Below are 1,073,372 nucleotides of genomic sequence, written 5' to 3'. Positions count from 1 at the left end.
CTCAGTGATTGCAGTATTCTAGTCTGCAACTCCCCAAGGTAATACTTAAAATCTGGCCTGTTGGTGGGTCCCGAGGACTGGAGTTGAGAACCACTGATATAGAGAGAGAGAACAATAAAACGACAACTATTTTTTTTTTTTTTTATAACTGTAACTTTTGTAACTGTAACCGGTTCCAGGTTTGGGTCTCTCAAAATGCGATGGCATCTTGGGAGACCCTGTGAAAGTGTGCCTAGTTTGTGCAATGCTGTACCCTACTCTAAAACTCAACTAGTGTATGGTAGTGCTCAAAACATTCACCAATGCAAAGACCAGGATTGTCAGGACAGGAGGGACAATATTAGCGGATGTCACGCCTATATCCACGCTTTCTGCAGACACGACATTTTCTTTGGGGGGCTCGTTGGGTAGGGGTACACGGGAGGACATAAGGAAAATGCCTCTCATGCAGCCGGCTTACTGCATTTGGATTGGGAAGGTGAGGTGGAGCACCGTCTGGAAACAGAAGGGCTCTGATGATCTCTTCCTGGAATTTAAGGAAGGATCCAGTCCGTCCTGAAGCTCTATATAGCACGTGAGCGTTCAGCAAAGCCAATTGAAATAAGTATACAGACACTTTTTTTATAACAGCATCTGGCCTTACGGGCAACTAGGTAAGGCGCCAACAACTGGTCGTTGAGGTCCACCCCTCCTATATTTTGGTTATATTTGTGGACACAGAGGGGTTTCTCCACAACACCAGTCACCGTAGTCAGAGGCGGCTCTCTAATTAGGCAAAAAAGTGGTCGCCTAAGGCCTTGTGCTTCCAGGGGCCTCGCAGCTGCCTAATTTGCCTGATTTGTGCGTGGGAGAATGGGAGGGAATGTCCCTGGTCAGTGTCATCAAGCTGGCAGGGTGAGCGGGCCGGACTGGTAAAGGATCGCTGAGGAGGAGGCGGAGCTGCCGGCCGCTGCTGAACACGCCAGGAGGTAGGGGTGGTCTTGGCTGGGGGGCAGGGGAGGCCTTGTAAAAATGCACGTACTCCGTGACACCCGCCGGCTGCCGCTACACTGTCTGGGTTATATTTGCAGCACAGATCGGTGCGACCGTGCGAGTAAGCAGCTTAGTGATATGACATGAGTCCAAACGAACCGATGCATTTACTGTCTTCCCTGTCAGGCGGAGTGATCTCTGCCCGACAGGAGTTTACTAGTCCCGCACGGCGTGATGTCATTCACAGACCGGGAGGCGGGAGAGTGCTGCTGCAAAGACCTGCAAGGAGCCAGTGAAGCGACTGCAAAAGCAAGTAAGTTTTCAGAGGCTAAAAACCTAACCTAAGGCAGTGTTGTCACAGTGGCCTTGCTGTGTTAACTGCCTAAAGCAGTGTTTCTCAACTCCAGTCCTCAAGGCGCCCCAACAGGTCATGTTTTCAAGATTTCCCTCAGATGAAACAGCTGTGGTAATTACTAAGGCAGTGAAATTGATCAAATCACCTGTGCAAAATAACGGAAAGCCTAAAAAACATGACCTGTGGGGGCGCCTTGAGGACTGGAGTTGAGAAACACTGGCCTAAAGTGAGTAACTCTTTGGGGGGGGTTAATTTACATTGGTATTTTTAATATGCAGCATGGAGGGAGTTAATGTACTGCCACTGGTCACTGATGCATTAGTGATCAGTGGCAGTTAATTAACCCCTTTGTGCTGCATTAGTGACACCAGCGTCAATGTTAATTGACCCCTATTTGGTACAGCATGAAAGGGTTTATAAATACTGATACTGGTGTCACTAATGCAGCACAAAGGGGTTAATTAACTGCCACTGGTCACTAATGCATCAGTGACCAGTGGTGTATTTTATACTGCTCACCTCCATACACTCCGCACCCCTCTCATGTACATACCACCCACCTCCATACATTCCACACCCCTCTCATGTACATAGCACCCACCTCCATACAGTCCGCACCCCTCTCATGTACATACCACCCACCTCCATACACTCCGCACCCCTCTCATGTACATACCACCCACCTCCATACACTCCGCACCCCTCTCATGTACATAGCACCCACCTCCATACACTCCGCACCCCTCTCATGTACATAGCACCCACCTCCATACACTCCGCACCCCTCTCATGTACATAGCACCCACCTCCATACACTCCGCACCCCTCTCATGTACATACCACCCACCTCCATACACTCCGCACCCCTCTCATGTACATACCACCCACCTCCATACACTCCGCACCCCTCTCATGTGCATACTACCCCCACCTCCATACACTCCGCACCCCTCTCATGTACATAGCACCCACCTCCATACACTCCGCACCCCTCTCATGTACATACCACCCACCTTTATACACTCCGCACCCCTCTCATGTACATACCACCCACCTTTATACACTCCGCATCCCTCTCATGTACATACCACCCACCTTTATACACTCTGCACCCCTCTCATGTACATAGCACCCACCGCCATACACTCTGCACCCCTCTCATGTACATAGCACCCACCGCCATACACTCTGCACCCCTCTCATGTACATAGCACCCACCGCCATACACTCTGCACCCTTCTCATGTACATAGCACCCACCGCCATACACTCTGCACCCCTCTCATGTACATACCACCGCCATACACTCCGCACCCCTCATGTACATACTACCCACCGCCATACACTCCGCACCCCTCTCATGTATATAGCACCCACCTCCATACACTCTGCACCCCTTTTGGTTTCTTTAGTGAGATATCAGGGGTCTAAACGGACCCCTGAAGTCTCACTATAGAGAAAGGGACTGAGGAAACACATTCCCCAGTTCCTTTCTCTGTAACCTCAGCTGCACTACAGATGAATGAACAGGAGACAGAGGCCTTTTTCCCGCCTCCATCCTGAATTATTTTTCCCATTATGGGCGTGAGTGGGGCCTCATAGCCCCCCCTTTTCTGTGCCCTGTGGAATGCACGTTCTGTCTGCAACAAACTCACTGCCCTTCACGACCTCTTTATCACAAATTCCTTTAACCTACTTGCCATTACTGAAACCTGGCTTTGTGAATCGGATACTATTTTTCTCCTGCTTCCCTCTCCCATGGGGGCCTTCTCTGGACTCACTCCCCCAGACCAAGTGGACGGAAGGGAGGTGGAGTGGGAATCCTTCTAGCCCCATGCAGCACCTATCAGGTTCTTCACCCACCTCCCTCTCTGACACTCCTCTTTTGAGGCACATTGCATTCGTCTTTTTTCTCCCATTTCTCTAAGAATTGCTGTCATCTACCGGCCCCCTGAACCAGTATCAGCCTTTCTTGATGACTTCTCTGCCTGGCTACCCTACTTTCTCTCTTCTGAAATCCCCACAATTATTCTAGGGGACTTCAACATCCCTGTCAACACTAATGCCGCGTACACACGGTCGGACTTTTCGTCTACAAAAGTCCAACGGACGCCGACGGACTAAAGCTGGCTGGTAATCCGATCGTGTGTGGGCTTCTCCGGACTTTCAGCAGACTTTTTCAGCCTCAAATCCGACGGACTTTAGATTTGAAACATGCTTCAAATCTTTACGTCGTAACTACGACGGACCCCGAAATCCGCTCGTCTGTGTGCTAGTCCGACGGACAAAAACCCATGCTAGGGCAGCTATTGGCTACTGGCTATGAACTTCCTTATTTTAGTCCGGTGTACGTCATCACGTACGAATCCGTCGGACTTTTGTGTGGTCGTGTGTAGGCAAGTCCGTTCGTTAGAAAGTCTGCTGCAAGTCCGCCGAAAGTCCGCAGGAAGTCTGTCGGACAGGCTGTCGGACTTTTGTAGACGAAAAGTCCGACCGTGTGTACGCGGCATTACACTACTATTACTTCTAAACTTCTCAGTCTAACCTCATCGCTTGACCTGAAGCAATGGATACAGGCTCCTACCCACTCCAACGGCAACACCCTTGACCTTGCCTTCTCCTATCTGTGCACTCCGTGCAACCTTTCCAACAATCCACTCCCACTCTCTGATCACCACCTTATTAGTTTTGCTCTCTCCTTGTCTTCCACCTCTTCTCCCTCCAACCGCCTAACAATTACACGTAGAAACCTTCGCCACCTCAACCCTTCTCTTCTCTACTCTGCTACTGATCACCTCTATGACAAAATCTCACCTCTGTCCTGCCCCAACCTAGCTACTTTCATCTTCAACAGCTCACTGTCTTCCTCCCTAGACAAGCTTGCCCCCCTCACTACACGCAGAATTAGGCCCTGAGTGCTACAACCCTGGCAAACAGATGACACCAGAAGTCTCAGAAAATGTAGCCGCGCTCTTGAGCGCCTGTGGCATAAGACTAAAGACCCAGGAAGACTTCACACAATATAAATCTGCCCTCCTAAAATACTACTCCTGCCTTCACACTGCCAAACAGACCTACTTTATCACACTCATTAACACCTTCTCATCCAGTCCACATCAACTCTTCTCTACCTTCAACACTCTACTCTGTCCTCCACTGCCTCCACCCACCAACTCACTCACTGCCCAGGAGATTGCCAATCACTTCAAAACTAGGATTGATACAATTCATGAGGAGATCACCAATGCGCAAAAACCTCCCCCATGCAACACCCCATGTCCACAGATACAATCATTACTTCCCTCATTCAACCCTGCTACTATTACTGAGGTTGCTAAACTTTTATCTAGCACTCATCTAACCACTTGCCCCCTTGCAAATGCTACGCTCACCCTCTGACTCGATTCTACGCTCTCTAACTCACATTTTCAACCTCTCCCTCTCTTGTGGCATCTTCCCAAACTCTCTAAAACATGCGCTAGTCACCCCCATACTAAAAAAGCCCTCACTGGATCCCACCAATCTCAACAACTTACGTCCCATCTCCTTACTCTCCTTCTCCTCCAAACTTCTTGAAAGACTGGTCTACAACCGACTAAGCGACCATCTGACCATGAATAAACTTCTTCATCCCCTTCAGTCCGGTTTTCGCCCTCAACATTCCACAGAAACTGCTCTCCTTAAACTCTCAAATGATCTACTAATGGCTAAAGCCAATGGACACTATTCTGTACTACTTCTCCTGGATCTCTCTGCTGCCTTTGACACAGTGGACCACCCCCTCCTCCTCAAAAAAACTCCACTCCTTTGGTCTCCGTGACTGTACTCTTCGCTGGTTCTCATCCTACCCATCCCACCACTCCTTCAGTGTCACTTACAACTCTACTTCCTCCTCTCCTCTTCCTTTGGGGTCCCCCAAGGTTCTGTTCTTGGACCTCTCCTTTTCTCAATCTACACCACCTCCTTGGGTCAGTTGATTACCTCCCACGGCTTTAAATATCATCTCTACGCTGATGACACCCAAATCTATCTCTCCACCCCCCAGCTCTCTCCATCTGTCTCCTCACGCATTACCAACTTACTAGCAGACATATCACCCTGGATGTCACATCACTTTCTCAAATTCAACCTATCCAAAACTGAGCTCATGATATTTCCTCCCTCAGGTGCCACTTCCCCTGATTTCCCTGTCAAGATCAATGGCTCAACTATCAACCCATCTCCCCACGCCAAGGTCCTAGGTGTAATCCTGGACTCTGAACTAACCTTTCAACCCCACATTCTATCACTATCCAAAGCTTGCCGCCTCAGTCTTCGCAACATCTCCAAGATACGCCCCTTCCTAACCAATGACACCACAAAGCTTCTAATCCACTCCCTGGTCATCTCCTGCCTCGATTACTGCAACTCCCTCCTCATTGGTTTACCTCTAAATAGGCTATCCCCACTTTAGTCCATCATGAACGCTGCTGCCAGGCTCATCCACCACACAAACCGCTCAGCGTCTGCCACACCCCTCTGCCAATCTCTCCATTGGCTGCCACTCAGTCACCGAATTAAATTCAAGATACTAACTATAACTTACAAAGCCATCCACAACCTGGCCCCCAGCTACATCTCTAACCTAGTCACAGAATACCAACCTAATCGTTCTCTTCGCTCCTCCCAAGACCTCCTGCTCTCAAACTCCCTTGTCACCTCATCCCATGCTCGCCTTCAGGACTTCTCCAGAGCCTCCCCCATCCTCTGGAATGCTCTACCCCAATCCGTCCGATTTTCTCCTACTTTATCCACTTTCAGACGATCCCTGAAAACTCATCTCTTCAGAGAAGCCTATCTGGTCCCCACCTAACAACTGTACATTTATCTTCTCAATCAGCACATCACCCATAATTATTACCTCTTGTATCTCTTGACCTTCCCTCTTCGATTGTAAGCACTAAGGAGCAGGGCCCTGTGATTCCTACTGTATCAAATTGTATTGTATTTGTACTGTTTACCCTCAAGTTGTAAAGCGCTATGTAAACTGTTGGCGCTATATAAATACTGTATAATAATAATAATAATGTCCAAGTTTTGCCTAAGGCCTCACAAAGCCTAGAGCCACCTCTGACCATAGTAATTTGGACCGTCGTGTCTGCATGAAGGGAGGTAAGACCGAAAACATTCTTATTATCCCTCCACTAAATAGCGAACAAATTAGTACACTGCAAGCAGGCTCTCTCCCCCAGCCTAAGACGGGAATCTACAAGCTGCTGGGGAAAGCCCGGCGATTTAGGTCGCACAGTGCCACATGCTCCAATCTGATGATCAAAAAGGTGACTAAAAAGTGGCACGCTCATGTAATAATTGTCCACATAGAAGTGGTACCCCTTTCCGAATAAGGGTGACACCAAGTCCCACACAATCTTGCCAGCGCTTCCTATGTAGTCAGGGCAGTTTGTCAGCTCTACGTGGCTATCTTTTCCCTCGTAAACCATAAAACTACATGTATAGCCTGGTCTCCAATCTCTGGCAAGGGAGGACCGGGGAATAGTGGCGATGTGTTGACCAGCGTACAAATTGCTTTGGTCCACAATAGATCTATAGAGATCTTTGGTGAAAAACAGCGAATAAAAATCAAGTGGCGTAAAATCAAATGTTTCCACCTGAATGCCGGGTTGGCCAGTGAATGGTGGAAGTACGGGTGCTGCAGAAGTGGTGGGTTCCCAATAAGGATTGGTGAATGCAGCAGGAAGAGCACTATAGGCACGACGGGCCTGTGTTCGTCTTCTTGGTGCCGCGGGACACTACTTCTACTTGCTACCTCACAAGCTTGAACTGCACTCCCCACGTCACCAAATGTTACTGCAGTGCTGTATGTACGACCAGGGTGTACTAGGCCGCTGGTGCTTGCCAGTTCACCAGAAGGAATAGCGGCGCTAGTACTGCTCTGCTCCATACGAGAGCCCTGCGGTTCTTGCACCTCAACAGCAGAAGAAGATTGGGGTTTGGTACGCCTGACCTTGGCAGGGACCATAACTCCGTCATCAGAGCTATCTGTCATGGAGCCGCTGCTGTCTACAGGTTTGTATTCTGAGCCTGAATCTGACAGATGAGTGACTTCCTCTTCACTATCTGTCATGCTCACAAATGTGTAGGCCTCTTCACTTGTGTACCTTCGATTTGCCATTTTGGGCTCTAAATTTAGTGGTACACTAGTGAGACTCACAGGCAAAAAAGCTCCTGACTGTTAGCGACTGTATCATAACGCTACCAAAAAACTGTTAGCGATTGCAGGGATCAGGCCTGACTCTGCGAATGCTGCAGTTATGTGTTTAGTGTTTTGTAAGTGACAGTGATCGATCGATACTGCACTTGGGTGGGCTGGGCGGAGGGGCAAAATGCAGGTGCTAGCAGGTATCTGGGCTGATCCCGCTAACACTGCGTTTTTGGGAACTGCTGGGGACGCTAGTACAGATCTGATCGGATCAGATATTGATTCGTTCAGATACTATACCACAAAGGGAGGTGTATGCTGTGTTAGCAGTACTGGCACTAACCTGACGCTGCCAGGGGCGACGCAGACCCTATCTGACCCTAAAACTTAACATATATCACCGCCGGGCGATTAGGGGGTTAAACCTTTATTAGGCGGATGCCCTGAAACTATAATAAACTAACTAGCGTCACCCGTAACAGTTATACGGTGATCACTGGTGAAAGGGTTAACTAGGGGGCAATGAGGGGGTTAAAACCTTTACTAGGTAGTATATGGGAGTCCCTGACGCTATAAAAAGCTGGCGGCGAACCTAAATACTTATCTCCCTAACTAGCGTCACCTGTGACACTAATACAGCGATCAGAAAAATGATCGCTTAGTGACACTGGCGACTGGAGGTGATCACGGGGTTAAAACTTTGTTAGGGGGGTACCCTAGACCTAAAGGGGCCTACCACTAACTGCCCTACCACTTATAACTGTCACAAACTGACACCAATGTTTTAATCACCAAAAAAAAAAAAAACTGCTATTGGTCTCACTGTGACAGGGGGTACAGGGGGGTGATGGGGGGGTGAAAAGTGTGCCTAGAGTGTTCTACTGTAAGTGTAGTGTTGGTGCAGACTTACTTGATGTCTTCTCTCCTCGGCATCGGAACGAAAAGACCGACTCGAGGAGAAATGACATCACTGTTTACATTACAGAAGCTGAGGAAGCCTGTAATTCGCCAGGAGCAATCGTGGCCTCAGATCGCTCCTGACAAGAATCCGATCGGACCCCCCGCCCGCGGGCAGGCAGGGACGTACAGGTAAGCCCTTATGCCTGCCTGTGCCATTGTGCCGACGTACATCGGCGGTCGGCAACTGGTTAAGTTCATTTTTTTCCTCATTAATGAACACAGTCATGTCATGTCCTCGGCTAACCATGTGCTGGCTGCCCCACATATCATGTACTGTCCGAATGGGTGAGTGTGGTTGGTCAACCATCTTTATACATCCAAAAATATGATAAATTAATTCTCTTTAGAGTATGGTTTACGCCATCTTCATACTTATACTCCATAGGTATATCTATCGCATCCGCTCCTGACGAGTGGCTATAAATGATGCCACAACTACATCCCATATGGACCGATACTCATTTATTTACAATCATTTTACTTTATGACCGTATTTATATACTCATTGATGAATGCATATATACCATGTGGACACATATACCAGCATTGATATCTATATGTCCATTACTTTGATCATACGTTGTTTGCATGTACTACTTTTATACATCATGTCCAGGCCATGTGCATACTCTTGTTACATATACAGGATGAACTATGTATTTTAAATGTCATTTAATAAATTTTGATATTAGGCATATACCTCCACTATCCAATTGCTTCATTTAAAGTCCCAACTTCCTTTTTAGTTTCTACTCATTATTGGGAAGGAGGCACCTTTGGGTGCTTCATATAAAGTCCCAACTCCCCTCTCCATTTGCATTAATGAACACACAGCACCCCATATTGACAGAAAAACACAGAATTGTTGACATTTTTGCAGATTTATTAAAGAAAAACTGAAATATCACATGGTCCGAAGTATTCAGACCCTTTGCTATTTAACTCAGGTGCTGTCCATTTCTTCTGATCATCCTTGAGATGGTTCTACACCTTCATTTGAGTTTAGCTGTGTTTGATTATACTGATTGGACTTGATTAGGAAAGCCACACACCTGTCTATATAAGACCTTACAGCTCACAGTGCATGTCAGAGCAAATGAGAATCATGAGGTCAAAGGAACTGCCTGAAGAGCTCAGACAAGATTGTGGCATAGCACAGATCTGGCCAAGGTTACAAAAAAATTCTGCTGCACTTAAGGTTCCTAAGAGCACAGTGGCCGCCATAATCCTTAAATGCAAGATGTTTGGGACGACCAGAACCCCTCCTAGAACTGGCCATCTGGCCAAACTGAGCAATCCGGGGAGAAGAGCCTTGGTGAGAGAGGTAAAGAAGAACCCAAAGATCACTGTGGCTGGGCTCCAGAGATGTAGTCGGGAGATGGGAGAAAGTTGTAGAAAGTCCACCATCACTGCAGCCCTCCACCAGTCGGGGCTTTATGGCAGAGTGGCCCGACGGAAGCCTCTCCTCAGTGCAAGACACATGAAAGCCCGCATGTTTGCTAAAAAGCACCCGAAGGACTCCAAGATGGTGAGAAATAAGATTCTTTGGTCTGATGAGACCAAGATAGAACTTTTTGCCTTAATTCTAAGCGGTATGTGTGGAGAAAACCAGGCACTGCTCATCACCTGTCCAATACAGTCCCAACAGTAAAGCATGATGTTGGCAGCATCATGCTGTGGGGGTGTTTTTCAGCTGCAGGGACAGGACGACTGGTTGCAATCGAGGGAAAGATGAATGCAGCCAAGTACAGGGATATCCTGGACGAAAACCATCTCCAGAGTGCTCAGGACCTCAGACTGTGTCAAGTTCTCACGTACCTGACTGATGAGCCCGATAGTGCAGAGGAAGGGCCTCCCTTACGTATCTGACTCGTGGCCCCTGGTAGAGCAGACAGGTGGCATGGGAGTGCAGAATGGTATGAGTGCCTGGCAGGATCAACAGCAGATGGGTCAGATGGCCGGCACAGCAGACAGGACCAGCAGGCTGGATGGATCAGCAGACAGGTGAGCAGACTGGATGGATCAGCAGACACGTGAGCAAACTGGATGGATCAGCAGACAGGTGAGCAAACTGGATGGATCAGCAGACAGGTGAGCAGACTGGATGGATCAGCAGGCAGGTGAGCAGACTGGATGGATCAGCAGGCAGGTGAGCAGACTGGATGGATCAGCAGGCAGGTGAGCAGACTGGATGGATCAGCAGGCAGGTGAGCAGACTGGATGGATCAGCAGGCAGGTGAGCAGACTGGATGGATCAGCAGGCAGGTGAGCAGACTGGATGGATCAGCAGGCAGGTGAGCAGACTGGATGGATCAGCAGGCAGGTGAGCAGACTGGATGGATCAGCAGGCAGGTGAGCAGACTGGATGGATCAGCAGGCAGGTGAGCAGACTGGATGGATCAGCAGGCAGGTGAGCAGACTGGATGGATCAGCAGACAGGTAAGCAGACTGGGACTGAAGCTGGATGGCTGCAGTAGGTAAGTATAGCAGACTGGAGGAGAGTCTTGGAACGTCAGGCAGGCCGGGTCGATAATCAGGCTGGCAACAAAGGTACAAGAGGAGCAGGCAGAAGGAATCCTCAAACAAGCCAAGGGTCAGGTGCAGGTGGATAACAGGAACAGTCTCAAAACAAGCCTGGTCAAACAGGAGCAGATATCAGATCTTCAGGAAACACATACACAGAGCTGCAGATCAAACAGCAAGGACACAGAGCTGCTGAGGTGTTTAAATAAGGCAGCCTGTTGCCAATCACTGAAATCAGCCTGGACTAAGTTAACCCTTAGGTGGCAGATCCATGACAGACTGGGCCAAAGGTTTACCTTCCAACAAGACAATGACCCTAAGCACACAGCTAAAATAACGAAGGAGTGGCTTCACAACAACTCTGTGACCGTTCAATGACCCAGCCAGAGCCCTGACTTAAACCCAATTGAGCATCTCTGGAGAGACCTAAAAATATCTGTCCACCAACGTTTACCATCCAACCCGACAGACCTGGAGAGGATCTGCAAGGAGGAATGGCAGAGGATCCTCAAATCCAGGTGTGAAAAACTTGTATCTTTCCCCAAAAGACTCATGGTTGTATTAGATCAAAAGGGTGCTTCTACTAAATACTGAGCAAAGGGTCTGAATTCTTAGGACCGTGTGATATTTCAGTTTTTCTTTTTTAATAAATCTGCAAAAATGTCAACAATTCTGTTTCTGTCAATATGGGGTGCTGTGTGTACATTAATGAGGAAAAAAAATGAACTTAAATATATTTATATTATATTTATATTATGTTTATTTATAATATTATTCAAAATTGGAGAACAGTTTATGAACACTTGATTTTTTATGACATTTTTGTTGTGGCTATACCATGCTAATAGAACAGTGTTTTTCAAAATAACCAAGGCACTCCAACAAAAAATGCTTTTATGTAGAGCACAGCAATTACTGTAGCATGGAGAAAGATTACAACTAAAATTTCTGAAAGTTACAACAATTAGTAGGAAGTGTACAGGCCCTTGATTTGAATGACTTCAGCACATCTGTGGCCACAGGACATCCCTAATCTCTCACACTGCTCTGGTGTGATTTTGTTCCACTCTTCCAGAGGTTTTCTATTGGGTTTAGATCAGGACTCTAGGCTGGCCATTTCATTATTTCAATGTTTTCAGATTCAAGGAACTGCTTTACCCATTTTGCTGTGTGAGGCGGCATTGTCGTGCATGGAAATTGCTGGCTGATTGGGTGATGAACACAGGGAAGGAACCGCATGTTGTCGAAGGTTCTAAAAAAAAAATTACATTCACTATGCCATGTAGCTGTATAAGAGGCCCAACTCCTGCTGCAGAAAACATCCTCCAAACCATGAAGCCTCCCCCTCCACCTTTCACTGACTTCTTTACTCACTTTGGGTTCAGTCTTTCTCCGGTTTGACAATGAACATATTGTTTCCCATTGGACCCAAATAAATTAAACTTGCTTTCATCACTAAAGTGAACTTTGGATCAATTCTCCTCTGTCCGCACAAAATGCTCCGCAGGTTACCGTATTTTTCGCTCCATAAGATGCACCTGATTATAAGACGCACCTAGGTTTTAGAGGAGGAAAACAAGAAAAAAAATCTGAACCAAATGGTGTACTAAAATATTTGCCAGTGCCAATGAAATGCAGCCTTACCAGTCCCATAAATGTAGCTTTACCAGTGCCAAAGAAATGCAGCCTGACCAATGCCAAAGAAATGCAACCTTGCCAGTCCCATAAATGCAGCCTGACCGTGCCAAAGAAGTCCAAATTCCCTTAAACGGCAAGACACTGTATGACGAGACAGATCCTTACTCTGTTCATCGCTGAACTGGGGAGCAATCGCAGCTGCAGTGTTGAACCTATTGCCCATTGAGATTCTCCTCATTATCCTGTCATCTTGCATTTCTATCGTGGATGACCAGCCTTCTTGGGGACTTGAATGAGTTTGTGACATTGTAAAGATGCAATATTCTAGAAATCACAGATTTGGAATGACAAATTTCTCTTGCTGTGGCAGAAAGGGTCATAGTTTTGGCCTTCATCTGGACTACCTGCTACCGGAGGGTTTCAGTCAGTTTAGAACAGCTCACCATCTTGCAAAGTCAGTGAAAACTGTAAAGTTAGATTGCCAGTTAAACAGAGTTTAGAAATTAGCACAAGGTGCCAGTTTTACACCAATAACTGGGAGGTATCTGAAAGTGTTCTCTAATTTTAATCAATGTTTTTTTTCAAATCTCATTAAAGTTTTTTATTCTGTGCTTCAAAATATATGTAACTTTAGGAAATTGTAGGTTGTTCTCTAATTTCCCTCTTGTGTGTGTGTGTGTGAGAGAGATACAGTATTTGTGTGTATATGTGTGTGTGTGTGTGTATATATATATATATATATATATATATATATATAATACAATATTAGGGCTGTCCCGATACTAGTATCGGTATCGGCACCGATACCAAGCATTTGCCCGGGAGGAGTGGGGGAGTTACAAGCTTCTCCCCCCCCCCTTTCAGCTTGTAACTCCCCCACACACAATCCTCCTCCAGTCCCCCTCCATGCCCCCTCTGTTCTGCTGTCCCACTCCTTTCTTCCTCCATGTCCCCCTCCATTCTGCTGTCCCACTCCTTTCTTCCTCTGTGTCCCCCTCCGTTCTACTGCTGTCCCCCTCCAGTTTTCCTCCGTGTCCTCCTCCGTTCTGCTGTTCCTCTCCATGTCACCATGTCATCCTCCTTCCTTTGTGATCACTGACTCTGTCCATTCACATAACTGAAACATTGTAATCTCCTGTGATTACGATGTCTGTTTATGAATGGAGAGGAGCCGCTGTCTTCTCTCCATTCATTTTCAGTGCAGTTGAGGCTGCAGAGAAAGGAACTGGGGAATCTCTATCCTCGGTCTCTTTCTCTGTCTCAAGGGGGAGGTTTCAGGGGTCTATTAAGACCCCTGATATCTCACAAAGCCCCCCAACAGGGCTGATTTAAAAAAAAAAAAGTATTACAATAAATAATTTAAAAAAATTATTGTAAAAAATAATAAAAATTAAAATAAAAAACACACAGACACCATCCACCCCCCCCCCCCCCCAAAAAAAAGAAAGCATTGTAAGAAAATAAAACAAAAAATTATAAAAAAAAAAAAAAAAACCCCAAAAAACCAGTCACGTGACATTAAAAAAAAGTATCGGTAATTGGTATCTGTGAGTACTTGAAAAAAAGTATCACTACTTGTACTCGGTCTTAAAAAAGTAGTAACGGGACAACCCTTCCACTTCCGCTTCCTGTGTCTCCTGTACCTGCTATCTGCATCCAATTCCTGTTAACTACTCGGTTTGCTTGACCTCTCCTGCTCTCCGCCTCCATCGACCCCTGGCTTGGACTTGGCCATTCTCCAGTCTCCACACCTGTACCTTGTCTGACCGCACAGTGTTTGACCCCTGGCCTGGCTATTGACTCTGTTCCTGGTTTATCCTGCTGTACTTCATCTCGGACTGATCCTGCTGTGTAAGACCCCTGGCCTGGCTACTTATTCTGTTCCTGGTTTGCTCTAATGCTGCATAACCTGGGATCTCTCCTTGCACGGTTGCCTAATCAGCTTACCCTGCGCACCCCAGCTGCCCTCTGCTAACCAGCAGCAGCACTTGGCAATCTGTGCTCCTTGGGGCACGGTACTCCATCTCACTTCCAGGGCTATGTTGCACTTAGCCACAAGGGGCGCCCTTTTAGCAATCCGGCCTCGCACCTGGAACTTGATAGTATAATTCAGCCATGTCTGAGACCGGCAGAGGTGCGTTCCCAATAGATGCTTTGTGCCAACAGGCCACTACCCTTACCCAAGTAGTCCAAAGACTACAGGAAGAATACCTCCAGTTAGAGGGTAGGCTGCAACATTTAATGGTTCCATCTGCTTCTACGGGCTCAGGTCCATCTTCCACCAGCTTCACAGCCATGACCCCTATGGTGGTGACCCCGCCTCCAGAACTACGAGTACCAACCCCTGAATGATTCTCCGGAGATCGACAAAAGTTCAGATCCTTTAAGAATGCCTGCTTACTATATCTGGCCCTGCAGCCCCGGACTTTTCCACTGAGACTGTCAAAGTTGGATTCCTCATTTCTCTGTTGTCCAATGAACCCCAGACATGGGTGCACAGTTTATGGGAATGGAAAGACACAGTTATTAGCACAGTGGATACATTCTTTGCAGCTATGACGCAGCTCTATGAAGATCCTCAGCGTACGGTCACTGCTGAAGCCGCTCTGCATTCTCTTCGGCAGGGATGGTGGCCGGTGGAGGACTATACCGTGGACTTCCGTCGGTGGTCTGCAGATACAGGCTGGAATTAGCCTGCTTTAAAACATCAGTTCCACCTAGGACTTTCTGAATCCCTCAAGGATGAGTTGGCCAGGAGTGGTATCCCTACTACTCTTGATGGTCTCATTCAATTGGCCATCCAGTTGGATAGACGCCTACGGAAGTGACAGGCCGAACGATCAGAGACCTCCAATACATCTACCCCGGGAATAGGCGCTATGTCCGTGGGTCTGGTGCGATCTGCACTGACCCCTAAAGAAAAATGTCGGTGTCAAGCCAATCTATGCCTCTATTTTGGAAGAAACAGACACTTCCTGTGCAAGGCCCAGCAAGCCACTCAATTACACCCCAGTGTACTTCCAGGTTTACGGAACTTCCCCTACTCACCTTATCCTTCCCATCACACTGCAGTTGGCCGAAGAGGGGGTCCGGCTTTAGGCCATAGTTGACTCCAGGGCATGCAGCTGTTTCCTGGACTTGAACTTGGCAAGAAAACTTGGTCTACCCCTGTTCCACAAGAAACGTAGGTTGAAAGTTCTCCTGGCTGATGGGGCCACGCCTAGTTCTGGTCCCGTTATGCAAGAGACTGCTCCTCTCTTTACTACTCCCGATGGCCATCAGGAATTCATATGCTTTGACGTCCTAAGTTCGTCTATGTTCCCAGTCATCCTGGGTACTCCTTGGCCCTAAGCGCATAATCCACAGATCAACTGGATTGAGATAAATTTTGTTTACCTCTCCCTACTGCCTACAGCACTGACTTGTTCCTGAATCCAGAGATGCTACCAGTTTCCTCACAGTTCAGCCTGTACCTGCCAATACCCAGAGTGTACCACCAGCCTACTAGGAGTTCTTGGATGTCTTTGACAAGAAAAAAAGCTGATGTTCTACCACCACATCGGCCATATGACTGTCCGACTGAATTACTCCCAGGGGCCGAAATTCCATTTTGGATGCATATTTCCTCATCTCTGAGATGGAATTAGGAACATTGCGACAATACATCGATGAAAACTTCATCCATCCCTCTTCCCCTCTTGCTGGTACAGGAGTCTTTTTTGTCGAGAAAAAAGCCAAGCCCTTAAGGCCATGTGTGGATTACAGGGAGCTTAATAAAATCACCATAAAAAAGCTATCCTTTCCCTCCATTCCCTGAACTCTTCCTGAGATTCCGTACTGCTCGGATATTTACCAGGTTTGACCTACGGGGGGCCTACAATCTGGTTCGCATCCGAAAGGGTGATGAATGGAAGACAGCGTTCAGAACACACTTCAGACATTTCGAGTATTTAGTAATGCCATCTGGACTGTGTAACGCCCCGGCCATGTTCCAACATTTTGTAAATTATATTTCTTTATCGTACATCATGGGACACAGAGCACCATAGTAATTACTGTGTGGGTATATAGGCACCTTCAGGTGATGGACACTGGTATACCCAATACAGGAAGTTCACTCCCTACATTACCCCTCCTCCTACCAGGAGTACCTCAGTTTTTTCGCCAGTGTCTAAGGTGTTGGTCACAAGTGAAGATGTGCTCTGAGGAGCTCCAGGAGGGATCCATGCTGGATTTAAATAGCCTCCACAGACCGGATCCATCCAAACTTCCACTGAGGCCAAGGTGGATGGTACCCGGGCCACGTATATGAAGCACAAGGTTTTGCCTATAATGCCTCTCTCTGCAGGGCTGGACCCCGGGACCCAGGACTTTGGTCATGCTACACTACCTAAAGTTTTTCCTGGCGGGGTCCTAATACAGGTCCAAGGGAGTGGAACCCCTATCAAAGGGACCCGGTCCTTGAAGGTTGCAGCCCGCCGTGATGGGTGAAGTTTGGATCTGTCTGTTACAGCAGTATCCTGCAGCGAGGTTAAGGTAAAGTTCACCTATGGTTGTTTCTTTCATGAGTAAAATGTTGTTATGCCTTAAAATCTCCACTAGAGGGAGTAAATGCACATACCTTGATATGTCGCTTCTCAGCAGCTCAGTGTCCAGCTAAAACAGCATGTGTGTGGTCTCAGTAGCAGAGCGGATTTTTTTAATCAGGAACAAAGTTTGCAGCACCTTTTTTCAGGTCAAAGCACATGTTCTTCTCCCCCCTGAGGGAACTAATGGGGTTGGGAGGTACAAACAGCGGTTGGACTCAAGCCCCCCGAGCTCAGGGGGTGCGGTGGCGGCTTCCCTGTTTTTTTATATATATCCCCCACATGGCCATAAAATTTATCCCCAGCCCTGTCCATATGAAGACAGCCACCTCTTCTATGGGTCTGCACAGATCCGAATGCCGTCCGTGCGAACGCGCGGGCCGTTGTCAATTTAAAACAAGGAGAGGGGCGGGTTGGTGGCGAGGGCGTGGCTTAGGCGTGGCACCGTGTGCGGGACGTAACGTCCATGTGGAGCACACCTGAGGCTTTTAACCACTTCCCTACCGTGCATAGTCATGTGACAGCGGCAGGAACCCTTTGTCCCTTCGGGCCACCGTCATATGACATCTTTTCTTCCTGAGCCTCTAGGGGGCGCGCGCACCCGGCGTGTCACTAGGCACCTAATGCGCGTGCCCTGCGGCCGCGATGTCCACCGGGCACCCGCGATTGCCCATGAACACAGCAGGACCGTGGATCTGTCTTGTCAGAAGAGAGGAGACCGATGGTGTGTTCCCAGTACAGAGGAACACCGATCGGTCTCCTCCACTTGTGAGTCCCCACCCCCCACAGTTAGAATCACTCCCTAGGAAACATAATTAACACCTCGATCACCCCCTAGTGTTAACTCCTTCTCTGCCAGTCACATTTACACAGTAATCAGTGCATTTTTTATAGCACTGATCGCTGTATAAATGTGAATGGTCCCAAAATAGTGTCAGAAGTGTCCGAAGTGTCTGCCACAATATTGCAGTCACGATAAAAATCACCGCTATTACTAGTAAAAAAAATAATAATAAAAATGTCATAAATTTATCCCCTATTTTGTAGACGCTATAACTTTTGCGCAAACCAGTCAATATACCCTTATTGCGATTATTTTTTTTTTTTACCAAAAATATGTAGACAAATACATATCGACCTAAACTGAGGAAATTTTTTTTTTTTAATGGGATATTTATTATAACAAAAAGTAAAAAATATTGTGTTTTTTTTCAAAATTGTTGCTCTTTTTTTGTTTATAGCGCAAAAAATAAAAACCGCAGAGGTGATTCAATACCTCCAAAAGAAAGCTCTATATGTGGGGAAAAAAAATTATCAAAATTTCATATGGGTACAGTGTTGCATGACCACGCAATTGTCATTCAAAGTGTAACAGCGCTGAAAGCTGAAAATTGGTCTGGGCAGGAAGGGGGTGAAAATGCCCTGTATTGAAGTGGTTAAAAAGACGCTGTTCATTAACAGAATATCTCTATCAGATAAACAACTGAAGAGATGGAAGTCTGACACAGGACACAGGAGCAATGGGGCATGTAAGGGATGTATGCAGGCATTTCCAGTACAGGAGATACATACTTTATATAGCAGCATGATATTGCTAGACTACTGCTCAGCAAATAGTGCATTTACTTAGTGCCTCTGCTTTTGTGCTTAGCACTATGACTTCCAAAAGAGACACCACACAAAAGGTACCAAAAATTCCACCCCCAGGCTCTGGGAACTCCAGTCGTGCCTCCACACTGTCATCCTCTCCTGAATTACCAATTGTGGCAAGCCAGGGTGAGTCATTAGAACCAGTTGGTGGTGCAGCTGCTTCTCACATCTCAGCCCCTGTATTCGTGACTGAAGATGCATCCTCCATCCAAAGGGATAGGAAGCGTGTTAGATCCCCCTCCCCACCTCAGACCCCCTTCCAAGGGAACAGTGGGTACAGGATGAGGTGTTACCCTCAGATGATCAGGAGAAAAGGCAAACTGATGACTCCTCTTCAGAGGAGACAACAGTGGATGAGCCTTTTTCAGCCTCACAATCTGAAAAATTGCTGGTACAATCTCTTACGGAGATGGTTTGTTTCTCTTTCAAGCTACCCCTAATGGAATCAGCTGAAAGTTCTGTTTCTTCTTTAGGTTCCTTAAAACCTTTACAGCCTTTTCATGCGTTTCCTGTAAATGCATTACTAGAAAAACTTATTTATGCTGAGTGGGATCACCTGGATAAGCACTTTCTCCCTCCAAAGAGATTCTCAGCTCTCTATCCTATGGAGGAAAAATTCACCAAAAAATGGAATGTACCAGCAGTTGACGCTGGGATTTCCAGTGTAAATAAAAGTCTAATTTGCCCAGTAGACAATACACAAATGCTTAAAGATCCAACAGAAAAAAGGTTGGGACTTCTGTTAAAATCCTTTTTTTCCTTGGCAGGGGTCGTTACTCAGCCTGCAGTCGCTGTAATAGGCATCTGTCAGACCCTAAAGGACCAGTTTAGACAGGCCCTTAAGGAGGTCCCTGCACAGCAGGCCAGCAATTTGGCCAAACTACCAAAGGCATTATGTTTTGTCATAGACGCCATGAAAGACTCTATTCACCAGGCGCCCCGCCTTGCGCTTGTACTAATACACATGCTTAATTACATAGTAAGGAGGGGCTATAGGTAGTGAACTTCCTGTATTGAGTATACCAGTGTCCATCACCTGAAGGTGCCTATACACCCACATAGTAATTAATATGGTGCTCTGTGTCCCATGATGTACTCCAAGAAAAGGATTTTACAGGTAAGCTGTTATAAAAATCCTATTTTTCCGAGAATATCTAGAGCACTTTGTCATCATTTACCTGGATGACATCCTCATATTCTCAACTCCCCTTGGAGCTTTATCGAACACACATGAAGACAGTGCTGCACATGTTGAGGAAACGCAGACTTTACATGAAAGTGGAAAAGTGTGATTTTGAAAAGGAATCAATACAGTTTCTGGGGCTAATCATTTCCACTGGTGGTGTAGCTATGGATTTACAAAAGGTGCTGGCAATCCTAGATTGGCCAACTCCATCAGACAAGAAGGGGGTGCAAAGATTTGTGGGCTTTGCAAATTTCTATCGGAGGTTCATAAAGAACTTCCATCATTTCACCTATCACCCAAGTAACTCGTCTGCATGCTCGGTTCCTATGGTCTCCAGAAGCTCAATCTGCCTTTCATAGGCTGAAATCTTTGTTCACCTCTACACCAATCCTACAACACCCTGATCCTGCTTTGCCTTACATCTTGAAGGTTGACGCCTCTGAAGTAGCCACGGGGCAGTTTTATCTCAACGCCAGTGCCCTAAGTCATTACTTTATCCCGTGGTCTTCTCCTCACGGAAGATGAGCCAGTCAGAAAAGAATTATGGGTGATCGAGAACTCTTGGCCATTAAAAATGCTCTGGAGGATTGGCGATATCTCCTTGAAGGTGCCTCTTACACTATTATGTTATTCACGGATCACAGGAACCTAGAGTATCTTCTCACTGCTAAGCAGCTAAGACCTCGACAGGCTTGGTGGACTCTGTTCTTTGCTAGGTTTAATTTCCAGGTAACCTACCGCCCTGGGTCCAAGAATGGGAAGGCTGATGCTCTGTCTCGGATGTTTCCTGATACTCTTGAAGAAATAGCTCCCAGCAAAATTCTGTCACCACAAAATTTCCTCATGATTCAATCCGACCTGAGCTCCTCACTTAAACAGGCTTCCTCCCAATGCTCGGAACCAGAGGCATCTTCCCTAAGAAACCAGGAAGGGTTCCTTTGATATCAGGGTAAAATCTTTGTCCCGCAGCAAACCAGAATCCAGTTCCTAAGGACTTTGCATGATCACCAACTTGCTGGCCACTTCAGGGTGTGAAAAAAATGGAGCTGGTCCAACGAACTTTTTGGTGGCCTACTCTGAAATCCGACTGCAGGGAGTATGTTAGCTCCTGCACTATCTGTCAGTGGAATAAGGGGTCCAAAGTCAAGTCTTGGGGTTTGTTACGTCCATTGCCAGTGCAAGAGTAACCATGGAAAGAAATATCTATGGACTTCATAGTAGAGCTACCTCCCTCGGAAGAGTTTACAACCATCCTGGTAGTCGTGGATCGTCTGTCCAAGATGGCACACTTCTTGCCCACGTCTTTCCTAACAGCATTGTGTCTGATAGATGGGTACAATTTACCTCCAGGTTCTGGAGGGAGCTCTGCAAAATGCTTTCAATTGAAGTTCACCTATCTTCAGCCCATCATCTCCAAAGCAACGGTCAAACCGAAAGAACTAACCAAACTTTAGAACAATACTTGCGCTACTTCTGCTCTTTTTCCCAAGACGATTGGATCTCCTTACTCCAGTGTGCAGAGTTTGCATACAATAATTCAATTCATACAACCACTAATCAGTCACCTTTCTGGGCCTGTTACGGGTTCCATTCCTCCTTCCTGCCTAATGTCATACCGGAAGCTTCAGTCCCAGCAGTTCAGGACAGGATAAATGCTATCCAGGCTAATTATCAACCCCTCCAGGTAACCATGCAAAGGGCCCAAAAGAATTACAAGAAACAGTACAACAATAGGAGGAAAAACCCTGTCCTTAAGGTTGGAGACAAAGTATGGCTCCCCAACAAATCTTAGGCTTCCTTGCCCCTCCTGGAAGCTGGGACCAAGGTTTATCTGCCCATTCATAATTAAAAGGGAAATTAACCCAGTGGCATTTGAACTGGCACTACCAAGTTCCTATAAGATTCACTCTGTGTTCCATGTTTCTTTGCTTAAACCTGTTGTTTTTAGTCTTTTTCCAGGAAGAGAAGAAGCGCCACCGCCTCTAGTCTCAGTGGGAGATGAAACTGAGTACGAGGTAGAAGCCATTCTGGACTGTCATCTGAGAGGTAGGACAATTCAATTCCTTATCAAATGGAAAGGGTACTCGGTAGAAGAAAATTCTTGGCCAGCAGACAATATTCACGCCCCTAGACTGTTGCAGAGGTTTCGAGCTCGATACCCCGAAAGATGGGCCCGATTAGGCATCCGGAGGCTGCCCCTTGGGGGGGACACTGTCAGGGAAATGGCCGTAGGACTGGCAATCCTGCCAGTACCCATCATGGTTGCGCCGGACGAATCCCTGTGCGCATGCGCGCACACAGGTGCGCGACGACGGGTGCACACAGGTGCGCAACGGCGGGTGTGGGTGCACCGTGACAATTGTTGGCGCCCTCTGGCCTATTTAAACCTGCTGCAGATGCATGCGGGTTGCTAGATTATCGTCAGCTTCCTGTGTCTCCTGTACCTGCTATCTGCATCTGATTCCTGTTAACTACCCGGCTTGCTTGACCTCTCCTGCTCTCCGCCTGTATTGACCCCTGGCTTGGACTTGGCTATTCTCCAGTTTCTGCACCTGTACCTTGTCTGACCGCACAGTGTTTGACCCCTGGCCTAGCTACCGACTCTGTTCCTGGTTTATCTTGCTGTACTTCATCTCTGACTGATCCTGCTGTGTTTGACCCCTGGCCTGGCTACTAATTCTGTTCCTGGTTTGCTCTACTGCTCCATAACCTGGGATCTCTCCTTGCATGGTTGCCCAATCAGCTTACCCAGTGCACCCCAGCTGCCCTCTGCTAACCAGCTACACAGCAGCAGCACTTGGTAATCCATGCTCCTTTGGGCACCGTACTCCCTGTCTCACTACCAGGGGTACGTTGCACTTAGCCACAAGGGGCACCCTCTCAGCCTTGCACCCAGGACTTGAAAAGGGCATTAAAATCTATGGACAAGGATTTCCTTAACCACTTGACCACTGGGCACTTAAACCCCCTTCCTAACCAGACCAATTTTCAGCTTTCGGTGCTCTCACACTTTGAATGACAATTACTCAGTCATACAACACTTTACCCATATGAAATTTTTGTCCTTTTTTTCACACAAATAGAGCTTTCTTTTGGTGGTATTTAATCACCGTTGGGTTTTTTATTTTTTGCGCTATAAAAGAAAAAAGACTGAAAATTTGGTAAAAAAATGAATTTTTCTTTGTTTCTGTTATAAAATTTAGCAAATTAGTAATTTTTCTTTGTAAATTTTGGCCAAAATTTATACTGTTACATATCTTTGGTAAAAATAAGTACAACTTGGTGTATATTATTTGGTCTTTGTGAATGTTAGAGAGTCCAAATGCTATGGTGCCAATATCTGAAAATTGATCACACCTGAAGTACTGACGGCCTATCTAATTTCTTGAGAACCTAACATGCCAGAAAAGTACAAATACCCCCCAAATGACCCCTATTTGGAAAGAAGACATTCCGAGGTATTTAGAAAGATGCATGGTGAGTATTTTTGAAATTGTCATCTTTTCCCACAATTCTTTGCAAAATCAAGATTTTTTTTTTCTTTTTTTTTTTCACAAAATTGTCAAATTAGAAGGTTATTTCTCACACACAGCATATGCATACAACAAATTACACCCCAAAACACATTCTGCTATTACTCCCGAGTATGGTGATACCACATGTGTGAGACTTTTACACAGCGTGGCCACATACAGAGGCCCAACATGCACGGAGCACCTCCAGACGTTCTGGAGCACCCAGGCCAATTCTTATATTTCTCTCCTACATGTAAAAATAATAATTTATTTGCTAGAAAATTACATAGAACCCCAAAACATTATATATATATATTTTTTTAGCAAAGACCCTAGAGAATACAATGGCGGTTGTTGCAACTTTTTATCTCGCACGGTATTTGCGCAGCAATTTTTCGAACGCGTTTTTTTGGGGAAAAAACAGTTTTGTGCTTTAAAAAAAAACAAAACAGTAAAGTTAGCCCAATGTTTTTGCATAATGTGAAAGATGAAGTTACGCCAAGTAAATAGATACCCAACATGTCACCCTTCAAAATTGCACACTCTCGTGGAATGGTGCCAAACGTCGCTACTTAAAAATCTCCATAGGTGACGCTTTAAAATTTTTTACTGGTTACATGTTTTGAGTTACAGAGGAGGTCTATGGCCAAAATTATTGCTCTCGCTCCAACGTTCGCAGTGATACCTCACATGTGTGGTTTGAACACCGTTTTCATATGTGGGCGGGACTTACGTATGTGTTCGCTTCTGCATGCGAGCACACGGAAATGGGCACTTTAAAATTTTTTTTTTTTTTTTTTATTGTTTATTTTACTTTATTTATTTTAGTTTGACACTTTTTCCCCCCCAAAAAAAATTTTTGATCACTTTTATTTCTATTACAAGGAATGTAAACATCCTTGTAATAGGAATATGGCATGACAGGTCCTCTTTACAGTGAGATATGGGGTCAGTAAGACACCACATCTCACCTCTAGGCTGGGAAGCCTGAAATAATAAAAAAAAAAAACGATCTTGGCTTCGATCGTAACGGTGAGTCGGTATAAGCACCGGAGGGTGGCGGGAAGGGGGCGTCCCCTCTCGCCTCCCATAAGAACGATCAAGCAGTGGAACAGCCACTATGATCATTCTTATGGTGTAGGAAATCGCCGGCTGAAAAAGCTGATATCTGAATGATGCCTGTAGCTGCAGGCATCATTCAGATATCCCTGCACAAAGTCAAGAACATCGTATGACTGTAGGCGGGAACTGGTTAAAAATTGCGGAATATTGCGGGGTATTGCAGAGTATTGCGGAGTAGGGTCACAACGTGAGCACGGGTCGCGCATGCGTGATTGGATTTTAAACGGCGGTGGAGCTTGTCTTTTATTTCTCCCCGTCAGAACTTTGCTTTTTAAATCTAGTTGTTTGTATAAACTTTTAATAAACTGGCCAGATCGTTCTGCACTATTGGAGTATCTTTTTCTTTTTCTGGGGTTATTTGTGGCCAATTCTTTGCTGCATCTTGTGGTCAAGTCCTAGCTGCACCCCGTTTGGAAGCCCCTCTTGGCTTGCCATAAAAGATACCTGGAGAACACCTGGAGATTATTGGTGAGGATATCATCTGGACCCACATATTTCTACTGAGCCTGTTTTGACCCCCCTGAATAAGGGTGGTCGCAGGCTGTCCGGTAAGCCTCCAACCTTTTTTCCCTTGGTGGTGGGCAACAGCTGCGGTGGAACACTGAACCAGATTTTGTGTTGGAGTGTCACTACGCTTTGGGACCTGTTCTTTTGATTTTTTTTGGGACTGTTTATATATTCATTTTAATTTCCTTTTCATGTGCGATCACTAAGCATTAGGATTTATTAGCACTATTAGTGATTAGATGTCTTGTGTTGATATAATATATTTTTCATTCATTTTGCTGTCACATTGGTTCATTTTATTCACCTGAAGTTTGCCACTTTTATATTTACTCTCATATCACTTCTTGTTTTTTAAATATATGCAGGTGCACTTGATTAATCTTTAGTGTCACTATACATGCACTTGATCATTTTAGACTGAATGTTATATGGTCTTTATTCACTAGTCACTTTATTTACTCATTTATGGGCCCCGTCCACTTGTATATATCATTATATGCGTATTTTTAGTCCAGCGCTACACTATTTTATCTATTGTTCATATTGCGGAGTAGTGCAGGGTATATTGCTGGGTATATTGCAGAGTATTGCTGGGCATATTGCAGAGTAGTGCCGGGTATATTGCAGAGTAGTGCCGGGTATATTGCAGAGTAGTGCCGGGTATAATGCAGAGTATTGCGGGGTATAATGCAGAGTATTGCGGGGTATAATGCAGAGTATTGCGGGGTATAATGCAGAGTATTGCGGGGTATAATGCAGAGTATTGCGGGGTATTATGCAGAGTATTGCGGGGTTTAATGCAGAGTATTGCGGGGTATTATGCAGAGTATTGCGGGGTATTATGCAGAGTATTGCAGGGTATTATACAGAGTATTGCGGGGTATTATGCAGAGTATTGCGGGAAATTATGCAGAGTATTGCGGGGTATAATGCAGAGTATTGCGGGGTATAATGCAGAGTATTGCAGGGTATAATGCAGAGTATTGCTGGGTATAATGCAGAGTATTGCAGGGTATAATGCAGAGTATTGCAGGGTATTATGCAGAGTATTGCGGGGTATTATGCAGAGTATTGCGGGGTATTATGCAGAGTATTGCGGGGTATTATGCAGAGTATTGCGGGGTATTATGCAGAGTATTGCGGGGTATAATGCAGAGTATTGCAGGGTATTATGCAGAGTATTGCTGGGTATTATGCAGAGTATTGCAGGGATGGCTGAGCATGGAGGGATGGATGGATGTGACTGCAATTGTCACTGAGCACCGCTGTGGGCACTACACATGCAGCCCACAGCGGTGCTGCCATCCGATCCCTCCCCCTCTCCCCCCGCACTGTACCGACTACCGATCGGTACAGAGAAGGGAGGGAGGAACCGGCGTTATGATATGACGCCGGTCTGTTGACATGTGATCGCTCCGTCATTTGACGGAGCGATCACATGGTAAAGGGCCGCGATCAGCGGCCATTTACCGTGATCCGTGATGCGCCGGGTCCTCTGGACCCGGCAGTCACGGAAGTTCTCGGGTGCGCGCCCCAGGGGGCGCGCAAGAGCAGTATTCTGGGAGGACGTCCATGGACGTCCACCCAGAACTAGCCGACCGCGCTGCAGCCGTCTTTCGGCTATGGCCCGGTCGGCAAGTGGTTAAGAGAATTTTATCATAGACCTTATTTTTACCATCTTCTCAAAATTCATAAGGATCCCATCCACCCCCTAGGACGTCCTATAGCGGCCGCTATGGAAAGTGTGTCTAGTTATTTTTCCATCTACATAGACAACTTTCTACAACCCTTGGCACATAATCTTCCATCTTATGTTCGAGATAGTATGCACTTGTTGGATATGTTAGAACACTACACCTGGGAAACCACATACACCTGACTATCTGGACATCAGCTCACTATATACCTCTATACCCCACGGCATTGGGTTAAGAGTAGTGACACATTTTCTTGCTGATGACCCCTCCATCAATCCTAGTCAGGCTGTATTTATTTTGGAAGCAACCTGCTTAACACTACTATTTTGAATCTGAAGGTAGTTATTACCTACAGACCCATGGGACAGCTATGGGCGCAAGTTTTGCGCCCACATATGCTAATCTGACCATGGGCCTGTGGGAACTTGACTATATCTGGCACAATAATCCCTTCATGAAGACTCAAATTTTTTATGGCAGATATATTGATGATATTGTCATTATATGGAATGGACCAGCCACTCAGGTGGAGAATTTTGTCCAACATTGTAACAACAACTATATGGGACTCTCCTTTACCTCTGTGTGCGACCCGGACAAACTAGCCTTCCTAGACCTAGAATTATGCCACGAAGGTAGTGATATTTATGCCCATAACTATAAAAAACCTACAGCAGGAAACTTATTTGTATTACCAGAGCTGCCACCACCCTCGCTGGGTGAATAACATACCTAAGAGTCAGTTCTGTCGCCTTAAGTACAATTGTACCCACCAAGAGGATATCTCACATAGCAATAGGCTTAAACTAAAATTCTTGGAGAAGGGGTATCCTGAGGCATTGGTTGAAGACTTCTTTCTACACTATTTGGACAAACCCACGAGTACATACGCCAGCCGCAACAATCACACAGATCCCCCAACCCCTCAGGTTCACCACGAGGTCCCACAACCAATTCAGACAGATGGAACGCATTCTACAGAGACACTGGCCCATCCTCTTGGAGGACCCACATCTCAAGTCTTCCCTGACTAATAGGCCCAAAGTCTCCTATAGGTGAGCTAAAAACGTTAAGAGCCAAATTGCCCCTAGCAAACAAAGTTACTCATCCCCAAAAGTCTCTCACCTTTCTCAATATCAAGGGGATGTATCGATGTCGCAAACCCCTGTGCTTTACATGCAAACATATCCGGCATGGACAGAAAAGCTTCACCCACAAAGGTAAAACCTACACCTTTCCAGAATTGAATTGCTCTACGGAGTTAGTGGTGTACTGCCTCTCCTGTCCCTTTCCAGAATTTAATTGCTCTATGGAGTTTGTGGTGTACTGCCTCTCCTGCCCCTGTGCATTGGTGTACGTGGGACGTGCCATACGGGCTCGATTCATTGAACGCCGTATCTTTGTGGTTGTGGGATTGATAAGCACGGTGTCCCCCGACAGTTTGCAAATCACCATGATCAATCAACTGATGGTCTGTTCATTTGGATTCTGGAAGCCATACCCAGATCCCTCCCCATAACTGAGCGCTTTAAACGCTTATGTGAGAGGGAGATTTATTCCCTGAGGTTTAACCCATCCTATAATAAGCCCTTTCTGCTATAATGAGCCATATAAAATTTACTTCATTAGTACACTGATCACTTTACCTTTTATGGTTTCAAATCATCACTATATTACTAGTTTATACTTAATTACCATAGTCAATAATTTTCTTCATGTATGTATGTTTTTCAAACATGCATACTTTTATAAAATTCCTCCCCTTCTGTATATGTGTATGTGTGGGGAAGGACTAGAACCTTGTCAGGTTTTCACTGCTATCAAGGTCTTAGCAGGATAGCAAGTAAACCTCTTTGACAGCTGTCAGCAGATAGGAAAGTCAAAGGGACACAGACTCTTTTTTTTTGTCCCAAGTGATTGAATAATGACAAAAAAAAAAATTTACAAAAAGTTGTCACTAAATGATATATTGCTCACACAGGCCATGGGCATATGTGGAATTGCACCCCAAAATACATTTAGCTGCTTCTCCTGAGTATAGGAATACCACATGTGTGGGACTTTTTGGGAGCCTAGCTGCGTACGGGGCCACGAAAACCAAGCACCGCCTTCAGGATTCCTAAGGGCGTACATTTTTGATTTCACTCCTCACTACCTATCACAGTTTTAAAGGCCATAAAATGCCCAGATGGCACAAAACCCCCCCAAATGACCCCATTTTGGAAAGTAGACACCCCAAGCTATTTGCTGAGAGGCATGTTGAGTCCATGGAATATTTTATATTTTGACACAAGTTGCGGGAAAATTACAAACTTTTTTTTTTTGCACAAAGTTGTCACTAAATGATATATTGCTCAAACATGCCATGGGCATATGTGGAATTACACCCCAAAATACATTCTGCTGCTTCTCCTGAGTATGGGGATACCACATGTGTGGGACTTTTTGGGAGTCTAGCCGCGTACGGGGTCCCGAAAACCAAGCACCGCCTTCAGGATTTCTAAGGGCATAACCTTTTGATTTCACTCCTCACTACTTATCACAGTTTTGAAGGTCATAAAATGCCCAGATGGTACAACACCCCCCCCCCCCCAAATGACCCCATTTTGGAAAATAGACACCCCAAGCTATTTGCTGAGACACATGTTGAGTCCATGGAATATTTTATATTTTGACACAAGTTGCGGGAAAGTGACCATTTTTTTTTTTTTCACAAAGTTGTCACTAAATGATATATTGCTCAAACATGCCATGGGCATATGTGGGATTACACCCCAAAATACATTCTGCTGCTTCTCCTGAGTACGGGAATACCACATGTGTGGGACTTTTTGGGAGCCTAGCTTCATACGGGTCCCCGAAAACAAATAACCGCCTTCAGGATTTCTAAGGGCGTAAATTTTTTATTTCACTCCTCACTACCTATCACAGTTTCGAAGGCCATAAAATGCCAAGATAGCACAAACCCCCCCAAAAGACCCCATTTTGGAAAGTGGACACCCCAAGCTATTTGCTGAGAGGCATGGTGAGTATTATGCAGCTCTCATTTGTTTTTGAAAATGAAGAAAGACAAGAAAACATTTTTTTTTTCTTTTTTCAATTTTCAAAACTTTGTGGAAAAAAAAGTGAGGTCTGCAAAATACTCACTATACCTCTCAGCAAATAGCTTGGGGTGTCTACTTTCCAAAATAGGGTCATTTGTGGGGGTTTTGTGCCACCTGGGCATTCCATGGCCTCCAAAACTGTAATAGGCAGTGAAGAGTGAAATCAAAAATTTACGCCCTTAGAAAGCCTGAAGGTGGTGCTTGGATTTCGGGGTCCCGTACGCGGCTAGGCTCCCAAAAAGTCTCACACATGTGGTATCCCCGTACTCAGGAGAAGCAACAGAATGTGTTTTGGGGTGTAATTTCACATATTCCCATGGCATGTTTGAGCAATATATCATTTAGTGACAACTTTTTTTAAAAAATGTGTCTTTTTCCCGCAACTTGTGTCACAATATAAAATATACCATGGACTTGACATGCCTCTCAGCAAATAGCTTAGGGTGTCTCCTTTCCAAAATGGGGTCATTTGGGGGGGGGGGGGGTTTGAACTGTCCTGGCATTTTATGCACAACATTTAGAAGCTTATGTCACACATCACCCACTCTTCTAACCACTTGAAGACAAAGCCCTTTCTGACACTTTTTGTTTACATGAAAAAATGTTTTTTTTTTGCAGGAAAATTACTTTGAACCCCCAAACATTATATATTTTTTTAAAGCAAATGCCCTACAGATTAAAATGGTGGGTGTTTCATTTTTTTTTTTCACACAGTATTTGCGCAGCGATTTTTCAAACGCATTTTTTTGGGAAAAAACACACTTTTTAAAATTTTAATGCACTAAAACACACTATATTGCCCAAATGTTTGATGAAATAAAAAAGATGATCTTAGGCCGAGTACATGGATACCAAACATGACACGCTTTAAAATTGCGCACAAACGTGCAGTGGCGACAAACTAAATACATTTTTAAAAGCCATTCCCTCCCACTGCTTGTAAAAGCGTCTAGAGGCTAATTAGCCACTAGGATTGCTTTTACATGAAAGCCGACCGCTGGCTGAAAAGAATGATACCAAGATGATACCTAAACCTGCAGGCATCATTCTGGTATAACCACTTAAAATCCAGCAACATACCGGTACGTTGCTGGTCCTTGTTGGGCATATATTGTAAACTTTTTTTTCATGCAGCCTGTGGGCTGAACGAAAAAAAGATATTGATCGGTGGGTGTGCCCACCATTAGAATACCTCCCTTCAGCCACCCACTTCTAATGATGGGCATACATGCACTGTTTATATATGCCGAAGCATGGGGGCATCCTCCCACAAAAGGCAGGAGCAAATCGCTCCTCCACCCACTGCTGCCCCCACGCTTCGGCATATATGCTGAAGTATGTAACTGTGGTGGTGAAATCACCTCCGACAGCACTGGAGTTACGGCTTTATGTATCATGGGCACAAACGCTGTTGCTGTCAAGATAAATAAATCCGCTCTGCAGCTGAATGGCGTACCTGCTAAGCAAATGATGGTTAACAATACAACAAAGTAACATTACAGTATAACAGTAAGACTTACCATACCTGCAAAGCAAATACAAAAAAAATAGTAAAAAATAAAACATTTAAACGCAACCTGTGCCTAAAATATATATATGCCAAAGCATGGGGGCATCCTCCCGCAAAAGGCAGAAGCAAATCGCTCCTCCACCCACTGCTGCCCCCACGCTTCGGCATATATGTTGAAGTATGTAACTGTGGTGGTGAGATCACCTCCGACATCGCTGGAGTCACGGCTTTATGCATCGTGGGAGCAAACGCTTTTGCTGTCAAGATAAATAAATCCACTCTGCAGCTGAATGGCGTACCTGAAAACAAAAAAATGGTTACCAAACATGATAAAAACATAACAACAGTAAAACATTGCAGAATAGAATACAGTAAAAAAGAGAAGAACAATAGAGAGAATAGAGAGAGAGAACAATAAAACTACAACTATTTTTGGTTTTTATTATTTTATATTTTTTTTGTGTTTTTTTTTTTGCTTTTTTTTGTAACTTTAACTTTTGTAACTGGTACCAGGTTTGGGTCTCTCAAAATGCGATGGCATCTTGGGAGACCCTGTGAAAGTGTGTCCTAGTCTGTGCAGTGCTGTACCCTACGCTAATACTCAACTAGTGTATGGTAGCATTCAAAACATTCACCAATGCAAAGACCAGGATTGTCAGGACAGAAGGGACAATAATTCCGGGTGTCACGCCTAAATCCGCGCTTGCTGCAGACACGACATCTTTTTTGGGGGGCTCGTTGGGTAGGGGTAATCGGGAGGACATAAAGAAAATGCCTCTCATGCAGCCGGCTTCTGCATTTGGTTGGGAAAGGTGAGGTGGAGCACTGTCTGGAAACAGAAGGGCTCTGACGATCTCTTCCTGGAATTTAAGGAAGGATCCAGTCCGTCCTGAAGCTCTGTATAGCACATAAGCGTTCAGCAAAGCCAATTGAAATAAATAAACAGACACTTTTTTGTACCAGCATCTGGCCTTATGGGCAACTAGGTACGGCGCCAACAACTGGTCGTTGAGGTCCACCCCTCCCATATTTTGGTTATATTCGTGGACACAGAGGGGTTTCTCCACAACACCAGTCGCCGTAGTAATTTGGACCGTCGTGTCTGCATAAAAGGGAGGTAAGAACGAAAACATTCTTATTTATCCCTCCACTTCATAGTGAGCAAATTATTACACTGCAAGCAGGCTCTCTCCCCCAGCCTAAGACGGGAATCTACAAGCCGCTGGGGAAAGCCCCAGCGATTAGGTCGCACTGTGCCACATGCTCCAATCTGATGATCAAAAAGGTGACTAAAAAGTGGCACGCTCGTGTAATAATTGTCCATGTACAAGTGGTACCCCTTTCCGAATAAGGGTGACACCAAGTCCCACACTATCTTGCCAGCACTTTCTATGTAGTCAGGGCAGTTTGTCGGCTCTACGTGACTATCTTTGCCCTCGTAAACCATAAAACTACATGTATAGCCTGTGGCCCTGTCACAGAGCTTATACATCTTGACCCCATATCTGACACGCTTGCTGGGAAGGTACTGTTTGAATGACAAGTGGCCAGAAAATTTAATCAGGGACTCATCAACGCAGACAACTTGATGGGGAGTAAACAAGTCTGCAAAATGTTGGTTGAAGTGGTTTACTAGGGGCCGAATTTTGTAGGGCCGATCGTATTCAGGGTCTCCATGAGGACGACAGAGTTCATTGTTGTTGAAGTGCATGAACCACAAAATCTGCTCGTATCGTGCCCTGGTCATGGAGGCAGAGAACAAGGGCATATGGTGAATTGGGTCAGTGGACCAATATGACCGCAACTCACTCTTTTTAGTTATGCCCATGTTGAGGGAAAGGCCCAGAAAGAGCTTAAATTCGGAGACCGTAATTGGTCTCCAATCTCTGGCAAGGGAGGACTGGGGAATAGTGGTGATGTGTTGACCAGCGTATAAATTGCTTTGGTCCACAATAGATCTATAGAGATCTTCGGTGAAAAACAGTGAATAAAAATCAAGTGGCGTACAATCAACTTTTTCCACCTGAATTCCGGGTTGGCCAGTGAATGGGGGAAGTACGGGTGCTGCAGAAGTGGTGGGTACCCAATTCGGATTGGCGAATGCAGCAGGAAGGGCACTATGGGCACGACGGGCCTGTGTTCGTCTTCTTGGTGGCAGCGGGACACTACTTGTGCTTGCCACCTCGCACTGCACTTATGGGACTCGCCACGTCACCACGTGATACTGCAGTGCTGGATGTACGACCAGGGTGTACTAGGCCGCTGGTGCTTGCCAGTTCACCAGAAGGAATATCAGCGCCAGTACTGCTCTGCTCCATATGAGAGCCCTGCGGTTCTTGCAGTTCAAGGACAGAAGAAGAAGATTGGGGTCTGGTACGCCTGACCTTGGCAGGGACCACAACTCCGTCGTCAGAGCTACCTGTCATGGAGCCGCTGTCGTCTACAGGATCGTATTCTGAGCCTGAATCTGACAGATGAGTGACTTCCTCTTCACTATCTGTAATGCCTCTTCACTAGTGTACCTTCGATTTGCCATTTTGGGCTCTAAATTTAGGGGTACACTAGTGAGACTCACAGGCAAAAAAGCTCCTGACTTTTAGCGACTGATTCAAAACGCTACCAAAAAACTGTTAGCGATCGCAGGGATCAGGCCTGACTCTGCGAACGCTGCAGTTATGTGTGCTTAGTGTTTTGTAAGTGTCAGTGATCGATACTGCACTTGGGTGGGCTGGGCAGGGCTGGGCCGAGGGACAAAACGCAGGTGCTAGCAGGTATCTGGGCTGATCCCGCTAACACTGCGTTTTTGGGGACCCTAAACTGCTGGGGACAGTATAGCTAGTATAGATCTGATCGGATCAGATATCGATCCGTTCAGATACTATAGCAGTAAGGGAGGTGTATGCTGCGTGCCTGGGTGTTAGCGGTACTGATGCTGCCTGGGGCGACGCAGACCTTATCTGACCCTAAAAAAGTAACTTGTATCACCGCCGGGCAATTAGGGGGTTAAACCTTTATAAGGTAATAAACGGCGGGTGCCCTAAAACTATAATAAACTATAATAAACAATCTAACTAACCAGCATCACCCGTAACAGTTATACGGTGATCACTGGTGAAAGGGTTAACTAGGGGGCAATCAGGGGGTTAAAACCTTTAGTAGGTAGTATATGGGGGTTAAAATTAAAAACAAAAATTGTAGCGCTAATAAACTCATATAGAAATAGTCTCTGTGCACATGAACATAATGTCCCAATGGTGACATGTTGTTAAAACAACAAAAACAGTCCACAGAGAATATGTCTGATCCGTGTGGCAGTTCCTTCAGCTTCTCAACGATCAGCTCAGGTATCAACAAGATAAACGAATAGATGGAATACGCTTACCGAATAAGTTGGACTCAGTGTGACTCAGGTAGTTTTATTGTTAAAAAACCACAATACATAAAACAAAGCGTGATCACGGAATAAATACCCCATACACTGCTTTTTATTCCGTGATCACGCTTTGTTTTATGTATTGTGTTTTTTTAACAATAAAACTACCTGAGTCACACTATGTGGAAGCATCCCTCTTTTATCCACATGCCCTGGTGAATCACTCTCCTTTGGGAACTGTTTGGATCCTGTTCCGGTGGACTGAGAGGGACGTCCAGGTCTGGCAGAGGCTCTACCCTTGCCTCCATCACTTCACACCTTTGCTCTTGGTGGCACAAAGCCTCATTGATTCTATGCTCATGGCAGTAGAATCCAACTTATTCGGTAAGCGTATTCCATCTATTCGTTTATCTTGTTGATACCTGAGCTGATCGTTGAGAAGCTGAAGGAACTGCCACACGGATCAGACATATTCTCTGTGGACTGTTTTATTAGCGCTACAATTTTTGTTTTTAATTTTAGCTCACATTTTTGTCACATGTTTGTAGCAGCTCACTTATATTTTATTTTTTTTTGGGTAGCGCATTAACCATCCCCCTTTTTCTGCACTAGTATATGGGGGTCCCTGTCGCTATAAAACACTGATGGCAAACCTATATACTTGCCTCCCTAACTAGCGTCACCTGTGTCACTAATACAGCGATCAGAAAAACGATCGCTTAGTGACACTGGTGACGGGGGGTGATCACGGGGTTAACTTTTATTAGGGGGGTTAGGGGGTACCCTAGACCTAAAGGGGGTACCCCAGATCTAAAGGGGGCTAACCCTAACTGCCCTAACACTTATAACTGTCACAAACTGACACCAATGCAAAAAAAAAAAACTGCTATTGGTGTCAGTGTGACAGGGGGTACAGGGGGGTGATCGGGGGGTGACTGGGGGGTAAAAAGTGTGCCTGCGTGTTCTACTGTAAGTGTAGTGTTGGTGCAACTCACATTGATGTCTTCTCTCCTCGGCGCCGGAACGAAAAAGACCGGCTCGAGGAGAGATGACATCACTTCCTCTGCCGCTGTTTACATTACAGCAGCAAAGGAAGAATTTCATTTGTGGGGAGCAATCGCGAGGGGGTGGCCATGAATGAGTGGCCTCCCCCTCAGCCTGTAATGCTTCCCCACTGATGCCGACCGCCTCGGGCACCGGGGGGGAGGCAATGCGCCCCCACCCCGCGGGAGGCAGATCACGTACCAGGTACGTGATTTTGCCTGCTTGTGCCATTCTGCCACAGTATATCTGCGTTAGCCGGTCGGCAAGTGGTTAAGGTGCTCCCGCCACCGAGTGCAATGCACGCTCACCTCCTTGTTATCCCCTACAGGGGATAAAACACGCCTTACACAGAGTGCAATTCTCCTTTTAAGGATGGCTCCACACTTATCCTCAATGGTTCTTAGCAAGCCTGGTAAAGGTAATACGCTCTGCACCGGGTGCAGTATCCTCCCAATGTGGCTACTTCAGGATTGGCTCCACATTAATTTCCAGCAGTTCCAAAGTAAAATGAAAAAACAAAATTGTCTCAAATAGAAAAGATAAAAGCATTGGTCTACTAGTTATGCCACCTACCTTGTGGCTTCATCTGGAGGAATGAGCCGTGTGGCTAAGGTGGGTTAGTATTTATAGATTAAATGGTAAGCATGTGTAATCATGCGTAATCAATTAGCGCCTGCACCATGAGCTCTGGAGGTCCGAGCATGCGCACTGTGTATATCTTTTAGTAGAGTAAACACTTCCTGTGGACGCTTGTATGAGGAACTTCCGACTAACCCGGAAGTCCGCACATGCGCCATTACCACACTAGGCAATGGCGATGGTAAACAATGCTCCAACAAAATGGCCGAAAATGAGGACATATCTTGTAAGATGCAGAGGTAGAGATGAGAGGGGATACATGTAACCCGGAAACCAAAGATATTACAATCCAGCATAAAACATAATTGATACTAATGTAGACTAAGATAAAGAAAAAAAATTTCGGGTGATGCCAAGAGTAGATTAAAAGTTAAAAAAAAGTAAGGTAATCAATGACAAGTCGAGTGATGCAAAAGACAAACGATACAATCAGTTAAAAACAAACTAATGCAGTAAAAGCAATCATTAAAAACCTGTCAGTAATGAGCGGTAAGATAATTAACTAATTACATAATAATGAACTATGAATAAATAAAACTATTATGACTGACTATATGCTGTGTAATTGGTAATGGCACTAATAATCACTGATAAAACAATTAATATCAAACTAAATGTTGTGACCTGTTTCAATGTATAACATTTCAATTTCTGATTAGAGCAGTTCAGTTATATTTTTTGTTTTCTGTGTTTGTGTATGCCTCACAAATAGGGACTGCAGCTTTTTATTTACCATTTGGGTCTGTGAAGCACGGTAATTTTTTGTATTTTTACACTCAGATAAATGTAAGAAATAAGTATCTCAGATAATACACACCAATTGAAAGTTTATCAAAGATAAAGTAGATGGCGGTCAGGCCTGAGAGGGCGGGAATCTCCACAGATCTAACACAGGAGTTTAAAGCAGGTGAGGGATAGCTGTAGGATATCTATTTACAAAGGGATTAACTAAACACTGTGTATTAACAACACATGTATATCACTAATACTGCCATCCAGATCATAAAGTCAGAAATGGAAAATATAGATACTCACCCTACTAAGATGGTTAGAATGAAAAACAGCATTTCATCATTTGGACCGAAGGTCCATTCAAACATAGGTGAGGTCAAATGAAATATGTTAGGTTTAGACAGGTATGGTCAGATAACCCTAGGGATTATAACAGATGACACAGAGATAAGTACAATAACACCAAGGTAGGGCATTGCTGCAAATTGCAAATAGCCCAGACCTCCGCAACATCCTTTACCTCAATCCATGCTTAGGATAAAATACACCACCGCTCGCAGCACCAATGTCTAGCTATATAATGGGAGAAAGCTCCCATTATATAGACCTAGCTTCTATCAGGTGATGTCACAGCACAGCGCACTGGTGTCGGCCGATGACATCACTGGACACGATCCCAGACTTTGCATGCACAGTACCGCTAAAACGGCAAATAGACCCAGAGGGACAATTTTCTCTGGGAGACCGCTCGCCTGTCCATAACAAGCACCCAACAGCACCATCTAGTGGATGGAACAAGGGCATAATTGGACAGAGGATCATACACTCGCCCAAAGTACAGAGAACGCCCTCTGGCATGAGACCGCACCGCAGGCAGCCCAATACTCCAAGCCACGTAAGGAAAAATGGAAAAATAGGATAAGCATAGCCAATAGACAACTATTTAAAGCCGTAAAAATGGTATAAATTTAGGAACAAATTAAGTACACTAGTAGCGATAAATCTCATCTATTATTATTATTATAATAGTGGAAAGGCATATTGTAATAATCCGGTCCCTAAGGAGGTTACAGGCAGCCGACCAACAGTCTGGATAGTATTCCATAGCACCGACAAACAAACAAATAAGGTCTTCAAGGAACAAGAGGGGAGTAGAAACAATGGTATAACAAAGTACCAATTCGAGGACATAGGGCAACCAAGTCCAAAAGGTACTCCAAAGAATACCGCAATGATATCGGATCTACAGAAATGGTTTATATGAATTCATTTAATTAATTCCAGGGTATTTAGTACCCAATAATTTCCCTATCCATAATGTTTCTGCTCTCAAAATCATATTATCCCAATCACCTCTTCTAGGGTTGGGAGAAATCACCTTTAGTACGAAAAATGAGACCACACTATTATTGAACCTATGATGTAGGCCAGTGATGGTGAACCTATGGCACGCGTACCACAGCTGGCTAGCCGAGCCGTCTCTGTGGGCATGTAGCGCACCGCCAGAATAGGGGAGGGAATCCCCAGCAATGCAGTCACTCACACTGGCGGGCAGACGTGGAAAAGCCGGCTCCCTTCCTATCATCAGTGCGATCGGGCAGTGGATCTGCAGATGTGAGTAAAGCACCGCCCCCTGCATGCACTGAGGGCAGCCCAGTGGAAAGGACACGGAGTGTCTGCTGTAAGCAGCATGTAATGCCTCTGAATACCAAGAAAGAGAAGAATGATCCTCTTTTCCTGGACTTGGAGAGCCAAGAGGAGAGCGGTTTCCTGTACAGGGCCTAGGGCGCTGAAGCATGGCAATGTGGAGGACTTTAGCTGTACATACACAGGTAGGACAGTGCTATGGGGGAGGGAGCGCAGAGGACACTGCTGTGTATGTGGGGGGGATGTGAAGAGGGCAGAGGACACTGCTTTGGGAAGGGCCCTGTATTCTGAGCACAATGCATCCATATTATCCCTGTATTCTGAGCACAATGCATCCATCTGATCTCTGTATTCTGAGCACAATGCATCCATATTATCCCAGAGGACACTGCTGTGTATGTGGGGGGGGGGTGTGAAAGGGGCAGAGGATACTGCTTTTGGGAAGGGCCTGTATTCTGAGCACAATGCATCCATATTATCCCTGTATCCTGAGCACAATGCATCCATCTGATCCCTGTATTCTGAGCACAATGCATCCACATGATCCCTGTATTCTGAGCACAATGCACCCATCTGATCCCTGTATTCTGAGCAAAATGCATCCATATTATCCCTCTATTCTGAGCACAATGCACCCATCTGATCCCTGTATTCTGAGCACAATGCATCCATCTGATCCCAGTATTCTGAGCACAATGTATCCATCTCTGATCCCGGTATTCTGAGCACAATGCATCCATCTCTGATCCCAGTATTCTGAGCACAATGCATCCATCTGATCCCTGTATTGTGAGCACAATGCATCCATATGATCCCTGTATTGTGAGCATAATGCATCCATATGATCCCTGTATTCTGAGCACAATGCATCCATCTGATCCCTGTATTCTGAGCACAATGCATCCATCTGATCTCTGTATTCTGAGCACAATGCATCCATCTGATCCCTGTATGCTAAGCATAACGCACGCCTTTGAAAAAGCACTAAAGCTTTTTCCTGGGCAGAATCGTACATTTTTGGTCCCATAGGGCTCATTCAGAGGGATGATCAGTCCCATCCTCTGTACAGAGCCGCTGGTAGGTTTAATTCCATGTTGTCACTTTGAAATAAATAAGTTGGTTTTGTGTCGCTGTTTGGGCACTCGGGCTCAAAAAGGTTCGCCATCATTGATATAGGCCATTATGTCCGGCAACTGAAGTAGTCAGTCATTCTACCCGATCCAGAGGAGTAGACATGATCTATAATCCTCTGGCCAAATTTGCGAATGGTCTTACCAATGTAAAACGCATGGCATTTGCATGTCATTAAATAAATGACACCTCGGGTAGAACAATTAGCATGGCATCGGGATTGATGCCATTGTCCATTAGGTAACAGGATGCCCCTACCCTCAGTGACCCAAGGGCAATGACTACATCTCCCACACCGGTAGGTGCCCCAGGTGGATCTAGGGGAACGATTCGATGTAATTGAGTAGTGGCTAGATGTTAAGGTATCTCGTAGAAAGGTTGCTCGTCTAAAAACTGATTCAGGGGTTGGACGTACATACTTCAAAAGTGTACAGTCTTCTGCCAAGAGATGCCAATGACGGGAAATAGATGCCCGTAGGCATGGTTTGACAGAAGATTTGTATGGGAGATCAAGCCTAGATCTTAATCTTGCTTTATTGAAAGCTTTCTTTAACCACTTCCGGAACGCTGCATGCCGAAACACGTCCTAACTTTGAAGAAGGATATCTTTGTTATGGCAGCATCTAGCTGCCATAACCCCGGTACCCTCTTCAGCGGACGGTCCGGTTTCCGATTAATAGTGGTCTCTGCGGTGGATTCACCACAAGATCACTTTTATCGCGGCGGGAGTGGGGCCCTCCCGCCACTCTCCGGTGTCCTCTGCCACTTATCGGAGCCGTCGGTAGTGCAGAGGCGATCGGATCCTTCTCCTTCCTGGGTATGGAGACGAGTGAGGGGAAGATGGCCCCCACCCGTCACAATACCACTGCAGGGTGGAAGTGACGTCAAAACGTCACTTCCGCTCATAGCTCTTAAAGGGCCATTTTTTTTTTTTTTTGAAATGACAATTTTTTTTTATTGCATTTTAGTGTAAATATAAGATCTGGGGTTTTTGACCCCATATCTAATATTTAAGAGGTCCTGGCTTGCTTTTTTTTCTATTACAAGGGATGTTTACATTCCTTGTAATAGGAATAAAAGTTACACAATTTTTTTTTTTTAAAGAACGTGTAAAAAATTTTTTAGACGTGCCCCATCCCACGTGCAGAAGTGAACGCATACGTGAGCAGTGCTCGCATATGAAAACTGTGTTCAAACCACACACGGGAGGTATCGCTGCGATTGGTAGAATAAGAGCAATAATTCTAGCCCCAGACCTGCTCTGTAACTCAAAACATGCAACCTGTAGAATTTTTTTAAACGTCGCCTATGGAGTTTTTTTAATGGGTAAAAGTTTGTCGCCATTCCACGAGCGGGCACAATTTTGAAGCGTGACATGTTGGATATCAATTTACTCAGTGAAACATTATCTTTCACAATATAAAAAAATGGGCTAACTTTACTGTTGTGTTATGTTTTAATTAAAAAAAGTGTATTCTTTAAAAAAAAAAAAAGTGCGATTGTAAGACTGCTGCGCAAATATGGTGTGACAAAGTATTGCAACGACCACCATTTTTTTCTCTAGGGTGTTAGAAAAAAAAATGTATAATGTTTGGGGGTTCTAAGTAATTTTCTAGCAAAAAAAACCCTGTTTTTAACTTGTAAACAACAAATCTCAGAAAGAGGCTCGGTCCTTAAGTGGTTAAGAGTGATCTGGAATAGCCCCTGGCCAATGGTCCATTTTGGAGAAGATCAGGCTGTTTGAAAAAATCATCAGTCAAGCAATTTCTACGCAACCGTAGATATTGCGCATAAGGTATGCTACCGATGAGGAGGGCCGAATGTAAACTGGAGGCATGTAAAATTGTGTTACCCGAGCTGGGTTTCCGGTAAAGATCGGTAACTAGATCGTCCTGGTCATTGATCCTAATAGTGAGGTTAAGAAAAGAGATTTGGGTTGGGCTAAAGCTGTGAGTGAATTTCAAATTGAATTCATTAGTTTTCAAGGCATCCAGAAAGGATAATAATTTATCACTAGATCCTATCCAAATAATGAACTGGTCATCAATGTAACGAAATCAATGAAATACCTTAGTTAGCCACCGATCAAAACTCTCATCTGCAAAAATCCATCTCTCCCAGCCTCCCAAATAGAGATTTGCATAAGAGGGGGCACAACAAGTGCCCATCGCAACTCCCTGTCATTGTAAGTACACCTCATCAATAAAGGTGAAATGATTGTGAGTCAAAATAAACCTAAGCAAATCCAAAACAAAATGATTATGTGGCCAAGTGGTCCTATCCTGCTTCACAAGGAAGGACCCGATCACCCAGATGCCCCGCTCAATCACAACCCCTCTATATCCACTGCCACGAGCAGAGCACCCGGGGGAGCATGGGTCCCCTCCACATGTCGCAGGAGATCAGAGGTATCGAATATAGGAAGGAAGACAAGTGACATGAGGCATTAACACAGAGTCGACATTAAAAAATAAAGAGAGACAAAGCTCTCAAGAAATTGTGGGATTTTTATGTGAAGGTAGTGTGTATGTTATGAAGGTGAGCACCAGAAACAACAATTAGAAAAATATAAATTTATTAGAAATATCAGATTAAAAACAACATAACCATAATAAATATTTTAGACCATAAGTTGATACTTGATGTATAGAATCAGATGAGTAGATATGCAGGGGTAGCCAACATGTTTCACAAAATGCTTCATCAGGGCACCACATACATTTATGATTTAATCTAGTTTACATAGGACATAAGACATAAAACATGTCATTTAGTATACTATCAAACATACAGTTATTCATTAACAAAGGTAGAAAAAGATTTTTTTTTATTTCATTACATTATATATAATAACAACATGAACTCACCTGGTCTATAGAAAATGAACAATATGAACATAGCATTGTACAGTCATCCACCCATCATAGAGTACACTGACTGGGGCTAATTCCCAATGGAAGCCAGATCTATACGGGATAGCCGGTGGGAAGATTGAATCGTGATAATTGCCAAGATAGAAACAATCTAAAAATGAAATTAAATTTCAAAAATAATAATATTGAATTGTATTATCACTCATAAAGGGTGAACACCAACTTCATGACTATACCATATTACTAATATGAATCTAAACACAAAGGTACTATAGCAGGGGTTAAATATAATAATAAAGGTTTTATTAGTTAACATACACATTACTTTGATATCTTATTCTTTTCTTTTTTTTTTTTATGATTTTAATTGGTAAGGCTTTAAGATTGGAGGTGGGAGAAAAAGATAGGGTAGAGTAATATACAAAAAACGTGTGCTGAGACAGTAGAATCTCATACAACGCTAACCCAAAGTTCGGTATAGCAGTGATGGGATGCATACTCAAATGCCATATCCCCACTGTATACTGCCAACCATGGAGAAAAAAATATAATAGTGATGACCTAAAACAGCCTCCCTTCTTTCCAGCAGATAACCAATGAAGCCTGGATACTTCTAATATATAAGCCCTTACCTGGTGGAGTGGGTAACATAAAATGTAGAAAGTTCCTGGATAGCAGAGGTGCAGCAATAGTGTAGCGCGCTACACAGCAAGATGCGTATGTCGGCTTAATGCCAGCACCACCATCTTAAATGTCAACGATCATACTGGAAGTGAAGGATCTGAAATGACCCCGACATCACTTCCGGCCCAGGCGTCCCTGTAAGCGCACATGCGCACCAGCCCCAACAAGCGGTCATGGTGCGCTAGCGCCATCAGTCACATGCTGGTGCCATGGAGAGGAAATAAGGGGGAAATAGAAGAGACTCCCACCTCATTAACAGCGACACACGAATCTACCCACCAATAGCAAACCGCCCCAGTTGTGTAAGATGGGTGAGCGCTGGAATGGAACGCAAACATCATCCACAGATAGAAACCAAATGTATTGGAATACACAAATAAAGAAAATGATCTGATATACAAAAAATCAAAAATTCATTTCCTATAAAATATAGGTAATAAGAAATTATACATAATAATGAATATTTTCAAAGTGCACATCGACTTGTAATGGTCATCTCAGTAAGAGGTGTAATACCCTACATACGGACATGAGTGACAACGGCAATGTGCACATGATAATAATGCTAAATACAAACTAAAACAAAACTAAGCAATAAGGCTAAAAAAACTTGCAAAAAAAAACCCTGCTTTAGAGGAAAGGTTTAAATGACAGTGCCATATTTAACCCTGGTGGGTAGGTGGCTCTCTGATTATAAATCCACCTTGCCTCTTTCTGGAGGATTTTCTTGTCAAAGTCCCCTCCCCTTTCTGGCTCTGGAATGACTTCTAATGCAAAGAATGAAATGTATGATGGATTGTAGCTATGGTTCAGCCCCACATGTTTACATATTGGGGTATTTAATAGTCCTGCATCTAGATAGTACAAGTTATCTTGTATACGCTTGGCAAAGGGGCGCTTAGTTTTGCCAATATAAAATGCACTGCACCAGCACATGGCTAAGTAAACAATACCAGCAGTGCGACAGTCAGCATACCCCTTTAGTTTGTGAAATCCACCTTGTGGTAGAGGACATCCCACACCCTCCCTAATCCACGGGCACTGATCGCATTGGCCACATTTAAATGTCCCCCTTTCTCCCGTCGCTCCAAGAATGGGAGCGGCAGGGGGAAGGTGACTATGTACCAGACTGTCCCTGATTGATCGGGATCTCCTATAAACAAGTTGTGGAGTGCTGGCCACATATTTAGAGATGATGGGGTCCTCAGAGAGAAAATGCCAATTGTTACTAATCAATTTACGAAAAACATCCTGATGGGAAGTAAAAGTAGTGATGAATTTTGTGGTGGTACTGGTTTAATGGGCCTTAGATTTATGAGAGTTTAGATGAGTGATTCCCGTGTGTTTTGTTTAGCCCTCTGATAGGCTTTTTTAAGGACTTTTTTGCTATACCCCCTAGTTTGTAGTCTCAGATACAAAGCTTTCGCTTCAAGCTCAAAATCCTCGTCTCTGGCACAGTTGCAGCGCAACCTCAAATATTGGCTAAATGGTATACTTCGTACCAGAGAACGAGGATGTGAGCTTGAGTACTGCAATATCGTATTACCAGTTGTCTCTTTCCTATAGAGACTGCTATGGATTGTACCATCATGGTTTAGGAAGACGCATAGGTCCAGGAAGTGAATACTACTGGTGTCCGATTGAATAGTAAACTTTAAGTTAAACTCGTTCTGAGACAAGAATACCATAAATTCAGAGAGTTGCCCTGTCGTACCAGTCCAGATGAGCAAAACATCATCGCTATACCTCCGCCAGAGCAAGATGTGGCGGAGGTATATATCGAGGCGTCGTCATCGGAGAATAAGGCTCTCTCCCACCGCCCAGGTACAGGTTGGCATACGATGGGGCACACAAAGTCCCTATCGCAACCCCCTGCACCTGGAGGTAGGTGGAGCCATTGAACAGGAAGATGTTAGTGGTCAGGATGTGTTCAAGCAGAGTAGTAACAAACTGACAGTGTTTCCAGTTATTAGTATCTTGTTCCCTCGGGAACGCAGAAACAACCTCTATGCCCTTTGTATGGGGGATGCTTGAATATAGCGCCTCGATGTCTATGGCTGCCAAAATTGCCCCGATGGTACAGTAAGTCCCTTGATTACTTTTAATAGTTCTAGAGTATCCTTTAAGTAAGAAGGTAAACACGTGACATAGGGGAGTAGCTGACTGTCTACATATTGGCTGGCGGTCTCAGTATGGCAACCTATTCCCGACACAATCGGGCGTCCGGGAGGCTTGACCATACGTTTATGGACTTTAGGTATAGAGTAGAGCGTCGGTGTGACCGGCCATTATATTTCAAGATATTCACGCAGATCCTTGTCAATGAGGCACTGCTGGTATGCCTGGTTAATAATAGAAAGATATTGGGATCTAGCTTCAATTAATTTCTCATATGGGACACACTAATACCATTCTTGATTATTTAAGATTTTATTACACATAGCAATGTACTGAGTTTTGTCCATCACCACCACATTGCCATTGACACTTTGTTGGATGGTTTGACTATAATATCATCATTCTGCATAATATTTAAAAGTGCTGCCTGCTGTGCTTGTGACAAATTGTCTTCGGCGTAACTTGGAAACTTGAGATCCTCTATTTGTTTCTTGGTTTGTTTAAGAAAAGCCCAAACGGCTGGACATGTCTGCAGATTGGGAAATTTCTGAGACTTAGCTTTAAACTTGGATGGTTCTGGGAATGCCTCTATATCCGGTTCTTCCTCATCTGAGATAGTCATTTTGATCTACAGAGTTTTCATTTTCATCCAATAACTGGATAAGTATTTTAAGAGCCCTAAAGTCCTGGACTTTAAATCCTTTATAGAGATCTTCCTCTCTACCTACCACTTTGCCCCTGTCACTATCAAAAATATTTATATGTAAGATTTCTTGCAAAGAGATGGAGATCCTTTGCTAGGGTGAATTTGTCAATTTTTTGTAATGGACCAAAACTGAGACCAAGTTTTAACACCTCAATTTCTGTGGATGACAATTCATAAGAGGAGAGGTTGACTACATCTAATCCCGGCAAAGTAGTGTCTGTTTGACCACGAACGGGTCTATCTTGCCCGTTCGTGATTGTATCATGGGTTTAGCTGGGGGGGTTGGGAGTAGGGTCTAAAGGGGCTAGACCTTGGTTTGTATTTTTGGGTTGACTGATTTTAGGTGTCACAGGAGGTATTTGTTCACTTTCTTTTTCTGGTACAATGTTTTTTATTGAAATATAAAAAAAAGGGGGAAAACCCCAGATAATGAGTTCCCACGCAGGGGATATGTACAGAAACATAAGAAAAAGGTTTACTTGAAAGCACATAATGAACATTTTTAAGTGCATTATATCAATCTGACATTGACCCGTCAGCTAGGGCCGGCGGTCAGTGCGCTATGCCCGAGCCGTAAGGCCTAGGGGCTAAGGCGGACAAAAGTGAGCGGAGTTGTCCGCAAAACAGGGTAGGGGGAGACAAACAAGCATGGGAAGGGAGGAAAGAAAAGAGAAGAAAAGAAAGAAAAAAAAAAAAGGGGAAAGCAGGGAGAAAAAGAACACATGTACAACAACAGAGGGGGAAGGAGGAAGAGATACATGAATAGAACAGAAAGCGGCGGATGAGAGGCCCAGAAAAAGACGGGATGGGAGGGGGAAAAAGAGGTCCCTCAGGCTGGAGTCTAGGTCAAGTTGGATCTACAGACCTAGACTAGTCGGATTTAGATTGGGGAGTGTGTAGGACCACCACGGGGCCCATACCTTAAGGAATTTAGCATGGGAGTCATGGAGGATGCTGGACATTTTTTCGTGAATCATTAGGGTCATCAAGGAATTCTTTACCTCTGCAAATGAGACAGAGGGTTTTTTCCAGGCCCTCGCTATTGTTCGTTTGGCGACAATAAACAGGTATGTAGCTAGTTTTTGTTGATGAGAAAAGAGGCCCGGGAGCGGGCAATGGAGTAATGCAAATTTGGGGTCTTTGCGGAAGGGAGCATGAAATAGGGAGGAAAGTAGACCAAAGACCCTTGACCAGAAGCCTATAAGACGGGGGCAGGACCACCACGTGTGCAGTTCATCTCCTCGTTGACCGCAACCCCTAAAGCATCTGTCGTTGTATAATGGGTTTGATTTGGCGATACGGGCTGGAACCCAATACCAGCGCAGGAGGACCTTATAGGCCGCCTCCAACGTGGCAGTGTTAAAGGAGCATTTTGCTATGCTGGACCAGGCCTTACTCCAATCTGCGAGATCTATGGGGGATAGGTCGCGTTCCCATTTTAGCGTATAGGAAAGGGTAGTGGAATTGTTGCCGGCAGTTAGTAAGGAGTATATCATGGAAATGGTGCCACGAGCACCTGGGCAATGTTGGCAGGAGTGCTCAAAGGCAGTCATTTGGTACGGAAAGGAGCCCAGGCGTCGAAGGGAAGTTATCCAATGTCGTAGTTGGATATAACGGAAGAGTTCGGCAGGTGGAGCTTCATGGGTCTCTCGAAACGAGGACCACGTGGGGAAGGCACGGGTATGAAGAAAGTGGCGAACCAGGGAAAACCCATGGGTGGGCCACCATGAGAAGATGTGGGGTTGTTCTAGGCCAGGTGGAAACATAGGGTTATTCAAGAGGGGAAGCAGCGGTAAAAATGGGGACATAAGCTTGCCCGAGTATCGTATCGAGTCCCATAATTTCAGACTGTGTATCATAAGGGGGCTGGCAGAAGGTGGTCGCATTTTAGGGGGTAGCCACAATAGTGCGGAGATGGGGACAGGCGCGCAATTGGGTACCTCCAGGAGAACCCATAAGGGGATATCAGAAGTGGCGTGGAGCATGGAGAGTTGGGAAATTTGGGCTGCTTGGTAATACTTTGCAACGTCCGGAACGCCCAGCCCACCCCGTAACCTATGAGCATAGAGCGTAGAGCGGGAAACCCTGGGGCATTTATGTGCCCAGATAAAGGCGAGAAGTCTGTTCTGAAGCAGCCTCAGGTAGAAGGCAGGGACCTGGACAGGAAGGGTTCGGAAAAAATAAAGAATCTTCGGAAGGATGGTCATCTTGACCGCATGGATACGTCCGATCCAGGATAAGGAGGGGAACCGCCAAGATGACATGAGAGTAGTAATTGTACGTAAGAGTGGGTAGTAGTTGGCGGAGAAAAGGGAAGCGTAAGATGGGGTCAGCTTGACGCCCAGATAGTCTAGGGAAGAGCTTGCCCAGCGGTAAGGAAAGGAAGATTGGAGGTGTAAGATTAGGGGGTCTGGGAGACTTACATTCAGGGCGGTAGTTTTGTGTGGGTTAATACGGAGGCCGGAGATGGTTGAAAAGCGTGTTAGAAGGGCCTGGAGATTTGGTAGGGTGGTGATGGGATTGGTGAGGGTCAAGAGGGCATCATCAGCGAACATATTCAATTTATAGTTGTCACCTGCATAAGGGATGCCCGTGATATTAGGGTCTGCCCTAAGGGCAATTGCTAGCGGCTCGAGGGCAAGCACAAAGAGGACTGGGGATAGCGGGCAGCCCTGCCTCGTTCCCCTGGAGATAGGAAAAGAGGGCGAGAGGCAACCAGCATAACGAACGGAGGCAGAGGGGGTTGAATAAAGGGCCGACAACCATGACAGAATCGAGTCGCCAAAGCCCCAACGTTGTAGCACGTAGCGTAGATAGTCCCATGAGAGGGTATCGAAAGCTTTATATATGTCAAGAGAGAGAAGAAAGCCTGGGATTTTGCGTTGTTGTAGTAGGGTGATTAAGTGGACAACCTTCCGGACATTGTCCCCCGCCTGACGGCCAGGTACGAAGCCCACCTGGTCTCTGTGAACCAAGGAGCGCAGATATTTGTTAATGCGAAAGCACAGGATTTTCCCCAAAAGTTTCACATCCTCATTTAATAGGGAAATTGGGCGAAACGCCTGGGGTTCGTGAGCCTCCTCCGTGGTCTTAGGAATCATAGAGATATGAGCTCGTAAAGAGTCCGAGGAGGGCAGCGCACCTTGTTTCATGCTGTTGAAGTAGGCCGTCAGGTGGGGGAGCAAGAGGGGAGAGAGTTTGCGATAGTATAGTCCGGTGAAGCCATCTGGGCCCGGGGCTTTTGAAACACGAATACCCTTGATGGCCTGAGCCACCTCCAGTTCAGTAATGTCAGCGTTAAGAGTCGCACAGGCTGCTGAGGAGAGAGGCGGTAGATGAAGATCACGGAAGAAGTCGTCCGCGAGATTGAGAGGGAAGGGGGAAGGTTTGCTATAAAGCGAGGCTAGGAAGTCTGCCAGGGCCGCAGTGACTTTGCTCGGATCCGAAGTGAGGTCTCCGTTGGCAGCCCGAAGGCTTATGGCTGTGAGATGTAGCGTTGAGTTTTTTAGCCAGCATTGCGCCCGGTTTATTTGCGCAATGCTGGCTAAGGTTTGCTATAAAGCGAGGCTAGGAAGTCTGCCAGGGCCGCAGTGACTTTGCTCGGATCCGAAGTGAGGTCTCCGTTGGCAGCCCGAAGGCTTATGGCTGTGAGATGTAGCGTTGAGTTTTTTAGCCAGCATTGCGCCTGGTTTATTTGCGCAGGAATAAAATTTATGTTTAGTCCACCGCAGGGCCTTTTCGGCTTGGTCGGAGGCCAACAAGTCTAATTCGGCTGCTAGGGTGTCCCTAGCTTTCCTGTTTGCTAGTGAGGGGTGGGATTTCCACTCCGCATCCGCGGAGGCCAAAAGAACTGTAAGCTCCCGGGTCCGCTTTTCTTTGTGGCGTTTGCGGGAGGATGCCAGTTGTATGCAGTGGCCTCTCATGGTAGCCTTATGGGCCTCCCAAAGAGAGATGGGCGAGGACACGGAGCCTACATTTTCCTTAAAGAAGGTTTGGAGTCGTGTCTGGATCTCAAGAAGGGCATCTTGCGTTGTAAGGAGTGAGTCATTCAATCGCCATTGAAAAGTAGGGCGCGTCAGACCTGAGAGGGTAAATGAGAAAACAATGGGATCATGATCTGACCACACGGAAGGGGGGATCGTAATTTTGTGGATATTAGAGATGTGGCGTAAAGGAACGAAAACGTGGTCGATCCTACAAAAGCTATCGTGCGGGCTAGAGTAGTAGGTGAAGTCGCGGTCGCGTGGATGGAGCTCCCGCCAGGCATCCACCAGGCCATGGGATTGTAGAAGAGATCTCATCTGTTCCTCCACGACCGAATCATGGGAGGGGGAGGATCCAGACGAGTATTTCCTGGCCATTTAATGTGCCCTGGAGTAGCAAGTATCTACCGGTTGGATCCGCTATTTCTTTGGAGCATGAAAATAGGAGATTGCGTCTAAAGGCTATGAGAACCCCCCTCTGCTTTTCGGGGGCGGAAGCCTGAAAAAATGTAGGGAAGTGAGAGGAAACATATTTTGCGGCAGAAGAGGAGGAAAACCTGGTCTCTTGCAAGCACACTACGTCTACGCAACTAGATTTTAGGTGATGAAATACCTTGGAACGTTTTACTGGTGAATTAAATCCGTGGATATTATGGGAATAAAACTTCAGCGGGGGTTGGGTCATAATGAGGAGATGAGGGTTAGCCCATGTGATGCTGTCCAGCAGCTGCAGTTAAGGTCGGTAGGGATCCGGGTCAACAACTTTTGTAGGTTTCCAGCCTGAGGGAAGAAAAAAAGAGAAAGACAAGGAAACATGCAAGACAAGAGGCAAGAGACAGGACAAGGGAAAGAAAAAAAAAACACAAAAAGAACACGAAAACAGTATGAACGTACTAAGTACGCCACGGTGGGCGTGGACCACGTCTTCGGCAAGGCGTGAAAGGAGGGGGGGCTCGACCGCCGGACACATGACCATTTTAGGTCTGGAAGGCTCAAAGTTTAGCAAGAAGAGGGGGGTACCGGGAAGAGAGGGGGGAATCACCGGTTGAGTAAACCAAAAGAAAATTTCTGTCAATCCGAAAATAAGCTACAATAAAGGATTACCAGTCGAACTTTAAACATAAACTTATTACATTTCAATAAAGAGCAAAAATGAAATAGGCAACTTCTGTGGTTCGGGTCATATAATGGGACCAAACCTCAATCATCCAGCCCGGGATAACGGGCCTAAAGTCTATCAGGGAGTCCCCCGAAGCCCGCCCCCAGGCCCAACTGTCACCAGGAGGCGGGCTCCCAGAGAGCCCAACTAAACTAGTATTAGAGGCTAGACATTAATTATCCACCTGGAAATGAGTCACAGGGATTATGCACTTAATAAACAAGTAATTCAGAACTGTCTGGAAACCGTATTAACCATAACTTGTAAATAACATTTGTGAAGTACTTCATGCAGTCAGGCTAATCCCCAGCCATCCGGCCAGGGGGCTCTGTTATGGGGTCCATCTAGAAGTCCCCGGGGCCGACCCCCAGCCGCCATCGCTGGCGGGGAACGGGCCCCCGGAGACCCCCGATGAGCTAAAGGGCAGAAACATTGCCAGTTATAGCTCAGGCAAGAGCATACAGGAGGCAGGGGGGGGGTCAGGACTCCAAGTGACAGGGGGAGGGAAAGAGAGGGGGAGAGGAGAGGGAGGGGGGGGAGGGGAAGGGGGGAGGGAGGGAAAGGGGGGGAGGGGGGAAAAGGAGGGGAGGGGGGAAAAGGAGGGAAGGGAGGAAAAGAAAAAAAAAAAAAAAAGGGGGGGGGAGGAGGGAGGGAAAAGGAAGGGGGAGGGAAAGAGGGAAGGGAAAGGGGGGGTGAGGGGAGAAATGAGGGGGAAGGAGGGGAGTGAAGGGAGAGAGGGGGAAAAGGGGAGCGGGGATGGTGGAAGGGAAGTAGGGGAGGAAGGAGCACGGTGGGCTCCCAGGTATCAAGCATCTACAAGACAATCTGCTTAAGGGGACAGGGAAGAACCCAGTAATTCAAATAAAACAAAACCGTGGGGTTTCAGGTGCGATGGAGCGTTTGATGGTAAGACGACATGGAGGTCCAGAGTGGAGGTCTTGAGGAGGTAATTCGGGTGGTGAGCGGCAATAAGAGTCAGGTGCTGCATAACTTGGAGTATGCCAATGCGTTCGGAAAGTCCCGGAGCAACACAATTAAGTCTGGCAGGGTGCAAAAGCAAACGGGAGAGCTCAGGGAGTTCCAATAAGTGTGTAAAAGAAGGAGAGGGTAGTCATTAACAAGGGTGAAGAGAGGGAGGCGTCAGGGTCCTCCCCACCAGATTGAATCGAGGCAGGCAGGTGATGGGGAGGAGGGCACATAACCCAACCCAAGCTTGACCATCATTGGGTGTATGTGAACGGGGTAAATCAAAAGCCAATATCAAGGGGGGGTACGGTCCAACCATCACTTATGGGAGATGGTTGGTAAAATACAAAAAGGTCCGGGGGACCAAAGGGGGAGACAAGATGCACGGTTTCAGAGGTCATCCTGGGTCAGAACGCTGGGAGCCAGCCACGGTCGGAGCGGGGGGGGGAGAGCGTCTTGGCCCCTTGACCTTTTCCCATGTGCGACCCGGGAGGTTGGTAGAGGGCCGAGGGGAAGTTGATCCAGTTGGGCTTCGGGTGCTTTTACCAGATGGTAGCAGTTGGAGGGAGTCCAGGACGGACTGTGCTTCGTCTGGCGAGGTCAGCGCGTGGTTGCGACCATTATACGAGAAGGAGAGCTTGAAGGGGAAGCCCCAGCGGTACCGGATTTGATGAGACTAGAGAGCTGAGGTATAGGGCTTCATCTGTCTCCTTTTCACGATCGTGGATTGGGAGAGGTCCGCAAAAATTTGGTAGTGGTATCCCTGGAACATGAGATTGGACTTGTCCCGGGCCGCATGGAGGAGGGTTTCCTTGGTGCGGTAGTAGGTGAACTTTATAATGATGTCACGGGGTGGTCCCTCTGATTTCTTGGGGCCAAGTGACCGGTGGATGCGGTCGAATTCCAGCCTGTCAATGGGGATGGCTGGGACAAGCTCCTGGAACAGGGCTGTGGCAGTGGAAGTGAGATCCATGACCGTTTCGGGGATGCCCCTCATGCGCAGATTACCCCTGCGGGCCCTGTTCTCAAAGTCCTCTAGGCGTAGTAGGGCTACATCCAGTTCTTTCCTAATGTCAGAGATGTCCTGCTCGTGGTTTTCCAGAACAGTGGCAGCGGCATCCATCTTGTCTTCCAGATCATTAGTGCGGGAGCCAAGCTCCCTGATCTCTTTAGTGAGGTGGGTAGCCAGCTTGGTGGTGGCTGTAGAAAGCTCTGCCTGCAGCATAATCTTAAAACGGGAGAGGAGATCAGCATCCCGCAATGATGGATGCTGGAGCGGGTCCCCGCTGACAGCGGGAGACCGTTCAGGGTCCTCAGATGAGAGCTGCGAGAAGGGGTCCGGACTTGAGGCCGGGGCTTCAAACATGGCGTCCGGGTGGGAGGCCCCAGGCAGTGTGCGGTCAGCAGATCTGGAGCTGGATGCTCGGGTGAGCATTGCCGTTTGCTCCACTGGATGCTCGGCAGCAGCGGGACTCAGCGGGTGATAGCGGGGGACGGGGATACCCTCTTACTTGGTATGTTTCAGGGCCGATGTGTCCGGGCGGAGAGGAGCGAGGCTAGGATGCGGCCATCTTCGTTCGCTGCTCACGAGCGCCCCCTGTTCACTTTCTTTTTCATCTGAGAACATAAGCAGAGAGGCAGTGGCACCCATTGCTGAGTTACCAGATGCTCCTTCTGCTAGTTCTGTATATGAATTATTGAGTGTATGCCTGTGAGGGGAAACAATCCGTTTTTTGTGTGTACCTCCCTGGGATTGGTGATCACTGTTACCACGTTTACCTCCTTTACCCGACGTGGGGCCTTACTTGATGGTTTCTGGGAGGAGACAGAGGATGGTGAGATAGAGGCATCAGAGTCATATTTATATAGTGTATTGTCATGATAAAGGTTTTGTTTGAAGGGTTTACCTCTTTTGTTAGAGGGCCTTCTTTGCCATTTGTATGCATACCCACCTGAGAAGGCCAGTTTGTCCTTATAAAACTTCTAGTCCTTTTTTAATACAACATTTTTTTATACTTCTCCAGGTGCTGTAATAAGTCACGTTTCTTCTTTTTAAACTCCATGCTCATGTTTTATGTCTTATGTCCTATGTAAACTAGATGAAATCATAGATGTATGTGGTGCCTTGATGAAGCATTTTGCGAAACATGTCGGCTACCCCTGCATATATACACATCTGATTTCATACATCGAGTATCAACTTATGGTCTAAAATATTTATTATGGTTGTGTTGTTTTTAATCTGATATTTTCTAATAAATTTATATTTTTCTAGTTGTTGTTTCTGGTGCTCACCTTCATAACAGACACACTACCTTCACATAAAAATCCCACAATTTCTTGAAAGAGCTTTGTCTCTTTATTTTTTAATAATTACCAGGGATTGTGAAAATTGTCTGTTTCTGGAAACTGTCCAACCAACATATTCATATATTCTACTATCTGTGGGTGTAAAACCCTCTCTCTGTCTGTTGGACCTTTCCAGCATAAGGTTTGTTGTTGTATAAATTGATCTCCGTGTTGTTATTAATATTGGTTAAGCATATTAGGGTTATCCTTTAGATACTGGTTCCAAGTAATACACACTAAGTAATTATTGGACATATATTTTCACCCCTTTTAATTCTGGTGTGATGTCGCAGTTTTCAGGACCTGGGTGGGAACAATTCTTATGCCCCGTACACACGGTCGGATTTTTCGATGGACAATGTCCGATCGGAGCGTGTTGTCGGAAATTCTGACCGTGTGTGGGCGCCATCGGACATTTTCCATCGGATTTTCCGACACACAAAGTTGGACAGCAGGAGATAAAATTTTCCGACAACAAAATCCGATCGCGTCAATTCCGACCGTGTGTGACCTGTTCCGACGCACAAAGTGCCACGCATGCTCAGAAGAAATTCCGACACGGGACAGCTCGTCTGGTAAATGTAGCGTTCGGAATGGATACAGCACTTTCGTCACGCTGCAATGTTCAAAATGGTTTAATACAGCGCACTCTCTTCTTCTTTATAATGTGACAAGAATTAAGTAGTTTTGCTGCTCATATTCACACACACTTCTCACAAACTTATTTCGTTACTATTTATCGGGATTCCCTCAATATATTTTGATTTCTCACATCTGACAACAAATTTTTTTTTTTTTTTTTTGGACTTTAATGTAGATTCTTTTTTTATGTTTCTCTTTTTTATTTTTTTTTTTTTTGGTGATTTTGATTTGTATTCCCGAAAATGTTTGTGTGTGTTTTTGGTGACAAGTTCCCACAACACCATTGATATGTTGTTCTATTTAATCTGTAGGAGATTGTTTGGTGTTGTTGTCCCTTGTTAATTTCACATTGTACTTTAGAAATGTACCTGAATCGTCACCAACAAATTGTCCTTTTTGGATGAAAACACACACAGGAGAGTAGAATTTACCCAAAAAAATTTTAGTAAGGGCTCACAACTAAACAAAGAGGGAGGCAACGCTGGAGAAACTGCAGAAGTGGGCGAAGCCTGGGACCCCCAGGGCAGACATCAATTATTTAAAAGCAAAATTGGTGGCCTGAGGAGTCCATATCATAAGGGAGGGCAGTCTGGTCCAGAAGTCCCAGAGATCCGGAAAGCAGCAGATGACATCTGTGTCCCCAGGCTGTGGTCATACGAGAGACTGCATCTTCTGTCAGACCAGATTGAACCCAGGGCAATCACTCTTTGGTCTTCCTTCCACGCTTCCTTACAGGCTTTGGCTGTGGTGGTGGAGTTGTGGCAGCAGGAGGAGGAGGAGGAGGAGGATCGTCCCTCTCAATGACATCCGTCTTGTGTGTCAGTTCCCCACTCTCCCCCTTACGAAGGACTTTATAAATCAGGTCCTCAGAGATCTTGCGTTGACCCTCCTGCATGCCCTGCAATTTTGTGGCAGCCATGCAGGCAAAGGCCTCTTCAGGACTGGGGAAGGCTCTGAGGGACTCAGAAGCCTCCTGGATCAGCCTGTACGCTGAATCCTGCACGGGACTCGGAGTGGCCTTCCTGGCTCGTTTATATGGCAGGCGGAGGGGAGGGACCTGAGACTCAGTCAGGCTGCGACTTGTCCCAGGCTTCTCTTGGCTGCCACTTAGCCCCGCCTCCTCCTGGCTGCCACTAATCCCCGCCTCCTCCTGGCTGACACTAATAATCCTCGCCTCCTCCTGACTGCCACATTCCACAGCCTCCTCCTGGCTGAGGTCTTCCTGTGTATGAAAAAGGGACATAGTTTTAGTTTTTTATTCATCAATCACACACAATTTTCACCTCCTGACTGCTGCAAATTGAATGTTAACAAATATAACAGACTATCCTTCTGAGCCCAGCAGTTTTCATTCTTTTCCCAATTTTGGGTGCCCACTACTGTCTATTGATATGTAAAACACTTTTTTTAATCAGCAATTAGTGATCAATAATAACATCTAATAAACATCATTTATTTATTGACCAGAAATCTGTAGAAGAATGCTATACCTGACTCCAGCTGGGCTCCTCCATTTCTTCCTGGCTGGAAGGCCCAGGTTGGACATCAGAAGCCTCAGCTGGGGTGGAAGGAAGAGTGGAAGGAAGAGTGGAGAGGGATTCCCTGACTTCAGTGTGGTCTGACAGAAATCGCAGTCTCTCATAGTACCACAGCCTGGGGACATAAACGTCATCTGCTGCAGCTCCGGACCTCTGGGAATCTGTGACCTTCTTGCGCTCCCTAAGATAAGTGCTCCTCAGGCCACCAATTTTAGCTTTCAAATAAGGGATGGTTGCTGTGGGGACCACCGGCTTCACCAACTCCAGCAGTTTCTCCAGCGCTGCCTGCCTCTTCTGTTTGTGATTATAGTGGGGGTGTCTCACTTGCCACAGACAGGGCAGCTCCCTGTACTTGTCAATGAACAGGGGCAGGAAATTGTGGTCGTTGAACCCATCCATTTTCTCTGTAAGACACAACACAAGACAAAGCCTAATGTCAATCCAAACTCCCCTAATCTTGTTACGATATAGGCTTCCATTTCGAAGCAGTATAGGCCCAAGTTTAGATCCTACCTTCGTTAGCACGATCGGCGTCTCCGATGCTCCTTCCTCCGCTCACAGATCGTACGTAAGACGCGCGCGTTACGATTTATACACACTGCGCATGCGTATAACTCCGCCCGCCCCTGACGTTCTTTCTAGTCTATTCCCCGCCCCTTTTCGTTCGGCGCAGTGGGGGAAGAGCACATGGCGGATAGACAGCAGGATCTTGCTAATTGTAGCAACGAGGAGGAGGAGGAGGAAAGGCTGGAGCCTGAAAAGTCCTGATCCAGAAGGAGATTAAAGGACTCAAATATGTCCTTTGGGGAGATGTTGGAGATGGTGGACATCCTGAAGAAGTCCGACTATGATGGAAAGTATGGGCCTTACCCCAACCCCAATGTCAGAAAGGCCAAGATCATGGCGAAAGTGGTCAGGAGTCTGCACCGGAAATTCGGGGTACGACGATCGAAAGATCAGCTCAGGAAGCGGTGGTCGGACCTGAAATTACGAGAACACGAGCAGTACAGAAAGATCCGGAGATTGCTGCAAAAAAGTAAGTAGTTGTGCTGTGTTCCTATTCTTTATGTTTATTACGTTCGTGCTGCTCCATGTGCTTTTAGGAACTGTTGTACAGTTTAAAATGGCAACTTTCATGTTCATGGGCACATTATTCGTTCGGATCACACATTGTTATTTCGGACGATAAAATACCATTGTTTAGGCCATATGCATTTGGCCACCATTTTGACGCCCTATACTTGTCTTCAAAGAATTGGGTTGTGTAGATGGCTTTGTTACTAGAAAGAAATGCAAACTAGATTCTGTGTAAGGAGAGGACACTCAGCAGCTGTTTTCACATCTGGACACTGGAGCACTAGTGTGGGACACAAGAACACCATTTTTATTAGGGGGGCCACACAGGTGCCCCAGTGTATACTATAGGGGGGGCTACATCTGTGAAGCTTTTACCAAACAGGTAAAGTATTGCAGCTTGACAAAGGGCACTAAAAAAGCTACATCTTGGAACTCTGCTAAAATAGACAATTGTACCCCACTTCCAAGCAATGTTTCATCTTTATAGTTCTGACATTAAATATCTGTGTGCTAATTATACCATTTTTGTTTTACATAGGGGAGAAAAGACTCGGAGGACACCCCTCATCCGAGGAGACCAGAGCCCCCCCCCCTCTGGAAGAAGGGGAAATCCACCCAACACAAGATGAGCAGGAGGATGAAGACGTGGTGGAAGTAGTCACCACAACAGGTGAGTGTCTGCAACCACAGGCTCAGATAAGAGATGGATGGCGGCATATTTTTTAGACCTAATTTATTTTGGGGTTCGTCTCTTTTTAGGTGATCGTGAGGTTGTGGATCCAGATTAGGGATGAGCTTCGAGTTCGAGTCGAACTCATGTTCGACTCGAACATTGGCTGTTCGCAAGTTCGCCGAACAGCGAACAATTTGGGGTGTTCGCGGCAAATTGCCGCGGAACACCCTTTAAAAGTCTATGAGAGAAATCAAAAGTGCTAATTTTAAAGGCTAATATGCAAGTTATTGTCATAAAAAGTGTTTGGGGACCCAGGTCCTGCCCCAGGGGACATGGATCAATGCAAAAAAAAGTTTTAAAAACGGCCGTTTTTTCAGGAGCAGTGATTTTAATAATGCTTAAAGTCAAACAATAAAAGTGTAATATCCCTTTAAATTTCGTACCTGGGGGGTGTCTATAGTATGCCTGTAAAGGGGCGCCCTTCAGGTCTGGTATGGATATTAAGGGGAACCCCGGCCAAAATTAAAAAAAAAAAACGGCGTGGGGTCCCCCCAAAAATCCATACCAGACCCTTATCCGAGCACGCAACCTGGCAGGCCGCAGGAAAAGAGGGGGGGACGAGAGTGCGCCCCCCCCTCCTGAACCGTACCAGGCCACATGCCCTCAACATTGGGAGGGTGCTTTGGGGTAGCCCCCCAAAACACCTTGTCCCCATGTTGATGAGGACAAGGGCCTCATCCCCACAACCCTGGCCGGTGGTTGTGGGGGTCTGCGGGCGGGGGGCTTATCGGAATCTGGAAGCCCCCTTTAACAAGGGGACCCCCAGATCCCGCCCCCCCCCCCGTGTGAAATGGTAAGGGGGTACAAATATACCCCTACCATTTCACTAAAAAACTGTCAAAAATGTTAAAAATGACAAGAGACAGTTTTTGACAATCCCTTTATTTAAATACTTCTTCTTTCTTCTATCTTCCTTCATCTTCTGGTTCTTCTGGCTCTTCTGGCTCTTCTGGTTCTTCCTCCGGCATTCTCGTCCAGCATCTCCTCCGCGGCATCTTCTATCTTCTTCTCCTCGGGCCGCTCCGCACCCATGGCATGGGGGGAGGCTCCCGCTCTTCTCTTCTTCTTCATCTTCTTCTCTTCTTCTTTTCTTCTCTTCTTCATTTTCTTCTCCGGGCCGCTCCGCACCCATGCTGGCATGGAGGGAGGCTCCCGCTGTGTGACGGCGCTCCTCGTCTGACAGTTCTTAAATAACGAGGGGCGGGGCCACCCGGTGACCCCGCCCCCCTCTGACGCACGGTGACTTGACGGGACTTCCCTGTGATGTCACGGGGAATGCCACAAGGAAGTCCCGTCATGTCCCGTGCATCAGAGGGGGGCGGGGTCACCGGGTGGCCCTGCCCCCCGTTATTTAAGAACTGTCAGACGAGGTGCGCTATCACACAGCGGGAGCCTCCCTCCATGCCAGCATGGATTGCGGAGCGGCCCGGAGAAGAAAATGAAGAAGAGAAGAAGAGAAGAAGAGAAGAAGAGAAGAAGAGAAGAAGAGAAGAAAAGAAGAAGAGAAGAAGATGAAGAAGATGAAGAGAAGAGCGGGAGCCTCCCCCCCATGCCATGGGTGCGGAGCGGCCTGAGGAGAAGAAGATAGAAGACGCCGCGGAGGAGATGCTGGACGAGAACGCCGGAGGAAGAACCAGAAGAGCCAGAAGATGAAGGAAGATAGAAGAAGTATTTAAATAAAGGAATTGTCAAAAACTGTCTCTTGTAATTTTTAACATTTTTGACAGTTTTTTAGTGAAATGGTAGGGGTACTTTTGTACCCCCTTACCATTTCACACAGGGGGGGTCAGAATCTGGGGGTCCCCTTGTTAAAGGGGGCTTCCAGATTCCGATAAGCCCCCCGCCCGCAGACCCCCACAACCACCGGCCAGGGTTGTGGGGATGAGGCCCTTGTCCTCATCAACATGGGGACAAGGTGTTTTGGGGGGCTACCCCAAAGCACCCTCCCAATGTTGAGGGCATGTGGCCTGGTACGGTTCAGGAGGGGGGGCCGCACTCTCGTCCCCCCTCTTTTCCTGCGGCCTGCCAGGTTGCGTGCTCGGATAAGGGTCTGGTATGGATTTTTGGGGGGACCCCACGCCGTTTTTTTTTTTCTTTTTTGGCGCGGGGTTCCCCTTAAAATCCATACCAGACCTGAAGGGTCTGGTGTGGAATTTAGGGGGAACCCCACGTCATTTTTTTTTTTTTATTTTGGCCGGGGTTCCCCTTAATATCCATACCAGACCTGAAGGGCCTGGTATGGAATTTAGGGGGACTCCCACGTCATTTTTTTTTTTAAATTTTGGTTCGGGGTTCCCCTTTGGGGAATTCCCATGCCGTTTTTATCAATGAACTTCTATGTGTATTGTCGGCAATGCAATAGCCGCGGGTAGTTTTAAATGAGTTTTTTCCTTCAAAATGTCATTTTGCTGTCAGACTGTTCTAAACACAGGAAACATGCGCCCCTTTACAGGCATACTATAGACACCCCCCAGGTACGAAATTTAAAGGGATATTACACTTTTATTGTTTGACTTTAAGCATTATTAAAATCACTGCTCCTGAAAAAACGGCCGTTTTTAAAACTTTTTTTTGCATTGATCCATGTCCCCTGGGGCAGGACCCGGGTCCCCAAACACTTTTTATGACAATAACTTGCATATTAGCCTTTAAAATTAGCACTTTTGATTATTCATGTTCGTGCCCCATAGACTTTAACGGTGTTCGCGTGTTCGAACGAACTTTTTTCCTGTTCGCATGTTCTGGTGCGAACCGAACAGGGGGGTGTTCGGCTCATCCCTAATCCAGATCCTTTCACATCCGAAAGTGCCCAGATCGTGATCGGGGAGATCATGGGGTGTAATTTACAATTGGAAAACATCAAGCAAAACATCAATGATGTTATTCCAAAATATAAAAACATCATTGATGTTTTGGGGCGAGTTTAAAACCCCTCCAAATCACTTTCTTCTTTTGTGTGCTACAATGTGCTAAATGTTTTTGTGATTTTTCCCAAAGCCAAATTTGGAGGATGCACACAGTGTGCCAACATGTGCTATCTGCCATCACGGGAGATCAATGGACGCGTTTTGGGGGTGCAACACCTTCCTCAATAATAAAGTAGCGGTGAGGAAGGGCTTTCTCCCCCAAAACACATCCCTTGATCCCCCGTGATGGCAGCTAGCACATGTTGACATTGTGAAATTTGTGTGCATCTTCCAAATTTGGCTTTTCCAGGGGTGATTTCCCCCCATCTGAACGCAATATCAAACACAGTTCCTAAATACTCATGTCTGATATTGCCTTCCAGTTCTACCAAATGTGAACTTTGTAAGATCAAGATTTGTGTCTTTCTTGTGGGTTTTACACAGGCCTGTTTTCTATCAAATACATTTTTATTTTGGATAATGACACCACAAAAATTGTTATACAACAAACATGTTGGTTTGTCAGAAAAACCTTGGGTAAATGCACATGTGATTGTGCAGGTATTAAAAAGATTGTTCATCAAGAATGTGTGGATTATTGTCTCAACGCTACAACACTTTTGGGGTGATGTAATTGTTGTTTTATGAGAAAATGGGGGTTATTTCCTAAGGGGAAATCCACTTTGCACTACAAGTGCAGTTTCAGTGCAGTTGCAAGTGCACTTGTAGTGAAAAGTGTCTTTGCATTTAGTAAATAACAGCCAACAGTGCTTTGTATAAGGTTACACAATCACGACATTTTCTGCACTCCACACATTTCTGTCAGGGTCAGCTCAAACAAACACAAGCAGTAAATGTCCACAAAGAAGAGCCTGGGGGGAGATGCCTGTCGAGAACTTGAGGTCCTGCAGGCTTCTCCCTGTGGCCAAATACCGCAAGGTAGCGACCAACCTCTGCTCCGGAGTGATGTCTTGCCTCATGCAGGTATCCTGCCTGCTAATATAGGGGGTCAGCAAAGCCAACAAACGGTGAAACACGGGGTCCGTCATCCTGAGAAAGTTCCTGAAATCATCAGGATTATTCTCACGGATCTCACGGAGCAAAGGCATATGAGAGAACTGGTCACGCTGAAGCAACCAATTCTTGGTCCATGAACTCCTCCCCACCCTGTTCATGGACTGGACTTGTGTCAAGGTCAGGACCCCAACACCAAGCCCCCGCACAGCACGAACTCTACGAGGAGTACGCATACGAAACATGGCTAGAAAACGGTCGGCTGCTCAGAACGAAGTAACAGAACGCACTGAAGAACAGCAAGGCCTGTGAAGAGCGACCTGAAAAACAGCAACGAGCGGGCAAGATCGCACAGAAAACTCCGATACGAACTGACTGCACGCACTGAAGAGCAGATACAAACCCACAAGCACAAACTGAACGGCAGAAAACGATCTGAAAGCCACGAGTCTGAAAAAGCGCGAATCGTCTCTCACCAAACTTTTACTAACACAAGATTAGCAAAAGGAGCCCAAAGAGTGCCACGCTTGGTTCTGAACCGGCCTTTTCTAGTCTCGTCGTACGTGGTGTACGTCACTGCGTTCTTGGCGATCGGAAATTCCGACAACTTTGTGCGACCGTGTGTACGCAAAACAAGTTTGAGCCAACATCCGTCGGAAAAAATCCTAGGATTTTGTTGTCGGAATGTCCGAACAAAGTCCGACCGTGTGCACGGGGCATTAGACACTATCCAAAATATTTGTACTCCTCAGGTACAAACTGAAGTTTACCTTGTTTTTTCTTTTTGAAATTCAAAAGACTTGTGGAAAAGAAGTCCAACCTGCGCTGGCATGTCCACTTCTTTGATCGGTATTTGAAAGAGAAAGTAAGCCCTCAGGGACTAAGAATACAAATTTTTCCATCCTTTGAGGTGACGGACGTCCCATTCAAAGAAGAATGGGAACAAAATCTTAAATGCTCAGCACACATGATGTCAATGTTAAGAGAAATATAGCAGTGATTTGATAGAATTAGACAGGGAGATCGAGACATTAAGGGCCAGCAGTAGTCAGTACTCCACAAGCATGGAGTTTAAAAAGAAGGAACATGACTTATTACAGCACCTGGAGAAGTATAATAAAAATGTTGTTTCAAAAAAGGACCAGAAATGTTATAAGGACAAACTGGCCTTCTCTGGTGGGTATGCATACAAATGGCAAAGAGGGCCCTCTAACAAAAGAGGTAAACCCTTCAGGCAAAACCGTTATGACAATACACTATATAAATATGACTCTGATGCCTCTATCTCATCATCCTCTGTCTCTTCCCAGAAACCATCAAGTAAGGCCCCACGCCGGGTAAAGGACATGCACCTAAACGCGGTAACAACAGTGATTACCAATCCCAGGGAGGCCTTCTCTGGTGGGTATGCATACAAATGGCAAAGAGGGCCCTTTAACAAAAGAGGTAAACCCTTCAGAAAAAACCGTTATGACAATACACTATATAAATATGACTCTGATGCCTCTATCTCATCATCCTCTGTCTCTTCCCAGAAACCATCAAGTAAGGCCCCGCGCCGGGTAAAGGACATGCACCTAAACACAGTAACAACAGTGATTACCAATCCCAGGGAGGTACACACAAAAAACAGATTGTTTCCCCTCGCAGGCATACACCCAATAATTCATATACAAAACTAGCAGAAGGAGCATCTGGTAACTCAGCAATGGGTGCCACTGCCTCTCTGCTTATATTCTCAGATGAAAAAGAAAGTGAACAAATACCTCCATGTGATCTGGGTGCGACACCTAAAATCAGTCAACCCAAAAATACCAACCAAGGTCTAGCCCCTTTAGGCCCTACTCCCAACCCCCCAGCTACACCAATGATACAATCACGAACGGGCAAGGTAGACCCGTTCATGTTCAAACAGACACTACTTTACCGGGATTAAATGTAGTCAACCTCTCCTCCTATGAATTGTCATCCACAGAAATTGAGGTGTTAAAACTTGGTCTCAGTTTTTGTCCATTACAAAAAAATTGACAAATTCACCCTAGCAAAGGATCTGCATCTCTTTGCAAGAAATCTTACATATAAATATTTTTGATAGTGACAGGGGCAAAGTGGTAGGTAGAGAGGAAGATCTCTGTAAAGGATTTACAGTCCAGGACTTTAGGGCTCTTAAAATACTTATCCAGTTATTGGATGAAAATGAAAGCTATGTAGATCAAAATGACTATATCTCAGATGAGGAAGAACCTGATATAGAGGCATTCCCAGAGCCATCCAAGTTTAAAGCTAAGTATCAGAAATTTCCCAATCTGCAGACATGTCCAGCCGTTTGGGCTTTTCTTAAACAACCGACGTTCTACTCTATACCTAAAGTCCATAAAAGTATGGTCAACCCTCTTGGATGCCCGAACGTGTCGGGAATAGGTTGCCATACTGAGACCGCCAGCCAATATGTAGACAGTCAACTACGCCCCTATGTCACGTGTTTACCCTCTTACTTAAAGGATACTCTAGAACTATTAAAAGTAATCGAGGGACTTACTGTGCCATCAGGGGCAATTTTGGCAGCCATAGACATCGAGGCACTATATTCGAGCATTCCCCATACAAAGGGCATAGAGGTTGTTTCTGCGTTCCTGAGGGAACAAAATACTAATAACTGGAAACTTTGTCAGTTTGTTACTACTCTGCTTGAACACATCCTGACCACTAACATCTTCCTGTTCAATGGCTCCACCTACCTCCAGGTGCAGGGGGTTGCGATGGGGACTTTGTGTGCCCCATCATATGCCAACCTGTACCTGGGCAGTGAAAGAGAGCCTTATTCTCCGATGACGACGCCTCAATATACCTCCGCCACATCTTGCTCTGGCGGAGGTATATCGATGATGTTTTGCTCATCTGGACTGGTACGGCAGGGCAACTCTCTGAATTTATGGTATTCTTGTCTCAGAATGAGTTTTAACTTAAAGTTTACTATTCAATCGGACACCAGTAGTATTCCCTTCCTAGACCTACACCTCTTCCTAAACCATGAAGGTACAATCCATAGCAGTCTCTATAGGAAAGAGACAACTGGTAATACGATATTGCATTACTCAAGCTCACATCCTCGTTCTCTGGTACGAAGTATACCATTTAGCCAATATTTGAGGTTGTGCCACAACTGTGCCAGAGACGAGGATTTTGAGCTTGAAGCGAAAGCTTTGTATCTGAGACTACAACCTAGGGGGTATAGCAAAAAAGTCCTTAAAAAAGCCTATCAGAGGGCTAAACAAAACACATGGGAATCACTCATCTTTAAATCTAAGGCCCTTGAAACCAATCCCACCACAAAATTCATCACTACTTTTACTGCCCATCAGGATGTTTTTCGTAATATGATTAGTAACAATTGGCATTTTCTCTCTGAGGATCCCATCATCTCTAAATATGTGGCTAGCACTCCACAAATTGTTTATAGGAGATCCCGATCAATCAGGGACAGTCAGGTACATAGTCACTTTCCCCCTGCCGCTCCCATTCTTGGAGCGACGGGAGAAAGGGGGACATTTAAAAGTGGCCAATGCGATCAGTGCCCGTGGATTAGGGAGGGTGTGGGATGTCCTCTACCACGAGGTGGATTTCACAAACTAAAGGGGTATGCTGACTGTTACACTGCTGGTATTGTTTACTTAGCCATGTGCTGGTGCGGTGCGTTTTATATTGGCAAAACTAAGCGCCCCTTTGCCAAGCGTATACAAGATCACTTGTACTATCTAGATGCAGGACTATTAAATACCCCAATATGTAAACATGTGGGGCTGAACCATAGCTACAATCCATCATACATTTCATTCTTTGCATTAGAAGTCATTCCAGAGCCAGAAAGGGGAGGGGACTTTGGCAAGAAAATCCTCCAGAAAGAGGCAAGGTGGATTTATAATCAGAGAGCCACCTACCCACCAGGGTTAAATACGGCACTGTCATTTAAACCTTTCCTCTAAACCAGGGTTTTGTTTTGGGTTTTTTTTGCAAGTTTTTTAGCCTTATTGCTTAGTTTTGTTTTACTTTGTATTTAGCATTATTATCATGTGCACATCGCCGTTGTCACTCATGTCCGTATGTAGGGTATTACACCTCTTACTGAGATGACCATTACAAGTCGATGTGGACTTTGAAAATATTCATTATTTTGTATAATTTCCATACATGGAAACGTCTTGATACATGGATGAGCACAAGAAAACTACAGAGAGCGTGACTGACACCTGGTGGACGTTTAGGAGCGGTGGAGAATTACTACTATTATTATCCAAGGCTTTTGATTGCTGAATTTCTGGTGAGTGCATCCCCATTGGGGAGGTTTCCCACACGTGGTAAAGTGTTTGGTGGAAGATCCCTTTACAAGACACAGCTGAAGCCATTGTAGATCTCCCCTGCTACCGTGTGTTTTCTCATATATATGGACGGTATATGAAAGCGTGCCCTTTAATTTTGGACATGAAGCGCCGCTGCAATATTTAGAGGGATTATTCCCTTAAGACTTTATTATTGCCTTTATTTTCAGTTAACATTAACAACCTATGATGGGTGGATGACTGTTCAATGCTGCGTTCATATCGTTCATTTTCTATAGACCAGGTGAGCATACATAGTTCATGTTATTATATAAAATGTAATGAAATAAAAAAATCTTTTTCTATCTTTGTTAATGAATTAATAACTGTATGTTTGATAGTATACTAATGACATGTTTTATGTCTTATGTCCTATGTAAACTAGATGAAATCATAGATGTATGTGGTGACCTGATAAAGCATTTTGCGAAACATGTTGGCTATCCGTGCATATCTACGCATCTGATTTCATACATCAAGTATCAACTTATGGTCTAAAATATTTATTATGGTTGTGTTGTTTTTAATCTGATATTTTCTAATAAATTTATATTCTTCGAATTAAATGTTGTTTCTGGTGCTCAGCGTCATAACAGACACACTACCTTCACATAAAAAATTCCACAATTTTTTGAGAAAGCTTTGTCTCTATTTTTTAATAATTACCAAGGATTGTGAAAATTGTCTGTTTCTGGAAACTGTCCAACCAACATATTCATATATAACAGAGTCGACATATCTGCTGGCCTTTTCTGTGAGGGATTCATTCCCCGAGACGATAGTTCTACCTGGGGGTTTGGAAAGATCCTTATGCACCTTTTGGGAATGCGTAGAATGTTGCCAAACGTGTACACTTTGGATTAAGGTAATCAAAAGTTTTGAGATCAATTAAATCCCTCCGGTAGGCATCCGTACAAAGTGTTCGTAATTCATTTACATAAAGTGGGATTTGATCATTCCCAATACAACAATACCAGTCACTGTTCCTGAGGATATTCAGGCACGAACTCTGATATTGAGCGTGGGACATGACTATGTTGCCACCCTTATCAGAGGGCTTAATTACAATGTCACTGCGGGATTGGAGTGACTTTAAGGCTTCTGATTGTACCAACGTCAGGTTTGTCTCAGGTCTGGACCATTGTCGGGATTTCAAATGCCTAATGGGGAGTTGAAGGAATGCCCACACATTGGGGCAAGTCAAAAGATCGGGAAAATGATGAGACTTGGGTTTAAAACAGATCTTAGTGTTCTTATGTATCAAATCCCGAGTGGCTGTCTCAAGAGAGGGAGCAGGAGGAGCATCGGAGCTTTCCTACTATAAAAGCATAAGGTCCCTGAGTGCTCTGAACTCATCCATGGTGAAATGTTTCATTTGTTCCGTGAGATCTTTTTCCAATTTTTTCTGATTGTGTTCAGAATCAAAAATAAATTTTGTACGTTTGCCTGCAAATATAAATCTTTGATCGTTTTGGATATATTAATAGGCTGTGCAGGACAGAATCCTAATCCGAGCTGTAATACGAAAATTTGTACAGGACTAAATTTGGTATTGGTTAGATTAATAATATTTAGCTCAGATTGACCACTAGGGTCTGTGAGTTGCCTGGGCGAAGGACAAAGCACTCAGATTTCCCTGCTTTTTGGCCTCCAAAAGGGTCAAGGCTGGATCTAAAAAATCTCCTACAGGTACAGAAGATCTATTAGGGCCCCCAGTGTTGGAGTTACCCTTAGATAGAATGTTCTGTAGTACAGGAGTTAAGTTACCACTCATGGTTTGCTCCCTCACTTGGGAGGACACCTCAGGACGTTTGTTTTTCGAGTCAGAAGGTGAGTACTCACCACCATGCCATGTGCACTTGACCTGACGCGATGCCTGTGCTCTCGAGGGACAATTGTGCACCTGTGAAAGAGAAAACATAGATAATGATGAATCTGACTCAGTAGTTTTTTTTCTTCTTCTCCCTTTTCTTTCTTCTCCATTTGAGATTGTACATATGCAGTCTGTTTCCTCCCTTGACCTCTTCCACCCACCCTGTTGGTCCACTTGTATGCATAGCCCTGTGAGAGGGCTAATTTGTCCAGATTGAATTTCTTTTGCTTTTTGGTCACAATATCTTTATTCATAGTCTCCAAACGTTCCTTGATCTCCTTCCATTTATCACTAAAGCTAGCTATTTCAAAAACATTCAAAGACTCAAACACTCATTCAAAGATTCGATTTCTTTATCAAGGAGGTTCATATCAAGGGTATGTTGTTGAACAAGCAGTGTCATAAGTCTTTTACAACTGGTTGTCAAAACCTCCTCCCAAGATTTTTTTAAAATCTTCAGTAGGGTTTTTGATTGTCAGAAAGGTATGCAGACAAAGCCCTTGGAGATTAATATTCTCATCAATATATTTCTGGAAATGATCTATGTGCCAATATAGATGAGACTTACATTTCAAGAGACCTTGGATCCTGCCTAAATACAAAACAAGATCACCATCATCTTTCTCACATGTTTCAACACTTGATTGAATATTGGACATAAAGCCTATCCATGCCGTACCATGCAGGTCCATCCTAACCCATGTGTGGCAAACCTGCAACCCAAATTAGAGCCCGGAAAACCACAGCCAATCCTCAAGGAAAGATAAAAAAGGCACTTGAAAAAACGCATGCAAAAAGGAAATACCTCTAAACATGTGAAGAGTATAATTTATTTGAAAAGGAAACCCCCTGTGACGGTAGCTTTGAATATGGGTGTGCCTCTGACTGTATTATCCACCCTAACAACAAGATTGATTATCACTACTGAAAAAATAGAAATATAATAAAATACCGTCGTCGCCGTCGAAATTCGGGGTCTGAGGGACCCTACTAGCTTGTGTCAGTCCTGTGTTGATAAGCTACATATACCCATTTTTTTGGGGTACACATTTTCTGGGTGGAATTTTGATATTTCATTTACTATCGATTGGGGTTGCGGAATTGTGGAGTGGTTCCTTTTTTTTTGTTTTTTTTTCAGAGATTCTAGTTTACATGTATTGTATCTTTCCCTATAAGGGTTATTTTAACTATGTCTTGTTCTAAATAAATGTATATATTTTTATAATTCATGTATGTGAGTCCTTACTGTACCATGAAAGTCCATAGTTGCCTCAGATCTGCTGTTTTTTTCAAAGTTTATAAGATGGTACTATTCCAAACTTTCCAACAGATAAGCCCGCTGTTTTCTAGGTGTTTTACTGCTCATTGCGTTGCCTTCACTGATTCTTGTTCTTGATGTCCAGTAATTGTTTATAATGAGTTGACATCAGCCATAGCTAATAGACAGGGTCCCTCTTTCATTTGAATTTCATCTAACAATTGGATAAGGTGCTTCGTGTCCCTCAGATATGCTTTGTTTTTTTGTGCTAAGGGTTGCAAATGGTGGTCTAGATATTGGCCCATCCGGGCTCCAACAGATTGAATTCCATTGACTATAGGATATCCCGGGGGATTTTTACTGTCCTTGTGTATTTTGGGAACCGTATAAATAATGGGAATCCTGCATGTATTAGGAACAAGGTATCTACTTTCTTTCTTATTCAAAAGGCCTCTCTTTATACCCCCATCCACTAGTTTTTCCAACTCTTTTTTTATAACTCCTCGTGGGGTTATGTATCTTTGTCTTCTGTCTCCTTAGTTCCCCCCTTATAGGCCTCTTTCATCTGTATAACTAGTCATCCTCCTTTATCCGCTGGTCTAATCGCAAAATTTTTCCCATTTTTCTAGACGTTTAATTCCAATTTTTAATATTTTTGGCTTTATTAACTTTCCTGAGTTCCATTTGGTGTAAATCCTGCACTACCATCCTTTTGAACACTTCAATGTGTCCATTATCACTAACCGGTGGATTATATAAAGACTTATTTCTGAGAGATGTATGTTGAACGTTATATTTTTCTTTTGGTGCAGTCTTTCTCTCCATAGGCTGAGACAACATATATTTTTTAACATTAAGTTTCCTTACATATTTTTGGACATCCACATATACATCAAACTTAAGTCATATTCCACACAGGTGCGTATTTCAATCCCTTATCCAAAATTATTATTTCTTCCCCTGTGAGTGGTATGTCCCTTAGGTTGAAGATTCCCTCTCCTACTATTCTCTTTTAGGCTTGTTTCTTGTATCCTGCATTTAATCTATAAATACACCCTGCCTTAGCCGCACAACTCATTCCTCCAGATGAAGCCACGAGGCAGGTGGCGTAACTAGTAGAGGTGGAACCCAGTTCGTTACAAGTGAGACCTTCATGGAAATTTGTAGCAATGCTTTTATCTTTTAAATAAATGTGAGTGTATTTTAAGCTGGGGTGGTGAAGTTCTGTCATTTTAATACCTTTGATACTACACTATTGGAGGCAATTTAGTTTTTTCATGTTACTTTGGAACTGCTGGAAATTAATGTGGAGCCAATCCTGAAGTAGTCACATTGGGAGGATACTGCACCTGGTGCAGAGCGTATTACCTTTACCAGGCTTGTTTGACCCCCTGTAGGGTCTAACAAGGAGGTGAGTGTGCATTGCACTCGGTGACAGGAGCACTTTAATGAGTGGTGTGAAGACTCAGTGAAGCACGTTGAAAATTGATTCACGTTTTCTGCACATAGGAAGATTTATCACTTTGATGTCACTCGGGGACTTTTTATACAAATTTATGCACTTTATGAACTAATATTGTTGTATTTTCACATATTGATTCATCAGCAGCGCACTTACAGGGAAATGAGTACTATCAAGGTTGAAGGTTTTGTTCAGTGTGCCACATGCATACAATAATGGATCATCAGCTTCAGGAATAATACCGCTGTAATGAATGTAAGCAGTTTTCCCTTCTGGAAGCTCACATTCGAGAACTGGAGGAGGGAATTGTACCACTAAGGGGAACTGAAAACTTCAAAAGAGGCTTCTACTCACTTAGCAGTTGGTTAATGGGATTGATGTGGAGGGGTAAGTCAGAATATTCAAGTAGAAGCATGATTACTGTATTTAGGGGGAGTGGTAGGTCCTTATTGAAAAATAAGGCCATCCCTGTGTTGGAGCACCTTAACAAATTTTGTTGGGTTGAAGATGTACGGGCGGCAAACTCAGAGGTGGCAGGCCTAGATGTCACTGCTACCCATAACAGCTGGGAAAGCAGCCCATCTAGTAGGGGTAGTGTGGGTAATGCAGGGAGACCTAGACTGTTGGTGGTTATTGGGAATCCTATAAGCAGAAAGAATGATACAATCATTTTTTCACCAGGATGTGAAAGGCCAGGTAGGCAAATTACTGGGATGGGCTAGATATTACTTGGCTATCTTGGTTCATGTTGGTACCAATGACAAAATATGGAGGCCAGAGAATCCTTTAAGATTCAATTTTAAAGAACTAGGTAGCAAATGGAAGGAAAGGACCTTCCAAAATTTTAAGTGTCTGAAAATATTGAAATATAATCTGAAATATAATGTCATGTGCAACAGAGGGAAAAGGGCAGCAGAAGCTTGGGGAACTGAATGCATGGCTGAAGACCTGGCTCTAAGAGGGAAAGATTTGAGTTTCTAGAGCACTGGGGTAATTTTTCATTGTGGTACAACTTATATACCTATATACCTATATACAACCAAGGATGGTTTGCAAGGAAATAGAAGGGGTCTGCTGTTCTAGGAAAGAGGTTTATGGGAGAGCTGAAGAGTATTTAAACTAGGAGTGCAAGTAGAGGGAGAATTGGAATATAATGGAGCAGACAATCGGATGGGGGTCTGACACCAATGAAGGGTGGCATGAGGAAATATGGAGGGCTATGGCAGGTGCTCAGGAGATCCCCAAATGACAAATATCTGCTAACAATTCCAGTACTATTTGTACTATAAAAATGAAAAACACAAATGTGAAATGCAACAAAGAATTAAAGTGTTTTTTCGCCAATTGTCCAAAATCTGTGAAGCAGAATAGAGTTTGAGGCTGTAGTGCAGGTAGAGCACTACAATTTAATTGGTATTGCTGAATATTCTCATGCTTGGGCTATTTATGTTCCTGGCTGTGCTCCCTTTCCGAGAGACGGGGTAAAACTAAAAGGTGGTGGCATATGTGAAAAGTGACCACAAAGTGATTGTAAAAGAGGACCTTATTAATGGAGAGTGTGATAGTTGAGGCATTATGGGTGGAGCTGCATATGGGTGTGCCTAATTCAAAGTCAATAATTGGAGCTTGTAACCTTTCCCTTAGAGCCCATTCACACAGAGGCAACACGACTTGCAGGTCGCCTCAGCGAGGCGACCTGCAAACGACTGCCCGGGCGACTTGCAAAACGACTTCTGTATAGAAGTCTATGCAAGTCGCCTCAAGTCGCCCCCGAAGTCATACAGGAACCTTTTTCTAAGTCGGAGCGTCGCTCTCCTTAGAACGGTTCCATAGCACAGAACGGGAGGCGACTTGTCAGGCGACTAGGTCGCCTGACAAGTCGTCCCTGTGTGAATGGGCTCTTAGTGTGAATGAGGTGGTGGTGGTAATGGGAGATTTTCACTAACCTGATGTTGACTAGAGTATTGGCACTGCTGGAACAATAAGAGGCAGACATTTATAAACCTATTAACAGGACAATTTTATGGTTTATTGAAACCCAAACTAGAAATGATGCAATGTTGAAGCTGGTAATCTCAAACAACTTGGAGCTTATCACTAATGTTTATATGAAAGAACATGTGCGTAGCAGTGACCATAACATGAATTAATTTAATGTGAGCTGTAAACATGCACATACTGGAAAAAAGAACAATTCATTTTAAGAGCACATTTTTAACAGCTTACCAACCAGTGCACGCCGATGTACGTCGGCAGAATGGCACTGGCAGGCAAAAGGGCGTACAGGTACATCCCCTTGTCCCCTTTGAGAAGCAGTGTCACAAGCGCGTGCGCGCCGCGGTCTTCGTGACCGCGGGTCCCGCGGACTCTATGTCCGCCGGGTGCCAGCGATCGTGTCACGGAGAGGAAGAATGGGGAGATGCTTATGTAAGCAAAGCATTCCCCGTTCTGCCTAGTGACAGGACAGTGATCTACTGCTCTCTGTGATCGAGAGCAGTGATCACTGTCCTGTGTGTTCAAGCCCAGCCTCCTCACAGTTAGAATCACTCCCTAGGAAACACTTAACCCCTTCACTGCCCCCTAGTGGTTAGCCCCTTAACTGCCAGTGTCATTTACACAGTAATCGATGCATTTTTAATCACACCAATCGCTGTATAAATGACAATGGTCCCAAAAATGTGCCAAAAATGTCTGATGTGTTGTCGCAGTCCCGATAAGAATCGCAGATCGCAGCCATTACTAATAACAAACAAAATTAAAAATAAAAATGCCATAAAACTATCCCCTATTTTGTAGACGATATAAATTTTGCGCAAACCAATCAGCATACGCTTATTGAGATTTTTTTACCAAAAATATGTAGAAGAATACATATCGGCCTAAACTGAGGAAAAAAAATAGTTTTTTTATATATGTTTGGGGGATATTTATTATAGCAAAAAGTAAAAAATACTGCGTTTTTTTTTTCAAAATTGTCACTCTTTTTTTGTTTATAGCGCAAAAAATAAAAAACGTAGAGGTGATCAAATACCACCAAAAGAAAGCTCTATTTGTGGGGAAAAAAAACGTCAATTTTGCCTGGGTACAACATTGCACAACCGCGCAATTGTCAGTTAAAGCAACACAGTGCCGAATCGCAAAAAGTGCTCTGGTCAGGAAGGGGGTAAAATCTTCCGGGGCTGAAGTGGTTAAAAGGCTAAAAATAAAAACCTATGTGGCGCTTGTCCAAAGTTAAAGTGATTAAAAAAGGGTATTTAACCACTTCAGTCTGAACCAGTTCTGACATTTTTCATACACGTTAATTTCATCATTTTTTTTTTTTTGCTAGAAAATAACTTGGAACCCCCAAACATCATATTTTCTGAAAGCAGAGGCCCTGGAGAATAACAAGGTAGTTGTTGCAATTTTTAGATCACGTGAAATTTTGCAGCTGTTTTCTCAAATGCTAATTTTCAGGAAAAAGTACTGAAGTGTTTTGATGCACACAAACGCAATACAGCAGTGTTCAAAAGTTTTGCGAATGACACAAATATTAATTTTCACAAAGTCTGCTGCTTCAGTGTTTTTAGATCTTTTTGTCAGATGTTACTATGGTATACTGAAGTATAATTACAAGCATTTCATAAGTGTCAAAGGCTTTTATTAACAATTACATTAAGTTTATGCAGAGTCAATATTTGCAGTGTCGATCCTTATTTTTCAAAACCTCTGCAATTGGCCCCGGCATGCTGTCTGTCAACGTCTGGGCCACGTCCTGATTGATGGTAGCCCATTCATGCATAATCAATGCTTGGCGTTTGTCAGAATTTTGAGGTTTTTTTTGTTCACCCGCCTCTTGAGGATTGACCACAAATTCTCAATGGGATTAAGGTCTGGGGAGTTTCCTGGCCATGGACCCAACATTTCAATGTTTTGTTCCCCAAGACACTTAGTTATCACTTTTGCCTTATGGCAAGTTGCTCCATCATGCTGGAAAAGGCATTGTTCATCACCAAACTGTGCTTGGATGGTTGGTCTCGGAGGATGTTTTTGTACTATTCTGTATTCATGGCTGTGTTGTTAGGCAAAATTTGTGAGTGATCCCAATCCCTTGGCTGAGAAGCAACCCCACACATGAATGGTCTCAAGATGCTCTACTGTTTCAGCAGTCCGATCCCTGTACCTTTTGCAGAATATCAGTCTGCCTGTTTTTCCTGGAGGGAAGTGGCTTCTTTGCTGCACTTCTTGACACCAGACCATCCTCCAAAAGTCTTCGCCTCACTGTGTGTGCAGATCCACTCACACCTGCCTGCTGCCATTCCTGAGCAAGCTCTGCACTGGTGGTGCCCCAATCCCACAGCTGAATCAACTGCAGGAGATGGTCCTGGTGCTTGCTAGACTTTCTTGGGCGCTCTGAAACCACCTTCACAAATGCAGTGGAAATGTTTTTTATGGGATTAAGTTCGTTCTCATGGCAAAGAGGGACTTTGCAATCAATTGCAATTCAGCTGATCATTCTTCATACCATTCTAGAGTATATGAAAATTGCCATAATAAAAACTGAGGCAGCAGACTTTGTGAAGATTAATATTTGTGGCATTCTCAAAACTTTTGGTCACGGCTGTTTAACCACTTAAGCCCCGGACCAATTGGCTGCCTAAAGACCTGAGGACTTTACAATTTGGCACTGCATTGCTTTAACTGGTAATTGCGCGGTCATGCAATGCTGTACCCAAACGAAATTTGCGTCCTTTTGTTCACACAAATAGAGCTTTCTTTTGATGGTATTTTATTGCCTCTACGATTTTTTTTTTTGCGATATAAATGGAAAAAGACCAAACATTTTGAAAAAAAATGATTTTCTACTTTGTTATAAGAAAAATCCAATAAACTCAATTTTAGTCATACATTTAGGCCAAAATGTATTCAGGCACGTCTTTGGTAAAAAAAAAGTCAATAAGCGTATATTTATTGGTTTGCGCAAAAGTTATACCCAAACTAGTTTACATTTTTTGGAATTTACATAGCTTTTAGTTTATGACTACCTATCTCATTTATTGAGGTGCTAAAATGGCAGGGCAGTACAACCCCCCCCCCATGACCCCATTTTGGAAAGTAGACACCCCAAGGAAATTGCTGAGAGGCATGTTGAGCCCATTGAATATTTCATTTTTTTGTGATTGAATAATGACAAAAAAAAATTTTTACAAAAAGTTGTCACTAAATGATATATTGCTCACACATGCCATGGTTATATATGGAATTGCACCCCAAAATACATTTGCTGCTTCTCCTGAGTACAGGGATGTGTGGAACTTTTTGGGAGCCTAGCCGCGTACGGGGCCCCGAAAACCAAGCACCGCCTTTAGGATTTCTAATGCCGTGTACACACGGTCAGACTTTTCAGCAACAAAAGTCCGACAGCCTGTCCGACAGACTTTCGACGGACTTTTGGTGGACTTCCGACGGACTTTCTAATGGACAGACTTGCCTACAAACGTACAAACATGATGATGTACACCGGACTAAAATAAGAAAGTTGATAGCCAGTAGCCAATAGCTGCCCTATATAGCAATAGCTGCGCCGTTTTTTGTCCGTCAGACTAGCATACAGACGAGCGGATTTCTGGGTCCAGCGGAGTTACGACGTAAAGATTTGAAGCACGTTCCAAATCTAAAGTCCGTCAGATTTGTGACTGGAAAAGTCCGCTGAAGGTCCAGGGAAGCCCACACATGATCGGATTGTCCGCCGGATTTAGTCCGTCGGCGTCCGTCGGACCAGTCCGGTCGAAAAGTCCGACCATGTGTACGCTGCATAAGGGCGTAAATTTTTTATTTCACTCCTCACTACCTATCACAGTTTTGAAGGCCATAAAATGCCAAGATGGCACAACCCCCCCCCCAAATTACCCTATTTTGGAAAGTAGACACCCCAAGCTATTTGCTGAGAGGCATGGTGAGTATTTTTCAGCTCTCATTTGTTTTTGAAAATGAAGAAAGAAAAAAAGAATGTTTTTTTTTTCTTTTTTCAATTTTTAAAACTTTGTGACAAAAAGCGAGGTCTGCAAAATACTCACCATACCTCTCAGTAAATAGCTTGGGGTGTCTACTTTCCAAAATGGGGTCATTTGGGGGGGGGCGGGTTGTGCCATCTGGACATTCCATGGCCTCCAAAGCTGTGATTGGCAGTGAGGAGTGAAATCAAAAATGTACACCCTTAGAAAGCCTGAAGGCGGAGCTTGGTTTTCGGGGTCCCGTACGCGGCTAGGTTCCCAAAAAGTCTCACATGTGGTATCCCCGTACTCAGGAGAAGCAACAGAATGTATTTTGGGGTGTAATTTCACATATGCCCATGGCATGTTTGAGCAATATATCATTTAGTGACAACTTTGTTCAAAAAAAAAAAAATAAATTTTCCCGCAACTTGTGTCAAAATATAAAATATTCCATGGACTCGACATGCCTTTCAGCAAATAGCTTGGGGTGTCTACTTTCCAAAATGGGGTCATTACCCACTCTTCTAACCACTTGAAGACCAAGCCCTTTCTGACACTTTTTGTTTACATGAAAACATTTTTTTTTTGCAAGAAAATTACTTTGAACCCCCAAACAGTATATATATATATGTTTTATTTTAAAGCAAAGGCCCTACCAATTAACATTTTTTCTTCACACAGTATTTGCTCAGCAATTTTTCAAACGCATTTTTTTGGGGAAAAAACACACTTTTTTAAAAATTTGAATGCACTAAAACACACTAGATTGACCAAATCTTTGAATTAAAAAAAAGAGCAGTGCAGCGGAGACAAACTACATACATTTTTAAAAGCCTTTACAGGTTACCACTTTACATTTACAGAGGAGGTCTACTGCTAAAATTACTACTCTTGACCTGACCTTCGTGGTGATACCTCACATGCATGGTGCAATTACTGTTTACATATGATGCCAGACTGATGCTTGGGATCGCCTTTGCGCGAGAGCAAGGGGGAACAGGGGTGCTTTTTTTTTTTTTTTTACTGTTCCTTTCATTTTTATTTTTTTTTATCATTTTTATTGTTACCTCAGGGAATGTAAATATTCCCTATGATAGCAATAGGTAGTGACAGGTAATCTTTAAAAAAAAAAAAAATTGGGGTCTATTAGACCCTAGATCTCTCCTCTGCCCTCAATGCATCTGACCACACCAAGATCGGTGTGAAAAAATGCTTTCCCAATTTCCCAATGGTGCTGTTTACATCCGGGAGAGATCTAAGTCATGAAATGCTCGTAGCTTCCGGTTTCTTAGGCCATAGAGATGATTGGAGCCATTCTGGTCTCTGATCGGCTCTATGGTCAACTGGCGGAACCACCGGCTGCATTCTCAGGTTCCCTGTTAGGACAGGAGAGCCAGAGAAAACCATGGAAGATGGTGGGGGGTGAACATTCCCTCCCACTGCTTGTAAAAGCACTCTAGAGGCTAATTAGCCACTAGGATTGCTTTTACATGAAAGCCGACCGCTGGCTGAAAAGAATGATACCAAGATGATACATAAACCCGCAGGCATCATTCTGGTATAACCACTCAAAGTCCAGCAACATACCAGTATGTTGCTGGTCCTTGTTGGGCATAGATTGTAAACTTTTTTTTTTGCAGCCTGTGGGCTGAATGAAAAAAAGAGATTGATTGGTGGGTATGCCCACCATTAGAATACCTCCCTTCATCCACCCACTTCTAATGATGGGCATACATGCACCATTTTGTTTTTAACTGTGGTGGTGAAATCACCTCCTACAGCGCTGGAGTCACGGCATTATGTATCGTGGGAGCAAACACTGTTCCTGTCAAGATAAATAAATCAGTGCTGCAGCTGAATGGCCACAAAAAATATAGGCCGAAGCATGGGGGCATCCACCCCAAAAGTTGGGAGCAAATCGCTCCTCCACCCCTGCTGCCTCCATGCTTCGGCATAAATGCTCGTTTTTTTAACTGTGGTGGTGAAATCGCTTCCTACAGCGCTGGAGTCACGGCTTTATGTATCGTGGGAGCAAACGCTGTTGCTGTCAAGATAAGTAAATCTGCGCTGCAACTGAATGGCGTACCTGCTAAGCAAATGATGGTTAACAATAAAACAAAGTAACATTACAGTATAACAGTAAGACATACCATACCTGCAAAGCAAATACAAAAAAAAGTAAAAAATAAAACATTTTTTAATGCAATCTGTGCCTAAAATATATATATGCCGAAGCATGGGGGCCTCCGCCCCAAAAGTTAGGAGCAGATCGCTCCTCCACCCCTGCTGCCCCCATGCTTTGGCATATATGCTCTTTTTTTTTTTAACTGTGGTGATGAAATCACCTCCTACAGCGCTGGAGTCATGGCTTTATGTATAGTGGGAGCAAACGATGTTGCTGTCAAGATAAACCCACGCTGCAGCTGAATGGCATACCTGAAAACAAAAAAAGGTTAACAATAAAACACAGTAAACAGTAAAGTATTAAAAAATTACATAAAGTATAAAGAAAAAAGAATTGCGCTAGGTGCTCAAAAAAGTGTATATATGAAAAATAATTGATAATGAAGTAACCGTGAAAGAGGTCCTGCTGCTGGACACTATAACCCCAATACGAGGGCACAAGAAATGGATATAAAGAGAACCGTGCAGCGCTGGACAAATATCATGAGTGAAAAGTATTGTGAAAATAGTGTTGAAAAAAAAAAATAAAATAAAAAATTAAGCAACAGTAGTAAATAACAGCTAATAATAATGACTAGTGAAAAAACATTCAATAAAAAGTCCATAAGTGATGAAAAAGCAAGTACAGTGAATGCAAATAAAAGTTCTGAATTATGATGTGAGTGAAGTCCAAAAGTTATCCCATGCAGAGTTCTGGATCAGTAATCCACCACCAGTGCTGCCCACCACCTGGTGATAAAGTAATGAAGGCTTACCAGAGAGCCAGCGACCGCCCTTACTCAAAACAGGCTTAGTAGAGGGAGATGTAGGATGAACTTCGAGGGAAGTCCCTTGAAAGGCTCTGTAGGGAATCTTGCCAACCTGCTTCCTGGGCGACTACTCAGCAACAGCAGGGCGCCAATTCGGAAGATGTGGTCCCAGAGATGCTTCCTCGGTGATGTTAGATGTAAGATTGAAAAGGATATTGAGGACTAACTAGAGAAATTCTTCATAAAATTGAGAGAAACACAAAGTCATTCTGGATCTTTTGTTATTCTGAAGAAATTTCTGTGTGTTTCTCTGTGCCCATGGGCACTGTTCTCTTTATATTAAAAAATTACATACCTGAAAAGCAAACATAATAAAACATAACAATAAAACATTGCAGAATAGAATACAGTAAAAAAGAGCAGAACAATAGAGAGAGAATAGAGGGAGAGAAAGAACAATAAAATGACAACTATTTTTAATTTTTTTTTATTTTATATATATATATTTTTTTACACTTTTTTTTGTTGTAACTGTAACGGTTCCAGGTTTGGGTCTCACAAAATGCGATGGCATCTTGGGAGACCCTGTGAAAGTGTGTCCTAGTCTGTGTAGTGCTGTACCCTATTCTAATACTCAACTAGTGTATGGTAGCGTTCAAAACATTCACCAATGCAAAGACCAGGATTGTCAGGACAGGAGGGACAATAATAGCGGGTGTCATGCCTATATCCGCACTTGCTGCAGACAAGACATCTTCTTTGGGGGCTCGTTGGGTAGGGATACTCGGGAGGACATACAGAAAATGCCTCTCATGCAGCCAGCTTACTGCATTTGGATTGGGAAGGTGAGGGAGAGCACCATCTGGAAACAGAAGGGCTCTGACTATCTCTTCCTGGAATTTAAGGAAGGATCCAGTCTGTCCTGAAGCTCTGTATAGCACATGAGCGTTCAGCAAAGCCAACTGAATTAAATAGACACTTTTTTGTACCAGCGTTATGGCCTTATGGGCAACTGGTAACGGAGCCAACAACTGGCCGTTGAGGTCCACCCCTCCCATATTTTGGTTATATTCGTGGACACAGCGGGGTTTCTCCACTACACCAGCCGCTGTAGGATTTTGGACCGTCGTGTCTGCATGAAGGGAGGACAGAAAGAAAACATTCTTATTATCCCTCCACTTCACAGCGAGCAAGTTATTACACTTCAAGCAGACTCTCTCCCCCAGCCTAATACAGGAATCTACAAGCCGCTGGGGAAAGCCCCGGCGATTAGATCACACTGTGCCACATGCGCCAATCTGATGATCAAACAAGTGACTAAAAAGTGGCACGCTCATATAATAATTGTCCACATACAAATGGTACCCCTTTCCGAATAAGGGTGACACCAAGTCCCACACAATCTTGCCAGCGCTCCCTATGTAATCTGGGCAGTTCGGCGGCTCTACGTGACTATCTCCTTCCCCTGTAAACCATAAAACTACATGTATAGCCTGTGGCCCTGTCACAGAGCTTATACATCTTGACTCCGTATCTGGCATGCTTGCTGGGAAGATACTGTTTGAAAGACAAGCGGCCAGGAAACTTAATCAGGGACTCATCAACGCAGACAACTTGTTGGGGAGCAAACAAGTCTGCAAAACATTGGTTGAAGTGGTTTACGAGGGGCCGAATTTTGTAGAGCCGATCGTATCCAGGGTCTCCACGAGGACGACAGAGTTCATTGTTGTTGAAATGCATGAACCGCAAGATCTGCTCCTATCATGCCCTGGCCATGGAAGCAGAGAACACAGGCACATGGTAAATTGGGTCAATGGACCAATATGACCACAACATACTCATTTTAACTATGCCCATGTCGAGGGATAGGCCCAGAAAGGTCTTAAATTCGGAAACCATAATTGGTTTCCAATCTCTGTCAAGGGAGGACTGGGGATCAACAGCAATGAATTGACCAGCATACAAATGACTTTGGTCCACAATAGATCTATAGAGATCTTTGGTAAAAAACAGTGAATAAAAATCACGTGACGTAAAATCAACTGTTTCCACCTGAATTCCGGGTTGGCCAGTGACTGGGGGAAGTATGGGTGCTGCAGAAGTGGTAGGTTCACAATTAGGATTGGCGAATGCAGCAGGAAGGGCACTATGGGCCTGTCTTTGTCTTGGTGGCAGCGGGACACTACTTGTGCTTGCCACCTTGCCAGCTTGAACTGCACTTATGGGACTTGCCACGTCACCACGTGTTACTGCAGTGCTGGTTTGACTACGAGAAAACAGAAAAAAGGAAGGCGCACCGACCTAGTGCATTACTGATAAAAAGTTTAATTGAAAGTATAAAAACAATGGTTCTACTCACAAACATGCGTGAATACGGGCTTATCATGGCAATCAAAACTGCACCCCTTGGCACCTGCAGACAAGACCTGATGACGGGAGGTACGAGATGGCACCCCAAACGTGCCCCCTTCTTCAGAGCCTAGGCGGTCTGTGGCTCCTCTGTCTTGTGTGCCTCAAAATATGCATCCACATGTCCACACCCCAGGTGACCACTGCCCTCATAGGCTACGCCCATCAACATGAGCTGGCTCCAACCAAAGGTACAGAACTTTTCCCTTTTTGCAACAAGCTACACTAATGTCACCAGGTGCAGGGTGACTCAAAAACCAATCGATTAGCCATACAGAAATTACATCATTCTGACAAATGTATTAGACAAGGTATAACCACGTTAGTTGCCTGGTATATATTGCACTGGATACAATCTGGCAAATGCAGGTGATCTACGTCATATATATGTGGCAGTGCATAGCCCAATCCCCCCAGAAAGGAGATATCAGACCAAAACCTACCCTCACCAGAGTCTCTTCATGGATCCATGCGGGAGGAGGAGGGGGGGCGCCACCATCCATTCCTTCATCCCCGGGGTCCCTCATCACCCCACAGCGCCTGTTGGAATGCACGCCGTCATAGATCCAGGAAGTGTGGGTGCGCTCCAACCCACACTTCCAGACCATGCGGCATCATATCCGGTCCCGCGCGCGCATCCAGAGTGAATCAATCATACAGGGAAGCTGTTTGCCGTCCACCCAGTACTTCCGGCCGCTGTAGAGACACGCTAACGCCCATCCCCTTCTGTATTGGGCACATGGCCATCACTGTATACAGTGCCGCTCCCTCTACTATCCCTAATGGGGAGAAGGAAAAAAACAATAGATTTTAGATTATCTATTTATGTAATAAATAGATAAGCACATATGACCTACAGTTTGGCTGTAGGATGATATTGGTGGTCATAATTGATTATGACCACCAATATCATCCTACAGCCAAACTGTAGGTCATATGTGCTTATCTATTTATTACATAAATAGATAATCTATCTAAAATCTATTGATTTTTTCCTTCTCCCCATTAGGGATAGTAGAGGGAGCGGCACCGTATACAGTGATGCCCATGTGCGCATAAGCCCAATACAGAAAGGGATTGGCGTTAGCGTTGCTCTACAGTGGCCGGAAGTACTGGGTGGAACGCAAACACACCCATACTTCCGAAACGCGCTTCCCTGTATGACTGATTCACTCTGGATGTGCGTGCGGGACCGGATATGACGCTGCATGATCCGGAAGTGTGGGTTGGAACGCAGGACACCCACACTTCCTGGATCTATGACGGCGTGTGTTCCAACGGGCGCTGTGGGGTGATTAGGGACCCCGGGGATGATGGAATGGAAGGTGGCGGCCCCCCCCTCCCACATGGAGCCATCAAGAGACTCTGGTGAGGGTAGGTTTTGGTCTGATATCTCCTTTCTGGGGGGATTGGGCTATGCACTGCCACATATATATGATGTAGATCACCTGCATTTGCCAGATTGTATCCAGTGCAATATATACCAGGCAACTAACGTGGTTATACCTTGTCTGATGTAATTTCTGTATGGCTAATCGATTGGTTTGTGAGTCACCCTGCACTTGGTGACATTAGTGTAGCTTGTTGCAAAAAGGGAAAAGTTCTGTAGCTTTGGTTGGAGCCAGCTCATGTTGATGGGCATGGCCTATTAGGGCAGTGGTCACCTGGGACGTGGACATGTGGATGCATATTTTGGGGCACACAAAACAGAGGAGCCACAGACTGCCTAGGCTCTGAAGAAGGGAACACGCCCCAGAAACCCATCAGCCGTTCAGCCGTTTGGGGTGCCATCTTGTACCTCCCGTCATCAGGTCCTGTCTGCAGGTGCCAAGGGATGCAGTTTTGATTGCTATGAAAAGCCCGTATTCACAAATGTTTGAGAGTAGAACCATTGTTTTTATACTTTCAATAAAACTTTTTATCAGTAATGCACTAGGTCGGTGCGCCTTCCTTTTTTTCTGTTTTCTCTTTAGTTATGAACACCCATTGTTCTGAGGAGGGCTGCAAGATTCTAGTCTTTGCTTTACACTAAAGAGTGGACTACACCACCCATATCTAGCAAAACACTGGAGCGCAGGAGACTATTGTTTTGCTGGTTTGACTATGACCAGGGTGTACTAGGCCGCTGGTGCTTGCCAGTTTACCAGAAGCATGAGTGGCACTAGTACTTCTCTGCTCCATACGAGAGCCCTGCGGTTCTTGCACCTCAACAGCAGAAAAAGATTGGGGTCTGGTACGCCTGACCTTGGCAGGGACCACAACTCCGTCGTCAGAGCTATCTGTCATGGAGCTGCTGTCTACAGGATCGTATTCTGAGCCTGAATCTGACAGATGAGTGACTTTCTCTTCACTATCTGTCATGCTCAGAAACGTGTAGGCCTCTTCACTACCTTCGATTTGCCATTTTGGGCTCTAAATTTACTGGTACAGTAGTAAGACTCACAGGTAAAAAAGCTCCTAGACTGTCAGCAACTATCAAACGCTACCAAAAAAACTATTAGCGATCGCAGGGATCAGGCCTGACTCTGTGAATGCTGCAGTTATGTGTTTAGTGTTTTGTAAGTGACAGTGATTGATAGATACTGCACTTGGGTGGGCTGGGCGGAGGGGCAAAACGCAGGTGCTAGCAGGTATCTGGGCTGATCCCATTAACACTGCGTTTTTGGGAACCCTAAACTGCTGGAGACGCTAGTATAGATCTGATCAGATATGGATCCGTTCAGACACTATACCACTAAGGGAGGTGTATGCTGTGCGCGTGTTAGGGGTACTGGCACTAATCTGACGCTGCCTGGGGCGACGCAGACCCTATCTGACTCTAAAACCTAACTGATATCACCCGCCGGGCGATCAGGGGGTTAAACCTTTATTGGGTAATAAACGGCGGGTATAAAAAAAACAAACTTGTGTATGTCTTTCCTTTCTTTTGTAAGTGTTCACAATTAAGTTTTCTTGCCTGGGTGATCTGCTGCTGCAGCACCCGGCGAGGCATACAGTGTGAAGCTGTTTTCATCCAATATAGGTGCATTTTAATGATTTTTTGTAGCATGTTCCAACATGGAAAAATAAATTTTGCATTTTTATATATACTTACCCAGGTGTAGATTATTTGTTGCCGAAGCAGCCACTTTGTGATCCCAGTAGAGATACTGAGATTTGTCCCCCCTTTTGTATGCTTGGTTCTTTGGCTATAGCAACATTGCCATATTTTAGTAAACCTTATTAGGGTATATTTGGATGACCCGCCACCGGGGTTATGTTTTATTATGGGTTATGTTTTCAGTAGGACCTGGTTTTCCCTTTTTTTTTCTTTTCCCTTAGTTGCATAAAAAACAAACTAACCAGCGTCACCCGTAACACTTATACGGTGATCACTGGTGAAAGGGTTAACTAGGGGGCAATCAGGGGGTTAAAACCTTTATTGGGTAGTATATGGGGGTACTTGACGCTATAAAAAAGCTGACGGTGAACCTAAATACCTACCTGGCTAACTAGCGTCACCTGTGACACTAATATGGCGATCAGAAAAAAGATCGCTTGGTGACACTAGTGACAGGGGATGACTGGGGGGTGATCAAGGGGTTAAAACTTTATTATGGGGGTTGGGGGGGGTACCCTACACCTAAAGTAGCCTACGACTAACTGCCCTAACACTTATAACAGTCACAAATGACACCAATGCAATGATCAGTAAAAAAATAAAAACTGCTATTGGTGTCACTGTGACAGGGGGTGCAGGGGGGGTGATTGGGGGGAGGTTTATGTGCCTATGTGTACTAGTGTTAGTGTAGTTGTTAGAAAAGTTTTAAATGTTTATTGTGTGACTTTTAGAAAAACAATAACCCTGAGACTGATTTTTAAGATGACTTCTGAGCACATTGTATCAACTTGCTATATCGTTTGCTTTTTTTTTGCTCCATAGTAAGTTGTAGGATGATTATGCTTAACCATATATTGTAGAACAAGACTGTACAGGAGATGCTAGTTAGCCAAATAAAGTACCATTTTGTACCAGGCACGCTATCTGTGTTTCCTCAGCCAATAGAAGCATTATAGCTATATTATTGTAGATATTAGGAGGGGGGGATGTACATCTTTGTGTGATTCTTACTGCATCTTTTGGCTTGTAAGCATCATCCTTTTGTGTGACACATCTGAAATAAATTGTCTGCTTTTCAATACATGTGGAGTTTGACTGATCACAGGAGAAGAATAATCCTAACAGTAGTGTTGGTGCAAACTCACATTGATGTCTTCTCTCCTCGGGCGCCAGAACGAAAAGGCTGCACGAGGCGGGATGTCATCACTTCCTCTGCTTCTGTTTACATTTCAGAAGCAGAGGAAGCTTGTCATTTGTCAGGAGCGATAGCTCCTGACAAATGACAAGCTTCTTCTGCTTCTGAAATGTAAACAGAAGCAGAGGAAGTGATGACATCCCGCCTCATGCACCTGGGGGGGGGGCGCAATTGCGCCCCCCGCCCACGGGAGGGCAGTAACATACTCATACGTTACTCTGCCTGCCTGTGCCATTCTGCCGCAGTATATCTGCGCGAGGTGGTCGGCAAGTGGTTAATACCCACCTGTTTGGTAAATATACAGTATCTCACAAAAGTGAGTACACCTCACATTTTTCATATTTTTGTAAATATTTTATATCTTTTCATGTGACAACACTGAAGATATTACACTTTGCTACAATGTAAAGTAGTGAGTGTACAACTTGTATAACAGTGTAAATTTGCTGTCCCCTCAAAATAACTCAACAGACAGCCATTAATGTCTAAACCGCTGGCAACAAAAGCGAGTACACCCTGTATCAGAGCATCCCAGAGAGAGCCAGGAAAAGTCCTGTTTGGGGTTTATACGTCTCCCAGGCTCCTCTCGTACACTTTCAGGAATCTCTGATCCATGATCCAGTTTGGGTCTTGGTCCTCTTCCCCAGGCTAATTTAAGCTCACCTGAGCAGACAGCCTTTGCTCTCTGCCTGGGAAACACAGACAACGCTGGTCTGTGAGAGCAAAAAGCTGTTAAGCAGTTTATGTGGAAACTGACAAGCGGTAGGCTTGCTCAGCCTGGTAGTTAGGACCTGCATAGTGTATAGTTAGAGCCGAGACACGGCTAGGGCTTTGTTTGGCTATTTTGTTCTGTTTGTTTTTTTCTGAACACTGTACTCTATAGACTTGTAAATATCACCATTAAACACTTCACTGTTTGTCACTAATTCACTTGTTCTGGTATCTGTGCCTGAAATCCTGCTTATCCCAGCTTCTGTACCTGCTACCTGTCCCCCAGGTTACATATGGTGGAGGCTGCGACCAGCTGTAGTAAGTTACTACTTAAAAGGCCAGTACCTAGAATGACTAAACATGGAGGAAATCCTAAAACAATTGGTGTTATCCAACGCTGCTCTAACAGATTGGTGCTGTACAGAAGTAGTCACAGAAGCTGTTTGAACAGCTAGCCACTGATGCAAAAGCGGATAGGAAAACCTTGACTGAGGTTATGGAGACGCTAGCACAGTGGTCACCTGCTAAAGTTGATGATGTTGGAGACAAGCCCTCAACCATCCATGTGGGTCGCTTTCTTTCTAAGATGACTGCAGATGATGATCCAGAGGCCTTTCTGCTAACATTTGAATGGACCGCTGAGAGGGAAGGTTGGCCTAAAACCCAGTGGGCAGGACTGGTTGCCCCCTTGCTTTCTGGAGAATCACAGAAGGCCTACTATGATTTTGAGTCAGCAGAAGCAGGAAACTATGAAAAGGTCAAGCTGGAAATCTTGGCGCGACTTGGTGTCACCTTGGCAGTTCGAGCACAGCGGGTCCACAGCTGGTTCTTCCAAGACTAGGGGCCCCAAGATCTCAGATGTTTGACCTAATTTACCTGGTGAGGAAATGGCTACAGCCGGAGTCCCTGTCTGGGCCACAAATAGTGGAGCATGTGGTCATGGACCGGTTCCTGCGGTCACTACCAATTCCCCTGCAGAAGTGGGTCAAGGAGACCCCAACTCGGCGGACAACCTGGTGGAACTCGTTGAAAGGTACTTTGCTGCAGAGAGCGTGGTCACCACACCTACAGCCACACAGACTTTCCACCCAAAGCCACGGTCTCCCCAGGCAACCGGTAAGACTGTACCAGGGGAAGTGGGTGGTAAGCATGGCAAGGAAATGGGGGGGGGATGTTTTTGGTGCCAGGACTGAAGTTTGGCATTCCAAACAAGGGAAGCAACTGCCTGTCAGCAAACAAAACTGGGGAAACATCAGGTGTTTTCATTGCCAAGAACTGGGACATGTTGCAGCAAACTGTCCATTGACAGATGAACCAATGCAGTGTGATCTATTAGAAGGCAGTCTGTTAGCTGCTGTTTCATGCACTGCAGTGCCAAATATGGGAAAACACATGTGCCAAATGACTGTTAATAATAAGCCTATTACGGTCTTGCTGGACTCTGGAAGTCTAGTGACTTTGGTTACAGCTGAGATGTTTGAAACTGTGAATTTTCATGCTAAAAAAGTTGCTGTGATCTGTGTACATGGGGATACCCGGAAATATCCTATAGCCACTGTTCGCTTTAAAACTGGCTTGGGTACGGTGACCCATCCGGTCGGACTTGTGCCCCACTTGGTGCATGAGGCCATCGTTGGTATGGATTTCCCTAAGTTTTGGGAACTGTGGGATCGTCCCAACCTGGTCACAGTAGCTGACTCAGTGGCAGAGCCAGAACTCCAGGCCACTACTGACAATGTGGGTTCAGGGGACTCCTCTCAGGGCTCCCCGGGTGTTCCTTTCTCAGTTATGACAGGAGAGCTGGAGGAGCCTGAGGAAGTCCCCATAACCAGTGAAGCTGGACAGCCATCTGCTGAATCTGAGCCTACGTTGGAGTTTGCTGACCTTAATGTGCACAAGGAAAATTTTGGTACCGAGCAGAGAAAAGACCCTACCCTTGCCAGGGTCTGGGAAAGTGTAATAGTGATTAATGATGTACCTGTCGAACCAGGGGACAGGCCCTGTTTTCCTTATTTCAGCAGCAGTGAGGATTTACTGTATCATGTATGTAAAAAGAATGATGAAGTGGTTGAACAGTTGGTGGTCCCTAAGCCATACAGATGGGTAGTGTTGGAACTTGCCCATGGGCACTTGCTAGGAGGCCATTTAGGGGTTGAGAAAACTACTGAAAGGGTGTTGCGCAGGTTTTACTGGCCCGGGATACAGAAAGATTTTGAGAATTATTGTCAATCCTGTCCTGTTGTCAGATGTCAGCCCCACTACCCCAGTTCCGAAGTCCTTTAGTGCCCTTGCCCATTATTGAAGTGCCCTTTGAGAGGATTGCCATGGACCTTATGGGTCCACTCCCCAAGTCTGCCCGGGGTCATCAGCATATCCTTGTAATTGTGGATTATGCTACCCGTTACCCCGAGGCAGTTCCCTTACGCACCGCGTCTGCTAAAAACATTGCCAAAGAGCCGTTTATGGGGTTCAGTCGTGTTGGCATCCCTAAAGAAGTCCTTACAGACCAGGGCACCCCATTTATGTCACAAATAACTAGGGAGCTGTGCAAGTTATTTAAGGTGACGCAGTTGCGAACCTCGGTGTACCATCCTCAAATGGATGGCTTGGTGGAACGCTTTAATAAGACATTAAAGAGCATGTTAAAATAACATGGATGGGAAAAACTGGGACTTCCTGATACCATACTTGATGTTTACCATCAGGGAGGTTCCCCAGTCGTCTATGGGGTACTCTCCATTTGAGTTGCTTTATGGGAGATACCCTCAGGGACTCTTAGACATAGCCAAAGAAACTTGGGAGAGGGAGCAGACACCCCATAAAAGTGTCATTGAGCATATCGCTCAAATGCAGGAGAGGATTGCAGCAATCATGCCAATGGTAAAAGAACACTTACTGCAGGCCCAAGCAGCCCAACAGAGGATATACAACAAGGGGGCCAAACTCCGTGTTTTCTTACCTGGTGACAAGGTCCTGGTGTTCCCACTGTTGAGAGCAAGTTCTTGGCTAAGTGGCAGGGTCCCATTGAAGTAATTGAAAGAGTTGGGGAGGTCAATTACAAGGTATATCAACCAGGAAAAAGGAAGCCCGAACAGATTTACCACATAAACCTGTTAAAGCCCTGGAAGGATAGACTGGCGTTAACTGCGAGGTCCCTCCTGGTAACGCCTAAGGGTACTGAGTCCCCTCTGATCCCTGAGGTCATGATTCCAGACACCCTGTCATATTCCTTTCTCTCATATTCCTCATACCACACTTTTAGGCGATCCCTGAAAACTTTCCTCTTCAGAGAAGCCTATCCTGCCTCCATCTAACAACTGCACTATTTTCTCCATTAGCTCATCCCCCACAGCTATTACCCTTTTGTATAACTTGACCCTCCCTCCTAGATTGTAAGCTCTAATGAGCAGGGCTCTCTGATTCCTCCTGTATAGAATTGTATTGTAATTGTACTGTCTGCCCTAATGTTGTAAAACGCTGCGCAAACTGTCGGCGCTATATAAATCCTGTATAATAATAATATTCCCAAAAAAAGGAAGCTAGAGAGTTCCTGATAAGGAATAGAGAGACATTTTCAGAGTTACCTGGCACGACTTCAGCAGTTCAGCATGATATTGTTACTGAACCTGGGGTCCGTGTCAAGCTCAAACCGTACCGAATTCCTGAAGCGAGGAGAAAGGACATCAGCGATGAAGTTAAAAGAATGTTGGAGCTAGAGGTCATTGAGGAATCCAATAGTCTAGCCCCATCGTGTTGGTCCCAAAACCGGATGGCAGTTGGAGGTTCTGTAACTACTTCAGGAAGCTTAATGCAGTGACAAAGTTTGACACGTACCCAATGCCCAGAGTGGACGAACTTAGACCGACTTGGCAAGGGTTGCTATCTGACCACTTTGGACTTGACAAAAGGTTATTGGCAAATACCCCTGACTGGTAGTGCCAAAGAGAAGACTGCATTTGTGACCCCGGAGGGTTCCTTTCAATATAAAAAAAAATCCTTTTTGGGTTGCAAAATGCCCCGCAACATTTCAGAGGGCCATGGACAGGACCCTAAGACCCCTCTGACGATATGCAGCAGCCTATCTAGATGACATAATAGTACATAGCACTGACTGGGAGTCTTACTTGCCCTGTGTCCAGGCTGTCCTTGATTCCCTCTTCAAAGAAGGTTTTACAGCAAATCCAAAAAAATGTGCCATTGGTCTAGAGGAAGCAAAGTATTTGGGCGACACTATTGGCCGTGGTGTCATAAAACCTCAAGTGAGTAAAATAGAAGCCATCCAAGAGTGGCCACGTCCTGCAGACAAGAAGCAGGTCAGGGCCTTTCTTGGCATTGTGGGGTATTATAGAAGATTTATCCCAAATTTTGCAACTATAGCTGCCCTGCTGACAGACCTTATGAACCTTATGAAAGGGAAAGACTCTGTAATGGTGCAATGGTCCTCAGTAGTAGAGGAATCTTTCCAAGTCCTGAAGAAGGCTCTTTGTGCACAGCCAGTACTGTACTCCCCCGATTTCTCCAAAGACTTTTTGGTTCAGACGGATGCGATGTAGGTATCGGGGCAGTATTGTCACAGGTACACAGTGGGGAAGAACACCCTGTGGTGTACCTAAGCAGAAAGCTCAATGACCATAAGAAAAAGTATGCAGTCATTGAAAAGGAATGTTTAGCCATAAAGTGGGCCGTGGATGTGCTCAGGTACTATTTGTTAGGACACCAGTTTGAGTTAATAACTGACCATGCTCCCCTGAAATAGATGGCCCAAAAGAAGGAGACTAATAGATGGGTGAACCGGTGGTTTTTGGCTACAGGATTACTCCTTCACTGTAAAACACAGGCCAGGTGTTGAGATGGGGAATGTACATACCCTGTCCTGTGTTCACTCCTGTTGGGCCACAGGTGTTCCAACCCTGGGACAAGCAAAGAAAAGGCACCTCTAAGTGCAGAAGTAGACACATTTTAATATCCCCAGTGGGATTAAAAACACTTACAGGATTAGAAGGCAAAAATTACAAATCATAACAATAAGTTGGATGGTACGTTCTGCAGAATTTGAAGGGGTCACAGCGGAAGAAAATCCCCAGGCGGTTCGTGTGTAGTCACGGTGAGTCCAATCACAGTCAGCAGCAGAGTGTCCAGGACGCTGAAAGTGCCAGTGGAAGTGACGTAATCCCAGGAAAGGAGGAGAGGACCCGGAAATGAACTCTACCTAGAGTTCCGAAACGCGTCCCTTTCTTATGACCACATCCACTTTGCGGTCCAGGCTGGTTTGTTGTCCCTCAGCGCTGACATCATTTCCGGGTCCTCTCCTCCTTTCCTGGGTTTACATCACTTCCACCGGCGGTTTCAGCGTCCTGGACACTCTGCTGCTGACTGTGATTGGACTCGCTGTGACTACACACGTACAGCCTGGGGATTTTCTTCCGCTGTGATCCCTTCCAATGCTGCCAAACGTACCATCCAACTTATTGTTATGATGTGCCGTTTTTGCCTTCTAATCCTGTAAGTGTTTTTAATCCCGCTGGGGATATTAAAATGTGTCTACTTCTGCACTTAGAGGCACCTTTTCTTTGCTTGTGTTTTTATAGAAACTGCTTCATTCTGTAAGCTGCAGCCATAAGTACTGAAGAAACTTCCACATCACTACCGCTATCATCATTATTGGACTTTTGTATAGAGACATTATTTGTTCCAACTTGAAGTTTTGAGCGCCCTAACATCCCTTTTTAAATTGCATCTGTTCCAACCCAGGAGTTGAAACAAGGGGGGAGGGTACATGTAGCAGAGCATCCCAAAGAGAGCCAGGAAAAGTCCTGTTTGGGGTTTATACGTCTCCCAGGCTCCTCTCGTACACATTCAGTAATCTCTGATCCATGATCCAGTTCGGGTCTTGGTCGTCTTCCCCAGGCTAATTTAAGCTCACCTGAGAAGACAGCCTTTGCTCTCTGCCTGGGAAACACAGACAACGCTGGTCTGTGAGAGCATAAAGGTTGGTAAAAAGCTGTTAAGCAGTTTATGTGGAAACTGACAAGCAGTAGGCTTGCTCAGCCTGGTAGTTAGGACCTGCATGGTGTATAGTTAAAGCCGAGACATGGCTAGGGTTTTGTTTGGCTATTTTTTTCTGTTTGTTTTTTTTCTGAACACTGTACAGCACCTCTATAGACTTGTAAATATCACCATTAAACACATCACTGTTTGTCACTACTTCACTTGTATCTGTGCCTGAAAGCCTGCTTATCCCAGGAAGTTTTTGTACCTGCTACCTGTCCCCCAGGTTACAACCCCTAAGTGAAAATGTCCAAATTGGGCCCATTTTCCCTCTGCGATGTCATGTGACTTGTTAGTGTTACAAAGTCTCAGGTGTAAATGGGGAGCAGGTGTGTTAAATTTGAAATCGCTCTCTCTCTCATACTGGTCACTGGAAGTTCAACATGGCACCTCATGGCGAAGAACTCTCTGAGGATCTAAAAAAAAAAGGGAATTGTTGCTCTACATAAAGATGGCCTAGACTATACGATTGCCAAGATCCTGAAACTGAGGTGTGTGTTGAGTTATTTTGAGCACTTTACATTGTAACAAAGTCACAGCAAAATATAAAATAAAAAATATTTACAAAAATGTGAGGGGTGCACTCACTTTTGTGAGATACTGTAAAAGATGATTTGCCGAGTGAATAGATGCCAAACATGTGGCACACTATGGTACCTGCAAAATCTCCATAGGCAACACTTTAAAAGCTTTTACAGGTTACCAAGTTTGCGTTAAATGTAAGCTCTGATGCTAGAATTATTGCTCTCACTCTCTCAATGTGTCAGTACCTCAAATTTCATATACCGTGTGATATTACCATTTACCTATGTGCACATTCCCATTTGCGGGTGAGCATGGGGGGGCTTACATTTAAAAAAAAAAAAAATTTGTTGTACTTTGTTCACATTGTGTTTTTATGTATATTATATATATATATATGCATATTATGCATAATATATATGTATGTGTGTGATATATATATATATATATATATATATATATATATATACCAGGATCGTGGCTGCAGCCATAAAAAAAAGGTGAAATTTACAAAGAATATAACAAAAATGTTAAAAAGAAATCAAGGCTCCAAAAATGTAAAAAGGAATAACAGGTTCTGTAAGTATAGAACAAACCCAAAAATGTAAACTATAATTATTGGTAAGAGGTCATGTCTGTGCATGTAGGCCCTTTAGAAGAAAAAAAAAAAGTTGGCACCTGGGGCCAACTTTGCTAAATAAACAAAAGACTGAAAATGTATGGAAAAAAACGCATTTTCTCTGTTTATAAAATTTTGCAAATAAATCTTTCTTCATAAATTTAGGTCAAAATGTATTCTGCTACATGTAATCTGCTCTGGTGAAAATAACCCAAATTAGTGTTTGTTTTTTTAGTCTGTAGGAAAGTTAGAGTTCACAAACTATGGTATATACCAGGCATGTCTAAAGTCCGGCCCTGGTTTTGAACGGCCCGCCTGGTTATCTAAAACAGCCTTTCTCAGCCAGTGTGCCGCGGGATCAGGGCTGTCAGATGAGCCCGATCCCCTGCCGAACTGTACATCGGCACTGTGAGAAGATCCGTCAGCCTCAAAAGTGAAAGTAAAGTGCAGGGGAGTGTGCTGTGCTCTCTGCTTCCACCTACAGTGCAGTACCCGGCTGAATGAGGAAATTGGAAAGGTACAGTACTGTGATTGAAGCTAGATTCATTTTAAAAGGGCTTTATTCATGTGTCTGTGCATGTGTGTCTGTCTGTATGTGTGTGTGTGTGTGTGTGCATGTGTCTGTGTGTGTGTGTGTGTGTGCATGTGTCTGTATGTGTGTGTGTGTGCATGTGTGTGTGCATGTGTCTGTGTATGTATGTGTCTGTATGTGTGTGCATGTGTCTGTATGTGTGTGTGCGCATGTGTCTGTATGTATGTGTGTGCATGTGTCTGTATGTATGTGTGTGCATGTGTCTGTATGTATGTGTGTGCATGTGTCTATGTGTATGCATGTGTCTGTATGTATGTCTGTATGTATGTGCGTGTGCATGTGTCTGTATGTATGTGTGTGCATTTTTCTGTATGTGTCTGCATGTGTGTGCATGTGTCTGTGTGTATGTATGCGTGTATGTTACTTTGCCCCCCCATTTCCTGTACCATCAGAACTGCTTTTGTAGGGCTTGTTTGTGATACCAGCCAGGACTGCTGCTCCTCTGAAAAGCAATCCATGCACAGATCACTTTTCAGAGGCATTTGACAGGCGGTAAAGAGGCATTATGTTGCCTCCTCACCACCTGTTTTAAGCCCGTAAATGCAGCATCACTATACCGTAACCATGCAATGCACACAGTTGCGGGATAGTTGCAGTGCAGCCCCATTCAGCCTGGGTATACCTCCAGCTGCAGCCACAGCATGTGTACACCCCCAGCTGCTCCCTCTGCAGCTAAAGGGGGAGAAGTTGGGGGTGGTAAAAACAGCTTAATCATGTGGTTTTACTGCCCCTCCAACCTGACATGTGAACAAGCCCTTGGTTCACATCTGTGTGGCTGCGTGCTACGTGTAGGGCAGCCCATTCATTTCAATGGGCTTCCCTACCCACAAAAATGCAGGGAAAGAAGTCCCCGACCTTTTTTTTTTTAAATTGCACTGAGAATTAACGGTACCCCTAAAGAGCAGAGCATTCGTCTGTGTGTCGGGAACAAGCGCGACAAAGGCAAGAGAATTCTTGTGCTCGAACGAACACACTTAGACCGAATTTTAATGGTTCAAAGAATGTCAGGCAAAATGGTCGGCCCTCACACATGTTCACTTCATCAAATCTGGCCCTCTTTGAAAAAAGTTTGGACACCCCTGGTATAGAAAATAATCACCCCCCCCCCCCCTATAAAATGATCATTGTGTTGCTTTGCAGCCTGAAATGAAGACTGTGTTTTTGTTTTATCCAGCTATTGTATTTACTCAGTGCAACTTATAACATTCAAGCAAAAGATATAAAACCAACATGTCAGAATTTTTTTTTTTAAATTCAAAAACCGAATCACTGAGTTGGCACTGAGATCACCTTCTTGTGTCAGTATTTTGTTGAACAGACTTTTGCTTTAATTACAGCCTTTTACTCTGTTGGCATATGTCTCTACTAACTTTGCACAGTTAGACTTTGCAATGTTTGCCCACTCCTTGCAGAACTGCAGTTCAGTTAAATTTGATGGTGACTGTTTGTGGACTGCTGTCTTCAAGTCATTTTCAGTGGGGTTTAAGTCTGGGCTCTGACTGGCCCTTGCAAGGACATTCACCTTTTTCTCCTTTATGTTGTGTCCCTTGGGTCATTGTCATGTTGGAGGGTAAACCACCTTCCCATTGGCAACTTTCTGGCAGAGGGCAGTATATTTTCCTCAAGAATTTAATTTTTTTTACCCCATCCATTTCTCCCTCTATCCTGACAAGTGCTCCAGTCCCTGCTGCAGAGAAACACCCTCATAACAGGATATTACCACCTCCATGTTCTACTGTAAGAATGCTATTTGGATGGTGAGCTATATTGGATTTCCTCCTGACATATTGTTTGGTGTTGAGGCCAGATGATTACATTTTAGTCTCCTCTGACCAGAACGCCTTTTTCCATGTGGCCTCAGAATCTTCGAGGTGTGTTTTTGGCAAAGCTCAGCAGTGACTGTATAGTGCCTTGAAAAAGTATTCTTGCAGAGCAGACATGCATGAGAAGAGCTCCAGATTTCCTGAGGCCTTTAAAAAAAAATTGCAATCTCCAGCAGCCCTACCTGGATCTCTGTGCACGGGCCCCTGTGTCCCCCAGCCTGTCGGGGTGCCGCCTGGAGCCATTGGTGCTGCGCAGCCATCCGAGGGACAGTCCGTGGCTCCGGCCCATTCATGGGGAGTGGCGGCCATCTTGCTCCACTTGGCAGCAACACCATCGCCGCCTCCAGGCATTTCGGACTCTCCTACGCCTGTCTCCCTCCTCACAAGCTGATCAGGGCTGTTCAGCCGAACGCTGGTGGACTCCGCAAAAACCGCTCCTGAGCCTTCCGGATAAAACACCAAGGATACAGGTGAGACGCAGCCAATCTTCTACACCCCAGCACACGCCAGCAGCCTTTTTTCCTGAGCCCGATCCGCACCGCACACCAGGAACATCCCGACCATACAGAGCGAAACCCTGGTCGGGGATTACAGAGGTGCCCTTCACCATTAGTAGCACAGGTGGAGGCCGAGGTCCTGTCCCCATAGCCACATGCAGCGGCCATCTTGCCACACAGCAGCAGGGTTACTAGGGCTTTTTTAACCCCCTTGAGCCTGAATCGCCCCCTGCAAGGATGCTAGAACTGCACAACTTATCTGCTTGCCATCTAGAGTCCTCATCAAAGAATCCCCTCTTCTTCCACTGCCTCAGGAAGTGCAGTTCTCAGCAACATTCCTAGGAGTAGCGGCCATATTGCTACACCTCAAAAAGGTTTCTTTGCTCTCCCTGACTCTTTTGTATCTGTTCCTTACCCCAACAGGGCTCCGCAGCTCCCTCATCAGACAGTTTGTAGCCCCACAACAGTGTTGAAGTACATCATCACCTCAACCTAAGATGTAGGAGATGAGATGAGCTAAGGCCACAATCCCAACTAAGAGGCACCATCACCATTCACAACAGCACTCTTTGACCACATATCTGCTGCACAATAAGGAGCAGAAGAAAATGGTTTAAAAAGGTGCTGGTTCTCCACAGCCTGTACAGTCTCCAATAACAGCATATGACCCTCTGCAGGAGTTTGCTTCCACACAAAACAGTGAGTACTCCTGTCAGCTCACAAAAGCTGATCTGGATTCCAGCTTAACCAAGATTTATGAAAAGCTTGCTGATAAAATACCATATGAGCTCCAAAAAACAAGCAGCACACGAAATAGCAACCCTGGGGGGACGCACAGACATTCTAGAATCCAAACATGATGAGCTATCACTTGCACATAATGATCTTAGAAAAGACTTTGAACTTTTGGCTGAAAACTAGTCATATTTACAATCACAGGTGGAAGATTTGGATAATCGAAACCGCAGGAAAAACCTAAGGATTCGTGGCATCCCAGAATCCGTCTCTGACCTGATGCCTGCAGTGTCCAAATTGTTCCACAATCTCCTTCCGGAGTTACCCCATCCTCATTTACGTGTGACAGAATCCATAGGGCCTTGCGTCCTAAACCACCTCCAGACTACGTGACATCATTCTGTGTATGAAAGATTTCATCACAAAAGAAAGCATATTAAGAGCATCCAGAAATATGCACAACATGAACTTGGATGGCACAAAAATTCAAATGTTTCCTGACATCTCCCAAGCTACCCTGGAAAGGAGACGCAAATTGAAGGAGATAACTTCTGTTTTACAAGCTGCTCATATTAGATACCGGTGGGGATTTCCATTTAAATAACAGTTCTGCACAATGGCACTATCTACACAGTCTTCAATGTCTCAGAAGGCAAGGATCTCCTGGTGAAGTTGGGTCTTTTAGATCCGGTTGCAGATGCAAGACCTCCTACTACTCCCCATACTTCACCTACTGTATCTGGGCTACCCCAGCCACACGGGATCAAAGATGGCGACAATGCTTCATAAATATGGATACCTGAAGATTAGGATGCCTCATTCCATTGGCTAACATAGTTTTCTAATTAAAAATAAAACCAAAAAGATAGGAATTAAATGGAAATGATGATCAAAGATTTCCACTTTTCCTTTCACGTTTAAGGAAAAGTTATTCAAGTTTTGAAAGTTTAATTGACAACTCAAAGTAAACAGCTGATCTACACCTTTAAAATGACTTTAGTTGGTATATCGTAGCTTCTTTTATGCAAACTTATACATTTTAATTTTTTCCATTTTCAATATATGATATACAGCATTCACTTACATTTCATAGTATGCTCGCTGAGGCTGATCTGCTCCGCCTCAGTTAGTTTGTCCAGTTAGTTTGTCCCCCTACTCACAAAGGGTTCCCAAAACATGGTTCAGCTTAATTCTTATGCGACTGATCATGCTATCTATTGTTTCAATGGATGGGACTCCTTTTGTGAGTATTGGACATTATTGTCCACATCAAAATTATTCTTGGTGTCAGAAACCATGAAATCAGGCCGAGACAAAAGTACAGTTAAATCACACTTGTTTAATAATAAAAGTAAAAAGAACAAACGTAGTTAAAACATAGCCAAAGTTCAGTAACCGTAAAGGATAGTCAGCCAAGACAGAAGTCAGGGATCAATGTAGTGGAACAGCAAGCATGATCTGGAGCCAGAAGGGATGTCAGCAAAGCAAGTCTTGGACAGGATCGCAGGAGATCGTTTCTGTGATGTTGACCAAGGCGAAGGCAGAGCTCCTCTGGACTGGACGGCCTAAGTAGGCAGGACTGACGAGCAGGATATCATCAAAAGCTGAGTAACTGTGGAGACATGGGAGCTGGCAATTAGCTGACAGCTGAGCGGCCAACTCAGAGGAGGAAGGGCTGAGCCCAGCCCTGACAGTACTCCCTCCAATGACCCCTCCAACTCGGAGGACCACCAGGCTTGAGTGGAAAACGTCTATAGAAATCACAGAGGAGGACAGGAGCACGTACGTCCGAGGATGAGACCCAAGAATGTTCCTCCGTACCATACCCTTTTCAATGCACCAGGTACTGTATGCGCCCATGGAACTTACGGGAGTCAACAATGGACTGTACTTCATACTACTCATGTATTCAACCTGTACAGGGTGAGAACGTGGCACCGAGGTGGTAAAGCGGTTGCAAACCAAAGGTTTTAATAAGGAAACGTGAAATACATTCGAAATATGCATATTAGAAGGAAGGTCTAATGCGTAAGCCACTGTGTTAATCCTGCGAAGAATACAGAAAGGCCCAATAAACCAAGGTGCGAATTTCAGTGAGGGAACACTAAGTCGGAGGTTGCGAGATGAAAGCCAGACCCTGTCCCCAACCTGGTAGGAAGGCGCAGGCAGGTGTCTGCGGTCAGCATGGAGTCTGTACCTATCATTAGTATGTCAGAAAGCCGCCTCCAACTTGTGCCCAAGTGGAACGAAGACCACAGAAATGCTCCTCTAATGCAGGAATATTCTGCGGAACAAACGAGTCAGGCAACATGGAAGGTTGGAAACCATAATTCACCATAAACGGGGACAATCAGGAAGTAGAATTCAAGGCACTATTGTGAGCAAACTCTGCCCACAGTAATAAGTCTAACCAGTTGTTATGATGGTTAGAAATATACTAAGTGAGAAAGTGCAGTGCTAGAAAGTATTTAAATAGTCTGTAAGGCTATTTGATAAATTACAACCAGTGATATTTTTGTCAGTGAACTAGATCCATAAATCTGTGATACCATATAAAAATATTGTGTAAAAGATAACTATAATTAAGTAATGGTCTTGGTTTACACAAACTTAGTCCATATAAAGGTGACACATAAACTTAGTCCATATAAAGGTGACGCAACAAAATGTGACACAAAAAAAAGTAAGTGTGTTGATAGAAGATCCACCACCGCTCTTAGTAAAGGCTTACCAGAAAGATTGGACCCAGATGGGCTTATACCCACTGGGTCAATCAGGCTTGTAAAGTGGGGATCCTTGATGGTAGCTACCGCAGAGGACACAGTTCCAGCTGGCCCGGGTGCTTGCAAAGATGTGTTTTTTAAAGATAGGTCCAATCAGGCATCAAAGTTATATGTGAAAGAAATATGAGAGCGTAATACTGTATAAAAAAAGGCTCATAGCATATTTATTGAGGGTAAAACACTCACATTTCTTGAAGATAAAAAAGCGCTTTGTAAGTAGAATGTGTGGCAGTACCAGTGGTGTCAGTAGTCTGTCCCGATGCGTTTCGTCCTCTAGGACATCATCTGGGGAAATATAGCATTGTAGGAATTGCTCCAAGGACTGATTGGCTCGTTCTGCGGCCCCATTAAACTGCGGGTGATATGCAGAGGAGAAAACAAGCTGAATTCCCAACTGTGCACAAAAGGCTCGCCAGAACCGGGACACAAACTGACTACCCCTGTCCAAGACAATCACCTTGGGTAGCCCATGTAAGCGAAAGATCTCCTGAGCAAAAATGGATACCAGTTCCTTAGAAGTGGACAACTTCTTAAGTGGAATACAATGACACATCTTTTGAGAAGCGGTCAACCACCATAAGGATAACTGTGTTGCCCTGAAAGATGGGTAACTCCACAATGAAATCCATAGACAGGTGCATCCAGGGCCTCTCTCCATTGGGTATGGGTTGTAGGAGGCCCACTGGAGGGTGTTGTGGAGTCTTACTCTGAGCACATGCATAACAGACAGCTATGAAGGCAGTTACATTAGTGTAGCAATAACTCTCGGTGGAGCTGCTGGTTTAAGGCGGGCTGTTACCTTCACTCTCGCCACCTCTGTTTCACCGGCATCGGGTCTAGGGTCCTGTTGAGTATACCTCCGGACAATGTAGACACCAAACACTTGAGTATCTTTTCCAATGCCTTAATGAACGGGTAATAAAAGAAGTAGCAGGAAATAGGTAGAAGGAAAGTTGCAGGGAAGCTCAAATACCTTTTCGTAGTATTCTTTAGTACGTTATTAGGAACTGAACACTTGTAGTTGAATGCACTCCCCTTGTGGGATTTAATCTTTGCCCGCCTGGATAGGCCTCTCTCACTTGCCTAGCAGCCAGTACGTAGCACGAACAAAAGTCTCTGCCACAGACTTGTTTGGAACAAAACCCGTACAATCCTCTGCCACAGGATGTAATGGTTTACGATGAGTATTAGACACAGCACTCGATCCTTTAAGCCAACCCGGCAGTACTATGCAGCAAGATTACTTCAGGATACGTCCTCCAACTGAGTCACCAGGCCCCTCTCCAGACCAGCACTCTGCATGATCCTTCCATGACGGGTCCTCCCCTGGGATCTCCTCAGTTGTCCAGCTTCTTCACTCAGGATAGACAGCCCAGGGCCATTCCACTGTGGTAGGCCCCAGACAGGCCTCTGGGCCCACCCACATGCCGCAGCGACGTGGGCCTCCAGAACGGAGGACCACAAGGTGGTATTCCTAATGCATACCTGTTGGCCAGGAGGGCCAGCAGGTGGCTGAAAATGAACCCCTAAACATGGCGTCTGTCCCATAAATACCCTCTCCCAGAATGCAATTCGGAGGACCACCTCCACCGAGTTGTCTCCGGGACAAAGGAGCACTCATACACTTCAACACAGTTAGGCAAACCTAACTTCACCTAACAAGTAACCCACTAGATTTACCTATCAGCAGTAGATTAAAAATCTACCAGCGCTACATTAGCATGTAGACTAGGCCACCAGAATTGTTGGGAAATGGCCCAAACAAGTTGATTCTTCCCAGGGTGGCCAGCTGCCTTGGGAGAATGGTAAGTCTGGAGCACAGCAGTACGGAGACTCTCTGGTACAAAGCAGCGGTCACAAGGTTTCTCAGGAGGAGCATGGACCTGAGCAGCAAGAATTTTGTCACCCAAAGGAGAAGTGAGACTGGTGCGAACTGTAGCCAGAATACGATCAGGAGGAATTGCAGGAACCGACTCCAGCTTGGAAGTGGAGGAAAATTGTTGTGACAAGGCGTCAGCCCTTACATTCTTAGTACCGGGTAAGAATGAGACAATGTAATTGAAACTTGACAAGAAAAGAGCCCATCGCACCCTTTTGGGAGAGAGGCATTTAGCCTCAGACAAAAATGTGAGATTCTTATGGTCAGTAAAAATGAGAACCGGCACAGTGGTACCCTCAAGGAGATGTCTCCTTTCTTTCAGGGCTAAAATGATCGCCAACTGCTCTCTGTCACCAAACTCCTAATTGCACTCTGCAGGTGACAATTTCTTGGAAAAGTAGCCACAAGGATGCATAGTGCTCTGAGGTAGGACGTTGAGAAAGAAGGGTGCCAACACCAGTCTCAGAAGCTTCAACCTAGAGGATAAAAGGTAATGTAGAACCAGGATGTGCCAACACAGGAGCAGAAACAAAGGCAGCCTTGAGACTCTCAAAGGCCTTAATGGACTCCGGAGACCAACTCTCTGGGTTACTGTCCTTTCTGCTCATATCAGTCAGGGGCTTGACCAGAGATGAGAAGTTAATATATAATAAACTTCCGATAATAGTTGGCAAGGCCCAGGAAATGCTGCAGAGGACGTAAACCCACGGGTTGATGCCACTGTAGGACTGCCGAAAGTTTCCCTGGGTCCATCGAAAAACCAGCAGTGGAAATAACATATCCCAGGAATTTAACCTGTTCACGATGGAACTTGCAATTTACAATAGAGACTGTTCTCTCTTCACGGCAGACATCTGTGTGGTGGCTCTCCAGGGACTTGGAAAATATGAGGATATCATCGAGATAAACCACCACACATAACTGCAACAAATCTCAGAGGACATAATTAATAAATTCCTGGAAAACTTCTAGGGCGTTACAAAGGCCAAAAGGCATTAGGAAGTACTCATAAAGGCCTATTCTGGTATTAAACGCAGTTTTCCACTCGTCGCCCTTATTTATCCTCACAAGATTGTATGCCCCTCTCAAATCAAGCTTCGTGAAAACCATTGCTCCCTTGAGGCGGTCAAATAACTCCATAATCAGCGGAATCAGATAGGTTAGATTCTTAATCGTGAAACAATACTGGTATTTTTTGTACTCATCTATTATGATGTATTGTACTTTTTTTAAATAAAAACCTCTCAGTTTTTGACCTGCACCATATGGAGCCTCTCTATTTTTTCTTATCCTCACCTCGGTTCCATTGAGCCTATCTGCATACACCATCAACCTCAAGACGGCTCCCCTATTGGGTGGAGGTTCCATGCTTCGTTGAGAGCCATTTGAATCCAGAAACTTTGGTTGGATCATCATCACCCTTATTCTATTGAGGATTCACAAGTTACGTACTAGATGGACACGTCTTTCTATTATCTTTTCTTCTATGTTTATTTGAACTTTCACCAAAAAATAAATAAAATAACATTGGACAGTGAAAATATTAAATTTTAATATATTATATAATTCGTTAATTTTGCAAAGAATAATTAGTTCTAATTGTCCCATTAATCCCATTGATGTATGCTTTGGGTGGTGCAAGCATGCCAGTGCTATCTCTCTTGCACATTGGTGCTTTAATTATTGTTATAGACTATATTTGGTTATCTAAATCGGAATATGGTATGTGGACGGTAAGGCTCGATTTCCACTGGTGCGACTTGTCATGCGACTTGGGACTGAGAAGTCGCATGGCGGGTCGTGCCCCATGGTTTCCAGTGAGTGCCGTTCATGTCTGTGCGACTTTGGGTCGTGGCGGCTTTGGAGTGGTTCCTGCACTGTTTTGGTCCTACTTTGGTGCGATTTGGGGTCCATGGACCTCGGGGGTACGCAAGCACCGCTTCAAGTCGCATAAAAAATTGCGGCAAAAATCGTGGTAAAGTATGTTATAAATGAACCACACATTGGGGAGGGTAGTTTACATCTGGGTTTGCATTATCACCTTGGCTGTTAAGCCGTTCTATACCAATTAAGGTAGTTTCTTCTGCCACACACTCAAGCAAGATCACATTCTGCGGACCGATGTATTAGATCGTGACAAATGTGATATAGATAGTGTTCAATATGTAATGTTTAAATATATCCTTGGTTGAATATAAGAGGTATGCTTGGATTTTTTAATTTTTTTAAATGCTCATATTAATTATAGATAACCCTTATGAAAATATAGGATAGCTTGAGAGTGTAGCTGGATGGGTGGTGAGAGCCACTCAACAGCAAAATTAACATACGACAGGGGGTTCATTTCCATCTTTCCGTATGTGTATAAAAGGTTGGGAGCTGCGCTGTGTGGCCACGCCCTCTGACGAAAGCAATGAGGAAACTAGTCAGGGCCTGATCACGCAGCAATCCACACTACTGAATCACGCTGTCGGCTCTCCAGTTTGCCTCACCTGGGAACACCGCTGTAGCGGTGTAGAGGTATATCAGGAGGGAACAACTTCATCATTATAATTCTATTTATGCTTTTAACATATGTTTTTATTGTAAGTGTACATCTATGAGGGGTTACTGAATAAACACATCTTTTTGAAAAATTGGATTACGCTATGTGCACTCCTTTTTTTCTGCTTGTAACGAGCAATATATAGATGGAAAGATGCAGTGATTGCTGATTATAGCCACCTGACATCCATACACCTACCCACCAATATTGGATGAAGATTCACAGAGCCTTGCTGACAACAACACACCCAAAGGTATGCAGTATATCCAGTAATATCTGGTAAGTGAACTTCCTTAGGGGGATTGTCATACAAGTGTCGTGGAGATGGTTAATCGCCTGGATCAATGAATTATAACTTGCCTCTATTTCTTTTCTTCTGGAGTGGATCACCTTTTTTTTGCATTTTTGCTTCCTATTTTATCAAAAGTGGACTGTGCATCATGTCTAAAGACTCTTGGATTTTGTAAATGCTATTAGTGTTTTAAATATTTATATTTGGACACATTTTTTGATATATTGTTTTCCTATTATAGTAGCAGCTTTGTAGATATTGTATCTTTACCGTGAGCTCTGAGGGAGAGATCTACCATTGTTTGATCATTTCTCATTTGTTTGACAATAATAAACTTATGAAAAAATAGACAATTTTATTTACTATAAAAACAGCTGAAAAAAGTATATTACAGTTTGTACGATTAGGTTTAAATTCAGGGTGTGCAGATCCCCAACAATTAATAGAAATATGGCCTACGCATTTCGCGGACAGTGCCGCTTTGTCAGGACCTTGAAGATAGCACAGTAGGACATTTTGTGAATTTTACAGATGAAACATCAATTAGTACTATATAGATTATATAATTACATAGATAAGAATTGAATACACACTGTATACAGACATTAATGCATGAATCCTTACATAGATATATATTAATAGCAGGTCATCATAAATATTTATCAATAAAATGAAAATATTTGTAAAGCATTGAACAAATACAGTTACATTTTCAACTCATTGGGGGTATATAGCGATGCTTTTCACACAGGGAGCTAGAACAAAGGGAGTCAATTGCATGCTGTTAATTATCCAGACATGTGACGCTAAACTATGGAATTATGTAAAAATATATATATGCATACATATACACATATATATACACACACATATACATATAGAGACCATAGTGTTTCATGAAGGCGTATCTTTCACTCACCCAGAAACCGTAATCAGAGGACACCGGCTCGGCGGGACAATGTGAGGTCTGGGAGCCCGTGGGAAAACGCCACCCCACCTTAACCGGGAAGAGTGGGTCCCTATACATGCAGATGAAAAAGTATGATAAGCCAAATGGTCAAATGATGGCCACAAAAAAAAAGATAGCTAAAATGACTAAGACACAAGAGAAAGGAGGGAACAGAATAAAAGTGAAGGGGAATAGCGAGAAAGGAAAAGAAAAGGGAAGAAAAATGAAGGAAAAGAAAAAGGGGAGAGAAAAAGAAAGGAGTAGGAAAAAAGAAAGAAGGGAACAGGAAAAAGGAAGAAAATGCCAAGAAGATTGCACAAAAAAGAAGGAATAAAAAGTAGAAAGGAAAGCAAAATAAAATGGGGGAGGGGAAAGGGCAAGGGAAAAGAAAAAGAGTGAGAGTAGAGGAAGAGATGTGAAGGAAGATGGGTGAAAGGAAATAAAAGTGGGAAGGGGGGAGGAGAGGGAAAAGGAAACGGGGGGGGGGGGGGGGGGGTTGTGAAGGAAAAAAGGGGGAAGAGAGGGCTGCAAAAAAAAGAAGGGAGAAAAGGGGTGGAGGGAGAAAGTTGTGGAAAACTGGAAGGAACAAGGAATGAGAGTGATAAGAACTTTCTTATCACTCTCATTCCTTGTTCCTTTCAATTTTCCACAACCTTCCCTCCCCCCCCACCTCTTTCCCCCCTTTTTTTTTGTTTTTGTTTTTTGCAGCCCTCTCTTCCCCTTTTTCCTTCACTCCCCTGATCCCTTCTCTTTTCCCTCTCCTCCCCCCTTCCCCTTCCCACTTTTATTTCCTTTCACCCATCTTCCTTCACATCTCTTCCTCTACTTTCATTCTTTTTCTTTTCCCTTGCCCTTTCCCCTCCCCCATTTTATTTTCTACTCTTTATTCCTTGTTTTCTGTGCAATTTTCTTGGCATTTTCTTCCTTTTTCCTGTTCCCTTCTTTCTTTTTTCATACTCCACTTTCTTTTTCTCTCCCCTTTTTCTTTTCATTCCTTTTTCTTCCCTTTTCTTTTCCTTTCTCGCTATTTCCCTTCACATTTATTCTGTCCCCTCTTTCTCTTGTGTCTTAGTCATTTTAGCTATTTTTTTTTTTGTGGCCATCATTTGGCTTATCATACTTTTTCATCTGCATGTATAGGGACCCACTCTTCCCAATTAAGGATGGTGTGGAGTTTTCCCACGGGCTCCCAGGCCTCACATTGTCCAAGCCGGTGTCCTCTGATTATAGTTTCTGGGTGAGTGAGAGATACACCTTCATGAAACACTATGGTCCCTATATGTGTATGTATGTGTGTATGTATATATGTATGTGTGTGTGTGTATATCTATATATGTATATGTATTTTTGCATATATCCATAGTTTAGCGTCACATATCTGGATAATTAACAGCATGCAATTGACTCCTTGTTCAAGCCCCCTGTGTGAAAAGCATCGCTATATACCTCCAATGAGTTGAAAATGTAACTGTATTTGTTCAATGCTTTACAAATATTTTCATTTTATTGATAAATATTTATGATGACATGCTATTAATATATACCTATGTAAGCATTCATGCATTAACGTCTGTTTCATCTGTAGAATTCACACAATGTCATTCTGTGCTATCTTCAAGGCCCTGACGAAGCGGCACTGTCTGCGAAACGCGTAGGCCATATTTCTATTAATTGTTGGGGATCTGCACACCCTGAATTCAAACCTAATCGTATAAACTGTAATGTACTTTTTTCAACTGGTTTTTATAATAAATAAAATTGTCTATTTTTTTTATAAGTTTGTTATTGTATTTCATGTGTTTACACTTCTCAGAGGCACAATTAATGTCACATCCAGTTCCATATATTTTTTGAAACATAGTTGGGTGGACAAAATTCAATACTTGGTAACTAATTTCACAAGAGACCCAAAGCAGTATATCATAAATAATGTTTTCCCACTACTGGTAAAATTCAAAGGAAAAACTAAAATATAGAAACGTCTCCCATTATTATTAGCAGGACGATGTAACTTGATCAAAATGCTATGAATGCCACAGCTTTTGTATGCATTGCATAACTCTCGAGTGTGGGTATACAAAAAGTGATTCCAAAAGTTAGATGTTAATTTCAGAGAATTAATCTGGAAAGGTGGTCTGGCAAGAACCCGTCTGTGTACCTTACATTTAGCGACAGGAAGGAGGGGTTGCACTTCCACACCCTTCCTTGCGGCACAATTACAGCATATAGGAGGGTTTAGCAGATTGGAAGGAGGATATGTGGGGAAGCAAATGTTGCTACAAAACACCCCACATGGATCATTGGTAGAAGCTATGGAGGCGGGCTCTTTCCCCTCTAGGCTCCCCACACTAAGTCTAATGATTAAAATATGGAATACAGTGAAGACATTGCTTAGGGTATAAGGGCCTTACAGAGTATACTCCCTTATGGGAGATTAAAAATCTGGGTGAAATCCAGAAGATAGAGACAATCAAGGAATGGGAAAGGTGCGGAATAAAGTTTATTAGCCAGGTATATGATGAAGATGCTCTGAAATCTTTTCAGGAATTGAAGGAACATTATACAATACCGAATAAATCTTTCTTTAGGTACCTACAGGTCAGGCATGCTTTGGAGGCGCAGTTTAGAGAGAGGGCGCTTGAATGAAGCAAGATTCCTTTGCTCCAGAAGGTTATGAACACAACCACCCCAAAAGGCCTTATTTCGAGCTTATAGCCTGGAAGGGATAGGGGCCCCTCAAAGTAGAAGGAGATGGGAACAAGATGTAGGAACTATATCAGAAGAGCAATGGAGTAGAATCCTTTAACTGAGCCCCCTATTTTCACTTTCCCCCTCCCAAGCAATGTCACATTTGTTCCTGTTATATAGAGCTTATTATACTCTTCAAGACTTTTTATTTGTCCGTAGATTAGACGCTAGTTATCCAAGATGCGGGGAAGGGGAAGGTGATTTATTACACATGTTTTGGAGGTGTCCGAAGTTATTCTGGTACTGGAAAGAGGTGTCCGGAGTTATAAGTAGGGTATTCGGAGGACCTCTAAACCCAGATGTAAGGCTTTGTGTATTGGGGCTTGTAGAGGGAGAGGGAAACCCCGGATGCACCCGGAATGCAATCCTTAGATGTCTATTTCAGGCGAGGAAATTGATAGCACAAAGGTGGCAGTCGGTCTCGCCCCCATCCTATATAGAATGGGAGCGAGGTATGAATGAGACAATCTGGAAGGAAAAATCTGAGTATAAGAAGGTTTTAAGAGGACAGAGATAAAAGATAACTATATCAAAGGAAAAAGAAAAGGGGCAGAGAACGAGCACAAAAAAAAAACAAGAGGTGACGAATAGGAATGGATGAGTAGTGTGAATGTGGGCAAAAGTTGGGGAGTATGGATTGGAGGGAGGTTGAGAGTGGGTATTGGGATGGTGAGCAAAGAGATGGAATAGAAGGGGAGTGAATGGTGTGATGGGGGTGTTATGGAAGGTAGGAGTGGAGGTTCAAATGGGAAATTTATGGGAGGAAGATGGACTTGGTATAGAACAAATAACTGAAAAATGTATTGAGAATATGTTCTCTCTCTCTCTCTCTCTCTCTCTCTCTCTCCTTTTTTTTTTTTTTTTGTATCTTTGTATATTAAATGGGATGGGGAGGGCGAGGGGTAGAGGATAAGGGTTGTTCTGTATGTGAAGATGTCTAATGGGGAAAAAAAAAAAAAATCAATAAAGATTATAAAGTTAATAAAGTTTATCAACATAAATGACAGGCATCTTGAAGATCTTTGGAAAGAAGCTAATCTGCACATTCCAGTCTTCCCACCTCATCAGAAGGTCCTGCAGGCTTCCCTTTGAGAACAGCACTTCCAGTTTTGTTTCCTGGTTGGTTGGTACCACTACTGCTCCACACACTTTCACAAAGGTTCTATTAGCCTTGGTAGCTGGACCTCAGGCCCCCCAATGTATCATTACCTGGATCACCTCCTCATAGCCAGGGAAATAAAGGGTGAGCTAATGACTGGTCGGGATTGAATGCTGCATTACCTGGGAACGTTTGGATGGCTGATACATACTAAGAAAGGTCACCTGGAGCCAACCCAGAACTTGGTGTACCTGTGGGCTGCACTCAAACTCCATTACGGGGGGGAGAGTTTATTTCCTTCAGGAGAAAGTTATTGCGATTCATTAAAAGATAGAGAGGCTCAAGAATCAAGCATTTTTTGGGGTTTTTTTTTCATTTTATTTGTTTCGTTGTTTATTTATGTAGCCCAATAGGTATTTTGATTATCTTTCACCTTAACTTAACTGACATTCATTTATTTTTTAATATTATGTTTTGCTGTTATTAATTTTAAATCTTCATTTCTCGGCATCCGAAGGTAGGGTGCTGCAGCCCCGCACAAAGGAATTCCATTCTTCCGGTGGATTGTCTATAGCGGCCTCTGCTGGTCAGAAGCCGCAGCCCTGCACGCAGTGTCCTCCATCTCCTGAAGGATGTATCCAGCGGTCCCACTCACTGCGGTGACCACAATAGCCAATTTATTTATTTTTTTACAATCTCCTACAGCCGGCAAGTAGCTGCAGTGTACATACATATATATTTTTTGACAGCACCACTGACTTGTGTATGAGTGTACGCGCAATCTCTACAAGACTCTGGTCTGGCCGCACCTAGAGTATGCTGTCCAGTTCTGGGCACCAGTCCTCAGGAAGGATGTACTGGAAATGGAGTGAGTACAAAGAAGGGCAACAAACTAAAAAAAGAGTCTGGAGGATATTAGTTATGAGGAAAGGTTGCGAGCACTGAACTTATTCTCTCTGGAGAAGAGACACTTGAGAGGGGATATGATTTCAATTTACAAATACCAAACTGGTGACCCCACGATAGGGATAAAACTTTTTCGCGGAAGGAAATTTTACAAGACACGTGGCCACTCATTAAAATTAGAAGAAAAGAGGTTTAACTTTGAACTACTTACAGGGTTCTTTACTGTAAGAGCGGCAAGGATGTGGAATTCCCTTCCACAGGTGGTAGTCTCAGCGGGGAGCATCAATAGTTTAAAAAAACTGTTAGATAAGCACCTGAACGACCGGAACATATAGGGATACACAATGTGATACTGACATATAAGCACACACATAGGTTGGACTTTTTTCAACCTAACCTACTATCTAACTATATGTAACTATGTAACAATCTGATGTCTTATATGGAGACCAGTTGTAGCCCTATTGCTTCATGTGCCCAATTATGGTTTTTATGGCTCAATAAACTTTTGCTGCTTATAACATACTAACTCCAGTGGATTATAAATTGTCATACAATCAGTACTGTAATACAGAATCAGTGCGTAGACATACATCAGAGTTCAAGTGCTTTCATAGAGGTTTTTTGATTCTATTTTCTCTAAGACCAAGTTTTGTTCTATGTTGAGCCCTAATGAATGGGGAGTGTTGTTGCCCCGAAACACATTGGCTGTTTTTATGACTTTTTCTTTTTACAAACAATTAAAATGATCTTGGATTCTTTAATCCAGTTTTGGTCTGGTGCTCCTTTCTGTATTTTTGCAAAAGGAAATTGCACAGATTGAAGTATTTGACAATATGGGGGAAGTAAAATACATAAAAAAAAATTATATATCTATATATATATAGCTCTCTCTCTATCTATCTATCTATCTATCTATCTATCTATCTATCTATCTATCTATCTATATATATATATATATATATATATATATTGCTCTCTCTCTCTCTCTCTCTCTCTCTCTCTATATATATATATCTATATATATATAGATATATAGATATATCTATATATATATAGATATATATATAGATATATCTATATATATATTTATGTGTGTGTGTGTATATATATAAATTGTGTGTGTTCTTTCACTGTTTGTCTTTCTAAGTTGCCTAAATGTATTACATAGCTAAAAATGTATAGCACTGATATAGGGGCAAAAAAATACAAATGAACAAATAAAAAAAATGTAAAAATTTAAAGTGAACTAAGCATTGACCAATAAAGCTATGAATGTGCTTTCATCAGACTAATAGCCTGATGAAGGAGCATGCTCGCTCCTCCCCGCCTTCTCTCCAACCGGAAATGACGTACACTGCTGTCTGTGAGCCGTCCTGAGTGTCTGGAAGCGCTGGGAACCACCGGCGTCCCTGGACCCATCAGCTGCCTCTTCACCAGTGAGAAGATTGTCTTTCCCATGAGCGGTTGAACCACATTATTAATCCCACATGCGCTGACATCTCATACATCTTGTGAGTTACCAATTGTCTTTTATGGAATAAAATGTCTTAATAATGCTGCACTTAGATGGCGCTGCTCTCCTTCTGTCTTTGCTTTCCACAGAGTTACTTCTAGCCTATCACAAGCTGGCAGCCATCCCCAGTCAGCTCATCTAAGAACACTTCAACTGTCTTTGTGCCACAAATGTACCCCATCTATATGAACTCGATGTGAAAGAGAGTTCTAACTACCCACTCTTTTTATTCAGCTGATTGAGCGCACATGATCTAATGTACTTTCTCTATACAGACATGAGCCCTGTGCTAAAATATAATAAACCTGCTTGCTTAAACAATTTGAAATTTTCCTGCACTGTGACATACTTGCAGTAGGTGTTCTTTTTTCGTGAATGCTCTGAAACAGGTTAAAAAATTGGATATTACTGAGCTGGATAACGCTGGTGAATTTGTGCAACAGTTCCATAAAGGTTAGGCAGCAAGAATTTGCACAAATGCACCTTGGCACAATTCCAGCACATAAATCAGTCCCCCTGTGTCCTGTACTGTATTCCACAAAATAGATTTTTACGGTTTAGCCCAAATTACTTATCTTTTCTGCTTTCTTTTCCCCTCTCTATTTTTCAACTACTCCCCAAACCTCTTTCTTCCCCCTCTCTACAACTTCTTGCTACTAGAGTCACTCTCCTTTCTTTTTGGGTTCCTGGAATCTCTGGTCTGCCAAATTCTGTACAACTATTACTGTACTATCTGTGCTACCAGACACCCTACCATTTTGCGGCTATGATGGCTATCTCTGTCACACAGAGTGCACAGATGCTTATGCAACACTCCTCATCCCATGTATCAATATAGAATTTCTTCTTAACACACACACACAGTACAAACATGACCGCACTTTCCTGTGGAAGACCAGGAGCATATATTCCCTTGCATTATGTACCCTGTACATGATGGTTAACACCAATTTTGCTAAAGTACAATAGTCTCACCAAACATAAGAATTCAATACATGTAATTATGGCTCATGTATTATGACTATTGCATTAAATGCTGCAAAATATTTTGATTGGTGACACTTTTGACCAGATGTATCACCGTCTGAACAATATTGCTGGCTTCTTGTCTGAATACAAAAGAAAAGCATTAACAAAAAATACAAAGTAATCCTGCAAGCAGATTATTTTGTAGTAATAAAGGTTTATTGGCAACGTAAAGTTTTCATACCGTATGAAAGAATAGAAAATTTAATTTGAGTAAGCATACATTTTTGGGAAAAAAGATGAGCTTTAATTATATATTTCAATGTACAAGTAAGTTACAAAAAACATGGAAATAAATACATTTGTTATATACAAAGTTTCTTTGCAGGAATATCTATCTGATTTTTATTTTTGTATAACCCAAAGTGCTCTCTAAGTGAATTCTATTTTGCGTATTTTAAATGGACATTCAGAAAGTACTGGTACCCGTCTGTGCTGAAGGATTGGCAAGGCATGTTAAATGTATTAACTCTCACCTTCCCGGGTTGGAAAGAGTTATGAATCCACTATATTCATTGCTTGCTCTATAGGTGCAGGCAAGATGCCATTTTGGTGCATATTGCTGCCATTCTATAAAAATGTAAAAAAGAATTATGTACAGAAATGTATGTACCTTTTCAATGTAATAAGCATATACAGTATATTTATACACACATACAGTATATATTCATATATATTTGTTAAATTCCCAGAGATATTCAGTTCTGGTATCACCCATGCATGTTTGCAGAATTCCTATTGCGTTATATAAATAAACAAGATGGGCAAAAGGCTTTTTGGCTACTATTTTGCACAGTGCTGCATTAAACATACATTGAACACATTTTCTAGACATACTGTACTCTAGTAATAGACTATGACCCCTATGCCCAAAGCTGAACTCCTAATGCAGGTGTCCTGATATATCTTGTGAAGACTCAGTAGTTGACATACATTCAATCCTTCTTTGAAACTTTTTAGTGTGGGTGGGGGCTTGGAACCAAATCCAGCCTACATTTTTGGGGGTTTAGATAGAGAACCATTGGAGGCTTTGTTGGGTTTAAAATGTATGTTTCCCCATAGAGACGATTTCTCTTCCTATTCTTCACTTGGACAGGATGTGAGGGCCAATGTTTCCCTCAGGGACACAGCCAAAAATCTAAACAGAAGCTCCTTCCCACAGTACTAGAAATGTGTTCTATCTCTTCCTGTGTCCTTGTTAAAGGGAACTCCACTCCCTTCCAGTCCAACACAAATCAAATAGAAAATCTCTCTCACACAGGCGACAAAGAAATGTTGTTCTAACCAGTGGCAGCTGCTCCATACGAGGCACCCCTAGGCCATACGCACAGCCCCTAATGTACATGCAGGGTGCCTGACGCATGGATTCCAAAGGGTGTTTTTTTTTTTTTTCTGAAGCACATGATTAGAGCCCGAGACTCTAATTTGGCTTCAAAAAGGGTGGGCTCAGGGCGCAGAGCACTGCGCCCTGAGCCCACCGAGTTGTGTGACAATAGCGAATTAAAATTCACTATTGTCTTCCTGCTTGTCCTGGCCAATCAGGAAGTAGGAGGAGCGCAATTGGGCGAGAGGAGAAGCGCATTGGCTGGGCAGGGGGGAGGATGTACAGGAAGATTCGGGAGCTGGCCGCCCAGAGCGATTTCTCAGTGCTCTGCATCGGCACCAATTGAGAGCCCAACCACGTGAGTACCACCCGGGGGGGTTCGGGTGGTTTGTTTGCCGCCCCCCCTCGGAACACTAGCCGCCACTGGTTATAACTATATTCCACTATATCTAAAACTGAAAAGAAGGTTTGGCTGGAGTTGGCATTTATTCTATTTTATTTTTTTCTACTTTGGCAATCTTTAAGAACAACAAATTTTACACCTAGTCTACCTACAGCTTTGCTACAAAATAGTCAGTGGTCAGCTAAGCTACTTTAAGGTTACTTTATATCCTTCTACAAAACCTTGTTTAATCTATTTTAGTACAGAGCAGCAAAATATCTACTACACACACACACACACACATTTGAGGGGAATCCCCACGCCAAATTGTAAAAAAAAAAATTCCCTCAAAACCTATACCAGACCCTTATATAAGCATGCGTCCCAGCAGGTCAGGAATGGGGGGAAGGACCGAGCCCCCCTCCTAAACCATACCAGGCCAGTATGCCCTTAACATGGGTGGGTGCTTTGGGGCAGGGGGGCTCTGCCCTCCCCCCCAAAGCACCTTGTCCCCATGTTGATGGGGCCAAGGGCCTCTTCTTCAATAAATAAAGCTAAAGGTGCAATGCATATGTCTAATAAAATTAACAGATTAAGTTTATGCGTTTTTTTTTTTGTTTTTTGTTTTTTTCTTTTTTAGTGTCTATTGGCTCAGTTACCACAGCATATTTGAAAATGAAGCATAATAATCTTAATGTTCTTGACAATAACATGTACAGTATATTAAATAAAGCATGTAGAATTATCAAACTTGTTTGTTTACCTAGAGCATAGGGAGTATCATCCCAGGTTAGTTTGCAGTGGAAAAAAAGCAGATGTCTTCTCCGTAATCTGATTACACTAATTTGGTAAAGAGCCAAGTAATGAATGATTTTGTTTTCTGAACTGTAGCTTTTTGTACTGTAGCTGCAAGTGACTCAAAAATTTACTGTGTTGGACTGTTAGTTTAGGCCACTGGTTTTTTTTCATGCTTAAGCTGGCCATACTCTTTATAAAATTCATTTAGCCCGGGTTCACACCTATGCGAATTAGATGCGGCTTACACCGCATCTAATTCGCAGGACATTTTAAAATACATTCATATGAATGCATCTGGTTCACATATGTGCGTTGCATTCGCACTGCGCATTGCACAAAAAACGTGTGTGTTTTTTGGGCATTGCGGTGCGAACTACAAGCCTATTATCTCCTATGGGAACGCATCTGATTCGTAGATGCATTGCGTTCTGAACAAGGATTTTCTCTTTCTCCTCACTACACCTCCCCCCCTCCCTCCCCCTCTCCCTGCTCTCTAATCCTGAGCAAAAACGCAATGAATCCGTTGAACAGGAGATTGTTATCTCCCCAGTGAAACCTGAGCTTCAATTCGCACCGCACAAGTGTGAAACAGGGCTTAGTGGTTGGCCAATCCTTCCTGGCATCAGGTTGATGGAGCCGGTCGGAAAATTATTGGCTGAACAGTAGCTGCATCATTTTTTTTTGTTTCTTTGTGTAGGGAAGTATTGGAACCACTGTCAATTTTTATGGTCTGTGTCACCATTGCTGGAAAGACAAAAAGTTATGGGGATTGCAGCATTGTACAGTTGTCCTCAGAACATTGGGGAGGTAAATGTTTTGATGCAGATATTTGTTCAGTAGCAACTTAGGGAAGGATTCCCATAACGTTGAGATTTTCTCTCACTTCCTCTTAGGATTCTAGGACAGGAAGTGGAGAAAAATCTCCCCAGCATGAAACAGCAAAACACCTTAGCTTTGCTTCCCCTAGTCATCCTTCCTAATGCCTAGAATTTTATTAAATAAACCTATCCAGAAAAAAGGAAAAGGAGGCTGTCATCTTTTGGAAGTTGCTAGATGCCAAGCTGCCATCATCTACTTTACATAATGAGTTACTGACCTATAAGCATACAGGAAGGAAAGTCAGGAATTTTTATTTTCTTTTGTTGGTCAGCGAGTTAAAGAGGAAGTTCACCCTCCCGATGAAAATTTGAAATGAAAGTTTCAGTCTTCTTCCCACTTACCTTTTTGGTTCTTTTCGATTCTATAATAATATGCAAGCCCAGCATCAGCATCACAACATTACTTTTCTTTCTTAATTTTTCATTTCCGGCATTTACATTTTTTTTACATTTAGCTGCATTCAGCTTCAGGAATCTGTCTGCGGAGACAGCTGATGACTCATCAGTTGTTAAGGGCATGGTGGCCGCCCACTCCTTAACCTCCCTGGCGGTATGATTATTTCGGATTTTAGGTGCTGAAAGCGGTACAATTATTTTGCATGGAAATTTGGCGTTTTATATTGTAGGTCTGTAATTCTTAACAATAACACACTTAAATCTGTCCAAACCAGAGTCTAGTAGATATCCCGGGTATGATAAAGTTTGAAACACAAAAACATAAATTATAATATAATAGGGGCGTGGCTTGGCGAGCGACCAGGATGGACGTGTGCTAGAGGAGCTCCGGGAACGACACAGCCTAAAGCCGGACAACCCAAGAGCACAGAACGGGAGATGGGCAAGCTGACTCAGCAGACACCGCTCTCCAGATCACGCCGCAACTCAGCAGCGGCTGCCGCTGCTAGAAGCATAGCAGATCTCCTAAAAGCACAGCCGTCTCCTCGAGGCAGCGGTACAGGCCCCAAAATGGCGCGGGCGCCGAACGATGAGGAGGACTTCAGTGAGGACTCCCAATCCACACAGGAGGACTCAGGTAGGGGACGTAATCGTTCCAACAAGCCCCTCACGTATGCTGACATGACCGGATTCGCAGCGGACATTAAGTCCACATTTTCGGCCGCTATCACAGACCTGAAATCCAATCTCCTCTCACTGTCTGATAAAATGGAGCACGTGGAGGCTGCAGGCAAGCGCAGGGACAAGGCCATACATAAACTGGAAAGGGTGGTAGATTCTCATGCTGAACAATTTATTGAAATGAATAGGCATTTGGAGGACCTCGATAACCGTGGGAGGAGGAATAACATAAGGGTGAGAGGGATCCCTGAGACGGTGGACCCAGACCAGATAATACCGGCGCTGCAGCGTGTATTCAACTCTCTTTTAGAGAGACAAGAAGACATGGCTATAGAGTTTGTGAGGGCGCACAGAGCTCTTAGAGCAAGGGGACTGGATACAGCCCCTCCAAGGGACATTGTTTGCTGCCTCCAGAGCTTCCCACTAAAAGAGGAAATCATGAGAAAGGCCCGCAGAAACGACCAAATTGTATTCAATGGTGAACACATCATGTTGTTTCATGACCTCTCCCAAATTACTCTAAGAAACCGCAGGGCCCTGCGACCTCTGCTGGATAAACTCCGGGAGCTAGATCTACGCTACACATGGCGCTTCCCCTTTGCATTGGTGGTGACTCTGGCCGGAAAACAACATATCCTTCGCTCACCAGCTGATTTGCCGGACTTCTGTGCAGGCCTTGGTATGGACAGAGTGGAATTACCGGACTGGTACCAGGAGTTTGCTCTCCCACCACTCTCTAGAAGCCCTCATTCATCACCTTCCTCCACCCCAGAGAAGCAGTTCCCTAAGCGTATGAAACATGGACGAGGAGGCGGCCACCATTCAGGGACACCTAACAGGAGACAAATGCCTCACGGTCCGCAAGCTTTGGAGTGATGCAACTAACATTCAACCCTGGAGGATGGCATCTCACCTTCCACTATTCCACACCACTGGATACAGAGTCGTTGCTGGGTTTTTTTTTTTTTTTTTTTTTTCTTTTTTTCTCCTTTGGATTGTGTTGATTTTTAAGGGTTGTTTCTACAAGACATTAATTTCATATGTCTTTATAGGTTTTTTTATTGCCTATTTTTTTACAGGCTGTGTCGTTCTCTTTCACTTAGTTCCGAATTTGAGTGGATTACATTTTACAAGTCATACTTTTTTTTCTTTTGCAAAAATTGTTATTTTTTGCTATATTGCTCTGAGTTAATCCACTGTCCGCATAGATTGCTAGAGTCTGGTGGTCAGGACTTGCTCCTGCTCACGATACTACTAGATGTGACTTCCCCACCTTGGTGGTGAACCACCCACGAACCCACAAAGTACACGTGTGCTGGAAATTTCTAGACCCAGGTGTACTACCTAATTACTTTAGAAAAGTTGATTTATATCTAAAGTACATTCATTTGAAAAATTTTCTCCATTGAAAAAGGATTCACTATCTTCTCTTTATTGAATCCACCTCTTTCAATTTTCTCTACTATACTCTACCTTTCAGCTCCTCTCTGACCTTCGTACTCCCCATTTCCTCGGTCCTCTGACTAGGTGCGCATACTGTAAATAACCATTTTTTTTTTTTTTCTTTTCCTGTCCCCACAGAATAAGCCTGATAACCCGCTATCACACTTACCTTATAATAATGGCGTACTCATCTCTGGGAGAAGGGCCTATGGTGATTTCCCATAATGTTAAGGGTCTGAATATCCCGGAGAAACGGGTCTCGCTTCTCAGGGAGCTGAAGAAAGGTAGGCCTCAGTTTGTTTTTTTACAGGAAACCCACTTTCGCACCAATCAAATCCCCAGACTTACCAATACTTACTTCAATAGGGCATACCACGCAACTAATGACCTAGCAAAAACTAAAGGGGTGACCATCCTTCTTGGGAAAGACAATCCCTTTATACTTACCGACCGACTGACAGACCCAGAGGGCCGCTATGTTTTTATTAAGGGCACATATGGAAACAAAACTGTGACGCTAGCCAATGTGTACTTCCCGAGTGTGTCCCAGGTCACCTTTTGCCAGAAGATCTCACATGAATTAAAGGGCTTTGCAGAGGGCACACTGATTCTGGGGGGAGACTTTAATGTCCCACTAAACCCAACTATAGACTCTTCCACTGGAAAGTCTTGCATAAAGTACAGAGCTCTCAAAAATATCAAAAAACACCTAACCTCTCTTCAATTGGTGGATACATGGAGATTTCTCCACCCAAACACACGAGATTTTACGTTCCACTCGATTCCTCATGATAGATACTCCCGCATTGACCACATATTCATATCCCAGAGGGACTTGCAGATGGTGAAGGGGGCACACATTGGCATCCAGACGATTTCTGACCATGCACCCACCTCCCTGGTAGTTGACCTAAGGCACAATACACCCAAGACAAATACCTGGAGATTAAACTCCTCATTACTAACAGACCCTGAATTTCTCCCCCGCATTCGTGAAGCTTTATCGGACTTTTTTACTCATAATAACACACCGGATATGGATCCGATGATGATTTGGGAGGCGCATAAATGCACGATTAGAGGGGAACTAATTAGGTTGGGAGCCCAACGCAAGAAACAGCAGGAAAAAGAATTAAGAGATTTAATTAATAGGATACATACCCTAGAAGCTTTACACAAACAATCTCTAGCCATACAGACAGCCACTGAATTACTCGAAGCCAGGAAAAAGTTGCAAGAATTACTACTCACCAAAACGCGGAGATCCCTATTTTTTAAAAAGAGGGTATACTATGAGTCAGGAGACAAAACCGGCCGATTTTTAGCTAGAGCCCTGAGAGAAGCTCATGCAACTAATACAATAGCGGGGATTAGGTCACCGGAGGGGACCACGGAAGTTACCTCTGAAGCTATAGCATCTCAGTTCCATAACTATTATTCAAAACTCTATAACTTACCGAGACAAAACAGACCCCCCGCAATTCTAACCGACAGAATACAGGCCATACAAGAATATTTAGTTGAGAGTGGTCTGCCACGATTAGAGACCGCAGAGACGACCCCCCTGGAAGAACAGATTACACTGACTGAAATACAGGGTGCCATTAAGGGACTTAAATCAGGCAAGAGCCCTGGACCGGATGGTTACACATCTGTTTACTATAAAACCTTTGGCGACATCTTGACCAACCCTTTAGCAAGAGCCCTAAATTCCCTCTCCTCACCCAGACAAGTACCCCCTGACTTCTTGACAGCCCACATAACAGTGATACATAAAGTTGGGAAAGACCCTACAGAGTGCCCGAGTTATCGACCTATCTCGCTACTAAATTTAGACCTCAAAATACTAACCAAGATACTTGCCAATAGACTAATACCGCTCCTCACGTCTATAATTGGACAAGATCAAGTAGGATTTATGCCAGGAAGAGAGGCAAAGGACAACATTATAAAGGCTCTACTTTTAACACATGCGGCGGGGACGCAGGGCATCGAGGGCCTTCTCCTGTCCACGGACGCGGAGAGGGCCTTCGATCGGGTCTCCTGGGATTACATGCTGGAGGTATGTCGCCATGTGGGATTGGGAACGCACATGATGACCTGGATTGCAGCACTATACCAGAACCCTAGTGCGAGGATAAGAGTCAATGGCATATTGTCCGATAAGGTTAACATCTCAAACGGGACTAGACAAGGCTGCCCCCTGTCACCGTTGTTATTTATCCTCTCTTTGGAACCGTTTATTAGAAAAATTAATAAGAACAATTCCATCTCAGGTTTCGAAGTAGCCAACAAAACCTACAAAACAGCCGCATATGCGGACGACCTTTTGTTTTTTTTAACTAAACCACATATCACAATACCGAATTTGATGGCGGAATTCACGCACTATGGTTACATATCGAACCTCAAAATCAACTATTCTAAGTCCGAGGCAATGAATGTTTCGCTATCAGAGGACACACTAGCTAAAACACAGGGGAACTGTTCGTTCCGCTGGGTAACAAGTGAACTCAAATATCTGGGAGTATGGATACCCTCGAGACTCTCGAAAACTTTTGAAAAGAATTTTCCACCGTTGCTGGCAGACATTGCCTCGGACTTGCAGAGTTGGAACTCTAAATTCTTCTCTTGGTTCGGAAGGGCGGCTATACTTAAAATGGTCATCCTTCCGAGACTATTATACTTGCTGAGATCATTGCCAGTCGCTATCCCACTACACTTTTTTAAGAAGTTACAATCCACCCTCACACGCTTTCTTTGGGGACATAGACGGCCGAGAATCAAATTTCCTTTACTAACCAGAACCAAAGAACGAGGGGGCATGGGCCTACCCCACTTTCACAACTACTATTTAGCATCACACCTCACCAGAGTGATTGATTGGCACTGCCATGGAAACTCAAAAGACTGGGTCTTTTTGGAGGGGTCGTTGACTTCAGGCGGACTCAGGTTTTCCCCTTGGATTCCCTGGGGAAAACTCCATGAGTCCACACGGAAACACCCACTGACGGGGGCTACCATGAAGGCCTTCCAGATGGTGATTAAAAAATATGATCTAACGACACAATTAAGCCCATTGACCCCAATCCAGAACAATCCGGACTTTGCACCAGGCCTGACAGGCAAGAGCTTCCAAGCCCCAGACTCACCAAATCTACTGACTGCAGGAGACTGCTTCAAGAAAGGTAAATTCAAAAACTACTCAGAGCTGAAGGAAGAGACTGGTGTTCTTCACTTGTCCAGGTGGTCATATTTCCAGATACATAGCTACGTCATGAACAAGACCAAATTACCTCACTTTCAGAGACCTATGACTCAATTAGAAACAGTATGCCACAGAGGCGACGACTTTTCCAAAACTACCTCGGCGGTCTACTCATGGCTACAAAATCCTAAATCACCTACAGACGATAGATTTAGAGTAGAATGGTCTAGTGCCTTGCAGAGAGATATAACAGATAATCAATGGCTGACGGCTTGTACGTTAGCACACAAATGCTCCATTAGCACAAAAACACAGGAGACAGCATATAAACTTCTGACTCATTGGTATACCACTCCACATAAGATCAAAAAATGGTTCCCTGAGGCCTCAGACAGTTGCTGGCGATGCAATAGAGAGTCAGGCACTCTCTTACATATCTGGTGGCAATGCCCAATCCTGGAGACCTATTGGACGAAAGTGAGGGATACCGTACGACGGATAACGGAGACCAAGATTAATCTAGAAACAGCATGCTGCCTACTACACATCTCGAACGTTCCCTACAAGAGATATAAAAAATCCTTAACGAAACACCTCTTAAACGCTGCTAAAGCACTGATTCCACTTCGGTGGAAAAGCACACAGGCTCCTTTGCTCAAGGAGTGGCTTCAGAAAGTCTCCGAGATCTGTCATATGGAAGATTTACTCGCCCAATCCACAGATAGCATAGAAAGATATCACAAAACATGGACACCTTGGTTAATCTTTAAGTATTCCGCAGCTTATGAACAACTGCTGAGTATTTAAATGGTCTCTGGATGTAGGAACTCTTCACAGTTCCACATACGTTAAATAGGCGCAAGGGGGACCGAGGAGGTGGGGACGCCACTTCCTTACTGGAAGGCCCTATTCTATTTACTTCTCTTCCTTTTATTCTTCTCTTTACGCTTTACTCTTTTCTTCTTTTTTTTTTTTTTTTTTCTTCTCTAGTTTTCTTTGTCAATTATTCTTATTTTCTGTCTTGATAAACACTGAAATGATGCTAATTCCACTAAATTTAAAAGTTAACAGTCAGCTAGATTTACCGCCTGTAATGTTGTAACTGATCCACAAAGTCCATTATAATAGCTGTCGTTGAAAGTTTTGATTTTCAGGATCATCACTCACCTTTCTAGCACACGAATGGGCGGATCTAACTTTAAATTTATGCTCAATACCTTCATATAGATGTTAACCACTATATATACTGTTCATTAGATGTACTGAAACTGTATGGTTGATCTCTTTTGATAAATGGCATTGTTTGATAAGCTTTATTAACCTTCTAATAAAATTCTTTAATGAAAATTATAATATAATAAATAAAAATAAATAATAAAAAAAAATAAAAAAAAATAGTAATAAAATAAATTTCCCCACAATTCACTATCGCTCAATTCTGCAAGTGTTCTAATTTACTATCGCTGTTTTCTAGCTGGTCTAAAGCCACTTTTGACGTAAAGGGACACTTTTTGGTTGCTATGGACAATCTCCAGTTTCCAGGCAGAAAGAACAATGTATATCATGTAAAACTGCATGCAGGGCATGGGCCAGAGCACTGGGGACAAAAGGGATGTGAAATCATTTCATACAGTACTGTAATCTGTAAGATTACAGTACTGTATGTGTTATGATTTTGACTTTTTTTGAATTTGCCGCCAGGCTCCGCCCCCGTGTGTCGCGCCGCTCGCAGGGAACGGAGCCTGGCACGGAGAGGCTTCGGAGGAGGACGGAGCCCTTGGACACTGCGGGGGACATCGCAGGATCCCGGGGACAAGGTAAGTAACGCTGCCCCAGGATCCTGCAATGCGATCCCGAGTGTGGCTCGGGGTTACCGCTAATGGGACTGAAATTTAACCCCGAGCCACACTCGGGAAAACCGCCAGGGAGGTTAACAAGCATGACAGTTACTGGTTGTTAAGGACACCAGCAGCTGCCCATTCCTTAAAGGGAAACCCTGATTGGTTTACTTCCTCTTTGTTCCCCTGCAAAGTAAAAGCATAATGGGCTAGTATGCATCGCATACTAGCCCATTACATGCCACTTACCTGCAAAAAAAGCCTGCTGTGTTCCTGCTGGTGGCCGCATCCATCTTCTGCCCTTTTCTTTCCAGGGCCACGGACTCTGGCCAGAGCCTCGTGACGTGACTCCTGCACATGCGCGTGGGAGCCATTAATCACGCCACATACGGGTGAAGAAATGGCACGGAGGTCCGTTTCTTCACAGCAGCACAGTGTACAGGAAATATATCCTAAACGCCGCACGATTAGGAGATATTTCCACTACCTATAGGTAAGCCTTATTATAGGCTTGCCTATAGGTAAAACTTACAAATGTTGGTTTACAACCACTTTAACAACCAGCTGTTTACAGCCTGTGTTAAGGACGCCAGCGGTAAATTACTGCAGGCTTTCACTACTAAAATACCACATTATATCATAAAATAACTCCTGCAGTATTTTAGTAGCATTTTTTTTAGTGAATGAGAAAAAACATTTTGAAAAACTCTGCAATATTTTACCACATACCCAGATGAGGTAAGATACTGCTTGGAAAATGGAGCCCAATATAATGTTTGTTTTTGGGTGTAATGCCACTTTAAAATGGAACTAAACTCTCCTATCCTTTTCAGCCAAGGATGTTGCCATATTACCCTCTGATCTGAAACTGCCATGATGCTGCCATTATCAGTTATGAAACAAGCCATTTGATAGTTTGACAGTTTGGTTGAAAGCACAAGCAAATGTGAGAGATAGCATTCCTGGCATGCCAGAAATATAACTGTTTTTTGAAACCATAAAATCAATGAGTTTAGCTTCACTTTAACTCAAACTACAGTTCAGCGCATTTATATTTGCACATTTTTCTATTGCTGCTCAGTGCTTCTAAGCTGCTATTTTCTCTTGAGAATCCTTGAGTACAGCTTTAGGCGGAGTTCACACATATGCGAATTGCAAGCGAGTTTCGCCGAATCCAATTTACTTGACAGGAGAGTGTGACCGGCTCTCAATGGAGCCGGTTCACGCAGCTCCAGGGTGTCCATGGTTCGCATTTAAAAAGGGTCCTGTGCGTCTTTGATTCCGATTCAGATGCAAAATCAGGTAACAATTTGGACCTGATTCACACCTGAATCGGTGAACAGCGACGCACTGGACCCGATGCTGTGAACTCAGGCTTAAGTGCGGTTTGTTATTACATACTGCACCTCAGAAACTGGAATGTGTTTAACATTTTTGTATTATCCTTTAGTTTAAAAAAAATAAAGTAATATTTTATCATATGCTATAAAACTGCTAAATTCAAATTACATCAACCATGTAATTGCTTTTCATCTTCTAATTTTAATTTGAACGTCAGCAACTGCATTCCATTATAATTTATATGCACAGGAATTGCACATCTGAAGACTGTGGCACACTCCTGCTCTCAGGTATTGTAATGTGTATAACTCACTAGTAATGCTGTGAACAGGATAAAGTGAATGTTTTCTTACACCTCTCAGAAGTGAGATCTCAGTTTGTGTATATGATAGCATGATAAAGCTGAAATTACTTTTGCTACACAGAGCTGTACTGTAAAAGCTGAAACAGTGCTAATTTAGGCTGTGTTGGTGTGTTAGCCCCAAGCAGAAAATGTTATGTTGTGGGACGTTTTAGTCTTAAATACACTTGGATGAATCAAGTAATACAGCTCTGCAGATGCACTGCTAGTTTAGGGTAGACTAACTATGTAGCACAAAACAGTAGGAAAAACATACAGCTACAGTAGACTTAACATCAGATATTTTTTGTCTTTCTAGTGATGTATACAAATCATGCTACATGTAATTAGCATTCCATTCCTACAACAGGGGAATGTTAATTAATTCACAAACAACTAAAAAAACCCAAAAAGAAATGGACTGTTTTATAACATTTTTACCATGTTCAACTTTGCTTTTCCCTACTCACAACATCTGAGAAACTTATTGGAAAACCTAAACCGGAATTCTACTGGTCTGATTGCAGAGAGATGTGTGAATGTAGAGGCCATATACAGCTTACCTACCTTTTGGATCCCTTACTCATTTATGATATATGCAGTAATTGGGACAATGTTGCTGTGACTTTAGGTAAAACAAAGCTTACTTCAGGCCTTTTGTCAATGATTCAATTGAATTTGAGAAAGTAGCCTAACCAATTAAGAATAAGTTTAATATGGTTTTCTAACTGCTACTGCTGCTGTAGTAAACAGATCAATAATCCAATGGACTTTTTTAGCAAACAAGGAGCAGGAATATTCTTGCACAGCTCTATCCCTTCCCGTTCATATACATATTGTCTTGCTTTACTTGCACATCTGGCTGACCCACTAGATACAGAAGAGCCCAGTGTCTATCAATACCAAACTGATGTTTTGGGAGTATAGCCCATTTTTCTGGAAGCCTGATATTTTTAACATTAGCCTGAAAGGCATATGGACTATTATGAACATGGCAAGGAATCCACATGTGGCCCTTTTGCTATAGAGATAGCAGCCCATGTGGCTGATGCACTTTCATGTTTAAGAAGGTGGGAGGGAAAATTTGCTTTAGTTTTAGTAAAAAACCAAAAAGATGGACTGGCATAAGTGGATGTTTTTCATTAATCTCCCCTTAACACTCCAGTCTCTTAGGTAATAGTCACAATCATTATTTTCCAAAAAGTGTTACAGCTGCTGTATCATGCCATTTTCCAGTAAAAAGAAATATGGGAGTTGTCATTTCTGGGCTTCTTTGGAAAATGCTAGTTACCTAACTTGCCTGGTTCTGGCTTCAAAATTTATGAGTCGCAGACCAAGGCCAAGCATTTAGCAAATAAAGTAGTCATTTCTTATCTGTACAATGACTTGGTTCATGGGTTCAGCCTATATGATCTCCCATGAAAGGTTTCCTTTAAAGTTCAGAATTCAGCGTGAACAAAGTTAATGCCTGCTTGTTGGTCAGTTAGTAAAGTGCAAGTTCTAGAAGCCTGCATGCATTTACATGACAATACAATAATGATTTAAGTCAGTGGTCTCCAAACCGTGGCCAGGGGGCTGGATGCAGCCCTTTGCTTTCCTTTATCTGGCCCTTGAGACATTATTCCTGCCATGGACACCAATAATAAGGCGGGATTCCTGCCACTGACACCAACAATAGGGCACTATTCCTCCCAGTGACACCAACAATCGGGAACTAGTCCTCCCCCTATTACCAAAGTTGGGGCTTTGGTTACTCTCACTGGGCACAGTCCAACCTCCCCCCCTAAAATCTGAAAAACAAAAAAACTGGCCCTTTTGTTTAGAAAGTTTGGAGACCCCTGATTTAAGTGATGTAGTTTCATGATTTGTATGATCCAATATTGTATATGCCCTGTATTTTTACTCTTTGGCATTACTGCTGGTGTACATGTCCAAAATGAAAACGAAGAACATTATCTTAAAAATAATGGTGCATTTATTGAATTAGTTAAATCTGCATCTTATTTTGGCAAAGGCTCAGTCACCCTGAGAAATGTCCCATCTGGGTCAGTAAATTTGTTTAACAGATAATTAACATTGTTAAGAGAAAAACAATTTCTTCTGCATAAGATATGGGTTGTAACAGATTGGCATTTCATGCAAATAATGTTTTGAAACCTTATATTTTTACAAGTGTTGTACAAAATGTTACTATTATATGCATACTTTGTTTACAGGATGCAATCTGCTGTCTGAAAGCCAACATATTCACACTCAGAAGCTATGCTTCCCAGGATTGGAAGGATAGGAGGAAGAGCAAACTAAAATTGAAAATCGCTTTACACAAAAAGTATGCATTATCTGGTTTAGGTTGAACTGTTAGAATTTTTTTCCTGGCATGTAAAGCTCAAGAATGTGGATATATGGATTTTCAGATGTTGAATGGAACAAGGTAAGCCTTCCAGCCACAATTGGAGATGATTTACTAAAGGCAAATATGATTACTTTGCAAGGGGATTTTTACTTTCCTTAGTCAATGAGGTTATGTCCAAGCATATTTTATGTGTGTATGCGTGTTATATATATATATATATATATATATATATATATATATATATATATATATATATATATATATATATATATAAAATATAAAATATATATTTTTTTTTTTCTTGAAGAGTATTCTTTGCAAAGTGAATTTCTACCACATTCACTAAGGAAACTGCCCTTGCAAATTGAACATTTAATTGCAAAGTGAACAGCCTATTTGCCTTTAATAAATCAACTCCACTGACTGCTATGACGACCACTAATGTATCTGACTCAAGTTTTTTTTTTTCTGCTTATAGATGTACTTTTTTTTCTTAAACTGTACCAAATTCTGTTCTTAACATTTGACCTGTGACCTAGTCTATTTTATTATTCCTGGCTGCCACAGACAAGGAAACATGTTTTCTAGCTCTGCTTTACAATGTATCTCCTGCTATGCAGCAGTTTCTTAATGTAAATCTTCAGTAGATGGTAGTAGTTTCCTAATCTAATGTAAATGCTCCGCTAGATAGCGGAAACTGCCCAATCATGCTAGTATTGTTAGGACTGGAGTGACACTTTATATCTCAATAGCCATCCTTGGCCATCAAATCTCAGGAAAGCGTCAACTGGCCTCTTATGAAGAGAAGCCTAAAAACCATGTTTTAGGCAATCAGATATTTTTTCCACTGATCGAAATGCAGCCTATTGTTTTTAATCGGCCTATACACACAGGCACGTAAACGTGTACTGCGTACAAATTAGTAAAAATAAACTTATGATGACATTTTTTACCCAAAGAACTGTTTTTCTGGGATAATAGTGGAGTATCTGCAGTTCACATTTAACATACGAAACAGGTGTGTTTACTTGTGCATACCGATCAGCTTGTTTATAACTGTCTAACTACAACACTACATCAAGCTTAAACTAGTGTTTCTGGCTGCTATTTTTTAACTCTGAAATCTATGTTAAGTGTTGATTACCTAGGATTATAGCTTAACTGAATGCGATAAATTGACACTGTAGTAGGACTCATAAGCCAGACTGAAATCTGCATTTAAAGAAACTCATTGTATTGTTTTATTTATTGAGTATTAATGTAATTGTACTATAAAATGTAGGGGAAATAACCAGTCATTATGACTGTGTAGGCGATCCAATTCTAACACCTATGCAAAACTTTCCTCTGCTCTGCTTTTTTTCTATAATGCCCCTTGTTTAAGATGACCTATAAAATCCCATGCAATTTAATTTTTTTTTTTAGTCCAACCTTTTCTAAATTGAACTATATAACTGGGCAGGTTCCATTATGATGAGTAACAATGTGCTGTTAACTCTGTTTGATATGGTTAGTCTGACACCAGTTAGATCTAAATTATTTCCCTGGGGAAGCCAATAAACAAACTTTAAATACTGAAAACCACTTTTACATACTGAAAAATGTTACATCCTGCTGCCACGACTACAAACAGCTTCTATGTAATACTTCTAAATTAAATTTTATATTAAGCTTAATTTTTTTGAATGGTGCTTACCTTTCCTTGTCTTCTGATACATTCCTGAGATAATTAAATAGATATAAATAAAACTAATGTTTTTTATAGTCAATACTGTTTTCATGAAAGTTTTCAAACATTTGATTTCTTTAGCATTAATTAATTCTGAAGCTTCATAGGACATAAAATCTGAGGTGCACAAAACCACCCCCTTCACGTTTTAAGGTGTTATTTGTTGGTTCTTGGTTCACATACTTATAGTAGTAGGATTTTGACTGAAGAAACACATATCCATATATAATATAAAGAATAAATAATATATTTTAGAATGCATTTAAGTGATTCTATATATGTAGATAATTTGGACAAAAAAAAATCACGATTCACTATTCTTAATATTCTGTGCCTGCCCCTGAGCTTCACATAATTTAGATCAAGAATACAAATACCTTTCTTAGGCTTATGTGATATTACAAGATAATTGATTTACAAAAGAAGTTGAGAAACTTCACTCAACAAGTTGAGTGAAGAGTCCCTTCAATTATTCAATCATGTGTAAAACTAATTACTGTTTATTTCATCTGCACATGATTGGGTATTCACATTGAACACAGCTACACATTGTTAAATTAAGCTTCCTAATATCTTTTGTAAATTAGCAGAAATGTTACAAATTATACCAGAGTTTTTGAGATCTTTAAATTGCAAAAATAAACATTTAACTGTCTGTTTTTAAAAGCAAGTTGCCTTATATAAAATAAGTTATCAATAACATTCACAAACATATAGGTAAATATTTCCTGGAGTATGACTGGAGAATGCAATATTTCACCTAATTCTACATTTGTTTTATGTTTGTGCAAATGATTTGTTTCATACTTTGTAGACACTAGCTGTTGCCAGCTATATGCGTCTTAAATATCTTCACAAAAATCTCAAATTCTTCAAAACCTTAAAATGTATATGCATATTTGTTATTTATAGCATCTTAATAAATGGTTGGACACATATTAACTTCAATGAACTGTGTAAACTAAAGACTTATCTTGTAGAAAACCTTTGCATCATATCTACACGGGCAATCTTGGAGAGAGAGCTGGGCCACATCACTCCATTTATGTCCTTCCAGTCCTGAGATTTACACAGTCCTGCAAAGACAGCCTAGTGACGAGACTTTTTATTACTGCAGTTAAGCAATACAGCTAGCTTACCTTCCTACCTTTAGCCTGTAACTAAACAGTGAAGGAGCAAGAACAGACCGATGAGGGCTCTCTGTCATCAGGACTCTGGCTCCTAGTGCTACTCCTTTCTCTCCCAGCGTGAGTGCTGCTATGAAGATGATCTGTCTCCCCATATATTTCTGAATTATTGTGAATATTTCTGAATATATTTCTAGAAATGTGAGCCATCTGAGTTGTTCGCTTCAGATGAACTTGCACTTTAACTGGAAAAAATGTTTTCTCTTTTGTGTTTGAATGCTGTTAGGAATCTTCTCACTTAACTGCATAATCAGTTGAAGATTTTTTTTATTGTATAAAGACTATTACAGAATGCATGAAAATACCATATGGCCATAGTGTAGAGTTAATGCTTACTTTATAGCGGTTGTCCAGTTAAAATAAAAAGTGCAGGAAGGGGATGAAATGCTAAAAGATATGCACAGATTATCTATATCTATCCCGATATACAGTTTTTGTGCAAAAATGTCAAAATCCCAAATGCTGCTGGTGGAAATTGCAATACAAAAATCCATAACAATATTTTAGAAGAATTTTTTTTTCTGGGAAACAGCAGGGGGAGTGCATCAGTGAACAAACTTTTAGGATGCAAGTGCAGCAAGTGTTACCTGCACATGCTTGGCATTCCCCTTAATGTTCTTCTATAGTCTGAAAGCCTTGCTGATGCTGAAAAGATTAGCATGAAAGCTTAGACATTTTAGTAAGCCTTGATATAAAAAGCAAACAAACATGGTAAAAAAATATTGCAAAATAGATCGCTGTTAATGAACGTCCACACTCATCCATGTGAACGGGAAGGGATTCCTACCTTATTTAATGCTCTGTAAAAGGAAATTGTTACAAATCTATATTTTGCTAAATAATACAGCAGTTCTAAATAATTATTTTATAGTCTTGTTGTGACCTGTTGCTCCTCCTGTCCCTCTTTCCACTTGTTCATGAGCAGGTCACATGCTTCGCCCCATGAGTCAAACACATCCTCCGTCGAGTCTATTAGCTTGGTATTAGAAGAGCAGAGGTTGGAAGCACAGTGTAGGGATAGGGAGTTGGAACAAATTGGAGAATGATCATGACTCTGACCCCCAATACTCCCATCTTGACTCACCTCATTGAGGTTAATTTCACTTTTAGAGCACTCTGGCTCTTGATCGCTACATTTTGTGTCCTGCCACATGCAGTGAGGTTGAATAAGTCCATCAGAAATAGAATATACTGGTTCAGTTGGTGGTGTTGGCATATGTCCATTCATTTTAGAGAAAAGTAAGCCCAGTCTTTTAAAAGATTCCTTTTTGGAACTTGAAAGCCTTTGGAGCTTGTTTCCATTACGAATGAAGGAACGCTTGCTAATGCCATTGCTTTTGGGTGTATTATCCATGATTTCAACCCCAGACATAGTTTTAATAAGGGCTGAGACATTGAAATCCTTTTTCTTGTTGGCTTCATTAAAAGAAACACTCTTTGATTTGGGTCTCTCTTCTGTCCCTTCTTCCTTCTGTGATACCTCTGTACTGCTGGTGGAATAGCTTCTCCTTGGAGGTTTTCTGTTTCCCAAAAGATCAAGCACCTCGTAACGGAAGCTGGAGATATCCTGTTTTAATTCCTGCAACAAAATAATAGGTAATGATAAAGCTGCCTATTTTGACTGAGCAATTGGCAATAGATTGCTTACTGGCTATATATGACACAGGCTTAACTTTGTATGCGTACCACTACAAGAAAAATGGACTGTCAATTCCTTTATAAACATCCTTTTATTTGTTTAGGGGTTAAACTAATTATATTAAAGTCTAGCATTTCTGACCTTTTTAGAGTTGACAACATTCTTTAACAATGATACATATAGCTAGTACTAGTTCATTTTAGTGTCCTGTAATGTTAGATTTTTGATTCGGGCACTGATCCAGGTGACTCCCTCCATTTCAACATTCCCCAGCATTTATACCCATGTGGGCAACCTTAATCTAGTGTTTGTGGAATGTCAAGAAAGAAGTTGATTGATTATGTTTATGAAAACACCCTGTTCTAATCTACATCCAACCCACTCGCTATGAAGTCTGGACAGCTCATTTAATTGGTTTGATTATCATTCAAAATTATTGGCCTGTAGGGGGGTGCCTATCAATTGCTATCTAGCACTTCTTTCACCCTACGCTGGGTTGGCTCAGTGGTTGTACCCTTTTCTACACTTGGCCTGTTTGCAGACAAAGTTGGATGGCAATCGGTAGTGAATCCCAAGGGTACTTCGTTTGAGTGAAGATTTGCAAATCTCTCTCAGTTTACCATTCACAGAGATAAATCTAAAACCATTTGAGACACAGACATGGATTTTTCTTGTTACCCACTTCCATCAGTTTTAATAGGCTAGCTGGCTTTAAGGTTACAAACATACACACACAATAGAAGCATGATATTAAGACAGTTTGCTGTCTTCTAATTTATCCTGGTATGTCTTTGAATTTTCATTTAGTAAGCATTCTCCTGAGAGCTACATGTACAGAACTACATGCACATTTTATCTCTCCATCACTATGAAGAGCAACTGAACAACAGAAGCTCTAGAGCTTATATCAGTGACTGGGCAGAGCATAAAGTTCAGCTTTATAAATACTACTGCATAACAGGCTACATGATAACATAATATATTTGTTAATAACTTTAATTTACTATGCATAAATGTTAAATTAGCCTGGAACTGCAACACAACTGACTGGCTCCCTGTGCCATTTCTCACATACTGATCTAAGCTCTGCTGCATAGGGTAATGGGGTATTGGAAAAGGTGAATACAAATGTCAGGTACTTATACTCTTTTCATTTAAGAGAATACATTTAATGGTGTAATAAAATGTCTGTAGTTCAGCTTAAGGAGAACTAAATGTGCTGTGTATAGATTTAAGTTGTTTTATGAAATAGCATTGTAAAATGTTGGTTCAGAGAGCATCCAATTGCTTTTAGGTAACAAGAAAGAACTATATCCCCTTTGGTGCAATTTGAAACATGCTTTGTAAGGTTTTACAGCTACTATATGAATCAATTAAGCGTTTAGGAATTTTTGGACTCTTTTTGAACTGACCATATAATTTATAAAATCATTAATACATTTTGGTGTTAATTTTCATTGGCTGTGGAAGAGCTGATAAGGTTCAAATTATTAACTTTATGACTTAAACACACTGACAGAGTAATTGTCTAATTGTCTAATGCCATTTTAATACCACTTAAGAGTGCTGAGAAGACCGTGGCCACAATTTGAATTTCCCCTGCACAATTTTGTGTGCACAGTTTTATTGATGATAATGTGCCAGTAATATATTTATCTCTTTCCATAGTTAACAAAAGTATAACATGATATAATTAAAAATATCCTTTGTAGCCTCTAGTAGGAATGAGCTGAAAACCCCCCGGTTCAGTTCGCGGCAGAACATGCGAACAGGCAAAAAATTTGTGCGAACACCATTAAAGTCTATGGGACTCGAACGTGAAAAATCAAAAGTGCTAATTTTAAAGGCTAATGTGCAAGTTATTGTTATAAAAAGTGTTTGGGGACCCGGGTCCTGCTCCAGGGAACATGTATCAATGTAAAAAAAAGTTTTAAAAACATCAGTTTTTTCGGGAGCAGTGATTTTAATAATGCTTAAAGTGAAACAATAAAAGTGAAATATTCCTTTAAATATCGTGCCTGGGGGTGACTATAGTATGCCTGTAAATTGGCGCATTTTTCCCGTGTTTAGAACAGTCCCTGCACAAAATGACATTTCTAAAGGAATAAAACTGCTTGCGGCTGTAATGTAATGTTGGGTCCCAGCAATATAGATGAAAATCATTGAGAAAAACGGAATGGGTACCTCCCCCCAGCCCATTACCAGGCCCTTTGGGTCTGGTATGGATATTAAGGGGAACCCCGCACCCAAATTTAAAAAAAAGTCGTGGGGCCCCCAGGGCCTATATACTCTGAAAAGCAGTATACAGGTGGTCCCCGGGTTACAAACAAGATAGGGACTGTAGGTTTGTTCTTAAGTTGAATCTGTTTGTAATTTGGAACAGGTACATTTTTTTAAGTGTAGCTCCAGCAAAAAAATATATTTTTAAGCTTTTTGAATAACATAGGGAAGGGTTATCACCCGTGTAACATTTGTTTTGCTGTCTGTGCCCCTGTTCAGAAGATTTCACCTCACTTTCTGTCCCAATGACAATTGGATTTTGAAAATTTTGAGTTATTAGGGAAACGAGAATTGGTGATAAAGCATCAGTGGAGATACCTTTTTCCCATATTAACTCTTACAGGAGAGAATTTCCCTTCAATGGGGTAGATTTCTTCTCACTTCCTGTTGTAACCCTCTGTTTATAAGTAGGAGTCGTTTGTAAGTTGGATGTTTGAAAATAGGGAACCGCCTGTATATACTATACAGCCTGCCCTATACACTCTGCAGAAAATTAGGCCTTAGGTGTTGGTGGTACCAAAACACTGTAAGCCCTCACATTTACTCTTGGTGGGTGCTGGAACGGGCCCTGCTGTGAAATATTAGAGCAAAAATTGTAATTACATGCCCCTGTTAAACTGGAGCAGAAAACTTGGGCCTTAGGCAGTGGTGGTGGTGCCACAACACTGTAACCCCTCACAGATACTCTTGTTGTGCGCAGGAATGGGCCCTCTTGTGAAATATTAGATAAAAAACTGTAATTACAATACAGTGCTGCCGTAGTGCAGTTGCTACTACTTTTCTGGTGGTGTACACAGTACACAATACAGTGTAGTGCGGTGTTGCAAAACAAAATATACATCATGTCCCTAAGGCCACCAAGGAGAGGCAGACACTCACAGGCCACTAAAAGAGGACAAGCAGGCTCTGTGTCTACAGTCGACAGTGCTGGTCGTGTACATGGTGCATCCTCTGCAGTGGGCCGTGGGGCACACTTGTCCTTTTTTTCTGCTGCTGGCCATGTTGTTGAGCCAGAATATGCAGAAGAGTTGGTGGAGTGGATAACAAAGCCAATCCTCATCCTCTGTCACCCAGGCTCAGAGTAGTTTTCCTTCCTATGCAGCTGCCAAAGCAGTCTATTCCACCGGCTCCTTGTCCACAGTACTCCTTCCGTAGGCCCACCATCACGCACAGAGGAGTCCCCCGAACTATTTGACCACAGTGTCGGGTACATGCTGCTGGAGAATGCGCAGCCATTTGAAGGCTCCGATGTTGGTTCCCAGGTTGAGGAAGGGAGTAACGTGAGCCTAGAGAGAGGGGGTGCTCAAGAAGGACAAGAAACTGGCAGTCATGTTCCCCTGGTTGCAGCATAGTGCCACGTTTGCTCCAGTGACGAGGAGGGAGAGGATGATGAGGTCAGGTCACTGACTTTACTTGGGTGCCTGATAGAATAGAGGAGGAGGAGGAGACACAACTCCAATGAGGTAGGATGTCCTCTAGGGGACAGCTTAAGGGCAGTCACCTTACTGCATCACACCGCAGAGCTCCGCAGGTGCAGGGCGTTGCTGAATCCCCGCTGATTTTGAAAAGTTCCTTGGTGTGTGGGCCTTTTTGGACATGTGTGCAGCAGATCGCACCTTTGCTGTTTGTAACCTATGTCTGAAGTGGATCAAGCGAGGCCAGAACAGCAGCCGCTTGGGCACCACATGCTTGACCAGACATATGACGACCTCCCATGCAGTCTGTTTCCTGTATGCTATAATTGAGATTTAATATCTCTCAGATATGATTTGGGTTAAATGAGAGTTCTTTGACCATGAGTGAAAGCTTTAACGCAATAACATTTATTGGTGAGTAGTTGAAAGTCTATCTAATACACAACCGCCCACCTATAGTCTACACCAAGGAAGAAAATATTAGGTTAAAATAAGAGCATTACATGAAGGAATACAGAGTATATTCCTTAAAACATTAATCTACAAACATATTTAGTTACAAGTAAAATGCAGACCTTTCCCATAATTACCCTTTGCACCAAGGTTCCATTCTGATGGTTGCTCTCCCATGAAAGTGTGTGTTTCTGTCCCATCTAGTCTGTGTATATCATTACATGCTGATGCTGCATTGATTGGCATAGCGTGGCTCTGATTGGTGAGCTTCCCCTTTCCTGGTTAAGGACTGGCTACATCTCCAATCCCTATACTTTGCATAAGTCAGCCCCCTTTAATGCAAATCCTTGTGACTATTCTGAGCAGGAGCTTAACTTGAATTTTCCCAGGAAGTTAAGTATTGATTACGGGTTGGCCTCCCGTCATTGCATATCCCAGCATGGGATCCTTTGAAGTGAGTATGTGTAAAACAATGAGATTTGGATCCCATTGTTTGTATACACAAGCCTAGGCACCGACTTGTCTGGTCTACCAGAGATTTCTGTGAAGATAATATGTTCCGCCCTACATAGATACAACCTAAATTAAATATATTCATAATTACAATATTTTACAGCTATTAATGGAGATTTCACATAAACTCATAATGCAACAAGTCGTTGGCAATAGCACTTGAAAGACCCACATCAAAGAAAAAGGTGGACTTCTCCTTGCTCCTCATCCGCGATCTCCAACCCTACTATACCTCCAGTCCTCTCGAAAAACCTGCACTGAGAGGAATGAAGGTATAGCAATAGGTGTCCCAAGTACTTGCAGCCAATCTGCTAGCAGTACACCACCATCTGATTTTAGCAGGCAAATTTCCCTACCCCAATTGCTAAACCGTAAAAAGAAATTTAGTACCAGCCATCCACATGCTCAGAGTCTGAATGCTAGCTTGGCCAAATTGCTAGCACTGCAACTACTGCCTTTTCAGCTGGTAGACTCTGCCCCCTTTCGTGAATTTGTGGAATGTGCTGTACCTCAGTTGCAGGTTCCAAAATGCCATTTCTTTTCACGTAAGGCCATTCCAGCTCTCTACTGGCATGTGGAAGGCAAAGTTTTTGTCTTGTTGGACAGGGCGGTCAGCAGTAAGGTGTATACTACCGCTGACTCGTGGCCTAGCAGGCATGGGCAGGGATGTTAACTTTCCTTCACTGCGCACTGGGTAACTCTGCTGGCAGCTGGGAAGTATGCAGGACAGGGTTCAGTATTGTTGGAGCTTGTTCCACCACCACGCCTCCAAAATGCTAGAGGTGATTCTGCCACAGCTCTCTCCTCCACCCCCTCCTCCTCTTCTTCCTCTATGGCCTCTTCTGCAGATTTGTTCTCTGAACCAGCGGTGCTCCGTAAACGTTCAAGGGGCTACACAAGCACTCAGGCAAAAAGATGCCATGCAGTGCATGAGTTGGTCTGCTTAGGGGACAGGAGCCACACTGGGGCAGAGATTCTGTCAGCTCTGCAGGGGCAGTCTCAGAGGTGGATGACGCCACGCCAGCTTCAGCCAGGAATGGTTGTATGCGACAATGGCACCAATTTTCTCTCCGCTCTCCGACAGGGACACTTCCCCCATGTTCCATGTTTGGCACACATCCTGAATTTGGTGGTGCAGCGATTCTTGAGCAGGTACCCAGGCTTACAAGATCTCCTGAGGCAGGCCAGAAAAGTCTGTGGTCATTTCCACCGGTCATACAATGCCAGTGCTCGGCTGGCTGACATTCAAAGGGAATGCAACCTGCCCACCAACCGCATCATTTGTGACATGTCCACCAGGTGGAACTCAATGTTGGCAATGCTGCAGCGGCTGCACACGTAGCAGAGGGCCATCAATGAGTACCTGTGTGAGTATGGAACCAGGACAGGGTCAGGGAAGCTTGGCTTCTTTTGGCCACGCCAGTGGCTACTGATCAAGGATGCATGCACTGTCCTGTCACCATTTGAGGGTGCCACGAGGATGGTGAGCAGTGACAATGTATGCATCAGTGATACTGTCCCTCTTGTCTTCCTGTTGGAGCACATGCTTCATGGAATAAAAGACAGGGCACTTGAGGCAGAACAGCGGGAGGAAGAGGACTTTCTTACCTCTCAAGGTCCCCTTTATCCAGTTATTATTCCTGCAGGCTCGCCAAACGCACAGGAAGAAGAGGAGGAGGATTGTGTCAGCATGGATGTGGAGGATAACACTCAGCAGCCATCTTCAAGGGATGTTTTTCAGTCCCCAGAAACCCAAGGAGTTGTACATGGCTGGGAGGAGGTTGTTATAGATCATGTGATCCTTAGTGACCCAGAGGACTCAGAATCGAATGCCTCTGCAAACTTTTGCAGGCTTTGCAGAATCGGGGAGGCCATGCAGCATAAGGACCCTAGGATTTGTGGTATCAAAAAGAGGGATCATTACTGGCTGGCAACCCTTCTTGATCCACGTTACAAGGGTAAGTTTGCAGAACTCATCCTGCCTTCACAGAGGGAGCAGAGGATGAAACATCTTCAGGAGGCCTTGAAGAAAGGTTTGTGCAATGCATTTCCTGACCCTGTGAGGTTACAATTTCCTGGTGCTGGACAACATGTTGCTGAGGCCTTCGTTCAGTCAGAGGAAGAGCAGTGAAGAAGGTGGCCAGCTGACCGATGCCTTTAGACAATTTTTCAGTCCTCAGCACCAAGGTCTGATTGGTTCAAGCAACCATCGCCAGCGTCTGCATTACATGGTGCAGGAATATCTAGGGGCAAGAGCAGACTTGGAGACCTTTCCAACAGAGCATCCACTGGGTTACTGGGTCTTGAGGATGGACCACTGGCCAGAACTAGCTCAATATGCAATTGAGATACTGGCCTGTCCTGCATCCAGCGTTCTTTCTGAATGCACATTCAGTGCTGCTGGAGGGTTTGTAATGGATCATAGAGTGCGCCTGTCCACAGACTCACATTCATAAAAATAAATCAGTCTTGGATCAGCAGCAGCAATCAAGCACCTGATGCTCATGTAACTGATTGATTTTTCTATGGATGTTGGATCCCTTGAAGACTGCCTATGCTGAGTGACTATCCTAGTCCTCCTCAATCTTGATGATGCTAGGTTCCAACAATATTTTTGGTTTAGGGCACCACTGCCTAAGGCCCAATTTTTCTGTCCCTGTTTAACAGGGGCATGCAATTACAATTTTTGACCTAATATTTCCTGTGCCCAACAAGAGTATCTGTGAGGGGTTACAGTGTTGTGGCACCACCACCACCAAGGCCCAATTTTTCTGCCCCTGTCCTAGCAGCAGAAAAAAAGGACACGCGTGCCCCACGGCCACCTGCAGAAGATGCACCACGTGCATGACCAGCACTGTTGACTGTAGACACAGAGCCTGCTTGCCCTCTTTTAGTGGCCTGTGAGCATCTGCCTCTCCTTGGTGGCCTTCCAGACATGATGGGTATTTTGTTTTGCAACACCACACTACACTGTATTGTGTACACCACCAGAAAGGTAGTAGCAACTGCACTATGGGTGCACCGTACTGTGTACACCAGCACTGTTGACTGTAGACACAGAGCCTGCTCGCCCTCTTTTAGTGGCCTGTGAGCATCTGCCTCTCCTTGGTGGTCTTCCGGACATGATGGGGATTTTGTTTTGCAACACCACACTACACTGTATTGTGTACTGTGTACACCACCAGAAAAGTAGTAGCACCTGCACTATGGGTGCACCGTACTGTGTACACCAACAAAAGTGTAATAACAACTATAGGTGCACTGTATGTATTGTGTACACCACCAGAAAAGTAGTAGCAACTGCACTAGGGGTGAACGGTACTGTGTACACCAACAGAAGTGTAATAACAACTATGGGTGTACTGTATTGTGCACACCAGAAAAGTAGTAGCAACTGCACTATGGGTACACGGTACTGTGTACACCGCCTGAAGTTTATTAGAAAAAGTACACCAGGAATGGCCTGCAGTCAGATATAGCTTAACTGGATGCAGTGGATCTCCAGTTTAGCTATATCTGACTGCAAGCCATTCCTGGTGTACTTTCTATTATACTTCAGGCAGGCAGGTTATTCAGTTAGCTGCAGAGTATTTTAATACTCTGCAGCTAACTGAATAACCTGCCTGCCTGAAGTATAATAGAAAGTACACCAGGAATGGCTTGCAGTCAGATATAGCTAAACTGGAGATATATATATTTGTCAGGTCACCTGAGACCAGGTGACAGATGCACTCCATAGGAGTCAGGAGTGAACCGCTAAGGTAGTGGACCCTAGGACTGACTGCTGCGGATTGAACCCTGGGAGGTTCATGGGAGGTTCAGGAAGCAGGTCTACTAGATCACTAACACAGATCCCAGTGGGAGCTAGAGCATAGATTCCCCAGGGCGTGGAGTCGAAGAGCCAGCAGGTGTTCACCAGAGCCTCTAGTGGTAAGGATGGACTGCCCTGCAGTCTGGCTCCAGGTCGCGGCCCCCAGGGTCTCACAGCTCATGCTCACAGTAGACTACAGGAGATAGAGGAAGGAAGCAGCAGGCTGGAACAACAAGGATAGTAAGGGGATAAGGTCGGGGCAGACAAGGACAACAGAGTACACGCCAAAGGTTCAGGGTCACAGGCAAATGGGGATAGTCGGAGACACGCCAAAAGGTCAGGGTCACGAGCAAACCGGAATAGTCGAGAACACGCCAAGGTCGGTAACAGAGACAAACGTAGAGCGGGGAACAGGAAGCCAAACACACAATGGTTGATTGGCAAGGTTGGCTTGCAATGCACAGGTTAATATAGTGTTCCTAATTAGAGGCTGAGGTGGAGCTATGCTAACGGAAGATTATACATGCAGTCAGGTGAGAGTGGCTGGCCTCTAAAGGAACACATGGAGAGAGGTAAGCTGACACACACACATTACTGCATAACCATGACAGTACCCCCCTCTTACGAGGCCTCCTCCTCCCCTGCCTGGGCCCAGGCTTAAAGGGAAACTCCAGATGAAACCTCAACAGACGAGGCGCAAAGATCTCAGATGCAGTGATCCAAGACCTCTCCTCAGGACCAAACCCTTTCCAATGTACGAGGTACTGAAGAATGCCACTACGAAGCCGGGAATCCAGAACTTGACTAACCTCATACTTTAGATTATCCTCCGAGACCGAAACCGAGGTAGGGAGAGGACGAGAGGACTTATTGAGGACTAAAAGCTTGTATGAGAAGACCATCAGGAGTCTGAGCAGGGTCCCCCAGACCCTTAAACATGAGCTGGACATCCAGCACAGGACCATCAGACTGGGCAGAGGTCAGTGGATCCCTGAGGCCAAGTTGATTAGAAGGTGATGTGGTAGTAGTAGGGTGAGAGTGGCTGGCCTCTAAAGGAACACATGGAGAGAGGTAAGCTGACAGACACACATTACTGCATAACCATGACAATATTAAATACACTGCAGCTAACTGAATAACCTGCCTGCCTGCTCAATCTAAATGACACTCTCTCTCCATCCACACCAACAACACACTACATGGGGCCGACATGCAGGCAGCCTTATATAGTGTGGGGCGTGGATTTAGTCCCCCTGAGCCATGATTAGCCAAAGGCACCCTGCCTTTGACCAATCATGGCTCTCTTAGCTGAGGGTGCTGGGATTGGCCAAAGCATGTGGGTCATGGTGCATGCTTTGGCCAATCATCATACAGCAATGCACTGCGCTCCCGCATTATGGGGCGTTACGAGGTGCTCAGATTTGGCGCGAACACCCCATAATGTTCAGTTTTCCATGAATTGGGCGAACAGCCAATATTTGAGTCGAACCCATGTTCAACCCGAATATAAAGCTCATCCCTAGCCTCTAGTTACACTTCTATTGTACCAAATGACAAATGCAGATAACCAGTGTTCACTCCTACAAACATAACAGGGGTGTGTGTGTGTGTATATATATATATGTGTATGTATATACATACAGTTGTGCTCATAAATTAACATACCCTGGCAGAATTTATGATTTCTTGGCCATTTTTCAGACACTATAAATAACACAAAAACTTTTCTTATCAATCAACTGTGTTTACTCTTTTTAAGTCATAATCACAACAGAAACCACCCAAATGACCCTGAACGAAAGTTTACCTATCCCAGTTCTTAATACCGTGTATTGCCCCCTTTAACATCAATGACAGCTTGAAGTCTCTTGTGGTATTTGTGGATGAGGCTCTCTATCTTCTCAGATGGTAAAGCTGCCCATCCCTCCAGTCCCTGTAAATTCTTAGGCTGTCTGGCATGAACTGCACGTTTGAGACCTCCCCAGAGTGGCTCAGTGATATTGAGATCAGGGGACTGAGATGGCCACTCCAGAACCTTCACTTTATTTTGCTGTAGCCAATGACAGGTCGACTTGGCCTTGTGTTTTGGATCATTGTCATATTGGAATGTCCAAGTACGTCCCATGTGCAGCTTCCTGGCTGATAAATGCAAATGTTCCTCCAGTATTTTTTGATAACTTACTGTATTCATCTTGCTATCAATTTTGACCAAATTTCCTGTAACTCACACATCCCCAAAACATCAGCGATCCACCTTTTACAGTAGGAATGATGTACCTTTCATCATAGGCCTTGTTGACTCCTCTCCAAATGAAGCATTTATGGTTGTGGCCATAAAGCTCAATTTTGGTCTCATCACTTCAAATGACTTTGTGCCAGAAGGTTTGAGGCTTGTCTCTGTGCTGTTTGGCATATTGTAAGCAGGATACTTTGTGGCATTTGTGTAGTAATGGCTTTCTTCTGGCGACTCGACCATGCAGCCCATCTTTCTTCAAGTGCCTCCTTATTATGCATCTTGCAACAGCCACACCACATGTTTTCAGAGAGTCCTGTATTGCACCTGAAGTTATTTGTGGGTTTTTCTTTGCATCCCGAACAATTTTCCTGGCAGTTGTGGCTGAAATTTTAGTTGGTCTACCTGACCGTGGTTTGGTTTCAACAGAACCCCTCACTTTCCACTTCTTGATTAGAGTTTGAACACTGCTGATTGGCATCCTCAATTCCTTTGGATATCTTTTTATATCCCTTTCCTGTTTTATACAGTTCAACTACCTTTTCCCGCAGTTTCAGCCAAACACTAACCATGAGTGAAAGAAAAGTTTTTGTGTTATCAGTCATATTCTCTGAAAAATGGCTAAGAAATAATAAATAATGCCAGGGTATGTAGACTTATGAGCACAACTGTATATATATATATACACTACACATGTATGCTAATTAACCAAACTCGAGATAATTATTTTTCAAAATTAGGATAAACAGAGGAAATAACAGATTTCAAAGCGGCATGATACTTTCATCAGTAAGGCTAAGGTGAGACGGCCAGCAGTGAAGAGGATGAATTGCTTCCTGAGGGATTTATGTGTCTGTGTTTGGCTGTCTTAGAGATGATTAACCTTTATTGGGCTTGACACAACATACGGGTATATACCAGCTGAAATGCTTCACTTCAGACTGCTGATTAATAATTGGCACACTATTATACTCACATTGTCAAAATGCCATAAGTTTCTTGCATATGCTGACTTTCACTTTTTTCTCCTACTTCCAGAATTTAAAAAGTGTCCGTGTGAATTATTCTGAATAAACGGCACTTACAGTATCTTCTAATAAATTCCCAACATGAACTTCAAAAATTACACGTCTAATTTAGCAAAAAATTTTTCTTTAGATAAGAATAACTTAGCTTTCTAATGAATAGGTTGTGTGCACTCTATCCATGCCCACTTGCGTGTAACTGGTATGAAGAGAAAAAGTATTTGAAATTGAACCTGCATGGAACTGACATACTGTTGTACTGTTGCTGTCTACATACTGTTTGAAAAGATAAAACATAATTTGTTTTTTTTTTGTCTTCAAAAAAATTATTATTGAAAGTTATTCAAGGTTTACAAAACACAGATTTGAAACACAGGCTGTACCAGTTCTTCCACTGAAGCACAAGAAAAAGTAAGTAAATGGTCAATACAGTAGGGAACGGATAGTGCAAAGAAAGGCACTTAGGTGAAGACTTCAATGTGTGCAGTTAGACATCTGATCATATCAAATGAGCCAAACACACCAGTTATTCATAGACGGGCGTAGGCGGCCCTTGGTGGGGGCTAACATACATTCATACATACTGTAGGTGCTTACCAAGGTGATCATCTCTGATGAGGATTAGCAGTTTTTCAGTGGCGTTCAATGACTTCTCTAGTGGCCAATAAAACGTGCTTAAAAAGGCATTGAAGATGAGAGAATATTGTCAATACCAACACTTAGTAAGCGGGAGGGAGTTATAGGAATTTTGATAATCTCGGAAGCTAAGTGAATGAAATAATTCCAAAAATAGGACACCTTAGTACATTCCCAGAGAATATGATACAGATTACCTATGGAGAAACAAACCCTCCAACAAAGGGGGGAAATTGAGAAATTCATTGTATGCAAGGTGCTGGGGGTAGTATACCATCTGAGATTATTTTGTGTTTTCCCAGAGATTGCTAGAGCATGAGGCCTTGAAAGGAGCTTTAAGCGCTGCCAACAACAGAGAGTCTGTAAAGGAGGAACCAATGTCCCTTCCCACCTTACAAAGGGGGCCAACTTGGAGAAAGTAGCTGTAGGATCTTGATGGGGAGCGGAAGCTTAAATGGAGTGGTTCCTTGTGGAGCTTTCTAGAGAAAGTACTTAAAGGCCGCTACAGAGGCAGATAATGTTGGAGAAAGAAGTTTGTTTTTGAAATGGGCCTGTGTGTTAGTAAGTAACCAGTTGTAAAGAATTTTCCCTGGGATTTGTTGTGATTTTCTTCCATAAGCATAATTGAACTAGAACAAACCAGGCTTTGATTGTGGATAATATGGTGGCCTTATAGCAGGGGTGTCCAAATTTTTTTCAAAGAGGGCCAGATTTGATGAAGTGAACATGCGTGAGGGCTGACCATTTTGCCTGTCATTCTTTGAACCATTAAAATTCGGTCTAAGTGTTTTCTAATACACTGCCCAACAAGAATTATCTTGCCTTTGTGGCTGTGTGTGGTGAAGAGATGAGCTTGGGCGTGTTATTTGGGTGTATATATATATATGTATATATATCTGTATATATATATATATATATATATATATATATATATATATATATATATATATACAGATAGATATATATATATATATATATATATATATATATATATATATATATACCGCATTTATCGGCGTATTCAGGGGAAAATCGAGTGTACTCGGCTAGGTTTGGCTAGCTCCACTCACAGTCACGCCCATCCCGGGCGGGACTATGAGTGGAGCCGAAAGTGGCCGAAAGTGAACGAGAGCCGCCAAGAAGAGCCGAGGACCAGCTCTGTGTATTTCGGCACCGGCGGCGCCATTTTCAAACTGCAGTGACACTGACATGTCACTGCAGTTTAACTGCAGCCTGGGTAAGGCTGCAAAAGGACACAGACAAAGCTGCAGATCGGCACTGGCAAAGCTGCAAGGCTGCAAATGACACCAAGGCTGCTGACTGCAAGGCTGCAAATGACTGCAAGGCGGCAAATGACACCAAGGCTGCTGACTGCCAGGCTGCAAATGACTGCAAGGCTGCAAATGACACTGGACAAGCATGCAGATGGACGCTGTGCAAGGCTGCATTGATGGGCATTTAAATGTAAGTTTTTTTCCTTAAAACATTTTTTTCCTTAAAATTCCCTCCTAAACTTGGGGTGCATGTTATACGCCGGCGCGTGTTATACGCCGATAAATACGGTGTGTGTATATATATAATATATATATATATATATATATATATATATATATACATATACACAGTTGTGCTCATAAGTTTACATACCCTGGCAGAATTTGATTTCTTGGCCATTTTCCAGAGAATATGAATGATAACAAAAAACTTTCTTTCACTCTGTTTAGTGTTTGGCTGAAGCCAATTATTATCAATCAACTGTGTTTACTCTTTTTTAAAATCATAATCACGCCAGAAACTACCCAAATGACCCTGATCAAAAGTTTACATACCCCAGTTCTTAATACCGTGTATTGCCCCCTTTAAGATCAATGACAGCTTGAAGTCTTTTGTGGTATTTGTGGATGAGACTCTTTATCTTCTCAGATGGTAAAGCTACCCATTCCTCTTGGCAAAAAGCCTCCTGTTCCTGTAAATTCTTGGGCCGTCTTGCATGAACTGCACGTTTGAGATCCCCCCCAGAGTGGCTCAATGATATTGAGGTCAGGAGACTGAAATGGCCACTCCAGAACCTTCACTTTATTCTGCTGTAGCCAATGACAGCTGTTTGGCGTATTATAAGCGGGATACTTTGTGGCATTTGCGTAGTAATGGCTTTCTTCTGGCGACTCGACCATGCAGCCTATCTTTCTACAAGTGCCTCCTTATTGTGCATCTTGAAACAGCCACACCACATTTTCAGGGAGTCCTGTATTTCATCTGAAGCTATTAGTGTTTTTCTTAATTTGCATCCCAAACAATTTTCCTGGCAGTTGTGGCTGAAATTTTAGTTGGTCTACCTGACCGTGGTTTGGTTTCAACAGAACCCCTCATTTTCCACTTTTTGATTAGAGTTTGAACACTGCTGATTGGCATTCTCAATTCCTTTGATATCTTGTTATATCCCTTTCCTGTTTTATACAGTTGAACTACCTTTTCCCGTAGATCCTTTGACAATTCTTTTGCTTTTCCCATGACTCAGAATCCAGAAACGTAAGTGCAGCACTGGATGAAAGATGCAGGGGTCTGTCAGGAGTCCAGAAACTCATTGACCTTTTATACACACACACTAATTACAAAGCAAACAGATCACAGGTGAGGATGGTTACCTTTAATAGCCATTCAAACCCCTTTGTGTCAACTTGTGTGCATGTTATCAGTCCAAAATCACCAGGGTATGTCAACCTTTGATCAGGGTCATTTGGGTAGTTTCTGTTGTGATTGTAATTTAAAGAGTAAAAACAGTTGATTGATAATAAATGGCTTCAGCCAAAAAATAACCATGAGTGAAAAATGTTTGTGTTATCATTCATATTCTCTGAAAAATTGCCAAGAAATCATAAATTCTGCCAGGGTATGTAAACTTATGAGCACAAGTGTATATCTTTTGTGGCCCCCAATGAATTCCTGAGCATGGCTCAGGACTAAGGATGAGCACAGGCGTGTTATTTGAATATACCGTATTTATCGGCGTATAACACGCACAGGCATATAACACACACCTTCACTTTAAGAGGGAAGTTTCAAGAAAAAAAAATACAATTTTAAATAAAGAACTGTGAAGCAAAAAAAGGGTCAGTGCCCATCAATGCAACCTAGTCAGTGCCCATCTGCAGCCTTACCATTGCAATCAATGCAGCCTCACCATTGCAATCAATGCAGCCTCACCATTGCCATGAATACAGCCTTACAAGTCTACTGACTGGAATGGTACCAGCTGATTGGAGAAAAGCCAATGTAGCACCAATATTTAAAAAGGGCCCAAAATACATCCCTGGGAATTGGAGACCAGTTAGACTAACATCAATAGTGTACAAGCTCTTGGAGGGGATGGTAAGGAACTATATACGAGATTTTAGTAATGAGAACGGTATCATTAGCAGTAATCGGCATGGATTCATAAAGAATCGTTCTTGCCAAACCAATTGGCATAGATTCATGAAGAATCGTTCTTGTCAAACCAATCTATTAACCTCCTATGAGGAGGTGAGTTGCCATCTAGATAAAGGAAGGCCTGTAGACGTGGTGTATCTGGATTTTGCAAAAGCATTTGACACAGTTCTCCATAAACGTTTACTGTACTATGGCATGGACCATAGGGTGAGTACATGGATTGAAAACAGGCTACAATGGCGAGTTCAGAGGGTGGTGATAAATGGGGAGTACTCGGAATGGTCAGGGGTGGGTAGTGGGGTCCCCCAGGGTTCTGTGCTGGGACCAATCCTATTTAATTTGTTCATAAACGACCTGGAGGATGGGGTAAACAGTTCAATCTCTGTATTTGAGGACGATACTAAGCTAAGCAGGGCAATAACTTCTCTGCAGGATGTGGAAACCTTACAAGAAGATCTGAACAAATTAATGGGCTGGGCAAATACATGGCAAATGAGGTTTAATGTAAAAGTAAAATAATGCATTTAGGTGGCAAAAATATGAATGCAATCTATACACTGGGGGGGAGAACCTCTGGGGGAATCTAGGATGGAAAAGGACCTGGGGGTCCTAGTAGATGATGGGCTCAGCAATGGCATGCAATGCCAAGCTGCTGCTAACAAAGCAAACAGAATATCGGCATGCATTAAAAAGAGGATCAACTCCACAGATAAAACGATAATTCTCCTGCTCTACAAGACTCTGGTCCAGCCGCACCTAGAGTATGCTGTCCGGTTCTGGGCACCAGTCCTCAGGAAGGATGAACTGGAAATGGAGCAAGTAAAAAGAAGGGCAACAAAGCTAATAAAGGGTCTGGAGGATATTACTTATGAGGAAAGGTTGCGAGCACTGAACTTATTCTCTCTGGAGAAGAGACGCTTGAGAGATTTCAATTTACAAATACCATACTGGTGACCCCACAATAGGGATAAAACTTTTTTGCAGAAGGGAGTTTAACGACGCATGGCCACTCATTAAAATTAGAAGAAAAGAGGTTTAACCTTAAACTATGTAGAGGGTTCCTTACTGTAAGAGCGGCAAGGATGTGGAATTTCCTTCCACAGGTGGTGGTACCAGCGGGGCGCATCGATAGTTTCAAAAAACTATTAGATAAGCACCTGAATGATCACAACATACAGGGATATGCAATGTAATACTGACATATAATCACACACATAGGTTGGACTTGATAGACTTGTGTCTTTTCAACCTCACCTATTATGTAACTATGTAACCATTGCCATGAATGTAGCCTTACCTTTGCCATGAATGCAGCCTCACTATTGCCATCAGTGCAGCCTGATCGATGCCCATCTGCAGCCTCGGAGGGGGCAGGACGAGCGCCAACAGATTATATACAGGAGAATCTCCTGTTTACTCAGCGGCCTCTTTAATACAAATTCCCGCCTCCTATGATAGACAGAACAGTCGTCCAATGGCAGCCCAGAAGAAGGGACTTCCTATTACAGACGCCGCCGGGTAAACAGGAGATTCTCCTGTATGTACTCTGACGGCACTCATCCAGCCACCTCCGAGGCAGCGCAGATAAATACAGGATACAGATCTAGTTAGTTTTATTCTCAAATATACTATATCGTTCTCAGCTAAGGCATAAGGATAACCCTCTCTCAATATATTCTTTAAAGAGGGTTGCAACCCTAAATAAAGAACAAAGTTTGTATCTTTTTCTTTATAATACTAGACAGAACTAAAAGCTGATAACGTACGTTGTACCAAAGTCAAGGTAGATTCAGGTTTGGCTATCACGAGGAATACATCATCTGCAAACAGATTTATTTTATGCTCTCTCTCACCTATAAGAAAGCCCAAAATGTTTGTTGGAGCTCTAATGCTCTCCGCTAACGGTTCCATTAGGAGATTGAAAAATAATGGGAAAAAGGGGGCTACCTTGTTTGGTGCCATTGGTGATTGGAAATGTCCTAGACAACATGGTCAAGCAATAAACATGGGCTGAAGGTCAGGAGTATAGAGCCATGATCTGTGGATTGGTTGATTTTTCATTGGTAAGTGGGTGGTACAAGTAGGGGACATGCGTTTTAAGGTGATGGCCTTTTATCTTTGGTTTGTTACCTAAGGCAAAAAATGATTTTTTTTTTACTTTTTGCGATTTTTTTCAAAATTTGAGATAACCAAACTTAGTCTTGAGCTAGGGAAGGGTCTGTTGCTTATTTAAGGTGTCTGTTGCTTGAACTTCAGTAAGTAAGCTCTCAATGTGCTGCATTCTCTGCCTCTTAGCTCTAGAACTCAATTGAATAAATATGCCACACATACTGTATAAGCTTTGTGCGCAGCCCATAGTGTATTTGGGTCCGTGACCAAGTCCAAAATCAGGCGAAAGTCATCCAGATCTACTCATAACTCTTTCGCATAAGGAGTGGATTGTGAATGGTGAGTATTCATTCTCCATAAATGGATAGGAGAGGAGCTGGAACTATCTTCAATGGTTATACTTATGGGTGAGTGGTCAGACCAGGTGATTGAGTGGATATCCAAGCATGAGAATCCATTGGTCCATTAAGAATAGATCGATCCATGAGTAAGAGTTGTGAAATGCCGAGAAAAAGGTATAGTTCCGTTTACTAGCATGCTGACACCTCCATACAGAGTGGAGATTAAATTATTGCAGAAGAGGGTCCAAGATGGGCTTACCTCGCCTGGGTGGAGCAGGAGAGTCTATATGAGAGTCCAGAATTATATTAAAGTTGCTGCACAAGTGGAGAGCCCTGTTGGACAGTCTTAATTTTCTTGTGGCGTTTCCTAAGGAACCGCACTTGGTGGACATTGGGGGCTTATACATTAATTATATTATAGCGAGAATTATTAAAGGTAAAAAGAATAATGAAGCAACCTTCCCAATCTGTGATGCAATCATGCAACTGAAATGAAACAATATGTTTATTTGCCAGTAGTACACCTTTTCTCTTAGCAGTGAATTTGAGGAACGTGCTTGTTGGAGCATTGGAGCAAGAAGGTGGTGAAGAAGCGAGGAAGTAGGTCTCCTGTACACAAAGAGTGTCTTATTGAGATTCCAGACCCAATTTCCACAGCAAGGCACTTTTAGCCAGATCGTTTAATTCTTTGACATTAATAGAGAGGAGTTTCATAGGCATGGTGAACAACCGTGGAGTTTCGTCAGTAAAAGAAGGGAGGTATTCAGCAGTAATAGTACTAGGTGAGTAAAAAACGTAGGCACCTGAAAGGGGTCACAGGAATAAGATCAGCTTGTGGGAAAGTCTATGGATGTTAAAGTGGTGGAAGTATACAGCGTAAAGTCCACGGATAGAACAAACAGGGCAAAAAGGAGCCAAAAGAAAATAAAGCCAAAGATGGGCCTTAGGCACCACAATAATACATCATGAGAATGAGGTGCCTCTTCGCCTAGGAAGTATAACAAGGGGTAAAAGTTCAAAAAGACCGGAGGGCTAACAGACACCAGTCCAGGTAACTAATAAAACAGTAGTATCCAAGGTATTGATATTAGCGTGGCTGATGCTTGTGTGAGGGTTGAGGTAATTGCCAGTCAGATGACATCCTGCCCGGGCCTCGGCCTTCATGTGAGAGAGCAGGGGACTCAGTTAAAATGCCCCATGAGTCAAGGAGTTTCAGACCTTCTTCCAATGATGAGACGGGATGTTTGACACCATTATGAGAAATGGGAAGCTTTGCAGGATTAGCCCATTGGTATGGTACGTTATAACTTGCAAGGTCTTTGTGATGGTATTGAGCTGCCGATGGAGTTGGAGTATATGCTGGGAAAAATCAGTAAAGAGTTGTAAATGAGCATATGGATTGGGGAGAGTTCCCAAGCTTCTGGCCTTTTGCATGAGTTGCTCCTTAACATGGTAGAAATTGATTCACCAAATTACATCCCTAGGGTCCTAGGGGCCATGTCAAGGATTTAGGGAAGCCTAGGGAGTTGGTGAATGCCATCTATTACTAGCTCTATATTTTCCAGCTTAAGAAGTAGTACCTTGAACATACCCCATACATATGCAGATCATTCCAGAGCTTGCATCGACTCGGAGAGCCCCCTAATTTTCACTTTATTGTAAAGAGACCTGTCCTCCAGATCTGCCAGTTTATTTTTGATCCACATGCGCTCTTCTATATTTTCATCTTGTGCTTCAACAAGATCATTAACAGTGGAGGTAAGGTCTCCTAATTTTGTTTCAATGTGCATCACACTATCCGCAAGGGGTGCAATATCTGTTTGGAATTTCTGCATGAGCAAAAGCAAGTCAGACTGCAGGGAACTCCTGAGGGACATCAATAGGACTGAGCACAAGCTGCAGTGTCAGTGACTTCCATAGAGCCATCCTGTGAAGCCAAGTCTGAGACAGACTGCAAGGCAAGAGACAGGCGGGAAGAGCTGCCACTGCCGCAGCTGCAGCCCCGGCACCATCTTGCTTGTTCCTCTCCATCAGCTGGAAGATAAAGGTGGTCAATTTCTGCAGGTGTCTCTTCTTTCCGCTTCGGAGACATAGTGTATTGTCGGTGTTGTGCAGGAGAGCGGGCACACATTGGAGGAGAAAGGGTGCCTCAGAATGCTGAAGATCGCTGGTAAACCCAGCCGGTGTGCAGAGCCCCTGAGCTAAGCGTCCATGCAGCTTGCTCGCCGGCCACGCCTCCTCCCAATTTGTTTTTCCTGAATCTGTTATTTTAATTCACAATGTTGTCCACAGCCTGAGTTCAGTAAGACAGCTGACATAAAAGTTACAATATTGGCACAATTTTACTGAATATATAACCAATTATAGAATGGACATATTGTATGTAGCCATAGTCTTTGCCTACATTTGTAGGCTCTGTCAAAAGCCTATATGGCTTTTATTTTCTACACAGGCAAGTATGTCCAAAGAGTCAACAATGGATATTGCATATATCCTCTGAGGTGCAGGAAGAAACACTCAGGCCTCAACAAAGGTCACACAAAAGACCCATGATTTGGGCACTATCATAATTAAATTGATATTAAACACTCAGTTTATAAACTGAGGACCAGTTAGCTCACTTGTATCTGCTGACCCACTCTAGCACTATAGATTCAGGAAAACAATTATAAGATCCTGATACATTGGTACTGTGTTCCTGTTGCTCTAGCACGTGTCTATTCCTTTTAAGGAATAATTCCTTCTATTCATTTTAAGGAATTACCTTTAAGAGAGTGCTCCTAATCTCAGCTTGTTACCTGTATAGAAGACACACTAGAGACAGAAATCTTGCTGATTAATAGAAGATCAAATACTTATTTCAATAAATTTACAACTTTTTTTAAATGTGTTTTTCTGGATATTTTTGTTGTTTTTCTGTCTCTCACTGTTAACCAGTTCTGGATTGCCCATCGTACATTTACTGCGACTGAGCGAAACAATGTACCTGTATGTTGCTCGTGCACACAGGTAGGGTGGCACGCACCTGCCGACCTGGTGGTGATCAGATTTGTTTCACAACTGAACAGATCCTACAGTTCCAAGTCAATGATTTATGGTCTGGACCTGCTGATCGGTTCTGACGAATCGCAGAACGTCCTGTGCCTGTGCAATGTACACACAGGCACAGGAAATTTTGAACCTTTCTCCTGTACAGGGACGACCCATAGTGGCAGGTATTGGATCCCTCTTTGAAAGGCTTGGTCAATGGGTTGATCAATACCTACAACCCTTAGTAACTAGACTCCTGGGATATATCAAGGACACTTCTAGTATCCTATCACATACACAAGATATAGCGTGGCAGAATAGTTACATTTGGGTCACCATGGATGTAAAATCGTTGTACTCTTGCATTCCTCATGATCTGGCAATAACTGCATTGGAATTTCATTTGCAACATTACAGTTCATATGATGCAATTTTTAATGAATTTATCACTATGTCAGTATGTTTTCTTTTAGAGAACAACTATTTTATTTTGACCAATCCTATTTCTTAAAATGCAAGGGAGCCTCCATGAGCGCCAAATTTTCTGCATCTCTGGCAAATCTCTACATGGGCTAGTGGGAGGAAGAGTTTTTGTTCTCACACCAACCCATGTGGCACTGCTATAAATGGTATGGTCGTTATATTGATGATCTGATTCTCATTTGGGACAGTGTTGTTCTGGATCTTGCCTCTCTTGCACCCCACATGAACAATTCCCTCAATTTGGAGTTTAATATTGAGAGTAATGCCAATACTATAATACTACTAATTTTTTGGATATTGATCTTGTGGGTGATGGCAGTAGTGACAAGATGCATACACACACATTCTGCAAGGAATGCACTGGGAACGCATTGCTTCTTGCGAGCAGTTGTCACTGCCGCACACCATTTGGTCGATACCCGTTGGCGAATGCATTAGAGCCAGACAAATTTGCTCTGACAAATCCAGTTTTGAGAGGGAATGCAGCAACGTCACACATAGGCTCAGAGAGCGTGGATACAAAAGATATCAGATAGACAGAGTGATTCATATCATATAACATAGATTGATGCGCTCCGATACAAAGTTCAATCAATGTGAGAAAATAATTTTTTGTGCTAGGACACAGTCTGCTGAATACATTGTATCAAGCAGCAGCAGCTTGCGTAGCAAGCCTTGTCCTTACAAGCCAGCTGAGATCTGCCTATCTGCATGCTTAAAACAAGTCAGGCACACGTGAGTGTATCACTGTGCTGTTTTGCCTGTGAACTTTTATTGTAACAATATTGCGCAATATTTTCTCTCTTTGTTTATTTTACATAAAACCACTTGATACTGAGAAAATTACCATTCATTGTGGCTGTGGAAGAAATAGCTCAGAGGGTGAACAAATAAGTACTGCAGGAATCCAGATATCCCATATTACTGAGGATTGAACTGTCGCCTGTTACTTATCCTATCTCATGAATTTAATCATCTATATTTAATCAGATTCTATTGGCACTATTTATCTATTTATACTCATCAATTGTATATATTGCACCTTTATAAGCATATCATTTACTTATTTTTTTATTATGGAGGATTCAACACTTATCACAAGGAATATATCTAATTTATTTATTTATTGGCACTAATTTGGATTGATTAATATTTGCAAACGCATTTTTAGTATATCTATTCACAATTGTTGCTTAGTTTACTTTGGAGATATCGCACCACTTCCAGTGGATTTGTATAACTGGAGGAACACAGTTTTTAAATATTTGCGATTTTTTCATATATTTGCGATTTTATATATATGCGATTTTTTTAGCGATTTGGTAGCAATTTTTTTCACATTGGTTTTTTAGCACAAAAAATTCTTTTCTCACATTGATTGAACTTTGTATCAGAGCGCATCAATCTATGTTATATGTTTTAATCTTTAGGGGATTCTGGCCACTATATAATTGATAGCAGCTTGATATCATTGTCAATCTAACAATTTTTATTTAATTAATTGCACGTGCATTCATATACATTTGATTTACACTTATTTGATTGTATATGTCACGCTAGAACATTATTGCGCTTGGTGTTTTTGTTTATTTAGAGTGATTCATATCGCTGCTGCCAAGGACAGATCTAAGCTTTTAGATGGTGCATTACATCGGGGACGAGGCTCTGTCCATGGTGCTGGTGCATATAATCCTGTTACTTTTGTGACCACATATTCCCTAGATTTTGGATCTGTAAAATTGTATTGTTCATCTCAGCATACAGGGACCTGGCTGTGTGCTACGGGATCATACCCCTGCAACACTAACACCTGCCGCTTTTGTGATAACATGCCAGAAACCACAAAGCTGTTGTCTTTTGTGTGACTGGCAGAGTTTGTCATGAAGGATTTTGTTAACTGCAACAGCAATAATGTAATTTACCTAATAGAATGTACATCTTATAAATTACAGTATGTTGGCTGTCTGTCTAGACCAGGGATCCTCAAACTACGGCCCTCCAGCTGTTGCGGAACTACACATCCCATGAGGCATTGTAAAACTTACATTCACAGACATGACTAGGCATGATGGAAATTGTAGTTCCTGAACAACTGAAGCGCCGTAGTTTGAAGACCCCTGGTCTAGAACTATGAGAATTGGAATCGGTGTGCATTTCCATGGGGCCTCCTATGTTAAGGATAAGGGTCTATCCCATTTCTCCAGACATTTAAAATATGAACATACTTGCAACATGGGATCTTTTTCATTTTGTGGTTTGGAAAAAGTTAGAAAACCACCAAGGAGTGGAGATTTCCGCCACAAACTGCTGGAAAGAGAGGTTTGGTGGGTTTTTAGTCTCCAATCTAGAATACCATCTGGTTTAAACTCAAGATATGATGTAGATCTGCTTCTCAAATAGTCCCTGTGTGGGACTGCATCTCCCAGCATGGGACTACACATTCCAGCATGACTACACATATGGTTTGAACTCAAGATATGATGCAGACTTGTTTCTCATTTATTTTATTTGGAGAAACTGTTTTGTCTTGTCTTATACACATTCTGTTATTTCCTATTGTGTAGATAATATGTATAAACATATACAGTCAGGTCCATAAATATTGGGACATCGACACAATCCTAATCTTTTTGGCTCTATACACCACCACAATGGTTTTGAAATGAAACAAACAAGATGTGCTTTAACTGCAGACTTTCAGCTTTAATTTGAGGGTATTTACATGCAAATCAGGTGAACGGTGTAGGTATTACAACAGTTTGTATATTTACCTCCCACTTTTTAAGGGACCAAAAGTAATGGGACAATTGGCTGCTCAGCTGTTCCATGGCCAGGTGTGTGTTATTCCCTCATTATACCATTTACAAGGAGCAGGTAAAAGGTCCAGAGTTCATTTCAAGTGTGCTATTTGCATTTGGAATCTGTTGCTGTCAACTCTCAATATGAGATCCAAAGAGCTGTCACTATCAGTGAAGCAAGCCATCATTAGGTTGAAAAAACAACACAAACCCAACAGAGAGATAGCAAAAACAATACGTGTGGCCAAATCAACTGTTTGGAACCTCCTTAAAAAGAAAGAACGCCCCGGTGAGCTCAGCAACACCAAAAGACCCGGAAGACCACGGAAAACAACTGTGGTGGATGACCAAAGAATTCTTTCCCTGGTGAAGAAAACACCCTTCACAACAGTTGGCCAGATCAAGAACACTCTCCAGGAGGTAGGTGTATGTGTGTCAAAGTCAACAATCAAGAGAAAACTTCACCAGAGTGAATACAGAGGGTTCACCACAAGATGTAAACCATTGGTGAGCCTCAAAGACAGGAAGGCCAGATTAGAGTTTGCTCTAAAAAAGCCTTCACAGTTCTGGAACAACATCCTATGGACAGATGAGACCAAGATCAACGTGTATCAGGGTGATGGGAAGAGAAGAGTATGGAGAAGGAAAGGAACTGCTCATGATCCAAAGCATACCACCTCATCAGTGAAGCATGGTGGTGGTAGTGCCATGGCGTGGACATGTATGGCTGCCAATGGAACTGATTCTCTTGTATTTATTGATGATGTGACTGCTGACAAAAGCAGCATAATGAATTCTGAAGTGTTTCGGGCAATATTATCTGCTCATATTTAGCAAAATGCTTCAGAACTCATTGGACGGAGCTTCACAGTGCACATGGACAATGACCTGAAGCATACTGCGAAAGCAACCAAAGAGTTTTTTAAGGGAAAGAAGTGGAATGTTATGCAATGGCCAAGTCAATCACCTGACCTGAATCCGATTGAGCATGCATTTCACTTTCTGAAGACAAAACTGAAGGGAAAATGCCCCAAGAACAAGCAGGAACTGAAGACAGTTGCAGTAGAGGCCTGGCAGAGCATCACCAGAGATGAAACCCAGCGTCTGGTGATGTCTATGTGTTCCAGACTTCAGGCTGTAATTGACTGCAAAGGAATTGCAAACAAGTATTAAAAAGTGAAAGTTTGATGGATGATTGTTAATCTGTCCCATTACTTTTGGTCCCTTAAAACGTGAGAGGCACATATACAAACCGTTGTAATTCTTACACCGTTCACCTGATTTGGATGTAAATACCCTCAAATTAAAGCTGAAAGTCTAGTTAAAGCACATCTTGTTTGTTTCATTTCAAATCCATTGTGGTGGCGTATAGAGCCAAAAAGATTAGAATTGTGTCGATGTCCCAATATTTATGTACCTGACTGCATCCATTGCTGGAAAGTATCTTCCATGTCTGTATTGAACTTTTTTGTCTTGTGTTATGCACTTTTTGTCATTTTCTATTGTGTAGATAATGTGCATAAACATACATCCATTGCTAGAAAGTATTTTTCATGTTTGTATTGCCAAGTGCTACACCTCACCTTCTGTTGGATATCTCGTAATTGCTGTTTCAATGAGACAATTAATGGGCAAACAGTATATATGTTCTGTTTTTTAACTTCAAAATTGTTTTGTGATCAAGGCTTGTAAGCCAGAACGCTTGAGCCCCTGTATGTTTTTACTCACTTTTTTTATACACCAATAAAGAACAACAAGGACGTTTCAAGTTGCCGGCTCTATTCTTTGTATTTATGTCTGTACCAGTGTGAAAGAGATCATCAGAGCCAGAGCACCCGCCATGGATTTTATTACAAGCCTGCAAAGGACCTTCACTGATTTTGAGTGCTGCATTATCTGCTTTTACATATTCACTAATACATTTTAAACCTTTGATTGCCAGTAACACACACACACACCATACACCCCCATTACTACTATAGTGTCTAAACGGATCCATATCTTTGATCAAAACTATATTGGCGTCCCCAATAGCATAGTGTTCCCAAAATACAGCATTAGCAGGATCAGCCCCGACACCTGCCATCACCTGCATTTAGCCCCTACCCCCCCCAAGAAGTGCAGTATCAGTAGATCACTGTCACTTCCAATACACAGCACACAAAAAACGCAGCGTTATCAGAGTCAGGCCTAATCTCTGCTGGCCCTAGCGGTTAATTAATTTATAGCCGTTCAAACAGTCCTTGACAACCAGGTTTTTACCTGTGAGTCACACTAGGTACCTATAAATTTAGTGGCCAAAATGTCCAAACAAAGGTACATTAGTGAAGAGGCCTACAGGATACTGAGCATGACAGATGAGAGCGAAGGGGAAGCCTCACTATCAGAATCAAATTCACGCTCAGTATTCAAACCTGTAGAGAGCAGCGGCACCCTGACAGATAGCGCTGATGACGGAGTAGAGGCCCCTGTTAAGGTTAGGCATGCCCGATTCCGTTCCCTGGTTGCTGAGGTGCAACAATCGCATGGTTCTCATATGCAGCAGAGTGCCAGTACTAGTGCCGCTCTACCTTCTGGTGAGCTGGCGAGCACCAGCGGCCTAGTACATCCTGATCATAGACAAACCAGCGCTGCAGTAACACTTGGTGACGTGGCTAGTACCATTAGCGCAGTTAAAGCTGGTGCGTTGGCTTGCACAAGTAGTGTCCCACAGCCACCAATAATTCCAACACAGGCCTGTAGAGCCCATAGTGCCCTTCCCGCTGTGCTTGCAATTCCTGATTGGGAGCCCACCACTTCTGCAGCGCCCGTACTTCTCCCATTCGCTGGCCAACCAGGAATTCAGGTGGAAACAGCAGATTTAATTCCCCTTGGTTTTTATGAGCTATTTTTCACAGAAGATCTGTACAGATCTATTGTGGACCAAAGCAATTCAATTCCAATCAATTTATCGCTGCAAACCCAAATTTTAACCTTTTCCAGACCACTTGCATGGAAACGTATCACAGTTTCCGAATTTAAGAGCTTTCTGGGCCTATCCCTCGTCATGGGCATTACTAAAAAGTGTGAGTTGCGGTCATATTGGTCCACTGACCCAATTCATCATATGCCGGAGTTCTCTGCTGCCATGGTCAGGACTAGATACAAACAAATCTTGCAGTTTATGCCAAAAATGTTAAGCCTTGTATACGCCCCAACCAGCTATCTGCATAGAGTGCCTTGCAAAAGTATTCACCCCCTTGACTTTTGACCTATTTTGTTACATTACAGCCTTTAGTTCAACGTTTTTTTTAATCTGAATTATATGTGATGGATCAGAACACAATAGTCTAAGTTGGTGAAGTAAAATTAGAAAAATGTATACGTAAAACTATTTTTCAGAAATAAAAAACTGATAATTGGCATGTGCGTATGTATTCACCCCTTTGTTATGAAGCCCATAAAAAGCTCTGGTGCATCCTTCAGAAGTCACATAATTAGTGAAATGATGTCCACCTGTGTGCAATCTTAGTGTCGCATGATATGTCATTACATGTACATGCCTTTTTGGAAGGCCCCAAAGGCTGCAACACCTAAGCAAGAGGCACCACTAACCAAAGACTGCCATGAAGACCAAGGAACTTTCCAAACAAGTAAGGGACAATGTTGTTAAGTACAAGGCTACAGGGTTAGGTTATAAAAAATATCCAAATCTATGATGATCCCTAAGAGCAACATCAAATCTATCATAACCAAATTGAAAGAACGTGGCACAACAGCAAACCTGCCAAGAGATGGCCGCACACCAAAACTCACGGACCGGGCAAGGAGGGCATTAATCAGAGAGGCAGCACAGAGACCTAGGGTAACCCTGGAGGAGCTGCAGAGTTCCACAGCAGAGACTGGAGTATCTGTAAATCTGACGACAATAAGCCTTACGCTCCATAGAAACCAAACAAACAGTCAGCGCAAAACTTAATGACTACTCACAGCAGCTGAACACTAAAGGCAAATATATAAACCCTTCAGAACTATGTAGATAAATCAGTGCAGCGCTAAATTAATAACTAAAAACAATTATTGAATCAGAATACAATAAATGAACAGTTCATAGGTTCGTGTGTTGAAACTCTTATGTAGATAGAGAGGCACACAGACGTCAATGGTGATAAAGGGTGCTTCATGCAAAAGTTTGGGGTGCTCCTTGATCCGTGCTCACACCATATGTTTAGCCAAACTGCTCACCTTGTTTATTAGACCCCTGAGCTAACAGGAAGGTCATAAGAGCTTTCACCACCCCTGGTGGTAATGGTAAACTTGTGGATGGAAGCTGGGCACCTCTCGAACTCCTGCAGATAAGCCTTTTGATTCTCCCGTAGCAACATATAATATAAAGAAACAATCTAGTGCTCTCTGTATGATTTGTATAAAGGTATCATTTAATATAAGATGGGTACTCACATAAAAAGCACTTAGACCAAGTGCTAGGGTATAAAGCATAAAAGGACTGATGACAGCAAAGCTGATAAGGTGGCCGTAGTGACATTAAGATGAACTCTCGCACGCGTATCGTCCATAGGAAGGTCGCTGAGGAAGTCCTATGGACGATACGCGTGCGAGAGTTCATCTTAATGTCACTACGGCCACCTTATCAGCTTTGCTGTCATCAGTCCTTTTATGCTTTATACCCTAGCACTTGGTCTAAGTGCTTTTTATGTGAGTACCCATCTTATATTAAATGATACCTTTATACAAATCATACAGAGAGCACTAGATTGTTTCTTTATATTATATGTTGCTACGGGAGAATCAAAAGGCTTATCTGCAGGAGTTCGAGAGGTGCCCAGCTTCCATCCACAAGTTTACCATTACCACCAGGAGTGGTGAAAGCTCTTATGACCTTCCTGTTAGCTCAGGGGTCTAATAAACAAGGTGAGCAGTTTGGCTAAACATATGGTGTGAGCACGGATCAAGGAGCACCCCAAACTTTTGCATGAAGCACCCTTTATCACCATTGACGTCTGTGTGCCTCTCTATCTACATAAGAGTTTCAACACACGAACCTATGAACTGTTCATTTATTGTATTCTGATTCAATAATTGTTTTTAGTTATTAATTTAGCGCTGCACTGATTTATCTACTTACGCTCCATAGAGTTGGGCTTTATGGGAGAGTGGCCAGAAGAAAGCCATTACTTTCAGCAAAAAACAAAATGGCACGTTTTGAGTTTGCAAAAAGGCATATGGCAGACTCCCAAAATGTATGGAGGAAGGTGCTCTGGTCTGATGAGACTAAAATTTAACTTTTTGGCCATCACAGAAAATGCTATGTTTGGCGCAAACCCAACACATCACATCACCCAAAGAACACCATCCCCACAGTGAAACATGGTGGTGGAAGCATCATGCTGTGGGGATGTTTTTCAGCAGTCGGGACTGGGAAACTGGTCAGGGTTGAGGGAAAGATGGATGGTGCTAAATACAGGGATACTCTTGAGCAAAACCTGTACCACTCTGTGTGTAATTTGAGGGTAGGACAGAGGTTCACCTTTCAGCAGGACAATGACCCCAAACACACTGCTAAAGAAACACTTGAGTGGTTTATGGGGAAACAAAGCCCAGACCTCAATCCAATAGAAAATCTGTGGTCAGACTTAACGATTGCTGTTCACAAGCTCAAACCATCCAACTTGAAGGAGCTGGAGCAGTTTTTCAAGGAGGAATGGGCAAAAATACCAGTGGTAAGATATGGCAAGTTCATAGAGACTGATCCAAAGCGACTTGGAGCTGTAATAGCTGCAAAAGGTGACTCTACAAAGTATTGACTTTAGGGGGGGTGAATAGCTATGCACATTGACTTTTTCTGTTATTTTGTCCTATTTGTTGTTTGCTTCACAATAAAAAAAAACATCTTCAAAGTTGTGCTCATGTTCTATAAATTAAATTATGCAAATCCTCAAACAATTCATGTTAATTCCAGGTTGTGAGGCAACAAAACACGAAAAATGCCAAGGGGGTTGAATATTTTTGCAAGGCACTGTAGATGAGTTCCTGATTAAAGGAGAAGTATAGCCAAAGCTCGTTTGGCTGTACTTCTCTTATGGATCACAGGAGTGCAATTCGTTTTGCACTCCTGTGACCCATTTTCAGCAGAGAGCGGGCTGAAGTCCGCTCTCTGCTGATGTCACCAATGTCAGTCCAGGCACCGCGTCCTCTCGACCACAGAATCTGGATCTGCCAGGTGTCTCGACTGACACCTGGCCCAGCCTCTCATCGGGCCCCTGAGAGCCTGAAACAGCTGCTCCACCCCCTCCACAGCTCAGTGCTCCAGTGAGCAAGAAGAGAGAAGAGCAAAAATCTATGACTGACAATCTGCAGCTCTCTGCTCACGGAGCTCTGAAAACCGAGCGATCGGCGGTGTTCGTTCGCTCAGTTCTCAGTGTAGAGGCGCCAGAGACAGATGCAGCATTGAACCCATGCTGCACCCACCTAGGTAAGTATTAATAAGAAAAAAAAACTCCTTTACTTCTCTAAGTTTTCTGGCCGCCTTGTTTTCAAACAGTTTCTCCCCAGCAAGTGTGCCAGATATGGGGTCAAAATGCATAAGCTCTGTAACAGGGCAACAGGCTATACATATAGATTTACAAGGGTAAAGATAGTCTGACTGCCCAGACTACATACAGTAGGGAGCAGCGGCAATATTGTTTAGGACTTGGTGTCACCATCATTTGGAAAGGGGTACCATTTATATGTGGACATTTTTTAAACTTTTTAGACACCTTTTTGATTTTGGAATTGGCGCATTTCGCACCGTGCGATCTATTCATCGGGGCTTCTCCCAATGGCTTGTAAATACCCAACTTAGACGGGGGAGAGAGCCTGCTTGAAGTGTAATTAATTTATTGCAGTGAGGTGGAAGGACAAACGGAACATTTTCGTTCTGTCTTCCATTCACACAGATACGACTGTCCAAACTGCAACGACGACTGGTGTTGTTGAGAAGCCCCTCTGTGTCCACAACTTTAACATGGGGGGGTGGACTTCAACGACCAGATGATGGGGCTGTACTTAATTGCCCGTAAGGCCAGACGCTGGTACAAAAAAGTGTTTGTATATTTATTCCAATTGGCTCTGTTCACCGCTTATGTACTATACAAAGCGTCAGGAAGAAGTGGATCCTTCCTAAAATTCCAGGAAGAGATCATCACAGCCCTTTTGTTTTCAGAAGGTGCTGTGGCCCAGTTCACAATACAGATGCAGTGAGCCCGCTGCATGAGAGGCATCGTCCGGATGTCCTCCCTGGTGCTCCTACCCAAAGAGCACCCAAAGAAGATGTCCCGTCTGTGGAAAACACGGATATAGGCGTGACACCCACTATTTTTGTCCCTCCTGTCCTGGCCAACCTGGTCTCTGCATCGGGGACTGTTTCTTTTTTTTTTTATATTGTTTATTTATAACAGGAACAGGGTCCACATGGGACAACAAAATACATCTTTGTACTAAAAACAAAACAATTTACATTGACAATGCAAAGTACACAGTAACCCGTTCCATTCCATAATAACACTGACAGCAAGACAAATCATGTTAAGAACAGTGTCTTATCTATGAGGCGTTTCAAGGATCTCCGGTGGTTATCTAGTTGCCTCTACTTTAATTATACCTTGCTGTTGTCAGAAAGAACCACTTTCCTAATTGTAAGTATTTATACGTCAGTGTATATAATGGCTTCTAGATGTCAAGATTCATGTGGTCCATCCCTTATTAACTTTTTTTCTTTTATCAGAGAAAGGAAAATAATAATCCCATATGCTGGGATGAAGAGAGCTGGAAAAAATAGTATATTGAAAACAAGAGGGGTAGGTAAGGGAAAATGGTCAGGAGTGAAGAGGAGGGGGGGAGGGTGGGGGTTGTTTTGGTCCCCTGAGCATGGAATTTCGGGTAGGATGTGCAGAGGGCGTGTGTATGATGTCCTGTATTAGTGTTGACTGGGGGTGAGTGTGGGCGTAGTAGAGGTAGCACCTTCTCTCAGGGATTGACCCTCAGTCGAGAATATAAAACTGTTCCATAATTGCCAAGTTTTAGTGAAAGTTTCTTGTCTATTCTGCGCTGTGAGGATAAGACCCTCCATGTGTTTTATTTCCTCTATTTTTGCAATCCATGAGCTAATGGTCGGTGGGTGTGTGGTTTTCCAGTGGATTGGGATATAGGCCTTAGCCGCATCTAATAGGTGTCTGATCACAGATTTTTTGTATATTTTCACCGGTATATTAGATGCATGTAGCAAAAAGAATGCCGGATCCTCTGGTATTTTGTGTTCTGTGAATTTCTGAGTAATTTCACGAACTATTCGCCAAAAGTGGTTCAATTTAGGACAAGACCAGAAAATATGTACTAATGTTCCCTTGTCTGTCTGACATCGCCAACATAGCTCAGACGTCGCCGGGTAGAATTTGTGGAGTAGTACTGGGGTCTTGTACCATCACGATAGGAGCTTATAATTTGTTTCCTGGGATTTGGCGCATATAGAGTATTTATGAGTAAATCTAAGAATGCGCTGACGTTTCTTCGTATTGAAGTGGCAATTTAGTTCCCTTTCCCATTTAACTATTCCCAGAGGCGAGAAATCTGCCCTCTGTGTATTCAGGAGATTGTAGGTTAAGGACAACGTATGTGTTATGGTCCCTGAGGTATCGCAAAGTTCCTCTAGGGTTGTGAGGGGTTGATCTCTGGTAGCAGGTGGTTTTAGAGAGTGTAGAAAATTACTATTAATTAGTTGACGGGATCTTAAGAAGTCCAACCGAAACGGGCCCGTAGGATCAGCAAGTTCCATAGTTGTATACCATCGCCCTCCAGTGCTAAAGTGGGAGGCCTGGTGTAAGCCCGCGTCGACTAGACCCCGAAAGACCACATCCTGCAACCCCGGTGTGAAGCCGGGGTCGGGGACTGTTTCTATCGCTACCACACACTAGTGGATTATTAGTAAAGGGTACAGCATGGCACAGTCTGGGCACACTTTCACACAGGGCCTCGAAAGCTGTTAGATGGCCATTGCATTTTGAGAGACCCTAGCCTGGAATGTTCAACATTTTTTTACAGTTACAAAAAAGTTTTTAAAAAACCCATTAAAAACCCATTAAAAATGAATAAAAAAGCCAAAAATAGTTCTCGTTTTAGAGAGGGAACGTAGGGGTGTGGATAAAATGTGCTTATATCATAAATTGTATTGCTTAAATCAACAACATTTGTGTGCAAATTATACAGTAAAAGTGCTCATGTGCCAAAAGATTTGCTTTAAAATCCTCTTATCAAACATTTGATTTCCAGTCCAGTCTATTTTACAGTGCAATTTCCAGTGCAGTCTATATTAATTTTATTTCTTTGGTGATAATTCCCTTGCTTTCATTGGTGAAGGTGCTGTTAGAATCTTGTGCTCTTAATGTGCAAACACTCACCAGCTGTGTTCACCCCTGCTGGGGTATCAGGCAGTCACAGTCTATGCCACTGTGCGGCAGCACCCTGGCATGCTCAGGATCGTAATGGTATTATACATAAAAAGAGAAGGGATGTCCATAGCGTAAAATGTATTTACTAGTAAACAGAGCGGTACTCACATTGTAATAGTGTATAATGTGCAAGAAAAAAAGGTTTCCAGGTTAACTGTCAGCAATCCTATGTTGTTTGGGAGACACAGATTAGGCCACGCCCTATGCGTTTCGTCATTGGACGTCTACGGGAGCGTGACCTCTGCTGTACCTCCCACCCTTATATAGTGTGCGGTCCCCATTCAGACACCTGTGTGGCTAGTATCCATTTTCCCGGTGTTCCTCGCGGACAGAAGCCCGCTGGCGGCCATTTTGTCTGTGTTTTTGCAGACCGAAGCCCATATGTAAAATGGTCCGCGGTATTGTAGGTAGACCGTAGCCCTCTAGCGGCCATTTTGCCTGCGTCTTTGCGGACAGAAGTCCGTAGTGGAGCCATAAATACTGTGGATTGGTAGTTTAATATAGAGACACCTAACCTTAAATTATCGATTCTTACATTGGTGTCACCACAGCCGCATAGCTACATGTAATTTCGCCACTCATTTGTTAGGGGCAGGGTGATCAGGGATTCCACGCAATATGGTCAGGTAATGTAACGATCGTCCATTATTATAAGAAAGTTCCACCTTGGAAATAAAACATTAAACTTTATAAAAAATACATAAAAAATATTAACAAGATTAAAAATAAAGAAATATATATCTTTAAGGCCTGTACCTCCAGTGAATCATAATTACTACTGGATAAATGAATCTTTACATTTACATGATAAACGGACGCAATTGTAATGGATTTTATACGGGGAGGAGGAGGGAGAGAAAAGGTATAAGGAAGAGTACCAAAATGCACTTGTTCTCCATACCATAAGTAATAAAAATGCTAAACATGGTAACATAATGAATATCGTATAAAAAATATATAAGATATGTAAAAGGGGAGGAAGTACGAGGTATCTCCATGGTGAAATCAGTGCAATAGGGTAGAAAATATATAAAATATATATAAAAGGGAAAGAGGTGCGAAGTATATCCATGGTGAAATCAATGCAATAGGGCAATGATTTTACATATCGTGAGAAGATTATTAGTGGCCTATATTTTTGTTTTTAAATATACCAAGGTCAATATATGTTGATCTCTTATCCTATTTATAGTGAGTAGAGACCCAGGCATATTTTGTGAGTTAAGTCACATGTTAAAATAGCAAAGTGGTGAAGGTGTGACTTTACATATCTGAATCAGGTCATAGTGTGTATATAAAAAACAGAACCCTACATATTTCCTCTTTACAGGTGGGGTATCTTGAAAGGGGGTATAGTGTTCATAGTACAGACCATAAATATTTCATTAGGTCGAGTGTGTAGGTGGACTGTAATGATCTGAACCGTAAGCCTTTAATAGGATCAATTATGGCAACGGGAAGTGGAATGGAGCATCAAATAGATATGCCGAAGGTCATTTGCTATGTATACATAGGCCCCCCTGTGCATGTTGGTTCAGTGCTTTAACCAGGTGTGCTACATTAAATTAAATATTATAACAGTATAAGCCCTCCTAAATATTTGTTTGTTGGCCTAAAAGTGTTACTGTATATTATTAAAAAATTAAAAAATTTAATTAAAAAATGTAATTAAAAATTGGTAAGAAAGCAGTTTAGGTCAAGGTCTATGTTCATTCCCATAGGCTGGAGGGTATCCAGTTGGAATATCCACTTGGTTTCATTTTGCAAAACCTTAGTTCTTTTATTTTCGCCCCTCCAATGGCCCTTAATTTTGTCAATTGCGTAGAAGGTCATGCATTTTGGGTCTCTATTGTGATAATCTTTAAAATGTCTAGAAACGCTATGTTTATTAAAACCATTTTTAATGTTTGAAATATGCTCTCTGATTCTCACGTATAACTGTCTAGTTGCTCTTCCCACGCACTGTTTGGGACATGGGCACTCTAATACGTAGGTAACATGGGTGTTATTGCAAGTTATTAGTTCTCTGATGTTGAATTCCTTTCCATTAGACATCGACCTAAAACTAGTTATTTTTCTATTTGTTTTTTGCTGGTACTACATGGCAGGCACTTTCCACATTTGTAGAAGCCCTTTAAGTTGTTCCCTATCTTTATCTGTTTTGGGGGGTCAAGTGCGTTATGTACTAGTTTGTTCCTGAGGGTTGGGGCCTTCCTGTAGATGAACATAGGCTTTTTCGGTAGTAAGGAATTTAGGACTTTGTCCGATTGTAGAATGGGCCAGTGTTTTTTTATTATAGTTTCTACATTCTTGTATTGTCTTGTAAAGATAGGGAACAACTTAAAAGGCTTCTACAAATGTGGAAAGTGCCTGCCATGTAGGACCAGCAAATAAACAAATAGAAAAATAACTAGTTTTAGGTCGATGTCTAATGGAAAGGAATTCAACATCAGAGAACTAATAACTTGCAATAATACCCATGTTACCTACGTATTAGAGTGCCCATGTCCCAAACAGTGCGTGGGAAGAACAACTAGACAGTTATACATGAGAATCAGAGAGCATATTTCAAACATTAAAAATGGTTTTAATAAACATAGGGTTTCTAGACATTTTAAAGATTATCACAATAGAGGCCCAAAATGCATGACCTTCTACGCAATTGACAAAATGAAGGGCCATTGGAGGGGCAAAAATAAAAGAACTAAGGTTTCGCAAAATGAAACCAAGTGGATATTTCAACTGGATACCCTCCAGCCTATGGGAATGAACATAGACCTCGACCTAAACTGCTTTCTTACCAATTTTTAATTAAATGTTTTGTATTTTTTAATAAAATACAGTAACACTTTTAGGCCAAAAAACAAATATTTAGGAGGGCTTATACTGTTATAAAATTTAATTTAATGTAGCACACCTGGTTAAAGCACTGAACCAACATGCACAGGGGGGCCTATGTATACATAGCAAATGACCTTCGGCATATCTATTTGATGCTCCATTCCACTTCCCGTTGCCATAATTGATCCTATTAAAGGCTTACGGTTCAGATCATTACAGTCCACCTACACACCCGACCCAATGAAATATTTATGGTCTGTACTATGAACACTATACTCCCTTTCAAGATACACCACATCTAAAGAGGAAATATGTAGGGTTCTGTTTTTTATATACACACTATGACCTGATTCAGATTTGTAAAGTCACACCTTCACCACTTTGCTATTTTAACATGTGACTTAACTCACAAAATATGCCTGGGTCTCTACTCACTATAAATAGCATAAGAGATCAACATATATTGACCTTGGTATATTTAAAAACAAAAATATAGGCCACTAATAATCTTCTCACGATATGTAAAATCATTGCCCTAGTGCATTGATTTCACCATGGATATACTTCGCACCTCTTTCCCTTTTATATATATTTTATATATTTTCTACCCTATTGCACTGATTTCACCATGGAGATACCTCGCACTTCCTCCCCTTTTACATATCTTATATATTTTTTATACGATATTCATTATGTTACCATGTTTAGCATTTTTATTACTTATGGTATGGAGAACGAGTACATTTTGGTACTCTTCCTTATACCTTTTCTCTCCCTCCTCCTCCCCGTATAAAATCCATTACAATTGTGTCCGTTTATCATGTAAATGTAAAGATTCATTTATCCAGTAGTAATTATGATTCGCTGGAGGTACAGGCCTTAAAGATATATATTTCTTTATTTTTAATCTTTTTAATATTTTTTATGTATTTTTTATGTATTTTTTATAAAGTTTAATGTTTTATTTCCAAGATGGAACTTTCTTATAATAATGGACGATCGTTACATTACCTGACCATATTGTGCGGAATCCCTTATCACCCTGCCCCTAACAAATGAGTGGCGAAATTACATGTAGCTATGCGGCTGTGGTGACACCAATGTAAGAATCGATAATTTAAGGTTAGGTGTCTCTATATTAAACTACCAATCCACAGTATTTATGGCTCCACTACGGACTTCTGTCCGCAAAGATGCAGGCAAAATAGCCGCTAGAGGGCTACGGTCTACCTACAATACCGCGGACCATTTTACATATGGGCTTCGGTCTGCAAAAACACAGACAAAATGGCCGCCATCGGGCTTCTGTCCACGAGGAACACAGGGAAAATGGATACTAGCCACACAGGTGTCTGAATGGGGACCGCACACTATATAAGGGTGGGAGGTACAGCAGAGGTCACGCTCCCGTAGACGTCCAATGACGAAATGCGTAGGGCGTGGCCTAATCTGTGTCTCCCAAACAACATAGGATTGCTGATGGTTAACCTGGAAAACTTTTTTTCTTGCACATTATACACTTATAAAATGTGAGTACTGCTCTGTTTACTAGTAAATACATTTTTTAAAACGGTTTTACGCTATGGACATCCCTTCTCTTTTTATATATAATACCATTATGATCCTGAGACTGCCAGGGGGCTGCCGCACAGTGGCATAGACTGTGACTGCCTGATACCCCAGCAGGGGTGAAAACAGCTGGTGAGTGTTTGCACATTAAGAGCACAAGATTCTAACAGCACCTTCACCAATGAAAGCAAGGGAATTATCACCAAAGAAATAAAATTAATATAGACTGCACTGGAAATTGCACTGTAAAATAGACTGGACTGGAAATCAAACGTTTGATAAGAGGATTTTAATGCAAATCTTTTGGCACATGAGCACTTTTACTGTATAATTTGCACACAAATGTTGTTGATTTAAGCAATACAATTTATGATATAAGCACAATTCACTCACACCCCTACATTCCCTCTCCCTTCCGCCCCCCCCTCCTCCCCCCCACTCCCTTCAACACATTTGAGAATCTCAAACACTATAAACACATGAAAAATCTAGCCACATAAATGTGATGCTGCTTGTTTTATATATTTTCCACTAAGTAGAAAAAAACTTTTGTTTCCCTTCAAATACCATTTATCTCACCTGATTAGAGGTGAACAAAGTAAGACACTCTAAGCCTAATAAGAACAGCGCCACACCCATACCTGAATTTTCAATTTGGCTGTTCTCCACTTTGTGTGGGGGCTGCATTTTGGGGGGCAGCAGTTCCAACTCATTTGAGGTGTGCTTTGGTTGCCATTTCTCTATTTCCACTGGGGGGGTCCATTTCCATATTCTTATCTAGGGTTTGCTTTCAGCATACATAAATCTGTGACTCCAGCACTGTAGGAGGTGATTTCACCATTGCAGTTAAAAAAAGAGCATATATGGCGAAGCATAAGGGATGGGGTGGACAGAGGGCGGATCTCCCCTATGCCTCGCCATATATATTTTTTTTCACTTTTCTTGGCAGAGATTTCTTCATCCACATCAATCGATGTGAATAGAGGTGTCTGTTAGGTTCTTTTTTTTTCATTCAGCCAACAAGGACCAGCAACGTACTGGTACATCGCTGGACTTTGAGTGGTTATACCGGGATGATGTCTGCAGGTTTAGACAATCCTAGCAGCTAATTAGCCACTAGACTGCTTTTACAAGCAGTAGGAGGGGACACTGCCCCCCTCCTGCCACCTTCTGTGGTTTTCTCGAGCTCTCCTGTTCCACCGGGTAACCCCAGAATGCAGCTGGTGGTTCCACCAGGTGACCATAGAGCTGATCGAGGACCAGAATGGCTCCAATCATCTCTATGGCCTAAGGCTCGATTCACACCTATGCATGTTGCTTTTGAGCGTTTTTGGAGGTTTTTTTTTCATGCTTGCCGCGTTTTTGAGCCGCGTTTTTGCCGCGTTTTTGCCGCGATTTTGCCGCGATTTGCGTTTTGCGTTTTTTTTTTTTTTTTTTTTTTTTCATTTTTTTTTACAGTCTTACAAAAAAATTACAAAAAAAAAAAAAAACGGCAAAAACGCACCAAAAACGCATCAAAAACGCATCAAAAACGCTGCAAAAAAGGTGCACTTGCGTTTTTGATGCTTGTCCATTGAAAACCATTACATGCAAAACGCTGCATTTTGCATGAGAAAAAGTCCCCGACCCTTTCCAAAAACGCGGAGATACAAAAAAGCATTGATGTGAACATGTTCCATAGGAACCCATGTTAAAAAATTCCCGTGCATTTCTGCAAAATGCAAAATGCATCAAAAAACGCGCTAGTGTGAATGGGGCCTAAGAAACCGGAAGCTATGAGCATTTCATCACTTCCGATTCGCCGTATATAAACAGCGCCATTTTTAAATTGGAAAAGCATCTTATCATACCGATCTTGGTGTGGCCAGGGGCTTTAAGGACAGAGGAGAGATCTAGAGTCTAATCGACCCCAAATTTTTCAAAAAAGAGTACCTGTCCCTACCTATTGCTATCATAGGGGATATTTACATTCCATGTGATAACCATAAAAGTGATACAAAAAAATATGAAAGGGACAGTGTAAAAACTAAATAAAAAAGCGAAAAAAATAAATTAAAAAAATAGCATTTGGAAAATCGCTGCGCAAATACTGTGTAACAAAAAAATTGCAACACACACCATTTTATTCTGTAGCTTCTCTGCTTTAAAAAAATATATAATGTTTAGGGGTTCAAAGTCATTTTCAAGAAAAAAAAAATAGTTTTATGTAAACATAAAGACAGAAAAGGCTTATGCCCCGTACACACAGTCGGATTTTCCGATGGAAAATGTCCGATCGGAGCGTGTTGTCGGAAATTCCGACTGTGTGTGGGCTCCATCAGACATTTTCCATCGGATTTTCCGACACACAAAGTTGGAGAGCAGGAGATAAAATTTTCCGACAACAAAATCCGATCGTGTGTACACAAATCCGACGGACAAAGTGCCACGCATGTTCAGAATAAATAAAGAGATGAAAGCTATTGGCCACTGCCCCGTTTATAGTCCCAACGTACGTGTTTTACGTCACCGCATTTAGAACGATCGGATTTTCCGACAGCTTTGTGCGACCGTGTGTAGACAAAACAAGTTTGAGCCAACATCCGTCGGAAAAAATCCTAGGATTTTGTTGTCGGAATGTCCGAACAAAGTCCGACCGTGTGTACGCCCTATTAGTCTTCAAGTAGTTAGAAGAGTGGGTGATATGTGGCATAAGCTTCAAATGTTTGGCATAAAATGCCAGGACAGTTCAAACACCCCCCAAATGACACCTGAGAGGGATGTTGTGTCCATGAAATATTTTGTTTTGCCACAAGACAGACATATATATATATATATATATATATATATATATATATATATAATTTTTTTTTTTTTTTTTTTACACAAAGTTGTCACTTAAATTATATATTGCTCACACATACCATGGGTATATGTGGAATTACACCTCAAAATACATTCTGATGCTTCTCCTGATACCACATGTGTGAGACTTTTTGACAGTCTATCTGCATACAGGACCCTGAAAACTAATCACCACCTTCAGGCTTTCTAAGGGCGTAAATTTCTCATTTAACTTTCTTACTACCTATCATAGTTTTGAAGGCCCTGAAATGTCAAAATAGCACAACCCCCCCCCCCCCCAAAAATGACCCCTTTTTCGGAAAGTAGACACCCCAAGCTATTTGCTGAGAGGCATGTTGCATATTTTGCAGGTCTCGCTTTTTGTCACAAACCTTTGAAAATTGAAAAAGAAAAGATAAAATACATTTTCCTCTTCGTTCTTCATTTTCCAAAAAATTGTGGCAACAAATGAGATTTGCAAAATACTTACTATGTTTCTATGCCTCTTAGCAAATACCTGTAATAGGTAGTGAGAAAGTAAAAAATGAGAAATGTACGCCCTTAGAAAGCCTGAAGGCAGTAATTGTTTTTTAGGATCCTGTATGCAGCTAGACTGCAAAAAAGTCTCACACATGTGGTATCCTCATACTCAGAAGAAGCAGCAGGATGTAATTTGGGGTGTAATTCCACTTATACCCATGTCATGTTTGAGCAATATATAATTTTAGTGACAACTTTGTGTAATTTTTTTCTTTTTTGTCAAACACTTGTGACAAAAAAATGTATTATTCAATGGGCTCAACATGCCTCTCAGCAAATTCCTTGGGGTGTCTACTTTCCAAAAAGAGGTAATTTTGGGGGATTCATCACTGCCCTGCTATTATAGCACCTCAAGAAAGGAGATAGGCAGTCAGAAAGTAAAAGTTGTTTAAATTCCATTATATATCCCATAGTTTGTAGACGCTATAACTTTTGTGCAAACCAATAAATATACACTTATTGAGATTTTTTTTTTTTTTTACCAAAGACATGTAGCTAAATATATTTTGGCCTAAATGTGTGACAAAAATTGAGTTTATTAGATAGATTTTTTTTTATTAAAAAAGGTAGAAAATATAATTGGTTTTAAATATTTTAGGGCTTTTTCCATTTATATAAAAAATAAAAATCCCAGTGATTATCAAATACCACCAAAAGAAGGCACTACTTGTGGGAAAAAAAGGACATAAATTTCACTTGGGTACAGCATTGCATGTCCACTCAATTACCAGTTAAAGAAGCGCAGTGCCAAATTGCATAAAATGCTCCGATCATTAGGCTGTAAAACCTTACGGGTCTGAAGGGGTTCAAATAAAGCTACCATTTAAATTATAGACTGATCATTTCTTTGTCAGTGGTCAAACTTACAAAATCAGCAGGGAGTCAAATACTTTTTTCCCTCACTGTATCTAAAAGTATTATGCTTGAAATAAAAGTACAGCTTATTCAGTAAATAAACTAAACTTGCTTTTTAAAATTGTATTTTTTATTACAAATGGAATTACAAGGACTGTGTTTGTTAAGAATATTTAAACTATACAGTACATGAGAACAAGTAACCACCAGGGCCATCTTAATGGCATCATGGGCCCTTGAGCAAAGTAACGCACTGGGGCCCCCACAAGCCTGCACTACCGATCACCAAATGCAACCCATATAAGTAAAAGGGTCTGCACTGCAAGTTCCCCACAACTGGTGATGCAACATTTAGAGCAGGGGTAGGCAACCTTTGAGAGGTGAAGATCTACTTGAAAATTATAATAAAACTAATGTCATTGTAAAAATTTAAACTTGGCCTACCTTAAAAGTTGACTTCAGTGAGCAACTAGTTTCAGGTCTAATTTCAGGGCAATGTATAGAGATCAGTAAAAGGAAGGATGGTGTACAGAGGTCACAAATAGGTAAGCCAGTGTATAGAGGTCAGTAATAGATAGGGTGGTGTATATAGGTCAGTAATAGGTAGGGCGGTGTGTAGAGGTCAGCAATGGGTAGGGCGCTGTGTATAGGTCAGTAATAGGTGGGGCGGTGTGTAGAGGTCAGTAATAGGTAGGGCGGTGTATAGAGGTCATTAAAAGGTAGGGCGGTGTGTAGAGGTCAGTAATAGGTAGGTAGGGCGGTGTGTAGAGATCAGTAATAGGTAGGGTGGTGTATAGAGGTCAGTAATAGGTAGAGTGGTGTGTGGAGGTCAGAGTACAGGTGTCAGCAGTTTGTAGGACAGATCAAAGGGGTCAAAAGAGCAGTGGACAGTGTCAGTTAGTAGGACAGAGTATGGTGGCAGTTAGTAGAACTGTAGATGGTGTTAGTAAGGCTGTGGATAGTGACAGCTAGTAAGGCTGTGGATGGTGACAGCTAGTAAGGCTGTGGATGGTGACAGCTAGTAAGGCTGTGGATGGTGACAGCTAGTAAGGCTGTGAATGGTGACAGTAGGGCTGTGGATGGTGACAGTAGGGCTGTGGATGGTGTTAGTAAGTAGGGCTGTGGATGGTGTCAGTAAGTAGGGCTGTGAATGGTGACAGTAGTGCTGTGGATGGTGTCAGCTAGTAAGGCTGTGGATGGTGACAGTAAGGCTGTGGATGGTGACAGTAAGGCTGTGGGTTGTGTCGGTTATTAAGGCTGTGGATGGTGTCGGTCAGTAAGGCTGTGGATGGTGTCGGTCAGTAAGGCTGTGGATGGTGTCGGTTAGTAAGGCTGTGGATGGTGTCGGTTAGTAAGGCTGTGGGTGGTGTTGGTTAGTAAGGCTGTGGATGGTGTCAGTAAGGCTGTGGATGGTGTCAGTAAGTAGGGCTGTGGGTGGTGTTGGTTAGGCTGTGGCTGGTGTTGGCCAGTAAGGCTGTGGATGGTGTCAGTAAGGCTGTGGATGGTGCCAGTAAGGCTGTGGATGGTGTCAGTAAGGCTGTGGATGGTGTCAGTTAGGCTGTGGATGGTGTCAGTTAGACTGTGGATGGTGTCAGTAGGGCTGTGGATGGTAACAGTAGGGCTGTGGATGGTGTCAGTAAGTAGGGCTGTGGATGGTGTCAGTAAGACTGTGGATGGTGTCAGTAAGGCTGTGGATGGTGACAGTAGGGTTGTGGATGGTGACAGTAGGGTTGTGGATGGTGACAGTAGGGCTGTGGATGGTGACAGTAGGGCTGTGGATGGTGTCAGTAAGTAGGGCTGTGGATGGTGTCAGTTAGTAAGGCTGTGGATGGTGTCAGCTAGTAAGGCTGTGGATGGTGTCAGCTAGTAAGGCTGTGGATGGTGTCAGTAAGGCTGTGGATGGTGACAGTAAGGCTGTGGATGGTGACAGTTAGTAAGGCTGTGGGTGGTGTCGGTTATTAAGGCTGTGGATGGTGTTGGTTAGTAAGGCTGTGGATGGTGTCGGTTAGTAAGGCTGTGGATGGTGTCGGTTAGTAAGGCTGTGGGTGGTGTCGGTTAGTAAGGCTGTGGATGGTGTCAGTTAGGCTGTGGATGGTGACAGTGGGGCTGTGGATGGTGTCAGTGAGTAGGGCTGTGGGTGGTGTCAGTCAGTAAGGCTGTGGATGGTGTCAGTATGGCTGTGGATGGTGTCAGTAGGGCTGTGGATGGTATCAGTAGGGCTGTGGATGGTGTCAGTTAGGCTGTGGATGGTAACAGTTAGTAGGGTTGTGGATGGTGTCAGTAAGTAGGGCTGTGGATGGTGACAGTAGGGCTGTGGATGGTGTCAGTTAGTAGGGCTGTGGATGGTGTCAGTTAGTAAGGCTGTGGATGGTGTCAGCTAGTAAGGCTGTGGATGATGACAGTAAGGCTGTGGGTGGTGTTGGTTATTAAGGATGTGGATGGTGTCGGTTAGTAAGGCTGTGGGTGGTGTCGTTTAGTAAGGCTGTGGATGGTGTCAGTGGGGCTGTGGATGGTGTCAGTGAGTAGGGCTGTGGGTGGTGTCAGTCAGTAAGGCTGTGGATGGTGTCAGTATGGCTGTGGATGGTGTCAGTAGGGCTGTGGATGGTGTCAGTAGGGCTGTGGATGATGTCAGTTAGGCTGTGGATGGTAACAGTTAGTAGGGCTGTGGATGGTGTCAGTAAGTAGGGCTGTGGATGGTGACAGTAGGGCTGTGGATGGTGTCAGTTAGTAGGGCTGTGGATGGTGTCAGTTAGTAAGGCTGTGGATGGTGTCAGCTAGTAAGGCTGTGGATGATGACAGTAAGGCTGTGGGTGGTGTTGGTTATTAAGGATGTGGATGGTGTCGGTTAGTAAGGCTGTGGGTGGTGTCGTTTAGTAAGGCTGTGGATGGTGTCAGTTAGTAAGGCTGTGGATGGTGACAGTAGGACTGTGGATGGTGTCAGTAAGACTGTGGATGGTGACAGTGTGGCTGTGGATGGTGTCAGTAAGGCTGTGGATGGTGACAGTAGGGCTGCAGATGGTGTCAGTAAAGCTGTGGATGGTGACAGTAGGGCTGTGGATGGTGACAGTAGGGCTTTGGATGGTGATAGTAGGGCTTTGGATGGTGACAGTAGGGCTGTGGATGGTGTCAGTAAGTAGGGCTGTGGATGGTGTCAGTTAGTAAGGCTGTGGATGGTGCCACTTAGTAAGGCTGTGGATGGCGTCAGTAGGGCTGTGGATGGTGACAGTAGGGCTGTGGATGGTGTCAGTTAGTAAGGCTGTGGGTGGAGTTGGTTAGTAAGGCTGTGGATGGTGTCAGTAAGGCTGTGGATGGTGCCAGTTAGTAAGGTTGTGGGTTGTGTCGGTTAGTAAGGCTGTGGATGGTGTCAGTTAGTAAGGCTGTGGGTGGTGTCAGCAAGGCTGTGGATGGTGTCAGTAGGGCTGTGGATGGTGTCGGTAAGGCTTTGGATGGTGTCAGTAAGGCTGTGGATGGTGACAGTTGGGCTGTGGATGGTGTCAGTAAGTAGGGTTGTGTCGGTTAGTAAGGCTGTGGATGGTGTCAGTGAGACTGTGGATGGTGACAGTGGGGCTGTGGATGGTGTCAGTGAGTAGGGCTGTGGGTGGTGTTGGTTAGGCTGTGGGTGGTGTTGGTCAGTAAGGCTGTGGATGGTGTCAGTAGGGCTGTGGATGGTGTCGGTAAGGCTGTGGATGGTGACAGTAGGGCTGCAGATGGTGACAGTAGGGCTGTGGATGTGTCAGTAAGGCTGTGGGTGGTGTCAGTAAGGCTGTGGATGGTGTCGGTAAGGCTTTGGATGGTGTCAGTAAGGCTGTGGATGGTGACAGTAGGGCTGTGGAAGGTGTCAGTGAGTAGGGTTGTGTCAGCTAGTAAGGCTGTGGATGGTGTCAGTGAGGCTGTGGATGGTGACAGTGGGGCTGTGGATGGTGTCAGTGAGTAGGGCTGTGGGTGGTGTTGGTTAGGCTGTGGGTGGTGTCGGTCAGTAAGGCTGTGGATGGTGTCAGTATGGCTGTGGATGGTGTCGGTAAGGCTGTGGATGGTGTCAGTAAGGCTTTGGATGGTGTCAGTAGGGCTGTGGATGGTAACAGTTAGTAGGGCTGTGGATGGTGTCAGTAAGTAGGGCTGTGGATGGTGTCAGTAAGGCCGTGGGTGGTGTCAGTAAGGCTGTGGATGGTGTCAGTAAGGCTTTGGATGGTGACAGTAGGGCTGTGGATGGTGACAGTAGGGCTGTGGATGATGTCAGTAAGTAGGGCTGTGGATGGTGTCAGCTAGTAAGGCTGTGGATGGTGACAGCTAGTAAGGCTGTGGGTGGTGACAGTTAGCAAAGCTGTGGGTGGTGTCGGTTATTAAGGCTGTTAATGGTGTCGGTTAGTAAGGCTGTGGATGGTGTCAGTAGGGCTGTGGATGGTGTCGGTAAGGCTTTGGATGGTGTCAGTAAGGCTGTGGATGGTGACAGTAGGGCTGTGGATGGTGTCAGTGAGTAGGGCTGTGGATGGTGTCAGTAAAGCTGTGGATGGTGTCAGTAAGGCTGTGGATGGTGTCAGTAGGGCTGTGGATGGTGTCAGTAAGGCTGTGGATGGTGTCAGTAGGGCTATGGATGGTGTCAGTAGGGCTATGGATGGTGTCAGTAAGGCTGTGGATGGTGACAGTAGGGCTGTGGATGGTGACAGTAGGGCTGTGGATGGTGTCAGTAAGTAGGGCTGTGGATGGTGCCAGTTAGTAAGGCTGTGGATGGTGCCAGTTAGTAAGGCTGTGGATGGTGTCAGTAAATAGGGCTGTGGATGGTGCCAGTTAGTAAGGCTGTGGATGGTGCCAGTTAGTAAGGCTGTGGATGGTGTCAGTAAGGCTGTGGATGGTGTCAGTTAGTAAGGCTGTGGGTGGAGTTGGTTAGTAAGGCTGTGGATGGTGTCAGTAAGGCTGTGGATGGTGACAGTAGGGTTGTGGATGGTGTCAGTAAGTAGGGCTGTGGATGGTGCCAGTTAGTAAGGCTGTGGATGGTGCCAGTTAGTAAGGCTGTGGATGGTGTCAGTAAGGCTGTGGATGGTGTCAGTAAGGCTGTGGATGGTGTCAGTTAGTAAGGCTGTGGGTGGAGTTGGTTAGTAAGGCTGTGTATGGTGTCAGTTAGGCTGTGTATGGTGTCAGTTAGGCTGTGTATGTTGTCAGTAAGGCTGTGGATGGTGTCAATTAGGCTGTGAATGGTGACAGTAGAGCTGTGGATGGTGTCAGTAAGTAGGGCTGTGGATGGTGTCTGTAAGCAAGGCTGTGGATGGTGTCAGTAAGGCTGTGGATGGTGTCAGTAAGACTGTGGATGGTGACAGTAGGGCTGTGGATGGTGTCAGTTAGTAAGGCTGTGGGTGGAGTCGGTTAGTAAGGCTGTGGATGGTGTCAGTAGGGCTGTGGATGGTGTCAGTAAGGCTGTGGATGGTGTCAGTAAGGCTGTGGATGGTGTCAGTAAGGCTGTGGATGGTGTCAGTTAGGCTCTGAATGGTGACGGCTAGTAAGGCTGTGGCTGGCGTCGGTTAGTAAGGCTGTGGGTGGCGTCGGTTAGTAAGGCTGTGGGTGGTGTCTGTTAGCAAGACTGTGGATGGTGTCGGTTAGCAGGGATGTGGATGGTGTCGGTTAGCAAGGATGTGGATGGTGTCGGTTAGCAAGGCTGTGGATGGTGTCGGTTAGCAAGGCTGTGGATGGTGTTGGTTTGCAAGGCTGTGGATGGTGTCGGTTAGCAAGGCTGTGGATGGTGTCAGTTAGCAAGACTGTGGATGGTGTCGGTTAGCAAGGCTGTGGATAGTGAGGGTTAGCAAGGCTGTGGATAGTGAGGGTTAGCAAGGCTGTGGATGATGACAGTAGGGCTGTGGATGATGACAGTAGGGCTGTGGATGGTGTCAGTCAGTAGGGCTGTGGATGGTGTCAGTCAGTAGGGCTGTGGATGGTGTCAGTAGGGCTGTGGATGGTGTCAGTTAGTAAGGCTGTGGATGGTCTCAGTAGGGCTGTGGATGGTGACGGTTAGTAAGGCTGTGGATGGTGACGGTTAGTAAGGCTGTGGAAGGTGTCAGTAAGTAGGGCTGTGGACGGTGTCAGTAAGTAGGGCTGTGGACGGTGACAGTAAGTAGGGCTGTAGATGGTGACAGTTAGTAAGGCAGTGGATGGTGTCAGTAAGTAGGGCAAAAGATGGGGTTAGTTAGAGCAGTGATATGTGTGTACAGTGGCTCACAGGAAATCAGAATTTTTCCTCACGTGCAGAGAAGGGAACTGTCAACGACAGATGACTCTTCTTTCTCCTTGTGCTCTGATCCTGGTCAGCCCTCCTCTCTCATTGATCCCATGTAATGTCACACACAAGTGCCTAGGATGGACGTGTTAGAAGGGCCAGCCTGGATCAGTGCAACATACAAGGTAGGTCCTTCCATGCTCTGCAATGTGGGAGGAGCAGTCTGGGGGTTGCAAAGCAGAATCACCGATCTACCCGCCACCTGGCCGTAACTAATGGGTAGATTGCAGTCAATGGGTCTCCGACCCTCGATTTAGACGGATAAAATGTGGTGAGGAGGCAACATGTCACTTCTTCACTACCTGTCAAATGCCTCTGAAAAGCAATCCATCTATGAATTGCTTTTCAGAGCTAGTCTTTTTCATTTAGAGGCTCAGAGGGGCAAATGGAGGTGGAGCTGCCGAGACAGGCATTTGGCAATAATCAGAGGTGACAGCTTGGAGATGGCAAGCAGAAAATGCTGCCGGTACCCATTCAGTCAGCCCTGCTGCTAAGACTAAAGCGTCACTCCCCCCTATTTTTGGGCCAGAGGTCAATAAGTCCTAGAGGATAGCATGTTAGACCCCTTTCACACTGGGGCGGTTTGCAAGCGGTATTGCGCTAAAAATACCGCCTACAAACCGCCCCTAAACAGCCTCCGCTGTTTGTTCAGTGTGAAAGCCCGAGGGCTTTCACACTGAAGTGGTGCGCAGGCAGGGCGGTGAAAAAAGTCCTGCAAACCGCTTTTTTGGAGCGGTGAAGGAGCGGTGTATTCACCGCTCCTAAACCGCTCCTGCCCATTGAAATCAATGGGACAGCGCGGCTATACCGCGGCAATACCGCGGCTATAGCCGCGCTGTACGAGGGATTTTAACCCTTTTTCGGCCGCCAGCGGGGGTTAAAACCGCACCGCTAGCGGCCGAATACAGCTACAAGAACGACGGTACAGCAGCGCTAAAAATAGCACTGTTGTACCGCCGACGCCCCCACCGCCCCAGTGTGAAAGGGGCCTTAGGCACTTCCTAATAGCTCAGTCCCTAAGAACAGTAATGGATAATGGCCAACAGGCCCTCTTACCAGACCCAGCAAAACCGCAGCAGTGATCCCTTTGGCTGGACGTTCACTCACTCTGGGTTGCTCAGGCAGACTCTGGTCAGTAGTGTAACATGTCTGTACCCTGACAGTGGTTCTGTCTTTCTCCCCCTTTGGTGGTGCAAGTACAGCATGGCTCCTTCTCTGGTGGTGTGAGTACAGTGTGGAACCTTCTCTGGTGGTGAGAGTACAGCGTGGCTCCTTCTCTGGTGGTGCGAATACAGCGTGGCACCTCTGCTGATGTGAGTACAACGTGGCTCCTTCTCTGGTGGTGGGGGTACAGCGTGCCTCCCTCTCTGGTGGTGCGGGTACAGCATGGCTCCCTCTCTGGTCCGGGTACAGTGTGGCTCCCTCTCTGGTGGTGCTGGTACAGCATGGCTCCCTCTCTGATTGTGCGGGTATAGCATGGCTCCCTCTCTGGTGGTGCGGGTACAGCGTGGCTCCCTCTCTGGTGGTGCAGGTACAGCGTGGCTCCCTCTCTGGTGGTGTGGGTACAGCGTGGCTCCCTCTCTGGTGGTGCAGGTACAGCGTGGCTTCCTCTCTGGTGGTGCGGGTACAGCGTGGCTCCCTCTCTGGTGGTTCGGGTACATCCGAGGCTCCCTCTCTGGTGGTGCGAGTAAATCACAGCTCCCTCTCTGGTGGTGCGAGTACATCGCGGCTCCCTCTCTGGCAGTGCGAGTACAGCGTGGCTCCCTCTCTGGTGGTGCAAGTAAAGAGTGGCTCCTTCTCTGGTTTCCCCCAGCACAGTCCTCTCCTGTTCTCTTTTCATTTGTAGCACTCAATTCCTCTTCTTTTTCCGACTTTCGGGCTCTCTTCCCCCAGCCGAGTGCATGCATGCTGAGGGCTGTAGCTTGCTGTCTGTGGACACATCTGGGGCCACCAATTTTCTGGGACTAAATTTCCCATGCTTCCCCAGTGTCTTCTGATTGGCCCTCTGCTAAGGCCAATGGGGAGAGCGGGCAGGAAGGTGGGCGGTATAGTGGCGAACCTACCACATTCAAGCCGCTCTCTCTTCTCCCGTTCGGCTGCAGGAAAAAGGGGGGGGCGGGGGAGTAAGGTATACCCACAGCTCTCCTCTTCCCTGTCAAATCGCCACTGCCAAGTGGCAAATAGAGCAGGGGAAAATCGACCCGCTTTCAACGGCACCCACTACAGCTTCTTCTTGGTGTCAACCACCCATTGCACCCCCATATCGACGCTACTGGACTTAAATAAGTTACGTGCAGTGCAGTTACCATACCACTCGACCTCCGTACTGCATCCCCCTAGATCGGAGCAGGCCCTGATGGGGCCCCATGAGCACTTGGGGCCCAGGGGTGCCCACTCGATAAGACGGCTCTAGAAACCACCTACCTTTCCCTCTTAATTTATGAGCTTCCTGCCAATATGCATTTTCAGTTATTGACAATGCTGATCCAGAAGCATATATTGCAAGAGCTTTATCATTTTATCTATAAAGTAAGGTATTGTGTATTTTTGGGAGACACAGGTTCACAATACTTCCTTACTTAAAGATGCTGCTGGAGAAGAAACACTTAACACTGTAATAATCCAGAAGCAGCAGAAAGAGTGTTTCTGTAATAGGAACTCTGGAGGGAAATGCTACTCACACTTTAATTATGGCCCTGATCATTTTGTTCCATAAAGTATTTTTTTCTGCCTTTAGGGAACCTCCGGCATGCAAGGATGTGTTTTGTCATCTTTGTAGCATTTGGAAAAGAATATTTCTTCTCACAATATTTGCAAATTGCAGCTTTGCTCTTAGCAGAAATTGCACTTTGGAAATGTTTCTAAACTCTGTATGTTGGTTTCACCATTTTACTGAGAGGAGGAAAATAAAAACCAATTTATGGAGCAGACTAAAGGTAAACATTATGCTGTGATGGTGAAGAACATTAATAAGAATCATTTAAAGGTTATAAAAAAATAATAATTTGGCAGACTCATTTACCCTTTTACCTGTCAATTAAGACCATCTACTGTATCCCAGCAACCACTCAACTGTAGGAGGTACAAGATGGAGCCCACAAGCACACTAAACTGGAGCTTTTCCCTGTAGTGTTTCCTAGTGGCAGAAATGCAAATTTCAGTTGTTTGAGATCTGCATTGAGATGTACGCTGTTAATTGAACTGCATTCCAGGCTTTGCTTGTCTTTAGCTGAGAGAACTTACAATAATTTAAGACTTTACATAAAGTCTCAGAAATCTTTCATGAAGGTCTTCGTGTTCTTGTCATATGCCACACTTTTTTTTCTGTCTTCAATTTCCTCGGAAAAAAACAAAAACTACTTGGAAAAAAACATGGGAAAAAGTGTTTTTCTCCCAATTTTTCAGTTTTTTTTTCTGGGGCTTCCCATCTCTACTCTCAGGTATAATTTTAGCTAATCTATCTGGGGGGAAAAGTGTTTTTTTCCCAATTTTTCAGTTTTTTTTTTTTTGGGGCTTCCTATCTCTACTCTCAGGTATAATTTTAGTTAATCTATCCAGGATATCTTGTATCATGGATTCCCTTTCAGAGCTGAGGGTCACACATGTGCCTGTCAGACTCTCGTTATTGTCCCGAATCAGAGTAAATTGTTGTCCTGTCTAAACCCCACTCCCTCACCAGTTCATTACTTACATTTGCCTATCACTTCCTTCATTTGCTGATCTTCTATTGCTCACCTCTTTTACCCTTTCTTTTCCTTCACTCTTGTTCTCCCCCCCCCCCTTTTTTTTTTATTCTTTCCTTTCACTGGTTGTGCAGGGTCCTCATCTGTCATATAGGGCCTTGAGAATCTTTAAAACTCACCTGGCCAACCTAAGGCTTTATGACTTTTGGCATACACTTCACCCTTTCGGTCAAAGACTATACTTTTTTTTCTTTCCATCTCATCGAAAATATTCTCGCATTGACTATTCCTTTCTCAAGCCGACCTTAAATACTTATCCTCAGCCACTATAGAGTAAATGTTGATCTCTGGCCACCGTTCTAGATTTTCATCTTTTAACGTTTACTGAACAGGAAGTTAGAACACAAATTTGGAAACTGAATTCAGTGTTACTCAGTGATCCTATAAGACTACAAGCCCTGCAAACCAGTTTTCAAAACATACTTTAAAGGAAATGATTCCTCTGACACCTCCCCACTCAAACAATGGGAGGCACATTAACGTGTTATGCGGGGTGAATTTATCACTTTAGTGACAGCTCCCAAAAGGAAACATAAAAAGAAAGTATGGGATATTGCTGACACCATTACCTCTGTGGAGAAGTCCCATAAACAATTGTTAGCGCAGGAGGCTTTGTCTGAACTCACCCAAGCGAGAATGGAATTTAGGAAATAACTAGGCAACGAAAATACTTATCCTTTCATGAAAGCTATTTTATGAACAGAGCAGAAAAGTTGGAAATTATTAGCCAAGTACCTACATGCTAAACTAACCACTATGCAGATACATACAATTCAAGACAAACAAGGTATGATACATGATGACATGCTAGCAATTGCCAGGCAATTTTGGAGATATACGACATTCTGTACAACTTAAAGAGGAGCCCCCCACCCCCACCAAATATTAAAAGTCAGCAGCTACAAATACTGTACTGCTGACTTTTAATATTAGGACACTTACCTGTCTATCGATCCCGCAATGTTGGCACCCCCAGCTGATTTTAGAAATCGGCTCTTGGTAAGGGAAACCGTGGTGAGGAAAACCGGTAGTGAAGCCTTTTGGCTACACAGTCGGTTCACTACAGCTCATGCATGAAGCGTGCTGCCCTTTCTAACTGGGCCTGGCGGAGGAAGGGGGGCTGAGGTCGCCGTGGCGCAGTCTGCCGGAAGTGGGTGACGGGTACCTGTCAAAAACAAAGTACCTGCTCCCCCCCATAGATAAAAGTGAAAAAATGTGGCGCTAAAAACGTGATGTCCGTTATTGGGCAAAACCAACCAGAATGAACGTCTAGAATGTCTATTAGGTTTTGCCCAATAACGGACATCACGTTTTTAGCGCCACATTTTTTCACTTTTATTATATTTCACAATTGGTCTATTTGTTATGTTGGCTGCTTTTCACATTTAGTTGGCGCAGTATTATTTACAATATTTCCCCCCCCGCCACAGATGCCAAATATGGCATCTGAGGGGGGAAGAGACAGATAAGCGGAACTTCCACTTTCGGGTGGATCTCCGTGTTAAACGCTCCTGGTCCCTCCGCACACAAGGAGTGCAATGTTGATTGCTTTCTTAGCTAAATTCAGCCCTCCTGCATTAACTATGAAAGATGCTTGGTGAGCAGAGGCCTGTATTACTACTGAAGAATTCCAACAAGCCCTAAACAGTATGAAATCTGGGGAAAACCTAGACACAGACAGGTTTTCAGTCCAGTACTACAAATGCTTTTAACAGATAGCGGCCCTGCACTTCATCTCAGCCTTTAATTCCATAATCAACTCTCCTCCCTCCTCTCCTTCATTGTTGGAGGCCGATATCAGCTTCATTCCTAAAGAGGATAAATATTTAACATTGTAGAAAACTACAGACCAATCCCATTGATTAATGTAGATGTCAAACTACAGTATATGCAAAAAATCTTGCTAATAGGTTTCTTCCTTTTCTGCCTAAATGGATCTCCCTCGACCAAATGGGGTTTGTCCCTGGCAGTGAAGCCCATGGCAATACCCTGAAAGCATTTAACTTAATTCATTGGTTTACAGCTAAGGGACAGAGCGGTTTCTTAAATTGGATGCTGTGACGGCATCGAAAGGGGGACCTCCGACTACATGGAAATGGCTCTACGCTTTTTGAGCATCCGCAGCAAGTTCTGCTCCTGAATACTATCTTTTTACACCTCTCCGTATGCCAAAGTACGCATAAGCTGCACTTGTCGGATATCTTCTATAGAGGCCTATAAGAGAGGTTAGTTGCCTTTGCTAATGACATTTTACTTTTCTTGACCACACCACTATCCTCTTTGCCTGCCTTACTGGGAGATCTTGACCATTTTCAGTCCATCTCTAATTAAAAAATTAACTAATCTAAATCAAATTCTCTAAACATTTCTTTACTTGCTGAGGAGGTGTCTCATTGTAAGCGGCAGTTTCCTTTCACTTGGAAAGAAGATGCTAACAATTTTTAGGGGAACTAGCTCCCATCTGTCCTGTCAGATGTTTACAGTCACAATTACCAGCCCCTGCTAGCTCAAATCAATCAAGATCTTAAAGCTTGGGACAAAACATGCTATGCATGGTTTGGAAGAGCAGCTTTTGTAAAAAGGAATATATTACATACTCCAAATAGTTCTTTATTCTCTGCCTTGAGCTTTTTCTCTAAAGCATACAATGTTTACATTCTTATGGCAGGGGAAAACCCATAGACTCAGCTTTGCTTTCCTGACCTCCTCAAACATAAAGGGGGTATTGACCTCCCAGACTTAAAAAAGTAGTATTACTGGGACTGTCTTCTGTCCAGAATTGTCGACTGGTCTGTACACAATTCAGTGAAAGATTGGATTTTGGTGGAGCAAATTTTTTTAACTACTCCCTTGGATATTGTTCCTTGGCTTCCGTTGACCCCATCCTTTTGCACATTGACAACCCAGCCACTTATGGGTCCCACTGTTCAAGTTTTGCAACTTGCATGTAAGGTTTTTTCCATTTCCTCTGTAAAAGAGCCCCTTATATCTCTCTGGTTCAATCTGAACTTTTCCCCTGGGCTTAATGGAAAACAGTTGAAGACTGCTCATCCAAATCTACAGTGTGGGCAGATAATTTTTTTTGACAGGGGATGCTTTTTAGACCAAATGGCATTGCCCTCTCCATCACCTACCATAAAACACCTCTATAGGCTCACTTTCAAATTAGGCGTTTTCTTAATGCCTCCTCGACCAATTCTTTCTATGCTAGAACTTGCATCCACTTGGAATCCATATGTATGTCAGACTCCCCCCAAAATCACATGATTTCCTTTAGCTATCTAAATCTATTTAGAAACCAGTCATCCTATGGGTCTGAAATATGCCTAAAGTGGGAAAAGATCTGGGTGGCCAATTATCCGAGGAGGACTGGGAATCAACCCACACAATGGTTGATAAAGGATCCCTGAGTGTGAATGTTCAAGAAAATGGTTTTAAATTGTAAACCAGATGGTATTCTATGCCATCTGTGGTGTACAAATTTCCTAAGTTTCTGATAAAAATGATACGTTGCCACGTGGAGGTGGGAAACCTGATCATTGTGTGGCGGTAGTGCCCAGTCCTAAGCACCTAATGAAGTGAGGTCCATTGTAAAACCTCAGTTGTGTGGAGCTTCCCCCTAGACTTTAATTCCGCTCAATATTTGCTACATCATACAAGCCTGCCTAAGCACCAATATTTCATATCACTGTCAATGCAGCCAGACTATGTGTCCCTGTTCTCTAGCAGACATGGAGGAACTGATTCATATTACACAAGATATAGAAGCTTGCATTAGCACAAGATCTGGGCCTGCTGGATCCACTACAGATCTACAGCTGAATATGGCAATTTACTTAAGGGTAGTATTTATGGGAAGAGTTGGGTGACCTTGGCAGTAAGCCATTTTTGATGCAATCCTGCTTAGAGTCTGATGTTTTTCTCCCCACTCTAAGTTTTACCTCTGTCCCCCCCCCCCCCCTTTTTAACTCTCTCTAAGCCCTTGCAATACTATACTTCACATCTTTTTCTTCTATCCCTTCTCCCCTCCAACCTTGAACCCCCCCCAATTCTTTTTAGTTCCTCTCCCCTTCTCTTCTCCCTCTCCCTTTCTGGTTTATTCTTTTATATTCTTTAATATCTAACCTTCTTTAAAGGGTGATATGCCTCACTAGATTTTCTGAGATGTCCAATACTCACATGTTTTCTTTTCTACTTCTCCGGGATTCACTTTGGTTAAATGCATGGCTGAAAGTGCCTTCTTTGGGGAAGAGGTGTTTAGATTTGTGTTTAGATTTGTGTTTAGTAATTTTGATGACAGTTGGAAAGGGACTGCATTATTTGGATATGCTTGCAACACCACATTTAATATTTTGGTTACTGTACCTCTCTTTACCATATATGCTGATCTTTCTTACACGCTTTTATAGAAAAAAACAAAAATGCAGCCATTATGGAGCACTGCAAATCAGGAAGCAGGGCCTTACTATGCAATAAGCCATCATGATTGCTCTTGTGTACATATAGAATTACAAGTAATGCATACAAACAAGGTTTTCAAAACATCAACACGCATGTAAATTATTTACATGTTTTTACACCTACCATATGCATATTAAAAAAATGAAAATAAATATCTCATAAGTGCTGGTTGGCACTTTAAAACAGCCTTTAGCAGACTTTAGCTGCAAGATTAAAAGTGCCTGCATGTACTGAGCCCCACTATAAAAACGCATTTTCCATGTATGTAACTGTTCTGTAGTTACTTACACTGAACTTCAAGCAAAAGAGTAAAAGGAAAGTTTCTGTGTTGCTAGTTTCTAGCAACAGTGCAATTACTTTTCGAGGACATTATTACAAGACCACTTTAGTTCATGAATCACAGTGCTTATGACCACTTGCTGTTTCCATTCTTGGGGTTTAACAAATAACCAAAAATAAAAACTGATACCTCAGACTTGTAACCTTTGATACATGTCATACCTTAAAATTTTCCTCTGTTAGTCCTTCATTGGTCTTTGAATTTCTGATCATTGCTGCAACATATCGTTTCACCAAATTTCTAATAACTTCCTGCAATGAAAGAGATATTGTGCAATGTTAATAGGCTGAATGTTCAATGAAAAGGTAATTTTCCTTCAAATGTGCCTGTATAGTCCAAATTTATCTGCAAATTAGAAACAACTGTTGATTATTTTTTTTAGCTTTACATGATACAAAACAGTTTGATAAAGTTGATTAATTCTGTAACAAGTGCAGTCTGTGGAAGAATGGCACCAAGTCTGTGTTGTTTGTCTTGAGGATCATATTGCTTGAGCCTAACCCAAACATACAACTCTAAAAACTAAAATATGTTGGTCGCATCCATAATTTACTAAAGGAATTGTCTCTCCAACAAATTTTCAGACTTACAGGGTACCAATAATTATTAAAGATGCTTTCTTGAGCATGCTGTTTGTACAGAAGGGCACTGCTAAACAATGTGCTTTATGTACAGTAACATTATAAAACTCCTTTTCATTACTTTACAGCATGCTCCCTTGTTTTTCTGCATCATGTAACTGGCAAAAGAAAATGGCATACAAAACCCACAGGGAGCAAATATGAACATTCTAAAACTGTTTTGTAAGTGAAATCCAAGCACTAAAAGTCCCAACTGTGCTTAGCTAGTATAAGCAATACTTGCACTATATTTATCCTGCCTGCATCATAAACAAAATTTTGTAGCTATGAAAAATTATTCTATTTTCTCTGTAAATGTGTTTATCAATTATACAGTAAGTCAGACAGTCTTAGTTTTATATGTTTCACAAAATTTGTGGTTTGTTGTAGTGGGTTGCTACAAGCATGTAAGATTCAGTAATTTTGTATTTAGTGGGTTACAGTGAGGTGGGTTTAAGCAGTCCATTAACTTGGAATCGGTTGCCAGTGCACGGTAATGAAAAAAACCCCCAAAAAACTAACCTGCACCTTTTTTTTTAAAGTTACACACCTCTTTTATTTAAAGGTATTTGCTCATTGCCCCCAGTAACACACACATTTTACTGCAGGTTAAAAAAGCCCTAGTTAAATATCTCTTATATCCATGGTGATGTCAAACGACTGCCTTTTAAGTTCAAAGGTAGCATTATCCAGTAGTGCAATCTCCAGGAAGTTTAAATCTTTTTAAATATGAAAGCTGTTTCCTCAAGCTAGTTGACTCATTCAAATGATTGGAAGTTCAGATTACTCCTGACCCTTCTAAGTACTTAGAATTAAATCTACTTCTTTTACTTAAGCAATGCCAAATGCACTACCTGGTGCAAACCCCCATTGTCAGTAATTGGCAAAGTAAACCTAATCAAAATGGTATGGTCTCCACAATTGTTATACATTTTTCACAATTCCCTACAATGGATATCCCTTAGGATGTTTGTGCGCATTGACACCCTATTTAGAGACCTCATATGACAGAAAAAAAAAACTAGGACATGATCATCTACATTGCAGTATAATAAGGGTCAAGGGGGCCTCACAGTACCCAATCCCAGATTGTATTTCCTTGCCTCCCAGCTCTAGCATCATGGGAGGTGGGGGCTCTTCGATTATTCTGACCCAGTTAGTAGGCTCTTGCTTTCCAGGGTTTTGAGTTATGTGGCTGTCTCAGTTGGAAACTTGGTTTCCAATCTATCTCTTTTTTAGGTCCCACAGTGTCTCTTTTGAGGAAGCTCTAGTCCACAGTTAAAAGTAGTTTGGAACTGTCAGGCTTCCTGCAGGAAATGCTGCTATGTAGTAATCTCATGTATGCCAAAATACATAAATTAGAGGGGTTTCAGTTCTGGGAGGATGCAGTACCCATTATGTACAGTATCTCAATTATATAACCAAAACATGTTGAAATCGTTTAATGATTTACAAGAGGAATTTGCCTTGCCTAGACAAAACTTTTACTTGTATCTCCAACTGAGGCATACCTTGTATGCCCATGGTATGCCTTGTAGGCTTAGATAGGAGCAGGAGTTGGGAGATTTTAGGGGAGAGACCTAGGGGATGTGTTTCCAGTCCATCCCTTCTATCTCAGTTTTACCCTCATACAAATGATTACAATTGTTCCTGCTACACAGGGCCTGATGGGACAGAAGAGAGTCTCGTACATGCCCTAAATGCTGTAGAGATGAAGGTGACCGAATTCATCTGCTGTGGCTGAAATTATTCTGGTACTGGAAGGTTTTGACTGATACTATCTCTGCAGTATATATGATTAAGGTCCTACTGGACCCTATGGTTTACTGGGCACGGTGTATGAGGACATTTTCGTTGCACAGGCCAACATAGCAGAACTCAGGCTTTTATATATTGCCCACAAACAAATTGCCCGTTTTTGGTCATCTCCACATAATGAACTATAAAACACTATAAAAAAACTGGATTGATCAGGTTAACTTTATTCTCATATGGGAAAAGTTACCTACCCACACAGAAATGCCAACCATACATTTTCTTCTATCTAGCAGGCATGGCTTGACACTCCTGAGCTTGCTCCCCCTCAATAGATTATGCATAGGCTATTACAGGTGTGAAGGATCATTTGGTTCTTGGTCTGTTCTATTTCATTAGTTCCTAGTCACGCTCGGGGGTTCTTACACAAATATGTGAATATGAAAACAGATGACTCCAGTTATTAATTCTTATTACCCCATATGCAGGTTGTTTGCATTTTCCTATCACTGGCTAGCAGATTTGTATGCTGCGCATGGCCTCTCGGTTGTTGTCCTCTTATTGTCGATTTTCAACTGTATGTTGTTTTACATAGTTACATAGTAGGTGAGGTTAAAAAAGACAAAGTCCATCCAGTCCAACCTATGTGTTGTTGATGTTCTTCTTTTGTACTTATGTGCCATCATGCCTTTTTTTATGTTCATTTAGGGAAACGTATTCAGTTTGCTTTTAGACATGGTATTGTAACCCGATTATATTGTCTGATTATCCTATATTGAGCTTGCAGTCTCTTTTGCAATATCTATTTTGTACTTAATCCCTCATATATGCAGAATTGTATTTCTTATTTTTTTCCTGGCACAATAAAAACATTTTTTGATTAACCAAAAATTATGAAAGCTACAATTGCTGACTTCCTCGTTGTGACTTCATTTTTTTCTAAGTCACTGAACTGATATAAGTATTGACAGATAAAGAGTGGGGACACCCGATAAGCACATACTTGTTCTAAGTCAGAGATTCACATATCGTGAATAGAAAGTCAGCTATGGTAGCTTCCTTTTTTAGTCTGGACATAAGGAGGAAAAATTGAAAAATTACTCACCATTTGCAGAGAAGTTATACATATTTTACAGTGTCATTGCTGAAGCTTTATCACAGAATACATTCTGCTCTTCAAGCTTGTCGTTAACTGTTTTGAGTCACACCTTATCAAGACTGTTATTACAAGAAGTAATCTTACCTGGTAGTGCTGATTCTGAATCAGGTTGTCAGCGTGCCGCTCCTGCAATTAAAAGTGAATATATTAATTATGCATGTATCAGCATAATGTCTCCGCAAAGATCATTTCCATGATCCCCAGCTGAATCTCTGGAGGGCAGAACTTTAAGATACTAAAATTTAGGAGGCCTAGAAGATTAAAAAAATTGTAAGAGAAAAAATGCCAGTTATCAGGCTTTACCGTGAAGGTTTTTAGGTTCTCATGCTGCTTCTGAAGTTCCTCTTCACGTTTTTTATGTGGGCACAACTTATAGTGGATCCATTTGCAAAGGTACCAGATAGACTTTGGGCTTGCGATAATGTTAAACGGGGGTGGCAGAGTGCCGCCTTCATCAAAATAACTCATCCACAGTTTAGTCCTGGCAAACTTCCATTCAATATCCGCATGATCCTACAGGAGAATAAAAGGAAATCAGTCAGGACATCTTTACAGTCCACAACAGAATCAAAATTTTACCATTCACCATTTCTTGTTTGAGTTAACAAATATAAAATATTTTGCCATGAAATGTACATTCTAGTCAAAATAAAAAAAGTGTATCTGCAGCCAAAACTTATTATTTTTTTTTTAGTTTTTGAAAGAGTGGGGAAGGGTAAGATCCCACAATGGGTCTTTACTGTTATCCTTAATCTGTTAGAGATTTCCCCCCAGTTACTGTCACAGCAACACTTTCATCAAACAGGATATGAAGGAAAATCAGGGACACAAATAGCAGGAAAACAGTGGTACTATCATTTTTTTTCTGAATTATTATTATTTTCATAATACAGGCACGGACATAACTAGAAATCACAGGGCCCCATAGCAAAATGTTTTATGCCCCCCCCAACCTGCAAACAGCCGCCCCCCCCCCCCCCCACAAAAAAATGAACTAATGCCATAGAACAACAGGTTACCACACCCACGTGGCACAGTACGCAGGCAACAGCTTATATTAATTTCGAACAACAAAGTATACTGTATGCAGCCCCTGAAGGACACACATTGCTGACCTCCATGCCTTCTAACCAATTTCTGCTCTGATTAAACTTATGTGTAAATACAAGACAAATAGGGGAGAAAGAAGATAGCAATGATGAACAGTGGTCCTAATGGTAGTTTGATCAAGTTTATTCTTAAGGTCTTGGGAACATCTGCACCCTTGAACCTGGCATTTCTCCCTCACTCTTTGTGCTGAAATGATCCTAATGAAAAAATATAGCAAACATTTTCTTCACAAAAATAGCAAAACAGTGCAAAACAGATGACAGTCCCCCACTCCCTTCCTACCTCCTGTCCAGACTCCAGAGCCTCCTCATGTACCGAAAACGATGTCCCTTCACAGGCGCACTCGAGCGTTCTGCCCCACCCACTCTGCTCTCTTCTCCTGCTGTATGCGGCTGCGTGTGTCAGGACAGGGCCGGACTCGCTGGGCCCGGAAGGCTTAACAGTAAACCTACATTCCTCATCCTCACCCAGGGGCAGATCTAGAGTCTAGTCTCGGGAGGGCACTGGCAGAAAATACTTTTTTTGGGGGCAATTTATCGGGGCAATGGCTGATGTTGGCGCTTCAATCATCACGGCACCATGGTTGTTATGGTGTCTGGATGGTTGAAACACATTATTTCTATTATTACATTGTTTTATAAAATGAAATAGTTCAACTCACCATAATGCAGAATCAGTGGGAGCCCCGAGTGTGTCACTTGCCACCGTCGCCTGCCACCAGATTCAGATTGTCACTTGTCACACGTTGCAGATTGTCACTTGCCACGTCACCTGCCACAAGTTGCGGATTGTCCACTTGCCATGTCACCTGCCACAAGTTGCGGATTGTCACTTGCCACATCACCTGCCACATGTTGCGGATTGTCTACTTGACACGTCACCTGCCACCCATTGCGGATTGTCCACTTGCCACGTCACCTGCCACAAGTTGCGGATTGTCACTTGCCACGTCACCTGCCACACATTGCGGATTGTCCACTTGCCACATCACCTGCCACACATTGCGGATTGTCCACTTGCCACATCACCTGCCACAAGTTGCAGATTGTCACTTGCCACAAGTTGCGGATTGTCACTTGCGACATCACCTGCCACACGTTGCGGATTGTCTACTTGCCACATCACCTGCCAACCATTGCGGATTGTCCACTTGCCACGTCACCTGCCACAAGTTGCGGATTGTCACTTGACACAAGTTGCGGATTGTCACTTGCCATGTTACCTGCCACACATTGCGAATCGTCCACTTGCCACGTCACCTGCCACAAGTTGCGCATTGTCCACTTGCCATGTCACCTGCCATACATTGCGGATTGTCACTTGCCACATCACCTGCCACATGTTGCGGATTGTCCACTTGACACATCACCTGCCACCCATTGCGGATTGTCCACTTGCCACGCCACCTGCCACAAGTTGCTGGTTGTCACTTGCCACAGCACCTGCCACACATTGCGGATTGTCCACTTGCCATATCACCTGCCACACATTGCGGATTGTCCACTTACCACGTCACCTGCCACAAGTTGCGGATTGTCACTTGCCACAAGTTGTGGATTGTCACTTGCCACATCACCTGCCACACGTTGCGGATTGTCCACTTGCCACGTCACCTGCCACACGTTGCGGATTGTCCACTTGCCACGTCACCTGCCACCCATTGCGGATTGTCCACTTGCCATATCACCTGCCACAAGTTGCGGATTGTCACTTGCCACAAGTTGCGGATTGTCACTTGCCACAAGTTGCGGATTGTACACTTGCCACGTCACCTGCCACAAGTTGCGGATTGTCACTTGCCACCCATTGCGGATTGTCCACTTGCCACGCCACCTGCCACAAGTTGCTGATTGTCACTTGCCACAGCACCTGCCACACATTGCGGATTGTCCACTTGCCACATCACCTGCCACACATTGCAGATTGTCCACTTGCCACGTCACCTGCCACAAGTTGCGGATTGTCACTTGCCACAAGTTGCGGATTGTCACTTGCCACATCACCTGCCACACGTTGCGGATTGTCCACTTGCCACGTCGCCTGCCACCCATTGCGGATTGTCCACTTGCCACATCACCTGCCACAAGTTGCGGATTGTCACTTGCCACAAGTTGCGGATTGTCACTTGCCACAAGTTGCGGATTGTCCACTTGCCATGTCACCTGCCACACATTGCGGATTGTCCACTTGCCACATCACCTGCCACAAGTTGCAGATTGTCACTTTCCTGCTAAGGTGGGGAATGGGGATTGTCACTTCCTGTGTCCCAGTCTGAGTCAGGCAGCAGAAAGATAATGTAATCTCTCTGCTGCCTGCACAGTGATTGAGGGCGGAACTGCCAGGATGCAGGGCGGGCGCGGGGCGGTGAGAGATGTCATCTCTCTGCTCCGCCACCTGCTGATTGGCCAGTCCACCCACCGAGCCTCCCAGCTGGCAGCTTCCCATCCTTTCTCTCACCCGCCCACTGAGCTGCCCAGCTGTGTCCGCTCGCACAGTCAGTGTGACTGTACGAGCGGATGGGCAGCTCGGCGGCTCACTCGCCGCCCGCTCACTTACACGCCGACTCACCGGGCCCTACTCGGCTACAGGCCCCATAGTGTCCACGTGGGTCGCTATGGCGGTAGTTCCGACACTGAATACAAGATTCATATAGTGCCAACGATTTGCACAGTGCTTTACAATATAAAGGGAGACAGTACAGTAGTTAGAGTTAGGAAGGCCCTTCTCCTGAGAGCTTACAATCTCGTAGGGAAGGGCAAGTGGGACAAAAGGCAATATCTGTGAGAAATGAGCTCATGGGAGAAATAAAAGATTCCGTTTTAGCTGAAGGCAGGATAGGTTTCCCTGAAGAGATGAGTTTTCAGAGATCGCCTAAAAGTGGACAGAGTAGGAGAAAGCCAGAACATTTGGGGTAAAGCATTCCAGAGCATGAGAGACTCTGGAGACATCCCGAAGGCAAGCATGGGTGAAGGAGACAAGGGAGATAGAAAGCAGAAGTTCTTTAAAGGAGTAGAGAGGACGATTTGGGTGATATGTGTGATAAGATTAGTGATGTAGCTTCAGGCTGAGTTGTAAATGGCGTTGTTAGTCGTTGGTAATATTTTGCATCTTACAACGTATTCGTTGGGCAGTCGGAAACCATTGGAGCACACTGAGCGGTTAGTAAGGTGAACGAGTCTGGCAGCAGCATTCATGATAAACTGAAAAGGGGGAAAGCCTGTGTAAAGTTAGGTCTATGAGAAGGGAGTTACAATAGTCGAGAGAGAGATAATAAGGGTGTTTATGAGTTGCTTAGTGTCAGATTATTGGACGAATTTTCGTCAGTTTTTTGTTTGCTAGTCTCAAATCGAAAGTGAAGAGGGTGCTCACCATTAGGGATGGGCCGAACACCCCCCCGGTCGGTTCACACCAGAACATGCGAACAGGCAAAAAATGTTTTTGAACACTGTCTATGGGACACGAACAAGAAAAATCAAAAGTGCAAATTTTAAAGGCTTATATGCATAGTATTGTCTTAAAAAGTGTTTGGGGACCTGGGTCCTGCCCCAGGGGACATGTATCAATGCAAAAAAAAAGTTTTAAAAACCGCCGTTTTTTCGGGAGCAGTGATTTTAATAATGCTTAAAGTGAAACAATAAAAGTGTAAAATTTCATTGATAAAAACGGCATGGGATTCCCTCACAGGGGAAGCCCGAACCAAAATGTAAAAAAAATGCGTGGGGGTCCTCCTTAATTCCATACCAGGCCCTTCAGGTCTTGTATGGATATTAAGGGGAACCCTGCGCCAAAATAAAAAAAAATGGCGTGGGGTCCCCCCAAAAATCCATACCAGACCCTTATCCGAGCACGCAACCTGGCAGGCCACAGCAAAAGAGGGGGGACAAGAGAGTGCCCCCCCTCCTGAACCGTACCAGGCCACATGCCTTCAACATTGGGAGGGTGCTTTGGGGAAAGCACCTTGTCCCCATGTTGATGGGGAGAAGGGCCTCATCCCCACAACCCTTGCTCGGTGGTTGTGGGGGTCTGCGGGCGGGGGGCTTTTCGGAATCTGGAAGCCCCCTTTAACAGGGGAACCCCCAGATCCCGGCCCCCCCATGTGAATTGGTAATGGGGTACAAATGTACCCTTACCATTTCACAAAAAAAGTGTCAAAAATGTTAAACAAAAGACAATAGAATGTTTTTGACAATTCCTTAATGTCTTCTTCTTCCATCTTCTTCTGGTCTTACATAGTTACATAGTAGGTAAGGTTGAAAAAAGACACAAGTCCATCAAGTCCAACCTATATAGTCCAACCAAGTCTTCCTTCGGTGTTTTTCTTCTTCCTCCATCTTGTTCTTCCCCCGCTTCTTCCTCTATCTTCCTCGGCTTCTTCCTCCAGTCTTCTCATCCTGCATCTTCCTCCGGCTTCTTCTTCTCTGCTTCGTCCTCCCATCCGCCTCAATGGGAGTCTCCCGCTGTGTGACGCTTCTGTTCGGGTGACAGCTCTTATAAAATGGGGGGTGGGGCCACCCGGTGACCCCGCCCCCTCTGACAACATGGGGAAAGCCATAGGGAAGTCCCCATGCGTCCGCGTGGGGTGGGGTCACCTGGTGGCCCCGCCCTCCGTTATATAAGAGCTGTCACCTGAACAGAAGTATCACACAGCGGGAGACTCCCATTGAGGCGGATTGGAGGATGAAGCACAGAAAAAGGATCCGGAGGAAGATGCCAGATGACCGGAGGAAGAAGCGGGGGAAGAACAAGATGGAGGAAGGAGAACAACACCGAAGGAAGACCAGAAGAAGATGGAAGAAGAAGCAGGGAAAGAAGAAGACATTAATAAACGAATTGTCAAAAACCGTCTATTGTCTTTTTTTTAACATTTTTGACACTTTTTTTGTGAAATGATAGGGGTACATTTGTACCCCATAACCAATTCACACAGGAGGGGCTGGAATCTGGGGGTCCCCTTGTTAAAGGGGGCTTCCAGATTCCGATAAGCTTCCTACCTGCAGACCCCCACAACCACCGGGCAAGGGTTGTGGGGATGAGGCCCTTCTCCCCATCAACATGGAGACAAGGTGCTTTGGGGGGCTACCCCAAAGCACCCTCCCAATGTTGAGGGCATGTGGCCTGGTACAGTTCAGGAGGTGGGCCGCTCTCTCGTCCCCCCTTCTTTTCCTGCGGCCTGCCAGGTTGCGTGCTCAGATAAGGGTCTGGTATGAATTTTTGGGGGGACCCCACGCCATTTTTTTTTTTAAATTTTGGCGTGGGGTTCCCCTTAATATCCATACCATACCTGAAGGGCCTGGTATGGAATTTGGGGGGACCCACGCATTTTTTTTAATTAATTTTGGTTCGGGGTTCCCCTGTGGGGGAATCCCATGCCGTTTTTATCAATTAACTTTTATGTGTATTGCTGGACAGACAATTCATTATAGCCGCGAGTAGTTTTAAATGACTTTTTTCCTTTAGAAATGTCATTTTGCTGTCAGACTGTTCTAAACATGAGAAACATGCGCCACTTTACAGACATACTATAGACACCTTCCAGGTATGGCATTTAAAGGAATATTACACTTTTATTGTTTCACTTTAAGCATTATTAAAATCACTGCTCCCGAAAAAACGTCCGTTTTTAAAACTTTTTTTTGCATTGATGCATGTCCCCTGGGGCAGGACCCAGGTCCCCAAACACTTTTTATGACAATAACTTGCATATTAACCTTTAACATTAGCACTTTTGATTTCTCCCATAGACTTTTAAAGGGTGTTCCGCAGCTTTCGAATTTGCGCAAACACCCCAAATTGTTAGCTATTCGGCGAATGGGCGAACAGCCAATGTTCAAGTCAAACTCATGTTCGACCTGAACATAAAGCCCATCCCTACTCACCATCAGAAAATTTTCTGACGACAGTGTTCAAGGTCAGAAGTGACAAATGTGTTGAATTGTTTTGTATGTGTTCTTTCATTTCTGAGCATGCCTAGTCTTGCTCTTCAGATTTTTTTTGTCAGAAAGCCGTACTAATGAAAAGAAAATCGGACGTTGTGGTCACAGACAAAAATTTTCAAGCCTGCACTTCCAGTATTTGTCTGCCGAAAATTTGTTTTTGGCTGTCAAAAACAGCATACTAACGATCAGAAAATCGGCAGATCGTTCATCGGACGAAATTTATCTTCAGATTTTCTGACCGTGTGTACGGACCTTAGAAAGCTTGAGTTACCTTTACTTGCTGTCCTGTGAAACCATTGTCACTGGGACAGTAAGGGAAGGGAAATCATTCTAATAAAGCACTGGAAAGCAGTAAAAACCAAAACAGGGGTTCAAATACTGTCCTCCATCCTAAACTAAAAAAAAAAAAAAAAAAAGTTTGGTCTGCATATGTAAGCCTTTGACTATGTTGTTCAGGTAAGGAAACGGCTGAGTTCTGTTACTGTGCATGACCGCTTCTCAAGCCTACCTATTAAATCCACCTATATTGCTATCTGTTAAACCTAAAAAAGAATTGAGAATTAACAGATGATTTAAATCCACCTGAGCCACATAGCTAAAAATGCCATTGACTGAAATTGTAAGATTGCTTTGATCAATTACACCCATTTAATTATTTACTGATTTACATGACTGTCATGACTAAGGATGAGCTCAGGCGTGTTCGCACCCTCCACGTGCTGAGCCCGCCAGGAAGTCGGCACGGCGCTGCGCTAATCACAGGCAGTGAGACATTTCCCGATCTCTGCAGCCGCACATCGGGAAATGTCTCACTGCCTGTGATTAGCGCAGTGCCGTGCCGACTTCCTGGCGGGCTGTGCACGTGGAGTGTGCGAAAACACCCAAGCTCATCCTTAGTCATGACTTTAGTGAATTGATGGCAGTCGTGGCTAATGATTGGATTTCCTTGTATTCCTCCATACCTCCTATTGCAGCAAATGTCCTGAATACTTCAGCTGAATTCTCCTAAATTTACAGTAAAAAGAGAGACTCATTTTCAGTGTCAATGAAAGATGGGTGAGCCTAGGAACTATGGTGTAGAGATCTGTTGATTGTACCCATCAGCATTTACCCTAATCCTTATTATTAGCATATGGGGAGGGGCAAAATGGAAGAAAAAAAAAACTTAACAAACTTTTCTACATCCACACAAACGAGGAATCCTGCTGTTGGAAAATTGAATTCTGACAACTGAATACGCTGCGGCCGCTGATCAAGACAGACATATCCTTTGACAGAAGTCGATCAAACAATAGACTTATGTTGAACAGGGATGAACACACATTGATCAAAATTCATCCAGTCTCTGCTATACTGGCTAAACTTAAATCAGTGTATGGCCAGCTTTAAATATTTTTTTAGACTGATGTTAATTTATAGTAGGGCTTTTTTTCTTTCAAGCTATCTTACTTTTTTCTGTGCCATTTCTCTTTTTGTGTTTTTTTCCTCTAATCATTTGTGATCATCTTGCTGAGAGAAAATTCAGATGTATCACAAGTAATTTTTAGGGGGCTGTAAGGAGCACAAATGCTAAAGCATTGATCTGTAAAGGGGGTTGTAATAGCAATGATCTCTAGGAATCTCATGCAATGTATCACCAGTTTATGACTCTCTCCCCTAAAGCCTGGTTTGTTATTTTAATCAGAAAAAAAAAGTGTTATACTTACCTGCTTTGTTGTAGTGGATTTGCACAGAGCAGCCTGTATTCTCCGCTTCTTGAGTCCCTCTTCGGCTCTCCTGGCCCCTCCCTCCTGTTCAGTGACCCCACAACAAACAGCTTGATATGGGGGCCCCCAAGCTGAGGCACAGCTCCATTGAGACACGGATCCCCGGCTCGGCATCCCTCCCTCCCCTGATTGGCTAGCTGACTTTGACAGCAGCAGGTGCCAATAGCACCACTGCTGTGTCTCAGCCAAGGAGGAAGGAGACTCTTGGATGGCTGAGACAATCGTGGACATTGCTGGAGAGAGGGGGACCTCAGGTAAGTATTAGGAGGGCTGAGGGGGGCTTCTGCATACAGAAAGCTTTTTAACTTAAAGTGGGGGTTCCACCCAAAAAAAAAAAAACTACATGAAAAATCCTAAAAAAAAATACAAAAAAAATTTGGATTTTTTTTTTAACTTACCTCTAAATGCCTGTTGCTAGGGGGTCCCTCGTAGTCTGCCTCTTCCAGTGCCTGGGCTGGTGACATCACTTCCCCCTCGGCACAGGAAGGGCTCAGCTCTGCTCCCTCCCTCCTGTCAATCATCTGGGACCCATTACAGGTCCCAGGTGACTGAGCGGCCAATCACGGCACGCGGCACCGCTCGCGCATGCACAGTGGGTGCCAGGCTGTGAAGCCACAGCCCGGCACCCACAGTTGCAATGCCGGCGCCGCTGAAAGGAGGGGGAGAGGAGCGGGGCTTCGATCCCCCGCATAGCTGGACCATGGGACAGGTAAGTGTCCAATTAAAAGTCAGCAGCTGCAGTATTTGTAGCTGCTGACTTTTATTTATTTATTTATTTTTTTAATGGACCTCGGGTGGAACTCCTCTTTAATGTATAGAATGCATTAAGATAAAAAAAACCTTGTGCCTTTACAACCCCTTTAAATTGACACTAAACAATATCCTACTTCTTCACAAATCCATACACATCCACTCTTTAACCACTTGCCGACCGCCTAACGTATATATACGTCGGCAGAATGGCACGGGCAGGCAGAATCACGTACCTGTACGTGATCTGCCTCCCGCGGGTGGGGGGTCCGATCGGACCCCCCCCCGGTGCCATAGGCGGTCGGCTCTCGTTCGCGGGCGATGAGAGGTGAGGGGGAGGCCATCCATTGTTGGCCACCCCCTCCCGATCGCTCCCAGCGAATGGAAACGCTTCCTTTCCCTCTGTAATGTAAACAGAGGGAAAGGAAGTGATGTCATCTCTCCTCGAGTCGGTCTTTTTGATCCGACGCAGAGGAGAGAAGACATCCAAGTAAGTGCACCAACACTACACTTACAGTAGAACACGCAGGCACACATTTCACCCCCCTGTCACCCCCCGATCACCCCCCGATCACCCCCCTGTACCCCCTGTCACTCTGTCACCAATAGCAGTTTTTTTTTTTTTTGCATTGGTGTCAGTTTGTGTCAGTTACAAGTGTTAGGGCAGTTAGGTTAGCCCCCTTTAGGTCTAGGGTACCCCCCTTTAGGTCCAGGGTACCCCCCTAACCCCCCCCTAATAAAAGTTAACCCCTTGATTACCCCCCGTCGCCAGTGTCGCTAAGCGATCGTTTTTCTGATCGCTGTATTAGTGACACAGGTGACGCTAGTTAGGGAGGTAAGTATATAGGTTCGCTGTCAGTGTTTTATAGCGACAGGGACCCCCATATACTACCTGCTAAAGGTTTTAACCCCTTGATTGCCCCCTAGTTAACCCTTTCACCAGCGATCACCGTATAAGTGTTACGGGTGACGCTGGTTAGCTAGTTTGTTTTTTGTAGTTTATTACAGTTTATTATAGTTTATTATAGTTTTAGGGCACCCGCCGTTTATTACCTTATAAAGGTTTAACCCCCTAATTGCCCGGCGGTGATATAAGTTAAGTTTTTAGGATCTGATAAGGTCTGCGTCGCCCCAGGCAGCGTCAGGTTAGCGCCAGTACCGCTAAAACCCACGCACGCAGCATACACCTCCCTTAGTGCTATAGTATCTGAACGGATCGATATCTGATCCGATCAGATCTATACTCCCCAGCAGTTTAGGGTTCCCTGAAACGCAGTGTTAGCGGGATCAGCCCAGATACCTGCTAGCACCTGCGTTTTGCTCCTCGGCCCAGCCCAGCCCAGCCCACCCAAGTGCAGTATCGATCGATAACTGTCACTTACAAAACACTAAGCACACATAACTGCAGCGTTCGCAGAGTCAGGCCTGATCCCTGCGATCGCTAACAGTTTTTTGGTAGCGTTTTGAATCAGTCGCTAACAGTCAGGAGCTTTTTTGCCTGTGAGTCTCACTAGTGTACCCCTAAATTTAGAGGCCAAAATGGCAAATCGAAGGTACACTAGTGAAGAGGCCTACAGGATTCTGAGTATGACAGATAGTGAAGAGGAAGTCACTCATCTGTCAAGTTCAGGCTCAGAATACGAACCTGTAGAGGACAGCGGCTCCATGACAGATAGCTCTGACGACGGAGTTGTGGTCCCTGCTAGGGTCAGGCGTACCAGACCCCGAACTTCTTCTGTCCTTGAAGTGCAAGAACCGCAGGGCTCTCGTATGGAGCAGAGAGGTACTAGTGCCGCTACTCCTTCTGGTGAACTGGCAAGCACCAGCGGCCTAGTACACCCTGGTCGTACATCCAGCACTGCAGTATCACGTGGTGACGTGGCGAGTCCCATAAGTGCAGTTCAAGCTGGCGAGGTGGCAAGCACAAGTAGCGTCCCGCTGCCACCAAGAAGACGAACACAGGCCCGTCGTGCCCATAGTGCCCTTCCTGCTGCATTCGCCAATCCGAATTGGGAACCCACCACTTCTGCAGCACCCGTACTTCCCCCTTTCACTGGCCAACCCGGAATTCAGGTGGAAACAGTTGACTTTACGCCACTGGATTTTTATTCGCTGTTTTTCACCGAAGATCTCTATAGATCTATTGTGGACCAAAGCAATTTGTACGCTGGTCAACACATCGCCACTATTCCCCAGTCCTCCCTTGCCAGAGATTGGAGACCAATTACGGTCTCCGAATTTAAGATCTTTCTGGGCCTTTCCCTCCTCATGGGCATAACCAAAAAGAGTGAGTTGCGGTCATATTGGTCCACTGACCCAATTCACCATATGCCCGTGTTCTCTGCCTCCATGGCCAGGGCACGATACGAGCAGATTTTGCGGTTCATGCACTTCAACGACAATGAACTCTGTCGTCCTCGTGGAGACCCTGCATACGATCGGCTCTACAAAATTCGGCCCCTCGTAAACCACTTCAACCAACGTTTTGCAGACTTGTTTACCCCCCATCAAGTTGTCTGCGTTGATGAGTCCCTGATTAAGTTTTCTGGCCGCTTGTCCTTCAAACAGTACCTTCCCAGCAAGCGTGCCAGATACGGGGTCAAGATGTATAAGCTCTGTGACAGGGCCACAGGCTATACATGTAGATTTATGGTTTACGAGGGCAAAGATAGTCACGTAGAGCCGATCAACTGCCCTGACTACATAGGAAGCGCTGGCAAGATAGTGTGGGACTTGGTGTCACCCTTATTCGGAAAGGGGTACCACTTGTACGTGGACAATTATTATACGAGCGTGCCACTTTTTAGTCACTTGTTTGATCATCAGATTGGAGCATGTGGCACCGTGCGACCTAATCGCCGGGGCTTTCCCCAGCGGCTTGTAGAGTCCCGTCTTAGGCTGGGGGAGAGAGCCTGCTTGAAGTATAATAATTTGCTCGCTATGAAGTGGAGGGACAATAAGAATGTTTTCGTTCTTACCTCCCTTCATGCAGACACGACGACCCAAATTACTACGGCGACTGGTGTTGTGGAGAAACCCCTCTGTGTCCACGAATACAACCTTAATATGGGAGGGGTGGACCTCAACGACCAGTTGTTGGCGCCGTACCTAATTGCCCGTAAGGCCAGACGCTGGTACAAAAAAGTGTCTGTTTATTTATTTCAATTGGCTTTGCTGAATGCTCATGTGCTATACAGAGCTTCAGGACGGACTGGATCCTTCCTTAAATTCCAGGAAGAGATCGTCAGAGCCCTTCTGTATCCAGACGGTGCTCCACCTCACCTTCCCCAACCAGATGCAGTAAGCCGGCTGCATGGGAGGCATTTTCCTTATGTCCTCCAGAGTACCCCTACCCAACGAGCCCCCCAAAAAAGATGTCGTGTCTGCAGCAAGCGCGGATTTAGGCGTGACACCCGGTATTATTGTCCCTCCTGTCCTGACAATCCTGGTCTATGCATTGGTGAATGTTTTGAACGCTACCATACACTAGTGGAGTATTAGCGTAGGGTTCAGCACGGCACAGACTAGGCACACTAACACAGGGTCTCCCAAGATGCCATCGCATTTTGAGAGACCCAAACCTGGTACAGTTACAGTTAAAAGTTAAAGTTACTAAAAAAAGTGTTAAAAAAAAAAAAAATAAAAAAAAAAATAAAAAAATAAAAATACAAAAAAAAATATAAAATAAAAAAAACCAAAAATAGTTGTCGTTTTATTGTTCTCTCTCTCTATTCTCTCTCTATTGTTCTGCATTCTATACTGCAATGTTTTTTATACTTTGTTTTTTTATTGTTAACCACTTTTTTGTTTTCAGGTACGCCATTCAGCTGCAGAGCGGATTTATTTATCTTGACAGCAACAGCGTTTGCTCCCACGATATATAAAGCCGTGACTCCAGCGCTGTCGGAGGTGATTTCACCACCACAGTTACATACTTCAGCATATATGCCGAAGCGTGGGGGCAGCAGTGGGTGGAGGAGCAATTTGCTCCTGCCTTTTGCGGGAGGATGCCCCCATGCTTCGGCATATATATATTTTAGGTAGGCACAGGTTGCGTTAAATGTTTTATTTTTTACTATGGTTTTTTTTGTATTTGCTTTGCAGGTATGGTAAGTATTACTGTTATACTGTAATGTTACTTTGTTTTTTTGTTAACCATCATTTGCTTAGCAGGTACGCCATTCAGTTGCAGCGCGGATTTATTTATCTTGACAGCAACAGCGTTTGCTCCCACGATATATAAAGCCGTGACTCCAGCGCTGTCGGAGGTGATTTCACCACCACAGTTACATACTTCAGCATATATGCCGAAGCGTGGGGGCAGCAGTGGGTGGAGGAGCAATTTGCTCCTGCCTTTTGTGGGAGGATGCCCCCATGCTTCGGCATATATATATTTTAGGTAGGCACAGGTTGCGTTAAATGTTTTATTTTTTACTATGGTTTTTTTTGTATTTGCTTTGCAGGTATGGTAAGTATTACTGTTATACTGTAATGTTACTTTGTTTTTTTGTTAACCATCATTTGCTTAGCAGGTACGCCATTCAGTTGCAGCGCGGATTTATTTATCTTGACAGCAACAGCGTTTGCTCCCACGATATATAAAGCCGTGACTCCAGCGCTGTCGGAGGTGATTTCACCACCACAGTTACATACTTCAGCATATATGCCGAAGCGTGGGGGCAGCAGTGGGTGGAGGAGCAATTTGCTCCTGGCTTTTGCGGGAGGATGCCCCCATGCTTCGGCATATATAAATGGTGCATGTATGCCCATCATTAGAAGTGGGCGGATGAAGGGAGGTATTCTAATGGTGGGCATACCCACTGATCAATATCTTTTTTTCGTTCAGCCCACAGGCTGCATGAAAAAAAAGTTTACAATACAAGGACCAGCAACGTACTGGTATGTTGCTGGACTTTGAGTGGTTATACCAGAATGATGCCTGCAGGTTTAGGTATCATCTTGGTATCATTCTTTTCAGCCAGCGGTCGGCTTTCATGTAAAAGCAATCCTAGCGGCTAATTAGCCTCTAGACTGCTTTTACAAGCAGTGGGAGGGATCCCCCCCCCCCCACGTCTTCCATGTTTTTCTCTGGCTCTCCTGGCCCAACAGGGAACCTGAGAATGCAGCCGGTGATTCGGCCAGCTGACCATAGAGCTGATCAGAGACCAGAATGGCTCCAATCATCTCTATGGCCTAAGAAACCGGAAGCTACGAGCATTTCATGACTTAGATTTCGCCGGATGTAAACAGCGCCATTGGGAAATTGGGAAAGCATTTTATCACACCGATCTTGGTGTGGTCAGATGCTTTGAGGGCAGAGGAGAGATCTAGGGTCTAATAGACCCCAATTTTTTCAAAAAAGAGTACCTGTCACTACCTATTGCTATCATAGGGGATATTTACATTCCCTGAGATAACAATAAAAATGATTAAAAAAAAAATAAAAATGAAAGGAACAGTTTAAAAATAAGAAAAAAAATTAAAAAATTAATAAAGAAAAAAAAAAAAAAAAAAAAGCACCCCTGTCCCCCCCTGCTCCCACGCAAAGGCGAACGCAAGCGTCGGTCTGGCGTCAAATTTAAACAGCAATTGCCCCATGCATGTGAGGTATCACCGCGAAGGTCAGATCGAGGGCAGTAATTTTAGCAGTAGACCTCCTCTGTAAATCTAAAGTGGTAACCTGTAAAGGCTTTTAAAGGCTTTTAAAAATGTATTTAGTTTGTCGCCACTGCACGTTTGTGCGCAATTTTAAAGCATGTCATGTTTGGTATCCATGTACTCGGCCTAAGATCATCTTTTTTATTTCATCAAACATTTGGGCAATATAGTGTGTTTTAGTGCATTAAAATTTTAAAAAGTGTGTTTTTTCCCCAAAAAATGCGTTTGAAAAATCGCTGCGCAAATACTGTGTGAAAAAAAAAAATGAAACACCCACCATTTTAATCTGTAGGGCATTTGCTTTAAAAAAATATATAATGTTTGGGGGTTCAAAGTAATTTTCTTGCAAAAAAAAATAATTTTTTCATGTAAACAAAAAGTGTCAGAAAGGGCTTTGTCTTCAAGTGGTTAGAAGAGTGGGTGATGTGTGACATAAGCTTCTAAATGTTGTGCATAAAATGCCAGGACAGTTCAAACCCCCCCCCAAATGACCCCATTTTGGAAAGTAGACACCCCAAGCTATTTGCTGAGAGGCATGTCGAGTCCATGGAATATTTTATATTGTGACACAAGTTGCGGGAAAAAGACAATTTTTTTTTTTTTTTTTTTGTACAAAGTTGTCACTAAATGATATATTGCTCAAACATGCCATGGGAATATGTGAAATTACACCCCAAAATGCATTCTGTTGCTTCTCCTGAGTATGGGGATACCACATGTGTGAGACTTTTTGGGAGCCTAGCGGCGTACGGGACCCCGAAAACCAATCACCGCCTTCAGGCTTTCTAAGGGCGTAAATTTTTGATTTCACTCTTCACTGCCTATCACAGTTTCGGAGGCCATGGAATGCCCAGATGGCACAAACCCCCCCCAAATGACCCCATTTTGGAAAATAGACACCCAAAGCTATTTGCTGAGAGGTATAGTGAGTATTTTGCAGACCTCACTTTTTGTCACAAACTTTTGAAATTTGAAAAAAGAAAAAAAAAAATATGTTTTTCTTGTCTTTCTTCATTTTCAAAAACAAATGAGAGCTGCAAAATACTCACCATGCCTCTCAGCAAATAGCTTGGGGTGTCTACTTTCCAAAATGGGGTCATTTGGGGGGGTTTTGTGCCATCTTGGCATTTTATGGCCTTCAAAACTGTGATAGGTAGTGAGGAGTGAAATCAAAAATTTATGCCCTTAGAAATCCTGAAGGCGGTGCTTGGTTTTCGGGGCTCCGTACGCGGCTAGGCTCCCAAAAAGTCCCACACATGTGGTATCCCCGTACTCAGGAGAAGCAGCAGAATGTATTTTGGGGTGTAATTCCACATATGCCCATGGCATGTTTGAGCAATATATCATTTTGTGACAACTTTGTGCAAAAAAAAAAAAAAAAAAAAAAAAAATTGTCACTTTCCCGCAACTTGTGTCAAAATATAAAATATTCCATGGACTCAACATGCCTCTCAGCAAATAGCTTGGGGTGTCTACTTTCCAAAATGGGGTCATTTGGGGGGGTTTTGTGCCATCTGGGCATTTTATGGCCTTCAAAAATGTGATAGGTAGTGAGGAGTGAAATCACAACTTTACGCCCTTAGAAATCCTGAAGGCGGTGCTGGGTTTTCGGGGCCCCGTACGCGGCTAGGCTCCCAAAAAGTCCCACACATGTGGTATCCCCGTACTCAGGAGAATCAGCAGAATGTATTTTGGGGTGCAATTCCACATATGCCCATGGCCTGTGTGAGCAATATATCATTTAGTGACAACTTTGTGCAAAAAAAAAAAAAATTGTCGCTTTCCTGCAACTTGTGTCAAAAAATAAAATATTCCATGGACTCAACATGCCTCTCAGCAAATAGCTTGGGGTGTCTACTTTCCAAAATGGGGTCATTTGGGGGGGTTTTGTGCCATCTTGGCATTTTATGGCCTTCAAAACTGTGATAGGTAGTGAGGAGTGAAATCAAAAATTTATGCCCTTAGAAATCCTGAAGGCGGTGCTTGGTTTTCGGGGCTCCGTACGCGGATAGGCTCCCAAAAAGTCCCACACATGTGGTATCCCCGTACTCAGGAGAAGCAGCAGAATGTATTTTGGGGTGTAATTCCACATATGCCCATGGCATGTTTGAGCAATATATCATTTTGTGACAACTTTGTGCAAAAAAAAAAAAAAAAAAAAAAAAATTGTCACTTTCCCGCAACTTGTGTCAAAATATAAAATATTCCATGGACTCATCATGCCTCTCAGCAAATAGCTTGGGGTGTCTACTTTCCAAAATGGGGTCATTTGGGGGGGGTTTGTGCCATCTGGGCATTTTATGGCCTTCAAAAATGTGATAGGTAGTGAGGAGTGAAATCACAACTTTACGCCCTTAGAAATCCTGAAGGCGGTGCTGGGTTTTCGGGGCCCTGTACGCGGCTAGGCTCCCAAAAAGTCCCACACATGTGGTATCCCCATACTCAGGAGAATCAGCAGAATGTATTTTGGGGTGCAATTCCACATATGCCCATGGCCTGTGTGAGCAATATATCATTTAGTGACAACTTTGTGCAAAAAAAAAAAAAATTGTCACATTCCCGCAACTTGTGTCAAAAAATAAAATATTCCATGGACTCAACATGCCTCTCAGCAAATAGCTTGGGGTGTCTACTTTCCAAAATGGGGTCATTTGGGGGGGGTTTGTGCCATCTTGGCATTTTATGGCCTTCAAAACTGTGATAGGTAGTGAGGAGTGAAATCAAAAATTTATGCCCTTTGAAATCCTGAAGGCGGTGCTTGGTTTTTGGGGCCCCGTACGCGGCTAGGCTCCCAAAAAGTCCCACACATGTGGTATCCCCGTACTCAGGAGAAGCAGCTAAATGTATTTTGGGGTGCAATTCCACATATGCGCATGGCCTGTGTGAGCAATATATCATTTAGTGACAACTTTTTGTAATTTTTTTTTTTTTTTTTTTTTTTTGTCATTATTCAATCACTTGGGACAAAAAAAATAAATATTCAATGGGTTCAACATGCCTCTCAGCAATTTCCTTGGGGTGTCTACTTTCCAAAATGGGGTCATTTGGGGGGGTTTTGTACTGCCCTGCCATTTTAGCACCTCATGAAATGACATAGGCAGTCATAAAATAAAAGCTGTGTAAATTCCAGAAAATGTACCCTAGTTTGTAGACGCTATAACTTTTGCGCAAACCAATAAATATACGCTTATTGACATTTTTTTTTACCAAAGACATGTGGCCGAATACATTTTGGCCTAAATGTATGACTAAAATTGAGTTTATTGGATTTTTTTTATAACAAAAAGTAGAAAATATCATTTTTTTTCAAAATTTTCGGTCTTTTTCCGTTTATAGCGCAAAAAATAAAAACGGCAGAGGTGATCAAATACCATCAAAAGAAAGCTCTATTTGTGGGAAGAAAAGGACGCAAATTTCGTTTGGGTACAGCATTGCATGACCGCGCAATTAGCAGTTAAAGCGACGCAATGCCGAATTGTAAAAAGTGCTCTGGTCAGGAAGGGGGTAAAACCTTCCGGGGCTGAAGTGGTTAATAGCCCTAAAAACTAGTTGTAATTAAATTATTTTGTTTAATGTTTCTGCTTCCTTGTAATATCCTCTGTGAGCTCCCAAATCCCTCCTTTGTCCCCTCACTTCCATTTGTTTGTAACAAGTAGTGCATGTTATCTCTGGTTATTTGCTCTGCTCTATGCACTCTATAAATTCTATAGTTCATAGTCCGTAGTTCATCTTAGGAGCAAGCAAGAGAGGATGGCTATATTCCTACACAGAGTGGGACCGTGGAGAACGTATATAGTCACCCTCTATTAAGAAGTCACAGCAGCAAGAAAAAGGAATTTTGAGATTTGAATGAGGCTCCGGGCAACAGAAGCATATATCCTTAGTCTTCAGCAACTCCCATAGCACGTCCATGGTCTCTGGCCATCTCTTGTAGCACTCCATAGTCTCTGATCATCTTCTGTTGCATGTCTGCAGTGTCTGACAGCTTTTGGTAGCATTAGATCAATAAATATTATGTGTGGCTATTTGGTAATGCTTGAGGATATATTTGATGTCCTCTTCATCAAGTATGTTAACCAATGATTTACAGTATATGCTTATTCACTATAATAGAGAATCATACCAGTCTTTCTGGTAAATTCCAATGGTGATAGATTTTCAGTTTAAGTCGAGCAACTGTGTGAACAGCTGAGGTTGTGAGAGAATGGCAATGTGAACTGCACTATAATTCTTCAATGTAATGTAATCCTTATTACAAAAAAAAAAAAAAAAATGTGAAAATGTTGGCTGATTACCCCCTGCTCATGAAAATTACAACTGTACGCTTCCACAGACTGTCACTGACTACATAATTTTGAATGGTACGAGTACAACATGCATTAGCACAAGTTTAAAAACATTTATTAAGTACGACAGACTAATTAATTATTGCTAGCTATAACAGGGAAATTCAATACACTCAAACACTCAAGAACTGTATATAATTTCATATTTAGCTGAATAAAGAATGGCTTAACTCACATTGTGGATCATTTCCTTTTAGTACAAGAAATGAATTAGTAATTAACACCATTGCCTGAAGTTTTGGAGTCTGGCATTCAATCCCTACTGGTGATACACTCAACATGGAGTTTGCATGCTCTTGTGTGTATTAGGAACTCATTCAGCACCACTGCCAGTCACAGAACGCCTCGGTTTTTCTTTATCAATCAATGCTAGGCATTCTCTAATTGGATGAAGGGGAGATTGTTACATCACTGCACCCTCTCTCCACCCGGAAGAATGTGGCTATCACTGTAATAGTTCCAACTGCTACAGTGATTTTCAGCTTCTCCAGAGTTCCATCAGGCATAAAAAAATAAATACTTGCATTTTGCCAAGCTAGACAAATGTAAGTATTTAATATAAACAATTCCTGGATATCAGCTTTAATCCATTTAGCACATTTTGATTGTGGAATTTGTTGCAACAATATTAATTTTTGGATGATTTTTCTACAGGTATTTATGTAGATGAATCCCTTCCTACCTCCAAACCCATCCTTCATTTTATTATTAGCTGGTGGAGCATGGTATACTCACCTCCACTCAAGTCCACACACTGATTCCCTCACTGCTGCCATTTATGGGTGCGAGGGACCTCTTATCCAGTGCTACAGATATTTCTGCAGTGGCCGGTCCTCGATAATCCCTTGCGCTGAGGTCACTCCTTTTCTGGATCCTGACAGGACCCCGACACTGGACAGCCAATAAGAATCCATCAGTGATCAGTTGGGGAGGAACCAGGCGCCCTCCTTTATATTATGACAAAATACATCATTGTCTTACTTAAACAGAAAGTTATTTCTATAGGCTCAATTCACAAAGCTTTAACACAAGAATAAGTATCTTTACTTTGGCCACATGACTATCATTTTCAAATCCATTTGAACTGTAATAATAATAAATTACATTTATCTTGGTTTGATAACTTTGAGAACTGAGCCTTATGTCATCAATACTATAAGAAACCCAAAGGCTTCATTCCTTTTTAAAGGAACCATTTACATCTTTATAATTTGTCAATGTGCACTGTGATGCATTTTAATTTAAGGCAGCTCATTTAAAATGAATAGGCTGTCAACACACCAGAATGCACCATTTTTGGCATCTCACCACTGTGCGCATTAGGGAGTTGCTGTACTTTGTGTGTCAGCAGGGTGTGTTGGGGTCCATTCATAATAATTGACACTGCATCACACAAGCATATTATACCTATGCATTACCACAACACAAAGATGTAAATATAGTATATAAGTACCTGTAATGATAAAATGAACCTTTTTTTATAATCTGCCATTACTGACCTCATGATAGAAATGATAGGGAGTGTGGATTTCATTTTAATTCTCTGGCTTCAATGTCTTCTGAGTCAATGACCCATAACAAATGCAGATCAGGAGCTTTTTTGTCTGGTGTAATTGTTCCAGGCATAGGTGTGCGCAGCCTAATGAATTAGGGTGTGCACCCTTAAGCTCAAACACACATGCATGTGTATGTATCTACATATATATGACCCCGGCACATTGATCTCCCTGCTGGAACAGTGAAAGAGAGAAGGATAAACACTTCTCTTATGGCAGAGCCGGTAAGAGAGAGATCTTTCCCATCTTCCTGTTGCTACACAGAACGATAACACTAATGCGCATCGGGGGATTAGGGTGTGCCTGGGCACACCCGGCACACCCTGTGCGCACGCCTATGGTTCCAGGTCAGTGACATTGATAGTATTGAAGCCAAAGGATCAGGTAAGAATTACTGGACCTGATGGACCAGTGTGGTGCCATGCCAATAATTGATTCAAATTGGGGTGCTCCTTGGAAACAGCACTAAATATTTCTGGTGTGGGAAGTGCTAGTTTTTCCTAACAAGATGTAATGGCCTGTGTGGAAAATCCCATGCAATGGGACAAATCCTGCTTACTGAGAAGAAAGAAGGGAAACGTGAGCTAATAACTGTGTGCACACTCCGTCTGTTTTATCGGTAGTTAGTCTCATTGACTGTGGTGGGTATTGGTGCTACAAACAATGGTCAGATGTTTTCTATGCCTATTGTTTTTATGGAAACAGCTAGGATATGCATAATCTGTAATGTGTAACAAGAATTAATGTTACTCAACTATGCAGGACACAAAATTTGCCCTGTCGTTCACTCTGGTGCTAGCCTAAACTATCAATTATTGATCCAGATTGCTGCCTTCCAGGCATCATACTGCTATAGCCTACACCATCTTTCCCGCCAGTCAGCTTGGCTCATTGCTGAGGAGATCCCTCGGGCTCCGGTGTCATATCATCCAGCGGCTTCCGCCGTGCATCTACTCTTCTCCTAGGCGCTAGGCGTCCAATAGGATTGCCTGATGTTTTGGCCAATCGTTAAAAGGGCCTCACGACCCACTTCCTGATTTCCAGGGAATAGATTTCGCTATCGTCACACAACTCGGTGGGATTGTGGCACAGTGCTCTGCACCCCGAGCCCACCTTTTTTGAAGCCTGCTAGAGCCTCTAGCTCTAATCACATGCTTCAAAAAAACACTCCACCCATTGGAATCCATAGTCTGGTGCCCTGTATGTGGATCAGGTGGTCAGCGCCCGTGCGCCCCTTATGGACGGGCCACCACTGCAAACAACACTCCCATTAGGATCTGCGTTCAGCATTTACAAACTGGAGATGAATGGTACTTTAAAAACTTCAACAGTGTCTGCTGAAAGCAATGCAAATGCTTTGTCAAAGCTTGCTATTCACATTGCTCTTATACAAGCTGAAGCCTGCGTTAAACCTGTAAATCTTGACACATATAGTTACAGAATGACTCCTTGAAAGGAAATCTGTAAACAGGGAAATGCATAGGATATTATTGTTGACCTACTCTGGAAATGTACCTGTCAGCCTCTGACATCAGCACTTTCTAAGCAACAGATAGTAAAATACAAACTACTCATCTGCATACTTGCTCCAGCTCAGTGACTTAAAAAATGCTGATGCCATTAATTCAGCATATCCACTATCCAAGCAGCATTTTAGGTGAGATCAGCTGTGGCAGTCTCCATATTTCCTCAGTACTGGTTTACCAAAAGAAGGATATTCTGTACATTATTTCCATTCTAAATTTCAAAGAAATATTTTATTCTGCCACTTGGTGACAGTGTAGTCAACATACTCATGTATAGAAATCATGCACTAAGATGATAATACCGTGACAACATTGAAACACAGAAATAAAAAACTGTGTCTCAAATACCTGGTGTATCAGCACCATTTTTGCATCGGTTGTTGTATATGTATCAGGATTGAAGAGATATGCTTGCTTTTGGTAATGAAGTGTTTCCTAAACATGTAATTGTAGTAATGCTGTTTGTATAGACCAGGGGTCTCCAAACTTTTAAAGAAATGCCCTGTTTACTGACCTTTAGGGGGCCGGGCTGTGGCCCGTGGGAGTATAAAATGGAATGTAGAATAATGCCCCATCAATGGTGTCAGTGAGAAGAATAATGTCCCATCTTTGGTGTCAGTGGAGAGATAGTGCCTCATCATTAGTGTCAGTGGAGAAATAGTTCCTCATCATTGCTGTCAGTGGGAGGAATAGTGCCCCAAGGGTCAGATAAAGGCAAGCAAAGGGCTGCGTCCGGCCCCCTGGTCCGCAGTTTGGAGACCACTGGTATAGACCAATGATATAGCACAGAATTGGTGGTTTATCTGGCAAGCATGACTTAGCCAAATGTAATTATCTGAGCTGTGTGTTATTTATTTATACAGATCCAAGTTTCACAAAAATGGTATGTGTGCAGAACAGGCCTTGAGGGTCTCTGTTACATGTGCATACTTACCAATTTTGCTGGATTAGCCAGGATAGTCCAGCATTTTATTCAGGTGTTCCTTAAAGGCTGTATGCTGAGATCATAGCGTGAAGCTTACTGAGTCTGTCTGTCCGTAGCTTGGCTCCCTAATCCTGCCCCTGTTACACTGTGCCCAGAGTTCATCCATATGCAACTCCGACTCCCAATCCCCTTCCAAGGCACTTTAGCACATTGCTCAGGCTCTACTTGTGTGTGGCGGGGGGATTGGAGAGTGTCTCCTTTAGGGGTGAAGGCAGGTCCTAATCCTGGCTCTGGAGCCACACTGAGAAGAAGCAGTGAAAAAGCTGGTAGGAGGGAGAAAGCTGAAATGCTCCTCACTAGGGATGGCTGCCAACTTGGTCCAAACCTATGTTCAGACCGAATTTTGCTTGTTTTGGGTTTTGGCGAACTGCTGAACTAAATGGGAGTTCAGCCAAGCCAAATCTCTGGCTGCAGCAGAAAGTGAAACTTTTAGCAGCAGTATTACAACCTTGCTAAATGCAGTGTTGCCAACCTACCAGATTGAAATTTACTGATACAACACCCAAAATTTACTGGCACAGCCAAGTTTTTACTTGCATTACCAAAAGTTACAAAATTACAGTTTTAAGTGCAAATTTGAGTATGTAGACTACAAACAAATACAATATGCAATTAGTAATATGATTTAAGGTAGATAATAAAGCAAAAAACATATTTCTTATTTTATTTTCGATTATAGTAAGTAGGTAGCTCAGGCACAGGCCTCAGGAGCGCAAGAAATTAGAATGGTCGACACACACACATAAAATTGACTCTCACGGTAACGCTGACAGCAGTGTGCAGTAGCACAGATGACGATGACACCTCACTGACACGTCCCCTCCTGAGTCACAGTGACAGTCTCTCTCCAAGCCAAGTGATCCCCCCAGTCCACTCCATTCTAAACAGCACTGACGGTCCCAGCCTGCCTTGCTGCCATACGGCAGAGACCCACGCAAGGCTCTGGCCGCTCTGCTTGGCTCCATTGAACAATGACATCACATGACATGCTCAGGCACCGCCTCCACCAGAGCCGCCCCATCACACTGTAGTAGGCACTCAGATAGTCTCAGCCGGCTCTGGACCAAGCAAAGCGTCACAGCCATATTTTTTACTGGTAACCTTTTACTTTTACTGGCAGGAGAAAATTGCCTGTTTTTTTACTGGCTGCCAGTAAAAATACTGACGGTTGGCAACACTGGCTAAATGTGACAGCTTTCTTTCTGAGGGGTATTACGTCCTAACAACCAGAGATGCATACTGTAACTGCCCGGACCATTCTGCTGTTGGACAGGTGAATGTAGACAAAGGGATGGGAGAGTGTGAAAAAAACCTTATGGAGTATGGATTTGGTATAGATTTCAAGATGGACCCCACAGGAAAAAAACAAACAAAAAAAGGTGTGAGGTCCCTCACAACCTAATTAAAAATATAGTCATGTCCACCTTTTGTCAATGACGTTGCCTGGGAGACCCTGTCCCTTTATTTACATTTAGCGGTAGAGCCCAGGAACTGTCATTTTCGGGGAATGAGCAATGAGATCCGACATGCCAACTGGCATGCGTTTTTTTTTTTTTCTTTCGTCCAGGATCTGCATCACAGGTTGACATGATTGACATTTTTTTTTTAAATTACTCATCAAAAAGTGTCCCTAAATTTAATTATATATTATTTGTACCCTTTCCCATTCACATCCCCCACCTGCAGACATCCTCCCCCTCAACCACTGGAACAGGGTTGTGGGGGGGGGGGCTTGTCCTTATCAACATGGGGAGTTCAGCTACCATTCTCTCTCAGAATGCCTGTTCACCAAATCTAAAATTCCCACGAGTAAACAGAACAACCAATTAAAGAGGTTGTAAACTTTTACCTATACCCAGTGAAGTGACTGGCCTCAGGTGATACACAGAGATGAAACAAATCCTCATACATAAGTTGTACCTGTTTATCTATGGCAATTTGTCCTGCACATCCCTGTAAAACTCAGAGATGAAAATCATTTTTCATAGACTCACAAAGCAAGAGGTAGGGAGCTGTAGTTACACACTTTACAAGAGCTCTGAGAGCTGATTGGAGGGAAGGGACCCACCCCCTTTCATACTGCACAAAAGAGCAGAGCTGTGGCTGTGGCCATGAATCAGCTGTAGCTTCCTCCCCTGTCACCCTTTTAGCTCTTTGAGGAAAATTTGTCAGAAGTGACTCATGCTGATAACAGAGGAACTGGAGAGCAGAGAGAAATTACACTTAGGCCCCATTCACACTTGTGTGACCTGAAAGTCGCTTGACTTTGACTGAACTTCAAGCAATGCCTGTGTAATCTTAAAGTCTATGGACCTCAAGTCGCATCAAAGTCGGACCAAAATAGTGCAGGGACTACTTTTAAGTCCCTGTGACTTGAAGTCACATAGATATGAATGGTACTCATTAGAAATAATGGGGTACGACTTGTCATGCGACCTTGCAGTCCCAAGTCGCAGGAAAAGTTGCACTAGTGTGAATGGGGCCTTAGTGCTTTGGAGAGAGGCAAGTAAACACCATAGAAATATGTACTTTGCTTAGAATTCATGCCTGATGTTTAAAATCATTAGGAATTTATTGAAACTTTAACATGACATAACATACAGTATGGACGTTATATATTAAACCTGTGCTTTTCCAGGGGGACCTTCCCCATGTTGAGTCACGTGGCCTTGTATGGTTCAGGAAGGAGGGGTGCCAGTCTGCATGTTTGAATACGGGTGTGTTCTAAATTTTGGGGGGACCCCATACTTTTTTCTTGCTTTTTGCATAGGTTTCCTCCCCTAAAACCCACACTAGGCCAGAAGGGTCTATTAAGAAATAGCTCATTTGACATCCGTACCAGAAGCTCAAGGGTATGGGTCTGGTGTGTATTTATGGGGTTGAACTGCATTTGATTTTTGGTGGGGTCCCCATTATCATTTATGAAAGACTTTCATCTAGTATAGATGAAAGGAAGCCTGGCTGCTTTGTGTACAAACAGTAGGAAGCAGCCAGGAGCTGTGATTTACAGGCAAATCAAATAGCATTTTTCTTCATAAATGTCAGTCAGCTGTAATAGGTTATATATGTCATACAGATGTGCTTTTTCACAGGCAGGTTAAGGCCATCCCCCAGGCATGTTATTTAAAGGAATTGTGCATTGTTCTTGTTCAAAATGATTATTAAGATTTTGTAACACAAGAGGCCTTTGAGATACAAGATATACATGGATCTTGGAACAATAAAGTTAGACATCAATGGATTACAGAGACTTGTACATTTTTAATGTTTCACTTTAATCATTATAGAACTTGCTGCTCTCTGCCAAATGAATTTTTTTAAAATGTATTTCGCTTTTGTACATATCCCTCTGGGCAGTGCCCAGCCCCCTATGCCATTTTTTGACAAGCTTTCACTTATTCGCCTAGAAAAAATTACTGATTTCTAAGATTCGGCTCCCTTTGACTTCAGCTAGATTTGGATTTGGCACCCGAACTTCAGCAATATTCGGGCAAACCCATCCTAAGCTGAACCCAGGTATGGTCAGCTCATTTCTACTCATCACGTCTTCCCAGTACGTAAAGCTCATCAATACTGCTTATTTACCCCATCCACACTGTGCACCTACACAGACACTCAGGCATGGGGGGTCGTCTGTGGGGGGAGGCAAAGAGCCATTTTAAGATGGAGGTGGGGGGGGCGCTATTATTCCACTTGCTTACACCAGCTTCAGGGGATATTTTCTCTCACTTATCAGCAGTAAGGGGCTCAGTATTACTAACCACTGCAGGGTGCACAGTGCTGTATCTCAGACAGTTCTGACCCCTGCACTGCATTAACAATGTTGTACATTATACCCCTTACCCCTTCACTGTGTTCATTATGTTGTATTTTATACTCCTGACCCTTACACTGCATTGACTATGTTGTGCATTAAACTCCTAACCCCTGCACTGCATATTCTATGTTGTACATTATACCCCTGATCCCTGCACTTCATTCATTATGTTGTACATTATACCCCTGCACTGCATATGCTATGGTGTATAATATACTGTCCCCTGCACTGTAAATGCTTTATTGTATGTTATATCCCTGTCCCCTATTCTGTATATGCTATATTGTACATTACACGCCTGACTCCTGCACTGTATTTGCTACTTTATACATTATAATCTTTACCCCTGCACTGTATATGCTGTGTTGTATGCTATACTCATGACCCCTGCACTGTATGTGCTATGTTGTACATTGTAGTCCTTACCCTTGCACTGCATTCACTTTGTTGTACATTATACTTCTGTTCCCTTGGAGTGTCTACTTTTCGAAAATGGGAAATGTTGGTGGTGTTTGTAATGTCCTGACATTTTGGGGCTCCAAGATATAAGATGGGCAGTCAGAACATCAGGATTGGTAAATTTCAAATATACAGAGGGGCCAAAAAAAATGTATACACACTTGAACAGTTATCTATACTCTTTTTTAAAAAATCTAATAGAATTATGGCAGCAATGTGTAGTATTATGTTTGCCCTAAAGATGTCAGTAGTTGGGCCATTGTTGATGTCATCATGTTACCGGCCATTCATGCAGTTTATGCAGATGAGCACTTTTACTTCCTGCAAGATGGCACACCACCTCACTACCACCAAGACATGAGAGCCTATGTTTGACATTCTGCCAGGATATTGGATAGGATGTAGAGGTGCTGTTCAATTCCCTGGATTTAACACCCCTTTATTTCTATCTGTGGGGAACACTAAAGAGGAACTACATTTATTCTCTCTTGAGAAGAGGAAGTTGAAAGGGGATATGATCAACTAGGGATGAGGTTCGAGTGGAACTCATGTTCGACTGGAACATTGGCTGTTCGCCCGTTCGCCTAACAGCGAACAATTTGGGGTGTTTGCGGCAAATTCAAAAGCCGCAGAACACCCTTTAAAAGTCTATGGAAGAAATCAAAAGTGCTAATTTTAAAGGCTTATATGCAAGTTATTGTCATAAAAAGTGTTTGGGGACCTGGGTCCTGCCCCAGGGGACAAGGATCAATGCAAAAAAAGTTTTAAAAACGGCCGTTTTTTCAGGAGCAGTGATTTTAATAATGCTTAAAGTGAAACAATAAAAGTGTAATATTCCTTTAAATTTCATACCTGGGGGGTGCCTATAGTATGCCTGTAAAGGGGCGCATGTTTCCTGTGTTTAGAACAGTCTGACAGCAAAATGACATTTCAAAGGAAAAAAAGTCATTTAAAACTACTCGCGGATATTAATGAATTGCCGGTCCGACAATACACTTAAACGTTCATTGATAAAAACGGCATGGGAATTCCCCACAGGGGAACCCCCCGAACCACAATTTTATAAAAAAATGACGTGGGGGGGTCCCCCTAAATTTTATAACAGGCCCTTCAGGTCTGGTATGGATATTAAGGGGAACCCCAGCCAAAATTTTTTAAAAAATGACGTGGGGTCCCCCTCAAAATCTATACCAGACCTGAAGTCTGGTATGGATTTTAAGGGGAACCCTGTGCCAAATTTTTTTTTAAAATGGCGTGGGGTCCCCCTAAGGATCCATACCAGACCCTTATCCGAGCACGCAACCTGGCAGGCCGCAGGAAAAGAGGGGGGATGAGAGAGCGCCCCCCCTCCTGAACTGTACCAGGCCACATGCCCTCAACATTTGGAAGGTGCTTTGGGGTAGCCCCCAAAACACCTTGTCCCCATGTTGATGGGGACAAGGGCCTCATCCCCACAACCCTTGCCAGGTGGTTGTGGGGGTATGCAGGCGGGGGGCTTATCGGAATCTGGAAGCCCCCTTTAACAAGAGGACCCCCAGATCCCAGCCCTCCCCCCCTGTGTGAAATGGTAAGGGGGTACAAAAGTACCCCTACTATTTCACAAAAAAACTGTAATTGTTAGTCAAAGTATCACAGTGCTGGAAACTGAAAAATTACTTGGACAGCATGGGGGTTTAAAGCAGTAGTAAAGTTCCTAAATTAAAAAAAAGGCTAATATCATGATGTGCTAGTATGCTTTGCATACTAGCACATTATGAGAGACTTACCTTAAAATGAAGCCCTCCAGCAGAGTGCTGTCACAACTGCAGAGGCTTCCATCTTTACCCAGTCTTCCTTCTGTGCTCAGAGGCTGCACCTGCTTGAATGACCAAGCCCCGATGACGTCACCCCCACGCATGGGCATGGGAGCCATGGCACAGAGCTTTGAACGAATGGCACGGGTATGCTGTTACTTCAGAGTGCATGCCCCGGTGGCGACACTGGCTGCTGCTAACTAGAATATCTCCTAAACAGTGAATGTTTAGGAGATATTAATTTTAACATATAAACGTGATACCACTTTATCATAAGCTTACCTGTAGGTAAAAATAGGCTGGTCTTCAATTGGATAATATCATTTAAAATGATATTTCTTGTTCAAAACATGTTGAAGTTATTTACAAATAAAGTTTGTTTTTTTTTTTTTTTTTTGTTTTTTTAAGGCTCTTATATTAAATTCTCTCTCACACACACAAAATCAGCAAAAAAACTGGGGTTATAAAAGGGGTAACAAGGGGTTAAGTAGGAAACCATTTTTATTAAAAATAGAAAGCTTTTTTTAATTGTGAGGTTGTTTTAACCAATGTTATGTGCAGCTCAAAGGACAATCCTTTCATCTAAACCAGTGGTTCTCAACCTGGGGGTCGGGACCCCCTCGGGGGTCGAATGATGATTTGCCTGGGGTCACCGAATCCTGGGCTGTTCCTGAAGCCCGCACCGCTCTCCCAGCCTTTTTGCTGCCTGGAGCCCGCAGGCACCCACTCAGCCTCTTCGCAGGCACCCATTCAGTTCACGGCATGGCTGGGGGGCAGAGACTAGAGGTCAGCTGACTGGTGAGGAATGCGAAGTGGGAGGGGATGGAGGAGATCCTATCTCCTGATTTCGGCATAGGTGTCACTGCTACGAGACACCACAAAGTCAGTGACACAGTGAGTAACACTACCTGTGATTATAGTTACCATTAAAGGGACTCAGGTAGCGCTAAATGTCCGCGGGTGAGGGGTGCAAATTACTTGTCTTGCCTTGGGTGCTGACAACCCACGCTACGAAGATAATTTTACTGTTAGGGGTCCCCCCAACTTGGGAAATTTTACCAAGGGGTCACGGCACCAGAAGGTTGAGAACCACTGATCTAAACGTAAAAGAACTTGTCTAAATACCATGTAACAATTATATTGGCAAACTGCTGCTGGCTTCTTTAACATGGCAGCTGCTGTTTGTACTCCTGTATCTGAGACTAGTCCTATTGATTTCATAAGGTATATCGGCCACATTGAGGGAGAATATCTAGTCATTAATGTACGGATATATAATATATATATACAGTGTGTGTGTGTATATAATTATAATTTTTGGACAGCTCTAAGTGCCGGTTCACACTTGTGCCCTGCAAATCCACTGCGGCTTCCCGCATCGCACCCGACTCACAAGGCAGTTCCCACTGCCATATGCGAACTGAGGGGAGTGTCAATACAATATTAGCAACACCCTCATTTCAGCTCGCATATTGCACTGTGAGCTGACATTTCGGACATGAATCGGATCGCATGGGTGTGAACACCCATGCAATCCGATTCTGGTGCGGACCAAAAAAAGGGTCCTGTGCAAGTTTGATCCGAATGCAATGCCAATTCAGCCATACTATCTGTAAGGCTGAAATCTCATCGCACGTGATTTGCACTGCAGGGCTCGCACCACGCACTTGTGTGAAGCAGCACTTAAACCACAGATAAATGCAGATTGAGATGAAAATGTAATTTTGAATAAATTATGTTAAAATAACCTAGGTAGCATATATATATATATATATATATATATATATATATATATATACACACACACACACAGTATCTCACAAAAGTGAGTGCACCCCTCAAATTTTTGTAAATATTTTAATATATCTTTTCATGTGAGAACACTGAAGAAATTACACTTTGCTACACGGTAAAGTAGCGAGTGTACAGCTTGTATAACAGTGTAAATTTGCTGTCCCCTCAAAATAACTCAACACACAGCCATTAATGTCTAAACTGCTGGCAACAAAAGTGAGTACACCCCTAAGTAAAAATGTCCAAACTGGGCCCAAAGTGTCAATATTTTGAGTGGCCACCTTTATTTTCCAGCACTGCCTTAACCCTCTTGGGCATGGAGTTCACCAGAACTTCACAGGTTGCCACTGGGGTCCTCTTCCACTCCTCCATGATGACATCACGGAGCTGGTGGATGTTAGCCGGTTCCCGACTGGCGCACGCCGATGTATGTCGGCAGAATGGCACGGCTGGGCAAATGGGCGTACCCGTATGTGCCTTTAAATTTGCCACCGTGCCATTGCGTGCGCACTGCCAACGAGTCGGGTCATGGGTCCCGCAGACTCGATGGCCATGGGGATACCCGCGATCGCCTCACGGAGAGGAAGAACGGGGAGATGCTAATGTAAACAAGCATCTCCCCGTTCTGCCTAGTGACAGTGTCAATGATCTCTGCTCCCTGTGAAGTAGCCACACCCCCCCACAGTTAGAAACACTCCCCAGGACATACTTAACCCCTCCCCGCCCCCTAGTGGTTAACCCCTTCACTGCCAGTGTCATTTACACAGGAATCAGTGCATTTGTATAGCACTGATTGCTGTATAAATGACAATGGTCCCAAAAATGTGTCAAAAATGTCCGATGTGTCTGCCATAATGTCGCAGTCATGATAAAAATCGATGATCGCCGCCATTACTAGTAAAAAAAAAATTATCAATAAAAATGCCATAAAACTATCCCCTATTTTGTAGACGCTATAACTTTTGCACAAACCAATCAATAAACGCTTATTGCGATTTTTTTTTTACCAAAAATATGTAGGAGAATACGTAATGGCCTAAACTGAGGAAAAAAAATGTTTTTTTTAAATATTTTTTGGGGATATTTATTATAGCAAAAAGTAAAAAATAATGCGTGTTTTTCAAAATTGTCGTTTTTTTTTGTTTATAGCGCAAAAAATAAAAACTGCAGAGGTGATCAAATACCACCAAAAGAAAGCTCTATTTGAGGGAAAAAAAGGATGGCAATCATGTTTGGGAGTCACATTGCATGACCGCGCAATTGTCAGTTAAAGCGACGCAGTGCCGAATCGCAAAAAACGCACTGGTCAGGAAGGGGGTAAATTCTTCCAGGGATGAAGTGGTTAGAGACCTTGCGCTCCTCCACCCTCCTTTTGAGGATGCCCCACAGATGCTCAATAGGGTTGAGTTCTGGAGACATGCTTAGCCAGTCCTTCACCTTTACCCTCGGCTTCTTTGAAATGTAGTGGTCATCTTGGAGGTGTGTTTGGGGTCGTTATGTTGGAATACTGCCCTACAGCCCAGTCTCTGAAGGGAGGGGATCATGCTCTCCTTCAGTATGTCACAGTACATGTTGGCATTCATGGTTCCCTCAATGAACTGTAGCTTCCCAGTGCTGGCAGCACTCATGCAGCCCCAGACCATGACACTCCCACCACTATGCTTGACTGTAGGCAAGACACACTTGTCTTTGTACTCCTAACCCGGTTGCCACCACACACGCTTGACACCATTAAAATAAATGTATCTTGGTTTTATCAGATCACAGGACATGGTTCCAGTAATCCATGTCCTTAGTCTGCTTGTCTTCAGCAAACTGTTTGCTGGCTTTCTTGTGCATCATCTTTAGAAGAGGCTTCCTTCTGGGATGACAGCCATGCACACCAATTTGATGCAGTGTGCAGCATATAGTCTGAGCACTGACAGGCTGACCCCCCACCCCTTCAACTTCTGCAGCAATGCTGGCAGCACTCATACGTCTATTTCCCAAAGACAACCTCTGGATATGACGCTGAGCACATGCACTCAACCTCTTTGGTCGACCATGGCGAGGCCTGTTCTGAGTGGAACCTGTCCTGTTAAACCGCTGTATGGTCTTGTCCACCGTGCTGCAGCTCAGTTTCAGGGTCTTGGCAATCTTCTTATAGCCTAGGCCATCTTTATGTAGAGCAACAATTCTTTTTTTCAGATCCTCAGAGAGTTTTTTGCCATGAGGTGCCATGTTGAACTTCCAGTGACCAGTATGAGAAAGTGAGAGCAATAAAACCAAATTTAACACACCTGCTCCCCATTCACACCTGAGACCTTGTAACACATGGCATTGGGGAGGGAAAATGGCTAATTGGGCCCAATTTGAACATTTTCACTTAGGGGTGTACTCACTTTTGTTGCCAGCGGTTTGGACATTAATGGCTGTGTGTTGAGTTATTTTGAGGGGACAGCAAATTTACATTGTTATACAAGCTGTACACTCGCTACTTTACATTGTAGCAAAGTGTCATTTTTTCAGTGTTGTCACATGAAAAGATATAATAAAATATTTACAAAAATGTGAGGGGTGCACTCACTTTTGTGAGATGATATATATATATATATAATACTACCTAGGTTATTTTAACATTTTTTTATTATTATTATTTTTTCTTCAACCAAGACAAGTACTCGGCTCATGTAGTAGACTCACTACATCTAGTGGTCAGATTGCAGACATCACCAGTGATTCCATTGCTTTTGCTGCTTTTAAGGCATGCAATGTGTCTTGTTAAAACATTGGGACTGAAACAAACAAATGATACACTGTCAGGTACCACAGATACCAGGGTGCCGTGGGAAGGCTCTGTGGCTTACGCATGCATTTGCAAATGCGTGCAGACTAAACCCCTGCTTTTAACGCATACTGTTAGACAGGTTTAATTGGTTGTCTGCGAGCTGGTCAGTAAGTAAGCTTGTTTTTTTCCTATGGATTTATCCTTGGCCCTGTTTATACCTTATGTAGCCTTCCAATGCTGCTTACTGCGATGTCCAGCTATAGATGGGGGCAGTGGCGTCTTTTTTGTAGCACTGTCACAGATCCTGGGGAACCTGTAGATAGCTACCATCTATATTATTATCTCACCAAACCCTCTTGACTTTTTTTTAAAGATTATTGGGTCTTAGGACCACTATTCACCAAGGATGCCCTCCCATCCAACACAGTTCCCTATCCCCCTCCCTTTTTTCCACCCATTTCACTTCCCTGCTGCCTTTTTTTCTATTTCCTATATTTGTCACTTTTGCATGGTCTTTATCCTCAATGTGCAGCGCAAAACTAGAAGGAAGTCTGTAGTGCGAGTTCCGTAGCAACTGCTCCTATTGATTCCCCAGAGCCATACAGCCATTGTTCCTTACCCATTTCCTCACGCACCCCTGGGGGAAAGTCATCCCAGAGCCAGAAGAAGAAGACCACACAGAGGTCTCTTACTAACTATCTTTTTCAAGTGTGGAAACAAACAAAGATGCCTCAAGATGGAGCCCAGCCGAACCCTCCCAGCACGAGTGCTCAGGGCACAGCGGCCTCTCCAGTACATTCAGCTGACAGTGAGTATGGATTACAACTTACAAAAGCTGACCTTGATGACAGTCTCACTGCCATATACGAGAAGATGGCAAATACATTTCAGAACCTAATAAATCCACCATGGTTCTCTCACAGGAACTGGCAGCCCTTTAAATCCACCATGGTTCTCTCACAGGAACTGGCAGCCCTTGGCAACTGAATGGACATGCTTGAACCTAAGCATGAAGAATTGCACCTAGCTTATTCTGACCTCAGGAAGGAACATGAGACTCTGTCTGAAACTGTTGTGCATCTTCAGGCTCACTTAGAGGACCTGGACAACAGGAACAGACGGAATAATCTCTGAATTCGTGGGGTCCCTGAATCAGTCACACACTTACTGGCAGCTGCCCAAAAGCTCTTCCTGTCATTGCTTCCAGAGGCCCTTTCTTCCTCCTTTGCATGTGACAGGATCCTTAGAGCATTGCGCCCGAAGCCTCCTCCTGATAAGCCACCCAGGGATATTGCATTATTTTATCCCTCTCTACTGGTCTGAGTCTAAACTATACTTCAGGTTGTGGTATTATATGGGTGCCCCACTTGAAGTGAACTTGGGGTTTGTTCAATGTTTACATTACATACTAAGATGGATCTGCAAATAATAACCCACAATGTTAAGGCATTCAATTTCCCCCCCAAAAGCGCAAAAAAAAACATTTTGTGCCTATAAACAGTTAGGCGCAGACATACTCTTATTACAAGAGACTTGGTTTTCAGAGAGTTCTCACCCCACATATTTTGACAGATCCTTAAGAGCCGGTTCACACGGGGGTGACTTGTCAGGCGACCTAGCCGCTTGACAAGTCGCCTCCCGTTCTGTACAATGGAACCGTTCTAATCGGAGCGACGCAAGTCGCTCCGACTTAGAAGAAAGGTTCCTGTACTACTTTGGGGGCGACTTGCATAGACTTCTATACAGAAGTCGTCTTGCAAGTCGCCGCGGCAGTCGTGTGCAGGTCGCCTCGGTGAGGCGACCTGCAAGCCGTGCCGCTTCTAATGTGAACCGGCGTTTAAACAGTGCTTTTTCACAACAGAGTAAGTGAGAACTCTGCAGACCCTGATGTAAAGGGGAACTCTGATGTAAAGGGGAATGCTGCAGACCATGATGTAAGGGGTCATGCTGCAAACTCAAGTGTAAAGGGAAACTCTGATGTAAGGTGGCCCCTACCGTTACATCAGAGTCCGCAGCATTCCCCTTTACATCACCGTTTACCTTTACATCAGGGTCCGCAGAGTTCTCCCTGGCACTGGGGGGAATCCTTCAGACTGATGTAAAGGGTATGATGTGAAGGGGGATGCTGGTGACCACAGTGACCTCCCTATAGTCTCTGTGTGGCCTGGCTGGAGCTGTCAAACTGACCTCACCTCCTCCATTGCTCGGGTGGAGGACAAGCTCAGGCAGACCTTGGCTTTGATCCTCTTCTCTTCTCCTCCTGGCTCTCCCACTCCCCCTCTTCACATCACCCGCCCGTTCAGTGTAGTTTATCTCATTCACAAATGATTTTGGGTGACATTTTGTTGAAGACCAACTCCACTCTGTGTATATGGGCAAACTTCAACAAAATGGCACCGGCAATGGAGACATTGGCTTGGCATGGGGATGGGCTCCAGCTGATGGAGAGCTGAGGGGGAGATGTCTAGGCCAGACGAAGTGCAACTCTGCAAATGTTCTGAAGGATTGGTGTGTGGTGACCTATCCTCCTCCTCCTAAAAACATCACGCGGCCATCCCGCCCCCCCGAGTCTGTCCAAAATCGAGCACTATTTGGCCATTCTGAGGCCCCTCCACAGTGGCGGAACAGCAGGCCCCAGTCGCAGTGGCGACTGCTGCAACCCTGGTATTTCTGCCACTGCACTGCACTAGATACTATACTCTCTAAGGAAACAGAAAAATCAATTAGGTGGTCAAAAGCTTGCTTTTTGCTTGACAGTAATATGGCATCCTCTATGTTTACAAAGAAATTACACCAATCCCTCCAACTGACTCATGTATATAAACTTAGAGACCCGGCCGGACGAGCAATAACTCACCCTCAAGATGTCCTTCAGATTTTCTCTGATTTTTATAAAACCCTACTTTTTCCTCCTTTAGCCCTGCTGGGTTCTGCCTCCCTTAGCTTGGTTAGAGAATCTTTCGGTCCCACATCTTTCAGATGCACAAATTTGTTCCCTGAATGCTCCATGCGCATCAGATGAGATAGCTCACACAATAACTTTGATGAAAACCTCCAAAGCCCCTGGCCCAGATGGGTTTTCCGTTCTTTACTATAAGAAATTCTCTGGCCAACTCACCCCCCCCCCCCCCGCCTATCCCAACTGTTTACTTATATTTTGGAAGATTTTGCTTATGGCTAATATGTCCCTTTTACCCAAACCACATAAGGATCATATACTCCCCCAGAACCAGGGCTTTTTTTCAGGGGGAACTTGGTGGAACTCAGTTCCACCACCTCTGGCTCAGACCCTTTGGTGCCTTCTCACCACAATCACTTGTAAACACAGAAGCCTGGTTTCTGTGTTTACAAGTGACAGCTCTGCACTCTGTATGTAATGCAATCCTGATATTTAATGCCCCTTTAAGACCCTCCTACTGTTTTCGTGAAATTTGACTGAACACACCCACTATTTGATGTGATTTGGAGGGTGTGTGTAGGGGGAGGGGTTTTGTGGGGCCGTGGTTAAGTTCCAGCACCTATTGTTTGAGAAAAAAAGCCCTGCCCACAACTATCGCCCGATCTCAGTTATTAACCTCCCTGGCAGTATGATTATTTCGGATTTTAGGTGCTGAAAGTGGTACAATTATTTTGCATGGAAATTTGGCGTTTTATATTGTAGGCCTGTAATTCCTAACAATAACACACTTAAATCTGTCCAAACAAGAGTCTAGTAGATATCCTGGGTATGATGAAGTTTGAAACACAAAAACATAAATTATAATATAATAAATAAATATAAATAATAAAAAAAATAATAATATAATAATAATAAAATAAATTTCCCCATGATTCACTATCGCTCAATTCTGCAAGTGTTCTAATTTACTATCGCTGTTTTCTAGCTGGTCTAAAGCCACTTTTGACGTAAAGGGACACTTTTTGGTTGCCATGGACAATCTCCAGTTTCCAGGCAGAAAGAACAGTATATATAACATAAAACTGCATGCAGGGCATGGGCCAAAGCACTGGGGACAAAAGGGATGTGAAATAATTTCATACAGTACTGTAATCTGTAAGATTACAGTACTGTATTGCCCCGTACACACGGTTGGACTTTGTTCGGACATTCCGACAACAAAATCCTAGGATTTTTTCCGACGGATGTTGGCTCAAACTTGTCTTGCATACACACGGTCACACAAAGTTGTCGGAAAATCCAATCATTCTGAACGCGGTGACGTAAAACACGTACGTCGGGACTATAAACGGGGCAGTAGCCAATAGCTTTCATCTCTTTATTTATTCTGAGCATGCGTGGCACTTTGTCCGTCGGATTTGTGTACAAATGATCGGAATTTCCGAAACAGATTTTGTTGTCGGAAAATTTTATATCCTGCTCTCAAACTTTGTGTGTCGGAAAATCCGATGGAAAATGTGTGATGGAGCCCACACACGGTCGGAATTTCCGACAACAAGGTCCTATCACACATTTTCCGTCGGAAAATCCGACCGTGTGTACGGGGCATAAGTGTTATGGTTTTTACATTTTTTGAATTTGCCGCCAGGCTCCGCCCCCGTGCGTCGCAACGCTCGCAGGGAACGGAGCCTGGCACAGAGAGGCTTCCGAGGAGACAGAGCCCGCAGACACAGCGAGGGACATCGCAGGATCCTGGGGACAAGGTAAGTAACGCCGCACCAGGATCCTGCAATGTAATCCCGAGTGTGGCTCCGGGTTACCGCTAATGGGACTGAAATTTAACCCCGAGCTACACTCGGGAAAACCTTCAGGGAGGTTAATAACGATCTGAAGCTGTTTTTTCCCATGTACTAGCAAACCGCCTAGCTAAAGTTATCACCACTTTGATCTCTCCAGATCAAACTGGATCAAACTGTGCGAGATCGCAGTGCATTGATGTCTGATGATTGGCCAAAGTATGCACCTGACCTGCATGCTTTGGCCAATCACAGCGTGCTTTGCTGTGAGAGCCATGATTGGCCAAAGGCAGGGTGCCTTTAGCCAATCATGGCTCAGGGGGCTAAGTCCACGCCCCACATTATATAAGGCTGTTTACACAGCGGCTGTATATAGTGTTATGAATGAGAGAACGTTAGCTAGAGGCAGCTTAGTTAGTGGCGTGCAGGCAGTTTAGTATATAGATATATATATCTATATACATACAGTGTAGTGTGAACTATATATACAGTGCAGGCAGTGTATATATATATATATATATATATATATATATATATATATATATATATATATATATATATATATATATATATATATATATATATACCGTGTAGTGTGTGTGTATATATATATATATATATATATATATATATATATATATATATAAAAATATATACACACACACTCTGCATTCAGTGTAGACTATATATACAGTGCAGGCAGTCTGGTGTATATTTTATATATATATAGTGTGCAGTGATGGCGAACCTTGGCACTCCAGATGTTTTGGAACTACATTTCCCATGATGCTCATGCACTCTACAGTGTAGTTGAGCATCATGGGAAATGTAGTTCCAAAACATCTGGGGTGCCAAGGTTCGCCATCATTGGTGTAGTGTGTGTGTGTGTGTGTGTGTGTATATATATATATATATATATATATATATGTATATATATATATATATATATATATATATAAATTAGTGCAGTCAGTGTACAGTATATAATAGGCCCTTTGGGTCTGGTATAGATTTTAAGGGGAACTCCACGCCAACATTTTTTTAAAAAACAGCGTCCCCCCCCCCCCAAAATCCATACCAGGCCCTTAGGGTCTGGGATAGATTTTAAAGGGAACTCCACACCAAAATTTTAAAAGAAAATTGGCGTGGGGACCACCCCAAAATCCATACCAGACCCTTATCCGAGCAAGCAGCCTGGCAGGCCAGGAAAGGGGGGGACGGGCGAGCGCCCCCCTCCTGAACCATACCAGACCACTTGCCCTCAACATGGGGAGGGTGCTTTGGGGTTTCACTTTGCGTGGTCTGAAGACTCAATGCCATATTTGGGGATTCGCTTGGCCCTTTCACTGCAACGGATCTACCAGACCAATTATCCTGCTGTATTCTCACGCATTAAACAATGGCTAAGGCTTTGGTCTTCATATAATATCACATTCCTTCGTAGGTTCCAGGCGGTGAAGATGTCAATCCTCCCTAAATAGCTGTTTTACTTCATAACCTTGCCACTTTATGTCTCCGGGTCGCCATTGAGGCAATACAGACAGAGGTTAATAGATTTATATGGCAAGATAAGAGGCCTAGAATGGGAAGACTACTTATGTATAAACCGCTGTCTCAGGGAGGCTTTGGCCTTCCAAGTCTTTGGTACTATGATATGGCTGCCAGACTGGTACAGCTAGCTCAATGGCATGCCCCTTTGGCTCAGATACCTTGGCTCCGCTTTGAAAGCATTTGAATTAAATGCTTTTTCCTTCTTGGCCTCCTGTGGTCAAAGGATGTGACCACACTGAACCAGGTGGTTAGTCAATCATTTCACTTATGATCCCTGTATAAAGATAAATTTAGCCTGATTTCTTTCCCCCTTAGCCACCTACTTAGGGGATCTGAAGTTTCCCCCCAGCGTTTAACTCATCTAGTGCCTTAATCAGATGGATTGGTTACCTTGGAATCATTCCAACATGATGCTATTTTTATTTCATTCTCCACCCTCCAAAAGCAATTGGACCTTCCTCATACGGAATCTTTTAGGTACCTCCAACTTAGACACTTTTTCTCTGAATGCTATAATTTGGCTCGCAGGAGGTCAGCCTCGGTGTTTGAGCAGATATGTAATGTTTCTTCCAGAGATAGAGGCCCCATCTCATTGATCTATAAACAGCTTAATGAACATTATCTTTCAGGCAAATCTTCAGCTATGATACAGTGGGAGGCTGAGACAGGCCAAGACTTTTCAGCCGAGGACTGGCAGGATATGATATCCAATATGCATAGGTGCACCAAATCCATTGCAATTAAAGAAACTGTGGTTAAACTGCACACCAGATGGCACTACATACCTGTCAAGCTACATAGAATGTACCCGCTTGAACCTGACACATGCTTTAAGGGATGCCCTGACAGGGGGACTCACCTTTATATTTCTTGATGTTGCAAAGCAATTAAACCCTTATGGCAGCAAGCATCTTCAATGGTGGCCCATATTATGGGTTTGATTATCACTCTTACATTTTCCATGTGCCTATTTTTTGCGGATACACCGGAGGTGTTGCCCCCTTTCCAGCAATTGGTTCACACACTGTTTAGCGCAGTTCATCAGGCTATAGCCCTAAACTGCGGATCCCCCTCAGTTCCCTGGTCACAGGTTGTGCAGAGAATAGAGGCGATAAAATTTATGGAGAGAATACACCATCCGGTTATGAACACAATGCATGTATTCCACAATAGGTGGTTGACCTGGTCATCGTATTGAGGTTCTCTCGACCTGTGGGTTTGGCCTGGTTGCAAGCGGATAGATTCTACTACCCAATATTCCTCTGAGGTATAGTAACTTTGTCTTTCTTTTTGTTTAGCACAAAGAAACTATTGTACACCAATTTTGAAGTACTTTTTCATGTTACAGTTAATACTGCTTACCGAAAAAAAATGTGTATTACTTTGTCATTCTCTTTTTTGGTTATTTACTTTCGCATTATGCTCTTTTCATTTGTTATGATTTTATATTTTTTCTTGTTCTATTATAAAAAATGTATGAGGCTTTTGTAAACTGTTTACCTTACTGACTTGAGACTATGGATGCATAGTCTTTTAGTGTCTTTGTATTCGAAGCCTCAACTGTTGTATGTGGTTTTCTTTTTGTATAACCCTAATAAAAAGTATTTGTAATAAAAAAATCATAATTTTAGTTCCAGGTCAAATGCTTGATCATACACACTTAATCTTGATCCAAATATGTGTCCCGTCTTGGTTGTTCACACACTACAGGTTGACCTGGAATATAGAACGATATTCCCAATTTGGTTTCTTCCATTGTAGGTTTCATGAATGTACAGTGATGATTTCATACCACTCCTGCTTATTGTATGGAAACCCATTCTTTACAATTCCTAGTTTATGCATGGTGCTTTCTCTGTATTTGCCTGACCATGATGTACTCATTATTTTTTTCTGTACACTTCTTTTACCTGCCTCATTTTATGCAAAACTGATCTTATAAATAAAGAAGGTATTATAAAAAACAAAACAAAAAAAACAAACACTGGGACTGACTATATGGTTATAGAAGAATGACTGCCCCACTTAGTATTCACTTTCTGCTAAAGCCCTAGCAGGGTCTATTTTAATATCTTCAGAGCTAAACTAGGTAAGACTCTGTACAGTTTGCTAATTTACTTGCAATTCATATAGCTGACCAAAAAAGTATTTTTTTTTTTTTTTTTTACATTAAAAAGTTGCACTTTAAATCTTGACTCACTAGTCTAACAAAAATGACAAAGTATACTAACAATGGCCGTAGACATTAGGGTGCCCTTACATTTGCGTCTGCTAATGTGTGGACCTGCACTGACACATTCTGTGTCCAGCAGAAACCTCCATCCATCACAGAGATAAATGGAGGTCCATAGACAGTCTGCATTCACTGCCAAATTTGGCGCATGATTGCATGTGTTAAGATGATGGATATTCTTGCCTTTGTAAGTACAGAGTAGGGAAAGAGATTGTTTGGTGTTAATATTGAGCAGGCATGTTAGACTACCAGTCTTTTCATGATGTGTGTTGGCATATCTGTTTATTTTAGTGTATCGGCAGCTCTAACATGTTGCATAACGTATAAAAATACATCCACATCAACCACTGAAAGGATCTTCTAATCAACTGTCAATAACACACTCTTATGCATACTGGGGCGTGATGAATTGTTTCAATGCATTACACTATTTACTTTTTTCTTTTTTGTAGCAAAGTAGTTCTAAAGGCTATTTTTAAATTAAAATACTAAACAGGTTATACTTACCTGCTCTGTGCAATGTTGTTGTACAGAGCAGTCACTTACCTGCTCTTCTGGAGTCCCCACCAGTGCTCTCTGCTCGCTTCTCTTCTCCTGCGTGTGCCCCCATGGCAGGCCATGTACTATGGGGGCACACATAACATTGCACATCCATAGAAACACACAGCATGGGTCGGCCCTGCCCCCCTCTCCATCCTCACAGGAATTGACTGCCAATGGCTCCCACTGCTGCCTGGGGCTTCTGTGAGAAGAGGAAGACAGGAGAGAGAAGAGCTGTAGCCAGGCACAGCACTGGATCTGGACAGGACAGTGAAGTGTTTAGGGAGGTGGGGGGTGCATAACCAGTCGTAAAATGTTTCTTGCCTTAATGAAAGGAATGCATTAAGGCACTAGATCCCTTCTCCCATTCCCCACCAGCAGTCACTCCAGCATAGCTACACCCGACCCCTCCTTCCCTTCCAGTAGCTCCTTTCAACCATCCCCAGCTCTCTAGATACACCATTCGGTCCACACCCTAACTCCCCCCCCCTTAACTCTATAGTAAGGCATGCAGCAGCTCCCTTCCAGTTGCTTGTATTCAGAGCCCAACTCTTAGCTGCTTGCATCCACAGCCCAGCGCTGCGTGCCAACACTACTATGTCTCCATCTATTTTTCTCCATCCTACTAACACTGTTTTTACACTCCCTTTGCCCCAGCTGTTTGCACCCCCAGCCTAAGGATTCATATCAGCACAATCAAGTCCCCATCCATTTACTTTTTATCTATATACCATCCCCTTCCTATCCCCCCCCCTCACCCTGCTCCCCTTCTCCTCCCCCCTTCTTTAAGTTTTCCATTCTTTCTACCATTAATTTTACCTTCTCCATTGTATTTATGCATGTATGGTTGCTAATCATTATCCATCACTCATAGCACCTAAAGGGCCCTACTCAATTGATTCTCTGTTCCCGATAAGTCCCGACCACATCCAACATCACAGGTCAGTCCCGCCTTCTTGCCCATTGGTGTAGATTTAAATATATGACTCTGCAATTCTAGTTGTATTTTAACTTGTGTTTTTGTATTTTTTTTTTCTGTATATTTCTTTTTATTTTATCTTAATTTTTTAATTTAATTATCTATTTGATACATGTATTTTACTATATTCAATACAGAACTAGAAATCCAGTATAATACTATCTGACGTTTTACCACATTTCTTGTGCCTAAGATCTTATGCTTCTGTTTCCTTTTGTACATTGATGATTGTTTTACTGTATCTACTGTATTCATCTTACCTCAATTATTTGTCATTTAAATGATCTATATCAATGCATAAGTTACTAACATTTTATCACTGGATACCTTAATCAGAATCAGAATACTTTATTAATCCCAAAGGGAAATCTTCAGATAATTATTGGTTGCTTTTAATGTTTCCCTGTATACTAGCCCTGATGAAGGGACAGGTACATCCCAAATGCGTTGGCTTTACTCATTACCTGTGAACTTCCAATTTCAATAAACTTTTTAAAATTGTAAATTCAAGTGTGATGAACCTCCATACTGAGTGCACACATCCAAGTTTCTCGGAACTGCAGGACCACAGCTATTTCACTCACAGTAGCTGCCATAGCATATATACAAACTGGATACCCCAATACCTGTGTCCAGAGGGGGAAGAGGAGGAATGCCCTGAACTGCACCTGTGCCGTCACTACCTGAGGAGCCAGTGCCCCCCTAACTGGAGATAGGTGCACAGCCAAAAGGAGGTTTATTAGGAGCTTTAGGGTAAGAGGATGGTAATGGTGTAAGAGGAAAGTGGCAGGAGATACTGGAGGAAGAATTTGTGGTCAATCAGGCAAAAGCAGAGTAAGTCATGGTTCTACTGGGGTAAGAAAGAACGGGGCTAACCTATAGCCTATATGATAATAGTGTTTTTTTATATATTGCTTGGTATTTTACAGTAGACTCCAGACCCTATCCTTTAAGCCCTACAAACTTTTAGTGCATTTTTTGTACATTCATTATTCAGATTAGCTCAATCCCATGCTCTGCCCCCAACCTTTAGGAATCCTGATTTTCAAACATTGGTGATGACTATGCATTTGGGCTTGGGTTTGTTCCAGAAGTTAGTTGTCATTAATGGGCCAATATTTTTAGATAATGGGAGAAATCAGAGTATCTGAATGTAACTCCATGCTCACTATTTGACCTGGGGCAAGCATGAAACCAGAGAGATTGTTATCAAAAAAGCATTTGCTTTTTCTTGGAGTTTATATATTATTATTTTTATACTGTTTTTATATACAATATGTGTTTTGTTATTGCAAATAGAAAGTGCTTTGTTAATTTTAAGATTAAACAATTAGAAGTGTAATCTGTATGTGTTATTAGTAAAAAGTCCCGATAAAGAGGATGCAAAAACCCTCAAAATACATGGGTTTAAATGTTGTGTCCAGTAATGTCTTTTTCCATGTACAACCATCCCAAATACTTTCACAACTCAGCAGTCTATAGAAGTATCCTACAACAATGCATACCAAGACTCTTTGTTAAACAAATGAGCTGCCTATAAGGAAACCTGACTAGTGCATTGCCCTGAACCTTGACACAAGTATGAAGTCAGGACAAAGTGAAATCAAAATTTCTGATTCGTGAGCAAGACTTGGATCAGCAACAGAGAACACTCAAGCTACTGAATTTGACAGACAACAAGGCAGTTAGCATTTTCAGGAGAGGTCACACCTACATAGTGACAACCTATGCATTTCTCTGAGCACAGGAAGTCTGGCTTTAGAGCAACTCTGATGTTTCCCAAAATAATTTAACAACTCAAGAGCGCAATTCATTTTTATCTGTCTGTTCAATCTTCAGCTTCTACCAATGTCAATGAGTCTTCTGCATCTAATATACTTATGTGTTGGATACCTGCCACTCTGCTGAGCTCTACGGTTCCTCCCAACAGCCTCTGCAGCAAAATGGCATCCTATGGTGTGGGAGAAACTACAGTTCTCAGTAAAGGGGGAGCAGGTATCCAGCACTCATACTGTCAAATAGTGAAGATTATTCAGGCAGGCCTCCGCAAACAAAGCAATGAAATGTGTTCTATTACAAGGGCTGCCTTATTTTTTTTTCTTTTTAGGTGTGACAGGGCACTGCAAGCTGTTTTCTGCATATTTCAATTATAGGCGTTGATTTACTGAAAGAGTATAGAGGCTTTTAATTTATAAAAGTGATTTTTAACCTTATAAAGTGAAAATTAACTTGTCTAAGTGAAATCAACCCCACAGTGTATATTTCTAGAACTAATATTTATTTTCAAAAGCTGCACAATTGATATCACATTCACGTTGAATTGTGTTTATAGAGATTCAGCTTTGTCCTTTGCATATATACTTTCTTCATAAAGATACAATTTGTTCTGATAAATTGTATTTTTAGCCATTACCCTGATTCTGCACAAATAATGAGCATGTGAACCATGCCAATAAGAATCCATCCATATGTTAAGAGATGGCTACTGGAGAATAGGGGAAAATAGGTATTATTTGGTTGTTCATGCAAACGAGGTCAGGCAATTAAAACAAACCATGCAGAAATAAAGATTTGTTTGATGTTGTGTGTATAGACAAGCTGAACAGACATGGATAACACGATACATACAGTAAAGTGAGATGAATTGGCTAGCTTTCTGTTTGCAGAAGAGAACTTTCACAATAATTACCCTGACTTCCTCTCAGTGTGAAATGTCAATACTAAGCTGATCACTGAATCACACCTTCTCTCTTTACATGCTGTGGACAGGCCTTGTTTGTGTAAGAAACAAGATACCTGCTAGGCAAGAGCACCCTGGTCATAAAAGACAGATGGTGCTGAAGATATATTCATTTTTCTCATTACTCTTTTTCTTAAAGCACAACTTCATTTTAGAGAATTAGTGTTCACAATAAACCAGAACTAAAAAAAAAGCAGGGCATTTTAATCCAGGGGCTGTTACAATTACTAAATATAACCAAACAATGCTTTATTATATATGTTGAATATACATTCCATGCTTTCCAGTGTTAGATACCCTCACAAACTTGAGTATATGTGCTCCTCTGCTGCATCGTGCACACTGATTGATCAGCTTAAAAGGAACAGCAGGGAAGAAGGTTTCCATCTGTATTACTTTTCCCATATCTCCCAACTTTACCTGATTTTGAGGGACTGTCCCTGATTTGGAACAAAGTCCCCCTGTCCCTCTTTCCTCTTCATTTGTCCCTCAGATAATACACGCTATAGTTTATTTCAAAATAAAACCTGCTTTGTGTCTCCCTCTTATGTTACCGCCTAACCAAGCTGCTTACATACTTCCCAGCCACTGAAAAATATTAATAGTTTCTGTCTATCCCATAATACACTTCATTGCACAATAAAACTTGCCTTGTGTCTTTCTATATGCGCCGATGCTAGTTTTTTCTACCAAACACTTACCTGAAGCCTAGTTTTTGAATATTTTGGTAATAAATGAGGATGAAAGGGTGCTTGGGGAATATGGGATTGTGATTACGAATTTTTTTTTTCTTTTACATTTTACTAAACTTTTAAGACAATGCATATTAAAAAACCTTTGTGTCAATGACAACTTTGTGAGAAGTTGAGGCCTTTAGCTATTTTTTTAAAAAATACTTTCCAATAGTTTTTAGATTTTTTTGTTGCTGCTTCTCCAATCCATCCAGGTCAATTATCACTTGATAAAAAAAAGTCAGTTGTCGCAGCCAAAACTACCTAAAGAGCCTTTTTTTCAAGTTGAAATAAAGCAGATTGGGGTGCTACTGTATTTAAACCAAGCTAGAAGCTATAAACACATCCAAAATATGTAATGCTATGTAATGCTAAAGCATTGATGTGAACATTGCTGATCGCTTCTTGGCCTTTTGGCTAAGATCAAGTGTAGTTTCTGCCTTGTTCTGGTCATTAGGTAACGACTGGTGCCAGTCCCTCTTGGCCTTGGGGTGTTTCCTTCGGGTGCATCCCATGCTGCTATGGGGGGGGGCGCCACTGGAAGTGTGCGAGAGTGATCGCCTTTCCCTACCATCCATGAGTTGGCTGTGGGATTGGTGGGCGTAGGTATGGTGGGGCCGCCTAGCGCACCAAACACTTTGAGGCTGGTCGTGGCAGAGCCTAGACGGAGCGAGATTGGATTGCACTTCATTCAGAAGCAGTTGATTGACTTTTTTGGAATGCCGAGAGAAGCCATTTTTTGCATGCAGTGTTTTCCTACCACTGGAATGTATGACGTTACTTTCTGGAAAAAGGAAGATCTGCAGACATGTATGCTACGGAAGGGCGAGAAAGAGGGTGACGAGATGCTGGAAGGGATCACATTCCTGTCGAGTGAGACAAAAGTGCGGGTCTCCATCACTGTGCATATGTACAATCCTTTTGTACAGAATGGGGAAATCGCTGCCTTTTTATTCAGATACTGCGAGTCAGTTTCAGCAGGCGTGAAGCTGACGAATGTGCTAGGTACCTTTAACGGGCAGCGTAAATTTTGGGTGACCTTTAGGGTGGATCAGGAGGGCATATTTGGCATCAGGCACCCCCCTCAGTCCTTCTCCATTGGGAGGAACCGTGGCTATCTGTGGTACCCCGGCCAGCCCCTCTTCTTCAGGCAGTGCTTTGCGTTCGGACACACCAAAGACCAGTGCGAGGCCGGGTTAACATGCCGCAATTGCTTTAAGCAGGGTCACGGAGCCGGTCAGTGTCCGGAGAAGAAGAGCTGCCACATCTGCGGTAGTAGGATGCACCTTGCAAGACAATGTCCGAAGGTTAACATTGCGACTGAGCCCACTCCAGTAGCTTTGGCGGGAAAAGCTGTGGAGGCTGAGGCGGTTGGGGGCAAGCAGGTGTTGTCCTACACGGATGTGGCCAGACTGGGTTCCGTTCCAGGTACCGCGGTGAACTCCGTAGAGCAGGCCGTAGTGCTGCCCGAGGAAGTGGTGGTGCGGGCTGATGTCTGCCCACCTATGGAGGGTGAGCCAGGTCCCTCCCCTGTTGACACCGTGAGGGAGGGGGCCTCTACTGTACCAGAGGAGAGTGTCCCTGGGCACCTCCTGGCCTAGGGGGAGTCGGAGGGGAGCCGTGAGGAATCGGAGGGCTCAGAGGAGGAGGAGGAGATGGAGGTGGGGCAGCTCTCCCTAAAAAGAAAGATGGCTGAGTCCTCCCAGGTCATAGGCTCCTTCCCGGACTCTCCAGACCCCGAAGCATCGGATGTGGTGATTGACTCAGACTCCTCGCAGGCACTATCTTATGTGAGCACTGGTCAGGTGTCCGAGCTGCAGGAGGTGATAGGGTACTGCAGGGTACCAAGGGGGAAGGCAAAGAAAAAAACAGAGGGGGTGAGCCTTGGGTCAGGGGTAGGACCGAGGACTAGGGCCAGGGATAAAAGTGGAAAAAAGAAAAATCATGACAGGAATGTGATCCCTTCTTAATTTTTTATGCTCTTATGGGTATCTTCCCTCAATTGCAGAGGTATTGGGACGGCATGTAGGTGGGCAGCTGTTTTTAAAATCTTGGCTGGATATGCTGACGATACCTTTTGTTTGCAGGACTGCAACATGAGGGAGGAACCACATACTGCAAGATGGACCCAGGGGGATGCGGTGTGCTCTTTGGGTCAGAGCAGGAATAGTGGCATGGGAGTGCTTATTAAAAATAATAAAATAAAGATTTTAAGGAAGGTAGAGGTGGAGGTGGGACGATGTTTATTTGTTACTTTGGAGTATGGGGGTATTTGTTTTAAGTTATTTTGTGTGTATGCACCTGTGGATAAAAAGGGGAGATTGGATCTGTTTGAGAAGATGAAGTTTTTTTTTGGGGGGGGGGGGACCTATTATTGCGTTGGGGGATTTTAATTGTATTTTGCGTAGTGGGGATAGGTGTGGGGGTTGAGGTGGTGGTGGGGAGGTTGATAAGTCTGGGAAGGAGTTGGGTGAGATTTTGCGGTTGTTTGGGTTAAGGGATGTGGGTGAAGGTGGTGGTTTTTCTTATTTTAGTGATAGGGGTACTGTGCAATCTAGGATTGATTTTTGTTTTCTTTCAAAAAATTTACAGTCAGAATCTTTTACCGTCCAACGGGAGCCTTTCTCAGACCATGGTCGGATCGAGTGTATTGTGAGTATGGAATCGGAGGTAATGTATGGTAAAGGTGTGTGGAAGTTGAATGTGGAATTGTTGGAAGATGAGGGTGTGAAAAGAGAGTATGTTGAGTTTTTTGGGAAACTTAAAAGGAGGAGGAATGTTTTTTAAGTGTGATTGAGTGGTGGGAGTGAAAGGTCAGACTAAGAGGTTTTTTGTAAGGAAAGGTTGTGAGATTGCGAAAAAGGAACGTGAGGCGTATGATTGGTGGTTGAAGAGATTGGAATATTTGGAAGAACTAAGGGAATGGGGAGAGAATGTGGGGTGTGAATTAGTGGAAGCAAGAGGAAAATTGAGAGTTTTTATGGAGCGGAAGGGGAGAGAGATTATTTCACAAGCTAGGATGGTAGTGAAGGAGAAGGATGAGAAATGTACGTGTTTTTTCTTTAAAAAGGTGTATGGTGGGAAGGTGGATTTGTCAAGTGTGTTGGATGAGAATGGACAGGTGGTGAGTGGGAAGGAGAGGTTGGGAGGGGAAATCTGGAAGTTTTATTTCCGATTTATATATGGAAAAGAAGAGGGATGAGAGGGTTGAGAAGGAAGTGTTGGAGCAGGTGGAGATGTGTCTGGATATGGAGGATACGAGTATGTTAGGGGAGAAAGTGAGCAGAGGTGAAGTTGGTGAATGTCTTGGGAGTATGAAGAAAGGTAAGATGCCTGGGAGTGATGGTTTGCCAGTTGAGTTTTATTGTATGTTTTGGGAGGTGATTGGTGATTACGTGTATGAGATGGTGATGATAGTTTTGGAAGAGGGGAGGATGCCTGAATCTATGTTGAAAAGCGTGATTGTTTTATTATATAAAAAAGGTGACAAGCGAGAGTTGAAAAACTGGAGGCCTATATCATTGTTGAATGAAGATTATAAGGTGGTGGCAAAGGTGATGGCAAATAGGTTACGTGCAGTGGTGGAGAAATTGATGGGAGAGGAGCAAGCGTGTGCGGTGCCTGGGAGGTCTATTGCAGAAAGTTTGGTGAGCTTGAGGGATGTGTTATGGTTTTGTAAGGAGAGGAAACAGGAAGTGGCAGTGTTGGCTGTGGATTTTGAAAAAGTGTATGACAGAGTGTCGCATGATTTCATGTTTAAAGTATTGAGGAGGATGGGGTTACCTGAGGTTTTGATTGGGTGGATTAAGTGTTTGTATAGAGGTATGGTAAGTAAGGTGTTGGTGAATGGGTGGATGACGAGTGATATAAGCATTAGGTCGGGAGTGAGACAGGGTTGCCCGTTATCGCCCGTGTTGTTTATTTGTGTGATTGAACCCTTGTTGAGGATGTTGATGAAAGATAAGTGTGTGAGAGGGGTGGAGGTGCCAGGGAGTGGTGGCAGGGTTTTGAAAGTAATAGGATATATGGATGACGTTACAGTGATTTGTAGAGATATGGCAGGGCTAAGAAGGGTGAAGTTGTTGACTGAGATTTTTTGTATGGTGAGTGGTTTTTGTGTGAATATGGGGAAAAGTGAGTGTAAATTGTTTGGTGTATGGAGGGGGATTGAACAATGTGGTTGGAAGTTTTGTGAAGGAGGAGTGAGGATTTTAGGTGTCAAGTTTGATTCTGATTTGTATTGGAGAGAGAGTTGGCAGGATGCGTTATTGAAAGTGAAAAAGAAAGTTGATTTTTGGTCTTTAAGGACTTTGTCGTTGGAAGGGAAGGTGTTGATTGTGAAGGCTGTCGTGATTCCGATTTTGTTATTTTTATATTATGTGTTTCCAGCTCCAGATGGAGTGATGAAACAAATTGTGAGAGTGTGTTTTTCCTTTTTTTGGTCGTCTAAAGATGGAGAAGTTGAAAAGAGAGAAAGTAATGAAAGGAGTAATGAATGGCGGGAAAGGTATGGTGAGTATTGAGAAATTTCTGGTGGTGAAGTATGTAAGTACGTGTGGGAGATTAAGTGAGAAAGAGAATGTTGCAGGGTGTATGGTAAAATATGCGTGTGGGAGTGTGTTACGGAAATATAAGTTGTGTGAAGTCGATTTGAGGAAACCTGTATGTTTTGTTGTGCCTTGGTTTTATGTGAGGATTGAAAGGTGTATGAGGAGGTATGGGTTGCAAGATGTGACACGAGATAAATGGTGTGAGAGTAAGAAGGTTATGCAGATACTGAAAGAAAGGGAGGAGATGGAAGGAATAGGTGGTTTAAGAGTAGCCGAATGTAAGAAAGTCTGGAAGAATGTGTGCTGTAAAGGAGTGGATAATAGACAGAAGGATATTGCATGGATGGGGTGCATGGGTGTTTGCCTACAAGAGAGTTTCAGAGAAGGAGAAGGTTTGTGGACAGTGAGGTGTGTCCAAGACTGGGGTGTGGGGGGATTGAGAGGGTGGTACATGTGTATTGGGAGTGTCGCTATGCGAAGAAAATATGGAAAAGGATGGAGAAGATGGTTGAGGGATTGACTGGTGTGAATAGTGTAATGTATGAGATGGTGTTATATGGTTTGTGTGATCTGGGGAGGAATGAGGAGAGGTTGTTATGGATTGTTGTGAATTGTATTAAAGAGTGTTTGTGGGATGTTCGGAATATTTAGATTTTTAGGCAGGAAGTGGTTAAAGTGAAAGAATGCGTGGCCATGTTCCGAAGAAAGATTTATAATTATGCATATTACGATTATAAGAAGTTAGGAGAGAAGGATGCAAGGAAGTTATGGAAATTGGAGGAGTCGAAACAATGGTGTATATAATGTAAATATTTGAATTATGTTACTGATGTTTATTCCTGAACGATTAACCTTTTTATTTTTGTTTCTCAGGGTGAGTACAGATGGTGATAAAGGGACAGTGTGGAGAAAGTGTATAGGAGTGGTTTTTGTTTGTGTAGGGATAGGGTGGAGGGATAGTATATAATAGGGATAGTTTGTCTTTTTTTCACTAATAAGGGGTGGGAATTGGTTGTTTTGTTAATGTTCTTGTTATTTTTATTGTTGTTTTGAAATATTCTTGATATACTTATTGTTGTGAAATGTCCTTATTATCTTTATTGTTGTTATGTACTTTTGGGTTTTTGTGGTGGGTTTTAGGGAGGGATGTGGGAGGGTTATGTAAATATTGTAAATACGTGTTTAAAAATGTACTTCCCAAAAATATATTTTGTACAATGTTATCTAGTTTTATTGTTTAAACATATTCTTTTGGATTTATGTTATCTATGTATTTTACTTGCGAAATTTTAAATAAAAGAATTAAAAAAATTGATGTGAACATTGCACTGTTCCACAATCTACATTTTAAAGGCATCTCACAAGCATTTAGAAGATTCGTGTTTTTTTTTTTTTATATTGCCCTCAAAGTCCCATTAAAATGATCCTATCTCTGCTGTACAATATATATAAAAAAAAAAAAAGCTTTGGTAAATGTTCTCCATGACAGTATGCAGCTCCCAATGCCCTTTTTGAAAAAAAGCTGCCTATTAGACTTGAAAACGGACAGAATTTAGTATTGAGATTCACCCCCATAGACTTTAATATGGTTCACTGATTTCAACAAACCCACACAAATTTAACATAGGCAGATTCACCCATCCTTATTCATTAAGAGACGCTGGCCAGCCTCAACATGTATTGCAATATATGTGAACCAAGAATCTATATATATATATATATATATATATATATATATATATATATGTGTGTGTAATTCATAATATTTAGTGTCAACATGTGGCCACACCCTTTTAGCGCCTTGTATGTTATATGTAAGCATTGTGAAAATGAGAACAGACATATTATTATTTTTATTGCATAGTTCAGGTGAGTGATCTGAGTCTATATCTCTCCCCCAACTGTGTCTGTCTGCCCCATATTGGCACAATGGGGGTGATTTACTGAAACTGGTGGACCCAGAATCTGATGCAGCTGTGTATAGTAACCAATTAGCTTCTAGGCTTTATTTGCAAAACTTAATTGAACAAGCTGAAGTTAGAAGCTGATTGGCTACTATGCATGTCTAAATCAGATCATGTGTGCACCAGTTTTAGTAAATCTCCCCCTATATGTCCATTAACTTCAGCTGCCTACATCTGTGGATCTTCTGATCATTTTTATATGCATTTTGTTACTGACAGTGATCTTTGCTAGTGCATTTTGTCATTATAAGCTTAATATGAGTCACATAATTTATGATGGCTTTTTCAGCAATTTAAGCGGTTGCTGTGAACAACATTGTTATTAATCTTGATATTACCTGAATACCATCATTTTAGTTATGAACCTGCTCTACAATGCTTTAGAATTCCTCCAAAAAATGCTTGTATAGAACCCAAATACAGCAAAGCAAGGCCTCTTGACCTCTGTGAACTGGTGACGACAATAGACTGCAATCCCCACAGTGGCATACATACATTAGTTATCACTAGTCATTTAATCATAAGCATTCAATTCAGGCAACATAACCATCTCAACAAAAAAATAATCTATTAACTTAAAGTTTGGAAATGTCAATTTTAAAACGAACAGAATAACTTGTGAGGCAGCATCATTATTGGCTGTCTTATCTGGAAATGTCAGTACTCACTTGAGATAAATGAAGATGGGAATGAAACCATTAAGTCAAGCTGCTCCAGGCATTCTATTTATTAATAATGTCCCACTGTGGAAATGTTCTATCCAAGTGTATCTTGGAACCAAGAGACTGAAATATTTTACAAATTTAGATAAAAAAAATATGTTTTCTTGTTTAAATAATTTCTCCAGCTGTTAGGGAAGTATCGCCTTATTGGTTCATTAACATGTCCTAAATGATTTACCGTAGCTAATGACACACTTGAGTGCTACAGCTCCTATCCTGGACTTCCCTACAGATTTTAAAGGAGTTGTAAACCCTCAAGGTTTTTCACCTTAATGCATTCTATGCATTAAGGTGAAAAACCTTCTGTACTTCAGCTGCCCCCCAGAGCCCCCCCCCCCTTCTTACCTGAACCCAATCATTCCAGTGATGACCACGAGCCTAACAGCTCCAGCCACTGTCTCAGGTCCTCATTGGATAGATTGATAGCAGCAGGAGCCATCGGCTCCTGCTGCTGTCAATCAAATCCAGTGACACGGGAGCCGGGGCGAGGCCGAGTGTCAATGGATGCAGCAGCAGGACTCCCGAGCGTGCCCGCACGGGTGCCCCCATGGAAAGCAGCTATCCGTGGGGGCACCCGATGAAATGGAGGAGCCAGGAGCGCTGCCAGGACACCCCAGAAAAGGAGGATCGGGGCCGCTCTGTGCAAAACCCTTGCACAGAGCAGGTAAGTATAACATGTTTGTCATTTTACAGAAAAAAACGAACCTTTACAATCACTTTAATGAAACCTTAAATGAAAAAGTTCTCTTCTTAACCTGCTGTGAACAATTAAAAAAAATGACTGAACATGAAAAGGTCATATGGATGACAATAAATACCTGAAAGTTAATGGCAAAGTGAGCAAAACCAGAACAAAAAACAGACTGTTTTTGGTTGCTCCTGTGATCCCCTGTCCCGACTCCCTGTTGCAGTTAAATATTTGCTTAGTACAGCAACTTTACTGTAACTTCTGAAAGGTTCCAGGTTTCTTACTAGGAATTGTATGTTAAATATTTAATGGTCTATTTTCTGTTTTTTTTTGGAGAGTTTAGCTACAAGTAACAAAAAGTACTTAAAGGAATGAAAGCATGAGCAACTGGTCACCTTCAGAAACCAATCAGTGTCCCCATTGCATTTATTGACAAAACCTGTTTGGCTGCTATGGATAACTGCTATTGTTTCCTTTTAGATTCTGCACATTAATCCCACAGTCAATCCAGATTCTCATCCAGGATTGCAGGGGTCTAGGGGATCTGCTCCTGGCAAGCCAATAGCTCAGCTGCAATATTTTCTTATTTTGCTTTTTTATTTGAATAAACATTAAGACAGACATGTAGGTGGGGCACAGTGTGGTGCCGCGGCAATAACTCCCACAGCCCGTTGAAATAGATAAATTAGTTTGCAGTAAGGCAGCAACAGTTCACAATAATGCGGAGGGAAAGCTACCCAGCTGGGCACACTCTCAGTTTCCAATTGTGTGAAGACATAGGTTCAAGCCAAACTGACAGCGTCTGTTGAGAGGGGACAGAGCACGAGCACAAGTCACATGCCAAAGTCGGATCATGCAAGACGGCGATCCGATTTTGATCCGACTTCAGTGATAGTCAATGGGCTGAAGTAGGATCAAAGTCGGACCAAAGTAGTACAGGGAGCATTTTCAAAGTCTGACCAACTTGTGTTGGACAAAGTTAGGAAGGCTCCCATAGGGAAACATTGATTTTCACACATCATGTGACATGAGCTCCCAATGTCGGAGAGTTTGTCGCACACTTGTGTGAACCCGGCCTAAAGCATGCCAAACCCAGTGGCCAGAGTCTTAAATAGACTCTGCCACACTTAAGATGGCCACCAGAGTTACATGGACAGACAGCATCAAATGAGATCGCTGCCCCAGTGACTCAGAAAACCATAGTGGAACTCAATTCCTCATTACTTCCTCTCCCCCTGCATTGCTGCTGCGTACTGTATGTTGTTTTGTACATTTATAAAAGGTTATATCCATTAGTCCATAAATCCAAAAAGTTCTTAGGCCTATTCATGTTTAAAGTGAACCTTTCGATTTCCCAACCATGTAATCATGGTGTAAGCACAGTTCATGATTCACTTCCTTCCTCAAAATATACAGCCTAAGCAGACTAAATAAGACTAATATTTATATACAATTTTGACTTTTTCATTAAGACTAATAGCACTCCTCTCTATCTCTAACCACTCCCACTGGTTTCTGTTTTATACAGAAAGTCTTGTTGTTGTCTTAGCCTGCTCTAAACCAAGGGGGAAATAACTGGGTAGTAGAGGACAGATGGGAGAGTTGTTGTTTACTGATTATTCACTGATTATTCACTGGCAAAGGAAAGAATTGCTTTAAGAAGGAGGTAGCATAAAAACAAATGGATACTTACAGCAATCAACTGGTATGAGTTGTTCATCATGGCTATCAACATGTTGAGTAAGACAACCAGGGAAATGACATTGTATGTTCCAAACATGGTGGCTCCAACAAATTCTGTGAACTCATGACGTGCTTTCACATTGGTAACATACAAGTTTAGGAGACCAAACACTGACCAGAACAGGGACTGAAGGGTCTCAAAAAGGCTGTAATACAGAAAGAAATGTGCATTAATAAGTACAGTATCTCTATCATCCATTAACTAACAGATGTCTTTAAAACATATAATGTATATAGTACTCATTGGCAAAGGAAACAGAAGCCTTGACTCTTTAGCAATCAGCAGAAGCAAGTGCACCATTGGCATTTGCACATATGGAGCTACATAAAACACACAACAGCAAATTACTCAAGTAACCCAAAGTTTAATTGGATATTTAATTTTTGTGATCACACTCTGTCTGGAAATCATTAACATGATTGGTAAAAATATAATAAATAGATTCATGGATATTCATATAAAACAGGAAAATTGAGAGAATTAATTAGTGCATTTTTCCTTCTACATTTTAGGTATGACTCTTCCTTTCCATGTAAATTGGATCTTTGATTAGGGATGAGGTCAAGGTTCATTCTGAACAGAAGTTCAGATCAAACTTTGGCTATTCTGGCATTAGTCTTAGCCTGTAGACTTTTGGCCTGTTTGATGGGTGCCAAACATCATAAATAGCAGTGGTCATCAACCCTGTTCTCAGGGCCCACTAACATGCCAGGTTTGCAAGATAACAGGTGATATCATTTGCTGCTCAGTGATTGCAGTATTCTAGTCTGCATCTCCCCAAGGTAATACGTAAAACCTGGCCTGTTAGTGGGCCCTGAGGACAGGGTTGATGACCACTGATATATAGTAGCAGTATTTCTAAAATACTCAAAATGAAAGCTTCATAGCTGTCAATGACATTACTTACCAATTATGGTCACATAACATTGACCAAACATTATTGTTGCCATTTTTAGTCAATGACATCACATGGGAGAACACGCCCCTTTGTTTACATTCAGCAACAAGGCCTCAGGAAATTAGGCGCGAGACAATGTTGTGAGGATGTGATTTAATGCGTCCTTTAGTTGGTGGGATTTTTTCTTTTGCCGGGCCTCGTCAATTGTGATTGACGTGGATCTGCCTCACTGGATATGATTGATGGTGGATTTACATCATTGGACATTTTTTTAATAGGGAACTTGTGTAAGTGTCTTTATTTACTGTTTACCTTTTGTGTGTAAATGAGAAAGGGTTCTCAGAACCTCCATGCTTATCCAAATAGAAGGAAGAGTGGATATCTGGGAGCCCCCTTATTGTTAAATGGGGCTTCTAGATTTGTATAAAACCCTCTGACCACAGACCACCACAACCACCGGGCCAGGGTTGTGGGGAAGAGGTTCTTGTCCTCATCAAAAACCCTTTTGGCTACCTTTTATATAAGGAGAAAATTGACAATTGACATTTCATTCTTGGCTTCTTTTTTTTTTTAAAAACACAAAGACCCTTTCAAAGGAAAGGAGGAATGAGCATGTGCCTTCCCTTCTGAACCAAAGCAGGCCACATGCCCTAACATGGGGTATACCTGGCCAGTAAAAGCCACTCTTGGCAAAGCACCATGCCCCTATGTTGATGAGGATAAGGGCCTTTTCTCCACAAACCTAGCTTGTGGTTGTGGGGACTTGCAGGCAAATGGGCTAATAAACCCCTCATTAATATTTAAGAACCCAACAACCTGAAGCACAGGCCTTATTCAGATGATACCACTAGCCGATTGACATCTTCCTGAGCTGGTATCAGATACAGTATGTTAGGGAATGGGGGGCATAGTGGTGACGACATTGCTATAATATGGCCAGTAGCCATATTTAGGCAGTGATGTCACGACAATCCCCGCCCCTTTGCTTAAGTAGGCTAGGGAATCCCAGCTACACAAGGCAATGTAACATCATCGGTTCCTAGGCATGCGGAACCTTAGAAACCAATGACAGTGGGAAGCTGACATTTAAAGTAGAAATACCGCTTCTCTGTCTCTATCTGATGCTTGGTTTCCACCAAACAGGGGGCCAAGCAGGCAATTTTTTTCCAAATGACAGAACAGCCAAAGTTTGGACTGAACCTAGGTTCAGACTGGATTGCCGGCTCTTCCCTACCTGGTACCAGAGTTACAAAGTTATTATAATGGGTTAGTGTGTACTCAGTACAAAATTTTAACTTGTTATTATATTTAACAATGAGTGTCAGTATAAGTTTAGGTGTAATATATTCATTAAACCCAATTGAAATAGCTTTTAAATCTTGCATTTTACTGATGCAGAAGGGTCCAACACACAATTAGGCAATGTGTAACCATTTACTACTGATCCTGTTTAAGACGAGTGTCTGACCTTTATATAGGGCTATATAAACAATGGTTTTGCAACTATTCCTGAGTAAAACATACATGTCTGATCATAACTGTATGTTTTAAAAGGATACTAAAATCTTGGGTTTTTTTTTCATTAAAAATAACAAACATGTCTATACTTACCTGCTCTGTGCAGTGGTTTTGCACAGAGCAGCCCAGATCCTCCTCTTCTTGGGTCCCTCTTTGGTGCTCCTGGCCCCTCCCTCCTGTTGAGTGACCCCACAGCAAACAGCTTGTTATGCGGCACCCGAGTTGAGCCACAGCTCTCTGTGTGCATTCAGACACAGAACCGCAGCCTGGCTCATCCTCCTTTCTCACCTCATTGGCTCATTGCCTTTGATTGACAGCAGTGGGAGCCAATGTGTTGCAGTCTCAGCCAGTGAGGAGGGGAGTCCTGGACAGCCGAGTCTCTCATGCAACATCGCTTAATGCATAGAACGACCTTCTGCCTTTACAACCACTTTAATAATATGTAGAGTTTTTTTTTATTTTACTTACAATGGATATAAAAAAAAGTCTACACACCCTTGTTCCAGGTTTTTGAAAAAAAATCAGACCAAGATAAATTACTTCTGAATTTTGTTCACCTTTAATGTGACATATAATCTCCGATTTTAATTAAAAACAAACTGAAACCTTTAAAGGGGTAAAATAAAAATAAAATGCTTACAAAAATGTGCTTTCAGAAATATGCACACACTTGAACTAATACTTTGTTGAAGCACCTTTTGGTTTTATGACAGCATTCAGTCTCGACAACATGCCTTGGGAATCTTGGGCCACTCCTACTTGCAAAAGTGCTCCAAATCTGTCAGATTGAGCAGGTATTTCCTGTGCACAGCCCTCTTCAGATCACCCCACAGATTTTCAATTGGATTCAGGTCTGGGCTCTGGCTGGGCCATTCCAAAACTTCTTCTGGTGAAGCCATTCTTTTATTGATTTGGAGGTAGGCTGTGGGCTATTGTCATGCCGAAAGGTGAAATTCCTCTTCATCTTCAGCTTTTTAATAGAGGCCTGAAGGTTTTGTACCAACATTGACTGATATTTGAAAAAATGGTGCAGCGCTTAGCTAAGTAAAAATTCATATTCATCCATTAAAAGTTCATAAGAAATCAAAATGATGATCCTGGAGTGTATACTGGTAGGTAGAGATAGCTGTCACCAACACCTGATCATACTGACTCTTACCCTAAAATAAAGATGTATGCACAGTAGGTAACCCGATAATAATCCCAGCGATCCTCAGCTGCAAGGGGATTCATTCATCCAAAGCAGAGTATGATCGGGTGTTGGTGACAGCTATCTCTATCTACCAGTATACACTCCAGGATCATCATTTTGATTTCGTTTGATCTATATGAATTTTTACTTAGCTAAGTGCTGCACCATGTTTAGCAATCACTTTTATTGTATCCAGCGATATCGTGCTATCTGCTACATGTTTGATTTTAAGTTCAAGCGCAATAGATTTGTATTTTTAATTGACTTATATTTGTAGCTGTTTATAAGTCCCTCCACCTTTGCTTAAGGCCAGCTTCCATCTGAAGAAACATATCCCCAAAGCATAATGCTCTCACCACCATGCTTCCATACCTTTTGGAATTATGGCCAAATAGTTCAATCTTGATCTCATCAGACTGTAAAATATTTCGCTACGTGCTTTTGCAGACTTGTTGCAGGTTTTTGCAAAATGTAGGCTTTCGTCTTGCCCCCTACCCCACAGCCCAGATACATTATATAAAGAATATGGGAGATTATTGCCACATATAGTACACAACCAGTACTTGCCAGAAATTCATGCAGCTCCTTTAATGTTGCTGTAGGACTCTTAGCACTTTTCTTCTTGTTTTTCTCATCAATTTTTGGGGAACTTCCAGTTCTTGGTAATGTCACTGTTGTGCCATATTTTCTCCACTTGTTGACGACCATCTTGGGTGTGTTTCACGGTATATCTAACGCCTTCAAATTTTTTTTGTACCCTTCTCCTGATTAATACCTGACTAATACCTTCTAACAATGAGATCCCTTTGATGCTTTGTAAGCAGTATGAGACTGTGTCTTTTGTAGAAAGGGGTAGCTGAGTAAATATTGGTAAAATCCTACTAGAAAAGCTGAACTGAATTGTATAAATTATAGGTCACATTAATGGTCGGTTCGCACCTAAATCGACTGCGTTCATTTGAGATTCCTGTGCATTCCTCTGTGGTGAGATTTTGCAGCCCCTTGGCCCTGAATTGTATCAGAATGCAGTAAAACTAGTGCATGCATTACTTTTCATAAACACATCGCACTAAATCATATGGTATTATGGTAGCATGTGATTTGGTGAACACAAACGCACTGCAGTACAGTTGGAGACACAGCCCGTGGGACCACAGAGCCCAGCCATCCTCACAAGCGTTTGTGACTTCTGTTATGGGAGTCCTGGATATCTGTGAGGGGGAACACAGAGGGGAGCACAGATTGCACAGATTACTTTTTCAGCACTTGGCACTTTATATTGCACAATTGACAACAAAGCTGCACTGGAAAGATTTGAAACTGATGAACTTTCATAGACTTTGAACTCTTATGGATTGAATTATTATGGTTATGGATTATTTTAATTTATACAAATTGATTTATATGAATTGATTGCACCGTGATAATGATTTTTTAGTTAGCATCACGGGTTAGCGCTCCTAATTTTGATTTCACATTTAAAGGCACACGCAATTTTGAGAGCAGCAACCTAATTAATTTAATTAATCAATTTAATCCATTATTTAAAATAATTTCACATTTTATACATTTCGCTCATCCATTAGCGCAGGAGCTTATGTACACACCTATACACTCATTTATTCACAAACACACTGCGTTTGTGATCTGTGTTTGATGTACCATAAACAATGTATTGGCACCCGCAGCAGATTGCATAGATGTTTTCAGCGTAGTGCAGAAAACGTGCAGAGAACATGCCTTTCCCACAACATGTTCCAGGCTGAACGGTCCTAAAGTTGGAAAAATTCTCAAGTGATTTATATTGGTCTGCTTTTTTCACATCTTCAAAACCTGGCATTTTTACAGGGGTGTGTATACACAGAATTCTATTTAACCACTTCAGCCCCGGAAGGATTTACCCCCTTCCTGACCAGAGCATTTTTTTCCATACGGCACTGTGTTGCTTTAACTGACAATTGCACGATCATGCGATGTTGCACCAAGACAAAATTGATGTCTTTTTTCCCACAAATGAACTTTCTTTTGGTGGTATTTGATCACCTCTGCGTTTTGTATTTTTTGCGCTATAAACAAAAAAAGAGCGACAATTTTGAAAAAAAGCAATATTTTTTACTTTTTGCTATAATAAATATCCCCAAAAAATATATAAAAAAACTAATGTATTCCTCAGTTTAGGCCGATATGTATTCTTCTACATATTTTTGTTCAAAAAAATTGCAATAAGCGTATATTGATTGGTTTGCACAAAAGTTATAGCATCTACAAAATAGGGGATAGATTTATTATTTTTTTTATTATTTTTTTTTTTTATTAGTAATGGCGGCGATCTGCGATTTTTATCGTGACTGTGACATTGCGGCAGACCGATCGGGCACTTTTGACACTATTTTGGGACCAGTGACATTTATACAGCAATCAGTGCTATGAAAATGCACTGATTAGTGTGTAAATTACACTGGCAGGGAAGGGGTTAAACACTAGGGGGCGATCAAGGGGTTGAATGTGCTCCATCAGTGTGTTCTAACTGTAGGGGGGATGGGCTCACTGGAACATGACAGAGATCACTGCTCCCGATGAGAGGGAGAAGTAGATCCCTGTCATGTTGCTAGGCAGAACAGGGAAATGCCTTGTTTACATTCTGCCTCTCCGTGTCACGATCGCGGGCCACTGGCAGACATCGAGTCCGCGGGACCCACGGGCACGTTCACATGGCGTGCACCCACTAGCCTGCGATTTAAAGGGGATGTACAGGTACGCCCATTTGCGCAGCCGTGCCATTGTGCCGACATATATCATCGTACTCCAAAGACATGCTGGTAGGTTAATTGGATCCTGTCTAAATTGTCCCTAGTATATGAATGTGAGTTAGGGACCTTAGATTGTAAGCTCCTTGAGGGTAGGGACTGGTGTACAATGTATATGTAAAGTGCTGCGTAAATTGACAGTGCCATATAAGTACCTGAAATAAAATAAATAAATAAATCGTGTGCTGGACGGCAAGCGGTTAAAGAGGTTCTAAAGCTGTTTTTTTATTAAAATAACAAACATGTTATACTTACGTGCTCTGTGCAATGATTTTACACAGAGCAGCCCCAATCCTCTTCTTCTGGGGTCCCCCCTATTCGTCGGGTGTCCCCACAGAAAGCCACTTTCCATGGGGGCATTCATGTGTGTTGCTTTTGAGTTTTCCCTTAGACTTGTTTAAAAAAAAAAGAATCTGCTCAGACTTGAAAACAGACATCAAGTTTGTTTAAGGGGATACTACTCAAAGAAATGCCTTGGTAACAATTACACAGGCTGTCCTCAAACAAAGGGAACTTAGATACCATTGATGCATTTCAGTTGTCAGTTGGATCAGTCTATTGTTCTGTAACTACGATAAACAAGTTTTTAACTTGGGAAAACAATAGCTTGGCTTTATGCCAACCTATGGCATGTATGCAGTGGCGTACCTAAGGGGGGGAGGGGGGGTGGTGGTCCGACATTGGGGGGGTGTCAGGCTGGCTATCAAAGCCAGGACAAGGCCGTGGGGGGTGCAGGAGGTGCTCTGTAGCTGTGCCGGCTCTCTGGGTTCGTGCGAGTTGGCAGCTTCTGTTGTTTAGTGTAATTGAGCTCACATCAGGCTCTATAATGCCACCTCTGGCTGCTTCATGTATGTGTGCACCTTGTGTGTGCTGCCAGTAATTTCACAGGGACACGTGGAATCAAGACCTGGGACAAGGAAGACCACCTTACAAGTGGGGCTGTGCGTACAAGGGAGGAGGCTGTTTGTGTACGGGGGGGGGCAGAGCTGTGTGTGTGTTTACAGATGTGTGTGAGGGGGGCAGCTGAGTGTGTACAGGTGGGGGGGCAGCTGAGTGTCTACAGGTGTGAGAGGGGAAGCTGAGTGTCTACAGGTGTGAGGATGCTGAGTGCGTACAGGTATGAAGGGGGCTGAGTGCGTACAGGTGTGAAGGGGGCTGAGTGCGTACAGGTATGAAGGGGGCTGAGTGCGTACAGGTATGAAGGGGGCTGAGTGCGTACAGGTATAAGGAGGGCTGAGTGCGTACAGGTATGAAGGGGGCTGAGTGCGTACAGGTATGAGGGGGGCTGAGTGCATACAGGTATGAAGGGAGCTGAGTGCGTACAGGTATGAAGGGGCTGAGTGTGTACAGGCATGATCAGTGAAGGGGGGGTGGTGCCAGATGCTCTAGGTACGCCCCTGCATGTATGATACCATAGTGCCATCTAAAATTGAATAGGAGAAGGTTTCTCCCATTGAAAGGAAGTTTTGAGAAAGGGGCCACACCCATGTGGGGATGGTAACCTTTGCAAATAAAAGGTCATCAGGCATAAGCTGACAAGAGGACTCTATAATGACGTAACACCAAGGAAGGTCTGTGCCAGCCAGAAGAAACTATCCCTGAAGATGCTTTTGTCTGATCTCTAGCATTGGGATCATCGTTGCCTATGAAGATCATGAACCCACTCTAACCTGAGTTAAGTAAGTTTTCAGTGTATTTCTACTCTCTACAGACCATAGGCTGCTTATTTGCTAGTCATGTTGCTTGTTATAGGTATATCTGTCAGTCTTTTATTGTATTCCTATAATTGTAATAATTTTGTATTTAAAGAATTTTTGTTTAGTAAAAGCACATTAATACACTGCAAAGGTCTGAGCTTCCTTGCTTATAACACAAAGTAACCTTAATAGACGAAAGCAAAAACACAGCTCATGCTCGCTTCTGAGACCCGCTGCTGTGTCCACCGACACAGACAGCGGGACTTGGCCTTGCAGCACACTCCCATGTCACAGTATTTGATTGAGAGCAGTAGGAACCAGTGGCTCCTGCTGCTATCACTCTGTCAAATGAGGAGAGAGACAGTGGCTGGAGCTGCTGTGCTCGTGCACATCGCTGGATCAGATGGGATCGGGCTCAGGTAAGAAAAAGGGGGGTGGTGTTTGGGAGGAAGCTGCAGCACAGAATGTTTTTTCACTTTAATGCATAGAATGCGTTAAGGTGAAAAACCTTAAGGCTTTAGAACCACTTAAATAATTACTCTTTATTGGAATGCTGTACAATATAGTCTGTTCAACATAATTTTTTAAAATGCGCTTATGTTTGTTCAAGTCTTTGTATAGGAAGTAGGTAAAAAAAATGTATGTAAATATAAATCATGTTAGGTGTAAATTCAGATAATATAGTGAACTACTGTGATTTATATGACATTACATTATAGCCTGAGTCATAAACAAGCTGTCTTGGACACATTTACTACTGAGCAGTGAGGAACTTAGTAAAAGTGTGAGCTCAGCATCCTTCTGCTTGTCACTGTTGAGTGGCCTGCCATTTTGTCTTAGACATCTCTGCAGCAGCATTGCAAGAGGTTGATATTTTGTGTCATGCGTCTGCTCACTTTGCTATGAACAGTTTGTGACAGTGCAGATTTGGAAACAGAGTTCGCTTGTCAGCACAGATGCCTTCTCGTTGGAAACTGCAAGCTAAAGTGACAAAGGTCTGCAGAGACATCCAAAGTCATGTTATTTCATAGCTGCTAAAAAGCAAAGGACAATGTTTGGCAGAAATTGTCCTATGTCTGTACAAGCTGAATGAGCACTGTTTAACCCCTCCTATTTAGTGTGAAAGGTCTTCTTATGCTAGCAATAATTTCTGCTGTAAAAAATGTGAACAAATGAGGTAGCAGAGCCAAAGCATTGAGGGCTCTTTGCTCATGAACTGAGGACAATAAATATACTAAAGAAAGTACATTTCTTTTATACTAGCTTTTGAGTAAAAGGTCAGTGTCTACTATAATCAGGGTTACACCACATATTGTACATGCAGTATACTTGTACTGTATGTTTATATAGTACATAATATAATAAGAGTCATAGTATGATCTTTAATCTTATTTTTAGACTGTCTTCAGAGAGAATCTAATGTCTGCTAATGGGGAAACTGTTCCCAAAGTTTATATATGTAGTGGTTTAACATAATCCTTTTTTTATTTAAAATCATTTAAAAGGTATTATCTTTTTCTAGTAAGTTCCCTATGTAATACCACACCATGATGCTTTTAATTCTTTATTTGAGCCATCAAATGATGCTTTAATCTCCTCTTATTGTTTTCTGGGCTCCCTCTTTACTTCTTTAATGTAAATCATGTACTTTACAAAGCTCAATAGCTCAAGCTGAAGTTTACACACACAAATGATTTATTGCACAGATTCATAAAAAACGGTGGCTTAGTTCAAAGGTTCATCTCATTACTTATTTCAAGGGCTTTCGTTCTGCTTTCTCTGTAGATAACGCATAGTGCTTTAAAAATCCTGTTATTATTATTATTATATTATTATTCAGGATTTGTATAGTGCTTACTTAGTGACAAGTTTGCATAGCACTTTACATTATACAGCGAGACAGTACAGTTAACGTAAAAATTCAATACAAAAGGGTTATGAGGGCCCTGCTTCTGGGTGTTTACATTCTAATAGGGTGGGACAAGTAGAACAAAAGGCAATAACTGTGAGACTGCATTCACACCTGAGCATTGTCATGGTTATGCAATATAGTTTGCCTGTCAGCTTACCTGTCTCCATGTGTTCATCTCTAAAGACCAGCTGACCCTCACCTGACTGCTTTTATAAACTCTCCTCTTGCATGGCTCCACCCCAGCTCCTATCAGGGAACCCTATATTAACCTGTGCACTGCAAGCCAGCAGTGCTGATCAACCATTGTGTGTTAGCTTTTGTGTGTACTCGCTGTGTTTCCTACGTCTGATTCCAGTTACCGACCTTGGCCTGTTCTCAACTATCCCTGTCTGCTTGTGACCCTGACCTTTGGTGTGTTATGTTTATCCTTGTCTACTAGTCGCCCCGACATTTGGCTTATCCCTTACTTTCCTTGTTGTTCCAGCCTCCTGCCTCCTACCTCTTCTCCTGTAGTCTACCGTGAGCTGTGAGACCCTGGGGGCCGCGACCTGGAGCCAGACTGCAGCGCAGTCCATCCTCACCACTAAAGGCTCTGGTGAACACCTGCTGGCTCTTAGACTCCGCACCCTGGGGAATCTATGCTCTAGCTCCCAGTGGGAACTGTGTCAGTGTTCCAGTAGACCTGCTTCCTGAACCTCCCAGGGTTCAATCCGCAGCAGTCAGTCCTAGGGTCCACTACTTTAGCGGTGCATTCCTGACTTCCACGGAGTGCATCTGTCACCTGGTCTCAGGTGACCTGACAAGCATTTCGTTTTCAGGCAGAAAGTCGTGCATTTTTGCTGTGATTTTGCTTGCTTATTTTGCTGCGATTTTGCACAAGTCAAAAGGTCACCAATGTAAAAAGCAGAGATACGCCTGCAATCTGCCCAAAAAGAAGCTCATGTACTTTTTTGAGCTTCAGGCTTTTTGCCTCAGGCTACAAAACGCTCAGATGTAAACAGGGGCCATTTAAATGAATGGAATTTTGCTTGTTGGTCGTTTTTTGGGCGTTTTTTCGGGCGTTTTACAAACTGAAAATGATAGACTGAAGCCTTGTTGAGATAAGCCTATGAGGAGGGAGTTGCTTGACGGTTTCATTGGTTAAAAAGCGGCATATTTTAGAAGTGTTAGAGGTGAAATCTACAGGATTTGGACAGTGATTCAATTTGGGACTACACCTAGCACCCTGGAATTAGGGGAAAGACTGACAGTTGTATTATTGATCTTGATGGAAAAGTCAGAGGAGGGGGCATGGGCAGGGGGGATATTCTGAAACTAACTTTAGAAAGATTGAGTTTGAGGAAGTGGTGTGACATCTATACTGATATGTCAGTTAATAAGCTAGTAATGCAAAAGGGGACTAAAAGGGTGAGGTGAGGAATATTGAGATATATTTGTAAGTCATCAGCATAGAGATGGTATTGTAAGTCATGGAAGTTTATCAAGTGACCAAGAGAGTTATTGTAGATGTAGAAGAGAAGTGGTCCAAGCACAGAGGCTTGGAGGACCCCTACAGAACGTGGAAGTGAAGAAGAGAAGACAGAGTTGTAGGCAACACTGAAGGAATGCTGTGATAGGTAGGGAGGGCCCCACCCCATGTTATTTTACTGTCATGCAACTCCTTCCTAAAGTGGACTTTCACCCCCTTCTTTCACTTTCTATAATACTATCTCATCACCTTCCCTTCTTTTTCAGAATTGCAAATGCATTTATAATTGTAAGTACCTTTTTTTATTTAGCTGACCCATTACTTCCTGGTTTCTCATTTAGGTGAAAATGTTGTTGCCATGATGCTTGCAGCCTCCTGTGATACTCTCGCATGTCACACATTCCATCGGGCTTTCGGGGCCGCCTATCACACATTGCACATACGTGATGATGGTTCATCACAGTTGCAAGAACCTAAAAGAGACAGCTGGCTCAAAGAAGATGGTTGCACAGGACCTGCCGCATGGCAGCAGACTGTGGATTTACAACAAACAATATGAGAATCGCTGGGCATGTGAATATGTAAAGTAAGGGGGAACAGAAAAAAATTAAGGGTGCAAAGAACCCCTCTTTACAACAAGCTTCAGTGTATAGAGCACACATCTCTATAACAAAACTGACAACAGAGAAGGCATCTGGGATTCTTCCAGATGGACATTCTGTTTTCATCATTGGCTGTTGGGAAACTTCTCAATTACTATACATTATTCACATTGCTCCGTGAGGGCTGTACAAACTTTAACGGTCCCCACTATGCTCTAGCAGAGATGTCCAAATTGTGTTCATTGTCATAGTGGTGTCTTTATAACAACTGCTTTGTATCACATGTGCTTACAGGTCCCTAACAGCAACTAACAAAATTTGAAGACTTCCAATATAACAGAGTGGATATTTCAAAAGCCAGCATAGGCATAACTGAACAAAACATGAAGCTATTACTGTTCACGGACTTGTTTTGCTGTCACTGTAATAAGAAATATATCAGAAAACTTTAATTACATTTTATGTATAACAACAGCGCCATACTTGTGCTCCAGCAGGCCAGGTAAGAAAGATGTCATCGCACACTGCAGTGATTTGATCACGCATCACAGTGATTTGAGATTGTGGACATGTTTCTTGTTTTATATGTGTAAAAATAACTGTTGTTCAGGCTAAAAACTCTGCAAGCATAATAATAATATTCCAATCCCCCAAGCTCCCTAACATAGGTGCAATAGATGCAGCATGTTGACTCTGATGAGGCATCAAAGCCTGCAATATAGCTGTGACTATGGCTGTCCTGCTCTTGCAAGCCACTGAGATGAAGCTACATCTATTAGGCTCCATTCACACTAGCGCGTTTTTTGATGCATTTTGCATTTTGCAGAAATGCACGGGAATTTTTTAACATGTTTTCCTATGGAACATGTTCACATCAATGCCTTTTTGTTTCTCTGCATTTTTGGAAAGGGTCGGGGACTTTTTTTCATGCAAAAAGCAGCGTTTTGCATGTAATGGATTTCAATGGACAAGCATCAAAAACGCAAGTGCACCGTTTTTGCAGCGTTTTTGCAGCGTTTTTGATGCGTTTTTGATGCGTTTTTGTCGTTTTTTGTTTTTTTTTTAATTTTTTTTAATTTTTTTTTTTAGACTGTAAAAAAAAACTGTAAAAAAAAAAAAACACAAAACGCAAATCGCGGCAAAAACGCCGCAAAAACGCCGCAAAAACGCTGCTCAAAAACGTGGCAAGCATGAAAAAAAACCCTCCAAAAACGCTCAAAAGCAACATGCATAGGTGTGAATCGAGCCTAAAGGTGGACAACTAGTTAACTGGTCAAATAAGTCAAAAGCAGACACCATCAGGAGCTGTGACAAATCATTTTATATCTGCTCCGGGGTCAGAGGAGGACTGGGATGATGGTACCCCAAAACTTTACACTTCTTATCAGAGAGGAAAGCTGACTCATTGCTTTGTACCGGGCACACGTCTTATTGGCACATCACTATAGACAACCTTACTGGCCAATAGGAAAGTGCAGGAGATGATATGGGCGACCAAATCTCAACACTGATAGGAAATGTGGAAATTTGCACAAGAGGCCCATGAGCAAATATGTGAGGGCATGTGCAGATGCCTCAGGCTACCCAGTTTTGATGTCTGGGGCCAGCTAATACATTGTGCTCGCTGATATTTATAAGTTAAACTCCAAAGCTACATAGAAGTTCAACAGATTTTGTATGGATGGTTAGCCAGGAAACCAATCATTTTGGTGATCCTTTTCAATCTTCTAGTATGGGATAGGAAGTAATAAAAAAGATTATTTCTGGCATGAATGAACACAGGCTAATATTGCTTTGTTGTTAAAAAAATAAAAAAAAAATAAATCACAAATTTGCATTCAAGGTCAGTACATTGCTTACCTCTTCAACATCATGGCACCACCATATATCTCTTAAGTCTTAAGTCTGCAAATAGCATTGAAGGTGAGCAGTTTATCAGCGCTTTATAGGCAATTGGTGATTTATTATACCAAACCTGCTCATAGTCTCCTCATTTGGCTGACAAACTGCTACATTGTTAATAGAAATGACGCCTTAGTCAATATATATGGCTGGTGTACAGAATCTATTTTGTGAGCCTCATCTTCCACTACAGCCTGTCAGTAATCATATTGAAACACAGAGAAAAACATGGCACTAAACCCTGTGGTTTCTACTTAAAGAAAATTCTACCAAAACAATGAGATATGCATGGCAACTGCCTTTGTTGGCTACACTGCTAGCATATTTAACAAGCAGACCATAGTTACCAACTGTCCCTCTTTTGAAACCAAATCCCTCTGTCCCTATTTCCTCCTTAGCTGTTTCTCCTTAGCCTGTTACATAGACCATAATAACTACCAAAAGTGTTATTCAGCCCGGTTCATTCAACCTCTGAATTACTGCATGTTATTTTCTAATTTTCTTATATTATTTTATTCAGGAGATAAAACCAGTGGCGGCTGGTGCTCAAAATTTTTGGGGGGGCACAAACTGAAAAAAAAAAAACATCAATTGCAGCCTCACTGTGCCCATCAAACGCAGCTACTGTGCCCATCAAACGCAGCCACTGTGCCCATCAAACGCAGCCACTGTGCCCATCAAACGCAGCCACTGTGCCATCAAACGCAGCCACTGTACCCATAAATTGCCACCACTGTGTCCATTATATGCAGCCACTGTGCCATCAAACGCAGCCACTGTGCCATCAAATGTGACATCAAATGCAGCCACTGTGCCCATCAAACGCAGCCACTGTACCCATAAATTGTCACCACTGTGCCATCAAGCGCAGCCACTGTAACCATCAATTGCCGCCAGTGTGCCCCATCAATTGCCACCAGTTTGCCCCATCAATTGCCACCAATGTGCCCCATCAATTGCCACCAGTTTGCCCCATCAATTGCCACCAGTTTGCCCCATCAAATGCTGCCAGTGTCTCCCCCGCCCGGCACTTACCTGTCTCGGGTCAGCGCATTCTTCCACGCTTCCTCCAAGTCCTCGATGTCTTCTCCCGTCCTCTTCTGCTATGATTAGATGCCCGATAGGCATCCAATCACAGCGCCTGTCGCTTCAGCCAATCAGGTGAAGATTGACGGGTGCAGGAGAGAGGGGGCGGCGCTCCTGCATCCTCTATGGACGCACCGCCACTGGATAAAACTATAATCCTACCACTTTAAAAAAATCTAGTTCAGCCACATCTAGAGTATTCCATCCAATTCTGGTCACCAATCCTCATAAAGCATGTGCTGAAGCTGGAGAAGACATGCTTGAGAGGAGATATGATAGTGATATACAAACACCTCAATGGTGATTCTAGCATAGAGAATAAACTTTTCAGTCTCAGGGAGTTTAAGAAGACATGGGGCTACTCAATGGAATTGGAAAAGAAGCAGTTTAACCTTAAACTGCGTAGGGTTTTTTTTCACTGTTCGAGCGTTAAGGTTGTGGAACTCACTTCCACAATCGGTGGTGTCAGAGAGAAGTATTGATCGTTTCAAAAAACTCCTAGATGGGCATCTTAGCAAGCACAATGATAAGGGATATGATTTTTATTTTTTTTTTTATTTTGACATGAACATACACACAGACACACAGGTTGAACTGGATGGATTGGTGTCTTTTTTTTCAACCTTACCAACTATGTAAAGGTAGTATAGTGGAGGAAAATAGTAAGTAAAAGCAGCGGTGAAAAAAGCACTCGTGGGTATAACAAATAACGTTTAGCATATGACTTCTTCCTTGCAGAGTTGTGTCCTAGATTCGTTATGTTACTAATTTCATTCCGTTATGGAATTAGTTTAGTTTGGTTTCAGAATTCATTTAGTTTTGTTTTCGTTAAATGTAGTTTAGTTTTTGTTAAAATTTGTTTTATTTATCCATTTTCTAATGAATGGCTACTTTCCAGAACGATTAGAATTTGGATCAGTCGAAAAATGATCGACTGATTCAAATTCTGTGCGAAGCCGGCCACCCACGTCCTTAACCATGAGTCATCAGCTGTCAGCTGGCTTCCCCACTTACAAATGAATATAAAAATAAAGAATGCTGGCAATTGCCCGGCAATACAAAAATGTTATGAAAAATGGCATAGGACCCCCCCCCCCCAAATTAAAACAAATCGCAATTTTTTAAAACATTTTTCAATTGCCGGGCAATTGCCGGCATTCGTTATATTAATTTGTCAGTGGTGAAGCCTGCTGATGGATGATGACTCATGGTTGTTAAGAATGCGGGTGGCCTGCTGCTTAACCACTTAAGGACCGGAAAGATTTACCCCCTTAATGACCAAGCTATTTTTTATAAGCAAAAAAAAGACCAACAATTTTGAAATAAAACAAGATTTTTTACTTTTTGCTATAATAAATAAATATCCAAAAAAATAAGTTTCTTCATCAGTTTAGACCAATATGTATTCTACATATTTTTGGTAAAAAAAAAAAATCATATAAGCGTATATTGATTGGTTTGCGCAAAATTCTACAAAATAGGAAATATTTTTATGGCATTTTTATAAAAAAAATGTCTTTACTAGTAATGGCGGTGATCAGCAATTTTTAGCAGAACTGCATCATTGGGACCAGTGACATTTATACAGCGATCAGTGCTATAAAAATACACTGATTACTGTATAAATGACACTGGCAGGGAAGGGGTTAACACTAGGGTGTGATCAGGGGGTTAAGTCTTCCCTAGGGAGGTGTTTCTAACTGTGGGGGGAGTGAACTGACTGGGAGTACAGAGAGATTGCTGTTCCTGATCCCTAGGAACAGACGATCACTCTGTACTCCCCTGACAGAACAGGGATCCGTCAGGGCTGGGCTCAGCCCTATCTTCTCTGAGCTGGCCGCTCAGCTGTCGGCTAATTGCCAGCTCTCTACACAGTGACTCACCTGTTGATGATATCCTGCTCCTCAGTCCTGCTTACTTAAGCCATCCAGCCCAAATGATCTCTGCCTTTGCCTTGGTCAACATCACAGAGACTTTCTCTATCATTATGTCAGAGGAATAGCAGAATTAGAGCCTGTCAGTATCGGCCCATCCCTGTGCGCCTGCGTGGTGGAGTTGCACACCAGCGCATACTGGTGCACGATCCAATGGGTTGGCGGGTACGAGCGCGCGATCCGAACAGATTAGTGCATGCGGGTGCAAGATGCGGTGCATCAGTGTGAGCACGTGCGCGCACAGCGTGATGTCCCCCCAGCGGGCCTATATAAAGGCAGCTCTGCTAGTTGCTTGCTAGTTGCTGGTTTGCCCTACTGACTGACACCATCCACTGCCCTACTGACTAACACTGTCCACTGCCCTACTGACCGACACCATCCACTGCCTTACTGACTGACACTGTCCACTGCCCTACTGACTGACACCGTCCACTGCTCTACTGACTGACACTGTCCACTACCCTACTGACTGACACTGCCCACTGTCCTACTAACACTGTCCACTGCCCTACTGACTGACACTGCTACTGTCCTGCTGACACCATCCACTGTTCTACTGACCCTGTCCACTGAACTGCTAACACCATCCACTGTCCACTGCCCTACTGACACCATCCACTGCTCTACTGACCCTGTCCACTGCCTTATTGACTGACACTGTCCACTGCCCAACTGGCTGACACTGCTACTACCCTGCTGACACCATCCACTGCTCTACTGACCCTGTCCACTGCCCTGCTGACACTATCCACTGCTCTACTGACCCTGTCCTCTGCCCTGCTGACACCATCCACTGTCCACTGCCCTACTGACTGATATTGTCCACTGCCCTGCTAACACTGTCCACTGCTTTACTGACACTGTCCTTACTGCCTGCACTGTCCACTGCCTTCCTGACTGACACTGCCCACTGTCCTAGTGACACTGCCCACTGCCCTAATGACACTGACACTGTCCACTTCCCTACTGACTGACACTGTCCACTGCCCTACTGACTGACAATGTCCACTGTCCTACTGACTGACACTGCCCACTGCCCTACTGACTGACACTGTCCACTGCCCTACTGACTGACACTGCCCACTGTCCTACTGACTGACACTGCCCACTGTCCTACTGACTGACACTGCCCACGGCACTACTGACACTGTCCACTGCCCTACTGACTGACACTGCTACTGCCCTGCTGACACTATCCACTGCCCTACTGACCCTGTCCACTGTCCTACTGACTGACACTGTCCACTGCCTTACTGACTGACACTGTCCACTGTCCTACTGACTGACATTTTCAACTGCCTTAATGACTGACACTGTCCACTGCCTTATTGACTGACACTGTCCACTGCCTTAATGACTGACACTGTCCACTGCCTTAACCACTTACTGACCGGCTCCTGTACTTTAAAGATGGATATGTCCGTAATGGCAGCAGCTGCTGCCACAACCGAGGTATCCAGCTTTTCAGGAGCCGGTCGTGTTTACGATAATGGTGATCTCTGCAGCAGATTCATGAGACCACCATTATCGGCAGTGGGAGAGGTGCCACCCGATTCCCGCCGCTCTCCAACACCCTCCGCCGCTTACCGGAGCCGTCGGTAGCGGCGGAGGCGATCGGGACCTGTCATGTCTGTTGTATGGAGATGAGTGAGGGGAAGATGGCCCCCACCCATCTCCATACCATAGGAGGGCAGAAGCGACGTCATAACGTCAGCTCCGCCCATACGTCTTAAAGGGCCATTTTTTTGTTGTCATTTTTTCAAATGACAACATTTTTCTTTTTTTTTTGCACTTAAGTCCAAATATGAGATCTGAGGACCTGTTATGTTATTTATATTACAAGGGATGTTTACATTCCTTGTAATAGGAATAAAAGTGATCCAATTTAAAAAAAAAAAAAAACAGTAAAAAAAAATAAAAATAAAGTAAAATAAATAAGAAAAAAAACATTTTTTTTTTTAAAGCGCCCCGTCCCGACAAGCTCGCGCGCAGAAGCGAACACATACGTGAGTAGCACCCGGATATGAAAACGGTAGTCAAACCACACATGTGAGGTATCACATGCAATCGTTAGAGCGAGAGCAATAAGTCTAGCCCTAGACCTCCTCTGTAACTCAAAACATGCAACCTGTAGAATTTTTTAAATGTCGCCTATGGAGATTTTTAAGGGTAAAAGTTTGACGCCATTCCATGAGCGGGCGCAATTTTGAAGCGTGACATGTTGGGTATCTTGGGTATTTACTTGGCGTAACATTATCTTTCACAATATAAAAAAAAATTGGGCTAACTTTACTGTTGTCTTATTTTTTTATTCAAAAAAGTGATTTTTTTCCCAAAAAATGCGCTTGTAAGACCGCTGCGCAAATACGGTGCAAAAAAAAGTATTGCAATGACCGCCATTTTATTCTCTAGGGTGTTAGAAAACAAAAACAATATATAATGGTTGGGGGTTCTAAGTAATTTTCTAACAAAAAAAAACTGTTTTACATTTGTAGACACCCAAATCTCAAAACAAGGCTAGTCCTTAAGTGGTTATTGACTGACACTGTCCACTGCCCTACTGACTGACACTGTCCACTTCCCTACTGACTGACACTGTCCACTGCCCTACTGACTGACACTGTCCACTGCCCTACTGAGTGACACTGTCCACTACCCTACTGAGTGACACTGTCCACTGCCCTGGCGATACCATCCACTGCTCTACAGACCCTGTCCATTGCCCTGCTGACACCATCCATTGCTCTACTGACACTGTCCACACACCATTCACTGCCCTACTGACTGACACTGACCACTGCTCTGTTGACACTGACCACTGCTCTACTGACACTGTCCGCTGCCCTACTGACTGACCTTGTCCACTTCTCTACTGACACTGTCCACTTCTCTACTGACAGTGTCCACTTCTCTACTGACGCTGTCCACTTCTCTACTGATGCTGTCCACTGCCCTGCTGACACTATCCACTGCCCTACTGACACCATCTACTGCTCTACTGACTGACACCGTCCACTGCCCTACTGACTGACACTGCCCACTGTCCTACTTACTGACACTGTCCACTGCCCTACTGATTGACAATGTCCACTGCCCTACTAAGTAACACTGCCCACTACCCTACTGAGTGACACTGTCCACTGTTACTGACACTGTCCGCTGCCCTACTGACTGACCTTGGCCACTTCTCTACTGACACTGTCCACTGCTCTACTGACACCATCCACTGCCCTACTGACGACACCATCCACTGCTCTACTGACTGACACCATCTACCGCCTTGCTGAATGACACCATCCACTGCCCTACTGATTGACACTGTCCACTGCCCTACTGACTGACACTGTCTTCTGTTACTGACACTGTTCGCTGCCCTACTGACTGACCTTGTCCACTTCTCTACTGATACTGTCCACTTCTCTACTGACACTGTCCGCTTCTCTACTGACACTGTCCGCTTCTCTACTGACACTCTCCACTGCCCTACTGACACTGTCCACTGCCCTACTGACACTATCCACTGCCCTACTGACACCATCCACTGCCCTACTGACTGACACCGTCCACTGCCCTACTGACTGACACTGCCCGCTGTCCTACTGACTGACACTGTCTGCTGCCCTACTGACTGACACTGTCCACTGCCCTACTGACTGACACTGTCCACTGCCCTACTGACAGTCAGTAGGGCAGTGGACAGTGTCAGTCAGTAGGGCAGTGGACAGTGTCAGTCATTAAGGCAGTGGACAGTGTCAGTCATTAAGGCAGTGGACAGTGTCAGTCATTAAGGTAGTGGACAGTGTCAGTCAGTAAGGCAGTGGACAGAGTCAGTCAGTAAGGCAGTGGACAGTGTCAGTCATTAAGGCAGTGGACAGTGTCAGTCAGTAGGGCAGTGGACAGTGTCAGTAGGGCAGTGGATGGTGTCAGCAGGGCAGTAGCAGTGTCAGTCAGTAGAGCAGTGGACAGTGTCAGTAGGGCAGTGTCAGTCAGTAGGGCAGTGGGCAGTGTCAGTCAGTAGGACAGTGGGCAGTGTCAGTCAGTAGGACAGTGGGCAGTGGCAGTCAGGAAGGCAGTGGACGGTGTCATTCAGTAAGGACAGTGTCAGTAAGGCAGTGGACAGTGTCAGTAGGGCAGTGGACAATATCAGTCAGTAGGGCAGTGGATGGTGTCAGCAGGACAGTAGCAGTGTCAGCCAGTAGGACAGTGGACAGGGTCAGTAGAGCAGTGGACAGTGTTAGTAGGGCAGTGGACAGTGTCAGTAGGGCAGTGGACAGTGGATGGTGTCAGCAGGTCAGTGGACAGGGTCAGTAGAACAGTGGATGGTGTCAGCAGGGCAGTAGCAGTGTCAGTCAGTAGGGCAGTGGACAGTGTTAGTAGGACAGTGGGCAGTGTCAGTCAGTAGGGCAGTGGACAGTGTCAGTCGTAGGGCAGTGGACAGTGTCAGTCAGTAAGGCAATGGACAGTGTCAGTCAGTAAGGCAGTGGACGGGGTCAGTCAGTAGGGCAGTAGACAGTGTCAGTCAGTAAGGCAGTGGATGATGTCAGTCAGTAGGGCAGTGGACAGTGTTAGTCAGTGGGGCAGTGGACGGTGTCAGTCAGTAGGGCAGTGGACGGTGTCAGTCAGTAGTGCAGTGGATGGTGTCAGTAGAGAAGTGGACAAGGTCAGTCAGTAGGGCAGTGGACAGGTCAGTCAGTAGTGCAGTGGATGGTGTCAGTAGAGAAGTGGACAAGGTCAGTCAGTGGGGCGGTGGACAGTGTCAGTAGAGAAGTGGACAAGGTCGGTCAGTAGGCAGCGTACAGCGTCAGTCAGTAGGACAGCAGACAGTGTCAGTCAGTAGGGCAGCGGACAGTGTCAGTCAGTAGGGCAGGGGACAGTGTCAGTAGAGAAGTGGACAAGGTCAGTCAATAGGGCAGTGGACAGTGTCAGTAGGGTAGTGGACAGTGGATGGTGTCAGCAGGTCAGTGGACAGGGTCAGTAGAACAGTGGATGGTGTCAGCAGGGCAGTAACAGTGTCAGTCAGTAGGGCAGTGGACAGTGTTAGTAGGACAATGGGCAGTGTCAGTCAGTAGGGCAGTGGACAGTGTCAGTCAGTAAGGCAATGGACAGTGTCAGTCAGTAAGGCAGTGGACGGTGTCAGTCAGTAGGACAGTAGACAGTGTCAGTCAGTAAGGCAGTGGATGATGTCAGTCAGTAGGGCAGTGGACAGTGTTAGTCAGTAGGGCAGTGGACGATGTCAGTCAGTAGGGCAGTGGACAGTGTCAGTCAGTAGTGCAGTGGATGGTGTCAGTAGCGGACAAGGTAAGTCAGTAGGGCAGTGGACAGTGTCAGTAGAGAAGTGGACAAGGTCAGTCAGTAGGGCAGTGGACAATGTCAGTAGGGCAGTGGACAATGGATGGTGTCAGCAGGTCAGTGGACAGGGTCAGTAGCGGAGAGCATCAGTCAGTAGGACAGCGGACAGTGTCAGTCAGTAGGGCAGGGGACAAGTCAGTCAGTAGGGCAGTGGACATTGTCAGTAGAGAAGTGGACAAGGTCAGTCAGTAGGGCAGTGGACAGTGTCAGTAGGGCAGTGGACAATGGATGGTCTCAGCAGGTCAGTGGACAGGGTCAGTAGAACAGTGGATGGTGTCAGCAGGGCAGTAGCAGTGTCAGTCTGTAGGGCAGTGGACAGTGTTAGTAGGGCAGTGGACAGTGTTGGTCAGTAAGGCAATGGACAGTGTCAGTCAGTAAGGCAGTGGATGGTGTCAGTCAGTAGGGCAGTAGACAGTGTCAGTCAGTAAGGCAGTGGATGATGTCAGTCAGTAGGGCAGTGGACAGTGTTAGTCAGTAGGGCAGTGGACGGTGTCAGTCAGTAGGACAGTGGACGGTGTTAGTCAGTAGTGCAGTGGATGGTGTCAGTAGAGAAGTGGACAAGGTCAGTCAGTAGGGCAGTGGACAGGTCAGTCAGTAGTGCAGTGGATGGTGTCAGTAGAGACGTGGACAAGGTCAGTCAGTAGGGCAGTGGACAGTGTCAGTAGAGAAGTGGACAAGGTCAGTCAGTAGGGCAGCGGACAGTGTCAGTCAGTAGGGCAGGGGACAAGTCAGTCAGTAGGGCAGTGGACAGTGTCAGTAGAGAAGTGGACAAGGTCAGTCAGTAGGGCAGTGGACAGTGTCACTCAGTAGGGCAGGGGACAGTGTCACTCAGTAGGGCAGTGGGCAGTGTCAGTCAGTAGGGCAGTGGACAGTGTGACACTGTCCACTGCCCTACTGAGTGACACCATCCACTGCCCTACTGACACCATCCATTGCTCTACTGACACCATCCACTGCTCTACTGACACTAACCATTGCTCTGCTGACACTGTCCACACACCATACACTGTTCTACTGACTGACACCGACCACTGCTCTTTCAACTGCAAGCTTGAGATATGCCTTTAAGCTGTATGTGATATTACAAAACAATACAATTTTCACGGACAGCATCAGCAACACTGTGTTCTGATATTACATATTTTGGGGGTTTGGCCCAGGCCCCTGATGATGAAACCGGTAGGGTGGAGTCTTGCAATCTCAGATGAACACTGAGGCTGTGAGTAAGAGTGGCCTGTGGTCTGTTGGAGGTTTGTGCTTTTGAACTACATCTGATTTTATCCAGTGGCTTGATGCTCTGTACTTATTTGCAGTGCTTATAGCAGTGATTCTCAACCTTTTCAATCAAGGTACCCGTTAGAATTGTGCACAGTTTCAGGGCATACCAGTCTGAGGGCTAATTTACACCAGGAGGTGCATCCGAGTGTGTGCACTTTTTGCTTGTTCCTAAACATCACATTTTTAAACAAGCTGGTCTATGCATGTGAAACATGCAAAAAATGGTGCAATAACAATTTTTAAATGGTGCTGCACCAAAATGCATTGTACTGGGGTACCATAGGTTTTAGCAGCCACAAATGCATGTGCATTTTCTAGATGTGGAGGTGAAATAAATACTTAATGGCACCTGCAAAAGGCAGCACACAAATTTTGTTCTCCCCCCCAGTTGACAAATGCTGGCTTATATTTAGAGAATGTAAGTACACTATTTGTGGTTATTTCATTTTATTAATAAATACAGCAGGGAGCACTATAGTCTATATTTCCAATCCCTGCAAGCTGGGAGTTCATTGTGGAGAGGAATCCATCCCCGCTGGAGGTGTTTGGTGTGGAGCCTGAGAATGTGGTTCATATTTTAAAGGCACATGTTATCTGACCTTTGTGATGAGGGTCAGATATTGAAGGTGGGAGTACACCCAAGAGGGATGGAGAAGTGTCCGCATAGAGAGCACCTCCTAAATCTAGTGTCTGCACAGGGGATTATGGATTGTGTTTTTGCACTTTGGACTATTTTGGCACTGATGTTTTGTGCACTTGGATATTGTATATTGATGTCATTTTCAATTTGAATGATTTATATATTGAACACTTTATTAAAAGTGGAATTTTTTTCTATATGTTTTGTCTATATATGTAATACCACTTTATTTCAAAATTTTTTATTTAATTTGATTAAGTGGCTAACAAAGCCTTTCTTAGGCCGTGCTGCAGAAGCTGCTTCCTTACTCCACCTCTTCTATCCCTCCCCCCTCCCCCACGCACTCCTCCTCTCCTTCCTCCTTCCCACTGTATCAAGTAACAACCCTCTCATGCCAAGGTTTTGCTGGAACAGAAGAAAAATAAATTTCCCCAAAACCCCACCTGCCCAGTGCCACCTGTATGCAAGCTTGCTGCTTCAACTACTTCCATATAAGCTGGTGACAGCTGCGCTCCTCTAGTTGATGGCCTGAGCAGTACTACCTTTTCCATCACATTATCCCACCTGCCTTCATTATTTTTCCCAAAAGCCATCTTTGCTGTGATCAAGCAAACTGGTGCAGGGACAACAGTGCTACAACTAAATGCATACAAGCGATCACATCCATGAACTACTTGGTGTCAATGATATACCATTGTCTGGACAGAACCTAATATATGCTCAGGGTACCAGCCTGCTTTGCTGCACCTGTTATGCCAGAAGGGGCCTTTAGCACAGCGGGATGGTTTTGTGACTGAGAAGCTGAATTTTAATAAAGCAAATCAGACCTGGATCACAGAACTACTAAAACTCCCACTACATATGTTACTGATATAATCAATATATTTTTTTTATATACATGTAGGAAAAGACCAAACACTTCCTGGGTTTTATGGGGACATGGCACGGGTTTGTAGTGCGCCTTGGGTGAGGGTGTGCAATCTCTTGAGTGTTTTTACTTTTTTTTTTCTTTAAAAGATGAGGTGATGCGCTGTGAAAATAAAGGCAGCTCTTGAATGGTTCAGCAACAGCTGTCTGATGCATTCGAATCACCCCAAGCTACAAATTATATATATTTTTTTTAATTAATAAAAAAAGTAGCTAAGCTGTTGACATCTAAAGTGGTTGTAAAGGTGAAAGCTCCCTCCAGCCCCCCTAAATACTTACCTGAGCCCCATCTTGACCCAGTGCTGTGCCTGAGAGCAACAGCGCTGCTTTCTCTCTCCCTTATCACTGGACTCTGTGAGAGCAGAGGGAGCCATTGGCTCCTGCTGCTGTTAATCAAATCTGGTGGTGAGGTAGCAGGAGGCAAGGCCAAGCCATTCTGTGTGTCAATAGACTCAAGCCCGCACGAGTACCCCCTCTAGTAAACAGCTTGCTGGGGGGTGTACTAGAAGGGGGAGGAGCTTGAATCGCTGGCAGAGGACCAGAGAAAAAGATGATTGGGACTGCTCTGTGCAAAACCGTTGCACAGAGCAAGTAAGTATGGCATGTTTGTTATTTAAAAAAAAAACAACTTTACCATTACTTGAAAGAACTATTTATCAGTTGCTGTGGAAAGATATTGGTCCTTAAAAAGATTTTTTGGGAATACAGATCTGTACCCCAGTACTACAATTCAAAGAACTCAAGCATACTGTAGTTCATTAAAAGTAGTAATTAAAATAATAATATCACTCTAATATCAGTAATATCAGATCCATCTCTTTTATATATTTTATATGCTAGCTTCCCTGAAAACAATGGCTTATGATACTGATATAATGTTCCTTGTTTTGGCACTTTTCGTTATAGGTTGACAAAGTTCTGCCTCTGTCTCCCACAATCTCTTGCCTGTAAATCCCCTTGTGGCATGGTTTTCCAAAGGATCTGTGCTGATGCACATTTCACTGTTGGACATTAAAAAGAAAAAACTGTGAAAAAAAATTAGCAGATAACAACAATTTTGAGAAATTTGTTCCTGTCCCCTAATGACATCAATTGTGATGAAATGCATCGGACGGAACAAACATTCTAAAGTCATGACACACGCATACTGGGCGTCCCAGAAACGTTATATTTGTGAGTATCATTTTATAAATAAAACAAAGGAATTATTTTACTGTAATATACTATGTGGGGCCTTTTCTTTTAATATGGTCATGGTATGACAACTTTGCAGAATTCATCTAAGAATTGGAGAAGTGTGGCCAGAGGGGCCTACTATCATGTTGAAAAATGGATTGGAGCCAAAATACAGTTTGGAAATCCTAAGGTCTCCTCATCAATAATGAGAGTTTCCATCCCTCCATTTTCCTGCTGTTTAACAATAAACAAAGCAGAGACAATTTATTAACACCTATATATGTGCACAGTCTCTTTCTTAATTGTTAATAGTGTTATTGATTATTGAAAACCACTATTGGTAGCAAATGTGAAGACAAAGAGCTCTATAAATGCTGGTGTCAATTCCATTAATGCTGTAATCAATCATTACAGCATATATTATTAAAGCCAAAAAAAGCAGGTGAATGTAGTGAATTTTTCAATCTTGCCTTTGCTATATGGTATATGTCAACCATTACTGTGTAGTATTTTTTTTAAATATTTGCTTATCTTTTGTAACTAAAACATATACATTAACATATATGTTATAAGTATAATGACTGTGCCAGGGAAGTGCTCATCTACAATGCCATAGATTGAAAAAAAATGTATTGTTTTATATATATGTTCTTAAAACTACAGTTTCTGGATTGAGTCTCTGCTGTATGTTTCCCTCCAAGCCACCTAGAGGATCCATTATACCAAACCCTGCTCCAACAATTTCTTTAGAAATTGAATTGTAATTTGCAGAAACTATGGAGAGGCGAAGACCTAGTGGTAAAGAGGATGTGCTTAATGGAGCAGAAGTTTAATAACCATGGGTTAGATATTACACCAGCTACATCAAACATATTTCATACACTTATTATGTTCATTTCTACAAAGGTATTATAAGTCTAGCAGATCTGATCTCCTTTACTTAGTACATAAAACATTTAGGCTGGGTTCATTCATCTGTGGTGCAGTAACATACATGTACTAACATGCATCTGTTACTGTGCATTGCTCTAAAACAGCCCATTAATTTCTAATAACTGTACCAAGTGAAAAACCCCACATAAATTAAAGTGTTTGTTAACCCCCCCCAAAAAAAAAAAAATATAGATCCTGGTTCCTTAAAGCAGATTACACAGCACAGCGCTTGTGCTGTGTAATCTGCCCCCCTTTAAACTGTAAAAAAACCCTCCTGAACTTGCCACTTCCTGTATGCCCTCTCTAAACAGAGCACAAAAATCAGGGCTGCTCCCTCCTGATCACCGTGGTTAAAGTACGTCCCTCTGTGATAGGCTGCCCTGCTTTCTGCTCTCCCCTCTCACCCCCTCCTTCCTGCCTGTCACCCCCCCCCCGTGTCTGTCCCCGGCCCCGCCCCCCCGCCGCTATTCTTGTAAAATCAAATCCAAAAATTTTAACTGCCAGCTCCTCTATTAGAGGCTGGAATAGCACACTATGGGGGTTATTTACTAAAGGCAAATCCACTTTGCACTGTAAGTGCACTTGAAAATACACTTAAAGTGCAGTTGGAAGTAAAGTCGCTGTAGATTCAAGGGGGACGTGCAAGGAAAATAAAAAACAGCATTTTAGCTTGCACATGATTGCATGATAAAATCAGCAGAGCTTCCCATCATTTCAGATCTACCCCTTAGATTTAGAGCGACTGCACTTCCAAGTGCACTTTTAGTGCACTTTCAAGTGCACTTGCAGTGCAAAGTGGATTTGCCTTTCGTAAATGACCCCCTATGTCAGTAGTTTTAAAAAACGAGTGGTGTAAATACCTAATTTGAGCTGTCTTCAGGCTGGTCACGTGACTTGCAGCCACTTTCCAGCTCTGATACACAGCTTCTGCAGTGGAGACGAGCGGCCACGTGATCTCCCCGGCTGACCTCAGAGGGAAATCACGGCCCCCTCGCAGAAGCAATCCATCTGAGCTGTAAAGCGGCTGCGAGTGATGTGACCGGCCTGAAGACAGCTCCAATTAGGTATTTACACTGCTCGTCTTTTAATTTCCTAATAGAGGGGCTGGCATAGTTTTATATAGGTGAGTTAACAAACCCTTTAAACCTCCAAAATAGTACCCCCTGAAACAAAAACAAAAACAAAAAAAAAGAAAACCTTAGATGCTAACTCAAATCAACAACAAAATATATTTAAAGAAAAAAAAGCATCAGTAATTCCCCCCCCCCAAAAAAAAAAATTGCAAAGGGATTGACTGTCCAAAGAGCTAGCAATCATTATTAGGGCTCATGCACACTGCATCTCTAAGAAGCTCAAAGAAGCTTCTCCTTCAGGCTTTTGAGCTTTTTTGAGCTCTCATGTGTTCTGCCTGGAAACTCCCCTCCAATGTCAATGTGTCCATGCACACTATAGCTTTTACAAGAGTTTACAGGCATATGCTCTTACAGGCAGACCCCCCCCCCCCCAGACTCGCATTTATGAGGGAAGCTTTTGAGCAGAAAAGATGCCTAAGGGCCCAAAAACAGGCAAAAAAAATTAAATGAGGGAGAGGATTTGTGAAAAAAGCTCAAAGGAGCTCAAAGAAGCTCAATAAAAACATGCAAAAGAGCCAAAAAGCACAACCTTCTTCAAGCTGAAATAAAAGCTCAAATGCCTGTAAAAACAGCTTTTTAAGTACATTTTCCTAACTATTTCTAATCTCCCCCTATGCAGAGGGTCAACTGTCCCTACAGCAGCTTCCAATACACTGGAACTATGGCTGCCCTGTACCTTCCCCCCCTCCTTTTATAGTTGGGGGAATGGCTTACAAGAACCTTCTTATGGGCTTTTCTGAGCCTGCTGGGCATAGTTCAAAGGCCATGCAGTGCATTATAGTTTAAAAAAAGTATCCTGGGCACACCTACACATATGTTTGCCAGGGCTGTGAATCTTGAGCATGCAGGATTCCCCTCAAACACATGGTAGCAGTGAACCCAAACCTCATCCCCAATTAACAGTTATTGGGTTGTTAATACTATCACTCACAGCTGTTCCTTGTATCTTTAAAGTAGAACTATAGGCAAAAACCCTTTTATTTTTTCATTTTGGTTTGAGCAAGGGAGTGTTATAACCCCTGTCAGATTTTTTTTTCACCATCTGTGTCCCATTTTGGAGATTTCCCTTCACTTCCTGTCCCATAGCCAAACAGGAAGTGAGAGGAAATCTCTGCAAATTAAGGGAATCCCTTGGGGACCCCCAGGTCACCAGAACTAGTGGAAGATTTTCCCTCTGTTGTTTTTTTGGAGATAATCCAAAATTTGGGATTTTCTTTACTTTAACCTGCGATTATAATGGTAAACCGGACAAATAGAGAGGGTGCATTACCTTAACGGGGGCACAGACAGCATTAAAAATTGACATGTGTTCTAAACCCTCTCTACTCTATCAAAAACTAAAAAAAAAGTTTTGCTTTTAGTTGTACTTTAAAGATACACTTTCACGTATGCACTCAAAATGTACTTCTACTTTTTTGACACAGTATGATGTGGCTCTGTTAAAAGTAAGCAGCATTGAGCCCTGGTTCATATTGGTGTGATTTGACATGCAAATTGACAATGGCGCCGTACTAATCGATGCGACGCCACATTTGCTGCGCCGCATTGATTTCAAAAAAATAGTTTTTGTACTATTTTGCGATTTTGGGGTTCGATTTCCATTGACCTCTGTGCAGATACCCGCACAGATGTCTCTGAAATTGCTGCCGAAATCAGGACTGCCATGCAAGAATGAAATGGTGCGAGTTCACCTGAACTCGCACCATTTCATTCCCGCACTCAGTGTGAACCTAGGCTGATGGCTCACTCAACCTCAGTTGTGCTTTTAAAGACACTGGGTACTAATCCCTACTGAACATAATTAAAGGGCAAATAGAGCAGCTTTTTCACCTAAATGGAGAAAGTAGACAACTTGACCTGGGTTGTAATATAAAACAGTATGAACACAATCTCTGTTAGACATAATAGTGCAATAATTGTAAACAAGAGAATTGGAGAAAACAGGACTTCTCTTACGTGGAGAAGGCGTTGTTCTGTTTCTCACAGCGAATTCCTTTGCAGTTGTTAGGTTCTTCAGAGGCACTAGTCTCATAATAAAAGTACAGTTGGTTTAGTCCGTTGGCAAAGGCCAGAAGCACCAGGCAGTAGATGAAGAGGAATTTGAGAATGTCCAGCAGCATCCGCCCTAGTGATATTTGCAGGGGACCAAGATGAGAATTTGCAGTAAACAGGGAGATGAGACGAAGGGAGCTCAGGATATTGGATATTGCAAAGAGTGCTTCGGCAATAAGTGTGGGGTGCCACATATCCCATTCCTCTCTTGGCCGGGAGCCGTTGTACTAAGGAAATAAATACAAGAACAAGCTGTAAATTATCAAGGCTGAGTCACACAGAAACTGTCCTAGAGCTTGTGCCAAATGGTGAATTTAATCAATGGTAGCATTGGCCTTTTTCCTCAGGAAATGTCATCTTTTACTTGTAATGAAGGACTTGATTTGACTTATCTCAGTGTGCCCACTTTGCAAGGTCAAAACAACAAGTAGATTAAAATCCCAACTCAGCTTAGTAGCAGATATTGGATTTTTAATACAGGAACTGCACTAAGGCAGGTAACATCTTGTCTGACATTGGAATTATCTTTCGTGACAGCTGTTCACATTTAGTTCAAAAACGGTAAACAGTTGAAAGAATACAGTAACTTTTGTTGCAAAATAAAAAAATACTACTTTTAATTCATATTTATTATAAGTAAATATGACAGCACCAATAAATAACAATAACTAACACTTGGACTGTGGATTATAAATAGAGGACTATCTGGATAATTAGAGAAGGGGTGGGACCTACATTTATGGATTTCTTTTCCTTACTCAAGGAGTAGTTGTGTTGTAGTCTAACAAAAAGGACGTGTTTTTATATGAGCTTTGTTATACACAGGTCTGGTAAAAAATGTAAATAGTTTAAAATATAGGAGTATACGTTTGTCAAAGAGGACAGGAACACATGAACAGCAATAACCTAAAAACAGAAGTTCCAATCCTTCCACATTTATGGATTTCTTTCCCTTACTCAATGAGTAGTTGTGTTGTAGTCTAACAAAAAGGACGTGTTTTATATGAGCTTTGTTATGCACAGGTCTGCTAAAAAATGTAAATAGTTTAAAATATAGGAGAATATGTTTGTCAAAGAGGACAGGAACACATGAACAGCAATAACCTAAAAACAGAAGTTCCAATCCTTCCACGTTCCAATAAATTGTGTTTTTATCTGCACCTCTACAGGACCTCTAACACTTCCAAACTTGTTTTAAAAAAAGAAAAATAGCTGTGCAGTCACATAACCATAAAATGAAACTCTTTAAAAATATGACTATGGTATACTAATGGAAATACAAACTAGCTCAGCTTCTTCATACGTCAGCCCAACATATAGGTTTAGAACAGACAATACATTTGAAAAAGAAGCACCATCACATTTTTTACCACTGAATTTTTTTAATGCGTAATTTACTGGCCCTGACTTCAGCGAGTGCTTTTATGCTCACAATATGCTTTATTCTCTGGTCCTAGAATGCCTTGCCAAGACTACTTAAGCATAAATTTGTTTATTAAATATGCTGCTAACAGCCAATAGGAAAATACTTACATAGGAACTTACTCTTGATGTAGAGCACATTCTTTTTACTTGCTCTCAGAGGATGCCTTCTTGAGAAGTTCTTAGGATATGACAATTAACTAGGGAAAAGGTGCGTCTGTGTGCCTAACTTTATATGTCTAAAATGATATCAAAAGGCAAATCCAAGCTGAAGTATCAAGCAGGGGGCACAGGAGCAGTGAACTACTCTCACCCATATGTCTGATTACTGGAGCTGGCTTGTAAAAACGCAATTTCTGGGACCTGTGAGAGCTGCTCCAAAGGATCTTTGTTTCATGCAGTAGTATCTTTAGGGCTGGCATGTGACAAGATTGTTGCAAAGTACCCAAGTACCAGGGCTACTCCCTATTCCTATGTGCACTAAGGGAAAAGTGTAGAGATTTGCATGTTTAATGTTAAGCCCTCATGCACACAGGCTGTTAAAAAAACGTTATGAAAACGCCAGTATCTTTGCAGTGATTTTTTTAAACTTTTTTCAGCTTTTTTCAGCGTTTTTGCAATAGCGTTTTTGAGCGTTTTTGAGCGTTTTTCCGCGTTAGCGTTTTTGAGCGTTTTTTTTTTTTTCAAATTTTTTTTTTTTTTTTCAATGGATCAAAAACGCTAAAAAACGTTGGTGAATGACGTTTTTGAGCGTTTTTGAGCGTTTTTGAGCGTTAGAGCGTTTTTACAGCTGAAAAACGTCTTTCAGAACCCACTGGTCCTGGGTTTTTTTTACAGCTTAAAAACGCCTATGCCACTTGCAGCTCAAAAACGCCTAGGTGGGCATGAAGCCATAGACTAACATAGACAGGCCTTTTTAAGCTGCAAAAAAAGCTCAAAAAAGCAGCTGTAAAAACGTCCGTGTGCATGAGGACTAATAGTGATAGGAACCTCTGGGACTGTAGGTTGGCTGGGTTTAGCACTAGGCAGAAAGATGTGCAATGGGTGCTGGAAGGCTAGTGTAGTGCACCCCCTAAGGAGCCGCAATATAGATGGGGATCCCCCACCCTGTACAGCCATGCACACTTGAGGCAGAGAACAGGCCATGACTTTGCTGTTCTTTTGTTTATTGAGGGATAATAACTTGGATAAGGATGGGAGATTATGGGATGCCCACTTGACTTCAGAACAAACTTCAGTGACAACTCTTTTTATATATAGTCTCTATATACAGCTCCTCTTCTTCTTCCAGCACTCACTTGCTTACAGAACCCAGCTGAAACACTGTGAATTATCCAACAGTCATCCAGTCAGATGAAGCAATAGCCCATTACAGACAGGAACCCGAGGCCCCTTGGTTGTGTAGCAAAGGTTCAGTGTCCAGCTTGTTTCTCTCCCGTGGCTACTAATCCCAGCACCACCTTTTCAGGCACTGACAACCCAAGTGTCTGCAGCTGCCCCTTTCACTATACCTCCAGGCTAACTTTTCCCCACAGTCCTCCAGACTGACACTCACCAGCCCACCCGGCTGACTCTCAGGAGGTCTCCCAGACATGATGACCTGCTTCCGCTGTCCTCTCTCTATGCTCCTGTGCCTCTAGGAAGGGTTTTCTCCATGTGTTTTAGGGAGAATCTTTCAGCAACCGAGCCCAAGGTCCCCCCCAGAGTAGGGCACATCCTCAAAGGCCACCAACAGCCTCCTCAGCATCCCATCTCCTTCTTCCACCCGACTGCCCCTGCTGGTAAGCTCTGCCCCCTGCCGGCCCAAAGCTGGGGATTGGCTTAAGCCCCATGAATATGCATGGCAGCCCCTTCTCACTCCCACTCTCCAGCTCTGGAAGTTACCACAAACTTCCAGACCAAGGGGAAGTGCCAGAGAGAGCTGCCAGATGAGTCATCCAGCCCCTGAGTCACTGAACGCTGACCCAGATTTACAGCCCAAGCTTGGCCATCAGCCAAGCTAAAATTTTCCTACACTGACAACTACACTAAAATTACTTCTAGCACACACTAGGTGCTACACTAGTTTTTCAATGTTACCCTCAGGTAGTACAATTTGTAACAATAAGCTATTGCAAACACCTTGATCTTTGGGTGCAGAGAATTTTTCCAAAGACATTTATAGATCCAATTACAAGTAAGGAAGGAGATGGGGTACAGGCACAGCGGGAGACATCTGTAACCTTGCCTTGTGGGATGGCAGACAATTGGCAAGGGTGCTACATCGTCTGTGTCCAAGTTTGGCTTTTGAGAAATGTTTTGAAAGGTGATGTATGTGTGCAACCATCCTTTTCTACAAATATAATTGAAAGTGTTTTATTATTCCTGTTTAATACATGCAAAATCTTGTGAGCTATGAATTTCCTGTGTTGCACTATCATCAGTAATCATTGTTTCCAGTTGTCTCTGTGGACTACAAAACCTTACCCCTATGGGGAGGTTTTCTGTAGTCTACACACAAATACAGTACACACCAGGGCTTTTTTTCAGGGGGAACATGGTGGAACTACCTCTGGCTCAGAGGGGGGCCTGCTCACCACAATCACTTGTAAACATAGAAGTCCGGTTTCTGTGTTTACAAGTGACAGCTCTGCACTGTAACCCCCCTGAACTCTGCACTCTGTATGTATTTCAATCTTGGTATTTAATGCCCCTTTAAGACCCTCCTATTGTTCGTGAAATTTGAATGACCACACCCACTATTCGATGTGATTTGGAGGGTGTGTGTGGGTGGAGGGGATTTGGGGGGTCGTGGTTGAGTTCCAGCACCTACTGTTTGAGAAAAAAAGCCCTGGTACACACACTTCCTGTTCTAGGGTGGCAATGCTATTTCTCCATATATACAGCATGGTACATAAGCATTGTCCTCGTAGGAGAAAAGGCGTGCTACTGATTGATCATCAAGGGAAAATAAAGGAAGGAAAGCCTGGAAGATGAATGCAGCAACCACATTTAAGAACTGGTAAGTTGCAATATATACATTTTTTGTCCATGAGGTTAGATTTAAAAGGTTGCCTTTCAGCCCATTTTAATCATTGTCCACTTTTCCTTTGGCCCTAGTATATTTCAGTTATAGGGAAAGCATACTCTACTTCTAGCGAGCATATAAGTATTTAGGAGTTTTGTATATAAACTACAGTAGTGTCTTCACGTCATTAGAGTGCATGTTTACCTTCAGCAACATTTTCCAAAAAGCCCCCTATTCAGTTCCATATACACTGCATAGAACATACCAGCGCTCCTCCTTTTTCAAATGCTCCCTTTACACAGGCAACTGTAGGGGAGGGGGCTCGCCACAAAAAATATTGGTCCCTTATTTCCCCTACATCCTGTCGTATGTGGGGCAGGCTGGAGGCTACAATTGTGCGCCCCTTAGTGGCTGATCTTGGCGGTTCAAACTGCGCACTTTGCATGCACGCAGTTTCAATGGCCCAGATGCAGAATTGCAGCATTCTGTGAATAGCAGGGCAAAGGGGGGAAAAGAGAAGTCAGCAGTTTTTGTGGAAAGTTTTCCCCACATTTGCATGTGTAATAGAAGCAACACATATACACTAACACGCATTCGCCATTGACAGCCGGCCATCTTGCTTCCTGGGGAAAACGATTGTTTGGCATTTATATGCTCATGTCATTTCTACTTATGTGAGTGTTACTCTTATTTAATAAACTGCTTTTTTAAATGATATCACATTATGTGAATCCCCTTTTGTTGCATGACACAGATTCATCCATATGGGGGAATTCAACACTGAGGGCTGCATTTACAGAGTTCCTCTTATCTGGAGACAGGAGAGGACAGGACATCCAAGCCATCTGGAGCTTTGCCCGGTTATTGTAAATGAAGCGCAGATTGACCACTCTTAGCTTGGCGGTCACACGATTTCTGGTAAGCGCAGCATGAGGTTTGGCTGGTGACACCTACTCTATCCTGCTTTCTATTGCTATCATGGCATGTGGGATTCCTCATCCTAATTATCATCCTAAAAAACTTTTTGGGACTATATATACGGTAAAAAGTTTCCTGGAATTATTATTACATCACATGTTCACTAGACATGTGCAGGACGAAAATATTTGTTTTGTTTCATTATTTACATAAATTTATTTAGTTAAATTAGTTTAATTAATTTAATTCGTTTTCGGAATTTGTATTCAAATCGATTTGAATGTTCAAATTCAGATCGATTCGAAAAGTTTTCAAATCAATTTCGAATCATTTTCTAATTCGAATTGTTTTAGAACTCGAAAAGTTTTCGAATTTCCAAAGAGAATAAAATAGAATAGAAAATAAAGGAATAGAATAGAAAAAAATATATAATAGAATATAACAGAAAATAAAAGAATAGAATATAATATAATAGAGTAAAACAGAACAAAATAGGATAGAAAATAAAAGAATAGAATGGCATAGAATAGAATAAAAAAAGAATATAATTAAATAGAAAGATTATAACCATCTTCTGAAATTCAAATAGAATAGAAAAAAATAGAATTAAAAAAAATAGAATAGAATAGAAATAATATAACCATTTTCCAAAATTCAAACCGAATTTGAATAGAATAGAATAGAGTAGAATAGAGTATTCTAGTCTATTCTGTTCTTTTATTTTCTATTCTATTTTGTTCTGTTTTACTATATTATATTCTATTCTTTTATTTTCTGTTATATTCTTTTCTATTCTATTTTTTTTTCTATTCTATTTTATTCTCTTTAGAAATTTGAAAATGATTCGAATTTAGAAACTATTCGAATTCGAAAAGTATTTGAATTTGAAAACTTTTTTGAATTTGAAAAGTATTCGAAAACTATTTGAATTCAAATTTTTCATTATTTCGGATTCATTTAAATTCAGTGCTATTGTAATTCGGAAATTTGGATACATCCGAATTTGTGAAAAATGAAATTTTGTCCGAATTTCAATTTGGACCGAAATGAACCGCACATGTCTAATGATCATGACATGTTTGTATAACATAATTTAGCATTTCACCATTTGCATTATATTTATATCTGTCAAGTGTCTGGGCATTGTGCATAGCAGCGGTTTCTTTGAAACTTTTTGTTTTTGTTTTTTGCAATGGGAGCAGGTGCAACATTTGACAGAGCAGAAGTGCTGGTATGTTCTATTCAAGGTATATGGAAGTGTATAGTGGGCCCCTTGCAAAATATTGCTAAATGTGAACTTACGTTTTAGGTCTCCTGCTTAAAGGGATTTAATCACGGAGAATAACTAGAACTGCCTTTACTGAACGCTCCTTTTGAAAATGCTATTTCTCCAGCTGTCAATCTGTTCATCCAGCTTTGACTTCAGTGCTGTTATTGTCGCTGACCAGAAATAGTTATAAAGATTTGTAGTTCTGACACTCATTTTACAGCATGTTTATTCTTCACCTTTGGCTGAAATATACAGAAGTCAGACACAGCAAAGCGCCCCACATATTAACAAGGAGATCTGCAATGGTAGCCTCCGTACTTCTCTTTATGATAGATTTGTTTGAATACCTAATGAGATATGATCTAGCCCATATAGGAAGTGAATTATTGTCAAATAGTTACCCATCTCATAGACTTGTATTATAAGGAGCAGTAATGAACAACCACTAAGTAGACTGCACAGCATGTAGCATAGAAATAATATGAGGAAATGCAAAAAATATGGCGGCTTCTCTCTACATGTACAAACTACAAATAGTCAGAAAGCATTTTACATCATTAACACACATTGGTAACTTTATTTACAAAAAGCTGATCTATTTACTGTAACTCATATCTAAAAACCATTAATAAGACTATATATTCATTAATACTGTCTTGTGATGTTATGTTATTCATAGTGGCCTGTACATAATATCCTTTATATGCCTATTTCTCTGATCTTTCATCACTGACCACCACTTAGAACCTACCATAGAATGGTGTTATTTTTTGTATTATAAATAATTATTTTCCCACAAGGAAGAAATCAGAAGAATAATTTACCAAGAAGTATAATTTACAAATCGCTTTTACTTAATATCCTGCATTAGCTGTCTCTGAACCAGTGGCGGCCGTGCATTGTCGGCGCAAGGGCACCGCCCCCTAACACCTCCGCCGCCCTCCCTATCCATGTGCCCAGCCCCTTTCAGGACGCCGTACACATGAATTACTATGGCAGGGATAGGCGGAGGGTTTGTATTTTGAAGCACGTGATTAGAGCCAGAGGCTCTAATAGACTTCAAAATAGGGTGGGCTCGGGGCACAGAGCACTGCGTCCTGATCCCACCCTGTTGTGTGACGATATTGAATACATTTTAGCTATGGTCACACTACAGTTCCTCCCCGCCAATCAAGAGGCAGGTTTGTAAAATCTGTTTCCCAATTGGCCGAAGTGTCAGGTTACCCTATTGGACGCCTAGCACTTTGATGGAAGAGGAGACACACAGGGGAGGAAGCCTGAGGAGCGGACACCGGAGCCACCACTGCCCGCACTGGAAGAGAGGAGGAGGACAGCCCCACCACTGCAGGAGAGGAGGAGGACAGCCCCGCTGATGCAGAAGAGGAGGAGAGCCCCGACACACAGCGGGTATGTCCAGCCGGACCACCCACGGGTTGGGTCTCCGTGTCTGAATAGATACACGGAGCTCTGACTCGGCTGGGGTGCCCCCTGTAGCAAGCTGCTGGCTGAGGGGCACTCAAAGGAGGGAGGGGCTAGGAGCAGTGAAGAGGGACCCGAGAAGAGGAGGATCCGGGCTGCTCTGTGCAAAACCAACTGCACAGAGGAGGCAAGTATAACATGTTTGTTATTTAAGAAAAAAATGTATAATTTGTTTTTGTTCTATAATGCATAGATTATTATTATATTGACTTTGGTGGAATTCACGCAAGTCATAACATGTTTTAAAAATATTCTGAAAACTTGCCAGCTAAACAGCACTATATTAACTATAACGATTAGCTATATTAAGGCCCTACTGCTTTCCCTCTTTTATTTCAGGCTGAACTGATCCAAATCAGATAAAATGTGTAAATAAGAGTGCAGCGCCGTATAATAAACCAATATTGAATATAATGTGTATGTTTACACTAATATAAATTGTATATAATTAATCATGATCAAAGATAAAATAAAAAACATCCAGTGAAAAGGTAATCCATAAGTAATTATTGTGTTGAAAAAAATATGTGCATAATAAAACACAAAATGTGACAAAAAAAATGTTCATATGTGAAGGTGTCCCAACGGAAAAATTCCAGTACAAGACCCTGGGTCTGTGTTCTCCACCACTTGTGCTGTCCGTCACCTTTCAATAAACAATAGAGGCTTACCAGAAAGCCTGCGACCACCCTTCTCAGGGGGGTCAAATCAGGCTTAGTAGAAACAGCAGGGACACTTTTGAGGACTCACTTCCCTCACGAGTGACCAGCTAGCGTCAATAAGGAATACCTTCCATAGCACACTCACTAAGAGGTGAGTAGGGAGGAAGTAGAGAGAAGACATTGCTGCAAGAAGCAGCAGAGGAGGAAATTGAATGCTGTGGAAGTGGCTATTCATCGGCGTGCAGCTCCTGTCCCCTCGGCTATCCATCGGTGGGCAGCATCTGTCTCCTGTGAGTGTGCTATGGAAGGTATTCCTTATTGACACCAGCTGGTCACCCGTGAGGGAAGAGAATCCTCAACAGTGTCCCTGCCATTTCTACTAAGCCTGATTTGACCCCCCTGAGAAGGGTGGTCGCAGGCTTTCTGGTAAGCCTCTATTGTTTATTGAAAGGTGACGGACAGCACAAGTGGTGGAGAACACAGACCCAGGGTCTTGTACTGGAATTTTTCCGTTGGGACACCTTCACATATGAACATTTTTTTGTCACATTTTGTGTTTTATTATGCACATATTTTTTTCAACACAATAATTACGCATGGATTACCTTTTCACTGGATGTTTTTTATTTCATTTTGATCATGATGAATTATATACACTTTATATTAGTGTAAACATACACATTATATTCAATATTGGTTTATTATCCGGCACTGCACTCTTATTTACACATTTTATCTCTTTGTGCCCTATATCAGGGTTATAGTACTTAGCAGCAGGATATCTTTCACGGTTTATTTCAGTAATTTATATGTTGTTTATTTATCATGTACCTAGCGCAATTCTTTCTTTATAAGCTGATCCAAATCAGATGCTTTGTAGTCTGCATGCAATGAGCCAGAAATGGAGGTTTTAAAATGGTAAACCAGGCCCAGGTTTGTATATAGCCAACTAAGGAACACAAATAGGAGATACGTTTTATCAGGTTTGCACATAAACGAACAACATAAGATATATTTTTTGTGGACAAGGAAATATTCTTACCTTCACATATGCTACTATTTTAAGAGAGATGGTTGCAAGATAGAGGGAATTCATCGCAAAATCCATTAGGTTCCACCAGTCATGTACATATTCAGTAAATCCCCCATCCCACATTTCTTTTATTTCACCCCAGATAAAACCTGTGCAAAATAGAAAACACAAAAAAGTTAGATCCAAAGGCGAAGAATCATATTTTGTAAGTAACACTATGGTTTCACCTAATCTTCTAAGGTAAGCTTTCATAACCGCTAATCATGGTTACTGGGATCAATGTCTGAACCACCTCCTCCCTTACAAATTTCTATTGGAAACCAGGTGCTCTTCAGAAAGTAATTTGAAGCCACAGGTTTATCTTATGCGAGAAACAGAGTTTACTGCATCATGCAAGCTTCCTCAAGCACATGGGAGAAGTGACACATGATGGGGTGTCTGGAAGGCAGGAACAGTCTTAGGTATGGATGGGGGAGTTCACAGATTTCACAAAGAGAACAAGGAAGAAGGGGATAGAGGTTAGGAAGATCTTGAAGAAGAACAGACAGCATGGAAGCAGTTTAGAATACTTGCCCTCCCTCTTGGTAACAATGCGGTTGATAAGAGAGTAAGATTTCTGGGGTATGATGTAATTTTGTTACAGCGGGTCCTTGATGGTGCCACAACAGTTAGCTTTTATGTAATGTTTGGTTGGATTATTTAATCGTGATGGTCACAAATATGTAGGATTGTGTGGTGTTGTAGCCACCCTGCCCTAACCAGGAGTGACTATATACATTTTCTGAGTGCTAAAAAGTTCAATTTGATTTATCGTGCTAGTAGATAAAAGACCAAATGTGGAGCTTAGAGGCACACAAATTAGAATTATAGGCAGTGTGTGGCAGCTGCAAAATTCACAAATTATTCAAGGCACTCCCCAATAGCCTTTGAAAAGAAACAAAATGAACTATATAAGCACAACTGTGCTTGCCTGTGTGAGATAAATGCAAAGAGAACCAGTGTAACCGTTTCTGGTTACAGACAGCTTAATGAATCATGTACTACCACAGGACACAGAAAACAGTGTGTGCAGTTATTGGCTGATTACCTTAGGGGATAACAAGAGTGTTCAGAGTGGTGTGTTTTAGTGGCGGCCCGTCCATAAGGGGCGCAGGGGTGCCACCCCCCTAATCTATGCGCCCGGCCCCTAATCTACATGCAGGGTGCCGGGCACATGGATTTCAATGGGGGTTTTTCTTAAGTACATAATTAGAGCCTGAGGCTCTGAAACTTCCCTGAAAGATATACAGTATACTAAGTGTGAACACAGCAGCAATGATAATCTCATCTAAACAAATGGCAAACCTTCAGGCTCCATTCACACCTGAGTGTATCGACTTTTTTTGCAGCTTTTTGGAGCATTTTTGATGTGTATTACAAGCATTTTACAGCTTCAGGCTTTTTGTTTAGCCAATAGAAAGCACTAGGGGGAGGAGAGGGAGAAGAAATTAGAGGGGGAGAGCTGCTATTTCAGCAGAAAACGCTCGTAAAATGGTCTTCAAGCGTTTCTATTGAAGTTTATGGGGCCAAAAACACTCATACTCTGCCAAAAAGAAGTTCATGTACTTTTCTGAGCTTCAGGCATTTTTCTTCAGGCGACAGAACACTTAGATGTGAACAGGGGTCATTGAAATGAATGGGATTTGGCTTGCTGAGCGTTTTAGAGCTAGAAGCTTTAAGCAGAAAATCGCTCAGGTGTAAAGGGGGCCTTTTAACTATAAAAGATAGTTTCTTGTTTGAACAGGAGTTGTCTGGGCAGAAGAACCACAGTTCAGGTCAGATGTGCAATGTCAGCAACAGGAGCAATCTGAACAAACGTAATAGAGTTCTACCCGCGAGCCATGCAAAGACTACAACAGGCAACCAGACACTAGGGTCTGATGCTCATTAAGGGAGTAGCCATAGCCCTAAAGTGTCCATCTGCATGAGTATGTACAAAAATACATCCATGTGCCTGAGATCATAAGAAGCCCATGCGTGTGCAAGCTGGGACACAAAAACAAGTGCAGGTTAGCAGAACAACCCAGGGGATTCAGGGGCAACAGAGATAGGCAGGGAGACAAAAGAGGAAGCCACAGAGTATCTAGATAGAGGTACACTGCCAGGTACTGATAAAGTGAGTAACCGGAGGCAGATGACCACACTCCAGATGGATGACTCCCAAGGACAGCCATTGGACACCTGTATAATTAAATCTTTAGCAGGCATACCCCCAATATGCTCAATGTTTGGTGAACATTCAAAATGTTTTTTCTTCCTTTGTAGTGGCTGTAGATCAGATTGCCTGTTCCCAACAAACTTTCTTTTGGTGACATCACTGATGTTGCTTTCTCAACCAGGGTATAGGGACTATGAGACATTCCCACCTGCCTCCCAAAGTTTACACATTCACCAAGACTGAGGGCTGTTACACAGGGATAAGACAAAACATTCATAGTTGTGATCAAGTTTCTATGCTGTGAAAAAAAAAAACATGCATAGGTGTCTTCGTGGACTGCAGTAGCAGCAGACTGGGGCAGTGTGAGAACATAGGAAGGGTAAGAACTGACTGCTTGATGAACCTGCTAGCCAGTGAAGATCCTAATTTTCGTGGGAAATGCAAAGTTCAAATTTGCTTTAACACACAGTTTAATGCAAGTTATGAAACTTTACAACACGTTTTGTGTTGGCAAATGTCTATTTCTCTAGCTACGTTTTTAGGAAGAAACAACTGGTCAACCACCATTGCTGAGGTGTGTGTTTTGTACAGTGTCCCATTTAGGACATCACTCTAACATGACATGTTCATCTCCTTCAGTGACTAAAATAACTAATGTGATGAGGAGTGAAGAGAGGCTGTATATCTCGTAGAGAGTGAAGGCAGTTTAGCTAGGAGAACTTAAAGTACTTCCAAAGGCTAAAAGTTTTTTTTTTACCTTAGTGCATGCTCTTCATTAAAGTGTTTGTTACCCCAACATTTCATATTTCTGATGTGTCTATTGTACCATGTACTTGTATGAAAAAGTATCCCGTTATCTTTGTATTACTTCCTTTGTGTGAAATTCCTGGTGTTCCTGTCAGTCCCTCTGCTTTCCTATTAAAAACTGACCAAACTAAGCAGGAGAACACACAGCCAAATTCTGGTCAGTTCTCTAGCTGTGCTGGGAACTCAGCCTGCTCTACTCCACTGATCAGTCCTGTCTTCACAGCCCCCCCCCCGCACAGCCTTTTACTGGGAAGCTCAGTGTCCTGCTGCTTCTCCTCCCATAGCTCTCAGCTGGGAACAAAGGGAATGTGATTACTTATTAAAAAAAGGTATTCATAATGTTTTTCAGAATCTGTACACAAATGTTTTGCTATTTCAAATGGAATGGGTTGTTTTACGACAACCACTTTAAGGTGAAAAACCTTTTAGGTGCAGCCCCCACAGTAAATACTTACCTGAAACGATCTTGGTATAGCGCTGTGCTTAAGAGCAGCAGTGCTACTTTGTCTCTCCCTACTCTCTTTGAGAGCAGTGGAACTGGAAACATTGGATCCCACTGCCAATCAAATCCAGTGATGAAGGAGTGGGGCAGAGCCACGCTATGTGTGTCAGTAGGATCAACCCCCTCCTCCAGCAAGCATCTTGCTAGGGGGTACTCAAAGGGGGGGGGGGGGGGGCAGGAATATTGGTAGGGGAGCCAAAAAAGGGAGGATTGGGGTTGCTCTGTGAAAAACTATTGCACAGAACAGGTAAGTACGACATGTTTGTTATTTTAGGGGGAAAAAAATGAACCTTTAATATCAGTTTAAGCAAATCTGGATGTAGACTGATACAAAGGAAACATCATTGAGGCTTAGGACCAGTGAGGCAGCCACCTACTTGTATTGAAAAATACAATATCTATGAAAATAAAATGTATGAGAAAATATCCAAACTTGCATCATGTTGGCTGATGAATGAAATATTTGTACAGTCAGAATTTCCATGTTAGCAGTGTGGATCTGAATAGTGTTCCCTGATGTCCTATAGCAAAATATTCTCCCACATCACATCATAGCTTGAAACCAGACTGCTGTTATTGACCTAGTTATGCGCCATACACATCTATTCTAGGACCCAGTATGTGAAGTATTGAGCATTTTTATCATTTCACAGTGGTTTAATCTAGTTTCACCTTCACATCAACCTCTAAATATCTTCTCTCTTTTCTTTTTCACATTTATTTTGCTGGGCACAAAGCCGTACAAGGTATAATTCACCAATGTGTATAGCATTCCATTCCTATTATTATTATTATTATTATTATATGTAGTTTATCTACCTCTAAACCTGACGGTGTTCACTCAGAAATCATTATTGGCTGTTAAAGGTTACATACTTTTAACTGTCTTGTCAGTTCTACTTATCAATGGGCTAACATGGCTGCATTAGGGACAAAAAACCTTCAGCCTTTAGAACCACTTTAAGTGAAAAAGAAAAAATTGATTACTTCCCTCTAATACTACAGCACATTGTCTAGCTGGTTTTATCTAAGGTTTTGGTTGGCACACTAGTCTACTATGACTGCTATAAGTCCTTTGATCCTTTATTATAGACAGTTAGACAAGGACTTATAATATGAAAACGAATGGGAGTTACGGATCACCCTGTGATTGCTAAGAAAATGCACAATAGCATCAACTATATTTGAACATCACAAGATCCCTGCTGAATGCAACTGAAAGATGTAATTTGCAATTTTGAACTTGTAACCTGAGAAATATGAGCACAAAAGTTACAAAGGAAACATTTTTGAAAAATATGGGTAGAAACATTTATATACTGTATAGACTTTTAAAGCCTAACTAAAAAGCTTTTATAATTGGTATTGTAATGCAGTTGCTACCAATACAATAAAAAAATGCACTCTTCTTTTTGTGTATTTTTACATACAGTACTTAGTGTTGCAGCAAGGATTAAAGCGGAGTTCCACTCCTCGCCCCCTGACATGCCACATTTGGTATGTCATTTTTTTGGGGGGGAGTGTGTACCCTTTTTTGGGGGACTTCCTGTCCCACTTCCTGCTTCCTATTTATGGCCGCCTAGGCGGCTCTGCCTCTCGCCCTAGGCTGCCCCTCCCTGCCAGCAATCTTCTGGGACACAACTCAGATCCCAGAAGATCGGCTGGCCAATAGGAGAGCGCAGCGCAACTCGCGCCCGGCTGTGAAGCTGTAAGCTGTCACGGCCGGGTGCCCACAGTTACCATGATGGCGCTGAGGAGAGGAGGGGGAGAGGAGCTAGCCTCCGGGTGGCCACATCGTTGGATGGTGGGGCAGGCAAGTGTCAGTTTATTAAAAGTCAGCAGCTATGCTTTTTGTAGCTGTTGACTTTTAATAAACTAAAAAACGGGTGGAACTCCGCTTTAAAATACCCCGAGTTAGCAGCACACTTGAGAGTTGGACCATTGCTCTTACACACAAGCAGCCTATAATGTTTTCAGCAGTCCAAAACTTAGGCTAGGTTCACACTGGAACCGGCTGCAGATAGCACAGGAATTTGGCCCTGAAACGTAGCCAAAAATGCACAGTGCACTCTGCAGCCGCAATGGAGATATGTGAACTGGCTCCATAGGGAGCCAGTCACATTCTCCTGCTATGAGAATTGGATGCGGTGAAATCCACATCCAATTCGCATAGATGTGAACCAGGCCTTAGGCAGGGTATACAAAGATGTGTGATGCAGGGATCTCTACTGCTGTGCTATTATATTGTGACAGAGGGCCTCCCCCAGTCCGAATACACTTTCAGCCATTAGCTAAAAGGGCTGATCAAATGCCAGTTTTTCAGCTTGACTGTTTGACAGTAAGCAGTACACACTATTTGTATCAAATATATAAAATGGTGTGTGTTGTTTGTTGATTGGAGCAGTGAGCAGGAGTAAAGCAGGGTATACATGGACCAAAAATCAGGACCAGATTTTTGGTCCATGTATACCCTGCTTTACTCCTGCACACTGCTCCAATCAACAAACAACACACACCATTTTACATATTTGATACAAATAGTTTAATTAATCAAGGCCAAAAGGGTAGAATATTGCAGGTCAACTCCTAAAAAATTGAAAATTTTTAAATACTTTTTTATTGCCAATTTATTTTATCTGTAGATCATTGCTATACAGAGATCAGGAGCTACCTGGTTAAGAGTTCTTTTATGTACAGCCATTGGCAAAAGTTTTGAGAATGACACAAATATTTATTTTTCACAAAGTCTGCTGTCTCAGTTTTTATGATGGCAATTGGCATATACTCCAGAATGTTATGAAGAGTGATCAGGTGAATTAGAATTAATTGCAAAGTCCCTCTTTGTCATGAAAATGAACTTAATCACATAATTTGTGAAGAAGGCTTCAGGGCACCCAAGAAAGACCAGCAAGCGCCGGGGCCGTCACCTACGGTTGATTCAGCTGCGGGATCTGGGCACCACCAATGCAGAGCTTGCTCAGGAATGGCAGCAGGCAGCTGTGAGTCCATCTGCTCACACAGTGAGGCGAAGACTTTTGGAGGATGGCCTGGTGTCAAGAAGGGCAGCAAAGAAGCCACTTCTCTCTAGGAAAAACATCAGGGGCAGACTGATATTCTGCAAAAGGTACAGGGATTGGATTGCTGAGGCCTGGGGTATAGTCATTTTCTCTGATGAATTCCCTTTCCGATTGTTTGGGGCATCCAGAAAAAACCTTGTCTGGAGAAGAAAAGGTGAGCACTACTATCAGGCCTGTGTCATGCGTCATGCAATAAAGCATCCTGAGACCATTCATGTGTGGGGTTGCTCCACGGGAGTGGGTTCAGAGAGGATGGTAAAGAATGGTACAAAAAGATCCCCTGAGAGCAACTAATTTTTAACCATCCAAGAACAGTTTGGTGACCAATAATGCCTTTTCCAGCATGATGGAGCACCTTGCCATAAGGCAAAAGTGATAATTAAGTGGCTTGGGAAACAAAACATCAAAATTTTGGGTACATGGCCAAGAGACTCCTCAGACCTTAATCCCATTGATAACTTGTGGTCAGTCCTCAAGAGGCGGGTGAACAAAAGAAAATCCCAGAAATTGACAAACTCCAAGCATTAATTATGCAAGAATGGGCTGCCATCAGTCAGGATGTGGCTTGGAAGTTGATTGACTGCATGCCAGGTTGAATAGCAGAGGTCTTGAAAAAGAAGGGTCAACACTGCAAATATTGACTCTTTGCATAAACTTAATGTAATTGTCAATAAAAGCCATTGACACTTATGAAATGCTTGTAATTATACTTCAGTATACCGAAGCAACATCTGACAAAAAGATCTAAAAACACTGAAGCAGCAGACTTTGTGAAAATTATTATTTGTGTCATTCTTAAAAACTTTTGGCCACGGCTGTACAGTAGTAGACAAAATGATCTGAACGCCTGAAAAATCTGTTTGATATTAGTAGTTTTGAATGAAAAATGTATGGTTGGAAACATGAGTTTTATTAGGTTGACTTTTGATCAGTAGTAGGTGTCAGCTATAAGGAATGCCAGATAGCACTTAAGAATGTGAGTTTTCAATACATGAGGCACCTAGCAAAACTTCAAAATAACCAAAGTTTATGGTAAAACTGCGGCTGCATTGGTCAAAAATGTCAAACCTGTTTGATCTGCCATGGGCAACAATAAAAAAGTGACTAAAAATAACATCTTATGTTGAACGTGCATGCAGGTGGACACATCTAGGTGCCTCTTTTCCACAACTGCGGCAGTATTTTTTTTTTTTTTATGTTAATGATACAGTATCTTTTCAGCCTATTATTTGTTTACTTTTACACTCACTTAAGCCTAGTACACACTGCTAGTTTTTTTCACTCAACCTAGTGGGCTGAACAAAAAACTCCTGACAGCTCATGATTGGAGCAGCTGTACTAACAATCTGATGTTAGTACAGCGATCTCCCCTGCTGTTCTATCGTGTTCCGACAGGGGGATGCCCCCCCTCCAGAACACTTCAGTCAGTGCTCTTAGCCCATTGGCTGAGATCGCTGATCGGGAGCTGGTTAGCAGACCTTTTCCAGTCATGCCCCTTCGACAGAAGCCGGTCCAATGGTTGGCATCTGCTGGACCAGCTGCAGTACACACGGGCCAAATGTCAGCCGGTTTCTATTGAACCGGCCAATACCGTCTAACATTCGGCCTGTGTGTGCCCGTGTGTGGCTTTATAGTACATTTTATATTCACATGCACTTCCCTGTGTGAACTTTAATTGTTGAACCACAGGCAGATCAAAGGGCTGATGTAAAAGACACAATTTTTTGCAGTTAACTGCATTTTTAATACAGCTAGCGTAAGGTTTTGAATCTGTCTTTTGATATCAATCTCCTGTCATTCCTTTACACAGAAGACAAGCATTCACAGCCAGTCAGGATCTATGGCAGTATATTGTGCTGATAAGGAGCTTGCAGAAGAGTCAGCAGAGTTCATGCCTTATCAGTGTGTGCTGCTCATTTCATTGTCCAATCAACATTCTGCAGACAGAGAGAATTGTAACTTCTAGCATTGTTGACGACACCCTCCCGCTGTTCTGCTGTTTAACAGAGGTGTATAAACCATAAAAGCAAATGGACATAATTATAAATTCTTTGGCAGATATAACAGTTGACATGTTGTAAACGTTTATCGGATTGCCTGGAGTTCTAGCTATAAAGCAAACCTCAAGGAAAAGCAACAGGTACCTTTTACTGCTCCCCCCCACCATCTCACCTTCAGAGTTTTTATCCCTGTGTAAGCTCCAACTAGAGCAATTTAGCACTTACTAAAGGGCTGGAGAGGGAAGAAAACATGACTATGTGATGCTGGTGAAGGCAGATTAAGGGATATAGGTTGCCTTCACCAGCATTGACTTTTCAGGTTTGCTGTAACAACAATATTTAACAGTATTAAATGATAAAATGAATGATATTCTTTTATTACAGTGATACTGCATATACCTTTTTCTCATCACATTACTGCTGACAGTGAAAACGACAGCACAGACACTAAAAAAACAGGTCATTGCTGTGTGCATAGATCAGTGACAGCTATGTGTGCCCCAGAAAATATATCAACATTAATATATCTATTTGACATTGAAAATCAAATAAACATAAATGCTAGCTTGGAGGAGCATATACTGATAAATTAAACATATGCACATCAATCATGAGAGACAAATATGCAACGACAGAAGAGCAACCCTGCAAAGAGCAGATATGAAGTTCTATTTCTGGCTAACATTAATGGTCATACATGGAAATCAAACTGTATGGGAATTGAAACTGCTATAAGCTCTGAAATACATGGATTAAGTTATTTGTTCATTAGAAAGCCTAAGAGCATAGGAACTGGTTTAGGCCTGCTGTAGGAAGGGCTAGGGGCTGTTGTGCTGTAGGTATTTTATTAACACTTTTTCAAAAAGGACCAATATAAATTGTTAGGTATGGAACTTTTAAACAGAATAGGTTATCTGTTTAATGATCAGACAGGGAGTAAATGTAATTTTCAGCTTAAAAAAGTCCAAAAGTTAGAAGCAATAATGCAAAGCAGGTTTAGGATGACAAAAATGCTTATAGTGCAGAAAAAGCTGCACAGGACTCTTTACAGCATTATCTCTGTGACTCAATCAGTATAACATGTGACTGCATAATATAGTTTTCTGTTAGACCCTATAACAACAGAACGTCAGGCTAACAATCACAGCATTCCTCACAGAGACCAGCAAGACTGGCAGAATGGTGCTAGAATGTGGTAGAAAACATTACTTCATTTTCTAGATCGATCAATATACTATCCAGTTTAATGTCCTCAAGGCAGTGCTCCATTGTCCTCTGGAATTTGGAGGGTATGTTGTTCAGCTCTGAGGATCCTTTTCAACTGACATAGTGAGATTGGAGTAATGAAAGTAGTCCGCCTTGGCAACAGGGATCTTCCAATACCCATTAGCAAGATCATGTGTGGGAACAAAAATAGCCTGTCCTAGGACAGCAAAGTGTTCCTTACTCAGTGAAAGAGGATAAGTGCCCCGTGTGGCAGCAGCATTCAAAAGCCTTTAGTCTATGCAAAAGTGGTGGGTGCAGTACCCCTTCTGCTCAAACACAATTGAACCCACCTATGGGCTCTTACTCTCTTCAACCCCCCTTGTTGCATCAAATGTTCTAGAATCTGCTTGACTTCTAGGTAAAGGTGTGCAGGTATGCTTTGATATCTCACTTAGATGAGGGGTATCTCATGCTCAATCATATTACTACAGTCATGTTCATGGTCCCTCCTGTGAGAACATCTCTGACCACTTACCCAATTGTTGTCTTATTACTATTAGCTGAGTGGGTGTTGGTTTCTCTGTTGTCAGTTGTTGGAGTGTCAGTGTTTACGCTAATGCCCAATATTGGTTTGTTTCTGTCAACCAAATCATATTCACTTTTGCCAGGTAGCAACAACCATGAAACTCTCAGAGCTCTATGTGCCCCCACATTGAGAGCAATCACATTTATGATTATGGTCAGTTCAGCCACGATTGTCCCAGGGAGCAGGTGAAGTGGAGGAGTCTTGGTGTCATGGTTTCTAACTAGTACCATACCTTGCCAGACCACCGAGGGTTCTACAGAGAGACTGGAGTCTAGGGTTGACATCTATAGGGAATACTGTATGAGTTTTTGATTAAGTGGTACCACAACCTCTGTCCCAAAGGGAAACTAGACAATGTGATTGTTTTCCAGTTGTATATAGAGCATGCATCAATGCCCTCTCCTTTTGAAAATACCAGCACCCTTGCTGTCATACCTATCCAGTGGTTTCAGTATTTTTAAAGTCACTGGCTTAAAACCCCTCTGTAGTTTAGAAGGCCTGACTTGTCATTGCTGAGCTGTATGATTTTTCCAGGTTAGAGTTTCAAAGTATTCACTCCAAAGACAATACAGTAAATAACATGTAAAGCGATGGGACTCTGATGGGATGTATTTCTCACATTACAACTTCTCACCTTTAGAATAGTAACTACTTTCAAGTGCAATTGGGTGCAGGGAATTCATTTGCAACACAACTGCAAACTACTTGTGTTATACTGAAAATAAAAGTAATGAGTCTGTTCCCCCATAATCAGAACTTTTCTACATAGTTTTCGAATGTTCTTCAGTCTCTCCACACTTTCCTTTTCACGGATGTTTGATTTTACATTTGTCGTGGCCTGTGACCTGTGTAATAAGGGGCATAGCTAGAGATCACAGGGCCTAATAGCAACATTTTGATGGGGCCCTCATTAATTGTAAGTACTTGATTTAAACCCCTTAATACTGGTGGTAAAATGTGAGCAGCCTATAATGCATCTGTATTTACAACAACTTAACACTGCTGGTTACTAAATTTGAACACTTAGTGTAAAAAATAGGCTACATCTGCTTGCAGTGCTACTGGAAGACTTGCCTTCCTCCTCATGAGTTGCTGCTGTGTTTAATCTATGCAGCGTACCATAGGAGAGAAGCTTCTCCTTCACAGCTGGATCTAAGCTATTTTTGGCAGTTGGATAAATGTGCAATCTATGCTCAGAAAAGTCTACACTTCTACCTCTAAGCCAGTAATTTTACAAGACACGGACTGCCCCCACTGTTTGAAATGCCTGTAGTTTCACCTTTGGTTATAATATTTTGCTCATATAAATTAAATCTGGTATAGCTTTGGATTCCTTAGTAATATTTAAAAATGAACTGTGATTGGTTGGCAGCAGCTATATACAGTTAATACTGCAATATTCATCATAAGCCTGTCACATGTCTCCTAAGCCCTTTCATATAGAAATTGGAAAGTTATACTGGGACATGGACTTCCAAAACATAATTAAGATAGCTGTTAGCATCTCCTGTGTTGTACCAGTTTTCCATTGTTCTTGGATCACTGATATTGGTTTTTGCAATTATAACTTATCATATCAATACCATTTCTCTGACAGCACAACTGCTCAACAGATTGCAAAGCTACGCTAGACAAAAATAAAACCTTTCCTCAATTGTTTTTATTTTTTTTTTTTTTATTATGCAAGGTAAGCAGTTTTATACGCACCAGATATACATTAACATAATGAAACAGCATTGTTAGAAAAAACACAATTTATCATGATTTAGCACGCAGTATGCAACCGAATTATACGTTATGTCACATTTGACAACAAATTTAAAAATCTACCGAGGCAGAAACACAACACTTGGATCTGTGATTCTGCACTTGCAAATTATGTACTCAGCGTCTTTACAATGCACACTCCATTTTTAGTCACTGACAGAAGCATTACAATGTTGCTAGATTCAACTGACTCAGCCAGCACTTTTGCCATACTCATTCTCCCAGTCATCCAGTTAAAGTATAACTAAAGGCTAAAACATTTTTTTAGATTTGAATAGGAGGGGTTAGAACCATCATCAGTTTTTTATTGGTGTCTGCTCCAATAGGAAGATTTGGCTCGTTCACACCATACCTGTATGAAACCTGATGGGAAAACTGCACAGATTTCACTTGCAAAGACATGAATTTACATCAGTTTTTCCGCGTGTTCCAGTGAGTTTTTATGCACTATGACAAATTGGAATTTGTAGCTCTTCGGTAGCGCCAAACAGTGAATTTACTCCACGCCAGAAGTATGTTTTCAGGGCCTTTTCTGCCCACTTTTATTTAAAACAAAGCAAAAAGCTCAGACTTGAATAGTTTCCCATGGAGGGGATTCTCACCATCAATGCAGCAAAACATAGCATTCAGCCTCGTGGTTCTCTTTGAAGCTTCACTGCTCAGGCCCCCTGCCTTGGTCCTCCAGACCATCAAACACACAGTCCCAGTAAAATATTACACAATTTTTTTGTAAGGCATGCCGCATTCTACCACAGTCATTACTTTATCATATGTTTACGAAACACTTAAAATTGTCACTTACCTAGAACCCATGGTAATATCATCCACTCCACTACCGTGGGTGGAGGCCCTTGCATGTGTAAGTCAGTCCGTACTATGTGTTGAGATGCCAAAAGCAAAAAGAAGAGGAACGTGAGATATGAGGCTGTGTGGCAGATAAATTTGATGAATGGCTTTTTAATGAACAGTCCCAGCCTGCTCTTGGGTGCTATCAGGTATGCCAAAGACAGCACAGGAAAAAGCAGTCCAATTGTGATGCAAGTCAACAGCTTCACTGCCCAGTGCTTCCGGCGCCAACCTGGGAATCCATCGTACCACAGTGTAGCCAGCAACTGCTGACAGTTTGGCTGGGCCACAAACTAGAAATGAAAACAAATATATCATCAGGACTAGATTAAAACATTCATTTAATTCATGTTTTTTTTACTAAAAGAAAAATAAACATTTAATTCAGTAATAATAATTAAGTTAAGAAGTATCTCTGTATAAGACTCCATTTACAAAATATTATTGAACAGATGCATATTATTTCTTTATTTAGATATTGCTTTAACAAGACTGTGTTAATGCATGTGCTATACATGTTAACATTCTTTTTACAGGCTGTATTATTGAGGGGTCAAGAACATCTCTCCAGAATGCAACATAGTAATATGAACTTGTTACACAGAACATCATAAATTCCTTAATGAGACTCTGTCATAAAATAAAAAGTTTAAAGAAATGTGGTCCCTGCAAGGAAGGTGTTTATTACACATCTCTTCCTCTGACTGTGTCATGCCACTGTGGTTCCTTCCACCAGCACCTATGTCACTAGTAGGCATAGTAGTAACATGGCTGGAGGGAGGAACCACAGTGTGTGCAAGGGACTGGGAATTCAATACTCTTAGAAAAGCTAGTTTATATTCTTACTCTAACCAGTCAAGACTTTGATAATTATATGGCAATTTAGAAAGAAAGAAAATGTCAGGTTACAGTAGATGCTGTAAGATGAAACCAAACATTTTTTTTATTCCATTTTAAATTCTTTAAAGAGAAACTGCAGTCTGCTCACATAATTTGTAATAAAAACATCTTTGCCATTCTGGAGCTTCCCTCCAACCATTTTGCATATTATTTTATATATACTGTGATTTTGTACTTGCCAAATATGGTGCAGAAATCTCCCTCCACTAAGTCTGGCTGCAATCATTTTAACTGCAGGCAGCTGAAGCTGTTGCTTGTTTACTTCATGGATTTACACACACAGAGGCACACCTCCACCTCTGCAGCTCTCATTGGCCCTCTTATGACTCAACCCCCCTACCTTCCTGGCAAACTCTCACGAGAGTGAGAGAGCGAGCTGAGCATGATGTCATAAACCTAGGCTAATGACTAGACAAGAAACAGGAAGTGGGCTGTATAAGGTATTTACTGGCAGAAAAAAAAAATGTTTTACTATCTAAAGTTAAAACAACAAGGGCAGAAGAATTAAAATTAAATTTGAAAAAATGACTGAAGGTCCGCTTTAATAAAGTCTATATCTGATTTATCATGGCTGACAATTGTGCATAATGCAAACATTACATATCCAAGCAATTATCTAATTTATGATTTTAACATTAAGTGCTAGTGCATTATTAACAATATATAAATCCATGCTCCCAACTTTGTGGGAACAGTTTGGGGATGGGCCCTTCCTGTTCCAACATGACTGCACACCAGTGCACAAAGCAAGGTCCATAAAGACATGAATGAGCGAGTTTGGGGTGGAGGAACTTGACTGGCCTGCACAGAGTCCTCACCTCAACCCAACAGAACACCTTTGGGATGAATTAGAGCAGAGACTGCCAGCCAGGCCTTCTCATCCACATCAGTGCCTGACCTCACAAATGTGCTTCTGGAAGAATGGTCAAACATTCCCATTCAAATGAGATCAATCAATAAAGTCCATAGTGATAACAAAAAGACATCCTCTTTGTTAAAAAGTGCCAGTGCTCAAAAACATGCTGAGGTGATGATATTATTCAGAAACATGATGTGCTTGTCACCACCAATACTCCATTTCGTGCGATTTCATGTGCCCCAATCCCAATTGGTTTAAACTCACCAAATGGAGATGACCCCCTTTGGCTTATACCAAAAGTTCTACAAAAGCTTTCTCACAGCTGTGCGGGGCTCCTGATCCTCTGCCTACTGTCTCCTTCACAGAACCTCAGTTTAAATCTAATGCAGGAGAAAGCATCAAACAGAGAGGGATCTCATAATGTGTACCATTTTTTATTACAATCCATAAAAAAGTTTAAGAAATGAATTCACATTCATTGGTCCCACCCCGACATACTGTCATTTTTTTTGTAAATGCCTCCTGATGATGTCAGTACTGAGATGAAACGTGTAGGTGTAGAGGCAAGAACGTCTTCTCGGGTCTGCAATCAGCGGATGCATACACGCCTCTCTTACAGCGGAGCGGCGACAGTTTACAATAAAACCAGCAGATTATTCCTGGGTGCCAGGGTAGGCACTGATAAACATGAGTGGATTTTTTAACTTTTTTATGAATGTTAATAAAAACCGGTACACACTATGAGATCCCTCTCTGTTTGATCATTTAGCTTACTAACTGTATCCAATCAATTGTTACCACAAAAGTACTTTAGTTGAGTTCATGGATTATACTTCTATCACTACTTATGTCACAAATAATAAATAGAGTAAATACATAAACAGAATGAAAACTCACTCAGTTCCCCCTGTACAACAATATAGAAGAAACCTTCTTTTTTTCAGTTTAAATACCAAACAGGTTGATGTTTACAAAATGGTAAAAAAGAGAATAAAGCTGCTATCATCAGCAAGCAGAGTTTGGCCCTCGGCCCTAGGTCTGATGATATTGCTATGGTTAATCATCTTTAACCTTTTTTTCGTTTTTAGATATTTTATACTTTGTAAACCTGTGCCACAACTGATGATCTCTCCACAAACAACACTTGGATGTTGTCTTACAATGTCTTATGAAGAAAGAAATAAGCCCCAGGGATAGTGCGGACATAGAGGAATGTAGAAATGGGGTACACCTATATTATGTAAAAAGATTTACTTTATTGATACAAAATAATAAATATAACAATGAAAAATGTACAAAAGGTAAAAGCAATAGTGCATCTTAATAGGAAAAGTTGCTACATATATATCACCGACATGTTTCGGAAGCCAAAAAGAAATGCTTTTGACATTTATATCTCCTTCTTCAAGGTAATAGAATAGCACACCTTTCCGTATTCTATTAAAGAAAGGAAAAGGGGAGGGGGGGGGGGATGAGAGAATATTGTATCAATGTTGTATAGTAGTATTATCCAAAAGCAGTGGGTTATAGCACAATAATAATAACATACATGTATGATAGAGCAATTTATATATATATTTGTACTTACAAGAATATGCTAAAATTTGATAACCATGCACACCAGTAGGTGAGAACGTCAGGCCAGGGGTATTTTGCTCAGCCGTGCCTGGATAACTCCATTCATAGAGTATAAATTAAGGGATAAATCCCATGTTGTGGAAAGCAGGTATAAGAAGGCTGTATCTATGCTTCAAGAAAAGGATGGCAGGTGTGTTGTATATCAAAGCAGCCCACCAATGCTCGCAAGGATATCTCGAGTGAGGGAGACCACTGTATGAAAATATAATGGAATCTAAGTATAAAGTAGCCCACAGTAGTAATGTGTTTAAAAGAGTAAACATGGACCATTATTATTTACTTCAGGGATAAAAGATTCCAACTTAATCACCGGAGTCTCTGGCGTTTCCTGACTGTGCAGCAATAAATGCCGTTCACAGCCAGAGTATATAAGCCCAGAGATCAGGTGAATGTGTTTGGAGTTAATTGGCGGTGTGTATCACTAGCGTGATGGAAGGGGAGGGAGGGGCTGGGGGTAAGCGCTGTGGAGCGTGTAATGGAAATTTGTAAGTTCTGTATATAATTTTATTGTATTTTGTATGTATTGCACTCTGCCCTCACTGTGCACACGGCACTAATAATGTTTTCAGTAAATGTTTACATTCTTTCGAGTCCTGATTAGAATTAGCCTGCCTATGTAACGCCCCTTGTTACCATGAATGTACAATTGTAATATTAATGTGATACCTACGTAATCATGTGCATAAAAACCTTCAATTGCGTCATAATAAAGCAGAACAGTAATTTGGAAAGATGCTGAGCGTATCTTTTGTGTCTGTTCCCTACTGCAGTAGTTATTATTAATTTGGAACCACTAATCAATATGAGGATAGGAGTTGCCTATCATCAATTTAACCGAGTCATGCATGGCGAGCCAGCCAGGAGGGGATTCCAGGTGACCCTGAGTATCCGAAACGAGGAGCTTGAGACGATCCGGGAATTTCTGATAATCAGCCGGCTGAGGTAAGCCTTTTGCTTACATTTGAGTTATCAGACTTCCTTGATCGGTAAGGCATTTTCGGGACAAAGGGTACCTATTTTACTCCCCTTAATCGAACTGTATTGATTGGTGGTTATATGTTATGTTGTCCCTGTCTATTGTCCATCGGAGTGTTATAGATAAGAAAGGGAAGAATAGTGCTGTTCACAGGTATATGTAGTACATCTGCTAGATAAAGTAGTTTAGAGGCAAGAGGGTATAGGCACAAGTAGAGAAGAGAGAAGACTGGCCAGTCATTATCGGCATTGAATTAAGTAAGGGAATGAAGGGTAAGAGACCCTAAAAAATGCCCAGCGCAAGAGGAGCGCTATATATGAACCAAAGGTGTGGTTCCGCCTATACTGAGCCCCTAGATTAATGGTTAGAGTGGACACGGATGTACAATGGGTAACTGGGTTACCAAGGTCCACAGGGACTAAGAATCATGCAGAGTAAACAGCTAGAGAAACAGCTATCTATGTGAGCAAGATGGATCAAGGGTGACATTAACACTAGACAGAAAGGGACATTTTCATGTTAAGTTGTGGGATGAATTTGGGGTCAGGCACTACAACTATTAGAGTCAGAAACAGAGAAATGAGAGTTAAAACAGAATACTTTATATGTTGTCAGAGAGGGAAGATGGGATGAGCACTCTGGCTGCCCATCTGATCATAGAAGCTACATATAAAAGATATCTGAACAAAATAAGGAATGCAGAATTTAGGCAGGGAAATATTAAAGAGTTAAAAGAAAGTGAGAGAATGATATGCATGTGTTGTGTACAAATGGGAAAAATGTAAGCGATTTTAGAGAGATATTGGTGTGTGTGCGAATGCTGGGACCTTTAGTTCTATTGCTTGTGTGTGTCATGTACGCAGATGTGACCCCCTCCTTTGCGCTCTCATGAAAGAAATGTGGCTGGGATGAGAGGTTAGTGATAAGCTGGAAGGACACCATTGCCAATTTCTGTTTTTTAGACAAAACATTTATAACAAAATGTGCCGGGTTAACTAATCTAATGGTAAACAATGTGATCACAATTATTTTTTGAATCTGTTTTCCAAACATGGTAAATTGAAGGTTACATTTAACCGTGTATTACACAAATTGAATATCCTTTGATAGTGGAAACAGTGCATTTAAAAAAGGGAAATTAAGTAAAATTAAGTAATAATGAGTATTAATTTCTAATATGAGTTTAACAATTTTATTAATAATATAGATATAATGAAACTGGTTTAGACAACCTTTGGTTGGAAATGAAATCCAGGTTAATGGGGAAATTTGTAAAAATTGGATTAGTTTAGATTAAGATAACAATTTTGTAATTTTACATTTATACAATAAGCCCTTATTGAGAGAAAAAAAGATTAAGATGAGGTTGTTATTTTGAATAAAGCTGCCATAATATTTAACAAAGCCAAGATGGATGGGATACATAAGAAGTTTTTCTACAAAAATGAAATTTTAAGGTTTTTGATGAAAACTTGATGTGCGGTCCATGATGTGAGAGTAATAATAAATAAAATTTAAATATAACAGACCCATTACATCAAGTCCACACACCCTGTTAGGATAGATGCCACCTGCAGCCAGTTGTTTTATAGTTTTTGATGCTTTCTGGTCCATCATACAGATTGTTGATCCTTTTGTTTTTATTTATTTTTATTTTTGAAATCCAAAGCAGAATGTGTGGATTGTGAAATGATGTGCCCCTTTTTCTTGTAAAGTACAGTGGTATAAGCAGAAGAATAGTTTTGGATTTATGGACATCTCTGCATGACCGCAGGGTATTGTTATCATTTATTATAATATTGCCAGGAAAAAGTTGTCTTTTGAAACATGAAACTGGAGTTCTTACACAAACAGCATGATAGAAAACAAGACATTGTAATATATTTATGCAAGCTGGACCCAGTAATGAAGGGTTCACCCCGATATATCAGAGCTGCAGCTTTTATGCAAAGGTGCTATTAGACAAAGTTAGATATTGTTTTGGTCAATGGTCCGACATTCTGTGCAGCAAATTTACAGCTAACTAAATGTTTGTCTAATGAAAGGTTTAAAATATGAGTTTGTTTATGTACAAATCTAACAATGAAAAATGCGTACATTTATTCAAAAGAAAGGAAAAGACGCATGTGTTAAATTGATGACATAGGAATCAGCTGCTGTGAGTCCAGTGCAGGACACACTCCCTGAAGACCCAGATATTTAATTTTTTGTAGATTTGAGTATGCAGTTTATCACCCAGAAGGATACTCTGTATTCAAAGTCATTGGATCCTTTTTCCCCAGCTCAAGAAGCAGAGCTCCATGTTTTAGCAAAGCCTGTGAGCTATAAAAAGAGTGTAAATTTATATAGATAGTCAAGATATAGAGAGCTTTTGGTTCCATTTAAAGGGCCAGAAGTTTGTTTTTACTTCGGCAGGTAAACCAACCATGCATGCCAAGTTAATTTGATTGGCTGTTTTCAGCCTTCCAGGTTCTTGCTGAGGTAGCCATATTAACTTTCACACATGGAAGCAGACCAGGTGACTAAGGATGCTGCATTACAGCCCTGGACACTTGATGGGTCTGTGCAACTCACAGATTCCACCCTAGTTCTGGCCCAGTATAGCTGGGATTAATAATTCAACTTTAAGGACCCCAGAACGAGAAGAACAAGTGGTCCACAGGGGGCAATTTCTTATGAAACAGGACTTTGGAAAAGGTGATCATTTATGTCTGTCAGCCACTCTTTTCCCTCCAGCTTGACACATGGACCGTGTCATCAGTCACAAGCAGTTATGGCTGCCTTAGTAAATGAGCATGGGATAGAGCCAGGGTTCTCCACAGTTGTTTTTATAACATACCACTTCTTGTTTTACCTGTTACCAAAGGTGTTACCAAAAGCTCAACATCCCTTCCAGAGATTACAAAAAAGATATATCCAGATGCCCAAGTCAGGATCTTACAAGTATGCATTTTGTCTGTATGGACATGTTTTTTGGATGTCCAGTGGCAAATGCTACTGCAAAGGCCACAGTAAAAAGTGTTATCAGAAGTAGTTTGTAAGTACAGAGTGCCAGAAAGTACAGAGAGTAACAGAGGAAATAATTTTTATAGGAGAGTCCTTACTAGAAGTTTTGAGGTTTTATTTTTACACCCCCACTGTCTACAATGTAGTGGACAAAGTAGAGTAAGAAACTAGAAAACTTTTGCCTGAATGTTTTCTTATATTTTATCAAGCCCCTAAGGGGGATGTTGGACTCTCTCCCTATGGGATTTTGTTTGGGAGTGTGTTACTCACTTGCTTATATTTTGTCTCAGCAGCCGAAGTCCTCCATTCGGATCTCACGGAGAATGTTGCTGATCTTTTAAGGTTTTTTACAAACTCATTTATGTGTTTTCTCCCCAATTCCAGATCCTAAAAGTTTGGAAGGATCTAAAACTAAAGCCAGGTGACTTGTGGATTGTTAAGAGACATTTATATATATAAGGAAATGTTTGGAGACTCAATACAGCATCTATTTCATGTACAGTTTTTGCAAAACTTGAAGGAAAAGTCACCTGGATCCACACCAGACACTGTAAAAATGACTTAATTAAAGAAATCTTTGTGTTTGATTTGTTTCCCTCTTGTGATCACAGTCTAGGGTACTTTTTGATTCAATTACTTTAATTGTAAGGGATATATATATTTGAAAAATAGTTCAGCCATGTTGAGGTCATATTTGTCTTTTGTACGTCTTCTATTTTATGTAGAATTGTCTGTGTTTACATATGCAGATAAGTCAGCATGCCAACAATTCAGCTAGAAGGCCATTCTGGCCACAGGAGTGTACAGCCAGTACTCTGTAAATATGTCTTATCAATCATTTGTTCTTCACAATGAAAAGTCATTTTGTAGTGAAAAAGTTGCTCAGCTATTATTTTCTCCACAATGGAGTTTTTTTGCCTCTTTGGCCAGGACTACCTCCACCTAAGCGTGTGGAGGTTCCAGGTTAAAGGTGATAGCAGGTATGGTTAGTGATCAAAATATTGATCAAAAGAGGGGAGACTGTAATGGAAATTTGTAAGTTCTGTATATAATTTTATTGTATTTTGTATGTATTGCACTCTGCCCTCACTGTGCACACGGCACTAATAATGTTTTCAGTAAATGTTTACATTCTTTCGAGTCCTGATTAAAATTAGCCTGCCTATGTAACGCCCCTTGTTACCATGAATGTACAATTGTAATATTAATGTGATACCTACGTAATCATGTGCATAAAAACCTTCAATTGCGTCATAATAAAGAAGAACAGTAATTTGGAAAGATGCTGAGCGTATCTTTTGTGTCTGTTCCCTACTGCAGTAGTTATTATTAATTTGGAACCACTAATCAATATGAGGATAGGAGTTGCCTATCATCAATTTAACCGAGTCAAGCGTCAACCGACCACTCCCCCAGACACTCGTCATCCAACACCAAACCTCCCAAGTGTCTCCCAAATATATCCCCCGGCCGATGCTGCGTCCGGCACCACCGCGCATGTGCAAAGGCTATGTCGCCACATCAGGGCTATGCAAACTAGCAACCCTGATGTACCCCTAGGAAGACATGTGTCACAGGTACACAATGGCATTTTTCCCACCATTAAAGTATTAGTATTGGACCGAATGCACCCGAGCACCAGTGGAGGGGACCTTGATAAACTCCTTCTCCAACGAGAGCTCAGGTGGATATATCGTCTTAAGGCCACTTTACCCCCTGGCCTCAATGAAGCCTTTAGCTTTAAGCCGTTTTACCAGGCTTTACTTCAGGCTCATTTGACAAAGATATATAATGTCAGTTTCTGCCTCTGATGACTTTTTCTGCATATAATTTCTTTATTGCTCCTTTGCCCCTCCCCTTTTTTGTCATTTATGACAGCACGTATTCTTATCATTAGAGACAATGTACAATTCTACGTTTACTTTGAAAAATGATACTGTATTTAATAAATGTTTGTGCTTTTTTGATTACAGATAGTTCATCACCATCAGCAAATCTAACTGTACAGGTGTCAACCGATGGCCCGAGTTGATCCTCATGCCATGCCTATATGCCTATTGTTCCTTGACATATTTGGGTGGATTGTGTTGTTCCTGGTGGCCCATCGAGGCTCCCCGACACGGGGGGCCCCTTCGGTGACGCTTTGTGCCGCCGTGGGGGCATCTCCCTTTTGAGGGTGGCATTGGCGGAGCCTTCTGTGCGGACAGTACTTGTCTGTGCATGCGCACTGTGTGATTCCATCTCCCAGTGCGTCTGCCTACTTCCGTGTCGGCGGCCGTGTCGACGTCTGACGTCACCGCGCAAATGCGCGGTGGCGCCGGACGCCGCATCGGCCAGGGGAAAAACTTGGGAGACACATGGGAGGTTTGGTGTTGGAGGACGAGTGTCTGGGGGAGTGGTCGGTTGACGCTCCACTGCGCTTACCCCCACCCCCTCCCTCCCCTTCCATCACGCTAGTGATACACACCGCCAATTAACTCCAAACACATTCACCTGATCTCTGGGCTTATATACTCTGGCTGTGAACGGCATTTATTGCTGCACAGCCAGGAAACGCCAGAGATTCCGGTGATTAAGTTGGAATCTTTTATCCCTGAGGTAAATAATAATGGTCCATGTTTACTCTTTTAAACACATTACTACTGTGGGCTACTTTATACTTAGATTCCATTATATTTTCATACGGTGGTCTCCCTCACTCGAGATATCCTTGCGAGCATTGGTGTGCTGCTTTGGTATACACAACACACCTTCCATCCTTTTCTTGGAGCATAGATACAGCCTTCTTATACTTGCTTTCCACAACATGGGATTTATCCCTTAATTTATACTCTATGAATAGAGTTATCCAGACACGGCTGAGCAAAATACCCCTGGCCTGACGTTCTCACCTACTGGTGTGCATGGTTAACAAATTTTAGCATATTCTTGTAAGTACAAATATATATATAAATTGCTCTATCATCATGTATGTTATTATTATTGTGCTATAACCCACTGCTTTTGGATAATACTACTATACAACATTGATACAATATTCTCTCATCCTCTTCCCCCCCCCCCCCCCTTCCCCTTTTCCTTTCTTTAATAGAATACGGAAAGGTGTGCTATTCTATTACCTTGAAGAAGGAGATATAAATGTCAAAAGCATTTCTTTTTGGCTTCCGAAACATGTCGGTGATATATATGTAGCAACTTTTCCTGTTAAGATGCACTATTGCTTTTACCTTTTGTACATTTTTCATTGTTATATTTATTATTTTGTATCAATAAAGTAAATCTTTTTACATAATATAGGTGTACCCCATTTCTACATTCCTCTATGTCCGCACTATCCCTGGGGCTTATTTCTTTCTTCATATGCAATTTTGGGATGTGACATAGAGTGAAGGGTTCCCCCAGTCCTGGTTGGTTCTCATCTGGTTTCTCCTTACATTTTTCTTACAATGTCTTACAACATTTAGCCTACTCCAATGGTAAAATATAGTCAGTTTGTAGGAAAATAGCACATTGAGCGTGACACATTCACAAGACCTTTCAACCTGCATATCTCTCCTGTTTAGTTAAGCTTTTCACACTTCCTGGAGACACAGGCAATTTTTCTGAAGAGCAACCTATGTTTCTGAAAGTCAAAAATGTAGAATTGAAATTAATAATAATAAATATTATCCACCTTCATGTTATAAGACATACAATCTGTATGCTTGATTTTAAAATTGGTTCTGCTTAATGTGGTTGATATTATTTCATAATTAGTTATGCTGGCTATACATGGCTTAAATATCAGTCGATTCCTGCTGAATAGAATAAAATTCAAGCTGTGGGTGGCCCTGCTGGGATCACTTGGCTTTGCAAACTTCATTTAATAAAATCAAAGGAGTTGGGTGGGAAATTGTTGATTGCACAGTGACTGCATCCAATCAGCTGCAATCACTTTTTGGGTGCCCATACAACAGCCAACACTGGAGATTCCTCCATCTACACTGTTTAGGGGCTATACAAGAGAAATCTAGCTCTCTTTACAGAATATCTTCGTGTACCGAGAAGAGGGGTAAAGCGATGAAAGTGAGTATATGGGGTGAGCTTTCAAGAGATGCTGTCACTTTGTCCTGAATAGAAAAGAGGTGAAACCTGGGGGTTTATTGGGGCTAAGTATAAAAAGCCTAAAGTGATTGTTAAGCATGATTTTATTTAAATTAAAATAATAAACATGCAATACTTACCTGCTCTGTGCAACTGTATTGTACAGAGCAGCCCCGATCCTACTCTTCGGTGAGAGCCACCACAGCAAGCCGCTTTCTATGTAGGCACTTGTGGGTGCTCCATTCCAGCCTTACCCTCTGCTCCCTCATCACAGGATTTGACTGACAGCAGGGGGAGCCCATTACTCCCACTGCTATTAATCTGCCCAATGAGGAGGCAGAGAGCAGCTGCTCTCGTGCACAGTGCTGGATCAAGAATGGGGTTGGGGGTCACTCTCACAACAAAAAAGTTTTGAACCTTAATGCATAGAATGCATGAACCATTTTAAGAACCACTGTACATAATAGCTGTATGTTCGGGGGGGGGGGGGGGGCGGGACTAGGTTTAGGGTGGGGAAAGCAGAAAGGGAAGGGGCAGATAAGAATTCATGGTGTAAACAATAATAATTTGAAAACACTCTGCAAGAAAAAAAAATGTTAATTGAATGAATGAATGAGTGACTTGTATAGCGCTACCTATGCAAACTGAATCGCCTCAGGGCGCTTTTGCCGCTGGTATCCATCTGCGGTATAGCGCGGTCCTTTTCCCCATGGTGTCCCGACACGCTTACATACACATACAACATACACATATTTGGCCAATTTTTTCGACAGGGTCTAATTAACCTACCAGCATGTCTTTGGAGTGTAATATGGCAAAAGTTAACATCAATTTTGTTTTCTAAACAATTTGGTGACAAGATGATTTTTATTGGGAAAAATATATGTACAACTATTTGTGACCTGACTCAAAGGGGAATGTGAAAGATTCAGTTCATTTGAGATAGACTTATGAATCCAAGATGCTACAGCTTAACCAGCAGAGTGGAAAGTGTATGTACGATTACTTTTTGGTATTGTGATTCTGTAAATTGATTTTTATGAACTTCCCTGGTACTCCCCTGGTACTGTAGCCTCAGCCTCCAAGGTCTGTGACAAACCTAAGTAGCCTTAAGAAAAACAAAAAGGTAGAAATGCAGAAGGACGGGTTGAAAATGGAATACTCTAGTACCTAAGACACCTAAAGAGAAATATTTCTGTTTGTTAAAATCAAAAACACTTTACCCCTTGCTTATTAGGTACTGTATATAAAAAATATATAACGCATTAGGGATCATCATTAAAGAAAAATTATTTGAGAAACTATGTGCCTAAATCATTTTTCTCAGTGGAAAACAAATATGGATATAGAGAGATATGGATATGTTAAGATGTGTAGGTACAGAAAGACTAGTGCAGGTGTTCTGAGTTTAAAGTAGTTGTCTTATAAGTGTAGCGCTAACCCAGCAGGAGCTACTGGTAATAGAGCCTATTTCCCCCACTCACAGCATGCCCAGCCAGGCACACTGCATTTACAGCATTCCTCCACAGGCTCAAAAATCTCTAGTCTAGGGGTTTCATTTTTGTGCTTTTACTAGTAAATGAGGGACTTGGATGGGAGCATGGGATGCCCTGAACTATTTAAATTGAGGACTTAATGACCTGGGGACTTGCTAGGCTTCTAAGGCTGTCTGTATTGCACAACCTTCGACTGCACTGTACTGTCTCCTGGCTGTATTGCACAGCACCTGGCTGCGCAGGACACACTTATTCAACAATGCACAACACCTGGCTGCATTGCACAGCTCCTGGCTGCACGGGACACTCTTGGGCAGACTTGCATTGCACAGCTTGTAAGGTAAAGCACCCCACAGTCACTTCTTCACTGTGCAGCAGGAGTAAGTACTCACTGTGGCCTGGATGAGGCTTCTCCTAGTCAATCTCTCTGTCCCAGGGGCAGAGTCCCCAGCACAGGGGTCTCCTCCAGCATGCTGGACTCTGGAACTCTGCACCTTGGCTGCCAAGCCTCAGAATAGTTATAGACTCCCCTTTCACCCACTAGACAGTCCTCTCCAGGGATTGGCTAGAGACTCATTAATATTCAGGCTGCTTGTTCTACTCTCCCTCCCACTATACATTCAGTAATATCCAGAAGTCAAGGAGAAGTAGCAGAACAGCAGCCCGTGAGACACTGAACAGCCCAAAGTAAATTTAAATATTGCCCCAATGTTTTATGCCAGGTTTTGAAAAGATAAGCAAGAAAGATGGGTGACCCTCGTGAGAGGTGTGAGGAGGAGGGGTTGGTAAGGGTTACATGCCTACAGATTCAAGTAAAGTAATTTTTAACAGCTGAATCCAGTGTGTGAAAACTTTGTTTTAAGTCAATGACATAAGACAGTGGTTATTCACAGAAAGTCTTGGCGCAGTTTGCAACATAGTGTTTAATCATAAGCTAAACCCAACAGGTCTGCCCAACATATCAGTGGGTCACTGGAGGCCCCTGAAACATTTAGACATAATACTGACTTTTTTCTAAAAGACAATATTTGCATTGGATTAGTCTTGCTTTTCACATGATGGGGCATAAGTCCGAGTAAAGGTCTATTAGACAACCAACACTGCATAGATGGGATGATTGTGCATACAGTATGTGCCCCATACCTAGATATTGCTTTAAGGTGTTACAGGGTGCTGTGGGGAGGCAGGAAATACTGTAAAGTAGGATATGGCATCCTATGGTATCTTCTATATGAAGCGCCCTACTCCCGTAGGAGCGGCTGAAAGTTCGTTCTACCCTGGAGCTTGTTCCATCACCCCTTTTCCCCAACCAAATAGAACACGCAGACAGTCATTGAAAATTAACTATGTACAACTTTATTGCGGTTTCCATATGAAATGCAGCACTGTACTGAAAAGTCACTCTGAATAACTTCCAGTAGGGTTGAATGAATGCAATACAATATTACTTCTAGATTGTACGAAGCCCAGATTAGTAGACTTCCATCTTGAATAATATCTCCTAGTGCAATGCATCTTTCCTTCTTCCTGTTTACCACCACTTCCTGACTTGGCAGAACTTCTGATTTTAACTCCTTCTGTGATACTCTGAATAACACTCGAGAAATGACTTTCGGATGTCTCCAGGGTATTAGTTCCTCTAGGGCCCAGCTCTGTCCTCCTGAACCCGCACACTAACCCCTCTAAAGTCTCTGCAGAAGTTCTGTTTCCCTCTGGGTTACACTCACTTGTGTTTCTGAGTGATGATCCATGTCGTACACAGAAAATCCTCACCCAGTCCTGGATGTCAGTATTGGCAGCAATTTGGAAGAAAGTACTTCAGTTCCTCTCCATCCGCATAGCTTGCTTTCCTTCTCCTCACACAGGGGAGAACATCAGCGCTGTATCAGTGGCTATATCCTTACTCCTGGATACTTTCTACATAGCATGCTTCCCCTCCCCCATAGGGGAGAGCACCCGCACAAATCCTCCTGGAGCTTACATCTTTCAACAAGATCCTCTCAACTTCCCATGCAGAACGAACCCCAAGAAGCATATGACCAGGCCTTATATAGAAGTCCCGCCCCTGTCCCAACAAATTAACTATTGGTTCAGAGGGGTCTTCCAGAACTGCCTGTCACTCTCACTTGTATTCCTCTTGTCTTCTAGGCCAAACCCCAGAAAACAAAGGAAACTGTCCAAGCACGGGGTCACACCCTCCTCTACACTAATAAACCTCCCCAGGAATCAAACCCCACCAGATTACACAGCAGAGTGAGATTCTGGCAATTTTAGCCTATTATAACACTAAACTCTCTATTGTAGCACTCACCCAAACTGGTGGGCGCTACAGTTTGCAAGGAAAGGATTGCAAGGAAAATCCTTTCCCCAACCTGGAAACAGTCGTACTAGCTAACTCCCTTTTTTTTCCCTAAGTGTTGTGTGCAAAGCATATACAAAAAAACTAAACAAGTCACATTTTCAATCATAATTACATTTCCTAACTTATGAGTCCCTATCACTACAGATATTATCACTCAAACAGCCGTCTTGACGTACCTGTAAAGGAAAACACGAAAATATAGACTTTACCCTATCTTACAGATTCATAATATAAATTTTTTTCTTGGCATGTGTCATACCACCAGGACTGCTGTTCCCTCAAAAGAAGTCAAAGGGACTCCTGCAAAACAGAGCCTCTATTGTCACCCCAGATATACACTGTTCAAGTCCAAAAAAAAAACACAACACTTTCTGGATGACTCCAACAGGGAGTTCATAAAACTTTTTGAGTATAACCAAACTACAAGTGACATTACAGGGACAACAGCAGAGATAGTGTCCTTACTTAGCCAAGTAGGCACTGTAGCTGTTACCCTGTGTTGGCAGTCATTGGGACAAAACCCACCCTAACCCAGCTACTCACTTGTAGTCATTGGGTGGACAAATTCAACATACATCTTGGTGACAGCTCCTGAGCCAGAGTACTGTTCACAAATAATAATAGGGATCAGGCAGTCTTTTCCGGGAATCCCCCGTCCCCTTCACTGAGATTGAGATACTACGGGTGTGCCGACCCCCTTTAAGGACTAGGACCCTGTCCTTATAGATAGCCCTCCCCAGCTTCCATTCCCTGAAGATGTCCTGAAATCGGATCCATGCTTCGCTGTCTGGGGTGCGCTGCGGTTTGGGCACATGCAGGTAGTTCCACACTAGTTCTCTTTCCCGTTCCTCTCTGGAATCCTCAACAATAATCATGATTGACTCTGGAACATATGGGTACTCATACCTCCATTCTTGCGCCACTCTCCTCTGTACATCCCTCTGGAACCTAGATAAACGGGGTAGTTCCTTCGGTTTTCCCCTCCCAGGCAGAACACATGCATCCAGGGCTTTGGTAGCCCTCTGCTAGAAGGAAGAAGAAGCAAAAGAGGGTGTCCGTTGAATTTTAGAATGAAGTCTGATGGGGGGTATAGAACGCTTGATGAAGATAGCTGTGTCCCTTGTGACTCCTGTGGAAGCTTCTAAGGATATGAAGCTTTCCAGGAACACTTCATTTTCACTAGAGCTGCCTTCTTCTGGGGATGACCACTCAAACAGGCGTTCGACAGATCTGTACTTGTCCAGCATCTCTGGTGACCCCCAGTCTATGGCCCGACCCTCATCTTCCCTGTCCAGCTCACCCGAGATATCACCATCTCCTTCACATGGCTGCCTCTGGACAGGTTCAATAAGGGGCTTATTCTCAATGGTTGGCAATTCCGGGGAACATCTTGGGGCCTGCTGTATTAACTCAGCAACCCCTGGAGCCCCGACCAAACCACAGGCCTCCCCATCAGGTCCTACCTGAACCTCCGGCACATCCGATTCCTTTGAGGGAACGGGCTGGAACTCCTTTGCTGCTACTGCGAACACAGACGACTCTCGGCCCTCTCCGGCCACTCCAGTCATCTGTATTTGAGGCTTGCAAAGTCCAGTTGTGGGACTGGCATGGTAGTACCGGACCTCCTGTTGCACAGGTCCCAGGCGTGTAAGCTGTGCTCCACAATGTCCACAATGGGCCCAGGCACGGACTCCTACTGAGGGATTATGACATGCAGGGCATAACATGCAGAGCTGCTCCACACCCTCTACTACTCTGAGCGCCAGTCCTCCGGTGAGCTCCAGGTGGATGCCGGTGTCCACGAGGTCTTGGTCCTGCTGATCAGTCTGCTGCATGGCTGGCGTACTCTGAATACACGTGGCCATCTTCCTCCGCCTTGTATATAGCGCGTGGCACACTGAATGCTGACACCCTCTCCTCTAGGGCGTGGATCCGCCTCTCAGCTTGTTGGCTCAGCGTGCGAGCAACTGTAACTCTACATTTTGCGGCCGCACCACAGCGACACCTGGTGGCAGGCTCTTAGGAAATACAGGTTACAGCAGCGAACTGATTTTTAACACAGTAGAAAGGTTCTTTGGGTAACCCCCAAACTGTAAAAGAGATAGCCTCTTCTACATCACATTCCCGACTGTGCAGCAGGCAAATTTGTAGCGACAGTGGCGATGCTGACGCTGTACTTACGCCACAGCGTCACTCTGAATAACTTCCAGTAGGGTTGAATGATATGCAATACAATATTACTTCTAGATTGTACGAAGCCCCGATTGGTAGACTTCCATCTTGAATAATATCTCCTAGTGCAATGCATCTTTCCTTCTTCCTGTTTACCACCACTTCCTGGCAGAACTTCTGATTTTAACTCCCTCTGTGATACTCTGAATAACACTCGGGAAGTGACTTTCGGATGTCTCCAGGGTATTAGTTCCTCTAGGGCCCAGCTCTGTCCTCCTGAACCCACACACTAACCCCTCTAAAGTCTCTGCAGAAGTTCTGTTTCCCTCTGGGTTACACTCACTTGTGTTTCTGAGTGATGATCCATGTCGCACACAGAAAATCCTCACCCAGTCCTGGATGTCAGTATTGGCAACAATTTGGAAGAAAGTACTTCAGTTCCTCTCCATTCGCATAGCTTGCTTTCCTTCTCCTCACACAGGGGAGAACATCAGCGCTGTATCAGTGGCTATATCCTTACTCCTGGATAATTTCTACATAGCATGCTTCCCCTCCCCCGTAGGGGAGAGCACCCGCACGAATCCTCCTGGATCTTACATGCTCCAACAAGATCCTCTCAACTTCCCATGCAGAACGAACCCCAGGAAGCATATGACCAGGCCTTATATAGAAGTCCCGCCCCTGTCCCAACAAATTAACTATTGGTTCAGAGGGATCTTCCAGAACTGCCTGTCACTCTCACTTGTATTCCTCTTGCCTTCTAGGCCAAACCCCAGGAAACAAAGGAAACTGTCCAAGCAGAGTGCAGGGGGTCACACCCTCCTCTACACTAATAAACCTTCCCAGGAATCCAACCCCATCAGATTACACAGCAGAGTGAGATTCTGGCAATTTTAGCCTATTATAACACTAAACTCTCTATTGTAGCACCAAACTGGTGGGCGCTATATATACAATGTGACAGTTTTTTTTAAATAAAAATTATTATGTGACAAGTTATTTTATTCAAAACATAAAACTAAACTACAGACAAATAATATAATGTACAGTTGAAACACATGTGTGAGAGCTATTCTACCTTCCAATGAATTTAGAATTCTTCTAATCTAATCTTGTCTTGCGTTCACCCCTGTCACGCTACATAGCCATAAACCTCTCTGCTAATTTTTATTGCAGTTAATCAATACAGCCTGGTTTTGGGTCAGCTTCTGATTGGCAGCACATTAATGAGATCAGCCCTAAGCTCTTCTCCTATGTATGCATACTCACACTTGATACTAGTAAAAAGGAGAGGATGGAACACATAGGCCCCATAAAGGACGTGGAAGGGAAGGTGGTTACAGATGACAAGGAGAAGGCAGCTGTGCTAAATGCTTTCTTCTCCTCAGTATTCACACAGGAAAATGAGGGGTATACCGATCACGACAGTATTGTTAGTAACATGCCACAGGATCTACCCTTGTGGCTAACAGAGACTGGAATATGGAAAGAATTAGAGAAGCTTAACATAAATAATGGCTTACGCCCCAGAGTCCTTAAAGAGCTCAGTCAGGTTATAGCCAGACCACTATTCTTAATCTTCATGAATGGCATACTGACAGGACTGGTACTAACTGATTGGTGAAAAGCCCACATGGTACCAATATTCAAAAAAGGGCAGAGATCTATTTCTGGGAACCATAGGCCTGTCAGTCTAATGTCGGTAGTTTGCAAACTGTTTGAGTTGATGATATAGGACCATATCCAAGAATTTGCTGATGAAAACAGTATAATTAGCAGTAATCAGCATGGGTTTACGACAGGTCGCTCTTGCCAAACCAACCTATTAACACTCTACAAGGAAGTGAGCTGCCATCTGGACAAAGGTAGGCCGGTGGATGTGGTGTATCTGGATTTTGCCAAAGCATTTGATACAGCCCCCCACAAACGCTTAATCTACAAGCTGGGGTCTATAGGCATGGACCATAGGGTATGTACCTGGATAAATGACAAACGCAGTGCATTGCATTAAGTTTATATGTCCATATGCCATCATCCAATATAAGAAACAAACAGCCTCCCAGTGTGCAATATCAGATGACAGATGATGAAACAGTGATTGCAGCCCATCCACCACAGATAATCAAGCCTCTCACCTCACTGATTTGACCTGAAAAGGTCACTCAGCATTTGACCCACACCCGGGGTACAAACAACCAACTATCCACTGGTATCGATGAAGCTAATGTTCACTCCGGACATATGGACAGAAAAAAAAGAATCCGACCCTCTCCGTTTTTAACAATTTATTGTCAGCATAACAGATATAAAACTACTTACAAAATTAGCACTTCGACCAAGTCCATGCTCATTTGCCTGCACTTGGTCGAAGTCCTAATTTTGTAAGTAGTTTTATAGCTGTTATGCCGACAATAAATTGTTAAAAACGGAGAGCACTAGATTCTTTCCTTTATGTCCATATGTCCGGAGTGAACATCAGCTTCATCGATACCAGTGGATTGTTGGTTGTTTGTATCCCGGGTGTGGGTCAAATGCTGAGTGACCTTTTCAGGTCGAATCTGTAAGTTGAGAGGCTTGATTATCTGTGGTGGATGGGCTGCAATCATTTTAATAATAATTAATAATCACATTTTACCGTCTTGTCTGTCATCTGATATTGCACACTGGGAGGCTGTTTGTTTCTTATATTGGACGATTGCATATAGACATATAAAGTTATTGTGCTGCACTGCATTTGTTATTTATCTTTATCGAGGCATTCTGGATTATCCTTGAGTGTCAGCTTGCAATTTCTTTTTAAGATTTGTTCATTATTGTTATATTTGCACTGAATATTTGCTTTTTTTATATGTACCTGGATAGAAAACTGGCTACGGGGGCGTGTCCAAAGGGTTGTGATTATGGATGAGCTTCGAGTTCGAGTCGAACTCATGTTTGACTGGAACATCGGCTGTTCGCAAGTTCGCCGGACAGCGAACAATTTGGGGTATTCGCGGCAAATTCGAATGCCGTGGAACACTCTTTAAAAGTCTATGGGAGAAATCAAAAGTGCTAATTTTAAAGGCTTATATTCATGGTATTGTCATAAAAAGTGTTTGGGGACCTGGGTCCTGCCCCAGGGGACATGGATCAATGCAAAAAAAAGTTTTAAAAACGGCCGTTTTTTCGGGAGGAGTGATTTTAATAATGCTTAAAGTGAAACAATAAAAGTGTAATCAATATAAGTGAATAATTGCGCTGATATTAACCTCTTAATAATGCACCTAAGTGTCCTTAATCAATATGTGATTAAAAATATATATAAATACGTGATTGTGAATAATAAAACAATCCTCCTGTGAATTAACACACACTAAATGGATGAATAAACACAAATAAAACACCCATAAATTATATACCAAAATTGTCCTATGTATAAGTGTACCAGAATCTAATAGATAAGCCATAAACACTGATAGGAGGTTCAAGTGATGGATAAGTCAAAAATTAAATAAAAAATGGAGGTTCACTGATGAATATGCTTTAAAATAAATGGCAACAAGTTCAATACCAATTTCACCATTAAGCAATTTCACCATTGAGCTGCCGTTGGTATTTGGTAGGATGTTTTCGTTTTTCAGCAAATTTCCTCGACATGCAAGATAAGCACAAAAAACACATCCATTGCGCAGAGATTAAAACAGAGTGATGCTAAATATTAAGATGCTAATCTCACTCACATATCTCCATTCGCATGATCGCATGAGAAAGAAAATGATCAGCTGCATTCAGCTATGCGCTGGAGGCTCCTCATGCACCGCCAGTGCTCACACACAGACACTGCTGGAAAGCGTCACAGGCTCCTCCTCCATACGCGTTGCGTCACCAGACACGTGACTTTTTCAAGGGTGACGCTTCTCCTATTCTGACGGTTCTTAAATAACGTCTCTCTTCTGATGCACGGGGACTTGACGGGACTTCCCTGTGGCATTCCCTGTGATGCCACAGGGAAGTCCCGTCAAGTCACCGTGCGTCAGAGGGGGGGTGGGGTCACCGGATGGCCCTGCCCCCGTTATTTAAGAACCGTCAGAAGAGGAGAAGTGTCACACAGTGGGAGCCTCCCTCCATGACATCATGGATGCGGAGCGGCCCGAAAAGAAGATGAAGACAAGAAGATGAAGAGAAGAAGATGAAGAGAAGAAGATGAAGAGAGAAGCGTCACACAGCGGGAGCCTCCCTCCATGCCATCATGGATGCGGAGCGGCCCGAGGAGAAGAAGGGAAGAAGATGCCGACGCCGTGGAGGAAGATGCCGGACGAGAACACCGGAGGAAGAACCAGAAGAACCAGAAGTAGAAGAAGATGGAGGAAGAAACCGAAGGAAGATAGAAGAAAGAAGAAGCATTTAAATAAAGGAATTGTCAAAAACTGTCTTTTGTCATTTTTAACATTTTTGACAGTTTTTTGTGAAATGGTAGGGGTACCCCCCTTACCATTTCACACAGGGGGGAGGGCGGGGATCTGGGGGTCCCCTTGTTAAAGGGGGCTTCCAGATTCCGATAAGCCCCCACCTGCAGACCCCCACAACCACCGGCCAGGGTTGTGGGGATGAGGCCCTTGTCCTCATCAACATGGGGACAAGGTGTTTTGGGGGGCTACCCCAAAGCACCCTCCCAATGTTGAGGGCATGTGGCCTGGTACAGTTCAGGAGGGGGGTCGCTCTCTCGTCCCCCCCTCTTTTCCTGCGGCCTGCCAGGTTGCGTGCTCGGATAAGGGTCTGGTATGGATTTTTAGGGGGCCCCAACACCATTTTTTTTAAATTTTGGCGTGGGGTTCCCCTTAAAATCCATACCAGACCTGAAGGGTGTGGTATAGATTTTGAGGGGGACCCCACGCCATTTTTTAAAAAAAAATTTGACCGGGGTTCCCCTTAATATCCATACCAGACCTGAAGGGCCTGGTATGGAATTTAGGGGGACCCCCACGTCATTTTTTTTTTTAAATTTTGGTTCGGGGTTCCCCTGTGGGGAATTCCCATGCCGTTTTTATCAATGAACTTTTATGTGTATTGTCGGACCGGCAATTCATTAATAGCCGCGAGTAGTTTTAAACTACTTTTTTCCTTTGAAATGTCATTTTGCTGTCAGACTGTTCTAAACACGGGAAACATGCACCCCTTTACAGGCATACTATAGACACCCCCCAGGTACGAAATTTAAAGGCATATTACACTTTTATTGTTTCACTTTAAGCATTATTAAAATCGCTGCTCCCAAAAAAACATCAGTTTTTAAAACTTTTTTTTGCATTGATCCATGTCCCCTGGGGCAGGACCCAGGTCCCCAAACACTTTTTATGACAATAACTTGCATATAAGCCTTTAAAATTAGCACTTTTGATTATTCATGTTCGTGTCCCATAGACTTTAACGGTGTTCGCGTGTTCGAACGAACTTTTTGCCTGGTCGCAAGTTTTGGTGCGAACCGAACAGGGGAGTTCGGCTCATCCCTAGTTGTGATAAATAACATATACTCAGAATGGTCTAAAGTGGTTAGTGGGGTACCCCAGAACAGGGCTCTGTCCTGGGACCAATTCTGTTCAATTTATTTATAAATGATATAGAAGATGGGATAAACAGCTTGATCCCAGTATTTGCTAACGACACAAAAATATGCAGGGCAATAACAACACAGCAGGATATGGAAACTTTACAAGAGGACCTGAATAAATGAATGGAATGGCTTACTACATGAAAAATTAAGTTTAATACTGGTAAATGTAAGGTAATGCACTTAGGGGTAAAAATATAAATGCAAGTTACTCTTTAGGGGGAGAACCCCTAGGGGCTTCCGAGATGAAGAGGGATCTAGGGGTCAGAGGAAAAGGCAGACTGAGCAATAGCATGCAGTGTCAAGCTGCGGCTACCAAAGCCAGCAAAATATTAGCATGCATTAAAAGGGGAATTTACTTCAGGGATAAAACGATTATTCTTCTACTTTATAAAACTCTGGTTCGGCCGCATCTGGAGTATTCCGTCTAGTTCTGCTCACCAATTCTCAGAAGGGATGTGATGGAGCTGGAGAAAGTCCAGAGAAGGGAAACTAGATTAATATGGGGACTGGAGGACCTCACTTGTGAGGAATGACTACAAGTGCTAAATTTATTCTCCCTGGAGAACAGACGCTTGAGAAGGGATATGATTGCGATGCACAAATATCTCAATGGTGCTCCCAGCGTAAATATGAAACTTTTAAGCCCCAGAGAGTGTAAGAGGACACAGCCACATGATGAGACTGGAAGAGAAGCAGTTTAACCTTAAGCTGTGTAGGGGGTTTTTCACTGTCAGGGCAGTAAGGATGTGGAATTCTCTTCCACAATCAGTGGTGTCAGCAGGAAAATTGGATAGTTTTAAAAGACTCTTGAATGTGCATCTTAACGTAAACAATTTAAGGGGATATGGGAAATTATTTTTCTACACACACACCTACACAGATTGAACTGGATGGACTGTTGTCTTTATTCAACCTTACCTACTATGTTACTATGTTACATAACTGTATAAAATTTGGTTTTTATGACATTTGTGTGGAAGTGAGCTTTAATACGTTGACACCCACAATTCTATAGTTTAAAATTCTCATTGCATTAAATCATTAACACTGTTATACAATAATAAAAAATATATTCACAACAATAATAATAATTAAACCTATATAAACTATAGTCTATATCAGGGATAAGCAATTAGCGGACCTCCAGCTGTTGCAAAACTACAAGTCCAATCATGCCTCTGCCTCTGGGTGTCATGCTTGTGGCTGTCAGAGTCTTGCTATGCCTCATGGGAAGGTAGTTCTGCAACAGCTGGAGGTCTGCTAATTGCATATCTCTGGTCTATATATATTACCCAACCAATTACTCTTAATTATGTAGTGATTGGTTCAGCCATACCACTGTACCAGAATTAAAACTATTCCTTCCTTAGCTGTGTGAGCTTTTTGTCCTATAATGCCTCCCATATAGCAGAGTGTAAATAGACAATGACCAGGGATGAGAAGGATCCTTCCATGTTCTATTCCAGACACCCATATGTGTGCACTTCTAATGTTGAAACTGACAGCTGCTGGTCTCACACTAAGATCCAGAACTGTGATGAATCATTCCTAATCATGTGATCACCATGAGCCAATCATGCTACATGGTTTGTAGCTGTCAAGTGGTCACGTGTCTTGTACATACAATTTATGTGGGTACGCCTATATTTCAGGGGGTACACAACATATGATTTTATAAATATACTGTGTGTATATACTGTATATGTGTGTATATATATATATATATATATATATATATATTAGGGTTGTACCGGTATCAGTGCCGGTACTAGACATTTTCGAGAGTATCGGTACACGTGAAAATGCTCCGATACCCGAAACTGATACAGGAAGTGACATCAGCCTGGGAGTGGAAAGCCTCCTCCTCTCCTCTGGCCGGCTGTCTCCGCCATCCCCGCCTTCACCTTTCCTCTAGCAAGCTGTCTTCTCTGGCGGGTGCCATCCCTGCCTCCTCCTCCCCTCCGATGGGCTGTGTTCTCTGGCGGATGCCATCCATGCCTCCTCCTCCCCTCCAGCGGGCTGTCTGCTCTGGCAGGTTCCATGCCCACCTCCGGCAAGCTGTCATCTCCCCTAATCGGTAATTGGTATCAGCGAGTACTTAAAAAATAATCGGTACTCGGTGTTAAAACAATGATATTGGTGCATCCCTAATAAATATACATATATAGTGTGTATATATATATATACAGTAGGCGGTCCCCTAGTTACAAACATCCAACTTACCAACGACACCTACTTACAATAGGAGGGAGACAACAGGAAGTGAGAAGAAATCTACCCCTAGGAAGGGAAATTCACTCCTGTAAGCTATTATGGGAAAAAGGTGTCTCCACTGATGCTTTATCACCAAGGCTTGTTTCCACAACATCCCAAAATTCTCAAAATCCGATTGTCATTGGGACAGAAAGTGAGGTGAAATCTTCTGAACAGGGACACAGACAGCAAAACAAACGTTACAGGGATGTTAACCCTTCCCTATGCTATCCAAAAAACTTAAAAATGTATTTTTGGCTGGAGCTACACTTAAAAAAATTTACCTGTTCCGACTTACAAACAGATTAAACTTAAGAACAAACGTACAGACCCCACCTTGTTTGTAACCTGGGGACTGCCTGTACACACACAATATATAGTTAAATGCATATGAATTTGTATAACCTAGATTACTTGTTTCCTACTGTGAAGTGAGTTAAGCAATGCATTAAACAGCAAATAGCTGGCATATCATTTTTGAGTGTATCTATATGTATTGTTAGAAAATATTGCCATAAAGAGGTGGATACTGTAGATAAAAGGAGGTATTCCTGAATTATAGGTTTACCCACATAAATTGTGTGTAGGTGTAGACACTGTAGGTGCTTTCAATTATTGGTATCAAATAAAATGTGTAAGTAACACATTTTAAATCATGACTTACATGTCTATATGGCACCTGTAAACTCCCAATTTTATCATGAAAGAAATGCATCCTGTGTATGAATCTATGGATGTGGTGTCTTGGTCACCCATCACACTGATACTAAATGTAAGCATAAAGTAGCCAAAAAGCGCTTTTAGAAAAAAATATTTTTGTCCATTTGTCAGCTTATAATAAACATGAGCAACGTAAAAACGGTGTACCGAATAAAAGCCATATACTCTATGTCCTTTAAAAAGTCAATGTCAAAAACTGTTATAAAGTTATAGTCATGTAACTAATGCATACAGACACTTGGATTGGATTTGGGCATCTACACCTTTATAACAACTGGTCATAAAGGGGTTAGGCAACAAAAGAAGAAATTAATTTGAAATAAGCAAATAAAATATTTTTGGCATAAGAATAAATAGCCAAGTGATGGTCTAAGAATGACCTTCAAAGACCAGTGTGTGCAACCAAGCTGTAAAGAGCTGGTTTGTCTGCCATGGAACTGAAAATTACAGTGGCCAGCATGTATAAATAACTTCTCCTTCCTTCAGCCACTTTATATGCAGCTTTTGCATTTCTCTTTGGACCTTGGGAGAAATTTGAAATCAGCAGGATTATAAGACTGTTAAGTGACGTGAGCTTTATTAATGTGTTTCGTTATTGTTATTCAATAGACATTACTTTAAAGCTGTATTGCTATCAGTTTCAATATGCTGCATCGTCAGTTTGAAGCTGAGATTCTGTCAATACTAAGAGCAGGTTTTGCAACAAGATTTAATCCTCTAATAAGGGTGAGATAAAATACATCCATCATTTTAATTGTGCAGATTTCCACTTTTTTAATTTCCTTCTTGAGATTTAAGTTCTGCATATGGCTTTTGTTTTGCCTTAACAAGATTTTACAACTAGTAACCTGATGACTTGGTAAGAAGGCTGAAGGGCTCATGCACAAGGACATCTGATTGTCCTGTTTAGAATGAAGGAATTCTTGGAATTGGACATTTTTATTAGCTATGCACATACATTAGACTAGAAATTAGAAAGGAGTAATATGATTTAAAACATTGCCATCAGACTTCATAGAACCTGCCACTGCATGCCAGGCCTCTGTCTGCTCCTATCACTGTCTACGTGAACTAGAGATCCAGCCATTTTTTTGATGGTTAGAATGGGGTAGGGTTAGAATCATTTGTCAGGTTTTTTTGTTTGTACATGTCCACATAGCTGAGATTTAATTTTCTACTCACTTCCTGTCCCCATGACACAAAAGGAAAACAGAAGATATATTTTTAAAGCAGAAGGAAAGATTTTATAGAGAAAGTGTAGTTGCCCATTAATGGGATAGTATATAGCAAGAACATGTTAAATATTCACAGCAATAATTAAGCATTTGAAACAATTATGCATAGCCAGAATGGAAAGGATTGCAAGGACACCTATTGCTATGCAAGCACTACTATCGGTGGAAGCAGTGTAGCTTTAAACTGACTCTAAAAGGAGCCACACTTTTAGGTGGCTAATCTATTTTCCAAATGTAAATGTCTGTTTTGACAATAAAGATATCCATGCCAAAGTCATAATTGTATCAGCAGTAGTCTAAAAAATGTACAACTATTAGAGTCACATGACAATTGGAATTACAAGACAATGGGATGTTAACAATGTAGTGTCAATTAAAAAAGTAACTCATCATGTCAGTTGGCAAGTGATAAATGTTCAAGTGCCAGAGGAAATGCATTTAAAGTAAACCTGCATTTCAGCTTCCAAGATGCCCAGAATCTGGGTTACTCTGGCATAAACATGCAATTTCATATTTGGGTTGGACATTTCAGACATTCTACATATACATGTATATAAGTCTATAAAATTAATTTTATTACACATATAAAAATACACAATAAGAATCAAGGCGATACACAAGGCCTTGCATTTTGTAACATTGCTGTGTTTGGCTGTGGCTGGCCCTTAAGGAGGCTCTGGGTGTGTTTTCTATCGATGGTGCATCCAGGAGGCCTTCGGGGCTCGGATATTTGGGTGGGGCCCTGCTAGGTAATACAGTGGGTTCATACTCTTTCTGCTATTGCCTCGTTGGGTATCTTTTATCCATCAGTGGCATCGCACTGGCTGCTGGTTTATGGTTCTGATGCGGCTCTGTTCAATGGATACATATTGCATCAGTGCCAATAGGGTGTGATGACATTATATGTCTCGCCATTTATATTTTCCTTTTTCCTATTCATATACAGTGGGGATGAAAAGTATTCAGACCCCCTTAAAATTTTCACTCTTTGTTATATTGCAGCCATTTGCTAAAATCATTTAAGTTCATTTTTTTTTCCTCATTAATGTATACACAGCACCCCATATTGACAGAAAAACACAGAATTGTTGACATTTTTGCATATTTATTAAAAAAGAAAAACTGAAATATCACATGGACCTAAGTATTCAGACCCTTTGCTCAGTATTAAATAGAAGCACCCTTTTGATCTAATACAGCCATGAGTCTTTTGGGGAAAGATGCAACAAGTTTTTCACACCTGGATTTGGGGATCCTCTGCCATTCCTCCTTGCAGATCCTCTCCAGTTCTGTCAGGTTGGATGGTAAACGTTGGTTCACAGCCATTTTTAGGTCTCTCCAGAGATGCTTAATTGGGTTTAAGTCGGGCTCTGGCTGGGCCATTCAAAAACAGTCTCAGAGTTGTTGTGAATCCACTCCTTCATTATTTTGGCTGTGTGCTTAGGGTCATTGTCTTGTTGGAAGGTAAACCTTCAGCCCAGTCTGAGGTCCTGAGCACTCTGGAGAAGGTTTTCGTCCAGGATATCCATGTACTTGGCCGCATTCATCTTTCCCTCGATTGCAACTAGTCGTCCTGTCCCTGCAGCTGAAAAACACCCCCACAGCATGATGCTGCCACCACCATGCTTCACTGTTGGGACTGTATTGGACAGGTGATGAGCAGTGCCTGGTTTTCTCCACACATACCACTTAGAATTAAGGCCAAAAAGTTCTATCTTGGTCTCATCAGACAAGAGAATCTAATTTCTCACCATCTTGGAGTCCTTCGGGTGTTTAGCAAACTCCATGCAGGCTTTCATGTGTCCTGCACTGAGGAAAGGCTTCCGTCGGGCCACTCTGCCATAAAGCCCCGACTGGTGGAGGGCTGCAGTGATGGTTGACTTTCTACAACTTTCTCCCATCTCCCGACTGCATCTCTGGAGCTCAGCCACAGTGATCTTTCGGTTCTTCTTTACCTCTCTCACCAAGGCTCTTCTCCCCCGATAGCTCAGTTTGGCTGGACGGCCAGCTCTAGGAAGGGTTCTGGTCGTCACAAACGTCTTCCATTTAAGGATTATGGAGGCCACTGTGCTCTTAGGAACTTTAAGTGCAGGAGAAATTTTTTGTAACCTTGGCCAGATCTGTGCCTTGCCACAATTCTGTCTGTGAGCTCTTCAGGCAGTTCCTTTGACCTCATGATTCTCATTTGCTCTGACATGCACTGTGATCTGTAAGGTCTTATATAGACAGGTGTGTGGCTTTCCTAATCAAGTCCAATCAGTATAATCAAACACAGCTGGACTCAAATGAAGGTGTAGAACCATCTCAAGGATGATCAGAAGAAATTGACAGCACCTGAGTTAAATATATGAGTGTCACATCAAAGGGTCTGAATACTTAGGACCATGTGATATTTCTGTTTTTCTTTTTTAATAAATCTCCAAAATGTCAACAATTCTGTGTTTTTCTGTCAATATGGGATGCTGTGTGTACATTAATGAGGAAAAAAAATGAACTTAAATGATTTTAGCAAATGGCTGCAATATAAAAAAGAGTGAAAAATGTATGGGGGTCTGAATACTTTCCGTCCCCACTGTACATTGTAGTATGCCAGCACTTCAGTTTATTAGATGGAAGGTCTGACGCTATGGACGCCATCTTTACTCTCCCTTATCCCATTAGAATGTAACAAAGCTTGCAAGTATTTCAGTCTGCCAGGTGGAAATGCTTGGGCTGAGTTCTACTCAATTAGTCTCTTTTTGGGCATTATAAATATACTGACACTGAGATATGATGGGGCCTTTCCATTTTGAACTTCAGGTTTGTAGTTGGAATTGAGTGTATGGGACTGCCAATATCCTTAAAACATGCAAAGAGGAGACACTCAACAAGTGCAGCAGGAGACACCCCCTTGGACTTTTAAGGCAGAAATAAGAGTAATGCAGTAAGTAAAAGGCAACAAAGTGCCACTTTTATTGAGTACACAATATGATATACATTTCTTAGACATAAACAGTAACATTAAAATATACAAGGTATACCAATGAACCAGTTAATACATAAATGTATATATCAAACCCAAAGCTAATAATCCAGGCACTGCCAGAGTCAAGGCAGTGCCTAGATTATTAGCTTTGGGTTTGATATATACATTTATGTATTACCTGGTTTATTGGTATACCTTGTATATTTTAACCTTACTGTTCATGTCTATAAAATGTATCACATATTTTGATAAGTGGCACTTTGTTGCCTTTTACTTACTCCATTACTCCCATTTCTGCCTTAAAAGTCCAAGGTGACGGCCCCTGCTGCACTTGTTGCATGTCTCTTCTTTTCCTGGAAGGTGCTCCGGGTAATTACCTCTCTGATGACTGCATCAATGTAAGCAAACTTGAGGAATTAAATGTTGAAGATATATATTGTGACATGTTAGCTTGGGGATACCTATGTATATTTATAAATTTGCCTTTTAGCAGCCACCAGGCCTCTGGTGACCTGGCTATGGTTTGGAGCTGGGGGATCACCATTTTGAGAATATTATGCATTATCCCAAGTAATGTTTATATAGAAGGTAGGCTTTTTTGATACTGACCATTTATGAGGAAGATGAGGGTATACTAACTGTGATATTTTTTAATTTCTAATGCTCAATTTTTTCTTTAATTGGTTATTATTATTATTATTATTATTATTATACAGGATTTATATAGCGCCAACAGTTTGTGCAGCGCTTTACAACATGAGGGCAGACAGTAAACTTACAATATAAATCCATACAGGAGGGATCAGAGGGCCCTGCTCGTTAGAGCTTACAATCTAGAATTATTTCAAATAGAGCTGGCACCTTGGGTCCTGCTGAGGGAGGCAGCCTCTTTGGGCATATCTGGGGGTTGTTTGCTGGTAAGCTTTTTAGCACAGTAATGATCTTGGCCTCATATGCATTGTGATATCTGTACCTGTTTTGTTGATTATTTTTATATGAATGAGTTGTATGATGTATATTATTGGATGATTATTAATTATTGTTTAACTTAACTTTAGCAGATTTTCGTTGAGGAAGACACTAAGTTTGTTTGAAACGCATGAAGAGAATTATGTCCAATATGTCTTGATCACTATTGTGGCCTTATGTATCGCCTTGATTCTTGTTGTGTATTTTTGTATGAAATGAAATGAAATACATTTCATAGGCTTATATAAGTATATATGTAGAATACATGAAAAGTCCCACCCAAATATGGATGGTATAGAAATGTTGGTATTCATAATAAACATATTAAAAAGATGGTATCTAGTTTACAGGCTGGCTTTACTTATCTCTACCTATAAAACGTACTGTTAGCCCATAACTGTGGTAAACATCTTTATGCAGTTTAGGAGGTGAGTTTAAGCTGGGCCATATTATTGACCAGGAAATCTGATTGATGTCTGACACTTTCAGAAAGCTAAAAGTGAATGAAGACCTGACATGCAGATCCATTGAGGTACTTGTTATATAATTGAAGAAATATCTAGACAAATTACTACTGTAACTGAAACAAGTTGATTTTACTCAGTAATATGATTAACTTTGAAAACTACTCTTAAAATGGTCTAGAGATTTCAATGTGCCAGTTCTTCAGACATTCACAAAAGTAATCATGCTGTTTCAGCTTTTTTAATAAATGTCCAAATGATAGCCTTCCCAACACAAATTTAGAACATGGTATGTAGTTGTATTTAGAAAGAAAACTTTTCTTGGTACAAAATTGCTAAGTGCATTAGTATAAAGTTTAGGATGATTATTTCTAAAGACCTTAGAAGCTTTTTTTTTTATTTCTGCTAAAAAACTGCACTGGTTTTCTACCTTATGTTTAAAGAGATGCCATGTTTCTGTGGTAGTGAGCCTTTGTAGAATACTATCTCGGGGGTTCCCCAGGGGGTTGAGCCTAAGCCCCAGCTTGCTTCATCACCATGGCCCCTGATGGTGGGGATGGACTTGCAGCAAGACGGAACCAGGTCGCGACCCACAGGTACACCCAGCTGACAATATGGAGACAACCACCGTATGCAGAGTACAGATGGCAGGAGACAGAAGAGGATCTTGGAAACTAGCCGATGTCAGGGCGGGTGGAAGGCAGGCAAGCAAAAATGGTAGACAAGGCTGGGGTCGGTACATGAAAAGCCAGATGTAGAATACAAGTAATGCAAGGCAAACCAGGAGCTCAAAGAAACTGAGAAGTTCCTCAGGCAATGCGAGCTACACTGAGCATGTCTTTTATAGGAAAGCAAACTGGGAGGCGGGTCAAGAAGTGATAGAAGGGAAAAGAATATAAATCCACAGTGGAGCAGGTGATGGCCATAGGTGAAGTCAAAAGCCAGTAGCAATGTGAATGGAATCACAGATCTTAGCAGAACCACTGCAGGAAGGAGGTAAGAATTTCACAGGCAGGAAACTACAGGCTAAACCATGACAATAGATCAACTTAAATCTATTACATTTTAATAATAGGTAAGATATGAATTCTTACACATTTGACTAAAGACTTCCCTCTATATCTGGGGACTAATCTAATGTAATGGAATCTTTCAATATTGAATCTATTTTCATTCATCTAGTTTCAGATTGCTGCAAACCCTTATTGAATTCTATTCCTGTTCAAGAGGCTAATAAACGATTGGAAGTTGTCAAGAAACAAAAGCATTGGGATATATGTACCTTTCTTCCTTAAATTAGTTTTTATATATATATATATATATATATATATATATATATATATATATATATATATACAGGAATGACCTAATATATAGACCTAATCATCTTCAATGTGTGGTGCTTTATTGTAAATGACTGCCTCGGGTACAGTAGCTATTCATGTTTAAACTTAGGTATTACAAACACCAATATCTCCAGCATATGAACCAGAAAATAGTGATTGGACATAGTTTTCCAAACATATCAGTCATTATTCATTCTGATCAGCTTAAGCTTAAGGAGGTGATGGTGGTAGTAGGTAGGGTTGGGCGCACTTCACTTTGGGTGTCAGATAGGTCTGATAGAAGAAAAAGCAGTGTAATTTTATAGAACATTTTAAAAAAATAACATGATTGACACTGTATCTTGCCTCTACTTTTATAGAAAGCTCTGCCAGCATAGTCTTGCAAATGGAAACAGGTTACAGAGTTGTTTCATAAACCCAAATTATCAGTAGGCTTGTCCAGTGGTGGAAATTTACAGATTGCCGCGCCAGTCTGCATTAACCCTCAGCAGTGATGCCTGTGGTTTGACATCATTTTCAGATATGGTTGTTTAAACAAACTTGCAAAATGCATTTAGTTTACGAGAGAGTGTATTGAGTATTACATTATGGAAATACTTCCCATGAGTGTTGTTTGATGTGATCAATATTTCAGCTATTTTTTTTTTTTTTTTGGCATACAGTAATAATGATAATTAAAAAGATATGAAGTATTCAAAACAACAGTTTGTCTTTCCATAAGTCTTTCTTCTGTTATGGAACACATTCATTTTCCCTATATAATTTAAGTGAGAAGGAGCTTTCACTGTTTGCTTTCGTTTGTTACATCATTATAGTAAAAGATAGATTAAAAGCAGCACAAGCTTGTTGCTAATAATGTCTTCCTGCTGTAGTGGAAAATGCTGATGTCGCCCTAATAATGTACCAGCAATGATGTGAGAACAGAGGTGGCAGAAGCCATTTATATTTTATAAGTCCTGAAATGCACCTTTGGTGCCCCATTGACCTGATTTTCAGTGGTGGTTTCATTCCTTGATACCCTCATTGAGAAAGAAATATTGCCTAAATATTACCTAGAATGCCATTGCTCAGTGAACTATATCTCCAAGAGAGGCATGCTTGATTTTACAATGAAAGCCAGCTCTATATTCTCCAAGACTCCATGTCAGTGCAACTGTATATAACAAACGTGTAACTGTTAATCTGGAACTGCAACAATATTCAACTATCATTTCAAGCAGAGCTCCATTATTTAGTTGGGGACAAGCCAAAAGTCAGGTTATGCAGCAAACAAAGTTTTACAGCTCTGTGCAGTTGGTTTGAGGTTTTGCTCATTTCCAGCCTTGTTCCACTTACTTGGTACAACTCCATTAAGGCATTGCTTGTTTGAAGCCTTGTTCCAGTTCTTTCTCTGTCTTTCTATAGTCCAGGTTTTCTTTGTGTCTTTTCCTACAGTTCAGTGCTGGTTTTGCAGCATATATCAACATGCGCTAATGATGGTGGGAGTTGACTGGAGGGTATTTAACCACCAGCCTTTAAAGAGGCTGTTGCTGTGTCTTCAAACCTGCTACCTGTGAGTAAGAGCTATACTACTAAAGCCTGTTACATGTTGCTGCTGACCTAGATTGCTTGACTACTCTCCAATCTTCTTCCTTGTCTTCTGCTCTTTTTGTTGCTGGCACTGCCTGCCTGCAGACATCTCTCTCGTCTCCAACCTAGTTTACTGCCTACATATAGCTGACTCAGACTGTCTGTCTACTCTCTGCCACCATCTGCCAAGACCCCAGATTAATACCAACTGCTCTGTGGCCTCCTAGCTCTCCTGTACCTGCTACCCCCCAGTGGGGCAATTCTAGAAGCCAGAGAAAAAAAGTTTGTGTGACTGAGAGTGTAGTTGGAGGCACGACCTGGTTCCAGTTGCAATTAAGAGTCTTGAGAACCAATAGGGTTTCTGGTCCTTTTCCACCATCAGGACCAACTTGCACTTAGATGATGTGTCCTGGGAGAACCTGAATCTCCTGCCAGTGCATATTGTAAAACAAAGATGGAAGCCAATGACTTTAACAGGGCAGTTTCCAGAAACATGAAAACTGCCAGGCAGGTAGAAAAAACACTTAATCAGGCACTGAATGTCTTTAACTCAACTTAAAACCTCCAGATTAGGGATGAGCTTCGAGTTCGAGTCGAACTCATGTTCGACTCGAACATTGGCTGTTCGCAAGTTCGCCGAACAGCGAACAATTTGGGGTGTTCGCGGCAAATTCGAATGCCGCAGAACACCCTTTAAAAGTCTATGGGAGAAATCAAAAGTGCTAATTTTAAAGGCTAATATGCAAGTTATTGTCATAAAAAGTGTTTGGGGACCTGGGTCCTGCCCCAGGGGACATGGATCAATGCAAAAAAAAGTTTTAAAAACGGCCGTTTTTTCAGGAGCAGTGATTTTAATAATGCTTAAAGTCAATCAATAAAAGTGTAATATCCCTTTAAATTTCGTACCTGGGGGGTGTCTATAGTATGCCTGTAAAGGGGCGCATGTTTCCTGTGTTTAGAACAGTCTGACAGCAAAATGACATTTTGAAGGAAAAAACTCATTTAAAACTACCCGCGGCTATTGCATTGCCGACAATACACATAGAAGTTCATTGATAAAAACGGCATGGGAATTCCCCAAAGGGGAACCCCGAACCAAAATTTTAAAAAAAAAATGACGTGGGAGTCCCCCTAAATTCCATACCAGGCCCTTCAGGTCTGACATGGATATTAAGGGGAACCCCGGCCAAAATTAAAAAAAAAAAATGACGTGGGGTTCCCCCTAAATTCCATACCAGACCCTTCAGGTCTGGTATGGATTTTAAGGGGAACCCCGCGCCAAAAAAAAAAAAAAAAACGGCGTGGGGTCCCCCCAAAAATCCATACCAGACCCTTATCCGAGCACGCAACCTGGCAGGCCGCAGGAAAAGAGGGGGGGACGAGAGTGCGGCTCCCCCCCCCTCCTGAACCGTACCAGGCCACATGCCCTCAACATTGGGAGGGTGCTTTGGGGTAGCCCCCCAAAACACCTTGTCCCCATGTTGATGAAGACAAGGGCCTCATCCCCACAACCCTGGCCGGTGGTTGTGGGGGTCTGCGGGCGGGGGACTTATCGGAATCTGGAAGCCCCCTTTAACAAGGGGACCCCCAGATCCCGGCCCCCCTCTGTGTGAAATGGTAAGGGGGTTCTTACCCCTACCATTTCACTAAAAAACTGTCAAAAATGTTAAAAATGACAAGAGACAGTTTTTGACAATTCCTTTATTTAAATGCTTCTTCTTTCTTCTATCTTCCTTCATCTTCTGGTTATTCTGGTTCTTCTGGCTCTTCTGGTTCTTCCTCCGGCGTTCTCGTCCAGCATCTCCTCTGCGGCGTCTTCTATCTTCTTCTCCTCGGGCCGCTCCGCACCCATGGCATGGGGGGAGGCTCCCGCTCTTCTCTTCATCTTCTTCATCTTCTTCTCTTCTTCATTTTCTTCTCCGGGCCGCTCCGCAACCCATGCTGGCATGGAGGGAGGCTCCCGCTGTGTGACGGCGCTCCTCGTCTGACAGTTCTTAAATAACGGGGGGCGGGGCCACCCGGTGACCCCGCCCCCTCTGACGCACGGGACATGACGGGACTTCCCTGTGGCATTCCCCGTGACGTCACAGGGAAGTCCCGTCAAGTCACCGTGCGTCAGAGGGGGGCGGGGTCACCGGGAGGCCCCCCCCCGTTATTTAAGAACTGTCAGACGAGGAGCGCCGTCACACAGCGGGAGCCTCCCTCCATGCCAGCATGGATTGCGGAGCGGCCCGGAGAAGAAAATGAAGAAGAGAAGAGGAGAAGAAAAGAAGAAGAGAAGAGCGGGAGCCTCCCCCCCATGCCATGGGTGCGGAGCGGCCCGAGGAGAAGAAGATAGAAGACGCCACGGAGGAAATGCTGGACGAGAACGCCGGAGGAAGAACCAGAAGAGCCAGAAGAACCAGAAGAACCAGAAGATGAAGGAAGATAGAAAAAAGAAGAAGCATTTAAATAAAGGAATTGTCAAAAACTGTCTCTTGTCATTTTTAACATTTTTGACACTTTTTTCGTGAAATGGTAGGGGTACTTATGTACCCCCTTACCATTTCACACAGGGGGGGGGCCGGGATCTGGGGGTCACCTTGTTAAAGGGGGCTTCCAGATTTCGATAAGCCCCCCGCCCGCAGACCCCCACAACCACCGGCCAGGGTTGTGGGGATGAGGCCCTTGTCCTCATCAACATGGGGACAAGGTGTTTTGGGGGGCTACCCCAAAGCACCCTCCCAATGTTGAGGGCATGTGGCCTGGTACGGTTCAGGAGGGAGGGGGGGCCGCACTCTCGTCCCCCCCTCTTTTCCTGCGGCCTGCCAGGTTGCGTGCTCGGATAAGGGTCTGGTATGGATTTTTGGGGGGACCCCACGCCGTTTTTTTTTTTTTTTTTTTGGCGCGGGGTTCCCCTTAAAATCCATACCAGACCTGAAGGGTCTGGTATGGAATTTAGGGGGAACCCCACGTCATTTTTTTTTTAAATTTTGGTTCGGGGTTCCCCTTTGGGGAATTCCCATGCCGTTTTTATCAATGAACTTCTATGTGTATTGTCGGCAATGCAATAGCCGCGGGTAGTTTTAAATGAGTTTTTTCCTTCAAAATGTCATTTTGCTGTCAGACTGTTCTAAACACAGGAAACATGCGCCCCTTTACAGGCATACTATAGACACCCCCCAGGTACGAAATTTAAAGGGATATTACACTTTTATTGTTTGACTTTAAGCATTATTAAAATCACTGCTCCTGAAAAAACGGCCGTTTTTAAAACTTTTTTTTGCATTGATCCATGTCCCCTGGGGCAGGACCCAGGTCCCCAAACACTTTTTATGACAATAACTTGCATATTAGCCTTTAAAATTAGCACTTTTGATTATTCATGTTCGTGTCCCATAGACTTTAATGGTGTTCGCGTGTTCGAACAAACTTTTTTCCTGTTCGCATGTTCTGGTGCGAACCGAACAGGGGGGTGTTCGGCTCATCCCTACTCCAGATAGAAGCCAGGTGTTTAGCCAACAAAAGCTGAAGAAATTAGCTATTTTTAGCTGAGTCCAATGAGATTTAAGAACTATACTCACACTGCTGAAAATAAACATTCTTATTCTTATGTAAAACTTCATGAACTAAACATTTTAAGTACCATTTATTTACTAGAAGAAACAGTTAACAAGCTTGATGGTTCTTGTAACAGAACGTGCACAACCTAATTTGTTGGCATCAAGTACATGCCTCCTTCATAGGCCAATCATAGGTTGAAACATTTCTTTGTACCTCTATAGCAATAAATATTTGAAATTGTTATGGCAATATGATTTTAAAGTAAGAATAGGGGTGCTGAAACTGGGGTACACTTTAGAAGGAAAAAGAGAGTCAGTTTTTAGTAATTTGCTGCATTTCCTCTTTCTGTGTTTACTGAAGGTGTATTGGTAGCAGCATCAAGAGCACAGACCAGAATAAAATCTTATAAGCAGTCCTGCTTATAAGCTATCTTATAAGCAAAGTCCTGGATGGCTTAACTCCAATGTAAAAATGCATATAAAAGCAAAGAGAAGGCCTTCAAAAAAATACAAGGCTGAGGGATCATCATCAGCATTCAGACTTTATAAAGAATGCAACAAGAAATGTAAGGGTAAAATTAGGGCGGCTAAGATAGAACATGAAAGACACATTGCGGAGAAAAGCAAAAAAATGTCCCAAGAAGTTCTTTAAGTATATAAACAATAAAAAAGGGAGGACAGACCATATTGGCCCCATAAAGAACGAGGCAGGAAATCTGGTTACAAAGGATAGGGAGATGCCGAAGGTATTGAATTTATTTTCTCCTCAGTCTTCACAAGGGAATTGGGGGGCTTCAGTAATCAAACTGCAGCATTTATCCTCATGACACATCACAGGAAGCACCATCATGGCTAACAGAGGACAGAATTAGAAATAGACTTGGAAAACTTAACATTAATAAGTCACTGGGGACCAGATGGCTTGCACCCAAGGGTCCTTAGGAAACTCAGTCAAGTAATTGCCAGATCATTGTTCCTAATTTTTACTGACAGTCTACTGACTGGAATGGTACGAACTGATTGGAGAAAAGCCAATGTAGCTCCAATATTTAAAAAAGAGCCAAAATACATCCCTGGGAATTACAGACCAGTTAGCCTAACATCAATAGTATGTAAGCTCTTGGAGGGGATGATAAGGGACTATATACAAGATTTTAGTAATGAAAATGGTATAATTAGCAGTAATCAGTATGGATTCATGAAGAATCATTCTTGCCAAACCAATCTATTAACATTCTATGAGGAGGTAAGCTGTCATCTAGATAAAGGAAGGCCCATATATGTGGTGCATCTGGATTTTGAAAAAGCATTTGACACAGTTCTCCATAATTACTTACAAACTAAGGTCTGTTGGCATGGACCATAGGGTGAGTACTTGGGTTGAAAACTGGTTACAAGGGCGAGTTCAGAGGGTGGTGATAAATGGGGAGTAGTTGGAATGGTCGGGGGTGAAAAGTGGGTCCCCCCAGGGTTCTGTGCTGGGACTAATCCTATTTAATTTGTTCATAAACGACCTGGAGGATGGGGTAAGCTAAGCAGGGCAATAACTTCTCTGCAAGGTTTTGAAACCTTGCAAGAAGATCTGAACAAATAATGGGGCGGGCAACTACATGGCAAATGAGGTTTAATGTGGAAAAATGAAAAAATAATGCATTTGGGTGGCAAAAATATGAATACAATCTACTCACTGGGGGGAGAACCTCTGGGAGAATCAAGGATGGAAAAGGACCTGGGGGTCCTAGTAGATGATAGGCTCAGCAATGGCATGCAATGCAAAGCTGCTGCTAACAAAGCAAACAGAATATTGGCATGCATTAAAAAGGGGATTAACTCAAGAGATAAAGTGATAATTCTCCCACTCTACAAGACTCTGGTCCGGTCTCACCTGGAGTATGTTGTCCAGTTCTGGGCACCAGTCCTCAGGAGGGATGTGCTGGAAATGGAGCGAGTACAGAGAAGGGCAATAAAGCTAATAAAGGGACTTAAGGATATTAGTTATAAGGAAAGGTTACGAGCACTGAACTTATTCTCTCTGGAGAAGAGACGCTTGAGAGGGGATATGATTTTAATTTACAAATACCATACTGGTGACTAGGGATGGGCTTTAAGTTCGGGTCAAACATGAGGTCGACTCGAACATTGGCTGTTCGCCAAATAGCGAACAATTTGGGGTGTTCGCGGCAAATTCGAAAGCTGTGGAACACCCTTTAAAAGTCTATGGGAGAAATCAAAAGTGCCAATTTTAAAGGTTAATATGCAAGTTATTGTCATAAAAAGTGTTTGGGGACCTGGGTCCTTCCCCAGGGGACATGAATCAATGCAAAAAAAAGTTTTAAAAATGGCTATTTTTTCGGGAGCAGTGATTTTAATAATGCTTAAAGTGAAACAATAAAAGTGTAATATTCCTTTAAATTTCATAACTGGGGGGTGTCTATAGTATGCCTGTAAAGTGGCGCATGTTTCCCGTGTTTAGAACAGTCTGACAGCAAAATGACATTGCTAAAGGAAAAAAAGTCATTTAAAACTACTCGCGGCTATAATGAATTGTCGGTCGGGCAATACACATAGAAGTTCATTGATAAAAATGGCATGGGATTCCCCCACAGTTGAACCCCAAACCAAAATTTAAAAAAAATGTGTGGGGGTCCCCCTAAATTCCATACCAGGCCCTTCAGATCTGGTATGGATATTAAGGGGAACCCCGTGCCAAAATGTAAAAAACAAATGGCGTGGGGGTCCCCCTCAAAATCCATAACAGATCCTTCAGGTCTGGTATGGATTTTAAGGGAAACCCCACTCCAAAATTTAAAAAAAAATGACATGGGGTCTCCCCAAAAATCCATACCAGACCCTTATCTGAGCACCAACCTGGCAGGCCACAGGAAAAGAGGCGGGGATGAGAGAGCGCCCCCCCTCCTGAACAGTACCAGGCCACATGCCCTCAACATTGGGAGGGTGCTTTGGGGTAGCCCCCCAAAGCACCTTGTCCCCATGTTGATGGGGAGAAGGGTCTCATCCCCACACCCCTTGCCCGGTGGTTGTGGGGGTCTGTGGGCAGGGGGCTTATTGGAATCTGGAAGCCCCCTTTAACAAGGGGACCCCCAGATCTTGGCCCCCCTGTTTGAAATGGTAACGGGTACATTGTACCTGTGCCATTTCACAAAAGAAGTGTGAAAATGGTAAAAAAACAACACACACCATGGGAGAAGTCCTTTATTAAAAAATAAAAATATAAAACTGTCCCACATAGTCCATTCACCTCCGCCGATGGACCGAAAAAAAATAAAGATCTGCCTCCATGGGAGGCACACGCCATATGACATGCCCTCGCAGGTGACAGCTCTTTTAAAACTGTGAGTGGGGCCACACTGTGTCATTGCCGGGTGACCCCGCCCCCCTCTGACACACAGGGACTTCCCCGTGACCCCGCCCCCCTCTGACGCATGGGGACATCCCTATGGCTTCCCCCGTAGCGTCAGAGGGTGGCGGGGCCACCTGGTCCGCCCCCTCTGATGCACGGGGATATCCCTATGGCTTTCCCGTAGCATCAGAGGGAGGTGGACTGGGTGGCCCCGCCCCCTCTGATGCTACGGGGAAGACAGGGGTCACCCGGCGACGACACCGTGTGGCCCCACCCACAGTTTTAAAAGAGCTGTCACCTGCAAGGACGCGTCATATGGCGTGTGCCTCCCATGGAGGCAGATCTTCTTTATTTTTTTTGGGGTCCGTCGGCGGAGGTGAATGGACTACATGGGACAGTTTTATTTTTTTATTTTTTAATAAAGGACTTCTCCCACAGTGTGTGTTGTTTTTTTTTACCATTTTTACACTTTTTTTGTGAAATGGTACGGGTAGAATGTACCTGTTACCATTTCAAACAGGGGGGGGCCAGGATCTGGGGGTCCCCTTGTTAAAGGGGGCTTCCCGATTCCAATAAGCCCCCCGCCCGCAGACTCCCCCACAACCACCGGGCAGGGGGTGTGGAGATAAGGCCCTTCTCCCCATCAACATGGGGACAAGGTGCTTTGGGGGGGATACCCCAAAGCACTCTCTCAATGTTGAGGGCATGTGGCCTGGTATGGTTCAGGAGGGGGGGCGCTCTCTCGTCCCCCCTCTTTTCCTGCGGCCTGCCAGGTTGAGTGCTCAAATAAGGGTCTGGTATGGATTTTTGGGGGGACTTCATGCCATTTTTTTTTTAATTTGGCATGGGGTTCCCCCTAAAATCCAATGGTTATAGGGGTCTTTGTTCAACCCTGGGAGATGTATCAATAAAAAAAAAAAGTTTTTGAAAAACATCATTTTTAAATGAGCAGTGATTTTTTTATTTTTAAAGTGAAAGCATAAAAATGAAAAATTCCTTCCAATATAGTGCCTGGGGGTCCCCTTAGTCTACCTGTAAAGTGGCAGATCTGTACCATGTCTTGAACCTGCTGCAGCAATAATTGCATTTATAAAGCCAAAAAAATTTAATTTTGCCTGCAAGCTGCCTATATTTTGCTCAGCAACAGCTGGGGAGCCAGTGTGTATGATGAGGCCACAATGTAGTGCACTGGGAACAAGATCAGAGATTTTTTGGATACATTCTGGTGTCACTTTGTCTTTGGATAGAAGTAACGGGTGCGTAACAATTGGTCTTTGGGTGTCAGTGGAGCCTTCCCACTGTAACCCTATAGAGGTAATCTTGATGTAAGCAAGGATTGACCTTGCTGTAAAAAATCGCAATGATATGCACCTGTCAAACAGGTGCAGAAAAATTGGTCTTTGGCTGTCGGTGGCGCCTTCCCATCGTAACCCTATAGAGGTACTCTTGATAAAAGCATAAATTGGCCTTGCTGTAAAAAATTGCAATAATATACACCTGTAAAACAGGTGTAGAAAAATGACTCTTTGGATGTCGGGGGCGCCTTCCCATAGTAACCCTATAGAGGTGCTCTTGATGAAGGCAAAAAAAATTGCAATGATATGCACCTGTCACACAGGTGCTGAAAAATTAGTCTTTGGGTGTTAATTGTGCCCATGAAACCTATACCAAAAACATTCTTCCAGATGAAATGATTGAACACCCTCAAAGCTAGGCAGCCTCAAAGTCCTGCAGAGATTCCACATCCCAAAAAGACTTAATCAGTGACATCAGCATCAGGGGCTTCATAGCTAGTAATCCAGGACTGATTCATTTTTTATAAAAGTCAAACGGTCCACGGAGTCTGTGGACAGACATGTTCTATGATCAGTAACGAAACCTCCTACATGCCCATTCTGAAAGCACGCTGGATGCAGGGCAGCCCAACAACTCAAAAGCATACTGGGCAAGTTCTGCCCAGTGGTCTATTCTCATGACCCAGTAAGTCAGTAAATCGTCTGCTGGAAAGCTCTCCATCTCTGTTTTGGCCTCCCCAAGGTGATCGTCCACCATGTGATGCAGACGCTGCCGATGGGATGTGGAAGCTGACAGCCCTGGGCAGTGAGGAATAAAAAGAATTCCGAAATGCCTCACTTAGGTGGACGCCTTCTCCAACACTTCTCTCTTGACCAACAGACGACTCAAAACTACATTTTCCACGACACTGTAACCTACTGGAGTCAGGAAAAACGTTCAATAAAATCTTCTTTAATGTATCCTCAAGAGATTTTATCTTCTGCACTCTCTGTGGGGACGGGATGAGTTCTGAGACCTTCCCCTTATAACGGTGAATAAGGAGGGTTGCCAACCAGTAACAATCCTTCTCCTTTATGCCATGTATTCTTGGGTCCTTTCACAGGCTTTGAAGCATGAGGTTACCCATGCGCCTCAAATTTGTTGAGGCTTGAGAAGCAGACTCCTCGGGGTCACTCAGGATGGCAACATCTTCCTCCTCCCTGGGGTTGAAAAGCCATCGCTTACAGATTTACGCATGTCTTCCTCTTCTTCGAAGCCTATAAAAGTGCCAGAATCCTCTTCCTCATCCTCCTCCCCCTCTCCTTCTTTCTGTTCTGTGACAAACGAATGATGGTGTCTGGATAAAGTGGGCCTTGAGAGGAAAGGAAGTCCTCCTCTTGCTCCTGCTGCTCTGCCTCCAGCACCCTGTTCATAATGCCACGCAGAGTCTGCTCCAGCAGAAACACAACAGGGATTGTGTCACTGATGCATGCACTGTTACGGCTCACCATCCTTGTGGCCTCCTCAAATGGTGACAATACAGTGCATGCATCCTTAATGATCAGCCATTGACGTGGGGAAAAAAAGACTAAGCTGTTGTCGTGCCATACTCACACAAGTATTCGTTGACGGCCCTCTGCTGCATGCATAGCCACTGCAGCATTGCCAAAGTCGAGTTCCACCTGGTGGGCATGTCAGAAATCAGGCGGTTTACGGGCAGGAGGAATTCCCGCTGAATTTCAGCCAACCGAGCACTGGCTGTGTATGACCGCCTGAAATGGCTACAGACTCTTCTAGCACATCTTGCAACCCTGGGTACGTATTTAGGAAACTCTGCACCACCAAATTGAGGACATGTGCCAGGCATGGCACATGTGTCAACTTTCCCTGTCTAAGGGCGGACAGGAGGTTTGAGCTTTATCGCACACCACCATTCCTGGCTCCAGCTGGCGTGGTGTGAACCACCTGTGGGCCTGTCCCTGCAGAGCTGCAAGAATCTCTGCTCCGGTGTGGTTCCTGTCCCCTAAACACACCAGCTGAAGCACTGCATGGCACCTTTTAGCCTGACTCATGGAATAACCCTTTGAACGCTTAGTGGGGTACCTGATGTTCATAGGACAATTCTGTGAAGGAGGGCATGGAGGTGGTGGAGGAGGAGGAGGGGGTAGAGCTCACAGGTCTGGCATCATCACCACCAGCTGTATGGAGATGTGGGGGCACAACAAGCTGCAGCACCGAGCCCTGTCCTGCAGCCTTTCGAGTTGCTGCATTACCTAGTGTGCTGTGAACTAAATATATCGTCCCTGCTCATGCTTACTGGACCACGTGTAAGCAGTAAGGTGAATTTTACAGCTGACTGCCTTTCCCAATGATGCCAGAACATTCCCTTCCACGTGATGGTAGGGAGATGGAACGGCCTTATGTGAAAAGTAGTAGCGACTGAAAACATGCCATTGTGGTACAGCACATTGTGCGCATTCACGGAACGGGGCAGAATCCACCAGGCTGAAAGGCAGAAGTTGGAGAGCCAACAGCTTTGACAAGCTTGCATTTAGATGCTGGGCATGTGGGTGGCAGGGACTTATTTTTTTTCCGCTGCAGCAGATGGGGCAAAGTAATTTTCTGGCTACAGCCTACAGCTGGTGGTGTGCTGCTGGCAGATGTGCTGCTAGGACTTGGGACACCCTGTGCTATACCATCATCCCTGTCAGTGGAGGCTGCTGAGAGGTAATGACTCGGTATGGCAGGGGGAGACTGAAGTGGGTAAGGAGGAGGAGGAGGAGGGACAGATTTTCGCCCCTTTGTGTGCCAACGGGCTGAGTGGTTGGACGTTAAATGCCTTGTTAAGCATGTGGTACCCAAATGGTTGGTGTTTTTGCCACATTTGATGTGCCTGAGACACAGTTTGCAGATAGCAACAGTGCGATCTGCTGCAGATGTGCTGAAAAAGGCCCAGACAGCTGAGCTTTGGGGAGTGGGGCGGGAGAGAACAGCTGCAGAATGTGATGGAATAGGGCGGCTGCTCTCTACTTTTTCTTGATGTCGGCCTCCTTGGGGTTGTGCCGCCACACCTTCAGTTTCCTCCTCTGCTCTATCTGGCACCCAAATCACTTCAATTACCTCATCATCGTCATCATCTCCATCTCTTCCATCTTCATCATTACGACTGGAGACAACTTGGCAATACGATGCTTGGGGAACATGAATGCCAATTTGTCTACCAGTGTTCCTCCCTCTCTCTAGGCTCATGTTCCTGTCATCCTCAACCTCAGAACCAACATCTGAATCCAGTAATGACAGGGCATCATCAAGGAGCAAGTGGCTGACGCTGTGGTCAAATAACTCAGCTGACTCCTCAATGGCTGATGATAGGGCTATGGCATGAATAGATGTGGACAAGGAGGCAGGTTTATCCACTCTAGCAACTTTAGGGGACTGCACACTTGTCTCTGCTTGCGTGACAGAAGATGAGGAGGAAGAGGCAGGTTTAGTAAGCCAGTCCACCACCTCCTCTGCATGCTAGGCTGGATAGCATGGGAAAACTCACTAAACAGAGGAAATGATGCCCTGCCTGGGGACTGACCACCACGTCCACCTTTGCCTTTGTTGCTGGCCACCTTACAGTGTCAAGGGAATGTCTGCCTCTCCTTGTTGTCCTCCCAGACATTATTGGGAGGGATAAGCAAATGTAAAGAAGAAGTGGAAATCTGTACGTAGATGCACTTTAATCAACGTAAAGTGGTGTTTGGTTCACTTTAATTTGAGTACTCACACTACACAGACACACTCCATGGATACACTATAATATACTGCAATATAATACGCCAAACGCACAGTGACGCACAGAACTATATGGCGTTAAACTGGCAGTAATGCACATAGAACTATATGACGTTAAACTGTCAGTAACGCACACAGAAGTAAATGGCATTAAACTGGCAGCAACGCACACAGAACTATATGGCGTTAAAATAGCAGTAACACACACAGAACTATATGGCGTTAAACTGGCAGTAACGCACACAGAACTATATGGCGTTAAACTGCCAGTAACACACACAAGACTATATGGAGTTAAATTGGCAGTAACGCACACATATCTATTTTGCGTTAAACTGGCAGTAACACACACAGAACTATATGGCGTTAAACTGGCAGTAAGGCACACACAACCATATGGCTTTAAACTGGCAGTAACACACACAAAACTATATGGAATTAAACTGGCAGTAACGCACACAGAAGTAAATGGAGTTAAACTGCCAGTAACGCACACAAAACTATATGGCGTTAAACTGGCAGTAATGCACACAGAACTATATGGCGTTAAACTGGCAGTAATGAACACAGAAGTAAATGGCATTAAACTGACAGTAACGCACACAGAAGTAAATGGCATTAAACTGTCAGTAATGCAATCAAATAGACGGCGTTCAACCGTCACTACACTGACGCTATCTGAATTGTCCCTACTCTTGCTATACACTAATGTAAAGATTACTGACACTGTCTCACTACACTACACTACACTAAAACTACTGTACATGAGCTGTCCCTACTCTAAACGAATGTAAGTATGAATGACACGGTCTCTCTACACTACAGTGAAACTATCTGAGCTGTCCCTACTCTAGCTGCACACTATGCAAAGTTGAATGATGGTTCCTCACTACACTCACACTATCCTTAGACTGACACTAAACTAATATTCTACACTGACAATTGAAGCAAAATAGCACAGTATAGCACACTAACCAACTAATAGCACTGAACAGAGTCCTGTTCTATCTCTCTCCATGCCAAAATCACACTGAAAATGTCTGCCATTGAAAGAATACTTTTATACTGTGGGGTGTAAATGAGCCATGATGGGATCAAGTCATGATGACAGTGTCCAATCATGACTCAGACAGTGCTCTGTGCCCTGATTGGCTGAAGCTTTCACTGCTTCACGGCATAGTGTGTTACCAATTCTTTTCTTGGTGACTATGGTCCCAGCTGCCTTGAGATCATTAACACGATTCTCCTGTGTAGTTCTGGGCTGATTCCTCACCGTTCTCATAATCATTGAAACTCCACGAGGTGAGATCTTGCATGGAGCCCCAGACCGAGGGACGGTTCTTTTGTGTTTCTTCCATTTGTGAAAAATCGCACCAACTGTTGTCACCCTCTCACTAAGCTACTTGGTGATGGTCTTGTAGCCCATTCCAGCCTTGTTTAGGTTTAGGTCTACAATATAGTCCCTGGCATCCTTGGACAGCTCTAGTCTTGGCGGAGAGATTGGAATCTGATTGATTAATTGCTTCTGTGAACAGATGTCTTTTATACAGGTAACAAGCTGAGATTAAGAGCACTCCCTTTAAGAAAGCAGTAGCGTCACTGGGGGGGAATGGCCCAACCAACATGATACTGTGCCCCCCTAAGTAAAACACCTTTTTTTGTGTAGCGGGTGCTGATGCCAGGTGCTGACCCCCCTCACACAATCCATCAGCCGCCACAGGACACAGGGCAGCGGCGCCAAAACTGACAGCCTCTGTGAGGTGGCACAGGCAGCTGCGGGGGATTTTCACCCCTACTTCTCCTCTTCGAGCCGAGCGGCTCTCATTCACCCGGCCCAGCAATGCCCGCTCCTATTGGCCACATTCAGGACCAATGGGAAACTAACAGCCTGAGGATTATGGGACATGTAGTCCCGGATACCAGTCCCGGATACCAGCGGGCCCAGGACGATTCCCTGGGAGTGGACTGCAGCCCCAGCATGCCAAGTAGAGGATGAAGAGGTAGAGGGGAGAGAGGACCGAGAGAGGAAAAGAGGGACCACGAAGCTGTCGGGTGTGATACTAGGAGACCCGAGGTGGCAGAGGAATCCTTCCCTTTTTCCCTTCTGGGAGGACATCATGGCTAAGCAAAGTAGTGACTCTTCCTGGAAGCACAGTCGGCAATCGTCAGATTACTAACCAACCACAGACCCCTGATCTGTGTTTGGGGCACCTGTACAGAGATCGCTGGGCCTTCCGGTTGCCAGTCAGGCATCCCTAAGGAGTCTGTTCTAGAACATCTTCTCCTTTGGGCGTCCGTGTCGCTTGGATTGGTGAGTGGACAATAGCACATCCTGCACTTACATTTAAAGGGAAACACTGCATGCAGACACCTTTACCGCCTCTTTGTATCAGAGCTTTCATAGGAGACACTTTGTTCCAGTTAACCTATGTCCCCCACATGGCTTCTCGCAAACTGCAAATGGGACTTCTTATGGCTTTCTTTCAACAATGGCTTTCTTCTTACCACTCTTCCATAAAGGCCAGATTTGGTGTCCTCTAGACAGATTCTCCCACTTGAGCTGTGGATCTCTGCAGCTCCTCCAGAGTTACTGTACCATGGGCCTCTTGGCTGCTTCTCTGAATGCTCTTCTTGTCTGGCCTGTCAGTTTAGGTTGACAGCCATGTCTTGGTAGGTTTGCAGTTGTGCCATACTCTTTCCATTTTCGGATGATGGATTGAACGGTGCTCCGTGAGATGTTCATAGTTACATAGTAGGTGAGGTTGAAAAAAGACAGAAGTCCATCAAGTCCAACCTGTGTGCTTTTATGTCAGTATTACATTGTATATCCCTGTATGTTGTGGTCGTTCAGATGCCTATCTAATCGTTTTTTTAATTTATCGATGCTCCCTGCTGAAACCACTGCCTGTGGAAGAGAATTCCACATCCTTACAGCTCTTACAGTAGTTTAAGGTTAAATTGCTTTTCTTCTAATTTTAGTGAATGTCTTTTTAAATTTCCTTTTGCGGAAAAGTTTTATTCCTATTGTGGGGTCACCAGTACGGTATTTGTACATTGAAATCATATCCCCTCTCAAGCGTCTCTTCTCCAGAGAGAATAAGTTCAGCGCTCGTAACTTTTCCTCATAACTAAGGTTCTCCAGTCCCTTTATTAACTTTGTTGCCCTTCTCTGGACTCTTTCCAGCTCCAGCACATCCCTCCTGAGGACTGGTGCCCAGAACTGGATGGGATACTCCAGGTGCGGCCAGACCAGAGTCTTGTAGAGTGGTTGAATTATCGTTTTACCTCGGGAGTTAATCCCCTTTTTAATGCATGCCAATATTCTGTTTGCTTTGCTTGCAGCAGCTTGCCCCCGCTGAGCCTATCATCTCCTAGGTCCCCAGGTCCTTCTCCATCCTAGATTCCCCCAGAGGTTCTTCCCCTAGTGAGTAGATTGCATTCATATTTTTGCCACCCAAATGCATTATTTTAATTTTTTTCTATATTAAACTTCATTTGCCATGTAGTTGCCCACCACGTTCATTTGTTTAGATCTTCTTGTAAGGTTTGCACATGCTGCAGAGAAATTATTGCCCTGTTTAGCTTTGTATCGTCTGCAAATACTGAGATTGAGCTGTTTATCCCATCCTCTAGATCGTTTATGAATAAATTAAATAGAATTGGTCCCAGCACAGAACCCTGGGGAACCCCACTTTCCACACCAGACCATTCCAAGTTCTCCCCATTTATCACTACCCTCTGAACTTGCCCCTGTAACCAGTTTTCAATCCATGTACTCACTTTATGGTCCATGCTGACAGACCTTAGTTTGTACAGTCTTTGCAAAATCCAGATACCACGTCTACGGGCCTTCCTTTATCTAGATGGCAGCTCCCCTCCTCATAGAAGGTTAATAGATTGGTTTGGCAAGAACGATTCTTCATGAATCAATGCTGATTACTGCTAATGATACCAGTTTCATTACTAAAATCTTGTATATAGTCCCTTATCACCCCCTCCAAGAGCTTGCATACTATTGATGTTAGGCTAACTGGTCTGTAATTCCCAGGGATGTACTGTATCTTGGCCCTTTTTTAAATATTGGTGCTACGTTGGCTTTTCTCCAATCAGCTGGTACCATTCCAGCCAGACTGTTCGTAAAAATTAGAAACAACGGTCTGGCAATTACTTGACTGAGTTCTTTAAGGACCCTCGGGTGCAAGTCATCTGGACCTGGTGACTTATTTATGTTAAGTTTTTCAAGTCTATTTCTAATTTTATCCTCTATTAGCCATGAGGGCTAACATGTAATGAGGATAAACATTGCAGTTTTGGTTACTGAAGCCCCCCGTTCAATATCTTCGCTATGTCTCCATCCTTAGTAACCATATTCCCTTCATAATTCCTTTGGGACCAATATGATCTGACCTCCCTTTCTTAGTATTTATATACTTAAAGAATTTCTTGGGATTTTTTTTACTCTCCTTCGCTATCTGCCTTTCGGGTTCTATCTTAGCCACCCTGATTGCACCCTAACATTTCTTGTCGCATTCTTTGTAAAGTTGGAATGCTGATGATGATCCCTCAGCCTTGTATTTTTTGAAGGCCTTCACCTTTGCTTTTGTATGCACTTTTACATTGGAGGTAAGTCACCCAGGAATTTCATTAGCTCTTATAAATGTATTTCCCATTGGGATGCATTGGCTAATACCCTTATTTAGTGCAAAAATTGAACAAAAAGGACCGGATGGCCGCATTCCAATGAAAACAATTTCTCTATTGTTATAATAAATCCATGCAGCAAAGATAAAACCTCTAACGCTTTTCACAACGTTATAGCAGGTGCTTATTCATAGCTATGAATAACTGCTTGGACCTTAAAGAAGGGGACATACCCCGAAAGCTTGTCCTGAAAAATTGTATGTTAGTGCAAATAAAAAAAGTATCATGGACAGTACTTAATTTTCTCTGTCACAATTGCACTAATACAGCTACAATCAAATCAAGTGTGATTTATACTGAAACAAATTGACCTGTGATTGCTGTTTCCTAAATTGCCCCGTATGTCCACATCCATGATCAGGGCTGTAATGTTGGTAATCAGTAGGTCTAGTAACGCTTTGTTTCTAGTTGGTGCATCTGACCCATGAAATTGTACTGCAAGACAATTAAGGAAATGGCAAGCTTTAGATGAATGCAAGGTTCCTTCCACTCAGTCTATGTCTGGATAATTAAAATCCCCCATTATAATGACACTTCCCATCCTTGCCGCTAATCCAATAATGTGATAGGAGGTCCGCCTCCCCTTCCTCCCTCTGGTTAGGGGGCCTATAGCATACTCCTAGTATTACTTTCTCCTTAGCATCCTCCCTATGTAGCTCTACCTATAGGGATTCCACCTCCTCCCTTGCTCTCTCAGTAATGTCGTTTCTCATATTCAAAGCTTGGGATATTTTATTATAACCTAACCCTGCTTTAAACTTCTCCACAACTGTATCCTTTATTTTTGTTGTTATTCTGTCTCTCACTGTTAAAATAAACCTACCATTAAAATTATAGACTGAGTATTTCTTTGTCAGTAGGCAAACATACAAAATCAGCAGGGGATCAAATAATTGTTTCCCTCACTGTAGCAGTGGCCTCTTTCAGCAGGATAATGCACCCTGTCAGATTGCAAAAATGGTTTTAGAATGGTTTGAGGGACAAAACACGGCATTCCAGGTGTTACCTCCAAATTCCCTAGATCTCAATCCAATCAAGCATCTGTAGGATGTGCTGGAAGAACAAATCTGATCCTTGGAAGTCCCACCTCACAACTTACAGGTCATAAAGCATCTGCTATTGATGTCTTGGTGCCAGACACCACAGCATACCTTTAGAGGTCTTGTGGCATCCATGCCTCAATGGGTCAGGGCTGTTTGGTGGCAAACGGTGCTGTTTTGGAATCAAAAGGGGGACCTATTCAATATTATTGGCTGAAATGTGAGTACAGTGATACCTCAGTTCACGAACACTTCTGTTCACGAATAACTCATTCGCGAACAGAAGAGTTCACATAAATTTGCTTCGGTACGCAAACTCCACTTCGGTTCACTAACACAAGCCACGGCCATTTTCCCTGCTCTGACACTTTTTGGTGTGCTTTTTAGCACATACTGTACAGTACTGTACATCCTTGTGCACACTTGCTGTAAAGCTTTTTTGTGTGCTTTTTATCATATACTGTATTGTACCGGACATCCAGTATGGCTCCAAAGAAAATTCAGAGCAAGCATGGTGGTAAGAAGAAAGTGCGGAGCAGTATTGAAGGTGACAAGACTGTTCAGAGCAAGCATGCAGAGCGGTAATGAGCGGTAAAAGTCGTCTCAAGCAAGGTTAGTGTTCTCTCTCTTCATATTGTACTGTACTTTGTTTCATATTTTTGTAGTTCAAAAACAAAAAAAGAAAGTTAAGAACGGATTAAACTGATTTACATTGAACGCTATGGGAAAACTTGCCTTGGTTCGCAACCAATTTGGTTCGCGACCAGAGTCATTTCACACATTAAGATTGTGAACTGAGGTATTACTGTATAAGTTGAAGGTTCTGATGATGGAATGAATATGCTTATAACTGCTCTTTAGAAAACATTTCTTGCTAATTTTAACCACTTGCCGATCAGCCGCCGTCATTATACTTCTGCAGGTCGGCACGATCCTTCAAATTGCCGTAGGTGTACATCGACACCTTTAAGGGCGATAGCAGGTGCATGCACGCGCGTGTTGCACGGCTGGGGACCCAATGCGCGTGGCCGGTGGCCGCGATGTCCGCCGATCACCCGCGATCGTGGGCATGAGAGCCGGAATGGGGATGTGTGTATGTAAACACACAGATCCCGGTTCTGACAGGAAAGGAGAGTCAGTCCCATCCTACAGTCAGTCCCATCCCCCCACAGTTAGAAACACACATGAGGGAACACATTTAACCCCTTGATCACCCCCTAGTGTTAACCCCTTTCCTGCCAGTGAAATTTATACAGTAATCAGTACATTTTTACAGCACTGATCGCTGTATAAATGTCAATGGTACCAAAAAAGTGTCAAAAGTGTCCAATCTGTATGCCACAATGTTGCAGTCCCGCTAGAAATCGCCGTCATTACTAGTAAAAAAAATAATAAATAATAAAAATGCCATAAATGTATCCCCTATTTTGTAGACGCTATAACTTTTGCGCAAACCAATCAATATACGCTTATTGTGATTTTTTTTTTTTTTTTTGTAAAAGATGTAAATATGTAAAAGAATATATATCGGCCTAAACTGATGAAGAAATTTCTCTTTTTACATTTTTTTGGGGATATTTAATATAGCAAAAAGTAAAAAATATTGTTTTTTTTTTTTCAAAATTGTCTCTCTCTTTTTGTTTATAGCGCAAAAAATAAAAACCACAGAGGTGATCAAATACCACCAAAAGAAAGCTCTATTTGAAAAAAAGGACATAAATTTTGTTTGGGTACAGCATTGCACGACAGCACAATTGTCATTTAAAGCATTTAAAGCAACGCAGTGCCGTATTAAAAAAAAATGGCCTGGTCATTGAGGGGGAAAATCTTCCGGTCTGTAAATGGTTAAAGATTAAGATTCAGTGATGTTGGCTAAATCCATCTTTATCAGCTAAAGCCATAGTTTATAATACAGCTCTGGATTTTGCCAAAAACAATTTTCCCTAAGCTGCGAATCTTATTTCTTCTATAAGTGATAAATGGTATAAGTTTAATACGTAAAATGCAAAACGCATACACCTTATTTACCACACGCATTAGAAGATCTTTCTGAAAGCAACTTTTTTCCCAATCTGTGTACAAATTGACTGTTACCTATCTTTGTGTTAGTCTTATGAAGCAGAAATGTACATTCCCTTTGGCAAATGTGTGCACATACATAATGTCAGTGCAAGCATAGCATGAAGATGCCAGGATGAAACAGACAGAATTTAAAGTCTTACAGAAGTTCTAAACCCATCCCAGTCTATCCAAAACTAGAAAATAAACTTAAAAGTGTATCTAAAGCAATTTATTGGTATTGTTATTAAAGTTTGTTTTTTGTAGAGTAGAGAATGATTAGTACCGCTGTCCAGTGTTTTTATCTATCTCCAGTCCTCACTGGGGACATTCACCCTTTCCATGTGTTCTGGCGACAAGCATCACCAGGTTTAAAAGCAGGCAAAAATCCAAAACTTTTAGTTCTCATCAGAACAAAAATAGAGGTGAGGTGAAATCTTCTTCTGTGACAACTGTCTAAGAGAGGTTTTCCTTAACTTTGCAGAGATTTCCTGTGACTTCCCCTTGTTTTTCAGAGACAAGAAGTGAAGGAAAATCCCCCAATTGGTCATAGACCATAAAAGTACTTGACAGGATTTTAACCATTTCCTACTCTATCCAAAACAAAAAAAAATATTTATGTACTTTACAATAGGTCAACCTGCTGTAAGGACATGCTACATCAGCAGCAATTTTAGTATCGCCAAAGATCTTTATCAGTATTTTTATTACTATTTTTGTATACAGCATAAAGCATCATCATTTCTTGTGGTCCGTCTCAAAGTATTAAATAGCATTCCAGGCAACAAGTAAAACCACTGTGAGTTAGCAGTTCTATCCAGTAATCACCACAGCTGTCAGAAAAGTCAGAATGTTTACTCAATTTAACCTAAAGGGTAAATCCACTTTTGTTAAAAGATGATATATGTACAGTATACTCGGTACATAAGCCTTTGTGCACTTTAGTTTTATTAAATGCTGAGTCTGCAACCAGCTACGATAGTGATTAGGGATGGGCGAACGGCTCGGCCCGAGCATAAGTTCGGGCCAAACATTTGTTGTGAGGGCGTTCTACGAGTAGCTGAACAAACGGGTCGTTCGACCGTTTGTTCGGCCCCCCAAACCGACCACAATGCATTGCGGTGCTGAACAGAGCATTGCAAGCCCTGTTTAGCTGAAGCAGTGAAAGCTTCAGCCAATCAGGGCACGGAACACTGTCAGAGTCATGATTGGACACTGTCATTGTGACTTTATCCAATCATGGCTCATTCCCGCCCCACAGTATAAAAGTATTCTTTCAATGGCAGCCATTTTCAGTGTGATTTCGGCGTGGAGAGAGATAGAACAGGGCTCTGTACAGTGCTAATAGTTAGTTAGTGTACTATACTGTGCTATTTTGCTTCAATTGTCAGTGTAGAATATTAGATTAGTGTCAGTCTAGGGATAGTGTGAGTGTAGTGAGGAGGACCATCATTCAGCTTTGCATAGTGTGCAGCTAGAGTAGGGACAGTTCAGATAGTTTCACTGTAGTGTAGTAAGACCCTGTCATTCATACATACATTAGTGTAGAGTAGGGACAACTCATATAGTTTCAGTGTAGTGTAGTGGGACCGTGTCAGTAATTTTTACATTAGTGTATAGCTAGAGTAGGGACAGTTCAGATAGCGTCAGTGTAGTGACGGTTGAACAGCGTCTATTTGATTGCGTTACTGCCAGTTTAACGCCATTTACTTCTTTGTGCGTTACTGCCAGTTTAACACCATATAGTTTTGCATGCGTTAATGCCAGTTTAGCGCCATATAGTTCTGTGAGCGTTACTGCTAGTTTAACGCCATATTGTTCTGTGTGCGTTACTGCCAGTTTAACACCATATAGTTTTGCATACGTTTCTGCCAGTTTAACGCCATATAGTCCTGTGTGCGTTACTGCCAGTTTAACACCATATCGTTTTGTGTGCGTTACTGCCAGTTTAACGCCATATCATTTTGTGTGCATTACTGCTAGTTTAACGCAGTATCATTTTGCGTGCGTTACTGCCAGTTTAGCGCCATATAGTTCTGTGAGTGTTACTGCCAGTTTAACGCCATGTAGTTCTGTGTGCATTACTGCCAGTTTAACGCCATATAGTTTTGTGTGCTTTACTGCCAGTTTAACACCATATAGTGCTGTGTGCATTACTGCCAGTTTAACCACTTCCGGACTGTCGCCGATATACGTCCTAACTTTGAAGGGGAATATTGTTGTTATGGCAGCAGCTAGCTGCCATAACCCCGGTATCTTCTTCTTCAGCCGGTGGTCTGTTTTCCGATAAGAGTGGTCTCTGAGGTGGATTAGCCGCAAGATCACTTTTATGGGCTCCGGTGCCCTCCGCCGCTTACCGGGGCCATCAGCAGTGGCGGAGGCGATCGGTTGTTACACCTTGCTGGGTATGGAGATAAGTGAGCGGAAGATGGCCCTCACCCGTCTCTATAACATTGCAGGGTGGAGGCAACGGTAAAACTTCACTTCCACCCATAGCTCTTAAAGGGCCATTTAAAAAAATTTTTTTTTGAATGACACTTTTTTTTTATTGCATTTTAGTGTAAATATGAAATCTGAGGTCTATTTGACCCCAGATCTCATATTTAAGAGGTCCTGCCATGCTTTTTTTCTATTACAAGGGATATTTACATTCCTTGTAATAGGAATAAAAGTGACACATTAAAAAAAAAAAAAAAAAAAAAAACACTGTAAAAATAAAAAATAAAAGGTAAAATAAATTAGAATTTTTTTTTTTTTTTTAAATGCGACATATCCCGCCGAGCTCGCATGCAGACGCAAACGCATACGTGAGTAGCGCCCGCATATGAAATTGGTGTTCAAACCACACATGTGAGGTATCGCCGCAGGTGGTAGAGCGAGAGCAATAATTCTAGCCCTAGACCTGTAACTGAAAACATGCAACCTGTAGAATTTTTTAAACGTCGTCTATGGAGATTTTTAAGGGTAAAAGTTTGTCGCCATTCCACGAGCGGGTGCAATTTTGAAGCGTGACATGTTGGGTATCAAATTACTCGGTGTAACATTATCGTTCACAATATAAGAAAAAATTGGGCTAACTTTACTGTTGTCTTATTTTTTAGTTAAAAATATTGTGTTTTTTCTAAAAAAAAGTGCGCTTGTAAGACCGCTGCGCAAATACAGTGTGACAGAAAGTATTGCAATGACCACCATTTTATTCTCTAGGGTGTTAAAAAAAAAAAATGTATAAGGTCTGAGGGGTTCTAAGTAATTTTCTTAGCAAAACAACAAATCTCAAAAAGAGGCTTGGTCCTTAACCGCTTCAATACCGGGCCAATAACCCCCAAACATTATATATGTTTTTTTAGCAAAGACCCTAGAGAATACAATGGCGGTTGTTGCAACTTTTTATCTCACACGGTATTTGCGCAGGAATTTTTAGAACGCGTTTTTTTGGGGAAAAAAAATGTTTTGTGTTTAAAAAAAAAACAAACAGTAAAGTTAGCCCAATGTTTTTGCATTTTGTGAAAGATGAAGTTACGCCGAGTAAATAGATACCTAACATGTCACGCTTCAAAATTGCACACGCTCGTGGAATGGCGCCAATGTTCGGTACTTAAAAATCCCCATAGGCGACGCTTGAAATTTTTTTACTGGTTACATGTTTTGAGTTACAGAGGAGGTCTAGGGCCAAAATTATTGCTCTCGCTCCAACGTTCGCGGCGATACCTCACATGTATGGTTTGAACACCGTTTTCATATGTGGGCGGGACTTACGTATGCGTTCGCTTCTGCGTGCGAGCACACGGGGACAGCGGCGCTTTAAAACATTTTTTTTTTTATTATTAATTATATTTTATTTTTTTTATTTTGACACTTTTTGAAAAAAAAAAAAAAATTGATCACTTTTATTCCTAATACAAGGAATGTAAACATCCCTTGTAATAGCAATATGACATGTCAGGTGCTCTTAATAGTGAGATATGGGGTCAATAACCACCACTAGGCTGGGAAGCCTGAAATAAAATAAATAAATAAAATGATCGCCGCTTCCCAGCCGAAGCAGTGCCGTTTTTTTGAATGGAGAGGCCGGGTGTGACGTCATAACATCGCGCCCGGCCTCCGATGATCATAGAGACTCTGGGGACTATCTGGTCCGCCGGAAATCTCTATGATCTACATCCGGCTCCGGCGGATCCACTCTCTGCCTCACCGATCATAACGGTGAGTCGGAGCAAGCACCGGAGGGCGGCGGGAGGGGGGGGACGTCCCCTCTCGCCTCCCATAGGAACGATCAAGCGGCGGAACGTCCGCTATGATCGTTCCTATGGTGTAGAGATTCGCTGGCTGAAACCGGAAATATACCCGCTCAAAGCCCAGGAGGTCATATGACGCCCTTGGTATTGAAGTGGTTAAGTGGTTAACGCCATATAGTTCTGTGTGTGTTACTGACCGTTTAACACCATATAGTTTTGTGCGTTACTGTCAGTTTAACTCTATTTACTTTTGTGTGCGTTACTGCCAGTTTAACACCATATAGTTTTGCGCGTGTTTCTGCCAGTTTAACGCCATATAGTTTTGCGTGCGTTACTTCCAGTTTAACGCCATTTAGTTCTGTGCGTCCCTGTACGCTTGGCGCATTCTTTTGCAGTATATTATAGTGTATCCGTGGAGTGTGTCTGTGTACCCAAATTAAAGTGCACCAAACACCTCTTTACATTGATTAAAGTGCATCTATGTACAGATTTCAACTTCTTCTTTACATTTGCTTATAAGCACCGCCCCCTCCCTCCCAATAATGTCTGGGAGGACAACAAGGACAACAAGGAAAGGCAGATGTTCCCTTAGCACTGTGAGGAGGACAGCAACAAATGTGTCCACAGGCAAAGGTGGACGTGGTGGTCAGTCCTCAGGAGGGGCATCATTTCCTCTGTTTAGTGAGTTTGCCCATGCTATCCAGCCACAGCATGCAGAGGAGGTGATGGACTGGCTTACTAAACCTTCCTCATCCTTCTCATCCTGTTACGCAAGCAGAGACAAGTGTGCAGTCCCCTGCAGTTGCCAGAGTGGATAAACCTGCCTCCTTGTCCACGTCTATTCCTGCCATAGCCCCAACATCAGCCATTGAGTAGTCACCTGAGTTATTTGACCACAGCGTCAGCCACTTGCTCCTTGATGATGCCCAGCCATTACTGGATTCAGATGTTGATTCTGAAGTTGAGAATGACAGGAACATGAGCCTAGAAAGAGGGAGGAACACTGGTAGACAAATTGGCATTCATGTTCCCCAAGCCGCAGCGTATTGCCAAGTTGTCTCCAGTGGTAATGATGAAGATGGAGGAGATGGAGATGATGATGATGATGATGTCACTGATGCGACTTGGGTGCCAACAGAGGAGGAAACTGAAGCTGACGTGGCACAACCCCAAGGAGGCCAACATCAAGAAAGAGTAGAGAGCAGCCACCCTATTCTATCACATTCTGCAGCTGTTATCTCCCGGCCCACTCCCCAAAGCTCAGCTGTCTGGGCCTTTTTCAGCACATCTGCAGCAGATCACACTGTTGCTATCTGCAAACTGTGTCTCAGACACATCAAACATGGCAAAAACACCAACCATTTGGGTACCACATGCTTAACAAGGCATTAAACGTCCAACCACTCAGCCCGTTGGCAAGAGCACCTAAAAACCACACAAAAGGGGCACAAATCTGTCCCTCCTCCTCCTCCTTACCGACTTCCATCTGCCCCGTGATACCGAGTCATTACCTTTCAGCAGCCTCCACTGACAGGAATGTCCCACAGGTCCTAGCAGTGCATCTGCCAGCAGCACACCACCAGCTATAGACTGTAGCTGGCAAATTTCTCTTCCCAATCTTCTGCAGCAGAAAAAAAAAATACTGTCCCTGCCACCCAGCATCTGAATGCAAGCTTGTCAAAGCTGTTGTGTCTCCAACTTCTGCCTTTCAGCCTGGTGAATTCTGCCCCATTCCGTGAATTCGCACAATGTGCTGTACCACAATAGCAAGTTCCCAGTCGCTGCTACTTTTCACATAAGGCCATTCCATCTCTCTATCACATGGAAGGGAATGTTCTGGCGTCATTGGGCAAGGCAGTCAGGCGTAAAATCCACCTTACTGCTGACACGTGGTCCAGCAAGCATTGGCAGGGACAATATATTTAATTCATAGCACACTGGGTAACGCTGCTTGCAACTCGAAAGGATGCAGGACAGGGCTCGGTGCAGCAGCTTGTTGTGCCCCCATGTCTCCATACAGCTGGTGGTGATGATGCCAGACCTGTGAGCTCTACCCCCTCCTCCTCCTCCTCCGCCACCTCCATGCCCTCCTCTGCAGAATTGTCCTATGAACATCAGGTGTTCAAAGGGCTATTCCATGAGTCAGGCTAAAAGGTGCCATACAGTGCTTCAGCTGTTGTGTTTAGGGGACAGGAACCACACCGAAGCAGAGATTCTTGCAGCTCTGCAGGGACAGGCCCACAGGTGGTTCACACCACGCCAGCTGGAGCCAGGAATGGTAGTGTCCGATAATGGCTTAAACCTCCTGTCTGCCCTTACACAGGGAAAGTTGACACATGCGTCATACCTGGCACATGTCCTCAATTTGGTGGTGCAGCGTTTCCTAAGTATGTACCCAGGGTTGCAAGATGTACTAAAGCAGGCCAAATAATTTGTAAGCCAAATAAGCAGGTGGCTATAACCCCAGCCCGGGCTAATGTTGTTGCAAAACTGATGTATAGGTTGCGAGCTTCTTAGCATGGGTTGGCGTTGATTCCACAAATCATGTTTTTCGGTTAAGAAAAAGACAAAAAATATAACATAGCGTAATACTGTCAAAAATATAAATGTATGCACATTAAATGCAATTGCATTCACAGTGTAAACAACCAAGGTTTGCACAGACAAAAAAAACACCCAGTGGATAAATCAATGAGAAAACTGCAGTTACCCTAGCAATAGTTGCAGTTTACATATGCAGCTGTTTGTCTGGGTCCAGCCGAGAATTTATTTTCTCAAAGAGAAAATGCCTTGTTTGGTTTGATATCTGGTAAGGAGACCCTTTATGTGGTGACGGTACACTCAAATGTGTTCTATCCACTGGGTGTTTTTTTTGTCTGTGCAATCCTTGGTTGATTACACTGTGAGTGCAATTGCATTTAATGTGCATACATTTATATTTTTGACAGTATTACGCTATGTTATTTTTTTTGTCTTTTTGAATTACCGAAAAACATGATTTGTGGAATCAACGCCAACCCATGCTAGGAAGCTCGCAACCTATACATCAGTCTTGCAACACCATTAGCCTGGGCTGGGGTTATAGCCACCTGCTTATTTGGCTTACAATCTGGTAAGCATGTTTTCCACAAGGTGATGGTACACTTTTTGTGATTAGTCACTGGGTGTATATTGAACATATCTCCAGTTGGTCAAGCATTTGGAATACCACACATTCATAACTTTTGGACTTTATTAGCACGATTTTCTCTTTTACTTTTATAAAAATGAATCAGTCCTGGATTACCAGCTATGAAGCCCCTGATGCCGAAGTCACTGATTAAGTCTTTTTGGATGTGGAATCTCTGCAGGACTTCAAGGCTGCCTAGCTTTGAGGGTGTTCAATCATTTCATCTGAAAGAATGTTTTTGGTATAGGTTTCATGGGCACAATTAACACCCAAAGACCAATTTTTCAGCACCTGTTTGACAGGTTTATATCATTGCAATTTTTTACAGCAAGGCCAATTCTTGCTTTCATCAAGTGTACCTCTATAGGGTTACGGTGGGAAGGCCCCACTGACACCCAAAGACCAATTTTTCTGCACCTGTTTGACAGGTGCATATCATTGCAATTTTTTACAGCAAGGCCAATTCTTGCTTTCATCAAGATTACCTATATAGGGTTACGGTGGGAAGGTGCCACCAACACCCAAAGACCAATTTTTACACACATGTTACTTCTATCCAAAGTCAAAATGACACCAGAATGTATCCAAAAAATCTCTAATCTTGTTCCCAGTGCACTACATTGTGGCCTCATCATACACACTGGCTCCCCACATGTTGCTGAACAAAATAAAGGCAGCTTGCAGGGAAAATTTCATTTTTTTGGCTTTATAAATGCAATTATTGCTGCAGTAGATTCTAGAAATGGTACAGATCTGCCACTTTACAGGTAGACTAAGGGGACCACCCAAGCGCTCCATTGGAAGGATTTTTTAATTTTTATGCTTTCACTTTAAAAATCAAAAAATCACTGCTCATTTAAAAATTACGTTTTTCACAAACTTTTTTTTTATTTATATATGTCCCCCAGGGCAAGACCCGGACCCCTATAACCATTGTATGCCCAATTACTTGCATATAAGCCTTTAAAATGGACACTTTTGATTTTTGACATTCGGGTCCCATTGACTTTAATAGGGTTCGTTATTGGGGTCCGAACTTTCGTGGTGTTCGAAAGTTCTGGTGCGAACCGAACAGGGGTCCGTTCAGCCCACACCTTAGTGATCTTTTTTAAAACTGGAAACATTAGAACAAGGTTTTCTGGTAAGGAGAAGAAGGGTTGGCTTTGCTGTTGTCCAGTTCACCCAGAAAATGTATATCCAGCTAATTGTGATTATCTTACTTTCCTGACGTGTTTTTTTTCTTACAAAATAAAAAAAAATCTCTAAGGTAAGTATTCACATGTTCTAAATTGGGCTTTCTGAGCTTTCAGAGCTTCCAGCTGAAATTTCCTTTGGCCATGCCTCTGCAGCTGATGCTTATAGAGTTCTGTGGGATTGTTAACCAGCTCGGAGAAAACCTCAGAGAGTATATGGGGATTGATTATGCAAGTTCATGAAGAAATTTTGATCCAGACTTACAAGATCCCTTCAAGCTGAAACTATCAAGTTTAAAGTATGCATCTTGGGCGGGGGGGTGTTAATTTGGGTTAGAAGGGAGGGAGTTAAAAAGGATGTATCATAAATGTAAAGGTAGAAAAATGTTATCATTAGCTGACCTAGGTGGTAACCATAAAAGTAGTGTGATTGTATTTATAGTTTAATTCTGTGGTATGAAAGATACAGTATTCTCTTAATTGGTAATCAATAGTAGACAAATGGTCCCAAATTGCAAGTTGATAGAAGCAAGCATGCTTGTTGGCCCTTAGGTGCCAATAAAATTCTAACCATCCTTGTAGAGATAGGGTAAAAATAAACTATCACCTCCTTGAAGCCTCAAAGGGAAGATCCAACCCATTCAGCTACAAGCCCAGCAGGGGACAAGGCCTGTTCACTCCCAAAGGCTCCTAATTATCTGCTCACTATTGATTTGTGTCAAAGACCAGATTAATCTATTTTATCTCTCAAAAAAACTAAATTATAAGTTGTATAGAGATAATAATTTCTTCTGACCTTACACATTTTGGGGTATGTGTAAAATGTTAAATGGTTTGTATAGTGTATATAGACTCCAAGAGAAATCCACACACAGTCATATGGAGCCTGATCACGACAGCCAAGCGATGATTGGTCTTGTTGAGATCAGACTGATCCACTGGTGTCGAAAACCCTTTCCTTGACCCAGCCATAAAAACTATTCATGGCCCAGTCCTGTGGGCTGGGAAGGGAACACCCCCATGGGCTAATGTTCGGCCCAGATTCTTGTCTCAATAAATTGAAGAACAGAAGATATGGACCATGTGATTCACACGGAGCTGGTTCGAAACTGGTAAATTGAGAATTTCTGACGTGCTTTCATCACAGTATAAAAATCTGTAAAATTTCTTTCTTTTTTTTATCCCTTTTATTTTCATAGCTAATAGCCAGCTTTGTACTGTATGTCCTTTTTTGTCTTTTCTTTTTTTTTTGTAATTATTTTCTTTGTGTATATGTTATGCACTGCCCACTTTCAGGATATTAAGTTATAAAATTAATAAAAGGCTTCTATGTACTAAGCTAGGACTCACATGCCTAAAGAGATTGTTGCATGCATTGTAGTATCCATGTGCTCTGTCCAAATTCCTTGCTAATCTGTATACAATTGCACTGTGTGTTGGCAGACTGCATGCAGATTGTAAACAAGAGATCTGCCAGACAGAGATCTGCTAGCCTAGCAGACAAGTTAGTGGAAAAACTGCTAGGTGGTGGCAAGCTACTGTGAATCATGTGTCTGGTGTGTGTGGACATTGGGAAGAGTGAATAACACAAGGGTTCTAGCTCGTAGGATAGCTTGAGGAATCATAAAAGTGTGTGCTAATTGCTAGACTACTCCCCAACCAGATTGCATACAGTATAAGATTTGTATCTGCCTGTGTGTGGTCAGCATAGGTGTGTGCAGAGGGTGTGCCAGGTGCGCCTGGGCACACCCTAATCACTATGTACAGTGCCAATAACCCTTACTGCCTGAGTTTCCCCCCATGTTGTCTCCTCTGCCCAGCAGTGCTGCTGGCTTCCCTCCTCTCCCCCGGCTGCTGAAGGGATGTTTCAGGATGGAGACTGGGGGAAGGGGTTAGTAAATGTAATTTACCAGCCCCTTCCTTTTCTAAATGAACACAGTGAACACACTCACTGTGTTCATTCATAACCGAAGAATAGTAAACTGTATACTATGCTTCAGTTTATGAATGAACAGGAAGCCGCTCAGCACAGAGCACTTCCCATTCATTCACTGGCCCGTGCAACTGAGGCTGCAGAAGGCATGTGTGTTTAAGCTTTGGGGTTCACAACCTAATGCAATAGGCTGCGCACACCTATGGTGGTCAGCAAGCTGGATTGAAGTGGAGTCTCCATCTAGTGGTGGCCAGAGTTAGTGCAGGCTATGGAAAGTGTATCACAGCCAGTCTTATTTGGCAAAAATAAGCTCCTACTTATTCCCTCCTACCCCAGTCAAGGCCCTCGCCCCCGGTTAGCCAACCCCTGCGGGCTTGCATCCTTGACAAAGGAAAAATATGAAATGGCTGTTATCCTGTCATTTTCAGTTTTTGTGTGCTATTAGAAAAAGATGAAGATAAGAAAACTATACATACAGAGCACAAAATACATCCTGAAGTATTTACAACTCTACAGCAAGACCTGTACAAAAAGAACACACTGGGGTGAAAGCTGTGTCCATTCATAATATACCTGAATGTAATTACAAAACATACATAAGAATATGGACTTTATTTGGCCTTTTAATGGTTGTTGCGTAAGGATGTAAATCACATGGAGAGATTCTGCTGACTTTTCATAACACATTACAGATGCAAGTCAGCCTCTGAAGGCTGAGATGTATTTATTAGAGATTTGTAATGAGTCTGTATGAAGTGAATAATGCAAAAAGCAGACAGGAAACATACCCAGAGGCAGTGGTGAGTGGGCGTGCAAGTCAGGTAAACACAACACATGTACAGCTTTTACTTTTGTAATAATTATTATAGTCTAGGCACAACCAAAAAAAACCACTAAATGCTTAGCAATACTTTGCACAATTGCCAGCCAGGTTACATCATTATCCATCGTATTTAGCCTCAATATTCTAGTTTGTCAGCCTGCAAATGTGTATGTAGGGCAAATACAGCTACCAACATGTTTATGTATGTGTTGTTTCTCCCTAGAGCTTATAGTACACACAGCAATCCCAAGATTATTACAGAAATACTTGATGCAGAAGATAACATGACTGTGACTGATATAATGACTTCAATAATAAATATGTTCTTTAAAGCAGTGGTCATCAACCCCGTCCTCAGGGCCCACTAACAAGCCAGGTTTGCAAGATAACTGAAATAGACATGTGCAACCCGTTTCGGAATGAATCGAAATTCAGCCGAACTTTGCATCTTTCGGACGTTCGGATGCATCCGAATAAAAGAATAACGAATTTCAACAAATACAAAAGAAATTATAGTGGATATAATGAATGAATTTGACATGATTCAGTAATTTGTTAAAGATCTAATGAAACAAAAGGTCAACTCAAAGTAAATCTTAGTCTAATCAGCTGATTAATTTTGTGCTGGGGGTTGGATTACTGGCAAAGTGCATTCCTGAGAACTGATTGAGAAGGGTGTTGTATTGTATTTGAGCAGAGGAGAAGAGATATTGTCATTGTGTGTGTTAATAGATTCAATAAACAAACGACTTTCTAAACTAAAATCATTATCACGAATATATATACATACATAAATATCGAATTTCAACTAATACGAAAGAAATTATAGCGGATATAGCGAATGAATTCGACATGATTCGAGTTTCAGTATAATTTCGACACTCTACAGAAATAATGAATTATCCGAAAACAAATTAACGTAACATAACAAATATAACAGAACGAAATTATGTATTTTACAAATGACAACGAAACAAAACTAAACAAAATTTTCCATTGTGCACAAGTCTGAACTGAAATACATCACAGGTAAAATCATTTTCTGCTCAGTGATTGCAGTATTCTAGTCTGCATCTCCTCAAGGTAATACATAAAACCTGGCCTGTTAGTGGATCCTGAGGACAGGGTTGATGACCACTGCTTTAAAGAATTCTGATGCGCTACTTCTATGCTGAAGCCATTATGATGGGTCATTCTCCTCTTTTTAATTACATGTGACTCAACTCAATAACCACAGAGAAATTGACAGCAATCTAAAAACCTCTGATTATTGCGCTTCTCCCTGAACAGAGGTATAAACATTTCATGTATCAATCAAAGCTACATGCCTAATGTATCTGAAAGGATGACATTCACTGATTTACTATGCATCAGGAAGGCAGGGGTCTACTGCATTGGGATGTGGTCAAAATCACTGCCAGATGGAGACTGGTATATTAACTACTTAAGGACTGGAAGGTTTTACCCCCTTAATGAAAAGGCCATTTTTTTGCGATGCAACAAGTTATTTTAACTGACGATTGCACGTTTGTGCGAAGCTGTACCCAAATACATTTTTTTCCCCACAAATAGAGCTTTCATTTGGTGGTATTTGATCACCTCTGTGGTTTTTATTTTTTGCGCTAAAAACAAAAAAGAGCAACAATTTTGCAAAAATAAAACAATATTTTTTACTTTCTGCTATAAAACATATCCAATAAAAATTTTTAAAAAATCAAATTCAATCAGTTTAGGTCAGTATGTACTCTGCTTTATATTTTTGGTAAAAAAAATACCAATAAGTGTATATTGATTAGTTTTTTTGCGCAAAAGTTATATCGTCTACAAAATAGGGGATAGATTTATGGCATTTTTAATTTTTTTATATTTTTTTACTAGTAATGGTGGCTATCAGCTTTTTTTAGCGGGACTGCGACATTGCGGCGGACAGATCGGACACCTGACACTTTTTTGTTAACCAGTGACATTATTACAGTGATCAGTGCTAAAAATATGCCCTGACACTGTATAAATGACACGGGCAGGGAAGGGGTTAACATTAGGGGCGATCAAAGGGTTAGGTGTGTTCCCTGTTTGTGCTTTCTTACTGTGGGGGGGATTCGCTCACTGCATGGACACAGTGATCCATGTTCCTGATTAGCAGGAACACAAGATCACAGTGTCCATGCCTGATAGAAAGGCGGTCTGCCTTGTTTACATTAGCAGACCGCTGTTCTATCACTCTGGGGAACGATCGCTGGGTTCCGGTGGACATCGTGTCTGCCGGACCCGTTGATTTGCTCCCCATGTGGCCAATGGGTGCTCGCCTGCGCCACCCAGTGGCTATTGCATGGAATGACGTACAGGTACGTCATTTTGCGTAGCCATGCCACCTTGCCATAGTACAACTGCGGCAGGTGGTCGGCAAGTGGTTAAATACACTATCCACAACATTGCATTTTTTTTTTTTAAATGTCCCTTATAATTTTTATTATATATATATATATATATATATATATATGCACAATGAAGCTTAACAAATTTTGAATCTTAAAAAATAAACCAATATATGAATACCTTGAGAAAGGGATCAGTTACCCAAATACTGTCAATTGCACTGGTTCTATGATTTTTCTGTATGCTTGTCCGTATACTATATAAAATCAACATATATATATATTTTTACTTCTACTCTAATGAAAGAAGTCAGTTCTATTCTAATCAGTGTTTGTGCCATACATCCAACATTATTTTAATTTGATTCAGATACTCTGACCTTTTGATCATTTTTATGCAGGCTTAGAGCAATAAATCACAAGTGCTTTATGGTACATGGGATTTCTACTGTCCCATATGAATTCTTATGGTGACCTTCAACTCTGCACTGCTATCATGTCTAAGTCATGAGCTATTAGTGTTATTATGTAGTTACGTATAGCACAGGCTGGTGCCAGGGCTTAACTCTCACCATGTCATACAGGGAACCTTATATTGTTCCCTCTGTTATTCTAAGACAATGAATGGGTTAATTATGTGAACTGTGAGAAAACGAGTATGCATTTTATGAAATAAGAGATTTTTTTTGTCGTCTGAATTAATCTTTCATGTGTGCCATGCATAAATGTATAACAATTATGTCCCTTCTGTCTGCTAAATAAATAATTAGCCGCTGTTAGTGTTGTGAAATTCATCGCATGCATTTATTTGACACATAACTACTCCTAATTTCTGCTGAGGTTCAAGAGCTACCTGATCTCACTACACCAGAGAATAACACTACCAGGAGTAGATTAGAAAAAAAGATACTGTATGTATAATAAACCAGTTGAAAAAATATTGCAATTATGAAAATTATAACCAAGCAGAACCTGAAAGCCCTTACACCCAAAGCTAGATAAACAATATAACCAAAAAAGGGGATGTTGTCCATAGTAACCTATCCGTTCAGTTGTCTTTTTCTATCATAGATACGATCAGAGTTGTTTGATTTTACAGTAGTTCCCCAAGCGTCAATATGCCATTTTTTTTTTATAGAAGCCAATCTGCCAATCTGCTGATTAATTATCTTATAAAATCCAGTAAAAGAAAAGTAATATCACATAATGCATGAACACTGGGCCCTCGTCTAATAACAAATGTAAAATTCTTTTTAGCAACAAAACTCAATTTCAATGTCACTTCCAGTGTACCAACAGTATATGTACTAGAAGCCTTAACATAACAATATTGCCTATAACAAAGCTAAGTCTCCCAGCATTCCATAACAGCTGTAAACACTTCTGGGCTTATTCTACAAAACAGTGTACAGAAAAATGATCTTAAAAGTGCAGTAACCCATATCAGCCAAAAAGAAAACCTCTTTCACTCTTATGCTTTTAGAAAACAGAAATCTCAGTGGATGTAATTTATTTACATTATTAAATTATATCAGTAAGCTACACCGTGCTCAGCAACCTGAAGCGTGTAATAACATGATGTCATGATAAATTCCATATCACTATGGCAACTTGGATGCTCTGCTGGGCTATTTAAAATCCTCCACGACTGTCACAAGGCCAGATTCCCTTGAGAAAGTCATGTGACCTGTGACACAACGCGTCGGGTGGAGGAGCCAGTGACGTCACTCCGATGCTCGGGATAGCACGGAGGTGAAGTGAGGAGAAGCACGCCTGAGCGTACGAAGCCTGACTGATTTTACACGCTCAGAAATAGCTGGATACATGTGAGTGAACCTGTTGATATTTATCCAAACAGTCTGTTTGCCACAGTGTTGCGCGATGAGTTTGTTTCTCTTTCCTTTCGTTTGAGATCAATCACGTATGACAACAGTAGCAGCTACATAATTGTGGGGAGTGAGAGAAGGATACGACTAAAGTGAAAGAGGACTTTGAAAGGCGGAGGTTTCTTTCCCTATCTATACGGCTGATTGCTAGAACTGATCGTTATATGTATATGCAGTTTTACCTAGTCTTTTTCTTACAATAGTAACCTGTGTACCAAGATCTATTTAATATTCATCAGTAGTGCAGTTTGCATATATTTTTTCAACAGCCAGCTTACTCATGAGATTTACACATATATATACATCTTTTCTTTGGTATTTTACAACACATATGAAGGTATCATTTTTACTCATTTTCAGCATGTGGAGTTTTTTGGCATACACATTGGCACTATATTTTTACATTTAAGTTTACACTACGACAATTTTATATTACTTTGTTGATTAAGTGTTCTTGTCTTCTGACTGAAACAGGTAGGTATTGCTGACCTAGTTGCCAGTTACCCAGCATCAGTATTTTCTGAATCATTGTCCAACAACAAACATGCAGCAAGCAAAGTCAGGGCAAAGTCGGAACTTTTGATTTCCATACTACTTCCAGATCTATGACAACCTCAAATGTCATATTTTTCAGTCATGACTTGAGAACTGTATTGCTTTGTGTACATACTCCTAAGGCTCCTTTCACACATGTGGACCCTTCGTCTGTTTTTCCATCTGTTGACGGATGAAAAACGGACATCAATGCATCTCTATAGATAAATGGAGGTAAATGGGTAATCAGCCATTTACATCCATGTACATACAGTATCTCAAAAAAGTGAGTACACCCCTCACATTTTTGTAAATATTTTATTATATCTTTTCATGTGACAACACTGAAGAAATGACACTTTGCTACAATGTAAAGTAGTGAGTGTACAGCTTGTATAACAGTGTAAATTTGCTGTCCCCTCAAAATAACTCAACACACAGCCATTAATGTCTAAACCGCTGGCAACAAAAGTGAGTGCACCCCTAAGTGAAAATGTCCACAGTGTCAATATTTTGTGTGGCCACCATTATTTTCCAGCACTGCCTTAACCCTCACGGGCATGGAGTTCACCAGAGCTTCACAGGTTGCCACTGGAGTCCTCTTCCACTCCTCCATGACGACATCACGGAGCAGGTGGATATTAGAGGCCTTGCGCTCCTCCACCTTCCATTTGAGGATGCCCCACAGATGCTTAATAGGGTTTAGGTCTGGAGACATGCTTGGCCAGTCCATCACCTTTACCCTTAGCTTCTTTAGCAAGGCAGTGATTGTGTTGGAGGTGTGTTTGGGGTCATTGTCATGCTGGAATACTGCCTTGCGGCCCAGTCTCCGAAGGGAGGGGATCATGCTCTGCGTCAGTATGTCACAGTACATGTTGGAATTCATGGTTCCCTCAATGAACTGTAGCTCCCCAGTGCCGGCAGCACTTATGCAGCCCCAGACCATGACACTCCCACCACCATGCTTGACTGTAAACAAGACACACTTGTCTTTGTACTCCTCACCTGGTTGCCGCCACACACGTTTGACACCATTTGAACCAAATTTATCTCATCAGACCTCAGGACATGGTTCCAGTAATCCATGTCCTTAGTCTGCTTGTCTTCAGCAAACTGTTTGCGGGCTTTCTTGTGCATCATCTTTAGAAGAGGCTTCCTTCTGGAACAACAGCCATGCAGACCAATTTGATGCAGTGTGCAGCGTATGGTCTGAGCACTGACAGGCTGACCCCCCACCCCTTCAACCTCTGCAGGAATGCTGTCAGCACTCATACGTCTATTTCCCAAATACAACCTTTGGATATGACGCTAAGCACGTGCACTTCTTTGCTCGACCATGGAGAGGCCTTTTCTGTATGGTCTTGGCCACCATGCTGCAGCTCAGTTTCAGGGTCTTGACAATCTTCTTATAGCCTATGCCATCTTTATGTAGAGCAACAATTCTTTTTTTTCAGATCCTCAGAGAGTTCTTTGCCATGAGGTGCCATGTTGAACTTCCAGTGACCAGTATGAGAGAGTGCTAGCGATAACACCAAAATGAACATACCTGCTGTCCATTCACACCTGAGACCTTGTAACGCTAACAAGTCACATGATACCAGGGAGGGAAAACGGCTAATTGGGCCCAATTTAGACATTTTCACTTAGGGGTGTACACACTTTTGTTGCCAGCGGTTTAGACATTAATGGCTGTGCGTTGAGTTATTTTGAGGGGACAGCAAATTTACACTGTTTTATACAAGCTGTACACTCACTAATTTACATTGTAGCAAAGTGTAATTTCTTCAGTTTTGTCACTAGAAAAGATATAATAAAATATTATATAATATGTAAGGGGTGTACTCACTTTTGTGAGATATTGTACACTTCCATCAACATCCATTTTTTTTGGAACAGATCAAAACCCTATTTTTCATCCCTTAAAAAATGGATGAAAATGGACAAATGGTCCGTTTTTGTGTGAAAAAAATGGCTCTGCGACTCAAGTGGTTAAAGTGGAAGTTCAGCCTAAAACTAAAATCTAATCTAAGACTAACCTATCTAGCCCTGTAAAGCAAAAATCACTATACATAACTTTTCTGAAGCCCACTCCGGTCTCCAGCGGCGGAAGCTCTGTGCAGGAGACAGCCGACAATGGCTGGAAAATGCCTGGAAAGTGACGTCACCCATAGAGTTACTATGGGTCTTCCGTTGTCGGCTGCCTCTTGTGCACATGCCTACACAGAGAAGTCACCATTGACCGCTCAGCATAGGACCAGGTCAGAGCGAGTTCAGAAAAGGTATGTACTGTATAGGGATTTTTACTTTACAGGGCTTTCATAGGTAAAGCCGCATACACACGAGCGGAATGTCCGACAGAAAAAGTCAGACAGAAGCTTTTCATCGACTATTCCGATTGTGTGTGTGCCTCATCTGACTTTTTTTTCCCAAAAATTCTGACGGACCTAGAAATAGAACATGCTCTAAATATTTCCGACGGAACCAATTCCTATCGGGAAGACCGCTCATCTGTATTCTGTTCCGACGGACCAAAAACGACGCTTGCTCTGAAGCAAGTACGAGATGGAAGCTATTGGCTACTGGCTATTGAACTTCCTTTTTCTAGTCCCGTCGTACGTGCTGTATGTCACCGCGTTCTGGACGGTCTGACTTTGGTCGGACTTTGGATTGACTGTGTGTAGGCAAGACCGCTTGAATGGAATTCCGTCGGAGTTCCGTCGGAGAAACCTTCGGAGTTTATTCCGATGGCTAAATCGGTCGTGTGTATGCGGCATTAGTCTTAGATTGTGGCTGCAAGTAGATTTAGAGATTTTAGTTTTAGGCTGAACTTCTACTTTAAGAACTCTAACTGGAGGATGTAAAAAACTGATGTAAAAACAGATGAAAATGGATGACCAACGGATGAAAAACTGATGTAAACTTCATCCCTTTTTTCTTAAAAAAAAGGTGACTGAAATTATGAAACGAACGGTCCCGCATGTGTGAAAGGGGCCTTACACTATTCCTTTTATCTTACCAGAAAAGAGAACATTTAAACATTGCCTGTATTTGAACAGTACATTGAAGTCTGAATTGAGACATGGGAAAAGGAAATTGTATTAAATATAACTGAGAAAACTGAAAATGCACAGTGGTTATGGTGAAAAATACAAGAAAATTGGACTTAGCTTTTTGGAGTTGTAGTATTGGAAATAATATATCTTACCTCTTTCTGATGATACTTTATTGCTACCTTAAGCTTTGCCAGGTCATGACACTTTTGAGGATCCAGCTCCTCGCTCTGGTCATCCCTGTGGTTGAGTATAGTTTCCAGTTCTCGAGAGCTCCGTGCTTGGTCAAGCAGGTCCTTGGCAAATCTCTTACATTGCTGAGACAGTTCCTCATACTCCGCCTTGAACTCATTCTCCACTTTGCTAAGTTCTTTCAGTTCCCATCCGAGGCGAAAAGCTGTCAGAATGGGGTCTTCACTGGATAAGGCAATCAAAGATGGGCTAGCCAGAGCCTTGTAGATGTTGAGTCTCGACCTAGAGTGTCTGAGGCTATCAACTTCCGAGCTGGAGACACATTCCACACAATTGCAACGTATCTGGTGTGGGCGAGGTATAGTCACCCTTCTTTGGACTAATAGTTTTATTATTTCATAGTTATTAGTGTGAGCTGCCAACATAATGGGTGTTATGTCTGGTGTGAACTCTGAAAACTGGGTGTCCATCATTAAAGTGGGTACCTAAAGAAACAAGAAAAACAGTAATTTCTCAATATATTTTATTATGAAACAGTGGTTTCTATGACTATGTACAGATACTTCAAAAAAATACTTCAAGAACTTCAAAACATATATAAAACAAAACAAGTTATTCAAGTGATTTATTTTTCAAGTGTATTTATTTAAAAAATATATATTTAAAGTATTTTAATGCTGAGATCTTTATGCTTTAGGAGCACCAGTGTGTAAAACAGACGGTGTCTACTGTGTTTCTCAGTGCAATCATTCTATGTGCTTTTAGGCACTGGGAGCAATTTAGGTAAGATATAGGAATAGAGGGGATAGTGATGATCTTAGACTGCTGATCCCTAGTTCAGTAAGCAGACAGGCAGGCAAGCAATGGAATCTTTTGTGGTGTCATCCTTCTGGCTATGCAGCATGAGCTGCAGAGTGCAGGGTGTAGTACCAGTAATAGAAGAGAATTACAACTACTATATTAGGTAAAACTATTCATGTTGATGACCTTCACTTATGTTTTTTGCTGTTAAGAGTTCTACTTTAGGATATGTGAAGGCTAAACTGCTAACTGGTCAAAGAGTCAGAAGCTCCAATAGGCAAAAAATTGATAGACTAATCTTAACTTGCTCATTCAAGGATATCAAAGGGAAACAGTTTAAAATTCAAGAACACATTAGATCATAGGTAGACTCTAGTCACACATGAACTGTAGCACTTTGGTCCATGAAGAAAACACAACCTACTTGACCAGTTCCCTTTATTTGCAGTATTTCCTTTCCACCAGACCACCCTATTCTTTAAAATAGTATAGTATCTGGTGTCTGGAGGTACCCATTTTTTTAGTCTGCAATGATACAGACCAATGAGTAAAGCACATCCACTGGAGTCATTCTAGAGATATTGAATGGTCTAAAGAATTCCAGTAATAAAGTCAATTACAAGAAAATATTTATTATGGTGCTGTCTGGATTTCAGCCAGTTAACAAACCAATAAAATTACAGAAAGGGTGGAACAAGGAAGCAGTATTATTGAGCTGCACTACTAAGCAGGAGGTGCAGCCTGAGTATTCAATGAGTATGCATGTCATTTGCATGTAATAAGAAACTATGAATTCTAGACATGTGCAATTCGTTTCAGTCCGAATACAAATTCTGACAATTTTTTTGGTTATTTCAGAGATTTGGATGAAACGAATTTCGTTGAAAAGTAAAATTTGTTTTGTTTATTTGTTTTCTAATGAATTCCAACTTTTCAGAACAATTAGAATTCACATTGGTCGAAAAACGATTGACTGATTCAAATTCTGTGTGAAGATATAGCTGGTTGTTAAGCAGTGTTCCAGGAAGCCGCCCGCCCGCGTCCTTAATAACCATGAGTCATCTGTTCCCCACTGACAGATTAATATAAAGAATGCTGGCAATTGCCCGGAAATAGAAAAATGCTTAAAAACATGGCGTAGGTTCCCTCCTCCCACACAGGGGTAGGCAAACTTGGCCCTCCAGCTGTGGTGAAACTACAAGTCCCATGAGACATTGCAAGACCCTGACAATCACAGGCATGACTCCTAGAGGCAGAGGCATGATGGGATTTGTAGGTTCACCACAGCTGGAGTGCCAGGGTTGCCTACCCCTGTGGTATGATTATTAAGGGGAACCCCACGCCCAAATGTAAAAAAAAAATGGCGTAGAGTCCTCCCCCAAAATCCATACCAGACCCTTATCCAGCATGCAGCATGGTGGGTCAGGAAAGGGGGGAGCGAGCGAGTGGCTCCCTCCTCCTGAACTATACCAGGCCACATGCCCTTAACATGGGCGGGTGCTTTGGGGCAGGGGGGGCTCTGCACCCCCCCTGCCCCAAAGCACCTTGTCCCCATGTTGATGGGAACAAGGGCCTCTTCCCAACAACCCTGGGCTGTGGTTGTCGGGGTCTGCGGACGGGGGGCTTATTGAAATCTGTAAGCCTCCTTTAACAAGAGGGCCTCCAGATCCCCCCTCCCTATGTGAATGGGTATCAGGTACTTTGTAGCAGTACCCATTCACCAAAAAAAGTGTCAAAAAGTAAGAAACATGGGAAACAGTTTTTGACAAGTCTTTTATTAAAAAAGAAAAGAAAATGGTGTCCCCTCGATGTCCATCATGACGCCGACTGCCCTCTCTTTGGCTTTGACAGCTCTTATATAGGCAAGGGGTGGGGCAACCCGGGTACATCACCCAAGGGCACTGCCCCCATCTGACATGATGTGCCATCAGAAGGGGGCGGTGCCACTGGCTGACATAGCAGGGTGGCCCCGCCCCTTGCCTATATAAGAGCTGTCAAAGCCGAAAAGAGAGCAGTCGGCGGCTAGCCTCCTAGGAGGCAGAGGTTTTTTTTGCCATTTTTCTATTTTTCGGGTCAGCGGGTGACACTATTTTTTTTTCTTTTCTTTTAATAAAGGACTTGTCAAAAACAGTTTTCTGTGTTTCTTACTTTTGACACTTTTTTGGTGAATGGTATGATGTACCCGATACCCATTCACATCGGGGGGGTCGGGATCTGTTAAGAACCCCACCCGCAGACCTCGACAACCACAGCCCAGGGTTGTGGGGAAGAGGCCCTTGTCCCCATCAACGTGGGGACAAGGTACTTTGGGGTGGGGGACGCAGACCCCCCCATGTGGCCTGGTATGGTTCATGAGGGGGGAGCTCGCTCATCTCCCCCCTTTCCTGACCTGCCAGGCTGCATGCTTGGGTAAGTTGGTATGGACTGGGGGGGCCCTACGCCATATTGTTTAACATTTTTCTATTGCCAGGCTATTGCCAACATTCTATGTCTTTATATTCATCTGTCAGTGGGGAAGCCAGCTGACAGATGATGACTCATGATGATGATTTCTTCACAAAGAATTCAAATTGGTCGATCGTTTTTTCGATCGATCCGAATTCTAATCGTTCTGAAAAGTTGGAAAACTAAACTAAATGAATTCCCAAACCAAACTAAACAAATTTCATAACAAAATTAAATTAGTTACATAATGAATCTATCTGAAACTAAACTAAACACATTTTTCCATTCTACACATGTCTAATGAATTCCTTTAAAGTGATTGTAATCTATCACCTTTCCAACCCATTCAGTTTAAAATTGAAATGAAAGACTAACATTTGTGTATATATATATATATATATATATATATATATATATATATATATTTACTTTTTTTACCTTTTTTGATCACATTCCCTTTTTTCTCAGCTGCATAAGAGCTGGGGGAGGAGAAGCAACAGCACACTGAACTTCCCAGTAAAAGGGTGTGCAGGGAGGGGCATGTCAGGACAAGTCTGATCATTGGAGGAGAGCACGCTGAGTTCCCAACACAGCTAAGGAACTGACCACAGTAAGCGCTCCTGCCTAGTGTGGTCAGTTTTTAATAGGAAAGCAGAGGGACTGACAGGAACACCAGAGATTTCACACAAAGGAAGTAATACAAAGAGAACAGATACTTTTTCATACACGTACATATTACAGCAGCCATATATCAGGAATTTGAAATGCTGAGGTAGCAAACACTTTAACCTCCTTAGCGTAATGGTTCCAATAAAAAAAAACTGCAAAAAAGTTGTAAATTTTATTTTTAAATACACATGTTAAATTGTGCATTTTAGGTCTAAAAAATGCTCAAAACCCAAAACACTATGTATTCTTGAAAGCAGAGAACATGTAGAATAATGGTAGTTGCAAATGTTATGGTGTTCAGTATTTGCAGAACTGTATTCAAACCCATATTTTCACTAAAAATACACTAAAACCAAATTCCATTTTTGTTTATGAGAGAAAAAACTATTTAGCAAACAGAGCCCAAATATGTATGTTAAGTCCTAAAATTGCATGCACATGCAAAATGGCAAAAAATTGCAATACTCAAAATTGTCCAAATGTTGTGTGGCGATATCTAATATGCATTCCTCAATTTCTCTGTTTATGTACACATGTGCATTCTTTGTGTGCATATGTGCATCTTTTTAGTTTTTGTTAAATTTTTTCCCACTTTATTACTATCATAATTGGGCTGACAAACACCTATGTGTTAGTACATTCAGCATGGCAATCCTTTTATACAGAGACATTAGGGGTCTTTTCAACCCCTGATGTCTCCTCTGCACTGCTTAAAAAAAAAATGAACACAGACAGTATTCAATTGGCTTCTTTCCTGTCTGCAGTTCTGAGTCTGAAGTGCTCAGAGCAGAGCACTTCCTAATTTACAACGCAGAAGGAGAATCAGAAAAGGGTTAACTGTTTTTACACAAAATGCAAGCTTGAGCCTAAAATGGAATTCCGGGATATAACTCATGTAGCACCCTCCTAGTTAGGTTGCTAGTTTTTAGCTTCACTGTAGTGAATAGAGCAGTGATTGCTTGTGTAGGTCTGCTCAGGATTTCCAGAACTGAGAGTTTGATTACTTCCCCCTGCATCTGAAAGAAGTTTCCAGAACAGAGGAGTGGGAGATTCAAATGATCAGTTGAATGTTTATCATGCCCTAGCCAATCCCTGGAAGGAGACATCAAGAAGGTGACTGGGGAGGTGATAAATGTGCAGGAGGTCTGAACAGATTGTTCTTTCCTCCCCAGGAGGGTTCCAAGTCTCAAGGGGCTGCTGCCCCTAGAAGCAGCTGAAGAAAGCTAAGGATTGCATTTTGGGCCTCAGCAGGAGCTGGGCTCATGGTCTGGAGAATATTGCAAAAGAGGATTTTAGTTACAGCCTGGGCGGTAGCTGGGCTGAGGGCCTGGGGAAAACTTGTAAAGGAGCAGTGAAAGAGGTATTGTCAGAAGTCCTGGAAAAGGATCTTTTGTCTCCCTCACTGAGGATCTCCCAGTGGATGCTGAGTGGTGCATGGCTCCTGGGACACTGTGAGTAGGACCTGATTTGGGAATTAATATGTGACTGTAGTCATGAGGATGTAGTGTAAAGTTTATCCTCCTATTGATTGCCATTATTGTTTTGGAGTATCCTGTGACCCTTGAATCCACCATCTCCTGTTTCAAGTTTTTCAGCAATAAATCCTAAAAATACATCCACTAGACTGAGCCTGTGTTATTGGTGTGAATGGGACTGTGCTTGTGTGACTGTCAGCCTCTGTACTATTTGGGAGAACCTGTCTATTTGCAGCGGCTCCTCCGGGGTAAGCGCTACACTTTCTAATTGTAAAACTGCTTCCACCCCCCCCCCCCCCTTCTACTTACATACAAATACCCAGTAGAAGAGAAACATATATACCTACCTATTGTCAGGCAGCTTTGGACTTGTCATGTAATCAGTTCCCTGTGGCTTGAAGGGAGAGATTGCTTACAATAGATGGCCCATAGTAGGCCTATGGATGATTTCACCACTCAAGCATTACAGCCATTGTTGGAGTGCTCTCTCCTTTCCTCTGTAGCTGCCACTGGCTGACAGAGGGGAGATCATGTGACCAAACAGGAGTGGCCTGAGAATAAGTAAGTATATGCATTTTCCTTCTACAGGGCAATTAGTATAGGTGTTAGAAGGGAGCAGTTTTAAGACTACTTAGTTTTATCCCGGAATTCTACTTTAACCTCTTCCAGACTGCCCGCCGTAGTTATACATCGGTACTTTGCCGTTGAATACTGTGGTTATGGCAGCAGATAGCTGCCATAACCCATATATTTTTAAAAATGGATGGCGGTCTGTTATAAGATAAAAGTGGTCTCTGCAGCAGATTCGCCACGAGAAGACTTTTATCGACGGCTGGAGAGGTGCCCATCCCCTACCGCCGAGTTCCGGTAAACTCCGCCGCTTACCAGAGCCGTCAGTAGCGGCGGAGACGATCTGGTACTTTCCCCTCTGAGGCTGGTAGTCGAGTGAGGAAATGATGGTCCCCACTCGACTCCATACCATTGGATGACGGAAGCGATGTCAAACGTTACTTCCATCCAATGGCCTTAAAGGGGATTTTTTTTATTGAAATAATTTTTTTTTCTATTGCATTTAAGTGTAAATGTGTGATCTGAGGTCTTTTTGACCCCAGATCTCAAATTAAAGAGGTCCTGTCATGCCTCTTTTCTATTACAAGGGATGTTTATATTCCTTGTAATAGGAAAAAAAGTGATCCAAAACATTTTTTTAAAGGGACAGTGTAAAAATAAAAAATAAAAAGTCAAATAAATAAGAAAACATTTTTTTTTTTTTTTAAACGCCCCGTCCCTCCATGCCCACGCGCAGAAGCGAACGCATACGTGAGAGATGTTCAAACCCACATGTGAGGTATCGCCATGATCGTTAGAGCAAGAGCAATAATTCTAGCAAAAGACCTACTCTGTAACTCAAAACTGGTAATCTGTAGAAATTTTTTAACTTTGCCTATGGAGATTTTTAAGTGTCAAAATTTGTCGCCATTCCACGAGCGGGCGCAATTTTAAAGCATGACATGTTGGGTATCAATTTACTCGGCATAACATTATCTTTCACAATAAAAAAAAAAATTGGGCTAACTTTACTGTTTTCTTATTTTTTAATTCAAAGAAGTGTATTTTTTCCCTAAAAATTGCATTTGTAAGACCGCTGCGTAAATAGTTGGGACGCCTGCATTTACACGCACATCAACTTTAATGGCACCCCAGTCTTAGACCGTAGGGTGTATTTTTTCCCAAAAAATTGTGTTTGTAAGGCCGCTGCATAAACACGGTGTGACATAAAGTATTGCAGCGACCGCCATTTTATTCTCTAGGGTGTCTGAAAAAAATATATATAATTTTTGGGGGTTCTAAGTAATTTTCTAGAAAAAAAAACCCAGATTTTAACTTGTAAACACTAAGTGTAAAAAATAGGCCCGGTCCTTAACCATTTGCTGCCTGCCCACCGTCAACTGATGGCTGGGTGGTGCGGCTCTCGTTCTGGGTGGACGTCACATGACGACCTTCCAGAATGACCGCTCTCACGTGCCCCTGGGGGCGCGCAGCACAGCGATCGCTGCCAGGCCATGTTGCTAGGACACGGAGCGACCCCGAGCTATGTAAAGAGCCGTGGCCGCTGCTCTTTAACCATGTGATCGGCTTTGTCCAATCGCAGCCGGTCACATGTAAACACGGAGGTGCCGGTAATCGGCGCTCCTCGCCTCACACTGACAGAGAGTGAGGAGAGGAGAGCCGATCAGAGGCATCTCCTCACAGAGGACATCTAGGGATGTAATCAGGGCACTGATTATCAGTGCCCTGATTACAATTAAGTGCCCACTAGTGCCAGCAATGTATGCCCACCACTGCCAGCAATCAGTGCCAACCAGTGCCCACAATTGCCACCAATCTGTGCCCACAAGTGTCAGCAATCAGTGCCCACAAGTGCCAGCAATCAGTGGCCATTAGTGATGCCAATCAGTGCTGCCCATCAATGCCCATTACTGCTGCCCATCATAGGCGTGCACACGGGGTGTGCCGGGTGTGCCTGGGCACACCTAATCCCACCTGTGACAGCCAGGGCTTTTTTCTAGGGAAAATGCTGGGTTTGCTAATGGACACTCACTGGCAGTGACAGTGCTGCCAGTGAGACAATTTTGATTGGTAAGTATACCAATCAAAAAGTATAGACTCCCCTTATGAGAACTGCAGTCACGGAGTAAGCTGACAGCTGGCCGCATTTCCCGATGCTCCCTCTATAGTTCCGGCAAATGATCTCATACTGTAGGCGGCGCAGTGATACAGCTGCACTCCACCTGTCCTCCAGTGCCTCTTCTGCTGCCATAGGATAGGAGGAATGCAGCATCTAGTGGGGAGCATAGGCAAATCTAGAAGGGTAGATTTCACTTAATTTACAAGACTCTGCCAGCAGAAATCCCCCCTCCCCTCCACACCGCCTGAAAAGGAGAGGAGAAAGGGCTCGATCCTCTCTGGCTCCTCCAGCCCCCATCCCCTGTGTCTGCCCCGCCCACACTGCAATCCTTGTGTGTGGCCTGTGTCTGAGAAAGGAGATATGTGGGAGGGAGAGTTTATGTGCAGCAGCTGGAGGATCCGTGGGGGCTGCTACACTGATTCTCCTGTGTGATCCTATAGATACCAGCCAGGTGAGTGAGCAGTTCGTCATCTTCCTCCCCTCTCTCCCTAACCCCCCCCCCCAGGAGCTGCCAAGTTGCTTTCTTGTCCAGCTAGCACATAGGGAGGACTTAACTGTTAAGTCAGGGGGCACTGTTCCATGCTCTGATGTCAGGGAGCACTGTACCATGTTCTGATGTCAAGGGGCACTGTGCCATGTTCTGATGTCAGGGGGCACTGTGCCATGTTCTGATGTCAGTGGGCACTGTGCCATGCTCTTATGTCAGGGGGCACTGTGCCATGCTCTGATGTCAGGGGGCACTGTGTCATGTTCTGATGTCAGTGGGCACTGTGCCATGTTCTGATGTCAGTGGGCACTGTGCCATGTTCTGATGCCAGGGGGCACTGTGCCATGCTCTGATGTCAGGGGGCACTGTGTCATGCTCTGATGTCAGGGGACACTGTGCCATGTTCTGATGTCAGGGGGCACTGTGCCATGCTCTGATGTCAGGGGGCACTGTGCCATGTTCTGATGTCAGGGGGCACTGTGCCATGCTCTGATGGCAAGGGTCACTGTGCAATGTTCTTATGTCAGGGGGCACTGTGCAATGCTCTTATGTCAGGCGGCACTGTGCAATGTTCTTATGTCAGGGGGCACTGTGCAATGCTCTTATGTCAGGGGGCACTGTGCAATGCTCTTATGTCAGGGGGCACTGTGCCATGTTCTGATGTCAGGGGGCACTGTGCCATGTTCTGATGTCAGTGGGCACTGTGCCATGTTCTGATGTCAGTGGGCACTGTGCCATGCTCTGATGTCAGGGGGCACTGTGCCATGTTCTGATGTCAGGGAGCACTGTACCATGCTCTGATGTCAGGGGGCACTGTGCCCCTCTGCGAGCAATCTGGTACCAACTGACACTGGCTGGTGGGGTCACGAACTGACACTGATGTCACTAGTACAGTGATAATACAGTAATACAGTGATAATACTGTACACTGTACTAATGACACTGGCTGGGAAAGGGTTAACATCAAGGGGTTAACTGTGAGTCTAACTGAAAAAGTGTGCTGCTTTTACTTACTAGTCTGGCTGTTTTTTCTCCCTGCTCTTCAGGGACAAGAAAGGACCAGATCATTATTCCTATGTACACAGAGTTCTGTGTGTTTAGTTTGTGTGAAAATCATACAGTATATTTCACTTAACTTACTTTATTCTGAGTTGATCTATATTGCCAAAAGTATTGGGACGCCTGCCTTTACACGCACATTAACTTTAATGGCATCCCAGTCTTAGTCCGTAGGGTTATTATTATTATACAGGATTTATATAGCGCCAACAGTTTGCGCAGCGCTTAACAAAATGAAGGCAGACATTATGTTACATTACAATTTGGTACAAGAGGAATCAGAGGGCCCTGCTGATTAGAGCTTACAATCTAAAAGGGAGGGTCAATTGATACAAAAGATAATAGCTGTGGGGGATGAGCTGATGGAGGAAGTAAAACAGTGTTAGTTAGAAGCAGAATAGCCTTCTTTAAAGGATTTAGACAGGGATTGAATGTGGGCCTGAAAGGACAGTTCAGAGTCTAAGGTTACCCCTAGCACCCTGGCATGTGGGGACAGACTGATAGATGTGCCATTGATCTTGACAGAGAAGTCAGGGGAAGGGGCATGTAGGGGAGGAAATAGATTCAGTTTAAGGAAGGGGTGCGACATCCAGGCTGATATGTTTGTTAGTAAATCAGTGATGCATGAGGAGACTGATGGGGTGAGCTGAGGGGCAGAGAGATCATTTTTTCTTGCTTCCTAGATCACTAATCACAATAGAACATTCAATATAGGTTTAATTGCCATTGGTGGTTGTGAGTGACATCTAGGTACTGACATCTGCCTTTTTGTGAGAGAGAGCAATAAATGTTTTTACATAACCAGCAGGCATGTTCCAGGATCACCAGGTTATAGGTAAGTTAAAGAGAAAGAAAGAAAGAGCGCACCAGCCTAGTGCATTATCCTTGACAAATTTATTAATTAAAGACAAAATAAAATCTACTCACAAAGGTAGAAGAAAAAATCGCATTTGTATATGGTACAGCGGCGATTAGTCCAATGGTAGCAGTCTTCCAGGTCCCGGGAAGGAGGCATACGGACTACTGCTGGCTAACGCGTTTCGAAGGTTGCCCGAAGGCTCTGATGAAGAAGGGCAACCTTCGAAACGCGTTAGCCAGCAGTAGTCCGTACGCCTCCTTCCCGGGACCTGGAAGACTGCTACCATTGGACTAATCGCCGCTGTACCATATACAAATGCGATTTTTTCTTCTACCTTTGTGAGTAGATTTTATTTTGTCTTTAATTAATAAATTTGTCAAGGATAATGCACTAGGCTGGTGCGCTCTTTCTTTCTTTCTCTTTATCTAATATTAGGACATCCCATCCTTAAAGAGCAGCAAGGCCGAAATCCACTGTCCTTTCCGAACCCTTGGGATCTTTTAGCCTATACACCTGTGCGCAAGAGTATTTTTTGCTTTTTTGTATATAGGTAAGTTAGTTGTAAGATAGGTGACTGTAGATAGGTGAGTATACATTTAATGTAAACAATCTAGGGTCACTCCATTAACATGCACACCTTTAATCATCCAGGAAAGGTTAGTTCAAATACCTGTGCATTTTAAAAGGATCTGGTTGAATTGACTCGAATGAAACCTGCAGGGCAAATTTTCCAAAGTCAGATGCTGATTTTCTTATGCTGTATTGTGCTGCAATGCAGTACATACAGTATATAAGAATGTATTCTATTTAAATGCATTGCTTTCTGCATCCCCCTGCATTTTGCCTGCATTGCACAATCCAGGGTGATAAGAGCGGTGTGAGCAAGCCCTGAAAACAGATTTGAATTTGGTTTTTGCTGTTTCTTATTTTAGAATCTTTGCCTCATTGTGAAATATGTATTGCTGAATGGGACAGTACAGTTCAACTTGCTGCTTTTATAGGGTGGATTAGTACCCTTTAGGTTATTTAAGCAAGAGATACGAAATTTATTGTCAGATAGAAAGTAGAAGAGAACCATTAGAATTATAGTGATGAAGTGGGAACCATAAGTAATTACTTTTATATTAATGCCTTTTTAATTTTTCAGTCATTATACTTGAGTTATATTGAAATGTAGAGTGAAATTGTTGGCAGCCGTCTTTTACATTGTTGTGCTATTGTCTTTGGACATTCCTGTAACTGACAAATGCTTCTCGTTAACAGCAAGAGAACATGGTACTGAGACAAATCTGATAATCTGCTAAAGGATCTGTATCTAGACATATATATTGCAGGTTATCTGTCCGTAGATATGGTGGCTGCATTAGTTTTCATTTTTCAAACTAAGATTTTCTGCAAAAACAGAAAAATACCTTCTGATCCCAATAGAAATCCAGTATTTCTGCAACTTCCTGCACACTGAACTGAGACCTCAAACAATTTTATTAGCTGTCTAAAGGCCCATACACACAATCGGACTTTTTGACAACAAACATGCAAATTAGCTGTTATAAGGCAACATCCGACCGTGTGTACGATCCATCAGACAAACTTTTTCGGTTTTCATCGGACAAATGTTGGCTGTGCGAACAGGCAAACTTGGCAGCAATAAAAGTCCTACGTCGGCTAGTTCGATCGTGTGTACACAAAACCATCAGACTTTAGTCCAAAGTACAAACACACATGCTCAGAACCAATGCAAAAGATCAGACAACAATACAGAAGTTGACCAAAGGGTGGCGCCGGAGAATTGATCCTCCTCTTTTGAAGTGTCGTCAGTATGTTGAAACGTCATTACGTTCGTATGTGTTGCCTAAAAAGATCTACAGTGTGTATGCAATACAAGACCACGGCCTAACGCCCTTTGCACGGAAATCTACTAAAAAGTTTGTTTAAAGTCCGATCGTGTGTACGAGGCTTTAGTTTTCTTCTGTGAACTGCACAACTCCATCCTCCTTTGTTATGGAGGGCGTTGTCATCTTAGGACAGGAATGTGTTCCAGGCAATACAAACTCTGGTTCTGTTAAGCTTGGTCTCACATTGATTAAAAGCCCCCACCAAATTTTCAGAAACAAATGCTACCTTGCTTTGAAGACGGGTTGCAGTGAACAAAGGAGGGCAATATAATATACCTCCTCCTTTTTGCTACCGTTGTATCCTAACAGAGCTGGAGCACTTTCATACACTGAACATACACCATTGGCAGGTGACTTATAAAGGACACACAAGCATTCAGTGATTGTGTTCACATATTACCTTCCTCGTGAACATGAGAAGTATGGCAGAGATGTGATTCAATAATTCCCAGCTACCTGGTCCTCTTGTGTCATTGGTAGAAAGGCCCCCATACATTGGCAGATTACTGTGCCAAACACCCATATATGAAAAATAGTACTTGGCCATCACTGTGGAGGACTAGATTTCTCATACGTGAGGGACAGAAATGTACAGATGTAACTCCAAATCTACTTTTTTTTTGTAGTTTTGATAGAGTGTGGGAAGATTAGAACCCCTTACTTTTGATTTGCCTCAATTTTATTACAGTATAAATTTCTCTTTGGAGAGATTGCTCCTCATTTTCTCTCCCAGTGATCACTAGGGAAGGGCTGTCTGTTCGGGTCGAACATGAGTTTGACTCGAACATTGGCTGTTCGCCCGTTCACCGAATATCAAACAATTTGGGGTGTTCACGGCAAATTCGAAAGCTGCGGAACACCCTTTAAAAGTGTATGGGAGAAATCAAAAGTGCTAACTTTAAAGGTTAATATGCAAGCTATTGTCATAAAAAGTGTTTGGGGACCTGGGTCCTGCCCCAGGGGACATGTATCAATGCAAAAAAAGTTTTAAAAACTGCCATTTTTTCAGGAGCAGTGATTTTAAGAATCCTTAAAGTGAAACAATAAAAGTGAAATATTCCTTTAAATTTTGTGCCTGGGGGGTGTCTATAGTATGCCTGTAAAGTGACGCATGTTTCCCGTGTTTACAACAGTCCGAGAGCAAAATTACATTTCCAAAGGAAAAGAAAGTCATTTAAAAGTATTAGCAGTAGCGCCGGCAGCTATAATGAATTGTCGGGTCTCTGCAATACTCATAAAAGTCATTGAAAAAAATGGCCTGGCATTCCCCCACAGTGCATTACCAGGCCCTTTGGGTCTGGTATGAATATCAAGGGGAACCCCAAACCAAAATTTAAAAAAAAATGCGTGGGGGTCCTCCCCAAATTCCATACCAGGTCCTTTAGGTCTGGTATAGATATTAAGGGGAACCCCGCGCCAAAATTAAAAAAAAATGGTGTGGGGTCCCCCTCAAAATCCATACCAGACTCTTCAGGTCTGGTATGGATTTTAAGGGGAACCCCACACCAAAATGAAAAAAAAATGGCATGGGGTCCCCCTAAAAATCCATACCAGACCCTTATCCGAGCACGCAACCTGGCAGGCCACAGGAAAAGAGGGGGGATGAGAGAGCGCCCCCCTCCTGAACCGTACCAGGCCACATGCCCTCAACATGGGGAGGATGTCCCCATGTTGATGGGGACAAGGGCCTCATCCCCACAACCTTTGCCCGGTGGTTGTGGGGGTCTGCTGGCGGGGGGCTTATCTGAATCTGGAAGCCCCCTTTAAGAAGGGGACCCCCATATCCCGCCCCCCGTGTGAAATGGTAATGGGATACCCCTACCAAATGTACCCCTACCATTCCACAAAAAAAGTGTCAAAAATGTTAAAAAAGACAAGAGACAATTTTTGACAATTCCTTTATTAATGTCTTCTTCTTTCTCTGCTTCTTCTTCCATCTTCTTCTGGTCTTCATTCAGTTTTCTTCCTCCATCTTGTTCTTCCCCCGCTTCTTCCTCCAATCCTCTGCTTCTTCCTTCGGTCTTCTCGTCTACATCTTCCTCCGGCGTCTTCTTCCCCACTTCATTCTCTGGACGATCCGCATCCATGGGAGGTGCCCGCTGTGTGACGCTTCTGTTCTTCTGACAGTTCCTATATAACTAAGGGCGGGGCCACCTGGTAACCCCGCCCCATTCTGACGTACGGGGACTTCATGGGGACTTCCCTATGTCTTTCCCTGTGATGTCAGAGGGGGGTGGGGTCACCCGGTTATGTAACGGGTAACCCTGCCCCCTCTGACATCACAGGGAAAGCCATAGGGAAGTCCCTGTGAAGTCCCCGTGTGGCGGGGCGGGGTCACCAGGTGGCCCCGCCCTCAGTTATATAAGAACGGTGAGAAGAACAGAAGCGTCACACAGTGGGAACCTCCCATGGATGCGGATCGTCCCGAGAACGAAGCGGGGAAGAAGACACAGGAGGAGATGCGGACGAGAAGACTGAAGGAAGAAGCAGAGGATCGGAGGAAGAAGAGGGGGAAGAACAAGATGGAGGAAGAAAACCGAATGAAGACCAGAGAAAATGGAAGAAGAAGAATGAAAGAAGAAGACATTAATAAAGGAATTGTCAAAAACCCTCTCTTGTCTTTTTTAACATTTTTGACACTTTTTTTGTGAAATGGTAGGGGTACATTTGTACCCCATTACCATTTCACACGGGGGGCAGGGATCTGGGGGTCCCCTTGTTAAAGGGGGCTTCCAGATTCTGATAAGCCCCCCGCCCGCAGACCACCACAATCACCAGGCAAGGGTTGTGGGGATGAGGCCCTTGTCCCCATCAACATGGGGACATCCTCCCCATGTTGAGGACATGTGGCCTGGTACGGTTCAGGGGGGGGGCGCTCTCTCGTTCCCTCCTCTTTTCCTGCAGCCTGCCAGGTTGGGTGCTCGGATAAGAGTCTGGTATGGATTTTTAGGATTTTTAAAATCACTGCTCCTGAAAAAACGGCGTTTTTTAAAACTTTTTTTTCCACTGATACATGTCCCCTGGGGCAGGACCCAGGTCCCCAAACACTTTTATGACAATAATTTGCATATTAACCCCTAAAATTTGATTTTTTTACGTTCATGTCCCATAGAACACATTTTTGGCCTGTTCGCATATTCTGCTGCAAACCGAGCAGGGGGGTGTTCGGCCCATCCCTAGTGACCACCATCTCTCACACAGGAAGTAAGGGGAACGCTTCCCAATAGAGTCTGAAATATAAACTTAAAGCGGAGTTCCAGCCAAAATATGACTTTTAAGATAAAAATACCCCTAGAATACTCATACCTCGTGCAAAGTAACAAAAGTATGCTGTAAACTATGCCACGCCAAGCTGACCAAGATTTTCCATAGACGCCAATGTTAAATGTTGCTGGAGCCACGCCATGCCAAGCTGACTAAGAATTTCTATAGACGCCAATGTTAAATATTACGGGAGCAGTGTCCTGCCAAGCTGACCAAGATCTCACAGGAGCCAATGCAAAACCGGAAATAACATCCACGGCTGTGGCTGCTAAAGGAAGAAGTGAAATTAGATATAGGATTAAATCAGGTAAGTGAACAGAAAAAAATAAAAATAAATTGCCGAATCATTTTAAGGATGCACATTAGTGCTGCATGGTGAGGAGTGAAAAATGTGGGTGGAACTCCGCTTTAACAGAGTTTCTTAGCCTTCTACACAAATGGTTTTACTGTCTCCCTATAAATTATGGCATAGTAGCACAGAAATCATTATGTTTGACTGCTAAAACTGAAGACATTAAATCAGAGATGTTTGGCATGGATGCTGTGCTTTTTCACAGTCCTTGTGAGAGGTGAAAATAAAAATAAAGACAAGGAAAAGGAAAGAAAATGCAAAGTTAAATGTATTATGTCTTCCAATGGTGCTCGGTAACCCTGGGTATATTGAGTGCACTGTTTTTCAAAAGTACAGTAGGGCCTCATTCATGTGGACGGCCAGGGTGGTAAAAATAGGCAGTTGAGCCTGTATAAAGCATGTCACATTCAGCTGGCAGTACTGCCACCAAATGTGACCCATTCATGTTAGGGCCACATTGGAACTGTGAGCTAAAAGCTTGGCTGTCTGTTGCAGTGCACTATTTACACAGAAAATCCCAGTTCAGCTGTAATAAACTGGGAAACCCGCATCCAATTTGCATATGTGTGAACCTGGCCTCAAAGAAAGTCCCAATGCCTTCCTCAATTTTATAGAAGAAATCTTTAAAAGGGCCAGATATGGAGTAAAGCTCGCTTGTACAAAGGCAAAAATTGCCAGCTCCAGCCACCTGAGTGCCCAACCTACATCGGCACAAGTAGAAAAATTGTCTTGGACCTTTCCACTTTTCAAAAAGGGTTATCACATCTATCTTGATAACTTCTATACAAGTCTTCTCCTTTTCCGCAACTTGTACCTCAAAAAAACCTTGGCCTGCGGTACCATCAGAACAAACAGGAATGGCTTCCCACAAAGTTTAGTGTCCACAAGGCTACAAAGGGGGGAATCAGTAAGTCTGAGAAACGACAATCTGTTGGCAGTGAAGTGAAAGGATAAGAGAGATGTGTACATCCTTTCCACCATCCACAATGAGACCTTGCTGGAAATTCCTGGAAGACACTGTCCCATCCAAAACCTGCATGCTTCCAAGATTATAATCTCTACATAGAAGGGGGGGTTGCATTTCAAAGATCAGATGCTACAGCCTTATTTAATAACAAGACAGTCCCGTTTTTGGTACAAAAAAGTTGCAATTTACCTTATTCATTTGGCCATTTATAATGCATATGTCACCTACTATAAATCCACAGAAAGACCCACCACCTTCCTGAAATTTATAGAAGAAATCATCACGTCCCTAATCGGCCAGCAAGGATCCCCCCCAAAAAACATTTTGATACTCTGATTCTGTGAGCAGACTTCATCAGCGCCATTTCCCTGAGAGCATTACAACAACAGAAGCAGGCCAAAGACACCAAAAAAGATGTTGGGCATGCAGCAGAGTGGGAGTTAGAAGAGACATCAGTTTTAATTCTCCCCAATGTCCCTCCCATTTGGGCCTATGCATCGGAGACTGCTTCCAATGTTATCACGTCCCAAAAATATTAGACCATATTTCTAACAGCCTGACAGTTCCCTGTTTCTAATATCTGCTGATCATTTGCCTGCTGCCTCAACTGACAATACTCTGCTGTCCACCTTAACTGACCCTGGCCTGTTTTTCGACTATGCTTCTACCTGCAATCTGCATTGTTTATCAACCATGTTTCTGCCTTCCACCTGAACTGACCCTGGCCTGTTTATCGACTATGCCTCTGCCTGCCGCCTGTATTGTTTATTAACCACGTTTCTTCCCTCCACCTAAACTGATCCTGGCCCGTTTACCGACTGTGCCTCTGCCTGCCATCTGGATTGTTTATTGAGCACGTTTCTACCTTTGACCCACACTGACCCTGGCCTGTTAATTGACTATGTTTTTGCCTGCACTTGAACTGATCTTTTGCCCTACTTCTGTAGTTGTGGGATTCAAGATAACACAGGGGTCTCACATATGTGAGGTTCTTCAGGATAGTGCTCTGAGTAGAGAAAAACAGTTTTTGGTTTTCCCTGGGTTTTGTATTTCCCAGATTAGGGTATGGAAACCAGAGGCTTCAAAGAGATTTGGGTGAGAAGAAGTCTCTACCCCCCGTGCCCATTCTTTTGAGGTCCTAATCCTGATGTTCTTGCCTGCTGCATAGACCAATACTTTGACTGTGCTGACCATATCTCTGCCTGCTGCCTGTACTGACCCAGGACTTTTTATGGGCCATGTTCTTGTGAATGGTGAGTCAGACACAGACCTGGGAGTCATCCACCTGTCTCCTTATACTGACTCACCACCAGCAGACCTCCTCAAACAGTTTGAAAAAATGTTAACTAAGGCTTTTAAACAGACATCTGATCACATAACAGATAAGTTATCCAGAGAAATCAGGGACCTGAGTCACAGAACAGCAGAATTAGAGCAGAGGGTAGATGAATTGGACATGCTCACTCATAATCACTCTGAAGAGCTTGAGGCATTCAGGGATGAAAACATAACACTTCAATCAAGCCTGGAGGACTTTGAGAACAGGACAAGTCAATCAAACATCCGCATCCGCGGCCTCCCTGAATCCATAATTGATGTACAGTCCACAGTCACAGCCTCTTCCAGGAGCTAGCCCCTGATTTACAAAATGATCGCCTGGAGATGGACAGGGTTGATCTTGCCCTGACCCCCCACCAACCAGAAGGTCCTCCATGAGACATAGCAAAATTACATTTCTTTCACACTAAGGAACAACTTCTGACCACTGCCCGCAACAAAGAAACACTTGTTTTTCATGGTCACTCTTAGCTTTTTCAAGACCTTTCCCCTCTCACCTTTGCTAAGAGGAGAGCATTGAAATCGCATCTTCAAATTCCACAACAGCACCACATCACCTATAGGTGGGGCTTCCCATTCTCCGTGCGCACTTGTACCAAAGCCGTGACTATACATGCAGATCTCCTGAAGACCTCCAAGCTACCCTGCAACAACTCCACCTGTCACCCCCGGACTCACAACACGACATCTCTTCATCGTCAATCAGCCTCCTGCTCAGCCCAGAAGTCTCAAAGCTCACGATCAAGCCAACTCACACAAACGTAGACATTTTGTCTCTCTAGTTCCGCAACACCCAGACTCAATGGACTGAATCTAATCAGATGTATATTGGGATCACACTACTTGTTATTTGCTGGCCGCAGATCCTGATATTTACTGTTTGAAAACCGGTCCCCCTTCACATGACTTTTCCAGTGGTAAAAGAAACACATTGTGCTTCCCCATCTACTGTCCATTCATATATGTTGTATATGAACTGGCCCTTATACACTAATCCATGCTTATTAATATGTCATCTCTAAATAATATCCTCTGATAGTGGGATCCTATGATCCCTTGGAGCCCAAAGCTTCTTAAACCCCTGCTATGCTTGCATACCTTAGCAAATTATAACTTGACTCCCTTACTCCCCTTGTACTCAATTAAGACTCTGGCTCCAAGGACTCAGTCTCCTACTTAAACAATTTTTTAAATTATCTCTGTTGTGTGTTTTCTATTTTTTTTTTTTTTTTTACGATTTATGGTTACCTTAGTTCACTGTTAGATCTCATCTGAACCTCCGTCGCTATTGTTAACCCGGCAACATATACTACCTTTTTGTGTCAGTCACTGCCCCTCACCTCCTAGACCATGGACTCCGCATTGGTATCTTTCCATGGCACTATTCCTGTCCTCCAGGCTCGTGACATCACGCTAGTCTTGGGCACACCATGCACCCATTATGTGATATATTTATGTTTTTGCCATTTGTTACTGATTTTGCTGTGCCACACGGTACTTCTCTTTTCTTTTCTTTCCTACCATTTCTTCACCTCCCCCTCCACCACCCTCAGGTGTTACCTAGCAAATGCCACTTCTAGATGCAACCACAAACATAATACATACCTAGCCTCACAATGGGTTCCCTAAATGTACTAACACTCAACATACAAGGATTAAATGCTCCACACAAACGGACCAAAGCCTTTAAAACCTTTACCACTACTAAGGCACATGTGTGCCTGTAACAGATTCATTTCATCCCCCGATCCACCCCTAAATGCTTCAACCGCGCATACCCACAAGTATTTACAGCATTAGCTAACTCCAGAAGTAGAGGAGTTCTTCCATAGCCTTCTACTCCCTTCACATCCCTAGCTGAAATAAAGGACCCAGAAGGCCGCTATTTAATTGTGTCCAGCATGCTGCTTGACTCCGAAGTGACAGTAGTATACTATTACGCAACTCTAAACCTCTACCATTTCTTTCCCATTTGCTAGGTGTCGTTGACTCTAACAAAAGGGGCACACTCCTCTGCGGGGACTCCAACCAGTCCTTATACCCCTTTCTAGACAAGTCTCCTCAATCTCCCCTCCCTAGTGCTACAAAACTTAGCTTCCAACATCTCCTACACCACCATTCCCTAACTGACTCGTGGCGTGAACAAAACCCAGCACGACATCAATACACATTCTATTCTCATCCCCACAATATGTTTTTGTGAATTGATCATATCTTCCTCACCACTGGTACCACACCCTTCTCTCATCAACTATTCTTCCGATCTCCTGGTCAGATCATAGCGCTGTTCTTATCACCTTAGCCTCCCTAATCCCTTCCACAAAGGACTCTTCCGGGACCATCAATGCCAAAATTCTCTCTCACCCGTGACCCGTCACACCGCCTTATGATAGAAACAGCACTCAAGGAATACTTATCCATCAACTCTACTCCTGACGTCACCCTTCTCACACTATGGGAAGCCCACAAGCCAGTTATAAGGGGGCCTGTATTCGGAACAAAAAAAGAATGCATTACCCAACAAAGTTTAGAAACATCTTTTAATGATGCCCATGTGACGTTTCAGGCAGACCCCTCTACAATGAATCTCCAAGCTTTGGAAAAAGCTAGACTAGAACTTTACTTATTCCTGACGGACTTTGCAGAAAAGGCCCTACGCCGCTCACGCCACAAGTATTACACTAAAGCCAATAAACCAGTGGTATATCATTCATGTGTGCAGGGTGTTCACTGCACACGGGCCTCTGAGGGGGGTCTGCTGTGCCCTGACCCACCCTGCACCAATGGATGATACGTTTGGGAAAGATTGGTGCAGTAGTGGGGGTCCATATTTTCATCCAGAGGGCGCCGCATTGAAAGAAGGAGGGGCACTGCCGCTGACAGGTGAACTGACAGCTGTATCACCGCTCCTGTGGCCACTTCTCCACTTCTGGAGGAGGGATACTGGGGGTGCCGTGCAGTAACTTCCATCAGTGACTTCCTCTGCTGAGCTCTGCAATAGATGATGTCATCAGTCAGAGCCTGGCAGAAAAGTGAGCAGAGGAAGTTTTTCTTTTTTGAGATCGTCTGAGCTATCACTGCTTCACCTTTGCCAGCCACAACAGACTTGCACTCCATTAAAATTATCTGGGCGTCTTCCCATCCTCATCCAGGCAGTGTACTGCATGTGGATATAACATCTTTATTACTTCAAACTGACTCTGTCGTTTTTACAAGCATCCTTTTTACTATCCTTTTACCCAGTGACTTCCCAGACTTTGTAGGATATAGATTTTTGGTGTCACAGTATATACCGCATTGGTCCTTCAAACGCTCCGGCCCCTTTTGGGAGTTTACGCCCTAAGACACTGGGGTCATGTTTGTCAATTTCCATCTCCCTCCTTCCTGGTCTGCTTGGCGCAATCCTAGCAGTCCATCTTTTCTTGTTTCTTGAGTTATGATCTCCCTTGGTTGAATTACTAACACATGGGATTAAGTTTATAAACCTGGAACTATTTAATCTACTGTCCCTGAATAAGACTTTCACCTTTTATGTTGAAACGCGTTGGACTTCTCCTGTCTCCTTGACAGTTGACTAGTTATTCCAGTGGCTGTTTTCATGCTGTTCAATTTATCATGTCTTTGTTTTTATTGATCAATCCCCTTTTTTCAATTCACACTGTACCCACTGTTTCAATACATTTTGTATCTTTATGGTACTGATATTACTGTTTATGGTCCGTTTAAAATCCCACCCTTTGAAGAACCTTTCTTTCATTGTCTGAGCTATCACTGCACTTGACATCCCCAGCATCCCTTTACATGAGAAAAATTGGCCCAGAAAAGTGAGAGAGGGGAGGATTCTTCTACACAGGATGCCAGATGGATCAAGCAGCCAGGTAAGGAGCACCAGTGCCCCCTCCCCCACTGACTGGCAGTGCCCCCCAATCTGCCCCTATTAAGCACCAAGACCCCTATTTCTCCCACTAAGCACCAGGACCTCCCACCTCCCCTGACTGAGCACTTGAAGACAAAGCTGCATTCTTTTAGGCAGGTATGCAGGGGGGCTGGGGGCCCCCATCAGATAGGCTGTAGGGGGCCCCATGATTTTTAACAGTGGCCCTGCTGTAACTGCCCTACACCCACTGCACCGATCACCCTCGACTGTCCCACTGTGTCCTCTTCTGTGTCCTCCTCTGGCCCTCCGTGTCCTCCTCTGGCCCCCTGTGCCCTTCGCTACTGACAGTCTACTGCCCTACTGACACCATTCACCTACCCCCAAAAAGCATTTAAAAAATGAAAAAAAACCTAAAAAAATTGTAAAAAAATAAAATAATAATAAAGAACTACTGACTACTCCACATTCGTTTGTTGCACATACTACCCACCGCCATACACTCCACACTCCTCTCCTGCACATACTACCAACTGCCATACACTCCACACTCTTCTCCTGCACATCCCACCCACCACTATAAACGCCACACCACTCTCCCTGAACGCCGCATTTCTTCATTTGCCGGTGTCTGGGGCTCACTCTTGATCTTGCACATGGGCCCATTCATTTCATGATAAGCCACTGCAATAAATCCAATACTTTTCTTGCTCTATCTCTTCGACATCTCGACCATACCGTTAAACCGATCCAACTAAAACTATTCCCGGTAGTTTATACTAGCAACCCTGTCAAGATCCTCCAAGTGTTTAGCAAACACCTTGCCACCCTTTACTCAAGCAATAATACTTTTGATTGCACTCGTGCTGAATCCCTTCTCTCAACTACTACTTTACCATCCCTTTCTTCTCTACAACACGAAAATCTTGAGAAAACAATTGAAACTAAGGAGGTTTTGCTAGCTATAAATCTTTAAAAACCATAAGCGCCCAGGCACTGATGAGTTCTCGGCCACATATTTTAAACAGTTTGCTGACCTCCTAGCCCCGATACTAGTTAGGGCATTCAACACCATCCTTGCTGGCCGCACATTCTGTTCTGAAACACTGACAGCTACCATCTCTTTGCTTCCAAAACCCCAGATGACTCCTCTTGGTCAAACTATTGACCAATATCCCTCCTCAACCTAAACAAACTGTTAGCCAAAATCCTACCCACTAAACTCAACCATACCATTGGCTTCATAATACATAAAGACCAAGTAGGCTTCATTCCGATTCGGCAGGTAGGGGACAACATTCACCGTGCTATTCTCTTGACTTATTTAGCCCAAAAAACAAAAAAATCCCTTTTGTCTCATGTCTTTGGACATTAGAAAGGCATTTGACATGGTCTCCTGGCCTTACTTACAATTCCTACTAAGATGATGGGGATTTGGCTCTCACTTCCTTTCATGGATCTCTGCATTGTGTGCTTACCCCACAGCCTTCGTTCGTTATATGGGCCCCAAGTCATCCTTTAAGATCAAGAGAGGCACACAACAGGGTTGTCCACTCTCGCCGCTCTTTTTCACCCTAGCCATCAAGCCCTCAGCTCAGTTGATCTGCAATAAACCCAATAACCCCAATATCAAAGGGCTGGAAGTCGGTGGCCATCCTCATATATTGTGTCTGTTTGCAGACGATGTCCTCCTCTTTATGTCATCTCCACTGACCTCTGCACCAAACCTCCTTAAACTTCTAGAAGACTTTAGTCAAATCTCCAGTCTAAAAGTCAATCCGACTAAGTCTAGAGCCCTAAATATCTCCATTCCTTTCGCTGAGCTGACGCCTTTACAAGCCTCCCTTCCTTACCCTTGGTCCACCTGTGATATCAAATACCTAGGAATTAAGCTCACGGCTAACCTGTCAGACCTTTACTCAGCCAATTATCACCCCTAGGTCGCATAAACGCTTTGTAGCTCCCTAAGTACATAGCCCTCTTCTAGCTCAATGACACTGGCTTTTCTATTGTTTTTAATTCATGTCATCCATACTTGTAGACTTGTTAGTCTAAAAGTTACCTTATACCTTTAAATATAATTATTTGAATGAGAAAAACTATTGACGTTACAGGTTGGTTGCATTGTCTTCCCCCTACGACACAGTTTGTTCCCATATGGGGTATCTGGGGGTGTTAGACAATAATTCCTACCTTATGTTCAGCCCTCGGGACAGATTACATTGTTCACACATGTTTATTATTATGGTTCTGTCATATGTACCCATTCATGCGATACTGTTTCCTGTGTCCTAATGTATGGCTAACACTGTTCACTTTCATTATTGTTTCTTCTGAAAATGTCAATAACATTTTGAACAAGAAAAAAAAATCAATTTTAATTTTTCCACTTTTTCCAAAAAATTGTGGAAAAAAATGACATGTTCAAAAGACTCATTATGCCTCATAGAAAATACATTGGGGTGTTTGCTTTCCAAAATGGGGTCATTTTATGGGTGTTTCCACTGTCTTGGTGCTCCAAGGCCTTCAGAAATGTTATAAGTTGTCAGGAACTTAGATGTGTAATTTACGCCCTTAGAACTCTTGAAGGTGCTACTTTGATGTTGGACCTCTCTATGTGGTCAGGCTGTGAAAAAGTCTCACACATGTGGTATCGCCATACTCAGGTGGAGAATGTATTTTGGGGTGTGATCCTTGGTATGTACATGCTGTGTGTTAGAAATACAGTGCCTTGAAAAAGTATTCATACCCCTTGACATCTTCCGCATTTTGTCATGTTACAACCAGAAACATAAATGTACTTTATTTCAATTTTATGTGATAGACCAACACAAAGTGACACATAATTGTGAAGTGGAAGGAATATGATAAATGGTTTTCAATTTTTAAAAAAAATAAATATCTGAAAAGTGTGGCGTACATTTGAATTTAGCCCCCTTTACTCTGATACCCCTAACTAAAATCTAGTGGAAACAATTGCCTTCAGAATTCACCTAATTAGTAAGTAGCGTCCACCTGTGTGTAATTTAATCTCAGTAAAAAAACAGCTGTTTTGTCAAGCTCTCAGAGGTTTGTTAGAGAACCTTATTGAACAAACCACACAATGAGGGCCAAGGAACCCACCAGACATGTCAGGGATAAAGTTGTGGAGAAGTTTAAAGCAGGGTTAGGTTTTAAAAAAATATCCCAAGCTTTGACCATCTCACAGAGGACTGTTCAATCCACCATCCGAAAATGGAAAGAGTATGGCACAACTGCAAACCTACCAAGACATGGCCGTCCACCTAAACTGATGGGCATGGAGAGCATTAATCAGAGAAGCAGGCAGCCAAGAGGCCCATGGTAACTCAGGAGGAGCTGCAGGGATCCACAGCTCAGGTGGGAGAATCTGCCCACAAGACAACTATTAGTCATGCACTCCACAAATCTGGCCTTTATGTAAAAGTGTCAAAAAAGAAAACCATTGTTGAAAGAAAGCCATAAGCAGTCTGTTTGTAGTTTGTGAGAAGCCATGTGGGGGACACAGCAAACATGTGGAAGAAGGTGCTCTGATTAGATGAGACCAAAATTGAACTTTTTGGCCTAAAAGCAAAACGCTATGTGTGGCGGAAAACTGACACTGCACATCACCCTGAGCACACCATACCCACCGTGAAACGTGGTGGTGGCAGCATCATGTTGTGGGGATGATTTTCTTCATCAGGAACAGGGAAGCTAGTCAGAGTTGATGGGAAGATGGATGGAGCCAAATACAGGGCAATCTTAGAAGGAAATATGTTAAAGTTAAATGTCTGCAAAAGACATGAGACCGGGGTGGAAGTTCACCTTCCAGCAGGACAATGACCCTAAACATATAGCCAGAGCTACAATGGAATGGTTTGGATCAAAGCATATTCATGTGTTAGAATGGCCCACTCAAAGTCCAGACCTAAATCCAATTGAGAATCTGCGACAAGACTTGAAAATTGCTGTTCACAGATGCTCTCCATCCAATCTGACAGAGCTTGAGCTATTTTGCAAAGAAGAATGGGCAAAAATTTCACTCTCTAGATGTGCAAAGCTGGTAGAGACATCCCCAAAAAGATTGCAGCTGTAATTGCAGTGAAAAGTGGTTCTACAAAGTATTGACTCAGGGGGGCTGAATACAAATGCATGCCACATTTTTCACGTATTTATTTGTAAAAAATTGTTGAAAACCATTTATCATTTTCCTTCCACTTCACAATTATGTGACACTTTTGTTGGTCTATCACATTAAATCCCAATAAAATACATTTAGGTTTTTGGTTGTAACATGACAAAATTTGGAAAATGTCAATAAAATGACATGTTCAAAAGATTTACACTGGGTATAAAAAAGAATTACCCCTCTTTAAAATAATCACATTTTGTTGCTTTTCAGCCTGAAATGAGGATGGACACAGTGTTTGTTTTGAAATTAATATATACACAACACTGCTCACTACCTAAATCATTTTCATACACAAAAACATATATCAACAAAAGTCCATATATAACTAAGTGTCAATCAAATCAAGGTTGAAATAAAAAAAAAAAACAAAAAAACTTGAAAATCCCCCAAAAAACTTAATGAAATAAATAAGAGTTCTTCTACTCTTCAGACTTTAAATCATTAAATGTGCTCCCTCATATGGTTCCACACTCACCAAGTGTTGTTGACCCAAACAAATAAATGTTAGAAGTGAGTCGTGCTTTAGATTGCAGGCATCCTGGGCTTGCCGGGACTTCTAATCCTCCTCTCTATGATGTATCTTCAGCTTGCTCCTCCAAGCATATAAGGTTATAAAAACACTAGTGCCAGTACCCTTCACAGTGAAAACGAATTGGAACTGCTGAGCTTTCAGTTCTCCACCACTTGATCGCATCTCCTCATGGTTAATGTTCACATATAGAACAAATAGCAAGAACGGCAGAAATACTGTTACGTGACCCTGTTTATTAAAAACATTTGAAAATTTGGTTTACATTCACTTAAACAACCTAATGAGATCAAAAATAGTTCTTCCACTCTTCAAACTTTGATTGAACAGATATGCTCCCTCATATGGTCTCACACTCACCTAGTGTTGTTGAACTTAACAAATTAATGTTAGTTAAGTTAGAAGTCAAATGCATTTTAAATTACAGATATCCCTTACTTGCTGGGACTAGTAATCCTCCTCTCTAATGTTTAACATAGCTTGTATGGGAGAAAAAAGCCACTCCTCAAGAAAGGCCACATACAGTCACGACTAAGGTTTGCCAAAATCCACCTTGAAGATTCTGAGGCCACGTGGAAAAAATGTTATGGTCAGATGAGACTAAAATTTTATTATTTGGCCTCAACACCAAACGATATGTCTGGCTGAAATCCAATACAGCTCACCATCCAAATAACACCTTTCCTGCAGTAAAGCATGGAGATGGTAATATCCTGTTATCATAGCTCCCAACTGTCCCTAATTTCAAGGGACTGTCCCTGATTTGGAACAAAGTCCCTCTGTTCCTCTTTCCTCCTCATTTGTCTCTCATTTTGGTCTGATCTATATAGTTGTATATAAAATGCACTACAGGCATACCCCACTTTTAAGTACACAATGGGGTTTATTTACGAAAGCTGGAAAGTGCAAAATCAGGCTCACTGCTCCATACAAACCAATGAGCTTCTAACCCCAGCTTGTTCAGCTTTGGTAATAAAACCTGGAAGCTCATTGGTTTGTATGCAGATGTGAGCCTGATTTTGCACTTTCCAACTTTAGTAAATAAACCCCAATGTGTACTTAAAAGTGGGGTATGCCTGTATTTATCTTTAAAAAAGTGTTTCCCAGTGCTAAACCTTTCATCCAAATCCTAAATTGCTGCATTTGTAAATTTCAAGTGTTAGTATAAAGGATTAGTAGTGGTAAACAAAAGCACTTGTGGGTTTAACTAATTATTTTTTTGTATAACTCTCCTTTAACCACTTGCCTACCAGGCACTTACACCCCCTTCCTGCCCAAGCCATTTTTCAGCTTTCAGCGCTGTCGCACTTTGAATGATAATTGTGCGGTCATGCAACACTGTACCCAAACAAATTTTTGTATCATTTTCTTAACATAAATAGAGCTTTCTTTTGGTGGTATTTAATCACTGCTGGGTTTTTTATTTTTTACAAAAATAAAAGACAAAAATAAATGTTTTTTACTTTTTTTTGTCAGTAAATTTTGTAACTAAGTAATTTTTCACCTTCACTGATGTGCGCTGATGAGCACTGATAGGCGGCACTGATGGGCACTGTTGGGTGGCACTGATGGGTACTAATAGGCGGCACTGGTGGGCACTAATAGGCGGCACTGGTGGGCACTGATAGGCAGAACTGTTGGGCACAGCTAGGCGGTACAGATGGGCACTGATGGGCATTGATGGGTGACACTGATGGACATTGATGGACAGCAGTGATGGGCGTTGGTGGGCAGCACTGACAGACGGCACTGATTGCCAGCACTGACTGGCATCACTAATGGGCACTGATTGCTGGCACTTGTGGGCAGTGGTGGGCACTGATTGCTGCCATTGGTTGGCACTGTATGCTGGCATTGGTGGGCAATGGTGGGCACTGTTTTGTGACACTGTATTTATTTATTTATTGTAATCAGGACACTGATGGTCAGTGCCCTGATTACATCCCTAGATGTCCCCCTGTGAGGTGATGCCACTGATCGGCTCTCCTCTTCTCACACTCTGTCAGTGTGAGGTGAGGAGAGCCGATTATTGGCATCTCCTTGTTTACATGTGACCGGCTGTGATTGGACACAGCCGATCACATGGTTAAAGAGCCGCGGAGGTGGTGCTTTACAGAGATCGGGGTCGCGCCGTGACCTATGACAGTGTCCCAGAACGAGAGCTGCACCGCCCCCCCTGTCATTTGACGGTGGCCGGGCAGGAAGCAGTTAAGGAGGTGTGGCAGGGAGGGTGTCCTATGCCTACATTATTTTGCTAATAGGTGTCCCTCGCTCCCATCTCAAAAAGTTGGGAGGTATGTGTTATGAGGGTGTTTCCCTGCAGCAGGGACTGAAGCACTTGTCAGGATAGAAGGAAAAATGATTGGAGCAAAAACCGTCAAATTATTGAAGAAAATCTGCTGCTGTCAATGGGAAGGAGGTTTACCTTCAAACATGACAATGACCCAAAGCACACAGCAAAAATTACCACACAGCGGTTGAAGGAGAAAAAGGTGAGTGTCCTTGCATGGCCTAGTCAGAGCCCAGACTCAAACCCCATTGAAAATCAGTGGAATGACTTGAAGAATGCAGTCCACAAACGATCACCATCAAATTTATCTGAACTTGAGCAGTTCTGCAAAGAAGAGTGGGCAAATATTGCAAAGTCTAGACGTGCAAAGTTAGTAGAGACATACTAACATACCACAACAGACGAAAGACTGTAATGCCGCGTACACACGACCGGACTTTCTGGCAGAAAAGGTCTGATGGAATCATTCCATCGGACGTTCCGATCCTGTGTTGGCTTCATCTGACTTTCTCTTTCGAAAATTCTGACGGACCCAGAAATAGAACATGTTTTAAATCTTTCCGACTGAATCAATTCCTATAGGGAAAAACGTTCGTCTGTATGCTATTCCGACGGACCAAAAACGACGCAAGGGCAGCTATTGGCTACTGGCTATTGAACTTCCTTTTTCTAGTCCTGTCGTATGTCATCACGTTCTAAACGATCGGACTTTGGTGTGATCGTGTGTAGGCAAGTCCGGTTCAACAGAAATCCATCGAAACTCCTTCAAAAAAACTGTCAGAGTTCATTCACACAGAAAAACCGGTCGTGTGTACGCGACATTAGACTGCAAAAAGGTGGTTCAACAAAATACTGACACAAGGGGGTGATCCTTTTCCCAACTCTTTCCCGGATAAAATAAAAACTGTGCCTGTCTTCATTTCAGGCTGGAAAGCAAGAATAATTGAATATTTTAAAGGACACTGATTCTTTTCTATACTCATTGTATTATGACTCATAGAAAATACGCTGGGGTGTTTGCTTTTGTAAATGGGATCATTTTGTGAGTAATTCCATTGTCCTGGTGCTCCAGGGCCTTCAAAAATGTGATAGACAGTCAGGAAATTAGATGTGTAATGTATTCCTCTAGAATGCCTGAAGGTGCTCCTTAGATGTTGGGCCTCTCTATAAGCTCCCATACTCAGGAGAAGTAGCAGAATGTGTTTTGGGATGTAAGTGCAAGTATGCTTATGTCGTGTGTTAGAAATTACTTGTTAATATGTTAAACTTCCATTACCCTAGGTAACCACATGTGTCTTCATACTACTTCACTCCACATCAATGTATTAATACTCAAATGTGTTAAGACCCACTTGGTGAAATATGTGTTTGCCAGTTACTTGTAATATATCTCTTTAGTAACTTCAATAAACTCACCATTGCTCTTACTAAATACCTTGGGCTGTCTACTTTCCAAAAAAAGGTAATTTGGGGAGTATTTGTACTTTCCTGGCATGTTAGGGCCTCAAGAAATGAGATAGGCAGTCAGTACATCAGGATTTAAAAATGGAAAAGAAAGGCGCCTCTAAGTCCAGTATGCAAAATTTAATAAAGTGCACAAAGGGTTAAAAGCACTTACAAGATTGTTGAGTGTTAAAAGACATGATAAAATCAGGAGTCCTCATCTGTGGCATGTGTCCATCCTCAGCATGGTGGTAGAGAGCAGTGTAGAGCCATCCAGCAGCTGTAAAACATTCTCATGCGTGTTGGAAAGAGGAGGCAGCAGGGAAGCCTGTATTCACTGCGGGACACACAAGGCTGATGGTGTCAATATAGAGAAGGGGGGTGGTAATGCAGTGAATACAGGCTTCCCTGCTGCCTCCTCTTTCCAACACTCATGAGAACACTTTACAGCTGCTGGACGGCTCTACACTGCTCTCTACCACCATGCTGAGGATGGACACATGCCACAGATGAGGACTCCTGATTGTATCATGTCTTTTAACACTCAACAATCTTGTAAGTGATTTTAACCCTTTGTGCACTTTATTAAATTTTGCATACTTCACTTAGAGGCGCCTTTCTTTTCCTTTTTTATATCTTCAGAGTTGCTTCTCCTCTAACCAAAGTGCTGCCAGAAGTGCCACCTCATCACTATCATCCCTCTGACCAGCTACCCACCTCCACCAGAACGCCCTTATCTCCTCTCTGTTTTATTACATCAGGATTGATCACTATTCATTAATGCGTACCATAGCTTGTAGACTATATAACTTTCACACTGACTAAATAATATTCACTGATTTGGGTTACTTTTACCAAAGAAATATAGCAGTATAAATGTTGGCCTAAATTTAAGAAGAAAAATTACTTATTTGCAAAATTTTATAATAGAAACTAAAAAAATTTTTTTTTAAATGTTTAATTTAATTTAAAAAAAAAAATTTTTTTTCAAAATGTTCTGTTTTTTGCATCTATATCGCAAAAAACACAGGAGTGATTAATAACCACCAAAAGAAAGCTCTATCTGTCTAAAAAAAATTATAACAATTTTGTTTGTATAGTGTTGCATGACTGATAAATTGTCATTCAAAGTGTGAGAGTGCTGAAAGCTGGAAATTGCCTTGGGCAGGAAGGGGGTAAAAGTGTCCGGTATTGAGGTCGTTCAATTCTCTCTGATGAATTTGCACATAAATTTGGCAAAACTGTGAATCTCGAACATGCAGGATTCAGATTGAAACCCATGGTGATGACAAACCCAAACCTCATCCATATTCTTCATCGGAATGATGTTCTAGAGGTCACTACTTGACTTCTGGAAGCTGTCTTTTTTATACTGTTTATGCGGTGGATTGCAATGTTCATAATATTTCATATTCTCTACAATTTGGAGTATCAGTACTTGCTGACATAAACTGTGACAGGAGATATTAAGCCCTTTGGTTTTGCACTAAATATGTAGCAACACTGTTGGACATCTGTAAGCAATGCATTAGCAAGTATGAAATGACCCAAGATTTAATCCATTTTCTATTAACTGCATCTCCTGGCACAAAACAAATCAACATTCTGCTCAATGCTTCCTCTTTGAGAGAAAAAGTCTGAAAATGAAGAGAGATAGAGACATTTTAAAATAATTCATCTTATAAGAAAGCTACTCTGAACTCCATATAAAATATATACAGTAGATTTTTGATATGTTTTCCTAGTTCAGGTTTTATGAAGGTGCTTTTCTAGTTACTATGGACAATGTTTTTTTTTACTCCATTCAATGTATGTGAACTGATAAAATTAGACCTCTTTGACTATACTCTTAGAGATGAATTTACACCATGTACACTGACACTGCAACTGTTCTCTAAGTAACTCTAGGTTTCCTGTGATAATGTACACCTTCTCTGTAATCTGCATTTAGGAGGAGCACGCTGAGCCCTGTCCACATCCACCTGTTAATCATTTTCCTCTACTACTACCCGGTAGCAGAGTGGGCCTCACTGCACACTCTGCTCTGGCTTCACATGTGCATTTAAATGAACAAAAAATAATAAATGCAGTGCTAAGTAAAATATAACAGATATTTGTGTATGGAGAGGTGAGAAACCATCCTCAATAAATTCGTAATATGTGTATTCATCAAACATGTGTATGGTGATATTTAAAAATCGCAATAAATCGCATAAAGGCATAAAATACAGTGGTTATAAACAATATCCATGGTGTGATGTAAACTCATTGACAGCAGTACTGTGATGTATATAACGAAAGAAAACCATATGTAAATTCTTAGATCAGGTGGGTGATCCTCATGCATTCGGACTCCATACGGAAATGAAGGGGTAAATGCGCTTACCAGAAGAGATGGACACTCTCTGTACGGCGGGGTGTCATACAGGCTTACTAATCTAAAGATCCTAGGGATGTTTGCTGGAAGCTTGCTGGAAGGTGCTGGTGATATGGTTTTCTTTCGTTATATACATCACAGTGCTGCTGTCAATGAGTTTACATCACACCATGGACATTGTTTATAACCACTGTATTTTATGCCTTTATGCGATTTATTGCAATTTTTAAATATCATCATACACATGTTTGATGAATACACATATTACGAATTTATTGAGGATGGTTTCTCACCTCTCTATACACAAATATCTGTTATATTTTACTTAGCGCTGCATTTATTATTTTTTGTCTATATTTCTACACGGTTACTACACTGGTGATGCTGGCTGCTATCACATCTTATACATTAATTTCTTTCTAGTAGCGCAACAATACCCTTTTTCTGTTTTCATTTAAATTAACAATTGAACTTCTGTACCTCTGTACAGGATGGGAACCTCTGCAGCGTGAATCTGCTCTCGTTGCTCTGGGAGGCAGAACACTGCCAGAGGGAGTGTTGATCTTCCTTGTTCCAAGAGGCCGTGCCACTTATAACAGGTACACAATATCGAAGGTTGCTTGTTAAACTTCCATTACCCTAGGTAATCACATGTGTCTTCATACTACTTTACTCCACATCAATGTATTCATACTCAAATGTGTTAAGACCCACTTGGTGTATTATGTGTTTGCCAGTTACTTGTAATACACCTCTTTAGTAACTTCAGACCATTCAGGGACAACATGTCAATACTTTACTTAAAGTGGAGGGCCACCCTAAAAAAAAAAAATTGCATCAAAAATCTTAAAAAAAAAAAAAAAAAAAACATGTGAAAAAAAAATGTTACTTACCTGAAACCCTTGTTGCTAGGCAGTCCTCCTAATCTGCCTCTTCCTATTCCGCGGCGTGTCCTGCTCCTCGTTGAGCGGCCCTGTTGCCTTCCAGAAAATCACGGGGCCATTCACAGAGCGCCGCACCGCTCACGCGTGCGCAGTAGGAAACTGACAGTGAAGCCTCAGGGCTCCACTGCCTGTTTCCCTTACTTAGGATGGCGGTGCCGGGACCCGAGAGCCAATGGACGGGTCGGCCTTGGGCGGCCGACATCGGGTGCACCCAGGACAGGTAAGTCTACTTATTTAAAGTCAGCAGCTACAGTGTTTGTAGCTGCTGGCTTTTAAAAAAAAAATATCCTGGCCGGAATCCCTCTTTAAGAAAAGGTGCAAAATTAACATTCCAGGTACAAGGTATTTCCTATGTTCCTACTCCTAACTACAGGCTGTGGGCTGCCCAGACATACCTGTAAAGGTGAAGTCCAAGCAATTACAGTAATTCAGAGGCACTCTCGTGTAGAAGTACGTCCTTCAGAGGCATACTCCAGTGCTGGTGTCTTCAAAGAGAACCCCAGGTTCAGATAACTGTAATCCTGATGGTTATAGATGGCCTCCTCTTGCTCCTCACGGGTATCATTTCTCCCTTCCTTATGGGTACTCATTCTCTCTCTTCTCCAAGGGGAACCCTTCTCTTCGGGACTCTCATAGCAGACAACTAGATAACCCCCAGGGAGAACTCCTTATACCAGATCACAGGATCAGGGCTGGACCCAGAAAAGAGCCCGTCAAGACCAAACAATGGGGAAAGGCATTAACTCCTACCCTCCTTCACGGCTGGAACAGCATCTATCTAGATATTTCAACCCGCTTACAAACAGATCAAGTTCTCAGGTTTAGAAATACAACAGGTACTCATAACTGTCACTTTAACCACTTGCCGGCCGCTGCACGCCGATATACATCAGCACAATGGCAGCGGTGGACAAATGGGCGTACCTATATCGTACCTGTATGTCCCCTTTAAGAGGCGGGGATAGCAGGCGTGCGCGCGCCGCATACAGTGTGACCGTGCCCATGGGACCAGCAGACTCGATGTCCACCAGTGTCCTGGCGATCATGTCACGGAGTCTCAGGATGGGGAAGTGCCTATGTAAACAGGGCATTTCCCCATTCTGGCTTGTGTCATGACAGAGATCACTGCTCTCTGTCATCTGGAGCAGTGATCACTGTCATGTGACTAGTAGCCCATCCCCCCACAGATAGAATTACTCCCTAGGACACACTTAACCCCTTCATCGCGCCCTAGTGGTTAAACCCTTCACTGCCAGTGTCATTTACACAGTAATCAGTGCATTTTTATAGCACTGATCACTGTATAAATGACAATGGTCCCAGAATAGTGTCAAAAGTGTCCAATGTGTCCGCCATAATGTCGCAGTCCCAATAAAAATCGCATATCACCGCCATTACTAATAAAAAAAAATGAATAATAATAATGCCATAAAACTATCCCCTATAATTTTTGCGCAAACCAATCAATGTACGCTTATTGCGATTTTTTTTACCAAAAATATGTAGAAGAATAATTATCGGCCTAAACTGAGGAAAAAAAAACTTGTTTATGAACTACGTTATCCCCTTCACTGACTATTTACATTTGTGCAACTGACTGTCTTCTTTCTTGTGAAAGTGATTTTGATGTAAAGCTACCCAATCATTTCCACCTGGGTAGTAATATGACACCAATATGACCCCCTCACCTTTTATACTGTGCTTCCCAATACTTTCTGGGTGCCCCGAACATCTATAACAAGTGTTAGCAGGGAGAGTTGAGATCTGCTGATCCCCATCCACTTTCCTCCAGCTAGAGTGAATCCAGAAACAAGAAGCTCTTATCACTTGTGGTTTTAGCGTTGTTATTTCCTGGGCTGTTGTGGCCAGGGAAGAAGCTAATAGAGCACAATCTTTGCACCATTAGCTTCAATGGATTGCAGGGATGACATTAGGACTATAATGGATCCCTGATATCTTCCTAAAAAGAACTCATTGTCTGTACTATGCTATCAGCCGTCTTGTGATAGCAATAATGGAAGGTGGAAAAAAATCAATGTTTAATAAAATAAAATAAACACCTTTTTTTTTTTTTCATGAGGTGTGCTTGTGTATGAAAACAACAATAATGCCACACATATTAGGTATTACCACATATACCAAAGTGAGAGAAATAATTCTGTTCATAATTTATAGTTAATTGTAGTGTTACCCCTTAAGGAGCTGCTGGTTAAGATGGGTCCTATGTTTTCCACCACAACCTTTCAGAGGCCTCAGCCTTTCTGACACACCTGGGTAATAAAGGAAAAGCGCAAACAACATAAAGAAATTCTTTGACACTCAGTACTAAGTCTTTCTTCAGTGATACACCAAGGCTATGGGCAAAAGTAAATGTGTATATTATTATTTAGAAAGGTGGTTGATAAGGCAAATGTAAAACAACAACAATTATAGTTACACAATTCTACATAGTTAACAGAAGAGAGAAAGGGTGGGGCATAAATGGTGTAATGGCCCCAAATTTGCATGGACAGTAGCAGTGCTACCCATCGTACCCAACAGGCAGTGAACAGTTCCTATTTAACAACACCAGAGCTATACTGCCCACCTGTCCTAATGATTGCTGTATTAGGCCTAGACTGCATAAACAATGCTGTTTGAAACAAAAACAAAAAAGAAAAAATGAGGGGACCAATACATTTAGTAAAAAGAGGCAATCTCTAAGATGGATCTTCTGCCAGCTAACGTTAGGGCCCTTACATGACGATTGGTGCACTAAAGGTAGTCTTTATATTCTGCAAGCAGTGAGAGGTGCAGCTTAAACAAAGCAAGGTGGAACATTCATGAGCTCAGGGGTGCACAGCAAAGCTATAGAATAACTTCACCCTAAGATTGAAATAAGTGGCTGGAATATCAACTGGCGGTATCTGAATATGAGGGGAATACTAATGGTATCCTGCCAGTGGTATGTCTATTATTAGTAATACGGATGGACCGGCGGCCTGCTCACCAACTCCTCGTTAAAGCTGCAAGATATCGTGGTGGAAGGGGCCCCCTCTTGAGCTGCTACCAATGTGGTGTGGCTTGACTGACAGTTCGGCTGATCTGGCAGATGCGCTGATCTCTTGGTGAATAACAGTTTAGCTGGTCTGGCAGATGCGCTGGCCTGTTGACAGTAACCTCACTATGTGAACCAAACAAGTAGCGATTCCAACTCCTGTTGGTTGGGTGGGGTTAGTTGTTGCTCGAATGGTGTCTGCTAGGTCTGTTAAATCTAGGCCTTATTCCAGTAAAATAGTTTTTTTTGTTCTATTTTGTACACCCCTGGCCCTGGTGTCTGGTGTTTTGCAGGTGAGATAGTTCACTTATATAAATGTCAAATGCGTGTTTAGCTGTTTGCTTTTAGTTAACATTGCTAAAGTTGTGGGCAAGGGAAAAATAGTACTTTACCATATTAATACACCCTTATTCAAATATTTTAAAGCCAAGAATTACATATTTATTACCAGAATTCTATGTCACATAAGCGTGAGCTGCACCTTTTCTGGTGATGAAGACTGGCAAGCACAAGCATGCTCTTTGTGCAGTCTACCAGTCTCCTTCTTGTCCTCACATCATGATATCAATACCCTAGCATTGTAACAATGCAGAACCCTTTTAAATTGTTTTTTTAAAGCCAAGGGGCAGTGTATATATCACCTAGATGTGTTTGAGGGTGCGGCAAGAATCCTTCTGGACTATATACAGAAGAAAAAGGAAATGCAATCATACATCATGACCACAGGTAAGAAATAAGGGTTACTAGAAACCTTTTTTAAAATAAAAACTACTGATTATGTGCACAGAAGCAGGTGGAGTAAAACACATTTCTTTTTAAGTAAGCTTTAAGCAGTATGCTAATGTGACCTGTACATAAAAGTTTGGAAACATTTCTTGATGAAAAAAATTGTCCTGTTTCTGTTTCTGTCTGTTGCCTTACGAGTTTATGTGAAATCTCCATTAATAGCTGTAAAATATTGAAATTATGAATATATTTTATTTGTTTTGTATCTATGTAGGGGTGTGACATAGTGTCCCAGAAGGCCCTGTTATACAGACGAGTCGGTGCCTAGGCTTGTGTATCTAAACAATGGGACCCAAACCACTTTGTTGTATATTTATTCACTTCAAAGGATCCCTTATTGAAATTTGCAATGAGGGTGGCCAGACCGTCATGAATACTTAATTTCCCTGAAAATATCTAATTACAAGGTTATATCTCATGCTCAAAAGTCTGTGTTAAAGATTTGCATTAATGGGTGCTGACTTATGCAAAGTATAGAGATTGGAGATTTAGCGAATCCTTAACCAGGATTAGAGAGGCCCACCAATTAAAGCCATGCCATGCCGACCAATAAGGCATCAGCCTATAATGATATACACAGACTAGATGGAAGGGAAACGCACACTTAATGTTAGAACGGCCGCCAGAATGGAACCTTGGTGAAAATGGTAACTATGGGAAATGCCTGCCTTGTACTTGTAACTAAAAATGTTTGTCGTATGTCTATTATGTCCTACTGTTTGTAGATTAATGTTTTAAGGAATATACTCTGTATTCCTACATGTAATCCATGATTTTTACCCTTTCCCTGTACAAATAGATAGATTGTGTGTATTAGTCTAGGCCTCTTTACTATATACTAATACATTTTTGTTATTGCGTTAACATTTTCACTCATGGTCAGAAAACTCTCATTCAGCTCAAATCATATCTGCGAGATATTAAATCTCAAATATAGTAAACGGGTAACATAATTGGGGACCACGAAGGGACCAGACTGAAAGTATTTAATATAATAGCGAGATTTGTGTAATGCAGATTAAGGTTATTGGTGTGAATTTAAACCGAGTCCGTTTTTCCGGTAGTTTGGAGGTCACAGCAAGTTTTTCTAGGGAAAAGTATAGGTAAATGTTTTTTGTTTTATTAGTGGGTATTAGAATAACTCTAAGAAAGTGGGAGGATACCACACAGATATTGTTTTGTTTAATATACTGTAATGGTAGTGAAAAAATATATTGGATGAACCATTAAAAACCGGTCACTTTAATGGAGAGGATATATTAAGCGGGAAATGTTTTTTCATTTGTTTGTGCTTACCAAGCATGGTGTCTCTGTAATCATTGTTTGAGTTTGCTTTATGGTGAGTACATATATGTTTTATTGGAAAGACACTGAAAGAGTGTGGTCCTTGTTGTTTTGTAGAAACATTTTGCAATTATTTTTTTATGTTTGTTTTTTTTTTCTCTTTTCCTGGTTTAGTTTTTATGCTTTATTTTTATTTTTAAGACACAAATATGTGATGTACTTGTTTTCTTTTGTTTTTGGGTTGAAACAGGTTTGAACGGGTTTTTGGTTGTTATTTAAATTGTGTGTCCACTAAATTAATAGTATTTGTTTAGGACATTGAAACTGAGTTGCAAGAGAATTGGTTATTTTAATTGGTTGTAATTGGGTTTTTTGGCATTTTTTTTCTTTTTTGGCTGTGGGAATTTACAAGCAGTAATATTATCATTGTTGTCAGTTAAAGTACCAAACTGTGGAAGTCTGGTTACTGAATCTAATATTTGATAACGATTATAGAGTGTAAAATAAGGTGCATTTAGCATAGGGTATTATACCTTAAAAATAAAATGTAAGGATAAACCCTACCGATAATTTGATAAGCTGAGTTTGTGGTAATTTTTTTTTTGTGTTAAACTGAATTGGGTGTAACAGTTATGGGTCTAAACATGGCCGTGTTTACCTTTCTATTGTCTACCTAGAGGGTTACCCAATTGTTCCTTATGTGCTTACTGTACACAAGGTATCTCAGCACTTTTGTTTCTTGTGTGCTTATCTCAGCACTATTATTTGTTGTGCATATACTGTACATACTGTATCTCCATCTCTATTGTTCAGCATGTCTCCTCTATCTTTTGTTTCTTGGGTGTAGACTATATTCTGTGAAGATACTGGTGTTATTTTAATGTTTGCGTCTCCACTCTTGTGCATATTCTAAGTGGTAGACTACTGTGTCAGAAGTCTGTTCTGTGGTGTATTGTTGTATCGTCACTGAACCTGTTGTACATCATGGAGAAATGATGTAAAGTTAAAAATAGTTCTGAAATAATAAGAGCAATGGAGGAATCTAAAAGCCCATGGCACCAGGCCCAAGAGTATATAAATGTAAAACTTACAGAGAAAAAATACAGCAAATGTGAGGGTAAGACTGCTCTAATTTTTGCTGGTTGGCTAACTAACAATTACAAACAGTTATTGTTGCAAAACATATCTCTCAAGGAGGATCTAGAAATAGCCAAAAGTAATATCAGTACTTTAAAAGTTTCTTTGACAAATTTGAATGCTAGCCACCAGCAACCAACAATATACAACCAAAGCGAGCAGGGAGAGGTTGATCAGCTGGCACGTGGGCTAAAGGAGGCAGAGAGTAAATGTAAACAATTGTGTACATCTTCCAGCCCAGGGCATCTCCACATACCATCAATTGCAATGGAACTGGTTTGAGTATTTCTAGATGCAAAAGGAAATGATCTCCATCTTCAGTATGTGTTAGTTTCAACAACTCATTGAAAGGTGTGAGCTCTTTTGAAAGTGCCCCTTTCTCTCATATTCGGACAGGAAAAGCTGTTAATCAGGTTTTAGCCATTGAATATTCTCAGCCTAAAACCACACCGATGGTTAAGAGATGCTTTAATACTTTACAAAAGATAAAATGTTACACCTGTGACTTATTTGGGCACATTTCCCAATTTTGTTTGTCTTCTGGTAAAAAGATATGGAAACAGAATCAATATACAACAAAGAAATGTGACGTGGAAGTGTACTCACCACGCAGGGGAGAAAGGCCTAGGGGTAATAAATATGAAAATACGAGATCATGCATCCCTTCCTCAACTATTAAGGCCGAGAATGAGGCTTTACAGTATGAGATTAGGCAAATGAAACAGGAATGGGATGAGTTTGTGAAAGAATTCCAATCCTTTAAAAGAATTTTTATTAAATCCTTGAATTGGAAAAACGGAGGGTGTAACTTGCCCACCGGGAACCAAACCGCTATAGTAAAAGCGTGGATGAAATACCAGACGTACGTTATGTTTCAGATGTCTATGGCATTTTTAGTTTCACTAGATCAAAGTGCGAATGTCATTGATCATTTATCAAGGTACACGTTTACATCAGCATCTCCCCGTTCATCCTCTCCATGAGGCGATCGCGGGTACCCCCGTGGCGATCGAGTCCGCGGGACCCACGACCCCAGCTCCCGGCCGGCGCGCGCAATGGCACGGCAGGGAATTCAAATGGACGTACAGGTACGCCCATTTGCCCAGCCGTGCCATTCTGCTGACGTACATCGGCGTGCACCGGTTAAAGGGACCAACGTATAGCTATGACGGTCCATGCTAACCTGCCACAGTGTAATGATGGCGGCTGATCAGCAAGTGGTTAAGGGAAAAAAAAGGATAGAGTAATAACTTTGGTCTACAAGTTATCTTTTTCCAGTTTAAGTTAGTTCCTGAAAGTGTATTTACATATAAAGCAGGTGTATGTAGATAGCTGTACATATGCATAAATACACACGCCTAACAGAAGGTAAAGTATGATATTCCATTGTTTTTTTTTTCTTTTGTATTCTCTCAGTTGCCAGAAACGCCTAGCAATTAATTTGCAATTACAAACGCTTTCTCTATCCAGAATGTATGGGATTCAATCTAAATGAATGTGTGTGTCTGGGTGATGTAATGGATGTGTATGAACTGTCTATGTGTAAACAAAGATTTTTTTTTTCTTTGGGGTGTGTACACATCATTGTTGGATGTCCATCAATAAAAAATGTAATCACATTAACGCTTGTGCTTTGTATTTTTGTTTCCATTTGTAATGAGCTCAGTACTGGTACTAGTTTACATTTATACTTTTTTTTTTTACAAGTCTAAGTTTATTCTCAAATAAATGAGCCTGTGCACAGATATGAGATCTTGATCCCTGTAACTCTGAGAAACTGTAGGCATTTTGTTTTGTTTCTTTTTCCTTTCCTGTGGGTTAGAGTGACGTTTCATTCACTCTGACACTCGGAATGCACATAATAATACATTACTTCGCACCTTGTGGCATATTATGGATTCAGTATGTCTCGCATTTTGTTTTTCCTTCCAAATTGACTCATGTCCTGTTAATATGTGTGAAGATTTTATGTCAGAGTATAGACGTGGGTGTGTCTGTACATTTTTGACTGTACTTACTGTTGATGGACTCATTACCTCTGCTGGAAGTCTGTTTCAAGAATCCACTACTAGTTTAGTCCATTAGGAACCTCTCAGAGAGGCAGAGTGAGGTGTTATTAATGGTTTTTGAGTTTTGTATTTTAGGGTAAATACATAAACATAGACGGATAATCCAGAGCGGACCCAGACTTGGCAAATTACTTTGAAATACAGGGGACCTTAAAGTAAAGTTTTTATGTTTGTTTTAAGGAGAGGAGGAGAGGCCTTGAATGGAATTAATTGCAGTCAGGCCTAACTAAATTCTAAAATATATATATATATTTGTTTGTCTGTTTCAATAAACAGAGTTTCTGTCCGCTCTCTAATACAACTTTTTGTTGCCTGCTTGACTTGCAAATTGGTCTTCAATGAAGATCAATTAATATGATGATCACCACCAAGAAAGGGCGTTGCCTTTTGTACAGCTGCAATCTTTGGAAGCAATTTCAATTGTGTTTTTTTTAATACTAAACAAAACTAAATACAGATTCAAGGTTCTTTAACAATTTAAAGAGACAGAGGTATCAGAAATCTCATGTTGAGGCAGCATTAAATCTGGACCTTTTTTTTTTTACATTTGTTTAATTTTTTGTTTAATTTTATTTTTTATCTTTTTATTTTAATGCTAACTACTTTTCTTTCTATCCTATATCATCTTTATTTTTTGGTGATTCTGGAGTTTGGTTTTGCTATGGTGAAATAAAAAAAGAGGGGAGTATGGGGAACAGTATATGGAGAGCATTTAAAACAGTTAAAAATGTTGATATAGAATATTAAAGCTTCCCTATAGCATTTTGCGTTTAGGCTAATTTCCAACAGTTTTCTTTTTGTTATTTTATTTCTCTCCTGTTAACATGGGATCATTTTTTAATATAAATTTATGTCATTTTAGCTATTACCAACTATTACAATAGTAACACCAGGGTTTAGCAACAGTCATGTGACTATGTGGCCATTGGTAATTTTTTTTTTTTGGTGGTTGATTTATTTTTTGTGCCATAACTAAGTTCAAAAGAGCATTGCTTGAATATCATATAGATATACTGGGACTTGTGAGACTCATAGTGATTGGCAAATAGCAGAGAGTATAGTACAATTGAGTAATTTAGTTTGATTGTTCCTGAAGCCACAAGTAACTGGTGATATCACACTCCATATTCTGAAATCAAGTTATTTTTGTTTGCTTAGTTGACACTGCCTAATCTGCACTGAGACCTCTTAAAGTTATGACCTTTTCCGTAGCCTACTAAAGGCAGGACTTGTACAGTAGCTACACACGGTAGCCAAGGACGGAGCTATATGTACAAATGTTTGGCACCAGCCAAGGTTTTAGCCCATTAGGGTTGGTATAACTGAACACAGTTTCAGTGAAAGGCATTAGTGGTGAGTTGCAATGGCAACAATATCTCCCTGGACAATTGATACACACACACAGTGGTAATCAGCAGAAGGTGGGGCAGAGATACTTGCAGGCATATGACAATGGATGAAGAAAGATGGGTGATGAAAATCAGACAACCTGGCTGAAGGGCGTAACCATTCAAATTGTTACACGTGTCACTGGGAAAGGGTCTCATTATTATGTCGCAGTATATCTATAGCAATTCTAATCAAAGGTCCTTAATTCTAATCAAAGGTCCTTAATACTCAGAATGACAAGATAAGCATTCATTTGAATGCATATGTCTTAAAAGCACTCGTGTTTTCTTTCCCTACCTTTGTCCACATTAATGAAGTATAATCTCAGAAAGCCAGGAAAGCTGGTCCAAAGGCTGTTACTGTATGCTGTATCCAATTGGAATCACCATGGAAGGCTGTCCCAGAAGCAAGGGCAACATGACCAGATTGGCATTATGGAATCTCGTACTATTATTAGTAGACTGTTGAGAACAAGGATCCTCATTTGTTTTCCTCTTGGTTTTTTTGGGTGTTTTGTCTCTTATTATTTTTAATATGGACTTATTACATCCAGAACAAGTGATGACTACCGATACTGGGATCCAGAAATGTGGATTGTAGAGATGAAGAGTTTAAAAGTTTTTTTCAAAGAGTTTTTTTTTTGTTTTAAAAGGCAAAGCCAAAAGTTCCAAATATTAAAGGAGATTACACATAAACCATTATTTTAGGCGTGGCAGAGTCTTATATTCTCAACTGGCCACAAGCGGGCATCTGTCTTATGAGTTTATGTGAAATCTCCATTAATAGCTGTAAAATATTGTAATTATGAATATATTTAATTTAGTTTTGTATCTATGTAGGGGTGTGACATAGCGTCCCAGAAGGCCCTGTTATACAGACGAGTGACTGCCTAGGCTTGTGTATCTAAACAATGGGACTCAAACCTCTTTGTTGTATATTTATTCACTTCAAAGGATCCTTTGTTGAAATATGCAATGAGAGTGGTCAGACTGTCATGAATACTTAATTTCCCTGAAAATGTCTACTCGCAAGGTTATATCTCACGCTCAAAAGTCTGTGTCAAAGATTTGCATTAAAGGGTGCTGACTAGGGATGAGCTTCGTATTCGAATCGAATGCATGTTCGACTCGAACATTGCCTGTTCGGTCGTTTGCCGAATTCCGAACAATATGGGCTGTGCGTGCCAAATTCGAGTGGCGCGTCATGGCCCATAATTCACTGTGGCATCGCAGTGCATTGCTGGCTGATGATTGGCCAAGCATGCACTATGACCCGCATGCTTGGCCAATCACAGCGCTGTCTGTACAGAGAGCCGTAATTGGCCAAAGCCAGGGTGGCTTTGGCCAATTATGGCTCAGGGGTTTAGTACACGCCCCACACTATATAAGGCCGCCCTGTGTATTGTGTTCCGGCGTTGAGAAAGAGATAGATAGACAGAGAGACAGTGTCATTTGATATAAGTTAGATAGAGTAGGCAGGCGAGTCAGCTGCACTTACAGTGTATTGTTTATATATATATATATATATATATATCTATATATACATCCTAGGTGTTGTGTGTATATACACTGTATTCAGTTTAGCTAGATCCGTTCCTGTTATTCTCTTCCTACTACTGACAGGCAGGCAGGTGTTTTTACAGTATTTACAGCTACCTGAAGAAAATTGCTGGTGTTCTTCTGATCCTATTATTCCTATTAGCTACAGTATTTACAGTTAGTGTAGTGCGTCCTCTGCACAGTGTGCACCTAAAGCTACCTGAAGAAAATTTAGTGTTCTTCTGATCCTATTAGTACAGTACCGCAGGCAGCTGCAGTATTTACAAGTTAGTGTAGTGCGTCCTCTGCACGGTGTGCACCTAAAGCTACCTGAAGAAAATCAGTGGTGTTTTTCAGATCCTATTAGTACAGTACCACAGGCAGCTGTAGTATTTACAAGTTAGTGTATTGCGTTCTCTGCACAGTGTGCACCTAAAGCTACCTGAAGAAAATTAGTGGTGTTCTTCTGATCCTAGTAGTACAGTACCGCAGGCAGCTGCGGTATTTACAAGTTAGTTTAGTGCGTCCTCTGCACAGTGTGCACCTAAAGCTACCTGAAGAAAATTAGTGGTGTTCTTCTGATCCTATTAGTACAGTACCACAGGCAGCTATAGTATTTACAAGTTAGTGTAGTGCGTCCTCTGCACAGTGTGCACCTAAAGCTACCTGAAGAAAATTAGTGGTGTTCTTCTGATCCTATTAATACCACAGGCAGGCAGCTACAGTATTTACAGTTAGTGTAGTGCGTCCTCTGCACAGTGTGCACCTAAAGCTACCTGGAGACAATTGCTGTTGTTCTGCTCCTATTAATACCACAGGCAGGCAGCTAAAGTATTTACAGTTAGTGCACTGTGTCCTCTGCACAGTGTGTACCTAAAGCTACCTGAATAAAATTAGTGGTGTTCTTCTGATCCTATTAATACCACAGGCAGGCAGCTACATTATTTACAGTTAGTGTAGTGCATCCTCTGCACAGTGTGCACCTAAAGCTACCTGGAGACATTTGCTGTTGTTCTGCTCCTATTAATACCACAGACAGGCAGCTACAGTATTTACAGTTAGTGCACTGTGTCCTCTGCACAGTGTGTACCTAAAGCTACCTGAAGGAAATTAGTGGTGTTCTTCTGATCCTATTAATACCACAGTATTTACAGTTAGTGTAGTGCGTCCAGGGCTGCTGATAGAAATCGCGGGGCCCCTTACAGACTACCTGACAGGGCCCCCCCAAGAAAATATTAAAGCTATATTTCGCTAAAAATACAATAAAACTATTAGCAGACACAAATACAACATAACTCATAGAATTCCTGCCAAATCTAAAAGATAAAGCCGAGTTAATAAATAAAAATGAAGGCGAGATGAAAAAAATATACAGGCTGCGGGATCAGAGGGAGAGAAACAAAGTTAGGCTCTATACACACTGGGCTTAAAAAAAACTCCAATTCACCTAGCAGAAAAAAATACTCATATAGAGCATTTTTGGTACAAAGTTTAGACAAGTTTAGGAGAGTTTCACATTTTTTTTCTGCCAGTAATTTCCAGAGACACAAACCAGAAAGTTTTTTTCTTTCCTGCCTCTAAACGCTGAGCTCAAAATACGCCTGTAAACGTCCTAATGTGCATGGACACATAGGATAACATTGAGCTGCTTCTACAGACAGAACACAAAACTCCTGTAGAAGCAGTGAATTTTAAATCAGTGTGCATGGAGCCTAAGTTAGAGAGATAAACTCAGGAGCAGAAATAACCTTAGAAACCAGTGCTGAGAGGAGAGGAGGGGGCCCACAGTGGGAGGGGGATTAGTGAAGGACAACTGTCTCTTTCTTAGCAGATAAAAGCTGGCAGCAGGGAAAGGGGAGGAGTGCAGCTTTCATCTACTGGAGGAAAAGAAACACAGTTAGTGCACTGTGTCCTCTGCACAGTGTGCACCTAAAGCTACCTGAAGAAAATTAGTGGTGTTCTTCTGATCCTATTAATACCACAGGCAAGCAGCTACAGCATTTACAGTTAGTGTAGTGCGTCTTCTGCACAGTGTGCACCTAAAGCTACCTGGAGACAATTGCTGTTGTTCTGCTCCTAATAATACCGCAGGCAGGCAGCTACAGTATTTACAGTTAGTGTACTGCGTCCTCTGCACAGTGTGCACCTAAAGCTACCTAAAGACAATTGCTGGTGTTCTCATACTAATAATACTACGGGCAGGCAGTTGATTCTGCTAGCTGCAGTATCAGTATATATATACATGCCAGCTTTGTGCAGCTACATCTCACTGCAGGCTAGGGATGAGCCAAACCCCCCCCCCCCGGTTCGGTTTGCACCAGAACTTGCAAACAGACCAAAACTTCGCACGGACGTTAGAACCCCATTGAAGTCTATGGGACTCGGACGTTCAAAATCAAAAGTGCTCATTTTAAAGGCTAATTTGCATGGTATTGTCCTAAAAAGGGTCCTGCCCCAGGGCACATGTATCAAGGCAAAAAAAAGTTTTAAAAACGGACGTTTTTTCGGGAGCAGTGATTTTAATAATGCTTAAAGTCAAACAATAAAAGTGTAATATTCCTTTAAATTTCCTACCTGGGGGGTGTCTATAGTATGCCTGTAAAGGGCGCATGTTTCCCGTGTTTAGAACAGTCTGACAGTAAAATGACATTTCAAAGGAAAAAAAGTCATTTAAAACTACTCCCTGCTATTAATGAATTGCCGGTCCAATAATACACATAAAAGTTCATTGATAAAAACGGCATGGGAATTCCCCACAGGGAAACCCCGAACCAAAATAAAAAAAAAAACTGGCATGGGGGTCCCCTTAAATTCCATACCAGGCCCTTCAGATCTGGAATGGATATTAAGGGGAACCCCGCGCCAAAATTAAAAAAAAAAGACGTAGGGGTCCCCCTCAAAATTCATACCAGACCCTTCAGGTCTGGTATGGATTTTAAGGGGAACCCCACGCCAAAATTTTAAAAAAAATTAGCGTGGGGTCCCTCCAACCTGGCAGGCCGCAGGAAACGAGGGGGGATGAGAGAGCGCCCCCCCTCCTGAACCGTACCAGGCCACATGCCCTCAACATTGGGAGGGTGCTTTTGGGTAGCCCACCAAAGCACCTTGTCCCCATGTTGATGAGGACAAGGGCCTCATCCCCACTACCCTTGGCCAGTGGTTGTGGGGGTCTGCGAGCGAGGGCTTATCGGAATCTTGAAGCCCCCTTTAACAAGGGGACCCCCAGATCCCGGCCCCCCCTGTGTGAAATGGTAAGGGAGTACAAAAGTACACCTGTCAAAAATGTTAAAAATGACAAGAGACAGTTTTTGACAATTCCTTTATTTAAAGTCTTCTTTTTTTCCATCTTCTATCTTCTTTCTTCTATCTTCCTTCGGTTTCTTCCTCCATCTTCTTCTTCCTCCGATCCTCTGCTTCGTTCTCCGGTGTTCTCGTCCAGCATCTCCCTCCGTGGCATCTCCCTCCCGCCCCTCTGATGTCACGGGGAATGCAACAGGGAAGTCCCTGTCAAGTCCCCGTGCGTCAGAGGGGGGCGGGGTCACCGGGTGGCCCCGCCCTCTGTTATTTAAGAACAGTCAGAAGACGAGAAGCATCACACAGTGGCAGCCTCCCTCCATGCCATCATTGATGTGGAGCGGCCCGAAAAGAAGATCAAGATAAGAAGATGAAGACAAGAAGATGAAGAGAAGAAGATGAAGAGAAAAAGATGAAGAGAGAAGCTTTACACAGCAGGAGCCTTCCATCCAATCATGGATGCGGAGCGGCCCGAAAAGAAGATGAAGATAAGAAGATGAAGAGAAGAAGATGCAGCGGAGGGAGATGCCGGACGAGAGCACCGGAGAAAGAAGCAGAGGATCGGAGGAAGAAGAAGATGGAGGAAAAAACCGAAGGAAGATAGAAGAAAGAAGATAGAAAATTGAAAAAAGAAGATTTTAAATAAATCAATTGTCAAAAACTGTCTTTTGTCATTTTTAACATTTTTGACAGTTTTTTTGTGAAATGATAGGGGTACTTTTGTACTCCCTTACCATTTCACATGGGGGGGTGGGATCTGGGGGTCCCCTTGTTAAAGGGGGCTTCCAGATTCCCATAAGCCCCCTGCCCGCAGACCCCCACAACCACCGGCCAAGGGTTGTGGGAATGAGGCCCTTGTCCTCATCAACATGGGGACAAGGTGCTTTGGTGGGCTGCCCCAAAGCACCCTCCAAATGTTGAGGGCATGTGGCCTGGTATGGTTCAGGAGGGGGGGTGCTCTCTCGTCCCCCCTCTTTTCCTGCGGCCTGCCAGGTTGCGTGCTCGGATAAGGGTCTGGTATGGATTTTTGAGGGGACCCCACGCCAATTTTTTTTACATTTTGGCGCGGGATTCCCCTTTGACTTTAATCATTATTAAAATCACTGATCCCGAAAAAATGGACGTTTTGAAAACATTTTTTTGCATTGATACATGTCCCCTGGGGCAAGACCCAGGACCCCAAATGCTTTTTATGACAATACCATGCATATAAGCCTTTAAAATTAGCACTTTTGATTTCTCCCATAGACTTTTAAAGGGTTTTCCGTGCTTTCGAATTTGCCACAAACACCCCAAATTGTTCGCTGATCGGCGAACTGGCGACCAGCCGATGTTCGAGTCGAACACAAGTTCGACTCGAACTCGAAGCTCATCCCTACTGCAACAGTGCTGGTCGTGAGATGGTGCATCCTCATCAGCACGTGGCCGTGGGACACGCTTGTCCTTTTTTTCAGCATCTGGCCGTGTTGAGCCGCAACATGCGGAAGACTTGGTAGAGTAGATGACCAAGCCATCCTCATCCTCCTCATCCTCTCTCACCCAGGCTCAGGGTACTTTGTCTGGCAAAGCAGCTGTCAACGCGCCTCTTCCCTCGGCTCAATGGCATCAGTCACTCCTTCCCTAGCCCCACCATGTGCTCCTGAGGAGTCCCCCGAACTGTTTGACCACAGTGTTGGGTACATGCTCTAGGAGGATGCCCAGAGCTTTGAAGGCTCCGATGATGGTACCCAGCTAGAGGAAGGCAGTCATGTTCCCCCGGCTGCAGCATACTGCCAGCTTTGCTCCAGTGATGAGGAGGGAGGGGATGATGAGGTCACTGACTCCACGTGGGTGCCTGATAGGAGAGAGGAGGAGGAGGCACATCACCAACGAGGCAGGATGCCCTCCAGGGGCCAGCTTAAGGGCAGCACACCGACTGCATCACACCGCAGAGTTCCGCATGTGCAGGGCGCTGCTGTCTCTGCGCGTTATTCCAAAAGTTCTTTGGTGTGGGCCTTTTTTGAGACGAGTGCATCAGATCCCAAAGCTGCTATTTGCAACATATGTCTCAAGCGTATCTCTCGTGGCCAAAACTTCTACCGCTTGGGCACCACATGCTTGACCAGACATATGTTAACCTGCCATGCAGTTCGTTGGCAAGCGTACCTAAAAGACCCACACCAAAGAACAAAGAGCACGTCTCCTTGCTCCTCATCAGCTGGGATCTCCAACCCCACTATACCTTTAGTCCTCTCTGAGACCTGCACTGAGAGGAATGAAGGTGTAGAACTTGGGGGCAATCTGCTATTGGTACACTGACGTCAGATTGTAGTAGGGCAAATTTCCCTGCCCCAGCTGCTGCACTGCTAAAAGAAGTTCGTTCCCAGCCATCCACATGCCCAGCGATTGAATGCTAGCTTGGCTAAATTGCTAGCACTTCAACTGCTGCCTTTTCAGTTGGTAGACTCCGTCCCCTTCCGTGAGTTTGTGGAATGTGCGGTCTCCCAGTGGCAGGTTCCCAAACGCCACTTTTTCTCATGGAAGGCGATTCCGGCTCTCTACCGGCATGTGGAAGGCAATGTCTTGGCCTCGCTGGACAGGGCAGTCACTGGTAAGTTTCATATTACCGCTGACTCATGGTCCAGCAGGCATGGACAGGGACATTACCTATCTTTCACCGCGCACTGGGTGACTCTTCTGGCAGCTGGGAAGGCTGCAGGATGAGATGCAGTAGTGTTGGAGGTTGTTCTGCCACCACGCCTCCAAAATACTACTAGTGGTGATTCTGCCACACCTCTCTCCTCCACTCCCTCCTCTACTTCTTCCTCCATCGCCTCTTCCTGTGATTTGACCTCGGAACCAGTGGTGCTCCGTAGGCTTTCAAGGGGCTACGCAAGCACGCAGGCCAAAAGATGCCATGCGGTGCTTGAGCTGGTGTGCTTGGGGGACAGGAGCCACACTGGGGCAGAGATTCTGTTAGCTCTGCAGGGGCAGGTTCAGAGGTGGTTGATGCCATGCCAGCTTAAGGCAGGTATGGTGGTTTGCGACAATGGCACCAACCTCCTACCCGCCCTCCGACAGGGACAACTGACCCATGTGCCCTGTTTGGCTCACGTCCTTAACTTGGTGGTGCAGCGGTTCTTGGGCAGGTACCAGGAAAGTCTGTGTGCATTTCCGCATGTCATATAATGCCAGTGCTCAGCTGGCTGACCTCCAAAAGGAATTTAACCTGCCCAAGAACTGCCTAATCTGTGACATGCCCAACAGGTGGAACTCAACGTTGGCCATGCTGCAGTGGCTGCACACGCAGCAGAGGGCCATCAATGAGTACCTGTGTAACTATAGCACCAGGACAGGGTCAGGGGAGCTTGTTTTTTTTCCCCACGCCAGTGGGCCATGATCAGGGATGCATGCACTGTCCTGTCACCATTTGAGGAGGCCACGAGGATGGTGAGCAGTGACAGTGCATGCATCAGTGACACTGTCCCCCTTGTCCACCTGTTGGAGCGCACGCTGCGTGGAATAATGGACCGGGCACTTGAAGCAGAATAGAGGAGGACTTCCTTAGCTCTCAAGGCCCCCTTTATCCAGACAGTGTTCCTGCGTGCCCACTGATCACACAGGAAGAGGACGAGGACGAGGAGGAGGAAGAGGAGGATTGTGTCAGCATGGAGGTGGAGCCTGGCACTCAGCATCAGCAGCAGTCTTAAAGGGATCATTTACAGTCCCAAGAAACCCATGGACTTGTAGGTGGCTGGAAGGAGGTGGCTGCGGATCATGTCGTCCTTAGTGACCCAGAGGACTCCGGACCGAATGCCTCAGCAAACCTATGCTGCATGGCCTCGCTGATCCTGCAAAGCCTGCGGAAGGATCCTCGTATTCGTGGTATCAAGGAAAGGGATCAATACTGGCTGGCAACCCTCCTTGATCCACGTTACAAGGGTAAGGTTGCGGACCTTATCTTGCCGTCGCAGAGGGAACAGAGGATGAAACATCTTCAGGAGGGCTTGCAGAAAGGTCTGTGCAATGCGTTCCCAGAGACTGAGAGGTTACAAACTCCTGTTTCTGGACAACGTGTTGCTGAGGCTTCGGTCAGTCAAAGAAGGAGCGGTGGAGAAGGTGGCCGTCTGACCGATGCGTTCAGACAATTTTTTAGTCCGCAGCCCCAAGGTATGACTGGTTCCAGCGCTAGCGTCTGTTTTACATGGTGCAGGAATACCTAGGGGCAAGATCTGACTTGGACACCTTTCCCACGAAAATCCTCTGGGTTACTGGGTCTTGAGGATGGATCACTGGCCAGAGCTTGCACAGTATGCAATTGAGCTACTGGCCTGTCCTGTTCCAAGCGTTCTTTCGGAACGCACATTCGGTGCTGCTGGAGGTTTTGTAACCGATCACAGGGTGTGCCTGTCCACCGACTCGGTCGATCGACTGACCTTCATAAAAATGAATTAGTCTTGGATCACCACCAGCTACCAAGCACCTGATGCTGATGTAATTGAATAATTTTTTTTGAAAAGTCAGATCCCTTCAAGACTGCCTATGCTGATGCTGAGTGACTATCCTCTTCCTCCTCAATGATCATGCTGATAGTTTCTAAGAATATTTTTGGTTCTGGGTGCCGCCACCAGTGGCTAAGGCCCAATTTTTCAACCCCTGTTTAACAGGGGCGTGTAATTACATTTTTGATGCAATATTTTGCAAGGAGGGTTCGTTGCTGCACTCAACTAGAGTATATATGAGGGGTTGCAGTGTTGTGGCACCAGCACCAGTGCCTAAGGCCCAATTTTTTTTTTTCAGCCCCTGTTTAACAGGGGCATGTAATTACAATTTTTGATGCAATACTTTGCAGCAGGACTTGTTCCTACACTCCAACTAGAGGATCTGTGAGGGGTTGCAGTGTTGTGGCACCAGCACCAGTGCCTAAGGCCCAATTTTTCAGCCCCTGTTTAACAGGGGCATGTAATTACAATTTTTGATGCAATACTTTGCAGCAGGGCTTGTTCCTGCGCTCCAACTAGAGTATCTGTGAGGGGTTGCAGTGTTGTGGCACCAGCACCAGTGCCTCTTCCTCCTCAATGATCATGCTGATAGCTTGTAAGAATATTTTTGGTTCTGGGCGCGGCCACCAGTGGCTAAGTCCCAATTTTTCAGCCCCTGTTTAACAGGGGCGTGTAATTACAATTTTTGATGCAATATTTTACAGGAGGGCTCATTCCTAGAGTATCTGTGAGGGGTTGCAGTGTTGTGGCACCAGTGCCTAAGACCCAATTTTTTTGCCCCTGTTCAACAGGGACATGTAATTACAATTCTTGATCTAATATTTCACAGCAGGGCCCATTTCTGCGACAACCAAGAGTAACTGTGAGGACTTACAGTGTTGTGGCACCAGCACCACCACCACCAAAGGCCCAATTTTTCTGCCCCTGTTCAACAGGTGCATGTAATTACAATTCTTGATCTAATATTTCACAGCAGAGCCCGTTCCATCTACCACCAAGAGTAACTGTGAGGACTTACAGTGTTGTGGCAACACCACCACCACCAAAGGCCCGATTTTTCTGCCCCTGTTCAACAGATGCATGTAATTACAATTCTGGATCTAATATTTCACAGCAGGGCCTGTTTCTGCGCCCACCAAGAGTAACTGTGGGGACTTACAGTGCTGTGGCACCAGCACCACCACCACCACCAAAGGCCCAATTTTTCTGACCCTGATCAATAGGGGCATGTAATTGCAGTTCATCTAATATTTCACAGCAGAGCCCATTCCTGCGTCCACCAAGAGTAACTGTGAGGGCTTACAGTGTTGTGGCAACACCAACACCTAAGGCCGCAATTTCTGTAGAGTATATAGGGCAGGCCCCTACTTTTAAACATCCAACTTACAAACGACTCCTACTTGCAAACGGAAGGAGACAACAAGAAGTGAGATGAAATCTACCCTATTCTCTCCTGTAAGAGTTAATATGGGAAAAACATGTCTCCTCTCCACTGATGCTTTATCACCAATCCTTGTTTCACTAAAAACCCCAAATTGTCAAAAAACATTTGTCATTGGGACAGAAAGTGAAGTAAAATCTTCTGAAGAGGTGCACGGACAGCAAAACAAATGTCACAGGGGTGATAACCCTTCCCTGTGTTTTCCAAAAAGCTTAAAAATAGATTTTTTGGCTGGAGCTACACTTTAAAAATGTACCAGTTCAAAATTACAAACAGATTCTACTTAACAACAAACCTACAGTCCCTGTCTTGTTTGCACCACCTGTATACTGCTGTTCAGAGGGCCTGGGGCCCCACACCTTTCCTTTTTTTAATTTGGGAGCGGGGTTCCCCCGAGGGGGGGGGGGGGGTACCCATGCCGTTTGTCTCACTGCTTTTCATCCATATAACTGGGACCGGACATTACATTAAAGCCGTAAGCAGTTTTAAATGACTTTTATTACTTTAAAAATGTCATTTTGTGCAGGAACTGTTCAAAGCACGGGAAACACGAGCCACTTTACAGGCATACTATAGACACCCCCCAGATACGATATTTAAAGGAATATTTCACTTTTTTTTTTTTTTCACTTTAAGCATCATTAAAATCACTGCTCCTGAAAAAACGTCCGTTTTTGAAACTTTTTTTTTGTATTGATACATGTCCCTTGGGGCAGGACCCGGGTCCCCAAACCCTTTTTAGGACAATACCATGCAAATTAGCCTTTAAAATGAGCACCTTTGATTTTAAACGTTCGAGTCCCATAGACTTCAATGGGGTTCTAACGTTCATGCGAATTTTCGGTCCGTTTGCAGGTTCTGGTGCGAACCGAACCGGAGGGTGTTCGGCTCATCCCTAGTGCTGACTTATGCAAAGTAGAGAGATTGGAGATTTAGCGAATCCTTAACAAGGATTACGGAGGCCCACCAATCAGAGCCATGCCATGCCAACCAATGAGGCATCAGACTGTAATGATATACACAGACTAGATGGGAGGGAAACACACACTCGATGATAGAGCAGCCACCAGAATGGAGCCTTGGTGGAAATGGTAACTATGGAAAATGTCTGCCTTGTACTTGTAACTAAATTGTGTTATGTCTTTTATGTCCTACTGTTTGTAGATGGTTTAAGGAATATACTCTGCATTCCTACATGTAATCCATGATTTTTACCATTTCCCTGTACAAATAGATAGATTATGTGTATTAGCCTCTTTACTATATACCAATACATTTTTGTTATTGTGTTAAAGCTTTCACTGATGGTCAAAGAACTCACATTTAACCCAAATCATATTTGAGAGATAATAAATCTCAAATATAGTAAACGGTAACATATCTTTTAATTGCAGTACATGAACATCATAAGGCTCGGTTCACACTGGGGCGACTTGTCAGGCGACCTAGTCGCCTGACAAGTCGCCTCCCGTTCTGTGCTATGGAACCGTTCTAATTGGAGCGACGCAAGTCGCTCCGACTTAGAAAAAGGTTCCTGTATTACTTTTGGGGCGACTTGGGGCGACTTGCATAGACTTCTATGCAGAAGTCGTCTCGCAAGTCGCCCCGCAGTCGTTTGCAGGTCGCCTCGCTGAGGCGACCTGCAAGTCGTGCCGCCCATGTGTGAACCGAGCCTTACTGTATACATTTGCACAAAAAAAAAGAGAGACATTTCATGCTTAGCACTGCACAGAATTTAGAATTCTATAAAAATGAAAAATAATTAACAACATGTGGCTGCTGCAGAGGAAGCCATAACCCCTCTACAGCCCTTATATAGCCTTTCCAGGAAAATCCAGAAGCTTCCAAGATTTCCCATTGGATACTCCTATCCCTCATCAGAAATATTTAAAGGGACAGTGCCCCTTAACACCCTATCCCTTAACAGTAACCTATTGAACCACACTAAAAGGGGGCCGGGTGGCCCCAGTCCCAAGAAAGCGGGCCCAAATGGTTGGGCCCGCTTTTTACATGGGACTGTAGGCCACACTTGCCCCCCACCTATTCCCCAGATACAACCACGAATACCAACACCACACCATGTTTTAGCAGAAATGGCCGCGGCACTTTATTGGTTTACAATGCTTATAAACAACCATTATAAATAATCTAACTTGCATAATATAAACATCACATCATCAAATTGTCTTTGCCCAGTTTTCAGAACTTGGGCAGCTTAAACTTTATTACCAAGGAATACGTCCCCACCAGCTGGACTTGTGGTACAAGCCCAGCCTACCCCATATACCTTGCCATCCCAAGGCTGTATTGCAGCCCTAAATTAAAGATATCAGCACCTACATCCGAAAGTTGGACCCCGTCTTGCCTTTACAGCCCCGGGATCCCGCCCTCCAGGTCCATGTGCCAATACGCAAAACCTCCCAAGCATAAATTTAGCCATTGCCCGATTGACCCTCTTCCTCATTTTCTCCATGACTCTGTGCAATGGGGAAGACAGACAAATCAGTCGTGGAACTATCTCAGAAAATATAATGGTTGTACCCGGATAAGTTAAATGAAAACGATAAAGATCTCTCTTAATCGTAAACAAAAGGTCCAGAGTGCGGGTGTTACCCAAATCATTACCTCCCAGATGAACTATCAGTATAGAGGGAACCAGCCAAATCTAACACAACTGGGACAAATGAAAATATAGCTGGTGCCACTTCATACCCACACACCCTTCCAGTACAGAGTGAAGGATTCCGGCTGTAATGACAGATTCACAGTCTACCTGCGTTGAGCCGCACGTTTCCGTGCCCAGTATATATAGGAGTGGCCCAGAATCCATGCATAATGATGAAAACCTATGGAAATCAAAGAGAAAGGTTAGGTCTGATATACATTTTGAAACAATCGGACTTCTATCTACCCATACCCATTATGGCCGAAGCCGGGAGACGCCGCCCCTATCCTAAAAGAATGAGAGAAGAACTTTAAATTGTGCAAACCCAATTTCTCCATAGAGTGCTTGAACACATAGATAAACTGATACTTAGTGAGGGGGGACAAATCTAAATGTACTAGAAAATGGCCAACCCCCCCCCGATGAACCACCAAGAAACGGCTATCCACCACCACCGGACACACACACACCAGAGACATCTCTGCATGTGGAAAAAGTAATTCATTCTTTGGCTGACACAAGAAAAGGTACACCCTCCCTTGTTCTACCAAAACATGTTCGGCTAACATGCCAAAAGGACTCCTCTTGGAAGCTGGAAGCAATTCCGAAACCCGAAAAGTTCTAAAATAAGCCAGCACAAAAGCTCTTTGAAAAAGAAAAGCCTCATAACTCGTAAAGCATACCACTGACATGGTCTCACAAATGCGTTTTAGTAGATCAAAATAAATGGGCCTCCTACCGTCCAGGGCGAAATATTGTTTCCTTGTACTGTACCCCATCAATGCCTGCTTCACCGAGAAAAAACTAGAGCAAAGTGGGAGCTGCCGCAGACCAAAGAAAAAGGATACCCCAGCCAAGGTCTTTGCAATGTAGCTGTAAGAAAGCTGTTTATCTATCAGAGAGACCAGAAAAGACAGGATAGCATGTTCGTGACGGTGCATCTCAAGCAAAACCGAAACTGCCAGCAAAAGTTCCACTTCCTCCAAGCGGTAGAATAATCCACTCATGTATGAGGAGCTACTGATTGCCTAATAACTTCATAAACTGATGTCAAATCAGCTCCCAGAGGTAGTCTGGGCCCCGCGTGCCCTCCGCGTCCAGTCCCGGAAGCAATTGTCAAAAACGCTGCATCTGGAAACTGGATAGAGAGTCAGCTACTACATTTAAAACCCCCAGCGTGTATTTAGCCTTAATCCATATATTAAATTTTAGGCATAAAGAAAAATAAATGGCGCAAGATTTTAACAACAAATAACGAACCGGAAGAGAGACAGTTGGAAAGGACTCCCTTAGTATCAGTCTCCACCAAAATGTGCTTGTTGGCAAAAAATGCCCCCACAGTGAGACAGCCACCAGTATCGGGAAAAGTTTGATGAACACAATGTTCCCCGTAGCATTTTATAAAACCAAGCTGCCGGCCAGGCACCGCAACTCCAATGCGACTCCCAGATAGCCACAAAGACTTTGGAACCAGCCGCGTCAGTGAACAAGTGGAAATCCAGTGCAAAAATAAAATCCAACTGAAAAAAGGGCCTACTATTGAAAGTTTCCAAAAATTCAGCCCACACCACCAAATCGTCCTCGAGAGACTCTGTCAAATGGATGTGTGCAAAAGGGGACTTCAAACCAGAAGTGGAGAGATACAAACGCAGAGAAAAAATCCTTCTCAAAAAGAAAGCGATAAGGGTCTTCATTCTCGCAATCTTATCCTTCAGCAGGCTAAACTCCATGGTCTCAGTGTCCATGTGAATTCCTAAAAATTTCATTGACGTTGCAGGGAGACAAGTCTTCTCTCCCGCCAAGGGAACACCAAAATGTTCCACAATAACAGCAAACAAACCTAACAACCAAGAACAGAGATCCGAATCCGCTGGGCTGATAAATTAAAAATCATCTAACTAATGCACCACTGCATCCTGACCAGACTCGAAACACATATCCCAATGGAAAGTGAAAGAAGTCTCAAAATATGTACAGGACAAAGAACACCCTCCATAGGGAGACATCTGTCAAAAAATATAAACCCTCAAAACAAAAATCTAAAGAGCTGAAAGCTGACAGGGCAATTGGCAAAAGCCGAAAAGTAGACTTGATGTCCGCTTTAGCTAGGAGGGCCCCCCAACTGCGCGCCTAAACCTTGACAATTGCTTCCTCAAAGGTTGCATAATCGACCGAACACGAAGCCGTATCAATGTCATCATTCAGCAAACCTCCCTTAGGGAAAGAGAGGTGTTGAATTAAGCAGAAGGTGTTAGGCTCTCCCTGTTTGGGTACAGGTCCAACCAGGGGAGCATGCTTTCAAGCCTTACTGGCGTACAGGCTTTTGGGAAAAATATCCCACTGAGACTGATACCCCGACCCCACATTCTTCCTGAAACATTTCACTACCAGATGGGGCCCTGCATAGACTGCCTATACTATACTTGCACGCTGTATTAAAACGACATAGATTCTCATTGCAAGCGAAGTAACAACCCCTTCGGTACACTGGACTAACCGGGTTAACCGTGTTCTGCTTACTAACTGTTGCTCTCTGAGGAAGGATCAAGTTAAGCTATAGGCCCACATCCTTGACCCCCCCACTTCAGGGCACAGCAAGCTTCTGGCAAAAGGACTCGTCATAGAAGTACCAGCCCAAACCGCCAAAAAATTTTATATGGCTCCAATACATGATCAATGTGCTGAAAAAAGGCCTCAGCTCAGATTAGGGTGCCTCTCAACCAGCACGCTGGCAAAAACACAAAATGCCTGCAACCAATTATTAAAGGAGCGCGCAATAAGCCTGCACCTATCTTCCTCCTGTCTATCCATCCCTTTCTTGTCAGATTTAAAAATAAAATCCTTAGACGCCGGAAGAAGGAATAACACATCCACAAACTCCCCTGCCCTAATTTTCTCACACTGGTAAGTGGTAACCTAAAGGTGATATCTCACATGGCATCACTTCCTTCATACTAGCTTCAGGCACTGACAATCTAGCTGTCTCCGTGGGCAAGTGTAAATCTGCACTGTGTAGTGTGCTACCTAAATGGCTGGGTGACACAGGAGCAGGAAAAGAAACAGAGGCAGACCCAGAGGAGGATGCAGCTGTTGAAGCAGGGAAATCCATAGAGATAGGAATGCTAGCAGAAGAGAGCGCAGTAGAAATTACAGACGGGTAAACCAGGATATCAGGAATAACATTATGCAGCAAAGACTCACCCTGTGCAGCTGGTGTGGGAGCTGGTGCAGTAACTGGTGCAGGAGCCGGTGCGTGAGCACTAGGGCCTGGCTGCAGCATGCTAAATAGTACACCTGGGACCAAGTCACTCTAAAGGAGCCAACAGCTGAGGGGAAGCTGCCGCCTGTTGCCCGGTGCAACAGAGACGGGTGGCACCATTCTTCCAGGTCTCTCCACCTGTGGTCTCATGTTCCCGCCCCTCCTTCTTGCAGGGGACTGCAAGCAGGGTCTCCTCTTCTGCCCAGGGCATCTCCTGGCCTCCGCCTCCATGCCGACGACCTCCACTCCTCCTGCAGGCTCAGGGCACTCTCCTCCTTCCCTGGCCACCAACACCACCGGCCGTTCAGGGGGCATACTCTGCCGCGTGAGACTCCTAGGGGAAGGCTGTGCTGCCCGTTGCCCGCCATGCCACTGCTGATCCTTCGCCACCGCCACTGACACACTACACTGGTCCTTCTCCACCACAGGCAGCTCCAAGCAGTGGCGCAACCAGGCCTCACCCCCTCAACTCTCCACTCTCTCCAGGAAACTGCGGACCAGTTCTACCATCTCACAGGTAAGTGACAGCACCGCTCACAGCTCTTCTTCTCTTCTTCCTGGCCGCTGCAGAGGAAGCCATAACCCCTCTGCAGCCCTTATATAGCCTTTTCAGGGAAATCCAGAAGCTTCCAAGATTTCCCATTGGGTACTCCTATCCCTCATCAGAAATATTTAAAGGGGGGGCGTGGCTTGGATGTTCATGTGAGAGGACGTGTCTCACACTAGCTCCTGCATCCTGCTTTAAAAAATCCTGTTGTGAGCCCTATATATCACAGACATAGACCGGATACTTCACTCTCGGTGTGGAGCCACCACCAAAGCGATGCCCGGTCGTCAAACTAGTAAGGCAAATATGCCTAAGAAGAAATGGAGCCTCCTCGCCGACGGAACGGCCCATCATGGCGGACCCCTGCTCCATCAACGTGTGGGTAGAGACTCCTAGGCCTCGGCGGCGGCTAAATTAGGTCAATATGCCCATGAGACAAGCGGCGGCAAGTCTGTACAGCAAACCCTACTAGCCTGCACAGCTAAAACAGCCAAAAACTGACCCCCTGTGAAGTCTCCACATGCAACACAACATGTGCCTGAGAAAATGGCGCCGCAGACCTCCAAGAACACAGTGAGTAATACATTCCTCCCCTCTCCCTGCCCAAGACACTGCTGATCACACAGATATGGAAAGTAGAGAGCCCTCAATACAGGACATTCTAACAGCAGTCCATGCTTATGGATCCTCAATTACTGATTTATCAACTGAAGTTAAAAGCATGAAGGAGGGCCTGCTGCACATTAGACAAGATATGCAGAAAATTAGGGAGAGGGCCACTGACTTGGAGGGACGAGTGAGCTCTATTGAGGATGAATTACCCCCCCTGTCCCAAGAAATGCACATAACCTCCACTAAAGCTGATGAATCAGCAGCTAGAATCAAGGACATGGAGAACAAATTAAGAAGGTCAAACATCCATATAGTCGGAATGCCTGAGAAATCTGAGGGGAAACACCCTGTTGAGTTTATTGAAGCATGGCTAGCAGACACCTTTGGAAAGAATAATCTCACTCCATTTTTCTCAGTAGAAAGGGCTCACAGGGTGCCTACCCGGCCACCGCCACCAAGGGGCAACCACAGACCGTTCATACTAAAACTTCTCCACTATAAAGATAGAGACATTATACTACGCCTAGCCAGGCAAAAGACCGACATGGCCATACAAGGTTCCAAAGTCTCAATCTATCCTGATTTTTCAGCTGCTGTCCAAAAACAGAGAGCAAAATTTACAGAAGTTAAAAAAAGAATGCGTGCGATCCCACTGGCCTACTCCATGTTTTATCCGGCTAAATTACGCGTGGTGTCAGATGGATCAGTGAATTTTTTTGAATCCCCAAATATGGCTGCCAACTGGCTCGACCGTCATGAAAGACACCTGCGAGGAGCTGATCAAGGGCATGCATCAGATTAAAAAATATCAAGTATCCGGCAACATGTGAATCCTTTTGCTCACCTCACCAGTTAAGAAGCTCTTAGAAAGGCACAATTGGTTTTATATTGTCACCTCTCAGCACCTATCCTTACACCTTTGTGTTTTGACTCTAAAGACACTGGGTCATTATTATCCCTCTACTAGCCCTGCGGGGCACTTGCCAACATTTAATGGTTGGTCTGTCAGAGTTTAGGTTTGCCAAACCTACCGTTGTCATGGACAGACTGTTTTTTTATTTTTTGACTTATTTTTTATTTTTTTATGTTTTTTCTGTTTCCCAGCCCTGGTTGGGTTGGCTTTATCTTTGCAGGTACCTATATTATGCAATTCTGTATTATGTATCTATTGTCTGGACTGCATTGCCTGAGACTGCAGGTGATCAATACTGTTTACAACCTATTTACTCAGGTAACATTTGTGAATGGGCACAGCGGTTCTTTTTTCAGGATCGAAATGCCTCTTGGCGTGTGCGCCCCTCTATACATCCCCCCTACCCTAGTGAGTAAGCGGTTGGAAACAATCCTATCCTGGAATATTAGGGGCTTACGCGACCCTACGAAGAGGACTGCCTTATTTACTTTTATTTCACAGCAGGACCCCACCATTATATGTTTGCAAGAATCCCATCTTACCAGAGACTCCACCCACTTATTACATATGTCTATATACCCTGTGCAATTTCATTCTGTACATACCAACTACTCCAGAGGAATTAGTATTCTTTTTGCCAGATCTGCTGCATTTGCTAAACAGGATGTGCAAGTGGACTCTGAGGGTAAATTTATTTTTCTTATGGGGGTGTGGGAATCTCAAGCTTGTGTAATTGCTAATATATATGTGCCCCCACCTTTTACGTTAACAATATTACAATGTCTGGCTAGATTTTTGGCTAAACACCCTCAAATACCGGTATATGTTCTCGGTGACTTTAATAGTGCAATGGATTCTTCCCTTGACATACATAGGAAATATTGCCCTCAGGGCCCTAGGGTATATACTACCTTAGCCAAGTTTATGAGTGAGATAGGTCTGGTGGACCTGTGGAGGTGTAAATTTCCCCTACGGGCCCAGTACTCCTGTCATTCACTGACGCATTCTTCATTGTCTCTTATAGACTTTGCATTGGGGAATGACCTAACATATCGATATGAACCGAAAGTAACATATCTGGCTAGGGGGTTGTCCGACCACTCTCCAGTGCAGCTTAGCCTGAACTTTCATAAAACACACCTACCTGTACATTGGAAGCTGAATCCCTTTTGGCTACAGCTATTCACTGATGCAGCTAACATACAGATGCATATCAAGTTTTTTCTTGAAACCAATAAACCTTCGGCTACTCCGGAGGTGGTATGGGACACTCTTAAAGCATTTGTCCGGAGTTGTCCGGGGTATGTGTTTAAAAGAAATTAACATCATAAAAACAAGGAGCAGACAATGGGCAAGAGATGCCAATCAGGCGGTGGAGAGAGCGGAGGAATTGTTTCTGCGATCCCCTACGCCTGAACATGAACGGCAATGGACGGACGCACAGAAATTACATCGCACTATACATTTACAACAGGCTGACCATAAGAGGTTTTTCACCTCCCAAACATACTTTGAGGAGGGGGAAAAAACTTGACACATGTTGGCTATGATAGCCAGGTCACAACAACCACCTCAAGTGATTCACAGCATCACAACATCACTATCACAGACTGTCACAGATACACCGTCCATATTAAAGGAGTTTTCCTCCTTCTATCAAGATTTATACTCCTCGAAGGTGTCTTACCCTGTAGATGATCTGACACATTTCCTGGATTCTATCACTTTACCACAGCTTCAGGATGCAGATAGGCAGATCTTAAATGCCCCTCTTACTATTGAGGAACTGCATCTCGCACTAGCTTCATTCCCAAATTCAAAGGCCCCAGGTAATGATGGACTACCCATAGAACTATACAAAAAATTTGCAGGAGTACTCCTACTGGAGTTTCTTCATACATTAATGGAGGCGTTTAGCACAGATTCCTTGCCGAGGTCCATGTATGAAGCGGTGGTGGTAGTTATTTTAAAACCTGGGAAAGAACCAGATAAACCTGAGTCATACAGACCTATATCATTGCTAAATACACATCTAAAAATCTTTACTAAGGTCATTGCCATGAGACTCTCAAAGGTGGTATCTAAATTTAGTTCACCCGGACCAGTCCGGCTTCATACCAAATAGATCTACGGCAAACAATCTCCGGCGCCTTTATCTCAATATGCAAATACCCACTGATAATCAAAGACAGAAAGCTATCCTCTCACTAGATGCCACTAAGGCATTTGATAGTGTTGAATGGGAATACTTGTGGAAAATATTAGAAAAATTTAATCTGGGGGATAGTATAATTTCTTGGATCAAATTATTATACAAGGCCCCTAAAGCTTGCATTAGGCTAAATAATACCTTATCTCCTTCCTTTGACCTTTACAGGGGAACCAGACAAGGATGTCCCCTATCTCCATTACTCTTTGCTCTAGCCATAGAACCTCTGGCAGTGGCCATAAGAGGTAATCCAGACATAGTAGGATTTAAACGGGGTAAAATAGAAGACAAATTGACATTCTATGCCGATGATGCACTTTTATTTCTGGGTGATACCTCTACTTCCCTGATAAAACTTATGGCATTAACCGGTTCCCGACCGGCGCACACCGATGTACGTCGGCAGAATGGCACGGCTGGGCAAATGGGCGTACCTGTACGTCCATTTGAATTGCCCGCCGTGCCATTGCGTGCACGCCTGCGGCGGCGCGCGCCGGCCGGGAGTTCCGTGAGTCGGGTAGCGGGTCCCCCGGACTCGATCGCCGCGGGGATACCCGCGATCGCCTCACGGAGAGGATGAACGGGGAGATGCCGTTGTAAACAGCATCTCCCCGTTCTGCCTAGTGACAAGTGTCACTCGATCTCTGCTCCCTGTCATTGGAGCAGAGATCAGTGACGTCACACACAGAGCTCATCCCCCTACAGTTAGCAATCACTCCCTAGGACACACTTAACCCCTCCCCGCCCCCTAGTGGTTAACCCCTTCACTGCCAGTGCCATTTACACAGTAATCAGTGCATTTTTAATTGCACTAATCGCTGTATAAATGACAATGGTCCCAAAAATGTGTCAAAAATGTCCGACATGTCCGCCATAATGTCGCAGTCACAATAAAAATCGCCGATCGCCGCCATTACTAGTAAAAAAAAATTAATAATGAAAATGCCATAAAACTATCCGTAAACGCTATAACTATTTAGTAAACGCTATAACGTTTGCGCAAACCAATTATTAAATGCTTATTGCGATTTTTTTTTACCAAAAATATGTAGAAGAATATGATCGGCCTAAACTGAGGAAAAAAAATGTTTTTTTATATATTTTTGGGGATATTTATTATAGCAAAATGTAAAAAATAATGTGTTTTTTTCAAAATTATCGCTCTTATTTTGTTTATAGCGCAAAAAATAAAAATCGCAGAGGTGATCAAATACCACCAAAAGAAAGCTCTATTTGTGGGAAAAAAAGGACGTCAATTTTGTTTGGGAGCCATGTCGCACGACCGCGCAATTGTCAGTTAAAACGACGCAGTGCCGAATTGCAAAAAACGCTCTGGTCAGGAAGGGGGTAAAATCTTCCGGGGCTGAAGTGATTAATACACACATTTGGAACCTTCTCCGGGTTTACAATAAATTGGGACAAATCCACATTACTACCCTTAGACCCACTAATGGGGCCCCTACCTCAGATTGCTGAACAGATCAAGAAATATTTAAAGGGACAGTGCCCTTAACACTCTACCCCTTAACAGTAACCTATTAAACTATACTAAAAGGGGGCTGGGTGGCCCTAGTCCCAAGAAAGCCCAAATGGTTGTGCCCGCTTTTTACATTCTGAAAATAGTGAATTCTGTCTTAGAACTGGGACATTTATTGAGTTCAGGGCACAGTGTATTGGGTAATTAGCGAGCACACTTCAAATTGAAAATAATTAAATTGGGTCAGACAAATGTAGTCTATTTGTGCCAATTAATTTTCTTCCCATAACAATATTTTTTGACTGCAGTCTGTTCAGCCTTTCACAAAAATATTTTGTCAGTAGAATTTAAAATGACCTCTCCTGGTCACAGAAATTAAGCAAATTGAGATTGCCATGACAACAAGCAATTGTAGTAAAATAGAAAACCCCAGGCGCTTCAGAAATACATAACAAAAATAAGGAAATGTTGATTAAAGCAGGCATTGTTAGAATTTGGCACAGCTTTAGATTTTGAATAATTGTTTTGTAGAACTTGCATATACTATATTTAAAAAAAATGAGGTTGGAAGCTAATAAAATTAACATTTTGCTGAATGGAAAGTTCCATTTCATACTTTGCCCAATTGCTGTTTTACATTAAACATGGTCTTAAAATATGCTGTCAGGCTGTACATGTTTTTTTGCAATTTATTTTACTGAAGGAACTGGGATAGGGTGAGGGTGGGCCTTGAAATACTCCAAAAAGTTGTAACAAACTGTAAAGGACAACTCTGATCGGATCCTTCAGTGTGAGAACCATCCCCTTGAATGTGAAGAGTAGCAAGATTCCAAACAGGAACTCCTCAACAGGAGTAAAATCCTGAACTTACTGCTGTAAGCTCTCCTGAATAGAGATAAGAAAAGTCTCTGGAATCCACATTACAGGTACTCACAGTGTCCTGTATTCTGTGTTGCCACCTACAGTACCAGTCAGCTGCTGTACTTGTTGCTTGTGCCTTGGATCTTCAGATGAGCTTTCAATTTTTAGCGACGCTTTACCGTCGTTTTAGCGGCGCTATTCGGCTGCTAGAAGGGCACTTTTAACCCCCGCTAGCGGCCGAAATAGGGTTAAAACCACCCTCAAAGCGCCACTTCAGCGGCGTTTTGTCGACAGATCGGCGGCGCTGCCCCATTGATTTCAATGGGCAGGGGCGCTTTAGGAGCGGTGTATACACCACTCCTACAGCACTGCAGGACTTTTTTTACCGTCATGCAAGTGCACTGCTCCATTATAAAAGCACTCAGGCTTTCACACCAGAGAGACAGGAGAGGCTCTTTACAGGCGCTATGCAGGCTCTATTTTTAGCGCTGTAGCACCTGTAAAGCGCCTCAGTGTGAAAGCAGTCTCAACATCCGCTTTATTAAACAGAACACTTACATAAATGTCCAAGCTATGATCATGTCACAATCAACAGATCAAACAGATAAATTCCTTGTGAGTTTCAAGCAGCGATCGCTCAGGCGCAACAGCAATTGTACGTAATGTTTTAAATATCTATACACAAATGTTTTACCTTTAATTTCTATTATAAACTGAATGGGTTTATTTGCAAGGTGATGAGTTAGATATACTTTAACACCAGCTCATGGTGCAGTGCTTTTCAGACCTTGGAGCAAAATAAGTCCACAGCCAAAACATTAATCAATAGATCATGGTGATAAACGTCTTAATAGTACTTCATTTTTAGCTAATGCTGTCTGAGCCATTTATACAGCCTGCTAAAATTTTGTTCTCTAATCAGCATCTATAAAGGTCATAATTAGGTATTATTAAATAATGTATCATATTTTACACCAATGTCTGAAATAGTATTGCATATGCAGTCACACAAATGCATAGCTCCCAACTGTCCCTGATTTCAAGGGACTGCCCCTGATTTGGAATAAAGTCCCTCTGTCCCTCTTTCCTCCTCATTTGTCCTTTATTTTGGTCTGATCCATAGAGTTGTATATGAAATGCACTTTTTATCTTTCATATAGTGTTTCCCAGTGCTAAACCTTTCATCCAATTTCTAAATTGCTGTATTTATAAAATTCAAAAGCCAGTATAAAGAAATTGTAGTGGTAAAATAAAGTACTGGTGGGTTTAACTATTTTTTTTTTATATGACTCTCCTTTAAGGGGTGTGTGGCAGGGGTATGTCCTATGCCTACATAGTTTTGCTAATAGGTGTCCCTCGTTCCCATCTCAAAAAGTTGGGAGGTATGCATATGTAACAGAAGTAATACAACCTAAGGTAAATCTATAACTTAAAGCAATACTAAAGGCTATTTTATTAATTAAAAAAGAGGTTATATTTACCTGCTCTGTGCAAAGGTTGCTTTCTTCCTCTTCTGGTAGTCCCTGGCTGTGCTGTCCACTCCTCTCTCCTTTGGGCGCCTCCGGTAGCAACATTGGTGTTATGGAGGCACCCATGCCTGTGTATCCCCAAGTCGGCCTATGGACACACACAGTGCCGGTAAGCCATGCTCCCTGCTTCCGCCATATAGGAATTTGACTGACAGCAGCAGGAGCCTATGTCTCTGCTGCCCTGTAAAAAGCAGGAAGTGAAGGGAGGGGTGCTGGAGCTGGTGAGAGCTCTGGAGATCTGCTATAGAGCCAGGTAAATGTTTATCAACAGAGGGAGGTAGGACAGGTAGTGGGGCATTTTTTTACTGTAACACGGAGAATGCATTAAGGTAAAAACATTTTAGCCTTTAGTACCACTTGAAATTTCTGAATTTCTGGAGGCATAATACTCCTCGAAAATAACCTAAAAAATATGTCCATCCTTCAAATTAGTGTGCTGCTTTTTTCAAACACTATTGAGAAACAAATGCAAGGCAATGTAATGAAGTGATAAATACCAGCTGGTAGTCAACTATAGATTTTGTATGTGAATCTTCTGATTTAAAGGCTACATTCACTTTTTAGTAAAAAATAACAAATGCACATATTTTTGCAGAAAAAAATGTGCATTTATTCTTTTTTTCCGACAGGAGCCTGCAAGCCATTGCACCCATAATCAGTGGATTGCCGATACAATGTCAGACTCCTGCAGACATTTACTCCAGCTTTCTTGCTCATACCTTTGTATGGGCTTTCTGGTAAAGCTGGATGAAATGTGAATGAACTACGAGGACACTCACCAGCACCCTCACAGTTTCACTGAGAACTAAAGCTGTCTGACGGGGGGTGGCAGACAGGACTTGTAGTTTCTTCATTCACAGATTGCTGTAAATAAAGGATGCGGCTGTGTGGGCAAAGCTCCATTTTTAGAATGTGACAGCAAGCACGATTATATAAACTCTGTTGTGACAAAGTTACAGTGTTGTAGTGTGATCAATTAAAAAGAGGAAGCTAAGGAAATACTTCCTTCACTATGTAGCAAACTGGCATAATCTCAGCCTAGGCAAAGTCACTTGCCCGGGGGTCCAGGATTACTTTTTTAATTTAAATTTAAATTTGGAATTGCAGTATATTGAGACATGTTATGACATTAATTATGACAAAAAATACACACAAAAGAAAAACTAGTAGGTGCACTGATCAACAGTTCAGTATAGCCCTCCAGCTGGCTATTGGTGACAATTAGACAAGTCAAAGGGTGCTGCTGCTCTCTATGGATCCTCTGGGTGGCAGGAACATATCTAGACTAAACATTACATCAATCAGACTTTTTTAATTACCTAAAGTTCCACATTGTATATGTGTATGCCTGCCAAAAAAAGCATACACTATATTACCAAAAGTATTGGGACACATGCCTTTATGCACACATGAACTTTAATTGCATCCCAGTCTTGGTCCGTAGGGTTCAATATTCAGTTGGCCCACCCTTTGCAGCTATAACAGCTTCAAGTCTTCTGGGATGGCTGTCCACAAGGTTTATGAGTGTGTCTGTGGGAATGTTTGATCATTCTTCCAGAAGCACATGTGTGAGGTCAGTTACTGATGTGGACAAGAAGGCCTGACTTGCAGTTTCCCCTCTAATTTATCCCAAAGGTGTTCTGTCAAGTTGCGGTCAGGACTCTGTGCAGGTCAGTCAAGTTCCTCCACCCCAAACCCGCTCATCCATGTCTTTATGGACCTTGCTTTGTGCACTTGTGCGCAGTCATGTTGAAACAGGAAGGGGCCATCCCAAACTGTTCTCACAAAGTTGGAAATATGAAATTGTCCAAAGTATCTTGATATGCTGACGCCTTAAGAGTTCCCTTCACTGGAACTAAGGGGCCAAGCCCAACCCCTGAAAAACAACCCCACACCATAATCCCCCCTCCACCAAATGATTTGGACCAATGCACAAAATAAGGTCCATAAAGACATGGATGAGTGAGTTTGGGGTGGAGGAACTTGACTGGCCTGCACAGAGTCCTGACCTGAACCTGAACCTTTGGGATGGATTAGATCGGAGACTGCGATCCAAGCCTTCATGTCCAACATCAGTGTCTGACCTCACAAATGCGCTTCTGGAAGAACGGTCAAACATTCCCATATGCACACTCCTAAGCTTTGTGGACAGCCTTCCCAGAAGAGTTGAAGTTGTTATAGTTGCAAAAGGCAGGCGCCCCAATACTTTTGGCAATATAGTGTATGTACATTTACCCTTTAAACATGCTACAAGTACAGGAGAATACCTGTTGATCTGCCAAAAATCTAGCGTGCTCCTAACTTTCTGTGTGAATTGTAACGCAGTGCCTGTGCTGCACTGAAATCTCAAACAGCGCTAGCATTCCATTCTAGAACACCTCTCCATTATGTTATGTAAATGAGAATAGGGGTAGGTGTTTTGTAGTCCAGCAGAAGAGAATTAGGAAGGGCTGACAACACTGCTTGTGAGTTCAGTGCAGCAAAGGCACTTTAAAGTACATGGCTTCAACACTTCAGAAGGTGTCAGATTCTTGAGATAAGCTTGATGAATATTCTGTATTGACCCTATGGATTGCTACATCAATGGTGGCTAGTGTAATGGAAAAACTGTCATTACGTCATTAGCGGATAATGTAAAATGTGGTGACAGGGCCTCTTTAAATAATAAAACATAATAATATATATATAATTTATTATTTATACAGTATATATAATATATTTATTTAATTTATTATATATTTTTTTACAGACAAATAGCCCTTCAGGACACATTTTGTAATTGAGCATGTTTAGTTAACATTGCACTAAACAATATCATGAATGTGTCTGAGAGAGGAATTGTAACAAACACAATTTCCTCTAGCTGCCATAGAACAATCATACCTGAAGACTGTACTTTGGCTCTTGTCAGCTGAATACGGTGCCTTGAAAAAGTATTCATACCCCTTGAAATTGTCCACATTTTGTCATGTTACAACCAAAAACGTAAATGTATTTTATTGGGATTTTATGTGATAGACCGACATAGAGTGGCACATAATTGTGAAGTGGAAGGAAAATGGTAAACGGTTTTCCTAAGTTTTTACAAATAAATATGTAAAAAGTGCGGCATGCATTTGTATTCAGCCCCCCTGAGTTGATACTTCGCAGAACCACCTTTCGCTGCAATTACAGCTGCAAGTCTTTTTGGGGATGTCTCTACCAGCTTTGCACATCTAGAGAGTGACATTTTTGCCCATTCTTCTTTGCAAAATAGCTCAAGCTTTGTCAGATTGGATGGAGAGCGTCTGTGAATAGCAATGTTCAAATCTTGCCACAGATTCTCAATTGGTTTTAGGTCTGGACCTTGACTGGGCCATTCTTACACATGAATGTGTTTTGATCTAAACCAATCCATAGACGATTTGGCTGTATGTTTAGGGTCGTTGTCCTGCTGGAAGGTGAACCTCTGCCTCAGTCTCAAGTCTTTTGCAGACTCTAATGCCCCGTACACACGGTTGGATTTTCCGATGGAAAATGTCCGATCGGAGCGTGTTGTCGGAAATTCTGACCGTGTGTGGGCTCCATCGGACATTTTCCATCGGATTTTCCGACACACAAAGTTGGAGAGCAGGAGATAAAATTTTCCGACAACAAAATCCGTTGTCGGAAATTCCGATCGTGTGTACACAAATCCGACGGACAAAGTGCCACACATGCTCAGAATAAATAAAGAGATGAAAGCTATTGGCCACTGCCCCGTTTATAGTCCCGACGTACGTGTTTTACGTCACCGCGTTTAGAACGATCGGATTTTCCGACAACTTTGTGGGACCGTGTGTATGCAAGACAAGTTTGAGCCAACATCCGTCGGAAAAAATCCTAGGATTTTGTTGTCGGAATGTCCGAACAAAGTCCGACCGTGTGTACGCCCTATAACAGGTTTTCTTCTAATATTGCGCTGTATTTGGCTCCATCCATCTTCCCATCAACTCTGCCCAGCTTCCCTGTCCCTGCTGAAGAAAAGCATCCCCACAACATGATGCTACCACCACCATGTTTCACAGTAGGGTAGTGTGTTCAGGGTGATGTGCAGTGTTAGTTTTACACCACACATAGCATTTTGCTTTTAGGCCAAAAAGTTACATTTTGGTCTCATCTGATCAGAGCACCTTCTTCCACATGTTTGCTGTGTCCCCCACATGGCTTCTCGCAAACTGTAAACGGGACTTCTTATGGCTTTCTTTCAATAATGGCTTTCTTCTTGCCACTCTTCCATAAAGGCCAGATTTATGAAGTGCGCAACTAATAGTTGTCCCGTAGACAGATTCTCCCACCTGAGCTGTGGATCTCTGCAGCTCCTCCAGCATTATCATGGGCCTCTTGGGTGCTTCTCTGATTAATGCTCTCCTTGCCCGGCCTGTCAGTTTAGGTGGACAGCCATGTCCTGGTAGGTTTACAGTTGTGCCATACTCTTTTCATTTTCAGATGACGGAATGAACAGTGCCCAGTGAGATGTTCAAAGCTTGGGGTATTTTTTTATCACTTAACCCCGCTTTAAACTTCTTCACAACTTTATCCCTGACCTGATCTGGTGTGTTCCTTGGCCTTCATAATGCTGTTTGCTCACTAAGGTTCCCTAACAAACCTCTGAGGGCTTCACAGAACAGCTGTATTTATATTGAGATTAAATTACACGCAGGTGGACTCTCTTCACTTATTAGTGACTTCTGAAGGCAGTTGGGTCCACTAGATTTTAGTTAGGGGTATCAAAGTAAAGGGGGCTGAATACAAATGCACACCACACTTTTCACATATTTATTTTTTAAAAATGTTGAAAACCATTTATCATTTTCCTGACACTTCACAATTATGTGCTACTTTGTATTGGACTATCACATAAAATCCCAATGAAATACATTTACATTTTTGGTTGTAACATGCAGTGGCATAGCGTGGGTTGTCAGCACCTGGGCCAAGGCAAGTAACTTGCACCCCCTAACCTGCAGGCTTTTAGCACTCCCTGAGACCCTTCCCTTCCTACAATAGTATTGACCAGCCTGATTCTTACACTGATCACTGCACTAACCTACCTGATTCCAGCACTGACTTACTTGACCACTACACTAACCTACCTGCTTCCTATACTGGCCAGTACACTGACCTACCTGTCCACTACCCTGACCACTACACTACCTAATTCCTACACTGTCGACTACACTGTCCATTACACTACACTGACCTACCTGACCACTACACTACTCTGTCCCCTACACTGTCCATTACACTACACTGTCCATTAAGCCCCATACACACTATCAGATTTTCTGCTGATTTTTTTCCTTCAGATGTATCAAAACCATATAATTTGAGGTCAAACCTTAGGAGTTTCAATTTGCATGCAATCAGGCAGGCCCTTCTACTACATGATTTTGGTCAATCTAAAGGAAAAAATCAGCAGAAAATCTGATAGTGTGTATGGGGCTTTAAACTACACTGTCCACTAGACTACACTGACCACTGCTCTGTGCACTACACTACACTGACCACTGCTCTGTCCACTACACTCCACTGTCCACTACACTACACTGACCACTACACTATCCTCTACACTGTCCACTACACTGCACTGACCACTGCTCTGTCCACTACACTACACTGACCACTGCTCTGTCCACTACACTCCACTGTCCACTACACTACACTGACCACTACACTATCCTCTACACTGTCCACTACACTGCACTGACCACTGCTCTGTCCACTACACTACACTGACCACTACACTACACTGACCACTGCTCTTTCCACTACACTACACTGACCACTGCTCTGTCCACTACACTTCACTGATCACTACAATGTCCACTACACTGACCACTGCTCTGTCCACTACACTGACCACTACACTACACTAACCACTGCTCTGTCCACTACACTGACCACTACACTACACTGTCCACTACACTACACTGACCACTGCTCTGTCCACTACACTGCACTGATCACTACACTATCCACTACACTACACTACACTACACTAACCACTACACTGTCCACTACACTGAGCATTGCTCTGTCCACTACACTGGCCACTACACTGTCCACTACACTGATTACTACACTACACTGTCCACTACACTGTCCACTACACTACACTACACTGACCACTGCTCTGTCCACTACACTGACCACTGTTCTGACCACTACACTACACTGACCACTGCTCTGTCCACTACACTGACCACTACACTACACTGACCACTACACTGACCACTACACTGACCACTACAGTATTCCTATACTGACTAATACTAACTCTAATGCCCTGTACACACAGCCGGACTTGCGAACAGGCTAAACTCCGTCGGCATTTCCGACGGAAAGATTTAGAACATGTTCTATATCTGAGTCCGTCAAAAATGCCGACAGAAAAAGTCCGATGGGGCATACACACGGTCGGAATGTCCGACCGAAAGCTCCCATCTGACTTTTTCTGTCGGGAAGTCCAGCCGTGTGTACGCGGCATAACTGGTTGTCTAATCTCTCTCTGTCTGTCTGGCTGTTCCTCTCCCCAGACCGTATCCACAACCCCCGGGGCCAGCAACACTACCCGACTCTTATGACCTCACCTTCAGCTTGTGTCTTCCATCAGTCTGGAGGAGGTAAAGACAGCACATCAGTCCAGATGAGAGGAGGAGCCTGGAGGTCCGAAGGCTAGGCAGAGGCGGGGCTCCAGGAGAAACCGTGATCGCGGATAGGCCAGCGCCGCCGTGATCGCAGATAGGCCAGTGCCACCGTGGTCACAGATAGGCTAGCACTGCCGTGATCGTTGATAGGCCAGCCCCGCCATGACTGCCGCACATGACCCTATTCGCCGAATCACAGGACGCCAGCCGCAGGGACACAAGAAGTAAGCATTAAGGAGACGGAGCTGGCAGTGACACATACTGCCTGGCACGGGATTTCGCCCTCCTAAATGTTGCGCCCCCCCGCACCCCCACACTCTACGCATCTGGTAACATGACAAAATGAGGAAAATTTCAAGAGGTGTGAATACTTTTTCACTGTACATGCTGAACAGCACCAGGGTACCTAATTTACTCCCATTATGTCTTCCCTTTCCAAAAGGACAGAGTGTTTAAATAGTTACTGCAGACTGATTGTTAAATAATTGTACAAACAAATAACACAGAAGAAATAGAACACTATTGTAAAAACTGTATAACCAAAGCACACAGATGAGGAAAAAATAATTGTGTAGGAAATATTTCTATTAGATGGGAAACAACTTATGCCGCGTACACACGATCAAATTTTCCGACAACAAATGTTCGATGGGAGCTTGTTGTTGGAAATTATGACTGGACATTTTTTGTCAGAATTTCCGACAATAAAAATTTGAGAGCTGGTTCTCAAATTTTCCGACAACGGATCCGTTGTCGGAAATTCCGATCGTGTGTACACAATTCCGACGCACAAAATTCCACGTATGCTTGGAATCAAGCAGAAGAGCCGCACTGGCTATTGAACTTCATTTTTCTCGGCTCATCGTACATGTTGTACGTCACCACATTCTTGACGTTCGGAATTTCCGACAACATTCGTGTGACCATGTGTTTGCAAGACAAGTTTGAGCCAACATCCATCAGAAATAAATCCCAGGATATCGTTGTCGGAATGTTCGATCGTGTGTACGCGGCATTAGAGTTACAAATTTTCTTAGTGTGTTTGTGCTTAGTCTTAGACACATAAAGAACACTGTACAAGACTGGCAGGACACATCATAGGTAAAGTACTTGGGTGGAGCTAAATAGCCATGGGCTACATTTATTTATATGATTTCTCTCTAAAGCCAGCCATAGATGAATCACAATTCAGTCTGTTCAGCAGGTACCAACTGAATTTCAATCCATCTATGGGCAGGCTGGTTGTACTGAAGTCAAACTATTTTTATTATTCTTATTATTTCTATTTCTATTTTTGTGCGATCACTGCAGGAAGCTATAGCCGCCAACAGTGGTCATTATATTCAAGCGGCTGGGAAACCTCCTGCTGTCAGAATACAATAGCGCAGAGGGAGGGATTACCCCATCAACACTGACTGTGATGATGGGGGAATCTAGCAATTTTCTTTCCTTCAATTCATGGTTGAAGGAAAGAAAATTGTATAATGTATGGCTTGCTTAACTCTCTCTCCTAATAAAATTTACTGAAACGGAAGGTCCACTTTACTCTTAACTTATCACAATTACAATTAGCCCTGGAAGATGTATTTTGATGTCTCCATTAGTCGGAGCCTCTTGCTGACGTCATCCCCTTCCAGGAAGGGGACCCCTTACAGGTTTTATTACGTTTATATGTGTTTGTACTGCATGAGTATCAGAGAAGTAAGGGTGAGAGCAATAAGATAAAGTGTAGTATGACTTTCTTCTTCCTTTGTAAATCATGAACACTGTAAGTTGCTTGTAATTAAAAAGTTCACCATGCTGCATCTTATATTTCAATCACCATAAAAGAAGATTATACTATATACAGTAGATGTATTGGTATGTAGGTTTGAGCATAAACTTGGAATGAATCTCACTTTTGTATATGGTCCTAAAACATACAATCAGCTGCTTTCACACTGATGAACTGCAGCTTACCCACACCGCAGGTGCAGTGCAGTCTACCTGCAGCTTTCTTGTGGGTTTGCTGCGCTTAGCCATAGACTTCTATTATATCCTACCTGAATGCAGGAGTTTGGGTGTGCTTTCAGAAAGTGCATCACACATGCAAGATATAATAATAGAAGTCTATGGCAAAGTGCAGCTAACCCAGAAGAGTCGCAAATGCACTGAGCTGCACCCGCGGTGCAAGTAAACTACAGCACATCAGTGTGAAAGCAGGCTTATAGCGGGCTCAGAACAGTAAGGGTAACTCCATAGTTAAGATGTGTCTTTACCACCCCACTCCAAACGCACCCCCTTTACCTGCAGTGGCCAGGAGTGTACACATGTCGCAGCTGCAGCGGGAGTTATATGCCCTGTCATGGTTGGCCGGTATAGCACCTGCCAAGCATGACCCATTCAAGTGAATGAGGCCACTCTGCAAATGCCCTGCAACCTTGTGCAGTACAACAAACAAGGGGTTAAAGCAAGCAGTGTTGTGTTGCTCTCTCACCAGCTGCTTTATCCCCTTGGACCCCGCAGAAGCATGCAGTTGCGGGGTGCTTGCAGAGTGGCCTCATTTACTTGAATGGGTCATGATTGGCAGGCGGTAGCACCCACCAAAAGCGACAGGGGGTTTAATTCCTGCTGCTGCTGGGAAAACAGTGGTAAACAAAAACAGTAGCGTAATGTTACTTTTAGTTTTCAAACCACATAAAATATTCAATCTGGTCTGCATGGTTTTTAGTGAGCTGTCAGCATGAAAGGCTGCCACATTGTCAAATAACCTTCTTTAATGTGATAATGGGGAAAAACAAATAACTTATTAACAGTTGTAGCCATCCTGCCATGTAAAACATTGCAGAGTAAAATGTGCTTTGAAGACATTTATTCATTGTTGTTTTCTTTCAATGTTGCTATTCCACATGGCTTTCAAACTAGTGCCCACAGGCTAAAGGCCTTTCCTACCTAGTAAAACGTTTGTCTTAAGAAGTGCCTTTTATGGATAATATTAGATTGATAATATTAGATAAGGTCATCTCCTTATCTTGTGCTGCTTCTTGCTGGTAAAAACCTAAATAATCATATTTGTTCTAGGAATCAGACCATGTAGGGGTTACCTAGCCAGCAATAACAATATGTGTGTGGATATGCTCTGCATGAACACTTTAGTAGATTCAGGTAAAACAATGCACTGGACTGTTTCCCAAATGCCCATAGTAGCACATGGAGATATAGCTTGGTGCTTGGGAAGGGGTATTTCTAAAGTTGACCACATATGATCATATTTTATTTCAGGTGTCATCTGTTGGATCAGCAATCAGCTGTTTAGCCAACTTGAGAAATTGTGGAAGTGGGGGGGGCAGTTGCTGGTGCTGACCCACGCACGTCCACACCTGAGAAGAAAAAGCCGGGGGGGGGGGGGGGAGGGAGGGAGAGAAAAGGAAGGGAGGAGGGGAGGAGGAAAAAGGGGGGGAACAGGGGGGTGGGGGGTGTAATGGGGGTGAAGGCTCCGGTTTTCTTACCCTGCCCCCACACACTAACCTCCCCCTTTTTGCCCCCTTCATTCCCTCCCTCCTCTTCCCCCCTCCCTTCCCCCCATTCCATCCCCCCCTTTCCCCTCCCCTCCCCCCCCTCCTCCCTTCCTTTTCTCTCCCTCCCTTTCCCCCTCGGCTTTTTTTCCCCCTTCCCCTCCCCTCCCCCCCTCTTTCCCCCCTCTCCCCTCCTCCCCCCTATCCAGCACTTATCCTCTTTTTTTTCCCGCAATCACTGGTTCGGTCTACCCATCACTTCATCACACCCTTGTGTGTACCAAGCTTTTATTAGCCTTTAAATTCTTAATTCCAACATTACTTTTCAATTAGATTGTTAGATTGTTAATTACAATCCCCCATGTCCGCCGCGGGGGGAATTGCTGAGCACTGTCGTTTGCTGGTCCCATTTGAGTGGGTGATCTGGTCTTCCTATTTTAATATTGAATGTAACTCTTTGTTAAATTATTTTGCCTTGTTTATTATGCTTTGTGTAAATGCATTATTTGTTTTCATGGACCATCCCTCCCGAAGAAGCGGTCTCTTGCCGCAAAACCGGTTGAGGATTTTTATGTATACCTCCTTTCAACAGAATCTCTACAGGTGAACCTGTCAGTAGCTTGTTAATTGTGGCGTATACAAATTGCTTTTATAAGAAAATACACTGTTTGTATATATAATTTTTTGTATGCATTAAACTTTATTTTATGACCAATCAATTGTTACCTATTACCAAGTACAGAGATAGTCCATAACAAAACTTCTCAGGTGTGGACATGCGTGGGTCAGCACCAGCAACTGCCCCCCCACTTCTACTTCCCCAATTTCTCAATCTCAATCTGGATGATGATATTTTTATATGACTTATTCCTTTTGTCAACCTGAGGCTATACTCATTAATTACTGTTTAGCCAACTTACTGATCTTAAAAATTATACCCTCGTAGGTAGATGTTCTTTCCACAGAGTTGTTTGAATTATTTTATTTTTTAGACTTTGTTTTTGCTTTTGGACATCAGGCTTTTCCATAAATCTCTAATATAGTAGAGAGCCTGAGAGAATTACTTCAATGCAGGTTGCTCTGGCTGTGAAGGTGCATATTCATTTATTCTTGTACCTTTTTATGTTAGGAAATCCTTGTTTTAGAGGTACTAGCATGTTTTTTTTTGCACATGTAATTATTTGAATGTCCATAGCTATAGCAGGTGTCCATAAAGCATAATGAACACAGCATGTCCCAGTATAGATCATCAGGAAAAAGGGGTTACAATGGTAGCAAATGGATCATACTAGAGTGTATCTAAAAAGTATATATTTATTGATAAGGCAAGATATGGCAGATGTAAAATAGTGGCACAGCTTTACAATGACACAAGCTATCACAACTGTGTGACATTACACATGAAGTACAAACACCAAACAAAACACAAACATGAAATATAACATTCAACATAAGGAACATTCAGACGCCATGTAACAACACACAGACAGGATGAAAAAACGCCTGGTAAATAACAATTAGGGTGAGGAGTCCTCTGTAAGAAACGACATCCTGTCTGAGTGTGGCCCCAGGGAAGGGAATAGGGAAGGAAGACAGGGAACCGGGATACAAGGAAGAAGAAGAGGAAGGGAGCCGGCTGATGATGGCTGGGTGTGCAGGAGCATAGAGGGCTCAGAATGGAGATGATGAAGGATAGGGAGATTCAAGCTGAAGTGTTGAGCTGAGGAATCCATAGATCCTACTGTACTGGGAACATTGATGCATTAGATGAAACAGCACAAGGTTGCACAGGGTTGGTAATTAGTAGTCCAAATCCGAGTACTAAGATGTAGTATGCTATTAGCTGTAATTAGCAGCTGAAGATATAGTACCTCTAGAGAGAAGTGCACCTGAGACAATGTTGGGGTGTTTTAGTAACAATGGACTATGACACCAATAAGGCAATGTTGGGAGGTGAAAACATCTGCGGCTTCAGATTTGGGGGTACATCAAGCTGTATCTGAGCAGATCGGGACAGGGAGCCTCAAGTTGTAAGCGTGTATTATGATGCATGTGGGGGGGTACATTATCATCCCCATGCTGTAGGTAATCACTGACAGAAGTCTCTCTGTTTCCCGGTACAAAGACAACCCTTGGCAGTGTCACCAAATGTCCACCGAATGGGGGTAACCTAGGCCACCATCTCCAATATGCCGTGCAGTGTCTCCCATCTTCTTCTCTCAGAGGGTTAACCCGAGGCAGCAGGGCTGGCGTGGAAGGCGTCACATGACGCTCGTGACGTCAACACGTTTCACTAGAGGAAGTAACGTAGCTTCATCTGGATCCATGAGTGATTATTCCATTAGAGTTGATTCATTTTTGATATGCCCATTTTCTATGTTTTGTTTTTGTCCATAAAGCATAAGCAAGTTATTACATCATATATTAATGAGTAAGGTAATGCCGTTCCTGTGGGTGATCAGATAATGTATAATATTGAAGAAAGCGCCTGTGGCTTTAGGAATACCGTGGGTCCATGGGAATTTCGTTGCTATGGACTGACAATGTTTTTTTCAGAGGTACTGTATTTTGTGTTAGGCACACAGTGATGATGTCACTGTCCTGAGACCCTCGAAAATCCCATTAACACAACTCCTAGTAACACAACAACCTTTATACAAGAAAACAGTTTTAGTCTGAAATCTTGTCAGTTTTTTTTTTGCAAGTGATTTCATTTTGTCTCTGGCAAATGAATTACTAAAAAAGATCTGAAAACATATTCTATCCACACTCTTTTCTGTCAGAACTCATTACAGTATGTGCTTTTAAAGATTTTGAGTATATGCTTTCATGCATTTGTGATAATGACGACTTTGTTTCCTTAACAAAGGCATAATATTTTCTCAGTGATGCTGTGACGTGACTCATTTATTCAATGGCTCAGTTAAAGGAGTTGTGTGCTAGGCTGCTGAGAATCACCTAAGCCAGCTCAGCCCCCTTTACGCACATCGCTTTACAAGTAAATTACTAATGTAATTACAGAGGGACTGAGCCTAGCAAATGTGTACTAACAGGCACAAAAACATCCGTATGAACACAACCCCACGAGTTCTTAGGGATTTATTTCTTTGGATAAGTGATGTTTATACTCCATTATCTAGCTGTGGATTTTCAAACGTAAATTGGAGGCACAGCTGGGAATATTTTCAATTGAATATTTTCTCTTTTGTATATTTTTTTTTTTTATGACACATGCATGTAACCCTTTCACAGTCTAACAAAGAATTACCTTCTAAATGTCAGTTAAAGCTTTCTTTTACCTCTGTCTCTGACCCACGTGTATCCCTGTGCTGGGATTATTAAATTGTGCCATCCGCTGTGGATGACCTGAATCAGCTAACCATAATTCTCCTGCACTTTATCTGCCATGGAGTGTTTGATTCAATAGGAATCGCAAAGAGATTTATGCATATCTATAAGTAAACATAAAGATTTGCGCTATTATTAAATAAGCAATTTGAGTACAAATCATGTGCACCTAAGTACACCAAACATGTTTTTATATCAGAATAATATGTATCTATAGGCAACAAAGATCTGCCAAAATAAAGCAGATGGCCAGAAATATAATCAGATGGTAGCAATTTGTAGAGAATATCATGTATATACAGTATGTGTGTGTGTGTATACAATGTATGTGTGTATATATATATATATATATATATATATATATATATATATATATATATATATATATATATATTGTGGCAGTACGGTTCCCTGTCCTAGTGTTTGTCGCCCAGGATTCTCAAATAGGCAGGTTGAGAGGCTCCAGGAGGATTGCTTAATTTGGGGGAAACTGTTTTATTGGTTTCCTCTATGGTTTGTAAAATCCAGTTGTGGACTTGGAGCCTGGAGATTTCATAGCGATCTGGGTGGGATGAAATCTCCAATCCTGGGACCAGGATTTATGGCTAGCCAGCAAGCTGATTGTTCAGGTGTGTGTGGGTCTGATAATGGGCCTTGCACATTACCTTCATAACACTTATATATAAAGGATAAAACTGCATACTCACAAATGAGTAATAAGAAGTATTGTATGCCTAGAAGTCCAAACTCATGCTTGATGCAAGTATATAAAGATATCACATCTAATGAAAGCCACCTATATTGTTTCAATTTTACATCAGTCGCTAGTTTTCAGGGGCACTAAGGGAATGTGCGCGCTTACTGGCCAGCGCTACAGGTCTCCCATTATGGCCCTGCAAATTCTCTCTCCTTGTGCCTAGATATGACATCTCCAGTCGCCCTTTAGTAGGTTGCGCTGGATTTTGTGCATGTATGGCAGTGGCTCTCATGGGGCTTCAAAGATGTGCCCATGCTGTGTCACACCTGGATGTGGTTTGTATTAGCACCAGTGGTTCACCTTCCAACTGTCTGTTTACAGATCGCCGGATTCGCATCACCGGAAGTTATGTTCCTGACCTTCCTTTACAGATTACTGGATGTGACCTAGTCTCGCGTGACCAGAAGTGATGCTTGCGGGTCATAGGCCAGTTTCTGGCATGCACAGTGTGACGATTCTTCTGGGAATCGGGCCAGCGACCCAGCGTGTGTTCCACGGCCAGAGGAAGAAATGGCATGATACATACATGCCAGAACAACCCACAACCCTCTCTTTGTGACATCTGACATTCACCTGATCACGATCAGTATCATCTAATTTTGTGACACTCCATATTCCTCACAGCCACATCCATCCCATCACCATCTAATGAGAGTGAGTACACATTCACACATATATTGATCTATCGTGATCAGACACATAGTGCATGGTGCTTTGGGCAAAAGAGCAGTAAGTGTCAGCTCATTTAATTTTAATCTTATTTCATTTTATTTTTCTATACGAAATGGATACTGGGATACTTTGCTTTTTGTATATACTTACGTATAAAGTTTTATGTATACATAAATGTAAGAATATGTAGCTGGTGATATCTGTCCCTAATGAGGAATGATGTACAGTCAGGTCCATAAATATTGGGACAGTGACACAATTCTAATCTTTTTGGCTCTATACACCACCACAATGGATTTGAAATGAAATGAACAAGATGCGCTTTAACTGCAGACTTTCAGCTCTATTTGAGGGTATTTACATCCAAATCAGGTTAACTGAATTACAACAGTTTGTATATGTGCCTCCCACTTTTTAAGGGACCAAAAGTAATGGGACAATTGGCTGCTCAGCTGTTCCATGGCCAGGTGTGTGTTATTCCCTCATTATCCCATTTACAAGGAGCAGATAAAAGGTCCAGAGTTCATTTCAAGTGTGCTATTTGCATTTGGAATCTGTTGCTGTCAACTCTCAATATGAGATCCAAAGAGCTGTCACTATCAGTGAAGCAAGCCACCATTAGGCTGAAAAAACAAAACAAACCCATCAGAGAGATAGCAAAAACATTTGATGTGGCCAAATCAACTGTTTGGAACATCCTTAAAAAGAAAGAATGCACCGGTGAGCTCAGCAACACCAAAAGACCCAGAAGACCACGGAAAACAACTGTGGTGGATGACCGAAGAATTCTTTCCCTGGTGAAGAAAACACCCTTCACAAAAGTTGGCCAGATCAAGAACACTCTCCAGGAGGTAGGTGTATGTGTGTCAAAGTCAACAATCAAGAGAAGACTTCACCAGAGTGAATACAGAGGGTTCACCACAAGATGTAAACCATTGGTGAGCCTCAAAAACAGGAAGGCCAGATTAGAGTTTGCCAAACAATATCTAAAAAAGCCTTCACAGTTCTGGAATAACATCCTATGGACAGATGACACCAAGATCAACTTGTACCAGAGTGATGAGAGGAGAAGAGTATGGAGAAGGAAAGGAACTGCTCATGATCCAAAGCATACCACCTCATCAGTGAAGCATGGTGGTGGTAGTGTCATGGCGTGGGCATGTATGGCTGCCAATGGAACTGGTTCTCTTGTATTTATTGATGATGTGACTGCTCACAAAAGCAGCAGGATGAATTCTTTAGTGTTTCAGGCAATATTATCTGCTCATATTCAGCAAAATGCTTCAGAACTCATTGGACGGCGCTTCACAGTGCAGATGGATAATGACCCGAAGCATACTGCCACCTCTGTTACTCGCCAGCTGTTCTTGCTGGATGATGCAAATGATGGACTTTACACTAAATGCTTGATTTATTACTCGTTTGTGAGTATGCATTTTTATCTTTTATATTTTAAAGTGTTGCGAAGGTGAAGCGTAAGGCTGGTGTGCCCTCTGTTCTTTTTTCCTTTTTAGAGTTTCTTCTGGGTTCCCCCTGACCTGTTATGAGTCGCAGCACAGCTGACGTGATAGTTTAATTCGTGAAGACTATTTCATTCCATTCTTTCCAACCAACCCCACGTCTATCTCTCAAACGCAGCGTTATTTTTTTTTCTTTCTACTGATCATACTGTTGCTCTGGGTTTCCATTTTTGGATACAAAGCTCTGTCAGAAGAGAGCTGTGATTTTCAGTGATTTTTTACAACTGTCCGTAAATATCAGGGGCTGATAAATTGTCATGCTGTATTGATTTTTTAAGTGTAAACCAAGCAAATTACTTGTTAGAGAGATCGTCATTGTTTCCATATTGTGTTTATACTGTTTTAATATCAGTTGTCTTAGTTTTTAGTAGGATATCTGTCATTTTTTCAGGTTGTCAGTAAAAAATGTGCTCCACCAGTAAATTTTACATGTTTTGTCAGTAAAAAATGCTGCGGAAGGTTGGCAACACTGACTGCACCCCATGTTAGGGGGATTCTTTGCCCACATGACTGGGAGAGTCATAACAGTTACCTGAGACTAGGGAGACTGAAAAAGCTGACAAGGGAGTCAAGGGGACTGGAGGGAGTCCAAAAGTCTCAGACAAGTAAGTCTCAGACTTGTTGTTTCAGGGAGAACCCTATCTTTAAGACAGGAGTGGACCCACGCAGAGAGGTTCTCCTATGCAATGCAGCCAGGCAAACAGCATTGTGACTGAGAGGATGTCTCCGCCAGTGTGCAAGACGGTCGGAGAATGGTTAATGCAGAACCAGAACAAGTGACTAAGATATGGGCCTCTAATTTCACAAAGCCCATGCTACCATCTGAGAATGTTGGGGAGCCCTGACCAATCCCCAATCTTCCTTGTTAATTTTGAAACAGTCACTACATAGAGGCTATTGCTGAGAGACTGTTGGTCAGAGTTGCTACAGTTGGTGCAACTGAGGTAGTTCCGAGTAATCTTCCACCAGATGAAACTGAGCCAAGAGCTAGGTTCACACCTAAGCAGCTCTGCCCATTTGAATGGGCTGCTGTGCTTGGGTTTCATGCAGGAAAAAGGTGCTCCTCTTTTTAAACGCAGCCTGAGGGAAATCACATGGTTCTTTTGCACCATGCGATTTCCTGCAACCAAAAATGAGATGCGGGTGTGGGAACAAGCAATGGGGGGGGAAGTGAACTTAGGACTTTAATTGGGATGCAAGGGAAAGTTTGCGCCCCCATCCTTAATATCATGAAAAGGGGGGGGGGGGGGTGGGACTTTGAATGAGGTGCGCATGATGCAGCCCAATCACACTCACAGAGGTGCAAACATATGAATGTTTATTAAGGACCAATGATCAACATGGCATAAAAACGCACTGCAAACATTAGTCATAAAATAATCGCATATAGACAATAAATCTATGTATATACAACCGTGGGACATAGTAGGTACAATTATGCATCTTGATCCCCCAAGCAAGATAGAAGTCATGTGAAGTAAAAAACATCTGAAAATTGGTTAATGTGTGTGTTTGATGCATCAAAGGTAGGCCCGACGCTGCGTTTCACGAACTTCAATCCACTCTTCAGGAGCCGGATGCATCTAAATTCTATAAAAAATGTATGAAAAGCAATATAGTTTCATGGGTCTAACAAAATCAGCAGAAAAGGGGGAAATTGGACATAATGGGCCATGCCAAAAAGGTTACTCACATGATAGCCAAAACTGGGACCGTGCGACAAAACAAAGCCAGTGGTGAGCCATGGAGCCTGGACGCAAGGGAAAGTTTGCGCCCCCATCCTTAATATCAAGAAAATGTCCTGTTTCCCAGGAGCTGCGATGCATGCTGGTGTCCGCCCTCCTACCTCCCCTCCACAGGGTTGGGGGTGGGCGGCTGGGCGGACCTTTCCACCGTGCATCGGCGCCACACCCCCGGCACTGTGCATGTGACTTCCTTGATTGGGCGTCGCACACACAGACGTCCGGTATATCAGCTGGGCTGACATGCGGTGAGCTTCTCTGGCGTTTGCAGAGGTTTTGCTCCACTGTGTCATGCCTGCGTGACGCTGAGGGGGAGCTGGCATTCCACGCTGGGGCTGCATCTCACTCCCTGCTTCATGGTATTCAGAGATGGTGCTGATACAACCTATGCACACCCTGATCTTCTCCTATCTATGTGGCTTCAAACATCACATGCATTTTTCAAAGTAATCTTCCGGGTGCTTTTTTCAAACACCTTGGTGATATCTGCAGCTTATACCATCTCGTTTTTTGTTACTTGTATCATCATAGATACATTTTATATATTTCCTACATTATAGAAGTCCCCTCCACTGCGGGGTGTTGGTGTGCGCGGTCCGGTGTTCCTCGTTGAGGTCCTCCTCTCAGCTCCAGGGCCAGGCTCCATGGCTCACCCCTGGCTTTGTTTTGTCGCACGGTCCCAGTTTTGGCTGTCATGTGAGTAACCTTTATGGCATGGCCCATTATGCCCAATTTCCCCCTTTTCTGCTGATTTTGTTAGACCCATGAAACTATATTGCTTTTCATACATTTTTTATAGAATTTAGATGCATCCGGCTTCTGAAGAGTGGATTGAAGTCCATGAAACGCAGCATCGGGCCTACCTTTGATGCATCAAACACACATTGACCAATTTTCAGATGTTTTTTACTTCACATGACTTTTATCTTGCTTGGGGGATCAAGATGCATAATTGTACCTACCCATGTCCCATGGTTGTATATACATAGATTTATTGTCTATATGCAATTATTTTATGTCTAATTTTTGCAATGCGTTTTTTTGCCATGTTGATCATTGGTCCTTAATAAACATACATATGTTTGCACTTCAGTGAGTGTGATTGGGCTGCATCATGCGCACCTCATTCAAAGTCCCAACCTTGCCCCCTCTTTTTCGGGTTGTGGGAACAGGTGCGATTTACACTCTGTCCTGCAACCACCTGCACAAGTGTGAACCTAGCAAAAAGCAACACATACAGCAGGTCCTCACATAAACAATATAATAACAAAAAACTATAAACGTGTAGCGGTACCCCCATAAGGGCTGCTGAGAATTGTGGTTTGTCTGTCACCCTGCCCAGCCCTGCATTCACTCTTAGGCACTCCCAGACATAAAACAGTCAGTGAACTTTGTTTTTTTTTTTTTTTTAATTGGGAGGAATAATTTGGATAGGGATGGGTGCTATAGGATGCCCAGCATTGATCAGTAGAAACAGCAATAGGTTTTGGGACAACTATGTACACTACCTGTACATACTTCTATAGCTTCCTCCTGCACAAACTTGCTGGAAGCTTGTCACTCCTCACTCCACCAGCACATCACATGCTGCAGACTGTTACTTCTAGTCACCTCCAGTACAAACTTGCTTGATTCCCCAGGAACAGCTAGCACTACTTGTTGGTTAGGTCTGACACTGACTCAGCCAGGTCTCAGCAAATGCCCTTTGCAGGCTGGGACCGCCAGACCCAATAGTGTAGCAGAAAAGTCCTTGTGCCAGCTACCCTAACTACAGCTACTGATCCCAGTTAGCCCTCTTCGGGCCCTGCCAGCCCTTCTGGCTGCAGCTGCCACTTTCTACTGCCCCTTCCACCACAATCCTCACTTCTGGTTCTGCACCCATCTCAGACTGCAGGCTTCCAGTCCTCTCAAGCGTGCCTCCCCAGTCCCCCTGACTGTGCCTCAGTCAACAGCTCTCCTGGCTGCGACCAGTTGCCCTCCCTGGAGTCTCTTAGCAGTGCTCTCTCCCATTGTCCTCTCCTTGCTCTCTTGTGCCTCCGGTCCTGGACCTCTTCATGTGTTCCTGAAAGTGGTCCCGACTACACCCAAGCCCAGGCCCAAGATCACCCCCCCCAGACTGGGGAGCTCCCTCAAAGGCCCCGACAGCTTCAGCACTCTCTCACTCCAGCTCTTCCACCCGACAACTCCTCCCTGGCTGGGCTGACCCTGGGCATTTAAGGAGGCCTGCCCCCTGCCAATCCAGATTGGGGATTGGTCAGGGCTTCTCAAACAACCCAGGTGGCTCCACCTCCCCTCCCACCTCTTTCCAGAAAGCACTAGAAGCTTCTGGAAAGAAATGGGAGGTCCTGAAGACACCACCTGTGAGTCACCCAGCCCTACCCTGAGCCACTCCCAGCCCAGAATGAAAACAACCAGGCTTAGAAACCAGCCAGGCCTGCTTACATTTACCTATCCTCTCTAGCACACTACTAGAGGGTGCTACAAATAAAATAAACAAAATCACCCTGGGCACAGCTGGGCCTCGTCAAAAAGCAAAAGTGAAACTTCTTGACTGTGCAACCATTAGCCCCAAGCCTACCCCATACTTCACACAACAAGAATGAAGGGGGCATGGTGTAGAAATATACTGTAACTGCCTGTAAAAATAACCTCCTTTGGGTTTTTAATAGGGCTAGAATCCAAAGGTGAAAAAGAAATTCAAAATAACAAATTCAGTTTATGGGACTTATTATATAACCATTTGTAATCATTAAAAGTGTATTACCTGAATAATTCCTAAAAACACAATCCCTACATTAAGAACCTCATTTACAGACTGCCCTATGCTCATAATTTTAAGGAGGACTATGAAAGAATCTCTTGAGAATCCACACAACCTCTGTTTTCTTTTTGCTGGTTGCATCATATTAAAATTTTTTTGCTACCACATTCAACCCTAATGGGATTTGTTAGACATTTTATTGTAAGATGTCCTCAGACTGATGAATATGGCAACATATACCCACAGTTTTCTTTATCCATTAACATTTCTGAAAGAAAATAATGTTCACACAGATGTACAGTATATGTTAAAACAACTTAGGCCCCTTTCACACATGCGGACAGTATGTCCGTATTTCATCCATCCGTTTTCGGATGAAATACGGACATACATGCATCCCTATGGGATAGCGGGTGTCAGCGGATGTACATCCGCTAACACCCGATGTTGTCCGGCTCCGCTCTCGTCCGATTCTGCGGACGGAAGAAAATCCTATTTTTCTATCCGTCTGTAGAGCGGATCGGATGAACACGGACAGACGGTCCGTGTTCCTCCGATCCCCCATAGGGGAGAGCGGAGATCTGACAGGGCGGTCCCTGCACAGTGTGCGGGTCCCGCCCTGTCATCTGCCTGCTCAGCTGGGGAAAACGGAGCGATCCCCGCTGAGCAGCGGATAAACACGGGGCGGATCAACACGGATCCGTCCCGTGTGAAAGGGGCCTTATAAGAACCTGATTGTGAACTATGAAAGTTCCCCCAAAAAGCATTAAACGCATACCTCCCAACATTTTGAGATGGGAATGAGGGACACCTACTAGCAAATGTATGTAGGTATAGGACACGCCCCCTGACACACCCCCTTAAAGGAGAATCAACCAAAAAAAAGGTTAATTGAATCCACAAGGGACTTTTTTTACCACTACTATTCCTTTATATTGGCTTTTAAAATTTACAAATGCAGCAATTTAGAATTTGGATGAAAGGTTTAGCACTGGGAAACACTTTTTGAAAGATAAAAAGTTCATTTTATATATAACTATATAGATCAGACCAAAATGAGGGACAAATGAGGGACAAAGGGACGTTGCTCCAAATCAGGGACAGTCCCTTTAAATCAGGGAAAGTTGGGAGCTACGTTAAAAGTGCTATATTGAAAAGACAGCAGAATTTTGGAATAGGTGAAATTGGGAGGACATTTAAACAAACAAAACTTTCTTGTTCAAGTTCAGCAAAAAGCAAAACAGCAGGTATTAGAAAATAAACATACCAATGAGAGGGGAGAAGCAGAAACAGCACTTTTAACATACTTAGCTAAAGAATTAATTGCAGCAGCAAACTTAATTTGCCTACACTTTGGGAACAAATTAATCTACATAGTGAAATGTTTACAGTATACCTTGGGGACATAAAAGACAGATATTTATACAGGCAGGGCCAAAATTGCAGATAATCCAGACAATTTTGGAATAAAAAGAAAAAGTAGGAAACTATTAGTTTGTGATAGTGCCTGCTACCTAGCTCTCTACCTTGTCATGCCTTGCTTGTCGCTGCCTGTTTAGCATGTCTTTGGAGTCTTTGTTGCTGACTCCTGCCTGGAATGCAGATTGCTGCCTTCCTTGGCCTTGAACTGTTCCCTTTTCTGTTATCTTTGCTCAGTTTAGTGTTGCCTGGCCAGGAACTATAGCACTGTGTATTCATAGCTGCCAACAGTCCCAATTTTCCAGGGACATTCATGGGATTCAGACACTTGTCCCAGTCTGTCCGTGTCCCGGGAAAAATCACAGGAAATTGGCGTTGTCCCCGCAACCCATCACCTGCCCACCACCGGCCACAGCTTCCGGCTATGAAAACATGGCCGTGGGGATCTCCATGCAGCTAGCATGTCTCTTGTGTGTGTACAGTGGAGAGGGGAGGGGCCTCCGACCTGGGCAGCTAATCAGCTTCTCTCAGTGTACAAAGAGAGCAATTCACTTGTACACTGCAGCCGATTAGCTGCCTGTGTCGGAGGCCCCTTCCCTCTCCACTGTACACATGGAAGAAACACGCTAGCCGCATGGAGATCCCGTGGGTATCACAGAGCTGCCGTCTGCCCCCCTTCAATTCTCAGTGAGCTGACAGCCAGAGGTGCAGGGGGGATGCTGCAGGTGAGTGGCCATGCCTGGGGTGATGATCTGCTGGACGTTCTGTGTGTTGGGAGAGGGGGGTATAGAGCGCTGTGTTGGAGGTGCACATCAAGTCTATGTCTGCACCCTCTCACCCACCATGTCTGCACCCTCTCACTGTCAGGGCTGGGCTCAGCCCTTCCTTCTCAAAGCTGGCCCCTCAGCTGTTGGCTAATTGCCAGCTCTGTTCTCTCCACGGTGACTCACCTGTTGATGATATCCTGCTCATCAGTCCTGCCTTTGTAGGCCGTACAGCCCAGATGATTTCTGCCTTCGCCTTGGTCACATCTCTAGAGATGTTCTCCTGTGTTCCTGTTAAAGACTTGCTTGGCTGACATTCCTTCTGGCTCCAGATCCTGCTTGCTGTTTTACTACGCTCATCTCTGGCTCCCTAACATTGTGACTTGTCTGACTATCCGTTCTAGCCCTGAACTCTGGCTATGTTTTGAGTATGTTTACTCTGTTTACCTTTTTATTATTATTATTAAACAAGTGTGATTTAACTGTACTTCTGTCTCAGTCTGATTCATGGTTTCTGACACTCACCCATCATGTCTGCACCCTCTCACCCTCTCCTGTACCATCTCCGCACACTCTCTGACAGTCTCCTGTACCATCTCTGCACACTCTCTGATAGTCTCCTGTATCATTTCTTCACACTCTCTTAGTCTCCTGTATGATCTCCGCACACTCTAACAGTCTCCCGTACCATCACCGCACACTCTCTGACAGTCTCCTGTACCATCTCCGCACCCTCTCTGACCGTCTCTTGTATGATCCCCACACACTCTCTGACTGTCTCCTGTATCATCTCCGCACACTCACTGGCTGTCTCTTGTATCATCTCTACACACTCTCTGACCCTCTCCCTTTCTCTCTTTTTCTCCCTTTCTCTCTTTCTTTCTCTCTCCCTCTTCCTTCTCCCTCCATCCCCCTTTCATCTCAGACTCTAACCACACCCCTGTTAAGCCACGCCCAGTATTTAGGTGAAGCCACGCCCATTTTCGCATAATGTTTTAATCATTGATAAGCCACACCTACAAATGAATGCCCCACCCCTAATTAAATGAAGCCACTGCCTACATACAAAAAAAAGTGTCCCTATTCATTTTTTAAGAATGTTGGCAACTATGTGTATTAAGACATGGGGAGACAACCAATAGACCTGATTTCCCTAAATGAACGGGGGCTGCTAAAGGCAGAAGAAACACCCACCAGCTATAGTTCCTGTCCTAGCTATTGGGCTGAACACCACAGGTTGTAGCAGTGTTGCCAACCCCCCAAAGTGAAATTTACTGACAGAACGCCAAAATTTACAAACTGCACCAATTTTTTACTGGCAAAAAAATCATGAAATTTACTGACAGATCCACATTCTTTACTGGTACTGCAAAAAAGTAGCTAAAATGGCTGTTTTTATTGCTGAACAGTGCAAATATCACAATTTGAATTATAAACACATAACTAGTACTATTAGCAATGTGTTTAAGTTAAACAAAAGTCAAAAAACATATTTCTCAATTTACATGAAGGTCAGGATACTATAACCCAGCCAGCACATAGTTCTCCCTTACATCAGAGTCTGCAGGATGGTGACCAGAGACCACCTTCCACAGAGTGAATACACTAAGGTAAGGGGGATTACTAATATGGGGGGAACTTTTATATCAGTGCCCCCTTACATTATTGTATTCACTCCCTCTTACATCAATGACCCCCCCTCAGACTGGCCTGGCGGCGCTGTCACTGACCTCCTGTCAGGTGCACCGTGCAGGGCTTAGGCAGACGGCTCCAGCTTAGCAGCTCTGGTTTTATGCTATAGACTCCTCTCCACAGTCCACACATGTCTGTCTCTTCCCGTAACCGCCATCCCGGCGGCGCTCCCACTCTTGACTCCTTTCAAGGATCCCCCTCAGAGACTGCAGACATGATAAAAAAACAAGAGATGGTCAGAGGCTGCAGCCATGATACAGGAGGTGGGCAGAGGCTGCGGACATGATATAGGAGGTGGACAAAGGCTGTGGACATGATACAGGAGGTGGACAGAGGCTGCGGAGTGCGGACATGATACAGGAGGTGGACAGAGGCTGCGGACATGATACAGGTGGTGGACAGAGGCTGCAGACATACTACAGGAGGTGGACAGAGGCTGCAGACATACTACAGGAGGTGGACAGAGGCTGCGAACATGATAGTGTCCTCCTCACCCCCTCACAGTAGCCTCCTCCTCCATCATATTACTTCTCCACATCATTGGTGTGCTGTGTCCTCCTCCTGTGCCCCTTTCACCTCTCCACAGGTCAGGGCAGCACAGTGCTGCCCTGACCTGTGGAGAGGTGAAAGGGGCACAGGAGGAGGACACAGCACAATGATGATGTGGACTGGAGAAGTAATATGATGGTGGACAGAGCACATCAGTCTCTGTCCCCTGCATGGAACGGCTTCAGCCTCCCGGCTCCCAGTAATGTCTTCCTCTCACTCTGTCCCCTTTTTGCTATGATGTCCCCCCACAGTTTCACTCTCCTCCTCACCGTCACCCCAAAGAGCGCAGCCTGCAAGTTCAGTCGCCCCTCGCCTCCCAGCAACTGCCTGCCCAGCTGGTGTTCGTGCAATGGATCCTGCCTGGGAGCTTTACCAGATGGCACAGTGTGTGGCAGAGAGGATGCAGGGAAAGCGAGTCATTCAGGAGAGGGTAGAAAGGTTAGAGCGACAGAGCAAGGGAAACTAAATGACAGTGCTATTTCTTCACCAGTAAAATCAGTTGCCTTCGCATTTTCAAACAGATCTCCAGTCAAAAACACAATTCATTAAGAAATAGGCGAGGAATAAGCTACTTACTTGTGTCCACCTTTTGTTTTTGTAGGAAAGGCTGCTGATACACATTAGATTTTAGCCTACAAGTCCTCCTAAAATAAGCTAGTAGCACTAAGATTTATTTATTGCTGGTCACTGTTAACTGTATAATCTAATCTGACAGAAGACCCACCTAGATATATGAAATGCAAACCAATCTGCTACCCCTGAACTGAAGTTCCATTAGACTTCTATTTAAAGCAGAACTTCAGTCTGCAGCAATCTGGTATAACCCCTTCCTGCATGCTATTCAGCTTTCTTCCTTTATTTTATTACGTATCTGCATTCTGGAGTGCACTGCAGGAGTCGCCGCCGCTGGCCGCCGTGGCCTCTCTTGATCATCTATTCAAAAATGTCACCCGGCAGATCGCGTATGAGCTTTCCTGAGCCCAGCTGGCTTCGGAACAGTGCAAGCGCAGCAGTGTTAATTTAGTCGAAAAGAAAAGACTAAAACATTTTAGTCGACTAAATGAATATTATTTTAGTCGACTAAAATACAACTAAATCTAAAATGGCATTTTAGTTTAAAAGACTAAAATGGGACTAAAACTAAAATGCCATTCAAGTCAAAAGACTAAGACTACAGCTAAATTGAAATTTGACTTCAAAATTAACACTGGTCTGTAGTGCATGTTCATACCTCAATACCATAATAAATAACATATTAGATTTTTCACTCTAGCAGTATATAATGAGTTTGGAATTTGTAGAGAAATGTTAACTAATGCATTACAATTTAATTACACCTATTAGATTTTAGATGACTAAAATGAGTTTTAGTTGACTTAAAAGTACTGGAGATTTTAGTCGACTAAAACGTAGGACATTTTAGTCGACTAAAATGTATTGGAGATTAAGTCGACTAAAAAAAGACTAAAACTAAAACAATTGCAGAAGACTAAAATGGGACTAAAACTAAAATGCCATTTTAGCCCTAAGACCAGGGCTTTTTTTCAGCAGGAAAGCGGGGGAACGCAGTTCCGGCACCTCCAGCACTGAATGTATGTAATAGCATGGGGTGTGGGGTTTGCTGGAGGGTCTATTGATGTTGTCTGGTGGGGGACCTATTGTCACTGGTGGGGATCTGATTTTGTGTGAGGGTCTATTGTTGCTGATGGGTAATCTTATGTTGCTGGCTGCTGGGAGATCTGTTGTTGCTGCTGGGGGGTCTAATGTTTCTTGGGTGGATATTTTGTTACTGGATGTGATATTTTGTTGTGGGTGGTTGCTGCTGTTGCTGCAGGGTATCTATTGTTGTTGGAGTGGAGCCCATTGTTGCTGGGGAGTCTATTGTTGTGTGGGGATCTATTGCTGGGATTCTATTGTTGCTGGCTGCAGGGGATCTATTTTACTGCTTTTCTTTTATCATTACCATGTTCCATACAAATGATTTAGCACCACAAAATGATACTTGGTTCTGTATTCTCTAAAAGGGGCAGTACTGGTAGGTGGGTAGGGGGCGGAATCAAGGGACGGTGGTCAGAGGTGGGTAGAGGGCAGAGACAAGGGGTGACTCAGACGGGAGGAGTTCCTGCACCTATTCTCTGAGAAAAAAAAGCCCTGCCTAAGACTAAATCTAAGTCGAAATTTGCTGCCAAAATCAACACTGATGCGCAGTTGCATGGTCGGCTCGCGGCCATCTTTTTTACACGCATCGGTGCCCGTAACGGACTTTAACGGGCAGCCCGGAAAAGGGGTTACATTTACAGGCTGCCCGTAAATCTGCAGGCGGTTGGCAACACTGGGTTGTAGAGACAGCAGGGAAGGTAAGAAAATGCTGCCTATAATCAATTTTGGTTCAGGTTCACTTTAATTAAATAGTTCATTGCATGTCATTTAGAGGGAACAGGGAAAGAATTTCACAGCTGACAGTAATGACGTATTGAAATTCTGCTTTAGACTTAGTCTGTAGTATTAAATTAAGTGATATGAAAGATTATTTTGCATAAATTCACTTCGAACATAGATTGCATAATTTCTCTTTAAAGATCCCTAATAAAAGCAGATTTTCGGAGGATGAATTACAAAACCAAAATAGACAACATTCAAGAAAAACAATATTACTTAAGCCTCTCTGAAGAGCTTAGAGTGTTCTTATCCTATTAATTCCTTTTTTCATGGCTAGGTGTTGAAATTCTGTTGCAACCATTAAATGGAAAGTGCCTTTATTATATGTAAGCAGAACTGTGGAAGTCTTCTTTGAAATGTCTGTTATTCAGTAATGCATGGTGTGGGGCTGCGCTCCATATTTGTTGCACTTCGGATGTAAAAATACCCTAGAATCATTTCAGATTATTATACAACACAAATTCTATTTTTAGTAAACTGTAGCATACAAATAGGATTAGCATCCTACTAGTACTGTATATTGTGCAGCTGTTTATTACACAGCTACAATTCTACACTTGACACAGAAAAGCAAACTGTGAGCAGGATCAGCCTTCCAAAGAATTATACAGCAGTGCAACATTCCTAATTGATGATATCAGTACACAGTTTCAGGTCAATGGTATATGTTTCATTTTATTGAATTCCATAAATATCAGTCCCAATTCTAAATTTAAATAGCATGCTATTTAAATTGGTAACAGCTAGATTTAATAGGGAAAGTGTTTGTCATATATGGGAGCTGTTTTAACTGTCAAAGCATTCGTATTTTTGTCAATCCAGTCATACACTTTTGTCTGGCGGGGGAAGAGACCTGTCTTTTTTTTTCTGCAGCAGTTCATCAACACTTGCAGGTCTTGTTCCCAGTGTTAATTTTGAAGTCAAATTTCAATTAGTTTTAGTCTTAGTCTTTTGACTAAAATTGCATTTTAGTGTTGGTCCCATTTTAGTCTTTTGACTAAAACACCATTTTAGTTTTAGTCGTATTTTAGTCATCTCAGTTGTTTTAGTTTTAGTTGTATTTTGGTTGACTAAAATAGTATTCATTTAGTCGACTAAAATGTTTTAGTCGAAGAAATTAACACGGTTGTTCCTTTCCAACAATTGACTGACCAATAAATGTAAAAGCAACCGACTGATGAGCCCCCCCATGCACACTTTTTAGTATGCACCTTGTGCTGCAAGAAAACTGTTCCTTGTGCATCTTCTCCGCTGTACAGGAACTGCAAGAGGCTAATACCAATTCAAATCCTGGTACTTACACTGCAACGATTTAAAATATAAACCTAAGGATGTATTAATAGTCACCTCTGCAGTAATTTGTGTCTTTTACAGGTGCATCTCAAAAAGTCAGAATATCATCAAAAAAGTTAATTTATTTCAGTAATTTAATTAAAAAGGTGAAACTCATATATTTTATATAGATGCCTTACACACAGAGTGATATATTTCAAGCATTTCTTTCTTTTCATTTTGATGAATATGGCTTACAGCTAGTGAAAACCCCAAATTCGGTATCTCAGAAAATTTGATTACATAGGACCAATTAAAAAAAAAGATTTTTATTACAGAAATGTCGGTTTACTGAAAAGTATGTTTATGTAAGGTTTAGTATGCAATCAGGGCTCCTTTTGCATGATCTACTGCATAAATGCGGCCTGGCATGGAAGCGATCAGCCGGGAGTGATCCCTTCCTTGTCAAGAAAAGTGGAGGGGCCTCCACTTTTCTTGATAAGGAAGGGATCACTTCAGGCCATACTCATATTACATAGGTATTGGCAGTTTTAAGAATGTGTACACATAACACTCATCAGATAAGTGGCGAGAGTATCTGGGTCAGTACATGGCTGATGGTTCCCCTGGTCCTTTTTCTGACTCCTCGGGGGTGCTGGGTGTTACCCTGCCTCAACCCCGGGTGGGACAGTTCATTCCAGACCACCTTGCAATCCTGTTGCTGGAGTTGGGTATAACTTAGGGGCTGTTCTCTTACATATGCATCTTACCCCTGATGATTGGCAGAAGCCATGAAACGCGTTGGGTTGTCAACCAAGGGTGCCCAGCTTAGCTTGTTTCAATCATGAATTTCAACAACATTACCATCCATTGTCTGCTTTGATTATGTGATTTATGCATTTTTGATATGTAATTTTATTGATTTATATATTTATCTGTAAAAATTGTATTAATCATGCCCATTGATTGTCGGTATTAAATTTATTATTATAATTATTATGTTAATCTTTTATGATTATATTCATATTATATTATATTACTTATTCATTATGCTCTCAAACATCATGGACCACCCCTAGAGGTTAATAATATCAATTTAAATTTAATATCAACTCATATATCTATTTATATCTATTATCCACAATGACATGCTTCATCTAAAGTCCCACGCCCACTTCCTATTTTTCTACAGTGTATTTAGGGATGGAAGCATGCCATTGTTTTATTAAGGTTGCAATGGGTCACATTTAATCTTCATTTTCCCTATGCTGACTTTGGACTTGAAAAAACACTGTGAACCAACACCAGCAGATGACATGGCTCTTCAAATCACCACGGACTGTGATACTCGTTTATCATTTTTGGTAGCTTGCAACCCTGTATTTGAAGCCACCTCCTTGTTCCTCCTCTACATTACTACTGTTTTATCTTTACATAGGATGATTGGGACAGGCTGTAATGAGAAATGACAGGACTCTATAATATACTGTATCACCAGATGATACAGTCAAATATGAGGAGTGTTTGCTACCAATCATCATTGGGGACCCACAGACAGGGGCTCCTTTTGCTAACACATGTGTTAGTATGTAGGTTAGCACCCCCTTCTTACCAAAGGTCATCTAGACTAACTGCCCCCACAAACAGAAGGAACATCCACTTAACATATCCTATCAGTGACTCCAGTGTAATGGCACTGACTTGGAGATCATTCAATACCAATACTTGCAATACCGTGGTTCCAGGTCTCTATGATCTGGCGCTGTCGTGGCTGAGAATCATGTAATATTTGTCCAGCCACCCTGATCACCCCACTATTATACACCTACCTATACCTCTTCCTAATGGTTCTAATTAGAGCTTATTGCCCATATATTCCCTCAGACTGGTTGTTTACCCTACGTCTAGGATTGATTTATGTATAGCTATTTTGGTTTTCCAACTTTCTCTCTATGCTGCATTTCCACTTGCTGTTGGAGCTGTTCATCAGCACCTCTTTACCATCAGTAGTGGCCCCAGTCTTTTTCTTTTCCCTTTCCCTTTTTTTTTTTTTTTTTTAGTCTCAGTATGGCAAACTACCTTGGAGAGGATTGGGACACTCTCATGTCCAAAACTCTCGAGGAGTTTGACACGAATGAACTAGTAGAGTCACAACTCATATTTGCATTTTCAAACCTTATTCAACTTGTGGAGAAAAAGGCATCTCTTTGACACAGGGCAAAATCAGTGTCCTTGAAGAGGGTCTCACCTTTTGTCCTGTTGTACAAATTGACAAATTCGAGGCTATCGAAGACATACATCTATTCATATGTAACCTACTAATGAAAAGTCTATATGCCAAGAAAGAAAACAACCCAAGCTCCACATACACACAAAAAGAGATAGAATCAATTGACAATTTGACATCCTTGCTTGAGAAAAATGAACCAAATGACTTCATTGACTCCATCAATCTCAAGACCATTACGACTGAGGTTGATGACATTATTGCAATACCTCCATTGTCCAAATCCAATACAACTAGTCTCAAAAAGAAATCCAGTCTATATTCAGCCCCAAGTTCCAACTCTAATTCTGCAGCATTTATAAAATTAGTATCCAAAAATATTCAAGACCTCTAGTAAATTCAAAGGAAATCTTACTCCTGCCGAATTTAAGTCACGACACTCTCTCATGCAGAACCAAGCGATAACGATCAAGCCAGCCGACAAAGGGGGCAATATCGTCATACAAAACAATGCGGACTACATTCGCATGTGTAGAAATATTCTAGACAATAGATCTAGATCTATACCAAAATCTCTGATCGACGGCTACATCAATAATCTTTGTTGACGGACTACATGAAAAACAGAAATGGAAGATGTGCACACCTAGTGCATTACCAAAGATAATTTAATAATAAAAATGTTTTATATAAAAGTGGGTAATCACAAAATGCAACTGACAAAAGCCCATAAAAACAATGCATGGACATGCACAAAACACGGGGTACACTAACGCGTTTCTGGGGCGCACCCCCTTCCTCAGAGCTAGGCTAGTCTCGTACACGGGCAAGCGCTTTTATAGGGAATGGTGGAATTGAACATTGTGTGTCAAAAACAGCCACGCCCTCAAGGGGGTGGGAAAAGGAAAAAAATGTATATTAATACATATATATAAATATATATATGTATTAATAAATATTTATATCTATATAGATATATATCTATAGATATAGATATATATATATATATATATATATATATATATATATATATATATATATATATATTTATATGTGTGTGTATATATATATATATATATATATATATATATATATATATATATATATATATATATATATATATGTATATATATATATATATATATATATGTATATATATATATATATATATATGTATATATATATATATATATATATATATATACACATATAGTATCTCACAAAAGTGAGTACACCCCTCACATTATTGTAAATATTTTATTATATCTTTTCATGAGACAACACTGAAGAAATGACACTTTGCTACAATGTAAAGTAGTGAGTGTACAGCTTGTATAACAATGTAAATTTGCTGTCCCCCCAAAATAACTCAACACACAGCCATTAATGTCTAAACCGCTGGCAACAAAAGTGAGTACACCCCTAAGTGAAAATGTCCAAATTGGGCCCAATTAGCCATTTTCTCTTCCCGGTGTCATGTGACTCGTTAGTGTTACAAGGTCTCAGGTGTGAATGGGGAGCAGGTGTGTTAAATTTGGTGTTATCGCTCTCACTCTCTCATACTGGTCACTGGAAGTTCAACATGGCACCTCATGGCAAAGAACTCTCTGAGGATCTGAAAAAATGAATTGTTGCTCTACACAAAGATGGCCTGGGATATAAGAAGATTGCCAAGACCCTGAAACTGAGCTGCAGCACGGTGGCCAAAACCATACAATGTTTAACAGGACAGGTTCCACTCAGAACAGGCCTCGCCATGGTTGACCAAAGACGTTGAGTGCACGTGCTCGGCGTCATATCCAGAGATTGTCTTTGGGATATAGAGAAATGAGTGCTGCCAGCACTGATGCAGAGGTTGAAGGGGTGGAGGGTCAGCCTGTCAGTGCTCAGACCATACGCTGCACACTGCATCAACGCGTTAGCTGTACCCCGTGTTCTGTGCATTGTTTTTATGGCCTTTTGTCAGTTGCATTTTGTGAGTACCCACTTTTATATAAAACATTTTTATTATTAAATTATCTTTGGTAATGCACTAGGTGTGCGTGCCTTCCATTTCTGTTTTTCTTGTAGTTCCTTACGAATTACCCCATCTGAGGAAGGCAGCATCCACCCAGTTTTGGATACCATATATTCCTTTCACACCACCATTTTATTTGACATCTGTTACTCCACACACCTTGGAAGACCTATTAGCGCTGGAAGTGACTGCAATTCTTGTTGACGGAGCCTACTATTGTAACATCATTGACAAAAACACATGGGACTTTGTCAGAGGTAGTTTTCCACAAGAGGCCACATTTTATGCCCTCCCTAAGTGGCACAAAAACTCCAAGAAACCCCCAGGAAGGCCAATAGTTCCCGGTAGAGGCTGCCTAACTGAAAACCTTAGCAGGTTTGTCCACAGTCAACTCCAACCCCTTGTAGAGGAGCTTCCATCACACACAAGGGATACCATCCATCTCTTACAGATAACGAGAAATTTATTGAGAATGGGACTTTAGAGTCAGAACAAGTCAGAACAATTGAATAATATAAAAATATAAATCATTTATTCAAAAAACACAAAAAATGATAAAAATATGGTTACAGTTGCAATCATGGTCCTGGGTATGCACACCTAGCCTAACCCTGACCAAATGAGAGAACTGAAGTTACATATATGTTCCTACATCCTGAAATTTCAACATGTTTTGCCGGAACGGCTTCATCAGGAAAAGGACGGAGGCTTTCAATTAATAAATATTAAAAGCAGCAAACTGTGCACAACCTTAGGTGTATGAAGAAAAAACAAAAATTAATACATCACAATGCAAAAAGGAAACTTTAACAGGGCATAACACTGCACATGCATAGTTCACATCGTCCACCAAGAGAAAGAGTTCCCCCCCACCCACACCCCCCCTTCCCCACAAAAAACAACACCCCAAACGGAGCCCAGTCCCCATACCTTAATGGTAGGTCCTGGAGTGAGCACAGCTGGGAGGAATATGAAGTACCTCTAAAGTCCCATTCTTAATAAATTTCTCGTTTACTATTTTCAGGGATGTTGGTACGTTTACATGTTATGTTTTTTCTTTGGTGCTGAACTCTCTCCACATTTTCTAGACATCTCTTACAGATGTTGAACAGCTTCCACATCAATGGTCACATTACCTTGGTGGCGATTGATGTGGAGGTCCTCTACAGTTCAATACCACATGACAAGGGACCCTCAGCTATACAACATGTACTCTCTCGGCAATGCCACTTGGATTCACGACTTGCTGCATTCATACTGGCATCCCTTGACTCTGTGTTATGACATAACGTATTTATCGGCGTATAACATGCACCCCAATTTAGGAGGGAATTTTAAGGAAAAAAAAACTTTTAGGAGGGAAGTTGAAGGGAAAAAAACTTACATTTAAATGTCCATCATTGCAGCCTTCTCAGTGCAGCCTTGTCTCAGTGCAGCCTTGTCAGTGCAGCCTTGTCAGTGCAGCCTTGCCCCAGTGCAGCCATGTCAGTGCAGCCATGTCAGTGCAGCCTTGTCAGTGCAGCCTTGTCAGTGCAGCCTTCCCCAGTGTCCATTGCAGCCTTATCCCAGTGCAGCCTTGCCCCAGTGCAGCCTTGCAGCTCGCAGTTTGATCCCCTGCGATCCTGAGCTTCAAAATCACCGACCGCGATTTGAAAATGGCGCCGCCGGTGCCGAAATACACAGAGCCGGTCCTCGGCTCTTCTGGGCTGCTCTCGTTCACTTTCGGCTCCACTCATAGTCCCGCCCGGGATGGGCGTGACTGTGAGTGGAGCTATCCGAACCTAGCCGAGTACACTCGGCTAGGTTCGGGCGGCGTCGAGTGAAGCCGAAAGTGGCCGAGAAGAGCCGAGGACCGGCTCTGTGTATTTCGGCGCCGGCGGCGCCATTTTCAAATCGCGGTCGGTGATTTTTTAGATCTGTCAGCTCAGGATCGCAGGGGATCGGCGTATAACACACACCCACGATTTTCCCCTGATTTTAAGGGGAAAAAAGTGCGTGTTATATGCCGATAAATACGGTAATTATTTTTCCTTTTCTGGTTTCCACTACCTCCAGGTACAGGGGGTGGCTATGGGAACTTGTTGTGCTCCCTCCTATGCCAACCTGTACCTGGGGGAGCGGGAACAGTTTTTGTTTACAGACAATACAGCGTTCACATTTACTAGACACTAGCTTTGTATCGCTACATCGACGATATTTTGCTTCTATTGGAGGACTCAGTTGCACTTCATTATGAATTTCTTGACTACATCAATCACGAGAATGTATTCAATTTAAAATTTACCATGACTCACAGCTCATCAAGTATTACATTTCTCGACTTAACTAAACTAAAACATCCCAACGGGTATCTTTACAGTGAGCTATTCAGAAATTCCACAGCTGGCAACACAATACTTAAAGCTTCCAGCTTTCATCCCAAACCATTACTGGTCTCCTTACCGTATGGGCAATATATCAGGGCCAGATGGAACTGCTCAACTGAGGCCTTCTTTGAAAAAGAAGCTCAAGTACTCAGAACCAGGCTATGTGAAAGGGGTTGTTCCAACAACATTCCAAAAAAAAAGCTTTCAAAACAGCAAAAGGAGAGACACATACTTATTTACTTTTTTCTCATAAAGCAACAAAAAAGGATGACACCACCAGAGTCATCACCAGATATTGTTGCCAACACAAACAAGTTAGTTCCATTCTGCAAAAATATTGGCACCTTCTGAGTATGGATGCCACTATCGGCCCTCTAGTGTCCGAGAAACCTCAAATCACATATAAAAGGGCCCCATCCTTACGGGACAAACTGGTTCATAGTTACATAGTTACATAGTAAGTGAAGTTGAAAAAAGACACAAGTCCATCAAGTCCAACCTATGTGTGTGATTATATGTCAGTGAATTTAAACACAAAGTCATGGGACCTTTTTGTTATGACCACTATGGCGATTGCCAGTACATGTATATACGTAAACACTTAATGTTGCCCAATGAAGATAAATTTAAACCAAAACACTTTGTCAACCACCGCACTCCCAGTATAGTATATGTAGCACCCTGGAGTTTAGGCAGGGATGCTCCTCACAAAGTTACTTGCCAGGAGTAGTTCACCTGGTCGATTGTTAGAGATCCATTGATTTATCCCTAAGTTTGGCTTTATTGCAGTTTTCTCTTTTACCACTAGATGGCCGTGTACTTGGCGGTACTAGATATGAGAAGGGCAACTCAAGGTCAGGTTATGGTTATATGGAGTATCTCAGCCAATGGGCAGGGGTTTTCTTGGATTCCTTGGCCTGCTGGAAGAACCTATATATTCGGGTGGAGTCGTGTGATCTATGTTCTGTGCCACCCAGATGGCTGTCTGGGTGGACGTGTGTCATGTTGCCCCAGGCTGCTAGGCCGGAGACTGAGCCTATCCCGGGGGCATCTGGCTGCTAGGCTGTCTGAGGGCCTCTCCAGAAGCAAGAGAGAGCAGCGCAGGGTAGGGATTGCTGCTTGCAGTCCAACCAGAAGTGATGGTTCTGCCGGCCGGAGAACCTGTCAGTGGTCGGAGGTAGAGGGGAAGCTGTCGCCACAAAGTGATCATCTGCCTTATTACCAGGGACCACAGTGAGTAACTGAAGCAAGTACCGGAGTCATATTCTCACCGAACGGGCACGGTGAAGAATCAGGAAACTTCAGACGGTGATCAAGTCAAGAACCCAGCCAGCAGACCAGCAGAGGTGATGCTTGCAGAGCAGCCTTGTGTGTCAAGTCAGGGACCGACCTGGCCAGCATGGTTGAAGCTTGAGAAGTATCGGGAGTACCAAGCTAGGGACCCAGAAGAGAGGCGGGGGTGACGCTTGAGGAGGATACCACCGTAAAGATTGGAGGAACTCAAGGGATTCAGTGACAGTGAATCAGTGGGTCTAGTGAGAGACCAGGAGCTCAGTGTGCTGAAGAACTACAAGGAGAAGTTGTAGTGAAAGTGAAGGAACTGTTACGTTTGGTGTTAGGAACTGTTAAAGACAGTGGCCATAAGAGACAGCATTCCTGCACGTGCAAATGTGGCTTCTTGCTAGAGGCTTTTCCCTGCACGGCTGTCCTCTTATTGAAGTCTCGGAGTCTGCTAATTGAATGTGCAACTACTCAAGTGTGTCCTGGCCCTAACCCTCTTTTCCCCATAAAAGTTTGTAAGAGAAATAAACATCTCTTTTGCATTTAAGAAGTGTCTGGCGCCCAATAACTTCCACCTTGCACCCATTATGCCTCACAACCCACCACATACTGAAGGATGTCAGCTATCTCTGGCCCTGGAGGTTCCCATTAGACTGAAGGAGGCCGGAGACCTTGCTACACCTACTTACTGTCATGTGAGTGCGGCTGTTACTATGTGGAGAAAACCAAACTGGAATTTTGGCATAGAATCTACAGGCACATATTGAGTATTATCAAAAAAGATCCTGACCTACCTCTTGGGAGACACAGTCATCTAGTGCATAGGGACACCATACCTCAAGTCAGGTTCCTTGCACTGGACCACATATATACCGCCGACCCACGAGGTGGTGACTTCAATAAGCTGCGTTGGATTTTCCATCTCAAAGCGACTCAAGCACCAGCCCTCAATGAGGCTTTCAATTTCAGACCATACCTATCAGGATTCCAGTCAGTCGTTTGTGAACTGGATCTATAATATTCCCAGAGACCATACTGGCCTACTATGTACACATAGATTTATCATCATGGACTAAGGTTTATTTAATTTTTTAGTACAAATCTTCATTTGTATTCTATTCTATTTTTCATTTTTTTTATTTTTCTATTGCTTGTCACGTCCACAGGACTAGACTATATTACTTCCCTATCAGTTCCACATATCCATAATACAATTGTTTTTCGTTTATGCTTTCTGTCTTTATATTGTGTTTTGTTTGTTTTTTGGTGCAATGTATTGTACTATATTCAATTCTACAAACATATCTATTATTTTTCACATTTATTCATATTTATTTTCATTTTAGTTCCAATTGTCCAATGCATTGTATTCTGTTTACCTATCTTTTATTGCCAATCTTTATTTACTTGTATGTATTTTTCTAGTGGCCACTTCTATGTGATGGTTTCTGACCTGTGGTCCCAAATCTGCGGCCAACAACCTTCTTTTGGGGTTACATCCTGGGGGGTGTCATTGTTTGCCCCCCTACTTTTTTGGGTGGCCGCTCTGGACCAATTCAGCCTTAGGAGCCAAGGAGGTCTCTGCCAACACACTTTACATCTATTTTCCCCAACGTTACCCATACATCATTATTTGTATTGGGGTGACACTGATAGATATAGACATATAGACTTATTGCAAAATACTTGACTACTATGGATAAATTCTAATTTAGACCTTTTGTTCTTATATATACAGACCAACACTGAAGTACTGTGCCCCTTACACACATCACTTATTAGCTTGCTGGCCAGTTTAGGCAGGAACCTATGTTCCAATGCCCAGAGGTCCTTGTAGTTGAGGCATTCACTGTCTCCTCCCCGGTGTTTCCATTCCCCCTTTTGCCATCATTGGTTCCTTTGGCTGTGTGCCTGTGTGACTTGCAGGCTATTGACCATCACATCTCCGGCTTACTGCTCTATCTGCTTGTGCATCTTTTGTAAGTATGGGCCGAACATTGGCATTTACCATATCTAACACTATATGTATATTTACTTGAGAAATTTATATATACGCTACTAATGTATATTGTATATCTACAGTATATTATAGAATTTCTATGACCCAAATGGCATAAAAACCTCTGAAGAAGGACTATGAGGTCCGAAATATTTCAGGTGTTACCACCAGTATGCAACTTTGCAAGCCCACTCACTTTCTAGGGGCAGCTTATTTTACATACAGACAAATGTATTTGGGTATCACTATCTGATGTATTCAATGCATTTTATATTGTATAACATTTTTATGATATTTTTGTAATAAAATGTACTTATTTTACTCACTTGGTCTGTCTATTAAAGTCCTGAGGGGTTAGACCATGCCATTGGCACCAGGTCCTCTTTTTTTTCTATATTATATTGGATTAGACAGACCAGATTATTATACACCTAACTATTCCTCTTTCTAATGACTATAATGACTTTGTGTCTTCTGGCCACCACCACTCCCATCCAGAGCTGACTGTTCCTCCTCCCTGAACTTCACATTGCTCAGTTACCTTTAAGAATTCCCCTGGAAGCTGGAAATCATTAAACCAGACACCACTACTTCAGTGATCTCTACTTACTTCTGAGTCCCGTGCCCCTCTGCTTACTGAACACAGGAAGTTTGCCGCTTAGAACCAGTGCCATTAAGAGAATGGTTTGCATTTTCTGAATGCATGAAAAGTGTTCTCTAATTGGACGAGGTGGAGAGGTGGGGAGGTAAACATTGCAAAGCATTCTCTAAAGTGCACCACTGCCGAGTAGCTGCACCCTGTGTTCACAATACAGGAGAGCAGTCGCTCGGCATGGGACCTGGTAGCAAGTGGAGATCACTGAAGTAGCCATGTCTACTTCAGTGATTTCCAGCTTCCAGGGGCATCTGTCAGGTATGGTGTGTATATCAACATGTCCAAAGGGTTGCACAATAAATGTAGATAGACTCTGGTATGGCGCAATGTAAATGTTTACATTTTTGTTGTATGGTATACTAATAGCTGCTATTCAGGCACCATTTAAAACACCACCTATAAATGAACTAGTTGACATAACTATTTATTTTTTTAAATAATATATTTTAAAAATAGTGCAGAAAGCAGCTTTAGATTATTGCTTATTTGAGCAAGCATGTTGCTGTAAAAATGCAGGGTAACACACTGTATGTTTCTTAGTGTATTACAATGCTATTCATTGCCAATCTGAAAGGGCTGTCTAATTCAACATGTCATGCTGCACCTTAGTGCACGATAGAGTAAGCATTCTAATGCAGAATTCAGTTTTTTTGTTCGTATTTTATTTAAATCCAATAAAACGGTTGGTTAAAAAAAATAGCTTTTTTCACTCAAAATTAACTCAGATTACCTCACATTATTGTATTCATTTAACTCACAATAACCCTATTTTGTTTCTACTCTTCTGCTCTTTCTTCTTAACCTCCCTGGCGGTATGATTATTTCGGATTTTAGGTGCTGAAAGCGGTACAATTATTTTGCATGGAAATTTGGCGTTTTATATTGTAGGTCTGTAATTCTTAACAATAACACACTTAAATTTGTCCAAACAAGAGTCTAGTAGATATCCCGGGTATGATAAAGTTTGAAACACAAAAACATAAATTATAATATAGAAAATAAAAAAAAATAATAAAAAAAAAAAAAATAATAATAAAATAAATTTCCCCACGATTCACTATCACTCAATTCTGCAAGTGTTCTAATTTACTATCGCTGTTTTCTAGCTGATCTAAAGCCACTTTTGACATAAAGGGACACTTTTTGGTTGCTATGGACAATCTCCAGTTTCCAGGCAGAAAGAACAGTATATATAACATAAAACTGCATGCAGGGCATAGGACAAAGCACTGGGGACAAAAGGGATGTGAAATAATTTCATACAGTACTGTAATCTGTAAGATTACAGTACTGTATGTGTTATGTTTTTACAATTTTTTGAATTTGTCGCCAGGCTCCGCCCCCGTGCGTCGCGCCGCTCGCAGGTAACGGAGCCTGGCATGGAGAGGCTTCGGAGGAGGACGGAGCCCGCAGACACAGCAGGGGACATCGCAGGATCCCGGGGACAAGGTAAGTAAAGCCACACCAGGATCCTGCGATGTAATCCCGAGTGTGGCTCGGGGTTACCGCTAATGGTCCTGAATTTTAACCCCGAGCCACACTCGGGAAAACTGCCAGGGAGGCTACGGTCCCTTTCACACTTGTACGACTTGTCCTATGACTTGGGACTGCAAAGTCGTAGGACAAGTCGTTCCCCGTGATTTCCAATGACTACCATTCATATTCGTACGACTTCAAGTCGTGCTGACTTCAAAGTAGTCCCTGCACTACTTTGGTCTGACTTTGATGTGAGTTACACAGGCATTCCCTGAAATCGTGTCAAAATCGCGGCCGCAAAATCACGGCAAAATTGCGCGACTTGGAATTCGCGTTAGTGTGAAAGGGGCCTAAAGAGGAAGGGACTAACCTGAGTTCTAGCACTGCAGAGTAACATGATCTCCTGACAACCCATGTCACCAGGGTGATACAGGAAGCGGTCAATTATAGTGGGAGATGACAGTCACCCCTACAAGCCACAGCCTACAAGCCATCCCCAAAATTCCACAGAGGGAGCCTGCAAAGGACACTCCAGGATAAGTGGCCATATAGGACCTATTTATAAACCTATTGTCGGGTTTCTGTGGTAGTGAGCCCTTGTGGAATGCCAAACCAGGGTTCCCAAGGGCAGAGTCACTACTGTAGTAATTTTGCACTGCTGTACCCTCTGCAATATTTTCATTATTGTAGTAAAGCCCCAGGCTGTTCTCTTTGTCTCCAGTAAATTTAAACCTAGCCTTGCTATTTAAAATGGTCCCTGACCAATTATAGGAAAACTACTGGGCAATTTATATCTGCTGATCAAAGTGGGTCTATTACTGTGTTTTATGAAAAAGTATGTGTTGCTAAAACGACCTGAAATGAAGCTTTTTTGAAACTGAGATAATGCAGATTGAAATGCGGCTACTGTATGTAAGCCAAGCTTATTGAAAAATTAAAAATCCATTTAAAAATTCAATATTTGAATATGCACTACCAAAGCATGTAAGATTGTCTGTAAAAATGGTACTGTTCTGTAGTACCACGTACAGCATTGAGGAATTCCCCAAGCATGTTATTTAAATTATTTGTGTATTTTCAATTCTGTTCTCAAAGCTGCATGAAAAGACCCTTTCCCTGATGTTTGGTATTTTTTTCTTTTTACATTTTTTGTATTTGCACATGTTACCTATTACATTGCCCAGCTACCCGTGCTTGACAGTAGTTTGCCTAGTAGAATAAAAAATGGTTGAAAATTTAACTACAAGGTTAGTCCCCATAGATTTTAATGGGATTTGTTTCCAAGTTAGGGTTCACCTAATTTTGTATATGATTTGCCAGACCCTCGGCGAATCAAACCTGTGCAGATTTACCCATCAATAGTTGACACTGCCATGTTATTTAAACTATTTTGTAACAGTCATTGCTACACTAGTAATTTGGCACTTCCAAAATTCCATATTAGATATCTTATCCCTTTACAGAATGCCTAGGTAAGCAACATTGTAATGCTAAGTGCCTGGAATAAAATGAAGAAGAGGTCCTACCAGCTCAATGTCACCTTTGAGGCCATATGTAAAATACGGGGCCCAGTTTTGAGCAACACATTTTTAACCATATCATTGTAGTTGTGGAAAGGTTAATTAAATAATTAAAAGCTGTTTGTTGGTAACATTAGAGGTATGTAGTTCTATAATGCTTTTTTCTTTCATGCAAAGACCAGGGGTGTGTGTTGCCTCTTTTTTTTTTAAGGTATACCTACTGTATCTACATTATCTTGCTGTATTTTTCAATATTGTGACAGTTTTATTAGCCCTGTTTCCATAAAGAAATTGTTGCCAATGATTTTTTCTGACATTCCATGGCACAAAAATTCTACTTGATATAATTTCCGAGCCTGATCCACAATGCCCTTCAGCTATTTTCGGGAATGCAAGCAATAATATAATCCCACGTTGTTCTGATAATTAACTTTCCCATTATTAGCATCATTAAACATGGGCTAGATTCTGGCTCCTTTCAATCTTCTCATTTTAAAATGGCCACGATCTCTTGCATGGGTTATAGGCACTGGGACTTTGCTGCTAAAAATAATTTCTGGTAAGTGTGCAGTGCTATATATACTGTATATTGAAAAGGTCCTAGTATTTAGCTTTGTGAGTATTGGTGAACATCTCCATTATGATTATGATTTACCCCCTTCCTGACCAGAGCACTTTTTGCGATTCGGCACTGCGTCGCTTTAACTGACAATTGCACGGTCGTGCGACGTTGTACCTAAACAAAATTTTTTTCCCACAAATCTTTTGGTGGTGTTTGATCACCTCTGCGGTTTTTATTTTTTGCGCTATAAACAAAAAAAGTGACAATTTTGAAAAAAAACGCATTATTTTTTACTTTTTGCTATAATAACTATCCCCCAAAAATATATAAAAAAAAAAATTTTCCTCAGTTTAGGCTGATATGTATTCTTCTACATATTTTTGGTAAAAAAAAATCGCAAAAAATCAAGCGTATATTGATTGGTTTGTGCAAAAGTTATAGCTTCTACAAAATAGGGGATAGATTTATAGCATTTTTATTATTTTTTTTTTACTAGTAATAGCGGCGATCTGCGATTTTAATCATGACTGCGACATTATGGCAGACACTTCGGACAATTTTGACACATTTTTGGAACCACTGGCATTAATACAGCAATCAGTGCGATTAAAAATGCATTGATTATGTAAAAATGTCACTGGCAGTGAAGGGGTTAACACTAGGGTGCGGTGAAGGGGTTAACTTTGTTCCCTGGGAGGTGATTCTAACTGAAGGGGGAGGGACTAACTACAGGAAGTGACAGATCATGGTTCCTATCTAATAGGAACACAGGATCTGTCACTCGTTTCAGAACACAACAGGGAATCGTCCCTGTTCTGTGTCTCCAGCTCACGATCGCTCGTGGCTGGCGGTCATCGCGATCATCGGCCACAAGCATCGGCACCCCCGCTGTGCAGCGGGTGCGTGCACGTGCGTGTGCCTGCTATCTGGACCCCGCAAGCCCACGTATAGTTACGTGGTTTCGCGCAGGGGAGCCAACCTGCCACAGTAATGCCCTGTACACGCGGTCGGACATTGATCGGACATTCCGACAACAAAATCCATGGATTTTTTCTGACGGATGTTGGCTCGTACTTGTCTTGCATACACACGGTCACACAAAGTTGTCGGAAAATCCGATCGTTCTGAACGTGGTGACGTAAAACACGTACATCGGGACTATAAACGGGGCAGTAGCCAATAGCTTTCGTTTCTTAATTTATTCTGAGCATGCGTGGCACTTTGTGTGTCGGATTTGTGTACAACGGATTTTGTTGTCGGAAAATTTTATATCCTGCTCTCAAACTTTGTGTGTCGGAAATTCCTATGGAAAATGTGTGATGGAGCCCACACACGGTCGGAATTTCCGACAACAAGGTCCTATCACACATTTTCCATCGGAAAATCCTATCGTGTGTACAGGGCAAAAAACTGCGGCGGCTGGTCCGGAAGCGGTTTTAAAGAGGTCCTCCAGAAAGGTTAAATGAAGCTCATATCAGAGAAGTCTGGAGGCTAAAGACAGACTCAGTTTGACCCAAATGAGTTCTCTTTTATGATTTGTCATATACAATATTAAATGAGTTATGATTAAAACAAAAGGAAAAAATTAAGCAAAGGATAAACTAAGGGCAAATGTTCATATCTGGAGCCTATAGAAATTAACGTTGTCAGCCTACTCCATCCATCCATAGACTTGGACCTTTGCAAGGAAAGTGGAATTTCACATCTCATAGTTATATTAAAGTACAATGTAGATGTAAACCCAATCACTAAAATCTCAAATAAGGTTTAAGACGTTAATGTCATTTAAAGTTGTTTTTTTTTTAAATCTACATTTTTAATTAAAATAATAACAAGTGTTCCCATCTTTGTTCAGGCACTTACTCTGTCACATATCCCTAAGGCCCCTTTCACATACGCGGACCATTTCTCTGTTTTTCATCCATCTGTTGCAGATGAAAAACAGACATCAATGCATCCCTGTGGAAAAATCGATGTCCACGAATGATGATCCATTTACATTCGTTTATATCTGTTTCTGTCAACATCCGTTTTTTGGAACGGATCAAAGCCCTATTTTTCTATCATTAAAAAAATGGATCGGACAAAAAACAGATGTAAATGGACAAGACATCCATTTTTGCATGAAAAAATGGCTCTGGGACTCAAGTGATTAAGGACTTTAGCTGGCGAATATAAAAAGCGGATGTAATAATGGATGGCAAACTGATGTAAACTTCATCCATTTTTTCTTTGAAAAACGTGACTGAACTGATGAGAGGAACGTCCGCATGTGTGCAAGTGGCCTTGCTAAAACACAATGCTTTTTCTTGGTCTGCTTTCTCCTTGCAGGCTTTGATGTAATTCCCAACTTTGTACACTGGAGTTACATTATCTTGGCACAGGACTCCATTCTCTGCATCTGTAAAATGTGCCGCAGCCAGTGTGCAGATTAAAACCTTTTGCTAGCAGACAAGTGAAATAGTTTTCTTGGCAAAAGAGATTTCTAAAATCTCATCTAAAGTCCCCCCCACCAAAAGACCCTACCCGCTGATGAAATTGTGTTTGAGGTTTTACTTCCACTTTAAATTGTGGAGTTGCTTTTATGTACACTACGTTAGATGTGGAAGCAGAGCGGTGCCAAACTGTATGTTGGCAGAGTAGGAGCTTGATCAGGGCAACAATAATGTGCAGAGCTATGGATGGGGGAGGCTTCTTCCTGAGTCATGACCTGACCTGTTTGCTTTTACCAACACAGCTGGGTGATGATCCGGACTCCATCAAACATCACAGTGTATATATGTACTGCATGTGTGTGTATGTACTGTATGTATGTGTGTGTGTTTGTGTGTGTATATATATATATATATATATATATATATATATATATATATATATATATATATATATATATATTATACATGACTCCCAACTGTTCCTGATTTGGAGGGACTGTCCTTGAATTGGAAAAAAAGTCCCTCTGTCCCTCTGTCCCTCTTTCCTCCTCATTTGTCCCTGTTTTGGTCTGATCTATAAAGTTGTATATAAAATGCACTTTTTATCTTTCAAAAAGTTTCCCAGTGCTAAACCTTTTATCCAGTTTCTAAATTGCTGCATTTGTAAATTTCAGAAGCCAGTATAAAGGATTAGTAGTGGTTAAAAAAAAGCACTTGTGGGTTTAATTAATGATTTTTTTTTTGTATAAATCTCCTTTAAGGGGGTGTGGCGGGGGGGGGTGTCTTTGCCTATATACTTTTGCTAATAGGTGTTCCTTGTTCCCATCTCAAAAAGTTGGGCGGTATAAGTGTGTGTGTGCTGAGTGATTTGGAGGATGATTATGCAATACTGATTAGTGACTATAGAAAACCAGATAAAGAAATAGCCAGGTGCAGCAGCTGAACTTGGTGGAATAAAACCTTTCAGGAGTAGTTTGTGTTGACTCAATTCAATTTAAATCAGGGATAGGAAACCCTGGAGAGGTAAAGATCTACCTGAATAATATGGAGGATCAGCAGGGTGCAGCACACCCTTTTTTAGATCCTAGCAAGGCCCCATTAAAAAGTTGGGAAGGTTTGAAGAAAACCAAGAAAAATATAATAATACAAATGTAACTGGAAACATATAGCATTATCCTATAATGTTTAGTTTCAATAATGCAGAGTTTAGACGTTAGTTGTATGCAATGTAGACTGAATGGGTCAGGAGTAAATAATGCAGAGATCAGTAGAATGTAATGTAGAATGCAGAGATCAGGAGTAAGCAATGAAACGTGCAGAGGCCAGTAGTATGTAACACACAGTGCAGGGGTCAGTAGTAAGTAACAGAGTTCAGAGATCTGTGTCAGTACTGCAGAGTTCAACGTTACAGGTACATAACACACTATGCAGAGGTAACTAATCCACATTCCTACTTCATAAGCAAAAATACCCCCTGTCCAGTACAAACATCGACTTCCCTAAGCAAAATTTTCCCACATTTTCTTTCTGCTGCAGATAAGCCAATCATATGTGCTCTAGTGCAAGTCTTGCCCTTTGCCTAACGTGGACATTGAAAGGAATACAGCAGACTGATGAGCTCATCTCTCTGTCACTCTACTCTCTCCTACTATCAACATGCTCCTTGCACTGGATAACAACTGATTAGCTCTTTGTGCTGCTTCTTCTTCTCACAGTCTAAGAACTGCTGTACAGGAACTGCAGGAGACTGATAGCAAGTCAAACGTAGGTTCTTACATAAAAAAATGTAATGATGCATTTTTAAATATAGAGATGCAGTAATTTGTGTATTTTATATCTGTCTGAATTTACGCTTTCATTGAAAATTCCAGCCCAAACATTTGTTTTGTTTTGTTTTGTGTAGCGTGGGTCCATTTGTTACAACCCATGTCAAGTTTTTGTCAGTCTGTGTCCCTGTTGGAGAGACTTTATTTCACTTAACATTGTTAAACAGGAAATCAGGATATGTTTTTCTAACAGAAATTCTTACCTTTCATCAGTCTTTCAGCCAGAAAAAAGGCTTGGCTAAAGTTTTATTTTAACACATACAATAATATTATCAGCAGATTTAAAAACACCAACAAACTGAAGCCAAACTCCAGCTCACATTTTATAATCAGTTACAGCAAAGTCTTAAAGCGGAGTTCCACCCACTTTTTTAATGTTCTCTTATGTAGCATATATATGGCAATAGTTTCATCATCAATCGTTTTTTTTTTTCTGTCACCTTACCATGTTTATAAGCTTTATCATTTTACTTCCCCCTTCTCCCACCCGCGTCATTTCCTGTGGCGCACTGTCTCCTGGGAGCTTGGTGTCATAATTCCCAGGAGTCAGTGTGGATCGCCGCCACTCAGCATCGCAAGATTTAATCGCAAGAGTTTTTCGTTGCCATCACAACAGGGCAGGCACTTCCAACGATGCTGTTGTGATGGCACATTAGAAGTTTACGGCGCTGCAAGCCGAACACACTGCCCATGCGCGAGAACAGGCGGTGCATGCTGGTCGCTGAGCTGCACCCTATCCGGAAAGATTCTGCTTGTGGGCTTCACATGCCCACAAGCAATATGAAAACTGCAGAGACAGCAGAATATAAGGTATTTATTCATCTATAATCTTCAATCTAGCGGCAAAATTAACAAAATAAGCGAGTGACATTAGTCAATGTAATGAGCCTAAGAAATGCATTTAAAAAAAAAAAAATGTAATTGGAACTCCGCGTTAATTAACATTTTAATCACCCCTGCCAATGTTAAGTGGCTTGTCTCATCCATGTAAATTGATACATTCTGCTGGCGCGTTTGTACTGCAAAAAACAACAGACTTGCTGGCTGGATTAGCAGATGAAAATAGAAAAAAGAAAGCCTAAAAATTAAACGAATACAGTTATTACATTTAAGAATTGGTAAGCTGCAAAATAAAAAAAATGTTTGCTTTTGGGTTTAATACTGATTTAATTCAGAGTTACATTTTTAATGCTGGCGGAAAAAAAAAAAAGTAGAACTTCTACTTCCACTCTATCGAGTACAAATGGGAAAAAAAAAATTCTAAGCAGTTGAGCATGAATTTCAGACCATAATGAACACCACATAAGGCTGGAAGTGCTACATGTGCAAGCTCTTCCCATGTGATAGCACATTCACTACAAGTTGCATATTTTTGCATACCAGATGCTCACAATAGTAATGATGTCTAAAAGAGATAAATATTATTTGTAAGCACATTAAAGTTAAATGCTTTTGAGAAACTATGTATATAATACTATCTCAGATAATTAACTCATCAGTGTCTGTCAATTCTAAAGATGTATCCTGTTGTTATTCACCCATATACTGTACTTTAGTATGTACATATGGAGTGCAAATGACGTGTTCATTGACAGTGTTTACTCCTTATGCCCTGTACACACGATCGGACATTGATCAGACATTCTGAAACAACAAAATCCATCGTATTTTTTCCGACGGATATTGGGCCAAACTTGTCTTGCATACACACGGTCGCACAAAGTTGTCGGAAAATCCGATCGTTCTGAACGCGGTGATGTAAAACATGTACGTTGGGACTATAAATGGGGCAGTAGCCAATAGCTTTCATTTCTTAATTTATTCTGAGCATGCGTGGCACTTTGTGTGTCGGATTTGTGTACACACGATCGGAATTTCCGACAACGGATTTTGTTGTCGGAAAATTTTATATCCTGCTCTCAAACTTTGTGTGTCGGAAATTCCTATGGAAAATGTGTGATGGAGCCCACACATGGTCGGAATTTCCGACAACAAGGTCCTATCATACATTTTCCATCGGAAAATCCTATCGTGTGTACAGGGCAAAAAACTGCGGCGGCTGGTCCGGAAGCGGTTTTAAAGAGGTCCTCCAGAAAGGTTAAATGAAGCTCATATCAGAGAAGTCTGGAGGCTAAAGACAGACTCAGTTTGACCCAAATGAGTTCACTTTTATGATTTGTCATATACAGTATTAAATGAGTTATGATTAAAACAAAAGGAAAAAATTAAGATTAAAATTATATTCTGAGCATGCGTGGCACTTTGTGCGTCGGATTTGTGTACACACGAATCGGAATTTAAAAGATCGGATTTTGTTGTCGGAAAATTTTATATCCTGCTCCCAAACTTTGTGTGTCGGAAATTCCGACGGAAAAAGTCCGATGGAGCCCACACACGATCGGAATTTCCGACAACACAATCCGACCGTGTGTACAGGGCAGTACAGTCTGCACTGGACTGTGCTATCAGTAGGACCACTGCACCATTTTACCAGCAAATAAGATATAACTTGCAGATAGAATTAGTATTATCCAGATACTCTAACAGGAGTAGGTAACTGTTACATAGTAAGTCAGGTTGAAAAAAGACCATCTAGTTCAACCAAAAAAAAAAAAAAATCACAGAGACACCGCTCGTCACTGACAGGGGTGAACAGCCACTGGGCATGGCTGTTTACCACGTGATCAGCCATGATGAAGTCACAGCTGATCACGAATGGTAACTCCCCACATTGCATGGCGCATGCGCGCGATCGTGAGCACACTGCGCATGCACGTCGGTGGCTGCGTGTTCCCGGGAACATTGCTCATCACCGACGATAGTAAACAGCCAATGGCTAGGGCTGTGTACCACGTGATTGGCTGTGATCACTTCACAGCCGATCACTAAATGTAAACACAGAGCGGTAACCAGCTGTTACCAGCTCTTCTCTCCTCACACACCATTTCCAGTGTGAGGAGAGAAGAGCCAGCAGCAGTGAGTTACAGATCTGTGTTTAGTAGTGTCTGCACCAACACCACACCTGTCCCATCGTCCCCCCCAATTGTCATCTGTCACCCAACAGTCACCCCATAAAAGTGCACCTGTCACATAAGAGACTGCCATCAGTGAGCATCAGCATTGCAACCGTCACCCATCAGTGACCATGCCCTGTCACCTGTCACCCACCAGTGACCGTGCCCTGTCACCCGTCACCCACCAGTGACCATGCCCTGTCACCCATCACCCATCAGGGACCGTGCCCTGTCACCCATCACCCATCAGTGACCATGCCCTGTCACCCATCACCCATCAGTGACCATGTGCTGTCACCCATCACCCATCAGGGACCTTGCCCTGTCACCCATCACCCATCATTGACTGTGTCCTGTCACCCGTCACCCATCAGTGACCATCAGCGGTGCACCCGTCACCCATCAGTGACTGTGCCCTGTCACACATCACCCATCAGTGACCGTCAGCGATGCACCTGTCACTCATCAGTGTCCGTGGCCTGTCACCCATCACCCGTCACCCATCAGTGACCGTCGCCTGTCACCCATTGTGACCATCACCTGTCACCGTCCGTGGCCTGTCACCCATCAGTGACCATCGCCCATCACACCATCATCACCTATCAGTGAACGTCACCTGCCACCCATCGCACAGGCCATCAGTGACCGTCACATGCCACCCATCTGTCACCCGTCACACAGCTACCCGCCACACAGCCATGTCCAAAAGAGTATATAACAGTGAGGAGGCGTTCCAGATCCTCTCCATGACTGATGAGAGCACCGGGGAGTTCTCATCAGATTCCAATTCTGATTCCGAATCAAATTCGTCATTTGAACCGATCGAGAGTAGTGATGATTCGGATGAAGAATGGGTCCCTCCTAAAAGGGCATGACACTCTGGAAACCAGGCAGCCTCCAGCAACCAGGATTATATTCCCAGGCCCAGTACCAGCGCTGCCGCCAGCAATAGGCCCCAGGAACAAAGGCCCAGTACCAGTGCTGTCGCCAGCAATAGGCCCCACGAACAAATGGCCAGGCCCAGTACCAGTGCTGCCACATCACGCCTGAGTACCAGCACAGGAAATTCAACTCCCCCAACTACTGGAGTGTCACGTCCCCCAAGAGCCAGGGCAGCTACATACATGCCAGATGGTCTTGCCAACCCAACATGGCTGCCTTCCGACTCAGGATCACCAATTATTCCCCCTTTCACAAAACAGTCAGGTGTGCAGGCCAACACCCAAAATTTCACAAAGATCGATTGCTTTCATTTGTTTTTGCCTGACACTTTGCTGCAATTCATTGTGGACCAGACAAATTTGTATGCCCAGCAGTATATTGCCAACAACCCCCAATCATCTTATGCCCGTCCGTTTGAGTGGAGAGATCTGAATTTGGAGGAGTTCAAATTGTTTTTGGGCCTCACCCTAAACATGGGGCTTACAAAAAAATGAAGGAAATGCCTATTGGTCCACCAACCCCATCTACAAAATGCCCATGTATTCTGCCGCAATGCCCAGGTCCCAATATGAGATGATTATGAGATTCTTTCATTTTAACGACAACACCCAGTGCCCTCCCTGCAATCATCCAAATTCCAATAAGTTATATAAGATTCGCCCACTGATAAATTTATTTTCCCAACAATTTGCAGAACTCTTCTCTATGAGAAGCATATATGTGTGGATGAGTCCCTGGTACCATTTTCAGGCCGGCTAGGAATAAAACAATACATTCTTAGCGAAAAAGCCAAATACGGAGTAAAATTTTACAAGCTCTGTGAGAGAGCCACGGGATATCTGTATGCGTTCCACATATATGATAGAAGAGATTCCCAGCTCCAGCCCCCTGAGTGCCCGGCCTACATGGGCACAACTGGAAAAATCGTATGGGACCTGGCTTACCCACTTCTGAAAAAAATATATCATATATACCTTGACAACTTTATACCAGCCTGCCCCTTTTCAGACACCTATACATCGAAAAAACCCTGGCTTGCGGAACCTCAAGCAAAAATAGGAAGGGCTTCCCACAATCCATAGTAAACAAAAAGCTGCAAAGGGGGAAAAGAGCAACACTGAGATGCAATGAAGTGCTGGCCTTGAGGTGGAAGGATAACAGGAACGTGCACATGATGTCCACCATTCACGATGACACTACAGTTGTAGTTCAGCGAAGACGAGGTCCCATTGAAAAACCGACATGTGGCCAAGATTATAATCTCTACATGGGGTGGGTGGATTTCAATGATCAAATGATTCAGCCCTATTTGTCAATAAGGAGGTCCCGATTCTGGTACAAGAATGTAGCAATTTATCTCATCTATTTGGCCGTTTATAATTCCTACATAGTCTACACAAAATCCACAGAAAGCCCCACCCCTTCCTAAAATTCATAGAAGTAGTAGTCACGTCCTTCATCTGTCAACAAAGACCCCCCAGAAGACCTTCGCTCTGATGCTGTTAGCCGACTTCATGAACGCCACTTCCCGTACAACATTCCACCATCTGAAGCAGACCGAAGACGGCAAAAAAGATGTCACGTGTGCAGCAGAAGAGGGTTTCGAAAAGATACCAGCTTCCATTGTCCCCAGTGTCCCTCCCTACCTGGCCTTTGCATCCCTAACTTTATCATACATTCCTAAAATATTAGCCCATATTTTCCCCATTTTCATCATCTGTGCTGACCATTTTCCATGCTTCCCCAAATAACCATGCCACTGCCTTCCACGTGAACTGACCCTGGCCTGCTTTTTGACTATGCCTCTGCCTACCGTTTGGACTGCTTCCACGTGAACTGACCCTGGCCTGTTTTGTGACTATGCCTCTGCCTACCGTTTGGACTGCTTACATGTGAACTGACCCTGGCCTGTTTTGTGACTATGCTTCTGGCTACCGCTTGGACTGCTTGCACGTGAACTGACCCTGGCCTGTTTTATGGACTATGCTTTTGCCTACCGCTTGGACTGATCTGTTGCCCTGCTACTGTAGTACACAGGGGTCTCACATATGTGAGGGGCTCCAGAATAGTTTTTCCGGATGGAGAAAACATTTTTTTGTTTTCTCTGGGTTTTGTAATTTCCGGACTAGGGTCTGGAGTCCGGAGGCTTCATAGAGATTTGGGTGGGTCGAAGCCTCTACCCCTGTGCCCCTGTGCACAGGTCTTACCCGATTGCGGCCCTCAGCCTGCTGCTGACTCACTGCCATCATGCCTTTGCCTGCTGCATGAAGGACCACACCTCTGCCTGCTACCTGGACTATGCAAATAATTAGCTGTAGCAAGAGGCAGTATGTTTATAAAGGGCTGGAGAGCGGTACAATAATGAGTGTCTGCAGGTAACAGTGTAACAGGACCAATAATATGGCTGTGTTGGCTGTCTCTGCCTGGACAATTTCTATGGACAAATGCTTTGGCTGTGCTGACAATATCCTTGTGCTGACTATAGACAATATTCCTGCCTGCTGCCTGGATAATTACTATTGCTGTCGCTAAGCACATCCCTGACTGCTGCCTGGATCTGTGCTCTCTTCTGTGGACACTACTAAAAGCACAGGTAATACTTTTTTTTTACCCTTTCCGCAATAGAATTTATTTTGGATTGTAATTCTTGGTATGTACATGCTATGTGTTAGAAATATGAAGGGCCTTCAAACATGATAGGTTGCCGGGAAATTATCTATGTAATATATGCTCCTAAAACGCCTGATGGTGCTTCCTGGATGTTGGGCCTCTGTATGTGGCCAAGCTGTGTAAAAGTCTCACACATGTGGTATCCCCATACTCAGGAGAAGTAGCAGAATGTATTTTGGGGTGTAATTTTTGCTATTTGTTGGAAATATCTTATAAATGGACAACTTTGTGTAAAAAAAATGCGTTTTTATTTTTTCCCCACATTTTCCAAAAACTTCTGGAAAAAAAATAACCGTTCAAAAGACTCATTATGCCTCATAGATTTTACGTTGGGGTGTTTGCTTTCCAAAATGGGGTCATTTTGTGGGCAATTCCATTGTCCTGGTGCTCCAGGGCCTTCAAGGTGGTTGAGAAATGAGATGTGCAATTTATGCTCGTAGATCGCCTGATGGTGCTACTTCAGTGTTGGGCCTTTGTATGTGGCCAGGCTGTGTAAAAGTCCCACACATGTGGCATCCCCATACTCATGAGGAGTAGCAGAATGTATTTTAGGGTGTAATTTGATGTATGCATATGCTCTGTGAGAGAAATAACCAATTCATATGACAATTTTGTAAAAAAAAAAAAAAAAAAATCTTCCTTTTGCAAAGAATTGTGGGAAAAAATTACAACTTAAAAAAAACTCACCATGCTACTTACTTAATACCTTGGAATGTCTACTTTCTAGAAAGGGGTCATTTGGGGGGTATTTGTACTTTTCTGACTTGTTAGTACCTCAAGAAATGAGATTCACCTGATGTACTGAAGGCCTGATCAGATGTTTTCAATTTTCAGTGATTGGCACCATAGTTTGTAGACTCTATAACTTTCACAAAGACCAAATAATATACACTAATTTGGGTTATTTTTACCAAAGATATAAAGCAGTATAAATTTTGGACAAAATTTATGAACAAAAATTACTAATTTGCTAAATTTTATGACAAAAACAGAGAAAAAGGCAATTTTTCACAAAATTTACGGTCTTTTTTTATTTAATCACTAATGGGTTTTTTATTTTTTGTGCTATTAATACCACCTAAAGAAAGCTCTATTTGTGTGAAAAAAAGGATACAAATTTCATTTGGGTACAGTGTTGCATGACTGAGTAATTGTCATTAAAAGTGTGAGAGCACTGAAAGCTGAAAATTGGTCTGGGCAGGAAGGGGGTTTAAGTGCCCTGTATTGAGGTGGTCAAAGCAATCTACTGAGCTTGCCAGAACCACCTCTGGAGGGAGTCTATTCCACATTTTCACAGCTCTTAATTTGAAGAAACATTTCCATATTTGGAGATTAAATTTTTTTCCCTCTAGATGTAAAAAGTGCCCCCTTGTCCTCTGTGATGACCTTAAAGTGAATAACTCAACACCAAGTTCACTATATGGACCACTTATGTATTTGTACATGATCGTGCCCCTCCTTAACCTCTGCTTCTCAAGAGGGAATCGATTCAGTTCCTCTAATCTTTCCTCATAGCTGAGCTCCTCCATGCCTCCTATCAGTTTGGTTGCACTTCTCTGCACTTCCTTCAGTTCCCCGATATCCTTTTTGAGAACTGGTGCCCAAAACTAAACTGCATATTCCAAATGGGGTCTTACTAATGATTTGTACAGGGACAAAATGATATCTCTCTGTCACTCTGAAATCCATACCTCTCTTAATACAAGAAAGGACTTTACTCGCTTTGGAAAATGCAGCTTGGCACTGCATGCTATTATTAAGATTATGATCCACCAAAACCCCCAGATCCTTCTCCACCATTGATTCCCCTAGTTGTACCCCCCAGTATGTATGATGCATGCATATTCTTAGCCCCCAAGTGCATAACTTTACATTTATCAACATTAAACCTCATTTGCCATTTAGTTGTCATTTATAAAGATATTAAAAAGTAAGGGTCCCAGCACTGAACCTTGGGGGCACCACTGATAACATTAGACCATTCAGAGTAAGAGTCATTAACCACTAAATTCTGAATTCTGACTTTTAGCCAGTTTGCTATCCATTTACAAATTGATCTTTCCAAGCCTGTAGACTTTACCTTACACATTAGCCGTGTATGGGTAACTGTGTCAAACACTTCCAAGTATACCACATCCACAGCCACCCCTCTGTCCAAGGTTTATACCTCCTCATAAAAAGAAATCAGGTTTGTTGGACAAATTCTGTCTTTCATGAATCCATGCTGTCTGTTGCTTAAAATATTTTCTTCCAGCAAGAACTCATCTATGTGGTCTTTTAACTCTTTAAGTTAAACTAACAAGTCTATAGTCACTTGGTAAATACTTTGATCCCCTTTTAAATAGGGGCACCACATTAGCCCTGCGCCAATCCAGTGGTACCATTTTATTCATTAACGAGTCCCTAAATATTAGAAACATTGGCCTTGAAATGACAGAGCTCAATTCTTTTAGGATGGATGCCATCTTTTCCGGGTGCTTTATCCACCTTTATTCAGTCAAAATATTTTTGGACCATATCATTTGGAGCTGTGTCACTACCACCCCCATTATGGACATGAGCTCCCCCATGCTCCTTTGTATACACAGAGCTGAAGAAAGTATTTAATAAATTGGCTTGTTGTCCCCCGTCACCCACTCTAGATTATTTTGTAAAGGGCCTACATGCTCAGACCTGACCTTTTTACTATTAATATATTTGAAGAGTTTTTTTGGGGTTTGTCCTACTATCTTTTGCAATCTGTCATTCGTTTAGAATTTTTGCATCCATGATTTCCTTTTTTACATATTCTGTTATATTCTTTGTAACATTTAAACGATGATAGTGTTTCCTTCATTTTTATATTTTTTAAAAGCTCTTTTTTTATTATTTATAGCCATTTTAACTTTGGTCGTGAGCCACATAGGTTTTATTTTTAGCCTTTAAAACTTATTGCCCAATGGGAATATACTTTGCAGTGAGTTTACATACAGTTACTTTGAAGAATTCCCATTTCTGTTCTGTGTCCATTGATGCCAAAATTCCCTCCCAGTCTAAGTCCTGGAGAGTCCTGCAGCCCTCATCCTTGGAAAATTTGCTCTCTTAAAGTGTTTTTATCTTTCCCTGTATGTGTTTGTTGCTTACAGCTAACATTAAATTAAATCATGTTATGATCACTGCTAGCCAGATGTTGTTTTATATGTATATTGGTAATAAGCTCTGCATGGTTTGAGATTACCAGGCCCAGCAGAGCTTCATCCTAGTCGGGGTCTCAATAAACGGAACCATAAAATTGTCTTGTATAAGGTTTATACATTTTTGCCCTTTAACTGTCCCAGCAGTGCCTTTACTCCATTCAATTTCTGGGTAGTTTAAAAAACAACTATCAATAACTATCAATAAAAAGAAGGCTTGAAGAACATTTAGTGTGTCACAGTGGTGTCCTCTGCCCTCCTTCACATCACTTCCCCCCACAGTAGTATCCCCTCCCCTCCTATTTATATAACTTCACATCACCCCCACAGTAGTGTCTTCTGTCCCCCATCAAATTATTCCCCCTCCTCACAGTAATATACTCTGCCCCCCACAATAGTGTCCTCTGTCCCTCTGCCCCCCACTACACACAGTAGTGCCCTCTGCCCCCCCCACACACACATACAGTAGTGTCCTCTGCCCCTACGACCCCCCCCCCCCCCGAAAGCAGTGTCCTCTGCCTACAAATGTGGGTTTTTCTTATAGTAAGTTAGTTAGCCTGCCCAGACTGGGAATGGGTTAGCTGGATTTGCATTCCTTTCTCTGGCTTTTTGGGTCCTGCCTTCCTGCCCTGTGTTATAAAAAGAGGGGGAAGGCCAGATTCCCAGAGAGAGAGGGAGCTGCTGCCTGCATGGAAAGAAGAGAGAGGCCAGGCTTAAAGATGTAATCTCAGAGAGAGAGAGAAATAGAGGCGAGAGCAAGTCCCCCACTGTTGCTTTTGGCCGCGATCGACATGGAATACTGGGAGGGCCACTGCGCCATGCAGTCTCATGGAACACCGGAACGCTGAAGAATCTGCCGGGTGTTTGGAGAATGCCAAACTTTGGCTTATCAAGGCATGTCTGGGCAGCTTCAGTTTAAGTGGTTAGGGTTGAAATATATTGCACTAAAATGTAATGATTCGTTAAGGACTTTGCCACAAAAAGCTATCAGTAAAGTTTTAAAATGTTCTAAGCCTGATCTAAAGTTATTCGAGAGGTGCATGGTAGAGTATAGCGTATCAGAAGAACAGGGCCTGTAAGGCATGATGGGGAATGAAGCAAGGCCACTACTAAAGGTTAACTTGACAAGACAAGTTGGAGGAGGAATGCAGTGATCATGGGTAACCAGAAACTAATGCAAAGTGAATAGCAGCAGGTCAGAAACGTGGTGCAGTGTTGCCAACCTACCAGATTGAAATTTACTGACACAGCATTCAAAATTTACTGGCACAGTCAAGTTTTTACTGCCATTTCCAAAAGGTACAAAATTACAGTTTTAAGTGCAGATTTCAGTATTTAGGCTACAGACAAGTACAATTAGCAATGTGACAGGACTCAGGGGGGCAGGAAATTAGAATGGGCAGGCACACACACACATAAATGACTCTCACAGTGACAATGACAGCAGTGTGCAGCAGCACAGATAATGATGATACCAAACCGACATGATACACCCCCTCTGAGTCAGTGACAGTATCTCTCCATGACAGGTGGTCCACTTCATCACACAACACGCTCAGGCACCACCTCTGCCAGACCTGCCCCCATCCAAACACACTGTAGCAGGCATTCGGATGGTCTTGGCTGGCTCTGGACCGAAACTGCGCATGCGCAGTTCCAAGCCAAGTTTTAAAGCCATATTTTTAACTGGCAACCTTTTCCTGTCACTGCAATTTACTGGCAGGAGAAAGGTGCCCCTTTTTTTACTGGATACCAGCCAGGCTTTTACTGGATAAAAGCCCATATGCATCCCCAAAGATGGAATACAAAGATATTTTCTCAACTGATGACATGGATGTTGGGTGTGCTAAATGTATTCAGCACAGCATTCGTCTAACAGATAAGCACCCCATTTAGAGAAAGACCCAGGCGCATACTTCCTAAAGATCTGGATGATGTTTGAGAGTGCTTGCACAAAATGAAAGATCAAAACATCATTGCTGGGTCTAAAAGCCCGTATGCATCCCCAATAGTGGTGGTCAGAAAGAAAAATAGCGGAATATGTGTTGATTTTAGGACTCTAAATCGGCAAATGGTCCCAGATCAATACATGCTACCTCGCATTGAGAAAACTCTTGATGCCCTGCAAAGTAGCCAATGGTTCACAGTAATGGATTTAAGATCCGGTTATTACCAAGTACCAATGAGTGAGGAAGATCAAGAAAAGACAGCTTTTATCTGCCCCCTGGGGTTTCTCCAGTTTGCTTGCATGCCTCAGGGCATTAGTGGTGCACCTGCAACCTTCCAGCGTCTAATGGATCGGACACTGGGAGACCTTTGCCACTCAATGTATTGTCTACCTAGATGACATAATTGTTTTGGGCTCCACTCTGGAGGAGCATGACCAAAGACTGTTTAAAGTGCTAGATCGTCTGAGAAAAGAAGGTCTGAAACTCTCCCTGGACAAATGTAAGTTTGCTCGCTCTTCAGTAAACTTTGTGGGTCACATAGTATCTGCAGAAGGGGTAGCAACTGATCGTGCTAAAGTGGAGGCTGTGGTAACCTGGCCCCATCCCACAAATCTGAAAGAACTGAGGTCCTTCTTGTGGTTTTGTGGCTATTATCACCGCTTCATTAGAGGCTATTCCAAGACTGCTCGGCCTCCTAATGACTTGCTCAAAGAAACCCCTGGCATTGACACAACCAGCAAAACTCCTTTCAGTGAGAGGTGGATTCCTGCTTGTGAGGACACTTTTCTACAGCTTAAGAAAAGTCTTACAGAAGCACGAGTGTTGGCTTATGCAGACCCACAAAAGCCATACATTCTGCATGTAGATGCCAGCTATGATGGATTAGGAGGAGTCCTGCATTCAGGAGTACCCAGGGAGACTAAGGCCTGTTGCTTATATTAGTCGCAGTCTAAGCCCAGCAGAAATGAATTATCCTGTTCACAAACTGGAATTTCTTGCCCTGAAGTGGGCTATTGTTGAAAAGCTGCATGACTACTTGTTTGGGGCTCAGTTTGAGGTGAGAACTGACAACAACCCCCTCACTTATGTTTTAACTACAGCTAAGCTGGATGCCACTGGTCATAGGTGGCTTGCTGCCTTGTCTAATTACTAATTCACTTTCAAGTACTGGGCCCAAAAATATTGGGACTGATGCTCTCTCTAGGCATTCTAGGTTGCCAGTGAACTCAGAAGAAAGCGAATGGAAGGAAGTACCTGGGCCTGTTGTGGCTGCCTACTGTGCTACAGCTGCTGTATAAGGAGAAAATTTCTCTGACTTACGAGTTATTGGCTCCTTGGGAGCTGGTGAAGAGTGTATCCCAAACATATATTGCCCCACCACTTTAGGGGTACCAGGAAACATCCAGCTGCAAGAGAAAGATATGATCCTTCTACAAAAGAGAGATCCAGTAATCGGACATGTTAGAGAATCTGTTTTCCGCAAAGATCCTAATTACATGAAAAAAACCCTACCTGAGCAGAGTACCTACTCTCTTAAAGAATGGGATAAACTCAAAATAATTAATGGACTTTTATACAGGGTACATTTGTTCCATGATCATCCTGGAAGGAGACAGCTAGTGCTCCCTCAAGTCTACAGAAAATCTGTTTTGAGAAGTTTGCATGACCAACATGGACATCTAAGAGTTGAAAAAACCTACAGACTAATCCAAGACCATTATGATTGCCAAATCAACTTCACTCTGACCAGGGGCGGGGGACTTTGAAAGTGGCCTAATTAAAGAGCTGTTAACATTGGTTAACATTGACAAGAGACGCACCACACCTTATCATCCAGAGGGTGATGCTCTCCCTAAACTTTTCAATCGCATCTTGTTGAACATGTTGGGTACCCTCCCTAATGGTGCTAAGCAAACCTGGAGCCAACATGTTGGAGCTATGGTACTTGCCTACAATTGTACCAGACATGAATTAACTGGTTTCTGTCCTTATTTTCTCATGTTTGGTAGAGAAGCCCGTCTCCCTATTGACATTCAGTTGGGTGTGTCCACTGATGGAGTGGAAAATAGACATCACTACCAGTATGTGGCACAACTTAAACAGAGTTTAAAATAGGCCTATTAAATGGCTGAGGAAAATACTGCAAAAATAAATGCTGCCAATAAAAGGCGTTTTGATGCCAAAGTTCGTTACAAAGACTTACAACCTGGTGATAAAGAGCTTCTCCACAATTTGGGACCTTCAGCCAAACATAAATTAGCTGATCGCTGGTGAAATGAGTTGTTTGAAGTTATAGAAAAACTGCCTAGAATTCCAGTCTACAGGATTCGAGGACCTGAGGGTCAGATCAAAGCCTGGCATAGGAATCACTTGCTTCCAGTACCACAGGTTGCTACTGCTGATGAGGAGGCACAATCTGTCATTGTTACAGATTCTAATGATGTGCCTTGCGCAGACCATGAAGACCAGAGTGATGATACTGACTGGTTTACACCTCCACCAGTCTCCTGTACAGGTTCCTTCACCTATTACTGATCGGGGCCTTCCTCAGAGGGGAGGTCTGAACCCAGCTACTCCTGTTTTTGAACCAACAGCACAAAACTTTGTGCCTACAGTTCCAGGCATGGTTGGAGCACCAAGTTTTCCCACTAATGCTGTCCCAGAGTTATCTGGACTAATGCCTGAGGGTGTGAGGAGAGGAGATCGTGTTTGATGACCAGTTTTTACTTATGACACCTTGGGAAGACCCTGCTATGCTGTACAGAACTATGTACAACCTCATGTTCTGATGGACATGATTGCAGCTCATTCTAGACTGGTTAGCATGATGACTATATGTTACTAACCATATTTCCTTTGCAGCTAATCTCTGTAATAGATTGCTTCTGGAGAAGTGGTCTGCAGAAGGCGACAACGATGTGAACTTTTGCTATGTTTTGAGTGTATACTATATCCTTGCCGGGTCAGAAGGATTTTCAGCAGGGGGAGAATGTAGTGATGTGATCATTTCTTTGCCCATTTACCAAATGTATACTCTTGTTATGCAGTGTTTGTTTGCCTTTTTCCAATATGGTTGCTATGCTCTCTCTCTCACCAAGGGTGAGGTCATCAAGAAGATCAGGGGATGGCAAGGGGTTTGTGGATAAGTGGGTGGAGAGAGAGACATGTGGAGAGAAAGACATGTGGAGAGAGAACAGTGAATTCCTGCTAAGAGAACACAGAATGTATAAGTGCTGCGGATTCACCTCACTGAGACATACATAGAGACTGTTAATGATTTCATGTTCCTGTTTGGAAGATACTTTATGTTGGATGGTTCACTGAATGTTATTTCTTCAATACATGGACTTTCAAATACAATGCTGTGTGGATTTCTGTCTATGTGAAGATATATTTCTCAGTTGGGATTTCACTTGTTATTCACAAGCCCCAATTGAGTGGAGGCACTGTGCTTGTTAAAGATCCTGCCCTGATCACACTGATTATGAAGACTCTGCTCCTAAATACTATACAGGTGGCACCATCATACCTCAATAGCCGCAGAGAGAGAGAAAAATAGTGCTACACTATCAATCGACTTGTGTACAGCGACTATAGTTGGCAACACTGATGATTGTATTCTAACAGCAGGGAAGGTTCCCCACTATTAGAATAGAATACCACAGGGAGAAGGATTCACCCATCCACCTTGAATGTGTACATTGGGGAATCTGATCATTTTTTTCTTTCTTTTAACCCGCTGGTTGAACAAAATAAAATGCCCTAAACTGCATCGGTCAAAAACAATTAAAGATGATCAGTTCATATGGAATACTGCAGTCAGTAAATTGTTCTTTACGTAAATGATCCTCAGTGTGGCTGATGTATGACAAGTTTACTTGAAGAAAAATGTCTTATTGCCCATTGCAGCCAACCAGCTTTCCACTGTCATCCCTAAAGAATGTGTTTGAAAATGAATCAAGGATTCTGACTGGTTATTAGTGGCAACATGAAACCTAATTTTTAGCACACTTTTCATGTTAGGTTTTTATGACCATTATTTTTATATAGAGAGAGGAATGGTTTTCTTAATGTGTTTTGTAGGCAACATAAAAGAAACATAATCACCAGCTCTAAATCATATTATGAACAATAGAAAAATAACATATCATGACCAATCAGTTTCTTCCTTAATAACTAATGTATTTATCTCATTGAGGGTAGGTATAATTTAATGACTTAGCTCCAAAATTATCCCTCTGGAGGGAACCTCTGTGGATTCTCCTGCAATGCAATCCAGGAACATTCATTAAAGCCATTTTAATGCAATCTACAGATATTAATTTGCATTGCTTTACACTACGGCATGAAAAATATGTAAATAAACCTAATAGAAAGGACCTCACTAGGGACTGCCCTGATTTATTTATAGATTTTAAGCTGCATCTTGGCAATTTTAAAATAAAAGGACATGCACAGTTTGCCTTTTTCATCTTTCACCCTGTAAACAAGAACTTTGTGCTAAAGTATGTAGAATGTGCTTTTTATTTGCTTGGCGAAATCTTTACACTTTACTTAAGCCTAGTACACACAATGAGATTATTGGATGAATGATCTTTTTTTTGGATGCTAATCTCCATATCGAAAAGGAATAGGTGACTAAAGTACGAAAATTCTCATACAACAGAATAAAAATTTGGAAGTGATGTAATGTGTTATAGTGTATTTGTATTGTATTTTAGAATGAAAACTGTACGGATTAAACGGAAATTATACAATCTGGTATCATACCAGTACAATTTTTTTGGATGCTAATCTCCATATCAAAAAGGAATAGGTGACTAAAGTACGAAAATTCTCGTACAACAGAATAAAAATTTGGAAGTGATGTAATATGTTTTAGTGTATTTGTAATGTATTTTAGGATGAAAACTGTACGGATTAAACGGAAATTGTATGATCTGGTATCGTACCAGTACAATTTTTGTGTTTGTCCCTTCAGGTTACGGTAAGTTTGTGGTATTTTTTGTATGCTATTCCGATCGTGTGTACGGGGCTTTACTCAACATCAGCTATCATGGTCAAAGCCATAAAGAAAATAAATAGATTGATTTTACAGTCCTATATTTGTTTTAGAAATAAAACAGTACAAACCAAAGGTATTATATGGCAGTTTATGCAACAGATCTAGCATTTAGTGGTCTTTTTTAACAATTATTATGTTTAAACAATGAACTGTTGGAAAATAACTGTGAAAATCATGAATATCGGTCAAATAAATCTTTCCACATGGTAAATACAAGTAATTTGAGAGGCTGATACTGAACAGTCAATGGGAACAATAGAATTTACATCTTGTAGTTTTACTAATGAACTACCCATCAATGGGCAAGTGGTAACATATAGTTATATAGCATAATGTATATTTCAGGTAAATGAGAGCCTTAATACTTCTAAGCACCAGCAGGCAAACTAAAGGAATTATATTTCATGGGAAAAATACATGCTTAAGACTTTTGTCTATGCATCTGTTATTTCCTCCACTAACATTTCAACAGTAAATATTTTAAATATTTTATTTTAGTAGCTATAGTTGTTAAAAGCAGACTTTGTCAGGGTGTGACTTGACACCAGAATAGTATGGCTGCTTTAGCTCAGAGCTCTGTTCTGGACCATCTCTTCCCTCACAACCAACAGCAACTGCAGCCTTTTTACCACACTTGTAAGGGCCCTCTACTACCCAGCTATGACCAGGGGATCAACCGCCCACCACCAAAATGAGCCCACACAACCAAAACAGCTCTAAAACTTTTTTCCTGGTGCTAGCAAGGAGGAAACCCAAAATGGTGCCAGAGCCCACACCCTGCATCCGCTGTCACATTTTAGAGCAGACATCAGTGCCTGCTTCATGGATTTTTTTTCTCCTGGACACTTTACAGGAGGAACAAACACCTTGGCTGCTTCGCCTTCTTCCTTACCTTTATCAAATCAAGGGGCCCAGTGACTAAAAAGTTGCATGAATCTCCTCCAGAAGATAGCACTCAGCACACACTAAAAGACACCCTACCTGCATTCACTAACAAAGATGAGCCTACTTCTAAATACTGTACATAAGGAGATGTTGCTCTTTCTCAAAAATCTCAGTAAGATCTGCACAAAATGTCTCCAATTTGCAGATTCAGGTAGAATAAGTGGAGGAAAAGGCTAACCATACTGAATGAAAACTATGGGAATATACAGCTGCTCAAAATGACCTAGTACTGTAGATGGTCAAAATGAGCACCCCACTGATATTAAAGTGTTTTATACCCCAAGTCTAGTTTTTACACACTTTGTGATTTAATGATTTTATCTGGTGTGTTTAATTGCTATACATGTTGGTCAGCCAATGAAACCGGGCTCTTTTTGTTGCATCACTTTTGGGTGAAGCATTTAAATAGCTCAGGTTTGGGGCTACATTTTTGTTGTGAACAAGCACAAGTTATCCTTATGAAAACGGTCTACCAATGTTCCTGTAACGCCCTGTCTACGTCCTTTGGCACTTTGACAATAAAGTAACTATTCTACAGAAGTTCTTCCTTCCATGGTGTGCGACCACTCTTCTTTTTCTTCAATAAAACTGTACACACCCAGCTCAGATCTCTTTTGGTACATTTACAAAGTATTACCTCATTAGATTTCTCATCAATGTAATGACTACATTTTTTCAATTTCCTGGCCGGCAGAATCTCAATAGTGAAAATGCTTTTGCTTTTAACCATTCTCTACTTTTTTTGAATGCTCTAAATCTCCCTTCCCACAACCCATTTAAAAATTGTTTTTGTTTTATGCTTTAGGAAGTGTCTTGTTGCTTATAGTCTTGTAGGTCGAATTATAACTGTACAATGCGTTAGTGTCTTGTCTCACGATCATGTGCATCTAAGACCTCTATATATATTGCAAATTGTAATAAAATTAGATACTGTAGGTCCTTATTGATGCCAAACTAGGCTGAGTATATGGAAATGTTTTCTTGTGAACATGATTTACAATCAACAGAGAAAAGCTGTTGACCGCAAAACCCATCTCCAGTTAATTCAAATGTTAGGAGGAAATGGCAATGTGCGGGAATACATCAAAGATAGAAAGCAAAAAAAAAGATTTGCATATAGTGTAGATTTGTAGACAGGTTGTGGTGAGACAGGAGCATATAGGATCTAAAATCTCCAGAAAACCACTTGGTTACACAGTTGGGACGTCATACCATGTCATTACTTCTATCATAAACCAAAACATGAGGGGTTTATTACTCATTTAAGAGTAGTGACTGGAACCATGTCATTTAAAAAAAAAAAAAATGGGCCCCAGGGCTGCTGGTTATTATCACTAATAGGGCTTATGTTGCTTTTTTTGCATCAGAACTGCTTATCTCTCCATACAATTCAATAGTTGATGCAGCATATAAGGTGGTTAAACACAGGTCAGAGGGAGGTCAACTGCAGGTCAAATTCACAGTCAATGAACTGCAAATGATCTAAGAAGCATGTCAGACTGTTGTCAAATGCAAGTGTTTTTAGAAGGCTCTGTAAGTCAAATTATCTCTTTTCTATATATTTATTCATTGAGCATCGTTAACAACTTTGTATTGTTACCCACCTGTTTTTCTCCACTCGGTCGTCTGTAACTTAAAAGTAGTTCCACAGCTCCCACCACTTCCTTCCTTATTGCATACAACAGAGCATCGCCCACATATACACTGTGACTGAGTAAAAGCTCCATGATTTCCAAGTTCTCGTTCTCTATGGCTATGAGAAGAGCACTGCGGCCAAGTGGATCCATGCAGTTGATGTTGATATTGTAGTAGATTTCGGCTTCCGCCAGAGCATGCTTGACGCTGGCATAATCTCCCTTCTCCACGGCAATGAGGTAGGCCTTTTCTTCCAGTGATAACTCTGCTTCTGCCCGCACAATCTGCAGAGGAATCCGATCTCTGTAGGGTGAGTAATTCACCTTTTTGTAGTACAGCTGGGCCATTGTTCATAATGACATTACAACCTGTAGGACAAAGTGTAGAAGAATCGAATCATTAAGAGAAGCAAAATTAAAATAATAAATTATAGACATGAAACTCATAATTACACATTTATAGGACCACATAAAAATTACCTGTTCCTTACAAACATGTTATATTTACCCGCTCTGTGCAATGGTTTTGCACAGAGCAGCTCCTATCCTCCTCTTCTTGGGCCCTCTGCCAGTGCTCCTGGCTCCTTATCCCAGTGTGCCAAATCCTGAGCCGCGCTGCCTGCATCTTTTGACACAGACAGTGTGGCTCAGCTGTGCTCCCTTTACAGAATTTGGCTCCCACTGCTATCAATCTGCCCTATGAGGAGGGAGAGAGTGGAAAGAGCTGATGCTCTCAGGCACAGCACTGGATCGAGATTGGGCTCATTTAAGTATAAGGGAGGCCTGAGAGCTGAACACATAGGGTTGTTTGCATAGAATGCATTAAGGTAAAAAAACCTTCTACCTTTACAACCACTTTAAAGGAATTTTCCAGGTTAAAATCTGTCACAAATGGCAACTTACAGAACTATAATAGGTAGATAAAAAGGTGTGCAAAAAAGACATCATAATTCTACCCCTACCAAAACCTAGGTACTCTATGCAGGGTCACTACATCGAGAAGTGTTTCCCAACCTGCTCAAAGGATACATTTTCTAAAGAAAAAATAATAAAAGCATATTTTTTTAGGTAAAAAAATGTCCGTTTACTATATTTTTAATGAGCCTGGAAAGCATTGCACCAGCGATCAGCAGATCATAGATAGCATGGTTCGGCCTCAACCTTCATCATAGGATTTGACTGACAGCAGCGTGAGCAAATGGCATGTGAGAGCAGGGAGAGCTGCTACAGATGGACGCAGCGCTGGATCAAGTGAGGACTCAGCTATCTATAAGGGGCGTTAGGGGGCAATACAGGTACTGGAACATTTTTTACCTTAATGCAGGAAATGGTGAATTGGTAGTCATGATATAATAGTTTGGTTAAACACCATTACAGTATTGAAAGCACTGTATAAATGATTCCACTCCTTTGGTCTCCATGACTGCACTCTTCGTTGGTTCTCATCCTACCTATCCCACCACACCTTCACTGTCACTTACAATTCTACCTCCTCCTCTCCTCTTCCTTTTTCTCTCAGGGTCCCCATGGTTCTGTTCTTGGACCTCTCTTATTCTCAAACTACACCTCCTCCCTTGGTCAGCTTTTCTATGCTGATGAAACCAAAATCTATCTTTCTATCCCTCAGCTCACTCCATCAGACTTTCTTATGCATCACTAATTTACTGACAGACATAGCAGTCTGGATGACACACCACTTCCCCCAAGTCAATCTAACCAAAACCAATAATATTTTCTCCACGATATGCGTCTCTGTCAAGATCGATGGCACAACTATCAGCCCATCCCAGCTTGGTGTTAGGCATAATCCTGGACTCTGAACTTTCCTTTCAGCTCCACATCCAACTACTGTCCAAATCTTTGTGCCTCAACCTTCGCAACACATCCAAAGTACGCCCTTTTTAACCAATGTCACCACAAAGCTACTAATTTATTCCCATCCCGGCTTGGTGTTAGGCATAATCCTGGACTCTGAACTTTCCTTTCAGCTCCACATCCAACTACTGTCCAAATCTTTGTGCCTCAACCTTCGCAACACATCCAAAGTACGCCCTTTTTAACCAATGTCACCACAAAGCTACTAATTTATTCCCTGGTTGTCTCTCGCCTCCACTACTGCAACTCCCCCCTCTTCGGATTACCTTTACATAGGCTATCCCTCCTTCAGTCCATCATAAAAGCTGCTGACACATTCATCCTCCTTACCAACCGCTCAGTGTCTGCTACACCTCTCTGCCAATCCCTCCATTGGCTCCCACTCTCCCAAAGAATACAATTTAAAAACTAAGCCATCCATGACTCTGCCCCCAGCTATATTACTAACCTTGTCTCAAAATATCAACCAAATCATTCTCTTCATTCCTTCCAAGACCTCCTGCTTTCTAGTTCCCTTGTCATGTCTTGAGCCTCTCCCATCCTTTGGAACTTCCTACCAAAATCTGTCTGAGTATGTCCTACTCTGTCCACATTTAGGTGATCCCTGAAAACCCCTGTCTTTGGAGAAGCTTATCCTGCCTCCACCTAACAACCGTACTTTTATTTTCTCAATAAGCTCATACCCCACAGTTATTACCTTTTGTGTCACTTGACCATCCCTTTTAGATTGTAAGCTCCTATGAGCAGGGCACTCTGATTCGTCCTGTATTGAACTGTATTGTAACTGTACTGACTGCCCTCATGTTGTAAAGCGCTGCACAAACTGTTAGAGCTATATAAATCCTGTATAATAATAATAATGATTTCCAGACATTAAGTTGTTTTTCAACCTTAGCTTCCTTGTTTAGATAGGCGATTCCATGTGGAATACATACAATATTTTTTCAAGAAATAATGAGGGATGATCAGGATAAATCCACTTATGTAAATTTGTGTTTTTAGCCACCAGGAAGATAATAAGGAGTTGCTTACAGCCTTTAGAACCCTAAGTACTGGGAACATCCAACATGCAAAAAGTGCCCATTCAGGTGTTAAGGGTGGGAGGGCGAAATGCATTAGGTGGGAACTTCCGGTGACGTCATGATCGGCATTTGGCACGGACGCACGCTACTCTGCTGGTTCTGTACCGGTGTTACATGCTTGTTTGCACAGGAAACTTGTGAGTGTGAAATTTGGGTTTTAAATATTTTTAACAATAAAGCACAATTACACTATGAAGATTTCTCTACCTCTTTATGTGACCATTGGCCTGCCATCTTATTGAGAGAAGTGGAGGAGCTGGAGAAATGGCATCTGAACATTCATCGGTGACAGGTGCATTTACACATGCGCCAAAGAGCACTGAATGCACTTTGAAGAAAGCACTATTGCACTTTGTTGGGAGGACTTTGATGATATTTTGCACAACGGAATTTTATGAACTAATAATTTTTTAGAATTATTTATGATTTATGGTGTATATGTATGAATTGTATAATTTAAAGGAACAGCGCTGGGAATCTGCATAAATAACATTTAAAGAGACCACACACCTTTTTTTTTTTTTATAGCAGCAGCCCATGCACTAGTTTGTAGCATTTTATTGTTATTATTATTTAATAGACACTTTTTTCAACCTTAGCACGGATATACAAATATTACATATAAAAATATGCATGTCTTTTTAAATGAATCTAGTGGACGTGCCTCAGTTTGACTTAATCTGGCTATAGATGGCCAAAGAGTGATACTTTACTGCTTTCTGTTCTAGAAATATTATCTCATTTTTATGCAGTCAGCCGGATAGTCTCTTGTCTACAATGACCTATGGTCACAATTTAGTCTAGGGCTGTGCATTTTGCTTACAGGGGAAATGATAGACAAATCCTCTTGGGATGCTCCTGGCTGTATGCTAGCTCAGTAAATCAGCCTTGCCATCTGCAATGAACATGAATGCCAGTACTGTCTATATCTAGGGAATTGTGCCTTCATGACACACTGGTCTGTAATCTTCTCCTCAATACTGCATTATAAAATTCTTTTTAATAAGTAAAATATTTTACATCAGTAATTGTGATTATTTTTAGTTGAAGGGAGGTTTAACGTTTAGCTAAAGTATGAAGGAAGCAAAACATGTCTCTAAGGTTTTCTTTGGGCCTGTACAGCTTCCCAAGTGTTTTAATAGTAAAAAAGTAGGTTTATACTTTCCTGTCTATATTATGTAATGAAAATTTTCACACTTAAAGTAAACAAAATTGTAGTGTTTTTTTTTTAGCTTTGAGCAAACTGAGAATGGGTTAGAACTTCACTTGTGTTTATATTGGTATTTCTGTGTCTATTGGGAATATTATCGCTCACATTCTGTGTGATCACTGCGACAGGACATGAGCATAACCACTTCAGAAGGGGCATAGACTTTTTGGCAGGGGTTTGTTTTTAAGCAGTGATGCTACAGTGCATTCTGGTTTGTGTGCCTAAGATCTTGAATGCGTGAACAGACAGTTCCAGCCTGGGACATCGTCTGCTGATGTGTTTCATCTGCAGCATCTATGATTAGGTCCAGACATGTGGGTGAAATGCATAAGCGTACAAGGTCACAGGTAACCAGCATTTGAAATTCATTTGGCACACAACCACCTTTGGATTTGTGCAGTCTGTGGGGCATAAGATGATCCCTTGCTGATCTTTAGCACTCAAATTTAGGGTCACCTAATTTGGGGCTTGGAAGCAGCATACACCTCCTATACTTTTGCAAGCTTTTCAGCCATAGTTTGATATATTCTGTTTTATGACTGAAATTGGCAGGGGCCTGAGAACTCCAGGAGGTAAGTACAATGTTAATATTACTAATATCTAATATAGATTGTTGATGTAGATTAATGTCAAACATAAATTTATGCAACACTTTGTTTTTACCTTTCATTTTTAAAATAAGTGCTTTTGGTGGTATAAATTGCTGGTACCACTGAATGTCTCTCTGAGTACTGTCTAATTAACTTAACCTATGAACTAGGGCTGAGTTGAAATGAGCTAGAAGAACTATTAAATGTGTGTTTTGCTTCTTAGAATGCACAGTTATTTTATCTCCATGTTTCTGAGAGGCTTTGGATAATCCACTATGCCCTGATAAAGTGGCTTCCAGATTGGAGGATGACATAAGTGCAAGATCACTTGTAAATTGTGACATAATTGATGCCATTTTGGCCATATAAGAAGATCCTTCTAAGAAACTATTAGAACCTATTAAAGCTTATTCACACAGGCAAAAAAAAAAAAAAAATGCTGCATTTAGATGCGTACAGCAAATAGTTTTGTACACATCTAAACGCAACACTATAGTAATCAATGAGCCTATACAGTACATACAGCTACTTTTACACATTGGAGGCTGGTCCATTAGTGGCGTAGTGGCGCAGGGGCGCCGCCACCCTAATCTCCATGCACCAGCCCCTAATCTCCATGCCGAGTGCCAGACGCATAGATTTCTATGATTTTTTTTTTAAGCACACGATTAGAGCCTGATACTCTAATTGGCTTAAAAAAGGCTGGGCTCAGGGTGCAGAGCACTGCGCCCGAGCTCACCCACTTGTGACATTAGTGAATCAATATTCGCTATTGTCTTCAGGCTTCTCCTCCCGGCCAATCAGGACAGGAGGCAGGTCTTAAGACTGGATTGGCTGGGAGGAGAAGTCGTCAGAATAGGCAACCCAACATGAACGTCCTCTCCCACCCAGATATGGCACCTTCAGGCTGCTGGTACTTCACCCGGGAGCAGCTAGAACACAGCCCGTTCCACCAAGCTGGAGATAATCCGGACAGGGAGCTCTCATACTGGCAGCAGGTGGCCAACCTCATTCAAAATGAGGGCCAGAGACTCGGCATATGCTGACGGAACACCGCGACCTGGATGGGATAAGTGCGAACCCGGCGAGGGGGGGATTGCTTGCCGCCCCCCAAAAGATGGAACATCAGCTGCCACTGCTTTCAAATAAGAAAATGTGCACTACGTTTACCCACACACAAAAAAGTAGGATGCAGCTGTAGATTTTATACACATACTGTAGATCTGCAGATTTTATGCACATATGTGCATAAATGCGTATAGATGCGAGTACTTTAGGAGCGTATTTTACGGAGGATCTTGCTTTCATGTAGAAATTACACTTCTAAAAGCAGCGAATAGATAGATAGAATTGTCATTTATCTCTGATCAATTTTTGGCAAATTGTTAGTTGGTTGGAAGTAACTCTGTAAACTCCATGTGTGTAAACTCTATAATTGTGAGAGATTTTTTTTGCGGGGGGAATCAAACAAATAATAATGAAAGGATGAATATATGCAGCGCTAAAAGCATGACATTATAAAGATGGCGTGGAGCTGGGTGGAGCTCTGATGTCACGACGCTGTACGTGTCGACTGCGGCCATCTTTGTGGTTGGAAACAATTGTTACCTTTGACAGACTGTAGCTTCTGATATGCCTGCTTTTATTTAATGAAATATGAGTATTCTGGCTGTTTTATATGAAATAAATTCACCCTGTTTTTACATGAGTACACCATGAGAAGTTGCCTTCTTGTATTCTATGCATGTATTCTATGCATGTACCTATGGATTTACCATGTGTTGAGACTACAAGATCCAGCCATCTACTATCCAAGTGAAGTGGTGCTGTGGTGTTATGGATGTATTATGCCCGTCTGACCACCTGTAATTCGGTGGTCCATTTTCTTTGGTAAGAAGCCTGGTGTGTTGGTGTTCGGTGGAGGATATATATTTCATACTCACCTTATTGTGTCCCTGTTTACACCGTGGGTGGTTCCAGTTTTTTTCCCTGAACAAGGACCTTGTTCCAACACAATGGACTCTTACTTTATATTTTATGCTTTTAGCGCTGCATATATTAATCCTTTTGTTATTTATTGTTACCATACAATTTATGTCAGCTGCTTTATTAGTATTAGTGCAGTGATTCCGTTTAAATTTATAATAAATAATAATAATGATATCACATGCTATGCTGTTACACATTTTTACTTTCAACGCTTTGTAAAATAAATAAAACCACTATGCAAAAGATTTCTTCTGAGTCTCCAGTGTTCCTGGCTTTGACAGACTAGAGTCAGTGAACTACAAATTTAACCAGGAAATCATGAACCTTGACTTGAATCACAAAGACACAATTAAAAATAATAAATGTTCAAAAGACATGAACATATTTTTTTTTTTTATTTAGGGAGTACAGACATTTTATGAATCTCTGCAGTTCAAAAATAAAAAGTAAGACTTGCACCAACTCAATGCATTTTTGTATTGTTGTGTCTTTCAGAATTTTGGTGTTTTTTGACCTCTTCCAGGACTAACTTTGTGCACCAGGAATCACTGAAAACTTCCAGTATCAGAATGTCCACTTCAATCTATGCTTGACATAAACCACACATGCAGAATAATTTTACAGTGAACCTGAGTGGGACTGTAGCCTTTTGTCACATAATTCCAAGCTTCAACATTTGTGCAGGGGTGCTTAAAACCAGGAAACCTGGTGTCAGTAAGTTCAAGCCAGCCCACATAGGTAAATTCCAGCATAAGCACTTCTGCATTCATATATGTATGTGCATAGTTTCCTCACAGAGTTGTGCATGGTCATGCATCTGTGCACAGGTACAGGAGCACATTCTTGCTTGTGTCTTGCAGTGTGTGCACAGGAGTGCATGAACACTCAAACCGAACAGTAGCACCAAACAGCGCAAATTATTAATCCAGTCTGTCCCTGACTTAATCTCTTCCTGTTGTGTGGGTACCATTTTGCCTTCTGTTGTTGACCTCAGTTTAATCCTGTTTTCTTCTGATCAGTGACCTGCATCTTCTGTTACCTCTAGTCACATAATGACAATGCTAATAAACACTAGTGACATCAGTGGCATCATCATCCACTGGCACTTATGGCACTCCTTCATCCCCAACGCACAGGGGTGCATGGACTGAAGTAGTTAGAGAGGCTGCCCTTGTCATCCAAGGCTCCCAACAAGGTACCTGACACTTGGCTTGGGCTTTGAAGGTTCAGAGCAAAAATAAAATGAAAAAACATAAAAAGACCAGTAACTACAGGGGCTTAGGTAGATGAATGTCAGGTTAAGAATAGAACCATTTAGCAACGATGCTCAAAATCGAAGTTAATTAATAGAATATAAACTATGACACACTGGCAAGAAGGAAAATACTGAATGTTTTTAAAACCCCTGAAATGGCATCCAATTATTAAAATAGGTAAGATAATTAGATATGTTCAATATTTGGTTTAATGTCTAGGTTTACAGTACAGTGTGGCTGAGGGTGATTGGTTTTTAGCAGAAGGAAAGCTGAAGGTTGTCTTCACCCAAATTGCTCCATTCTGACATTCAATTATAAACATTCAATCCCATTTGGATGTTGCCAGCTGTTCCTTCCTTTTCATATTTATGAGACTGTAGTGTTGGCCTTGATGTGCTTCCAAAGCTAATTAAAGATACAAGGTATGCTGGCAGACCACACTGTTACCTAAGTGTGCAGCACTGGCCATTAGCCCACTTGGAATTTAGTTTTCTATGATCAACAAGTAGACTCAGTGATGAGCTTACATGGTAATTTTGAAAAACCAAACACTGCATTGGATAGCAGCCCATTTCATTCTTCTTTTCTCAGATACTTGGCAGTATCTGGACAGCAAGACGATAATCAATGTTTCCAGTGACACTGTTAGTGTTCTTAATAAATACATTGTTTGGCACAGGAGCAATTTACTTCACAGATCTACTATAATGGATGACGGATAAGATTGTGATACATTAACAGAATAGACTCAAATATAGTTCTAGGAGACCTTGTCTGAAACAACACACGTCAGACTGGTCATTTAGGGCAACTTTTACTATAAAAGGAAATCCTGTTAGTGATCCCTTTGGGGCTGTATTCTCTGCAGGTCATATATTTCATTATGAGGTGCGTGTGTTATTTTTAACTTGTTGCTGACAAAATTTAGCTACATAACCTTTGGAACAGCTAAAAGGAATAGTGGAACTTCTTCATTAGTAACCTGTTAACTAAAATTGACCAATCCGTTCCTTCCTTCCCTAATTCCTTCTTTCCCACTCTCTTCCCAAATGGTAAGGAAAATATTAATCCAATACAACAATGTCTTTTGTGTATGATCGTTAACAGAGACAGGTTTATACAGCTTAAGTTCTTCATCAAGCTTACTATACCCCACAAAAACCCTGAACAATTTACCCATCTATTGGTCTAATATGTTATAAGTGTGGCACGGGTCATGCTACTGGGTGTAACAGATAAGGCTGAAGTTTTATATTTTATAATGTTCTCTATCCCAGATGAGAGCATTTGCTAAAATTTAAAATGCCTACTCCACCCACATTACACAGGACGGGCAGCAATTAATGGTGCTCTAACATTATACAAATGTTCATAGCAAAAAATTGTCTTAAAAAAGTTGGCAAAATATGGGCTAACTGCAATAATGGAAAGGGGCTAACAATTTTAACATACAGGTATATGAATATACTGTATATATCTTCTGTATAGGCTGTTCCCACAACTGTGTTAGGGATATATGCTGGATAATAATATAGAAGTTAGCAACCTGTAAAATGTAGATATTCAAAGATATTAATACCTATAGAAAACTTTATTTGGGACATGGCCATAAACACAGTGACATCCCAGTAGCCACACCTTAGACCAGATGATTGGTCAAGTTTCTTTTAACACCGCCTTGAGGTCCCGAAAAGAGGACTGCAACCACATTTGACAGCTCTTGTGTACCATCAAAAGAAGGAAGAGCTGTCAAGTTATGAGAGCCACTATACCAAGTTACTAAATGATTGAGGTCTGCTAAACCAGGACATTGCTAAGTATTCTCACCCTCAACTCCTTTTTATTTCTCTGTTGCATTATTGTCTTTCTGTATTCTTTGTAATACCGTTTTTCTGTAAACATTTTATTTGCACCATTTTTTACCTTTGTATTATTAAACAATATTTTGTTAAATTGTCTCTAATGCCCTAATGCAGAGTTCAAAAGATCCCTGTCTCTTGAAGAGCACTACTGTAGTGTAAATCTCTGAACATGCAAAACAAAACCAAAGAAATTCCCAGCTCAATTTACCGACCAGCCTGCTAACCAACTGAATTGGCCTGTCTAATGCCCTGTACACACGATCGACATTCCAACAACAAAATCCATGGATTTTTTCTGACGGATGTTGGCTCAAACTTGTCTTGCATACACATGGTCACACAAATCTTGTCGGAAATTCCGAACGTCAAGAACGCAGTGATGTACAACACGTACGATGAGCCGAGTAAAATGAAGTTCAATAGCCAGTGCGGCTCTTCTGCTTGATTCCGAGCATGCGTCAAACTTTGTGCTTCGGAATTGTGTACACATGATCGGAATTTCCGACAACGGATTTTGTTGTCATCAAATTTGAGATGCAGATCTCAAATTTTGTGTGTCAGAAATTGCGATGGAAAATGTCTGATGGAGCCTACACACAGACGGTTCCCATCGAACATTTTCCATTGGACAATCAGACAGTGTGTACATGGCAAAACAGTATGCTTTAAAAACAGGGGTTTGGTTTGCACACTTTGCAAATACATGCATAAGCTGCAGAGCCCTGTCAAGGCACCCCAGTATCTGTAGTCCTAGCTCAAAATTTTGAGAGCCTCCACAGTGGAAGCACATGCATTCTAATGGATAGACAGAGGGTAGGTGAGCCTGGAGGGAGCCCACCCCTCCTTAACCACTTTAAGACTGCCCACCGCACATATACTATGGCAGGGCTGCTCTATTGTGCGAAATGACGTTCCTGTATATTGTTTAATGCAATAGATACTGTGGAAGTGCGCAAGCGGGTCTGGTGGACTCGATGTCCGCCGGCCACCTGCAATCGCTGCACAGAGAGGCAGAACGGGGATCTGCCTATGTAAACAAGACGGATCCCCATTCTGAAAGGGGACAACACTGAGATCTGCTATTCCTAGTGATCAGGAACAGCAATCTCTGTGTTGTCCCAGTGAGCTCAGCCAACACACAGTTAGAACAGAGCCAGGGAACACAGTTAACCCCTTGATCGCCCCTAGTGTTAACCCCTTCCCTGTGTTATTTTTAAATTGATCAGTGCATTTTTTTTAGCACTGATCACTGTAATAATGTCACTGGTCCCCAAAAAGTGTCACTTGGGGTCAGATTTGTTCGCCACAATGTCACAGTCTCGGTAAAAAATGCAGATTGCCGCCATTACAAGTAAAAACATTAAAAAAAATAAAAGTCCATAAATCTATCCCATATTTTGTAGATGCTATAACTTTTGCCCAAACCAATCAATATACAGTGGTACCTTGGATTAGGAGCATAATTTGTTCCAGAAGAATGCTTGTAATCCAAAGCACTCGTATATCAAAGCGAGTTTCCCAATAGAAGTCAATGGTAACTCAGATAATTCGTTCCACAGTGACTTCTATTGTATGCAGTACCGCATGTGACCAGAGGTGGGGGGCGCCGGAGACACTCGCAAACACTCAAAAACCACTCAGAGCCACTCAGATGCACTCGGAAACACTCGGAGAGGCTTGGAAACGCTCAGGAAGGGAGTGGCTCCGAGTGCATCTGAGCGGCTCCGAGTGTCACCAGCACCCATGCACCTCTGAGCAAATGCGGTACTGCACACCCTAGAGGCTTGAATCCTGCTCGTTTTGTGAGACAATGCTCGCAAACCGAATCAGCCATTTGTCACAAGTTGGTGAAAAAGGCAGTGGCCAGACCCATGTTTGTCACATGTGATATTCTTGTTTACCGTTTGTTTTATCAGCACTTTGTAAATGTGTGAACGAGTAGATTGTGTATCAGTGACTTTTTTTTTGTGTAGTAGAATAAATTTATAATAATGTACCAACTCAACAAAGGTCTAGGGTTAGGTCATATACGGGGACTAAGTAAAGAACTGTCAAAGGGCCTATAGGAGGTCAGCAGGCCAACCACATACACAGAAAGATGTGCTCTACCCATCCATAGTTTTTTTGTTTTGTGATAATAAGCCATGCAATTCCTATAACAGGATAAGTTAAATGTCTAATATGGGCTGTGTGTACTGAGCAGCAGAGATGAATTGTCTAACTAGGACAAAATGTTCCTTATCTGCTTCTAACTAAATAGAAAAAAATAGAACCATAAAATTAAGGGTAGGTGAAAGGAATCAGGATAATGAAAAAAGCGAAAGAGATGGCCCGCTTGAAGAGATAAAATAAAATTACTGGATGTGGTTAAAAACCTAAAAACACACCAGAAACACTGAATTATTTTAATCATGAGTGGAAACAGCAGCAGCTTTGCGGGCATTGTCTATTTGAACTAATTCTGCTGTATTATGCTCCCAGTGGAATGTGTAACACAGCAGAAAGAAGTCATGTATTGGTTATTATGTGTCCTCTTGAAATAAATCACATCTGATTCCTACCTTATCCTTTTATCCTTTCTTTTACCAGACGTTCATAAACTTCTTACAATGCCTCAAACAGGAGAAACTATTTAAAGGGAAATCATGTCTTTTCACTAGACATTTCAGTTATTAATATTTTACTATTTTTAAAATAGTTACATAGTTACATAGTAGGTGAGGTTGAAAAAAGACACAAGTCCATCAAGTCAAACCTATGTGTGTGATTATGTGTCAGTATTACATTGTATATCCCTGTATGTTGCGGTCATTCAGGTGATTATCTAATAGTTTCTTGAAGCTATCAATGCTCCCCGCTGAGACCACCGCCTGTGGAAGGGAATTCCACATCCTCGCCGCTCTTACAGTAAAGAACCCTCTACGTAGTTTAAGGTTAAACCTCTTTTCTTCTAATTGTAATGAGAGAGGGGTAGAGAAGGAAGCGCCACCTGAGTGTAGTATTAACAAATGTTAATACATTTAACATTTGTTAATGAGGTTGAGAGAAGCCTTCTCTCAACCTCTCTGCTAGCCCTCCTCCCTGGACGATCCCTCCCCTGGATACCGAACCCAGAAGCAGACGGAGGACCTGTGACGTCATGCACGCTTCACGTGCGCTCCACGCCGGCCCCTAGTCTCTTCCTGAAGGCCACAGAAGGAGCTCCCGGCTGGTAATCCACCTTCTGCAGCCCAGCATCCCTGCAGCGTCACCACCACAGGATCAGAGGGAACACTGAGGACCACATACTCATACAGATGAGCCTTTTATATGTTTTTATCCTGTAAGTGTGTTTTTACCTGGTGTCATTAAACATCATTTGTTAATACTACACTCAGGTGGCGCTTCCTTCTCTACCCCTCTCTCATCCATCACAGAGCCAGCTCTCTGAGGAAACAGCAGCCGCCTAGCCTACCAGCCTACTTTAACCATTACATTACCGGTTACCACTTAACCCTTGAACTTCCAGCCTGTCCCCTATGGACTAAGTTGCCCAGCCCTTTATATCTCCTGTTATATATGGACTTGTGTGTTTGCGCTTACAGTTACCAATACTCTGTTTGTTCTTCTAATTGTAATGAGTGGCCAGGAGTCTTATTAAACTCTCTTCTGTGAAAAAGTTTTATCCCTATTGTGGGGTCACCAGTACAGTATTTGTAAATTGAAATCATATCCCCTCTCAAGCGTCTCTTCTCCAGAGAGAATAAATTCAGTGCTCGCAACCTTTCCTCATAACTAAGATCCTCCAGACCCTTTATTAGCTTTGTTGCCCTTCTTTGTACTCGCTCCATTTCCAGTACATCCTTCCTGAGGACTGGTGCCCAGAACTGGACAGCATACTCCAGGTGCGGCCGGACCAGAGCCTTGTAGAGCGGGAGAATTATCGTTTTATCTCTTGCGTTGATCCACCTTCTAATGCATGCCAATATTCTGTTTGCTTTATTAGCAGCAGCTTGGCATTGCATGCCATTGCTGAGCCTATCATCTACTAGGACCCCCAGGTCCTTTTCCATCCTAGATTCCCCCAGAGGTTCTCCCCCCAGTGTATAGGTTGCATTCATATTTCTGCCACCCAAATGCATAATTTTACATTTTTCTACATTAAACCTCATTTGCCATGTGGTCGCCCACCCCATTAATTTGTTCAGGTCTTTTTGCAAGGTTTCCACATCCTGCGGAGAAGTTATTGCCCTGCTTAGCTTAGTATCATCTGCAAATACAGAGATTGAACTGTTTATCCCATCCTCCAGGTCATTTATAAACAAATTAAATAGGATTGGTCCCAGCACAGAACCCTGGGGAACCCCACTACCCACCCCTGACCATTCTGAGTACTCTCCATTTATCACCACCCTCTGAACTTGCCCTTGTAGCCAGTTTTCAATCCATGTACTCACCCTATGGTCCATGCCAACGGACCTTATTTTGTACAGTAAACGTTTATGGGGAACTGTGTCAAATGCTTTTGCAAAATCCAGATACACCACGTCTATGGGCCTTCCTTTATCTAGATGGCAACTCACCTCCTCATAGAATGTTAATAGATTGGTTTGGCAAGAACGATTCTTCATGAATCCATGCTGATTACTGCTAATGATATCGTTCTTATTACTAAAATCTTGTATATAGTCCCTTATCATCCCCTCCAAGAGTTTACATACGATTGATGTTAGGCTAACTGGTCTGTAATTCCCTGGGATGTATTTTGGGCCCTTTTTAAATATTGGTGCTACATTGGCTTTTCTCCAATCAGCTGGTACCATTCCAATCAATAGACTGTCTGTATAAATTAGGAACAACGGTCTGGCAATCACTTGACTGAGTTCCCTAAGTACCCTCGGATGCAAGCCATCTGGTCCCGGTGATTTATTAATGTTAAGTTTCTCAAGTCTAATTTTAATTCTGTCCTCTGTTAACCATGGAGGTGCTTCCTGTGTTGTGTCATGAGGATAAACACTGCAGTTTTGGTTATTGAAGCCCCCCGATTCACTCGTGAAGACTGAGGAGAAGAATAAATTCAATACCTTTGCCATCTCCCCATCCTTTGTAACCAGATGTCCTTCCTCATTCTTTATGGGGCCAATATGGTCTGTCCTCCCTTTTTTACTGTTTACATACTTAAAGAATTTCTTGGGATTTTTTTTGCTCTCCTCCGCTATGTGTCTTTCATGTTCTATCTTAGCCGTCCTAATTGCACCCTTACATTTCTTGTTGCATTCTTTATAAAGTCTGAATGCTGAGGATGATCCCTCAACCTTGTATTTTTTGAAGGCCTTCTCCTTTGCTTTTATATGCATTTTTACATTGGAGTTAAGCCATCCAGGATTTTTGTTCACTCCTTTAAATTTATTACCCAATGGGATACATTGGCTAATGCCCTTATTTAATATGCTCTTAAAGCAAACCCATCTCTCCTCCGCATTCTTTGTTCCTAATATTTTATCCCAATTTATGCCTTTTAGCAAGGTTTGTAGTTTAGGGAAGTTGGCTCTTTGAAATTCAGTGTCTTTGTGTTCCCTTCATGTTTCCTATTTGTGTGATTTATACTGAAACTAATTGACCTGTGATCGCTGTTACCTAAATTGCCCCGTATTTCCACATCCGTGATCAGGTCTGTATTGTTGGTAATCAGTAGATCCAGTAATGTTTTATTTCTAGTTGGTGCGTCTACCATCTGACCCATAAAATTGTCCTGCAAGACATTAAGGAACTGGCGAGCCTTAAATGAATGCGCGGTTCCCTCCGCCCATTCTATGTCTGGATAATTAAAATCCCCCATTATGATAACACTTCCCATCCTTGCTGCCAATCCAATTTGTGATAGGAGATCCATCTCCACTTCCTCCCTCAGGTTAGGGGGCCTATAGCATACTCCCAGTATTATTTTCCCCTTAGCTTCATCCCTTTGGAGTTCTACCCATATGGATTCCACCTCCTCTCTAGCTCTCTCAGTGATGTCATCTCTCGCATTCGCTTGTACATTATTCTTGATATATAGGCATACCCCTCCCCCTTTTTTACCCTCTCTATCCTTGCGGTATAGGGTATACCCTTGAATGTTTGCCAGCCAATCAAGAGAGCTGTTGAACCAGGTCTCTGAAATTCCCACAAAATCCAAATCCTACTTGTACAACAGTATCTCTAGTTCACCCATCTTGTCCGCCATGCTCCTGGCATTGGTGAACATGCCACATAGTTAAGACCGGTCGCATATTGTCCTCGTATTGGGTGTTTCAAGATTGCAATTAGGACTTGCTACTATACTCACCTTGTGTTTTTGTGCTTTGGTTAACCTACCACTAATGCCCCCAATACTACCCTCTGGAATATCTTCCACGCTGGCTATCTCTGTCTTTGGACCCTCCCCCCCATCGCCTAGTTTAAAAACCCCTCTAACTTTTTGGCCATCTTCCTTCCCAGCAGATCTGCACCCTCCTCATTTAGGTGCAGTCCGTCCCTTCTATAGTACCGGTTACCGACTGAGAAGTCGGCCCAGTCCTCCAGGAACCCAAACCCCTCCTTACTACACCAGCTCTTCAGCCACTTGTTTAATTCCCTAATCGCCCTCTGTCTTTCTGGTGTGGCTCGATGTACCGGTAGTATTCCTGAGAATACTACCTTGGAGGTCCTTTTCCTCAATTTAGCTCCTAAGTCCCTAAAATCGTTCTTTAGGACACTCCATCTGCCTCTGACTTTGTCATTGGTGCCAACGTGCACCATGATAGCCGGGTCTTCCCCAGCCCCTCCCAGTAATCTGTCCACAAGATCCGTGATGTGCCGAACCAGAGCCCCCGGTAGACAACATACTGTTCGGCGCTTCAGGTCTTGGTTACAGATTGCCCTCTCTGTCCTTCTAAGAATTGAGTCCCCTACCACCAGAATCTGTCTTTCCTTTCCCTTTGCTGCCCCCCCCCACTCTCACTGGAGGAGTTCTTCCCCTGGCAGCTAGGAGAGTCCCTCAGCTCCAGCAGTGCTGGTCCCTGACTGGTTTCACCAATGTCACTCAATGGAGCGTATTTATTGGGATACTCCAGTCCTGGATCGGCCTCCCTGGCACTTCCCCCTCTACCCCTCCTGACTGTCACCCATCTACTCTTTGCTAGTGCCTGCACCTCTTTGTCTCCACCCGCCTCTGTGCTGGCCCCTGCCGGCACCTGCCGTGTACGTTCCTGGCTCTCCTTTAGTATGGAGGGACTTCTCAGTGCTGACAGTTGCTTCCCCAGATTCAGAACCTGGGCTTCCAGGGAAACAATGTGCTTACATTTTGCACAGCAGTATTCGCCCTCGATCGGATGATCAAGGAACGCATACATGCAGCAAGATGTACACCGAGTCGCCTCTCCACACCCGCCGGGCATCGTACCTATTAAATTTAATGAGGATTTGGGGATTTTACCCTGTCCAAATTACCTAACAGCTAGCTTCCTGGCACTAATACTCAAGACAATACACAGGTACACAACAAGACAATACCCAGGTACTCACAGACCTACGTGCAATCGCAGAACAGTCGCAGACCTACGTGCACTCGCAATACTCAAGTATACAGTACACAATACACAAGTACTAACGATCCACACACACTACTCAGACAACACTCAGGTACTCCCACTACACAGGTACTATGACCCCTGTTGTAACCTCCTGTTTTAAACTCTGGTTTTTAACTCACCACTTAGACCAGTTCCACTTACACTGAGTTCCACAGCCTCAGACTGAGCAATGTTTTACAAATGTTTACATCTCTGTAAGTATTTATGATTTATACATAGTATATTCATATAGAGGCGGTCCCCGGGTTACAAACAAGATAGGCACTGTAGGTTTGTTCTTAAGTCAAATTTCTTTGTAAATCGGAACAGCACATTTTTAAGCGTAACTCCAGTCTGTGCAGTGATGCAGGGCCGGTGCTACCACTAGGCAAACTAGGCAGCCGCCTAGGGTGCACTGTTGCCTAAGGGTGCCCGGCCAAGGGTTTCCCTCTGCGTCTGCATGCTCTGTCTCAGGCAGCTGCTCCAGATGCACTGGAGCCAGCGCTAGAGGAAGCAGAGCCAATACTTCCTGTATAGCACCGCCTCCTCTCACATGGGCAGGGCAAAGGGGATGGAGTCAGAGGTAGAGCCAATGGGGGGGCGGCAAAATGAGGTTTCGCCTAGGGTGTTATAAATCCTTGCACTAGCCCTGCAGTGATGTGGGATGTTGCGGGCGTATCTGGGCATGCAGTTGTGTTAGTTGGGGATTCTATGGTCTAATAGTATAAGTATGAAGTAATGTCATTGAATTTAGCATTGAATTTATAAGTTACATAGTCATTTTAGAAGGCAGTTTCTGTAAAGTGTTGCAAGCAAACTCCAGACTGTAAGGGGTCATAAAGGTTGTCGGTGAGGCTGCAGCTCAGTTGGTTGTAGACTAGGTGTTCTAGATGTTTAAAGTTAAATGGGAGCAAGGAGATAAATCTTAAAGAGGAGCTCCAGTCTCCATCCAAAAAATTTTAAGTCAGCAGATAATACTGTAGCTACTGACTTTTAATATAAGGACACTTACCTGTCCAGGGATGCAACAATGTCCTCACCAGAGCCGATTATTCAGTCAGCTTCAGGTGCAGGTGCCAGCATCTTAGGTAAGGGAAACAAGCAGTGAAGCCTTCCGGCTTCACAGCTGGTTTCCTACTGTGCATGCCCAAGCCATGCTGCACTTTGTGAATGGTCCTGCAGTCTTCTGGGACCTGTGATGTGCCCCAGAAGGCTGCTGAGGGAAGGAGGGAGGGCTGAACTTCTGCACAGATTGCCATGGTGATCTGACCGAAAGTGGGAGCAGGTACCTGTCAAAGCCAGGTACCTGCTCCCCCCAAAAAGTGCCAAATGTGGCAGTAGAGGGGGAGAGATGCAAACAAGAGGTTCCACCTTAAGTTGTTCAGGCTGTGGGGTCCAGTGAGAACATTATAGCTAAGGGGGTGACCAGTGCATGTTTTAAAGCAGAGGGGGAATGGGAGGTGCTAGTAGAGCTGGAGAGATTGACAATGTGAGTTAGAGAGCATTGAATAGAGCAGAAGGGTGGCCATAGTAATGCCCCCTACACACGGTCGGACTTTGTTCAGACATTCCGACAACAAAATCCTAGGATTTTTTCCGACGCATGTTGGCTCAAACTTGTTTTGCGTACACACGGTCGCACAAAGTTGTCGGAATTTCCGATCGCCAACCACGCGGTCACGTACACCACGTACAACGAGACTAGAAAAGGCCAGTTCAGAACCAAGCGCGGCACCCTTTGGGCTCCTTTTGCTAATCTCGTGTTAGTAAAAGTTTGGTGAGAGACGATTCGCGCTTTTTCAGACTCATGGTTTTCAGATCGTTTTCTGCCGTTCAGTTTGTGCTTGTGGGTTTGTATCTGCTCTTCAGTGCATGCAAGCAAGTACAATTGACTTGTCAGTGTGTTCTTGTGCGTTCGTTACTGTTTTTCAGGTCGCTCTTCACAGGTCTTGCTGTTCTTCAGTGCGTTCTGTTACTTCGTTCTGAGCAGCCGACCGTTTTCTAGCCATGTTGCGTATGCGTACTCCTCGTAGAGTTCGTGCTGTGCGGGGGCTTGGTGTTGGGGTCCTGACCTTGACACAAGTCCAGTCCATGAACAGGGTGGGGAGGAGTTCATGGATTAAGAATTGGTTGCTTCAGCGTGACCAGTTCTCTCATATGCCTTTGCTCCGTGAGATCCGTGAGAATAATCCTGATGATTTCAGGAACTTTCTCAGGATGACGGACCCCGTGTTTCACTGTTTGTTGGCTTCGCTGACCCCCTATATCAGCAGGCAGGATACCTGCATGAGGCAAGCCATCACTCCGGAGCAGAGGCTCGTCGCTACCCTGTGGTACTTGGCGACAGGGAGAAGTCTGCAGGACTTGAAGTTCTCGACAGGCATCTCCCCCCAGGCTCTGGGGATCTTTATCCCAGAGACCTGTTCTGCCATCATCCAGGTCCTGCAGAAGGAGTATATGAAGGTAAGATTTATCCTTTAATATCACATTTTATTGTATTTAATGTTTGATAATATATTGTATTTCTCTCCTCATTCCCTAATTACCATGATTGTAATATGCTGCGAATGTCCCTTTTGTCCTCATGCATGCTGGATTTTTGTGTAATTAATTTTTTAGGTCCTTCATACAGATTGTCCTTCACTAACCTCCCCAGCATGCTCTACGGGCCCTATATTCACCTCATGTAGTCACTTAAAACAATGTATTTTATCAGCTCCATAGTAGTGCTTTACCCCAAACACCCCTAAAATGTTTTGAAATGTTATTTTAGCTTTAAATTCAGGCAGAGTGCCAGAGGCTTTTTTTTGTGGTGTCCCCAAATCATTTTTAGTAACCCTCCCTCCCCCAACTGCTAAGTCAGCTGATCCCAATTCTCTATCTATCCTCAATCATCTATCTGCTGACTTTGCCAAATCCATACACACTATACCCACCTCTTTTGTGGTCAGATTTATGGATGAATTCCCCAAAGCATGTAGTGCAAGGGCCTGCCTGTATACTTTCAAATGGCAGTGTTTAAACTTTTTAGATCCTATTATTATCTTGATAGGTAATAGCAGAATGTCCAAATGTGCTCAAATGTGTACAGTGTGTATTTATATCTTTGTATTATGACACTTCTTACCTGTCCAGTGGGCTGCCAATAGTGTAACTAAGGAGGGGCTGTTCCAAGTAATACCCTGTATTTAGGCATTCATCTCTCAATGAAGTGGAAAGGGTTACCTGTCCAAGATTTCCCCACCCCCCATAATGTTAGAAATGGTCCATGAGAGGGGGGAGGGGGAATATGATAGGTGTACCTTATACTTTGGTGTTGTTAAATTCCCCTTAATAAATGCTATCTGGAGGTTGCCCCAGAATGTTTGTGCCTAATCTGCTTGCCATGTTTCTGAGCAAAAATATTAATTTTTATCCTCAACAGTTTCCTTCCACGCCACAGGAATGGCAGACTGTGGCCTCCCACTTTGCCCAGCGGTGGGACTTTCCTAACTGCGGAGGGGCAATTGATGGGAAACACATCCACATCATCCCACCACCCAACTCGGAGTCGTACTATTTCAACTATAAGGGGTTCAATAGTATTGTGATGTTGGCGGTGGTGTCGGCTAATTACGACTTCTTGTATGTGGATGTGGGGAAAAATGGCCGGATGTCCGATGGTGGAGTCATCGCCCAGACAGAGTTCTACAGGCATCTCCAGAATGGCAGCTTGGACTTGCCAGCTCCAGAGGACAATGTGGAAGGACTCCCATTCGTGTTCGTTTCTGATGAAGCGTTTGCGCTGGGGGACCATCTTATGCGGCCTTTCCCGATGAGGACCCTCACCCCGGAACAGAGGGTTTTTAATTACCGGATGGCCAGAGCCCAAAGAGTGGTGGAGAACACATTTGGAATCCTGGCCAGCCGGTTCCGCCTATTTCTGACACCTATCCATATGGCGGAGTATAAACTTAATCATATAATCATGGCGTGCTGTATTCTCCATAACTTTTTACGGAAACATTCAGCCAACTATGCTGGCTCAGTTGGGCCTGAGGCCGGAGTGATACCTGAAACAACACTGACGGCGCTTGAAAGCGGCCGTCCTGGCTTGCCCTCCCTGAGTGCCCGTGATGTCCGGTTACGATACCTGGAGTTCTTTGCGGGTAGGGGGGCCATCAATATGCCTGCAAATTTGTGAAGCCTTTTTCAAATAAAAAAGCAAAAAAAAGAAATTCTTTGTGGACATTTACTGCTTGTGTTTGTTTTAGCTGACCCTGACAGAAATGTGTCCAGAAAATGGCGTGATTGTGTAACCTTATATAAAGCACTGTTGGGTGTTATTTACTAAAGGCGTATACACTTTTTATACTACAAGTGCTCTTGAAACTGCAATGAAAATGCTCTTGTAGTGCAAAGAGGATTTGCCCTTAGGAAATAACCACCATTTTCTCAGAAAACAGCAATTACATCACCACAAAAGTGTTGTAGCGTTGAGACAATAATCCACACATTCTTGATTAACAAACTTTTTAATACCTGCACAATCACATGTGCATTTAGAAACGTTTTTTAAAACAAAACCAACATGTTTGTTGTATAACAATTTTTGGGTGGCATTATCAAAAATAGAAATGTCCATTTACGATAAAACAGGCCTGTGTAAAACCAACAAGAAAGACAAAAAACTTGAACTTACAAAGGTCACATTTGGTAAAACTTGAAGGCAATATCAGACATGAGTATTTAGGAACTGTGTTTGATATTGCGTTCAGATGGGGTCAAATCACCCCTTGAAAAGCCAAATTTGGAAGATGCACACCAATTTACGAATGTCAACATGTGCTAGCTGCCATCACGGGGGATCAAGGGACGTGTTTTTTGGGAGCAAACCCTTCCTCACCGCTACTTTATTATTGAGGAAGGGGTTGCACCCCCAAAACGCGTCCATTGATCTCCCGTGATGGCAGATAGCACATGTTGGCACACTGTGTGCATCCTCCAAATTTGGCTTTTCGAAACATTGCTAAAAAATTTAAAACATTGTACCACACAAAAACAAAAGTGATTTTGTGGGGTTTTAAATTCGCCCCAAAACATCAATGATGTTATTATTTTTTTGAATCACATCATTGATTTCTTTCTTGATGTTTTCCAATTCTAAATTACACCCCATTATCTCCCCGATCAGGATCTGGGCACTTTCTGATGTGAAAGGATCTCGATCCCTAACCTCACGATCACCTAAAAAGAGAGAAAACAAACAAAAACAGGTATCAAAAATCTGCCAGCATCCATCTCTTACCTGAGTCTGTGGTCACAGACACTCACCTGTTGTGGTGCCAATTTCCACCACATCTTCTTCCTCCTCCTGCTCCACTTGTGTTGGGGGTATTTCCCCTTCTTCCCGAAGTGGGGGGTCTCTGGTCTCCTCGGATGAGGGGTGTCCTCCGAGTCTTTTCTCCCCTATGTAAAACAAAAATGGTATAATTAGCACACAGATATTTGATGGCAAAACTATAAATAGGAAACATTGCTTGGAAGTGGGGTACAATTGTCAATTTTAGCAGAATTCCAAGATGTCACTTTTTTATTGTCCTTTGTCAACCTGCAATACTTTACCTGTTTAGTACAAGCTTCACAGATGGAGACCCCCCTATAGTATACACTGGAGCACCTGTGTGGCCCCCCTAATAAAAATGGTGTTCTTGTGTCCCACACTAGTGCTCCAGTGTCCAGATGTGAAAACAGCTGCTGAGTGTCCTCTCCTTACACAGAATCTAGTTTGCATTTCATTCTAGTAACAAACCCATCTACACAACCAAATATTTTGCATCCAAGTAGGCCCTAAAAAATGTAGGAAAATGCATATGGCCTAAACAATGGTGTTTTAGAGGGCGAAAAAAAAAATGTTTGATACGAACGAATAATGGGCCCATGAACATTAAAATTGACTTTTTAAACTGTACAATTAAGAAAAGCATATGGAGCAGCACGAACGTAATAAAGACAAAAAGAATAGGAACACAGCACAACTACTTACTTTTTTGCAGCACTCTCCGGATCTTTGGGTACTGCTCGGGCTCTCTTAATTTCAGGTCTGACCACCGCTTCCTGAGCTGATCTTTCGAACGTTGTACCCCAAAAATCCGGTGCAGACTGTTGACCACTATCGCCATGATCTTGGCCTTTCTGACATTGGGGTTGGGGTAAGGTCCATACTTCCCGTCATAGTCGGACTTCCTCATGATGTCCACCATCTCCAACATCTCCCCAAAGGACATATTAGTGGCCTTAAATCTTCTCCTTCTGGATCGGGACGTTTCTGTCTCCGGGATTTCCTCCTCCTCCTCCTCGTTGCTATAATTAGCACGCACCTGCTGTGACTCAGCCATGTGCTCTTCACCCACTGCGCCGAACGAAAAGGGGCGGGGAATAGACTAGAAAGAATGTCAGGGGCGGGCTGAGTTACACGCATGCGCAGTGTGTATAAAGCGTAACACACGTGCGTATTACGTACGATCTGTGAGCGGAGGAAGGAGCATTGGACGCGCCGATCGTAAGAACGAAGGTAAGAGACAAATTTGTGCCTATACTGCTTCTAGATTGAGGCCTATATTGTAACAAGATTAGGAGAGTTGGGTCTGACATTAGGCTTTGTCTTGTGTTGTGTCTTGCAGTGAACATGGATATCTTTTTACAAGATAATGACTTCATGTCAATATTCATTGACATGTTCAGGGAGCTGCCCTGTTTGTGGGAGATCAACCACCCACATTACAGGAACCAAACAAAAAGGAAGGCAGCACTGGATCAATTGTTGGAAACTGTGAAGCAGGTGATCCCCACGGCAGACATCACATATTTGAAGACCTTAATTGGTGGCCTGAGGAGCACATATGTAAGGGAGAGCCAGAAAGTCCAGGATTCACAGAGATCCGGAGCAGCAGATGACATCTATGTCCCCAGGATGTGGTACTATGACAGGCTGCATTTTCTGGCAGGCCAGACTGAACCCAGGTCATCCCTCTCCAGTCTTCCTTCCACGTTTCCTTCCCCCCGGCTGAGGCTTCTGACGCCCAACCTGGGCTTTCCAGGCAACAACATGTGGAGGAGGTATAGCATTCCTCTAAATAGTTCAGGTTGTCCAATAAATGATGTTAACTAGATGTTAGTTTGGAGTACTAATTTAGGATTGTGATTGATGATGCAAAAACTAAAACCATGTCCCTTTTTCATACACAGGGAAGTCTCAGCCAGGAGGTGCCCGGGCCGAGCCGGCTGCCTGATATGCAGGTCCCTCCCCAACACCTGGAAAGAGAAAGTGGCAGGAGGAGGAGTGCCCTAGAGGAGGCTGCCATAGGCCTCTTTTGGAGGGCTACAGAGGCCCTGGGAGCACCACACAACGTGGAGGAGGACATTGCTGCCACCATTACCTCTAAAATGCAGAGGATGGAGGAGGGACAACAACTCATGTGTGAGTCGCTCATATTGGAGGCTCTTATTAAAGGTATGAGGGGCCAAATTACATCTCAGGCACACCTTTGCGAACTCACAGATGGTCCTCCTCCTCCTCCTGCAGGTCCTCCTCCTCCTCCTCCTTCTCCTCCAGGTCCTCCCAGTCCTCCTCCTTCTCCAGGTCCTACTCCTCCTCCTGCCACATCTCCAACAGCACAGCCACAGCCCGGAATGAAGCGTGGAAGGAAGACCAGAAAGTGAGGACCCTGGATCCAGTCTGGTCTGCCAAAAGATGCAGCCTCTTGTGGTACCACAGCCTGGGGACACAGATGTCATCTGCTGCTTTCTGGATCTCTGGGACTTCTGGACCAGACTGGCCTTCCTTACATATGGACTCCTCAGGCCACTAATTTTGATGTTCAAGAATTGATGTGTGCCCTGGGGGTCCCAGGCTTCGCTAATTTCTCATGTTTATCCAGTGTTGCCTCCCTCTTTGTTTGGTTCTGAGCCCTTAATAAAGGATTTTTGTTTTGAATTATACTTGCCTATGTGTGTTTTACTTCAAAAAGGACAGTTGGTTTGTGAGGATTCAGGTACATTTCAAAAATACAATGTGAAATTAACAAGGAACACCAACACCAAACAATCTCCTTGAGATTAAATAATAAAAGATATCAATGGTGTTGTGGTAACTTGACACACAAAACACACACAAAAATAGTCTGGAGTAAAACTAAAAATAACATTAAACAAAGATCAGCCTTGGAAAAAATACAAACATAAAATCTAAACCAAAAATGGCTTTAAATAAAAAAAAAAAGAAAACAAAAAAAGAAAAAATTCTGTCAGATGTGACAAATAACAATATATTCAGGGAATCCCAAGAAAAAAACAAAAAAATAAGTTTGTGAGAAGTGTGTGTGAATATGAGCAGCAAAACTACTTAATTCTTGTCACATTATAAAGAAGAAGAGAGTGCGCTGTATTAAACCATTTTTAACATTGCACCGTGACGAAAGTGCTGTATCCATTGCGAACGCTAATTTTACATGACCGAGCTGTTCCGTGTCGAAATTTCTTCTGAGCATGCATGGCACTTTGTGCGTCGGAACAGGCCACACACGGTCAGAATTGACGCGATCGGATTTCGTTGTCGGAAAATTTTATCTCCTGCTCTCAAACTTTGTGTGTTGGAAAATCCGATGGAAAATGTCCGATGGAGCCCTCACACGGTCGGAATTTCCGACAACACGCTCCGATCGGACATTTTCCATTGGAAAATCCGACCGTGTGTACGGGGCATAATTGTGAGAGAATGGGGTGCAGGGGACAAATGTTTAGGTAGGCATCTGAAATAGGTTTGGTAACCCCCTCTATAGTAACAGGGTCAATCGGGGAAATTATTGAATGTGGTAGTAGACAGAGTATGTTAAGTGGGGGAGATATGTGTACAGTAGAGATGTGCCTACCAATTGTATTAATCTTGTTTTTTAAGTAATTGACAAACTCCTGGGCAGTGAGTGAGTTAGTGGGTGGGTGGAGGTGGTATGGGGAGGCAGTAGAGCGATAAAGGTGCATGAAAAAAGCCAACAAGGACTGGATGAAAGAGTGTTAATGAGAGGGCTGAAATAGGTTTGTTTGGCAGCATGAAGGCAGGAAGGCAGGAATCTTATTTAGGTGGGCATTTTATATGAGGTGAGGTTTTGCAGGGATTTATTATTACGCTGTAGTAGTTCAAGAGCATGACTATCTTTCGTGAGATTTTGTGTGTAGTCCGTTTACCAAGGTTGTTAGGCTTAAATTTGTGTGTAGTGAGGGGAGCAAAAGTGTCCAGTGAGGATGAGAGTGAGCTGTAGTTGACAGAAGTGGTCAAGTCAGGGAAAGTAAGGGGTGAGAGTTTGCCACAGGAGTGGTCAGTAGCAGAATAGACAATGAAAGGGTTAAAGTGGTGAAGGTATTGAGATACTACAGTAGACAGGCAGAGAAGTTGTGAAGGAAGCAAACACCAGTCAAGGAGCCTAAGATTTAGAAAGAACTTGAAAAGTGTTCAGTGGTCATATTGTAGGTGAAATCCAACTCCACCTCAGTTTTGTTTACTGAGATACTTTCTTAAATGTTTTAGTAACAGTAAGTAGATTAAGGGAGTTTGGTGGGAAAAAAGGTAATGCAGAGAGGTGAGCTTGTTACAGAGAGAGCAGGTGTTCCAAAGGGCACATAGAAAGAGGGGGCTGGTCCTTGGAGGGCTAGGAAAAGATGGGCAAAGTAATGAGAATTTGAAGAGAGAGGACACTGATGTAAGAAGAAAGGGTAGAGCAGGCAAAAATTATAGGACGAAAGAAAGAGAAGCTTTGTTGGTTTACTTGTCTGTATGTTCCACCAGTGCTGACAATCTTTGCAAATCTTAGACAGTAACAATTTGTCTCAAAAAGCTGACCCAGGTTTGATGTGAGCCATGTTCCCAGATTTGTAAGGTGTTTCAGGGCCCAATGGAATAGGAAATCTCTTTGCAATGCTGAAAGTCTGCTAGGAGGGATAAAAATATGGAGATCCTCTTATAGGTCATATTTATTTTAAAAGTAGAGAGATCTTCTTATTGCTGGAAGAGAGAGAGAGCAGAATAAAGAGTGCATTTTCTGGGTTTGAAATAAAGAAGAGAGGATTATTAGGCTGACTGATACTTTATAATGTGCATTTAAAAGGGCAGATCCAGGATGCCCTAGTTCATGCTGATGGTATATAGAAGAAGTTCCAGTGTAAGAACAAAGATATTGGGGGAGCATCCCTGGTGGGTTCCATTAAAGAGCAACACTCTGCACTTTGATTCAGTATTATGGGGTGTTTATGGAGAGTTTATCTGGAGTATCTTGCTGAATAAGGGATAGATGATGATGAGTATAAGACTGAAAGACGGGCAAGGGGACTTACAAAATAAGTACACTTTAATGTTGGGATCTCAGCATTGTTGTAATGCCTGCAGCCTTGTCTGCTAAAATATTGGCTCTCTTGTACTCTTTGATAAATGTCACATCCTTTGGTGCCCGCACTGAGCAGCACAGGGTGTGATTCCTCTAAGAAAGTAGGTTAACCTTTTGGAAACCAGGAGAGTCGGTAACGATAGAAATTATCTTTGAATACAAATATTTCCATCAGGGGGATTTGAAACACACAAACCTACACCCACGGATGACAGATGGATCAAAATTGGCACATTTTTCAGTGATTTTTCAATTAGAAAGATTTCCTAATCTGTTTGTTCATTTTATAATTACTTTTAAAGGGAAACTAGCTGTCTAGTCTATTGTACTTAAAACAAGGTGCTGTCATAGAACCTACCAATCTTTGAACATACCCCTAAAATAGCATGTGACTTGTGGGTGAATTATAATAATCATTTTTTTAGCAAATTTGAAGTCAGACATATGTGTTAATGAAAAGAATGATAACCACTTCAGCCCCGGAAGGATTTACCCCCTTCCTGACCAAGCTCTTTTTTGCGATACGGCACTGCGTCGCTTTAACTGACAATTGCGCATTCGTGCAACGTTGTACCCAAACAAAATTGACGTCCTTTTTTTCCCACAAATAGAGCTTTCTTTTGGTGGTATTTGATCACCTCTGCAGTTTTTATTTTTTGCGCTGTAAACAAAAAAAAGTGACAATTTTGAAAAAAAAGCAATATCTTTGACCTTTTGCTATAATAAATATCCCCCAAAAATATATAAAAAACACATTTCTTCCTCTGTTTAGGCCAATATGTATTCTTCTACATATTTTTGGTAAACAAAAATCTCAATAAGCGTATATTGATTGGTTTGCGCAAAAGTTATCACATCTACAAAATAGGGGATAGATTTATGGCTTTTTTATTGTAACTTTTTTTTATTAGAAATGACAGCGATCTGCAATTTTTATCTTGACTGCGACATTGCGGTGGACAGATCAGACACTTTTGACACTATTTTGGGACCATTGGTATTTGTACAGTGATCCGTGCAATAAAAATGCACTGATTACTGTGTAAATGTCACTATCAGGGAAGGGGTTAAACACTAGGGGGCGATCAAGGGGTTAACTGTGTTCCCTCAGCGTGTTCTAACTGTAGGGGGGATGGGCTCACTAGAACATGACAGAGATCACTGCTCCCAATCACTGGGAGCAGTAGATCCCTGTCATGTTGCTAGGTAGAACAGGGAAATGCCTTGTTTACATAGGCATCTCCCCATTCTGCCTCTCCGTGTCACGATTGCTGGCCACCGGTGGACACTAAGTCCACGGGACCCGCGGGCACACTCCCACAGCACGTGGCAGGCGCGCGCTTGCTGCCGGTGACGGAGTGATGTACGGGTACGTCGTTCTGCGCACCCGTGACACTTTGCCAACGTATATCGGCGTGAGCCGGTTGGCCAGTGGTTAATGAAAAGAATTAATTACACTCTTCCATTACCTTTAAGGACCATATGCAAAATGCAGATGGGAGATGAAGCAAACGTGATGTGGTAATTGAATATCCTCCTGAGGCACTCTGAACATAACAAAAGGAATGTGGGATACCTACATTAATATTCAACTGGGTCTTTTACTTCTTATAGCTTGCAACACATTGACTTGATAAAAAAACAAAAGCCGGTCTTTCTCTACTGGCTTACCCTAAGGTAAATACTATGGTAGGGATTTACTAAAACAGGAGAGTGCAAAATCTGGTCTAGCTCTGCATAGAAACCATTCAGCTTCCAGGGTTATTGTTAAAGCTTAATTGAACAAATTGAAGTTAGAAGCTGATTGACTACCATGCACAGCTACACCAGATTCTCAGTGCTCCAGTTTTAGTAAATCTCCCCCCATATCACTAGTTGGCGTGAACATTCACTTTGCAAAGTGAAAGTTCACTTTGTGGAGAAAATTCACTTAGCAAACAATACCCAATCACATGCAAAACTTTTTTTTTGCTTGCTCATGATCAAATGATAGAAGTCAGCAGAGTCTAATTTTCTTTATTAAGCTAAGGGAAAATTCCCTTGCAAAGTTCACAGCCCATTTTCCTTTAGTAAATTCAGACCATTGCATCATATATCCCATGAGCTTGTGGTTAAAAAGCATTAAAAACATTAAAAAAAACATATACAACAATGTGTTGTAGACCAAAATGTCTGTATATATATATATACACACTAAGCAAAATTATAAACGCAATACTTTTGTGTTTGCCCCTATTTATCATGAGCTGAACTTAAAGATCTATTGCCCTGTACACACGATAGGATTTTCCTATGGAAAATGTGTGATAGGACCTTGTTGTTGGAAATTCCGACCGTGTGTAGGCTCCATCATGCATTTTCCATACGAATTTCCGACACACAAAGTTTGAGATCTTGCTATAAAATTTTCCGACAACAAAATCCGTTGTCGGAAATTCCGATCGTGTGTACACAAATTCGATGCACAAAGTGCCACGCATGCTCAGAATAAATTAAGAGAGGAAAGCTATTGGCTACTGTCCCGTTTATAGTCCCGACGTACGTGTTTTACGTCACCGCATTCAGAAAGATCGGATTTTCCGACAACTTTGTGTGACCGTGTATATGCAAGACAAGTTTAAGCCAACATCCATTGGAAAAAATCCATGGATTTTGTTGTCGGAATGTCCAATCAATGTCCGACCGTGTGTACAGGGCATAAGACTTTTTCTATGTACACAAAAGGCCTATCTCTCTCAAATAGTGTTCACAAATCTGTCTAAATCTGTGTTAGTGAGCACTTCTCCTTTGCCGAGATAATCCATCCACCTCACAGGTGTGGCATATCAAGATGCTGATTAGACAGTATGATTATGGCACAGGTGTGCCTTAGGCTGGCCACAGTCAAAGGCCACACTAAAATGTCTAGTTTTCCTGTATTAGGGAAGTCCAGGAGGGTCCAAAAAACAGTCAGTATCTGGTGTGACCACCATTTGCTTCACACAGCGCAGCACATCTCTTTCGCATAGAGTTGATGAGGTTGTTGATTGTGGCCTGTGAAATGTTGGTCCATTCCTATTCAATGGCTGTGCAAAGTTGCTGGATATTCGCAGTAGCTAGAACATGCTGTCGTATACACCGATCCAGAGCATCCCAAACATGCTCAATGGGTGACATGTTCGGTGAGTATGCTGGCCATGCAAGAACTGTTTTCAGCTTCCAGGAATTGTGTACAGATCCTTGCAACATGGGACCGTGCATTATCATGCTGGAACATGAGGTGATGGTCGTAGATGAATGGCACAACAATGGGCCTCAGGATCTCGTCACGGTTTCTCTGTGCATTCCAAATGCCATCAATAAAATGCACCTGTGTTCGTTGTCCATAGCATATGCCTGCCCATACCATAACCCCACCACCACCATGGGCCACTCGATCCACAACGTTGACATCAGCAAACCGCTCACCCACACGATGCCATACACGCTGTCTGCCATCTGCCCTGTACAATGAAAATCGGAATTCATCCGTGAAGAGAACACCTCTCCAAAGTGCCAGATCCCATCGAATGTGAGCATTTGCCCACTTAAGTTGGTTACGACGATGAACTGCAGTCAGGTCGAGAACCCAATGTTGATGACGAGCATGCAAATGAACTTCCCTGAGACCATTTCTGACAGTTTGTGCAGAAGTTCTTTGGTTATGCAAACCGATTGTTGCAGCAGCTGTCCAGGTGGCTGGTCTCAGACAATCTTGGAGGTGAAGATGCTGGATGTGGAGGTCTTGGGCTGGTGTGGTCTGCAGTTGTGAGGCTGGTTGGATGTACTGCCAAATTCTCTGAAATACCTTTGGAGACGGCTTATGGTAGAGAAATGAACATTCAATTCAAGGGCAACAGCTCTGGTGGACAATCCTGCAGTCAGCATGCCAATTGAACACTCCCTCAAAACTTACAACATCTGTGGCATTGGGCTGTGTGATAAAACTGCACATTTTAGAGTGGCCTTTTATTGTGGCCAGCATAAGGCACACCTGTGCAATAATCATGCTGTCTAATCAGCATCTTGATATGCCACACCTGTGAGGTGGATGGATTATCTCGGCAAAGGAGAAGTGCTCACTAACACAGATTTAGACAGATTTGTGAACAATATTTGAGAGAAATAGGCCTTATGTGTACATAGAAAAAGTTGTAAATCTTTAAGTTCAGCTCATGATAAATAGGGGCAAACACAAAAGTGTTGCGTTTATAATTTTGCTCAGTGTATATAGAGACAATGGGGTTGATTTACTAAAACTAGAGGGTGCAAAATCTGGTGCAGCTGTGTATGGTAGGCAAAAATCTTCAAACGTCCGTTTGTTCAATTAAGCTTTCACAATAAAACCCCATTGTTTCTTTTCCTGGCCATCTATATTTGTATCAAAAGTAAGATCTTCAATCAAGGAAATAATTGCATAGGATTGTACTGTCATCAAACGTAAAACGCCTCATAATAGATATGACTGTATGTGAATGTAGTTGAAGGAAGCTGCACAACCTCCATTGCATAAACCATACAGAGAGGTTTGCGTGAAAACTTTCATAAAAAAAGTGATTGGCCTTGTAAGGAAATAATCAGTTTTAAGTGGTGAAATTGGCATAAAATATTGCTGTCTGATCTTCTGTAATGTGTGTTCCCCCTGGAATTTTGTATCAGATTTGTGATGAGCACCTGGTTTGTAATGCATAAACAGCTCTTCAGCTTGTCATAATGTTTCTTGATTATTGGTAACTAACTAAATACATTGGATACTGTCAACATTTGAGAGCTGCTAAAGCTTAGAACTGACTACTGACTGTTTGCTTTCTTTGCAGAACAACTACATTTGGTTTCATCTAGCCTCCAAAGAATGGCCAGAGAAAACCTTAATTTAATTCTTTCACAGAGTCAAAATGTTATCAAACAACATTATCTGTACTGTAGATTTTATTTTCTGCCAAAATTGTTGAAATGTTCCTAATATATACAGTAAATCTATACACTGCACAATGTATTATTCAGAATGGCACAGTACAATGAAGCGAAAAATAATATTAAAACAAATGTATGCAGAGATGTGGGTCACTTCTAAGGTTACTTCACTTGAGAAAGCTGAAAACCATTTCTTTCTATAATTTAAACTAACTTTATAATTCTGAACTATACATCTTCTTTAAAGACAGCAATAACGGTGTAAAAGATGTAGGTTCTAATTTTTTTTTTTAACCAAAAAATCAGTTTATTAAGGTTTGTACCAGTTATACAAAGTACAATGCATTTGAATCCAGTTGAGGCATATATATACATTCCATCACGAGATATACACGTTTACAATTATGCTTGACCTCATAATTTTGTACAGGTGTGTATCTAAGGTCTATACTGAAAAACAGTAGTTTACACGATTAGTCAGATTTTCCAGCTACAGCTTACGTAGTGCAAGTTTCACCATCCTCCAGCCAACGATCCCATATATTAGAGAATTTTTGAGGGCGGCCTCTATTAGTATACATTATTTTCCTATAGGGAAGGATATCGTTTACATCCCTTTTCCAATTCTGCAGTGTTGGGGGTACAGCCTGCATCCAGACTTTAGCTATTACTTTCCTTGCTATGTATAATGATTCAGCAATAAATATAGCTAAATATTTATCCACATCAGCATTTGGCAATAAACCTAGGAGACATAGTTTAGGATCCAGGCCCACAGGTGTGCCCATTGTGTCGTGTAGAAATTGTATGACCTGTATCCAGTAGGATTGGAATTTCGGACAACTCCATATTAAGTGGTAGAAAGAACCCGGAGCCAATAAACACATATTGCACAAGGGACTTCTATTCAGTTGAAATTTCGCCAGTTTTGTTGGTGTAATATATGTGCGATGCACAATATTTAGTTGTGTTAGCCTATCTGAGAGTTTAGGGGATGTCGTTTTGACTCCCTCTAAGATCTCTACCCAATCTGTGTTATCAATTGGGCCTATGTCTTGTTCCCACTTTTCCTTTGCTGTTTGAGAAACTTTATGGGATCTATGCACTCTAAGGACATAGTACAGATTGGATATAAGTCTAGATGGGTCTGCTCCTAATATAATACCAACAACCGGAGGGGTGTCAAGAGTGAAGCCAGTTGAGGTCATCTGTGCTTTAAGCGCATGTCTGAGCTGCAAGTATCTGAACAGAAGATGGTTTGGGAGTGAGAATCTTTCTTTGAGCGACTGGAAACTCAAAGGCCCTTCTGCAGTGCAAACATGCGATAAGAACAGGACTCCATATCTTGCCCAAATCTGGGGATCTGGTACTTTTTTCATCTCAGGTAAATGGTCATTTAGCCATAACGGTGTGTGTGTGAGTGTATGTTGGATTGATTTTGTTTCTTAAGTGCTATGTCCCAAATTTTTTGGTGGTGTTGCAGCATACCCTTATTGAAATGTGTGCTATTTTGTTGATATTTTCCCTTTCTAGAGATTGCCTGGATAGGGGTAAGCAATAAGTTTCCCGGGTCGTCACATACTAAAGATCTGTACCTCTGAGCTTCATTTGTATTAAAGTGATACATGTGCGACAACTGTGAGGCGACATAATAGTCCTGAATATCCGGAAGGGAACATCCGCCCTCAAGAGTGGGATTTTTAAGAATATGCCATGCTATACAAGGGAGCATGCCATATCATATATAGAATTTTGGGCAATAAAATCATTTTTACTAAGTTGATTCTACCCATCACCCCAAAGGTAATCTTGACCATATTTGCGTTTTAGATTTAAGCAGTAAGAATAGAGGTTCTATATTTAGAGTTATATAGTCTCTGAGATCTCTGGTAATTTAAATTCCTGGATATTTGATTTCCACTACTCTCTGCAGAGGAAGCTCTGGTACAACTGCTGTAGGGGGAAAGTGATCCTAGGGAGAATTTGCGATTTTTCCCAATTAATTCTCAGGCCCGAATATTTCCCCATTTTTTCTATTATTTCCAGTGCTGCTTGTAGTGAGGGACCCTGATCTGCCAGGTAAAGTATTGTGTCGTCTGCATAGAGACCTATCTTTTCCCAGTGATCTCCACGCCTAAGGCCCACTACTTCCAAGCTTGCTCTAATCACCATTGCCAAGGGTTCAGCTGCAAGGGCGTATAACAAGGGTGACAGAGGGCAGCCCTGTCTCGTGCCACTTTCTAAGGAGATTTGATCAGATAACCATCCGTTTACATATACCCTCGCCTTTGGTGTCTGGTATAAAAGTCGTACCCACTTTATAAAATTGGGACCAAACCCATAACAATCTAGGCATTCCCAAAGGTAGGCCCATTCAACAGAATCGAACACCTTGGCTGTGTCAAGTGCCACCACCACTCTAGTTCCTGCATTGTCATGCCGAGGCTGTATGTTCATGAATATGTAGGTTCTAATTTAATAAATGTTTTGACATTTAGTTAACGGTCCAGTTTAATATTTATAGTTTTTAATCTTTGGGTGGGCAGGCAAAGCAATTTTTAAAGGTAGTGTAACTGTTAGGCCTCATACACACATGCATATTAAAATATATCCATTTATCTTTCTGCCAGGAGCTGGCAGAAAAAATCCAGCATAAACAATGCTCAATCTGGCACATATTTTACACTTGTGCATTTATGTGTGTAAGGCACATGCACACGATGTCATTCTATAGGTTAGAACAGCCTTTTTCACCCTGGGGTACCTTGAGGTTTTTTCATAGGTGACATGGCAAAATGTATTAGAATAGTTTTTACATTTTAGAATGGGGTGCCTCAACACTGTCCATAATTTTAAAGGGTTCCTCAAGATTGTCCATACTTTGAAGTGTAAAGGAGTGTAAAGGAGGGATGGGGGGTCTTTTAGACCCCCCCATCCCTCCATAAAGAGTACCTGTCACCACCTATTACTGTCACAAGGGATGTTTACATTCCTTGTGACAGCAATAAAAGTTAAAAAAAAAAAAATTTAAAACACAATTTATAAAGTAAAAAAAAAAATAAAAAAAATAAAAAAAAAAATAAAAAATTTTTAAAGTGCCCCTGTCCCAGCGAGTCGCGCACGCATATGTAAACGGTGTTCAAATCACACATGTGAGGTATCACCGCGATCGTCAGAGCAAGAGCAATAATTCTAGCCCTAGACCTCCTCTGTAACTCTAACCTGGTAACCGTAAAAAAATTTTAAAGCGTCACCTATGGAAATTCATAGGTACCGTAGTTTGTCGCCATTCCACGAGTGCGTGCAATTATAAAGGGTGACATGTTTGGTATCTATTTACTCAGCGTAACATCATCTTTCACATTATACAAAAAAATTGGGGTAACTTTACTGTTTGGATTTTTTAAAATTCATGAAAGTGTCCCTTTTCCAAAAATTTGCGTTTAAAACACCGCTGCTCAAATACCGTGTGATAAAAAATATTGCAACAATCGCCATTTTATTCTCTAGATTCTCTGCTAAAAAAATATATATAATGTTTGGGTACTCTAATTAATTTTCTAGCAAAAAATACGGATTTTAACTTGTAAACACCAAATTTCAAAAATAGGCTTAGTCATGAAAGGGTTAAACATCACAATATGCATAGACTTGTTAACTAATACTAGGCATAAAAAAAAACTAGAACAATTATTCTAGAAGCAGCATTTTCGGCTTATGTGCATGTAGCCTTATAGTGTATAGAAAAAAAGTAGAAACATTTATGTGCTAAAGAATGCTTGATAAAGAAAAGTTGTATTTAAATGCCTATAAACTAGGGTTTCAAACCGAAAACATACCGAAAAATCATGCCAAAGTGGTTAAATCTTCACTGCCATGCCTGGACAAATATCATATGGAGTTTTACAGATTTCTGAATGTAGCAATATAGTGGTATGTAAATTTAGTGTCTGGCCAATCCCTGCGACCACATTGGCTTTGCTTATGGCTAATGAGGTCACTCATCGCAGATGCCTGCTACATCATAGCAGCAGTGCACAAGATCCACTCTGTAAAACAGGTGCTCTAATAAAACCGGGTTGGTTTATAACAATCTCAAATAACAATAGAAAATAAGTGCTAACGATCATAAACTGTATGTGCTCAAATCATAATAAATGCACGGCAATATTATAAGTGAAAAACATAAATAACACAATTTATGTGCAAATACTGTACTAGTGACAATGTCCCCAATAAAGACAGTGCTATATAACACTGAATATGAAGATCCAGGTGTACAGCCACAGGTAACATTTCAAAATACTGAGTCTCCATAACAGATGTCCCCAAGTGCAGCAAACACTCTTACCAGAACTGTAGGATCTCTAAATTAAAAGAGATCTAAGAACGCAAGGCTGACACACAGCCTTGACAGCCTGTAGTCAGAGATCCTATGCTTCTGGTAAGATCTCTGGTAAGAGCGTATGTTTTTTCACATAATATTGCTGCAAGTTCATGTATTATGATTTGAGCACATAGAGTTTATGATTGTTAGCACTTATGTTTTATTGTTATAAACCAACCAAGTTTTATTAGCACACCTGTCACAGTATGTTTAAGGTCTTGTGTTCAGACCATTAGTGTGCTGTTTTTTTTTTTAGAATGTATTTGGAAGTGATGTAATGTGTTGTAGTGTATTTGTATTGCATTTTCAAGCAACTGTACTGATTAAACTCAAAGTGTACGATCTGTTATCATACAAGAAAAATGTTCCTGCTTGTCCCATCAGATAATATCGGATGAACTGTCATGATCGGCTCTCGAAAGCTGTGTGCTAACGGTCAGATTATTGTACGATTACTGTAAAAGCGGTATTTTTCATCCAATTTTCTGATTGTGTGTATGGGCTATTACAGCAGGAACAGGTTTCAATCCATTTATGCATCCTTTTAGATAAACATTCCATTTATTTTAAATCCAATAAAACACAGACGTTATAAAGATTAACACATATTTCTGTTTGTGTCTGTTTTCAATACTGATGTTGACTGTTTCCTGGTCTACACTGGGTGAGCCTGTATTATCTGATCTGCACTCTTAGGTAATACAGTACTAGTAATGAATAACAACTTTGGCAAAATAAAAGCCTATTATACAGTGTTGGTTTGAAAAAAATAGAAACAAAAGTTTTTTTCCAGAGCATGCTTTCTTTTACAACGTATGTAAATATTTAGAGCAGATATGCAGCTTAGACTGGACCTGAAGTCAGAAAGTGAAGGTTAGCTTTCTGATATGGAATATCTAGAAATGTTAACAGTGCCAAAGGCAGTCCCATGAGATACACATTGTTTTGAATTTCTCCTAAAAAAAATAGCAGTGCAGTTTGTGTGCCTAGGCGCCCCTTTACTTTGAGTCTTATAGCTGTTTTTCTGCAGAGTAAGATCATGTAAGGCCCTCTAACTGCTAGTTCCCCAAGATTTGGAGTGAGATTTGGTGATATACCTAATGTGCTGCTCAGGACCTGCAGTGCAAAGATCTTCCTGTTTGTGCTTCAGTCATTCTCTGAATCTGTTTTTTTTTTTTTTTGCTTTACCTTTCCTTCTGCTTCATAAATATTCCTCCATCAGTCATCAAACAACAGTTATCAGACCACCAGTCCTCAAGGGACAACTCTGACATCATGAAGCAAGATGGCTGCCACCACACAGAGACATGTCACAGAACAAGACAGTAATGGGAAAAGCTCAGTTGCAGAGAATCTACAAGCAGTAGTGGTGAGTAGACTTTTATCCTCCACTAGAGGAGGTTTACCACCACTTTAAACTCCAGTTTTCTATGTGCCCATCTTTCTTAGTTTAACCACTTCAGCCCTGGAAGGAATTGCCCCCTTAATGACCATGCCATTTTTTGCGATACAGCACTGCATCACTTTAACTGACAATTGCACAGTCGTGCGACGTTGTACCCAAACAAAATTGACGTCCTTTTTCAACCACAAATAGAGCTTTCTTTTGGTGGTATTTGATCACTTCTGCAGTTTTTATTTTTTTGCGCTAAAAATAAAAAAGACGAACAATTAAAAAAAAAGAAAACAATTTTTCTTACTTTCTGCTATGATACATATCCAAAAAAAATGTATTCATCAGTTTAGGCCGATATATATTCTTCTACATATTCTTCTACATATTTTTGGTAAGAAAAAAAATCGCAATAAGCGTATATTGATTGGTTTGCGCAAAAGTTATTGTGTCTACAAACTACGGGATAGATTTAGGGACTTTTATTTTATAATTGTTTTTACTGGTAATGGCGGAAATCTGCAATTTTTAGCAGGACTGCGACATTACGGCAGACAAATCTGACCCCAAATGACACTTTTTGGGGACCAGTGACATTAATACATTGATCTGTGCTATAAAAATGCACCGATCAATGTAAAAATGACACTGACAGGGAAGGGGTTAACACTAGGGGACGATCAAGAGGTTAAGTGTGTTCCCTGGGTGTGTTCTAACTGTAGGGGGGATGGGCTTACTGGAACATGACAGAGATCACTGTTTGCAATCACTGGGAACAGTAGATCTCTGTCATGTTATCTGGTACAACAGGGAATCGCCTTGTTTACATAGGCAACTCCCCGTTCTGCCTCTCCTCAAGGCGTCCTTTGAGAAGGAGAGCCAACCTGCCACAGTATATCTGCATGAGCTGGCCGACTAGTGGTTAAAGTTTACAGTAGTTTCATAAAGATGCTAATAAAATGTATTGTCCTTTCCTTGTGTAATACAAAGTTAGCCAGCGTGAACAATGCTGTGTGAAAGTGAGACTTTATAACATTGGACCTACATTTTTTTTTTGTTTTGTTTTTTCACATTTCAGTAGAGCTAGAATGAAGCTTAGTGGAGTATTTTCTCTCGCTATCCTATTCTGCATTATTTTTTCATGCTCTTTTGTTTAAACACTGATTTATTTATTAAATCACTTTTAGCTATTCCCTAGGTCTGAAGTTACTTGAGATTCAGCAGTCAGCAGAGCTCTGTGTTCCAGTGCAAATTGAGCTGCTGGCAAAAAATGAATGCATGGGATCCTTACATATGACAGCACTTTGCTGGCCACATTTGGCAGGATCCCCCATACTAAAGCCAATGTGTTCAAACCACAAGTCATTTAGGAACGTTCTGGAAAAAGAGAGGCCTTTGTTTTCCTTGTATGATAAGAAAACAAATATAGCATTCTGTTCTCTTGGACTACAGTTAACTCAGTTAATAGAATTAATCAGTGAGTAATATAAGAAAGGATTGTGCCTTTACTGTGAGCAAAAAGATGACCTTACACGAGCAAGACAAGCTGCCTGACCTGATTGATGACCAGGTCTTTATTTTTTTATACGGTTATCTCACACCTTCTCAAAACACTAGGTAAAAATAAAGTGATTAGGGATTTCCCTAAATAGTTTCCCATATTAATCCACAACATATAATATATTATAATACACCCACAACAGAATAAAGTATAATTCTTGTACTAAGATTCAATATAAAAAGTGAACCGAGCGCTGCTTCTATACCAAACCTCAAGTTTGAAACACTCAGTATGTGATTATCTCAAAAATGGTATACAATTAATAAACAACAAATATTATTACATAAAGTTCCAGTGCAAAATCTTAATTCATATAGTCCATAAGTGCAAACAAAGTACAAGTGCTGATGAGTCCTTCAAGTTAATATCCACAATACCGTGCTCCCCACCTGTACTCCTCACTCGCCAACAGTAAAGATCAAGTAGGCATGTAGATGTCCAAGTGTGACTTGAATGGATATGGCACCTCACTCCTCCGATTACCAGATCCTCAGCGATACAATGTATACATGGCATATGGTTTACCACAAAGAGAGAACTCCAATGCATAATTCCATTTGATTTATTTACATTTTTTTAAAGCAATTACACTTACAAAAGGATTAAACATTCAAGCATGTAACTGTAGTCGAAGCACTGCCTCGGCGTGGGTTCCAATTACCAAAATGACGTCACTACTTGTTTCCCCCTTGACGCGTTTCGCCGCTCTCAATGGGTATATTCAGAATTACAATTGTAATTACTTTTACATTTTTTAAAATAAACCAAACAGCATTATGCTATGAAGCATTTTCTTTGTGTTGAACCATATGCCATGAATACATTGAATCGCTGAGGATCTGGTAATCGGAGGAGTGAGGTGCCATTTTCGTGCAAATCACACTTCAAATCACACTTGGACATTAGGGATGAGCTGAACGCCCCCCCGGTTTGACTCGCACCAGAACCTGCGAACGGACCGAAAATTCGCACAAACGTTAGAACCCCATTGACGTCTATGGGACTCTATGGGACTCGAACGTTCGAAATCATTTTAAAGGCTAATTTTCATGGTATTGTCCTAAAAAGGGTTTGGGGACCCGGGTCCTGCCCCAGGGGACATGTATCAATGCAAAAAAAAGTTTTAAAAACGGTCGTTTTTTTTGGGAGCAGTGATTTTAATGATGCTTAAAGTAAAAAAAAAAGTGAAATATTTCTTTAAATATCGTGGGGGGTGTCTATAGTATGCCTGTAAAGTGGCGCGTGTTTCCCGTGCTTAGAAAAGTCCCTGCACAAAATGACATTTTTAAAGGAAAAAAAGTCATTTAAAACTGCTTGCGGCTTTAATGTAATGTCGGGTCCTGGCAATATGGATGAAAATCAGTGAGACAAATGGCATGGGTACCCTCCAGTCCATTACCAGGCCCTTTGGGTCCTGTATGGATATTAAGGGGAACCCCGCACCCAAATTTAAAAAAGGAAAGGCGTGGGGCCCCCAGACCCTATATACTCTGAATAGCAGTATACAGGCAGTGCAAACAAGACAGGGACTGTAGGTTTGTTGTTAAGTAGAATCTGTTTGTAATTTTGAACTAGTACATTTTTAAAGTGAAGCTCCAGCCAAAAAATCTGTTTTTAAGCTTTTTGGAAAACATAGGGAAGGGTTATCACCCCTGTGACATTTGTTTTGCTGTCTGTGCTCCTCTTCAGAAGATTTCACCGCACTTTTTGTCCCAATTTCAAATGTTTTTTGAAAATTTGGGGTTTTTAGTGAAACAAGGATTGGTGATAAAGCATCAGTGGAAAGGAGAAAAGTTTTTCCCGTATTAACTCTTACAGGAGAGAATTTCCTTTCCTATGGGGTAGATTTCATCTCACTTCCTGTTGTCTCCTTCCGTTTGCAAGTAGGAGTCATTTGTAAGTTGGATTTTGAAAGTAGGGGCCTTCCCTATATACTCAGCAGAAATTTGGGCCTTAGGTGTTGCTGTGGCCTCAACACTGTAAGCCCTCACAGGGCCCTGCTGTGAAATATTAGATCAAGAATTGTAATTACATGCCCCTGTTGAACAGGGCCAGAAAAATTGGGCCTTTGGTGATGGTGGTGGTGGTGCTGGTTCCACAACACTGTAAGTCCTCACAGTTACTCCTGGTGGGCGCTGGAACGGGCCCTGCTGTGAAATATAATATCAAGAATTGTAATTACATGCCCCTGTTGAATAGGGGCTGAAAAATTGGGCCTTTGGTGGTGTTGGTGGTGCTGGTGCCACAACACTAAGTCCTCACAGTTAATCTTGGTGGGTGCAGAAACGGGCCCTGCTGTGAAATATTCAATCAAGAATTGTAATTACATGTCCCTGTTGAACAGGGCCAGAAAAATTGGGCCTTTGGTGGTGGTGGTGGCACAACACTGTAAGTCCTCACAGTTACTCTTGGTGGGCGCTGGAACGGGCCCTGCTGTGAAATATTATATCAAGAATTGTAATTACATGCCCCTGTTGAACAGGGGCTGAAAAATTGGGCCTTTGGTGATGGTGCTGGTGCCACAACACTGTAAGTCCTCACAGTTAATCTTGGTGGGCGCAGAAACGGGCCCTGCTGTGAAATATTCGATCAAGAATTGTAATTACATGCCCCTGTTGAACGGGGCCAGAAAAATTGGGCCTTTGGTGCTGGTGGTGGTGCTGGTGGCACAAAACTGTAAGTCCTCACAGTTACTCTTGGTGGGCGCTGGAACGGGCCCTGCTGTGAAATATTATATCAAGAATTGTAATTACATGCCCCTGTTGAACAGGGGCTGAAAAATTGGGCCTTTGGTGGTGGTGGTGGTGCTAGTGCCACAACACTGCAACCCCTCACAGATACTCTAGTTGGAGCACAGGAACTAGCCCTGCTGCAAAGAATTGCATCAAAAATTGTAATTACATGCCCCTGTTAAACAGGGGCTGAAAAATTGGGCCTTAGGCACTGGTGGCGGCGCCCAGAACCAAAAATGTTCTTACAAGCTATCAGCATGATCATTGAGGAGGAAGAGGATAATTACTCAGCATAACAGGATAGTCACTCAGCATCAGCACAGGCAGCCTTTGAAGGAATCTGACATTTCAAAAAAAAATATTCGGTTACATCAGCATCAGGTGCTTGGTAGCTGGTGGTGATCCAAGACCTGATTCATTTTTATGAAGGTCAGTCGATCGACCGAGTCGGTGGACAGACGCACCCTGTGATCGGTTACAAAGCCTCCAGCAGCACTGAATGTGCATTCCAAAAGAACGCTGGATGCAGGACAGGCCAGTAGCTCAACTGCATACTGTGCAAGCTCTGGCCAGTGATCCATCCTCAAGACCCAGTAACCCAGAGGATTTTCGGTAGGAAAGGTGTCCAAGTCAGATCTTGCCCCTAGGTATTCCTGCACCATGTAAAACAGACGCTGGCGATGGTTGCTGGAACCAATCATACCTTGGGGCTGCGGACTAAAAAATTGTCTGAACGCATCGGTCAGACGGCTACCTTCTCCACCGCTCCTTCTTTGACTGACCGAAGCCTCAGCAACACGTTGTCCAGAAACAGGAGTTTGTAACCTCCCAGTCTCTGAGAACGCGTTGCACAGACCATTCTGCAAGGCTGCCCGAAGATGTTTCATCCTCTGCTCCCTCTGCGACGGCAAGATAAGTTCCGCAACCTTACCCTTGTAAAGGGGATCAAGGAGGGTTGCCAGCCAGTATTGGTCCTTCTCCTTGATACCACGAATACGAGGATCCTTCCGCAGGCTTTGCAGGATCAGGGAGGCCATGCAGCGTAGGTTTGCTGAGGCATTCAGTCCGGAGTCCTCTGGGTCACTAAGGACGACATGCCACCTCCTCCCAGCCACGTACAAGTCCATGTGTTTCTTGGGACTGATCCCTTAAAGACTGCTGCTGATGCTGAGTGCCAGGCTCCACCTCCATACTGACACAATCCTCCTCCTCCTCGTCCTCTTCCGGTGTGATCGGCGGGCACGCAGGAACACTGTCTGGATAAAGGGGGCCTTGAGAGCTAAGGAAGTCCTCCTTTTTATGCCTCTGTTCTGCCTCAAGTGCCCTGTCCATTATTCCATGCAGCGTGTGCTCCAACAGGTGGACAAGGGGGACAGTGTCACTGATGCATGCACTGTCACTGCTCACCATCCTCGTGGCCTCCTCAAATGGTGACAGGACAGTGCATGCATCCCTGATCATGGCCCACTGGCGTGGGGGAAAAAAAACAAGCTCTCCTGACCCTGTCCTGGTGCCATAGTCGCACAGGTACTCATTGATGGCCCTTTGCTGCATGTGCAGCCACTGCAGCATGGCCAACGTTGAGTTCCACCTGGTGGGCATGTCACAGATTAGGCGGTTCTTGGGCAGGTTAAATTCCTTTTGGAGGTCTGCCAGCTGAGCACTGGCATTATATGACCAGCGGAAATGCACACAGACTTTCCTGGCCTGCCTCAGGACATCCTGTAAGCCCGGGTACCTGCCCAAGAATCACTGCACCACCAAGTTAAGGACGTGAGCCAAACAGGGCACATGGTCCCTGTCGGAGGGTGGAGAGGAGGTTGATGCCATTGTCGCAAACCACCATTACTGCCTTAAGTTGGCATGGCATCAACCACCTCTGAACCTGCCCCTGCAGAGCTGTATATGCAAAATAATTCTGCGCTGCTCATAAAAAACAAAAAAAGAAAGGGAAGCAGCTAACACAACCAACAAGGTATATAAGTAGAAAACAACAAAAAAAGAGTGCAGCGCTAAACCATATCATAAATGACAATAGATGGGTAGGTATACTTAAATAAAAACCTATCCATGGGCAAAAAGTCCTAGTATGGACGTTATGACTAAAATAGTTAGTCCTCAAGTGGACGTATTGTACACAGGTGAATCCAATGTCCCAAAAGGTAGATCAGCTCACTCCCACCGGAAGGAAAAAAGGCTTACCAGATGTGGTGGACCCGACAGGGCATACGCCGAATTGGGTCAGATAGGGCTTGGGTGGTAAGTGGCTGTAGATGTCTGTGTTGTCGCGGCTGGCTGGATTCCTCCAACTGGTCCCCGGGTCTTAAAAGGTGTGAGGTGTCCCAAGAATATAGATGATTCTATGGGTCCTAGGGGGGGGGATGAGGTGTTCCGTGGATAGATCCCTCAAACCAGCATTCATAGGTTAGATGATGATGTAAATATGGAGATAAGAAAGGAAGGGCCACATAGTGTGAATCCGAATATAACATTTTTAATAAAAAAATAGCAAGGAAATACACTCACGTATAAGTCCAAAATATACAGCGCTGTGACAAAGTGGCGACAATGGGGTAAGCCTTTTTTCCTTCCGGTGGGAGTGAGCTGATCTACCTTTTGGGACATTGGATTCACCTGTGTACAATACGTCCACTTGAGGACTAACTATGGTTACATTTTAGTCATAACGTCCATACTAGGACTTTTTGCCCATGGATAGGTTTTTATTTAAGTATACCTACCCATCTATTGTCATTTATGATATGGTTTAGCGCTGCACTCTTTTTTTGTTGCCCCTGCAGAGCTGACAGAACCTCTGCCCCAGTGTGGCTCCTGTCCCCCAAGCACACCAGCTCAAGCACCGCATGGCATCTTTTGGCCTGCGTACTTGCGTAGCCCCTTGAACACCTACAGAGCACCGTTGGTTCCGAGGACAAAGCATATGAAGAGGCCATGGAGGAAGAAGAAGAGGAGGGGATGGAGGATAGAGGTGTGTCACAATCATTAGTAGTGGCATTTTGGAGGCATGGTGGTGGAACAACCTCCAACACATATTGCACCTTGTCCTGCATCCTTCCCAGCTGCCAGCAGAGTGACCCAATGCGCCGTGAAACTTAGGTAACATCCCTGTCCATGCCTGCTGGACCATGAGTCAGCGGTAATATGCACCTTACCGCTGACCGCTCTGTCCAGCAAGGCCAAGACATTGCCTTCCGCATGCCGGTAGAGAATTGGAATCGCCCTCAGTGAGAAAAAGTGGCATTTGGGTACCTGCCACTGAGGAACCGCACATTCCACAAACTCACGGAAGGGGGCAGAGTCTACCAACTGAAAAGGTAGCAGTTGAAGTGCTAGCAATTTTGCCAAGCTAGCATTCAATCGCTGAGCATGTGGATGGCTGGGAGCGAACTTATTTCGGCGGTGCAGCAGCTGGGGCAGAGAAATTTGCCTGGTACAATCTGACGTCGGTGTACCGAAAGCAGATTGCCCACAAGTACTTGGCTGTGACACACCTAATTCTACACCTTCATTCCTCTCAGTGCAGGTCTCAGAGAGGACTGAAGGTATAGTGGGGTTGGAGATCTCAGCTAATGAGGAGCAAGGAGAGGTCCTCTTTGTTCTTTGGTGTGGGTCTTTTAGATACGCTTGCCAACGAACTGCATGGCAGGTCAACATATGTCTGGTCAAGCATGTGGTGCCCAAGCGGGAGATGTTTTGGCCACGCGAGATACGCTTGAGACATATGTTGCAAATAGCAGCGGTGCGATCTGATGCACTCATCTCAAAAAAGGCCCACACCAAAGAACATTTAGAATAACGTGCAGAGACAGCAGCGCCCTGCACATGCGGAGCTTTGCGGTGTGATGCAGTCAGTGTGCTGCCCTTAGGCTGGCCCCTGGAGGGCATCCTGCCTCGTTGGTGATGTGCCTCCTCCTCCTCTCTCCTATCAGGCACCCACGTTGAATCAGTGACCTCATCATCCCCTCCCTCCTCATCACTGGAGCAAACCTGGCAGTATGCTGCAGCAGGAGGAGCATGACTGCCAGATTGCTGTCCTTCTTGGGCACCCCCTCTGTCCGTGCTCATGTTACTGCCTTCATCTAGCTCAGTATCATCATCAGAGCCTTCTAAACGCTGGGCATCCTCCTGGAGCATGTACCCAACACTGTGGTCAAACAGTTCGAGGGACTCCTCAGGAGGACATGGTGGGGCTAGGGAAGGAGTCACTGATGCCATTGAGCCGAGGGAAGAGGCCGCGTTGGCAACTGCTTTGCCAGACAAAGTACCGTGAGCATGGGTGAGAGAGGATGAGGAGGATGAGGACAGCTTGGTCATCCACTCGACCAAGTCTTCCGCATGTTGCGGCTCAACACGGCCAGCTGCCGAAAAAAAGGCCAAGCGTGTCCCACAGCCATGTGCTGATGTGGATGCACTGTCTCCATGACCAGCACTGTTGCCTCTAGACACAGAGCCTGCTTGCCCTCTTTTATTGGCTTGTGACTGTCTGCCTCTCCTTGTTGGCCTTCCAGACATACTAATGGCCTGTAGCTGCACTAAGCTGGGATATATATATATATATATACTGATACTGCAGCTAGCAAAATCAACTGCCTGCCTGTAGTATGAGAACAACACCAACCTTCTACAGGTAGCTTTAGCTGAACACTGTGCAGAGGTCGCACTACACTAACATGTAAATAATTTAGCTGCCTGCGGTAGTGATAGGATCAGGAAAACACCACTAACCTTCTACAGGTGGCTTTAGCTGAACACTGTGCAGAGGTCGCACTACACTAATGTGTAAATAATTTAGCTGCCTGCAGTAGTGATAGGATCAGGAAAACACCACCAACCTTCTACAGGTAGCTTTAGCTGAACACTCTGCAGAGGTCACACTAAACTAACTTGTAGCTTTAGCTGAACACTGTGAGGAGGATGCACTACACTAGCTTGTAGCTTTAGCTGAACACTGTGAGGAAGACGCACTACACTAACTTGTAGCTTTAGCTGAACACTGTGCAGAGGTCACACTAAACTAACTTGTAGCTTTAGCTGAACACTGTTCAGAGGACGCACTACACTAACTTGTATCTTTAGCTGAACACTGTGAGGAGGATGCACTACACTAACTTGTAGCTTTAGCTGAACACTGTGCAGAGGCCGCACTAAACTAACTTGTAGCTTTAGCTGAACACTGTTCAGAGGACGCACTACACTAACTTGTAGCTTTAGCTGAACACTGTTCAGAGGACGCACTACACTAACTTGTAGCTTTAGCTGAACACTATTCAGAGGACGCACTACACTAACTTGTAGCTTTAGCTGAACACTGTGCAGAGGTCGCACTACACTAATTTTTAGATTTAGCTGAACACTGTTCAGAGGTCGCACTACACTAACTTGTAGTTTTAGCTGAACACTGTGAGGAGGACGCACTACACTAACTTGTAGCTTTAGCTGAACACTGTGTACTACATTAACTTGTAGCTTTAGCTGAACACTGTTCAGAGGATGCACTACACTAACTTGTAGCTTTAGCTGAACACTGTGCAGAGGTCACACTAAACTAACTTGTAGCTTTAGCTGAACACTGTGAGGAGGACGCACTACACTAACTTGTAGCTTTAGCTGAACACTGTGAGGAGGACGCACTACACTAACTTGTAGCTTTAGCTGGACACTGTGAGGAGGACGCACTACACTAACTCGTACACTGTGCAGAGGTCACACTACACTAACTTGTAGCTTTAGCTGAACACTGTTCAGAGGACGCACTACACTAACTTGTAGCTTTAGCTGAACACTGTGCAGAGGTCACACTAAACTAACTTGTAGCTTTAGCTAAACACTGTGAGGGGGACGCACTACATTAACTTGTAGCTTTAGCTGAACACTGTTCAGAGGTCGCACTACACTAACTTGTAGCTTTAGCTGAACACTGTGCAGAGGTTGCACTACACTAACTTGTAGCTTTAGCTGAACACTGTTCAGAAGATGCACTACACTAACTGGTAGTTTTAGCTGAACACTGTGAGGAGGATGCACTACACTAACTTGTAGCTTTAGCTGAACACTGTGCACTACACTAACTTGTAACTTTAGCTGAACACTGTTCAGGGGACGCACTACACTAACTTGTAGCTTTAGCTGAACACTGTGCAAAGGTCACACTAAACTAACTTTAGCTGAATACTGTTCAGAGGACGCACTACACTAACTTGTAGCGTTAGCTGAACACTGTGAGGAGGACGCACTACACTAACTTGTAGCTTTAGCTGAACACTGTGCAGAGGTCACACTAAACTAACTTGTAGCTTTAGCTGAACACTGTGCAGAGGTCGCACTACACTAACTTGTAGCTTTAGCTGAACACTGTGAGGAGGATGCACTACACTAACTTGTAGCTTTAGCTGAACACTGTGCACTACACTAACTTGTAGCTTTAGCTGAAAACTGTTCAGAGGACGCACTACACTAACTTGTAGCTTTAGCTGAACACTGTGCAGAGGTCACGCTAAACTAACTTGTAGCTTTAGCTGAACACTGTGAGGAGGACGCACTACACTAACTTGTAGCTTTAGCTGAACACTGTGCAGAGGTCACACTAAATTAACTTGTAGCTTTAGCTGAACACTGTGAGGAGGATGCACTACACTAACTGTAAATAGTCTAGCTGCCTGATTGTGGTACTAATAGGATCAAAAGAACATCAGCAATTTTCTTCAGGTAGCTGTAAATACTGTAACAACACAAGCCTGCCTGTCAGTAGGAAGATAACAGGAACAGATCTAGCTAAACTGAATACAGTGTATATATATATATATATATATATATATACAACACCTGGGGTGCATATATATACACAATACACTGTAAGTGCAGCTAACTGACTGACTGTCCTGCCTAATCTATCTAACTTAAATCAAATGACACTGTCTCTCTCTCTGTCTAACCCTCTCTCAAGCCGGAACACACTACACAGGGCCGCCGTGCAGGCGGCCTTATATAGTGTGGGGCGTGTTCTAAACCCCCTGAGCCATAATTGGTCAAAGCCACCCTGGCTTTGGCCAATTACAGCTCTCTCCACAGAGGGCGCTGTGATTGGCCAAGCATGTGGGTCATAGTGCATGCTTGGCCAATCATCAGCCAGCAATGCACTGCGATGCTGCAGTGAATTATGGGCCGTGATGCGCCACACGAATTTGGTGCAAACGGCCCATATCGTTTGCAATTCGGCGAACAGCCGATGTTCAAGTCGAACATGGGATCGACTCGAACACGAAGCTCATCCCTATTGGACATCTACGTGCCTATTTTCTCTTTATTGTTCATGTGTGGGGAGTACAGGCAGGGAGCATGGCACCGTGGATATTCACTTGAAGAACTCATCAGCACTTGCACTTTGTTTGCACCTATGGACTATATTAATTAAGATTTTGCACTGTCACTTTATATAATAATATTTGTTGTTTATTATTTGTACATTATACATTTTTTGAGATAATCACATATTGAGGGTTTTATACTTGAGTTTTGGTATAGAAGAAGCGCTTGGTTCACTTTTTATATTGCATTTAAGGCCAATTGATCTAACACCACAGCAGCAGCTTCATATTTTATTTCACATTTCTTACTTCACACTTTTCACTTTTTATAGAAAGCATGTAACTTATAAAAAATGAACTACTCTTGTACTAAGATTACCACAGGAAACATTTCTAAATTCATACACATGCAATGCAACATACAAGTTAATCAAGAAACTGATGTGACATGAAAAACATATGATTAGTTATATACATGTAGCGGTCACCTACTAACTAGTAGGTGAGCTTTCTGTGTTTAAATGACAGAGTACAGTTTCAGGTAAATTTAGGCAGGCTTGCATTTTTATTTCAGGCCTGATTGTTTATTTTAGGACCTGGGAGTGTCAGTGTAGTGCAGGGTGTGGCCACCTGTGCTTGGGCTCAGAGATGCCTCCTCTTGCTTTCAGTGGAAATGGTTCTGGAAGAGAGGTTGGACTTGGGATCTGAGTGGCAGGCAGCTCATGTGTGGAGTTCTGGCCAATCATTAATTTGTTTGGCAGGAGGCGGGACTCGTATATGAACTGGGGTCACATGCTGAAGTCGAGAGTTCGGAGGAAGGAGAGATTTTAGAGAGAGCCCCCGGCGGGGTGCAAAGCTGATCCCCCCTCTTTACGGGGAAGGAGGGAAACAGGCCACGTGGAGGAGAGGAGTTAGTGACACCGCACAGCATGTAGTCGCTGGTGTTGCTGGATGCCTCCTGCGGGGAGGGGAGCGTGCCAGACCGAAGTGGAGGGATGGAGAAGCCATCCGGAAGAAGTAGCAACTAAGCGGAAGAAGACTGGGCGATCGATTGTTTGTGAGTGGCGCATGGACTGTTGATCAAGTGAGTGAAAGCCCAAGGGAGCGGTACTTTCAGAGGCTGAGGATGTTGGTACGCAAGTCAGTGATGCAGGCGCTAATGGTCTGTGACTTCAAGGTTCAACATGCTCAGGGTTTCCAATCAGTCAGGCGGGAGGAATTATTCAGAGTAATCTCTTCTTTAGCTCAACTTGGAAGTACTGTACAGAAGGGAAGTAGTGGTCAAAAGGCGGCGGTGGAGCTCCAAGCACAAATAGAGATATACAGATTGTTCTAAAAAGACTACGGGTGAAGAGGTTATTCAGAGTAACTCTTTACTACAATAGCCTATGTATTCTCTAATAAATCTACCAAAGTCTATATGCAAAGAGTTATTCAGAGTGGCTCTTTGCTGTTCACTTTCATTGTTCTCAAAGACCAGACTACTCCAGTCTTTCCAAAGAGAAGTTATTCAGAGTGACTTTTCATTATCCGCATTGTTCTAAGTCTTTGCATAAGAAGGCAAAGGAAAGATTATGAAGCAGCAAAAGAGCATCTCAGAAAACACTTTTTCCCTATCCCAGTTTATTTTATACAAACAAAAGCAAGAGAAAACGTACAATATGGACTGTTTCTATTTCTATGGGCTGCAATGTGCTATGTGGTGAATGTGATTTACGGATAGAGCAACAAACTGCATCTCCGGGGGTCGTGCGCTACATGGAGGTCCCACCGAGATATCTGTTTCACGTTTGACTACTAGCCATCTCCCATAGCAAGGGAGTCTGCACTTCAGTAACTGTTGCCAAAATAGCCTGCAGTTTAATAGTGCCTGCCACCAGGTGTCACTGGGGAGGACTTTAAAAATGTATAGCTACAGTTCCTCGCGCGCTGAACCAACAAGTGGGGGGGTGGAGCCACGCCCCAAAGGAAAAGTTTGTCAGCATTCAGCGTGCCATGCGTCAGACCGAAAAGGCGGAGGAAGATGGCGGAAGGTGTTCAGAGTACACCCATCATGCAGCGGTTACCTGAGTTCCAGGACCGGGTCCTGATTGATACCGGTGTTCGTTTGGAGCTCACCGGAGGACTGGCACTAGGAGTGATTGAAGGAGTAGAGAGACTTTGTATGTTGTGTCCCGGATGTCAGAAGCCTACGGTTGGAATTGTGGCCTGGGCTCGGTGTGGGCATTGCAGTGCTCAGCTAACACACCTGGGACCTGTTCAACAAGAAGTCAGATACTATTCTGCCAGTCTTACAACTGGACTTTGGCGCAGATGCAAGTGACTCGGAAGGCCGGAGAGGGTCGTATGTCGCCTGTAGCAGCAGTGGAGGAGCTCCCGTCTGATTCGGCTAAATCAGAGCCACCGGAGGACCAGGTAGGATCTGATGGGGGAGTCTGTGGCCTGGCCAGGGACCCAGGGACTGCCGGAGTCAGTGGACAGTCTCTGGAAGAAACCCCTGAGGAGCCGGCTGGCAGTAAGTCCTTTGTTGTGCCTGTCCAGAAGGAGCTTAGTTTGCAGGAGGGGGATTCCTCGGGTGAGCCGGACAGGGTGAACAAGGGGTGGGCTGTAGATTTGGGGTCACCGCAAGTTTTGGAGAAATATGGATCTATGGACAATTTGTTTGAGTGGTCATCCCCTGAAGAGGCTGAATTTAGTGATGAGGAAGAATGGTTTTTAGAGAGTTCTACCTCAGTGGAAGCTTCCACGGGAGTATCAGAAAAGTCACTCAGTACATCTAAAACCCCAGTACCCCCCTTCAATGTCTCATCTACTGTCCTTCCTACCAGGGCAGCCACGTATCAACAGTGGGTCAGTAGAGCTTCTGATTCATGTGTTCTGCCTGGCCGAGGAAAGGCTAAACAATTACCTAGATTTTCGAGATTCCAGCAGGAAGTTCAAAGAAAATTTGCTCAGGAATGGGGGCCTGTATTACCCCTACGTTCCTGAATGGATCATGGAAATTGTTAAAAATTCCAGGGAAGCGTGGGAAGATGACCTTGTTTGGGACTATCTCCATGTTCCTAAACTGAAACGGACACCTGATAGTGAGGTCTGGGTCCGATTCAAGGATATTCACCGTGAATGGAAACTTGTGAGGGCAATTTACAAGGAAAAAGTGTTGGTGGTAAAAACAGGACAAAACACCTGCAGTTACTCTATCTCAGTGAAAGGACAAGGAGATAGTCGCAAAAGGTTACCTGACCCAAGGTATTACTTGTAAGCAGGACTGCTGGAGAGGTAGTCACAATTGTGCTTAAAGTGCCCATATTGACTGCAAAAAAGGCAGATGGGTTAGGGTGGGTTTTCCCAACAATGACTGTTCATTCAGGGTGCCTAAAATGGACAAAGTTATGGACACTAGAATGTGCTGTCTCTGCTAAATGCCTTTGTTAAAAGTACTTTTAAATGGAAGTAAAAAGTACAATATGGACTGTTTCTATTTCTATGGGCTGCGATGTGCTATGTGGTGAATGTGATTTATGGATAGAACAACAAACTGCAGCTCCTTTGGGGTCATGCGCTACATACAATTAGGGGCAGGGCCGACTTTAATATTGATTGGACCCTGGGCAAACATTTTCTTGGCCCAGCCTGGCCCCCATGCAGTTTGGCTCTCCACCTGATCTGAGACATACCATAAATAGTAGCTAGACTCAAAATCAGTTTACTGCAGCAGATCAGGGAGCGATTGTGATTGGTTGCCAGAGGTTACGGCACATCATTACTGCTCACTGACTGGTTGCTAAAGGTTACAGCACAAATTATGGCTCACTGATTAGTTGCTGGAGGTTACAGCACATCATTTCTGTTTGCTGATTAGTTGCTAGAGGTTACTGCACATCATTACTGCTCACTGAGTGGCTGCTAGAGGTTACTGCACATCATTACCACTCACTGATTGGTTGCTTGAAGTTACTGCACATTCTTACTGCTTACTGATTGGGCGCTAGAGATTACTGCACATCATTCGAAATAAAATAAAGCAATTGTCCTGTGCTCAGAGTAATAAAACAATCAATGGTTAGCAAAACCAGCTAGCAAAAAATTGCTGCTGACAAACACTACAGATAAATACATATGCAGCGCTTTTACACAATAAATAAAGAGTCTTTCACAGTCCCACTGCAAAATCCAGAGAATGGTAAATGCACCACAAGTGCAATATCAACGCAAAGAGTGATCAGAGGATGTCCTCCACCGATATCACAACACTACAAGCCTCTTAACCTCTGTTGTGGACCACCTAAATAAAGTTGTTGCAGCAGTAAATTAAGCATCAGCCCCAATTGGTGCATCCAGAGTAGCCTCCTGGTATGTTAAAATCCTTAGGACCGGAACATTCCACCAGAAAGGATTTTAAACCATGCAGCATAGAGGGGTAAAACAAAACCTCATTGTGCAGTATTAAAAACAGGTTTACATTTCTTTAACTAAGAAGCAACAAGGCATAAAGTGCATATCAATCCAGAAGAAATATCAAAGTTTCCAACCAACAAAATGGCTGACTTCCATGCGTGGCGACATCATGTGACAAGGCTCCATCCAAAACGTTTCATCACACAAAGACATCATCACGGGCACCTCACCACTCACTGCCATTTTGTTGGTCAGAAACTGACATTTCTTCTGGATTGATATACATTGAATACATCTACTGCATTATAATAATATATTTAATGATAAAATTAGAAGTAAAAAGAGGTCCTATAGAGCTTATTGTATGTATTTAAAATCCCTAGGAGAGGAGGCAGAGAAGCTCATGGGGTGAAAACTATGCAGCTCTCATGGCATTTAACTTTAACACTAGTAAAAATCCACCAGTTCCTTTGAGTTAAAACCTTTAGTACTTATTACTGTTTTATTTATGGTTTCAAACCTTTAATTGGTAGTCGACAGACTTTGATTTTCCGTCTCTCTTAATCACACTATATCATTGCAATTTGTTACAGAGCGATCCTCATAAAGACCGTAGCCTTATTTTAGTTAGCAATACTGAACTGATATATTTATGTGCTACTTATACTTATTTGAAATCCCTTTTTTTTTTAAATCAAATATTTATTTTAATTAGTTGGTCTACTGGGACATAAAGCTATATCTTATTCATATGTGCGTTTACTTACTGTTCTCTACCCAGTAAAATCGAAAGTAAAATGTTTGTATTTTAGGTGTTCTTTTAAGGATATATGTAAGTGTATTTTATTAGTTAATGGACAACAGGGAGAGGAAAGCAGAGTGGTTGCTTAACCACTTGCTGACAACCCAAAGCACATAAATATCCTGGCTGCAAGTGGTTATAACAAGCTCATGACTGCAGCTGCAGCAATGAGCTTTATGTATTTTTTTTACAGCTGGTGATCAGCTGTTCAGTAAAAGTGATCTGGGCGGCTCTACACCCACCCAGTCACTTTTACTGTAGTGAAAGTGTGTCTGTGCTTGACTAGCTGCATTGGAGTGCAGGAAAGACATTGGGAGTCTAATAATTCCCTAATATTTCCATAAAGAGTACTTGTCACCTGTCCAAAGCTGTCACATACAGGGTTTGTTAGCCCCTTTGTGATTTTTTATATTTTGGATAGAGTAAGAATGGGTTATGACCCTGTCAGTTTTTTTGTTAGTTTTTTTGCCATCTGTGTCTCATAATGGAGATTTTTCTTTACTTCCTGTCACATAGCCCAAACAGAAAGTATTTTAATTTATGCTGGAATGACACAGGCAACCCTACAAACTAACTAAGGTTAATATCAAAACTTCCAAATAACAGTTTGAAAAGTATCAGTTGCAACAGCAGGTATTCCTGTTAGCTTGGTACTCAAAGGTTTAGTCTGTGAACTGAAAGCTTTCTTTTTGTGATCTTGTAGGTATGAGTTGCAGTACTCCTCCTCTCCTCTGCCTTTTTTGTAAGTAAAAAAATTGTTTAAAAGAGAAGTATGGGTTTGGGGTTTCTTCCATAATAATACTTACCTAGGTGGATGCAGCATCTCTCCGCTCTGCCCCCCTGCACTCACTGGAGCACTGAGCTCCTTCTCCTTCTCTCTTTTTCCATTTCTCACTTTTTCTTTTTTTTTCTCTCTCTCCTCACACACATGGACATTTTAGTTTTTCATTGTAAAACAACATAAATATCAACACTGATCCTCTAGACTTGACACCAAATAATTGGTGCCACTCTGGCTGTCATTGTCTGCCAAGTAGTTGTCATGCTGTAGTGCCATTCTGAAGTGAGAATTGCAGTACAGTAATAGAGAATGATTTGCTGTATCAGGAGAGAAGAAGACACAGTATGAATAGACATTAATCTTTCCTTGAATTTACCAAGTAAATTGATCTTCACACCTTTTCATAAGATATTAAAAGACAAGGAAGGTTTCTGTGAGTTTGTGAAGAAACAACATAAAGATCATCAAAGATTATGTACCTTGAGCAAGCAACATAAATAGGGAAATGTTGTATTCGTTATGTTATAAAGCTGATAAATGATATTCAAAGTGTACCTATTCCAATTAAATGCAGGCTAACATATACCTTGACTTATCTTTAGAGTATTCTCTGAACTGTGTAACCCATGGTACTTGATTTTGCATATTTCATCTTTATCTGTTAAAGCTGGCACTTGGTCTTACCCCCTCCCCTTCGAAGTCTCACTATTATCCATTTAGTAATATTGACAGACCTATTAGTTGACTACAAGCTCTAGGATGTAAAAGGTGTTAGGGTCAAGTGCCAAGTTCAAGAGATGAAATTAGAATGTGATTAACAGAGCACTCCCTGAGGGACCTGACAAGGAGTTGAGGTATATGTAGGCACCCTATGTGTCTTAACTTAATTGCTAGTGTCAGTTTAGTTCATCTTATTTCAGCTTAGGTGTGCTATATGGGGGGTTCATGTCTGGAGGTGAAGATTCTGACAGCTGTTTTTAACCATTACTATCCGTCAAAAAAAATATTGACAGGAAGTGATGTGAGTGGTCTCCAGCCCACCAATTAACTCAGAAAGAGCATGTGGGAACCATCAATGACAGAATGGCCAACTCTGCTGTCAAATCCAGTCAATCAGTACATTGTAGTATATAGGGAATATGGAAAATTATTTTCAAAGTCTATTTTTTCTGGGCTGCAGAATGGGTTTCCTACACTCTCAGAAAAGTAATAAATAGTTATTATTATTGACACACCAATAAAAGCAGTATCTTGTTTGTTCTTTAGCCCAATTTTTGATTTTTTGAAGGGAGTTGGTGTGTTCAAAGACATGATGTTGAATATATTTAAGGATAATAAGCATAGCGAGCAAATGCTTATAGCTCTTGATATGCATCATTGCCTTATCGCTTTGTTTCTCTCAGTGCTGCCTCTGGCCAAACACCAGAATCGAATATTCTTGCTCTATTTAAATACTGCTTAAATCCCTCTCTACCTATTTTAGACATCGTGGAAGCACTGGTACGGTAGATGATTCCATGACCTGTGTCAAGTGTTAAATAGGATTCAGTACAAGAAATTCGGAACCAAGTACTTGCTCTGTTTTTCATTATGGTATTTATTCCAGGTGACAGATGATTTACAGTAAAATTACATATTATCTTGTGATTAAGATTTTTTTAAGTATTCACTGAGCATCAAATATATTTTTACAAAGGGAATTCAATATTTTAATTTGTTTTAGCTCTACACTAAGATACTAACATTTTCATAGATGTGAGATGGTGGTGAGACTGCTGAAAGACTTTGTAGACCAGCAATTGGATCTGCACACTTTACACTGTATGCCTGTGTTTGCTTGTGAAAAAGCCTGCATATTTATGAGCACTGTAGACTTTTCACTTATATGAGTGAACAACTCAGTAACCAAAAAACCTAAATCTTTCTTATGCTTTTTCTAATAAGACAGATAAACCAACAGTCTGTGCATCTCATAGACATCCCATTTACCCAGTTCCAAATAGTTTGACAGGCGATCATGTAGTCAAGTTGAATGATCTTTGTTTAAAAATAATGGATTTGCAGATAAGCATCACCAGAAATATGCAGTGTAGAACTAAAATTTTCGTGTTTTCTGGTGGACAAAAAATATGTTTGCATGCAGTTATATGTTAAGATAACTAAACAATTGTACGAAGAAAGCATGTGTATGTCATGTGCCTGGTAGTATACATTTGTTAGTATCTGTCTTACATTTATAGATTGCAAATAAGATTTCAACTGTTTATGAAATGGCTGTATACATAAAACACATTTCATAAGTCTGGAAAATACCGTCTATAGCTAGCCTTGGCCTGAATCATTAGTTTTTGCCTATTATACCTCTTGGACTCTTTTCTTGCCAACTCCTTTTGTTTCAACAGTGTGATTCCTTGGAAGATGCATTTCAGATTTACATTAGTTGCTTTTCTGAATTTTTTTTTTTTTGTGAGGGGACCAAGCCTTTCATGGCTGATTGCAGTCAAATCAGGTTTTCATATGTTTAAAGAATTATTAAATTCAATAGAAATAATACTGTGTTCACAGTTTTAGAAATACAATTGGACCCATCACTTCCAGTTACGCCCAATTAACCTGTACATGCCTCAACAACTGTTTGGCAAACTAGATAATACTGTCAATGATCCCTTCCCAATAACCCTGTCATTTAATTTTAACAGTTATATCTTTTTTAAACTGATCACCTCTCTTTTTGGGGCTTCTTTTATATGTTTCTATTAAGAAATGTGTTACACAAGTGCAGACTGGAATGCATCATAATAATGACATCATCATGATGGACTTGGGTTTCCTTATCTGTCGTTGCAGATGAGAAGTGATATCCACAGTCATAGTCTGCAGTATGTGGATAGATTAATATTAAATTACAGCTGGACAGCTTGTACTGCATATATCAACAAGACTTGAAATACGATTTTAAGAGCAGTGGCAGAACTAGAAAATAATGTACCTCTAATTCTATCACCAATTGGCCCTATCTTCCACTCAGTCCTGAAATGTATGTTATTGTTCATCCTAAAACACATGTGTCAAACACGAGAACCGCAGGCTAAATCTGGCCCACCAAGACATTTCATGTGGCCATTGCACCTCTCCTGCAGCTGTGACACCCCCATTGTCTCTGCCCCCACCTTGTCTCAGCAGTTGGCAGCAGGAAGGAGGACAGAACTCCTCTTACAGAATTTGCACCTCTCTGTGAAACTGCAGTCTCAACTGGGACCAAACATTTAAACAAAGTAATGTAATAAATGTCTAATGATTAAAAAAATAACTTTTTGCTGCCGAAGTTACTTTTTTAATTAAATTGTATACTTGAACATCTGCTTGCCATTATTTTTCTCAGACTTCTACATTCAGAGCTAGTTATTCCTTAAAGGAGGAGCTGGGCCAAAGGCTCTTTTGGCCCTATAGAAAAAAGGACACTTCCAAAGAAGTCACATAAGTGGAACACTGCGGTTGAATACAAAACACAGCTTTATTTAGAAAATTGCACTATACAAAAAGGACAGCAAATTGAGCCTTTACCAACCTCTTATTAGAAAATAAAAAGACAACGTTGTCCAAAATCGGCAATCGCAGCTGTGCACACACCCATACACACAGCCAATCACTCTCAGATGATGGAAATCCAGGATTAGAAGTTATACAAGTCCTCAACTGAGATAGTAGGCTGATGAGGCCCGCAATGAAATTGAGTTTGACAACCCTGTGGTCAATGAGATATTTACAGGAGCAGTAGACATTTTGAGAGATTTTGAGAGGGTTGTATGACAGATTTAAAGCGCTGCAAAAAATGTTGGCACTATATAAAACCTGAACTATAATAATAATAATAATGTGCATATAAGTAAAAAGGAACAAAATATAAAGGCAAACCAATATCTGTGAAAAGGCCACATAGATTGCAGCCTAGGGCAACAGAGTGTCAAGAGTGTAGTGGCTGCCCTTGTTCCATTACTAATATTTTTCACTCCTAGTTATGCATATCCCAGTGGTTATAGCTGATGAAGATGTTGAGATGGTGAGCAGTTTAATGTTTTTGGGTACAATAATTACAGATGAACTTTCATGGTCTGCACATATATTAGGTTTGGTGGAAAAGGCGCAGCAGCGATTGTTCTTTCTGAGGAGACCAAAGAAAGCTGGGATGTGGAAAGAAATACTGCTTGATTTTTATAGGGGTGCAATAGAGAGTATTTTGACTTATAATGCCACTCTGTGGCAGGATATGTGCACTGCCATGGATATTCGTGTAATGCAGAGGGTAATAATGCTTCTTAGGGCATGCAACAATTTAAGGGATATTACCTCTCTGAGTATTAAGATGCTATTGTTGGGAAAATGTTATAGGAGCATTGGGGCTTGTCCAAATAGATTGCAAAAATTGTTTTTTCCTCGGGTTCAGCTTTCAAATTTAGTAAGTTAAATAGTTAGGATAAGGTAATGTGATTTATTTTTAAGGGGGTGCTTTTTTTCCAGAACTTTGTAGAGCTATAGCTGAATTTCATTGTATGATCTTTGATTGTAAAATTACAATAAATTGTTTGAATCCTTGAATCCTTTGACATAGAAAAAAAATAAATTTAAAGACAAATTACCATTTCTTTTTTAAAAAAGCAAGGGTTTGTAAATCTGTATTGATAATTGTAACAAGCCCCTTGCTCGCTCGGTTCCACTCTCCCGACACTCCTCTGCTGCTATAGAATCAGATTGCAGATCGCAACATCTGATTGTTCGGTCATGCAATGTTCAGGGATTAGAACTACAGCTATGTGCCATTCTAACCCAGTTGTGATAGCTTAGAACAAACACCAGGCAGGCTGTATGTAAGTTCAAACAGGAATCTCTTTTATTGCAATATACAGGCTCTTTTATACACTAAAAGAGGAGGTGCAGACCTCCTGCTCATATTACTCTAACAATACAGCTGTAACCTAATTAACCTAATTAACATGAGCTAATTAACTAATCCCTTTAGACAGCCTAGATGACTCAGACATGACCTTTAGGCCAGACTGGCCGTCTTGTAGTTCAGAAAATCCAATCAACATTATCACTATAGCAGAGTTAATTAAACACAACCAGCAATGGGGATCTAATGACTCTTAGATCCCATACTAGAGACTTATTTACAATACACATTTTAGCAGACAACAGACAGGTATCTGGAATTGATGACATTAGCATTTAACAGTAGGAGTCCCAACGGTATGAATCAGTCACTATTCCAATATGGCAAATCCAGGGTCCCCAGAGTCTGTGTGTCCTGGGCGACCAGGACCCGAATCCACAGTAATACAACCTCAAGGGTCCCCAGGCATACAGCTCACAAAGAGCGCCGTCCCCCCAAATGCCAGGGCCCACGATCGATCGGCAAGAGGCTAGCATACAGTCCCCTCCAAAAGTCTCTCTCCCGGCTAGGTCTGTCACATTTCTCCCCTTTCGGCAGGAGACTAACACAGGAGGAGACCCCAGACGGGTTGACTCCGAAGTTAGTCAGTAGTTCCAGTCCTCTAATGCCTGTACCCACACAGTACCCCAAACAAATTGTTCCAAACAAAGCATTACTCACCCAGCCAACCTCTGCCTCTCTCAGAGAACATATCTGCCGCTGGGGAGAGGCCTGGACTGGCCCTTCTCCCTGGAGTCCTTTCTGCCGCTGGAGAGAAGACAGGGTGTCTGGGCTCACTCCGTCATGCTGTTGGGGATCTGGGCTGACTGCCCAGCATCCCTGGGGTATACAAGTGGAGACTGAAGTCCCATCCACCTTCACAGGAAATCCATCCTCTGTTAGTTGAGGGCAGGGTCCAGCAGTACTCGGCCCTGTTGCCAGCCCTTCTGCTGAAAACCCCACACCATCTGCTCCGGCTAACTGTTGGGGAGGGACAACACACACCTCCTCTCCCTTCTCCCCCTGTATCTGCTGCTGGGAAGTGATTGCCACCTTCTCACTCTGAGCCTCCGAAACTGCCACAGGTGTGGGGCAGAGGTCTTGGACCCTCTGTCCGGTGGCCAGCGCTTCAGCTGGGGAAGTTCCTTGTAACTTCACAGATAATTTTATTGGTGCTGGGCAGAGCACAGTGAACTTTGGCCCTAATAACAGGTCCTCTTCTGCTGGAGGCTCACCAGGTTGTTCTTCCTCAGCAGAAAAGTCTATCAAATCCCCTGTCTCTGCAACTGGTGTCTGGGGATAAAGGTTCACCATCTCCTCTCCGTGGAACCCAGAAGATGCTATCAGTGCTGGGCAGAGCACAGTAAAGTTTGGCCCTAATAACAGCTCTTCTTCTGCTGGAGGCTCACCAGGTTGTTCTTCCTCCGCAGAAAAGTCTATCAAATCCCTTGTCTCTGCAACTGGTGTCTGGGGATAAAGGTTCACCATCTCCTCTCCGTGGAACCCAGAAGATGCTATCAGTGCTGGGCAGAGGTTAGCAGAGCTCTGCCCTGTTGTCAGCACTTCAGGTTTGGGGATGGCAGTCTTCAGATTTTCCACTGCCGATTCTCTGGCATTCTGCTGGACAGGCACATTCCTCCATCCAAGATCATCCAATGCAGAAACAGGTTCATCCAGGTCAGTCAGCACTTGCTGCATCCGCCATAAGACCTCCGCCTCCATAGCTGCGGGGGCAGGTTGGCAAAGCACACTGTTACTCTGCCACATTGTCAACTCTTCAGCCAGGATTTCAGAGTTGTCATCTGGTATTTCCTGATAGTCCCAGGCAAAGGGAGCACCACCCTGCTGCTGAGCAGAGTCTAACAGCTGTTTGTAGGCGATCTCCAGCTCCCATTCCTGAACGGCCAGAAACTCCAAATCTTCCTGTGCCCAGTGCACTTCTGAGACATTCAGTCTTCGCTCTCTGTGCTCCATTATTTCCTCCAAACGCCACTCCCGATCACTCCCAAAGTCAGGGTCCCTAGACAGCCTCCAGTATAACAATCCCAGGCCATCGTAGTCAAAGCCTTCCGTGGGGCTGTCATCCGCTGTCCACGGGCACACTTGGGCTACATACCACTGGAGGGCTCTGTAACTCTCGTCCAACCGCATTTCTGCCCAGATCAGCCTGCTTAACTCGGCTGTCCACTCCTGTTTTGGCTGTTCCCCCAAAAACAGCATTCGCACTTCATACTGCGACCAGTACCTCACATGGATGGAGGGGAGAACTTTTCCCTGGTGTCGCTGCTCACAGGCTAGCGCTTCCTTCCAGAGTTCACAGCGTATAGAATCAAACCATCCTAGCAGGACCTGCTCTGATACTGGTCCTCTGTGCTGTATCTGCATCTCTCGCAACCTCCTTCTGAATTCCTCATCCATGGTGGCTGGTATCTCTCCTCTCCTGCTATCTGGACCTTGGATCCAGGTGATGGTTTGGATGTGTTCACGGCAAGGAAGCACGATCCCACCATTCCCTCCATGGCTCTCAAGTAAGTCTTTCAGCGTGGCTCTCCTGCAGGCTGGTTTGGAGTGTCCCAGTAACTGGAGAGCAAATCCCACGGCTGCCAACCAATGTAACGAGCCCCTTGCTCGCTCAGTTCCTCTCTCCTGACACTCCTCTGCTGCTATAGAACCAGATTGCAGATCGCCACATCTGATTGTTCGGTCATCCAATGTTTAGGGATTAGAACTACAGCTATGTGCCGTTCTAACCCAGTTGTGATAGCTCAGAACAAACACCAGGCAGGCTGTATGTAAGTTCAAACAGGAATATCTTTTATTGCAATATACAGGCTCTTTTATACACTAAAAGAGGAGGTGCAGATCTCCTGCTCATATTACTCTAACAATACAGCTGTAACCTAATTAACCTAATTAACATGAGCTAATTAACTAATCCCTTTAGACAGCCTAGATGACTCAGACATGACCTTTAGGCCAGACTGGCCGTCTTGTAGTTCAGAAAATCCAATCAACATTATCACAATAGCAGAGTTAATTAAACACAACCAACAATGGGGATCTAATGACTCTTAGATCCCATACTAGAGACTTATTTACAATACACATTTTAGCAGACAACAGACAGGTAGCTGGAATTGATGACATTAGCATTTAACAGTAGGAGTCCCAACGGCATGAATCAGTCACTATTCCAATATGGCAAATCCAGGGTCCCCAGGAGACTGTGTGTCCTGGGGGACCAGGACCCGAATCCACAGTAATACCACCTCAAGGGTCCCCAGGCATACAGCTCACAAAGAGCACCATTCCCCCAAATGCCAGGGCCCACGATCGATTGGCAAGAGGCTAGCATACAGTCCCCTCCAAAAGTCTCTCTCCCAGCTAGGTCTGTCACAATAATGTTACATATACTCTAAAATATTCTTGATGTTTAAAAAACATACGCAAGTTGTTTGTGCCGTAGTTCACAGTGTAATGTATCAGTAAGGAAAAAAACAGCAGTTCCAATAGGAATGTGAGACCCACTTGTAAAGAGCAGCACAGTGGAGGTGACCTATGGATGGGTACATCCATGAATAAAACCAAAAATCAATAAAGCTTGTGCAATTTTTTGCATTAGGTAGAAAAAAGTGGAAGCATATTATTTTAGTTTTTGTTTTCTCTATTCACTTGGAAAAAAAATATTTTATTTGTGTTTTATTACCCATTAAAGGGAAATTGCTTCTTGCTTCACTTGTTCATTGTTTTCAGAATGTAAAGTTTTGTTGGTAGCCATTTACTTTGTTAATGAGAGAGATAATTAGCCTAGAACCTTTAATATACTCATTTTACTATGTATATTTAAAAATAATTTTAATTTGATTATCTGTGTAAGGGTAAGTATTAACAGGCAAAATTTATAGCAAGCAAAAAAGACTGTCTATAAAAAACCAATAGGTTTTCTGCATGCTAGAAGAAAAAATGTGATATCTTGCATTATTTTCAGTCATCAAGAAAGTATTCATACACACTTGATTATTGTTTGAATCTCAACTATTGCAACTGTTTTTAAAATATTGTTTGTCTGTGTAAGGTTTATGCACACAGATATATCAAAATAATCCTATTTGCATTTTGTTTACCACCTGTGTGTACTGAGCCTTTTGAATCAATTTGCCCTTTCATGCTGAAAATTGTGGAAGTGCTTGGCAGACATTTGGAGTGTTGAAGAACTACATGCAAGATTGGTGATTTATAGTGAAATACAGAAATTCACATTTGATCAAACTAATCAAGAGAAAAAAGTTTTTGTTTTTTTTTTGTTTGTGTGTGTTCCAGCTAGCTCGCATTTTACATTAAAGTGTTCACTTCAAATCTTACTTTCACTGGAAATAGGGAAAGCAAACTCCAGGCCAGTCTGAAGTCAGCCTATGAGAAGTAGAGCATTCTTGGACTCAAAAAAGAGACATCCAAGGCTTCTGATATCTCACCAAAGCCCCCCTCCCCCAAAAAAAGAACAAAACATAACAAAATTAAATTGTGAAGAAAATAAATAAATAAATAAAAATGAAAAAAAAAAACATAGGCCCTATTCACACAGGGCAGACTACAGCATACAGCCCTAGTGTGTTTACCTACACAGGGATGCACGGGTGTTCCATGCATCCATGTGCAGGCAGTCCCATTAATGCCATTTGGGATCTAGTAAATGCTCCTAATTTGACATCCATGTGGGTCCGGGTCCATGTGCCTGAGCTCACACTGTCTGCATTTGGGATCATGCACACAGATGCCAGATTGGAAGCAGCGGCTGTGCCCGTGCAGCCAATGCATCCCTATTGACATTGGACAATTGACAATAGGACTACCTGCACAGGGATGCGCGGAACACCTGTGCATCCTCATGTGGGGAAACACGGCCTTCCATGGGCATTCACTTTAGTATGCCCCATGTGAACGAGGCCTTAGTAGAAATTTAGCAGGAATTTTGTAAGTTGTGTTTGTGTGTACTAATAATGATTTTAGTGTATTTTTTGTGAAAATAGCAATATGATGAACATTTGCAAACTATTGCAGGGGCCTAAATAATCAGTAGCACTTATTTCTTCAGGTTCTTTGCTTTCAGAAAATGTATGGTTTGGGGGGTCTTTTACAAATTCTGAAAGCTGTAACCCCCAGATTTTTAGAGTATATTGTTTTAAGTTATGCACACCATCAGTTTTCACCATTTCACAAATAGATACAGTTTAAAATTTACAAGTATTTGTTATGTACTAACTCAATACAGTATTATATTTTATATTTAGTAGGAATTTAGCAGGAACTTTGTAAATTTTGCCATGTACAGTATCTCACAAAAATTAGTACACCCCTTACATTTTTGTAAATATTTTATTATATCTTTTCATGTGACAACACTGAAGAAATGACACTTTGCTACAATGTAAAGTAGTGAGTGTACAGCTTGTATAACAGTGTAAATTTATAAAGGTAAGTAACTCCTGCGCTGTCAAGATGAAGGTGAAGATAGGGGGCTAAATACACTGCAGCAAGCACCTCATTAACTGATCCTAAACAGAAAAAATATATAAATGTATACATGTTGGCGTTGTGCTGTGTATGGTATACAAATGTATCAACTCAATATACAAAATATATAAAATACCATGTGATAAAAAAAAAGTCTAGAACCAAATATATGAAATCTATATAACAAAATGTGACATTGAACGAATAAGTGAACAATTGAATAAACAGTGTGATAAAGTCCTACATGCACCACTGAGTGTACAGCTTGTATAACAGTGAAAATGTGCTGTTCCTTCAAAGTAACTCAACATACAGCCAATAATGTCTAAATCGCTGTCAACAAAAGTGAATACACTCCCAATCGGGCCCAATTAGCCATTTTCCCTCCCCGATGTCATGTGACTCGTTAGTGTTACAAGGTCTCAGGTGTGAATGGGGAGCAGGTGTATTGAATTTGGTGTTATCGCTCTCACTCTCTCATACTGGTCACTGGAAGTTCAACATGGCACCTCATGGCAAAGAACTCTCTGAGGATCTGAAAAAAAGAAATGTTGCTGTACATAAAGATGGCCTAAGCTATAAGAAGATTGTCAAGATCCTGAAACTGAGCTGCAGCACGGTGGCCAAGACCATATAGTGGTTTAACAGGACAGGTTACACTCAAAACAGGTCTCGCCATTAGCAACCAAAGAAGTTGAGTGCACATGCTCAGTGTCATATCCAGAGGTTGTCTTTGAGAAATAAACATATGAGTGCTGCCAGCATTGCTGCAAAGGTTGAAGGGGTGGGGGGTCAGCCTGTCGGTGCTCAGACCATACTCCGCACACTGCATCAAATTGATCTGCATGACTGTCGTCATAGAAGGAAGCCTCGTCTAAATATGATACACAAGAAAGCCCGCAAACAGTTTGCTAAAGACAAGCAGACTAAAGACATGGATTACTGGAACCATGTCCTGTGGTCTGATGAGACCAAGATAAACTTATTTGGTTCAGATGGTGTCAAGCATGTGTGGCAGCATCCAGGTGAGGAGAACAAAGACAAGTGTGTCGTGCCTACAGTCCAGCATGGTGGTGAGAGTGTCATAGTCTGGGGCTGCATAAGTGCTGGCGGCACTGGGGAGCTACAGTTCATTGAGGGAACCATGAATGCCAGCATGTACTGTGACATACTGAAACAGAGCATGATCCCCTCCCTTCTGAGACTGAGATGCAGGGCTATATTCCAACATGATAACAACCCCAAACACACCTCCAAGACCACCACTGCCTTGCTAAAGAAGCTGAGGGTAAATGGTGATGTGATGGACTGGCCAAGCATGTCTCCAGACCTGAACCCTATTAAGCATCTGCGGGGCATCCTCAAACGGAAGGTAGAGGAGCACAAGGTCTCTAACATCCACCAGCTCAGCGATGTCGTCATGGAGGAGTGGAAGAGGACTCCAGTGCAACCTGTGAATCTCTGGTAAACTCATTGTCCAAGAGGGTTAAGGCAGTGCTGAAAAATAATGGTGGCCATACAAAATATTGACACTTTGGGCCCAATTTGGACATTTTCACTTAGGGGTGTACTCATTTTTGTTGCCAGCGGTTTAGACATTAATGACTGTGTGTTATTTTGAGGGGACAGCAAATTTACACTGTTATACAAGCTGTAAACTCACTACGTTACATTGTAGCAAAGTATCATTTCTTCAGTGTTGTCACATGAAAAGTTATAATAAAATATTTACAAAATAGAAGATCTCAAAAAGTGGTCGAATAACCCTCCGTCATGGTTTGGTAGGCTGTACTCAGTTAAAATGACCGTCTTACCGAAGGTGCTATACCTATTTAGGACTCTTCTGATAGCGATAATAAGAAAAGATTTACAGAAATTCCAGACAAGGTTGTTAGATTATATATGGGGACACAGGAGACCTAGGGTGAATAGGCAAACATTATATACACCAGAACTGAGAGGGGGCCTGGGAATGCCCAACTTACTTAAATACTTCCAGGCAGCACAAATGTCCCAATTATTCCGATTCCATACACGACAGTCTAGACCGCTCTGGATGTCGATTGAGTCCTCTCTATATCCTGACGGAGAGATTAGTCAATTTATGTGGATGAAGGCGAAGGACAGGCCGGTTATATTATGCCCAAGCTTGTTGTTCTCCTCGGATTTGTGGGATCGACTGGTAATTACCCATAAGTTTAAGTCCCAGCACACCCCCTTAGCCCCAATATTTGTAAATGCTTTGTTCACCCCGGGTCTCCAGCCCCAAAACTTCTCGTGGTGGACTAACAAGGGTTTGCTGCGTATAGCGGATTTCTGTGATCATAGAGGTGCTTTATCGAAATCAGCCTTACAGGAAAAATATGACCTTCCAAACTCTGAACTTTTCCGCTATACTCAGATAGCACACTTCTTGGTGACACTGAATCGCACCTCCGATCTTACCACTTTCACCTCAATGGAAAATCTCTGTAGGACATTCGATAAGCACACTGGTCATATATCACAGATATATAACATCTTGACCTCGACTCCCCAAAAATTATTTTAGATGCCCAAATGGGAGCAAGGCATGGACACAGATTTAGCATCGGAAGAATGGAGCAAAATAATACAGAACGCATCTAACTCGTTTATTAATACCTCTTTGATAGAGGCAAACTATAAAGCATTGATGCGATGGTACATGGTCCCACAAAGGATAGCAACCTTTGTTCCAGGGGCATCCCCCCGGTGCTTTAGAGGATGTAATACAGATGGTACCACTCTTGGTGGACATGTCCTAAAGTGAGGAGGTTTTGGATATGTACATACAACCTCATTTATTCCCTCACGCAAGTGAATCTACTTAAATCACCTCTGCACGCGCTGTTGGGATGCCCAGTGGAGGGGGCATCAAAACCAATGCGTAGACTCATCACATTTATATTTGTGGTGGCCAGAATTTCGATAGCCAAGTCTTGGAGGTCCCACTCGGTTCCTTTTTACTTACTAAAAGCTAAACTCTCATGGATAATGGTAAACGAATGCCTTTCGGCAATTTTGAAGGATAAAATCACTGGGTTCAATGAAATATGAGAACCCTGGATCAGGTATCTTACAACTACGTAGGACGCCTGGTAATTGAAACATTTGCTACGCGATAGGAGTGCATCCACCCAATTTCCCCACCTCTTACCCCCCTCTTTTTCTCGCCTCTTTTTCTTTTTTCTTCTCAGGTATTTCTCTATTACTGTTTCTCCCTTCTCTTATTTTTCCCTCTTGTTTCTTTTATTAAGATGTGCATGGCATCATGTGGCCCCTGATGCCATATGGGGGTTTGGGTCCGTGCGAGAGCCCAATTAACGGGTTGAAAGCTGGTCTTAATTTCGACCTGAATAGACGTACAATACAATATGTAAGCTATATAGTTCATAAGATATAATAGCTCTATAATTGACCTGTAGAGCTTTATTTATGTACAAATATTCTTCTTACTTGCAAAGACAATTGCATTTCCTTTTCCTTGGTTTTGTTTGGAGGTTTAATTGATAATGTGCATAAAATATAGAGAGGGGAAGAAAACAAAAAAGAAATGAGTATGGATTTGTGAGGACGATAGCACCACCAAGTCACAGTGAGTTCCCAAGGGGGTGACTGGTGGTGGGAGACAGTACCTCTTGTCCTATTTATAATCCTTATAAACCATACAAATGTGATGTAACTGTAGGGTAAATGCAGGATTTTGTTAGCTGATATCATCTTTATCACAGTCTATGATACCTGTTGATGTATGACATGCTGTTCATCCTTTTGTATGTTGACAAAAATTGAATAAACATCATTGATTAAAAAAAAAAAATATTTACAAAAAATGTGAGGGGTGTACTCACTTTTGTGAGATACTGTATGTATCCACTAATAATGATTTTTGTGCATTTTTAGAGAAAATGGCGATTTGATGAACATTTGCGTATCTATTGCATGCGTGCCCCAAAAAATCAGTAGCATTTTTTTTTTTAATTCAATAGGTCATGTGCTTTCAGAAAATATATGGTTTGGGGAGGGGTCTTTTACAAACTTTGAAAGCTGTAAGTGAAAAATGATAACCTCAAATTTTTACAGTAAATTGTTTTAATTCACCGTTAATTTACACCATTGGTGTACAAAATACCCCAAGAGATGTCATTTTCCGCTTGGGTGAAGAACTCTGCACTAAGATACAAGTCAGGTTTTAGGCATTCTCTGCAACAAAATTAAATTTTTGTTGAAATACTCCCCAAGGATTAATCACAACAAAAGGGATGTAGACACGGCAACATTTCTCATCCGAACACATAAAGTACATCAGCTGATTAAAATGAATTAGTCACTCCAATTCAGAATCAGTATCTAAGAGAAATAGTGGAACAAGAAGTGTTTTCTTCAGAGCAGAAACAGGTAGGAATCTGCAACAAAGTATGTTAAAGTTCTTGGAATATATAGATCATCCAGAGGGGATTTTTTTCTCAACAAAAGTGGACTTACTTTTTCAAGCTGGGAAATTAGCTTGCGATTTATCAGGAAACATACAGTATGTTGCATTTTCCCATGTTCATCTATTCCTTTAATAGCATTGGGGTTGATTTACTAAAACTGGCAAAAGCAAATCTGATGCAGCTGTGCATCAGCGTCTAACTTCAGCTTGTTTAATTTGACAAAAAAAAAGCTTGGAAGCTGATTGATTTCTAAACAAAGCTGCACCAGATTTTGCACTCTACAATTTTGGTAAATCAACCCCTTTAAGTTTTAAAGCTATATGTTCAATAAAACACCAGACAAAAGCCCCATTTCTGCTCAAAAACCACGTAAAAAATGACTGGGTTATTACAAAGAATATAACAAGTACAGATGGGACAAACGACCCCCTGCTTGGTTCACGGCAGAACTTTAAAACATTTCAAAAGTTCAGAACGAAATAACGAATCCCATTGAAGTCTATGGGACTTAACCACTTGCTTACAGGGCACTTAAACCCCCCTCCTATCCAGACCAATTTTCACCTTTCAGCACTGACGCACTTTGAATGACAATTGCGCGGTCATACAACACTGCACCCAAATGAAATTTTTATCATTTTTTCACCACAAATAGAGCTTTCTTTTGGTGGTATTTGATCACCTCTGCAGTTTTTACTTTTTGTTAAAAAAAATGTAAAAACTGAATTTAAAAAAAAAAAATGTTTTTTATTTTTTTATATTTTGTTATAAAAAATGTAAAACGGGTCATTTTTCTCCTTCATTGATGTACGCTGATGAGGTGGCAGTGATGGGGACTGATGAGTGGCAGTGATGGGCACTGATGGGTGGCAGTGATGGGAAGCACTGCCAGGTGGCGCTGATTGGCACTACAGGTGGGCATTGATAGGTGGCACTTGTGGGCATTGATAGGTGGCACTTGTTGGCATTGATAGGTGAGACTTGTGGGCAGTGTTAGATGGCACTGTGGGCACTGTTAGGTAGCACTGTGGGCAGTGTTAGGTGGCACTATAAGGTGGCACTGATGAGGCAGATGTGCCTCTTCCACTTGGGGACCGATGTCCCTCACAACCGAGCCGGTGATCGGCTTTTTTTTCTACTCACGCTGTCAGCGTGAGTAAAAAAAAAAAAAACGATTACCGATCTTTTGTTTACATCATGTGATCAGCTGTCATTGGCTGACAGCTGATCACATGGTAAGGGGCCGGGACCGGCCCCTTACTCGGTTTGGTGATCAGCCGAGTCTCAGTGACTCGGTGATCACAGCGCGCAGGGAGCGTGCACAGGGGAGGCCGTCATATAAAGGCCTCCCGGGAATTAAGGTCCGCGCTGTGGCCGTCATTCGGCCATAGCGCGTATGTCTAGTGATTAAACTGGAAAAATCAAACATGTCCATTTTGAAGGCTTATATGAAAGTAATAAGACATACAATGGTTATGGGGGTACTGCCCTGATGGACATGTATCAATGAAAAAAAGTTTGTAAAAAACATCATTTTTAAATGAGCAGGGATTTACTGATGCTTAAAGTGAAACCATCAAAGTAAGAAATAACAATAAAAATGAAAAATTCCTTTAAATATAGTGTCTGGGGGGTACCCTTAGTCTGCCAGTAATGTAGCACATCTGTATGGTACCACATATAGAGCCTGCTGCAGCAATAATGACATTTATAAAGCCCAAAAAAATGACATTTTCCATTCAAGATTTCTTTATTTTATAAACATGTGATTATTTACACATAATTTTAGTGGGTGTGATACGCAAGGTGTTTGGTATTATAATTACTCTATGTGGCCTTTTTTTTATTTCTAACTACTTTGGTTTTAACATATAAAGTCTAATAGAATATATGTAATTCTTAGCATTGTAGTGATTTGTATCTGTTCCTGAGGTTGTGAGCACTTTAAAAGTCCCATTTTCATTCTATTCATGATTACGTTTTCTAAGGACAAGGGTCTTTTTCACAAAACCTGGTGGTTGTAGTAGTCTGCAGGTGGGGGTTTATTGAAGTCTGGAAACCCTTTTAACAATTAGGGGGCCCGAGTTACTACCCCTCCCTATGTAAATGTGTAAGGGGTACATAGCACCCGTAGTCATTCACAAAAGAATGCAAACAGTAAAAAAAAAAGACAGTTTTTGACAAATCCTTTATTAAAAAAGTATTAACGTACTGTAAATTTACCATCAATTAAGTCTTCCAGCAATGTAGATCCACATCAATCATGATGCCCCGCTCCCACCAATCCTTATTCATATAAGGGGCAGTATCCCCCCGCTGAACCACAGAAAATTATTTATTTTTTTGTAAAGGTGAGAGGATGAAAAGGTGTTCTTGTTAGAAATTCTGTATTTTCCGAGAAGCCGCCACTGTTCTGAAAGTACATTGTTTTGCAACTGGAGCAAAAGTAGCGTAATCCTCGCCAAAATATTGTGATTACCCTTTTGCCACTAACTGTGCTTTGTACCTACAGACCTTGCCTTCAGTGTCGTATTTGGCCTTAAAAAAAGTTTGCAGCTGATTGCATGCTTACAATGAGGTAGCTCTGAAAGTGTCCATGTCTGCAGTTCACTAAGATATGTCATCTCTTCATCAGCAACTCTGATCCACTTTTGCTTCTCATGATTTGGAAGTCTTTGCATCTCATACCATGAATCTGGCTCTGGTTTTAATGCTGCGTGAGCAACATAGAACAGACGTTTGGCTGGAATGCCCTTATTGCTTCTGGTGGATTTCCTGATTGAAGCCTCAGGTGGCCTAGTTTCTTCTTTTATTGCATTTGGGTTGTCTGTGTCAATTTCTAATTCTGTATCACTTTGTTGCTTATCTTCATGTGAAACTGATGTGGAATTTCTCTCAATTTGAAGTGTTTGTGTTAGATCATGAAATTTTGAACACACTGAAGTTTCATCGACAATTACACATTTGCTGATGGTTACCTTGTTTGTGTCTTGGTGTAGAATCTCTTTTGTGATTCACTGTACCCCACAAGTAAACTTTCCTTTGGGCAAGCATCTAATTTTGTACACTTTTCTTTTGGGATGTGCATATAGGCTTTGCTTCCAAAATGATTTTAGATGGTTCACATTCAGGGCGTTTCCATTTTACAGTTCATATGGAGTTTTCTCAGTTGATTTTCCTGGTAGTCAGTTTTTTTAAATAGCATGCGGTCAGTCATAATTGTTTCCCCCCAGTATGTGGATGACATATCTGCAAACAGCATGGTTCTTCCACTCTCACAAAGAGTATAGTTCATTCTTTCTGCAACCCCATTTTGTTTTGGGTTGTATGTTTCGCAAATAAAAGCTTTATTGCAGCTGTGCTATTGGCCATTTTCTTTTGTTTCTGTTGCAGACTGCTTTCTGTTGCTGTATCTTGCATTTCTTTGCTGTAGCGGGCTATGACTGGGTGTGCGGCTGGTTGTCTGGGCTATGCCTGGGCCCATAACCTGTTAGAAATTCTTTATAAAGCCCTACAGAACAGACAGTGCACAGTCCACATGGGTTTTGCTGGTTAAAGCGGAATTCCACACAAAAATGGAACTTCCGCTTTTCCGGTCCCCCCCCCCCCTTCCAGTGTCACATTTGACACCTTTCAGGGGGGAGAGGGGAGCAGATACCTGTCTAATACAGGTATTTTGCTCCCACTTCTGGGCATAGATACCCAAGCCACCCACGGGTATCTATGCCACTTCCTGTCCCCCTCCCACTGTATTCTGGGAGACACATGGGTCCCAGAAAGCAGCAGGGACCAGTGGGATAGCGCAGCGCAAGTCGCGCATGCGCAGTAGGGAACCAGGAAGTGAAGCCGCAAGGCTTCACTTCTTGATTCCCTTACTGAGGATGGCGGTGGCAGCACCCGACAGCCGAGGGATAGATCAGCTTCGGTGCCCTGGACAGGTAAGTGTCCATATTTTAAAAGTCAGCAGCTGTAGTATGGCAGAACTCCGCTTTAACTGCAGACAGGAAACAGGAACTTTATTCTGGGAAAAGACAGAGTTTAAGCATAGCTGCAGCTACAAACTTATAAACACTGGCATCTACTGGCTGAAAAATATATTTGTAGTTGTTGCACAAAATACATGAACACTGTATTCCAACAGTTTTGTAGTACAGCATGGGTGAACTGGGTAGATCTGACAACACTGCTTGGAGTTTTTAGTGCAAAGGAGGCGCAATGTTGCCAGATCAAATAGGAAATTTGAGGCTCACTGTACTTACAGTGTTTGTACTTGCATGTATTACAGAGATTTACAGAACGACACCTAGTCAGATTTTAGATTTTAGCAGGTAAGTATGATTAGATCAATAAAGGATGGGCCCTCATTTATTACTTTGGGTTATAGTATATGAAAGTTTATATGAATGTATTGGAAGGGCAAAATGTTGTCAAAGTAAAGAATAAGTGATTAGCTCAAAGGTCAGATTCCTGCTGACCACTTTGTCCTGCTGGTTTCAAAAGAAAATCCTCAAATTTACAGATTTCCATGGTCATCTGTCCCAGTTATATATAAATACATTTTTATGACTTTTACTATTTCTGTAGAAAAACCTGTTACATAGTATTCTGTGAATAAAGGGGTTGTCCATTGCATCAAATTGTTAATTGGGTACCATTTTCCCCATCTTTTATAGCACAGCTTTATTGATATGAAATTATATATGGATATTTATTTCAGAGAATAACTTGAGAACCAAATATTTTCTTTCCCATCCTGTGTCTTGATTGTTTATTGAATTCAAGGCAGCAGCAGTACTTTTCCACAAATTGCAGTGGGCATTTTTAGGTTGTCTTCCCAGCGGCAGTGCTGCTTTACTGTGGAGTTAATACGTCAATCTGACATAGCAAGTGATAATCACTAGGAACCAGCACAGTGCTAGAGAAATCAGTAGTGATACCCTCACTAAAATGATTGCAAGGGTGTCTGGACATATTTATATTTTATATGTCACAATACCAATTCTACATGTCAAAGTGGTTTAGGAAGGATACTTAAAGCATGACTCCATCTTTGCATAAAGGAAATTATTTGCTTAGCAACATCTAGATACATGTTTTGAACTTTGTACTTTTTTCAAAGAAATTTAGCTTTTTAAAGCCTTCCTAGTAGATGGGTTTCCATTAAAATTTCCCAATTGCTATATAGTGCCAGAGCTTACCTATGCATTTAGTTCATATATAGTCAGGTTGCCCCTCACTTGGTGGAGGTTCAGGTTCACCACCACCGTAGTGATCCTCTGAGATTTACAAAGCTCACAAACCATAATCTTTTGTTTGGATAAATTTGCAAGTGCTCTTTTCAAACTTTGAGCAAGAGTTTGTGAACTGAACCTAGAATAATTTGATCATTCTTATCCCTCACTCTACACATAGCAGTTGATAAATTTAGCTGACCAAACATATACATCTGTGTTGAGGCAAAATGTTTTTGCCAAGTTGAAGAACAGAGGTGCATGATCAGTTTAAGAAATTTTATGGATCAGTTTTACAACCCCAGTCCGTCAATGATTGAATAAAATCCCATGTAATCACTGATATTCACAAATTCAGAACAGAGTATTTTGTCATAATTCACATGAGAATTTGCTCTTTGGGAAAGATAGTTGCAATCAGAAAGACAGATTAAAGCAAGACTTTTACATGTACCGTACTTGTAGGCCAGATGGCAGCAGTAGGTGCTAATAGAGCAGGGAGTGATATAGCAATTCAGCATTGCTAAGTTACTTTCTGGCTCTTGCATATTAGTAAATAGGGATGGGCGAACGGTTCGGCCCGGAGCATGAATTAAAGTGAGGGTGAGGCACAACCCCAACGAGGCAGCCATCATGGAAGAGTAGAGAGCAGCCACCCTATATCATCGCATTGTGGAGCTATTATCTCCCGGCCCACTTCCCACAGCTCAGCTGTCTGGGCCTTTTTTAGCACATGTGCAGCTGATCTCACTGTTGCAATTTACAAACTTTGTCTCAAGCACATCAAGTGTGGTATGCAGACACCAATCTTCCTACTCCACAGAACACGCAAGAGGAGAGAGAGGAGGGGAGGATTATGGCAGTTTTGGAGGCATTGAAGCAGAGAAAGACATACGTAAAACATTATGAGATGGTTTTCCATCCCCATAACCCTTGGGAGTAGTACATGGCTGGGAGGAGGCAGTTCCAGATACTGTAATCCTCAGTGACCACAAAGAGTCTGCTTCTCATGACTCTGCAAACTTGTGGTGCATGGGCTCCCTCATGCTTCAAAGCCTGCAAAAGGACCCAAGAATACGTGGCATAAAGAAGAAGGATCACCCTCCTTGACCACCGTTACAAGGGGAAAGTCTCAGAGCTCATTCTGTCCTCACAGAGGGTGCAGAAGATGAAATCTCTTGAGGACACCTTAAAGATGAGTTTATCTAATGCTTTTCCTGACTCTGATAGATTACAGTGATGTGATAACGAAGTTTTGAGGCTTCTGTTGGTCAAGAGAGGAGCAGTGGAGAAGGCAGCCGCCTAAGTGATTCATTTCACTATTTTTTTGGTCCTTGCCACCCAGGGCTGTCAGCTTCCACATCCCATCAACAGTGTCTGCATCATATGGTGAATGATTATCTAGGGGTGAAAACAGAGATGGAGAGCTTTCCAGCTGACAATCCACTGGCTTACTGGGTCATGAGAATAGACCACTGACCAGAACTGCAATTGAGCTTCTGGGCTGCCCTACATCCAGCATGCTTTCCAAACAGGCATTCAGTGCTGCTGGCGGTACTGTTACTGATAATAGAATGCGTCTGTCCACATACTCCGTGAACCATCTGACATTTATCAAAATGAATCAGTCCTGGATTACCAGCAGCTATGAAGCTCCCGATGCCGATGTCGCTGATTAAGTGTTTTTGGGATGTGAAATCTCTGCAGGACTTCTAGGATGCCTAGCATTGTGGGTGTTGATTTCATCTTAAAGATTTTTTTGGTGTAGGTTTCATGGGCACAATTAACACCCAAAGACCAATTTTTCCGCACATTTTTGACAGGTGCATATCATTTACATTTTTGACAACAAGGCCAATTCTTGCTTTCATCAAGAGTACCTCTATAGGGTTACGGTGTGAAGGCTCCACCAACCCCCAAAGACCACTTTTTCCGCACCTGTTTGACAGGTGCATATGATATAAATTTTTGACAGCAAGGCCAATTCATGCTTTCATCAAAAGTTCCTCTATAGGTTTATGATGTGAAGGCACTACTGACACCCAAAGACCAATTTTTCCACACCTGTTACTTTTATTCAAAGTCTGTGGAAGAGACACCAGAATTTATAAAAAAATTCTCTAATCCTGTTCCCAGTCCACTACATTGTGATCTCATCATACAGACTGGCTCCCCAAGTCATTGTTTACAAAATAAAAAAGCTTGCAGGGAAAATGTCATTTTTTTGGCTTTATAAATGCAATTATTGCTACAGCAGCTTCTATACACAGTATATATATGTCACTTTACAGGTAGACTAAGGGGGCCCCCCAGGCAATATATTGAAGGCAATTTTTCATTTCAATTGTTATTTCTCATTTTTATACTTTCAATTTAAACTACAGTAAATCGCTGCTCATTTAAAACTGTTTTACAAACTTTTTTTTATTGATATGTGTCCTCCAGGGCAGTACCGGGACCCCCATAACCATTGTATGCCCAATTACTTGCATATAATATACAGTATCTCACAAAAGTGAGTACACCCCTCACATTTCTGTAAATATTTTATTACATCTTTTCATGTGACAACACTGAAGAAATGACACTTTGCTACAATGTAAAGAAGTGAGTGTAAAGCTTGTATAACAGTGTAAATTTGCAGTCACCTCAGAATAACTCAACACAGCCATTAATGTCTAATGGCAACAAAAGTTAGTACATTCCTAAGTAAAAATGTCCAAATTGGGCCCAGTTAGCCATTTTCCCTCCCCGGGGTCATGTGACTCGTTAGTGTTACAAGGTCTCAGGTGTGAATGGGGAGCAGGTATGTTAAATTTGGTGTTATCGCTCTCACTCTCTCATACTGGTCACTGGAAGTTCAACATGGCACTTCATGGCAAAGAACTCTCTGAGAATCTGAAAAAAATAACTTTTGCTCATAAAGATGGCCTAGGCTATAAGAAGAGTGCCAAGATCCTGAAACTGAGCTGCAGCACGGTGGCCAAGAACAGGCCTCGACATGGTCAACCAAAGAAGTTCAGTGCACGTGCTCAGTGTCATATCCAGAGGTTGTCTTTGAGAAATAGACGTATGAGTACTGCCAGCATTGCTACAGAGGTTGAAGGGGTGGGGGGGGGCCTGTCAGTTCTCAGACCATATGCCGCACGCTGCATCAAATTGGTCTCCATGGCTGTCGTCCCAGAAGGAAGCCTCTTCTAAATATGATGCACAAGAAAGCCCGCAAACAGTTTGCTAAAGACAAGCAGACTAAGGACATGGATTACTGGAACCATGTCCTGTGGTCTGATGAAACCAAGATAAACCTATTTGGTTCAGATGGTGTCAAGCGTGTGTGTTGGCAACCAGGTGAGGAGTACAAAGACAAGCGTGTCTTGCCTACAGTCAAGCATGGTGGTGGGAGTGGCATGGTCTGGGGCTGCATGAGTGCTGCCGGCACTGGGGAGCTACAGTTCATTGAGGGAACCATGAATGCCAACATGTACTGTGACGTACTGAAGCAGAGCATGATCCCCTCCCTTCGGAAGCTGGGCCGCAGGGCAATATTCCAACATGATAACAAACCCAAACACACCTCTAAGATGACCACTGCCTTGCTAAAGAAGCTGAGGGTAAAGGTGATGGACTGGCCAAGCATGTCTCCAGACCTAAACCCTATTAAGCATCTGTGGGGCATCCTCTAATGGAAGGTGGAGGAGTGCAAGGTCTCTAACATCCACCAGCTCCGTGATGCCGTCTAGTAGCAGTGGAAGAGGACTCCAGTGGCAACCTGTGATGCTCTGGTGAACTCCATGCCCAAGAGGGTTAAGGCAGTGCTGGAAAATAATGGTGGCCACACAAAATATTGACACTTTGGGCCCAATTTGGACATTTTCACTTATTCCCTCTATTAATATCCTCAGTATGCAGAAAGATACTTGTGCCTAAAACAGGTAGGGAAAGAGGGACTTGAACATCTAACTACAAAATCTGGGCAGAAGAATATGACCTCGGCACTCGTGGATTGATGCCAGCTATTATATATAATAAGTGAGTTAATTTATTTTGCGTGTCACCACAAACTACCTCATGTGGGATTATGCTATGGGCTGTCTTTTTTTCTTTTTTATCCAAACCGCACATACTGAGACCACGATCGTTTAAGTTCACTGGAGCTGGTCAAAAGGACGTTTGAAGATCACCTATAATTCTTTCTATGCCGTATACCTTACAGCAGTAAGGTGAGAGGCTTGTGCACACAGATGTGCCACCATTAGAAGATTAGCTGGGCACCGATCAATTGATTGCTCACGGTGGAGGGATTAACTATTAGTGTGGAACATTATTTCAGACAGTTACAGTGGAATTTGTTTCTCGTTATATCACTCTCAGTACCGGACTATATTGGTTTTATCCAGCTTTATTGCACACTCAGTGGTGCATGTAGGACTTTATCACACTGTTTATTCAATTGTTCACTTATTCGTTCAATGTCACATTTTGTTATATAGATTTCATATATTTGGTTCTAGACTTTTTTTTTATCACATGGTATTTTATATATTTTGTATATTGAGTTGATACATTTGTATACCATACACAGCACAACGCCAACATGTATACATTTATATATTTTTTCTGTTTAGGATCAGTTAATGAGGTGCTTGCTGCAGTGTATTTAGCCCCCTATCTTCACCTTCATCTTGACAGCGCAGGAGTTACTTACCTTTATAAATTTACACTGTTATACAAGCTGTACACTCACTACTTTACATTGTAGCAAAGTGTCATTTCTTCAGTGTTGTCACATGAAAAGATAGAATAAAATATTTACAAAAATGTGAGGGGTTTACTCACTTTTGTGAGATACTGTATGCCTTAAAAATGGACACTTTTGATTTTTCAAGTTCGGGACCCATATACTTCAATGGGTTCATCATTCGGTTCCGAAATTTTGTGATGTTCGAATGTTCTGGTGCGAACTGAACAGGGGGTCGTTTGGCCATCCCTATTAGTAAAGAAAGCAGCCATGCGACTGCTGCTTACTACTGGCATTAGTGGAGCCTTGCTTAGTACCAATGTTTACTCTACCATGGACCCTGGGTACCATCTGGGAAGAGTCTCCTTGAACACCTAGTTTTCTTGATATAGTGGCCATCTTGAATGTAGGGATTCTAAATAAAGCCCCTCATTTTTCATTAGGTGTGCCCACAGTGTGGGAAGTATTAGTAAGGAAAGGCCCCCTCTTGTTAGGAGTTGGATAACTCCTCCTATTGAGGAGGGACAGCTCAGTCTCTGGACATGTGGTCCCTGAGAGGACATGAGAGGGAAGGAAAGGTTCTAGATCCCATAACCAGTGGAAGCAGGATTAGGACAGCGTCCTCTTCTAAGTTAGCCTCACCACCAGAATTCTTGTCGGAAAAATGCTTATGGAAGCACATCGTGCACAACTTTGTATGTGTTGTTGTAACTGCTGATTACTCTATTAAAGCAAGAATTTTTCAACTTCAAGTTTTCTCAAAGCCACTACTACATTGTAAGCACCCACTACATACTGTCAGAACACCATAATTCTAACAGAATATTTGCTGTTCTGGACAATTTGTTTGGTGAATACACTTCAGTTGTTTTAATGAATAGAAATAAAGTAAAACATTTATGGCAAAGGAGAAAATAATATACATATATTATATATAAAGTATAACTGTTTTCAACAACGGAGTCAATCTGTATCTGGTAAGAATTACGTTTTTGCTACACACTGCTTTCTGCAGAAGAACATGCATAATGTATATTGTCATACTCTGTCTAATGTAATTTACATACACATATATGATCTAATACAAAAAATGTAAATATACTTGGTATTACTGAAAATGGAATTTTGTAAAAAAATGTTATACTTTGTAGAACATTTTGGGATTATGGCCAGCTTTTTTTACTGAAATTATGACACAACATTAAGGCAGGTTGCTTTTAATACTCAGCAAAAGCTAGATGATTTCACTAGCCCTAAAACCTATCCAGCCTTACCCAGACTCCTGGCAGGAGCTATCAACTTACCAAATGAGGGTCTCTAAAATAGCCATTTTTTGATGCAGAAATACAGTGGGCCCACTGTTTACCAAACACTACTGTTATAGTGGGTGATTATATTATGTTATAGTGGGTGATTTTTACATAGATGGGGTCCCTTTGGAGTGAAATAAACACTAGCATGCTTTATTGCAGGTATTAATCAGGACGGTTAATGTGCCCATTTGTTTGAAGAAATATTCAGATGTTTAAAGGTCATGTAAAGGACAGTTCCATTAGCCTGCAACAACCTAAATCATATGGCCAATTATATTAATTGAATCACAGAAAACCAATACTGATTATCTGCACATGACACTGTAACTAATAATGTGAATTACAAAATGTATTTTCTGGCCTCGTTCATGATACTGATTATCCTACACTTCTGCAGATTATTGCCCAGCACACAGGGGTTAAATATTCTTTGTGCTAAAGTAACTAATAATTATGCATCCTGCAGACAGATCAGATTGATCAATATCTAGGCTCTGTTCCTCGTTAATAGGGTCATTAGAGTTTTTCATTCCAGCCAGGCCTCCAGTCAGAATAAGAACATTTAGGTACTTGATTGTTTGTTACAAAAGTAACTTATAATGTTTATCAATCGTGCACATACTGTAGGTTATGGTTCTCTTTTAGGTGCTATTGTTAGTATACACATACATTTACAATTACATTTTGTTACACTCTTATTTGTTTTTGGCTGATGCCATTCAAGCAGTGTTCTTCAAGCAAATAAAAATCTCTCTTATATTCCGTGGTGATTTATAGTTTATAACAAAGATATAATTGAAGCTGATTACAATATTAAGCTAAAAAAAGTATAAGTTTAGGTTATACCATATATGACCTTTTAAATGCTGCCTCCCCATTGCCTCCCATTGTCTTTCAATTAATTTAGCATAAATTGCAAGTTAAATAGCCTTTTGCTATATTTTTCTATGCAGCCATGTGACTGCAAACACAGATTTGGACAAACTTTGCTTGTGTCTGTGTCTGAACACTGGACTTTTATCTCATTTGGTGGGAGCCAAATCTCATTTATAGTATAATTTTCTTCTACCTCCACTATTTATGAAAACTTTCTTTGTCAGTGGTTGTTAAGCAAGCAATGGGTGCTGGCACCTGCCCAGTATTTAGCAACCAGTGACATCACCTGATCACTTTCATTTGACGGCCTGGAATCCTCGGTCATGTAAACAAAGGAGCAGGAATAACGCTTACATCACTGACCAAATATGGCCATATTTGGGTAGTGGCATTGACTAAATATGGCCATAGTCATATTTGGTCAATGACATCACCGGGTATTACCTGCCCCTTTGTTTACATTTTGCATGGCTACGAGAGCTGTCATTCATGGTTAGTGTAGCAAAGACATCAGATCTGTTCCTCAGTAAGCTGATTTTACTTTCACGAGATGTTCAATTGATGTAGATCTGTACCTGCATTTAATATATTACACATTAATATTAACATTTGACACTTTTTTTGTGAATGAGTAGGGGTAATATGTACCCCTTGCTCATTCACATAGGCTGGGCAGTACCTGAAGATCTCCCCTACTAGGCAGGAGAGCACACCATTGTCACTTCCTGTGAAATCAGCCTGCTTCCCTCCAATGATAAGACTTGTGCTGACATGCCCCCCCCCTCTACACAGCCATTTACTGGGAAGACCAGTGTGCTACTGTTTCTCCTACCCAGCTCTCTGACCTCCTTATGCAGCTAAGAACAGAGGGTATATAATCATAAAAAAGGGTAAGAACAGCATTCATGTCTTCCCTTTCATTTCTATTTTAAACTGAATGGGTTGTTTTGCAAGGTAAAAGTTTACATTTACTTTAACATTATGTAAGTGGTATAGAATCAAAAATGACTAGAACATTATCCTGTATTGTTTTATCAGTTCAATTTGTTCTGCTGCAAAACACTGCAGTCTGAAAGCCTACAATGGACCATATAAATATATCTGTTGCATTATGGTCTGTTTAAATATTGCCTCCAAATATTTAGTAAGAGCTTGATGCCCGCTTTCAGCTGACATCACAGAGCCACTCCAGGCTCTGGATAGATCCAGGCCATATTGTTGGGATCCACTCAGATGCCTCACTGCTGGTGCCAGCTCTCAGCACATAGCTGTCAGTTAAAGCCAGCTGCACCCTCTCCAGTGAGCGCTGGAAGAACAGAGCAGAGTGCAATGACCGACAGTCAGTGCACTCTGCTCCGAGCTGACCAAGAGCTGAGTGATTAGCGGTTAAGGGATCGCTCAGTTCTTGGGCTTAGAGCCATCGGGGGACAGCTGCAGCATCGGACCAATGCTGCAGCATGGAGGAAAGTATGTACTTTTTTTATATAGTCGAAACTCCTTTAACCACTTGCTGACTGCATAACTTAGTTATACGGCACCAGAGCGTCTCTTCTGTGCCAGTCCAGTTTTTCAGCACTTCCAGGTAGGGGGCACGTGCCGCTAGCACCATGGCTGTGCTGTGATTAGACAAAGCACAAGCCGATCAGTTTAATGGGCTGCTACCCACCCCACCCAAAAAATTAACAAATGAATGAAAGGATTAGATCTTTATAGAATAATTGAGTTGAATATATATATATATATAATTTTTTTAATTTATTTATTTATATGTTCATAGTTATGGAAAAAATTACATAGACTCTTATACCTGTAAAAGTATACATATAGCTTCACAAACATTTCTATGGAGAGCCAACATGTGATAGTAATTAAGATTGAGCTGGGTTCTTACCATCCTCCCATGGCAAATGAGATGAAAGGTTTCACATTTCTTAAGATGTGAAAGTTAATGTTTTAGTTAAGATTATAAGCTCTTTACACTACAATATTTCTTGATTAGGATATTAATAAGAACATTAGGTTTTTACTGAATATAATATACATACTGATTTATGTAGTATTTGGTTTAGATGTTAAAGAAGTTATATCTTATACTTACTGGGCAAGAACACATTGTTCTTGCCCATTCCTCAGGAATGTCAATACATAGAGACTGAACAACCCCCGTTCTTGAGGTGGGATGGAAGCTATGTCTCATTAGAAGAGTCTCAGAGGAACTTTAAACCAGCCCTTTTAAAGTGGGGGTCAGATTTTAGGAGTAAAAAACTAGTAACAGAAGGACAATTGAGATTTGCTGCAGACACAACGAGATATTGAAGGAAGCTGGCACAGCTACACACACACACACACACATCTGATTCAATCTTCATCTTAAGAATATAATACACTATCGATGCTATTTTTGCATTCTACATTTTGATATTGTTCTTGTAATATGTTGCTATATTTTATTATTAAATCAATTTTTGAGTTTTTATTCAAGAACTGAACAGACTTTCTTGGAACTTTTCTCATCAATATGAATTATTGAATATATCGATATTAATACCATAATAACGGTACTTAAAAGTGGCAAGCCTTAGCCAGTTTCATTTTGTCCGAATATCGAACATTTTTTAATTATTTCTCCTTCCGCTTGGAGAGGGAAGATAAACAAGACAAGCATTGATTATGCAGTCAAGCTTCCAGAAGAAATAGAAACAGCAAATGAACTTTCGGCATCATCGAATGAACCTAGAATCATAGAATCATCAAAATTGGTGAGACGTTTGTGCACGTGCAAGAAAACTCTGTTTCGTGATGATGCAATTTCCCGCCAAGAGCGGAAACGCTTGTTACATGAAGGAAGTCTGTTCTAAATTGGTAAGTAATGAATTTTATTGATGAATTGTCTAGTGAGAGTAAATTAGAATTCAAAAATCTGTCAAAATTTGTTAAAGATGATGAATTATAGTGTTACATGTTCATGAATACTTACAGGCCAATATTAAGATACAAAAATCTAAATTTACTTTTAAGAAATTCAGCAAACAGGTTACAAACTTAATAAAGTTAGTTAAAGTTTATGACACAATGATATTAGGAGTTCCTACAAGGAATGCTGTTGGTACAAAAGGGAAAACAAAGACTCAGGATAACAGTGTATGTGTTAATTGTCCGATTTTGACTGAGCGAATAGATGATTTGCAAAGTGCAAGTCAAATGAAAGATATTCAGTTGTCTGAACTACAGAATAAAGTAACAAGGATTTGTGTTAATTCTAAAGCATTACTGTATAACTGTCACGGGCAGGGAAGGGGTTAACACTAGGGGGTGATCAAGGGGTTAAATGTGTTACCTAGAGAGTGATTTTAACTGTAGGGGGAGGTGACTCACAAGGGGAGGAGACCGATCGGTGTTCCTCTGTACTGGGAACACACATTCGGTCTCCTCTCCCCTGACAGGACATGGATCTGTGTGTTTACACACACAGATCCACGTCCCTGCTCTGTATTACCGGCAATTGCGGGTGCCCGGTGGACATATGAAGGTGATCAGAAAACAATAGGTTTTTTTCTCCAGAGGTTTGACAAATATGGAAAAGACCTTTCACACATATGAAGCACTTGTTAAGTGTTTATTTTGCAGTCAAAGTAAGAGAAAAGATTGTGAGATCTAGTAGGATCATATTACAGACACCTGATCTATCACTAAAACTTCTTCTAGAGAGAATTATTCAGGAGAATTATATGACAAATATTGCCCATTTTTAAAACTTCACAATTTAAATCTATAAAGGTAGATTTGGTTACAGGACATGATGTTTATACAAATGTACTCAGAAAGCCTGTATTTTTAGAATAACTGCTGAGAGAGGCTTTGAGCCAATATTTGTTAATAATATCAAGAGTCGTTCAACAGGTCTTCCTATGTGTTATCCAAAGAATAGTTATGCTTTTCAGCAAAAATTCTACAGAAAATGCTGAATTAGAAGATGCCAAAAATGAAAGTACAGCATGCATGACTCTAAATCTTGGACACAGTTTGCTTCAGTCTTCTGGGCTGTTTTGAAACCTTTCTTTGTTTGTGAAAACAGGGTTTAGACTTATGACAAAAAGGAGAAATTGCATCCTGTTTTATTTAAAATACATAGAATAATAGCATAAGGAGTATAGGGCAGTTTAAGAAAAATAGAGCAAAGTAAGGTCATTAGAAATTTTATTACCAAAATATGTCTTTCATGTCATAATAAAATATTAGGATTGTGGTATGTAAAGTGAATAAGTAAATGAAGATATATTTTGCATTAGTAAATTCAAAATACAGATACTGCATTCTGTTTCAGTATCTGACCAAAAGAAGACAAATGTAATATTTATAGACCTTCCGGATGAAAAAACCCTTGAAGCTTAAGAATATCTGTTCTGAAAGAAGATTTGATACAAGAGATTCATTCGTTATAATTATTGTTGTCTTTTTATGTTCAATAACGTTTTTCCAACTTTACAGAGTGCAGGAAGAAGAAAAAGAAGAAAAAAAACCCTCAAGACCTCTAATAAGAGAGACATTTATAAAATACAATTATTGTTATTATTTAAGGTACTTATATAGCGCCGTCTTTACATACGCAGCACTTTACATATCCCCTTTCCGCCGAGGGTTATACCAGGATGATGCCCGCAGCTACAGGCATCATCCCGGTACTGTTTTTTAGAGCTGGCGATCGACTTTCCAGTGATAACAACCGATGTGGCTAAAAGAGGCTCGGCTGTTATACCAGAGGAGCGGGAGGGGGTGTCCCCCCTCCCACCGCCTCCCACCGCTCTTACCGGGCCTCCTCCGGCGGCTAGTGACAGTCTAAAACGAAGCCGTAAGCGGCTTCATTCCAGCCTCCTAATTGTAAACACGGAAGCGACGTCATGATGTCACTTTTCGTTTACTCGGCTGCCAATGGCACCGGTTTAAAAAAAAAATACAGTATTCAGAATCGCTGAAAACGGCGATCTGAATACTTTGAAGTGCAAAGGAGGGATCGGGGGTCTAAAAGTCTAAATCCCTCCATAAAGAGTACCTGTCACCACCTATTACTGTCACAAGGGATGTTTACATTCCTTGTGACAACAATAAAAGTGATCAAATATTTAAAAAAAAAACTATTTATTAATATTAAAACAAATAAAATAAATAAGATTTTTTTTTTAAAGCGCCCCCGTCGCCGCGAGCTCGAGCAGCAAAGAAACTGCATACGGAAGTCGCGCCCGCATATTTAAACGGTGTGCAAATCACACATGTGAGGTATCGCCGCGATCATCAGAGCAAGAGCAATAATTCTAGCACTAGACCTCCTCTGTAATGCCCCATACACACGGTCGGATTTTCCGATGGAAAATGTGTGATAGGACCTTGTTGTCGGAAATTCCAAACCTGTGTAGGCTCCATCACACATTTTCCATCGGATTTTCCGACACACAAAGTTTGAGAGCAGGCTATAAAATTTTCCAACAACAAAATCCGTTGTCGGAATTTCCGATCGTGTGTACATAAATCCGACGCACAAAGTACCACGCATGCTGAGAAAATAAATAAAGAGATGAAAGCTATTGGCTACTGCCCCATTTATAGTCCCGACGTACGTGTTTTACGTCACTGCGTTCAGAATGATCGGATTTTCCGACAACTTTGTGTGACCGTGTGTATGCAAGACAAGTTTGAGGCAACATCCGTCGGCAAAAATCCTAGGATTTTGTTGTCAGAATGTCCGATCAATGTCCGATCGTGTGTATGGGGCATTACTCTAACCTGGTAACTATTAAAAAAATTCAAGAGTCGCCTATGGAGATTTTTAGGTACTGTAGTTTGTCGCCATTCCACGAGTGCGTGCAATTATAAAGCATGACATGTTTGGTATCTATTTACTCGGTGTAACATCATCTTTCACATTATACAAAAAAATGGGCTAACTTTACTGTTTCGTTTTTTTTTAATTCATGAAAGTGTCCCTTTTCCCAAAAAGTTGCGTTTAAAACACCGCGTGTGACATAAAATATTGCAACTATCACCATTTTATTCTCTAGATTCTCTGCTAAAAAAATATATATATAATGTTTGGGGGCTCTAAGTCATTTTCTAGCAAAAAATACGGATTTTAACTTGTAAACACCAAATGTCAAATATAGGCTTAGTCATGAAAGGGATATACATTGTACATTCACATCAGTCCCTACCCTCAAGGAGCTTACAATCTAAGGTCCCTAACTCACATTCATATAATAGGGCCAATTTACACAGAAGCCAATTTACCTACCAGCAGTGTGGGAGGAAACCAGAGTACCTGGAGGAAACCCATGCAGGCACAGGGAGAACATGCAAACTCCAGGCAGGTAGTGTCATGGTTGGCATTCAAACCAGTGACCCTTTTTACTGCTAGGCAAGAGTGCTAACCACTACACCACTGTGACTTTTGATTTTTGACCACTGATGAAATAATGTATCCATCAGATATATTGCAGTATATATATATATATATATATATATATATATATATATATATATATATATATACACAGTGGGGACAGAAAGTATTCAGACCCCCTACAATTTTTCACTCTTTGTTATATTGCAGCCATTTGCTAAAATCAGTTAAGTTCATTTTTTTCCTCATTAATGTATACACAGCACCCCATATTGACAGAAAAACACAGAATTGTTGACATTTTTGCAGATTTATTAAAAAAGAAAAACTGAAATATCACATGGTCCTAAGTATTCAGACCCTTTGCTCAGTATTTAGTAGAAGCACTCTTTTGATCTAATACAGCCATGAGTCTTTTTGGGAAAGATGCAACAAGTTTTTCACACCTGGATTTGGGGATCCTCTGCCATTCCTCCTTGCAGATCCTCTCCAGTTCTGTCAGGTTGGATGGTAAACGTTGGTGGACAGCCATTTTTAGGTCTCTCCAGAGATGCTCAATTGGGTTTAAGTCAGGGCTCTGGCTGGGCCATTCAAGAACAGTCACGGAGTTGTTGTGAAGCCACTCCTTCGTTATTTTAGCTGTATGCTTAGGGTCATTGTCTTGTTGGAAGGTAAACCTTCGGCCCAGTCTGAGGTCCTGAGCACTCTGGAGAAGGTTTTCGTCCAGGATATCCCCGTACCTGGTCGCATTTATCTTTCCCTCGATTGCAACCAGTCGTGCTGTCCCTGCAGCTGAAAAACACCCCCTCAGCATGATGCTGCCACCACCATGCTTCACTGTTGGGACTGTATTGGACAGGTGATAAGCAGTGCCTGGTTTTCTCCACAAATACCGCTTAGAATTAAGGCCAAAAAATTCTATCTTGGTCTCATCAGACCAGAGAATCTTATTTCTCACCATCTTGGAGTCCTTCAGGTGTTTTTTCGGAGAGGCTTCTGTCCGGCCACTCTGCCATAAAGCCCCAACTGGTGGAGGGCTGCAGTAAAGGTTGACTTTCTACAACTTTCTCCCATCTCCCGACTGTATCTCTGGAGCTCAGCCACAGTGATCTTTGGGTTCTTCTTTACCTCTCTCACTAAGGCTCTTCTCCCCGGATAGCTCAGTTTGGCCGGACGGCCAGCTCTAGGAAGGGTTATGGTCGTCCCAAACGTCTTCCATTTAAGGATTATGGAGGCCACTGTGCTCTTAGGAAACCCTAAGTGCAGCAGAAATTTTTTCGTAACCTTGGCCAGATCTGTGCCTTGCCACAATTGTGTCTCTGAGCTCTTCAGACAGTTCCTTTGACCTCATGATTCTCATTTGCTCTGACATGCACTGTGAGCTGTAAGGTCTCTTATAGACAGGTGTGTGGCTTTCCTAATCAAGTCCAATCAGTATAATCAAACACAGCTGGACTCAAATGAAGGTGTAGAACCATCTCAAGGATGATCAGAAGAAATGGACAGCACCTTAGTTAAATATATGAGTGTCACAGCAAAGGGTCTGAATACTTAGGACCGTGTGATATTTCAGTTTTTCTTTATTAATAAATCTGCAAAAATGTCAACAATTCTATGTTTTTCTGTCAATATGGGGTGCTGTGTGTACATTAATGAGGAAAAAAATGAACTTAAATGGTTTTAGCAAATGGCTGCAATATAACAAAGAGTGAAAAATTTAAGGGGGTCTGAATACTTTACGTCCCCACTGTATATATATATATATATATATATATACACACATTTTTGTGACGTGATATGTTTATCATATCAAGATGAGATATTTTTTACACATCAACTTTTACAATCACATATAGTGTATTTTCAGAATTAAAAGGGTTAAACATCCTTACAATAGAGACATTTTAGTTAGGAGGAACATATGGTGTTAATTACGATAACAGTACATTGTAATATGTATTTATTTTTAAAATCATCTCACATATATGAATGAATTGAAGTTAAGAAACATATTTTAAGTTCAAATTTTGACAAGGTTATTTGATAGGTTGTATGGATTATAGATTTATGCTAAACACAATTTGGAGGGAAAGTATAGAACATATATTTTTGAAGTGACATCCATATGTCAAAGCATTGTACAACAATGTTACATTTATGAATTTATGAATATTAAGGGGATTGATTGACTTGATTTTGCAGACCTCGCTTTTTGTCACAAAAAATGTTTTCTTACCTTTCTTCATTTTCAAAACAAATGAGAGCTGCAAAATACTCACCATGCCTCTCAGCAAATAGCTTGGGGTGTCTACTGGGGTCATTGGGGGGGAGGGGGTTGCGCTATCTTGGCATTTTATGGCCTTCAAAACTGTGATAGGTAGTGAGGAGTGAAATAAAAAATTTACGCCCTTAGAAATCCTGAAGGCTGGGCTTGATTTTCATGGCCCAGTATGCAGCTAGGCTCTCAAAAAGTCCCACACACGTGGTATCCCCGTACTCAAGAGAAGCAGCAGAATGTATTTTGGGGTGTAATTCCATATATGCTCATGGCATGTTTGAGCAATATATCATTTAGTGACAACTTTGTGCAAAAAAAAAAAGTTAATCATTTTCCCGCAACTTGTGGCAACATATAAAATATTCAACATGCCTCTCAGCAAATAGCTTGGGGTGTCTACTTTCCCAAATGGGGTCATTTGGGGGGGGGGGGTTTTGAACTGTCCTGGCATTTTGTGCACAACATTTAGAAGCTTATGTCACACATAAAAGTCCTACACATGTGGTATCCCCATACTCAGGAGAAGCAGCAGAATGTATTTTGGGGTACAATTCCACATATAAGCATGGTATGTGTGAGCAATATATCATTTAGTGACAGCTTTTTGTAAAAATATTTTTTTTTTGTCATTATTCAATCACTTGGGACAAAAAAAAAATATTCAATGGGCTCCACATGCCTCTCAGCAATTTCCTTGGGGTGTCTACTTTCCAAAATGGGGTCATTTGGGGGGGTTGTACTGCCCTGCCATTTTAGCACCTCAAGAAATGAGATAGGCAGTCATAAACTAAATGCTATGTAAATTCCAGAAAATGTACCCTAGTTTGTAGATGCTATAACTTTTGCGCAAACCGATAAATTTATGCTTATTGACATTTTTTTTATCAAAGGCATGTGGCTGAATACATTTTGGCCTAAATGTATGACTAAAATTGAGTTTATTGGATTTTTCTTATAACAAAAAGTAAAAAATATAATTTTTTCTAAATTTTTGGTCTTTTTCCATTTATATCGCAAAAAATAAAAATCACAGAGGCAATCAAATACCATCAAAAGAAAGCACTATTTGTGGGAAAAAAGAACGCAAATTTCGTTTGGGTACAACATTGCATGACCGCGCAATTACCAGTTAAAGCAGAGCAGTGCCAAATTGTAAAGAGTCCTCTGGTCTTTAGGCAGCCTAATGGTCCGGGGCTTAAGTGGTTAAGATTGAGCTGGGTTCTTACCTTCCTCCCATGGCAAATGAGATGAAAGGTTTCACATTTCTTAAGATGCATCACATTTCTTAAGATGTAAAAGTTCATGTTTTCGTTAAGATTATAAGCTCTTTATTCTACTGTAGCGCTGGTAGATTTGCGATCTACCATCTGATAGGTAAATTTAGTAAATTGCTCGTTAGGGGAAGTTAGATTCGCCTCTGTTCCAGCTTGGCTGACGTTGCATGTGTTTCCATACTGGGCGGGTGGGTGTCGTTGTTACTATCAGCTAGTGTTGGAAAGGCAACGTGTCAAAGCGTATGGATGCTCTTCTGCCCGGAGACAACTCGGTGGAGGTGGTCCTCCAAGTGGGATTCTGGGAGAGGGTATTTATGGGACAGACGCCATGTTTTAGGGTAATTTTACAGCCACCTGCTGGCCCTCCTGGCCGACAGGTATGCGTTAGAGTGCTACCTCGTGGTTCTCCGTTCCGGAGGCCCGCGTCTCTGCAGCGCATGGGTGGGCCCAGAAGCTTGTCTGGGGCCTACCACAGCAGCTGAGGAATGGTCCTGAGCTGTCTATTCAGAGTGAAGAAGCTGGACAACCGAGGAGATCCCAGGGGAGGACCCATTATGGAAGGATCATACAGAGTGCTGGTCTGGAGAGGGGCCTGGTGACTCGGTTGGAGGACCTATCCTAAAGTAACTTTACAGCATAGTGTTGCCGGGTTTGGCTTAAAGGTTCAAGCACTGTGACTGACATTCACTGCAAAACCAATACATCCTGTGGCAGAGGATCGTATGGGTTCATCCCAAGCAAGTCTGTGGCAGAGACGTTGTTCGTGCTACGTACTGGCTGCTAGGCAAGTGGGAGAGGCCTATCCAGGTGAGCAAAGAGTGTGTCCCACAAGGGGAGTGCATTCTACTGTAATATTCAACTCTAAAGGACATTTGTCAAGAATCCTACAGAAAGGTATTTGAGTTTCCTTGCAGTTTCCCTTCTGCCTCTTTCCTGCTACTTCCTTCGTTAATTGTTCAATAAAGCATTGAAAACTTACTCAAGTGTTGGTGCTTGTATCATCCGGAGGTAAACTCAACAGAACCCTAGACCCGGTGGTGGTGAAACAGAGGGAAGGAGAGTGATGGTAACAAGCCCGCTTAAACCAGCAGCTCCACCGAGAGTTATTGCTACATGTGGGGGCTCGTCCGGGATTTGTTGACCGTCAATTCTTGCAACCCAGAGAAGTGTTTCACCAGGAGTTTACGGTTGACAAAGCTGGACTTTGTCAAAATTTTGCAGGAAGAGAAGGGGTTAAAGCTGCAGGACTTTATTTCTGAGTGCGTAGGTGGCGGGCGCCAGTGAAAGCTCGGGAGCTACGTGATCAGAGGAACAAGTGGGAGGAGCCTACCCTACTTGATACCGCGTGGGATGTGTGTATGTGTTTGGAGCCAGAAAAAAAGAGAAGCCTCGTGATCGTGCTGAGAAGATCAGAGTGTGGCTATGTCTTTTCCGGCGATGCAGCCAATTATGGGACTGAGAATGTTCCCTGCAAGCACCGTGTTGAATACTGTGCTGACCGGAACCCTGCTTGCGGATACTGGAGTTCGTTTGAAGCCGCAGGGGAGGTTTGTTCTGTATGCCTCAGGAGATATTTAGGGACTGGGCATGATCTGCCATCGATGTGAAGGACTGGCCATGCATCTTCGTCCGTTTGGCCGATGTCCGCAATGTGGAGAGTACTTGTTTGTGGTGGAGCAACCTACCACGTCGCCCCGTGCTTATCGGATGGATTTGGCAACAGGTATCGCCACAGTAGAAGCTGCTACTACTACAGAGAGAGAACGGCAGGCCACCACTTTGCCTGTTGTTACTGACAATGTTCCAGAGAGAGACACTGCTGTTGCTGTCTCATCAGGGGACATTACTGTGATTTCTGCGTCCACTACACCTACTCCTGTTGTACCTGTTCAGAGGAAGGTGGGATATGTGAAGGCTTCCCGCAGCCGCGGTCGAGGCCTACCTCAGAGGTTACCTGAACCGAAGCTACCAAAGTCCACGTCAGGAACGGGTAAGCCACTGATGGGGAATGTATCTGGGACTGTAAATAAGTATCTGCCAGCGGAAGAGTTGGGGGATTCAGAAATAGAATCCATGTCGGATCTTTCCGGTGATGATGACTTGTTTGAGACTATGTCACAAAAACTGTTGTGGTCACAAGGTGAAGATGTCTCCTCTGCTATGACTTTCACTGAATGAACAGCCCTGAGTTCTGGGAATAAGTCATCCTGTGTAGAGCCACACAGTACTGTTACTGAAACTTTATCGAAAGTTGCTAGTTCACTACAGACACCGGCTGGGTCTATGGTGAGCAAATCATTGGATTCATGTGTGCCTCCTGGTATAGGGAAAGACAGATCTTTGCCCAAACTTGCACGTTTGCAGAGAATGTTAAACAAGCGTGTGGCTGCAGAGTATGGTTTGGAATTCCCCTATGTGCCCCAGGACATAATGCAAGTGATTGAACTTAACCGGGAACTTTGGTACAGTGAGGCTGTTTGGGACTATTTGTCTGTGCCTAAGCCTTTCCGAAAGACTGGATGTTCTGTTAAAATGGATGAATGTTTTAGTGGATGTTTTATGCACTGGAACTTCGGTCGGCACATCTATGCTGACAAAGTGGTCATTTGCAGGCCTGGAAAAGATGACGCTGTATATTTCATTACCACAGTGGATAAACTGGGAAAGACACTGACCTTGCCAGATCCCCGGTTTTATTGGTAACTATGGACAATAGAGCTTTGAAGTTAGTTAGTTAGTTAGTATCAGTGTATAGAGATCTTTGTAGTCAAAATATAATGTTCATCTTGACGTCTTCAAATTCAAAGACTCTTCACTAGCTGGATTTTTTTTTCTTTCATTTAAAGATGGGATATACCTAAATATATATATAGGGATGGACTCCTAAAGATTATTTTGATAATAGATTATGGGAAGAGAGTTTCATTTTTAAATGAGGCTTTGCCCCTGAAGTTGTACAGTATATATGTGTGTGCTTAACATGTTTTCCTTTTCAGGAACCATTTGATCTCCTATCAAGCTGTGAGGCTTCTCAGCTAGATAGATAGTGAGGTTGTGTACAGTCATAGGATGGTTTTGTTTACGGACGTGAACATAATGTTTTGTAGATGTAAGTCTTATAATGTCTTTCCACTGTCTTTCTTTCTTCTTTTACTATCCAAGTTATTTAAAGCTCAAATACCTACTCCCAGGCTTGGGAGTTACTGTCATTATTTTTGGACAGACATTGGGGACAACGTCTACTGTAGTGGGGGGAGTATGTAGCACTGGTAGATTTGCGATCTACCATCTGATAGGAAAATTTAGTAAATTGCTCGTTAGGGGAAGTTAGATTTGCCTCTGTTCCAGCTTGGATGACGTTGCATGTGTTTCCATACTGGGCCGGTGGGTGTCGTTGTTACTATCAGCTAGTGTTGGAAAGGCAACGTGTCAAAGCGTATGGATGCTCTTCTGTCCCGGAGACAACTCGGTGGAGGTGGTCCTCCGAGTGGGATTCTAGGAGAGGGTATTTATGGGACAGACGCCATGTTTTAGGGTCATTTTACAGCCACCTGCTGGCCCTCCTGGCCGACAGGTATGCGTTAGAGTGCTACCTCGTGGTCCTCCGTTCCGGAGGCCCACATCGCTGCGGCGCATGGGTGGGCCCAGAAGCTTGTCTGGGGCCTACCACAGCAGCCGAGGAATGGTCTTGAGCTGTCTATCCAGAGTGAAGAAGCTGGATAACCGAGGAGATCCCAGGGGAGGACCCGTCATGGAAGGATCATGCAGAGTGCTGGTCTGGAGAGGGGCCTGGTGACTCGGTTGGAGGACCTATCCTAAAGTAACTTTACAGCATAGTGTTGCCGGGTTTGGCTTAAAGGTTCAAGCACTGTGACTGACATTCACCGCAAAACCAATACATCCTGTGGCAGAGGATCGTATGGGTTCATCCCAAGCAAGTCTGTGGCAGAGACTTTTGTTCGTGCTATGTACTGGCTGCTAGGCAAGTGAGAGAGGCCTATCCAGGCGAGCAAAGAGTGTGTCCCACAAGGGGAGCACATTCTACTGTAATATTCAACTCTAAAGGACATTTGTCAAGAATCCTACAGAAAGGTATTTGAGTTTCCCTGCAGTTTCCCTTCTGCCTCTTTCCTGCTACTTCCTTCATAATTGTTCAATAAAGCATTGAAAACGTACTCAAGAGTTGGTGCTTGTATCGTCCGGAGGTAAACTCAACGGAACCCTAGACCGGTGCCGGTGAAACAGAGGGAAGGAGAGTGAAGGTAACAAGCCCGCTTAAACCAGCAGTTCCGCCGAGAGTTATTGCTACACTACAATATTTCTTGATTAGTATAATAATAAAAACATTAGGTTTTTAATGAATATAATGATTTATTTAGTATTTGGTTTAGATGTTAAAGACATTATATCTTATACTTAAAATAGTTTCACACATTGTTCTTGCCCACTCCTCAGGAATGTCAATGCATAGAGACTAAACAACCCCCATCCTTGTGTGAGAGGTGGGAGGGAAGCTATGTCTCATTAGAAGAGTCTCAGAGGAACTTTAAACCAGCCCTTTTAAAGATAAAGTAGGGGTCAGAATTTAAGAGTAAAAAACTGGTAGCAGAAGGACAGTTGAGCAGAGATTTTCTGCAGACACCATGAGGCATTGAAGGAAGCTGGCACAGCTACACACACACGCACATCTGATTCAATCTGCATCTTAGAATTCTACATTTTGATATTGTTCTTGTAATATTTTGCTATTTTTTATTATTAAATCAATTTTTGAGTTTTTATACAAGAACTGAATGGACTTTCTTGGAACTTTTCTCATCAATATGAATTATTGAATATATTGATATTAGTACCATAATAACGGTATTTAACAGTAAATAATGCAGAGCTCCGATTTACAAAGGTACATCTTCCGGAGGGCAAGTGGTTAAATAACTTTGTCCCTTATTTACAATTACATCTTTCAATTCATTCTACCAACATATGAGATTTTCACACGTCATTGTCCTTGGGTATTAAAATAGGAGTAAATATCAATCAGAAAAATATATATATATATATTTTTTTTTTTTTTACAGTCATTACATTTATGTACAATTGTGCTTTCCAATCAAGCTAATCATCTGATACAGTTATATTGCTTATGGAAGAATGAGGAAAAAATCCTCTCTCTAATCCCTGCAACATATTACTAATACACAAAAACCAGTGCCATCATAATCCTTGTAGCTGAAGCTGCTCTACTGCCCTGTAATACACAGCTGCTCCTGGAGATCCCATAGTGTACATAGTCTTTATCATATTTATAGTTAATGCATTCAAGAAATATAGCTTTCATTTTAATAAAACACATTATTACAAAAATATCTGCTAGCTATATTCTGCTGGGCATTTAATTAATGATCTCAAGTTAATGGCAGACCCCTGTCTTTTTGAGATTGTTGACATACACTGAAGTCTTACAGCTTTATTTATAAAGGGATGAATCAGATTGTTTGCCTCTTGTAAGTTATTTGTTGCTTATTTGCTATGTTGTCAATTATTTGCCAGGTTTATTAAGATTCACTGCTACTCACATCTGATAGCATTCAACAAACTTATTTATCCTTTATGTATATTATCCACCCTCTGGAAATAGTCAGGATCTGCCTGCTGCCTAGATCAGAGTATCTCTGTATATTTACCACATGCATGTGGCCTTTTATTTTGAAATTTTAAAACTAAAGCTATTAATCAACAGGAGGCATTGCAATATATTCCTTTTATCCTCCAGAAAACTCTCTGCTATGTACCACTCTGATTTGATCCTAATGTGACCTTGGGGCTGTATGCTTCAATGCTTGAAGGTAAAAAAACCTTCTGTGTGCTGCTCCCCCCCCCCCCAATACTTACCTGAACTCCCTCTCGATCCAGCGATGTGCACAAGAGACTCGGCTGTCCTGGGACTCCCTCTCCTAATCGGCTGAGACAGCAGCAGTTGCCATTGGCTCCCACTGCTGTCAATCACAGGCAGTGTGCCAATGAAGAGAGAGCAGGTGGTGGGGCCAAGACATAGTTTTATGTGTCTTTTGGACGCATAGGGAGTGAGCATGCACCAGTGCCCCCATAGCAAGCGGCTTGCTATTGGGGGCATTGGTCAAGGGGGAAGAGCCAGGAGTGCCAGCAGAGGGCCAGAGATAAGGAGGATCAGGGCTTCTTGGTGTAAAACTATTGCACAGAGCAGGTAAGTAGGACATTTTTTTTTTAAACGACTGTCACTTTAACTTAAGTTCATTTTCACCTACCTATTGCCCCACTGTACAATCAGAAAGCCTCAGTGGCCCTTACTGGATAAAAGGATGGTAAATATTGGTGGAGGTCCTCTTAAATGTTTTGTAGAGGTCTATCTCATTAAAGTATACAGGGTTGATTTACTACAAGCAAATAGACTACTCACTTTTCAAGGGAAGTTTTCCTTAACTCGGTGATTGAAGTGAAACTCTGCTTACTTCCATCATTAAATTATGTGCAAGCATCCTTGCACATAATTAGGTATTATTCGCAAAGTGAATTTCCACTACATTCACTATGCTAAGGAAAAACTCCCTTGCAAAGTGAACAGCCTATTTGCCTTTAGTAAATTAGCACTATGCTTCTTTATTGTTTTAGAAGATGGAGATTGCGATTGCAGGCTGATCCACATTGATGCCCAAATTCTTCTTTATTAGTTAAACATCTACAATATACAGTACATACATTACACATGCAATTTTATCTGCCAGCCACACCCAGATTATATGTTGTATGTGTGGTGATACCCCTTAGACCCCATACACACTATTAGATTTTCTGCAGATTTTTGTCTTCAGATTTACCAAAACCATATTATATGAGGTCAAACCTTAAGAGTTTCAATTTGTATGCAATCAGGCAGGCCCTTGCACTACATGGTTTTGGTAAATCTGAAAACAAAAATCTGCAGAAAATCTAATAGTGTGTATAGGGCCTTAGAAGCCATTGGTTGTATCAGATTGCTTTGTCCCTCAGAAGATGACCCAATCTAGTTGCTGACACTCTCTGACACACCCTGAGGTTTTTATAAACATTTAAGGGGTTGCATAAATTGGTAAACAAGGCAGACAGGTAATATAGACAACTCAGAAAATATAAACTCTTGGTAATAAACATCAATTAATACACTTAGAGCATATGGCTGGATGTTCTCTTTAAAGTGGATGTAAACCCAATTCATGAAATTTGACCTAGGCACATATATCTGCAGTGTTTTCTTATATCTCTCCAAGTCCCATGTCTTTCTACTGTTTTGTTCTTCTGTTATCAGCATGATAGTCTGACAAGTTCTCAGAGACAGGAGATAAAAGCAGCTGAAAATGTGTGTCGTGGGAGGTTGCTGTATATAGATTAGCAGAAGCTTGTCTTGTCACAGCACAGCTCTGACAGTATCTTCGATCTTCTGCCTATGTGGAGTGGGGGTGTGTGCCTTTTCTCCAATCAGCTGTCTCGCAGTGTAAGCCAAGACTACACTGCTACTGCTGAATGCAGAAGTGAAAATTCTAAAGAATATAACAAGCTGAAGACAGCAGATATGCATGTAAAACTTATATGGAGATTTGATTCATCTGTGTCTCATATGAGGCTGTTCACTTCACTAGGTATACAGTGGGGGTGGAAAGTATTCAGGCCCCCTTTAAATTTTTCACTCTTTGTTATATTGCAGCCATTTGCTAAAATCATTTAAGTTCATTTTTTTTCCTCATTAATGTACACACAGCACCCCATATTGACAGAAAAACACAGAATTGTTGACATTTTTTCAGATTTATTAAAAAAGAAAAACTGAAATATCACATGGTCCTAAGTATTCAGACCCTTTGCTGTGACACTCATATATTTAACTAAGGTGCTGTCCATTTCTTCTGATCATCCTTGAGATGGTTCTACACCTTCATTTGAGTCCAGCTGTGTTTGATTATACTGATTGGACTTGATTAGGAAAGCCACACACCTGTCTATATAAGACTTTACAGCTCACAGTGCATGTCAGAGCAAATGAGAATCATGAGGTCAAAAGAACTGCCTGAAGAGCTCAGAGACAGAATTGTGGCAAGGCACAGATCTGGCTAAGGTTACAAAAAACTTTCTGCTGCACTTAAGGTTCCTAAGAGCACAGTGGCCTCCATAATCCTTAAGTGGAAGACGTTTGGGACAACCAGAGCCCTTCCTAGAACTGGCCGTCCGGCCAAACTGAGCTATCGGGGGAGAAGAGCCTTGGTGAGAGAGGTAAAGAAGAACCCAAAAATCACTGTGGCTGAGCTCCAGAGATGCAGTCAGGAGATGGGAGAAAGTTGTAGAAAGTCAACCATCACTGCAGCCCTCCACCAGTCGGGGCTTTATGGCAGAGTGGCCCGACGGAAGCCTCTCCTCAGTGCAAGACACATGCTAAAAAACACCTAAAGGACTCCAAGATGGTGAGAAATAAGATTCTCTGGTCTGATGAGACCAAGATAGAACTTTTTGGCCTTAATTCTAAGTGGTATGTGTGGAGAAAACCAGGCACTGCTCATCACCTGTTCAATACAGTCCCAACAGTGAAGCATGGTGGTGGCAGCATCATGCTGTGGGGGTGTTTTTCAGCTGCAGGGACAAAACGACTGGTTGCAATCAAGGGAAAGATGAATGTGGCCAAGTACAGGGATATCCTGGACGAAAACCTTCTCCAGAGTGCTAAGGACCTCAGACTGGGCTGAAGGTTTACCTTCCAACAAGACAATGACCCTAAGCACATAGCTAAAATAACGAAGGAGTGGCTTCACAACAACTCTGTGACTGTTCTTGAATGGCCCAGCCATTGACTTAAACCCAGTTGAGCATCTCTGGAGAGACCTAAAAATAGCTGTCCACCAATGTTTACCATCCAACCTGACAGAACTGGAGGGGATCTGCAAGGAGGAATGGCAGAGAATCCCCAAATCCAGGTGTGAAAAACTTGTTGCATCTTTCCCAAAAAGACTCATGGCTGTATTAGATCAAAAGGGTGTTTCTACTAAATACTGAGCAAAGGGTCTGAATACTTAGGACCATGTGATATTTCAGTTTATCTATTTTAATAAATCTGCAAAAATGTCAACAATTCTGTGTTTTTCTGTCAATATGGGGTGCTGTGTGTACATTAATGAGGAAAAAAATGAACTTAAATGATTTTAGTAATTGGCTGCAATATAACAAAGAGTGAAAAATGTAAGGGGGTCTGAATACTTTCCGTCCCCACTGTATGTGAGGGTTTGCATCCACTTTAAGGTCTGTGATACTACTCTTTGCTAAGACCAGGTGATGGTTAAAATGCTGACAGTCACTTCTACCCTATATATGGACAGCTACCTCTGCACCTGACTCTGTATTTCTGGCCAGCCTAATATGAACCACGTTGACATAGGAATCCTGTGTAATCCACAACATGAAGAAACATCAGCCTTTCTTGGACACTCTTGGCTGTCAAAGAAATGGCAATAAGAACACCTTATAGTCTCTGGGGTTGAGTTACTAGTGCAAAATCTGATGCAGCTCTGCATAGAAACCAATCAGCTTCCAGGTATTTTGCCAAAGCTTAAACAAACTGAAGCTAAAAGCTGATTGGCTACCATGCACAGCTGCACCAGATTTTGCACTCTCCAGTTTTAGTAAATCAACCCCTCTGTCTCTAATATTGGCTCAATGTTAGGGGTTATTACACCTTTTATCGGCACTTTTAGTTGGTTGCTCTGGTTCAGTCCCTCAGGGTGAAGCAGTAGAGTTATGAGTAAGACCACATTGACCAAAACGAGTTATGCCCCGTGCACACGGTCGGATTTTCCGACAAGAAATGTTGGATATGAGCTTGTTGGTGGAAAGTCCGACCGTGTGTATGCTCCATCAAACATTTGTTGGACTTTCTGCCAACAAATGTTGGCTAGCAGGTTCTCAAATTTTCCGCCAACAAATGTTTGTTGTCGGATTTTCCAATCGTGTGTACACAAGTCCATCGGACAAAAGTCCACGCATGCTCGGAATCAAGTACGAGCCGGAGATATAACTAGCGTTCGTAATGGAGATAACATGTATGTCTTATACGTCACTACGTTCATAATTGTTGGCCAACATTTGTGTGACCATGTGTATGCAAGACAAGTTGGAGCCAATATCCTTCGAACAAAAATCCACGGTTTTGTTGTCGGAAAGTCCGATCGTGTGTACGGGGCATTTGAGTCTTTGTCAAGCTTTGAATGTAAGCCGAAGATTTAATAGAATAAGCATAGAGGATCAGTGTCTGTGTGCTGACTTTCTTTTTTTCAGTTGAAGCAATAGAGTATTCAAAGATGGTCACACCCTCAGGGTACCCTGCAGACTATCCCTCCTTGGTAGTGTGAGGCAGCATCCACACAGCTATGGGTAGGCTGGAGTTGTAGTTCCTTACATTTACCCAAAATCAGTACAGTCCCGACCAGGGCTGGTGGTGCTTGACACAAACCCTCCTCTTGTACTTTTCTGCAAGAATGGAAGGGGAATTTACCTTGACTTGACTTCAGCAGTAAGCAACAAAATTGTAGAAGCCAGCAGTTTCTTCTCTCTGTGTCCCTTGTGTCACTCTCCACGTGTGCGTCTCTCCTCCCTCAGTCAATCCCAGTCTGTCTAGCGTGCATCTTGGCTCCAGAAATTGAAATACTCCATAGCTGAGCATTGTTCATGGTCTTCCCCAAGATGACCACAGCTCAGCATTACAGGTAACCTTTTTAACCTTCTCCATATCACAAGCAAGGAGTAAAGCTTCCAAATAAGGAAAGAAACATTTTTAACCACTAGCAGTCCTGGTTTCACATGCTTGATTTTGACACTTAAACTTTACATGTATCCAATCAAATTCACATGTACTAAGTAGACCTTTAATCAACCAGGGTATCCAGATCTGTTTTTAAGTTGGAGACATTCTACAAAAGCCGTATTCTACTGCATAACTTTCTGTAAATGCCAATAAGAAGGGCATTCATTTTATTCCCAAACTCTACAGGTTATGTACAAATTAAAAAGAATTGGCTCCAAAAGTAAACCATTGGGCACTCTACTTATAACACTAAACCATATACAGTATAATTAATTGATTTTTGGTGCTGAAAAAGAAAACACTGTCCCACATTTAACCACTAAAATTCAAATTTTATTCTTGACACTAACCATACCTGACATTAAAAATGAGCCAAACCCGGGGGGGGCGTGGCCTGCTGCGGACCAGGATGGCTGCCTGAAGTCCGAACTCTGCTCCATGGCCTGGATACCGGCAACCCTCCGCTACTTTCCTCCCCGCTGCTCACACTATAGAAGCGGGGAAGGACTGGGGAGACTCCAGGGCATATCGATGCAGCGTTACAAGCCGTCGAATCCCCGCCGTCTCACTGACTACTACCCGACGGCCACCGCTATGTAGAAGGCCCAAGATGGCGCTGAAGAAACTAACAGCGATCTCTTCAGTAACAATCTAGAGTTCCTGCCTGCTGCTTCTCCAGCGCTCCCTGTTCAGGGAAATACAGCCACAACAACTAACAGGGACAGCATGGATACTCATCCCCCTCCAGAGGACTCCCCAGGAGGACTTTACCAGGACAGAGGTAAGAGGCTGGCTACCTCCCCTGCACATTCCCCAAATAAGGAACCACATGCAAAGAAGCAGCTATGGTCCCATGTTGTTGCAGGGACAAACGGATCCCAAAATGCTCCCTCCCTGGCTGCTATACCTGTCACTGACAACACTGTATCTGAAGCTATGCTGAAATCTATGCTTCTTACAAGAGAAGCAAAATAATACCCCAGCTCCACTGCCAATATGATGATCTATGAACTGTGATCCGGCGCTCTAGCCAGGACGTTCAGGCCCCAAAATGCAGTACTTGAATCAGAAAAGGGCTGACGACTCGGATGCTCTTGAATAGTCCTTTATTGGGTTACATGGGTACACGGGTACACGGCTACAGGCTACGCGTTTCGGCTAAGAAGCCTTCATCAAAGCATATGCTTCTTACACTGCAGCAGGATTTGCATAGAGAGCTCCAGATGTCATTATCCCAGATGCATGACAAAATAGACTGCTTAGAAGAGCGTACAGACGCTCTAGAAGAAAATCTGCAGGATTACTCTAAGGTGCACAACGAACTGTTAGATGCACATGAGCATCACTCGGAAGAAATCCACCATATTAAAATGAAATTGGCGGATTTAGAAGACCACTCTAGGTGGAACAACATCAAATTCAGAGGCATCTCTGAATTGGTCAAACCGAACGAAATAACTCCTTACCTGCAACAACTTATCTCCGCCTTACTTCAACGCATAACGCCCGCGACATCCTAATCGACCGAGCCCACAGAATTGCTAAACCGCCACACCTCTCCGATGATATCCCTAGAGATATTTTGGCGCATATACATTTCTTCCATGTTAAGGAGCAAGTTCTCTCCGCTGCCAGATCCTCGAAACCCCTGCCAGCCCCTTACACTAATATCAAGTTGTTCACTGACCTGTCCCCTGCCACAATGGAAATGCGCAGAACTTTCGCCCCTGTGACTTCCATCCTTCAACAGAAAAACATAATGTACAAGTGGGGCTTCCCTACGATGCTGCTGGTTACTCACTAACAAAAGATCGTCCCTATTCTCTCTCCGAAAGATGGCTACAAGAAGCTCACCAACTGGGGTTTACTCCCCATTGCTCCCAGAGAAGCGGAACAAGCTACTCCCTCCCACAAGCCATCTGATTCCAGAAACATGATGACTAAAACATCCAAAAAGACCTAACCTTGGTTTAAGCCCAGGTCCCCAGATCTACTTATATCCAGCCTGGGCGAAACACCTATCCCTTCTCCTCACCACCCCTCAGGTTTAAAGTTGTGCACACATTTTTCTGATTTTTTTTTTTTGATTACAGTATAGATTAATCTGCATTGACTGTATTTCTCTTTTAGAATTTTAGTTTGTTTGTATTTTAGCAACTAAATGGTTTTTGTCATATACCTGTAACATATACGGCATTTATTCATCTGTTTATGTATTTCGCATTCATCAACAGTAGGTCAAGTCTCTCTCCCTCTGCCCAGGCCCTCATAACTGCACTACCGCTATGACGCTCTCGATCACCTCCCTCAATGTTAAAGGCCTAAACTCGCCATTTAAACGTAACCTTTTATGGAAGGAAGCATTACAACAGCATGCAGACGTAATCTGCGCCCAGGAAACACACTTTGCCAAACTTAAACAACCCCAATGCACTCACAAAAAATATCCCCACTGCTTCTTTGCAAGAGCCCCTAAAAAAAAGAGGAGTAATGATTGCAATAAATGCAACAATAGATTTTAAACTACACCACTGTGAAAGTGACGAAGATGGCAGATTCTTAATCCTATCAGCCATGTTTGACAACCGCCCTCTCACTTTAGTCAACATTTATGCCCCCAATACAGCCCAAAAAAGATTCTATGCCAATCTCTTTGCCAAACTAGCTCCTTATAGATCCTCCCCCCTGATAATTTGTGGAGACTTTAATGAAGTAATTGACCCTACACTTGATACTTCCAATTCTGCAAGATGTAGGCCCTCAGCGATATCAAATATTCTTAAAAGAGAGGACCTATAGGACTCCTGGAGGTGCATGCACGATGAGGAGAGAGACTTCACCTATTTTTCCCCCGCACCAATCTTATTCCCGAATTGACCTATTCATAACTGATAAACACCGACTACAGTCTATTACTACCTCCAACATAGGCACCATATCATGGTCTGACCACGCTCCTGTCACGATCAAACTAGCATTCCCTTCCCAAACCCCAAGACATACGGTTTGGAGATTGAGATCTCAACAATACTACCTTTGAGTCTCAAAATACGATCCGAGATTGATAATTACTTCCAGCAAAATGTCAATTCTGTAACTGATTGTGCTGTTGTTTGGAATGCTCACAAGGCTTGTCTACGAGGTCTTTTTATTAAATCTGGGGCCCAGGCTAAAAAACAACACTCTTATATAACTGAGTCACTCCTGAAACAAATTTGATCTCTTGAACTAACGAACAAGAGATCCCCCTCTTAAATTATCTCTTTAGAACTTAAAAAGCTTAGATCCTAACTTAGTGGTCATCTCCACAAAAATTTTGATTATTTTATCAAGCGACTATGACTTCAGACCTACTCATCGGCCAATAAATCAGCAGCATTTATGGCTAAACTATTTAAAAAGCAACTTTCCAATAAAAAAATCGCATTTATTACTACTCCCCAGGGCAAACGCTTGACCAATCCGCTAGATATTGCCACATGTCGGTTGATGGAAGTGGACGTCTTCCGTTTGTAGAGTGGTTTTATATGGTGCCTAATGCGTATGCAGAATGGGCGTTTGGTTTTCCCGACATAATAACAGCCACAGGAGCAGGTGGCCAAATATACTACACCTACAGATTGACACGTAATTGTATACTTGATTTTGTGAATATGACCATTAGGGAGCGGGATTTCGCGAGAGTCATAGATAAATTCACATACATCACAGTTTCCACAAGGAAATGTGCCGAAGGTTCTTAAAGTGGATTCAGATTTAGGAGAATGATGACTGACTATCAGCCTGTCTCTGAGTGATGGAGATCGTCGGTAAGTGATATCTGGATAAGGTTTGATATATTTGTTAATGGTGTTATCATCTGTGAGTAGCCCCCAAAATTGTTTGAGAATGTCTCTTACTTGATTGTGATGTTGTGAAAACTGAGTAATGAGACGAACGGGTTGAGAGGTATCCCGATTTTTGGTAGAAAAAATCATTTTTTTCCTGTCTAGTTTTTTAACCTTATTGAAGGCATGCTTCAATAGTGTATGGCTATACCCTCTATTTTTAAGTCTGTGGTACAGATCACGGGAGGCTGTGAAAAAGTCAGTTTCATGCGAACAATTACGTTTAATACGAAGATACCGACTATAGGGAATGCTATTTAAGAGTGGTTTTGGATGAGCACTATTGGCGTAAAGAATAGAGTTTCCAGATGTCCCCTTCCGGTACAATGATGAGAAAAGGTTTCCATTAGAGTCTAGCTAGATCTCCAAATCCAAAAACGTAATTTTGGTCTGGCTACATTCCATCGTAAATTTCAAGTTGAAAGTGTTGATGGCTCCTATTGTGCATTGATACCCTGGATCTGCCCCGGGATCCCTCTACGCCTGCCCCTGGTGACCAGCAGGTAGGTATCCTACCATCTCAAGGCACTCTGGGATACCCGTTGGACTATGGGGGCCATCTGGGTGGGTGGTATGTACTAGGTGCCCATTCGGTTCTGCCTTATGTGGTCTGATGCATGTTCATGTCTGACAGCCCCACAAAATCTATACCCTTCACCTATGTTAAGTTTATTGGATGTCATTATATTGTAATTTTCTTCTTCTGATTATAATTTTTCATTATAGAGTTTACAGTAGCGATACAGGTATAACCAACTGTCCCTGAGGAAGCCGTTTCAGGCGAAACATGTAGGACTTCTGACTACCTGCTTACAAGATTGGCCACCACGCTCTTAGGCTGGGTCTTGTAAGACTGCTACAAATTGCTTTTAACATCCCTAGTCTTGTGCACACCTGTGATATGTAATTTTGTATAAAACTTTTTAAGTCTGTATTGTTAATAAAACATTATATTTTTATAATCTATATACTCTAGTTTTCTCTTGGCACCATGATAATTCCCTTATTTCTGGCTCAATTTCAACACTAAATTCATTGGGATGAGGTGCCGTATTGTACCGAGGACTATCCAGTCACTTAAACCCCCTTTTTCACAAGAGCGGATTGGTTAGGGCAATAATCACGTCATCCGCGTATAAGCCGATTTTATGATCGGTTTGTCCAATTTTTATACCCGTGATCAAGGGGTCAGATCTAATGAATTGTGCTAAGGGCTCCATTATCATGGCAAAAATTAGAGGGGACAACGGGCACCCCTGTCTCGTGCTATTAGTAATTTGGAATGGGTTGGAAACAACACCCAATGTCCAAATGCGTGCAGATGGGTGAGTGAATAGAGCTAATATGGCAGAGAGAAAGGTGCCTGAAAGTCCAAATTTTCGGAGCACTGCCTCCATGTATTGTTAATAAAACATTATATTTTTATAATCTATGTACTCTAGTTTTCTCTTGGCACCATGATAATCCCCTTATTTCTGGCTCAATCTCAATCCGCTCTTGTCTCTACCAGCAGTCCAACGAGTCCTTGACATGTTCAGCACTGTATCTATGTACAAGCTGAACCACAGTAAATCTCTAATGCTTAACCTTGGCCTAGACTCTCAAACTTTAAACACCATCACCGCTAGCTACCCCTTTGCTTGGGCCCCTAACTCCTTTCTCCCATACTTGGGTATTCAACTAACGTTCCCAAGTCGGATGCTATTGAGAACCAATTTGGAAGACCTTGTGGGCAAGCTTACATGACTAGCAGAAGAACTAAGTAAGGTCCCAGCCTCCTGGGCTGGTAGGATAGCTCAGGCAAAAATGTATTTACTCCCCCATGTCCTATATTTTTTCGTACATTACCCCTACCTCTAGCGCAAAATCAGATCAAAAAAATCCAAGGGATCATCAACAGCTTTATTTGGCAACAAAAATGACCTAGAATAAAAAAAGTCATACTTACAACCCCAGTTCAACATGGAGGCCTAGGTGCCCCGGATGTCCAAGCATATCACCGGGCAACTATTTTGGACCAACTGAGAACATGGTGGTCAGATAAACACCACACAACCTGGAAACAAATTGAAGCTAACCTACTACCCACGGACCCTAAACTCTTCTTAGCCGCACTGTGGCTCAACTCTCACCCCATACGATACCCTCTTGATACCATCACGTCCTCCACAAGAGTCTGGACATCAATAATGCAACTCAATGGAGGGATATCAAAGGACACACTGACAGCAATACCCACTGAGGCACTACACCTTATCTCCCCAGACTTACCTCTCTCGGAATGGACAAAAGCCGGCATCAGCTACTTAGGTATGCTTTTTTCACAAGCAGGTTTGCTTTCCTTTGAGCAGTTAACGCAGAAGTTTGGATTAACCAAACACACATTTTTTCTTTACCTACGGATTAGATCAAGCCTATCAAAAATGTGCTGGTCAACTTCTTATTGTGTTTCACTCCCTCTGCTCAAGTTCTACAATATGGTTACATCCAAGACCAAAGGAATATCTTTTATGTACAAACTGCTCACCAAACCAACTACTAACCCGCTGTCTCCTTCATCACAGTATTGGTCCTCACTGTTGGACCAACCATCTACAGATCTACACTGGCCGAACTCCCTCACATTGCCCCTACGCCTGTCTCACTGCATTAATCATTGGGAAGCACTACAAAAACTTTTTCACAAATGGTATTTTACCCCAGAAAGGCTAGCGAAAATATACCCGAACACCTCCCCTAATTGTTGGTGGGGATGTGCTGAAACTGGATCTCTTTCACACATATGGTGGGAGTGCCACCTCATCAAAAATTTTTGGAGAAAGGTGCAAAATCGAATTGAGTCCCTGTGTGGTATATCCCAATCTCTGTCCCCACTTGACCTACTCCTAGGTCTCTCGATCCTCACATTGCCTAACCATCTGCAAACACTGGTCACAGACATCCTCATTGCTGCAAGATTGACAATCGCGAAGAAGTGGAAATCAACAGACCCACCTGCACTAAGAGATGCCATCCAACTACTTAACCTACACTTCCAAATGGAATTCTCTTTTGCCAAGGCCAATATGTCCACTAAGCGCTTTAATAGAAACTGGCAACCTTGGATTTTAGACTCTAGAAGTACACCACTGTCGTAGCAGCTCTAGCTTTAGCTTGACTGGATCCCACACCAGCTTCCCTTCCTTACTACAGTCTTACAGACATCCTGTTATGAAACTCATTACAGTTCACATTGTTATGCCATTACTTTTATTGCACACAAGTGTCCACCCCCATAGTACTTTAGTTCATTGTTACAGGATTACTGTATGCTACCATAGATATCTGTAATATAACCGTTTACTTAATCCTAATCCCTTGTTCTTGAGGTAGCTCGATAAAGGCTACACTTAACTAAGCTTTTACCTTCTTTGCCGTTTATAAAATCAATAAGACGCCAGGGTATGCCCAATTGGCGATGTTTCTGTATCCTTTTTCTCTTCGTAAAATACAATAAAAATCTTAAATTTAAAAAAAAATAAATAAATAAAAAAATAAAAATGAGCCAAACCCTGAAACTGTATCTCTACCCTTTTATCTTAACCCTAGACGTAATTTAACATTTCATCCCCTAAAATGTTACTGTAATTTTAGCCTTTAATCCCTAATAATCTTAACTAAACCCTTAACCCCTAACATTCTGAACTTATCAGTGTTGAATGTTTTAAGAACCAAAATCACTTATTCAGGGATGTCTGTCTTTGGCCCAAGATATTCACAGACATCTTAAAGGATATGTAAAGGTTTGTTTAAAAAAAACAACAAAAAAAAACCAAACATGTCATACTTACCTCCTCTGTGCAGTTGGTTTTCCACAAAGTAGCTCCGATCCTCGTCTTCTGGAGTCCCTCAGTGGCACTCCTGGCTCCTCCTCCCCTCGAGTGCCCCGTTGGAGAGCCACTCTCTCTCGGGCACTCATGCAGGAGGGCGCTCCTGTGTCCTGCTGCTGCGTCCATTGACACAGACAGCAGGACTCGGCCCCACCCCTGACTCCCGCATAATTGGATTTGATTGACAGCAGCCGAAGCCAATGGCTGCGCTGCTATCAATCTATCCAGTCAGGACCCAAGACACAGGCTGGAGCTGGCGTGCTTGTCCCTGACGCTAGAAAGACCGGGTTCAGGTAAGTAAAAGGGGGCTCTGGGGGGCTGCTGCATCACAGAAGGTTTTTCACCATAATGCATAGAATTCGTTTAAGGCTCGCCAGTTCCTTAATGTCTTGCAGGACAATTTTATGGGTCAGATGATAGACGCACCAACTAGAAATAAAACATTACTGGATCTACTGATTACCAACAATACAGACCTGATCACGGATCACATAGGTTGGACTTGATGGACTTGTGTCTTTTTTCAACCTCACCTACTATGTAACTATGTAACTATATACTGTATGGCATTTATTTACCTTGTTCTGTACACATTATCACTCTGTGATAGCTGCCATATTAGGCAAAATTAATCAATGAAAGCCAGTGTATTATATTGTACCCAACTATGACACTTTTTTAAACAATGCTTTTTTTAAAAAATTATGTTCTTAAATAATTTTTTCATAAATCAGTTTATGAAAGGTATGCAATTTATTTATTGTGGTCTTTAAATTAATTAGATTCTAATGCCGCGTACACACGGTCGGATTTTCTGATGGGAAATATTCGATGTGAGCTTGTTGTCGGAAAGTTCGACTGTGTGTATGCTCCATCAAACATTTGCTGTCAGGATTTCCGCCAACAAATGTTTTATAGCAGGTTCTCAAATTTTCCGCCAACAAAACTTGTTGTTGGAAAGTCCAATCGTGTGTACACAAATCCGTTGCACAAAAGTTCAGCATGCTCTGAATCAAGCAGAAGGAGTCGCACTGGCTATTGAACTTCCTTTTTCTCGGCTCGTCGTACGTGTTCTCACGTGTCATACGTCACCGTGTTCTCACGTTTGGAATTTTTGGCCAACATTTGTGTGACCGTGTGTATGCAAGACAAGTTTGAGCCAACATCCTTCGAACAAAAATCCACGGTTTTGTTGATGGAAAATCCGATTGTGTGTACGTGGCATAAGATCAATAGCATTGTATAAGAGCCAATAGATGATTATTTTGTAGGCCTCCATTTAAATATGAATTTAAGACTATTATAGAAGAAGCTGAACTTCAGAAAGCTATAATTCAAATCCAAGGTGACCTTATCTAATATAGAAGGGAAACATATGGAGCTGCAAATCCTTTGGGTGAACTTAGGAACCTAGACAATACAGGGAAGCCAGAAAGATCAACCACCACAATGAGGCTACATGTATTGCTTGCAGTAAATTACCCTGCACAGCAGAACATCAAGATAATCTGCTTTTAACCCATTTTCTGCTAAGACAGGCTAGAAGATCTTACTGCACATATGATGGAATGTAAAACTGCTATTTGCAAAATTCAAAATAAATAACTAAACCTGCTTTTAAAATCACGTGTGACAATGGACCCTTGAGACTTCTGTAGCAGATTTATTCTGTAGATGTTTTTCTCAGGCTGCACTGACAGTTGAAGCTGGAGTTTTTGGATGAATGCACAAAGTCTGCTACAATGAGATCTGACATTTATAGTCATTAGGGGTGAAATGAGGGAAATATATTTCCTAGTTCAGAAAACAATAATATAATTACACCCAGGATCAAGATAATATTTATTTCAGTTAAGAAATAGCATCATGTAAATTAAAGTGCAGAAACTTGACAAGCTGTGACCTATACCTACAGGAGAGTATACTCATGGTGATATCAAAGGTGTAAAGGCTGCTGGTGTAAAAAATTATTTGAGCAGTAAAAGGGCTTTTGGGTTAAGAATATATGGCATGTAGATACTAGTAGTGTTTGAATAAATGTAAGGGATAAAGAGACTCCTAGGTTACCAAGTGATGCATGGCGTGTAAGGCCAGAGGTTTTTGATTTGATGTAATGGATGAATAGTCTGAATGGTGAGCAGAAATGAAGCCAAATCAAACTATTTGCATCATATTATTTTCTTTTTGGATCGTTTGATGGTTAATGCATTGAATATTTTATGTTTCATTGATTCTATTGGGTGGTTTTGTTAGGACAGTGGTGGATTGGTGCTATGAAAGGAGCATAAGATACCTGATTAGGCAGGACAAAAAGAAGAAACATTTTATATATTCATACATTTATTAAGCAAATATGTATTTATTTTTTAGTAATATTACCTGATATACAAAACCGAATAAGTACAAATGTATTTTAGGCCCTATGCAAATAGAGTCATCTAGGTACAGTGTATCCCTACTGGTGTTTTAGTATGCCCAGGAGGGAGAGGTGCAGCATCCAATCCTAATGCTTGCATCCTGTCAAAGTCTATGATAGGATGGGACTGAACACTGTACCAAGTGGTACCCACATTTTGGTCCCCGTGTGTCACACCAGTCTACTACGTTCTAGGCACACATCCCTGGGTGCATAAGCCCCTGAATGTACCACACAATACAGTGTTTAGCTCCATCCAGCCACAGCCTGCCATAGACTTTGAAAGGCTGCAGGCAGTGGAGCTGGATGCTGCACCTGTCCATCCCGGGTGCACTAAAATTCTGGGTAGGAAGCTCTGTACTTAGATGGCAGTGTACTGAAGAAAGTTTATATACAAGGGGGCGGGATGTGGTGACATACTGGCCTACAATGGACATAGCCCTAGTTATGGTTTGGGCTATATTTAGTACATTGCCAGGGATTCTTGGACCAATAATGAATGGAACTGGTGAAGTTACTAGACTGACCTGTGCCTCCACCCACTGGCATGCTTGACAACTACTGACAGTGGGAAGTTGTCATGTATAATACAGCTATTATACACAATGTTTGGCTCCCGACAAACTGGAACCTGGACAGCCCAGGTTCACTGCGAACTTGTGTTCAGACTGAACCTTAAAGGGTAACTCCACTTTCGTGGGGAAAAAAAAATGGCAAATAAAGAAAAAATAATATGGTGTGTACAATTGTGATACAAGTGATACTGTAATTGAATGTTGTTCAATTATGACTTTTTCTTTTCAATCTGCAGCTCTGTAATTTTCTGTAAATGCAGTGAAATATGGCTACCTGGAGTTCTGTACTGTGTACTGACCACTCCCCAGAAACATAATTTCCTGCTTGTGTGATCAGCTTAGCAATTTTCCCAGAAGTCTGCCTAAGATACAAGTCAGATTTCAGGCATCCCCTGCAACAAAAATGTCATTTTTGGTGAGATATTTCCAATAGGAACACGTATAAAGGGATGCAGGCCCAGCAGATTTCCTCATTAGTGCTCTTCAGCTGCCACAGCTGATAGATAATTATGAAACCATTCCCATTAGACCTACTCAGCACAGACAAACACACATGGATTTCTACAGAATAACAAAAAGTAGGAATTTGCAACAAATGTTGTTATAATCCTTGTAATGTACATAGATCATCCAGGGGGGAATGTTTTTTTCTCAACAAAAGTGGAGTTACGCTTAAGCTCATTCCTACACATGAACATCATTCTTGTTCATGTAGACTGATGTTATCAAGCTTAAAGCGTTTGTTACCCCAACACTACATATTCCTAAAATATGGCTGCTGTACCATGTACTTGTATGAAAATATCCTGTCCTCTTTGTATTGCTTCCTTTATGTGAAATCCCTGGTGTTCCTGCCAGTCCCTCTACTTTCCTATAAAAAACTAAGCATAGTAGGTAGGAGAACATACCATGGTCAGTTCTTTAGCTATGCTGGGAACTCATCCTGCTCTCCTCCAATGTTTAAAATTGTCCTGACACACCCACGCTGCACAGCTATTCACTGGGAAGCTCAGTGTGCTGATGCTTCTCATCCCCCCCAGCTCTTATGCAGCTGAAAACAGAGGGAATGTGATCACTTATAACAAAGGGTATTTATCATATTTTTTTTTATATCTATACACAAATGTTTTGCCTTTCATTTCCATTTTAAACTGAATGGGTTGTTTTACAAGGTGATCATTTACAATCATTTTAAGCGTCGACATCCATTCTCTAGCTGCGCCCCAATGCTTTTGTCATGTGTCTGAGGATTGTTTGTCTTGTTTGGTGCCCACGTCTACTTAAAGCAGTAAAGATGCAAAAATATTTACATTTGTAAACAGTCTGTCTGATTGTGGAATGATAAAGGCCCAGTTCACACTGATGCGGTGAGGAATTTGCAGCAAATTCTGTGTAGTTTCTACACCGCATCAAAATCGCAGCCTGTTCATGCAAACTACTGCAGGTGTGTATGTTAAGTTAATAACACCCCAAAATCAGTTTGAAAAACGCAGTGCGATTTCCAGAATCAGATCGCATGGGTGTGAATAGCCTAGCGATTCAATTCCGGTGCAGGAAAAAATGGTCCTGCATGATTTTGGTACAGATGTGGTGCGATTTGAGCCATACAGAATGAACGGCTCACATCATACTGCTGCCAAATCACATGTGATTTAAATAGGAATGTTGTGTGATTCCTGTCCAAATCGCATGCGGTTCCTGCACCGCATCAGTGTGAACTGGGCCTTGGTCATATTTTTTTGTAGCTCATTTTGCCCTGACCCTATCAGCATCTGACCCTATCAGCATCTTCTATTTGTGCGTGTTTTTCACTATCTGAAAAACAGATACAGATTGCTCCCTGTCAATTTGTAGATCTAGGAACAATACTTTTCTGCACAATGAACTAGATGTCCCTTCCCTTTGTGACAGTTATCTACAAAGGATTACATTCTGATTTTCTGCTTCAGGTTTAAGGTCTAGAGAAATCTTTCAAACACATTTTAGGGCAGGATGGATCACACACACATAAAAAAGATTTAACTTGGGCTTCTGTCATAATTCTTGCCTTTAAGCTTTCTCATCTTTTCTCTGCGGAGCAATGTAACTGTATTTGTCACAGAGAATAATGTTATAGAGTTCCACTCCTATTTACTGGTACAACAGCTCTTTGAAATATTGATAAAACATGATTTTTTCTTAAGTGGCTTTTACATATTACATACACACACTGTACAGGACACCAGAGATGGGTCTTGGAAGGCAGGTCTGTTTCCCTGTTTTTTGGGTTGTGGTCCCTTTGATTTAATGATTTGTAGGGATGGGCCGAATGGACCCCTGTTTGGTTTGCACCAGAACTTTCGAACACGGCAAAAGTTTGGACCCGAATAACGAACCCCATTAAAGTTGCTGGGACCTGAATATCAAAAATCATAAGTGCCCATTTTGAAGGCGCATATGCAAGTAATTGGGCATACATTGGTTATTGGGGTCCGGGTCCTGCCCTGGGGCACATGTATCAATAAAAAAAAGTTGGGGAAAATGTCATTTTTAAATGAGCAGTGATTTTTTTTATTTTTAAAGTGAAAGCATAAAAATTAAAAAAATCCTTCCAATATAGTGCCTGGGGGGTCTCCTTAGTCTACTTGTAAAGTGGCAGATCTGTGTCATGTACCAGAATCTGCTGCAGCAATAATTGCATTTATAAAGACAAAAAAAATGACATTTTCCCTGCAAGCTGCCTTTATTTTTCTCAGCAACAGTTGGGGAGCCAGTGTGTATGATGAGGCCACAATGTAGTGCAGTGGGAACAAGATTAGAGATTTTTTGGATACATTCTGGTGTCACTTTGATTTTGGATAGAAGTAAGGGGTGTGTAAAAATTGGTCTTTGGGTGTCGGTGGCAACTTCCCACTGTAACCCTATAGAGGTAATCTTGATGAAAGCAGGCCAAACAATTTTTTCCTTTTGGGATAAAGGTCTTATATGAGTAAATAAATGCTGATCATTGTAAGCACCCCTGTCAGTGTTAAATGGTTTGTCCCATCCCTATAACTACCAGTGTCACGATTAAGGGTCAGGCCTGAAGACCTAACCGGTGTTCACCAAAGCTCCTGATGGTGGAGATGGATTTTGCTGCATGTTAGTACCAGGTTGTGGTCCTCAGGATCGCCCCACCAGGAGGTGAGCAAGCGGGGTCCAGTAGCGGATAAGCAGGTAGGGATCAAACAGAAGCATAGTCAGTAAACCAGCTAAAGGTTAGTAACGAGTAGTTGCAGGTTAGGATCAGGCAGAAGCGTAGTCAGTAAACAAGTCAAAGGTCCGTAACAAGTGTTTGCAGGTTGGAATCAGGCAGAAGCATAGTCAAGGAACAAGCCAAGGGTTGATACCAAGTGGTAGCAAAACATGGATGGCAGCAGGGAAGACAAGAGCGAGATACTGGCTGAAAAGAGCACAATAATCTGACAAACAAGTGCAGAGGCATGGCTTAAATGAGGAAATTCATAGGAGGAGCAAAGAGTTCAAGATTCAAGACAAACAAGGTTTAAAGCAGGGTCATTCAAGTGATTTTTCAGAGAGAACTGTCCAGCATACCAGATGGCTCCACAAGAACAGACATCGCCTGACACAGCAGAGGTTCTGGGTTTGAATCTAATCCCCGATGACAAGAGAGCTTGTTCTTTTGAAAAACAACAGACTTACTGGTCATATCACCAGCTGAAAATAAAAGAAAAAGAGCCTAAAAAGAAAACAAATGCAGCAATCACAATCAAGAACTCATAAGCTGCAATATAATAAATGTTTGCTTTTGGGTTTAATACTGCTCTAAAGGACAAGTTTTGCAGGTGGTGAGCCAAAAGTTAAATTTTTGTACCAAGAGTTTGGGCTGTTTTGTTTCCTGTCTGGCTGAAGATAGCTGTTTTGTTTATTGGTTTTTGGAAACAACGCATTGGGGTTGATTAACTAAAACTGGAGAGTGCAAAATCTGGTGCAAATACATGATTTGCAGGTGTGAAATGGACTACATGTTCCACATTGAAAGCAGAAGTACAGGGGGTCCCCGACTTACGAACATCCGAGTTGCGAACAACTCCTACTTACGAACGGGGCCTGAATGACGTCACTGCTGGCCGAATCTTCCTCTCCTGAGCCTTTCCTCCGTTCCTGGCTTGGCTGCGGGTCCCCTTCGTCATCCTGCCTGCCCATCCACAGGCCTGGTATGGTCCGGTGGCCTGCCAGGCCGCCAAAACTGCCGAGGCCTTGCCCGGCCTAGTGCGGCCTAACGAAGCCTCCAGGATCCCCGGTCTTTCCTGCGCCGCTGCCCCGCGAAGGTGCACCGCGGCCGGCCGGCCTGCCTGGCCTCTGATGGCTGCTTTCACCATCCATCTCCCTGCTGTGCCAAACAGTGTACTCCTCTCTGCTGTCTCCTGTCACTGCTGCCATAAAAATAGTGAGAGGAGAGAGCTGTGCTCCTGGACTCCTGTTTTGGAGGTGACAGGGTCAATAAAGAGAACCTGTCACCTCCAATTGCTATTACACAGGGAATTGTTTCCTCCTGTGTGATAGCAATAAAGTTAAGTGAAAAAAAAATTGATAAAAAAAATAAAAATAAAATAAAAATAAGAAATACAATAATAATTAAATTAATAAAATAAAAAAAGTAATTAAAAAAAGTAAAGAATAAGGAAAATAATATTAAAAATAAGAAAATTATACAAAACTTAAAAAAAAGTAAACGACAAGCTACAAATAAATAAAAATAAAAAAAAGTGATTAAAAAGTAAAAATAAAAGAAACAAAACATATTTGAACTAACCATGCCGCCCCTGCCATCCGGTTGCCTTTCTCTGTTGATTTGGGTTTACATCCTGTCTCTGAGACTAGATTTGCACTTAAAAAAGGTACTGTTCCGACTTACAAACAAATTCGACTTAAGAACAAACCTACAGTCCCTATCTTGTTCGTAACCCGGGGACCCCCTGTAATGTAACGTGAGGCGGAAGGCGGCAACTCCAAACAGCTGTTGTCTCACACAGTTGGAGACAGCTACAATCCTTTGGACAGCACAGGGCAACTCTCTGATAAGAGGTATATAGAACCCACACTGAAGCAATTGCCTCCTGTTCTTGAATTAATGCATGCAGAGGGGGCAGGAGGCGGAGCCTAGCAGAGCAGACATGCATTGTTAGAGCTCCACACCGCTGAGGAAAGAAGAGAAGGACAAAGCGGAGCCTGCAGGCTCAAAAGGTATCCATTTGAACCTTTTTGCCCCAGGGAACAAACTGTGAAAGTTTGGGCAGGAAATATGGTACTGGGAGGAAGCCGTGGCAGAAATAAAAATCACCTCACAAAGAGCTCACAGGCACTCACTGCAGCTGAAGCAGCTCCAGTCACCTCACAAGATACAGCATCAGGGCGCTCTCACAGACAGAAAATGCCACAGCAAGACTCTCCATTTGAGTCAGATACAGAACAAATCCTCTCACAAACTTCTCCACAAGCCTCCTCAGTATCCCCAGTAATATTATTACAATTTGAAAAGATGCTTCATAAGGCTTTAAAACAAACCTCAGACCAAATAACAAAAAGCCTAACCAAAGAAATAAGAGAGCTGGGAAACCGCACCGCAGCCTTAGAAATAAAAATGGATGAAATTGAAATTACAACCCAAGAAAATATAATAGAATTGGAACAATTAAAAAAAGAGAATTTAATACTTCAAACTAAGCTCGAAGATTACGAAAATAGAGCCAGACGTTCAAACTTGCGCATAAGGGGAATACCTGAAACTGTGACAGACCTGCAATCTACTATTACTGCTCTATTACAAGAACTAAAGCCAGATATCCCTATTGAACGTTTAGAACTGGACAGAGTACACAGAGCCCTCACAGCCAAAAAGAAAGATGGACCCCCACGTGATATAATCACAAAATTTCATTATTACAGAACAAAAGAACAAATACTAATTGCTGCAAGAGAAAAAAAGGAACTTAATTTTCAAGGACACAATTATCAAATTTTTGCTGACCTATCCCAACTTACTATTACTAAAAGACGATCCATGAAACCCCAACTAATGGAACTGCAACGCCACAACATTATGTATCAATGGGGCTTCCCCTTTTCAGTCAGATTTAACTACCAAGGTACAATTTACAGAAGCAGATCAGCAGATGAACTACAACAAACCCTTTTAAAATTAAATCTGACAGAACCCACAAGCAGCAACACTCCCACACGCAGAAGAATGGCATCATCTTCACCTTCAGGCAGCACCCAGAAAATTTCAGAACAAAATGGGAATCATCATTCTCACAAAAGAGGCCGTTATGCCACATCATCCATGGACCAAGAAGATTCAATGGACTGACATCCTAATTCCTGATATCTCTTCATTTATTATACTAAGAGATGGTTCTCTATAAAAAACCTATATTTATAACTGAATGTAACTGCATTCTGATAGTCACACACTGTGTGGTATCATGTTACATTCCAGTTATATTTCTTATTCCTTCTGATTCATATAGCCTTAGAATATATAAGTGAAATAAGGAAATTCTTGTTCAGTTATATATTATCAGGTAATAACAATAGATTTATTACTTTTTAGGACAAATATATTCAATAATCCAGAAGTAATGGAAGCTTTTTCTTTCTTTTCTTAAAACAAATATATTATTACCTAACTAGTTCCTAGAATTATGTTTTTGTTTATTCTAATGTGAAGCAATACAACCTCTATTTTATGAGTTAACATATCTAAACAGTTACATATGAATAAAATATGTAATTGTTTACTCTAAAAGGGTTAAAATCCCAAAATAATTCAAACTATCTTCATCAATACCAAAGTTATTAACAGTACCTTTCTAACTGAATTATTTAGCCTAAGGCAAGACTAACCATATACAACCACCCTGGAATAAATAATTTCAACAAAAACTATATTCTGCACTCCAATTAATGAAACATCATTTTGATGTCTTTTGACATAGCACTTCTCTCCTGTAAGCGGAAGATCCGTGTACCCCCATTAGCCCTCCTCATTCTCCCAAATATATTATGTGGGAGTGTGACGAAGGCACTTATTCCCCTGAGAGAGATATTTATTCTCTTTCACGGGTAAATTGTGATTACTTGCAAAAAATAATTTATACAATGTATCATCTAATCTCATATGTTTTTTGTTTACTCTTTACTCCAGAATTCACTGGTTTCTTTTCTATCTATTCATCTCTTCAGTCCACACAGGTTGATCTGCGCAGTCAGCTCTGCATAACAAAAAGTAAGTCAAAACTATTTGATCTATTGCCATGGCACCACTGAATATACTTTCCCTGAATGTTCAGGGAATAAATGTCCCTCAAAAAAGGACCAAAACCTTCCGTACTTTCCATAACAAGAAGGCTCACATAGTATGCCTCCAAGAAACACACTTCACCAAAGATTCTACTCCAAAATATATTTCTCCTTTTTATCAACAAATTTACACGGCTTCTGCCTGTACCAAGCAAAGGGGAACTCTAATTGCATTTCACCGATCCACACCATTCACCTTATCATCAGAAATTAAAGACCCAGAAGGTAGATACCTGATACTCATGGGTTTTATAATGGATACAGCAATCACGGTGATTTCCTACTACGCTCCTAACAAACAACCTACACCATTCCTCTCACATATATTACAAGTGATTAATACACACAAAATAGGAACAGTGATAATGTGTGGGGATTTGAACCAGGTCCTCCTCCCATTTCTAGATAAATCACCTTTTACACCATCCAAAATAACCTCTAGATTACCTTTTTCTCAACTTCTTTCAAAATACAATCTGGTAGATTCATGGAGAGAAAGTAACCCAATGAAAAATAAATTCACTTATTTCTCGCACCCTCATCAAACCTTCACCAGAATAGGTCATATTTTTCTAACAATAGGAATGATACCAGAAATTATTGCATCAGATATAATTCCGATTCCGTGGTCTGACCATAATGCAGTATACACTACTATAGCCTCAGCCATACCAAAAGCGCATGACCCAACGTGGTACTTACCGGACATAATGCTCAAACATCCACTACATCAGATGGCCATTGAACAAGCTTTAAAGGAATACATATCAATTAATAATACAACAGACATTTCCCCAATAACACTGTGGGAAGCTCATAAGCCTGTCTTGCGTGGTACAATACAAAGACAAATGGCACTATTTAAACGGGAACGCAAAAATCTAGCAAAAAAACTAGAACTCAATTTTAATGCAGCCTACATATCATTTCAAGATAATCCATCTCAGAGTACAAAATCTCATCTGGAAAAATCTAGATTGGAATACGATCTATTTCTCACTGAGTCAGTTGATAAATCCCTCAAACGCTCCAAACACAATTTCTACATGAATACAAACAAACCAGGTACATATTTAGCTCGGGCATTAAATTCAACTAACAAATCTTTCAAACCAATACGTTTGAAATTATCAAAAAATGTTTACACTTGTAATCCAGTTAAAATAGTCCATAAATTTCACTCACATCTTGCAACTTTATACAAGACAAACAATGAATTTAATCCTACAGAGGCTGAATCCTTCTTCTCAAAAATAACCTTACCTGAGTTATCTCAGAATCAAAAAAGCAGTTTGGATGAGCCTATAACTATAGATGAAGTTGCTAACGCCATAAAAGACCTAAAACTTAACAAAAGACCAGGCCCAGACGGCTACTCGGCTTTATACTATAAAACATTCTCAGAAATACTCTCTCCCATTCTTACTGAAACTTTTAACAAACTTCTAGATGGACATTCTTTTCGGCAAGAAACACTAATGGCAATTGTATGATCCCAAAACCCCTTTCTGATACTTCCTGTGTGAATTATCAGCCTATCTCTCTGTTAAACCTCGATATTAAATTATTAGCAAAAATAATAGCAAAACGCCTCAATAGCATTATAGGAAAATTAATACATAGAGATCAAGTAGGCTTCATGCCAAATAGACAGGCAGGCGATAATATACGCAGGGCAGTGTTATCGGCACATATTGCTAAAAAACGGAAAATCCCTTTATGTTTTCTATCTCTCGATATTAAGAGGGCATTTGACACAGTATCCTGGCAATATATGCAATATTCATTACAAAAATGGGGTTTTGGACCCCACTTTTTAACATGGATCAAAGCATTATATAATAAACCCAAAGCCTATATAAAATATGCTGGATACAAATCTGAAGCCTTTAATATCGAAAGAGGTACCCGACAGGGTTGCCCATTATCTCCCTTATTATTTGCCCTTATACTCGAACCCATGGCCCAATACATCAGAACAAACCAAACTATAACTGGCATTGAAGTAGGAGGTATTACACACAAATTATGTATATTTGCAGACGATATATTACTTTTTCTATCATCACCACAGGTCTCTGGTCCTAACTTAATACCAGCTCTTGATGGATTTGCAGCCCTATCCGGCCTTATGATTAATCCTAAGAAATGCCTAGTGCTTAATATTTCACTCACAAACATGGAATTGATCCCGGCTAGGGCTGCACTCCCATTCACATGGGCAGAAAAATCAATCCCATATCTTGGAATTCATTTAACAGCATCTCATTCTGACTTATTCTCAACCAATTATCCTCCTGTATTAAGACAGATCACAAATCTAATAAAACAATGGTCGCAACTTCCTTTATCCTGGATGGGGAAGATTAATGCAATCAAAATGACTATTCTACCCAAATTGCTTTATCTATTCAGAGTCCTCCCTATTCCAATTCCTTCCTATTTTTTGAGAATAGTACAAAAAAGAGCAACTTCGTTTATATGGGGCTCTTCTAAACCACGTATACCTATACACACACTACATCTTCCCAAAAATAAAGGAGGCCTGGGATACCCTAATTTTACTAACTACTACAGAGCAGCACATTTGGCCAGTCTGTCCAAATACCATGCAAAACAGGAAATCCCATTATGGGTATTTATAGAGGCTTCAGAAAATGACCCTCTATTAATATCAAATTTATTATGGCTTGATCCTAAAGACCGCTTTAAAATTCATAATCCCATAACTAAATACTTCTTATCTCTCTGGGATAAACTAAAAACCAAATATCAGTTACAATCTCCACACAATCCTCTCCTTTCTTTTATCAGAAATCCGGCCTTTTATCCGGCATGGATCTACCCAAATTCTTTTAAAGCTTGGACAACATCAGGCATTTAGACACTAAATGACTTCATAGCATCTAAATCATTCCTTTCATTCCCATCGCTTAGAGAAAAATATGATCTACCAAACTCTGAGATATTCAGATATCTCCAAATCAAAAATTTCTATACACCATTCCTAAAGGGGGATACACCATTATCCCAATTATCCATTTTTGAATCAATCTGTACAAAAGATCCATTTGCTAAAGGTACAATTTCATCACTTTATAATCAATTATATGGAGTAGCAAATCTTAATAGACCCTCTTACGTTCAGAGGTGGGAGGAGGACCTGGGACGAACTTTAGAAGACACGGACTGGTCTAACATATGGCTCACATCTAAGTCATCCTCACCCAACATCTTAGCACTGGAGACAAATTATAAAGTCCTAACTCGCTGGTACCTTGTACCCGCTAGAGTGGCAAAATATTCACCTAATACCTCAGCTCTTTGTTTTCGAGGATGCCCAGAAATAGGCACATATTTACACATATGGTGGACGTGCCCAGTAATCCAAACCTTCTGGAAGGAAGTCTTTGTGATTGCATCTAAAATATTTAAAAAAATAATACAACCAGATCCATATTTAACTTTACTTAATCTAAAACCGGAATGGTTAACACTCTCTCAATTCAAACTTATGATCCAACTAATAACGGCTGCAAAACAAACAGTGGCCAAGGCATGGAAATCTCCTACATTGGTACTAGCAGAAACAATTCACAGAATGAATAATACAATGTCCCATGCTAAGATGGTAGCCATCGATCAAAATCAAATTCCAAAATTTGAAAAACTTTGGCATCCTTGGATAAAACAAAAGTTCCTGTTAAACTTCAATGACTCTGTCCTGTTGCCATGGTAACAGATTAAATGACTTACAGAGACACCCATTCTAAGGCTTCAAAGAGAACTAAAAAGAATAATAAACTGACGAGCGGGACAACCTTGTGGACCATACCTCTACCTTTCAACCCTTTTTCTTCTTTCTCTTTCCTTTTCTCCACCTTACGATTAAAGCTCATTATCAGAATTTATTTGACCTATATACACTCTACTTGTAAACAATATGTATAGTAGGTATAAATCATTTAAATACCTACAAAAGTAACTAAGGAAATTATATATATCTTTAATTTAGGTTTACGTGAACCCAATGTTTAATATTTGAAATTTCATGATATTTACCTATATAAACCCTACTGTAAAACAATGAGCTTACTTTATAGATCCTTGTAAACTTACTTTATGTATCTTTATAACATTGTATACTCAATAAACTTCTTTTGACAAGGAATTAATGCATGCAGGCTGCAACATCTTTACACACTCGGATGCAGGTACAACCGACAGACATATATGGAATCCCTCTCTATATATATATATATATATATATATATATATATATAAAAACATATGAACCACAATTCTCTACGTTATATAGAGCACTGGGATGTGGACAGCTTTAAAGCTAAGGAGAATCCATCACTTACCATGTGATTATACCTCCCAACTAGCCACTCTCTTTTATGTTGGTCTACCATATTGTACAGACTTCTCCTGTTGTTCTTCAAGGCTCTGATGAAGAGGGAACCCCTCGAAACGCGTCAACCACCTTTTAGCAATTGCTCTTGCATGGGCATGTCCAATTTCTAAAATTTTAATGTGTATATTTTGTAACCCTGTTTTTATGAATACGTAGCTACTTTTTATATGCATTTACTTGTTTCTGTATATAAATAAACTGTATCAATTTGATCAAAGCATCAGATCACGCGCCTTCCACCTCTCACCTGGCTCTCATCGGACTACCCCTGGTCAGCTTAGGCAGCGGGACATGCATGATCATCTTTTAATTCCCTCCCTTTGAAAGTACTACCACTCTATACTAGCAACGCTTTCACAAGCACAGGAGAAATTGTTTCTTTGTTTATATTTTCGGCAACTCCAAACATGCAAAGAACACTAGACACACCAAACTGGATTAATAACAGCCACTGCCTTGTTTATTGGTTTTCACAAATATAAAAAATTAACAATTCACCATAACTCTTTTAATCAGTAAATACTTTAAGGGCTGGTTCCCACTGGTGCGATGTCTGACATCGCATGTGATTCGCACCGCACTGCAGTGCAAATCACATGCAATCTTTGTGTGAAGCGATTTCAGCCATACAGATAGTGTGGCTGAATTCCTAACGCATTTGGACCAAACTTCCACAGGACCCTTTTTTTGGTCCGCAGCAAAATCGGATCGCATGGGTGTTTACACCCATGCGATCCGATACCTGTCCAAATTTTCAGATCAAACTGGTACAAACTGATTTGGGGGTGTCATTGACTTTTAATTGACACTCCCAGCAGTTTGCATAGGGCAGTGTGAATTGCCGCCGGGAGACATGTGATGCGGGAACCCGCAGTGGACTTGCAGGGTTCCTGCATCGCAGCAGTGTGAACTGGCCCTTAAACGAAACAAAATCAGCCAAATCAGTGGGGCACGCTTCAGACATCTCTCTGGCAACTGGAAAAGACCTCCCTCAGCCTCCTGCTTAAATAGGTATCCTGGGAATTTATGGAATGTTCTGGGGGGTCAGGTGACCTTAATAAAACTAGCCTAGAGGACCCCCCCAGAACTTCCAGATCATTCCCAACAGCTGACTTTTTTGACCTATCACAAGACCCCACACTGAAATCAATCAATGGGGGGCTTGACACTCCTACCTACTTCCACCATCCCATAAGGGAAAGGGGGGCCTTAAACCAAGCTATCCCCACTTGCTCTACATTCTTTGGCTTTTGCTGTGTGATGAGACACCTAGCTAACAGGAGGGAAGCCTCACTTTCGCCATTCACTGCGTGTGTAGCTAGTAATACAGAGCCATGTCAGAGATTCAAAAAATGCAAATTGTTGGTGCCGCTTAGCTGGTGCTTCTGTGATTGAAGTTGCCAATTTATTTGCGGTGTCAGAAGGTACAGTATCAAAGGTTATGATGGCATATGCAGTTTCCGGGAAAATTACATCTGATAAGCATAAGCGCAGTCGACATAGTCAACTGGTATCCCATTCCATTATCCACCATCCAAGACTTATATATGTAAATTCCCAGGAATATTCAGGCTGTCTTCGATGCCAAAGGTGGTCCAACACCATATTAGGTAACTATTTTGTTCTTTTACCTGCCATTTCCATATTTTTGTCCAACCTCTGTATATGAAAAAGTTAATGCATTAGGCTGGCCGTGTACTAGTAGAATTTTATTCAAAATGTTTCCTTTAAATAACATTTGTTCAAGTTTTTTTTAATCATTAATGAGGCCAAATCAACATTTGTTTTCAACAGCAGTGACAAGAAAATTCGAATGAGCAGGATGGAAAATTGCTTCTCAAATGAATGAATTTCTAACAGTGTTGTGGTATTTATTTGGTAACAGCCATTCGTTTCAAAATCAAATCTTAAAAGCATACACAATTTTGAAGTACTTTCAAAAAACAAATGCAATGAGAATTTTTATACAAATTTTATATGATTGTTCGTACAAGCGTTCTTTCGAGAATCTACTCGTCCATGGCCAGGTATATGGAGCCTGGAAGATGAGCACCATCTGCTGGATTAGGGTATCTTTTACAGATGACCTCACCAAAGTTATGGTGCGTAGTGCAGCTAAAGTTTCTTTTTTAAATAAGTGCTGGGCTAAATTTTTTAGTTATGTTAACCACTTCCCACCCTGCCACTGCATATAAATGGTCGGGCAGAACAAGCGTCACACTATGGTGACATCATTCCTCCATGGCCAAGATAATGTACAATGCCTGGCTGCTCTGATATCACTGTACGTCAGTGCCACGAACCATTATTTCTGATCCCTGATCACTACCACACCAATCATACTGTCCCTAATCACTGTCACACCAGTTACAGTGTCCCTGATCACCACCACACCAGTCATATTCTCCCTAATCACTGCCACACCAGTTACAGTGTTCCTGATTATCGCCACACCAGTCATATTATCCCTGATTACCAACACACCAGTTACAGTGTCCCTGATTGTCACCACACCAGTCCCAGTGTCACCTGGCCAGTATAAGTCGACAGCAGTGTTCCTGATTGCTGCCACACTAGTAGACATGTGCACACTGAAATATTACGTTTCGGAATTTCGTTTTCGTCCAAAAAATAAATGTATTTAGTTACTCCCGAAATTTGTTTTTATTTATTTTGTTTCGTTAAAAAATGCATTCATCCGAAAATCCGAAATAATTAAAGTCGAATCTGTCATTGAAGGCTTATGGTGTCTGTCGAATGTTCTAAGAAGATTCGAAGGAGCAGCTAAACTGTACGACGCCGCAATCGTACATTTCCGGTCGAATGTTCCGCCTACAAGCTATAGTAGAATTCTAATGTTGTATGACACTAGTAATAATTAGATTTATTAATTATTATTACTAGTCAACCAACATTAGAATTCTTCTATAGCCTATGGGCGGAGCATTTGACCATAAATGGCTGCTCGCGGTGACTGCTTCGTTGAATCTTCATGTCGAATCTTTTCTCTCTATGTCGAATAATCTTGGACTAATAGAGTTAAGTTAGGCACATTCGACCTTTTTTGCTATTGTCTTTATAATGTCGAATCTTTTCTCTCAATGTCGAATCTTTTCTCTCTATGTAGAATAATCTTGGACTAATAGAGCTAAGTTAGGCACATTCGACCACAGGTTCAATGGACACAGATCACTATTGTCAGCGTCATGTCGAATCTTCTATCAATATCGAATTGTTGTCGCAATGAAAATGAAAATAACGCATTTGTTTATGTCGGATCTTTCGGTTTTCAGATTTTGCACATTCGTTATTGTTTGTTAAAACGATAACGAAAATACCTGAAATTCGGACGAAAATGCATTCGGACAAAAATGAATGCACATGTCTACACACTAGTTCCCAGTGTCACCAGACCAGTGCAGCCAGCAACAATGTTACCGCCACACCAGTGCAGTGTTGCCTCTGCCTGCCACCTGTCCTGACCCTGGCCTGTTTATTGACCACATTACTGCCTATTACTTGGATCAATTCTTTGCCTGTTTGATGACCATGTCTCTGTCTGTGGCCTGAACTGACCCTGTCCCAACCATCCCCTGCAGACAACTGCACTCCTGGAACCACAGGGACTCTTTTGTTCTTTCTTTCTTCAGCCTCCTGTACTTCCTGGTCCGTGAAAATGACATTGCTGGGGGTAACCATGTAACAGTAGACTAGGCTTGCTTGGCTTATAGGAACTGGGATTGCTATAGGTGACGCTACACTAAGCTATATTCCCTGACCCCTCATAAAGAGGTGAACATTTTAAGACATTGGCTTTTATACAATTTGATTTGTGTGATACAATGCCCAGTATATAATCAGCCCAGACAGTGAAAAGGTTTTACACATGTATCAACATACTCAGAAGGAGTAGCAGAATGTGTTTTGGTGTGTAATTCTAAGTATGCCTATTCTGTGTGTGAGAAATATCTTATTAAATTGACAACTCTGTGTAAAAAAAATACATTTTCATTTTCTTTCTGCATTTTCCAAAAATGTGTGGCAAAAATTGAAGTCTTCAAAAGACTCACCATTACTCTTAAAAAATATCTTGGGGTATTTGCTTTCCAAAATGTGGTCATCTTGTAGGTCTTTCTACTGTCCTGGTGCTCCAGAGCCTCCAAAAATGTGTTAGGTAGTCAGGAAATAAGTTGCATAGTTTATGCTCCTTAAAAGCCCAAAGGTGCTCCTTGGATTTTGGCCCCTCTATGCATCTAAGCTATGAAAAAGTTTCACATGTGGTATCCCCATACCTAGGAGACATAGCAGAATGTGTTTTGGGGTGTAATTATATGTATGCCTATGCTGTGTGTGAGAAATATCATGTTAAAACGACAACTAGGGGATAGTTTTATGGCATTTTTATTAATTTTTTTTTTTTTACTAGTTATGGTGGCGATCAGCAATTTTTATCGTGACTGCGACATTATGACGGACACATCGGAAATTTTTGACACATTTTTGGGACCATTACCATTTATACAGCAATCAGTGCTATACAAATGCACTGATTCCTGTGTAAATGACGCTGGCAGTGAAGGGGTTAACCACTAGGTGGCAGTGCAGGGGTTAAGTGTGTCCTGGGGAGTGTTTCTAACTGTGGGGGGGAGGGGCTGTGTGTAGCATGTCACTGATCTCTGCTCCCGATCACAGGGAGCAGAGATCAGTGACACTGTCACTAGGCAGAACGGGGAGATGCTTGTTTACATTAGCATCTCCCCGTTCTATCTCTCCGTGAGATGAACGTGGGCATCCCTGCAGACATTGAGTCCGAAGGACCCGTGACCCGACTCACGGAGCTTGCCATGGGAGCGCGCGCCCACAGGCCGCCTCTTAAAGGGCAACGTACAGGTACATGATTCTGCCTGTATGTGCCTTTCTGCCACAGTATATCTGCGTAAGGTGGTCGGCAAGCGGTTAAGGGCCGCAGATGACTGGGATCCCCACCCTGCACAGCCAGGCACACTGAATTAATATCTATTCATGAGGTGGCCTGCCCCCTGCGAGCCCTTTACTGGAGATTGGCTGAGGCCCCCATAAATATTCTAAGCAGCTCCTCCTAACCTCCACCCACTATGACTAGAACATTCGCCAATGTCCCACAAAACAGGGGGAGGCACCAGAGAAGTTGCTAAGACGAGTCATCCAGCCCTGAATAACGAAACCCTGACCCAGATTCACAGCTCAGGCTTAGCCCTGAGCTAAAGAAATTTTCCTACACTAACAGTCTACACTAATACCTAGCACAACTACAGGGTGCTACATACCATAGTTTGTACACTCTATAACTTTCACACAGACTAAATAATATACACTCATTTTGGTTATTTTTACCAACTAAATGTAGCAGACTACAGTTTGCCGTAAATTTATGAAGAAGGATTATTTACTTTTACTATTTTATAACAGAAACAAAGAACAATGTGTTGTTGTTTTTTAACTCTTTTTTTGCATAAATATTTTAAAAATTCAAAAAAAAACTGTGGTGATAAAATCCCACCAACAGAAAGCTCTATCTGTCTCAAAAAAATTATAAAAATTGATTGAGAGTAATTGTCATTCAAAGTGGAAAAGCACTGAAAGCTGAATATTGGCCTAGGCAGGAAACTGGGTGAAAGTGTCTGGTATTACTGTGGCAGGTTGGCTCCCCTGGGCAAAAGGACGTTACCTTATGTTGCTTTGCCTTTTGGCTATTAGGGGGCGTGGGCGCCGCCGGAGCCGATGTGAGTACCCAACGGGCACTATGAACACCAGACACCTGCAATCTCTTGTGACAGAGTGAGAACCGGGATCTGTGTGTGTAAACACACAGATCCTGGTTCTCTCAGGGGAGAAGAGACTGATTGTGTGTTCATACTGATTATTAACACCGATCTGTCATCTCTCCTAGTCAGTTCCATCCCCCCCACAGTTAGAACACAGTGAGAGAACACAGTTAACCCCTTGATCGCCCCCTAGTGTTAACCCCTTCACTGCCAGTGACATTTATTCAGTAATCAGTGCATTTTTATAGCACTGATCGCTGTATAATTGTCACTGGTACCAAAAATGTGTCAAAAGTGTCCAATGTGTCCACCGCAATATCACAGTCCCAATAAAAATCGATGATCATTGCCATTACTAGTAAAAAAAAAAAAATAATAAAAATGCCATAAATCTATCCCCTATTTTGTAGGCGCTATAACTTTTGCGCAAACCAATCAATATACGCTTATTGTGATTTTTTTTTACCAAAAATATGTAGAAGAATACATATCAGCCTAAACTGAGGAAAAAAAAGTTTTTTTTCTAAATTGGGATATTTATTATAGCAAAAAGTAAAAGATATGGTGTTCTTTTCAAAATTTTCACCCTTCTTTTGTTTATAGCGTAAAAAATAAAAACCGCAGAGGTGATCAAATACCACAAAAATAAAGCTCTATTTGTGGGAAAAAAGGACGTCAATTTTGTTTGGCTACAGCATCGCACGACCGCGCAATTGTCAGTTAAAGCGATGTAGTGCCGAATCGCAAAAAATGGCTAAAGTAGAGTTCTTCTTTAACAATCTTCAAATTACTGTCTGAGTTATTTTTTTGCAATCATACAAGATGTCTTAGTAGGGAAAACATTTAGTTAGATCTATTGCAGTAGCACACTACTTTTTCTAGCACAGATGTAGCAGCTGGGCGCTCTGAAGAAATGGCTAAAATGTCACTTTAAATGTAGCTATTTTTTTACAAAAGAAGGGGAAAAAACGCTTTCTGGGAAAAAAAATCCAAAGCTAATATTCAGTTTGCCAATTGGAAACTTTGTTTTTAAATTCTAAACTACAGGTAAAACATAGTATCTATTTATTTTATAAGTATTTTAGCAACACAATGCAGTTATCATAAAAAGTTATATATAATGTAAAAACTGCAAACCCAATTGTTTCTTTTTTATATAAGCTAGTGTATTTTCTTCCCCCAAATATCAGCTGCTCTGTAATGATAAAATGACATCATTTTGCAATAAACACAACATTATTGTAAAAAAAAGTGGAGCAGAAAAGCAGGACAGTAAATTGAACCAATGGCTACAATAAGCTAAAACAGCTGCAGGCAGAATATCCAGAAGTCAAGAGTGTTTGAGTTCTTTAAACCTTAAGATAAACAGAATATATCTTTAGTATTATAATAACATTTGATAATATAGCATATTTAAACAAAATGTTTATGAATTTAGAGGCATCAGTTTATAATATTTAGTGGAACATTGGGCCTCATTTGCAGCCTCAGACTAATCAGACTAAACAAGCATAAGACGAAAAAGCACTGACTGATCAAACAATTTATTTAAAAATGTTTAAAGTATGTTAGTGCAATTATTCATACTTATATATGAGTTTCACTTAAAAGAAACCAAACTATCAGTTGACTTAATAGCAAAAAAGCAGTTCTGTACATCTTTAAGTAAAAAAGGATGCTTATTTGAAATTTATTTATTTTTTTATTTTTTTACCAAATGCATTGAAGAGAATTGCAGTGCCCCTGAATTATAGCACCAAGTTGATAATTGCTATACTATGCACAATGAGGATTATTGAGTTCAAATTTCAGCATATGTCAAGCATTCAAGGTGTGCTATTTATGAATAATTCCAAAGGCAACTTGTCTGCTCAATCCATAAGAAATCCCCTAATATGGAACACTCTTAGCTAGCAGCATTTCTGGCTGTGTATGTCATTTAGGAGTATCTTGAAATTTACTTGCAATAAGAGATGGCATACTTCCTGTTATTTTAAATAAAACCAAAGAAAATTCACTTAAAAATAGAAACAAAAAAATCAGATGCACTTTTGTATTTTGACAGTTTATGGTAGCTTAAATTAATTGTGCTTAAAATAAAATTATAACACAAAAAAAAGTAAATTGCTGCAAGAGGGATTTTTTTCTTTAGTAATATTTCTCCATTCAAGGAACAAAGCCATTTTGGGATATGAACCAATATTGATGAAAATGTCATTTCATTTTATTCACTGGTAAACAATACCTAATATTTAATGGCTACTCATTACAGCAAAGAAGTTCAGCTATACAAGCAAACACTGCATGTCCTTGACAAGCCACTTAGAACTTTCAGTTCGGTGTATGCAGTTTAAGTCAAATTTATGTATTTTTCATGGGTATTACAACTATTCACAGCAGATAGACCATTTGGAGCATCGTGTAAAAATATGGAAGCTTCCATTGCTGAATTTCCTCTTAAAATTAGTGCTGTCCATTTTATTTATTTTATTTTGATCCTCTACCGTCAATACTGACTCACAATAAGTATGCAGATGATTTATCATTCAAAGTATGGAATCAAGATGGCCAGCTTCCCAGACAGGCAAGTGGCATCTGCAGAATAATAAGTCAGCAATGGCTGCCTTCATGTGTCTTTCACAAAAAGTTCTCTTAATACTGCAAGTATTTGATCTAGCTGTCAAGAATTGCCTTCCAGCCCTCTTTCTGCTTTCTCAGTACAAAGGGGCCCTCTATGAAGTTCTTCATTCTTTGATTTTAAAGTAAATTCCTCTTAGTAAACTGATAAACTGTAATACAAGAAATGCCGAGAGTACAGGAGTACAAGAGGTTTTTTTATCTTGACCATGTCAAACAACAAAAAACAATCAAAGTTGTGTTGGGGTTCACAAATTGATGGCGATATTAGGACAACATAATTTACAAATAGCTAAGATATTACTATCAGGTCCACTTTGCCAGGTAGCTTTGAATATGCACATTGTCCACAGTACCCTGATTCTGTCCAGTGCCCTCAACACTTTCCCAGCAGCGTGGTTGCTACAGAGGCTTCTGTCAACATAATGGCAACAGCTTCAGTTATTGCTTACAACCTATCTAAGGTTGTGAAGTATGCCTTTTGTAGGATAGGCATCTCAGTCATGTGCCAATACAGTTATCAGCACTACTTGGCTCTTTTGTGGCTAAGATAGAGTGAAGTTCCACTTTCCCTTTAGGGTTCCAAACAGTTTGCCTAAATATTATTGGGCCCATGCTCTCTTTCATTTTCTACCACATCCATGTCTTTGTCCCGTATCTGATCTTGCTGCTGCCTCCATGCCTGCTGATTCCACTCTACTGAAGCAAAACACTTTTTGAAAGCATTGCCATGCATTGTCACCCTTTTAAACTCTAGGACTTCCCTCATCTGTGGTGCCTGCCAGTGGGTCCTATGCTTACCACCATGTCCATCACTATTTATCATCTGTTCACTACTTTTACAGCAGCTTTCATAACTAATGTCTTAGATAACTGGGCTCAATAGGGATTGATTTACTAAAACTGGAGAGTCAATGATCGTGAATACCCCTGTGCTACCACTATTAACAGTGTCTGAATGCAAGTAAATGGGTGTTGCTCACATACATATGCGTTCCCTCACATGGATGTAATGGTTATAGATAATTAGCTATAACCACAAGTACAACTAGAGAGTGCAAGATCTGGTGCAGCTGTGCATGGTAGCTGTCATCATCATCTTCTAACTTCAGCTTGTTCAATTAAGCTTTGACAAAAAAAAAAAAAAGGACACTGATTGGTTTCTATGCAGAGCTGCAGCAGATTTTGCATTCTCTAGTTTACTAAATCAACCCCAATGTGTGCCAGTCACAGCATACAAACTTGTGAAACTTGAATTTCTCCTGAACAGGAACTTGCCTTGAATGTTCCTATTTATTTTGGATCTGTCTTATTTGACCTCCTCTGCCGGGTTTCTGAGCCCATCTTAGTATCAAGTGATCAACTGACAGCTCAGCTATCTTTCCTCACATTAGAAGGAATGACTGTTTTTAAAAAAAAATGCACTTTTTATTATATTAAATATTTACACATAGATCTGTCTGCTTGCAGAGAATTATTCAATCTAAAGCCACGTACACACGATCGGATTTTCCGATGGGAAATGTTGGATGTCTGGCTGTTGGCGGAAAATCCGACCGTGTGTATGCGCCATCGGACAATTGTTGTCTGACTTTCCACCAACAAATGTTGGCTAATATGTCTTCAAATTTTCCGCCAACAAATGTGTGTTGTCGGATATTCTGATTGTGTGTACACAAGTCCGTCGGACAAAAGTCCAAAGCACAAACACGCATGCTCGGAAGCAGAAGCGCTTGATCTTGTAAACTACCGTTTGTAATGGAGAATTAACATTTGTGACGTGGCAAATTATGAATTCTCCAAATGCAGCGCACGTTCTCTTCTTCTCTAATGGGATAATAATGAAGCTGCTTTGCTGGTGATACTGATGGAGTTATTACAAATGAATTTTCAAAGGCTTTCTTTTTCTAGTGATATCAAGAATAATATTATTATGTTTCTTTTTTTTTTTTTATTTGTGCAAGTTACCACAACACCATTATCCCATAGTTTTTAAGATCAAAAAAACAAATATGTTGGTGTCCCTTGTCAATTTTACATTGTAATTTTTAAAATGTTACTGCATACTCCCAAACTGTCATTTTAACTAAAACACATAGGGGGTTATTTACGAAAGGCAAATCCACTTTGCACTGCAAGTGCACTTGAAAGTGCACTAAAAGTGTACTTGGAAGTGCAGTCGCTCTAAATCTAAGGGGTAGATCTGAAATGAGTGGAAGCTCTGCTGATTTTATAATCCAATCATGTGCAAGCTAAAATGCTGTTTTTTATTTTCCTTGCATGTCCCCCTCGGATCTACAGTGACTTTACTTTCAGGTGCACTTTCAGTGCACTTTCAAGTGCACTTGCAGTGCAAAGTGGATTTTCCTTTAGTAAATAACCCCCATAGCCAAGTATTATTCTCCACAATGTTTTTATTGTGCATTAAAAAAAAAAATAGACATGCTATCTGCCAATAGAACTTAACCAAAAAGTGCATTCTATGCATCCAAAAATATAGAAAATATACCAAATCAAATAATTATTCAACCAAAAAAATAATGTCAAAGCAATACTGTAGCTCCAAGGCCAATAATAAATAACACGTTATCTCCTCTGATTCCACAACATGTCTGGTTGACGAACGGCTGTTCAGAAATGAACTGAAAAGCATGAAATGAAAAGTGAGAAAAGAAAAACGCTAAATGAAAAACGCGAAAAGAAAAGCGCGAATCAACGCTCACCAAACTTCTACTAACACGAAATTAGATTTAGAATAGAAGACGATTTGGTACCACTATATAACACGTATCCTTGCGTTGCAATACTGTGTTTATTATGGACAAACTTTGGGGTGTATATAAACAAGACAGTACCTGAAAAACAGTCACCCTGAGTCTACAGTTTGTGACCATCCCCTCACTTGCCTGAAATATTCCACTCATGGAAACTTTACTGTTTGAAAATAATACAGAAAACATGTAGATGGTCAGGCAGTTGTGACAATTTTTTTTTAAAACCAGCTAATAACCTGGGAGTATAAAACAATTTGTGTATTCCTTATTGCAAAATATCCTTAATGAGATTTTTTCTAAAAAAAAAAGGTCTGCTAAAAGTGTCATTGTAGATGAAATATAAGGAAAGCCTGGATATGGCCCTTGATATATTTCAATGAAAGCCCTATCCAAGTAAAACGTGTTCTAAGAATAGTACTGTATTTTCATTTTTACAATAAAAGTATATAAGCATAATTAAATCACCAGCCAGACACAAAGCAGAAAATATGACTAAGGCAGCAAGGACCTGAGTACGAAGACAGGAAAATTTGTCAATATTTTTTCTCTTTCAACATATGTCTACAAATATATCACCCCTTAACATATGTCACATTAAAGTGTTACTAAACTAAAAACGTGTTTGCATTATTTTGCATTGTTTGCATTAAGGAAAAAAAGTTTTTAATTTCCCTGTGCCCCCCTACCCCTAGTGTGAAGGGGAAGAGAGGGCAGAAGAGATCAGCGCTGTGCATGGCTGCATCTATTCTCCCCTTACTTCCGGGCTCTTGCTGCTGTCAATCAAATGCAGTGAAGAGGAAGTGGGGGGTGGGCCTAAGTCCCACTTTGTAAGTCTATGGAGCATGGCTCCAAAGACACACAGGTCAGGAGTGTGCAGACTACGTTTCTCCCCATAGCAAGTGGCTGGCTGGGTGGCGGCGGCAGCCAAGATCGCCGCCGGGGACCCCAGAATAGGAGGAAGGGGGCCACTCTGTGCAAAATCACTGCACAGAGCAGGTGAGTATAACATGTTTGTTATTTTAGTTTTAATTTTTTTTTATGACTTTAGTAACACTTTAAGTAAGCCTTATGAAACAACCATGACAAGTAGGTGAATTTCATGAAAAGGGTCAGAGCATGCCATTGCAGTATTGCATGACTGGTACATGTGTGCAGGGTATAAGTTCAAGTGACATTGCAAATGTACATAGTAATGTCAGCACTCATTTCAATCACTACATCATCACACTCAATTCATGTCTCTTTTCAGCAGATGCCTTTCAGAGTTAGACAATATAGGGTTGATTTACTATAGTCAGATGGGCTTTTCCTTAACTAGGGAATTTGCACTTTGCAAATTAATAATCCCCAGAGCTTAGTGAATGAAGTGAAGCTCTGCTAACTTCCATCAGCCAATCATGTGCTGTTTTTTTTTCCTTGCACATGACTGGATACAAATTGAATTAGCACCATGTTCACTAAACTCCAGGCACAATTCATTTGCAAAGTGCAACTTCCCTTCCAAAGTCTATTTGTCTTTAGTAAAATCAACCCAAATCTTGTGATGCCTCTCTCCAGGGTTAAAAGCAGAACCTACTGATGAGGTAGGGTGCACCAAAAACCAAAGTTGTGAAAGCTCAAGATATGGATTTATCTGCCCTGAATAAGAGATTGACCTGTGTAGCCTCCCTGACGGTATTCCAGAGTGTGGCTCGGGGTTAAATTTCAGCATCATTAGCGGTAACCCCGAGCCTCGGGATTGCATTGCAGGATCCTGGAAGAGGTTCCTTACCTTGCCCCCAGGATCCTGCAATGTCCCCCCCCGCTGTGTCCGTGGGCTGTGTCCTCCGCCCCAATGTCCTGTGTGCCAAGCTCCATTCCCTGTGAGCATCGCAACGCACAGAGGCGGAGCCTGGTGGCAAATTCAAAAAAGTGAAAACACATACAGTACACTGTAATCTTACAGATCACATTACTGTATGAAATCATTTCACATCCTTTTTGTCCCCAGTACTTTGTCCAATGCCCTGCATGCAGTTTTATATGATATATACTGTTCTTTCTGCCTGGAAACTGGAGATTGTCCATAGCAATCAAAAAGTGTCCCTTTACGTCAAAAGTAGTTTTAGACCAGCTGGAAAACAGCGATAGTAAATTAGAACACTTGCAGAATTGAGCGATAGTGAATCATGGGGAAATTTATTTTATTATTATTTTATTATTATTTTTTATAATTTTTTATATTTATTTATTATATTATAATTTATGATATTTTGTTTCAAAATTCATCATACCCGGGATATCTAGTAGACTCTTGTTGGACAGATATAAGTGTGTTATTGCTAAGAATTACAGGCCTACAATATATGACGCCAAATTTCTATGCAAAATAATTGTACCGCTTTGAGACGCAAAAATCTGAAATAATCATACTGCCAGGGAGGTTAATGGTTGCTGTATGGTACAGTATAGATGATGAAGTAGTGATGGGTAAGAAATAGAAGAGAAAACAGTTAAAGAAAGAAATGTCCCAGCTGCCTTAACAAACTATGGGTATCATATGATTTCCTGGTACAGAAAGACTAAGAAGCAATGTTATATTATTACCAATTAGAGATGAGACAAATGTGTCCAGTGTCAAAGATAAGGTCAATAATCTGATTCCCAATGAATTCAGTGAGAGTCAAAAGTTCCTTTTCAGTAATACCCATTTACAAAGCAAAATGTCAGTGGATTGACAAAAAAGGGCATGGGAGGAAAGACATGGCTGGGGGGACATTTGCCAAAGAAAAAAACTTAGAAATAATTGTTGGAAGAGGCCATTTTAGGGTAGCCTAAAAATTATGCAATTCCTTTAAATATCATGCTTGGGGGATGTCTTTAAGTTGTACATGTAATTGCAGAATGTTATGACTCTCTGGGACACCATATTTTGGAACCTCACAAAGTGAATATTATATTCCTTTACTATAATTGCTTGGTTTACATATAGCAGAAGCAAGACAATATTATTGATTTCCTCCCCAAAAGGCAATTGTAGTAGACAGTTTTTGCAAAATAACAGATTTTTTTTGTGTGCAGCAGAAATAAGCGTTAAAGCAGTTGTAAACCCTTAAAGTGACTGACCTCAGGTGATACACAGAGATTACACTTATCCTACTACATAAGTTGTACCTGTTTATCTGTTGTGATCTCTTCTGTACAGCCATTTAAAATGCATAATTTATAAAGCTTGATTGAACGCTCAGAAAAAGAGGGTGAAGAGCTTAATTTATACTACACAGAGCTCTTGACAGCTGATTGGATGGAAGGGACACACCCCCTTCACACAACACACAAGAACAGAGCTGAGGCTGTGAATCAGCTGGAGATCCCTCTCCTGTCACCTTTTTTCTCTTGGTATCAAGAAAACTTGTTAGAAGTGATTCATGCTGATAGCAGAGGATTGAAGCAGCAGACAGAAATTACACTTAGTGCTCTTAATTAAGGCAAGTACACACTAAAGAGGGATATTCTTTGTTCATATTTCATATCTGAGGTTTACAACCACTTCAATCACTTCCGGACCACCCGCTGTCGGTATACGTCGGTCCTTTGACGTTAAATACCGATGTTATGGCAGCAGACAGCTGCCATAACCCCGGTATTTTCTTCAATGGTGGGCGCTTCTTCAATCTCTGCCACTTACCGGATCCATTGCTATCAACGAAGATGATCCAATCCATTCCCCTGCTTGGCACTAAAAGCCCTTTCACACTGGGGCGGTGCGGGCGCTGGCGGTAAAACGGTGCTATTTTTAGCACCGCTTTACCGTCGTTTTAGCAGCGGTATTTGGCCGCTAGCGGAGCGGTTTTACCTCCCTGCTAGCGACCGAGAAAGGGTTAAAACCACTGCAAATCGCTGCTGCAGCGGCGCTTTGCTGGCGGTATAGCCGCGCTGCCCCATGTAGCGCCTGCAAATCGCCCCAGTGTTAAAGTCGAGTGAGGGAATTATGGCCTCCACTCGAGTCTATACCATTGGATGATGGAAGTGACGTCAAATGTCACTTCTGCCCAACGGCCTTAAAGGGACAATTTTTTTTTATTGAACAAAAAAATAAAAAAAAAATTTTATTATTGCTTTTCAGTGTAAATGTGAGATCTGAGGTCATTTTGACCCCAGATCAAACATTAAAGAGGTCCTGTCATGTTTTTTTTCTACTACAAGGGATGTTTACATTCCTTGTAATAGGAATAAAAGTGATCCTCAATTTTGTTTAAAAAGGACAGTGTAAAAATAAAAAATAAGAAGTAAAATAAATAAAAACAAAACAATTAAAGTGCCCCGCCCCTCCAAGGTCGCACGCAGAAGTGAACGCATATGTAAGTCGCGCCCACATATGAAAACGGTGTTTAAACCACACATGTGAGGTATTGCTGTGATCGATAGAGTGAGAGCAATAATTCTAGCACAGGACCCCCTCTGTAACTCAAAACTGGTAACCTGTAGAAATTTTTAAACTTCGCCTATGGAGATTTTTAAGTGCCAAAGTTTGTCGCCATTCCACGAGCAGCCGCAATTTTGAAGCATGACATGTTGGGTATCAATTTACTCAGTGTAACATCATCTTTCAAAATATAGAAAAAAGTTGGGCTACCTTTACTGTGTTCTTATTTTTTAATTAAAAAAAGTGTATTTTTTCCCCAAAAAATTGCGTTTGTAAGACAGCTGCGCAAATACGGTGTGACATAAAGTATTGCAATGACCACCATTTTATTCTCTAGGGTGTCAAAAAAAAATATAAAAATAATGAATGGGGTTCTAAGTATTTTCTAGTAAAAAAAATGATTTTAACTTGTAAACAGGTGTCAAAAATAGGCTTGGTCCTTAAAGTGGTTGTAAACCTCCATGAGTAAGTTGTACCTACAGTATAGGTAAGCCTAGAATAAGGCTTACCTATAGGTACTGTAAATATCTCCTAAACGTGTGCTGTTTAGGAGATATTTACTGTGTTTTGCGCCAATGATGTCAACAGCACATGAGCTGTGAAGAAATAGCCCTTTGTGCCGTTTCTTCCTGAGAGGATGCCATGACTGGGGGCTCCCACGCGCATGTGCAGGAATGACATCATGTGGCTCTGGCCAGTCACAGAGCCGGAGTCCATTGCCCCGGAAGGAAGAGGAGCGAAGATGGATGCGCCTCTAGCGGGGACAGCGTGGGCTTCGTTTGCAGGTAAGTGTCACATAATGGGCTAGTATGCGATGCATACTAGCCCATTATGCTTTTACTTTGCAGGGTCAGAGGAAGAAAGTAAAACCCATCAGGGTTTACTTCCTCTTTAAGTAGTTAGTTGAGTGTTAAAAGCAGTGCTAAAGCTACGAACACCATATAAATTGCTAAACAGATGCAAAACAAGTCATAGAGCATAGCTTGTTGTAATTGTCTATTCAATAACAGACTGTATTGTATACACAATGTCAACCAAGAGTGCATTTAAGCTGTCCCAAACCACAAACTCACATTGTAGGCTCGAAGCAGTTGTCATTCCAAAGAAGAAGCAAAATCATAATGCCATGTTTCAGAGACACAGGCAAAAGTAGCTTTACACAGTAGCTGCCAAGCATGCAGGCAGTTTGATTGGGGCCCAAGGCAGTAATGAATAGAGGAAAGAAGTGTCATTTTTTTCCAAGAAAAAAACTATTAGATATTCCAAGCACAGCAGCTCTAAATATTGTAGAGACTTGTTGCCCATTAAGCAAGCATTTGTATTTGTCCACTATGTCAGAAGAGATGAGAAATATTTTATTTAGATTTTAAAAAAAATGGCTTCTTATGTCACAGTCAAGAGCCATAAATATTGTACAGTCACAAATCACGTTGTATGCTTCTACTAGGCCACAATGCAAGACACAGAGGCTAGGCAGGTTTGAGTCTCCTAAAATATAAACATATAAATTAAGCGGGGTATACATGGGCCGAATGACGGAAGACATTGTCCGGTTCAAAAAAACTGCCCGACATTTTGGCCCGCTTGTATGTCGGTCTGTCCTACAGAAGCCACCTGTTTGCCTGATTTCTGTCGGATGAGCATTCTGGAAAACAAGCAGCCGGCTGTCTCCCGATAAGCGCCCCCAACCAATGGTGGAGAGCACTGATCAGAGTGTTCTGGCAGGGGAGCCATCCCCCTGTAAGAACACAATAGCTCAGCAGGGGAGATCGCTGTACTTACTTCGCATAGTGAGTACAATGGCTCTGACTGGAGCTGACAGCTTTTTTTCGTTCAACCCGATGGGTTGAATGGAAAAAAATATAGTGTGTACCAGGCTTTAGAGTGTGCTTCTTCAGAACTACAAGCCAAAAAACTGAACTGATTAGGTGTACTCCTTATGTGCTAAGATTCTATATCAAAGGCACCTAAACTGAGATAAGCACATCACAATGGCTTTTTTCTCAGACTGCAGAATTATACAATTATAAAGATTTGATGCAGATGCTTTGAAGCTTTTTTCTGTTCTACTATTGTTAAGGAAGAGAGCAGACAGATTACATGTAAAAAAAATAACATTTAGAGATACTTTCTATGTCTGAAGACTTAAAAGTGGAAGGACATCTTTTACATTTTTACCAGATAGGCCACAATTTTTGTAAGGAGAAAGCAAAATCAAAATGCACCTTGAAATCTAAAATTTGTGTCTTTTATTGAAGCCTAAAGATGGATAAAATGTGACAGTTTGGCAGCACAGTTATTGAGCCTGTATGGTCAGGTCATAATTTATGAGAAAAATTAGCATTTAGCATTCTTTAAAAAAAATGGTGCCTTTTTTTGGACACTAGTTGTGGAAATAGCATACAGGTTTGCACCACAGCTACAAAGACTTCAAACATGATGAAATTTCTGGAAGCAGGATTTGGCATTAGTAAAATTAAATATTAGTGTCTTTTTGGACACTGACTAACTATGGCATACAGGTTTGCACCACAGATAAAAAGCCTATCTAGACAGGTCACAACCTATGCACTATTGAGCAAACATTTAGTTTTAGGAAATAAATAATTAGTGTGGGGTTTTTGCACATTGAGGATAGAAAAAAACATACAGCTTGGAAACACAACTAACAGTTGGCAATTTTGGAGGGATAGAGCGGGCACGCATTTTACACCAGGAAAATTAAACATTGGTGCAATTGTTTTGGATACTGAAATGGCAGACATCTTTGCTACACAACTTTGAAGCCCTCATTGTCAAGGCCGCAATTTATGATGGAGAGAACAATCCAGATTACAATTTGCCCGAAAAATTGGCTTATTTTTTATAGAGTGAGGATGAATACATTTTACAGATTTTATACATACCTATTCAAATATTTTCAGACTGTCCACTATTGGTAAGAGAGAGACAGAATGAAAGGAAGCAGACTGCATCTTACAATCAATTTTTCTTTTTCCATGCAAGTAATTGCCAGCACAGCTTGTATACCCTTTTTGGAAAGTGTGATATTTCTAAAGGACAGAAAAAATTGATATAAATAATTGAAATAGACTATATATTTTCATGAATGCATATAATCATTGTACAGTTTTCAAACAGGGAATCTCATCCCTTTTAATGGAAGGCCAATTTGGCGACAGAAAGTTATCTTGTTTCAGCCTAAAATTGTAAAGGAAACTGTATTTAGGTGCAGGCTGATAATGTAAATTGTTTACAGTTTTAGAACATAATCTGATCCTTTTTGAGATTAGGTAAAATGCAGAGAGTCAGCTTATTTCAGCAAGGATATAAAAAAAATATAAAAAAATCCTAAAAAAAAACAAAAAAAAAAGCAAATAAAATAAAGCTCAAATACTATGCCAGCAGGCACTGACCACTGTGTTTCAATGCTGTGGCAGGTTAACTGTTGTTTGTCTCTCTGTAAATGTTGAATGTTTTATGTTTTTATACTCAATAAAAAGATTTAAAAAAAAAAAAAAACAAATAAATAAAGCTCAAATACAAAAGAAGGAAAAAAACAAACACATCCAACCAAAACACTACAAGCAAAATAATATTTTTTTTTTTGAGAAAAAAATAAAAGGAAATAGCAATTAATATAAAATGTTCACACCAATGTCCCAAAATTTCAGGATTCTGCCAAACGTGCGATCAGTGAAAGCTCAGTCTGAACTTATATTTATAACAACTCAGCTCATTCCTATTACTAACTAATGCCAACCAGAAATATAATTTGCCTTGAAATAATATTTTGTATCTGTTTTATGCTGGAATCTTTTTTTTCATAGAGTTTGATTTAGACAGCACTAAACAAATATTGTCACATCACCCAGATGACCCTGACCTGGGAGATAAATTTTGGTGCAACAGAATCAGACGTGTTGGCAGTTTTTTTTCTTTTGGTTGGTGTTATTCATTGTGACTGGCATGGATCTGCATCACTGGACAACATGGTTAATGGTAGATTTACTTTGATGGACTTTTTATTAAAGGACTTGTCAAAAACTGTGTGTTTGTGTTTATTTAATATTCATATTTTGTTGTGTGTGAAAGAGTAGGAGTACTGTGTGCGCCTTACTAGGGATGAGCTGAACACCCCCCGGTTTGGTTCGCAGCAGAACATGCAAACTGACAAAATATTTGTTCGAGCACGCGAACACTGTTAAAGTCTATGGAACACGAATGTGAAAAATCAAAAGTACTAATTTTAAAGGCTTATATGCAGTTATTGCCATAAATAGTGTTTGGGGACCTGGGCCTTGCTCCAGGGGACATGTATCAATGCAAAAAAAGTTTTAAAACGTCAGTTTTTTGGGGAGCAGTGATTTTAATAATGCTTAAAGTGAAACAATAAAAATGAAATATTCCTTTAAATATCATGTCTGGGGGGTGTCCTTAGTATGCATGTAAAGTAGCGCATGTTTCCCATATTTAGAACAATACCACAGCAAAATGACATTTCTAAAGGAAAAATGTAATTTAAAATTACTCGCGGCTGTAATGTGTTGTCGGGTCCCGGAAGTATAGATGAAAATCATTGAAAAAAACAGCATGGGTTCCCCCCCCAGTCCATTACCAGGCCCTTTGGGTCTGGTATGGATATTGAGGGGAACCCTGCACCCAAATGTAAAAAAAATGGCGTGGGGGGTCCCCCAGGCCCCCAGGCACTATATATTCTGAACAGCAGTATATATACTATATGGCCTGCCCTATATACTCTGCAGAAAATTGGGCCTTAGGTGTTGGTGGTACCAGAACACTGTAAGCCCTCACAGTTACTCTTGATGGGTGCAGGAACGGGCTCTGCTGTGAAATACTATATCAAAATTTTAATTACATGCCCCTGTTAGACAGGGGCAGAAAAATTGGGCCTTTGATGGTGGTGGTGCCACAACACTGTAACCCCTCACAGATACTCTTGTTGGGTGCAGGAATGGGCCCTGCTGTGAAATATTGGATCAAAAATTGTAATTACATGCCCCTGTTAAACAGGGGAAGAAAAATTGGGCTTTGGGGGGTGGTGGTGGTGCCACAACACTGTAACCCCTCACGGATACTCTTGTTGGGCGCAGGAACAGGCCCTGTTGTGAAATATTAGATCAAAAATTGTAATTACATTCCCCTGTTAAACAGGGGCAGAAAAATTGGGCCTTGGGTGGTGGTGGTGCCACAACACTGTAACCCCTCACAGATACTCTTGTTGGACACAGGAACATGCCCTGCTGTGAAATATTAGATCAAAAATTGTAATTACATGCCCCTGTTAAACAGGGGCAGAAAAATTGGGCGTTGGGTGGTGGTGACCTAAACCAAAAATATTGTTGGTAGCTAGCATCATCAAGATTGAGGAGGAATAGGATAGTCAGTATAGGCAGTCTTCAATGGATCCCACATCCGTAGCAAATTCAATCAGTTACATCAGCATCAGGTGCTTGATAGCTACTTATCCAAGACTGATTCATTTTTATGAATGTTAGCCTATCAATGAAGTCTGTGGACAGGCACACTCTTTGATCCGTTGCAAACGTTCCAGCAGCACTAAATGTGCATTCATAAAGCTGGATGCACGCTGGATGCAGGACAGGCCAGTAGCTCAATTGCATATTGAGATAGTTCTGGCCAGTGGTCCATCCTCCAAACCCAGTAACCCAGTGGATGCTCTGTTGGAAAGGTCTCCAAGTCTGCTCTTGCCCCTAGATATTCCTGCACCATCTAAAGCAGACGCGGGCAATGGTTGCTTGAACCGATCAGACCTTGGTGTTGAGGACTGAAAAATTGTTTAAAGGCATCGGTCACCCGGCCACCTTCTCCACTGCTCTTCCTCTGACTGAACGAAGCCTCAGCAACACGTTGTCCAGCACCAGGAAATTGTAACCTCCCAGGGTCTGGAAATGCATTGCACAAACCTTTCTTCAAGGCCTCCTGAAGATGTTACATCCTCTGCTCCCTCTGCAAAGGCAGGATGAGTTCTGCAACCTTACCCTTGTAACGTGGGTCAAGAAGGGTTGCCAGCCAGTAATGATTCCTCTCCTTGATACCACGAATCCTATGGTCTTTTCGCAGGCTTTGCAGAATCAGGGAGGCCATGCAGTGTAAGTTTGCAGAGGCATTCGATTCTGAGTCCTCTGGGTCACTAAGGATCACATGATCTGTAACTACCACCTCCCAGCCACATACAGCTCCTTGGGTTTCTGGGAACTGAAAACCATCCCTTGAAGACTGCTGCTGATTGTTATCCTCTACATTCATGCTAACACAATCCGCCTCCTCCTCCTCTTCTTCCTGTGTGTTTGGAGGGCCCGCAAAAATGCTATCTGGATAAAGGGGGCCTTGAGAGGTAAGGAAGTCCTCCTCTTCCTCCCTCTGTTCTGCCTCAAGTGCCCTGTCCATGATTCCACAAAGCGTGTGCTCCAACAGGAAGACTAGAGGGAGGGTATCACTGATGCATGCATTTTCGCTGCTCACCATCCTTGTAGCCTCCTCAAATGGTGACAGGACAGTGCATGCATCCTTGATCAGTAGTCACTGGCGTGGCAAAAAGAATCCAAGCTCCCCTGACCCTGTCCTGGTGCTATACTTGCACAGGTACTCATTGATGGCCCTCTGCTGTGTGTGCAGCTGCTGCAGCATTGCCAACGTTGAGTTCCACCTGGTGGGCATGTCACAAAGGAGGCGGTTGGTGGGCAGGTTGCAGTCCCTTTGAATGTCAGCCAGCCGAGCACTGGCATTGTATGACCGGCAGAAATAACCACAGACTTTTCTGTCCTGCCTCAGGAGATCCTGTAAGCCTGGGTACCTGCTCAAGAACTGCTGCACCACCAAATTCAGGACATGTGCCAAACATGGAACATGGGTAAAGTGTCCCTGTCTGAGGGCGTAGAGAAGGTTGGTGCCATTGTCGCATACAACCATTCCTGGCTGAAGCTTGCGTGGCGTTAACCACCTCTGAGCCTGCCCCTTCATAGCTGACAGAATCTCTGCCCCAGTGTGGCTCCTGTCCCCTAGGCATACCAACTCAAGCACCGCATGGCATCTTTTAGCCTGACAGCTTGCGTAGCCCCTTGAATGCTTACGGAGCACCGCTGGTTCAGGGGACAAATCTGCAGAAGAGGCCATAGAGGAAGAAGAAGAGGAGGGGGGTGGAGGACAGAGATGTGGCAGAATCACCACTAGCAATTTGGAGGCATGGTGGTGGAACAAGCTCAAACAGCACTGAACCCTGTCCTGCATCCTTCTCAGCTGCCATAAGAGTTACCCAGTGCGCCATGAAAGAAAGGTAACGTCCCTGTCCATGCCTGCTGGACCATGAGTGAGCGGTAATATGTGCCTTACTGCTGACCGCCCTGTTCAACGAGGCCAAAGCATTGCCTTCCACATGCCGGTAGAGAGCCAGAATGGCCTTTTGTGAAAAGAAATGGCGTTTTGGAACCTGCCACAGAGGTACAGCACATTCCACAAATTCACGAAAGGGGGCAGAGTCTACCAGCTGAAAAGGCAGCAGTTGCAGTGCTAGCAATTTGGCCAAAATAGCATTTAGATGCTGAGCATGTGGATGGCTGGGACCGAATTTCTTTTCATGGTTCAGCAACTGGGGTAGGGAAATTTGCCTGCTAAAAGCATCAGTCTTTGGTGTACTGCTAGCAGATTGGCTGCAAGTACTTGTGACACCTATTGCTATACCTTAATTCCTCTCAGTGCAGTTTTTTGAGAGGACTGGAGGTATAGTAGGGTTGGAGATCCCAGATGAGGAGCAAGGAGAAGTCCGCCTTTTTCTTTAATGTGGGTCTTTCAAGTGCTTTTGCCAACGGACTGTATGGCAGGTCATCATATGTCTGGTCAAGCATGTTGTGCCCAAGCGGCTGCTGTTCTGGCCATGCTGGATCCGCTTCAGACATAGGTTGCAAACAGCAATGTTGTGATCTGCTGCACATGTGTTGAAAAAAAGCCCACACCAAGGAACTTTTAAAAGTCAGCCGGGAGTCAGCAGCACCTTGCACTTGCGGAGCTCTGCAGTGCGATGCAATAGGGTGGATGCCGTTAAGCTGCCCCCTAAAGGACATCCTGCCTCGTTGGAGTTGTGCCTCCTCCTCCTTCTCTCTTCTCTCAGGCACCCAAGTATAGTCAGTGACCTCATCATCCCCTCCCTCCTCGTCACTGGAGCAAACTTGGAAGTATTCTGCAGCTGGGGGGACATAGCTGCCAGTTTCTTGTCCTTCTTGGGCACCCCCTCTCTATAGGCTCATGTTACTCCCTTCCTCAGCCTGGGAACCAACATCGGAGCCATCCAATTGCTGCGCATCCTCCAGCAGCATGTACCCAACACTGTGGTCGAATAATTCTGGGGACTCCTCCGTGCATGATGGTGGGGCTACTGAAGGAGTGACTGTGGACAAGGAGCCTGTGGAATAGGTTGCTTTGGCAGCTGTGCTGGAAGGCAAACTACTCTGAGCCTGGGTAACAGAGGATGAGGAGAATGAGGACGGCTTTGTTATCCATTCCACCAACTCTTCTGCATGTTCTGGCTGGATAACTATTGCACAACATGACTGAACCAGAACTTGCAACAGACTTGCAGAATGTTTGCAATGAAAGTTGATCTGGAGTCATGCAATGCAAACTGGCTGCAATTGTGCAACAAACCTGTGAAGCCTGGTAAGTCTAGCAATAGCTTAGCAAATCATTTTCAAACTTGCAGCTCAATTGCTTGCTACCTGAGCTATACCCCATGCATTTGTTTGACAATCACTTTCCTAAAAGCCCACAAAATGTCATTGCTGTTTTTTTTTTTTTTTTATTCTTTATTTGAAGGTTTGCATCCAAAATATACATATTGACAAGAAACATTGTGGTTTGTGATTACAGATGGACATTATATGGTAGTGTAAAATGCAACAACAAAGTATCCAGTAACCATAGTGGTATGTACCATTACAGATTATATGAGGTCCAAGGTGATAAAACATCATCTTGGGAGACCATAACTAGAACTAAAGGATCTGTTTCTTGCAGGGGAAACATTTTGTAAGTCATATAGGGGTATCGATGCAAGCCCAATTTTTAATTTAACAATGGGAAAAGGCTAGGATATAGACAGACGCAGGAAAGTAGAGAGATAAAGTGTGGAAAGGACAGAAAAGAAGGAGAATATAAAAAAAAAAATAAAAAAGATAAGGGGGGCTCTATGGGGGGGGGTAACGGGAGAGTAGGGAGGGGGTTGGGAAAAAGAGTCCAAAGGGGAGCTGTCAGGGCGGGATATGTCCCATCATACATAAGGAGTTATGCAGGTATTCTCTCCATGTGTGTTGAAGGTATTCATTAGAGAAGCAAAATAGGCCCCAATAGAACCACCTGAGGTCAATTGTTGGAGACATTGTAAATTGTTCACCCTGGCAAACCATTGTGTCACTGTTTATTGCTGTTTTTTAACAGTCTACTACTATTGACTTTAATTGTGTTTGGATTTAGTACCCGACTTTTAGTCATGTTCTGCAAACCCACCTCAAACCAAACTTAGGGTATATTCAGCTCATCCTTAGCCATCACGAATACCCTAATAATACCTTATTTTTCATATCCTGTTAAAATATATAAAAAAAACTGGGCATATTGTTGAAACATGTGTCGGTCCCAGCTATGCAAAGAGGAAAATTTTTAATTAGTACATAACACATATCACATTTACACTAAGCTTTAATTACCAGTCCTTGGCATTCATACTAAATGGAATGACACATCAATATCTGGAAACAAATGTATTTTACCAATCTATAATTAGTATCGCTTCTGGTAAAATAAAAGGACTAAAACATATGATATAAGTTCATATATATTGAGGAAAGAGCATATATGCACAAAAATATGTAAAATATCTATTTTCTGAATAATATATGTATAAAAAATATATGCATGCAATCATTGCAGCTTTTAGCCCCGCTTTATCTACCTTTTTTTGCAGAGAGTTCCATAATGCTTAGCTTTGCACTATATATATAATTGTAATGTTATATAATTCAAGGACTTCATGAACCACTATTACAAAGCCATGGGCATTGAAGTGGAGCCCAAAAAGCCTCCACTTTTAGAAAAGCCTTCCACAGGATTTTTTTTTTCGTCAATAATTTTTTATTAATTTTCACAGAGTATACATTGTACAATTGAACATTGTACGTCGTGCATTGACGTATGAGTGGACAATGCAATGAAATAACTTCATACTGGGTAGAGTACAACTTTGTCCATACACAATAAACTAGTGCAATAAGTACAGAATAACCAGTATCTCTAACATTGTAATATTTGCAGTCGTGACTGGTCCACTTCACTAGTGTGACACCCCATGTGGGATCTCTAGAGCCACAGGAGCGAAGTGGACCATCTAATCTTGTTACATTCCAAAGAAAGGAGTTATTTTGGAAGGTTACCAGTTGAAAATATGCATGTAAACTTTCTCTATTCTTAGTATTGCTCGGTCAAGAGGAAGGGGTTGTACTGCAGTGAATTATACGTGAATTGCGCAGTGTCTAGTCCAGGTGGTCCATGGTTGCCAGCTGGATTGTACTTTTGTATAATGGTTTGTGTCAGTAGCAGATGCATGCTCATAGCTGCAGTGTAGTGATACCAAGTCGACGACTTGGGTTAGGGTTAAAGGTGTGGCCGACTTCCAGTGTCTAGCTATGTTAAGTCTAGCTGCCATCAGGACGTGGGTGGTCACTATTCTAAGGAGGTGAGGAAAGTCTTCAATAGTAAGATTCAGGATCGCAAGTGCTGGGGAGAGGGAAGTTTTAATGTGGGTGATGTGTGAGATTAACTGAAAAATACTATCCCAGTACGTTTTAAGAAGGTGGCATGACCAGAAAACATGAAGAAGATCACTTGGGGATGAGTTACATCTCCAGCATGTGTCGGGTATTTGGGGATGAATGGACGCGATTCTGGCTGGGGTCATATACCAACGCAGAGAAATTTTTTGCGCCAATTCCCAGAGGGCCGCGCATTTCGTGGCCTTGTATGTTGACTTGAAGGCTTGATGCCATTGATTGTCTGTGAATTCGTGGTTCAGATCAATTTCCCATTTCTTGTGTGGTTTTAGTTTGGTGAAGGTATGTTTTTGGTGGAGGGAGTTGTAGAAGTATGAGATTCCTCTGAGATTTGTGTTAGGGTTAGTGAGATAGTCCCAAGTCTTGGGGTGGATGCTGTACAGAGGAAGGGGGACAGTTTTGAGGCAATGTTGTATACGGAGGTAGGTGAAATGTTCAGATGTGGGTATTGCATATTCAGATTGTAATTGGGAGAATGGTTTGAGGGAGTTGTCTTGCAGTAGATGTTGTAAGGACCCTATGCCTTTATGTGTCCATGAGGTTACTGATAGTTCAGGTGTTATATGTTTCAAGGTGGCTAGAGGTACATGTGTTTGTGGTTCATGGGGGATGTGGTTCATTGAGGTGGACACTTTCCTCCAGGCTTGCGCCGATGCTTTAATAGTTGGAGATAGGGACTGTGGGATCGGTGAGCCTAGTGGGGTACTCAGTAACCAGGTTTTCAGGTCTGATCTTGTGATTGAGGAGCATTCAATTTGCCCCCATAGCATAGTTGGAGATGGTTGGAACCAGCAGGGTAATTGGGCCAAGATGGCTGCTAGATGGTAATCTTCAAAATCTATGGAGTTCGTACCCCCCACTTGCTTGTGTTTAACCAGTTGTTGATGTGCACACCTGGGACGTTTACCATTCCACAGGAGTTTGTTGTACATTGTGCGTAGGGATCTGAAAAACGTGGCGGGTAGTGGGATTGGTAGGGTTCTGAAATAATAAAGTATTTGGGGGAGGCATATCATTTTAAAGGCCGCAAGCCTTCCTGTCCAAGAAAGTTCGTGTTTTGCTATTTGTTGTGTTGTTTGTTGTATAGTCTGGAGTAGTGGAGGGAAATTACTTGAATAGAGGCTTTTAGTGTTTCTTGGGAGTTGAATGCCCAGGTAAGAGATGTCAGTGTCAGCCCATGCAAAGGGATATTGCAGTTGTAAAAGGTTTTTTATGGTGGCGTTTATATTTATGTCTAGGATGAAGGATTTGGATGTGTTCACCTTGTAGTAGGAGATTGAACTAAACCATTGAAGCATATGTTGTACTTCAGCCAGGGAAACAGTCGGATTAGATAGGATAAGAATGATGTCATCCGCAAATAAGCTGATTTTGTGGTGTGTGGTTCCAATGCGTAAGCCAGAGATGTTGGGATGAGAACGGATATTTTCTGCTAGGGGCTCCATGAGCATATTAAATATGAGGGGAGATAGAGGGCAACCTTGGAGGGTGCCATTGGTTATGGGAAATGGGCGGGAAAGCATGCCCTCTGTGTAAACTTGAGCTTCGGGGTTGGAGTATAGTGCCATGATGGCTCCAAGAATCTGACCCTGGAATCCAAACTTTTGGAGGACCCTTTCAAGATAGGTCCAGTGCACCCTATCGAACGCCTTCTCTGCATCCAAGGATAGGAGCAGAGAAGGCGTTCCGGTGGATTCAGCGTGGTGGATTAGGTTTATCATCCTTCTGGTGGCATCAGAGGATTGTCTGCCTTTTGTGAACCCTGTCTGGTCCTGGTGTATGAGAGTGGGCATAATTTTGATCAATCTTGTTGCTATGGTTTTAGCGTAAATTTTAAGGTCAAGATTAAGTAGAGAGATTGGGCGGAAATTTTGAGGTATATTCGACTGTTTCCCTGGTTTCGGTAATGTTATCACTAAAGCATTCAAGTATTCTTTAGAGAAAGCAGAAGAGGAGGCAACGTGGTTGTATAATTCAGTCAGGTATGGGGTTAGATGGGGTGAAAATTGCTTGTAGTATTCCCCAGTTAGACCGTCAGGGCCTGGGGCTTTGCCGCTAGGTAGTGAGGCGATAGTCGTTTTTATTTTCATTTTCTGTGAAGGGGGCATTTAAGGCGTTCAGTTGGTCTGTTGTCAGTGTGGGTAGTTTGACTTTCCTGAGAAATTGGTCAATGTCGTCTGGAGTAGGTTGGGGTGTGAGAGGGTCTTGTTTTAGATTATATAAGTCTCCATAATAGGCACTGAAGGCATTGGCTATGTCTTGGGGGTTGCTCAGTGGGGCTTTGGTGTGGGGGTGGAGAAGTTGAGAGATTTTGGCTTTGGTGCGCCTACCTTTTAATCTTTGTGCTAGTTTCTTCCCCGCTTTATTAGAGGTAGAATACGATGTCGCCTTAAATTTTTTCTGGAGGAATTCGTAAGAATGAAGGAGTAGTGTTCTAAGTTCCTGTCTAAGGGACAATAGGTGATTTGTCTGGTGGTCTCGGGGGTCAGATTTGTGTTTCACTTCTAGGGCTGCTATTTGAGTTGTTAGTTCGTCTATACGTTGCGTCCTCTTTTTCTTATGGTGGGAACTTACTTTAATTAACATTCCTCTCATGTACGCTTTGTGCGCACTCCACACCACGGCAGGGTCGGGCACCGAGCCTTTGTTTAGTATAAAGAAATCAGTTATTTGTTCTGCAATAGTTGGCGCATATTGGTTGTGTTGAATAATATGGTTGTTTACTCGCCAAATAAATGTATTTTTTTGTAAGTTAGAATCTTGGATCGTGATAGAGATTGGGGCATGGTCCGACCATGTCGTGGTGTGGATTGTGGAGGTAGATATATTTTGTAGAACAAACTTGTCGGTTAAGAACAGGTCTATTCTTGAATTTGAGCGGTGCCTGGAGGAAAAAAAAGTGTAGTCCCGTTCGGAGCCATGATAACAGCGCCAAACGTCGTAGAGGTCTTGGGAGGAGATAAATCTTTTCAGAGGTGAGTCTCTTCTAGTTGCTGACGATGTAGTCGATGGATAATTCAGGGACAAGATTGAAGTCTCCACAGAGTATTAGGTGTCCTTTTTGAATGTGTTTGGCTTTACGTAGGACTCTGTGGAGGAATTTCGTTTGGCAAGAATTTGGGGCATAGATGTTGATTATGGTGTAGGTCACTTTGTTGACTTTGCAGGTAAGTATGATATAACGACCTTCGGGGTCCTTTTCGATTTCTAGAAGTTGGAAATCTAGTGAGTCTCTGATTGCAATCATGACCCCTCTGGTTTTAGTTGAATGGGTGGCATGGAACATATGGGGGAAGCAGTTGTTCTTGCATAGGGATGTATCATTGGCAAGCAGGTGTGTTTCCTGGACGCAAAGGATGTCACTGTGAAGATCTGTAGCGGATCTCCATAGTGAGTGTCTCTTGGCAGGATGATTGAGGCCGTTGGCATTTAATGACAGTATAGTAAATGGCATTTTGCGGCTGTGGGGATGTTGAGTGTTGAGTGCAACACTTACGGTTCGTTGCTGGCGGGTGAGTCTGGTGGTAGATGGGGGTCAGCTACATTGATCTGGAGGTGGAAGTCCGAGTGCAGATGTGTTGAGGTACCGGTAGTGGGGTGCTGTTACTTCTGGCTGCTGATAAGTCTTGGAGTTAGAGCGCAGTGGTGTGCCGGTGGCAATCCAAGGGTCTGAAATAGAAGTGGACTAGAGTGCTGCGGATAGAGCAATATGTCAGTAACCAATAGAGAGATGGATTAACAGATCACTGGTATAGAGTTTGGAAACCAGTAGAAAAAAAAAACAAAGAAAAACTTGGAATTTGATTCGCTGTTGATGTATATGATATTGCTGTATATTTCAGCTAGAGCGAAGATTAGAGGGGGTGTTTGACACCGTTGAATCCTCTATGTGGGGGTAAACAGAGTCAGTATCACCGGAGGTAGAGAGTTAAGGTAACAGGCTGTCAGAGTTCAGGGGAACTGTGGGATGAGTTGTCGGCCATTGTAGCGGAGATGCGAGCATCCTCAGGTGAGATGGTGAGTTTGTTGTCTACGAGGTGGTATGGCACCGTTGGTTTGTGGGGCAGAGACAGCCATGTCAGGGATTATGCTCCAGGAGTGGAGGAGTTTTAGGCCTTTGTCCAGGTCTCCTATTGCGTGTGTCTGACCATTGTGGACAACAAGGATGGTAGCTGGGTGGCGCCATTTGTATGGTACCTTATGGTTCTGCAGACCTTTGGTTATCGGGTTCAGTTGACGTCGCAGTTGGAGGGTGTACTTGGACAGGTCAGGGAAAAGGCCCATAAGGAGCTTTTCTTTGGTTTGATAGAAGTGAACCCTCATCAGTACATCTCTAGGTACTGAGGCTGCCAGGTGGGACGGTTTGGCGATTCTGTGTATTCTGTCAATGATGGCGTCTCGTGGGGAGGCTTCCGGTATCACTAGGTGTATCAATTCTTTCGCGTAACGCGGTAGGTCCACGGGGAGTATGGACTCTGGGACACCCCTCAGTTTGATGTTGTTCCTACGTGACCTGTCTTCTAAATCCGCCATTTTGGCGCGCATCCATGCCTGTTCTTCCTTAACAGTGTCATAAGAATCAATCACTTCATTTACTGTGGAAGTGCAGGCCTGTATTCCCCTCTCAGCATTAGTCATTCTGTCATCTAGCTTGTGAATGTCAGAGGTGACTCTGTGAAACATGGATGAAAGATCATTCATGAGGGAGGACTGCAGGGATAGAAGCATGTCCTTCAGAGTTGTGTCCATGACTGGCTGCCCTGATGTGGGGAAGGAGGCCATGGAGGAGTGCAGGGCCTGGTCTATGAAGAAGGGGATGGTAGCCTGGGCCTCAGTTAGCTGGCGCTGTGTGTGCAGCGTCAGTGTATCTAGCCTCATCCGAGCTTTTGCTGGGCTGCTGGGGAGAGGGTCACACTCTGGGGCTTGGTGCTTGTCAGGATTCGTACCTGTGGAGTGCTGTGTGTCCTGGATGTCATCCGGGAGGTCCGTGTACGATTCGGGCCGCGCGGCCTGGTCGGCGCCATCTTGGGAATCCCAGCCCGCCGGCTTGTAAGCGAATTCCGTCAGTTTTTGGGGCTTGTGCTCCGTAAATCTTTTCCTGGATGGCTGCATCTTTGTCTCCTGAGTGCCTGGAGCGAGGATGGGTGCGGATGGAGTCGTGGTGTGGGCCGATTGCGCTGGATTGTGTCCCCTGGCTGCTGAGCTATGCAATCAAGCGTCCATCTTCTGCTCCGGTTGGCCACGCCCCCCCCTTCCACAGGATTTTGAAGTGTGTATTTTGGAATGTTCATTTACGCTAAGAGCATTTGTAAGTTCAGACATTAATGCTGGATGAGAAGACCTGACTCTTCCACTTCATCCCTTAGTTGTTCAATAGACTCAAGTTCAGCCACGCAAAACTTATCAAACTATGTTTTTATGGACTGGCTTTGTACACGAGGAGCAACAAAAGTGCCTAAAATGTCTTTAAGACTTTAATATTAAGAGGTACTGCCAATGGAAACACCTGAATAAAAATTGGTGGATCACATACTATGGCCATATAGTTTGAGGGAAAACTTCAGACACAGAACCGTACTACATGCCCTACCTCTTAGTTTCCATCTTTTCTGGAAAGAAGACAGCCTTGTGAGATTCTTCCTAATAAAACCATTAGCAGCAAGCTCAATTTAAAGAATATCTAAACCCTATAACAAAATTGTAGTATATTGTAGTTTTCCAATCCTTAAATCTTAAAGCATTTGTTAACCCCCCCAAAAAATGGATCCTGCACCTTTAAAGCATGATATATGACACAGTGCTTGTTCTGTAACACCTAAAAAAACCTGGATGATCCTGCCAGTTTCTGCCCTCCCCTACGTAAACTGACCATGGTGTATCATGGCTGCTGAGCCCTGACACAGTGGTCAGTTTATGTGCCTCCATCATCTGCAGCCCTGCTTTCTGTCTCCTCTGTGCTCTCTCCCTCCCTCCCTACCTGTCAGCTCATGACAGTGCAACTCGCTCCGCTCCTGCTGCTCAAATAACTGTAATTTGTATGCACCATCAGCGCTGTCTCCTTATGTAGTGTCCCCCTCGGTGTGTGATTTATAAAAATAAATGCTGTAAATACCTCATGTAAGAGCCGAGATTCACAATCACATGACCATCCGGGTTTCTCCTCCTCTCCTCCTGAGTGATGTCAGAGGGGGAATCTCGGCCCCTCCCACTGCATCTGACAGAGGAGGAAAGGAGACACCCAGCCGGTCATGTGATCTTGGATATTGGCTCTTACATGAGGTATTTACAGCATTTCTTTTTATAAATCACACACAGAGGGAGACACTGTATAAGGAGACAGCATGCATGGTGCATACTTGTTAGAGTGGTTTAACAACCAACCACTTTAACTAAAGGCAAACTTTTTTATAGTTTTGGAGAAGGATTAGAACTAGGATTAGAGATTTCCTCTAACCTGTTTTGGCTATGGGACAGGAATTGAAGGTAACTCTCCTCAGTAGAACACAGATGGCAAAAAAACTGACAGGGGTTGTAACTCTCCCTTAGGCCTGGTACACGCTGCTATTTATTTTTTTTCCCTTCCCGCCGGGTTGAACTAAAATTACCTGGCAGCTCCAAAGGAGCAGCTGTACTAAATATCCAATGTTAGTACATCGATCTCCCCTGCTGTGCTATTGTGTTCTAATAGGTAGTGTTCTGACACTGCAGAACATCTCCCTTTATGTTTTGAAGAAGAGGGAAGGTGTTCTGTTGTCCTGTCCTAGAGTGACAGTGCTGCTACTCAACAGGTACAGTATGGAGAGTGAGCATTGTTGCCCTTTTTGAGGAGCTTTCTTAAAGTACCCCCTAATGATAAAGACCATATAGGCCTAGATAAAGAAGTGGGGGGCTGTCATTAAAAATAAATACCAACCTACCTGTCACATACTTGCATTTCTGGCAAAGGAAGAAAGTTGATGCTTTTTGTTAAAGTGTGTATTAAAAAAAAAATTAATAACAGTTAGTGTGGTACACATGCATTCCTTTTTTGCTTATGGCTTGCAGATGTGAAGTACTTTTGATTGATTTGGAAACGCAATGGTCTAATATTAAATTGGATCATGTGGAGCAATGTTTATTATTGCCCATGCCTTGCTTCTTTTCCTCTACACAAGTCAATAGGTATGCTGTGTTAACGCATGGTAAGCACATCCAAAACATATTTTAAATGCACCATGTAGCAAATTACCTCAACATAAAGCCACCTTTTTTGCAGCTCTATAAATATCATCCATATTATGTTTAATACAGACTGTAAAAGGTGCATGTGAAAATCAATGTCCTGCAGTCTTGTTCATCATTTCTGCATTACATATGTGCATGTCATGTTACCATAATGCCAGTCTGCCCACATCAAGGATTTAACAGGTCACCTGCTGGATACCAGTTGCATCTGTAGGCACTTTGTTCTCTGACACAGCTCACCATTCACCATACTCTCTGACATTTCTCCTAGTACTGATATAGGTTAACTGCTATGCAACAACCTATACATATACATACATTATTATTGGCTTTTTGTCTTTAAACTGGGATTAAACCCCAAAGCAAACATCTATTGTATCCTTATCAATCCTTAGATGTCATCTCAAAAAAGTGTATTATAACACAAGTGAAAATACAAGTTCACTTTAATAAAGGCAGATCCAAATTTTTAATAGTTTGGTGTGATCCACTCCAATTTCCACTCTTGGAAATTCATTGGTGTCCTCCTTTCCACCCTCAGGACTTCGTCCTTTCACCCATGCTAGTTTAAGCAAACAGTATTTTCCCTTTTAAGGGCAGTGGCTCAAGCATTCATCTTTTTATGCCTCCACCAACCCTCAAAATAAAATCCCTTTATTAAAAATCATAAAAATACACTCACATTTGTACACTATTCTGGTGCACAATGTCATGTCATAGGTATATGTCCCCTTAAGAAAAACTCAGCGGTCAGCCTGCTCACTTCCTGGACAGCAAGATGGTGTCACCGGTCTACGATATGCGTTAGGGACACGTGACTGCTTTAGGGGATCACAGCTCAGTGACTAAGGCCAGTACTCAATCATTACTAGTTGTTGTAATGTTCTTTATGAGTTTGAAATTTATGGAGCCTTATCCAACCTTAAGATTAATTTTCTTAAATCGAAAGGGCGATAAAGTTGCAATGCCGCAATCGCTTATTGTCACTTTATAATCAAACTTTACATTTTAATGGACCACCAAGGCTTTGAAATACTTGGGCACATATATACCTCTGCTCTTGTCTCGCATGTTTGATCTTAACTTCCCTCCACTCCTGTGCAAGACACAAGCTCTGGATGCGTGGCTCTGCAGTCTCAATTCCTGGTCTGGGCACTGCAATATAAATAAAATGAATATCTTACCAACATTTCTGTATTTATCTTAGGCCCTACCTATTGCTAGCCCTCATATTTATTTTAAACAGGCCCATGCTCTTTTTGACGATTTCATCTGGGCATGCAGATTGCCCAAGATCCGCCACCGTTTACTCTCTTTACCTAAACAATACGGGGGACTTGCTGTCCTTCACAAGTACTACCAGGTGACCCAATTGGGCAGGTTGATAGACTGGTGCCACCACACAGACATTAAATTGTGAACAGGCTCAAAGCCAAATACCATAGCCAAAGCCAAATACCGCTTCAACGGGCTTCATGATGTTATATGGACCTTTCCCCCTGTTTGAAATCACACCTTCTAATAGGCCTGATGTTACCTGTATGCTCCACACTCTTTTCCACCACTACTTTAGCTCTGGGAATGTCTCCACTGTTCCCAATCTTAGGGAATCCATGCATCTAACCAGGTCTTCAAGAGGGTCCTTTTCGGATTCTTCTTAATTCCAGCTGCTTCCAGGCATCCCACTTCTTGAGGGCTGGTTCCTGGACATCCATACAGACATTATTGGACCCGATGGGAGTTTATTGTCTGGATTTTCAGATGGCCTTACAAAGCCACAATTTTACATAGTTCGATTTGCCTTAAAATCGTCCAATTGCAGAAGAGTCCAGAAGAATAATTTCAAAATCCTGAAATGGTATCGCACTCCCTCAATTCTGCACAAATATTTCCTGGCCACTACTGACCGATGATGGTGGTGCCAAGAGGAGCGAGGGACACTCTTGCATATCTTTTGGTCCTGCTTTAAACTCAGACATTATTGGGCAGGAGTCCGTCGAATAGTCCAAAAGTTTACTGAGTATCCTGTACCAGATGACCTGGCTTTTTTCCTTCTCCATGTTACGAACATGCCTACAAAAATTTTCAAGAGATCTATTTTACGCCACCTTCTCAATGCTGCCAAATCATCTATTTCTTGTAGATGGAAGGATTTGTAACCTCCATCCATTAGACTCTGGCTCCACAAAGTTGAGGAGCTGAACCAAATCAGAATTAAGCAATCACATTCAAACTGATGTTAAATCGAAGTCATTACACACCTGCCATCATTTAGAGTGCCTCTGATAAAACCCAAATAAAATTCAGCTGTTCTAGTTGGTCTTTCCTGACTTTTTCTTAGTTGCATCCTACAGCAAAAGGCATGGTCCACGGAGAGCTTCCAAAGCATCAGAGGGATTTCATTGTTAAAAGTCAGGAGAAGGGTACAAAAGAATTTCCAAGGCATTAGATATACCATGGAACACAGTGCAGACAGTCATTATCAAGTGGAGAAAATATGGCACAACAGTGACATTACAAAGAACTGGACGTCCTTCCAAAATTGATGAAAAGACAAGAAGAAAACTGGTCAGGGAGGCTGCCAAGAGGCCTATAGCAACATTAAAGAGGAAGTAAACCCTGGTGGGGTTTACTTCCTCTTTATTTCAGTGCAAAGGTAAAGCATAATGGGCTACATTAGCGTAAGGGTGTGCACACTTATGCAACCATATTATTTTGTTTTTTTTATTTTTACTTCCCTTCATCTAAAAGATTTCAGTTTGTTGTTCAACTGAGTTGTACAGTTTATAGGTCACATTAAAGGTGTAAAAAAATCATGGTTTATCTTTGTCTCGTTTTTTTACATCACAGATACCTTACATTTTAACAGGGGTGTGTAGACTTTTTATATCCACTGTATATACTGTAAATATATATATATATATATATATATATATATATATTCCTCTCCCCTTTTCCTCCTTTTCTGCACTCTTTTCTAAGCTCTTTTAATCTCATATGACAAATAAAATCAGCAGTTTCCTCTCATGTCATACTTCAATATATGCACCTCAGGTCCGCAATGATTTCATGATCATTCGATTGACTGACCCCATGTTGTTTAATTGGCGCTTGTTATTTGGCAAGACCATTTTGCTCACCCAATGAGCACTTATGTATTTGTAACTGTACATTTTATGTTCAGTTTTATCGCGTGGCTTTTTTGGTAACTGCTGTTAATAAATTTAAAACAATTGCAAATAAAAAATGTACATAGGTTTTTGATATCATGTTCCATTGATACATATTATACTGAGCTCTATCTAGTGTTCTGACTATATATTGCATATTACTACTATAATCCTTACTGTGAAAAATCATTCAAGTAGTGTTAAAAGCTCCTATTGTTTCTTCTTAAAATTATGAACATGTCATACCTACTCTGTGCATAAGTATTGCACAGAGCAGGCCAAACCTCCTCTTCTGGGGTCCCCTACTGGCACTTCCTCTTCTGTGTGCTCCATAGGGATGAGCCGAACACCCCCAGGTTCGGTTCGCACCAGAACCTGCGAACGGACCGAAAGTTTGCACGAACGTTAGAACCCCATTGACGTCTATGGGACTCGAACGTTCGAAATCAAAAGTGCTCATTTTAAAGGCTAATTTGCATGGTATTGTCCTAAAAAGGGTTTGGGGACCCGGGTCCTACCCCAGGGGACGTGTATCAATGCAAAAAAAACTTTTAAAAACGGCCGTTTTTTCGGGAGCAGTGATTTTAATGATGCTTAAAGTAAAAAAAAAAAGTGAAATATTCCTTTAAATATCGTACCTGAGGGGTGTCTATAGTATGCCTGTAAAGTGACGCGTGTTTCCCGTGTTTAGAACAGTCCCTGCACCAAATGTCATTTTTAAAGGAAAAAATCTCATTTAAAACTGCTTGCGGGTTTAATGTAATGTCGGGTCCTGGCAATATGGATGAAAATCAGTGAGACAAACGGCATGGGTACCCCCCAGTCCATTACCAGGCCCTTTGGGTCTTGTATGGATATTAAGGGGAACCCCGCACCCAAATTAAAATAAGGAAAGGTGTGGGGCCACCAGGCCCTATATACTCTGAACAGCAGTATACAGGCTGTAGGTTTGTTGTTAAGTAGAATCTCTTTGTAATTTTGAACGGGTACATTTTTAACGTGTTTAGCTCCAGCCAAAAAATCTTTTTTAAGCTTTTTGGAAAACATAGGGAAGGGTTATCACCCCTGTGACATTTGTTTTGCTGTCTTTCCTCCTCTTCAGAAGATTTCACCTCACTTTTTGTCCCAATGGATTGGAAAGCATCAGTGGAAAGGAGAAATGTTTTTCCCATATTAACTCTTACAGGAGAGAATTTCTCTTCCTAGGGGTAGATTTATTCTCACTTCCTGTTGTCTCCTTCCGTTTGCAAGTAGGAGTCGTTTGTAAGTTAGTTGTTTGAAAGTAGGGTCCTGCCCTATATACTCAGCAGAAATTTGGGCCTTAGGTGTTGCTGTGGCCACAACACTGTAAGCCCTCACAGGGCTCTGCTGTGAAATATTAGATCAAGAATTGTAATTACATGCCCCTGTTGAACAGGAGCTGAAAAATTAGGCCTTAGGCACTGGTGCTGGTGCCACAACACTGCAACCCCTCACAGACACTCTAGTTGGAATGCAGGAACGAGCCCTGCTGCAAAGTATTGCATCAAAAATTGTAATTACACGCCCCTGTTAAACAAGGGCTGAAAAATTGGGCCTTAGGCACTGGTGCTGGTGCCACAACACTGCAACCCCTCACAGACACTCTAGTTGGAATGCAGGAACGAGCCCTGCTGCAAAGTATTACATCAAAAATCGTAATTACACGCCCCTGTTAAACAGGGGCTGAAAAATTGTGCCTTAGGCACTGGTGGTGGCACCCAGAACCAAAAATGTTCTTACAAGCTATCAGCATGATGATTGAGGAGGAAGAGGATAATTACTCAGGGATAGTCACTCAGCATCAGCATAGGCAGTCTTTAAAGGGATCTGAGATTTCAAAAAAAATTATTCGGTTACATCAGCATCAGGTGCTTGGTAGCTGGTGGTGATCCAAGACTCATTCATTTTTATGAAGGTCAGTCGATCGACCGAGTCAGTGGACAGACGCACCCTGTGATCGGTTACCACGCCTCCAGCAGCACTGAATGTGCGTTCCGAAAGAACGCTGGATGCAGGACAGGCCAGTAGCTCAATTGCATACTGTGCAAGCTCTGGCCAGTGATCCATCCTCAAGACCCAGTAACCCAAAGGATTTTCGGTGGGAAAGGTGTCCAAGTCTGATCTTGCCCCTAGGTATTCCTGCACCATGTAAAACAGACGCTGGCGATGGTTGCTGGAACCGATCATACCTTGGGGCTGCGGACCAAAAAATTGTCTGAACGCATCGGTCAGACGGCCACCTTCTCCACCGCTCCTTCTTTGACTGACCGAAGCCTCAGCAACACGTTGTCCAGAAACAGGAGTTTGTAACCTCCCAGTCTCTGGGAACGCGTTGCACAGACCTTTCTGCAAGGCCTCCCGAAGATGTTTCATCCTCTGCTCCCTCTGCGATGGCAAGATAAGGTCCGCAACCTTACCCTTGTAACGTGGATCAAGGAGGGTTGCCAGCCAGTATTGGTCCTTCTCCTTGATACCACGAATACGAGGATCCTTACGCAGGCTTTGCAGGATCAGGGAGGCCATGCAGCGTAGGTTTGCTGAGGCATTCGGTCCGGAGTCCTCTGGGTCACTAAGGACGACATGGTCCGCAGCCACCTCCTCCCAGCCACGTACAAGTCCATGTGTTTCTTGGGACTGATCCCTTAAAGACTGCTGCTGATGCTGAGTGCCAGGCTCCACCTCCATACTGACACAATCTTCCTCCTCCTCCTCCTCCTCTTCCTCCTCGTCCTCTTCCTGTGTGATCGGCGGGCACGCAGGAACACTGTCTGGATAAAGGGGGCCTTGAGAGCTAAGGAAGTCCTCCTCTTCCTGCCTCTGTTCTGCCTCAAGTGCCCTGTCCATTATTCCACGCAGCGTGTGCTCCAACAGGTGGACAAGGGGGACAGTGTCACTGATGCATGCACTGTCACTGCTCACCATCCTCGTGGCCTCCTCAAATGGTGACAGGACAGTGCATGCATCCCTGATCATGGCCCACTGGCGTGGGGAAAAAAAAACAAGCTCCCCTGACCCTGTCCTGGTGCCATAGTCGCACAGGTACTCATTGATGGCCCTCTGCTGCGTGTGCAGCCGCTGCAGCATGGCCAACGTTGAGTTCCACCTGGTGGGCATGTCACAGATTAGGCGGTTCTTGGGCAGGTTAAACTCCTTTTGGAGGTCCGTCCGTTATATGACCGGCGGAAATGCACACAGACTTTCCTGGCCTGCCTCAGGACATCCTGTAAGCCCGGGTACCTGCCCAAGAACCGCTGCACCACCAAGTTAAGGACGTGAGCCAAACAGGGCACATGGGTCATTTGTCCCTGTCGGAGGGCAGAGAGGAGGTTGGTGCCATTGTCGCAAACCACCATTCCTGCCTTAAGTTGGCGTGGCGTCAACCACCTCTGAACCTGCCCCTGCAGAGCTGACAGAACCTCTGCCCCAGTGTGGTTCCTGTCCCCCAAGCACACCAGCTCAAGCACCGCATGGCATCTTTTGGCCTGCGTACTTGCGTAGCCCCTTGAACGACTACGGAGCACCGCTGGTTCCGAGAAAGAGGCCATGGAGGAAGAAGAAGAGGAGGGGGTGGAGGAGAGAGGTGTGTCACAATCATTAGCATTTTGGAGGCGTGGTGGCGGAACAACCTCCAACACTACTGCACCTTGTCCTGCATCCTTCCCAGCTGCCAGCAGAGTCACCCAATGCGCCGTGAAACTTAGGTAATGTCCCTGTCCATGCCTGCTGGACCATGAGTCAGCGGTAATATGCACCTTACCGCTGACCGCCCTGTCCAGCGAGGCATGGACATTGCCTTCCACATGCTGGTAGAGAGCCGGAATCGCCTTCCGTGAGAAAAAGTGGCGTTTGGGTACCTGCCACTGAGGAACCGCACATTCCACAAACTCACGGAAGGGGGCAGAGTCTACCAACTGAAAAGGCAGCAGTTGAAGTGCTAGCAATTTTGCCAAGCTAGCATTCAACCGTTGGGCATGTGGATGGCTGGGAGCAAACTTCTTTCGGCGGTGCAGCAGCTGGGGCAGGGAAATTTGCCTGGTACAATCTGACGTCGGTGTACCAAAATCAGATTGCCCACAAGTACGTGGCTGTGACACACCTAATTCTACACCTTCATTCCTCTCAGTGCAGGTCTCAGAGAGGACTAACAAGGAAAAGAGGCGCCTCTAAGTGCAGTATGTAAGCTGAATTTAATAAGAACACTGTACAAAAACACTCACATTTAGTAGATTAAAATAAAGCATATAGTATGGTTGATTTCCTGGAGGAGGGGAGTCCATCAGTTCTGTCACTGCATCGCTGTCTCCTGCTGTGCGTCGCTGTCTCCTGCTCTGCTTCTCAGAGAGGACTGAAGGTCTAGTGGGGTTGGAAATCTCAGCTGATGAGGAGCAAGCAGAGGTCCTCTTTGTTCTTTGGTGTGGGTCTTTTAGATACGCTTGCCAACGAACTGCATGGCAGGTCAACATATGTCTGGTCAAGCATGTGGTACCCAAGTGGGAGATGTTTTGGCCACGCGAGATATGCTTGAGACATATGTTGCAAATAGCAGCGGTGCGATCTGATGCACTCGTCTCAAAAAAGGCCCACACCAAAGAACTTTTTGAATAACGCGCAGAGACTGCAGCGCCCTGCACATGTGGAGCTTTGGGGTGTGATGCAGTCAATGTGCTGCCCTTAGGCTGGCCCCTGGAGGGCATCCTGCCTCGTTGGTGATGTGCCGCCTCCTCCTCCTCTCTCCTATCAGGCACCCACGTTGAGTCAGTGACCTCATCATCCCCTCCCTCCTCATCACTGGAGCAAACCTGGCAGTATGCTGCAGCAGGGGGAGCATGACTGCCAGATTGCTGTCCTTCTTGGGCACCCCCTCTGTCCGTGCTCGTGTTACTGCCTTCATCGAGCTCAGTATCATCATCAGAGCCTTCCAAACGCTGGGCATCCTCCTGGAGCATGTACCCAACACTGTGGTCAAACAGTTCGAGGGACTCCTCAGGAGGACATGGTGGGGCTAGGGAAGGAGTCACTGATGACATTGAGCTGAGGGAAGAGGCCGCTGCTTTGCCAAAGTACCCTGGGCATGGGTGAGAGAGGATGAGGAGGATGAGGACGGCTTGGTCATCCACTCGACCAGTCTTCCGCATGTTGCGGCTCAACATGGCCAGCTGCCGAAAAAAAGGCCAAGCGTGTCCCATGGCCACGTGCTGATGAGGATGCACCGTCTCCACGACCAGCACTAGACACAGAGCCTGCTTGCCCTCTCTTATTGGCTTGTGACTGTCTGCCTCTCCTTCTTGGCCTTCCAGACATACTAATGGCCTGTAGCTGCACTAAGCTGGGATATATATATATATATATATATATATATATATATATATATATATATATATACTGATACTGCAGCTAGCAAAATCAACTGCCTGCCTGTAGTATGAGAACACCACCAACCTTCTACAGGTAGCTTTAGCTGAACACTGTGAGGTGGACGCACCCCACTAACTTGTAGGTTTAGCAGAACACTGTGAGCAGGACGCACTGCACTAACTGTAAATAGTCTAGCTGCCTGACTGTGGTACTAATAGGATCAAAAGAACACCAGCAATTTTCTTCAGGTAGCTGTATTTACTGTAACAAGACAAGCCTGCCTGTCAGTAAGAAGATAACAGAAACGGATCTAGCTGAACACTGTGAGCAGGACGCACCCCACTAGCTTGTAGGTTTAGCTGAACACCGTGAGGTGGACGCACCCCACTAACTTGTAGGTTTAGCTGAACACTGTGAGCAGGACGCACCCCACTAACTTGTAGGTTTAGCAGAACACTGTGAGCAGGACGCACTGCACTAACTGTAAATAGTCTAGCTGCCTGACTGTGGTACTAATAGGATCAAAAGAACACCAGCAATTTTCTTCAGGTAGCTGTATTTACTGTAACGAGACAAGCCTGCCTGTCAGTAAGAAGATAACAGGAACGGATCTAGCTGAACACTGTGAGCAGGACGCACCCCACTAGCTTGTAGGTTTAGCTGAACACTGTGAGGTGGACGCACCCCACTAACTTGTAGGTTTAGCTGAACACTGTGAGCAGGACGCACCCCACTAACTTGTAGGTTTAGCAGAACACTGTGAGCAGGACGCACTGCACTAACTGTAAATAGTCTAGCTGCCTGACTGTGGTACTAATAGGATCAAAAGAACACCAGCAATTTTCTTCAGGTAGCTGTATTTACTGTAACAAGACAAGCCTGCCTGTCAGTAAGAAGATAACAGAAACGGATCTAGCTGAACACTGTGAGCAGGACACACCCCACTAGCTTGTAGGTTTAGCTGAACACTGTGAGGTGGACGCACCCCACTAACTTGTAGGTTTAGCTGAACACTGTGAGCAGGACGCACCCCACTAACTTGTAGGTTTAGCAGAACACTGTGAGCAGGACGCACTGCACTAACTGTAAATAGTCTAGCTGCCTGACTGTGGTACTAATAGGATCAAAAGAACACCAGCAATTTTCTTCAGGTAGCTGTATTTACTGTAACAAGACAAGCCTGCCTGTCAGTAAGAAGATAACAGAAACGGATCTAGCTGAACACTGTGAGCAGGACGCACCCCACTAGCTTGTAGGTTTAGCTGAACACTGTGAGGTGGACGCACCCCACTAACTTGTAGGTTTAGCTGAACACTGTGAGCAGGACGCACCCCACTAACTTGTAGGTTTAGCAGAACACTGTGAGCAGGACGCACTGCACTAACTGTAAATAGTCTAGCTGCCTGACTGTGGTACTAATAGGATCAAAAGAACACCAGCAATTTTCTTCAGGTAGCTGTATTTACTGTAACAAGACAAGCCTGCCTGTTAGTAAGAAGATAACAGAAACGGATCTAGCTGAACACTGTGAGCAGGACGCACCCCACTAGCTTGTAGGTTTAGCTGAACACTGTGAGGTGGACGCACCCCACTAACTTGTAGGTTTAGCTGAACACTGTGAGCAGGACGCACCCCACTAACTTGTAGGTTTAGCAGAACACTGTGAGCAGGACACACTGCACTAACTGTAAATAGTCTAGCTGCCTGACTGTGGTACTAATAGGATCAAAAGAACACCAGCAATTTTCTTCAGGTAGCTGTATTTACTGTAACGAGACAAGCCTGCCTGTCAGTAAGAAGATAACAGGAACGGATCTAGCTGAACACTGTGAGCAGGACGCACCCCACTAGCTTGTAGGTTTAGCTGAACACTGTGAGGTGGACGCACCCCACTAACTTGTAGGTTTAGCTGAACACTGTGAGCAGGACGCACCCCACTAACTTGTAGGTTTAGCAGAACACTGTGAGCAGGACGCACTGCACTAACTGTAAATAGTCTAGCTGCCTGACTGTGGTACTAATAGGATCAAAAGAACACCAGCAATTTTCTTCAGGTAGCTGTATTTACTGTAACAAGACAAGCCTGCCTGTCAGTAAGAAGATAACATAAACGGATCTAGCTGAACACTGTGAGCAGGACGCACCCCACTAGCTTGTAGGTTTAGCTGAACACTGTGAGGTGGACGCACCCCACTAACTTGTAGGTTTAGCTGAACACTGTGAGCAGGACGCACCCCACTAACTTGTAGGTTTAGCAGAACACTGTGAGCAGGACGCACTGCACTAACTGTAAATAGTCTAGCTGCCTGACTGTGGTACTAATAGGATCAAAAGAACACCAGCAATTTTCTTCAGGTAGCTGTATTTACTGTAACAAGACAAGCCTGCCTGTCAGTAAGAAGATAACAGAAACGGATCTAGCTGAACACTGTGAGCAGGACGCACCCCACTAGCTTGTAGGTTTAGCTGAACACTGTGAGGTGGACGCACCCCACTAACTTGTAGGTTTAGCTGAACACTGTGAGCAGGACGCACCCCACTAACTTGTAGGTTTAGCAGAACACTGTGAGCAGGACGCACTGCACTAACTGTAAATAGTCTAGCTGCCTGACTGTGGTACTAATAGGATCAAAAGAACACCAGCAATTTTCTTCAGGTAGCTGTATTTACTGTAACAAGACAAGCCTGCCTGTTAGTAAGAAGATAACAGAAATGGATCTAGCTGAACACTGTGAGCAGGACGCACCCCACTAGCTTGTAGGTTTAGCTGAACACTGTGAGGTGGACGCACCCCACTAACTTGTAGGTTTAGCTGAACACTGTGAGGTGGACGCACCCCACTAACTTGTAGGTTTAGCTGAACACTGTGAGCAGGACGCACCCCACTTACTTGTAGGTTTAGCAGAACACTGTGGGCAGGACGCACTGCACTAACTGTAAATAGTCTAGCTGCCTGACTGTGGTACTAATAGGATCAAAAGAACACCAGTAATTTTCTTTAAAATACTGTAACAAGACAAGCCTGCCTGTCAGTAAGAAGATAACAGGAACGGATCTAGCTGAACACTGTGAGCAGGACGCACTGCACTAAATGTAAATAGTTTAGCTGCCTGACTGTGGTACTAATAGGATCAAAAGAACACCAGTAATTTTCTTCAAAATACTGTAACAAGACAAGCCTGCCTGTCAGTAGGAATATAACAGGAACGGATCTAGCTGAACACTGTGAGCAGGACGCACTGCACTAAATGTAAATAGTCTAGAAGATAACAGGAACGGATCTAGCTAAACTGAATACAGTGTATATATATATATATATGCAACACCTGGGATGCATATATATACACAATACACTTTAAGTGCAGCTAACTGACTGACTGTCCTGCCTAATCTAGCTAACTCAAATGAAATGACACTGTCTCTCTCTCTCTCTAAGCACACCGGAACACACTGCACAGGGCCGCCGTGCAGGCGGCCTTATATAGTGTGGGGCGTGTACTAAATCCCCTGAGCCATAATTGGCCAAAGCCTCCTTGGCTTTGGCCAATTATGGCTCTCTGTTAAGGCGGCGCTGTGATTGGCCAAGCATGCGGGTCATAGTGCATGCTTGGCCAATCATCAGCAAGCAATGCACTGCGATGCCGCAGTGAATTATGGGCCGTGACACGCCACACGAATTTGGCGCGAACGGCCCATATCGTTCGCAATTCTGCGAACGATCGAACAGCCGATGTTCAAGTCGAACATGGGTTCGACTCGAACACGAAGCTCATCCCTAGTGCTTCACCATAGCAAGCTACTTGCTATGGGGGCGCATGTGTGGGCTTGCTCCTGAGCTGGATTGTGACACACAGAGCGTGGCCCAGGCCCACTTCACTCTCTTTACAGAATTTGATTGGCCTCTATGTCCCGTAAGGAGAGAGAAAGAGAGAGACCAGTAGAGTTGTGCACAACGGGAAATTTCGGTTAGTTTCAGTTCGTTGTCATTCGTAAAATACATAATTTCGTTCTGTTATATTCGTTATGTTACGCTAATTTGTTTTCGGGTAATTCATTATTATTCGTAGAGTGTCGATATTCATTATACTGAATCTCGAATCATGTCGAATTCATTCGTTATATTCGCTATAATTTATTTCGCATCAGTTGAAATTCGATATTTATGTATGTATATATATTTGTGATAATGATTCGTAGTTTGGAAAGTCTTTTGTTTATTGAATCTATTAACACACACAATGACAATATCTCTTCTCCTCTGCTCAAATACAATACAACACCCTTCTCAATCAGTTCTCAGGAATGCACTTTGCCAGTAATCCAACCTCCAGCACAAAATTAATTAGCTGGTTAGACTGTAAGATTTACTTTGAGTTGAACTTTTGTTTCATTAGATCTTTAACGAATTACCGAATCATATCAAATTCATTCGTCATATTTGCTATAATTTCTTTTGTATTAGTTGAAATTCATTATTTTTTTATTCGGACATTCGGATGCATCCGAATGTCCGAAAGATGCAAAATCCGGCCGAATTTCGATTAGTTACAAAACTAGCTGCACATGTCTAGAGACCAACAATGCTGCTCTCGGGGAAGAGGAGCCAGGTAATTATTTAGGAGGGACTGGGGGGAGCTGGTCATGGAATGTTTTTACCTTACAGGGTCTGCCAATATTAGGGGAATTGGAGAGTACACAAAAATATTTCCAATATCTTCCCATTGAGGGCTCACTTTCCCACAAATTGTGATTGTGTTTTTTGGCCCTTTGTGGATGCGGATTTGATGCCTGCTGTGTGCCGCCTCTCCCCTCACCTTCTGGCCAAAGTCCATGTACAGTATTTTTATGCAAGAAATGGATGGTTTTTGAATGTTGTTTTTCAAATTCTGTTTTATCAGGAAGCACACTCCTCAAATATTTTTAATATGGACCAGTGTCTTTTAATTATGCTTTCTACACCTTTTTGCTGTAATTTATAGTTCATAATCATGGCAATGGCATATTTACTATTATCATTTCCTTTTTGTTTATCTCTTAATAGGTCCACTCTATGCATCTGTTGCACCTTTTCTATTTGATCATTAATAAACATAGCTTTAGGTCCATCAACTGAGGAGGACTTTTTAGATGCATGAAGGCACGTGTAGTAACAGACAGGAACTATAGACAACATAACATAACACAACAACACAACTATAGACAACATAACATAAAAAAGGGTAAAACACTACTCTTGTATTCCCTAGTTTTAAATCCTTTCAGATAAAATAAGTGGAAGCTAAGGATGAGCCAAGTGCTGGATTGCAGCCTCTCTGATTTTATAGCAGTATGCCATGCCACCTGTATCTTTCCATGTGGGCGCAGCACCTTGAGGGAATAAAGATGATACAACTGATCTCAGTGACTTTATGATTAAAGTAAGTTGTGTTATCAGCAAAAGCTGTTCAGTAAAGCATTACAAAAACATCTGCTTCATCTTGTGTTATTAAGGCCACTATGCCACCTTAAAAGAACCTATTGAGGATTGAGGAGGATAGAAAAATTGATGGTTAATATATGATATTAAAATGTTACTAAACCCACAACAGTAAAATCAGGGGTTTATCCTCTGGATTATGTAAAAAGGCTGTTTGATCCTGTCCTCTCTAATCACCCCCTTCTTTTACTGTTCCCAATCCATCTGCTGATAGCACACAACCCTAGGAGGCACTCTGCACATGCTCAGTTTGGTGTGTATTGCTAGGGAGTTTTTTGTTTTCTTTTGGAGGGTGCATGTGATCAATACAGTGCCAATCAGCACTGTCCAGGCAAAAGGCCAGGGGTCATGTAGCCTCATAGAACAGTCAGAGGAGAATGAAAACTCCTCCTACAAACATTATCTAGTGCTTGGCCAGACACTGATACAAGTCACAAGACTGCTGTATACTTGTGATGAGAAAAAGTATTTAGCAGCTTATATTTATTGAAATATTTGTATTGCCATGTTCTGTGTACTGTGGATGACCAGATACAGTGAATTCAGGGTCCTAAATTTGGTAGCACTTTAAAAAGAGATAGCAACCACTCTTAAATAGTGCAATATACAATACCAGGGAGAAAAAATGGCACATACATAGACAAATAAACTAAGCATATAATTAAAAAAATGCATAAGTGGAAGATAGCACCCATGTAAACTGTATGTCACAATCATCAGTAGAATTATGAGCAGCTGAAAATGTACTGTATGCAAGTCTCCTCTAATGTTTGATTCAATAGGGAAGCTCGGGAGACACAAAGAAGATGCAGCCAACCTCGGCTTTTCCAGGTTTCTTAACTGCTAGATGTTTTGCCTACGTGCTTTTCTGGGAAATTATACTTGGCTTAAGTCATAGACAAATACCGTGCTTGAGATATTTTTTTCAAAAGTGATATCTTTGTAGTTTATCAATGCGGCAAACTCTTGAGAGACACGGAAGTTGCTTAACCACTTCAATACCAGGCACTTATGCCGCGTACACACGGTCGGACTTTTCGTCTACAAAAGTCCGACAGCCTGTCCGACAGACTTCCGGCGGACTTCCGGCGGACTTTCGGCGGACTTGCAGCAGACTTTCTAACGAACGGACTTGCCTACACACGACCACACAAAAGTCCGACGGATTCGTACGTGATGACGTACACCGGACTAAAATAAGGAAGTTCATAGCCAGTAGCCAATAGCTGCCCTAGCATGGGTTTTTGTCCGTCGGACTAGCACACAGACGAGCGGATTTCGGGGTCCGTCGTAGTTACGACGTAAAGATTTGAAGCATGTTTCAAATCTAAAGTCCGTCGGATTTGAGGCTGAAAAAGTCTGCTGAAAGTCCGGAGAAGCCCACACACGATCGGATTACCAGCCAGCTTTAGTCCGTCAGCGTCCGTTGGACTTTTGTAGATGAAAAGTCCGACCGTGTGTACGCGGCATTAGACACCTTCCCGCCCAGGCCAATTTTCAGCTTTCAGCACTGTCGCAATTTGAATGACAATTGCGCGGTCATGCTACACTGTACCCAAACAAATTTTTTATCATTATGTTCCCACAAATAGAGCTTTCTTTTGGTGGTATTTGATCACCTCTGCGGTTTTTATTTTTTGTGCAACAAAAAAAAAGACCGAAAATTTCGAAAAAAAACAAGTTTTTCTTTGTTTCTGTTAAAATTTTTTGTAAATAAGTACGTTTTCTCCTTCAATGATGGGCACTGATATGGCTACACTGATGGGCACTGATACGGCAGCACTGATGGGCACCGATGAGGTGGCACCAATGAGGTGGCATTGATGGGCACTGATGATGGGCACCGATAGGCGGCACTGAAGGGCACTGATAGGTGGCACTGATGGGTACTGATAGGTGGCACTGATATGCGGCACTGATGGGCACTCATAGGTGGCACCGATGGGCACTCATAGGCGGCACTGATGGGCACTCGTAGGTGGCATTGATTGGTACATATGGGTGGCACTGATGGGTACTTATGGGTGGCACTGATGTGTGGCACTGATGGGCACTGATAGGTGGGCACTTATGGGCACTGATGGGCACTGACAGATGGCACCGATGGGCAATGACAGGTGGCACCGATGGGCAATCACAGGTGGCACTGATAAAATATATTGGGGGCATTGCTGGGCAGATCTAGAACATAATAGTGCCAATCAGTGCCCATTTGTGGGCACTGATTGGCACAGATTGGACACATTGGGCACATGTGGATGGCCATGGGGAAATTTACTAAAACCATATAATATGAGATCAAACCTAAACACTTTCAATGTGTATGCAACCAGGCAGGCCCTTTCATTACATAGTTAAAGGTGAATCTAAAGGAAATTGAAAATTGTATAATGTATGGCTAGCTTAACACTCCTGCTAATTCTAAACATCTCAGTCTAGCCTCCTCTTTGGACCTTGTTTTCTCCTACCTATGCAATCTGTGCAACCTTTCCAGCAATCTTTTTTTTGCTCTCTGATCATTACCTCATTAGTTTTTCTCTCTCCCTTTCTTCCACCTCCTCTACCTCTTATTGCCTAACAGTTACCTGTAGAAACCTTTGCCACTTTAACTTTTCTCTATTCCTCTGTCCTGTCCCAACATAGCCATTTCTGTCTACAACTGTTCACTGTCATCCTCCCTTGAAGCGCTTTCACCGCCCCCCCCCCCCCCCACTACACACAGAATCAAGCCCCGAATCCTACAACCTTGGCAAACAGATGACAGCATAAGTCTCAAAAAAACGTAGCCACGCTCTTTGGGGTCAGTGACGTAAGGCTAAGTCTCAGAAAGACTTTAACCAATATGTCTGCCCTCCAAAAATACAATTCCTGCTTCCAGATTGTCAACCAGACCTATTTTATCACTTTAATTAACACCCTCTCATCCAGTCTCCATCAACTCTTCGCTACCTTTAAACTGGATGTAAACCCTCAGATGATACACAGAGATGAAACAAATCTCCCTACATACGTTTTCCATCTATATCTGCTGTCTGCAGCTTTATATACTGTTTAGAAAGTTCAGATCATGTTAGGAGATTTTCTGTTCCTGGTTAGCACCGCAGTGAAATCTGGGACATAGTGCTTTGCAAAGAGATAACAAAACACCGCAGATATATGTGCCTAGCTCAAATTTCATGAATCGGTTTACATCCACTTTAGCTCTTTACTTCATCCTCCACTGCCTCCAACCACTAATTCACTCACTGCCCTGGAGATCACCAATCACTTCAAAAATAAGACTAATACAGACTATAGACAATGTTGCTAAACTTCCTTTCTAATTCCTACCTGCCCCCTGGACCCTGTTCCTTCGCAAATACTATGGTCACCCTCTAACTCTATCCTACATTCTCTAACATCTTCAATCTCTCCCTCTCTTCTGGCATCTTCTCCAACTCTCTAAAACATGCACTAGTCACCCCCATACTTAAAGCCCTCATTGGACCCCACCTATCTGAACGAACCTACATCCCATCTTCTTGCTCCCCTTTTCCTCCAAATTCCTTGAATGTCTGGTCTATAACTGACTGGGCCACCATCTCACTGAGAGTAAGCTTCTTAAACCCCTTCAGTATGGATTTTTCTCTCAACACTCTACAGAAACTGTTCTCCTAAAACTCACAAATTTACTAATGGCTAAAACCAATGAACACTGTTCTGTACTCGTACTTCTGGACCTCTCTGATGCCTTTGATACAGTTTACTGGCCCCTCCTCAAAAAAAAACTCCATTCCTTTGGTTTCTATGACTGTACCCTTAATTGGTTCTCATTCTACCTATCCCACTGGACACTGTTCTGCACTCCTACTCCTGGACTTCTCTGATGCCAAACTCAATCTATCCAAAACCAAGCTCATATTATTTTCTCCCCATGTGCCCCTTCCCCTTCTCTGTCAAGATAGATGGCACAACAATCAATCTGAGAAGTGGATCTGGTTCTAGTGGGTAGAGTGCCATCATCCCTATTATACATAACAAAGAGAAACCCCCTCTAGAGGTGTGACTATGTAGGCACTAAAAAGACATCAACTGAATAAAAATATAATTTGTTGTACAAAAAGATAAAAACCTTAAGGACATACACAAAGGATCATACAAATATACATTTAAAGTTACAGAATGACCATGGAAAAAGAAATGACACCCAACACGTTTCAAGAATTCTTCTTCAGAGGTGTCAGACACGGTGATACAGATCATTTTTCTGAAAGGTTAATGTAAACATAAATATACATTTATAAATTTTTAGGACCTCTAAGGGGATTTTAAATATACATGGCTACCATTAAACATACAGACAATAATTATAAGAAAATGGTACTGTACTAACCAAGTCGCAGAGATTACATCACATATGTATGCCACTATACTTTAAAACCACAGAACAGGGGCCAGATAGTTTGCGCTGCACGCCCAATGCTAGGTCGCCCGAGGCAAAACCCAGGTGTCGCACTGCAAATGATCCTCCAGGTGCAGGGAGTTGCGATGGGGACATGTTGTGCCCCATCATATGCTAACCTGTACCTGGGGGAGTGGGAATGAGCCCTCTTTGAATCTGAGAAAATGTCTGTTTTTGGTGACTATGTGACCCTCTGGTACCAATACACCAACAATGAATTTGTGACATAAAATCCATTCCCTTTTTGGACATCAATATCTATGAAGATGGTAATCTTTGTAGCAGTCTATATTGTAAACCCACAGCTGGCAATAATATACTGCACACGACAAGCTTTCATCCCAAATCACTTATCAAATCAATACCGCATAGTCAGTATTTGCATATTAAACACAACTATTCTGATGAAGATACCTTTAAAACTGAAGCGGACCAATTAAGAGCCCGCTTACTTTTGAGGGGCTACTCCAGAACGTGCCTCAAAAAAGCATACAACCACACCTTAACTAATTCAAGACAACAGTGAATACACTATAAAAAGACAGCTACTCCGCAGAACTCTATAATCACAAAATTCTCAAACCAACACAGTCAATTGCGTAAGATTATTCAAAAGCATTGGCATCTCCTCACTATTGATCCTACTGTAAGAAATTTTGTTCCCAGTGCACCAGCTGTTACTTTCAGACGTGCAAAATCCTTGTGGGATCATTTTGTACATAGTGAATACAGTCAGGAGGGCCAAAGAGACCCCCGTATATATCCGGGCACCTTTACTTGCGGAGGATGTGGTTATTGCAAATATATCTGTACAACCCATAGTCCTACATTACCTAATGGTACTAAGTTTAAACCTAAACATTATGCAAATTGTAAGACTAAAGGTCTAGTCTACATGCTTATGTGTGACTGCAATTGCTTCTACATTGGCAAAACCATATAGGAATTTTGGTAGAGGGCATACTGCCATATTCTTAGTATGAAAACAGCTAACAGTAGTGAGCTAACAGTGAACTCCCTCTTGGGAGGCATGTCATCTGCCTACATGGTGGAAGTTTTCCCAAAATCTGTTTTTTAACCACTTCAGCCCCGGAAGATTTTACCCCCTTCCTGACAAGAGCATTTTTTGCGATTCGGCACTGCGTCGCCTTAGCTGACAATCGCACGGTCGTGCAATGTTGTACCCAAACAAAATTGACGTCCTTTTTTTCCCACAAATAGAGCTTTCTTTTGGTATTTGATCACCTCTGGAGTTTTTATTTTTTGTGCTATAAACAAAAAAAGGTGACAATTTTGAAAAAAAAAGCAATATGTTTTACTATAATAAATATCCCCCAAAAATATATTAAAAAAAAATTTTTTCTTCAGTTAGGCAGATTTGTATTCTTCTACATATTTTTGGTAAAAAAAAATCGCAATAAGCGTATATTGATTGGTTTGCACAAAAATTATAGCGTCTACAAAATAGGGGATAGTTTTACGGCATTTTTATTATAATTTTTTTTTATTAGTAATGACGGGGATCTGCGATTTTTATCGTTACTGCGACATTATGGCGGATACATCGGACAATTTTGACACTACTTTGGGACCATTGTCATTTATACAGCGTGTGTAAATGACACTGGCAGGGAAGGACTAAACACTAGGGGGCGATCAAGGGGTTAAGGGTGTACTAGGGAGTGATTCTAACTGTGGGGAGGATGGGCTTCCACTCACATGACAGCAATCACTGCTCCCGATGATAGGGAGCAGTGATCTCTGTCATGTTACAAGGCAGAACTGGAAAATGCCTTGTTTACATAGGCATCTCCCCATTCTACCTCTTCACACCGCAATCGCGGGCCGCCGGCGAACATCGAGTTCACGGGACCAGCGAGCACACTCCCACGGCGCGTGGCGGGTGTGCGTGCCCAACAGGCGGCAAATTTAAAGGGACGTACAGATACGCCCATTTTCCTGCCTGTGTCATTCTGCTGACATACATCTGTATGCGGCGGTCGGCAAGCGGTTAATCCTGGACAGGATCCACCCCAATTCTCAGGGGGGAGACTAGTATGAAAAACTCTTACAGAGTGACTTAAGATGGATATTCAAATTAAAAGCTACTACCTTCCCAGGTTTAAATGATAATGTTTCATATAAACCATTCTTGGAAGGTTTTGTATCAGGAGGATGGGAAAAATAGTGACATCTAGGGGTTTGTATATAATTTTCCTGCTGTCTTTTTTCTCCTTTTTTTGTTTTTTTTAATATTAATGTATTGATGTGTTTATTAATAAACCAATGCTGTGTTTTTGGTCCTCTGTGTCCGAGGGACCAATATTTGCATATTCCACTTTGTTTTTCAAACACAGTTGGCCCACGCGAGTGCATTTTCTGCTGTTCGGCCATTGCGTGGCTTGCTGCACGGCCTTGGGTTCTATCGCTCTGCCCGGTGCACCCAGGCCACCCCCTCATGGCGTGGCTAATTTATGCCCCTTCAGGTGTGTTCCATCCTCTGTGTTCCTGGTTCTCTGCTGTGTGGTTCTTGCCCACTGGTCGCTCGGGCGTCTTGCCATGCCTCCTATGGTGGTTCCATCTCCACCATCCGGGACCCATAGCGAGGCTTAGCTTCTCACCGGGCCTCGCTCCACACAGTATACCAGATACTGGCATCAGTGTGAGTTGGCGGCCACATGATGTGGGTAGTCATCCCGCACTATGAGCGGGGTCACGCCTCACGCTCGGTGGCTGAAAGTCTCCCATTAACTGCTTGAGTCTGTTGGATGCTGGGACCATTTGATTGACAGGTATTTCCATGTGACCCCTGACAGGTTTTCCTATTGGTTCTTTTCCAAGCCCTAGAGATATTTATAAGTGCCACACATATGCATCACTAGTAAGGGTGCTGTTTGGACGTCCTGTAAGCTGGCCGCCATTTAAACCAAGGTAATGACATTCTAAGACTTCAGTCTGGTTTACCCTTGTAACTATACGGACCCTCCTATATGCTAGTTCGTACCCCATCCATCTGTGGCTTCTCTTTTGTTTATTGTACCCATATCTGGTTCCTTAGATTGTCTGTCTGGTGAATTACATCTTTCTAGAGTTTCCAAAACCCTTACAATGTAAGACTCTTTTTTGTTTTATCAGTTTTCTCTCTCCACTCTCCCTCATGGATGTATTTGTTATCATATGCTCCTTTTGAGGCTGCTTAGGTCACATTATTCCTATGGTCATTGATACATATTTTTTGTTGATCTTCTATAGATTGAGCCATGTCTCCTGGCTGTCTTCATAAGAGACTCTATTCCACCCCTGCGTTCCACAGCTCTAGCAACCATCAGGGGATCTTTTGCAGTGCAACACCTGGATTTTGCCTCAGGCGGCCTAGCGTTGGTTGTGCAGTGGTGTGTGTACATCAGCGCAAACTATCTGGCCCCTGTTCTGTGGTTTTAAAATAAGGTGGCATACATATGTGATGTAATCTCTGCGATTTGGTTAGTACAGTACCATTTTCTTATAATTACTGTCAGTATGTTTAGCGGTAGTCATGTATATTTATGTCTACATTTACCTTTCACCTCTGAAGAAGAATTCCCGAAGCGCCTTAGGCTCGATTCACACAGGGGCAACGCGACTTCGACACGACTTTGCAACGCGACTTCAACGCGACTTATAACACAACTTCAAGTCGCCCCCAGGCCCCCAGAATTTGCTTGTGGCCAATCAGAGCTCATCAACTACTACTACTACTTCCTGGGAAGTCGCTTTACTATAGATAGAGATCTGACTTGGAGGCGACTTCCATTGATTTCTATGAGTACAGGTCACCTAGAAGTCGGATCGAAGTAGTACAGGGAACTTTTCTGAAGTTGGAGCGACTTCAGTAGTGTCAATTAAGATGCTCTCATTCACTGTAATGCAAATCTCACAGTAAAGCAACTTGGGGCGACTTGAGGGCTTACAAGTCGGATCCCAAGTCGTCCTAGTGTGAACCGACCCTTAGTGTCATTTCTTTTTCCATGGTCATTTTGTAACTTTACATGTATATTTGTATGATCCTTTGTGAATGTCCTTAAGGTTTTTATCTTTTAGTACAATGCATTATATTTTTATTCAGTTGATGTCTTTTTAGTACCTACATAGTCCCACCTCTAGAGGGGGTTTCTCTTTGTCAAATATCAATCTATCCCCACATGCCCAAGTACTAGATGTAATCCTACACTCTGAACTCTCCTTTAAGCCCCACATCCAATCACTGTTAAAAGCTTGCCACCTCAACCTCTGCAACAGTTCCAGAATACACCCCTTCCTAGCCAATGACACCACAAAGCTGCTAATTCGACTACTGCAACTCCTTCCTCATTGGATTACCTTTACATAGGTTATCCCCACTTCAGTCCATCATGAATGCTGCTGCCAGTTTCATCCACCTTCCAACCATTTAGTGTCTGCTACCCCTATCTGCCAATCCCTTCACTTGCTTCTGCTCACCCAACAAATTAAATTCAAAATACTAACAATAACTTACAAAGCCATCCACAACTCTGCCCCCAGCTGCATCACTAACCTTGTCTCAAAATGCCAACCAAATTGTTCTCTTCATTCCTCTCAAGACCTCCTGCTCTCTAGCTCCCTTGTCACCTTCTCCCATGCTTGCCTCTAGGGCTTATCCTGAGCCTCTCCCATCCTCTGGAACTCCCTACCCTAATCTGTTTGACTATTTCCTACTCTGTCCCTTTTAGGTGATCACTGAAAACCCTTCTCTTTAGAGAAGCCTATCCTTTTATTTTCTTATCCTCCACAGTTATTACCTTTTGTATCACTTGATCCTGCCTTTTCGATTGTAAGCGCTAACAATCAGGACCCTCTCATTCTTTCTGCATTGAAGTGTATTGTAACTGCACTGTCTTCCCTCATGTTGTAAAGTGCTGTGCAAACTGTTGACACTATATAAATACTGAATAATAATAATAATAAAAATATTAATGGAAATGTTTAGCAACAGCTGGGCAGTGGCTTCATCACTAGGAAGCACACGGGTACTGCAAGAAGGAGCCTTCCTCACAACAGTCCAAGAAAAAGAAGAATTGCAACCCAGCCTGCCGTGTGATCATGGATCAGATTACAATTTGGGGCTTTTATTAAATTAAAAAAAAATATATAAACTATAGATATAGGCAACATAACTGGCAAGAACATTTTAAGCTTTAATGAAATACAATTAGGTAAAATACAGTTGTGCTCAAAAGTTTGCATACCCTTGGAAAATTGGTAATATATGTACCATTTTTAAAGAAAACATGAGTGAGCAGGCAAAACACATTTCTTTTATTTCTTATGGGATTCATATTCAACTGTAGGTCATAACAGAACGGCACAATCATAAAACAAAACATGGCAACAAGTAAACAATTAAATTACCCTTTTTCAAAAGTGTGCATACCCTTAGTTCTTAATATTGTGTACTGTCCCCTTTAGCATCAATGACAGCATGAAGTCTTTTGTAATAGATGTCTATGAGCCCCCCATTTGTTGCAGGTGGTATGGCTGCCCATTCATCTTAGCAAAATGCCTCCAAGTCATGCAAAGTATTTGATCGTCTTGTATGAACTGCATGTTTGAGATCCCCCCAGAGTGGCTTGATGATATTAAGGTCGAGAGACTGTGATAGCCACTCCAGAATCTTCACCTTTTTTGCTGTAACCACTGGAGGATCACTTGGCCCTCTGCTTAGGGTCACTGTCATGCTGGAAAGTCCAATAGGGTCCCATGCACAGCATTCGTGCAGAAGAATGAAAATTCTTTGCCAGTATTTTTTGATAACATGCTGCATTCATATTGCCATCAATTTTCACAATATTCCCCATGTCTTTGGAGCTCACACCCCCCCAAAACATCAGTGAGCCACCACCATGCTTCACAGTGGGGATTGTAGTCTTCCGCTCCAAACATAGTGCTTATGGTTGTGACCATAAAGCTCTATTTTGGTCTTGTCACTCCAGATTAGTGTTCCAGAAGCAATGATCTGTTTCAAGGTTTTGTCAGGCATATTGTAACCACAAGGTTTTTTGTGGCATTGGCACAGTAAAGGCTTCTTTCTGGCAATTTGACAATGCAGCTCATTTTGAGTATCGTCATATTGTGCTGCTTGAAACAACTACACCATCTTTTTTCAGTGCAGCTTGTATTTCTCCTGAGGTTACCTGTGGGTTTTTCTTTGTATCCCAAACAATTCTTCTGGAAGTTATGGCAGCAATCTTTCTTGGTCTACCTGACCTTGGCTTGGTTTCAAGAGATCCCTGAATTTTCCACTTCTTAATAAGTGATTTAACAGTACTGAATAGCATGTTCAAGGCTTTGGATATCTTTTTATATATTTTTCCATTTAATATAATTCCATTGCCTTGTTATGCAGGTCTTTTGAAAGTTATTTTCTGCTCTCCCTGGTCAGTGCATCCACGTGAGAGCTACTGTAAGAAGCTCATTGACAGTTTATACACTGACACTAATTGAAATTTAAAAAGCCACAGATGTGGGAAATTAAACTTTAATTGCCATTTTAACCTGTGTGTCACTTTGTGTGTCTGTACCAAGGCCAAAAATTCTAGGGTATGTAATCTATTGATCACTTCCATTTGGGTGATTTCTGTTATCATTATGATTTAAAAAGGAGCCAAACAACTATGTGATAATAAATGGCTTCATATGATCAATATCCAACCACTTCAGCCCCAGAAGATTTTACCCCCTTAATGACCATGCCATTTTTTGGGGGACACGGCACTGCTTTATTTTAACGGACAACTGCACTGTCATGCAGCGCTGTACCCAAATAAAATTGATGTCCTTTTTTCCCACAAATAGAGATTTCTTTTGGTGGTCTTTGATCACCTCTTACCCCTTTTATTTTTTATAGGGCGTACACACGGTCGGACTTTGTTCAGACATTCTGACAACAAAATCCTAGGATTTTTTCCGACGGATGTTGGCTTAAACTTGTCTTGCATACACACAGTCACACAAAGTTGTCGAAAAATCCGATCGTTCTAAACGCGGTGACGTAAAACATGTACGTCGGGACTATAAACGGGGCAGTGGCCAATAGCTTTCATCTCTTTATTTATTCTGAGCATGCGTGGCACTTTGTCCGTCGGATTTGTGTACACACGATCGGAATTTCCGACAACGGATTTTGTTGTCGGAAAATTTTATCTCCTGCTCTCCAACTTTGTGTGTCGGAATATCCGATGGAAAATGTCCGATGGAGCCCACACACGGTCGGAATTTCCGACAACATGCTCCGATCGGACATTTTCCATCGGAAAATCCGACCGTGTGTACGGGGCATTACACTATAAACAAAAAAGGAGCGACAATTTTGAAAAATATATTTTTTTTTTATTTTAATTTTTTTTTACTAGTAATGGCGACGATCAGCGATTTTTAGCAGAACTGCGACATTGTGGCAGACAAATCAGACACCTAACTGACACTTTTGACACTTTTTTTGGGACCAGAGACACTAATACAGTGATCAGTGCTAAATATGTGCACTGTTACTCTATTAATGACACTGGCAGGGAAGGGGTTAACATCAGGAGCAAACAAAGAGTTAAGTGTGCTCCTAGGGAGTGCTTTCAAACTGTGTGGGGGTTGCTCTGACTGGATGAAGACAGAGATCGGTGTTTCTGCTTAGCAGGTACATCTTCTTCCCTGTCAGAACGGTGATCTGCTTGGTATACATAGTGTGACAGTAGAAGATGGTGTCACTGTAAAATTGGTAGATTGGGGGACAAAGGGTGTGCACATTGGCTCAGTCAAGACTGCAGAACATAGATGTGGACTGGTGAAAACTGCTATTCCGGCATGGGGCTCTGTAGTTTGGAGATTCCATAGTGTCTTGGGTGGGACGGCATCTCCAACCTTGTGTCCAGGTTTTGAAGATGACCAGCAGGGTGTGTGCTCAGGTGAGCACAGCCCTTATAATGAAGGTATGGGAATACCTCATGGTCTGTGTATGGGGTGTCAGGAGGACCCCCATTCCTCTCCAGAAGTCAGAGGGGCTGCAGGAGGCAGCCAGAACATGTGTGACTGCACGTTCTATGACCGAAAATTTTGTAAAAAAAAAAACATTTTTCTTCGTTTTGGTTATAAAATTTAGCAAATTAGTAATTTTTCTTCATAAATTGTGGCCAAAATGTATACTGATACATATCTTTGGTAAGAATAACCCAAATAAGTATACATTATTTGGTCTTTGTGAAAGTTATAGAGTCTACAAGCTATGGTGGCAATCGTTGAAAATTGTTTACACCTGATGGCCTAATTTCTCAATCTCATTTCTCAATCTCATTTCTTGAGACACTAACAAGCCAGGATAGTACATTACACCCCTTTTTGGAAAGTAGACATTCAGCAAGGTATTCAGCAAGAGGCATGGTGAGTTTTTTGAAGTTGTAATTTTTTTCACACATTTCTTTACAAAATGAAGACTTATTTTTATTCACAAAATTGTGATATTACGAAGTTATTTCTCACACACTGCATACTTGCAACTACACCCCAAAACACATTCTGCTACTCCTTTTGAGTATGGTGATACCACATGTGTAAGACTTTTACACAGCCTGGCCACATACAGAGGCCCAATATGCAGGTAGCACCTCCAGGCGTTCTGGGAGCATAAATTACACATATAATTTCCTGACAATCTTTCACACTTTTGAAGGCCCTGGAGCACCAGGGCAATGAAAGTGCCCACAAAATAACCCCATTTTTGAAAGCAAGCACCACAATGTATATTCTATGAGGCATTATGAGTCTTTTGAACATGTAATTTTTTTGTCCACAATTTTTTGGAAAATGTGGAAAGAAAATGAAAACGCTTTTTTTTTTATACAAAGTTGTCCATTTAAAATATATTTCTAACACATAGTATGTACATAGCACAAATTACACCCCAGAATACATTCTGCTACTCCTCCTGAGTATGGTGATACCACATATGTGAAACTTCACTGATAGGCACTGATAGGCTGCACTGATGGGCACTGATGAGGCGGCACTGATGAGCACTGATGAGACGGCACTGATGGGCACTGATGAGACAGCACTGAAGGGCACTGATGAGGAGGCACTAATATGCAGCACTGATGGGCACTGATGGGTGGCACTGAGTTGCATCACTGATGGGCTCAGATTGGCACAATTTATGGACATAAATTGGCATCACTGATGATCAGTGCCCTGATTATCTGTACAGATCTCCCCTGTGAGGAAACACTGTTGATGGGCTCTTCACTCTTTACACTCTGTCAGTGTGAGGCAAGGAGGGCCGATAACTGGCATTTCCTTGTTTACATTTGATCAGCTGTGATTGGACACAGCTGATCACATGGGTAAAGAGCCTTGTCATTGGCTCTTTACCAAGATCGGGGTAATTCTGTGTCCTGGCAGCGAGCAAGTGCGCTGAGACTGAGGCGACCTCATATGATCCCAGAACAACAGAGCACCCCGCTCTCGTCATTTGTCTATACGGCAGGCGGGAGGTGGTTAAAGTCCATCTAAAGCCAAATGTTTGTTTGTTTGTTTGTTTTTTCATTTTGAATAGAGTAGGGGAGGGTTAAAATCATTTAATATTTTTTTTTTTTTGCCTCTGTATATCACTTTCTATTCTACCATCTGTGTCTTTTAGACTCAACAGGAAGTGAGAGGATATCTTTCCAATGTGTGCAAGAACCCTTTTAGACAGTTGTCACATGAATGAGTGTCCCCACTGAAAGGTTTTCTGCTATTGATATTCTGGGGACAACATTTTTGATTTACCCATCATTTTCATTCTCAGTGATAATGGTAATCAGGACAGTTAGAAAGTGTGAATTTCCCTAGCAAGGAGACAGACAGCAATAAAAAATCTGAGCAAGGTTCCAACCCCTCACCACTCTATACAAAACTATAAAAAATGTTGCCTTTCGTTTACTTTAACTATGTTAGGTGTCCAGGACTGTCTTGTGATGTCTGTCAAGGATGCCTGAAGCATAAGGCATAACAGAATTGCAAATCTTTTTGCAGGTAAGACAGTTTGCATATATGAATTTCTAGTGTTCTTAGCTGTTTGTTTAGAGTTCAGCTAACAAAATTTTCAACTGGCTTTCTTGGCTCCTTCATTTTGAACTGTGCTTCATTAAAAAAACAAGCATAGCGTATTTATATTTTGTTATTTGCGTCATTGCATTCATGTTGCAATGAATTTACCAGACTAAATAAATATGCTGGTATATAGTAAACTTGTGACTGTTGGCTTATTGTGGTGATATAATAAAAATGTTATATACTAAATCTATTCATCAAATGTATGGCAGATGTATATTAATGTTCATATGTACATTTAATGCTTTTAACTAAAGAAGCTGCTTTTCATTGTCTCTCTTCTGTTATGTACTGTGTAAGACACAGAAAAACCCTATTTTAGTACATACAGTATGCAACAGCATATATTTTTAATCCTTGATATATGTTACCAGTGAACATATTTTCTCTCTGAGTCTATGTCATCCTTTTCTACAAAGGCAGAAATCATCTTGAAATTGTATTTGCTTTGGCAATAGAATAAGCAGCCTGCAACACATACAATATTAGATTCCCTGCCTTTATTTTGAGACTATGTTTCATGGTAAAAAAAAAAATGTAAATATGAAGGTGACATTCACCAGCATATACAGCATATAGCTAACTATGTACCATTTCTAGATAGGTATATAAGTACCGTAAAATAAGTTAATGCATAAAAACCCCGAAGATGGAACATTGTAGATGCTGTGTTTGGCAACATATTTATTTTATTCAGTTATGAGTTTTTTTAATTCTTAGAAGCAAATTTGAAAGTACATAGCAACCAATCAGAATTCATCTTATACTTGTCTGAGTTCAACAAAGTGAATGGTAATTAATGCTTTAGATTTCCTACAAACACTCCTCTGCCCATACACACACACACGCACACACGTATGTCACAGATATATCCTCTTCTCCAATTGCCATGGTGGGTGGCCCTTACTCCGGCGCTCCTCACTGCAGTAGTACTCTGAGCCCAGGCCACCAGAATGACACCCCCTGGGAGGATGGACTATAACATCCTAGGCTCAGTAGAAGTGGATTAAATGATGCTGATCTGTCAATAAACCTAGAAGATTGGAGGCATCTAGTGGCAGAGAGGACTTATGGGGGGGAACAGTGTTGGTTTAAAGGTGAGTATTGCAGCAATAGCTGCTTCTTTCAGTTTAGTTTTGCTCAGGTTTTAGGTTTTGACTTTTTTTTACTTTGCTTTAACATTGTAAGGTCATGGCACCCTCCCAGTTAGGTTGCTAGCAGGTTAGGTAAATTTAGTTCTAATGGCCCTTCTGAAAACACTGGAGCAGCTTGTGATTACTTTGTAAGATTTGTACTTTCTGGGCTCCTCAGGCTGCAGGTTTGATTGCTTCCCCCTGTCTTATGGAGCCTTCCAGAATGTAGTGGGAGAAAGAGTCAAATGAGCAGCCTGATTATTTATGTGGCTACAGCCAATCGCTGGGGGAGGGTGCCCAGATGGTGGCTGGGAGAGTGCATAAATAGTTTGGAGACTTAGACCACAGAGTTCTTTTCCTTTCCAGCTGGAAGGTCTGCTGCCCTTCTAAGCAGCTCAGCTGAAAGTTTTGCTTGTGCTCATCGAGGCCCCAGCTGTGCACAGCTGGGGGTGTATCCTGCTGTAAATTCTTTAAAGCTAAGAGAGGGGCTTCACTGGAGATCCGGTCTGGAAGATTCACAGAAGAAATTGTCTGCCTGAGTCTGGAGAGAGGTATCCAAATACCCAGGGCCATTGTAAGTACAGACCTGAGTGAAGAGTTCTAGTGACTGTTGCTGCTGTTAACACCTGGTGCACTAATATTAAGGCTTGTCTGTCCCAGTGATATCCATTCTCTGTCCTATTGCTAATGTTTAGGCGGTAACTGCTAGGAGAAGAGTGTCCTCTCATTCATTTTCAGTCTATGGAGTATCCCACAACTTCCCTAAGCCCCTTTCAAGTTTACCTGAAATAGACGTCAAAAAAGGCAACCCCTAGACTTTTCACTGAGCCGCTACACTTGTGGGAAAGAACCTGGGACAAAATTAGTGGCCTTTGCGGGGAAAAGTAATACACTACTAACGTGCCAAACAGTTGTCTCCATTTGCTTTCTCACTCAATTACTTAGTTTAGTTATAAAAAGCACATAACATTTAAAGTTGCAGTCACATGGTCATTAGCCCTCCGGTATATTATTTCTCTGTAGTCTGTCAGGTAGATGTACATTGTTGCCTTGCAGTACAATGCTCACTCAACTCCAAGAGAAAGAAGCAAGTGGGGAGGAGTCATCACTTTCTGCTATGCTCCTCCAGCACTCACTCGAAAACCGGGCTGAAGAGGGTGCAGACACAGCTGGCTTCGATTCTCAGCCACAAACTGCGAACCAGAGTCAGCTGTCAATCAGGCAGCTGTGTGGATCCAGAAAATATGGTCGGGATCATTCCAGAGCCTGGAGTAGCTCTGTGACGTCAGCTCACAGCGGGCTTTAGCTGATTCTGGGTCACAGAAAACGAATCACCGTAGGTGTACGTCAGTTCGTGCACAAGGTTCTGTGGATGCGCGCGTGGCGATTGGCCAGCGGGGGAGCCAATCAGCGGGTCCAGCGGACTCAGTGCTCAGTGTCCGCCAGCCACCTGCGATCATTCTCCGCAGAGGCAGAACGGGGATCTGCCTGTGTAAACAAGGCAGATCTCGATTCTGACGGGTTGACACAGGATCTTGTCTTTCTGCTATGCAGGAAGATGGATCTGTGTGTTGTCCCAGGCAGCCCATCCCCCCACACAGTTAGAAACACACTAAGGGAACACATTTAACCCTTTGATCGACCCTGATGTTAACCCCTTCCCTGCCAGTGTCATTAATACAATGTCAGTACATATTTTTAGCACTGATCATTGTAATAATGTCACTGGTTCCCAAAAAAGTGTCAAAAATGTCAGCTAGGTGTCTGATCTGTGTTGCAGTCCCGCTAAAAATCACTGATCACCGCCACTACTAGTAAAAAAAAAAACAATAATAAAAATGCCAGAACTGCTATAACTTTTGCGCAAACAAATCAGTATACGCCTATTAGGGTTTTTTTTTATTTTTATATCCAAAATATGTAGCAGAATACATATTGGCCTAAATTTATTACGAAATTCGATATTTTTTTATTGGGTATGTTTTATAGCAGAAAGTAAAAAATATTGTTTGTTTTCAAAATTGTCAGTCTTTTTTGTTTATAGCGAAAAAAATAAAAACCGCAGAGGTGATCAAATACCACTAAAAGAAAGCTCTATTTGTGGCAAAAAAAGGACATCAATTTTATTTGGGTACAACGTTGCATGACCATGCAATTGTCAGTTAGAGTAACGCAGTGCCGTATCACAAAAAATGGCCTGGTCAGGAAGGGGGTAAATCCTTCCAGGGCTGAAGTGGTTAAACTATAAATACGTGGGAGCATGCTCAAATTGACACACCAAGCTTTTGCAGACACCTTAAATGTGTTCCCACATCTATCCCATATACAACATCAACTAATGGTGTTGCGCTGATTAAAAAATATTTTTTTTTCTAAAACAGAGATAAATTAACATACACTTATAATAAACATCCGTGCTTTCAAAAGTCCATCCAATCAAGTGAAGAAAATGTCCAGGTATGTAAAACCACAACTCCAGTGCTGCACAGCAAATCACACATGTGACTTCAGAAGTCCTCCTAATCAAGTGAAAAAATGTTCAGGTAAGTGAAACCACAACTTCAGTACTCCATAGCTACCCACACCAGTGCTCCACCACTGTGATGACTATGCCCTCACCTTAAGGCCTAGACCTATACATAAAGTATAAACTTCTGATTTCCGTATTGATGTCACCCAGCTTCGCTCCAACACATTGCGTCATTGATCACATGATGCAATGTGTTGGGTGGAGCGGGGTGATTTTCTGTGCAGCACTGGGGTTGCGGTTTCATATTCCTTGACACTTTCTTCACTTGATTGGAAGGGCTTTTGAAATCACGAATGTGTATTATAAATATATATTAATTTGTCATGGTTTCAGAAAAAAAAAATATTTTCAAGCAATGCAACACCATTAGTTGATGCCATACTTCTCTTTTATTTAACATTCGTTAAACATGTTCTTTCTAAAGTCTTTACCCTTATTATTTTCTTTCTAAAACACTTTGATGCATGAGTCCACAATTACAAAATGCTGCTGGACACAGAATATGTAAGAACATACAACTTGTTATCAAAATGTTATCTCTTGGTTTATAATGATTTTTACGTTTACATCATTTATTGCTCTAGTTCTTATCATAGCATTTTCTTATTATCAATAGATACTACAAACACAAGCATTATGACACTACCAAACGATCATGCACATTTCTTGAATGAGAGTAAGCTAATGAATCATACTATAAAGTGTAAAAAGACTAAACAATCCACTCTTTTTCCAAAACAAAGTGTAGCCCCCTTGTCTTAAAACACTAGTAGTAGGCTACTAGTAGACATGTGCACTGCTGAAAAATTTGGTAGTTTTTGTTTAATTCTTTCTTTGCTTTTTTTGTAAATTAGAAAATTAGAAAAGTCAGAATTCGCAAATTCGAACATTCAAAAATTCAGAATATGAAAATTTGAAAATTCAAAAATCCAAAAATTCGGAAATTCAAAAATCCAAAAATTCAAAAATAAGAAAGAAAATCCAAAAATTCTAAATAATAACTAACCACGTCAATGCTGGGCACTTTCGCCCCCTTCCTTCCCAGGTCAATCTTCAGCTTTCAGCGCTCTCTCATTTTCAATGACAATTGTGTGGTCATGCTACGCTGTACCCAAATGAAATTTTTATCATTTTGTTCGCACAAATAGAGCTTTCTTTTGGTGGTATTTATTGACGACTCCGTTTTTATTTTTTTGCCATATAAGCAAAAAAAGAGCGGAAATTTGGAAAAAAAACTTTTTCTTTATTCTATTTTAAAAGAAATCCAATAAAATCGAATTTTGTCATAAATTGAAGCCAAAATTTATTCTGCTACATGCATTGTAAAAAAAAATCCTGTTAAGTGTATAATAATTGGTTTGTGTGATCACAGATACGCAAATGATCATGTACAGATGTGCACAGGTGATCACGGACATATATGTGCATATGATCATTGGGACACGTGACATATACTGGGACATATGTGGGGGACAGGTGTTTTTGGGGACATGTGTGTGGGGACATGTTTTTGGGGACATGTATTTTGGGGACGTGTTTTGGGGACGTGTTTTGGGACATTGTGTTTTACACTGTGTGTTACTATGCTTGTGATCAGTGTGTAAAAAGCTGTAAAAAACAGCTCATACACACTGATCACCAGTCGGCTGCAGCGATCCGCTCATCTCGCGTGCGCACCCCCAACCCCACTCCTTCTGAGGGATGTTCCTGAATGTCCACTGAGAAGGAGAGAGCGCCCACCCGGCCGTACATATGCAGTGGCTGGGTGGGAAGTGGCTAACTAACTAATAATAACTATTAAATTATAGGTATTGGAATTTCTTTTCAAATTTGGCTGTTAGTGAACATAATGAATATGAATTTATCTGAAGTTATGAATTATCCAGATTTTCGGATTTCAAATTTCTGAATTTTCAAATTTCTGAATTTTTGGATTTTCACATTTCTGAACTTCCAAATTTTAGAAATTTCCGAATTTTCCAATTTTCAAATTTCTGAATTTTCGAATAATCGAATTTCTGAATATTCACTAATTCGGATATTTCCGAATTGACTAATTTGTCAAAATTCATTAAAAAACGAAGCTGTGGTTCCTTCCTCCAATCTGTCAATAGGTGTCACTGTTGCCTGTGTTATTAGTATGATCAGCTGCAGTGAAGCTAAGTTATGAATATGTATATATCTCTCAGTCAATCAGTAGGAGTTTTATGGCCACTGAGCATGCTGGAAGAGAGTACATATTTGGAGGAAGTCAGGTGATCTGGGTCCTCTCACCCAGACCTTGGTTTGGAGTGGATGTGGGAGAAACAGCCACGTTGGATGAGGCCTGGAGTCTAAATCTTGGCCATGTGCTTGAGGCTTGGTTGGAGAGTGCCTGTTCATTGCCTGGAGGCACGAGGGGGGCTCGGCCAGAGGGAGCCTGGTTGTTGCCCGGAGACATGAGGAAAAAGATGGAGTTCTGAGATGAAGTATCGAAAGTTACTCTTCCACAAGTGGGGGACTATGGAGAGGCTGGGAAAGCATGAAGAGGGACTCATCCAAGGAAACCCTGCATGGTACTTTGAGTTTTTGGTTGCTATTGGAGACAGTGGTTTCTATGTAGATACAGAACGTTGGGTGCAAGCCCAAGGCCCTTGTACTGTATTTCTGTCTACATGGTTGATTTGTGTAGTCTGCTACATCTCTTACTGCCCTAAGGGTGTCCTGTGCCCTAACCCTCTCTCCCTGCATTTTATGTTGTTGTGAGCAATAAACTCACCTTGTTCATTTTAAAAGTGACTGGCACCCATCTTTTCTGCAACCCTCCACACCCACCATGCCTAAGAAGCAGCACCCTGAGGTGAAATGTCAGCCCTCCCTGATACCAGGGGTCAGGGGGCACTACAAAAGGTTTAAGTGTTTGTTAACAACTAAACCCTATCTCCCAAAACATCCTTCTTCACAGTCATATGCTTGCTACTAGATTAGTGGTGTACCTAAAAATTTAGTAGATAATTTAAAAACAAGTTTTTTTCTTCAGTGTTGCAAATACAGATCATTTGCAGGTATGAAATAATAGTTCAATAATTCTCCAACTTCCCATCAGCTAATTGTGTGACAAAATAAAATCCTTAGAGATTGAAAAAAACAAAAAAACAAACAAACAAAAAATCTAGGTCTCGTTATTTGAACTAAGCTGCTTAAATCCTAACTAATGATGACAGTGTGGCTACTGTGAAACATTTACAGGAGGATTAGGAAACGATATATTTATAACCATGAGACTTTCAATTAAAATGTTTTTTTACAGCACTCTTGTTCTCTGTCTTTGCTCTTAAACAAGCTTAATGATTAATGATCATTACATAAATGTAAAAACACACAATCTGATAATATAAATGAATCAATAAAGAGAAGCATTAATATTGGTTAGGGTATGAACAGAAAGATGAACTCAAGCAAGATAGGTAAATTACTGCCATTATTAATATTTTACAGTATGTTTTCCATTTAAGAGTCGGTTCTCCCTAACTGATACTTCAGATATGAGTGGTGATTGTGGAATTAAAGTGATTGTAAAGTCTTGTTTTTTTTTCTATAAAAATAACAAACATGTTATACTTACCTGCTCTGAGCAGTGGGTTTGCACATAGCAGCCTCAATCCTCCTCTTCTAGGGTGCCTCTTCAGTGCTCTTGGCCCCTCCCTCCTGTTCAGTGCCCCCACAGCAAGCAGCTTGCTATGGGGGCATCCGAGCCGAGTCACAGTTTCTGTGTCCATTCAGACATGGAGCCGCTGCCCGTCCCCTCTCTCTCCTGATTGGCTAGCCAACTTTGACAGCAGCGGGAGCCAATGGCACCACTGCTATGTCTCAGCCAATCAGGAGGGAGAGTCTTGGACGTCCGAGACACTCGTGGACATCGCTGGACAGAGATGGAACTCAGGTAAGTATTGGGGGGGCGAAGGGGGCTGCTACACACAGAAGGCTTTTTATTTTAATGCATAGAATGTATTAAGATCAAAAAACCTTCTAACTTTACAACCCCTTTAAACCAAATACTGATCACTTTGTCTAGCTCAGGGGTTCCAACAGTGGCAATTCTTGTTAGAGCTACGTAGCCCCCTCCTACATTAAGGCCAGCCATAGATTATGCAATTTTCTTTCCTTCCATCACAGGCGGAAGGAAAGAAAATTGCTTGATTCTCCCATTAACACAGTCAGTTGATTCCCGTCACTAATCATTCAGGAAAAACTTGACAGGCTGGTTGTACACTTTAGCACAGGTTTGTCTTTTAGTGCAGCTGTCATCTGGACTGTGTTTTTTTTTTTTTTTTTTTTGTCAACAGTAACTTGTGGAACAGATAACAGTAATGCCAGTAATGTTTGTATTAATTGTCCTATAAGTTAGTGTGAAAGATTACCATTTGTGTAACTTTACTTTGTTGTTGAAAACAGAAGCTCCATGCAAGCTGGGCATATGAAGCAACCCATATTGCTTCAAAAAAGGAAAAGTCATGTGAAAAAGTAAGTACACTCCATGAAAACATTTTTGCCTTCTCCAATACATTTAAAGAAGAAAATATTAGATGATAATTTAAACAGTACCTATTGATAGGGTGATGTACTATAAAACAAAATATTTGCCTTTTCAATCATTTATTCAACAAAAAAAACTATTGATGTAATAGGGTACAATAGAAAAAAGTAATTATACCCTTGGCTTTAGAAGTTGGTATTGCCTCATTAGCAGAATTACTTATTGTAAGTGCTTTTGCACATCTGCCTACTAGTTTTTGATTTAGAATTTATGAACATTTTAACCACTCCTCTGTGCAACTCTTTTCAGTTGCACAACATTGATGTGTTTTTTTTGCAATAACAACACTTTCAAATCCCCCCATAACATTTTAAGGGGATTCAAATCAGTACTTTGACTTGGCCAGTCTATTACTCCCATATTTCTTCTTTTTGAGCCATTTCTTTTTGGAATTTCTAGCGTGATTCAGATCATTTTCATTTATAGATTCTTTTCCTGTTGAACTTCAACTTTCTGACAAATGGTCATACATTCTCATTAAGTAGTAAACATAGATATGATGCAAAATTCATAGTGGAATTTATGACTGCAAGCTGTCCAGGCCTTGAAGCAGCAAAGCAACCAGAAGCCATAATATTTTCACCATCATGCTTCACAGTTAGTATCAGGTATTTCTCCTGCATTGCCATCTGCAGTTTGTGACAAACATGTCTACTGTTACTTGTTACTACTTTTTTCTGGCACATTTCACATGCAAATTACATGAGTGCAACCTTTTTCTGATTGTACACTTTTACATTGTTTGTAAGGGTTACCAGCAGATCCTTCAATTACATTTTGGAGCTCTTGGAGAATTATTTTAGCATCAAAAATCAACTTTTGAGTTAAGCCAGTCTTGGACAAATTATCAGTTGTTTGAAATTTATGCCACTTGTAGATTATTTTCCTTACAGTGGAATCATTGATTTCAAATAATTTGAAGATCTTTTGAAAATTCTTGCCATAATCACAGGTATCCACAACCTTCTTTCTGAGGGCCTTAGAGAGCTTTTTTGAGCTTGGCATGATGACACCACACACTTCAATAACAAAGAGAATACCAGATCACCAGCGGTTTAAAATAAAACAGGTTCCCCCTGGATACTCCCTAAGAAGGCGGTAATCCTTGGCATATAATTTGTAACACAAGATTTTAATTTCATGCATTTGAAAAGGTGAGTAGCTACTTTTTCCATGTAACAAATCTGCATTTTTGTTATGAGCATAAATACACCATGTCAATTGTATGTGTCATTTGTTCAAGAATAGCATATTTATCTGCAAACATTGTATGAATGAACGTCTGATGTTTGGCAGTTTAAATATGAAAACATCAACAATTTCCACGGGATGTACTTACTTTTTCACATGACTATACTTTAATATTTGAATCATATTGGCTATCTGTCTTACATAGTGCTTTTTGATTAACATACATTCCCTCTTTAAGTCTAACTACGCCTTGAACCGACATTGCAGCCTTAGGTGGCTATTGGTTGATTGAGTCACTTGTCATCTGTTGGAAACTTCATTGGTGAGATTTCTCTGTAAAAGTTTGCATTTCTAGTGCTTTCCAAAAGGCTATTATAAAAATGTTACTTTCTCAAAGCTGTATTTCCCAATTTGTTTGTTATCCATTATCAATGTATAGGGGGGGTGACCATTACTAGGCTTTGCAATTGTCTCTGTAGATGGAGAGAATAGATTTTTCTGATAAAGATATCTCACCACATGAGTTGCCAAGATATATAGGGAGCATATGTGATGCAAAATATTAGTATATGATATACTGTATTAGGAAAAATATCTGTTTTGAGTGGAGCCGTCTGAATTGTTTGAAGTGGATTTATTTTAGAAGGCATAATTGTTTTTTTTAAAGTTTAGTTTTGTGTTTTTTTTTCTAGGGTAAGCTGACCAAATACATATTTAAGTTACTCAAAGAATCTAAATGGGTTTTCCACTAATAGTACACAATTGTGTTTATGTTAATAAAGTTTCTGTCCTTCAGGGTTTGACCTCATGAACTTTTTGGCAATACCCCAGGATGATCTTCTGCTACTTGGCCACCTGACTATAATTCCTTGTAGATTTTGCGTGTTCTTTACTTAGCTCTTAATGTTATTAACCACTGCAATTTCTTCCCTGAATTTATTTTTCTGGTAAAACAATTGTATTTTCTGAGCAATATTTTTGGTCTTGTGCATGAAAAAGCCAGATGGCCACAGAACCCACTGTTTATGAATAAAAGTCATCTACATTATTATTATTATTATACAGGATGTTTTATAGCGATAACAGTTTACACAACACTTTGCAATGTAGAGGAGGGACAGTACAATTATAATACAGTTCAATACAGTAGGAATAGGAAAGTCTGGCTCATGGAGCTTACAATTGGCTTCATATCTGATACCCTCTTAATTGGTGAGTCTGTTCAGGGAACTGGTGACGTGGAATCAGTGCCTGGAAGACAATGCAAGCTCTATCCATTTTAAATAGATGCAGCAAATGCTTTGCTGTGCACATACACATACAGGACTGTATTGAGCCATTAGGATTAGATACAACCTTTCAACTCCAGCATATAGAAAAGGCCTCATGGACATGAGGATGAATTGTACCCATGTGTATAAAGGTATTAGTTCCATGTTTATAAGGTACTAGTCATGCCCTTGCACAGGCTAAACATTTCTTATGATATGTAGATGTTGCATATGTACACATCCATATACTAAATATATGCTCTAAATATAAATATCTATATACTAAATGTATTTAGGTATATTTATGATGAAATGTATTTTATATAATTTCTAAGTAAACCTGTCATCAGAGAAATATGTAAACTATCATTGAATGGCTTCATCTGAAAATGCTAGTTGACTGGCTGTAGTTTTGACCCACTGGCTTTAGTACTTTCTGAGTCACTGACTCAGAATAGGTATGTAGATTGAGATAATCATAGATTAATCCTTTGTTTACTTATAGCTTAGTGATCCAAAGTTCCTGAAGCAGTATGCAGAGCCTCCAATGCTTAGTGACCTTTATAACTGCTCTCAGTTAACCATTTTATTGTAAGAGTCATGAAAAATCTGAATATTTTTTTAAGATAAGTATTAGGCTGGACACACACTATTTGTATTCCTTCAGGTTCCTGGTGGGTCGGTTGCCACCCCTCGCCTGACATTCATCAACTGATAAATTAAATGAGCCAGACAGAAAGCAGTTGGCTGAACAGTGGCTGCATCTGATAGATTCAGCCACTGTCTGGGTATTCTGACAGCCGCTGTTGCATCCTGTCATAATACAGTAGCCCGAGTGAGACATTTGTCCACCCGCACTGTATAGAATGCATGAAAAAATCTATTCGATTTTTTTTTTTATTTAGCCCAAAGACAAAAAAAACAACTTTATATGGCCAACATTACATTGCCTCTTTATTAATGAATTAAGGCAGTTTAAAACATGTATTATATTCCCTAAAATGAGGACTTTTGTTTCTTGTGGAACAAGTAGATTCTTTGAATATTTATATGTGTTTTTTGCCTTTTTCAAACCTAAATAAATAAGAAAGGTCTGCAACCAAAAAATACAAACGTGTAAATAAGAATAATAACAGTACTTTAAAATATTAACACGTAGGCATTAAGGTAAGGCTTTTCAAAAACAATTCATGTGATATACAGACTATAAATCAACCAGTAAAATAATCCAGTGATAGCATAATATGACTGTGTGATCATGTATAAATGTATGGATGACATAGTAATGTGTCAGGAGGACAGTTCAATGGCAAATTGTAACATAGTGGCTATAAGTATGGGCCAGGTAGCTTTTTTTTCAACCTCAGCACTGTTGTTCCTGCTTCATCACACACTTCTCCTGTGACCAGGTAATACATAGAAAAACTGACTGATGTACAAAGCAAGGATGCAGTTGACCCCTACAGAGGAGAGCTGGTGTACAATGCAAAAATTCAAATGACCCTTTAGGTAGGAGCTGATGTGCACGGCAGGAATGCAAATGAACCATACATAGGAGTGATCATGTACAGTGCAAAAATGTAAATTTCTCATACAGAGGAGAGCTTGTATACAGGGTCAGAATGCAGATGACTCTTACAGACTGAGGAAAGCTGATGTACAAGGCAAGGATGCAGATGTCCACTACAGAAAACAGCTAGTGTACAAGGCAAGAGTGCAGATCACCCCTATAGAAGAGAGCTGGTGTACTGGACAAGAATGCAGATGACTCCTACAGAGAAGAACTGGTGTGCAGGGCAAAAATGCAAATAATATTTGCACCACTTTGCCAATAAGAACTGCCACTGAAAGTGTCAAGAACCATTACCATTTCCTTTATTGCTTATCATTCATTTATACGAAAACTAAATAACTTCTTCAGTATCTTCCACTAGCCTTATCTGTATGTAGCTATGGTGTTAGCACTACTGACAAACAATCCGCCAAATCACCCCACTGCCAGACTTCATACATCCTTTCCAGAGACAATGAACTGTCTTTTGCAAGCTTTGTTTTTGTTGTTTTATTGGGGGGTACAACTTGGATAAGGATATGGGATGCCCATGGAATTAATCATTGCCATCATATTTAAAGAATTCAGTATACTTTGAACAAAGTTAGAGCCTGAAGATTGAATGTGCATGTTAGACTAAGTATAATTCTTCTCCTGCATCTCCATGCAGACTGTAACTCCTCCTGCATCTCCATGTAGACTACTGTGTCTTATGCTTTGTACACACGAGTGGACTTTTCGACGGACTAGGTCCGACAGTCTTTCCAACGGACTTTGCAGCATAGGTCTGCCGGACTTTCAAACGAACGGACTTGGACACACACGATCACACCAAAGTCCGACGGATTCGTACGTGATGACGTTGATAGCCAGTAGCCAATAGCTGGCCTAGCGTCGGTTTTAGTCCATCGGACTAGCATACAGACGAGCGGATTTTTCGACCAGACTCGAGTCCGTCGGAAAGATTTGAAACATGTTTTATTTCTAGGTCCGTGGGGAAAAAAAGTCCGCTGGAGCCCACACACGATCGAATTGTCCAACGGAGTCCTTTCCGCCGGACCAAGTCTGCCGGAAAGTCCGCTCATGTGTACGCGGCATAAGAGTTTTCCATCCATCACCATGTGAGGGACAGAAACATCACTTTTGACCATGTAAAAGCAATGGTCTTAGATCACTTCACCTCCTGCCCACAACTTGGTTCCTCCTGTACAGACCTGATTCCTCCTGCACAAACTTGTAGTTGCTATTTGAAATATGATACATCCTCTTCCATTGAGTAGTATGAACTCACTCTGAATAAGCCCCTCTACTGGCTCTGGTGGCTAGCTGCTACTAGGCCTGAGGCCTGCAGAACCTCTCCCCAAAGGCCTAGTAGGTTAAAAGCCTGTCTTCTAGGAAATGGACTACTGCTCCCAGCCAGCCCAACTTGCAAACCATGTGCCCTCCGGCTACACTGATTTGACACAGATCCCCACAGTCTCTTCTCTGATCCAGGACTCCCCACCATCCACCATGTGCACGATGAAGACTCTGCTAGTGACCGTGTAGAAGCAGAGTTCCCTCACAGATTCCCTGGCACCTCCAGCCATCCACTGTGGTAACACTCACCGACATTCCAGCCCTGAGTCCTTGATGAGGAACTTGTCCGGACCATGCGTTCCGACAGCTTCTCCTGCCCCTCTGCTCCAGGAGTTCACGGTCAGTTGCCACTGACCGTGTGATGACAGAAACATTGCCAATGACCATGTAAAGGCAATGTTCCTTCACAGCTCTACCCGGGCCTCCTCCTGCTATTGGCACACCCCCCAGATGGGGGTGTCCTCCTGCGGCTGTCTAGCACTCCATTCCTCACTTTACCCAGCTGACTTCTCCTTCCAAGTGGCATGTGACCTCAACCCATATAGGAGGCCCGCCCCCTGCCAACACCAGATAGGGATTGGTCAGGGCTCCCACATGTGCTGCCTGCCACTCCAGCTCTCGGCCCAGCCTCTCCTCCAGAACATTCTTCCTGGAAGCAGGGGAGGCGCCTCAGAACTGGAGTACAGGTGATCACACCCACTGCTAGTCTGACCACTCCCAGACCCCAGATCAAAACAGACAGGCCTAGCTTGCAGCATAGGCCTGCCTAAATTTGCCTGTGCTGATCAAACCCTAGCAATATAACCCTTACTAGCACCTACCTACTGGTGGAGGGTGCTACATGTAGTTTTTCCCCATAATCCTTCCTTTATCAACTCTTTTTGAACTACAAAAAGAGGCAGCTGGAGCCATAAAGCACAGAATGTTTTTTTACCTGAATGCATTTTATACTCTAAGGTAAAAACCTTCTGCGTGCAGTTCCCACCCAACCCCCTCATCTTGATCCAGGTATGTGCACGAAAGCAGAGACTCTCTCTGCTCTCTTCTTCATCATTGACTCAGAGACAGCAGCGGGAGCCATTGGATTCTGCTGCTGTCATTCTCAGCCAGTGAGGAAGGAGCAGAGGGCAGGGCTTAGTCCCTCTTTATGTGTCAATAGGGGCAGACAGCAAGGCTCAGGACACTCTGATGTCACCTGGCTCCTCCTCATGTGTATTGTCACAAATCACTTGATTTCATCAAGGCCTTTTGGCTCAGATCAGTGTACTTGTACCTGGTCTGGGCTTGAGGTAATGACCCAAGTCCCTCTTGGCCTTGGGGTGTTTCCTTGGGTGCACCCCTTGCTGCTATTGGGAGGGACATCCTACTGAGAGTGTATGGCAGCGATCGCTCTCTACGGCTTGTTGTGGGTGAGTTATACAGAGGAATGGCAGCAAAAGCACCAGAGGATCTGAACACTGTGAGGCTGGTTGTTGCCAAGCCTAGAATAGAGACCAGTGGGTTTTTTGTGGTGTAGAGGAAGGTGATTGAGGAGTTACTTGTAATGCCACGGAAGAGAATTTTTTGTGTGCAGTGTTTTCCTAGTACTGGCTGGTATGTTGTTACCTTCTGGAAAAAAGGTGACCTCCATACATGTTTGGCGAGGAAGACAGAGAAGGCAGATGATTCCCTATTGAAGGGTATAACATTCTTCTAAGCAACGGGTGCCAGTGACCGTCCCACGTATAACTCCTTCCTAAAGGGTGAGGTGGTTTGAGCGTACCCCCTTCGGTACAGTGATTTTGTGTTGGCGTGAACAAAGTTCACAAGTATTTTCGATACGTTTAATGGCCATAAGCAGTTTTGGGCTGATGTGGACGGTGTAGGGTGAGTCCGGCACCCCCTGCAGGCATTTACTATTGGGAGTAACCATGGTTACTTGTGGTACCCCGGTCAGCTTCAGTTCTGTTGGATGTGCTTTGCTTTTGGCCACACAAAGGACAGCTGCAGCATGGGACGGGTTTGCTGAAATTGCTACAAAACTGGGCATATGATGACGGATTGCCCGGCCGTGGATTGCCCGGCCGCTCAAAGATGTCAAATCTGTGGGAATGAGAGACATTTGGCCAGACAGTACCCAGAAGTGGATTGTACACCAAGGAGGACTGCAATTGTTGGTGAGGAGGGCATTGTCAGCAGGGTGTATGCTAGCACTAATAGACACAAAAGAGTGGTTTTGTTTGATAAATTAAAGTTTCTTCTGGTAAGGAGGGAACCTATGGTAACATTGAGTGATTTAAATATATCTTTAGGGCTGGGGATAGGTGTGGTGGTGGGATGTTGTGGATGAATATGGGAAAGAATCGGAGGATATTGTCGACATTTTTAATCTGGAGATGCTGGGAAGGAGGGTGAGTTTCGTTTTTTAGTGATAAAGGGGATGTGTGCTCACAAATAGATTTTTTTTAAATCTAGTTGTTGCAATGTGGAATCTTTTGTGGTACGGAAGGAGCCTTTTGTCTGAATCAACTGTGTTGTAAGCATGAAAGGGGAAAATGTGTACGGGAGGGGGTACGGAAATTAAATGTGAGTTTGTTGGAGGATATGGGAATAAGGAGTGAATATGTATGCTTGTTTAACAAACTTATGGAAAGAATGAATGATTTTGAAATTTTCGTTGAGTGATGGGAGTTGGTTAGGACAAAGTGTTTTTATGTTAAGAAAGGATGTGAGACAGGAGAGAAAGGATTATGATGGATGGCATGGATGAAGAAGCGTATTAAATATTTAAATGAGTTAAGTAGATTGAGAGAGGAGATAAAGTGTGAATTGGAGGAAGCAAGAGAAAAATGTAATAAATTTATGGAACAAAAAGGAAAAAATATACCATTGCAAAGTGTCAAAAGTTTGTCTTTAAAAAAGTGTATGGTGGGAAAATGGAGATGTTGAATATGTTAAATGAGGATGGAGAAGATGTATATGGTAATGAAATAGTGATAGAGGCAGTTTTTTCACAATTATATCCTGAGAAAGAGAGACAGAAGTATGAAGGATGAAGTTTTTGAGCATGTTGAGAATTGAATATGTTGTGTGGTGATGAGGAGAAAGGAGAAACAGAAGCATGTTTGACAAATATGAAGAAAGGTAAGATACTTGGCATTGATGGGCTGCCAGTGAAATGTTATTGTACATTTTGGGAGCTATTGGGTGATTGGATGCATCAAGTACGTGTATGTTTAGAAGTTTTGGAAGGAAATAGGTTGCCTGAGTCTATGCGTTGCCATATAAGAAAGGATGTAAGGTGGATTTGAGAAACAGGAGGTCTATTTCATTATTGAATGTAGATTATTGCAAAAATGATTGCTGATAGGTTGGGGGATAGTGGGATGGTTGGAAAATTAGTAGGGGAAGAGCAAATGTGTGCTGTGCCTGGGAGATCTATTGCAGAAAGTTTTATATGCCTGAGAGATGTGTTGTGGCATTGTAAAGACAGGAAGCAGCGATTGCAGTGCTGGGGGTAGATTTTGAGAAAGTGGGTTTCGCATAAGTTTATGTTCAAAGTGCTAAGAAAAATGGTATTGTTGGGGTGGATTAAATGTTTGTATAGTGGGATGATTAGTAAACTACAGGTGAATGAGTAGTTTACAGAAGAAGTACATATAGGTGCAGGTGTGAGACGGGGGTGTCCTCTGTTCCCTGTTCTGTTTATATATACTGTAAAATTGAACCTTAGTTGTGGATGTTGGTGAAAGTTCCATTTGTGAGGAGGGTGGAAGTGCCTGAGAGTGGGGGGAGGAGTTTGAGTGTGATTGGCTATATGGATGATGTTACTGCGTTATGTAAAAGTATTTCTAGACTGAGAAGAGTGAAGTTGTTGATTGATATTTTTTGTTCTGTGATTGGGTTTGGGATAAATATGGAAAATAGTGAATGCAAGTTTTTTGGTGAGTGAAATGATGTGGATCAATGTGGCTGGAAGGTGTGCAAGGGAGGTATTAAAATTTTGAGAGTCAGGTTTAATAATGAACTGTATGGGAGAGAGAAAAATACATTTTTGGTCATTAAGGTCTTTAACTTTGGAGGGGAAGGCATTGATCATTAAATATGTTATTGTGCCAATTCTACTGTACTTATTCTATGTATTTCCCACTCCTGATAGGGTATTAAAGAGGGTAATAAAAGAGTGCTTCACATTTTTATGGAGAAATTGGGGAGAGAAAGTAATGAAATGAAGAACGAATGGAGGAAAAGGTGTGGTAAATAATGAGCAATTTTTGGTATGTGTATGTGTGGGGATTAGTAAAAAAGAGAATTTGGCTGGATTTATGCTAAAGTATGCTAGTGGAAGTGTGTTACGAAAATATAAGTTGTGCGAGATTGATTTGAGGACGTTTTAGTGCGCCATGGTTCTATGTGAGGATTTAAAGGTGTATAAGGAGATATGAGTTGCATATGGTTACAAGAGAGGTGTGGTGTGAGAGTAGGAAATTGATGGGGATGTTAGAGGGCAGAGAAAGTTTGGAAGTGATAGGTGGATTGAGTGAGGTACAGATCAAAAGAGTATGGAAGAATCTATGTGATATGGATCTTGTAAATAGACAAAAGGATGTTGCCTGGATGGCTGTGCATAGATGTTTGCTGACAAGAGAGTTCCAGAGGAGGAGAGGGCTGATAGTGAGGTGTATCCGGAGGGAGGGGTGTAGGAGAGTTGAGAATGTGGAACATTTATTTTGGGAGTGTGGGTTTGCAAAGAGGGTATGGAAGAATTTGATGAAAATGGTGAAAGGTTTGACTGGGATGGGAAGGGTGATTCTTGAAATGATGATGTTTGAATTGTGTAAGCTGGGGAAGAATGAAGAAATGTTTTTATTGATGTTGGTGATCTGAGTGAAGGAAAGATTGTGGAATGTGCATAATATTTTCATTTTCAGAAATGAAGAATTAAGTGTAAAGGAATGGATTTCCATGGTCCATGGAAGGCTATATTTGTATGCATATTGTGACTGTAAAAGTTATGGATTTGAAGAAGCACAGAAGATTTGGAAACTGAATGGGTGGAGAGAATTTAGCAGGTAATGTTATGTATAATGTTGTTGGTGGGTGTGAATGGGGGTGGAATATGTAAATTGTTGTGAGCGGGGAGGGTGGTGCGAATTTGTGTATTTGAATTTTGGTATGGCTTTTATGTAATGATGGATGGCATGGGAGGTAAGAAATAATGTTGTATGTTTTTATTCCGGATGGTAGGGGAGAGTTTTGTTATGTGAGTTAAGTAATGTTTGCTGTGTGTCATTAATTTGTTTTCTTTTTTTGTAATGTGATGGAAGGAAAGCAAAGTTATGTGTTAAAGTGGAGGAAAAGGTTTTGAGTGAAACTTTTCTTTTTTTATTTTGGGTGGGAGAATATGTTTTAGGTTTGTGATTATTGTGTGGAAAACGTTGATGTCTTTCTTATGTGAAGTTTGTTTTATGTATTACTTTTAAGACTTAGAAGTGCTCACTGGAACATTAAGAAGTTTAAAAATCCTTCTGTAACCAATGCCATCAGTATGTTTTGCAACAATAAGGTTGCAAAGGTCTTTAGAGAGCTTTCTGATTTTACCCATCATGAGACACCTTGGTAATGAGACACATTTGTATAGGCTGTCAGGTGAGACTGAATCAGCTGATATTAATTTGCACTGACAAGGGGCAGGATTGCTTTCTAATTACATATAGTTACATAGTAGGTAAGGTTGAATAAAGACAATAGTCCATCCAGTACAACCTGTGTAGGTATATGTGTGTCAGTGTCAATAATTATTTCCCATATTCCTGTATGTTTTGTTCTTTAAGATGCATGTCTAAGAGTCTTTTAAATGACACATCCTTACTGCCCTGATAGTGAAAAAACCACTGCACAGCTTAAGGTTAAACTTCTTCTCCTCCAATCCTATTGTGTTGCCGTGTCCTCTTACACTCCCTGAGACTGAATAGCTTTTTTCCTATGCTGGGATCGCCATTGAGGTAATTGTAAATCGCTATCATGTCCCCTCTCAAGCAAAAATAAATTTAGTGCTTGTAAACGCTCCTTGTAATTGAGGTCCTCCAATCCCCTTATTAATTTTGTTGCCCTTCTTTGGACTCTCTCCAGCTCCAGCACATCCCTTCTGAGGACTGGTGACCAGAACTGGATGGAATACTCCAGATGTGGTCGGACCTGAATTTTATAAAGAGGCAAGATTATAGTTTTATCTCTGGAGTATATCCCCTTTGTTATGCATGCTAATATTAAGCCGGCTTTGGTAGCTGCAGCTTGACATTGCATGCTATTGCTCAGTCATTCCTCCACTGGGACCCCCAGATCTTTTTCCATCCTTGATTTCCCCAGAGGTTCTCCCCCTAGTGGGTAGTATGCGTTTATGTTTTTAGCCCCCAAGTGCATTACTTTACATTTCTCCACATTAAACCTCATTTGTCATGTAGTTGCCACTCCATTATTTTGTTCAGATCTTTCTGTAAAATGTCTATATCCTGATGTGAAGTTATTGCCCTGCTTATTTTTGTGTCATCCGCAAAAACTGAGATTGAGCTATTTATCCCATCCTCTATATCATTTATGAATAAATTAAACAGAATTGGTCCCAAGACCGAACCTTGTGGTACCCCACTTACCACTCCAAACTAGTCTGAGTACACGTTATTTATCACTAATCTTTAGACGCACCCCTGTAACCAGTTTTCTTTCCAAGAACAAACCTTATGGTCCATGCCTGAAAACCTCAGCTTTTAGATTAAGCGTTTATGGGGAACTGTATTGAATGCTTTTACAAAATCCAGATACACTAAATCCACAGGCCTCCCCCATCTAGATGGAAGCCCACTTCCTCGTAGAATGTTAACAGATTGGTCTGGCAAGAACGACCCTTCGTAAACCTATGCTGATTACTACTAATGATACTGTTTTCTTCAGCAAATTCTTGTATATAGTCCCTTATCATCCCTTCCAATAGTTTACCCACTATTGATGTTAGGCTGACTGGCCTGTAGTTTTCAGCAATATGTCTATTCTCTTTTCTCCAATCAGTAATCATCAATTACTGATAGATTTCAGCTGGTGTCTTGGCTTTCCATGTCTTTTTGCACCTCCCTTTCTTCATGTTTCAATACTTTTTCCCCGTGTCATTCCATTTTATTACACATAACTTCATTTCTGAGCTTATTTGTTTTGGTTTATTTGCATGTATAGATTGCATGTTACCGACATGTGGTGGAAATTGCATGTCAATAACACCTTAAGAAATATATTTAACTAGAAAAATGGTGACATGCTCAGAACTTGTTTTACCTGCAGTATATATATATATATACATATATATATATATATATATATATATATATATATATATATATATATATATATATATATAAAGTGAGTACACCCCTTTGTAAATATTTTATTTTATTATATTTATATTATATTTTATTATATATTTTCATGTGACAACACTGAAGAAATCTTGCTACAATGTAAAGTAGTGAGTGTATAGTTTGTATAACAATGTAAATGTGCTGCCCCCTCAAAATAACTCAATACACAGCCATTAATGTCTAAACCGCTGGCAAGAAAAGTGAGTACACCCCTAAGTGAAAATGTCCAAATTGGGCCCAAAGTGTCAATATTTTGTGTGGCCACCATTATTTTCTAGCACTGCCTTAATCCTCTTGGGCATGGAGTTCACCAGAGCTTCACAAGTTGCCACAGGAGTCCTCTTCCATTCATCCATGATGACATCATGGAGGTGGTGGATGTTAAAGACCTTGCGCTCCTCCACCTTCCATTTGAGGATGCCCCACAGATGCTCAATAGAGTTTAGGTTTGGAGACATGCTTGGCCGGTCCATCACCTTTACTCTCAGCATCTTTACCAAGGCAGTGATCATCTTGGAGGTGTGCTTGGGGTCGTTATCATATTGGAATACTGCCCTGCGGCCCAGACCCCGAAGGGAGGGGATCATGCTCTGCTTCAGTATGTCACAGTACATGTTTGCATTCATGGTTCCCTCAATGAATTGTAGCTCCCCAATGCCGGCAGCACTCATGCAGCCCCAGATCATGACACCCCCACCACCATGCTTGACTGTAGGAAAGACACACTTGTCTTTGTACTCCTCACCTGGTTGCTGCCACACACACTTGAAACCATCTGAACCAAATAAGTTTATCTTGGTCTCCTCAGACCAGAGGACATGGTTCCAGTAATCCATGTCCTTAGTCTGCTTGTCTTCAGGCTTTCTTGTGCATCATCTGTAGAAGAAGCTTCCTTCTGGGACAACAGCCATGCAGACTAATTTGATGCAGTGTGCGGTGTATGGTCCAAGCACTGACTGGCTGACCTCCACCCCTTCAACCTCTGCAGAAATGCTGGCAGCACTCATATGTCTATTTCCCAAAGACAACCTCTGGATATGACGCTGAGCATGTGCACTCAACTTCTTTGGACGACCATGGCGAGGCCTGTTCTGAGTGTAACCTGTCCTGTTAAACCGCTGCATTGTCTTGGCCACCATGCTGCAGCTCAGTTTCAGGTTCTTGGCAATCTTCTTATAGCCTAGGCTAGGGATATGCAATTAGTGGACCTCCAGCTGTTGCAGAACTACAAGTCCCATGAGGCATAGCAAGACTCTAACAGCCACAAGCATGACACCCAGAGGCAGAGGCATGATGGGACTTGTAGTTTTGCAACAGCTGGAGGTCCCCTAATTGCATATCCCTGGCCTATGCCATCTTTATGTAGAGCAACAATTCTTTTTTTCAGATCCTCAGAGAGTTCTTTGCCATGAGGTACCATGTTGAACTTCCAGTGACCTGTATGAGCGAGTGAAAGCAATAACATCACATTTAACACACTTGCTCCCCATTCACACCTGGGACCTTGTAACACTAATGAGTCACATGACACCGAGGAGGGAAAATGGCTTGGGCCCAATTTGGACATTTTCACTTACTGGTGTCCTCACTTTTGATGCCAGTGGTGTAGTCATTAATGGCTGTGTGTTGAGTTATTTTGAGGGGACAGCAAATTTACACTGTTATACAAGCTGTATAGTCACTACTTTACATTGTAGCAAAATGTCATTTCCTCAGTGTTGTCACATGAAAAGATATAATAAAATATTTACAAAAATGTCAGGGGTGTACTCACTTTTGTGAGATACTGTATAGAGATATAGATATAGATATAGATAGATTTATATCTCTAGATAGATAGATATATTGTGGCAGAGTGTTACCCTGCCAGGGTCTAGAAGGAGGATGTGACCCAGAATTCTCAACCAGACGGGTTGAGGGGCTCCAGGGAACTTGTAACATGAAGAGGAAACTGGCTATGCAGTTACCTCCTTTCTTAGAAAGGTCCACTTTGGCACCTCACCTGATTGGTCAGGTGTGTACTGGGCTTTTAGTAGTAACCTGACCATAGTTCTGGGCTCCACCCTAGCAGACAGGAAGTCTGAGTACCAGGAGTCAGGAGGGCTCCGCGGGGGAGCAAGTGCAGCAAGAGGTTGTTAGCTGTGTGCACCAAGGTGGTCAGTGAAACAGTCTGTATGAGACAGACAACGGCCTGGAGGGTAAGGCCAGAGCTGCAGTGCTACAAGTGAGAGCCAACTAGGCTGAATGTAGTTTTGTTGATGAAAAGGAATGCTGAAACCCCTGCGAGGGAAATCTATCTTTGTTTGTTGAACTTTCTTTTAATAAAAATGGGCAAACAAAGCCCTTAAAAAGAAGAACCAGGGAGTGGCTGTGTCCTTCAAGCTCTACATCTGATGCAAATCCTTTACAATATATGTATATATATATATATATATATATATATCAATCTGGTACTCCAAATGATTAAAAAACACCTTTTCCTGGAAGCCCCAAGTGCAACACATTTATGATAATAGATTGCCTATATGAATAAGGAGTATTGCTATAACATGTCAAGATTTCATGTGCCTGCAAGGTTGCAGAGTATTGATATTGCTGGTGTTTATTATTCCTCTTTGCCGGCTAGGTTGTTAAATTGTGAGTCATTTCACAAGCAGATTAACCTAATACAGCACGCCACAACTAACAGGCAGAACGAAAGGTGACATTGTGTTAAAACACACTGAAAACGTCTTCACAACGGACTCAATTATTGCTAGCAGTTTAACTAATTGAACTGCAAACTGCTAATTAGTATTCCAACCATCATGGTAAATGCAGTTTTCTTTGCTGTTGCATCATTGGTTGCTCTGAAATTAGTATTGACTGAAATACAAATGAACAAATCAGTTCAATGGTGCAAACTATCATGCAGATTTAATAACAACGAATATAATGTAATTGATTAACAAATGGTATAATGAGCATGCATAGTAAATATAGGAAGAAAAGGCTGAACATTTTATGAAACAGAAGTGATCACAACTTACTTCATTCTTGGGGCCACTAATACAGCCCTTGGCCTGTCTGCAGGAACACGCATTACAATTTAAATTTTGCTAAGAAAACAGCAACTAATTATATGGCATGTGCCCTGAAACCTCAGTTACACAGTAATATGCACAGCTGAAATAATCATTCCCATCCCTGACAATAACCCCCTAACAAGGTATTACTTTTAAACCTCAGTATAAAGTTAGTGACAACAATAGCATTTAAAGGTAAAGACCAAGCATCCCAACACGAAGGAACAGAAATTTATGTAGTATAGATTATTTTTTTTATTTAAACCTAAACACCCGACAAATATAAAAACACAAATGTATACATCATTAAAGTGGTTGTAAAGTCAGTGCTCACAACTACTGCAAGCCCCTCTGTTACAACACAATATACCACACAGTGTATGTGTTTTTTTTTCAATTCTCCTGCTAAATACTTTTTTCCACATCGCTGATTTGCGGTCACGTGACCGCCCTCTGCTCTTCTTCCCCGATCTAAGGACTACAGAGGGAGGGCCTTAGATCCCCCTCTCAAGTCAGCCGGGCGGTCACCTGACCACACATAGGCGATGTGGAAAAAGGTTTTTAGCAGGAGAATATTAAAAAACACATACACTGTGTGGTATATGGTGTTATAACAGAGGGGCTTGCAGTAGTTGTGAGCACTAACTTTAATGCCACTTGGGTGTCAGAGTATATGTCAGAGTAAAGCTTTGCCTGGGTGGACTCTTCTGTGATCTAGTCTGGAATAATAAAACTTTGTGAAGGCTGATGTCCCTTTCTAGTTTGGCTAGCTTGTTTGTCCATTCCATGTGGGGAGCATTAACAAACACAATTGTCCACCACCTGAAACTGCAGAGATGGACAGATTGCAGGTTTTGAGCACCAGTTCTCTTTGGTACTGCTGATAAGAGGAGGCAGCAGAGTATATTTCTGTGTATTTAACTGTGTATTACTTAAAAAAAATTATATATATATATATATATATATATATATATACAGTATGTACTTGAACTGGTGTTGATATTAGCCTCTGTGATCATTTCCTGAGGATAGTAGAGGAAGAGGCAGCACTAGGAGCCAATCAGGCTGTGCTCCATACACATGTGCTGGAAGGGAACATACTGACAGTAAGCTATGAGTGTTCAGCTACTCCTTGATTGTCGTCTCAGAGGGCTGCAGGCAGAGACATGACACCACTATACAGTATCTCCTAACTGAGAAATAGATGTATAAATCACAAAAGTGACTATATAAATACAAATTCTTGGGCAGATAAGATTGTTTTCACATGTTTATTCCACTTTTTTCTTGGAGTTTCCACTTCAATTGCTTATTTTGTTTAAATTTGTCTTTTACCAATACCTTATATGACCACAGACAGTGACTTGCTTATATTTGACCTTCTTTCTATATTTTTAATAGCGGGAATGTGTAGAATTTTGATCTCTCTTCAGTAGTGTTGTGTCAGATAAAAACAGGAGCAAGCTGTCTTCATACAACGTTCCAGACCCTACTGTACACTACTTAAAAATTCCTATCTATATGACACTTAAGACACGTTGATGTTATCACACCTAACATATTTGCTCTTTAAAATAGGCACGTGGTCTCAGTGACTGGTATTTTCTATTATACAACTTATGTTCTAGGAGCAGCGATTACTGGTCAAACAAAGGTTATCAAGGATGGACACTGTAAAATTCCTGCAATTTTCATGAACTTACTGAAATTAAAAAAAAAAAAAATTGGTCTATTGAGTCCCAGTTATAAATTACCCTTAAAGTAGAACTTACCCTGAGAGAAATGGGGAGGCTGTCATTACTATTGTCTTCAAAGAATATAAGTGCCTGGACATCTCTTCTTGTGTGCCCTATAGCAATGCCTATTTCATGCTGTTCAACTCACTATTTAAAACTAAACTCCAGGCAAATATTAAGTATATATATTAACACAGCTGTTTACTCATTATTACATTTATTTTTATTGCAAGCAGAGTAATTCCTGTTTTTTTTCTAGGTATCAACCTCTTGGAATGTCTTGTACAGTAGACCTCAGATTGGGAAAGGGGAGAAGCAGTACAAGGTGCCAATCAGGTGTCTGGCAGGGCTCATGTGCTATCAAGCAATGGGGTTGATTTACTAAAGGCAAAGCCACTTTACTCTACAAGTGCACTTGGAAGTGCAGTCACTGTAGATCTGAGGGGAAGATCTGAAATGAGTGGAAGCTCTGCTGATTTTATCATCCAATCATGTGCAAGCTAAAATGCTGTTTTTTATTATCCTTGCATGTCTCCCTCAGATCTACAGTGACTGCACTTCCAAGTGCACTTTCAGTGCAAAGTGGATTTGCCTTTAGTAAATAATACCCAATGTGCTAATAGCATGAGATCGTGAGTGAGAGAGATATGAGCTTTCTGTTCTGTTGCTCGTCTCCTCTGACTGTCCAGTGATAAGATGAGGGAGCAACAGGCCTTATAAGCGGGCTAGTTTTACTAAAAAATTGAAGAGTGCAAAATATGGTGCAGCTGTGCATGGTAGTAAATGAAATTCTAACTTCAGCTTGTTCAATTAGGCTTTGACAAAAAAAAATCCTGGAAGCTGATTGGTTTCTATGCAGAGCTGCTCCAGAATTTGCACTCTCCAGTTTTAGTAAATCAACCCCAGTGTTACATACCTGCAGCAAAGAAAATGACATCACCTGTTCTGCCAGACACGGCTGTGCAGTGTGGCAGAGCTTTGAAAATATCAGATCTGAATGGACAGAAATACAAATCCTTTCACAGGTAAAACACCCCATATACAGAAAATGCATTTCATCTGTGTATTTCGCTGTTTGCCTGGAGTTAGGTTTTATTTATATTTTTTCATCACACCCAGGGGTTGATTTACTAAAACTGGAGAGTGCAAAATCTGGTGCGACTGTGCATAGAAACCAATCAGCTTCCTGTTTTTTTGTCAAAGCTTAATTGAACAAGCTGAACCATGCACAGCTGCACCAGATTTTTCTCCATCCAGTTTTAGTAAATCAACCCCATAACCTGTGTCAGGTGTGTATTTTCTGGCAAGTCTGGAAAAAAAGTGGACAGTCAGTTGTATGATTTGCTCAGCCTTTTTCTAGACACATAAAAGTCAAACAAAATTTCAAGCCCATTGTGAAAGCTACATCTAGTCTACATTTGTATCTTGTTAATATAAATAGCTTGAAAGCCATTTACTTATACATATATATGTGTGCTAAGTGGCACATTTTTACATTGGTTTCATACTTAACAAAATATGTAAACATTTCAAATATTTCTGTAGAATACAAAGCCTATATATTCTTACAACAGTTGTATGTTTATAATCCATTTCCATGTATGCATTCCTTCAAGAAAGACATTTAAAGAGTCATGTGACCCCAATGTTCACCATATATAGACATTTTACAAAAGTGACTACACTTCCCACCAAAGATAGCCCTGGGACACAACCCAGCTCACTGACACACTCACTATATATCAGCTTGTTAGGAATGGAAAGAAAGCCATCGTTTTTATGATTGATACTTTTAAGAATGGCATTGCATTCCTAATAGAACTTAGGTTTCTTACATAGCAATAACTCATTGCATTCTATTTTTTAAAGGTTTGGGAACATCTAGTATTTGTTTTTGTTGTTGCAAATGCTTAAATTAAATATAAATTCATTTTCTTTTATTGTGCATAGTACAATACCTGCACACCTGTACAGAACATAAGGAAAGAGTCAGATTGCATTGTTACTGCCATTTGTTGATGGAGATGCTTGGAGTGATGATAGGGTAGAACTTGTTTTAGGAGGTTAATTTAGTGTTAGGGTTTACTGTTAAATGTTAATAAACAAAAAAAGACCGACAATTTTGAAAAAAAAAATTTTTTTTTACTTTCTGTTATAAATCATGTCCAATGAAAAAAATGAAAAAAATCTAATTTCTTCATAAATTTACCCCAATATGTATTCTGCTACATATTTTTGGTAAAAAAAAAATATCCCAAAAAGGAAATATTGATTGGTTTGCGCAAAATGTTGCGGTGTCTTCAAACTATGGGATATTTTTACTTATTTGTATTTATTTATTTCACTAGTAATGGCGGTGAGCAGTGGCTTATAGTGGGACTGGGATATTGCAGCGGACATTCTGACACTTTTGACATTTTTTGGGGACCAGTGACACTAAGGATTCATGTACACTCCAGCTGGTAAACGGACGTTTTGGAGCATTTGGGTGTTTTTTTCAGCAGCCCCTGAACTTTCTTCAATGTTTTCTTATGGGTACATGTACACTCAGGCATTTACAGCAGTGTAGAAGCAGTTGAGGTAAGAGAGAGACCACTAAATGTGCATAAACGTGGCATGTAAAAGGGGCAAAACTGATGTTTTTACTAGCTGTCAAGTTCCAGCATTCAGAAGAGGTTTTGCAAACGTCCTGCGTACACGAAGCCTAATGCAGTGATCAGTGCTAAAATATATGCACTGTCACTGTACTAATGAAATTGGTTGGGAAGGGGTTAACATCAGGAGCGATTAAAGGGTTAACTGTGTGCCTAACATGTGTTTTACTAAACTGCGGGAGGTGCTTTTACTAGGGGAAGACATGGATCCTTGTAAATGCTTTGCAGAGACATGGGATCCATTCCTTCCCTGAGTTGCCTCCTGTCAAAACGACGATCTGCCTTGTTTACATAGGCAGACCATCATTCTGGCTCTCTGCTGGATGACCGGTGGATGCCCACAGACATCGAGTCTGCAGTACCGGTGACTGGGCTCCTGCTCTGTGTGATCACAGTGGGAGCGAGTCGCCGGTGGAGTGCATGTGTGCCCCCTAACCGGAAGAGCCAGATCACGTATATATCTGCTTGCCGACCGCCGGCTGTCAATTGACGGCCAGGAGGCACAGCTCTCGTTGCGGGAGGACCTCATATGACGCCCTCGCTTTCCCGGCCCACCAGGGGGCGCACTCTCGCCGCCGGTGGCAATCGCGCGCCCGCCGTGTCACTGGACACCTGGTGCGCATGCACGCCGGGCACCTGCCCGGTAACACAGCAGGACCGTGGATCTGTGTGTGTAAACACACAGATCCACGTCCTGTCAGAGGAGAGGAGGCCGATGGTGTGTTCCCAGTACAGAGGAACACTGATCGGTCTCCTCCCCTTGTGAGTCCCCTCCCCCTACAGTTAGAAACACTCCCTAGGAACATAATTAAGCCCTCAATCACCCTCTACATTTATACAGTAATCAATGCATTTTTATAGCACGGATCGCTGTATAAATGTGAATGGTCCCAAAAATGTGTCAAAAGTGTCCGATATGTCCGCCGCAATATCGCAGTCATGATAAAAATCGCAGATCGCCGCCATTACTAGTAAAAAAAAGAATTAATAAAAATGCTATAAATCTATCCCCTATTTTGTAGATGCTATAACTTTTTGCGCATACCAAAAATATGTAGAAGAATACATATCGGCCTAAACTGAGGAAAAAATGTGTTTTAATGAAAAAAAAATTGGATATTTATTATAGCAAAAAGTAAAAAATATTGTTTTTTTTCAAACTTGTCACTATTCTTTTGTTTATAGCACAAAAAATAAAAACCACAGAGGCAATTAAATACCACCAAAAGAAAGCTCTATTTGTTGGGAAAAAAATTAAAACAATTTCATCTGCGTACAGTGTTGTATGACCGCGCAATTGTCATTCAAAGTGTTACAACGCTGAAAGCTGAAAAATGGCTTGGGCAGGAAGGGGGTGAAAATGCCCTGTATTGAGATGGTTAAACAGGATCCGGTGCAGAGGTGCCACCCCGTAGCAGTAAAACTATAGGGTGGACCTTAAGCGGTTAAGATTTAAGCTTACCACACACATTACAATCCCCCTTTTGATTTACCAACAAATATGTAGTGAAAGGCCCTGGCTGTTTAGATTTAAATGTATTACATAGATTAGGTAGAACCTCATGTTCCATAGTTTTGGTAGATCAAAAGTTGATTACAAAGATTACAAAGAGTACAAGAGTACAAAGATTGTCTGTGCAGATTGTAACATGTATGGTGACCAGGCTGTTAACACACTATGATATAAAGACATTTGTGTGCACTTTGTTTTAATATGTTTGTTGTTTTTATACTGTCTAGTATTTCTCATTAAATTATTCATCAGCCTTTTATGTTTATGTAAGCACAGAAAAGTACCACTCATAAAATATCTGATAAAAATAACCCTGTAAAATAGAACACATTTTTCTGATAGCAGCTTCAACATAAGGTGTATTTTGTAAATACATCAAAAATAACATTCATATGTAAAACTATAAAGGCAGGCAATAGATGTCTGGAGAGAATGAATTGTTGGTAGCTGCTCTAGTGATTGAAAACATTTTAAGATTAATTTGAATGAAAAGTTATAATTGCACTTTTGCATCATCATTGTTTTTCAGTGTGATGCACAAGCCCATTGGAGATGTGGTAATCAATTATATGAATCGCGCAGCGGATTCATGGCACTCTAGGGATGTTTAGATGGGGCCACATTACTTTTAAACGATTTATGCACTGTACACTGTTCAGTATTAGCTGTCAACAAATCTCTCAGTCGTTTCAAAATGTGTTAGACTATGGTTGGTAAATGGTGCAAATACAAATGTTAGTTTAAAAGCATAATTGTGTATTTTAAAATGTTGTGCCTGATGAAAATATTAAACTATCAGGTAACATATCACAGTTGAAAGATTTGATTTGTTTGCTGCAACAATTATACTTTAACCGCTTGCCGATTGTGTGTGTATATATATATATATATATATATATATATATATATATATATATATGCAGCTCTCCTGCGTTGGATCGCATACTTAGTACATGATCCAGCACTTTCAGGCTGGGGGCTTGCAGACCAGTCAGCAGGTACCGCTGACTCGATGTCCACCGGCACCCGCCGATTATTCGTTACACAGGCAGAACGGCAGTTTGCCTATGTAAACAAGGCAGATTGTCGTCTCAGGAACACGCAGGAACACAGATCTCTGCCTTCCCCTAGTACAAGCACCTCCCACCTTTAGTAAAGCACAGGCTAGGAACACATTAACCCTTTGATCACCCCTAATATTACCCTTTCCCAGCCAGTGACATTAGTACAGTGACAGCATCAATCACTGTATTGGTGTCACTGGTCCCCAAAAAGTGTCAAAAATGTCAGTGTCCCAACTGTCTGCTGCAATATAGCAGTCCCGCTATAAGTTGCTGTTTGCCGCCATTATTAGTTAAAAAAGAAAAATTCCATAAAAATATCCCATAGTTTGTAGACGCTATAACTTTTGCACAAACCAATCAATATACGCTTATTGGGATTTTGTTTAGCACAATACATATTGGCCTAAATTGATGAATACATTTTTGTATTGGGTGTGTTTTATAGCTTATTTATTGCTTTTTTTTTTAAAAATATTTGGCTTTTTTGTTTATAGCACAAAAAATAAAAACCGCAGAGGTGATCAAATACCACCAAAAGAGGGCTCTATTTGTGGAGAAAAAAGGTACAACAATCAATTTGTTTGTGATGTTACTCTGTTGCACTTTTATTTATTTTTTATAGCTTTAGTTTGGGGAATTTTCCCAAAACCTTTTTACTTCTTAACTGGCATTGGACCAAGGATGCGCCTATGTACATTAATTTTAGTTTTGATGGGAATTGACCTCCAGGACTTGTTTCCTCTTGGGTACGCAGCTGTTTTATCAAAGAAGAAAAGTGCATTTACCTGCAAGGAGAGGCAAGGGGTCCCAACAATAGTTTAAAACTCAAGAATTAGTGAGGAAAAGGGACTTATTTATCTGCTCTCTAAAACAGTAACTAATTATTTTAACCACTTGAAGACCAAGCCTTTTCTGGCACTTTTTTGTTTAAATATAAATGGTGATCGTTGCAATTTTTTTTTAATGTCACATGGTATTTGCGCAGCGGTTTTTCAAACACAACTTTTTTAGAAAAAAAATACATTTTAATGAATTAAAAAAACAATATATACCCTCATTTTATTGTAGAATATGAAAGATGATGTTTTAGATGATTGAGATACCTCACATGTGACACTTTAAAATTGCGCACAATCTAGAATGATGACAAACTATGGTACTTAAAAATCTACATAGGTGATGCTTTAAATGCCTTTACAGGTTACCTGTTTAGAGTTAAAAAGGTGGTTTAGATCCAGAATTATTGCTCTCGCTCTAACATTTGCCACGATACCTCACATGTGTGGTACAAAAATTGTTTACATGTTTACATATGGAGGATGCACGGAGGGATGGTGGCACTTATTTATGTTATTATTTTTTTTTTTATCAGTTTTTTTTTAATCAGTTTTATTCCTATTACAAGGAATGTAAACATCCCCTTGTAATAGAAATAAGGATGGCAGGTCCTATTTATGAAGAGATCTGGGGTCAAAAAGACCCAAAATCTCTCCTTTATCTTTAACTACCTCAATACAAGGCACTTACACCCCCTTCCTGCCCAGGCCATTTTTCAGCTTTCAGCGCTGTCACACTTTGAATGACAATTGCACGGTCATGCTACACTGTAACCATGTGAATTTTTTATCATTTTCTTCATACAAATAGAGCTTTCTTTTGGTGGTATTTAATAACTCCTGGGTTTTTTATTTTTTCCAAAAAAACCAAAAAGACCAAAAACTTTGAAAAAAAAAAATGTTTTTCATAGTTTCTGTCAGTAAATTTTGTAAAAAAGTAATTTTTCTCCTTCACTGATGGGCGCTGATGAGGCAGCACTGATGGGCACTGATAGGCTGCACTGATGGGCACTGATGAGGTGGCACTTATGAGCACTGATTAGGCACCACACTTAGGCCCCTTTCACACGATCGGACCGTTCAGGTCCGCCTGTCAGTTTTGACGGCGGACCTGAACGGGCGCTCCATGTTAGCCTATGGAGCGACGGATGTCAGCGGAGACATGTCCGCTGACATCCGACCCGGTCCGATCCGCAAAAAGCAGACGGATGGCCCTACGTCCAGATCCGTCGCTGGCAGATCGGATTGGGTGAGATCTGATGAAAACGGACATGCTGTCTGTTTTCATCCGATCCCTCCATAGGCAGCAGTGGCGCCTGACAAGCCCATCCCCGCTCATTGAGCAGAGAGGGACCTGTCATCCGCCAGCTCAGCGGAGATCAACGGAGAGATCTCCCGCTGAGCCGGCGGACCAAGGCGGGCTCCGTGGAAGCGGAGTCCACCTCGTGTGAATGAAGGCTTATGGGCACTGATTAGGTGGTACTGATGAGGAGGCACGAATATGCCGCACATATGGGCACTGATAGGTGGCACTGGGCACTGATGGGTGGCACTGATGGGCATTGATGGGTGTCATTGATGGGCAGCAGTGATGAGCATTGATGGGCAACAGTGATGGGCATTGATAGCCAGCACTGACTGACATCACTTGTGGGCACTGTGTGCTGGCACTTGTGAGCACAGATTGGTGCCAATTGTGGGCACTGGTTGGCACTGATTGCTGGCAGTGGCATTGCTGGCACTGGTGGGCACATAATTGTAATCAGGGCACTGATGATCAGTGCCCTGAGGACATCCCTAGATGTCCTCTGTGAGGAGATGCTGCTGATCGGCTCTCCTCTCCTCACACTCTGTCAGTGTGAGGCGAGGAGCGACGATTACTGGCATATCCGTGTTTACATGTGACCGGCTGTGACTGGACACAGCCGATCACATAGTTAAAGAGCCATGGCTCTTTACACAGATCAGGGTCGCGCCGTGATTGCCACGCCGTGCGCCCTTGGGGGTGCGTGAAAGAAGTCGTTCTGGGACTCCGTCATATGACGTCCACCCAGAATGAGAGCCACACCACCCAGCCATCATTTGACAGTGACCGGGCAGCAAGGGGTTAAAAGCAAAAGTTAAAAAAAAAAAAGTTTACTGCCACCCTGGACTGGAAGTGATGTCATGACGTTGCTCCGGTCCTCCAAGGCCATAGAGGCGATCAAAAACGATCTAGTCTTTTATCACCTCTGTGACCAGCTGGCTGCACCATGGGATCATTTCTTGGGCAAACCGATGATAACGGTAAGCCCGAGCAACATCGGCGAGTGGCGGAGGATAGTCCCCTCCCACTGCTTCTGAAAGCGTTCCAGCGGCTCATGAGCCGTTCTGAATGCTTTCAAGAGAAAACGAGCTGCCAGCTGAAAAAATAAATACTGGGGTTACCACTTGCAAACCGCAAAAAGATTCTTCTTTGAAGTACACCTATAATGTTAGCTGCCTAACTGTCATACTGATGCTTTGCCTTCACTTCTTTCCAAATCACTGACCTGGTAAAAGTATAGAAATAAAGAGCCCCAACACGTTTCTTACACTCATTTGCAGCATACTTATTTAGGGTCGGTGACTTGAATGTATCGAAGCCAGACAAAATCAAGCAACAAGCATTTTCAAAAGGAGACCAGAAATGACATTCCCATTATTGTCTTATGACAAGTGCACTTTAAAATGATCATGTGTGATTTAAAGCTGAAATTTGAGTAAAGCTCTGCTGAGTTCCATCATTCAATCATGTGAAAGCAAAAGTGCTTTATTGTTTTGGGATGTGATTGCAATGTAAAATTTCACCAAATAGTGCCTGAAGACACACAGGGCAGAATCTGACGCCTGGGAGACACTGCAGGGATGTTTTTTAACAGAAGCTCCAGTGGCCTTCAGGTAATATAATACACACCATTAAACATACATAATGTATTTGGGGCTGTATTTAAAAAAATACTAAACGTAAGCTTTATTTCCAGTCCAAATAATGATGAGAGATCCTGCATTTTGTGCTGCCTAAAGTAGTACATACAAGGCCATGTGTTTACAGTCATGTCATTTTTGACAATATGCATACTAGGAAATAATACATGAACAACTCTTTTACTTTCCCGTGCTTCTTCCAAAGTGCTCAAGTTGGCTCTTGGAAAGGATGGTCTTACACTCAGTTCAGCATAAGCATAACTTCAGAGCCCTAACACAGCTCTCATTTATTTTAAAAAAAGTTACACACCCCCACTATGCAGTTTGATATGCCTGGGGTCCATCAATTATTCTATATACCAATTATTATTGTGTTAAAAAGTGGCCCTGGTGCAGTGGAACACGTGTTAAATCAGGATAATATAGGTCATACAATACAAAATTGACCTAGCACAGATCATTATACCATCTACAAATGTTGTCATTTTGGATTGTTTATCTGTTAATGAAATATAGGTTTTATAATCTTCTTGGAATCTTTCCAAGATGTGCTGCAGAACACTATATCTTTAGGATGCTGCAATGAAAGGCTGAGTATGCTCTAGTCACCACAATGGTGCTCAGAAATTATATCTAAGCTATATTATAGCTTTGACATTATTACTAGTTAGGATCTGTGATTAAAGAAAAGAGGAAGTAAGAAAGATGGTGCAAGAAGTACGAAAAATTTGTATAGGATAGTGGAGGAAATTGGAAAAGTTCAGTGCTGGTTTTCACAATTCTGGTACTCTTCTTACTTGAAGTTTCATGTAGTTTATTTATATAGTTTTATGAAATAAATAATACACTTTTCTCATGTTTTCCTTAAAGAGTTCCAGTTCTGTTTTAAAGGATATGTAAACAGTCATTTAAAAAACAAAAAAATAACAAACATGTCATACTTACCTCCTCTGTGCAGTTGGTTTTGCACAGAGAGGCCCAATCCTCCTATTCTGGGGTCCCTCAGCGGCGCTCCTGGTTCCTCCTCTTCTTGAGTGTCCCGTCGAAGAAGCGCTCTCCCTCAGGGAACCCATGCGGGTGTGCTCCCGTGTCCTGCTGCTGCGTCCATTGACACAGACAGCAGGACTCGGCTGCGCCCCCTGGCTCCCACGTCATTAGATTTGATTGACAGCAGCGGGAGACAATGGCTGTGCTGCTATCAATCTATCCAATCAGGACCCGAGACATCGGCTGGAGCAGGAGTGCTCGTCCCCGACACAGGAATGATCGGGCTCAGATAAGTAAAAGGGGGGCTCTGGGGGGCTGGTGCACTATAAGAGGTTTTTCACCTCAATGCATAGAATGCACAGAGGTGAAAAACCACGAGGGTTTACAACCCCTTTAAGTTAGTCCAATAATTATCAGAAGATATATTTCCCAAAATATTATTCAGACACTGGTGTGTTCAGATCCTCTAGTACTTGCAGACTGCAGCATGTACTCAAGGTCTTTGCATGGGTTACCTTTTTCTATGATACTATTGTATAATCTCTTCTCAAGAATATCTTTCATACATATGTTAAATATTAACATGGTTAGCTCTTGTCTTTACTGAACAGGTATACCAAAAGCCAAGTAGTCAACTGTTACTCTCAGTTTTTACCAACTGCTTGCTCACGTTCTTTCAATAACAAAAAAAAAAGAAACTCTGTAGGCCAGGGGTCTCAAACTGGCGACCCTCCAGCTGTTGTGAAACTACAAGTCCCATGAGGCATTGCAAGGTTGACAGTTACAAGCATGACTCCCACAGACAGAGGCATTATGGGACTTGTAGTTTTGCAACAGCTGGAGGGCCACTAGTTTGAGACCCCTGCTGTAGGCACTTTTAGTCATCTTTGGAGGAAAAAGCTATATGGCCTTTTTCATTACAAAATTGCAACACAAGAGTCCATTGATATTATAAACAGCAATGGTATAATGTGTAAAGGATCCATTCACATTTTGTTCCAGTGCCCTATGGTATTTGGTTACGTCTCTAATGAAAGACCACAGTCTAACCACATGTGAAAAATGAAGAGGCGCACTTAAATTCTAAATTGTAAGCCACAGGGAGTGATAAGCATTAGACAGGACAGGGTCCTTTTTTTGCCATTAACCTTTCAATCACAGGACAGAGAGAATGTGAGGGGGCATGAGCGACACACCATGAGTTGTTTGGTGTACTGATAATAGCCAGCAACATGGCTCAATAGAGGTATTAAATGTAGTATTGGAGTGATTATTGTACATTAGGTAATTGTAGGGTGAAATTCCGTGATCACATTTACCCAGAGTTCCTTCTAGTAGCTTCCAGAAGCATATTCTTCTTTAGCACAGCATAATATACAGTATCTCACAAAAGTGAGTACACCCCTCACATTTTTGTAAATATTTTATTATATCCTTTCATGTTACAACACTGAAGAAGAAATTACACTTTGCTACAATGTAAAGTAGCGAGTGTACAGCTTGTATAACAGTTTAAATTTGCTGTCACCTCAAAATAACTCAACACACAGCCATTAATGTCTAACTGCTGGCAATAAAATGAGTACACCCCTAAGTAAAAATGTCCAAATTGGGCCCAATTAGCCATTTTCCCTCCCCAGTGTCATGTAACTTGTTAGTGTTACAAGGTCTCAGGTGGGAATGGGAAGCAGGTGTGTTAAATGTGGTGTTATCACTCTCATTCTCTCATACTGGTCACTGAAAGTTCAACATGGCACCTCAAGAACTTTCTGAGGATCTGAAAAAAAGAATTGTTGCTCTACATAAAGATGGCCTAGGCTATAAGAAAATTGCCAAGATCCTGAAACTGAGCTGCAGCATGGTGGTCAAGACCATACAGCGGTTTAACAGGACAGGTTCCACTCAGAACAGGCCTCGCCATGGTTGACCAAAGAAGTTGAGTGCACATGCTCAGAGTCATATCCAGAGATTGTCTTTGGGAAATAAACATCTGAGTGCTGCCAGTATCACTGCAGAGGTTGAAGGGGTGGGGGGTCAGCCTGTCAGTGCTCAGACCATATGCCGCACACTGCATAAAATTGGTCTGCATGGCTGTCATCCCAGAAGGAAGAATGTTCTAAAGATGATTCTCAAGAAAGCCCACAAACAGTTTGCTGAAGACAAGCAGACTAAGGGCATGGATTACTGGAACCATGTCCCGTGGTCTGACGAGACCAAGATAAACTTATTTGGTCCAGATGGTGTCAAGCGTGTATGGCAGCAAACACACCTCCAAGATGATCACTGCCTTGGTAAGGAAGCTGAGGGTAAAGGTGATGGACTGGCCAAGCATGCCTCCAGACCTAAACCCTATTGAGCATCTGTGAGGCATTCTCAAATGAAAGGTGGAGGAGAGCAAGGTCTCTGACATCTACCAGCTCCGTGATGTCATCATGAAGGAGTGGAAGAGGACTCCAGTGGCAACCTGTAAGGCAGTGCGGGAAAATAATGGTGGCCACACAAAATATTGACACTTTGGGCCCAACTTGGACATTTTCACTTAGTGGCGTAATCACTTTTGTTGCCAGCGGTTTAGACATTAATGGCTGTGTGTTGAGTTATTTTGAGGGGACAGCAAATTTACACTGTTATACAAGCTGTACACTCACTACTTTACATTAATGCAAAGTGTCATTTCTTCAGGGTTGTCACATGAAAATAAAATATTTACAAAAATGTGAGAGGTGTACTCCCTTTTGTAAAATACTGTACAAAGAATGCAGGACCTGTGGGCTGCAGTGTGGGAAGCAGGGAGCTTTAGGGATTCAACAGCTAAATTATCAAAGTAACCCCTTGGCTTTCCCACCAACACTGGGGTTAGTGGAGTTAATGGTCTGTTGGCAACTTTGTTAGCAATTTCTCAAGGATCCAAATGCTAATTGCTCCACGCCAACCCACTCTTTCAGAGGCAGGGAAGGCACAAGTAAGGTGACTACCAAGCTGGCTGTTTCTATTGCAGGTGTCCAGGTGTTCCATTGCAGATATAGGATATTTGCATATATCTAATGGTATTATGCCCTATTTAGCAACAATAATACATTTATAGAAGTGGACGACAGTAAGTGAGGTAAGTCAACTGTCAAACTTCCGGTAAGGTGAAGTGTCAGATTCAGCCCAGGTTCACACTGAGCTGCGGGAATGAAGCTGTGTGAGTTCAGCTGAACTCGCATGATTTCACTCCCACATGTCAGTCCCAATGTCGGACGTTATTTTAGAGACATCTATGCAGGTTTCTGCACAGATGTCAATGTAAATCACAGCCTGAAATCTTGAAAAGTAGTACAAAATCTACTTTTTGAAATCGGTGCGGCGCCACAAATGCAGCGTTGCAGAGATTAGGACGGTGCCATTGCTGGCAATTGCAGCCGATTTTACATGCAATTTGACATGTCAAATCGCATGTCAAATCGTACCAATGTGAACCAGGGCTCAAGCAAAGCTAAAAAAAAAAAAAAAAACACATGCAAAATATACATCTTCTAAAGGTAAGCCTGCAAAATTGTAACAACTGAAAAAGTAAAGCCCAACAGAGTCCTTATTTTTAATGATCTAATTGAATTCCAGGTGCATCCCAAAATGTTTTCAATATCCTAAACTTTTTTTATTCCAAAGCAGTGGCAGCCTGAGTAGAAAAGCCTGTCCCCTTCCAGTATTTGAAGAGTGTAACCCTTGCTTTCTGTGTTGAAGTAGCGATCTTATTGCAGAGGTCTGCTGGTTCAGGCCTATAGCTCTGCCATCAGTAAAGTTCATGCTTCCTGATGATTGGAATGCCCTGGCACTGACTAAGTAGAGGATATGTCAGATTTCTGCAAAAAGAATACTGTTTCCCCACAGAAAGCAAGAGTCCCACTCTGCAGCATGCTGACAGTAGACAAGCTTTTCTACACAGGCAGTGGCTACTTTAAAAAGACATTGAAAACCTTTTGTTTTGAGGCACCTGAAATGTATATAGCTGATTTCAATTCAGGGTTCAATTGGGCTTTTAGGATTCTTCCATAAATCCATCTAGCTGTCCTTATATGCACGTTTTGTGAATGAAAATATGTAGTACATTTAGTAAGTACATATTTTGTTTTTTATTGTAAAGTTTACTTAAAATATTTTTATTTATTTTTTACATGCTAGCTGTATATGAGTTGATTTGTAAATTTTTCATTGATTGACTTTTTGCATTTCTGCATTTGAGGCAGTGGAGTATGCATCCCAGCTGTATAAGTACTGAAGGTAAAATCAATTGCATAGTAAATATGAAAGCAATAATAAACCCAAAAGCAAACATTTATTATATTGCAGCTTACCAATTCTTAGATTTGATGTCAGTATTAGTTTCCTTTGTTATGCTTTCTTTCTTCTATTTTCATCTGGTGATCATGCCAGCAAGTCAGGTGTTTTTCAAAAGCACAAGCTTCCCAGCTGAATGTACATGGATTAGACCAACCACTTTTATTTTTGTGTATGTATTTATTTATTTATTTATTTACATCGAATGTACTTGACCTTCATCACCCAACGTAGTAACTTTGGTTGTATTCTATCCCCCCCTATATGTATGTTCGGACAGATACACACATATATATATATCTAACCCTGTTTGTTCCTTCCGGGACCATTAAGACCAGACGCACACTAAATCTAATGTGCTGAATATGTCACATGTCCAGTCACATGACTCTGGCCCTTTATGAAACCAACATCCATCAACAGGTCTAAACTCCACCCCTCTTTTCCCCCAGCCTATCAGCAGACACCAACCCCTCCCCGCATGGGCGTAGGTCTGAAAAAGCAGCTGTGCATGCTCCGAAACACGTTACCCCCAACCACCTTCACCCGATGTCATATCACCCGCTTGCGTTTCAGCTTGGTTCCAGAACCCGGGCCGCCTCAACGCATTTTCACCTACTCGCCAATCCACGTCACTAGGGACTCTGACAGCTGCAGGACGGATCTCTCTCTCCCCCATATACAGACGAGGATTACAGTGATCCGCATGAGGACAAATCATTATATGCCTATGACCTCTTACTATATTGCAAGTGTTTTTAATCCCATTGTACCTGTAATACATCTTTTAACCACTGGACTTAAAGGAGCCTTTCTCTTTCCTTTATGACCCTCCAGAACTGCTTCTTCACTACAAAGTGCTGCCTTCAGTGCCATCTCTCCACTGCTACTACGGACCGGATACCCAGCCTCACCTGAGTGCCTCATCTCTCCCTCCTTTTTAAATCACCTAAAACTGGCAGGGGTGATTAAAATTATAAGCTTTTTTTAATCATGTGAAACCTTTATTCCAAAAGTAAAAAAAATGTTTACTGTAACTGCTTATAAAGTTCAGGCTGGAGTTTGGCTTCAATTTGTTAGTGTATATAAATCTGGTAATACATTTAACATTACCCTCCTCCCCATACTGACAATGCTTCTATTTGCTGTGCCTCTTGTTCTCATTCCTCCAGAGTTCTGTATCTCTAATACAGGTGTGTTACTGTCCAGATCCCCAGGTGAAAACAGAGGCAAAAAAGAAAAGCGAAAGAAAAGAAAACTGATGCAGCCATCACATCTAATAATTGGTAAACTGTAATATATTGCATTTTTGGTTTTGGGTATAATACTGCTTTGAAGGTGTCTTTTTTTCAGTCAGCCTGAGCTGACCTATAGGCATACAATGAGGTAAGAGAATTAGGAGAACACAGTCACTATGCTGCGCTATTTGCCAGGAAGTGCCGTAAATATGGCAGTACCTACTGATATATGGTAATTTATGGTTAGTAAAATATCAATACACATTACATGAATTGTTTACATTGAACGGATCACACTCATATATTTATCTTAGCTTCAAAAATACCACAAAATCCTTTCAAAATACCTTAATAGTTTAAAAATTTTTAAAAATTACAAAAAATTCAATATATTTTGAATATAAAGTTGCAAGTAATATGCAATATGATAGAAATAATTTACCAAAGCTGCTTTTAATTAAAAAATTATTCAGAACGATCGCTCTGCTCATACTGGCAGAATATGGTCTGTGGACTGCCCCTTGCCCTTGAATCAATAGTCAGCAACCACTACTGTTATGAAAATTTTCATATTAATAGGAAAACTTTTCACTATGTGTGTTATCACTCACAAGGGACTGCATTCATTGTAGTTCTTTGCTTCTGCAATGATCCAGGATTATGCAACCAATAATATGTGTGCTTCATTGTATGTTGTGTCTGTATGCTCAGTGGGGCTGGAAAGCCTAATACCCTACATTTAAAAGCTTCCAGGAGACACAGTGTATTAAGCCTTGTAATATGGCCTCTTCTAGTGAATGATCCAGAAAAAAAATGTAGGCAAATGTCATGCTGGTTGGCTGCTGTATTCCAGGATTGATTTTGCTGGGTAAGTAAGGCAAGTGCAGTACCTGTTGCAAATATTCAGGGATACTGAAGGTATAATTGTACTATATAAAGAGGATTTCAAAATAAATGCAATTGTATTTTATTTGGAGATATGGTGAGATAGCATTTGGTGCAGATTTGTGCTCTAATTATATTGCCAGCATCCGCACTTGAAAGCAGACAGGATTAAGACGCATCAAAGGAACAGACAAACATTTGTAGCATCAATCCCAGTTCATCCTCAGATAGATTTAAACAAATTATACTTGTTAATAAATAAGAATTATACGTCTGTTCTGCATTCGACTTCCAGAATCTGTGTACCTTATTGATCAACGTATATGACATATTCACAATACTGAGCTCTGAATTTTGCTGAAGATAAAAGACACTATGCAGAAAAGAATTACTATGCAGTATAAAATCCACAAAAATGTGGCTACGTAAGCTTTAGCTGTCAGCTAACTTATATCATTCTGACCTGGCATTACATCACGCAGCAAACGACTATGAATTTTATGCAGCACTGACACCAAAGTGGATTTTGTATTGTAAACCTGACATTTCAAAGGTCAAAGATCACTCTGAAACAATTTACAGGTATGACAACTGTTCCCTGGTGGAGACTATACAAACCAAATTTCTAAGCAGAGGAAAACTGGGTCAGATAAAAGCTCAACTAATATTTCAAGATTCCAGCAATGCAGCAGATATAATTCACTGAATCACTGTGTGGATTAAACATCAGGTTCCTTTAATTGCCTTAACTCCGGCTTTTCCGTTCTGCTGGGCTTTAATACTTAAGCCGCTGTCGAACACCATGGTTGATTATACATATTGTCTTGGTTTAGGAGGTACCATATACCGCTGCACCATAAACTGATATTATGTTATAGCTATTACAGATTACTCTTTATAGTATACATATTATTGTTTTATCAATATGTTTTTAAGCAAGTAATATATATTATATGTATTCCAGGTCCTTCTGTGTGCATCATTACACAGGAGAACAATAGATGTGAATGGTGTGGACTTACCTAGGCTGACTCTTACGGTCTACATGATCAAAGGTCTGCTTGTGTGCGTCGCATCCACTTCTTCTATACATCCTCTCGTCAACCTAAGAAACAGCCCAGTAAGTCCAGTAAGTCCCACATTTTGTCTAGCTTCGCCCAAAGTTCCCCATGGTAGTTAAATGCCAAGGAATTGATATGTAATAAAAACCATGTATAACAATAAATTCTCCTTATGGTGTCTTCAGCCCGATCCAAGGAACCAATATCCCCTTCTCCATTTAGAGATTATATACAGCAACAAGATCATGGTTTCTTTAATTCAATAGACCTCTAGAGATGAAAGCATCTCCCACTAGAAAAAGAGGGGGCAGTTTACCATACCCCTAGAATAACTGACTGTTGCATTGCACACTGCCATGAGTGGTAATTTCCCAGACTCATCAGAGGATGCCTCTGCTTCCTGTGAAGGGTTACCTTTGGATAATGGCTGAGGATGCTGTTGTATGATGCTTGTATGTGTGTGTGTTTCAAGGAGCAGAAGCAGCAGTCAGTGAAATGCACGCACCTCCCTCTATCCTCTCCCTCCCACCCTATCTCTCCCTCTGTCAGCCTCTGCCTAACACCTTGCACACATATACACGCACCAAATACAGATGCATGCTCAGAAGCATTTTCCAGTTTGTATCCTGATGTTTGCACAGCTATTGTGAACAAGGGTACTACCTTTTTACTTGTTTGACCCTATTGCTTGTGGGTTTATTTCACAGATAATTGCAGGAATCTGACACAATTTTATTTTTAATTGTATTTCAGCCCAAGCTAATGCTTTGTATGATAAAATAGCAGGTTGTGTCTGTACTGTGTTAATGCGTGACAGTTAAGGGTTACAACTAACTAATTTGAATGCAGCAAATTATTGGATCCAATAAAACCAGGCAAAACGAGGTTAATGTCACTTCAATACAACATCAAGCTTTGGATTTAATCAGCGGGCTCTGTGACTGTCCTGTTGGTTATGGTTACTATAGCAATGACAGCTGATTGTGCATTTAAAGAATGAAATATTTTATGGGTAAGCTGCTGAAAGCCTTCAGAACTTTTTGGCATCATGCAGGAAATTAAAAGGTTAATCTGGATGTTCTGTTTAATCAGAATGGGCTACTGGCAATGAAGTGTGCTTTGCTTTCCTTACCTCTTAAGTGTCTACAAGTCTTACGTCCTGAAAAAACACCATCTTGTTTATTGTAAGGGATGACAGTACACAGGTCTGCTGCGTAATATAGTGCAAAGCTATTGTGATCGTGTGTCCAGAGAAAGCATTGCGATTTCCAGACACAAAGTAAACAGCTTGCTCGATTTACATTGTATACAATAACTGTGCAGAAGATAAAAGCTTAAAAATGATTGGGATGACAGTGTGCTACATCTAAACTGAACATAATTAGAGTCCAGAAGACAGATTTGTGAGAGCTGCAAAGAAGCAGACTGAACGAAGGTAAAGGGTTTATTTCATCAGTGTAACATAGAGACTGCCATTGCTAGCCTATCCTTTTGAAAATGCTAGTTGCCTCATTGTCATGCCGATCCTCTGACTTTAAAGTAGTTGTAAAGGGGCAGTTTTTTCTTAATAATAAACACTTCATACTTACTTGCTCTGTGCAATGGTTTTGCACAGAGCAGCCCTGATCTGCCTCTTCTTGGGTTCCCTACCGGTGCTCCAGGTGCCTCCCCCTTGCTGAGTGCCCCCATAACAAGACATTTCCTATGGGGGGGGTACAAACTCCTGAGTCGGCCCTGTGTGTCCATAAGACATACACGTACTGTACCTCCCAACTTTTTGAGATGGAAATGAAGGACACCTATTCGCTAAAGTATGTAGGCATAGGACACACCCCCTGCCACACCCTCTTAAAGGAGAATTATAAAAAAATAATAATTAAACTCACAAGTCCTTTTTTTACCACTACTATTCCTATATACTAGCTTTTGAAATTTATAAATGCAGCAATTTAGAAATTAGATGAAAGGTTTAGCACTGGGAAAAATCTTTTGAAGGATATAGATCAGACCAAATGAAGAGGAAAGAGAGACAGAAGGACTTTGTTTCAAATTAGGGACAGTCTCTTGAAATCAGGGACAGTTGGGAGCTATGCACACAGAGCACAGCTTAGCATGGTCCCCACTCCCTCCTCACTGGCTGTTAGGGACAGTTGGGAGCTATGCATACAGAGCATGGCTTGGCCCAGCCCCCTGCTCCCTCCTCACTGGCTGTTAATGACCGCACCAGAAGCCATTGGCTCTGACTGCTGTGTCTAAGCCAATGGGGAGAGAGAATACAGAGATTGGGCTCATGTAAGTATTTAGGGGTGCTAGGGTTGAGGGAGCTGCTTGCAGAAGGTTTTATACCTTAATGCATAAAAGGTATTAGTCGTGTTGTGGTTGCAGTTACCTGGTGATCCTGTCAGTTCCCTATTAAGAGTGGCAACGCGATTGTGAACAATGTTCACTGTTCTGTGTTGCCATTCAGTCTGCACATGCTCTAAATTTGCTTTATTATCTACTCAGAAAGCCGCCCTGGGTGACAGTCCTTGGGCGGCACCAGGAACGTGAATGATAGAACATTTCCTCATCGTTATCTGTCATCTGTGTGAATATGTGGGTGGAGTCCTGGCAGTCACATAATTGATTAAAGAATAGGTCGAAATGTAAATAGTATGTGAAGCATACCCATAAGAGAAATGCTTGTGTAACACCACCTCCGCAAGGAGCCGCTTGATGAATTTTGGATTCTCTGATCTCCGCCTCAACTCCAAAAATGACCTCAGCCCTTCGGCACACCTGGTTAAATAAAATTACTGCAAACACATTTAAGGACACACAGTGAAAATACTATTATCCTGGCTGTGGATTATCACCAAAAACAGACACACACCTGGTAGCGATTAACAAATTTAATATATTATCACGGTTTAAAGCATATGGAAGCTTACAACACTGTTAAACCTTTCTGCAAAGAATTAATACATTAGAAAATACAACCTTTAATACTTAGCAACTGAAAATGTAGAAAAAGGCAGTAATCTAAAGTGCCTTGAAAAAGTATGCATACCCCTTGAACTTTTCCACATTTTCTCATGTTATAGCCAAAAACGTTAATGTATTTTATTGTTTTTTTTTTTTGTGATAGACCAACACAAAGTGGCACATAATTGTGAGGTGGAAGGAAAATGATAAATGGTTTTCAAAATTTTTTACAAATAAATATGTGAAAAGTGTGGCGTGCATTTGTATTCAGCCCCCTGAGTCAATACTCTGTAAAACCACCTTTCACTGCAATTACAGCTGCAAGTCTTTTTGGGGATGTCTTTACCATGAATATGCTTTGATCTAAACCATTTCATTGTAGCTCTGGCTGTATTTTTAGGGTCGTTGTCCTGCTGAAAGGTGAACCTTCACCCCAGTCTCAAGTCTTTTGCAGACTCTAGCAGGTTTTCTTCTACGATCGCACTGTATTTGGCTCCATCCATCTTCCCATCAACTCTAACCAGCTTCCCTGTCCCTGCTGAAGAAACAACCCCACAACATGATGCTGCCACCACCATGTTTCAAGGTGGGGATGATGTGTTCAGGGTGATGTGCAGTGTTAGTTTTCCGCCACACATAGCGTATTGCTTTTAGGCCAAAAAGTTACATTTTGGTCTCATCTGACCAGAGCACCTTCTACCACATGTTTGCTGTGTCCCCCACATGGCTTTTCGCAAACTGCAAATGGGACTTCTTATGGCTTTCTTTGAACAATGGCTTTCTTCTTGCCACTCTTCCATAGAGGCCAGATTTGTGGAGTGTACAACTAGTAGTTGTCCTGTGGACAGATTCTACCACCTGAGCTGTGGATCTCTGCAGCTCCTCTAGAGATACCATGGGCCTCTTGGCTGCTTCTCTAAATAAATGCTCTCCTTGCCCAGCCTGTCAGTTTAGGTGGACGGTTGTGTCTTGATAGGTTTGCCGTTGTGCCATACACTTCTCCACAACTTTATCCCTGACCTGTCTGGTGTGTTCCTTGGCCTTCATGATGCCGTTTGTTCACTAAGGTTCTCTAAAAAACCTCCGAGGTCTTCACATAACAGCTGTATTTATACAGAGATTAAATTTATACAGAGATTAAATTACACACAGGTGTACTCTATTTACTAATTAGGTGACTTCTGAAGGCAATTGGTTCCACTAGATTTTAGTTAGGGGTTTCAGAGTAGAGGGGGCTGAATACAAATGCATGCCACACTTCAGATATTTATTTGTAAAAAAATTTGAAAACCATTAATCATTTTCCTTCCACTTCACAATTATGCGCCACTCTGTGTTGGTCTATCACATAAAATCCCAATAAGTTACATTTACGTTTTAGTTTTTTTTTTTAGTTGTAACATGACAAAATGTGGAAAATTTCAAGGGGTATGAATATTTTTTCAAGGTATCTGTAAATGCCCATAACACAGATGCTGAGAGGGAGGAGAGAAGATTTGTCAACTTCTCAGCTCCTTCTGGGGTACAAGCACCATTAAAAGTAACAACACACAAAGAAGAAATGGGTTAACAGGTACAGTAAGCACAATTCTGTAAGGGGGGGTCCTGGGTTGAAGAGTACTAGTATCCTCTGCTATCAAACTTTGGGGCCCTTTGAAAAGAAAGTAGGTTTAATCAAGCAAAGTAAGACAGTAATCCTCTAGGAAATCCTGTTAGGTAGTAGTTGGTAAGAACAGAATGGCTAAAAGTGGTAGCTTCAAACAAGCATCCTCTGACACTTGAAAAGGGAATAGGTGTCTGCATGCAGTGTCTGTACTGTGTTAAGAAGGATGTTTTGGGTTTTCACCCACTCACCAATCCTCTGTGTGATGACATGATGGAAATTCCAAATGCTGGTTCAGGCACCTAGCAATGTTGTAAGGCAGCCCTCAAAAATTACACTCGCCTTCTCGCATTTTGCCAGTGAATTTTGAGGGCTTGCGAGAAGGGGCTGCCTGGGAGTGAGAGGGGGGCGAGCACTGCTGGCCAGCGGGTTGTATTGGAGTCCTTTTCCCGGCGCTCATGGAGTGGAAGAGAGAGCCGAGTGTTCCCCGCACTTGCTGTCACACAGAGCCCCGCCCCCTGGTCCCGGGGAATTTGATAGACAGATCACCTGTCCAACCTGGGACGTGTGATGTGTATCAAAGTTCCCCGGCCAGGGGGCGGGGCTATACGGGACGCCGAGTGACGGGAACACACAGCAATTGAAATCAAAGCTGTTCCAGTAATGTCCCTCGGAGCTCTTATCATCCGGCCAGCAATGCTCTTCTTCTCCTCTGCTCCCCTGCATTAAGGACACAGGTAGGCAGCACGATGAACATGGGAAGGCTGCATTGGTGGACATGGGTGAGGCTGCATTGGTGGACACGGGTGAGCCTGCATTGGTGGACATGGGTGAGCCTGCATTGGTGGACACGGGTGAGGCTGCATTGGTGGACACGGGTGAGGCTGCATTGGTGGACACGGGTGAGGCTGCATTAGTGGACATGGGTGATGCTGCATTGATGGACACGGGTGAGACTGCATTGGTGGACAAGGGTGAGACTGCATTGGTGGACATGGGTGAGACCGCATTGGTGGACATGGGTGAGACTGCATTGGTGGACACAGGTGAGACTGCATTGGTGGACAAGTGTGAGGCTGCACTGGTGGACAAGTGTGAGACTGCATTGGTGGACAAGGGTGAGGCTGCACTGGTGGACAAGTGTGAGGCTGCATTGGTGCACACGGGTGAGACTGCATTGGTGGACAAGGGTGAGACTGCATTGGTGGACAAGTGTGAGGCTGCATTGGTGCACACGGGTGAGACTGCATTGGTGGACAAGGGTGAGACTGCATTGGTGGACAAGGGTGAGACTGTATTGGTGGACACGAGAAGGCTGCATTGGTGGACACGGCAAAGGCTTCATTGGTGGACACGGGTAAGGCTGCATTGGTGGACATGGGCGTGGCTGCATTGATGGATACGGGTGAAGCTGCATTGATGAGCATGGATAAGGTTGCTTAATTCTGCATAAAACATTTAAGGGTAATTTCATGAGATAATTTATGAGGGCGTATTTAGGGGCAGAATTAGGGGTGGGGCAGGGTAGGGGTTGGGTGGGACTACTGGTGGTGAGTAACTTTTGAGGCCTGGCTAGTAGCTCAGGACTTAAAATTTTGAGCCCTGTTGTAAGGCACCGGATCACCTCCTGTCGGCTGATCAGGATGGCTGGTAGCTAAACTGGCAAGGTGATCGGACAGTGGCCGACTGAACACCTGGATGGATATTGGGATCCCTGAAGCGGTGTGGATTGTCTCTGCTGGGCGGCACTGGGTTGCTGAGCAGGGTGCCTGGGCTGAACGGTGGAGAACCGTGTAGTTGTCACTGTTCCTGGCTCCCCTCAGCCTCCTGTCAGCACTCCCACAGTATCTCAGGAAAAGCATGGTTAGCTGATGCCACTAGTCAGTGTGGCTCTTTCTTCTGCTTTTTTTTTTTTTTTTTTTTTGATTTTCAACAAAGTTTTTTCAAACTCAGGTCAAAACAGTTGTACAAAAATGGCAAAAGACCAATAATAAAGTCAGTACAAAATGTATAACACTGATACAAAAATGACAATAGACCATGTGAGAGATTGATGCTAAAGCATAAAGAGAACCATTAAACTTCAAAAAGAACCAATCAGACTCTATGTAGAGGAGTAGATTGGAGGGGAAAGTAAATATGGACCTGATGGATTCTGTTTCCGGACCCTCCCCAGTCTGACCCATGCACCCCAAATGGGATCCTGCTGTGTGCGGGGCGACTGGGTGAACGACCAAAAACCTTACGGAGGGGGCCGAGCCCCTCTCCTGACCAAACTATCAAACCCCCGTGGGAGTGAAATACCAAACGTGAGTCAGTCACTAACAAGAATAATATAGCAAGGGTAGTTTGAGGCTACCCAGGAAGGGGAATGACCCCCTGATCTCACATGGGTCAGTCTATTTGACTGGGATATCATTCTGGAGTATTGCTTATTCCATACTGTATGGTAGGTTGAATCAACCTAAAGCTGAGCCTGAGGAAAGAAATAAGTGAGAGGGAGAGAAGGGGGGAGGGAATGGACCTGAAGAGGTAGAGGAGGGGTAGGAGGAATGAGGGGGGCAGGAACCTTCGCAGAGGGGAGAGGGGGGTGGATGGCTATACGATTTGAGAGGATTTACCGGGCCTTCTGCGTTTTAGGGGAGTAGAGAGATTCCTATATACTTAGCCTAGGGCTCCCATGTGAGTCTGAATTTTTCTGACGTGTCCAGAATTGCATTCGAGATTTTCTCCTGCGACGTTATCTAGGAGATCTTCTGTTTGGCCTGGCGGAAGGAGACCAAGGGGGATTTCCATGAGTGGGCTATTGTAATCTTGGCCCCCAGGAGGATGAAGTGGATTAGGGAGCGGGTCAATTTAGGTACATTCAGGATTCGACTATTGAGAAGAGCTATGGTGGGATCCTGTTTTACCACGTATCCAGTGGACTCACGGATGAGGTTGAAGATTCTATTCCAGTACCCTCTGATTTTGGGACATTCCCAAAGTGTGTGGAGGAGGGAGCCTACATGGCCACATCCTCTAAAACAGTGAGGAGAGGACTGAGGGTAGAATTTGGTGAGACGGGTGGGGACCAGATACCAACGGGAGATGACTTTGAGGTCCGCCTCTGCAAGGGAGATATTAAGAATTCCCCTGTATGAGTGGGTGAAATTCGTGTGCCAAGTATCTAGGTCCCATTCAAATTGAAGGTCTCGCTCCCATTTCAACATATAGTTCGCTTTCCCCTGGGGATCAGCTAGCGCTGAATAGATAAGGGAGATTCCGCCCCTCACACCCGTGGCTGAGGAGCACCAAAGTTCGTATTGAGTTACAGAAAGCGCGGTGATTGGGGGTTGCCTGTCTTTCTATGTCCACCCAGTCTGGCTTTGGGCCTTTGGAGTAAATGACTGAAAATTGGCAGAGTTGGGCGGCTTGATAATACCACCATAAGTTAGGGAGTCCCAAACCCCCTTTTTTTCCTTGGTCTGTACAGTACCTTCTTAGAGAGACGGTGTCCCTTACCCCCCATATGAACCATATAATTGCTGATTGTAGTTTGTCTAGGAGATGCTTTTTAATGGGTATAGGAAGGGCCCGGAAGAGGTACAGGAGCTTGGGTAGCAGGGTCATCTTGACTGAATTTACTCTCCCTAGCCAGGACATTTTATAGAGGGACCATTGTGAGAGGTCTTCCGACAGTCTCTTGAGTATAGGGGGGTAATTGTGGTGGTGCATGAGTTTGATTTTAGAAGTGAGGAATACACCTAAATAGGGAAGAGAGGAGGTGCTCCAGGAGAAAAGAAAGTGATTTTTAAGTCTATCTACCAGGTCTTGGGGAGTTGAGATGTTGAGGGCCATTGATTTGGACATGTTGACGTGAAGGCCCGAGACTGAGCCAAATGTTTTGATTAGTTGGCATATGTTTGGAGTGGAGATGAGAGGGGAAGTGATGAACAGAAGAACGTCATCAGCAAAAAGGGCGCATTTGTGAGTACGTTGACCACATTTTACTCTGTGAATATCCAGATGTTGTCTGATAGCCAGAGCTAACGTTTCTATCGCAATGGCGAAGAGGATGGGGGAGAGGGAGCAGCCTTGTCTGGTGCCTTTCAGGATTGGGATTTGGTCAGAGAGGTGACCTTGTAGTTTAATTCGGGCTTTTGGGGAGGAGTAAAGGGATGCCAGGGTTCTGAGAAATTCCGGGCCAAAGTCCCATTTTTGTAGAATAGTAAAGAGGTATGGCCAGGTGATTGTGTCAAAAGCCTTTTGGATATCTATGAAAAGGATATATCCTGGTTGGGAAGGACCTCCATCCCATGAGGATTGCATGAGGGAAATTAAATCTACCGCTCTCACCCACCTGATCCTTATGGATGTAAGTATCTATAAATGAGGCCATTCTATTTGCTAGAATTTTGGTCATAATCTTTAAATCATTATTGATTAATGAGATTGGCCTATAGTTACCTACCTCGCAGGGATCTTTGCCTTGTTTGGGAATAACCGATATATATGCTAGGTTGGCTGCCGGCTCCAGGGGGGTTCCCTCACGTAGGGAGTTATAGAGACGGACCAGACAAGGAGAGAGGACCTCAGAGAATGTTTTATAATAATGAGCAGAGCAACCGTCTGGACCTGGGGCAGAGACTGATTTGAGATTCTTGATGACGTCTTGGACTTCCTCCACCTGGAATGGCGATTCCATAATAGAGCGATGGGAGTCCGAGAGTTTGGGGATGGCAATGTCCTCCAGGAAAGAGTTAATGAAGTCGGGATTGTTCGGGCTGGGTGCAGAGAAGAGTTTGGAGTAAAAGGCCTGAAAGGATTTTTTGGGGGTTCTGGGTTAAGGTTCCTGACAGGAATTTGATCTTGGGGAGGGAGAAAGTTTTTATTTTGGGGAGAGTTTTGCTGCTAAGTGTGGGCCAATTTATGGGCCTGCAAATAGAACCTGACGCTCAACCAGCTCAGGTGCATATCGGCGTTGGACGTCAGAGCTAAATTCAGTGCCACTCGGGCAGATTCTAATTTGGCTAGGGTATCGGATGTGGGATTGGTCTTATGGGATTTGCTGAGAGATTTAAACTCTTTTTCAAGTTTCTCCACATCCGCTTTCCTTTCCCTTTTAAGTTTGGATGCAAATTGGATCATTTTTCCCCTTAAGACAGCTTTGTGAGCCCCCCATAGGGAGCTTGGGGTTTTGTCCCCGGTGTCGTTAAGGAGGAAAAATTCCCAAATGTCTTTTTCTAACATGGTACAGTGGACTGGATTGGTTAAAAGGGATTTACTTAGGCGACACTGGGGGGGCCTAGGAGGCGAAAGGGAGCTAGTGGTTCTAAGGGTCACCAAAGAATGATCCGACCAAGGAACTTCATGTATAGAAGCGTGAGTCGCTGTGTGAATCTCAGAATTGGGGATAAAGATGTGGTTAATTCTGGCGTACATTTTGTGCGGTGCAGAATAGTGTGTGAAGTCCTTGGCTGTGGGATTTAATTCCCTCCAGGAGTCAATTAGGCCCATGTTGTGCAGAAGACGGGCTATACTGAGGCTCTGTTTAGGTGTTTTTTTGAGATGGGGTCTGTCTTGAGTAGATTTGTCCAGCATATGGTCAAATGTGATGTTGGAATTGCCCCCTAAAATTGTTCTGCCTTCCAGATGTGGTGAAAGGGTTGATAGCATGGAGGCAAAGAAGCGTGCTTGGCCCTGGTTAGGGGCATAGTAGGAGATGATGGAGTACATTACCCCCTCAATGAGCCCTTTGATGAGTAAATATCTGCCGTCAGTGTCTTTGACCGTGTGTGTGTGAACGAATGGAATTCGTTTAGCAAGAAGTATGGCCACCCCCCTTTTTTTGGAGTCAGCATTTGCCAGATAAAAAGTGGGGAAGCTACGGTGAAGGAAGGAGGGGGTATAGCTGGTGGGGAAATGGGTCTCCTGAAGTAGGACAATATCAAGGCTTCTGGCGTGGTAACTTTGAAATGCCTTCTTGCTTTTAGAGGGGGAGTTAAGCCCCTGTGTATTATGTGAAGCTATCTTTAAAGATAAATGGTGGTGATTCGAGTCAGCCATGGGTGCTAGGAATGGGTAGCGAGAATGTATGAAGGGAGCTTACCTCTGCCTTTGGAGAGCGGGTATCGTCTTTTGAGGAATTGGTCACCTGTTGGAGCGCTGGCGGTAGATCGAAGGGTGTTCTCTGCGAAGGTTCCTGGAAAATGAATAAGAGGTAGGTAGGGGATTGGGAGGGAGACATGGGAGAAGTAGAAAGAGAGACAGAAGAGGAGAGAAGAGAGAGTGTGGGATGATAAGTAATTAGAACAAGAAATGAATACAAGACAATAGTATGTAAAGTTTGGTATTGTAGCTACAGGACTGGCAAGCCGAGTCCTAGTCCAAGTCCCCCGGTAAGGGTGAACCTCAAAAAGGGTTGTTTACCTGGTGTCACCAGAGGGGGGTGAGTCCCTCTGTGTCACAACAGAGAGGGTGGCATGTTGGGCCGCTCCGGCTGTCAGGTCCCCTTGTGGGGGAAAGTATTACTGTGGGACCGAAACAGGGATGGGTATGATGAGGAGCACTCTGGTGTGAGGCAACAATTGGCAACAATAAGGGAACCATACATTAACTGGAGAGAACAGGAATCTCTGCAGGGGGAGAAAAGGAAGGAAGGGAGATCAGGGAAGGGTAGTAGACATAACATTAGGGGGAAGGTAAATAAAAGAAAATAACTGTGCAAAAAGTTAGTCATTGTAAGGCAGATTCCACCCCAGCCTGGGCTGCAGGCGGCCGGAACAAAGTTAGGTATCCCAGTTAGCCATTAAGGGGGCTAATGGGGCCTAACATAAAGAGGGCAAAGGCCTGATAAGATGGTCAATAGTCAGATTTGTGTAGGGCTACCCACTACACACACGAGAGGGATGAACATCTATCCCAAAAAATGGGAATAACACCTTCTGTCTGGGAGTAAAGAGAGAGTCGCTCATCTCGGAGGGTGATAGTCTGGATGTCTCTTTGTTAGTTGTTTGTTCCACAGTGGGGTTAGAGGGCTGCCCGGAGGGGGTCGCTTGGTGGAGCCTGACTTGGCTGCTGGATGCAGGGGAGCTAGTTCCTGGGAGATAAGTCCTAGCTGCAGCAGCAAACGTTCGCCATCATGAAAGTTGGTGACTCCATATGATTCTCTGAAGTGGAACTGGAGGCAGAAAGGGAATGACCAGCGGTACTTGATGGAGTTCTGGGTGAGAATTTCCAGAAGAGGCTTGAGGGATCTCCGCTTCTGGACAGTGGTAGGGGAAATATCCGCAAAAATTTGGATCTTATTTTCTTGAAAGGAGAGGTTGTCCAGGTTGCGGGTTTTTCTCATAATGTCCTCTTTAATGCCGTAGTAATGGGGTTTGACTACAATGTTCTTGGGGAGGCCATCTTGACGGGGGAGCTGTAGGGCTCTGTGTGCTCTGTCAAGTTCAAGTCTGTGTCCCTGGATGTCTGGTATAAGTTCCTTAATGAAGAGTTTGACAGTGCTAGGTATGTCCGTGACGAATCAGGGATCTCCCTTATATGGAAATGATATCTCCTGCTTTTGTTTTCCAAATCATCTAATTTGGCTAGCGCAGATTCCAGTTGGTCTTGTAATGTCTGGATGCAGGCAGTGTTTTGGTTGGTGCGAGCAGCTGTGTTGTCAATTACCTGCTCAATTGTGTCCATGTGTGCTCCCAAGCTCTGTAAATCGGCTTTAATGGTGGCTGTGATCTGCATGGCATTTTGAACAAGGCCTGCGGCCAGTATTTGAGAGAAGTTCTGTAACAGTCGCTGCATGTCAGGGGTCTGGATTGGCTGCATAGGGGAGGATTGCTGGGAGCCTGCTAGACCTAGGGGGAGTGCAGCATGGGGGTGTGGAGAAGATCCCCTAATGTCCTGTTTAGTAGGGATTCTGTGGAGGCTGGGGAGATCCCTTGGGGGGTGCAGGTACTCACAGGTGTTGCCAGCAGGGGATTCTGCTGCTGGTATGGGGATGGAGGGTCCGCAATGGAGTCCGGATCCTCCATGCCTCCTCGTGTGGGCACCGCAGCTGCCATCTTGAGAGATGCAGGGGTCGCCAGGTTAAAATCTAGCTGGCGGCTCACTTCACTCTTTTGAGAGACGCTCGGCATGCGGATCAAAGCTTGGGTCTTCCGGGAGGCGAGGGGGTCTATTTCTCGATCTGGTAGCTTGGGGGGCTGATTAGGGGCCGGAGCTGTGCGGAGCTCTTGGTCATTCTTCTGCTTTCACATAGAGTTTCACCACACAGTCCTGTCACCTGTCCTCCATTCTCTCTTCTTCTACAGCACTCTCTCTGTTCTGTGTGGAAGTCTGTCTCTCTCTCTTTCAATCACCTCAGCCTTCCCTCTCTTCAGTCTCCTGTCAGCACTCTCTCTGTAATGCTGTGTGGCAAAACCTGTCTTTCTCTCTTTCAATTATCTCAGTACTTCCCTCTCTCAATCACCTCAGCACTTCCTGAAACTTCTCTTTTTCCCAGTGTGCCCTGTGTCTCCGAGTTTTCTGGAAGGACAAGTCAGCATCTCTCTGTCTCCATCTTGTGGCCAAAATGAGAAATTGCATCACAACATGCCTGCTACATACCCCCCCACCAAAGAACCTTTGGTCCCCAAAGGAAGGACAGAGTCTATCAACATATAATGTCCACAACCTGTTACATGCTTTCAAAATACAACGGGAGGCAAAAACAGGTTAGTACATGTAAGAAAACAAGCAATTGGCATGCACGTATGAACCTGGCAAGGGAACCTCCCACCATTTGTCATAAGAGGTGAGGTTGTCTTGCCCACAAGCAACCGATATTGGGATAGCACATGTAGATGTGCCAGGGGGTGAGTTGGAGTCGACCTCCACTAAACGTGTAGTGGAAAGGGTCGGCGTGTTGTGAGTTCTTTGAGAGGTATAGATATATAGGTTCCTCAGAACTCTCGCCTAGAGTATCATAAGTCAGTCTTTTTGGTGGGTGAATTGTTCATTTTTCCCTTTGCTCTTTGGGCTCAGATAGTTCTGGTATAGAAGCCTCTTCCTCTTCCACAATAGGAGGTTGAAGAGTCTCTGTGTCCTCTGCAGTTAGGGAAATCAGAAGATCCTCCTGGTCTGTCAATGATTGGCTCTGTGGTATGAACTCTGGTGCCTCAGGCCTGAGGGTTCCAGTATCCTTTTCTCTTGAAGGAAGAAGAGTGTCAGTTTCTGATAGCATCATCCTTTGTCCCGAGGTTTGTCTGTGAGGCTGTTGGTTGTAGTGCAATAATTAGTATTTTGTGTGTACAAGGACTGTGGTACATGTGTGCAGTGTACAGTATCTAGCAGGCACAGATTCTGTTCAATTCCCCTTTAAGACCCTCCTCACTGGCCATTGCCCAGTATTTTTCTGTTCTTTCCCATGTCTTTTACAATTTAACCGCTTGCCAACCACCGCACAAACATTTACGTCAACAGAATGGCACGGACAAGCAAATGGGCATACAGGTACGTCCCTTTAAATTTGCCGCTGTGTGGTCGCGCTCGAGTTCCTTGAGTGTGATCACAGGTCCCGCGGACTCGTGGTCCGTGGGGATACCCACGATCATCTCACGGAGAGGAAGAACGGGGAAATGCTGATGTAAACAAGCATTTCCCCATTCTTCCTAGTGACAGGACACTGATCACAGCTCCCTGTGATCGGGAGCGGTGATCAGTGTCGTGACACAGGTAGCCCATCCCCCCTACAGTTAGAAGACATCCCTAGGACACACTTAACCCCTGCAGCGCCTCCTGGTTAACCCCTTCACTGCCAGTCACATTTACACAGTAATCAATGCATTTTTAATTGCACTGATCGCTGTATAAATGTGAATGGTCCCAAAATAGCACCAAAAGTCTCTGATCTGTCCACCATAATGTCGCAGTCATGACAAAAATCGCTGATCGCCGCCATTACTAGTAGAAAAAAAATATTAATAAAAATGCCATAAAACTATCCCCTATTTTGTAGACGCTATAACTTTTGCACAAACCAATCAATGAACGCTTATTGCGATTTTTTTATCAAAAATATGTAGAAGAATACATATCGGCCTAAACTAAGGTTAAAAAATGTTTTTTTATATATTTTTTGGGGATATTTATTATAGCAAAAAGTAAAAAATAATGCGTTTTTTTTTTAAATTGTTGCTCTTTTTTTGTTTATAGCGCAAAAAATAAAAACCTCAGAGGTGATCAAATACCACCAAAAGAAATCTCTATTTGTGGGGAAAAGAGAACGTCAATTTTGTTTGGGAGCCATGTCGCACGACCGTGCAATTGTCAGTTAAAACGAAGCAGTGCCGAATCGCAAAAAGTGCTCTGGTCTTTGCCCAGACATATGGTCCGGGCTTAAGTGGTTAAAACGTGCTCTCACTTTGAGTCACTCTGTATTGACTTTATAATTGTAAAGCCAGGCAGATTACGTGTTACAAGTATTGTTAACGTTTACATATTGTTTGTAATCTTTAAAGGCTAAGTTTGCCTTTAGGAACATTGTATACCACTTGTGTTTAGGGTGTAACATGTTGCTAAGCACCCCAACCCTCACCCCATGATCAGCGCACTCATTGTCCTTTGACACTTCCTCCAGCTCTCTACCTGAAAATCCGGAGGCAGTGTCTGTCAGAGTCTGACTGAGCACAGGTGCAACGCTTTGCAGGCTCCTGTGGGTAAAAAAAAAATGAATGTGCTTTTTTCCTGCAAATATATGTGCATTTGTTATTTTTTTCCATGATAATGAATTTAGCCTTTAATTATTGATTGTCTTCGTTTATAATACAACTTCCTCTCATATTTTAGGCTGTCAGTAAAAAAGTGCCCCGTCAGTAATTTTTTTAATGTTTTGCCAGTAAAAATAGTCATCAGGGGTGGCAACACTGCATACACTACATATTAATTAGCAACAAATTGAGGTAAGGGACTAAGGCTCGGTTCACACTGCCGCAACTTGGGATCCGACTTGTAAGATCCCAAGTCGCGTGACATGTGAAATCCCATGTTAGTCAATGAGAGCTGTATTAATTAGTACTACTGAAGCCGTTCCGACTTTAGAAAAGGCTCCTGTACTACTTCAAGGCGACTTCTATCCTACTTCTGCCCATAGACTTTAACCTCTTAAAGAGGAGCTCCACCTTAAAAAAAAATATTAAAAGCCAGCAGCTACAAATACTGCAGCTGCTGACTTTTAATAAATGGACACTTACCTGTCCCAGGGTCCAGCGATGTTGGCAGCCGAAGCCGATCGATCGCTCATCTCTCAGCTGCCCCCACCGCCATCTTCGGTCACGGAATCAGGAAGTGAAGTGTTGCGGCTTCACTTCCCGGTTCCCTACTGCACATGCGCAAGTTGTGCTGCGTGTCTTCACTGGTCCCTGTTGTGTTGTGGGAACTGTGTTTTTCCAAGAACACAACGGGGGGGGGGGGGGGGGCGGGCATTTGCGGCTATCTGAGGCTAGCTATTCCCGGAAGTGGGTGCAGATACCTGTATTATACAGGTATCTGCACCCCCCTCCCCCCTGAAAGGTGCCAATTGTGGCACTGGAGGGGGAGAGGAATCCGATGAGCGGAAGTTCCACTTTAGGGTGGAACTCCGCTTTAAGGACCGCCCCACGCATATACTGCGGCAGAGTGGCCCTCCTGCGTGAAATCACGTACCTGTATGTGATTTCGTGCACAGGGTCTGGGCACACGTGCGCACCGCCAGCGACCGCTCCTGCTGTGATTGGACCCGGCGATTGTCCAACAATGTACTAAGGTAATGATGAAATGCCTAATAGAAGAATATCAAAAACAAATTACCTCGGTAGAAAAGGACATTGACACAATCTATATCAAATTAGAACCATTTAAGGAACTCCCAAACTTCAAAGAACAGGAAGAAAGTACCAAGACTCGTGTAGATCAAGTAGTCAGAGAGATTATAACAACAAAAGAAAGAAGGTTTTAGTGGGACAAAACGGCATTTCGGGAGGGCAAAGCTTATTGTTGGCAGCAGAAAAATACACAGAAACGACAGCAAAGAAATAATAACTTTAGGACATATAACAGTGGCAAAAGTTCTAATTCATCCCTTAATTCCCTATCCTCTTCATTTTCACAGATGTCACAGGAACAAAAGACACCTCAGAAACCCAAGTGGCACTCCCTGGGAACAGGAGCCAAAAAATAAAAAAAAAAACATTATGAAATCCACGGTTTCTACACAGTCTACTTCTTTGGTGATGGAATCTGATCATACACAAAAGTCAGGTAACGCACGTGGTGGCCCCTCTGGGCAAGGCAAACACACTTCCAGAATCAATAACAACGGTTAACACTATTAGGAAAGGGATGACCAGCGAGGAGCATTTGAGTGTCATAAATTTGTCAGACTACAGATTGCTGATGAGACTCAACATCTGTGTAAAGGACTAACCTTTTTTTTAAGACTCGGAATGTGGACACATTTGGAATTATAAAGGATTTGCAACTATTCGCTAGAAAATTGATCCTTCAAAGTGTATATGCTAAACGCACCCAATCAAGTCAACCAACATTATGGGAAAACCTGGATGACTTGATCTCTTTATTAGAGGAACAGGAAAACAGAAACTTGATAGATCAGGTTGATATTGAGGCCCTATTGAATGAACAAGGGGCCACATACACCAACAACTGTTTAGACTGTTGGTCCCATTGGTCCTGTCCCGTGCATTTGCAGCGGCAGTGATGCGGTGCGCATGTGTGGGCATCCGGCGCCATATTTAGATCCCTGGGTCAGTGCATACAGCAGGCACTGCCAGGGAGAATGGTGTGTGGACAGGACAAGCACACAGGTATAGTGATGGCCTCCCCCATTCACTGGACCTCCCTAACCCCCCATCCCACTTTTTTTGTCTCCATCCCACTTTTTTCGTTCCCAGCACCCCCCCCCCCTTTTTGCTTACTTCCAGCTCTTTCTTTCTTTAATGTTTTTTGTGACTTGGAAGTGTCTGTGAACTGGATGTAAGCCCAAAACATCACTTTGATACATCTCATTTTTATAGGGGGAAAATTTGGAGGCTGTGCTCACATTACGTTCCCCATTGAAGGACTACACAGGGCTCTTTTTGGCTCTATTATACCATCCCTCTCTCAATATTAGGGTAAATTACAACAACCTTTCACATACATCTGTTTGATTTAACTGAGAGTGCATTGAATGACTCTGTGGTTAGCTGTGATTTTCCACGGGCGGCCACAATATCTGTTGGTCATTTTTGTGAGTGAGGTTGGATCTATTATGTATCCCCCTTTTTTGTTTCAGCTCCTGTTACCTCTTTTACATCCACGCTTGCGACCTTCCACAATGGGGATCTCCGTGGGGTATCCTGTCTGGCTCAGGGGACGCACCATACCTCCAATCATGCCATCTGTGGCAGTGACCACTAGTCCCTGTCTTAACAATTGTATATCTGAGCATTGTATCATTCACCTTGTGTGTATGGGGCTTTCATCTTTTGATCGCTCCTGATGTTAACCCCTTCCCTGCCAGTGTCATTGGTACAGTGACAGTGCATTTTTGAAGCACTGATCACTGTATTAGTGTCACTGGTCCCCAAAAAAGTGTCAAAAGAGTCAGGTAAGTGTCCAATTTGTCTGCCACAATGTCACAGTCCTGCTAAAAATTGCTAATTGCCGCCATTACTAGTAAAAAAAAAAATAAATAAAAATTCCATAAAGTAATACCATAGTTTGTAAATGCTATAACATTTGTGCAAACCAATCAATATACACTTATTGGGATTTTGTTTAGAAAAAATATGTAGCAGAATACATATTGGCCTAAACTGATGAATAAATTTGATTGTTTTACATTTTTTTATTGGGTATATTTTATAGCATAAAGTAAAAAATGTTTTTTTCTCAAAATTGTTCTTTTTTTTGTTTATAGCACAAAAAATAAAAACTGCAGAGGTGATCAAATACAAGAGAAAGCTCTATTTGTGGGAAAAAAGGACATCAATTTTATTTGGGTACATCGTCGCACGTCCGTGCATTTGTCAGTTAAAGTAATGCAGTGCCGTATCGCAAAAAATTGTCTGGTCATAAAGAGGGTAAATCTTCTGGGGCTGAAGTTGTTAATGGAAGTCACCTCCAAGTCGGATCCTCATCTTAATTGATGTGATTTGGATCAGACATTACAGGAAGATTACACATTCCTTGAAGTTGCTTCAAAAGTGAGCCACAGTCACACCTAAGTTGTCTGGCAAAGTCGCACTGTAAGTCGCACGACATTTAGGTCGTTGGCAGTGTGAACTGAGCCTTAAGAGGCATAGGTGTATTTTTAAGTGGTATACATTTGGGGCAATTTTTGTGTGGTGGATTTTCTCCACACATTAACTGGTGGTGAATCATTTGCTGTCATTTAAAATGCATAAACCAGAAAGATCTACTTTCAGTGATCGTTTGGTGAATGTCAGAATAACTGCCATGACCAAAATCTCAGACCCTTCTGACAAGCAAAGCTTTTAACAACCACCTTCTACCTCCTGTATTTTTTTATCGGCTAGAGATGCTGCCTATCATATTATTAGGACAATAGCAACATGTAGGAGCTGGGATTAGTGGAAGGTTCTAACAATACAAAGAGGTGTTGGACTAGGGATAGGCTTTATGTTCGGGTCGAACATGAGTTCGACTCAAACATTAGCTGTTCGCCCGTTAGCCGAATAGCAAACAATTTGGGGTGCTCACGGCAAATTCGAAAGCCGCGGAACACCCTTTAAAAGTCTATGGGAGAAATCAAAAGTGCTAATTTTAAAGGCTAATATGCAAGTTATTATCCTAAAAAGGATTTGGGGACCTGGGTCCTGCCCCAGGGGACATGTATCAATGCATAAAAAAGTTTTAAAAACGTCAGTTTTTTCGGGAGCAGTGATTTTAATAATGCTTAAAGTGAAACAATAAAAGTGTAATATTCCTTTAAATTTCGTACCTGGGGGTGTCTATAGTATGCCTATAAAGTGGCGCATGTTTCCCGTATTTAGAATAGTCTGACAGCAAAATGACATTTCTAAAGGAAAAAAAGTCATTTAAAACTACTACAGTTTGTGCAGCACTTTACAATATAAAGGTAGATAGTACAGTTACAATACATTAAAATACAAGAGTGTTAAGAGAGCCCTGCTCATAAGAGCTTACAATCTAATACTATTAAGCAGGAACACATGTAACAAGCAACTATAGGTTCCTCAGGAAGTAAGAGTAGGCTCTTTTAATTGTTTTAATCTTGGAGGTGACTGAACGTGTTGATGCTGACTGACCCTGCCTTAAGCCACGCTGGAACCAAGAACATATTTCAACTTTCCTGAAAGAAAAGTGGATATCCATTGGTGCGCAGTTCCTGTCTCATCGGTTGTCCATTGGTGCGCTTGTGCCCCTTCGGTCATCCATTGGTGCGCGGCACTTATCTCCTGGAAGTGAGCTATGGAAGTTACTCCTTATTGATGCCAGCTGGTCACCTGGGAATCCTTAACAGTGTCCCTGCTGTTTCTACTAAGCCTGTTTTGACCCCCTGAGAAGGGAGGTCGCAGGCTTTCTGGTAAGCCTCCATTATCTATTGTAAGGTGACGGGAAGCACAAGCGGTGGAGAATATAGACCCTGGTTCCTGTATTGGAATTCTTTCATTGGGATACCTTCACTTATGACCTTTTTTTTGTTGTCACATTATGTGTTTACTATTTTATATAACACATTAATTTTATGTATGGACCTTTTTTTAACCTGTTTTTTTTTCACCTGACTTTTTTCACTGGATATTTTTGATTATGACACATATTTCACTTTAGTGCAAACATATATATTATGTTTACTTGGTAAATCATTGGTTTATTATCCGGCGCTGCACTTTTATATATACATTTTTTTCCTCAGGTATATATTGAATAAAAACTATACATAGCAAAATGATTTTTTTAAGAAACCTACACTGAAAGAAACATGGAGGCCACCATTACTGATTTTCTAAGAATACTAATTGCCTAATAATAATATTTTATAATATAATATATACACTCACCAGCCACTTTATTAGGTACACCTGTTCAATTGCTTGGTAACGCAAATTGCTAATCAGCCAATCACATGGCAGCAAGTCAATGCATTTAGGCATCTAGATGTGGTGAAGACGACTTTCTGAAGTTCAAATCGAGCATCAGAATGGGGAAGAAAGGGAACTTAAGTGACTTTGAACGTGATATGGTTGTTGGTGTCAGATAGGCTGGTCTAAGTATGTCAAAAACTCCTCATCTAGTGGGATTTTCATGCACAACCATCTCTGGGGTTTACAGAGAATGGTCTGAAAAATAGAAAATATCCAGTGAGCGGAAGTTGTGTGGATCAAAATGCCTTGTTGATGTCAGAGGTCAGAGGAGAATGGGCAGATGATAGAAAGGCAACAGTAACTCAAATAATCACTCGTTACAACCAAGGTATGCAGAATACCATCTCTGAATGCATAACACATCAAACCTTGAAGCAGATGGGCTACAGCAGCAGAAGACCACACCAGGTGCCACTCCTGTCAACAAAGAACAGGAAACTGAGGCTGCAATTCGCACAGGCTCACCAAAATTGGACAATAGAAGATTGGAAAAATGTTGCCTGGTCTGATGAGTCTCAATTTCAGCTGCGACATTCAGATGGTAGGGTCAGAATTTAGCGTAAACAACATGAAAGCATGGATCCGTCCTGCCTTGTATCAACAGTTCAGGCTGGTGGTGTAATGGTGTGGGAATATTTTCTTGACACACTTTGGGCCCCTTTGTACCGATTGAGCATCGTTTAAATGCCACAGCCTACCTGAGTATTGTTTCTGACCATGTCCATCTTTTTATGACTACAGTGTACCCATCTTTCATCAGGACAGTGCACCATGTTATGAAGCTCAAATCATATATCCACTCACACAGTATCACTGTGTGGGGGGCAGGATCAACAGCTATTAGCCATGTAAAAGACAGGGACACCCAGGAGAGTCCAAGCAGATCTGTCCTGCACTTTTATTTATGTATACAAAGGATACGCTGCGCTAAGGTGAAAATGTCAATCTGGAGATCATTAATGCATATGAGGTATACTGAAAATATCGCATAAGCGGCTTATCCAGCCACAGCAAGGCACAAAGGATATATGTATTTAAAAAAAAAATGTTTAAAAGTGATTATAAGGTGCAATGTTTAAATAATATACTAGATGTATAACATTAGAATAAGAGTAGCGATGATTAAACTACTAACTATATATAATGAATGAAAAATTATTTATATAATCTGAAATTTACCGTGTAAAAAATATATAAATAATATCACAGTGATAAGTGCAAAAAACACAACAAAGTGCCAAGTGCCACACAATGAGTGTAAATATCGAATCCAAGATGTGATACATGGTTATTAAAGTCCAATTTATGAAAGAAATGCACATAAAGTCCATAAAAACAGTTCATAAAAAATCCAACGTGCATGCATTAATCTTAGTGCTCAGAATTCCATGCTCAAGTGCAATCCAGTGACCCCCCGGGGACAGCCGCTCACCTCAGAGCGTGCGACTCAGCTGTGAGACTGAGTCTAAACACGCTTATGAGCCATCCCACGGCTCAGTGATGGAATCCAGATACACAGTTTTCAGCAGCAGCTCCACAGTTAGGAATAAAGGAAAAGAAAAAATGGATAGTGTGTTTATAAATGTTTATTGGAATAAAAGCTCCCCACATTAGGGTACTCACATTTGCAAGGTGCGTGAGTGCACCAATCTGATAACAGTCTCCAAAGTTTGCCTCAAAGTTTGCCTGTCAGGAGGGATAAGCTGTGCATCTCATCTCAGTGGAGTGAAAGGCTCCGTGCTCCGTCCTGGCCCCTCCCCTACGCGTGTTTGACACAGGGTCACGTGTCTTCATCAGGGGGATGTGACCCTGGCACGTGACCCTGTGTCGAACACGCGTAGGGGAGGGGCCAGGACGGAGCACGGAGCCTTTCACTCAACTGAGATGAGATGCACAGCTTATCCCTCCTGACAGACAAACTTTGAGGCAAACTTTGGAGACTGTTATCAGATTGGTGCACTCACGCACCTTGCAAATGTGAGTACCCTAATGGGGAGCTTTTATTCCAATAAACATTTATAATTGATATCACACAATCCAGTTTTTCTTTTCCTTGATTCCTAACTGTGGAGCTGCTGCTGAAAACTGTGTATCTGGATTCCATCACTGAGCCATGGGATGGCTCATAAGCGTGTTTAGATTCAGTCTCACAGCTGAGTCGCACGCTCTGAGGTGAGCGGCTGTCCCCGGGGGGGTCACTGGATGGCACTTGAGCATGGAATTCTGAGCACTAAGATTAATGCACGCACGTTGGATTTTTTATGAACTGTTTTTATGGACTTTATGTGCATTTCTTTCATAAATTGGACTTTAATAACCGCGTATCACATCTTGGATTTGATATTCACACTCATTGTGTGGCACTTGGCACTTTGTTGTGTTTTTTGCACTTATCACTGTGATATTATTTATATATTTTGTACACGGTAAATTTCAGATTATAAAAATAATTTTTCATTTATTATATATACAGTTATGCCCCGTACACACGGTCGGACATTGATCGGACATTCCGACAACAAAATCCTAGGATTTTTTCCGACGGATGTTGGCTCAAACTTGTTTTACGTACACATGGTCGCACAAAGTTGTCAGAATTTCCGATCGCCAAGAACGCGGTGACGTCAACCATGTACGACGAGACTAGAAAAGGCCAGTTCAGAACCAAGCGCGGCACCCTTTGGGCTCCTTTTGCTAATCTCGTGTTAGTAAAAGTTTGGTGATAGACGATTTGCGCTTTTTCAGACTCGTGGCTTTCAGATCGTTTTCTGCGGTTCAGTTTGTGCTTGTGGGTTTGTATCTACTCTTCAGTGCGTGCAAGCAAGCTCCGCGTGACTTAGTCATTGTGTTCTTGTTCGTTCGTTACTGTTTTTCAGGTCGCTCTTCACAGGCCTTGCTGTTCTTCAGTGCGTTCTGTTACTTCGTTCTGAGCAGCTGACCGTTTTCTAGCCATGTTGCGTATACGTACTCCTCGTAGAGTTCGTGCTGTGCGGGGGCTTGGTGTTGGAGTCCTGACCTTGACACAAGTCCAGTCCATGAACAGGGTGGGGAGGAGTTCATGGACCAAGAATTGGTTGCTTCAGCGTGACCAGTTCTGTCATATGCCTTTGCTCCGTGAGATCCGTGAGATCCGTGAGAATAATCCTGATGATTTCAGGAACTTTCTCCAGATGACGGACCCCGTATTTCACCGTTTGTTGGCTTCGCTGACCCCCTATATCAGCAGGCAGGATACCTGCATGAGGCAAGCCATCACTCCGGAGCAGAGGCTCGTCGCTACCCTGTGGTACTTGGCGACGGGGAGAAGCCTGCAGGACCTCAAGTTCTCGACAGCTTGGCATCTCCCCCCAGGCTCTGGGGATCATTATCCCAGAGACCTGTTCTGCCATCATCCAGGTCCTGCAGAAGGAGTATATGAAGGTAAGATTTTTATCCTTTAATATCACATTTTATTGTATTTAATGTTTGCTAATTTATTGTATTTCTTTCCTCATTCCCTAATTACCATGATTGTAATATGCTGTGAATGTCCCCTTTGTCCTCATGCATGCTGGAATTTTATGTTTTGTTTTTTTTTCCTTCATACATATTTGCCTTCACTTACCTCCCCAGCATGCTCTCCTGCCCTATATTCACATCATGTAGTCACTTAACAATGTATTTTATCAACTCCATAGTAGTGCTTTACCCCAAAACACCCCCTAAAATGTTTAGAAATCTGATTTGTGCATCAAATTCAGGCAGAGTGCCAGAGGCTTTTTTTTGTGGTGTCCCCAAATCATTTTTAACCCTCCCTCCCCCCAACTGCTAAGTCAGCTGATCCCAATTCTCTATCTATCCTCAATCATCTATCTGCTGACTTTGCCAAACCCATACACACTATACCCATCTCTTTTGTGGTCAGATTTATGGATGAATTCCCCAAAGCATGTAGTGCAAGGGCCTGCCTGTATACTTTCAAATGGTACTGTTTAAAGTTTTTGTATCCTATTATTATCTTGATAGGTAATAGCAGAATGTCCAAATGTGCTCAAATGTGTACAGTGTGTATTTATATCTTTGTATTATGACACTTCTTACCTGTCCAGTGGTCTGCCAATAGTGTAACTAAGGAGGGGCTGTTCCAAGTAATACCCATTATTTAGGCATTCATCTCTCAATGAAGTGGAGAGGGTTACCTGTCCAAGATTCCCCCCCCCCCTATAATGTTAGAAATGGCCCATGAGAGGAGGGGGGAATCTGATAGGTGTACCTTATACTTTGGTGTTTAAAAATTCCCATTAATAAATGTTATCTTGATGTTGGCCAAGAATGTTTGTGTCTAATCTGCTTTCCATGTTTTAATGTGCAAAAAGACTAATTTTTTTGTTTCCTCCACAGTTTCCTTCCACGCCACAGGAATAGCAGACTGTGGCCTCCCACTTTGCCCAGCGGTGGGACTTTCCTCACTGCGGAGGGGCAATTGATGGGAAACACATCCACATCGTCCCACCACCCAACTCGGGGTCGTACTATTATAATTACAAGGGGTTCAATAGTATTGTGATGTTGGCTGTGCTGTCGGCTAATTACGAGTTCCTGTATGTGGACGTGGGGAAGAATGGCCGGATGTCCGATGGTGGAGTCATCGCCCAGACGGAGTTTTACAGGGGTCTCCAGAATGGCAGCTTGGACTTGCCACCTCCAGAAGAGAATGTGGAAGGACTCCCATTCGTCTTCATTGCGGATAAAGCATTTGCGCTGGGGGACCATCTTATGCGGCCATTCCCGATGAGGACCCTCACCCCGGAAAAGAGGGTTTTTAATTACTGGCTGGCCAGAGCCAGAAGAGTGGTGGAGAACACATTTGGAATCATGGCCAGCCAGTTCAGCCTATTTCTTACACCCATCCATATGGCAGAATATAAACTGAATCATATAATCCTGGCGTGCTGTGTTCTACATAACTTTTTATGGCAACATTCTGCCAACTATGCTGGCTCAGTTGGGCCTGAGGCCGGAATTATAAATGAAACAACCCTGACGGCGCTTGAAAGTGGCCGTCCTGGCTTGCCCTCGCTGAGTGCCCGTGATGTCCGGCTAAGATACCTTGAGTTCTTTGCGGGTAGGGGGGCCATCAATATGCCAGACAATTTGTGAAACCTTGATCAAATAAAAAAAAAAATAAGCAAATCTTTGGTGACATTTACTGCTTGTGTTTGTTTTAGCTGACCCTGACCGCAATGTGGTGAGTCCTGAAAATGGCGTGATTGTGTAACCTTATACAAAGTACTGTTGGGTGTTATTTACTAAAGGCAAATACACTTTGCACTACAAGTGCACTTGAAAATGCACTGAAACTGCACTTGTAGTGCAAAGTGGATTTGCCCTTAGGAAATAACACACATTGTCACAGAAAGCAGCAATTACATCACCACAAAAGTGTTGTAGCGTTGAGACAATAATCCACAAATTCTTGATTAACAATCTTTTTAATACCTGCACAATCACATGTGCATTTAGAAAAGGTTTTTAAAACAAACCAACATGTTTGTTGTATAACAATTTTTGGGGTGGCATTATCAAAAATAGAAATGTACATTTAAGATAAAACAGGCATGTTTCAAAACAACAAGAAAGACACAAATCTTGAACTTACAAAGTTCACATATGGTAAAACTTGAAGGCAATATTTAGGAACTGTGTTTGATATTGCGTTCAGATGGGGTGAAGTCACCCCAGGAAAAGCCAAATTTTGAAGATGCACACCAATTTACGAAGGGGGCTTCCAGATTCCGATAAGCCCCCCGCCCACAGACCCCCACAACCACCGGCCAGGGTTGTGGGGATGAGGCCCTTGTCCTCATCAACATGGGAACAAGGTGTTTTGGGGGGGCTACCCCAAAGCACCCTCCCAATGTTGAGGGCAGGTGGCCTGGTAGGGTTCAGGAGGGGGGGCCGCACTCTCGTCCCCCTGTCTTTTCCTGCGGCCTGCCAGGTTGCGTGCTCGGATAAGGGTCTGGTATGGATATTTGGGGGGACCCCACGCCGTTTTTTTTTTTTTTTGGCGCGGGGTTCCCCTTAAAACCCACACCAGACCTGAAGGGCCTGGTATGGAATTTAGGGGAACCCCACGTCATTTTTTTTTTAAATTTTGGCCGGGGGTTCCCCTTAATATCCATACCAGACCTGAAGGGCCTGGTATGGAATTTAGGGGGAACCCCACGTCATTTTTTTTTTTTAATTTTGGTTCGGGGTTCCCCTGTGGGGAATTCCCATGCCGTTTTTATCAATGAACTTCTATGTGTATTGTCGGCAATGCAATAGCCGCGAGTAGTTTTAAATGGGTTTTTTCCTTCGAAATATCATTTTGCTGTCAGACTGTTCTAAACACGGGAAACATGCGCCCCTTTACAGGCATACTATAGACACCCCCCAGCTACGAAATTTAAAGGGATATTACACTTTTATTGTTTGACTTTAAGCATTATTAAAATCACTGCTCCTGAAAAAACGGCCGTTTTTAAAACTTTTTTTTGCATTGATCCATGTCCCCTGGGGCAGGACCCAGGTCCCCAAACACTTTTTATGACAATAACTTGCATACAAGCCTTTAAAATTAGCACTTTTGATTTCTCCCATAGACTTTTAAAGGGTGTTCCGCGGCATTCAAATTTGCCGCGAACACCCCAAATTGTTCGCTGTTTGGCGAACTTGCGAACAGCCAATGTTCGAGTCGAACATGAGTTCGACTCGAACTCGAAGCTCATCCCTACTGCTGAGTGTCCTCTCCTTACACAGAATCTAGTTTGCATTTCATTCTAGTAACAAACCCATCTACACAACCAAATCTTTTTCATACAAGTAGGCCCTAAAAAATGTGGGCAAATGCATATGGCCTAAACAATGGTGTTTTATAGGCCGAAAGAAAAATGTTTGATACGAACGAATAATGTGCCCATGAACAAGAAAGTTGCCATTTTAAACTGTACAACACTTAAAAAAAGCACATGGAGCAGCACGAACGTAATAAAGACAAAAAGAATAGGAACACAGCACAACTACTTACTTTTTTGCAGCACTCTCCGGATCTTTCCGTACTGCTCGGGCTCTCTTAATCTCAGGTCCGACCACCGCTTCCTGAGCTGATCTTTCGATCGTCGTACCCCGAAATTACGGTGCAGACTTTTGACCACTTTCGCCATGATCTTGGCCTTTCTGATATTGGGGTTGGGGTAAGGTCCATACTTTCCATCATAGTCGGCCTTCTTCAGGATGTCAACCATCTCCAACATCTCACCAAAGGACATATTTGAGGCCTTAAATTGTCTCCTTCTGGATCGGGATGTTTTCGGATCCGGGCTTTCCTCCTCCTCCTCCTCGTTGCTATAATTAGCACGCACCTGCTCTGACTCCGCCATGTGCTCTTCACCCACTGCGCTGAACAAAAAGGGGCGGGGAATAGACTAGAAAGAACGTCAGGGGCGGGCAGAGTTACACGCATGCGCAGTGTGTATAAAGCGTAACACGCGTGCGTAGTACGTACAATCTGTGAGCGGAGGAAGGAGTATCGGAGGCGCCGATCGTGATAACGAAGGTAAGAGCCAAACTTGGGCCTATACTGCTTCTAGATTGAGACCTATATTGTAACTAGATTAGGAGAGTTTTGTCTGACATTAGGGTTTGTCTTGTGTTGTGTCTTGCAGTGAAAATGGATATCTTGAAAGATACCGACTTTATGGCAATCTTCATAGATATGTTCAGGGAGCTGCCTTGTCTTTGGGAGATAAACCACCCACATTATAAGAACCAAACAAAGAGGAAGGCAGCACTGGATCAATTGCTGGAATTTGTGAAGACGGTGATCCCCATGGCAGACATGACCTATTTGAAGATCCTAATTGGTGGATCCATCTTGCCACATCTCCAACAGCAGAGCCACAGCCGGGAAGGAAGCGTGGAAAGAAGACCAGAAAGTGATGGCCTGGGTTCAGTCTGGTCTGGCAAAAGATGCAGCCTCTTGTGGTACCACAGCCTGGAGACACAGATGTCATCTGCTGCTTTCCAGATCTCTGGGACTTCTGGACCAGACTGCACTCCCTTACATATGGACTCCTCAGGCCAACAATTTTGATGTTAAAGAATTGATGTCTGCCCTGGGGGTCCAAGGCTTCGCCAATTTCTGCTGTTTCTCCAGCGTTGCCTCCCTCTTTGTTCGGTTCTGAGCCCTTAATAAAGGATTTTTGGTTTCAATTATACTCTCCTATGTGTGTTTTCCTTCAAAAAGGACAGTTTGTTTGTGAGGATTCAGGTACATTTCTAAAGTACAATGTGAAATTAACAAGGGACATCAACACCAAACAATCTCCTTGAGATTAAATAATATAAGATATCAATGGTGTTGTGGTAACTTGACACACAAAACACACACAAAAATATTCTGGAGTAAAACTAAAAATAAAATAAAACAAAGATCAGCCTTAAAAAAATACAAACCTAAAAAAAAAAAAAAAAATCTGCCTTAAAAAAAAAAAAAAAAAAAAAACACACAAAAATATTTTTGTCAGATGTGAAAAATCAAAATATATTAAGGGAATCCCGATAAATAATGAAGAAAGAAGTTTGTGAGAAGTCTGTGTGAATATGAGCAGCAAAACTACTTCATTCTTCTCACATTATAAAGAAGAAGAGAGTGCGCTGTATTAAATCATTTTTAACATTGCACCATGACGAAAGTGTTGTATCCATTGCAAACGCTAAGTTTACCAGACCGAGCTGTTCCGTCTCGGAATTTCTTCTGAGCATGCGCTGCACTTTGTGCATCGGAACAGGCCACACATGGTCGGAATTGACTCGATCGGATTTTGTTGTCTGAAAATTTTATAGCCTGCTCTCAAACTTTGTGTGTTGGAAAATCCGATGGAAAATGTCCGATGGAGCCCACACACGGTCGGAATTTCCAACAACACGATCCGATCGGACATTTTCCATCGGAAAATCCGACCATGTGTATGGGGCATTAGTAGTTTAATCATCGCTACTCTAATTCTAATGGTATACATCTAGTATATTATTTACACATTGCACCTTATAATCACTTTTAAACATTTTTTTTTTATTTTTTTATTTTTTAATTTTTTTTTAATACATATATCCTTTGTGCCTTGCTGTGGCTGGATAAGCCGCTTATGCGATATTTTCAGTATACCTCATATGCATTGATGATCTCCAGATTGACATTTTCACCTTAGCGCAGCATATCTTTTTTATACATTGTATTGCACGGCAATACACGGGCAGCTAGGTGATTTCCACATTTGAAGCAATATACCATTGTGGCTCGCAAAATTCCCTTTTATCTGCACTTTTATTTAGCAGTAAGCAAACATAGCATCTTTGCACTAGGCTTTGTACAGAAAACCGATAGCATAAAACAGAACATCTGCTTGTCCAAGCCACTAATTAAACACCAGTCCATTCCTGACTAAATCCAACCATACATGGATCAAAATTAGTATGGTCTGGCTTGTTGTACACAAGTCATTCTACCAATCAACTTGCGTACAACCAGCCTGTCTGGTTTTTCCCAAACTTTCAGTGCCACAGGCCATAGCCAGCAACACTGATCAATGTATTCTAATGGTGGGGAAGGCTTCCTGCTGTAAGAATACAGTACCACAGTGAGAAGGATTCCCACATCCACCTCGAATGTGTGGATTGGGGAATCGGCTCATTTTTTTTCATTCATTGGTTGAACAAATAAAATGAATCATGTATGGCCAGGCTAACAGGATTTCCCCTAATAGGTTACCTAAACCAAACAAGAAGCACTTATATGTTTTTAGTGTTCTGTCAGCAGTCAGCCTTTTCACACAACATCAGGCTCTCATGGCAGACAGAATGAAACAGAGCGAGAGCTTTTAGCATCAGTCACCTCATATATAAAAAAAAGGCCTGTGCACAGCAGAGACTAATTAATAAAGTTGGATTACCAGGGATGGAGGCTTTATCCATTATTTATACATCGGTTTTGTGTTTTCATATTTCCCGGGGAAAGAGTAATGTTTCTATTGGGCCTGCAACAGAAAGATAAACTTGCCTTTTGATAAGTACAACAAACTGGTACAGACAATAGAATTCAAACCAGTAGTGGACATGCTCACATCCACATAATACCCACCCAAATAGCATACATCTGTATTGAACTGCTTTTCCAGCCTTCATCATGAGCAATTCTCAGGTCATATTTTTAATTAATATACACAGGATACATAACTTGATATCATGTATTATCATGTAATTATGTTTTTTATCTTAATTTAAGTTTTCCTTTAAATGTCTGTTTTGATAACAGAATTTCTTGCTGTGATTGGCAATTATCAGGTTGCTGAAAGCTCTAGAGATAGGTCCTGACACACAAGGCCCACCAAACACCCAGAAACCAATTCCATCTCCTGCATCTTGCGAATAAGAGCTGACAAATGCTTTTATCACCTACTAAAAGTATCCGAAAAACAGAGGTCAATCCGAGCCCTGTGATTTCCCAGGAGGAGGTCCAGAACCAGCCTGAGGACCATGTGTATACATGTATCTTCCTTAAATGTGCAATTTCTTTCAAGCCCCTTGGGAATGCTGTTACGTCTTTTGTTTACATTATAGACTGCAGATTCTTTAGCACACATCTGTTTTGTTAAATTAATGATAGACAGTACAGTGCAATTAATCTCTCCAAGGTACAAATAGAGTCATTTATTTTCTGATACAATTACAGCAGCAAATTGGTTTGGCAAAACAGGCACACCTATTTATAACAAAATGATGATTAATAGCAAAAAACCTACAGCCATGTACAAGTAGATATTTATTTTCAACACACCGCTTTTATATAACTATCTGACACCATCATATAAACTGATATTTCAGAGTTGAGTTTTTACTGGAATGTAAAGTCACATGTTGATACTCTAATGCCCCGTACACACGATCTGACTTTCCGACAACAAAACCGTGGATTTTTGTTTGAAGGGTGTTGGCTCCAACTTGTCTTTCATACACACGGTCACACAAAAGTTGGCCAACAATTATGAACGTATTGACGTACAAGACGTTCGAAGGTTGATAAAAAGGAAGTTAAATAGCCAGTGCGCTACCCTTTGGGCTCCTTCTGCTAATCTCGTGTTTATCTTGTATTAGTAGAAGTTTGGTGAGAGACGATTCATGCTTTTCAGTTCGTTACTGCTTTTCAGGTTTTGCTTGTCGGTTCATATCTGTTCTTCAGTGCGTGCTTGTCTTGTCCGGTCATTTCTGATTTTCAGTTCATTCTTGTCAGGTCCTTTCTGATTTTCAGTGCGTTCTGTCAGTTCCTTCTGAGCAGCCGTTCATTTATTAGCCATGCTGTGGTTACGTACTCGTCGTAGAGTTTGTGCTGTTGTTGGGCTTGGTGTTGGAGTCATTGCTTTGACCCAAGTCCAGTCCATGAACAGGGGAAGGAGGAGTTCTTGGACCAAGAATTGGTTGCTTAATCGTGACCAATTCTGTCATATGCCTTTGTTGCAGGAGCTCCATGAGAATAATCCTGATGATTTCAGGAATTATCTCCTGATGACGGACCCGTCTTTCACCGTCTCTTGGCTTTGCTGACCCCTTGTATTACGAAGCAGGACACCTGCATGCGGCAAGCCATCACTCCCGAGCAAAGGCTCGTTGCCACCTTTCAGTACTTGGCGAAAGGGAGAAGTCTCCAGGACCTGAAGTTCACGACTGGGATCTCCCCCCCAGGCTCTGGGAATCATTATTCTAGAGACCTGTTCTGCCATCATTCAGGTCCTGCCGAAGGACTATATTAAGGTAAGTTTTATCCTTTAACATCACATTCTATGTATTTAATGTTTGCTAATGTATTGTATTTATTTCATCATTCTATAATTACCATGATTGTAGTATGCTGTGAATGTCCTCTTTGTCCTCATGCATGCTGGAAGCTTTTAATGCTCCTTTTTTGTCCTTCATGCATATTTGCCTTCACTAACCTCCCCAGCATGCTATCCTGGGCCCATACATACCTAGCCTAGTCACTTAACAATGTATTTTGTCAGCTCCATTGTAGTGCTTACCCTAAACACCCCCTAAAATGTGTCCAAATGTTATTGTTGTCCTTAAATTCAGAGTGCAAGAGGCTTTTTTTGGGGGGGGGGGCAAAACTCATTTGGAACCCTCCCACCTCCCCAACCAATAAGTCAAATGATACCGATATTCTATCTGCTGACTTTGCTAAACCCATACACACTATACCTACCTCTTTTGTGGTCATATTTATGGACAAATTCACCAAAGCATGTAGTGCAAGTGATTGCCTGAATACTTTCAAATGGTACTGTTTAAAGTTTTGTTCTCCTATTATCTTGATAGGTAATTGTAGAATGTAAAAATGTGCTTCAATTTGTACAGTTTGTTCGTATTCTTATTTTTGGATTATGACACTTCTTCTGTCCAGTGGGCTGACAAAAGTGTAAGTAAGGAGGGGCTTGCCAAAGTAACATACATTATTTATGCATTCAGCTCTCAATGAAGCGGAGAGGGTTACCTATCCAAAACATCTCCCCCCACCCTAAAATTTTTATAATGGGCCATCAGAGGGGGTGAGGAATCTGATAAGTGGACCTTATACTTTTGTCTTTAAATACTAATTTCAATAAATGTTATACTTATGTTGGCCAAGAATGTTTGTGTCTAATATGCTTGCAATGTTATGTACAAAAGTACTCATTTTTTTTCTTGTTTGACTCCACAGTTTCCTTCCAACCCACAGGAATGGCAGACTGTGGCCTCTCAATTCCACCAGCAGTGGGATTTTCCCAATTGCGGTGGTGTGATCGATGGGAAGCACGTCCGGATCATCCCACCACCCAACTCGGGGTCATACTACTTCAATTATAAGGGGTTCAGTAGTATTGTGATGTTGGCGGTGGTGTCGCCGAATTATGAGTTCCTATATCTGGACGTAGGGAAGAATGGCCATATTTCTGATGGAGGAGTGATCGCCCAGGTGGAATTTTACCGGCATCTCCAAAATGGCACCTTGGGGTTGCCACCTCCAGAGGATAACGTTGCGGGCCTCAAGTTCGTTTTTGTGGCAGATGAGGCCCTTGTGCTGGGGGAACATCTGATGAGGCCGTTCCCCATGAGGACCCTGACCCCGGAGCAGAGGTTTTTTAATTACCAGCTGGCCCATGCCAGAAGAGTGGTCGAGAATACCTTTGGCATAATGGCCAGCCAGTTCCGGCTTTTCCTTACGGCTATCAACATGGCCGAATACAAACGAAACCACATTATCTTGAGCTGCTGTATTCTTCACAATTTCCTTCGGAAGAATGCAGCCAACTATCTGGCCTCAGTTGCGACTGAGGCCGACCTTTCACCGGATCAAATAATGACGGCGCTTTAAAGTGGGCATCCTGGCTTGCCCCCCCAAAGCACCCGTGAAGTACGGCAAAACTATGTCGAGTACTTCGTGGGTAGGGGGGCAATTGATTTACAAGAAAATCTGGAATCTGTTTAATAATTTTTTTTTGAAAAACTAAACTCATATTTCATTTGAATTTCTGTTTGTGTTTCTTATCTATCTCCTAAGCTCTCAAATAGCCTTTTATTTTTGGCCATTTTCTTCAATAGTGCAAATGTAACTTATTTGATACATGAGGTGACTCTCTTCTTCAGCTAACTATTATGTTGTGCTGTGGGTCTGCTACACACACACACAATGTTATTGTTGGTAATGTATGTAATGCATTAATGATAAAAATAATCATCCTTTTCAACTCGATGAATTAATTGCTTAGAGTCCCTAAAATGGCCTGATTTTGGCAAATTTTACAGCACAGTGGGGGTTATTTACTAAAGGCAAATCCACTTTGCACTGCAAGTGCACCGAAAGTGCGCTTGTAGTGCAAAGTGGATTTGCCTTTAGTAAATAACCCCCATTGTCACTGTAACTACACCAACTTAAAAAATAAACTGGTATTGAGCACTGAAAGATGAAGCCACACATTGTTGAGTATAAAACATTTTGGAACAAACCAACATCTTGGTGTATAACATGTATGTTTGACATAAATTTGTCTTTTTTGGGGCTAAACAGGAATGTTCAACTTTGCTAAAGTGAAGACCATATAAGACATTAGTATGTCAAAACTGTGTTGATTTTGCCTTCATCAGATGGGGTGATCTCACCCCTGTAAAAGCCACATTTTGAAGATGCACACAAATTGGCACTCAAAATTTGGATTTCCCTCATGATCCCATGCCTAAAATGTGTGTATTTTCCCTACATCTATTTTGCTAAAGCCACAAAACACACAATGTGTCAACATCTGCTATCTGCCATCATGGGATATCAATGTACACGTTTTGTGGGTGCAACTCCTTCCTCCAAACTAAAGTAGGTGAGAGGAAGGGGTTGCACCCCCGAAACACATCCATTGATCCCCATGATGGGAGCTAGCACATGTTGACACACTGGGCCTTATTTCAGAAAGGGCAATCCACTTTGCCCTACATGTGCACTTTCAAGTGCACTTGCATTGCACTTGTAGTGCAAAGTGGTTTTACTTTTTTAAATAAGCCACTTTATAGACAAATACAGGGAACTGCCATGTCTCTGGCAACTCCAATGCATGGACTATTCGAACAAGCAAAAGAGGAAGGCAGCACTGGATAAACTGTTGGAATTGGTGAAGCCTGTGTATCCCATGGCAGACATCAACTATTTGAAGACAAAAATTGGTAGCCTGAGGAGCACATATAATAGGGAGAAGGTCCAGGATTCCCTGAGATCCGGAGCAGCAGCAGACAACGTATATGTCCCCAGGCAGTGGTACTACCACAGCCTGCATTTTTTGTCCGACCAGACGGAACCCAGGCCATCACTCTCAACACTTCCTTCCACATCAGCTGAGGCTCCTGAAGGTCCAACCTAGGCCTTCCACCCAGGAAGAAGATGTGGAGGAGCCCAGCTTGACCCAGGTATAGTATTGTTGAAGATATTTCTTGTCAAAAATTTAATGATGTTAACTAGATCTTATTGATCACAAATTTCTGATTTAACAAAGTGGTTTACACATCAATAGACAGTAGTAGCCAAAAATGATTGGGACAAGAATGAAAAATGCTGGGGTCAGAATGATAGTCTTTTCTATTTGTTAACATTCAATTTGCAATAGTCATGAGCTCAAAATTGTGTGTGTTTGATGATCAAAAACCTAAAACTATGTACCATTTTCATACACAGGAAAGTCTCAGCCAGGAGGAGGCCATGGCAAGCAGTGTGACCGAATCCCAGGTTCCTCCCCTCCGCCCTCTAACCAAAAGGACCAGGAAGGCAATGAACCTGGAGGAGTCCGCGGCTGCTTTCCTAAAACAGGCTACTGCGGCAACTACCACGACTCCTGGTGTACACGGGCATTTGGATGCGTCACTGCCAGCAAATTAGAAAAGATGGAGGAGGCCCAACGCACTATATGCAAAGAGATTATTCTCAAGGCCCTAAACAAGGGGACGAGGGGCGAACTCACACCTCAAACACACCTCTGTGTGTTGGACCATGCTCCTCCCCCACCTCCACCAACACCACCAACACCCCAGCCACCCACCCGCCACAGCAGCATGGAAGGAAGCGTGGAAGGAAGTGTTGAGAGTGATGGCCTGGGTTTGGTGTGGTCTGGCAAAAAACGCAGGCTGTTGTAAGACCACAGCCTCGGGACATATATGTCATCTGCTGCTGCTCCCGATTTCTTGGAGTCCTGGACCGTATTGTGCTCCCTATTAAATGGACTCCTCAGATTACCAATTTTGACAGGCAAATAATTGATGTCTGCCCTGGGGTACAAAGGCTTCACCAATTCTAACTGTTTCTCCAGCGTTGCCTTCCTCTTTTTTAATTTTTGTTTTGACAAATACTTGGCTATTTGTTTTACTTCAAAAAGGACAGTTTGTTTGTGAGTAGGCAGGTACATTTCAACAATACAATGTCAAATTAACAAGGGACACCAACATAGTTGTATCTTTGAGGTTAAAAAATACAAGATAATAATGGTGTTGTGGTAACTTGACACACAAAACGAAAAAACAAATGATGGAAATCACTAGAAAAAAAAAAAAAAGATTATTCTGGAGATCACGAGAAAAACAACAACAACAACAAAAAAAATATGGAGATCACTAGAAAAAAAAAGAAAAAAAAATTATTCTTGAGATCACGAAAAAAAAACAACAAAAAAAAAATTATTCTGGAGATCACTAGAAATAATAAAAAATATGTTCGTCAGAACTCTGTGAATATCAGCAGCAAAGCAACTTCATTATTATAGCATTATAAAGAAGAAGAGAATGCACTGCATTGAGAGATTTCATAATTTGCCACATCATGAATGTGATATCTCAATTACGAATGCTAGTTTTACAAGATCGAGTGCTTCCGGCTCGTACTTGATTCTGAGCATGCGTGAACTTTTGTGTACACACAATTGGAAAGTCCGATAACAAAGTTTTGTTGGTGAAAAATTTGAGAACCTGCTAGCCAACATTTGTTGGCGGAAAGCCTGCCAACAAATGTTCGATGGAGCATACACACGGTCGGACTTTCAGCCAACAAGCTCACATCCAACATTTCCAGTCATAAAATCCGATCCTGTGTACGCGGCATAAGACTCCAGTGGTAAGACAGATAAAAGAGGCCGTGACTTATGACTTTGATCTATGGTACAAAACGTTTGCATGATGCCAATCTCCTTGTAAAATGCAAATAATTTCCTTGTATGACCATTGCCAAAGTTTTGGAGAAAATTAACTCTGGGTGCTGTGTTAAAAAAATATCAGGCAGGACCCAAATGACTACTTACCAGTAATGCCTGTGGTCTCCTTGCACCTGATGTTTCCCCCATTTCTGACTTAAAGTAGAAGTCCAACCTGGGCTCGTTTGGCTGGGCTTCTCCTAAGGGTCACAGGAGTGTATTTCATTTTGCACTCCTGTGACCCGTTTTCAGCAGAGAGCAGACTAAAATCCGCTCTCTGCTGACGTCACCAAGTTCAATCCAGGCACCGCATCATCCCGACTTCAGAAGTCAGATCCTCTCATCGAGCCACTGAGACTCTGAGACAGCTGTTCCCCACCCCTCCACAGCTCAGCGCTCCAGTGAGCATGGAGAAGCAGAGCAGGAGAGCTGCTGATTGACAATTAGCAGCTCTCCTCTCGGGAGAGCCAAGAGAACCGAGCCATTGGCGGTGTTCGATGGCTCGGTTCTCAGTGCAGAGGCGGCGGGGGACAGATGCAGCATCAGACTCATGCTGCATCCACCTAGGTAAGTATGATTATGGAAAAAAAGGCAAACCCATACTTCTCCTTTAACTTGCCTTGTTCTGTATTGTGTCTCTATGTGAAGATGACTATATTAGTAGGAGCAATACTTTGCTTTCTCATATTAGGCCTCCAGCAAGGAGCAGCACAGTAGAAACATCACCAAATCTCACTCCAAACCTCTTAAGACAATCAGTTGGAGAAAACCTCAGATCTTACTCTACAAATATACAGCTATGAAACTGAAAGCACAGATGTGCCTAGGCACTCTCACATACCAGGAAGTGTTCTGACATCTTTTAGCAAGAATTCAACACAAAACATAAATTTTTTAGGGTACTTACATTTCTAGATGTTCCCTTATGTTTAGGTCCACTTTATCATTAAAAAAATGATTGCTATGTTGCTATAAATAGGAGAACGCTAAGAGCAGCATGGTCAATGAGTGCAAAGGACCATGTTTGCCTGGGGTAAATAAATGGGAGATCCAAGTTTCAGCTAGATCAGTAATTTAAGCTGGTTCAGTTTTAGGCTGGGTTCACACTTGTGCGAATTGGATGCAGGTTTCTCTGCAAAAGATGGTGCCATTACTTGACAGAAATCTTGACAGTGACTAATTCAGTATGTGTCAGTAAACAAATTCTTCTTTGAACGAGTGATTTTTTTTTTAGAAAAAAAATACAGCTTGAAAATGTGCCTGTAATGCTGAAGCATTCACCTATATGAAGAAAAGACTCTAGAGTTGAAAACATTACGATACCAATACAAAATGAATGATCAAGTACACAAAAGGGGAAAAACATTGACGCAAATAACACTAAATAAAACAAAAACTATAAAAAATACCCCAGCCCAAAAATACCCTCTAAGCAGTTCAATGAACTAAGTTGAGAGCTTACACCCCTCTCTTTTGTAAAAGGCAAATCATATCAGCCTGATATGGTAGAAAAATGTTGCAACCCCTCACATTTTTGTAAATATTATATCTTTTATGTGACAACACTGAAGAAATTACACTTTGCTACAATATACGGTAGTGAGTGTACAGTTTGTATAACAGTTTACATTTGCTGTCCCCTCGAAAAAACTCACCACACAGCCATTAAATGTTTAAACTGCTGGCAACAAAAGTGAGAATTCTCTAAATCGGGCCCAAAGTGTCAATATTTTGTGTGGCCATCATTATTTTGCTGCACTGCCTTAACCCTCTTGGGCATGGAGTTGACCAGAGCTTCACAGGTTGCCACTGGAGTCCTCTTCCACTCCTCCATGACAACATCACGGAGCTGGTGGATGTTAGAGACCTTGCGCTCCTCCAACTTCTATAGGGTTTAGGTCTGGAGACATGCTTAGCCAGTCCATCACCTTTACCCTCAGCAAGGCAGTGATCATCTTGGAGGTGTGTTTGGGGTCGTTATCATGTTGGAATACTGCCCTGCAGCCCATTTTCCGAAGGGAGGGGGTCATGCTCTGTATGTCACAGTACATGTTCCCTCAATGAACTGTAGCTCCCCAGTGCCGGCAGCACTCATGCAGCCCCAGACCATGACACTCCCACCACCATACTTGACTGCAGGCAAGACACACTTGTCTTTGTACTCCTCACCTGGTTGCTGCCACACACTTCACACCATCTGAACCAAATAAGTTTATCTTGGTCTCATCAGACCACGGGACATGGTTCCAGTAATCCATGTCCTTAGTCTGCTTGTCTTCAGCAAACTGTTTACAGGCTTTCTTGTGCATCATCTTTAGAAGAGGCTTCCTTCTGGGATGACAGCCATGTAGACCAATTTGATGCAGTGTGCGGCATATAATCTGAGTACTGACAGGCTGACCCCCCCACCCCTTCAACCTCAGCAGCAATGCTGGCAGCACTCAAACGTCTATTTCCCAAAGACAACCTCTGGCTATAACAATGAGCATGTGTACCCAACTTCTTTGGTTGATCATGGCGAGGCCTGTTCTGAGTGGAATCTGTCCCGTTAAACCGCTGTATGGTCCTGGCCACTGTGCTGCAGCTCAGTTTCAGGGTCTTGGCAATTTTCTTATAGCCTAGACCATCTTTATGTATATAAACAATTATTTTTTCAGATCCTCAGAGAGTTCTTTGCCATGAGGTGCCATGTTGAACTTCCAGTGACCAGTATGAGAGAGTGAGGGTGATAACACCAAATTTAACACACCTGCTCCCCATTCACACCTGAGACCTTGTAACACCAACGAGTCCCATGATATGAGGTGTACTCACTTTTGTTGCCAGCGGTTTAGACATTAATGGCTGCGTGTTGAGTTATTTTGAGTTGACAGCAATAGGGATGAGCTTCGAGTTCGAGTCGAACATGAGTTCAACTCGAACATCGGCTGTTTGATCGTTTGCTGAAGGTAAAACATTATGGGGCGTTCACGCCAAATTCGAGTGGCGAGTCACGCCCCATAATGCACTGCGTCATTGCAGTGCATTGCTGGCTGATGATTGGTCAAGCATGCACTATGACCCGCATGCTTTGGCCAATCACAGCGCTGTCAGCAAAGAGAGCCATAATTATGGCTCAGGGGGTTAAGTCCACGCCCCACACTATATAAGGCCGCCTGCATGTCGGCCTTGTGTAGTGTGTTGCTGGCGGAGAGACAGAGAGAGAGAGAGAGAGAGTAAGAGAGTATCATTTCATTTACTTTGAGCAGGCAGTTTATTCAGTTAGCTAGATCTCACTGCAGACTGTTCCTGATGTGTACTGTTTCAATATACTTCAGGCAGGCAGTTGATTCAGTTAGCTGCAGTGTATTTTATATATATATATATATATATATCCTCCCCATCCTCTGTCACCCAGGCTAAGACAAGTTTGGCTGCCAATGCAGCTGCCAAAGTGGCCTATTTCATCTGCTCAATGGCATCAGTAACTCTTTCCCTAGCCCCACCATCTCGTCCTGAGGAGTCCCTCGAACTGTTCGACCACAGTGTAGCACAGAGGCTGCAGGAGGATACGCAGCGTTTTGAAGGATCCGATGATGGTACCCAGGTTGAGGATGAAGGCAGTAACGTGAGCCAAGAAGGACGAGAAACTGGTAGTCATGTTCCCCCAGCTGCAGCATACTGCCAGGTTTGCTTCAGTGGTGAGGAGGGAGGGGATGATGAGGTCACTGACTCTACGTGGGTGCCTGATAGAAGAAAGGAGGAGGAGGAGGCACATCTCCAACGAGGCAGGATGCCCTCCAGGGGCCAGCTTAAGGACAGCCAACTCACACCGCAGAGCTCCGCATGTGCAGGGCGCTGCTGACTTTTTCAAAAGTTCTTTGGTGTGGCCCTTTTTTGAGATGTGTGCAGCAGATCGCACCGTTGCTGTTTGCAACATATGTCTGAACTTTATCAAGCATGGCCAAAACAGCAGCCGCTTGGGCACCACATGATTGACCAGACATATGTCGAGCTCCCATGCAGTCCGTTGGCAACAGTACTTAAAAGACCCACACCAAAGAACAAGGTGGACCGCTTCTTTCTCCTCATCAGCTGGGATCTCCAACCCCACTACACCTTCAGTCCTCTCAGAGACCTGCACTGAGAGGAATGAAGGTGTAGAATTAGGTATCCCAAGCACTTGCGGGCAATCTGCTAGCAGTACACCTAAATCCGATTGTAGCAGGCAAATTTCCTTACCCCAGTTGCTAAACCGTCAAAAGAAATTCGGCCCCAGCCATCCACATGCTCATCCAACGGAAAATCCACTGGGTTACTGGGTCTTGAGGATGGATCACTGGCCAGAGCTTGCACAGTATGCAATTGAGCTACTGGCCTGTTCTGCATCTAGCGTTCTATCTGAATGCACATTCAGTGCTGCTGGAGGATTTGTGACCAGAGTGCGCTGTCCACAGACTCGTGTGATCGGCTCACCTTCATTAAAATGAATCAGTCTTGGATCACTAGCTACCAAGCACCTGATGCTGATGTAACCGATTAATTTTTTTATGAATGTGAGATCCCTTGAAGACTGCCTATGCTGATGCTGAGTGACTATCCTGTTATGCTGAGTGACTATCCTATTCCTCCTCAATGTTCATGTTGATAGCTTCTAAGAACATTTTTGGTTCTGGGCACCAGCACCAGTGCTTAAAGCCCAGTTTTTCTGCACCTGTTTAACATGCGCGTGTAATTACAATTTTTGCTGTAATATTTTGCAGCAGGGCTTATTCCTGTGCTCAACTAGAGTATCTGTGAGGGGTTGCAGTGTTGTGGCACCAGCACCAGTGCCTAAAGCCCAATTTTTCTGCCCCTGTTTAACAGGGGCATGTAATTACAATTTTTGCTGTAATATTTTGAAGCAGGGACCATTCCTGCGCTCAACAAGAGTATCTGTGAGGCTTTACAGTGTTGTGTCACCACCACCACCGCCTAAGGCCCAATTTTTCTGTCCCTGTTTAACAGGGGCGCGTAATTACAATTTTTGATCTAATATTTCACAGCAGGGCTCGTTCCTGCACTCAACAGAATCTGTGAGGGGTTACAGTGTTGTGGCATTACCACCACTGCCTAAGACCCAATTTGTCTGCCCGTTCCTGCGCCCACCAAGAGTAACTGTGAGGGCTTACAGTGTTGTGGCAACACCACCACACCACCACCAAAGGCCCAATTTTTCTGTCCCTGTTTAACAGGGGCGCGTAATTACAATTTTTGATCTAATATTTCACAGCAGGGCTCGTTCCTGCACTCAACAGAATCTGTGAGGGGTTACAGTGTTATGGCATTACCACCACTGCCTAAGACCCAATTTGTCTGCCTGTTCCTGCGCCCACCAAGAGTAACTGTGAGGGCTTACAGTGTTGTGGCAACACCACCACACCACCACCAAAGGCCCAATTTTTCTGACCCTGTTCAACAAGGGCATGCAATTACAATTCTTGATATAATATTTCACAGCAGGGCCCGTTCCAGCGCCCACCAAGAGTAACTGTGAGGGCTTACAGTGTTGTGGCAACACCACCACCAAAGGCCCAATTTTTCTGACCTTGTTCAACAGGGGCATGTAATTACAATTCTTGATATAATATTTCACAGCAGGGCCTGTTTCAGCGTCCACCAATAGTAATTGTGAGGGCTTACAGTGTTCTGGTACCACCAACACCTAAGGCCCAAATTTCTGCAGAGTATATAGGGCAGGCCTTATAGTATATACAGGCGGTCCCCTACTTTCAAACATCCGACTTACAAACAACTCCTACTTACAAACAGAGGGAGACAACAGGAAGTGAGAGGAATACTACCCCTAGGAAGGGAAATTCTCTCCTGTAAGATTTAATATGGGAAAAAGGTGTCTCCACCGATGCTTTATTATCACCAATCCTTGTTTCCCTAAAAACCCCAAATTTTCTAAATCCAATTGTCATTGGGACAGAAAGTGAGGTGAAATCTTCTGAACAGGGGCACAGACAGCAAAACAAATGTTACAGGGGTAATGATAACCCTTCCCTATGTTATCCAAAAAGCTTAAAAATAAAAAAATGTACCTGTTCCAAATTACAAACAGTTTCAACTTAAGAACAAACCTACAGTCCCTATCTTGTTTGGACCACCTGTATACTGCTGTTCAGAGTGTATAGGGCCTGGGGGCCTCACGCCTTTTCTTTATTTAATTTGGGTGCGGGGTTCCCCTTAATATCCATACAAGACCCAAAGGGCCTGGTAATGGGCAGGGGGGTTACCCATGCCGTTTTTCTCAATAATTTTCATCCATATTGCTGGGACCCAACATTACATTACAGCCGCAAGCAGCTTTAAATTACTTTTATTCCTTTAGAAATGTCATTTTGTGCAGGGACTGTTCTAAACACAGGAAACATGCACCACTTTACAGGCATACTATAGACACCCCCCAGATATTTAAAGGAATATTTCACCTTTATTTTTTCACTTTAAACATCATTAAAATCACTGCTCCCGAAAAAACAGCAGTTTTTAAAACTTTCATTTGCATTGATACATGTCCCCTGGGGCAGGACCCGGGTCCCCAAACCCTTTTTAGGACAATAACTTGTATATTAGCCTTTAAAATTCACACTTTAGATTTCCCACGTTCAAGTCCCATAGACTTTAATGGTGTTCGAATGTCCGCGCAATCTTTCGGTCCGTTCGCATGTTCTGGATGCGAACTGAACCGGGGGGGGTGTTCAGGTCATCCCTAGACAGCAAATTTACACTGTTATACAAGCTGTACACTCACTACTTTGCATTGTAGCAATGTATCATTTGTTCAGTGTTATCACATGAAAAGATATAATAAAATATTTACAAAAATGTGAGGAGTGTATTCACTTTTGTGAGATACTGTATAATACATTGTATATATTAAGAGTGAATTAGTTACTGGTATTGAATATCTAAATAAGCTGTTTTTAAGAATTGTAGCTCTGACAGATAATAATTATAAACCTTCTGTAAAAAAATAGCAGAACTGAGCACAATCAGAGAGATGGACCCTTGCAGGATTCAGAAGCAGACTACACTGCTCATACAATTCTCTAGGGGCCTTTAGGAAGATAGCTGCACACTGCTATCAATAACAGAGAATGTGGTAGTACAGCAGGTTATGATAGAAACTGTGAGCCCAGCCATAACAGTGATTCTGTGATTCCTGACACTATACCATTGTGAATAGTTGATCTGATAAAGAAGTATTTTTTTTTTTTACAAATAGCAATCTCTAGTGTGTTTACTTTAAATACAAAAGACAAACAACTTCTTTATTTTTAATATTTTAAAATACATTTCCCAGGCTTAGTAAAACAATAGAGATTGTTATTGCAAATAACACTAGAATAGCTTATGCCATAGATGGAGCGATTTTCTTTCCTGCAACCGCGGTTTACAGACCCCCGCTCTACATAATCTGGCAAGATTATCTGATTTTAAAGAAGTGGCTGAACAAAATAACAGTTTTTGACAGGTAAAACAAATATGTGTTTCAGTTGTGTTTTTAGATGTTTACCTGCTTATCTGTGTTGTAATGCAGGACCAAAAACAAATATAGTAAATGCAAGGGATGGATGAGCCGTTGAGTTTTAAAACAACTTCCGGACCACAGCACGCCTATATACGTCCTGTCTTTGAAGAGGGATATCTTTGTTATGGCAGCAGCTAGCTGCCATAAACCCGGTATCTTCTTCTTCAGTGGGCGGTACGGTTTCCGATAATAGTGGTCTCTGCGGTGGATTTGCCGCAAGATCACTTTTATCGGCGGCGGGAGAGGGCCCCCTCCCCTCCCTCCGCTCTCTGGTGCCCTCCGGTGCTTACCGGAGCTGTCGTTAGCGGCGGAGGCAATCGGATGCTTCCCCTTCCTGGGTATGGAGAAGAGTGAGGGGAAGATGCCCCCCACCCATCTCCATACCCTTGCAGGGAGGAAGCGTCGTCAAAACGTCACTTCCACCCATAGCTCTTAAAGGGCCATTTTTTGGGGGGATTTTTTCAAATGACAATTTTTTTTTTTTTATTGCATTTTAGTGTAAATATGAGATCTGAGGTATTTTTGACCCCAGATCTCATATTTAAGAGGTCCTGTCATGCTTTTTTCTATTACAAGGGATGTTTACATTCCTTGTAATAGGAATAAAAGTGACACTTTTTTTGTTTTTAAAAGAACGGTGTAAAAATAAAAAATAAAAGGTAAAATAAATAAGAAAAAACATTTTTAAACACGCCCTGCCCCGTCGAGTTCCCGTGCAGAAGCGAACGCATACGTGAGTAGTGCCCGCATATGAAAACGGTGTTCAAACCACACACGTGAGGTATAGTCATGATCGGTAGAGCGAGAGCAATAATTCTAGCCCTAGACCTCCTCTGTAACTCAGAACATGCAACCTGTAGAATGTTTTAAATGTCGCCTATGGAGATTTTTAAGGGTAAAAGTTTGTATCCATTCCACAAGCGGGCGCAATTTTGTAGCATGACATGTTGGGTATCAATTTACTCGCCGTAACATTATCTTTCACAATATAAAAAGAAAATGGGCTAACTTTACTGTTGTCTTATTTTTTAATTCAAAAAAGTGTATTTTTTCCCAAAAAAGTGCGCTTGTAAGACCGCTGTGCAAATACGGTGTGACAGAAAGTATTGCAACAACCGCCATTCATTTTATTTTCTAGGGTGTAATTTTCTATCAAAAAAAAAAATGTTTTTAACTTGTAAACAACAAATCTCACGAAAGAGGCTTGGTCCTCAAGTGGTTAAACTGGCAGGTCATTATAGCACGTTCCTTTTAACAGAAGAAAGATACTATGCTGTACTATAGATTGACAAAAACCATTCCGAAATCTAAGCTAAAGCTAAAAATTCACTTAGCTGACTGTTAAAGTCCATCCCTGGGAAAAAGTACAATTCTTTCTTTTGATTTAATTGGATTATTGCAAGAGGGAGCAAAAGACATAGTAAGCCATGTCTTTCCTTATTTGTTGCTATAATCTAATTAGAATGTGGATAAAGAAGTCTTTTTATTTTACAGATTCCTACATTTTTGTAATGTAATGAATGCAATGTCAAATAACAGTAGGAAAACTTCTGCTGTCACAACCTGAGTGAGAGCAACTGAAGGCATTTTCAGTTTTAACGATGTATCTGCAGGGGGTTCTGAGGTCAAACAAGTACACCATCTATGCCCAGTAATGACGCTGCCTGTTTGCATATTCTATTGGCAGGAGCAGCTATTGCTCGACATTCTTAACAGGAAGCCCAGAAGGTTCTTCAAACTGTATCATGGAAACATCTTGTATATTTATTTGTAACATAAAGATTTTATGAGAATAAAAAAAAACATCAGTTTATTAACCTGCACAATTCAATAAAATTGACCCCAAAAAATATATACTCTTTCTCCTTTTTAAAAAAAGACAGCACTCACACCACTTGAGTGTGTGTGATGATAGGGAAAGGGATTGTGATGTATAACTGTCACTCGTGACAGCTTTTGTATTAGTATAGCATAACATTATGTAACATACAGTTTTTGTATCATAGCAACTCCACTGCAAGGCTTTATATCATAGCATTGTCTAAATCAACTGCCACATTACAAAAGACATTATACTGAGCATTCTATTTACTACATGTATAATTCAGCACTCGCCTAATTAAAAACTTAAATTATATACTTGCATGATATGTTATATAGTAGACTCCATTCATTTTTGTGAAGCAGAATAAAAAAAATCTCTACTAATGTCTAAGCGTAAATTACAAAGGATTCATTTAATGCAGTTAGTGCAGGTTATAGTGGATGTAAACCCTCACATATACCCAGTGAAGTGGCCTCAGATGATAGACAGATGTGATACAAATCTCCTTACATAAGTCTTACATGTATATCAGATGTCTTCAGCTTTCTACAAATATTTCTTCCTGTTTCAGCAGTGGGAGGGGAGTCTGGGCATACACTGTGTGAGAGCTGATTGGAGAAAAGGCACCCCCCCCCCCCCTCCACATAGGCAGAAGAACAAAGACACTTGCAGAACTGTGCTGTGAATAGACCAGCTCTCTGTTTATCTGGAGCACACACGCAATCAAATTATCCGACGGAGTCTGGTCCGCCGGACCGAGTTTGCCGGAAAGTCCACTCGTGTGTATGCGGCATTAGGACTTTGGAGAGAGATAAGTAAACTTTACAGATATATGTGTCCAGGTCAGATTTCATGAATGGGGTTTAAATCCACTTTAAGTGGAGTAAAGTATTGTTAAACATAAATATTAAAAGTCAGAATGCCCACATTTGTATGGTGTTTATAGGCAGAGGCATAGTCAATCTCTCTGAAGCCCTGGTGCAGGTGACACAATTTATTATGCTGACCTTACCAACTAGTACAATGATACCTAAATATCTGTAGCACACAAATATTATATAAAGAATGTGATAACAACTCTACTAAAACATATAGCATTAAAATATTCCTAAAGGCATTTTTTTAAGTTTTAAATAGTGTGGGAGGGATTAGAACACCTGTCAGGTTCTTGTTGCTGTTTGTGTCCCCATTAAGAAGATTTTCCATTACTATTTGTGTTGGTCATCATTATAACCAAAAGTGAAAATTAAAGAAAATGTCAAATTGTAAATGCTCACCTGAACAGGAATTGGGGCAGAATTCTTCCAATGAGAACACTAGTTCTGGTGACCCAATGTTGCTTCTACATAGATGCAGAACAATAAGTCAGGGCATGTCCTCTGGATGAAGCACAGTGACTTAATGGTTTCTGCCTTGCAGTGCTAGGGTCCCTGGTTCAAATCCCAATCAGGACACTATCTACATCTAGTTTGCATGTGCATTACCCTGCTGAAAGTAGACACCAGAAGATGGGTACACTGTAGACATAAAGGGATGGTCAGCAACAATACTCAGGTAGGCCGTGGTGTTAAAACAATGTTCAGTTGGTACTAAGGGGCCCAAAGTGTGCCAAGTAAATATCTCCCACACCATTACACAACCACCATCAGCCTGAACCATTCATACAAGGATACATGCTTTCACGTTGTTTACTCCAAATTATGACCCTATCTTCTAAATGTCTCAGGTGAAGCCGAGACTCATCAGACCAGGCAACATTTATCCAATCTTCTACTGTCCAATTTTTGTGAGCCTGTGCGAATTGTAGCCTCAGTTTCCTGTTCTTAGCTGACAGTAGTAGCACCCGTTGTGGTCTTCTGCTGCTGTAGCCCATCTGCTTAAAGGTTCGATGTGCTGTGCTTTTAGATAAGGTATGCAACCTTGGTTGTAATGAGTGGTTATTTGAGTTGCTGTTGCCTTTCTATCATCTCAAATTAGTCTGCCCATTCTCCTCTGACCTCTGAAAGGCATTTTTGTCCACACAACTGGCACTCAATGGATAGTTTCTCTTTTTTTGGACCATTCTCTGTAAACCCCAGAGATGGCTGTGAGAGAAAATCCCAGTAGATCAGCAGTTTTTGAAATACTCAGACCAGCCTGTCTGGCACCAACAACCATGCCATATTCAAAGTAATTTAAATCCCCTTTCTTCCCCATTCTGACGCTCAGTTTAGACCTCAGCAAGTCCTCTTTACCACGTCTAGATGCCTAAATGCAATGAGTTGCTGCCATGTGATTGGCTGATTGGCAATTTGTGTTACCAAGCGATTGAACAGGTGTACCTAAAAAAGTGGCTGGTGAGTGTATATGTGTGTATGTGAGATAAGGGCTTTAAAGTGTAAGCTCTTTGAGGGCAGGGACTGATATGAATGTACAATGTGTAAAGTGCTTCATATATTGTCCATGCTATATAAATACTAGTAATAAATAAATAAATGAATGACCATTGTACAGGACAGGAAGTATGTTAACTGTAAAATCACCAGGTGAAAATAAAGAAGATCATATTACAGACAGTCTAACTAGGGAAATCAGAGAAATGCAAATCTTGAACTGCGTGTTGATGTACGTGAAAATAACACCCAGGCTTATGCAATTGAATTTGAAAACCTCAAAGAGGAAAACTTAGCCCTTCAATCTCGTTTAGAAGATTACGAAAATAAGGCCCGGCGTTCCAATATCTGTATATGTGGAATACCTGAATCTGTCACTGATTTGCAAAACCACTATGCTATCCCTATTTCAAGAAATACAGCCTTCCATACCAGTCGAACGAATGGAGATGGACAGGATTCATAGAGTCCTCACACCTCGCAAAGCTGGTGGACCACCGTGTGATATTATCGCCAAATTTTACTATTTCTGTACCAAGGAACTCAACTTCTATCAACTTCTAGCTGCAATTAGAGCAAAAGAGTCACTGCTTTTCCAGGGACATACCTATTAACTTTTTGCTGATCTATCTCAGCTCACCATCTCTAAGCGTCCGGCTTTGAAGCAACTTCTTCAAGTTTTACAGCGACATCAAATCACCTATCAATGGGGCTTTCCATTTTCAATTTCGCTTCACTTGCTCAAGAACTCCAGTCTTCTTTACAAAACATACAGCTTCTAGAATGCCCTCTCAACCAAAGCAACGCACAAAATAAAATGGTTACCCGTTCCCTGCAAAAATCCGCTGGTGCTGAAGGGAATAAAAGTGGGAAATCAAAACGTGGTAGTTTTTCTTCTCCTACGCCAACTCCTGAGGACTCTATGGACTGACATTTTTCTTTTTGTTTGACTCAATGTCAGGTATTCTTATATCTTTAAACTTCCAACTACCTAGATGTTTTGTAAACTTTTTTTTTGCCTTATCAGTTTAGAACTCACAACTTTTAATTCCTTATTTTTCTGTAGGTCTATTTTTTTTTATACTGACAGCAGCGAGTTGTTCGCTGTATTACTTTACATAACCTCTGTCTATTTTTCGTTTTTTGAATGTTTTCTGTGATGTTTTTTATGACTTGTTACACCTTACCCCATCCCTTCCATCCCTGTTCATATGCTTTCTCATGAGACATTGATGGGTATGTAACTTTTTGGGACAATGGTATCATTTCTATTTATGTATTACTTTTTATTGTTGACAGTGTTCCCTTTGGTGGTGTTTTTGCACCTCAAGTTTGCTACCCTCGGATCCCTATTATTATGCGGGCATCTGACGGTAGCTCTTTGGCCTCTGGTGGACCGCTTGTCGCTCCCCCAGTATGTCGTTCTGTTGAGCTAATAGCTCTCTTTATTATTTTACAAATCTTAGTAATATCTGCTCCATGAGAGCCAATTCCTTTCCTTTTTTCCAGCCTTTCCTTTTTCCTTCCCCGTATACTGAATTGTATGCGATTCTACTGTCAGAACTTAACATTTTTGTTATGCAACTCCTTATATTACCAATATGACCCCCTTAAACATTTTGACCCTAAATGTCCTGTTAGCTGAGTATTGAAATCATGCGATGGAAGCTTGTAGTATGCAGATAATAGCTTTACTTTCATGGAGGATATCTTTATTATGAAACAGGAAGAGAACAACAAACAAGTACACATTTAGATACAGACGGTACATCCTGTCATTACTTCATATAATAGAATACACACTATAATACTGCAATGCCACCTGCTGCACAGATAGGTATAATGTATATACACAGTCACAGTATGTAAGCATATTGCTGTTGTTCTTCCAACACCCCTTCTCAACAGCATGTGCTTTGTCAAATTATATTCAGCTTCTTTTGGAAATAACTATGACGTTCCTTCAATAAAGGCTTGGCGAGTGCATCTGAAGTCATCTTCCCTGACGGGCAATACTGAATATCAAAAACACCTTGCTCTTGATTGTCCCTCAGTAGGTGATACTTGACGTCGATGTGTTTGGTCTTAGGATTGACCCTTTCTGATTGTGTAAGCTTTATACATCCCTGGTTGTCTTCAAAAATGGCAATTGGTTTTGACATGTCTATCCCAATGTCCACAAACATTTGACAAATCCATATTGCTTCTTGACATGCATATGCTGCTGCAATGTACTCTGCTTCCATTTAAGATAGAGGGACAGTTGCTTGCTTTTTACTAGACCAACTTATGGTTCCTTCCCCATACTGGAAGATGAATCCACTTGTGGATATGCGGTCTGTGCAGTCCCTGGCCAATCAGCATCCACATATCCGACCAGTTTTGGATCTGATGTTGCTGGTAAAGGTAACTTTATCTGAATTGTTCCTTTGAGGTTCTGTATCACTCTTTTTACTGTGTTCCAGTCATGCTGACAGGGAGCTGATACTTTCCTGCATAGTATGCCGACTGCTTTGGCTATATCTGGTCTTGTCACAGTGGCAACATCCATTTGTTTTCATGATTTCTGGAGTAGAGACAGGGGTCTGCTTTACTTCTTGAGGATCCCTCTCTAGTAAGTACTTTGTTCACTTTCTCATTCCACATCCTTGCAGATTGCTTAAGACCGTAGATGCTCTCCTAAAGTTTACACACATGGTTGTCTCCTTGCTCAAACCCTGGTGGTTGCTCCATGTAGAGGTCTTCCTTAATGTCTCCATACAGGAAAGCAGTTTTAACGTCTAGGTGTTTGACTTGCATGCCCTTCCCGGCAGAAATGCTAAGAAGCTCCCTGATGGTGGAGTGTTTTACGACGGTAGCAAATGTTTCATCGTAATCTTCACCGAATTTCTGGGAGTAACCCTTGGCAACTAGTCTGGCTTTGTATTTGTGGATATTCCCTTCTGTGTCTGACTTTACTTTGAACGTCCACTTACTTCTTATAGTTTTGCAGGAGGGAGCTCTGTGAGTGTCCAGGTTTTATTTTCTTGAAGTGACTTAGATTCTTTTTCTGCTGCCTGTCTCCATTTATTGGCTTCACATTTTGGCAGTTTTTCCCAGGATGTTGGATCAAGTATGCTGTGTGTGTTTGACATTGTATGACAGCTTGCGGGGTGGTATCCCCTTTGCAGTCCGAGTGGATCTTCTGACTTCAGACAGTTCAGCAGGATCTGGTGGATAACTTGATTTAGGCATTGTGAGTTCCACCTTTTGTTCTGACTCCTGCACAGGTTCGCTATGGTCAACCTTTTCTTCTAGTTTGCTCAGCATATTCACTTCTCAGCTTTCAGGGATCTGTGTTTCTGGTGATGAATTCTCATTAAACAAACACTGAAGCTTATTGCCACTTTGTCAGTCTTTGGGTGTAGCATTCTGTAACCCTTTGTTTGCTCGCTGTAGCCTACTAGAATATCCTTTATGGCTCTGTTCTCCAGCTTGGATCGCTTTTCACTTGGAATATAGGCATTCGCTGTGTAGGTCATTAGAGACTATATTGGCTTGCTGGTCTGTGGTGATGAGCTTGTATAGATGATCATCCAGTTTTTCTTTTGCGAGGCATTGCTTATTATTATGAACTGTGCATTCATCACCATGGAACTTAACTGCGAGACTGTTGTTTGCAAGACTTTTCACTGATAGAAGGCTGCCTTCTAGTTCTGGAACATACAGAACTTTCTTCACAAGGATACTCTGCTTGCCTTGTGGTGTAATGCAGTTCAGAGAGCCCTGGCCTTTACCTTCTGCGGTGATGCTTTTCCCGTTTGCTAGGAAAACTTTGTCTTTTGCACTGTAATCACTGTTTGTGAAGAAGGTCTATTCGCTAGTCATGTGGCTTGTCATACCTGAGTGTATACACCAGCTGCGTGGCTTGCGGCTCTGTGTTACTTTAAAGGTGCCACTCCATGATGTGTCTGCAGTTTCCTTTGTGATTGCTTTGACTCTTTCTTTTGTGGATAGCTTTAGTTTTTGCTGCTCGGCTTTCAAGAAAGAACCGTTCTTTTTTAAGTGACCAGTCCTTTTACAGCAAAAACAGGCTCTGCTTTCTTTGTTGTGCTGTGTGCCTTTGTACATCTTAAGAGCTTTGTCATCATGGTGCATATTTTCTTTCCTTCTGTCACATTCTTCAAATAATTTTCCTTTGACATATTTCAGTAAGGCTTTAAAACTTAATAAATGTCCTGGCCCAGATGGATTTTCTGCTTCCTACTACAAGAAATTTTCTGATACATTATCTCCTATCCTAACTGAGGCCTTCAATACATTGTTGAGGGGACACTCTTTTTGTTCAGAATCCTTAATGGCCATAATTTCCATACTTCCCAAATCTAAATCTGATACAACCTCTTGGACAAATTACCGTCCTATTTCGCTTCTTAAAATTGACCTTAAACTTTTAGCTAAAAATTGGGTTTATCCCCTCGCGCCAAGCAAGTGATCATATTCGTAGAGTTTCTTTACTCACCTATGTCGCTAAATTAAGATGTCTGCCTACGTGCTTTTTTTATCGCTCAATATAAGAAAAGCATTTGACACTGTCTCATGGCCATACTTACAATATATTCTTCAAAAATGGGGGTTTGGACAGCATTTTTTGAAATGGATTTCATCCTTATACGACAAGCCAAATGCATTTATCAAATATGCTGGTTTTAAATCAGACCCTTTCCCTATTGGAAGAGGCACCCATCAAGGATGTCCTTTCTCCTCCTCCTATTTGCACACCTCATTGAACCCTTGGCCCATTTAATTAAATCTGATCCAAACATAAAAATCACTGAATTAGCTGGATGTCATCATAAAGTATGTCTTTTTGCAGATGACATCTTACTCTTCATGTCATCTCCCCATATCACAGCACCTAATCTCCACTCTGTCCTAAATTGTTTTGCACGCATTTCGGGTTTAACAGTTAACTATCAAAAATAAACTGCACTCAACATTTCCTTGCCTCCTTCAGACCTTCAGCTTGCTAAAGAATCACTTCCCTTCTCTTGGACACCTCATAGACTTCCATACCTAGGAATACAACCCATTCCTAAGATAACTGACTTATACTCTGCTAACTTCCCTCCATTACTAAAACAGATTACTGAATTATTATCACAATGGTCCTCTATCCCTCCTTCACGGATAGGCAAAATTGATGTAATTAAGATGGCTATATTGCCCAAGTTTTTATATGTTTTTAAAGTCCCAGTTCCATCTCATTTTTTACGGCTTATACAGAGCAGAATTATCTCCTTTATTTGGAGTAAAACGAACCCTCGAACCTCTAAATCCACTCCCTGTCTCCCCCAATGCTGCAGAGGTTTATATGTCTGCTTACTATCATGCTGCACACTTTGCACATTTACCAAAATACCATGCAATCAAAGAAATTCCTTTATGGGTAACAATGAAATTTATTGACTGTGATTCTATTTCAGTATTAAACATGTTATGGTTAAGACCAACTGATCATACTTTTATTCACAATCCTATCACAAAACATTCTTTACCATCTGGGACAGATTCAAAACTTCTCTTGGCCTTCAATCCCCTCATTTACCTCTCCTTTCTTTTGTTAAAAATCCTGCTTTTCGCCCTGCCTGGATTGCTCCTAATTCTTTCAAAACATGGAATACAGTTAATTTATCCCATTTATATAATTTGGTATCTGCCTCCTCCATACATTCTTCTCCTACTTTGTGTGATACATTAGGACATCCTCAATCGGAACTGTTCCGATATTTGCAAATCAAAAAATTTTTCCAGCCTTATCTCAATTCCAGCTTCCCACTATCTCAGATGTTGTGTTTTGAACACATATGTATTTCAAACCCTCATGCTAGAGGATTTGTTTCATTTCTCTATAAGCAAATTTTAGCTAGTACTGCCCAGCCCCCCCCCCCCCCATATGTCTCCAAATGTGAACTAGACCTTAATCGCTCATTTAATGCTACTGAATTGTCTAGCATATGGTCTACCACTAAGTCTGCTTCTTCTAATGTTGTTGCTGTGGAAACTAACTTTAAGGTGCTAACCCGTTGGTATTTGGTCCCCGCTAGAATATCAAAATATGCTTCGGAGCTTGTTTTTGCGGATTTTCAGAGTCTGGCACTCAACTTCATATTTGGTGGGATTGCCCAAAAATTCTGGAAGGCAGTTTTTGACTTAGCCTCCAAAATCTTTGATACACCTATACAGCCCAATCCTGCTACAGCCCTATTAAACCTGAAACCTGATGGGATCACACAGAATCAATTTCACCTTCTTTACAGCTCCTAAGAGCCGCAACACAAAGTTCTAGCTGAAACCATACACAGAACTAGTAAAGCTCTTATTCATGCTAAAATGGAAGCAATCGAAAGAGATCTGATTGATCAATTTGAGAAACTCTGGCTTCCTTGGTTAAGCATTGTTTACCTCCAAACTTTGATGACACACTATTATTGCCTTGGTAATTTTACTCTATTTGTCTTGACTATACTTTCTATTCATTTGGGATCGCATCACCACTTGTAACCCCCCCCCCATTCCCTTACCCACTTTTTTCTACCCTCTTCTCTCTATCTACTTCTATTTTTTTGTTCTCTACCCCTCTTTTAATATTGTGTGGTACTTATAAACACATTGGGGTTTATTTACTAAAGCTGGAGACTGCTGATGGAAGTTTCTAATGCTTTCGATGTAATACTTTATTGATTTATTCGTTGCTCTATTCGTTACATTTTTACATTGTTATGCACTCATCTTGTTCATAAATCGATATGTTTAGCTTTATTGCTATTTGAATATTGTACCACAATGCTTTTATCCTCGCTTTGTCAATCTTTGTTATGTTTAAAAAAAATAAACAAATTTGACGAGAGTAGGCAGTTACTGGTCCAGACAAATAGCAGTATGTATGTATCTATATATATGTATATATATATCAATATATCGATATATATAGATATGTAGATATATCTATCTATCTAGATATATAGACAGATATATCTATATATCTATCTATATATCTATATATCTATCTATATATATATATATATATATATATACAGTATCTCACAATAGTGAGTACACCCCTCACCTTTTTGTAAATATTTTATGATATCTTTTCATGTGACAACGCTGAAGAAATTACACTTTGCTACCATGTAAAGTAGTGAGTGTACAGCTTGTATAACAGTGTAAATTTGCTGTCCCCTCAAAATACCTCAACACACACCCAATAATGTCTAAACCGCTGGCAACAAAAGTGAGTACACCCCTAAGTCAAAATGTCCTAAAAGCAACAAAACCCCCCACACCGTCTCATTCTCTACTTATGAAATAAGGAAATAAAGTTTTATTTCCTGGTTAAAATCGTTATAATACAACTCACTCTTATTGATGCAATCTGTTATTGATCTTAGTGTCATACTTGTCGCGTGTACTTGTTAATACAATCTGACCTTGTTTCTGTGAATATAACACAACTTTATGATGTTCTTGTACTTTTTTTCTCTATTTTCAATAAAAAGTTTGGAAAAAAAATGTCCAAATTTGGCCCAAAGTGTCAATATTTTGTGCAGCCACCATTATTTTCCAGCACTGCCTTATATCTCTTGGGCATGGAGTTCACCAGAGCTCCACAGGTTGCCACTGGAGTCCTCTTCCACTCCTCCATAATGACATCACAGAGCTGGTAGATGTTAAAGACCGTGCGCTCCTCCACCTTAAATTTGAGAATGCCCCACAGATGCTCAATAGGGTTTAGGTCTGGAGACATGCTGGCCAGTCCATCACCTTTACCCTCAGCTTCTTTAGCAAGGCAGTGGTCGTCTTGGAGTTGTGTTTGGGGTTGTTATCATGTTGGAATATTGCCATGCAGCCCAGTCTCCAAAGGGAGGGGATCATGCTCTGCTTCAGTATGTCACAGTACATGTTGGCATTCATAGTTCCCTCAATGAACTGTAGCTCCCCAGTGCCGACAGCATTCATGGAGCCCCAGACCATGACACTCCAACCACCATGCTTGACTGTAGGCAAGACTTACTTGTTTTTGTACTCCTCACCTGGTTGCCACCACACACGCTTGACATCACCTGAACCAAATAAGTTTATCTTGGTCTCATCAGACCACAGGACATGGTTCCAGTAATCCATGTTCTTAGTCTGCTTGTCTTCAGCAAACTGTTTGTGGGCTTTCTTGTGAATCATCTTTAGAAGAGGCTTCCTTCTGGGACAACATCCGCGCAGACCAATTTGATGCAGTGTGCGGCGTATGGTCTGAGCACTGACAGGATGACCCTCCACCCCTTCAACCTCTGCAGCAATGCTGGCGCCACTCATATGTCTATTTCCCAAAGACAACCTCTGGATATGACGCTGAGCACGTGCACTCAACTTATTTGGTCGACCATGGCGAGGCCTGTTCTGAGTGGAACCTGTCCTGTTAAACCGCTGTATGGTCTCGGCCATCGTGCTGCAGCTCAGTTTCAGAGTCTTGGCAATCTTCCTATAGCCTAGGTCATCTTTATGTAGAGCAACAATTTTTTTCAGATCCTCAGAGAGTTCTTTGCCATGAGGTGCCATGTTGAGCTTCCAGTGACCAGAGTGAGAGCAATAACTCCAAATTTAACACACCTGCTCCCCATTCACACCTGAGACCTTGTAACACTAAGGAGTCACATAACACCAGAGAAGGAAAACGGCTTTTTGTTCCCAATTTGGACATTTTCACTTAGGGGTGTACTCACTTTTGTTGCCAGTGGTTTAGACATTAATGGCTGTGTGTTGAGTTATTTTGAGGTGACAGCAAATGTACACTGTTATACAAGCTGTGCACTCACTAGTTTACATTGTAGCAAAGTGTAATTTCTGATGAAAAGATATAATCAAATGTTTACAAAAATGTGAGGGGTGTACTCACCGTTGTGAGATACTGTGTAGACCACTGATAATCTCCCTCGATCTGGGGCTCCACGCAAGATCTCACCCCGTGGGGTCAAAATGATCATAAGAATGGTGAGCAAAAATCCCAGAACCACATGGGGGGACCTAGTGAATGACCTGCAGAGAGCTGGGACCAACGTAACGAAGGCTACCATCAGTAACACACTATGCCGCCAGGGACTCAGATCCTGCAGTGCCAGACGTTTTCCCCTGCTTAAGCCAGTACATGTCCGGGCCCGTCTGAGGTTTGCTAGAGAGCATTTGGATGTTTCAGAAGAGGATTGGGAGAATGTCATATGGTCAGATGAAACCAAAGTAGAACTGTTTGGTAGAAACACAACTCATCTTTTTTGTAGGAGAGAGAATGCTGAGTTGCAACCAAAGAACACCATACCTACTGTGAAGCATGGCGGTGGCAACATCATGAATTGGGGCTGTTTCTCTGGAAAGGGAACAAGACGACTGATCCGTGTACATGAAAGAATGAATGGGGCAATGTATCGTGAGTTTTTGAGTGCAAACCTCCTCCCATCAGCAAGGGCATTGAAGAGTAAACGTGGCTGGGTCTTTCAGCATGACAATGATCCCAAACACACCGCCCGGGCAACGAAGGAGTGGCTTCGTAAGAAGCATTTCAAGGTCCTGGAATGGCCTAGCCAGTTTCCAGATCTCAACCCCATAGAAAACCTTTGGAGGGAGTTGAAAGTCCGTGTTGCCCAGTGACAGCCCCAAAACATCACTGCTCTAGAGAAGATCTGCATAGTGGAATGGGCCAACATACCAGCAACAGTGTGTGACAACCTTGTGAAGACTTACAGAAAACATTTGACCTCTGCCATTGCCAACAAAGAAAATATAACAAAGTATTGAGATGAACTTTTGATATTGACAAAATACTTATTTTCCACCATAATTTGCAAATAAATTCTTTCCAAATCAGACAATGTGATTGTCTGGATTTGTTTCCACATTTTGTCTCTCATAGTTGAGGTAAACCTATGATGACAATTACAGGCCTCTCTCATCATTTAAAGTGGGAGAACTCGCACAGTTGGTGGCTGACTAAATACTTTTTTGCTCCACTGTATATATATATTTATATATATATATATATATATATATATATATATATATATATATATATATATATATCTATATATGAATTCTTTATAGCAGCTTAAAAGTTAAAGGACTTTACATTTTAAACTTTAAAGTATAATTACAAGTATGCAAAATAAATTGCTGTTTGCCTATGTCTATTCTTTTTTTTTAACTCCATTTGGAAGAAAGAAAATCATTTCTTAGTTTTAGACCTGCAACCAAAAGATTAAACACTTTTTCTCACAACTACCTACTTCCGTGGGTGACAGAGAGAAGCTATTGAACCCTTTCTTCTACAAAAAGTCTTAATTATAAACATACTCTTATCTGAGCCAAAGTGATTCGCAACCTTCAGTGCAAGTCCTGCATTTCAGAAACAGAAAAAGAAATAAAAATAGAAGAATAAAGAAATGAGTGTCTGCAAGGATTTCCAAAGAAAATATAATGCCTTATAATTATTAATCCAAAATAGTACCAAAATGTATTTTTAGAAGATACAATGAAGGCTTGGAAATAAAGATGAGAAAATAATTAAAATTGGTTGCACTGAATATTTCATTGATCTGGTCCTGTGATCTCATCTGCCAGGTTTTCATCTGCTGATTGGTGAGTAATGAAACAATAACAGCAGCCTAGCATAGATAACACATCAGATAGTATCCCCAAGGCTGGAGAGCTATGAGAGTGCTTCAAGTGTGGGATCATACAAACTAGGGCATCCTGAAAGGTGATATCGTATTGGAGGAGTTAGGTAAGTCACTATCATCCCCGGGCTGGTAAAAGTGTCCATTTGCCCTTTACCAGTTTCTATGAAGGGAAATGTAGGGGAGTCAGGGGCGGACTGACCATTGAGCCACTTGGGCACTGCCCGAGGGCCCTGGGCCACTAGGGGGCCCCATCAGGGTTGCCAGCCTCAGTAAAACCAGGCATAGTATGTATAAATCTGTGTTTTTTTTACATCTGTATGTGTATACTGTGTGTACATGTATGTGTATACTGTGTGATTGTATGCTGTGTGTTTATACTGTGTGGCCCCAAAATCTCTGATTGCCTGGGGGCCCCATATTCTCCTATTGCCCAGGGGCCCCATGAGTCATCAGTCCGCCCCTGAGGGGAGTGCAGGTCCCTTTAGGAATTGGGACCACCCACTGTTAATTGGTGGTTGCCCTGCCAGTCTAGCTTACCAATGTCAGGAGGTAAATAGATCCAGAAGAAAGAGACGACAATAGTGAATAGCTTGGTAGACAGCTTAAAGTGGTATTAAACCCAAAACTAAAAATATAATATATTGTGCCTTTCCAGTCATTAGATGTGGTGGCTGCAGTCATTTTCTTTTTTTTAGGCAGTTTTCCTCTGTTTTCACCTAGTGATCTGGCCAGTAACACACCTCCTGTGTTAGGGTGCCTACATCCTGGATGAAGGAGCAACAGAAACTCCTCTAGACAGCAACACTGTCAGGTTGGGTGAGGGTAGTGTTAGATACACTAACAGCACTAACAAACTGAAGCCAAACTCTAGCTCACACATTTTTAAGCAGTTACAGCAACAGTTTTTTTTTCCTTTGGGGATAAATATTTTACACAAATCAATAAAAATGGATCATCATTTGAACTCTCTAACTGCTCTTTCTGCTGGACAGCTTATTCTGTTGAAAAACAACAAAGTTACTGGACAGATCACCAGATGAAAATAAAGAAAAGGAAGCCTACAAAAGAAAACAAATGCAGCTGCTGCATCCATATAATGATAAGCTGTAATATAATAAATGTTTGCTTTTGGGTTTAATCCTGCTTTAACCACTTGCCGACTGCGTGCCATCATTTGACAGAGGCAGAATGGCTTCCCCGCGCGAATCGCCATAGCTGTACGGCGGCCGCATTAAGGGGAATAGGGGGTGCGCGCGCCCCACGTCACCAAGGAGCTGATGCGCGTGTCCGGGGGCCGTGATGTCTGCTGGGCACTCGCGATCACTACTGACAGAGCCAGAACGTGGAAACACACACATCCACGTTCTGGCAGGGGAGAGGAGACCGATTGTGTGTTCCTAGTATATAGGAACACTGATCGGTCTCCTCCCCCAGGCAGTCCCACCCCCCCCACAGTTAGAACATGCTGAGGGAACACATTTAACCCCTTGATCGCCCCCTAGTGTTAACGCCTTCCGTGCCAGCGACATTTATACAGTAATCAGTGGCTATTTTTAGCTCTGACTGCTGTATAAATGTCACTGGTCCCAAAAAAGTGTCAAAAGTGTCCAATCTGTCCACTGCAATGTTGCAGTCCTGATAAAAATCGCAGATCGCCACCATTACTAGTAAAAAATAAATAAATAATAAAAATGCCATAAATCTATCCCCTATTTTGTAAACGCTATAACTTTTTCGCAAACCAATCAATATACACTTATTGTGATTTTTTTACCAAAAATATGTAGAAGGATATATATTGGCCTAAACTGAGGAAGAAATTTGTTTTGTTTTTTTTTTTAAATTTGGGATATATATTATAGCAAAAAGTAAAAAATATTGTGTTTTTTTTTCAAAATTGTCTTTTTTTTATAGCGCAAAAAATAAAAAACGCAGAGGTGATCAAATACCACCAAAAGAAAGCTCTATTTGTGGGGAAAAAAGAACACAAATTTTGTTTGGGTACAGCAGTGCACGGCTGCGCAATTGTCAGGTAAAGCGATGCAGTGCTGTATCATAAAAACTGGCCTTGTCAGGAAGGGGGTGAATCCTTCTGGGGCTGAAGTGGTTGATAAATAAATTCACCTTTGTAAAAAAACATAATAAATGCACATCTCTTTGCAGGTAAAAAATGTGCATTTTTTTTTTTACTAGGAGCCTGCAAAGCATTGCACCTGTGATCAGCAGATCGTGGTTGCAATGCAAGGCTCCTACAGACTGTCAGTGTAAGCTGTCTGTTCATACCTCGTATGGGCAGGCAGTTATTCAATTACAGGAAGCATCAATTCAGTTATTCAATTACAGGAAGCATCAATGAGCTACCTAGAATGCTCATCAGCACCCTGGTAGTTCATTGAGAATTACAAGCCGACAGCCTCAAAGGATGTCGGTACTTGTAGTTCTCTCATTCATTAATTTTTAAAATTGTAACAGCAGGTGCAGGGAGTGGATCAATGAGAAGAATAACAAATCAGTATACAAAGTGTTGATATCAAACGTCATATCATACATATGGGACAAGAAGACCAAGATGGTCAGCCATGACAGAGAAGAAAAAGAGGAGGAAAAGGGAGTGGGGGAAATTTAGAAAAAGTAAGTAGAAGAAGTAAAAAAGGGGGGGGGGGGGGTGAGGAGAGAAAACAGGAAAGAGAGGGTAAGGCCCATACTATGGGAAGAGAGAGGGAAGGGAAGGAGAAGGAGGTTGACAAGGGGGACACACACCACACCAGGTTAATGAGACATGAGGCAAAGAGGGGCACATATCCCGAAACAAGTTGAGGGTGATGGTAGGCAACCCAAGGATTCCAGATCTTGTTGAATTTCTTATGGTTGTTGGTAATGGTGCTTTTCAAATGTTCATTAATATAAAAACCATTTAACCTGGTTTCAACCTCAGAGAAGTAAGTAAACTGCTTCCTCACAGCTTTAGCAATGGTCAGTTTGGAGACCAATAGTACATAATGTGCCAATTTGAACTGATTTTTTGTGAGATTTGGAGGTTTGACGTGTAGGAGGGCGAACCATGGGTCTTTAGGCAAATGAACGCCAAATAATTTGTAAATGAGAGTGAACAATTTAGACCAAAAATGGCCTAGCATTGGACAGGTCCACCACATATGGAGGACATCTCCCGCTGCTTGGCAGCCCCTAAAACATAAACCAGAATGTCCAGGGATTATGTGAGTGAGTTTGGTAGGTACCATATACCATCTAGTCAGGACCTTATAGGCAGACTCTAGAGTAGTGGCATTGATGCAAGTCGCAGTGGACCAAATCTGAAACCATTCTTCCTCAGTTTTGTGTTCCTTTAAGTCTACCTTCCACCTTGCCACATAGGTATGTCTAGCAGGAGAAGAAAGACGACTGAGATGTGAATAAAGTATAGAAATCAGTTTAGGTGCTATGGGCGTGTGATGGCAACTGTTGTTCAAAGACAGTCAACAGGGGGAGAGGCTTTTGTCGTGTATAAGAAAATGAACCCAATGGTGTGAGCTTCAAGTTTCAAGCTACAAAACACTCAGGTGTGAATGCAGCCTTAAGGAAAATGGGCAGTAAGTGTGAGGAGTCTACCATAAGGAGAGAGAGAAAAATGCTGCATTGTCATGTGAGCACCAGTAGTTCTGAATACACTGTATGTGTTGAATAAAAGCTATAAGGAGGATCTGTATTGCTGGCCTGTGACTATGGATACCCTAATCTGTAAATAATAAATTTGGTCATGTTCTTCAGTAAAGAAGTTTAGTTTTGTTACCAAATCCAATCTTGGACTGAACATTTTTCTAATGGAGCTGCATGTGGCTGAACCTGGTATGTTGGTCAGTACTGCTGGGTCATGAAACAGAAAGGGAAATGTACAGGACTGGAGATTGCTTAGTGTGGCTGTTTTAGGGTGCTGGCTCACAGACCCCTGTAAAGCAAGGAGTCTGTCTGTTAGATAGGGAATTGAGAACAACTGGAGAAGTAGTAATGTTATTAGGGAAAAGGCAGAAAGGTAAATAAAATGGATTTTTGATATGGATTGCTCCAATATTATACTAAAAATACAATCATAATGACCACACTCGTACCCATATGCATATTTACAGTTGTGCTCAAAAGTTTGCACACCCTGGCAGAAATTGGAAAATGTTTCCATTAATATTGAAAATATGACTGATCATGTCAAAAAACTGTATTTTATTTAAGGATAGCAATCACATGAAGCCATTTATTAACACATAGTTTTTTGGATCCTTTTTAAATCATAATGATAAGAGAAATCTCCCCAGTGGCCCTGATCAAAAGTTTACATACCCTGGAATCTTTGGCCTTGGTACAGACACAGAAGGTGGCACGCACAGGTTAAAATGGCAATTAAAGGTAACTTTTTCCACATTTGTGGCTTTTTAAATCACAATTAGTGTCTGTGTATAAATAGCCTTCTTGCAGCTCAACCATGCAGCTCTTCTTTGTTCAAATATCATCGTATTGTGCTCCTTAAAAATAACCACACCAGGGGGCGGAGCCGGCAGCCAGAGCGGATGGTAGTGTGAGGAGAGAGCTCTGCCACAACGGCCTATATACCGCGGCTCACAGCGAAACTACACGAACCAAAACTACATCCACAGAGAGGGGAGACTAATGCCGCGTACACACGAGCGGACTTTACGGCAGACTAGGTCCGGCGTACTGGATTTCGTCGGACAATTCGATCATGTGTGGACTCCAGCGGACTTTGTTTGCTCAAAAGCTGGACGGACTTAGATTTGAAACATGTTTTAAATCTATCCGACGGACTCTTCTTTCTAGCGGACAAACCGGTCGTCTGTGTGCTAGTCCGACGAACTCAAACTGATGCATGCTCTGAAGCAATTACAAGACGGAAGCGCTCGGTCTGGTAAAACTAGCCTTCTTATTGAAGCTAGCACATTCCTCTTCTGTGATCTTTTAATACAGCGCTTTTTTTTTCTTTATAATGCGAGAGGAATGAAGTTGTTTTTCTGCTTTATATTCACACAGAGTTCTCACAAACTACTTTCTTCATGATTTATCCTCATGCCATGACTAATATGATATTTTTAAAAAGCCAGATCTCCATAAATAAAGTATTAAATTAGATTTTGGACTCATCTTTTTTTTTTTTTTATTGATTTCAACACTATCTATTTTACAATGTGTGCTAAATTATAGAAACATTTTTTTTTAATTTTTTTTTTTGTAATTTCAAGTTACCACAATAACCTTAATATTTTTTGTTGTTTTAGTGAACCTTAATGAGGTTGGTGTCCCTTGTTAATTAGACATAGGGGGGTTTATTTTCCAAAGGCAAATTCATTTTTCACTACAAGTGCAAATTCTACTTGGAATTGCACAGAAAGAGCATTTTGAAGTGCCTTCGCTGTGGAGCCGAGGGGCACATGCAAGGAACCCCCAAAAAAAACAAAAACATTTTTCTTGCACATGATTGTATGATAAAATCAGCAGAGCTTCCCCTCATTTCAGCTCTTCCCCTCAGATTTACAGCGACTGCACTTCCAACAAGTGCACTTGCTGTGCAATTTCTAAAGTGCACTTTTCACTAGTATTTTGCACTTGATTTTAGAAATGATTTAGCAAAAACACGTATAGGGGTTGATTTACTAAAGGGAAAAAGACTGTGCACTTTGCAAAGTGCAGTTGCCCTCTGCAAGAGCAGTTGCTCCAGAGCTTAGTAAATGAGCAGAAGCTCTGCTGACTTCCATCATCCAATCATGTGCAAGCAAAAATGCTGTTTTGTTAATTTTCCTTGCACAGGATTGGGTACTCTTTGCAAAGTCAAGCCTTACCTCATTTCCTAAGCTCTGGAGCAATTGCACTCGCAGAGGGCAACTGCCCTCTGCAAAGTGCACAGACTATTTGCTTTTATTAAATCAACCCCATAGTCTTTTTGACCTGTACCTGCCTACTCCCAAACAAAATGTCGTTTTGGAATCAAAACACATAGTCAATAATGTAAGGTAACAAAAAAATCCATTTGGAGACACTTTTAGAATCTGTGAAGCCTTTCGTCCCCCAGGACACACATCAAGTTTTAGGACAAGAAAATTGATATCTTGCGGCTAGGGAGCACAGTCAGACCAGACAGAAACTAGGCAATCACTTTTGAGTCTTTCGTGGAGCCTTTCCTGCATGCTTCTCTGCAGCCTTCCCTCCACGCTTCTCTGCAGCCTTCCTCGGAGGCTGGGCCTCTGGTGGTGTACTTGGGGCAGGAGGAGGAGGAGTGGCTTCATCTGCCAGATAGGTTGTAGCAGTAAGCTCCCCTCTCAAGCCCTTCTAATAGGCCTGAAAAATCAAACCCTCACAGAGGAGGCGTTGCCCCTTTTCCAATTCCAGCAATCTGGTGGCCATATATGTACCATACGCCTCCTCTGCATTGGGTGGTGTGCTGAGGATTTGGCTTGCTTCACGTATGAGGGATAGGGATTACTCCTCAGTTTGGGTCATTCTCCTGGGCCTTTTGGTGAGAATGCGGAGGGGAGGCACCTGACACTCCGTGCGGCTTCTACTCGGCCCAGCCACAGCCTCCTCCTCTCTCCCACTGGTTAAGGCCTCCTCCTCTCTCCCACTGGTCAAGGCCTCCTCCTGGCTGAGGTCATCCTGTGTCAAAAAAAGGGACATAGTTGTAATTTTGTGTTACGCAATCACACACAATTTTCAGCTCATGACTTGCAAATATAATTCTCAACAAATAGTAAAGGCTATCTATTTGACACCACCATTATTCCAGCTGATCAACAATATCTGAAGTACATAGGCGTGCGCACAGGGTGTGCCAGGTGTGCCTGGGCACACCCTAATCGCCTTGTGTGGTGCATATTCCACCCTGTTTAGACCACTGATATTTCATCCCCCCAAAAAATGTTACAAAAGAAAATAATTTTTTGAAAAATAATAAACAAAATTACACTGTCCACTGCCCTACTGACACCATCAGTACATATACACATGCATATGTATTTGAGCTTTGGGGTGCACACCCTAATGCAGGAGGCTGCGCACACCTATGCAGAAGTATATTTTTGGCCACTACTGTCTAGTGATATGTCTACATATTAATATTTGTGATGAAGTCATTTTTTACTAAAAATTTGACACGTTAACATCATTAATAACATTTACACAATCACAAATTCCACAAAAAAGGATACCTGACTGAAGCTGGGCTCATCCACTTCATCAAGGATGAAAAGGCCCAGTTCTTCCTGGGACTCCTCAGCTGGGGTGGAGGTGGATGGAAGGCTGGAGGGAAGAGTGGGGGGAAGGCTGGAGGGAAGGGTGGGGGGAAGGGTGGGGAGAAGGGTCGAAAGTGATTGCCTGGCTTCTGTCTGGTCATCCAGGAATCGCATTTTGTGGTAGTACCACAACTTGGGTACATAAACTTGGTCGGCTGCTGCTCCGGATCTGAGTGACTCCTGGATTTTATTGTGTTCCCGCTTATACATGTTTCGCAAGATACCTATTTTCTTGTCCACAAACTTGAGGTCTGCCTGGGGGACTCGAGTCTTCACAAATTCTAAAAGTGTGCCCAGTGTTGCCTTCCTTACAGCTCGATTGAAATATAGTGGGTGTTTGACCTCCCACAGGTTTTTGTTTTTCTGATATAAGTCGATAAATCTCGACCAAAAATCTGCCTCTTTAAAGGGATTCATTGTTGCTGAAAGACAAGACACAAGATCAAAACTGTAATGTCAGTCAGAACTCCCAGGATTATTTTGTGAAGAATCTAGGGGACACATATATACACACACACACCCCCACGTTTAATCTTACCTTTGTTTCTGACACTCGCTACTTCCGCACGGACATACGTAGGCCATCGTAATAGCTTTATATACACTGCGCATGTGTCATGCTCCGCCTGTGTCGCCCGCCCCTGACGTTCTTTAGTACGATTTGTCCCCGCCCCTTCACTCTTCATTGCGCAGTGGGAGTAGATAGAGAAAGATGGCGGAGAGAATCAGTGGAAGTAGCGTGGAGGAAAGCCCAGAGCCACAACCATCCACATCCCAGGAGGAGATATAAGGCCACCAACATGGCTTTTGAAGAGATGGTGGAGATGGTGTTCATATTGAGAAGGGAGGACTACGATGGCAAAAAAGGACCGTACACACGACCGAATATAAGTAAGGACAAAATAATGTCCTCAGTTGTCACCGCTCTAGAAGCTAAATTTGGCACTAAACGTTCTAAAGAACAATGGAGGAAGCGGTGGTCTGACATCAAAAGTAGGGAGCCAGAACAATATTGACGAATAAAGAAGCTGCTTAAAAAAAGTAAGTACTTGTTGTGTTTTCCTATTGAGATACTTAACTTGCATGCTGATCCATATTTTTTTCGTTTATACAGCATCGTTCGTAAAGACCGTTCTTTGTAAAATACATAGGATACTAAAGAAAATGACGTTATTTTTTCACCAAATACGAGGGTACAGGGTTGGACATACATTTAGGTCTTGAAAATTTGTCGTATTCCCAAAATTTGTTGATGTGGTGTAGATGTGTTGAAAATATAAAAAAATGATTCAGTGTAATGTAAGGACAGGACACAGCAGCTGTTTCCACATCTGGACTCACGAGCACTCGTGTACTATGTGACCCGAACTAAATTTTTGAGGGGTAATACACATAGGAGATCATTGAGGTGTCTGCATCTGTGAAACTTGCATGAAAATGTGTATTGTTTAGAATTGTTGTTCAGAGGTAATGTTCATCCTGTCTTCTAAATTTTTTAGGACAAAAAAAGGCAATTGTACACAACTCATAACCAAAGTTTCAGATTATTTTTACAAATATAAAATATCACTGTGTTTTAACTATACCTTTTGTTGAATTATTATAGGGGAGAAAAGACTCAGACAACAGTCCAAGGATCCCAGGAACCCCTCAAGTCACCAGCCTGAGGCTGAAGATAGCCCAAGCCCAAGACCACGCCCACCCGACGAGCTGGAGGAAGGAGAGGTGGAGGAAGTATGCGAGCTTTCAACCCCACCAAGTGAGTGACTGACACCCCAGCTTAAGGTAATGTATTTAGGCGTGCATATTTTAACCCTTTTTTTTCACACATTTTAGGTGAGCTTCTGGTCGTGGAAGGCCAAGCGGCAGAGCCATTCAGCACAGACAGTGCCCAAAGACTGATTGGCCAGATAATGCTGTGGAATGGGTGACCAAATTCACTGCATGAAACTTCGCCTGGACTCCATGCAACAGGAAATGAAGAACATGATTGATGTTTTGGGCAGAATTTAACCCCTTCCCGCCGACCGTACGCAGATGTGCGTACTCGGCTTTCGGGGGTTAAACCGGGATGATGCCCGCATCTGCAGGCATCATCCCGGTACCGTTGTTTAGAGCCGGCGATTGGCTATCCATGTATAACAACCGATGCGGCTAAAAGCTGCTTGGCTGTTATACTGGAGGAGTGGGAGGGGACCCCCCCTCCCGCCGCCTCCCGCCGCTCTTACCGGGCCTCCCGGTCTATCCAGAGGCTCGGTGACCAATCCGATGCCTCCGGCGGCTGGGGGCGGGCTGGAACGAAGCTGTGGGTGGCTTCGTTTCAGCCTTCAAATTGTAAACGTGGAAGCGACGTCATGACGTCACTTCCCGTTTACTCGGCTGCCAATGGCGCCGTTTTTAAAAAAGTACACAGTATTCAGAATCGCTGTTTTCAGCGATCTGAATACTTTGAAGTGTAAAGGAGGGATGGGGGGTCTTTTAGACCCCTGATCTCTCCATAAAGAGTACCTGTCATCACCTATTACTGTCACAAGGGATGTTTACATTCCTAGTGACAGCAATAAAAGTCATCAAAACATTTTTTTTTTAAACACAATTTATGAATTTTAAAATAAATAAAATAAATAAGAAAAAAAATTTTTTTAAAGCACCCCCGTCCCCGCGAGCTCGCGCAGCAAAGAAAACGCATACGGAAGTCACGCACGCATATGTAAACGGTGTTCAAATCACACATGTGAGGTATCGCTGCGATCGTCAGAGTGAGAGCAATAATTCTAGCACTAGACCTCCTCTGTAACTCTAACCTGATAACCTTAAAAAAATTTAAAGCGTTGCATATGGAAATTCTTAGGTACCGTAGTTTGTCGCCATTCCACGAGTGCGTGCAATTATAAAGCGTGACATGTTTGGTATCTATTTACTCGGCGTAACATCATCTTTCACATTATATAAAAACATTGGGGTAACTTTACTGTTTGGATTTTTTAAAATTCATGAAAGTGTCCCTTTTCCAAAAATTTGCGTTTAAAACACCGCTGCACAAATACCATGTGATATAAAATATTGCAACAATCTCCATTTTATTCTCTAGATTCTCTGCTAAAAAAATATACATAATGTTTGGGGGTTCTAAGTAATTTTCTAGCAAAAAATATGGATTTTAACTTGTAAACACCAAATTTCAAAAATAGGCTTAGTCATGAAAGGGATAACGTTTTGCCTAAAAACATCAGTCATGTTCTTCATTTCTTTGTGAAGTTTGTTTCTTCTTCAAATATTTTTTTAGAGTTTTTTCATTCAAAAAAATGTTTTATGATGCACACGGTGTGTCATCATGTGCTATCTTCCATCATGGGATATCAATGTACTTGTTTTGTGTTTGCAACCCCTTCATCCTCAAAATTATTTAGTGGTGAGAGGAACAAAGGGATTGCACACACAAAACACGTACATTGCTCAACCATGATAGGAGATAGCACATGTTGACTTGACCCTTTTGTAATGCTGAATTTTGAGCATCTTAAAAATTAACGATTTACAAGGGTGACATCACCAGCACCGTTATTAAAATGTTGAACTTTGTAAGTTCTTTAATTTTTTGTATGTTTTTTAAAACACTGTTGTGAATTTTAAGATTTTAAACAAGGTCTATTTTTCTTTAAATATGCCTTTAATAACGTTAAAAAAAACAAAAATAAAAAAAAAAATAAAAAAATAAACCAAAAAAAAAAAAAAAGTTTTAAAAAATGCACCTTTCAATGTGCACGCAGTAAAATGTTTTTACTACTACAATGTGTGTGGCTGATTATTTCTCAATAATATGTTTTGCAAATTTTTGTGTGGTTACAGTGACAAAGAGCCTTATTAACTAAAGGTAAATGCAGTTGCCACTACTATAAGTGCACTAGGAGACAGACCAAACTAAATGCAAACAAGAAGAAAAACAAGATATTTTATCCAAAAATTTTTTTTTTGTAAAAATTAAAGCTCTTGTTGAATAGCAATGGCCCCCCGACCATTAAAATAATTCACATATCACTCACGCACTTGACGTGTGGTTCGGGGGGCCAAGCCAATACGGCCAATTTCCAGGCCTGTCAGTGTCTGATCTTGTACAAGTCCGGCCTTAGGCCCAACAGAGGTAATATATGTAGCCGAATGTCTACGTAAAAAGTTATGTAGTATGCAGCAAGCAAGTATGACGTGATTAATTTTATAGTCCACCAGATTTATGGCTGAAAGGAACAAACGGAACCGGCTGGCCAGAATCCCAAAGGCATTCTCCACAACTCTTCTTGCTCTGGCCAGCCGGTAATTAAATACCCTCCTCTCAAGGGTGAGTGTCCTTTAGGGGAACGGCCTCATCAAGTGCTCACCGAGAGCAAACGCTTCATCAGCGATAAAAACTGAGGGGAGTCCATCCACATTCTGGTCATCAGGTGGCAATCCCAGGCCACCAGTCTGGAGATGCTGGCACAGCTCGGTCTGTGCAAACACTCCTCCGTCAGACATCCGGCCGTTCTTCCCTACATCCACAAACAGAAAGTCCAAATGTGCCGAGACCACCGCCATCAAAACTACACTATGGAACCCCTTGTAGTTATAGAAATAAGACCCCGAATGCGGTGGTGGCACAATGCAGACATGCTTCCCGTCAATCGCCCCAACACAGTTGGGAAAGTCCCAACGGTCAGCGAACTGGGAGGTCACAGTCTGCCATTCCTGTGTACTGGAAGGAAACTGTGGAGTGAAAAAAATTAAAAAATTAAGATAAGTACTTTTAAACATAACTTGGATATCAGATTACACAAAAACATTAGTGAACAACAGCAGTCAAACATTATTAATATGTGTGTTTGTAATTTAAATTATAAAAAACATAAGGCCCACTTATAAGATTAATCACCCCCTCTGATGGCCCATTGATCAATTTGAATGTGGGGGAGGGGTACTAATTAGGTTAATAAACACACCTGACAGTTTCAAACATTTGAGGGGGTGGAGGAGGGGTACTAATTAGGTTAATAAACACACCTGATAGTTTCAAACATTTGAGGGGTGGGGGAGGGGTACTAATTAGGTTAATAAACACACCTAATAGTTTCAAACATTTGAGGGGGTCAGGGAGGGGTACTAATTAGGTTAATAAACACACCTGACAGTTTTAAACATTTGAGGGGGTGGGGGAGGGGTTCTAATTAGGGACAAAAACACACCTGACAGTTTCAAACATTTGAGGGGGTGGGGGTGGGGTTCTAATTAGGGTCAAAAACACACCTGACAGTTTCAAACATTTGAGGGGTGGGGGAGCGGCAAACAGTACAATGGAGCTGACAATATACATTGTTCAAGGGACTATAGGCTAGAGATATAAATGGACCCAGGATTGCATGGTGGGGAGGTTATTGAAGGAAAATATGCATGTAGGGCAATAAATGATTAATGTCAAAAAACAGGCATGCATGAAGATAAAGGGGACATTCACAGCATATTCCAAGCATGGTAATTAGGTAAGGAGGACATTTAGACTATACATTAGCAAACATTTAATACATATCATGTAATGTTAAAAGATAAAACTTACCTTCATATAGTCCTTCTGCAGGACCTGAATGATGGCAGAACAAGTCTCTGAGATTATTATCCCCAGAGCCTGGGGGGAGATGCCTGTCGAGAACTTCAAGTCCTGAAAACTTCTCCCAGTCGCCAAGTAACGTAAAGTGGCAACTAGCCTCTGCTCCGCACTGATGGCTTGCCTCATGCAGGTATCCTGCCTGCTAATATAGGGGGTCAGCATAGCCAGCAGACGCTCAAAAACGGGGTCCGTCATCCGGAGATAATTCCTGAAATCCTCAGGATTATTCTCACGGAGCTCACGGAGCAAAGGCATATGCGAGAATTGGTCACGCTGGCGCAACCAATTCTTCATCCATGAACTCCTCCTCGCCCTGTTCATGGACTGGACTCGGGTCAAAGTATTAACCCCAACTCCAAGTCCCCACGCAGCACGAACTCGAGAATGAGTATGTGACATGGCTTCAAAACGGTCGGCTGGTCAAACAAACAGACTTATAACAAACGCACTGAAGAACAGCAAGGCCTATGAAGAACGACCTGAAAATCAGGAACAAGCGGACCAGAACGGCCTGCTAGGCAGGTTAGGAACTGACCAACATGCACTGAAAAGCAGATACAAACCTCACAAGCACAAACTGAACCGCAGAAAACGATCAAAATAAGCTGAAGTGTGAAAAGCGCAAATCGTCTCTAACCAAACTTCTACTAACACGAGATAAACATGAGATTAGCAGAAGGAGCCCAAAGGGTGCCGTAGTGGGGCTCGCACTTCCTTTTTATAGTCCTGTCGTACGTGCTGTACGTCACCGCGTTCAAAACCAGCGGACTTTTGCAGTGATCGTGTGTGTCCAGGTCCGTCTCTTTTTAAGTCCAGCGCAAGGAGCCGACAAAGTCCGGCGTAAAGTCCGCCGAGCAAAGTCTGCCGTAAAGTCCGCTCGTGTGTACGCGGCATAAGGGAAACAAAGCGGTCAAGATTAATAAAAGAAAAACGAGAGAGGGACCGAAAAAACTGACCGACTTTTTAAGTCCCTATAAGCGGAGGGCCATGTGGAAGTCAGCTCTGGACCTGAAATGTGACATCCTGTGTGCACAAGAAACACACTTCGCCAGCAGCAAACCTCCAAAGTGCACGCACAATAAATTCTCAACAAAGACCCATCCACCCACCAACCTACGGATAAAGAGATAGATGAGTTCCTTCAAGGAATCCAACTGCCCTAGATTCAACAACTCTACAAGCCCTAAACTCTCCAATCACTAGTGCAGAAATCGAGACGGTTATTAAATCTCTCCCCATGCACAAATCCCCAGGAGCGGACGGCTTTTCCGCTGAGTACTATAAAGCGTTTAGCTCCCTTCTCGCACCAAAACTAGTAGATGTTTTCAATAAAGCAGCCACAGTGGGATCCTTCCCAAGGGAAATGCTCCAAGCAATAATAGTAACCTTACCCAAACCCGGCAAAGATAACTCCCACCCCCAAAACTATAGGCCAATATCATTACTCAACTCTGACCTAAAGATATATGCAAAGGTACTGGCCAACAGGTTATTGGAAATTACCCCTTCCCTTATAGGACTGGATCAGGTGGGATTCGTAAAAGGCAGGCAAGCACCAGATGGAACTAGAAGGATGCTAGATCTCCTACAATTCGCAGAAATTAATCAAGTACCCAGTATTTTTCTAGCCTTAGATGCCGAAAAGGCTTTCGATAGGGTGCACTGGGGTTACCTATCAAGAACTTTACACATATTTGGAATATCAGGACTGATCCATTCAGCAATTATGTCCTTATACTCTAACCCTTCCGCCCAAGTATATACTTCTAGTCTCCTATCTGATCCTTTCCTATTATCTAATGGTACGCGACAAGGTTACCCCCTCTCCCCAATAATTTTCTCACTCATTATAGAACCTCTGGCACAAAGTATTAGGTCCAATGCAACCATCAAAGGCATTAATATAGGTAATGAAAGCCATAAAATAGGACTCTTTGCCGACAATATAATATTAACTATATCCAATCCAGCAGCCTCTATACTAGAACTTAAAAAGCTATTGCACAAATTTAGTCAAATCTCCTTTAACAAAATCAACACAAACAAATGTTTCTCTTTGTCACTCAATATACCCACAGAAGAACAAAGCACGATCAAACATATGTTTCCCTGTAATTGGGACCCCCCCTCAATTACGTATCTTGGTGTGCAACTCACCTCCTCCTCCACTAAACTATATTCCAGCAATTACCCTCCTCTACTTGCAAATATTGAGGAAGAGATGGTCCAAATTGGCAAACTGCACTTATCATGGATGGGGAGAATAGCTGCATATCAAATGCAAATACTACCTAAACTTCTATACCATTTCAGAACACTACCCATACCTATCCCCCAATCATTCTTCTCACAATTAGCGAAAATTTTAAATAAGTTTATTTGGGCAGGCAAAAAACCTAGAATTGCACTGAAATATCTGTACAAACCCAAACACTTAGGCGGTGTAGGACTCCCCAACGCACACATTTACTATCAAGCAGCTATATTAGAACAAACTAAATATTGGTTCACATGCCAAACTGACAATAAATGGTCTGAAATAGAACAAGAAATCACCCCCAGCCATAATCTCCCAGCATTGGCGTTAGCTGCTGGTATACACCACAGACCCATCATCCCACTGTACCCTACTATACAAGCTTCTATAACAGCATGGTCCTCCATGTTAAGACAGCCCTTTATGGACACTACTAAGCAGGAAATACAAATCCCATTAGCAACGTATGAATACTTGATCCCAAACATCTCGACCCAAACTTTGAAAAGAAGAGGGGAACATTTCTTCACACCTGACCTTCAGGGACAGGAAGCAATGGAAAGATACCAATTGTTTCAAATAAAGCACTACCTCAAATATAACACACCTAGACCACTAAAAATACCCCAAATACTATGGCACTATCTATTAAACAAACGCCCGGGGAAGCACAAGGGAATATCCTTATTCTACAAATTCACTACCCCCCTATACATGCAGGCTAAACTGCCCAACATGAGAAAGTGGGAACAGGAGCTAAAAAAAGAATTCCCACTGCACCAATGGCATCTAGCAGTAAAAAGTAATGGTAAATCCTCAGCGTGCATAGACCACTGGGATAATGCACAAAAGATACTGCATAGGTGGTGCTTTACTCCCCTACGTATACATAAAATGAACCCGAGCATCTCTCCACAATGCTGGCAGAACTGTGACAATACTGATAACCTTCTACACATATTGTGGAGCTGTAAGGTAATAAAACCCTTCTGGCAGGAAGTAGCTACCATCATTCACACAATCACAAATAGCACAATCACACTATACCCTGAACTTGTCCTCCTCAGCCTGGGCATAGACAACTTTCCCCATCTGACAAGAAAGGTTGTAAAAAATATACTATTTGCAGCACGCATATCATTAGCAAGAGAATGGCGCTCTCAATCACCCCCAAAAATTGAGGAAGTAATTTCCAGAGTGAATGCCCACTACACAATGGAAAAAATGCTAGCGTATAAGGAAAGAAGAGCTCCGGCCTTCCACAAAAACTGGGAGGTCTGGAAATCTTCTCATTATGCTCCCTCTCACTTGTGAATTGTGAATTGTGTTTTATGATATTTAGGCTAAGCAACCAGGCATATAGTGGTAAAAGTATTTAATTAATTAGATAACGTAATAAGTAAATCAATAAATAATTAACAATACCAGAAGTAGTCACACCAGAAGATCCAAGACAGAATTTATTAATTTGTGACTATACTAAAAAGTATGTGTTTTCTGTTATTAATGTGTTAAGAAAGTATCAACGTTTGAAGTTCATAAGATAGCTAGCTACAAAGTAAGAATTAAGCATATACTGTATTTCTTCACTAGTGACCCTCACTAAGGTCATTAGAGGGCTACATTGCTCAGGGGCGGATCCAGGGGGGGGCAACGTGGCAATAGCCCCCCCCCGAGAATGCAGGTGAGAGAGTGGGCGGCTTCCCAGGCGGCTCTGCGGATGTCTCCACAGGTGACAGAGCGGGCGGCTTCGCATCTGGTGACAGGCGACGTGGCAAGTGACAATCCGCAACGTGTGGCAGGTGACTTGGCAAGTCACAATCTGCATCTGGTGACAGGCGACATGGCAAGTGACAATCCGCATCTGGTGACAGGCAACATGGCAAGTGACAATCTGCATCTGGTGACAGGTGACGTGGCAAGTGACAATCCGCAACATGTGGCAGGTGACTTGGCAAGTCACAATCTGCATCTGGTGACAGGCGACGTGGCAAGTGGCAATCCACATCAGGTGACGTGGCAAGTGACAATCTTCAACGTGTGGCAGGTGATGTGGCAAGTGACAATCTGCATCTGGTGGCAGGCGACGGTGGCAAGTGACACGCTCAGGGCTCCCACTGATTCTGCATTATGGTGAGTTGAACTATTATATTTTTTAAAACAATGTAATAATAGAAATAATGCGCTTCAATCATCCTGACACCATATCAACCATGGTGCCGGGATGATTGAAGCGCCAACACCAGCCATTTCCCCGACAAATTGCCCCCAAAAAAACATATTTTTTTTTTGCCCCTCCCGAGACTAGGCTCTGGATCCACCCCTGACATTGCTCAAGACTATTAGAGGTTCCTGCTCACAGTTTGTACCCAGTCGGGGTGACAGGTCTTACCTGCTGTTGAGGTCGTAAGCTTCGTGGTTATGGGTAGCTCAGGTAGAAATATCTCTTTGTAGAAACACGTCTGTCATTCAACACTCACCCTGTTTATGTCATATGTTGTAAACTATGCTTCGTACTTTATGTATAAACTGAAACCTTACAATAAAAATCTATGGTTTAAAAAAAAAAAAAAAAAACAACCACACCATCTTTTTCCAGAGCAGCCCATATTTCTCCTGAGGTTACCTCAGCTGTGGCAGTTGTGGCTGAAGTCTTTCTTGATCTACCCGACCTTGGCTTGGTATCAAGAGATCCCCAAATTTTCCACTTCCTATTAAGTGATTGAACAGTACCGACTGGCATATTCAAGGATTTGGATATCTTTTTATATCCTTTTTCATCTTTGTAAAATTTCATTACCTTGTTACACGGGTCTTTTGACTGTTCTTTTCTACATCCTCATGGCTCAGTGTCTAGCCTGCTTAGTGCATCCATGTGAGAGCTAACAAACTCATTGACTATTTATACACAGACACTAGTTGTGATTTAACTAGACTTGTGCATTCGTTTTCGTCCGAATGCATTTTCGTCCGAATTTCAGGTATTTTCGTTATCGTTTGCTAAAAGGTGCAGAATCCGAAAAACGAAAGATGCGACATAAACAAATGCTTTATTTTCATTTTCGTTGCTACAACAGTTCGATATAGATAGGAGATTCGACATGATGCTGACAATAACAATCTGTGTCCATCAAACCTGTGGTTGAATGTGCCTAACCTTAACTCTATTAGTCCAAGATTATTCTACAGAGAGAAAAAAGATTTGACATTGAGAGAAAAGATTCGACATAGAGGGAAAAGATTTGACGTAGAGAGAAAAGATCGCTGCTGGAATTGGGTGGGGGAAGTAAAATAAAAATAATGATGATGATGAATATTATTGGCTGATTGTAACCAAAGAGGAGGAGCAGTAAAATAGCTAGAACTAAGTACACACGTACTTTGGCTTATGGTGTCTGTTGAAAGTTCTAAGAAGATTCGACGGAGCAGGTAAACTATACGTCGTCGTAAAGTTTAGCTGCTCCGTCAAATCTTCTTTGAACATTCGACAGACACCATAAGCCTTCAATGACAGATTCGACCTTAATTAATTTGGATTTTCGGACTAATGCAATTTTTAACGAAAAACAAAATAAATAAAAACGAATTTCGGGAGTAACTAAATACGACGAAAACGAAATTCTGAAACGAAATATTTCAGTGCGCACATGTCTAGATTTGTATAAAAAGGGATACTGCACTATAGGGTAAGAATAAGAATTAGCTGCAACTAAAAAGTGTTATACGACACCAAACAGATAAACAAAGCAAAAAGTCACGCTAATCGGTGAAATAATAAATTACATATGCTCCCAATGATGAGTGCCAAAGAATCACGATAAGTGACACAAAATAAAGGTTAAAGAGTAGGGATGAGCTTCGTGTTCGAGTCGAACCCATGTTCGACTCGAACATCGGCTGTTCGATCGTTCGTCGAATTGCGAACGATATGGGCCGTTCGCGCCAAATTCGTGTGGCGCGTCACGGCCCATAATTCACTGCGGCATCGCAGTGCATTGCTTGCTGATGATTGGCCAAGCATGCACTATGACCCGCATGCTTGGCCAATCACAGCGCCGCCTTAACAGAGAGCCATAATTGGCCAAAGCCAAGGAGGCTTTGGCCAATTATGGCTCAGGGGATTTAGTGCACGCCCCACACTATATAAGGCCGCCTGCACGGCGGCCCTGTGCAGTGTGTTCCGGTGTGCTTAGAGAGAGAGAGAGACAGTGTCATTTCATTTGAGTTAGCTAGATTAGGCAGGACAGTCAGTCAGTTAGCTGCACTTAAAGTGTATTGTGTATATATATGCATCCCAGGTGTTGCATATATATATATATACACTGTATTCAGTTTAGCTAGATCCGTTCCTGTTATCTTCTAGACTATTTACATTTAGTGCAGTGCGTCCTGCTCACAGTGTTCAGCTAGATCCGTTCCTGTTATATTCCTACTGACAGGCAGGCTTGTCTTGTTACAGTATTTTGAAGAAAATTACTGGTGTTCTTTTGATCCTATTAGTGCCACAGTCAGGCAGCTAGACTATTTACATTTAGTGCAGTGCGTCCTGCTCACAGTGTTCAGCTAGATCCGTTCCTGTTATCTTCTTACTGACAGGCAGGCTTGTCTTGTTACAGTATTTTAAAGAAAATTACTGGTGTTCTTTTGATCCTATTAGTACCACAGTCAGGCAGCTAGACTATTTACAGTTAGTGCAGTGCGTCCTGCCCACAGTGTTCTGCTAAACCTACAAGTAAGTGGGGTGCGTCCTGCTCACAGTGTTCAGCTAAACCTACAAGTTAGTGGGGTGCGTCCACCTCACAGTGTTCAGCTAAACCTACAAGCTAGTGGGGTGCGTCCTGCTCACAGTGTTCAGCTAGATCCATTTCTGTTATCTTCTTACTGACAGGCAGGCTTGTCTTGTTACAGTAAATACAGCTACCTGAAGAAAATTGCTGGTGTTCTTTTGATCCTATTAGTACCACAGTCAGGCAGCTAGACTATTTACAGTTAGTGCAGTGCGTCCTGCTCACAGTGTTCTGCTAAACCTACAAGTTAGTGGGGTGCGTGCTGCTCACAGTGTTCAGCAAAACCTACAAGTTAGTGGGGTGCGTCCACCTCACAGTGTTCAGCTAAACCTACAAGCTAGTGGGGTGCGTCCTGCTCACAGTGTTCAGCTAGATCCGTTCCTGTTATCTTCTTACTGACAGGCAGGCTTGTCTTGTTACAGTATTTTAAAGAAAATTGCTGGTGTTCTTTTGATCCTATTAGTACCACAGTCAGGCAGCTAGACTATTTACAGTTAGTGCAGTGCGTCCTGCTCACAGTGTTCTGCTAAACCTACAAGTTAGTGGGGTGCGTCTTGCTCACAGTGTTCAGCTAAACCTACAAGTTAGTGGGGTGCATCCACCTCACAGTGTTCAGCTAAACCTACAAGCTAGTGGGGTGCGTCCTGCTCACAGTGTTCAGCTAGATCCGTTCCTGTTATCTTCTTACTGACAGGCAGGCTTGTCTTGTTACAGTATTTTAAAGAAAATTACTGATGTTCTTTTGATCCTATTAGTACCACAGTCAGGCAGCTAGACTATTTACAGTTAGTGCAGTGCGTCCTGCTCACAGTGTTCTGCTAAACCTACAAGTTAGTGGGGTGCGTCCTGCTCACAGTGTTCAGCTAAACCTACAAGTTAGTGGGGTGCGTCCACCTCACAGTGTTCAGCTAAACCTACAAGCTAGTGGGGTGCGTCCTGCTCACAGTGTTCAGCTAGATCCGTTTCTGTTATCTTCTTACTGACAGGCAGGCTTGTCTTGTTACAGTAAATACAGCTACCTGAAGAAAATTGCTGGTGTTCTTTTGATCCTATTAGTACCACAGTCAGGCAGCTAGACTATTTACAGTTAGTGCAGTGCGTCCTGCTCACAGTGTTCTGCTAAACCTACAAGTTAGTGGGGTGCGTCCTGCTCACAGTGTTCAGCTAAACCTACAAGTTAGTGGGGTGCGTCCACCTCACAGTGTTCAGCTAAACCTACAAGCTAGTGGGGTGCGTCCTGCTCACAGTGTTCAGCTAGATCCGTTCCTGTTATCTTCTTACTGACAGGCAGGCTTGTCTTGTTATAGTATTTTAAAGAAAATTGCTGGTGTTCTTTTGATCCTATTAGCACCACAGTCAGGCAGCTAGACTATTTACAGTTAGTGCAGTGCGTCTTGCTCACAGTGTTCTGCTAAACCTACAAGTTAGTGGGGTGCGTCCACCTCACAGTGTTCAGCTAAAGCTACCTGTAGAAGGTTGGTGGTGTTCTCATACTACAGGCAGGCAGTTGATTTTGCTAGCTGCAGTATCAGTACATATATATATATATATATATATATATATATATATATATATATATATCCCAGCTTAGTGCAGCTACAGGCCATTAGTATGTCTGGAAGGCCAAGAAGGAGAGGCAGACAGTCACAAGCCAATAAGAGAGGGCAAGCAGGCTCTGTGTCTAGTGCTGGTCGTGGAGACGGTGCATCCTCATCAGCACGTGGCCATGGGACACGCTTGGCCTTTTTTTCGGCAGCTGGCCATGTTGAGCCGCAACATGCGGAAGACTTGGTCGAGTGGATGACCAAGCCGTCCTCATCCTCCCCATCCTCTCTCACCCATGCCCAGGGTACTTTGTCTGGCAAAGCAGCGGCCTCTTCCCTCGGCTCAATGTCATCAGTGACTCCTTCCCTAGCCCCACCATGTCATCCTGAGGAGTCCCTCGAACTGTTTGACCACAGTGTTGGGTACATGCTCCAGGAGGATGCCCAGCGTTTGGAAGGCTCTGAGGATGATACTGAGCTCGATGAAGGCAGTAACACGAGCACGGACAGAGGGGGTGCCCAAGAAGGACAGCAATCTGGCAGTCATGCTCCCCCTGCTGCAGCATACTGCCAGGTTTGCTCCAGTGATGAGGAGGGAGGGGATGATGAGGTCACTGACTCAACGTGGGTGCCTGATAGGAGAGAGGAGGAGGAGGAGGAGGAGGAGGAGGAGGAGGAGGAGGCGGCACATCACCAACGAGGCAGGATGCCCTCCAGGGGCCAGCCTAAGGGCAGCACATTGACTGCATCACACCCCAAAGCTCCACATGTGCAGGGCGCTGCAGTCTCTGCGCGTTATTCAAAAAGTTCTTTGGTGTGGGCCTTTTTTGAGACGAGTGCATCAGATCGCACCGCTGCTATTTGCAACATATGTCTCAAGCGTATCTCGCGTGGCCAAAACATCTCCCGCTTGGGTACCACATGCTTGACCAGACATATGTTGACCTGCCATGCAGTTCGTTGGCAAGCGTATCTAAAAGACCCACACCAAAGAACAAAGAGGACCTCTGCTTGCTCCTCATCAGCTGAGATTTCCAACCCCACTAGACCTTCAGTCCTCTCTGAGACCTGCACTGAGAGGAATGAAGGTGTAGAATTAGGTGTGTCACAGCCACGTACTTGTGGGCAATCTGATTTTGGTACACCGACGTCAGATTGTACCAGGCAAATTTCCCTGCCCCAGCTGCTGCACCGCCGAAAGAAGTTTGCTCCCAGCCATCCACATGCCCAGCGGTTGAATGCTAGCTTGGCAAAATTGCTAGCACTTCAACTGCTGCCTTTTCAGTTGGTAGACTCTGCCCCCTTCCGTGAGTTTGTGGAATGTGCAGTTCCTCAGTGGCAGGTACCCAAACGCCACTTTTTCTCACAGAAGGCGATTCCGGCTCTCTACCAGCATGTGGAAGGCAATGTCCATGCCTCGCTGGACAGGGCGGTCAGCGGTAAGGTGCATATTACCGCTGACTCATGGTCCAGCAGGCATGGACAGGGACGTTACCTAAGTTTCACGGCGCATTGGGTGACTCTGCTGGCAGCTGGGAAGGATGCAGGACAAGGTGCAGTAGTGTTGGAGGTTGTTCCGCCACCACGCCTCCAAAATGCTAATGATTGTGACACACCTCTATCCTCCACCCCCTCCTCTTCTTCTTCCTCCATGGCCTCTTCCTCGGAACCAGCGGTGCTCCGTAGTCGTTCAAGGGGCTACGCAAGTACGCAGGCCAAAAGATGCCATGCGGTGCTTGAGCTGGTGTGCTTGGGGGACAGGAGCCACACTGGGGCAGAGGTTCTGTCAGCTCTGCAGGGGCAGGTTCAGAGGTGGTTGACGCCACGCCAACTTAAGGCAGGAATGGTGGTTTGCGACAATGGCACCAACCTCCTCTCTGCCCTCCGACAGGGACAAATGACCCATGTGCCCTGTTTGGCTCACGTCCTTAACTTGGTGGTGCAGCGGTTCTTGGGCAGGTACCCGGGCTTACAGGATGTCCTGAGGCAGGCCAGGAAAGTCTGTGTGCATTTCCACCGGTCATATAATGCCAGTGCTCGGCTGACGGACCTCCAAAAGGAGTTTAACCTGCCCAAGAACCGCCTAATCTGTGACATGCCCACCAGGTGGAACTCAACGTTGGCCATGCTGCAGCGGCTGCACACGCAGCAGAGGGCCATCAATGAGTACCTGTGCGACTATGGCACCAGGACAGGGTCAGGGGAGCTTGTTTTTTTTTCCCCACGCCAGTGGGCCATGATCAGGGATGCATGCACTGTCCTGTCACCATTTGAGGAGGCCACGAGGATGGTGAGCAGTGACAGTGCATGCATCAGTGACACTGTCCCCCTTGTCCACCTGTTGGAGCACACGCTGCGTGGAATAATGGACAGGGCACTTGAGGCAGAACAGAGGCAGGAAGAGGAGGACTTCCTTAGCTCTCAAGGCCCCCTTTATCCAGACAGTGTTCCTGCGTGCCCGCCGATCACACAGGAAGAGGACGAGGAGGAAGAGGAGGAGGAGGAAGATTGTGTCAGTAAGGAGGTGGAGCCTGGCACTCAGCATCAGCAACAGTCTTTAAGGGATCAGTCCCAAGAAACACATGGACTTGTACGTGGCTGGGAGGAGGTGGCTGCGGACCATGTCGTCCTTAGTGACCCAGAGGACTCCGGACCGAATCCCTCAGCAAACCTACGCTGCATGGCCTCCCTGATCCTGCAAAGCCTGCATAAGGATCCTCGTATTCGTGGTATCAAGGAGAAGGACCAATACTGGCTGGCAACCCTCCTTGATCCACGTTACAAGGGTAAGGTTGCGGACCTTATCTTGCCATTGCAGAGGGAGCAGAGGATGAAACATCTTCGGGAGGCCTTGCAGAAAGGTCTGTGCAACGCGTTCCCAGAGACTGGGAGGTTACAAACTCCTGTTTCTGGACAACGTGTTGCTGAGGCTTCGGTCAGTCAAAGAAGGAGCGGTGGAGAAGGTGGCCGTCTGACCGATGCGTTCAGAGTCCGCAGCCCCAAGGTATGATCGGTTCCAGCAACCATCACCAGCGTCTGTTTTACATGGTGCAGGAATACCTAGGGGCAAGATCAGACTTGGACACCTTTCCCACCGAAAATCCTCTGGGTTACTGGGTCTTGAGGATGGATCACTGGCCAGAGCTTGCACAGTATGCAATTGAGCTACTGGCCTGTCCTGCATCCAGCGTTCTTTCGGAACGCACATTCAGTGCTGATGGAGGCGTGGTAACCGATCACAGGGTGCGTCTGTCCACTGACTCGGTCGATCGACTGACCTTCATAAAAATGAATGAGTCTTGGATCACCACCAGCTACCAAGCACCTGATGCTGATGTAACTGAATAATTTTTTTTGAAATCTCAGATCCCTTCAAAGACTGCCTATGCTGATGCTGAGTGACTATTCCTGAGTAATTATCCTCTTCCTCCTCAATCATCACGCTGATAGCTTGTAAGAGCATTTTTGGTTCTGGGCGCCACCACCAGTGCCTAAGGCACAATTTTTCAGCCCCTGTTTAACAGGGGCGTGTAATTACGATTTTTGATGTAATACTTTGCAGCAGGGCTCGTTCCTGCATTCCAACTAGAGTGTCTGTGAGGGGTTGCAGTGTTGTGGCACCAGCACCAGTGCCTAAGGCCCAATTTTTCAGCCCTTGTTTAACAGGGGCGTGTAATTACAATTTTTGATGCAATACTTTGCAGCAGGGCTCGTTCCTGCATTCCAACTAGAGTGTCTGTGAGGGGTTGCAGTGTTGTGGCACCAGCACCAGTGCCTAAGGCCTAATTTTTCAGCTCCTGTTCAACAGGGGCATGTAATTACAATTCTTGATCTAATATTTCACAGCAGAGCCCTGTGAGGGCTTACAGTGTTGTGGCCACAGCAACACCTAAGGCCCAAATTTCTGCTGAGTATATAGGGCAGGACCCTACTTTCAAACAACTAACTTACAAACGACTCCTACTTGCAAACGGAAGGAGACAACAGGAAGTGAGAATAAATCTACCCCTAGGAAGGGAAATTCTCTCCTGTAAGAGTTAATATGGGAAAAACATTTCTCCTTTCCACTGATGCTTTCCAATCCATTGGGACAAAAAGTGAGGTGAAATCTTCTGAAGAGGAGGAAAGACAGCAAAACAAATGTCACAGGGGTGATAACCCTTCCCTATGTTTTCCAAAAAGCTTAAAAAAGATTTTTTGGCTGGAGCTAAACACGTTAAAAATGTACCCGTTCAAAATTACAAAGAGATTCTACTTAACAACAAACCTACAGCCTGTATACTGCTGTTCAGAGTATATAGGGCCTGGTGGCCCCACACCTTTCCTTATTTTAATTTGGGTGCGGGGTTCCCCTTAATATCCATACAAGACCCAAAGGGCCTGGTAATGGACTGGGGGGTACCCATGCCGTTTGTCTCACTGATTTTCATCCATATTGCCAGGACCCGACATTACATTAAACCCGCAAGCAGTTTTAAATGAGATTTTTTCCTTTAAAAATGACATTTGGTGCAGGGACTGTTCTAAACACGGGAAACACGCGTCACTTTACAGGCATACTATAGACACCCCTCAGGTACGATATTTAAAGGAATATTTCACTTTTTTTTTTTTACTTTAAGCATCATTAAAATCACTGCTCCCGAAAAAACGGCCGTTTTTAAAAGTTTTTTTTGCATTGATACATGTCCCCTGGGGTAGGACCCGGGTCCCCAAACCCTTTTTAGGACAATACCATGCAAACTAGCCTTTAAAATGAGCACTTTTGATTTCGAACGTTCGAGTCCCATAGACGTCAATGGGGTTCTAACGTTCGTGCGAACTTTCGGTCCGTTCGCAGGTTCTGGTGCGAACCGAACCGGGGGGTGTTCGGCTCATCCCTATTAAAGAGACACAGAACAAAAAAGTGCAAAATTGAGTGCATCAAACTATATGTTAAACAAAATGTAGTGCATCAAAAATGTGAATGCAAACACATGATACTGAGAAAATATATTAAAAAAATATAAAAATAAAATAAAAATTATATTGAAAGAATCCAATTAAAAAAATGTCCATTTGCTGGGTGAAGTGAAGAAAACACAAAAAACAATCCATATATGAAAGGAATGAATCCATAATGCAAAAAAATATAAACCATAAAAAATCCAATATTGATGTAAATCCAAAGGTGATGTGTTGTGAAGTTCCACACTAAAGTGACAAGTGAAAACATATATCCTCCACCACAGAAAAATGCTGCCGCTCACCAGAAATCGGTGGTCCCTTATTACAGCGGACCACACTAGGGGAGTAGCTGTAACCCCAGCCCGGGATCTCACTGGCAAGCACTGGACTCCTCAGCATCAGCAGGGATGGTCAACTGAAGAATCAGTAGTTGGGCAGTGGTTTCACCAAAAAAACAAAAAGCTCCACATAGTGTAACTCCTTTAACATTTATTTAAGTATAAAAAGGACAAATGGACACTTACAAATCAAAGGATGTACATAAGCAAGTAAAACATGAAAGGATGAGCCGGCCGGCTTCCAAACAGCCCGTAGCTTCCGGGACTGGACGTGCAGCGGTGACATCAGAACGTAGCTCCTCCTCCCTACGTCGTTTCGTCACTAGCAGACGTGACCATGACATTTTTGTCCTTTTTTCACACAAATAGAGCTTTCTTTTGGTGGTATTTAATCACCACTGGGTTTTTTATTTTTTGCGCTCTAAAAGAAAAGAGACTGAAAATTTGGTAAAAACATGAATTTTTCTTTGTTTCGGTTATAAAATTTAGCAAATTAGTAATTTTTCTTCATAAATTTTGGCCAAAATTTATACTGCTACATATCTTTGGTAAAAATAATTACAAATTGTTGTATATTATTTGGTCTTTGTGAAAGTTATAGAGTCCAAAAGCTATGGTGCCAATATCTGAAAATTGGTCACACCTGAATTACTGACGGCCTATCTAATTTCTTGAGACCTTAACATGCCAGAAAAGTACAAATACCCCCCAAAGGACCCCTTTTTGGAAAGAAGACATTCCAAGGTATTTAGAAAGATGCATGATGAGTTTTTTGAAGTTGTCATTTTTTCCCACAATTCTTTGCAAAATCAAGATTTTTTTTTCTTTTTTTTTTCACAAAATTGTCATATTAGCAGGTTATTTCTCACACACCGCATATGCATACAACAAATTACACCCCAAAACACATTCTGCTATTACTCCCGAGTACGGCGATACCACATGTGTGAGACTTTTACACAGCGTGGCCACATACAGAGACCCAACATGCAGGGAGCACCTTATACACCTTATAAACATTATATATGTTTTTTTAGCAAAGACCCTAGAGAATACAATGGCGGTCATTGCAACTTTTTATCTCGCACGGTATTTGCGCAGCAATTTTTCGAACGCATTTTTTTTGGAAAGAAAACAGTTTTGTGCTTTAAAAAAAACAAAACAGTAAAGTTAGCCCAATGTTTTTACATAATGTGAAAGATGAAGTTATGCCGAGTAAATAGATACCTAACATGTCACCCTTCAAAATTGCACACGCTTGTGGAATGGCGCCAAACTTCGCTACTTAAAAATCCCCATAGGCGACGCTTTAAAATTTTTTACTGGTTACATGTTTTGAGTTACAGAGGAGGTCTGAGGTCAAAATTATTGCTCTCGCTATACCAATCGCAGTGATACCTCACATGTGTGGTTTGAACACTGTTTTCATATGTGGGCGGGACTTACGTATGCGTTCGCTTCTGCAAACGAGCACACGGGGAAAGGGGCGCTTTTAAAAAATTTTTTTTTTTTTTATTGTTCATTTTACTTTATTTATTTTAGTTTGACACTTTTTTCCAAAAAATTTATTTTTTTAATCACTTTTATTCCTATTACAAGGAATAGACAGGTCCTCTTTACAGTTGGGCTAGGCTGGGTGAGTCGCCTCCTGTAAGAACGATCAAGCAGCAGAACAGCTGCTATGATCATTCTTATGGTGTAGGGAATCGCCGGCTGAAAAAGCTGTAAAAAAAAAAAACCTGTAGCTGCAGGCATCATTCAGATATTCTCGCACAAAGACAAGGACGTCATATGACGGCGGGCGGGAAGTGGTTAAAACGCTTTTTTTTTTTTTAAACACAAAGTTGTCCATTTATACAATATTTCTAACACATAGCATGTACATACCAAAAATTACACCCCAAAATAGATTCTCCTACTCCTCCTGAGTACGGCGATACCACATGTGTGAGACTTCCACAGCCTGGCCACATACAGAGGCCGAGTACAGCCCAGTATGGCTGAGCATGGCAGAGCATGGCTGAGCATGGCAGAGTATGGCAGAGTATGGCAGAGTATGGCTGAGCATGGCCGAGTATGGCTGAGCATGGCAGAGTATGGCAGAGTATGGCCGAGCATGGCAGAGTATGGCCGAGCATGGCAGGGTATGTCAGAGTATGGCTGGGTATGGCAGAGTATGGCTGGGTATGGCAGAGTATGGCATTGTATTGCAGGGTATTGCGGGGTATTGCAGAGTATTGCTGGGTATTGATGATATTGTAGGGTATTGCAGGGTATTGCAGGGTATTGCAGGGTATTGCGGGGTATTGCAGAGTATTGCAGGGTATTGCAGGGTATTGCAGAGTATTGCAGGGTATTGCTGGGTATTGTGGGGTATTGCAGAGTATTGCAGGGTATTGCAGGGTATTGCGGGGTATTGCAGAGTATTGCACAGTATTGCACAGGGTATTGCAGAGTATTGCACAAGGTATTGCACTGGGTATTGCAGAGTATTGCACAGAGTATTGCAGGCTATTGCAGAGTATTGCAGAGTATTGCACAGGGTATTGCAGAGTATTGCACAGGGAATTGCAGAGTATTGCACAGGGTATTTCTGAGCATGGAGGGATGGCTGAGCATGGATGGATTGATGGCTGGATGTGACTGCACATGTCACAGAGCAGCGCTGTGGGCACTACACATCCAGCCCACAGCGCTGCTGCCATCCGATCCCGATCAGTACAGAGAGGGGAGTGAGGAACCGGCGTCATGATATGACGCCGGTTTGTTTACATGTGATCGCTCTGTCATTTGACGGAAAGCGGATTTGCTACAAGATCACTTTTATCTGTGGCGGGAGAGGGCCCCGCCGCGCTCCGGTGCCTTACCGGAGCCGACAGCAGTGGCGGAGGCGATCGGATCCTCTTACGTCAGTGGCTTGGAGACGAGTGAGGGGAAGATGGCCCCCACCCGTCTCCATACCATTGCAGGGCAGAAGCGGCATCAAAACGTCACTTCCGCCCATAGCTCTTAAAGGGCCATTTTTTTTTTTTAAATGACAATTTTTTTTTTTATTGCATTTTAGTGTAAATTTGAGATCTGAGGTCTTTTTGACCCCAGATCTCATATTTAAGAGGTCCTGTCATGCTTTTTTTCTATTACAAGAGATGTTTACATTCCTTGTAATAGGAATAAAAGTGACACAATTTTTTTTTAAAAAGAACAGTGTAAAAATAAAAAATAAAAGGTCAAATAAATAAGAAAAAAAAAAATTTAAACACACCTCGTCCTGCCGAGCTCGCGTGCAGAAGTGAACGCATACATGAGTAGCTCCCGCATATGAAAATGGTGTTGAAACCACACGTGTGAGGTATCGCCACGATTGGTAAAGCGAGAGCAATAATTATAGTTCTAGATCTCCTCTGTAATTCAAAACATGCAACCTGTAGAATTTTTTAAACGTCGCCTATGGAGATTTTTAAGGGTAAAAGTTTGTCGCCATTCCACGAGCGGGCGCAATTTTGAAGTGTGACATGTTGGGTATCTATTTACTCTGCGTAACATTATCTTTCACAATATAAAAAAAATTGGGCTAACTTTACTGTTGTCTTATTTTATTTTATTTTTTCCAAAAAAAAGTGCGCTTGTAAGCCCGCTGTGCAAATTTGGTGTGACAGGAAATATTTATTCTCTAGGGTATTAGAAAAAAATGTATAATGTTTGGGCGTTCTAAGTAATTTTCTAGCAAAAAAACAGTTTTTTACTTGTAAACAACAAATCTCAGAAAGATGCTCAGTCCTTAAATGGTTAAACACATCATGATAGCAAAGCAGGGCTAGAGAGCATGTAGTTCTTTCATCCCATACAATGGCAGCATACAAAGGATCTATTTTGTGTCTTGAGACAGAATTTCAGCACCAACAATGTCATCCTATTTATTTTAATGCATCTAAGAGAGTATTTACTATAGTAGAAGATTTTTTTTACCGGAGACGTGGATGGATTGACTTTTGGGGATGTACTTCAGGTTTGGATCAGGGTTGAGTTTGCAGCAAACCCAGCCCACTAACACACTAATGCAGCCAATGCAACTATTCCTTTCCAAAGCAAACAACTTCTTATGCACCTCCTGGCTTCTGAATTTGGGTCAGGTGGCTTAGAATAGTTAATAAAGAGAGCTTTGTTATGTGCCAGTCCCTTTCTATAAAAAGGGTTCCCAGCAGCCATATTGACAATGTGGTAAGCTCTGATGGAGAAAGGATAAGGAGTGCTGCTGATAAAACGCATAGGGATATGATTTGATGCCAACTTGATTCTTTTAGGCATCACAGTCAAAACTATTTAAAATAAGCCTTTTAAGTTGTAATGAATCAGCAGCTGTATTTAGGTCTTGTTGTAAATAAACAGCCAGATGTTGTCCTTACTAGGGATGATGGACGTACCTGTACATCCTTATAGTTTCACTCTGTGTATGTGTACAGAAAAAAAAACATTGGCTAAAGGCACAGAGATAATTAGAGTGGCTCTGTGCCATATGATAGCTCTGTTTGGTCATCACAGTGTAGTACTGTTTTCATTGGTGAGCCTGTCTTGGTGCCACAACAGAGGAAAGGGAGAAGGAGGGTTTAATGATTCCATCTATTATTTCAGAAATACACTGCATCTGAGCACCACAAACGAAAAAATGCAATTGAACTAATTTTAATATTCAAAGCAAAGTCATCAATCCATCCATATCTCCATTCTTTATTTTGCTGAGAAAATATTTCAAAAATACCCTCTAGCATTCCTGGTTGTGGCCATCTTGAGTAAGGGCAGATGATTCATGTACATTTACTTCCTGGAATCCATCTCCCCTTTGCTCTGGCATGCAAGTAGTGCTTAGCTGATAAAACCCCTCCTCCTCTCCTGAAGACTTCTGGACATCATTGGCCTAGGCCTGAAAACCAGGAAGTAACTGAAGAAATGTAAAAATAAAGGTTTAAAACAAGTAAATATGATATACTTTCCTATCCATTTATTAAAGCTAGCAGCATAAGGATTAAAAATAATCAAAGTTGACTGAGGGACTGATCTTTGTCATTGGCATCCAGAATAATAATACTGTTCTGAGAATAATACTGTTCTATAACATCACAATGGATTAGCTCACCTGTCCACAAAAAAATTTAAACGTAAAATAACTTACAACACCCATGCTACCACTAACCCCTGCTGCATGTATCTTATCTTGCACATCTTCTACCACCCTGTCCAACCAGGCTAACGATCTGGCATTATAAAGAGGAACTTCAGTGAGATGTGTGAAAATTAAAAGTCAGCAGCTACAAAAAGTGTAGCTGCTGACTTTTAATAAACAGACACTCATCTGCTCAAGGATCTAGCGCCCTCCTCACCCAAGCCAGTTTCTTCATTGGTCTTTGGTCCGCGATGCCAGCATAGCACTCCTTGCGGTGCCACATCTGGCTGACCACTGCACATGTGTAAGCTGTTCTGCCTTTGTGAATGGTCCTGCAGCCTTCTGGGACCTGTGACGTGTCCCAGAAGGCTATGGGCATGGAGGCAGGGAGGTGAATTTTGGCTCGGATCACCTAGGCAGGAAGTAGGAGCAGGTAGCTGTCAAAACTAGGTACCCACCCCCCCAAAAAATATATATAATCCAAATGTGGCAGAGGAAGGGGGGAAGGAGGAAGAGCAAATCTTCCCTTTTTGGTTACGTTCCACTTTAAAATATTAAAATGTAAAAAATCTATACTAGCCAGAGAATGTGAAACAACTGGCCACATGACTGCACTGGCCTATGAGAATCCTTTTGAAAGTCACTCACCAATGAGTACTTGCCATTGTGAGCAATATGCAGCCTCCAGTGCTGTTTAGTGAAGTACCAGACCATTATACCAGCTAGCGAGAACCTCAGAGGATGGGGTTTTACATACGTTACATGCACTGTGCACTGCAGGTGTGGGGATGGTGTTGTGAGCTAGTTCACTGTTCCATTTCTTGTGAAAAGGTGAACTAACCCTTTAAAGTCATCCCCAGGCATGTAAGTTAAAGGATTGGTGTATTTTCCCCATTTTGCCCTTAAAGTCGTATTAAAGGTGGACCCTCTCTGCTGCGTGGTAAAAATGTTTTCATTGGTAAATGTAGCATGCTACATTTTAGCTTTAAAATAACCAGGATTGAATATCAAGATTCACTTTCATAGATTTAACGGGATTTGGTTTTAAATTCATAGTTTTCAGACTTCATGATGAGTTCAGAGAATGCCCCATAAACCAATTTCAAAAACATTTGCTTACCCTTACTTACCTGTATGGAAAAAAAACGGCCTATAAAAGAGTTTCAGTCACCTACCCAAGACACAAGTGAATACATTTCCCACTACCATTATCACTTATATACTCCAATGTGCATAACAATGAAGACACATAAGTGCTATCTGCAGGGCCACTGATAAGGAGGTACTGTGACGAATGCGATGTCAGACCACTGCCCTTCTCACCAACTAGCGATAAAGGACTTGTCGACCTCACACCACGCTTTCACAGATTATGCAACAATGACACTCTTAAGGCCCATACACACGCTTTGATTTTCAAATGTCAATTGTGTGACGACGACTGATCGTCCGCAAATCTTACCGTTAGTATGGTGCTTTCGACAGCCGATTTCACTTTTTTGTCAGACAAAAGCTGGATGTGCAGACTATAACATTTTTGTCTGATGTGACCACAATGTCTGATTTTCGTTTCATTAGCATGGTGTTTGTACGAAAAAAATCGTAAGAGGAAGACTACGCATGCTCAGACGTTCTGTCGTCCAGAAATAAAAGCATGTGTACGCTTTAAGGCCTGTTAGATTTTCTGCAGATTTTTGTCTTCAGATTTACTAAAACCATATAATATGAGGTCAAACCTTAAGGCTTCATACACGCGATTTGATTGTTGTACGACCGAGCATCTGATTTTTGTCAAAAGAGCATGTGCAGGATTTTGTCTAGCATACTAACTATCCGCAAATTGTCGTTTGACAAACACGAACGTAGTGATGTACTATGAGAGTATAAAGAGGAAAGTCTGATTTTTGTGGCATGCTAGTCTCATGTCGAAAGTGAAGAGGCTACTAACAATACGAGAATTTTCGTTTGACAGAATACAACTTCAGAATTGACGTAACGTGTTGAATAGTTTTGTATGTATTCTTTCGTTTTTGAGCATGCGTAGTCTTGCTCTTACGATTTTTTTCGTATGAATACCATACTAATGAAACGAAAATCAGACGTTGCAGTCACATCAGACAAAAATGTTATAGTCTGCACATTCAGATTTTGACTGACGAAAAAGAAGTGAAATCGGCCGTCGAAAGCGTTTACCGGTTTGTAAGTATCAAGCGCAATGCGCTGGGCTTCTTGCCTTCAAATGTCTATGCACATTAGAGAAGCGAAGTCCGCATAATGAGAGAAACATATTATATCTCTGTTGTGGCTACACTATCCCTTTTGTATACATATCTGCTTTAATAAGAGGACATTGATATTTGATATTTGTTAATATACTCGTACCGTATATTGACAACGACAGTAGCAATGTCCCCGCAGATCTTCTCAAGCCTGTAAGAACAAGTACAATGATCTTACTAGATACTGGTTACCCTGAGCAGTATTAAGTGGGCTGCATGCTGACCAAGATGGTGGATGCCCTCCCCTTTAGTGTGGTCATTTCCTGTGTAGTCATTTCCTGTGATGTCATTTTGCACGGAGGAAGCGATTGGCTGTTGGGGCCATGACTTCCTGTTTGTCATTTCCTTTTCTTGCGGATGAATAAAAGGTGCCTGTGCTCGTGAGGGCAGGCAGTCGAGCGATGAAGCTAACAACATGAGGACGGTGACTATGTCTGTTTACTTGGGGAAATGCGGGAGACACAGGTTTATTAAGATGCATTATACCAAAAGGCTGAAAGGGCGCTTAATAGCGCAAGAGACATGGATTACGCATAGCGTATAGCGAAATCTCCACATCACGTGTTAGTAGAAGTTTAATGAGCGTTGATTCGCGATTTTTCAGATGGTACAAAACAAATGCCTTTTAAAATACGTTTGGCATAACTCAATCAGTATCACCAGCAAAGAAGCCTCATTATTACCTCATTAAAGAAGATGAGAATGTGCGCTGAATTTTGATATTTCATCAATTGCCGCGTCACAAATGTTAATTCTAGATTACGAACAGTAGTTTACAAGACTAAACTCTTCCCAGTCGTTCCTTGATTCTGAGCATGCGTGTTTGTACTTTCGACTTTTGTGTGACGATTTCTGTCCTGACCATCCAAAAATCAGACGTTGAGTTCACATCCGACAAAAATTTTATAGCCTGCACATCCAGCTTTTGTCTGACGAAAAAGTCAAATCGACTGCCAAAAGCACCATACTAACGATCCGAAAATCTATAGACAGCTTGTCTTATGAATTTCCCCTTCTGATTTTCGTATCGCGTGTACGAGGCCTAAAGCTCCATATAAACTATTATATTTTCTGCAGATTTTTGTCTTCAAATTTACCAAAACCATGTAGTGCAAGGGCCTGCCTGATTGCATACAAATTGAAACTCTTAAAGCGGTTGTATACCCGCAAATTTTTTTTTTTTTTTTTAACCCTGTAAAGCAAAAGGCATAATGAGCTAGTATGCACCGCATACTAGCTCATTATGAAATACTTACCTTAGAACGAGGCGTCAGTATCTTACCTGGTCCACGCCGTGGGAGCTGTCATGTTGCCTCGGCGTGTCTTCCGGGTATCGCAGTTCCAGCGCTGTGAGTGGCTGGAGCCGCGATGTCATCACTCCCGCGCGGCAGGGTCCGGCAGCTGCCAGGCTTCAACCGAGAATCCCCTGTGCGCATGCGCCGCTGCAGTCAGCGGCGCATAGCAAGGGGAATATCTCCTAAACCGTAAAGGTTTAGGAGATATTTTTTTTACCTACAGGTAAGCCTTATTATAGGCTTACCTGTAGGTAAAAGTAAAAAAAAAGACTATACAACCGCTTTAAGTTTTAACCTCATATTATATGGTTTTGGTAAATCTGAAGACAAAAATCTGCAGAAAATCTAATAGTGTGCATGGGGCTTTAGAGTTTCAATTTGTATGCAATCAGACAGGCCCTTGCACTACATAGTTTTGGTAAATCTGAAGACAAAAATCTACATAAAATCTAATAGTGTGTATGGGGTCTTAAGCCTTGTACACACGCTTTCATTTTCGGGCGACAGAACATCCGATTTTTGTAGCATGCTAGCCTAATGTCGAAAGTGAAGAGGTTATTAACAATACAAGAATTTTCGTTTCACAGAATACAACATCATAAGTGATGTAACGTGTTAAATAGTTTTGTATGTATTCTTTCTTTTCGGAGCATGTCTTGTTCTTAAGATTTTTTTCGTACGAAAACCATACTGATGAAACCAAAATCAGATGCTGAGTTCACATCCGACAAAAATGTTATAGTCTGCACATCCAGATTTTGTCTGATGAAAAAGTAAAATCAGGCTGTCGAAAGCACCATACTAACGGTAAGATTTGCGGACGATCGGTCGTCGTCACACAATTGACGTCCGAAAATCAAAGCCTGTGTACGGGCCTTTAGCCTCACCCTGCACAAAAATTTTCCAGCTTGTGGGACCACAATCTAAGTGCCAACCGACTGAGAGCGAATGGTGCAAATAAAGTATTTACAGTAAAGGGGTGTTACAAAGAAACAAAAAGGAGTCGATAATGAAAAATACTTGTAAGTCTTGGGTTCAGAAGACTTCAGTCAATGAGCAAGGTGATATTTTGGCTCTCATAACTTGATCGATGTTCCTTGGTTTGATGGTACATGACGGCTGAACCATGTGGTTGCAATTTTCTTTGGTATCAAGGGGGTGTTGACAGAGACCATCTGACCAATTAAGCAGCTGAGTGGCCCTGGGATGTCACTGTGTTTATGACTGTACCCCAGGTATAGTATTCTATAAGTATTAAGATCTCTGAATACCTAGGGGTGTACAGTCTGCTAACATGCATATTATTGTCCAGTATAAAATTTGCTTTGAAATGGATATAAATATGATACGAATTTTCATTATTCGGAAGTTCGGATGTATCCGAATTTCCAAATTAGAATAGTACCAAATTTAAAAGAATCTGAAATAACAAAATTCGAATTCGAGAAGAAATTCCAATCGTTTTCAAATAGTTTTCGAATACTTTTTGGAAATTGGAAAACTATTTGAATTCAAAAACTTTTCAAATTCGAAAACTATTCGAAAACTTTTCGAATACGAAAACTATTCAAAATTGATTTGAATACTTTTCGAATCAATTAGAAAACGAATAAACGAAATGAATCCTGAAAATTAATTAAACAAATTAAACTAGTTTAACTAAACAAATTTATGTAAATAACGAATCAAAATGAAACTAAACAAAACAAATGTTTTTGTCCTGCACGTGTCTATTATACAGATATATATATATATATATATATATATATATATATATATATATATATATATATATATATATATATATATGTATATATATATATATATATATATATATATATATATATATATATATATATATATATATATATATATATATATATATATTATACAGTATCTCACAAAAGTGAGTACACCCCTCACATTTTTTGTAAATATTTAATTATATATTTTCATGTGACAACACTGAAGAAACAACACTTTGCTACAATGTAAATTAGTGAGTGTACAGCTTGTATAACAGTGTAAATTTGCTGTCCCCTCAAAATAACTCAACACACTGCCATTAATGTCTAAACCGCTGGCAACAAAATTGAGTACACCCCAAAGTGAAAATGTCCAGTTTGGGCCCAATTATTAGCCATTTTCCCTCCCTGGCGTCATGTGACTTGTTATAGGGCGTACACACGGTCGGACTTTGTTCGGACATTCCGACAACAAAATCCTGGGATTTTTTCCGACGGATGTTGGCTCAAACTTGTTTTGCCTACACACGGTCGCACAAAGTTGTCGGAATTTCCGATCGACAACCACGCGGTCACGTACACCACGTACGACGAGACTAGAAAAGGCCGGTTCAGAACCAAGCGCGGCACCCTTTGGGCTCCTTTTGCTAATCTCGTGTTAGTAAAAGTTTGGTGAGAGACGATTCGCGCTTTTTCAGACTCGTGGCTTTCAGATCATTTTCTGCCGTTCAGTTTGTGCTTGTGGGTTTGTATCTGCTCTTCAGTGCGTGCAAGCAAGTTCCGCGTGACTTTAGGTAGTCATTGTATTCTTGTTCGTTCGTTACTGGTTTTCAGGTCGCTCTTCACAGGCCTTGCTGTTCTTCAGTGCGTTCTGTTACTTCGTTCTGAGCAGCCGACCGTTTTCTAGCCATGTTTCGTATGCGTACTCCTCATAGAGTTCGTGCTGTGCGGGGGCTTGGTGTTGGGGTCCTGACCTTGACACAAGTCCAGTCCATGAACAGGGTGGGGAGGAGTTCATGGACCAAGAATTAGTTGCTTCAGCGTGACCAGTTCTCTCATATGCCTTTGCTCCGTGAGATCCGTGAGAATAATCCTGATGATTTCAGGAACTTTCTCAGGATGACGGACCCCGTGTTTCACCGTTTGTTGGCTTCGCTGACCCCTTATATCAGCAGGCAGGATACCTGCATGAGGCAAGCCATCACTGCGGAGCAGAGGTTGGTCGCTATCCTGCGGTATTTGGCCACAGGGAGAAGCCTGCAGGACCTCAAGTTCTCGACAGGCATCTCCCCCCAGGCTCTTCTTTGTGGACATTTACTGCTTGTGTTTGTTTGAGCTGACCCTGACAGAAATGTGTGGAGTGCAGAAAATGTCGTGATTGTGTAACCTTATACAAAGCACTGTTGGCTGTTATTTACTAAATGCAAAGACACTTTTCACTACAAGTGCACTTGCAACTGCACTGAAACTGCACTTGTAGTGCAAAGAGGATTTGCCCTTAGGAAATAACCCCCATTTTTTCATAAAAGAACAATTACATCACCCCAAAAGTGTTGTAGCGTTGAGACAATAATCCACACATTCTTGATGAACAATCTTTTTAATACCTGCACAATCACATGTGCATTTACCAAAGGTTTTTCTAACAAACCGACATGTTTGTTGTATAACAATTTTTGTGGTGTCATTATCCAAAATCAAAATGTGCATTTTATCGAAAACAGGCCTGTGTAAAACCCACAAGAAAGACACAAATCTTGATCTTACAAAGTTCATATTTGGTAGAACTGGAAGGCAATATCAGACATGAGTATTTGGGAACTGTGTTTGATATTGCGTTCAGATGAGGGGAAATCACCCCTGGAAAAGCCAAATTTGGAAGATGCACACAAATTTCCCAATGTCAACATGTGCTATCTGCCATCACGGGGGATCAAGGGACATGTTTTGGGGGAGAAAGCCCTTCCTCACCGCTACTTTATTATTGAGGAAGGGGTTGCACCCCCAAAACGCGTCCATTGATCTCCCGTGATGGCAGATAGCACATGTTGGCACACTGTGTGCATCCTCCAAATTTGGCTTTGGGAAAAATCACAAAAACATTTCGCACATTGTAGCACACAAAAGAAGAAAGTGATTTGGAGGGGTTTTAAACTCGCCCCAAAACATCAATGATGTTTTTATATTTTGGAATAACATCATTGATGTTTTGCTTGATGTTTTCCAATTGTAAATTACACCCCATGATCTCCCCGATCAGGATCTGGGCACTTTCGGATGTGAAAGGATCTTCATCCACAACCTCACGATCACCTAAAAAGAGAGGAACCCCAAAATAAATTAGGTTTCCAAAAAAATGCCGCCATCCATCTCTTATCTGAGCCTGTGGTTGCAGACACTCGCCTGTTGTGGTGACTAGTTCCACCACGTCTTCTTCCTCCTGCTCATCTTGTGTTGGGGGGGATTTCCCCTTCTTCCAGAGGGGGGGGGCTCTGGTCTCCTCGGATGAGGGGTGTCCTCCGAGTCTTTTCTCCCCTATGTAAAACAAAAATGGTATAATTAGCACACAGATATTTGATGGCAGAACTATAAAGATGAAACATTGCTTGGAAGTGGGGTACAATTATCTATTTTAGCCGCGTTCCAAGATGTAGCTTTTTTAGTGTCCTTTGTCAAGCTGCAATACTTTACCTGTTTAGTACAAGCTTCACCGATGGAGACCCCCCTATAGTATACACTGGAGCACCTGTGTGGCCCCCCTAATAAAAATGGTGTTCTGGGGTCCCACACTAGTGCTCCAGTGTCCAGATGTGAAAACAGCTGCTTAGTGTCCTCTCCTTACACACAATCTAGTTTGCATTTCATTCTAGTAACAAAGCCATCTACACAACCCAATTCTTTTAAGACAAGTATAGGGCGTCAAAATGGTGGCCAAATGCATATGGCCTAAACAATGGTATTTTATCGTCCGAAATAAAAATGTGTGATCCGAACGAATAATGTGCCCATGAACATGAAAGTTGCCATTTTAAACTGTACAACAGTTCCTAAAAGCACATGGAGCAGCACGAACGTAATAAACACAAAAAAAATAGGAACACAGCACAACTAACTTTGCAGCACTCTCCGGATCTTTCTGTACTGCTCATGTTCTCGTAATTTCAGGTCCGACCACCGCTTCCTGAGCTGATCTTTCAATCGTCGTACCCCGAATTTCCGGTGCAGACTCCTGACCACTTTCGCCATGATCTTGGCCTTTCGGACATTGTGGGTGGGGTAAGGCCCATACTTTCCATCATAGTCGGACTTCTTCAGGATGCCCACCATCTCCAACATCTCCCCAAAAGACATATTTGAGTCCTTTAATCTCCTTCTGGATCGGGACGTTTCAGGCTCCGGCCTTTCCTACCCCTCCTCCTCTTCGTTGCTGTAATTAGCACGATCCTGCTGTCTATCCACCATGTGCTCTTCCTCCACTGCGCCGAACGAAAAGGGGCGGGGAATAGACTAGAAAGAACGTCAGGGGCGGGCGGAGTTATACGCATGCGCAGTGTGTATAAATCGTAACGCGCGCGTCTTCCGTACGATCTGTGAGCGGAGGAAGGAGCATCGGAGACGCCAATCGTGCTAACGAAGGTAGGATCTAAACTTGGGCCTATACTGCTTCGAAATGGAAGCCTATATTGTAACAAGATTAGGGGAGTTTGGCCTGACATTAGGGTTTGTCTTGTGTTGTGTCTTGCAGAGAAAATGGTTGGGTTCAACGACCACAATTTTCTGCCCCTGTTCATTGACAAGTACAGGGAGCTGCCCTGTCTGTGGCAGGTGAGACACCCCCACTATAATCACAAACAGAAGAGGCAGGCAGCGCTGGAGAAACTGCTGGAGTTGGTGAAGCCGGTGGTCCCCACAGCAACCATCCCTTATTTAAAAGCTAAAATTGGTGGCCTGAGGAGCACTTATCTTAGGGAGCGCAAGAAGGTCGCAGATTCCAAGAGATCAGGAGCTGCAGCAGATGACGTTTATGTCCCCAGGCTGTGGTACTACGAGAGACTGCGATTTCTGTCAGACCACACTGATGTCAGGGAATCCCTCTCCACTCTTCCTTCCACTCTTCCTTCCACCCCAGCTGAGGTTTCTGATGTCCAACCTGGGCCTTCCAGCCAGGAAGAAGTGGAGGAGCCCAGCTGGAGTCAGGTATAGTATTGTTCTACTGATTTCTGGGCAATAAAGAAATTATGTTTACTAGATGTTATTATTGATCACTAATTGCTGATTTCAAAAAGTGTTTTACATATCAATAGACAGTAGTGGGCACCCAAAATTGGGACAAGAATGCAAAATGCTGGGCTCAGAAGGATAGTCTGTTATATTTGTTAACATTCAATTTGCAGCAGTCAGGAGGTGAAAATTGTGTGTGATTGATGTAAAAAATACTAAAACTATGTCCCTTTTTCATACGCAGGAAGACCTCAGCCAGGAGGAGGCTGTGGAATGTGGCAGTCAGGAGGAGGCGGGGATTAGTGTCAGCCAGGAGGAGGCGGGGATTAGTGTCAGCCAGGAGGAAGCGGGGCTAAGTGGCAGCCAAGAGAAGCCTGGGACAAGTCGCAGCCTGACTGAGTCTCAGGTTCCTCCCCTCCGCCTGCCACATAAACGAGCCAGGAAGATGACACCCAGTCCTGTGCAGGATTCAGCATACAGGCTGATCCAGGAGGCTTCGGCGTCCCTCAGAGCCTTCCCCAGTCCTGAAGAGGCCTTTGCCTGCATGGCTGCCACCAAATTGCTGGGCATGCAGGAGGGTCAACGCAAGATCTCTGAGGACCTGATTTATAAAGTCCTACGTAAGGGGGAGAGTGGGGAACTGACACACAAGACGGATGTCATTGAGATCGACGATCCTCCTCCTCCTACTCCTGCTGCCACAACTCCACCACCACAGCCAAAGCCTGGAAGGAAGCGTGGAAGGAAGACCAAAGAGTGATTGCCCTGGGTTCAGTCTGGTCTGACAGAAGATGCAGTCTCTCGTATGACCACAGCCTGGGGACATAGATGTCATCTGCTGCTTTCCGGATCTCTGGGACTTCTGGACCAGACTGCCCTCCCTTAGATATGGACTCCTCAGGCCACCAATTTTGCTTTTAAACAATTGATGTCTGCCCTGGGGGTCCAAGGCTTTGCCAATTTCTGCAGTTTCTCCAGCGTTGCCTTCCTCTTTGTTTATAGAAAAAACGGGAGCTATTCCTGCGCTACCAATTTGGAAAAAAGTGTAATAATCGTGTAGACTTCTAACTGCAATTCAAGAGGTATATAAACCATCTACACCCGGACAGCTGCATGCACCAAAATCAGGGCCCAAACATAAGCCCAGAACGAAAATTAAAAAGAGAAAGGGAGGGGTGCTGCGCTAACCAGAGGGTCTATACTCATTAGTTGTGGGATCAAAGGCCTCAGTGTAATAAAATACATCCACATATAAAATCGCATGAGTTGGAGTAAATAAAACGCATAGGTAAAGGTGGTATCTAGAAATTGGGGGGGGTGGTGAGTGATAAAAGTATCAACAATATGTATAAAATGGTCCAAGTAAGTGATAAATATAAACAATAAAGCATTGACTAAAATTCATTCAGTCCAGTGATATCCAATATGTTAAAGTGCTGGTGCTTTCGTGCCTTAAGTAAACTGAAATAATATAATGTGCTATAGACCAATAAATAAATAGAACAAAATTGCACAAGATGAAAGTATCACATGAAAAATAAAAAAGTCATAATCGCAAAAATCTTCGTGTTGCTACAAGTGCAAAAAAGAAAGTTCAGTGTGGGTAATCCAGTGGGTAGACAAAATGCTTGCTAGTGTCCGAAAAAATTATATCAAGTGTCCAAACCAAAACAAAGTGCAATTCAGAGCAAATCTAATCAATGGTGCAAAAAAAAAAAAAAAAAACAACTCAGCAGTATATAACAGTGAGGTGATGCTATGCAGACAAAACACTCTGTGTCTTCTTCATGCAGCATGCGCTAGTGTAGGTAATGGCCCCTTACCTAGCGGTGCTAGGTCAACCGCATGTATGTTGTATAATCGCAAGGTCCTGGGTCTCCACTGCGTCCCTGTGTTCCCACTTGCCAGCTCTACAGGATCCTAATTGCTGGCTGGATGTATCTAGTTATGGTCCTGGAAAAGTGCGGTTCCTAGCTTCTCCACATCTCATCTCAAGTATATAAAACATAGGACAAGGTACCCAGATAGTGAAGTATGTATTATAAGGGTCACTTTATTCATATACACATATGGAAAGAGTACTCACATTGAGCAGTTAGTATCACAGCGTTATATCCAACGAGCGGCGAGCTCGTAATGCATTCAGCAGGAAAGGAAACGAAACAAGCCTATTCCGTCCCTACGCGTGACGTCACCAATCACGTGACTTCTTCAGGGGATAAACGAAATAGGCTAAGATAGGTCTTATATAGTCTCTCCCATAGGAATAAATTGGCGGCCATTTTCTTGTAGCCACGCCGGCCATAACTCAAATTCCGATGTGCGCGGCCATGTTTTAGGTTTGATAAAGATTGAGAAAGCTATATTCAATGGGAGGGGACCGGATTGTTTGTGTGTTTCTATGGTAATGCGGCAGCCGAACCTCCCCACAGTCTCATGTCTTTCAGGACAGGGCATTTCCATGTCAGACTAAGGAAGGGCAGACTCTGTAGGCTGCAGAAATACAAACTCGCTGGCATATAGCTCCAATATTACGCTGATGGTGGGCTACTGCTGTATATAAAATCAGGAAAAAGTATACATGTAAAATATGAGTTGATTATGAAAAAAATCATTAAAAAATTTATTAAAAATATATTAAAAATGATTTAATAGAAATAATAGTTTAAAAAATTGGTTTAAAAATATTTATAGTTTTAGGAAGTAGATTAAGAAGTACTTTAATAAATTGTCAAAAAATTAGTTAAAGAGAGATCTCTGTGTAAAAGCATCTGTAGAGCTCCAGGGGTATAAAAATAGATGGATAGATAGGACTTGCTTCTACCATCATCACAAGTTATTTCATGATGACTGATCTAAAGGAGGAAAAATATATATGAAGCGTATACATATATATATATATATATATATGAGGGGATGAGGACGATGATGTTATGTTAATTGACAGATCCACGGAGAGGTAACGGAATAGGCTTCTTTCATGTACCTCAGCATAAAATACACACACCTGAATCAGGGGGAGGTGGGAGAGGGGTAGGGGGGGGTTTTATTGGGGGAGGAGGGGAAAAAACAAAGAAGAAAACAGGGGGGGGGGGAGAAGGGGGAGAGGGGGAAGGGGGGAAGGGGAAAGATAGGGGGGAAAGGTGGGGCAAATGCTGGTGAATAAATTACATAAAAATAGAGGGTGAGAAGAGATTATCACTTATATTACTGCATAAAAAATCGCATTAAAAATCGCTTATAAAACAGTTCAAATCGAACTCGATGTTTAAACCTCTAGGGGCAAAAGTGTCTAACGTGTATATCCATTTGGATTCGAGCTGACTTAAGGTTCTTACTTTGTGGCTTCCTCTCCAATGCCTAACATACGGTTCAATTCCCCAAAATCTTAAATGTGTGGGGTCTCTGTTGTGATGCAGCAGAAAGTGTTTTGAAACACTGTGTTTATCGTACCCCTTCAGGATGTTATTCACGTGTTCCTTAATCCTGACTCTGAGGGGTCTCTTAGTCCGGCCTATATATTGTAGGCCGCAACTACATTCTAGGGCGTATACTGCTCCCTCTGTATTACAGCAGATGAAATCCTTGATCTCGTATGTCTCTCCAGTGCTGTTTGATGCAAAATGAAATTTCTTCTCATTTGGGCGCTTGGTTCTCAGACAGGCGAAACATCTTTTGCAGGGATAAAACCCGTTTCGTGTGAAGAAAGAAATCGTTTTCTTTGGAGGGTCGATAACATTTTTTACGATTTTATCTTTAAGGGTGGGTGCTTTCTTGTATATAATTCTAGGGTTACGCGGAAGTTTATCCTGCAGATCTTTATCCGCTAGGAGTATGTGCCAGTGTTTCCTAATGATTTTCTCTATTCTTTTGTGTTGAACATTAAAATCCAATATTAGTGGTGCTACCGCAGGTGTCATTTCTTTTCTGGTTTTATCACTGATCAGCTCATTTCGATTCATTTCTTTAACCTCTAATATCTTGTTTCTTATAAATTGCTGGTCATATCCTTTGTTAGTAAATTTCTGTGCGATGTGCTCTGCCTGTTCTAGATAGGTGTTTAGGTGGGTGCAATTCCGTCTGACCCTCATCAGTTGACCTTTGGGGACGTTGAACAACCAGTTTTTGTGGTGGCAGCTGTCTCTTGGGAGGTAGCTGTTTCTGTCCACAGTTTTGAAATGCGTGCTGGATGATAGTTTACCGTCTTCCTGTGTGATATCCAGGTCTAAGAATGTCACCTTTTCTTCGCTGATCTCCCAGGATAGTCTGATATTTCGATCATTGACGTTCAGATTCTCTAGGAAGCTGATAAGTTGGTTTGCTCCGCCTTTCCAGAGTATAAAAACGTCATCAATATACCTCTTGTAGATGGCTAGTTCAGTGGGTCTGTTTTTAAAAACTTTTTGCTCCTCCCACTGGGCCATAAATAGGCCTGCCACACTTGGGGCAAATTTGGCCCCCATGGCTACTCCTGTTCGTTGGTGGTAATAATTTTTGTCAAACCAGAAATAATTATTCTTCAGACAAAAGTCTAGGCATTTCACTAGGAATTTTCTTTGCACACATGGTAACTTGGTGTATAATCTCAGGCCCCATTTTGTGGCTTCACATGCTTGGTGGTGCAATATCACTGTATATAAAGATGAGACATCTGCGGTAGCCAAAATCCAAGGTCCTTCTTCTTTCGGAATGTCTTCTAATATTTGTAGCATCTGCTTCGTATCTCTGAGGTATGCCACCGTGTTCTGGACTGCTGGCTGTAAGAACACATCAATATATTGCCCGATCCTAGATGTTAAAGAATCTATGCCGTTTACAATTGGTCTTGGTGGTGGATCCGTTTTGTTTTTATGTATTTTCGGCAGTGTGTAAATGATCGGGGTTCAACAGGAATCCGGTATCAGGTATCGGGCTTCTTTTTTATTTAATATGTTTTTCTTAATTCCCAGGCCCACTACCTTTTCCAGTGCTTTTCTGCACTTGAACATTGGGTTACTCAACAGTCTAGTATAGGTCGTCTCGTCTTCCAACATCTTAATCATACTCCTGTAGTATTGCTCTTTAGATAAAATCACAATTCCCCCTCCTTTGTCAGCTGGTCGTATGACTAAATCTTTCCTTCTTGTTAGCTTCTTAATCCCATTTTTTATATGGTTTGGTTCTTCTTTCTTTTTGATTTTTAAAACTTTAATATCATCTAAAACAACTTGTTTAAAAACTTCAATGTACTTATTGTTTTTTGCAGGTGGGTTAAAAACAGATTTATTTCGTAATGCGCTATGGACAATCTCTTCATCACCAGATTCTATATATCTCGGCCTTGCTGGGTTCCCTGCCATATACTTGGCAATATTTAGTTTCCTCACAAACTTTTGAATTCCCAAATAGGTTTGGAATTTATCCATATTTTTATAGGGTGCATATTTTAATCCTTTATCCAGAACTCCTATTTCTTCATGTGTTAAAGTCTGGCCACTCAAGTTGAAAATACCCTCTCCTTTTACATTCTTCTTCTTTTGCTCTCTCTTTCCAGATCGCTTTCCTCTCTTCTTTCTTGACTTCTTCTGTGACTTCTGTTTTCGTCTAAATGTCTCTGAGGGGGGCTCTCCCGGCTTCTGTCTAAAAAAGACCTATTGTAGTCGGGGTTTCCATTTTGTGGGGGATATTGTCTATACTGGTTATTTATTTCTTCCCCTCGATCGGTCAGTGGAGCATAATGGTTATAGGTGGGTACCGGACTTCGTTCATGGTCTCGGTGGTCTCTTCGTTGGGGTCCTCTTCTTTTTTCTTGTTCATAGTCTTGACCAGGACTCCTGCCTCTTGGTCCATGGTGGTCATATGCTGGTCCTCTATTGTCCCTATATTCATATGGCCTCCTTTGTTCTCTGTAGTCTTGTGTATATCCTCTTTGGTCCCTATGGTCATATGGGGTTTGTGCCAGTTGTTCCAATTGTATGGCTTCCTGTTGTTTCTTCCATAGAACGGTCTCCTCCCTCCATTCTGTGGCGTTCTGTCGTTTTGTTGAGGTCTTCTATTTCCTCTCTGGGGGGTATATGGATATTCATTCCTATACCCATTATCTTGATATTGTTGTCTGGGTATTTCTCCTTCATTTCCATCCCTTTGGTAGTAATGGCCTCTTCTTTGTGGACTCTGTGTGGGTGGTGCGTTCATCTGCTGTGAATACATCCTCACTACTTTCTCCGGTGTTGAGTAAGTGGAGCTTACTTCTGTTTTTCCTATTTGGCTTTGCCATTTAAAAGCTTGGTCATTTTTAAAATCATTAATATCCCTAATGTATTTTTTACTTTTCCTTTTTTGTACCTCTTTGTCCTTCTTGGTTAAATCTTTATTTAGCTGCGTGGTGAGTGTTTTGAATTCCGTTGTTTCTTTGAAAGCTTCTAATTCCTCCTTAATCTCGGCTATATTCCGATTAATCATTTCGGTCTTCCTCTTTTTTCTTACTAATAGAAATCTGAGGAGTTCTAGGCCTTTATCATTAAAAAATTTGAACCATTCGTCAATTGACTCCTGGTCTACTAGGCCGTCATTTGGGGGGACATCCCATCTTAATCTCCTTGGGACAATACTTTCTTTTAAATATGTCTCAAAGGTGTTGATGTCCCACCATAAGCTTACTTGTTTCTCCATACTATGTCCTAATCTTCTCATTAGACTCTCTAGGTCGCTTGTTTTATTTTTGCTCGGTTGGTTGGTACTAAACACTTCTTCTAAGTTAATTTTTCTTTTTTCCAAGAATGATAACACTTCCATGGTTGCTGCAGGAATGTATGTATGTGTTGGAAACAGTAAATGGAAAAAACGGGAGCTATTCCTGCGCTACCAATTTGGAAAAAAGTGTAATAATCGTGTAGACTTCTAACTGCAATTCAAGAGGTATATAAACCATCTACACCCGGACAGCTGCATGCACCAAAATCAGGGCCCAAACATAAGCCCAGAACGAAAATTAAAAAGAGAAAGGGAGGGGTGCTGCGCTAACCAGAGGGTCTATACTCATTAGTTGTGGGATCAAAGGCCTCAGTGTAATAAAATACATCCACATATAAAATCGCATGAGTTGGAGTAAATAAAACGCATAGGTAAAGGTGGTATCTAGAAATTGGGGGGGGTGGTGAGTGATAAAAGTATCAACAATATGTATAAAATGGTCCAAGTAAGTGATAAATATAAACAATAAAGCATTGACTAAAATTCATTCAGTCCAGTGATATCCAATATGTTAAAGTGCTGGTGCTTTCGTGCCTTAAGTAAACTGAAATAATATAATGTGCTATAGACCAATAAATAAATAGAACAAAATTGCACAAGATGAAGGTATCACATGAAAAATAAAAAAGTCATAATCGCAAAAATCTTCGTGTTGCTACAAGTGCAAAAAAGAAAGTTCAGTGTGGGTAATCCAGTGGGTAGACAAAATGCTTGCTAGTGTCCGAAAAAATTATATCAAGTGTCCAAACCAAAACAAAGTGCAATTCAGAGCAAATCTAATCAATGGTGCAAAAAAAAAAAAAAAAAAAAAAAAAAAACAACTCAGCAGTATATAACAGTGAGGTGATGCTATGCAGACAAAACACTCTGTGTCTTCTTCATGCAGCATGCGCTAGTGTAGGTAATGGCCCCTTACCTAGCGGTGCTAGGTCAACCGCATGTATGTTGTATAATCGCAAGGTCCTGGGTCTCCACTGCGTCCCTGTGTTCCCACTTGCCAGCTCTACAGGATCCTAATTGCTGGCTGGATGTATCTAGTTATGGTCCTGGAAAAGTGCGGTTCCTAGCTTCTCCACATCTCATCTCAAGTATATAAAACATAGGACAAGGTACCCAGATAGTGAAGTATGTATTATAAGGGTCACTTTATTCATATACACATATGGAAAGAGTACTCACATTGAGCAGTTAGTATCACAGCGTTATATCCAACGAGCGGCGAGCTCGTAATGCATTCAGCAGGAAAGGAAACTAAACAAGCCTATTCCGTCCCTACGCGTGACGTCACCAATCACATGACTTCTTCAGGGGATAAACGAAATAGGCTAAGATAGGTCTTATATAGTCTCTCCCATAGGAATAAATTGGCGGCCATTTTCTTGTAGCCACGCCGGCCATAACTCAAATTCCGATGTGCGCGGCCATGTTTTAGGTTTGATAAAGATTGAGAAAGCTGTATTCAATGGGAGGGGACCGGATTGTTTGTGTGTTTCTATGGTAATGCGGCAGCCGAACCTCCCCACAGTCTCATGTCTTTCAGGACAGGGCATTTCCATGTCAGACTAAGGAAGGGCAGACTCTGTAGGCTGCAGAAATACAAACTCGCTGGCATATAGCTCCAATATTACGCTGATGGTGGGCTACTGCTGTATATAAAATCAGGAAAAAGTATGCATGTAAAATATGAGTTGATTATGAAAAAAATCATTAAAAAATTTATGAAAAATATATTAAAAATGATTTAATAGAAATAATAGTTTAAAAAATTGGTTTAAAAATATTTATAGTTTTAGGAAGTAGATTAAGAAGTACTTTAATAAATTGTCAAAAAATTAGTTAAAGAGAGATCTCTGTGTAAAAGCATCTGTAGAGCTCCAGGGGTATAAAAATAGATGGATAGATAGGACTTGCTTCTACCATCATCACAAGTTATTTCATGATGACTGATCTAAAGGAGGAAATATATATATGAAGCGTATACATATATATATATATATGAGGGGATGAGGACGATGATGTTATGTTAATTGACAGATCCACGGAGAGGTAACGGAATAGGCTTCTTTCATGTACCTCAGCATAAAATACACACACCTGAATCAGGGGGAGGTGGGAGAGGGGTAGGGGGGGTTTTATTGGGGGAGGAGGGGAAAAAACAAAGAAGAAAACAAGGGGGGGGGGGAGAAGGGGGAGAGGGGGAAGGGGGGAAGGGGAAAGATAGGGGGGAAAGGTGGGGCAAATGCTGGTGAATAAATTACATAAAAATAGAGGGTGAGAAGAGATTATCACTTATATTACTGCATAAAAAATCGCATTAAAAATCGCTTATAAAACAGTTCAAATCGAACTCGATGTTTAAACCTCTAGGGGCAAAAGTGTCTAACGTGTATATCCATTTGGATTCGAGCTGACTTAAGGTTCTTACTTTGTGGCTTCCTCTCCAATGCCTAACATACGGTTCAATTCCCCAAAATCTTAAATGTGTGGGGTCTCTGTTGTGATGCAGCAGAAAGTGTTTTGAAACACTGTGTTTATCGTACCCCTTCAGGATGTTATTCACGTGTTCCTTAATCCTGACTCTGAGGGGTCTCTTAGTCCGGCCTATATATTGTAGGCCGCAACTACATTCTAGGGCGTATACTGCTCCCTCTGTATTACAGCAGATGAAATCCTTGATCTCGTATGTCTCTCCAGTGCTGTTTGATGCAAAATGAAATTTCTTCTCATTTGGGCGCTTGGTTCTCAGACAGGCGAAACATCTTTTGCAGGGATAAAACCCGTTTCGTGTGAAGAAAGAAATCGTTTTCTTTGGAGGGTCGATAACATTTTTTACGATTTTATCTTTAAGGGTGGGTGCTTTCTTGTATATAATTCTAGGGTTACGCGGAAGTTTATCCTGCAGATCTTTATCCGCTAGGAGTATGTGCCAGTGTTTCCTAATGATTTTCTCTATTCTTTTGTGTTGAACATTAAAATCCAATATTAGTGGTGCTACCGCAGGTGTCATTTCTTTTCTGGTTTTATCACTGATCAGCTCATTTCGATTCATTTCTTTAACCTCTAATATCTTGTTTCTTATAAATTGCTGGTCATATCCTTTGTTAGTAAATTTCTGTGCGATGTGCTCTGCCTGTTCTAGATAGGTGTTTAGGTGGGTGCAATTCCGTCTGACCCTCATCAGTTGACCTTTGGGGACGTTGAACAACCAGTTTTTGTGGTGGCAGCTGTCTCTTGGGAGGTAGCTGTTTCTGTCCACAGTTTTGAAATGCGTGCTGGATGATAGTTTACCGTCTTCCTGTGTGATATCCAGGTCTAAGAATGTCACCTTTTCTTCGCTGATCTCCCAGGATAGTCTGATATTTCGATCATTGACGTTCAGATTCTCTAGGAAGCTGATAAGTTGGTTTGCTCCGCCTTTCCAGAGTATAAAAACGTCATCAATATACCTCTTGTAGATGGCTAGTTCAGTGGGTCTGTTTTTAAAAACTTTTTGCTCCTCCCACTGGGCCATAAATAGGCCTGCCACACTTGGGGCAAATTTGGCCCCCATGGCTACTCCTGTTCGTTGGTGGTAATAATTTTTGTCAAACCAGAAATAATTATTCTTCAGACAAAAGTCTAGGCATTTCACTAGGAATTTTCTTTGCACACATGGTAACTTGGTGTATAATCTCAGGCCCCATTTTGTGGCTTCACATGCTTGGTGGTGCAATATCACTGTATATAAAGATGAGACATCTGCGGTAGCCAAAATCCAAGGTCCTTCTTCTTTCGGAATGTCTTCTAATATTTGTAGCATCTGCTTCGTATCTCTGAGGTATGCCACCGTGTTCTGGACTGCTGGCTGTAAGAACACATCAATATATTGCCCAATCCTAGATGTTAAAGAATCTATGCCGTTTACAATTGGTCTTGGTGGTGGATCCGTTTTGTTTTTATGTATTTTCGGCAGTGTGTAAATGATCGGGGTTCGACAGGAATCCGGTATCAGGTATCGGGCTTCTTTTTTATTTAATATGTTTTTCTTAATTCCCAGGCCCACTACCTTTTCCAGTGCTTTTCTGCACTTGAACATTGGGTTACTCAACAATATACTTGAGATGAGATGTGGAGAAGCTAGGAACCGCACTTTTCCAGGACCATAACTAGATACATCCAGCCAGCAATTAGGATCCTGTAGAGCTGGCAAGTGGGAACACAGGGACGCAGTGGAGACCCAGGACCTTGCGATTATACAACATACATGCGGTTGACCTAGCACCGCTAGGTAAGGGGCCATTACCTACACTAGCGCATGCTGCATGAAGAAGACACAGAGTGTTTTGTCTGCATAGCATCACCTCACTGTTATATACTGCTGAGTTGTTTTTTTTTTTTTTTTTTTTTTTTTTTTGCACCATTGATTAGATTTGCTCTGAATTGCACTTTGTTTTGGTTTGGACACTTGATATAATTTTTTCGGACACTAGCAAGCATGTTGTCTACCCACTGGATTACCCACACTGAACTTTCTTTTTTGCACTTGTAGCAACACGAAGATTTTTGCGATTATGACTTTTTTATTTTTCATGTGATACTTTCATCTTGTGCAATTTTGTTCTATTTATTTATTGGTCTATAGCACATTATATTATTTCAGTTTACTTAAGGCACGAAAGCACCAGCACTTTAACATATTGGATATCACTGGACTGAATGAATTTTAGTCAATGCTTTATTGTTTATATTTATCACTTACTTGGACCATTTTATACATATTGTTGATACTTTTATCACTCACCACCCCCCCCAATTTCTAGATACCACCTTTACCTATGCGTTTTATTTACTCCAACTCATGCGATTTTATATGTGGATGTATTTTATTACACTGAGGCCTTTGATCCCACAACTAATGAGTATAGACCCTCTGGTTAGCGCAGCACCCCTCCCTTTCTCTTTTTAATTTTCGTTCTGGGCTTATGTTTGGGCCCTGATTTTGGTGCATGCAGCTGTCCGGGTGTAGATGGTTTATATACCTCTTGAATTGCAGTTAGAAGTCTACACGATTATTACACTTTTTTCCAAATTGGTAGCGCAGGAATAGCTCCCGTTTTTTCCATTTACTGTTTCCAACACATACATACATTCCTGCAGCAACCATGGAAGTGTTATCATTCTTGGAAAAAAGAAAAATTAACTTAGAAGAAGTGTTTAGTACCAACCAACCGAGCAAAAATAAAACAAGCGACCTAGAGAGTCTAATGAGAAGATTAGGACATAGTATGGAGAAACAAGTAAGCTTATGGTGGGACATCAACACCTTTGAGACATATTTAAAAGAAAGTATTGTCCCAAGGAGATTAAGATGGGATGTCCCCCCAAATGACGGCCTAGTAGACCAGGAGTCAATTGACGAATGGTTCAAATTTTTTAATGATAAAGGCCTAGAACTCCTCAGATTTCTATTAGTAAGAAAAAAGAGGAAGACCGAAATGATTAATCGGAATATAGCCGAGATTAAGGAGGAATTAGAAGCTTTCAAAGAAACAACGGAATTCAAAACACTCACCACGCAGCTAAATAAAGATTTAACCAAGAAGGACAAAGAGGTACAAAAAAGGAAAAGTAAAAAATACATTAGGGATATTAATGATTTTAAAAATGACCAAGCTTTTAAATGGCAAAGCCAAATAGGAAAAACAGAAGTAAGCTCCACTTACTCAACACCGGAGAAAGTAGTGAGGATGTATTCACAGCAGATGAACGCACCACCCACACAGAGTCCACAAAGAAGAGGCCATTACTACCAAAGGGATGGAAATGAAGGAGAAATACCCAGACAACAATATCAAGATAATGGGTATAGGAATGAATATCCATATACCCCCCAGAGAGGAAATAGAAGACCTCAACAAAACGACAGAACGCCACAGAATGGAGGGAGGAGACCGTTCTATGGAAGAAACAACAGGAAGCCATACAATTGGAACAACTGGCACAAACCCACATATGACCATAGGGACCAAAGAGGAATATACACAAGACTACAGAGAACAAAGGAGGCCATATGAATATAGGGACAATAGAGGACCAGCATATGACCACCATGGACCAAGAGGCAGGAGTCCTGGTCAAGACTATGAACAAGAAAAAAGAAGAGGACCCCAACGAAGAGACCACCGAGACCATGAACGAAGTCCGGTACCCACCTATAACCATTATGCTCCACTGACCGATCGAGGGGAAGAAATAAATAACCAGTATAGACAATATCCCCCACAAAATGGAAACCCCGACTACAATAGGTCTTTTTTAGACAGAAGCCGGGAGAGCCCCCCTCAGAGACATTTAGACGAAAACAGAAGTCACAGAAGAAGTCAAGAAAGAAGAGAGGAAAGCGATCTGGAAAGAGAGAGCAAAAGAAGAAGAATGTAAAAGGAGAGGGTATTTTCAACTTGAGTGGCCAGACTTTAACACATGAAGAAATAGGAGTTCTGGATAAAGGATTAAAATATGCACCCTATAAAAATATGGATAAATTCCAAACCTATTTGGGAATTCAAAAGTTTGTGAGGAAACTAAATATTGCCAAGTATATGGCAGGGAACCCAGCAAGGCCGAGATATATAGAATCTGGTGATGAAGAGATTGTCCATAGCGCATTACGAAATAAATCTGTTTTTAACCCACCTGCAAAAAACAATAAGTACATTGAAGTTTTTAAACAAGTTGTTTTAGATGATATTAAAGTTTTAAAAATCAAAAAGAAAGAAGAACCAAACCATATAAAAAATGGGATTAAGAAGCTAACAAGAAGGAAAGATTTAGTCATACGACCAGCTGACAAAGGAGGGGGAATTGTGATTTTATCTAAAGAGCAATACTACAGGAGTATGATTAAGATGTTGGAAGACGAGACGACCTATACTAGACTGTTGAGTAACCCAATGTTCAAGTGCAGAAAAGCACTGGAAAAGGTAGTGGGCCTGGGAATTAAGAAAAACATATTAAATAAAAAAGAAGCCCGATACCTGATACCGGATTCCTGTCGAACCCCGATCATTTACACACTGCCGAAAATACATAAAAACAAAACGGATCCACCACCAAGACCAATTGTAAACGGCATAGATTCTTTAACATCTAGGATCGGGCAATATATTGATGTGTTCTTACAGCCAGCAGTCCAGAACACGGTGGCATACCTCAGAGATACGAAGCAGATGCTACAAATATTAGAAGACATTCCGAAAGAAGAAGGACCTTGGATTTTGGCTACCGCAGATGTCTCATCTTTATATACAGTGATATTGCACCACCAAGCATGTGAAGCCACAAAATGGGGCCTGAGATTATACACCAAGTTACCATGTGTGCAAAGAAAATTCCTAGTGAAATGCCTAGACTTTTGTCTGAAGAATAATTATTTCTGGTTTGACAAAAATTATTACCACCAACGAACAGGAGTAGCCATGGGGGCCAAATTTGCCCCAAGTGTGGCAGGCCTATTTATGGCCCAGTGGGAGGAGCAAAAAGTTTTTAAAAACAGACCCACTGAACTAGCCATCTACAAGAGGTATATTGATGACGTTTTTATACTCTGGAAAGGCGGAGCAAACCAACTTATCAGCTTCCTAGAGAATCTGAACGTCAATGATCGAAATATCAGACTATCCTGGGAGATCAGCGAAGAAAAGGTGACATTCTTAGACCTGGATATCACACAGGAAGACGGTAAACTATCATCCAGCACGCATTTCAAAACTGTGGACAGAAACAGCTACCTCCCAAGAGACAGCTGCCACCACAAAAACTGGTTGTTCAACGTCCCCAAAGGTCAACTGATGAGGGTCAGACGGAATTGCACCCACCTAAACACCTATCTAGAACAGGCAGAGCACATCGCACAGAAATTTACTAACAAAGGATATGACCAGCAATTTATAAGAAACAAGATATTAGAGGTTAAAGAAATGAATCGAAATGAGCTGATCAGTGATAAAACCAGAAAAGAAATGACACCTGCGGTAGCACCACTAATATTGGATTTTAATGTTCAACACAAAAGAATAGAGAAAATCATTAGGAAACACTGGCACATACTCCTAGCGGATAAAGATCTGCAGGATAAACTTCCGCGTAACCCTAGAATTATATACAAGAAAGCACCCACCCTTAAAGATAAAATCGTAAAAAATGTTATCGACCCTCCAAAGAAAACGATTTCTTTCTTCACACGAAACGGGTTTTATCCCTGCAAAAGATGTTTCGCCTGTCTGAGAACCAAGCGCCCAAATGAGAAGAAATTTCATTTTGCATCAAACAGCACTGGAGAGACATACGAGATCAAGGATTTCATCTGCTGTAATACAGAGGGAGCAGTATACGCCCTAGAATGTAGTTGCGGCCTACAATATATAGGCCGGACTAAGAGACCCCTCAGAGTCAGGATTAAGGAACACGTGAATAACATCCTGAAGGGGTACGATAAACACAGTGTTTCAAAACACTTTCTGCTGCATCACAACAGAGACCCCACACATTTAAGATTTTGGGGAATTGAACCGTATGTTAGGCATTGGAGAGGAAGCCACAAAGTAAGAACCTTAAGTCAGCTCGAATCCAAATGGATATACACGTTAGACACTTTTGCCCCTAGAGGTTTAAACATCGAGTTCGATTTGAACTGTTTTATAAGCGATTTTTAATGCGATTTTTTATGCAGTAATATAAGTGATAATCTCTTCTCACCCTCTATTTTTATGTAATTTATTCACCAGCATTTGCCCCACCTTTCCCCCCTATCTTTCCCCTTCCCCCCTTCCCCCCTTCCCCCTCTCCCCCTTCTCCCCCCCCCCCTTGTTTTCTTCTTTGTTTTTTCCCCTCCTCCCCCAATAAAACCCCCCCCTACCCCTCTCCCACCTCCCCCTGATTCAGGTGTGTGTATTTTATGCTGAGGTACATGAAAGAAGCCTATTCCGTTACCTCTCCGTGGATCTGTCAATTAACATAACATCATCGTCCTCATCCCCTCATATATATATATATATATATATGTATACGCTTCATATATATATTTCCTCCTTTAGATCAGTCATCATGAAATAACTTGTGATGATGGTAGAAGCAAGTCCTATCTATCCATCTATTTTTATACCCCTGGAGCTCTACAGATGCTTTTACACAGAGATCTCTCTTTAACTAATTTTTTGACAATTTATTAAAGTACTTCTTAATCTACTTCCTAAAACTATAAATATTTTTAAACCAATTTTTTAAACTATTATTTCTATTAAATCATTTTTAATATATTTTTAATAAATTTTTTAATGATTTTTTTCATAATCAACTCATATTTTACATGTATACTTTTTCCTGATTTTATATACAGCAGTAGCCCACCATCAGCGTAATATTGGAGCTATATGCCAGCGAGTTTGTATTTCTGCAGCCTACAGAGTCTGCCCTTCCTTAGTCTGACATGGAAATGCCCTGTCCTGAAAGACATGAGACTGTGGGGAGGTTCGGCTGCCGCATTACCATAGAAACACACAAACAATCCGGTCCCCTCCCATTGAATACAGCTTTCTCAATCTTTATCAAACCTAAAACATGGCCGCGCACATCGGAATTTGAGTTATGGCCGGCGTGGCTACAAGAAAATGGCCGCCAATTTATTCCTATGGGAGAGACTATATAAGACCTATCTTAGCCTATTTCGTTTATCCCCTGAAGAAGTCACGTGATTGGTGACGTCACGCGTAGGGACGGAATAGGCTTGTTTCGTTTCCTTTCCTGCTGAATGCATTACGAGCTCGCCGCTCGTTGGATATAACGCTGTGATACTAACTGCTCAATGTGAGTACTCTTTCCATATGTGTATATGAATAAAGTGACCCTTATAATACATACTTCACTATCTGGGTACCTTGTCCTATGTTTTATATACTTGAGATGAGATGTGGAGAAGCTAGGAACCGCACTTTTCCAGGACCATAACTAGATACATCCAGCCAGCAATTAGGATCCTGTAGAGCTGGCAAGTGGGAACACAGGGACGCAGTGGAGACCCAGGACCTTGCGATTATACAACATACATGCGGTTGACCTAGCACCGCTAGGTAAGGGGCCATTACCTACACTAGCGCATGCTGCATGAAGAAGACACAGAGTGTTTTGTCTGCATAGCATCACCTCACTGTTATATACTGCTGAGTTGTTTTTTTTTTTTTTTTTTGCACCATTGATTAGATTTGCTCTGAATTGCACTTTGTTTTGGTTTGGACACTTGATATAATTTTTTCGGACACTAGCAAGCATTTTGTCTACCCACTGGATTACCCACACTGAACTTTCTTTTTTGCACTTGTAGCAACACGAAGATTTTTGCGATTATGACTTTTTTATTTTTCATGTGATACTTTCATCTTGTGCAATTTTGTTCTATTTATTTATTGGTCTATAGCACATTATATTATTTCAGTTTACTTAAGGCACGAAAGCACCAGCACTTTAACATATTGGATATCACTGGACTGAATTAATTTTAGTCAATGCTTTATTGTTTATATTTATCACTTACTTGGACCATTTTATACATATTGTTGATACTTTTATCACTCACCACCCCCCCAATTTCTAGATACCACCTTTACCTATGCGTTTTATTTACTCCAACTCATGCGATTTTATATGTGGATGTATTTTATTACACTGAGGCCTTTGATCCCACAACTAATGAGTATAGACCCTCTGGTTAGCGCAGCACCCCTCCCTTTCTCTTTTTAATTTTCGTTCTGGGCTTATGTTTGGGCCCTGATTTTGGTGCATGCAGCTGTCCGGGTGTAGATGGTTTATATACCTCTTGAATTGCAGTTAGAAGTCTACACGATTATTACACTTTTTTCCAAATTGGTAGCGCAGGAATAGCTCCCGTTTTTTCCATTTACTGTTTCCAACACATACATACATTCCTGCAGCAACCATGGAAGTGTTATCATTCTTGGAAAAAAGAAAAATTAACTTAGAAGAAGTGTTTAGTACCAACCAACCGAGCAAAAATAAAACAAGCGACCTAGAGAGTCTAATGAGAAGATTAGGACATAGTATGGAGAAACAAGTAAGCTTATGGTGGGACATCAACACCTTTGAGACATATTTAAAAGAAAGTATTGTCCCAAGGAGATTAAGATGGGATGTCCCCCCAAATGACGGCCTAGTAGACCAGGAGTCAATTGACGAATGGTTCAAATTTTTTAATGATAAAGGCCTAGAACTCCTCAGATTTCTATTAGTAAGAAAAAAGAGGAAGACCGAAATGATTAATCGGAATATAGCCGAGATTAAGGAGGAATTAGAAGCTTTCAAAGAAACAACGGAATTCAAAACACTCACCACGCAGCTAAATAAAGATTTAACCAAGAAGGACAAAGAGGTACAAAAAAGGAAAAGTAAAAAATACATTAGGGATATTAATGATTTTAAAAATGACCAAGCTTTTAAATGGCAAAGCCAAATAGGAAAAACAGAAGTAAGCTCCACTTACTCAACACCGGAGAAAGTAGTGAGGATGTATTCACAGCAGATGAACGCACCACCCACACAGAGTCCACAAAGAAGAGGCCATTACTACCAAAGGGATGGAAATGAAGGAGAAATACCCAGACAACAATATCAAGATAATGGGTATAGGAATGAATATCCATATACCCCCCAGAGAGGAAATAGAAGACCTCAACAAAACGACAGAACGCCACAGAATGGAGGGAGGAGACCGTTCTATGGAAGAAACAACAGGAAGCCATACAATTGGAACAACTGGCACAAACCCCCATATGACCATAGGGACCAAAGAGGATATACACAAGACTACAGAGAACAAAGGAGGCCATATGAATATAGGGACAATAGAGGACCAGCATATGACCACCATGGACCAAGAGGCAGGAGTCCTGGTCAAGACTATGAACAAGAAAAAAGAAGAGGACCCCAACGAAGAGACCACCGAGACCATGAACGAAGTCCGGTACCCACCTATAACCATTATGCTCCACTGACTGATCGAGGGGAAGAAATAAATAACCAGTATAGACAATATCCCCCACAAAATGGAAACCCCGACTACAATAGGTCTTTTTTAGACAGAAGCCGGGAGAGCCCCCCTCAGAGACATTTAGACGAAAACAGAAGTCACAGAAGAAGTCAAGAAAGAAGAGAGGAAAGCGATCTGGAAAGAGAGAGCAAAAGAAGAAGAATGTAAAAGGAGAGGGTATTTTCAACTTGAGTGGCCAGACTTTAACACATGAAGAAATAGGAGTTCTGGATAAAGGATTAAAATATGCACCCTATAAAAATATGGATAAATTCCAAACCTATTTGGGAATTCAAAAGTTTGTGAGGAAACTAAATATTGCCAAGTATATGGCAGGGAACCCAGCAAGGCCGAGATATATAGAATCTGGTGATGAAGAGATTGTCCATAGCGCATTACGAAATAAATCTGTTTTTAACCCACCTGCAAAAAACAATAAGTACATTGAAGTTTTTAAACAAGTTGTTTTAGATGATATTAAAGTTTTAAAAATCAAAAAGAAAGAAGAACCAAACCATATAAAAAATTGGATTAAGAAGCTAACAAGAAGGAAAGATTTAGTCATACGACCAGCTGACAAAGGAGGGGGAATTGTGATTTTATCTAAAGAGCAATACTACAGGAGTATGATTAAGATGTTGGAAGACGAGACGACCTATACTAGACTGTTGAGTAACCCAATGTTCAAGTGCAGAAAAGCACTGGAAAAGGTAGTGGGCCTGGGAATTAAGAAAAACATATTAAATAAAAAAGAAGCCCGATACCTGATACCGGATTCCTGTCGAACCCCGATCATTTACACACTGCCGAAAATACATAAAAACAAAACGGATCCACCACCAAGACCAATTGTAAACGGCATAGATTCTTTAACATCTAGGATCGGGCAATATATTGATGTGTTCTTACAGCCAGCAGTCCAGAACACGGTGGCATACCTCAGAGATACGAAGCAGATGCTACAAATATTAGAAGACATTCCGAAAGAAGAAGGACCTTGGATTTTGGCTACCGCAGATGTCTCATCTTTATATACAGTGATATTGCACCACCAAGCATGTGAAGCCACAAAATGGGGCCTGAGATTATACACCAAGTTACCATGTGTGCAAAGAAAATTCCTAGTGAAATGCCTAGACTTTTGTCTGAAGAATAATTATTTCTGGTTTGACAAAAATTATTACCACCAACGAACAGGAGTAGCCATGGGGGCCAAATTTGCCCCAAGTGTGGCAGGCCTATTTATGGCCCAGTGGGAGGAGCAAAAAGTTTTTAAAAACAGACCCACTGAACTAGCCATCTACAAGAGGTATATTGATGACGTTTTTATACTCTGGAAAGGCGGAGCAAACCAACTTATCAGCTTCCTAGAGAATCTGAACGTCAATGATCGAAATATCAGACTATCCTGGGAGATCAGCGAAGAAAAGGTGACATTCTTAGACCTGGATATCACACAGGAAGACGGTAAACTATCATCCAGCACGCATTTCAAAACTGTGGACAGAAACAGCTACCTCCCAAGAGACAGCTGCCACCACAAAAACTGGTTGTTCAACGTCCCCAAAGGTCAACTGATGAGGGTCAGACGGAATTGCACCCACCTAAACACCTATCTAGAACAGGCAGAGCACATCGCACAGAAATTTACTAACAAAGGATATGACCAGCAATTTATAAGAAACAAGATATTAGAGGTTAAAGAAATGAATCGAAATGAGCTGATCAGTGATAAAACCAGAAAAGAAATGACACCTGCGGTAGCACCACTAATATTGGATTTTAATGTTCAACACAAAAGAATAGAGAAAATCATTAGGAAACACTGGCACATACTCCTAGCGGATAAAGATCTGCAGGATAAACTTCCGCGTAACCCTAGAATTATATACAAGAAAGCACCCACCCTTAAAGATAAAATCGTAAAAAATGTTATCGACCCTCCAAAGAAAACGATTTCTTTCTTCACACGAAACGGGTTTTATCCCTGCAAAAGATGTTTCGCCTGTCTGAGAACCAAGCGCCCAAATGAGAAGAAATTTCATTTTGCATCAAACAGCACTGGAGAGACATACGAGATCAAGGATTTCATCTGCTGTAATACAGAGGGAGCAGTATACGCCCTAGAATGTAGTTGCGGCCTACAATATATAGGCCGGACTAAGAGACCCCTCAGAGTCAGGATTAAGGAACACGTGAATAACATCCTGAAGGGGTACGATAAACACAGTGTTTCAAAACACTTTCTGCTGCATCACAACAGAGACCCCACACATTTAAGATTTTGGGGAATTGAACCGTATGTTAGGCATTGGAGAGGAAGCCACAAAGTAAGAACCTTAAGTCAGCTCGAATCCAAATGGATATACACGTTAGACACTTTTGCCCCTAGAGGTTTAAACATCGAGTTCGATTTGAACTGTTTTATAAGCGATTTTTAATGTGATTTTTTATGCAGTAATATAAGTGATAATCTCTTCTCACCCTCTATTTTTATGTAATTTATTCACCAGCATTTGCCCCACCTTTCCCCCCTATCTTTCCCCTTCCCCCCTTCCCCCTCTCCCCCTTCTCCCCCCCCCCTTGTTTTCTTCTTTGTTTTTTCCCCTCCTCCCCCAATAAAACCCCCCCCTACCCCTCTCCCACCTCCCCCTGATTCAGGTGTGTGTATTTTATGCTGAGGTACATGAAAGAAGCCTATTCCGTTACCTCTCCGTGGATCTGTCAATTAACATAACATCATCGTCCTCATCCCCTCATATATATATATATATATATATATATGTATACGCTTCATATATATATTTCCTCCTTTAGATCAGTCATCATGAAATAACTTGTGATGATGGTAGAAGCAAGTCCTATCTATCCATCTATTTTTATACCCCTGGAGCTCTACAGATGCTTTTACACAGAGATCTCTCTTTAACTAATTTTTTGACAATTTATTAAAGTACTTCTTAATCTACTTCCTAAAACTATAAATATTTTTAAACCAATTTTTTAAACTATTATTTCTATTAAATCATTTTTAATATATTTTTAATAAATTTTTTAATGATTTTTTTCATAATCAACTCATATTTTACATGTATACTTTTTCCTGATTTTATATACAGCAGTAGCCCACCATCAGCGTAATATTGGAGCTATATGCCAGCGAGTTTGTATTTCTGCAGCCTACAGAGTCTGCCCTTCCTTAGTCTGACATGGAAATGCCCTGTCCTGAAAGACATGAGACTGTGGGGAGGTTCGGCTGCCGCATTACCATAGAAACACACAAACAATCCGGTCCCCTCCCATTGAATACAGCTTTCTCAATCTTTATCAAACCTAAAACATGGCCGCGCACATCGGAATTTGAGTTATGGCCGGCGTGGCTACAAGAAAATGGCCGCCAATTTATTCCTATGGGAGAGACTATATAAGACCTATCTTAGCCTATTTCGTTTATCCCCTGAAGAAGTCACGTGATTGGTGACGTCACGCGTAGGGACGGAATAGGCTTGTTTCGTTTCCTTTCCTGCTGAATGCATTACGAGCTCGCCGCTCGTTGGATATAACGCTGTGATACTAACTGCTCAATGTGAGTACTCTTTCCATATGTGTATATGAATAAAGTGACCCTTATAATATATACTTCACTATCTGGGTACCTTGTCCTATGTTTTATATACTTGAGATGAGATGTGGAGAAGCTAGGAACCGCACTTTTCCAGGACCATAACTAGATACATCCAGCCAGCAATTAGGATCCTGTAGAGCTGGCAAGTGGGAACACAGGGACGCAGTGGAGACCCAGGACCTTGCGATTATACAACATACATGCGGTTGACCTAGCACCGCTAGGTAAGGGGCCATTACCTACACTAGCGCATGCTGCATGAAGAAGACACAGAGTGTTTTGTCTGCATAGCATCACCTCACTGTTATATACTGCTGAGTTGTGTTTTTTTTTTTTTTTTTTTTTTTTTTGCACCATTGATTAGATTTGCTCTGAATTGCACTTTGTTTTGGTTTGGACACTTGATATAATTTTTTCGGACACTAGCAAGCATTTTGTCTACCCACTGGATTACCCACACTGAACTTTCTTTTTTGCACTTGTAGCAACACGAAGATTTTTGCGATTATGACTTTTTTATTTTTCATGTGATACTTTCATCTTGTGCAATTTTGTTCTATTTATTTATTGGTCTATAGCACATTATATTATTTCAGTTTACTTAAGGCACGAAAGCACCAGCACTTTAACATATTGGATATCACTGGACTGAATGAATTTTAGTCAATGCTTTATTGTTTATATTTATCACTTACTTGGACCATTTTATACATATTGTTGATACTTTTATCACTCACCACCCCCCCCAATTTCTAGATACCACCTTTACCTATGCGTTTTATTTACTCCAACTCATGCGATTTTATATGTGGATGTATTTTATTACACTGAGGCCTTTGATCCCACAACTAATGAGTATAGACCCTCTGGTTAGCGCAGCACCCCTCCCTTTCTCCTCTTTGTTTATAGTTGTGACCCCTGAATAAAATTTTTTAAGGTAAATTCTACTCTCCTGTGTGTGTTTTCATCCAAAAAGGACAGTTTGTTGGTGAGGATTTAGGTACATTTCTAAAAACAGAAAATGTGAAATTAACAAGGGACAACAACACCAAACAATCTCCTACAGATTAAATAGAACAACATATTAGTGGTGTTGTGGGAACTTGTCACAAAAAACACACAAACATTTTAGGGAGTAGGGATGAGCTTCGTGTTCGAGTCGAACCCATGTTCGACTCGAACATCGGCTGTTCACCCGTTCGCCGAATTGCGAACGATATGGGCCGTTCGCGCTAAATTCGTGTGGCGCGTCACGGCCCATAATTCACTGCGGCATCGCAGTGCATTGCTGGCTGATGATTGGCCAAGCATGCACTATGACCCGCATGCTTGGCCAATCACAGCGCCGTCAGTAGAGAGAGCTGTAATTGGCCAAAGCCAGGGTGGCTTTGGCCAATTATGGCTCAGGGGATTTAGTACACACCCCACACTATATAAGGCCGCCTGCACGGCGGCCCTGTGTAGTGTGTGTTCCAGTGTGCTGAGAGATAGAGAGAGAGAGAGACAGTGTCATTTGATTTGAGTTAGATAGATTAGGCAGAACAGTCAGTCAGTTAGCTGCACTTACAGTGTATTGTGTATATATATGCATCCCAGGTGTTGCATATATATATATACACTGTATTCAGTTTAGCTAGATCCGTTCCTGTTATCTTCTATCTAGACTATTTACATTTAATGCAGTGCGTCCTGCTCACAGTGTTCAGCTAGATCCGTTCCTGCTATTTACATTTAGTGCAGTGCGTCCTGCTCACAGTGTTCAGCTAGATCCGTTCCTGTTATCTTCTAGACTATTTACATTTAGTGCAGTGCGTCCTGCTCACAGTGTTCAGCTAGATCCGTTCCTGCAATTTACATTTAGTGCAGTGCGTCCTGCTCACAGTGTTCAGCTAGATCCGTTCCTGCTATTTACATTTAGTGCAGTGCGTCCTGCTCACAGTGTTCAGCTAGATCCGTTCCTGCTATTTACATTTAGTGCAGTGCGTCCTGCTCACAGTGTTCAGCTAGATCCGTTCCTGTTATTTACATTTAGTGCAGTGCGTCCTGCTCACAGTGTTCAGCTAGATCCGTTCCTGCTATTTACATTTAGTGCAGTGCGTCCTGCTCACAGTGTTCAGCTAGATCCGTTCCTGCTATTTACATTTAGTGCAGTGCGTCCTGCTCACAGTGTTCAGCTAGATCCGTTCCTGCTATTTACATTTAGTGCAGTGCGTCCTGCTCACAGTGTTCAGCTAGATCCGTTCCTGTTATCTTCTAGACTATTTACATTTAGTGCAGTGCGTCCTGCTCACAGTGTTCAGCTAGATCCGTTCCTGTTATTTACATTTAGTGCAGTGCGTCCTGCTCACAGTGTTCAGCTAGATCCGTTCCTGCTATTTACATTTAGTGCAGTGCGTCCTGCTCACAGTGTTCAGCTAGAGCCGTTCCTGCTATTTACATTTAGTGCAGTGCGTCCTGCTCACAGTGTTCAGCTAGATCCGTTCCTGTTATCTTCTAGACTATTTACATTTAGTGCAGTGCTTCCTGCTCACAGTGTTCAGCTAGATCCGTTCCTGCTATTTACATTTAGTGCAGTGCGTCCTGCTCACAGTGTTCAGCTAGATCCGTTCCTGTTATCTTCTAGACTATTTACATTTAGTGCAGTGCGTCCTGCTCACAGTGTTCAGCTAGATCCGTTCCTGTTATCTTCTAGACTATTTACATTTAGTGCAGTGCGTCCTGCTCACAGTGTTCAGCTAGATCCGTTCCTGTTATCTTCTAGACTATTTACATTTAGTGCAGTGCGTCCTGCTCACAGTGTTCAGCTAGATCCGTTCCTGTTATCTTCTAGACTATTTACATTTAGTGCAGTGCGTCCTGCTCACAGTGTTCAGCTAGATCCGTTCCTGTTATCTTCTAGACTATTTACATTTAGTGCAGTGCGTCCTGCTCACAGTGTTCAGCTAGATCCGTTCCTGTTATCTTCCTACTGACAGGCAGGCTTGTCTGGTTACAGTATATAAAGCTACCTGAAGAAAATTACAGGTGTTCTATTTGATCCTATTAGTACCACGGTCAGGCAGCTAGACTATTTACATTTAGTACAGTGCGTCCTGCTCACAGTGTTCAGCTAGATCCGTTCCTGTTATCTTCCTACTGACAGGCAGGCTTGTCTGGTTACAGTATATAAAGCTACCTGAAGAAAATTACAGGTGTTCTATTTGATCCTATTAGTACCACGGTCAGGCAGCTAGACTATTTACATTTAGTACAGTGCGTCCTGCTCACAGTGTACAGCTAGATCCGTTCCTGTTATCTTCCTACTGACAGGCAGGCTTGTCTGGTTACAGTATATAAAGCTACCTGAAGAAAATTACAGGTGTTCTATTTGATCCTATTAGTACCACGGTCAGGCAGCTAGACTATTTACATTTAGTACAGTGCGTCCTGCTCACAGTGTTCAGCTAGATCCGTTCCTGTTATCTTCCTACTGACAGGCAGGCTTGTCTGGTTACAGTATATAAAGCTACCTGAAGAAAATTACAGGTGTTCTATCCCAGCTTAGTGCAGCTACAGGCCATTAGTATGTCTGGAAGGCCAAGAAGGAGAGGCAGACAGTCACAAGCCAATAAGAGAGGGCAAGCAGGCTCTGTGTCTAGTGCTGGTCGTGGAGACGGTGCATCCTCATCAGCACGTGGCCATGGGACACGCTTGGCCTTTTTTTCGGCAGCTGGCCGTGTTGAGCCGCAACATGCGGAAGACTTGGTCGAGTGGATGACCAAGCCGTCCTCATCCTCCTCATCCTCTCTCACCCATGCCCAGGGTGCTTTGTCTGGCAAAGCAGCGGCCTCTTCCCTCAGCTCAATGTCATCAGTGACTCCTTCCCTAGCTCCACCATGTCCTCATGAGGATTCCCTCGAACTGTTTGACCACAGTGTTGGGTACATGCTCCAGGAGGATGCCCAGCGTTTGGAAGGCTCTGATGACGATACTGAGCTCGATGAAGGCAGTAACATGAGCACGGACAGAGGGGGTGCCCAAGAAGGACAGCAATCTGGCAGTCATGCTCCCCCTGCTGCAGCATACTGCCAGGTTTGCTCCAGTGATGAGGAGGGAGGGGATGATGAGGTCACTGACTCAACGTGGGTGCCTGATAGGAGAGAGGAGGAGGAGGAGGAGGAGGAGGCGGCACATCACCAACGAGGCAGGATGCCCTCCAGGGGCCAGCCTAAGGGCAGCACATTGACTGCATCACACCCCAAAGCTCCACATGTGCAGGGCGCTGCAGTCTCTGCGCGTTATTCAAAAAGTTCTTTGGTGTGGGCCTTTTTTGAGACGAGTGCATCAGATCGCAGTGCTGCTATTTGCAACATATGTCTCAAGCGTATCTCGCGTGGCCAAAACATCTCCCGCTTGGGTACCACATGCTTGACCAGACATATGTTGACCTGCCATGCAGTTCGTTGGCAAGCGTATCTAAAAGACCCACACCAAAGAACAAAGAGGATCTCTCCTTGCTCCTCATCAGCTGAGATTTCCAACCCCACTAGACCTTCAGTCCTCTCTGAGACCTGCAGTGAGAGGAATGAAGGTGTAGAATTAGGTGTGTCACAGCCAAGTACTTGTGGGCAATCTGCTTTTGGTACACCGACGTCAGATTGTACCAGGCAAATTTCCCTGCCCCAGCTGCTGCACCGCCGAAAGAAGTTTGCTCCCAGCCATCCACATGCCCAGCGGTTGAATGCTAGCTTGGCAAAATTGCTAGCACTTCAACTGCTGCCTTTTCAGTTGGTAGACTCTGCCCCCTTCCGCGAGTTTGTGGAATGTGCGGTTCCTCAGTGGCAGGTACCCAAACGCCACTTTTTCTCACAGAAGGCGATTCCAGCTCTCTACCGGCATGTGGAAGGCAATGTCCATGCCTCGCTGGACAGGGCGGTCAGCGGTAAGGTGCATATTACCGCTGACTCATGGTCCAGCAGGCATGGACAGGGACGTTACCTAAGTTTCATGGCGCATTGGGTGACTCTGCTGGCAGCTGGGAAGGATGCAGGACAAGGTGCAGTAGTGTTGGAGGTTGTTCCGCCACCACGCCTCCAAAATGCTGATTGTGACACACCTCTCTCCTCCACCCCCTCCTCTTCTTCTTCCTCCATGGCCTCTTCCTCGGAACCAGCGGTGCTCCGTAGGCGTTCAAGGGGCTACGCAAGTACGCAGGCCAAAAGATGCCATGCGGTGCTTGAGCTGGTGTGCTTGGGGGACAGGAGCCACACTGGGGCAGAGGTTCTGTCAGCTCTGCAGGGGCAGGTTCAGAGGTGGTTGACGCCACGCCAACTTAAGGCAGGAATGGTGGTTTGCGACAATGGCACCAACCTCCTCTCTGCCCTCCGACAGGGACAAATGACCCATGTGCCCTGTTTGGCTCACGTCCTTAACTTGGTGGTGCAGCGGTTCTTGGGCAGGTACCCGGGCTTACAGGATGTCCTGAGGCAGGCCAGGAAAGTCTGTGTGCATTTCCGCCGGTCATATAATGCCAGTGCTCGGCTGACGGACCTCCAAAAGGAGTTTAACCTGCCCAAGAACCGCCTAATCTGTGACATGCCCACCAGGTGGAACTCAACGTTGGCCATGCTGCAGCGGCTGCACACGCAGCAGAGGGCCATCAATGAGTACCTGTGCGACTATGGCACCAGGACAGGGTCAGGGGAGCTTGGTTTTTTTTCCCCACGCCAGTGGGCCATGATCAGGGATGCATGCACTGTCCTGTCACCATTCGAGGAGGCCACGAGGATGGTGAGCACTGACAGTGCATGCATCAGTGACACTGTCCCCCTTGTCCACCTGTTGGAGCACACGCTGCGTGGAATAATGGACAGGGCACTTGAGGCAGAACAGAGGCAGGAAGAGGAGGACTTCCTTAGCTCTCAAGGCCCCCTTTATCCAGACAGTGTTCCTGCGTGCCCGCCGATCACACAGGAAGAGGACGAGGAGGAGGAGGAGGAGGAGGAAGATTGTGTCAGTATGGAGGTGGAGCCTGGCACTCAGCATCAGCAGCAGTCTTTAAGGGATCAGTCCCAAGGAACACATGGACTTGTACGTGGCTGGGAGGAGGTGGCTGCGGACGTTGTTGTCCTTAGTGACCCAGAGGACTCCGGACCGAATGCCTCAGCAAACCTACGCTGCATGGCCTCCCTGATCCTGCAAAGCCTGCGTAAGGATCCTCGTATTCGTGGTATCAAGGAGAAGGACCAAAACTGGCTGGCAACCCTCCTTGATCCACGTTACAAGGGTAAGGTTGCGGACCTTATCTTGCCATCGCAGAGGGAGCAGAGGATGAAACATCTTCGGGAGGCCTTGCAGAAAGGTCTGTGCAACGCGTTCCCAGAGACTGGGAGGTTACAAACTCCTGTTTCTGGACAACGTGTTGCTGAGGCTTCGGTCAGTCAAAGAAGGAGCGGTGGAGAAGGTGGCCGTCTGACCGATGCGTTCAGACAATTTTTTGGTCCGCAGCCCCAAGGTATGATCGGTTCCAGCAACCATCGCCAGCGTCTGTTTTACATGGTGCAGGAATACCTAGGGGCAAGATCAGACTTGGACACCTTTCCCACCGAAAATCCTCTGGGTTACTGGGTCTTGAGGATGGATCACTGGCCAGAGCTTGCACAGTATGCAATTGAGCTACTGGCCTGTCCTGCATCCAGCGTTCTTTCGGAACGCACATTCAGTGCTGCTGGAGGCGTGGTAACCGATCACAGGGTGCGTCTGTCCACCGACTCGGTCGATCGGCTGACCTTCATAAAAATGAATGAGTCTTGGATCACCACCAGCTACCAAGCACCTGATGCTGATGTAACCGAATATTTTTTTTTGAAATCTCAGATCCCTTCAAAGACTGCCTATGCTGATGCTGAGTGACTATCCCTGAGTAATTATCCTCTTCCTCCTCAATCATCACGCTGATAGCTTGTAAGAACATTTTTGGTTCTGGGCGCCACCACCAGTGCCTAAGGCACAATTTTTCAGCCCCTGTTTAACAGGGGCGTGTAATTACAATTTTTGATGTAATACTTTGCAGCAGGGCTCGTTCCTGCATTCCAACTAGAGTGTCTGTGAGGGGTTGCAGTGTTGTGGCACCAGCACCAGTGCCTAAGGCCCAATTTTTCTGCCCCTGTCTAACAGGGGCGTGTAATTACAATTTTTGATGCAATACTTTGCAGCAGGGCTCGTTCCTGCGTTCCAACTAGAGTGTCTGTGAGGGGTTGCAGTGTTGTGGCACCAGCACCAGTGCCTAAGGCCCAATTTTTCTGCCCCTGTCTAACGGGCGTGTAATTACAATTTTTGATGCAATACTTTGCAGCAGGGCTCGTTCCTGCGTTCCAACTAGAGTGTCTGTGAGGGGTTGCAGTGTTGTGGCACCAGCACCAGTGCCTAAGGCCCAATTTTTCTGCCCCTGTCTAACAGGGGCGTGTAATTACAATTTTTGAAGCAATACTTTGCAGCAGGGCTCGTTCCTGCGTTCCAACTAGAGTGTCTGTGAGGGGTTGCAGTGTTGTGGCACCAGCACCAGTGCCTAAGGCCTAATTTTTCAACTCCTGTTCAACAGGGGCATGTAATTACAATTCTTGATCTAATATTTCACAGCAGGGCCCTGTGAGGGCTTACAGTGTTGTGGCCACAGCAACACCTAAGGCCCAAATTTCTGCTGAGTATATAGGGCAGGACCCTACTTTCAAACATCTAACTTACAAACGACTCCTACTTGCAAACGGAAGGAGACAACAGGAAGTGAGATGAAATCTACCCCTAGGAAGGGAAATTCTCTCCTGTAAGAGTTAATATGGGAAAACAATTTCTCCTTTCCACTGATGCTTTCCAAGCCTTGTTCCACAAAAAAACCCAAATTTTCAAAAAACATTTTTCATTGGGACAAAAAAGTGAGGTGAAATCTTCTGAAGAGGAGGAAAGACAGCAAAACAAATGTCACAGGGGTGATAACCCTTCCCTATGTTTTCCAAAAAGCTTAGAAAAGATTTTTTGGCTGGAGCTAAACACGTTAAAAATGTTCAAAATTACAAACAGATTCTACTTAACAACAAACCTACAGTCCCTGTCTTGTTTGCACCGCCTGTATACTGCTGTTCAGAGTATATAGGGCCTGGTGGCCCCACACCTTTCCTTATTTTAATTTGGGTGCGGGGTTCCCCTTAATATCCATACAAGACCCAAAGGGCCTGGTAATGGACTGGGGGGTACCCATGCCGTTTGTCTCACTGATTTTCATCCATATTGCCATGACCCGACATGACATTAAACCCGCAAGCAGTTTTAAATGAGATTTTTTCCTTTAAAAATGACATTTGGTGCAGGGACTGTTCTAAACATGGGAAACACGCGTCACTTTACAGGCATACTATAGACACCCCCCAGGTACGATATTTAAAGGAATATTTCACTTTTTTTTTTTTTTTACTTTAAGCATCATTAAAATCACTGCTCCCGAAAAAACGGCCGTTTTTAAACGTTTTTTTTGCATTGATACATGTCCCCTGGGGTAGGACCCGGGTCCCCAAACCCTTTTTAGGACAATACCATGCAAATTAGCCTTTAAAATGAGCACTTTTGATTTCGAACGTTCGAGTCCCATAGACGTCAATGGGGTTCTAACGTTCGTGTGAACTTTCGGTCCGTTCGCGGGTTCTGGTGCGAACCGGGGTGTTCGGCTCATCCCTATTAGGGAGTACTAATCAAAATCACCAAAAAAAAAAAATTAAAAAAGAGAAACACAAAAAAAGAATCTACATTAAAGTAAAAAAAAACAAAAAAATATGTTGTCAGATGTGAGAAATCAAAATATATTGAGGGAATCCCGATAAATAGTAACAAAATAAGTTTGTGAGAAGTGTGTGTGAATATGAGCATCAAAACTACTTAATTCTTGTCACATTATAAAGAAGAAGAGAGTGCGCTGTATTAAACCATTTTGAACATTGCAGCGTGACGAAAGTGCTGTATCCATTGCGAACGCTAAGTTTACCAGAACGAGCTGTCCCGTGTCGGAATTTCTTCTGAGCATGCGTGGCACTTTGTGCGTCGGAACAGGCCACACACGGTCGGAATTGGCGCGATCGGATTTTGTTGTCGGAAAATTTTATCTCCTGCTGTCCAACTTTGTGTGTCGGAAAATCCGATGGAAAATGTCCGATGGAGCCCACACACGGTCGGAATTTCCGACAACACGCTCCAATCGGACATTGTCCATCGGAAAATCTGACCGTGTGTACGGGGCATTAGTGTTACAAGGTCTCAGGTGTGAATGGGCAACAGGTGTGTTCATTTTGGTGTTATCGTCATCACTCTCTCATATTGGTCACTGGAAGTTCAACATGGCACCTCATGGCAAAGAACTCTCTGAGGATCTGACAAAAAAGAATTGTTGCTCTACATAAAGATGGCCTAGGCTATACGAAGATTGCCAAGACCCTGAAACTGAGCTGCAGCACGGTGGCCAAGACCATACAGCGGTTTAACAGGACAGGTTCCACTCAGAAAAGGCCTCGCCATGGTCGACCAAAGCAGTTGAGTGCACATGCTAAAGGTTGTATTTAGGAAATAGACATATGAGTGCTGCCAGCATTCCTACAGAAGGGGTGCGGGGTCAGCCTGTCAGTGCTCAGACCATACGCTGCACACTGCATCAAATTGGTCTGCGTGGCTGTCGTCCCAGAAGGAAGCCTCTTCTAAAGATGATGCACAAGAAAGTCCGCAAACAGTTTGCTGAAGACAAGCAGACTAAGGATATAGATTGCTGGAACCATGTCCTGTGGTCTGATGAGACCAAGATAAACCTATTAGGTTCAAATTGTGTCAAGAGTGTGTGGCGGCAACCAGGTGAGGAGTACAAAGACAAGTGTTTCTTGTCTACAGTCAAGTATTGTGGTGTGAGTGTCATGGTCTGGGGCTGCATGAGTGCTGCCAGCACTGGGGAGCTACAGTTCATTGAGGGAACCATGAATTCCAACATGTACTGTGATATACTGAAGCAGAGCATGATCCCCTCCCTTTGGAGACTGGGCCGCAGGGCAGTATTCCAACATGATAATGACCCCAAACACACCTCCAAGACATCCACTGCCTTGCTAAAGAAGCTGAGGGTCTCCAGGCCTAAACTCTATTGAGCATCTGTGGGGCATCCTCAAATGGAAGGTGGAGGAGCGCTAGGCCTCTAATATCCACATGCTCTGTGATGTCGTCATGGAGGAGTGGAAGAGGACTCCAGTGGCAACCTGTGAAACTCTGGTGAACTTCATGCCCAAGAGGGTTAAGGCAGTGCTGGAAAATAATGGTGGCTGTACAAAATATTGACACTTTGGACATTTTCACTTAGGGGTGTACTCACTTTTGTTGCTAGCGGTTTGGACATTAATGGCTGTGTGCTGAGTTATTTTGAGGGGACAGCAAATTTACACTGTTATACAAGCTGTACACTCACTACTATACATTGTAGCAAAGTGTCATTTCTTCAGTGTTGTCACATGAAAAGATATAATAAAATATTTTCAAAAAATGTGAGGGGTGTACTCACTTTTGTGAGAGATATATATATATATATATATATATATATATATATATATACATACATACACACACACACTCTTCATTCAGTGTATCCTATATATACAGTGCATTCGGTGGTGTATAGTTTCTAATACACTTCAGGCGGTGTACACAGTATATAATACAGTGCAGCCGTTGTACAGTTTCTAATACAATAAAGGTGGTGTACACAGGATATAATACAGTGTGTATAGTTTCTAATACACTTCAGGTGGTGCACACAGTATATAATACAAAGCAGATGTTGTACAGTTTCTAATACAGTGCAGGTGGTGTACACCGTATATAATACAGTGTGTACAGTTTTTTAATACACTTCAGGTGGTGTACACAGTATATAATACAGTGCAGCCATTGTACAGTTTCTAACACAGTATATAATACACTTCAGGCGGTGTATTAATATTAATATTAATTTTAATATTACATATACTTTGCATTCAGTGTAGCCTATATGCAGTGCATTCGGTGGTGTACAGTTTCTAATACACTTCAGGCGGTGTACACAGTATATAATACAGTAGTGTGGTGTTACAAAAAAAAAACATCATGTCTGGAAGGCCATCAAGGAGAGGCAGATGCTCACAGGCCACTAAAAGAGGGCACGCAGCCTCTGTGTCTACAGTCAACAGTGGTGGTCGTGGACATAGTGCATCCTCTGCAGGTGGCCCTGGGGCACGTTTGTCCATTTTTCTGCTGCTGGCCATGTTATTGAGCCACAACATGCAGAAGAGTTGGTGGAGTGGATAACGAAGTCGTCCTCATCCTCTGTCTCCCAGGCTCAGAGTAGTTTGACTTCCAACGCAGCTGCCAAAGTGGCCTATTACACCGGCTCCTTGTCCACAGTTACTCCTTCTGTAGCCCCACAATCATGCACAGAGGAGTCCCCAGAATTATTCAACCACAGTGTCAGTTACATGCTGCTGGAGGATACGCAGCGATTTGAAGGCTCCGATGTTGGTTCCCAGGTTGAGAAAGGGAGTAACGTGAGCCTAGAGAGAGGGGGGGGTGCCACAGAAAGACAATAAACTGGCAATCATGTTCCCCCAGCTGCAGCATACTGCCAAGCTTGCTCCAGTGATGAGGAGGGAGGGAATTATGAAGTCACTGACTGTACTTGGGTGCCTGAAAGAAGAGAGAAGGAAAGTGAGGAGGAGGAGGAGGAGGCACAGCTCCAACGAGGCAGGATGTCCTCCAGGGGGCAGCTTAAGGACATCCACCCAGTTGCATCTCACCGCAGAGCTCTGCAGGTGCAGGGCTCTGCTGACTCCCCACTGACTTTTAAAAGTTCCTTGATGTGGGCCTTTTTCGACACGTGTGCAGCAGATCGCACCATTGCTGTTTACAATGTCTGAAGCAACCAGAACAGCAGCCGCTTGGGCACCACATACTTGACCAGACATATGACAACCTGCCATGCAGTCCGTTGGCAACAGCACTTGAAAGACCCACATCATAGAAAAAGGCAGACTTCTCCTTGCTCCTTATCTGGGATCTCAAACCCTACTATACCTCCAGTCCTCTCAAAAACCTACACTGAGAGTAATGAAGGTATAGCAATAGGTGTCACAAGTACTTTCAGCCAATCTGCTAGCAGTACACCACCAGTTGATTTCAGCAGGCAAATTTTTCTACCCCAGTTGCTGAACCGTAAAAAGAAATTCGGTCCCGGCCATCCACATGCTCAGCGTCTAAATTCTAGCTTGGCCAAATTGCTAGCACTGCAACTGCTGCCTTTTCAGCTGGTAGACTGTGCCCCCTTTCGTGAATTTGTGGAATGTTCTGTACCACAATGGCAGGTTCCAAAACGGCATGTCTTTTCACATAAGGCCAGTCTGGCTCTCTACCATCATGTGGAAGGCAATGTCTTGGCCTCGTTGGATAGGGCAGTCAGCAGTAAGGTTCATATTACCGCTGACTCATGGTCCAGCAGGCATGGGCAGGTATGTTACCTTTCCTTCATGGCGCACTGGGTAACTCTGCTGGCAGCTGAGAAGGATGCAGGACAGAGTTCAGTGTTGTTGGAGCTTGTTCCGCCACCACGCCTCCAAAAAGCTAGTGGTGATTCTGCTACAGCTCTCTGCTCCTCCCCATCCTCTTCTTCTATGGCCTCTTCTGCAGAATTGTCTTCTGAACCAGCAGTGCTTCATAAGGGTTCAAGGGGCTACGCAAGCAGTCAGGCTAAAAGATGCCATGCGGTGCTTGAGTTGGTCTGCCTAGGGGACAGGAGCCAGATTGGGGCAGAGATTCTGTCAGCTCTGCAGGGGCAGGCTCAGAGGTGGTTGATGCCATGCCAGCTTCAGCCAGGAATTGTTGTATGCAACAATGGCACCAACCTTCTCTACACCCTCCGACAGGGACACTTGACCCATGTTCCATGTTTGGCACACATCCTGAATTTGGTGGTGCAGCGGTTCTTGACCAGGTACCCAGGCTTACAAGATCTCCGGAGGTAGGCCAGAAAAGTCTGTGGTCATTTCCGCCAGTCATACAATGCCAGTGCTCAGCTGGCTGACATTCAAAGGGAATGCAACCTGCCCACCAACCGCCTCATTTGTGACATGCCCACCAGGTGGAACTCAACATTAGCAATGCTGCAGCAACTGCACACACAGCAGAGGGCCATCAATGAGTACCTGTGCGAGTATGGCACCAGGACAGGGTCAGGGGAGCTTGGCTTCTTTTCACCATGCCAGTGGCTACTGATCAAGGATGCATGCACTGTCCTGTCACTATTTGAGGAGGCCACAAGGATGGTGAGCAGCGACAATGCATGCATCAGTTACACTGTCCCTCTGGTCTTCTTGCTGGAGCACACGCTTTGTGGAATCATGGACAGTGCACTTGAGGCAGAACAGTGGGAGGATAAGGAGGACTTCCTTTCCTCTAATGGCCACTTTATCCAGATAGCATTCCTGCAGGCCTGCCAAACACACAGGAAGAAGAAGAGGAGGAGGATTGTGTCAGTATGGATGTAGAGGATAACACTCAGCAGCAGTCTTCAAGGGATGGTTTTCAGTCCCCAGAAATCCAAGTAGTTGTATGTGGCTGGGAGGAGGTAGTTACGTATAATGTGATCCTTAGTGACCCAGAGGACTCAGAATTGAATGCCTCTGCAAACTTCCTCCCTGATTCTGCAAAGCCTGCGAAAGGAACCTAGGATTTGTGGTATCAAGGAGAGGGATCATTACTGGCTGGCAACCCTTCTTGATCCACGTTACAAGGGTAAGGTTGCAGAACTCATCCTGCCTTCGCAGAGGGAGCAGAGGATGAAACATCTTCAGGAGGCCTTGAAGAAAATGGGAGGTTACCATTTCCTGGTGCTGGACAACGTGTTTCTGAAGCTTCCTTCGGTCAGAGGAAGAGCGGTGGAGAAGGTGGCCGGCTGACCAATGCGTTTAAACAACTTTTCAATCTTCAGCACTAAGGTCTGATAGGTTCAAGCAACCATCACCAGCATCTGCATTATATGGTGCAGGAATATCTAGGGGCAAGAGCAGACTTGGAGACCTTTCCAACAGAGCATCCACTGGGTTACTGGGCCTTGAGGATGGACCACTGGCCATAACTTGCTCAATATGCAATCGAGCTTCTGGCCTGTCCTGCATCCAGCGTGCTTTCTGAACACGCATTCAGTGCTGCTGGAGGGTTTGTAACGGATCAAGGAGTGTGCCTGTCCACAGACAGACTCACATTTATAAAAATGAATCAGTCCTGGATCAGCAGCTATCAAGCACCTGATGCTGATGTAACTGATTGAATTGGCTATGGATCTGGGATCCCTTGAAGACTGCCTATGCTGCCTATCCTATTCCTCCTGAATCTTAAGGATGCTAGCTTCCAGCAATATTTTTGGTTTAGGGCACCACTAACATCCAAGGCCAATTTTTCTGCCCCTGTTTAACAGGAGCATTTAATTGCAATTTTTGAAACAATATTTAACAGCAGGTCCCGTTCCTGTGCCCAACAAGAGTAACTGTAAGGGGTTACAGTGTTGTGGCACCACCAAAACCCAGGGCCCAATTTTTCTGCCCCTGTTTAACATGGGCATGTAATTGCAATTTTTGAAATAATATTTAACAGCTGGGCCCATTCCTGTGCCCAACAAGGGTAACTGTGAGGGGTTACAGTGTTCTGGCACCACCAACACCCAAGGCCCAATTTTTCTGCGTATATAATGCAGTCCATATAGTATATATACTGCGGTTCAGAGCATATAGTGCAGTCCGTATAGTATATATACTGCAGTTCGGAGTATATAGTACAATCATTGTAGTATATATAATACAGTGCAGGGTATATAGTGCAGTGTACAATATATAATATATAGTGTATTGAAGTGGTTAAGGGTAAAAGCGCCCCACCCCTCCTGAACCATACGTATGGACTGGGGGGAACCCACGCTGGTTTTTTTCAATGATTTTTTATGTATATTGCCGGGATACCGCAATACATTACAGCCGTGAGCAATTTTGAATGAAATTTTTTCCTGTAGAAATCTGTGCTACTTTACAAGCAGATTAAGGGGACCCCCCAGGCACGATATTTAACGGGATATTTAATTTTTATTGTTTCACTTTAAGCATTATTAAAATCACTGCTCTTGAAAAAATGTCCGTTTTACAAACTTTTTTTTTGCATTGATACATGTCCCCTGGTCCCCAAACACTTATTATGGCACTAACTTGCATATAAGCCTTTTTAAAATGAGCACTTTTGCTTTTTCACGTTCGTGTCCCATAGACTTTAATGGTGTTCACACACATTTTTTGTCTGTTTGCATGTTCTGGTGCGAACCAACGCACGCGCGCGGGGTGGAGGGGGGTGTTTGGCTCCTCCGTAATAATAGGTCTCAGATGCCCAGTTCACCTAAGAGAGGAATTGGGGTGGTTCTGTTCCTGGTACTCCTAGGCTAATGACATTTCGGCTCAAAACACTACAAATTAACTGAGGGGGGTAAATTCTGGCTATGTTGTTGTTATTTCACGAGTTATGAAATATACTGGGATTATGAAGAAGAAGAGACAGAAATGTGGATTGCTAGAGGTTTTAGCTAAGGTATATATGATAGGGTGGTCTGGCGGATCTCTGTTTGTTTTCCGGGCTACTCAAGCTTGCAAAATGGACAATTTTATGAGGGTACCTAGACTGAATTGTGTATTGGTTAATGGACAGGTTTATGTGTCTGTGCAATGGACTGATAAGAAGGTCTTGGCATGCAACTAAGAGGTTGTGGATTGTATGAACTGAACGGAGGAGGGAGGGGGGAGGACACTGCAGCTGTGTCTCTGGTTCAACACAGAAAAGACAATGACAAATAAAATGTAAAGGCTGAATACTGAACAACATGGCTGCCACACACACAGCCTGTCGTGTGCCGAGTATGCATGACCATTACAGGTACCACCGGTCCTCATGTATGAGGTCCGAGCCAGCAGGAGGGCCCAGGCAGCAGGGGGGAATCAGGTGTTGGCAGGGAGGATGATTGGTGCAGGAGGGCAATTACTGGACCCAATCCCCCTGTGGCTCTCTGCAGCAGCTTAAAGCGGTCTTCTTTCCTCTCCTTCCAGCCAGCTTTCAGCTGCTGAGACCCATACAGGCGATCAGCTCAAGTAATTGCCCCCCTTCCACACTTCCACACTGATCAACCTCACATGCATTATTCTCTTCCCCCTGCTGCCCAGGCCTCCCTGTGTATCCCCTACTGCAGTGTTCCCAACTTACATCCTCTTCCTCCATGGCTGCTGCAGGCATACAGGGGGATGTGTATTGGCCCCTTCCTTTCCTGAATGATCATAATGATTGATCGGTACTGACCACTCACTGTTTTTATGCATAACTGAAGGATAGCAAACTGTGCCTACTATGCTTCAGTTTGTGAATGAACTGTCCAGTGCAGCTGAGGCTTCAATGAAAGGGACCAAGGAATTGATATAAACTCTCTATAAAGTCTCTTGCTTTCTCTCAAAAGTGAAACATTAGGAGTCTATTTGCACCCCCTCATATTTCGCCAAAGCCCCCCAACCCCCATCCCCACCCCCATTAACTTTGTGAAAAAATAAATATAAAATCCTAAAAATAAATTGAAAAACTGTAAACAATATAAACAATGTAAAAAATAATAACACAATTAAATAATAAATTAAGAGTTTACACAGATTCTCTGGTCAATACAGTGTGAACAAGCGGTTTGTTTGTGCTCTTATTTTTCACACCTGTCAAATTGGGATCTGCGGCTGTGTTCATGCAGCTGTTGCATCCCCATAGCATCACATATCCTGCCTACACACAACTCCAACCACACAAAAAAACACTGATTTACACTGTACAGTCCACAGCACCCATCTGAATGAGCCCCAAAACCTCATTCACACACACAAAGCTTTAATTATTAACTCAATACAGTTTTATCTTTTAGATTTAGCATGAATTTTGTAAGTTATATTGTGTTTGTGTCCACTAATAATGGTTTTAGTGTTTTTTAAGCACTTACAGACCGGAAGATTTTCCCCCTTAATGACCAGGCCATTTTTTGCAATATGGCACTGCGTCGCTTTAACTGACAATTGCGTGGTTGTGCGACACTGTACCCAAACAAAATTGACGTCCTTTTTTTCCCACAAATAAAGCTTTCTTTTGGTGGTATTTGATCCCCTCTGCAGTTTTTATTTTTTGCGCTATAAACATAAAAAGACAATTTTGAAAAAAAACAATATTTTTTTTACTTTTTGCGATAATAAATATCCAAAAAAAAAATAAATAAATAAATAAAAAAAAAAAGATTTTTTATCAGTTTAGGCCAATATGTATTCTACATATTTTTGGTAAAAAAAATTGCAATAAGCGTATATTGATTGGTTTGCGCAAAAGTTATAGCGTCTACAAAATAGGGGATAGATTTATTGCATTTTTATGATTAATTTTTTTTTTACTAGTAATGGCAGTGATCAGTGATTTTTAGCAGGACTGCGACATTGCAGCGGACAAATCGGACACTTTTTTGGAACAACTGACATTTATACAGCGATCAGTGCTATAAAAATGCACTGATTACTGTAAAAATGATACTGACAGGGAAGGGGTTAACACTGGGGAGCGATCACGGGGTTAAATGTGTTCCCTGGGAGGTGTTTCTAACTGTGGACTGAATGGAGGAGGAAAGAGATCACTGTTTCTAATCATAAGGAACAGACTCTTTACTCCCCTGTCAGAACAGGGATCTGTTTGTTTACATTGACAGATCCCCGTTCTGCCTCTCGGTGGAGCGATCGCGGGTGGCCGGTGGATGCGGATGGTGCAGCGGGTGCACCCCCGCTTTAGCTGTTAAAGGGACCGACATACAGCTATGGCAGTTTGTGGGAACGAGCCGACCTGACGCAGTATAATGACGGCGGCTGGTCGGCAAGCGGTTAAGGAAAATATTGTTTTGATATTGGGGGGGTGGGGGGTATGGGGGCTGTAAAGTCAGCTGTATGGGGCCATGGATTTCTATGGTAAAATATGGATATGGTATTCATGCATATAGGTGAGGCTAAAAACCAAAACAACATGAGACTGCAAGCTGTGCCATCAACCCTGACTGCTTTGTGTTTTTTTCTGTTGCATAATCAGCTGAGAAACAGTGCTGTTAATGACTCAGTGTTGGTGCTTACCTGAGCAGAAAGTAACATTCATGTATCAAGCCACAAGTCACAATGAATGCACAAAGCATCTCAAAAACAAAGCATAATTACAGATTCAAACATCACTAAAGCATCACAGATTCTTCACAAAGGAAAATCGCTAAATGGCACTTCCAAGATAAAGCCACAGACATACAGTGACATTGGAGCTTGCTAATGCAGATCATTCAAATGTGGATCTTAAAATAGAGTTTACATTAAAAAACATCCAAAATTAACATTTCATTTAAAAATGATACCACAATCTATTTATTTAAAGAAATCTGACTAGCCTGTACATTAGCCTGCTTATTCAAAAGCATCTTTTATAGCATGGTGTTTGTTACAGATAATATGCAACTGTCTATAGAATTTATAGCTATTTAACATTTACATTAAGTTTTGTATCTCCATAGCAATCCATGAAGCTGCAATGTTATGGACCCTACAGCAGCCAAGAGGCTGATTGACTGCACATGTTAAGGATGGCTGCCTCCTTGTCAGGGCTTTCTGATTGGTAGTTGTCATGGAAACACTACAGTAAGTAATCTTGGTAGTGACACAAGGCCTTGGCTTGTGTTTAAATGGGATTTCTTCTTACACCACCTTTTCTCTGTCCTGTATTTGTTTGAAAATATTACAATGGAGACAGAAGAAGTCTATACAGGCTCTACTATTTATAGCCAAGCAGTAAATTATGTATGAATGTGCTTTTCATTTGAAGGGAAAATACTTTTAATTTAAAGACATTTTAAATCGAAGTGAGGATAGATTTTGTTACCTTAGTAAATGTAGGTTGCAGGATGGTCATAAATGAAATGACAGATTTTAGTGCAATGGACATCTTCAAAAAACACAAAAAATGCTGAATAGAACCTCAGATAAATCCGTACAATGTACACATTACATGACTGTCATACTTCTAACATACACATACATGCTCAGAACAGGGAAATATTTGAAAACTGGTATCTGCTGTTATCTTTTACTGCATTACCTGGATGGCAGCATAGCTCCCAACTGTCCTTGATTTCGAGGGACTGTCCCTGATTTGGAGCAATGTCCCTCTGTCCCTCTTTCCCCCTCATTTATCCCTCATGTTGGTGTGATCTATATAGATGTATATAAAATTGACTTTTTATCTTTCAGAAAGTGTTACCCAGGGCTAAGCCTTTCATTCAATTTCTAAATTGCTGCATTTGTACATCTTAAAAGGCAAAATAAAGGAATAGTAGTGGTAAAAAAAAAGTCCTTGTGGATTTAATTAACCTTTTTTTTGGTGGATTCTCCTTTAAGAGGGTGTGGCAGGGGGTGTGTCCTATGCCTACATACATTTGTTAGTAGGTGTCCCTCATTCCCATCTCAAAATGTTGGGAGGTATGTGGCAGGCAAGCACTTGTTGGAAAATATTAAACCATTTTAATTTTTTTCTTACCAATAATCTTGTTTTAGTTAAAAAATTAAGCAAAAATTAAATCAGTATTAAACTCAAATCCAAAATGCATTATATTGCAGCTTACCAACCATTAGATGTGGTGGCTGCATCAGTTTTCTTGTCTTTGGCTTTTCCCTCTGTCTTCACCTGGTGAACTGGCCAGCAACACACCTCCTGTATTCAGTAGCATGCACAAATCCGGAGTATTGCTGCACTCCTTGGTATCTTTATATAAAGATGTCAATGGAATGAAGCAATATTCCAGATTTGTGCATGCTACTGAATCCTACAGATGAGTTGTGCAGCCCCTGGAGAGTCGCTCACTCACCTAGAGCATTACTTTGGCTTTACACCCACCGTATTAGTGAGACACAACTCTGGAGGAATGAGCACAGGGAGCACAGCGGACAACAATTGTCAGTCTGGGGAAGGGAGGTGTTACAGTAAGACCCCTTTCACACTGGGGCGTTTTTCAGGCGTTTTTCAGTTGCTTTAGCGTCAAAAAAGCGCCTGTAAAGCGCCTGATAGAAGCCTCATCTGCAATCCCAATGTGAAAGCCCGAGTGCTTTCACACTGGGGCGTTGCGCTGGCAGGGCATCAAAAAAAGTCCTGCAAGCAGCTTCTTTGCAGCGCTTTTGTGTTTTTGCCACCGGGCTGGGTGCGCCGATGGCCTGAGCCCTTTCACACTGCCAGCGCCCGAAAAACGCCTGAAAAATGCCCCAGTGTGAAAGAGGTCTTAAGCGGCACTTTACTGCGTTTTTTGGGCACTGGCAGTGTGAAAGGGCTCGGGCTTTCACATTGGGATTGCAGATGAGGCTTCTTTCAGACGCTTTACTGGCACTTTTTTAAAGCTAAAGCGCCTGAAAAACGCCTGAAAAATGCCCCAGTGTGAAAGGGGTCTTACAGCAAATTGTTTTTCTTTTCCTTTTGGGATAAAGGTTTTGCATGAAAATAAAAGCTGATCATTTTAACCACTTATGGACTGCCTGCCATTGTTTTACGTCGCTAATTTGAAGAGGAAAATCGTTGTTATGGTAGCAGCTAGCTGCCATAACCCCAGTATCCTCTTCTTCAGCGGGCGGTCCGCTTCAAGATAAAAGTGGTCTCTGGGGCGGTTTCGCCGTGAGATCACTTTTATCTGTGACGGGAGAGGGCCCCCCTCTCTCCCGCCGCTCTCCTGTGCCCTGCGCCGCTTACCAGAGCCGCCGGCAGCAGCGGAAGTGATGGCGTCTGCTCCCTAGCTTAGTATGGAGACGAGTGAGGGGAAGATGGCCCCCACCCGTCTCCATATCATTGCAGGGCAGAAGCGACGTCAAAACGTCACTTCTACCCATAGCTCTTAAAGGGACTTTTTTTGTTTTATTTTTATTCAAATGACGTTAAATGTATTTTTTTTTTATTGCATTTTAGTGTAAATAAGAGATCTGAGGTCTTTTTCACCCCAGATCTCATATTTAAGAGGTCCTGTCATGCTTTTTTTCTATTACAAGGGATGTTTACATTCCTTGTAATAGGAATAAAAGTGACACATTTTTTTTTTAAAGAACAGTGTCAAAATGTAAAATAAAAGGTAAAATAAATTAGAAAAAAAATGTTTTTAAACGCGCCCCGTCACCTGCAGAGCTCTCGTGCAGAAGTGAGCGCATATGTGAGTAGCACCTGCATATGAAAACGGTGTTCAGATCACACATGTGAGGTATCACAATGATCGTTAGAGCGAGAGCAATAATTCTAGCTCTAGACCTCCTCTTTAACTCAAAACATGCAACCTGTAGAATTTTTTAAACTTTGCCTATAGAGATTTTAAAGGGTAAAAGTTTGTCGCCTTTCCATGAGCGGGCACAACTTTGAAGTGTGACATGTTAGGTATCAATTTACTCGGCATAACATCATCTTTCACAATATAAAAAAAAATTGGGCTAACTTTACTGTTGTCTTATTTTTTAATTCAAAACAGTGAATCTTTAAAAAAAAAAGTGCACTTGTAAGACTGCTGCGCAAATACGGTGTGGCAAAAAATATTGCAACTACTGCCATTTTATTCTCTAGGGTGTTAGAAAAAATATATATATAATGTTTGGGGGTTCAAAGTAATTTTCTAACAAAAAAAAACTGTTTTTAACTTGTAAACACCAAATCTCAGAAAGAGGCTTGGTCCTTAAGTGGTTAAACACTCCCTGCCAGTATTTGTCTCATCCATGTAAACTGATACATTCTGCTGGAGCGTTTGCGCTATGAAAAACAACAGATGTACTGGTTGGCTTTCATCACTAGATGAAAATAGAAGAAAGAAAGCCTAAAAAAGGACACTAATGCAGCCATCACATCTAAGAATTGGTAATCTGTAATATAATAAATATTTGTTTTATGGCTTTAAGAATGGTCAATCTAAAAGTAAGGAAACAAATTGCGAAACAGATGATTTTGGTGTCATCCTAGTGTGGCCTTTGGCATGAAACAAACTAGGTCGCAGTTATCAAATTGTTTTAACTGCCACATTAAAGCAACCAGTTAGAGTCAAATCTACTGAATAGAACATTTAAAATGACAGTTTAAATCTTGTTTTTATAACACTTGTCTAACTATTCATTTTAGATTGATAGTTAACCTTCTGTATACAGCTTTGCCATTAGGTAAAGCAATACAATTCACATCAAAATAGGCTACCAAGCTAAAATCATACATAAATTGTCTACAGATTTTATTTGCAGCTATTTTGTATGTTCTGGTCACCTGCAAGTTTTCATGGGGGTCTTTCAATTAAACTTTACTTTGCTAGTGTTAGTTTAGAAACGATCAGCATTTTTAACACTTTATTAATGCCTCTAAATATTTTAATACATCGGCTATCACGTGACCCGCTGGCTCTCTCCTCTCTCGGCCTGACAGCTGCAGCGGGCAGGGCCAAGGATCCCCCGCTGACGTCAATCAGGAGGGGAGGAGAAGAGGAGGATAGAGGCGGCCAAGTCAGCTGCAGCTGTCATGCGATAGAGGAGAGAGATGGCGAGTCACATGATCGCCGATCAGCACTCACAAATCATATAGCTACTTATTTTTTCAAAGCACAGACACAGGAGCACCTTACATAATACATAGTGAACAAAAGGAACTGTCATTTGAGCAGTAGGAGGGGAAGGGGGCGGGCACTCACACATAGTTGACAGGCAGGGAGGGGAGGGAGGAGGAGGGCACAGGAGCACAGAGGAGGGAAGAGGAGAGAGCAGATGAGGGAGGCACTTTACTGACCACTGTGTCAGGGCTCAGCAGCCATGATACACCATGGTCAGTTTACAAAGAGGAGGGTAGAAACTGGCAGGATCAGCCAGCAGGATCAGCCAGTTTTTTTAGGTGTTACAGGGGGCTAAATTTCACAGCACAAGCACTGTGCTGTATAACATGCTTTAAAGGAGCAGGATCAATTTTTTTTGTTAACAAATGGTTTAAATCATGATTTAGCTCAGAGTTAATTGTTTTTCCGGCACAAGCAAGTATCTAAAATGAGCAGGGGCATTTTCTGAATGCAGTGGTCCTGTGTGCAAGGTCATAAATTGGGCCTCTGTGAGCCCACAACAAGGGAGAGCCATGCCGCACTCCAGCAACTTACACTTTTTAACCTCCCTGGTTGTCAGATAAGGGTACTCACTGAGGCCGAGATGCTGAGAGCGGTAACCTCTTGCGACTAAGCGCACTCCACTCCTGGAGATGGTACAGGGGGTGAAGGGCACAAAGAGGCACGAGTCACCAGCAGGCTGGGCAGGTCTTGCGTGAAGGTCACCGGCAGGGAGAGAGCTGTGCAGGACTGGAAGATGGTGAAGCTCAGGAAGGAGGATAAACAGCTGATCCAACAACAGGCCGGGGGTCAAACACCGTTGACTAGTAAGAGTCTCTAGATAGGCAAAACAGTCTAGTGAAGGACTGTCAGCAGGTCTGTCAGCAGGCTGATGACTAGTACTGAAGATTTGATAGCAAAAAGTCCGTAGGCAGGCCGAGGGTCAAACACAGGTGACTGGAAGCAAAGTCTGTGAGCAAGCCAGGGGTCGAGCACTGAAGACAATGGCAAAGTCCAGGAGCAGGCTGAGGGTCAATCACTGGAGACAGGAAGCAATATCCGTAGACAGGCCGAGGGTCAAACACAGTAAGCAAGTGGAGAAGTCCGAGAGGCAAGCCGAGGGTCAGATGCAGGTAGAGATCAGAGCAGGTCAAGGTCAATCCGGATCACAACAGGTAATCAAGAATCAGGATACAAAGCAGGAACACACGGGGAGCTGAAAGACAAACCAGCAATCTGGCCATGGCACAGAGTGGCTTTTACAGGCCAGTGGGAGGCTCATGTTGTGTGCGCTATTGCGTACGCGTGTTCGCCGTTTCGCTGAATCGCGCACGCGCATTAGCCGTTTCGCTGAATTGCACACAAACATTGGCCATTTAGCCGAATTGTGCACGCGCATTAGCCGTTTCGCTGTATTGTGCCCAGGGATGCGCCGGAGTGCCGCTCTACCGCGCATGTGTGAAGGAAGGCAGCGATATTGGCGAGACTGGTACTTGCCTCTTCCTGACAGTGCCCCCCCCGACGGGCGACCTCTGGACGCCCAATCTGGACAGTAAGCCCGGGTGTTTCTTGTGGAAGGCTTGGATTAAGCGTGGAGCGTGTAAATTACTTGAAGGTTCCCAAGAATTATCCTCAGGGGGGTAGCCCTTCCATTTAATCAAGTACTGGAGCTGCTTGCCCTTCTTTCTGCAGTCAATTATAGCTTCTACCTCAAACTCATTCTCGCCATTGATTTTAACCGGAGGAGGAGGTGGTCTTTTTGTTCCTGAAAAAGGGCTAGGAATCACCGGTTTCAGTAGGGATGCGTGAAACACAGGATGTATCCTATAGGAACTGGGTAAGGCTAATTCAAAAGCCACAGGGTCCACAATTCTTTTGATTTTGAAAGGGCCGATGAATTTCGGTCCTAATTTCCGAGAAGGACAAGGTAGCCTAAGGTTGATGGCAGACAGCCAGACTTCATCCCCTACCTTGAAGTCTGGATTTTCCTTTCTTCCCTTGTCATAGTGTCTTTTGTAACTGTCCTGGGCCTTCTGCATGGTTTCCTGAATTTTTTGGAAATTTGACTGGATGGAAGTTATGCGGTCTTGCACAACCGGAACTGATATTTCAGGGAAGGAATTAGGAAGAAAGGAGGGATGAAACCCGAAGTTGGACCAGAAAGGCGTTTGGTTAGTAGCTGAGTGGATGGAATTATTATAAGCAAACTCCGCATAGGGAAGGAGATAGGACCAATCATCCTGGGAGCCGGAACAGAAGCAACGAAGATATTGTTCTAACGTTTGATTTGTTCTCTCCGTTTGGCCATTACTTTGAGGATGGTAAGCTGAAGACAGACTGACTTTAATTCCCAGCGCTTTGCAAAGCTCCCTCCAAAACTTAGAGGTGAATTGAACACCTCTATCGGAGACAATATTAATGGGTACCCCGTGAAGCCTTACTACTTCCTTGATGAACATATTAGCTGTATCCAGGGCAGAAGGAGTGCCCACCATGGGGAGAAAGTGTGCCATCTTAGAGAGGCGGTCATTAATGACAAAAATGGTAGAGAACCCTTCAGATGGTGGTAATTCAACAATAAAGTCCATAGACACTTCCTTCCATGGTCGTTCCGGGATGGGCAGAGGTTTCAGTAGACACCAAGACTTGGCATTTGGCCCCTTGTTTCGCTGACAGGAGATACATGAGGAGACGTAATCCTTGCAGTCCCGTCTCCAACCAGGCCACCAAAAGGAACGAGAGACTAGTTCAGTGGTCTTTAGAGCTCCGAAATGACCTGCCAGTTTGTGATCATGAAAAGTCTCCAGGTTCAGAGGTCTTACCTCAAGCGGGACAAAAATTTTATTCCGGGCCCAAAGTAAGTCATCCCGTTTCTTCAAAAAGGGCACCTCTGGCTCAGTACAGTGTGTAGAAGCTTGTTTAATGGCGGTTCTGAGGTCAGACTGGGTGATGAGGCAAACATTTTGCGGGGAAAGGATGGTGCTAGGTTCTGTTATTTGAGGGGATTCTGGGAACATCCGGGAGAGTGCGTCCGCTTTCCCGTTCTTGGAACCAGGTCTGTAAGAAATGTAAAAATTTAATCTGGAGAAGAAGAGTCCCCACCGGGCTTGTCGGGGATTTAGGCGCTTGGCTGTTCTGAGATATTCCAAGTTCTTGTGGTCTGTGAAAATCATTATAGAATGGGACACACCCTCCAACAGATATCTCCATTCCTCCAAAGCGAACTTGATGGCTAATAACTCACGGTCTCCAACACTGTAATTTCTTTCAGGAGGGCTTAGTTTCCATGAAGCAAAGGCTACTGGATGAAGGAGGGACTTGGGACCCTGTCTCTGAGACAGAACAGCACCTGTAGCCGCCTCTGAAGCGTCTACTTCCAATATGAAGGGTAGTGCAGGGTCTGGATGCTGCAGGATAGGTGCAGAAGTAAACAGTGCCTTCAACTCCTCAAAAGCCTCTTGAGCTTCCTGGGACCACAGAAAATGATTTTGTTGATGGGTCAGCTGGGTAATGGGCGAGACAATGGAAGAAAAATTTTTAATAAATCTTCGATAAAAATTAGCGAAGCCAATGAACCGCTGGACACCTTTTTTATCTGCAGGGGACGGCCATTCTTGAATTGCTTTAACCTTTTCTGGGTCCATTGCAACCCCATCGGTGGAAATAATGAATCCTAGAAACTGAACAACAGTTTTTTCAAATTCACATTTCTCTGCTTTAAGGTAAAGTCCATGTTTTCTGAGGATAGTAAGAACTTTCTTTACACGAGTCTGGTGTAGTTCAATGGTAGCAGAGAAAATAAGGATGTCATCTAGGTACACAATTACGAAATTATCAAGGTACTCTCGAAAAATGTCATTTACCAAGTATTGGAAGGTGGCCGGGGCATTGCATAACCCAAACGGCATCACCAAGTACTCAAAATGTCGGAATCTGGATCTGAAGGCGGTCTTCCACTCATCACCAGCACGAATCCGGATGAGGTTGTATGCACCACGTAAGTCTAATTTGGAAAAAATTTGTGCAGTTCGGAACCACTGGAACAACTCTGGAATGAGTGGAAGTGGGTATCTGTTCTTCACTGTTATTTTATTGAGTTCCCTGTAATCAACACAGGGTCTTAGAGAACCATCCTTTTTTTTGACAAAAAAGATGCCGGCTCCAGCCAGGGAGGAGGATGGGCGGATGAAGCCCTTTTCCAGATTCTTATCGATGTAAACCCAGAGGGCTTCCAATTCAGTCTCGGATAGCAGAAATATACGCCCATAAGGAATTTCAGAGCCGGGTGAAAGTTCAAGAGGACAGTCGTAAGACTGGTGAGGTGGCAAACTGTCGGCTTTTTTCTTGTCAAAAACGTCCCTGAATTCAAGGTATACTGGAGGAACATGTTGAAGGTTGTCGGGTACCGGTTGCACAGTCAAACAGGAAGCTGGAACTGGGTTTAGACAGTGTTGAGAACAGTAATCCGAGGAAAAAGAAATCTCTTTCTCGCTCCAATTTATCTGGGGATCGTGGGCCTGCAGCCAGGGAAGACCCAAGATGATGGGGAACATTGGGGAGCAGATAATGTCAAAACACAAGAGTTCTTGATGGCCGGAATCTGTGGTGGCGAGGATGGGTCTAGTCTCTTGAGTGACGGGTCCTGAACAAGATAGAGACCCATCAGCCAGGTGGACCTGGAGGCTTTGCTTCTTGTTCAAGAGAGGAATGCGTAGTCTTTGTGCTAGAGATGCATCTAGGAAGCAACTGCAAGCCCCTGAATCAATGATGGCCAGAAGCCGGGATCCCTCATCCGCCACCTGTAAGGAGACAGGAAGGATGACATGAGTTTGAGCAGGACCAGTGACCTGAGAGTTCATGGTAAACTGGGAGCGTGACTTACTGGGTCTCACGGGACAGTTGCGTAGGAATTGTCCTGAACCCCCACAATATAGGGACAAATTGGTTAGCCGCCTCCGTTGTCTTTCATCTGGAGTGAGAGGAGATCGGACCAGTCCTAATTGCATGGGCTCACTCTCTGGAGCAGGAACAGCAGAAGGAGCTGAGAATGGAGGATAGGCTGAAGAAGGATTGGGAAGCATCCAGGTAGGACGGGAAGACTGAAAGCGATTGGAGCGACGTTCACGCATGCGCCTGTCCAGTTTGATGGCCAATTGGATTGATTCCTCCAGAGTAGTTGGTGTCTCGACCCGAGCCAGCTCATCCTTAAGAGTCTCAGAAAGACCCTGACAGTATTGATACTTTAGGGCAGCTTCGTTCCATGCTGTATCAGCTGACCATTTTCGGAAGTCTTCTTCTGTCTTTTACTGGTCTTTTCCCTTGGGAGAGGGTGTGTAGGATGGCTTCAGCTGTGGCGGTGCGCTGGGGGTCGTCATACAATTGAGACATAGATTCAAAGAAAGTGTCCAGTGAGTTCAGTATAGGGCTTCTTTGCTCCATAAGGTTATGAGCCCAGGCCTGCGGCTCTTCGGATAATAAGGAGATTACAAATCCTACTTTTACAACTTCTGTAGAAAAAGTTCTGGGTTGGAGGGTCAGGTACAAGGAGCAGGTATTCTTGAAAGCTCTGAATTTCTTCCGGTCGCCAACAAATCGCTCAAGTGTAGGAACCCTGGGTTCAGGGAGGGCCATTACCACGGTAGAGCTGATCTGTGCCTGAGGCGAAGTGACCCCAGAAGAAGGTATAGGAGCTGCGGCAGCTGGAGCAGGCGACCCGGACAGATGCTGGAGATGACCCTCCATTTGGACATAACCCTCCTGCAATTTCTGGACGACTTGTGTGAGGGCTGCAACCTGCTGGCACAGGGCCTCAAGAGGAGAACCCGCTCTGTCGGCCTCTGACATGGCTGGTTTGTTCTGTCAGATAAGGGTACTCACCGAGGCCGAGTTGCTGAGAGCGGTAACTTCTTGCGACTAAGCGCACTCCACTCCTGGAGATGGTACAGGGGGTGAAGGGCACAAAGAGGCACGAGTCACCAGCAGGCTGGGCAGGTCTTGCATGAAGGTCACCGGCAAGGAGAGAGCTGTGCAGGACTGGAAGATGGTGAAGCTCAGGAAGGAGGATAAACAACTGATCCAACAACAGGCCGGGGGTCAAACACCGTTGACTAGTAAGAGTCTCTAGATAGGCAAAACAGTCTAGTGCAAGGACTGTCAGCAGGTCTGTCAGCAAGCTGACGACTAATACTGAAGATTTGATAGCAAAAAGTCCGTAGGCAGGCCGAGGGTCAAACACAGGTGACTGGAAGCAAAGTCTGTGAGCAAGCCAGGGGTCGAGCACTGAAGACAATGGCAAAGTCCAGGAGCAGGCTGAGGGTCAATCACTGGAGACAGGAAGCAATATCTGTAGACAGGCCGAGGGTCAAACACAGTTAGCAAGTGGAGAAGTCCGAGAGGCAAGCCGAGGGTCAGATGCAGGTAGAGATCAGAGCAGGTCAAGGTCAATCCGGGTAAGAGGTAATCAAGAATCAGGATACAAAGCAGGAACACACGGGAAGCTGAAAGACAAACCAGCAATCTGGCCATGGCACAGAGTGGCTTTTACAGGCCAGTGGGAGGCTCATGTTGTGTGCGCTATTGTGTATGTGCGTTCGCTGTTACGCTGAATCGTGCACGCGCATTGGCCGTTTAGCCGAATTGCGCACGCGCATTAGCTGTTTCGCTGTATTGTGCCCAGGGATGCGCCGGAGTGCCGCTCTACCGCGCATGTGTGAAGGAAGGCAGCGTTATTGGCGAGACTGGTACTTGCCTCTTTCCTGACACTAGTGGTATTCCCGAATGTGGCTTGGGGTAAAGTTTCAGTACCTAAAGAGATAACCCCGAGCCACACTCGGGATAGCATCGCAGGATTCAGGCAAAGTTACTTACCTTGTCCCCAGGATCCTGCAATGTCTCCACTCTGTGTGTGCAAACTGTGTCTCTGCTCGATCCATCACAGTGCCAGGCTCCATTCCCTACAAGCGTTGTGATGCACGGGGACGGAGCACGACGCCAAATTCAAAAAGTGAAAAACACACAATACATACAGTACACTGTAATCTTACAGATTACATTACTGTATCAAATTATTTCACATCACTTTTGTCCCTAATGCTTTGTCCAGTGTCCTGCATGCAGTTTTATATTATATATACTGTTATTTCTGCCTGGAAACTTGAGATTGTCCATAGCAAACAAAAAGTGTCCCTTTACATCAAAAGCAGTTTTAGACCAGCTAGAAAACAGCGATAATAAATTAGAATCACTTGCAGAATTGAGCGATAGTGATTTGTGGGGAAATTCATCATCAAACACTGAAAGTAACGACAGCTTTAATTCTGCTACTGAACAAATTTCAATGGTTTTGATTTGATTACATTATTGAATACATTTTATTATTATTATATAATATTATTTTTTATAATTATTTATAGTTATTTATTATATTCTAATTTATCATTTCATGTTTCAAACTTTATCATATTATTATTAGAAACAGGAGATTTGGCTGTGTGCTCTGCGTACAGCCAAATTTCACTGACACCTTATACAATATACAAGCTGTATCAGTAAGGCCTTATTTACACGTGTGCTGTGGCCCACAGATCATGAATGGATGGTGTGTTTTTGCAGGTTGAGTCTCCAGGTGCTGCGTGCAGGCAAACCATGTAAGGGCTGATTTAAACCAGGATCTCTGCATTCACTGTGCGTTTCTACATGTGTTTTTGTGCTTTTTTGGTGTGTTTTAAATGCGTTTGCAGTGTGTTTACAAATGTTTACAATGCATTCTCAGTGCATTTGTGGTGTGTTTTTGTAATAATTTGTTCATGTATTTCAATTCATTTTCTTTATAAATTGCATGTACACGCATTTGCATGAGTTCATGCATGTTTGCAGTGCATTTGTGCACATTTACAGTGTGGAGAAATTCAGCATACTGTAGTTTTTTAAACACACATAAAATTGCTGCAGTGGTATAAACTAGGCTCATTGGAATACATTAATTTTTCTTGCATGTACGTTTGTACTGTGTTTTTGTTGCATTTTAAAATGCACCTGACTGCATTTGGTGCAAATGAGCCTTGAGTGTATGAGGATACAGTGGCTGCACGAACACTGCTGCTTGTCCCAATTTGACAGGCATGAGGATCCGCACGTGCGCAACTGTCAAATTGGGGTAAGGCGCTGCATTCCATACACTTACATGGGCTTTTGGATGATGGATGTGGCTAGATTGCAGTTAGATTGTCTTAAAGACACATGGTTAAATACAACTTGAATCTAACTTGTGCATGTACAACACCCAGCACAATCATTTACTAAAAATGAAATGAAATTAAATTAAATTAAATCAAGCAATTAAATATGCTTTTTTTATCTACCTTAGTAAAAAAACGTCCAAAAATAGTCAGTGACTAGTTAGCATCCTTCACATCAAAGTCCCTTTTCACATTGGAACCCCCATCTTCACATTGGAAGTCCCACTTTACATCAGAAGCTCCCCTTTATTTGATGAATCCCAAGTAACATCAGGAGTTCCTCTTACATAAGAAGTCCTCCTGTCATACGGCAGTCCCTCCTTAAATGGGGAGTTCCCCTTACATCAATGTTGCCTCTTACATCAGTGTCCCCTCTTTTGTCATTGTCCCTTTTTACATCAATGTCCCCTCTTATATCAGTGTTCCCCCCATACATTAATGTCCCCTTTTACATGAGAATCCCTGCTTATATCAGTGTCCCACCTTACATAAGAGTCCCCTTACATCAGCGTCTGCCTTTCATCAGAATCCCCCTTACATGAGGGTCCCCTCCAGACACTGATGAAATGGAAGTGGTACCTTTAAGAAAGAGGGGGTATTACAGCTGGCCCTGCCAACTGTTTTGAAATGTCTCTGACATCCCCAGCTGTAATACCCCCTCTTTCTTAAAGGTACCACTTCCATTTCATCAGTGTCTGGTTCTGGGCTACTGCTGCCCTAGTCCATTATTTCTCACCCATCCTGCTATTGGTAATGCAGTATGGATGGTGACTGTGTCCTTTCCTGTAATGGTTTCTACATGTTGAAGTTCTGTGTAGGCCCCAAACAGGTACTTCTCTAGGGGCGTGTGTCTATTCTGTGCTCCTGTCAGTTGTTTGGACCAAAATCCCAATTAGTATTGCTTTCAGTCCTTTCTTTTCATTTGACTGCCACAGACTCCAAGACATGGTACCATCCTGCTCCACTACATCCGGCTGAAATAGTACTCCTTGTCTCACAGGAACCCCCAGTCTTTTTCCTTGTGCTTGTGACATTGTATATAGGCCTCAGAATCAGTCCAAGATGAGGGAGGAACACTGAAGAAATGGCTGCACTCCAAGATCCATCAAATTTCGTATTTAATGGATGAACATCCCAAGTGTTACAGACGGTTCAAATGGTAGACGCGTTTCACACACTAACAGGTGTGCTTATTCATTACCAAGATGTGGGATGAACGAACTCCAGAATCCCACAATTCCAATTAACTTCTGTGCCTCCTTTTTGGTAGTAGGGGGCGACAGCGCCTGGATAGTTTGCACAACTGTCTCTGGAATGTTCCTCTGTGGCCCAGTCCACATCATTCCTAGGAATTTAACCTCTATGGCAAGTCCTTGGACTCTGTTCTCCATGTGCTGTATCAGCAGGTACAGTGCTTCAGTTACATTTTCTTTCGTCCCAGAGATCATGATGTTATCATCAATGTAGTGAAACACAGCAACAGTGTCATGATTTGTCAATGACAAATCATTGGAAAATTAACATAGTCTTCAGGAAGCACAGTGAAAGTGTACTGGCAGCCATCCCACACAAAGGCAAAACTGGTTCTGACACTCTGGGTCTATCAAAATAGAAAATAAACCATTAATGTCTATCACAGCATAATATTCACCTGCCTCTTTAGTAGTTTTTTCAATGATTGAGATCATATCAGTTACAGCCGACTTCAATGGAGGTGCCACTTTGTTTATACCTCTGTAATCCACAGTCATTCTATATATCCCATCGGGTTTCTTTACTGGGAATACCAGAGAAGAGAAAGGACTTAAAGCAGGTCTAAGGATCCCTACTCTCAACAGTTCTTGAATAGTCTCCCCAATTTCTTTGTGGCCTCCAGGAAGTCTGAACTGCTTGAGACAGACTGGTTTCCCTGGTGGAGAAATGTAGACAAGGGTCCTTTTCACATGACCTTTGACTACAGCCTTCACCGCTCTAACCAGATACGTTTTATCAGAATACCCGAATGTGAATGTACCGCTTTCAGTCTGAATTGACTGACCTTGATGTACATCCATCCAAAATCCTGGTTACTTGCCAATAGCCAATTTCATCCGTGTCCTAACTGTTGGTGTGGTTTGCCCTCCCAAACCTTCTACTTCAATCAATTCTCCTTTGTGATGGGAAAGATTTCCTTGCAAAAGTGTAACTTCAGCTCCAGTATCACCTAAAACCATCACATTTGTAGGAGAAGAAGATTTCTCCCACCATACAGTGACAGGTCTATATGGGCGTCTGTCTCCTGTTGTCACTGCCCTTACTGCTATTACAGGAGACCCACCTTCGCTTCATAAAGGATAAGGAACCTCCTAATCCCCTTTTCTGATTCTGTCTAACTCCTCCTCAGGATAAATGGATTCAGGTTTGGGTTCATGTGCAGTGTTGGGAATTGGTTTGGGGGCTAACAGGCGGGGTCTGTTCTGTTTTCTCTAAGTCTAGGCTGATGTTATCTTCACTAGGAGGGGTGTTTCTAACCCTGACAGTTTTCCCTACTAAATGTTTCCCCCTCTTCAGCATTTCTGCAGTAGGAATCCCATCTATCTCATCTTTAAGTACTCCTGCCTTTAATAAGTCCACCCACATTTCTTACCTAGAGATAACTAACCTGGTTTTCTCTTCATCTCTTGTCCTCTCTACCCCATTCTATTTCTTCTCTGTTCCTTTCTGCCTCTTTTCTTCCTGTCTGGCCTTGACATTATCTACTGCCCTGACAGGTTTTGTTTTAGTCTCCTCTAGCTCCCCCAATTGGCTTAAAAGGATAGTGGCTTCATGAATCTTGCTGTTTAATCCCAGGCCTCCCAGCAATAACAATAAAGGAGCCCTGAGATTAAATGGTGCAGACTGCATTAGCTTAGAGCTCAGAGCAAATGTAAAGGGTTCTATATCTGGATCCATCCATTCTGGAAATGTATTTAATCCAGTTATACAACCGTCTCATGTAATCTGGAAATACCCTTTCCTATTGATCTCCAGGAGTAGGTATTTTCCAGGTCAAGACACAAAGTTCTTCTCCGACACAGGTATAGAAACACAGGTGGGGAACAGAAGGGACTCCAGAGGGAACACACCACAGCATATGTGCAGTTCAATTAATGTTTATTAGAAATTACAACAATAGTAGAAAAGGGATTCAAACCTAACCACACCACAATTAAAAAACTCTCATGACAACGTTGTCAGAAGCAAAATAAAAACAACCCGGGCTCACAGGCATTCAACCACACATGCTGCAGGGTGAGTTACGATGGAAAGTAATGTAGATAGATGCACTAGTGTCAGGGATGGGGGGGAAGGAGCAGCTGGGGTGAGGGAACTGGAAGTCCGTGGGTAAGGAATAGTAATCTATCAAACTGTTCATACAGCTGTGTGGAGTGCTGGATGAGTGGTACTAGTGACAGCTAAGTGTCAGATCTGAAGTGGCAGTGAGTGAGTCAATGATAAACAAGCATGTAGCAGCTGAGTCCAGTGAAGGGAGGATACGTAGCAGGCAGATGACTACAGGTAGCGGGATAGGAACATACCAGAATGAGATCAAGCAACAGGTTTGTGGAGCCGGGAACAGCGTCCCATGAACAATCTCTCCCGAGGTGCTGGCAGGTCTGGGTTCCAGCTAGGAGTGTAGCTTCCCTAAATGGCCATGAGGCTTGCTTCATTCCCCGTTACTGGGAATCCGGATTGCTGTAGTTGTCAGTACTCTGGGCAATGGATGCCATTCAAAAGGTCCTCACTAGGGATGAGCTTCGTGTTCGAGTCGAACCCATGTTCGACTCGAACATCGGCTGTTCGATCGTTCACCGAATTGCGAACGATATGGGCCGTTCGCGCCAAATTCGTGTGGCGCGTCACGGCCCATAATTCACTGCGGCATCGCAGTGCATTGCTTGCTGATGATTGGCCAAGCATGCACTATGACCCGCATGCTTGGCCAATCACAGCGCCGCCCTAACAGAGAGCCATAATTGGCCAAAGCCAAGGAGGCTTTGGCCAATTATGGCTCAGGGGATTTAGTACACGCCCCACACTATATAAGGCCGCCTGCACGGCGGCCCTGTGCAGTGTGTTCCGGTGTGCTTAGAGAGAGAGAGAGACAGTGTCATTTCATTTGAGTTAGCTAGATTAGGCAGGACAGTCAGTCAGTTAGCTGCACTTAAAGTGTATTGTGTATATATATGCATCCCAGGTGTTGCATATATATATATATATATATACACTGTATTCAGTTTAGCTAGATCCGTTCCTGTTATCTTCTAGACTATTTACATTTAGTGCAGTGCGTCCTGCTCACAGTGTTCAGCTAGATCCGTTCCTGTTATATTCCTACTGACAGGCAGGCTTGTCTTGTTACAGTATTTTGAAGAAAATTACTGGTGTTCTTTTGATCCTATTAGTACCACAGTCAGGCAGCTAGACTATTTACATTTAGTGCAGTGCGTCCTGCTCACAGTGTTCAGCTAGATCCGTTCCTGTTATCTTCTTACTGACAGGCAGGCTTGTCTTGTTACAGTATTTTAAAGAAAATTACTGGTGTTCTTTTGATCCTATTAGTACCACAGTCAGGCAGCTAGACTATTTACAGTTAGTGCAGTGCGTCCTGCCCACAGTGTTCTGCTAAACCTACAAGTAAGTGGGGTGCGTCCTGCTCACAGTGTTCAGCTAAACCTACAAGTTAGTGGGGTGCGTCCACCTCACAGTGTTCAGCTAAACCTACAAGCTAGTGGGGTGCGTCCTGCTCACAGTGTTCAGCTAGATCCGTTTCTGTTATCTTCTTACTGACAGGCAGGCTTGTCTTGTTACAGTAAATACAGCTACCTGAAGAAAATTGCTGGTGTTCTTTTGATCCTATTAGTACCACAGTCAGGCAGCTAGACTATTTACAGTTAGTGCAGTGCGTCCTGCTCACAGTGTTCTGCTAAACCTACAAGTTAGTGGGGTGCGTCCTGCTCACAGTGTTCAGCTAAACCTACAAGTTAGTGGGGTGCGTCCACCTCACAGTGTTCAGCTAAACCTACAAGCTAGTGGGGTGCGTCCTGCTCACAGTGTTCAGCTAGATCCGTTTCTGTTATCTTCTTACTGACAGGCAGGCTTGTCTTGTTACAGTAAATACAGCTACCTGAAGAAAATTGCTGGTGTTCTTTTGATCCTATTAGTACCACAGTCAGGCAGCTAGACTATTTACAGTTAGTGCAGTGCGTCCTGCTCACAGTGTTCTGCTAAACCTACAAGTTAGTGGGGTGCGTCCACCTCACAGTGTTCAGCTAAAGCTACCTGTAGAAGGTTGGTGGTGTTCTCATACTACAGGCAGGCAGTTGATTTTGCTAGCTGCAGTATCAGTACATATATATATATATATATATATCCCAGCTTAGTGCAGCTACAGGCCATTAGTATGTCTGGAAGGCCAAGAAGGAGAGGCAGACAGTCACAAGCCAATAAGAGAGGGCAAGCAGGCTCTGTGTCTAGTGCTGGTCGTGGAGACGGTGCATCCTCATCAGCACGTGGCCATGGGACACGCTTGGCCTTTTTTTCGGCAGCTGGCCATGTTGAGCCGCAACATGCGGAAGACTTGGTCGAGTGGATGACCAAGCCGTCCTCATCCTCCTCATCCTCTCTCACCCATGCCCAGGGTACTTTGTCTGGCAAAGCAGCGGCCTCTTCCCTCGGCTCAATGTCATCAGTGACTCCTTCCCTAGCCCCACCATGTCCTCCTGAGGAGTCCCTCGAACTGTTTGACCACAGTGTTGGGTACATGCTCCAGGAGGATGCCCAGCGTTTGGAAGGCTCTGATGATGATACTGAGCTCGATGAAGGCAGTAACACGAGCACGGACAGAGGGGGTGCCCAAGAAGGACAGCAATCTGGCAGTCATGCTCCCCCTGCTGCAGCATACTGCCAGGTTTGCTCCAGTGATGAGGAGGGAGGGGATGATGAGGTCACTGACTCAACGTGGGTGCCTGATAGAAGGGAGGAGGAGGAGGAGGAGGAGGAGGCGGCACATCACCAACGAGGCAGGATGCCCTCCAGGGGCCAGCCTAAGGGCAGCACATTGACTGCATCACACCCCAAAGCTCCACATGTGCAGGGCGCTGCAGTCTCTGTTCTTTGGTGTGGGCCTTTTTTGAGACGAGTGCATCAGATCGCACCACTGCTATTTGCAACATATGTCTCAAGCGTATCTCGCGTGGCCAAAACATCTCCCGCTTGGGTACCACATGCTTGACCAGACATATGTTGACCTGCCATGCAATTCGTTGGCAAGCGTATCTAAAAGACCCACACCAAAGAACAAAGAGGACCTCTGCTTGCTCCTCATCAGCTGAGATTTCCAACCCCACTAGACCTTCAGTCCTCTCTGAGACCTGCACTGAGAGGAATGAAGGTGTAGAATTAGGTGTGTCACAGCCACGTACTTGTGGGCAATCTGATTTTGGTACACCGACGTCAGATTGTACCAGGCAAATTTCCCTGCCCCAGCTGCTGCACCGCCGAAAGAAGTTTGCTCCCAGCCATCCACATGTCCAACGGTTGAATGCTAGCTTGGCAAAATTGCTAGCACTTCAACTGCTGCCTTTTCAGTTGGTAGACTCTGCCCCCTTCCGTGAGTTTGTGGAATGTGCGGTTCCTCAGTGGCAGGTACCCAAACGCCACTTTTTCTCACGGAAGGCGATTCCGGCTCTCTACCAGCATGTGGAAGGCAATGTCCATGCCTCGCTGGACAGGGCGGTCAGCGGTAAGGTGCATATTACCGCTGACTCATGGTCCAGCAGGCATGGACAGGGACGTTACCTAAGTTTCACGGCGCATTGGGTGACTCTGCTGGCAGCTGGGAAGGATGCAGGACAAGGTGCAGTAGTGTTGGAGGTTGTTCCGTCACCACGCCTCCAAAATGCTAATGATTGTGACACACCTCTCTCCTCCACCCCCTCCTCTTCTTCTTCCTCCATGGCCTCTTCCTCGGAACCAGCGGTGCTCCGTAGTCGTTCAAGGGGCTACGCAAGTACGCAGGCCAAAAGATGCCATGCGGTGCTTGAGCTGGTGTGCTTGGGGGACAGGAGCCACACTGGGGCAGAGGTTCTGTCAGCTCTGCAGGGGCAGGTTCAGAGGTGGTTGACGCCACGCCAACTTAAGGCAGGAATGGTGGTTTGCGACAATGGCACCAACCTCCTCTCTGCCCTCCGACAGGGACAAATGACCCATGTGCCCTGTTTGGCTCACGTCCTTAACTTGGTGGTGCAGCGGTTCTTGGGCAGGTACCCGGGCTTACAGGATGTCCTGAGGCAGGCCAGGAAAGTCTGTGTGCATTTCCGCCGGTCATATAATGCCAGTGCTCGGCTGACGGACCTCCAAAAGGAGTTTAACCTGCCCAAGAACCGCCTAATCTGTGACATGCCCACCAGGTGGAACTCAACGTTGGCCATGCTGCAGCGGCTGCACACGCAGCAGAGGGCCATCAATGAGTACCTGTGCGACTATGGCACCAGGACAGGGTCAGGGGAGCTTGTTTTTTTTTCCCCACGCCAGTGGGCCATGATCAGGGATGCATGCACTGTCCTGTCACCATTTGAGGAGGCCACGAGGATGGTGAGCAGTGACAGTGCATGCATCAGTGACACTGTCCCCCTTGTCCACCTGTTGGAGCACACGCTGCGTGGAATAATGGACAGGGCACTTGAGGCAGAACAGAGGCAGGAAGAGGAGGACTTCCTTAGCTCTCAAGGCCCCCTTTATCCAGACAGTGTTCCTGCGTGCCCGCCGATCACACAGGAAGTGGACGAGGAGGAAGAGGAGGAGGAGGAAGATTGTGTCAGTATGGAGGTGGAGCCTGGCACTCAGCATCAGCAGCAGTCTTTAAGGGATCAGTCCCAAGAAACACATGGACTTGTACGTGGCTGGGAGGAGGTGGCTGCGGACCATGTCGTCCTTAGTGACCCAGAGGACTCCGGACCGAATGCCTCAGCAAACCTACGCTGCATGGCCTCCCTGATCCTGCAAAGCCTGCATAAGGATCCTCGTATTCGTGGTATCAAGGAGAAGGACCAATACTGGCTGGCAACCCTCCTTGATCCACGTTACAAGGGTAAGGTTGCGGACCTTATCTTGCCATCGCAGAGGGAGCAGAGGATGAAACATCTTCGGGAGGCCTTGCAGAAAGGTCTGTGCAACGCGTTCCCAGAGACTGGGAGGTTACAAACTCCTGTTTCTGGACAACGTGTTGCTGAGGCTTCGGTCAGTCAAAGAAGGAGCGGTGGAGAAGGTGGCCGTCTGACCGATGCGTTCAGACAATTTTTTGGTCCGCAGCCCCAAGGTATGATCGGTTCCAGCAACCATCGCCAGCGTCTGTTTTACATGGTGCAGGAATACCTAGGGGCAAGATCAGACTTGGACACCTTTCCCACCGAAAATCCTCTGGGTTACTGGGTCTTGAGGATGGATCACTGGCCAGAGTTTGCACAGTATGCAATTGAGCTACTGGCCTGTCCTGCATCCAGCGTTCTTTCGGAACGCACATTCAGTGCTGCTGGAGGCGTGGTAACCGATCACAGGGTGCGTCTGTCCACTGACTCGGTCGATCGACTGACCTTCATAAAAATGAATGAGTCTTGGATCACCACCAGCTACCAAGCACCTGATGCTGATGTAACCGAATAATTTTTTTTGAAATCTCAGATCCCTTCAAAGACTGCCTATGCTGATGCTGAGTGACTATCCCTGAGTAATTATCCTCTTCCTCCTCAATCATCACGCTGATAGCTTGTAAGAACATTTTTGGTTCTGGGTGCCACCACCAGTGCCTAAGGCACAATTTTTCAGCCCCTGTTTAACAGGGGCGTGTAATTACGATTTTTGATGTAATACTTTGCAGCAGGGCTCGTTCCTGCATTCCAACTAGAGTGTCTGTGAGGGGTTGCAGTGTTGTGGCACCAGCACCAGTGCCTAAGGCCCAATTTTTCAGCCCTTGTTTAACAGGGGCGTGTAATTACAATTTTTGATGCAATACTTTGCAGCAGGGCTCGTTCCTGCATTCCAACTAGAGTGTCTGTGAGGGGTTGCAGTGTTGTGGCACCAGCACCAGTGCCTAAGGCCTAATTTTTCAGCTCCTGTTCAACAGGGGCATGTAATTACAATTCTTGATCTAATATTTCACAGCAGAGCCCTGTGAGGGCTTACAGTGTTGTGGCCACAGCAACACCTAAGGCCCAAATTTCTGCTGAGTATATAGGGCAGGACCCTACTTTCAAACAACTAACTTACAAACGACTCCTACTTGCAAACAGAAGGAGACAACAGGAAGTGAGAATAAATCTACCCCTAGGAAGGGAAATTCTCTCCTGTAAGAGTTAATATGGGAAAAACATTTCTCCTTTCCACTGATGCTTTCCAATCCATTGGGACAAAAAGTGAGGTGAAATCTTCTGAAGAGGAGGAAAGACAGCAAAACTAATGTCACAGGGGTGATAACCCTTCCCTATGTTTTCCAAAAAGCTTAAAAAAGATTTTTTGGCTGGAGCTAAACACGTTAAAAATGTACCTGTTCAAAATTACAAAGAGATTCTACTTAACAACAAACCTACAGCCTGTATACTGCTGTTCAGAGTATATAGGGCCTGGTGGCCCCACACCTTTCCTTATTTTAATTTGGGTGCGGGGTTCCCCTTAATATCCATACAAGACCCAAAGGGCCTGGTAATGGACTGGGGGGTACCCATGCCGTTTGTCTCACTGATTTTCATCCATATTGCCAGGACCCGACATTACATTAAACCCGCAAGCAGTTTTAAATGAGATTTTTTCCTTTAAAAATGACATTTGGTGCAGGGACTGTTCTAAACACGGGAAACACGCGTCACTTTACAGGCATACTATAGACACCCCTCAGGTACGATATTTAAAGGAATATTTCACTTTTTTTTTTTTACTTTAAGCATCATTAAAATCACTGCTCCCGAAAAAACGGCCGTTTTTAAAAGTTTTTTTTGCATTGATACATGTCCCCTGGGGTAGGACCCGGGTCCCCAAACCCTTTTTAGGACAATACCATGCAAATTAGCCTTTAAAATGAGCACTTTTGATTTCGAACGTTCGAGTCCCATAGACGTCAATGGGGTTCTAACGTTCGTGCGAACTTTCGGTCCGTTCGCAGGTTCTGGTGCTAACCGAACCGGGGGGTGTTCGGCTCATCCCTAGTCCTCACATACACAGCCAGATCCCCCAAGAACAATGTGGAGTGGCAGCTGTACAAGCCGCATGAATGAACTGGTGTTGCCAGGTCACATGACGTGATGACGTCAATGCATTTCACTACATTTCCAGGTCAGTAGGACTAGCGTATAGTCGGACTATTCCATCTCTCACAAGGTCTAACAGTAAAAAATTCACACTAAACTCTCTGGCTTTTCGCATGACCTGACACAATTGTGGATCATGGGTTAACACTCCCATAGCCACTGCTTCCTTACCTGACAAAATAACACTGCCCACCCCTTCATCCCACAAATGTAGGAGCCAACTCAATAGGGGTTCCCCGGACCTCTGCTTGTATCGTTTTGCCAGCTCATGGAGTTCAGTTTGTGTAAACTCCCGTACTTCTTCAAATTCAACATCGATAATGCACCTCTCCATCTGCCATATCCTCTCTATCATGTTGCCTTTTCCTATGCTTAGTAATATGAGGTCTGGCATACTTTTCCTTTCCCACTAGCAGATCATCATCTGAAATATTAAACTCTATCTCCTCATCCTCACTATGATTTGAGGAGAGCACATCCTCACAATCCCAGTTTTGGGATGTGACAGTGGCACGTACCCTGGCTTTACTAACAGGTTAAAGACCCTTTCTTTTCCTTAAGGCATTAATTGATATGGTCATGAGGGCTGCACACTGCTCTTGCAAATCATCAGCCTGACTAGCAGTTGAACAAAGCATCTGCTAGCTGTTTTTCTAATACCTTAATTTCTGCCTCTGCCTTCCCCCTCCTTTGTGATTCAGTATAGAGAGGTTGAATAAAGTACAAACCCACGGTGGACACTGTCCTCGGCTTTGCTTTACTTAAATCCCCCCTTAAGGCTAAAATCTACAAAATAATCTGAGACTTTGTCACCCCAAGTCTTATTCAAGGGAGAAGCATACTTTGCAAATTCTTTAGCAAAGTCTCCCACTCATTGTGTCTGGCCCAGATAGGTAATCTGCACTCTGCCCCCTGGACACCAGAACCCTCTGCAGCCTTGCTTTTCCTAAACAGCTTACACAGCATTTCTACCTAGCAAAAGCCACACAGCACACCGTAGAAAAACAGATCTGCTTAAGTGGAACTTTAGTGCAATATATCGCGGCGGACGGACCCCCAACTGTTTTGCTTGCATCTATCTAGCAAGGTTAATTTTGCAGTATAAGCAAGGAAGCTGAGACCTCTGCAGTGTGTAAATGTGCTTTTACTGAACACAAATGCTGTACATACAAAACTATTACAATATTAGGAATACAGTACAAGACTGACCAATATCTATAACAAGCAAAATGCCTAGCAAATATGGTATGCCTATGGTCTGTAATAGTAAAAGTATGCTTAAAAGTTACTTAACTCCGGTTACTGTGTGTTTGTGATCTCCTTTGACAACGAGGACTCAGTTGGTAGTTGCTTTGGAAATCAGGTATCTTTCTTCCTGGCTAGTACAGATTCTTCCTCTTTTGGTCTTAAAACCTGATGAGAGGCTTCCATTACTCTTACAGACTGTCCTTGGTTCTAATGCATGATGAAGTCCCTTATGTTTAAGGCATGATAAGTCCTTTTATATGTCAGGTTATTTACCATAACAACCGACTAACAGCCATCTCTGTAGCTTTCAGTTTGAGAGGCACTCTATTACCTGTTTAATGTAGCTATAGAGACAATAGATTATTCAAACTGTCAGCTGAATACATCTACGTTCCCATTGTATCCAACAGCATTTGTTTGAGAAGTATCCACTCAAGCCAAACCTGACAGTAATCTGATTTCTGTTTCTATGACCAACTACTAAACAGACTGCCCCATGTAATGTTATGTCTGATTAATATAAAAAAATCATACTGTTTAACCACTTCAGCCCTGGAAGATTTGGCTGCTCAATGACCAGGCCATTTTTTGCGATACGGCACTGCATCATTTTAACTGCCAATTGTGCAGTAGTGCGACATTGTACCAAAACAAAATTGACGTCCTTTTTTCCCACAGAGATTTCTTTTGGTGGTATTTGATCATGTCTGCGGTTTTTATTTTTTGTGCTATAAATAAAAAAAGAGCGACAATTTTGAAAAAAAAACAGAATTTTGTACTTTTTGCTATAATAAATATTCCCAATTTTTATTTAAAAAAGCTAATTTTTGATTTTTGATTGGTTTGCGCAAAAGTTATAGCATCTACAAAATAGGGGAAAGATTTATGGCATTTTTATTATTTTTTTTTTTTTACTATTAATGGCAGTGATCAGCGATTTTTATTGGGACTGTGACATTATGGCGGACAGATTGGACACTTTTGGCACATTTTTGGGACCATTGGCACTTATAGAGCGATCAGTGCTATAAAAATACACTGATTACTGTGTAAATGTCACTGGCAGGGAAGGGGTTAACAGTAGGGTGTGATTCTAATTGTGGGGGGATGGGACTGCCTGAGTGAGGAGAGCGATCATGGTTCATACTTAGTATGAACAATAGATTGCTCTCCTGCACAGAGATCTGTCTGTCTGCCTGAGTGAGGAGAGCGATCATGGTTCATACTTAGTATGAACAATAGATTGCTCTCCAGCACAGAGATCTGTCTGTTTACATTGACAGATCTCTGTTCTGTCTCTGTGTGGAGCGATCGCGTGTGCCCGGCAGTCATCGCGACCACTGGGCACTCGCATCGGCTCCGGAGTCGCGCCTTCGGCGGCCAAAAGGTGAACCAAAGTAAGGTAACGTTGTTTCTCCCAGGGGAGTGCAACTGCGGCGTCTGGTCAGGAAGGGGTTAACAAACGCAACACAGTACTACAAAGGTAAATATTGGAGTTTGTTATAGGCCACCCAGTGTTAATGAGGAGGTGGAGACACAGCTCCTTGCACAGATAGAAAAGGAAAAAGGGCTGGGACAGTGATAATAATGGGATATTTTAACTATGTACCTGGAAATTGACTGGAGAAATGGCACTGTAGAAACAGTTAAAGAGCAAACATTTATTAACCTATTACAAAACAGTTTTATGGTACAGTTCATACAGGCTCTGACTAGGAATGATGTTCTGCTGGACCTGGTAAACTCAAACTATGCAGAGCTTATTACTAATGTTCATATAAAAGAACATCTGGGTAGCAGTGACCATAACATGATTTCATGTAATGTTAGCTGTAAACGTCAAACACATACTGGAAAGATAAAAATACTTTAGGGGGTTCATTTACACTTGCTTTGACTTCAACACATTAGGGTGGGCTCAGGGCGCTGAGAATGCAAATGGAGCCCACCCAGATTTGTTACAATAGTGAATGAATATTCGCTATTTTAACACTGATCCTCCTCCAAGCCAATCAGGAAGCGGGTCATGAGACCCATCACCCGATTGGCTGAAAGGACAGGCGATCCTATTGGAAGCCTAGGGAGAGGGGAGGAGTCGCACGGCCACAGCTATGGAGGAAATTACACAGGAGCCTCTGCCCGATGCCTGCCGCCTGATGCCCAATGCCCGCTACCTGATGCCCGCCACCCGATGCCCACCACCCGATGCCTGCCGCCTGATGCCCGAGCTTGTTTCCGAGCATGTGTGATTCCGAACTGCTGGCTGGAATTCCACCAGCAAAAGACCGATGGAGCATACACATGGTCGCATTTTCCGACAAAAAGCTCTCATCTGAGTTTTGCTGGCGGCATTTCCGATCGTGTGTACGCGGCATTAAGTAGATACATACAGTTAACTTGTTGCAGTTCTGGGATAATCTTTTAGTTACAATGAATTAATATATAAGGGAATATGGATATGTACTATTAACCACTTGCCAACCACCACACGCCGATTTACGTGGCACGGGCATCAGGAGCAGTGATCTCTGTCATGTTGTAGTGAGCCCATCCAGGGAACACACTTAACCCCTCGATCGCCCCCTAGTGTTTAACCCCTTCTCTGCCAGTGTCATTTGTACAGTAATCAGTGGCTATTTGTAGCTCTGATCGCTGTATAAATGTCAATGGTCCCAAAATAGTGTCAAAAGTGTCCGATCTGTCCTCCATAATGTCGCAGTCCCGATAAAAATCGCAGATTGCCGTCATTACTAGTAAAAAAAAAAAATAATAATAAAAATGCCATAAATCTATCCCCTATTTTGTAAACGCTAAAACCTTTGCACAAACCAATCAATATACACTTATTGTGATTTTTTTTAACAAAAATATTTAGAAGAATACATATTGGCCAAAACTGTGGAAGAAATTTGTTTTTTATATATTTTTGGGGGATATAGGTAAGGACTAGAAATTCTTCCATTCAGTTGAGAGGTTTCTCCCTTCCACATACCCAGACATCTTTCATTTAATAACTTTTTACTTGATGATTGCTTATTTACGCTTGCATCTACATTGCTAAGTAGATGTATTATTTAGTCTCTTGAAATATTATAACACTTCCTGCCCTTTGCTTACATGTGAGTGCTAATCTGAGAGAGACAGAATAGGGGTATTTTTTGATTGTGCAACTTTTCCGCCTCGACATCTATTCACAGTAGGGATGGGCAAACGGTTCGGCCTGAGCATAAGTTTAGGCTGAACTTTGGTTGTTCGGATGTTCGGATGAACACCGAACAATATGCGGTGTTCGAGGCAAATTTGAAAGCTGCCAGAACACTGTTAAAGTCTATGGGACACTAACATGAAAAATCAAAAGTGCTCATTTTAAAGGCTTATATGCAAGTTATTGTCATAAAAAGTGTTTGGTGACCCGGGTCCTGAAAGTTTTTTTGGGAGCAGTGATTTTTTTTTTATGCTTAAAGTGAAACAATAAAAATGAAATATTCCTTTAAATATCGTGCCTGGGGGGCGTGGCCTGATGCATGAAGTGAGAGGACGTGCTGAGCTCCAGCTCCTGGATCCCTCGGCTCTACAGGGCATTTCAACACCGATCTCGGCTGTGCAAACGACCACCATGGGGAAAGCTAAGTACAGAGACCAGCAGGAAACGGGGGGCTCTCGTCCTGGAGGGGATTTAGGGAGCTTTTTTACACGATCCTCGGCCGCGGCCCAACGCCAGCCGGGATCCAAGATGGCGCCGGCACCTCCATCCCCGGCCCACTCCGAGTCAGCCCTGGACTCTATGGCATGCTCCCAGGCATCCCACCCTATCCCAGCTACACAGGATTCTCCCCCCATACTCTCCAGAAGCCACTCTAATGCATCCTTAGGCTCTGAGGATGGATGGGATCTGGAATCACAGATGAGATCCCTGCACAGCTACATGCGGTCTCTCCCTACAAAGGCTGACTTTGAACAATGTGTTCACCGCATAGAGAAAACTTACAAGCAGGAGATCTCTGAGCTTAAAAGGGACATTGGTGTTCGTTTTGAGGATATAGAAGCCACTACTGAGACCCTCCATGCTACGGTACAGTCGCATGAGGAAATACTCAACTTACACACAGTCATGCTGTAACACCTTGCGTACCAGCAAGATGACATTGAAAACAGAAACAGGCGTAATAATATCCGCATCCGCGGCATTCCTGAATCCGTGGAACCCAAGGACTTAAAAGCGGCGGTGACGGCCATTTTCAACCAGCTTTTACAATTGCCCAAAGATAATCCACTTGAGCTTGACCGGGTTCACAGGACCTCTGGCCCCAGGAACTCTGACCCCTCATTTGTTCGTGATACGCTCTGCAGAGTGCACTTCTATAAAATTATGGAATCCATCATGCGTTCCGCCAGTACGCAGGACTCTATTCTTTTCAACACTACCCCCGTGATGTTGTTGCCTGATCTTTCACGCTTAACTTTAACCATGAGGAAAGCTTTGAAGCCCCTCACACAGCTACTTCAATCACACCAACTGAAATATCAATGGCGCTTTCCTTTCCAATTACGAATGCACCATGAGGGTAAGACCGCCATTTTTTGCATGCTGGGTGATTTCCCCGCATTTATCAGCACCCTGGAACTGCCTCATGTTTCTGTGCCGGATTGGCCCTTCACTCCTGCTACTCAAGGCCTACCATACATCCCGCAGTGGCAAAAACAAAGTCGCAAACGCCGCCCTGGATCCTCGTCTCGCACAGATCCTGACGATTGATGTCCTCCAGACCGGCTGGTCATTCATATTCTTCTTTATGAAAGCAGGAACACCTCCTGCGTTATCTTGGAACCTCTGCAGATCTACCTCTCCGAGACTTCCATGATGTTCTTCTCTCCTCCACATACCTTCCAGCTAGTTGTTCCTGTTTATCATTATCCTCCATTGGAAGGTTTTATTCTTTTTTCATTATTGTTACCCATGTTGGGTTTTTTTCTACGGAAGACACCAGGTTCCTTAGCCTTAAGCCGGAATAATGGATCCAAGCTAACAAGACTGAACTTACCCTGAATTACCAATCCTGCCTTTGGCAGCCATTTCTTCCTTATCTGCCGTGAAGCCGGTCCCGAAGTGCATCCAGCTCCATATTGCTGGAGGTTTTCACCAACTGACCTTAAACTTTTATTTTCTCCTTCTCCAGGGACAAGTGCGCCTGTAAGCACATCTCTATTGCTCTCACGGCAAACACAAATGTTTACAGTTATTTTGTTAACTCAAGTTTTATCCCAATGTGATACTTTAATGCTTATACTCTCTACTCTTACCCATACAGCCTAGCTTATTTACATATATTACCTGCCCTGTGGGCCTTGGGGCTCCGGGAGCCTTCCCATGCTAAACACTAACCCCCCTTAGGAATATTCGGTGCTCTTAACTGGCACCGTACCCTGGTTTATAGATGTCACCTATTCTACAGTTTTATGTATTTTGTTTTCTTATATTTTTGATTACATGGTACCACCTAGTGGTCTATTTTAGTACATTCAGTATAATGTCCTATATGCATTTGTCAGGGTCCCAGCCTCCTACTTCAGTTCTCCACAGAACATATGGCTTCACCTCTTTACTGGAGTTGGTTACTGGGACCCTTCTTCTTTCTCTGCCCTTTTTCTCTCTCTCCATGTCCTTTCTTGCTACTCCCCTTCTGCCTTATATGTCTCCTTGTATTTGTTACCTTGTCTCTCCCCCCCTTCCTCCCCGTCCCCCCTCCCCTCCCTCCCTTCTGCTGGCTGGAGATGCCTCACGAGGGACTCTCGTCATTCCATTTTCCTCCTCATTCCCAATACGCCCTCCCTAAAATGGCTGCTACTACACCTCTTAATCTAGCTTCCTACAATTGTAGAGGTTTTAATACCCCAGAGAAACGCAGCCAGATCCTCTATCACTTCCACAAACAAAGAACTAACATCCTCCTCCTACAGGAAACCCACTTCCGGTCTGGTTCCACTCCTACGATTCGTAATCGTTACTACACTTCCTGGTTCCACAGCACCAATCCGATTGCGAAATCTAAAGGGGTCTCTATTGCTTTTCATAGATCCTTTCACCCTGAAGTTCTTGACTCATGTATTGATGACCATGCTCGCTTTGTGTTTCTCAAACTAAAAGTTAATAATTTTCTTTTTACAGTGGCCAATATATACGCCCCTAACACTGACCAGGCGCGTTTCCTGTCATCCACTCTCACCAGACTAGCTTCTTTTGGAGGTCCATGTGTTATCGTTGGAGGTGACTTCAATGTGGCTCTTTCCCCGTCTGCTGACACTTCTACGGGTAAGTCTTCCATAACCACGACCTCACTTTCCCACATCAGATCTCTTTTACACTCCCATCACTTAGTGGACGTGTGGCGCATACACCATCCTACAGACAGAGATTTCACCTACTTCTCTATAGCTCACAACTCATATAGTAGATTAGACTATTTCCTCATTTCCCAATCCCTTTTAGACACACCACTACAAACCTCCTTGGGGCATGCCCTTTGGTCTGACCACTCTCCGGTTTACTTATCCTTTGCCCGACCTCCACAATCACGTAGAGGGAATTCTTGGCGTCTCAACGACAATCTTCTACAAGACTTAGTGTGTGTCGCTGAGGTCACTAAAGCGATCCAAAATTTTCGATCTGACCATATAGCGGATACCACCTCTCCACTTAATCAATGGGAGGCCCTGAAGTGCGTGGTCAGGGGTGTCCTGATACAAAACGGCTCTCGTCTGAAAAAAATTAGATCTGATGACATTAGGCGCCTTCTGACCACCATTTCGGATCTAGAATCCCTTCATAAACGAACCTTGAACCCCTCTACTTTTGTTACCCTTTCTAATTCCCGCCGTGATCTCCTCCAGCTACTTGACTCCCATTCTCTCATAGCCAGGGATCGTGCCCGCAAATCTTATTATTCCATAGCTAACAAATGTGGTCAACACTTAGCATGGGTCATCCATCTCAGAGCGCCACGTAGCCCCGTTCCCCTCATCACTAATGCCCCGTACTCACGGTCGGATTTTCCGATGGAAAATGTCTGATCGGAGCGTGTTGTCGGAAATTCCGATCGTGTGCGGGCTCCATCGGACATTTTCCATCGGATTTTCCGACACACAAAGTTTGAGAGCAGGCTATAAAATTTTTACGACAACAAAATCCGATCGCGTCAATTCCGACCGTGTGTGGCCTGTTCCGACGCACAAAGTGCCAGGCATGCTCAGAAGAAATTCCGACACGGAACAGCTCGGTCTGGTAAACTTAGCGTTCGCAATGGATACAGCACTTTCGTCACGTTGCAATGTCAAAAATGGTTTAATACAGTGCACTCTCTTCTTCTTTATAATGTGAGAAGAATTAAGTAGTTTTGCTGCTCATATTCACACAGAGTTCTCACAAACGTATTTCTTTATTATTTATCGGGATTCCCTCAATATATTTTGATTAGTCACATCTGACAACATTATTTTGGTTTTGTTTTTTTATTTTTTTTTTGGTTTTAAGGCAGATTAGTTATTTTTGGTTTGTATTTTTTTCAAGGCTGATTTTTGTTTTTTTGGATTTTTATTTTTACTCCCGAAAATTTTTGTGTGTGTTTTTTTGTCAAGTTACCACAACACCATTGATATGTTGTTCTATTTAATCCGTAGGAGATTGTTTGGTGTTGTTGTCCCTTGTTAATTTCACATTGTATTTTAGAAATGTACCTGAATCGTCACCAACAAACTGTCCTTTTTGGATGAAAACACACATAGGAGAGTATAATTTCCCAAAAAAAAACATTTATTAAGGGCTCAAAACTAAACAAAGAGGGAGGCAACGCTGGAGAAACTGCAGAAATGGGTGAAGCCTTGGACCCCCAGGGCACACATCAACTATTTTCAAGCAAAATTGGTGGCCTGAGGAGTCCTTATCTAAGGAAGTGCAGTCTGGACCAGAAGTCCCAGAGATCCGGAAAGCAGCAGATGACATCTGTGTCCCCAGGCTGTGGTCATACGAGAGACTGCAGCTTCTGTCAGACCAGACTGAACCCAGGGTCATCACTCTCTTGTCTTCCTTCCACGCTTCCTTCCACGCTGTGGCTCTGGTGGTGGAGTTGTGGCAGCAGGAGGAGGAGGATGGTCCAACTCAATCACGTCCGTCTTGGGTGTTAGTTCCCCACTCACCCCCTTACTTAGGACTTTATAAAGCAGGTCCTCACATAGCTTGCGTTGACCCTCCTGCATGCCCTGCAGTTTTGTGGCAGCCATGCAGGCAAAGACCTCTTCAGGAGTGGGTAAGGCTCTGAGGGACGCAGAAGCCTCCTGAATGAGCCTGAGCGCTGAATCCTGCATGGGAGTTGTCTTCCTCGCTCTTTTGTATGGAAGGCGGAGGGGAGGAACCTGCGATTCAGTCAGGCTGCGACTGGTCCCAGGCTTCTCCTGGCTGACACTTAGCCCCGCCTCCTCCTGGCTGCTACTAATCCCCGCCTCCTCCTGACTGCCACATTCCACAACCTCCTCCTGGCTGAGGTCTTCCTGTGTATGAAAAAGGGACATAGTTTTAGTTTTTTCTTCATCAATCACACACAATTTTCACCTCCTGACTGTTGCAAATTGAATGTTAACAAATAGAACAGACTATCATTCTGAGCCCAGGATTTTTCATTCTTGTCCCAATTTTGGGTGCCCACTACTGTCTATTGATATGTAAAACAGTTTTTTCAATCAGCAATTAGTGATCAATAATAACATCTAATAAACATCATTTATTTATTGACCAGAAATCAGTAGAACAATGCTATACCTGACTCCAGCAGGGCTCCTCCACTTCTTCCTAGCTGGAAGGCCCAGGTTGGACATCGGAAGCCTCAGCTGGTGTGGAAGGAAGAGTGGAAGGAAGAGTAGAGAGGGATTCCCTGACTTCAGTGTGGTCTGACAGAAATCGCAGTCTCTCATAGTACCACAGCCTGGGGACATAAACGTCATCTGCTGCAGCTCCGGATCTCTGGGAATCTGTGACCTTCTTGCGCTCCTTAAGATAAGTGCTTCTCAGGCCACCAATTTTGGTTTTTAAATAGGGGATGGTTGCTGTGGGGACCACTGGCTTCACCAACTCCAGCAGTTTCTCCAGCGCTGCCTGCCTCTTTTGTTTATTATTATAATAGGGGTGTCTCACCTGCCACAGACAGGGCAGCTCCCTGTATTTGTCTATGAACAGGGGGAGGAAGTTGTGGTCATTGAAGCCATCCACTTTCTCTGCAAGACACAACACAAGACAAACCCTAATGTCAGGCCAAACTCCCCTAATCTTGTTACAATATAGGCTTCCATTTCGAAGCAGTATAGGCCCAAGTTTAGATCTTACCTTCGTTATCACGATCGGCGCCTCCGATGCTCCTTCCTCCGCTCACAGATCGTACATAGTACGCACGCGTGTTGCGCTTTATACACACTGCGCATGCGTGTAACTCCGCCCGCCCCTGACGTTCTTTCTAGTCTATTCACCACCCCTTTTCATTCGGCGCAGTGGGGAAGAGCACATGGCGGATACACAGCAGGTGCGTGCTAATTACAGCAATGAGGAGGAGGGGGAGGAAAGCCCGGAGCCAGAAACGTCCTGATCCAGAAGGAGATTTAAGGCCTCGAATATGTCCTTTGGGGAGATGTTGGAGATTGTGGACATCCTGAAGAAGGCCGACTATGACGGGAAGTATGGACCTTACCCCAACCCCAATGTCAGAAAGGCCAAGATCATGGCGAAAGTGGTCAGGAGTCTGCACCGGAATTTCGGGGTACGACGATCGAAAGATCAGCTCTGGAAGCGGTGGTCGGACCTCAAATTACGAGAACATGAGCAGTACAGAAAGATCCGGAGAGTGCTGCAAAAAAGTAAGTAGTTGTGCTGTGTTCCTATTCTTTATGTTTATTATGTTCGTGCTGCTCTATGTGCTTTTCTTACAAGTTTACATTTTTAAATGGCAACTTTCATGTTCATGGGCACATTATTCGTTCGTAGCAAACATTTTTCTTTCGGCCTATAAAACACCATTGTTTAGGCCATATGCATTTGGCCACAATTTTTACGCCCTACTTGTCTGAAACTAATTTGGTTGTGTAGATGGCTTTGTTACTAGAATGAAATGCAAACTAGATTCTGTGTAAGGAGAGGACACTCAGCAGCTGTTTTCACATCTGGACACTGGAGCACTAGTGTGGGACACCAGGACACCATTTTTATTAGGGGGGCCACACAGGTGCTCCAGTGTATACTATAGGGGTGACTCCATCTGGGAAGCTTGTACCAAACAGGTAAAGTATTGCAGCTTGACAAAGGACACTGAAAATGCTACATTTTGGAACTCTGCCAAAATTGACAATTGTACCCCACTTCCAAGCAATCTTTCATCTTTATAGTTCTACCATCAAATATCTGTGTGCTAAGTATACCATTTTTGTTTTCCATAGGGGAGAAAAGACTCGGAGGACCTCCCTCATCCGAGGAGACCCCAGACCCCCCACCTCTGGAAGAAGGGGTAATCCCCCCAACCCAAGAAGAGCAGGAGGAGGAAGACGTGGTGGAAATTGTCACCACAACAGGTGAGTGTCTGCGACCACAGGCTCAGGTAAGAGATGGATGCCGGCATATTTTTGATCCCTTTTTTTTGTGTTTCTCTCTTTTTAGGTGATCGTGATGTTGTGGATCCAGATCCTTTCACATCAGAAAGTGCCCAGATCCTGATCGGGGAGATCATGGGGTGTAATTTACAATTGGAAAACCTCAAGAAAAACATCAATGATGTTATTAAAAAAAATAAAAACATCATTGATGTTTTGGGGTGAGTTTAAAACCCCTCCAAATCACTTTCTTATTTTGTGTGCTACAATGTTAAAAATGTTTGAGCGATTTTTAGAAAAGCATAATTTGGAGGATGCACACAGTGTGCCAACATGTGCTATCTGCCATCACGGGAGATCAATGGATGCGTTTTGGGGGTGCAACCCCTTCCTCAATAATAAAGTAGCTGAGAGGAAGGGGTTTCTCCCCCAAAACACGTCCCTTGATCCCCCGTGATGGCAGCTAGCACATATTGACATTGGGAAATTTGTGTGCATCTTCCAAATTTGGCTTTTCCTGGGGTGACTTCATCCCATCTGAACGCAATATCAAACACAGTTCCTAAATACTCATGTCTGATATTGCCTTCAAATTATACCAAATGTGAACTTTGTAAGTTCAAGATTTGTGTCTTTCTTGTTGGTTTTACACATGCCTGTTTTATCTTAAATGGACATTTCTATTTTTGAGAATGCCACCCCAAAAATTGATATACAACAAACATGTTGGTTTGTTTTAAAAACCTTTTCTAAATGCACATGTGATTGTGCAGGTATTAAAAAGATTGTTCATCAAGAATGTGTGGATTATTGTCTCAACGCTACAACACTTTTGTGGAGCTCTAATTGGTGTTTTCTGTGAAAATGGGGGTTATTTCCTAAGGGAAAATCCTCTTTGCACTACAAGTGCAGTTTTAGTGCAGTTTCAATGCACTTGTAGTGCAAAGTGTCTTTGCCTTTAGTAAATAACACCCAACAGTGCTTTGTATAAGGTTACACAATCACGCCATTTTCGGGACTCACCACATTTCTGTCAGAGTCATCTAAAACAAACACAAGCAGTAAATGTCAACAAATATTTTCTTTTTTTGTTTTTTTATTTGATAAAGGCTTCACAAATTTGCTGGCATATTGATGGCCCCTCTACCCGCAAAGAACTCCAGGTATCGTAACCGGACATCACGGGCACTCAGGGAGGGCAAGCCAGGACGGCCACTTTCAAGCGCCGTCAGTGTTGTTTCATGTATCATTCCGGCCTCAGGCCCAACTGAGCCAGCATAGTTGGCAGAATGTTGACGTAAAAAGTTATGGAGAACACAGCACGCCAGGATTATATGATTAAGTTTATACTCCGACATATGGATGGGTGTCAGAAATAGGCGGAACCGGCTGGCCAGGATTCCAAATGTGTTCTCCACCACTCTTCTGGCTCTGGCCAGCCGGTAATTAAAAATCCTCTGTTCCGGGGTGAGGGTCCTCATCGGGAATGGCCGCATAAGATGGTCCCCCAGCGCAAACGCTTCATCAGCAACGAAGACGAATGGGAGTCCTTCCACATTGTCCTCTGGAGGTGGCAAGTCCAAGCTGCCATTCTGGAGACGCCTGTAAAACTCCGTCTGGGCGATGACTCCACCATCGGACATCCGGCCATTCTTCCCCACGTCCACATACAAGAAGTCGTAATTAGCCGACACCACCGCCAACATCACAATACTATTGAACCCTTTATAGTTGAAATAGTACGACCCCGAGTTGGGTGGTGGGACGATGTGGACGTGTTTCCCATCAATTGCCCCTCCGCAGTTAGGAAAGTCCCACCACTGGGCAAAGTGGGAGGCCACAGTCTGACATTCCTGTGGCGTGGAAGGAAACTGTTGAGGAAAAAAAAAATAAATTAGTATTTTTGCACATAAACATGGAAAGCAGATTAGACGCAAACATTCTTGGCCAACATCCAGATAGCATTTATTAAGGGGAATTTAACAACACCAAAGTATAAGGTACACCTATCAAACCCCCCCCCCCCATGGGCCATTTCTAACATTATAGGGGGGGAATCTTGGACAGGTAACCCTCTCCAATTCATTGAGAGATGAATGCCTAAATAATGGGTATTACTTGGAACAGCCCCTCCTTAGTTACACTATTGGCAGCCCACTGGACAGGTAAGAAGTGTCTTAATACAAAGATATAAATAAACACTGTACACATTTGAGCACATTTGGACATTCTGCTATTACCTATCAAGATAATAATAGAATACAAAAACTTGAAACAGTACCATTTGAAAGTATACAGGCAGGACCTTGCACTACATGCTTTGGGGAATTCATCCATACATCTGAGCACTAAAGAGGTGGGTATAGTGTGTATGGGTTTGGCAAAGTCAGCAGATTGATGATTGAGGATAGATAGAGAATTGGTATCAGCTGACTTAGCAGTTGGGGGGGAAGGAGGGTTACTAAAAATGATTTGGGGACACCACAAAAAAAAAAGACTCTGGCACTCTGCCTGAATTTAAAGCACAAATCACATTTCTAAACATTTTAGGGGTGTTTGGGGTAAAGCACTACTATGGAGCTGATAAAATACATTGTTAAGTGACTACATGAGATGAATATAGGGCAGAAGAGCATGCTGGGGAGGTTATTGAAGGCCAATCTGTATGAAGGATTAAAAAAATAATTACATAAAAATCCAGCATGCATGAGAACAAAGGGGACATTCACAGCATATTCCAATCATGGTAATTAGGGAATGAGGAAAGAAATACAATATATTAGCAAACATTCAATACAATAAAATATGATATTAAAGGATAAAAATCTTACCTTCATATACTCCTTCTGCAGGACCTGGATGATGGCAGAACAGGTCTCTGGGATAATGATCCCCAGAGCCTGGGGAGAGATGCCTGTTGAGAACTTGAGGTCCTGCAGGCTTCTCCCTGTCGCCAAGTACCGCAGGGTAGCGACGAGCCTCTGCTCCGGAGTGATGGCTTGCCTCATGCAGGTATCCTGCCTGCTAATATAGGGGGGTCAGCTAAGCCAACAAACGGTAAATACGGGGTCCGTCATCCTGAGAAAGTTCCTGAAATCATCAGAATTATTCTCACGGATCTTACGGAGCAAAGGCATATGAGAGAACTGGTCACGCTGAAGCAACCAATTCTTGGTCCATGAACTCCTTCCCACCCTGTTCATGGACTGGGCTTGTGTCAAGGTCAGGACCCCAACCCCAAGCCCCCGCACGAACTCTACGAAGAGTACGTATACGCAACATGGCTAGAAAACGGTCAGCTGCTCAGAACGAAGTAACAGAACGCACTTAAAAACAGCAAGGCCTGTGAAGAGCGACCTGAAAAACAGTAACGAACAAACAAGAACACAATGACAAGTCACGCGTAGCTTGCTTGCACGCACTGAAGAGCAGATACAAACCCACAAGCACAAACTGAACGGCAGAAAACGATCTGAAAGCCACGAGTCTGAAAAACCGCGAATCGTCTCTCACCAAACTTTTATTAACACGAGATTAGCAAAAGGAGCCCAAAGGGTGCCGCGCTTGGTTCTGAACTGGCCTTTTCTAGTCGCGTCGTACGTGGTGTACGTGAAGCGCGTGGTTGGCGATCGGAAATTCCGACAACTTTGTGCGGCCGTGTGTACACAAAACAAGTTTGAGCCAACATCCGTCGGAAAAAATCCTAGTATTTTGTTGTCGGAATGTCCGAACAAAGTCCGACCGTGTGTACGGGGCATAAGTCAGATCAGACTAAGGTCTTTGATTGCAGAGGCATATCCACTGCTTTTAAGGACTTCTATTCTCAGTTATACAACCTCCCGCAAACATCCCCGCCCAGTCCTGTGCCTCCCTCCCAGGATCCTATGCAGACATATATAATGGAGACGGCGCTGCCCACGATCGACCCCCAGGAATCCGCAGACCTGGATGGCCCCCTGTTGGAGCCGGAATTCCTGGGCGTCATCAAGGGACTAAAACCGGGGCAAGTGTCCAGGCCCCAATGGCTACACCCCGAGGTTCTACAAGACCTTTGCGCCTTTGCTGGTCCCGTTCCTAACCAAGGCCTTTAACTCCATTGACGATACTACTCTCCCCTCCACAGAGCTATTATCAGCTAATGTTTCCATTATACTGAAACCCAATAAAAACCCCTCCCAATGCAGCAGTTATCGCCCTATCTCATTATTAAATATTGATCATAAACTTTTTGCCAAAATGCTTGCTAACCGTCTCTCTCCCTCTCTCCCCGGGATCATACATAGAGTTCAGGTTGACTTTGTTCCAGGTAGGGAGGCACGGGACAATACCACCAAAACTATTCACCTCATCTCATATTCCCAACGCCATCATCAACAGGTCTGCCTTCTCTCCTTTGACGCCAAGAAGACATTCGATCGAGTCAACTGGCGCTGAACTTTCACTTGAACAAATCGGGTTGGGGTCCTTTTTCATTTCCAAAATCATGTCGCTTTACTCTCACCCCTCTGCTTCAGTCTTGGTTAATGGTACCTCATCAGCAGCATTTGATATATCCAATGGGACACGCCAGGGCTGCCCCCTTCCCCCCCTCCTTTTTGTCATTGTGATGGAGCATTTAGCATGCGCCATTCACCAGAATGATTCCATACAAGGCATACACACACCATCCGCACACCATAAGCTTTCATTGTATGCCGATGATTTACTCATCTATGCTCGCCAGCCCCATATCACCCTCCCTTCACTTTTCATGGAATTCCAAAGCTTCGGAAAAGTAATTTTAAACTCGATATCTCCAAGACTGAGGCCCTCAACATCTCTCTGCCTGCATCTACCATGTCCGCCCTCCGAGCCAACTACTCTTTTCACTGGCAGACCAAGGGCATCACTTACCTGGGAGTGATAATACCGGCTAACCTTTCCAATCTTTTTACATTGAACTACATTCCCCTCCTCTCCCATCTCCGCAAAGACCTAGCTTCCTGGGGGGACAAAACCATTCCTTGGTTTGGACGCATAAATACCCTCAAGATGGACACTCTACCCAAACTGCTTTATCTATTCCAGACCGTACCGGTCATCATATCCAAATTCTTTTTCTCTACCCTGCGCTCTTTTCCATTCGCTTCTTGTGGAATAAAGGATTGTCTGGAATTAAATTTAAATTACTCACACGGCCAAAACTGCAAGGAGGTACAGGCTTACCAGATTTTGAGCTATATTACAAAGCAACATTAATGGCGCGTATCCTTGAATGGTTCCCACGACCCTTTCAAAAAGCCGCGGTCATGGTTGAACAGGATATGTCCCCCGTTGATCTAAGGGCTTTACTTTGGGGTTACAGGAGCAATTTACCGGCTTTAGCCAACTCTTCTCCTCTAACTACATCTGCCCTTGTGCTCTGGTACAGGAGAGGACTATGTGAGATTTTGTCTTCAGACCCATCTCCTTTATCACCACTTTTTGATAATCCAGCCTTTCCACAAGGTATAGGGGCTCACGCTTTAGGTTCCTTCCTCTGCACCTCCTGGCCACAAGCTCATTCCTTCGTTCATGCGGACAATGGAACCCCAAATATCCCAATGGGAAACCAGGACTGGCTCACCTCCCTACACCTTACTACCTTCACCAAACATCTTTTCGGTTCCTCTCAGATCCATCGCCCCCTGACTGAATTTGAACACCTAAGTTCCCTTCAAGAATTACCTAGACATTTACTCTCACACATTTACAGTCTGATTCAGGCTCTCACACTAAATGACTTAACCACTTACACTAGAATGTGGTCGGTAGACTTGGGAAAGACCATCACCAGAGCGGAATGGCAGACTGCATTCCATTTCGCACACAAGTCCTCAATCTCTTGTTATTCACAAGAGAAGAATTTTAAGGTTTTGTCAAGGTGGTACAGGGACCCTGCCACTCTACGGAAAATATTCCCCTCCACCCCATCTACCTGCTGGAGATGTTCTACGGCAACAGGATCATACCTGCATGTCTGGTGGGAGTGTGATCGGATCCGTCCCTTCTGGAAACAGGTATCCCAGGTTTATGAAAAAATTTATGACGATCCTTTGCAATTGACTCCTGAAATCGCCCTTCCCTCTATCCTGCCAGGATCGATAACCTCTCAAAAACGCAGTCTCCTCCGCTTCTTCCTGTCTGCTGCTCGCCAACTTATACCTCTTTTTTGGAAGACAACGACTATTCCCACGTTGGCCCTTTGGACCTCCACTATGAATGACATTATGCGTATGGAGGAGATGTTAGCCCTAGACAATGATACCTATGAGAAATTCATAATATTATGGTCTGTCTGGCGACGCTTCTCCTCCTCAGATACGCTGGTTACTTTGCTCCCTGTCACCCCTACTCCAACCTCTTCCACTAATTTGAACGCACCCTGATCCCCAATTTTTCCTTTTATCCTTGCAATCAATAAATTAGAGTCCTTCCTCTCCGTTTCCAGCCAGCAGACCCCCCCCCCCCTTCTACTCCTTCCCCTTTCCTTACCCCTGTTCGTCCTCCTATCTCTTATCCTACTTCTCCCCTTTCATCTTCCCTCTTTCCATTTCACCATTTTGATGTTTGACATACTCTGTTTATATGATTTATTACTCAATAGCTGCCAGTATTGCTGTGGGCGATAGCCATTTGGCATGCTGACTGTTCTTTCACAGTATAATATTTTGTGTCAACTGTATTATTTTCTTTTGTTTCCTTATACCAATAAAAATATTTTCAACTCTAAATATCGTGCCTGGGGGGGTGTCTATAGTATGCCTGTAAAGTGGCGCATTTTTCCCGTGTTTAGAACTGTACTGCAGCAAAATTAAATTTCTAAAGGAAAAATTGTAATTTAAAACTGATTGCAGATGTAATGAATTGTCGGGTCTCGGCAATATAGATAAAACTCATTGAAAAAAACAGCATGGGGTCCCCCCCAGTCCATTACCAGGCCCTTTGGGTCTGGTATGAATAATAAGGGGAACCCCAAACCAAAAATGTAAAAAAAAAATGCGTGGGGGTCTCCCAAAAATCCATACCAGGCCCTTCAGGTCTGGTATGGAAACTAAGGGGAACCCTGCACCAAATAAAAAAAAGGCGTAGGGGTCCCCCCAAAAACCCTTCGGGTCTGGTATGGATTTTGAGGGGAGCCCTGCGCCAACATTTTTTTTTAAATGGTGTAGGGGTCCCACCCAAAATTCATACCAAACCCTTATCCGAGCATGCAATCTGGCAGGCCACAGGAAAAGAGAGGGGACGAGAGAGCGCCCCCCTCCTGAACTGTACCAGGCCACATGCCCTCAACACGGGGACAGTGTTTTGGGGTCTGACTCCAAAGCACCTTGTCCCCATGTTGATGGGGACAAGGGCCTCATCCCCACAACCCTTGCCCGGTGGTTGTGGGGGTATGTGGGGGGGGCTTATCGGAATCTGGAAGCCCCTTTTAACAAGGGGACTCCCAGATCTGGCCTCCCCCTATGTGAATTGGTAACAGGGTACATTGTACTCCTACCATTTCACAAAAAAAGTTTCAAAAATGGTAAAAAAGACAGCAATGTCCATTCATCTTCTATCTCACCGCCGATGAGCCAAAAAAAGAAAAAAAATGCAACACCTCCGCCTCCATGGGAGGCTCCCGCCAAGTGACGCTTCCCATTGGTGACAGCTGTTATAAAGCTTAGGGCGGGGCCACCCACTGATGTAAACGGGTGACCCCACCTCCTCTGACGCCATGGGGGCTTCCCCGTGGCGTCAGGGGGGTGGGGTCACCTGTTTATGTCATCGGGTGGCTTCCTATCACAAGGATATGCCTCAAATGTAGGGTACCTGGAGAAGGTTCGGAGAGTTTCAGGGTTAGTTCAGCAGGTGTTGGAGGAACACATGTATTTAACGGTCAGACTAAAAGATTTAATTATGAATGCAATTAGGGAATCCATTTCCCGGTGGGCAGAATATTGCGCAATATTAGAAGCCCTCACACCTCCCGCTTTTGTAAATGTACCCCAGGCTGATATACCCATTACTCCAGAAATAGGCAGTTTTGTTGCCTCCCACTAAATTTAGATGGTTTTGAGTTTGGGAGTACTGCGTATGTCCTGCAACAGCTCACCGCGCCAGAACCTGTGCAGCATAATTGCTCGTCTTCTCTTACTTCAAGTCTGATGTTGTCCCCACATGTCAGTGGTCAGGAGTATCATGGACCATTTAGTGCCCCACCTCAAGAATTTTTGGTTCTTGACAGAGTGCTCCCTCTTGACGAAAAGGGACTTATACAAGTACCCCAAACCCTAGTGGATCCAGATTACTTCATTGTACAGGAGGATGTTGATATCCATCCAGTACCAGAACCTTTCATAAGCAACACAGGTAGGGTAATGCAGCCTTGCCTGAGCCTCCCTTAGGGAGTGATGAATTTCTTCTGATTTCTACTCCCAATCCGAGAGCGGAGTTAGTAAGATTGACCACACCTTTTAGGGCAGATGATCGGGGGAAGGCTGGAGTCCCCACATGAAAGCGGAATGGGTGAAATATTTTTAACCCATTGTGTTGATCTCTTTAGTAGTTAAGTCCCCCTATTGCCTTTAGTAGGGACACACTGTTTAGGTTAACAATCACCTTTGTTTTACGGCCAGTTGCTTGGAGTTCAATCAGCATAGCTGGCAGTGCTGATGTCTCTAATGCTGCTCTTTTGCAGGTTTGTATCATAGGGAAATGTATGATAATCTATGTGTACATAGATTTATAGTATGCTTTTGCCATTGTTATGGTTTTCCTAATTTTGTTTTCAAATATAGTTGCCATTATCAAATGTTGAGCCCATCCCAAGGGACCTGTTTTATTTGAATGGGAAATTTCTAAATCGTATGTATTATCAGGTACCTAAACATTTTGTAGCTACGTCCTCTCCTTAGGAAACTGATGAGGTAAAATGACCGATTTTTAAAAACTTGCAATTGCACATTGATAAAAGTACAACGATGTCACTGAATGTCACTGTTGCGTTCTGCCTTACTTTTATATGTTGACATATTTCATTCCCTCTTTAAAATGCCTGTAATTGAACTTGCAGATACTGGCTTAGCTGTTCTGCAACTACTAGTTTAATATGAGAGGTTTGGGTTATTTCCAATGGTTCCTTGTCAAGCATATGAGGCATTATATGGCCGTTTATTTTTTTCTTCTGCTAATGTTTTGTATGCTAACACTGTACTAACCCTGATTGTTAAAAGGTTATAAATATACTGTATTATCTTAATACAGTTTGCATATTGCCTTTACTGACTGTTATGGACTGCTACCCTTCATGATTGTTTTAAGTCATGTTGGGTATCAGGAACTTGTTGTCTTATTGATGCAATTTACAGTTATACCTCCATTTTCTGGTAAAACTCAGTCTGCTTTGCATATAAGCCCCTGACAACCGGGACTTTTTGATGGGATTACCATTGCTCACATTGTCGCCAGTCTTGCGGGTATTTGAATATTTGTGGATAAGGTTCATGAATTATGCATCAAATTGATATATTGCTTTAAACTGGCTCCAATGTGAGTACACTACATGGTATTGTGGTACTCCTTACTTTAAGAGGCCCTCTGGTGGTACATACCTGGGAATTAAGCAATACGTTCTACTTATTTCCCATGTAATTCTCCCTTCTTTCTAATACAGACGGTATTGCCTACTTGTAGTCTGCCTCTAATGTTAGCTTTTAAATACAAGTTTCTTTAGTCCCTGGTATCCAATCGATTTTTCTGATCTATTATTTTGTGTGTGTAGTGCTACATGCAGATTTTGTAGTTTTGAAAGATGTTTTCTAATTCCATTAAGTTAATAGTTTATTTGCTGGCTCTAGCCCTGATCGATAACAAAACAAAAAGAGGGGTTTACCTCAGCTGGTGTAATAATATGTTTAATGAACTAAAGTATGATGTGTTAATGACATGGGTTGTTATATATAATATATATATATATATATATATATATACAGTATCTCACACATATACAGTATCTCATACAGTGCATGTCAGAGCAAATGAGAATCATGAGGTCAAAGGAACTGCCTGAAGAGCTCAGTGACAGAATTGTGGCAAGACACAGATCTGGCCAAGGTTACAAAAAAATTTCTGCTACACATAAGGTTCCTAAGAGCACAGTGGCCTCCATAATCCTTAAATGGAAGACATTTGGGACAACCAGAACGCTTCCTAGAGCTGGCTGTCTGGCCAAACTGAGGTATCGGGGGAGAAGACCATGGTGAGAGAGGTAAAGACGAACCCAAAGATCACTGTGGCTGAGCTCCAGAGATGCATTCGGGAGATGGGAGAAAGTTGTAGAAAGTTAACTATCACTGCAGCCCTCCACCAGTCGGGGCTTTATGGCAGAGTGGCCCGACGGAAGCCTCTCCTCAGTGCAAGACACATGAAAGCCCGCATGGAGTTTGCTAAAAAACACCTGAAGGACTCCAAGATGGTGAGAAATAAGATTCTCTGGTCTGATGAGACCAAGATAGAACTTTTTGGCCTTAATTCTAAGCGGTATGTGTGGAGAAAGCCTGGCACTGCTCATCACCTGTCCAATACAGTCCCAACAGTGAAGCATGGTGGTGGCAGCATCATGCTGTGGGGGTGTTTTTCAGCTGTAGGGACAGGATGACTGGTTGCAAATGAGGCAAAGATGAATGCGGCCAAATGCAGGGATGTCCAGGAGGAAAACCTTCTTCAGAGTGCTCAGGACCTCAGACTGGGCCGAAGGTTTACCTTCCAACAAGACAATGACCCTAAGCACACAGCTAATATAACAAAGGAGTGGCTTCACAACAACTCCGTGACTGTTGTTGAATGGCCCAGCCAGAGCCCTGACTTAAACCCAATTGAGCATCTCTGGAGAGACCTAAAAATGGCTGTCCACCAACTTTTACCATCCAACCTGACAGAACTAGAGAGGATTTGCAAGGATGAATGGCAGAGGGTCCCCAAATCCAGGTGTGAAAAACTTGTCGCATCTTTCCCAAAAAGATGTATTAGATCAAAAGGGTGCTTCTACTAAATACTGAGCAAAGGGTCTGAATACTTAGGGCCATGTGATATTTCAGTTTTTCTTTTTTAATAAATCTGCAAAAATGTCAACAACTCTGTGTTTTTCTGTCAATATGGGGTGCTGTGTGTACATTAATGAGGAAAAAAATGAACTTAAATGATTTTAGCAAATGGTTGCAATATAACAAATAGTGAAAAATTTAAGGGGGTCTGAATACTTTCCGTCCCCACTGTATATATATTTATATGTGTGTGTGATAAAAATATATGAAAGAATGCTTTCTAAATGAATGATGAGTGATCGGAGGGGCCAATGAAAGAAGGAATGATAGGTGTATTTGTGACTACAGACTGGAGAGATCCTTGATTTTAAGATTTTAGCCAATCTGGGTACAATCCTGTCAGATAATGTTGTATTACATCCAAGATAAGTCTGGGTCATGTTTAATAGATGCACAAGATGTATTGTTTAATTATTTGAACTATCTAAGGCAAGGATATTGGTATTGGTATTAGGTAACTAATAACACTGCATATTTTGTGTATTCTTTAAAAGGTATATAAAGAAGTGCTAATGTTTATTGGTGGGAAAGTTTGTTACATTGCTCATATTCATTGCTGTTTTTATTTGCTTATGATAATCATATATTGCAAGGTTAAGAAACTATGTTCTGAGTTAGAATATGTGTTTAAGTAAGGTGAAAGGTTCTGTTCGGTTCCTTGGTTCCACTTGGGTCCAAAGCATAAGGAACTGAAGGTGTTTTGTTTCAGGTCACTTCAGAATTCAATCTGGGAATTGGGAGCTCTCTTTCTGATTTGTTGAATTACTTATATATATTTGTTGAAATACTTATGCCCCTGTAGATGGACAATCGTCCGAAACATGTCGGGTTGTTGACTGCTGTTACTCTGTTACCACGCTAATTTCCAATCCTATTTTTATTTCAACTTGTGATCACTTGTTCAACTTTTTTATCTGATGCTTGTGAAACGTCTGCTGTACCGCTGATGGTTTCAAATAAACCTGCTTTTATCGGTTCATGCACCATGTGGAGATTCCCTTTTTTTCCCTATGTGGATGACATTGTGACGTGGTGAGAACTACATCCTTTCGGCCACCAGTGTATTGGGAGAGGTGAATCCATCCATCCATTCGATGACCTACAGTATACCTTGTCTCTGAAGTCGCTGTGTATGCAATTTCTGGTACTGTCCATTGGCACGCCTCACCGAGTTTCCAGTGAACATCCATAGGATCATCTGGATCCACAAGCCCTTATGACACCCCGCCGTACGGTGAGAGTGTCCATCCCTTCTGGTAAGGGCATCCACCTTACTATTTCTATATGAAATCTGTATGCAGGAAGATTGCCTACCAGATGTAACAATCACTACGGGATCTCATCAGTGCCACAGTTTGCACAGCGTTATCGCTAGAGTTTTTTATGTATGGACTTTATTCCTTTATATACCACTATACACTTCTGTGATGTAGGGTGATATATATTATTCTAAGTAGATGATTCATGTGTGTAGACACTGCACTTTGTTTATTTTCACTTATATTTTTTGAATCACCATCACATTTTTTCGGATGAGCATCCTTATTACCTATGAATGGTGATATGTTTGATTATATGTTTGTATAATCACTAAAAAAGGCATGTTTGATTATACGTTTGTTTAACCACAGAAAAACGCATGGTTAATGACACTTAGCGCTGCATTTATTTATTTATCACATTTTGTATACGGTTATCATACTGGTGATGCTGGCTGCTGATTTACACTTTTAAGAAAAAATTTTGTTAGTAGCGCTACAATACTTTTCTCTCTTTCTAGTAATAGAAACTGCTGCTAGAAAACACTTTGTTTCTGCATACTCAATGAACTAATGAACTTATGTTTGAATTCTTAAAATGGAAGAACATTATTATTTTTTTAAACACCTCCAATGGTTAAGAAAGACTTTATCTAGTAGTTAGGTGATTCTGTGGTTATTCATGCTAACCGGAGAACTATCTGCCCCCTATTTAGGCCTCTATCCAGATGTACTACTTGAAGAAATGACTAAATCTATGCATGGAAATCCTTGTTGCTTTAAAGCTACACAGGAAGTCCTGGAATGGTTCCAGAAGCTTTGCCAAGCCATCATTTTGGAAACACTTCTCTACCTTTTCAAAAGCTGAAGGTTGGAGACACCTGTTGGAAAAGTTCCTGGGAAAGCCTAGGGGAAAGAGCCATGATGCCAACCTAAGGCCTGAAAGTCCAGTGAACACCACACCAGAGAGATCTGACATGCCAGCTTGAAGACCCAAAGGTTGATTTCTTTGTTTCTTTGCAACATCAGTTCCAGTTTGTTTGTGGATGTCAAGTTTTGTGCTTACTGAATGGCAAGTTTTTAAAGGGTGGTAAATCTCTTATGGCTGCATGAATAGGTACAGAATATTTGGAGGTATTTTAGAAGTTAGAAAATTAACTTGAGGAGTGACATGATGTAGACTTTGTGCAATCTGGAAAACTTATGGACATTTGCAAGGCTCAATACAAGAGAGACCTTTTTGATTTTATTTTTGCTAAGGACTATTTTATTAACTTAAAGACTGTCATGCTCTTCTTATTTTTCCATGGACATTTGCTATATAGTTGGGATAACAGCTAATCTTTTAACAGTTAATAGCTGTTAATAACAGTGAAATTTTTTTTCTTAGAGGAAAAAAGATTTCATCTCCAAATACGGAAAGGTGTCTTCACAGTAAGACCTTTGAAAATGTGGAACAGACTCCCTCCAGAGGTGATTCTGGCAAGCTCAGTCGATTGCTTTAAAACAGCCTGGATTGTTTCCTAAATGTACACAATATAACTGGGTACTAACATTTATAGGTAAAGTTGATCCAGGGAAAATCCAATTGCCTCTCAGGGGATCAGGAAGGATTTTTTTTCTCCTGCTGCAGCAAATTGGAGCATGCTTTGCTGGAGTTTTTTGCCTTCCTCTGGATCAACTGTGGGTGTAGGTTTGTTTATATGGGATTGTGTGGGTTTTTTTTGTTTGAACTTGATGGACTTGTGTCTTTTTTCAACCTAACTATGTAACTATGTAACAGTTGAGCTGACCTTCATTTATATATCATTATCTTGCCATATGTTAATTTAATGTGTATATTGCTTTTTATGTTTCTGTACATGTTTATAAAGATAGTCCAATGCAGTTATGACAAAGCAATTCAGGATGATGCATATTGGAGGCAAGATTCATAATTGTCACTTTGTGACAAATGAGAGGAAATTTTTAGGGTTATGCTTTAAGTTAAGATTATACTGATATATGCTGTTGTGCTCATAAGTTTACATACCCTAGCAGAATTTATTATTTCTTGGCCATTTTACAGAGAATATAAATGATAGCACAAACACTTTTCTTTCACTCATGGTTAGTGTTTGGCTGAAGCCATTTATTATCAATCAACTGTGTTTACTCTTTTTAAATCATAATGACAACAGAAACTACCCAAATGACCCTGATCAAAAGTTTACATACCCTGGTGATTTTGGCCTGATAACACAAGTTGACACAAAGGGGTTTAAATGGCTATTAAAGGTAACCATCCTCACCTGTGATCTGTTTGCTTGTAATTATTGTGTGTGTATAAAAGGTCAATGAGCTTCTGGACTCCTGACAGACCCTTGCATCTTTTATCCAGTGCTGCACTGATGTTTCTTGATTCTGACTCATGGGGAAAGCAAAAGAATTGTCAAAGGATCTACGGCAAAAGGTAGTTGAACTGTATAAAACAGGAAAGGGATATAAAAAGATATCCAAGGAATTGAGAATGCCAATCAGCAGTGTTCAAACTCTAATCAAGAAGTGGAAAATGAGGGGTTCTGTTGAAATTAAACCACAGTCAGGTAGACCAACTAACATTTCAGCCACAACTGCCAGCACAATTGTTCGGGATGAAAAGAAAAATCCACAAATAACTTCAGCTGAAATACAGGACTCTCTGAAATCATGTGGTGTGGCTGTTTCAAGATGCACAATAAGGAGGTACTTGAAGAAAGTTGGGCTGCATGGTCGAGTCGCCAGAAGAAAGCCATTACTACGCAAATGCCTCAAAGTATCCCACTTATAATACACCAAACAACACAGAGACAAGCCTCAAACCTTCTGGCACTAAGTAATTTGGAACGATGAGACCAAAACTGAGCTTTTTGGCCACAACCATAAATGCTTTATTTGGAGAGTGGTCAACAAGGCCTATGATGAAAGGTACACCATTCTTACTGTGAAACATGGAGATGGATCGCTGATGTTTTGGAGATGTGTGAGCTACAAAGGCACATGAAATTTGGTCAAAACTGAAGGTAAGATGAATGCAGTATGTTATCAAAAAATACTGGAGGAACATTTGCATTCATCAGCCAGGAAGCTGCGTATGGGACATACTTGGACATTCCAACATGACAATGATCCAAAACACAAGGCCAAGTCGATCTGTCATTGGCTAAAGCAGAATAAAGTGAAGGTTCTGGAGTGACCATCTCAGTCTCCTGACCTCAATATCTTTGAGCCACTCTGGGGAGATCTCAAACGTGCAGTTCATGCAAGACAGCCCAAGAATTTACAGGAACTGGAGGCTTTTTGCCAAGAGGAATGGGCAGCTTTACCATCTGAGAAGATAAAGAGCCTCATCCAAAAATACCACAAAAGACTTCAAGCTGTCATTGATGTTAAAAGGGGCAATACACGGTATTAAAAACTGGGGTATGTAAACTTTTTATCAGGGTCATTTGGGTAGTTTCTGTTGTTATTATGAAGAGTAAACACAATTGATTGATAATAAATGGCTTCAGCCAAACACTAACCATGAGTGAAAGAAAAGTTTTTGTGTTATCATTTATATTCTCTGAAAAATGGCCAAGAAATCATAAATTCTGTCTGGGTATGTAAACTTATGAGCACAACTGTATTTTAAGTTGCATGAACAGTTTCTGTAAAGGAAGGTAGGAAGTTTCCTCCCATTGTTATCTGACCTATGGGAACAGTTTTTCCTTTACGTAAAGGCCTATTGTTAATTGTTTCTTGTTAAATATTATTGTAAAGTACTTTTTCCTGTTATGCATGGCTATATTGTTCATTGTATATAGAAAAATATGTGTATAGAATGAAAACATGATATTGTAATATCCTGTTTCATACTGTATTTAAGAGTAAAAATTTGGAATTAAAACTAAGTGACCTTTCACCATGCTCTTGGATGTGGTGTGTTGCTTCCAGGGCTGCCCTGAGATGTGGACGTGTGGAATGGAAAGATATGCTGGCAAAGGTTAGTAGAGATTACATAGACAGATAATATGGACAGGGATAAAACTCTTAGGTAGATAGGTACAGTTAACTTGTTGCAGTTCTGGGATAATATTTTAGTTAGAATAAAGTAATATATAAGGGAATATGGATATGTACCATTAACTTGTTATATATCAGGTATATCAGCCTATTGGGGGGTGGTCGTTTGCCCCCTCCCCCCCAAAAAAAAAAAAAAAAACAGCCACCAATGATCCAGGCTTTGAAGACACTTTGAAGGAGAAATGGGGTATAATTTTTAAAGCAAAGCAAACACAACATGTGAACAGGACTATAAGCTAACCATTTTATTTAGTGACAGGTGCCTTGACTGGCATTCAGACAGCTTTAAAAAGGAATCCAATGACACATTTTGAAGCAAGAATAAACAAGCCCCAAGAGAGCTAATTTTCCGAAGATGAGGGCTGTTCTCCAAGAATTAGACTGGGAAGGAATATTGACATAGATAAACACAGAACAGAAATGGGAATTCTTCAAAATGACTGTATTTGAACACACTGCAAAATATATTCCCATAGGAAATATGTTTAAAAGCTAAACAAATTAAACCTATTTGGCTCACAGCCAAAGTTAAAAAAAGCTATAAATAATATAAAATTGGCTTTTAAAAAATATAAAAATTAAGGAACACTATCATCATTTATATGTTACAAGGAATATAACAGAATATGTAAAAAGGAAATCAAGGCCGCAAAAATTCAAATTGAACAACAGATTGCAAAAGATTTACAAAACAATATAGAGTGGGTGACTGGGACAAAGAGAATGCAAATTTATTAAATTCTTTCTTCAGCTCTGTGTATACAAAGGAGCACAGGGGAGCTCATGATCAAAATGGGCATGATATTGACACAGCCCCAATGAACTCCAATGGCTCAAAATTGATATGGTCCAGAAATATTTAGACAGAATCAAGGTGGATAAAGCACCTGGACCAGATGGCATCCACCCACGGATCCTAAAAGAATTGAGCTCTGTCATTTCAAAGCCATTGTTTCTCATTTTCAGCGGCTCTTTAATGACTGGAATAGTACCATTGGATTGACGTAGGGCCAATGGGGTGTCTATATTTAAAAAGGGATCAAAGTCTTTACCAAGTAACTATAGCTCTGTTAGTTTAACTTATATAGTCGGGAAGATACTGGAGAGTTTAATAACAGACCACATAGATGAGTTCTTTGCTGGAAAAAAAATATTTTAAACAACAGACAGCATGGATTAATGAAAGACAGAAGTTATCAGACAAATCTGATTTCTTTTTATGAGGAGGTAAGTAAAACATTAGACAAAGGAGTGGCTGTGGACATTGTATACTTGGATTTTAACATAGTTCTCCACACACGGCTAATGTGTAAGGTAAAGTCTACAGGCTTGGAAAAATCAGTTTGTAAATGGACAGAAAACTGGCTAAAAGGCCGTATTCAGAGAGTAGTGGTTAATGATTCATACTCTGAATGGTCTAGGGTTGTTAGTGGTGTACCCCAAGGTTCAGTGTTGGGACCCTTACTTTGATATATTTATAAATGATATTGGGTCTGGGAGTAAAATTACCATTTCAGTCTTTGCAGATGATACCAAGCTATGCAATGGAATATAAGTAAAGGTGTAGCGCTGATAAAAATTTGATGAAAAGCATGTAAATGTGATCAGTGCGGAAAAAACTTGCAGTCCATCCTATAAATTCCAAAGGAAGGGTAGAAGAACCGTCACCGACACCCAACACAACTGACTCTTACCGTCAGTGTATGGAACATACACATTGAGCAATTGCAGACAATTTCACAACTTGTATTAAATGAATGGTCCACCAATAGAATCCCCTCTCATAGATCCACTAGAGACAGATGACTGCTGTATGGTAACCTCAGCTGGGAGATGGACTCCACAGGAACAACTCAATCAGGCATATGTAAAGGATGAAAGAACAAACTCATTGCGCTGACACCTGAAATTTCAACCATTTATTGATAGAATAAAAATTTTAACTCACATTTGAACACATAAGACAAAAAGGAAAGCGTCCAGCGCTTCCTACCATCAAGGTGGCGGCCACTCCTCTATACACAGTACGTCTCTCGTCCCTCATTCACCCGACGTTTCATCACAAACGTGCATCATCAGGGGCGTGGCTACAACGTGTGACGCTAGGTTATATAGAGAGTGGGCTCGAGTGCCAGGCTGGATATTGTATGCGTTCCAACAGCAGAAGTAATCATTCCCCAACCCTTGAACCGCACTATAGCCAATTGTATGTGATCCACAGGGCGGAAGTGACGATCCCCCAACCTGTGAACCATCCTCCAGGAAGTCTGCTTGTCATCCCCCAGACGGAAGTAATGACCTCACGTCCAATGAGAGACATCGCACCAGAACTATAATGAACTTACATCCAATGAAAGACATCACACCAGAACTGTAAGCAGAGGGGGAAAAGGAAAAACACAAGAAAAAAGAAGTATTGAGAACCTAAGACCGTAATCATACCACTCAAGGTCATAAAAATAAAAACTAAAAAAATTTAAAAAATGGAAAAAACCAAGCCTTATGATGACAGCTCTTGGTGTGAATGAAGCCATTACGGTCGGTTTCTTTAAAGTGGGTTGATTTTATAATCCGACCTTCACTTACTCTGATATTAAGATCAAGGAAGTGTATCTCTACACTACTGGCTTCCTGGGACAAAATGATACCCCTATCATTATTATTAAGACCAATAATGAAATCATTAAGGGTTTCCAAACTTCCATCCCATAGGAGGAGGATGTTGTCTATATATCTTTTCCAGAGTACCAGCTCCGACCTGGACTCTTGATAGACGACATCCTCCTCCCACTTGGCCATGAAAAGGTTGGCCATACTCGGGCCAAAATTTAGCCTCCATGGCCACCCCCTTATTCTGCAGGTAATAGGAGCCATTATTCCAGAAATAGTTATGCTCCATGGCATATTCGAGAAGCTTCAAAATAAATCATTTCTGCCGAACACGGAGAGTGTCCTGTTTAAGAAAATGTTCAACCGCTTCTCTCCCGTGTTGATGAGAGATCACGGTATATAAGGAGGAAACATCTGTGGTAGCTAGTATATATGTATCCTTCCATTCGAAATGTTGTAATAAATTAATTACTTGGGTGGAATCTCTCAAGTAAGAGGGGGTCTTAACAACCAAAGGTTGCAAAAAGTAATCAATATATTTACTCACCCTGGAAGTAACCGAATCGATGCCACTAACGATTGGCCTTCCAGGGGGGCAAACAGGATCCTTATGCACCTTTGGTAGATAGTAGATGACTGGAACCCTCGGTGCTACCGGAACAAGGAAAGCCTTTTCCTTTTTAGAGATAACCTTCTTTCGAAGGCCCTCTTCAACTAGTGATACAAGTTCCTTCCTATAGCTTGTAGTAGGATTACCTTTTAAGGGTGAATAAGTGCTACGGTCTGACAATAATCTTGACATTTCAGCATTATAAGCTTCCTTGTCAAGAATGACAACCCCTCCCCCTTTATCAGCCGGACGCACCACTATGTCGTCTCGACCCTTAAGCATTTCCAATCCCTTCTTAAAAGTATATTCCCTCCTATTCTTTTTAATATGCAGTAATTGTAAATTCTTACTGACCAATTCCTTGAAGACAGCAATAGCGGGTACTACAGGGCCTGGAGGATTAAACAAGGAAGCATTTGACAATCTAGAACTTCTCATGTCCACTGAAGTTTCGATACTAGAGTGGTAGGGATTAGTTTTCATATGATGTTGAATGCTGATTTTACGAACAAACTTTTGGACATCTATAAATGTCTCAAACTTTATCAGAGCCCTAGAAGGAGCAAATTTGAGACCATGATTAAGAACATGTTTCTCTTCATTGGAAAGAGTAGCTTTACTCAGATTGAAAAGGCCTACATCCTTCAGATCCGCTTCCTTTTTTGTGCGGACCCTCCTCCCTCCTCTGGAGCCCCTTTTGGGTCTATACCCCTTTTGTTGTTTCGGAACTTTGGAAAAAAACCTCTGCTGGGTCCACCTCCCACTGGACCATCCCTACCAGAGTGGAACTGGTTAGGTGCATGAAAATGATTGGGTTCCTGCCACCAGCCTTCCCTGGTTGGTGTCCCCGGGGTGTGCTCATATTGTGGATAATATTCATTATCCCAACCATCATGGTAGTCCGTGATATATCTATCACTCATGCGGGGACTATCCCTACCACCAAGAGGACCAAAATGATTTTGTACAGTAGTAGGGTAGGGGGTGTAAGGCATATGCAGCCCCCCTTTTCTCCTGTCCCCCCCTCCCTTAGACCCTCCCCTAGACCCATCCCTTGAGGATGATCTCTGGGGTTTGGGTTGTCCGGAGTATGGAAGGGAAGTGGAGGCTTGAGTCACATTGGAACTCTGATTTGAAGTAACTGGCGCATTTAAATTAGTCATATCACCTACTTTAATATTGGCATTAACAATAGTCTTAGATTGCCATTTAAACACCTCATTGTTCTCATAATCTGCCACATCCCTGAGAAACTTCTTTTTCTTTTTGTTCCTCTGCTCAAGTTCCTCCTTCTCTGGATGTTTCCTCAAGAGTTCGGATTTCTTGGCATATTCCTCCGTGTTTTTAAATGGGTTCAGTTTTTGCTTGAGAATGCAGACCTCTGTATCCACCTTCTGAAGTTTTTGCTTTTTTTTTCTCAAGTAAAAACTGGATTACTTTAAACCAGCATCAAAAGGAGGTAGGGAGTAGGGGAAGCCGCAGTTCGCTGCTTCTGTCGGCCAATATCCCAACCCCCCACACATAGGGGAACCAAAGGGGACTATTTCGGTACTGGAGGTAGTAAGATATTGGTACAAATAGGTGAAGGAAAAAATAGTAGAATAAAAACTAGGTTTTTAATAGAAAGCCATTTTAACCACTTGAGCCCCGGACCATTATGCTGCCTAAGGACCAGAGGTCTTTTTCCAATTTGGCACTGCGTCGCTTTAACTGCTAATTGCGCGGTTATGCAATGCTGTACCCAAACGAAATTTGCGTCCTTTTCTTCCCACAAATAGAGCTTTCTTTTGATGGTATTTGATCACTTCTGCAGTTTTTATTTTTTGCGCTATAAACGGAAAAAGACCGAAAATTTTGAAAAAAAATGATATTTTCTACTTTTTGTTATAAAAAAAATCCAATAAACTCAATTTTAGTCATACATTTAGGCCAAAATGTATTCGGCCACATGTCTTTGGTAAAAAAAATGTCAATAAGCGTATATTTATTGGTTTGCGCAAAAGTTATAGCGTCTACAAACTAGGGTACATTTTCTGGAATTTACACAGCTTTTAGTTTATGACTGCCTATGTCATTTCTTGAGGTGCTAAAATGGCAGGGCAGTACAAAACCCCCCCAAATGACCCCATTTTGGAAAGTAGACACCCCAAGGAAATTGCTGATAGGCATGTTGAACCCATTGAATATTTATTTTTTTTGTCCCAAGTGATTGAATAATGACAAAAAAAAAAAAAAAAAAAAATATTTACAAAAAGTTGTCACTAAATGATATATTGCTCACACAGGCCATGGGCCTATGTGGAATTGCACCCCAAAATATATTCAGCTACTTCTCCTGAGTACGGGGATACCACATGTGTGGGACTTTTTGGGAGCCTAGCCGCGTATGGGACCCCGAAAACCAATCACCGCCTTCAGGATTTCTAAGGGTGTAACTTTTTGATTTCACTCTTCACTGCCTATCACAGTTTCGGAGGCCATGGAAAGCCCAGGTGGCACAACCCCCCCCCAAATGACCCCATTTTGGAAAGTAGACACCCCAAGCTATTTGCTGAGAGGCATATTGAGTCCATGGAATATTTTATATTTTGACACAAGTTGCGGGAAAGTGACACTTTTTTTTTTTTTTTTTTTTTTTTGCACAAAGTTGTCACTAAATGATATATTGCTCACACAGGCCATGGGCCTATGTGGAATTGCACCCCAAAATACATTTAGCTGCTTCTCCTGAGTATGGGGATACCACATGTGTGGGACTTTTTGGGAGCCTAGCCGCGTACGGGGCCCCGAAAACCAATCACCGCCTTCAGCGTTTTTAAGGGCGTGAATTTTTGATTTTACTCTTCACTGCCTAACACCGTTTCGGAGGCCATGGAATGCCCAGGTGGCACAAACCCCCCCCAAATGACCCCATTTTGGAAAGTAGACACCCCAAGCTATTTGCTGAGAGGCATGGTGAGTATTTTGCAGCTCTCATTTGTTTTTGAAAATGAAGAAAGACAAGAAAAAACTTTTTTTTTTTTTCCTTTTTTCAAATTTCAAAACTTTGTGACAAAAAGTGAGGTCTGCAAAATACTCACTATACCTCTCAGCAAATAGCTTGGGGTGTCTACTTTCCAAAATGGGGTCATTTGGGGGGGTTTTGTGCCACCTGGGCATTCCATGGCCTCCGAAACTGTGATAGGCAGTGAAGAGTGAAATCAAAAATTCACGCCCCTTAGAAAGCCTGAAGGCGGTGCTTGGTTTTCGGGGTCCCGTACACGGCTAGGCTCCCAAAAAGTCTCACACATATGGTATCCCCGTACTCAGGAGAAGCAGCAGAATGTATTTTGGGGTGTAATTTCACATATTCCCATGGCATGTTTGAGCAATATATCATTTAGTGACAACTTTGTGCAAAAAAAAAAAAAAAAAAAAAAAAATTTGTCTCTTTCCCGCAACTTGTGTCGCAATATAAAATATTCCATGGACTCGACATGCCTCTCAGCAAATAGCTTGGGGTGTCTACTTTCCAAAATGGGGTCATTTGGGGGGGTTTTGAACTGTCCTGGCATTTTATGCACAACATTTAGAAGCTTATGTCACACATCACCCACTCTTCTAACCACTTGAAGACAAAGCCCTTTCTGACACTTATTTTTTACATGAAAAAGTTTTTTTTTTTTTGCAAGAAAATTACTTTGAACCCCCAAACATTATATATTTTTTTAAAGCAAATGCCCTACAGATTAAAATGGTGGGTGTTTCATTTTTTTTTTTCACACAGTATTTGCGCAGCGATTTTTCAAACGCATTTTTTGGGGAAAAAACACACTTTTTTAAATTTTAATGCACTAAAACACACTATATTGCCCAAATGTTTGATGAAATAAAAAAGATGATCTTAGACCGAGTACATGGATACCAAACATGACATGCTTTACAATTGCGCACAAACGTGCAGTGGCAACAAAATAAATACATTTTTAAAAGCCTTTAAAAGCCTTTACAGGTTACCACTTTAGATCTACAGAGGAGGTCTACTGCAAAAATTACTGCCCTCGATCTGACCTTCGCGGCGATACCTCACATGCATGGTGCAATTGCTGTTTACGTTTGACGACAGACCGCCGCTTGCGTTCGCCTTAGCGCAAGAGCAGGGGGCGACAGGGGTGCTTTTTTTTTTTTTTTTTTTTTTCTTTATTATTTTTTTGCTTTTTTATCTTATTTTTAAACTGTTCCTTTCATTTTTTTTTTTTTTAAATCATTTTTATTGTTATCTCGGGGAATGTAAATATCCCCTATGATAGCAATAGGTAGTGACAGGTACTCTTTTTTGAAAAAATTGGGGTCTATTAGACCCTAGATCTCTCCTCTGCCCTCAAAGCATCTGACCACACCAAGATCGGTGTGATAAAATGCTTCCCCAATTTCCCAATGGCGCTATTTACATCCGGCGAAATCTAAGTCATAAAATGCTCGTAGCTTCCGGTTTCTTAGGCCATAGAGATGTTTGGAGCCACTCTTGTCTCTGATCAGCTCTATGGTCAGCTGGCTGAATCACCGGCTGCATTCTCAGGTTCCCTGTTGAGACAGGAGAGCCAGAGAAAAACACGGAAGACGGTGGGGGGGGGGGGGGGCATTCCCTCCCACGGGTTGTAAAGGCAGTCTAGAGGCTAATTAGCCGCTAGGATTGCTTTTACATGAAAGCCGACCGCTGGCTGAAAAGAATGATACCAAGATGATACCTAAACCTGCAGGCATCATTCTGGTATAACCACTCAAAGTTGTGAATGGTGTACCTGAAGACAAAAAAATGGTTAACAATAAAGCACAGTAAACAATAAAGTATAAATAATTACATACCTGAAAAACAAACATGATAAAACATAATAACAATAACAATAACAATAACAATAAAACACTGCAGAATAGAATACAGTAAAAAAAGAGCAGAACAATAGAGAGAGAGAATAGAGAGAGAGAACAATAAAACGACAACTATTTTTTTTTATTTTATATATATTTTTTTTTTTTTTACACTTTTTTTGTAACTAACTTTTATAACTGTAACCGGTTCCAGGTTCGGGTCTCTCAAAATGCGATGGCATCTTGGGAGACCCTGTGAAAGTGTGCCTAGTCTGTGCAATGCTGTACCCTACGCTAATACTCAACTAGTGTATGGTAGCGTTCAAAACATTCACCAATGCAAAGACCAGGATTGTCAGGACAGAAGGGACAATAATAGCAGGTGTCACGCCTATATCCGCGTTTGCTGCAGACACAACATCTTTTTGGGGGGGGTTCGTTGGGTAGGGGTACTCGGGAGCACATAAAAATGCCTCTCATGCAGCCGACTGCATTTCGTTGGGGGATGTGAATGGGGGAAGTACGGGCGCTGCAGAAGTGGTGGGTTCCCAATTAGGATTGGCGAATGCAGCAGGAAGGGCACTATGGGCACGACGGGCCTGTGTTTGTCTTTTTGGTGGCAGCGGGACACTACTTGTGCTTGTCACCTCACCAGCTTGAACTGCACTTATGGGACTCGCCACGTCACCAAGTGTTACTGCAGTGCTGGTTTGACTACGACCGGGGTGTACTAGGCCGCTGGTGCTTGCCAGTTCAATAAAAAGCTTCCAAAAAAACTGTTAGCGATCGCAGGGATCAGGCCTGACTCTGCAAACGCTGCAGTTATGCGTTTAGTGTTTTGTAAGTGACAGTGATCGATCGATACTGCACTTGGGTGGGCTGGACTGGGCCGGGCGGAGGGGCAAAACGCAGGTGCTAGCAGGTATCTGGGTTGATCCCGCTAACACTGCGTTTTTGGGAACCCTAAACTGCTGGGGACGCTAGTATAGATCTGATCTGATCGGATATTGATCCGTTCAGATACTATACCACTAAAGGAGGCGTATGCTGCGTGCGTGGGTGTTAGTGGTACTGGCGCTAACCTGACGCTGCCTGGGGCCGGTGCTTGCTAGTTCACCAAAATGCTACCAAAAAAACTGTTAGCGATCGCAGGGATCAGGCCTGACTCTGCGAACGCTGCAGTTATGCGTTTAGTGCCTTGTAAGTGTCAGTGATCGATCGATACTGCACTTGGGTGGGATGGGCTGGGCCGGGCGGAGGGGCACAACGCAGGTGCTAGCAGGTATCTGGGCTGATCCCGCTAACACTGCGTTTTTGGGAACCCTAAACTGCTGGGGACGCTAGTATAGATCTGATCGGATCAGATATTGATCCGATCAGATACTATACCACTAAGGGAGGTGTACGGTGCGTGCGTGGGTGTTAGCGGTACTGGCGCTAACCTGACGCTGCCTGGTGCTTGCTTGCCAGTTCACCAAAATGCTACCAAAAAAACTGTTAGCGATCGCAGGGATCAGGCCTGACTCTGCGAACGCTGCAGTTATGCGTTTAGTGTTTTGTAAGTGACAGTGATCGATCGATACTGCACTTGGGTGGGCTGGGCGGAGGGGCAAAACGCAGGTGCTAGCGGGTATCTGGGCTGATCCCGCTAACACTGTGTTTTTGGGAACCCTAAACTGCTGGGGATGCTAGTATAGATCTGATCAGATCAGATATTGATCCGATCAGATACTATACCACTAAGGGAGGCGCATGCTGCGTGCGTGGGTGTTAGCGGTACTGGCGCTAATCTGACGCTGCCTGGGGCGACGCATATCACCGCCGGGCGATCAGGGGGCTAAACCTTTATTAGGTAATAAACGGCGGGTGCCCTGACACTATAAAAAATAAACGAACTAACCTGCGTCACCCGTAACGGTTATACGGTGATCAGTGGTGAAAGGGTTAACTAGGGGGCAATCAAGGGGTTAAAACATTTATTAGGTAGTATATGGGGGTCCCTGTCACTATAAAACGCTGACGGCGAACCTAAATATTTACCTCACTAACTAGCGTCACCAGCGACACTAATACAGCGATCAGAAAAATGATCGCTTAGCAACACTGGTGACAGGGGGTGATCAAGGGGTTAAAACTTTATTAGGGGGGGTTAGGGGGGTACCCTAGACCTAAAGGGGGGTGATACTCACTGTCCCAACACTGTAACTGTCACAAACTGACACTATGCAGTAATCAGAAAAAAAAAAAAAAAAACCTGCTGGTGTCAGTTTGTGACAGGGGGGGGGGGTGATTGGGGGGGGATCGGGGGGCGATCGGGGGGGGGATCGGGGTGTTTTGTATGCCTGGCATGTTCTACTGTGTGTGTGTGTGTTGTGCACTCACATTGATGTCTTCTCCCCTCGGCGCTGGAACGGAAAATACCGAGCCGAGGGGAGATGACATCATTTCCTTTGCTGCTGTTTAGCATACAGCAGCAAAGGAGTGTTCCCATTGGCCGGCGGCGATCGCGAGGGGGGGGCCACGAACGGATGGCCTCCCCCTCATCTCGGATCGCCGGGGAACAGAACGGGACCGCTTCGGGCACCGGGGGGGGGTCCGATCGGACCCCCCACCCGCGAGAGGCAAATCACGTACATGTACGTGATTTTGCCTGCCCGTGCCGCCTTGCCGACGTAAATCGGCGTTAGGCGGTCCTTAAGTGGTTAAAAAAAGATAAATTAATCTCGAAAGTACAATAACATATACAGTTGTAATACAGAACAAAACAATATATACAACCACATGAATTGCATCCAATAATAACAGAGATTGCAACAGTGACTTGGATTCTCGACCGGTTTCGCGGTATTCACCGCTTCCTCAGGAGAGTAAAGTCTATAATGTAGCATAAGGACAGATAATAAGTATACAGAGATTCACAATTGCATAACATTTTTGTAATGGTGGCAGCGAGGTCATTAAATAATACATTAAACAATAATATACAAGTTGCGTATAAGAAAGGACAGGCTCACCCGTTCAGGTTTTCTCTGTGGATATGTGGGGCCCCATACAGTTCTCCCTGCGACGAACACAGGGGAAAAAACAGAACAGCCTCTGGTGGGTAAAATATTTAAATGGTTGATTTGTGTGTGGGTCACTAAACCACAAAACAAGGTAGAACGTGGTAGGGTGTAGGGGTACCCATAAGGTAGCTATAAGTTTGGAACCCAGTGTGCAGAGAAAAGGGACTAGAAATAGAGTAGTTAGGGAAGAAACAAAGAAGAAAGAAGGACTCTATTTCTAGTCCCTTTTCTCTGCACACTGGGTTCCAAACTTATAGCTACCTTATGGGTACCCCTACACCCTACCACGTTCTACCTTGTTTTGTGGTTTAGTGACCCACACACAAATCAACCATTTAAATATTTTACCCACCAGAGGCTGTTCTGTTTTTTCCCCTGTGTTCGTCGCAGGGAGAACTGTATGGGGCCCCACATATCCACAGAGAAAACCTGAACGGGTGAGCCTGTCCTTTCTTATACGCAACTTGTATATTATTGTTTAATGTATTATTTAATGACCTCGCTGCCACCATTACAAAAATGTTATGCAATTGTGAATCTCTGTATACTTATTATCTGTCCTTATGCTACATTATAGACTTTACTCTCCTGAGGAAGCGGTGAATACCGCGAAACCGGTCGAGAATCCAAGTCACTGTTGCAATCTCTGTTATTATTGGATGCAATTCATGTGGTTGTATATATTGTTTTGTTCTGTATTACAACTGTATATGTTATTGTACTTTCGAGATTAATTTATCTTTTTTTAAAATGGCTTTCTATTAAAAACCTAGTTTTTATTCTACTATTTTTTCCTTCACCTATTTGTACCAATATCTTACTACCTCCAGTACCGAAATAGTCCCCTTTGGTTCCCCTATGTGTGGGGGGTTGGGATATTGGCCGACAGAAGCAGCGAACTGCGGCTTCCCCTACTCCCTACCTCCTTTTGTTGTAGATTATTGGGATGATGGTACCTTACACTTGGTAATTTAACTATTTAATGGTAGGCGCTTTGCCTTACTTTAAACCAGCATCATTGAAAAACTGAAACCATTCTTCAGTATTCAAAACATCACTTAAAGGGGTGACATCCCATCTCAAACTGCGGGGACCATTTTATCAGAAAGATATTGATTGAAAAAGGCCACATCCAATTTAGTATGGAGCTCAGTGGTCACCAGATTTTTAAGTCTCATAAAGAGGCCACTAATGTCATTGTTAGAACTAACTGTCTCACAAAAGATACCTTCAGTATTAATCGCAAAGGCAGCTCTAAAATCAAATATATCCATTATTTAGATGTAATAATTAAGCTGCAACACAATATAACTAGATAGACAATAGAAAGAAAAAATCTGCTGCGCTTAAACAAGGGAATAAATTAAAAGCAGCTAACACAATATTGCTGGATACAATAACAAAAAAATATAAATAAAGGTGTAGCGCTGATAAAAAATTGATGAGAAGCATGTAAATGTGATCAGTGTGGAAAAAACTTGCAGTCCATCCTATAAATTCCAAAGGAAGGGTAGAAGACAGAAGAACCGTCACCGACACCCAACACAACTGACTCTTACCGTCAGTGTATGGAACATACACATTGAGCAATTGCAGACAATTTCACAACTTGTATTAAATGAATGGTCCACCAATAGAATCCCCTCTCATAGATCCACTAGAGACAGATGACTGCTGTATGGTAACCTCAGCTGGGAGATGGACTCCACAGGAACAACTCAATCAGGCATATGTAAAGGATGAAAGAACAAACTCATTGCGCAGACATCCGAAATTTCAACCATTTATTGAAAGAATGAAATTTAAACTCACATTTGAACACTAAAAAGCGAGCATAAAAAGGAAAGCGTCCAGTGCTTCCTACCATCAAGGCGGCTGCCACTCCTCTATACACAGTCCTCTATAACATATAAATATCGAAAAACTCGCACTACAGAACTATGACTAATGTGATAATACTCCTGTTGCTGCTGTTCAAAGTGTCAAAACCTTTAAACAATTTATAATACAATAAACCACAGCCCATAACAGTGACTTTTAAAAATCAATCAACTAAAAATAAAAATTCCATCAATTCCGCGTGATACAAAAAATGAATATACAAAGTCCATGCAATATTTTTATAATGTCCCAAAAACATTGGCTGGTAGGCATGAGGGTCTAACACGCCTAATGCTGGGGAAGGAGGTGTTGAATGGATCTTCTCTCTCTTCCTAGGTGGCCGGTGATGTATGGTATCTAGCTGTCAACTCTAGCATCACTCATAATTCATCTGGATCATCAGAACGCCCCCCAGATATGTCATTACCTGCTTGTGTGATTGGCCTACTGATTTTTCCAGAAGTCTGCACTAAGATACAAATCAGATTTTGGCATCCCCTGCAACAAAAATGTCATTTTTGGTGAGATACTCCCAATAGAAAATCATGTCTTATGCCGCGTACACACGGTCGGACTTTCCGGCATACTTGGTCCGGCGGACCAGAGTGTGCCGGACAATCCGCCCGTGTGTGGGCGGCGGCGGACTTTTCCGGCGGACTTCTTCCCAAAAGCCCGCCGGACCTAGATTTTAAACATGTTTTAAATCTTTCCGTCGGACTCAGTTTCGGGCGGAAAGTCCGCTCGTGTGTGTGCTGGTCCGACGGAAAGCCCGCTCGTGTGTAGGCTGGTCCGACAGACCAAATACGACACGAGGGGATGGTATTGCATCTCGCGCTCGCTGCAATAGGAAAAACAAATCTTCCTATTGCGGCGAGCGCGGGGCATACCAGGCCCTTAGGTCTGGTATGGATTATAAAGGGGAACCCCGCTACGCCGAAAAAACGGCGTGGGGCCCCCCTAAAATCCATACCAGACCCCGATCCGAGCACGCAGCCTGGCCGGTCAGGAAAGGGGGTGGGGACGAGCGAGCGCCCCCCCCCCCCCTCCTGAACCGTACCAGGCCACATGCCCTCAACATGGGGGGTGGGTGCTTTGGGGGAGGGGGGCGCCCTGCGCCCCCCCCAAAGCACCTTGTCCCCATGTTGATGAGGACAAGGGCCTCTTCCCGACAACCCTGGCCGTTGGTTGTCGGGGTCTGCGGGCGGGGGCTTATCGGAATCTGGGAGCCCCCTTTAATAAGGGGGCCCCCAGATCCCGGCCCCCCACCCTATGTAAATGAGTATGGGGTACATGGTACCCCTACCCATTTACCTAGGAAAAAAGTGTAAGTAATAAAACACACTACACAGGTTTTTAAAATATTTTATTAAACAGCTCCGGGGGGGGGATCTTCCTCCGGCTTCGGGGGTCTTCTTCCGGCTTCGGGGGTCCCTCCGCTTCATCTTCTCCCGGCGTCCGGTTGGTTCTTCTCTGCTCTCCGGCCTCTTCTCCCGGTGTCGCAGGTCTTCGGCCGGCCCCTCCGCTCTCTTCATGTAGCTCTATTGCGAGCGGAGGTCCGGACTTCTGGGCTTCTTGGCTTCTTGGCTTCTTGGCTTCTCTTCTCTTCTCTTCCCCCAGATGTTGACACGACGCTCTCTCCGGCTGGACTGGTCTCTGAGGGCTGCGTTGTGACTTATATAGGCGGAGACCCCGCCCCCATATGATGTCACAGTCCCTGGGCATGCTGGGACTGTGACGTTTTAGGGGGCGTGGTCGACCACGCCCCCTAAAACGTCACAGTCCCAGCATGCCCAAGGACTGTGACATCATATGGGGGCGGGGTCTCCGCCTATATAAGTCACAACGCAGCCCTCAGAGACCAGTCCAGCCGGAGAGAGCGTCGTGTCAACATCTGGGGGAAGAGAAGAGAAGAGAAGCCAAGAAGCCAAGAAGCCAAGAAGCCCAGAAGTCCGGACCTCCGCTCGCAATAGAGCTACATGAAGAGAGCGGAGGGGCCGGCCGAAGACCTGCGACACCGGGAGAAGAGGCCGGAGAGCGGAGAAGAACCAACCGGACGCCGGGAGAAGATGAAGCGGAGGGACCCCCGAAGCCGGAAGAAGACCCCCGAAGCCGGAGGAAGATCCCCCCCCCGGAGCTGTTTAATAAAATATTTTAAAAACCTGTGTAGTGTGTTTTATTACTTACACTTTTTTCCTAGGTAAATGGGTAGGGGTACCATGTACCCCATACTCATTTACATAGGGTGGGGGGCCGGGATCTGGGGGCCCCCTTATTAAAGGGGGCTCCCAGATTCCGATAAGCCCCCGCCCGCAGACCCCGACAACCAATGGCCAGGGTTGTCGGGAAGAGGCCCTTGTCCTCATCAACATGGGGACAAGGTGCTTTGGGGGGGGGGGCGCAGGGCGCCCCCCTCCCCCAAAGCACCCACCCCCCATGTTGAGGGCATGCGGCCTGGTACGGTTCAGGAGGGGGGGGGGCGCTCGCTCGTCCCCACCTACTTTCCTGACCGGCCAGGCTGCGTGCTCGGATCGGGGTCTGGTATGGATTTTAGGGGGACCCCACGCCGTTTTTTCGGCGTAGCGGGGTTCCCCTTTATAATCCATACCAGACCTAAGGGCCTGGTATGCCCCGCGACGGGGCTAGCAAGGTGTCAATCTCGCCGATAAAAGCGGCAAGATTGACATCCTTTTCTAGTCCCGTCGCACCTGAGTCACGTTCAAAATGAACGGACTTGTCCGTGTGTGGGCAAGTCCGTTCATTCTGAAAGTCCGCCGGAACTCCGGCGAAAGTCCGTCGGAAAGACGGGCGGACTTAGCCCGCCGGAAAGTCCCGGCGTGTGTGGGCAAGTCCGTCCGTTTTAAAGTCCGGCGCACCTGGCGGACAAAGTCCGTCGGAAAGTGTGCCGGACCAAGTAGGATAGAAAGTCCGCTCGTGTGTACGCGGCATAAGGCTCGGTTCACACTGCAGCGATGCGGGAACTCTGCAAATCCACTGCGAGTTCCCGCATCACATGTCTGCGCTATGCGAACTGCTGGGAGTGTCAATTAAAAGTTAATGACACCCCCAAATCAGTTTGCATATCGCAGTGCGATCTGCAAATTTGGACAGGAGTCGGATCGCATGGGTGTGAACACTCATGCGATCCGATTCTGCTGCAGACCAAAAAAAGGGTCCTGTGCGAGTTTGGTCTGAATGTGATGCGAATTCAGTCATACTATCGGTATGAAATAATTATGATAATTATGAAACCACTCCCATACAGGCTCACTCATGGACACAGACAAACAAACAGCTATTCCTTCAGAATTACAACAGGTAGGAATCTGCAACAATGTTTGTTATAATCCCTGCAATGTACATAGATCCCACAGAATAGATCCCACAGAGGGGTATGTTTTTTTCTCAACTCTTTAAAGAATATGTAAACCCAACATTTCATATTCCTGATATTTGCATGCTGTACTTGTACTTTTATGAAAATATATCCTATTTCATTTGTATTGCTTTCTTTGTGTGAAATCTCTGGTGCTCCTGCCAGTCCCTCTACTTTCCTATTAAAAACTGACAACACTAAGCAGGAGAACACAACATGGTCTGTTCTCTAGCTGTGTTGGAAGTCAGCCTTGTTGGAAGTCACCCCCCCCCCCCCGTCACCCAGTGAAGTAAGTGAAGTAAGAGAGTTTGGAATAAATGGAACATACTACACTATAAGAACTCTGTGTACAAAACTCCTCCAGGTAGCCATATTGCATTGCATTTTACAGACAATTACAGAGCTTTAGATTGAAAAGGAAAGTTCATTTTTAATAACATTCAATTACAATATGACGTGTCGCAATTGTATATGGTATATTCATTTTTTCTATTTGCTATTTTGTTCCCCCACAAAAGTGGGGTTATCCTTTAAATCATAGCTTTTCTTAAATACCTGTTGCACTGTGCACGTCAATGATTATATCCCACACACCAGTATGATACTTACCTTTTAGGAATGTTTAGCTTTATCTAGGTATAGGCAAGCTAGTGTTTTTGAGAGAGAGCTTCAGCTTGGGATGGGATCTTTGTGCAGAAAGAGAAACCAATTTACTGCTCATGAAAACTCTCTCCACTGATCCTTCATTTTTCTGGAAAACCTCATCCTATCATTGCCCAGGGGAACCTGAAATGTACGTGTTTTGGGCTTAGGTCTGCTTTAAGGTAAAGATTACCATAAACAATGCAAAAGATAGCTGCATGTGAAGCAGATTTATGCTTTTTGAATTAAACATACTGCAAGCATTATTACATCTGTGTGACACCTCTACATGCAGCTGGCATTTTCTGCTCTGTTCATAAACCACATGTGCACTATTATATAAATTATACACTTGGAAATGCATCACTCATGCATACCTAATTCTGATTTTTTTCTACACAATACACCACCTGTGGGTTTTTTCTAGCAATTGTATAAGTAATGTTTTCTTTGATGGTAAAATGGATCATTTTTCTTCAGCTTCCCTTATGGTAAAGCCGCTAATGATATCACCTACTTTACAGGTGAAATGGCAACATATTATATGGTACAATACACAAACATTGTGGTTACATACATTTAACATGTTTTCAGTTGTAAAAAGACACAAAAGAAAGCCTAAACATTATATGTGTTTTTTTTTTTTTTTTTTTTGATATCTAGACAAAAGGGTTGTCCATGTCTTTCTGCCTAGCTAGAGAGTTGTTGAAACACCATTATCTTCCAGGAATAGAGCTAACGATTGTTAGTAACATGTTAATGATTTTGTATTACAGTGCTCGCACTAAGGTACCACTTGCATTAAAAATACATTGACACATAATTGAATCGTAAATATCACTTTTATTATAATACACGAAGGGTTGATTTTCTGCCACTTTGAAATAATAAAGGTTTTTATAGTTATATAGTATAATAGGTTACTATTAAAAAATATTTTTATCAAAAATTTTTTCCATTTAAACAGGCCACTTAACACAAAGCCAAACACAACTTCCCTTTGAAATAAAAATACTTTTAGTAGGTTGGATTCATACTACGCTTTATGTAGAGCCAAAGCTCATTTGGCTGTACTTCTCCTGTGAAGCACAGGAGCGCAGATTCTTCTGCACTCCTGTGACTCATTTTCAGCCAACAGTGGGCTGACATTACTGAGCTGGTCCAGGCTGGAGAAAGATCGGGATCCATCCAGGAGCCTGGACCAACAGCTGGCTCAGCTTCTCAGCGATCTGCTCAGAGCCTGGGCCAGCCTCTTCCACCCCCACCCAGCCCAGCACTGAGAACTGAGTGATCAGCGGTCTTTGATTACTCCGTTCTCAGTCTTAGAACTGGCAGGAGACAGATGCAGTATCAGATCAATATTATTATTCTTCTTATTAAAAAAAAATCCAACACCTCTCTTTTAATGCATTTTTGTTAATGTAACACATTTTCATGCACCAAGGCACTTTACCTTAGGATAGTCTATTCTTTTTAAATAGGCTGGCAGCGGAAATCTCAATGCACAAAAAAATAGATCTGCACTGCAACACACATGGGGCCTTACTCTTTCTGAGATGCCCATGCCTCTAACACTCATTCAGACATAGAAGAATTAACCAAAATTAGAACCTGTGTCTGGTCATAACTCCTCTTCAGCATATTAAAGCCAAGACGCTTCTTAACCCTTTCATGACTAAGCCTATTTTTGACATTTGGTGTTTAGAAGTTAAAATCCATATTTTTTGCTAGAAAATTACTTAGAGCCCCCAAACATTATATATATATTTTTAGCAGAGAATCTAGAGAAGTAAATGGCGACTGTTGGAATATTTTATATCACACGGTATTTGTGCAGCGGTGTTTTAAACACAACTTTTTGGGAAAAGGGACACTTTCATGAATTAAAAAAAAAACAAACAGTAAAATTAGCCAAATTTTTTTGTATAATGTGAAAGATGATGTTACACTGGGTAAATAGATAACAAACATGTCGCGCTTTATAATTGCATGCACTCGTGGAATGGCGACAAACTATGGTACCTAAAAATCTCCATAGGCTATGCTTTAAATTTATTTTATGGTTACCAGGTTAGAGTTACAGAGGAGGTCTAGTGCTAGAATTATTGCTCTGACGATCGCAGCAATACCTCACATGTGTGATTTGAACACCGTTTACATATGTGGGCGCGACTTCCATATGCGTTTTCTTTGCTGCACGAGCTCGCGGGGACGGGGACGCTTTAAAAAAATGTTTTTTCTTATTTATTTTATTTATTTTTATATTAATAAATTGTGTTTAGAAAAAAATTTTGATCACTTTATTGCTGTCACAAGGAATGTAAACATCCCTTGTGACAGTAATAGGTAGTGACAGGTACTCTTTATGGAGGGATCGGGGGTCTAAAAGACCCCCGATCCCTCCTTTGCACTTCAAAGTATTCAGATCGCCGTTTTCGGCGATTCTGAATACTGTGTATTTTTTTATGCCGGCGCCATTGGCAGCCGAGTAAACGGGAAGTGCGGTCATGACGTTGCTTCCGTGTTTACGATTAGGAGGCTGGAAGGAAGCTGCTCACGGCTTTTAGCCGCATCGGTTGTTATAACTGGATAGCCGATCGCCGGCTCTAAAAAAATAGTACCGGGATAATGCCTGCAGCTGCAGGCATTATCCTGGTATAAACCCGGAAAGCCGAGTACGCACATCTGCATACGCTCGGCAGGAAGGGGTTAATCAGTGGAATAAAGCTAATTTCAGGTTACCAACGGGGGTTTTCTGCTGCCCCCCCTGTCAATGTCAATTCCAGCTACTCTGGTAGTAGTAAATGAAGGTCTACTCGTTTTATGCCAGCTGTGCATTTGCTAAACTCTGCCTAAAACACTTATAATATGACTGCAAAGATTTTTTCTTTTCTGTAAAATGGACCTGTTGGTAGCAGGAGAATTGTACCTTGTTACCGTATTATTCCTGCTGCAGAACTTTAATAAACTCTTCTTGAACAGACTGAGGTGTTTAACCACTTCAATATTGGGCACTATCACTTGGTTCCTGCCCAGTCCAATTTTCAGTTTTCAGCGCTGTCATACTTTAAATGACAATTGCTGTACCCTAATTACCTTTTTAGCATTTTTTTTAGACAGATAGAGCTGTATTTTGGTGATATTTAATCACCACTGGGTTTTATATTTTTTGCTAAAAAAAACAAAAAAAGAAGACCGACATTTAAAAAAAAAAAAAAAAAAGTTTTTCTTAGTTTCTGTTAGAAAATTTTGTAAATAAGTTATTTTTCTCCTTCACTGCGTTGATGAGGCTGCACTGATAGGCTGCACTAATGGGCACTGATGAGGCAGCACTGATGAGATGGCACTAATATGCAGCACTGATGGTCACTGATAGGCGGCATTGATAGGCAGCACTTACGAGTACTGATTGGCAACACTGATGAGCAAGCACTGCTGTGCACTGAAAGGCAGCACTGATTGGCATCACTGATGGGCACTGTTTGGCATCACCGATGGGCAGTGATTGGCATCATGATGGGCACTGACTGGCACCACTGATGTGCACTGTTGGAGCTGCACTGATCATCAGTGCCCTGATGATCAGTGCAGGTCTTCCCTGAGAGGAAATGCCGCTGATCATCTCTCTTAACCTCACACGCTATCAGTGAGAGGAGAGGAAAGTCAATAATTGGCATTTCTTTGTTTACATGTGATCAGCTATGATTAGACACAGCTGATCACATTGGTAAAAATGCACGTCATTGGCTCTTTACCCAGATTGGGGATGCAGCATGTCCCAGAGACACAGCTCACCGCCGGTCGCCATGCTGCGTGCCCCCACAGGCATGCATGAGTGGGACGACATCATATGACGTTGTCCCAGAACAAGGGAACCACCCCGCCACCATCAGTTGTCTATACGGCGGGTGGGGGGTAGGTATTATAACTCAGAACATCATCCCAATCATATTAATTATACAGCAACACTACAAAGAAATGTAAACTGACTTTTTAGGGACCAATAAATGTAAACATTATAGGATTGATTAACATAGCTCCATTCTCCTTGCAACCGTCATGCCACCACTTTCCTTATATATGTAAGTTTTCATTTTTACATAGTGTTGCCTTATGAGTTTATGTGAAATCTCCATTAATAGCTGTAAAATATTGTAATTATGAATATATTTCATTTAGCTTGTATCTATGTAGGGCGTGTAACATAGCTTCACAGAAGTGTCTGTTAGACAGTCAATTCGGTGCCTAAGCTTGTGTATCTAAACAATGGGACCCAAACCTCATTGTTCTACAGATATTTACTTCAAAGGATCCAATGTTTAGATATGCAAAGAGGGTCAGCCCATCATCAATACTTAACTTTCCTGAAGGTCATGTACTTACAAGATAAGTCTCCCACTCAAAATAGGCGGTGCCAAAGCATTAAAGAGGGCTGACTTATGCAAAGTATAGGGATTGTTGATGGAGCCAATCCTGAACCAGGAATAGGTAACCCCACCAATCAGAGCCACACCATGCCAACCAATGAGGCATCAGCCTGTAATGATATACACAGACTAGATGGGAGGGAAACACACACTCTTTGGTGGAGCGGTCACCCGAATGGAACCTTTGTGGGTCATAGCCTGGTAACTATTGTAACTAAATAGGTTTGTCTTATGTCTTTTCTGTCCTACTGTTTGTAGATTAATGTTTTAAGGAATGTACTCTGTATTCCTTCAGGCAATCCATGATTTTTACCCTTTTCCTGTACAATTAGATAGATTGCTGTGTATTAGTCTAGGCCTACTTACTATATACCAATAAATTTTCGTTATTGTGTTAAAGCTTTCACTCATGGTCAAAGAACTCTCATTAACCCAAATCATATCTGATAGATATTAAATCTCAAATATAACTTATGGATAACATAACTGGCAACTAGGGATGAGCTTCGAGTTCGAGTCGAACTCATGTTCGACTCGAACATTGGCTGTTCGCAAGTTCTCCGAACAGCGAACAATTTGGGGTGTTCGCGGCAAATTCGAATGCCGCGGAACACCCTTTAAAAGTCTATGGGAGAAATCAAAAGTGCTAATTTTAAAGGCTAATATGCAAGTTATTGTCATAAAAAGTGTTTGGGGACCTGGGTCCTGCCCCAGGAGACATGGATCAATGCAAAAAAAAGTTTTAAAAACGGCCGTTTTTTCAGGAGCAGTGATTTTAATAATGCTTAAAGTCAAACAATAAAAGTGTAATATCCCTTTAAATTTCGTACCTGGGGGGTGTCTATAGTATGCCTGTAAAGGGGCGCATGTTTCCTGTGTTTAGAACAGTCTGACAGCAAAATGACATTTTGAAGGAAAAAACTCATTTAAAACTACCCGCGGCTATTGCATTGCCGACAATACACATAGAAGTTCATTGATAAAAACGGCATGGGAATTCCCCAAAGGGGAACCCCGAACCGAAATTAAAAAAAAAAAATGACGTGGGAGTCCCCCTAAATTCCATACCAGGCCCTTCAGGTCTGATATGGATATTAAGGGGAACCCCGGCCAAAATAAAAAAAAAAAAATGACGTGGGGTTCCCCCTAAATTCCATACCAGACCCTTCAGGTCTGGTATGGATTTTAAGGGGAACCCCGCGCCAAAAAAAAAAAAAAACTGCGTGGGGTCCCCCCAAAAATCCATACCAGACCCTTATCCGAGCACGCAACCTGGCAGGCCGCAGGAAAAGAGGGGGGGACGAGAGTGCGGCCCCCTCCTGAACCATACCAGGCCACATGCCCTCAACATTGGGAGGGTGCTTTGGGGTAGCCCCCCAAAACACCTTGTCCCCATGTTGATGAGGACAAGGGCCTCATCCCCACAACCCTGGCCGGTGGTTGTGGGGGTCTGCGGGCGGGGGGCTTATCGGAATCTGGAAGCCCCCTTTAACAAGGGGACCCCCAGATCCCGGCCCCCCCCTGTGTGAAATGGTAAGGGGGTACAAAAGTACCCCTACCATTTCACTAAAAAACTGTCAAAAATGTTAAAAATGACAAGAGACAGTTTTTGACAATTCCTTTATTTAAATACTTCTTCTTTCTTCTATCTTCCTTCATCTTCTGGTTCTTCTGGTTCTTCTGGCTCTTCTGGTTCTTCCTCCAGCGTTCTCGTCCAGCATCTCCTCCACGGCGTCTTCTATCTTCTTCTCCTCGGGCCGCTCCGCACCCATGGCATGGGGGGAGGCTCCCGCTCTTCTCTTCTTCTTCATCTTCTTCTCTTCTTCATTTTCTTCTCCGGGCCGCTCCGCACCCATGCTGGCATGGAGGGAGGCTCCCGCTGTGTGACGGCGCTCCTCGTCTGACAGTTCTTAAATAACGGGGGGCGGGGCCACCCGGTGACCCCGCCCCCCCTCTGACGCACGGTGACTTGACGGGACTTCCCTGTGACGTCACGGGGAATGCCACAGGGAAGTCCCGTCATGTCCCTGCGACAGAGGGGGCGGGGTCACCGGTTGGCCCCGCCCCCTGTTATTTAAGAACTGTCAGACGAGGAGCACCGTCACACAGCAGGAGCCTCCCTCCATGCCAGCATGGGTGCGGAGCGGCCCGGAGAAGAAAATGAAGAAGAGAAGAAGAGAAGAAGAGAAGAAAAGAAGAAGAGAAGAAGATGAAGAAGATGAAGAGAAGAGCGGGAGCCTCCCGAGGAGAAGAAGATAGAAGACGCCGCGGAGGAGATGCTGGACGAGAACGCCAGAGGAAGAACCAGAAGAGCCAGAAGAACCAGAAGAACCAGAAGATGAAGGAAGATAGAAGAAAGAAGAAGTATTTAAATAAAGGAATTGTCAAAAACTGTCTCTTGTCATTTTTAACATTTTTGACAGTTTTTTAGTGAAATGGTAGGGGTACTTTTGTACCCCCTTACCATTTCACACAGGGGGGGCCGGGATCTGGGGGTCCCCTTGTTAAAGGGGGCTTCCAGATTCCGATAAGCCCCCCGCCCGCAGACCCCCACAACCACCAGCCAGGGTTGTGGGGATGAGGCCCTTGTCCTCATCAACATGGGGACAAGGTGTTTTGGGGGGCTACCCCAAAGCACCCTCCCAATGTTGAGGGCATGTGGCCTGGTACGGTTCAGGAGGGGGGGGCCGCACTCTCGTCCCCCCCTCTTTTCCTGCGGCCTGCCAGGTTACGTGCTCGGATAAGGGTCTGGTATGGATTTTTGGGGGGACCCCACGCCGTTTTTTTCTTTTTTTTTTTGGCGAGGGGTTCCCCTTAAAATCCATACCAGACCTGAAGGGTCTGGTATGGAATTTAGGGGGAATCCCACGTCATTTTTTTTTTAAATTTTGGCCAGGGTTCCCCTTAATATCCATACCAGACCTGAAGGGCCTGGTATGGAATTTAGGGGGACTCCTACGTCATTTTTTTTTTTTTATTTCGGTTCGGGGTTCCCCTTTGGGGAATTCCCATGCCGTTTTTATCAATGAACTTCTATGTGTATTGTCGGCAATGCAATAGCTGCGGGTAGTTTTAAATTAGTTTTTTCCTTCAAAATGTCATTTTGTTGTCAGACTGTTATAAACACAGGAAACATGCGCCCCTTTACAGGCATACTATAGACACCCCCCAGGTACGAAATTTAAAGGGATATTACACTTTTATTGTTTGACTTTAAGCATTATTAAAATCACTGCTCCTGAAAAAACGGCCGTTTTTATAACTTTTTTTTGCATTGATCCATGTCCCCTGGGGCAGGTCCCATGTCCCCAAACACTTTTTATGACAATAACTTGCATATTAGCCTTTAAAATTAGCACTTTTGATTATTCATGTTCGTGTCCCATAGACTTTAACAGTGTTCGCGTGTTCGAACGAACTTTTTTCCTGTTCGCATGTTCTGGTGCGAACCGAACAGGGGGGTGTTCGGCTCATCCCTACTGGCAACCACAAAGTTGAGGACCAGGACTGAAAGTATTTAATATAATTCAGAGATTTGTGTAATACAGATTAAGGTTATTGGGATGGATTTTAAACTGTGTCAGTTCGTCCAGTAGTTTGGAAGTCACAGCACGCTTATCTAGGTGAAAAATATAGGTAAAGGTTTTGTTTTATTAGTGGGTATTAGATTAACTCTAAATGAGGGAGGATACACCACAAATTGTGTTTTGTTTAATATCCTGTAATTATAGTGAAAAAATATATTGGATGAATCACTTTAATGGAGAGGCTATATTTTTGAGCGGGAAAATTTGTTTTCATTTGTTTGTGCTTACAAAGCATGGTTTCTCTGTAATCATTGTATGAGTTTGCTTTATGCTGAGTACATATATGTTTTATTGGAAAAACACTGAAAGAGTGTGGTCTTTGTTATTCTGTCGAAAATGGTTCAACAGGTTTTTGGTTTTTAGTTAGATTTTGTGTCCACTGAAGGCATTGTATTCGTGTAGGACATTGAAACTGAGCTACAAGAGAGTGGTTGTTTTAATTTTTTTTTTTTTTGGCGGTTGTTTTTTTTTTTTGCTGTGGGAATCGACAAGCAGTAATATTCTCATTGTTGTTAGTTAAAGTACCAAACTGTGGAAGTCTGGTTACTGAATCTAATATCTGATAGCAATTATAGAGTGTAAAATAAGGTGCATTTAGCATACTGTATTATACTTTGATTTTTTTTTTTAAGGATAAACCCAACCAATAATTTGATAAGCTGAGTTTGTGGGGTTTTTTTGTGTTATACTGAATTTGGTGTAACAGTTATGGGTCTAAACATGGCTGTGTTTACCTTTCTATTGTCTATCTAGAGGGTTACCCTATTGTTCCTTGTGTGCTGATCTCAGCACTAATGTTCAGCATGTCTCCTCTATCTTTTGTTTCTTGGGTGTAGACTCTGTTCTCTGAAGATACTAGTGTTATTTTAATGTTTGTGCGTCCAGTCTTGTGCATATTCTAAGTGGTAAACTACTGTGTCAGAAGTCTGTTCTGTGGTGTCTTGTATCGTCACTGAACTTGTACATCATGGAGAAATTGATGGCCAAGATTGCTAAAGTTAAAAATGGCTCTGAAATAATAAGAGCAATGGAGGAATCTAAAAGCCCATGGTACCAGGCACAAGAGTATGTAAATATAAAGCTTACAGAGAAAAAATACAGCGAACATGAGGGTAATCACATATGTAATGTTACAGCGTTGCAGTGGTGAATGAGAGATACATTCACTATTGAGTTAATTTACTAAAACTAGAGTGTAAAATCTGTTTCAACTCAGCTTAGAAACCAATCAGCTTCCATTTTTTTTCACAGTTTAACTGAACAAGCTGAAGTTAGAAGTTGATTGGCTACCATGCACAGCTGCACCAGATTTTGTATTCTCCAATTTTAGTAAATCAACCCCTATTTGTTTTGCCCAAATGTACTTCTTCATGGGAACTTAAGAGAATGAGTATGGCAGTGTTCAACTAAAGTTTTATTTGCCATTTTTATACTCCAGTACTGTTCACAGCTTGCTCCTTCATCCATTGCTGATGGTACTCTTTGGGCAGAACAACAATGCTGTTAATCTGCCCATTTTCTGCAAACCCAACCTGTCATTTGCATGCCTCTTAGGGAAGGGGGAATTATTGCACAGGTATGGCTCACAATACTCCATGACTGAGCATCATTCACAGTTCATTACTGTGTTGAGTACTTTTCCCCAGAAGGGGCACACATCTTATGCTCCTACCAGAATCATGCATCATGTATGTGCAAATTTTTAAATATTTTGAGTGGAAGGTGGTTTAGATTTGCAAAGTGAAGTCTGATTACCCAGAGGAAACCCACTGCAATCACGTGCAAAACATGCTAACTCTATGCAACTACCAGTGCAAACTGAATATTGCTAACCTTAGAGCCTCCATGCCTTTCTACTTTATTTTATAAGCACATTTGTGTGAGCCTGTTGTGTGCAAATGTTTGAATAATAACCGAATGCAACGTCTGTTATTGTGTACGCATTATGATGTGTAGGAATGTCCGATTAAAATTCATACTCCCAAAAACCCTCTCAAATAAAGCTGCAGGATACCGAAGAGAGATTTGGTATATTACTGTTCAAAAGCAATTATCTGCTTCTGGTGGTAAGGATTAAGTATAACTGCTTCCTCCTGTTATTACTGATGTGTTGTTTCATGTCTTGAATATGTAAGTGCAAGTGTCACTACTGTTCCAGCTGTTTGCAGAAGTAGGCAGCATTGTATGCTGCCTTCTGGCAAAAGGAATGTAAAATATAGCTTATATTAGCCTTTCACACTAGACACCGCACAAGACATATGCAGAAGATTTAGTCATCATGATGAGAACATTAACCTGCCCACTGCTGAAGAGTAATAATAATAATATTGCAGGTTACTAGCCTCTTGCATCAGAGTGTTGGTGCACTGAGGACTCACTTGTGCCCTGCAGCTCATTTGAGGAACTACAAATCATTTCAGTTAAAGTGATTGTAAACTAGGGATGACCTTTATGTTCGGGTCCAACATGAGTTCGACTTGAACATCGGGTGTTCACCCGTTCCTCGAAAAATGAACATTATGGGGCATTCGCGGCAAATTCGAGCACCACGTAACGCCCCATAATGCACTGCGAGATCGCAGTGCATTGCTGTATGATGATTGGCCAAAGCATGCACCATGACCTGCATGCTTTGGCCATTCCCAGCGCCCTCAGCTAAGAGAGCCATAATTGGCCAAAGGCAGGGTGCCAATTATGGCTCAGGGGGACTAAGTCCATGCCCCACACTATATAAGGCTGCCTGCACGTCAGCCCTGTGTAGTGTGTTGTTGGCGTGGATGGAGAGACGGGAAGAGAGTGTGTGATTTAGATTGAGCAGGCAGGCAGGTTATTCAGTTAGCTGCACTGTGTTTAATATATATACAGTCATATATATATATATATATATATATATATATATATATATATATATATACTGCATCCAGTGTAGCTATATCTGACTGCAGGCAGGTTATTTAGTTAGCTGCAGTGTTTTTAATATATATATATATATATATATATATATATATATATATATATATATACATATATATATATATATATACATATATATATATATATATACATATATACACTGCATCCAGTGTAGCCAAGCCTATATCTGACTGCAAGCCATTCCTGGTGTACTTTTTTTAATATACTTCAGGCAGGCAGGTTATTTAGTTAGCTGCAGTGTTTTTAATATATATATATATATATATATATATATATATATATATATATATATATATATATATATATATATACATATTACATATATACACTGCATCCAGTGTAGCCAAGCCTATATCTGACTGCAGGCCATTCCTGGTGTACTTTTTATAATATACTTCAGGTGGTGTACACAGTCAGTACACAGTACCGTGCACCCATAGTGAAGTTGCTACTACTTTTCTGGCGGTGTACACAGTACACAATACAGTGCACCCATAGTTGTTATTACACTTCTGTTGGTGTACACAGTACCGTGCACCCATAGTGCAGTTACTACTACTTTTCTGGCAGTGTACACAGTACACAATAAAGTGCACCCATAGTTGTTATTATCAAGGAAAAAAACACTGCGCTAACTGGTGACAAAAAGATAAAGCAGCTACATACAATGTGTCAAGCAAACAATAAGAAATAAACAAATGTAGCGCATATGATAATAAATATGTATTGGTCCAGAGGGCCAACACCTATCCGCAAGGTGATGCGACTGGAGCATACATGGATGACAATCCGTGAAGGAAAACAAATAAGAAATAAAAATATATATATAAATAAATAAAAAGACCAGAGTCTCTAAAAAATGAGCATAAAGAAAGTCTCTCAGTAATGGTGGATGTTCTGAATGTTGAAAGGAGACTTGCAGGGGATTTGGAAAATCACTCAATGGACACCTCCTCTCTTATCAATGGCATCTAAACAGATAATGGTAGGCGTAAACTCTTACCAGATCCAGTGGACTCCCCTGTCTTAGACATGGAGTCATGAAGGCATGGTGCCACCCTGGGCATGCGGAACGATATCCAAACGGTCATAATAAGCAGGTAAGTGGTTCACCAAGTTGACCTGGTCGTCAGATGAATGTTCTCAATAGATGCCGGTAAAATGATGTTGACTGGGATGCACAGCGTGTGGTGGAGCTCAGGCATTCCTTTCTTTTATGCAAAGAGAAAAATAAAGCCCCTCCATGGTGCAGATAAAAAAGGGTGTCTTTTATTGCTAAAAAACGGTACAAATAAAAACAGTGATCACAAATATAGTCTTGGGCAACTTAGGAGATGGTGTGGGCGGTACCTCAGTGACAGGTTCCCAAACACCATTTCTTTTCACGGAAGGCCATTCTGGCTCTCTACCAGCATGTGGAAGGCAATGTCTTGGCCTCATTGGACAGGGCGGTCAGCAGTAAGGTGCATATTACCGCTGACTCATGGTCCAGCAGGCATGGACAGGGACGTTACCTTTCTTTCACGGTGCACTGGGTAACTCTGCTGGCAGCTGGGAAGGATGCAGGACAGGGTTCAGTATTGTTGGAGCTTGTTCCGCCACCATGCCTCCAAAATGCTAGTGGTGATTCTGCCACAGCTCTCTCCTCCACCCCCTCAACTTCTTCTTCCTCTATGGCCTCTTCCTCTGCAGATTTGTCCTCTGAACCAGCGGTGCTCTGTAGGCGTTAAAGGGGCTATGCAAGCACTCAGGCAAAAAGATCAGCTCACGCAATGTCATACGGTGCTTGAGTTGGTCTGCTTAGGGGACAGAAGCCACACTGGAGCAGAGATCCTGTCAGCTCTGCAGGGGCAGGCTCAGAGGTGGTTGACGCCAAGCCATCTCCAGCCAGGAATGGTTATATGTGACAATGGCACCAACCTCCTCTCCGCCCTCCGACAGGGACACTTGACCCATGTTCCCTGTTTGGCTCACGTCCTGAATTTGGTGGTGCAGCAGTTCTTGAGCAGGTACCCGGACTTACAGGATCTCCTGAGGCAGGCCAGGAAAGTCTGTGGTCATTTCTGCAGATCATATAATGCCAGTGCTCGGCTGGCTGACCTTCAAAGGGAATGAAACCTGCCCAAAAAACGCTCATTTGTGACATGCCCACCAGGTGGAACTCAACGTTGGCAATGCTGCAGTGGCTGCACACTCAGCAGAGGGCCATCAATGAGTACCTGTGTGAGTATGGCACCAGGACAGGGTCAGGGGAGCTTGGCTTTTTTTCACCACACCAGTGGCTACTGATCAAGGATGCATGCACTTTCCTGTCACCATTTGAGGAGGCCACGAGGATGGTGAGCAGTGACAGTGCATGCATCAGTGATACTGTCCCTCTTGTCTTCCTGTTGGAGCACATGCTTCGTGGAATAATGGACAGGGCACTTGAGGCAGAACAGCGGGAGGAAGAGGAGGACTTCCTTACCTCTCAAGGCCCCCTTTATCAAGATAGTATTCCTGTGAGCTTGCCGATCACACAGGAAGAAGAAGAGGAGGAGGAGGATTGTGCCAGCATGGAGGTGGAGGATAACACTCAGCATCAGCAGCAGTCTTCAAGGGATCTTTTTCAGTCCCCAGAAACCCATGGAGTTGTACGTGGCTGGGAGGAGGTGGTTGCGGATCATGTAATCCTTAGTGACCCAGCGGACTCAGGATCGAATGCCTCTGCAAACTTAGGCTGCATGGCCTCCCTGATCCTGCAAAGCCTGCAAAAGGACCCTAGGATTCAAGGTATCAAGGAGAGGGATCATTACTGGCTGGCAACCCTTCTTCATCCATGTTACAAGGGTAAGGTTGCAGAACTTATCCAGCTTACGCAGAGGGAGCAGAGGATGAAACATCTTCGGGAGGCCTTGCAGAAAGGTTTGTGCAATGCGTTTCCAGAGCCTGGGTGGTTACAATTTCCTGGTGCTGGACAACGTGTTGCTGAGGCTTTATTCAGTCACAGAAAGAGCAGTGGAGAAGGTGGCTGGCTGACCGATCCCTTCAGACAATTCTTCAGTCCTCAGCACCAAGGTCTGATCTGTTCCAGCAACCATCGCCAGCGTCTGAATTATATGGTGCAGGAATATCTAGGGGCAAGATCAGACTTGGAGACCTTTCCAACAGAACATCCACTGGGTTACTGGGTCTTGAGGATGGACCACTGGCCAGAGCTTGCTCAATATGCAATTGAGCTACTGGCCTGTCCTGCATCCAGCATTCTTTCTGAACGCACATTCAGTGCTGAAGGCTTTGTAACCAATCACAGAGTGCGCCTGTCCGCAGACTCTGTTGATCGGCTCACATTCATAAAAATGAATCAGTCTTGGATCACCAGCTACAAAGCACCTGATGCTGATGTAACCAATTGATTTTTCTATGGATGTGGGATCCCTTGAAGACTGCCTATGCTGAGTGACTATCCTATTCCTCCTTAATCTTCATGATGATAGCTTCTAAGAATATTTTTGGTTCAGGGCACCACCACCACTGCCTACGGCCCAATTTTTCTGCCTCTGTTTAACAGGGGCATGTAATTACAATTTTTGATCAAATATTTCACAGCAGGGCTCATTCCTGCACTCAACACGAGTATCTGTGAGGGGTTGTAGTGTTGTGGCACCACCACCACTGCCTAAGGCCCAATTTTTCTGCCCCTGTTTAACAGGGGCGTGTAATTACAATTTCTGCTGTAATATTTCACAGCAGGTCTCATTGCTGCGCTCAACAAGAGAATCTGTGAGGGGTTACAGTGTTGTGGCACCACCACCACTGCCTAAGTCCCAATTTTTCTGCCCCTGTTTAAAAGAGGTGCGCAATTACCATGTTGGATCTAATATTTCACAACAGGGCCCATTCCTGCGCTCAACAAGAGTATCTGTGAGGCTTTACAGTGTTGTGCCACCACTACCACCACCACCGCCTAAGGCCCAATTTTTCTGCCACTGTTTAACAGGGACATGTAATTACAATTTTTGCTGTAATATTTCACAGCAGGTCTCGTTCCTGCGCTCAACAAGAGAATCTGTGAGGGGTTACAGTGTTGTGGCACCACCACCACTGCCTAAGGCCCAATTTTTCTGCCCCTGTTTAAAAGAGGTGCGTAATTACCATGTTGGATCTAATATTTCACAACAGGGCCCATTCCTGCGCTCAACAAGAGTATCTGTGAGGCTTTACAGTGTTGTGCCTCCAACACCGCCTAAAGCCCAATTTTTCTGCCCCTGTTTAACAGGGGCATGTAATTACAATTTATGCTCTAATATTTCACAGCAGGGCTCATTCCTGCGTTCAACAAGAGGATCTGTGAGGGGTTACAGTGTTGTGGCACCACCACCACTACCTAAGACCCAATTTTTCTGCCCCTGTTTAACAGGGGCATGTAATTACAATTCTTGATATAATATTTCACAGCAGGGCCCATTCCTGCACCCACCAAGAGTAACTGTGAGGGCTTACAGTGTTGTGGCACCACCACCAACACCACCACTGGCCCAATTTTTCTGCCCCTGTTTAACAGTGGCATGTAATTACAATTCTTGATATAATATTTCACAGCAGGGCCCGTTCCTGCGCCCACCAAGAGTAACTGTGAGGGCTTACAGTGTTGTGACACCACCACCACCAAAGGCCCAATTTTTCTGCCCCTGTTTAACATGGGCATGTAATTACAATTCTTAATATAATATTTCACATCAGGGCCCGTTCCAGCGACCACCAAGAGTAACTGTGAGGGCTCACTGTTTTCTGGTACCACCAACACCTAAGGCCCAATTTTCCACAGAGTATATGGGGCAGGCCGTATAGTATATACAGGCGGTCCCCTATTTTCAAACATCCGACTTATAAACGACCCCTACTTACAAACGGAGGGAGACAACAGAAAGTGAGAGGAAATCTACCCCTAGGAAGGGAAATTCTCTCCTGTAAGAGTTAATATGGGAAAAAAGGTGTCTCCACTGATGCTTTATCACCAATCCTTGTTTCCCTAATAACCCAAAATTTTCAAAATCCAATTGTCATTGGGACAGAAAGTGAGGTGAAATCTTCTGAACAGGAGCACAGACAGCAAAACAAATGTTACAGGGGTGATAACCCTTTCCTATGTTATCCAAAAAGCTTAAAAATAGATTTTTTGGTTGGAGCTACACTTAAAAAATGTACCTGTTCCAAATTACAAACTGATTCAACTTAAGAACAAACTTACAGTCCCTATCTTGTTTGTAACCCGGGGCTTGCCTGTATACTGCTGTTCAGAGTATATAGGGCCTGGGGGCCCCATGCCTTTTTTTTTTAATTTGGGTGCGGGGTGCCCCTTAATATCCATACAAGATGCCAAGGGCCTGGTAATGGGCTGGGGGGGGACCCATGCCGTTTTTCTCAATGATTTTCATCTATATTTCCGGGACCCGACAATACATTACAGCCGCAAGCAGTGTTAAATGACTTTTATTCCTTTAGAAATGTCATTTTGCTGCAGGGACTGTTCTAAACACGGAAAAAATGTGCCACTTTACAGGCCTACTATAGTATTTAAAGGAATATTTCACTTTTATTGTTTCACTTTAAGCATTATTAAAATCACTGCTCCCCACTTTTTTTTGCTTTGATACATATCCCCTGGGGCAGGACCCGGGTCCCCAAACACTTTTTATGACAATAACTTGCATATTAGCCTTTAAAATTAGCACTTTTGATTTTACACGTTCGGGTCCCATAGACACCATAACGGTGTTCGCATGTTCGCATGAACTTTTTGTCAGTTCGCATGTTCTGCCGCGAACCGAACTGGGGGGTGTTCGGCTCATCCCTATTGTAAACTATTACCTTGTAAAACAACCCATTCAGTTTAAAATAGTAATGATAGGCAAAATATTCTTGTATAGATATAAAAAAAATATATAAATACCTTTTTCCCTTTTTATAGGTGATCACATTGCCTCTGTTCTCAGCTGCATAAGAGCTGGGGGAGGAGAAGCAACAGCACACTGAGCTTCCCAGTGAATGGCTGTGCAATGGGGGCATGTCAGGAAAAGTCTGATCATTGGAGGAGAGCACACTGAGTTGCCAGCATAGCTAGACAACTGACCATGGTGTGTTCTCCTACCTAGTATGGTTAGGTTTTAATAGGAAAGCAGAGGGACTGGCAGGAATAAAAGGGATTTCAAACAAAGGAAACAATACAAAGATAATAGGATACATTTTCATATAAGTACATGGTACAGCAGCCACATATCAGGAATATGAAGTGTAATGCCGCGTACAGACGATCGAAATTTCCGACAACAAATGTTTGTTGTGAGCTTGTTGTCAGAAGTTCCGACCGTGTGTAGGCTCCATCGGACATTACGTGTCAGAATTTACGACAACAGATGTTTGAGAGCTGGATCTCAAATTTTCCGGCAACAAAATCCGTTGTCCTAACTTCTGAGCGTGTGTACACAATTAGACGCATAAAATTCCACGCATGCTCTGAATCAAGTACGAGACAGAAGCGCTCGGTCTGGTAAAACTAGCGTTCGTAATTGAGATAACACATTTGTCACGCTGCTAATTTTTTAATCTTTTAATGCAGCACATTCTCTTCTTCTTTATAATGCTAGAATAATGAAGTTGTTTTGCTTCTTGCCTCTTGAAGCTTGGGGGTGGTTCTGAGGGCCACAGTAGCCTGCCGAATCAAAAAAAGCGCTGACTCCTCCACGTTACTCCCCTTCCTGGGCCTTTTTGTTGGAAGGCGGAGGGGAGGAACCTGCGATTCAGTCAGGCTACTGGGCACGGCCACCTCCTGGTTGCCCCTTTCCATGGCCACCTCCTGGCTGCCACTTTCCCCTGCCTCATCCTGGCTGAGACTTTCCACGGCCTCCTGGCTGAGACTTTCCTGTTAATGAAAATGCGACATAGTTTTAGTTTTTTGGTCATCAATCACACACAATTTTGAGCTCATGACTGTTTCAAATTCAATGTTAACAAATAGAAATGACTATCATTCTGACCCCAGCATTTTTCATTCTTGTCCCAATCATTTTTGGCTACTACCATCTATTGATATGTAAACCACTTTGTTAAATCAGAAATTAGTGATCAATAATAACATCTACCCTGTTTCCCCGAAAATAAGACCTAGCGTGAGTGTCAGTGATGGCTGCAATATAAGCCCTACCCCCCAAATAAGCCCTACCCTGTTTCCCCAAAAATAAGCTCTACCCTTAAAATAAGACCTACAAGGACTTTAACTAGGACTTATTTGGGAGGTAGGGCTTATATTGCAGCTATCACCGACAATCACGCTAGGTCTTATTTTCGGGGAAACAGGGTAGTTAACATCAATAATATTGTGAAAGAATTATGTTGGACAATGCTATACCTGACTCTAGTTGGGCTCCTCCACATCTTCCTGGGTGGAAGGCCCAGTTTGTACGTCGGAAGCCTCATCTGAGGTAAAAGGAAGAGTGGAAGGAAGAGTGGAAGGAAGGATTGAGAGTGATGGCCTGATTTCAGTCTGGTCTGACAAAAATCATAGTCTGACGTAGTACCAGAGCCTGGGGACATAAATGTCCATTGGACTATATTATGATGTGCCTGCCTTTATCTTACTCAGAGTGAGTGTATTTCTACTTTTAATTAAAAACATATGCCATTACTACTACACTTAGGTCGGCGCTGCTTGTTTTTTCTTTTTTGTATTTTTCCAAAAGGTGCCTTCTACCCTTCAGCATGCTGCCTCCTGCTTTGTGTCAGTAATTCCGTTTATGATAATTCACCCAGTTTCCAGAAACGTATTGACTGAACACATACCAGGAGTCATTATTTTATTAAATGATCCATTGACTCTCTGCTACTATTTTTAAATTGTGCTCCATCCCCAGTCACAATTTTTTAACTCTTCCATCTCATCTACATCTCAGTGCTGCTTACAGTTTATTGACATATATTAGCGCAATCAATTTTTTTTCTTTTTCTGTACATACCCTAGAAGTCATTGTTTGCTGCTTGGTCACTATTGTAAGCACAGTGCTCTGACTCTCTCCCCCTTTTTGGGTAATTATTCCCATCCCATCCACACATACAATGACCATCAAAATATTTTTCCTCATGCCCAATATCAACTGATACCAATTTAAGCTCCACACAATTCTTTTCTACATCCGTTTTTTGCATTCTCTGCATTCTTTGTACTTGTTTTATTCTGTATAAATATATGTGCTTTTCTTTCATGTACATGTGATTATCAAACATACCACGTCCATACTATTTCTCCAACATGGATATGCTCTTTTCCCTGGAGCATTACAAATATGTTTTTTTAGATGAATTATTTTTACTTTTCCCTATAGAATTTTTTAGCCCTAAATTTAGAGTTAGGGAGAACCTTTATGATTGGCTATGTGCACTTTTCAGAAAAATCGAAGATACTATCATAACACTAAATTACCAAAAATGGGATAAGTTTTTTCTTCAAGAATACCTTTCCCCCAAAGTCACCCCCAGGGGTCTCAGAATAAAGACCAGATGTTCTTTTCTTTCCCCTGAATTCCAAACTGAATGGGAACACATCTTCCAATTTTGTTCCCAAAAATGGATCAATATTATCATACAACAACGAGTTTCCAAAACATCAACACTCCTGAAAAAAACTCAAACAACTAATCACTACCTTCACCAACCAGACACCTAATCTTCCCAAAACATGGCTAGATATTCTCAAAAAGAAGTCCAAAAAAGATGAAGACAGACTAGTCAAAACCAAACTCCAAAAAATGAGAAGAGATCTGGATGATTACAACAACAAAAGAGTTGTTCAGTGGAAAGAAAAAAATCCCACACCAATATCAACGATAACAAACCCCACACCAATACCATTGATGCAGATCTCTTTTCCTTCTTTCCCACCTCATAAACCATATCACCCACCCCCATGCCCCCCTCACCCTCTATATCCCAAATCCTATAACAATTCCCGACCTACTGGACCATCACCCACTCAATATCCCCAGCCCCTATTAACATATCATCCCCACCCTTTACCACCTAAACCAAAGAGACAGAGGAAGCCAAAAAGATCTCAAACCAATCATATTAGTCAGCCAGAACAATTTTCCACTGTCCCTACAAATCTCCCATCCAACACAACAACAACGAACACCACCAATCCCAACACTCCAAAGGAAACCAATACACCATCTTCCACAGATATCTCTACTCCCAGTACACATTTGCTTATTAAATCCCCACCTAGGTGGCTACAAAAATCCCCGAAACCTCTGGATTTCAGTATTCAGGATGTTCCTCCTGTCATCCAACCTAAATTACCAATAGACCCCCATATGGATAAGTCTGCACCTACTCCTGATCCATCTTTCTTAGTCCCAACCCCCCAATCTGTCCTAAAAGGAAAACTAGAAGAGGCAGACGAGGGGGGAGAAGAATCAGAAATAAAACCCAAAGAAAAGATTGCCAAGCTGGAAAAATTTTCAATCTTTCTTCACATGTCCTTAACCCTGATGAGATCTCTCTCTCAAATAAAGGTCTAAATTTTGCACCCACCACACAATCAAATCCGTTTACTCTTTTTGTGGATTTAAATAGATTTGTACGAAATTTGACAGTCAAACATTTTTTCAATATTCAAGCCAGTAAAAATATTCCCATTGACAGTCAAGAGTCTTTTACGTTTGTCAGCAGCCCTGACAGTTTGGCTTTCTTAGATTTCGAACTTTGCCATACTCATAATACGATTTATGCCAAAAATTACATAAAACCTACAGCAGGAAATTCATACTTACACTACCGAAGTTGTCACCATCCTAGATGGAAATCAAACATTCCAAAAAGTCAGTTTAACCGCTTAAAACGAAACTGTACCCACAACGCAGACTATATTTCACAAGGAAATCTGTTTAAAACCAAGTTTGAAGATAAAGAATACCCCTCAGCTCTAATAGAGGAAGCATTCATCAAATTCTTGGATGATGATCCTCCCATCACCTGTCAAGAAGCCCCCCTACATAATGAACAGCAGATTGAATCCACATCTCTTCCTCAACCTCACACTACCAGGTTTACTACACAATACCATGCTCAATACAAAAGAATGGAAAGAATTTTCCGTAAACATTAGGGTATTCTATTAGAGGATCCAATGTTGAAAACATCCATCGCCACTGTACCCAGAATAACATATCGTAAGGCCCGAAGTATTAAAAGCCTTATTGCTCCCAGCAAATTTAAATCGATACAAAATAAACCTACACCATCTTTGACCTTCTTTGCACTTAAGGGCATGTATCAATGCAAAAAACTAAAATGCCTAACTTGTAAATTTGTTCCCCATCGCCAGACATCATTCACTACAAAAGGAAAAACCTACCCCCTTAAGGAATTTTTTAATTGTTCCCCAGATTTTGTGATATATGGCATCCGCTGTCCTTGCGGCCTACTCTATATTGGCCGTACCATCCGGACACTAAGAAAAAGGTTCGGTGAAAACCGTAGGTTGATCTCAATTTCAATCTCAATTTAACTATCCCCAGACATTTTAAAGAATATCATCAGGGTTCCACCGATGGACTTCAGGTCTGGGTTATTGAGCGGGTGCCTGGGACTTTTCCCATCGCGGAGCGTTTTTAAGCGTCTCTGCGAGAGGGAAACCTTCTGGATATATACTCTTGATACCCTTGCGCCTGGAGGCCTCAATGAAACCATAGAGATCAATTCAGTTATATGAACCTTATATACCTGCAGATATTTTTTATGTGTGCATATATACATTTTTTCCATATACATATATATATGTATATATTCCTTCCAATTAATCTGTACACTAACTATTTTTTGTTCCATCACATTGCTCCACAGGATATATAGTCTGATCCAAAATTCCGAATTATAAAGTAAGTACACATATATGTCCACATAGTCTCTTTCCCCTCCCCCCCCCCCATTTTTTCTGTTGCCTTTGGGGCAGCAAAGGCATGCGCCTTTGTGTGTATGCGTATCCCTTTACATGCACGCCTTTGTGCTCATCATCACTTCAGTTGTGCACATACACGCATGTGTGTAGAATTTGCACACACATATATGTGCGTATATATTTAATTTCATATCCAATCTAAGCATAATGTACTAATGATTCGATTATCCCCCCTTTTAATCAAATTATTATTTTTTCTCAATCCACCTTCATTTATTCCCCTTCATAATAAGCACAGTCATATGTACAGGTTCCCATATACTCTCCCGTTGTGGTATGTATATGTGTATGTATGTATATGTATGTATATGTGTGTGTACGTATACGTATATATATATATATATATATATATATATATATATATCCTTCATCTATAACAATTTCTTAGTAATTTTTTAGTATTAATTTTTTAGTAATACATTTTTCAGTAATATATATATTTTTATTCCAATTACCACCATTATATTATACTATATTTCTTTATATATTATATACATTTTTATTAAAATCACCTTCATCATGCTTTATGCATCGCACATAAATATCATACATATTTCCCTATCTGGTGGATTCTAATTTTAATTTTAATTTTATCTTTATCCCTATATTATGTGTTGTTTCTTATTTGATTAATGTTCATGTATCTCAATAATATAATTTTGTCTCTTGTTCATACTATTGTCTTTTCCCTCCTTTCTTTACCATTTTTTCCATGATTATGTAATTCTCCTATTTCTTTTCTGTAACATCTCCCCTAATGTACAATGATTGACAAACTCCACAACCTATCCATATATAATTCCCGCGCTTCGATCTCTGGAGCTTGTCAGCATTATTGAACTATGGACAGGGCAGAGCCATGATCGGATTGGCTGGCCCACCCTGTCATTCCCTTCCTTAACCACATCAAAGATGGCGGATCGTTATGCCTGACAAAGGAGCACGCATGCTCCGAACGTGTGCACGAAAACAGCATCGTCCGACCACGACAAGGAACTCTGGGACTGACGATCTCCCCCTACGACCTGCCTGTTTAGAGCCTGAGAAAACGGGAGCCACCGACATCGTCAGACGCCACTAACAGTGCTACAGGATCGTCCCCGTGGAGCCCTGCTGTCGATCCTGCTGTCCATTGGACTATATTATGATGTGCCTGCCTTTATCTTACTCAGAGTGAGTGTATTTCTACTTTTAATTAAAAACATATGCCATTACTACTGCACTTAGGTCGGCGCTGCTTGTTTTTTCTTTTTTGGACATAAATGTCATTTGCTGCTCCTGATCTCATGGAATCCTGGACCTTCTTGCGCTCCCTATTATATGGCCACCAATTTTTCACTTCAAATAGGGGTTGGTTCCCGTGGGAATCATCGACTTCACCAATTCCAGCAATTGATCCAGCGCTGCACTCCTCTATATTTTGTTATTATAAAATGGGTGTTTTACCTGCCACAGACAGGGCAGCTCCCTGTATTTATCAATGAAGCTAGGGATTAAGTCATGATCGTTAAATCTATTTTATCTGCAAGACACAACAAACCCTAATGTCAGGCTAAACTCTCCTAATCTTGTCCCAATAAAGGCCTCAATCTATAAACAGTATGGGCCACTGATGCCCCATGTTAAAATTGTACATTCATTAGCATGATCGGCGATTACGCTACTCCGTCCTCCGCTCACAGATCGTACGTACGACGCACGCGTGTTACGCTTTATAACCTTGCTGCAAGAAACCCTGTCCTCCCCTGACCTTCTTTCTAGTATATTCCCCGCACCTTCTCTTTCGGTGCAGTGGGAGAGCACATGGCGGAGACAGAGCAGGTGCATGCAGAGGAGAGCAGCAACGACGAGGAAAGCCTGGAGCCACAAACGTCCCGATCCAGGAGATTTAAGGCGTCAAATATGTCCTTTGTTGAGAAGGTGGAGATGGTGGACATCTTGAAGAGGGCTGGCTATGATGGTAAATATGGACCGTACAGATACCCAAATGTGAGAAAGGCCAAAATCATGAGTAAAGTTGTGAAAAGTCTGCAGAAGAATTTTGGGGTACGGCGATCCAAGGATCAGCTGACGAAACGATGGTCAGACCTCAAATTGAGGGAGCACAATCAGTACAGAAGAATCAAGAGAGAGCTGCAAAAAAGTAAGTATTTTGTCGTGTGTTCCTATTATTATTATTACTTTTGTGCCGCTGCATGTGCTTTTCTTTACTGCTGTACAGTTTAAAATAGCATTTAAAATGGCAAGTTTCAGGTTCATGGGCACAGTAATCGTTCGTAGTAAACATCGTTCGCTCACTCACTAAAGAATGTTTTTGGCAGATGCAGGTTAACTACATTTGTTCATGCCTATTTGTATTAAAATAAGTTTGTTGTCTAGATGAGTTTGTAACTAGAATGAATTGCAAACTTAATTCAGTGTAAAGAGAGGACACTCAGCAGCTGTTTACACATCTGGACGCAGGAGCACTAGTGTGGGACACCAGAACAGACTTTTTAGGGTGTCCCACACAGGTGCTCCAGTGGATACTAGGGGTCTCTCCATGTGTGAAAATTGTACAATAAAGGTCAGTATTCCAGCTTTACAAAGGGAACATAAAAATGTCTTCAGCTTGGAACTCTGCCAAAAAAGACAATTGTACGACACTTCCAAGCAATGTTTCATATTACTATTTCTGGCCTCAAATATCTGTGTGCTAAGTATACCATTTTTTTATTCACATAGGGGAGAAAAGACTTGGGAAATCAGAGGACACCAGGGACCCCCAACCTACTAAAGAAGGGGAAATCCCCACACCACAACCTGAAGATGTGAATTCTGAGGTACATGAATTGGGCGAAATGGTGACAACAGCTGAGTGTCTGAGACCACAGCTTCAGGTAATAGATGTATGCCTGCATATTTATAATACATGGTGTGTTTTTTTTATTTTAGGTGGATGTTGTGGAAGAAGAAACTCATTTTACCAGTGCAAGTGCACACGTCCTCATCAGGGAGATCATGGTGTGCAATCGTGATTTAGAAAAGATAAAGGAAAACATCAATGATGTTCAACAAAAAATGAAGAACATCATTGATGTTTTAGGCAGAATCTAAAACACACAAAAATTGTACCGTTTTGTCGAAGACTTTTTTTATTTTGAATCAAGTTTTAAAGTATTTTAAAAGCCAAATTTTGAAGATGCACACAGTGTGTCAACATGTGCTATCTGCCCTCATGGGATATCAATGTACACGTTTAGGGGGTGCAACCCCTTCCTCCCAATTCAAGTAGGTGAGAATAAGGGGTTGCACCCCCAAAACACGCCCATTGATCTCCCATGATGGGAGCTAGCACATGATGACATTAGGCATGGGATCAGGAGGGACATCCACATTTTGAGTCCCAATTTGTGTGCATCTTCAAAATTGGGCTTTTACAGGGGTGACATCACCCCATCTGATGAAGGCAAGATCAACACAGTTTGGACATACTAATGTCTGATATTGCCTTCATTTTTTCAAAGTTGAACTTTGTAAATTCCTGAGTTGTGTATGTTATGGTTTTAAACATGCCTGTTTAACCAAAGAAAAGATATTTCTACTGTCAAACAAAAAAATGTTATACACCAAAGATGTTGGTTTGTTCGAAAACCCTTTTCTAACGCACATGTGAATGAGTATGAGTAAAATGTTTTTTATACTTAGCAATGTGTGGCTTCTTCTTTCAATGCTCAATACCTGTTTTTGGAGTAAGCTGGTGTTTATTTTACAGTGGCAATGGTGGTTATTTACTAAAGGCAAATCCACTTTGCACTACAAGTGCACTTGTAGTGCAAAGTGAATTTTTCATTAGTAAATAACCCCCACAATGCTCTAAAATTGGCCCCAATCAGGCCCTTTAGGGACGCTAAACAATTAATTCATGGTGCTGAAAAGAATGATTATTTGTTTCATTAGTGCATTACATACATAAACAACAAAAACAATGTGTGTGTGTAGCAGACCCACAACATCATAGTTAGTTGAAGAAGAGATTGTCACCTCATGTATCAAATAAATAACGTTTGCACTATTGTAGAAATGGCCAAAAAGAAAAGCTCATTGGAGAACCTAGGAGACAGCTAAAAGAAACACAAGCAGTAAATCCAATGAAATATTAGTTAATTTAAAAAAAAAATATTAAAAAATGTTTTACACATTTGCTGTCATATCAATGGCCCCCTACCCGCAAAGTACTCCAGATATTTTTGTCTGACTTTGCAGGCGCTTTGGGGGGGCAAGCCAGGACGGCCAACTTCAAGTGCCATCAGGGTTGATTGATCAGGAAATCCGGCCTCAGTCCCAACTGAGGCCACAGAGTTCATAGCATTTTTAAGTAGGAAATTGTGCATAATGCAGCAGGCAAGCACAATATGGTTGAGTTTATATTCCGCCATGTGGATTGGTGTTAGAAATAGGCGGAACTGGCTGGCCATTATGCCGAAAGCATTCTCCACCACTCTTCTGGCTCTGGCCAGCCGGTAATTAAAAACCCTCTGGTCCGGGGTAAGGGTCCTCATGGGGAACGGCCGCATCAGATGTTCTACTAGCCCAAACGCTTCATCAGCAATTAAAACAAATGGAAGACCACCCACATTGTCTTCCACAGGTGGCAAGCCCAAGCCACCATTCTGGAGCCGCCTGTAGAACTCTGTCTGGGTGATGACTCCACCATCCAACATCCGGCCATTCTTCCCCACGTCCACATACAAAAACTCGCGTGTCGCGGACACCACCGCCAACATCACTATACTATTAAACCCCTTGTAACTATAATAGTATGACCCTGAGTTGGGGGGCGGGACAATGTGGACATGTTTCCCTCCGCAGTTAGGAAAGTCCCACCGCTGGGCAAAGTGGGATACCACAGTCTGCTATTCCTGTGGGGTTGAAGTAAACTGTGGAGTTAAACAAGAAAAACAAAAATTATTACTTTTGCACATAACATTGCAAGCAGATTAGACACAAACACTCTTAGCCAACATCAGTATAACATTTATTTTAAGGAGTATTTAAAGACAAAAGTATAAGGTCCACTTATCAGATTCCTCACCCCCTCTGATGGCTTTGGTGAATTCATCCATAAATATGAAAGCAAAATAGGTAGGTATAGTGTGTATGGGTTTGGCAAAGTCAGCAGATAGAGGATTGGTATCGGTTGACTTAGCGGTTGGGGGGAGGGAGGGTTCCAAATGAGTTTGGGCCCCCCCAAAAAAAACAGATACGAACTGACTACATGCACTGAAAAACAGATATGGACCCACAAGCACAAAAAGAAGACCAGTAACGAACTGAAAAGCACGAGACTGAAAAGCGCAAATCGTCTCTTACCAAATTTCTACTAACACAAGATTAGCAGAAGGAGCCCAAAGGGTGGCGCGCTTGGTATTGAACTTCCTTTTTCTAGTCCGGTCGTACGTGTTGCACATCAGCGCGTTCTTGGCGATCGCAATTTATGACAACATTTGTGTGACCGTGTGTATGCAAGAAAAGTTTGAGGCAACAGCCATCGGAAATAAATCCACGGTTTGGTTGTCAGAATGTCCGATCGTCTGTATGCAGCATAAGGGTAACAAATTATTATTATTATTCACGATTTATATAGCGCCAACAGTTTACGCAGCACTTTAGTACATTTTTTAGGGCCTTTTGTGGCAAGATCTCTTTGCAAGGCATCTTCACTCATTAAAAGAGAGGTTTAAAATTTATGCCATTGATTCTCTACTCAAACTACTGGTGGTTAGGGATATGCTTGAGTTTATCTGAACTTGGAAGTTAGCTGTCATTGCTGGGCCAATGAACTGCAGGCTAGAGTAACCCTGCCCCACAGCTACACGTATACAAAGAAATTGAGATGCTCTTGACATTATTGATCTAATATGGTCATATGGATATATTAGGTCAGAAACATTGGCCTAATTTGACTGTAGACTTCATGACACCAAGACTTACATTTATTTAAATTTTGTGGGGTTTTTTTTGTGTTTTTTGTTTTTATGGAAAAAGTCCTAGGTCCCCCATGAAGTAATGTAACATCACAAAACACAGAAACTATAAGTCTACCCTTTTAGAGCCAGTGGTGATGGGTTTTTGTTCACGTCAGATCTGCGTCTCTCATCATACAAGTCTGCGGGAATGCAAATGCAGCCACATTAGGTAAAATGCAGATCAACTGCACCTGCAATGAATTCTAAATGAACTCAGAATCCTCTAAAATTGATTTAAAAAGCAAGTTCCACCTCCTTATTGAAGCCTGTTGACACTGGCCGTTACTTTGGTTGTAGAGAATATTGTCCAGTAATTCTGCTCAGGGAATTACTACTGTTTTGGGATAACAACTAGAGAACCTTGTTCTGTTTTTCCCAAATGCATTCCTTTTTATTATTTTTTGATTAGGGCATTCTTGCTATTTTATTCAATCCCTGAATGAGAGTTCCACTTCTAGATGGGGACAAGTGAACTGGAAAAACCTCCAAATGGTCCCTTTACCAGTTTTACATCATGAGGGTGGATGTAAATTATTTTGTCAGGTGGATCCTGAAAGGTTTGTTGGATATACTGCTTAGTCAGGGTTGATTTAATCAATACAAACACAACATTCTTGTCCTTATCTCTGTCTCCAAGTTTCTGAAAACTGCGCAGTAAATTTTCTTACTGTTTACTAGTGGTAGATCTTCCATTGCTTCTGATAGCATAGTATATTACTTGTGTAGCACTAACCCCGTAGGAGCCGCTGATGTCTGGGTTCCCTTCTGCTGCACAGCCAGTCAAACAGCATTTCCTTCTTTGATCTGGACAAAGAAATAGGTCTTTGTCTTGTTTTTATGTAGTTTTATTAGGAGATGATAACTTGGATGGGGTAAGGGATTATGGGATGCCCCATGTGACAATAATAACAATTCAGGAACACGTCCTGCCTATTTACAGACTCCTCTTCTTCCTTCCACCTGCACAAACTTGGTTCCTCTTTGTATAGCTTCTGCTGGCTCACGCCTGAGGGAGCTAACAGTCTATCATTAGTTCAGCAACAGCCCATTACAAGCAGTAACTCTCAGTCCCTTGGCAAAGTAATGCATAAGGAGTGAACAGCATTCAATATCACCTTCAATTTCCCTGTGCCAATGATCTCAGTTCCACTGCTTGGAGAAATTGCTAGACCATCTGGATGCCACCAGCTGCACCTGGCTGCTTTGCTCTTCCCAGTCTTCCTCACTGACACACACATGGAGATTTCCCATGGCAAGTTTAGATAAAGACTTGGCATACCACTGTATTCAAGAGAGCACTGCTATAGCTGGCAGTCTCTGCCCTTGTCAGTCTCTGCACTGTGCTGATCTACTCAATGTCTCCCCTTGCTCCCTCTGCTGCCTCTCCGGCTTGAATCCCTCCAACTGCCTCCTGTGGTGGGATCCTTCCAGGCCAGCCTCCCGAACTCTGGCCCAAGGTAAACCCCCCTGCCCAGTAAGGGGTCCCTCAAGGGCTACGACAGCCTCCCTCAGCACTGCTTCTCCATCTTCCACCCGACTCCTGCTGGCATGGCTCATTACTAGTTAAGGGCTCTTTACGTCCCCTGCCAGGTCTGCTCCTGGGAATTGGCTAAAGCCCCTAAATATTCGAGGAAACCCCTCCTAGCCCTCTCCCAGTATCTTCCAGAACACTCTCCAACATTCTAGAAATGGGGGGAGGCACCAAAGAGCTGCCAGGATGTGTCATCCAGCCCTGCCCTCTAATAACCCTGACCCAGATTCAATGACTCAGGTTTATCCCTTGGCCAGACTATAATTTACCTACTCTCACTAGTAGCACACACTAGAGGGTGCTACACTTATATACCAATTTATACTTATATTCAAATGTGTTTTAGCTTAATTTAAGTGTATGTAAAGGCAAAACATTGTTTTTGTTTTGGGTAGAGTAAAGGAGGATTAAAACCCCTGTCAATATATTTTTTGCTGTCTGTATACTGTTGGGGAGATTTCCCTTCACTTTCTGTTCTGAAGATGCTACAGGAAAATAAAGGATATCTTTTCAAAGTGTGCTGAATTCCATCTTAGTAAGTTATCAAAGGAACAGATATCCCCATTTGAAGACCGCCTCCTTTCACCATTTGCTCTGTTGACAACTCAAAATGTTTGGATTTCCCCTGACTTTTTGGCCATAAATGACTCAGTTTTTCGTTTTCTTTTGATTAGCCAGCAGACTGATCAAAAAAACTAAAAGAATTGCCCCACATATATTGCATTCTGACAGTGGAACTCCTCCGCTGCAAGAATACAGTGATCAGCGCTGCAGCTGATCAGGTCGACGCTTCTGGAACAGGAATGGCCATAGATGCATCCAAATTCTTCCGGTCCTTCTATGGCCAGCTTAACTGTTCCCTATTCTATCAAAATGAATAGTAAACTAACTGCATCACTGAAACCTTTAGTTTTTTATAGCTTTCATGGATTCCACATCATTGCAAATATAAAATATACATGTATATCTTAACCTACTTAGAAATCACATGTTAAAGTACATGGCACATAGGTATTACATAGTATTATATTAGGCAAAACGTCAATTATTTTGCACATTATGTAAGCTCTATTATATGAGCAGCTCGGATTTATTCTTTATACAGCTCATAGCAACTGAACTGATTTTCTGTTACAATATACATAATTGAGTACATTTTTTAATTTTGTTATTACTAGTCATCATGGCATTGTCTGCAGATTATTACTGACTTCTTTCTATATCAGTTAGTCATTTAATTTAGTTCTGTTATGAAAGGTATGAGCAGTTTATATATATTCTATTACTCTGAGACAGTTATAGGGAGACACTGCAATGAATATTGAGTATTCTGTCTCACTGCATGAAACACCATTAGTAGCCCTGAAATAGAACACAGTAAAATGAAGCACATGACCATAAATAGGCAACTGCTGCAAGAATTTCAGACTGATTTAATCTGAATACTTTTTTTTGTTCCTGTTAGAATATTAGTAAAAGTATTAATACCATAGGACTTCATATCATTATCCCAGTACATGATCTTCACACAGAGCAGTGTTCTTACTGCCTGCTTTTCTACGGTTATTCAACAGAGATAAAAGTAATCACGCAAAGAGTTCCAACATATATGAACAACATACTTTCTGTTTGTGTATGTTCCCCTTCTATTCGTGTATAAAACCTTCTGCGCTAACTGTATCCACACCACCTTACTAATACAAAATAGATAAAAATGTTTAACTGTGATAAGTCCTCAATATCCCTGGGTATGCAAATCCTAAATGCAACTGAAAGCAAATGCAAATTGGTAAATTATATTTCATAAAAATGCAACGCTATCCTTCAATGTATACGCTCACCGGCCACTTTATTAGGTACACCATGCTAGTACCGGGTTGGACCCCCTTTTGCCTTTAGAACTGCCTTAATTCTTGGTGTTATAGATTCCACAAGGTGTTGGAAACATTCTTCAGGGATTTTGGTCCATATTGACATGATAGCATCACGCAGATTTGTCAGCTGCACATCCATGATACAAATCTCCCGTTCCACCACATCCCAAAGGTGCTCTATTGGATTGTGATCTGGTGACTGTGTAGACCATTGAAATAAAGTGAACTCATTGTAATGTTCAAGAAACCAGTTTGGGATGATTTGAGCTTTGTGACATGGCACATTATCCTGCTGAAAGTAGCCATCAGAAGATGGGTACACTGTAGTCATAAAGTGATGGACATGGTCAGCAACAATACTCAGGTAGGCCGTGGCATTTAAACTATGCTCAATTGGTACAGAGGGGCCCAAAGTCTGCCAAGAAAATTTCCCCCACACCATTACACCAACACCACCAGCCTGAACCGTTGATACAAGGCAGGATGGATCCATGCTTTCATGTTGTTTTACGCCAAATTCTGACCCTACCAACTGAATGTCGCAGCTGAAATCGAGACGCGTCAGACCAGGCAGTGTTTTTCCAATCTTTTATTGTCCAATTTTGGTGAGCCTGTGCGAATTGTAGCCTCAGTTTCCTGTTCTTAGCTGACAAGAGTGGCACCTGGTGTGGCCTTCTGCTGCTGTAGCTCATCTGCTTCAAGGTTCGATGTGTTGTGTGTTCAGAGATGGCATTCTGCATACCTTGGTTGTAATGAGTGGTTATTTGAGTTACTGTTCCCTTTCTACCATCTTGAACCAGTCTGCCCATTCTTCCTCTGCCCTCTGACATCTCCTCTGACAGTGGAGCAGTTCCATTATCAGTGGTGGCCCGTCAATAGGGGGCGCACGGGCGTCTCCCCCCCAAAGCTAGTCATAAAAAAAAAAAGTGGTCCTTTAAGTGTGTACGGATGCCAGACTATCTTTAGAATGTCCTTGGGGTGCAAGCCATGCGCCCCGGAACACTCCCACACTACAATGATTCCTCCTGCTGCTGTTTTGTAATTGACAGGTCTGGAGGACGGTAGGCGGTGCTTTACGTCACTTCCGGTTTCCCACCACTCACTGTATGGATGCAATGGAAGGAAGCAGCAGAGCAAGGCCTGAGCGGCGCCTCTCTAATACTTGGACGGATCGGTAAGCTGCTTGTGCACTGACAGCCACCCCTCCGCTCCGCACACACTTCTCCGCCGCTTCTCTCTCCACTCCAGTCCACCACCCGAGTCAGTGGCAGACAGTGCAGACTGGGCATGAGGGCTGAGGGGATGACTGATCACGTGGCTGGAGCAAGCTGGGTATATGGGAGATCAGCTAGGAGGAGAGACCTTCCTCCATCATCATCACTGAAGTGACTATATCATCTGTCCTGTCCTGTATACAGCTATATAAATGCATCTTCTTCCTTCCTGTATATAGAGACCTTCCTCTATCATCACTGACTGCAGATATACACCATCTGCCCTGTTACTGTATTTATAGCTGTATACAGGACAGATTATGTATATCTACAGTGATGATGGAGGAAGGTCTCTATATACAGGAAGGAAGGTGTGTGTATATATAGCTGTATACACCCATCTTCCTTCTTGTATATGCTAATACCATCCACCTTCTCTATATACACATACTTTATACCCTCAATACTGTACAGGCAGACTGATCAAAAAAACTAACTGTACAGGCTGCATTTGATGGGCACAGTGAGGTTGAAATTGGTACAGTGAGGCTGCATACGATTGGCACAGTGAGGCTGCATATGATAGGCACATATGTTGGGCACATATGAGGCACAGTGATGCTTCATATGACTGGCACAGTGAGACTGCATGTGATTGGCACAGTGAGGCTGCATATGATGGGCACATATGAGGCACAGTGATGCTGCGAATGATTGGCACATTGAGGCTGCATATGATGGGCACAGTTTTATCTAACAGTAATGATACATAATCACCTGATAAATGGCTATTTACAGTCCAGTATTACTAACAGTTTAATTTTTTTAGTTTGTTTGCCCCCCCCAAAAAATTTGGAGCACCAGCCGTCACTGGCCACTATAATACTGCAAAAGCGCATTTGACCTCCTGTAATTAGTGATGTCTGTCCAAGCAGGTGAGAGGACACCCATAAGTGGGATAAAGGGCACTGTGGTGATTACAGTCAAGACTTTTATGGTGTATGGGACTGCACATTCACAGAGATTGGATATTCCTGATTTAATGGACTTTAATGAAGGATGGACTTATTTTGAATGATTATATATATAGTTTTGCGTAATATTTATGAGATTTATTTGACGGTCACTTATATGATTTTAAGCACTACATATTTCTATTTTTATATTTCTATTTTTATATATACATTGAAGGATAGAGCTGCATTTTTATGAAATATATGTGCCCTTTCGGCACACACATGCTAATACAATATGAGTAAGTGTTCACAAAGGTATTTTCCTTACATTTAATTTTGTGCTGAATTGAAATGCACAATTAAAAAATCGATTCCTACAAGGACAACCAATTTGTTTCAGCTCATTGTTATATGAAGCAAATATGGAACATCACACTATAACAGGGAAGCAGATCAGACAGTGGAAGTAATGTTTTTGATTGTTATTTTGCTCTTTTTTATGTACTATAGAGAGTTAACGTTGTGGTAAACCTCTGAGTTGACAAAAATAAAAACAGCATATCTTCATATTGTGTATTTGCCCCAGCCCATAGAATTTAGTGTGGATCCTGTTTGTTCTCTCCTTCGTCTGTGCATGAGTTACTTCTGACAGTTTTCCCTGACACCAGACAATCCTTGGGGATGGCCCTCTCCCCCCTCTAGCACAAAGAAGGTGAATGACAGCCTCAGATGTACATGTTTCCCAGTGAGGCTGTTGGAGGGGGTAATTTCCCCCACTCAGATCTCAAATTATACTCAGCTCTATGCTTTGTGCTGTGCAGTGTGTGACATCCTATCCCTGTCTCTGCCTCCTGGAACTGAGAAATACCATCTAAACTGCGTATTTTAGAATGCTATAGAACAGAGAAGACTACAGATAAACAGGTACAGTTTATATAGAATGATTTAATTAACCACCGTGTATCACAGAAGGCTTGTCACTTCAGTGGGCTTATATAACAGTTTATTATCACTATAACCACTTCAATACCACGCTATAGCCCAGGGGTGAAAGTGCCCAGTATAAGTGGTTAAAGGGATATCCATTTGCAGTAACTACTGAACTTCATTTCCAAACACTGAACTATGCACACAAAAGAGGTCACCACACATTAGGGTATCTAGCTGTAGACTTTATTTAAGGGATATGTTCAAATTCTGGAGCATGTTACACATTAGACATGTGCAATTGGTTTCGGTCCGAATACAAATTCAGATGATTTTTGCTTATTCGGAGATGCGGATGTATACAAATGAAATAGTAATGAAGAGTAACGAATTTAGTTTTGTTTTTTCATTTTGTAACGAATTCCAAATTTTTAGAGCGATTAGTCCTTAACAACCGATGAGCTGGCTTCCCTTCTGACAGCTGAAATCTAAACAAAACAATGCTAGCAATAGAAAATTCAGGAAAAAAATGGCGTGGGGTCCGCCCCGAAAAACAAACCAGACCCTTATCCAAACACGCAGCCTGGCAGGCCAGGAAAGTGGGGGGACCAGCGAGCGCCCCCCCTTCCTGAACCATACCAGGATACATGCTCTTAACATGGGGGAGTGGGTGCTTTGGGGCAGAGGGGTCTGCCCCCCCACTCCAAAGCACCTTGTCCCCATGTTGATGGGGACAAGGGCCTCTTCCCAACAACCCTGGATGGTGGTTGTGAGGGTCTGCGGGCAGGGGGCTTATCGGAATCTGAAAGCCCCCTTTAACAAGGGGGCCCCCAGATCACAGCCCCCCTATGTGAATGCGTATGGAGTACCTACCCATTCACCAAAAATTTATAAAAAGTGACTAAAGACAGTGAACAAGTTTTTGACAATTCCATTATTAAAAAAACAAAAAACAATGTCCCTCAATGTAGAACCATCTCAAGCCTCCCGCCGCATTGCTGAACCCGAAAAAAAGGAAAAAAAACTCCGGCCTCGTCCAACGCTCACCACAGACCGCCTGTTCCTCTGTCTGACATTTTTTATATAGGTAAGGGTCGAGGCTACCTGGTGACACCACCTGGTGGCCCCGCCCCCTTGTGACATCACACCCTTCTTTAGGCCTCATTCACACCTGACTGATTTTCTGCTTGAAGCTTGTAGCTCTAGAACGCTCAACAAGCCAAATCCTTTTCATTTAAATGGCCCTGGTTCACATATGAGCGTTCTGTCACTTGAAGCAAAACGCTTGTCGCTCAAAAAAGTACATGAGCTTTTTTTTTGGCAGATTACAAGCTTCTTTGGCCCCAAAGAAATCAATAGAAACGCCTGACTTGAGCGTTTTACAAGTGTTTTGTCACACGTTTTATGCTGAAGCAGCAGCTCTCCTTCCCCTAGTGCTTTCTATTGACTAAACAAAAAAACACCTGAAGCTGTAAAATGCTTGTAATACACTTCCAAAATGCTTTAAAAAAAAGCTTGTAAAAAGCTGCAAAAAAGCTTAAAAAAACGCCAGAAAAACTTCAGTAAATCAATACGATCAGGTGTTAATGGAGCCTTAAATTTTGATTTATTGAAACTTTGGTGTTTAAATTATTTTGCATTGTTCATGCTTTTTTTTTTTGTTCTGAAACTAACATTGCTCTACATTATGCATATATCTTATTCCATGATATGCTTGTTACTGACAATTAAAATATTGCTTTTCATTTTATATGTTTTATTGCACATTATTGATAGAGTTAAGCAAAATGAACAAACTAATTTATTTAGAGTAAACCTTTGAGGCAAACTAAAGTGTGTTAAACTAACATTACTGGTGACATGCAAACACAATATGCTAGTGGCTAACAGCTTATGTAAGTTCACGTTCAGCAACAAGTTCCAAAAATCCCTTAATCCAATTCTATATCCCCTGAATAGAACAAACCACCACTGCAACTGTGGGTTGGCCTCTTTCCAAGAAAAAAAAAGGCGGCCCTTGATCCCCCTTCATTCTGTTGCCTGCACAACTGGCTGGACGCTACAATTTTGCACCTCCCCCAGCGGCCATTCTGTACCTGGAGTGGCTGCTAGGGGGCACACAAGTGTAACGTCAAGCAAACAGTAGTAGGGAGGGGGATCTTTATTTATTTATTATTATACGTTTATTTTAAAAAATGTCCAGCACTATTTTTGCCTTTTCTGGCAGCATGTGTGTTTGCTTAATGTGACATCCTGATATTCATGTCTTTATGTACAGCACAGTAGTAAGCCAGCTATCTGAAACCCTGCAGAAAACTTATACTCATGGCCTGCTAGCTACAAAATGATCATGATGAAATATATATCATCATACAAAAAATGATGATTCTCTCCAGAAAAGAAGGTGGGGAGGGAATATGCAAATTGTGACTCTTGTTACAGGCAAAAAATGACTAAGGCAGGCCATAGACGGTGCACATTTTTTTCTTGTAGCCACGAGTTGCAGGAAAGAAATTTGCACGATTCCCCCACCAACACAGACAGTGCTGACAGGGGAATCCCTTCTGCCTAGCAATTGTCTTCTCCCGGCAGGGGGCAGGAGCGGGCGGTGAAAGCTGTCCTTGCCAGGAGAAGACAGTGATTATCGCTAGCGGCTATAGCAGAATCCGGCAGGCTGGTTGTACCCAAGTTGATCGATCGATCAGTCTGGTACACTCAGCCTGCCCATTAATGGTTTTTCGAATCTCGGCTGGTTTCTGCTGAACCGGCCGAGATTCGAACTCTATATGGCTGACCTAAGAGGAGATTTATCCTCACTTTGAAGAGAGCTCCTTTCATTTTCTGTTGTGTCCTGACAGAGCTTGTAGAAATCTAGGACTTTAATGCTCTCTGTGCATACCTCCCAACTTTCTGAGATAAGAGAGAGAGACACCTTATAGCACAAAGTATGTAGGCAAAGGACACACCTCAATTAACGCACAGGAAATAATTGGGTAAACCCACAAGTTCTTCTTTCCACCAATAATTATCCTTTATAGTAGCTCTATAAAATAACAAATGTGAGAATTTAGAGGATGAAAAATTGTTTTAATATAACGTGATTATAGAAATGTGCAGCTCTAATTAGAAATGTTCACTATATGACTGACAACCATAGGGATAACAATTATTTAAAAAATAATGTATATGAAAACACAAAAATCAATGAATAAAAAACATAAAAAAAAATTGATCATGTCCACATAGTGATAAACTGAAAAGTCCATGACGATGATTGATGGTAACAAAGTGAAAAAGTCCACTGAGTGAAAACTAGGTGTTGAGATTGATCCAGGTAGGAAAATAAATCCTTCTGGCATCAATGAGTGAATATGGAGGATAACCACCACCAACAATGAGAAGGCTTACCAGAACAATTGGACTCAAAAGAACTTACACCCGATGAGTCGTCAACGCTTGTGGTGTAAAAACACTGATGTAATGAAACATCAATGCCTGAAGCTTCTGACCAAGATGGAAAATGATCCCTCTATCCTCCAGATGGCTCAAAGGGATAACATCAAGATGTAGCTGATAATCTCAAATAAAGGTGGGCCGAGTCTTCCCCATACACTAACACGATGAAACCAAAAATTAAACAAACACTGTAAATCCGTTGGTGTACACAAAGAATTTATTTAAAATAGGAGAACTCACATTTGAATGGATAAAAAGTGCTTGTAGGAGCAACAGTGTATCTGATGCAATGACATCAGCGAGGCTCGCACTGACGCATTTCATCAAGGAGACATCATCTGGGGACTAGCAGTGAGTTGCAGGCAAATTCTGAGACTTATCAAATCCCCCTGTGTTCAAAATGCCATGCAAGAAAAGTCCACCATTCTGATGTACAATACACTTCAATGTTTCAAATGGCATGTACACCCTGGCAGACTTCTCACCTCTGAAGCATTTGTCTCTAATAATGAGCCTAATCATAATCAGTGGTCTGGTGGGGTGTACATGCAACGTGGAACAATACAATTTATTGTACATTAAAAAACAAAGAGTGCAGATTTCCTTCTATCACACTATAGCAGACATGTGGATGAGAGTGGCAGCACTGTGAGCTAGTTAATGTCCACTATATTAGAGAAGGCTGACATTTAAACAGGTCTCATGCATCGGGGGCTCGGAAGGAAGGTTATAGAGGTTAACCACTTGCATTATGCTGCAGCAGGTTGGCACGGCTGCGTGCATTATCGTAGGTGTACATTGGCCACTTTCAGAGTGATAGGGGGCATGCACAGAGCTGATGTGCGTGGCTGGCAGCCACGATGTCCACTGGACACCCGCGATCGCTCCTCAGAGAGCCAGAATGGGGATCTGTCAATGTAAACAGACAGATCCCCGTTCTGACAGGGGAGTAGAGAAAGATCTGCTGTTCCTACTGATCAGGAACAGCGATCTCTCTCCTCCTCCAGTCAGTACCCCCCCCACAGTTAGAAACACCTCCCTAGGGAACACTTAACCCCTTGATTGCCCCCTAGTGTTAACCCCTTCCCTGACAGTGACATTTATACAGTAATCAGTGACTATTTTTAGCTCTGATTGCTGTATAAATGCCACTGGTGCCAAAAAAGTGTCAAACGTGTCTGATCTGTCCACCGCAATGTCGAAGTCCCACTAAAAATCACAGATCGCCGCCATTACTAGTAAAAAATAAATAAATAATAAAAATGCCATAAATCTATCCCGTATTTTGTAGACTCTATAACTTTTGCGCAAACCAATCAATATATGCTTATTACAATTTTTTTACCAAAAATATGTAGAAGAAAACATATTGACCTAAACTGATGAAAAAATTTGCTTTTTATTTTGTTTATAGCGCAAAAAATAAAAACCGCAGGGGTGATCAAATACTACCAAAAGAAAGCTCTATTTGTGGGAAAAATTTTGTTTGGGTACAACCTCGCACGACTGCACAATTGTCAGTTAAAGCAACGCAGTGCCGTATCGCAAAAAATGGCCTGGTCATTAAGGGGGCAAATCCTTCCGGTTCTTAAGTGGTTAAAGGAAGGTCTCACTGATAGTCCAGCCCTATGAGTAGATAGAATGTGGAGAGAAAACACATGAAGCTGCACAGCTGCAGCCTTTTTCATTATGATGTGAGTGTCTGGATATACTGTGTGGCCAAGAATATTGACAGCAACTGAACCAAAGTGCAGGGAAAGCAGCTTACGTATAGATATTTTAACTGTGTATCTGTGTGATCTGTTTAGCTGGGATTACATTTTAAAGGACCTGAGAATTTTGCATAAAGGTAACAATTTTAAGACCCGTTGCAAACATGGCTTACCTCTGTATCCCCATATGCGTCACCTTGTTCCCATTCAAAATTTTTTGATGGAGTTTTTCTTTAAAAGCACAGCAAATGTAATTACATACACAAAATAATATTTAAACGCAGATGGCATCTTTTGGTGTTGCAGTGTTATTCTCACTTTGGAGAAAAATGTTAGAAATGAGCAAAAACAGATTGACTGAGTTTCCAGTAGAAGAAGTCACACAGATTTGGTGACAGAAAAGAATGTAGAAAGCAGAAATTAAAATAATGAAATTAAATTTGAACATGTATTAATTTATCTGAAAAACAGATTTTAAAATAATCAGGGCATTCTGGATACATTTAAATAGAGCAATGTATTAAAGAAAACACTGCACTCAAATTTTATATATAATGAAAAACCCCTTTCATCAGGTCAGCCTGTCAGTTTTTTAGGCAGACCTAATTGAACCCTATGGACCAGCGGGTGTAAATGGAGCTGCCTACCTCTGATCCACTATGGTCTGCTAAAAACAAACCTAAGGCAATCCATCCTTCTCTATCTAGGCAGATCAGATCAGAGGTAATCAGTGTAAACAGACAGCGGAGTCTGTTTACACCCGACTTCCCATAGAGCAGAGTGGGCTCTGTCTGTGTCTGCTCTGCAGGAACTGAGTAATACATAGACCTGTCATCCCTCTGCTGTTCTGATCAGCAGGGGATCAGCGGACAGATCCCCTGCTGATCAAAACAGAGTTTGCCCTGTGTGAAAGTGGCCTAAAGCCTAGTACACACTAGTGTTTTGTTTTTTTTGTTGTTCAACCTGACAGCTCAGAAGGAGCTGCTGTATTAAAAATCCGATGTTAGTATAGCGATCTTCCCTGCTGTGCTATTGTGTTCTGACAGCAGGACGGTCCCCCCACCAGAACATTCCGGTCAGGGCTCTCAGCCATTGGCTGAGAGTGCTGAACAGGAGCCAATCGGCAGACATTTTTTTGGTCATGTCCCTTCAACAGAAGCCAGCTGAACATTGAACTGACACCAGTACACACAGGCCAGATGTCGGACGGTTTCTATTGAATCAGCCAATGCTGCCTGACATTTGGGCCATGTGTACTAGGCTTAAGTTCACCCAAAAACTGTGTTTAGTTTTGACTGGATGCTAGCACATGTAAAACTATAAACCTTTCCTTATTGACTCCTTTGAGTCAATATACAGCATCATCCTGACCTTTCCCATTTTATTTCTGTTTTTAGTCAGGATTAGGGATGAGCCGAACACCCCCCGGTTCGGTTCGCACCAGAACCTGCGAACGGACCGAAAATTCGCACGAACGTTAGAACCCCACTCTATGGGACTCAAACGTTCACAATCAAAAGTGCTCATTTTAAAGGCTAATTTGCATGGTATTGTCCTAAAAAGGGTTTGGGGACCCGGGTCCTGCCCCAGGGGACATGTATCAATGCAAAAACAAAGTTTTAAAAACGGCCGTTTTTTCGGAGCAGTGATTTTAATGATGCTTAAAGTAAAAAAAAAAGTGAAATATTCCTTTAAATATCATACCTGGGGGTGTCTATAGTATGCCTGTAAAGTGGCGCGTGTTTCCCGTGCTTAGAACAGTCCCTGCACAAAATGGCCCTTTGGGTCTTGTATGGATATTAAGGGGAACCCCGCACCCAAATTAAAAAAGGAAACAGCAGTATACAGGCTCTGTACTCTGAACAGCAGAATACAGGCGGTGCAAACAAGATAGGGACTGCAGGTTTGTTGTTAAGTAGAATCTGTTTGTAACTTTGAACTGGTACATTTTTAACGTGTTTAGCTCCAGCCAAAAAATCTATTTTAAGCTTTTTGGAAAACATAGGGAAGGGTAATCACCCCTGTGACATTTGTTTTGCTGCCTGTGCTCCTCTTCAGAAGATTTCACCTCACTTTTTGTCCCAATGACAAATGTTTTTTGAAAATTTGGGTTTTTATTGTGAAACAAGGATTGGTGATAAAGCATGAGTGGAAAGGAGAAATGTTTTTCCCATATTAACTCTTACAGGAGAGAATTTCCCTTCCTAGGGGCAGATTTCATCTCACTTCCTGTTGTCTCCTTCTGTTTGCAAGTAGGAGTCGTTTGTAAGTTGGATGTTTGAAAGTAGGGGCCTACCCTATATACTCAGCAGAAATTTGGGCCTTAGGTGTTGTTGTGGCCACAACACTGTAAGCCCTCACAGGGCCCTGCTGTGAAATATTAGATCAAGAATTGTAATTACATGCCCAACAGGGGCAGAAAAATTGGGCCTTTGGTGGTGGTGGTGGTGCCACAACACTGTAAGTCCTTACTCGCTCTTGGTGGGCGCAGAAACAGGCCCTGCTGTGAAATATTAGATCAAGAATTGTAATTACATGCCCCTGTTAGACAGGGGCTGAAAAATTGGGCCTTAGGCACTGGTGCTGGTGCCACAACACTGCAACCCCTCACAGATACTCTAGTTGGAACGCAGGAACGAGCCCTGCTGCAAAGTATTGCATCAAAAATTGTAATTACACATCCCTGTTAGACAGGGGCTGAAAATTGAGCCTTAGGCACTGGTGCTGGTGCCACAACACTGCAACCCCTCACAGATACTCTAGTTGGAACGCAGGAACGAGCCCCGCTGCAAAGTATTGCATCAAAAATTGTAATTACACGCTCCTGTTAAACAGGGGCTGAAAAATTGGGCCTTAGGCACTTGTGGCAGCATCCAGAACCAAAAATGTTCTTACAAGCTATCAGCGTGATCATTGAGGAAGAGGATAATTACTCAGGATAGTCACTCAGCATAGGCAGTCTTTGAACGGATCTGAGATTTCAAAAAAAATTATTCAGTTACATCAGCATCAGGTGCTTGGTAGCTGGTGGTGATCCAAGACTGATTCATTTTTATGAAGGTCAGTCGATCAACCGAGTCGGTGGACAGACGCACCCTGTGATCGGTTACAAAGCCTCCAGCAGCACTGGATGTGCGTTCCGAAAGAACGCTGGACGCAGGACAGGCCAGTAGCTCAATTGCATACTGTGCAAGCTCTGGCCAGTGATCCATCCTCAAGACCCAGTAACCCAGAGGATTTTCGGTGGGAAAGGTGTCCAAGTCAGATCTTGCCCCTAAGTATTCCTGCACCATGTAAAACAGACGCTGGCGATGGTTGCTGGAACCGATCATACCTTGGGGCTGTGGACTAAAAAATTGTCTGAACGCATCGGTCAGACGGCCACCTTCTCCACCGCTCCTTCTTTGACTGACCAAAGCCTCAGCAACACGTTGTCCAGAAACAGGAGTTTGTAACCTAAGTCTCTGGGAACGCGTTGCACAGACCTTTCTGCAAGGCCTCCCGAAGATGTTTCATCCTCTGCTCCCTCTGCGATGGCAAGATAAGGTCCGCAACCTTACCCTTGTAACGTGGATCAAGGAGGGTTGCCAGCCAGTATTGGTCCTTCTCCTTGATACCACGAATACGAGGATCCTTACGCAGGCTTTGCAGGATCAGGGAGGCCATGCAGCGTAAGTTTGCTGAGGCATTCGGTCCGGAGTCCTCTGGGTCACTAAGGACGACATGGTCCGCAGCCACCTCCTCCCAGCCACGTACAAGTCCATGTGTTTCTTGGGACTGATCCCTTAAAGACTGCTGCTGATGCTGAGTGCCAGGCTCCACCTCCATACTGACACAATCCTCCTCCTCCTCGTCCTCTTCCTGTGTGATCGGTGGGCACGCAGGAACACTGTCTGGATAAAGGGGGCCTTGAGAGCTAAGGAAGTCCTCCTCTTCCTGCCTCTGTTCTGCCTCAAGTGCCCTGTCCATTATTCCACGCAGCGTGTGCTCCAACTGGTGGACGAGGGGGACACTGTCACTGATGCATGCACTGTCACTGCTCACCATCCTCGTGGCCTCCTCAAATGGTGACAGGACAGTGCATGCATCCCTGATCATGGCCCACTGGCATGGGGAAAAAAAAACAAGCTCCCCTGACCCTGTCCTGGTGCCATAGTCACACAGGTACTCATTGATGGCCTTCTGCTGCGTGTGCAGCCGCTGCAGCATGGCCAACGTTGAGTTCCACCTGGTGGGCATGTCACAGATTAAGCGGTTCTTGGGCAGGTTAAACTCCTTTTGGAGGTCTGCCAGCTGAGCACTGGCATTATATGACCGGCGGAAATGCACACAGACTTTCCTGGCCCGCCTCAAGACATCCTGTAAGCCCGGGTACCTGCCCAAGAACCGCTGCACCACCAAGTTAAGGACATGAGCCAAACAGGGCACATGGGTCATTTGTCCCTGTCAGAGGGCAGAGAGGAGGTTGGTGCCATTGTCGCAAACCACCAATCCTGCCTTAAGTTGGCGTGGCGTCAACCACCTCTGAACCTGCCCCTGCAGAGCTGACAGAACCTCTGCCCCAGTGTGGCTCCTGTCCCCCAAGCACACCAGCTCAAGCACCGCATGGCATCTTTTGGCCTGCATAGTTGCGTAGCCCCTTGAACGGCTACGGAGCACCGCTGGTTCCGAGGACAAAGCACAGGAAGAGGCCATGGAGGAAGAAGAAGAGGGGGTGGAGGAGAGAGGTGTGTCACAATCATTAGTAGTGGCATTTTGGAGGCGTGGTGGTGGAACAACACTACTGCACCTTATCCTGCATCCTTCCCAGCTGCCAGCAGAGTCACCCAATGCTCGGTGAAACTTAGGTAACGTCCCTGTCCATGCCTGCTGGACCATGAGTCAGTGGTAATATGCACCTTACCACTGACCGCCCTGTGCAGCGAGGCATGGACATTGCCTTCCACATGCCGGTAGAGAGCCGGAATCGCCTTCCGTGAGAAAAAGTGGTGTTTGGGTACCTGCCACTGAGGAACCGCACATTCCACAAACTCACGGAAGGGGGCAGAGTGCTAGCAATTTTGCCAAGCTAGCATTCAACCGCTAGGCATGTGGATGGCTGGGAGCGAACTTCTTTCAGCGGTGCAGCAGCTGGGGCAGGGAAATTTGCCTGGTACAATCTGACGTTGGTGTACTGAAAGCAGATTGCCCACAAGTACTTGGCTGTGACACACCTAATGCTACACCTTCATTCACTCAGTGCAGGTCTCAGAGAGTAAAAAATGTCTAAAACACTGCGCTTACTCTATATAATAGCAGCTCACACAACAAATAAGGAAATTTGTAAATAGTGCAGGGGAAAATAGTGCAGCGCTAATTAAGATACAAAAATTCTGAATTGCACAAAGGTATAAAACAAGAAATCATTCATAATAACATATGTCCAGAAAAAATATTGAAGAAATTCTCTAGTACACATCTAATAAATATAGAAAAATCTGGAGAGCAATAAAAGTCCCATAGATGGTAGTATTATACACCAAGTGGATAGCAGATTGGAGGGAGTGTCTCAGAAATGTTGAATCCCCCGTGTGGAAGCAATAAAGGCTTACCGGAACTGTTGGTCTCTTAGAAACATACGTCCCCTGAGTCAGTAATGCTTGTATTGCCAACAGACAATGGAGTTGGGGTCTCCCAGCAAACCGATGTAGGATCTAGATGTTGTTTCTAGGACTCTAGGCCAAACTCTTCCATATATAACTCAATCTCGTAGTAGCCCATAGAAGGTAAAAGAAAAGGGCCGCATAGTGTAATAACGTTTTTAAAAAAAAATTATTTTAAAGGTAAGACACTTACATTCAATGATGAGAATCTGGCTTGTGCCCATTATTTGCATGCACTTCCGGGTGTCGCCAAAATGGCGGCCCCGCGTGCGTTCCAAGCCTCTTTATGATGTCTACTATGCATTCCAATGTTTCTCTATAGATGCTGTATTCAAGATTTTAAGCAGGTTTGGCAGCAGTGGTAGGGTACCCCAGATGAAGTCTGAGTAGACGAAACGCGTCGGGAGACTCCACTGCCTGCCACAATTTTACTACAAGCACTTTTTTAACACAGAGAATGTAAGTGTTTTACCTTTAAAATAAATTTTTTTTTAAAAACGTTATTACACTATGCGGCCCTTTTCTTTTACCTTCTATGGGCTACTACGAGATTGAGTTATATATGGAAGAGTTTGGCCTAGAGTCCTAGAAACAACATCTAGATCCTACATCGGTTTGCTGGGAGACCCCAACTCCATTGCCTGTTGGCAATACAAGCATTACTGACTCAGGGGACGTATGTTTCTATGAGTCCAACAGTTTCGGTAAGCCTTTATTGCTTCCACACGGGGGATTCAACATTTCTGAGACACTCCCTCCAATCTGCTATCCACTTGGTGTATAATACTAACATCTATGGGACTTTTATTGCTCCCCAGGTCTCAGACAGGACTGAAGGTATAGTGGGGTTGGAGATCTCAGCTGAGCATGAGGAGCAAGGAGAGGTCCTCTTTGTTCTTTGGTGTGGGTCTTTTAGATACGCTTACCAACGAACTGCATGGCAGGTCAACATATGTCTGGTCCAGCATGTGGTGCCCAAGCGGGAGATGTTTTGGCCACGCGAGATACGCTTGAGATATATGTTGCAAATAGCAGCGGTGCGATCTGATGCACTCGTCTCAAAAAAGGCCCACACCAAAGAACTTTTGGAATAACACGCAGAGACAGCAGCGCCCTGCACATGCAGAGCTTTGGGGTGTGATGCAGTCAGTGTACTGCCCTTAGGCTGGCCCCTGGAGGGCATCCTGCCTCGTTGGTGATGTGCCTCCTCCTCCTTCTCCTCCTCCTCTCTCCTATCAGGCACCCACGTTGAGTCAGTGACCTCATCATTCCCTCCCTCCTCATCACTGGAGCAAACTTGGCAGTATGCTGCAGCAGAGGGAGCATGACTGTCAGATTGCTGTCCTTCTTGGGCACCCCCTCTGTCCATGCTCACGTTACTGCCTTCATCTAGCTCAGTATCATCATCAGAGCCTTCTAAACGCTGGGCATCCTCCTGGAGCATATACCCAACACTGTGGTCAAACAGTTCGAGGGACTCCTCAGGAGGACATGGTGGGGCTAGGGAAGGAGTCACTGATGCCATTGAGCCGAGGGAAGAGGCCGCGTTGGCAGCTGCTTTGCCAGACAAAGTACCCTGAGCATGGGTGAGAGAGGATGAGGAGGATGAGGACGGCTTGGTCATCCACTCGACCAAGTCTTCCACATGTTGCGGCTCAACACGGCCAGCTGCCGAAAAAAAAGGCCAAGCGTGTCCCACGGCCACGTGCTGATGAGGATGCACCGTCTCCACGACCAGCACTGTTGCCTCTAGACACAGAGCCTGCTTGCCCTCTTTTATTGCCTTGTGACTGTCTGCCTCTCCTTGTTGGCCTTCCAGACATACTAATGGCCTGTAGCTGCACTAAGCTGGGATAGATATATAGATATATATATATATCTATATATCTATATATATAGATATATAGATATATATCTATATATCTATATATATAGATATATAGATATATATACTATTACTGCAGCTAGCAAAATCAACTGCCTGCCTGTAGTATGAGAACACCACCAACCTTCTACAGGTAGCTTTAGCTGAACACTGTGCAGAGCTCGCAAAAAACTAACTTGTAGCTTATTTAGCTCCCTGCGGTAGTGACAGGATCAGGAAAACACCACCAACCTTCTACAGGTAGCTTTAGGTGAACACTGTGCAGAGCTCGCAAAAAAATAACTTGTAGCTTATTTAGCTGCCTGCGGTAGTGATAGGATCAGGAAAACACCACCAACCTTCTACAGGTAACTTTAGCTGAACACTGTGCAGAGGTCGCACTACACTAACTTGTAGTTTTAGCTGAACACTGTGAGGAGGACACACTACACTAACTTGTAGCTTTCAGTTTTAGCTGAACACTGTGAGGAGGATGCACCACACTAACTTGTAGCTTTAGCTGAACACTGTTCAGGGGACGCACTACCCTAACTTGTAGCTTTAGCTGAACACTGTGCAGAGGTCGCACTACACTAACTTGTAGCTTTAGCTGAACACTGTGCAGCGGTCGCACTACACTAACTTGTAGTTTTAGCTGAACACTGTGAGGAGGACACACTACACTAACTTGTAGCTTTAGCTGAACACCGTGAGGAGGACGCACTACCCTAACTTGTAGGTTTAGCTGAATACTGTGCAGAGGTCACACTAAACTAACTTGTAGCTTTAGCTGAACACTGTGAGGAGGACGCACTACACTAACTTGTAGCTTTAGCTGAACACTGTGCAGAGGTCGCACTACACTAACTTGTAGTTTTAGCTGAACACTGTGCAGAGGTCGCACTACACTAACTTGTAGTTTTAGCTGAACACTGTTCAGAGGACGCACTACCCTAACTTGTAGCTTTAGCTAAACACTGTGCAGAGGTCACACTACACTAACTTGTAGCTTTAGCTGAACACTGTGAGGAGGACACACTACCCTAACTTGTAGCTTTAGCTGAACACTGTGCAGAGGTCACACTAAACTAACTTGTAGCTTTAGCTGAACACTGTGAGGAGGACGCACTACACTAACTTGTAGTTTTAGCTGAACACTGTGCAGAGGTCACATTAAACTAACTTGTAGCTTTAACTGAACACTGTGAGGAGGATGCACTACACTAACTGTAAATAGTCTAGCTGCCTGACTGTGGTACTAATAGGATCAAAAGAACACCGGCAATTTTCTTCAGGTAGCTGTAAATACTGTAACAAGACAAGCATGCCTGTCAGTAGGAAGATAACAGGAACGGATCTAGCTAAACTGAATACAGTGTATATATATATATATATATATATATATACATACACACACAACACCTGGGATGCATATATATACACAATACACTGTAAGTGCAGCTAACTCACTGACTGTCCTGCCTAATCTAGCTAACTCAAATGAAATGACACTGTCTCGCTCTCTCTCTCTAAGCACGCCGGAACACACTACACAGGGCCGCTGTGCAGGTGGCCTTATATAGTGTGGGGCGTGTTCTAAACCCCCTGAGCCATAATTGGCCAAAGCCACCCTGGCTTTGGCCAATTACAGCTCTCTCTACTGGCGGCGCTGTGATTGGCCAAGCATGCGGGTCATAGTGCATGCTTGGCCAATCATCAGCCAGCAATGCACTGCGATGCCGCAGTGAATTATGGGCCGTGACGCGCCACACGAATTTGGCGCGAACGGCCCATATCGTTCGCAATTCGGTGAACGATCGAACAGACGATGTTCGAGTCGAACATGGGTTTGACTCGAACGCAAAGCTCATCCCTAGTCAGGATGATCTGTTATTATAGAATGGTAGTTAATGATCTCTAAATATAATTAAAATTTCACAGAAAACATATTGTTATACGTATAAACGTGAGCAGAAACCACTGTGTACCATATTCTCATTATATGCACTATGTTGAAAATTAATAAAAACCAATTGAATTAAAAAGGAACCCCAGACCAAAATAACACAAAAAACTGAAAAGCCTATTAAAAGAAAACATTTGAAAAAACATTATTTGAGGCAAAATTCACCTTTAATCCAGTGCTCTCCCTCACAGTACTTCTTTTCTGCCACTAAACATCTATAACTAAATAGTCTAATGCTCAGCATCATTCCTTGTCAAAAGAAGTTTATTGAGTATACAATGTTATAAAGATACATAAAGTAAGTTTACAAGGATCTATAAAGTAAGCTCATTGTTTTACAGTAGGGTTTATAAAGGTAAATATCATGAAATTTCAAATATTAAACATTGGGTTCACGTAAACCTAAATTAAAGATATATATCATTTCCTTAGTTACTTTTGTAGGTATTTAAATGATTTATACCTACTATACATATTGTTTACAAGTAGAGTGTATATAGGTCAAATAAATTCTGATAATGAGCTTTAATCGTAAGGTGGAGAAAAGGAAAGAGAAAGAAGAAAAAGGATTGAAAGATAGAGGTATGGTCCACAAGGTTGTCCCACTCGTCAGTTTATTATTCTTTTTAGTTCTCTTTGAAGCCTTAGAATGGGTGTCTCTGTAAGTCATTTAATCTGTTACCATGGCAACAGGACAGAGACATTGAAGTTTGACAGGAACTGTTGTTTTATCCAAGGATGCCAAAGTTTTTCAAATTTTGGAATTTGATTTTGATCGATGGCTACCATCTTAGCATGGGACATTGTATTATTCATTCTGTGAATTGTTTCTGCTAGTACCAATGTAGGAGATTTCCATGCCTTGGCCACTGTTTGTTTTGCAGCCGTTATTAGTTGGATCATAAGTTTGAATTGAGAGAGTGTTAACCATTCCGGTTTTAGATTAAGTAAAGTTAAATATGGATCTGGTTGTATTATTTTTTTAAATATTTTAGATGCAATCACGAAGACTTCCTTCCAGAAGGTTTGGATTACTGGGCACGTCCACCATATGTGTAAATATGTGCCTATTTCTGGGCATCCTCGAAAACAAAGAGCTGAGGTATTAGGTGAATATTTTGCCACTCTAGCGGGTACAAGGTACCAGCGAGTTAGGACTTTATAATTTGTCTCCAGTGCCTAGATGTTGGGTGAAGATGACTTAGATGTGAGCCATATGTTAGACCAGTCCGTGTCTTCTAAAGTTCGTCCCAGGTCCTCCTCCCACCTCTGAACGTAAGAGGGTCTGTTAAGATTTGCTACTCCATATAATTGATTATAAAGTGATGAAATTGTACCTTTAGCAAATGGATCTTTTGTACAGATTGATTCAAAAATGGATAATTGGGATAATGGTATATCCCCCTTTAGGAATGGTGTATAGAAATTTTTGATTTGGAGATATCTAAATATCTCAGAGTTTGGTAGATCATATTTTTCTCTAAGCGATGGGAATGAAAGGAATGATTTAGATGCTATGAAGTCATTTAGTGTCTGAATGCCTGATGTTGTCCAAGCTTTAAAAGAATTTGGGTAGATCCATGCCGGATAAAAGGCCGGATTTCTGATAAAAGAAAGGAGAGGATTGTGTGGAGATTGTAACTGATATTTGGTTTTTAGTTTATCCCAGAGAGATAAGAAGTGTTTAGTTATGGGATTATGAATTTTAAAGCGGTCTTTAGGATCAAGCCATAATAAATTTGATATTAATAGAGGGTCATTTTCTGAAGCCTCTATAAATACCCATAATGGGATTTCCTGTTTTGCATGGTATTTGGACAGACTGTCCAAATGTGCTGCTCTGTAGTAGTTAGTAAAATTAGGGTATCCCAGGCCTCCTTTATTTTTGGGAAGATGTAGTGTGTGTATAGGTATACGTGGTTTAGAAGAGCCCCATATAAACGAATTTGCTCTTTTTTGTACTATTCTCAAAAAATAGGAAGGAATTGGAATAGGGAGGACTCTGAATAGATAAAGCAATTTGGGTAAAATAGTCATTTTGATTGCATTAATCTTCCCTATCCAGGATAAAGGAAGTTGCGACCATTGTTTTATTAGATTTGTGATCTGTCTTAATACAGGAGGATAATTGGTTGAGAATAAGTCAGAATGAGATGCTGTTAAATGAATTCCAAGATATGGGATTGATTTTTCTGCCCATGTGAATGGGAGTGCAGCCCTAGCCGGGATCAATTCCATGTTTGTGAGTGAAATATTAAGCACTAGGCATTTCTTAGGATTAATCATAAGGCCGGATAGGGCTGCAAATCCATCAAGAGCTGGTATTAAGTTAGGACCAGAGACCTGTGGTGATGATAGAAAAAGTAATATATCGTCTGCAAATATACATAATTTGTGTGTAATACCTCCTACTTCAATGCCAGTTATAGTTTGGTTTGTTCTGATGTATTGGGCCATGGGTTCGAGTATAAGGGCAAATAATAAGGGAGATAATGGGCAACCCTGTCGGGTACCTCTTTCGATATTAAAGGCTTCAGATTTGTATCCAGCATATTTTATATAGGCTTTGGCTTTATTATATAATGCTTTGATCCATGTTAAAAAGTGGGGTCCAAAACCCCATTTTTGTAATGAATATTGCATATATTGCCAGGATACTGTGTCAAATGCCCTCTTAATATCGAGAGATATTAGCAATATGAGAGATATTAGCAATATCAGCGTTTTTTAGCAATATGTGCCAATAACACTGCCCTGCGTATATTATCGCCTGCCTGTCTATTTGGCATGAAGCCTACTTGATCTCTATGTATTAATTTTCCTATAATGCTATTGAGGCGTTTTGCTATTATTTTTGCTAATAATTTAATATCGAGGTTTAACAGAGAGATAGGCCGATAATTCACACAGGAAGTATCATCAGAAAGGGGTTTTGGGATCATACAAACAATTGCCATTAGTGTTTCTTGCCGAAAAGAATGTCCATCTAGAAGTTTGTTAAAAGTTTCAGTGAGAATGGGAGAGAGTATTTCTGAGAATGTTTTATAGTATAAAGCCGAGTAGCCGTCTGGGCCTGGTCTTTTGTTAAGTTTTAGGTCTTTTATGGCGTTAGCAACTTCATCTATAGTTATAGGCTCATCCAAACTGCTTTTTTGATTCTGAGATAACTCAGGTAAGGTTATTTTTGAGAAGAAGGATTCAGCCTCTGTAGGATTAAATTCATTGTTTGTCTTGTATAAAGTTGCGAGATGTGAGTGAAATTTATGGACTATTTTAACTGGATTACAAGTGTAAACATTTTTTGATAATTTCAAACGTATTGGTTTGAAAGATTTGTTAGTTGAATTTAATGCCCGAGCCAAATATGTACCTGGTTTGTTTGTATTCATGTAGAAATTGTGTTTGGAGCGTTTGAGGGATTTATCAACTGACTCAGTGAGAAATAGATCGTATTCCAATCTAGATTTTTCCAGATGAGATTTTGTACTCTGAGATGGATTATCTTGAAATGATATGTAGGCTGCATTAAAATTGAGTTCTAGTTTTTTTGCTAGATTTTTGCATTCCCGTTTAAATAGTGCCATTTGTCTTTGTATTGTACCACGCAAGACAGGCTTATGAGCTTCCCACAGTGTTATTGGGGAGATGTCTGTGGTATTATTAATTGATATGTATTCCTTTAAAGCTTGTTCAATGGCCATCTGATGTAGTGGGTGTTTGAGCATTATGTCCGGTAAGTACCACGTTGGGTCATGCGCTTTTGGTATGGCTGAGGCTATAGTAGTGTATACTGCATTATGGTCAGACCACGGAATCGGAATTATATCTGATGCAATAATTTCTGGTATCATTCCTATTGTTAGAAAAATATGATCTATTCTGGTGAAGGTTTGATGAGGGTGCGAGAAATAAGTGAATTTCTTTTTCATTGGGTTACTTTCTCTCCACGAATCTACCAGATTGTATTTGGAAAGAAGTTGAGAAAAAGGTAATCTAGAGGTTATTTTGGATGGTGTAAAAGGTGATTTATCTAGAAATGGGAGGAGGACCTGGTTCGAATCCCCACACATTATCACTGTTCCTATTTTGTGTGTATTAATCACTTGTAATATATGTGAGAGGAATGGTGTAGGTTGTTTGTTAGGAGCGTAGTAGGAAATCACCGTGATTGCTGTATCCATTATATAACCCATGAGTATCAGGTATCTACCTTCTGGGTCTTTAATTTCTGATGATAAGGTGAATGGTGTGGATCGGTGAAATGCAATTAGAGTTCCCCTTTGCTTGGTACAGGCAGAAGCCGTGTAAATTTGTTGATAAAAAGGAGAAATATATTTTGGAGTAGAATCTTTGGTGAAGTGTGTTTCTTGGAGGCATACTATGTGAGCCTTCTTGTTATGGAAAGTACGGAAGGCTTTGGTCCTTTTTTGAGGGACATTTATTCCCTGAACATTCAGGGAAAGTATATTCAGTGGTGCCATGGCAACAGATCAAATAGTTTTGACTTACTTTTTGTTATGCAGAGCTGACTGCGCAGATCAACCTGTGTGGACTGAAGAGATGAATAGATAGAAAAGAAACCAGTGAATTCTGGAGTAAAGAGTAAACAAAAAACATATGAGATTAGATGATACATTGTATAAATTATTTTTTGCAAGTAATCACAATTTACCCGTGAAAGAGAATAAATATCTCTCTCAGGGGAATAAGTGCCTTCGTCACACTCCCACATAATATGGTTGGGAGAATGAGGAGGGCTAATGGGGGTACACGGATCTTCCGCTTACAGGAGAGAAGTGCTATGTCAAAAGACATCAAAATGATGTTTCATTAATTGGAGTGCAGAATATAGTTTTTGTTGAAATTATTTATTCCAGGGTGGTTGTATATGGTTAGTCTTGCCCTAGGCTAAATAATTCAGTTAGAAAGGTACTGTTAATAACTTTGGTATTGATGAAGATAGTTTGAATTATTTTGGGATTTTAACCCTTTTAGAGTAAACAATTACATATTTTATTCATATGTAACTGTTTAGATATGTTAACTCATAAAATTGAGGTTGTATTGCTTCAGATTAGAATAAACAAAAACATAATTCTAGGAACTAGTTAGGTAATAATATATTTGTTTTAAGAAAAGAAAGAAAAAGCTTCCATTACTTCTGGATTATTGAACATATTTGTCCTAAAAAGTAATAAATCTATTGTTATTACCTGATAATATATAACTGAACAAGAATTTCCTTATTTCACTTATATATTCTAAGGCTATATGAATCAGAAGTAATAAGAAATATAACTGGAATGTAACATGATCCCACACAGTGTGTGACTATCAGAATGCAGTTACATTCAGTTATAAATACAGGTTTTTTATAGAGAACCATCTCTTAGTATAATAAATGAAGAGATATCAGGAATTAGGATGTCAGTCCATTGAATCTTCTTGGTCCATGGATGATGTGGCATAACGGCCTCTTTTGTGAGAATGATGATTCCCATTTTGTTCTGAAATTTTCTGGGTGCTGCCTGAAGGTGAAGATGATGCCATTCTTCTGCGTGTGGGAGTGTTGCTACTTGTGGGTTCTGTCAGATTTAATTTTAAAAGGGTTTGTTGTAGTTCATCTGCTGATCTGCTTCTGTAAATTGTACCTTGGTAGTTAAATCTGACTGAAAAGGGGAAGCCCCATTGATACATAATGTTGTGGCGTTGCAGTTCCATTAGTTGGGGTTTCATGGATCGTCTTTTAGTAATAGTAAGTTGGGATAGGTCAGCAAAAATTTGATAATTGTGTCCTTGAAAATTAAGTTCCTTTTTTTCTCTTGCAGCAATTAGTATTTGTTCTTTCGTTCTGTAATAATGAAATTTTGTGATTATATCACGTGGGGGTCCATCTTTCTTTTTGGCTGTGAGGGCTCTGTGTACTCTGTCCAGTTCTAAACGTTCAATAGGGATATCTGGCTTTAGTTCTTGTAATAGAGCAGTAATAGTAGATTGCAGGTCTGTCACAGTTTCAGGTATTCCCCTTATGCGCAAGTTTGAACGTCTGGCTCTATTTTCGTAATCTTCGAGCTTAGTTTGAAGTATTAAATTCTCTTCTTTTAATTGTTCCAATTCTGTTATATTTACTTGGGTTGTAATTTCAATTTAATCCATTTTTATTTCTAGGGCTGCGGTGCGGTTTCCCAGCTCTCTTATTTCTTTGGTTAGGCTTTTTGTTATTTGGTCTGAGGTTTGTTTTAAAGCCTTATGAAGCATCTTTTCAAATTGTAATAATATTACTGGGGATGCTGAGGAGGCTTGTGGAGAAGTTTGTGAGAGGATTTGTTCTGTATCTGACTCAAATGGAGAGTCTTGCTGTGACATTTTCTGTCTGTGAGAGCGCCCTGATGCTATATATTGTGAGGTGACTGGAGCTGCTTTAGTTGCAGTGAGTGCCTGTGAGCTCTTTGTGAGGTGATTTTTATTTCTGCCACGGTTTCCTCCCAGTACCATATTTCCTGCCCAAACTTTCACAGTTTGTTCCCTGGGGCAAAAAGGTTCAAATGGATACCTTTTGAGCCTGCAGGCTCCGCTTTGTCCTTCTCTTCTCTCCTCAGCGGTGCGGAGCTCTAACAATGCATGTCTGCTCCACTAGGCTCCGCCCATCTCCCCTCTGCTCAGCATCATTCAACCCACTTAATCTAAACCCAGGCTGTCATGGACCTACCCCAGCTTGTAACTGGACTGTGAAATGAAAAGCTGCACATTGATGAGCTCAATAAAAATGTTATGGAGTGAGGCTAAAAACTCTAGAGGAGATAAATTAATCCTTCACTAAATTACAACTGCCCAAAGTCCTTGTGGGGGCGAACTTGCCTAATATATGGCTGTATAAATTATTTGATTTATCCAGTCATGACTATGTTTGGGCAAACGACACTTTCCACTACACCAATATATTGCTTAAAGCCAGGCTTGTGGAACCATGGTTTTTGTTAGGAATACTATATAATCCACTGGGTGAAATACCCAGACATATTAAGCAAATCTCCTTCTGCATGCTTGCTCTCATTGTTGAGCAATAGATTGGAAAGATTCAACAGTTCCCAAGTCCTAACTCTCCGTTAATATGCCTTACACCCTCAGGATCAGATTTCTCAGTATTTTGACACTAGCAATCAAATGGGATAGAGAGTAGGCACAAAGGTAAGTGTTTTTCTATGCTTGGCAGTAGCAGTTTAGGGTCCCACCTACACAATTACTACATTATGCCCAAGTCAAATATTTTCTATATACCTATATTGGCCCTTGCCGGAGCCTTACCATTCACCAGACCTCACTTGAGTCCTAGAGAAACCACAGACAAAAGGAATCTATCATGGTTCTCCTCAACCCTAATGGCAGCCTTGTGTTTAGACCTCCCTATTTCCACGAGGCTCTATTGTTAAGTGGGCAGCCTTTTTAAACCTTATTATTGAGAAACCCTGCCAATCCTTCCAACAAGGCTGGTTATGTACTAAGCAGGCTGTCAGTCAGTAATGGATAATGTAGGGAAATACAATTTAAACTTATAGATGGGGCTAATCAGGCTTTTAACATGCTTTAACATACCCTTTAATTGGATCAGCTGTTGCCCTAAAAATAATATGGATGGCCCTAATTTTATATACCTGATGATGCAATATCCTATTATTTGCAAACAGTGCTATCATACACAGGTTTCATGTATTAGGCCACTTTGCCCTCAATTTTTCTCTTATATATTCAACACAGGAGAGAGAGAGGGGCAGGAGTAAGGTGCCCTTAATAAGGTTGAAAACCCATTGCCTTGTGACCACAAAGAAAATCATATTGACATGTTGTTAGCAATTGAAGCAATTTTATTTCATCTAATGTTAATTTAAAAAGCTAATAAGCAGTCTTTCATTCTTCAAATTATGGTCTGCATATTTAGGCTCTGAATTATCCAGTCCAAATGTCCACTTGGTAGCAACTATGCCAAATTTCCAATACACATTCTGGTACAGAACAGTGATGCTTCAAGGCACTTTAGGCAAGCTAGATGTCCTTCATTGGTATATAGAGAGATGCAGAGTACTAATAGCATAGTGTATTTGAGGCACTGGAGAATCTGATTAAAGCTGTTTTGGTTAGAATGTTAAGTGTTATTTCTTATTGTTATAACTTATTGTTATCTAAAAATACTCTGCATTATGGTTGTACACTCCTTTCTAGTACTATTAAAGTACAATTTTCTTTATATACGTTGTATTACATTGTATATGATAAGATTGGGTAGTGGACTGCTACCAATTATATTGAAAAATATGTTAGCAAGAATGCCAGCTTTTGTGTATATGCAATGATGAAGCTCTAAAAAAAAAAAATATATATATATGATATGACTGGTCATGCCACAACATGGGGACATCCTGTGGGTATCACACCTTGAACTCACTCACTCTGCAATAAACATTGCCATACAGTATGTGTGTGTATATATAACTATGTGTGCTGTCTAATATTACAAAAATCTTTTTAGACCACATCCACATTACATTGCGGAGACTTCCCTGAGGAAGGAGTCTTAAAACTCTGAAACGCATTGTATTTTCCTTTGCAATCTCTGCATGTCCATTGTAACAGTATCATTATGTGATTCCATCATGAGTAACAATGTACCTCACTTTTAAATATATTTATAATTTGATTCTGTGTACTGTATAAAATCATTTTTTTCTATGAATAAAACTATAGCTTTTTAATAGAATTACATGTTCACTCTGTGTCCCCAGTTGGGAGAATAGAATCTCCCTATTCTTTTGAGAAGAAGCTTTAACATCACCATCAGGTCACCACTTTACTTTGTATGTCAATATTAACTGAAATGCCATGTGATGGTAATTTTCTTGCCATACTCGATAAATATAGACTGTAATACATATAAAAATTTGGGAATAGGGACTTTAAAAGGTGCCTGAGTCAAGAAAATACACTATAACATGTTTTAAAATATAGCAAATTATATTCCATACATTAAAAAAGATATAACAATCTTCTCTTAAAAAAGTTTTTCACAAAAGTAATGATTAGATATGCTTAAAATATACTGTACAACGGTATTTGCTCAACATGTTTTGCCAGGATATAGCTTCTTCAGGATCCTTTATATTTTATTCTACATAATGTTCACTGCAAACAGAAAAGATACATATTAAACACAATGAGCAATGGGGCTCAATACCCCTATTGAGTAATTTCGCAAAACACAAGGTTACATTGGATCATCTGAGACTATTCTTACCCTAAAGAAATCTTCAGGTCAGTATACAGGTACACCATGGCCACAGGACTACCATTAATAGGACATCAGCGTGTTTTTTGATTTGACCACAGATTTACCCAGAGATACTTGGAAAGTCCTGCTTTGTCTATACCACTTCAGCCCCGGAAGGATTTACCCCCTTCCTGACCAGAGCACTTTTTACAATTTGGCACTGCGTTGCTTTAACTGCTAATTGCGCGGTCATGCAATGCTGTACCCAAACGAAATTTGCATCCTTTTCTTCCCACAATTAGAGATTTCTTTTGATGGTATTTGATCACCTCTGCCATTTTTATTTTTTGCTCTATAAATGGAAAAAGACTGAAAATTTTGAAAAAAAATGTTATTTTCTACTTTTTGTTATAAAAAAAATCCAATAAACTCAATTTTAGTCATACATTTAGGCCAAAATGTATTCGGCCACATGTCTTTGGTAAAAAAAATGTCAATAAGTGTACATTTATTGGTTTGTGCAAAAGTTATAGCGCCTACAAACTAGGGTACATTTTCTGGAATTTACACAGCCTTTAATTTATGACTGCCTATGTCATTTCTTGAGGTGCTATAATGGCAGGGCAGTACAAAATCCCCCCAAATGACCCCATTTTGGAAAGTAGACACCCCAAGGAAATTGCTGAGAGGCATGTTGAGACCATTGAATATTATTTTTTTTGTCAAGTGATTGAATAATGACAAAAAAAAAAAAAATTACAAACAGTTGTCACTAAATGATATATTGCTCACACAGGCCATGGGCATATGTGGAATTGCACCCCAAAATACATTTAGCTGCTTCTTTTGAGTATGGGGATACCACATGTGTGGGACTTTTTGGGAGCCTAGCCGCATACGGGGCTCCCAAAACCAATCACCGCCTTCAGGATTTCTAAGGGCGTAAATTTTTTATTTCACTCTTCACTGCCTATCACAGTTTCGGAGGCCATAGAATGCCCAGGTGGCACAAACCCCCCCAAATGACCCCATTTTGGAAAGTAGACACCCCAAGCTATTTGCTGAGAGGCATGGTGAGTATTTTGCAACTCTCATTTGTTTTTGAAAATGAAGAAAGACAAGAAAAAAATTTTTTTTTCTTTTTTCAATTTTCAAAACTTTGTGACAAAAAGTGAGGTCTGCAAAATACTCACTATACCTCTCAGCAAATAGCTTGGGGTGTCTACTTTCCAAAATAAGGTAATTTGGGGGGTTTTGTGCCACCTGGGCATTCCATGGCCTCCGAAACTGTGATAGGCAGTGAAGAGTGAAATCAAAAATTTACGCCCTTATAAAGCCTGAAGGCGGTGCTTGGTTTTCGGGGTCCCGTAAGCGGCTAGGCTCCCAAAAAGTCTCACACATGTGGTATCCCCATACTCAGGAGAAGCAACAGAATGTATTTTGGGGTGTAATTTCACATATTCCCATGGTATGTTTGAGCAATATATCATTTAGTGACAACTTTGTGCAAAAAAAAAAAAAAATTTGTCTTTTTCCCGCAACTTGTGTCACAATATAAAATATTCCATGGACTCAACATGCCTCTCAGCAAATAGCTTGGGGTGTCTACTTTCCAAAATAGGGTAATTTGGGTTTTTTTTTAACTGTCCTGGCATTTTATGCACAACATTTAGAAGCTTATGTCACACATCACCCACTCTTCTAACTACTTGAAAACAAAGCCCTTTCTGACACTTTTTGTTTACATGAAAAAATTATTTTTTTTTTGCAAGAAAATTACTTTGAACCCCCAAACATTATATATTTTTTTTAAAGCAAATGCCCTACAAATTAAAATGGTGGGTGTTTCATTTTTTTTTTTCACACAGTATTTGTGCAGCGATTTTCCAAAAGCATTTTTTTGGGAAAAAAACACACTTTTTTCAATTTTAATGCACTAAAACACACTATATTGCCCAAATGTTTGATGAAATAAAAAAGATGATCTTAGGCCGAGTACATGGATACCAAACATGACATGCTTTAAAATTGCACACAAACGTGCAGTGGCGACAAACTAAATACATTTTTAAAAGCCTTTAAAAGCCTTTACAGGTTACCACTTTAGATTTACAGAGGAGGTCTACTGCTAAAATTACTGCCCTCAATCTGACCTTCGCGGTGATACCTCACATGCATGGTGCAATTGCTGTTTACATTTGACGCCATACCAAAGCTTGCGTTCGCCTTTGCGTGAGAGCAGGGGGGGACAGGGGTGCTTTTTTTTTTTTTTCTTTATTATTTTTTTGCTTTTTTATCTTATTTTTAAACTGTTCCTTTCATTTTTTTTTTAAATCATTTTTATTGTTATCTCATTGAATGTAAATATCCCCTATGATAGCAATAGGTAGTGACAGGTACTCTTTTTTGAAAAAATTGGGGTCTATTAGACCCTAGATCTCTCCTCTGCCCTCAAAGCATCTGACCACACCAAGATCGGTGTGATAAAATGCCTTCCCAATTTCCCAATGGCGCTGTTTACATCCGGCGAAATCTAAGTCATGAAATGCTTGTAGCTTCCGGTTTCTTAGGCCATAGAGATGTTTGGAGCCACTCTGGTCTCTGATCAGCTCTATGGTCAGCTGGCTGAATCACCGGCTGCATTCTCAGGTTCCCTGTTGGGACAGGAGAGCCAGAGAAAACCATGGAAGACGTGGGGGGGGGGCATTCCCTCCCACTGCTTGTAAAAGCAGTCTAGAGGCTAGTTAGCCACTAGGATTGCTTTTACATGAAAGCCGACCGCTGGCTGAAAAGAATGATACCAAGATGATACCTAAACCTGCAGGCATCATTCTGGTATAATCACTCAAAGTCCAGCAACATACCAGTACGTTGCTGGTCCTTGTTGGGCATATATTGTAATCTTTTTTTTTTCATGCAGCCTGTGGGCTGAACAAAAAAAAGATATTGATCGGTGGGTATGCCCACCATTAGAATACCTCCCTTCATCCACCCACTTCTAATGATGGGCATACATGCACCATTTATATATGCCGAAGCAGGGGGGCATCCTCCCGCAAAAGGTAGGAGCAAATCGATCCTCCGCCCCTGCTGCCCCCATGCTTCGGCATATATCACCTGTAACTTTTATAACTGTAACCGGTTCCAGGTTCGGGTCTCTCAAAATGCGATGGCATCTTGGGAGACCCTGTGAAAGTGTGCCTAGTCTGTGCAATGCTGTACCCTATGCTAATACTCAAACAGTGTATGCAAACAAAGCTTGGGGAATGCCCAGGAAAAAAACAAAGCCTACTTACCACCAGCTCGCAGACAACCAAATTGACCTGTCTAACAGTACGCGTTAAAAACAGGGGTTTAGTCCGCACGCATTTGCAAATGCATGCGTAAGCCACAGAGCCTCGTCACGGCACCCTGATATCTGTGGTCCTAACACTAAAATATGAGTGTCCCCACAGTGGAGGCACATGCATTCTAATGGATAAATGCTGGAAGGTGGACTGAAGGGCAGCCCATCCCTTCTTAAAGGTACAGAAGCACACCAAACACCCAGCAAATAGCACTATGGCTGCAAAGGTGCTGGTGCGTTTCTGGACCAATAAACACACCAAGGTGATCTCAAAAAACTTGCCACCACCTTCATTTAAAGCTGGCTATCGCAGTAAGCGGCTTTGGAGGGCTACAAACAGATGCAAACAAAGCCTGGGGAATGCCCAGGAAAAAACCAAAGCCTACTTACCACCAGCTCCCAGACAACCAAATTGACCTGTCTAACAGTACGCGTTAAAAACAGGGGTTTAGTCCGCACGCATTCGCAAATGCATGCGTAAGCCACAGAGCCTCATGTATGGTAGCGTTCAAAACATTCACTAATGCAAAGACCACGATTGTCAGGACAGGAGGGACAATAATAGCGGGTGTCACGCCTATATCCGCGCTTGCTCGAGCGACATATTTTTGGGGGGGTTCGTTGGGTAGGGGTACTCAGGAGGACATAAAGAAAATGCCTCTCATGCAGCCGACTGCATTTGGTTGGGGATGTGAATGGGGGAAGTACGGGTGCTGCAAAAATGGTGGGTTCCCAATTAGGATTGGCGAATGCAGCAGGAAGGGCATTATGGGCACGACGGGCCTGTGTTTGTCTTCTTCTTGGTAGCAGCAGGACACTACTTGTGCTTGCCACCTTACCAGCTTGAACTGCACTTATGGGACTCGCCACGTCACCAAGTGTTACTGCAGTGCTGGTTTGACTATGAACGGGATGTACTAGGCCCCTGGTGCTTGCCAGCTCACCAAAACGCTACCAAAAAAACTGTTAGTGATCGCAGGGATCAGGCCTGACTCTGCGAACGCTGCAGTTATGCATTTAGTGTTTTGTAAGTGACAGTGATCGATCGATACTGCACTTGGGTGGGCTGGGCTAGGCCGGGCGGAGGGGCAAAACGCAGGTGCTAGCAGGTATCTGGGCTGATCCCACTAACACTGCGTTTTTGGGAACCCTAAACTGCTGGGGACACTAGTATAGATCTGATCGGATCAGATATTGATCCGTTCAGATACTATACCACTAAGGGAGGTGTATGGTGCGTGCGTGGGTGTTAGTGGTACTGGCACTAACCTGACGCTGCCTGGGGCTGGTGCTTGTCAGTTCACCAAAACGCTACCAAAAAAACTGTTAGCGATCGCAGGGATCAGGCCTGACTCTGCGAACGCTGCAGTTATGCGTTTAGTGTTTTGTAAGTGACAGTGATCGATCGATACTGCACTTGGGTGGGCTGGGCTGGGCGGAGGGGCAAAAGCGGGTGCTAGCAGGTATCTGGGCTGATCCCGCTAACACTGCGTTTTTGGGAACCCTAAACTGCTGGGGATTCTAGTATAAATCTGATTGGATCAGATATTGATCCGGTCAGATACTATACCACTAAGGGAGGTGTATGCTGCATTCGTGGGTGTTAGCAGTACTGGCACTAACCTGACGCTGCCTGGGGCGACACAGACCCTATCTGACCCTAAAACCTAAGTTATATCACCGCCGGGCGATCAGGGGGGCTAAACCTTTATTCGGTAATAAACGGTGGGTGCCCCGACACTATAAAAAATAAACGAACTAACCAGCGTCACCCGTAACAGTTATACAGTGATCACTGGTGAAAGGGTTAACTAGGGGGCAATCAAGGGGTTAAAACCTTTATTAGGTAGTATATGGGGGTCCCTGACGCTATAAAACGCTGACAGCGAACCTATATATTTACCTCCCTAACTAGCGTCACCAGTGACACTAATACAGCGATCAGAAAAATTATCGCTTAGTGACACTGGGGACGGGGGGTGATCAAGGGGTTAAAACTTTATTAGGGGGTGTTAGGGGGTACCCTAGACCTAAAGGGGGCTAATACTAACTGCCCTACCACACTGTCACAAACTGACACCAATGCAGTAATTAGAAAAAAAAACTGCTTGGTGTCAGTGTGACAGGGGGGGTGATTGGGGGGTGATCAGGGGGTGATCGGGTGGTGATGGGGGGTGTTATGTATGCCTGGCGTGTTCTACTGTGTGTGAATGTGTTTTACACTCACATCGATGTCTTCTCTCCTCGGCGTCGCAATGGAAAATACCAAGCCGAGGAGTGATGACATCACTTCCTCTGCCTCTGTTTACTATACAGAGGCAGAGGAAGATTCTCATTGGCTGGGAGCGATCGCATGGGGGGCCACGAATGGATGGCCTCCCCCTCACGTCTGATTGCTCCCGGACAGAAGCCGACCGCCTCGGGCACTGGGGGGGGGGGGTCCGGTTGGACCCCCCGCCCGCGGGAGGCAGATCACATACAGGTACGTGATTCTGCCTGCCCGTGCCATTCTGCCGATGTATATCGTCGTGAGGCGGTCGGCAACTGGTTAATGTATTAACATTATCTAAATCTAGGGCTACACTAGTCATTAAATCTCTTTGCTACTGAGAGATTTGACTACTTGTTAACAGTCACCTCAGTAGTATCACTGATTTCAGTATGCTATAATTGAAGTGACTGCCAACAAGCAGCTAGTATCTCCCAGTAGCAGACATATTATTTGGATTATTTCTATAACCTTACTCTGACGTCAATCATACAAAGATATTGCAATATCGGTTTTATAAATAAGTCCATTAAACAAGTCCATTAAAAGAAAATGTAATTAGGGCTCTTGCAAACAGATCACCTAGCCAATTCTAACTGAAGCCATATTTTCTCTGCCCAGGAAGTCCAGGTGCAGCATACAGCATGTCATTAACATGAATGGCTGTGTGCCTCTGTACTTCTGTATATGGCAGTGTTATTATAAGCATGAGTATGGCTTACGAGTGTTTACAAAAAATAGAATATTTGTTGAGATAGTGACCTTACATAGGATCATGTAGTCTAATGCATCTACTATTGCTTTTCCCCTTGGGGAAAGCTGACTGGAGAGATACTCCCTAGTGAGGAAGGGATGAGTCAAGTGAAAGAACAGATTTCAGCTTGCCATGTCATTTTCAGACATGTTTGGACCAAGGAAATTGACTTTAGACTTTTCTGAAAACATAACCTGTTGAGATGTAGGTATGCAAAGAACACTGGTAGCGTCATTTGTCCTGGGATGTAATTATACCCCTTTAATGGCAAAGTAGCCAAATAGTTTTATAATGTTTTAGGGGAAGTCAAGCTTTAAGTATATAAGCTCTATATATAGGCTTTGTTTTGTATCCTTAGTGTGAACAAATATTACTGTCTATTAGGCGATGGTAGCACATAGTGGCACTCACGGAAGTGATACCAGATAGACCATATTCAATGTTACTTTAACCCATTTAATAGCTTTAAAATATGTGAGTTTGCCACATTTGGCTAACTTGAACACTTTATAGTAAAAGGAAAGATCAAAACCCCTGTGATGTGCTATGATTGTGTGTTCAAAGTGGTTGCAAACTTCAGAAATCAAAGATGAACAAAGCCTATCCCTCTACAATCTGTACTTATCCTAAATTAAGTGTACTAAGTATAATTTCTGTCTGCTGCTTCGTTCCTCTAATATCTGCATGAGACATTTCTGACAAGTTTTCCTGAAACTAAGAGAAAAAAGGTGACGGGGAGGGAGCTCCAGCTGATTGACAGCCTCAGCTCTGTTCCTGTGTGTTGCGTGAAGGGGGTGTGTCCCTTCCCTCCAATCAGCTCTCAGAGCCCTCACTGAGCTCTGCAGAGTGTAACTTCAGCTCTCTGCCTCCTTTTTTAAAAGTTCAGGCAAGCTTTATAAATTCTGACTTTGAACAGATGTATAGAAGAGAAAACTGCAGATAGACAGGTACAATGTATGTAGGAGAATTTGTTTTATCTCTGTGTATTACAAGCGGCCAATCACTTCACTGGGTATACAGTATGTAAGGGTTTGCAACCACTTTGATCTTATTGGTAGTATTGTTCCAAAAACACATCAAATCTTGCATAATATTATAAGGAATCTCAATAGCAAGGTTCTATACAGGTATATTATTAGATACTGGGCATAATGTTTAGTTTAAGGAAGATTATCTTTAACAAGACTGAATATAAAACCATGCTACCTAGTAGCAAGATGTCATACGTCGGACTACATGTTCTTCAATAGTGTTGGACTAATGTTTATGCTTGCTTCTTGCATGTTTTTCATTTCAGGTTCCAGAACATTTATCAGTATTGGACTTACTGAATATATATATTTTAGTTTATGGTTATGAAATCTAAAGATTTCAGACGGGGAGTGTTGTGTTACACTATCTGATTTATTATTGCTCTGTGTCTTTAAGCTCTGTTCCCTTCTGTCTAACTGGACTCTCTCCCCCACTGTAGTTCTGTATATTCCCCTTCCCTTCCTGTCTGTTATTCATTTGCTCAGTATACCACCTTGCTGTAACATCTTTCCATGTGGCTTACAACACCAACGTTTTTCTACCTATGAATATCCATCATTAAACGGAACATTCAAAAGGATTCATCATCTGTCTCTCCACACAGTGAGTTTATTCATCGAGTTAAGCTGTCTGAATTGATGCAAGGGATAAATAGAACATCAGGTCATGTACGCCCTATATGAAACTGGAGATAAAGTTTATGGCCTTGTAGTTGAGTCAGAAAAATAAAGATAACTGTCATATTCTCTAAATGAACCCGGACTCAATCCATCATTTTATTATATAAGGTGCTATTAGCACCTGTGTCCTCAAGTGTAAAATCCAGTGAGATATCCTAAGCTCAGGGAGTTGCAGGTGCCACGTATAGCTGACAATATAGGCGCGTAGCTGTTTGTGGTCATACTTATGTAGATGCTGAACTCTTCTGAATTGGCTTTTATGCACACATGCATGTATGGTATATTTCCCCAAATGCAAAAGGGGCACTTTTGGGGAAATATGCTGTGTGTGCATGTGCAAGCAAACACTGATGCAGGAACATATAAAGTTTACATGAGTACAGACATGTACAAGCATTCACTTGTATTGGCAGCTGTACATGGAACCTCTGGTAGCCACCTTTTCTTCAAGACAAACTTGAACACTTTAGCGGTGCAAGGCAAAAAAAATCAATTGTAGTATATATAACCAATGAAAAAAGAAATGCAATACAAGTAGATGTAAACCTGTGCTGCACTAAACTGCATGGTACTTTTTTACCATACATTTTGCTGAAGGTGAATGAGCGCAAAAAAGTAAAGTGTACACCTGCAAAAGGGCTGTGTATGTTTTTGTGCATTGCAGGATTGTATGCAACATTGCATGCATTTCTGAAATGCACAAATGTCTACCTAGGGCAGGGGTGGTAAATTAAAATTCAAAGGGTTCTGGTCACTAAAACTTTCTTCCAGCTGAGGTCCAAATTGCGCTCTGATATAACATAAAAGTAGGTCAATCGCATCCATATTTCGAGCAAAAGAAAATAAACCACCTAATTTAAGATGTCCCAATCAGAGTACCCCCTTAGATCGGTTACACCCATCAGAGTCTCCCCTTACATCAGGTGTCCCCATCAGAATGCCTCCTTACATCAGGTGCCCCATCAAAGTCCCTCCTTACATCTGGTGTCCCCATCAGAGTGCTTCCTTAATCTGGTGTCCCCATCAGAGTGCCTACTTACATCAGGTGTCCCCATCAGAGTGCCTTCTTATTCTGGTGTGCCCATCAGAGTGTCTCCTTATTCTGGTGTGCCCATCAGAGTGCCTCCTAAATCTGGTGTCCCTATCAGAGTGCATGCTTAATCTGGTGTCCCCATCAGAGTGCCTCTTTAATTTGGTGCCCCATCAGAGTGCCTCCTTACATCAGGAGTCCCCATCAGAGTGCCTCCTTAATCAGGTGTCCCCATCAGAGTGCCTCCTTAATCTGGTGCCCCCATCAGAGTAACTCTAGTTGTCCCCCCCTGTACTTACAGATCACACTCTGTATAGACAGCAGCTCCTCCTTCATCTCCCCAGTCATATAAATCACATGACAAGGGGAGAGAGGAAGGACAGACTGTCTTCATTCCTTAGCAGTCCCGTGCTGCAGTGCCTGCTCTCTATCACCATCTGCAGGCTGGAGGGAGGAAAACACCTCATCCTCTCTCCAGCTATCTTAGGAAGCCACAGTCCGATCTGAATAATTTGTCTGGTTTTCATGTGGACTGAAAACCAGACACATGAATGATTCAAAACCTGCACTGTCTGGGTGAATCCCGGTCAGGTGGCAACCCTAACAGAAATATCTTGGAGATTTTACAGTTGAGGACACAGGAGCTAATGTATGTCAGTGTGCATGAGACTAAAAAGAAACTAAAAATATAAAATGGTTTAGAAATAGAATATGCTATTCAAACTCAATATGATGAACAGATTCCACTTCAAGAGACGTTATCGTTGAATAGAATTAGAAAAATATTGCAACTTGTTCATAAGTCTTCAAAACCTCTGATCATAGCAGCAACAGCAAGATTTACATTTTACGATACGTAACCACTTTTTGGTACTGTTACTGATTTTGCAGCATGGTAAAAAAAATAAATGAAAACCTTAACTGAATAACAGTTCGCTAAAGCACTCTGTAATATAAACCTTTTTTTAAACACCCTTTGTGTGCTGCTGATTTCCTGTATCCTGTTTGATCCATTATACAGTGGGGACAGAAAGTATTCAGACCCCTTTAAATTTTTCACTCTGTTATATTGTAGCCATTTGCTAAAATCATTTAAGTTCATTTTTTTCCTCATTAATGTACACACAGCACCCTATATTGACAGAAAAACAGAATTGTTGACATTTTTGCAGATTGATTAAAAAAGAAAAACTGAAATATCACATGGTCCTAAGTATTCAGACCCTTTGCTCAGTACTTAGTAGAAGCACCCTTTTGATCTAATACAGCCATGAGTCTTTTTGGGAAAGATACAACAAGTTTTTCACACCTGGATTTGGGGATCCTCTGCCATTCCTCCTTGCAGATCATCTCCAGTTCTGTCAGGTTGGATGGTAAACGTTAGTGGACAGCCATTTTTAGGTCTCTCCAGAGATGCTCAATTGGGTTTAAGTCAGGGCTCTGGCTGGGCCATTCAAGAACAGTCACGGAGGTGTTGTGAAGCCACTCCTTCGTTATTTTAGCTGTGTGGTTAGGGTCATTGTCTTGTTGGAAGGGAAACCTTTGGCCAAGTCTGAGGTCCTGAGCACTCTGGAAAAGGTTTTCGTCCAGGATATCCCTGTACTTGGCCACATTCATCTTTCCCTCGATTGCAACCATTCGTTCTGTCCCTGCAGCTGAAAAACACCTCCACAGCATGATGCTGCCACCACCATGCTTCACTGTTGGGACTGTGGAGAAAAATGAAACGCTGGATAGCCGCCACTCCAAATATTCACCTTTATTGAAAAGTAAAATCAAGGCATCAAAGGTGGGTACAGACTAACTGCACTGCTGCTGACATGTTTCACACCAGGCACAGTGCTTAGTCATAGCTAGAGTGCTGAATTTACATACAGACATTATATACACCTGAGTAATTAGACAAATAGACAAGACATATATGCCATGAGTAATATAATGGGAAGCACTTGTGAACATCTAAAATCCAAGTTTTAACCATTAAACAGATGGAAAGCACAATTTTTTTCTCCACATATCATCCTGATGGGAGTGAATGTCCAGCTTTTGCCATACCTGGGACACCTTACCTCCATGATTTCAATCGTGAGTTCCAGTAGTAATGACTGATATTGATGATCCCTGGAGTTCCTGTGGAATTTGCCTTAGAGGTTCCAACTACCTGGATATCCCCCTATCTGCCCTGTGTGGCGTATTGCTTTCAAGACTCCATGTCGCTGACAGTGGAGTCCACTTGATCTGGTAAGAGCATGCACTTATTACTCATCCATTGATGTTGTTTTCGTCTGAAGTTGCTCTCTTGTACGGATCTACATATCCTTTGTCAACACTTGGAAACCCATATATCCTGAGTTGTTGCATCCATGTTTACACACAACTGGACACCACATCACTTACTTGTTTGCCATTGGCAATTTAGACTTTTCTTGTCACATATCTAGTTTACTACACTTTGTCGAAGGACTTGTGGTTATATGGATTATATTGTTTTTACTATTATTACAGTATTTATGTATGTTCACCATGCGCTACATTTTTACATCATTTTTTATATTGTTTTTGTCACACCGTATGTAGCTGTTCATTCCTCTTTTTTTAGTTAGCGCAGTGTTTCTCCTCACAAAATAATGGGAAGCACCAGTGAACATCTAAAATCCAAGGTTTAACCATTAAACAGATGGAAAAACTCTCCATCCTGGAGATTCCACATATGAAAGATATATGTAATAATAAAGGACATAAACAATCCCACACTTAGAGAAAAGAGACACCGGTGCAATCTAAAAAAGTCTAAAAACTCACAAGCAAAAGCCAGTGGGTGAAGGAAGAGGAGGTGGGACTTTAAATGAAGCCAATGGTTTGCAAGCCGACACATAACGGTGGGTCAATAAAATTCTTTTATTGCATGTTCATACAAACAATGGTATCAGACAATATCAATTTAACACTTGGTAAAATGTTAACAATGATAACCAGGGATCAACATAAGGACCATTAGTATAGTTATCAAAGATAAAAGGGGTAACATGAGTAATAACATGGGTATGAGCAATATTACTGAAGATGGACAAGGGATCACCAGGTGTCAGAAAGCGTAGATAGTTAAAACAAGGTAATAACTGCCTGATAGCTGGCCTCAAATTCCTGTTAAAGGGTAAAACTCTGTGTAGCATGGATTGGAACAATAAAGGGCAACCGGTATCTCGACGCGTTTCGTGGTTCAGGACCACTCATCAGGAGCAATTTGAGGCCAGCTATCAGGCAGTTATTACCTTGTTTTAACTATCTACGCTTTCTGACACCTGGTGATCCCTTGTCCATCTTCAGTAATATTACTCATACCCATGTTATTACTCATGTTACCCCTTTTATCTTTGATAACTATACTAATGGTCCTTATGTTGATCCCTGGTTATCATTGTTAACATTTTACCAAGTGTTAAATTGATATTGTCTGATACCATTGTTTGTATGAACATGCAATAAAAGAATTTTATTGACCCACCGTTATGTGTCGGCTTGCAAACCATTGGCTTCATTTAAAGTCCCACCTCCTCTTCCTTCACCCACTGGCTTTTGCTTGTGAGTTTTTAGATATTGTGTCATAGGGATGGAAACTTGCGGCCTTTACACGGCGCAGTTTCATATAAAGTCCCAATTTCCCTCCCCCTTTGTTGTTCGCAATCTAAAAAAGAAAAACATAACATATAAAATAATGCTGTATGTAGTAAAAAATATGTCATGCACCAACAAATAAACAACGAGGGAAAAGACCGAGACGCCCATCCCCCGTGTATAAATACTGGTGCATGTAGCTCAAAGATATCTAATCCGCTAAAATATGGTACAATCCATCCTCAATATTAGTTCATAGCCATATAATCGTACAGTGACAAAGTTTAGATTACTAAAGTTCCTCTATTTTTCTATTCACCACTATAAAAAGTAAGAAAGAGAAATAGAAGAAAGAAAAGAGGGAACATAGCAGGAAAAGAAAAGAGGTGAGCCAAGAAGAACTAAGATGGAATATACTAGCACACAACAGACAACCATGACCCCCTATCAAGAAGCATCCTAAAAATCAAAATACATGAACATACCAAGATAGGGAAATCTCAAACAAAAAATATATATATACCAACAACGCTGACATATGCTGACATATCAAAGCAATTATAGAGCAACCAGTGTACGAGGGTATGAAAGTCACTCATAGAAGTGTGAGACATCCCACTCAAAGTTGAGGCCGGTGGGCTGCCTCATATGGAGATGAAATATACAGTAAACCTCTCTCTTACAGAGTAACCTAAACTTATCACCTCCCCTTTTTGATGGCATGACTTTTTCAACCCCCTGGATACGTAGGCTGCTGACATCTTTATAGTGGCATAAATTCCAATGCCTCGCTATGTTGGTGGAATGGTTTCTAGATATATCATAAAGATGATCATACAGCCTGTCCCTTAGCATACGAGTCGTGCGTCCCACGTATTGAATGGAACATTGTTCAGAAGTGACTACATACACTACATATCTAGTGTTACAACTGATGAATGAAGTTGCCTTAAAATCTCTATTTAAGGATTTAGAGTGAATCATTTCTCCTCGTAAAATGTGGGGGCAACACGGGCAAGAACAGCCCCCACACTGAAACGATCCTTTAAACTGTAGCCAATGTGAACATTGGGACCTACTTGTATAAAGGCTAGGAGACAGTGTTCCACCAATAGTGGGGGCCCTCCGTGACACTGCTTTAATGCCTTTAGACAAAATTTGAACGTATATAGAATCATTATACAAGATTGGCAAATATTTTTCTATCGTACTTCTAACCTTTTCAACTCCAGACTATAGGGGGTGGAGAAAACAGGAATATTGATGGATTTATCAGCTCTGTGTTTTCCTCCATCTCTATTCTTGATATTGTCACGAAGAAGGTAAATTCTTTTAGTCTTATGGGCTATATTAAACGCCCTATCAAGAACAGAGGTTGTGTATCCCCTCTCCTTGAACCGTGTCCTCATGGCAGAAGCTTCTTCCAAGAAAACTGGCTCGTCACTACATACACATCTTAGCCTTAAAAATTGATCCACTGGGATGCCTTTAGTGGTGAGTTTGGGGTGGCCTGAGTCTGCCCTCAGCAGGGAGTTGCCAGCTGATGGCTTCCTATAAAGTTTAGAGGAGATACACTCTCCTTCACCTACTAGAACAACGTCCAGGAATTCTATCTGTTTGTGGTCCATAATACCTGTGAATTTAAGATTAACACTGTTGTCATTTAGGTATAGGAGCCATTCATCAATACCACCCACATCCTTGGTACATATAAAGATCAAATCCTCTATGTAACGACGAAAAACCCTTGGACGATGGGAACAACCAGCGCCAAAAATGCGGGAACTCTCCCACCATCCCATGTATAGATTGGCAAGGGAGGGGGAAAATTTGGCACCCATCGAGGCCCCGCATTTTTGGAGGTAGTGGTCCCCATCGAACATAAAGAAATTGTGGGTTAATAAGTACTCTAAACAACATAAAACGAACTCTTTATGTACCAAGGAGTAGTGGCTATGATGTTCAAGGAAAAAGGCAACAGCCTGGAGTCCCAGGGAGTGGGGGATGGAGGAGTACAGAATAGCTATGTCACAGGTGACCCAGACCTAATCTGGGTCCCATTTAAGGCCCTGGATATCTGACAGAAGCTGCTTGGTGTCCCTAAGAAAACCAGGTAAAGCAGAAACCAGCGGCTGTAGCTGATGATCGACCCATTCATCCAATCGCTCATTTAATGACCCAATGCCTGCCACTATGGGTCTACCTAGCAGTGGTTGACATCCTTTATGTAGCTTCGATAAGTGATGAAAAATGGGCATAATTGGGGCATCAGGGATGAACATCTCTCACTTTGAGAAAAAATGCCTGCTGTCACTGCTCTGTCTAAGAGTGCATTCAGATCCTTCTTGAAGGTGGATGTAGGATCCCCGTTTAACTTTAAGTAAGTGTTGTCATCAGACAACTGATGAATTGCTTCATTCCTATATGTATCAGAATCTAGCACTACTACAGAGCCCCCCTTATCTGCATTTTTTATCACAATACTTTTATCTTTACTGAGATGGATAAGAGCCTCCTTCTGCAAACTAGTTAAATTGTCAGATCTGGAGCCATCCCTGCAGCCATGCGCCAGGTGAGTCAAGTCCCTCTCTACTAACCTTTGAAAAAGGTCCATATCTTTACCCTTGCAGTTAATCGGGTAGAAGTCCGACCTCAACGGAAAAGGGATGGTCGTGCGACCACCCGACACCTCCATAGGGGCAAGTGCAGACTCAATAGCAAGTTCCTCCAAATCGCAAAGAGCACACAGCTCAGAGAAGCTAAGGGGAGGGGGGCAGGACCCACCCAAGATAGCGGCAGCCACAGCATCGTGATCTTCAGCATCTGTAGCCAATCCATCATCAGAGTCATCAAAATAATGTTTTTTCAAGGTAAGAGTACGCACAAATTTGTTGATTTCCAAAATAGTGCCAAATAAATAAATCAAAATGCCGGTCTGGGCAGGTATTCAAACCATTTGATAGTAGTGATAATTCTGAAGGGCTTCTGTTCAATAAATTCACTGCATTCGATGTTATTTCCGTGTCCGATCTCTCAATGAGTAGCGATCCTTGTTGGCCCCGTCTGTGTCTCTGGCCGCCCCTTTTTGTTTTCTTATAAACTTTTCCTTTTTCTTTTTGCTGGAGCCCTGTGCGCCCTTGTTTAAACTTGAGATATTTGGTGCATTTAACTGATGGTTAGCACTGATTGGCCGACCAGCATAATCGGAAGAATCGGAAGCAGTAGCCGCCATGGTGTCGTTCATACTGTCAAATCAGAAAAACTGACCCGTTTTTTAAGAGGATGCTTACGGGGACGATTTGGGAAAGCAGGTTTCTTCCATATATATACTCTATCATTCTCATAGTCCATACGATCCCGTGCAAGCTTATCATTTTTTCCAGAGATGACACTTTTTTCCAGCCTATCAAGATTTTTGTTTAGGCGTGCATCTAAATCCGCAAAATCCTTATGCTGTTGTAGAGATGTTAGACTCTGTTGAATAGTAGTGATTTCAACTCCTAGTCGGGTAAGCTCCTCAGTCCTTGAGTCAATAATGATCTGAATAAGTTTAAAAGCACATGCAGACAGAGTGTTAGTCCACTCTTTTTTATACTCATCATTGTGCAATTCAAACGTAGGGAATTTCTTAATGCTTAACCCACAATTTCTTTATGTTCGATGGGGACCACTACCTCCAAAAATGCGGGGCCTCAATGGGCGCCAAATTTTCCCCCTACCTTGCCAATCTATACATGGGATGGTGGGAGAGGTCCCGCATTTTTGGCGCTGGTTGTCCCCATCGTCCAAGGGTTACGTTTTTTCGTTGTTACATAGACGATTTGATCTTTATATGTACCAAGGATGTGGGTGGTATTGATGAATGCCTCCTATACCTAAATGACAACAGTCTTAATCTTAATCTTAAATTCAAAGGTATTATGGACCACAAACAGATAGAATTCCTGGACGTTGTTCTAGTAGGTGAAGGACAGTGTATCTCCTCTAAACTTTATAGGAAGCCATCAGCTGGCAACTCCCTGCTGAGGGCAGATTCAGGCCACCCCAAACTCACCACTAAAGGCATCCCAGTGGGTCAATTTTTAAGGCTAAGATGTGTATGTAGTGACGAGCCAGTTTTCTTGGAAGAAGCTTCTGCCATGAGGACACAGTTCATGGAGAGGGGATACACAGCCTCTGTTCTTGATAGGGCATTTAATATAGCCCATAAGACTGAAAGAAGTCACCTTCTTCGTGACAATATCAAGAATAGAGATGGAGGAAAACACAGAGCTGATAAATCCATCAATATTCCTGTTTTCTCCACCCCCTATAGTCTGGAGTTTAATAAGATCAGAAGTACGAAAGAAAAATATTTGCCAATCTTGTATAATGATCCTATATACGTTCAAATTTTGTCTAAAGGCATTAAAGCAGTGTCACGGAGGGCCCCCACTATTGGTGGAACACTGTCCCCTAGCCTTTATACAAGGAGGTCCCAATAATACTAGATATGCAGTGTATGTAGTCACTTGTGAACAATGTTCCATTCAATACGTGGGACGCACGACTTGTAGGCTAAGGGACAGGCTGTATGATCATCTTTATGATATATCTAGAAAACATTCCACCAACATAGCGAGGCATTGGAATTTATGTCACGATAAAGATGTCAGCAGCCTACGCATCCAGGGGGTTGAAAAAGTCATGTCATCAAAAAGGGGAGGTGATAAGTTTAGGTTACTCTGTAAGAGAGGTTTACTGGATATTCCATCTCCATACGAGGCAGCCCACCGGCCTCAACTTTGAGTGGGATGTCTCACACTTCTATGAGTGACTTTCATACCCTCGTACACTGGTTGCTCTATACTTGCTTTGATATGTCAGCATATGTCAACGTTGTTGGTATATATATATTTTTTGTTTGAGATTTCCCTATCTTGGTATGTTCATGTATTTTGATTTTTAGGATGCTTCTTGATAGGGGGTCATGGTTGTCCGTTGTGTGCTAGTATATGCCATCTTAGTTCTTCTTGGCTCACCTTTTTTTCTTTTCCTGCTATGTTCCCTCTTTTCTTTTTTCTATTTCTCTTTCTTACTTTTTATAGTGGTGAGTAGAAAAATAGAGGAATTTTAGTAATCTAAACTTTGTCATTGTACGATTATATGGCTATGAACTAATATTGAGGAGGGATTGTACCATATTTTAGCAGATTAGATATCTTTGAGCTACATGCACCAGTATTTATACACAGGGGATGGTCGTCTTGGTCTTTTCCCTCGTTGTTTATTTGTTGGTGCATGATATATTTTTTATTACATACAGTATTATTTTATATGTTATGTTTTCCTTTTTTAGGTTGCACTGGTGTCTCTTTTCTCTAAGTGTGGAATTGTTTATGTCCTTTATTATTACATATATCTTTTATATGTGGAATCTCCAGGATGGAGAGTTTTTCCATCTGTTTAATGGTTAAACCTTGGATTTTAGATGTTCACAGGTGCTTCCCATTATATTACTAATGGCATATATGTCTGGTCCATTTGTCTAATTACTCAGGTGTATATAATGTCTGTATGTAAATTCAGCACTCTAGCTATGACTAAGCACCGTGCCTGGTGTGAAACATGTCAGTAGCAGTGCAGTTAGTCTGTACCCACCTTTGATGCCTTGATTTTACTTTTCAATAAAGGTGAATATTTGGAGTGTGGCTATCCAGCCTTTCATTTTTCTCCATTATCTCTGTTGCAAACAGAGCCAGCACCCTGTTTAACTGTGGAGACAGCTGACCTCAGAAGAGGTAATAATTCTGGAGCGGTGAACACCTATATTCACTGTTGGGACTGTATTGGACAGGTGATGAGCAGTACCTGGTTTTCTCCACACGTACCGCTTAGAATTAAGGCCAAAAAGGTCTATCTTGGTCTCTTTAGATGAGAGAATCTTATTTCTCACCATCTTGGAGTCCTTTAGGTGTTTTTTAGCAAACTCCGTGCGGGCTTTCATGTGTCTTGCACTGAGGAGAGGCTTCCGTCGGGCCACTCTGCCATAAAACCCCGACTGGTGGAGGGCTGCAGTGATGGTTGACTTTCTACAACTTTCTCCCATCCCCCGACTGCATCTCTGGAGCTCAGCCACAGTGATCTTTGGGTTCTTCTTTACCTCTCTCACCAAGGCTCTTCTCCCCCGATAGCTTAGTTTGGCCGGACGGCCAGCTCTAGGAAGGGTTCTGGTCATCCCAAACGTCTTCCATTGAAGGATTATGGAGGCCACTGTGCTCTTAGGAACCTTAAGTGCATCAGAATTTTTTTGTAACCTTGGCCAGATCTGTGCCTTGCCACAATTCTTTCTCTGAGCTCTTCAGGCAGTTCCTTTGACCTCATGATTCTCATTTGTTCTGACATGCACTGTGAGCTGTAAGGTCTTATATAGACAGGTGTGTGGCTTTCCTAATTAAGTCCAATCAGTATAATCAAACACAGCTGGACTCAAATGAAGGTGTGGAACCATCTCAAGGATGATCAGAAGAAATGGACAGCACCTGAGTTAAATATATGTGTCATAGCAAAGGGTCTGAATACTTAGGACCATGTGATATTTCAGTTTTTCTTTTTTAATAAATCTGCAAAAATGTCAACAATTCTGTGTTTTTGTGTCAATATGGGGTGCTGTGTGTACATTAATGAGGAAAAAAATGAACTTAAATGATTTTAGCAAATGGCTGCAATATAACAAAGTGTGAAAAATTTAAGGGGGGTCTGAATATTTCCGTCCCCACTGTATATGCATTCACATTAGCGATGGCAGAATAACATTTCTTAGGATCCATTCACACCATCTGCTGCGATACAATGCAGCAGATTGTGTGCAGTGTGATCAGTGCAGTGCCAATGCGCCGATCAGCAACATTACATTGGCCAGCATGCAATGACTGGCCTGCACTGGAAAAAAGCACTACCAACCATACTTTTTTTCAGCGCACATCACCCGCCTACCACCGAAACGTGCCCCAGTAAACATTATTCTTTAAGTGTCACAATCCTAAAGTGCAGTTCCTGTAGCAACTGCCTGAGTTACTATGAATCAACTCCAAAAGTCATTAGAGATCACACAATGCTAACAAGGAGTGGTATTTTGAAGTACAACATATGAACATTTCAAGGGTGCCCTTTTCTAAACTGTATGATCACAAAATTTGGAACACACATCTCGAATCCATAAGTTCATTCAATGCAGAGTAGATCCAGCTATCATAATAAGGGTCTGATTTTTCCCTAGCTGCTTATCTGCTCTGAAATGGTACTCTTTTGGCTGTCAGTCTGTCATATTAAAGCACCTACAAATGGAAACAAATAAAAACAATACAAATAAATTGATGCAAATGCACAAAAACATTTTTATTAGGTGGCTTAGCAGAAGCATTAGAGTGATAGGGTTTTCATATACTAGATTGCCCGGGATTTAATACAGACACTCGGACTTTGTAATAATCCATAAAGCAGCACAAGCAGACATTAGTATCAACTTGAGCACATCATAGTAATTGGCTGAGCAGGTGGCTCTCTCCCATTGCACCAGTACAATAGGTAGTGTTTTATTGAAAGTTATTCTAGGAAATGTTTATGGAAAGGAGGTCTGGTAGAATAATTCCCAAACCAAATGCCGCAAAACATTTTTGTAAGTCCCGAGTGAATAAATGGTTTAGACAAGATATAAACAATTTAAGTAAAAACTTCAGTTCTGTTAACAATGATGTAACATACTATAAATAGCTAACACACAAACCATTCTGTGATTTAAAGTTTTTTTTTCCTAATATCCTTCCACTTTAGGCTACTTTCACATTGAATGTGCCCGGCATCAGCGGTAAAGCGCCACTAGTTTTAGCTTTTCGGCCGCTAGCAGGGCGCTTTTAACTCCCGCTAGCGGCTGAAGAAAGGGTTAAAAGTGCCCGTGTTGCAGTACTGCCGAAGCACATTGCAGGCACTTCAGCAGCGCTGCCCATTCATTTCAATGGGCAGGGCGTTTTGGGAGCGGAGTATACACCACTCCCAAACTGCCCCAAAGATGCTGCTTTCAGGACTTTTCAGAACGTCCCGCAAGTGTGAAAGGTCACACTGAAATGAATGGGGAGGCGGTTTTCAGGCACTACTCTAGACTAGCACTAGTCTAGAGTTAAAATGCCTGAAAACCGCCTCAGTGTGAAAGCAGCCTTACAGCATGGCATTGTTTTAACAGAACTATAGGAAGTGTAGCACCCTCTAGTGTGTGCTCGATGTAGTTTAGGTTTTGTAGTGTAGGCTAAGCCTGAGATGTGAATCTGGGTCAGGGTTCAGTGACTCAGGGCTGGATGACTCATTCTGACAGCTCTTCTGGTGCCTCCCCCTCTTTCTTGGACATTGGAGAATGTTCTAGAGCTGGTGGGCAGGAGGTTAGGAGGAGCTGCCTGGAATATTTATGAGGCACTCAATCCCCAGGAGTGGGCTGGCAAGGAGCAGAGCTTACCTAATAAATAAGCATGAGCCATGGCAGCAGGGGCAGTTGGGTGGAAAATGGAGATATCGTGCTGAGGAGGCTGACGGTTGCCCTCAGGGTGCCTCCTAGTCTGGGGGGGTGACCTTGGGCCGGGGCTCAGGTGCTGGAAGGATCCTGCCACAACACACGGAGGAAGCCCTTCCTGGAGGCACAGGAGCAACAGAGAGGACAGTGTGAGTAAATCAGCACTACTGGGGACTTACAAGGTGGGAGACTGCTACTTTTCCCTGAAGACAGTGGTGTGCTTAAATGATAAGTTCATGTTAGGGAACATGTTACATGTTCCACCTGTTTTTAGGGTGGAACATGTAACATGTTCCCAATGCTGCAGCCACTGCCCACTAACCTCCCCGTGGCAGCAGTATGGGATGAACTTTCCTGTACTAGTTGTCACTTTTTAAAATCAGCTCCGTCCACACGGACGCGTCATTCATCATTCATTCACACAGATCTGTGTGTGAATGAACTACAAGCCTGAACATCCTTAGCAGCTGTCAGCTTGTAGTTCTTAATGAACTACCACGGTGCTGTGGAGTGCCATGCTAGTTCATTGATTTCTTCCTGTCAGTGTATCTGCCTGTCCATACAAAATGTTTGGCATGCAGAAATACTGACGGAGATCTGAAGGAGACCTGCATGGCACCAGCGATCTTCTCTCTGGTGTAATGCTTTACAGGCTCCAAAAGAAAAAAATAATAAATGCACATTCTTTTACCTGCAAAAAAATGGGAATTTATTATTTTTTGCAAAAAGGTGAACTTATCCTTTAAGTCTTCAGCCTTCCCCAGGAGTTCTCTTGAGGGTCAGACGTGTTGGCTGGTGAGAGTCAGCTGGGTGGGCTGGTGAAGACTCAGTCTGGAGGACTGGTGTGGGGAAATTAGCCTGGAGGGCTAGTGAAAGGGGCAGCTGCAGCCAGGTGGGTTCGCAGTGCCTGAAAAGGTAGTGCTGGGATCAGTAGCCACAGGAGAAGATATGCAAGCTGTTTCACTGACATTTTTTCTACACAACTAGGGGATGTGAGTCCCTGTAAAGGGCCTTTGCTAGATCTGACTGAGAGCCCGTCAGATCAACCAAAAGTGTGTGCAGGAGGAGTGACAAGGAGACTGTATATAGGAAGATGTCCCTGAAGTTGTTGCCAAAGTTTTGCTGAAATAAAGAGGGCATCCCATAACCTCCCATCCCTATCCAAGTTATTAACCCTCAATAAACAAAACAAAACAAAGTCGCAAACTGCTCTCTGTCTCTGGAGTGCCTGTGAAAATTTGGTGTGTCTGACTTTGCAGGAGTGGGGGATACAGTTCATCTGTGGCTCCTTCACAGTGAGTTTATTCATTGAGTTAAGCTGTCTGAATTGATGTAAGAGATACAAAAGGTCACCAGGTCCTATAACCCCTATATAAAGATGGAGATGAAGTTTATCACCATGTAGTTGAGTCAGAACAGTAGAAAAACAGAGTTTCACAGCCTAATTACAAGATTTCTGCATGACAATACTGATACAGACAAGATTTACTGCCCTCATTGCAAGGAAGAACAAGAGAGCAGCACGTGTAATCCTCATAACCTGAGTCCAGGCTGCATGGTGTCATATTACAGCACACACAGCTACAGCTATCCTGCATATCACTCAGTCATTATCTGCCATGAGTTACCACGGCTCTTAATATGAACACACAGCAGCCCCAGCACAAGACCCTGAGCCTGCTGAGTTACCCAAACACTCAGTCATACCAACTTGGCAAGTAATGGAGAATTATGAAGCTTTAAGAACTGAATTGACAACTAGCTTGAAGTTATTATGGGAAAAAGTTATTACTCAATCGAATACACTGTCTGTTGAACGTGAACTACGGCCACTAGAGGGCACCATTAAACAACTTTCTGCCTCATATAAGCGCTATGAGTTTACCAGCAACAAGTTCATTAACGTCTTACAAAGTATGAAAACAGAAGATTCACTGGAGGAATTAAACAGCTTCCAGGATCTTAATCTGGAAAGAGACAGTTTTATCCAGCAAACCAAATCAAAGGCAGGAGCAAAGATAGAGCTGCTACAGGACACTGCATCGCACACATCTGTTTCCACCAGACGTTCTAAGAAGTCCTCTAAATCCCATAGTTTAAGATACTCAACATTCAATGAGTGACTTATTAGTGCCCACACTGAAGCAGAAGCCAGCAAGGTGCAAGTCGCATATGCAGAAAAGAGAGCAGAGTTAGAAAATCAGTCAGCACGTCAAAGAGCAGAGTTGGAAACTCAGATAGCATGTCAAAAAGCAGAGTTGAAAACTCAGTCAGCACGTCAAAGAGCAGAGTTGGAAACTCAGAGAGCAGCAATTGAAATCTTAAACGAACAGTGTAAATATGATGCAGCTGTGGCAAAGCTAAGGGTCCTAGAGCAAGCTATCAGTGCAGACGAAGGTGCAAGTTAGAAAGACAGCATCAACCTAAACATAGCAGATATGGAAGATCCCCTCAAATGCACTAAAGACTATGTCCTAAGCAACTGCAGTGTACACTCCATCATCTCCAATGCTCTTGACAACTTAGAGACTCCTTTACAGCATCAAGTTAAAGAGGTTCCAGCAATTTCCTGCATGCAAAATCACTCCGGTGCTTTTCCAGTGTGCCTACCTAACCTTCCTTCATACATTACAGAGCATCAGAGCAAGCTGCAAGCAAGTCATCAATCTCCTGTCATCAGTACAGCCTTAAATCAACATACCATTGGAACAACTGACTTCAAGCAAGCAACTCACCTGAATGCATCTGCTGCACCATATTTTCTTGTGTTTTTTAACAACAATGTTCAGCCAACGTCTTGCATAAAGGCAGAGACAACTGAAACAGCAGAGTTTGTGAGGTACATACTTTGCAGAGAGCTCACAAAGACTGGTCTTACAAGTTTTGATGACTAACCTGAGAACTACAGAAGTTGGAAATGTGTCTTCAGAACTGCAATTAGTGATCTTGGCATTACAGCTGATGAAGAATTGGATCTGCTGATCAGATGGCTTGGTCCTCTATCTGCTGCGCGTATTAAGCTATTAAGATCAGTTTTCATGGACAATCCTACAGCAGGCCTCACAGCTGCATGGGATCGACTAGAGCAAAGTTATGGCAGTCCAGAAGCTATAGAAAATGCTTTGTTATTGCATCTGGAAACCTTCCCAAAGATATCTGGCAAGGACAACAAGGAGTTCCAGAGATTGAGTGACCTTCTCCTTGAGCTTCAGCTAGCTAAGGCAGACCCTAAATTACCCGGACTCAGTTACTTGGACACTGCCAGAGGGGTAAACCCAATCGTCTCAAAGCTCCCGCATGGTTTGCAAGAGAAATGGTCTGCACTAGAGTCATCATACAAAAAAAAACAAGGTTTCCTTCCCTCTATTCTTTTTCTTCTGCAAATTCATCAGGAAAATTGCAGAAACCAAGAACAATCCAAGTTTTTGCTACGGTGAGTACAGTCTCTTCTCACCCTTTCCTAAGAGTACCAGTCTTCAGGGCAGCTATAGGAACCGTAGAGGCCCAGTATCTGTGAAAAAGACTGACATCATTCCCACTCCTACAACAGTTGTAGCTGCAAACAGAGCAGGAAGACTGAAAACCCATTTCGTCTCTCAAGACAAACCTTCTGCCAAATGGCCGAAACACTTACTTTGAGCCATGCCCACATCACTACTGGATGAAAGAGAAGATAGCCAGCCATGAATGGCAATATGGTAGCCCAGGTAACACAAGCCCTTTCTCCTGCCATGACGACGACCTTGGCTCTGCAGTCTTTGATGCAACCAATAAAAATGATATACTGGCTCCTTCAATGGAAGACAAAGAATTTAAAAAAAGGTCATGGAAAATTAGTTCTTTCAAGATGATTCCAATAATTGAGTAGCACCCCTACCTTTTTGTCTCCAAGAGATAGATTGCCCAACAACTCTAGCAGGCCATCAGTAGATTCTCCTCCTTAAAGAGCAACTTAGGCAGGAAACCAGAGATGCAAAAGCACTTTGTGGACTTTATGCAAAATATATTTGACAGAGACCATGCAGAACCTGCACCCCACTAAAGGATGGAGAAGAACCCCCTCTTCTGTATGTAGTGCGCCATTCTCCAGTGTGGATACCCAAGGCACTTTTTAAGCAGCTAAATTCAGAATATGGATCTAATGCTTGCCAATTTTTTGAAAGAAACTCCTATGTTGACGACGCATTCAAGTCCTTTCCAACTGGTAAAGAAGCAATCGATCTTCTCACCAGAACTAAGGAGATGCTGTCTGTAGCGAACTTTCACCTTCACAAGATTATATATAACAGCCAAGAACTTATGAATGCCTTTCACTCTGAGGACTATGCCACTAGTCTATAAAAAACCTTGATTTAGGTACAGATGTTCCTGCTGTACAGCAAAGTCTGGATTTGTTGTGGAACATCAAACAAGACACATTCACCTTCCAAGTATCAACTTGTGACAAACCCTTCACTAAGAGAGAAGTCCTGTCAGTGGTGAACAGCATCTATGACCCGCTGGGTTTCATTGCTCCAGTTACCATTCAAGGTAAGATTCTGCTAAGACATTTATCTACTGGGAACATAGACTGGGATACTCCTTTACTTAGCGAGAAACAAAACAAATGGAATCTCATGTTGCTATGTTCCAACTTCCATTTCAACTGCTTGCTGGAGAGAGATTCATATTTTCTCCGATGCATCAGTTGAAGCTATTGCTGCAGTAGCCTACTTAAAGACCTCTGAAATTAATGGAGAATCACACTGTTGTTTTGTCATAGGCAAGGCAGAACTCACTCCCAAACCTGCACATACCATACCAAGACTTGAACTCTGTGCAGCTGTGCTAGCAGCAGATATTGCACTTAAGAAGAGATAGTTATCTGTTGTGTGCAACAAGAGGTGTATCAGGAGGAATTCGGGAGAATCAGAAATGGAATCGAATTTCCTAAAAACAGTTCACTTTTCAATCTAAACCCTGTAGTTGACACCAATTAGCTGCTGAGAGTTGATATTGGGAAATCCGACCTAAGAAAAGACCAGCAAAGAACAAAATCCTTTAATCATACCAGGTCAACATCATGTTACTACTCCTCTGGTTCATCACCACCATGAACGGGTGCAACACCAAAGCCGTCAGTTCACAGGAGGTGCCATCAGGACAGCTGGCTTGTTGATTGTCGGTATTAAGAGGTGCATCTCCTCCCTGCTCTTCAGGTGCGTCAAGTGCCACAAGTTAAGAGGAAAACATCAACAGCAACAAATGGCAAGTCTCCCAGCTGATCACCTATGTACAGATCCACCCTTCACCTATGTTGGAGATCTCATTCGTCTAAAGGACAAGGTCTGAAGGTAAAGGCCAAGGTAATCAAAGGAGGATCGACATGAACTTTTACTTGACCAATTACAGAGTCAGTACTCCTTTTGCCAGGTGAGTGACTTATGCAAGGACTAGCCATGCTGTTGGCACGGCGGGGAGTACTATTTGGTTCTACTTAGAACTTTTGGCATTCTCTGAAGACATCATCTGTTGGATTACTACCTGCTATCTTGTTGAACATATGTTTATGTTTGCTTGTTGCATGTTTTTCATTACAGGTTCCAGGACTTTTATCAGTATTGGACTTTTAGAATATATATATAAAATTTAAGGTTATGAAATCTAAAGATTCCAGATGGGGAGTGTTGTGTTACACTATTTGGTTTATCATTGCTCTATGTCTTTAGGCCATCTGCCACTGTCTAAGCTGAATCCTCTCTCCCACCATATTTCTCTATATCGCCTCCCCTTTCTTTTCTCTGGTTCATTGCTCAGTATTCCACCATGCTGTAATCATCTTTCCATGTGGCTAACAAAATTAATGTTTTTCTACCAATAAATATCCTTCATTAAACAGAACATTTGAAATCTTCATTGTCTGTCTCCTCAACAGTGAGTTTATTCATTGAGTTAAGCTGTCAGAATTGATGCAAGGGATACAAAAGGTCACCAAGTCCTATAAGTCCTATATGAAGCTGGAGATAAAGTTTATTGCCTTGTAGTTGAGTCAGAACAAGAACTGTATTCCTGGATTGCTTCTGACATCAATATATTACAGCAGTATGTTTTGATTTTCCTGGGTATTGGGAATTTCACCATAATGTGGAGCCCATGTATAGCATGGAACGCAGTTGACCCAATTGTTTCAAATTTCTTTGCAAACAATTGGGTGAACAGAGTTTCACTTTCTCAGGGATGCACTGAGTTTGCTAGGTAATTGTTAAAGCGGAACCTTTTTTATTTTTCCCACCTGCAAGGCAAAGGCATATTGTGCATCGCATACTAGCACATTATGTTAAACTTACCTTAAAACAAAGCATTCCAGCAATGCAATGTCATCACTGGAGATGGCATCCATCTTCCCCTGGTCTTCCTTCTGGGTTCATGGACTCTGGCTCTGTGACTGGCCGAAGCCACAATGATGTCACTCCTGCACATGCGCGCGGGAGCCACTAGTCACAGCACAGGGCTCTGAATAAACGGCATAGGTGACCGTTCCTTTAGAGCGCATACGCCAGTGATTTCACTGGCTGCATGTACAGTAAATATCTCCTAAATGGTGCATGTTTAGAAGATTTTTACACTACATATAGCTTTATTATATGCTTACTTATAGGTAAAACTTAAAGATGTAAGTTTACTTCCTCTTTAACTTTGCTAAACATTTAATTTGCTAGTGATTATGCTCTACCTGCTTTAGTAAATTAACCTAATAAATAGTAAAAATTAAAACAATTTCACGCAATGATATATTTTTTTATGTGGATTGTTTGTTAATTTGCACCTAGCCAGAGGTAAAGTGTTAAGGTGCCTTGGAGCACTGCAGAAGGGACTCCAAGGTTCCCTGCTTACATCACTGAGTATAATACCATAGCAGATATAATACATCATATAATATTTTAGTTACCAGATTATTTATTATACCTTGTATGGTGCTATACCATCTATCAATGTAGGTGGCGATAGTGTACTACAGAGATGCAATGATGATTTTAGGATCTGAAATGCCATTGCTTGACCATCAAGAAAGCAGTTGTTCTCTAAAACTAGACATGGCATTTCTTGCCTGCTTCAAAATTAGTTATTGTTGGACTACAATATATTCTTCAGCCAGTAGATGGCAGTGTTTATAGGTCTGAAGTGGCATCTATGGATAAACTCTATGTCTTTTCCTTGTATAATAGAAGTTCCTGTTCCTGTTTCCAGTTAAGCAGCAAAGCCCATGTGGACTGTGCACTGTCTGTCTCTTCTGTAGGGCTATATACAAAATTTCTAACAGGTTATGGGCCCTGGCATAGCCCAGATACCCACACAGAGAAAAGCTGGGAACCCAAGCATAGCCCAGAGAAAAGCTGAGAACCCAGTCATAGCCCAGTTATAGCCAGCTACAACAGATAAGATCAAGATACAGCAAAAAGAAGACTGCAACAGAATATAAAATAAAATAACCAGTAACACAGCTGCAACAAAGCTTTAATTTGCAAATCTGACAAACCAAAACTACCATGAGAAAAAAAGAAAGGACAAGGCCTTTCCAAAGGGGTCGCAGTAACAGGACACTATGGTTGAATTTATTTTCATTTTATTCGAAAAAACACACCATAATATTAAATATGACAAAATACCAAAAATAGCTGTCTGAGTATAACCTTCCAAGATCCAACACCTAGACCAACTTCCCAAGGGAATAATCCGGTGATTTCATGAGTGGAGGTCAGCTCAGAAAAGATGGGTAAAGGTATGAGGAGACACAGACGTGGGTGAGAGTATTTTACATTGCTACCATTCAGTTGAACTTGCTGATTAGTTGTGGACTGGATTAGTGCCAGGAAGCTAGTTGTTAGGTAATTTGGACAGGGTATAATCCCCAATCCTCACTAAATTTAATAGGTACGATACCCGGCGGGTGTGGAGAGGCGACTCTTTGTACATATTGCTGCATGTATGCGCTCCTTGATCATCCGATCGAGGACGAATACTGCTGTGCAAAATGTAAGCACATTGTTTCCCTGGAAGCCCAGGTTCTGAATCTGGGGAAGCAACTGTCAGCACTGAGAAGTCCCTCCATACAAAAGGAGAGCCAGGAACGTACACAGCAGGGGCCGGCAGGGGCCAGCACAGAGGCGGGTGGAGACAAAGAGGTGCAGGCACTAGCAAAGAGTAGATGGGTGACAGTCAGGAAGGGTAGAGGGGGAAGTGCCAGGGAGGCCGATCCAGGACTGGAGCATCCCAATAAGTACGCTCCATTGAGTGACATTGGTGAAACCAGTCAGGGACCAGCACTGCTGGAGCTGAGGGACACTCCTAGCTGCCGGGGGAAGAACTCCTCCAGTGAGAGTGGGGGGGCAGCAAAGGGAAAGGAAAGACAAATTCTGGTGGTAGGGGACTCAATTCTTAGAAGGACAGAGAGGGCAATCTGTAACCAAGACCTGAAGCACCGAACAGTATGTTGTCTCGGGTTCGGCACATCATGGATCTTGTGGACAGATTACTGGGAGGGGCTGGGGAAGACCCAGCTGTCATGGTGCATGTTGGGACCAATGACAAAGTCAGAGGCAGATGGAGTGTCCTAAAGAACTATTTTAGGGACTTAGGAGCTAAATTGAGGAAAAGGACCTCCAAGGTAGTATTCTCAGGAATACTACCGGTACATCGAGCCACACCAGAAAGGCAGAGGGAGATTAGGGAAGAAAACAAGTGGCTGAAGAGCTGGCGTAGTAAGGAGAGGTTTGGGTTCCTGGAGGACTGGGCCGACTTCTCAGTCGATACACGGTACTATAGAAGGGACGGATTAAACGAGGAGAAGCAGATCTGCTGGGAATGAAGATGGCCAAAAAGTTAAAGGGGTTTTTAAACTAGGCGATGGGGGGAGGGTCCAGAGGTAGAGATAGTCAGCGTGGAAGATATTCCAGAGGGTAGTATTGGGGGCATTAGTGGTAGGTTGACCAAAGCACAAAAACACAAGGTAAGTATGGTAGCAAGTCCTAGTTGCAATCTCGAAACACCCAATACGAGGACAATATGCGACCGGTCTAAACTATGTGGCATGTTCACCAATGCCAGGAGCATGGCGGACAAGATGGGTGAACTAGAGATACTGTTGTACGAGGAGGATTTGGATTTGTGGGAATTTCAGAGACCTGGTTCAACAGCTCTCATGATTGGCTGGCAAACATTCAAGGGTATACCCTTTACCGCAAGGATAGAGAGGGTAAAAAAGGGGGAGGGGTATGCCTATATATCAAGAATAATGTACAAGTGAATGTGAGAGATGACATCACTGAGGGAGCTAGGGAGGAGGTGGAATCCTTATGGGTAGAGCTCCAAAGGGATGAAGCTAAGGGGAAAATAATATTGGGAGTATGCTATAGGCCCCCTAACCTGAGGGAGGAAGTGGAGACAGATCTCCTATCACAATTTGGATTAGCAGCAAGGATGGGAAGTGTTATCATAATGGGGGATTTTAACTATCCAGACATAGACTGGGCAGAGGGAACCGTGCATTCATTTAAGGCTCGCCAGTTCCTTAATGTCTTGCAGGACAATTTTATGGGTCAGATGGTAGAAGCACCAGCTAGAAATAAAACATTACTGGATCTACTGATTACCAACAATACAGACCTGATCACGGATGTGGAAATACGGGGCAATTTAGGTAACAGCGATCACAGGTCAATTAGTTTAAGTATAAATCACACAAATAGGAAACATAAAGGGAATACAAAGACACTGAATTTCAAAAGAGCCAACTTCCTTAAACCACAAATCTTGCTAAAAGGCATAAATTGGGATAAAATATTAGGAACAAAGAATACGGAGAAGAGATGAGTTTGCTTTAAGAGTATATTAACCATCTCAATACAGGGCACTTAAACCCCCTTCCTGCCCAGACCAATTTTCAGCTTTTGGTGCTCTCACACTTTGAATGACTATTACTCAGTCATGCAACACTGTACCCAAATGAAATTTGTGTCCTTTTTTTCACACAAATAGAGCTTTCTTTTGGTGGTATTTAATCACTAATGGGTTTTTTATTTTTTGTGCTATAAATAAAAAAAGACCGTAAATTTTGTGAAAAATTGCCTTTTTCTTTGTTTTTGTCATAAAATTTAGCAAATTAGTAATTTTTCTTCATAAATTTTGGCCACAATTTATACTGCTATATATCTTTGGTAAAAATAACCCAAATTAGTGTATATTATTTGGTCTTTGTGAAAGTTATAGAGTCTACAAACTATGGTGCCAATCACTGAAAATTGAAAACATCTGATCAGGCCTTCAGTACATCAGGTGAATCTCATTTCTTGAGGTACTAACAAGTGAGAAAAGTACAAATACCCCCCAAATGACCCCTTTTTAGAAAGTAGACATTCCAAGGTATTAAGTAAGTAGCATGGTGAGTTTTTTTAAGGTGTAATTTTTTCCCACAATTCTTTGCAAAAGGAAGATTTTTTTTTTTTTTTTTTTTCAAAATTTTCATATTAACTGGTTATTTCTCTCACAGAGCATATGCATACAACAAATTACACCCCAAAATACATTCTGCTACTCCTCCTGAGTATGGCGATACCACATGTGTGGGACTTTTACACAGCCTGGCCACATACAAAGGCCCAACATTGAAGTAGCACCATCAGGCGATCTACGAGCATAAATTGCACATCTCATTTCTCAACCACCTATTACACTTTTGAAGGCCCTGGAGCACCAGGACAAAGGAATTGCCCACAAAATGACCCCATTTTGGAAAGCAAACACCCCAATGTATAATCTATGAGGCATAATGAGTCTTTTGAACGGTTATTTTTTTACCAGATGTTTTTGGAAAATGTGGGAAAAAAATGAAAACGCATTTTTTTTTACACAAAGTTGTCCATTTATAAGATATTTCCAACACATAGCAAATACATAGCAAAAATGACACCCCAAAATACATTCTGCTACTCCTCCTGAGTATGGCGATACCACATGTGTGGGACTTTTACACAGCCTGGCCACATACAAAGGCCCAACATTGAAGTCGCACCATCAGGCGATCAACGAGCATAAATTGCACATCTCATTTCTCAACCACCTATTACACTTTTGAAGGCCCTGGAGCACCAGGACAAAGGAATTGCCCACAAAATGACCCCATTTTGAAAAGCAAACACCCCAATGTATAATCTATGAGGCATAATGAGTCTTTTGAACGGTTATTTTTTTACCAGATGTTTTTGGAAAATGTGGAAAAAAAATGAAAACGCATTTTTTTTACACAAAGTTGTCCATTTATAAGATATTTCCAACACATAGCAAATACATAGCAAAAATGACACCCCAAAATACATTCTGCTACTCCTCCTGAGTATGGCGATACCACATGTGTGGGACTTTTACACAGCCTGGCCACATACAAAGGCCCAACATTGAAGTCGCACCATCAGGCGATCTACGAGCATAAATTGCACATCTCATTTCTCAACCACCTATTACAATTTTGAAGGCCCTGGAGCACCAGGACAAAGGAATTGCCCACAAAATGACCCCATTTTGGAAAGCAAACACCCCAATGTATAATCTATGAGGCATAATGAGTCTTTTGAACGGTTATTTTTTTACCAGATGTTTTTGGAAAATGTGGAAAAAAAATGAAAACGCATTTTTTTTACACAAAGTTGTCCATTTATAAGATATTTCCAACACATAGCAAATACATAGCAAAAATGACACCCCAAAATACATTCTGCTACTCCTCCTGAGTATGGCGATACCACATGTGTGGGACTTTTACACAGCCTGGCCACATACAAAGGCCCAACATTGAAGTCGCACCATCAGGCGATCTACGAGCATAAATTGCACATCTCATTTCTCAACCACCTATTACACTTTTGAAGGCCCTGGAGCACCAGGACAAAGGAATTGCCCACAAAATGACCCCATTTTGGAAAGCAAACACCCCAATGTATAATCTATGAGGCATAATGAGTCTTTTGAATGGTTATTTTTTTACCAGATGTTTTTGGAAAATGTGGAAAAAAAATGAAAACGCATTTTTTTTACACAAAGTTGTCCATTTATAAGATATTTCCAACACATAGCAAATACATAGCAAAAATGACACCCCAAAATACATTCTGCTACTCCTCCTGAGTATGGCGATACCACATGTGCGGGACTTTTACACAGCCTGGCCACATACAAAGGCCCAACATTGAAGTAGCACCATCAGGCGATCTACGAGCATAAATTGCACATCTCATTTCTCAACCACCTATTACAATTTTGAAGGCCCTGGAGCACCAGGACAAAGGAATTGCCCACAAAATGACCCCATTTTGGAAAGCAAACACCCCAATGTATAATCTATGAGGCATAATGAGTCTTTTGAACGGTTATTTTTTTACCAGATGTTTTTGGAAAATGTGGAAAAAAAATGAAAACGCATTTTTTTTTACACAAAGTTGTCCATTTATAAGATATTTCCAACACATAGCAAATACATAGCAAAAATGACACCCCAAAATACATTCTGCTACTCCTCCTGAGTATGGCGATACCACATGTGTGGGACTTTTACACAGCCTGGCCACATACAAAGGCCCAACATTGAAGTAGCACCATCAGGCGATCTACGAGCATAAATTGCACATCTCATTTCTCAACCACCTATTACACTTTTGAAGGCCCTGGAGCACCAGGACAAAGGAATTGCCAACAAAATGACCCCATTTTGGAAAGCAAACACCCCAACGTATAATCTATGAGGCATAATGAGTCTTTTGAACGGTTATTTTTTTTCCAGAAGTTTTTGGAAAATGTGGAAAAAAAAATAAAAACGCATTTTTTTTACACAAAGTTGTCCATTTTATAAGATATTTCCAACACATAGCAAAAATGACACCCCAAAATACATTCTGCTACTCCCCCTGAGTATGGGGATACCACATGTGTGAGACTTACACAGCTTGGCCACATACAGTGGCCCAACATCCAAGTAGCACCATCAGGCGTTCTAGGAGCATACATTACATAGATAATTTCCTGGCAACCTATCATTTTTGAAGGCCCTTCATATTTCTAACACATAGCATGTACATACCAAGAATTACAATCCAAAATAAATTCTATTGCGGAAAGGATTAAAAAAAAAAAGTATTACCTGTGCTTTTAGTAGTGTCCACAGAAGAGAGCACTGGTCCAGGCAGCAGTCAGGGATGTGCTTAGCGACAGCAATAACTATCCAGGCAGCAGGCAGGAATATTGTCTATAGTCGGCACAGCACAGTCCATAGGAATTGTCCAGGCAGAGACAGCCAGCACAGCCATAATATTGGTCCTGGTACACTGTTACCTGCAGACACACATTATTGTACCGCTCTCCAGCCCTTCATAAACATACTGCCTCTTGCTACAGCGAATTATTTGCATAGTCCAGGTAGCAGGCAGATGTGTGGTCCGTTCATGCGGCAGGCAAAGGCATGATGGCAGTAAGTCAGCAGAAGGCTGAGGGCCGCAATCGGGTAAGACCTGTGCACAGGGGCACAGGGGTAGAGGCTTCGACCCACCCAAATCTCTATGAAGCCTCCGGACTCCAGACCCTAATCCGGAAATTACAAAACCGGGAGAAAACAAAAAAAATTGTTATCTCCATCCGGAAAAACTTTTCTGGAGCCCCTCACATATGTGAGACCCCTGTGTACTATAGTAGCAGGGCAACAGATCAGTCCAAGTGGTAGGCAAAAGCATAGTCCATAAAACAAGCCAGGGTCAGTTAACGTGCAAGCAGTCCAAGCGGTAGGCAGAAGAGTAGTCACAAAACAGGCCAGGGTCAGTTCACGAGCAAGCAGTCCAAACGGTGGGCAGAGGCATAGTCAAAACAGGCCAGGGTCAGTTCATGTGGAAGCAGTCCAAACGGTAGGCAGAGGCATAGTCAAAAAGCAGGCCAGGGTCAGTTCACATTGAAGGCAGTGGCATGGTTATTTTGGGGAAGCATGGAAAATGATCAGCGAAAATGGGGAAAATATGGGCTAATAACTTGGGGATGTATGATACAGTTCGAAGCATTCACCAATGCAAAGGCCAGGTTGGGAGGGACACTGGGGACAATAGTAGCTTGTATCTTTTCGAAAACCTGCTGCACACACGACATTTTTTTTGCCGTCTTCGGCCTGTTTCCGATGGTGGAATGTTGTACTGGAAGTGGCGTTCATGAAGTCGGCTAACAGCATCAGAACGAGGTAATTCTGGGAGGGGTCTTTGTGGATAGATGAGGGACGTGACTACTTCTTCTATGAATTTTAGGAAGGAGGCGGGGCTTTCTGTGGATTTTGTGTAGATTATGTAGGAATTGTAAATGGCCAAATGGATTAGATATATTGCTACCTTCTTATACCAGAATCGGGACCTCCTTATTGACAAATAGGGCTGAATCATTTGGTCATTGAAATCCACCCCCCCCATGTAGAGATTATAGTCTTGGACACATGTCGGTTTTTCAATGGGACCTCGTCTTCGCTGAACTACAACTGCAGTGTCATCATGAATGGTGGACATCATGTGCACGTTCCTGTTATCCTTCCACCTCAAGGCCAGCACTTCATTACATCTCAGTGTTGCTCTTTCCCCCTTTTTCAGCCTTTTGTTCACAATGGATTGTGGGAAGCCCTTCCTATTTTTTCTTGAAGTTCCGCAGGCCAGGGTTTTTTCAATATAAAGGTGTCTGAAAAGGGGCAGGCTGGTATAAAAGTTGTCCAGGTATATATGATAGCCTTTTTTTAGAAGTGGGTAAGCCAGGTCCCATACAATTTTTCCAGTTGTGCCCATGTAGGCCGGGCACTCAGGGGGCTGGAGCTGGGAATCTCTTCCCTCATATATGCGGAATGCATATAGATATCCCGTGGCTCTCTCACACAGCTTATAAAATTTGACTCCATATTTGGCTTTTTTGGTAGGAATATACTGTTTTATTCCTAGCCGGCCTGAAAATGGTACCAGGGACTCATCCACACATATAATCTTCTCGGGGACATAAAGTTCTGCAAATCGTTGGGAAAATGAATTTATTAGTGGGCGAATCTTGTACAGCTTATCGGAATTTGGATGATTGCGGGGAGGGCACTGGGTGTTGTCGTTAAAATGAAAGAATCTCATAATCATCTCATATCGGGACCTGGACATAGCGGCAGAATACATGGGCATATGGTGTATGGGGTGGGTGGACCAATAGGTATGTCCTTCATTTTTTTTTGTAAGCCCCATATTTAGGGTGAGGCCCAAAAACAATTTGAACTCCTCCATATTCAAATCTCTCCACTCAAACGGACGGGCATAAGATGATTGGGGGTTGCTGGCAATATACTGCTGGGCATACAAATTTGTCTGGTCGACAATGAACTGCAGCAAAGTGTCGGGCAAAAACAAGTGAAAAAAATTGATCTCTGTAAAATTTTGGGTGTTGGCCTGCACACCTGGCTGTGCTGTGAAAGGGGGAATATTTGGTGATCCCGAGTTGGAAGGCAGCCATGTTGGGTTGGCAAGACCATCTGGCATATAGGTAGCGGCCCTGGCTCTTGGGGGACGTGACACTCCAGTAGTTGGGGGAGTTGAATTTCCTGTGCTGGAACTCAGGTGTGATGTGGCAGCACTGGTACTGGGCATTTGTGCGAGGGGCCTATCTCTGGTGGCAGCACTGGTACTGGGCATTTGTGCGCGGGGCCCATCTCTGGTGGCAGCACTGGTACTGGGCCTTTGTTCCTGGGGCCTATTGCTGGCGGCAGCACTGGTACTGGGCCTTTCTTCCTGGGGCCTATTTCTGGTGGCAGAGCTGGTACTGGGAATATAATCCCGGTTGCTGGCGACTTCCTGGGTTCCAGAGTGTCGTGCCCTTTTAGCAGGGACCCATTCTTCATCCGAACCATTGCTACTCTCGATCGGCTCAAATGCCGAATTTGATTCGGAATCAGAATGGGACTCTGATGAGAGCTCCCCGGTGCTCTCATCAGTCATAGAGAGGATCTGGAACGCCTCCTCACTTGTATATCCTCTTTTGGACATGGCTGTGTGGCGGGTAGCTGTGCGACAGGTGACAGATGGGTGGCAGGTGACGGTCACTGATGGGCTGTGCGATGGGTGGCAGGTGACGTTCACTGAGAGGTGATGGTGTGATGGGCGATGGTCACAGATAGTTGACAGGCGACGGTCACTGATGGGTGACAGGTGCACCGCTGATGGTCACTGATGGGTGACAGGGTACAGTCACTGATGGGTGACGGGTGAGAGGGCACGGTCACTGATGGGTGACAGGCCACGGACAGTGACAGTCACAGATTGTTGACAGGCGACGTCACTGATGGGTGACGGGTGCACCGCTGATGGTCACTGGTGGGTGACGGGTGACAGGGCACAGTCACTGGTGGGTGACGGGTGACAGGGCAGGTCACTGATGGGTGACGGATGACAGGGCAGGTCACTGATGGGTGACGGGTGACAGGGCAGGTCACTGATGGGTGACGGATGACAGGGCAGGTCACTGATGGGTGACAGGGCAGGTCACTGATGGGTGACGGGTGACAGGGCACGGTCACTGGTGGGTGACAGGGCACCGCTGATGGTCACTGATGGCAGTCTCTATGTGACAGGTGCACTTTTTATGGGGTGACTGTTGGGTGACAGATGACAATTGGGGGGGGCGATGGGACAGAAGTGGTGTTGGTGCAGACACTACAAATACAAAGATCTGTAACTCACTGCTCCTGGCTCTTCTCTCCTCACACTGGAAACGGTGTGTGAGGAGAGAAGGGCTAGTAACAGCTAGTGACAGGTCTTTGTTTACACTTAGTGATCGGCTGTGAATGGATCACAGCCGATCACATGGTACACAGTACTGGCCAATGGATGTAAACTATCGTCGGTGACGAGCAGTGTTCCCGGGGAACACGCCGCCACCGACGTGCACGCGCAGCGCGCTCACGATCGCGCGCATGCGCCGTGCAATGCGGGATGTACCATTAGTGATCGGCCGTGACTTCATCACGGCCGATCACGTGGTAAACAGCCATGCGCAGTGGCTGTTCACCCCTGTCGGTGACGAGCGGTGTCTCGGTGACACGCCGCCACCGACAGTACAGGGCTGCGCGCTCACGATCGCGCGCATGCCCTGTTTAAACGGTGGACGTCATATGACGTCCACTCAGAACAATAGGCTTACCGTCCGGCCGTCATATGACGGTGGGCGGTAGGCTAGCGGTTAAATAAGGGCATTAGCCGATGTATCCCATTGGGTAATAAATTTAAAAAGGCGAACAAAAGTCTTGGATGGCTTAACTCCAATGTAAAAATGCATATAAAAGCAAAGGAGAAGGCCTTCAAAAAATACAAGGTTGAGGGATCATCCTCAGCATTCAGACTTTATAAAGAATGCAACAAGAAATGTAAGGGTGCAATTAGGACGGCTAAGATAGAACATGAAAGACATATAGCGGAGGAGAGCAAAAAAAATCCCAGGAAATTCTTTAAGTATGTAAACAGTAAAAAAGGGAGGACTGGCCATATTGGCCTCATAAAGAATGAGGAAGGACATCTGGTTACAAAGGATGGGGAGATGGCAAAGGTATTGAATTTATTCTTCTCCTCAGTCTTCACGAGTGAATCGGGGGGCTTCAGTAACCAAAACTGCAGTGTTTATCCTCATGACACAACACAGGAAGCACCTCCATGGTTAACAGAGGACCGAATTAAAATTAGACTTGAGAAACTTAACATTAATAAATCACCGAGACCAGATGGCTTGCATCCAAGGGTACTTAGGGAACTCAGTCAAGTGATTGCCAGACCGTTGTTCCTAATTTTTACAGACAGTCTACTGACTGGAATGGTACCAACTGATTGGAAAAAAGCCAATGTAGCACCAATATTTAAAAAGGGCCCAAAATACATCCCTGGGAATTACAGACCAGTTTGCCTAACATCAATAGTATGTAAACTCTTGGAGGGGATGATAAGAGATAATATACAAGATTTTAGTAATGAGAACGGTATCATTAGCAGTAATCAGCATGGATTCATGAAGAATCGTTCTTGCCAAACCAATCTACTAACCTTCTATGAGGAGGTGAGTTGCCATCTAGATAAAGGAAGGCCCGTAGACGTGGTGTATCTGGATTTTGCAAAAGCATTTGACACAGTTCCCCATAAACGTTTACTGTACAAAATAAGGTCTGTTGGCATGGACAATAGGGTGAGTACATGGATTGAAAACTGGCTACAAGGGCGCGTTCAGAGGGTGATGATAAATGGGGAGTACTCGGAATGGTCAGGGGTGGGTAGTGGGGTTCCCCAAGGTTCTGTGCTGGGACCAATCCTATTTAATTTGTTCATAAACGACCTGGAGGATGGGATAAACAGTTCAATATCTGTATTTGCAGGCGATACTAAGCTAAGCAGGGCAATAACTTCTCCTCAGGATGTGGAAACCTTGCAAAAAGATCTGAACAAATTAATGGGGTGGGCAACTACATGGCAGATGAGGTTCAATGTAGAAAAATGTAAAATCATGCATTTGGGTGGCTAAAATATGCTTGCAATCTATACACTGGGGGGAGAACCTCTAGGGGAATCTAGGATGGAAAAGGACCTGGGGGTCCTAGTAGATGATAGGCTCAGCAATGGCATGCAATGCCAATCTGCTGCTAACAAAGCAAACAGAATATTGGCATGCATTAAAAAGGGGATCAACTCCAGAGATAAAACGATAATTCTCCCACTCTACAAGACTCTGGTCCGGCCGCACCTAGAGTATGCTGTCCAGTACTGGGCACCAGTCCTCAGGAAGGATGTACTAGAAATGGAGCGAGTACAAAGAAGGGCAACAAAGCTAATAAAGGGTCTGGAGGATCTTAGTTATGAGGAAAGGTTGCGAGCACTGAACTTATTCTCTCTGGAGAAGAGACGCTTGAGAGGTGATATGATTTCAATATACAAATACCGTACTGGTGACCCTACAATAGAAATAAAACTTTTTCACAGAAGAGAGTTTAACAAGACTCGAGGCCACTCATTAAAATTAGAAGAAAAGAGGTTTAACCTTAAACTACGTAGAGGGTTCTTTACTGTAAGAGCGGCAAGGATGTGGAATTCCCTTCCACAGGCGGTGGTCTCAGAGGGGAGCATCGATAGTTTCAAGAAACTATTAGATAAGCACCTAAATGAACGCAACATACAGGGATATACAATGTAATACTGACACATAATCACACATAGGTTGGACTTGATGGACTTGTGTCTTTTTTCAACCTCGCCTACTATGTAACTATGTAACTATGTGACTGACAAAACGAATTCCCCCTGCTGTGTTCCTCCCTCCCCATACCTACTTGTGATGGATCGGTTTAATTGAGTATTATGCCGCGTACACACGGTCGGACTTTTCAGCTACAAAAGTCCGACAGCCTGTCCGACATACTTCCGGCGTACCTTCGGCGGACTTGCGGCAGACTTTCTAACGAACGGACTTGCCTACACACGACCACACAAAAGTACGACAGCCTAGTACGCGGTGACGTACACCAAGTCCGACGAGACTATAAAACGGAAGTTCAATAGCCCGTACGACACCCTTTGGGCTCCTTCTGCTAATCTCGTGTTTATCTCGTGTTAGTAGAAGTTTGGTGAGAGACGATTCGCGCTTGTGAGACTCGTATTTTTCAGTTAGTTTTAACTGTTGTTCAGTCTGTGCTTGTGAGGTTTGTATCTGCTTTTCAGTGCGTTTGGTCAGTTGGCATTGAGAAATCTTTGTTTTATTGGCCGCTCGTTCCTGATTTTCAGGTCGCTCTTCACAGGCCTTGCTGTTCTTCAGTGCGTTCTGTTTAGTGCGTTCTGACCAGCCGACCGTTTTGAAACCATGTTACCTGTACGTACTCGTCATCGAGCTTGTGCATTGTATGTGTTTGGTGCTGTAGTTTATTCTTCAGACCAAGACCAGTCCATGAACAGGGCGAGGAGGAGTTCATGGACCAAGAATTGGTTGCTCCAGCGTGACCAGTTCTGTCACATGCCATTGCTCCGTGAGATCCGTGAGAATAATCCTGAGGATTTCAGGAACTTTCTCCGGATGACGGACCCCGTTTTTGACCGTTTGTTGGCTTTGCTGACCCCCTATATCAGCAGGCAGGATACCTGCATGAGGCAAGCCATCACTCCGGAGCAGAGGCTGGTCGCTACCTTGCGGTATTTGGCCACAGGGAGAAGCCTGCAGGACCTTAAGTTCTCGACAGGCATCTCCCCCCAGGCTCTGGGGATCATTATCCCAGAGACCTGTTCTGCCATCATCCAGGTCCTGCAGAAGGACTATATTAAGGTAAGATATTTTTCTTTTATTAGCATCACATGTTCTTTTATGTAATCTTTGATAATGTAATGTATTTCTTGCTTCAAACACTACTTACCATCATTGCAATATAGTGTGAATGTCCCCTTTTTATCCTCACACATGCTTGATTTTTTTCCTGTTTTTTTTTGTCATGCATGTATATTTTCTTTCAATAACCTCCCCAGCATGCAATGATGGGAACATATCCACCTAGTCTACTCATTTTGAATGTATTTTGTTTGAGTGTATTTAGTGTGCTGATAATTAGCAATTAGCTAGATTTCCCAAACCCCCCCACCCTCGTAAAAATTTGCTTGAATGTTCTGTGGTGTTGATTTGTCTAAAGCAAATCTATGTTGCACTTTGCAAAATGCATGTGCACTCTACAAGTGCATTTGTTCCAGTGCTTTAGTAAATGAGCAGAAGCTCTGCTGATTTCCATCATCAAATCATATGCAAGCCTCAAAGTGTTTTCATTAATTGCCCTTGCATGTGATTGTGTACTCCTTGCAACATGAATGCCTTTTTACATTACCTCATTTACTGTAAGCTGGTTAGCAACTGCACCTGCAGAGTGCGACAACTGCAGTCTTGTAGCCTTTTTAGTCCCTAAATTCCTGCGTGTCCTAAAAGTAATCTTTTTTAGGGATTTCCCACCCCCCTAAAATGTAATCAATGTTCCATCAGAGGGGGTGAGCAATCTGATAAGTGTGCCTTTCCATATTAGTTATTCCAGAAGAATTAAATTATTTAATGTTATACTGATGCTGGGGAATAATGTTTTTAATTGTATAATTTTCTTGCAATGTTAGCTTCCAAATTAATTGATTTTGGTTTTCTTGTTTGATTCCCCAGTTTCCTTCAACGCCACAGGAATGGCAGACTGTGGCATCCCATTTTGCCAGCCGTAGGGACTTTCCCAATTGTGGAGGGGCTATAGATGGGAAACATGTCCACATCGTGCCACCACCCCATTCGGGGTCATACTATTTTAATTATAAAGGGTTCCACAGTATTGTTTTAATGGCGGTGGTGTCGGCACACTATGAATTTTTATATGTGGACGTGGGGAAGAATGGCCGGATATCGGATGGAGGAGTATTTGCCCAGACGGAGTTCTGCCAGCGTCTCCAGAGTGGTGGCCTGGGATTACCACCTGATGCGGATAATGTGGAAGGACTCCCCTTTGTCTTCATAGCCTTCGCTCTCAGCAAGCACCTCATGAGGCCATTCCCCCAAAGAACCCTCACCCCGGAGAGGAGGGTTTTTAATTTCCGGCTGGCCAGAGCTAGAAGAGTGGTTGAGAATGCGTTTGGAATTCTGGCCAGCCGGTTCCGCCTGTTTCAAACAGCCATTAATTTGGCGGAATACAAACTTAATTTTATCATTTTATCGTGCTGCATTCTGCACAACTTTTTAAACAAACATTCTCTGAATTATATAGGAACAGTTGGGCCTGAGGCCGGACTTATAGATGACAACCTTACGGGCCTGGATACTGTCCGTACTGGCTTGGCCCCCCAAAGTGCCCGTCAAGTTAGACAGCAATATGTTAATTATTTTATGGGTAGGGGGGCCATTGCAATGGGCCAGGATATTTAATTTTTTACAATAAAAAAAATATTGATGAAATCTTGAATTATATTTATTGCTTGCCTTTCTTTTGGGCTTTCTCCTAGGTTATGGTCGAGCAGTTGTAGTGCCAACTGTATTTTCATTTTCAATGTCTAAATAAGCTCCATTGCCACTGTAAACAACTTTTTGACAATTATAACCAAACTGATACTGAGCATTGAAATAACAAACCACACATTTATTTAACTCCTATAAGGAGATGTTTTTATTAATCGTTGTTATGCATTCAGTTATGCATTTAGTATAAAATGTTCATAGACAAAAATATAATGATATCTTAATAATTTTGAAAAATATAATTATATTTAAATATTTATACATAATCCACAAAAAAATATTTTTGGCTTTTTGGCTTTTCGCAAACAGCCTTTTTGTTTTGTTGTTTTTTTTGTTTTTTTTAACATCAAGTTTTTGTTTTTTTTTTCGTTTTTTGGAAAATCAATTTTTATATTTTTTTTGTTTTTTTTTTAAATCAAGTTTTTTATTTTTTTGTTTTTTTTTTAAAATCAAGTTTTTTATTTTTTTTGTTTTTTTTAAATCAAGTTTTTTATTTTTTTTGTTTTTTTTAAAATCAAGTTTTGTATTTTTTTTGTTTTTTTTAAAATCAAGTTTTATTTTTTTTTTCGTTTTTTGGAAAATCAAATTTTTTTATTTTTTTGTTTTTTTTTTTTAAATCAAGTTTTTTATTTTTTTGTTTTTTTTTTAAATCAAGTTTTTTATTTTTTTTGTTTTTTTTAAAATCAAGTTTTATATTTTTTTTGTTTTTTTTAAAATCAAGTTTTATTTTTTTGGGTTTTTTTGGAAAAGCAAGTTTTATTTTTTTGTGGATTTTTTATGTATTTTATAGAAACAGCCCTCCTTTTTTAAATTATGTTAAACAGCCAAAAAAATAAAGAGAAGGCCCAGAATGGGGTCAGCAAAACAGGAAATGAAGGACATGATCGATGTTTTGGGGTTTCAAAAAGGCCATTTAGATTCGACCCAAAACATCAATCATGTCCTTCATTTCCTGCTGCATACGATCCAGCCGATTACGCATTTCATCGATGTCCCTGTTCCAGGCCATTATTTGACCTATTAGCCGTTGGGCACTTTCTGAGGTGAAATAGTCACTTCTTGTACCTAAAGTGGAATGAAACCAAAAAATGTATTTAGAAATATGCACACATACATAGTTTACCTTACCATAATAAAGCTGTTGTCTCAGACACTGACCTGGTGGGGTGCCCATGTAGCATAATTCCTCCACATCCTCGGGGGTGGCACTGTTGCTTGAATCAAGCACAACCAGATCCCCTAAAATAGAGTAGAAAAATTACATTAAACAAAAGGCAGCCATGCATAGATTACCGTAAGCTGGTGTGTCAGACACTCACCTGGTGGGGTGCCCATGTCGCCCACCTCTCCTTCCTCCACATCCTCAGTGGGGCTTGGGCTGATTTCCCAATCATGTTTGGCTTGGGGTGGACTGTCTTCTTGTTGGCTGAGTGATTTTTCCCCTATGTGAAACAAAAAATTATTTTAATCTACTTAGCACACAGATATTTTAGGACATAGTAATTTGCCAACATTTGTAGTGAAGTGGTTTGTGTAGAGTTCCTATTTTACCTCAATATTTAAAATTCTAAAGACATATCAGATAGATATCTAGATATCAATATCTCAAAATATAGTTAATAATCTTTTGATCTCTCTCTCTCTCTATATCTGGAACAAAATCTAAATATCTAACTAAATGTAAAGAAAAAACAAAAATAACTTAAAATATTCCAAAAGAATGTTTTACATTTCTCTCTCTCTCTCTATATCTATATATATCTATATCTATATATATCTATATATATATCTATCTATATATATATCTATCTATCTATATATATATCTATCTATCTATCTATATATATATCTATCTATCTATATATATCTATCTATCTATCTATATCTATCTATCTATCTATATATATCTATCTATATAGATATATCTATCTATATAGATATAGATATATATCTATATAGATAGATATATATATATAGATATATATATATAGATAGATATATATATATAGATATATATATCGATATAGATATAGATATAGAGATATATATATCGATATAGATATATAGATATATAGATAGATAGAGCTATCTCTAGATATGTAACGAGGTTTTTTAAAAGATCGTTTGAAACGAGAAAAAAATCGTATAGGAAGGAAAAGCACATGGAGCAGTATACAAGGTAATAAACACAAGAGAAAAACACGACAAGTACTTACTTTTTTTCAGCACTTTCCGGATCCGTCTGTATTGATCCGGCTCCCTGAGTTTCAGGTCAGACCATCTTTTTCTAAGTTGATCCCTGGAGCGCTGTACCCCAAAAGAAGCCTGCAAAGTGTCCACCACCTTCGCCATTATTTTGGCCTTGCGCAAATTTGGCCGTGCGTACGGCCCATACTTCCCATCATAGTTGTTTTTTTGAAGAATGGCCACCATCTCCACCATCTCTTTAAAACTCATATTTGAGGCCTTAAATCTAGGCCTCACAGATCTGGTTGACGTTCCAGCCTCCGGGCTTTTTTCGCTACCTGAGGTAGTCAACATGTCAGGTGTCTCCGCCATTATTTACCCCACTACGCGCCGTAACTAAAAATGGGCGGAGAACATGAGTTAAAATCGAACGTCAGGGGCGGGCTACGCAGGCGGAGTTTCACACATGCGTAGTGTATAAAGAGGGGCCTTGCGCACGTGTCGTACGTACGTTCTGTGCGTCGAATTAGGGGGCGGAGAACATGAGTTAATTTCGAACGTCAGGGGCGGGCGACGCAGGCGGAGTTTCACACATGCGTAGTGTATAAAGAGGGCCCTTGCGCACGTGTCGTACGTACGTTCTGTGCGTCGAATTAGGGGGCGGAGAACATGAGTTAATTTCGAACGTCAGGGGCGGGCGACGCAGGCGGAGTTTCACACATGCGTAGTGTATAAAGAGGGCCCTTGCGCACGTGTCGTACGTACGTTCTGTGCGTCGAATTAGGGGGCGGAGAACATGAGTTAATTTCGAACGTCAGGGGCGGGCGACGCAGGCGGAGTTTCACACATGCGTAGTGTATAAAGAGGGGCCTTGCGCACGTGTCGTACGTACGTTCTGTGCGTAGGTGATAGTGGACCAGGACGTTACAAAACGAAGGTAATTTTAAATAATTTTTTTTTTTTTTTTTTGGTTTTATGGTCATGACTTTGTAGCAAGCGGCCTATATGCCTTGATAGATTGATGAGGCCTACATAGGGAGAAGATGATGAGGGGTTAGCAGGAACCTATAATAAGTGTTTTTTGTCTTGTGACTTTATCTTTTCCAGATATAATGAATCCCCTATTTAAGGATCCAGAGTTCCTTACAGCTTTTATTTCGAAATATCGAGAGATGAGGAATTTGTGGGAGGTGAAACACCCTCAGTATTATGCAAAGCATGTGAGGAAGTCAACGCTGGAGAGACTTCTGGCCTTTGTCCAGGCGACCATCCCGGAAGCAACAATGGAGACATTGCTCAAGAAAATTGGGGTCTTGAGGAACATGTATAAGAGGGAGCATAAGAAGATCCAGGAATCAAGGAGATCAGGAGCATCAGCAGATGATGTTTATGTACGCAGGCTGTGGTACTACAATCAACTCCGTTTTCTTGATGACCAGAATGAAGCCAGGGCATCACTTTCAACCCTTCCCTCCACCCTTCCCTCCACCCCAGCAGAGGCTGATGAGGAGCAAGCTGGGTCTTCCATCCTGGATGAACCGGATATGACCATCTGGAGTCAGGTAAATTATATTAACAAATATTGACTGTACTAATATTAATGATGTTAACTGGATGTTATAATTGTCTAAAATAATTTTGCCCTCAAAATTGTGTATACATATCAATTGACAGGAGTGGCTAAATATGTTTGGCACCTGCTATAAAAAATTAGGGTGTCTGATTAGACTCTTTTATTAAAGAGATGTATTCACATTGAATTTGCTAGTCATGAGAAGCAAATTGTGTGTCATTGATGAACCCCAAATAAAGAAATAAAACTATGTCCTTTTTTTATACACAGGATGAGTCCATCCAGGAGGAATGTGTGGAAAGTGGCAGGCAGGAGGAGACCGGGCCCATGGACAGCCTGGAGGAGGCTGGATTCTCCATCATCCTGGAGGAGGCTGGGCCCAGTGTCAGGCAGGAGGTGGCTGGTCCCAGTGAGGTGGCTGGTCCCAGTGAGGTGGCTGGGCCAAGTGAGGTGGCTGGGCCAAGTGAGGTGGCTGGGCCAAGTGAGGTGGCTGGGCCCAGTAGGAGCATGACCAAATCACAAGTGCTTCCATTCCACCTTCCCAAAAAAAGGGCCATAAAGGGGACGGTCACACAGGAGGCATCCCTGCGCCTCATGCAAGAGGCCAGCCGTTTTTTGAGAAGCCCCCCCGAAGCAGAAGAGTCCTATGGCTGCTACTTAGCCAGCAGGCTTCTTCAAATGGATTGGGAGCAGCGTCTCATTTGCGAGCGCCTATTTGGGGAAACTATCCAGAAGGGGCTGCAGGGCACGCTAACCCGAAACACACAATTACATGAGGCAGCCCCCCCCTCCTCCTCCTCCTCCTGCCACAACTGAAACACCACAGCCACAGCCTCCAAAGAAGGCTACAGGGAAGGCTGCAGGGAAGGCTGCAGGGCAGCGTGGAGGAAAGGCTGCAGGGAAGAGAAGAAAGTGATGACCTGGGTTCAGTCTGGTCTGACAGAAGACGCAGGCTGTTGTGGGACCACAGTCTGGGGACATCTAGATCATCTGCTGGTGCTGTTGATCTCTGGGATTCTTGGACCAGATTGTGCTACCTCTTATATGGACTCCTCAAGATCCCAATTTTCTTGTACACCGACTTTTTCCAGCGTTGACTTCCTCTTTATTTTATTTTGACCATGAATAAATGGATCTTTTTTGAGTTTAGCAAAAGACTTTATGTGTTTTCTTTTAAATCATTGATTTTACACACAATGTTAAATTAACAAGGGACAACAATCTCATTGAGTTTGAAAAAACATACCAAAAATACATTACTAATGTTAATAATGTTCAAGTGGTAAGTCTTGAAAATAAAAAAATCTACATAACCAAAAACGGTGCTTTGGGTTAACTTTATCTAAAAACTAAAAAAAAATCACTAGAAACTAGAATAATGGGTTCTTTGTGGTAACTTTACAAACCTAAAAAAAAAAAAAAAAAAAAAAAACAATAAAGTAAAAAGTATTATTAGTATGGAAACATTGTTTTTAAAAAGCATACTATATCATTCATGAGATCAAAGAGAAAAAGAATCCAGAAATCAGTTTGGGAGAACTCTGATTATGAACAGCAAAACACCTTCGTTCTTTAGAGCATTCGTAAAGAAGAAATAAAATGCGCTGCATTCAACGATCACAGATTTTGCAGCGTGATGAATGTGCTACCTACAATACGAACACTAGTTTTACTAGACCGAGTGCTTCCGTTTAGTTTTTGCTTATGAGCATGCGTCGTTTTTTTGTCCGTCGGACTAGCATACAGACGAGCGGACTTCGGGGTCCGTCGTAGTTACGACGTAAAGATTTGAAGCATGTTTCAAATCTAAAGTCCGTCGGATTTGAGGCTAAAAAAGTCCGTTGAAAGTCCGGAGAAGCCCACACACGATCGGATTACCAGCCAGCTTTAGTCCGTCAGCGTCCGTTGGACTTTTGTAGACGAAAAGTCCGACCGTGTGTACGCGGCATTACACTTAAGAAGTTTTACCTCCGCAGCCTTGCTTAGTGGACACTGCAATCTTTACAATTAAGCCACTTGTGCCTCCAATAGACAAATGAGAGCCCCTAATCCTAGGTACCACAGTTGAATTTGTGTATTAATGACCTAGGACAGCCCACGCTATACCCACTTGTTTGTTCATGCGCATCCACATCTCAATCAAATTACAGCTATATATCCTGCTTGGGATGACCACAAACCACTGCTTAATTAGGAAGGAGGACGATAGTATATGCAATATATTGATCAACAATACTTCAATCAACTCCCATCCTTTGAGCTGTGTGTATGTCTGATTGTGTGGATGTATGTGCAGCTGCAATCCCTCTTTTTAAATGATAACGTTGTCTTTTTTTAAATATTTTGGAAGGTTATACTAGCTATTTTTGGTATTTTGTCATATTTGATATTATAGTGTGTTTTTTCTAACAAAATTTAAATAAATTCAACCGTGGTGTTCAGTTACTGGGACCCCTTTGGAAAGGCCTTGTCCTTTCTTTTTTTCTCATATGCAGTTTTTCTGGTCACATGGACTGCGCCATGTTGTTGTTATTACATGGAGAAAGGCTGAAGTAATTACTATATTTATTATCTAAATAGTTGTATACTAATAGTGTGGTAGATCCGGGCACCACAATATTGCTTTCAAACCAAAACTACCAGTCTTGGAAGTTCAAGATGAAATAAGCGAAGATACGTGAAGATGTATAAATGAAGTCAACCAGAACACCCTTCAGAGTGGATAGAGAGAGACCAAAAAGTAATTTAATGCGGTAATTTACTGCATTGAGCTGGTTGCCAAGGAGTGGGCCGGGAAGCCGGCCACCGCATCCTTAACAACAGATGACTCATCAGCTGTCAGCAGGTTCCCCCCCCCCGCTGACAGCTGAATGTAAAAAAAATGCAGACCATTAAAAAAGGTGAAAAAAAACAGCATGGGGTCCTTGGGATCTGGTATGGATTTTAAGGGGAACCCAACGCCAAAATTTAAAAGAAAATTTTGTGGGGTCTCCCAAAAACATTTTTACTAGTCTCTTACCTGAGCCAACCACCCAGCAGGTCAGGAAAGGGGGGGCAACGAGGAAGTGACCCCCTCCTGAACCATACCAGGCCACATGAACCTCGACATGTGGGGCATGTTGATGGGGACAAGGGACTTATCCCCACAACCCTGGCTGGTGATTGTGGGGGTCTGCAGGTAGGGGACTTATCGGAATCTGGAAACCCCCTTTAACAAGGGAGCCCCCAGATCCTGGCCCCCCATATGAATGATAATGGGGTACATAGTACCCCTAACCATTCACCAAAAAAGTGTCAAAAAGTAATAAATACACAGGGACAGTTTTTGATAATTCCTGTATTAAAAAATAAAAAACAGTGCCCCCCGATGTAAATCCATTGTTAATCACCCTGTCGACCGCTCTGCTGACCCAAAAAACAAAAAAAGCTCCCACCATCCATGAAGGCTGGCCACCTACTGCAGGCTCCGCTGTTTTACAGTTCTTTTATAGGTAAGGGGCGGGGTCACCTGGCACCGTCACCTGTGGTCTCGCCCCCTTGTGATGTCACTGACCCAGCGCCCATTGCCCCAAAGCACCCGCCCCCCTATGTTGACACTAACCATGAGTGAAAGAAAAGTTTTTGTGTTATCATTTATATTCTCTGAAAAATGGCCAAGAAATCATAAATTCTGCCAGGGTATGTAAACTTATGAGCACAACTGTATATATTTATGAGTATATCTCTTTTATACATTATTAAATATACCACTTGGGTAATGTGCAAGGTTGGTGCACCCTCTCTCCTTTGTTTTACAGTACGCCCTATGCTATGCCAGCTTACCATACACTGTACCTGTACTGTGCCCTCTACCCTCATCAGGCCTGTACTATGCCAGCTTACTATATGCTGTACGTGTAATTGTGCCTTATACCCTCATCAGACCCTGTGTTATGCTAGTCTAATTGAAGTCATGGAAATAGATAGTAAGTCAGATGTTGTTCCACAGTAATAAACATAGACTGCAGCTTGCATGCATGGGGGGAGCAGGACCCAACAGTGTGTATCTTAAGGAACAGGCTGTGCAGTACCTAGAAAGTGGGGACAGGTAAGTATGTGACTTGCCCAGGATGCTATGGAGGGCATCAGAACCCACTAAGGGTAAGTGCACTAAAAGTGCAATCTTTGAATATTTATATGTAAATCAACATATATTATATACAGAAAAAGGTATACAGCATCAGTGCAAACATTTAAGAACAAAATGATCCCAAAACCATTATAGTTTCCCTTTTAGGCTATGTTTCCACTAGTGCGTCCCCAAAGTCGCGCGCTTTACACTGCGATTTTGCGATGCGATTTGTGGTGCGTTTTGTTGCGACTTTAATAACGACTTTGTGCGACTTGGATGTTCTGCGATTTAGTCATAGTGATGTAATTCCTTATCCTGCTTATTTATTTCCCCTTCCTCTTTCGTTGTCACGTGCTGTATGTTTGTTAGTAAACATGTTGGCTATGCAATATGTTGGGTCAGCAGTCATTTCGGCTGCTGTAGCAGCATTTATAGATAAAGAAGAGGAGGATAACCGGAGGAGGAGAAGGCATAGGTTTTGGATCCATCCCATCATCGCCCAAAGGGAAGTGAGAGGCCAGTTTGGGGTCCTTTACAATTACCTCCGGGCTCATGAAGACAAATTCTTCAACTACACAAGGATGTCAATTAGAAGGTGAGAACATTTTTTGATGTCAACTTGCAAATGCTGCCAGATATATTTATGAAAATGTGTATATGCCTGGTCAGTATGACTCTTTTTATAATTTTTAGATTTGAATAGCTAGAAGTGTTAACTATAACCTGATCAAATTGTTATAAAAATGGAACTCCATTTGTAAATGTTTGATTTTTACATGGTCAGTGTAGATAATAGCCATATTTTTTCTCTTTACAGTTTTGATGAATTGTTGGCTTTGCTCTCTAGTCATCTAGAGCGACAAAACACAAGTTTCAGAAGGAGTATTCCAGCTGTTGAAAGACTCATAATAACATTGAGGTAACTTTTCATACCTACTGTTTCTTCTTCTTAACTTCTACGTGGCATTTGGAGATCCACATCATTCTTTCATCATCTTTACATGAAGTCCAAAAATAAATACTAGCATGTAATTGTGCCTAAGCTTGTTTTTACAATCTTAACTTTGCCTCTACATCACCAGTGTCTTTCTCCTGCTCCTCTTCTTCATTCTTCACTTCCTCAGGCACCTCCTTCCTAGCTCATTTTTTTTTGTTTATTGAAGTAGCTTAGTGTAAATATGTATCATTATCATAAAATGTATGTACTTTTCCATTTTAGGTACCTGGCAACTGGACATTCCTTTGCAAGTTTGCATTATGAGTTTTTGGTTGGCAAAACTACTGTCAGCAATATTGTCCACGATACCTGCCGAGACATCTGGAATGTCCTTAGGGATTTGGTCCTGAAAAAGCCCACTTGCGAAGATTGGTGCAAGATAGCGGAAGTTTTCTGGGATCGTTGCAATTTCCCAAATTGTCTAGGGGCAATTGACGGAAAACATATGAGGGTAGTGATGCCCATTGGCAGTGGAACAAAATACTTTAATTACAAAAAATATTTTTCTTTTGTATTACTAGCAGTGGCTGATGCCAATTATTGTTTTAGCTATATAGACATCGGATCATATGGCAGCAGCTCAGACTCCAGTATTTTCCAAAGATCATCGTTTGGAAGAATGTTGCGGGAAAATGGTCTGGACCTGCCACAGGACTGTCCGTTGCCAGGAACAAATGGGCCGCCAATGCCATTTGTGTTTGTTGGGGATGAGGCCTTTGCTCTCAGTGAGCATCTATTAAGGCCTCATTCCAATAGGTGTCTGAGTGAAGAGAAGCGAATCTTCAATTACCGGTTAACGAGGGCAAGACGAGTGGTAGAATGTTCTTTTGGCATTTTAGCCAACAAGTGGCGTTTGCTACATACACCGATTAATTTAAAACTTGAGAATGCAATATCTGCAGTAAAAGCAGCATGTGTGCTTCATAATTTTGTTAGAATTCGTGATGGCAATCTTTTTGAAGATTCCCTCATGCACGATCTGGAAGGTGCACAATGGAGTGCCAGTAGGGGCACCACCAATGGTGCCAGTGTGCGTGAGGGATTCTCGTCTTATTTTATGTCTGCCGCTGGTTCTGTCCCCTGGCAGCAGGATGCCATAGCATAATGTATGTCATGCATTTTATTGTAATATTATTTAGATGTATGTTATGTTTCATTGCATCCAAATGCAGAATAACAGGTCTTTACCACAAATTCGAAAAAAGGATAAGCAGAAAATGCACAATGTAACCAAAATCATTTTTATTTTCAAGATTTTTGTGCAGGAAAGCACCAAAAATTTTTTTGTTATGTGTTTTGGTGAACTACACCGTTTTTTTTACTTTTTAACAAGCACAACAAATATTAAAATAATAAAATATTTCACTCTGAAAAAAAACAAAATAAAAGTCATCAAAAAAATAAAATATATAATCTGAATCTTTTTTACAAGACAACTCTTTTTGCAAGAAGGCAAAAATAAAGAAATACGTTCCATGAACTCAAAAATTCAACAGTTGTTGTTTTGGCCTCCTCAACCAACCAAAAAATATAGAACAAGTCTTAAACCCACATCAAAAATAATAGTAAATTACAATTGCTCGTATGTTTTGTTTTCAGTGGTCCCGGAAACTGAACTATTGGTTGGTCCAGGGAAATCCACTGATGGACCAGGGTAATATTTCCTTTACAGAAAAGGCGGAACCTGACTGGGTGTAGGCTGCCTAAGTTGGTGAGTGGTTGGGGGCCAAGGGTAGAGGTAGTGGGGGCAGGAATTGGATGCAACATGCGTGGCCTTGAGGGATTCAGCATATTACCATACTGGTCACAGTATGGACGGTTTATTGGTGGAGCATACTGTGTACTTGGAAAGTGAGTGTATTGTTGATAAGGGGGATATTGGGGAAGGGGGGGTTGCATATATGCTGAGGATGTTGTTGGCCCCTCACCCACAAATGATTGAGCAGTTGACATTAAAGCCATCCTGAGTGCATATTTTTTCTCAGGGGGTACCTGTTTACATATGCCTAAAATTACAGTGAGAAATGCTGTGTCTTCACACTGGTTTTCAGCCATTTTAGTGGACATCTGACTGACTACATCTAAAATTTTATCCATGGGTTTCACAGGCCAGGCACTTCCCCTTGAAGATCTTCGCAAAGGCCTAGAGACATTGCTATGCCCTGGTTCTGCATCCTCCTCATTCATTGAGTTTGATGTTGACCTTGATTCATCTACGAACAGTTCCTTGTCAACATTGTCTTGGAATTGTTCTTGCTCCTCCTCCTCCGCAGCTTCCTCTGCCTCATCTTCTGCTGCCAAACCCTGTGTGCTGTCTTCCCAGCTTGCTTGGGTTCTGAAATACAAATCACATATTTTTTAAGTAAGCATTACAATTTGATATGTACAATTCGTAACATATGCCCGCTGATAACTTACTCTCGCATTTCCAACACTGGTTTCAAAAAATCAAGATCCCCGGCATGGGCATATGGGGCTAATCTTTTTGAGCCGGAACCACTCCTTCTTTCTTTTAATTTGCGTAAGTACCAGTTGTAGCAGTCTTTAAGACTTCTCCATCGAGTTTGTAATGAGTGCACTACAAAATATAAAGCAAATAATAAATTAAAACCAAAAACTTTAGTAACTGCCTATAGGTCATTAATTTGCTAGGCTGCATAATTGATATGGATGGTGTTAAAACAACCGCTAAATATATTACCCATGACACCTACATAATTTGCCATGTGCTGGAGGATGTTGACAGGGCCATCTTTAATATTATTTAATATTATTTGGACCCTGGTAAAATATTATTTGCTGGCCCACACACACAGATTTACTTTCCTGCAGCCACAGGTTACAGGAAAGTAACTATATAAATTCCACCATCAACACAGATAGTGTTGACAGGGGATTCCCTCCTGCCAAACCATTGTGATCTCCTGGCAGGAGAAGCGGTCCCCACCAATAAAACACAGTGCACATTGTTAACACACACCCATTGGTTACAGAATATTTAAATAGGTGCAAGGCGCAAAGTGCTAAGCAGCATATATCAACCACTTACTTTTTGAAGAACGTTCTGTGGCTGATAAAGAGTCCCAGGTCTCATAATATATGCGAGCCACTTCCAACCATGCTCTCTCCTTCTTTGCATGATCTTTGTAACCTGGATCTCTGAGGTCATATATTGCCGGACGTTGTCTGACAAGCTGAATAATTTCCTCATTGTCATGCACTTGTCGCTTATTTTTTCGAGCCCTAGGCATGCTTCCTGCTGTCTTCCACACTCACATACATCAATATAGGAAGTGATGTATTTGGGAGGAGCAGAGATCATGTGCTTCCGTAGACTTCCGTGGAAGTCGCAACAAAGTCGCGGTGTCAGACATGTACATACGACTGCATTGCGACTTAATACCTTTCTATGGAGAACAAGTCGCACCGAAGACGGAACAAAGTAGTGCAAGAACCTTTTTTCGAGTCGCTGCGACTTGAGTCTCACCAATTAGAACGGGGACCATTGAAATACATGGGTTTTGACTTGTCATGCGACTTGACATGTGTCAACTCGCAAAATAAGTCACAGTAGTGGCAACAGAGCCTAACTCTGGTCATTCTTTAGAATGGTAGAATGTTAAAATCTTGCTTTATTTTGTATGGTGTATGCATGGATGAGTTCATATTTATTCCTTTCTTGTAGGATCACAAAGAAACGTGAATGGCATTGTTTTACACCACTGTGATTCTGATAAGGTGATACACTTTTATTTGTTGTGTTGTCATCCATAATTGTTAGGTCACAGATGTCGCTCAGTAATTGGAGTAATGTACATAGAGATACTTTCTTATTGACACTACTTCCTTCTTGTAGATAAACACATTTACCGCAACAGCTGTTAGTCTAAGCATTCCTTTCTTTCGAACGTGCTAATATGTGAGCTCTTTGCATTTCTCCTTGTGCTTTTCTTGATTTTAAGGCTTGGTTTTAGCAACTGAATTTAATGGAATTACTTTGCCAAGCTCTAAGTAGCGGATTTTAAATTCAGTTGAGGTTCCACAATAATGAGGTGGCAGCTTTAGGATGACAGAGTGCTTGGCCTGCCTAAAACGAAGTCCTCTTTATGTAGAATAAAACTATTCAGTGGCACAATGTCCTTGTTATATATGTCAGCTTACACAGCACTTGCTTAGACTGTAATACAAGCAATGCATTTTAACAGTACCTGTGAGAAATAAATGGATTCATGGGCATGCATGTCTATGAGCCTATCTCGCTGAGTATGCATCTATCTTGTGTCATTGCAATGTACAGTACTTGAGTATGTTCAGCAGATGCCTGCTTGGAAAAGACAATTTACAATACAGTGAATGAGGAAGCTTTTTAACTTTAACGGAGAGCATTTATAATAATCACACAGGATAGAAACTGGGCAGATTCTGCTCTGCGCAAGAAAAGAGAGAATTGTGCAGTGATTCTTGCAGTTCTCAGATTCTCTTATTCACATGCATGCTGACTGTTGTCATCTGAGAAGAATCCCATGCAATCAAGAATCCTGAACTGCATAATTTTTAGCAGGTATGCACATATTCAGGGGAATTTAAGTATATCAGTTCACTCAAAAGATTCACACAGTCCACCCAGTTTAAATATACATTTGCTTCTAACAACTCTGCATGAAGTAATCTAATGTATCTTGCAAAATAGTAAAATGTATGTAATTGTGTATTTTAAAAATGAGAATTAAAAATGTATGCATTATTGGAAAAACATGTAAAATCTCTTTATTTTCATAAATTAAATGCTGGACAACTTTGGCATAACTCTTTTCTCCATTATGATAGGGTTAAAGAAAACCTGGTTCCCTTTCATGGTGGTCTCATCAGCAGTATTTATTAACCCAATTTGGCTGCAAGAGAAAAAAAAACAGTACCTCTGGGTATGGAGAAGCATTTCACACTCCTCCACCCATGTGATAGTGTTGGTGTGTGACACTCAGTTGCTGCTAATACATGGAGGTATAAAGAGAGTCATTAGCCCTGGAAATCTGGTGAGCTCTCCTGTGTGCCAAAGGTGGTGGGGCATTGGAGCACGTTATTGGCAGATTGGACACACATTGAAAATTGTTTGCACAGCATGGTGCCACTTTTTAAAGAAGTTTTCCCCTTTTTTTGTCCAAATTTTGAAGATGAATTATGAACTACTTTAC

General features: G+C 42.5%; 1 protein-coding gene across 1 annotated transcript; it reads right to left on the bottom strand.

Moving 5' to 3' along the window:
- Positions 1-129,289: 129,289 nt before the first annotated feature.
- Positions 129,290-747,666, bottom strand: TRPC5 (transient receptor potential cation channel subfamily C member 5). The gene is made up of 11 exons (XM_073599347.1): positions 747,113-747,666; positions 514,988-515,386; positions 379,651-380,172; positions 305,894-306,230; positions 292,959-293,098; positions 283,063-283,385; positions 252,604-252,799; positions 195,558-195,767; positions 195,339-195,380; positions 191,882-191,971; positions 129,290-134,185 (listed from the first exon to the last, which is right to left on the bottom strand). The coding sequence occupies exons 2-11, from the start codon at positions 515,363-515,365 to the stop codon at positions 133,472-133,474; spliced, it is 2,952 nt and encodes a 983-aa protein (XP_073455448.1). The 5' UTR covers positions 515,366-515,386; positions 747,113-747,666; the 3' UTR covers positions 129,290-133,471.
- Between the last annotated feature and the right edge of the window lie 325,706 nt (positions 747,667-1,073,372).

The sequence above is a fragment of the Aquarana catesbeiana genome, linkage group LG09 (assembly GCF_042186555.1).
Source record: "Aquarana catesbeiana isolate 2022-GZ linkage group LG09, ASM4218655v1, whole genome shotgun sequence".
NCBI lineage: Eukaryota > Metazoa > Chordata > Amphibia > Anura > Ranidae > Aquarana > Aquarana catesbeiana.
The sequence above is the reverse complement of the archived record's forward strand: the minus strand, read 5'-3'. Positions and strand labels throughout refer to the sequence as shown.

Bases quoted from the DNA above. Each gene is read 5' to 3' on its own strand.
- TRPC5 (XM_073599347.1), bottom strand. From the start codon at position 515,365: ATGGCCCAGCTGTACTACAAAAAGGTGAATTACTCACCCTACAGAGAT. The intron at 380,173-514,987 runs GTGGGTAACAAT...TTGTTTCTTTAG, and splicing joins GACCGAGTGGAGAAAAACAG to GTACCCACTTTAATGATGGA. The intron at 134,186-191,881 runs GTATGACATGTA...ATTTTGTTGCAG, and splicing joins TAACAGAGGAAAATTTTAAG to GAATTAAAACAGGATATCTC.